Source organism: Pleurodeles waltl, chromosome 6 (assembly GCF_031143425.1).
Source record: "Pleurodeles waltl isolate 20211129_DDA chromosome 6, aPleWal1.hap1.20221129, whole genome shotgun sequence".
Lineage (NCBI taxonomy): Eukaryota > Metazoa > Chordata > Amphibia > Caudata > Salamandridae > Pleurodeles > Pleurodeles waltl.
In genome coordinates this window covers 86,505,423-87,658,855 of record NC_090445.1, presented here as the reverse complement: position 1 = coordinate 87,658,855, position 1,153,433 = coordinate 86,505,423, and the positions used below count along the sequence as shown (strand labels likewise).

General features: G+C 46.8%; 2 protein-coding genes, 1 long non-coding RNA gene and 1 other non-coding gene across 5 annotated transcripts; 1 reads left to right on the top strand and 3 right to left on the bottom strand.

The window, feature by feature from the left end:
- Positions 1 to 12,694: 12,694 nt before the first annotated feature.
- On the bottom strand, positions 12,695 to 31,021 carry RPS5 (ribosomal protein S5). The gene is made up of 6 exons (XM_069237405.1): positions 30,906 to 31,021; positions 29,223 to 29,328; positions 28,774 to 28,983; positions 27,248 to 27,376; positions 26,649 to 26,747; positions 12,695 to 12,813 (listed from the first exon to the last, which is right to left on the bottom strand). Exons 2-6 carry the CDS (start codon positions 29,325 to 29,327, stop codon positions 12,745 to 12,747), a joined length of 612 nt encoding a protein of 203 aa, XP_069093506.1. The 5' UTR covers position 29,328; positions 30,906 to 31,021; the 3' UTR covers positions 12,695 to 12,744.
- A 231,095-nt stretch (positions 31,022 to 262,116) lies between these two features.
- On the bottom strand, positions 262,117 to 873,838 carry GABBR1 (gamma-aminobutyric acid type B receptor subunit 1). Its single transcript, XM_069237404.1, has 23 exons — positions 871,521 to 873,838; positions 728,586 to 728,667; positions 679,248 to 679,451; positions 677,979 to 678,167; positions 602,380 to 602,400; positions 529,954 to 530,114; positions 389,736 to 389,870; positions 389,469 to 389,639; positions 386,473 to 386,574; positions 361,489 to 361,554; positions 359,183 to 359,374; positions 341,434 to 341,676; positions 335,465 to 335,528; positions 334,764 to 334,841; positions 313,531 to 313,681; positions 310,239 to 310,371; positions 308,285 to 308,401; positions 306,588 to 306,695; positions 304,578 to 304,671; positions 293,180 to 293,307; positions 290,206 to 290,334; positions 275,276 to 275,419; positions 262,117 to 264,084 (listed from the first exon to the last, which is right to left on the bottom strand). Exons 2-23 carry the CDS (start codon positions 728,665 to 728,667, stop codon positions 263,839 to 263,841), a joined length of 2,958 nt encoding a protein of 985 aa, XP_069093505.1. The 5' UTR covers positions 871,521 to 873,838; the 3' UTR covers positions 262,117 to 263,838.
- Positions 873,839 to 1,076,034: 202,196 nt separating this feature from the next.
- Positions 1,076,035 to 1,152,669, top strand: LOC138301863 (uncharacterized). 2 transcript variants are annotated; one of them, XR_011205128.1, is made up of 3 exons: positions 1,076,035 to 1,076,265; positions 1,142,673 to 1,142,937; positions 1,152,324 to 1,152,669. It is a non-coding gene; the product is annotated as an uncharacterized lncRNA (long non-coding RNA). The 2 variants fall into 2 exon arrangements; XR_011205127.1 differs by lacking the exon at positions 1,076,035 to 1,076,265 and adding an exon at positions 1,084,352 to 1,084,511.
- Positions 1,084,161 to 1,084,233, bottom strand: TRNAR-CCG (transfer RNA arginine (anticodon CCG)). The gene has a single exon. It is a non-coding gene; the product is annotated as a tRNA-Arg (tRNA).
- Positions 1,152,670 to 1,153,433: the final 764 nt, after the last annotated feature.

Here is a 1,153,433-nt window from a genome sequence, read left to right as displayed (position 1 = left end):
CGGGGCCTCCAAAAAGGAGGACTTTCAAGTGGCGCTGAGGGCCTGGGCCGAAGCCCATTTAGAAGAGGATGATGAGGCAGAGGAGCCAGAAAAATGCCCCTCAGAGGATTTGTTGCTATCTGTGGATGATGTTACCACTGCAATTGTGCCCCCTTCCAGACCAGGGAGCAGTGTCTCTGTGCAAAGCCTGACTGCCGAGGAAAGGAGAGAGGAAAGGGAGTTCCAATTGCAAATGGCAAAACTGAAAATTGAGGCTCAACAGGAGGAAAGAAGGGCAGAGAGAAGCCAAGCAAGCTGATGCTGAAAAAGCAGCCAAACAGATTGAAGCTGAAAGAGAAGCCAAACAAGCTGAAGCTGAAAGGGCAGCCAAACAAGCTGAGGCTGAAAGAGCAGCCAAACAAGCTGAAGCTGAAAGAGCTTTGGCTGAAAAGAAACTATTGTTGGCTCATGAACTGAGTCTCAAGGAGCTGGAGATCAAGGCGAGAGTCTGAATCCAGCAATAATGGTGGCAGCATACAGACAGGACCTGCTGGAGAAAAGAAGGTTCGTATACCCAAAAATGTGGTGCCCAGTTTTGTGGTGGGAGATGACATAGATAAATGGTTAGCTGCTTATGAAGTTGCACTAAGGGCTCATGAGGTTCCTGAAGGGCAATGGGGGGTAGCTATGTGGGGTTATGTGCCGCCATTGGGGAGGGAGACACTTCTCACATTGGATCAACCTGATCAAAACACATACCCACTTCAGAAAGCCACTTTACTTGCCAAGTTTGGGCTGACCCCCTGAGGGATACTGTCAGAGGTTCAGGGACAGCACCAAACAAACCACACAAACATGGGTAGATTTCTTTGACTTTTCCAGTAAGGCACTGAATGGATGGGTGCGGGGCAACAAAGTAGATAATTATAAAGGGCTATATGACTTGATTCTGACAGAGCATAAACTCAATGTTACCTATACAGAGTTGCGCCAGCACTTGGTAGATAGTAAGCTGACTGATCCCAGGAAGCTTGCTGAGGAGGCGGACCTCCGGGTTAGCATCAGAGTGTCCAAAACGGTACCCGGGGGGGGGGGGGACACCCACAAAGGTGATCAGGGTTCCTAACAGAAGAAAGAGGGGGGAGATAAACTTACAGATAAGGAACTCTCAAAAGGCCCCCAAAAGAATTCCCAGGGAGGGGTGGCAACCATTCCTTTTCCAGATTTGGGAAAAAGCCAGGGACATATGATAGGTCAGGGAAATCCAATCCCAAATGCATGGAGTGTTACCAGTATGGTCACTATAAAGGCGACCCCCAGTGCTCCAAGAGGGCACCGTCCACTACCGGACAGACCCCTAGGTTGACTAGCGTAACGCTTGGGGGGGGTGGGAGGGGGGGGTTTGAGAGAGATGGACCCAGAGAGCTTTGGGGAGCAGGTGGAGATTTCCCTAGTGTCCATGGGAGAAAGAGAAATGGTGCCCAAAGCCCACATGCCCGAAATACTTCCAAGTACAGGCAGTGTTTCACCATTAATGGGCAGAAGGTGGAGGTTCTGCGTGACACAGGAGCCAGTATGACTACTATCCAGAGTCAGCTGGTGTCAACAGAGGAGATAGTCCCTAATACGTTCCACCAGGTCATAGTCGCTGACAATCATGAGAGTCACCTACCGGTGGCTCTGGTTCCCTTTGAGTAGGGGGGGTCTCTGGTACTCTGAAAGTAGCTGTGAGTCCTGCCATGCCTGTAGATTGTCTGTTAGGCAATGATCTTGAGCATACTGCTTGGAAAGAAGTAGAGCTCAGATCTCACCTGGAGATGTTAGGGTTACCTGAGTGGGTCTGCATGACCACACGGTCCATGGCTGCCCGGGAAGGGAGTCAAGGGCGTCTGGAGCCTGGAAAGATGGCTAAGACAGCTGCCGAAAAGGAGGGCCAGGGGCACAGGAAACCCGCCTCCAATGTTCCCACAGTGGTAGACGAGGCCCCTGAGGAGGAGGAGGCGGCCCAGGAGCCAACCGGGGAGGACATAGCTGCCCTGGGTAACCTACCTGAACTTGCTGGCTGGCAAGTAGAAGGGGGGCCAACCAGGGAAGCATTCTGCAAGGGGCAGAAAGAATGCCCCACCCTTGAGGGTCTGAGGAAGCAGGCCACAGACCACGCAGCAGGTAACACCTCTGGTGCTCACCATATTTACTGGGAGAATGATCTCCTTTACAGTGAGTGTAGGATTCCAGGTACTGGGGCACACCGTGTGCTGGTGGTCCCCCAGTGTTACCGGAAATTCCTACTAGGCCTGGCTCACGACATTCCCCTGGCAGGACACCTGGGCCAAGACAAGACCTTTGACAGGCTTTACACCCACTTTCATTGGCCCAGAATGAGGAAAGCCTCAGATAACTTCTGCAGAGCTTGCCCCACCTGCCAGGCTAGTGGGAAGGCAGGGAAACGGCTTAAAGCTCCCCTGCTCCCACTCCCAGTCGTTGGCACCCCCTTTGAAAGGGTGGGCATCGACATTATTGGTCCCTTGGACCCTAAAACTCCCTTGGGCAACAGGTTTATTCTGGTTTTGGTGGACCATGCCACCCGCTATCCAGAGGCAATCCCTCTGAGAACAGTGACTGCACAGGTGGTGATCAGAGCCCTGTTGGGAATATTTACCCGTGTGGGATTCCCTAAGGAGGTCGTGTCTGACAGGGGCACAAACTTCATGTCTGCATACATGAAGACCCTGTGGGATGAGTGTGGGGTGACCTACCGGTTTACCACCCCTTATCCTCAAACCAATGGGCTTGTTGAGAGATTCAACCAGACCCTGAAAGGCATGATTGGTGGCCTGAGTGAGGCCATGAGGCGTAAGTGGGACGTTCTCTTACCCTGCCTGTTTGCTTATAGAGAGGTGCCCCAGAAAGGGGTGGGGTTCAGCCCCTATGAGCTTCTCTATGGCCACCCTGTCAGGGGACACCTAAGTATTGTTAAGGAGGGCTGGGAGAAAGCTTCCCAGGTCCCTCCCCAGGATGTGGTCAGCTACATGCTGGCCCTCCGCAAACAAACCCAACGCTTCTGGAAGCAGGCCCAGAGTAACCTCAAGGCCAGTCCAGAGGTGATGAAGGAGTGGTATGACCAGAAGGCCACTCTAGTTGAGTTCTCACCTGGAGACAAAGTTTGGGTGATGGAGCCAGTAGAGCCCAGGGCTCTCCAGGACCGCTGGACTGGCCCCTTTGAGATCAAGGAGCGTAAAGGGGAGGTCAAGGGTCAAGAACCCTAGGCACCCCCTAAGGGCCCTCCATCACAACCGGCTCAAACCTCACTTTGAGAGGTCTGAGGTCAGTATGCTCCTAGTCACAGATGAGGGCATGGAAGAGGAGAGTGAACCTCTCCCCGACCTCCTCGCTGTTAAAGAAGGGGATGGGTCAGTAGGGGGTGTCATTCTCTGACTCCCTGACTCCAACCCAGAGAGGGGACTGCTATGAGCGGTTAGAGTAGTTCTGCCCCCCTGTTCTCCCTTACTCCTGGACTAACCCACCTCTGTGTGCATGACATTGGCACAGGTGACAGTTCCCCCGTAAAGAACAACATTTACAGGTTGTCAGATAAGCTGAAGGCCAGCATCAAGGAGGAGGTCTCCAAGATGTTGACTTTGGGGGTTATTGAGAAATCCAGTAGTCCCTGGGCCAGCCCTGTGGTATTGGTTCCCAAGGCTACTGCCCCAGGTGCGAAGCCAGAACTCCGGTTCTGTGTGGACTACCGGGGTCTCAACTCAGTCACCCGGACTGATGCTCACCACATCCCCCGAGCTGATGAGCTCGTTGACAGGCTAGGCGCTGCCAAGTTCCTGAGTACGTTCGATTTTACTTCCGGGTACTGGCAGATTGGCCTGACTGAGGGGGCTAAAGAAAGCCCTGCTTTTTCCACCCCTGATGGCCATTACCAATTCCCCTGCTACCTTCCAACGGTTGGTTAACGGGGTCCTAGCTGGTAAAGATGCCTTTTGTGCAGCTTACCTGGACGACATAGCTGTCTACAGTTCCAGTTGGGAGGAACACCTGCTCCACCTCAAGGAGGTGCTTCAGGCTCTGCAGCAGGCAGGCCTGACTATCAAGGCTAGTAAGTGCCAGATTGGGCAGGGTTCCGTGGTGTACTTGGGACACCTAGTAGGTGGTGGCAGGGTGCAGCCACTCCAGGCCAAGATTGAAACTATCAAGTCCTGGCAACCACCTAGAACACAGACTGAGGTGAGAGCCTTTTTGGGCCTCACTGGATACTACCGCAGGTTCATCAAGGGCTATGGTACCATTGTGCCCCCCTTGACAGAACTCACTTCCAAGAAACAACCCAGGTTGGTGAATTGGACAGAGGCCTGTCAGAAAGCCTTCGATTCGCTGAAGGAAGCCATATGCACGGCCCCCGTGCTCAAGGCCCCTGACTACTCCCAGGAATTTATTGTGCAGACAGGCGCTTCAGAGCATGGCATAGGGGCTGTTCTAGCACAGCTGAATGAGGAGGGCGCAGACCAACCAGTAGTCTTTATTAGCAGGAGACTATTACCACGGGAACAAAGGTGGAGTGCTATTGAGAAAGAAGCATTTGCTGTGGTCTGGGCACTAAAGAAGCTAAAACCCTACCTGTTTGAGACTCACTTCCAGGTTCAGACAGACCACAGGCCCCTCAGATGGCTCATGCAGATGAGGGGTGAGAATCCAAAACTCTTGAGATGGTCCATTTCCCTACAGGGGATGGACTTTACGGTGGAGCATCGCCCAGGGGTTGACCACACCAATGCTGATGGTCTCTCCAGATACTTCCGCCTTAGCGATGAGAGCTCCCAGGAGGTCGGGTAGCTCTCCCCACTTTCAGCTGGGGGGGGACACATGTTAGACCTGACATGCCTTAGGGTTGTCACCCCTAACTTTTAGCCTGCCACCCTCCACTTTTTGAACCCTGTTTTGCTGGCTTTTTAGACTCTGCGCACTTTACCACTGCTAACCAGTGCTAAAGTGTATATGCTCTCTCCCTTTTCAAAATTGGTAACTTTGGATCATACCTGATTGGACTATTTAATTTACTTATAAGTCCCTAGTAATGTGCACTATATGTGCCTAGGGCCTGTAGATTAAATGCTACTAGTAGGCCTACAGCACTGGTTGTGCCATCCACTTAAGTAGCCCCCTTAACCTTGTCTCAGGCTTGCCATTGCAAGGCCTGTGTGTGCAGTTTCACTGCCACTTTGACTTGGCATTTAAAAATACTTGCCAAGCCTAGAACTCCCCTTTTTCGACATATAAGTCACCCCTAATGTGTGCCCTAGGTAACCCCTAGAGCAGGGTGCTGTGTGGGTAAAAGGCAGGACATGTACCTGTGTAGTTATATGTCCTGGTAGTGTAAAACTCCTAAATTCGTTTTTACACTACTGTGAGGCCTGCTCCCTTCATAGGCTAACATTGGGGCTGCCCTCATACATTGTTGAAATGGCAGCTGCTGATCTGAAAGGAGCAGGAAGGTCATATCTAGTATGGCCAGAATGGTAATACAAAATCCTGCTGACTGGTGAAGTCGGATTTAATATTACTATTCAAGAAATGCCACTTTTAGAAAGTAAGCATTTCTTTGCACTTAAATCTTTCTGTGCCTTACAATCCACGTCTGGCTGGGCTTGGTTGACAGCTCCTTGTGCATTCACTCAGACACACCCCAAACACAGGGTACTCAGCCTCACTTGCATACATCTGCATTTTGAATGGGTCTTCCTGGGCTGGGAGGGTGGAGGGCCTGCTCTCACACAAAGGACTGCCACACCCCCTACTGGGACCCTGGCAGACAGCATTGAACTGAAAGGGGACCTGGTGCACTTCTTAGCCTCTCTTTGAAGTCTCCCCCACTTCAAAGGCACATTTGGGTATAAAACAGGGCCTCTGCCCTACCTCAGACACTTGCTGGAGAAGAAACCTGAACCAGAAACTACATCCTGCCAAGAAGAACTGCCTGGCTGCTCAAAGGACTCACCTGTCTGCTTTCTACTAAGGACTGCTACCTTGCTGTTGGCCTGCTGCCTTGCTGAACTCTTGTATGGCTGTGAAAGTGCTCTCCAAGGGCTTGGATAGAGCTTGCCTCCTGCTCCCTGAAGTCTCAGGACCAAAAAGATTTCTCTTTTTCACTTGGACGCTCCGTGCGCCGAAATTCGACGCACAGCTTGTTCCGCGGCGAGAAAAATGCCGCACACCGACGCGACACCTTCGGGACGACCGGAACTTCGAGGCACGGCCTCGCAAGGACGCCACCCGACCTCCAGAGGAGAAATCGACGCGACGCATGCCGTGAGAGCGAAACTTCGACGCACAGCCCCGCAGAACGATGCGCAGCCGGAAAACAAGCAGGAGAATCCACGCACAGACCCGGGACATCTGGTAATCCCCGCGATCCACAGAAAGAGACTGTCCGTGCGCCGGAAAACGACGTGCAACTTCCCCGCGTGAAAAATAACGCAAGTCTGTGTGTGCTGGGGAGAAATCGACGGACACACCATTTTTCCACGTATCTCTTCTTCTGCGGCCCTTTGAGATTTTCCACTCCAAACCAGGTACTTTGTGCTTGAAAGAGACTGTTTGCTTTTTAAAGACTTAAGACACTTTATATCACTTTTCTGTGATATTCCTACAAATCCACATTGCAACTTTATTCGTTTTGACCTACAATTATCCTGATAAATATTATATATTTTTCTAAACACTGTGTGGTGTATTTTTGTGGTGCTATATGGTGGTATTGTATGACTTATTGCACAAATACTTTACACATTGCCTTCTAAGTTAAGCCTGACTGCTTGTGCCAAGCTACCGGAGGGTGGGCACAGGCTAATTTTGGATTGTGTGTGACTTACCCTGACTAGAGTGAGGGTTCTTGCTTGGACAGAGGGTAACCTGACTGCCAAACAAAAACCCCATTTCTAACAGGTTTGAACCAGTTTTAATGTTTTTGAGTTTGCAGAGAGCTTAACTCTGACATCCTAAGATGCAGGTAAGGGGTGAGGTTGAGTTCCATCACAATCTCTTCTGCATTAGACATTATGTTTCTAAAAGTTGAAATACTTTTTAAGATCTCTAGAACTTAATTCAAACGTTTACAAAACTTTTAAACTCTAAAAGAAATGCTAACAGAGACTAACACAAGGCCCTAGCTGGACTTTTAAAAATTTAGAAAAATAGCTCAAATTTCAAAAATCTGATTCTAATGACAATTTTTTGAATTTAGTCGTGTGATCAGGTATTGGCTGAGTAGTCCAGCAAATGCAAAGTCTTGTACCCCACCGCTGATCCACCAATGTAGGAAGTTGCCTCTGTATGTACTATTTCAAAGTAAGAAATAGCATGCACAGAGTCCAAGGGTTCCCCTTAGAGGTAAGATGGGGGCAAAAAGAGATAATAGGTTTTTGTATAGAAAAATATATTTTGTTTATTTTAAGAACCACAGGTTCAAGATTTACAAACAATACTTTAAATGAAAGGTATTTCACTTAGGAACTTTGAATTAGCAAAATAGCATATACAGTTATCACACAAATGGCAATAAGCTATTTTAAAACTAGACAGTGCAATTTTCAACAGTTCCTGGGGGAGGTAAGTGTTTGTTAGTTTTGCAGGTAAGTAAACCACCTACAGGTTTAGAGCAACCCCAAAGTTACCGCACAAGCAGCTCAGGGTCGGTCAGGTGCAGAGGTCAAAGTGGTGCCCAAAACGCATAGGCTTCAATGGAGAAGGGGGTGCCCCGGTTCCAGTCTGCCAGCAGGTAAGTACCCGCGTCTTCGGACAGCAGACCAGGGGGGTTTTGTAGGGCACCGGGGGGGGGACACAAGTCAGCACAAAAAGTACACCCTCAGCGCCACGGGGGCGGCCGGGTGCAGTGTGCAAACAGGCATCGGGTTTGCAATGTAGTTCAATGGGAGACCCAGGGGTCTCTTCAGCGATGCAGGCAGGCAAGGGGGGGCGGGGGCTCCTCAGGGCAGCCACCACCTGGGCAAGGGAGAGGGCCACCTGGGGGTCGCTCCTGCACTGGAGGTCGGATCCTTCAGGTCCTGGGGGCTGCGGGTGCAGTGTCCTTACCAGGCGTCGGGTTCTTAGAAGCAGGCAGTTGCGGTCAGGGGGAGCCTCTGGATTCCCTCTGCAGGCGTCGCTGTGGGGGCTCAGAGGGGTCAACTCTGGCTACTCACGGGCTCACCGTCGAGTCCTCCCTGTAGTGTTGGTTCTCCACAAGCCGAGCCAGGGGCGTCGGGTGCAAAGTCTCACGCTTCCGACGGGAAACGTGTGTTCTTTAATAGTTGCTTCTTTGTTGCAAAGATACTTCTTCCTTGGAGCAGAGCCGCTGTCCTCTGGAGTTCTTGGTCCTTTTAGATGCAGGGTAGTCCTCTGAGGCTTCAGAGGTCGCTGGACCCTGTGGAACACGTCGCTGGAGCAGTTCTTTTGAAGTGGGGAGACAGGCCGGTAGAGCTGGGGCCAAAGCAGTTGGTGTCTCCATCTTCTCTGCAGGTTTTTCAGCTCAGCAGTCTTTCTTTGTCTTAGGTTGCAGGAATCTAGTTTCCTAAGTTCTGAGGAGCCCCTAAATACTCGATTTAGGGGTGTGTTTAGGTCTGGGGGTTAGTAGCCAATGGCTACTAGCCCTGAGGGTGGCTACACCCTCTTTGTGCCTCCTCCCTGAGGGGAGGGGGGCACATCCCTAATCCTATTGGGAGAATCCTCCATCTGCAAGGTGGAGGATTTCTAAAAGTCAGAGTCACCTCAGGACACCTTAGGGGCTGTCCTGACTGGCCAATGATGACTCCTTGTTTTTCTCATCATCTCCTCCGGCCTTGCCGCCAAAAGTGGGGCCGTGGCCGGGCAACTCCACTAGCTGGAGTGCCCTGGGGTGCTGTAACAAAGGGGGTGAGCCTTTGAGGCTCACCGCCAGGTGTTACAGTTCCTGAAGGTGAGAAGCACCTCCACCCAGTACAGGCTTTGTTACTAGCCACAGAGTGACAAAGGCACTCTCCCCATGTGGCCAGCAACATGCCTGGTGTGTGGCAGGCTGCTAAAACTAGTCAGCCCACACTGGTAGTCGGGTATAGTTTCAGGGGGCATCTCTAAGATGCCCTCTGGGGTGTATTTTACAATACAATGTACACTGGCATCAGTGTGCATTTATTGTGCTGAGAAGTTTGATAGCAAACGTCCCAGTTTTCAGTGTAGCCATTATGGTGTTGTGGAGTTCATGCATGACAGACTCCCAGACCATATACTCTTATGGCTACCCTGCACTTACAATGTCTAAGGTTTGGTTTAGACACTGTAGGGCAGAGGTCTTCAAACTGGGGGGCGGGCCCCACTAGGGGGGCCTGAAGTGATCCCAGGGGGGGCCCCAGACTCTGGCCAAAATAAATATTATACAGATAACAGGCCTTTGTTTGAAGCAGAAGCATGTTATTGCAGTTTTAAAAAGGTAACAGTACTTAACTGCAATGTTTAAATAGGTTTAGACATATTTAAACATTGCCATGTTTATAAAATAATTGTGAACAATTCTGAGGGGGGCCCAATGATTTTTATTTTTCAACTGGGGGGGGGGGGGCACGGCATTAAAAAGTTTGGAGACCTCTGCTGTAGGGGCATAGTGCTCATGCACTTATGCCCTCACCTATGGTATAGTGCACCCTGCCTTAGGGCTGTAAGGCCTGCTAGAGGGGTGACTTATCTATGCCTATAGGCAGTGTGAGGTTGGCATGGCACCCTGAAGGGAGTGCCATGTCGACTTAGTAATTTTATCCCCACCAGCACACACAAGCTGGCAGTGTGTGTGCGCTGAGTGAGGGGTCTCCAGGGTGGCATAAGACATGCTGCAGCCATTAGAGACCTTCCCTGGCATCAGGGCCCTTGGTACCAGGGGTACCAGTTACAAGGGACTTACCTGGATGCCAGGGCGTGCCAATTGAGGAAACAAACGTACAGGTTAGGGAAAGAACACTGGTGCTGTGGCCTGGTTAGCAGGCCTCAGCACACTTTCAAATCAAAACTTGGCATCAGCAAAGGCAAAAAGTTAGGGGGTAACCATGCCAAGGAGTAATTTCCTTACAGTAAATACTTTACATTTGTCCTGCCTTGGGACAGTTTGGTTATCAGAGTGGACACTGACCCTGTTATTGAGATAATTGCACAAATGCCGATATACATCAGCATGGGCAAACGACTTTCTTTTTCAGTACTTCGTGGCTACCATGGCGCTCAGAGCACAAACTATATCTACATATTGTTTTTACATTATATGCACTCTGATCTGCTTAGTACACATTTTTCACAGCAGGCATATTAATCCTGTGCACTACCTTATGATGACTCCAAGCTTCCACTAGACAAAAGTACCTTCTTTACAGAAAGAACATTAACCCTCTGTGCAACCTTATAAAGAGTCCAAACTTCCACTAGATTAAAGTACATTCTCTCCACAAAAAGAACATCTACAGGTATTTTGACATTTTTACATTATATGCACTCTGATCTGCTTAGTACATGTTCTTTGCAGCACACCTTCACTCTGGGACTTCGTTTTATTTTTATAATGCGATACAGCTGGAAACCAGACCTTGGAGTAGTATTCGCAGAGTTGTCCAGCTCCTTAGCTCAATGCGTGATTTGATAATTTGGTTAGTTTCAGCTTTGCATTCTGGGACTTGTAGTTTTATTTTTATAATGTGATACACACTTCGGATACGAAGCAGAAACTTGAGTAGATTAACTACACGTTTGAGTCTGTGAAACTTGAGCTGTGTGCATGTATTTCTAAAACTAAACTCGAGGAGAGCTTAGTTTATTATGCTGTATAATTGTCAATATTTTATAACTAATATTTCAGTACAAGACTGAGGATCATTAATATATGGGGTGGCTCAAGCATGTGAAAAATCATGGGCTTTTTGGGTGACTCCCCAGACTGCAGTAAAGGGACAGTGATCCAATGGGCACGCATTCTTGGAGTGCACTGCAAATGCTTGTTGATGTAATGTAGTCCTGCATGCACGGCAATGCAAACATTCGGCACCCCACAGGAGGTAAGATGATAAAGCTAATAGCTAACTGTGACCATAAAATTCCACTGCTGGGCAGAGGAGTCCACCTTATGTGTATATTAAAGAACTGGCAACAAGAAGTCATGCTGATTGCTCTATTTTCAAAACGGATCTAAACGAGCATTGGCAAAGCCAATCTGTCTCTCCTTTGGGACCTATTGGGTTTGTCAATTGCTTTTGGCCAGACTGTACAGCTTCGGGACACACTGGGCAGCAGGAGAGTAGAAACAGGGACTGGAAGGAGGGTGGGAGGTGGAGAAGCAACAGGGACGAGAAGGGGAGAAGCAGCAAGGAGTGGGAGGGGGTGGAACAGGAGCACGGGTGGAAGAGAAATGCACATGGCATACCTAAAGGTACGCAGTGCTAGAATCATATGTATCACAGATACACATATGTATCACAGATATACACGTAGATGGACATGGATTTCTAGCATGTGGGAATGGGTTCGCAGCTGAAGGAGCATTTTAGCAGGTAACCGTATACCATTCAGAGTTAGACGTGCCATGTGCTGCTACATCTATACAGGATAAAAACACAATTAGGCAACTGCAGTAAAGAGTGCATTATTTTTCACTTTATGGGCAGTCCTTTTTTCAGTACATGGCTGCCAAAAACGTGGTTGTAAAATGAAAGTTTTGTTTACTCCAGTTAGCCCCAAGAGCCTTCTAAGCAGCTTAATTTGTTTGTATGTAAATTAAAACAAATAAATAAAAAAAAAAAAATTAAATGGCGTTTTATCACAGCTGTCATTTTGGTATGTTCAGCAAGGTCATATGCGGCAATGCTTGTTTTCGGATGTAGAGCATCAACTGTCAAAAAAAAAAAAAACAACTAACTTTGGTGTTGCTTCAGGTGCCAAACGCTAAGGCACTGGTGATGCGTGTGCCACCGTAAAATGTCTAAAAACACTTGGAAATGCCATAACTTGCTGGAAAAGGTCTTCAATATGCATGAATCTGCATATGGACGAAGTGACAGCACCCTCCATTGGTTGACACAGGCAGGAAGTATTTATAGGTAAAAGTAGCGTGGACTGATGTCAGACTGGGAGTTCACTGCTGCCTGCAGAGCCGGAAGCAAGAGGGAAAAAAAAAAAAGAGTGCGCTGAAACTAACAAATGTCCAAAAGTGAAAGCCTACAAGTAATAAGGGCCAGTTGTCACGGCCCTCGGCACCACACCAGAAAGAGAGACCAATTAAAAGCGGAGATATTTGAAGGGCACACAAATGAACACATGAGATGCGGTGGGCGTGCTGTAAGAACAGAGTAGAAACAGCATGGCTCGCCTACGCAGCACATAAGCTGCCTAGGCAAGGCCTAAAAGGGCCGTCCTGTTAAAGAACAAGTTACAATACGCGTGGACAGGTGGATGACCAATCAAAGGACCACCAGCATACTGGTAGCACGAAGTGAAAGCACTTAGGTTTGCATGTGTTATTTGGAAAACAAACCCAGCAATAAGGGATGCAAGAATCAGTCTTGACACAGCAAAAGCCATCACTGAAAGTGGATGGAAGACGAAGCCCACATTTGCTTGTGAAACTTGAGATAAGAAAATGTAAATGGCTATTTACAGTGCCTTGGCGTAAATTTCAACAAGTTAAATGTTTTCAAATACAGACCAAGAATTATAGTTTCACATTTATTTTATTATAATAACTTGAACATAACGAGCAGATTAACGGTTGGACTTGGCCACACGTTCCAGCTCGTCTTTCTTCTTAATGGCGTAGGAGTTGGAAGAACCCTGAAATGAAAAAGGTAATGTTACAAAATGGAGTCCACATTTTGATACACCATATAGGGGTTGGTTAATACAGATCAGATATATACCATAGTCAGAACTTGGTACCTACCTGCTCAGCGCCAGGACACGAATTATGCAGCAGGGCCGACTGAATTACGAGGCATGAAAAAGCAAATTGTGTTGTGCTGTGGCACATTCTGCAAGAGTTTTCATTTTTACACTTGTTAACACGGTCTGGGCACGGGTTACACCGTGGTCCAGTTCAACACCCAAACACAGTAGTAAGCACAGAAAGGCAACCAGTCAAACGTTGCAAGTGACCTGCTGCGCAGGAATGTGTTGCTGTGATTTTATCAACTTTTGAGCTACAAATTTGTTGAAATCTACAGATTATGCAGCAGATGACCGATTACGTGGCAAACGTGTCGTGTTCGTAATTATGCAAAAAAACAAAAAAAAGGCCACAACCACACAACAGCATAGTTCCAGTGGCCCTGGTTATAGTGTGCTTCACAAATACACAGCATACAGAGACCATGGGCAATGCAACTGTTTTGCAACAGATGACAGGAGTCAAAAATCAGCCATGGCAAGACTGGATCTGTGACCTTCGAGAAACAAAAATTATAACTAACTCAATAACCTAGCTTACTGCAAAGCAGGCTCATTCCCACTCCCTGGAAGGACTGGAAAAAAATACAAAATTAACTAACTTGAGCAAGAGAAAAATGGGGGTAGCAGTGAGACAGGTAATTACAGTAGACCAAAAGCTCCTTTATGATTGAAGGCTGCCACTAAGATGATCATGGTGAAGCAAGTTATTTGCATTCAACAATAGTCATTTGGTATGCATTATATAATTTATTACACACAGGTCCAAGCAGCTGTTCCTTTAAGCCAACCTTTCGTCACCCAAACAGATTATGCTATGCACCATGCATATCGTCACTACTTTAAAATAGGGAATCTTCCAGATGAATCTGTAAAACCTAGCAGATAACTTCCAGACTAAATGCAGCAAAAAAGTTTATTGTAAAGCTATACCTTTTATATAATTTATCTGTTGTGAACATGCATTATTGTAAAGGGCTCCGATACCCTCGGGTCTTGCCAGCGCAATATAAACCTCTAAAATAAATAAATAAAATAAGACTTGAAATAACCTCACCAATCAAACCCCGTCCACCCACAAAACACACCACACACGAAAATGGACTCTGCACTCAAAGCACTAAGAGTCCTCATGCAAACTAAGGCGTCCATGTAGAAGAACTGGAGGAAATTTGTCAAATTCGGAAATAAGTTGGAGAACTTTTTCCTTCTCTTCTTTATAATACATTGACCACTAACTTTCCGCAGGGAAAAATCAACCTCTAATCAAATACCAAAGATTTGCGGGGCCAGTTTACTTTTTTGTTTTACCGTACTCACTTGTCTTACTTGGATGAAATGTCCAGATATTTATTGTACCTACGTATCGAAACAGAACAAACTGTGTCAGGAGTAGTAAACATGGCAATGCGTGCCTTTCTTGTTAATGAGACCCAAAACTAGGTTCCTTGCAGTTTGATAAAGTGTCCCTACTCTTATATTTGCAGGTGTCGTCAGTTTACACATTTCATTGACCAAGGACAGATGATAGGTGTAAGGAAAATGCCTCCTTGGCATGGTTACCCTCTGACTTTTTGCCTTTTGTTGATGCCAGTTATGATTGAAAGTGTGCTGGGGCCCTGCTAACCAGGCCACCGGCACGTGTTCTTTCCCTAAACTGTACCTTTGTTCCCACAATTGGCACCCAGATAAATCCCTTGTAAATGGTACCCCTGGTACATAGGGCCCTGATGCCAAGGAAGGTCTTTAAGGGCTGTAGGATGTCTTATAACACCATGGAGACCCCTCACTCAGCACTTGCCCACTGCCTTACAGCTTGTGTGTACTGGTGGGGAGAAAATAACTAAGTCAACATGACACTCCCCTCAGAGTGCCATGACAACCTCACACTGCCTGTGGCATAGGTAAGTCACCCCTCTAGCAGGGGTTAGAGCCCTAAGACAAGGTGCACTATACCACAGGTGAGGGCATATGTGCATGAGCTCTATGCTCCTACAGTGTCTAAGCAAAACCTTAGACATTGTAAGTGCTGGGTAGCCATAAAGAGTATATGGTCTGGGAGTTTGTCAAAAACAAACTCCACAGTTCCATAATGGCTACACTGAAATATGGGAAGTTTGGTATAAAACTTCTCAGCACAATAAATGCACACTGATACCAGTGTGGGAATTATTGTACAATGCACCAATGGGGGCATCTTGGAGATGCCCCCTGAATACCAGTCTGACTCCTAGTGCTAGGCTGACTAGTTTCTGCCAGCCTGCCACAACCAGACGAGTTTCGAGCCACATGGATACAGTGCCTTTGTCACTCTGTGGCCAGGAACAAAGCCTGTACTGGGTGGAGGTGCTTCTCACTTCCCCCTGCAGGAACTGTAACACCGGACGGTGAGCCTCAAAGCCTTTTGTTACAGCACCCCAGGGCATCCCAGCTAGTGGAGATGCCCGCCCCTCCGGGAACTGCCCCCACTTTTGGCAGCAAGGCAGGAGAAGATAATGAGAAAAACAAGGAGGAGTCACCTACCAGTCAGGACAGCCCCTAAGGTGCCCTGAGGTGACTCCTGCCTTTAGAAAGCCTCCATCTTAAGTTTGGAGGATTCCCCCAATAGGATTAGGGATGTGCCCCTTCCCCTCGGAGGAGGCACAAAGAGGGTGTAGCCACCCTCCAGGACAGTAGCCATCGGCTACTGCCCCCCGCGCCCGAAACACACCCCTAAATTTAGTATTTAGGGGTGACCCTGAACCCAGGAAATCAGATTCCTGCAACCTACAACAAAAAGGACTGCTGACCTGAAAGCCCTGCAGAGAGACACCAACTGACTTGCCCCCAGCCCTACCGGCCTGTCTCCAGATTCAAAGAAGCTGCACAGCAACGCATCCGACAGGGACCAGTGACCTCTGAGGACTCAGGACTGCCCTGGACCCGAATGACCAAGAAAGGGTAGGAAAATGCATGAAAATAGGGTTTTATTTCAGAATTCAACATGAAAGTCACCTAGCATCAACTGCCCGGTGCAATTAGGCAGTTAAGATTATTCTGGAACTGGTGAGTGAAAGGAGGAAACCAAAGATATTGGAAATCCCATAGAGGAGATAGGAAGAGCTGAAGAAGTGAAGACACTGCCATATGAACATGTAGAGCTACACAAGAGTGGAGGGGTAGAACCTAGGCCTGGCCTGTGTGGGCACTAACCCGCCTGGGTTTCTTGGTGCTGGAAGAGCCAGAGATGAAATTAAAATCAGCTGAGGGCAGAGCCTGGGAGACAAAGATGTGTTTTGGCAGAGTAGTAATTAACCAACACTGAGACACAGCACATTGGAACAACAACCTAACTCCTTGTCTAAACCAGTGGTGGGGAATTCACAGCACCCTACAGCCAGGACAGTTTTAAAGCGGGGAGGGGGTTGTTGCTCTTATAGGGGGTGGCACGTGCTAGCAAGAGTAGACCCAATTACACATCTGGCATAAACATTCCAAAGAAATGAATCCACATGCACTGAGGGCTGAAACGCACTGCATGTACCAGTGTCCTTTATTGAACATCTTTCGAACTGAGTTCTGAGTGTACCTACCAGTAGGTAGTTATAGTTAGGACCAACTTTTTCCACAGACATAGCGGTTTTTGTTTTGCCAATAACTTTGGCAACGGTTAACCAATCTTCGTGAAGTTTTCAAAACTAATATGACCCTCATTTTAGATGGTGTCTTAAAAGTTTCAGGGTGATTCATCACGTGGGGGCCAAAAAAAAACGAGGGGGTTTCAAAACACCATTGTATGTCTATGTAATTTTTTGGAATTTTTGAACACTACTACAGCCTGAACCACTGAATGGATTTACACCAAATGTGGCAGGAAGCTAGATCTTGGTCCAGAAATGTTTTTTTACAGCAAGTCTAAGCAGCGCGCATGCGTTCCCTCGGCATGTTGTAATCTACTTTTGTGGGCTTTCACCAAGCCCATCACTTTCATTAGTTCCTTGTCTTGCCTTTCAAAATTCTCTTGATTTTGTAGGTAAATGCTTTATGTTTTTCCCAGGTTGAGGCTGCTTTGATACCGCCTTGGAGCCTGACCTGGTTACATGGACTAGTACATGCCTTTGTGTGTTGCATTACTTCTCTTTTGCCTCTCCGCTTCACGTTTCTTCCTTGTTTTGGGGCATGCTGCTGTTTCTTTCTGGTGTCTGTGCCCAAAGGCTGCATGTCACATAGCACAAACTTGATTTGGAGTGATTTACATGAGTACCATTTACGTACAACTTTAGTAGTTGAAAAATACACAAACTGCTGCATTATCAACAGGGAGAAATAAAAAATAATAAATCAATGCAGCTCTCCCAGCACGAGTTGATATTATTAATTTTCACTGCACTCTGGGAAACTTGACCCATAATGCTTTGCGGGCATTTCTTTTACATAATGTTTTGGCATATAACTCAGCCTGTGGTGGTACTACAACAATGGGACCACTACCAAACTGTTCAGCACGACACACTGTCTGTCATCTCTCGGTCCACACACTAGGGTGGGGAGGAGGGCTGAACAGTAACCTCTCCCACCATTCACTGTCTCTAAGCCTCAGCTGGAACTTTTGTTTTACAGCTGGGAGTAGTTTGTTTTTAGGGCCTTGTTTGGGATATTATTGCAGCAGGTTTTCTAAAGCTTAAAATGTATAAGGCACGTCCCCTCTGGGGGTTAAATATATGGTTACACTGCATTACTTACGTCACTCTCCATGTGGTTATGCCCACTAGGGGCTGACTATATGGTTACATGACCATGTTTCTTTGAAATGCTATTTTTATTGTGGTGCCCTTTAGGGGCTGTTCTGAGCATTAGTCAAGTTAGTACAATATTGGCTGCATTCGGTAACCCACCCCATAGTGCTTTGCGGCACATTCCTTTTACAAAACATTTTTGCCCGGAACTCAGTGTGGTGGTCCTAGCACAATGGGACCACTATCAAATCAGTCAGCAAGATGTGCTCTTTCTGACTAGGTCATCTCTGCACCCACCCCCATATTTTCTTTTTTGCTGCAGATAGAAGCTAAATAGAAGGACTTTAGTTATATGCAGGGCCACTGGAATTATGTGGCAGAGAGGGACAAATTATGTAGCAGGTTTGACCAATATATGAGGCAAGAAAAGTCCAGTTATGCATTTACGCCAGTAGCTCTAGCAAATAAGAGAACTATTGCATTGCAAACACCTGTAAATTTGGTGTAAATCCGCTCAATAGTTTGTGCTATTTAAGGCCAAAAAAAGCTATGCGGATTCTCTGGATCTACCTGAAGGGGATTTGCAGATCCAGGGGAAATGCAAGGCCCCGACTGCCTGGCCAAAACCTGAAGGAAATGTTTCAGCCGCCATTTTGTTTGTCGCATCCACTGGAGGGTGGGAAAAGTGCAAAAACACAAAGGGTCAGGGATACAGGTATTCTGACCCCACAGGACACAAAGGGGTCCCCCTTATGGACCTCTGATTGGCAACAGAATTGCCCTTTTCGGGCCAATCCACCAAGGGGCACAGTGCAGCCACCTGTGTAAATTCACAGTGGATCCAGAGGTAAAAAAAACAATACATCCAACCCCATGCTGTGCATGATCAAAGGACATGCGCAGCTTTGGTTTGGTGCATGCGGGAGGGTTGACCATGGGGTCTGGCCATATGCCGGGTCCTACGGCCAACCCCCATAGTGCACAGCCAAAGGCCATGCGCAAAGCTGGTTGAATTAACATGCTTGCTCACAAAAACAAAAAACAAAGGCACTGAAAAAATAAAACAAAGGTTACAGGGACGTTAGTTAGGTTCTGAATTTACTCGCACAAAACCATAGAAATTCAGCAGTTATAGTTAACTCAAGTAACTAACTTGCACCCTCGACAAGCACAGCTAATTATCCCACATACTACATCACTGATGACACTATGGCATCATATTAACACTGCAATATTTGCAATAAAATTATTGATGAGAAAAACTGCATGGCGAGGTGTAAAGAAATGGCTCCCTGTTGCAGTTACCCCCCACTTTTTGCCTGATACTGATGCTGACTTGACTGAGAAGTGTGCTGGGACCCTGCTAACCAGGCCCCAGCACCAGTGTTCCTTCATCTAAAATGTACCATTGTCTCCACAATTGGCACAATCCTGGCACCCAGATAAGTCCCTTGTAACTGGTACCCCTGGTACCAAGGGCCCTGATGCCAGGGAAGGTCTCTAAGGGCTGCAGCATATCTTATGCCACCCTGGGGACCCCTCACTCAGCACAGACACTGCTTGCCAGCTTGTGTGTGCTGATGAGAACAAAACGAATAAGTCGACATGGCATTCCCCTCAGGGTGCCATGCCAACCTCACACTGCCTATGCAGTATAGATAAGTCACCCCTCTAGTAGGCCTTACAGCCCTAAGGCAGGGTGCACTATACCATAGGTGAGGGCACCAGTGCATGAGCACTATGCCTCTACAGTGTCTAAGCAAAACCTTAGACATTGTAAGTGCAGGGTAGCCATAAGAGTATATGGTCTGTGAGTGTCAAAAACGAACTCCACAGCTCCATAATGACTACACTGAATACTGGGAAGTTTAGTATCAAACTTCTCAGAATAATAAACCCACACTGACGCCAGTGTTGGATTTATTAAAAAATGCACACAGAGCATCTTAGAGATGCCCCCTGTATTTTACCCAATTGTTCAGTGCAGGACTGACTGGTCTGTGCCAGCCTGCTGCTGAGAGACGAGTTTCTGACCTCATGCGGTGAGAGCCTTTGTGCTCTGAGGACAGAAACAAAGCCTGCTCTGGGTGGAGGTGCTTCACACCTCCCCCCTGCAGGAACTGTAACACCTAGCAGTGAGCTTCAAAGGCTCAAGCTTCGTGTTACAATGCCCCAGGGCACTCCAGCTAGTGGAGATGCCCGCCCCCTGGACACAGCCCCCACTTTTGGCGGCAAGTCCAGGAGAGATAATGAGAAAAACAAGGAGGAGTCACTGGCCAGTCAGGACAGCCCCTAAGGTGTCCTGAGCTGAGGTGACTGACTTTTAGAAATCCTCCATCTTGTAGAAGGAGGATTCCCCCAATAGGGATAGGAATGTGACCCCCTCCCCTTGGGAGGAGGCACAAAGAGGGTGTACCGGCCTGTCTCCTGCCTTCCAAAGAAACCTGCTCCAGCGACGCTTTCCAAAGGACCAGCAACCTCTGAATCCTCAGAGGACTGCCCTGCTTGAAGAAAGACAAGGAACTCCCGAGGACAGCGGCCCTGCTCCAAAAGACTGCAACTTTGTTTCAAAGGAGCAGATTTAAAGACCCCTGCAACTCCCCGCGAGAAGCGTGAGACTTGCAACACTGCACCCGGCGACCCCGACTCGACTGGTGGAGAACCAACACCTCAGGGAGGACCCTCCGGCGACTCCGAGACCGTGAGTAACCAAAGTTGTCCCCCCCTGAGCCCCCACAGCGACACCTGCAGAGTGAATCCCGAGGCTCCCCCTGACCGCGACTGCCTGAACCTAAAGTCCCGACGGCTGGAAAAGACCCTGCACCCGCAGCCCCCAGCACCTGAAGGAACGGAACTTCTGTGCAGGAGTGACCCCCAGGAGGCCCTCTCCCTTGCCCAGGTGGTGGCTACCCCGAGGAGCCCCCCCCCTTGCCTGTCTGCACCGCTGAAGAGACCCCTTAGTCTCCCATTGAAACCTACAGAGAACCTGACGCTTGTTTACACTGCACCCGGCCGCCCCCGCGCTGCTGAGGGTGTACTTTGTGCTGACTTGTGTCCCCCCCGGTGCCCTACAAAACCCCCCTGGTCTGCCCTCCGAAGACGCGGGTACTTACCTGCTGGCAGACTGGAACCGGGGCACCCCCTTCTCTCCATTGAAGCCTATGTGTTTTGGGCACCTCTTTGACCTCTGCACCTGACCGGCCCTGAGCTGCTGGTGTGGTAACTTTGGGGTTGCTCTGAACCCCCAACGGTGGGCTACCTTGGACCCAAACCGGAAACTTGTAAGTGATTTACTTACCTGAAAAAAACTAACAATAACTTACCTCCCCCAGGAACTGTGAAAATTGCACTGTGTCCACTTTTAAAACATCTATTTGTGTTTTATATGAAAAGTATATATGCTACTGTAATTATTCAAAGTTCCTAAAGTACTTACCTGCAATACCTTTCAAATGAGATATTACATGTAGAATTTGAACCTGTGGTTCTTAAAATAAACTAAGAAAAGATATTTTTCTATAACAAAACCTATTGGCTGGATTTGTCTGAGTGTGTGTTCCTCATTTATTGCCTGTGTGTATGTACAACAAATGCTTACCACTACTCCTTTGATAAGCCTACTGCTCGACCACACTACCACAAAATAGAGCATTAGTATTATCTCTTTTTGCCACTATCTTACCTCTAAGGGGAACCCTTGGACTCTGTGCATACTATTCCTTACTTTGAAATAGTGCATACAGAGCCAACTTCCTACACGAGGGCACAAGTAATAGCTATGTTATGATGATGCCTTATTGGAGTGAGTTAGTTACTTGAAAGAACTAACCATTACTGCGGAACTTTTATGGTTTTGTGCTAGTAAATTCAGAACTTAAATAAAAAGTCCCCATAACTTCAAGTGGTACAGAACGCAGCAGCATGAGCCTTGCTTAATCTACCTAAACATAACTGATTCTGCAGCACGGACCTCTTTACACTGGCTCTCTGGTAACAACAGGATTCAGTTCAAGGCCTTATGCATAGCTCATCGGGTCCTGAATAGAAGGGGCCATGACTATTACAACATCTGGTCCGCTCCTACTTGCCTAGGAGAACGATGTATTTTTCTGCTCTGTATCTCCTGACTATTTCAAAGGTCAGCAAATCAAGAAGTGGATTTTTTTCCGCCCACCTGGTTTCCAAATTATGGCATTCATTGCCTATTGAGCTACGAGAGACTAAAAGGGACTAAGATTTGGGGAGCAGCTGAAGGCTTTGCTGTTTATTTAACCCTTATATGGCACAGGTATAATTTGTTAGAGCTGGGAGTCCCTCTGGGCAGTCATGACTTTTAGATATCTATAAATATGAAAGCCCAGTCTTCATTTTGGCTCCTATAGACACACTGTGCCAAGCATAATACTGATTCCTCACCTCAAAAGCAAAAACAGCAACCCAACACTGGAACTCTGCATGGTGTTCAATACATAGAAGCAGGTGGTACAGAACAACAAGTGTGAAGTAAGAGCCCAAAAATATGTCTATATGAAGAGAACAGCCAAACGAATAGTACAGTTCTCACTAAACAAGTCCTCAAGAACTCCATAGTGCTTTACTACTACTGGGACATAGTATTCTGGCAAACTACAAATAATGATAAAATGGTTCTTTCAAAAGTCTTCTGTAAGAGCATGTTCATTAGGAGAAAACGAAGTGGGCAACAAACAGATTATCAGGGATGCACTTGCTATGTACAGTCCCCACGTCCTCGGGCGGCCTGCAACACCCCTGACCGTCTCTCCACAAGGCATGAACTCCTACTTCAACGATATCCCAGAGACTTACAATTTCTAAATGAAACGTTCTGAGCACTGGTGGGTAGAGTGAGGGTGAGAGGCGGGAAGTATTAACTGAATCATATCTTTAATGTACGGATGTATTTATGTAAATATAAATTATACAAAAAAAAGGAAGTTACTTAAAACCGTAGGGATTTACTTTAATAGCATGAAGCACTACTGAAAAACCATAAAATTAAAACTGCCTCTTGGTTGCTGTCCAGAACAGATATTTAGTCAATAAAACAAACTAGTAACTGCAGATGATTTAGTATACCTGAATTTACCGTTATTGCTAGTTGCCAGAGTCAGGAGATTTTCTCTAGGAGGAATGACTAGGAAGAACTCATGCGAGTCCCAAGTTCTGTAGAACTCCCAAAGTATGATTTATGTGAAAGGACTCCACAAAATGTTTCAATTGCATCTGTTGTGCCTATAATTCGGATAAAGACCATTCCTTTTAGGATGTACCAAGAACAAGATATTGAAATTGTGGTTTATATGAACTGCAACACTACCTACGGTATATAACTTATCACTTGTGCGGTCAAAAAAATCTATGTGGGCTCCACAAAAAAAGCAGAGATTAGGAGACAAATGCTCGAGATAATATGAAACTTTTTGTACCTACGTTTAAATTTGCAATCTACAGATTTAACACTGATTAAGAACGTCATACTTTTTTTTTTTAAATCACTGAATCCATTTTGTTTTGTGGACATTTTAGACTAGAAATCACCACCGTGTCTCATGCTTTAAATTAGCAGGAGTACTTTAAGTATTTAGTGTTATCAACTTTGTGAAAAGAATCATAAGAAACGTGATTAACACAATAGAAGGTTTTTTTTTTTTTTACAGAAGCAATTTACATAACGTATTTTCAAGTCTGTGATTCGGAGTAATAAATTCATATCATTAAGATTAGGGCTTGTAATACAAAAAAAATTACATAACTTGAACATTGGTGGTAAACACATCAATATATTATGCTTTATTATATCGTTTTTATCTTCAATACATTAGCAGACATCAAATGGTCTGATTCTCAGTCTAGCTATGTCTTACTAAAAAAAACAGTGGGCCCTGATAAAACAGTTGTGCTCGACTCCATTAGACCTTTTGTCCCCATCGCCTTAAAAAACATGGAATCATACTTCTTAAGTTCATCACTTAAGCTAGAACTTAAAAGTAACTGATTGATTATTTTTTCTGGGATCCTAATGCTCATACCCACCTCGATTCCTCATAGTACTTTGACATTTCATTAGCAAGTCTGCTGTTTATTATGGACAGTGACTGCTGTTCGAAGCGTATATACTGTATACAAATAGACTTCCACAAAGCTTGCATGTTTACACATGTTGCACTTATTGATCAAGATTTACTTCCTATCTGTAAGCACCTTGCAATCTACTTAAAACCAGCCTAAACTAGAACCCCCTTCTTCCCCCCCACCATTTTCATATTTGATTCTGTAGATAACACTTTAAATGGATGCACTGTTAAATGGCCTTCAACGCACCACAACTGATGCACTGTCCAGAAAAGCCTTGGTGTCACATTTACAGACATAACTGACAGGTACTGAATCAACCACAACTCCATAGTACTATATCAACTTTGCTTAGCTTCCATCTCATGCTAAAGTCATAGATTTACTTGCACCATTTGCCACCATATGAGCACTTTAGACATTTTGTCTGATGTCACTATTTTCTATTAATTGGACTACTGTAGCTGTGCTTTTTGCCCAGTTAATTCAGTCGCTAGTTCTTACCACCAAAAATCTTTTCACAAGCATCTAGGTGTGTTTCTTTCAACCTCAGCATTCAGTCAGTCAAGCTTTATTTGAATAATTAAAATCATAAAAGCATGTGAATAAAACACAAGTACAATAAAAATAGCATTAAAAAGGTAGATACACACCAAAACCAACAGTACATATATCATCTCAAACAGGAGCCTAGTAATCATGGACTACTATAGTACAAATTAGAGGCTCCGTCTTTCATTTTCAACCAACTAAAAAAATAGCAACAGAAAGACTCCCTAAAGCTTACCTGCTTCTGGAGATAAATCAGTGCCGGCCTAGCATGAACAAAACCCTTCCCCTTTAAAAGTGGCAAAATAAACCTCTGGTGTCATGCACAGAAGCTCACAGAAGAATGTAAAATAGGAAATATCCTGCGAGGAAAAAAGATTGCAAGTAGAGGGACCCAAATCCTCCACTTTGTTTCCCCAGTAGGACAGCTAACCACATATATAGAAGGTTCAACCTGAATCTGATCAGGCGAAATCTAGGATGAGGAATCGTGACTTCTAATAGATAGTGTTCAACCGAGGGACAGGTTTTTAGCACTATGCAGGACCTTACAGAGGGTTTAGTGAGTTCCCTTGGTTTCCGCTCAGCAGCCACTATTGACAAAAAGTGCTGCTTTACTATGAACAAAATCTTTTCTTGGAAGCCTGTGCAGTGTGTCAAACACATCAGGATGTCCTAGTTTCTGGGATAAGACAATGTGGTGAAACCAAGGGACGCTGGTCACTATCTAGAGCCAAGCAATCTAATAATTAACTGGTATAACTCCAGAGAGGGGTTAGTCCAGATCCTAATCCAGAGCAAGAGGGGAGATAAGACCACCTTATCCCGGATATACCCGCTTCCCACTTCTTCATGAACAATATATGAGGCTAAAGACTGAGGAACAAAAAGTAGACTTTGGAGAAATGTATTCACCACATGTAGGGCCCCAAAGTCCTTGTAACCCCATTTCTCACTGCTTTCACAGGCAATGTAAACATTTTGCTTTATACGCCTTCACTGGTTTAGACCGCAATCTCTTGCCAAATTCAAGGATTGCTCCGTAGCTCTTGACACTGCTTTTAACTTTCTGAAAGGACCCAAGACACCTTCTCGCCAACCAAAATTTCCAGATAAGAGAAACTAGAGACTCTACAGACCTCAATACCTCCCCCCATATTGCTTTTTCTGTGTTGTTTTGGGTCCATAGTGTGGGGCTTAGAATAACTGGTGCACAGGTCCAGCGAGTACGTGAACTCTATATAAGAGTTCACCAGACGTTGACGCCCAACAGCGGTCTTGACCAGCAGAACGGCGTCACTCCCTCTGTATTGTGAACGATGACAAAAGAAACCCTCTACGGTTATCTTACCATAGCTGATAGATCCAGATGGATATAGTGAAGAAAATTCTCTGCTTTCCCATACCTACTTTATTATAAATCTACATTCTACACACTATGCTTCTTACATTGATTGATACAATTCTTGGGTTGACTGTCCTCTGTCTCTATTCATCCTTTATTTTTTATTCAATTTTTATTTTTTCCGTTTACAGCACATCTGATTTCATTGTATTAGTTAAGAATAGTGTTTGTGGTAAATCGCCTAGCTGAATGTTGAAACTCACCCATATTATTTATCAAGGTCAATTTTGGATGTTACCGATTTAACTAAACTTGTATCGGTCCAATCAAATTAATTTCCATTTTCTCTATTTTTAATGCAACTTCATGTTATTATGGATATAATGAATGATTTGCAGCTTATACTCCTGAATTTTTACTCATAACTTATTTCTCTTCCTATCCAATCCCTTGTTAGCAATTGTGGGTCCACAAACCAACTTGTGATAGCTTTAAGTTTTTTGTGTTTAATAATGTATTCCCTTTATGAATTTATGAAACGTGTTGTATTGAGGTAACTTTGTAAACTGCAAAATTGATTACGGAAATAGCGGTACAAAAGTGGGGAATTGAGATAGCTGTTCCATTTTCAAGTTTCATGAAATTTAGAACAAACAGTAGTTGCCAAACAGCGAGCTTCGCTGAACAGAGATCTTGCTAGAACGCAGTACCCGACTAAGCAGTGCATGCATACAGAAGGATTTCTGGATGGTGCACGTTACTGCGGATTCTAATGTTATATGGGTACTACTGTTGGAAACGTGACCCTGGAGAAATAAGATGGCTAAAATGGTTTAATGTGCAAGAATCAGACTTTTACAAACGGAGGGAGTGCAGCACACTTGAGGCAGGCAATTGACAGATTTAATAATGTAACATTTTACAAACTTAGGCGTCACAGGATAAAGAGCAGTCTACACCCCCCCAAAAAAAAAAAAAAAACTTTGGAGTTGCAGACAATGGCCCACTACTAAATGACTCACCTTAGCAGCATTAATCAGCTCATCAGCCACACACTCCGCAATGGTTTTAATGTTTCGGAAAGCCGCTTCTCGGGCTCCTGTGCAAAGGAGCCAGATTGCCTGCAAAGAGAGATGTGGGAGTCTATCATCAGAACTCAGATCACACAGCATGAATGCTTCTGCATTATGTTTTGTAAACCATCCCAAAAAGTACTTCTCGGTGCACTGCTATAATCTGATGTACTACGGTGAAACGCTTCCGCATGTTCGTGAAATTCACTTTTTTGAGCTTTGAAGAGACGGTCATATTTTTATACATTTGTAGCAAGAGGTCTTAAAAACTGAACCTGTCCCTAATGTTAAGTGGAGCAGGATACCTTAATTACTTTTTTTTTTTTCCTTTCCTTTAGTTAGCGTGTAAATAAACGCTTATCTGTCACTGAACATCTTTCTGAATGTTGTTCATGTCTTAAGTAAAGACAAACCGAGTGCAGTCATTCAATCTGGGGGCTGCATATGTGGGCCAGGGAGGTCGCAAGCACCCCTGGGCCGTACTTTGAGTATCACTGTAATGGCGTACACACATGAAAATAGCAGAAACTGAGAAAAGCAGCACATACCTGATTGACACGACGTAGGGGCGACACATCCACAGCCTGCCTCCTCACTGTACCTGCACGGCCGATACGTGTGGAGTCTTCTCGGGGGCCACTGTTGATTATGGCATTCACCAGGACCTGGAGGGGGTTCTGCAGAACAGAGAAAAACGTGCGGTGAAATAAATATCAGCCTCAAACTACATGCAACAAAGTTGACATGGGGGGAGGGGGGAGGTTATGGCTCTGTAATTCCACAAAGCACACTAGTCAAATTATACTTTTGATTATAGGATGGACACAATTAAAAGTTGAGATGGCAACTATGGACAGGTCATGGTGGCTGGTAAGTACAATAACTAGAATTTCCCTTCCCTGCTCTATGACAAAACAAGCACTTTTACCAGATACTCCTCTTGCTCCTTAACTAAACTGAGGTGGAGGAGTTGTGGGGGGTGGGGTAGAGGGAAGGACTCAACTTCCAGCAACGGTATTACAGTTCTTACTTTTCAGTGTGAATAAGATACATTTATGTGCCAAGTTAACAGACATCCCTTGCAGGGTTTGCAGAGGTAAGTGGAGTAGATAAATCACGTTCTGGGTGAACTCGCAGCCAGAATACTCAACTGTCAGAAGCAATAGCATGCGCCACTGGAATTATGCAGCAGCATTAAGTAAATTATGCTGCAAGAAACAGGAAAATTAAGCTTGGTGAGTTTGTAATTTTGAGGGTCCAGTCTGCAAGTGCATATGCTAGCACACGCGTCTCGCTTGCGAGAGACTGGGCTTGGAGCCTGCCTGTCGCTCACCATTTGTTGGTTTGCGTGGTACTACTTTTAAGCCTTGTAACTCGTCAAGGAATGAATGGCATCACTTCCGTTTCTGTGTGAAGCAGGGATCAAGCACCAATTGGCCCAACTTAATCAGTGCTCCTCCGCTGTTCTTGACGTGACCGAAGTACTATTTGTTGTTTTAACTTCAAGTGCCCTGCAAACAGAAGGTTTATTACTTGCAAAAAAGTGCCTAGTAGGCACAAAATTGCAAAGGTTTATTTTTTAAAACAAACTATTTTGCCAAGTTGTCTATTCTCAATTTCTTCTACTTTCTTTTGTTTTTGCACTTAGGCACGGTTGTCAAAAGATGACAATTAACTTGCCCGAACTATGCGAGACCTATTGCATTGCAAATGCTTGTTATACTTGGTAACACTGCCTGGGCATAGGTTGCACCTCATTAGTACACAGTTTAATATAACAATAAGCAACAGAAAGGTGACCAATCAACCTTGCAAAGGGCAGGTTCTGCAACCTGTGCTTCAGCGGTTTTGGCAACTGTTGAACCACCTGAGCTAGAAACAATTTTTTAAAATAAAATCTGCAGATTAGGGATTATGTGGCAAATCTTAAATATGCAAAAAATGCTGCAGACCCATAATCACAATTCCAGTGGCCATGCTAATAGCATATAGGGAACAAGGGAAGTGGTCATGTCCAGTGACAAACACTGAACATGGAGATGGGCATGTGTCACTAGTACTCGTCCATTCTTACCTCACCGGTCAGGAGATGGATGATCTCGAAGGCATGCTTTACGATGCGCACCGTCATCAGTTTTTTGCCATTGTTGCGACCATGCATCATCATGGAGTCAGTGAGACGCTCCACGATGGGACACTGGGCCTTGCGGAAACGCTTGGCTGCATAGCGACCGGAGCTGTGGGGCAGGTACTTGGCATACTTCTCCTTGACAGCAATGTAATCCTAAAGAAAGAACGCAAATGAAATGTTCTCACAAGATTGACATGGGATTTGTTTTATAAATCACTGAACCGTTGAAACTCAAATCGTCCCCAAGTGTAAAGATAATCCCTTAAAAGACGTGCATGCAGAACCATGGCTACTAATGTAGTGAGCAGATCAGCCCAAGCATACGGTAAATTAGGCATAACGGTACAAAGGCGCTTTAAATCAAGAGGGATCCTACCTAACGAGCCTATTACCTGTAAGGAGATGTCATTGATCTGAACATCCTCTGTGCTCCATTTTCCAAAGAGCTTAATCTCGGGGGTCTCAGCACCAGCAGGTGCTGCCTCCCATTCGGTCATCCTGTGAAGTCAAATACACAAGTCACTTAAAGGGGCACTCAGCAAAACAGTGCAAGATAATGGAAATATTAAACCCATGAATCACTTGGATCAGTGGTCCCCAACCTTTTGACTTCTGTGGACCACCATTTTATCAATACTGGAGCCCGGGGACCCCCACTGAATCATTATTGGAATCCGGGGACCCTGACTGAGTCATTACCAGAATAGAAATTGTGGACCTGCCACACATGTAGAGCAGGATATGTCGGTCTGGAAAAAACGGCTGGTATAGCTAGCATAGGCTGGCCTTACAGACCCACTAGTGTCTCTTAACACCATGCAGTCAACACATCAGTATGACTTACTCAGGAGCCTCTTCCATAAATATGAAGATCCACAATGTCAGTGTATACGACTGGGAGTACTGACCAGGACTGAGATATAAACGCTATGAACCGTACAGTTCATCTCATACTGTCAACTAGACTTCGGAACCAAATAAACTGGTGGGGCTGACAGCTCTATATCACTAGGATAATAGGGCAAAGATTCAACCAGTCTAGCAGCCATATTCTTGGCACAACTGTAGCACCAGGGATGCATAAATTCGGGCTGCACAGTCTTCTTGAAACCATGTACTTTAATAGCCAATGCACTACCCACAACATGTACTGCATAATCTTTCAAACCAAAACTGTCTACCCTCCCAAATGCCACACGCACATTCTAGTACTTCACATCATGGCATCCCCCTTTGACACTGCATTCCACCCACAACATTCCAATCCTCCGGACACATGCTAGGAAGACTAGAGAGCATGTGATCCCCTCCAAACACAACTACTCTGTTCATTAGCAAGGTTAGGTTTGTATACATTTGCCTTTCAACCACATGGAGATTTCGGCTTCACAAATAAGCCAACAATTAATGAAGGGGGTTACTCAGGAGTGGGTGGTAACTTTTCATACAGCGGCCATTCCAACTCCTCCAAGAACACACGTAGGTTAAGGGAAAGACCAGAAATACAAGAAGAAACCGAATGAGCTAAGAACTTTGGCAGGGATGAGATGGCAGTTGGCAGACAGACCGCAATAGTATTCGTAGGGTTTGCATTTTCTAATCTATTGTGTACTTAAACATACTGGTGTTAGTAAGTCGCGGAGGGCTTGGGAGGAATCAATAGGATTTGGGTACAGATAGCTTAAAGGGGCCTGGCTGATGCCAATGGGACGTAATGACGAGGAAGAGCTGATCACAGAAATGCCACATGTTCATTAAAAAAACACTCTCGGCAGATTGAACATTTGATGCCAGAACTGAGGAGGGGCGCGGGGGTTACTAATAACATGAGATCAGAGGTCCGTTGATTCGGCGCGAGGATTTCTAAAAGGAGGATCCACGCTAGTCGCCCTGCGCCTCCACGGCGGTTGTGAAACACGCGCAAGCCTGAAAGCGTCGGCAGCCGGCCGTCCCACTTCTAGTTTATCTCGCGCCAGCTGACACTGTCAAAGGAAGTTCGGGCTTTCGTTACAAGCTCTGCTCCCTGTCACGCTAAGCTCAGGTTCTCGCGCGCGCCTCCTTTCGTTTGCACTCACGCGGCGGGCGGTACGGACTCCGTGATGGCGACGGTGTTAACGCTTCAGGGTGCTGGGAGGGAAAGAGGCCGCACGCGAGGTTTCCGGGGCTGATATCCAGGGGCGGGGCTTCCGGGTCACGCCTACCTACGCATGCGCTGTAAATATCACCCAGGCCGTCGCCATGTTGACTGTGGGTAGTGAGCATACGCAGTGGTGTGTTTGAAGTCTGAGCGGCTCCCCACACACCAGGCGCCTGCGTACAGCTCACAGGAACCGGAAAAGGAAAGCCTTCGCGATTTATGAGTGAGTCGTTGTATTGCTTTTGCGCAGAAGCACTGCTCCTGAGTCGGAGATAATCTTTACTTTGGGTAAACGGTATTCGGGATTTTTTCTTATTTATTCCGTCCCTTTCTTGTCGAGGTTGAAGACATTCTTCCAGAGCAAATAGGCACTCTCACCCCCTCTTTTAATACCCCTTCCATTGTATGGCGAATGGCCAGTCGGAAAATACACTTTATGATACATCACTGTGGAGATGCTCGGATTACCCCAGTTCACCCAGATATAGTTCAATGTTAATTTGCATGCTTTCACAACTGTCCCATTCCAAGATGGCTGCTGCCCTTAGTACACCATAGTGCCTGTGCAAACTCGTGTAATGAGAAATTTCCTAGCTATGGAGAAGGCAAGTTTCAATTCTATTAAGGACACGGAGGCGAGGATTATGCATAATCTTTCTTCACTTTTATTAACAGCAGGGTTCAAATTTCAGCATATAGAAAAAATGAACTACAACAGCCATGGGACAGCGTCTCCAGGGTAACCAATGTCCAATCACTCTTATCTCCGACGGTCTGTATATATATCCTGCCGTGCCGTCGTCCGTCCTCGACTTCACTGCGATAGGAAGTTAAGTTGTCGTTAGGTTGGTGCGGTTTCCGATCCTAGACAGCAATGTAATACAATGAGATTTAGACGTGTGTCCGTTAAGGACTAAACAGTTGAACTAGTTAAACAATTCAGAGATCCAACTCCCCTCATTATAAGCATCAATAAAGCAAGCAAAACTCCATTAACAGGCTTGAACAATTTCAACATTAAATGGCATCATTAATGAAATCAAAAAAGTGTGAATACCACCTCCAGAGTTGTAGAGTCAGCTCCCGGGTTGGCGACATGCCTGTAATGTCGGGCGGGATAATCCTCACCTCCATGTCCTTAATAGAATTGAAACGTTCCTTCTCGATAGCCAGGAAATTTCTCATTCTATGTCAGGACCGGAGGCGAGGATTATGCATGTTTAAAACGTACCTACCACCAATGAGGCTGCTTCGTGAATAGGTTTAAAATATAATTTTTTTAATGTAGATTCTGACGAACAATCGGCCGCGTTCATGATGTCCTCCAGCCTTCCACCTACCTGAACGACTTTGGAGGCCATAGCCCCCCAAGTGGAATTGCCCCAAAGACCTGTACATTGATGCCCGCTTCCATCAAAACCCATTGGACCCACCTAGCAATGGAGGGAGAGGAAACTGCCCTAAAGGGTTTCTTTATTGAAATCAACAATTGTCTTTCCCCCGGAGGCCGGAGTTCGGCTGTCACTTCCTCATATGTCTTCAGACACCTGACCACACACAGTTTGGGCGTGTGTTCAAAAGCTGGATAAGTTACCGACCTGGTATTACAGTTTGTACGTCTGGATATCCCGAAGGTCACTCCCTGTGGAGAGAAAACCCGAGCGGATATATCGAGAGCTCTCACGTCCGATACCCGCTTGAATGAGATGAGGCATAGCAAAATAGCTAGCTTTGCTGACAATTCCTTTCAGGAAAGATACTGGTTGTCTTGCCAAGAGGTCAAAAGACGCAGAACCTGGTTGACGTTCCACAGCGTAGAGTACCTGGGTTAAGGAGGTCTGGTCACCCTGATGCCTTTCAGCAGTTTGCACACCCATGGGTGCTCCCCCACGGGGCAGTTGTTAATAGGGGGGTGTCCCGCCGATATCGCAGACTGAACCGAATTAATCGAGCAGTAAGACTGACCGGTCTCCGCTAGATCAGCTAGGAAATTTATGACATCTGTAATCTGGGCCCCCATGGGATCAATGTGCCTTTCCACACACCAACGGGCCCAGCGGTTCCAGGCTGATCTGTATCTTTTACATGTGCTCGGGGCCCAGGCTTGTCTGAATTTTTCAGCCTCCTGTGAAAGTCTGTGGTCCGTCCAGCGAGACCGGAAATCTTCCAAGCCACCATAGAGAGGTGGCCTTGAAGGACCAGTGGGCGCTGATGTCCTTCTAGATTCAAGTGAATTGTCCGGAAAACCGTAAGCTGAATCGGAAAGTCGCAGGAGAGCTCCAGTAGGGATGGAAACCACACCTGCGACCTCCACAGAGGTGTTATCAGGACCGCTGTAGCTTCTTGGCGACACACTTGAGCTGTCACTCTCAGAATTAGGAGGAAAGGGGGGAACGCATAACTCTGATCTCGCCCCCAAATAGGAATGCGTCTACCGCCGTCGCACCGGGGTCTGGACGCCAGCTGAAGTAGCTTGGTAGATGGGCATTCCATCTGGACGCAAAGAGGTCCACTGAACAGGGACCTCAGCGTTCCATGAGCGCGAGGAATACAGTTCTGTCGAGTTGCCATTCGCTGGGATCCTCCAGATATCTGGAGTTCGAGTCTACGAGGGTGTTCTGGGAGCCCGGAAGGTACTCCGCCGTCACCGATATCTGCCGTTGGAGGCAGAAGTGCCAGAAATCCTTTGCCATCTCCGCTAGGGCTCTCGAGCGGGTGCCCCCCAATCGGTTTATGTACTGCATCGCAGATATGTTGTCCATTCTCAAGAGAATACAGCAGGAGACTTTGTCCCACCTCAGGGACCTGATCGCAAAGGATCCTGCCAGGAACTCTAGGCAATTGATGTGAAGGTTGAGTTCCCGTGGGGACCAGCGTCCCCCGAACGAGACATCTCCACATCGGGCTCCCCAGCCGTAATGGCTGGCGTCCGATTCTATCACGAGGTCCGACGAGGCTCCAAAGATCGCTCTGCCGTTTCACGCTTCCATGTGGTCCAACCACCACTGGAGTTCCGTCCGAGCCTCCTGGGGAAGAGTTATCAATTCGGAATATGTAAGTCCGCGCCGCAGGTGGTGAACCTTAAGGCGCTGAAGAGCCCTGTAGTGGAGCGGGCTCGTGAAAATGACCTGAATCGAGGATGAGAGAAGTCCCACCACTCTGGCCAATTGTCGGAGGGAAATCCTGTCACGTCTCAAGACCTTCGTCAGCTCCTTTTTGATTTTGGATATCTTCAAGCTCGGGAGACTGATGGTGGCTGCCTGGGAGTCGATGAGAAACCCCAGGAAGGTCACTGACTGCGAGGGGAGGAGGTCTGATTTCTGGAAGTTTATCACGAACCCCAAGTCCTGGAGGAGCTGAATAGTTGTGCTCGCATTGGATAGCAGATGCGTGCGGAATTGGTCCATCAGGAGGATGTTGTCGAGGTAAATGATCGAGCGGATCCCCCGAGACCATAGGTACTCCACCACTGGTTTGAGCAGTTTCGTGAAGCACCATGGTGCCGACGATAGGCCGAAGGGCAGGGACGCGAATTCGAACACCTGATCCCTCCAAAGGAATTGCAGGAATCGGCAATGAAGAGGAAAAATCGGGACCGTCAGGTAAGCATCCTTGAGGTCCAGCCGAATCAGCCAATCCCCGTGCAGAAGAAGGTCTCCGAACATGTGAATACCTTCCATTTTGAAGTGTCTGTACACAACCCACTCTTTGAAGGCTTTGAGGTTGATGACCGGCCGGAAGCCTTTGTCTATTTTCTCTACGAGAAAAAGATTGCTCACAAATCCCCTGGGGTGACGGACTGGAATACGAATGGCTTCCTTGCGCAGGAGAATCTGGACTTCCGAGTCTATCAGAGCGGCGTCCATTTACGTAAAGACTAAAGGTCGCTGCATTTCCTCGTGAACCAGAGTTCCCCAGAACTCTATGAGGAAACCCGTCACGGTCTGTAAAACCCAGGCATCCGATGTTATTTGTGCCCACTTGTGCGTGAAAAAACACAGCCTCCCTCTGAGAATTTGAGGGGAAAAAAGGGTAATATTTACTGTTGGTACCTCCGGGAGCGTTCGCTCCGCCACGGGCACCTCTTCTGTTCTTTCCTCTACCCTGATTGGGGAAGAAGGCGCCCTGTCGGCCGTCTCGCCATCCATTGTTTCTGGAGGGATAGGAGCTGGGGCCTTGTTGGTACATGAAGCCGGAGGAGCGACCCCTGCCTCTTCCTGCCCCCCCAAAAACCTTCCCCGGGAAGATCTTTTTTATGGAGGTTTGCGCTTTATCATGCGCCAAGAAGGTGGCCACAAACTTGTCCAGGTCCTTCACAAAAGGGTCACCAAATAAGTTCCCTTCGGCAATAGCCCCTGCCTCTGAGCTGGAGAGTTCTCCCAATTTGGGGTCGATCTTAATGAGTAAAGAACGTCGCCTCTCCGCGGAGAGAGCGCAATTAGCGTTGCCCAAGAGACATACTGCTGTCTGGGCCCATCCCGCCACGATGTCTGTAGGCAGGGGAGTATTAGTGTGCTTTGCGTGCTCAGCAAGCTGTATTATTTGTGTTAGAGGTCCCAGGACGTCGAACAATTTGTCCTGGCATCCTCCCCAGGATCGGTCTATGCCTTTTTTGGGGTCTTTGATGTATTTGGTAAAGAATGTGCACATCTTTGGGTCAATCTCTGGGGTTGCCACTACTTTGCCTGGCAGAGTAGGGCGAGCGCATTCGGACCTCAACCAGGCCCTAACCTCCTTATCCAGAGGTTGCCGAATTTTGCTGGCGATATAGTCCGCCACTCTCTTCTCCGGTCGCCATTCGGAGGATCTAGGGTGGTAAATGTCCTCCGGTTGGAACATTTCTGACTCTGAGTCCTCAGCCTCCTGCGGGTCTGATATGGCAGTGGTCGGACGCGCGGAGTCCTGCTCCTCCTCAGAGGAAGAATCCCTCTCTGTGTCCCCCTCGACCCGCTTGGGTGACCCTGCATCCGGGTCTAATATGTGGTGAACCTCTTCACCAGTCTCTCCAGGGTAAGATCCCTCCCAGAAGGGTAGTTGCTTAAGCGTGCGCGCACTCTTACGGAAGACCTCGTGAGGATATCGAAGCCTTCCAGGTGCCCCGTGTCATGCTTGCGAATTTTCTTGGGAGCCGCCGCAAACTTATGGTCAGCGCCCGTCCCCCAAACATGCCTGTCCCCTTAAAAACCTGATCGGATAGTTTAGCCATACTATCCTTCAGGGGAGCCAAAGTCCTGGTTATGGCTTGAGTAAGGAGGACATCCACCTTAGGGGGAAGCGTCCGCTGCAAGGTGCCCTCCCCTGGGGACAGGTTGGGGTATAGATCGTGGTCCTGAGTGGACTGCATGGAGGGACTGTAGGAAGTTGGCAAAGTAAGAAATAGTGTGCACAGAGCCCAAGGGTTCCCCTTAGAGGTAAGATAGTGGCAAAAAGAGATAATTCTAATGCTCTATTTTGTGGTAGTGTGGTCGAGCAGTAGGCTTATTAGAGGGTAGTCTTAAGCATTTGTTGTACACACACAGGCAATAAATGAGGAACACACACTCAAAGACTTACTCCAGGCCAATAGGTTTTTATATAGAAAAATATATTTTCTTAGTTTATTTTAAGAACCACAGGTTCAGGATTTACAAGTAATACTTCAAATGAAAGGTATCACTCAGGTATTCTAGGAACTTTAAATAATCACAATAGCATGTACAGTTTTGACAAAAATGGCAATAAGCTATTTTCAAAGTGGACACAGTGCAAAAATCAACAGTTCCTGGAGAGGTAAGTATATGTTAAGTTCACAGGTAAGTAAAACACTTACAGGGTTCAAAGTTGGATCCAAGGTAGCCAACCGTTGGGGGTTTAAGGTAACCCCAAAGTTACCACACCAGCAGCTCAGGGCCGGTCAGGTACAGAGGCCAAAGTGGTGCCCAAAACACATAGGCTTTAATGGAAACAGGGGTGCCCTGGTTCCAGTCTGCCAGCAGGTAAGTACCCACGTCTTCGGAGAGCAGACCAGGGGGGTTTTGTAGGGCACCGGGGGGACACAAGCACGCACAGAAAGTACACCCTCAGCGGCACAGGGGCGGACGGGTGCAGCGTGCAAACAGGCGTCTGGTTTCAGATAGGAATCACTGGGGTGACCCAGGAGTCTCTTCAACGATGCAGGCAGGCACAGGGAGGGCTCCTCGGACTCACCACCAGGTGTTACAGTTCCTGCAGGGGGAGGTGAGAAGCACATCCACCCAGTACAGGCTTTGTTCCTGGCCACAGAGTGACAAAGGCACTCTCCCCATGTGGCCAGCAACATGTCTGTTGTGTGGCAGGCTGGCAAAAACTAGTCAGCCCACACTGGAAGTCGGGTATGTTTTCGGGGGGCATCTCTAAGATGCCCTCTGGGTGTATTTTACAATAAAGTGCACACTGGCATCAGTGTGCATTTATTGTGCTGAGAAGTTTGATACCAAACTTCCCAGTTTTCAGTGTAGCCATTATGGAACTGTGGAGTTCATGTTTGACAAACTCCCAGACCATATACTCTTATGGCTACCCTGCACTTACAATGTCTAAGGTTTTGCTTAGACACTGTAGGGGCACAATGCTCATGCACATATGCCCTCACCTGTGGTATAGTGTTCCCTGTCGTAAGGCCTGCTAGAGGGGTGACTTACCTATGCCACAGGCAGTGTGAGGTTGGCATGGCACTCTGAGGGGAGTGCCATGTCGACTTAGTCATTTTCTCCCCACCAGCACACACAAGCTGTGAAGCAGTGTGCATGTGCTGAGTGAGGGGTCCCTAGGGTGGCATAAGACATGCTGCAGCCCTTAGAGACCTTCCCTGGCATCAAGGCCCTTGGTACCAGGGGGACCAGTTACAAGGGACTTACCTGACTGCCAGGGCTGTGCCAGTTGTGGAGACAAAGGTACAGTTTAGGGAAACATCACTGGTGCTGGGGCCTGGTTAGCATGCCAAGGAGGCATTTCCTTACACCTACTGCACGTATATGAAGCAATAAACAGTAAAACACAAACAATATGCCGGCACAAAGCGAAGCACAATCAATAGGCAAAAATATACACTCTTTCCTAATACCTCAGAGACAGTAAGGGCTATAGAGACTTAACTGACGAATGAGCAGTGAAGAAAGAGTACGGACGACGGCACCGCAGATATATATATACAGACCGTCGGAGATAACAGTGATTAGACATTGGTTACCATGGAGACGCTGTCTTATGGGTGAAGTAGTTCATTTTTTCTATATGCTGAACTTTGAACCCTGCTGTTAATAAAAGTGAAGAAAGATTATGCATAATCCTCGCCTCTGGTCCTGACATAGAATTCATAGCTGCCAAGGTTTCAGATTGCTATGTGTGACATTTTCATAACTTCAGTGTAATGTGAAATTTCCTAGCTATCGTGAAGGAAAGTTTCAATTCTATTAAGGACACGGAGGCAAGGATTATGCAATTCTTTCTCCACTCTTTATTAAATAGTAAGTTCAAAGTTCAGAACAAAAACACATAGCAACTACAAGTCCCATGAGTCTGCTTCCATAGCAACGACTGTCCAATGAAACTCCAATCTTGTCAAATGTATAAATGCCCTCAACCACGTCATTCTCCCTCGACTTCACTGCAAGAGGAAACATTGACCCCTCAAGTGGCCGCTGCCTCAGATCCTATGGAGAAACATGAAAGATTAATCAGGGCATAACCATGATCAGTGATTAAACAATACCTCAAGAACCTGTTAAAACCAGAAACATCTAGGCATCCTAGACCATATATTAGCAGGAAAACCGAAAAATGTGGAATATTCTAGATATGGTCGCTTAAAACAATAATCAGTCCTGAAAACATATGCATGTACATATAAATATAAATATATGAAAATACCACCTCAGTACATATAAAAATACCACCTCAGTACAAGCTCCAAAGGACCTCCGGGTGGGAAGAACATGTATCACGTGTAGGGTGGGATAATCTTCTCCTCCTTGTCCTTAATAGAATTGAAAACTTCCTTCACGATAGCTAGGAAATTTCGCTTTCTATATCAGGACCGGAGGCGAGGATTATGCAAGCTCAAAGCTTACTCACCACCAAAGAGGCTGCCTCGTGTATCGGTTTAAAATATAGGGGGTCATTACAACATTGGCGGTAAAAGCCGCTTACCGCCGTGCAGAAGACCGCCAACACACCGCCGCGGCAGCGGAATTCCGCCACAGCTATTATGACCCACATCCCGAAATCCGACAAAATTCAGACACCCACACAAGTCCGCCACACCAAAGGTCAGTGATAAAGGGGCGATGACAAAACCTCCACCGTCACGCCAACAGAAATACGCCCATGCTATCACGACCCACGAATCCACGCGGCAGTCTTTCAACCGCGGTATTCCATTGGTGCTGCACACCGCCGCGCTCAAAATACACACACATATAAAAAACACCACCACATTGGACAATTCGAAATACACACACCTGATACACATACACACACCACTCCCACACACTCAATACTATATAAAACACACACCCACATCACACACAAACCCCTATGACCAAAAAATCTGAAAGAAGGCCAGAGAGAGACACCACCATCCACAAACTAGCAGCCACAGGCACTCAACACCATCACCCACACTACTTCCATGCACAAAACACCACACACCACTACATATCACCACACTTATCACCACATACACCACCCCACACATCACCTACACCACCCCATGGCACGGCAAGGCGGAAGCTGAAACGTTGTAGTAGAAATATATTTTTGTTCTTTAATGAGATCATCTGTTTGAGTCACTTCTTTCTTGGATATTACATTTTCTTGTGGCTCTTTGTATCCTTTGGGATCCAGATTTTTGCCCTGGCTGGCTGTTGTTTTCTTGTGATCCTGCATCTTCCAGTATATATATGTATATATATATATATATATATATTTATTTGGTTACTGTATTTTGATATATTACAATGGTTCCACTCATTTCCTTTTGTCTTTGCATTCTTCTGGGGGGGTTGTTACTGTAATGTTTGGATATGCATTGGTATGTGTGTTGTAGTGGGTGAGGGTGGGGGTGTTGCGTGTGTGTGTCCCTGTAATTTGCCTCCCCCTCCCCTATGTCGTAGGTGCAGTACTCACCGCTGTCTTCGCCGCCTGCGTTGATGATCCTCGTATAGGAGCAGGAAGACTAGTGCAGGAAGAATATGGAGTTCCGGCTCCATGGTGTCGTCGTTCCTCGTGGAGTGTGTAGAGGTGAGCGTTTTCCCTTTGAAATGGCTGTTTCCGCTGTGTTTTTATCCCGGAAAAGGTGGCGAATTGGTAGGTTGTGATACTGTGGGCGGTACATTGTGTTCCGCCTGTCTGTTGGCGGTGACCGCCGCGCTGTTTGTCTGTACAGCCGTGGCGGTCGGAGTGTTAAAGTGGCTGTCTTTGTTGGCGGTTTCCGCCACTGTCATAATTCAAATTTTTTTACCGCCGGCCTGTTGGCGGTCTTACCGCCGCTTTAACACCGTCCGCCAGGGTTGTAATGACCACCATAATTTCTTAAAAGTAGACTCAGAGGACCAATCTTCCGCATTCATGATGTCCTCCAACCTACCGCCTACTTAGATGGCCTTGGAGGCCATGGCACCTCGATCAGAGTGTGCCCCGAACACCTGTATATTGATGCCGGCTTCTGCCAAGATCCATCTGATCCACCTGGCGATGGAAGGTGAAGAAACTGCCGTAAAAGGTTTCTTCAAGGAAATTAACAGCTGATGCTCCCCAGGAGGACGAAGTTCAGCTGTTACTTCCTCGTAAGTGTTTAAGCAACGCACTACGCAACGTTTAGGGGCAAGCGGAAATGCAGGGTACGATACTGACCTGGTATTGCATTTGGTTGAGAAACTGTGAAAGTTACTCCTTCCGGAGAGAACACTCTATCCGAAACATCTAAGGCTCTGACATCTGACACCCTTTTGCAGGAAATGAGGCACAATAACATAGCCAGCTTCGCTGACAATTCTTTCCTAGAAAGTATTGATTGTCCTGCCACGAGCATAACAGACGAAGAACTAGGTTGACATCCCATAACTCCGAGTACCTAGGCTCCGCAGGTCTGGAAAGTCTGATGCCCTTAAGAAGTTTACACACCCAAGGGTGTTCGGCCACTGGGTGGTTATCAAGATGGGGGTGACCCGCCAAAATGGCCGATCTAAAGAAATTCACCGTACAGTTAGACAAACCAGTTCCCGCTTGTTCCGCCAGAAAATTTAGGATATCCGTAATGTGATTCCCCATGGGATCGGTATGCCTGTCCACACACCAGCGAGCCCATCTAGTCCATGCGGACCTGTACCGTTTACCAGTCCCTGAAGCCCAGACCTGAGCAATGAAGTTTTTAGCTTCTTGCGAAAGTCAGCAATTCTGCCAGCGAGTCCTGAAATCTTCCAGGCCACCAACAATAGATGGCCCTGAAGGACCAGAGGATGGAAGTGTCCTGCCGGATCCCGAAGAATTGAGGGGAAAACGGGAAGACGGATTGGAAAGTCGCACAATAGCTCCAGAAGGGACGGAAACCACGCCTAAGATCTCCACTGAGGGGTTATTAAGACCACCGTCGCTTCCTGATGACGTACCTGGGCTGATATTCTCAGAATCAGAAGGAAGGGGGGAACGCATACCCCTGGTGTGGACCCCAGTTCTGCAGAAACGTATCCACTGCCACTGCCCCCAGATCCGGGCGCCAGCTGAAGTACAGAGGTAGATGGGTATTCCACCTGGACGCAAAGAGGTCTACTGAACAAGGACCCCACCGTTCCATGATCGCCCAAAAAATCGCCTGATCCAGTTGCCAATCGATGGAGTCTGACAGGAACCTGGAGTTCCAGTCCGCTAAAGTGTTCTGGGAACCCGGGAGATACTCCTCCGTGACATAGATCTTATGCTCGAGGCAATAATGCCCAAAATCTTTCGCCAGCTCCACCCAAGGCGGTTTATGTATTGCATGGCTGACACGTTGTCCATCCGAAGAAGAACCACACAGGAGATTCTGTCCCGAGTCAGAGATCAGATCGCAAATGAGCCCCCAAGGAGTTCCAGACAATTGATGTGCATGCTGAGCTCCTGATGGGTCCAACGTCCCCCGAACGAGATGACCCCGCATCGGGCTCCCCATCCGTGACGACTGGCATCCGACTCTATGACCAGGTCTGGAGAGGATCCCAAAATGGCCCTGCCATTCCATGCCTTCATGTGATCTAGCCACCACTGCAACTCCGTTCTTGCCTCCATGGTGAGAGAGACCAGTTCGGAATACGTCAGACCGTGGCGAATGTGATGGGCTTTGAGGCGCTGGAGTGCCCTGTAGTGAAGAGGGCCTGGAAAAATGGCCTGAATCGATGAGGAGAGCAGACCCACTGCTCTCACAAGCTTCCGTGGTGAGATCCTGTTGCTCCTCAATACATTCCTTAACTCCTTCTTGATCTTTGGAGTCGGAAGACTGAGAGAAGCTGATTGGGAATCTATGAGGAACCCCAGAAAAAATCATCTACTGCGAAGGTAGAAGCTCCGATTTCTGTTGATTGATCACAAACCCCAAGTCCTGAAGGAGAGCAATAGTCATGTTCGCATTGGATATAAGTTGTGACCTGGATTCGTCCATCAGAAGGAGATCGTCCAGGTAAATGATGAGGCGGATCCCCCGAGAACGGAGTAACTCCACCGCCGGCTTGAGAAGTTTGGTAAAGCACCAAGGAGCTGACGACAGTCTGAATGGGAGAGCGGTGAACTCGAACACCTGACCTTTCCACAGAAACTGTAGGAACCTGCGATGAGGAAGGAAAATTGGCATTGTGAGATACACATCCTTGAGGTCCAGGCGGACCATTCAGTCTACCTGCAAGAGGATATCCCGGAGCAGGTGTATACCCTCCATTTTGAAATGTCCGTAGATCACCCATTCGTTGAATAATCGAAGATTGATCACCGGTCAAAACCCCTTGTCCTTCTTTTCCACCAGGAAAAGATTGCTCACAAAACCTCTGGGGTGGAGAACCAAGTTGCATATGGCTCCTTTGCGAAGGAGCCCCTGAACCTCTGAATCTATTAGGGTGGAATCCGCTGTCAAAAAAACTAAAGGCGTGGGAAGTTTCTCCTGGATCGGAGTTCCCCAAAACTCGATGTGAAAGCCAGACACTGTCTGCAACACCCAAGCATCGGAGGTTATGAGCTCCCAATTGCGTCTAAAAAAACGTAACCTCCCTCCAAGTTTTTGAAGGGAAGAAGGGTGCTCCCCGGGCGTTCCTGTTCGCTCTGCCCTTCCCTTTGCCACTATTGGGGAAGAAGGTTCCTTGGCGACCGTCCCGTCATCCGTTGTTCCTGTAGGAACCGGGGCCTTGCTGATACTGGCGGGCGGATGAGCCACCCCTGCCTCGTCCGGCCCCCTCCAAAAACCTTGCCTGGGAAAATCTTCTTAATAGAAGACTGCGCCTTGCCAAGTGCTGAGAAGGTGGCAACAAACTTTCCCAACTCTTTAACAAAAGGGTCCCTGTAAGGAAATGGCTCCTTGTTGCAGTTACCCGCCACTTTTTGCCTGATACTGATGCTGACTTGACTGAGAAGTGTGCTGGGACCCTGCTAACCAGGCCCCAGCACCAGTGTTCTTTCACCTAAAATGTACCATTGTTTCCACAATTGGCACCCCCCTGGCACACAGATAAGTCCCTGGTAAAAGGTACCAGTGGTACCAAGGGCCCTGTGAGCAGGGAAGGTCCCTAAGGGCTGCAGCATATGTTGTGCCACCCTAAGGGACCCCTCACCTAACACATGCACACTGCCATTGCAGATTGTGTGTGTTGGTGGGAAGAAAAAGGCAAAGTCGACATGGCATCCCCCTCAGGATGCCATGCACACCAAATACTACCTGTGGCATAGGTAAGTGACCCCTCTAGCAGGCCTTACAGCCCTAAGGCAGGGTGCACTATACCACAGGTGAGGGCATAGCTGCATGAGCAATATGCCCCTACAATGTCTGTCTATTCTTAGACATTGTCAGTACAGTTGTGGCCATATTAAGTATATGGTCTGGGAGATTGTCAAAAACGAACTCCACAGCTCCATAATGGCTACACTGAATACTGGGAAGTTTGGTATCAAACTTCTCAGAATAATAAACCCACACTGATGCCAGTGTTGGAATTATTAAAAAATGCACACAGAGGGCATCTTAGAGATGCCCCCTGTATTTTACCAAATTGTTCAGTGCAGGACTGATTGGTCTGTGCCAGCCTGCTGCTGAGAGACGAGTTTCTGAGCCCATGTGGTGAGGGCCTTTGTGCTCTCTGAGGACAGAAACAAAAGCCTGCTCTGGGTGGAGGTGCTTCACACCTCCCCCCTGCAGGAACTGTAACACCTAGCAGTGAGCCTCAAAGGCTCAGGCTTCATGTTACAATGCCCTAGGGCACTCTAGCTAGTGGAGATGCACCCCCCCTGGACACAGCCCCCACTTTTGGCGGCAAGTCCAGAGGAGATAATGAGAAAAACAAGGAGGAGTCACCCACCAGTCAGGACAGCCCCTAAGATGTCCTGAGCTGAGGTGACCCCTGCCTTTAGAAATCCTCCATCTTGATTTTGGAGGATTCCCCCAATAGGAATAGGGATGTGCCCCCCTCCCCTCAGGGAGGAGGCACAAAGAGGGTGTAGCCACCCTCAATGACAGTAGCCATTGGCTACTGCCCTCCCAGACCTAAACACACCCCTAAATTCAGTATTTAGGGGCTCCCAGAACCGAGGAAGATGCAGAATCGTATAACCTCATGAAAGCTACCCTGATTGAGGGCTTTGGATTCTCCACTGAGGAGTACAGGATTAGGTTCAGGGGGGCTCAAAAATCCTCGAGCCAGACCTGGGTTGATTTTGTAGACTACTCAAAGAAAACACTGGATGGTTGGGTAACTGGAAATGAAGTGCATGACTATGTTGGGCTTTATAATTTGTTTATGAAAGAACACATTTTAAGTAACCGCTTCAATGAAAAGTTGCATCAGTATCTGGTAGACCTAGGTCCAATTTCTCCCCAAGAATTGGGAAAGAAGGCAGACCACTGGGTCAAGACTAGGGTAACCAAAACTTCCACTGGGGGTGACCAAAAGAAAGGGGTTACAAAGCCTCCCCAGGAGAAAGTGGGTGACACTAGAAATAAAGAAAAAGAGTCCTCTGTAGGCCCCCAAAAACCAGACCAGGTGGGTGGGCCCCAAGACACAACCCAAAACAAAGGTGGGTACCAGGGTAAGAACTGGGATGCCACTAAGGCATGGTACCAAAACTGTAGACAGACCGGGCACCACACCAAGGACACTTCTTGTCCCAAAAACAAACCCCCTAGCAAAATACCAGGGGTGACCAGTGTAGCCATTGGGGACGACTCCTCAGATGATGTCTTCATAGCCTTCAACTGGAAAAAGGGCCCAACAGGTGAGTTGGAGATTCCAGAGGGAAGTAGACACTTCCACTACCTACTGGTGAATGGAATCCCAGTCACTGCCCTGCCTGAGAGACACTTGTGCCAGTCACACTATTGTGCATGACAGGCTGGTGTTCTCAAACCAGTTCATCCCAGGTGAGATTGCCAGAGTAAGAGTTAGCCCAGACAGGGTCACTGATAGGCCTGTGGCTTTTGTGCCCATAGAAGTGGTGGGACTTTTAGCTGGAGAAGGGTGGTAGTCAGTACAGACCTCCCCCTTGATTGTCTCCTTGGAAATGACTACCCAGAGGTTAGTCAGAGCCCAAGAGAGGAACTGGTCCAGTGCCAGTCCTCTCCCAAGGATTCTGGAGGTGCTACCCCTGCAGTAACTACAAGTAGGCCCCAAAAGAAAAAGAAAGGAAAACAGAGTAGGAAAGGTGGACAACCTTTAGCCAAGGTTCCAGCAAGCCAAGGAGATTCTGCTCCAGTAGGGGAGAACTCCAAAAATGGCACTGGTAAAGTCCAACCTGACCCACAAGAAGTCCTGGCTAGTCAGGCAACTGTTAAACATGAGTGGGTCGCTCCTCAGTTAACAGAAGAAAGAGTGGAAGAAGGGTGTTTACTACAAGATGTAGTAACCCCCCACTCTAACACAGCAGACAGGCACCCTGAACCCAAAGAAGCCTGTAACGTAGCTCCTTCCCTTTCAGGTGAAGAGCTAAAGGTGTGGTTATGGGCACTGACAGCTGTCAGTGGCCTCTGCTGGGTGTTAGCCTTTATGGCTGCACTATCCTTGGCATGATGGTCTGACCCCATGCCAAATAGCAAGTTAGGCCCCCGGACCCTGTTGGTCATGGTGGGGTTACTCCAGCTCTGGGTAACCTCTTTGGGTAAGCTAGGGGTGACCCTGACTAAGATGAGATTAGCAGAGGTGGATACCTCTAACCCCAAAATAGAGAGAATGGGTGAAGACATTAAAAGCACAGACAATAGGCAATTCAGACTAGGTCCTATCACTGTGGAAGTGGGTCATTTCCCCAGAGGGAATGACCTGAACAGGAGGATGTAAGGCAGAGTAGGCCCTGCAACAAACCAGCCTATTTCCTCTGCTCTTCCTCGCCTGATAGACTAGGAAGACTCTCCCAGCTTTGGCTGAGTCTCCTGGCCTGTGGGCTGGGGAGGGGGGGGCTTGTGTAAGGAAATGGCTCCCTGTTGCAGTTACCCCCCACTTTATGCCTGATACTGATGCTGACTTGACTGAGAAGTGTGCTGGGACCCTGATAACCAGGCCCCAGCACCAATGTTCTTTCACCTAAAATGTACCATTGTTTCCACAATTGGCACCCCCCTGGCACACAAATAAGTCCCTGGTAAAAGGTACCAGTGGTACCAAGGGCCCTGTGACAAGGGAAGGTCCCTAAGGGCTGCAGCATATGTTGTGCCACCCTAAGGGACCCCTCACCTAACACATGCACACTGCCATTGCAGATTGTGTGTGTTGGTGGGGAGAAAAAGGCAAAGTCGACATGGCATCCCCCTCAGGATGCCATGCACACCAAATACTGCCTGTGGCATAGGTAAGTCACCCCTCTAGAAGGCCTTACAGCCCTAAGGCAGGGTGCACTATACCTCAGGCGAGGGCATAGCTGCATGATCAATATGCCCCTACAGTGTCTAAGTCTATTCTTAGACATTGTCAGTACAGTTGTGGCCATATTAAGTATATGGTCTGGGAGTTTGTCAAAAACGAACTCCACAGCTCCATAATGGCTACACTGAATACTGGGAAGTTTGGTATCAAACTTCTCAGAATAATAAACCCACACTGATGCCAGTGTTGGATTTATTAACAAATGCACACAGAGGGCATCTTAGAGATGCCCCCTGTATTTTACCCAATTGTTCAGTGCAGGACTGACTGGTCTGTGCCAGCCTGCTGCTGAGAGACAAGTTTCTGACCCCATGTGGTGAGGGCCTTTGTGCTCTCTGAGGACAGAAACAAAAGCCTGCTCTGGGTGGAGGTGCTTCACACCTCCCCCCTGCAGGAACTGTAACACCTAGCATTGAGCCTCAAAGGCTCAGGCTTCGTGTTACAATGCCCCAGGGCACTCCAGCTAGTGGAGATGCCCACCCCCTGGACACAGCCCCCACTTTTGGCGGCATGTCCAGAGGAGATAATGAGAAAAACAAGGAGGAGTCACCCACCAGTCAGGACAGCCCCTAAGGAGTCCTGAGCTGAAAAACCCCTGCCTTTAGAAATCCTCCATCTTGATTTTGGAGGATTCTCCCAATAGGAATAGGGATGTGCCCCCCTCCCCTCAGGGAGGAGGCACAAAGAGGGTGTAGCCACCCTCAAGGACAGTAGCCATTGGCTACTGCCCTCCCAGACCTAAACACACCCCTAAATTCAGTATTTAGGGGCTCCCAGAACCAAGGAAGATAGATTCCTGCAACCTGAAGATGAAGAAGGACTGCTGACCTGAAGCCCTGCAGAGAAGATGGAGACACCAACTGCTTTGGCCCCAGCCCTACCGGCCTGTCTCCCCCACTTCAAGAAAAACTGCAACAGCGACGTGTCTCCCAGGGTCCAGCGACCTCTGAAGCCTCAGAGGACTACCCTGCATCTAAAAGGACCAAGAACTCCAGAGGATAGCGGCCCTGTTCCACAAAGACTGCAACTTTGTAACAAAGAAGCTGCTTTTAAAGACCACACGTTTCCCGCCGGAAGCGTGAGACTTTCCACTCTGCACCCGATGCCCCCGGCTCAACCTGCGGAAAACCAAAACTACAGGGAGGACTCCCCAGCGACTGCGAGACCATGAGTAGCCAGAGTTGACCCCCCCCCGAGCACCCCCAGCGACGTCTGCAGAGGGAATCCAGAGGCTCCCCGTGACTGCCTGCTTCAAGGAACCCGACGCCTGGTAAAGACACTGCACCCGCAGCCCCCAGGACCTGAAGGATCCGACCTCCAGTGCAGGAGTGACCCCCAGGAGGCCCTCTCCCTAGCCCAGGTTGTGGCTACCCCGAGGACCCCCCCCTTGCCTGCCTGCATCGCTGAAGAGACCCCTGGGTCTCCCATTGAAACCTATTGCAAACCCGACGCCTGGGCAACCCCAAAGTTACCACACCAGCAGCTCAGGGCCAGTCAGGTGCAGAGGTCAAAGAGGTGCCCAAAACACATCGGCTCCTATGGAGAACAGGGGTGCTCCAGTTCCAGTCTGCCAGCAGGTAAGTACCTTCATCCTCTGGGGCAGACCAGGGGGGTTTTGTAGAGCACTGGGGGGGGAACACAAGTAGGCACAAAAAACACACCCTCAGCGGCACAGGGGCCACCGGGTGCAGTGTGCAAAGCAGGCGTCAGGTTTTGTATAGATTTCAATGGAGGGACCGGGGGGTCACTCTAGGGTGCAGGCAGGTACAGGAGGGGGCTTCTCGGGACAGCCACCACCTGGGCTAGGCAGAGGGTCGTCTGGGGGTCACTCCTGCACTGAGGTTCGGTTCCTTCAGGTTCTGGGGGCTGCGGGTGCAGTGCTGGTTCCAGGCGTCGGGTCCCTTGTTACAGGCAGTCGCGGTCAGGGGGAGCCTCTGGATTCTCTCTGCAGTCGTCGCTGTGGGGGCTTGTCTCTGGTTACTCACGGGCTCGCAGTCGCCGGGGAGTCATCCCTGAGGTGTTTATTCTCTGGATCTCGAGCCGGGGGCGTCGGGTGCAGAGTGTGAAGTCTCACGCATCCGGCGGGAAGCATGCAGTATTTGGGAGTTGCTTCTTTGTTGCAAAGAAGTAGCTGGTTTTGAGCAGGGCCGCTGCTCACGGGAGTTTCTTGGTCCTTTAGTCCAGGGCAGTCCTCTGAGGCTTCAGAGGTCGCTGGTCCCTGTCGGATGCGTCGCTGGTTGCAGGTTTTCGAAGTTGGAGACAGGCCAATAGGGCTGGGGCCAAAGCAGTTGTCATCTTCCTCCTTCGCTGCAGGCTTGTAGGTCAGAAGTCCTTCTTGTTTCTTCAGGTTGCAGGAATCTGATTTCCTGGGTTCAGGGTCGCCCCTAAATACTCAATTTAGGGGTGTTTAGGTCTGGGCGGCAGTAGCCAATGGCTACTATCCTTGAGGGTGGCTACACCCTCCTTGTGCCTCCTTTCTGAGGAGAGGGGACACATCCCTATTCCTATTGGGGGAATCATCCAAAATCAAGATGGAGGATTTCTAAAGGCAGGGGTCACCTCAGCTCAGGGCACCTTAGGGGCTGTCCTGACTGGTGGGTGACTCCTCCTTGTTTTTTTCATTATCTCCCCTGGACTTGCCGCCAAAAGTGGGGGCTGTGTCCAGGGGCGGCCATCTTCACTAGCTGGAGTGCCCTGGAGCATTGTAACACGAAGCCTGAGCCTTTGAGGCTCACTGCTAGGTGTAGCCATTATGGAACTGTGGAGTTAGTTTTTGACAAACTCCCAGACCATATACTTAATATGGCCACACTGTACTTACAATGTCTAAGAATAGACTTAAACACTGTAGGGGCATATTGCTCATGCAGCTATGCCCTCACCTGTGGTATAGTGCACCCTGCCTTAGGGCTGTAAGGCCTGCTAGAGGGGTGACTTACCTATGCCACAGGCAGTATTTTGGGTGCATGGCACCTTGAGGGGGATGCCATGTCGACTTTGCCCTTTTCTCCCCACCGACACACACAATCTGCAATGGCAGTGTGCATGTGTTAGGTGAGGGGTCCCTAAGGGTGGCACAACACATGCTTCAGCCCTTAGAGACCTTTCCTGGTGACACCAGCAGCTCAGGGCCGGTCAGGTGCAGAGGTCAAAGAGGTGCCCAAAACACATAAGTGCCTATGGAGAACAGGGGTGCTCCGGTTCCAGTCTGCCAGCAGATAAGTACCTGCGTTCTCGGGGGGCAGACTAGTGGGGTTTTGTAGAGCACTGGCGGGGGGACACAAGTAGGCACAAAAAACACACCCTCAGCGGCACAGGGGCGGCCGGGTGCAGTGTGCAAAGCAGGCGTCGGGTTTTATATAGATTTCAATGGAGGGACCCGGGGTTCACTCTAGCGGTGCAGGCATGCACAGGAGGGGGCTTCTCAGGACAGCTGTTGGAGTGCGACCTGTAAAATTAATATTAACATGAAAGGCTCGCAATATATTGTGTAATGAAGCTGCATAGAAAATCTGCTAACGCAGAAAATTAATGCACACGTCTGAAATGTGCCCACAGGGAGTGGTCACCAATGTATGCGGACACTAATGAATCTTATTAATGATGAATTAATAATGTACTAATGTATGAATTTGTATTAGCATATTATAATTAGAGTCATGTATTAGGGTTTGCTAAATTAAACACTGGGCCTTAGCTTAGCGATGGTCTGGGCCTAGCTGCCTGGTCTCATATTAACTGTGTTTTTCTAACCTGCAATGTGCTGCTTTTCCTGAAGGAGACGAAGCTGTACTTTTCCAGAAGCTAGAGATATGTGTGTGTGTAGCCGTAGTAAATTCTTTCTCTTGGGACCCGACTTGCTCAAGGAAACATTCTTACCGAATGCAACAGTGTAATTCGTAACAGGTACAAGGTTGTCTAGTCCAGGAGAAGACAATGGGACTACTGACTGCAGCGTAAAGTGTAACTTTTCTTACATGACATTCCACCCGATGAAGACGTCAATTACAGGAGCCAATCGACTGCATTAGAACTGTTTTGTGGAAAATTCTAGTAAGGTGTGTGGAGAGCTATTGGACAGAGATAAAGATGCACCAAAATTAATCCAATGGGAAGTTAAGGACTAGTGCGACTGTTTTAATAGAACTGCATGACCCAAGAAGAAACCAGCCATTATTTACCACTATTAGCCGTTATTGGAACGTTCCTCGCCATTCTTCACCATTCCTTGCCATTATACTTTGTTGTTCTAATACTTTAAACCATCCTCTATCTAAGACCTCACTGATATTTACTTCTCCTCTTTATGAGGGAAGAGTTGTATTCTAAGCTATGCCATACTGAAACTTGGCTCTGCCCTATCCTTGCTGATGGCGAATCGACTGATGTCCTGAGGACGAAGACTGACGCTGTTTGCTGATTCATTTGGATGGGTAACTATCTGATGAAATTGTAATTGTCTGTTTGCCTTTCTTTCTAGGTACCAACTGCTCTTTTGATAGAGGCCATAGTTTAGATGTTTTCTAACTTTGTGTTTGCTAAATTGTTTTGCATGAAGCCCAACATGCTGATGCTAATTCGAGGTTAGTGAAGGTTCACAAAAAGTCTGACGCAAATAGACAAATGACTTGTACTCTGAGACTTTGCTAAGCTGCTGATTATTAATGATGTGTTAATGCTCAATGAATATTCACTATGAATTGATTTATTGTGTTCAAACTATACATCTGAAGAGTTACCAATAAGATTGATCGCTAATGAGATTAACGGAAATGACTTTTAGATTTGTAACAAATAGGGAAATAAATATCCTAACACTTAACCAAATTGGTGTGGTTATTCATTGACCGAAAGGTCATGGTGAATTCGTTATTGATTCTTGTTAAATGTTATTGATTTTCTTGTTGATTAGTTACTAAGAGATTGATTGGGTTATTGATTTATTGATTAGTGATGCTAAAGGATATTTCGTTCAGGGAAGTCTCCGAACGTGGTCAAAAGGTTCATCGGCCTGGGCGTGTCTCCTTGTAAGTTTACTTATCAAGGTTCTGACGTGCTATCACAGCCACCACCTGGGCTAGGCAGAGGGTCGCCTAGGGGTCACTCCTGCACTGAGGTTCGGTTCCTTCAGGTCTGGGGGCTGAGGGTGCAGTGCTGGTTCCAGGCGTCGGGTCCCTTTTTTATAGGCAGTCGCGGTCAGGGGGAGCCTCTGGATTCTCTCTGCAGGCATCACTGTGGGGGCTCTGGGTGGTTGTCTCTGGTTACTCACGGGCTCGCAGTCGCCGGGTAGTCCTCCCTGAGGTGTTTGTTCTCTGGATCTTGAGCCAGGGGCGTCGGGTGCAGAGTGTGAAGTCTCACGCTTCCGGCGGGAAACATGCAGTCTTTGGGAGTTGCTTCTTTGTTGCAAAGAAGTAGCTGGTTTTGAGGAGGGCCGCTGCCCACGGGAATTTCTTGAACCTTTAGTCCAGGGCAGTCCTCTGAGGCTTCAGAGGTCGCTGGTCTCTGTCGGATGCATCGCTGCTTGCAGGTTTTGGAAGTTGGAGACAGGCCGGTAGGGCTAGGGCCAAAGCAGTTGTCGTCTTCCTCCTTCTCTGCAGGCTTGTAGGTCAGCAGTCCTTCTTTTTTCTTCAGGTTGCAGGAATCTGATTTTCTGGGTTCAGGGTTGCCCCTAAATACTCAATTTAGGGGAGTTTAGGTCTGGGGGTGCAGTAGCCCCCCCAGAGCAGGCTTTGTTTCTGGCCTCAGAGAGCACAAAGGCTCTCACCCCAGGGGGTCAGTAACTCATCTCTCAGCAGCAGGCTGGCACAGACCAGTCAGTCTTGCACTGAAGGATTGTGTAAAATACAGGGGGCATCTCTAAGATGCCCTCTGTGTGCATTTTTTAATAAATCCAACACTGGCATCAGTGTGGGTTTATTATTTTGAGAAGTTTGATACCAAACTTCCCAGTATTCCGTGTAGCCATTATGGAACTGTGGAGTTCGTTTTTGACAAACTCCCAGACCATATATTTAATATGGCCACACTGTACTTACAATGTCTAAGAATAGACTCAAACACTGTAGGGACATATTGCTCATGCAGCTAAGCACTCACCTGTGGTATAGTGCACCCTGCCTTAGGGCAATAAGGCCTGCTAGAGGGGTGACTTACCTATGCCACAGGCAGTATTTTGTGTGCATGGCACCCTGAGGGGGATGCCATGTCGACTTTGCCTTTTTCTCCCCACCAACAAACACAATCTGCAATGGCAGTGTGCATGTGTTAGGTGAGGGGTCCCTAAGGATGGCACAACACATGCTTCAGCCCTTAGAGACCTTCCCTGGTCACAGGGCCCTTGGTACCACTGGTAGCTTTTACAAGGGACTTATCTGTATGCCAATTGTGGAAACAATGGTACATTTTAAGTGAAAGAACAATGGTGCTGGGGCCTGGTTAGCAGGGCCCCAACACACTTCTCAATTAAGTCAGCATCAATATCAGGCAAAAGGTGGGGGGGGGTAACTGCAACAGGGAGCCATTTTCCTACACAGGGGGCAAGCGGACAGAAGACACACCCACAAGTATAAAGAGGGTAGCCCCCCCACCCTTCTGTAACTAAACATAGCCGAATGAAAGGCAAAGCCTGTAGAAAAAAAGACGCCCTCGCAAGAACGCGTCCAAATTTGGCCTCAGAGCGCTCTTTCCGCTTGGGGTTTTTCACTGTCCGCAAACGCGGTGTAAGTGGGGGGTTGGAGGGGTAAAAGAGCCTAGGCTCTTAAAGAAACCCTTAGCGTGCAGAAAAAAACAATCGCAAGCGCAAAGCGACTCGAGCGCTATGGAAAACACGTCATTTTACTGACGTGCGCCCGCTAGTGGGCCCAACGCGTCACTGCATGCCAAAAGTGCACTCGGGTTAAAGAGCCTACCGTGCTATGGCAACGCAACCCAGCAACACTAGTTGCTACAACAATCACCAAGAAAATAACAGCGAACATGCACAATCGTAAAAGCAAGCCAAAAAGTACAGTCACTGTAAAGGCAAAATGCTCAGAGGCAGTGAGGGCACTTATCTGTCACTGAAGCAGTGAAGAAAGAGGGAGAATGGCGTGGTCGAGGGCCTTTATACATTTGACAAGATCGGAGTCTCATTGGACAGTGGTTGCTATGGAAGCAGACTCACGGGACTTGTAGTTGCCACGTGTTTTTGTTTTGAACTTTGAACTTGCTATTTAATAAAGAGTGAAGAAAGAACTGCATAATCCTCGCCTCCGGTCCTGACATAAAATTATGAGTGACATTCAATGACTATGAGTGACACTTTCTAGCCAGCAAAATCAAGCAAAGAAGAAAACATAAACATCAGAAATTACACCCATTTGAACAACAATAAATTCTAAGAAGATCTTAAAACTGCTGCCGAGCACCAATATTTCAAAAAGACTTAGCTCAGTCACTATTTCGTGTAAATGATCATTAATAGCTGCATCGCTGCCAAGTCTTCAGGCAACTTATTAGTGAAATTTCAGTTGTTTAATTGGGGCTATGAGTGACATTCTATTACCAAATGTGTGACACTTCGAGTGACTGCTGTGGAGAAAACCAAGAAATTAAGTTTGTATAAGGAGACAAAAAAGAAGAAATTACCCCCTTGCATGCCTTGAGAAGCTCTAGGAGAGACACTGAAACAAATGCAAAAGCTCTGAAATGGATGAACCATACTTCCCCTTTTCTATTATGATAGCATAATATCCATGAAAGCGTCAGTGTTACCCATTTTTCATGGAGGCTGTTTATAGGCTACCCATTTTTAGCTTTAAAACAGTCGCTTTAAGTTGTCATGTGTGCACCTCATTTCTAGAACTGGCAGCACTGTCACCAGGCACTTGTCGTCCTCAGCCTGAGGATTCTGATGGGTAAACTCAGCTACCAGTCACCCACACTTTCCATCACTAAACTTTATAATAAATGAAAATGCTTTTGCTGGGCATGCCATCCTCAGGACTCTCATCACTTGCCATGAAGGGGAGGATGTTGGGGAGGGAGGGTTGGATGGCCCGAAAAATGATGAGCCAGCTAAAGGAAGGTTATAAATACGCTGCATATGGTATAGTGTCTGATGGTCGGTTTAACACAAACAAACTTATATGTGGCTCTCTCGTGGTAGCTGACACTGTTCCAGCAGTGCTTCATATCATGGATGTTAGCCAGTTGTGCTCATATTAAACCACTGGCTCGGGTACCAGCTCTACTGCCTGAATGGAGAGAGGTTGCGGTGGCTATCCTGTTGCCACTTTCATAGCGCCTTGGCTTTCCCAGGCCCCCCAAAATGGAAACATCCTCCACCCCACCTCTCTGAACCTGCTGCACTCTAGTAGCTCCTGTGAATGGAGCATGATGCCACCCTGCCTCCTAATTGGAACTGCTCCGGGGAATGAAAGAGGTCTGAAGGGTGATGCTCGAACGGTAGGCTAGGCCTGGAAAACAATGCATTTATTCTGTGTGGCGCAAGTCAGGGCTAGGCCAGGACATAGCTTGCTGGGCTCAGGACATCGATCACAACAGCAATTAAATTCCTTCTTACAGTCTTGAGCCCAAATCTGCAACCCTTTTGTCTGTCTTCAATATTAATTAAAGAAAAAAATGCCTTGGGGTTTCAGTGTAATTAAGTGGAAGGGTGGCTTATTACGGTTAATGCACTTGCTGCAGAGATGAGAACCGTGCACATGAGCGCAGAGAGAGAAAGTGTGTGCCTCACCTTACTGTAGTACCAGTCCAGATGTGCTTAGGGAGTCTTCCAAATTGTTTGGCTCTTCTGAAGATGTTCGGCCACCGTGCTGCTGCAGCTGCAGGCTTCTGCAGTTAACCAATGCTATGGCTGTTTTACACTGTGCATGGTCAAGTCTTTAGCTCAGCTGTGTTGGCTAGACTGTGGTGTTGTTTCTGCATAGCGCTGTGTAATATCTATCAATTTTTATTGACATAAGTTTTCCCTTGTTTAGATTTTCCAATTCCTTTCATCTCCTTGTGCCTTCTCTTCCACTCCTGTACACTTGGTAGTGCTTAGAATGTTGAGGGATTGATGTATGCAGGAAGTCGTTGCGACGGTTATAAAGGGGCGGACCTCTGTGTCAGAAGTATAAAGAATTTATCAGCGCCTCACTGCGTTGATGTGTTTTTGATTTTCCAACACACAGTTTGCTTGGCTCGCCCAGCGAGGAAAGTGAAACGCCTCTCCCCCTGTCCCAAATGGGCCCTAGAAACAATGTAGCATGGATGGTACAAGGCACTGTGGGAATCTTCCTATGCATTTGTTTAGGGCACATCGCTCAATGTGTATTCAACATATGGTGTTGCACCAAAGATAAGGACCTTTACTACAAGGCTAATTCTCTATTATACCGTTCTCTTTCCTGTCAGATCACAAGGAGTACTATTCAAACCTTTCACAGCAGCCCAGATCCTTGGCACACACTTGTTTCTTTTTTTGTTTTTAAAAAGGAGTGAATGCATTACAATAAGCCTTGCGGAGTAAAGCTAGAGTAAAGGCAATGTTTATCTTTTAGGTAATTACTAGCAACATTTGAAAATTTGTTCCTGCTTTCTGTTTGATTTTAAGGTTGCATTGGGACATTTCAGTTATGTATGTTTCGTTATAATATGCAAAGAAAACTGCTTCTTTTGACAAGATTATGACATGTCACATCAAGACATAACATACTACTATCACAAAAGTACTCACCAACTGGAAAACTATGCTGTCACAAAATGCCAGTGCAAAAAACCAATAAAGTGCTATGATGTAGCAGTGCTTTCTTGCTCCTACACAGGCATCTCAAAAGAAAGGGCTGCTACATTTTGAGCATTATTATGTTTGCTACAATGTAACTGTTTTTTGTTTGATGTTGCAGTTGCACGTAAATGTATTTTTAGAAGGAAGCGTTTGGCAATCTGAAAAGAAAGCTCTGTGGGGACAAAATAAGCAGACAGACACACACAAAGGTTGTCTATAAAAAATATATTTAAGCGGAACTGTGACATTAAATAAAAAAAAATCTTATAGTCTAGCAAAGGTAATAAAACGCAATAGTGTAGCAGCACTTTCTTTTGATGTTGCTTTGGAGCATGTACTTGTACATGTTTTGCACTCACGTTGCTTAATATAAACAGTTTTTTTCCAGGTGGTAGCACACGTATAAAGCACTGCATGTTACAATTGTGTATAAATGTATTTTAAAACACAACTTTTGTATGTTTATATGGTAACCAGAGCTGCGTGGTGGCAAAATAGGCAGATAAACACACAAAAGGTTGCTTTTAAAAATACATATTTGCGGAACGTGACATCAAACAAAATATAACGTTATGTTATAGCACCCATAATAAAGCGCTATGATGTAGCAGCGCTCTCTTTTATGATTGCCTTTTTACACACAAGAAAGGGCTGCTGTATTGTAGCGCTTTATGCTCTTTATCACTTTTGCTGCAGATAGAGGGAGAAGGTAATGGAAGTGCTTTAGTTATATGCAGGGCAACTGGAATTAGTGGTAGGAAAGGACCAAATTATGAGGCAGGGTTGACCAATTTATGTGAGAAGAAAAGTCTAATTAGGCATTTACAACGCCAGTAACTGTAACTCTCACAAATGCAAGACCTATTGCATTGCAAATGCTTGTTTTTGATAGTGATTGCTCCTATAGCTTCAGATTAAGACTCCATAATCACAGCTGACTCACCCTGTGTTAAAGACTTTGCCACCATCTGTTTACTTGACGCAATCAACCTCTCGGCACCCTTTGCAATATCAGTTACTTCAGTTAAAGTTCGGTACCTGCAGTTCAATAGCTTCTCTTGAAATTGTTTAGAAACACAACTGTACATAAATTGATCTCTTATGTAAGTATTCAGAGTCTCTTCAAAATTACTCAAAGAAGCTAGGAGTCTTAAAGCTGAAATGCACTCATCTGTAGATTCATCAAAACTTTGTTTACATCTAAAAAAATGAAAACATTCTAACGGGACACTTGGTTGTTCTGAAAACCTATTGGGAACCCTGGCAACAGCTTCCTAGTCTCATTCCTTGTGACAAAATGTCCTGGAGGCACATCAGTCTCAGGAAGATTATAAAAACTTTGTTGGCCTTCCCGACCTGAATGACCAAAGAGAAGCACCATTTTCCTTTTTGAATCAAACTGATTGGCACAGACACAATCATATAGTTCTCAAAAGTATGAAACTCCTGTTTCCAAGGCATTGGGGGTTTTCCAAGGTTTTGCAAAAAAGTGAAATTTGCACCAGTTGAGTCCTGGTGTTCATTGTTGATTTAACAAACGATCAAAAATACAAAATATATTCAAAATCTGAGTTTTGAGAGAGAAAAGTTGTCCCTTTTACCACACAGGTGTACTAAAGTAGTGAACAGGAAGAACTCTAGACAATACAGTTTTATAAATTGTGATGACTATTTAAATAAAATAAAAATTACACTGCCCCACAAATGTCAAAGAGTAAATAAATTATGCTTTGTGTAGAAAAAGTAACTTTTTTTCCTTTTGAATAAGAATTGTTTACACAGGGTGTGAAAAATGCAGGCGATGCAAAACCTTTTGAGGTGTGCCCATCACGATCGTGTGAGCAAAATCATAATAAATCATCAAAGCGCATTTTGTTGCCAAGCGCTAACCAAACTAAAATGGCTGTACTGGTGCTCCAGGGAGCACTGCCGGAAAAGATGGGAGGACCTGTGCCGCTGGACCAAGAAGACAGCGGAGGCCCAGCTGTGGATGGCCTCCCAACACGGAAGGGGTGCCCGTCGCACCATGACCCCACTGATGTACCGGATGTTGGCGGTGGCATATCTGGAGTTGGATGGGCACTTGAGGGCATCACAGCAGCCACAAGGGGGTGAGTACACTCTCATTCAGCTGGCTCTGCATGCTTGACGAGGTGTCTGGGTGGGGTAGGTGGGCTGTGGTTTCCCCTAGGTCAGGGCAGACGCGCAAAGGTAGATCCATTGATTTGCAGCCTCATTTCCAGTCCAACCCCAAAGGTGGTATTTGCCCTCTACACCTAGTCAGGCTCCTATGGCTTCCAGCTGTGCATAAAATGGTTCTCGACAGAGTCCCCTATGGGCATGTGCTTTTCCCCTGTCCTGTCAGTGCATGGCTTAGTGCTTAGGGCTGCTCCCTGTGTGTTGTGTCCGCCAACGGTAGTGGTGTTGTAGGCATTGACCATGTGTCTCTTCTGTCTTTCCCCCCCTTTTTGTTTTGTCACCCTGTCCTTGTGTGCATTAGCATCATCTGGTGGAGGAGCAGTGACACTGGAGCAGGAGGGAGCTGCATCCCACATGGCCCTCGAGGGTGAAGTAACGGAATCCGAAGGCACCAGTGGGACGGAGGGAGAGGGGAGCTCCACGACGGGGACAGGAGCAGACACCAGCGACTCCTCCTCTGATGGGAGTTCCATTGCGGTTCAGGCACCTCTGTGCCCACCACATCAACAGGTACAGCCGCCACCCCCCTACCAGCACCGCCCTCCCGTGCCCGCTCACCCAGGAGGGTAGGCATCTCCTTCGCCCCAGGCACCTCAGCCCCTGCCCCTGCCCCAGTCAGCCCTGCTGCCCTCAGTGACGAGGCTATTGACCTCCTGAGATCCCTCACTGTTGGGCAATCAACCATTTTGAATGCCATCCAGGGTGTTGAGAGGCATTTGCAGCAAACAAATGCATACCTGGAGGGCATTCATTCTGGTGTGGTGGCCCAACAGAGAGCATTTCAGGTTCTGGTCTCAGCATTGATGGCAGCCATTGTCCCTGTGTCCAGCCTGCCCCTCCAACTTCCTCCACCTCAGCCTATCCCAAGCACACCATCAGACCAGCATGCACACACATCAACACACAAGAGTGGACATGGCAAACATAAGCACCATACATCCCACTGGCACTCACACAAGCATCATACCCATGCAGACACACCAACATCCACTGCCTCCACTGTGTCCCCCTCCTCCACATCCTCCTCCTCCCTCCCTCTCTCGTCTCCACTCACACCTACATGCACTACATCTTCATCCACTACCTCCGTCACCAGCACGCCCATCACCACACACCGCTCACGTGCAATCACCACTCCCACTACCATTCACACATCCCCTGTGTCCTCTCCCAGTGTGTCTGTGAGCCCTCCTCCCAAACTACACAAACGCAGGCACACACCCACCCATCAGCCATCCACCTCACAACAGCCTCAGGCCCATGCACCTTCACCCAAATTCAGCAGATGTACACCTCCTACAACCACTACCTCTTCCTCCACTCCCAAACCCCCTCCATGTTCCCATCCTAGTGTGTCTAAGAAACTCTTCCTCGCAAACTTTAACCACTTCCCTACATCCTCCCCCCCCACCCCCATCCTTCCCCTAGGGCCAGGCTGTCCAGGTTCCAGCCCAGCCCCTCAGCCACCAAATCATCCAGCACAGTGGTCTCAGCAAGTCCGGTCACACCGCGGGCGGCACCAATCAGGGCTGCCAGCGTGCCACCTAGCGAGGCCAAGGAGCAGGCCATTCCGCCACCTGCCAAGGTGAAGAAGATGCCCACATGCCGGAGGGAGAAGCTGCACCTACCAGCAAGCAAGGGCTCCTCCAAGCCAAAAGGGGCAGTGGCAAGGCACCAGCAGCGAAAAGGTAGGGGAAGGGACACAAGCCGAAGAGCAGGTCAGGACAGGGCACAGAGGCTCCGGCTGAGGGACCAGAGTCACCCCTTCTGTCAACCAGAACATCAACCTGTACGGCGGTGAACACCGCCACCTGCATCGCCACCTGCACGTCTGCTGTCTCAGCAACAATCCCCAGAATTATCCCCAGTGGGCAGCTGTCCGAGGCTGCAGGAGACGTCCTGCTGTGTCCCTCAACAGGTGCAGACACATGCACCACCGCCAGCACTTCCGCCACAGACAGTGCCGCAAACACCGCCACCAGCCCGCGACGTGCTCAGACAGTGCCACCACAGCTGACATGCCAATCATCCCCAGTGGCCAGCCGTCCGAGGCTGCAGGAGACGTCCTAGACCCTGCCCAGCATACATGAGGCATGACTCCCAGCACTGTTTGTACCTGCAGGTGACAGGCGAAGTTGCAGCAGGATGGAGTGGGTCTCTGCCTCCATGGAGTATCATGCTACCTGTTTCCAGGCAATCTCGTGGCACACACACCCAGGTGAGGGAATGGGACCTGCCACACTGCATGTGAAGCACTCTGGGCACAAAGCCCCCTCCAGAACCAGTGGAGATTCACATCCACTACCTCTGTCCTTGGCATGATGAAGCACTCTGGGCACAAAGCCCCCTCCAGAACCAGTGGAGACTGTTATCCACTTGTGAGACTGTGGCTTTGCACTCTCCAGGATAAAGAAGTGGGCAACCCACCCACTGGAGAGACTTGAGAGACTGTGGCTTTGCACTCCCCAGGATAAAGCAGTGGGCAAACCACCCACTGGAGAGACTTGAGAGACTGTGGCTTTGCACTCCCTAGGATAAAGCAGTGGGCAACCCACCCACTGGAGAGACTTGAGAGACTGTGGTTTTGCACTCCCCAGGACCAATCAGTGGGCATGGAGCCCCCTCGTGGAGCAGTGGCGTCGCCCGTTCATCCGGCTGAGGTCCTCCCCCTCCTCCTGAGGTGCCTGTTTATTTTCCATCTGATGCCCCTGCAGTGTTCTCTCCATCTCGAGTCAGGTATCTTGCTCTCGGGCTCCATGGCGTCCTGGTTGTTCGTAAAGTGTCGAAAGGTGAGTGGTTTCCGTTCCAAGTACTGTTTCCGCCATGCTTTTGATGGCGTTGGTAACGCCCCGGAAAAGGTAGCGGATAGGCGTGTTGTAATACAGTGGGCAGAACCTTGTGTTCCGCCTGTCTGTTGGTGGTTACCGCTGCAGTGTTTGTTTCTACCGCCTTGGCGGTCAGAGTTTTAAAGTGTCTGTCTATGTTGGAGGTTTCCGCCATGGTCGGGATTCAATTTTTTTTTCTGCCAGCCTGTTGGCGGTATTACCGCTGCTTTAACACCGACCGCCAGGGTTGAAATGAGGGCCTATGTTTCTGTTTACAGATGAGAAGACTTCCTGAACGATTTCCAGGGAATGGACCTTGAAGTTTGGACGTTCCAGTTGTGTTGTTCCTTCAGTTTGAAGAAGATATGGTTGGAGTTATTTTTGTTGAAGTTACTCTCTAAATGAGCAAAGAAAGAGGACGGACTTTGGTGGAATATGATATACATATGGAGGGGTAGTCCCTGATTGGGGGTGATATTGAGGCTGTGGCCTCATGGGAAATGTAGTTTAGGTTTTTCATTTGCTGCTGTGTTTGACTGTAAAGAAAGAGATAGCATAATCCTCGCCTCCGCGTCCTTAATAGAATTGAAAATTCTTGTCGCTAGAACATTTTTCATTGTTCACTCAGCAACTAATGACATACATGTTGGCAGCACTTGTTCACTCAGCAACTAATAACATACATGTTGGCAGCAAATATGATTGCCACCAGGCCGGTTTTGTACCGGCACAACCTTATTTTAATGTCCCAGCAGGTACAAAAATAATCCAAATCACATAGAGCTGGTATTTTTAACACTTATATGTACATACTTCAAACAGAAAATACAAAAACATACAAATAACAATCACTTGTGAAGGCGTTCTACAGCTGTGTTAATACATTTGATCTTGTTTAAAGTCCTAAATTCCTTTGCAGACTCTTAAAACAAAAACAACAAATGCCTCGTACATTTCTCTTGGAAAGGTGGCAAACCTATTGGCAAATGGTACATATTTGGACAGCAATTTCCGGGAAGCTTGACAAGCACATTAATTCCACAGTAATACATTTGCCGGACTCCACTAAGCCCACTTTTGCCCCATTTTCCAGTAGAGTATGCTAATATTTTTTCACTATGAACCTTACTCCCTGTTTCAAGTAAGCACATCAGCTCTAGTGCTCCTTATGGTTTGTTTCTGGTAAAGACATTATCCGATGTCTAGTAGCATGTCATTCCATGTTTCCAGTAAGCATTTCAAGATATGTTTCCAGTAAGCACTTCAAAACCAGTTTTTAAATGGCACCAAGTAGCCTGTATGCAACAAGCCCCTCACCTCATTTCTCTTAAACACTTGCCTAATGTATTGTAAGCACCTCATCCCTATTCTAAAGTAAACTCATAAAGGAGTTTCTAGTAAACAGCTTCTTATCAGTTTGCAATAAGCACTTCCTCACCAGTTTCCCCTAAGCACATCATGCTGTTTGAAGTAAGCATTTCATCCAGTTTCATCCCCAGCATGCACCTCCTCCCGATCTGAGTGAATACCTTATTGCCCAAACGCCTGTGGCCATTATCTGGGCAGACAAGTGTTTACTTTGCCTCTGTGTGAGAATTAAATAAGGTATGCAACACTGTGAGGGACACATTCACTATTGGCTACATACTCTTAGACGGCCTGGGTTACACCACACAATTGCTTTCTAGCACAGTAATAAGTCTGCCTAGACTTATATATCTTCCTCCTATCAACTTGTTTTTGCTATGCCCCAGAGGACTACCAATCGTTGCAATGCAAACTTTTACATTGGGGTAGTTTACCTCTCAGTTTTTACAACGAAAGACGTTATCACTCAATGTAAAATATCTATTGAAAATACACTTACCACAAAATCATTAACAAGATGTTTATTACATTACATTTATTTTTTTTTATTGTAAGTCTAAAAAAAAAAAAAGAAACACAAATTAAATGTACTACAAATATAAGCATTTTTTTAAATGAAAAAATACATTTCCATCTCCAGCAAAGATGGCGTCTATTTAGTGACACAGAAGGAGTTGGAAACAGACATTTTAAAATATTTTAAACATTTTATATCTTTTAGCCACATATCGATTATCTCACAAAATACATTTTAAATTATATTCTTAAAACAAAAACACATATAAAGCCATCAGCGGCCATTTTGTTTTGCCACCACTCGTCAGGAGAACATCCTGTGGAAAGGATGTACCATTGCTGAGTTCATGCTGAGAAGACTGCCATCTCTATACAGTCTTCGGTAAGAATAAGTGCATTCCAATGAATTCACAAATATACAAAAAAAATAGTTATTAATAATGCTAATATTTCTACTGTTTCTACGAAATATGTAGACCAAATAACATCAGTTCTGACTTTGAATTGAATGCAGCCACAAGTTCAGAGAAAAAAGGTAAATAAAATACAGTTTCAAAAATACATAATTAAGGGACTATAAGGGACTACTGTTTGAAATAATAAACTTTTAAAAATCTTTCACCATTACAGCAAAGGACAAAAGGAAGTTAAAACATTGTATTAATATTTAAAAGTTGTCGAAAAAGAATTTATAAAAAATACAAATATATTTTCTTTTAAATTATTGAAAATAATCTGGAAGAATTTCTGAGTTTGTGAAGAAATAGAAAGAACACTACTACAACATTCTGACTGTTTTTTAAAAGATACAACTCTAAAAATGAAGTTATAACTAACCACTAACTCCTTACAAAATAACCTTCTTTCTTCAGACACATTACATTTCATTTTTTAGGTGCATTGTGCGAACAAACCCCTAAAAGTCACCCTTTTAAATGAATAAACTGTAAACTTTGCACTTGTATAGCGCACTACTCACCCGTTAGGGTCTCAAGGCGCTGTACTCATACCGCTATGGAACCCTTCCTGGCTTTTCCCTGTGAGGTGCCCACTCCTGGGCACCCCCAGGGTGAAGCCAGGCATCCAAGCGCTGTTGGGGCCCTTGTGGAGATTAAGCAAGCTATTGCCCAGAGTTGCAGAGTGGGACCCATTAGTTAGATTAGGCACTGAGGCAAGAATTATCTGGTCCAAGGGAATTGAGCCCAAGACCTGCCGAAGCGGGACTTGAACCCTGGTCTTGAGCCAGATCTCTGCTTCAGGGTCTGCCGCTCTAACCATTGTGCCACACTTCTCCACTCCAATGAATAAAGAGTCTCAATTTCACCTTTCCTTCAAAAGATTGCAAAAGAAAATATTTCCAACCGGTTGCTAAAACATGAATGGTATCTATATCATAAGGACAGGTATTGTAAGAAAATGGCTCCCTGTTGCAGTTACCCCCCACTTTCTGCCTGATACTGATGCTGACTTGACTGAGAAGTGTGCTGGGACCCTGCTAACCAGGCCCCAGCACCAGTGTTTTTCACCTAAAATGTACCATTGTTTCCACAATTGGCACACCCCTGGCACACAGATAAGTCCCTTGTAAAAGGTACCAGTGGTACCAAGGGCCTTGTGACCAGGGAAGGTCTCTAAGGGCTGCAGCATGTGTTGTGCCACCCTTAGGGACCCCTCACCTAACACATGCACACTGCTACTGCAGATTGTTTGTGTTGGTGGGGAGAAAAAGGCAAAGTCGACATGGCATCCCCCTCAGGATGCCATGCACACAAAAAACTGCCTGTGGCATAGGTAAGTCACCCCTCTAGCAAGCCTTACAGCCCTAAGGCAGGGTGCGCTATACCACAGATGAGGGCATAGCTGCATGAGCAATGTGCCCCTACTGTGTCTAAGTCTATTCTTAGACATTGTAAGTACAGTGTGGCCATATTAAGTATATGGTCTGGGAGTTTGTCAAAAACGAACTCCACAGCTCCATAATTGCTACACTGAATACTGGGAAGTTTGGTATCAAACTTCTCAGAATAATAAACCCACACTGATGCCAGTGTTAGATTTATTAAACAATGCACACAGAGGGCATCTTAGAGATGCCCCCTGTATTTTACCCAATCCTTCAGTGCAGGACTGACTGGTCTGTGCCGGCCTGCTGCTGAGAGACGAGTTTCTGACCCCCTTGGGCGAGGGCCTTTGTGCTGTCTGAGGCCAGAAACAAAGCCTGCATTGGGTGGAGATGCTTAACACCTCCCCCCTGCAGGAACTGTAACACCTAGTAGTGAGCCTCAAAGGCTCAGGCTTCATGTTACAATGCCCCAGGGCACTCCAGCTAGTGGAGATGCCCGCCCCCTGGACACAGCCCCCACTTTTGGCAGCAGGTCCAGGGGAGATAATGAGAAAAACAAGGAGGAGTCACTCACCAGTCAGGACAGCCCCTAAAATATCCTGAGCTGAGGTGACCCCTGCCTTTAGAAATCTTCCATCATGATTTTGGAGGATTCCCCCAATAGGAATAGGGAAGTGCCCCCCTCCCCTCAGGGAGGATGCACAAAGGGGGTGTAGCCACCCTCCAGGACAGTAGCCATTGGCTACCGCCCTCCCAGACCTAAACACACCCCTACATTCAGTATTTAGGGGCTCCCCAGAACCTAGGAAACTAGATTCCTGCAACCTGAAGAAAGAAGAAGGACTGCTGACCTACAAGCCTGCAGAGAAGGAGGAAGACGACAACTGATTTGGCCCCAGCCCTACCGGCCTGTCTCCAGCTTCGAAAACCTGCTCCAGGGACGCATCCGACAGGGACCAGTGACCTCTGAAGCCTCAGAGGACTGCCCTGGACTACAGGACCAAGAAACTCCCGTGAACAGCAGCCCTGTTCAAAACCAGCGACTTCTTTGCAACAAAGAAGCAACTTCCAAGGACTTCACGTTTCCTGCCGGAAGCGTGAGACTCTACACTCTGCACCCGACGCCCCCGGCTCGACCTGCAGAAAACCAACACCTCAGGGAGGACTCCCCGGCGACTGCGAGCCCGTGAGTAACCAGAGACGACCCCCCCACAGCAACGCCTGCAGAGAGAATCCAGAGGCTCCCCCTGACCGCGGCTGCCTGTAACAAGGGACCCGACGGCTGGAACCAACACTGCACCCGCAGCCCCCAGGACCTGAAGGAACCAAACTTTGATACAGGAGTGACCCCCAGGCGACCCTCTGCCTTGCCCAGGTGGTGGCTGTCCCGAGAAGCCCCCGTGCCTGCCTGCACCGCTAGAGTGACCCCCGGGTCCCTCCATTGAAACCTATACAAAACCCGACGCCTGCTTTGCACACTGCACCCAGCCGCCCCTGTGCCACTAAGGGTGTGTTTTGTGTGCCTACTTGTGTCCCCCCCGGTGCTCTACAAAACCCCCCTGGTCTGCTCCCCGGACTTACCTGCTGGCAGACTGGAACCGGAACACCCCTGTTCTCCATAGGCGCGGCACCTCTTTGACCTCTGCACCTACCGGGCCCTGAGCTGCTTGTGTGGTAACTTTGGGGTTGCCTTGAACCCCCAACAGTGGGCTGCTTATGCACCCGGACTGAGACTTGTAAGTGTTTTACTTACCTCCTAATCTAACCTTTACTTACCTCCCCCAGGAACTGTTGATCTTTGCACTGTTTCCACTTTGAAAATAGCTTATTGCCATTTTTACAAAGACTGTACATGATATTGTTTTCATTCAAAGTTCCTAAAGTATTTTAAGTGAAGTACCTTACATTTAAATTATTAACTGTAAATCTTGAACCTGTGGTTCTTAAAATAAACTAAGAAAATATATTTTTCACTATAAAAAACTATTGGCCTGGAGTAAGTCGTTGAGTGTGTGTTCCTCATTTATTGCCTGCGTGTGTACAACACATGCTTAACACTACCCTCTGATAAGCCTACTGCTCAACCACACTACCACAAAATAGAGCATTAGAATTATCTACTTTCTTACTTTGAAATAGTATATACAGAGCCAACTTCCTACAGGTATAATGAACTCAGGGCTCAATGAAGGTTTGTAAACTATTTTTACTTGTTGCATCTGCAACTGAAATAGGAATTAGAGAAGATTTACAACAACCAAAGTCACTAGCCACCAAACCCAGCAAGCCCTGTGGTGAGTACTAAGGGGGGATTTAAAAAAGCATCCCTAATTACATTGTCAGAGAAATACAAAACATACCACATTTAAAGAGAATAATAAGTGAAGAAAGAGAGGTAAGCAAAGTTCCATAGCCTACATTCTACACTACTGAAAATCAAACTAACATCAAATAAATAAAACAAATAATAATGTTAATTTCTTGTCTTGAGGTACATATAATTATACTTGAATAGAATAAAGAATTGTATACATTTCCTATGTGGTGGAGCCTTCTTTTGTAAGCCACAGGTATATTTTAGAATCGTACTACTATCACTTCATGGCAATCCAATATAAGCAAGCATCCATAGTACAATCTATAATGGTACCTACACAAAGGTTATTGTTAAGGACCGGCCGACCCACATAGGATAGCTTTATGTGGGTACCATTTTACCAATAAGAGGGTAACAGGGATTGGATACCTTTAAAATTCCAAACATTGGGGGTCATTCCGACCCTGGCGATCCAAGACCGCCAGGGCCGCGAATGACGGAAGCACCGCCAACAGGCTGGCGGTGCTTCCCTGCCCATTCTGACCGCGGTCAGAAAACCGGGTCCGGCGGTTTCCCGCCGGATTTACCCCGGCTGGGCGAATCCTCCATGGCGGCGACCCCCTTACCGCCAGCCTGTTTCTGGCAGTTATCACAGCCAGGAAGAGGCTGTCGGTAACGGGTGTCTAGGGGCCCCTGGGGGACCCTGCACTGCCCATGCCACTGGCCCCAGCCTGCTTTTCACTGTCTGCTTAGCAGACAGTGAAAAGCGCAACGGGTGCAACTGCACCCGTCGCACACCTGCAACACCTCCGGCTCCATTCGGAGCTGGCTTCAGTGTTGTAGGCCACCTTCCCGCTGGGCCGGCGGGCGCTAACATTGTTAGCGCCCGCTGGCCCAGCGGGAAGGTCGGAATGGCTGCAGCGGTCTTCTGACCGCGTAGCGGCCATTTGGCGGTTCCCGCCAGGCGGGCGGCTACTGCCGCCCGCCGCGGTCAGAATCACCGCCATTGTACAGATTAGGGCAATATTGGTCTTGACAAATTGACATTTGATCATTACTTACTTAATTAAGGCAAGAAACATGTTGACCTTGTTTTCCCATATATATAATTGATCATTGCATTGTTTGATAGCCACCACATTTTTAATCTGACAGGTAGACTCAGTTAATAAAATTCCATTTAGAGGACTACTTAGCCATTTTAGATACTCACTTAGCAGCACTTCATCACTATGCACACAAATACTTCATATACGGCTGTGGAATAAAGATCTCCACCCAAGAGCTCCCTCGTCGAGCATTGCAGTGCCAGCTCAACGAGAAGCGGGCCCTGTGATGAAGTATGATACCCATCTTGGTGTGTGAGGGATCTTTTTCCTAAAGGAACCGTTTTTCGTTCTGCCGTTGGGGTACTGGTCTGACCTCTTCCTCACTTTTTCTTCCTTTTCTTCTCCATTGCCTGATTCTGGCCTGGAAGGAACTGAAAACATTTTTTAATATATATTCAAGGATAGTGGCCAGTAATTCCAGGAAGGTCCCATAAGGTTCTTTGATCCAGAGGAGCAATTTGCTTGGGTCTAGTGTGGACGAGTACATCCCTCAAGCTAGTGTTTCTGTTAAGAGAAAAGGAAGGTTTTTGCATATGGGAGTTGGTTGCCAGTCAAGATTCACCAATGTTTTGTGATTATTGTTTGACTTCTGAGACATTGCTGTAGGTACTAACATAGATTAGTCATTTATTTTCTTCCCTTTCTCTGTCCTGTAACAAAACCTATCTATGGTTGTTTTTGGCTCTCTTACTAGCTTTGTCAATCAACCTTTTTGGATAGTGTCACTCAATGAGTTTGTTTGCTATTTCTTTTGCCTCTGTTTTATATTCTTGTAAATTGGAACAATTCCTTCTAATGCAAAGGGATTGGCTTACTGGGAAGTTTTCCCTTAAGGCACAGGGGGTGTGTGCTCTCAATGTATAAGAGGCTGTTTTTGTTGGTTTTGTATAGATCTTAGTTGTGAATTTACCCGCTTATGCCCGGATTGTAACATATAAAAATGAAGGGCCTGATTTAGATTTCGCCAGACGGGTTCCTCCATCACAACAGTGACAGATATCACGCCTGACAAAATCTAAATTAGACTCTAAATCTCCACATTGTTCATTGATTAGAGATGTTCAGCCAATTCACAAACAGTATGCTGCCATGCCAAATGAGATGTACATCATCAATATAGAGACGCAATAACCATACTTCTTGTTCGAAAGAGATGTTAGCTTATATGGGTTCCTATTCGAATTGATGTACATACAGGCAGGCTAGGCAGTAAGCAAAGGTCCTACCCATCAATTTAACTTGTTGTTGCAAGTAGATCAAATAATTTCCAGTTAGTGCAAGTCTGGCTAATTTCATTATCCAATGGATAGGTGCTTTAAAGGACTAATGTTCTTCCTGTAGGATTCTTTCAGTAACCTAGTGGCTCTCTTCTTGGGGGATACTTGTATAGAGACCATCTACATCTAAGCATAAGATCAGCTCTTCAGCATTTGTTTAGTGTCCTTAATGTAGGATCTCATTTTAGTGGCCAATGGTCACAGGAACCAATCAATAGATAAAAACAGTGGTTCTAACACTGACTCTATCCCTGAAGCTATGGGGCGTCCTGAAGGTGGGGTTTCTGAGTTTATAGGTCTTAGGTAATGTATAGAAATACTGAGTCTTGGTCTTTCAGTTACCAAAAACTCAGCTTCCTTTTTTGTGATACAATTTTCATTTCTTGCCTCCTCCACTAGAGTTTTTATTTCCATTTTTCAATTTGTATTTTCCTGGTGGAAGTTATGTATAGTTTCTGTCACCTCGAAAAAAGGCATACATGCTTTGTGATAATATTTTTTTAGATTACATCAACATTGTTCCACGTTTGTCTGTATGTGCAATTGCCAGGTGCGTCTTTCCTTGTGGTTCTTCCTTAGTTAAAAATTGAGGTATCCTATTTTCTTAGTGTCAATAAGTTGATTACCTTTTACCACTGCCTCCTCCACAGCTATTTTACTCAGGGGGCATTGTGGCGGAGGGTGAATTGAAGGAAGAGTTCTTCTTCAGTCCAGTATATATTGTATCTACTATTGAATCAGGGGATTGAGAGAAATAATGCTTTTACTATAAACTTCCAGAAGAACTTTGCTATTTCACACCAGCTGTATGTTCTTCATGTGGACGAGTACAAGGGGATTTTCTCACTTTTGTCCGAAACTGGGGCGTCGTTAAGGTTGAACCAATTGTATTTCCTCACACACGAATTTAACTGAATTGCACTTTTACTGGTTAATGCTTAACTGTGCTATTTTGTCACCCTGATGCATTAATCCCATTATCTCTAATAGAATGATAACTCAGTCAATCTAATTCATTCAAGTTTGCAAGTGCAGAAAATTGGTTTGAAACCGTCACCTGTACAAATTCAGAAAAGTCAGGCCTTGACACCATAAGAAGAGGTAAGCAATTCAAATTTGGGTCAGGTAAAAGATGTCTATAGAAGTAGCCAAGTGGTAGCAAGCTAATGTCGGTGCACGTATCTAGATTAGTTGGGTGGTTCAAGATTAACTGGTGGGCCAGGTGAGGATATTTGAATGTGATAACCACACAGTCACCCCTAAACTGCTTGGGGCTGGGCCCAATCCAGTCCACTCTTTCAGCAAAGAATTTGGGGCCAGATGTAGCAATTTCCGAATCGCAAATTTGGATGCAGAACGGTGTCTCAGACACCGTCTGCGAATCGCTATGGGGTCGCAAAGACCCACTTCATTAATATTAATGAGGTGGGTCGTATTTTGCGACCCCATAGCGATTCCCTGCACTCAGGGATGGTGGCCTGCTGGAGACAGCAGACCTCCATGTCTGTGACTGCTTTTTAAATAAAGCAGTTTTTTTTTTGTATTGCAGCCCGTTTTCCTTAAAGGAAAATGAGTTGCAATACAAAACAAATAACAAGACCATTTGGTTTCGTTTTTTCAGAGTAGGAAGTGGTCCATTGGACCACTGCCTGCTCTAAAAAAACATTTTTGGCAACATTCACAAAGGGTTTTTGTGAATGGGTTACCACCAGTGTGACACTGGTGGTAACTGAATTGCTTTGCGACCGTGTTCGCGGTCACAAAGCAATTTAGCATCGCGGTGGGAGTCGCTAATAGGAAGGGGACACCCCTTCCTATTTGCGAGTCGCATTCACATTTTGCGAGTCGGTACCGACTTGCAAAATGTGAATGAGCATCGCAATGCACATTTTGCATGGCGCAAACTGCGATTTTTGCAGTTTGCACCATGCAAAATGCTACCCACATCTGGCCCATAATTCTGTAGTTATTAGGAGAAACATTCTTGTTCTTGGATAACCAGTGGTGGACTTTAATTTTTCATTGAACAGTTGACTTCACCATAGTGTTCATCAAAGGGCGCACATTCAATAGAACAATCACATAGTGGCAACATCATAGGGGAAGATTAAATCCAATATGAGAGCTTAAATTCTGCTTCCCCCTCATGTCAGATCCGTTCTTATATTCATATGAATTACACCTTGATGATGAGGACTGAGCTCCCTTCGCCCCTTGTTGGCCTTGGGGGTTATAGTTGTATGCTAGACCCTGGGGTTGTGACATGTCCCACAGTTTGAAACTCTATAACCACATTTAAGCTTCCTATTGAAAAGCCCTGTGGACAAACGGAATCAGGCTGACCACAGCACAAACTTGATACTGTAGGTTTTTGTGGGAGATCCAGAGGGTAGTGCTTACATGTGATTTTCTTTATTGCTAAATCCAGTTTACAAACTTTCACCACCTTTGGGGTTAAACATGACTCCACAATTTACATATCATATACCAGGCGTAATTAAAATAATCACCTTCTGAACACTTGTCAAGATGTTATGCATGTTTTTCCCATTTGTCTCACTAGCGCTTGCGGAAGCACAATTAGGTAAACCAGCCTGATAGTTCATCCTCTTTTTCCTTTTGACTATTGGATCATATTCACTTAGTTTGTATTTATCAGGAGAACTGACTCCATTCTCTTGTCTGGCAGAGGTATGATTGGCCTATTCTGCTCTATGCCAGGGATACTAGCACCAGTAGTCAGATGATCACTGGACTCAAGCAATAGGCTCCTTTCTGCTAAGTCAGTTTCCTTCGCAATAACCCCTATGGCCCTGTGCAAGAAGGAATTTAGGGCCAGATGTACCAAAGGATTTTACCCATTCTGTGTCTATGGGAAAAAGCTTTCGTACATATGGTCCTTAGAGTAGTATTTCTGGGCTCGTTGGAGGTAATGGTACTTGGTAGCTTCCTCTTTCCCATATTGCCTAGGGAGGCAAAACAGTTTCCTTCCAGACATCAATAGGAAGGACAAAAGAAGGTAGTGCCCCCCACTAAAATACATCAATAATATCTACCAGCTGAATATTACCAGGCGTATGAATGGCACAGTCGAAGTCTGAGGCCAAGATGGGTGGCCCAGCCTGGCCTCCTCCAGGCGATGACAGGCCCGGCCTTCGCCTAGACACAGCCTGGACCCTCTCCCGCTGCGGGGAAGAAGGTCGTGCTATGTAGCGCTCGGGTCCTGCCCTCTAGATGCATCAAGGGAGTCTGGGCCTTGTAGTTATACTCCCAATGCTTGTGGCGTATTGCGCTGTGAGGAATAAAGCTGTGTTATGTAGCGTTCATGTTCTGCCTCCTGGCTGTCTCAAGGTAGTCTGGGCCTTGTAGTACTAGTGGCCCTACTCCAGATGAGCCTAGTGTCCCTAAAGCGTTAGCTCAGATAGCTGATGCTCATCATGGTGATACCACATGCTCGCAAGTTACAGTTGCTGGAACTGGGCCCTTTAGCAGCTCTCTGTAGTGCTCCTGGAGGCATCCAGAGGAGATGGAGTCACCAAAAGGTCTTAGCAGCTTTCAGTCACTGGCATCAAATTGTAGAAGCCCCTCGTATTGTTTGATCTGGAAAGATCATTTTGGCAGTCAGCAGTGGTTGGGATAGATTTGATGCAGACATATGGAACACACGCTCAACAAGCATTCCTGGGTCCTGTAGTTGCAACTGGGGTACAAGAAGAAGCCCAAGAGCAGTGGACTCGACACAGCAATCAAGTCAGACAATACTGGGCCATTAGGATGACTAGGGCCTGGTCAGTACTGATCTTCTTGACAACTTCTTGAGAACTCGGGCAGGATTGGTATTGGTGGAAAAGCATATATGAGTCCCAAGTTCCACTCAGGGCGGAACCTTCCTCCAAGGGAGAGACGCCTTGGAAACTCCAACATGGAGAAATGCTGACATTGAATGTTCTCGGCGGTGGTGAACAGATACAGCCAAGGGTCTCCCCGTTTGCAGGAGAAACCCTGTGCCGCCTCTGGATGTAACTGCCACTAGACACCAGAGGCTGAGCTTATGTGCCCTGGCATTCAATGATCCTACCAGGTGTTTCACCACAGAAAAACACCTTGGTTGTCCAGCCATTTTTAGAGGCACAAGATCTCCTGGCGCAGGGTCCATGACTCCCACCCTTCCATTTATTTCAGGAGCACAATGGGGTGGTGTTGTCCATGAATATCTGTACCTGTGTCCCCTTAATGGACGGAAGGAAGGATTTCAGTGCCAATCGGTTGACCCTCACCTCCAAAAGATTAATATGAAGCCAGGACTCCATCAGAGACCAAAAGCCTGTGATCTCCACCTCTTCCTGGTGGCCGCCCCAGCTCAGAAGGGAGAAGTGTCAGTTAGTCAAATATTCTTTATTTGGTTACTTAAAACCATAAAAGATGTAAATGATTCCAATTTGTACATAAATCCATAAAATATTACAAGCTACTTCAAAAGTCAGTAAAGATACACACATATAGATAAAGGGTTAGAAATAAAAAAAAGTTAAGAATCTGGTTCCAATTCCCTAATATAAGACCAAAAAAACATGGTATCATTATAACTCAAAGGTCGGAACGTGAGCAAGTTGTCTTGGCTTCTAACAGCCCCTTTTAAAAAGCTAGCTAAATTATAACATACTAGTGCATTCTGCAACATCTGTGAGTATGTTAGAGTAGGTCTTACTTGTGTAAAACATTTCCCTCTTAACAAAGGTAAAAGATATGGTTGTCTCCGCGAGTAATAGTGGTCACAAAACATTTCGAGATGCATGGCATCTTGGACAGGAAAACAGTCTCAACTACAGGGTCCCAAGGTTTACAACTTTGCTCCAACCCTGTGTTTGTTCCAGCAGCCAATGCAAACATTTTTACCTGAATCTTGTTAAAAGATAACAGTGATGAGAATTTGTGACCACTGTTAGATAAGGGATAACGGGCTAGACTTTAATGTAATGTGGGCTCTCACTGAGGGTTTGCAAAGCTCCCTGGCTTCTCTCTCTGTTTGAACTGCATAGCCAAAATATTTCTAGACCAAGCCCAGGTCCTCCTTTGTGATCCTTTCTGAAGACCAATAGAGATCGGGGCTTCAAAGTTCCCTACTGAGGATTTGATACAGCTGAGACACGGAATGCTGCTAGCCCTTTCTAGTGACAAGCAAGCAATCTTTTATAATTGTCTGATTTCATTCTAGGTCCCAGTTTATCCAAATCCTAATCCACCTTAGAATGGGGTGCAGAGCTGGAAGATCTGAGGTACACCCTGCTCCTAGCTCTTTGTGGATGATTAAAGAGGCTGTGGATTGTGGGACTGACAAAAGTCGTCTCATAAAATTGTTTTCCTCTGTTTGTCATTCATTGGCCTCCTTATAACCCCAGATATCACTACCATAACCTTCCAAAGAAATACATTTAGATTGGCAGACTTTAACCAGACCCTGCACGGGATGGGTGCCCAATCGACTGGAAAAGTAAAGAACAGATGCCATTGCTCTGGCAATTGCATTCCTTTTTGCCCTCCTTAGTGGGGCCCAAGTGCTCCTGTCATAAAATAGGATCACCAAATAGGAGAAGGCATTCACCCTGGTAATTTCTGTTCCCTTACAATGCATCTCCTTGGACCTTTATTTTTGGGACCCTTCACCGTTATATGGGATTCAGTATAATTCGTGCTCAAGTCCAGGGTGTTCATTAAACCTACAAATGAATTGAGAAGATGTTGAAGTCCCGCTGCTGTTCTTGCTAGCAACACAGACTTGTCAGCATATAAAAGAGCTGTGAGCCTGCACAGGGTATATCTTCACAAGGTGTACTTAAAGTTGAGCCGAAGTTATTTAAATATAAAGGAAACAAGAGTGGAGCTAAGATACAGCCCTGTCTAACCCCGCAATGTACTCTTATTGGTGAAGAAAGATTCCCAGACTGGTTGAATCTCACAACCGCAGACAAATCTAATTGTAACTCATGCAAAAAGGCCATTAACCAGAAAAATTCGAAATCACATTATTTTGATTCAGCCAAACGGTTAACCTGGAGAGAATGACCCTCCCCATTACCTTGACTACAGACTCTATGAGGGATATAGGTCTATAACATTAATTTCCTGCTCCTTTTTTGAAGTCCGCTGAAATTACAGTCCATTACCACTTCATAATTTTTGCAGTCTCCCTGAAATCTGAACATGATTGTAGGAGTCCCCTTGATGTTGGACCCACCGAGATTTCAGATCCCACTGCAGAGCCCGCATATGTCACCTGGCATGTTCATCCAGCACGATTCCGAAGGCCATCAGTCCCAGCAGTCTCACAGTTGACCTCACTGAAATCCAGAACAAATCTAAAAGATCGGGCTCATAGCCTGAATATCCTGGCTCTGTTTCCCAGAGAAAAGGCACAAACTGTTTCCAGAATGGCTCCAATGAAGGGGAGAGTCTGAGAACAGAAGGGACGAGTATGGTGTGACTTTGGCACATTAATACTGAACCCCAAATATGACTGGAGGTTTGCCATAATCTGGAGGTGGTTGATAACTGCCTGGGGTGAGCCCGCCTTCAACATCAAGTCGTAAAGGGAGAGGAAGACTGGAACCCCTCACTTTTGATGATGTGCTGCCATCACTTCCATGAACACTTGAGGAGAACTGTTGAGACCAAAGAGGAGCACTGCAAATTGAAAATGCTCCTGTCCCACGACAAGCTGCAGGAAACAATGGTGGGCCGGCAGGACAGGTACATGAAAATAAGTGTCCTGCAGGTACAACACTACCATCTGCTCTCCATGATCTAGGATAGGCAAGATCTGGACCAAGGTGAACATTTTAATTTTTTTTCCAGAGGAAGGTGTTGAGAGGGCTAGGTCTAAAAGAGGCCAGAAGCCTCCCTACAATTTGGGCACCAGAAAGTAGAGGGAGTAACAACCATATCCTACTTCTGCCGCAGACACCCTCTTAATAGCCCCTTTGCCCATGAGGGCTTGCACTTCCTGCTAAAAAAGCGGAAAGATGACCCTCTATCCTGAATGACTCGGGCAAATACACATTGGAGACCTTCGGAGGCACCTGAGAGGACTTTAGCCACAAAGGGGGTCATTACAACCCTGGCGGACGGTGTTACAGCTGCGGTAATACCGCAAACAGTCCGGCGTACAAAAAAAGGGAATTATGACCATGGCAGTAACCGCCAACATAGACAGCCACTTTAACACTCTGCCCGCCACGGCGGTACAGACAAGCAGCACGGCGGTCACCGCCAACAGACAGGCGGGAGACAATGTACCGCCCACAGTATCACAACCCGCCAATCCGCCACCTTTTCCGGGGCAGATTCACCATGGATAAAAACACGGCGGAAACAGATTTTGCAATGGGAAAACGCTCACCTTAATACACTCCACGAGGAAGGAGGCCACCATGGAGCCCAAACTACAAATACTCCCTGCGCTTGTCTTTCTGCTCCTCTACGATCACCAGCAACGTAGGCGCCGAAGACAACGTTGAGTACTGCACCTACGACATAGGGGAGGGGGGAGGCAAAAGTCAGGGGGACACACACGCAACACCCCCACCCCGACCCTCACCCACTACAACACACACCAATGCATTTCCAAACAGCACAGTAACAACCCACAACCCCCCCGGAAGAATGCAACGACAAAAGGAAAACAGTGCAACCATTGTAATGAATCAAGCCACAGTAACCAAATATATACAGATATATATACACATTCCAGAATTGATACATTATGATTAGTAGTGCAGGTATGCACATATCAATGTCCGTGCACCACTGGGCCCAAAATGCATGGGCGAGGCCCACACTAGATACCTGTCCACAAAAGGAGAGAACACTGCAGGGGCATCAGATAGAAATACAACAGGCACCTCAGGGGGAAGGGAAGGGGGGGTGCACCTCAGCCGGATTACAGCACCACGCCAGATCCACGACGGGGCTCCATGCCCATTGATGTATCCTGGGGAGTGCAAAGCCACAGTCTCACAAGTCTCTACAGTGGGTGGGTTGCCCACTGTTCCTTCCTGGGGAGTGCAAAGCCACAGTCTCTCAAGTCTCTACTGTGGGTGGTTTGCCCACTGTACCATCCTGGGGAGTGCAAAGCCACAGTCTCTCAAGTCCCTACAGTGGGTGGTTTGCCCACTGTACCATCCTGGGGAGTGCAAAGCCACAGTCTCTCAAGTGGATAACAGTCTCCACTGATTCTGGAGGGGGACTGGTGCCCAGAGTGCATCAGGCTCCCCGTGACGGTCCCTGTTCCGTCACTGTCCCAGCTGCACATGGGCTAACGATGCTTGATTTGGCGGTCTTTTCCCTGTTCAGCAGTCTTCACCATGGCGGTCTCTGCCCTGTTCAGCGGTGCTTTGCCATGGCGGTCTTTGGCCTGTTCAGCGGTGCTTTGCCCTGTTCAGTGGTTTTCACCATGGCGGTCTCTGCCCTGTTCAGCGGTGCTTTGCCATGCCGGTCTTTGCCCTGTTCAGCGGTGCTTTGCCCTGTTCAGCGGTCTTCACCATGGCGGTCTCTGACCTGTTCAGTGGTGCTTTGCCATGGCGGTCTTTGCCCTGTTCAGCAGTGCTTTGCCCTGTTCAACGGTCTTCACCACGGCGGTCTCTGCCCTGTTCAGCGGTGCTTTGCCATGGCAGTCTTTGGCCTGTTCAGCAGTCTTCACCATGGCGGTCTCTGCCCTGTTCAGCGGTGCTTTGCCATGGCGGTCTTTGGCCTGTTCAGCAGTGCTTGACTTTGCTGTCTGACCTGTGCATTGGTGTGTGGCATGACGGTCCCTCATTGCCCAGCGGGGCTGTGGCTGCCGGGGCCCTCCAGGGCACTGACTCTGGCGGTGGTCTCCGGACCACTGACGATACTGCTGCCCTCCAGGGCACTGACTCTGGGGGTGGTCTCCGGACCAGTGACGATACTGGCGCCCTCCAGGGCACTGACTCTGGCGGTGGTTTCCGGACCAGTGACGATACTGCTGCCCTCCAGGGCACTGACTCTGGCGGTGGTCTCCGGACCAGTGACGATACTGGTGCCCTCCAGGCCACTGACTCTGGCGGTGGTCTCCGGACCAGTGACGATACTGCTGCCCTCCAGGGCACTGACTCTGGCGGTGGTCTCCGGACCAGTGACGACAGTGCTGGCGGTGGCGTCCCGGCCGCCGGGGAGGATGACGCCCTTCTCCGCCGTGCTGCTCTTACCAGACTTTGGAGACTTCTTCTGGCCCTTCACCACCTTTGGAGGAGTCACAGCTGACTCGGCACTCCCCCCAGGACCCTTGTGAGCAGTTTTGCCACCAGGAGTCTTCACCCTGTCCCGTCGGCCACTTTCCAACTTAAGGTGCTTTACAGGGGGTGTACTGGCAGTGCTTTGGCTCCGTGTCTCACTGGCTGCCCTGGTGGCCGGTGCACTCCACACACCTTTAACACGCACCACTGGTTCTGGACTTTTTTTGGCTGAGGTGCTACTACGGGACCTATGAATTGGAGGGGTGGGGGTGGTGGCAAAGAGGTCAACGTTGGTGAGGAAGAGTTTCTGACGAAGACTGGGATGGGTAGCTGGAGGGGGTCTGGGAGGGGAGGAAGAGGAGGTGGTTGTAGGAGGTGTAACTTTAGGTGATTTGGGTGCAGGTGCAGGTACTGGAGGCTGTTGTAAGATGGATGGATGTTGGGTGTGTGGGTACCCGCGTTTGGGTACTTTGGGAGGGGGCGTCACAGACACACTGGGAGTGGACACGGGACGTGTAAATGGTAGTGGGGGTGGTGAGTGCAGGTGAGCGGGGTGTGGTGCTGGGTGTTCTGGTGCGAGTCCTAGTGCCTGTAGATGTAGTGCATGCAGGTGAGAGTGTAGACAACACTGGGAGGGAGGAGGGAGACGATGAGGAGGGGGACACAGTGGAGGCAGTGGATGTTGTTGTGTCTGTATGTGGGTGATGCTTCTTTGAGTGCCTGTGGGTTGTGTGGTGCTTATCTTTGCCTGAGCTACTTTTGTGTGTTGAGGTGTATGCATGCTTGTCTGATGGTGTGCTTGGGATAGGCTGGGGTACAGGGGACTGGGTCTGGGTGGAGGAAGTTGGAGGGGGGAGGCTAGACACAGGGACAATGGCTGCCATCAGTGCTGAGGCCAAAGATTGCAGGGTTCGATGAAGGGCAGCCTGACCAGAATGAATTCCCTCGAGGAATGCATTACTGTGTTGCAACTCCCTTTCTACACCCTGGATGGCATTCACAATGGTAGACTGCCCAACAGTGAGTGACCTGAGGAGGTCAATGGCCTCCTCACTGAGGGCAGCAGGGGTGACTGGGGCAGGGGCTGAGGTGCCTGGGGCGAAGGTGATGCCCACCCTCCTGGGTGAGCGGGCATGGGGCGAAGGCTGAGGGGCTGCTGGGAGGGCGGTGTTGGTAGGGGAGGTGGCGGCTGTACCTGTAGAAGTGGGGGGCACAGAAGGTACCACCACCACAAGGGAGCTCCCATCGGCGGACGAGTCCGTGTCGCTGTTTGGTGATCCGGTGACCGCCGTGAAGCTCCCCTCGCCCTCCGTCCCACTGGTGTATTCAGAGTCTGTGGTGTGGCCCTCCATGGCCATGTGGGATGCAGCTCCCTCGTGCTCCGGTGCCACTGTACCTCCGCCTGATGATGCTGATGCACACAAGAACAGGGAGAGCACAAAAAGGGGGGGGGACGACAGAAGAAAGACAGGTTGAGTGCATGGCTTACCGCTACCGTTGGCGGACAATACAGACACAGCAGCCCCCTGCACTACGCCGTGCTCTTGGCCTCTACAGATGCAATTTCTGGGATCTGGCCTACATGGCTATGGTGGTCATCTGCACACATAGATGACACAGGGGCATGTATACCTGTACTTGGCACTCAACAGAGGTGGGGTGGAGTGCCACATGGCCTGCATTCCGGAGGGGCCTAGCCTATGTAACTCGCCCTGGCCTAGGGAAACCCACATCCCTCCTCCCCCACCCAGACCCCTGCACTGCGCGCAAAGTCCCCAGAATGAGAGTGTACTCACCCCCTTGTGTCTGCTGTGATGCCCTCAAGCGCCCATCCAACTCAGGGTAGGCCACCGCCAGGATCCGGAACATCAGGGGTGCCATGGTTCGACGGGCACCCCTCCCACGTTGGGAGGCCATCCCCAGCTGAGCCTCCGCCGTCTTCTTGCTCCAGCGGCGAATGTCCTCCCATCTTTTCCGGCAGTGGGTGCCCCGTCTCTGGTGGACCCCCAGGGTCCGGACGTCCTTGGCGATGGCACGCCAAATGTCCTTCTTCTGGTGGGCACTGACCTACATGACATGTACAGGGGAAGAAGAGAAGTCATTAACAACAGCACCGTCTAAGTGAGTGGCCCCCATCCCTACCCTTGCCATGTGGCACATGCATTCACAGTCCTTCATGTTCCCTGAACTCTGCCCCCTTCCTACTGACATCCAGCCCTCTCCACCCAGCATAGCCCATACAACGTGCTCCCTGTGTACTTACCTGTTGGTCTGGAGGACCTTAGAGTAGCGTGTACTGGGGGAGGACCCCGTCGACTAGCTTCTCCAACTCCTGTGCAGTGAAGGCAGGGGCCCTTTCCCCAGACGCAGCAGCCATTGTCTCTTCCAGACCGAGGTCACAGCAGCACTTGCAGTGTAGGTCCTCCCCGTCTGTCGAAGATCAGGTATCAAGTGATTGAACAGATAGAAAATGGCGGTCACGTCCGCGGCGGTGCGTATCATCACCGCCTCCTGGGACCCATAGGGTCCAATGTTAATCAATGCAGCATTGCGCTGCGGTCTACGACCGCCTACCGCGACGGTGTACAACGCCAGCGCAGATACCTCACATCCCATTGTCCCAGTTTAGAGGTCAGGCAGCCGCCATTTCAGGGGCCCACATGGCTTCATTTACTACTGCGTCACACATACCTAGGCCTACACTCAACACACATACAGGAAGAGTTTTGTATTTGGTGTCGTGTTCTGTGTAGCTGTGGGTACATACCTGGGAATTTGTTGACTCTGTGGTCGCTGTTGTCCTTCTTAGGCACCGTCAGCTCGGACATTTGAGGAGATGGTGGAATCCTCTGGTGTACCGACCACTGGTGGACCCGTTAACAATGGAGGAGCGACATTTGATCATCACCTACAGGTTTGACTGTGCCACAATCCAGTAACTGTGTACCCAGTTGGAGCCAGACCTGATCTCACCAATCCACCATCCCACAGGAATTCCCCCTGAAGTGCAGGTGCTATTAGTGCTCCATTTCCTTGCAAGTGGATCCCTTCAAACAACTGTGGCCATGGCATCAGGGATGTCCCAGCCTATGTTTTCCAAAGTGTTGTCCAGAGTGTTGACTGCCCTGCTGAAACACGTAAGAAGCTACATCGTTTTCCCTCAGGTGGAGGATTTGGCTACAGTGAAAGGTGACTTCTATTCCCTTGGACATATCCCCAACATCATGGGTGCTATTGATGGGACCCATGTAGCTCTGGTCCCCCCCCCACAGGAGTGAACAGGTGTACAGGAACCGGAAGAGTTATCATTCCATGAATGTACAGATGGTATGTTTGGCAGACCAGTACATCTCCCAGGTAAATGCTATGTTCCCTGGCTCAGTGCATGACGCCTACATCCTGCGGAATAGCAGCATCACTTATATGATGGGTCAACTCCAGAGGCACCGGGTGTGGCTATTAGGGGACTCTGGTTACCCCAACCTGTCCTGGCTATTGACCCCAGTGAGGAATCCCAGGACCAGGGCAGAGGAACGCTACAATGAGGCCCATGGGCGGACTAGGAGGGTGATCGAATGCACCTTCGGCCTCCTGAAGGCCAGGTTCAGGTGCCTCCATATGACAGGTGGTTCACTATTCTACTCACCAAGGAGGTGTGCCAGATCATCATTGCTTGCTCGATGCTTCACAATCTTGCTTTGCGACGCCAGGTGCCTTTTCTGCAGGAGGATGGCCAGATGACGGTGTTGTGGCAGCTGTGGAGCCTGTGGAGCCTGTGGACAGTGATGAGGAGGAAGCTGAGGAAGAAGACATAGACAACAGGGAGTCAGTCATACAGCAATATCTCCAGTGACACACAGGTGAGAACAATTTATTTTACTATTACATTCACTTTCACACTTCTACCTCTATCCTGTCTGTCAATTAGTAGCAGTATTTGGTAACTGAGTTGTACCTTTCCATTACGGTTTCACAGGTGTGGTTACCAACGTGTGTCATCTGCTTGCATCCTTCATGGACTTGTGATGTGTGACATAGGTATGTTGGCATTACAATTGAAAACGCATTTTGACACTGTCATTGCTAATACAAATTTTCAAAATCACAGACTGACTCCAGATTGTTTTGTGGTTCAAGGGTGTTTATTGAAGTGCTAGTTATTGGAGGGGGTGGCAAAATGGTGATGGGTGATGGTGGAGGAATGTCCATGGCAGAGTCCAGTCTATTAGTCACACAGGTGCACTGCCCATATGGGCATAGGAAGTGGAGCTGGGGCAGTTCCAATCTGGACAGGGTAACAAAGTGGGACAGTGGGAGGACAATCAGGGTGGTCTCATTTCCTGGAGGGGGTCTTGCCATCTTGCTCTGTCCTGTTCCTGGATCTCAGGGACCGCTTGCGGGGTGGTTGTCCGTCTGCAGGGGGTGGGGTGCTGGTGTGGTGGTCCTGTGGCGGGGCGTCCTGTCCACTAGCGCCGGCGGAGGTGGTGGGAAGTTCATCGTCCATGCTAGTGTCAGGGGCCCCTTGGAGTGCCAAGGTGTCCCTCATGGTCTTTTGTATGTCCTTCAGTACCCCTACGATGGTGCCCAGGGCGGAGCTGATGGTTCTGAGCTCCTCCCTGAACCCCAAATACTGTTCCTCCTGCAGGCGCTGGGTCTCCTGAAACTTGGCCAGGACCGTCGCCATCGTGTCCTGGGAGTGGTGGTATGCTCCCATGACGGAGGAGAGGGCCTCGTGGAGGGTGGGTTCTCTTGGCCTGTCCGCCCCCTGTCGCACAGCAGCCCTCCCAGTTCCCCTGTGTTCCTGGGCCTCCGTCCCCTGGACCGTGTGCCCACTACCACTGCCCCCAGGTCCCTGTTGTTGTTGGGGTTAGCCTGGGTTCCCTGTAGTGGTGGACACACCGCTGATTGACGTGTCCTGGGGACGGAGGTATGGGCCCGCTGGGTGGGTGCTGTGCTGGTGTTACCAGAGGGTGGAAGGTCAGTGTTGGGCTGTGCCTGTGGGAGGGGAACCAACTGTCCCGAGGCCCACGATGGTCTGGGCTGGTCATCTGGATCCAGTTGGCCAGAGCTGCTGTCATCACTGTGGGCCTCTTCTGTGGGTGGAGTGGAGATGTCTGGACCCTCCTGTGTGGTGACGTTCCGTAGTGGTCCTGCAGGGGTATAAGAACATGATTATTGCGTGTGTGTGTGTCATGGTGTGCAATGGGTGGGTGTGCGTGTACCCCAGTGCAAGCATTCCTGTGTGGGGGTTTGTGTGATGATGGTTAGGGGGTTGTTATGGGTATGTGCAGTGAGCATGCTTTAGTGAGGGGTGACCATGCTTAGTTGTTGCATGAAGGGCTTTGTGTTGGGATGGGTGGTTTGTGTTATTAGTACATTAGTGAGGAGTTGGAGTGATAGGTGAGGGGGTGAGGGTGGGGGTGTGTGATAGCATGCAGGTAGGGTGGGGGAAATGATAGTTACGATTTGACTTACCAGTGTCCATTCCTCCACCGACTCCTCTGAGGCCCTCTGGATGCATGATGGTCAAGACTTGCTCCTCCCATGTTGTTAGTTGTGGGGTAGGAGGTGGGGGTCCGCTGCCAGTCCGCTGAATCGCAATGTTGTGCCTGGAGACCACAGAACGCACCTTCCCCCGTAGGTCGTTCCACCTCTTCCTGATGTCCTCCCGATTTCTTGGATGCTGTCCTACAGCGTTGACCCTGTCCACGATTCTGCGCCATAGCTCCATCTTTCTGGCTATGGAGGTGTGCTGCACCTGTGAGCCAAATAGCTGTGGCTCTACCTGTATGATTTCCTCCACCATAACCCTGAGCTCCTCCTCGGATATCCTGGGGTGTCTTTGGTGTGACATGGGGTGGTGTGGGTGATGTGTGGGGTGGTGTATGTGTTGATGAGTGTGGTGATGTGTAGTGGTGTGTGGTGTTTTGTGCGTGGAATGTTGTATGGGTGATGGTGTTGGTGTTGTGTGCCTCTGTGTGGTGGGGTTCTCAATTGCTGTGCTCTCTGTCTCTCGGCTTCCTCAAACTTTCTGGCCGTAGGGGTTTGTGGGTGGGTGTTTTATATAGTATTGATTGTGTGGGAGTGGTGTTTGTTTGTGTATCAGGTGTGTGTATTTCGAATTGTCCAATGCGGCGGTGTTTTGGAGATGTGTGTGTACTTTGAGCGCGGCGGTGTGTACCGCCAATGGAATACCGCAGTTGAAAGACCGCCGTGTGGATTCGTGTGTCGTGATAGCATGGGCGTGTTCCTGTTGGTGTGACGGTGGAGGATTTGTTTTCGCCAGTTTAACACTGACTTTTGGTGTGGCGGACTTGTGTGGGTGTCTGAATTTCGGCAGATTCCGAGATGTGTGTCATAATAGCTGTGGCGGAATTCCACGGCCGTGGCGGTGTATTGGCGGTCTTCTGCACGGCGGTAATCGGCTTTTACCGCCAATGTTGTAATGACCCCCAAAGACTCAAAGTGTGTAGCAGGCAGCTAACATTCACTGACCTGAGCACATTGATGGTAGATACCATTGGTACCATTTGCCACAGGTTTTGAAAAGTTTTGACTATGTTTTGGAGGAGCAGTTCGGTTTGTGTTGAGATTATTCTTATTTGAAGATGCCCACACCCCTAAACTTTCAGGGGAGGGGTACTGGGATAGAAAAGCAAGATTGTGGACCAGAGCAAAGTTTGGCATATACCCCTAATAAGATGTCTGGTAAGGCTTCTTTAAATGGTAGAAGGGGCTCAGAAGCTGTTTGCCTTGACTGGAGCACTTCTGCCAAGATGTTAGTCTTTACCTGCAAGGCGGATGGCTGGAGGTCAAGAACTTTGGCTGCCCTATGCATTACCAAGGGGTTGTAAGTGGACTTCTCTGTGGCTGCTCTGGGGTGCGAGAGAAGGCATGTTTCGGAGGTACCAAGACCAGTAGCCTCCTGCGTGTCCTCATACCAATTGTCAACTTGATAGGGATGAGTGAATTTATCACCTACATCATAATCATTCGCTGAGTTCTTGGCCAAAAGTGAATGTAGAGTGTGTTGTCTTCCCTATGGAGGTGGGAGAGCAAGCAAAGGAAGTGGCCTCTCAACTGCATTCAGGCACAGTGTGTGGTGAGGTCTGGCAGGCACCACCCCAGAATGGGACAGTAATATGGGAAGCTCCTGTCCAGCGTCAATGGTTTCAGTATCAGTGTCGAAGTCACACGGACCAGCATGGACTATGGAACCAGAGGTAGGGGTCAAATTCTGACCAAAGGCATCGGAAAGGACTCGGAGGCGTAAACTGGCGCTGAGGGCAAACCCATCGAGGGTACTGTAGATGGAGGACCCGACGGCTGCTTGGGGGTCTGAAAGCGCCCTAGCGGGAGTCGGCCATGAGCCAAAGAGCCAGATCATGACTGCTCGGAACTCTTCGATCTGTTGTAGGGTGGCTGTCAGCTCGTGAAACTCAGTTTGAGGTGGAGCCAGATGTCTGAATTCGAGGGCGAGATCTAGATCCATGGTAACACCCACTTTGAATTCTTATGTTTCTTCTTAGACTTACCTGACAGTTTGGATTGCAATGAAGACTGGCTTCATGAGCAGCTTTGGCGACTCTTGGAGTGGCACCGGGATCAAGCCATGGACTAGGACCATGACAAAGAACAGTCCAAAGGTGGTAGGAGTAATTTTTTCCAGTCTTAGCACAACTCTACTCTTATCGCTGAAGGTGATAGTTGAGCAGCTCAGCAAACACCTTTGATGGCTCATGGAGATGCTGATGCATTTTCTTGTAATGGAATTTTGGAGCATCAGTGCATTGTAAAGTGCAATAGACCAATCACTTTGGACAACACTGGCTAGCTTACTTCGGGGAGAGAGCAAGCTGCCCCAGGATAATTTCTATAAATAGTGAGAAATAGAGGAATCCAAATTACAAGGGGTTAGTGTCATTGGTTTGTACTGATTAGAATTAAATATCACTTTAAAAGAGAGGCTTCGGGGTCGCTGTGAGTATTTGGGTGTATGATTTTATTTTGCAGTACACTCGAAAATGCCATCTTGGGTACAGTCAAGGAAAATTTACTTCAACTCTGCTCAACCCTAGGTAGCTGTGGCAGCGAGCAGTAAGGGTTAGCAAAGGAACAGTGTGTAAAGCATTTAACAGCATCAAACAACGGAATAAGAGTCACAACACACAAAAGAAAGATGACACCAATTTATAAAAATAGATTACATTTTGTATGAGACCTTGATGAACAAAGAGTTGCGGAGATACAGATTTTTAGAAGCTATTATCATTTTTAAATGCAAACCCAAACAAACACTGGCCAACAAAAACTTTGTAAACTTTTGAAAAGTTTGAAACAGTTTGACAACTCCGGCCCAGGTTGGATGACCAATTCTAGAAGGACAGAGGTCTAGGGGGACAGAGTGGACACTTTGGACAATTACCTGGCCACCAGAGCATTTTTAAGGCAAGATCCAAACTTTGCAGAACAACTGCCATGGAAGTCTATGGAGTGGTCCTGATGCTGTGGGATGCAGACACAATGTGCTCGAAGGAGGCTCCAGTTGTAATGCAGTTGGCTGGGGCGTCTTTGTGGCGATTCCTCGGTCCATGGGTAAAGTGGGGTGAACTTAGCCACAGAGTTTGGGTTCCTTCGAAATCCTCTATGTTGCGGTAGCAGGCCAGCTGATGCGGGGCTACTGGTCAGCTTGCACCGCAGATGGAGCAGGATCCTTAGGTGGAGGCTAGTGCCCCTTGGGTGCGATGAATTCAGACATGCCCAGCACTTCCAGGTCAGACAAGCTTGGGTGCAGACTATTTTGGATTTGTCCTTTGCAGTGCCCAGTGACTGGTAGCGGCAAAAAGTCTGTGGTGGCCACCAACTTGTCTGTTTGGGCAACTTCCGCTCTTGTGTCCCTGGAGCTGTTTCCAGGAGATCATCCTACTGATCCTAGAGTCACTGTTGTAGGTTGGGGCTGGAAAAGCTTTTCCCTGAGCCAGGACACCCCCCAAATTTCGCTAGCCCAAAGTGCAGCAAGTGTAGTCCTTCTGACTGTGCATCCTCTCTTTATGCAGGTACAAGGGCAGCTGGGCAGTCTTTCTTAAGTCTACACTCCCATTCCAGCATGATCTGAGGGTCAGAGTGCCAAGGGTGCCATATTTAACCTTGGAAAGTGCCCTGAGGGGACCACGCGGTTACTAGCCAATGAGCCACTGTGTACCCTCCTCCCTAGTGACGAAGTTCCTGTAATGTGTGGCATCTGGCTATGCTAGAGTGCCACATTCGTGCCTCTTTCAAGATGGCACAACCCTTCCTTGGTCATCAGGAGCTTGATAGCTCAACTTAGGGGTGTTGCTACCAGAGGGCTATACGCCTACCGTAGGGCCAGCTTGGGGGCGGGTTTTCCCTCCATGACTCTGTCTCCACTTTGTCTGCAAGGACCAAAGGCATCCTGCTCAAGGGTGTTAGCGCTACTTCCCTCACAAAGGAGCTTCACCTTTGAAGCTCCCCTTTTGAGCTAACACCCTGAGTGACCATCCTGTGGGAGGGGGTGACACCTCTCTCTGTGGCAACTGCTTTTGTTCCTGGGCTGGGGAGTTGTTCACACATCTCACCAGGCAGGCAGAAATCTGTCTGTGTGCCAGGGCCATTGTGAGGCTGCTAGACTAGCTAGAGCTCAGAGAAGCAACTTTCTAAAAGTTACCTTTTTAATAGTGATATTAAATTTTACCTGGACATCAAGTCGGGTTAAGTGCCACGATTAATTTGATACCTTACATGACACAGTTAGGTAGTCCCATTCAGGAGTTAGCCGGGTTGGGATGCCAACCGGTAACCTTATACTAGCCATTGGAGCTACTAACTTTATCTACAGCAAAACAACAATTTGGAAGTGTTGCTGTAAAAACATATCAGAAATATATGTCATACTTAACAATATACAGCTCCCTGTTATAGGGCTCCGTAGGGGAGACATATGTATAAAGATAAGGGACAAGGTAGCTTTGCCATTGGTTTAAATGCCAAAGTCGTACTTGTAGAGACAACGCTATCCTTCCAGTCTGCAATTGCTGACTGGTTGCCATTTTATACCTTGTCACACAAAGTGTGACACAAACAGTGCTGCAGCCCTGAGTGGGCACTCTGTCTTATATGCTCTGGGTACCATACGTGGGTGGGTCCTTCGCAATGGCGAAGGAGCGTCGACCCTCCTGGTTGAGCCAGCAGCAGAAAAATAAAACAATAACTCATTATTGTTTTATTTTTCTGCTGCTGGCTCAGCCAGCATCATGTGAAGGGAGGGGCGGGCTGGGCCACAGGTGGTGGGCGGGGGAGGAGGAGAGAGTGCACCTAAGTGCCCATGTGTGTGTAGCCGGCCGTCTCAGGCGAGTCAAACACACATGTGCACTTAGATTTCTCCAGCCCGGTTTTTCCAGCCCGGCTGTGTTGGCTGGAGAAACTGCACAGGCTCCAGGGTTGTGTCTGAGTGGCAGTCCAAGCTGCTCAGACCAATCCTGACGCTGCTTTCAAGCTAGCAGTAGCATGAAAGCAGCGTCAGGATTTATTTGGAGCCTGTGCTGGAGTCCCAGTGAAAGCTGGGACACCACATCGAGGGAAGAGGAGCGCGAGGTAGCAGGAGACGCCGACGTTCTTTAAGGTAAGTTTATTTATTTTGTTTTTCATTTTATTTTCACCCCTCCTGTCTCTGCCCCTCCCCCGTGCACCTTGCCTTGAGATTTGCAGCAGCTGCGGCTGGTACTCTATAGTAGGTACTTATAAGTTAGTCAGGCCTTGTCAACTGGGTGTATCCAATTCAAAATAACTTTGGTATAAGTTAAAGCACAGGCACTGAGGTCTGGTTGGCAGGCCTCAGTGCATTCTCAGAGTCAAAAAACCAACAGTATCTTTAAAAAAATGTATGGGTGAACGTGCAAAAAGAGGCATTTCCTTACAATCTCCTTAAAACAATTCTGGAAATTGTGTGGCAAATAGAGCATCTTAAAAGCACATTGGGCCCATATCATTGGTTACATCTGATGTACCTGAAATACCACTTTATAGGTAGGATCTGAGGATCCTAATTATGTACTGTAAGTAGTGCAAAGGGTGAATTTGGAAAGTCCATTTGGGCTAGTATCATTGATTACGACTGATATGCCTTTAGGGTCTCTTTACGTGGGAGGGTTCTTTTGGCTTCCCCATGATCATTTTTGATATGTAGGAAATAGAACGATTTAAAGTTTGCTGAGGAAGTACTGTCATTCAGAACTGATATGTCTTAAATACTACTTTACAGGAGTTTTAAGGGGTCTTCCCCAGTAAATGTGTTACAGATATAGTGGGACATTGTGTCTTTTAAAGTACATTGGGCTGTACCATTGTTCAGAACCTGACAGCTTTACAGCCACTTTTAGAGATCCTTTTGCAGTTGCTTTAACAATAATTCTTCATTTTAAAACAGAGAGAAAGCATGTTATATACATATACATGATTTGTAATTGGCAATCCTGTACAAAACATTTGAAAAGTTACTCACTCCGAAGTTGGGTTGATAACTTGTTTGCACATAGGAAGAGGCTCTCTTTGGACACAGGCCTTTTGTGAAGTGGGTTAAAACGTTTGGGGGAGCAGACAGTGTCCTCGAGGACCACAGCCAACTCTTGCTGAAACTTTTAAAAAAAACTTTTTTTTTTTTCACAGGACCCTTGTCTCCTTTAAAGAAATCAAGCAGTTTCAAAACAAAAGTTTTCTTTATCACTTAGCTATCACAGGCATCTTGGTCTGCTGACCTTTGCAGGCTACAACCCTTTAATTGTGACCAATCGGACTACGTAACAATTTCCGACCTACCTAATGAATAACAAGTAGGCATGACTGCAACCTATTCCAGTTATAATATTTGGCATTTTATAGTGTGAATAGTGTCTTAAGCTAAATTTTCTGGAGCTTGCCGGGCCATAAACTTCCCAGCATAATTGCTATCTTTTGAATCTAAACGTTTTTACCCTCATATTCCTCTTATCATAGTAATAAGTGCTTAATGCATGTTTAGCATCTTCCTGTTCTCATCTGTGTAATACCGCAAGAGCGTATCCTATGCTTACCTCATATGTTTTTCAGGTTCCAATTTTTACTCCTTATCTTTCTTATTACCCAACACATGCTTAGATATCAATTGGTCCTGTAGATAAGTCTTCAATGTGACCCACACTACATTTAGGAGATATCCCTTGATTCCTAATCAGAAAGTCTTGGCACCTTTGATTCAGACTGGGGCATTCACCGACCACCAATAATACCTAACTCAAGAGCCAAATGGTCTGAAAATCCGTTATGGAGTATTTGCAAGAATTTAAAACCTAGGCTAGTAGAAACTAAAAAAAAAAATCATTTTGATTAACACTCTTAAATCTGGTTGAGAAACAAGTATACTCTTGCTTCTGTGGAAATGTTTCCTTCCACTGATCTATAAGAATTAGGGGCCTCATTATGACCCTGGCAGCCGGCAGTAAGCTGGCGGTAACACCGCCAACAGGATGGCGGTGTTCTGCCAGCTATTATGACTGTGGCGCAATAGTCATGGCCATAATGCCGGCTGCTCCACTATACCGCCAGGCTTTCGCCTGGCAGTCATAATCACCTTGGCAGCGGTGCAAGCACCGCTGCCCAGCCGATTATTAGTCTCCGACCGCCAACCTGGCCACGGCGGTAAACACCACCATGGAAAGGCTGATGGTAAGGGGGACTTGGGGTGCCCCTGGGGGCCCCTGCACTGCCCATGCACTTGGCATGGTCAGTGCAGGGGCCCCCAGGCATAACCCCGTCGCGCATTTTACTGCCCAAATGTTGGGCAGTGAAATGCGCGACAGGTGCTACTGCACCCGCTGCACATCAGCATTGCTGTCAGCTCTATTACGAGCCAGCAGCAATGTTGATGTGACTTTTCCACTGGGCCAGCGGACGGTAACCCAGCGGAAAAGTCATAATAGGGAGCCAGAAATACCACCAACACTGGCGGTATTCTGGCTCCTGCAGCCTCGGCGGTCTTTTCAAAAGACTGCCGAGGTTGTAATGAGGGCCTAGATCTCTTTGGTATACTTGTATGGTTTTAGATATCCTTGCCGTCGTCGGCTGTCTTTTAGTGCCTTAAGAGGAGTCCACCCATGGGTCATACAAAAAATTTTAATCACACCCATTGTAATTTCTCCCAGAATCCACACCAAGGAATGGAATAAATCGTCACAAGGTCTCGGAAAAACGTCTACTAGGGCAAAGTTGCTCACAAAATGGAACAATTGACCCAGCACTAGGGACCCCCTGTGTCACTTGACCTGTCATGAATATCCACATTAAATTGTTGACATAAACATAGGGATACCTCGATGCACCACCTGGGCCACTGAGAAACCATAGAAGCCTGCCTACTCTTCAAACAAAGTAAACGTAGCCAGCTGTAGTACCCTTCCATTACTCACTCCATCAACATTAGATGAAATAACCTTCAGTGTGCCCTGCGAACATACTCCTTGAGCCCCTAAATCACTGGTAATACTATTCATGTTCATACTTATTCTAAGTGGTGGCTAACAATATACCTGATCCTCCTATACCACTAATTTAAAGGAATGGGAGTCACAATCCCACCCTTTCTAACTTTGTGTTTACTTGCTAACCTCCATACAAAGTCTGCTTAGCATACCTTCACGTAAACATCGCAATTATCATCAAAACCCCAAACTATCCCAGCACAAAAAACCCTTCCTTTTAACGTGCCTACCATACACAAATATATATATATATATATATATATATATATATATATATATATATATGTCCAAATTTCCTCTTTACTACAAGGAAGGCCGGGACACCTCCAAGTTACTGTCAATATGGATCAAATTTATTACGGAGAAAAGACTCCACTCCAACGTGTTTCAGCTGTAGCCTTGGTCACGATGGAGTGAGTATACAACACAACTATAAATAGCACCAAACCTAGAAAACGGACATTCATTCACATCTCAATATTAACATTCTCACAATGGCGGCCATCTTGGAGTGGTGTGGTAATTCCTAATCATATAAATCTGTATTATCTTTCAATTATGAAACAGTACATCTTTTCTATATTTCCTTTTGTATTGATCTTATTTTTTATATATCCTTATTACACGTACCAGTTGAAATGCAAATATATATATATATATATATATATAAATATATATATATATATACATCGATGTAAAGATGGAGTCCATATATTTTAGTATAAGAGAAATGTATTAAGTATTAATTATAATAAGGCTTGCCGGGAATTCTGTGCTGCGTGTCTCCGTGTCTCTCCTCCGAGTCTCCTCTCCGATCTCAACCTCCAACTCCTGAATCTCCCACTCTAGAATCCGAACGGAGACACGCGACAGCCTCGCACAAATACATTTAAATAATAACATACATACGATTCATAACAAACACAACACATCTTCCCCCTTAAATAACAATACAAAAAAAATACATACATATTATGAATAAATCACACAATATAATCATCTAACCATTTGGGTTTACAAGAAATTCTTTTACCCATTAAACTTGTACCTTCTTTGTTATCACATCCTTTAGGAACACTATCAACATTTCCAAAGGCTAAATGCTTTTCCATAGACCTAACATTTTCCCCAATAACACTTCCTCCAACATCACTAGTAACACAAGCCGGAACCTCCTCATTTTCCAAATTTTCATCAATACACTCATTTTACAAATTTTCATCAATACACTCGGAATTCCTTTCAGACACAACGTCCTCAATCCTGTCACTCATGGAATTGTCACTCACCTTATTCTCTTCCATTCTAATATCATCTAAAAAATCATCTACATTCAGCTTATTAATAGGCTGTCCTTTAAATACCGCAATCCTTTTAAGGTTCCATACCTTTCCATCACTGAAAAGAACCGCATTGCGCAGAACTTTACTTACTTGAAAAGGTTCCGAAAATTGACTCTCACCCTTCTTTACTTTCCATGGTTTCTTCACCTTAACCCAACTACCTACACGAACTTCCACATCTTTTTTTGAACCCCTACTCCTGTCAAATGTTTGCTTATATTCCTTATGTTTTTTCACAATTTTATCCCTAACTTCTTCAAATGGCACTTTGCATTCAGAAGCCTCCAATAACCATTCCGGATTGCATTTTGTCCTTGGTACCCTACCCCTCATTAGCTCAAAAGGGGATAAACCAAGTGCTTCATGATAACAAGTTCTATAAGACTACAAAGTTTTATTAACTTGAACCATCCAATCACTCCCATTCTTACATGCAATCTGAATCTCACTCTTGATAACTCTATTAAATCTCTCAATCATACCATTCCCACTAGGATTATATAAAGATGTGGTTCTATGTTTAATACCCACTCTTTCAAAATACTTCTTCGTCAAAGCAGATGTAAACTGCACCCCATTATCACTAATGATTTCTACTGGTAAACCTTCCTCAACAAGAGTACTATCCCTAAATGTTACAAACCTCCCACGAATCCACTTTATCCACAACTTTCACCACTGGCCACCTGGAGAAAACATCAATCATGGCAATAATATATTTCCCAGGATTACCAATAGGACCCATGATGTCGATGGCAATAGTATGCCATGGCTTACTTGGAACAATTGGCTCACACATATTAGGTCTTAAAGTACTTAAAGTTTTATCTGAATTTGCACAAATAACACACTCCCTCACAACCCTTTCAGTCTGAATATCTATTCCTGGCCACCAATACCATCTCTTCACCCTCTCTTTAGTTTTAACTATTCCACAATGAGTTTCGTGACACAAATTCAAAATCCTGTTCCTTAGTGTCATTGGTGGAATAGCTCTATCGCCTCTAAAAATAGTTCCCTTAACAACTGAAAGTTCACTCCTCACTTCCCAAAACTGTTTAATTGTACTTTGCATTTTAGATTTGTTAGGCCAACCCTTCATCACACATTCCAACAAAGATTGTAAATCACAATCCTTGGAATATTCTTCCTTCCATACCTCTTCCTTTATACTCAAGGCTTCATCATCATGAATCAGAGCAATTTGTAACTCCTCCGCTACATCCGCATCCCATTCCAAAATCTCAGTGGGCATACGGGACAAATAATCTGCCAGTACATTATTTCTTCCAGGAACATATCCAATATTATATACAAAATCTTGCAAACGCATTGACATTCTCGCAATTCTTGCTGATGCCTTATACATTCCTTTGGTGTTCAGTAATTTCACTAACGGTTTGTGATCAGTGCGTAAAATACATTCCTTACCCCACACAAAAGATCTATAATGCTCCAGTGCCCAAATACATGCAAGTGTCTCCTTCTCTATTACCGAAAAATTATCTTCATTCGGTGATAATGCACGAGAAGCAAAAGCAATTATGACTTCTTTTCCTGAGGCATTAATTTGTGTCAGCACACCACCCAATCCTTTGTTGCTGGCATCCACGGTCACTACACTTGTACAATCAGGATCAAAACTACCCAAAATAGGAGCTTGTACAATTGCATTTTTAACATCTTCAAACTCCACTTCACACTCAACGTGACCAATTGAATTTAACGTGGTTTTTCAGCAACTGTCTGATATTGTACACCCTGCTAGAGAAACCTTTTACGAATTTCGCATAGAACTCTATCATTCCTAAAAATGACCTGACATCGTCTTTACACGTAGGATGTGTAGAATTCAAGATGGCATCTACTAATTTCGGTTTCATGGTCACGCCATTCCCACATAACACATGACCAAGATAGGTTACTGACTGTACCCCAAATTTACATTTCGAGTGTTCTACAGTAAAACCCTTCTCTTCAAGAATACTTAGCACATTCTCCAAGACTTTATCATGTTCCATTCTATCCTTACCAAACAATAGTATGTCATCTTGGAAACATCTTACATTGGTATGTTTCCCAAATAACTGATACATCAATCTCTGAAAGATGGCAGCTGCCGAAGCGAAACCAAATGGTAATCTTTTGTATTGAAAACATCCCACTGGAGTGATAAACGCTGTGTTCTTTTTACTTGCTTCACTTAATTTGATCTGGTGGTACGCTGCGGAAAAATCTATGGTAGAAAACCATTTAGCCCCCTTAATTAGTGTCAACATTTCTGAAATTCTCTGTAAAGGAAATTTGTCCACCACAATATTCTTATTCAGGTGGCGCAAATCTATACATAAACAAATCTTCCCATTCGCACGTTTCGCCACTACCACTGGAGAAATCCACTCGGAAGATTCAATATGTTCAATGATGTTCGCTTCCTTCAACTTATCCAATTCTTTCTCAACTTCACATCTGATTAGAATAGGAATGTTTCTTACCCTGTGAATTGTGGGACTGGCATTAGACTTGAGAACAATACTATGTTCAAAACCCTCTAAAACACCAATTTTCCCACTAAAAACTTTAGGAAACTTTTTTAACATTCCTTTTGCAATGTTTTCTCCCTCATCCACTACCATGACGGGTTCCAAACTATTCGGATCAAGTGTGATGTGCAAATCTCCCTGGTCCTTCCAACCTAGGACTGAAGGTCCCTTCCTTGCTATATATAACTTTCCAATAGACTTCCTGTTCTTAAAAGCAAAAGTAAGTTCCCTGAAACCTAACAAATCTATTTTTTCCCCAGAAAATCTTTCTGGACTAATATCAGGTTTCTGTAAACTATTTCCAAGTTTTCCAACAAATTTTGACCTCCATACTTCCTCATTAATGATAGTGTTTAACGTTCAAAATTATGTACAACAATCCATACGTCCTGAAATAGTCAATCCGTATAAAAGATGTCTAAAATAATCCACACAAATTCCTTTGTGTATCGTTTTCCTGCTTGGCTGCTCCTCGTCCGATGACACAACAAAATGTTCCAGCTTCCAGCTTAATACTAAGTTTCCTTGGTAACAGAAAGCGTTGCTAAGGTTTTTCCTTTAATAACGCGTAAGCGTAAGAACGCGTTCAACATAGTTTGATCAATGTCAGTAGGGCTCCAGTCCCAGAACGAAGAGCACAGTTCAGAAGACGCTTGAACCAACGGTAACACTTCAATTTGGAAGCTTTCTGAATCCACAGTAACACTTACTGTTTATTCCGTAGATCTGTAGATCCGTCAATAAAACACGGATGATAGTACCAATGAACGCACACAAATAATTCGAAGTTTTACCGGCAAGCCTTACTGTTGAAGCATATCTGCGCTACGTAGGTTCCTTAATTATGGATGAGTTCTGATTCCCTCGTCGCCAATTTTTAAAGATGGCGTCCATATATTTTAGTATAAAAGAAATGTATTAAGTATTAATTATAATAAGGCTTGCCGAGAATTCTGTGCTGCGTGTCTCCCTGTCTCTCCTCCGAGTCTCCTCTCCGATCTCAACCTCCAACTCCTGAATCTCCCACTCTAGAATCCGAACGGAGACATGCGACAGCCTCGCACAAATACATTTAAATAATAACATACATACGATTCATAACAAACACAACAATCGACCCTGTTAATCACTTTTTTATATATATAATACATTATAAATATATATTCGTAAGAAAGCCCATGTCATCACAGGATCACAAATTAGACACATAATTGTGTATTATGTCCAGGTTTGACCACTGCGGTGTATCCTAGTGTTTGGCTCATGAATTTCATCCAGGTCTCTATTCACAAGCCAAAAACTAGGACATGCCGATTTTGAGCCGGTCCAGGTCCTTTGGTAGTACTACCTCCATTTCCCCCAGATGTTGGAGTATTTGTTAGCACCGCCTCTGTTATTATAAACTGCTTTCTCTACTACCACACAATGAATCATTTCTCAAATCTATTGTGTTATAGGGGAGCCGCTACAGATCTCCAATGATGGACTGCATCTCGTTTGCCCACTAGGTGGCACAGGGCAATCAGCATCTTATCCCGTCTATTCTGCTTGCATACCCAAGAGAACACTCTTTGGTGTTCCTTCCACTGTAATACCCACTACCTCTCCAGCATTCAAATATCATATGTATAAATGACCTGGAGCTTGGTCACATCTTGTGCATTCAGGGAATTTGGATCTTCCCATGTGGTTTAGTCTAGTAGGATGATAAAACACCCTATGAAAGCATTTGAATTGTATGAGTCTCAGGCTGGCTAAAATTGCCAGATCCTGTGCAGCCATCTGCACATCTCACCAATCATCATCATCCAGTTCACCTGTATCAGTCATCTACTTGAGTTAGAGCTCTGTCAAAGGGTTTGGAGCAGTATCAACAAGTGCTCAGTATGCACTTGAAATGCTCTTGTTTTAGATCTTTGACATGGTCAGTCTGGCCTCAAACAGGTTGAAGTCCGAAAGGGGAGTCAGTCTATGCTTTTAGGTGTCTAATGTGTGCCGCAATTGCAAAAATCAGAAAAATTGAGATTTCTGTAGGTTGTATTCATTTGTTAAGTCTGCGTAAGATTTAATGCTTGTTGTGTCTCATACATCTCCTATTTCGATAGTCCAATTGTGTCCCATTGTTGAATGTCCTTCAGCCTGTTGACTTCATGGATCCAGGAGCCCACTCACGGGGGGGTGGGGTCCCTCTGGTCAGTTTTTGGTGCCACTTTGTCAACTGCAAGACCCTGTACCAGCTGGTTAAGGTAATTTTGGTAGGAAAGGGGAGTTAGCAGGACCCCTGCATATAAATGAGCCAGGACTCCCCAGCCTTCCGGTGCACTCAGCTCCAGATGAAATTTCAGGTTGTTTTGAACCCCAAATAGCCAGTTCTTGATTGAAAGTAGCTAGGCTGCCTAGTATTAAAATTGTATGTCCGGAATGCCCAGCCCAACTTCGTATCAAACCTGCCAACTCACACACGGTCACAGTGCCACCGTGTGACACATGATATCGGCTCCCATCACACGGTGGGGAACCAATATCAGAAGGTGACTGGGAAAATGAGCTGAAAACCACTGCAAACAGAGGTTTTCATAGACTTTCAACCTCTGACATTTTTCAGTGGGTGTACGAACACCCGAGGACATCGGCAAAAGCTTCAGCAAGTTTTTGTTTCTTTTTTAGAGGCGGGGTTTAGGGCCGGGTTTTGGGCAAAAGTGCCTCATAGGTGCTTCTCGGCACTAGGCCCGCCCCCTCATGGCTGAGCCCCCTTCCTCACACTGTGTGATTTGTGTTGAAGTTGACAGGTCTGTCATATGGTGTTCTCACACATTTATTGTAGGATACTTTAGAGGGGCTTATGTTCCACAAATAGGAAGTGAAAGTGGATTTAAAAGATGTAAAGAATCGAGGGGGTAGTGGGTATGGGTAGTGGTGCATTACCTGTAGTATTTGGGGAAGAGCGATCATCTTGTAAAGGGTGCTTCAATCACATGGTTTTACCTATTTGGCGATTGGGGTTAAGGGTAGGGAATGGCCTCTGTCATTGAGGGGAACGATTCTTAATTGGTCCCAATTTACCCCCAGTCCTGAGGCCGCTCTGTGGATATCGAGGATAAGCATTAATCCGGACTGTCACCTGGGCTTTGGAGTACAGAAGATGTAGATATGTCCTGAATTAGGTTCCAAAATTCATATGGGTCACTTGTAGGGGGAAAGGCCATGATACTGAGTCAAAGGCCTTCTCAAAATCCAATACAATCAGCGGCAATGGTTCTGTTAGTTTGGCAGTGTTAGCTAGGGCTACATTAAGTTTCCTAATGGAGTCTCTTGTCCCTTTGTGTGGGAGAAACTCATCCTGGTTCACGCCTGTCAGTGTACAGGCCACGCTGAATGTTCACAAGCATATACTTTTAAATAAAAATTGAATAGCCTGTAATCAATCTTCACTTGCTTATCCCCTCTGGACCTTTTATATAGCTGCTCCCCACATTTCCTCCTCCCCAACCATGCCTCCCTAAATGCTCTAGCAAGAGCTGTGCCCTTTCTCCTGTTCCTGATATGCCCCCCACTCCATGAAGACTTTGGCACTGTGACCAAGTGCCAGTATCTCCCACGTCTTCTTCCGGCCCCTGCCCTACATCAAAAATCAAGCCACCAAACTAACCTGTAGATTAAAAAAATATAGCAGCTTCTTTAACTGCACAAAAAATTGAAATGTGCTCTTAAACCATACTTTGAATATAGAAAATTTAGCAATTGATGTCTGAGAACAATCCACTTGAAATCTGAGAATCATGTTCTTAAACTCTTTTTGCCTTCAAGTCGTTTCTGCTATCATAGCTTAAAAAATATGAAACACAAATTAGTTCTGTGTTATAAATGACTACTCCCTAATGGCTCTTGCCAAAATCATCTCCTTCACTCTGTAGTCTGCAAAATCCTACATCATGGTCCTAGGATATTTAGCGTGACTGGATGCTTGAGTTGGAACTCTGTGCACACGCATAATTGGCCAATCCGAAGCAAAATTCAGAATCACATATAATTTAATTAATCAATCAATCATGGATTTGTAAAGCGTGGCAAATCACCCCTGAGGGTCACAAGATGCTTGAGTTGCTTTTTGCACTGTGGAGGTCTCTTCATTTGGACAGCCAGGTTTTGAGTCCTTTCTTGAAGATCTGGAGCATTGGGGTGGTGCAGGGGAAGGATGTTCCACACAGGTCTTTGTATGTGTGGGTCAACATCTTGAATTGGCACCTCTTCTGGATCAGGAGCCAGTGGTGCTTCTTGAGGTGGAAAGCAATGTGAGTTCGCCTGGGGAGGTCGAGGATGAGTCTGGCCGCTGTGTTTTGTATTGTCTTTAGTTTTTTCAAGAGGTGTGCGGTGATTCCTAAACAGAGAGCATTCCTGTAGTCCTTCCTGCTGGTGACAAGGGCCTGCTTGATGATCTTCCTGGTGCTGACTGGGAGCCATTTGAAGATCTTGCTGAGCATGCATAGGGTGTGAAAGCAGGCAGAAGAGACTGCTTTTAGCAGTTTCTTCATAGAAAGTTTGTTGTCCAAGATGATGCTAAGGTTGTGGGTGTGGTCTGTCGTGGACCGAGTTCAGCAGGCCACCAATGGTTGTAACATGGAGAGGTGTTGCCCCCCAAAGATGAGGACTTCCGTCTTATCCGTATTGTTCTTAGGACAGTTATCCTTCATCCAGTCTGTGAGGTTCATCATACATCTGTGGAAGTTGGCTCTGGTGGTGGAGGGGGTCTTATGACAGCTAGATGGTGAGCTGAGTGTCGTCGACATATGAGATGAAGTTGAGTCTGTGAGATCTGATGATGCTGGCCAGGGGGGTCATGTACGTGTTGAAGAGGGTGGGGATGAGGGTTGATCTTTGGGGGACTCCGCAGATGATCTACTTGGATTCCGATGTCAACAGTGAGAGACTGATTCTCTTGGTTCTTCCAGTGAGGTATGAGGTGATTCATTTTAGTGTGTCTCCCTGGGTCCTGATGTCATGGAGTCTGTTGATCAAGATGTGATGGGAGACAGTGTCAAAGGCTGCTGACAGATCCAGGAGAATGAGGGCTCCTTTTCACCGCAGTCCATGAAGGCCCCGATGTCATTGGTGGCTGCCATCAGGGCTGTCTCCATCCTGTAATTGGCTCGAGAATCCAGATTAAGAGTGATTCAGGAGGTTGTTGCACTCTATGTGTTTGGTGAGTTGTTGGTTGAAGATGAGATCCCATATTGTTGTGCCAGCTATCACACAGTCCATGGGTATACATACGTTGCCTGTTTCTCTTACTGACCAATATGCAGTTGCTCTAAGTTTAGCAGCCGTATAGCATAGATCTATCCTTATTGCCTTACCATATGCAGTTTAGTGTCGGTTTTTTGAGCTCTACAAATAACACTTTGGGCATAGTAATTGAGAGGTCCCAAAAAATGAACAGACCTCTTGTCAGGATGTTTATTTTCACTGTACTTATCCTGGCCAGCCATGACAAAAACACAGGTGATCATCTCCTATAGTCATGGCAGAGTGCTATGAGTTGCTGTGGATAATTTGCTGTATATGTGTCTGCCTAATCTGATGTTATTGGAACCTCAAACAACTTTGGAATTTGGATGCCCGTTTAAAGGAGGATTGAGCTGCAAATAATGCTATTTTGTGTTCATCCTGACCCAACTGAATGCCTTTCTTCATTTGGGCCCTCATTATGTTTATTGCTCAGTCAATCAATGAATTGGGATTTGTAGAGCACGGCTAATCACCCATGAGTGTATCCAGGGGGTGGGATCCTGCCACGATCAGTCAAAGAGCCAAGTCTTGAGTCGTTTTCTGAACTCCGTGAGAGAGGATGCTGTTCGGACATAGAGGGGAAGGTCATTCCAGGACTTGGCGAGGTAGGAGATGGAGCTTCCTCCACTGTGGCTTTGACGGATGCAGAGAGTGTGATCAAGGTTGAGGGAGGCAGAGCGTAGCTATCTGGAGGGTTGGTGGTAGTACAGGCAGTGGTTGATGCATGCTGGTTCTTGGTCGTGAAGGTACTTGCAAGCAAGTATCAGCATCTTGAATTCGCATCTTTTGTGAATGGGGAGCCACTGGAGATTCTTGTGGTGGGGAGTGATGTGGGTCCATTTGGGGAGGTTGAGGACGAGTCTGTCAGCTGAGTTCTGCATCATCTCGAGTCTCTTTCGCAGTCATGATTCCTGCGTTGTTGCAAGCCACTCACCTGAACTCCAGGTGGTTCCGATGGGGCAACGATAATCGCCAAATCCCAATGAGAACTGGCGGGGCAGCAACACTGGCGGGGAAGGATACACTGCAACCCTATTAGTTTCAAAGGGGAAGTGGGAGGGCCTGGGATGAGAGAGAAAGAGAGAAATACCAGGACTTCAGTGTATTCGTGTTTCTCTACTCCGGGCACTGCTAGGCTCAAGGATATCTGGGTTCTGATTGTGGATTCAGGATACTGGCAATCAGGACTATTCAGATACTAGGGTGAGTACTTGGATTTCCCTGTAATGAAGTCACACTTTAAAACAGTAAAAACTAAAAAGATCTTTGGCATCAACTAACATCAAATTAGCATACCAATAATTGAAGAATGTGAAAGAAGAAACAAAATATAGACTTATAGATTTGAACCATTATTAAAACATTATCAATAGATTCTCCATTTTGAATTATGCTTTTATAATACTTTTCAAAGACATGCTCACATTTCTGTGAAAATGGTGACTTAAGATAAGATGCGAAGCTTTAGACTTGCTGAATTAATTATAAAATGCAGGTGCAAGAGTGAAGGCACACAGGACTGTCTTATCTCAACTCTGTGTATGCTTTGTAACCCTGAACTCTGAGAAACCAGAGAAAATAATTGGCTAATTTGCAATGAACATCTTGCCAGAGCACTCACTTGTGAGAATAGTATTTTTTTAGTTAAGATAAAAGTGACGTGTTCCAAAATTATAGCTTTTTACACCATGTAACCGGAATGTGACCTTTAGGGAGGCTAGGTTGTTACATATGAAATGGAATTTTCCCCAAACAGGGGCCTTGGAATTGAGATAAGATGTCACTGTCCTAATTTACGCTACTGATAAGCTTGTTTTTCTTTAAAATGTAACTATTTGACTGTCAATTATAGGCCTTGCAGCTACTCGTAGGTGATGAAATAGGCACTCTTTATGACATTGGTGATAAATTCCGCTTACTGCCATGCGGACTGCCGCCAACATAATGCTGCCGCCGCGGATAACCGCCAAGCATATTATGACACACACATACCAATCCGTCACTATACAGCCACACACACAAGTCCACCAGCCCAAAGGTCAGTGATAAACTGGCGGTAGCAAAACCCACACCGTTACACCAACAGAACAATGCCCACAGCATTATGATCCACGAATCACCGCGGCTGACATTCAATGGGGGTAAACCATTGGCAGTACATACTGCTGTGCTCAAAACACACACACACTAACAAAACTACACCACACTGGACAATTCAAAATACACACACCTGACACACACCACACCCACAAACCCACACCACTATAAAACACACACCCACATTACCCACAACCCTTTACGACTACAGACCATTGGCACGAGACAGACACCACGACCACAGACAAGACCAGAGCCACATAACATCATCACCTATACACCACCCACGCACTTTACATCACACACCCCAACACATCAGCTCACACACCCTCACCCACACCACTCACACTACACCCATGGCACTACAACAACACCCCAGATTCTCTGAGGAGGAGCTGAGGGTCATGGTGGAGGAAATCATCCGGGTAGAGCCACAGCTATTTGGATCACAGGTGTAGCAGACATCCATTGCTAGGAAGATGGAGCTATGGCGGAGAATCGTGGACAGGATCAAGGCCCTGGGTCAGCACCCAAGAACAAGGGATGACATCAGGAAGAGGTGGAAGGACCTACGGGAGAAGGTGCATTCCACAGCAGCAAGACACCAATTAGCTGTACAGAGGACTGGTGGTGGACCCCCACCTCCTCCCCCACAATTAACAACATGGGAGGAGCAAGTCTTGGCAATTATGCATCCTGAGGGCCTGGTAGGAGTAGGAGGAGGACTGGACTCTGGTAAGTCAAATCTCTATTACTATCACCCCCCACACCTGCATGCCATCACAAACCCCCACCCCTACCCTCACTCCCATCACTTCACCACCTCCCACATACCCCACCATCACAACCCACTCATCCCAATACCAAGCCCTGCATGTAACACCAATGCATGGACACCACTCACAGACCTCCATGGACACCTATCACCACTGCATGCTTACTGGAGAGAATCACCTAGCCCAAGAAATAGCTACTCACTCAAAGACAAATCTGCCAGGGCAACAACAACCATAGAGGGCAAAACACCCATGCACAAGATGTCACACGCAGAAACAATAACACTGCATTTACATCCCCACAGGTCCCCCAGCTAGTGTCACCGGAGAAGAGGTGCCAGCAACATCCAGTTCTCCCCCCCCCCAAGAAGAGGCCCACAGTGATGACAGCAGCTCTGCTCGCCTGGATCTGGATGACCAACCTGGCCCATCAGGGATCACCGGACAGTCGGTTACCGAGGCACACTCTCACACCACCACAGAGCCGCCCCTCAGGAAACACCACCACAGCACCTATCCAGCGGGCCCATACCTCTGTCCCCAGGACACGTCAATCAGCAGTGTGTCCACCACTACAGGGACTCCAGGCCACCCCACAAACACAGGATGATTAGGGACCTGGGGTCAGTGGCGGTGGGCACACGGTTCAGAGGACAGAGGAACAGGACAACAGGGAAGCTCGGAGGACTGCTGTGCGACAGGTGGAGGACAGGCACAGTGAAACAACTTTCCAGGAGGCACTCACCGCGATCCTGGGAGCATACTACCATTCCCAGGAGACGATGGGCCAGATACTGGACAAGTTGCAGGAGAACATGCGGCTGCAGGAGGGACAGTACCTGGGGATCAGGGAGGACTTGAAGTCCATTAACACCACCCTTGTCTCCATTGCAGGGGTGCTGGCAGACATGGCCAACACTATGAGGGAGGCAACGGCACCCCACCAGGCCTCTGCCACTAGCCAAACCGTTGAACAGCCCTCCACCTCCGCTGCTGCTAGTGGACAGGAGGCCCGCCACAGGACCAACAGGCCACCAGCACCCCTCCCCCTGCAGAAGGAGAACCACCCTGCAAACGTTCACTGCTATTCAGGCAGAAGCCAGAGACTATTGCCAAGACCCCCGCCAGGAAATAAGACTCGCCTGATTGTCACCCTGTCCACCTTGAACTGCCATTGCTCCCCTTCCAATGCCCCCTTGGACAATGCACCTGTGATACAAATATACTGGACTCCCACCTGGACTGTCCTCCATCATCCCCACAGCCCATTGCACATCCTCTTCTACCTCTTAGCACTTAAATAAACACCCTTTGACAAAATACAAGTATGGTGTATGTCAAATGATTTAAGTATGTATTTGTTTAACAAGGTTTAAACATTGAAAATCAACTGTATAGAAATGTATATATAGGAATGACCTATAGTTGGCTGCAGTCAACACACTAGGAGCAATAGTGGGGTACAAATATCTGCAAATAGAGATGCCAAAGGGTACAGTGAGTGGCCATAGAACTGGGAAAATCAGCCTGCCAGTGACAATGTCAAACACAAAACTGTCAATTAAATGTGAAGTTACACTGTCTTACTTGTGTGTCACTGGAAGTATTGACGAATTATTGCACTTCTGTTGTCCTCATCCTCTGCCTCCTCATCTTCACTGTCCAAAGGGTCCACTGCTGCCACACTGCCATCTCCAGCCTCCTCCTCCTGCAGAAAACGCACCTGGCGAGGTATGGCAAGGTTGTGCAACATACAGCATGCCACGATGAGCTGGCAGACCTTCTTGGGTGAGTAGTACAGGGATCCACCTGTTAGGTGGAGGCAACGGAACCTGGCCTTCAGGAGGCCAAAGGTCCTCTCTATAATTCTTCTTGTTCGCCCATGTGCCTCATTGTAACGTTCCTCTGCCCTTCTCCTGGGATTCCCCACAGGGGTCAGCAGCCATGAGAAGTTGGGGTAAACAGGGTCACCTGCAAATATCGAGGGACAAATGTTAGCCACACACCAACCCTTAGGACCCACACCATACCCATACACCAACATCCACTGGGTGGGAGCCAGGGCTCACCTATTAGCCACACCCTGTGCTTCTGGAGTTGAGCCGTCACATATGGGATGCTGCTATTCCTCAGGATAAAGGCATCATGCACAGACCCAGGATATTTTGCATTGACGTGGGAGATGTACTGGTCCGCCAGGCACACCATCTGCACATTCATGGAGTGCGGGGGGGGACAAATGCAATATGTGTTCCATCAGTTGCCCCGATAATGTTAGGGATATGTCCCATTGGATAGAAATCAGCTTTCACTATGGCCAAATCCTCTACCTGGGGGAAAACGATGTAGCTGTGCATGTGTTTAATCAGGGCAGACGACATTCTGGTCAGCACTATTGAGAACATTGGCTGAGACATTCCTGCTGCCAAGCCCACTCTCACTTGGAAGGAGCCAGTTGCCAGGAAATGGAGCAATGACAAGAGGGGGGATCCCAGTGGGCTGATGGATAGCAGAGATTAAGTCAGGCTCCAATTGGGCACACAGCTCTGTGATTGTGGCCCTGTCCAGTCTATAGGTGAGGATAATGTGCCTGTCCTCCATTGTTGCAAAGTCCACCATGGGTCTGTACACAGGGATATCTCCATCTCCTATTCGTCCGCGGCGGTTGCAGTCTTGGGGGCAAAATGGTGAGCAGCTGGTCAGCATCTCTTATTTCCAAACAGTACACTTAAATGCATGTCGTGATTGCAACAGTATTGTTTTGGAGAGGTCCAAATGGTGCATATGTGTACTGTGATGCAGTTAGGAGCCATGGCCCGCCCCCCCCTGAAATGGCGTCCGCCTGTCCTGTTTGGAGGGACAGGTGGAAATGCGGTAATTCTGCTGACGTTGTGCGCCGTTGCGGGAGGTGGTCGAAAACCGCTGTGCAACTCCTCATTGGTTAACATTGGGCCCTATGGGGTACAGTGGCCAATGGTGATGTATGCTGGCGGTGACAGTATGCACCACCGCGGACGTCACCACCATTTTCTATATCTTCACTCACTTGCTACCTGACCTTCAACAGTACACGACCTACACAGCAAGTGGCTCGTGTCACTGGGGAAAAGGCCCCTGCCTTCACCTCGGCGGATTTGGAGCGACTGGTGGATGGGGTCCTACCCAAGTACAGCAGGCAGAGCACCCACTGTCACAAACGGTGGGAGGACCTGAGATGCTGGGCATGGAAGACGGCGGAGGCCCAGCTGGCGATGACCTCCCAACGAGGAAGGGGTGCCTGTCGGACCCTGACCCCCCGATGGCACGCATACTGGCGGTGGACCATCTGGAGCAGGATGAGCGCTTGGGGGCATCACAGCAGCCAAAAAGGGGTGAGTACAGTGCCCCAATATACAACTTGCGCATGGTGGGGTGGTATTCGGGTGGGGGATGTGCGCCTGTGCGTGCCCCTAGGCTAGGCCTGACATTGTAGAGCAGGTCCCATGTTGGGCAGGGTTCTGATGTAAATTACCTCCAACCAAGCTAGTAGGCATCCACTACTGGGCAGGGGTCCGCGAGTCTCAGGTGTGCTGCAAGTGGCGTTCCTATCCATGGGCTGGTGACTAGCATTTTGACTGGTAGCGCATTGTATAGTGCGTAGGGCTGTTCCGTGTGTGTGTGTGTGTGTGTGTTGTGTACGCCAACGGTGGTGTTGTTGCTGCCATTGACCAAGTGTATCCTTTGTTTTCCCCCTCCCTGCTTTTTGTTTTGTCACCCTGTCCTTATGTGCATTAGCATCATCTGGCGGAGGAGCTGCGGCACCGGCGACGGAGGGAGCTGCATCCCACAGGGCCCAGGAGACCGAATCCACCGACGGTGTGGGCACCAGTTGGATGGAGGGCGAGGGAAGCACCACGGCAGAGACAGGAGGGGACAGTTCGGACAGGGATACGTCCTCCGATGGAAGCTCCCTGGTGGTGGCGGACACCTCTGTGCCCACCCCAGCTACAGGTACAGCCACCATCCCCCGTACCAGCATCGCCCTCCGAGCATTCCCTCAGCGTGTTTCCTGTGCCCGCTCACCCAGGAGGGTGGGCATCTCCTTCGCCCCAGGCACCTCAGACCCTGCCCTAGTTAGCCCTGCAGCCCTGAGTCAGGAGGCTATTGACCTCCTGTGATCCATCTCTGTTGGGCAGTCATCCATTGTGAATGCCATCCAGGGGCTGGCAGCCCAAATGCAACAGACAAATGCATTCCTGGAAGGCATTCACACTGGCATGGTGGCCCAACATAGATCAATCCAGGCTCTGGCCTCCTCTCTGATAGCAGCCATTGTCCCTGTTTCTAGCCTCCCCCTCCAATCCCAACCTATCCCAAGCACACATTCAGACGAGCAGGCACCCAGGACAGCACACAAGAGTGGACATGGCAAACACAAGCACCACACTTCATCCCACAGGCACTCACACAACGCCATCCAGATGCAGGCATACCAACATCCTCTGCCTCCACTGTGGCCCCCTCTTCCTCGTCATCCACCTCCCTCCCAGTTGCATCTACACTCACACCTGCATGCACTACATCCTCATCCACTACCCCCATCACCAGCACACCTATCAGCACACGCCCCTCACTAGCAGTCACCACCCCCACTTCCATGCACACGTCCCCTGTGTCCTCTCCCACTGTGTCTGTGCCCCCTCCTCCCAAAGTACACAAACCCAAGCACTCAGACACCCATCAGCCATCCAGCTCACAACAGCATCCAGCCCATGCACCCGCACCCAAACACAGCAGACAGACACCTCCTACAACCACTCCCTCTACCTCCACTCCCAAACCATCTCCCTCTTCCCGCCCCAATGTCTCTAAGAAGCTTTTCCTCTCCACATCTGACCTCTTCCCTAGCCCTCCCTCCCCCGTCCCTCACGTCAGGCCAGAGTGGTCAGAACCCAGGCAAGCACCTCAGGCACCCAGTCCAGGGGCACAGTAGGGTCCACAGCTACACAAGGTGGGAGAGGATCCCGGGCACCAGGCAGCCACACTGATAGGGTGCCTGCACCAAGTGCTGCAAAGAAGGGCAAGGAGGCACCCCCAGCTGCTGCAAAGAAGGGCAAGGAAGCACCCCCAGCTGGTTAAAGGAAGGACAAGGAGGCGTCCCCAGCTGGTGCCACGAGGATCAAGGAGCCATCCCAAGCTGCTGGCAGGAAGGGCAAGGGGCCTGCACTAGTAGGCAAAAAGGACAAGAGGCCTGGTGCTGGGACTCAGTCGGAGCCCCCACCACCAACCATGGTGGTTCAGCCATCCGAGGCTGCTTGGGAAGGGCTGTAGCCTCCCCACACTACTGCCCGCACTGCCACCAGCCCCGTCACCAGCACCACTGCCAGCAGCAGCAGCCCGAGTGGGCAGCCGTCCGAGTCTGCAGGGGAAGGGCTGGAGCCTCCCCACACCACTGCCAGCACCACCACCAGCACCACTGCCAGAGGCAGCAGCCCGAGTGGGCAGCCGTCCGAGGCTGCAGGGGAAGGGCTGGAGCCTCCCCCCAATACTGTCAGCACTGCCACCACTGAAAGGCCATCACCGCCGGCGGACAGTGTGTAGTCCTGCTTCCATGAGCTATTGTGCGGCCCGGCCCCTGCAAATCCTGTGGGTCTGACACCCAGGTGAGAGACTGTGACCTTGCACTCCCCAAGAACTGCATCACAGGGCATGATGCCCCCTCCAGAACCAGTGGAAGAAGCCATCCACTCACCCCATCCTTCCCAGGATGAAGCTCACTGGGCACAATGGCCCCTCCAGAACCAGTGGAGAAGCCATCCACTGACCCCATCCTCCCCAGGATAAAGCACACTGGGCACAATGCCCCTTCCAGAACCAGTGGGGAAGCCATCCACTCACCCCATCCTCCCCAGGATGAAGCACACTGGGCACAATGCCCCCTCTAGAACCAGTGGGGAAGCCATCCACTCTCCCCATCCTTCCCAGGATAAAGCACACTGGGCATAATGCCCCCTCCAGAACCAGTGGAAGAAGCCATCCACTCACACCATCCTTCCCAGGATGAAGCACACTGGGCACAATGCCCCCTCCAGAACCAGTGGAGAAGCCATCCACTAGAGAGACTATGGCCTTGCACTCCCCAGGACAAGTCAGTGGGCAAGTCACCCACTTGAGAGACTGTGGCCTTGCACTCCCCAGGACCAAGCAGTGGGCAAGTCACCCACTTCAGAGACTGTGGCCTTGCAGTCCCCAGGACCAAGCACAGGGCATGTTGGCCCCTCCAGGACCAGTGGCGTTGTACCATCTTTCGGCTGAGGTGCCCCACCATTCCCCGTCCCCTTGAGGTGCCTGTCTATTTTCGACCTGATGCTCCTGCAATGTTCTCTCTGTGTTGTTGCAGGAGTGAGGTTGGGCCTTGGACTTTGTGATATGCCCCTGTGGCCCACAGACATTGAAGACTGGGCATTGTATATATGTATATACTTTTTGATTTGGATGCACAAATTTCACCTATATTTATCTTATTACAGCCTTTTTACACTATAGTAGTTGTCCTTGCATTATTCCTGAGGAGTACGAGGTGTATTTGTTATGTTAGTGCATCTGGTTGTGTGTGCGGTGTTGGGGGTGGGGGTGTTGCATGTGTGTGTCACTCTCTTTTTCCTCCCTCCCCTGTGTGCTAGGCGGCAGTACTCACCGTGGCTGTCTTCACCGGCGTTGGTGTTTGTAGTGGAGCAGAAGGTAGAAGAGCTTGACAAAGACATGCAACTCGGGCTCCATGGCGGCGTGGTTCTTCCTTGAGTGTCCAGAGGTGAGTCGTTTCCCTTCTGTGCAGTGTTTCCGCCAGGCTTTTGATGTTGTTGGTACTATCCCGGAAAAGGTGGCGGATAGGTGGGTCATATTACTGTGGGCGGTACATTGTCTCCCGCCTGGCTGTTGGGGGTTACCGCCGTGGTGCCTGTTGGTTTCACCCTGGCGGTCGGTGCGTTAAAGTGGCTGTCTGTCTGAGTGGTTTCTGCTGTGGTCATAATTTCATATTTATTACCACTGGCCTGTTGGCGGTATTACTGCCACTTTATCACCGACCGCCAGGGTTGTAATGAGGGCCATAGTGCTTGTAATGCAAACCAATGAGTGTTGAAACCTCCCAACTTGATAAGCTTGAAATACCCAACAGTGTGCCACTGTGTGCGTGTCTTCACCCTTGGGCTTAAGCAAATAAACTTTTGCTTTTCCTCATTACCATGACTGTGTATTAACTGTTATTTCTCTTCCAGACAAATTTTGCTTTGGCACTAGAAACACTCCCCAGTGTGATTCACGAATTATCCAGGAATTATCATGAACTGGAATTATCTTGTATAAGGATTTCACTGAGAGAAAGTTCTTCAGTAGTTCAAGAGTCTTAAGAGTTTAAGGTTCATGTTCAAATATGCAATTGCAATCAGATTATAGTTCTCAATTGTCCCAAAAGTTGTTAGAACACCAACATCAGATTCTGATCGAGAAAACACGGATTGAAAACCAACTATGAGCACAAGATCCAGGAAGGTGCAGCTATTACAAGAAATACAACTTTTCTCTAATGTCTTTTCAGTCATGAGAATGATCCGAATATTATTGCTGGCTTTAGATGAGTTTGATTAATCTGCGCTGATAATGATCCCAAATTAAACAGAAAAACTGTGTTACCTTATTTGAGATGACTTGTGTCTTTTTGCCAGCACAAAAAAAGTGCACTGTGAGAGATGAATTGCAAGCTGCCCACCTTTTACAGGTACTGTGGTAACTTCGGAGAAGCTTGGAAATACTAGGTTAGAACTTCAGGAAGTGCGTCACTGTAAGGCGAAGCCTGTTGCTGTGAAGGTATGGATGCCGCTGTGAAGAGAGGACTGCTGCTGCATAGGGAAGACTGGGCAGTGTTTCTGGCAGTGGAGACAGGTAAGCATCACTTTCAAACGGGGCTAAGCAGGGTTTAATCTGATATGCAAGTTTTTATAGCTGGCCCGAACCAGGTACAAGGAAACACATGGGGGAAACAGAGGAACTTGTTAGTCATTATTGTAATTGCACGTTTCCCAACTGTCTTTTTTCCATTAGGAGGATACATTTAAAAACTAGCAGATGTCGACAGTTGACCTGTGCTTCCTGGATTACCTGGGTGAGGCAAAGGTGTTCAGAAGTTATCATGACAACAAGCATTGGTCTAGATCTGCTTTAAACATTGTCATTATGTTAATAACTGAGTTGCCAAGTTACACAAGGTTTCAAAGGCATAACATCATTCAAACTGGTACTGTGTTTGAAAAGAAAATACCAACTACTCTGATATCACTCATAAGGGCAGAATAAGGCATGACTAAGTCATGACTAGCCCTGCTCACAGCTGGGACCATGACATGCATAGAGCATGTTGCTGTAGTCAAGTGGGCTGGTGACTAGGGCTTGGGTGACGGTTTTCCTGGTGTCGATGGGGAGCCATATTAAGACCTTTCAGAGCATGCGAATGGTGTGGAAGCAAGGGGAGGCGACTGTGCTAATTTGGTGTTTTATGCTGAGTTTGATGTCCCGGATGATGCCAAGGTTGTGTGTGTAGTGTGTCGTTGTGGGTGTGGTTCTGAGTTCGGAAGGGCCACCAGGTGTCGTTTTCCAAAGCACTTCAGTCTTGTCCGTGTTGAACTTCAGGCAGTTGGCCTTCATATATTCGCCAACGCTCATCATGCAGTTGTGGAAGTTAGTCCTGGTAGTGGAGGGATCTTCTGAGAGCGAGAGGATGAGCTGGGTTTCTTCTGGATAGGAAATTATGTGAGGCCATGGGTTCTGACGATGTTGACAAGGGATGTCATGTAGGTGTTGAACAGGGTGGGGCAAAAGGATGAACTCTGCGGATAATGCTGTTAGGTTCCAACATGAAGGGTGGTAGGTGGATTCTCTGGGTTCATTCTGTGCCTGAAGGATGCAATTCGTTTGCAGGTGTATCCCTGGATCTCGATGTGGCATAGTCTCTTGATAAGCGTGTGGTGGCATATGGTGTTGAACGCTGCTGAGAGGTCAAGGAGGATCAGGGCCACTGCGTCTCCTCGGTCGAGGAGGTTCTGATGTCATCGGTGGCAGCGATCAAGGTGGCCTCAGTGCTGTGGTTGGTGCGGAAGCTGGTCTGAAGGGTGTCCAGCAGGTTGTTGTTCTCCGGGTGTTCCATGAGTTGCTGGTTGATGGCCTTCTCAAGGACTTTGGTGGGGAAGGGGACCAAATAAACTGGGCAGTAGTTCTTGAGATCATTGGGGTTGGCAGAGGGTTTCCTGAGGAGGGGCCTGATCTCTGCATGTTTCCATTCATCAGGGAAGGTGGTCATGGTGATGGATGCATTGAGAATGGAGGTGAGTTTGCTGCTGATTTCCTTGCTCCTGAGGTTAAATAAGTGGTAGGGGAAGGGGTCCATGGATTCTCCAGAGTGGATGGAGTTCATGATAGCCACGATGCTCTGTGTGGTGGATATCTTGTTGTGAGTCGCCAGACTGCTGCAGAGATCTTGGAATAGGGAGATTGTGTTCACGGTGGCTGATGGGTAGGAGAACTGTCCGATGATGTTGAAGAGTTCCTTGATGTGGTTGGAGCTGGTTTTGATGAGGTCTGCCAGGGCACATTTTTTCTTGTCTCTTACGCGTTGATGATATTTGTTGAGGGTTGATTTGAAGGGGGCACATTCTGTGGGATTTTTTCTGGTGTGCCATCGTCTCTCTAGATATTTGCAGTTGTGTTTCATGTCCTGAGTTCTGATGTCTTCCAGCTGGCTTGTTTGGTGGATCTGCTGGTGTTGGAGGAAATGATAGGGTCAACTCTGTTGGTGCATTTGGTGATCCAGGCGGAGAGGTTCTCGACAGCCTGTTTAAGGTTTGTTGCGTGGTGAGGATGAGTGGTGTTGAGCGCGTCCGGCTGTTGGGTGTCTGTCCCTTTGTTCCAGCTGCGATGGGAGGTGCTTGGAGGTCTTGATGGTGTTGAATGGTGCTCCTGCAATAATGAAGTGGACGATGGCATTGTCCGTCCAGGTGAGGTCGGTGACTTGGCTGTACTTGACTCTGTAGCTGGTAGTGAGGATTGGGTCAAGCATGTGTCCTGCTCCGTGTGTGGGGTCGGTGACCAGTTGGGTGAGGCCAATATTGATCATGCTTTCCAGGAGGTGGGTGGTGTTAGTGTCTATCGGGTCGTTGAGGTGGAAGTTGAGGTCACCAATGAAGGTGTAGTGTTTGGAGGCGATGATGAGTGGAGATATGAATTTGGGACAGGCGGCGCAGAAGCTGGGATGTGGTCCTAGGGGTCTGCTGTCAGTTTGGAGTTGGAAGTTGAGGTGCTCCGTGATTGTTGTAGTGTTGTCTTTGGTGGTGGTGCAACAAATGGTTTATCTGTGGATAATGGAGATGCCGCCTCTGTGTTTGTTGGTGTGGTTCCTGGTGTATCATCTTGTATCCGTTGGGGGTTGTGGTGGCGATGTCAGGAGTGGCGGTGGGGTTGAGCCAGGTCTCAGTAATGAAGACAGATTTGGGGTGAAGGTGGTGATGGTGTCCTAGATTTCAGTGGCATGTTTGTAGAGTGAACGGGTGTTGAGCAGGAGGCAGTGGAGTGATTCGGCGGTGGTTGCGATTGTTTAGGTGGGTGCGGTGAAGGATTCCTTCAGGGCAGGAGGTGCTGGGCTGCAGGCAAAGAGGCAGTGGCAGTAGGTGAAAGGTCCTACAGTTGATCAAGGAGGTGTGAGGCTGCAGTTCTTGCAGTGTCTGGGTCGAGGGCTTGGAGTTCTGCGGAGGAGTATCTGTGGGTGGTTGGAGGGCCAGGGATCCTGGTGCTGGGCGTGGTCAGGAGCCGTGATGGTCGTGCTTTTGGCGTGTCGGTGCTGCGGCTTCCATTAAGTAGGTCCTAGGAGGGGGGCAGGAAGTGGGAGAGTGAGCAGGCAGGAAGGAGCATGCAGGAAAGGAGTGACTGGCTCCTAAACGGCGTGGAACAAACAGACAAAACAAAAATATCAGCAAAAGCAAATACCGGTGAATATCAGCAAAACCAAATATCAGCAAAAAACAAATCAACAAAAACAAAGACCGGCAAATAGCAGCAAAAACAAATGTCAGCAAATATTAGCAAAAACAACATTCAGAATGCAAAAACAGCAACAATTGATAAGGGTTCCAAATTTACTGCAAAGAGAAAGGGTCAGTGTATCTTCATTGAGAGTTATTCTGAATGAGGGAGTAAGGTAGCTTGAAGTCTATCCAAGGCCTGCTTCACAAGTGGTTATTCCATCCAGTTGAAAGCTTTTGTGGCGTCTAGGGATGCCAAGATTGTTGGGATCACTTTTTTCTTACATTTTCAACCACGTGGATTATTTTACATATGATTTCCTGGGTTTGTCTCCTTTTTATAAGGCCAGATTGTTTCAAATGTATAAGAAGACCTTGTAGTAAGTTATCTAGTCTATTGGCAAGTATTTCTTATAGTTTTACATTTAAATTGAGCAGGGCACTGAGGCGGTCATTCTGACCGCGGCGGGCGGCGGTTGCCGCCCGCCATGCGGTCACCGCCGAATGGCCGCTCCGCGGTCAGGAGACCGCGGATGCCATTCTGGCTTTCCCGCTGGGCCGGCGGGCGACCGCCAAAAGGCCGCCCGCCGGCCCAGCGGGAAAGCCCCTGCAACGAGGAAGCTGGCTCCGAATGGAGCCGGCGGAGTTGCAGGGGTGCGACGGGTGCAGTGGCACCCGTCACGATTTTCACTGTCTGCAAAGCAGACAGTGAAAATCTGTAATGGGCCCTGTTAGGGGGCCCCTGCACTGCCCTTGCCAGTGGCATGGGCAGTGCAGGGGCCCCCAGGGGCCCCACAACACCCGTTCCCGCCATCCTGGTTCTGGCGGTGAAAACCGCCAGAAACAGGCTGGGGAGAAGGGGGTCGGAATCCCCATCCCTGGGCCAGGGGAAAACCGGCGGGAAACCGCCGGTTCCCCTTTTCTGACCGCGGCGGTAGAATAGCCCTGGAAGCACCGCCAGCCTGTTGGCGGTGCTTCCGCTGCCCTCCGCCCTGGCGGTCAGAGACCGCCAGGGTTGGAATGAGGGCCTGAGTCTATTTGACTGACACATTGTGATGTAATTCCCTGGTTTGGGTATCAGTGTAATACCCATAGATGGTATGACTTTTGCATGAAGAGGAGAGTTAAGTGTGGTGCTAGCAGAGATGCAGATTCTATGTAAAATGTTATGGTGTAGTCATCTGGCCCTGTTGCATTACAGTATTTAAACTGTTTGATAGCCAAATGGTCTGCTTCCTTTGTTATGTTTGCTCCAAAACTTCCCTTTGCTATAGAGATAGTCTTGTAAGAGATGTCCTAGCTAGGTGGCCATTGGGATCTAGTATATTTTTTATGTAGTTATGCTCTGGTTTTTGTCTCAGTTGCTCAGCTAAAAGTGTGCTCATTTTACCTTGATTCTGTGTGTCTTTTCTTTGGCAATTGACGTGAGTTCAGTTATTGAATTGTGATTTTATTTATCTTGCCTTTGATTGTCACTATTTGTCTTTGTAAAGTTCTATTGGGGTTTTCTTTGTGTGCTGTGTCTGCTCTTTGTAGTTCCTGCTGTAAAATAACTAATTCCCTAAGCTCCATCCTTTTAAGGTTGGCCATCTGTTTTGTTTTACTGTAGACTAAGAAGAAATACACAAATACTGAAAGGAATTTCTGGTATGCAACCCTCTCAGTCCAAGAAACACTTTGCAATGATGTATCACACGAGTGCACATTTGAAGAAAATCACCGCAGTGAAATAAAAGTGTATTGCTTTACTTTAAACTGAGAGTAAACACGAATAAAAGGAATTCCACCAATGCAGATCTCTTAGTCTGAGTAATTAATTTATTAAAGCACTTTCAGGTTCAAATAGAGGAGACATGTAGGTCAAATGCAACAACACGAATATGCTTCCAAAAATAATCACAGGTGTAGAATAATAATGCACATAAAAACAAACAATGAAAATACACTACTTTAATCACGGATTATATATATGCATATACAGTGATTATATATTCATGCACAATGCAAAGCTAGAAATAATAATCAAAAAGAATATATCACCATGGGGCTTGTTTCCTTATCTCTTTGCCAGCAACAGGTCGTGAACCCAGTCAACCGGGGAGAAAGAGAGACATCTACCCTCAAGGAAGTGATGGCAGGCAGAGCGTCCTCTCCCACCCGAGTTCAGTCTTTTTTCCACAGCCCTCTAGTTTCCATCTCTCATATACCTTAAACAAGCCAAAGAGGAGAATTCTAGAAATCACCCTCCCATCTTGTGAGTTGTGCTTCAAACGCTGGCTACCTCAGGTCAGTTTCGAGAAAACACGTTGAGACTGGCCACATCCCAAGATGCATTCTCAAAACCAAGCTGTTCCTTGCTGTACCATAAACATTCTCCTGGTACATCCTTATTTTACTTTCTCTCCCTCGTATTATGTCTTAGCCCTTGATGAGAAGAGAACACAGAGTGAAAACATGAGCAAAAAAACACATAGCATAACTTGTGCGCGAAAAAAATACCTGCACCTTCTGCACCTCTAACGTGGCAGTGGCTAAAGCTAAGTTAAGCACAAAATGGAGACTGTAACCAGAATGGATCTGATGGCCACCAATGTGACGGTGTGTGAATCTAAGATAAGCACAAAATGGAGAAGATGGAGCAGTGGTTAAATACAGATATCATTACACCATCATACCCATTCACTTACCCCACACAATGTCTTTGAAGGCATCCCACATGCATGTCCTCTGGGGGTTGAACCAAAAGAATTTAGTGATATGCATTTTTAGGTCATATTTCAAAACTGGATCTCTATGCAGAATGGAAAAAAAACATCTGTACTGGGGAGTAACTTTAAGATCCCAGGCCAGTAAGAGCTCTATTGGCACATAGGCCCTCATTCTGACCTTGGCGGTCGGCGGAGAGGCGGCGGTCGGACCGCGAACAGACCGGCGGTATTAAAAATGGCATTCTGACCCTGGTGGGAACCGCCAACACAGGCCGCCAACTTAACACTCCGACCGCCACAGCGGTACAAACAAACAGCGCGGCGGTTCCCGCCAACAGCCCGGCGGCAGACAAAGTACCGCCCACCCTATTACGACCCACCAATCTGCCACCTTTTCCGGGGCGGGAGCACCGCCGATAAGAACACGGCGGAAACAGACTACGAACGGGAAAACGCTCACCTCTACGCACTCCACGCGAGATTCCGGCAGTATGGAGCCAGAGTTACAGGTCATCCCCGCACTCCTATTCCTCCTCATATACCAGGAGCACGCCCGGCGGCGCGGAAGACATCGGTGAGTACTGCACCTACGACACAGGGGAGGGAAAAGATTACCGGCACACACCCACCCACCCACACCCACTACAACACACACATCAATGCATTCCCACAGATCACTGTCACAACCCACAAACCACCCCCCTCCGAAATAATGCAAAGACCAAAAGAAGAGATCATAAACGGGCAGATATATTGAAATAAACTATGTACAAAATATATACAGCTACTAAATGTAGTCCAACCACTGTCCGTGGATCACAGGGGTCCTGTGCAAAGGGGCAAGGCCCAGTCCCACGCCAAGAACTCCACGGAGAGAACACTGCAGGGGCATCAGAAAGAAAATAGGACAGGCACCTCAGGGGGAAGGGAAGGGGGGGCACCTCAGCCACTTGAGTACACGACGCCAGATCCACGAGGGGACTCCATGACCACTGGCCCATCCTGGGGAGAGCAAAGCCACAGTCCATACAGTCCATACAGTGGGTGGCCTGCCCACTGGGCCATCCTGGGGAGAGCAAAGCCACAGTCCAAACAGTCCATACAGTGGGTGGCCTGCCCACTGGGCCATCCTGGGGAGAGCAAAGCCACAGTCCAAACAGTCCATACAGTGGGTGGCCTGCCCACTGGGCCATCCTGGGGAGAGCAAAGCCACAGTCCAAACAGTCCATACAGTGGGTGGCCTGCCCACTGGGCCATCCTGGGGAGAGCAAAGCCACAGTCCAAACAGTCCATACAGTGGGTGGCCTGCCCACTGGGCCATCCTGGGGAGAGCAAAGCCACAGTCCATACAGTCCATACAGTGGGTGGCCTGCCCACTGGGCCATCCTGGGGAGAGCAAAGCCACAGTCCAAACAGTCCATACAGTGGGTGGCCTGCCCACTGGGCCATCCTGGGGAGAGCAAAGCCACAGTCCAAACAGTCCATACAGTGGGTGGCCTGCCCACTGGGCCATCCTGGGGAGAGCAAAGCCACAGTCCAAACAGTCCATAACAGACCCCACTGCCACTGGAGGAGGCAAGTTGGCCAGAGGACATCCTGCAGCCCTGCCCGAGATAGATCCTGCCCTGCCACGTCTGCCAAAGGGCCAGTGGTTCTTGCCTTGAAGGGCCCAGTTCAGCGGTTCTTGCCTTGAAGGGCCCAGTTCAGCGGTTCTTGCCTTGAGGGGCCCAGTTCAGCGGTTCTTGAGACGGCGAGGCCCAGTTCAGCGGTTCTTGCCTTGAAGGGCCCAGTTCAGCGGTTCTTGCCTTGAAGGGCCCAGTTCAGCGGTTCTTGCCTTGAAGGGCCCAGTTCAGCGGTTCTTGAGACGGCGGGGCCCAGTTCAGCGGTTCTTGCCTTGAAGGGCCCAGTTCAGCGGTTCTTGCCTTGAAGGGCCCAGTTCAGCGGTTCTTGCCTTGAAGGGCCCAGTTCAGCGGTTCTTGCCTTGAAGGGCCCAGTTCAGCGGTTCTTGAGACGGCGGGGCCCAGTTCAGCGGTTCTTGAGACGGCGGGGCCCAGTTCAGCGGTTCTTGCCTTGAAGGGCCCAGTTCAGCGGTTCTTGCCTTGAGGGGCCCAGTTCAGCGGTTCTTGAGACGGCGGGGCCCAGTTCAGCGGTTCTTGCCTTGAAGGGCCCAGTTCAGCGGTTCTTGCCTTGAAGGGCCCAGTTCAGCGGTTCTTGAGACGGCGGACGGTCTATGGCCAACTGCTAAATGCCTGGTGGTGCCCTCCTGGGCAGCGGGGATGGTGCTCCTTCACTGCCCACCTGGGCTGTGGGTGGTGGGGCCCTCCTGGCCAGCTGGGCTGGGTCCTCCCTGGGCAGCAGCTATGGGGCTGGTGGGCTCTCCCGGGGCAGCTGTGCCGGTTCCTCCCGGGGCAGCGGCTATGGGGGTTGTGGGCTCCTCCTGGGCAGCAGGCCTGCTGCCTGACCTCTCCAACTTGCTGCCCTTGCCCTCCTTAGTCGTCGGCCTGTGGCCCTTTCCTCCCTTTGGAGCTGTGGCAGGTGACTGTCTCTGGGTGGTGTCCGGGGGGGATGTAGAAGGCGGGCTCCTGCGGCGCCCCTTCCGCCTTCTGCTCCTCTTCCCAGGGGGTGGGCTGGCTGTCCCCTTGCTGCTGGGCGAAGATCCAGACATGCGGGCTGGCGGGCTCCAATACCCCTGCACCCTTGTCAAGGGGGCTGCAGGGCTGGTGGTGGCTGAGGTGCTCTTCTTACCCCGACGAGAAGGAGGGGGGGGCTCAGGGTCAGGAAAGAAGTTAGTAGTGGCGAGGAAGAGCTTCTTGGGACAATGGAGAGTGGTAGGTACAGTGGGAATGGGAGTGGAGGGAGAGGATGTGGTTGTAGGTGAGTCACGTTTGCTGTCTTTGGGTGCAGGTGCAGGAGGGATAGGCTGTCGTGAGGTGGATGGCTGTTGGGTGGGTGGGTGGCTGCGTTTGTGTGGTGTGGAAGAGGGGGTGACAGACACAGTGGGAGAGGACACAGGGGACGTGTAAATGGCAGTGGGGGTGGTGACTGCACGTGTGCGGACTGGAGTGGAGGGTGTGCTGGTGATGGAAACACTGGCTGATGGTGAGGTGAATGGAGGTGTGAGTGTAGACGTCACAGGGAGGGAGGAGGGAGACGAGGAGGTGGGGGTCACAGAGGTGGTAGTGACTGTTGGCATGTCTGCATCGGAATGTTGCGTGTGTGAATGTCTGCGTGATCTGTGGTGCTTATGTTGGGAGGAGCTTCTCTTGGGTGTTGAGGTGTGTGCAGGCTGGTCTGATGGTGTGGGTGGGACAGGCAGAGGAACAGGAGACTGGGAGGAGGGAGTTAGTAGAGGCAGGCAGGAGACAGGGACAATGGCTGCCGTCAGTGCTGAGGCCAGAGCCTGGAACGATCGCTGATGGGCAGCCTGACCCGAATGAATGCCCTCCAGGTACGCATTGCTGCGATGAACCTCCCTCTCCACCCCCTGGATGGCATTCAAAAGGGTAGTCTGCCCAACAATGAGCGTTCGGAGGAGGTCAATGACCTCCTCACTGAGGGCAGCGGGGGTAACAGGGGCAGGGCCTGAGGTGCCTGGGGCGAAGGAGATGCCCGGCTTCCTGGCAGAGCGGGCACGGGGCGAACGCGGAGGGGCTGCTGGGAGGGCGGAGATGGTGCGCTGGGTGGCGGCTGTACCTGTAATGGCGGGGGGCACGGATGGTGCCACCCCCGCAAGGGAGCCCCCTTCCGAGGACGTGTCCGTGTCGCTGCAGGCTCCAGTCGTCCCCGTCGTGGAGCTCCCCTCGCCCTCCGTCTCACTGGTCCAGTCTGACTCTGTGGCATGGCCCTCCTGGGCCATGTGAGATGCAGCTCCCTCCTGCCCCGATGCCACTTCTCCTCCGCCTGATGATGCTGATGCACACAAGCACAGAAAGACAAACAAAAAGGGGGGGGGAGAGAGAAATAAAGGGATATTGAGTACATGGATCTCCGGTACAGTTAGCGGACATGACAGACACAGATGCCCCCTGCACTAAGTTGCGCACTTGGGGTCCGCTACGCATTCCGTGGAACATGCCCTACACGCCTAGAGTTGTCAACTGCACCCATGGATGACACGGCCCAGGGATGGCTGTACTGACACACTACTGAGGGTGGTGGCTGGGGACACAGGGGCTTACGGGGGTGCCCAGCCTACAGATATCGCCCTGGCCTAGGGGGACCCACAGCCCTCCTCCCCCACCCAGACACCTCCACTGCACGACAACAGAGTAGATGATGCTTGTTCTCACCCCCTTGTGTCTGCTGTGCTGCCCTCACGCGCCCATCCAAATCAGGGTAGGCCACCGCCAGGATCCGGAACATCAGGGGGCTCAGTTGACGGCAGGCACCCCGCCTACGTTGGGAGGCCATCCCCAGCAGAGACTCGGCGGTCTTCTTGGTCCCGCGGCGGATGTCCTCCCACCTCTTGCGGCAGTGGGTGCCCCGTCGATGGTGGACCCCCAGGGCCCGGACTTCCTTGGCGATGGCACGCCAAATCCCGATCTTCTCATGGGCGCGGACCTATGTGACACGTACAGGGAGGGAGAAATACCACGTTCAAGTTACTCAGCATTTTCCTTTCCAGTGGCCCAACGCCCCCCATCCCCGCCAGGCCCCCCGCCAGGCCCCCCGCCAGGCCCAACATGCCCCCCATCCCCGCCAGGCCCCCCGCCAGGCCCCCGCCATGCCCAACATGCCCCCCATCCCCGCCAGGCCCCCCCGCCAGGCCCCCCGCCATGCCCAACATGCCCCCCATCCCCGCCAGGCCCCCCGCCAGGCCCCCCGCCATGCCCAACATGCCCCCCATCCCCGCCAGGCCCCCCGCCAGGCCCCCCGCCAGGCCCAACATGCCCCCCATCCCCGCCAGGCCCCCCGCCAGGCCCAACATGCCCCCCATCCCCGCCAGGCCCCCCGCCAGGCCCCCCGCCATGCCCAACATGCCCCCCATCCCCGCCAGGCCCCCCGCCAGGCCCAACATGCCCCCCATCCCCGCCAGGCCCCCCGCCAGGCCCCCCGCCATGCCCAACATGCCCCCCATCCCCGCCAGGCCCCCCGCCAGGCCCCCCGCCATGCCCAACATGCCCCCCATCCCCGCCAGGCCCCCCGCCAGGCCCAACATGCCCCCCATCCCCGCCAGGCCCCCCGCCAGGCCCCCCGCCATGCCCAACATGCCCCCCATCCCCGCCAGGCCCCCCGCCAGGCCCCCCGCCATGCCCAACATGCCCCCCATCCCCGCCAGGCCCCCCGCCATGCCCAACATGCCCCCCATCCCCGCCAGGCCCCCAAGCCAGCCAGTGGCCCCAAATCCAGATAGAATTAAACTCACTTGTTGGTCTGGAGGACCGTAGAGTAGCGCATACTGGGGGAGGACCCCATCCACAAGTTTCTCCAACTCCTCTCCAGTGAAGGCAGGGGCCCTTTCCCCAGTCGCAGCAGCCATTGTCCCTTCCAGACCGAGGTCACAGCAACACTTGCAGTATAGGTCCTCTCCTGTGAAAGTTCAAGTCGCAAGTGGATAAGTAGATAGAAAATGGCGGTCACGTCCGCGGCGGTGCGTACCGCGGCGGTGCGTCCCGCCACCGCCGGCGCCCTTCGCCATTGGCTCCTGAAACCCATAGGCTTCAATGTTAACCAATGCGGCTTCGCGCCGCGGTCTTCGCCCGCCGCCCGCCGCGGTGTGCCACGCCAGCGCATTGACCTCACATCCCATTGTCACACTTCACAGGTCAGGCAGCCGCCATTTCCAGGGCCCACATGGCTCAATTTCAACTGCGTCACACAGGCCTAGGCCTTGCATAGCCACTCATACACGCCATTCACTGCATAGAGAATCGTATACTGTGCTAGCTGTGAGTACGTACCTGTGGGTTGCCTGACTGTGTGCTCCATGTTGTCCTTCCTAGGCACCGTCCGCTGGGTTGGGCGAGGAGACGGATGAATCCTCCCGTGTACCGACCGCTGGTGGACCTGTCGACAATGGAAGAACGCCACATTATCCTGACCTACCGTCTTAACCGTGCCACTATCCATGAACTGTGTGCCCGGCTGGAGCCCGACCTGATGTCCCCCATCCGCCAACCCACAGGGATTCCCCCTCTGGTGCAGGTCATGTCAGTACTCCATTTCTTGGCAAGTGGGTCATTTCAGACAACCGTGGGAATTGCTTCTGGGATGTCTCAGCCCATGTTTTCAAAGGTGTTATCCAGAGTGTTGTCTGCCCTGATGAAATCCGTGAGGAACATTTTCCCTGAGGTGGGCGAACTGGCTACAGTGAAGGGTGATTTCTACGCCCTTGGACATATTCCCAACGTAATTGGTGCCATTGATGGGACCCATGTGGCTTTGGTTCCCCCAAGAGACAGGGAGCAGGTGTACAGGAACAGAAAAAGTTACCATTCAATGAACATCCAGGTGGTGTGTTTGGCTGACCAGTACATCTCGCATGTAAATGCCAAATTCCCAGGGTCAGTGCATGACGCCTACATCATGCGGAATAGCAGCATCCCTTACGTGATGGAACAGCTACAGAGACACCGTGTATGGCTAGTGGGGGACTCTGGGTACCCCAACCTGTCGTGGCTACTGACCCCAGTAAGGAATCCCCGGACCAGGGCAGAGGAACGGTACAATGAGGCCCATGGGCGTACTAGGAGGGTGATCGAACGCACCTTTGGCCTCCTAAAGGCCAGGTTTCGCTGCCTGCATATGACCGGTGGATCCCTAATGTACTCACCTAAGAAGGTGTGTCACATCATCGTGGCCTGCTGCATGCTTCACAACCTGGCTTTGCGCCGCCAGGTGCCTTTCCTGCAGGAGGATGGTCGAGACGGTGGTGTTGTGGCAGCGGTGGAACCTGAGGAGAGTGACGAGGAGGAAGACGACGGGGCTGAAACAGACAACAGGGACAGAATCATTGAACAGTACTTCCAATAGGACACAGGTAACATTTCAAAGATAATTTAGTAAAAGTTAACTACTCTGCAGCATCTCTGCTGCCTGTCTATTTGCCCCAGTGTATGATGACTGAGTTTTGGCTTTTCCCTCCCTATTTCAGATCTGGGGTCCCCACTACGAGTCCTGTGCTTCGTTTCCCCATGGACTACAGCTTTGTGGCAGCTGTTTGTTGACTTCACCATGTACAAGGACATATTTGCACTGTCATGTCAATTACAATCTATTGAAATCACAGCCAGACTCCTGATATTTTGGTGCAAAATAGGTGTTTATTGAAGTGCTCAAAATGGGATGGGTGGTTTCAAGTGGGTGGGGGCTATGGTGAAGGAATGTCCATGGCAGAGTCCAGAGTAACAGTCACACAGGTGCATTGTCCAGAGGCCTGTGGAGAGATGGAGCATGGGCAGTTCGAGGATGGACAGGGTGACAATGTGGGACAGTGGGATGACATCAGGTGGTATCCATTGCTGGCGGGGGTCTTGACATCCTACTCTGTCTTGCGAGATCTCAGGGCCCTCTTGCGGGGTGGTTCTTCTCCTGCAGGAGGTGGGGGTCTGGTGGGCTGCTGCTGTGCGGGGGCCTCCTGTCCACTAGCGCCGGCGGAGGTGGATGGCTGTTCTTGGTCCCGGCTAGTGGCAGGGGCCCTTGGGTGTTGTTCAGTGTCCGCCCTGCTGTTTACGAGGTCCTGCAGCAGCCCTACCATGGTAACCAGGGTGGTGTTGATGGCTCGGATGTCCTCCCTGTACCCCCGATAGTGTTCCTCCTGCAGCACCTGGATCTCCTGGAACCGGGCCAGTACCGTCGCCATCGTCTCCTGGGAGCGGTTGTATGCTCCCATGATGGTGGTGAGGACCTCGTGGAGAGTGGGTTCCCTGGGCCTCTCCTCCCCCCCCTGTCGCACAGCTGCCCGCCGAGTTGCCCTGTTTCCCTGGGCCTCTGCCCCCTGGCCGGTGTGCCCACTACCACTGCCCCCAGGTCCCTGTTGTTGTTGGGGTGGTGGGTTATCCTGGGTGCCCTGTAGTGGTAGACACACCGCAGATTGACGCGCCCTGGAGACAGAGGCATGGGCCCGCTGGGTGGGAGCTGTGCTGGTGTTCCCAGAGGGGTTAGGGTCTATAGTGGCCTGTGCCTGTGTGAGGGGAACCGACTGTCCAGAGGTCCCCGATGGTCCGGGCTGGTCATCGGTGTCCAGATCGACAGAGCTGCTGTCATCGCTGACGGCCTCTTGGGTGGGGGGTGTGGATAATTCTGGCCCCTCCGCCGCGGTGTGTTGACGGTCGGGTCCTGCAGGGGTATAGAGGTATGGTTATAGTTTCAATGTGTGGCATATGGGTGTATCTGTGGGTTCCCGTGTCCCCAAGTGCTGGCATTCGTGTGTGGGGGCTTTGGTGAGGGTGGCTTGTGGGGGGGATGTGTATATGCATTGGGCATGCTTTGGTGATGGGTGTCCATGCTTAGTGGACGCATGCAGGCCTAGGTTTTGGGATGTGTGGGTTGTGATGGTGAGACATTGGCAGGGAATAGGTGTGCTGGGGGTGGGGGTGAGGATGGTGGTGGGGGTGAGGATGGTGGTGGGGGTGAGGGTGGGGGTGAGGATGGGGGTGGGGGTGAGGGTGGGGTTCGAGGATGGGGGTGAGGGTTGGGGTCTGATTTGGCATGCAGGTGGGGGGGAAGCAGTATTGAAGCTTCAACTTACCAGTATCCATTCCTCCGCCGACTCCTGCGAGGCCGTCAGGATGCAGGATGTTCAAGACTTCCTCCTCCCATGATGTGAATTGTGGGGGTTGAGGTGGGGGTCCTCCGCCAGTCTTCTGCACGGCGATGTTGTGCCTGGATACCATGGAACGCACCTTCCCCCGTAGGTCGTTCCATCGCTTCCTGATGTCTTCCCGATTTCTGGGGTGCTGTCCCACTGCGTTCACCCTGTCGACAATCCTCTGCCATAGCTCCGTCCTCCGGGCAATGCTGGTGTATTGGACCTGTGTGCCGAACAGCTGGGGCTCTACACGAACGATTTCCTCCACCATAACCCTGAGTTCTTCGTCTGTGAAGCGGGGTTGTCTTTGGGGTGCCATGGGGTGGTGTGTATGATGTGTGGGGTGGAGTATGTGTATTTAAGTGAGTTGAGTGTGGTGGTGTGTGTTGTTTTGTGTGTGAATAGTGTGTGGGTGATGGTGTTGAGTGGCTGTGGCTGTTAGTTTGTGGATGCTGGTGTCTCGCTCTGGCCTTCGTTCAGAATTTTTTAGCGTAGGGGTTTGTGGGTGATGTGGGTGTGTGTTTTATATTGTATTGTGTGTGTGGGAGTGGTGTGTGTATGTGTATCAGGTGTGTGGGATTCAAATCGTCCAATGTGGGTGAGTTTTGTTCGTTTGTGTGTATTCTGACCGCGCCGGTGTGTCCTGCCAATGGAATACCGCGTTTGAATGACCGCCGCGTGGATTCGTGGGTCGTAATGGGATGGGCGTATTTCTGTTGGCGTGGCGGTGGAGGTTTGGTCACCTCCACCTTTCCGCCGACCGCTGGTCTGGCGGTCTGTTGTGGTGGTCGGATTTTCGGAGGTTTGCCTTCTGCGGGTCAGAATGACCGTGGCGGGTTTCCGCGACCGCGGCGGGATTATGGAGGATTTCTGACCGGCGGTAGGCGCCTTTTACCGCCGAGGTCAGAATGACCACCATAGTCTGAGAAAACTTTTGAATGCATCTTGTATAGTTGTAGTATAAGGGAGTGGATTACTTAGGCATAACTTGTCTTGGAGTATGGTCAGTGAACATGTGAGAAGAAAGAGTATCTTTAAATCTTTACGCTGTTGCCTCAAGGGAAGTTTCAGGCCAATAGCCTTTAACATATTTTTCAGTGTTTTAAAAATAAACCCCGAATCTGGGGAGCTGGTTTTGACCTGTCTTTGCCTGGTTCTCTAACTAGATGCAAGTCTCTCATAAGGATAATATCCCCTGTTTCAAAATCTATTAAGGTGTTGAGAAATTAAATAGGCCTTCATTTGGTAGGCCACTGTAATGGAACTACTATGAATAAGACCTGAACCCATTTTGCACTTTCCTTGTTTATTGGATTTGTGGGCCTGGGGAATTAAACCTAATGATCTGTGGAAAACATGGCTGCCTCAATGTATGTAGTCCTTGCTGAGAAATAGAATACCAAGAAGATATAGTTTGTGCTTCATATGATGTTTCAGTAAGTGTGTTTTGTGGTTCTTGTAAAGCTGTCACATCAGAGCACCCTCCCTCATTTATTGCCAGACCTTTAGTCTCTTATCTGGGGAATTAAGGCCTTTAGTGTTTAATGAGATAAGTCTTATTTTAGTGCTGTAATGAGATAAGTCATATTTGTGACTATGACAATGCCTTGATTGATATTTAGCCCCTCAAACGCCCCCATTACGCCCCATAATAGTATAGAGGTTTTCAAACTTGTTTGTCTTCTCTTTCTCCCAGTGAAAAGGTTCACTAGATTCCCCATTTATTCCTCCCTAAAACTTAGCTTCGTGGCTATAATAAATGATGATATTTGAATTACTATATAGAAGGCTATTTAGCATTGCTGTAGTTCTGTTCTGGTTTTTTGTCCCTTTGCAGTTTTGCTCATTGTTCTCTTTCCTTTTTTAAATCTAGTTTTTGGCCAGGCATTCAGGAGGGTGTTTACTCCTGTAAAAATTACTTCAAATTACATCAAATTGGAAAGCCATAGCTCCCACCTTCCACTCCTGAGTCTGCACTACGTGTATCATCAAATTGTAATTTGTACCTTTGTTGGTGCATTTTAATGATTTGGGAATCAACTTTGTGTACAAATCTCTTGCAAGCTAACCAGGATAGATTCAACTTACTACCTCTCAGTCTGCCTTTCACACAGTGAAAAGAAGATACTTTAGTAATCAAATTAGGAGTGTTGTGATGCACCTAGTTTTTCTCAGAGCACCACTCTCAAGGAAACTTCTCCACCGCTGTCTGAGCACAGGCTTTAACAAGTGGGTTCATGCTCTCAACCAAAGCCACGCAGTAATGCTGAATGGCAAGGTCTTCCAAAAACTCTCTCATTTAAAGTGTTGCAAACTGTACCCCATTGTCAGTTATAATGGTCTTGGAAACCCCTTCATATGCACACATTTCACACAAAAGCTCAATTACGTGCTTAGTAATCACCGAGCTCACCCAACTATCAGTGACCCACTTCGAAGTATAGTCCACCAAGACCAAAACAAACCTCTTAGAGACAGGCAGCAATTCAAACGGACCAACAATATCCAACCCCAGTTTCTTTCAGGGTTCAGAACGTGGAGTAATACTCTACAAGACCCATGGACGACCTAACTGGGTCCTTATTGATAGCATGGGTGCTTCCAAATTTATTTGACTAACTCTAACTTGGAACTTATTTCACTTCCAGAATAATGTATGTCCAAAATAAGAGACTGAATCAACTGCAAATTTACATTTCTTTTTTTTAAGAGTGAGTCCACTTTCTTTGAGTCTCGCCAGCACCTGCCTCAGCATCTCATTGTGACCATGTGTGTCCTTCCCATACACCAAAATGTCATCCTGTAAGAACATCCCTGAGTAAACGCCCTTGAGTACTGCATTCATGAGACACTGAAAGCACGACACAGCTGAGACTAGTCCAAAAGGCATTTTTAAAAAATCTAAGGGCCTGTAATGGTGTTACAAAAGATGTTAACACTCTAGAATCTTCATGTAGCTGAACCTGATGGTAATCAGTAGACAAATCCCTCACACTGACCACACGTGCATTCTTTAGTAGAGTCAGTGCTTCAGCTGTGTTGTGCAGGGACTTAAGATCAACCCAACTGTTCTGATTAAGGTCCCTCAAGTCCACACACATTCTAATCATAGTCCCATTGTCATTGGGGGCAAAGACAATCAGAGCCAGCCACTTTGAAGATTAAGACCCTTATTACAACATTGGCGGTAAAAGCCGTTTACCGCCGTGCAGAAGACCGCCAACACACTGCCGCGGCCGCGGAAATCCGCCACAGCTATCATGATCCACAGCACGGAATCCGCCAAAATTCAGACACCCACACAAGTCCGCCACACCAAAGGTCAGTGATAAACTGGCGAAAACAAATCCTCTATCGTCACGCCAACAGAAATACGCCCACACTATCACAACACGAATCCACGCAGCGGTCTTTCAACCGCGGTTTTCCATTGGCGCTACACACCGCCGTGCTCAAAATACACACACTCTTACAAAACACTGGACAATTCGAAACACACACACCTGATACACATACACACACCACTCCCACACACCCAATACAATATAAAACACTCACCCACAAACCCCCACGACCAAAACTGAGAAAGAAGCACAGAGAGAGACACTACAACTACTACCAAGCATCCACAGGCACACAATACCATCACCCACATAACTTCCACGCACCTCACACAACACACCACTACACATCAGCACACTTATCACCACACACACCACCCCACACATCACACACACCACCCCATGGCACGGCAAAGACACCCCAGGTTCTCGGAGAAGGAGCTCAGGGTCCGGGTGGAGGAAATCGTCCGGGTAGAGCCACAGCTATTCGGATCACAGGTGCAGCACACTTCCATTGCTAGGAAGATGGAGCTATGGCGAAGAATAGTGGACAGGGTCAATGCAGTGGGTCAGCACCCAAGAAATCGGGATGACATCAGGAAGAGGTGGAACGACCTACGGGGGAAGGTGCGATTCAGCGGACTGGCGGCGGACCCCCACCTCCTCCCCCACAACTAACAACATGGGAGGAGCAGGTCGGGGGCGTGGCCTGAGGCCAATGGGGCTGCACACATAGTGCGACGCTCCTGGGCCACGAACCGGGCCCGACGCATGAATCCTGCCATAATTGCGACCGGAGGTCCTGGAAATTGAAGAGGGGTGGCCGGGGGCATCCGGCCCCGGTGGGGACCGCGGCGCCCCTCCTCTGAAGTGGGCTTTGCCCGAAAGCGCCCTGACTGCTCCACGGCTGCCACGACCCAAAATGGCAGCTGCGACTGAGCAGTGAACCCATCGCGGCTGTGGCCCTCGGCTGGGGGCGCGCGGCGGGCCCGCCGTGGTGAGGACCCCCACACCGCCTATCGAGGTGCCCCAGGGGTGCAGAGCCCTTTATCTTTGAAGGCGGGAGCGATGATATGACGTGAAGCACCGGCGGACCTTGAAGAACGCGACGAGGGGTGGATGAGGAGCGGAGCCCCTGGAACTTCGGGTGAGAAGGGGATGGCTACGACGGGTCCGATCTCCAGCTGCCCTGAGTCCGGTGAGACTGTGAAGGCCGCCTGCTGGGGCGAGAGCTAATACTGGCACATTGTGGGGAATCTGGGACCTCATTCTCGTACGCCCCGGGGATCCATGGTAACTGGAGACAACAGTCCCACACAACAGCTGCCCAGTTAGAGAGGGGAAGAGGGGCTACCGGAGCTGCACCCTCCCTTGTTTACAGGAACTTTATGCGGGTCTCGCTGACCGCTGCCCTACTTGAGATGAGATCTTAGCTCTGCTTTTCTGAATTCCCTGGTTGCCCTACCCGGTGACCATCCCCATACATACCTGCGGGGGTACACCCTCATGGACGGGCGACCCGAAAACAGAGGCTATCTCGCAGTGCTCCCCATGTGAGGGTGCTGGGACTGGGGAAAAGCGACACCCAGGTTGTAAGGTGATGGCGAACAGTGCCACCTTTTGCTAATTTGAATGACCATCGCCTACCTGAGGCGAGTTGCTCTCCTATAACAATGGTAAAACCCAAAAAACACGACAAGCCGTCGGCGGGGGATTCCTCACCCACCGGGAACCCACCTCCAACCTCCGTCAAGGGTTTACAAGCTGGTCATGAGCAGCAAGAAACAACTCTGGACACTGTGCTGATTGCCATTAAAGAATCCTGCAAAGCATTGGAACGCAAGATTGACAACCTTACCACAGACCTTTCCCTTTTACGAGATGACCACCGTAAACTAAAGGAGACAGTGGGTTCACATGAGAGTATGCTGATAGAGGTTTCAGCGGCGCAGAAAACCTCGTCCTCAGAAATTAAAGACCTGGCAACCCGGTTGAAAACACTGGAGGCGAGGGCAGAAGATGCCGAGAACCGAGCCCGACGGAATAACATCAGACTGGTGGGGGTTTCGGAGGGGGCGGAGACCATCACAGCTAATATGGAAACGTTCTTGGAGCAATGGTTCAGAGGGACAGTAGCCCCAGAGGGCTTCTCTGCATTTTTCGCAGTGGAACAAGCCCACAGAATCCCCGGCGGGCCTCCCCCCCACCGGGAGCCAGACCGTGGCCAGTAATCGCCAGATTGCTCCACCATAAAGATAGGGACTACATACTGTCACAATCTCGCCAGCAAGGGGAGATTCAGTTGGATGGTCAAAAAATCATGATATTCCCTGATTTTACAAAAGAGACGCAATCACAGAGGGCATCGTACATTGCAGTAAAGCGCACCATGCGTGAGCATGGTATAAAGTATGCCATGCTCTTTCCGGCTAAACTCCGAGTGGAATACGATAATAGGACCCATTTTTTCCTCACCCCTCAATTGGCAGTGGACTGGCTGGAATCACTGAACATCCCCTGCAGAACTGTCCATGACCGACCTTCTCGAACCCCCGGGGGGAAACGTAGTAGATCTCCGAGGAAGACCACAGAGGCGGCCCCATCGAAGCATCAATCACTTCAGGTGATGCGAGATGCGGTGGAAGCGTCAGCAGCGCTGAGTGGAGGAGACTTCCACACGTGTCGGACTCCGGATGCTGCATCGGATGTCGATTCAAGCTGCGAACACTCCTGAGTGTCCTCCCGAGACACTCTTATCAGCTTGCCGCCAATCACCACGAGGACGGCGGATGAGCTTATATGACCTCGCTGAAGTAGTAAGCAGTCAAGTGGGCTGGCATCTGAGGGTGGTCTTCCCTTTTCTCGGGGGCCTTGTGCGGTCCCACCTGCGACTAAATGGCGATTTGACTCTGGATGTTCCTGACCGGTACATTCCATGTGATTGGGCCCCGGGAATGGCCCGGGGCACTACCTCTTGGTCTCTGGCGCACCTCCTTCCAATATGTTGATAATTATGATTACAATGGTTGTAATGGTTTGGACGGGGAGAGTTGTAGGTACCGGTCCTGGGGAGAGGGAGTTGCAAAGGGGTTTTGTTCTTGTTGTTATAAGGGTATATCACGCACAACTACTTCACAGCCTAGACGGTTCACACCTCAGATTACTGTTCTCGAAATGTACATCCATTAGTTGCAATAGGGCGGCGTTTGCCGTTCACCTCCACGTGCTTCCTTAGACTATGGCCACAGAATACAAGATACTCACATGGAATGTTAGGGGCTTAAATAACATGTCCAAAAGATACAAGGTCCACAATTTTCTTAAACGATGGGGGGTGCACATAGCTATCTTAAAAGAAACCCATTTGTTAGAGCAGGAGGTTAAAGCCCTGAAGAAGCACTGGAGGGGACAAATCTTCGCCATGGCCTTCTCAGCGTTTGGAAGGGGAGTCTTGATATGGATCCGCCCGGGCGTCCCATTGCAGGCTCTCCATACCTTGATTGATACAGAAGGGAGATATGTAGTGATTTCTGGCAGATTGGACGGGAGGGAAGTAACCCTTGCGGGACTGTACGCCCCAAATCACGACCAGGGGAAATTTTTAGATCGATTATCGCTGGTCATGAGTACGCTCCTCACCAGCACCACACTACTAGGAGGGGACTTTAATTGTGTAATGGATGCTACAATGGATAGATCGCACCCACCATTGTTGCAATCCCCAATCCATAAAACTGCATTGTACTTTTTGCAGTGGCAGTGACACTGGCAACTAACGGATTGTTGGCGCAAACTTAACCCCCTCAGCAGAGAGTACTCTTTTTACTCAGCAGTCCACGATCTGCACGTACGACTGGACACCTTTTTGGCATCTCCTGATGTGCAGTCTGCGGTGATGAAGGCCGAGTATCTTGGCCGCACCATCTCTGATCATAACCCCTTACTAATTTCTTTGACCTGGTGCGGTGAGAGACCTTTGATTCCAACTTGGCGCCTGAGAGCCGAATCCCTTGAGGATGAAGCTTTTAGGGCTCTATTGTGTACGCATATCACTGATTATTTTAGGAACAATGCCGAGACTGCTTCGTCTAGATCCATCGAATGGGAATCCTTTAAAACAGTGATTAGGGGATATTGTATTGGCACGACTGTGGGAGTCCGTAAGGTTTTTGGAGACTGAACTAAACGGTCTCGAAGATTCCCTTCGAGATCTCGAATGCAAACACCCGGCACAGCCCGACCTTTCAGCACAACTGGAAGAGACAAGGGCTGGAATATCGGAAGCTAACTTTAGACTGTCTCGTTTTGATTATGAGCAATTTTTACATAGGCAGCACGCGGAGGGGGATAAGGCGGGTGCCCTCCTGGCCTGGTTAGTTAAACCAGCAACAAACCATAGTGGTAGAGCTAGAGGTCACCCCGGGTACCAAAGTGTATGGACAGAAGGAGATTAATGCTACCTTTCTTGAATATTACTCGAAGCTGTATGCCCCTCCCACCGCCTTAATGAGCGACGCTCAATTACAAGAACTGGGAAACCTCAACCTTCCTACATTGGGAGTTGAGGACAGAATGGCCCTAGCGACTCCCATATCACTTGCAGAAATCAAGACTGCAGTTCAGAGTATGGCCAAGGGTAAGGTCCCGGGGGCGGATGGTCTCCCCCTGGAGTTTTACCTTATGTTCCAGGATTTACTGGTTCCCCAACTCAGCATCTTATATGCGGAGGCATGGAATAATAATAGCTTGCCTCCTTCCACTACGGAAGCTATAATGATACCTCTTTTGAAACCCACCAAATCCCCAACGGATGTTCGATCATACCGCCCACTATCTATGTTGAACTTAGATTATAAAATACTCAGTAGGGTGCTAGCTAACAGACTTCTACCGCACATGTCCTCGTTGATCCATCAGGACCAATCGGGATTTATACCACAGCGTAGCACTGCCCAAAATATTCAACGACTGATTTCGCTACTCCATGCCCTGCCTTCTGACGTATCTAGGGCAGTGATCATCTTGATAGATGTTGAGAAGTCTTTTGATAGCCTGCGATGGGACTACATGGAGCGAGTCATGCTACAGCTGGGACTTCGTTAAATGGACGAGGCTTCTTTACACAAACCCCACGGCGCGAGTGCGCACAGGCCGCACAGTATCCCCTTCTTTTGCCATGGGTAGGGGCACTAGACAGGGCTGTCTGCTGTCACCTCTACTCTTTGCCTTGGCGGTTGAACCTCTCGCCCAATCAGCTAGATCCCAGAGGTTTTACGAAAGTATCACAATCAATGCCTGGACACATCATATTGCCCTATATGCGGATGACATGTTACTTTTTCTCCAGAACGTGGAAGCCGGCCTATCGGGAGCAATGACAATGTTAGACAACTTTGGTGCTGCGTCTGGGCTCCGGATTAATTGGGGGAAATCGTCCATTTTTCCTCCGGCTACCAGGGGCATCACAGAGCCAGCGGACAGTCGAGGCCTCCCGTGGTCCCCGTCCACATTCAAATACTTAGGGGTTAATATCAATCACTCCACTGAAGAACTACTAGAGGGGAATATACAGAGCACACTTAGGGGCAATCAAAAACAGCATGACATTCTGGCAGACACTTCTGCTGGCGGTCACTGGGAGGGTTGCGCTGATTAAGATGATAGTGCTGCCTAGAATGTTATACTACTTTTCAACCATTCTACTCATAATACCGAGGGCAGTATTTAAAGCAATCACGTCCTTGATTACAGGATTTATATGGGGACCCAGCAGACATAGAATTGCGTTGCGCACCCTCCAGAGGCCGACAGCGGAGGGTGGTATAGCCGTTCCTGATTTCAAATTTTATTACTGGGTGAGCCAACTCCAATGGCTGGCGCGATTTCTCAAAGCACCTCTGGTGGAGGAGACCTTGAGGGCCCCTCTCCACTGCTCCCGAGATAGAATTTTGGGCATGCTACTAAACCCCAAAAAACAGAATGGGCCGCTGCCGGTAGAGTGGGAGGCATCACGTTACTGCTGGGAACAATACCTAAAGAGAACGCACACCAGAGCTCCATACTCACCAGATGCCCCCCTGACCTGCTTGATGTCTATCGCAGGAAATCATACGATAGGGGGCATCGCCCGATTCATATCATTTCAGATTGACACCATAGGGGTCCTATATAACAATGGGAGACTATGTACCTATGTACCTATGCAGAACTATAAGAAACGTTCCAGCTCCCACCAGGGCTTTTCCTCGCCTATAACATGATTGTCAGAACTCTCCGTAAGCAATGGGGCACGGGGTTAGCGGAACCCCCCAGGCATCTCATTTGTGACTTTCTATGCACTATAGGAGACCAAAGGGGGATGATATCAGGGATATATACCTCTTTGATAACCAGCACATGTCTTCCCTTAAGTAAACTTAAAACCAAATGGCAAGGGGAGTTGGGCAATACAATAGATGATGCACAGTGGACTAAAATAACCTCTCATATGTACACAGTTTCCAGGAATGCCAGGTTTAAATTAATAAATGTATATGCCTTTCATAGGGCCTACTTAACCCCCTATATGATATCAAAGATTTATGGTGTGGAAAATGCCAGTTGCCCTCGCTGTGCAGAACTGGCAGCGGAACTGTTACACATGCTCTGGAGTTGCCCTCTAATTGGGGATTACTGGACGGAGATATTTGGAACACTTTCCTCCTGCACGGGCAGAACATTACCCCGATCTGCCATTGTAGTGGCCTTGGGAGATTTCCCACGCCCCAGCAAGCATAAAATTACAAACCGGTTCATAGACCTGGCCCTGATATTGGCAAGAAGAGAAATAACCTCGCACTGGAAAGATCTGAAGGGACCACAGATAAACCGATGGAGAAATGCGATGATTAAATGGGCGGAGGTTGAGGGGATGGTGCTATTGAGGGAGGCCCTCAGGGGCCTAAGAACTAGAGACAGTGTTCAGCAGTGGAATGCGATGCTGGACAGTCTAAGAGCACCTGACACTCCTACTTCTGATGTTGAAGCTACTCTCTCAGAGCCGGACCCTGCATAACTAACTAAGGGCCAGATGTATCATCCGATTTTGCACTCGCAAACAGCGAAATCGGCCTTTTGCGAGTGCAAAATCGTGGTCTGCAATGCATCAAATGCATTCGCAGACCAAATACCGAAAATCGCAAAAATTTTGATTTTCTGAGTTGCGACCTGGATTTTGCGAATCGCAATTTGCGATTCGCAAAATCCAGGTCGCAAAGCAATTCTGCAGAAAATCGAAATTTTTGCGATTTTTCGCAGAATGGTATTTTGCAAGTGCAAAATACCATGTCCAGCAACCAGGTGGTAACCTGGTGCAAAATTAAAAAATGCAGTAAAACTGCATTTTTAAATTTGGAATGTAAAGCACACATGCCCTTTTGGCATGTGTGTCCTTTACATGTCTAAAAAAAAAAAATGGGGTGCAGGAGAGGGGGCCTTAGGCCCCCAGCACCCTGGCCCTTTGCTTTTCTCAAATTGCGATTTCTGTTTCAGAAATCACAATTTGCGAAAAATGCAAAAAATTCGCAGCTATGGGCCAATAGGCCCATAGCTGCGAATGGGGCCTGTATCGCAATTTGCGATTCGGTAATTGCATTTGCGATTTTTGAGAAATCGCAATTACCAAATTGCAAATGTGATACATGGCCCTTTGCGATTCGGTAATTGCGATTTCTTAAAAATCGCAATTACTGAATCGCACTGGGCCAGATTCATACATCTGGCCCTAAGCTACTCATACAGGAGATTGTACAATGGGATAACTCTGTTGTTTATTTGTGAATTGGTCTAACACATTTATGCAACTGATAGAATGTGCGGTAGGGGGAAGGGAAGGGGAGGGGAGATCACAAGCTTGTGGAGTTGTTTCGTCATATATGTGTTGTCATACAGGTTTAAAGCAATAAAAAAGAGATTTAAAAAAAAACAAAATGGGAGGAGCAGGTCTAGGCGATTCTGCATCCTGATGGCCTAGCAGGAGTAGATGGCGGAATGGACTCTGGTAAGTCAAATCTTAACTATTACATCCCCCACCCTACCTGCATGCCATCACATACCCCCACCCTCACCCTCACCCTCACCCCCATCACTCCAACTCCTCACAAATGTCCCAACATCACAAATCACACATCCCAACACCAAGCCCTGTATGCAACACCAAAGCATGGACAACCATCACCAAAGCATGCCCACTGCACATACCCATACACCCCCTTAAACTATCATCACACAAGGTCCCACATAGGAATGCAAGCACTGGGGTACACGGTCACCCACCCATTACACACCATGGCACATACAGATGTAATAAACATCCTTTTATACCCCTGCAGGTCCCCTACCCAACGTCACCGCACAGGAGGGTCCACACTTGTCCACACCACCAACAGAAGAGGCCCACAGTGATGACAGCAGCTCTGTCCAACTGGATCTAGATGACCAGCCCGGCCCATCAGGGACCTCAGGACAGTCGGTTCCCATCACACAGTCACAGGCCACTACAGAGCTTCCCCCCTCTGGAAACACCAGCACAGCACCCACGCAGCGGGCCCATACCTCTGTCCCCAGGACACGTCAATCAGCAGCACACGGTCCAGGGGACGAAGGCCCAGGAACACAGGGGAACTGGGAGGGCTGCTGTGCGACAGGGGGAGGACAGGCCAAGGGAACCCACTCTCCACGAGGCCCTCTCCTCCATCATGGGAGCCTACCACTACTCCCAGGAGACAATGGCAACAGTACTGGCCAAGTTTCAGAAGACCCAGAGCCTGCAGGAGGAACAGTATTTGGGCTTCAGGGAGGAACTCAGAACCATCAATTCCACCCTGGGCACCATTGTAGGGGTGCTGAAGGAAGTACTCAACACCAGGAGGGACACTGTGGCACAACAAGGGGCCCCTGACACTAACATGGACGATGAACTGCCCACCACCTCCGTCGGCGCTAGTGGACAGGAGGCACCGCCACAGGACCACCACACCAGCACCCCACCCCCTGCAGAGAGAGAACCACCCCACAAACGGTCCCTGAGATCCAGGACAAAGACAGAGAACAATGCCAAGACCCCCGCCAAGAAATGAGAGTGCCCTGAATGCCATCCTTTTGTCCCACCTTGTCACCCTGTCCATCCTCAAACTGCCCCAGCTTCACTTCCTATGGCCATTTGGGTAATGCACCTGTGAGACTAATAGACTGGACTCTGCCATGGACATTTCTCCACCATCACCCCTCACCATTTTGCAACCCCCTCCAATATTGAGCACTTAAATAAACACCCTTGAAGCACAAAACAATCTGGAGTCAGTCTGTGATTTCAAAATTGTGTATTACCAATTACAGTGTCAAAATGCTCTTTCAATTGTAATGTCAACATACCTATGTCACACAGCTCTAGTCCATGAGGAAACAAAGCAGATGTCACACAGTGGGACCCACATCTGTGAAATCGTAAGGGAAAGTGACAACTCAGTGACCACACACTGGGTGAAAAGGACAGACAGTAGAGAGGTAGTAGTGTCAAAGTACATGTAGTAGGCAGGTCTGTACCCTTACCTGTGTCTCACTGGAAATATTGCAGGATCACTGAGTTCCTGTTGTCCATGTCCTCTTCTTCAGCTTCCTCGTCTTCACTGTCCACAGGCTCCACAGTTGCAACAACACCGCCATCTGGACCATCCTCCTGCAGAAAAGGCACCTGTCGTCGCAAAGCTAAGCTGTGAAGCATACAGCAGGCCACGATGATCTGGCACACCTTCTTTGGTGAGTAGAATAGGGATCCACCGGTCATATGGAGGCATCTGAACCTGGCCTTCAGGAGGCCGAAGGTCTGTTCGATAATCCACCGTATTTGCCCATGGGCCTCATTGTAGTGTTCCTCTGCCCTTGTCCTGGGATTCCTCACTTGGGTCAGTAGCCATGACAGGTTGGGGTAACCAGAATCACCTGCAAATGGCGAGGGACAACTGTTAGACACACACTAACCTGTAGGGATAACCCCAGATCCAGACAACCATTCCCACTGTCTTGCTTCCAGGTGCTCACCTAATAGCAACACACAGTGCCTCTGGAGTTGACCCATCACATAAGGGATGCTGCTATTCCGACGGATGTATGCGTCATGCACTAAGCCAGGGAACTTGGCATTCACATAGGAGATGTACTGGTCTGCCAAACACACCATCTGCACATTCATGGAATGATAACTCTTCCAATTTCTGTACACCTGTTCACTCATGCGGGGGGGACCAAAACCACATGGTTACCATCAATGGCACTGTGAAGATGGCTTGGTACTTTATGTACTGTAGGAGAGCCTGTACTGGAATGTGATGAGGTGTGATGAGGGAGATGGGTTCTGAAATGGAATGTGTGAGGGGTTGGAGAGAAGGGAAGGAAAAAGGAGACGGAAGGAGCTGTGCTGGAGATGCTGTATATTACTTATGAAATAAAGAAGTGAAATGAAACTAATTGAGAGATTCATCTTTACATTGGCGACGAGGTGCCGTGCAGGAGAGGGATTGAATTGAACATCTCCACTCTTGGAAGCAACTACAGCTCGAAAAATCATATATTCGACAGAGAGGAAAAGATACAAAAAGAGAAAAGAAAAAACTACAAAGTTCTTTTGGTGAGCACAATTATAATTATTGTCCAAGCTCTATCGCGTGTTAACATTCCTCAAGAAAACAACAATAATCTTTAGTTTATCTTGGCGCAAAACAGACTGCCTGTAGTAACGAACTGTGTTTAATTTTAAAAGAAAACGAGTAGACGCGCGAGGTGTATGCGCGTTATACTCTGCCCTTGGAAGAGACTCTGCCTCGAGCAGAACGCGCGAGGTGTATGCGCGTGATTTACTTAGTTCTTTGAACAGACGCTGCTGCGAGCTGAACGCGCGAGGTGTATGCGCGAGCAGAATCTATTTATAAACACTGCATTACGGCAGATCATGCCGTGGGGGGAACATAAACCAGCTTACTGCCGTTAGCTGGGAATTAACGCGGCATCTAAAATATAAATAATAATAATAAAAGGAAAACAAGAACCTGCATTGGCAATTCACGACGTACTCTGCTCCTGTCCAGCAAAAGCGAAGAAGGACTGGGTAAAGGTTAAGTAGTGAAAGGAAAGAAAGACTTTAAAAAGGAGCAGGAAAAAGCAATGTGAATGGAAAAAGAGTGAAGAAGTACAAGTATTAAAATACATACTATATAACACATTTTAAAGTGGAAAATTGAGGAGAAGGACACAGCTAAAAAAAAAAAAAAAAAAAAAAAAAAAAAAAAATTAAGCTATGGGTGATCAAAGTATGTCCTCGCCACCACCCTTTTTAGCAACTCCTGGGGAACCACCCATTCCGTGGAAACAGTGGAAAAAGATGTTCTCTACCTATTTACTGGCAATTGGAGGAGATCGCTACAGTCCTATCAGAAGACAGGCAATTCTTCTTCATCATTTGGGTATAGAAGGAAGAAGAATATATGAGGACCTACCTGAGGTTTCATTAGGTATGGGGGATGGACAACCCTCCAATCTATTTGAGATGTCTTTGCAAATGCTAGATTTACAATTTACACCTAAGACTAATTTGGTTCTAGAGCGTCACAAATTTTTCTCGAGGATACAGAATGCTGATGAAGATATAGCATCGTATGTAGCAACCTTACGTGGACTTGCCCTATCTTGCCGTTTCGAACAGTTATCGGATTCCCTAATAAGAGATCAGATAGTAAGGTGTGCTTATAATAAAAAAATAAGGGAGAAGTTATTAATGAAAGATCCGAATCTGGAGGAAGCGATTCAAGTTGCTAAAAGAATGGAGCACACAGCTGTATGGCTACTGGAAATGGATGATTCAAATAAGGAAGGAAAACAAAATGTTATCAGTGAGATAAAGAATAGGAGCAAATTCACAATTAGTGAAGAGAAGAAAAAATCAACAAGGAATTGGGAAGACCCAAGTCGGGGAAAGTTTGATTCAAGGGAAGTAAAATGCTATCGGTGCGGAGCGCCCGGACACATTGCATCGAGCAAAATGTGTGCTGCAAGAAATGCAATATGTCGCAATTGCGGGAAAAGAGGGCATTTTGCCAAAGTCTGTAAATTCAAAAACAATGAAGGTAGTGGTCACACGATTCAAGATGTTCAGGATGTGTGTGGAAACTTGGAAGAAATAATTCTAACTGTGGAAGGAAACCCCCTTGATCTAGCTTCTAATGAGGAAACCATGGGAGTAGAAGATTCAACACTCAGGATTAATCTTGAAAGTACAAGTGTCTTGAAGAAACCTCATGCTCAGGTGTTATTGAACAACCTGCCAGTTAATCTGTTGGTAGATTCTGGGAGTCTATTTACCCTTGTTTCAAAAAACACTTATGAGAAATTGTGTGTTAACACTGGAAATGAGAATTTGTTGGAACCGGATATAAAGGCTGTGGGATATGCAGGGAAGAGAATAGAAATGATAGGCATGATTTGGATGACAATTGTTTTCAAAGGGAGAGCAGTTAAAGGAAGGATATATATTACGGACTTTGGAACTAATTTATTGGGCTGGCGTCATCAGAAAGATTTGGGAATAATTCTGAACCCTAATGCTAAAGAACCTGTAATGATTTTGGAAAAAGAAAGAATTGGTGAAGTAAAAGACTCTCCTCATCCCTTGATCCAAAAGCATCCACAGGTCTTTTCTCCAAGATTAGGTATCTTGAAAGACTTTTCTCACAAGATTGTGCTAAAAAGAGATGCTAAACCTGTAGTCCACAAGGTTCGAGGGATACCTAATTTGATGAAGGAACCTTTGAGAAATGAGTTGGATAGGTTGTTGCAAGACGGTATCATTGAGCCAATAGAGTCTTCAGAATGGCTGGCTCCGATCGTTGTAGCGCCCAAGGAGGGAGGGAGGATTCGTCTATGCATCGATCTTAGAGATTTAAATAAGAGTATCTGGGTGGATAGGCAACCTTTGCCAAATATTTCACAGATGTTATCCATAAAAGGCAAGGGGTGTATTTTTAGTGTGTTGGATATGTCCTCAGCATATCATCAGATTAATCTACATGAAGAGTCTAGGCATTTGACGTCCTTTGTGACGCCTTTGGGGGCATTTCGCTACAAGAGGATGCCTTTTGGATTAGCTTCTGCCTCAGCTGTTTTTCAGAGGCTAATGGAAGTGATTTTTGGAGACATGAACAAAGTGTTATGCTTTCAAGATGACATTTTAATTGTAGGTGATAATGAAAGAGAGCATAACCTCTTATTTGAAGAAGTAATGTCCAGACTGGAGAAGAGAGGTCTGACCATTAAAGAGGAAAAATGTCAGATTGGAAAATCTGAAGTGACTTATTTGGGACATACTGTTGATAGGAATGGTATTAGGCCTAAGAAGAGCATAGTGACTGCAATCGAGAAAGCGCCTGAGCCAACTAACAAAGATGAATTAAGATCTTTCTTGGGTCTTGCGGAATACTGCGCCAAGTTCATAAGAAATTTTACAGAGATTGTAGAACCTTTAAGGGGATTGATGAAAAAGGGAGTAACATATGAGTGGAATGAGGATTGCAAATGTGCCTTTGAATATGTGAAGAGGAGTATATTGAGTGCTCCCACTTTAGGTGTTTTTGATATAACAGCAAAAACGTATGTAACTTCGGATGCGAGCAATGTGGGAGTGGGAGCAGTTTTAACTCAAGTAAAGGATGGTAATGAGTACGTTGTAGGTTTTGCTTCAAGACGATTGCAGGGTGCGGAATTATCATATTCAGTAATTGAAAGAGAGGCCTTAGCTTGTTGCTGGGGAATTAATCATTTTAGGTTTTACTTATGGGGAGTGCCTTTTAAACTAAAAACTGACCATAAGCCTTTGATCTATATTTTCAAGGGCGGGCGTGGTTTGGAAGGGAATGTAACACCTCGAATTTCGAGGTGGCTATTATCTGTGATGGAGTATAATTTTGAGGTGGAGTTTGTAAGAGGTGATAGGAATGTGGTGGCAGATTATTTGTCAAGAATGCCTGTGATTGTGGATGAAATTGTAGGAGAAGGAGTTGAGAATTTTGTGGGAACTATTTTAGGTGAACTGGCCTTAAGCGAGAGCGAGTGGGATGAGGCTAAAGTGAACGATTCTGTCATGTGTAAGGTGGAAAGTAAAATAATTAATGGATGGGCGCATGAGGACGAACGTGGTAGCGATGTGTCATGTTACTTTAGGATTAAGGATCAACTGAGTGTACTGGAGGGAAGGTTGTATAGGAAAAATCAAATTGTTCCCCCTGAGGGTGTAAGGAAGCACATTATTGATATAACTCACCAGGGCCATTTAGGACGAGGTGTAATGAAAAGGAAAATAAGACAATTGTTCTGGTGGCCTGGAGTAGATAAACAGGTGGAAGAGACAGTGAAGAATTGTGTGCCTTGTGGGAATAGTGATAAGACAAAAGTCCTAAGGCAAACTCCTTTAGCCCCTGTAAGATTTCCAGAAAGACCTTGGGAAAAGCTAGCTGTGGATTTCATTGGTCCTGTATCCAGGTTGGGTACTAGGAACAGGTTCATTATTGTGCTAGTAGACTACCACTCAAAATGGTTTGTGGTCAAAATTGTTGACCAAGTGAATACTGCTAGGGTCATAGAATTCTTTGAAGAAGTTTTCTTAGAGGAAGGGATACCAAAAACTATTGTATCTGACAATGGTGTACAATTGGTGTCACATGAAATGGTGGAATATTTGAAGAAGATGAGTATAAATCATGAAAGAGTTGCCCTCTTTCGACCACAGGCCAACGGCTTGGTTGAGAGGGTGAATCGCGTGATAATGGACAATATTCAGTTGTCTTTAGCCAATCATCTCTCTTGGAGAAAAGAATTATGTAAGATGATGTGGACGTATCGCACAACTCCACATTCAGTTACTGGGGTGGCACCATTTGTAGCTCTTAAGGGGAGAATGCCTGGAGTGAAAGAATGCCCAGTGTGGTTAAAGACTGAAAGGAATGTAAGAGTAGACAGGGAGGCAATGAAAGAAAGAGTAGAGGAGATGCAGAGGAAAAATACCCAACAGTACAACAAAAGAATGGGTGTGAAGTATTTTCACATAAATAAAGGGGATTGGGTAGTGAGAAGGAGAGGTGGAACAATTGTGAAGGGAGACAGCAAGTACTCTGCTCCTCAATTGGTGAGGGAAGTCAAAAGAAATGTAATAATTTTAGAGGATGGTTCATCCTGGAGTATGGGAAGTGTGTGCAAAATTCAGCGTTAAAATATTGAATTTATGAATTAATTTGTTGAACTCGTATGTGATCTAGGACTAATAGTTTTGTCTGATCTTTCATGTTTTATCGTACCTACTCTTGTTCTTTGTTTTGTTATTTTGTTATATAATATATAAGGGGGAGAAGTGTGAAGATGGCTTGGTACTTTATGTACTGTAGGAGAGCCTGTACTGGAATGTGATGAGGTGTGATGAGGGAGATGGGTTCTGAAATGGAATGTGTGAGGGGTTGGAGAGAAGGGAAGGAAAAAGGAGACGGAAGGAGCTGTGCTGGAGATGCTGTATATTACTTATGAAATAAAGAAGTGAAATGAAACTAATTGAGAGATTCATCTTCACAGGCACCTATGATGTTGGGGATATGTCCCAGGGCATAGAAATCACCTTTCACTGTAGGCAAATCCTCCACCTGAGGGAAAACGATGTAGCTCCGCATGTGTTTCAGCAGGGCAGACAACACTCTGGACAACACGTTGGAAAACATAGGCTGGGACATCTCTGATGCTATGGCCACTGTTGTTTGAAATGACCCACTTGCAAGGAAATGGAGCACTGACAGCACCTGCACTTGAGGGGGGATTCCTGTGGGATGGCGGATAACTGACATCAGGTCTGGCTCCAGCTGGGTACACAGTTCATGGATTGTGGCACGGTCAAGCCCGTATGTGATGATCACATGTCTTTCCTCCATTGTCGACAGGTACACCAGCGGTCTGTACACCGGAGGATGCCGCCATCTCCTCACATGTCCCAGCGGACGGTGCCTATGAAGGACAAAAGCGAGCACAGAGTCAACCAACTCAGAGGTACGTACCCACAGCTTACACAGAACACGAATCCTAATCCGAAAAGGGGCCTGTATGCGTGTTGAGTCTAGGCCTAGGTATGTGTGACACAGTTAAAAATTAAGCCATGTGGGCCCCTGAAATGGCGGCTGCCTGACCTCTAAAGTGGGACAATGGGATGTGAGGTAACTGCGCTGGCGTTGTACACCGTCGCGGTAGGCGGTCAAAGACCGCGGCGCAATGCTGCATTGATTAACATTGGGCCCTATGGGTCCCATGAGCCAATGACGATGTACGCCGGCGGTGACAGTACGCACCGCCGCAGACGTGACCGCCATTTTCTATCTGTTCAATCACTCGATACCTGATCTTCGACAGGAGAGGACCTACACTGCAAGTGCTGCTGTGACCTCGGTCTGGAAGAGACAATGGCTTGAGTGTCTGAGGAAAGGGCCCCTGCCTTCACATCGGAGGAGTTGGAGAAACTTGTGGACGGGGTCCTCCCCCAGCACACGCTACTCTACGGTCCTCCAGACAAACAGGTAAGTACACTGGGAGCATGCTGTATGAGCTATGCCTGTGTGGAGTGGGGTGGATGTAAGATGGGGGGGGAGATTGAGGCATGCATGAAACGACGGTGAGTGCATGTGCCACATGGCAAGGGTAGGGATGGGGGCCAATGACTGTGACGGTGCAGTTAGTAATAAGTTTCTCTTCCCCCTGTACAATTCATGTAGGTCAGCGCCCACCAGAAAAAAAGATATTTGGCGTGCCATCGCCAAGGACCTCTGGACCCTGGGGGTCTACCACAGACGGAGCACCCAGTGCCGGAAAAGATGGGAGGACATTCGCCGCTGGAGTAAGAAGACGGCGGAGGCTCAGCTGGGGATGACCTCCCAACGTGGGAGGGGTGCCCGTCGCACCATGTCCCCCCTGATGTTCAGGATCCTGGCGGTGGCGTACCCGGAGTTGGATGGGCGCTTGAGGGCATCACAGCAACCACAAGGGGGGGAGTACACTCTCATTCTGCTGATTTTGCGTGCAGTGGAGGTGTCTGGGTGGGGGAGGTGGGCTGTGGGTTTCCCTAGGCCAGGGCGAGTTTAGTAGGCAAGGTCCCTCCGTAAGGCAGGCCATGTGGCACCCCACCCCACCTCTATAGAGTGCAAAGTACACCTAGTCATGCCCCTGTGTCATCCATGTGTGCAGATGTCGTCCATAGGCTTGTAGGCCATTTCCCAGGGATTGAACAGTGGAGCCCAAGAGCGCGGCGTAGTGCAGGGGGCTTCTCTGTCTGTCGTGTCCGCCAACAGTAGCGGTAATGCATGCACTCAACATGTCTTTCTTCTGTCGTCCCCCCCCCCTTTTTGTGGTCTCCCAGTTCTTGTGTGCATTAGCATCATCAGGCGGAGGAGCAGTGGCACCGGAGCAGGGGGGAGCTGCATCCCACATGGCCCTGGAGGGCGAGACTACGGACTCGGAGTTCACCAGTGGGACGGAGGGGAGCTCCACGGCGGGGACAGGAGCTGACACCAGCGACATGGTCTCATCCTTTGAAGGGAGCTCCCTTGTGGTGGTGGCAACATCTGTGCCCCCCGCATCTACAGGTACAGCCGCCACCCCCCTATCAGCACCGCCCTCCCAGCAGCCCCTCAGCCTTTGCCCCGTGCCCGCTCACCCAGGAGGGTGGGCATCACCTTCGCCCCAGGCACCTCAGGCCCTGCCCCAGTCACCCCTGCTGCCCTCAGTGAGGAGGCCATTGACCTCCTCAGGTCCCTCACTGTTGGGCAGTCTACCATTTTGAATGCCATCCAGGGTGTAGAAAGGCAGTTGCAACAAACAAATGCATTCCTGGAGGGCATTCATTCTGGTCAGGCGGCCCTTCAGTGAGCATTTCAGACTCTGGCCTCAGCATTGATGGCAGCCATTGTCCCCGTCTCTAGCCACCCAGACCCAATCCCCTGTACCCCAGCCTATCCCAAGCACACCTTCAGACCAGCTTGCACACACGTCAACACACAAGGGAAGCTCAGGCAAACATAAGCACCACACATCCCACAGGCACTCACGCAAGCATCACACACATGCAGACACACCATCATCCATTACCTCCACTGTGTCCCCCTCATCCTCGTCTCCCTCCTCCCTCCCAGTCTCGTCTCCACTCACACCTGCATGCACTACATCTACAGCCAGTACTGCCATCACTAGCACACACACCACCACACCCTGCTCACGTGCAGTCACCACCCCCACTACCATTCACACGTCCCCTGTGTCCTCTCCCAGTGTGTCTGTGACACCACCTCCCAGGATACACAAACGCAGGCACACACCCACCCAACAGCCATCCACCTCACGACAGCCTCCAGCGCATGCACCTTCACCCAAAGTCACCAAACGAACACCTCCTACAACCACAACCTCTTCCTCCACTCACAAACCCCCTCCAGCTACCCGTCCCAGTGTCTCCCAAAAACTTTTCCTGTCCAACCTTGACCTTTTTCCCACACCTCCCCCACCCCGTCCGTCTCCTAGGGCCCGACTCTCCAGGTCCCAACCTAGCACCTCAGCCAAAAATTCCCCTGAACCAGTGGTGCCTGTAGTCACCAAAATCTGGAGTGCACCGGCCACCAGGGCAGCCAGTGTGGCACGGAGCCACAGCACGGACAGTCCCCCACCTGTCAAGCATCAAAAGTTGGCCAGTGCCCGGCGGGAGATGGGGAAGACTCCAGCCACCAAAGCCGCTCCCAGGGGTCCCGGTGGGAGTGTGGAATCAGCTGCGACACCTTCCAAGGTGGGGAAGGGCCACAAGAAACCCAGCAAGTCTGGGAAGAGCAGCACGGCGGAGGAGACCGCCATCATCCCCGCCTCCCAGGAGGCCACCGCCATCATCCCCGCCTCCCAGGAGGCCACCGCCATCATCCCCGCTGCCCAGGAGGCCACCGCCATCATCCCCGCTGCCCAGGAGGCCACCGCCAGCACCTGCCCTGCTGCCCAGGAGGCCACCGCCAGCACAAGCCCGGCTGGGCTAGAGAGGACTGCCAGCACAAGCCCCGCTGGGACAGAGAGGACCGCCAGCACAAGCCTGCCCTGGGACAGAGAGGACCGCCAGCAGCGGAGTCACTGCAAAGGAGCCCGCCGCCTCAAGCACCGCCGCATCAAGCACCGCTGAACAGGGCACCGCCACTACAAGCACCGCTGAACAGGGCACCGCCGCTACAAGCACCGCTGAACAGGGCACTGCCGCCTCAAGCACCGCTGAACAGGTCACCGCTGCCTCAAGCACCGCTGAACAGGGCACCGACACTTCAAGCACCGCTGAACAGGGCACCGCCGCCACAAGCACTGCTGAACAGGTCACTGCCGCCACAAGCACCGCTGGCCCATGAGGGCCAAGGGCACTGACGCTACTGAGTCCGTCACGAGAAGGATGAAGCACTCTGGGCACCATGCCCCCTCCAGAACCAGTGGAGACTGTCATCCACTACCTCTGTCGTTAGCAGGATGAAGCACTCCAGGCACCATGCCCCCTCCAGAACCAGTGGAGACTGTCATCCACTACCTCTGACCTTAGCAGGATGAAGCACTCTGGGCACCATGCCCCCTCCAGAACCAGTGGAGACTGTCATCCACTTGTGAGACTGTGGCCTTGCACTCCCCAGGATGGAACAGTGGGCAACCCACCCACTGTAGAGACTTGTGACACTGTGGGTTGGCACTCCCCAGGATTGAACAGTGGGCAACCCACCCACTGTAGAGACTTGTGAGACTGTGGCTTTGCACTCCCCAGGATGGAACAGTGGGCAATCCACCCACTGTAGATAGTTGAGAGACTGTGGCTTTGCACTCCCCAGGATGGAACAGTGGGCAATCCACCCACTGTAGAGACTTGTGAGACTGTGGCTTTGCACTCCCCAGGATTGAACAGTGGGCAACCCACTCACTGTAGATACTTGAGAGACTGTGGCTTTGCACTCCCCAGATGGGGACTTATAAGTCCTCAGTCTCGTATATATTGGGTCGACGTGTTTCGGCCTATCCAAAATTGGCCTCATCAGGACTCGAGGAAGGCAACACCGCCTCTCTAATTCTGATGGCAGATGGAATCTATACAAAGAGCCTCTTTTTTTACCTGCAGCACACTTTGTTCTCTTATGTTATCAGGGGAAAAGAAGAATCGTCTGCAATTGAAATCATTTGTTCTTAATGCCGTGATTTGGAGAAATATATTCTCTTGCTTGCATCACGGGGCAAAAAAACGCTCATATCGGGTCCCCGGCAATGAGCGTGAGACACATCTCATCGCGTGTGCTGCAACGTCGTAATATATACGAGACTGAGGACTTATAAGTCAATGTACTAAGAAAATGTGATATGCACCATATAATACAGTTTGTAATAAAGAGACAGGTATTTGACAGCTGGGCGCAGTTTAGGTCCTCAGCCATTGTGTCTCAGTGGATCACAACTTGACTCGCTTGATAGTGACCACAAGATAAAGAATGTACGAGGGGCACATACCCTTTTTTTTCCTTTGTGTGTATTTGTTATAACCCAATGAGGTGGTTTTCGTTAAAAACTATGGGGGTCATTCCGACCCTGGCGGTCAATGACCGCCATGGCGGAGGGCGGCCGAAGCACCGCCAACAGGCTGGCGGTGCTTCCTGGGCTATTCTGACCGCGGCGGTAAAGCCGCGGTCAGAAAAGGGGAACCAGCGGTTTGCCGCCGGTTTTCCCCTGGCCCAAGGAATCCGCCATGGCGGCGCTGCTTGCAGCACCGCCATGGGGATTCCGACCCCCTTCCCGCCAGCCTGTTTCTGGCGGTGTCCACCGCCAGAACCAGGATGGCGGGAACGGGTGCTGTGGGGCCCCTGGGGGCCCCTGCACTGCCCATGCCACTGGCATGGGCAGTGCAGGGGCCCCCTAACAGGGCCCCACAAAGATTTTCACTGTCTGCTTTGCAGACAGTGAAAATCGCAACGGGTGCCACTGCACCCGTCGCACCCCTGCAACTCCGCCGGCTCCATTCGGAGCCGGCTTCCTCGTTGCAGGGGCTTTCCCACTGGGCCGGCGGACGGCCTTTTGGCGGTCACCCGCCGGCCCAGCGGGAAAGTTGGAATGACCGCCGCGGTCTTTTGACCGCTTTGCGGTCATTCGGCGGTAACCGCATGGCGGGTGGCGACCGCCGCCCGCCGCGGTCTGAATGACCGCCTATGTCTGGAAAGTGAAAACATTTTGGGGGTCATTCTGACCTCGGCGGTAAAAGTCGCGTACCGCCAGCCAGAAGGCCGCCATAACACCGCCGCGGCCGCGGTAAACCGCCACGGTCATTCTGACCCGCAACTGGCAAACCGCCAAAAACCCGACATCCACAAAAGTCCGCCACACCAAAGGTCAGCGGGAAACTGGCGATGACCAAACCTCCACCGTCACGCCAACAGAAATACGCCCATGCCATTTCGACCCACAAATCCCCGCAGCGGTCTTTCAACCGCGGTATTCCATTGGCGGTACACACCGCCGCGCTCAAAATACACACACCTTTACAAAACACTACCACATTGGATAATTCAAAATACACACACCTGAGACACATACACACACCACTCCCACACACCCAATTAACTATAAAACACACACCCACATCACCCACAAACCCCTACGACCACAATTGCGAGTGAAGGACAGAGAGAGAGAGCACAGCATAGAGTACACCATCACACAGAGGCAAATCACATCACCCACACAATTTCCACGCACAAAACACCATACACCACCACACTCACCACACTCTACAACACATACACCACCCCTCACCTCATCCACACCACCCCATGGCACCCCAAAGACACCCCAGGTTCTCTGACGCAGAACTCAGGGTCATGGTGGAGGAAATAGTTTGTGTAGAGCCCCAGCTCTTCGGGGCACAGGTGCAGCACACCACCATTGCCAGGAAGATGGAGCTATGGAGCAGAATAGTGGACAGGGTCAACGCTGTGGGACAGCATCCACGCAATCGGGACGACATCAGGAAGCGGTGGAACGACCTACGGGGGAAGGTGCGTTCCATGGTATCAAGGCACAACATCGCGGTACAGCGGACTGGCGGCGGACCCCCACCTACTCCCCCAGAATTCACAGCATGGGAGGAGGAAGTCTTGCACATCCTGCATCCTGAGGGCCTCGCAGGAGTAGGCGGAGGAATGGACTCTGGTAAGTCAAATCTTCACTACTCCATTCCCCCCACCCCACCTGCATGCCAAATCATACCCCCACCCTCACCCCCACCCCCATCACACCAACTCCTTGCAAATGGCTCACCATCACATCCCACCCATCCCAAAACCTAGCCCTGCGTGCGTCCCCAAAGCATGGACACCCATCCCCAAAGCATGCCCACTGCACACACCCATCACCCCCACAAGCCACCATCACAAAAGCCCCCACAAGGGAATGCCAACACTGGGGGACACGGCCACCCACCCATTACACGAAATGCCACACACAGAAGCAATAACCATACTCTTATACCCCTGCAGGACCCGAACGCCACCACACCGCCACGGAGGGTCCAGAGATGTCCATCCCACCCCCAGAAGAGGCCCCCAGTGATGACAGCAGCTCTGTCTCCCTGGACCCTGATGACCAGCCCGGCCCATCGGGGACCTCGGGACAGTCGGTTCCCCACAGACAGCCACAGGCTACACCAGACCTAGCCCCCTCTGGGAACACCAGCACAGCTCCCACCCAGCGGGCCCATGCCTCTGTCTCCAGGACACGTCAATCAGCGGTGTGTCCACCACTACAGGGCACCCAGGTTGACCCACCAACCCAACAACAACCGGGACCTGGGGGCAGTGGTAGTGGGCACACCATCCAGGGGACAGAGGCCCAGGGAAACAGGGGAACTGGGAGGGCTGCTGTGCGACAGGGGGGGGACAGGCCCAGGGAACCAACTCTCCAAGAGGCCCTCTCCTCCATCATGGGAGCATACCACCACTCCCAGGAGACGATGGCTACGGTACTGGCCAGGTTCCAGGAGATCCAGGTCATGCAGGAGCAACAGTACATGGGGTTCAGAGAGGAACTGAGGAACATTAGTTCCGCAATGGGGACCATCGTCGTGGCCCTAACCCAGATAGTCACCACATTGCGGGACCATGTGGCACCACAAAGGGCCCCTGTCACTAGCCTGGACCAGGAACATCCTACCACCTCCGCCGGCGCTAGTGGACAGGAGGCCCCCACACAACGACAGGCCACCAGAACCCCACCTCCTGCAGAAGAAGAACCACCCTGCAAGCGGAACCTGAGATCTCACAAGAAGACAGAGTAGGATTGCAAGACCCCGCCAGCAAACGATACCCCCTGATGTCATCCCACTGTCCCACATTGTCACCCTGTCCAACCTTGAACTGCCCCTGCTCCATCCTTCCACAGGCATATGGACAATGCACCTGTGCGACTGAGAACTGGACTCTGCCATGGACATTACTCCACCATCACCCATCCCCGTTTTACAATCATGTTCCTTAAATTTAGCACTTGAATTAAATCACTTCTTGCACTAAAAAAATCTGGAGTCTGCTTGTATTTTGAACAAATGTATTAGACATAACGGTGCCAAAATGTTCAGTTACATTGTGATGACAACATACCACTGTCACATAGCTGTAGTCCATGGGCAAACAAAGCAGAGGTCACGCAGTGGGGCCCACAGCTCTGAAAACGGAAGGGAAAGTCACAACTCAGTTAACAGGAACTGGGGGGGAACTCAGACAGTAGAGAGGCAGGAGACTTTAAGTAAATGTAAAATGGCATGGTTGATTCGTACCTGTGTGCTACTGAAAATACTGTTGTATCACTGTGTCCCTGTTGTCTGTGTCGTCCCCGTCGTCCTCCTCCTCTTCACTCTCCACAGGCTTCACAGCTGCTACAACACCACCATCTGGACCATCCTCCTGCAGGAAGGCACCTGGCGTCGCAAAGCCAGGTTGTGAAGCATACAGCAGGCCACGATGATATGGCACACCTTCTTTGGTGAGTACATTAGGGATCCCCCTGTCATATGCAGGCACCTAAACCTGGCCTTCAGGAGGCCGAAGGTTCTTTCTATAATCCTCCTAGTTCGCCCATGGGCCTCATTGTAATGTTCCTCTGCCCTTGTCCTGGGATTCCTCACTGGGGTCAGTAGCCACAACAGGTTGGGGTAACCAGAGTCACCTATTAGCCACACACGGTGTCTCTGTAGCTGTTCCATCACATAAGGGATGCTGCTATTTCGCATGATGTACGCGTCATGCACTGACCCAGGGAACTTGGCATTTACACGGGAGATGTACTGGTCAGCCAAACAGACCATCTGAACATTCATAGAATGATAACTTTTTCTGTTCCTGTACACCTGCTCACTTCCACTGGGGGGAACCAAGGACACATGGGTCCCATCAATGGCACCAATGATGTTGGGGATATGTCCAAGGGCATAGAAATCACCCTTCACTGTAGGCAAATCTCCCACCTCAGGGAAAACAATGTAGCTCCGCATGTATTTCATCAGGGCAGACAACACGCTGGACAAAACCTTAGAAAACATAGGCTGAGACACCCCTGATGATATGGCCACTTTTGTTTGGAATGATCCACTTGCCAAAAAATGGAGTACTGACAGAACCTGCACCAGAGGGGGAATCCCTGTGGGTTGGCGAATGGGGGACATCAGGTCTGGCTCCAGCTGGGCACACAGTTCCTGTATAGTGGCTCGGTCAAGTCTGTATGTAAGTATGACATGTCTTTCTTCCATTTTCGACAGGTCCACCAGCGGTCTGTACACGGGAGGATTCCTCCATCTCCTCGCAAGTCCCAGGGGACGGTGCCTAGGAAGGACAACATGGAGCACAGAGTCAATCAACCCACAGGTACGTAACCACAGCTTGCACATCACACGATTCGCTATGCATTGAATGGCTTGTATGAGTGGCAATGCAAGGCCTAGGCCTGTGTGACGCCGTAGAAATTCAGCCATGTGGGCCCTTGAAATGGCGGCTGCCTGACCTGTGAAGTGTGACAATGGGATGTGAGGTCAATGCGCTGGCGTGGCACACCGTGGCGGTAGGCGGTCGAAGACCGCGGCGCAAAGCAGCATTGGTTAACATTGAACCCTATGGGTCTCAGGAGCCAATGACGATGTGCGCCGGCGGTCGCGGTACGCACAGCCGCGGTACGCACCGCCGCGGGCATGACCGCCATTTTCTGCTTGCTTAATCACTCGAGACCTGATCATCCACAGGAGAGGACCTATACTGCAAGTGCTGCTGTGAACTCGGTCTGGAAGAGACAATGGCTGCTGCGACTGGGGAAAGGGCCCCTGCCTTCACATCTGAGGAATTGGATAAACTTGTTGATGGGGTCCTCCCCCAGTATGCGCTACTCTACGGTCCTCCAGACCAACAGGTAAGTACACTGGGAGCACGTAGTATGGACTATGCCTGTGTTGAGTGGGGTGGATGTAAGATGGTGGGGAGGGGAGCGAATGAGGAGTGCAACGCACGACAGATGAGAGCATGTGCCACTTGGCAAGGTTGGGGAGGGGGGCCGCGCACATCGACCATGCAGAAAAGTGATGATATTTATTTTTCAACCTGTCCATGTCACATAGGTCAGCGCCCATCAGAAGATCGACATTTGGCGTGCCATCGCCAAGGACGTCCGGGCCCTGGGGGTCCACAACAGACGGGGCACCCACTGCCGCAAGAGGTGGGAGGACATCCGCCGCGGGAGCAGAAAGACCGCAGAGGCTCTGCTGGGGATGGCCTCCCAACGTAGGAGGGGTGCCAGTCGTCAATTGACCCCCCTGATGTCCCGGATCCTGGCGGTGGCCTACCCCGATTTGGATGGGCGCGTGAGGACATCACAGCAGACACAAGGGGGTGAGTATCAGCACATTCCGCTATATTAGCGCACAGTGGAGGCGTCTGGGTGGGGGAGGAGGGCTGTGGCTATCTCTAGGCCAGGGCGGTTTCTGTAGGCTAGGCCCCTCTGTTAGACATGGCCCTGTGCCCCCGCCCCCCACCTCTGTAGGGTGCTAAGTACAGCTATCCATGGCCCGGGCTCACCTATGTGTGCATTTGTCGTCCATAGACTTGTAGGCCAAGTCACTAGCATTGAGTAGTGTACCCCCATTGCGCGGCCTAGTTCAGGGGGCTTCTGTGTCTGTCCTCTCCGACAACGGTGTTGCCAATGCATGCACTCAACCTGTCTTCATTTCTCCCCCCCCCCCCCATTTTCTTTGTCTTCCTGTTCATGTGTGCATTAGCATCATCAGGCGGAGGAAAAGTGGCATCGGGGCACGAGGGAGCTGCATCTCACATGGCCCCGGAGGGCCCTGCAACCGACTCCGAGTTAACCAGTGAGACGGAGGGCGAGGGGGGCTCCACAACGGGGACCCGTGGAGACGTCAGCGACACCGACACGTCCTCGGAAGGGAGCTCCCTTGTGGTGGCGGCAACATCCGTGCCCACCGCAACAACAGGTACAGCCGCCACCCAGCGCACCAGCTCCGCCCTCCCAGCAGCCCCTCAGCTTTCGCCCAGTGCCCGCTCGGCCAGGAAGCCGGCCATCTCCTTCGCCCCTGGCACCTCAGGTCCTGCCCCAGTTACCCCTGCTGCCCTCAGTGCGGAGATCATTGACCTCCTCCAGACGCTCATTGTTGGGCAGTCTACCCTTTTGAATGCCATCCAGGGGGTAGAAAGGGAGGTGCATCGGAGCAATGCATACCTGGAGGGCATTCATTCGGGTCAGGCTGCCCATCAGCGATCGTTCAACGCTCTGGCCTCAGCACTGACGGCAGCAATTGTCCCTGTGTCTAGCCTCCCCCCTCCAACTTCCTCAACCCAGTCCCACTCCCCTGTTCCTCTGCCTATCCCAGACACACCTACAGACCAGCCTGCACACACATCAACACCCAAGGGCAGCTCATCCAGACATAAGCACCACAGATCACACAAACATTCACCCAAGCAACATCCACATGCAGACACAGCAACACCCACTGCCTCCACTGTGTCCCCCTCCTCCTCGTCTCCCTCCCTGTGACGTCTCCACTCACACCTGCATGCACACCACCATCAGCCAGTACGTCCATCACCACCACACCCACCAGAACAGTCCGCACACGTGCAGTCACCACCCCCACTACCATTTACACGTCCCCTGTGTCCTCTCCCAGTGTGTCTGTCACCCCCTCTTCCAAACCACACAAACGCAGGCAGCCACCCACCCAACAGCCATCCACCTCACGACAGCCTCCGTCACAAGCACCTGCACCCAATGACAGCACACTTGACTCTCCTACAACCACATCCTCTTCCTCCACTCCCATACCCACTACAACTACCCGTCCCTGTCTTTCTAAATTGATTTTCCTTTCCAACCTTGACCTCTTTCCAACAACTGACCCACCCCCTCCATCTCGTAAGACTCCAACCAGCACCTCAGCCACCACAAGCCGTGCACCTACTAGGACCATCGTTCAGGGCTATTAGAGTTCCCCAGCTCCTAGGGCAGGAACATCGGCCAGCAGCAAGGGGACAGCCAGCCCACCCCCTGGGAAAAGAAGCAAAAAAGGGAAGGGCCGACGCCACAGGCCTGAGACGGCTGCCCCCAAGGACACCAGCCTTGCACCGTCACCTGGCCCATCCACCAAGGGAGGCAAGGGCCCCAGAGATTCTTCCAAGGAGGGCAAGGGCCCCAGAGATTCTTCCAAGGGAGCCAAGGGCCCCAGAGATTCTTCCAAGGAGGGCAAGGGCCCCAGAGATTCTTCCAAGGGAGGCAAGGGCCCCAGAGATTCTTCCAAGGAGGGCAAGGGCAGCAAGGCGAAGAAGTCCGGCAGCAGGCGAGCTGCCCAGGAGGGCCCCACCAGCCCCATTTGGGGTGTGACGGAGGACACCCAGGGGCCCAGGAGTACAGCACAGGAGGGACCCGCAAGCGATAGGTCGGATGGCGACTGAGCGGGAATGATTGCCCAGATCTGGTTCCCTAGGAACACAAGAGAAGCACCGCTGAACAGGGCCCCGCCGTGAGAAGCACCGCTGAACAGGGCCCCGCCAAGAGAAGCACCGCTGAACAGGGCCCTGCCGTGAGAAGCACCGCTGAACAGGGCCCCGCCATGAGAAGCACCGCTGAACAGGGCCCCGCCAAGAGAGAGAAGCACCGCTGAACAGGGCCCCGCCGTGAGAAGCACCGCTGAACAGGGCCCCGCCGTGAGAAGCACCGCTGAACAGGGCCCCACCGTGAGAAGCACTGCTGAACAGGGCCCCGCCAAGAGAAGCACTGCTGAACAGGGCCCCGCCGTCTCTGCACCGCTCCGCTGGGCCCTTCCTGTCAAGCACCGCTCCGCTGGGCCCCGCCGTCTCTGCACCGCTCCGCTGGGCCCCTCCTGTCAGGCACCGCTCCGCTGGGCCCTTCCTGTCAAGCACCGCTCCGCTGGGCCCCGCCGTCTCTGCACCGCTCCGCTGGGCCCTTCCTGTCAAGCACCGCTCTGCTGGGCCTCGCCGCCTCTGCACCGCTCCGCTGGGTCCTTCCTGTCAAGCACCGCTCCGCTGGGCCCTTCCTGTCAAGCACCGTTCCGCTGGGCCCCGCCGTCTCTGCACCGCTCCGCTGGGCCCTTCCTGTCAGGCACCGCTCCGCTGGACCCTTCCTGTCAAGCACCGCTCCGCTGGGCCCCGCCGTCTCTGCACCGCTCCGCTGGGCCCTTCCTGTCAAGCACCGCTCCGCTGGGCCCTTCCTGTCAAGCACCGTTCGCTGGGCCCCGCCGTCTCTGCACCGCTCCGCTGGGCCCTTCCTGTCAGGCACCGCTCCGCTGGGCCCTTCCTGTCAAGCACCGCTCCGCTGGGCCCCGCCGTCTCTGCACCGCTCTGCTGGGCCCTTCCTGTCAAGCACCGCTCCGCTGGGCCCTTCCTGTCAAGCACCGCTCCGCTGGGCCCCGCCGTCTCTGCACCGCTCCGCTGGGCCCTTCCTGTCAAGCACCACTCCGCTGGGCCCTTCCTGTCAAGCACCGCTCCGCTGGGCCCCGCCGTCTCTGCACCGCTCCGCTGGGCCCTTCCTGTCAAGCACCGCTCCGCTGGGCCCTTCCTGTCAAGCACCGCTCCGCTGGGCCCTTCATCTCAAGCACCGCTGGCCCATTGGCAGGGCCGGATCTGTGTCGGGCAGGGCTTCACGAAGCACTCTGGGCACCATGCCTCCTCCATAACCAGTGGAGTCTGTAATCCACCAGATGGACTGTGGCTTTGCACTCCCCAGGATGGTACAGTGGGCAATCCACCCACTGTAGAGACTTGTGAGACTGTGGCTTTGCACTCCCCAGGATGGTACAGTGGGCAATCCACCCACTGAAAAGACTTGTGGGGCTGTGGCTTTGCACTCCCCAGGATGGTACAGTGGGCAATCCACCCACTGAAAAGACTTGTGGGACTGTGGCTTTGCACTCCCCAGGATGGTACTGTGGGCAATCCACCCACTGTAGAGACTTGAGAGACTGTGGCTTTGCACTCCCCAGGATGGTACAGTGGGCAATCCACCCACTGTAGAGACTTGAGAGACTGTGGCTTTGCACTCCCCAGGATGGTACAGTGGGCATGGAGGCCCCTCGTGGATCTGGCGTCGTGGACTCATATGGCTGAGGTGCCCCCCCTTCCCTTCCCCCTGAGGTGCCTGTGGTTTTATTATCTGATGCCCCAGCAGTGTTCTCTCCAATGGAATCGGGTCTCGTGTGTGGGCTTTGCCCATGTGTTTATGCACATTGGCCCACGAACAATGGCATGTAGCCAATATGTGCAGGGCTTTTGGACTATGTATACATTGTTCATGTTGTGATTTGTATGTTTTAAAAATCTCATATTTCACTTAAGTTCAAATATGCTTTAATATACTTCTATTTTAATGATCATTTTATTTTGTCTTTGAATTATTCCGGGGGGTTTGGGGGTGTAAATCTGACTTGTTGCTCTGCATTGGTGTGTGGGGATTTGGGGGGGAGGGGGGGGGGGGGTGTCGCGTATGTGTGTGCCTGTAATCTTTTCTCCTCCCCCCTCCCCTGTGTCGTAGGTGCAGTACTCACCGTTGTCTCCTGCGGCAGCGTTCGTGCTCCTGGTAGAGGAGCAGGTAGACAATCGCTGGTAGGATGTTTAATTCGGGTTCCATGCTGTCCAGATTCCTCGTGGAGTGTATAGAGGTGAGCGTTTTCCTGTTCGTGGTCTGTTTCCGCCGTGTTTTTATCGGCGGGGCTCCCGCCCTGGAAAAGGTGGCGGATTGGTGGGTCGTGATAGGGTGGCCGGTACATTGTCTGCCGCCTGTCTGTTGGCGGTGACAGCCGCGATGTTTGTTTGCCCCGCCGTGGCGGTCGGAGTGTTAAAGTGGCGGGCTGTGTTGGCGGTTCCCGCCAGGGTCAGAATTCCATTTTTTTTACCGCCTGCCTGTTGGCGGGTTGCCCGCCGCTTTAACACCGACCGCCAGGGTCGGAATGACCCCCTTTATGTCTTGGTTCATGTTTATATTTATTGTATGTTTATCGAATAACCATTGCTTACCTTTTCTTACAAAATGATTAAAAATAAATAAGGGAAAGAAATTGTCCCCAGATATCAGGATTTACCACTGATTTCTTTCAAATTATTAATTGTATTTATCCCTTCCTGCCATTTTTGTATGTTTATTTCAGGTACAGGATAAGCTGTGATGTTGGCAACATAGAAGTCTCTGCAAGCTCTTTGGGAAGACAAACGCCGCTGTAGTTCATGAACCACAGGGGATGCAATTATTATTCTTCTGGGGAAGAAATGTCCATTTAGTAGCAGTAGAAAAATGATCATCGTTGTTAGCTATAGGATAAAAATAAAATTTCCCAGGGTGATCCAGACATAGGACCAAGGGGCGACCAGGTAGCTGCCACAAAGTCAATGGTGAGCATGAAGCAGACTATGGCAGTGAGTTACTGTAGATTGACTTGTGAAATCCTCAGAGGCATATCCAGAATCATTCTCAAAGTCAGTGGGCTTTCAAGTTTTTTCAAATGGTACCATTTTAAGTGGATCTGCGTCAAGTGCAAGTTCATAGTAGACCATAGAGTTGTGTTGAATTTTAGCAACAGTGGTGATGGGCTCAACAATCCCCAACTGGGAATTCAAGCTAGTAGTACTGCTTTGTTCGAGGGTTGTTGTAGTCAAAGTAGGGAAAAGTTGTGGGGAGGTACTCTGACTTTTTCTTGGTGTCTGGGCTGATTGACTGTAAAGGACTGGCCACATAGTGCTTTTTCACATAGTCGATGGACACCTGCCTTTTTTTTCTTGAGCCCAAGAACGGTCACTTATGGTTTGCAGGATGGTTCAAAGGCTTGTTTGTCATGGTTTTCTCCCAGATTAGGTCCCTAGCTCTGGGAACCCACCATCAGCATCAGTGATAACCTTCTCTTCAAAGGTGGCTGTGTCAAAGTCATTCACGCTAGACAGCTAGTCTCTGTCTTCTTGGATATTCTGCAAAACATATAAACGTTTCTCCAAGTCAAATTTATCTTCATCTACCACCTTCCCAGAATTATCTAAGTCAGGAACATACATAGGAGCTCCAAAGAGAACATTATATGGAGTGTGTCCTCCCAGTAGTTATCAAGGCAAGTTATTCAATGCTGTCTGGACCCCATACAGGTTATGGAAACCAATTAAGACATGAACTTAGCACCCTAGCAGTCAAGGCTTGTTTAATCATGCCGCTGGCTCGTACAATAAAGATGTTAGACCTGGTTTTAAATGGATTGCTGAATTACGGACAAACTCCCAGCGCAGCTTTAGTAGCAAACACAGGACTGTTATTTGAATCAAATGAATGAACTGCCCCAATCACCACCAGATACTGCAAATATTTTACTACTGCTGAAATACATGCATTGCTTTGTGACCAGATCCACAAGAATCGAGAACATGAATCAATTGGAAGCAATATTTATCGATTTGAGATCACTGAATGGATTGGACAGATATGGTCCAAATCAATCACTCAAAAGATGGTCCAAATAAATCACTCAAAGAGAATGTTAGAAACCATAAGAGGGGCTAGTGAGGGTCGTTCGACAAGGGAAGGCTTAATCTGTTGTTGGCAAACGTCACATTACCTAACATAATTCCTAGTCTGTTTGTATAGATCAGGATACCAGTAGTGCTGCTGTGGCATTTCTACGGGTGTATTAAACCCTGCCTGAGCAGATGCGAGGCCCTCGTGGGCTTACCTCGTTAAATCTATGCGAGCTAAATTATTAGGTATTATCCTGCCTCCTACTATAGGAAGAGTAACTACAGGAACATTATCTGAACTAAGGATGTAGAAATATTTAGTGGAAAAGCCTGCAGGAGGCTTCCCACCCTGCTTGGTTATGGTTATTGCTGTTAAGATATCTGGGACTATCTTCATCTGAGATCTGGTTAAAACTGCTTATCGTACACTCTGAATTGCAGCCTTAGCAGCTAGGTCAGCTGCACAGTTCCCTTTGGCATGAACACCATCACACCGATAACCAAAGTACACCTCACATGGGCCAATGGCATCTTATCTTGTAACTACCTTTCCTAAAGGTGTTCATTCTTAATAGGGTTTCCCTTTGAATCCTTAAATCCATTAAAATGCCAATGTTGCAAGTCAACATTGTAACCTTGCACACAGAAGGATGAGTCGGACACTATTAGTGTGGGAATGGATGAGTCATTGGCATTTGAAGGGCATGAAGTTCTGCGTGTTGTGCAGTGCTGTCACCTAATGTTTTTGTGTGGGTGCGCCTGGGTGGAACTTGCCCTTTTTCACAACATCTTGCATTGCTGGGCTGGCTGCGCAGTACTTGCATCTCATTCCTACCAGAGGTTGAGCAGAGTCATCTTTGTAGAATACACTCTGGTAAGATTCAATGGGTAAACTAGAGTAGGAGTGACATTTTCATAGGAGAAAAGCTTGTGTATGAATTGCAGGATCATACTGAAACTTTAAATCCACACACTTAAGGAAGAGGCCCACTGTATCCACCGCAGATTTAGGATGTGAACATTGTGAAGGCTTGATATGCCGGCTGCCTCTATTGCTGATATGGGAGAAACAACAATTGCATTTTCCCTGCACCAAAGGACATTCCTTCAAGATAGCTGGATTCCTTCATAAGAAGCAAAGTATGCTTCTGCTAATGGATACAAGTGGGACTTGTATACCCTGGGATTCTGTCCTTCATTGTAGGTCACATAGGTATAACGATAGTGACTGGGTATGTTTCTGATAAGTAGGTTGGTATTATTATCCTTAGTTTGTAAATATTTAGGCCCAGATGTACGAAGCATTTTTCTAGTCGCAAAGGGGCCGATTCGCAGAATCAGCCCGTTTTCGACTAGAAAAATGCTTTTTGGGATGTACAAAGCCCAAACTGTGATTCGGTAACTTGTTACTGAATCGCAGTTTGGGTTTTGCGATTCGGTATTAGGAAGGGGCATGTCAAGGGCGTCCCTTCCTAATATCGAATCTAAATGGTATGTATGATTGTTTTGTGATCACAAATGCAGTCGCAAAACAATCGCAGTTAGCACCAATTTCAAATTGGTGCTAACCTATTCGCAAATGTGAATGCAAACCCATTGTGAATGCACGCAAAAACATTTTTTCAGAGCAGGCAGTGGGCCTACGACTACTGCCTGCTCTTAAAAAATTAAAAGTATACTTTTCATTTTTTTTCTTCGAAATGCATTCCGTTTTACTTTAAGGAAACGGGCTGCATTTCCCCCCAAAAAATACTGCTTTATTTAAAAGCACTCACAGACATGGTGGTCTGCTGACACCAGCAGGCCACCATCCCTGTGAGTGCTGCTATTGCCAATGGGGTCGCAAATTGCAACCTACCTCATGAATATTCATGAAGTAGGTCATTTGCAACCCCACTGGGAATCGCAGACAGTGTCGCAAAACCGGATCTTCGTACATGTGGCCCTTAGTCTTGAGCATGTCTGCTTGCTAAGCATGCAAGACAGCAATATGCACATTTGTCTATTGTTTTACTGAAAATGTGGGACAAATTAGGTCATACTGGTCTTCACTCACTCAGCATAATGAGGCAAGTAAGTACACCCAAAGTTGAGAAATCACAGCAGGGATTGCAATTTCTTCAGTCTACCAGGAGGTTGCAAGGTGGCACACTTCCGCAGAAAATCGGGAGCTAGATCTTTACCCTCATGCAATAATTCATATACTAGGAAGGTCAACCCTGTCCACGTTGGTCATGTGTAAGTTTAAATCATGGTCTGTGAGATAGATATCTTCAATATATGCTAATACATCGGGAACTGGATGTATGTTCTTATACCCTGTAGGCAAAAGTCAAAATGAAATTTGTCACCCCTTGAAACTAAAGGTGGTTATATATTTACTTTCAGACACTATGGGGGTCATTCTGACCTCGGCGGTAAAATGCCCTTACCGCCGGTCATAAGACCGCCATAACACCGCCGCGGCCGCGGTCAACCGCCACGGTCATTCTGACCCACAACGGCCAAACCTCCAAAAATCCGTCCTCCACTGCAGCCCGCCACATCGGCGGGCAGCGATAAACTGGAGATGACCAAACCTCCACCGTCACGCCAACAGAAATACGCCCATGCCATTACGACCCACGAATCCACACGGCGGTCATTCAAACGCGGTATTTCATTGGCGGTACACACCGCCGCGGTCAGAATACACACACATCACCAAAACACAGCCACATTGGACAATTTGAAATACACACACCTGATACACATACACACACCACTCCCACACAATCAACCAACTATAAAACACACACCCACATCACCCACAAACCCCTGCGACCCTAATTACTGAGAGAAGGAGAGAGAGACACAGCAGACAATCCATAGCAAGACACACTGAGGCACACTACACCATCACACACACCACATAGTAGCACAAAGCACCACTCACCAACACACTCCTCATCACATACACCACCCCACACCTCACCCACACCACCCCATGGCACCCCAAAGGCACCCACGCTTTTCGGACCAAGAACTCCGGGTCATGGTGGAGGAAATCCTAAGAGTGGAACCCCAGCTCTTCGGCTCGCAGGTGCAGCACACCAGTATAGCCAGGAAGGCGGAGCTATGGCAGCGGATCGTGGACAGGGTCAACGCGGTGGGACAGCATCCCAGGAATAGGGAGGACATCCGCAAAAGATGGAACGACCTACGGGGGAAGGTCCGATCGATGGTCTCCAGGCACAACATCGCGGTCCAGAAGACTGGCGGCGGACCCCCACCCACCCCTCCCGAATTTACATCGTGGGAGCAAGAGGTCTTGACCATCCTGCATCCTCAGGGCCTCGCAGGAGTAGCCGGAGGAATGGACTCTGGTAAGTCCAATCTCAACTACTATATCCCCCCCACCCCACCAGCATGCCAACCCACACCCCCACCCTCACCCCCAACCCCCCAGCACACATCCTCCCTGACAATGTCTCACCAGCACAACCCACCCATCCCAACTCCTGCATGCCAACACAAATCATGGGCACCCATCACCTAAGCATGACCACTGCACTAACCCCTCCCCCCCACTAAATACCCTCACAACACCTCCCTCCAGGGAATGCCTGCACTGGGGGACAAGGGCACCCACAACACGCATGCTATTGCACACACAGAAATAATAACCAAACTCTCTTACCCCATGCAGGACCCGAACGACAACACACCAGCCAGGAGGGTCCAGAAGTGTCCATCCCACCACCGGAACAGGCCCACACTGAGGATAGCAGCTCTGTCGACAGTGAACCTGATGACCAGCCCGGACCATCGGGGACCTCTGGGCAGTCGGTTCCCCTCAGGCAGCCACAGGCCACACCAGACCCGACCCCCTCTGCCGACACCAGCACAGCTCCCACCCAGCGGGCCCATGCCTCTGTCTCTAGGACAGCTCAATCAGCGGTGTATCTGCCACTACAGGGCACCCAGGCTAACCCAACACCCCAACAACAACAGGGACCTGGGGGCAGTGGTGGCGGGCACACCGTCCAGGGGACAGAGGCCGGGGGAAACCGGGCAGCTCGGAGGGCTGCTGTGCGACAGGGGGGGAGGAGAGGCCCAGGGAACCCACTCTCCAAGAGGCCCTCACCACCATCATGGGGGCATACCACCACTCCCAAGAAACGATGGCGACGGTACTGGCCAGGTTCACTGAGATCCAGGCACAGCAGGAGGAACGCTACATGGGTTTCAGGGAGGAACTGAGAATCATCGGGACCGCAATGGGGACCATCGTCCTGGCCCTCCACAGGATAGAGGACGCGTTGCGGGACCATGGTGCACCACACAGGGCCCCTGTCACTAGCCCGGACCAGGAACAGCCTACCACCTCCGCCGGCGCTAGTGGACAGGAGGTCCCAACACCTCGACAGCCCCCCAGAACCCCACCTCCTGCTGAAGAACAACCACCCCGTAAGAGGAGCCTGAGACCAAAGAAAAAGACAGAGTAGGATGTCAAGACCCCCGCCTGCAGGACATACCCCCTCAAGTCTTCCCACTGTCCCACATTGCCACCCTGTCCAACCATGAACTGCCTATGCTCCATCCTTCCACAGGCAAAAGGACAATGCACCTGTGAGACTGAGAACTGGACTCTGCCATGGATATTCCTCCACCCCCACCCATCACCCTAAGAATCACATGTACCGATATCTAGCACTGTAAATAAATCACATTTTGCACACAAATCTGTTTTGAGTCATGCTGTATTATTGACAAATGTATTACATATTACTGTTCGATTTCTGTTCTGTCAATTAGTCATGACAACATACCAATGTCAATACGCTGTATTTCATGGGCGAACCAAGCAGAAGTCAGGTACTGAGTCAGACAGCACTGAGAAGGGAAGGGAAAGGCAAAAATCAATGAAAAACATCTGTGGGGAACTACAGAAAGTACAGATGCAGGAGGCTATAAGCAATTGTGAAATGGCGTGGGTGATTCTTACCTGGGTGTTACTGGAAATACTGTTGTATCACTCTGTCCCTATTGTCTGTGTCGTCCTCTGAGTCTTCCTCCTCTTCACTCTCCACAGGCTCCACAGCTTCTACAACACCACCATCTGGACCATCCTCCTGCAGGAAAGGCACCTGGCGTCGCAAAGCCAGGTTGTGAAGCATACAGCACGCCACGATGATATGGCACACCTTCTTTGGTGAGTACATTAGGGATCCACCTGTCATATGCAGGCACCTAAACCTGGCCTTCAGGAGGCCAAAGGTTCGCTCAATCACCCTCCTAGTACGCCCATGGGCCTCATTGTAGCGTTCCTCTGCCCTTGTCCGGGGATTCCTTACTGGGGTCAGTAGCCACGGCAGATTGGGGTAACCAGAGTCACCTATTAGCCACACACGTTGTCTCTGTAGCTGCTCCATCACATAGGGGATGCTGCTATTTCGCATCACATACGCGTCATGCACTGACCTTGGGAACTTGGCATTTACATGGGAGATGTACTGGTCAGCCAAACAGACCACCTGGACATTCATCGAATGATAATTTTTTCTGTTTCGGTACACCTGCTCATCGTCTTTTGGGGGTACCAAAGCCACATGGGTCCCATCAATGCCACCAATGATGTTGGGGATATGTCCAAGGGCATAGAAATCACCCTTCACTGTAGGCAAGTCACCCTCCTCGGGGAAAATGATGTAGCTCCGCATGAGTTTCATCAGGGCAGACAACACTCTGCTCAAAATCTTAGAAAACATAGGCTGAGACATTCCAGATGACATGGCCACTGTGGTCTGGAATGACCCACTGGCCAAAAAATGGAGGACTGACAAAACCTGCACCAGAGGGGGAATCCCTGTGGGTTGGCGGATGGGGGACATCAGGGCTGGCTCCAGCTGGGCACACAGTTCATGGATAGTGGCACGGTCAAGTCTGTATCGAAGTATTATATGGCGTTCTTCCATTGTCGACAGGTCCACCAGCGGTCGGTACACGTGAGGATTCCTCCTTCTCATCGCAAGTCCCAGCGGACGGTGCCTAGGAAGGACAACATGGAGCACAGAGTCAGGCAAACCACAGGTACGTACAGACAGCTTGCACAGTTAAAGAATGGCAATGGGTTGAAAGGCGTGTATGTGTGGCAATGCAAGGCCTAGGCCTGTGTGTCGCAGTCAAAATTAAGCCATGTGGGCCCTTGAAATGGCGGCTGCCTGACCTGTGAAGTGGGACAATGGGATGTGAGGTCAATGCGCTGGCGGGGCACACCGTGGCGGTAGGCGGTCGAAGACCGCGGCGCAAAGCCGCATTGGTTAACATTGAAGCCTATGGGTTTCAGGAGCCAATGACGAAGTGCGCCGGCGGTCGCGGTACGCACCGCCGCGGTACGCACCGCCGCGGTCGTGACCGCCATTTTCTATCAGCTTAATCACTCGAGACCTGATCATCCACAGGAGAGGACCTATACTGCAAGTGCTGCTGTGACCTCGGTCTGGAAGATACAATGGCTGCTGCGACTGGGGAAAGGGCCCCTGCCTTCACGTCTGAAGAGTTGGAGAAGCTCGTGGATGGGGTCCTCCCCCAGTATGCGCTACTCTACGGTCCTCCAGACCAACAAGTGAGTACACCGGGTGCTAATGGAATGGGCTATGCCTGTGTGGATTGGGGTGGATGTAAGTTGGTGGGGTGGGTGGCGAATGAGGAGTGCAACGCCCGAGAGATGAGAGCATGTGCCATATGGCAAAGTGGGTGGGTGGAGGCCAATTACATCTAACATGCAGGTCATTGATGATTTCCTCCTTTCCACCCTGTACATGTCTAATAGGTCAGCGCCCATCAGAAGATCGAGATTTGGCGTGCCATCGCCAAGGAAGTCCGGACCTTGGGGGTCCACAACAGACGGGGCACCCACTGCCGCAAGAGGTGGGAGGACATCCGCCGCGGAACAAGGAAGACCGCAGAAACACTGCTGGGGATGGCCTCCCAACCTAGGAGGGGTGCCAGTCGCACCATGACCCCCCTGATGTCCCGGATCCTGGCGGTGGCCTACCCTGAATTGGATGGGCGCTTTAAGACATCACAGCAGACACAAGGGGGTGAGTATCAGCACATTCTCCTATCTTTCTGCGCAGTGGAGGCGTCTGGGTGGGGGAGGAGGGCTGTGGGTGACATTAGGCCAGGGCGCTTTCTGTAGTGTAGTCCTCTCCCTTAGGCATGGCCCTGTGCCCCCGGCCCCCACCTCTGTAGGGTGACAAGTACAGCCATTGAAGGTCCAGCATCTCCCATGTGCGCGTTTGACGTCTCTTGGCCTGTTGTCTTAGTCAGTAGTACTGAGTAGTGTACCCCGAATGCGCGGCTTAGTGCATTAGGCACCTGTGTCTGTCCTCTCCGCCAACGGTGTTGACATTGCATGCACTCAACCTGGTCTTTTTTCTCCCCCCACCCTTTCTCTTCATCTTCTTGTGCATGTGTGCATTAGCATCATCAGGCGGAGGAGATATGGCATCGGAGCACGAGGGAGCTGCAGGACACAAGGCCCCGGTGGGCCCAGGAACAGACACCGAGGGCACCAGTGATCCAGAGGGCGAGGGGAGCACCACGACGGGGACCGCTGGTGAGAGCAGCGAAAGCGACACGTCCTCGGATGGGAGCTCCCTAGGGGTGGCGGCAACATCCGTGCCCCCCGCCTCTACAGGTACAGCCGCCACCCAGCGCACCAGCCCCGCCCTCCCAGCAGCCCCTCAGTCTTCGCTCCGTGCCGGTTCGCCCAGGAAGGCGCGCATCTCCTTCGCCCCAGGCACCTCAGCCCCTGCCCCTGTTGCCCCTGCTGCCCTCAGTGCGGAGCTCATTGACCTGGTAAGGACGCTCATTGTTGGGCAGACGACCCTTTTGAATGCCATCCAGGGTGTGCAAAGAGAGGTGCAACAGAGCAATGCGTACCTGGAGAGCATTCATTCGGGTCAGGCTGCCCATCAACGAGCGTTCACTGCTCTGGCCTCAGCACTGACGGCAGCCATTGTCCCTGTTTCCAGCCTCCCTCTTCTGACTGCCTCCAGCCTGTCTCTGTCTCCTGTTCCTCAGCCTATCCCATCCACACCATCAGACCAGCCTGCACACACCTCAACACCCAAGAGCAGCTCATCCAAACACAAGCACCACAGATCCCGCAAACACTCACCCGAGCAACACCCAGATGCAGACATGCCAACAGCCACTGCCACCCCTGTGTCCCCCTCCTCCTCGTCTCCCTCCTCCCTCCCTGTGACGTCTACACTCACACCTGCATGCACCCCAACATCAGCCAGTGCTTCCATCACCACCTCACCCTCCAGTACAGTCCACACTCGTGCAGTCACCACCCCCACTGCCATGTACACATCCCCTGTGTCCTCTCCCACTGTGTCTGTCACCCCCTCTTCCAAGACACACAAACGCAGGCAGCCACCCACCCAACAGCCATCCACCTCACGACAGCCTACAGCACCAGCACCTTCACCCAATGACAGCACACCTGACTCTCCTACAACCACCTCCTCTACCTCCACTTCCATCTCCACTTCTCCTACCCTTTACCTTGGCCCTAAAAAACTTTTCCTGGCTAACCTTAACCTCTTTCCCCCCGATGACCTCCCCCATCCATCTTCAAGGAGTCCCAAGAGCACCGCAGCCACCACCAGCCCAGCTTCGGGTGTCACTGTTGTGCCTGGGTTCTGGAGCCCACCCTTTGCCAGCAGTGACACATCGATCAGCAGCAAGGACACGTCCAGCCCCCCCCCCCGGCAAGAGGACCCGCAAAAACAAGGACCGCCGTGCGAGGACCGACAGGGCTGCCCCCAAGGAGCAATGTGCGGCCACTTCACCACCCACACCATCTAGGGGAGGCAATGGCCCGAGAGCCCCATCAAAGGAGCGGAAGGGCAGCAGGAGCGCGGAGAAGGTGGACCCCACATGCCACATCCCAGCTGGGAAGGAGGACACTAAGGAGGCCAGGAGTCCGTCCCTGAAGGGTCCAGAAACGTCACGGTCCGAGGGCGACTGAGCAGGGAGTCGAGGCCAGGTCTGGCTCCCTTGACCTGCTGGATGAGCACCGCTGAACAGGGCCCGCGGTGCAGAAGAGCACCGCTGAACAGGGCCCCGCCGTGGAGATAGGTACCGCTGAACAGGGCCCGCGGTGCAGAAGAGCACCGCTGAACAGGGCCCGCGGTGCAGAAGAGCACCGCTGAACAGGGCCCCGCCGTGGAGATAGGCACCGCTGAACAGGGCCCGCGGTGCAGAAGAGCACCGCTGAACAGGGCCCCGCCGTGGAGAAGAGCACCGCTGAACAGGGCCTGTGGTGCAGAAGAGCACCGCTGAACAGGGCCCCGCCGTGGAGATAGGCACCGCTGAACAGGGCCCGCGGTGCAGAAGAGCACCGCTGAACAGGGCCCCGCCGTGGAGAAGAGCACCGCTGAACAGGGCCCGCGGTGCAGAAGAGCACCGCTGAACAGGGCCCCGCCGTGGAGAAGAGCACCACTGAACAGGGCCCGCGGTGCAGAAGAGCACCGCTGAACAGGGCCCGCGGTGCAGAAGAGCACCGCTGAACAGGGCCCCGCCGTGGAGAAGAGCACCGCTGAACAGGGCCCGCGGTGCAGAAGAGCACCGCTGAACAGGGCCCGCGGTGCAGAAGAGCACCGCTGAACAGGGCCCCGCCGTGGAGATAGGCACCGCTGAACAGGGCCCGCGGTACAGAAGAGCACCGCTGAACAGGGCCCGCGGTGCAGAAGAGCACCGCTGAACAGGGCCCCGCCGTGGAGAAGAGCACCGCTGAACAGGGCCTGCGGTGCAGAAGAGCACCGCTGAACAGGGCCCCGCCGTGGAGATAGGCACCGCTGAACAGGGCCCGCGGTGCAGAAGAGCACCGCTGAACAGGGCCCCGCCGTGGAGAAGAGCACCGCTGAACAGGGCCCGCGGTGCAGAAGAGCACCGCTGAACAGTGCCCCGCCGTGGAGAAGAGCACCACTGAACAGGGCCCGCGGTGCAGAAGAGCACCGCTGAACAGGGCCCGCGGTGCAGAAGAGCACCGCTGAACAGGGCCCCGCCGTGGAGAAGAGCACCGCTGAACAGGGCCCGCGGTGCAGAAGAGCACCGCTGAACAGGGCCCGCGGTGCAGAAGAGCACCGCTGAACAGGGCCCCGCCGTGGAGATAGGCACCGCTGAACAGGGCCCGCGGTGCAGAAGAGCACCGCTGAACAGGGCCCGCGGTGCAGAAGAGCACCGCTGAACAGGGCCCCGCCGTGGAGATAGGCACCGCTGAACAGGGCCCGCGGTGCAGAAGAGCACCGCTGAACAGGGCCCGCGGTGCAGAAGAGCACCGCTGAACAGGGCCCCGCCGTGGAGAAGAGCACCGCTGAACAGGGCCCGCGGTGCAGAAGAGCACCGCTGAACAGGGCCCGCGGTGCAGAAGAGCACCGCTGAACAGGGCCCGCGGTGCAGAAGAGCACCGCTGAACAGGGCCCCGCCGTGGAGATAGGCACCGCTGAACAGGGCCCGCGGTGCAGAAGAGCACCGCTGAACAGGGCCCCGCCGTGGAGAAGAGCACCGCTGAACAGGGCCCGCGGTGCAGAAGAGCACCGCTGAACAGGGCCCCGCCGTGGAGAAGAGCACCGCTGAACAGGGCCCGCGGTGCAGAAGAGCACCGCTGAACAGGGCCCGCGGTGCAGAAGAGCACCGCTGAACAGGGCCCCGCCGTGGAGATAGGCACCGCTGAACAGGGCCCGCGGTGCAGAAGAGCACCGCTGAACAGGGCCCGCGGTGCAGAAGAGCACCGCTGAACAGGGCCCCGCCGTGGAGATAGGCACCGCTGAACAGGGCCCGCGGTGCAGAAGAGCACCGCTGAACAGGGCCCGCGGTGCAGAAGAGCACCGCTGAACAGGGCCCCGCCGTGGAGAAGAGCACCGATGAACAGGGCCCGCGGTGCAGAAGAGCACCGCTGAACAGGGCCCGCGGTGCAGAAGAGCACCGCTGAACAGGGCCCGCGGTGCAGAAGAGCACCGCTGAACAGGGCCCCGCCGTGGAGATAGGCACCGCTGAACAGGGCCCGCGGTGCAGAAGAGCACCGCTGAACAGGGCCCCGCCGTGGAGAAGAGCACCGCTGAACAGGGCCCGCGGTGCAGAAGAGCACCGCTGAACAGGGCCCCGCCGTGGAGAAGAGCACCGCTGAACAGGGCCCGCGGTGCAGAAGAGCACCGCTGAACAGGGCCCGCGGTGCAGAAGAGCACCGCTGAACAGGGCCCCGCCGTGGAGATAGGCACCGCTGAACAGGGCCCGCGGTGCAGAAGAGCACCGCTGAACAGGGCCCGCGGTGCAGAAGAGCACCGCTGAACAGGGCCCCGCCGTGGAGATAGGCACCGCTGAACAGGGCCCGCGGTGCAGAAGAGCACCGCTGAACAGGGCCCCGCCGTGGAGATAGGCACCGCTGAACAGGGCCCGCCGTGGGGAAGAGCACCGCTGAACAGGGCCCCGCCGTCTCAAGCACCGCTCCGCTGGGCCCTTCCTCTGAGGCACCGCTCCGCTGGGCCCTTCCTCTCAAGCACCGCTCCGCTGGGCCCTTCCTCTCAAGCACCGCTCCGCTGGGCCCTTCCTCTCAAGCACCGCTCCGCTGGGCCCCGCCGTCTCAAGCACCGCTCCGCTGGGCCCTTCCTCTCAAGCACCGCTCCGCTGGGCCCTTCCTCTGAGGCACCGCTCCGCTGGGCCCTTCCTCTGAGGCACCGCTCCGCTGGGCCCTTCCTCTCAAGCACCGCTCCGGTGGGCCCTTCCTCTCAAGCACCGCTCCGCTGGGCCCTTCCTCTGAGGCACCGCTCCGCTGGGCCCTTCCTCTGAGGCACCGCTCCGCTGGGCCCTTCCTCTCAAGCACCGCTCCGCTGGGCCCCGCCGTCTCAAGCACCGCTCCGCTGGGCACCGCCGTCTCAAGCACCGTTTATGGTTCACTGTGCCCACCATGCCTCCTCCTTGACCAGTGGAGACTGTCATCCACCTGATGGACTGTGGCTTTGCACTCCCCAGGATGGTCCAGTGGGCAGCCCACCCACTGTAGAGACTTGAGAGACTGTGGCTTTGCACTCCCCAGGATGGTCCAGTGGGCAGCCCACCCACTGTAGAGACATTGAGAGACTGTGGCTTTGCACTCCCCAGGATGGTCCAGTGGGCAGCCCACCCACTGTAGAGACATTGAGAGACTGTGGCTTTGCACTCCCCAGGATGGTCCAGTGGGCAGCCCACCCACTGTAGAGACATTGAGAGACTGTGGCTTTGCACTCCCCAGGATGGTCCAGTGGGCAGCCCACCCACTGTAGAGACATTGAGAGACTGTGGCTTTGCAGTCCCCAGGATGGTCCAGTGGGCAGCCCACCCACTGTAGAGACATTGAGAGACTGTGGCTTTGCACTCCCCAGGATGGTCCAGTGGGCAGCCCACCCACTGTAGAGACATTGTGGGCATGGTGGCTCCTCGTGGATCTGGCGTCGTGGACTCATGTGGCTGTGGTGCCCCCCCCTTCCCTTCCCCCTGAGGTGCCTGTAGTTTTTACATCTGATGCCCCTGCAGTGTTCTCTCCAAAGGACTCAGGTCTCCTGTGTGGGCTTTGCCCTTGTTTCTCAAGACTTTGGCCCACGGACATGCTGAATTCGTAGGATGTGCAGGACTTGTTACTTCAGTTATACACTGATGTGTATGTCATTAGTTTTGTTGTGGATATCTTTCATGGTTGTACGCTAATTTTCTGGAGCTTTTTGGTACATAAATATTTATTCCAAATATGATTACGTCCTGGCATTTTTCAGGGGTGTTTGGGTGGTGTCACTGTGACTTGGTGCTCTGCATTGGTGAGTACATAGTTGGGGGGGGGTTGCATATGTGTGTGCCCGTGACCTTTCGTCCTCCCCCTCCCGTGTGTCGTAGGTGCAGTACTCACCGTTGTCGTCTGCGCCGGACTTCGTACTCGTGGTAGATGAGAAGGTAGACGAGAGCAGGTAGGATGTTTAATTCGGGTTCCATGCTGTCCTCCTTCCTCCTGGAGTGCGTAGTGGTGAGCGTTTTCCCGTCCGTAGTCTGTTTCCGCCGTGTTTTTATCGGCGGTGCTCCCGCCCCGGAAAAGGTGGCGTATTGGTGAGTTGGAATAGTGTGGGCGGTACATTGTCTCCCGCCTGTCTGTTGGCGGGGACCGCCGCGCTGTTTGTTTGTACCGCCGTGGCGGGCGGAGTGTTAAGGTGGCTGTCTGTGTTGGCGGTTCCCGCCAGGCTCAGAATCCCATTTTTTTTACCGCCAGCCTGTTGGCGGGTTGGCCGCCGCTTTAACACCGACCGCCAGGGTTAGAATCACCCCCTATATTTTGGCTAAAAAAACATTGGAAATATCTAAGGTTGTTTTATATTTTTTCCACACCATCTTGGTAATTGAAGGTTGGTAATTAAACCAGTGCTATGCACATTTTGCACCATATACGTTAGTGTATACAGATTCAAATACCTATAGTCTAAAACTATCCTAAAGGAGCCAAAAAAAATTGAGATGGGGAAAATGGGGCATGTTCAAAGTAGACAGGCAAGGTGTTATTATGCTTTGATAGTGTAATTGATTCATTATTGTTTAAATGCCACGCTTCGCTTCTGGCTTGAGCCTGCACTTGTGGCTCCCTGTGTAAACGAATAACAGGTGGCCATCCTGATAGGTTCCTGTATAAGGCAGAGGCCTGTTTTACAGTCCATTCACTGGTGTAAATCTCCCTATCTTCAGGTACTATGGGAGAGAAGGCTACCCTGCTGACTTCCTCCCCCCGGGGCACTTCCGTAACAAAGACCAGAGGCCAGCCTTCTTCAGGTAGTATGATATCATAGTCATCCAATAAATGTGACCAAAAGATTGCTTTAATAGGCATGGTATGTTTAAATCATAACCTGTATGTTTCAATCATAAACGCTATGAGAAGGATTTACATGTTTGTCTGGAGTTTCAACTCCGATATATTCATCATTTGGATGCGCATCTAGAAATTTCTGAAGTGTCTGATGCACTATCATGACTTCTGCTGCACTGTCTAGAAGAGCTCTTGCCCAAGTTCTGGTCTGCAGGAGGACTCGTAGCTGTATTGGCATGTTTTTTAGAAAGTCCTGCTACTTTATTTTTTTTTATTGCATTCCAGTCTTTTCTCCTCCCTCTTTCCGCTGACTTCAGAGTTGCGCCCAGCTTCACCTTTCCTGCTATACTTTTCCTTTCTTTGATACTTGGAATGGCTCCCTCAGGACACAGTTGTAGTCACCCACCCATATGCAAGGCACTGAGGCTTGCATCAACAAAGCCGGTCAGGAAGTAAGTATGATGGATATTGGGGGCGTACAACACAACAGTGGTTGGGGGTCTCCATATAATAATCTTTCTAAGACCACATATCCACTTTCCTGATGCACCCCTAGAGCGTGCATCAGGTAGGGCATCCCGGGGCAACACAAATCAATACCCTCCCCCCCAGTGAATATGCAAAATAGGTGTGCCATATATGATCCCTCCCCACTTTGTAGCTTCCTGAGGTCTCCTGCCACTAAATGGGTCTCCTGTAGATGTGCTACATGTATGCAGTGTAGTGTGATGTATGAGTGAACTGCTTGTGTCTTGCATGGTGTAGCCATGCCCCTAACATTCCAGGTCATGAAGCGATAGGTGGGTGCCGTTAATCTATTGCTGTCCCCATTTGGTTTGAGCTTGTGTGTCACTTCTGGTATCCTAAACTCCCCCAATTCAGCGACTCTCTAGATTCCTTCATTTTCTGTTTGCCATCTGGCAAAGTGTCTGATGACTGTACAAACCAAAGCATTGTAACATTCCCATTAAAACTACCTCCTCCCTCCTGCCAAAGCTGAACGCCTTTGGTGTGAACAATTCATAACATCTGAACAACAGTGTCCCAACAAATGTGTAACAATAGGTATTTGAAACATGTCCAAGTTGGAATGAAGCACTTCGCCATCATCAAAGAATTCATGAACCCAGGGACAGACACCTCATCCATCCCTCCCTCCCTAGGCCTCACCATGTTCTTCCACCAAAACATCCAGGACATTTATGAAGGCTTCAAAAACCAAAACCCTCCCACACCGCTCACAAATACCACCTCGGACCTAGCACCACACCAGATCCTGAGCCCCTGGACCCCCATCACCAAAGAGGACACCCAAAGACTCATAACTCAATCCACTCGGGAGCACCCTCAGATCTGTGCCCTCTTCACTTCTTCAACCTGGCCAGTGCCTCCATAGCATCTGAGCTCTGCCAAACCATCAACCGATCCTTCGAGACCATCACTTTCCCATCAGATTGGAAGCATGCTGAGATCAACCGGCTACTCAAGAAACCCACCGCCTACCCAAGAGAGCTAAAGGACTACAGACCCATCTCTCTGCTTCCTTTCCCAGCCAAAGTAATGGAAAAGGCCGTCAACCAGCAACTCAGCGAATTCCTCGAGACCCACTAAAACCTAGACCCTTCCCAATCCGGATTCAGGAGCAACCACAGCACCGAAACAGCACTGGTAGCAGCCACCCACGACATACACCCCATACTAGACCACAGAGGCACAGCCGCACTCATCCTCCTTGACCTCTCCACCTCACCCTCTGCACTCCACTCCACAACACCAGTATACGAGATAAAGCACTGAAATGGATCAGGTCCTTCCTCACAGGAAGAAGACAGAGTTGGTGATTATGATATTGGTGGTCGGCTGACCGCCGCGCCCGCAATGGCAGTAGGTTTGTCGCCAGGCAGGCGGTGAATACCACCAAATTATGACCATGGCGGTGATCCCTCCCATAGACAGCCAAAGTACCACCCGAACTGCTGTGTGGTCTGACCACGGCGGTTGCCATCTTCAGGCTGGCAGAGCACCACATCCCACCCACCATATTAAGACATAGCAGACGCCAGGATTTCGGGGGCCAGAAGCAAAGAAAGCCAGGACACATACCTTTGGTCCAACCACTGTAATTCGGTGGGAACAGCGCCCTCAATAAAATAAATGATAAATATATATACAGAAAGGGCCATTGGCCAGTCCAATGTCAGTGAAAAGCCACAGGACAACATCCAAGGTCCAACTTCACTCCTGACAGCCCAAGGCACTCCACTGGGCAGGGGCATCATGCTGATGGTAGGCAGGCACCTCAGGTGGCAGGGGTGGGTGTTTTTTTTTTCTTTCTTGGGAATGGGGTCCTTAGACTTGGGTTTAGGAGGGGGAAGGTCCTTGCTCCGTTGCTTAGGAGTCGGAGGTGTTGGTTTGGAGCTGGGGGCCGGGGTGCCACTCTTGTGCCCCTTAGTGGCAGTTGTAGCTGCAGGGGGAGGGACATGAGTGGAATGGGAGCTGGAGGTACTGGGGTAGAGGAAGCTTACTCTTAGGGGCAGGACGGGAGGGAGGAGGGTCAAGGCGGGAAGGGAAAAGCTTTTTAGGTCCAATGGGGTGGGTTGTGGGAGGAGGTTTGGGAGTGGAGGTAGAGGGAGTGGCTGTAGGAGGAGTAGATGTGCTGGACTGGGTTGCAGGTGCATGTACAGTGTGCATGTGTGGGGTGGATGGTTGTTGAGTGTCTGAGTGGGAGCGTTTATTTTTCTTTGGAGGGGGGCAGACAGAGTGGGAGAGGACAAACAGGACGTGTGTATGTATGTATGTTGTGGTGGTGTCTGCAAGAGAGGTGGGTGTGCTGCATGAGGTTGTGATTGTGGTGGTAACTGCGCATGTGGTGTATGGGGTGCTAGTCTGCGTGTCTGCTATTGTGGTGACTTTGGGCAAGGCTGTACAGGTGGCAAGGTCTGGGACTGAAGATGCAGTGCTTGCAGGTGTGAGTGTTGATGTGAGGGAGGAGGAGGGGGAGACAGTGGAGGCCGTGTCTGTTGTATGTGCTTCTGTGTGTTGGCTGTCTGTGTGCTTGTGGATTGAAGTGTGGTGCCTTTGCTTGTCTGTGCGAGTCCTATCTGTTGTCTTGGGTGAATGCTGGTCTGATTGTGTGCATGGGATGGGTGGTGGGAGAGGGCTTTGAGACTGGGAACAGGTAGTTGGAGGGGGGGCGGAAGAACCAGGGACACTGGCTGCCGTCAAAGAGGCGGCCAGAGCCTGAAACGATCTCCGTAGGGCAGCCAGGCCACCATGAATGCCCTCCAGGTAGGCATTGCATTGCTGCATCTGGGATGCCAGCCCATGGATGGCATTCACTATGGTTGACTGCTCTACAGGGATGGATCTCAGGAGGTCAATAGCATCCTCAGTGAGGGCAGCAGGGCTGACTGTGGCAGAGCCTGAGGTGCCTGGGGCGAAGGAGATGCCCACCCTCCTTGGTGAGCGGGCACGAACAACTGGGTGGGGTGCTACTGGGAGGGTGGTGCTGGTACAGGGGGTGGCGGAAGATATTGTAGCTGGGGTGGTCCGAGAGGGGTCTGCCACTACCAGGGAGCTTCCATCGGAGGAGGAATCTGAGTCAGATGTAGTAGCTCCTGTCTCCCGCGCAGTGCTCCCCTCGCCCTCCAACCCACTGGTCCCCTGGGCATCGGTGGACTCTGCCTCCTGTGTCCTGGGGGCTGCAGCTCCCCCACTTACCGGTGCCCCTGCTCCTTCGCCAGATGATGCTAATACACATAAGGACAGGATGAGAAAAGGAGAGAGGGTGGGTGAGCAAGAAAGGGAGCACAGGGTCAATTACAGCAACAACAGCACATATGGCATACACATCACTATCACTCACTGGGACTAACACTGTGCAGTATGAACCACAATGACAAACCATTACTTAGGAACAACAGCAGACATGAACCCAAACACTACCATCTGCACACCTACTGGGACTCACTAAGGCCCTCATTACAACCCTGGCGGTAGGTGATAAAGCGGCGGTAACAAAAACGGAATTACATTCATGGGGAAACCACCAACACAGACAGCCACTTTAACAGTCCGACCGCCACGGCGGTAGAAACAAACACCGTGGCGGTAACCGCCAACAGACAGGCAGAAGTCAATGTACCGCCCACACTATTACAAGGCACCAATCCGCCAGCTTTTCCGAGGCGGTACCAATGCCATCAAAAGCACGGCAGAAACAGTACACAGAAAGGAAACCATTCACCTCTCGACAGTCAACGAACAACCAGGACGCCATGGAGCCGAAGTTACTGGTCCTGCTGTTGCTGGTCTACCTCCTCATCTACCAGGAACATCAAAGACGGCGACGACGGTCAGTACTGCACCTAGCACACAGGGGAGGGGAGGAGGGAAAAGAGAGTGACACACGCACGCAACACCCGCACCCTACAAAAACAACAACACACACCCACACATATCCAATCACATCACAGATACACCCCATCACCCCCTGGAAGAATGCAAGGACCAAATGAAATGAGCTTAACAAGTGTAATATTCGAACAATCAGATAGCCCAATATAACTTGAAATCATCAGTATTTACAAATATTAACAGCAAGTACACAAGTCCGTACACTGTCCCATTAAATGTCCATGGACCATTGGTCCCACAAAGCATGGTCCCGGACTTGCAGGGACCACAGTGGACGACTATTTGGTGGCTGAGGTGCTGGTCAGGGCTCTAGGCAACCTGGCCCTAGGGGAAGGACGGGGGGGAAGGTGTAGGGAAGAGGTCAGTGGTAGCCAGGAAACGTTTTTTAGACAAACTGGGACGGGAAGATGGAGGGGGTTTGGGAGTGGAGGAAGAGGTAGTGGTTGTAGGAGATGTACGTCTGCTGAGTTTGAGTGAAGGTGCATGGGTTGAAGGCTGTTGTGAGGTGGATGGATGTTGAGTGGGTGAGTGCCAGCGTTTGTGTACTTTGGAAGGTGGGCTCACCGACACACTGGGAGAGGACACAGGGGACATGTGAATGGTAGTGGGGGTGGTGATTGAACGTGAGCGGTGTGTGGTGATAGGTGTGCTGGTGATGGAGGTAGTGGCTGAGGAGGTAGTGCATGCAGGTGTGAGTGGAGACGAGACTGCGAGGGAGGTGGAGGACGTGGAGGAGGGGGACACAGTGGAGGCAGTGGATGTTGGTGTGTCTGCATGGGTATGGTGCTTGTGTGAGTGCCTGTGAGATGTGTGGTGCTTATGTTTGCCTGAGCCACTTTTGTGTGTTTAATGTGTGTGCATGCTGGTCTGATGGAGTGCTTGGGATTGACTGAGGTAGAGGGCATTGGGTTTGGGTAGTGGAAGTTGGTGGGGGAGGCTGGACACAGGGACAATGGCTGCCATCAGTGCTGAGACCAGAGCCTGAAATGCTCTGAAATGGTGGCTGTAGCTGTTGTTGCGGTGGGCACAGAGGTGCCCGCCACCACAAGGGAGCTCCCATCAGAGGAGGAGTCGCTGTCGCTGGTGTCCCCTCCTGCCCCCGTCGTGGAGCTCCCCTCACCCTCCGTCCCACTGGTGCCTTCAGACTCTATACATTCATCCTCCTGGGCCATGTGGGTTGCAGCTCCTGCTCTGGTGCCACTGCTCCTCCGCCAGATGATGCTAATGCACACAAGGACAGGGTGACAAAACAAAAAGGGGGGGAAAGACAGAGGAGACACATGGTTAATGCCAGCAACACTACTACTGTTGGCGGACACAACACACTGGGAGCAGCCCTATGCACTAGGCCATGCACTAACAGTTCGTTGGAAAATCACCTGCCCATGGTGGACTATGCCTAACCCCATTTCCTGCACACCCGGAACCCACAGGAGCCTGACTGGTTGTAGATGGCCACTATCACTATTGGGGTTGGAGTGCCACAGAGCCTGCCTAACAAGGGACCTACCCTAGCAAGTTCGCCCTGGCCTAGGGTAACCCACAGCCCACATCCCCCACACAGACACCTCGTAAAGCGTGCAGAGTCAGCTGAATGAGACTGCACTCACCCCCTTGTGGCTGCTGTGATGCCCTCAAGCGCCCATCCAACTATGCCACCACCAGGATCCGGAACATCAGTGGGGTCATGGTGCGACGGGCACCTCTTCCACGTTGGGAGGCCATCCCCAGCTGGGCCTCTGCCGTCTTCTTGCGCCAGCGGCGCAGGTCCTCCCATCTCTTGCGGCAGTGGGTGCTCCGTCTATGATAGACCCCCAGGGTCCACACTTCCATGGCGATGGCACGCCAAATACCATTCTTCTGGTGGGCGCTGACCTAGAGGAAAGGTAAAGTATGAAAGGAACCCTGTCCGGTTCGTCATACTTTTTGGCCACCAGTTCCCACCCATGCCCTGACACACATACACTCACCATCCTCACATGCAGGCCTCAGCCCCCCCAACATGTATCTTCCATCCACACGACTCCATACATTCATGTCCCACGCATCATGCTCACAGTTTACTCACCTGTTTGTCTGGAGGACCGTAGAGTAGTGTGTACTGAGGGAGGACCCCATCCACTAGTCTCTCCAACTCCTCCACAGTGAAGGCAGGGGCCCTTTCCCCAGACACTCGAGCCATTGTCGCTTCCAGACTGAGGTCACAGCAGCACTTGCAGTGTAGCTCCTCTCCTGTTGAAGGTCAGGTATGAAGTGAGTGAACAGCTAGAAAATGGCGGTCACGTCCACGGCGGTGCGTACCTTCACCGCTGGCGTACATCCTCATTGGCTCCTGGAACCCATAGGGCCCAATGATAACCAATGCTGAATTGCGCGGCGGTCTTCGACCGCCTACCGCAACACTGCGCAACGCCAGCGCAGTTACCTCATTTCCCCTTGTCCCTCCTTACAGGGCAGACAGCCGCCATTTCAGGGTGGCACATGGCAGGGCACCTAACTGCGTCACAGCACATTTGGGCACAAATACGGACAGACAACGCCACACACCGATTTAATCACATTAGTGCAAAAACCCTTGTTCAACCTATGTGGTATATGACCCTCTACTCACCATTCTCCTCCATAGGGCACATCCGCTGGGGCAGGTGATGAAATGGCGTCATCCTCCGGTGTACAGACCCCTGGTAGACCTGTCGATAATGGAAGACAGACACATCATTATCACCTACAGACTTGATCATGCCACAATCTAAGAACTGTGTGCACAATTGGAGCCAGACCTGATGTCAGCTATCCGCCATGCCACAGGTATCCCCCCTCTAGTGCAGGTCCTGTCAGTTCTCCATTTCCTGGCGAGTGGTTCCTTTCAAACAACAGTGGCCATGGCATCAGGGATGTTTCAGCCAATGTTCTTGAACGTGTTGTCCAGAGTGTTATCTGCCCTGCTGAAACACATGTGCAGCTACATCGTTTTCCCCCAGGTGGAGGATTTGCCCACAGGGAAAGCTGACTTCCATGCCCTGGGACATATCCCCAACATCATTGGTGCCATTGATGGTACACATGTGGCATTTGTGCCCCCCCCGCAGGAATGAACAGGTGTACAGAAATCGTAAAAGCTACCATTCAATGAATGCGCAGATGGTGTGTTTGGCAGACCAGTACATCTCTCATGTGAATGCCAAGTATCCTGGCTCTGTGCATGATGCTTACATTTTAAGGAACAGCAGCATCCCTTATGTGATGGGCCAACTCCAGAGGCACCATGTGTGGCTAATAGATGAGCCCAAGGTCCCCACACAGTATGAGTAGGTGTCTGGGTATGGGGTAGTCCCTAAGGGTTGGTGTATGTCTAACAAATATCCCTCAACATTTGCAGGTGACTCTGGTTACCCCAACCTCTCATGGCTACTGACCCCGGTGAGGAATGCCAGGACAAGGGCAGAGGAACGCTACAATGAGGCACATGGGCGAACTATTATTGAGTGGACTTTCGGCCTCCTGAAGGACAGATTCCGGTGCCTCCATCTAACAGGTGGCTCCCTATACTACTCACTCAAGAATGTGTGCCAGATCATTGTGGCATGCTGTATGTTGCACAACCTGCCTTTGCGACGCCAGGTGCCTTTTCTGCAGGAGGATGGGCCTGATGTTGGTCTTGTGGGAGCTGTGGAGCCTGTGGACAGTGAGGAAGAGGAGGCAGAGGAAGACGATATTGACAACAGAAACAACATTATCATGCAGTACTTCCAGTGAGACACAGGTAAGAGACTGGCACTGCTCAAGTCATATCTGACTACTGTAGGACATTGTATACGTCAGCCTTTTTACCTATGTGTATGGACCCTCACAGTTCACTTTGGCTTTCCTTTTCACAGATCTGGGTATCACATACTGCCTTCTGCTCTGTTTCCTGCTGCCCAACAACTGTCATACTTTGGTATGTGCAAATGAACATTTACATTGATATTTGTCTAAGAGGTTGTAATAATACATTTGTGAAAGTACAGACTGACTCCAGATTGTTTTGTGATTCAAGGGTGTTTATTTAAGTGCTAATAAGTAGAGGGGGATGTGCAATGGGATGGGGTGATGGTGGAGGAATATCCATGGTAGAGTCCAGTCTCTTTGCATCACAGGTGCATTGTCCAATGGGGCATCGGAAGTGGAGCACTGTCAGTTCAAGGTGGTCAGGGTGACATAGTGGGACAGAAGGGTGACAATCAGGAGAGTCTTATTTCCTGGCTGGGGTCTTGGCAATGTTCTCTGTCTTGTGCCTGAATCGCAGGGACCATTTGCGGGGTGGTTCTCCTTCTGCAGGGGGTGGGGTGCTGGTGGCCTGTTGGTCCTGTGGCAGGACCTCCTGTCCACTAGCGCCGGCGGACGTGGAAGGCTGTTCATCGTTCGGGCTGGTGTCAGGGGCCCGGTGGTATATCACTGTCTCCCTCATGGTGTTGGCCATGTCTGCCAGCACCCCTGCAATGGTGACCAGGGTGGTGTTAATGGACTTCAAGTCCTCCCTGATCCCCAGGTACTGTTCCTCCTGCAGCCGCTGGGTCTCCTAAAACTTGGCCAGTACCGTGCCCCTGGTCTCCTGGGAATGATGGTACGCTCCCATGATGTTTGAGAGTGCCTCGTGGAGAGTGGGTTCCCTTGGCCTGTCCTCCCCCTGTCGCACAGCAATCCTCCCAGTTTCCCTGTTGTCCTGTGCCTCTGTCCCCTGAACCGTGTGCCCACTGACCCCAGGTCCCTGATCGTCCTGTGTTAGTGGGTTTGCCTGGGGCCCCTGTAGTGGTGGACACACTGCTGATTGACGTGTCCTGGGGACAGTGGCATGGGCCCGCTGGGTGGGTGCTGTGGTGGTGTTTCCTGAGGGGGGAGGTTCAGTGGTGGTTTGGGACTGTGACAGGGGAACCGACTGTCCAGAGGCCCCGGATGGGCCGGGCTGGTCATCTTGATCCATGGTGTGCAGAGCTGCTGTCGTCACTGTGGGCCTCTTCTGTGGGGGGACTGTATATGGCTGGCACCTCCTGTCCGGTGACGTAGTGTAGTGGTCCTGTTGGGGTGTAAATGCATAGTTATTGTATCTGTGTGTGCCATCTTGTGCAATGGGTGTGATTCCCTCTACTCCTGTGCTTGCATTATCGCCTTGGCCCTTGTGTGAGTGGTGATTGTGTGCCCTGGGTGAGCCTCTCCCTTGGACATGCTGTGGTGATGGGTGTCCATGCAGGTCTGTGATGGGTGTCCATGCATTGCTGTCACATGCAGGGCTTGGCATTGGGATGTGTGGGTTGTGATAGTGGGGTATCTGTGAGGTGTTGGGGCGATGGGTGTGAGGGTAGGGGTAGAAGTTTGTGATGGCATGCAGGTAGGGTGGGGGATATAGTAGTAAAGATATGACTTACCAGAGTCCAGTCCTCCTGCTACTCCTGCGAGACCCTCAGGATGCATGATCGCCAAGACTTGCTCCTCCCATGTTGTTAGTTGTGGGGGAGTAGGTGAGGGTCCACCGCCAGTCCTCTGTATGGCTACCTGGTGTCTGGATACCACGGAACGTACCTTCCCCCGTAGGTCGTTCCACCTCGTCCTGATGTCATCCTGTGTTCTTGGATGCTGTCCCACTGCGTTGACCCTGTTGACAATTCTCCGCCATAGCTCCATCTTCCTTGCAATGGACGTCTGCTGCACCTGTGATCTGAATAGCTGTGGCTCTACCCGGATGATTTCCTCCACCATGACCCTGAGCTCCTCCTCAGAAAACCTGGGGTGTCTTTGAGGTGCCATGATGTAGTGTGGGTGATGTGTGAGGTGATGGTTGATGTGATGTGTGAGGTGATGTGTTGGGGTGTGTTCTTTGAGGTGCGTGGATGGTGTATGAGTGATGGCGTTGTGTGCCTCTGGATGCTGGTGTTGTCGTAGCTTTTCTGTCTCTCTGCTTCTTCCAAAAATGTTGTTGTAAGGGGTTGTGGGTAATGTGGGTGTGTGTTTTATAGTGGTGTGAGTGTGTGGTGTGTGTATGTGTATCAGGTGTGTGTATTTTGAATTGTCCAGTGTGGTTGTGTTTTGTAAATGTGTGTGTATTTTCAGCGCAGCGATGTGTACCGCCAATGGATTACCGCGGTTGAATGACTGCCGCGTTGATTCGTGGCTCGTGATAGTGTGGGTGTATTCCTGTTGGCGTAACGGTGTGGGTTTTGGTACAGCCAGTTTATCACTGACCTTTGGTGGGGCGGACTTGTGTGGGTGTCTGTATTGTGGAGGATTTCTAAGTGTAGGTCATAATACCCGTAGCGGATATACATACCACCCTACATAGCTAAGCAGGACTCCACAAGATTAGCTAAACCCGCATATTGGGGCATCCACTGACTAACACCTTGCACCCAAACATCATGGCAGGTAACAGAAAAGAATACCATACCGTGTGTACTCACCCCCTTGTGGCTGCTGTGCTGCCCTTAAGCGCCCATCGTATGTGGGCCATTGGGGGGGTCAGGGTCCGATGGGCACCCTTCCCTCTTTGGGAGGCCTTCCCCAGCTGGGCCTCCGTGGTCTTCCGGCCCAGCGTCTCAGGTCCTCTCACTGTTTCCTGAGGTGGGTACTCTGCCGGCTATGGAACCCCCGGGTCCGCACATCTTTGGCGATGGCACGCCACAACCCTTTCTTCTGATGGGCGCTGACCTGCATAGGTAACAAAGACGAATGGACACTATGAACTCAACACCCCATTCTGTAACAGAAATGGCTTACATACTGCATAGATCCCACATCAAGCCCACACATGACCCATACCTCTGCATACACATTGCATGTAGCAAAAATACACGCCCCAAGTGACACACTGCCAGCACACACATACATCTTCATACAGCCATGTTGCAACCAGAGTACCATAAGATACTCACCTGTTGGTCTGGAGGCCCATACAACTGCCCATACAAGGGTAGGACCCCATCCACAAGCTTCTCCAACTCCTTCGATGTGAAGGCTAGGGCCCTTTCCCTTTTAGCATGGGCCATCACGGGTTCCAGACACAGGCCACAGCAACTCAAGCAGTGGGGGTGTTGATCTGTAGAGAATCAGGAATCAAGAGAAGTGGGACAGAGAAAATGGCAGTCACGTCCACGGCAGTGAACACCGTCACCGCTGGCATTGATCATCATTGGTTCCTGTGTTCCATAGACCTCTATGTTAACCAATGAGGAGTTGCACGACGGTGCAGACCACCTTTCGCCAAACGCTGGTGGAGTGAGGTCACTTCCACCTGTCCCGGCATACAGGACAGGCAGCTGTCAATATCTAATGATGGTACTCATGGCGGACAATTTAATGTGTGTCTTAGGTGCCGATAGTATACACCAAGACAATTCCAGTCTGTTACATACATACATTCTCTGTGTACTCTGATATTGTGTGTCCATACTTCCTATAGTCACACACATCTCATGTTTGGTTTACTTAGATACCTACCACTGTGGAGGAGGAGGCAAGCATCCGTGTACAACCCCTAGTGGACTTGGCTACACTGGAGGAATGCCACATCATAATGACCTATCGCCTGGACAGGGCCACAATTACTGAACTGTGTCAACAATTGGAGCCAGATCGTATTCCTGCTATCTGTAGCATTACAGCAATACCCCCTGCAGGACAGGTACTGTCAGTGCTCCACTTCCTGGCAAGTGGTTCCTTCCAGGTGACTGTGGGCTTGGCTGCAGGAATGTCACAGCCAATATTTTCGAATGTGCTTGGAAGAGTTTTGCCTGCCTTGCTAAAACACATGAGCAGCTACATCTCATTCCCCTAGAGTGAAGATTTGCCCACTGTGAAGGCTGGATTCTATGCCATGGGACACATACCATATGTGATTGGGGCCATTGACGAGACCCATATTGCCTTAGTCCCTCCCAGGACAAATGAGCAGGTCTACAGGAATAGAAAGAGTTACCACTTTATAAATGTCCAGATGGTGTGCCTTGCTGATCAATACATCTCCTGCTTCACTGCCAAGTTTCCTGGATCTGTGTATGATGCAAGCGTTCCACAGGTGATGGCACGACTACAGAGGGTGTGGCTTATAGGTGAGCTTGAGGCTTCACCCAATGTATGTCACTGTATGCCACCTGAAGTTGTACTCTGTGCCATTGTACATGAGTAATGTGTGTCCCTCACTACTTCCAGGTGACTCCGGCTACCCAAACCTGTCCTGGCTGTTGACACCAGTGAGGAATCTTAGGACAGGGCAGACATTCAGTACAATGAAGCACATGGCCCTACCCGGAGTGTTATTGAATGTACATTTGGGCTACTGAAAGCCAGGTTCTGGTGGCTCAATATGCTACTCCCCTGAAAGGTCTGCCAGATTATGGTGGTCTGCTGCATGCTGCACAATTTGGCACTGAGATGCCATGTGCCCTACCTGCAGAAGGAGGGTGAGGGGGTACAATGCACCTGTGGCAGCAGAGGACACTGAAGACAGTGATGAGGAGGAGGAGGATGTGGACAACAGGACACATATGATACAGCAGTACTTCCACTGACACTCAGATAAGACTGTACTTCTGTTCATACCTCATTACAGTTAAGTGCTGTGTGGCTGCTGTGTTGTGCCTAGCACTACCTTTAGTTCTCAACTGACTGTCACTTATGCTTTCCCTTTTTGCAGATCTTGGTGTGGTCACAACTGTGTACTGATGTGATTACTACAGACTGCTTACACACATTTGTTGGGCGGATTCACACATTACAGGACATTTGCACAGGATAATGCAGTTTAAGACATTGCTTATTGTTGTATGATAAAGCACAGAAACTTCAGTTGTGTTCAAGGGTATTTATTATTGTGATCAAAAGGATGGGATAGTGCAATAGAGTGGGGTGATGGTGGACGTAAACTTCAGTGTCGTAACCCAGTTGGTTTGTTGCACAGGTCCAGTATCCATGGGGCCATAGGAAAAGGAGCAATGGCAGTCCAAAGTGAACAAGGTGTCTCAGTGGCACACAAGGGAGACATTCAGGAGGGGCTCATTTCCTTGCAGTGGTATGGGTCTTGGCAACAGTCTCTGGTGTCTGTCTGGGTTGCAGGGAATGTTTGCGGCATGGTTCGCCTTCTGGAGGGGTAGGAGTGCTGGTGGCTTGTGAGTGATGTGGCAGGTCCTCCAGTCGACTAGCTGCAGCAGATGTTGTTGGATGGTGAGTAGACTGGGTAGCGGAAGGAGCCCGCTGGTGTTCTTTGTACTCATGCATCGTGTTAGCCATGTCACCCAGCACCCTTGCAATGGTGGCCATGTTGGCATTTAAGGCCTGCAACTACTGCATGACCTCCTGGTGGTGTTCCCCCTGCAGCCGTTGGTTCTTCTGCAAGATGGTAATCACCTGGCCCATCTTGTCCTGGGATTGTTCGTAGGCCCCCAGGACATATGTGAGTGCCTCCTGGCCAGTTGGTTCCCTGGGTTGGGCCTTGCCAAGGCGCACAGCTAACCTCCCACTGGGCATGGCCCCCTGTGCCTGTGTCCCCTGAACAGTGTGCCCACTCCCACTAACACTAGGGCCTTCATCGTCTCTCCTGTGTGGTGTCGACTCGGGTCCCTGTACAGGTGGGCACACAAGTGATCGAGGTGTCCTGGGGACAGAGGTTTTGGGACGTTGGGTGGCTGCTGTGGTGTTGGAGTGGGATGGCTCTGTGGTGGACTGGGTGTGGGATGTGGAAGCCGACTGACCAGTGGTGCCAGATTGGCTTGGGAGATCATCCAGATCGGGATACCCAGAGTTGATGCCATCACTGAGGGCATCTTCTGGTGGGGGACTGGGTTGCTGTGGCACATGCTCGTCGCTGACATTGGTTGGGGTATCTGTGGACATGTGAAAGATTCGTTACAGTCATTGTCTGTCACATATTCAGCATTTCTGGCTTTCACTATGGGTTGGGTGTTGTCCTCCCACCTTTGGTTATTGTATGCTGGTGGAGTGTGGGATTGGTAGTACTATATGCTCTCCATGCATTACTGTTGTGTGCATGCAGATCTGGAAGGGGTGTGCTTGCAGCGGGTAGGGCATGCAAGGGTACACAATTGAGGGTGGTTATGGGGGTGGTTCACTGTATGGGCTGGAGTGGGGTGAAGGGAGTCAGGGTGAGGGGGTGACATGCAGGTATCGGTGGTGGTAGAGTAGTAATGGTGACTTACCCATGACCAGCCCTCCAGTGACTACAGTGAGGCCCTCAGGACGCAGGATTGCCAAGACTTTCTCCTCCCATGCTGTCAACTGTGGAGGAGGAGGTGGGGGTCCATCGCCAGTCTTCATGATGGCAACTTGGGGCCTGGAGGCCACTGCACACCCCTTCCCCCATATGTCATTCCACCTCTTGCGAATGTCCTCTCTTGTGCGTGGATATGTTCCCACAGAGTTCACCCTGTCCACCATCCTTCAACATAGCTCCATCTTCCTGGCAATGGATACCTTCTAGACCTGTGCACAGGACAGCTGTGGCTCTACTCCACCATCGCCCACAACTCATCTGTGAAACGGGTATTCTTCTGTGGGGACATGCCTATTGTGTGGAGGATGTAGTGTGTGTGTTGTGCAGAGTGTGATAGGTGTTGGGGTATGGTGTGTGGTGTGTGATGCGTGAAAGGTGAATAGGTGGCTGTGGTTTGTGTGTGCAGTTCTTGTACTATCCTTTGCTGGCAAAGTGTAGTTAGTTTTTCATGTTTGCAAAGTATTGTGGGTTGTGTTTGGGTGTGTTTTATAGTGCTGTTGGTGTGTGTATGCGGTGTGTGTATATGTGTCAGGTGTGGCTTTTTCAGTCTGGCCAATGTTGGCTTCTGTTGGTGTTGGGTGCCTAATTCTACAGCAGAGGTGTGCACCACCAATGGCTGACCGCTGTTAAGTGTCTGCTGTGGTGATTCGTGATCCATAATTTGGAGGGCGGTGTATTGCTGGCGTAGCAGGGAGGGTGGTGGGTCAGACAGTTTTTCGCCTCCGTTGCGTCTGGCGGAATTGTTGTTGTGGCAGGTTTCTGTCGGTTTTGTGTTTGTGTGTCATAATTTGCCGGGTGGATTTCCGTCTCCATGGTAGTCTGTTGGTGACCGTCACCACGCCGGTCTTCAGAAAAGACTGCCGATGTCATATTGACCACCAGGGTGTCAGACTATCGCCGTTCACATCAGAACCCAAAGATACATGCTGCAGAGTACCCCAAGGATCATCACTCAGTCCGATGCTTTTTATTATCTACATGGCCCCGCTTGCAAAGATCACCAAACAACATGGGCTAAACATCGTCTCCTATGCCGACGATACCCAATAGATCCTCTCCCAGTCCGATGACCCTATGAAGGCCAAGAGAAGTTTCCACAATGGAATGAAAGCAGTCGCCCCTTGGATGGAAGCCGGCTGCCTCAAACTCAATTCGGACAAGATGGAGATCCTCATAATCTGCTTCACCCCTTCTGCCTGGAATGACCCCTGGTGGCCCAATGCACTGGGAAACGCCCTCACCCCCACGGACCACGCACGCAATCTAAGAATCATTCTGGACTCCTCACTATCCATGACCTGCCAAGTCAATGCCGTTTCTTCGTCATGCTCTGAATCCTTTGATAGATCTTCAAGTGGATCCCCTCTGACACAAGGAAGACAGTCACCCAGGCACTCATTAGCAAACTGAACTATGGCAACATACTCTATGCCAGCATCACCAAGAAACTGGAATCAAGACTACAAGGAATTCAGAATGCAGCAGTCTGACTCATCCTGGACATCCCCCCGACACAGCCACATGTCCTCCCACCTCAGACACCTACACTGGCTTCCAGTCAACAAGCACATCACATACAAACTCCTGATACACACCTACAAGAAACTATACAATATAGGACGGCATACCTCAACCAGCGCCTCGCCTTCTATGTACCCAACAGACAACTCCATTCATTCCAGCTCGCCCTTGCAGCCGTTGCCAAGATCCGGATAAGCACAGCAGGAGGAAGATCCTTCTACCTCGCAGCCCGGACATGGAACATGCTACCTCTCAACCTCAGACAGACAGCATCTCTCAAGCAGTTCAGGAAGGACCACAAGACCTGGCTTTTGGATTGAGCAGCACGCCCACAGACAGTGCCTTGAGACCCTGCGAGTGGTGAGCTGCGCTTTAGAAATGACTGATTGATTGATTGATTGATTGAAGTGGTAACTTTGCCTCTAGTGTGGGGTGGCTCATCCTGGTCTGCCCCATGGCATATAATTGGGTCCCCTGGGTTCCCCAGGACCCAGCCCCAACAGCGCAGTCACACACCCCTTCTGCGAGCGCTCAAGCGTTTAGGGGGCGCCAGCCTGGTGTGAGCAAAACAGATGTCAGCAACATCCCACACAAGTTCATAAATCACCCACCGTCCGTCATGCAATATTTATTGTCACTTAGAGGATGTCATCTGTGGATCAGGGAGTCAGAGACGCTCCTTGTGTATCATTCTCCGCCAGTGCTCCTTGGCCAGTTGAGCCGGAGTCAGCATCGGACTCCTGCTCCGACGTCAGTGCAGCATAGGAGTTATGACTATGCATCTTAGCATCTGCCATGACTCGCACCCCCTCAGACACCATCTGCTCTGTGGTGAGGGCTGTGTAGGCCTCGAAAAATCCACTCACTCACTCACTATGGCGACTCATATTTTCTGAGGTCGAGCTATTTGAAGGACCTACTCGCCCCTTCTGACAGGTTGACAAAGAACAGGTGTTATATTCAGTCAGAAAGTGAAGGAGCAATGAACACACCTTTAAGTCTTATTCTTGTCACATTTGCTTTGTGTTCAGAGACGGAGGTCAAAAGTCAGTTTGTTTTCCTACAATTATTTTTCCTTTTGACTGCAGAGTTCCAGGATGATTTTTCAAGGCCTGCTATGTCTGGGGTGCAAGTTACACTATTTCCGATGTCCCTGTTTCACCCAGTGTTCTACCTGGTGAGATCTTTCAGGTGGGTCTGGTCCCCCCTTGTCGAGTACCCATGCTCGTACCTTCTCAGGAGTTTGGAAAAAATGTGTGGCACAGGCGGAGGAGGTTGCTCCGGTACCCAGTGGGCTCATTTACCAGAGCCCACTGCCTGAGCCTCTCATGAGAGGTCAGGGAAGGCTGGCATTTGCACTGGTCTGGGAGATTGCCAGCAATGCCCGCTTCAAGGTCACATAATTTTCTGATTTGCACTACACCTACCAAACACTTCAACAATTGCATAGATTTAATGCAAAATGCTGTCCCGCCTGCCCTTAATGTGGGGTGGAGCCGGCAATGTTACGCCACATAACATGGAACTGTACCAAACTGCAGACTTACTGGGATGGGATAGTGCATGAACTGCGGGGGGGGGTCAAACAGGTCCTGATAGAGACCTTGGTCAGGCACTGCCTGCTGGGTGTGCTGCAGACCCTGAAAAGAGGTACACAGATGAAGCATAGGTTCTCCTTGTTGGGATTGGTGCTGGCTAAACAACGCATCACAGTTCACTGGATGCATCCCAGTTCCCCCACGCTGAACAGATGAAGGGCAGACTTGCTCGAGTGGGGTGTGGGAGAGGAGACGTTATGACTGGTCCACACCAATGAGAATGTGGAGAGGGACCTGGAGTTATGGGGCGAAATGTTGGAGGGTCTGAAGGTGGGAATCACAGCAAGTCACACCATCTGAGCACTCCCCGGTCGCAGACTTGGCTGTATCCCCGAAGATCACACAGATAGGATCCCCAGACACCTGAATGATATGTATGTCTGTCCATATGAGTGTGTGTGGCTTTGTGAGTGTGCCTGTGGACAGGCAGGTGAATGTGGGTGTGGTCCTTAAATACTAAATATTATCAGGGATGAAAATCCTTTGACATAATTACAGGAATCTGGTATATATATATTATAGACGCCAGGAAAAAGGTCCTACACATTTCTTTATGACCATGAGAGACGGGGGGAATTCAGCTTGGACTACACCTCTTTGAAGAGTTAGCCAGAGGGTTCCTAGATAGCCCTGACATATTGATAAGAGAAAACTTGCTCCAGACTGGGTGCCTCATCAGGTGTTATTTTAAGGTAATTATCAGAATAACTTGACATTCTCTCAGTTCTATGTGTGATAAGGACAGACAATTCATGTTATTATGGTATTATTGTTCATAATAGATAAGACAGTGAGTTGTCAAAATTGGGGAGGTGTTGTCCGAGATTGACTAGGGTGACTGGCCAGAATGAAGTCTGCCCTTATGGACTTTACGGCAAGACCACAAGGATAAGTCCAGCCATATTTTATATGTTTACTTTTCAGATTGTAAGTGGTGGAAAATTGCTGGTGTTGTAAGGGTAAGGTTATTAGAGTGATAGCTTGATAATGGGCACAATCAGATCTTTGAAAAGATTGTGGGCCTCATTATGAGTCTGGCAGTCCATTGACTGCCAGACTCACAGTGGCGGGCGTACCGCTGTGGTAGTGGCAGTCCCCCGCCATATTATACCTGTGGCGGAGATGCCACGGGGAAATGCCACCACCGGCAGCCTGGCGGTCTCGCCATTTCAAATCCGACAGGACAGACAGGACATGGCTGCAAGCAGTGCTGCCCTGCAGATTATGAGTCTCATTCCACCAACCTTTTCTGGGCAGTTTACATGGCAGCGCAGGGGCCCCCATGCACAGCCCCGTCATGCATTTCACTGCACCCATTAGGAGCCGGCATCAATGTAAGGGCTCTGTTTCCCCTTGGGCCGGCAGGCGAAAACACTGTTTTCACCCACAGGCCCAGCAGGAAAATCATAATAGGGCTGGCAGGGCTTCACTGCACTGGCGGTGAAGTGGCGACAATGAGCCCGCCTGCCGAACTCATAATGACCCCCTGTGTCTTTGTCCCTAGCCTCTTGCAGGATCTTTACCGTATTCCTGTAGCTATGAAGCGTGACTTGAGCACCTCTGGGCCTTTTAATTTCTATTACTTTTATTGGGCCTACTTGTGAGCTCATTTCAAATGTGTTGTCGTCAGTTCCCCACGACTGATGTATGCAGTTGCTGCATTAAAATTTCTAGGTTAGTGCCCTCTGTCAGGCCTCTTATGTGTCTGTTGTCACGTTTAGACCTGTTTTCAAGTTCTTCACATTTTAGCACCACACGTTGTGCCTGGAACCTTAGCACCACTAAGGCAGACCTTACGGATGTTTCAGAGTGTTCCAACTGTTGCAATGCCTGTCTATAGAGTGACGATTTGGGAGTAGATATCAGTCTACTGAAGTTAGTCACATTATATTCCTTTGATTGATTTACATTTTCGTAAAATGACTGAGCCTTTTAAAAGTGTCTTCTATACTGCCTGCGAACGTTAGATTTAAAATTACTTTGCCTTTAAATCATTTCATGATAACTTAGTTACCCTTAGGTATGTTTAAAGGTATTTCCCGAATGAACTATTGCCCTTTCCACACTTACACTGCCAGGTTACCGGAAATATTAACCATATATGAATGGTGCCATTAGTATGGCAATAGATTTTACCTTCATTAACCCCGTAAGGTTTGAGGCTTCGCTTGATAATTCCCCCTCCAGTGCTGAGGCCTTTTAAGATATTTGTATTATATTTGAGGCAGTTGGTGCATAAGCCTTCATAGCTTTTTTTCTACTAAATATATACTGGCCAAATTTGCATCCTATAGTTTTATATTTTGGGGGATTATAGAGGTATCCAGGGATTGTTGATTTTTCTGGGCGGGATGGAGTAAATAGCCAAAATATAACAAAAGGTTGTGAATTCCGAATTCCTGAAAATTTGACAATGTTGTGAATTCAGCAAGGGGCCACTTGGGTAAATCATTCAATGTTTTTCTAAAGGGCTAATCCTTGAAATTTAAAAATAATGAAAGTATGTAGGAAAAAGCAGGAAATAGGTGACAACGTTTTCATCTGTAATTGTTGTCTCTATAGCCAATCTAAAAAAGTAATACACTATGACTTCCATCAGAATCTCCCAGTCTAGGGGTATATGGTGTACGTTTGGTGTCCAAAATATGCGATTCCCAGAGCCATCAACCACGTTACAGCTGGGAATGTTTTTTAATGTGTACCAGCAATGCATTAATTCATAAGGTAAAATCTCATTCATGAAAAATAGATATGAAGGGAAGTTACGCTCTTTTGAAGTGTGCCTGATAATCTGAGTATAGGAATCGGGGTTATTTGTGCAACTTTCAATATGGGGTTACACATAGGAGTAGCTCGCAGGGACAAAGGGCTATATTGGAACTGAATTTGATAATAGGGCTGAGCGTCGCTCGATTGAAGGGTTTTCCCTTATATTTGGCCACGTGTTACGCTGCTCCTGCCCTTGTTTTCAACCCTGTCAGGTTGAATGGACTTGGTGCCTGCCCGCATCCCCTAGTGATCGGAGTGTCTCTGCTAGCACCCTGGTCCGTGGAGAGCACGTTTGGCACAAGTTAAAAGTTATTTACAGGTCTCCGTGAGAGACCCATCGAGCGCTGCCGAGAGGACTTGTCTTCTCTTTATTTCTGCTATTTTGGCTCGCGTATGCGCACAGGAGGATTCTTCCGATTCCTGGAATTGAAAATCGTTGTGTGACTTGCGCGAGTGAAATACGTGTGCTATGTGCCCCTAGAATGCTCGATGGGACGCAAAAACGAAAAAGGGCTTTGCCCCAGGAGGTTTGATGCAGGTGCTCCCTCCACTTTTATACTGGGCCTTGTGAGACTGTGTCTCAAGAAGAATCTAACAGGAGTTTTGTCCCTATTTCTGCCTGCTGAGGTTTCCTCCCCCCTTGATTTCCTTCTTTCCCTCTAATCATGGCATATTTTGCTGAAGAGGATGAATATTACCAGGAAGAGGCTGAGGGGCCCTTCCAACATCAGATGGAGGAAAGATTGGTACAGGCCTTAGGCTTTCATGTACAGGATTCGGTGAATCAAGTCCTAATTAAAGCCTTGAAACCTTCTACACTGCCTCTAGTTAGATTTGGGCAGAGAGAATTGATGGGACCCCCACCCTCTGGGTCACTGGCTAGAGAAAGTCAGTCCGATGAGAGGGGTTTGACCCCTAGAGCGCCTTTAGGATCATTATCCTCAGCAGAAATATTTTCGCAAATGGCAACAGCTGTTCTCAAAGATCACGAATATGGACCTGGGATAGGGCCAGATACTGAGGTTTTTCCACCTCTGCCACACCCCCGTACGGAACAGTCTCATTCATCTAATTCCCACTCTGATTCTGATCAAGAACTATCAGAACTCAAACAACCTGGAAAACGTAAGCGTAAATCTCATCACGTCGCAGAGGAGGTGGTGGCGCAGAGAAATTTACTGTTTGACCCTGAGAGCATTATTCACCCCAGGTTTATGGAATGGGTGCCATGTGTGGACGTGGCACACTATGTGCAAGTCAGATTGCACAAGAGTTTCAACAAAGATGTGCGCAGTACACTGCACTATAAATGTCCCCGCCCCTCGCTACTTGGAAGGGTGGCTGATACCCCAGAACTGGACCCTAGTGTGGCTAACTTCTTGAAGAAGTTTGCCAAAGACCCTAAGAAAGGACTGGATCATGCCTGGAAGGGTTGCCAGGATAAAATGCTTGATCTGTCAGGCCCTATTACCAAGATTCTGGAATTAGCAGTCCAAGCAAAAGAGACCAGTACGCCCTTGGATCCGGAGGCCATTTTGGAGTGGGCTCAAAGGGCCATTTGTCTGCTGGGAAACACTAACTGTGCTATGTCCACAGAGCGACGGAAGTCGTTCTTAATGTGCATCGATCCCAAACTAGCAGAACTCGCTCCCACAGAACCAGGATCTCTGGCTAATGGGCTCCTATTTGGAGACAGATTTGTTGAGGACCTGAGTAAATATGTCTCCACTTTCTCTGCTCTAGATAAAGCCCAAACATCAATGAAAATAATGGGAAAAAACGGCCACAGCACACAGAGAGTAATGTCCAACAATTAAACCAGCAAAGATATTGCTGGTGTGGTACTGTAGGTTCGGAGAGGAATTGTGTTGAAATGAGTCTCAAATCCGGTTTGTAGATGTTGTCTTTATTTGTAGATGCTTAGAAAGCATTAAATCATCGTGTAGAAACAGCCAACACGTGTTTCGTCACACAGGTGACTTTATCAAGGCTGTAATACAGTAATGACAACAAGTATTGGATACATATCTGTGTATTGTACTCCAGTGTAAAAACCAGAGAACGTAACTATTAGGTGCGAGTTTGTGTAGGTGAGCAATAGAAAAACACGGCTATAAAGGTGAGTAGTGCTCACCTTTATAGCCGTGTTTTTCTATTGCTCACCGGATTTGAGACTCATTTCAACACAATTCCTCTCCGAACCTACAGTACCACACCAGCAATATCTTTGCTGGTTTAATTGTTGGACATTACTCTCTGTGTGCTGTGGCCGTTTTTTCCCATTGTCGTTCTAGGGTACTCCTAGTACCCAATTGGTGCCTACCGGGCAGTAAGGCACCTGGCCGATTTGCACCAGACTTTACTCATATTCAATTTATCTAAACTATCTATTTACTGCCTGGAAGTGCGGCGCCTCTCACCCTTACTGCCCTTATTTCTTTTATCAATGAAAATAATGTTTAGTGTGGGCCTTTTTTCCAGGGCCGAACACTATCGGGGTCGGGCGTCAGGCTGAGGTTTTCAGCAAACCTCCCCCAATTACGTCCATAGAGGCCGAGGCTACTATCAATCTTCCTCAGGACTCTACCCATCCAGGTCCAGAAGAGGTCGAGGTCACGGTTATAGAGGAAGAGGTGCTGACCACAGCTCAGGCCGCTCTGGTTCAGGTGAGAATTATTCCCTTTGCAAAGGTGATCCTTGGGGGGAGGTTGGGGAGTCATGTTCAGGCTTGGGCACACATAACTCAAAACCCTTGGATTCTACAAACTGTTCAAGGTTACAGACTAGAATTTATTCCACTCCCTCCCAAAGTTGTCCTTCTCTCCTTTTTTCCCAAAAAGAGAGTACTTTTATAGATGCAGAGATCAAGGCTCTTCTGCGCAAGCAAGCAGTAGTCAGATCAGGGCCCCATCTGACGGGCTTTGTCAGCACTATATTTTTGGTTCAAAAGAAAGGAGGAGGTTTTCGTCTGGTGCTAAACTTAAAAGAATTCAATTCTTGGATAGTTTATTGTCATTTCAAAATGGAGGGTATCCATCTATTAAGAGATTAAGAGACCTCCTGCAAGAAGGAGACTGGTTAGTGCGCTTAGACCTCAAGGACGCATATCTAACGGTGCCGATTTTTTCTCCACACCAATGTTTTCTTCAGTTTGTCCGGAGGCACCAATGGTACGAATTCGAGGTACTCCCTTTTGGTCTGTCTTCGGCCCCTTGGTGCTTCACCAAACTGTCACGTCCTGTAGTGCAATTCCTTCGAGAATGAGGCGTTCACCTCATAATTTATCTCAATGATATTTTAATCATGGCCCAATCCAAGATTTAGCTTTGAGTCATCTGGCCTGGGTGATTCAGATCCTTCAAGAACTGAGTTTCTTGACCAACAGCGAAAAGTTGGTAATGTCTCCACGCAATGTATACAATTCTGAGGCTTTCAGGTGGATTAAGTGCTCTCTCAATCAAGAGAGAGTTACGGAGAGCCCTTGCCTCTCTGACTATATGATTACGGACTTTAGCCCGCCTTTTGTCTCCATCACCAGATTCATGTGATAGCGGAGAATATTATGGGTCGCTCCAATGTGGTAGCAGACTGGAACTCACGTTTCCTGAGGGACGGCAGCAACTGGAAACTACACCAATGAGTATTTCAGAACCTGATGGAAAGATGGGGTTCATGCTCAATAGATCTCTTTGCATCCCGACTCAACTCCTAACTTCCACCATTGTTCAGTTAGAGGCCAGACCCATTAGCGATGATCTTGGATGCTTTCCTTCAAGACTGGTTCAGGGTCTCCTTTATGCTTTCCCTCCATTCTCAATGATTCAAAGAGTCCTCACGCAGGTCAAGAGATAGTTGACAGAGATCTTTTTAGTGACACCTCTCTGGAAAGCTCAGACTTGGTTTCCAGTAGCGACGTCCCTATCATGTGCCCCTTCAGTTCTAATTCCATTATTCCATTTGTTACTCCTGGACCCGTTGGGGCATCCTCATCCTCTGATAGTGCAGGGTCAGTTAACCCTCATGGCATGGAGACTTTCAGGAGACGTTGGCAAGTGCCAGGCGTTTCAGGAGACGCTATATTTTTCCTTTCCCAGTCACGAGCTCCCTCCACCCATGAGCGTTATGAAGCTTCATAGAAAAGATGGGTGGGTTGGTGCAGTAAGCAGAGTATTGATCCCTTGGGGGCCCAAATTACCATGATTGCAAATTTTCTGTCGCAATTAGCGACTCAGGGTCTTGCCTATAGAACCATTACCAAGGCACCTCAACTCCGGTATTCTGTCTTATGGGATGTATATGTCGTCCGGCAATTTATCAGATCCTGGCCATGTATTGAGCATCTGTCTCACAACAATTTTCTGCTAAGCTAACGGTTCTCTTATGCCTTATTTCTTGTAGACGTGTGTCGGATGTAAGAGCGCAGGATTTGACAGGTAGAATATTTACTCCAATCAGAGTCTTATTCACTGTTTCTAGACATACAAAAACTGCATCTAGATGCATTTCTTACCCTGCTTTTCCCCACAATCAAAAGTTATGTATCATGCAATGTTTGAAAGCTTATGAAAGTTGTATGCGTGAGCTCCACAGAGATGCGGGAGGTCAGCTGCTAATTTCATTGCAAAATATGTTTAATCCAGTGTCATCAGCTACCTTAGCTAGATGGGTTAAATGGTTAATTGGGGAAGCGGGTATAGACACTACCATTTTTGGGGCTCACTCAGATCGAGGAGCCATGGCCTCTAAGTCTTTTGGGGCTGGTTCTCGACTTAAGTATAACATTTCACGGGCAGACTGGTCTTCAGATAATACATTTAAAGTGTTTTATCATAAGCCTATTGTTGATGTAGCATCAACAGTAGTGGATCGGCTTTGAACTAGCATAATCCGAAGCCTCTGGTCCCGACATAGAATAAAATTAATTCTAGCTACCGGGTCAAGAGTTTTCAATTCTATTAAGGACATGGAGGCGAGGATTATCCCACCTTTAGTCTTGATGCTGTATGATATATTATTGCATTTGATTAAATGTTTAATGATTATACATATTTATGATGGTTGCATAGTCATTTTAAAATAGTATTATTAGTGCATTTCTTTCATCCATAGGTTATGCTAATAAAGGCATTTGATAGACCATGGACAGGATGAAAATTAGATCATGCCGCTGTTTGGCAGTTGTTAACAGCTCAAGTTCCATTAGAAGTTACCAGATGCTGAGAAGAATATTTAAAGTTGGTGCAAAGAAAGAGGAAGGACTATGGTGATAGTGACACTTATAGAGGGGAGCAAGCCTGGGTTTGGTCAGGCTGGACTACAGGTGCTATTGGGAAAGGAAGTTTTTCTATTTACTTTAAGTTTATTGGCTGCTGTTAATTATTCAGTAAAGAAAGAGAAGCATAATCCTAGCCTCCGTGTCCTTAATAGAATTGACAATTCTTGACACAGTAGCTAGAATTTTTTTCAATTTTAAACCAACTCTGGAGTGCATATCATTAGGGAAGGGTACTTTTAAACTCCGGCACCTGGCGGTTGGTGGTGTTTTTGCTGAACTCGGCCCACAGAGTTTCAAAATTCTGCGAACTCTGCCGGCAGAGCAGAGTTTACCACACAGCCCTTCATAATACCATGTGAATCAGAGGGTTTTTGTAAAATGTTGTTCTTACACACTGACTTACATTTAGGAACCAATTATGGAGACAAATTCTACAGATAACAATTGTCTGATATTCTGTGTTGCTACACTCTCAATAGAAACAGGACGCCACTTTTGTGGGTGGGCCAGTGACCTGTCCCAAAAAGGCAGTGTGGAGACATTAAGATTTTTCCATCGAATTCCAATCATTCTGGTCATATGGAGCTCTGCTGAAATTGGGCCCATGATCAGTGGCATCCTAGGGAAACTTACCAACTCCAGAGGTTTCTGAAAATTTGACACATGGTACAGTCCAGGTGGTATGTCTTAGATTGATCTCACCACTTCTTCTTACGTAGGGTGTCTTGCAAACAGCGACCTAAAAAATTAAGTTTACATCATAATTTTGGGGAGGGAAACCATCACACCTGAAACCTTCTGGTATTGTGGGTAGCTGTGGAATGTGGGCCTGGAGTTGGCCAGCATGCAAGAAAACTTTCTAACCTCACACATTTCTGAAAATTAAACACCTCAGGAAGTCCAGAAGAATGAGGCTAATGTTGATCCCACCATTTTTCTTGCCCAGAATGACTGGCAAACTGCAGATGTTGACTGAAATAAGTTTTGCTCACATTTCTGAAAGGGAAGGTTCAGGAATCTGCAGGGTTTAACAAAGGTCCTGCCAGTATATCATGCGATCCCCTGGTATTCTGCTGGAATCTCGAAGTGTCAGAAACACTGATGGTTGGTAGAGATCCTGGGTTGCCGGCCAAACCCATGGACGAAATGCTTCATTCATACCCTTTGGAAACCAAAAGAAAGATGGGTGTTTTTTATGTTTGCAGGGCATTTTGGGTAGGAAACGTGTTGAGATCCATGCAAGCCCAAACTCCCCTTGATCACCCAGTGTTTCAGAAATGGTCAGGCTTTGTAGGATTCTCTGGATGCCGCCTGACACAGAGGCCAAAATACTTCAACCATTCCCTATGGTGAGAGTTGACTGGGATTATTTTAGGCCTAGTTTTGACACACAGGCTAAGAGAGAAGGGGTAAACCGACTACCCCCAGTCTGTCTCCTCTTGAGTCAGAAATACTGTCTGGTGCTTAGTGTGGGGCTAGATGCCAAAGCTGCCCAGCACCCGACAAATTCCTATTCTCACTTTATTCCATTGTAGTCTGGTGGGCGTTCAGCCCCTGTGGATGGACAGGACTCAAAACTGTGTTTACCCCATCCCAGGGATTTCAGAAAGCCAACTCCACCATCAGGGAAAAAGTAAGAAATGGAATACAGTGTTGTGCTTTTCCATCTTGGCACTGGACCGCAGCTACGACCCCCAGGCGCCTCACAGTGTCTGTCCCCTTAGCCAGAACAGTGGACGGTTAGCTCCAATCCTTATGTGGCAGGTGGTAGAAAGCACAATATACACCAGGGATTGGTGTCCAAAAAAAGAATGGTGTGGGCAGCCTTTATGTCTCCTGGGAGAGGCTGAATGTGGGGGGCGGAGGGGTACTCCCTCTCTGTAGACTATGGCCCATATTTATACTCTGCTTGCGCCGGATTTGTGTAATTTTTTCAATGCAAATTCAGTGCAAAACTAAAACCATATTTATATTTTGACGCTAGACCCCGCTAACGTCAAAATATCTCAGTGTGCGTCATTTTCTGGATGCGTGAAACTGCCTTGGGTTAATGACATGCAAGGTAGGCGTTCCTGTCCAAAAAATGACTTAAACACCTGTGCGCCATATTTATCCAACTGTGCAAAAATGCCGCACCGCTGGGAGGCGGAGGCAGAAAATTGCGCACATCCCGATTTGTGTAAAAAATTAACGCCTGGGTGAGGGCAGACACACCAGTACTTAAGGAAAACCCACAGAAGCAACATCAGAGCTCCAAAAGGAAGACATGGAGGTGCTATTTATCCATCATGCACGAAGGCGCAGAGCACAAGAGCAACAGCAGCAGCTTCCACCACATCAACAGGGACCCCAAAGGCAACGCCGACGGCAGGAGAGGATATTCTGGACCAGGACAACCCTTCAGGGCCTCAGGGGACATGACATCATCCAGAGGTAAAGACTAAACTGGCAAGCCATACAGCAGCTGCTGCACCACATTGAGCCACAGTTGGCACCCAGCTTGCAGACACCCCACATCATTCCACCAGAAACCAAGCTGCTAGCTGTCGTGCACATGTTGGCAAGTGGCTCTTTCCAAACCACTGGTGCCCTGGTTGCCGGAATCTCACAGTCCTCATTTTCTGCCTTCCTACCCAAGGTACTGGATGCCATCATCTCCCTCACACCCCGCCACATCAGCTTCCCCAACACACAGCAGAAGCAGCAGGAGACCAAACAGGGCTTCTATCAAATAAATGGCTTCCCACACGTGCTTGGTGCCATTGACTGCACACGTACGGATTGTGCCACCTGCTGTAACCGAGCATCTGTACCGCAACAGGAAGCACACACACTCCATCAATGTGCAGGCTATTGTGGATCACTGGGGATTGATCACCAACATCGTGGCAAAGTATCCTGGGAGTGTACATGATTCATTCATCTTCCGCCACAACACCATCAATCAACACTTCCAGGATGGACGATATGGCAATGGCCTACTTGTTGGTAAGTACAGAAACCTAGTTATATACACACAGCGCAGCAACCCTGTAGGACACACAACACATACCCCACTACATTGACACGTGGCCAGGAAGACAATGAGGTTGTGACACTGCTAGTCATGTTTGATATCCTGACCCAATGGGATACACACCTATGGACAAATGACAGATGCAAGTAACAACAGATGCAACTCTAGAACCACACAGGACCAATTTAAAACCACACAGTGACAATGACATGGCCTTAACTGGCAGTACAACTTGGAAGATGAATCTTTCAATATCACATCAATATCACTCAATCACACACACTTCCAAGCAATACATCCTGTGTAAGGGGTGTGAAATGTGTTTCGCTGCAGGTCAAACACCATGAGACACATAGCATGATGATGCTGACTCTAAAGAAGGTGACATGGAATCATTGAGGCTGTACCAACATCTCACATCACTCCTGGGGTGACATTGCCCACCACCAATAAGGAAGTGGACTGTGCTAGAAGCACATATTGATGTGACAATATTGCAAAGTGCACACTGCTACACATACAGTTTGAGACAATTACACATATACAAAACAGATGTACAAGCACATGGACCTTCTGACACTTAAACCTTCACCCCCACAACCAAGTTAGCCAGCTTACCTGGACCAGGTTCAGTAGTGTAGGTACATGTTTTCACATGAGCCAACTCGGTGAGGGCACAAAAATAGGTTTGCATAGAACTTGTCACACATGGGATATTTGTGCATTGTCAGTTGTGAACACTTCAGTGCTGCCAACTTATGGAGATGTGTTGTACAGTGTCACCTAGCCAAATCAAAGGGCCTCACTGTTGTTTTTCAAATGCTATTACATATGTTGAATTGGATGGGATGTGCAAGCCATATAATGCAACCGTGTTACCACCACAGTTGAAAGGCACATGGACACTTCTTTCACATGACATAATGCATGGGAGATACACAATGAGCTGCAAGTTTACAAATATACCGCTGATATCAGGTCAATCAGTCAAACACCAGTTTTCTTCTTCTTCAATACTTTATTCTGTACAAATAGACCATAAAAGACATTCAATAAATACAAACATACAAATTTCATGAGCATTAGATTAATAAAAACATTATTAATACATATTTTGAATTCCAAAAGCAGCATATATATAATTTAGCACGGCCTGTATTGTGTCTACATCTCCCAACTTATGTAAGTAAGAGTAGGCAAGCTGGCTAGTTCTAATACTTTTAGATAAACGAATGGGACATAAAAACCTTTTTCTAGGGGTGTCATAAAAAGTGCAAAAGAGTATAAAGTGCAAGGTGCTTTGAGGTGTTTTTCCATCACAGCAACACAGTGGAAGATTCGTAAACCAAGTTCCGCGGGTAGGAAATGCTACCAAGTAATGTAATATATTCCAGCGTAGCCTGGTAAGTAAGAACCTTTGTCGCTCAAGGCTGGTAGTAACCAAATATAACATTGGATATAGTTGCTGTGACTGGTTCCTCTCCTGGTTTCTAGCTATACCTAAGTTTAACTGTGAGTCATATATTTGCTGCCAATATATTTCCTTTACCCTTTTAATGTCCCGCTTTGTCATAAGGTCCGGCTTAAGAAAAAACTCCCCTATTCCAAGGGAGAGAAGAGAGGAGTGGACATGTCTGAGCCAAGGTATGTCCAATGATCGTGATAATGAGAGACAATCCTGTATCACCGTTCTACATAGATGAGCTTCTGGTTTTGACCAAATTTTTAGCCATAATAATACAAGCTGAAGCTTTATGTGGTCGGATATACCTCTCAAGCCCACTTCTTCATGACAAAACGTTACTGAGGTTGATTGCAGGACTGCTAATCACCTCCTTAGGAACATTCAGCATAACCCCAAACCCCTGCTCCAAATGTCGCAATAGAAAGACATTTACTAGAAAAAACAGTCATCATCTCTTTTACAGGTTTATGTCCCAACTTTTTTGAGAATCTAAAAACAGCATCTATGGCTCTTTGAAATTGTGTTAGATGTATATTTACTATACATTTTCAGTTACAATCTACATCAATGAGAACCCCCAAATACGTAAAATGTGGGACCTTAAGTATTTCTTCCCCTTCCAGAATACATGTTTTAGTTTTTGCTAGCTTTGGCCCACTCTTCATCACAAAGGACTTTGATCTATTAATTTTAAGACCAAGGTTTCCCATGAATATATTAAAAGCATTTAGTAAACTTTGGAGGCCATTTGCTGTCCTTGAGATAAGTACGGCATCATCCGCATACAGGAGTACTGGGATTGGGGAGTTATTAATAGTTGGCAAGTCCTTCCCCATTTCACAGAGAAATTTCTCTAATCCATTTATATAAAGAAGCAAAAGAAAGGGGGGCAGCACACAACCCTGCCTGACCCCCTTTAATGAGGAGAACGTCTCTGTTAAATCACCCTCCTGGGAGTATCGAACTCGTGCTGAGGTACAAGCATGGAGTCTACTAAGTAGAACAATTATGTCTTTATCCACCCCCATTTTTGACCTAACCATCTACAATTTATTTCGATTAACGGTATCAAAAGCACAGGACAAGTCCATAAATGCTAAATGTACACATCCCTTTTTTGGCTTTCGTATATTTCTGGACTATCAAAGTCAAGTTGAGTGTGTGTTCGACTGTACCCAGCCCTGGTCGAAACCCAAATTGCACTTCTGAGAGACAGTTAGTCTCCATTGCCCAGTTTTCCAGCTTATTTAGGATCACTCGACCTAGAATCTTAACAGAACTGTCCAAAAGGGAGATTGGTCTGTAGCATAAAGGATCTGCCCTGTCCCCCTTCTTAAAAATCGGGACAATAATCGTCTCTCTCCAGGTACCTACTAATGGGCCTGTCATGGCAGATCTCAAAACATTAGTAAGCAATGGTCCCCAAAAATCTGGAAGCGCTTTATATAGATCGGCTGGGATTCTTTCTGGGCCAGGAGCTTTCTCAGAAGGGCAGTCTTGAATAGCCTGTTTTACGTCAGCTACATTTATAGTGTTACTAAAAGCCGCACTAATCGAAGCATTTCTTATTGTCATAAAAAAAATTGTGTCATCTTGTGGAACATTATTCTCTATTGTAAAAGTTTTTGAAAAATAATCCACCCAGGTTTGTGCTGGAATAACAGTATCCATGGTCGTTTTAGCCTTAGCATTCAGTAGTGGAGAATTAACCACTCGCCAAAAGGCAGTTGTGTCTCTGCTTTTACTCGCTTCAGTCAGTTCCTCCCAGGCAGACTCTCTCAATTCAGTCTTTCTAGTAGCAAGTGCATCCTTATATCTATTTCTTGCAATTTTAATAGCAGGTCGATCTTGAGGGAAAAAATGTGTTATTTTCTTTAGAATTTTTAGGGAGGAGGTACATGCATGATTAAACCATCGAAGGCCTCTTTCTTTATTGATACTAGGGCACTGCAGTTTTTCAGCCATATACTTTGTCAAGGAAGAGAAGGCATAGACGATTTCGTGGGGGGGGGGTATCTTCGCCCAAAGCTATCATAACGTCTGTCCATTTATTGAACATTAGATCTTTAAAAAAACTGTTACTATCTATTTTTCCCCATTTAATGGTCAGGACTTTCCGGGCTGAAAACTTCATATCTGGGTGTCGTTTCTCTGCTCTTGAATCACTATTCAAACCCAGGCTTGTTTCTATAATTAAAGGATTGTGATCACTAATGCAGGTTAACGTCACCCTAAACTGCCCGACAAGAGGGGTGAGTTCTCTAGAGTAAATAATAAAATCAATTGTAGTATGAGCATCTCCTCTTATAAACGCCGGTACCCCCTCTGCTAGTGATATTAGGAAGAGCAAAGAATTGGCTACTATCACACGATTAAGGGTGTTCCCATAAGGAGAGTGTTTAAAATGTTGGATGGGACAATCATATTCATCGAAGAGCCCACAACAGTATAAAAACTCTGGTTCACACAGATGGGCATTAAAATCACCAACCCATATTATTCTTAAATCCTTCTTGCTTGTATTCATTGCCTTATGTATTATCGCCTCAAGGTTATCAACCTCACTAGTGTCCGAGTGGTCAAAGATGTTATTATAGTAATTAATCAGCAACACATCGAATGGCTCGGAAAGTTTCAAGATTAAAACCAAGAAAAAAGGGGATGTACCCAACAGGCTGGCGGTGCCTCCCGGCGTATTTGGACCGCGGCGGTAGCGCCGTGGTCGCACCGCCGGGGCCGGCGGTATACCGCCATTTCAGCCCCGGCGGTGATAATCCGCCAGGGCAGTGCTGCCCTGGGGATTATGACTCCCCTACCACCAGCCTGGTTTGCACCGCCAGGAAGACGCTGGCGGTAAGGGGACTCAGGGGGCCCCTGCACTGCCCATGCACTTGGCATGGGCAGTGCAGGGGTCCCCAGGCAGAGCCCCGTCGCGCATTTCACTGCCCGAATTTCGGGCAGTGAAATGCGCGACGGGTGCTACTGCACCCGCTGCACATCAGCATTGCCGCTGGCTCAATTACGAGCCGGCAGCAATGTTGATGTGACTTTTCCACTGGGCCAGTGGACAAGTCATAATAGGGAGCCAGCCATACCGCCAGCAATGGTGGTATTCTGGCTCCCGCAACCTCGGCGGTCTGTTATGCATACCGCTGAGGTTGTAATGACCCCCTATATGTGGTGTAACCATTAATGTGAGGAGGCTCTATAGCCAGGTCTCTTGGCAACAAATAAAAAGGTTTTCTGTCACTAATCCTAGCCAGTCAAGGTTTCCCATTTTTGATTTCAGTCCTGCCACATTCCAAGAGATAATCCCTGAGACTGTCATATCAGGTATATTAGAAGCTCCCTTGGATTGCAAATAGGACTGATGCAATATGCTTGTCTCTAGATTCTCCTCTAAGGAAGACCCAGTTGCTGATGGTCAGTCTAATTGCTCTATAGAGTCCAGGGTCTCAAACCTATTAGACAGCGTCAGGGCGGTATCATGCAGCTTAGGGACACCAAAATGGCTAGGATTATGTTTTCCAAAATGATTTGGGTCAGGTAAGTAGGGCTGAGATGAAGAAGAGATGAACTCAGTTAGACGTTGTCCTCTTGTGGATCCTGTGGATTGCATTGTAGTTGAAAAGTGATGGTACAAAGTATTAACTATCCAGGGGCTCCTAAAATTTATGATTATACAGCCCCCCTGTGAAGACTTGGCGATATACCGACCCAGGGGACCCTTCTCATGGATAGAATATCCTTAGAGAAATCTGCCCTCTGCCTCAAATACTTTCCAACCCAATGTGTAACTTTATTTAGCAGTGATGTATGAGATTCAGGATATGAATTTCCTAATGTGGGCACGTTTTCCAAAATTAAAATATATGGAGCACATGCCAGCGGGATCCTTGGATAAGGGGTTTGGGCTCTTGTAGGCGCAGATAATAAAGGCTGCGCCTGACCCTCACAGCCCTCACGCTTATCTGTTTCCCGCTGGAGTGGCATATTTGTAGAGTTTTCTATGGCCACAGGGTTCAGGGGCTTTAAAGCTAAATTCTTGGCAAGATTTAGCCTGCCTTTTTGGTTTGGCAAGATAACCGGGGTTGATGGACACACAGAATCAATATAATTGGACTGAGATTCCACCCTCGGTAGTGGTGGCTTCATAGAGTCAACCTTCTCCTCGAGAACAGCCACTTTCTCCAGAACCAGGGAACATAACTTTCTTATATCACTAAAATGGTTTTCAATCTGGCTAAGATAGTCATTGGAAAATTTCAAAATTTTAGTATTTCTTATCTGTTTCCCAGTAGTTCTCTTTAGTGGTTTTGGTTGTAGCTTCCTTTTTTTATTCTCTATTCCTACTAAGACCTTTCCAGGCACATTAGATTTTACAGGGGACAGAGCTGGATCTAAAAAGGAGTCTATAACATGGGGAGAGATCACTTGCCTGCTCTTTTTTGGAGGTGGACTCTCGGAGGTCATAGAAATAATTTGGTCAGCTCGGGGATCCATATCCGTTATAACACAGGGATTCCTTGTCCTAGTTAATGAGGATTTTACATGGGGAGTCTTTGCTTCCATCACACCTTTCCCATTAATGTGAGGAGGCTCTATAGCCAGGTCTCTTGGCAACAAATAAAAAGGTTTTCTGTCACTAATCCTAGCCAGTCAAGGTTTCCCATTTTTGATTTCAGTCCTGCCACATTCCAAGAGATAATCCCTGAGACTGTCATATCAGGTATATTAGAAGCTCCCTTGGATTGCAAATAGGACTGATGCAATATGCTTGTCTCTAGATTCTCCTCTAAGGAAGACCCAGTTGCTGATGGTCAGTCTAATTGCTCTATAGAGTCCAGGGTCTCAAACCTATTAGACAGCGTCAGGGCGGTATCATGCAGCTTAGGGACACCAAAATGGCTAGGATTATGTTTTCCAAAATGATTTGGGTCAGGTAAGTAGGGCTGAGATGAAGAAGAGATGAACTCAGTTAGACGTTGTCCTCTTGTGGATCCTGTGGATTGCATTGTAGTTGAAAAGTGATGGTACAAAGTATTAACTATCCAGGGGCTCCTAAAATTTATGATTATACAGCCCCCCTGTGAAGACTTGGCGATATACCGACCCAGGGGACCCTTCTCATGGATAGAATATCCTTAGAGAAATCTGCCCTCTGCCTCAAATACTTTCCAACCCAATGTGTAACTTTATTTAGCAGTGATGTATGAGATTCAGGATATGAATTTCCTAATGTGGGCACGTTTTCCAAAATTAAAATATATGGAGCACATGCCAGCGGGATCCTTGGATAAGGGGTTTGGGCTCTTGTAGGCGCAGATAATAAAGGCTGCGCCTGACCCTCACAGCCCTCACGCTTATCTGTTTCCCGCTGGAGTGGCATATTTGTAGAGTTTTCTATGGCCACAGGGTTCAGGGGCTTTAAAGCTAAATTCTTGGCAAGATTTAGCCTGCCTTTTTGGTTTGGCAAGATAACCGGGGTTGATGGACACACAGAATCAATATAATTGGACTGAGATTCCACCCTCGGTAGTGGTGGCTTCATAGAGTCAACCTTCTCCTCGAGAACAGCCACTTTCTCCAGAACCAGGGAACATAACTTTCTTATATCACTAAAATGGTTTTCAATCTGGCTAAGATAGTCATTGGAAAATTTCAAAATTTTAGTATTTCTTATCTGTTTCCCAGTAGTTCTCTTTAGTGGTTTTGGTTGTAGCTTCCTTTTTTTATTCTCTATTCCTACTAAGACCTTTCCAGGCACATTAGATTTTACAGGGGTCAGAGCTGGATCTAAAAAGGAGTCTATAACATGGGGAGAGATCACTTGCCTGCTCTTTTTTGGAGGTGGACTCTCGGAGGTCATAGAAATAATTTGGTCAGCTCGGGGATCCATATCCGTTATAACACAGGGATTCCTTGTCCTAGTTAATGAGGATTTTACATGGGGAGTCTTTGCTTCCATCACACCTTTCCCTGTTTTCTCAAGAGTTGATTCTAAGGTAGCTTCCACCTTCCCTATCTCCGACTCAATAACACCCATCACGGAAGTGAGATAACTAGATATCAGCTTGGGAGCGGTGGCCTCCTGATAAGAACCCCCCTTTCCAGGGTCTCCTTTACGAATCCCCATCCGGGCAGGCAATTTTTTAAAACTAGCACCCGAGGCTGACCTAGAACAAGTCTAGATTTGTGGGTCTCCTGGCGCAAAGAGAAACACTGGCCACAGCTTCCTGCTGCAAAGAATCCTGGAGGTTATAATCCTGCGCCCCCTCCAACTCCTGATGCGCGCGTAAATTACAGAAACACTGAAAATGTCTGAGGAAACACCTTAACTACCTAAGAAAGCTCCACCTTCTCCTTCAGACTACGCTGCTTCGTAGCTTTAGCCCGTTCGCCAGGGCCCCTAAGCATGGATTAAAGGGGGGGCCCAGCCTCTTCCGGTCGATGACGGGTGAAGGACGGGCCCGCCCTTGGCCCGGGTTTCGCCTGCGCACGTCCCACGAGGCGGGAGCGCAGACTGTGCTTTATGCACTCTCCAAAGGGCTTGGCTACGCCCCCAACCAAACATTGCTGGGGCTCACCCCGGTGCCGGCAACAAAAGTTCAGCGTGTCCCGCGAGGCAGGAGCACAGATGGTGCTTTATGCGCTCTCCAAAGGGCTTGGCTCCGCCCCCAACCAAACGTTGCTGGGGCTCACCCCCGGTGACGGCAGCAAAAGTTCAGCGTGTCCCGCGAGGAAGGAGCGCAGATGGCGCTTTATGCGCTCTCCAAAGGGCTTGGACACCAGTTTTGATAATTAAAAAACCCAATGCAGAAAGAACATCCTAGAAGCCTAGGATCCCACACAATAACACAAACACAGATGAGTCACAGACGACACAAGATAACAACTGCCATGCAAAGTGATAATCAAGGTGCAACCAACATCAAAATATTTACACTCATTTTCTCTTTCAGCTGATCAGGGTTATGGGATCCAGCCATGGATCATGACCCCATTTGCCACCTGAAGCACAGCATCAAAGCGTGCCTATAATGAGGCATATCGGAGGACACGCACCATAGTAGAGAGGACTTTTGGCATCCTGAAGTCCAGATTCCGGTGCCTCAACATCATCGAAGGCAGCCTTCTATATTCACCTGAATTGGTCTGCAAGATCATGACCTGTGCCATCCTGTACAATATTTGTGTAAGGAGGAACATTCCCCTCTATGAACCAGACCCACAAATGTCTGAAGAGGAGGAAGAGGAGGATGCTGTTCGTGAACATGAGGGGGACCATACAAACACTGCAGCAGGATTGCGTCGGAGACAACACATTGTACAAAACTTCTTCTAACTATAGTCACCATCACCACTTTATTATCGTGTGTAATTAAACACCTACCTTCATCACTCAATCATGCTCTGGGTAATTTTTATGCATCACATGATCCCTAGGAATCATAATCAGAGTTTAGCCTCATGGAGCATGGGAGAAATACAGATTAGGATACTGAAAAAGCCACATCACATTTGATGGGTATGAATGTACAGCCAACATCACACACAGTGTAAATGACATATGTCCTGTCTATTTCACATTTGAAGGGCAATATCACAGGAGCACAGCTATGACACACATCCATGTTGCCAACGTGGTTCATTGCAGCACATGACACACAACTAAGACACCATCAATCATAAGGTAAAAAAGTGTTTCATACATGAGGCAGTGGATGTGCTATTGCATTGGTAACAGGAATATATGACCAGACCCTTGACAGCAGTAAGTGTGACATCAGCTATCTTTGCAAGGAGCATGTGTGACAAGGAGTCCATCTAAGCAGAAAATGGATAGCACGAGTACCCCAGGTATGACAAGCATTGCTCACAAGACATGCCCTGCGCAGTCCATCCCAGGTAATAAGTCCTGCCACTGTCATGTTTTCAGTCTCTGCACACCCTTCTCTAGGGGGCCCTGTAAATGGACTATCTGTACCCTGATAACCTTCATCTACACACACCCAGACTCCCATTCTGACTCCTGTGTGCTTCCCTCTTCAGTATGGCATGCCCTAGTCATAGTTCATTAGTCTGCATGGACTTCAGGTCCGATAATGCACTGCCTGGTAGTTGGTAGGACCTGTAATCGGCTGTCCATTGCTTCCCATGGAAAGGTCCAGTTGGCCCTTTGAACTTGATTCTCAACTCCAGGACTTGTGAGAGACTGAAGCTGCACACACCTGTGAGCACTTCCATGCAGGCCAGCCATTTGAACCTGCCCTGCCATTGCTGCTGCCTGGAACTGCTTAGAAGCTGCCATTTTCTGAATCTTCTTGTTGTGCATCGGTGTACAAATCACTTGTGTAACAGAGCCCTTGGGGAATTGTGTAACGTTGCAGACCACAGCATAACTACAGTTTTTAGTTCCCACAGTGTTGTTCCAGCTTTTCCCAGTCAGAGTCTGCTCACTATGTATTTTCTTGTTCATGTTTGTTCCTGACAGAGCCTGCATCCAGTTAGCATGACTGGTTCCTGTCTTTGCGTTAACCATAGAGGTTCCCTGTGGCTACATTTGTCTCATGGTTGCTTTCCATGCCCTCTCTTTCCTCATGGGGTATTGTGTCTGGTAGGTCTACGATGAATCCTCAAATATATAGAATTGTTTAATCAGTTTCCTTATCGGATTCTGTTCTGGGACATGTATTCAAATAGCCTAATCCAGCCCCCATCCCTTGTCTGGCTTTGCATGTATTCATTAGTGCCAAACAGTGACAGTGTACTATGGCTGTATGCCTGGATTTGGTACGGTGCCTCTAGCACAACAAACAAGGGTTGCCACTGTGCATGTAAGGACAAAACATGTTTGTGCCCTGATGGTCCACACACAGACTCACTTCTGCCGCCACCTTTTGATGGGGCTTGCGTGCTGACTAGCTGTGACATTAATCAGCACAGAGGCACTGATGTTCCCTGTTGCAGTGGGAATTTTAGAGGCCACCCTGTGTACAATTGTTGTGATGAAACCTGCCTGTTTCCTATTACTGATCCAAACTTTTTTTTAAGCACACCAAGGTTGCCCTGTCATCTGCCTTATTAAAGTTCTGCAGTGCCATAGCTGGACTATCCCCATGTGTGTCGTTAGTTGTTCTTTGGCTTTAGGTCAAATCTGCTTTGAAGGATACTCTGTTAATTCAGGGAATGGCTCCACAGACTCATGACTAGACCTGCACGTAACTGTGACAAAATGGAGGCCAATACTGACACAGGGTACACATGGCCACACACTTGAACTGGACACCTTTGTGCACTGAACCACTGGAAATATGTGAACACATGCAGCATGGTCTGCTGGTTCTTCACAGCCACGGGAGAAACATAGGTCAATTACATGACTCAAACTGTGGTGTACCATAACTTTTTTGGATTGGAGTTGGGACTCTGTGTCACAAACACTGTACCTACCTAGCATGTTCAAATGCCTGAATCATGGGTAGTATACACACAAGTGACCATGAAGTGGTATCCAACATTCCATTACGTGTGATGGCTTACCTTTGTAACACTGCCATTATCAACCGTCCTCTATCTACCCTGTGTATAGTTTATCATGGGAGATGTTTTGTCCCCAAAGTCAGGGAAGTTCACACAGCATAAGATGCTACAGGTATGACAAACACATATCCTGACTGATGTACCTCAATGAATGGCATCTGATGGTTATCCACAATTACAACACATGCATACAAGCACATTATGCAAAACACGTCTTGTGACGTTCACACAGAGTCACAACAATAATTGTAATAGCCAATTCACAGACAAACACACAGGCCATGAGTGAATTTTTTAAAGTTGCGTAGCCTTGCTATCCTCTATTGACGCACCACCTGCTCAAACCAGGGAATACTAATTTTAATTCCAAATGTTTGGGTTGCCGTTAAGAGTGCTAATCCGGCACAACAACATGAGTATTATGGTCTGCAGTAGTGTGGTCTGCCACATGTGCCCAAACACTAGAAGACACACAGCAGGCCCTAACAGCCTATCTGTGTATAGTTATAGCTTTCATGTATGTTAAAAATTAGAAAAATGACACAAACACAGTTAAAGACAGATGTTTTGACATAAACAAGTCAAAAAGACACATAAGCGTCAAAATATGCTGCATATACGTTAAAAAATGACACTCACAGCCATTATACATCGATTGGACCCTAGCGTTAATTTCAACACTCCACCCCATGAAATTGTTTATCCATTAAAAATATATTGATCTTTGAATGTGGGGTCATTTTTAAGCATATGTGTAAAAAAATATTGACGCAAAGCCCGTAGGCGTCATAAAATTTCACATATCATAATAAAAACGCACCGCATTTGAGACAATAAGTGATGTAATAGGATATCCTGTTTACAGAAATGGTACAGTGGGTGTACTTTCACTTTCCAGTCTGTGATTCTTCCAGACTGTGTGGCTGTGTTGAGAGTTGTGTCTGTCCAAATTGTGCTTTTGTCTCCTGTGTGCCATTTCAATTGTCATCTGTTGTTTTTGTAATTGTCTCAGTAATTCAGTGTAAGTGTGTTTTTGTCATTTTTTGTCTCTAATTTTGTCTTTGTACTGTTGGGCTGTTTGTGGGTTATTTAAGTTTAATTTTCATACCTCCTTTCCCTGTATTTCCCTCTTTTCCCTTTCCTATCCCTGTTTTTTTTTGTGATGTTGGGCAGGCCACGTCTGGGGAGAATGGGTGAGGAGGAGCTGGGGGCTTTCATTTGGCTGGTGTGCGACTTCCTCCCCCTGATGTTAGAGGCTGGTGGCAGGGTGATACAGGGGTATCACATCGAGGCGAGGAGACTCAGGTGGTTGAAGGTGCTGTTCCACCTAAAGAGAGTGTTCAACAGCCAGGGCAATGACCACCAACTCAAACATCGCTGTGGACAGAGAGCAAGACCTGCTGGACCACCTGGGTGTAGTGATTGGTGGCCCTGTTGGTGAGTACAAATCAGACTAATGTGTACAGTAAAATGGTCTGTAGTGACTAGCAGATTTGGTGACATGCTGTATGCAATGTTTGTGGACATGTGGAATGCAAGTTGAACATACAGTGGCCCTGATATATACAATATTTGCTATGCATTACCGTCATTTGTTGACGCAAAAGCTGCACAAACTTACAAAACACAACTTGATCTTGTAAATTAGTGCTGCTTTGACGTCAATAGATGATGGTAATGCGGCACAAACAAATGTTTTACTCATGGCCTGTGAGTGTACAAGGAATGAGATGTATTTTACATGCTAATGCAAGGAATGACTGTAGTTCCCAATTATTTTGAATACATGTCTGAACTGTATTCGTGGCCATACGTACTAAGATCTTCCGAACCTCTGGTAATATCTTAGGCTGATATTTTGACTTGTTTTGTGCAGCTTTGAAATTAATTATGGATGCCAAAGTAATGCACACTTGATAATATCTAAATGTTTGGTGCTACTTTCCATAACTGTAGCATAAAAACATGAAGCAAATGCTACGCATAAAAAAAAAAAAATGATCTGGTCCTATGTTCATTGTTCCTGTGTGTTTTATTTTGCCTTGGGCACAATTGCTGGTACAGAGCTGATGCATTTGCCATCTGTGTCACTTTATAGCCAAGCAATTTTCCTAAGTTAATGGGTCATCATGGGACCCCTGAACTTTGTGAATGCATGGTCACAAATTATTTATTTGCATGATGTTGTGCAAGGGACCACTGACTGCTTCCATCATACATTTAAAGTGACAAAATAGTTTGCTAGTTTACGTTTGGTACACCCCTGCTGATCTAGTGCAGCATTTGTACAATTGTTAACTTCTCAGTATGAAGGCTATCACAGACATGGGTGAATGCTAAGATGAGCAGACCAGCATTTCTGTGACTGCTGCCATTCCCAAGGTGCATACAAATTGAGACATACATCACCAAGATTGCCACAGTAGGACATGTGCTAAACCATGTTTCAATTAGGGGACAGTGTCAGTTCGTTGTATAACCACTGATCACCCAACTTGGCAAATGTAAGATGATGAATGTGGCTAACTGTGATCTACAATACCTGATGTAGGTACACAGGGGCCTGAGTAACACATTTCAGGTGCAATGACTACACCTGTGCCCATGCATTCTGTCACGGATGATCAAATGCGGCTTTGCATGTCTCTCATAACAACAAATGAAGAAATGGAGTACCCTCTAGAAAGAATTCTGCAAAAAATTGAGTAATCATGTTTGGCACCCTTGATTGTTAGGGCCAGTGCATGTGTGCACATGTGTGTCTATCACTCACTGGAGTGACAGGGTCAATACATGTTTGCAGTAGTATGTCTGTTGGAGTATCTACATGCCTGGGGTGCTGCTCTATCATATAAAATGTCACACACAGTGATTTATTGTTCTAAGTTTTGTGCAGTGAGCAGACATTGAGCACATTTCACCTTTCATGTTTTACAGGTGGCCAGCCACCTACACAATTGGAGAAGTGGCTAGATTTGCAGACCCAGACATATCCAGTAAGTGTTGATAGTTCTGTGTTGTGTTTGCAGCTGTTGTGTGATTGACTCCTGTGTGTTGGACACATTGCAAGGTATGATGTGCTGGCACATGATCTGATATGCGACTTGCCTGGAGTTTGACATTTTGTTCCATGTTTGAGTTGGACAATCAGTGGCGGAGAGTCATATTTTGGGATTCTAGTGCTGCGTTATAGGCACGGGCAGGTGAACAGGGTGATATTTGTTGCTATATTTATGCCAATGATAAATTTGGAGGTGCCCATTTTCATGATTTAGTCAGCAAGTCATACCCTGATTCACACATACCAGTGATGGCAAAGTATCACCCACAGACTTGAGCCTCCCCGTTAACTAATGTACATGTAGGACTGTATGTTTGACTTCCTAGCAGCATCTAGCTCCACATGTCGTGCTACATTTATGTGGCACATGAGTAGAATGTCATAGGTGTGCATGCAGCTCAAGCGCAGATGGGTGCTTGCATCTATGTGCTTGTTTTTGGAAAGGTATTAGTGAGATCAAATTATGTTGACAATTTTCCACAATTAGGAACGTAAATGTGGATGTGGTTGTCCAATGTTTGAGTCAATCCTAGTTGGCAGCCCTCCTTACCTGTGGTGGACTGACTAAACACATGGACAACTGTCCAAAGCTTCCTGGCAGTCCTTGATGTTTGAAAGTATGTGTTGCATGTCCATCACCCCCTGAGGCACAGGGTTAGGGAATATGTGTACCTAGGTGTGAGGATCCCAGTGTGGAAGACAGACATGCAATTCCAACATTCATTTGTTCCAACCTAGGATACCCCCTCATGATTAGCAACTGCATACCGTCCAGGAAATTCCATTTACAAATCACAGATCCTGTGGGCCTTGATTGTCATCCAAAAGATAGTAATTAGTTGGCCTGTCACATGTGGAGTACTTGCAGCATTTGTTATGTGACTAATGGCAGTACAATGATGCATAGATCATTTAAGTTGGTACACACCTTTTTGAGCATTGCTGTGCTGTTAGATAGTAGATGTGTAGGCTGTGTTGGCCTGTCATTTCTCAGGGACATTCTATGATCTGTACTGTGATTTGGACTGTTTAAGCTAATTTTGAGGAAGTGTTAGAATATCATCTGTAGATGTATCACACAATAATGTCACTAATGTTTGGCTTGCTCTATTTTTACAGCTGCTAACATGAATGCCCATGAGAACAGGGAATTCCAGAGGCGGGCAATGCGTTACCGCCACATACTAGATGTGGAGTCTAGGTTCCGCAAAATGGCACAGCGTTATCGCCATGAGAGAGCCACAGGGGTCTGGAGCGCATTTGCCCAAGGGGGCCCATCCTTGCCCACAACAGCCACCACTAGCAGCACAACCGGTCAGACCACAGTCGCACAAAGGATGACAGCCACTGTTGTGGGTCCGTCTACCTCATCAGCTCCAGGCCCACAGACAGCAGCTCCTGCACCTCCCCCTCCAAGCACGGCACCGGCACCAGCAGTACCATCCACCAGTGGCACACAGATAACCCCAGCTGCAGTGATAGACAATGCCAAATTCCAAGCAATGAGACGTGACAGCAAATGGATGTTGCACATGATGGACAGGCTGCAGCAGGAGATGTCCCGCAATAGCAGGAGACTGCGGGGTATAAAGAAGATCCTGTGGAGGGCAAATTTGTGACTTTGGCACCCTCAGCCATGATTCCGTCCCCTCCCTCCTCTTTCCTGGTTCTTATATTTAGTGGGTTTAGGGGACTTAGGGGGTCATTCCAATATTGGCGGGCGGCGGGCGCCGCCCGCCAAGCGGAAACCGCCAATTGGCTGCTCTGCGGTCAAAAGACCGCGGAGGCCATTCTGGCTTTCCCGCTGGGCCGGCGGGCGCCCGCCAAGGGAGCGCCCGCCGGCCCAGCGGGAAAGGCCCTGCAACCCAGAAGCCGGCTCCAAATGGAGCCGGCGGTGTTGCAGGGGTGCGACGGGTGCAGTTGCACCCGTCGCGATTTTCACTGTCTGCTAAGCAGACAGTGAAAATCATGCTGGGGCCCTGTTAGGGGGCCCCTGCACTGCCCATGCCAGTGGCATGGGCAGTGCAGGGGCCCCCAGGGGCCCCACAACACCCGTTCCCGCCATCCTGTTCCTGGCGGAAAAAACCGCCAGAAACAGGGTGGCGGGAAGGGGGTCGGAATCTCCATGGCGGCGCTGCTTGCAGCGCCGCCATGGAGATTCAGCCCAGACAGGGGAAATCCGGTGGGAAACCGCCGGATCCCCTTTTCTGACCGCGGCTTTACCGCCGCGGTCAGAATGGGCAGGGAAGCACCGCCAGCCTGTTGGCGGTGCTTCCGTGTCGACCGCCAGGGTTGGAATGACCCCCTTAGTGTTAGGTTAGAGTAGGCTGTTGGTTTAGTTAGTATTCGTTGGTTGGGGTGGAGGGGGTTATATTATTACATGTGTTTTTTTGAGGATGGATGGGGGATGATGTTGGGGTTTATGTGTGTATAAAAAAAATGTATAAAAAAATAAATACCAAAAAAAATTATATTTGTTAGGTTAAGATAGTATGTGTTTAGGTTAGTATATGTTGTCCTACATGTGTCCCGTCATATAAGTGGGGCAGGGGGTTAATGTTTAGAGTGTTTAGTTAAATGTGATAAGTAAGTTTAGATTAGGGTATTTAGGGCCAGTTGTGGGTAATGTGTAGTTAGGATAGGTTAGGTTAGTTAAGGTGTTTCTCCTAGTTTTATTATCCTTTTTTAGTGTTAAATAAATATTTAGGTACTCCTTTACAGTATGTGTCATGTGCTTGGCGATCAGGGCCTTGGCATGGGTGAACAGTGTCAATTTAGTATTTGCATTTGTGTACCATCCTGCAACCGAATCCCATTATTGACATGGTTATTCACAATTCCTAATGTGCAGTCACATTGGCAGCTACATCAAAGCTACTTATCTATGCATCTGCCATCTATTGCACCCACCACTCAAGGTTACTATGGTTCCCAATGTGTTGTGAAGTTCGGATGTGTGTTTTAAATCCGTCATCGTTTGAGTCCTGATTTGGAATCTTGGGCACTGTGGTACGTCTGCCTGCAGCCTGATGTTCTTGTGAAAACTGAAAAGCTGAATGATGTTATAATCTTATGTAGAATTGTATACATAACTCACACCTATCATTTCTTACATTGTACTCCCAGGTTACAGATTTGTCCATACACTCGTACACATCCATTCCTGCTGTCTGGTGTGTGATGAAAGTTTATAGTCATATGTCTCATACCTAAAGATTGTCTTGAAGGGAATGGTGAACACATTGATTTTCAGCTTATACATACCTTGAAGCGGACGTTTTCAGTCCAACACAGCATTATACTGTTAGTTTTAAATTTACTTCAGAAATAAGGCTCAGGAAGCGGAGATGATGATACACTACAGACCCCAGTGCATACGTATCAGCACACAATCTTTCAACGCAGTTGTATTGACATTCTATGGCCATTGACATGTGACATACATCACAAATCCCCAACACAGTTGATGTGTCACATTACACAAAGACAAAGTGGTTGTGTAAGTGCTATTTATTTCAAAGTGCTGTAGTGCTATAATTACATAGTCCAGGATTGTGAGTCCATTAGTGTGACGCCTTCTATTGTGATGCTACACAAGTGCAATGGGACATGTCATTGGACATGCAGTGTCATACAGTGCAGAGGAACATGAATTGCCAATGAGGTAGTGAGAGACAATCACAGAGCATAGTGTCAAGGTAAACAGTGTGCTGGAGAACAGTGCATGTAAGCAGCTGTTGCAGGACTGGCATGTTAACAAGCACAGGACCTAGGATATCAGTGCCCATGTGGCATGGACTTGTGCTACCGGGTACTCCTACTTGTGAAGGTGATCTGTTCCACGTCTTCATCTTCTGATGTGTGTGTCGTCTCCTCTGCCCTTGGTGATGGTGGGTTTGAAGGGGCAACACACACTTCAGTGTTTGAAGACATGGAGTCAGAAATCCCGGTAGCTATTAAGGGCATTACTGCAGCAAGGAGGAGCTGCTGGTTCTTAAGTATAGCAGTTACATCACTGTGGTAGGCAGCCAGGTCGGCCCTGAGGGGGTCATGATTGCATTCGTGCACGCAGTGAAAGGTTTGGGGTGCCAGGTGTTGTGGTAACTCCCTTACTGCAGTGGTAAATTCCCTTACACTTTGTTGTAGCCCTTGCATTGATGGATGTGAGCACTTGCCCGGCTGCTGCCTGTTCTGCAGATGACATCATGCATGAACGCATCCCCTCAAGGCTGGCTGCCATATTTTGCATCCCCACCCGCACCTCCTTGGCCAGCTCCCGCTGTACTCCAACTACAGTCCTCTCAAAGGTGGTACCAGCGTCCTCAGAGTCCTTAGCTGGGTTGGAGCTGGCAGGTCGTACTATTGGAGTGATGGGTGGGTCCTCTGTGATGGCTGCTACTTCTGTGCTCCCTCTTGCGACTGAAGGTGGGGCCTGGAGGGTTCCAAGGAAATCTTGGAGGGTCTGCTGGCTAATGTTTGTCATTTCGTCATCCATGTCATCAGTGAAGTCCAGGACAGGCATATCCCAAGGAGAGCCTTCATCCTCTGCAATGAGACATTGTACAATTAGTGTGTCTGTGTTGTGGCATTTGCAATGTGATGTTCCTGACTTACTATTAGTTGCACATTGTGATCTTGGTTCCTGTCATTAATATTAGCATTCTTCCAGGCCTATGCCCCACCTGCATGTCACATTTAGTGTGGGCAGTTAGGGAAAATGTCTGCGTCACATCCCCTAGGTGTAGGTTCTGTCCAAAATGTATGTTGACACCTTATTGTACTACTCAAACCCTCCGTCTACTTCCATTATCATGGTGTGGCCTTGCACTGGCTGTGGGTGTTCTGATGGCACTTGCACCACATTTAACAATCTGGAACTGACCCAGTCTCTGATATTTCACATCCACCTATATGTTGCTGAGACCTTGTATATACTATGTATAGCACTGGCATGGCACCATACAGGTGTCAGCATTGGTAGTGTGTACTGCTGATGATGGGGAATGTGTGCTACATTGGATTGCACTGATGGGACTGGCAGTGCTCAATTTCCTCTTATGACTGTGCGGGTGTGTTTCACTAGCTAGACACATATGTCCTCCCCCTCAATGCTGTTGTCTTAGCACTATGACACTTGAGATGTTGCATGGTGGCTTTGCAGCTATTGTAACACAGGCACAGGGTAGACCCTGACATGTGCAGTATGGGTATGACATTACTGTTGTGTACCTCATAATGTTAATTACAATACCTGATGTTTAAAGCGCCTATAGACATGAGCATATGACAGGATTTGCACATTTTTATTAATTACAGGGGATTGATAACGTTTTCATCCTGAACCCTCTATTTTGGGTGTGTTTGATCCATGGGCACGTAACTGCCATTGGCTACTTGACCTGCACACACTGCAGAGGTGGTAGTGGCAACTGTTGTCAATGGTAAATACCACTTGCGGAATGGCCTGAGACTGGAAATTGAGCCCTAGTTCATGTAGCGACAATACCAGCTGTTGTGTGACAGCAGGCCAGTTTTATGTTGTACGCTACCCTCCTGGACTGGCTTTGCCTTTCCAACATCCTAGGCATGGCAGAGTACCCCCATGCAAAGGTTGTTGGTATAGTGTTGTGCTGTGCCCCTTCTTTCCCCTGCACAGCCCATGCACCCGTGCCGTGCCCCTTTGCCCTTTCCACTACCTGATTGTCATGGCTTACATGCATTGTGTAGTAGGTATGTCCCCCCCCGCTTGCAGTTAACAATTAGGCATTTATGTTCCCCATGCCACTTACCCTGCATCTGTGTTCTATCCTGGTAGTCAGCGCTGTCCTGTCCTTGAATCCCTGTGACAATCTCCTCAGGGATGATGGCTGCCACCATCTCCTCCATCTGCTCCAGGGCCTCCTGTGATGCTGGACTCCCACCTCGAGTCTGCAGTGCTGCCTTCCTGTTCCTGCCCATCTTTTCCTTGGTCCTGCGCTTGCAGTCATGCCAGCGTTTCTTGCACTCGGTGACTGTTCTCCGTACTTCTGCCACACTGTTGATCTTATCGACAATTTGTTGCCAAATTGCCTCTCTCCTCCCAACTGGCAATTTAGAGGTGACAAAAAGTTGATGCTGGTGTTCCGTCACCTCTTTCATCAGTATTTTTTATGCTCCTCTGCACTGAACCAGCACTTTCTTTTCTTCTTCTCCTTCTCCTGGGTCTTGTCTGGGTCCTCCTGGCTGGTTCCTGGTCAGTTGTAGTCTTCCTCGGGTCTCTCATGGCTTCTGGAATCGATTTTGGGGCTCCTTTGCACATTTTGCTGTGCTTGCGCTGCTTTTTGACGCTATTGCGGCAAAAAAAAGGCGCGTATCCGGTTTGCGACGTCGTAAACCGGATTAAAGTCATTTCCGCTGCATTAACATAGTTTTTCTTTATGATGTGGCGCATTGGTTTGAGTAAAAAAAAGTGACTAACCCGTGGTTTGCGCCGTGGAGGGTCAAAGTATAAATTTGACCCCCGGGTGGCAGTTTTGCTTCAAAAAGTATAAATTTGCCCCTATATATCCAAATTATATCCAAAGGAATCCAAATTTCCTTTCACTTGCTATAGGGATGGAAAGACCTAAACCTGGGTGGAGGGGGAGGAGATGTGGGGGGAATTGGTGATGCAGAAAAACTAGGCTTTAGAGGTGGGGATTTGTCCCAATTGCAGGAAGGAGTGACCTCCATTACATTCTATTTTTAAAAAGAAGAAAAATCCTCTGCTTGATTTATGCATTAGATGCAGTGTCCCAGCCTGTGCCTCAAGGTTTCTAAATTAGGTGCGCAAAGAACAGATCGGACCATGTGCCTGTGGGAGTTTTGAATGAAGATGCAAACTGCCACAGTTCGCCCATGCGCTGAAGAGAGAGCATTAGTGAAAACGCGGGTCTGTTTTTCACTTGAGGTATACTGGTTTGTCTTTGAAGAGGAGAATGCTTGATTGGTCCCTCTTGAGGGTGCACTAACTCTTCCCACCACTATGTGGTGCATAGTGTGCCTCCTTAGCCTTTTGCCTCTGCACCCATGTAGGTAATGGCGCAGGAACAAAGGTAAAGTGACCCCTCATTTGCATGGATCTCCGCCCCCATGCAAATGAGAGTGTGCTCCCTGTTCTCGCCAATGCAAGATGTGCACAGGCACGATCCATATTGTAGGAAGAGCCACGTGGCCCCCTTCTATTATACCAAAGTGCCCAGATGACTCAAGACGTGGGCACATACGCCTGTTGTGTCCCCGGGGCCCTTTTGGTAATACGACCCTTGGGCCCATATTTATACTTTTTTAGCGCTGCATTTGCGCCGCTTTTTAATGCAAAAGCGGCACAAACTTACAAAACACAATTGTATTTTCTAAGTTTGCGCCGCTTTTGTGTAAAAAAATGATGCAAATGCGGTGCTAAAATAGTATAAATATGGCCCTTGGTGTCTATTTCAGTCTCTGACCCTGGTGGGGAGGACAGATTGGAGGTATATCCCTCCCAATCTGCTCTTTGGGGCTGCAAGGCTGTGTGACCTTTAAGAGTGAGGGCAGGCTTAGGGCCAGGATGGGTCTGTCCCCACCCAATTCTTTTTTATTTTTGTAAGCTACCTATGCTGTCTCATGTGCTTTCTTCTCAAGTGAAGAGCACATAGAATACACCAGAGGGCAGGGGGGTGCAGACTCTGGTGTCCAGTCTGCTTTCTGCACCCCCAGGGGCATATTGCGCTAAATCTCCAAGTCTACCATGGGGTGGGGGTGGGATCGAAAGACAGTATGGGTGGTGGGATGGAGGTCTGTCTCTGTGCCACATTGGGTCAGTCCCTACCCCTTTCTATTTCTGTTTTAAGTCTGTCCCTAGTGATTAGTGTGCTTTCTGCCCTCACAATCCCCACCCCCAAGAAGTGCACCTTCGGGGTAAATGCCCAGTCTGCACCCACGGGGAGCAGAAAGACAATTGTCTTTTTGAGGAGGGTTATGTGCAGGCCAGCACGGACCCCATAAAAAAAAAATATGCCCATCCCTAGTGCTTAGCTGGCTTTCTGCCCTACTGGGGTGGGCAGAGTGGGGGTTAAGCCTCATAACCCCCCTCATCAGGGGGGCAGAAAGACAATTGTCTTTTTGAGGAGGGATGTGTGCAGGCCAGCACACACCCCATTAAAAAAATAATATGCCCATCCCTAGTGCTTAGCTGGCTTTCTGCCCTCCTGGGGTGGGCAGAGTGGGGGTTAAGCCTCATGACCCCCCTCATCAGGGGGGCAGAAAGACTGTAATGACCCTTAGCTTGGTGTCAACTAGCCATGTCAGGAGGGCCACTCCACCCTGTTGATGCCATCCTTGGTGGGTAGAAGCTGGATCCCGGCTCCTGCACCACCCTCTGGGATCCACTAAAGAGAAGTACCACTGGAAAGGGAAGAGTCTCCCTTTTCCAGCAGTATCTTTCCTCTTGTAGATCAGCCCCTCTGGGGTTAGTGTTCGGTTGGGGTCTAAGCTGTGCCCCAGGGCACTGATCAGACTGAAATGTTTGGCTACTTTAACTTTCAATTTCAGTGACGTCAGTCCACATGTTATACCCCACATCACTGAAAAATTGAAAATGATATATCTTGGGCTGGTCGTGTAGCCTGAGGCAGGTGCGTGGGAAGTGAATCCCTCCGACGCTTACCCTCGGTGCGAGGGCGTGATGTTCATGTTCTCCACATCACAGAATGTCACGTCACCCATATTTAAGAGATTATGCAGAAAGCTTTAATGCTTTGAATTTAGAAATAAGTTGAAAAACGGTCATTACCCTTTGTGTATCTGTGTATGGTTAACTGTCTTTCCAAATTTGCTTATAAAATACCAAGCGGAGTTGAAAGAGCAAAGAACGGATGGTAAACAAAGAGTGGTATAGGGTCTATGAAGGAATTAAACAAGGTAAGAAATATTCTTGGATTAGGAGGGGTTTGTAAACAAGTAATTGGGCTGATGTTCAAGAATTTGACTGAACACTAAGCACCAGCTGAGTAAAATGTATAATAAATTGCTCACTAGTCTTATTGGGCAAATACCTTCTCAAGAAGCTACAATGAGAAACAGCGCTAAAAAATCAGTTTGCCTTATTTTGAAAGAGAAGCCTTAATGGTTAGTTAAAGGTATCTAGAGCCAAGAGGAGGTGTTGGTTGAGCTGGGGTTCAGGTCTGGTTTAATTACAGCTTGAAGCACATTTATAACATCCAAGAAGCGTGAGGCTGCGCACAAAGCTTGGGGGAAGTTGTACATTTCAGCGAGGACTCATCATGACGGGGTATTCTGGTACTCTGGAAACTTGTAACTTCGATGATCTCGAAATTGTTGAAAGACTTTGGTACAACCGCAAGGGATATTCATTAGGCACCTTGTATCACTAAGTACAAGAAGCGGGACTAATAGTCCAGGGTAGGATCACTATTCTCTGGTTGGTATTTTTTAGTTGATGCCTCATTAAAAAAGATTATGGCATTAAACAAAATCTACAGTAATCATTCAGGGTGATATGTCAAATGCATTCGTATTTTCTAGAGTGTCCCCAGCAATTATTTCAAGTACAGTGATACCAGAATGGTGCAAAGGGACTTACCTGGTCTCAGTATACAACAAGCATTGTCAAAGCCAATAGATTTAAAAGGCAACTAGCGCCCTATTGGTTTTTACCAATGCTTGTTTGGATTTCCACTCCTACATAACTCCTGTGTCTCAAAGCATGCATACACATGTTCACAATGCATCTGTGTGCATTTGTGCACACATGGACATTTTAGAATAGTAAGCAGTCATGCATGTGTTTTGATGCCCCAGGAGCCATTTTGGTGTTTGCTTTTTATTTCAGTCTATATAATGTGCACTTTATCCAGAATTTTTGTTTGTAAAAATGACGCTTTACCAGAATTTCTTTCTGTAACTTTCTGGAATTATATTAGGTGATAGGATGTCACCCTAAATAGCACTCATCATGTTCGTTTCCCAGTTTAACCTATGATTTGGATAGGCCACTTGAAGTGCTGAATACTAATCCCCCAAATTTGTCAGGCATAACATTTCATATGTCTTCTTACAGCGATCATAAATAAATTGGACGTTGCCTTTAGTTCTTTGCATGCCTATTTTATAGTCCTTGCCCTCTGACATACATCCGTAAAAAAAAATGTCCCGAGATTTTCATTTTTGGTTTGTGTTTCAGGATCATTAGAGAAGTCATTTAGCTTGGGTAGACATTGCTGATCTGGGCCGAATTTTTCTGGATGACATTTTTAAACATGGCAGATGTGTTGCAGTAATGATCTAACATTGAGGAACCATGAGACCTATATACTTCATTTTGGTGTCAAAACAGATTTTGGGGGTCAAGTAGTCTTATAGGGACAGAAAATAACTCCTCAGAGCAACCCTTCTGCCATTTTTCCAAATGGCAGCTATAATAGAGGAAGAGACATATATAAAATAAACAAATAATAATGGTGTTTAATCCTTTTATGTATACACCAATGTAGGAAGCTGGCTCTGTATATACTATATCAAAATGAGATATAGTGTGCACAGAGTCCAGCGGTTCCCCAAGAGGCTTCACAGAGGCAATAATATATAATACTAATGCTCTATTTGTGGTAGTGTGGTCGAGCAGTTAGGCTTATCAGAGGGTAGTTTTAAGCATTTGTTGTACACACACAAGCAATAAAAGAAATACACACTCAATGACTTAACTCCAGACCAATAGGATTTTATAAAGAAAAATATATTTTTGTTACTTTATTACTAGAACCAGAAGACTCAGTTCAGAAGTAAATACTGTTGAAGGTAAGTACTTAGCATAGACATCAATGTAACTTTGTTTCAGTTTAGTCAAGTAAACAGTTTTTAAGAAAACAGAGAATATCTATTTTAAAAGTGGACACTGCATTTTCAGAACAGTTCCTGGGGGGAGAAAATAAAGTACAGTTTTAGAGGTAAGTACACAACTTATAGTTCCAGTCTCCGGGTTATAGGTAGTCCACCATTGGGGGTTCAAGTCAACCCCAAACACCCACCACCAGCAACACAGGGTTGGCCGGGTGCAGAGGTCAAAGTTGAGCAATTTTAACGTGGGCTCCTATAGAGACAGGGGGTACTCAGAATTCGGTCTGCCAGCAGGTAAGTACCCGCGGCTCAGAGGACAGCCCAAGGGAGATTAGAGGAGCACTGGAGGAGCCCCAAGTAAGCCCCAATCCCACACCCTCAGCGGCACTGGGGTGGCCGGGTGCAAACAGGGCGTCGGGTTTCCAATGAAACTTTAAGAGGGGACCCCGGGGTCACTCAGACGCTGCAGGCGAGGTCCAGGGGGGTGCCTCTGGCACACCACTGGTCGGACAGGGAAGAAGGCCGCCTGTTGATCATTGCTGCACCGAGTGTCGATTTTGCGAAGGCCTGGGGGGCTGCAGGTGCAGTGGGTTCTTTGACGTCGGTTATCTTGGTCCAGGTCGATCGCGGTCAGGGGGGTCCTCGGGATTCCCTCTGCAGGCGTCGTCGTGGAGGGGTGGAGAAGTCAACCGAGGGTGGGCACTTGGTCACCGTCGCCTGGAGGTCCTCTCTGGTCGGTTGGGCCACCTGGACTCAGACTGTAGGCGTCAGGTGCAGCGTGGTCAGGTCTAATGCTTCTGGAGTGAGGTGGAAGTCCTTCAGAAGAGGTTTCTCCTTCTGTTGTTCTTTGAACAGGACCACTGTTCACAGGAGTTCTTGATCCACTGTGATGCAGGAAGCCCTCTGGAGGTTTTTCAGAGGTCGCTGGACCTGCAGGACAGGTCGCTTTTCTTCTGCAGGTTCTTTTTAGCAGGAGACAGGCCAGTAGGGCTGGGGCCAAGTCAGTTGTTGTATCCTTTCCTTCTCTGCGGGGGTTTCTGCTAAGCTGTCCTTCTTCTTGTGAGGTTTTCAGGAATCTGACTCTCTGGGTTCAGGGAGCCCTTAAATACAAGATTTAGGGGCGTGTTTAGGGTTAGAGGGCAGTAGCCAATGGCTACTGTCTCTGAGGTTGGCTACACCCTCCTTGTGCTAACTCCCTTTAGGGAGGGGAGCACATTCCTATCCCTATTGGCCCTGATCCTCCAAACCAAGATGAACGATTCTGCAAGGATGGGGGTTCACTTCAGCGCTGGACACCTTAGGGGTGGTCCTGGCTGAGGTGGTGACTCCTCCTTGTTTTTCCTAACTATCCCTCTGGACTTGCCGCCAAAATTGGGGGCTTTGTACGGGGCTGGGCATTTCCACTAGCTGGAGTGCCCTAGGGCATTGCAATACGAAGCCTGAGCCTTTGAGGCTCACAGCTAGGTGTTACAGTTCCTGCAGGTGGGAGGTGTGAAGCACCTCCACCCAGTGCAGGCTTTGTTTCTGGCCCCAGAGAGCACAAAGGCTCTCACCCTGTGGGGTCAGAAACTCGTCTCTCAGTGGCAGGCTGGCACAGACCAGTCAGTCCTGCACTGCAGAATTGGGTAAAATACAGAGGGCATCTCTAAGATGCCCTCAGTGTGCATTTTTTAATAAATCCAACACTGGCATCGGTGTGGGTTTATTTTTCTGAGAAGTTTGATACCAAACTTCCCAGGATTCAGTGTAGCCATTATGGAACTATGGAGTTTGTTTTGTCAAACTCCCAGACCATATACTTAATATGGCCACAGTGTACTTACAATGTCTAAGAATGGACTTAGACATTGTAGGGGCATATTGCTCATGCAGCTATGCCCTCACCTGTGATATAGTGCACCCTGCCTTAGGGCTTTAAGGCCTGCTATAGGGGTGACTTACCCACAGGCAGTGTTTTGTGCGCATGGCACCCTGAGGGGGTGCCATGTCAACTTTGACTTTTTCTCCCCACCAACACACACAATCTGCAATGGCAGTGTGCATGTGTTAGGTGAGGAGTCCCTTAGGGTGGCACAACACATGCTGCAGCCCTTAGGGACCTTTCCTGGTCACAGGGCCCTTGGTACCACTGGTACCTTTTACCAGGGACTTATCTGTGTGCCAGGTGTGTGCCAATTGTGGAAACAATGGTACCTTTTATTGAAATAACCCTGGTGCTGGGGCCTTGTTAGCAGGGTCCCAGCACACTCTCAGTCTAGTCAGCATCAGTATCAGGCAAAAAGTGTGGGGGGGTGTAACTGCAACAAGGGCCATTTTCCTACAACCAAACAATGTTTATGATCTGAATATGAAAAAAATATATCACATTTTCATAGTTCACTTTATTCAGCAATCGCTCCTGGTACATTTGCAGAATGTTGAACATTTGAGAAGAGCATATTGACAGAGACATCAATTTGTAGCACAGATTTTGCAAGTACATGTACGTGTAAGTTCTGTGGGTAGAGGCTTCACAGTTTTACAAATTTCGTAGGTTTTAGCACCCCATCAATATCTCCCCAAACAAATTTACACAAATGTTTCTTTGCATATGCATGATCCAAAACATTTACAAATCTTCTTTTCATGTGGCCACACACAGAATCTGACGTCAGTGGCAGGTCACTTAGCGACACTGATTTCTTGAACTCACTATACCAAAGATTGTCAAATGTGTGACAGTCAGAACTCATGTTCACACACATACACAGAAGGTATTTTTCTGCATCTTTAAATTCACATTCTTCTTCTTTCTCAGCAAATCGTTTTAAAAACTTTACAGGTTCTGCAGTTAAAGCTCTAAGTTTTGTTCCAATTTTGCTCATAGTATCATCACCTGTAAGAATATTTGTCTTGATAAGAACACTGGCCATCTCTGGGTCAAGTTTCTTGTACAAAATATGAAGTGGGATTACGTGTCGTTTCTCGCCTGTTTCATAACTTATCCATAATATTAACAATTCTTGACATATGAACATTGCAACAAATCTAAGTAGCACAGTCATAACATCTGTGTCATTTGACAGTACAATGACTTGATTGGAACCATTTTGAACAGCCCACTCAACATGTGGCACAACACGGAGGTCAGCTTCCTCCAATTTGCTGTTAAGTTCTTGAACAATTTGGCCTGTACCTTTTGAATATCTCTCTGCAGGCATCAACCCCTCATTGGCAATCGTTCCACTTGCAATAATTGGAAATTCAGTGTTCACTAAAGCATCAGCAATGTTTTGGCGAGTTAACATCTCCAAGTTCATCTTGTTCGATGTTGATGACCAGAATTTATCAAGTTCGACAGGTATAGATGTTGACTTTTTGATGCAGGCAAGGTCAATTCCACTTGTAGACATTTGTCTGAGTCTCTCACATTCTTTCACAGATATTTCAAGATAACTGTCAAAGACAATGTGCAGTTCTTGTAAGGTGCACACTGACTTTGTTATCTGTAAAACACTCTGAACGACCTCTCCGAAGTTTACATGGATAAAATCTTGACTATTTGCAATTTGTGACATATAGTCCACAACAACAGCAGCAGTTTTCAGTGAGGACACCTTTTCGAATTGAAATTCTTCAGGAGAAAGTTTTTTGTCGAGCTCTTGTACAATTCTGTGCTTCACTAGTTTGGTTGCAGCATCTCCATCAAATAATGCGTTTATTGGAAGAAGATCATGCAAGAGAATGTCCTTGATAAATTCACCCCTTTCTTTTGCTACATCCATCTCTCTATGTGCTTGCGAAAGTTGTTTTTTTGTAACCTATTTTGTAGTGGCAGGTTAGACAAAACTCTATGGCAATTAAAGTGGGGAAGTTTAGCTTTAGTTATTATGTCAAATAGCTTTTTCTCTTTAAATACAAATCTCTCCTGCTCCAGTTCTGTGTATAGTTTCGATCCATGTTCCAGGACATCTAGTAGACATGTCTTAATATGTTATCCACATATTGCTTGGTCACGAAGTTGTGTAGTTGCATAGGCTCAGTCATTTCAAAGGGGTTTCCTTGCTACTGCATGGAATGGAGAAGGCTGTCAACATGTTTATTAAAATGTCCCCCTCTCTTTTCCACAAGTTTGTGGTGAGGAACAGTTTCACAATGGTCCATTAATTTTGAATTTGTCATCTCTCTGAAAACATTGCAAATGGAAAGGACTTCATGGTAAACTAGCTGCCATGTAGCAACATGTTCACTTTTAAGTGTCTGACCAACAATTCCCTTTGAGCTTTTTTGTGATCTCTGGATCGTCTGTTCCAGTTTCATATCTGGAGCCACAGCATTGAAACTTCCCTCTCTGTCTTTCACTACAAACTGTCTTTGGATTAATTTTCTGTAGAGGTGTGGTTTTCCACTTCTAGCTTCTTCACTCTTTCCAAATTTCAGGACCCATACCTCAGGGAGTTTAAGGGGTCAAAGTGGCAAAACAGAGTAATCAGTGACTCCACAGTCTTCACATGCATCTCCCAATCACCTTCCAGATCAGCATGTACCAAGTTTTTCATGAGAGCTATCATGTGTAAAACAGTTCCCAGTACTTGCATGGTTCTGGTGTTTCTATATATTCTTTGAGAAACTATACATACTTGGTTTTTAGGTTTTCTGATTTTAAAGTGAGTGTATTGAACATTGCCTGGGTTGCATTATGTCTTTTGAATGAAGTGCACCCTGTGCCTTGTTCACTTCTGAGATAAGATATGTAAAACCTAATCTGTCATTCTTGTTCCAGAAAGCATTCCAATTCTATAGCCTCAGATATAATAAGCATACCTTGTAACAAACAAACATAATGAATTCTGCTCAATACTGGTTGGACAGTTTTGCTTCAAAAAATGTCAGCCTCAGTAAGTGCATCAGCTATACCACATCCACTGAGATAACTTCCTTCACACTGCAGCAAAAAATTTGTTGTGTCGAGAATGCCCATCATTGGATAAAGATCATCAAATTCTACTGGATTGCTCATAAAAATGTTATTTACAATACGGAAAACACCATCATCGCAGAAAATTGTCAGTAGAGGCTGGTCTTCAAGCTGAGCATGCACATTTTGGAATTTTGTTTTAGAGCTGTGTATACTGTTGCGTAGTTTGTGACTGGAGTTGGTATTACTGGTAAAAACCCAACCTTTTTCAGTGGGACGGTATTCTGGGAGATCGGAGCATGAATTCCAGCCCACAGAGGAAGTGGCTTTTCCTCATCCTTTAGTCCGCACCAACTAAGCAATATGATAAATACAGTTAAATCAGCTTTGCAAACAGCAGCATCAGGTAGGAGATCCATGTCCTCAGCCACTTTCAAAATTTCTGGTAGACTGGGACGTGTTGATGACTTGTAGTGATTTCGTACACGTTGGCAAGGCAGTTGGGTTATAAGTTTGCAGCTTCGTTTGTTTATGCCTACAGCTGACAAAACTTGTTTTCCAGCAGCTACTTCATTGGTACAGCCTTGAAGATGCACCATCTCAGTATCATGTATGCTGGATGTTCCAGTCAAAGAGCTGTCTACAGAATCACATTTATCAAGAGCAGCAATTGTAAATCCTTTCCTGGTAAAGTGACTTGGAAGTGGTGTGCTGTTAGATTCACAAGATTTTACAGCATGAGCTCCGTACTATGTCATCATAACTTGCTGATACACCAGTCCTATTCATTGAAGTGATTAGCTCTTCACTTCATTTATACTTGTCATAGATTGCGTGCACTTGTCATAGATTGCGAGGGCAGTCATCATGTGTAGCAGAGTTTTCTTTTTGCTGTGATGTAATTCATAAAACATGATTTGGAAAATACAGTACATTTGCACAGCACAAGCCTGTCGGTTCATGGGATTGTCTTCCACTTCTTCACTTATATCTTCAAAGCCATCATCAATGATGTCGGCTTCTGTTCCAAATTCAAGAACTTTAGTTTGTAACAATTTTGCTTTGCTGATATTAAACAATGATGTAAAAAATGATAAGACCACATCAGGCTTTTTTGTGGACTCCCATGATTTGCGGAGCTTTGGGGCATCACAAAGTTTGTCATTAAGTCCAAAATCTAAATCTTTCAAGTAGTTTCTTAACCCTTTCCACGCCATGGACGTAATGGTTACATGCAGTGGTGCAGCACTGGGGTGCCACGGACGTAACATTATGCCCTGGGACCGGCCCTCGGGGAAGTGCTAGTGCTCCCCCTGAGGACCTCCTACCCACCCCACCCCGAGCAGGGATGGAAGGGGAATTGCTTCCCCTTCCACCGCCCCCCTCCCAGTGACGTCTGATGACGTCAGCCCGTGATTGTGCGCTGACCTCATCACAGGTCGCACCCATTGTGCTGGAAGCCCAGCTTCCAGGGCGATTGGAAGAGAAATGAAAGCATTTCTCTTCCGATCGGGGTGGGGGAGGTCGGAGGGACATGAAAGGAAAGGAAAGGCTTTGCCTTTCATGTCTCTCTGAGCATTCTGGCACCCCGATCGCATAGCGATCGGGCTGCAGGAATGCCACTAGACACCAGGGAGTTTGTTATTTTTAAATGTAAACAAATAAGGGGAGCGGCCCCTTGGGGGCAGATCGGCCTTTTTTAATTAGGCGGATCTGCCCCCGGGGGGACAGAAGCCACTAGGCACCAGGGATATATACATATATATACTTTTTTACAGGAGGTGAGCGACCCATTAGGCTAGGGTTGCTCCCGTGGGGGGCAGTTTTATTTTAGGCCATTTCTGCCCACCTTGGGGGCAGATCAGCCTATTTTTATTAGGCCAATATGCCCCCAAGGGGGGCAGAAACCACTAGACACTAGAGATTTGTTTTTGTGCCAGTTTCACGCAAGGGAAGCAACCCCTTAGGCAAGGGTCCCTCCCCGGAGGGGCAAATGTATTTTAGGCCATTTCTGCCCCCCCTTGGCGGCAGATAGGCCTATTTTAATTAGGCTGATCTTCCCCAAGGGGGGCAGAAACCACTAGGCACCAGGGATTTTTTATTTTTTTTAAGATGGGGAGCGACCCCTAAGGCAAGGGTCGCTCCCCTGGAGGGAAAGTTTATTTTAGGCCATTTCTATCCCCCTTGGGGGCAGATTGGCCTATTTCTATTAGGCCCATCTGCCCCCGAAGGGGGCAGAAACCACTTAGGCACCAGGGATTGGTGTGTGTGTGTGTTTTGTTTGGGGGGGGCAGCGCATTGGGGAAGGGTTGCTCCCCATGGGGGCACATTGCTGTTGGCCATTTCTGCCCCCCTCGGGGGCCGATCGGCCTATTTTTGTAAGGCCCATCTTCCCCAAAGGGGGGAAGAAAGCCCACCAGACACCAGGGAAGAATTGTTTTAATAAAAAGAGGGTGGGGGTATGGCCATACCCCCAGCCCAGATAAATGGGGACAAAGTTCTTCTGCCCACCGGTGGGCAGATGGGGGCAACTACCCCTGATACACTCCCCAGGGGTGAGGTGGGGGTCAGACAGCCTACTAGATGCCAGGGAATTAAAAAAAATAGTGGGGTGGCGGTACCAACCAGTATGGGCATGGTTATGCACCCACCCCAACTGAAGGCGGTAACAGTCTTTCATCTCCCCCCCCACACTAAAAGATCTTATCTCAACAGCAAGCAAGAGGACATTTGATTATTTTGGATTTTGGTTTTACATTTGGGCCATGAGAGCTTGGCTAACTCTTAAAATTGTCCCACTTGGAATGGTGAGGGCTGCACTTTTTGAACTTTCGGACGCTGCCATCTAGAAAAATCTACGAGACCTAGACACATCTGAAAATTAAACAGCTGGGTGAGTGCAGGGTGGTGTGCTTCACATGCACCTGCACCATTTTCTTACCCACAATGCCCTGCAAACCACCAACTTTGCTTGAAATCACAAATTTTCCCCTTATTTTTGTGATGGAACCTTCCGGAATCTGCAGGAATCCACAAAATTCCTACCACCCAGCATTGTTGCATCTATACAGATAAACATTCTGCCCCACTTGTCAGCCTAAAAACGTTATTTTTTTTCAAAATCCCTTTTGGGCCCGCTTTGGTTCCCCCTCAATTTCAACATGTTTTTGGCTCTTCCCTGTCACAGGCACTTGGCCCACCTACACAAGTGAGATATAATTTTTTTCAGGAGACAGAGGGGAACTTTGGGTGGTAGGAAATGTGTGCCGGTGCGGGGATCCCACACAGAAATTTGGGGAAAATGTGATTTTTTTACTAAATTTGAGGTTTGCTGGGGATTCTGTGTAAGAAAAAACTGGGGGATCCACGCAAGTTACATCTCCCTGGACTCCCTCGGGTGTCTAGTTTTCAGAAATGTCTGGGTTTTGTAGGTTTCCCTAGATGGCTGCTGAGCCCAGGACTAAAAACACAGGTCTCCCCCACCCCCCTGCAAAAACAGGTAGTTTTGTAATTGATAATTTTGATGTGTGTCCACGTTGTGTTTTGGGGCATTTCCTGTCACGGGACCTAGGCCTAACCACAAAAGTGAGGTACCATTTTCATTGGGAGACTTGAGGGAGAATACTGGCTGGAAGGACATTTGTGGCTCCTCTCAGATTCCAGAACTTTCTATCACAAATATGTGAGGAAAAAGTGTTTTTTTGCCAAATTTTGAGGTTTGCAAAGGATTCTGGGTAACAAAACCTGGTGAGAGCGCCACAAGTTACCCCATGCTGGGTTCCTCTAGGTGTCTAGTTTTCAGAAATGTCCAAGTTTGCTAGGTGTTCCTAGGTGTTGGATGAGCTAGAGCCCAAAATCCACAGCTAGACACTTTGCAAAAAAAAAAGGTCAGTTTGCATAAGAAAAAAATGATGTGTCCATGGTGTGTTTTGGGGTATTTCCTGTCGTAAGCAGTAGGCCCACCCACACAAGTGAGGTACCATTTTTATCAGGAGACTTGGGGGAATGCTGGGTGGAAGTAAGTTAGTGGCTCCTCTCAGATTCCAGAGTGTTGCAGCACTGAAATATGAGGGAAAAGTGTTTTATTTGTCAAATTTTGAGGTTTCCAAAGGATTCTGGGTAACAGAACCTGGTGACAGCCCCACAAGTCACACCATCCTGGATTCCCCTAGGTGTCTAGTTTCCAAAAATGCACAGGGTTTGGTAGGTTTCTCTATGTGCTGGCTGAGCTAGAGGCCAAAATCCACAGCTAGGCACTTTCCAAAAAGCACATCAGATTTCAATGTAAAAATGTGAAGTGTCCATGTTGCGTTTCCTGTCGCGGGCATTAGGCCTACCCACACAAGAGAGGTACCATTTTTATCTGGAGACTTGGGGAACACAGAATAGAAGAGCAAGTGTTATTGCCCCTTGTCTTTCTCTACATTTTTCCTTCCAATTATAAGACAGTGTGTAAAAAAACGTCTATTTGAGAAATGCCCTGTAATTCACATGCTAGTATGGGGACCTCGGAATTCAGAGATGTGCAATAAACCACTGCTTCTAAACACCTTATCTTGTGCCCATTTTGGAAATACAAAAGTTTTCTGATAGCTATATTTCACCAAATGAATTGCTGTATACCCGGTATACAATGAAAACCCATTGCAAGGGGCATCTTATTTATTGGCTCTGGGTACCTACGGCTCTTAATGAACCTACAAGTCCTATATATCCCTGCAACCAGCAGACGTAACGGTATATTGCTTTCAAAAATCTCCCATAGCTGGAAAAAGTTATACAAGAAAAGGTGGACAGAAATGGCTCTATTTTCACCTCAATTTCAATATTTTTTTATTTCAGCTGTTACTTTCTGTAGGAAAACCTTGAAGGATCTACACAAATGACCCCTTGCCGAATTCAGAATATTATCTACTTTTCAGAAATGTTTAGCTGTCTGGGATCCAGCATTGGTTTCACACCTATTTCTGTCACTAACTGGAAGGAGGCTGAAAGCACAAAATAGTAAAAAAAAAAAAGGGGTATGTCCCAGTATAATGCCAAAATTGTGTTGCAAAATGTGGTGTTCCTGAAAGGTGGGAAGATGGTGATTTTAGCACCACAAACCCTTTGTTGATGCCATTTTCAGGGAAAAACCACATGCTTTCTTCAGCAGCCCTTTCCCCCAATTTTTTAAAACAAAATTACATTTTTGCTGTATTTTGGCTATTTTTTTGGTTTCCTCCAGAGGAACCCACAAACTCTGGGTACCTCTAGAATCCCTAGGATGTTGGAAAAAAAGGACACAAATGTGGCCTGGGTAGCTTATGTGGACAAATAGTTATGAGGGCCTAAGCGCGAAGTACCCCAAATAGCCAAAAAAAGGCTTGGCACATGAGGGGGGGAAAAGGCCTGGCAGCGAAGGGGTTAAAATGGTTCCTGCTATCTTACTGCATCCAGTGATTTTATTTTGGCAGCAAGAACTTCAAAAGTCACATCAGCTGAGAACACCATATTTGACTCATTCTTTTTGTTAGACTGACAAAAAACAAAAAACAATTTCCGTCATTGTACATTCTCGCCAGAAAAATCTTAATTTCATTATTATGGATCAATACAGTTTTATCAATGTTGACCAGTATTTCTCTGATCTCGCAGAGTGTGACACGTAGACAGCACTCAAGAGTGGCTTTAAAACTTCATTTGCTTTTTCAAAGAATGCAAACTTAACTAAAGACTGGTAGTTACAATGCTGCTGGGAGCTCATTGTACATTCATATTTTCGAATGTATGCATGCATGCAGTTTGGGTGGGCATACAAATCCGGTGCAAATGCATACACCTCACTGTTTAAATGAGCTTCCCGGGTGAAAACATAATTTTGGAAGAAACTAGCTGCAGATAAAAACATGTTTGCCCTTTGAGACTCGCATACTCTGTACTTTCTTCTTTCGTCAGTCTCTTTGGCCCTTGTTCTGGCTAAACCACAGATAACACATTAAAGATCGTCTGCTTTCTGATCAGTTGTTGGAGGTGGAAGAGGGGTAGCCATCGATCTTCTGACTGGATGGGCATTGGGTTTGGTTGTTGTCACTTTCTCACAAAACTCGGATTCTTGTAGTGATTGGTTTCTGCTATTTTTTAAATATTTTTTTCCAGGCTTTTTTCCATTGTATATGACTTGTGGCACTTGTTACAATGGTAAAATATTTGATCCTCTACACCCATTGGTTTCAATCTTTTGTGAACTTGGTCTTGCTGTATTTCTGCAGCATCTTGAACTTTCTTCTGTCCAGCCACGGTTGATGTTAGCTTTTCTTTTGGATTAGTTTGGCATATGACACATTTTTCTTTGCTGAAGGAGTCCTCAGATTTTGTAGTTAGCAACACTCTGTCAGGAGGTAAAGATCCTTGGCTACCACCTACTTTGGTCATGTTGAAACAAAAACCTTCCCTTATATAGTTTATAAGTGCCCTGGGGCACATATATAGGTGTGTGTGTGTATATATATATATGTATATATGTATGTATGTATGTGTATGTGTATATGTGTATACATATATATATATATATATATATATACATATATATATATATATATATATATATTTATTTATATATATATATGGTGACCTTATAGGTACGTAAAAATTACAATTTAAACATAAACCTTTAAACTAAAAACATTGAAATTCACCAGTTATAGTTAACTGAAGTAACTATAACTCACAGCCCTGCCATGCACAATGTTATCATCAACGATGTCACGTCAAATGTCATCAATGATGTTATCAATGAAGTCACAGATCATCTCATGAGTGATGTAATATGTGTGGTCATAAGTAGTGCATGGCTTTGCAAGGTGGGGAACCAAGTCGAAGTTTCTCTCTTTCCCTCATGAATCCCACTCCCTTCTCTGCCCTCCCCAAAAAAGCTCAGTTTCACTACCCTCAACAGGAATGGCACTGGACCATATGGAGTAAGAAAAGTGGTGGAAAACAGAAGGAAAAGAGGATTATGTAATGAAGTGACGAGGGCAGCACTGTGCTGGCTCCCTTCCAGGAAAGAGTAACCATTACTCAGGGTAGAGTCCAAACCCCGAAGAAATCTGTGTGGCCCTGATTTTGACCTCATAAAAATTAGAATACCCAATGATCTGAGAGAACGAAACCCGTTGGTCTATTAGGAATGAGGAATGGTTTTGAATGGTCCCTATGGACAACAATCAAAGAAATTTGGCAGCGTTTTAAAGTATTATGGAACTGAAAAGGAGGGGATGATAAACAGGACATTTTGCCTTTCTCATGTAGTAAATGGCATTTGATGAACTCTTTGGAGCTATCGTACAAATTAATATTGGGGTAAGCTACTGTCTGTGATTAAATCAGGGAAAGGACTCTAAAGGAAGGTTGAATTGTAGATATCTCAATATACGGCAATGTGTACATGTATTTGTTATTTTTATGTGTTGTTACTGTTTTCAAGATGGGTACTGAGGTGATGGTGCAAAAATATAGTCTGAATTGATACAAGTAAAAAAAAGAAAAAAATATTAGTTTACAGACAGGATTGATGTACTGTTGTGTATTAAAGTGATTAATCTATAGCCAGTGGGGTTCGCTTGTTAGTTCTCAACAAGACCAAGTTTTAACCCCTAGGTGCCAAAACAGAATGAAGGGTTCCCCTCTAAGGGAGCTATCATTTCATCAGTGTCACACATCGTTGATAGGGTATTTCTGAGACAGAAAGCATTGACAGGTGGTCAGGTCTGAGCAGACCTATCATCTTTGACAGATGGCTGCTGTTAGACCTGACAGCCTTAGGGTGGTCATCCTCCAACTTTCTGCCTGCCTCCCTCCACTTTTCAGACACTGTTTTTGCTGGTTTTAGGACTCTGCTAACTTTACTACTGCTAACCAGTGCTAAAATGCATATGCTCGCTCCCTTAAAACATGGTAACATTGGTTCATTTCCAATTGGCATATTTGATTTACTTGTAAGTCCCTAGTGAAGACCACTACATGTACCCAGGGCCTGTAAACTGAATGCTAATAGTGGGCCTGTGGCACTGGTTGTACCACCCACATAAGTAGCCCCTTAACCATGTCTCAGGCCTGCCATTGCAAGGCCTGTGTGTGCAGTTTCACTGCCACTTCGACTTGGCATTTAAAAGTAGTTGCTGAGCCATAAACTCCCCTTTTTCTACATATAAGCCACCCCTAAGGTAGGCCCTAGGTAACCCATAGGGCAGGGTGCTATGTAGATAAAAGGCAGGATATGTACATGTGTGTTTTATATGTCCTGGTAGTGGAAAACTACTAAGTTAATTTTCCATTACTGTGAGACCTGCTCCTTTCATAGGATAGCATTAGGGCTACCCTCACATACTGTTTGAGTGGTAGATTCTGATCAGAAAGGAGTAACTGGGTCATATTTAGTATGACCAGAATGGTAATTGGAAATCCTGCTTATTGGCGAGGTTGGATTTTATATTACTATTTTAGAACTTCCACTTTTAGAAAGTGATAATTTCTCTGCATTTAAAATCCATCTGCGCCTTACAGCCTGTCTCCAATCAAAGCCTGGGCTAGGCTGGTTAACAGCTTCCTTGTGCATTTTACCCAGACAACCACAAATACAGGACACTCAGTCACACCTGCACTCATCTGCATACTGAATGGGTCTTCCTGGGCTGGAAGGCTGGAGGGCCTGACACTTACATTTCAAAGGCTAGTGGCCTCCCTTCACACAAAAGACTGCCGAAGCCCCTAATGGGACCCTGGCAGACAGACCTGTACTGAAAGGGGAACTTGTGCACTTCAAAGGCACCTTTTAAGTATATAAACTGGGTCCCTGACCCCACCAAATCAGACACTTCAAGACCTAAACCTGCAACCTGTCAAGAGGAACTGCCTGACTGCCCAAAAGACTCATCTGGACTACTTTGCTGAGAAGGACTGCTGCCATGCTGTTGCCCTGCTGCCTTCTGACTTTGCTGTGAAGGGCTCTCCAAGGGCTTGGACTGAGCTTGCCTCTTGTTTTCTGATATCTCAGGGCCAAAAAGGTAATCTCTTCAGGAAACTTCTTGTGCACCGAAAATTGACGCACAGCCTACCAGAAACGATGCACAGCCGTTTTGCGACCAAGAAATCGACCCACAGCTGAGCCGGAATGACGCAGCCCGACTTCCCAAGTGAAGAATAGATGCAGCGCCTGCCGTGCAACAGAAAATTTGATGCAGCGCCTACCGGATCGACGCAATGCCTGTGACTTTTTCACGCACGCCCAGGATTTCCCTGCATCGTCCCTGGGGGTCAAAAAGATCCCCGCATCGCAGTGAGGAACCAAGACTGCGCACCTGAAATCGATGCAAAACCCCTTGCAGCGTGGAAAGAAATAAAGCATTGCCTGTGCTGCGTCGGAAAATCTGAAGCACACCCTATTTTTCCACGCATCTCCTCCTTGTGGATTTACACAAGGTCCACCCAGATGAAAGAGGATGAAGAACTAACAATGTTCCTGGTAGATTTCATTGCTACGAAAACAGAACATAGGCAATCCATTGAAGTGGACATGGCATTTTCTCTTCTGCATCTCTATAGATATCTTAATACCCATTTTGGGGGGGGGGGTTAGAGGTATAAAAATAAACTGACACTATCCATTGAGATCACATCTTATTTGTGGATCCCACTCATGAGGAGGAAAACTTTCCTTACTGGCATAGTCACCACAAAAGCCAATGAGGTTAAGTGACTCATGTGACCTCCTCCATCAGTTCTAAGCCCACACACAAAGGCAAATACTGACAACATGCCAAACAAAAAGCAAAACAGTAATCCACTTGCAGGTCTTGGTCACTGTTCATTAACTCTTAGAGGAATGCACTAATTCAATGCCTGCTGTAGGCCACACTTCCACCTCGATTCTTAGTTATTGCAAGCTGTTTCCTAAAGGGTCCTCGGGCCAATCAGGAAATTGTCAAGACCCTTACAGTTCTGTCAGCACTGGGGAAACTACAAGGCCTGACCCTAAAACTCACACTGGAGTCAAGAAAAATGCCTACAATTCCTTCTTCCTGTTACCATTGTGCCCACATTTAAGTGATTCTCAGGGCAGCATGGACAAGCCACTTTCCCTCTCATTCCAGGGAGACACTGTGCTTTAAGGGCGCTACTTTTTCCCAGATGTGGGCCATGAACTTTTCTGCGTCTTCAGTGAAAAGACTGACTGCCCCTGTCAATGCACTCCCTGCAGTTAAACTCTAGGATGACCAACCCTGGCACATAGCAGTATAGCAGTCTAGTGCACCCCGAGCTAGCCAACCTGGGACTTTAAAACTCTCATTCGAGGGCTATTGATGCAAAATGAGGCAAGGTAGATGATGGAAGGTGACCTCAAACACATCCATTCTGCTGGACATGGTGTCTGTCTGTGGGGGTGCTCTTCACACCAGGTAATGAATGGGTCACAAACATGCACTGAATATACTAATGATGGCTGCAATGTGTTTATCGATTGCCTTGTTATTTTTTTTAGTTGGTGGATGTTCACATAACGTTTTACATTATACGTGTGGTTTATGTATGGTGCATATGATTTGCATAAACTGTAACAATACTTTTTAGAACTGAATATACTATTGTAGTAAGTATATAAAAGGGGTCTCTATGAGGGTCTTCACAAATTGTCATTATGGGTGATGGAACATGCTTACTGCTGGAGAGTAAAGAGGTCTCAACAAGCACTGGGTTTCCTTTTTAGGGTCGAGCCTGCGTCGCATGCGCTTCCGCATGTGTTTCTCTTGCGAGACGCTTTATGAGTTAGAAAAGGGCTCAGAGCCCCATCCACGTTACGTCAGTGTCTTTCATTGGTTCATGGGCTTGCCTGTTAAAATCTGCTTGCTTTCATTAGTGGAAGGCACACATACGTCATATCTTTTCCAGTGGTTAGCCCTCCTCGAGCGCAGCGACCAAGTACTGAAAACATGCGGGGCTCGCTGTTTTCCGTCTGATTTGTGGACTACTTTTTATTTTTGTTTGCAGCGTGATTTCGCTTGGCAGAAATCACGCGCTTTCCATGACATCGACCCTGTTACATAGTTAATTGTACTTTTGCTAGTTACGTAGATAATTGCACTTTTACCTATAGGTTTCGCTACGAGTGAACTGTAGCAGCGCGATCACGCTCCTTTTTTTCCATTTAATGTGGCAAGAAAAGTCCGGTTGTGCGTTTACAACTGCTAACAGCTTTAACTCGAGAAATGCGAGACCCGTTGCATGGCAAATGCTTGTTGTCTTCTGCTGTTTCCTCGTTGCTAGCAAACATTGATCTCAGCCACCTCATCCTATTGTTGCTCCATCTCTCTGTTACTGCCCCTCTTTGTTCTGTCACTGTCCAACTCGTTTTCCTATCACCAGAGCTGAATCTATTTCCAATCCCCGTACCACTCTCTCTCTACAGTTATGGCACTTCCCCTCTTTTTTGATTGCCATCTCTCCTATTGTTTCCTCTTCACATTTCCTTGTTTTTTAAATGTTGTGTTCTCTTAAAACTTTCCAAATTGAACCAAAGTTACCCGAATGAACGTCCTCTTGATTAAAAGGGTGGTACTTGGCGCACCTGCACACGAAAGGAGGCAGCACCCCCTCCCCTCATGCCCCCTCCGGTACCTGTTGCATATTTAATCATGCGCTTGGAGGCACAGTCACCGTCCGTCTTAATAAGAACTCACTATTCCATGTTGCAAAACCGCCATTCGCATTTGCCCTTGAGTCACAAGACATGCCGGCCACTTGTATTCAGCAGGACGGCCTGTACAGAAATGGAATCAAAAATATCTATTTTTATGGTACTTTTTTTTTTTATTGAAGAGTGTCTATTATATTTTTACGGATAAGGGATGAGCAGATGCAACAGTTTTGGTAGGCCCTGCCATTGACACAAGGGTAAAGGAAGAGAAGGTCTGAGATGCGTATTCTAGTTACTGTTTTCCTGAACATTAATCAGTTGACCCCCAAAAGAGGGAAAGCACGTGGGAGGCTTCGTAAATCAGTGCAATGGAAGAGGAGAGATGCTAACAGACACTACAGGTGAGAAACTAAGGCCAAAAAATAAATGCGGCATTGCGTGTTCTTTTGAGTGGATTGTAGAACTCATTAGCAACAGAAATGGGAACAAAAACAGACCATGAAGTAACAAAAGATCTAGGGTTGAAACAGATTTGCAGTAGTAATGAGGGGGGAAGACCAGAGCTGGAGACTAAGTTGATGGGCTGTTGTGTAAATCAGTGGTTCCCAACCTTTTGACTTCTGTGGACCCCCATTTTATCAATACTGGAGCCCGGGGACCCCCACTGAATCATTATTGGAGCCCGGGGACCCCCACTGAATCATTATTGGAACCCAGGGACCCCCACTGAGTCATTACTGATTGCTTAAAAAATGTAATATTATTAGGTCCCAGCTGTCGTGGACCCCCAGGGGTCTCCGGCCCACAGGTTGGGAACCACTGGTGTAAAAGGTAGGCATGGAGTAGAAGAGTGTTAATGAGCCCTGAAGCCCTTCTGTTTCCTAGCTTGTCACAGACTATACTGATAGGTTTGACAATGTGAAGGAAAATTCTCAAAAGAGCTAGAAACTTGGTAGCAGAAGAATTAGTAAAGTCTTTCATCTGTAGGTACACAGATTCAATCTTGACCACCGCCAGGGCGCTTATGCCATCTAAGGCTTGGAGTTACTAAGGGTTGCTCAGGCTCTGGCACAGTGAGGCCATGAGTCTTTTTAATAATAAGTAAATCAATACAATGCTTTGCGCCACACAGCTGCCAGGGTACAACACTAGCATAAATAACCCCCTACACATGTAAAATGAGTTCAGTAATGCACATTGACTGTTATGATCGTAGTTTGCTGCAGCACAAAAGAGCACATCAATGTTTGATTAACATGTCTGCTGAATACTAGAGCGAATGTAGTAGTTTCCTTTTCAGTTGTAAGCGAGTGCATTAATCCCTTCATCTTTGAAGTGAGGAAGTTAGGGCAAGAAGTGAGGTGTCACCTGGAAGTAACTTCAGGAAAGTTGAAAAACTGTCCATTGGGATGTGCTACATTTACTTTTATTTTAAGACCTTATTGGGGCTGCCGAATGTCAGGTTTTGCAAACATCAAGGCTATTTATTCTGGAAATCACTTCATGCTTCTTTTTTCCAACCACAATACACTTCAAGTCTCTTCATCATGATCGTGATGGTTCTTTTTCATCCCTGCTTTCTCCACTTCTCACGGTTTCCCTGCCTTACTCATCCTCCTTCTTTCTCTGCTTTCTGCCTTTCTCTCTGTTTCTGAATGGAACCTCAGTGGCGAAAAATAAGTTCCAGTCCCCAAAAATTAGTGCTGGACTCAAATTACACATTGACATAGGAAATAGCTCCAACACATCCCTATCTGTCTTCTCCCAAGAGATTGCAAAAAAAAGATAACCATTTATAGCAAAGAATTGGTCAGTCAGTAAAAAATAAAACAGACTGACATTGTCTGCGTTAAAAGGTCTCTTCAGGATTTTTTTCGAAAGACACTTTTGCTGTACAAGAAGGCCCTTCCATGAATGGTTGTACCATGCAAAGTTTTAAGTTGTCTGATACCTCCCACCTGGCAGAACATGTATCCATTTCACTTGTAGATTGAGCGCGCAAGCTCTCTGACATTTTGTAATCTTATCTGTGGGCTTTTAACCACGCACACCGCACATCCATCACTTTCACTCGTTCATGGACTTGCCTTTCAAAAATCCTTTGTTATCATTGATAAATGCTTTACGTTTGTCCCTCCTTCGGGCAATTTTGTTACTGTCTTGGCCATGAACACAGTTACAAGGATAATTGCATGTTTGCCAATAGGTTTGACTGTGAGCAAACTTCTTTTTCCTTTTGTGTCTCTCCTTTGCTCTAATGCTCATGCAGCCGTAGTGATTAAATTGGCTTGCTTATGTCAACTCTTTTACTTTTCATTTTCAATTTATGTGGCAAGAAAAGTCCAGCTAGGAATTTACAACGCTAACAGCTCTAACTTGAGCAAACGCGAGACCCATTGCATTGCAAATGCTTGTTCACACTGGGAAGTATCTGTGCCTCTAGTAAGATTGTGTAAGCTACATTCCTTAGTAACAGAATTTAAAACTGTTTCTTTCAACAGACTTAAATCCACAAATTGCATGCAAAAAATCCAACATACTATGTGGGTCATTATGACCCAGGCGGACGGCGTCAATATGGAGAAAAGTACGGCCAACAGGCTGGTGGTACTTTTCTCCATATTAAGCCAAACCGCCAGTGTACCACACTGACTGCCATGGCGGTAACGACCGCCGGGCTGGAGACTTCACTTTCCAGCCCGACGGCCGTCACTTGTCCGTCTGCGGGATTATGACCCCGCCTACCGCCATGGTTTTCGTGGCAACCTTACCGCCATGAAAACCATGGCAGTAGGCACTATCAGTCCACAGCTTCCCTGTCACTGATAGAGGTCTTCCACACCCACCCCCCTCCCCAAGTTTAACCCACCCCCCCCCTCCCCTCCAGGCCCCCCCACTACATACACGCACCTTCATTCAGACACGAACACACGCATACACACACTCATTCCCACATTCATCCATGCATGCATACATCCATTCACACACACATCCACACACACTGACATACATACACACATTCACACAACACAACATATATGCACTCACACATCCATACATGCACACACATACAACACACATCACAAACCCGCATACACGCACGTACAGACATACACCCCCCCACACACACACACAACACCCCCCAACCCCCTACTTGTTGTCAGGGGGTCGCCAGGCAGGAGATGCCAGGCCGTATCATGGGTCATGATACAGTCTGCGGCGGTCTACTGGCATGGCACTGTTGCTGGCAGCAGCGCCACCGTACCGCCATCTGCTGGCATGGTGAGCAAAATAATGGATGGATTAAACCCAGATCTGTGACTGGGGGTGAATGTTTGATTGGTTCCGCATTCCGTCCATCCAGTTACACTATCCCACAGCGTTTGTATTTTGCTTTGCTTTTGCCGCCCTAAGTGCGCCGGATATGCCCAGACGTGGGTCCCGGGCTCACTGTGCCACTGGATTCAAGCTAGCCTGGCTGAAGAGGGGTGAAACCCCGAAACCGGTCCCAGGATGCTTGTTTCCGGTCCAGGGAGAACCTGGCCTGGCAGTTCGGGCTGGACTGTTCCCCTGTGGAACAGGGTCAAGTCTGATTTGCATATGGCTGGGTTCAAACTGGGGTGGCATGGTGAGCAAAATAATGGATGGATTAAACCCAGATCTGTGACTGGGGGTGAATGTTTGATTGGTTCCGCATTCCGTCCATCCAGTTACGCTATCCCACAGCGTTTGTATTTTGCTTTGCTTTTGCCGCCCTAAGTGCGCCGGGTATGCCCAGACGTGGGTCCCGGGCTCACTGTGCCACTGGATTCAAGCTAGCCTGGCTGAAGAGGGGTGAAACCCCGAAACCGGTCCCAGGATGCTTGTTTCCGGTCCAGGGAGAACCTGGCCTGGCAGTTCGGGCTGGACTGTTCCCTTGTGGAACAGGGTCAAGACTGATTTGCATATGGCTGGGTTCAAACTGGGGTGGCATGGTGAGCAAAATAATGGATGGATTAAACCCAGATCTGTGACTGGGGGTGAATGTTTGATTGGTTCCGCATTCCGTCCATCCAGTTACACTATCCCACAGCGTTTGTATTTTGCTTTGCTTTTGCCGCCCTAAGTGCGCCGGATATGCCCAGACGTGGGTCCCGGGCTCACTGTGCCACTGGATTCAAGCTAGCCTGGCTGAAGAGGGGTGAAACCCCGAAACCGGTCCCAGGATGCTTGTTTCCGGTCCAGGGAGAACCTGGCCTGGCAGTTCGGGCTGGACTGTTCCCCTGTGGAACAGGGTCAAGACTGATTTGCATATGGCTGGGTTCAAACTGGGGTGGCATGGTGAGCAAAATAATGGATGGATTAAACCCAGATCTGTGACTGGGGTGAATGTTTGATTGGTTCCGCATTCCGTCCATCCAGTTACGCTATCCCACAGCGTTTGTATTTTGCTTTGCTTTTGCCGCCCTAAGTTCGCCGGGTATGCCCAGACGTGGGTCCCGGGCTCACTGTGCCACTGGATTCAAGCTAGCCTGGCTGAAGAGGGGTGAAACCCCGAAACCGGTCCCAGGATGCTTGTTTCCGGTCCAGGGAGAACCTGGCCTGGCAGTTCGGGCTGGACTGTTCCCTTGTGGAACAGGGTCAAGACTGATTTGCATATGGCTGGGTTCAAACTGGGGTGGCATGGTGAGTAAAATAATGGATGGATTAAACCCAGATCTGTGACTGGGGGTGAATGTTTGATTGGTTCCGCATTCCGTCCATCCAGTTACGCTATCCCACAGCGTTTGTATTTTGCTTTGCTTTTGCCGCCCTAAGTGCGCCGGGTATGCCCAGACGTGGGTCCCGGGCTCACTGTGCCACTGGATTCAAGCTAGCCTGGCTGAAGAGGGGTGAAACCCCAAAACCGGTCCCAGGATGCTTGTTTCCGGTCCAGGGAGAACCTGGCCTGGCAGTTCGGGCTGGACTGTTCCCTTGTGGAACAGGGTCAAGACTGATTTGCATATGGCTGGGTTCAAACTGGGGTGGCATGGTGAGCAAAATAATGGATGGATTAAACCCAGATCTGTGACTGGGGGTGAATGTTTGATTGGTTCCGCATTCCGTCCATCCAGTTACGCTATCCCACAGCGTTTGTATTTTGCTTTGCTTTTGCCGCCCTAAGTGCGCCGGGTATGCCCAAACGTGGGTCCCGGGCTCACTGTGCCATTGGATTCAAGCTAGCCTGGCTGAAGAGGGGTGAAACCCCGAAACCGGTCCCAGGATGCTTGTTTCCGGTCCAGGGAGAACCTGGCCTGGCAGTTCGGGCTGGACTGTTCCCTTGTGGAACAGGGTCAAGACTGATTTGCATATGGCTGGGTTCAAACTGGGGTGGCATGTGAGCAAAATAATGGATGGATTAAACCCAGATCTGTGACTGGGGGTGAATGTTTGATTGGTTCCGCATTCCATCCATCCAGTTACGCTATCCCACAGCGTTTGTATTTTGCTTTGCTTTTGCCGCCCTAAGTGCGCCGGGTATGCCCAGACGTGGGTCCCGGGCTCACTGTGCCACTGGATTCAAGCTAGCCTGGCTGAAGAGGGGTGAAACCCCGAAACCGGTCCCAGGATGCTTGTTTCCGGTCCAGGGAGAACCTGGCCTGGCAGTTCGGGCTGGACTGTTCCCTTGTGGAACAGGGTCAAGACTGATTTGCATATGGCTGGGTTCAAACTGGGGTGGCATGGTGAGCAAAATAATGGATGGATTAAACCCAGATCTGTGACTGGGGGTGAATGTTTGATTGGTTCCGCATTCCGTCCATCCAGTTACGCTATCCCACAGCGTTTGTATTTTGCTTTGCTTTTGCCGCCCTAAGTGCGCCGGGTATGCCCAGACGTGGGTCCCGGGCTCACTGTGCCACTGGATTCAAGCTAGCCTGGCTGAAGAGGGGTGAAACCCCGAAACCGGTCCCAGGATGCTTGTTTCCGGTCCAGGGAGAACCTTGCCTGGCAGTTCGGGCTGGACTGTTCCCTTGTGGAACAGGGTCAAGACTGATTTGCATATGGCTGGGTTCAAACTGGGGTGGCATGGTGAGCAAAATAATGGATGGATTAAACCCAGATCTGTGACTGGGGGTGAATGTTTGATTGGTTCCGCATTCCGTCCATCCAGTTACGCTATCCCACAGCGTTTGTATTTTGCTTTGCTTTTGCCGCCCTAAGTGCGCCGGGTATGCCCAGACGTGGGTCCCGGGCTCACTGTGCCACTGGATTCAAGCTAGCCTGGCTGAAGAGGGGTGAAACCCCGAAACCGGTCCCAGGATGCTTGTTTCCGGTCCAGGGAGAACCTGGCCTGGCAGTTCGGGCTGGACTGTTCCCCTGTGGAACAGGGTCAAGTCTGATTTGCATATGGCTGGGTTCAAACTGGGGTGGCATGGTGAGCAAAATAATGGATGGATTAAACCCAGATCTGTGACTGGGGGTGAATGTTTGATTGGTTCTGCATTCCGTCCATCCAGTTACGCTATCCCACAGCGTTTGTATTTTGCTTTGCTTTTGCCGCCCTAAGTGCGCCGGGTATGCCCAGACGTGGGTCCCGGGCTCACTGTGCCACTGGATTCAAGCTAGCCTGGCTGAAGAGGGGTGAAACCCCGAAACCGGTCCCAGGATGCTTGTTTCCGGTCCAGGGAGAACCTGGCCTGGCAGTTCGGGCTGGACTGTTCCCTTGTGGAACAGGGTCAAGACTGATTTGCATATGGCTGGGTTCAAACTGGGGTGGCATGGTGAGCAAAATAATGGATGGATTAAACCCAGATCTGTGACTGGGGGTGAATGTTTGATTGGTTCCGCATTCCGTCCATCCAGTTACGCTATCCCACAGCGTTTGTATTTTGCTTTGTTTTTGCCGCCCTAAGTGCGCCGGGTATGCCCAGACGTGGGTCCCGGGCTCACTGTGCCACTGGATTCAAGCTAGCCTGGCTGAAGAGGGGTGAAACCCCGAAACCGGTCCCAGGATGCTTGTTTCCGGTCCAGGGAGAACCTGGCCTGGCAGTTCGGCCTGGACTGTTCCCTTGTGGAACAGGGTCAAGACTGATTTGCATATGGCTGGGTTCAAACTGGGGTGGCATGGTGAGCAAAATAATGGATGGATTAAACCCAGATCTGTGACTGGGGGTGAATGTTTGATTGGTTCCGCATTCCGTCCATCCAGTTACGCTATCCCACAGCGTTTGTATTTTGCTTTGCTTTTGCTTCCCTAAGTGCGCCGGGTATGCCCAGACGTGGGACCCGGGCTCACTGTGCCACTGGATTCAAGCTAGCCTGGCTGAAGAGGGGTGAAACTGCTTGTTTCCGGTCCAGGGAGAACCTGGCCTGGCAGTTCGGGCTGGACTGTTCCCTTGTGGAACAGGGTCAAGACTGATTTGCATATGGCTGGGTTCAAACTGGGGTGGCATGGTGAGCAAAATAATGGATGGATTAAACCCAGATCTGTGACTGGGGGTGAATGTTTGATTGGTTCCGCATTCCGTCCATCCAGTTACGCTATCCCACAGCGTTTGTATTTTGCTTTGCTTTTGCCGCCCTAAGTGCGCCGGGTATGCCCAGACGTGGGTCCCGGGCTCACTGTGCCACTGGATTCAAGCTAGCCTGGCTGAAGAGGGGTGAAACCCCGAAACCGGTCCCAGGATGCTTGTTTCCGGTCCAGGGAGAACCTGGCCTGGCAGTTCGGGCTGGACTGTTCCCTGTGGAACAGGGTCAAGACTGATTTGCATATGGCTGGGTTCAAACTGGGGTGGCATGGTGAGCAAAATAATGGATGGATTAAACCCAGATCTGTGACTGGGGGTGAATGTTTGATTGGTTCCGCATTCCGTCCATCCAGTTACGCTATCCCACAGCGTTTGTATTTTGCTTTGCTTTTGCCGCCCTAAGTGCGCCGGGTATGCCCAGACGTGGGTCCCGGGCTCACTGTGCCACTGGATTCAAGCTAGCCTGGCTGAAGAGGGGTGAAACCCCGAAACCGGTCCCAGGATGCTTGTTTCCGGTCCAGGGAGAACCTGGCCTGGCAGTTCGGGCTGGACTGTTCCCTTGTGGAACAGGGTCAAGACTGATTTGCATATGGCTGGGTTCAAACTGGGGTGGCATGGTGAGCAAAATAATGGATGGATTAAACCCAGATCTGTGACTGGGGGTGAATATTTGATTGGTTCCGCATTCCGTCCATCCAGTTACGCTATCCCACAGCGTTTGTATTTTGCTTTGCTTTTGCCGCCCTAAGTGCGCCGGGTATGCCCAGACGTGGGTCCCGGGCTCACTGTGCCACTGGATTCAAGCTAGCCTGGCTGAAGAGGGGTGAAACCCCGAAACCGGTCCCAGGATGCTTGTTTCCGGTCCAGGGAGAACCTGGCCTGGCAGTTCGGGCTGGACTGTTCCCCTGTGGAACAGGGTCAAGACTGATTTGCATATGGCTGGGTTCAAACTGGGGTGGCATGGTGAGCAAAATAATGGATGGATTAAACCCAGATCTGTGACTGGGGGTGAATGTTTGATTGGTTCCGCATTCCGTCCATCCAGTTACGCTATCCCACAGCGTTTCTATTTTGCTTTGCCACAGCCGGATTTCAGCCATCCTTCTGGCAGAAATCCGGCTGTGGTCATAATCCGGTTGACGGCTGGTAGCCGCAGCGACGGTCTTTTGGCGGCCATTGCCGCCGCGGTAGGTGGTTTTTACCGCTGGGGTCAAAATGACCCCCTATATTCCTTAAAATCCTGCATGAAAAATTGACTGGCCTTCAATGAAACGTTTACTTCCCTACCTTATTTTTTAATGCATCTCTGCTTTCCTTCTGACTTCTGCCTCTTCTGTACATAAATCGCTCTAAATCTCATGCCTGTCCCTCTTCAGATCTTTTTTGGAAACCATAACTCTTTATTAATTCCAGCAAGCAATTGCTTCTCACATAGCTCCCACTGAGGATCACTTCTATGGCAATAATGCACCACAAAGAAACTGGAGTGAATGCGTGGAATAAGCATGCAAAACTTACCCCAATAACTAATAGATTGACCACATACCTTGGGCTCCCAGGTAGCGTGCTACTCACCGTTAAGCACTTCAACACGTCGTCAGGAGTAGTAAGCGCTATGTAAATGCAATTTAAATAATTTAGACTCTGATACCTTCTAATGTGGGAAAATCCAGAATTTACAATCTAAACCCTCAGTGGTAGGTCCTGTAAGGGCCTGCATCATTCAGGTCTCCTATTGCCTATCAGACAGCAAAGGCGGTACCTCTAGGTCAGAGGTGGCTTCTGTAGTATAGGTTGCAGGGTCCTCTCCATTGAGATTAGGTAACCCCTGGCATAATGGTCTTTCCACTGCCCCTTGTTCTCCTCTTGGGTTCCTGAATCATAAACGTAGGGTGGTACTCTCAAAGATGTTCTGTGACGCAATCTGAGTGCTCATACTCTCGTTTCTCTCTTGTAGGGTTAATTTGCTGCCTATAATGCAGTCTATAGGTTGGCTCTAACAGATGCCTTTCGCAGGGCACTCACCCTCCGCCATTCCGCGGTCACAGGGTACCTGGTGGACGTGAACCATCAAGTGATTATCTGGGGAAACCAACTTTCCACCACCAGGATCCAGCGGGCACGGGTATCACACTGTCCAGTCACTGAGGCCCCATCCACTGAAGTCTCCTCGAAGTACCTCTCAGCGTTGTCACGTACGACAACTTCACCCTTAGGGTCCACCTCCCATCTAAGGGACACCAGAGCACACTTTCCCATCCTTGTGTGTCAGCGTACAATGAAAACAAAGACCAAACACTGTTTAGAAATCATTTTTATTCTAATAGCAAATCATCATCAGTAACACATTGTGTTCCACAACATAAAAATATTAATAATTTATCCTGGAAAGGGTATGACCATCAGCCATGTCAAAATATCTACCCTGTCCAAGACACTGGCGTACCCCTCATCTGTGACAGAGCTCTCCATCTCTGTCAAAATGTTAAGCTCCGAGATGCACACGTATCTAGTCTGCTGTAATGGCACAAAAAAGCCCTCAGTAAGATACACGTTAACACACTGCTCAGCGGTTGCAGTTTATTCCTTGCTCACTCACTATCAAAACACACACACCTAGATACACGCCCACATTTACTCAAGCCCTGTGAGAAGAGACACCCTTTGGTGGATACACAATCATTATTACCACACGTGATGCGCAAGTCATCCACATGCAGCTAGACGCACACACATTTACACACACTCTTTGCACCATCAAAGTCTGGGGGGGATGCACGGTTCCTTATTTCCTGTGAAACACAGTGAATGGCGCCCTCTGAAGGACACTTTTACTCATACATATTGGAGGCCACATGAAAACTCATAACTCGCTAGCCATACTGTAATTCATACCAACATTAAAAAACGAACTGCACATGATCTTGGACCAAGCCATATCGCTGCACTTTCTCTCCTTGACCGCCCCGCAGCCTTCAACACCGTGGCCCAGATTCTCAAAGGTTTAGCATCGGTTTAGTGTTACTTTTTTAATGAAAAATCAACGCGAAACTTTTTTTGCCATTCATAAACCAACGCAAATAGGTATTTGCGCTGGTTTGTGAGGCAAAGTAATGCAAAGCGGCGTGAAACGCTCCTTTGAATTACTTTGCATCAAGGGGGCGTTGCACGGGTAGTACATGGGTATACCCTTGACACCATCCATGTTTTTGATGCTAAACCCTATTCTGAATCATCAGAAGAAAGGGTTTAGTTCCGAAAATGAACACCTTTTAAAAGCAGGCGCAAAATGGAGTAATGTTTTTATTTCTCCCTGCTTTCCGACTCTGCATGTGTGCTGCACTGTACAGCACACATACAAAGTGGGGAAAGTATTTGCACTTGCCTAGGCATAGTATTGAATAACCTTCCTGTACAAAACATATGCTAGACTCACCAACGCACCCTGGCACTATGGTGCAAAGGTGTGTGCGTGGCACATGACAGCTGAACACAGCGCCGGCACTAGGGAAAGGGGAAGAGAGTGCCGCAAAGGTGTGTGCGTGGCGCATGACAGCTGAACACAGCGCCGGCGCTAGGGAAAGGGGAAGAGAGTGCCGCAAAGGTGTGTGCGTGGCGCATGACAGCTGAACACAGCGCCGGCGCTAGGGAAAGGGGAAGAGAGTGCCGCAAAGGTGTGTGCGTGGTGCATGACAGCTGAACACAGCGCCGGCACTAGGGAAAGGGGAAGAGAGTGCCGCAAAGGTGTGTGCGTGGTGCATGACAGCTGAACACAGCGCCGGCGCTAGGGAAAGGGGAGGAGAGTGCCGCAAAGGTGTGTGCGTGGCGCATGACAGCTGAAAACAGCGCTGGCGCTAGGGAAAGGGGAGGAGAGTGCCATTTCTATCAGAATATGGCGTTCTGCTCCCTCCTTGTCACGCAGCGCAGCAACTCTGGGCGCTGCGCTGCCTTGCCCATCACCCACCAGAATCTGGGCCCTCCTGTCATACCATGTTGGCGTTGAGGCTGAATTTAGAACATATGTTTTCAGCTGTATCCATTGTCTACTTCGTGTTCCTCTTTCTCGCATGTGTTTCTCTCTTCTCTCTCCCTCCCTCAGTGGCAGTTCTCGCTCCCCCCGACCTTCCATTGCAGTTTTTGTTTCTCCACCCCCTAATCTGTTGTGTGCTCTCCCTCCTCACTACCATTGTCCGTTTGCCTCCACATTCCCCACCGCCCACACTCTGATATCAGTTTGCTTCCCCACAGTGCGTTATTTGTAGATAAAAAGGTGCCGGTGCTCAAAGCTCTCCTCTGAAACACGCGGGTGCTGCTATTAAATGTGCGAACACGGAATACTGAGGCAGAGTAACCATGAAGACATCTTGGGCCTCTTTCATCTATTTACTGACACATCCTGCCCCTCCAGCTCACTCCTGCAGCTTTCTGCTTTCTAACTTTGTGACTTGGTTTTCACTTTTCTCTTCCTCCGTCTTTACCATATGTGTCTTTTGCTACAAGAGCTCGCAGCGAATGCTTGAGGCAGAAGAATAAGCCCCGGCCCGCAAAAATGAGTGCCGGTGCTCAGCACCGGAAACAACAAGCACAAATTAAGCACTGCTTCCCCATCCCCGCCTGCCCTCAACTGTTCATTAGCGCTATAGTGGAAAAGCACATCGCACACATTTTTTATTCAATAACCCATCTCAGATTGGTAAATACATAGGGAAAAAACTACTCATTTTGTAGGCACACTCATCGCTGTTAGTGTGCGACATTTAAAAAAAACTTGACGGCTGCTTCTTTGTACTTTTTTCCCTACAATTTACAATATTTTCAGCCATGCTGCACAGCAGCGCGGCATGGCTAAAAATCATGGATAACAATCATTGCCAAAGCCAATAGGTCTCAAACGCGAGACCTATTGGCTTTGCCAATGCTTGTTGCTTAGAGCGCGTAAGATCAGGAAGTCTCGTCCGGGTGACAAAGCTTTCTCCTCGCAGACCGCAAAAGCGTGGAATTCTCTCGGTACTGAGACTGGATGCCGTTCTATCTACCTCGGCCTTTGGAGGAAACTGAAAACCTGCCTTTCGAAAGAATAATACTTGACTTGCAGTGTGTTTAGCTTCGCACCAGGACTCCCCGTGCAACAGCGAACTCCAGAAATATAAGATGATATGGGGGAGGGCACACAATATTCTCACCTTGTAATAATCAGTTACTGGCACGCACAACACACACAAATATAATTTCACAGGCGGTGGAGCACTGTTACTCAGTGCTGTATGCACTTATTCACGTGCGATACACTTGTTTACACACTGGAATATGGTCATTCATTTCCAGTGATCCATGCGATAATGACCGCACAATATGGGCCACATAGTAATTTACACTTTGTCTGCTAACGGCCACTCTCCCAACCACGTCACCGTCATGGCATCTGGTAGAACCAAGAAAGGACTGCACACCCTACTTGTGTGCATGTATGTGAAATCCAAACCCCATTCCATGCTCCGGTCCTGCTCTTTGGGTCACTCATCCATCCGCGTCAAACAGGCTCCTCTGTACCCCGCAGCAGGCCTGCAGATGCTGTGTTCTGTCTTTACTCTGGGTTTTCCTCACATTTACACGAACCAACTTTCTTGCTGTAACTAAAAGCAGTTGCTGCCTCTGCAGCTTTCAACTTTGTTCAATTAGTACGTCTTGTCTTTACATTTCACTTGTTTTTTTATAATTGATGGATCCACCTGGGTTTTCTTAAAAGCTGCCAGTCTTCCTTGGCACATCCTGTTTCTTGGTTTTCCCTTTGTTTCCTGAAGAAAGCTTGTAATCGCTGCCAGCCGTGTCACTCATTGTTCGAGCTTCCAAGCTTCATGCTAGCATCCCCTGCAGTCGGCCTGTGCTGTTATCCTGTTCTCAGTTCGTGCTGTTTCCCTGTCTCTGCTGCTTTTTCATGCGTCTTGCCTGTGCTTACTTCCTGTGCCTGACTCACGTCTCTCCCTGTGACTGCTTTGTAGCTGTCCTCGCGGTGTTCTGTTTATCTTCCGCCTGTGGGGTACCTTGTACTGCTGAGGACCAGTGCTTAATTTGTGCTTGTTGTTTCACTTATTTTTGAGGGCCGGCGCTTATTCTTCTGCCTCAAGCATTTACTACGAGCAAAATACACGTATGGGAAAGACGGAGGAAGAGAAAAACGAAAAAGCGTCACAATGGGAGAAAGCAGAAAGCTGCAGGAGTGAGCTGAAGGGGCAGGGAGGGGCTTTATGTGGATTGAAGAGGCTCGAGATGGCAGCGGGATTACACCGCCCCAGTATTCCGTGTTTGTACATTTAATTGCAGCAGCCACGTGTTTAAGAGGAGGGCTTTGGGCACCGGCACCTTTTTGTTTACAAATTAAGCACTGCTGAGGACATTCTGTCTCTATGAACTGTGCTAGTCACTTTTCCTTTCTCTATTTCAATGGAATGTCGCAGCCACGTTTCTCTCTCTCTCTCTCTCTCTCTCTCTCTCTCTCTCTCTCTCTCTCTCTCTCTCTCTCTCTCTCTCTCTCTCTCTCTCTCTCTCTATATATATATATATATATATATATATATATATATATATATATATATATATATATATATATATAACTTCGGTGGCCAATTTGTCTTTCTCTATTTCTATGGGCCATGGTGGGAAGTTTTCCTCTAGTTTCCGGTCTGAGCTCCGTTGACCAGGCTTTAGGCTCTGTTCTGTGAACTATAGTCAGGTCTCTGGCTTTTTCTTGAGTCCGGGTGGTTAAGTACAGCATTTTAGGTGTTAAGTCCAGTGTGGCCTATACTCATTAACCTTAGCGTGTTGTCAGTGCCACCCAGTTACATATCTGAGACTCGCAGCATTCACTTTAGTGAGTGACCTGCGTGAAGTGGCCCTGTCTACCGTATACAGCAAGCAGATTAACCCTGGCCAACAAGCTGATCCATTCCAGCTCAGTCAGAAGGTAGTAATGGTCTGTGCTATTTTTGGCTTGGCTCCTTGTTCTTCGTTTCACTAGCTAAACCTATATTACTGTTCTCAGCAGTCTCTTTCTCAGCCTGCATTCCAGTCCCAGCGCGGGTACCTTGATTCCACATTAAGTGGTATCCCTCCAAAATCACTTCTGTATGAGACACAGAGTAAATCATACAGAACAGTTATTCACAGCCTGTGGAACACATAGTTATTCACATGGGGTAGGATAGTTAGAACCCACGCAACTTTGTAGGGCCAGGAATGAAGACAGGTATTTACACTCCGGGCTAGTTCTCATCATGTGATGCACACAATTTGTCACACAATTTGGGACACACTCATTTATTGACACATTGTGGGCCTGTATGTAGTCACACGCCTTCTCACACATAATATACATATATTCTCACAATTTGAGGCTCACGAGTTATTCCACACTCTGATGCTCATAAAAAATACAGTCATTCACCTTCTATGGTACAAGGGCACACACCACTATTCACACCCTGCAATACCCACCATAGGGGAGATGGTCGTTCTAATTGTGATATAGACAGTTGTTCACATTGTGTTGGACTCAGTCATTCACACTTGGCTGCAATCAATTATCCACACCGTTCAGGGTTCACAGAAAAATTCACACCCTTTGATATACCCTGCAAATCACCCCAAATGAAAAACTGTTATTCACATTCTGTAGTAAACACACCTATTCACACCCTCCAGCACACACACATTTTTTTCATATCCTATGATCTCTACACGTGTGTCACACGCTCTGTAATGTATAGATATGACACGATATGCACATTTACAGATAATAACCAGTATAAGTAGCAAAAATGTAAAATTCTACAGATTAATATTCACATCACTGAAATCACCCAGACAAAGCCCGCACCCCATATTTTAACAGGTGACAAACAGGGTGTTATGGAAAGTCTGGCATGAGGCGTGGCTCACGGTGATAGACAGCTCTACTATAAAGTGCCAAGAAGCAAGAATACTTTTCACAAGTTTTAACTGATATCAAAAGAGTAAGAGTTAGTCTCGGCCAGTCTCAGCTTGGGTGGATGCATGGGACGGTGGTGTGTCTGAAAGGGAGGGGATACCAAATCGCATCATAAAGCGTAAATAGCACTACGCAGAAAACACGTAGAGCATTACGCGAAAGACAGATAGAGCATTACGCAAAAAAAAACACGTGGTGGGGCAGGGGGAGTAGAGGGGGGTAGAAAGCCATTTGGAATGAGCGATGTACAGGTGGTGGTGTGCATTTGGTGGTGTGTGTGTGTGCGCGTATAATTCACATGCAACGTGTTTAACACACACCACTAACTACCCCGCTGTACTGGCACAAAATGTTATGCGTGTGGGAGGAAATGACTCCCAGTTAGGGCAAGTGAGACACAAAGCCAGGATGAGACAGGCAGGCTGCAAACGGTTATCTACAGCGAGAGAGAAGGACCCCCATGCATGATCCACGCCAGACGGACCTGGGGTACCACTGCTGGCGGATACACTCTACCTGGAAGGAATACATTGCCACCAGAGCTCCTGTGTCTGGGGGGTGGCGATGAAGAATCTGCAAGTAGATCCGCCCTCAGCTCAGTGGTGGGTAGGGTGGCGAGCTGTGAATGGCTGGATCCACCTTAGTACTGGTACAGCAGAGAGAGGTTCACAGAAGCCACTCCCACCTTGCATGGTCCTCTACAGCATGTGAGGATTGACCGACCAGCTGAGCCCCCCTCTACTTGTGCAAGAGATGATCAGAGGTGGACACCACTGCAGGCTGTGCATGTTCTACTCGCACTGCAGGCAGGAGCGACGGTATCGGTTGTCTGTCGTGACCACCTCCTACTGGTACATTACAAGCCACTGCTAACAGTACACCATTCCTCTTCTTGTACAACCGGAGGACATGGACATCAGCACCTGCTGACAAAGCACCAGTCTTACTTGTACGGCAAGTGGGCGCAGGCAGGGACCCATCCCTTGCCTTGAAGACCAAGCAGAGGTGGACAAGGTCTGCTGCCTGCACGGCGCGCCTTCTATTTGTACAGCAGGTGGACGCGGCTTCCATCGCAGTGGTTGCGGCCTAGTTTCTCCCCCTGTTCTGATACCAAGCAGCGCACCAGGGGCAGGTTGTGCTGGTGCAGAGATGACGCTGCAGTCGCAGCGTTGTTGAAGTGGTTCTCGGCACAGTTATCCCGCGACGGGTTGGAGAGTCGGCGGCGAGAGCGCAGTTCACGGCGGTCAGACAGTTGCTGGCGGAGGTCGGAGACACGTTCTTCTTTCTAAAGAGAGAGGGGAAGAGAGAGAGGAGATAGTTCATGATAAGGGGAGAGGAGACATGACAAAGCTCCACACTTCTAAGATAACAGTTATTGAGCATTCTCCCTCTTTGATACAAGGTATTCTTTGTGGGTCTGGGTCACAAAACATTTTCCATAATTAGGTATGACTTAATCCTGACTTAATCCAGACTTTCCAGGAATAACCTACTTGTGGAAAGGTTTGTGAATGTGTGTGTGTGTGTGTCTGCTCTTGGACACTGAGCCACTGTCTGAAAAAAGTTACGTTTGTCTTCTCTATTGTGTTTTACTAGCAATGTAGCCTAAGATGTCATCCCGCGCCTTTTCCAAAACCACCGGCCATTGTAGTAGCAGTCACTCAACCATGGTGGACAGAGGAGGAAACGCTGGACTCAGACTGCACTAGAAGTCTCAGCAAGAGCTCGGATTGACAGGCACCACCCAACAAGAGAGATGTTCAAGCCGGGGGGATGAAACCATTCTCTAGAGTGGTGAAAACGTCAGCCGGAAGAGGCATTCCAGGAAGACCAGTGCTTTAAATGGGCCGGTACTGTCCAGTACTGAGTACCAGCACTTTTTTATTTTGAGAGGTAGAGTACCGGCATAGCTCAAGAAAAACGTAATACTTTTAATTGGAGAGTACCGGCACTTCTCGGAAACAAGCAGGTACTCTGGCACAGAGTACCTGCACTTTAATTTTTCCATTTCAAGCACTGAGGAAGACCCAGATCAATCAATCAATCAATCAGTATTTGTATAGCGTGGCTAATCACCCCGGGTGTTGGACCTGGCTTTTTGACAGGGACATCCCCAAACTTTTTGCCTCCTTCCTCCTATTTTTTCTGACCTGTTGTTGTTGGCTTTTGACCTCTGAGCACTTTACCCCTGCTAACCAGTGCTAAAGTGCATATGCTCTCTGTGTAAATTGTAATATTGATTGGTTTATCCATGATTGACTATTTAATTTACCTATAAGTCCCTAGTAGAGTGCACTACATGTGCCTAGGGCATGTAGATTAAATGCTACTAGTGGGCCTGCAGCACTGGTTGTGCCACCCACCTCAGTAGCCCCTTAACCTTGTCTCAGGCCTGCCATTGCAAGGCCTGTGTGTGCAGTTTCACTGCCACTTCGACTTGGCATTTAAAAGTACTTGCCAAGCCTAGAACTCCCCTTTTTCTACATATAAGTCATACCTAATGTGTGCCCTAGGTAACCCCTAGAGCAGGGTGCTGTGTAGGTAAAAGGCAGGACATGTACCTGTGTAGTTATATGTCCTGGTAGTGTAAAACCCCTAAATTCGTTTTTACACTACTGTGAGGCCTGCTCCCTTCATAGGCTAACATTGGGGCTGCCCTCATACACTGTTGAAGTGGCAGCTGCTGATCTGAAAGGAGCAGGAAGGTCATATTTAGTATGGCCAGAATGGTAATACAAAATCCTGCTGACTGGTGAAGTCGGATTTAATATTACTATTCTAGAAATGCCACTTTTAGAAAGTGAGCATTTCTTTGCACTAAAATCTTGTTGTGCCCTTCAATCCACGTCTGGCTAGGTTTAGTGGACAGCTCCTTGTGCATTCACTCAGACACACCCCAAACACAGGGTACTCAGCCTCACTTGCATACATCTGCATTTTGAATGGGTCTTCCTGGGCTGGGAGGGTGGAGGGCCTGCCCTCACACAAAGGACTGCCACACCCCCTACTGGGACTCTGGCAGACAGGATTGAGCTGAAAGGGAACTTGGTGCATTTCTTAGAGACTCTTTGAAGTCACCCCCACTTCAAAGGCACAACTTAGTATAAAACAGGGCCTCTGCCCTACCTCATCAGACACTTGCTGGAGAAGAAACCTGAACCAGAAACTACATCCTGCCAAGAAGAACTGCCTGGCTGCTCAAAGGACTCACCTGTCTGCTTTCTCCAAAGGACTGCTGTCTTGCTGTTGCCCTGCTGCCTTGCTGAACTCTTGTCTGGCTGTGAAAGTGCTCTCCAAGGGCTTGGATAGAGCTTGCCTCCTGTTCCTTGAAGTCTCAGGACCAAAAAGACTTCTTCCTTTCACGTGGACGCTCCGTGCGCCGAAAATTTCGACGCACAGCTTGTTTCGCGGCGAGAAAAACGCCGCACACCGACGCTGATCAACGCGACGCCCTCGGGACGATCGAGACTTCGACGCACAACCTCGCAAGGATAAAGCCGCCCGACTTCCAAGGAGAAATCGACGCGACGCCTACCGTGAGTGCGAAACTTTGACGCACGGCCTCGCAAGGACAACGCCGCCCGACTTCCAAGGAGAAATCGACGCGACGCCTGCCGTGAGACCAAAATTTCGACGCACGGCCTCGCAAGGACAACGCCGCCCGACTTCCAAGGAGAAATCGACGCGACGCCTACCGTGAGATCGAAACTTCGACGCGCAGCCCCGCAGAACGACGCGCAGCCGGAAAATAAGCAGGAGAATCCACGCACAGACCCGGGACATCTGGTAATCCTCGCGATCCACAAAAAGAGACTGTCTGCGCGCCGGAAAACGACGCCCGACTTCCCCGCGTGGAAAAGAACGACGCAAGTCTGTGTGTGCTGAGCGGAAAACGACGCACACACCCCTTTTTCCACGCATCTCTTCTCCTGTGGCCCTCTGAGGAGATTTCCCACCAGAAACCAGGTACTCTGTGCTTGAAAGACACTTTATTGCTTTTTAAAGACTTAAAGACTCTTAATATCACTTTTCAGTGATATCTTTACAAATTCGTATTGCAACTTTGATCGTTTTGACCTACAATTATCCAGATAAATATTCTATATTTTTCTAAACACTGTGTGGTGTATTTTTGTGGTGTTATACTATGGTGTTGTATGATTTATTGCACAATGCTTTACACATTGCCTTCTAAGTTAAGCCTGACTGCTCGTGCCAAGCTACCGGAGGGTGAGCACAGGCTGATTTTGGATTGTGTGTGACTTACCCTGACTAGAGTGAGGGTTCTTGCTTGGACAGAGGGCAACCTATCTGCCAACCAAAAACCCCATTTCTAACATTGGTGATCAGCGGTGAGGATAGGACTTGTGTTTGTGCAGTGACATACAGTAGCTAAGTATTTCACTACCTACCCACAGTTGAAGGTCAACTTGATTTTTCATCTCTTTTGACTTTTGGTCTCTGATGTCCCCCTGGATATACTATTGATATTTTGGACTTTGGATTTTGGTTTTTGCTGGTAAGATCCTATCAGAATGGGATCGCTTACCTACTTATTCTTTTTGCCTACTGACCACCTCACTAAGGCTGACCTAAGGAAGCTTTGCAGAGAATGTGGCCTTCCTGTAGCAAAGAGATCTACTAAAGCAGAGATGCTACATGCCTACATAGTCTGGGAGGAAGACAGATGGGCAGAGAGAGAGGCAGCAAGAAGCCAAATGACTAAGTACCCCTCAGAGGAGGAGGAGGACTACTCACATGAGGAGGAAGACGACTCAGATGAGGAAAGAGACCCAGTGAAAAAAGAATGGCTCATGGCTCAAGCACGGTGGATGGAAGAGCTAGATGAGTTTCTTGAAAAGGCTGAGGCAGCAAGTCTCTTAGCCCTGGAAGAAGAAAATATTGCAGCTCAAGAGCTGAGCTGTAAAGAGCTGAAACTGGAGGCCGGAAGGGCTGAGTCCAGTTCAGATGGTGGCAGCAAAAATCTTGCATCTAGTACTGCTGAAGAAGGGCACAAGCCCAGAGATGTGGTGCCCAACTTGAAGAAGGGAGTTGACACACCCCAGGCAGTTCAAGGGTATGAGGTAGTTCCCATTATGCACAGGGTCCCTGAGAAGGATTGGGGAACTGGCACAGGGAGTCATATTCCTACTGGGGGGAGGGACACTTTACTGACTCTAGCAGAGAGTGACAGAGAAAAGGGTTCCCCCCTGGTGGACGTCCTGGATATAGAGTGTAGAGACATCCCAGAAGAGTTTGGGTTGAGTGTCAGGGACAGACAGAAACTGTCTCACCAGTCTCAAGAGGGTGATGTAGAGTGCTTTTCCAAGGCTGAGTTACTAGGTGGTTGGGTGAAGGGTACTGTGGTTAATACATGTGAAGGGCAGAGTTATGTAATTGCTGGAGAGCATATGTCTGGTCCTTATTTTCCAGAGCTACGCCAACACCAGGTGGAGTGTGAGTTCTCTGACCCCAGGGAACTTACAGTGGAGGCAGACTTTTTGGTGAGTACCAGAGAGTCTGAAGAGGCATTTGGGGGTGCTCCTGAAGGGAGTGGTCTAGGTGGTTCCCGACCAAGTGAGGTGGGAGAGGATTGTAGTGTCCCAGGTAGGTCTCAGAGCCTAACCTGTACCGTAGGGCTACCTTTTGAGGGAAGCCCCGCAGTGTCAGAAGAACTTGGGGGGATGACTGTAGACAGCATCCCAACAGTTCTGGTGTCTGGCAGTACCACTCCTAGTGAGGGGGTGCAGAAGTCCAGACATAGGGTTGAGAGGGGGTGGCCGACCCCAGTGGAGGATCTTGAAAGTCAGGGGTCAGCTCTGAGAGCAGAGCCCCCCAGGAATGACCCAGGTGAAACCGTTTCTGGTTTGGGGGAAACCAAGACTCTGCCGGATGGGCAGAGGTCGGGAGACCTGCGCCAACCAGACTCTTGTGTGGCCCTTGGGGACGGCGTGTCCCTTGTGGGGGGTGAGAGTGCCCCCCAGGAAGTCCTGGCATGCCAGGCAAAGATTCAACCTCAGGGTGGTGACTCTGGGTTGGCTTACCAGGTGAAGAGGTCAAACTCTGACCGGGTGGGAGGTAGGTGTGCCTCCCAAGAAGTCCTGCTGTGCCAGGCAATTGTCCAACCTCAGGGTGTTGACTCTGGGTTGGATGGTCAGGTTCAGAGGTTAAACTCTGACCTGGTGGGGGGTAGGTGTGCCCCCCAGAAAGTCCTGGCGTGCCAGGCAGTTGTCCAACCTCAGGGTGTCGACTCTGGGTTGGATGGCCAGGTTCAGAGGTCAAACTCTGACCTGGTGGAGGGTCAGTGTGCCCTCCAGGAAGTCCTGGCGTGCCAGGCGATTGTTCAACTTCAGGGTGGTAACTCTGAGTTGAATGGCCCAGTTCAGAGGTTAAACTCTGACCTGGTGGAGGGTCAGTGTGCCCTCCAGAAAGTCCTGGCGTGCCAGGCAATTGTTCAACCTCAGAGTGCTGACTCTGGGTTGGATAACCAGGTTCAGAGGTTAAACTCTGACCTGGTGGGAGGTAGGTGTGCCTCCCAAGAAGCCCTGCTGTGCCAGGCAATTGTCCAACCTCAGGGTGTTGACTCTGGGTTGGATGACCAGGTTCAGAGGTTAAACTCTGACCTGGTGGGGGGTAGGTGTGCCCCCCAGAAAGTCCTGGCGTGCCAGGCAATTGCCCAACCTCAGGGTGGTGACCCTGGGTTGGGGAACCAGGCTCAGAGGTTAAACTCTGACCTGGTGGGAGGTAGGTGTGCCTCCCAGAAAGTCCTGGTGCGCCAGGCAATTGTTCAACTTCAGGGTGGTGACTCTGAGTTGAATGGTCAGGTGCAGAGGTTAAACTCTGACCTGGTGGAGGGTCAGTGTGCCCTCCAGGAAGTCCTGGCGTGCCAGGCAATTGTTCAACTTCAGGGTGGTGACTCTGAGTTGAATGGGCAGGTGCAGAGGTTAAACTCTGACCTGGTGGGGGGGTAGGTGTGCCTCCCAGGAAGTCCTGGTTTGCCAGGCGGTGATCCAGTCTGAGGGTACAGACCCTGGGCTGGAAGACCAGGTTCAGGGTGTCCCCCCGGACCTGGAGGGAGGGGCTACTGATAACAGTGCCCCTACCATGTTGTCTTCTGAGGAGGCCACTCCTAGTTGGAGGGTGCTGGACCCCAGAAGGGAGGGCAGGGGGAGGGAAGCCTCACCCCGGGCCCTAGTCCAACCTGAAGGTACAGGCCCCAGGTTGGAGGGCCAGTGGCAGGTTAACAGCCCTGCACTGGTGGAGGAATGGTACAGGGTGACTTCTGTAAGCACCCTGACCATGTTGGACTCTGGGGGTACCGCTCCAGGAGGGAGGGTACAAAGCCCCAGAGGGGAGGACCAGGTTCAGGCTGTCATCCCTGACCTGGTGGAAGGGAGAGTGGTTAAAGGGTGCCCAGCACCTGGGGCTACCGCCCCCCACTCTCCACAGCCACAGTGGTTGGAGAGCTTTGAGAGGCCTGGGGCCTGGCTCTCATCCCTGGCAGCTGTCAGTAATCACTGTGGCTTGCTGTCCGGGTGGACAGAGTTATCCCTGGGGAGGGGACAAGTGTCACACCCCAGGGGTAGAGTGGGCAACCCCACTATGTTGGTCATGGTGGTACTATCCTGCTCCTGGGATACATCTGTGAGCAAAGTAAGGTTAGGTGCTGCACAGATGGGATCCGCAGGAAAGGAGAAAGGTTCCCCATGGATGGGCTTAGTGGGCCCTGAGAGTATGGACAGAGGAATCCAATGGGAGTCAGGAAGGCAAAGAACTGGAGCATGCCCCTGCTGTTGTGGGCCTGGGTCCTTGTTCTGTCGCCTCAAACAGGGAAGTACATCAGGATAGTGATTGTTCTCCCCTGGCTTTAGGCTGGTGGGGGGTCATGTTGGACCTGGCTTTTTGACAGGGACATCCCCAAACTTTTTGCCTCCTTCCTCCTATTTTTTCTGACCTGTTGTTGTTGGCTTTTGACCTCTGAGCACTTTACCCCTGCTAACCAGTGCTAAAGTGCATATGCTCTCTGTGTAAATTGTAATATTGATTGGTTTATCCATGATTGACTATTTAATTTACCTATAAGTCCCTAGTAGAGTGCACTACATGTGCCTAGGGCATGTAGATTAAATGCTACTAGTGGGCCTGCAGCACTGGTTGTGCCACCCACCTCAGTAGCCCCTTAACCTTGTCTCAGGCCTGCCATTGCAAGGCCTGTGTGTGCAGTTTCACTGCCACTTCGACTTGGCATTTAAAAGTACTTGCCAAGCCTAGAACTCCCCTTTTTCTACATATAAGTCATCCCTAATGTGTGCCCTAGGTAACCCCTAGAGCAGGGTGCTGTGTAGGTAAAAGGCAGGACATGTACCTGTGTAGTTATATGTCCTGGTAGTGTAAAACTCCTAAATTCGTTTTTACACTACTGTGAGGCCTGCTCCCTTCATAGGCTAACATTGGGGCTGGCCTCATACACTGTTGAAGTGGCAGCTGCTGATCTGAAAGGAGCAGGAAGGTCATATTTAGTATGGCCAGAATGGTAATACAAAATCCTGCTGACTGGTGAAGTCGGATTTAATATTACTATTCTAGAAATGCCACTTTTAGAAAGTGAGCATTTCTTTGCACTAAAATCTTGTTGTGCCCTTCAATCCACGTCTGGCTAGGTTTAGTGGACAGCTCCTTGTGCATTCACTCAGACACACCCCAAACACAGGGTACTCAGCCTCACTTGCATACATCTGCATTTTGAATGGGTCTTCCTGGGCTGGGAGGGTGGAGGGCCTGCCCTCACACAAAGGACTGCCACACCCCCTACTGGGACTCTGGCAGACAGGATTGAGCTGAAAGGGAACTTGGTGCATTTCTTAGAGACTCTTTGAAGTCACCCCCACTTCAAAGGCACAACTTAGTATAAAACAGGGCCTCTGCCCTACCTCATCAGACACTTGCTGGAGAAGAAACCTGAACCAGAAACTACATCCTGCCAAGAAGAACTGCCTGGCTGCTCAAAGGACTCACCTGTCTGCTTTCTCCAAAGGACTGCTGTCTTGCTGTTGCCCTGCTGCCTTGCTGAACTCTTGTCTGGCTGTGAAAGTGCTCTCCAAGGGCTTGGATAGAGCTTGCCTCCTGTTCCTTGAAGTCTCAGGACCAAAAAGACTTCTTCCTTTCACGTGGACGCTCCGTGCGCCGAAAATTTCGACGCACAGCTTGTTTCGCGGCGAGAAAAACGCCGCACACCGACGCTGATCAACGCGACGCCCTCGGGACGATCGAGACTTCGACGCACAACCTCGCAAGGACAAAGCCGCCCGACTTCCAAGGAGAAATCGACGCGACGCCTACCGTGAGTGCGAAACTTTGACGCACGGCCTCGCAAGGACAACGCCGCCCGACTTCCAAGGAGAAATCGACGCGACGCCTGCCGTGAGACCAAAATTTAGACGCACGGCCTCGCAAGGACAACGCCGCCCGACTTCCAAGGAGAAATCGACGCGACGCCTACCGTGAGATCGAAACTTCGACGCGCAGCCCCGCAGAACGACGCGCAGCCGGAAAATAAGCAGGAGAATCCACGCACAGACCCGGGACATCTGGTAATCCTCGCGATCCACAAAAAGAGACTGTCTGCGCGCCGGAAAACGACGCCCGACTTCCCCGCGTGGAAAAGAACGACGCAAGTCTGTGTGTGCTGAGCGGAAAACGACGCACACACCCCTTTTTCCACGCATCTCTTCTCCTGTGGCCCTCTGAGGAGATTTCCCACCAGAAACCAGGTACTCTGTGCTTGAAAGACACTTTATTGCTTTTTAAAGACTTAAAGACTCTTAATATCACTTTTCAGTGATATCTTTACAAATTCGTATTGCAACTTTGATCGTTTTGACCTACAATTATCCAGATAAATATTCTATATTTTTCTAAACACTGTGTGGTGTATTTTTGTGGTGTTATACTATGGTGTTGTATGATTTATTGCACAAATGCTTTACACATTGCCTTCTAAGTTAAGCCTGACTGCTCGTGCCAAGCTACCGGAGGGTGAGCACAGGCTGATTTTGGATTGTGTGTGACTTACCCTGACTAGAGTGAGGGTTCTTGCTTGGACAGAGGGCAACCTATCTGCCAACCAAAAACCCCATTTCTAACACCGGGGTATCCAGGCGCTGGGCTGCAGGTATCATTTGAAGAGCGAGGTCTTGAGTCCCTTCCTGAAGTGGTTCAGTGGTAGAGGGGGATGGTGCTCTAGGCCTGTCCCTCAGAGTTCCACTGGCGAAAGCTCAAGCACAAGGAGTATGACCTTTCAAGCACAAGGAGTGTGACCTTTCAAGCACACGGAGTGTGACCTTTCAAGCACAAGGAGTGTGACCTTTCAAGCACACGGGGTGTGACCTTTCAAGCACAAGGAGTGTGACCTTTCAAGCACACGGAGTGTGACCTTTCAAGCACACGGAGTGTGACCTTTCAAGCACACGGAGTGTGACCTTTCAAGCACAAGGGGTGTGACCTTTCAAGCACAAGGGGTGTGACCTTTCAAGCACACGGAGTGTGACCTTTCAAGCACACGGGGTGTGACCTTTCAAGCACACGGGGTGTGACCTTTCAAGCACAAGGAGTGTGACCTTTCAAGCACAAGGAGTGTGACCTTTCAAGCACACGGGGTGTGACCTTTCAAGCACACGGAGTGTGACCTTTCAAGCACACGGGGTGTGACCTTTCAAGCACACGGGGTGTGACCTTTCAAGCACAAGGAGTATGACCTTTCAAGCACACGGAGTATGACCTTTCAAGCACAAGGAGTATGACCTTTCAAGCACAAGGGGCACAACAGTGTAAAATGCTACCATTTTTGGCAAAGACCAAGAACAAATCTGACTCTCAGGGATGGCACTTTTGGCGTCGATCCGACAAGCAGAAGGACATTGGAAAGATGTGTGTGGCTTCTGGAGGTAATAGAAAAACTTGAAAACTAACCAAATCCATGAATGCTTATGGGAAAAGGAATACAACTTGCTACTAAGCAGGTCTTACTATTTTCAAATATTTATTTTGCATGAATGTATACATTGTTTTTCAGGGTATTGTCTATGAGGGTGGAATCGGGACATTGACCACATTTTTCCAGATTTCCCATTCCCACTCTTCTCTATTTTCAGGTATCATTTACAGCTTCTGCAAAAGGGGTCTAGAGAACATTCTCACCACCACCCGTTCTGTATGGGACAATGGGGGTGCACTGGTAACATCGTTTCTTAAGGAACACCCTCATTTTGGGGGTTCGTCTCTGGAAGCTGTGGCAGGACTGCTCTGCCACAATGGTTTGGTGGTCATGCTGCCGCCACTGTTTTATCTCCTGAAGGGGCTCTCACCACAGATTCAGAGGAATAGTGTCTGCCAACTTCTGTCTGGCATCTTCAGATATTTTTGTCCTGACAAACTTTAAATGAGACCATGCGAGTTCGTACAAGAAGACTACGGAGCCAAATAATGCAACTTTATTACCCGCAGTTCTTTATTACGAATCGTGTTAACCTTTACGATTACTCTTACTGCCATTACTTAGAAAGTCAAATTGTGTTTAGACCTCAACTTTAAACATAACCACATGAATAGTGTAAACATTCATTTTCAAGGAAGGACCAAATGGTAAATAAATAAAACGTTCTCTTAAATGTAACATCCTAGCAAGTTATAATGTGACTGTTTCAATTGAAAAGGGACTCAGTGAGGCTCCACAGAGAGAAAAAAATACAATAACAACCACAACTATTTCGATATATAAGACATCCTAATAATTTTGAATATAAATGAAAGATAAAACTACATTTAATTAACAATCGTAAAGAAACAGATAAATTACATAAAAAATAATATAATAAAAAGCAAATTAACTACTTACAGTAAAAACATAATATTTACAAGAATTTAGGCTATGGGTTTTCTACCCCAGTCTTCATTTTATTTAACTTCATGTAAATCATGTAAACAAATGTAATTGTATGATAATTAATTTTGAAGGTAAGGGCAACCTGTAGTGTTAGTGACTGTGCTACGGTTAGGGTTAACCAAAGAAAAGTGTTTAGGGTGAAGTACAATGCAAGTTACATGTTTAGGGTAAAGGCTAAGGTAACTGACCCAGCCAACAACGTGGAACAGGTCACAGTAAAAGAGCAGAATTGAAGGTAAAATATATTGTAAAGTGTAAGGGACGAATAAAGAGTTTATATGTAAAGGTCAATACATTGTAAAGCATTAGGGGCATTGAAAAGATGGTAGGTATCTTTGTGCTACTTCCTTACATGCTTCCTTGGAGTTCTAGATGTGTTAGCTCTATGTTAAGCAAGAAGTCCCATGTGGTGATGGGTGGAAGGTCTTCACTCTCCACCATGCTGAGAAGTGCACTGATCTGGCTGAAATCTTTGTGTGGGATTAGGTAAGGGAGACTGGAAGCAGAATCTGTCGCACGTTAAACCCCTGCTCACCTCAGAGATAATCTTCTCCAGCTCCCGGTTTTCTTTCTCCAGAAGGCGGGACTTCTCCTCCTCATTGTTGTTGGTGGAGGAGCCCGTCTTCATCGTGTCCTGCTGCTCTGACTGCCACTCCCCACGGGTGATCAGACGGCGCATCTGAGAAGAAATTAAAAAACAAAATATGCGATTAGACAAGCTACATGTTTTGGTGCTCTCTCTAACCAATTGTTTCTTTCCAGAGAGGCTCCGCAAATAAACATAACATACTAGATGAGACCTCTGTAACTAGAAACATCACTTTAGATGATCCCTTTAGATAGAGCTCAAGACAATACTTCAGTTGTGGCTTACATTCCTCGGTGCAACAGTCAAGCTAAAGCCCCCAGAAAAGGGCACAGTGCTCCAGATGTAACTTCCGGGGAGGCCAGCATTCCAAGCGGGGTTCCAAATACAAAATATTGTGTTAAAAATTAATGGGCACATAAATATCATGTAAAAATTATCATTTGAATGAATACCTTCTTCCTATACTTGTAAAAGGAATGTCAAAAATATTGTGACAAAAACATAATGGGAAGGAAGTATCGTCCAAAACAAGGTAAGAATATCAATTTTGTTTAATAAATTTACTCAGTAAAGTAATATTTTTAAAAATATTATGATTAAATATTCCACAATGTAAACTTTATAGTTTTAATCAATTATTTGTACACATATACATTTATATATGTATTTATATACACACAGATATTTTACATATATATGTAAATAAAACAGCAAGACAGTTAATCAAATATATATTAAAATTAAAACAGTAAAAGTCATAAATATTTTTACAAGATGTATACACCCAATTAAATAACTACATTTTGGGGGCAAGGCTACGCTGGACAGCAAGATGGCTGCTCCATAGAGGGCTCTGCTGGCTGAACATACCATCCACCATTTATATGCGACAGAAAGAACGCTCTAAGCCTGTATGCTAGACATGCGGAGTCCCTGGTCTACTAGGATCTGTGCGGTGACCTCCTGGAGGCAACATATCAAGCCTGCTGTCTTGGGCGGAGGAAGCCTGTGATCGGCCAGATGGACGAGTGCGCTGCCTGAAGGGAGCGTGCACTAGAGGTGGGGGCTTCTCCACTGGACGGGCACGAGAGCCCTTGATCAAGCCTGTCGCCTGCCGCTTCACCTTGGATGCCACGGGCGTGGCCAGCGCTGCTGCCAGGCTAAGGCCTGGTGCTGTGGGAGCCCAGGGTCCCACGTGGATTGCGCCAGTGGTGCCCGCACTGCGGGGAGGCCTGGCCTACCTGATGCGAGGATGCAGTCCGCCATGCGCCAGTTCCCCAGTGTGACTATGGATGACGGAGAGGATCGGCGCTACCCATGACCTTGGTGAGTAAGGCTTGCTCATTGCGCTGTGTCCCTCCTGTGCCACTGCGTGGCCCTGCTGCTGCTGTTCTGGCTCTCCCGCCCAGCCGGCCCCAGGCCCCATTGACTAGACCAGGTGCAACCCTCAAACGACTCTGCCCTTGAAGGGAGGGACGCACACTATGGACTATCATGTGCGCCCTCCTCTCCCTGCTGCCTGCCACCACTTATGACATAAGATAGGATGACGGCGACGCCTGGGCCCACCATCGGATTCCAGGCCCCCCATCACACTTCCCCACTGGAGCACGCTGGGGGAATTCCAACACTTCACGAGTGCCCCATTGGGCTCTGGCGTGGAATGCATTGCTCCCATATATCACCATCCTGGTAATCCCACGGGACAGCCTGCTTCCACATAGGCTGAATAGTCGCAAACCCTCTTGAGGAATAAGAGGTCCCCAGTGTAACTGCACAACCATAGCCTTGGGTCTGGCCTGCTGGTTGCCAAATCTCCCATAGCCTGGCTGCTCTGCTGGGGTGTGGCGGTGCCCCACCAATCCTGGACCCTCCCTGCTCACTGACGACATGGCAGTGTACCAGATCTCGCTGTCCCCGCTGTGCAGTCTGTTTGCCTCTGGCGTGGGTGCGCTGCCCTTACTGCTCATGCCCATACCTCTACAGCGTCCGCACCATGTGGAAACGTGAGACTAAGCTGGCCAAACTGACCTCTGAGAAAAAAAAACACCTCAGTCAACAGGCAGAGCATTGGGGGGGTTCCAGGCTTGCAGCAGATGTGTCAGAGGACGATGAACCCCAAAAATCTGACCTGAAGGAGATCCTCCTGGACGTTGAAACAAGCCTGAAAAATATTGATGCCAAGTTGGACCTACTCACCAATCGTCCAGTTAAAGAACAGGGTGGACAAACATGACACAAGACTGAACCAATGGGAAACACGTGGCTCAGATGCTGATGAACTTCAATCCGATACTAAAGAACATTTGCACCGAATGTATAAAGTCCTCGAATTGATTCAACAAAAAAACAAAGACCTGGAAGCAAGATCTAGGCATAATAACCTTTGCATCACGGGAGTTCCAGAATCAACTGCTATCTCCAGGATGGAGGACTTAATTGAAACGTTATTGAAGGAGTTTTTCGGGGAGAGCTTATCACCAGTCCTCATTGTGGAGCTCGCTGATTGGGTCCCCGTCCTCCCCCTGGCTCGCCGCCCCCCCATAATTGCTAGACTACTGAACTTTCACGACCAAGACACAGTCTTGCGACTTGTGAGGGAGCGAGGAGCTCTGCAATACCAGGGCAGAAATATCTCCTTCTACCCCGATTTCACACTAGTAGTGCAGGCGGCGTGCCAGGAATTTTGTGCCTGTTAAAAAAATCCTTCAAACAGCAGGGACCTCCTATAGCCTTCTCTAACCGGCCAAACTCTGGATATCCCATGGGGGCAAAACTCACTTCTTCACAGATGTCGGTGCAGTCCTTAAATTCACCAGGAAGGTTGCAAAAGATTGCCGCTCCTCCCGGAGTTCACCAACTACCATGCTGGAGTCCCCACTAAGCGAGAACGATTGACATAAACTATAGCACCTTTCTCTTTTGTACAATCACACTTGCTTTGTCTGGTGGTCCTGGGGTGCTCACCCCTGACCTATCCGCCTTGGAGAGCACTGTCTCCCTGCTGGGGACACACAAACCTGTCCATATCCATTGCTCACTTACTACTGTTCAATCCAGGGGCTATTCTCTAGATTCTTCGTTCACCCATCCTGACCCTACAGGGCAGGATTGATTCTGTGAGTTTCCCCGCCCCCCAGGGGTGTGCCCTGCCTGTTTTCTATTGTGGGTTGTGGGGATTGTGGGGGAGGGGAGGTTATGCTTTACTCAACCTGATTGGGGGGGGGGGGGTTGGAGTGGGTGGGGAGGATATGGGATTTTGTTGTTGATGATATTTCAGTATTTGTAGGAAGTTGGCTCTGTATATACTATTTCAAAGTAAGAAATAGTGTGCACAGATCCAAGGGTTCCCCTTAGAGGTAAGATAGTGGCAAAAAGAGATAATTCTAATGCTCTATTTTGTGATAGTGTGGTCGAGCAGTAGGCTTATCAGAGGGTAGTGTTAAGTATTTGTTGTACACACACAGGCAATAAATGAGGAACACGCACTCAATAACAATTCCAGGCCATTTAGTTTTATATAGAAAAATATATTTTCTTAGTTTATTTTAAGAACCACAGGTTCAAGATTTACAAACAATACTTTAAATGAAAGGTATTTCACTCAGGTATCTTACGAACTTTGAATTATCACAATAGCAGGGGTGTGGAATTTATTAAAATATCTACTTGTCCAGGGGACAGGTTGCTTCTCAAATCTACTTGTCCTGTAAAATGATCTACTTGTCCCTTTGGTGCCATGTAGTGTGGCGCCAAATTATGGCAGCAATCTCATTATGTAAGAGCTCTGATAATAACCTCTCAGATTATGCCAGGGCTACTACCATAGTAGGGCTTGAATACTTGCAGTTTCAATCCCTACTGTAGCAATTTCCTTATTTTGCCACCTTTCTGCAGATCTGCATACTGGGGCTGGAGGAAGGAGTAAGCAATAGTTCCAGGGCTGGAATGCCTTTGAGTCTGCAAACCTACTAACCTGCATGTTTTAAAGATTTTCACCAGCTTCTCTCTAATATTTTCCCATAATAAGAAAGGTTGGACATTTACTCCTGACAATGGCAGAATTAGAACTTCTTCCAGGGTTGGGAAGAAAGTGGCTGGAGGGAAAATGAACTTGCAAATGCTCAATAGATTTTCACATGAGCAAATCTACACATGCGTATTTACCCATGCTAAAATATAGTTCACAATTATTTTATAGGGGTACGACATATACCATGGGAGCACTTTTGTGACTTTCTTTAAGAATCTGGGGCCACATGTAGGTAGGTTCTTATTTGCGACCCGCAAATTGCGAGTCAGAGCGAGTCGCAATTTGCGAGTCGCAAATCTGAATGTAGGATGGTGTCCCTGACACCATCTGGGATTCACAAGGGCTTCGCAACTGCCCACCTCATGAATAATCATGAGGTGGGTCGCAATTTGCGACCCCCTTGCGAATGGCGGCCCTCACAGGGATGGTGGCCTGCTGGAGACAGGTTAACAAATCGCAAAACTGGGTTTGTGCATCGCAATGTGCTTTTTGCACGTCGCACACAGCGAAAGTCGCTGTTTGCGACATGCAAAAAGCTACCTACATGTGGGTCTTGGTCCCTAATTAGGTCTGGTGTTAACAAAGACATTTTGTTTTTATTAAACTTCTATTTCTCTCTCTTTCGGCTGGCTTTACTATGAGTGATTGCATTCTGCTCTTCCACAAGGAGCATATTGGCACACAAAGTAGTTTTGTTCAGTGTCAGGAACTACAGTGGCAATCAGTGACGTAACGAAACTGGAGGGTGCCCCTTTGCAAAGAACATGGAGGAGCCCCCTATCCAGACTCACTCAGGGCAGGTGCTGTGCTGAAGGGGCCCCCCCGAGAGCGGCTGCGGGGCCTTCATTATGCCACTGGTGGCAACGTGTGCTTTTAGAGTTCAAAAACATTTTGGGGGGTTTTTGCCAGTGTTTGTTACAATGTTGAGGGCCTGGTAGCTCCCACAACAATAAAGTGTTACAAAAGCCATGTCAAAACAAGACACGCATTGATGAAACTAAAAGACTTATAAAAATATGTCAGATCAGTTGGCTTTGTCAGTGTTTGTTTATTTTCATGCTTCCCATAATCGTGTTGAAAATGGTTACACTGGTTTTCCATTAGAAATATTTTTGGGAAATACTAGCATGCATCAAAACATTTTACTAAATGACACTTCATTTGCATCTAATCAGAGAGCATTCTGGGAGCATTATACTTAGCCTCATAGCCTAAACTTTTCAAACATGTGTATACACGTTTTTTGTTTTTTTTGTACTGGAACCAACGTCAGTAGTGAAGTGTGACCTTAAAACATTTATTTACAGCACTCACCCTAAAAATGAAGGCTTTCAAATAATGAACCATAAATACAAGTTCGAACAGCATTATCTTTTGGAAACACATTACCTCAACTGCAGAGAGTTCCACTCTCTGTAAACAGGCAACCAAAGGGTTTGTGCTGCAGAGGGTTGGGCCTACTTGTCCCAAGGACAAAGTAAACATAAAAACTTGTTGCCCTTGACCCCAAACAAGATCTCCCGGGCGTCGGGCGATAGGAATTCCACATCCCTGCAATAGCATGTACAGTTTTGGCAAAAAAGGCAATAAGCTATTTTAAAAGTGGACAATGCAAAAATCAACAGTTCCTGGGGGAGGTAAGTAAATGTTAAGTTCACAGGTAAGTAAAACACTTACAGGGTTCAAAGTTGGGTCCAAGGTAGCCCACCGTTGGGAGTTCAAGGCAACCCCAAAGTTACCACACTAGCAGCCCAGGGCCGGTCAGGTGCAGAGGTCAAAGTGGTGCCCAAACCACATAGGCTTCAATGGAAATAGGGGTGCCCCGGTTCCAGTCTGCCAGCAGGTAAGTACCCACGACTTCGGTGGGCAGACCAGGGGTTTTTTGTAGGGCACCGGGGGGAGGTGAGGGAAACACAAGCAGGCACAGAAGGTACACCCTCAGCGGCACAGGGGCGGGCGGGTGCAGAGTGCAAACAGGCGTCGGGTTTTCAATAGGTTTCAATGGGGAGACCCGGGGGTCTCTTCAGCTATGCAGGCAGGCACAGGGGGGCTCCTCGGGGTAGCCACCACCTGGGCTAGGAAGAGGGCCGCCTGGGGGTCGCTGCTGCACTGGAGTCTGGTTCCTTCAGGTCCTGGGGGCTGCTGGTGCAGTGTGTTTTCCAGGCGTCGGGCTCCTTGAAGCAGGCAGTCGCGGTCAGGGGGAGCCTCTGGATTCCCTCTGCAGGTGTTGCTGTGGGGTCTCAGGGGGGTCAACTCTGGCTACTCACGGGCTCGCAGTCGCCAGGGAGTCCTCCCTGTGGTGTCAGTTTTCTGCAGGTTGAGCCAGGGGAGTCAGGTGCAGAGTGGAAAGTCTCACGCTTCCGGCAGGAAACGTGTGGTCTTTAAAAGTTGCTTCTTTGTTGCAAAGTTGCAGTTTTGTGGAACAGGGCCGCTGTCCTCTGGAGCTTCTTGGTCCTTTTAGATGCAGGGTAGTACTCTGAGGCTTCAGAGGTCGCTGGACCGTGGGGGATGCGCTGCTGTTGCAGTTTTTATTGAAGTGGGGAGACAGGCCGGTAGGGCTGGGTCAAAGCAGTTGGTGTCTCCGTCTTCTCTGCAGGGCTTTAGGTCAACAGTCCTTCTTCGTCTTCAGGTTGCAGGAATCTGTCTTCCTCGGTTCTGGGAGCCCCTAAATACTCAATTTAGGGGTGTGTTTAGGTCTGGGAGGATAGTAGCCAATGGCTACTAGCCCTTAGGGTGGCTACACCCTCTTTGTGCCTCCTCCCTGTGGGGAGGGGGGCACATCCCTAATCCTACTGGGGGAATCCTCCATCTGCAAGATGGAGGATTTCTAAAAGTCAGAGTCACCTCAGCTCAGGACACCTTAGGGGTTGTCCTGACTGGGGAGTGACTCCTCCTTGTTTTTCTCATTATCTCCTCCAGCCTTGCCGCCAAAAGTGGGGGCAGTGGCCGGAGGGGCGGGCATCTCCACTAGCTGGGATGCCCTGTGGCGCTGTAACAAAGGGGGTGAGCCTTTGAGGCTCACCGCCAGGTGTTACAGTTCCTGCAGGGGGAGGTGTGAGGCACCTCCACACAGTACAGGCTTTGTTACTGGCCACAGAGTGACAAAGGCACTCTCCCCATGTGGCCAGCAACATGTCTGGTGTGTGGCGGGCTGGCAAAACTAGTCAGCCCACACTGGAAGTCGGGTATGTTTTCAGGGGGCATATCTAAGATGCTCTCTGGGTGTATTTTTACAATAAAGTGCACACTGGCATCAGTGTGCATTTATTGTGCTGAGAAGTTTGATACCAAACTTCCCAGTTTTCAGTGTAGCCATTATGGTGCTGTGGAGTTCGTGTTTGACAGACTCCCAGACCATATACTCTTATGGCTACCCTGCACTTACAATATCTAAGGTTTTGCTTAGATACTGTAGGGGCATAGTGCTCATGCACCTATGCCTTTACCTGTGGTATAGTGCACCCTGCCTTAGGGCTGTAAGGCCTGCTAGAGGGGTGACTTACCTATGCCACAGGCAGTGTGAGGTTGGCATGGCACCCTGAGGGGAGTGCCATGTCGACTTAGTTATTTTCTCCCCACCAGCACACACAAGATGGCAAGCAGTGTGTCTGTGCTTGCGTGAGGGGTCCCTAGGGTGGCATAAGACATGCTGCAGCCCTTAGAGACCTTCCCTGGCATCAGGGCCCTTGGTACCATGGGTACAAGTTACAAGGGAATTACCTGGGTGCCAGGGTTGTGCCAATTGTGGAGACAAAGGTACAGTTTCGGGAAATAGCACTGGTGCTGGGGCCTGGTTAGCAGGTCTCAGCACACTTTCAAATCATAAGTTGGCATCAGCAAAGGCAAAAAGTCAGGGGGTAACCATGCCAAGGAGGCATTTCCTTACAGTATTGTTTCGATATTTTCTGGATTTACTCTAGCCACTGGACATGGCCCCTCTTACCTGCACCATTAAGTCATGAGCCGTGCAGCACTCACCCACCCACCCACCAATATGACAGCTCCTCACTTGTGAAATTGCCACCATAAAATGCCTAAACTTCAACATCCGTGGCCTAAACGACCACAAAAAAGCACATCTCCTACATTCCTACCAAACCAGGCATGGCGTGGAGATATGCTTCTTCAAGAAACCTACATAGAATGCCCACAGGCCCTTGGCCTGCGAGCCAAATGGTGCGGCAACACATACTCTTGCACCTACTGCAGCTATGCCTGGGGGTTCTAGATCCTGTTTCGCAGAGGGCTACTTGGGCAGCTCTCCCGAGCCCTCATCGACCCAGAGGGACACTATGTCATACTGGCCGGCACCCTCCACAGACACCCAGTAGCCCTGATAGCACTGTATAGCCGTAATACCGATGACTCAGCATTTTTTGCCACCTTGTGGTCAAAGATTGCCAGGCTAGGATCATGTGCCCTCCTCTGGGGTGGTGATTTCAATGCTGTGTTGAACGGTCAGGCGGATCGGTTTGGGTCCTCCAGAAACCTACACCCCCAATCCACGTCGACTCTTTATACCATCCTATGTGACAATTCCTTGCAAGACATTTGGGGACTCCTCCATCTTCACGCAAGAAGGCACCTGCCTCTCAATGGCTCACAAAGTGTGGTCCAGAATAGACTTCTGGTTAATTTCTAAAGAGATCCAAACCTGGAGCACGTGAGTGTTGCACTTGACACACACTCAATCAGATCATGCTGTGGTACTACTGAAAGTCCAACTGCCTCTAACGCTGCCTCGATCGTTCACTTGGCGACTGCTGCCATTCGCGCTGAGGGACGCTGTGTTTCGGGATGAAGTCCGAACTGAAATAACCACCTACTTTGCTCTCAATAAAGACTCCATAAAATCACCTTCCACACTCTGGGAAGCCTTTAAGGTGGTGATTCGGGGTGCTTGCATCGCCAAACAATCTGTTGTACTGAAAGCAATCTGAGAACCTCTTTCCAGAATGTAGCAGGAGATTCACAACCTCAAAATGATCCACTACCACTCTGGGAATGATGCTACTCTAGCTAGCATTTGTGGCAAATTATCTGAATTTCAAGAAGAAGCACTCCATGAAACTTGCTATCTCCATAGAGAGACACAGGCCAGATGATACAGAGAGGGGGATAGGCAGAGTAAAACACTGGTGGGGCTTCTCTGCTCTCCTCCAGCTATGTTACTCAACTTCAGGGCCCTAACTCGAGTCTTGTTACAACTCCCTCCAAAATATTAACTGGAATGACATCCTAGTATAGAAAACCGACAGGGTGTGTTGATAGAAATGGCGTTCACAATTCTTCCACCCCAATATCTTTAGATGTAAAAGTGTCTACACAGTGCTCCTGAAAGGAGGACCCACTCTTCTCCCCCACAAAATTCCAAAAGGAAAAAAACGTCAATAAACAGTCCTAGGCATTTGTGCTGAATGAATGAGACCGTAGTCTGTCAGTCGATCCACTTATTTTTATTGGATGTCTTCTTCAATTTCAATCAATCCAGTTCATCCAGCCAACACGTGTTTCGTAATGCAAACAATACTTGCTTTGACTTTTTCAAGGCTATTCAAGGGTTTTCAGGACCCATTATTGCCTTCATTTGCACCACCTCCTCATATATCTCCAATGTGAAGTGGTATCCTTATACACTGTAATTTTAAGCACTCCTCGCACGTATTTTGTTTCGTATCGTAATCAGTATCTCGTCATGGAGTCTGAAATCGGCAAGTGTTCCGAAAGGCGTGTCCGCGTATAGTCCAATTCAGACTCCATGACGAGATACTGATTCAAATGATCTGCAAAACCCACTTGTCCATAGCGATGGAATCCCAGTGGGGCAGGTGATGGCGAATCCTGCCACCAACTGGATGGAAGTGGGGGAACGGACTTGGAGGGTTTGGAGGCTGCAGCGGGGTCAGAGGTGGACTGGGCAGACCTCTGGTGCCCTGTCCCACGCCCACGTGGGAGTCCGCGTCCTCGGCCACACAGACGCTGGACAGCATGGGTGGCGCAGTGGCTGGGTGGAGGACGCGACGGGGAGCCCCTTCTGTGGCCACGAAAGGGGCGAAAAGCGGACTGGGAGGGCCGAGGGGCAGAGGAAAGACCAAGGGACCGAGCTGTAGCCCGGGAATCCTTGAATCTCTCCAAGGCCTAGTCCGCTTTGTCTCCAAAGAGACGGGAGCCATCCAAGGGCATGTCCATGAGTGACTGTTGGGCATCCCTAGAAAAACCAGCAGTACGCAACCAGGCGTGGCGTCTCAAGGCCACCGTCATAGCAACCAATCTGCCCAGAGAGTCGGTGGTGTCCAGCCCACAACAGATTGTGAACTTTGCTGCATCTCTCCCATCGTTCACAGCTTGGCAGACTATAGCACGGGCTCTTCCCGCTTCACGTCAGCTGAGTGACGGGGCGAAGTCGGAGAGCGATGGGACCTCTTCGATGACTTCTTTTTACCTGCATCCGAAGATTTAGAAGAAGACCAATGGTGATGGCTCTATGAACGGTCTCGAGACCTTCCTCTCAATCGAGATGGGGACTTACGCGGAGACGAGTTCCAGGCTGCTATGAGCTTTAGGGACCGCTCCTTCAAAGCCTTCGGGTGCATGGCCCGGCACTCAAGCACAACTTCGGGTCGTGGTCGCGCTCGAGACACCACAGACAAACCCGAAGCAGATCCGTCACCGACATCTTGAGGTGGCAGTCCTCGTACGGCTTGAAACTGGTCTTCGGGGACATCCTCGACGCAACAAAATTCTCACCAAAACTCGACAAAATGGTCAAAGTCGGTCAAAAAGAGACCAGGATAGTTCTTCTCCAGATCAGCGCGTGGCGTGGAAAGAAAATAACTGATGTCACTGCACGAAGGCTGTGTCTTTATACTACTCCCGATGTCATCACGGCGACAACGATGCCCGCGGATTCGACCTGGGCCACCTACCAACACGCAAGGGTATTGCTCAAAGAAAAATCTCTGGATCCAGTCTGACACCTGCCGGAAATTCTAAGGTAAGGAATCTGCAACTAGAAGTCTCTATCAGTTATATACATTACTAACAAAAAGCTAAATGTTTAATTATGCTATACAGTTAGAAAAATACATTAAGAGAATTACAAAATAAAATAATTTACATAATTAATCATTATCAAGTATTCATAAATTACTTGGCAATTAAAAATGAATTAGCATTAAAATAAAATTATTTGTACTTTATTTAACTTTCCACCCTAGTCATCTATGAACCCAATAACTCACTACTAAAATATAAGTTAGCAACAACAAAAATATTGAAATAAACTGCAAATTACAAACAAAACATTAAAGCAACACTTAAAAAACTAAAACAATTTAAATAACTAATATTTAATTACATAATTAACCAAAACAAAAAAGACTGCCTGCCTCAACCGCATCAAGGAAATGACCAACCGCCCAAAGGAACTCTTCAAGATTGTCAAAGAGTTCTCCTGCCCGATGGACACCGAAAACACCATCCAGCCATCTCAGACCCTCTGCGACTCTCTGGCCACATTCTTCCACAACAAGATCACAGATATATACAGTAATTTCTCCCACCAACCCATCAATGTCAAACACCTACTCACTTCAAAGGAAGGATCTCACGACCATCTGATCACAGACTGGACACCCCTATCCGCCCAAGAGACAGCAGACATCATGGGATCCACCCACTTCGGCTCACCCAACAACCCATGCCCCCACCACGTCATCAACCTGGGCCAGAAAGAAAAAAGCCATATCCTCACTCCCATCATCAACACCTCCATCAGAACAGCCACCATCCCCGAAACCATCCCCGGAACCTGGAAACAAGCAGACATCAAGCCTCTCCTCACAAAACACTGCTAACCCCGGCGAACTAAAAATCTACTGAACCATCTCATTGCTCGCATTCCCTGCAAAAATCCTGCAGAAAGGAATCAACAAACAATTCTCTGAACATCTGGACTCCTCACAATGCAGCTTCCACTCCAACTACAGCACTGAAACTGCCTTCATCATCGCAACAGACGGCATAAGGTCCATCCTCGACCGAAGAGAGAAGGCAGCTCTTCTACTATTCGATCTCTCTGCCACTTTTGACACCATCTGCTACTACACTCTCACCGCAAGACTACACCACATCGGGATCAGAAGCAGTGCCCTCAAATGGATCCATGCCTTCATCGCACCCATAGAATCCACCTCCCTCTGAACACCTCAGAGCCCAAGGACATCATCTGCGGAGTCCCGCAAGGATTCTCCCTCAGCCCAACCCTTTTCAACACCTATGTAATACCACTGGCGGAGATTGTGCGCTCATACGGACTTACCATCATCTCATACGCCAATGACACGCAGCTCGCCCTCTTCCCTCGCTGAAGGGCATGCCACTCCAGGAAACCACACCTATCTCAGAGAAAATTTCAGCAAAGCCATGTGCTGTGTAGCAGACTGGATGCAAGACCACTGCCTCAAGCTAACCAGAGAAAAAACTGTGGTGATCTTTTGGAATAACCCCACCCCCTGGGACGATTCATGGTGGCCCGCCACTCTTGGATGACCCCAGAACCTGTTGGAACACGCCCAAAACCTAGGATTCATCAAAGACAAGCTCACTTTCAGAAAACAAGTAAACACTGTCACATCATCCTGCTTCCACCAACTCCACATGGTCCGCAAGATTTTCAAATGGATCCCCGGCAAATCCAGAAAGGCAGTAACCCAGGCCACATTCACCAGCAGACTGGATTACGGCAACACCCTATACCTGGGACTCTCTGCTCAACTCCTCCGCAGATTCCAAACCATACAGAAGTCAGAAGCTAGACTCGTCCTAGACCTACCCAGAAGAACCCACATCACCCCCCACCTTAAGGAACTTCACTGGCTACCCGTACACAAGCGATGCAAGTTCAAGGCCCTCACCATGGCCCTCAAAGTCCTCCACAACATCGGACCCAACCTCATCAACCACAGACTCTCCTGGCACCAGCCCACCACAAAGCTTTGCTTAACCCACCTTGCCCTCGCCCTGAGAATCTGGTGTTCCGGAAGCAGAGGCCGTGCCTTCTCCTACATTGCAGCCATAAACTGGAACAAACTACCCGCCCTCCTACGAACCACACCTACCCTCCCTGAATTCAGGAAGAAGCTCAAGACATGGCTCCTTGAGAACTAACCAATCCAGCTCGCAGCCCCAACACCTAGCACAAGGATACCCCCCAGGGTGACAAGTTTCACACTTTATAAATCAATATGGATATGGATAATTAATGCACAAATTAAAATTAAATATTATTAATACAAAATTATTAGTAATTTAATAATCTTCCTACTCTATTACCGAACAAACCACTATCACAATAAGAAATAATGGAAATTAAAAAATGTAGGTATATATTAAAAATAACAAATTACACTTAAGTGCAAAAAAATACCAAATACAGAACTAAACAATTTAATTAATACCCAATTAAATAATCATTTTACAATACAAAATTATCAACAGTAAAGTAATTATAATTGGGGGCTTCCAGTTTTATGATATTTATTTTAAAACATTTACATCTGTATTTATCCAGATCTATTTTTTGCCCATATTATTGATATTTATCCATATTTATTTTGTTTTTTGAGAATAAATGGAGTTGTAAATTGGTATTTTCCACATTTAACTCTTAGACATGCACTCTTCTGTGAATGCGTGTTGTGTTTTAGGTAATTAAGCAGCCATATTTAACAAAACACTACACTCATGGGTATGTATTAGCGTTATACTACAAATATCAGTTGACATATGCCAACATTTAAGGAAATCTTACCCTGTTTTTTAACCCCCCATGCCGTCTATCTCCTCATCTTTTGCCTGAAGTTCATGAAAGACAGCATGGAGATTCTCTCACAAGGTCCACAATTTTCAGTATTTTTCTGCTTTTAAAAATAAATACAGACAGAAAACACTGGGGCATATTTACAAGCCTCTTGGGCTGCCCTAGAGTCATTTTTGTATGCTAAGGCGGTGTTAAGGAAGTCTTTCTTTCACAACATATTTACAAAGTGGTGCAATGCTAGCATTGTGCAACTTTGTAAACCCTTGTGCCACTTATGCCTGTGTCAGGTATAATGTATGCAAGGGAGGCGTTCTGATGCAGGGAGGCCCAAAAAATGACAGAGTGAAATTTACAACACTTCACAACGCCATTTTTTCCGTCATTTTTAATGCCTGCTCAGAGTAGGCCTTAAAATGATGCACCCATATTAACCTATGGGCCTCCCTGGGCTTTGCTGCACAAGCATCATTATAAATTACTAACATAATTAAAAAACAAAAGATTAACCATTTTAAATTCCAAATAATAACAATGCTAACACCTAAAATCAGTATTTTAATCCATATATAATAAATTAACGGAAAAAACTAAATCTTTACAACTATATTTAGGTAAATTATATTAAAAAAATATTATTTAAAACTATATTGTACACTATATTGAACAACAATATTTTGTGACACGATATTTCTGGACCAACTATATTTTTGACACAATACATATGTGTTACAGTATTACAAATTCAATATTTTACTCAAACATGGAGAACTCTAGAAATTGGCACAGTACTCCAGGCAAGGTTTTCAAAACTGGATGAACTAGGTCAAAGGTGAAGCCTTACCAGTGGGATGGAAACAACTCCTCTTTTTATTTTGCCTGTACCACTCCACTGCATGCCAACACTGCCCTTGCTCCCCTGATGACCCTTTTACACTGTTTGGCACTTAGATGTCATTAGATAGGGTACAAGGTTGATGTAATTTATCACATTTTGTCCCTGTTGAAGGACCACTAGTCACGCACCTTTGGAACAAAGAGCACCACCAGTGTGATGTAGGCAGAGAACACCACAGCCAGTGCAGCAAAGGCAAAGGCAGCATCCTGCTGGCTGTTCAGGATCATGGTGACTGGAGCAGTGATGAGACAGAGAACCTGTAGGAATGGGAAGAATATCAGAGTTTGTATTAGTCTGCAGAGAAGATCCATTAAGCCTTGACCCAGAGAGCACAGCAAAAAAACAAAAATGCAGTCGATCCCAGTATCACTCTTCCAAGTATTACTTGTCAAAATTCCCTATATCAGAATTACATTTCTCTGAGGTTCCCTGGGCAGTGCTCAATGCTGTCTTTAGTCACCCTAAAGTGTACTTCTAGGTCTTTCTTGATGGTCAAAGTTGGTGTTTTCATAAGGTTCACATGATGAGGATGGGAAAGGGTGAGACACTATGGCTTCAGGTGTAGAGGACGGAAGTGAGAGAATTACTCACAAACCTTCAGGTAATGGAGGCTAGGAAGATACTACAGTGTGAGAAGGGAGGAATACTACAGTTTCACATAATAAGGGTAGGGCGCGAACTTTACTTTAAAGTGATGTGAACTGGAAAGATACTAAGGTCGGAGAACAGAGGGTTCCTACAGGTTCAAATGATAAGGACGTGAAAGGGGTAAATATTCACTACAGCGAGCTAGAAGCGCAGAAGATGCTCCAGCTTGGGGTAATGAGGATGGTGGTAAATATTACGGTTTAATAAGAGGAGTATGTGGAAATGCTTATCTTCAGTAATAAACGTGGGAGAACTACTACTGCTTAATATGAAGGCAATGTATATACTAGTGATCCAAGCAAATGACAAAGGGTCTTATTACGAGTTTGGCGGTCCAAGGACTGCCGCACTCCTGGTGGCGGTCCAAGGACTGCCGCACTCCAGGTGGTACGACTGCCACATTATGACCCTGGTGGTCGGAAAGTCATCACCACCGGGAACATGGCACCTGACAGGCTGACAGCAGTCGGACTTGTGGTCAACCATGTGCTGATCACAACTCCTGTTTCCGCCAGCCTTTCCATGGCAGGGACCCCGCAATGGAAAGCCTGGTAGAAACGCAGTGCTGGGGGCCACAGGAGGACCTCTGCATTGCCCATGCCTTTTGCGCTGCCTGTGGTTTTGCGTTACCCATGGTTTTGTGCTATGGTATTGTCCTCGGTTCCCATAAAAGAGCCAAGACTAATATCGTAGCACTGTTCCCGCTGGGCTGACCAGCAGGATGTTCCCGCCGTTCGGCCCGATGGGAACATCATACTACGACTGGGGGTGAGGCAGCCAGGTTGACGGCAGCCTCATGCCCGCGAGTTTGGCAGTTGGCTCATCTGAGAGCCAAACCCGTAATGAGCCCATAAGGGCCTAATTACGACGTTGGTGGTCTGAGGACCGCCAATACTGCGATGGCGGTCAGACCGCCGCACTCCAGGCAGTCCGACTGCCACATTATGACCATGGTCAGCCACGGCGGCACTGGGTACAGCGCTGCTGTGCTGATCATGAGTCCAGTTTCCGTCAGACTTTTCATGGCGGGAATCCCGCCATCGAAAGTGTGACGGAAACCCAGTGTAACGGGGGGCCTCTGCACTCCCACGTCGTGGGCACTGCAGGGTCCTCCCTGCCCAACACACTCGCTACAGCAGACAGTGCGCATTCTGAGTGTACTTGGGCCGCGACCAATGCCGCCCCATGATTTCCATTGGGCTGACCGGTGGAAACCTCTGATTTCAGGGTGGGGGTGGGGGGAACCAGCCAGCTGCGCTGCAGTCTCCTCTCCACGGGGCTGGAGATCCGATAGTCGACCCGCCAGCCTTTTAATGAGGCCCTTAAATGTAAGAACAAAATTTAATGAGCCATCAACACTGTCCACCAAAGATATACCAGCACTAATATGACAGGAGTGGAGTTCATTTAGATATGCAGGTTAATGTGAGGTCAATAGAGGTGATGTAGATACTACAACCTTGTGTGATTGATGTGGGGTAGATACTGCAAGTGTGTATAATGGAAGTTGTGGAAATGATGTAGCTTAATGTACTTAATCTGGAGTAGATACTAAAGCTTCATGTGATAGTGATGGAGGTGATATCCATAACAAAGCTTACGACAATGGAAGTGGAGAAGATACAAAAGTTGATTGCAGGGGGGATATGCTACAACACCAGGTGATCACCATGGAAGTGGGAGAGATACAACAGCTTCAAGTAATGAAGGTGGGGGAAATAATACAGCTTCATGTCCTAATATAAAAGAGATAATGCAGCTTCTTGTGGCAGTGATGGAGGTGGTGCTCATAATGCAGCTTAATATGTTGAAGGTGGAGAAGATACCACAGGTCCATGGGGTGAGGATGGATGAGAGGGGGATATTATGGCATCAAGTAATCGGCATGAAGGTGGATAGATGAAACCACTTCAGGTTATGACAAGAGAGGTACTCAGACTTTAGATAGTGAGGCTGATCAGCAAGAGACACTCTAGCTTCAGGCGATGAGAATGGGGGGGGGGGGGGAGATATTCATGTAAATGTAATGTAAAGGGCTCTTTAAAACTTCTATTTATGGCCTGTGCAGCACTACTAGCGTATATGTCAAGAGAATGTGCTTGTTGGCCACTTCCTTAACACAGTAATCCTGGCCCAATTAAATATCTTCTTCCTCCCAACATAAGCAAAAACTTTTTCAGTGGGATTTAGAGTAAGGATACACGTGTGGCTACTTACATTTGCATCATGGAACTGAGGAAGATGCGTGACAAAAGCCAAGTAATGAGAAATCATGTGATATAATCAGGGTCAAAAGTTGCATCATACCACTTCCTATAAAACAATTTATGTTAACAGTCGAGGGCTATCACTTCCGGTGATGTCATGTGGGGCAGTCTAGAGGCATCTGAACAGTCTTCTACTGCACCATAAATTGTGTTGAGAAACCTCCACTCGCTGGGAGCTTATACTCACTGCCACATTGTAAATCGCCATCCCCACAGCACGATGATCATTGATTTTCTCAGTAGAAACACTTTTTGTTTCATAGGCAAGAAATATCCCCAGCAACAACAGAAGCCCCTTGAAGCCATAGAAGATACCTGACAAAAAAAGGGACAAGACAAAAATGAGAGGGTGCCTTTCCAGGGCACTGACTGTCAGCCTTGCTATTGATTTAATGCAGCAATCAGTGAAAGTTTAGAATTCACCTCCACTATTTGCAGTACGACCATAGCCTTGGAATCACAGTGATGGCGGTTGAAAATGGCACAATTAGTGGAAGAGAAGAAAACATCTGTGCACATGCAGAGATGCTCCTCTCCAAGCAGTGCCCAGTAGAGGTGAACATGTGTGGATAACGTTCAAATCTGAGGAGTAGGTTCACCAGTGCATAAACATGTATTTCTTAAATATGTACTTGCGAGAGAAAAGCTGGGACTTGGACACATCTCTACCCCATCACAGCTTGTTAGAGGTGTGCCCAAACTGAGCCTAGGGAATACAAACCAATGTGTATACATGTGAGTCTTGACACATACTTCCCACGAGAAGTGCTAAGGGATAAATGTCTTCACAGTACGAGTGGAGGATGGGTGTCAGTGCATGGAAAAACAGCTCATTAATGGGGTTTACCACATGGCAAGAAGTACAGGGGTTATTTAGTCTTACACAGAGATACATTTTAACAACCCTAAAGCCCAAGTGAGGAGTATAGAGGTACAAGGTGCTCCATTCGGGATGTGTTCAGCAGGAGAGGCTTCTTACAGCACCACCTGGTGTGAACCAGTAAGAATGCGAAGTCTCAAATCAACATCAATGTCAGCTACTGCACCCTATCTTCCGGTCACTCAATCCAGCAATTTGGCATTTGAGGTATTAGCAGCTCCCTTAGGAATAGAGATCAATTCTTAAGTTAGGAGGCCTGTTACCTGATCATATTATGCAGCTAAAAAAGAGGTTTGCCACTGTAACAGTTACTTCAAACAAAAGCAACTTGCAACGTCCATCTGCAACATTTAATGGCAGACGTTTGCAAAGCATGTCATCTACAGCAGAACATGCCACAGGCAGGCTTATATGAAATAGTGAAGAAAGGACCCCTGTAAGGAAATGTCTCCTTGGCCTGGTTACCCCCTAACGTTTTGCCTTTGCTGATGCTAAGTTATGATTTGAAAGTGTGCTCGGACCCTGCTAACCAGGCCCCAGCACCAGTTTTCTTTCCCTAAACTGTACTTTTGTCTCCACAATTGGCACAACCCTGGCACTCTGGTAAGTCCCTTGTAACTGGTACCCCTGGTGCCAAGGGCCCTGATGCCAGAGAAGGTCTCTAAGGGCTGCAGCATGTCCTATGCCACCCTCGGGACCCCTCACTCAGCACATGCACACTCACAGCTTGTGTGTGCTGGTGGGGAGAAAATGACTAAGTTGACATGGCACTCCCCTCAGAGTGCCATGCCAACCTCACACTGCCTGTGGCATAGGTAAGTCACTCCTCTAGCAGGCCTTACAGCCCTACGGCAGGGTGCACTATACCATAGGTGAGGGCATAAGTGCATGAGCACTATGCCCCCACAGTGTCTAAGCAAAACCTTAGACATTGTAAGTGCAGGGTAGCCATAAGAGTATATGGTCTGGGAGTTTGTCAAACACAAACTCCACAGTTCCATAATGGCTACACTGAAAACTGAGAAGTTTGGTATCAAACCTCTCAGCACAATAAATGCACACTGATGTCAGTGTGCAATTTATTGTAACATACACCCAGAGGGCATCTTAGAGATGCCCCTGAAAACATACCCGACTTCCAGTGTAGGCTGACCAGTTCCTCCCAGCCTGCCACACACCAGACATGTTGCTGGCCACATGGGGAGAGTGCCTTTGTCACTCTGTGGCCAGGAACAAACCCTGTACTGGGTGGAGGTGCTTCTCACCTCCCCCTGCAGGAACTGTAACACCTGGCAGTGAGCCTCAAAGGCTCACCCCTTTTGTTACAGCACCCCAGGGCATCCCAGCTAGTGGAGATGCCCGCCCCTCCGGCCACTGCCCCCACTTTTGGCGGCAAGGCTGGAGGAGATAATGAGAAAAACAAGGAGTCACCCACCATTCAGGACAGCCCCTAAGGTGTCCTGAGCTGAGGTGACCCCTGCCTTGAGAAATCCTCCATCTTGAGTGTGGAGGATTCCCCCAATAGGATTAGGGATGTGCCCCCCTCCCCACAGGGAGGAGGCACAAAGAGGGTGCAGCCACCCTCCAGGACAGTAGCCATTGGCTACTGCCCTCCCAGACCTAAACACACCCCTAAATTCAGTATTTAGGGGCTCCCCAGAACCCAGGAAATCAGATTCCTGCAACCTGAAGAAAGAAGAAGGACTGCTGACCTACAAGCCTGCAGAGAAGGAGGAAGACAACAACTGATTTGGCCCCAGCCATACCGGCCTGTCTCCAACTTCGAAAACCTGCTCCAGCGACGCATCCGACAGGGACCAGCGACCTCTGAAGTCTCAGAGGACTGCCCTGACCCCCAGGACCAAGAAACTCCTGTGAATAGCGGCCCTGTTAAAAAATCTGCAACTTCTTCGCAACAAAGAAGCAACTTTAAAGACTTCACGTTTCCCGCCGGAAGCGTGAGACTTTCCACTCTGTACCCGACACCCCCGGCCCGACCTGCAGAAAACAAACACCTCAGGGAGGACTCCCCAGCGACTGCGAGCCCGTGAGTAACCTGAGACGACCCCCCTGAGTCCCCACAGCAACGCCTGCAGAGAGAATCCATAGGCTCCCCCTGACCGCGACTGCCTTTAACAAGGGACCCGACGCCTGGAACCAACACTGCACCCGCAGCCCCCAGGACCTGAAGTAACCGAACTCCAGTGCAGGAGCGACCCCCAGGCGACCCTCTGCCTAGCCCAGGTGGTGGCTACCCCGAGGAGCCCCCCCTGTGTCTGCCTGCATCGTTGAAGTGAACCCCGGGTCCCTCCATTGGTTTCAATCTAAAACTCGACACCTGTTTGCACACTGCACCCGGCCGCCCCAGTGCTGCTGAAAGTGTACTTTCTGTGCCTTCTTGTGTCCCCAACAGTGCTCTACAAACCCCCCCCCCGGTCTGCCCCCCGAGGACGCAAGTACTTACCTGCTAGCAGACTGTAACCGGAGCACCCCTGTTCCCCATAGGCGCCTATGTGTTTTGGGCACCTCTATGACCTCTGCACCTGACCGGCCCTGAGCTGCTGGTGTGGTAACTTTGGGGTTTCCTTGAACCCCCAACGGTGGGCTGCCTATGCCCCAAACTTCAGACTTGTAAATGTTTTACTTACCTTCCAAACTAACCTTTACTTACCTCCCCAAGGAACTGTTGATTTTTGCACTGTCTACTTTGAAAATAGCTTATTGCCATTGTTACAAAGACTGTATGTGATATTGCTTTTATTCAAAGTTCCTAAAGTATCTAAGTGAAGTACCTTACATTTAAAGTATTACTTGTAAGTCTTGAACCTGTGGTTCTTAAAATGAACTAAGAAAATATATATTTCAATATAAAAACCTATTGGCCTGGAGTAAGTCTTTGAGTGTGTGTTCCTCATGTATTGCCTGTGTGTGTACAACAAATGCTTAACAATACCCTCTGATAAGCCTATTGCTCGACCACACTACCACAAAATAGAGCATTAGAATTATCTATTTTTGCCACTATCTTACCTCTAAGGGGCGCCCTTGGGCTCTGCGCACACTATTTCTTACTTTGAAATAGTATACACAGAGCCAAATTCCTACAACCCCCTTTTCCCCACCACCCAACCCCAGAATAGAGACAGGTTCTACCTGGGGCCTTAGTGTAGCCCTAACTATGTTAATGGTGACATCTTTTGAGCAGCACCACTCTTGGTTCCTCATATTCCTCCTCTAGAAAGTGGCCTTTCGTGTCGCTGTCCCTCCCCTACTGAGAATAAGCAAACTTCAACCTCTTTCAGTGGAAGAACCACTCATGCAAGTCCACAAATACAGAATTGTGCTCCACATTCATTCTGATTTATTGCTAAAGACTGTCCATCTCCATCTATCCATTGACTTGACATCCTTTTTTCCAAAGCCACAATCTCATATAGAAAAGACTCTGCATACTCTAGATGTGAGGGTGGCTGTTATGTACTACAGATCACAATGATGCCATCAGGGACGTTACACAATTGCTTGCTACATCTGCCCAACCACATATTAGGAATCCTGTTTCAAAGGCAAGCCTGGCTAGATGGTTCATTGGGTGCATTCAGTTATGTTATGCTAAAGCCAAACGCACAAAGCACACCACTTTTACAGCACATTTCACATGGAAGAAAGGAGCCATGGTGACCTTGTTATGCAACTTCCCATTAGCAACATTACAGGGAGTGCAGAATTATTAGGCAAATGAGTATTTTGACCACATCATCCTCTTTATGCATGTTGTCTTACTCCAAGCTGTATAGGCTCGAAAGCCTACTACCAATTAAGCATATTAGGTGATGTGCATCTCTGTAATGAGAAGGGGTGTGGTCTAATGACATCAACACCCTATATCAGGTGTGCATAATTATTAGGCAACTTCCTTTCCTTTGGCAAAATGGGTCAAAAGAAGGACTTGACAGGCTCAGAAAAGTCAAAAATAGTGAGATATCTTGCAGAGGGATGCAGCACTCTTAAAATTGCAAAGCTTCTGAAGCGTGATCATCGAACAATCAAGCGTTTCATTCAAAATAGTCAACAGGGTCGCAAGAAGCGTGTGGAAAAACCAAGGCGCAAAATAACTGCCCATGAACTGAGAAAAGTCAAGCGTGCAGCTGCCACGATGCCACTTGCCACCAGTTTGGCCATATTTCAGAGCTGCAACATCACTGGAGTGCCCAAAAGCACAAGGTGTGCAATACTCAGAGACATGGCCAAGGTAAGAAAGGCTGAAAGACGACCACCACTGAACAAGACACACAAGCTGAAACGTCAAGACTGGGCCAAGAAATATCTCAAGACTGATTTTTCTAAGGTTTTATGGACTGATGAAATGAGAGTGAGTCTTGATGGGCCAGATGGATGGGCCCGTGGCTGGATTGGTAAAGGGCAGAGAGCTCCAGTCCGACTCAGACGCCAGCAAGGTGGAGGTGGAGTACTGGTTTGGGCTGGTATCATCAAAGATGAGCTTGGGGGGCCTTTTCGGGTTGAGGATGGAGTCAAGCTCAACTCCCAGTCCTACTGCCAGTTCCTGGAAGACACCTTCTTCAAGCAGTGGTACAGGAAGAAGTCTGCATCCTTCAAGAAAAACATGATTTTCATGCAGGACAATGCTCCATCACACGCGTCCAAGTACTCCACAACGTGGCTGGCAAGAAAGGGTATAAAAGAAGGAAATCTAATGACATGGCCTCCTTGTTCACCTGATCTGAACCCCATTGAGAACCTGTGGTCCATCATCAAATGTGAGATTTACAAGGAGGGAAAACAGTACACCTCTCTGAACAGTGTCTGGGAGGCTGTGGTTGCTGCTGCACGCAATGTTGATGGTGAACAGATCAAAACACTGACAGAATCCATGGATGGCAGGCTTTTGAGTGTCCTTGCAAAGAAAGGTGGCTATATTGGTCACTGATTTGTTTTTGTTTTGTTTTTGAATGTCAGAAATGTATATTTGTGAATGTTGAGATGTTATATTGGTTTCACTGGTAATAATAAATAATTGAAATGGGTATATATTTTTTTTTGTTAAGTTGCCTAATAATTATGCACAGTAATAGTCACCTGCACACACAGATATCCCCCTAACATAGCTAAAACTAAAAACTACTTCCAAAAATATTCAGCTTTGATATTAATGAGTTTTTTGGGTTCATTGAGAACATGGTTGTTGTTCAATAATAAAATTAATCCTCAAAAATACAACTTGCCTAATAATTCTGCACTCCCTGTATATGTACAGCTACTATGTGGTATTTGATTCTCACATTGACCAACTATGTGGATATTTAGGCCAAACAACATAAGAATTTGTTCCTGACATTGTCCTCCTCTGCGCACAGGCCACCACTTTAGAAGTCTGGGTTCTCCTTCATATGCAGCACATCATCTACTGCTTCCCACGTTTAAAGTTGGAAACGTCATTTACCAGCAGCAATCGGTTTCCATCCTACAGTGCTGCAGAATTGTTTAATCCCAATAGTCCAGAGCATAATTTGCATGTGTCCTGATTAATAGGGCAGAGCACGGACACTGCTTCTAAAAAGGAATGTGGAATTAAGCCAAACCTTTCCATTTATCAGAGCTGTAGAGAAGCTGTTTGACTTGCAGCACATTAACAATGCTTTGTAAATGGCCGAGTAGGCACTACTTGAGTGGGATCGGCCTTTCACACTCTTGGCACTGCTAGCAACTGCTCTGAAGCAGCTGAGATCGGGGAAGGGGTTAAATTGTTAGACTTCAGCTTTGCACCTGGCAGTGATGATATCCCCATTCAAATGGGGGGGCTCAGATTTCGGGCGCATGTTGCACACTCACTGAGAACATTAAGTGGGTTGTTGTTCACCCTGTCCTGCTTGAACTCGCCAAGTCTCCTACAGCATGTATATATCCATATGGGAAACACACCCATCCCTGTCTCTAGTGACCTCTACCCATCTGAGATTAAGATTACAACTCTCTAAGGCATTGTTTCCTTTACACGTAAAGCGAGTCAGCCAAAGCAATTGTTCACTGATGTGTTTATTATACGCCTTTTGTCCTGAGGCAAATCAACAGTGTGCCACCCACCTAAAGTAAGATACAGACTCAAATCTCTGCCAGGGTGCCTCTCTCAAAGCAGAAAAGAAAACTGGGCCACAGAAGCAGTCTTGTCTGACCCCCAGTTTGATTTCAAAGTGCACCGTAGTGTGCTGCCTTATGTCAAAGGGAGAGAGAAAAAATGTGTGATATCTTATAAGATATGGTGCATTTTTTCACTCCAAGTGCACTGCGCACTTTTTGCAGCCATCCAACAACGCGAACACCCTTGTACCATAGTGCAAGGGTGTGTGCGTGCTCTGAAGCATTGGGTTTGCACTTTAGGGAGTCCCTTCCAGTACAAAAGCTATATTTTAAGGCTTTTCCCTCACAGGGGGATCCATTGGCTTTGCCAATGCTTGTTATAGATTATTGTTATTGTAAATCCTCTCTGGGAAGTGGGTACCCGTTTCCACATATTTCTGCCTTGGTAAGAGTTATCATTATGACCACTCTACGAAAGTAACAAAACAATTCAGACCCTTGACTATCAGCTTCCGCCGTTTCTCACGGTTTTCAAGAATTGAAACATTTTAGGTAGAATTCCAACTTTGGTGCACAATCTATTCTTGATTCATACTGTAGGTTGCGTCGCCCCAGCAAAGGATAAAAAAAAAAAACACATAAAAGTCAGTCATTCAAAGATGGGTTCTACTGCCATCTCACCATGGGCCTTACAGACACCTCCTCTCTTTACAATCCTCTGCTATCTGCCATTTAAGGGAGCCAGTAGGAGTAAGAACAAGTCATCCACTCTACCAATGGTGCCTTTAATTCAATAGTGGTCATTCTCTTGGACGTGACCCATTCAATTCTGCACAAAAGAAGGACTCATACACTTCAGCCAAAGGGAGAAAAACAGATACCGTAAATGAAATGGGTATGCACATCTAAAATGTTTCTGGCTGGCTACCCTGTGACTTTGTAGTTTCTAGCTGGTGTAATTTGTCTACACCTACATTAGGCATAAGACTGTTCTTGGGGAACTGGTTGATGTGCCACATGAAAAAATCTGTATGTTGTCGCCAAAATTCACACTATTAAAATACTTATCTGGAAATAACGATTCTGAAACCTGTTAATGGGTTGGATGGAAGACCTAGATAGGCAGAGTTAACATTGCCTAAATTTGAATGGACAAACATATTTGCCACTATTGTCTTGTCGGAGATTCAAGTCTAGGTCTAATATGACCCTCAAGTTGAAACTGGGTCCAGAGAGATCCCTACTCTAGGCCACGGTGTAGGCCACAGTGTGTTATCCCAGCTATTGATCTTGTTGGATATGGGCAAAATCTCTGATTTAGCTGGGTTTAACTTCAAGTAGGTGTGGATTATCCAGCCAGAGATTGCTGTCAGAATGATAGGTAAGCATATATTTGGATTAAATGCTTCACCAGTCAAGTTAATGATAATTTGAGTGTCAACGATGTATAAGGAAACAGTTACATTGACTTGACAGGTTTTTCGCAAGGGACTAGACATAAATATTAAATGACAACGGGGATAAGTAAAGTAAAGAAAAAGAAGTGACGTTTCTTTATAGAGCGTGTGAATGCCGAGGTGTCTTGGCACTTGGGTCCTAGAGCTGGGCTGACAAAAAATGAGACCAATTTAGTGCTGGAGACAAAAAGCTATGTCTTCAAAGATTTCCTAAAAAGGGATCTATTCATTTGAGATCTCAATGAGAGAGACATTGGGCCTCATTAGGAGTTTGTTGGACAGTTTGCACAGTACACTGAACTTCTGATGGGGAGGTTGCCGCCACACTGGCTACCTCCCCGCCGGACCCATTAACAGTTTCCTGCTGGGCCCGCCAGCCTAGCGGGAAACAGGCAGCAGCATTGCCCCTGGCTCGTGATCGAGCCGGCGACAATGCTGCCGCTGCAGGGTGCACAAGCACCTTTGCAATGTTCACTGTCTGCACAGCAGACAATGAACACTGCAATGGTGCTGGGCAGGGGGACCTCTGCACTGTCCATACCAAGTGCATGGGCAGTGCAGGGCCCTCCCTGTTGCCCCCTGTGCCTGATCTCCACCAGACGTTTCATGGCGGTAAAACCGGCATGAAAAGGCTGGGGGAGAACGAGGTAGTAATCAGCAGGATGGTGCTGCATGCAGCGCCACCCTGGCTGATTGCGATCTCTGCCACCACCAGGCCATCGGGATCATGGATTCCGGCGGTGCTGGCAGTACCATGGCGGTCTCACCGCCAGGGTCATAATGTGGAGGTCGTACCGGCACAACAGCAGCTGTCCTGACCGCCACTGTGAGGCTGGCAGTCATAAGAGCGCCAGCCTCATAATGAGGGTCATAGAGGCCTGGAGCTTGGAGGCTAAATGGGAGAAGCTTCTGCCACCCCACGTAGCCTCTGTTATTTTGGAAATGGTTACCAATTTAGCAGCAGATGATCTTAATACACACTGGGGGCCGTGCCATGAAAAGGTCTTCTGAAATAAGAGAGGGCCAATTCCATATAGTGCTTTGTATACTATACACAAGACCTTGAATTTTACCCATTCGCAAACAGCCAGCCAGTGAAGGTCTCGGATGCTTTTCGAAATGAAACTAAATTTGGGCATTGTTAAGAACAAGTGGGCTGCCGCATTCTGCAGGGATTGTAACTTTGATTCAAGACGATTGTGAATTCCCAAGTAGAGTGCATTACAATAATCTATCTTGCATTGAACCAAGGCAGCCACTACCATTTTTCGCATGTCAAAAGGAATAAATGGAAAAACCTTTTAAAGTATCTTTAGTAGATAGAAACATGAAGATGTAATATAATCAATGTGTTCAGAAAAACAGAGTTGACCATCAAACATGAAACCAAGATTTTTCACTTTCCAAACTGGAAATGGAAGTGGACCTAGATTAACAGGCCACCAAGAATCATTCCAAAAGGAGATGTCATTCCCAAAGAGTATCACCCCTGTTTTCTCAGTAATCAACTTAAGGCAGCTTTCCTGCATCCAAATTGCAATATTTGTCAGGCAATTGTTAAATTATTTGGCAACAACGTTGACATCAAAGGTAATTGATACGATGTAGGATATTGCAGAAAAACCATAAAATTGACTATGTTTTGCCAAGGGAGTGACATAGATGTTAAATAGCTTTGGGGATAGTGATGATCCCTGAGGCACCCCACAAGGGAGTGAGAAGAAAGTAGATGTACCCGCCGAATACCACGGTCTGTTCTCTGTTTGATAGGAAAGAGCTGAGGATGGTCAGAGCGGCACCTCTGATCCTCACCCACTCTAGCTGGTTGCTAAGTACTAGATGGTTCAACATACCAAACGCAGCTGATATAGAGAATCCCTTTTGGACACCTAAGAGTAGAGGAGTGGGAGGTGAGGACCAAGGCCGAAGACCAGGAGGATTACAACTCCTGATCGTCCTCATTCTGCCATCATTCTAAGATTGTTCATTACATAACTTATAACCGGTTCAGTAGCAGTGCCTGGGTGCAACCCTGCTTGGGTAGACTCAAGTAAATTATGTTGTCTGAGGTGTTCCTGAAGCTGTTTTAGAACTATGTTCTTGAGACGTTTTGCAGTATAAGGGAAATAGGTCTGTAGTTAGCTGGTGCGTATGGGCTCAGATTAGCTTTTTTCAAGATAGGTCTGACCACCACTTTTTCCACTTTTCACAGACCTACCTTCTGACAGGGTAGTGTCCATATTTTTATTGATCATAGGTGCAACCGAAGGAGCAAAGGATCTGAGGAGCAGGGCAGGTATCTAGAAGTGAGCCTGAGTTTGTTGATAATGATACGTTTAAGGCAATCCTCCTCTGAGCTAAGACAGACACTTGAGAAAGAGGTTTCCTCCATCAGAGGACTCCAGTTTTTCACTTTGTGAGTGTTGCATGAGAAAGGGACAGAGTTAAGTTCTTTACTGATTGTGCTAATTTTGTTATTGAAATAGGATGACAGCTGATTCACCAACTCTCAGATAGGAGTAGGTTTGGAGTTGCTTGCTGCAAGATTAGAGAGAGATTCAATGATTTTAAATAAATCATGGGAATTACTTTTGTTTTCGTATTTGTACTTATTTAGTATAATCTGGTAAATACAGCTTCAAGGAGTCCATCCTCCATTGGCTTTTGCTTGCGTTGTCTGCAAGACCTCCCACCCTACTTACACAATCCAGTAACCCTGTAGTGCTGTGTGTACAGAGACTATGGTATGTGTGTTGTCTACTAAAAGTCATATGTAGTTGTGCTGGTTCCTATAGTAAGGGATTTCTACACCAATGAGCTGCTCACAATGTCCAGCTACAGAATCAACTTCCATTAAAATACTGTTAAGAGTGTGACACCACACAAGTGCTGGGCACAGCTGACTGTCTGGATACAGTGAGGCTTGCAGACTATGGTGGGGATAGACGTTGTGACTGGTGTGTGGAACCATGGTAGCAGGGTGCAAGCTCCCTTCTACTATTGGTGTTGTTTAGTTTCTCCTCCTGGAGTTCTGAGGCAGCAGGCAGCTTAGATCATGCAGACAAAGACACAGGTGTCAAAGTTCACTGCAATGAAGAGTCCAAGGTGTTGTAATCTCACTCTTTATCATGATCACCCTGCCTCTCACTCACCCAGCCAGGTGTTCATCTTGTTGGAACTGCAGTGCTCCAGTTTGGGTTGGATCAGCACATCCAGATCTCCCTTGGGCTCCTCTTTGGTGAACTCCTGACATGAAAAGAAACACATTTAAGTAAGTTTGACCTGTGAATAAGTGGCATATTTTGTGGAAGACCACAAGTGAAATTGTTATGAGGTTCAAGCACCTCATCTATTTAGTCCTATTGCAGGAAGTGTAACTACATCCAACTTGGCTTTTCTTTCACTGTACCTGTGTTCTCCTTGCTGTGAGCTTTATTGCGTTAAGGTGTGCTATATAAATTGTATTCATTCATCTATTCTGTCATTGTTGGGACTCAAGGTCATAGGGATGGAATGGAAAGAAACTGTGAACTGTTCTTTACTAACAGGTAAGAACACGGAATTTGAGGAGATGATGCGGTTACCTCTGGCGCTGATCTCACTCGGCCCTTCCTGCTCCATCCCCTGGAAGCGTATCATGACACCTCAGGTTACAAGCGACAAACACTTCTCAGTAAAAGTACAAAACAGCCTATATGAGCCTATTATATAAAACAGCCTTTTGGTGCCTGCTGTGCTACGTTCTATCAAGTTTTCTTCTACAGTGTATTCTGCACATACATGTCAGCCTGTCCGTACATTGTACTTCATAGTTAAGATCCTTTTTTCCTCTTCTTTGTTCAGGAAGAGTCAGGAACAAATCTGTAGCTGAAGTACTGAGCCAGTCTCGTGTGATTTTCAATAACTGTGTGCTGTCAGAGTGCTTTATTCTGGGGCTTCCTTTATAAAATTCACCCCAGGACCTATGTAAATACATTTATTATTGATACCTTAGAAGGGTCTGCAGACTTATTTATTGCTAAACAGCATTTAACCCAGTAGATACTTATGATCTTTACAGCTGAAGCACTTAGTGTGTAATTGTGTAACAACACCAGACAACCTCTGCTTTGCCACTACCCAGAGTGGTAGCCAAACAATGGACTTTCACAGCCTGTGGACTACAGATGGTGGGGGTAAGTGTGTCCTTCTAAGAGTGACTCCACACTCCTACATCCCACACTTCTTTCCGTTGCTTATTATCATTAGAGCTTATTATTGCTAGTTGTTGATGTGCAAAAATAGCCGTATGGAGAGTCAGAGAGTGGTTGGAGCTAAACACAACTTCACTTCTTTCCCTGAGCTGAATAAAGTGAGACGCAGGAACTGGACAATTAAAATGCAAATTAACTAGCCAGTGCCTGCAGATTGGGAATTGCACTGATAGGTTCACCAGAAGAGCAGGCACGGTTTTCCTGGAACCTGTACCTAACTCTGCAGATTAAACAAAAGACACATTTTGAACAAAGTATAAAACTTCTGCTGGAAGCGATGCAGGACTGCCCAGGAACATTTCATGACCTCTGTGTGATTCAGTAATATTTTTATATCCAGACCCACCACTGACTTTCCTTCACTCACCCATTTAGAACTCCGCTCTGTAATGCTTCACTGTTAATGTTTCATCTCCTAGTTACTAACTTACTGGTTATTTTGTGTATTTAGTTAATAGTTTGACAGTGAATTACAATATTTTCCTATTTTGATATTCCCATGTTCACTAGTCTATTTAGTGCTACTGGATTTTCTACTTTATCCAGTACTCTGATGTAAAGAGTGCAAGGTCTTATGTTGTTGGGACCGTTTTTTGCCTTTCTCTGTAGGAAATGGACATCTACAGCGACCTGTATCTGTGGGGGTAAGCACGAGAGATCACGGGCTGTATCTGTAACACAAACACGTGTGATATGAGCATGAACTAGGGCACAATTATGAATACAAATGTAAAACTGGGACGCATGCAAATCTATATTTCACTATATCTTAAATCTTCTATGTATCTATATATTATAAATCCTCTTGGTGTAGCAGGATTCCTCAAGGGTGGACTTCCCACTGCAGTTCTAAGACACTGCAGCACAATACCAGCACTGACTGGTGTAAAGTTCCCTTGGGGGACTCACCTCAATTGTCCGCTGCAAGGGATCCACTATCTGCCAAATTGCCAATGTCAGGATGTCAAGGCCGAGGAGGAGTCCCACTGTGGTGTATAGTTTCCAAGGGTGCAGCGTCTGGGGCAAAACCGAAACACATTACCAGGAGGAAGACTTGACTCAGCATTTACACATATTCATTCCTTTTCTCCTCTCCTCGCTTTATCGAGTCTCCCTTTGTTTCCTTTGTCCTCCCTCCTTCCCTAGCTAGATGATGGTCTAGAGTATTCCTCCTCTGGATGACTGTTTTCACAGCTTTTAGTTTGTACAGTGGATTTGTTACTTAATTTGTAATGATGTAGATGATAAATGTTTGTCTTCATTGTATCTGCTGTCACAATTCCTTGTCTTTCTTCAGTGCTTCTACAAAGAGAATGGAAATCTAGTTGTGTTGCCCTTTCTGTTGACTGGGGATGGCTCAGCGATGCAGAAGTGCCCAGGACCATTTCATGACCTCCGTGTGTTTCGGTAATCCCTCTGGGTGGTGGCATTGCATCTTGTCACTAATGTGGCCAACAGAAATATTTTGTGCCTACTGTGGATGCTGGAAGTCTTTTTTCATTATTAGTGCCTAGACACATTTTCTGGGTAGCTGTTGCACTTCATAAATACACATTCATTCATTTACTATCCTTGCTGTGGGCAACAGGCACTTGTCTTCACTATCATCTCTGTATTCTGTGGACATCTGACAACACTGCCTATGCTGTGAATGTTAGACATCTGTCCTTAATGCTCTGTTGATAGTGAAAACCTATATACGCTGTAACTGAAACATAGAGATGTGTATTCTTGTCTCTCCAGTGAAGTCTGCCCTCACTGTCTATGTTGTGGAGGATGCAGCCTGTTCCTAATGCCCTTGCTGTGGAAGCCTGTCTATAACTCTGCCTGGGGTTGATGGTGGAAGCATAAATTTACGTGCCCCACTGCTAACAATTCCTTATCTGCTCACTGACTCTACTGCAAAAGTGAAAGTCTGTCTTCGGTGTCTATACGATGAAATTATTATGACACCTTTTCTGATGTTAATGGTGAAAGTCTGTTTTGTCTATTAAAGCAGACAATACTTGCTCCAGCATTCTATTACTAATTGGGAAACATGGTTAGAATATTTGTTTCCTGTTGTACCCAAACCCCTTCAGAAAGGAGGGACCGATGCTAGAGTTTAATGCAATCCAAAGGTGGTGATACAACCTCTGTAATGGGGATGGCCCAGCCCAGGAGTGGCAGGGGCTAGAGTGTTTAATCCTGATGGGCACTGAGCCTAGCTAGAGTAAATGTTGGAACTAGACACTACACTACAGTTTCCCAAAGTTGACGCAGCTAAGCATTCTGTTACCTGCTGTGGTCAAGAAAAAAGAGCTATCACCTTGTTTAGCTCAGCACCTTAAACTGCTCACAGAGATTACAATTGAGGGTCTGTTTAAAGATCTGAACTTGGTAGGTCTGTATACCACTTTGAAATCCTCAATAATTCATCTGAGTATTTCCTACAATGTCCAGCACATCCTGCAAGGAATCATCTGTGGACTTTATGCCTTACGACTAGCTGGCACAAAACGTAATCCCTAAAATGGTAATGTGTGCCACTGTCCTCCTGCTCTCATGCCTCACCACGGTATCTCCTACCCTGTTTCCACCCCCACCAATCATTTGCTCTACTTTACCTTCCGTTTCTCCTTTTTTTCTTCTTTCTTGGTGAACACTGTGTGCACCCACCAGATTTTAGTGAACATACTGCCATACGCCAGGCTGAACCCGAGGCCAAGGAACCAGAGACGCGCCTGCATGGGAATGAAAGGAACAGAGACATGAGGGTATTAGATGTAATGAAACAAGAGAGAGAGAAACAAATAAGCGTAATGACTGAACAGGATTGAGGAACCAGAGATGGGAACAAAGGAGAAAGAGATATGCCTCAAGGTGTCAAATGGTCGATAAACAGGTCTAGGAGGGCCAGAAGAACTACAAATAATTATTTATCATTCAAAAAATTGTCCTTCGGTGGAGAAACAGGCTAACATCATAGGGCTGCTTGGTACTGCATGGGATTGAATAAAAAGAACCGGAGATAGTCCAAAATTGGGCAAAGGGGCCACAAAGAGGCCTAAAGGGCAGTGGAGACAACATAACAGACATAGATCAGGTTGTGGGCCAGAGTGGAAAGAGGAGACTTTCTTGAAGAAGACCACAAAGTGGGGAGCTAAACATTAAAAGGGAGAGAGGAAATGGGGAGGTTTAGGTGGCATACCTAGGAGAAGGAGAGTAGAAGAAGAGAGAGCAGGGCCACAGATAAGCCTGCAAGAGACAGAGTATATTAGGTATGTCATCTTGAGTCAGCAGGTGGCGTTTCCAGTGTGCTGCTCACCATGCACAAGTCCCAAGTGTTTGAACAGACCTGGTTTAGCCAGAATATCAAAGGTACATCTTTGTCTGGTATCTCTCAGCGCGTGAGAAGATGAAGTTAAACAACTGTGATTGAGCAGACCTGGTTACGTATTTGTTACACCCTGAAATTGTGCTGCTATACTCACTACTTAAGTCCTGACCTAAGTACAGGTTGCATTGCAGCATGTTATCTTGACATTGGTCTCAGCTCTGCTGCTAGATAGAATTGCTTCCTTTTGAAGCCTGTAGCTTCCGACAGTTGAATGGTTTTCTACACAGAACTGTCAGTTGTCTTTCATGGCCATGCTGTCCACAAGGGCTGTTAATTTACTGCAATAACAGAACCCTGCCTGGTTTAGCCTGCATGTTTTTGCCACAGAGACACTGGCTTTTCTTGTGCCAGACGGCCACTAACATTTTCTTGAGCCAGCTAAGGGAGCGTTTGTTGTGCTACAATTCGTGCACTGCTATCCTGCAGGCAAACTTGGCAGTCCCTTAAAATGTATAGCAATTTACAGTGATTTGTCCTTGCTATGTGTGAACCCTGTTATGGTCAGCTTCTAGACCAGCCTTAATTAGTAAGCTCACTGACCAGGTGACAACAGTCCCTTTTTACCTGTACTTTGGTTAGCCATATCATCTCTGCTCCTTCTTTGTTGTACTGGATCAGCATGTAGGCTAGCCTTCTTCACAATGGTTTCTGCGCTGCTGATCTGGGTAACACGCCCATTCTATGCACATTCAATTACTTTGTAGCCCTGATTTGGGTTTCTTGTGTTTTCTTGAAGAGTATTCTATCCCAGAAAAGCTTAGTTAAGGCAGAGAAATCAGAGAAAGGCTTAGCGAGAACATAGGAAACAGAAGCAGGACATGCGAAGAGAGAGGCATAGAAGAAGCAGAGGAACAAAAGACTGACCAAGATGAGGCAGATTAATGCGCAACAGGGATGGACTGTACATACTGTAGAAGCCAGAGAGAGACTTAGAAAGGGGAAAAAGAGTGGCCACTCTAAGAAGGGCAACTAGTCAGAGACACTTGTAGAATAACCTTACAGAGACTGTCTTAAAAATGTGGCTCAGAACACTTGTCAGGTCCCTTGTCAGGTGTCCTGCTTTCACATATGTCGGCCTTCCAGGTTGCGAGCCAGAGTGCTGACCGCCTTTAGTGACACATCCCATGCAACAATATAACTAGATGCTTGCGAGGAAACATTATCTGTGCTCAACCACAAACCTGACACACAAATGGGAACTGCCAGATCTCAATGTGATGTCCGTCGAGTCCAAGTGGGAACACTGCAGCTAGCGCCAGGATACAGCCCACAGCTGTCATGTTGTTTAGATATGGCTGAGAATTCTGGATGTACCTGGGGTGAGAGAAGACAGAAACCATTTTCAGACACATGTAGACACAATGGCACCCTGCCGGAGGTCACCCAACCCTTTAGGGATGGATTCTGAAGGTGCCAAGGTTGAGATGGTACGTGAAAACAAAATCCTGTGTTTAGAGGTGTTAGTATTCTAGGGTATGTTGGTTTGTGCTGTTGTAGTTCTATGGTTGTGGCTCTTGGCCTATAATATCCCTAGGAGGTGTGAATTTGGGATTTGGGATGGTAGAATGAAGGGCACTTGATTAAGGGTGTAAATTAAGGAGTACTAACTTTCCTGTTACTGAGTCATACAAGTTAAGATACATCCACCAGTGAGACCCCTGCTGTGGAGTTTGCAGTTGCCTACGCAATATTCTTGAGAGAGATCAAATAGGTTTTTTGAGTCAGAATCACTGAACCATGGTGTAGGAAACTGCCCCTTTTGCACTTGATCAGCCCCATGGTTTGGCTCACAGGTACTGAGGTTTTCCAACTGAGGTGCACTGGGTGCCTGTTAAACTGGTCCCCAGTGCCAGTGCTCTTTCCCTAAAACAAGGTAAAATGTGTACAATTGGCACACACTCCTATACCTCTGTAAGTCTCTAGTAAATGGCAGCCCTGGTACCTAGGGCCCCTGCACTGTCCATGCACTTGGCATGGGCAGTGCAGGAGCACCCATGGACAGCGCCGCTGCGCTCTCAACTGCCCCAAATAAGGGCAGTGGAAAGCGCGAAGGGTGCTGCTGCACCCGCCGCACCGCCACATTGCTGCCGGATCAATTACTCGTATTAGGGCCGGCGTTTTTCTGGCTGTACTGGTGGTCAGGTGGCAGTACGAGTTTGGCAGGCGGCCTCTACCGCCCACCAAACTCATAATGAGGGCCTGCATGCCCTGGTGCACACCAGGTGAAAACAAGACACGGCACACCCATTGTGTGCCATGCCCTACTCATCATTACGAGTTCCCCAGCTGCATAGTGGCTTCACTGAAACATATGGTGTTTGGTATCAAACATGTCATCTTAATACGTCCAGGCTGATGCCAGCCTTGAATTGATTCTGATATGCAACCAGAGGGCACCTTAGAGGTGTTCCCTAAAACCTACTAGCCCCTTAGTGTGTTGGCTGGTACCCACCAGTCTGCCACCACAGACATGTTTCTTATCCCCCCCTCCCCTGCCCCGAGGTGAGAGCTTGCGCTGTCAGAGGCCAGAAAAAATATGTGTCCTGGAGAAAGGTGTTATCATCTATTCCAGCAAGACGGCTAGTGAATCTGCACATCAAGGCCAGGGACTTCAAAGACCATGCTGCCTTTGGTAGGCGACCCGGCTTCCCCAGACCTGGGAGTTGCCACGCCCTGCCCTGAGGCCCCCTTGGCACTAGGACAGGCGAGAAAACAAGTTATGCAGTAGGCGTGTTCCACTTCTGGGCTAGCCACACCCCTATGGTGGTCTACCCAAAATGGACACTAGAGGAAGTGTTCCACCATCTTGATTATGGTGGAACTAGGAATTCTGGGACATGGTTATGCCCACTTCCACAGGAAGTGGTTATTTAGGGGGTGTAGTCAATCAAAGGGTAAGTAGTCCAGTGGCTACTACTCTACACTCTAAACACCCCTAAATTGAGTATTTAGCTGCCCCCCTGACATTAGAAAAACAGATTTGTCTGACCTAAGAAGAAGAGGATAAAGAAGAGCAGAAGGAGCGAGAACTGTGGACGACTGGTGACTTTTAAGCTAGACTTTGCCTGCCTACCTGCTCCTGTCCCGACAATCACAACTTCCTGACTTGTCCTGCAGCTCTGGAGACCACCAAAAACCTTGGAGATTCTTCCGCACTTTACTAGCTCGTCAGCATCTTCCTCTGAATGGAGGAGGCACTGCCTTGCTTCCTGCAGGCACCAACCACAACGTCTGGCTCTCCGCCCTGCTGACTACCGTGTCCACCGATGCAGCAGCTGCCCAGCAGCAGGTCATCATGCTCCAAGAGGCCAGTCCCACCTCCACTCCAAGTGAGAAGACATCAGTATCAACCACAGTCGAGCTGCACCAATACCTAGGGTACTGGACCCTTTGCAACTACCAAGGCTTGTTGAAGTCCAACCTGGAGTCCAACATCACATCCAAAGACCAGCCGTTAAGGGACGTCATTAACGCAGAGGACATCTTCCATAGCTGTCCAGCTGCACTGCTTTTCTCCATTCTTGCAGGTACCCCAAACGAACAGTGGGCACTTGATGCAAAAGCACTGACAACAAAGGCACACTGCACCTGAGCTCCCAGGCATGGGTCCACAACATCCAAACATGTTCTCTTGCTATCAGGACCCCCACCGACCAAGCTCCCTGTTTGGGGCTCCCAGACTTGTCCCAAGTCCCCCTTACACTCCCTATGTGGCCCCCCCTCATCGCCAAGTGTGTGTTGTGCAAGACACCTGACTCTACTAGCGCCACTGCACCCAGACGCCCCAAGCAGGTAAAACTCTATCGCTGGTCTTGCTTGTGACCTTACATCCCTAGCACCTCACAGTCCTCAGGGGACCCCCGAGGAACTGTTCGCAAGAACCCCTCTGCAGTAAAAGTACTATGGAACCTTTACTGTGTACGAGCGCATTTAAGTAAAAGTGTTACTAACTTGCCAAAACAATACAAATTGCAACAGTATTTGTCTTTGTGAAGTATTCTGGTGAAAGTAACTATTTTTCTAAACATTGGACTTGTGTTCCTTTTTGCATGTGTGTCTCATTTACTGACTCTGGGTGTTCAACAAATGTTTACAACTACCCTCTTATAAGCCTAACTGCTTGCCCACAGTACCACAAAAAGAGAGCTTTGGGATTATTACTTTTACCCCCGTAAACCAATAAGGGTCATCTGTACTATCTGCTTAGTGTACCCCTACATTTGGTACACTGCCTACACATGGAAACCACCCAACACCAGAAAAAGTGGCAACAAATTAGAGGTCCAGATCTATTTCCTCAGGACATTCTGGAATCAACAACCTCGAGCTTTTTCTGCCTGTATATATCTGGAGGTGTTTTCTAGAAACATGCTTCTAGGTGCAGCATTTGATGGTGCAGTGCTTGCAAGTTGTATTCGGGAGCGCAGCTTTTTGTGAGTAACCTGGGAGGAATGGGGTTTTGGTATGACTTACCGAACGTGGCTGTTGTAGACATTGAATGACAGGCAGATAATTCCCAGCAATATCCCAAGCCCAGCCAGAACTGACACAGAGATGAAGAGCTTCTGGGACAGGTAGCGGAAGGTGATAATCACCTTTGTGTGGTCATTTGGGGGGGTGTCACCTGCAAAAGGAGATAAGAACAACACATGAGAGGGGAAAGCTCTTTTATGGAAGTAAACAACTCCTAGAGAGAGGGCAAGCAGCAGGAAAACAGCTCTCCATGATAGGCACATAACAGCCTTCTGAAGTACAGGCAGGGGTAGGAGACTTCCAATAAATGTGCAACCCCTAAGGAGCAAGCAGAAGGGAGATGTACACAACCGCTTGCCTTAGGAGCAGTTAGAGGAAGAAGTCTTCCATGAGATGTAAACACTAACTATAGCAAACATAGGGGGCATTGTCCACACCGGGCCGGCTTTAGGGCGGTGCGACCGGTGCAGTGTCACCAGGCGCTGACTTTGGTGTGGGGCTGTGGGGGAGGTGCTCTGTTTAAAAATAACTTTTCGTTTAAAAGCACGAGAACTTCCTTTTGCTTCCAGCAGTTATCAGGCATCAAGAAAAATGTCAAGATAACTCTGCTGATTAATGTTCCTACTGGAGAGAGACAAGGCCTTGGAAGTTTTAAGGCAGTGGGACTCACATGCTAGAACAAAACCAGGTCAAAAGTGTAGTTGTGAAGTGGGGAAGACCCGAGATTAGGGGTGCTACTCTTGATGGACATACTTCAGGAGGTATTGAATGTAACAAAACTGCCTTGTAGGTGTAAATTGAATGAGAAAATGAAGTGTGGCTTGTCTGAAACTGATTATGCATGGCCACTCTTGGGTGTCAACTATCTCTCTGGGGTGGCAACCTGGTACGTACACTGTGGGTTAGACGGATTTCAATAGCAGTATATTGATGCACTGACCTTACTCCTCAGAACTTGCAGATTGCATATTTCATCTCAGCACACATACAGTAGTAACCCACGGATGTATGCTACTAATGTTCTAACCTGCCACTATCATCCACAAAAGTTGAAAACAGGTTTTTCTGCTTTCCACTAATGGTTTTGTCAAATGTAGTTTAGATTAATAACCAATATAACTTTTTAAATTAAATATGTGATTGTATTTCAATTTAATTGAAAACATATTGTACCAAAGCTGTGAAAATCGATGCAGCCAATACAATATTAAATACACTTCATTTGAAAGGAACTTGCTATTCCGTCCTTCTTCCTCCCATAAATTACCATGCAGCAGTCTTCTGCCAGTATACCAGGGACCAGGCCTCCTCCTTATTGTCAAGTCCACTCCCCACTTAACTAAGCGCATGTTGCCGTCTGTGGGAGTCCTAGTAGGGAACCCATAGACTAACATCAGAAACAAGGCAAAAACCTGGAGCAACAGGCATGGAAGAGTGAAAAACGAAAAGCAAGTCGCTGGTAAAGGGCAGAAAGAGAGTGAGCAGCAGGATCAGGAATTAGGAATACCGTGCTGGACAGGCCCACGTTCTTGTAATGGTCACAGTACAATAGTGACCTACATTTTTCAGAGTTCTCCCCTACACCTTTCAGTTGGGGTTTGCGTCTTCGAGCATCTCACAAGCTGTAGCAAAATCCAGATCAACTGTGGGGTTATGCCGTGATGAGTCTAAAAGGCCCTGAGAGATTTTGTGCCGCAGAGAAAATATGTTTTCCTTCTGTTGGCATGCAGTGGTTTGCTGGGTGGTTTATTCTTGCCAGTGCCCCTTCAGTTCTGAACTCCAGTCAGAGGGACTTAAAGGTCGTTTTTGCCTCTTTGTGTATTGCGATGTATCTGGGAAAAAGTGGATAGGTTGCCATTTTTGATGCAGTTTATTATGGCAGCGTCCCCAATCCCGTTCTCTCGTTTGCTCGTTCTAGGTAGACAACATGATGAATGGCCCTTGACCGTTAGCTCAGTTAGGGGAGACAGAACTGTAGCACCTTATACCTAGTGTTCAGTCCTTCAGTGGAATCTCCAGTGACTCCGCCATCCAGACAAACTTGTGCTTGCCCAAATCTGCATCTTCATGGCCCACAGTGTTCTCCAGTGTTTCCAATCTGCAATCAATTACCTTTTCTCTCAAAGGGCTTGGATTTAATTCTCCGTGTATAACACCATATTGTCTAATGCAGATACTGCCCCTGCACAGCATCAAATTTAGGGGCAGATTTAAGAGCCCCCTGCGCCATCTAAGGACACATTAACGTCATTTTTTTATGCTAATGTGGCATTAAATGGCCAAAAACAACGTGCCAGATTTACAAAGTGGCGCAATGCATGCATTGCACCACTTAGTAACCCTTTGCGCTACATCATGCATGCACCATGCATAATGTATGAAAAGGAGGCGTTCCCCGTTTGGGGGGGGCAAGAAAATGGCATCATTTTTTACAGCACTTTTAACGCCTGCTCAGAGCACATACTAGATTCACATGCTAAAACAACACCAGGTCAAAAGTGTAGTTGTGAAGTGCATGCTACATCATGCATGCACCATGCATAATGTATGAAAAGGAGGCGTTCCCCCGTTGGGGGGGGGGGGTGCAAGAAAATGGTATCATTTTTTAATAGCACTTTTAACGCCTGCTCAGAGCAGGCGTTAAAAGGTGGCACACCATTTTACATAACTGGCCTCAATGGTCTTTGCAGGATTAGCGTCAACATTTTTTACGCTAATCTTGCAAAGCTCCAAACTAGCGTAAAAAATGTTGATGCTAGTTCCCTAACTACTGCCATGGTGCTGGCATTGGGGGGGGGGGGTGCTAAGGGGCGCAAAAAACGTGGCGCTGTACTGGGTGCAGCACTACTTTTCTTAAATCTGGCCCTTAGAATTTAGGGAGGATGTGGTCTTTTCTATTCTCTGAAGAATCTCAGGAAAGTCAGATCCATGGGGTTAGATAATTTATCAAACTGTCAAAGTCTAGTTGGTTTACAGAGGTTTTGCCTTTTCTGAATTTGCTAGAAGATCCCCTTGGGGTAAAGGAATATTACCGTTCTTTGTATGTGTGTTTTACAGAGGTCTGACGTCTCTACACATCTCCTGAATTGCAGTCTACTAAGTCCAAGGAGAGTGCTGGTTCCTTTACTCTTTTCCAATATGTTTATCAAGTTAACAGGTTTGCTCACAATATTATGTGGTTTCCATGCAACAGAGTATAATATGGCTCATCACTGAGTTTTGTAGTCTGAGCCCATTGGTGTGTGACATTCCTAGCACACTCCAGGAATGGCCACTATACACTGGTCTACCGTAGGCTGCTGTGTCGAGCTTCTTTCTCATAATTCTTTTTTCTTGTGTTTGTAAAGCTCGACGCATGCCCAAGGGCGTCGTGGTGCTGTCATCTGTACGAAGCTGTACTGCAGTGACAATAATAATGAGTACTTTAGAGAGAAAGAAAGAGCCAGGATTTCCTGCAAAAGCTCAAATTTCACTGACATCTAAGATGCCAGGGCAGCCGATTCCAAAGTTTGCAAATGGAGTGGACAAAGCTCCTACCCCAGGGAAACGTTGCTGGTTTTTACGGGCAGTCGGTTTTTTGGAAGCTGCAGAGCTCAGACATCTCCTTGGGGTTTACCTTAGGAATTTCTCCTTTAGATAATCCAGGTCTTTAGCATGGAGAGCTAATTGCACTATGCACAGTGCTTTGAAGGCCACTCTCTTTTTTTTACTGGGAGTCAGTGAAGCTCCCCTAGTGCATCAGAAGATGGTTTGAACTTCCGAATTTTCTTCAGGGGCAGTGCTGCTACATTTTACAGCCTCTGTAGTTTATTTAAGAGGCCGTGTTAGATGCCCAAGTGAAGAGCATTACAGCAATTTAGCAATGACAAAACCAGGGAGATGATGACTGTCTTCTATAGGTCAAACAGAATGAAAGGCAAGATTTTCTTCAGGCCTTTTAGTAGGAAGAAAGAGGATACGGTGAGTTCATTGATCTGATCAATAAATTAAAGTTTTGAAGGTTAGACCGAAATTCCCAACTTAGGGTACTGGTGTGGGAAGAAGGCCCAATGTCTGTGGCCACCAGGAATGCTTCTAAAACTAGCCTTAATAGAGACACCTAAAACAACTTTAGCTATCTTGCTAGCCTCAAGTAATTAAAAAAATCATAGTTACAAAATATATATTTTCTTAGAGGAGCTTTGGGTCAGCCATCTTCAACCATTGGTCTGCCCAAATCTCATTAACGTGTTGCTTCTGCCCAACGCAGCACATCTGCAACGGGCAATCTTACACTGAGAATGACAATATTTTGTCTTATCATTGGTGCACACCCGCGCAGGAAGAAGCACACTTCAGTGCCGGGGCTCATGGGCAAATTCTTTACTTTGCCACTGCATTTTTCTTTCCTTTTGTTATTAGTTTTATTACTCATCCTGTGTGCTTGAACTGTCCCTGCATGTTATAGTAATTCAGAGACATTAGTAACTTTGTTTACTCCAATCATATTTTCCTGTGATTCACATTAAGCCATACAAGGTTTCTATATTTGTTCCAAGCAAAACCAGCCTGCCAAAAACTAGCAGTACTGTTCTGTTAAAATTATATGCAATGGTTATTTTACCTTTACAATTTTATTGCAAACTTATGACCTTCATGTTCAAGCAGCATCATGTTTTCTTATTTCTTTTTTTTTAATGTTGTTGCATATTCTTCCAATTAAAAAATGACCGTTGCACCAGCTTACTAAATCCCATTCCTGGTTTTTGGGCTTAAGTGCATTTCTGACAATGCTGCGGCATTACCTGGCCCCAGCTCTCTCCGTCACGCCAGTAATTCTTTCAAGGTATGCACAATCACCAGTTACCAGCCCCATGTTTCCCTCTCATGGGTTTCCGTCCATGTGCAGTGAGCAGGGTTTACATGGAGCCTTTCACATGGAGAACAGAGGTGTACACTTTATGTCATGATTGCACAATGAAATCAGCCTGCCATGCCCCATGGATATTAGCTGTGGAAATCGGAGACCCTGATTAGTAGGTGGGGGTAAAGGATCAGGAATTTACAGAATCGAGTAAATACCACTATCCCGAGGGTAAGGGTTCTCTTGGTGCAGTTAATCCCTCCCATTCCAAAATTTTTCTCTTAGAAATGAGATATAACATGTGAACTCAGTATGGAACACACTTGATTCTACATGCTTTGCTTTTTTTTCTTAGATCTTACCCCACCTAAAAATGTCTGTAGGGTTAACCTACCGAAACCGGTAAGTGGAAAAAACTCTGGGGATGTGATAATTCAATCAATCAAACAGTATTTGTATAGCGCAACACTATTACCCCTGAGGGTATCTGGATGATGAGGTTGCCGGGTCTCTGTCGAAGAGTCAGGGCTTGAGCTTCCTGAATGCGGTCAGGGAGGGATAGGTGCAGGTCGTTCCAGATCTTGGGGGCGGTGTAGGAGAATGAGTGACCTCCACTGTGGATGCAACAGATGTGAGGGATGTGTGCTAGGGCCATCTGGAGGGTTTGTTGAAGTTCACGCAGTGGTTGATGTAGGTTGGTCCCTGTCCCTGTCTGTTAGAAATGGGGTTTTTGGTTGGCAGTCAGGTTACCCTCTGTCCAAGCAAAAGTCCTCACTCTAGTCAGGGTAAGTCACACACTATCCAAGATTATCCTGTGCCCACCCTCTGGTAGCTTGGCACGAGCAGTCAGGCTTAACTTAGAAGGCAATGTGTAAAGTATTTGTGCAATAAATCATACAATACCACCATATAGCACCACAAAAATACACCACACAGTGTTTAGAAAAATATATAATATTTATCAGGATAATTGTAGGTCAAAAAGAATAAAGTTGCAATGGAAAATTGTAGAAATATCACAGGGAAGTGATATAAAGTGTCTTAAGTCTTTAAAAAGCAATAAAGTGTCTTTCAAGCACAGAGTACCTGGTTTCTGGTGGGAAATCTCCTCAGAGGGCCACAGGAGAAGAGATGCGCGGAAAAAGGGGTGTGTGCGTCGATTTCTCCTCAGCACACACAGGCTTGCGTCGTTCTTTTCCACGCGGGGAAGTCGGGCGTCGTTTTCCGGCGCGCAGACAGTCTCTTTTTGTGGGTCGCGGGGATTACCAGATGTCCCGGGTCTGTGCGTGGATTCTCCTGCTTGTTTTCCGGCTGCGCGTCGTTCTGCGGGGCTGCGCGTCGAAGTTTCGATCTCACGGTAGGCGTCGCGTCGATTTCTCCTTGGAAGTCGGGCGGCGTTGTCCTTGCGAGGCCGTGCGTTGAAATTTTGGTCTCACGGCAGGCGTCGCGTCGATTTCTCCTTGGAAGTCGGGCGGCGTTGTCCTTGCGAGGCCGTGCGTCAAAGTTTCGCGCTCACGGTAGGCGTCGCGTCGATTTCTCCTGGAAAGTCGGGCGGCTTTGTCCTTGCGAGGTTGTGCGTCGAAGTCTCGATCGTCCCGAGGGCGTCGCGTCGATCAGCGTCGGTGTGCGGCGTTTTTCTCGCCGCGAAACAAGCTGTGCGTCGAAATTTTCGGCGCACGGAGCGTCCAAGTGAAAGGAGGAAGTCTTTTTGGTCCTGAGACTTCAAGGAACAGGAGGCAAGCTCTATCCAAGCCCTTGGAGAGCACTTTCACAGCCAGACAAGAGTTCAGCAAGACAGCAGGGCAACAGCAAGGCAGCAGTCCTTTGTAGAAAGCAGACAGGTGAGTCCTTTGAGCAGCCAGGCAGTTCTTCTTGGCAGGATGTAGTTTCTGGTTCTGGTTTCTTCTCCAGCAAGTGTCTAATGAGGTAGGGCAGAGGCCCTGTTTTATACCCAAATGTGCCTTTGAAGTGGGGGAGACTTCAAAGAGTGGCTAAGAAGTGCACCAGGTCCCCTTTCAGTTTACTCCTGTCTGCCAGGGTCCCAGTAGGGGGTGTGGCAGTCCTTTGTGTGAGAGCAGGCCCTCCACCCTCCCAGCCCAGGAAGACCCATTCAAAATGCAGATGTATGCAAGTGAGGCTGAGTACCCTGTGTTTGGGGTGTGTCTGAGTGAAGGCACAAGGAGCTGTCAACCAAGCCCAGCCAGACGTGGATTGTAAGGCACAGAAGGATTTAAGTGCAAAGAAATGCTCACTTTCTAAAAGTGGCATTTCTAGAATAGTAATATCAAATCCGACTTCACCAGTCAGTAGGACTTTGTATTACCATTCTGGCCATACTAAATATGACCTCCCTGCTCCTTTCAGATCAGCAGCTGCCACTTCAACAGTGTATGAGGGCAGCCCTAATGTTAGCCTATGAAGGGAGCAGGCCTCTCAGTAGTGTGAAAACGAATTTAGGAGTTTTACACTACCAGGACATAAAACTACACAGGTACATGTCCTGCCTTTTACCTACACAGCACCCTGCCCTAGGGGCTACCTAGGGCACACCTTAAGGGTGACTTATATGTAGAAAAAGGGGAGTTCTAGGCTTGGCAAGTACTTTTAAATGCCAAGTCGAGGTGGCAGTGAAACTGCACACACAGGCCTTGCAATGGCAGGCCTGAGACAAGGAAAACGGGGCTACTTAAGTGGGTGGCATAACCAGTGCTGCAGGCCCACTAGTAGCATTTAATTTACCAGCCCTATGCACATAAAGTGCACCTTACTAGGGACTTATAAGTAAATTAGTAGTCCAATCAGGTATGATTCCAGGTTACCAGGTTTTAAGGGAGAGAGCATATGCACTTTAGCACTGGTTAGCAGTGGTAAAGTGCGCAGAGTCTATAAACCAGCAAAAACAGGGTCCAAAAAATGGAGGGAGGCAGGCAAAAAGTTAGGGGTGACTACCCTAAGGCTGTCAGGTCTAACATGTGTCCCCCCCAGCTGAAAGTGGGGAGAGCTACCCGACCTCCTAGGAGCTCTCATCGCTAAGGCGGAAGTACCTGGAGAGACCATCAGCATTGGCGTGGTCAACCCCTGGGCGATGTTCCACCGTAAAGTCCATCCCCTGTATGGAAATGGACCACCTCAAGAGTTTTGGATTCTCACCCCTCATCTGCATGAGCCATCTGAGGGACCTGTGGTCTGTCTGAACCCGGAAGTGAGTCCCAAACAGGTAGGGTCTTAGCTTCTTCAGTGCCCAGACCACAGCAAAAGCTTCTCGTTCAATAGCACTCCACCTCTGTTCCCGTGGTAATAGCCTTCTGCTAATAAAGACTACCGGTTGATCTCTGCCCTCCTCATTCAGCTGTGCTAGGACTGCCCCTATGCCATGCTCTGAAGCGTCTGTCTGCACGATAAATTCCTGGGAGTAGTCAGGGGCCATGAGTACGGGGGCCGTGCACATGGCTTCCTTCAGGGCGTCAAAGGCTTTCTGACAAGCCTCTGTCCAATTCACCAACCTAGGTTGCTTCTTGGAAGTGAGTTCTGTCAAGGGTGTTACAATGGTACCATAGCCCTTGACAAATCGGCGGTAGTATCCTGTGAGGCCTAGAAAGGCTCTCACCTCCGTCTGTGTTCGGGGTGGTTGCCAGGCCTTGATAGTTTCAATATTGGCCTGGAGTGGCTGCACCTTGCCACCACCCACTAGGTGTCCTAAGTACACCACGGAACCCTGCCCAATCTGGCACTTACTGGCCTTGATGGTCAGGCCTGCCTGTTGCAGGGCCTGAAGCACCCCCTTGAGGTGAAGCAGGTGTTCCTCCCAGCTGGAACTGTAGACAGCTATGTCATCCAGGTAGGCTGCACAGAAGGCATCCTTGCCAGCTAGGACCCCGTTAACCAACCGTTGGAAGGTAGCGGGGGCATTTTTCAACCCAAACGGCATCACCCGGAACTGGTAATGGCCATCCGGGGTTGAAAATGCGGATCTTTCCTTGGCCCCCTCAGTTAGGCCGATCTGCCAGTACCCTGAAGTAAGATCAAACGTACTCAGGAACTTGGCAGCGCCTAGCCTGTCCACGAGCTCATCAGCTCGGGGGATGGGGTGAGCATCAGTCCGGGTGACTGAGTTGAGACCCCGGTAGTCCACACAGAACCGGAGTTCTGGCTTCGCACCTGGGGCAGTAGCCTTAGGGACCAATACCACTGGGCTGGCCCAGGGACTACTGGATTTCTCAATGACCCCTAGAGTCAACATCTTGGAGACCTCTTCCTTGATGCTGGCCTTCACCTTATCCGACAACCTGTAAATTTTGTTTTTCACAGGGAGACTGTCACCGGTGTCAATATCATGAACACAGAGGTGGGTCAGCCCAGGAGTAAGGGAGAACAGGGGGGAGAACTGCTCCAACAGCTCATAACAGTCTCCTTTCTGATTTAGAGTCAGGGAGTCAGACAGAATGACCCCGCTTACTGACCCATCACCTTCTTGGGCAGAGAGGAGGTCGGGGAGAGGTTCACTCTCCTCTTCCGTTCCTTCATCTGTGACCAGAAGCATGTTGATCTCCGACCTCTCGAAATGAGCTTTTAGTCGGTTCACATGGAGCACCCTTAGGGGATTCCTAGGGGTTTTGAGGTCCAGTAGGTAAGTGGCCTCCCCTTTCCGCTCCTTTATTTCAAATGGGCCAGACCAGCGGTCCTGGAGAGCTCTGGGCTCTACTGGCTCCATTACCCACACTTTGTCTCCAGGTTGAAACTCTACCAGGGTGGCCTTCTGGTCATACCATTGTTTCATCACCTCTTGACTGGCCTCAAGGTTATCTTGGGCTTCTTTCCAGAAGCGGGTCATCTGGTTGCGGAGGGCCAACATATAGCTGACCACATCCTGAGGGGGTGTCTTTGGAGCTTTCTCCAATCCCTCCTGGACAATGCTTAAGGGTCCCCTGACAGGGTACCCATAGAGAAGTTCAAAGGGACTGAACCCTACCCCTCTCTGGGGGACCTCTCTGTAAGCAAAGAGAAGGCATGGTAAGAGGACGTCCCACTTACGCCTCATGGCCTCAGGGAGGCCACCAATCATGCCTTTCAGGGTCTTGTTGAATCTCTCCACAAGACCATTCGACTGGGGGTGATAGGGTGTGGTGAACTTGTAAGTTACACCACACGCATCCCACAGAGACTTCATGTATGCAGACATGAAGTTAGTGCCTCTGTCAGACACTATTTCCTTGGGGAATCCCACACGGGTAAATATCCCCATCAGGGTTCTGGCCACCACCGGTGCAGTTACTGTCCTCAGAGGGATTGCCTCTGGGTAACGGGTGGCATGGTCCACCAAAACCAGGATGAACCTGTTGCCTAAGGCAGTTTTGGGGTCCAAGGGACCAACAATGTCGATGCCCACCCTTTCAAAGGGGGTGCCAACGACCGGAAGTGGAATCAGGGGGGTTTTAACCCTTTTTCCTGCTTTACCACTGGCCTGGCAGGTAGGACAGGATCTGCAGAACTTGTCTGAGTGTGTCCTCATTTTGGGCCAATAAAAGTGGGTGACAAGCCTGTTAAAGGTCTTGCCCTGCCCCAAATGTCCTGCCAGGGGAATGTCGTGAGCCAGACCCAGTAGGAAGGTTCGGTAACATTGGGGGACCACCAGCACACGTGCTGCCCCAAAGCCCGGAACCTTAGGCTCACTGTAGAGGAGATCATTCTCCCAATATAGGTGGTGATCGCCAGAGGCGTCGCCGGCTGCCTGGTTTGAGGCTTGTTTCCTCAAACCTTCTAGAGTGGGACATTCTTTCTGCACCTTGCAGAATTCCTCCCTGGTGGGCCCACCCTCAACTTGCCAGCCAGCAAGCTCAGGTAAGTCACCTAGGGCGGCAATGTCTTCCCCAGTTGGCTCGGAAGCCTCCTCCTCAGGAGCCCCGTCAGCCACTGTGGGAACAGCTGGGGCCGGTTTCCCGCACCCCTGGTCCCTCCTCCTGGCAGCTCTCTGGGCCATCGTTCCAGGCTCCAGATGCCCTTGACTTCCCTCTCGGTCAGCCATGGACCGTGTGGTCATGCAGACCCACTCAGGTAACCCTAACATCTCCAGGTGAGACCTGAGCTCCACTTCTTTCCAAGCAGTGTGCTCAAGGTCATTGCCTAACAGACAATCTACAGGCATGGCAGGACTCACAGCTACTTTCAGAGTACCAGAGACCCCCCCCCACTCAAAGGGAACCAGAGCCACCGGTAGGTGACTCTCGCGATTGTCAGCGACTCTGACCTGGTGGAATGTATTAGGTACTATCTGCTCTGCTGACACCAGCTGACTCTTGATAGTAGTCATACTGGCTCCTGTGTCACGCAGAGCCTCCACCCTCTGCCCATCAATGGTGACCCACTGCCGGTACTTGGAAGTATTTCTGGGCATGTGGGCCTTGGGCACCATTTCTCCTTCTCCCAGGGACACTAGGGAAATCTCTACCTGCTCCCCAAAGCTAGTTGGGTCCATCTCCCCCCCGAGTGCTACACTAGTCAACCCAGGTGCCTGTCCGGTAGTGGACGGTGCCCTCTTGGGGCACTGTGGATCGCCTTTGTAGTGACCATATTGGTAACACTCCATGCATTTGGGGCTAGATTTTCCTGACTTGTCAAATGTCCCTGGCTTTTTCCCAAATTTGGAAAAGGAAGGGTTGCCACCCCCTCCCTGGGAATTCTTTTGGGGGCCTTTAGAGAGTTGCTTATCTGTAAGTTTATCTCCCCCTCTTTCTTCTGTTGGGAACCCTGACCACCTTTGTGGGAGTCCCCCCCAGGTACCTTTTTGGACACTCTGGTGCTAACCCAGAGGTCCGCCTCCTCAGCAAGCTTCCTGGGATCAGTCAGCTTACTATCCACTAGGTGCTGGCGCAAATCTGTATAAGTAACATTAAGCATATGCTCTCTCAGGATCAAGTCATATAAACTTTTATAATCTGCTACTTTGTTGCCCCGCACCCATCCATTCAGTGCCTTACTAGAGAAATCAAAGAAATCTACCCATGTTTGTGTGGTTTGTTTGGTGCTGTCCCTGAACCTCTGACGGTATCCCTCAGGGGTCAGCCCAAACTTGGCAAGTAAAGTGGCTTTCTGGAGTGGGTATGTGTTTTGATCCGGTGGATCCAATGTGAGAAGTGTGTCCCTCCCCAATGGCGGCACATAACCCCACATAGCTACCCCCCATTGCCCTTCAGGAACCTCATGAGCCCTTAGTGCAACTTCATAAGCAGCTAACCATTTATCTATGTCATCTCCCACCACAAAACTGGGCACCACATTTTTGGGTATACGAACCTTCTTTTCTCCAGCAGGTCCTGTCTGTATGCTGCCACCATTATTGCTGGATTCAGACTGTCTTGCCTTGATCTCCAGCTCCTTGAGACTCAGTTCATGAGCCAACAATAGTTTCTTTTCAGCCAAAGCTCTTTCAGCTTCCACTTGTTTGGCTGCTCTTTCAGCTTTTGCTTGTTTGGCTGCCCTTTCAGCTTCTGCTTGAATCTGTTTGGCTGTCCTTTCAGCTTCAATCTGTTTGGCTGCTCTTTCAGCCTCAGCTTGTTTGGCTTCTCTTTCTGCCCTCCTCTCCTCCTGTTGCGCCTCAATTTTCAGTTTTGCCATTTGCAATTGGAACTCCCTTTCCTCTCTCCTTTCCTCTGCGGTTAGGCTTTGCATGGAGACACTGCTCCCTGGTCTGGAAGGGTGCACAATTGCAGTGGTAACACCATCCATAGATAGTGAAAATCCTTCTGAGGGGCCATTTTCTGGGTCCCCTTCCTCATCATCCTCTAAATGGGCTTCTGCCCAGGCCCTCAGCGCCACTTGAAAGTCCTCCTTTCTGGAGGCCCCTTGGGTGGGTACCCTTAATGCCCTGCAGAATCCTCTTAGTTGTTTGACCGTGTATGTATCCAACTGGACTAGGTCAAAGTCCCCTGTCTGAGACCCAGTCAGAGACATGTTGAGTGAGGATTTAGTTTTTGAAAATTGTCAGGAAAAAACGGATTTTCAAAAAAAGATAAAAACCAAGTTGACCTTCAACTGTGGGTAGGTAGTGAAATACTTAGCTACTGTATGTCACTGCACAAATACAAGTCCTATCCTCACCGCTGATCACCAATGTTAGAAATGGGGTTTTTGGTTGGCAGTCAGGTTACCCTCTGTCCAAGCAAAAGTCCTCACTCTAGTCAGGGTAAGTCACACACTATCCAAGATTATCCTGTGCCCACCCTCTAGTAGCTTGGCACGAGCAGTCAGGCTTAACTTAGAAGGCAATGTGTAAAGTATTTGTGCAATAAATCATACAATACCACCATATAGCACCACAAAAATACACCACACAGTGTTTAGAAAAATATACAATATTTATCAGGATAATTGTAGGTCAAAAAGAATAAAGTTGCAATGGAAAATTGTAGAAATATCACAGGGAAGTGATATAAAGTGTCTTAAGTCTTTAAAACGCAATAAAGTGTCTTTCAAGCACAGAGTACCTGGTTTCTGGTGGGAAATCTCCTCAGAGGGCCACAGGAGAAGAGATGCGCGGAAAAAGGGGTGTGTGCGTCGATTTCTCCTCAGCACACACAGGCTTGCGTCGTTCTTTTCCACGCGGGGAAGTCGGGCGTCGTTTTACGGCGCGCAGACAGTCTCTTTTTGTGGGTCGCGGGGATTACCAGATGTCCCGGGTCTGTGCGTGGATTCTCCTGCTTGTTTTCCGGCTGCGCGTCGTTCTGCGGGGCTGCGCGTCGAAGTTTCGATCTCACGGTAGGCGTCGCGTCGATTTCTCCTTGGAAGTCGGGCGGCGTTGTCCTTGCGAGGCCGTGCGTCGAAATTTTGGTCTCACGGCAGGCGTCGCGTCGATTTCTCCTTGGAAGTCGGGCGGCGTTGTCCTTGCGAGGCCGTGCGTCAAAGTTTCGCGCTCACGGTAGGCGTCGCGTCGATTTCTCCTGGAAAGTCGGGCGGCTTTGTCCTTGCGAGGTTGTGCGTCGAAGTCTCGATCGTCCCGAGGGCGTCGCGTCGATCAGCGTCGGTGTGCGGCGTTTTTCTCGCCGCGAAACAAGCTGTGCGTCGAAATTTTCGCCGCACGGAGCGTCCAAGTGAAAGGAGGAAGTCTTTTTGGTCCTGAGACTTCAAGGAACAGGAGGCAAGCTCTATCCAAGCCCTTGGAGAGCACTTTCACAGCCAGACAAGAGTTCAGCAAGACAGCAGGGCAACAGCAAGGCAGCAGTCCTTTGTAGAAAGCAGACAGGTGAGTCCTTTGAGCAGCCAGGCAGTTCTTCTTGGCAGGATGTAGTTTCTGGTTCAGGCTTCTTCTCCAGCAAGTGTCTAATGAGGTAGGGCAGAGGCCCTGTTTTATACCCAAATGTGCCTTTGAAGTGGGGGAGACTTCAAAGAGTGGCTAAGAAGTGCACCAGGTCCCCTTTCAGTTTACTCCTGTCTGCCAGGGTCCCAGTAGGGGGTGTGGCAGTCCTTTGTGTGAGAGCAGGCCCTCCACCCTCCCAGCCCAGGAAGACCCATTCAAAATGCAGATGTATGCAAGTGAGGCTGAGTACCCTGTGTTTGGGGTGTGTCTGAGTGAAGGCACAAGGAGCTGTCAACCAAGCCCAGCCAGACGTGGATTGTAAGGCACAGAAGGATTTAAGTGCAAAGAAATGCTCACTTTCTAAAAGTGGCATTTCTAGAATAGTAATATCAAATCCGACTTCACCAGTCAGTAGGACTTTGTATTACCATTCTGGCCATACTAAATATGACCTCCCTGCTCCTTTCAGATCAGCAGCTGCCACTTCAACAGTGTATGAGGGCAGCCCTAATGTTAGCCTATGAAGGGAGCAGGCCTCTCAGTAGTGTGAAAACGAATTTAGGAGTTTTACACTACCAGGACATATAACTACACAGGTACATGTCCTGCCTTTTACCTACACAGCACCCTGCCCTAGGCTACCTAGGGCACACCTTAACTTATATGCCAAGTCGAGGTGGCAGTGAAACTGCACACACAGGCCTTGCAATGGCAGGCCTGAGACAAGGAAAACGGGGCTACTTAAGTGGGTGGCATAACCAGTGCTGCAGGCCCACTAGTAGCATTTAATTTACCAGCCCTATGCACATAAAGTGCACCTTACTAGGGACTTATAAGTAAATTAGTAGTCCAATCAGGTATGATTTCAGGTTACCAGGTTTTAAGGGAGAGAGCATATGCACTTTAGCACTGGTTAGCAGTGGTAAAGTGCGCAGAGTCTATAAACCAGCAAAAACAGGGTCCAAAAAATGGAGGGAGGCAGGCAAAAAGTTAGGGGTGACTACCCTAAGGCTGTCAGGTCTAACACTGTCTCTATATGTGTGCGTGAGAATCTTGAACTGGCACCTTTTCTGGCTGGGGAGCCAGTGGAGGTTCCTGAGGTGGGGGATGATGTGGGCCCATTTGGGAAGGTCTAGGATGAGTCTGGTGGCTGAGTTCTGTATGGCCTGGAGTCTCTTGAGGAGTTGAGTGGAGATGCCACCATAGAGTGCATTGCTGTAGTAAAGTCGGCTTGTGATGAGGGCCTGGGGGACGGTCTTCCTGGCCTCAATAGGGATCCATCTGAAGATCTTGTGGAGCATGGGGACGGTGTGGAAGGAGGATAATTAGCAGTCAACTTGTAATTCTGATCCAATCATTCCTGTTTGCAAAGTCATCATAATTCACCCCAGTACATAATTTGAGCCATAGATTTACTTATGGAGCAGCCTTCAGGAGAAGAGCAACATATACGATTTGGAGAGACTATTTTTAGTACATGTTTGCAGCCTACTTCCTAAAAATGAGGAGATCTTGTGACTACAAATTACTAAAAACAATTTAATGAGAACATATCTTCCTAAAGCATTTCCTACATTGCCCCTTTCAGCATACTTGTACTATTTTTCAGTCTTTCTTTTCATACATACTATTCTTTAAAATTTGAATACATGAATGATTTGGAAAATGAAGAGTGGCATTATGAGTTATTCTGAATTTTCCATGACGTTCCCAAATCTCCCTGAAGTTACCGAAACTGAAGGCATCTCCAGAAGGGAGAAAATACTCCTTATTCTAGACTCGGCTACAAACCCCACCTTACTTACCAAGGACACACAGAATCGCAATGGCAACTCCCCACAAAGATAACATAAGAAATGTTGTGGTAAATATGGCTAGATAAGTCCAGTACGTAAATGCAAAAATGACTACCTCTACCACACCTTTCCGCTTCACTCCATCATTAGGTGCAGCTAAAAGTTAGCTTGAACTAGTCTGGAGCACACCTCTGGGGCTCACACAAGTCACCAAAATGCTTAAAAGTATCATACCACTAAGCACTCTACCAGCCATGCACAGCAAAATGTAGTCCTTGAGGGTTTTGTAAGGAGTAGTGTAGCCCTAAACAAATGCTATAAAACAATACAAAATCTGCACCCCAGATGGGATTGGTTTCATGAACCTTAAAACTGTTGCTGGAGAACACAAATATAAGGTCCTCACAGTCAATCATTGCAGTCTGCTAACAGTTTTTGAGCACAGCTGCCACTTAAATATGTATCTTCTGACTCTGTTTTTGGTAATCAAACACAAAGACAACAGAAGACACTTTCAAACATCAATGGACAGTTCCAGACAAGAGCCAAACGCTATCGGAGACCTACAGACACAATGGGACTCCTGACTCCAAAAACACTTGGCAGAGAACACCCAATAGTATACATTACCCAGGAACGAAAATACACTGCACAGAGATGATCAGATACCAATCACCCTTGAACACTTTGACAAAGCTTGAACAGGGAATACAGCTGAATACGTACAGTTTTAGAAAGACATGTTAGGGCCTGACAATTTGAGCATTATTTGTGCTAATTGAGCTCATTGAGAGGAAGGGCGATCGAGCGGAAAGTTGACAGACACCGAGCCACAGGTGCAGCTTTGAGAAGTTAGAAAAGACTGACAGCTTTTCTGGCACATGCAGGGAGCACTCAATGGGTGGGAACCACAGGAACCAGGGACAAAGTCTTCCCTGCGGAGCACTGACAGGCTGGCAGCTGTAGGAAAAGCTCTACCTCCCACCCCCATCCCCGGTCGTCAGAGGATGGAGGGAGAGAGGCTGCGGCGCACTGAAGGTCAGGGAGATGTCTGCATTCATAATGTGCTCCCTACAGAGCACCGGCATGGGGAGATGAGAAGAGAGGGGCTGAGCTCTGAAGGGCAGACAGCAGCAGGAACTGACCTGCTTATCCCAGACTGTACCAGTCTTCAGAGGATGAGAAGTGACGGGCTGAGCTCTGAAGGGCAGACAGAAGCAGGAAGGGACTTGCTTATCTCACACTGTACCAGCCATCAGAGGATGAGAAGTGAAGGGCTGACCTCAGGGCAGATAGCTACAGGGATCTATGGCTGCATCTATAAGTGCCCTCTTTCCTCCTGTTTCTAGTGCACTAGTACAGGGTATGATGCAAGAACACTCTTAGAAGGAGAGCTATCACCCTGCTGAGCTCTGAAAGGCAATGAGTTGCAGGGGACTTCTGCAGGTGTCCACTGAAACCCCCCTGGTGTTCCTTTTCCATCTGGAGCCCATATTGCATGTTTACCACTTACGCCCGCCACAATAGCCTCCTCGCTATTGTAGACGTGGATGTACCCGCACCTTGTATACGGATGTACCAGCCTGTGTTTATCCTTTTCTATTGACCTGTTGTGTAGTCTATCCCACACTGAGCTCAGTGATCTGCAGCTCCACTGACGGTGCTCTAAGCTTTCCTTAATGTTTCCCAGCAGAGACAAGGCTGCTAGCTATAGAGTGAACCCTGACAGAGTAGAGGTGGCTAGTACTGCCTCAAACCTGGCTGTGGGATGCAATTTAGGGCGGTTCATGAGCAGAAGCCCTTTTGCTTGTATCCCTGGTGGAGAGAAGGTCTAGCAACATCCTTCTCTGCATGTATGCAGAGGGCTGTGCGTCATGAAACATGCTTCAGTGCTTGTACTCCCTTGTGGCAGCCCACATGTGGTATGAATGGTGTCCTCTGAAAGTACATATTGCATGCAGCACAAAATGCGGATTCCCCTGCCTAGAGTAGGGCTTCTCCACTCTTGGAGCAGCTCCTGCTGCTATGCCTCAGAGACCCCATCGATTCTGGGTACAGTGCACCTTCAGCTCAGACAGCTATCAAAATCCAAAAGACTGATTGCTACTAAAAGCTTTGGGGGATGGTCTGCCTGCATATAAAAGGAGGCGTAGCTTCAGGGGGTGTTTGGGGTGTTACACCCCCCCCCCTAAAAAAATCTGTAGTAAATAGATAGGTGCAAGTGCTTTCAGCTGGGTATGATGAAGTGTCTGTCAGATTTCACCTGGGATTTTTCCATGCACATGGCCAAAAAACACACACACGCTCTCTCTCCATCACACACCTCTGTTTTGAAGGCCTGAAAAAAATGTTGATTAGTTTGAAAAATGTGCCTCTAACAATCCGCCTTCCTCTCTCTTTCCACTGCCTCTTATGTCCTGCTTCTCATATAATGAATTTACCAAGATATCCCTGTGTGACTGATGGGAAATCTGAAGCTCCCCCACACGCTCCCTTTCCCCTACATCCCCCCAATCTTAATGACCAAGCTACGCCCTGGATATAAAAAGCTACTGACTCAGTGTCTGTGGTCAGACAGGGTCTAATCCACACCCTGAGACCATGCATGATCTCGCCATTTGTGTTCTTGCAAGAACTCTTTAAAATCACGAGACACCATTCTGGTGTCAGCCCGGCCTCCAAAGAAATACACATTTTTTTACTACTATGGGCCCTCCATTCCCCTCGTCCACAAAGCATGTGAAGATGCTATCCATTTTGGTTGGCTGGATTAGGATGTGTTGTCAGATTTTTTAATCTGGCACCCAACTGATTCGTCATAGATTGTCACTGGGTTTAGATGATCCCTTGTCCCCATGAGCCATTGGACTCATCCTTCTAAATTTAACCTACGGTTAAAATATGCTATTTCCTGCAAATATCCTTTCAAAAAATGTTGTAATTTCTCAACGACTCTCATGAGAATATCCATAGACACTGTTCTGGCCTCTAACAGGTTGGACTATGGGAAAAAAAACTTTTATTCAGTCTCATACATATGTATTCAGATGTCTACATTAAAAACAGAGCACAACATTATGTTGGTTGACCTATAGAGAGAGGCAAAAAATACATCAATCACATTATCAATGTTTTGCACTGGCTGCCACTTTAACAATGGTACATAAAGTCATTCACTGTCATTCTTCACTGACAAATTTGTAGAATGTGATCCGCGGCGCCAGATGCGTTCATCTCTAGAAAAAGTCCTGGAGGGCCACAAATCTGATTGCGCATGAAAGTGCAGAAAGATCAGTTGGAGACGCCAGATGTGTTGCTCACTGTCTATGGTTGTTTTAGCCAGATTAGGGTGACAGTTTATTCCGCTTTTGCTGCGTGCCACAGTTCCGGTTAGCTCATATTACTCTCTAACATCGATCTTCTCTGCCCGCAGCTAGTGAGACATTAAAATATTTTTACCTGACTCTATGGTACTGTCAAGGGTGCCTTGCTTGGGCACAATTATTTTAGCTTAGGCCTCTACCCTTTTACCACACTACATGATTCATTTTAATTTATTCATTTTTAATTAATTTTAGCATGGCTTGCTTTTAGCGGGATGTTTTATTTTTCTAAACAGCTGCTATTCTACGAAAGTATGGTTATTACTTTCCTTGCACGACATTTCATCTTGTACCTCTGGCCAAGGCTGTACATGATAATCTATCTAGTACTGCTGCTACAAGAATTACCAGCCAACTTCAACAGTTAGGCCCATTACCACGTCAGACCTGTTCCTCAGAACACAACACGTTTTGTTAAAAAAAATCACACATGCCAAAGAAGGTTAGAGAGGTAATTTCGTCCAGAGGAGCCATCCTATGCTGTGTGCCACTTTGCTGACCTCAGTCCTGTCTCTACAGCTGACGGAGGAAATGGCAGCCAGAACCCTGCTTTCTATGTATGGGGGCGATTGTTTCTTCCATGGACTAGTTCAGGCAGAGAAGGTCTATCACCGCTATGCTCTCATGTAGATGCTAGAAGTAAAGGTAGGGATTAGTAAGTATTTGTTAATCCAAATATTCTGGGAATGTTTATGTGGTTCGCCCTTATCGTAACAATTCTAACTGTATTGTGTCTCATCTTTCTAATAATCGCAGCTCATATATTTTATCATAGATTGCTGTCTTTTCAATAAATGCATTGAAGACTTTCCATCTCTTTGTCTGCCCGTGCTTGTGTGAGGCTCGTATTAATGAGACAAAGGGCAGAGTCTGGCATCCACGACTTCCCTGAGGAGTCAGACTGTCATGCTTCTGGCTGCCACAAATCACCTTTACTTTCTAAGTTTGGGTGAGGTGATGCTAGCTAGCCGAAAGGGTTAGGCCGACAGCTACCCAACAGTGTGGGACTGACTTAGTCACCTACACACTGTGGTGCTGCCGCCCGAAACTAGCAGTCTTCCTTCCATGGTAAGAGTCCTACGACAGTACCACATTGTCCTTTCCAAGCAGACAATATCTCTTCATTTCATTCTCTTCAAGGGGCCAGGTAGCCAGGATTTCAGCCATAAAACTAAGGAAGCCAAATGGGGTATGACTTACCTCTGACCAGAAGGGTTAAGCCGATACTATTTAAAGAGAAAAACAGACCCCTTTACTTAGAACGTTCTTTTGAAAGTACACTTTGAAATACGGTACAATAGGCTGAGTCTAATGTACCATGCAGTGAGGGTCTTTTCATCCAAATAGTTCATCACATTTGGTGTAATATATAAGGATGCAGCATGTACAATACTAACTATATGACAGATATGTCAAATTCATTACAACGTGTCAAGGGCATGAAAGGAGCAAGATTTTCTTCAGTGCTAAGTAATAAAAAAACGAAAGTGCTTGTTGTACGAAGTAAAAGACACTAGTACATACGAATGTCTCTTTAAACTTGGTAATGGGAGAAATGCAGTATCCACGTAATCGAGGAATGTTCTGCGTTTTTAATGTGGTGCGGGGCTAGAGTGTCTCCCTGTGAAGAATCAGACCTGAGAAGATGTGAGTGCATTGCCATTGGAAAAGACCAATCAGAACAATTCAAAAGCTCAATTCCAGTAAAAGAGAGCTGAGTGCACAAGAGTATGTCAATGGAAGAGTTGTGCCTTCCTTCCCCCTTTATGCAAAGAGGAATTAGGAATTATGCAAAATAAAAGTGTCAGACAGAAAGAGAGCCAGAAGTGGGAGAGAGAAAGACATGAGGAAAAGAGGGAAAATGAAAGCGAAGGAGATTTTTGGCCCATTTCCACATAGCAAGGATGAGAGTCGTCACTTACCAATCCACTTGTCCGTGTTGTACCAGGAGAGGTTATCCTTGGTGCTGTCGTAGTAGCCAATCGTCTTGTAACTGCCTCCTACAAGGAGAAAAGGTAGCAGGTGAGCAGCAGAGACATGAGGGGCACGGGTTGAAACCAGAAGGGTGCAGTCCCAGCTACCGGTGGCCATTTTTGAACTACTGCTGGAGAAATGCCACCACTGAATAGATGAAAAGAACTCAGCCACACTCTGGTCCAGGTCAGAGAAACTAGCAACATCTTCAAGAAAAACAGAAGATTCCCAAATACTAGGGAATTTAGGAGCATGGCAATAATGTCCAACTGAATTGATGAACAAAGGACTCAAGCAAACTCTGATCAACAGGCAATGGGAACATCTCAAATACAAAGATATTTTACCCAATACATCTTTAAACCACGCCTGAATGACTGGAATAAGCAAACTAACAAATACAACAGAAGAAAACTTTGACGCTCCTCTTGTCTCTCGTTACATCGTAGTTAACATCGAACCTAGGTTTGTATTGAGTGCCGTTGGCTCTTTAATCATGGAGGAAGGCCTGAATATTACATCTTTCTGTTAATGTTAGAGATGCTATTTTAGTTTCAATTACAGCTGTTTTGCTACATGGTTGACAGAAAAAGCTGCAGAGTGTGAAGTAAGGCAAAGTGTCATCTGGGCCTGAAGTCTCAATACTTACCCTGCAGCTGCTCTATCAGCGTCCAGGCCATTCGGGAGCCACTAGCATCAAACACCACATGGCCCTGTGATGGCGGGAAAGAGGGGAAGGGCATAAAAAACGGAAGGACAATAAACACAAAAGAAGGACAATAAACACAAAGAAAGAATCAGGAGATGGGACAAAAGATACAAGATTGTACGAGAAGGAGAGAAAGAGAGATTGTGAGGAAAGGAGAGTAACAGAGAGCGCAAGATACGAAACGTAATAAAAAGAAACATGGAGAAACAAGAAAGAAGCAGAGAGGAAGAAGGAATGAGTGAAGGTGAAAAAGAAGAGAGGAAGAAAGAGGAAGGGGAACCAGAGAGATGCAGACAGGGAAAAAAGAGAGTAATTACAATAAGGCAAGGACAGAGAGACGGAGAAAACAGAAAGGAGAGCAAAGAAAATCAGAAGGTGAGGATGATCATAAAAGGAGAGAGTGAAGAAATAAAGAACAGTCGTTAAGCACAGAAAAGAGATAGCACAATCTCACCAAATGCAAAGGCTATAAGACTCAGAATGATCTAAGTGTAGGCAAGATATGGAATGCACTTTCTTGGTACGGGATAAAGAATGTCTGCTCTAACTTGGCAGGCCAGGGAACAGAATTCACAATTTTTTTCTGCATAGACAGTGAATGCATACTTTTGCTGTACAGAACATACTTTTCCAAAACCAGACAAGCAATGCCCACTTGCTGCGAAACAAGTAATCCATGCTTTCCCTGTGCAAAGCAGGAAATCAATTGTGCACTCTTGATGAATAGTACAGATCTACAGGACAAGGAATGCACTGATGCTGTCTATCACAACCAATGCACACGATCAAGCAGGCATGTAGTCACTGTACACAAGGCCTTTGCTAGAAATTAGGTATCTAGTTTGCGAGAGGTATGCACCCTGTCCAAGTAGGGACCACAATACCAGTCAGGGTAAATTACACTCCCTAAATTACCCTGTGCTAATCCTCTGGTAGCTTGGCGCAGAGCAGTTAAGCTTAAGAGGCAATGTGTAAAGTATTTGTTCACCACTTTCTTACAGTAGTACTTTTCAGTTTCAAAAGAGGACACAGTGCAATTTCTAATAGAAAGCAATGCAGTCCTAGGGGAGGAAAAGTAACAACACAAATCACAGGTAAGTACTTGACTTACAGTCCCAGTCTTCGGGAGTTAGGGTGTCCACAAGACAAAGTTTAGGGTGCACCACAAGCAACACGGGGCAGGCTGGTGCAAAGGTCAAAGTTGGTGTTGGGCGCCCATTGGAAACCTATGGAGACAGGGAGCGCTTAGAAAGAAACAGTTGGCAGGTAAGTACCTGCCACTTCAGGCATGGACTAGGGGGTTTAGATCATCACGGATGGTGGGCCACAGGTCAGCACCAAACATACTCCCTCAGCGGCACAGGGGCGGCCAGGTGCAGGGGCAGAGCCAGCAGGCCAACACAGCAGAGCAAGTTGCAAAGTGGCAGTCCTTCCTGGAAGCACAGCAATCTGCAGGCAGCAGGCCAGGACAGCAAAGCAAAATAGCAAAGTGGCAATCTCTCCAGGCAGCGGAGTTCCTCTTGGTTGCAGAGTCTCCTAAGGACCCCAAAGTGAACTAGTTTGGTGTGGTTTAGGGTCCAGTACTTGTACCCAAAAGGCCTTTGATGCAGGGAATACTTCAAAAAAGTTCTCTGAAAAGCACATGCATCCCTTTCATGTTAGCCCTGTCTGTCAGGCTATCTGTAAGGGGTAATCAGTCATTTGTGTTGAGACAGGACACCACCTATTGAAGTGTAAGTGTGAATCCCTGTCTTTCCCTCTCCCCAGGAACACCCATCAGTGGCAGATGAATGCAGATGCAGCTGAGTATTTTAAGGCGATCCCAATGTTAATCGATTAGAGAGATAGGCTTTGCAGCAGTGGAAAACAAATTTAAGATTTTTTCACTTAAAATACATGTCCAACTTTTTAAATACAACTTGCCCTTGGGGCTAGCCAGGGTCTACCTTGGGATGACTTGTATGTAATAAAAAGGAAGGTTTGGGTCTGGCAAGTGTGTACACTTGCCAGGTCGAAATGGGCAGTTACAAACTCCACCCACAGGCTCTGAAGTGGCAGGTCTGAGCCATGAAAGGCTACTGCAGTGGGGTGGCACAATCAGTGCTGCAGGCCCACTAGTAGCATTTTATTTACAGGTCTCGGGTGCATCAGTTCACTTTACTAGGAACTTACAATAAAATGAAATATGCCAATCGTTGATATGCCAATGTTATCATGTTTTAGAGTACAGAGCACCTGCACTTTAGCACTGGTCAGCAGAGGTAAAGTGGACAGAGTCCTAAAAGCTAATGGAAATCAGCCAGAAAAACAGGAGGCCAGAGGGAAAAAGTTAGGAGAAACCATGCCAAGGATGCCAGGTCTAACACCCATGCTCTGTTGGACGAGGACTATGTTTTCCAATGTGCTGGTATAAAGAGTCTTCAGAACAAGGAATGTGTCCATCAGTGTACAGGAGAAGGTATAAAGGCTTGTTGCTTGTGGAACAAGGAATATCCTGTGTCGCAGTACACAACAAGGAATGCATGTTCATGCTTTTTAGAGCAGGGATTGCAGTCTTCTTTCACTGTGCAAGGAATGCATGTGCATGTTCTACAGGACAGGCAATGCATCCTATGCCCACACAGAATAAGGAATTTAGTCTCTTGTTTTACAGGACATGCAACACACTCTTGTGTTGTACAGTGCAAGCAACGCACCCTATGGCCACAGGCTAATGAATGCATAAACTCACTTTACAGGAATGGGAAGGAATGTCCCTGTGGTTGGACAAGGAATGTATGTTCCCATTTTGCAGGATAGGGAGTGGAATGTCTGCTCTCACTGGAGAGGGGATAAATGCACACCTTTCTGTACAGTGCAAGCGACACACCCTATTGCCACAGGATAATGAATGCTTGAGCTCACTTTGCAAAAGAGGAATAGACGCTCTTGAGGTTGGACAAGAAATGCATACTCTCATTCTGCAGGATAGAGAATGGAATGTGCTCTCACTGGACAGGTGATGAATGCACACCCTCACTGTACAGTGCAAGCAACGCACCCTACTGCCACAGGATAATGAATGCTTGAGCTCACTTTGCAGGAACAGGAATGGACGCTCTTGAGGTTGGAGCAGGAATACATGCTCTTATTTTGCAGGATAGGGAATTGAATGTTCTCTCACTGGAAAGGGGATGAATGCACACCCTCACTGTACAGTGCAAGCAACGCACCCTACTGCCATGGGATAGTGAAAGCTTCAGCTCACTTTGCAGAAAGAGGAATGGACGCTCTTGAGGTTGGACAAGGAATGCGTGCTCTCATTTTGCAGGATAGAGAATGGAATGTTGTCTCACTGGACATGGGATGAATGCACACCCTCACTGTACAGTGCAAGCAACACACCCTATTGCTACAGGATAATGAATGCTTGAGCTCACTTTGCAGAAAGAGGAATGGACGCTCTTGAGGTTGGACAAGGAATGCGTGCTCTCATTTTGCAGGATAGGGAATGAAATGTGCTCTCACTGGACAGACGATGAATGCACACCCTCACTGTACAATGCAAGCAACACCCTCTACTGCCACAGGATAATGAATGCTTGAGCTCACTTTGCAGGAACAGGAATGGACACTCTCGAGGTTGGACAAGGAATGCATGCTCTTATTTGGCAGGATAGGGAATGGAATGTTCTCTCACTGGACAGGGGATGGGTGCACACCCTCACTGTACAGTGCAAGCAACACACTCTACTGCCACAGGATAATGAATGCTTGAGCTCACTTTGCAGGAACAGGAATGGACACTCTTGAGGTTGGCCAAGGAATGCATGCTCTTATTTTGCAGGATAGGGAATGGAATGTTCTCTCACTGGACAGGGGATGAATGCACACCCTCACTGTACAGTGCAAGCAACGCACCCTATTGCCACAAGACAATGAATGCTTGAGCTCCCTTTGCTGGAACAGGAATGGACGCTCTTGAGGTTGGACAAGGAATGCATGCTCTTATTTTGCAGGATAGGGAATGGAATGTTCTCTCACTGGACAGGGGATGAATGCACACCCTCACTGTACAGTGCAAACAACGCACCCTATTGCCACAAGACAATGAATGCTTGAGCTCCCTTTGCTGGAACAGGAATGGACGCTCTTGAGGTTGGACAAGGAATGCATGCTCTTATTTTGCAGGATAGGGAATGGAATGTTCTCTCACTGGACAGGGGATGAATGCACACCCTCATTGTTCAGAACAATCACTGCAAGCTCCTGATGTACACAACAAAGAACATACTGTCCCATACAAAACAAGCACCGGGCCCTCGCTGTAAAGAATAAGGAATGACGCTCGTGTTCTGCAGGACAAGGAGTATGTGTTTTAGAAGATGAGACATGCATATTCTTGCTCCACACGACGTGGGGAGCAGTTGTCTAAAGGCTCAGCTATGGACTTAAAATCTGGGAACATCAGGAAAACCTTGGTTCTAATCTTGGCTTTGGCGCCTGAGGTGTGTTATAAATATATGAAATGTAGTGTCATTCTGAAATGCAAATATATAAATCCTTATTAATGCACTAAGCTAAATTGCTTCCTTGCTAAGATTGAGTGTGAGAGTTGACATGCTGAACTCTACCTACAATAATATCTTGCCCACTACATCACCAAGGAAGGTATATAAAAGTATCCTTAACTCGACGTTCACTTACATAAACTTACTTTCTGATGAAATATTTAGGTGGATGTAGAAGATGAAGTGTTTTTGTCATGGGATGTAATGCGAATGTGGGTATACCAGGATAATGACTGCATGCTCAAGCGTAGCAGAACAAGCAGTGCATGTAGGTGCTTCCCATTACTGTACAGGGTGAGCAAGGCATGTAGGTGCTTCCCATTACTGTATAGAGTGAGCAATGCATGTAGGTGCTTTCCATTACTGTATAGGATGAGCAATGCGTGTAGGTGCTTCCCATTACTGTACAGGGAGAGCAAGGCATATAGGGGCTTCCCCTTACTGTATAGGGTGAGCAAGGCATGTAGATGCTTCCCATTACTGTGTAGAGTGAGCAATGCATGTAGGTGCTTCCACTTACCGTATAGGGTGAGCAATGCATGTAGGTGCTTCCCCTTACTGTATAGGGTGAGCAAGGCATGTAGGTGCTTCCCATTACTGTATAGGGTGAGCAGTGCATGTAGGTGCTTCCCATTACTGTATAGGATGAGGAAGGCGTGAATGTGCTTCCCATTACTGTATAAGATGAGCAATGCATGTGTGGTATACCAGGATGATGACTGCATGCTCAAGCGTAGCAGAACAAGCAGTGCATGTAGGTGCTTCCCCTTACTGTATAGGGTGAGCAAGGCATGTAGGTGCCTCCCCTTACCGTATAGGGTGAGCAAGGCATGTAGGTGCCTCCCCTTACCGTATAGGATGAGCAATGCATGTAGGTGCTTCCCCTTACTGTTTAGGGTGAGCAATGCATGCTCTTGCCATGGATTACCAAAAATGCATGCTGTCACTCAACAAAACAATGTTCTTTAAATCTAGAAATGCAGGCTGTGCTTGCACAGCACAATTAACCCCTGCTCTTGATGTACAAGTATTGAATGCTATTGTTGTGCAGCACAAGAAATGCTCGCTCGTGCTCTACAAGACAAGCACTACAGTTTCTCATTGCACAGCATGAGTAATTCCTGCTCGTGCTCTGTGGGGCAAGCAATGGGTGATGCTTCTGCTGCCCAGCAGCAGGACTGCCCTCCCTTGCTGTTGAGGGTGAGGAATGTATGCTTTGGGGCTACAAGGCACGGAGTGCACGGTCGCCCTGTGATCTTGTTTTACCAGCACAGGTTGCACTATATAGATGTATTAAAAACATATCCTGACAGTGCCAAGCCAGACTCCAGGCGGACAGTGAACGGAAGCAGCCCTCACCGACACGCCATCAAAGGATGAAGAGTTCATGGCGCGGTAGATCTCTTCGGTGATGTTGTTGTTGTTGTAGTTGAAATCCTCCAGCCGTAGACCCTTCTTAGACAGCTCAAACGCCGTCTTGTTGAGGGCCAGCGCAAGAGCCCAGATGGCATCGTAGGCCAGGGGCGCCTCCTGGAAGCCGCCTGTCTCTTCCGGGTTCTTGCCCAGGCGCTTCTGCAGCTTCTCGATGAACTCCTGTGATGTCTGCAATTAAACAGAGAGAGAGAGAGAGAGAGAGAGAGGGGGGAGTGTGAGACCCGGGCAGGAAGAAAACAGGCAAGGGTGTCCAGATAAGACTGTGGTAGATTACAGTAGAGGACAATGTGGGGAATCACCCGGTGAGAACATACAAGACACCGGCAAGGCAGGGAGAATGTGTGGGAACAGACAGAGAGGAGAGAAAGATACTATAATAGAGGATAAGGAGTAGGGAGAATGAGAATAGAGAAACTATGCCGACTGATTTATTACCAGGAAGGCCTTCATTGTGGAGATCTGACTCATGCAGAACTAATTGAGTCAAAGTTCTGATGGCCTCTGCCTGGCATCAAAAATGGCACCAGCTAAGACAGACCGTGGCAGCCTAAGAAGACAGCATGGGGTGGAGGCCATGCCTACCAAGATGACGAAAGGCAATTACTTCAGTCTATGAGCAGTCCTCATAGACTGATGGCACCCACCATGTTGGGTAAACGCCACCCTATCACAACCAAAGGGATACAATTACTGCTGGGTGAGCACACGCCATACACTGCTTAGTTTTTGAACTCCCTAGTTTCCCCCTTTTCTGTAATTCTTTTTTGAACAATAAAAAGGTCTCAGAGGCCCCATGCACATGCATGAAGTGAGTGTTTGCTTTTCTTAACGCTAGTGTCATGGCACAGTCTGAACACTGGATAGACAGATCCCAACCTCACTGAAGGAGACTGTCCTCGAACTGGGACATCACTCCAGGAGTTTCCTAAACACCCAAAATGAATAATTTCCAGGACCCTGGCACGCCATTGATGGTTTCGTCTTTACACGCTGTGCCATTATGCCATTCTTGTGATATAAATTAGTGACCATAATTTAACAAGCATGGTCCAATGGCGCCACTATGTGGTCCTGTGAGTGTATTACAGGCATATTTTCAGACTGCAAGCCAGGCGCGTTGCATTTGCTCGATAGATGAGTAATTCTACTGCTGTCCATGTTGCTGACAGCAGTAAAACACGAATTAGAATGTGTGCAAGTGCAACAGGAAGTGAAAAATCTGTGTTCGTAGTTTGTGCTTTAAGCCACAAAAAGACTGCAAATGCCTTCTGCAACGGACTGCCCTTAGTTCTGCAACATCATCTTTCATTGCTTGATATTCAGCCACCTTTTTTACCAAAACGGTGTTAATTCTCAAATGCCATTTTCTGGATTTGTGTCTACACATCAGGCCCTACATCTAATGCTTTTAACCACCCTGCTCCAGGGCACTGCTGCGTTGTCTCGATATACAAACCGGAAAACTGCAATGCCCCAGTCCCAGGGAAATCTCAGCATGGAATGAGTAACCTACTGCCAACATCGAGTAAAGATCTGGACTATCATGATCCTTAACACCAGATACCTGCTGCATGGGAGGAGGATTTGTGATAGGATGACGTCTTTAAAGCATCAGCTCAGCAAATCATTCTGCAAGACAATATGTAGACATTGGACGGACACACATACACACACACACACACACACATACATATACAAACACACACACACACACACACACCCATCGCTGGCGTAATGAAACTTGAGGGGGGGCTTGCAAAGTACATGGAGGGCCACCCTTCTGAACTCACCCTGGGGCTCTTAGGCCAGGGTACTGTGCTGAGGGGGCCCCTGGTGCTCGCCCCACCCTGAAACGCAGGGTCTGCGGGGGCCTTTGTTACGCCCCTGAGAGCAATATCACAAAGGGCTAACTCATGCGATGAGCAGCAATTCATGAAGCCTGTGGGGAGACTTGTGAAGGGTCCTACGTGCAGCCAGCTAACCTCATCATATCAGGCTAGTGGGGAGAATCCGTAGGAATGTTAGAGAAGTAGAGGTACAACAAATGAAACAACTTTGGTGTTTAAGGAATTTGGGGCCGGATGTCCGAAATATTTTTGAAGTCACAAACAGGATGATTTAAAGAATCGGGCGGTTTGCGACCACAAAATTGCATTTTCCCTATGTACAAACTGCAAATTGAGTTTTGGTAACAAGTTATCGAATTGCAATTTGGGATTGAGACCCAATAGCGATTCAGTATTTAGAGGGGGCGTATTGAGGTCGTCTCTTCCAAATACTGAATTGGATTGTTGTGTATTCATGTTTTGCGACTGAAGTGCAAGCCAAAACATGAATCCCATTTGCAAACGGGAATGGACCCCGAGGGACCTTCTTCCCCTTTGTGAATGTTGACAAAAACATTTTTAAGATTAGGGAGTGGTCCCATGGACGACTGCCCACTCTTAAAAATTGAAACGTACACTTTTTATTTTCTATTCCAATGCATCCATTGAGGAAAATGGATTGAATGTCATAAAAAATGTTTTATTTAAAAGAAGTCACAAACATAGGCCCTCATTATGACTTTGGCGGACGGAAAAGCCCATCCGCCAAAGTCGCGACGGGTACATTGCTACCAGTATGGCAGCCTCTCCGCCGGGGCCATTACGATTTTCCAGCCGCTGACCCAGCGGGAAATGGCCTACAGCATTGTCTCCGGCTCATAATAGAGCTGGCGGCAATGCTGTAGTGCGATAGTGCACCAGCACCCGTCATGGTGTTCACTGTCTGCAAGGCAGACAGTGAACATTGTTACGGGGCTGTCGAGGGGCCTCCCTGGGGTCCCCTGCATAACGCCTCCACCAGCCTTTTCATGGCGGTGCTACTGCCATGAAATCTCTGGCATAGAAGGGGGTCATAATCCCCAGGGCAGCACTGCTTGCACCGTTGCCCTGGCAGATTAGGACCGCCAGCACCGCCAGACAAAGGTGTAGTCCTAATCTGGTGATGCTGGCGGTCCTACTGCCGGGGTCGTAAAATGGCAACCAGACAGCCGCACTGGCGGCATTCCGACCGCCATCGCAACCCTGGCGTTCAGTTAGACCGCAATGGGTCATAATGTGGCCCCTAGTCTGATGGCCTCAACAGGCCACCATCTGTGTGTGTGGCAATTTGTGACCTACTTTACGCAATATTCATTAAGTAGGTCACATTGAGACCCACAAGGAATCAGCAATTTGCAAAGTGACCTATTAGTACATAGGTCTGTTCACAAACTACCACACTAGTTGTAGGAATACTAGTGGCAAATTTAAACCAGTATTTTGCAACTAGTTCTTAAAATAGCTGGCCCAAAGAATCAAAGGTTCAAATTAAGTTCTGAAATGTATCACCTACCAACAGCGGGAAGATTAAAGAGAAAATGAAACTGATGAAATGTACTATTCTAAGGATAATGATCACTTTGTAGACAAAACAAACAAGCATTGGTAAATCCAAGAGATCGCGCCTTTGAGACCTATTAGCTTTGGTAATGCTTTTTGGCGATGCTGAACAGCATTATGCATTGCATAGGAAAAACTGGGGCGCATTTACGAGCCATAACCAGACAACAAGCCACAGAATAACAATCTAAGACGGAGGCACCCCTCCGTCTCACTACAAAAAATGTATACAAAAGTTTTTTTATATGACAATTATTTCCTATGAAGAAGAGCTTTATTTTTATTGATGCTGTTTTGCATTGGTAAAAAGAAAAGAAAAAAATGCTTCAGATGTGGAAAAGCAAAAAAAGGTGGCACGCCGTTATGACCTATAAATGTGAACCCGGGACTACACATGTGCCTATATTAATACGCAGCAGCCATTTATTGTTTAACTTTTCCAAGATAGTATGCATCTCTCTTGGAGCACCAAATTAAAATAAAAAAATAAAAGAGCATTAAAAAAAAGGAGCGGCCCGGTAGCAGATGCAGCTGGGGACCAATGGTGTTTGAGGGGAGATAAAAATATTTTGGTCACACATTACCACCTCTACAATTTGCTAATCTGGTGGTAAAAGGTATCATTAAGGACAAAAAGTGTTATGTGATATGGCCTCCCTGTGCACCTCAATATTTCAGCAAGCCGAAATCATGTCTTATAGACAAGCTCTAACGTCAGCTCATGGATACCTGTGGTTTAATGCCACCATGAGCACACTTTAAACACCAAGAACCATCCAGCATGTAAAATACTTAAAAGAGGGGTCTTCAAGTGGAATTCTCCAAACAAGGCCTGGCTGAAATGTGCCTGTTCGTAATTTGTAACATCCGGGTTGGTGCTTTTCATAACTCTGGCAAACGTGCGTAAAAGATCGATACGTTTTATTGTAGATTACTCAAGCGCTGTGCCACAAAATTAAAATGGCACTGTACCTCGTGTGCCAACCAGCAGGTTAACAAAAGACACATGAACTTTGTTGTAAGCTGCAGCACTCACTACGATGCCTAGTTGCTTTAACCACTGGAATCAACCGTGCATAATGTTACCAGAGTCCATGGTTCCCATTTTATCAACATCTGAAAGGTTGTAGGCCAAGTCGACCCCATGAGATTTCGAGCTTAGGACGAACCAAAGGCTGTGTTTTAATTAGTGGCGTAACGAGGCTTGCGGGCCCCCTGCAAAGAACATAGAGGAGCCCCCCTTTTGACTTACTCAGGAGCTCTCAGGCCTAGGTACTCTGGATGGGCCCCCAGGAGCTCAGCCCCCCGCACCGCTGGGGCTGCGGGGTCCTTTGTTACACCACTGGTTTTAATGTACCAAATTATATTGTTGGAATTAAAAAACAAGGGTCAGGTATAGTGATTTATCTAGGTATTATACCGGGATTTGAGCACGTGACTAGCAGCTGCAGCTGGAGAACTGCAGTCTACTGAGCAAACTGGAGGTAGCTATTGGCCACCAGTAGGAAAACACTAGTTGGGAAGTCAACGTGGGAATCACATGAGGAAGTATGGTAAACGCCAGCCCTTGACTGTACATTGCAAGGTTTCAAGTTACTGTCCTCTGCTTCACATTTCTAAATTCAAAATGCCAGTCGCATCCAACTCCACTCCAACTTCACTTGTATAAAATGCAATATTCCAAAAAAGTACGCCGACTCCTTCATCACAGCTCGCTGCTACTTTTTACAAAATGTATTTTTCTTTCTGGGATACCATATATGTCCTTCATTTGTGTTTATTTCCATTTAAACACACTATATTTAAATCGCTAATCATAAACAGACAATGGTCTTAAGTCTGTACTCACACCCTCAGCACGTTCTCAACATTCGCCCGAGTGTGAAGCTTCCTGGAAGCTATTAGCGGTTGGTGACATTTGAAAGTGGTGGGGCATAAAAGTTCGGTATGATTTTATGTAGCGAGCCAAGCGAGCAAGCTTACTGGACAAACATGGAGTCTGGGGGTGGGGTCCCCCTACTGAGAAAAATATGACAAATGTTTGGCAAATGGTGGATTTTAAAGGGCATGAATTTAGTGAGCTAGAAAGCAAGTTTTAGAAAGTAGTGAGAACGTATGGTCTTGAAAAATCAAACACACAAAAAAATGCCCCTGCATTAATATGTTCAACAGTTACTGTAATGTGCAAATTGTACAGCACGGCAACTTCAGGCCCTTTAAAGTGTGTGCTCGCCCAGTGTCTTGCACTGCATGCGGCATCGACTTTGGAGGAAAATGCTCTGACCAGGCTTTCAGAAGCACCCAGAGCTATCGGCTGCAATCGGCCATACAGAAATATGTGCAGACAGGTCATTAAGTGGGATAAAAAAAAGGGGGCTCTCTAAAAGTGAACATATAAAATACACTTTTGTGATTCCAATGGTGTGCCACCCAACCAGTATTTTGGTTTCTCTCTGAGATATTACTGCATCCATATATATAACACAACAACTGACATACACCTAAAACCTGCCAGTACTATTGGATTGGTCAATGACTGTTAGCTGTTTACGATAAATACGTAACAAAAATGATTTGGTCTAAATAATTAACACTGGCCATGTTTCAATTCTGAAATTGTGAGACTGTAAATTAAATATTACTGAGGCCTGTGTAAGGAGTATTCGCCTTCAGTTGTGTGCGCTTTATGTTAGATATGTATACCCTTTTTCTCGGCCCATCTCCTCCATCTGCACACCTCCAACCTCATCTCTTTTCTATTCAGCATCCTCTTTTCACTCTCCCAAGAATGCACTTTGCCACTCCCAACCATACACTGAACTCACTCACATTTAAGCACTTTATTTTCTTTTACTTTTGCCTTGTAAATATTTTGACATCTGTGTCTCCTTTTGACACAGATTTACACAGAATTTCATTTGCAACTGGAATACATGACCATTGTTGTGTGTGCTCTGCAGAAAGGCTACCCACTGGCAGGCACTTTGCTTTGGCTTGAGCCTCTGTCTCAGAGCTCTAAATCAATGCCCTTCATTAACACCTAGCAGGGCTCCCATGGCTCAAAGTATGCACTGTCAAAGGTAATAAGGTGCACAGAAAACATACAAGAACACATGGTGAAATAGCAAACACCCATGGGGAATACAAGATTAAGTAAAACGTGAAATAAAAGAGGAACTAAATTGCTGCACTACCTTAACGTTTTTAACATTCAATGTTCATAAATCAATCAATGTTTTGGCATTAATGTTAAGGGAATGAAGATAGAACCAGGTTTAACGCCATACAGCTTGTAAATGTATTTTCTATAATCCATATTTCTTTCTCCCTTTGCGCTTGACTCAGATATTTGTATCAACTTTGCAAGGAAACAAAAACCCTGTTTGTCTTTTGGATCATTTTAGCAGGGAAACAAATACAGCAGATCCATTTCTAAAGGTGATAAGGACTAGCAGCCAGGACCGTCACAGTGGGGGCGGTTAGCGTGCCAGAGGTCTCGGCACAATATACATAACATAAGATTGGCATTGGCATCATTCCGTCCAGCCCCCTGCATAATAATTTGCCATCTGATGACATAAACACAAGCAACCTCATGTCCTTCTCTGAGATCACTAAAGAGGACCTAATGAATATACTGTTAAAAGTTGAAGTAGGGTCACCCAGTGATATCTGTTCCCAAATGTTTGAAAAAATGGTATTTACCCACTTCCCATATATGGCACTATCCTTCCTTAATCAGTCTCTTAATCAAGGCATAATCCCTACTTCCTTTAAAAAAGGCAATTGTAGTTCTGTTAAAAAAGAAAGCAAGCGAGAATTCCCTCAACCTGAAAAATTATCGGCCAATCGCCCGCCTTCCCTATTTGGCAAAACTACTTGAGGCGCATGTAGCGGGTCACCTCTGCTCATTTATAGAGGCTTCATACTTCATACTGATCACTGCCAAGCGGGCTTCGGGCTAGTGCACTCGACTGAAGCGTTGATCCTCTCTGTAGTTGATGACATGGGTGATAGAGGCAACACTCAAGCCCTAGTACTCCTCGATCTATCAGCAGTCTTTGACACACTGTCAACCACATTCTTTTGGCTGACCGTGTCAAGGCTACAGGTCTGCAGGATGCAGCTTTCAATTGGATTATCTCTTTTTTAAAGGCTATATCTCAATCAGTTAGACTCTGCCCCTTTAACTCCCCTGAAGTCCAATTGAATTGTGGGATGCCACAAGGCTCCTCTCTCTCCCCTCATCTCTTTAACCTCTATATTCGCCCTCTGGTTTACTGTCTTAAAAACATGAAAGTCAATATTTTTTATTATGCTGATGACATACAACTCCTTTTTTCGACTGATACCACTAATTCCAAGGTGCATTTTCAAGACACCATGCTGTTCATCCAGGACTGGATGAACAGCAACCATCTGAAACTAAACTCTGAAAAAACTGAGATACTAGTCACCAAAAATAGGTTTGACTATTGGAGCCCCTTTTTCTGGCCTAATGAGATGGGTCGCCCCATCTCCTAAGAAGATGGGTAAAAAGTCTTGGCTTTATTATTGATGAGGAACTATCTCTAAAACAGCAGATTGGTTCAGTGATATCTTCCTGCTTTTCTCCAACTTTGCGGAATTAAAAAGATAAAGAAATTTCTTACTACTGATGCCTTGGTGCAATTTTTAATTGCTTTAGTCATATTAAGAATCAACTATACCATCTTCCTCTATCTGAGTCTTCCTAAACATCTTACGCGCAGGCTCCAGCTTATTCAAAACCAGGCTGCTCGGCTCGTTTATCAACTCCCCAAACATTGTCATATCTCTCAAGTGACAAGAGAGCTTCACTGGTTTCCTGTTGCACAGAGATCCATGTAGAAAGCTTATTGCACTATTTTCAAGGCTCTGCATACTAACAGTCTAGCTTTTATCACATCTCAGATCCATAGATACTCCCCCACTAGGGATCTTAGATCCATTCATCTACATTTTTTGGTGGTTTCTCAACTTAAGAGGAATAAGACTGGGGAGTTTGGTTCTCAGCCACTGCTACCCATGTCTGGAACTTCCTGCCTCTGGAAATCAGGACCACCTTAAACTATGGAAAGTTCAAACAGATGTTGAAGACTTGGCTCTTTAAGCAAGCCTATTAATTAGTATTCAGGGTCATGCTGAGACAGTTACCTAGCATCAAGAGATCGTTTGGTGGATGTGCGCTTTATAAATCCTAGTAACATAACATTATAACATGTGCCATTACCGAGAACAAGGCTGCAAACCACACATACTTGCAATCCAGTCTTACTGTGTGATGAATGGGAAAGGGTGGGATATATGCCTGTGAATGACAGACTTCTGGCGCCATGCAGGGACGCCAACTCCGATGCCTAAAACCATGGCGTTGACAGTGTCACTGGCCTACAGTGCATACCACAATAGACTACAATGTCTATGAAGGGCTTTAGAAAGGTAAGCCCTGCATCATGCCTCTGATTTTACTGACTAGCTTCCATCTACTGGTTCAGAGCAAGATGGGGAAGACAGCCTGGGACAGTTAGCCCAGAGTTAAATACATGAATTTGTTTAGAGATAGAATTGTATCTCCAATTTTTTTTATCTATTTAATACTTTTGAGGTAAACATGTAGGAATTTCAGAGGGGCGCATCCCCGGGGCCCTCATGGAGAAACCACTCCTGCTCGAACATGTACTGGATAGAAGTGCTTGAGATAAACACTGGGTAACAAAACTATTTGTGCTTCTCTTCACTGCATGTTTCCCAAGCCAGTACCCAGATTCAGTAGTGCAGTGCCCTCCTGCACCTACAATGTTATTTTTACTTCCAGTGGTTTGTCATTTTAGTGTTCATTTTATGCGTTCATGAAAATGAACACTTCCAAAGTATTTTAATGGCTTGTTTGGTATGCTTGGCGAATCCTAAAAAGTATGCACAAACAATAATGCCTAAAGTCTCTTTAGAATAAAATCCACAATCCTTTTTCTAAGAACTTTTAAATGGAAGTATCAGCTCCATAAATAGTCTTATCTAAGCTGTCCACTTATGTATGTGGTGGACCTGGACACAAAAACAGGAGGACATGTCTGACAGCGCTTGCACCTTAGAAAGGGTTTTTCCAGATGGCAAAGCCAGGATTAGCACTGCCGTATGGAAGCCTGCAATCCAGAAACTATAAATGAGGTGGAGGAAGCACAAAGGAGTGGATCCAACCAATTTCTATCAGATGCTACATTACTGACCAACCCCAAATAGGCCCATTAGTACCAGAATACCACCACATAAACATCAACTTTGTTGGTTTCAAAGTAAATTATGTACACCTTGTATTATGTTCTAACAACAGTCTACTTCACTGTTGCTGGTTCTTTTAAGGCCTTCAGAATCTTCATTGTTGGATCCCACACAGAAGGCTCTGGCCAGTCAGATGGGACCAAGGCTCCTGCCAGGGAATACTATACGCCATAACTCCAAAACACCTATCTACGTTAACCTCTAGTCTACAGATGCTCTTTTAAACACCTTATCTTAGAATGATGAATGTTTAAATACTGAAGGTCCAAACTGACTCCACAGATCTGACGAAAGCCAAATCCATACTGTAACAACGATGATAAAACCAGACCCATCACAGAAATGCTATAACTACACAATCATAATGAAATATAATGCTGAAGTGTCCAAAAGACCAATTTTGCAGACTGCTGTCCTGAGGCAGAGGATTTGCTACGTGGAATACATGCCTGGCTCATCCTTTCATCCTTCTGAGATAATATAACAATAACTAAGTACAGAGTTGGGTAAAAATAAAAACACAATTGTGCTTTAAGGTGATTTCCTCACAGGCCAGTATTTCTCACTGTTCATTGGCCTTCCTCCCTCTCCTCGTGCATCATTGCCAGGTGCACCAAATGAACTTGTGCCCTGCTCACGCCATCCGGTTCTCATAAACTGTTTATACCTTAGATCAAGCTATATAATCTCAAATACCAGATAGTAAGTTCGCCATATGATGTGTCTCTATAAAAGTTTTATAAAAGTTTTATGCGCTACATAAAATCTGAAATAATCAGACATATGTATAAAAGTATAACATGTGTCTGCTCTCGACTGTCAAGGACAAAATATTGTTACTGTAATGAGCCACCCAGTGGGCGTAAGGGTAATGCTCTGATGTTGCACGTACCCCAATGCTGGGGGCATCGGAAGCAGTTGTGGCTCACTTTGCTCATAACGAACGGGGGCAGGTGCAGCGTGCGGGGAGGGGGTGGGGTGTTAGGGTGATCTAAAATATAATTACATTAAACTCTTACCTTTTCGACGCCGTCCCGCGCCGTGCTCCTCTTCCCTGCTGGCTGCATGCAGGCACTGGCTGCCAGCCTGCCCTGCAGCCAATCCTGACGCTGCTCAAAGCAGCATCAGGATTGGCTGGGAGCACCCAGCCAGGAAGATCCAAGGCAGACTTGGAGCCTGTGCAGGCTCTCTCCAGCCCGGCAACTGTGTTGCTGGGCTGGAGAGAACCTACAGCGCATGTGTGTTTGGCCGACCTAAAACGGCCGGCCAAACATACATGCGCAGTGAGTGGGGATTGCTGAGCACTCCCCACTCACTGCTCCTCATCCCAGATGCCCCGCCCCTTTCATAGTTTATTATTCCCTCGTTATGAAAGTTTTGCAGCTTCTGCTGCTGGCGGGGTGACCCTCCTCCGCCCTAAGGGAGGAGCCGCCCCTGGTCGGAGGGTATAAATATATAGGTGTCAGACCAGTGATGGTCTGCGCAGTATCTTTGATGTGTGTGCTCTCTATATACACAGTGACTGGGGCTCTCCAAGGCCTGACCTTGAGGCAATCTTACACTAAGACGAGGAGATTGAGTTTCTGTGTGTTCCAACACTACTCGGCTTCCTATTCCCACATGCTGCTTGATCAAACCCGTGAATGGAAACACTCCCTGCTCACCTGCTTAACTGTGGGTAGCGGGCCAAGCAGTTCTACCCACATTGACAATGGATCTTTACTGAAGCACGGGTCCTGCTCCTGCCCGCCGAGAGTGACTGAAACGCGTTCACTCTCCCATCCACAGCTCCGCTACGACAGACCACAAGAGAACAACATGCAGCTTCACGAATTGCTGTGAACAGGAGCCATCAACAGTGCCATCTAGCTGTCAGTGGCCACCACCGCAAGCCACTGCACAGTTCAGAAAAGGAGAACGCAATCAGCATACCTGAGGTGACAGGTGTGAAATCAGCCAGTGGTCTCTGACGTCCACGTGGATGGATCTATCATAAGCACAGTTCACCACAATTAAGTAAGGATGTAAACGGTGAGAGATGATCCAAGCGCAGAGATGGGGCGCATCGCAACCAGTGCCTAGCTGCAGACATAAGAGGCGCTGCTACTCAGTGAGTGCACAACCATTACACTATTGCCCCCACTGGGAGAACATATCTTTAAAAGACATTGTAGCAAGCAGCCATGGCAGACAAACAAAACTGCACCAATGTCCAGGCACAAGACCCTAACAGCTATACGGCAGATGGGACTGGCAGTACACTCCCTGACTGGAGCCCTGCCACCATTCAGCGAGTTAGCCACATCAGACTACAGTAGTGACCCACTGGAGAACTTGGCTTAGCAGGATGAACAACTACTTCTGTGCGACTCGAGAAAAAGATGCGCTGGTGTAGATGTTTCTGCTCCTAAACTTTGTAGAGGAAGAAGTGTTCACCCTCTTTGACAATCTCCCTAGAACAGGTGATGACGACGAATATGATACTGCCGTTGCAGCACTCAATGTGCACTTCAACACCCAGAATAATCTTGTCTGCAAACGTTCAAAGCTACGTCAAACTAATTAGTGAGATGGTGAAACTATTGATGGCTTCTACGTGAAGCTATGTGAGATGGCCAGAGCCTGAACCCAAGATGATCCTCAAAAGGAAGTCTAAAAGCAAGTCTGTGCACAAATAATTCTGGTATGCAAGTCAGCCATTCTTTTTCATCTTATTCTGTGATAGCCAGGCATGAAGCTAAAGAACATGCTGGTCCTCACCTGCTTTCATGAACTTTTCAATAGCCGGAGGTTGCCCTTGCAAAGATTGGTATCAAATAGAACAGGAAGTAGTAGACACCACCAACAAGGCGAAGTTACCACAACAAGAGGGAAGTTTCTGTTTCTACCAAAACTCTTGTACTGACTGAGGGGCAGACGCCACTCTCTGGCCCAGCGACCCGCTAAGGGCAAGACCTGCTCGAACTGCAGAAAACTCCGCCATTATGCATGTGTATGTTGAGGAGGACGCCAAGGCAGATGGCTCCCCAGATCAATGACTGCATCACTGCTAATACAAGCCATCAAAAGCAATGCCACACACCCTAGAGCTGCTTCCACATATGAGACACACAGAAAAAAAGAAGAAGTTATTCCTGATATAATATACAAACCCAGGTCACCCCAGCCCATTTGTGAAGTAGAAATTGCATGTCTGGCATTTTGGCATTGATCAATATAAGGGCATCTGTAAATTAGATGAACTATCAACAATATCAAGCTCTCTGAGCCTGCCCCAAGCTATGCCCCATGAGAAAAAGAATTATGCATACAGAGACGTCACACCATTGCTTCTACGTAAGTGGAACATGGAGGGAACAGTACAGCACTTGGCCAGGGGAAAGAAGAGCAAAATTCCTTGTCAGCACAAGCATGGGAGGTAGCCGGCTGAGCTGCTACACCCTTGAGGACCTAGAGCTAATTGTTTCTGCTCACCAAGTCCACAACTGCCAGAGGTGCTGCCTAGACACTTTTAGCACCTCTTCAATGGTTTAGGGTACCTCAAAAACTATCAAGTCAAGCTACATATTGATAAAACAAATAAACCCATGGTCCTGCGACACCGGCGAGTACATTCCCATCTGTGTCCCCAGGTGGAAAAGGAGCTGATACGGCTGCAAGAGCTCAATTTCAGAGGTGTACAAGCTGACCCTATTGGTGTCTTTATGATGATCATGCCCAAACCCAAGCAGCTGGACACAGTCCGCCTCTGTACTGACATGAGGCTCTCCAACCAGGCCACCAAGAGCAAATGACACATCACCCCAAAGATAGAGGATTTCACTACAGAGCTCATGGGAGTACAGTGGTTTTCCAAGGTTGACTTAGAGGCTGGTTACCACCAGTTACTCCTAAACCCCACCAGCTGGTGCATTACCACATTTTCTATTCATATGTAATTGGGGGTGTTATAAAAGACTCAACTTTAGGATCTCTTCTGCAGCAGAAGTGTTCCAGAATGCTGTACGAGAAACCCTGTCTGGTCAAGGCGGAGTCCTAAATATAAGTGAAGATACACCAATATTTTAGAATACTGCAGTGGAACACCATGAACACATAAAAGCCACCCAGCAGAAGCTCTCGTAGTATGGCCTAATGTTGGACTGGGATAAGCGCAAGCTCTTTGAGATCCAGGTATAGAGTTTTGGGTATATCCTCTCTAAGCAAGAATTCAAGTTGATCCCAAGAAGTTAGACAACATCAAAAAGATCACAAAGTCCACCTACATTACAGACGTTAGGAGCTTTTTAATGATCACCAACTAATGTGGCTGCTTCATCCCTACTACAGCAATATTGTCTGAACCGCTGAGCTGTCTCATAAAGGCCCAAACCAAGTAGGAGGTAGGTGAACCCCAAGATAGGGTGTTTAAAAGAGTCAAAACAACATTGCTCCACTCTACCACAATGAGTTATTCTGACCCTCTGCGGAACACAGAACTGACAGTGGATGCTTGTCCGGTGGGGTTAGGGGCAGCCCATGCAAGAAAAAAAATGAAAGCCAGTAGCATTTGTAAACTGAGCACTCACTATGAGACTTGCTATGCCCAGATCAAGAGAAAGGAACTGAAAATCAAATGGGGGTGCACCCACTTCTATTTATACGTCTATGGGGGTATTTTTAAGGTAGTCACCAATCACAAACCCCTTGTCAATCTGTTCCAAGGTACATCACAGCACCCATCTCCGAGGATCGAAAAATCAGTAGTGCTTGCAACAATATCAGCTCAAAGTCACCTACGAGCCAGGAGCTGACAACCCTACAAACTTTCTCTCAAGCCATCCCTAGAGCAGCACAAAAGCAGAAAAGACCAAGGAGTATGTGAGGCAGGTTACACAAGCCGCATGTCCGCAAACCTTGGAACTCTGTGACTTTGCTCTAGAAACTGAAAAGGATGGATATCTGCAGAAGGTGATAAAAGAACTCATACTGAACAAGTAGAAGACATTTCTGCACCAACTACAGAAATATGAGAAGTCCAGAGAAATCATGAAACAACTGTAGAAAGCTAGGTCGGACTTCAGTGCTACTGAAGAAGGGCTTGCCCTGACAACAATCCAGTCCAATCTGTCCTTAGGGGGTGATGGATTGTTGTCCCTGTGACAATGCAATAGTGTGTTGTTGCACTCTCCCAACAAGAGCACCAAGGTATTGCAAAAACATTGCGAAAAAAGTTGTGGTTCGCAGGGATGGGCCAGAAGGTGGAAGACCTAGTTGAAGGGTGTCACATGTGTCAACTAAACAGGGAAATGGAATGACCTGCTCTGTCATTTTGAAGCATCCAGCACATCACCCTAGGCCTACGTGAGTGCTGACTTTGGGAGCTTCCCTGATGGGAGACACATTAGTCATCTTTCTCAGACCAGCTTGCAGCACCTGAAGATCCATTATCTCTGAAACATTCCTTGATGGCCTTAGGCCAACAGAGACGTAGATCGGTTTATGTAAACTCAGACAAATCGGAATGGGCCAAGGGGAGGAAACTGAGTGGTTGTGCCACAGCTTCCTACAAGCCTACGGGAACATATCCCACTGTGTGACCTGCTGCATCCCTGCAATGTTGTTGTTTGGCACGGCTGTGAAGGATACAATCCCTGCAGCCATCCAGTGGCAGCACAATAGCCATGACGTAGGTGCCAGCCAGCACAGGAGGGAGAAGAACATTAATGCCTGAAGGTGCAGGAGGACGTCCCGTCCAATGCTAAGCAGAGGGGGCCCACTGATGCTCAAAGATCGATACTCAGGATGGAAATTCTGCACCCCTTATAAAAGAGGCACCTGGGTTGTGGTGTTCATGAAGGGGGCAATCATCACCGCCCCAAGAGGGCACAGAACTGATCACCCGTTACATCTCCTGGTTCAAAACAAATCCTTTTGACCCTGAAGCCTAAAGCAGGATAACGTTATGCTCAGCCCCAAGAAGTGGAGAGCCGGAGAGGAGTCCTCAATGCCTAGTCTGCCACATCCAGCAGTCAAAGTGCATTAGAAAAAGTATGGAAACTGTGATGCTGCATGCAGTGGGGACGGTGTCAAAGGTTTGGCTAAAAAAACAAAGATTCCGTAGATTTTTTGGGGTCTTTCACCGTCAGGTAGCTACATATAAAATAACGCACAGCTTAAATAAAAAGTAAGAAACAAAAGATGTTACTAAGTGGGAAATGCACCACAGTACATTATGGAACCTCTATTAGTTAATGCACTGCAGAGGTCTGTGTGTAACCAGAACGCCACAGAATTAAATCTTGGTTGGTGCAGGGGAGAACAGTGACTTGCGCATTTTTAGTGCTACAAGGCCACGGCCTGTGATAGAAAGCACTGTGAATATGTAAGTCATTATTTTAAACTTGCATTGCATTAAACTACTACAAAATGCACAAAAACATTTAAGATAAAATGGTGCTTCCAAAATGCAGAGTTTAGTAAAACCTTGTCTATCCCTTCAACAACTGATCAGGGGTAGTAAGTGTTAAATAAATACAATTACAATTAAAAACACACACTACACAGCTCAGTTGTAAACTCTTTGCACTACCACTTAAAAAGAATAAATCTTTGTTATCACAAAGCTTGGAGTGATTTGACCAATTAATGCCAGTACTGGCTTCCAAGCATCCTTTACATTTGCAGATTACCCTTTACTTTTGCAGATAAACTTGTTGCGCACGTCTGCATTTCTTTCAGGCTAGCAGGCAGGAAGGCTTGTTTAGCTGTCTGCCTGGCTTCAGTTTCAAAGTACAGGAGACTCACTGAATGACTCTTCAGCTGAAGCATTTAAGCTATCGGAATTAACAGTCCTGGGACGGTTGTCTTTTTACAAAAAGTAGGGGACGGTTTTTAATAAATCAAAAAAGTATAGTACGCCCACATTGAGCTTGGCCACACCAAGACCGGTGGCGACACCCCATTCTTAATGCCCCAGCAAACACACTCGCCAACTGTCAAAGGCAGAGAGCCCCACTGAGGACAAGGAGTCGACACGTCACAGTCAGCAGTACAACCTTCAGCCAAATCCCCCTCGGAGCCAAAGAGGGAGAGACTTTGGGCCTGATTTAGAGTTTGGCAGATGGGTTACTCTATCACAAACGTGGCAGATATCCCGTCCACCATATTGAGATTCCCATAGGCTATAATGGGATTGTATTACGGTGGATGGGATATCTGTCATGTTTGTGACGTAGTAACCCCCTATGCCAAACTCTAAATTGAGCCCTTTTTCTGCAAGGCCCGATTCCCTAAAGGCAATGGAAGAGCCTTGGAGAGATGGGAAGTGGAGCACCTGAAAAGACCGACCACAAGAAACCAAATTGGGGAGGGATTTAGCGAGTAAGGTTAAAGCTCTGATGGTGCATGCACCCCAATGCCGGGCACGGCGGACGTATGACCGCTAGTGGTCTGAGTCTGCGCAGTATGCATTGAGTATGTGCTCTCTATATATGCACAGTGATTGGGGTGCTCCAAATTCCTACCTAGAAGAAATCTTACATTTCCTAACAGGGGGTGATCTAAAAATGATAAATGACACTAACAAAACCATTATCGTAGAACTGAAACAAGCAGGATAGAGCAGAACCAGAAAGTCACTGTAAGAGTAGTTCTGGTACAAGATCACTGTCTGCTGGCAAAACATATCATTACTCCAGAAAGAAGTCTGCAGCAATGCTTTAGAACAGCTTGCTGGAATGCTGCCAGAAGTGTTTTATACCAAACCTAACTATTCCTGCTTTTCCATGCTGCAGGTCCACTCTTTCTATTTTGCGACTTATGTATCAGTCCTAACAAGGGCGGGTGAGAAAGGGTAAAAAGAGAGGAAAAAAGAAGGAATAAATAGATAGTTAAAAAGAAAGAGAAACAGGAGGGAAGCATTAGAGGTAACTGGGTATAGCAGCCAGCTTCTGCCCGATGTCTCTCACCATGTTGGAGATGCCCCTCGTGTTCTCAGGGTTCAGCATGACGATCTCTGTAGTCACGTGTCCTTCAACAGCCTCGGTCATCTCCTCCACAGTGCAGTTAATGGCTGGATCTTTCATCTTAAACCAGTTGTCTGCATACCATCCAATGAGGAACCAGACATACTTCTTCCCATACAGCTTCTCCTTGTACACCTGTCGGAGACACAAACACATCTTGAACTTGCTTCCCCCGAAGGCCCATCAACAGCAAGCAGGCCTTGTGAAGGCTACTTGCACACTAACTATGGCGAGTCCGTTTTTATCAGGTTGAGCTATTTTTAAGAAACGAATACAGGGGTCCCCCTAATATACTGATAATAGAGTGTGACAGGGAGACTAAGCAAAACATGGAAAAACAACCCACCCCCAACAATACGCTCTCTTGCTGGAGTTTTAAATTAACTATAACATTAAAATAACTTTATGCAATGCAATTTGTTTTTGTTTATTTAGAGCATGTATGCACATTTTACAAAATGATCGAAGCATTAATATGTACTAACAGCCTTATCCTCCCCCCAAACTAAGGAAAAAATAATTTTACACTTGCATACTACATACATACACTTATACCTAACATATCGTACTCAAAATCAAAAGCATTAAAACACACATTAAATCAGTCTTGTACCGCACCTTATTCACTTATATAAGCGCCTCCTCAAAATACTCAAATCAATGCAGTATCTTTATATAACCACAAATGAAGCATGAGGTATATAGGTAAGCCAAATAAATGAATGTACATCAATGGCAGGACAATTGTTCCGGTACATAATCAATTGATCTATATCTTATAAATCAATCATCAAAAAAGGAGAAAAAAACATATCTCATAGATAAAATGAAAATGCTTCTGGTGTCTGTACTACTATAGCGCAGTTGTGTAAAGAAACAACTGTCCTATCATTGATGTAAACTGATTTAACGAGAGACAACACAAGGACACTGTGAGCTAACCTTACCAAGTGACTATCAACACCAAAGATAATGCACACAACCCATGAGCTGACCTTACCTGAAGACTATCAATACTAAGAGATAGTGCAAATGTAGCACAATTCAATCTTAGCTGATGGCTATCAATGCCAAAAGAAAACACAAAGCTACAGTGAGCTTGCCTTACCCAATGACCATCAACAGCTAGAGATAACACATTGATAACACAAGCTGGCCTTCCCTGATGACAATCACCAACCAGAAGTAACAGAAAGTTATCATGAGCTAACTTCACTCAATAGGTACTATTAACACTAAGAGAAAATACTGTGAGCTAACCTTTCCCGATAATCATCAACACCAAATCTAGTACCAGGGAGTGTCCCCTCATAGCCCTGTTTTGAATAGCTACCAGGGATATAATCAACTAAGTTCAATCTATCAACACCAATCCTAACCATTCAATGAGAACCAGGTGGTGGCCCATCTTAGAACATCATTGTACACATACCGTAGAAATAAGACAATTATGCCATGGCCTACAATAATGCTCCTACCCCTAACATGCCTATTAGAACTAAACTTACAGCTGGCAAAGAGCTTCTCCTTCTTCATCTACCAAGATATCACAAGGGCACTATAACTTATGAGAGCACACACACACAAAAAAACCTTAACCAGCTAATAAAAATATAAAGTCCGTCTTAAAGCTTCTCAGGGTAAAGACACTATAAGCCGGGGTAACTCTTACCATTAATTCAACCCAGCCAGTAGAATACAAAGGAACATCCACTAAACAGATTCTCCTTATGCATCAACCAAGATAGCAGAGAGATACTAAAACCGGAATAGTGTACTGACACGAACATTATGAAGCCAATGAAAACTAGATGTACATCAAAAAGCTTTCCTTCTACATCTACCAGTGACAGTAGAGAGATCCATAACCTGAGATAGTTTTACTAATAATGAGATGCTAAATGGATACCACGAGCTGCATTAACCTTATGAAGAAAAACCCTAGCTAGGCACTGAAAACCCATGTAACCACTTCCTGAAAATATCTACTTGCAGCATAACACTTCGCTATCCACGCTAGCTCCACCGTGTCTTGCTGCAGCACTCTTGTGAGAGCTTGATATGCCCTGCTCTGTCAGTAATCACCCACACACCTCTCCCCTCGCTTGTATTGTAGACCCCTTCAGCATGCTTAGACTTTCAGATGGAATAAGCCACTAGGAGGAACCTGGGCTTCTGTGGTGTGCACACACAAGCATCTTCCTCTATACCTGGGATACAAGAGTCAGAAATGGTTAGTGGTCACGCACCTCACAGAAGACTTTCCTGGCTTCCGTTTCATAGAAGAGGCCAACGATGATTCGGGCATCCTGTCGCTGCAAATGAAGGCAAGCAAGAATTATAAGAGACTGATAAGAGGGAATGGCCTAGTAAAAGTAAAAAATGATCCAAAAGAGACAGAGAGCAGAAAATAATGGGAGTGTACAGCTGGATAAAAAAATATATGTTGAAAAAGGAAGTGATCGTCACACCACAGAGCTCTTAAGGTTCAAACTCAAACACCGAAATACGGCTGTACTGTGAGGGTTCTTTAGGAGAGAATGGTGTGGTAGATGAGCAAGTACCAGGGACATGATCAAGGGGTCCCTTCACATGGAGAGAGGGAAGAAGGCTAACCTTTAAGGCCATCCTTGTAAGTGCACTGATGACAGAATCGTGAATAAAAACATGATGATCTAGAAGGAGGGATCTGGTGTAGACAAATCTATATTTGTCCATAAAATGTATCAGATAGGCAGTGCGCAGAAGCCACAGCCTTCTCTTCTACGCTGAAGGTGATGGTGGCCTAAGGGAACGAGACCTGGAGAACAGCACGTTGTATGTGGGCTTCTCAACTAGGCTGCTAAGCTGGAAAAGCAACACCTTCCTATTAGCTCAGAACATAACAGAGGGAATGGCCTTCTCAGCCCCCAATCTGTCAATTTCCTACATAGACGTGCTGAACAGACAAGGCATCCTGCTCAGTTGCTGCTTTGTTTATGCTACTGTTTTGAGTTAAGAAACAAGAGTCTTCATAGACTGTGTGGTGTATTCATTTCACAGTCTCCTTGGTCCATCTCAGGCCTTTTTCAATCAAGGGCTCAAGACACTCCTTGTGAGACAAGCTCCTTGCAAGAATGCCATGAAGCTGGATTCATACACAAATGACAGCACGAGGATCACAAAAAGCTGTGCACAGTCCTGCCCCCAAACCATGTTGCTAGCTTACTTCTGCCATAGATGCAGGTTGTTCAGGATGGCGTCGTTAACACAGGTTTATCAAGGAAAAGGTTCCTTTTGGCCACACATCATATGTGACTTCTTAAGCCCCTCCCGGCTTCATAACTTATAGCACTTTGCATGGTGGAATTTGTTGACTATAAAGCTAGAACTTCATAAAAGTATCAGACATGACAGGTAGTAATTGATGTGAACAAAGGGCTTTGGTAGATCTTTCTAGAAAATCGACTGCTGAGGAGGCCATGCAGGAGGCAGAGCATTGCTGTTCCTACTGAAGGCCATGCACGGGGAGATCTAGCAGCCAGTGGTGGAGTTGGCTGCTCACACTGTGGCCGACTCCCCCACCCCAACAGTGCCCTGCCAAAAGCTGTGCGCAGCAGGGGTTGGCCGCAGTCTGAAGCCCATGTGTAAAAGAGTTTGGGTGTCCATGGGGACCGGGCGTGAAAGGAACTGCACAGATCTAGAAAAACAAAAATTCATTTAGAAAAACAAATGTTGAAGTGATGTTATAGTTAGGTGGTTAAATAAGAGAAAATCTAATATTTAAAAAACAAAATAATACTGACATTCACCAGTTTCGTGAGATACTATAACTTGTGCCCTGCCATGCACTGCTTATAATTTAACATATTACATCACTCATGGTAAGTTAAATGACATAACTGATGACATCTCAAATTACATAATTGATGACATCATATAACCACTGGGACACCATCACATAGAGTTTTGTGAAACTGAAGTAATTTAACATGCTACACCTTCGGACAATTTTCTATTCACCTCTTCAAATCAAGAGGTAGACCGGTATAGGTTTGCCACTAAAAAACACTTTCTGTCAGGTCATATGGACAGCCTCCATAGTTTAGTGAAATACTCTACACACCTCCAGGGGGAAGAGTACAATAGCATACAAGAAAAAGTTACTTACCTTCTGTAATGCATTATCTGGTAGAGACTCTAGCTTACCTTTGATTTTCCCAGGCGTCAGGCTGGATCCAGAAACTTTTGCTGAGCAATACTCCTTGCATGCGCCGTCGGGTGGCTCCATTCGGCTCCATGTGGCGTAGTTGGTGCCGGACATGACGTCGCAAACACCTATATAGGCACCACCCAAGTGTGCATGCGTCATTTACTTTTAGCATAACTTTCCACGCCATAAGCGCAGCACCATGACAAGAACTGTTGTGATCTGTGTCAAAACTAGGGCCCTGAAAAAGGGATCACCTTAACCCTAGTAACAAGTCCGCAGCGCGCGGAGGCACAGGTGGGTGTAAGGAATCTGCAGCTAGATAGAACCTCTACCAGACAGTGCTTCATTTGAGCCAGTGATTTCCAGTGGATTCCGGGGCGGGCCACCGCCACTTATTTTTGAGGGCTGCAACCTATTTTTCTGTCTCAAGCCTTTACTGTGAGCAAAATACACATATTGGAAAGACACATGAAGAGAAAAATGAAAAAGCATCACAAAGAGAGAAAGCAGAAAGCTGCAAGAGTGAGCTGAAGAGGCAGGGAGTAGTTGCAAATTAATTAAAGAGGCCCAAGATGGCTTTAGGATTACGCTGCCTCAGTATTCCGTGCTAGCACATTTAATTGCGTCAGCCACGTATTTCAGAGGAGAGCTTTGGGCACTGGCACTTTTTTATAAACAATTTATTAACTGCTACCAGATAATGCGTTACCGAAGATAAGTAACTTGTTCACCTGATAGAGACTTCTAGCTGCAGATTCCTTACCTTTGATTAGATACCCAAGCCATATCCTCCTTGCGGTGGGCTGCGGACAATGTTTCAGACTAAAAAGTCCTGTAGGACCGAACAGGTGAAATGCCCATCTCATCAGACCTGACTGTCCAGGCAGTAGTGTTTGGCAAACGTGTGCAGGGATGCCCACGTTGCTGCCTGGCAAATGTCCAGGACTGGGACTCCTCGTGCTAATGCCCTGGTCACAGCTTTTCTCCTGGTGGAATGGGCCCTTAAGCCCTCAAGATGCTGCTTCTTAGCCAGGACGAAGCAGATCTTAATACAGATATCGACCCAGTGCAAAATGGTCCATTTATGTACTGCCCACAAAGAGTTGGTCATCCACCCGGAACTCTTTTGTGCAGTCAAGGTAGAACAACAACACTCTTTTTTGGTCCAGACGATGGAGTCGCTCCTCTTCCTTAAAGGGATGTAGGGGAGCAAAAAAGGTGGGCAAGGTGACAGTTTGACCCAGATGGAATGGGGTCACCACCTTACGAAGGGAAGAGGCACAGATGCGCAACACTACCTTTTCTGGAAACACTGTGAGATATGGCAGCTTATATGATGGGGCCTGTATCTCGCTCACCCTCCGTGCAGATGTTATTGCCACTAAAAAGTCTGTCTTGATGGTGAGCAGCTGGAGGGGACGATTGTGCAATGGCTCAAAAGGAGAGCACATGAGGTATGTGCGAACTAGACTGAGATCCCACTGACGCAGGAAAAAGGCCTTGGGACAAACATATTTACAAGCCCTTTAAGAAGCATATTTACAATACGGGACTGGAAAAGAGAGGGTTGATCAGGTAGCCCCAGAAAGGCTGATAGAGCAGAGAGATAGCCTTACAGTGTCTCCCCAGAGAGGAACCCTGTTGGGCAAGAGAAAGAATGAAGAGAAGAATATCAAATAGAGAAGCAGAGAGAGGTTCTATAGACTTCTCTGTACAATATCTTACAATTCTTTGCCAATGGAAGGTGTATACTGTTTTTGTGGAGAAACGCCTGACTGGCAAGATAACATTACAGACTTCGGGAAGAAGGTCGTAGGCTGTTAACTGCCACCGATCAATCTCCAGGCATGAAGGTGCAGAGTTGAAAGGTTCGGGTGGAGGAACCTCCCCTGCTCCTGCAACAGAAGATCCTCCTGAAGGGACAGCCTGATCGAAGGATCGATGCTCATTTTCAGAAGCTTGGGATACTAGACTCTCCGTGCCCAGTCCAGAGCCATAAGGATTACTTGGGCCAAGTCATTCTTGATCTTCTTGAGAACTCTGGTGGTATGGGCGGAAAGGCGTACAGGAGACCTGAGCTTCATTCTCGACCAAAAGTGTCTCCGACCAAGTGCCGCTTAGAAAACTCCAACGCCCCTTTGGAGATGAATAGAGCTAACCAAGGCTCTCCCCACTGCTGAAAAAGACCTTGTACTACTTCCGAAAGGAGATGCCACTTGTGATCCGCTAGGCATCAATGGCGAGTTCATCCACCCTGGCGTTCAGAGAACCTGCCAGGTGTTGAACCAACAGGGTTATGCCCTGCTCTTCCAACCAAGTCCAGAGATGCTGGGCCTCTTGACAAAGGGTCCACGACCCCAACCCGCCATGCTTGTTGCAGTACCACACGGAGGTACTGTTGTCCGTGAACACATGAACTAATTTCCCCTTGACAAGAGGGAAGAAATGCCTTCAACGCTAGTTGTATAACCTTGACCTCTAATGTGGTGGAGTCTGGATTCTGCCGGAGACCAGAGTCCTCTGATCTTCACCCCTCCCAGGTGGCAGCCCCATTCCAGAAATGACACATTTGTCATTACTGTGAGGACTGGTTGGGAAAGGGAGAGGAGTCTGCCTTTGACCCAATCCTGCTTTGTTAACCACCACTGCAGGTTCTTCGAAGTTCTCTCTGAGATCTGAATAATGTCGAAGAGATTTCCCTGATGATACGCCCACTGAACTGCAGGTCCCACTGCAGAGCCCACATATGCCATCTGGCATGTTTTCCCAGCAGGATGCAGGAAGCCATGAAGCCCAGCAGCCTCCAAGTCATTCTGACCGAAACCCAGGACAGAGGCTGAAACATTGGTATCTTAGCCTGAATATCCTGGACTCACTGCTCGGAGGATAATCTTGAAACCGCACTGTGTCCAGAACAGTTCCTATGAAAGAAAGAGTATGAGAAGGAGTCAGTTGTGACTTTGGCACGTTTATAGTGAATCCCAGTGAATGTAGGAGGTTCACCATAGTCTGGAGGTGGGAGACGACAGCCTGGGGCGAACCCGCTTCAACAGCCAGTTGTCGAGATAGGTGAAGACTGAAACCCTTGACCTTCGTAGATCAGCTGCGACCACTGCCATCACCATGGTGAACACCCGAGGGGCGCTAGTAAGGCCAAATGGCATAAGTGAACTGAAAGTGTTCGTGGTCTACCTTGAACTGTAGGTAATGCCTGTGGGCCGGCAGCATAGGGATAAAAAAATAAACATCCTGCAAGTCCAGCGCTACCAACCAGTTTTCTAGGTCTAGGGCAAACAAGACCTGATCCAGTGTGAGCATCTTTAACTTCTCCTTCTTAAGGAAGAGATGTACGGTCCATAGGTCTAGAATAGGGTGAAAAACCTAGTTCTTTTTGGGTATCAGAAAGTAGCTGGAATAACAACCACTGCCTACTTCTGATATCGGGACCCATTCTATGGCCCTCTTGGCTATGAGAGCCATAACTTCCTCTTGAAGCAGTGACAAATGATCCTCCGCCAGCTGTTAGAATGCTGGTGGAATAGAGGAGGAAAGGATTGTAAAGGCAGAGCACAACCCTTACTGATGATCTGCAGTACCCATGCACTTGATGCTATAGACTTCCAGTGGAGGAGATGATGGAGTATTCTCCCTCCAAATGGGCAAGCATGGTCCTGCAGATCCAAACTAGGAGGGTTTTGAGGCTGCAGCTCCCAAGGGTTGTGTGACAGAGGACATCTGGGCTGCAGACCCTATAGGTCTGAAGGAAACATGCCCAAGTCCTCGTATATCGTGGGTCGTTGTGTAGGACGGTGGCTGCTATAGAGCTGGCGGGGTGCCATGCCCCTTCTATAGCCACGAAAGGAGCAAAAGTCCAATGGTGGACGAGGGTTTGCTGAGAGGCCCAATGACTCACCCATAGCCTGAGACTCCTTAAAGCACCCCAGAGCTGAGTCTGCCTTCTTACCTGTTGCAAAGCCAATCCAGCAATTTGACATTGGTGAATTTGTACAGAAAATAAGTTATAAGGCTTTTCTTTCTGTAAGCCAAAATCCAGCCTTCTGAAGGTCCCCTCTGATTGGTCGGTGCTAACAGGATTAGCAGATCTGCTTGATTAAGTGGTACGTGGCTGTCCAGGGGAGAGCCTATCTGGTGAAGAGCAGCTCTGGGGCTACACAGGAATGCCAGAGCAGGGGGAGAGGTAATAAAACATACAGCTACCAAGGGTTAAGCAAGGGGCTAATTTACTGAGGTCTTTACTGATCTTATATTTGGTTAGTGCCCTTATTGCCAGTGGTAGGTTCATACTTATCACTACCAATAACCCACTTTTCAACATTTTGGTGGCAGTGGTCGAATTTTTACCGGGTGTTGTGTCTCACTTACTTGTGTCTCACTTACTTACTGTATTGGTGTTTTTGAATGCTTTACACTCTTGTCTCCTAAGTTAGGCCTGCCTGCTCGGTTACATCTACCAAGGGTTGAGCAAGGGGCTAATTTACTGAGAACTTTACTGAACCTATATTTGGTTAGTGGCCTTATTGCCAGTGGTTGGTTCATACTTACCACTACCAATAACCCACTTTCCAACATTACCAAATAAGCAAGTGGCATTGTAGGGCATGTCCATCAGATTTGCTAGGACATTCCCCAAAAAGCCAGATGTCCTCAGCCAGGCATGGCACCTTAAGGCCACTGTCAACGCTACCACTCTGCTTAGCGAGTCAGTCGTATCTAAGCCACACCGGACAGTCAACTTAGCTGCGTCTCTCCCATCTTTCACTGCTTTGGAGAGTATGGCCCGGGCGTCCTCTGGGGCCTGAGGCAGCACTTGTGCAACCGTGTCCCAAATGGTATGGGAGAAACGGCCCAATAAGCACGAGTTGTTCACCGACCTCAGTGCCAGGCTGGTGGAAGAAAAACATTTTTCCCCAAAAAGTTCCAGCCTCTTGGATGACCGATCTGGGGGAGCAGAAGGGAATGCATTGTGGGATATGGAGCCTTGGACTACCAAGCTCTCAGGAGTGGTGTCCTGGCTGAGAAAGCTAGGGTGGCCCAGAGCAAGGTGATGGCGGCTGGCAATCATCGTATTTACAGGAGCTCCTGTGCTGAGCTTGCACCAAGTTCCCAGCAGGACATCTGTAAGTGCTTAGTTGAAGGGCAAAAGGGGTTCAGATGTAGAAGCTCCAGGACCTCAAGATGTTGACAGCCACTAAGGGCAGTTCGAGGTCGAGGTCGAGGAACCTCCACTGCCTTAGGCACCACTATTGCATAGGACGCTCCCTCTTCCCTAGCCACAGTGGTGGGAGAGAGCAAGCCAGTATCGAGAGAGGTGTCCAGACCACTGGGATCTTCTAGCTCCTCATACCAGTCCAACGTTTCTTTCCAACTGGTGTTTTAAAGGGTCCAGTGACTCCTCCTACTCTTCCCCCATGCCTGGCTGTGAGAAATAAGGCTCAGGCAATGATATGGCACCTGTGGGCACCATTGGTGCTGGAATCGGCATCAGGTGACGCCGTTCTGGCTCCGGATCATCAGGTATGAGAATGGGGCTGGCACCAGCGGCGCCAGGAACATCGGCTTCGTGACCAGCACCCGAGAAGGTTGCCTGGGTGCGACCGGCGCTGATCCAGATCCAGTCTTAGATTCATGAGACTCCGCCAGAGTCAAGGCCAAAGCCGCCTGAGTAGATCCGGTTGGAGTCTCATCCTACCCTGTAGGGCCCAAAGGTGCATCAGAGGGGTCAGCCTGCTTGAATAAGCAGCACATGGCCTCACAGAACTCCTTAATTTAAGATGGTGTCAGTCCAGCTCCCGGAAAAGGTGGAAGGCGTGGAGTCGAATTGGCTAATGGCTCTGCAGAACCGTGCCGGGAACACCAATGCTCCTTGCTCGTCTCGTCGGCCAATGGACGAGGTGAAGTGGAAGTCTTCTTGGACTTCTTCTTCTTATGCCTCTTTCCAGAGTGTCCCAAGGACCTCGAAAGGGAAGAAGAGGACTTGGGGCTCCGAGCTTGGTCCCGCGACTTCCTTCTTTGACTAGGACTTAGACCTTCTCGGAGACGCACATGACGGTGTTGCTGACTGCTGGGCCACAAGCAGCTTTAGGGACCGCTCCCTCAAAGCATTCGGCGCCATGGCTCTGCAGTCTAAACACGACTTGGAGTCATGGTCGCGCTCGAGGCACCAGAGACAAACCAGATAGGGGTCAGTGACCGACATGGCGCAGTGACAGGTGCCACATGGTTTGAACCCAGACTTCCTCGAAGATATCTTGACACACTCGAAGAAAAAAACTCGACAAAAAGTTGAAAAAAGGCCTGTCAAAAAGTGACAGAGGGGTAGATCTCTCCGGGTCTGCGCTAACTGTCATGGACAGAAAAGAATTGGTGTTCACGTGACTGGATGGTGCCTATATATGTGGCCGCAATGTCACTTCTGGCACCAACGACGCCACGAATGGAGCCACCTGACGGAGCACACAAGGGGTACTGTTCAGCAAACGTTTCCGGATCAGGACTGGGAAAATCAAAGGTAAGGAATCTGCAGCTAAAAGTCTCTATCAGATCCTTAGATCCATGCTTACAACACCAGTTTGAGATAAACCACCTCCAAGTGGGACACCACTACATTCAACATAATTCAACAATCTGCAATGACTAAAAATCTTCAGCAAAGGTCTGGAAATAAACATCCACATCTTATACATATCACCGCTACGTAGAGTTTCCCTATACCGCTGTATTACAACTATTTAACATGGGCATGTGCCCAGATATCCACTGGTTGATAATCACATGTCAACAGAAGCACTGGCCTTTCTCACAAATTTCTTGGAACAGGCTTTGGCTATAAGTCTGAAGCTACTTTCAAACATATCTCTGCAACCCACATGAGATGTGCTCAGCCTATACCCCGTTTAACATGGAGCAGTAGTTACACCCCAAATTCTAGTCATATGTAAATGACGCACCAAATAAGTTTCGACATGCACAATGATGCTTCACTTTAGGGCGAGCTATTTCCATGCTACGGTGTCACATGTATACACTCAGTAACTCTGTGCTGTATATAACTATGGTGCTATCAGTGATTTCATGAATGATATGAGGTCACAAGCAGTGCATGGCGCGGTGCAAATTATAGATAGCTCAATAAACTTTAAATGGTGAATTTCAGTGTTTTTTGTTTTCTTAGTGTTCATTTTTATCTTATGTCACCATCCACCTATAACGTCACTTTAACCTTTGTTTTTTATCTGTGACTACATAATTATATATAGATATACATTTTTAAGGTAGGTGAATGTGATAAATGGGTACTTATATATACTTACTTTCCAGATATTTTGATAGCTGATATTAAGATCATAATATTTTTACGCATCAATATTTTTGTGGTCAATATTCAGTCATACATCCCTTTCACATTCCGATGGCAAGTTACTTGACAAGTCATGCTGTGATCTGTTAAACACACCCTGATTCCGGTCCCTGTGCCCAACTCACTCCACTTCATCAGCTGTGCTGTTCTAATGGGATCAACGGAAACAACACTTGGAATGCATCACGTTGTCTGGTGAAAGATCAGGACTGGAACCACTGTTCATGATAACATGGAGTTATGTGGCCATCCTAATTCCGGTGTCCTAGATGCCTCCATCTGCCCAAAATCTCCCTGATTTCTAATGACAGGCTGACTGTCCCACCCTCTTGAATTCTCTGCTGACCTTTTAAAGTGCATGCCTTGAAGACTAGGCAAGTACAGCTATCTACAAACTGAGCAAAATACGTTTCAGAATCATCTGTTAATGAAGCATATGTCCATCAGTAGGATGCAGGTAGTACTATAGATGTGACTGAGGATTTGGCCACTGAACCTAGGCGGTTTTATGCAGCAATAGAAAGTGCCTCAATCATATGCCGCCTGGGCACTCGGTCCTGCCAATGGACCAGACGGGCAGGAGGCACTGGTGCTGAGAGCTACCGCATGACACAGCGCTGCTGGGTGCCAGAACAGTGTTGGTAATGGCAGCTAGCCAATGGGGAGTTGGCTGCCAGAACCAATCACAGGCCGGCATTACTCCTTTAAGGAAAAAAGACATGACAGAAGAGCGCGACTGGATCTCAGCCTGAGGGTGGGTGAAGAGGGCAATATTAGGAGGAGGTGGAAGAGACTGTAAGTGGGGAGGTGGTCGAGGTGACTGGCTCCTTCAAGGAGGAGGAGAAAATAGATCCGCTCTCTGCTCATGAGGGAAGTTATCGATATTCTACACAAGATTCCTAGAGCACGTAGGAGGGAAATCGATGGAGGATGGCAACGAGACAAGAGTAAATAGAACAAAGAGTGAAAAACAGACCAGGCATCTGCGTCAATCACTAGATGAGCTGGGGCACCAGCCTGTATTCTAAGGTTGCAGGGATAGTTAAATCAAAGGGGGCGAAGAATTATGGAAAAGGTGAAAAATGCAAGGCATTAAAAATGGAAAACATCAGGGATAAAAATAGTAAGCTATAGAAGTGATGAAGAGGCAAGTACCGGCTTCCTTATATATGATTCCTACAGGAAATGATGCCGGAAGAAATCAACTGGATCAATAAATTGAATTGGCAAGAATAGGTATGGTCTACATACAAATGGCAGTCATCTTGATTTTTGATAGATAAGGTTAGTCAAGCCCATCATTGAGCCAGAGGAACACAACATGAAGAATATCGGGTATGGTAAGCAAACTCCTCGTTCACATTTTAATTGCCCATCTCTGCTGTGGTCACCAAAAGGCTTCCTCCACCTCACACTACAACCCTTGCAGCATCAGATGCACTTGGGTAAAGCCTGTACACCACTGCATTCCCCAGCAAAGCCATGCAGGACCACTATAGGGTAACACACGCAACTTCTGCTTCCTCACACACAGAGCTGGTGAAGTTTTCTTGGCACACACGAAGTGTGAAATGCCTGCAGTGCAGTTGAGATGCCAAAGCATGAAAACCTGTGCTGTCCCGGGGCCAGATGTACAAAGCAATTCGCAGAATTGGACTGTTTGTGACTAGAAAAATGTTCTTCCCTAATGTACAAAGTGTGATTCGGCAAGTTGCTACCAAATCGCAATTTGCTTTTGCGATTCGGTACTTGGAAGAGGCAAGCTTGTGGAGGCTCTCTTCCAAATGCCTAATCAGTTTGGTATGTATTACTGTTATGAGACCAAATTCCTGTTGCAAAACAATAATATTTTATCACCATTTTAAAAGTGGTGGTAACCCCATCGTAAATGGGAACGGATCCCCTTGGGACCCCTTCCGCTTTGAGAATGTTGTAAAAAAAAATTTTAAGAACAGGCAGTAGTCCCAAGGACCACTGCCTACTCATAAAAAACAAAACTTAAAAGTTTAATTGTTTTCTTTTTAAATGCATGTTGTATTCCCTTAAGGGAAACAGGCTGCATTTAAAATAAAAGCTTGCTTTATTTAAAGGCAATCATAGACATGGTGGTCTGCAGACCTCAGCAGGCCACCATCCCTGTGATGGCTGCAATTCCTACTGGGTCACAAATTGCACCCTATCTTCTTAATATTCAGGTCTATTTATGACCTAAAAGGAATCGCTAATTAGAAGTTGTACGTTGCCTTACAATGGGATTGCAAGTAAGTAACAATCGCAATTTGGAAATCACAATTCCTACTTTTTGTACAACTGGCCCTGGTCACTGTTGACACCGGTCATAATAACTGAAAAGGATGGTGGTCTAGGGCTGCCTCCTCCTCCATTGGATAGTGTCCACTACTACCCTAGTCCTGATCCATGGAAATCAGACCACACCTGTCTGTAAGAGAGCGCACTAGATGACCTTTCGTTCTAGGAAACGGCTTGACTTCACACAGGGCCACACTGGGATACAAAATAAGCCCGGGCACTGAGATAAACGTGGCCCCCATTAGTAAATTAGAAAGGTAAAAAAGTGGCCCATGTTTGCAAACTGGTGCATTGTTATAACTTGCTGCATAAGACATGCTTGAAAAGTATGGAAGAGTGCATGGATGTGGGTTTGCTGAAGGCAATTGATTTTAATTTCGGGGAAATCAACATTAAAAACTAGCCCAGCAAACCATAAAACAGGGCCACATACAGCCAGGAAGCCGGCCCACATACTTGACCTGTCTGACCAGCCCACTGGACACTACCTTATTGCCCGATAGGGACAGTTCGATCCAGGCTTCATGGAGGAGCCAGGAGCTGCTAGAAAGGAAAGGGCAAAGGGGCTCAGTGGTGATGCTCAAATCTCCAGTGGATGATCCATGAAAGGAGGAGAAGATATATCAGAACCCTGCAGCAAGCTTTCCTTTTCCTCTCCTGCTGGTGCAACTACAGTGAAGACCAGAAGAGAACTGGTGATGTTGCATCTCAAAGACTGGCCAGGCCCAACAATTTGCAGTGGCTCACCTCACCTGGGAGTTTCCCAATTCCCACAACGTGTGTGCTGTCCACCGAAGATCAGTTTGCATCATCTAAGCAGAGACACCCTGCAAAAGAATGTTTGCCTTTCTTCTGTTAACAGAGATAGTTCACAGGGGATCCTACAACTTCCACCTGGGTATGGTTCCCAGAGATGTTTTGACTCTGCCTCAGACAATGCAACTTGTTTGCAAGTCTCTACAACTGTGCCTCCAGGGATCAACATTTCTGTTGCTAGTGTGACACAGTTCCAGCACATCCTTTGCTCTTTTACCCAGACTCTTTCCTCATTAATCTCAGACCCCAGCTTCAACCCTATACCCTGCCCCGCATCCTCCTCCTTGGGGCAGTTGGAGTGTGGCCGTCCCACTATAGAGCACAGAAAGTGGAGTATTCTGATGAACCACTTTGGGTATAACAACTCCTAGTCTTTGTAGGCAGTTGTAACTCATAGTCAGGATATGATACTTAGTTGCTGAAGCCACCAGTGGCGGCCGGTAATTTTAGGAGGGGGGGGGCGGGCGGGAAGCACACTCACACTCATTCATTCACACATGCACGCACATCCATTCACAACACTCATCAACATTCAAACATACATGCACACACCATTCATTTAAAAACACACACACACTTGCCTTCAGCTCAGAGGTCCCAGGAGGGTTGGGACTGCTGCCTTCCCTCACTGGCTGACCTAAAGGAAGCTCCCCACAGACAGAACCATAGCTGCTAGAGCTGCAGCTGTTCTGCCACAGAATCATGAAGATTATTCCGAGGTGCATATTTCACAAAACCCTTTCAGGTTGTTTCTGCTAATTTGCTCAGTTTAGAAAGCTTTGCACTAAGGGAAGAGCCCAGGGCAACGAGATGGAAACAGAAGGACAATGGTGTTGACGCAGGGATGCCATAGACCCTCATGCAAGCATGGGAAAGGGCCCTGCTACTCACTTCCCTGTGGCACTGGACCAAATGCCCTAATAGTAGCTACACCCACCTACGCTTTCTGCTCTTAGAAAAGCACAAGGTCTATTTTGAGAGAAAGAACAATTAAAATTATTCATGCAGAGACTGTAATCAGTGCATGTTTCACTTATATTCAGACTAAGTGTAGAACTGTTACTTCATTTTTTTTACCCCAAAGTCAGTTTTTACCAAACCTCAGATGCAGATCACGTGATCTCACATCAAGGCATATGCCTAGTGTGAGATTTTGTTAGATTTTATGAACTTTTCTAGATAATGTCATCTTTCATGATGCAGAGATAAAGCAACCATTTTCCAGATACCAACTTGTGTCCAACCCGTTCTATCTGCCTTTCAAAGCAGTGGTCTTGCCTGCTCGGGTTTAGTCTTGTAGCTCCACAGTTCCCAAAGAGTGCATAAAGAAGAGACACCACAGGCCACACAAAGTTTATCCAACAAAAGGAATTCCACGCTAAGGCCGGTCCAATACCTACATCACTCCCATCCTTGCTTTCATACTTAAATTATGCTTCTCGACTCTTGCTCGGAGTGCACAAGTCCCCATCAAACAGGAGAGAGCGCTGCACTATGCCAAAAGTGTAGGCCAGGAAGGCCTGCCCATACAGGCACTAGGAGTGCCCCCCTGACAGGGTTAGCAAGTTCCAGGAACTGAGGAGTTCTTTCAGCTTATTTACTAATATGGCACTAAGCACACAGGGGCTGACTTACAAAAGCATTAGGAGCCCAGGAAGTAGTACTACAGAAGTATTCTTTTACGTACTCTTAAAAACCTTTGTGAATAGCTCAAAAAGTCAACTCCCTATTAGCAAAAGTGCAAAAAGGACACAAGCCAGTTTATTTGTATTAATTGTTCACGAATATGACCCAATTATCCTTATTGCATTCTAATCACAAAGGCACATGAGGGTGTAAAAGAGTACTAAAGGAGTACGCTGACATGCCTTTGTGAGCCTGCCTGTTCCATATGCTTATAAGTAAAAAGAAGATAATAGGTATTTCTATTTGTACTAAATCTATAAGAATATTCCCTGAATATTCTCATTTTATTCCCAGTTTAGATGTTCTGGGGCAAAATAAGAAAGGCACATAGGAGTCAAAAGAGTACTAGAGGCGTACTATTTTACATATTGATGAAAGCGTTTGTGAATCAGACCTGATGTGTGTGTTAGATGCATAACCCATCTTTGGTTTTGGGTAATGTGAATGGGTATCCATTGTAGATATTCTCTTGTAGGTATATGTTTGCATTATTTGGTGTTACCCGTGTGTGCTTGTGTCATATCTTTCCCTTATCCTACCCAGCTGTGAGGCGATCCAGCTTGCCACCCAGCGTCAGGGGAATCTTGCAGAACAGATGAGTTAGACTTGCCCACACAGTTATAGCCTATGGTGAGGCCCTCATCACAAAACTCTGCAGGTACCAGTGCTTATTCACCTGCTAAAGCTCTAGACCTCTGGTGACCTAGCCAACCTCAGAAAGGCCAACGTATGAGGATTTGCTGGAACTGGAAACAAACTCTGGGCACAACAGCAGCAGGTCAGCAGAGCAGGCTCACTGTCATCGCACTGCGAGTCTGCATTCTGGTGACTGCTAGATTTCCTCGGGAAGTGATGGCTTTGTATTCTGAAACCTGAGCTTCATTACTACAGATTGGCTTTTTTTTAAATAATATATATTGTTTATGGTGCATATAATTTGCATAAACTAACAATACTTTATAGTGTAGAGTTAAATATGGTGAAGTGGGTATATGAAAAGCGGCTCTTTTTAGTCACACGGTTCTTCCTTTTTTTTACTGTGAGAAGTATCTTTGAATGAAAATGTTTCTTTCAACAAGTTAACATCCACAATTTGCATTCACAAATTCTTAACCTGTTGTAACCCCTAAAATCCTGCATGAAAAACTGACCTCCCATCACTTATGTTTTTTAATTGACCTCTGCTTCTTTCTATCTTCTGTCTTCCTTATCTGTGTGCAAGTTACTCTATCTCATGCCTATCTGCCTTAACGCGCTTTGTAAACCAGAACTATATTAATTCCAGCTAGTAATTGTGCCTCACTTGGCCCCCTCTAATAATCACATCAAACGACACAAGCCCCCACACAACAAGCAAAACTAACCCCAATAACCAATTGACTGACCACTAACTAGGATCTGAGTAGTGCTACTCACTGTAAAGCGCTTCGACGCTTCATCAGGGGTAGGAAGCGCTATACAAATTCAATTTATTATTATAAATAGTGGCAGACTGTGCGCTATACAAGTGCCAGTAAACAGTAACATAACACTCCTCAAAATTCCTGCACCAACAAATCACCCTACTTCTTACGCATGTTCTATTACCTTTAACATGTCTGCATCAGCAAAACACTCGTCTCCATGTGCATATAGCACTAAACCGTTGTAAACTGTTGAACCAGCAAATCACCCCACTCCATACGCATGCTCCACTACATTCAACATTCCTGAACCACCAAATCAGTGCATGTTCCACTACACTCAACATATCCCCACCAGGAAATCACTCGCCTCCTTGCACACATTAGATTAAGCTGCTCGACACTGCTTACTCAGCAAATCACACGCCTTCATGTGCATGCTCCGCTGCGTTTAATATTCCTGGGCCAGAATCACACGCCTTCATGTGCATGCTCCGCTGCCTTTAATATTCCTGGGCCAGAATCACACGCCCTCATGTGCATGCTCCGCTGCCTTTAATATTCCTGGGCCAGAATCACACGCCCTCATGTGCATGCTCCGCTGCACTTAATATTCCTGGGCCAGAATCACACGCCTTCATGTGCATGTTCCGCTGCACTTAATATTCCTGGGCCAGAATCACACGCCTTCATGTGCATGTTCCGCTGCACTTAATATTCCTGGGCCAGAATCACACGCCTTCATGTGCATGCTCCGCTGCCTTTAATATTCCTGGGCCAGAATCACACGCCCTCATGTGCATGTTCCGCTGCACTTAATATTCCCGGGTCAGAATCACACGCCCTCATGTGCATGTTCCGCTGCACTTAACATTCCTGGGCCAAAATCACACGCCTTCGTGTGCATGTTCCACAGCACTCAACACGCCCGCAAAGACAAATCACTTTATGAACTGACAGGTCCTGTGATACCGCACTAGTGGCAGACTGTGAGCTATACAAGAGCCAGTAAGCAAAAACAATACATCTCGCAATGTTCCTGCACCAGCCAAACACCCTCCTCCGTGCTCGTATCCAGTGAGGCAAACCCTCCTCCGTGCGCGCGTTTGACAACATTCAACATGCACTATTCGGTCCGCAGCAAATGACCTTCGTTCCTAGCCGTGTTTAACCTCACTCAACAGTGCGGAACCTGCAAATCACCCGAATGACCACCGAGCCACGCACCTGCCACGCAATACTATGACAATTCATTCATTCCGTAGCAAATGAATGACCTTCGTTCCTAGCCGTGTTTAACCTCACTCACCAGTGCGGAACCAGCAAACCACCCGAAGGACCACCGAGCCACGCACCTGCCACGCAATACTATGACAATTCGTCAATTCCGTAGCAAATGAATGACCTTCGTTCCTAGATGTGTTTAACCTCACTCACCAGTGCGGAACCAGCAAATCACCCTAAGGACCACCGAGCCACGCAATACTATGACAATTCATTCATTCCGCAGCAAATGACCTTCGTTCATAGCTGTGTTTAACCTCACTCACCAGTGCGGAACCAACAAATCACCCGAAGACCACCGAGCCACGCACCCTTCCACGCAATACTAGGACAATCCATGCATTCCGTAGCAAATGAATGACCTTCGTTCCTAGATGTGTTTAACCTCACTCACCAGTGCGGAGCCAACAAATCACCCGAAGGATCACCGAGCCACGCACCCTGCCACGCAATACTATGACAATCCATGCATTCCGTAGCAAATGAATGACCTTCGTTCATAGCCGTGTTTAACCTCACTCACCAGTGCGGAACCTGCAAATCACCCGAATGACCACCGAGCCACGCACCTGCCACGCAATACTATGACAATTCATTCATTCCGTAGCAAATGAATGACCTTCGTTCCTAGCCGTGTTTAACCTCACTCACCAGTGCGGAACCTGCAAATCACCCGAATGACCACCGAGCCACGCACCTGCCACGCAATACTATGACAATTCATCCATTCCGTAGCAAATGAATGACCTTCGTTCCTAGCCGTGTTTAACCTCACTCACCAGTGCGGAACCAGCAAACCACCCGAAGGACCACCGAGCCACGCACCTGCCACGCAATACTATGACAATTCATTCATTCCGTAGCAAATGAATGACCTTCGTTCATAGCTGTGTTTAACCTCACTCACCAGTGCGGAACCAGCAAATCACCCTAGGGACCACCGAGCCACGTACCCTGCCACGCAATACTATGACAATTCATTCATTCCGTAGCAAATGAATGACCTTCGTTCCTAGATGTGTTTAACCTCACTCACCAGTGCGGAACCAGCAAATCACCCTAAGGACCACCGAGCCACGCACCCTGCCACGCAATACTATGACAATCCACGCATTCCGTAGCAAATGAATGACCTTCGTTCATAGCTGTGTTTAACCTCATTCACCAGTGCGGAACCAGCAAATCACACGAAGGACCACCGAGCCACGCACCCTGCCACGCAAATACTATGACAATTCATTCATTCCGTAGCAAATGAATGACCTTCGTTCCTAGATGTGTTTAACCTCACTCACCAGTGCGGAACCAGAAAATCACCCTAAGAACCACCGAGCCACGCACCCTGCCACGCAATACTATGACAATCCATACATTCCGTAGCAAATGAATGACCTTCGTTCATAGCTGTGTTTAACCTCATTCACCAGTGCGGAACCAGCAAATCACCCTAGGGACCACCGAGCCACGCACCCTGCCACGCAATACTATGACAATTCATTCATTCCGTAGCAAATGAATGACCTTCGTTCCTAGCCGTGTTTAACCTCACTCACCAGTGCGGAACCAGCAAATCACCCTAGGGACCACCGAGCCACGCACCCTGCCACGCAATACTAACGACAGCGCATGCACCTTACAATGTCAGTTCATTCCGGTGTACCGGGCGTATGCCCTGGCCACGGCTCACCGCAGTGGTCTTGTGCTGGTGGTGCCAGCGTGGGACCTTGGTCTCGGGGGTGGGGGCATCCTCTGGGGGCGCCTGTCAGTCACCCACGGATAGAATAATCTATAACAGCAGTTAATCATACTCTGCCAGGGACGTGGGTGGCGACAGCCGCTCCCAGGGGGAGATGCATTGTAATGCAGAGATAACCGGAACCGCAGATAATTACCAGGACTGCTGGCTAATGAGGGAGCCTGGCCGGGGAAAGGCGGAGGGGAGGCAGGCATGCAATGCCGCGCTTACGACACAGCCTTCATCAAGAAATCAGACTAAGGACAGGTAAGAGCAGAGAAATGACCGGTGTGATGAAGGTGATCTTCTGCGTGGGGGTGGAGAGACTTTCATACTCTAAGCAAGCACTGGCAAAGCCAACAGGTCTAGCTTGTAACTGAAAAGGCCTCTTCGGTCACCCGTGAGCCTTAGGCACTCACATCACGAATGTACTCCTTTTAGGTAGAACATAGCAGCGGGCAAGCCCTGCTTTTCGGACGAGTTGGTATGTATCTGGGCTTTAAACCACGCCCACCGCACGCCCATCACTATCACTGGTTCACGGGCTTGCCCTTCAAAAATCCTTTATTTTCGTTGGTAACTACTTTATGTTTGTCCCTCCTTATGGCGGTTTTGTTACCGCCTTGGCCATCCACCCTGTTACATGGATAACCGGACTATTGCCAAAAACTTTGACTGCGAGTGAACTTCTTTTTTCGTTTTGCCTCTCTCATTCGCGCTCAAGGCGGCAGTTTGAATGGGCTCGCTTATGTCAATTGTTTTACTTTTTATTTTCAGTTTCTGTGGCAAGAAAGTTCCAGTTAGAAATTTACAACGCTAATAGCTCGAACTCGAGCAAACGTGAGACCTATTGCATTGCAAATGCTTGTTTGTATTGTAAATGCTTTTATATATAGCGCATACTACTTCTGACGAGACGATCAAGCACTGCCATTCATTCTTCCACTCATGCATGTATTCACATTCACAGACTCATTCTTGCATTCACCCACTTACCCACCCTTCCAAACACATGCACACACAAACTCAACAAGCATTTGTGATATGAATTAAAAGAATTAAAGTTACAATAAAAAGATGCAGTCACAGGCCTACCTTGCAATACAAAATAGAAATAAACATAGCTGTCTTGCAGTGGTATTGTACCAGGTGTGTCATTGTTTTTAAGGTCTAACAGGGCTGTCATGTTTAGAAGAAACCTGTTGGCCACCTTGGTTTGGAAAAACAATACAGAAAAACACCATTCCAAGATAGCCAGAGACTTTAGAAGTAGAGACTACGAGGTAAACAAAATAAACCAAACATTGGCAAAGCCAACATCTCTCACCTTCTTAATGTGAGTGCCAAGTTGTTGGCTTTGCCAATGTTTGTCTGTGAAATACAGTTCGAAAAAGTAGTAGAAAAAACAGATCGAAATACTGGAGGGAAAACAAACACATCGTATAGAAACTCAAAACTGTAAATTGAGTTCAATACTTTTAATTTTTTATGAAAAAAAATGCTTTATTTTTTTTAATAATTTTCACTCAGGAAACTCTGAACAGAATTTAAAAAGAATAGGGCAGCATTGGAATATAAGGATAATGATTGCCAAGGTCTAATTTACTTTAGAAGATTCAGTGATCTGGTCCTCTGCAGTAGCCCAAGGAGCAGATTTATTAGGCCTCCAGAAATAATGTCAAGCTATTTCTGCCTCAGAAGCCTGATGATGAGTGAGTGCGTCAGATGGCCCTTCCCCCATTGGCATAAAAGCCTTTGTGTGCCAAAGCTTGTGCTTTCATGCAATATGTGGAATGCAGGAGCCATGCCGTAGCAAAAATATCTCTGTTGCTGTGCTTTTATAGACAAACTGGAAGGGGTATGGAGCAGCACAGTGTGACCGGGGCTTCGGTAATTTCTGAGGGATGAAGATGCACATGCACTCTCAAAGAGTGCAGAATGAAAAAGATGCAACTAGTTCCCTAAATATGAGAAGTGGAAGGATTTTAAATAAGCTATGCTTAATGGGAGGGACAAACACAAAAAGAGAAAGCAAGCCATCAAATAAAAAGCAAGAATGTGTGCGACAGAGCTAACTAATTGTGAGCAATAGGTGGACTGGAAGCCCACTGTAATTTCCCAATAAGCCTTTCACACCTAGACAGCTTGAGTTGTCTGATACATGAGACCTAAAAAGGAGGAGAAACATGGAAGGGGATCATTAAAAGGGGAAAAATCAAAACAGTGGGACTGGCCCACTAGTCCTGGCACATAAGCACACTCGTTTTCAAGTATAAGGATGGAAGCAGAATGTGAATGATATTAAAATAGACCAGTGGCAGAAGAGGGCTTTTTAAAAAATCTGTTTGCTTACAAGAATGTGGCAAATATCTAAACCTGTAAGCCAGAGGAAAAGGAAATATGAACTAATTAGGGTCACCGGTGCGTTTTCACCGTTCACGCTTTGACCCTGGTTTAAGACTCCTGGTGCATTGCACACACTATTGTTCATGAACCGTCTCTCTGTGTTGCTCACGCATTTTTCACAGTTTTGCTCGCATTGTGTATTGAAGATCGTTTTCCCAGGATCCAAGTCCTGATGATGATCCTGTATTTACAATAGGATTGAAACATTGTAGACTTGCACACAGCCCCATTGTGACATATAATTTTAAGGCAGTGAAGCTCTTTGCTGCTTTGATACACATTTTGATAAACTTTATCACATGTGTGTATCACACTTCAAAGAGCACTGACCACATTTATCAACAGCACCCACTCTGTCGTTTACTACATTTTTGCATTTTTTTGCATCATATTTGTACATTAAGTTACCATTTGGCTGTGATTATAGTTTGCGGAATTACACCATTAGGGAACATTGTTAAGGCACCTACCTATCCTCAGATCCCTAGAGACTACAGGATTTCTCTTGAATGCTTCTGCTCATCTTGGAAACAGAAGTATTGTTAAGAAACTCTTATACTGCTAGACACCTGGTGGAGGCACTATTGTTGTTAAGTTTTATGGACACATCATCAAGGGAGGTCACTACATGGCAAATACCTACGTTTAGCTCTGGTAGCCTACTTTTGTTGCTGCATCACAGATTGTGTTATATCGTATTCATACAACCTGTGGTTGCAACCAGTGGGTCGGTCAAGGTGCTGACAGACAACTTAAAGGGAGTTGCTACAAAGAAGAGTGTGAATAAACTTTAAGGGTGACAAGGGAGGCTCTGCTCTCCATGAGAGGAGGTGTTGGAAATGGCCCCGTTGGAAAATGGCCCTCTCTGAAGGGTCACCCTAAACTTTTTGCCTTCCTCCTCCTCTTTTTCTGGCCTCAGTTTTGTTGGCTTTAGGACTCTGGACACTTTACTACTGCTTACCAGTGCTAAAGTGCATATGCTCTCTCCCTAAAAACATGGCATATTTTGTAATTTACTTGCAAGTCCCTAGTAAAGTGCACATCATGTGCCCAGGGCCTGTAAATTAAATGCTGCTAGTGGGCCTGCAGCACTGATTATGCCACTCACATAAGTAGCCCCTAAACCATGTCTCAGGCCTGCCTTTGCAAGGGAATGTGTGCAGTTTTACTGCCACTTCACCTTGGCATTTAAAACCACTTGCCAAGCCTTCAACTACCCTCTTTCTGCATATAAGTCGTCTCTAAGATAGACACTAGGTAACTAAGTAAAAAGCAGGACATTTACTTGTGTGTTTTACATGTCCTGGTAGTGAAAAACTCACAAATACATTTCCCACTACTGTGAGGCCGGCTCCTCTCATAGGCTAGCATTAGAACTGTCCTCATATACTTTTAAGTGGTAGATTCTGATCTGGAAGGAGTATCCCTGTCCTGTTTAGTATGGCCAGAATGGTAATAGAAAATCCTGCTTACTGGTGAAGTTGGATTTAATATGACTATTTTAGAAATGGCACTTTAAGAAAGTGGGCATTTCTCTGCACTGACTGCCATCTGTGCCTTACAGCCTGTCTCCAATCTACGCCTATCTGGACTGGGCTGAAAGGGGAACTTGTGCACTTCAAAACCAGTCTTTGAAGTTTCCCCCACTTCAAAGGCATTTTTGGGTATATAAACTGGATCTCTGACCCCACCAAATCAGACACGTTTGGAGCTACACCTGGACTCTGTTAGAGAGATTGCCTGGCTGCCCCTAGGATTCATCTGGACTGCTTTGCTGAAGGACTGCTTTCCTGCTTGTTGCCCGGCTGCCTGATGCTCCTGACTCTGCTGGAAGGACTCTGCTGCCTTCCTCCTAAATTGCTCTCCAAGGGCTTGGATTGAGCTTGCCTCCTGTTTCTGAAGTCTTAGGGCCAACAAAGACTTCACCTGTTTAGGAAATCCTCGTGCGGCAGAAAATCAACGCAACATCGGCTGAAATCGACACAGCACCTGCATGGCAGCTGGAAAATCACCGCACCGCTGACCGGAACTACGCAGCACTGGACTCGCAGTTGGAAATCTGACTCCGCGCCTGCCTCGTGACTGAAAAATCACTGCAGCGCCTACCGGATCGACACAGCACCTGCTCCTTTCTACCAGTGCATCTCTGGGCATCAAAATATCCCCGCATCGCAGTGAGGAACCAAGGCTGCGCTCCTGGAAATCAATGCATCACCTTGCAGCATGGAAAGAAACAACGCATCATCTGTGCTGTGCCAGAAAATCCGATGCAGCACCTTATTTTTCAACGCATCTCCTCGTCTGCACCCCCTATGCGTCGTTATTTTTGACGCATCCCAGGTACTGTGTTACAAAGATACAACAACTGATTCTTAAGGATTGATTTTGATTCTCTTTTAAACCTTTAAAAGTGATATCTCAACTTTTGCATATTGGAGTTTTGTTGTTTTGAGTTTATTTTATTCATATAAATATTATCTATTTTTCTAAATCTGTGTGGTGTATTTTTGTGGTGTTTTTACTCTGTTACTGTATGAGTTATTGCACAAATACTTTACACCTTGCCTTCTAAGCAAAGCCTGCCTACTCTGTGCCAAGCTATCAGAGGGTGCAAACAGGATATTTTGGACTGTGTTGTAACTTACCCTGAGTAGGATTGTGGTCCCTACTGGGACAAGGGTGTATACCTCTGCCAACTAGAGACCCAGTTTCTAACATTGGTGATCAGCGGTGAGGATAGGACTTGCTTTTGTGAAGTGCCATACAGTAGCTACGTGTACACTACCTACCCGCAGTTAACGGTCCTTACTATTTTTTTTCTTCTTCTGCAAGTTTTCCCTGCTTTACATTTTTAACCAATCCTACACATCATGTCTCTGGCTGGGTCTACAAGTGGAGCTGGGGAGTTTGACCTGGCTAAACTGGAAGATTACACAGTCCCCCAGCTACATGCCATCTGACTATAACACACCCTCTTCGGACAGTACTGCAGCCTTGCCCCATTAAACGTTTACTTTCTCAGACATTTTCGCTTCAACTTTTTTCTAAATATGAAGGTAAGCGCTTACCGAGACCGATGCACTTCTTATATCTATTGCGGTCAGCCTTAACATTTGACTTACCGAGACCAATGCACTTCTTATATCCATTGCGGTCAGCCTTAACATTTGACTTTGCCCTGGTCTAGCACGACCACATGTCCGCGGTTTGTGCTTTTATCTTTTAGGTGCTATTTTGAACCTCAAACTTAAAAAAATTCATAACTCTAGTTCTACTAACTGGATTTTTGTTGTTTTGGTGTCAAATAATGTATTAGAATGTACTCTATTTTTCTAATTTGGTTTGGGATTTAGTGTTGTGTTTTCACTTTATTACTGTTTGTGTGCTGCATAAATACTTTAAACATTGTCTATAAGTTAAGCCTGAAGCTAACCCAGGATTAAGCACATTATAATTTAGTGCTTATTTGTGGTTTGCCCTGCAAGGGACTGTGGCTGTTGCTTGACTGGGGCTCACACCCCAGTCTACCAACAACCCAATTTCTCACAGGAGGGGTGAAAGATTACAGGCAGAGCAGATGAAGTTGAAGAACAGGAGTGAATTCAAGAGGAAGGCGAGACTGAGTGGTTAGGCAGAATTAAGAAGAGGAGTCAGAATGAGTGAAACAGGAGAGAGGCGAAGAAGAAAGGCAAGAGAATAGGAGTAATGAGAATGAGGAGGGAAGTCAAAAGGAATAAGGGAGAAGAGGTGTTTTTAGTAGGAAGAGGTGGGGAGAATGTGAACAATGTGGAGATGAATGGTGGCACTGGGAGAGGAGAAGGTAGGAGGAGGGGGGGAGAGAAGGGAAGTCAGATGGAATGAAGGGAGAAAAGCTGTTGTTAGGACGAGTGAAAGTCAGAATTAATCAAGGAGGAGAGAAGGGGTGGAGGAATAGGGGAGGGTGCAGGGAATGAGAATTGAGGACTATGAAGGAAGAGGTGGTGTGATTTAGAGGAGCAGAGGTGAGTAGGAGGAAAAGTCTACCTTAAGATTCTTGACAGGCACCACTGGGTCAGAGAAGAAACTCTGGCGGAAAGTGATCTCCAGGCCTGCTTCTTTCACTCGCTCTTCCAAGTCATCCAAGGTCTGCAGTGTGGAAGAAGGCAATCAGTGGGTATAAAGGAGTGGGAAAAAGAACAAAACAATCAGGGCTTTATGGGGGATGGAGACAGTAAAGGGGTCAGGGGAATCGGATGATTGATGGATGAGTAGACTGCAAACAGATGTCAGATTGTAGATGGATGGTACCTGGTGGAAGAAAGTACATCGTGGATGGATGGTGCGTCATGGAAGGAATGTGTTCAGATGGTAGACTGTGGATGGATGGTACCTAGTGAAGAAAGCTATGCTGTGGATGGATGGTAGATTGTGAACAGATGTCAGATTGTGGTTGGATGATACCTGAGGAAGGTACACTGTGGATGGATGGTACCTTGTGGAAGGATTGTATATTGTGTACAGATGGTAGACTGTGGATGGATGGTACCTGGTTGAGGAAGGTACGCTGTGAAAGGATGCTAGACTGTGAACAGATAGTACACTGTGGATGGATGGTACTGGTGGAGAAAGGTCCAATGTGGATAGATGGTAGACTGCGAACACATGTCAGACTGTGGATGGATGGTACCTAGTGGAGGAAGGTACATTATGGATGGATGGTACTAAGTAAAAGGATGGTAGACTGTGAACAGATGGTAGACTGTAGCCTGGTGGAGGAAGGTTCACTGTGGATATATTTACTTTGTGGAAGGATGTCAGACTGTGAACAGATGGTAGACTGTGGGTAGATGGTACCCAGTGGAGGAAGGTACACTGTAAAAGCATGATAGACTGTAAACAGGCGGTAGATTATGGAAGCTAGGCTCCTGTGGATGGTACTTCGTGGAAGAATGGTAGATTGTGATCAGATGGAAGACTGCTGGATTGTATGTGGAGGAGGGGACTAAATGGATGATAAGACTAAGGATTCATGGTACCTAGAAGAAGTGTGGCATTTATCCATTTATAAAGTAGTTTTCTGACGTGCTATGTGTCACCTCTCAGTTCCTGCAGAAAACATGACAGTGGGGGCCTTTATCCAGTTGGAAATTCTTCATTTGCAACCACTGTTCTATGTTATGATGAGTTAAAGGCAAACCTTCGTAGTGTCTTTTCAAAACTTTTCTGAACTGCATGTAGATAGGTTGGATCGCAGATTCAGGTTGACAGCATTCCAGTATCTAGGACCACCAATGCCCAGTGATCTGTCTCATGAAGTAATCCCCTTAAACAACTGTTGGTTGACCTGATGCTCAGACACTGAGTAAAGGGATCCAACTGTGGCACGGTGAAGTGCCAGTTTCTGTAGGGATACATTTGCTCCCATATGTTTTATGGATAGGGCACAGGACCTTGAATTTTATCCTGGCATCCACAACGCACCAGTGGAGGACTCAGAGTGTGAAACTAATGTGATCTAGCTTTCAAAGGTTAGGCATGACTGCCTAGTTCGGAAGTCTTTGTAGTCTGCCAATGACCTTTTTTTTCCAGACTGGAATAGGCAATGTTGCAATAGTCGAGATATCCCAGCACGACTGCTCTTGTCAGCCGACTCTGGTTGGTGTGGAGCAGTGGCAGCATTTCCCAAAGCAGACAGTGCTGCATATTCACATCTTGAGCCTCCACAGTGAAATGATGGGTGAAAAAGGTTGAAATGGAAACAAATCCTGAGGTTCCTTACTTTTGACAAGGTACATGGTGGGTTCCAAGGCTTTACTAGTTGATCAGTCACTTTATTTACTATAATCTTGATAGTGGCACCAGTCATGCACAGACAGTTCTCCTTTCATTTAGTGGAACATGTGGTACATGCACAAAGCGACAGTGGTTGAGGTTTCTGGCCTGTTATCCAATCAAAAGGGTATTTGAGTGCTGCCAGCATATACTTGGAAGATCACCTAGTACTTCTCAAGGAACAGATCCAGGAGTTGTACATAAATGTTTAAGAGAAGCCACATGAGGCATGACTCTTGAGAAATGCCGAAAGACACAAGGTGTTTTGCAAGTTCAAATGATCTGACTCTATTTGGGTGTGAATGATGAGACATACTGGACCCACTGCATCATAGATCTACATATGCCTGAACATTAGCTTAACTTCTACAGCAAGATTGCTTAATGTACAGCGCTGTAGGCAGTGAAAAGGTCTAGAAGCATAAAAGCTTATTTTGTGTCATTTTCCAGGGAGAGTAGAAGTTCATCCCACATATTAGCTGAAGTGGGTTCAGTGCTGATTCAGGTACAGAATCTAGACCACTGGTTTTGGAGTAGGTCGTTCAATTCCACATAGCCTTGAAGCATGTGGACGTTAGACTGTGGGTGGATGGTAGACTCCTAGTGGGTCATAGACTCCGGGTGGATGGTAGGCTCCAGGTGGATGGTGAACTCTGGGTGGATGGTAGGTTGAGGGTGGATTGTAGTCTGCAGATGCATCATAGACTGTGGTTAGATGGTAGACTGTTGATGGATGGTAGACTGCAGACAAATAGTAGATAGCAGTTGAATAGTGGATGAACTATAGGCTCTGTATGGATGGGTGGCTGCAGATAGATGGTAGACTAGTAGATTGTATAGTGTGTCTGGACGGTAGACTGTAGAAACCATTCATCTGCGTTCTATCATACATCCACAGTGGCTGTCTGGTAGACAGTGGATGGTGTACTGTGGATGGTGGAATGTGGTAGGATGGCACATTGTGGGTGGATGGTAAACTGTGAAGGAAAGGCACACTGTGAACAGTTAGTAGATCATTGATGGATAGTGCACAGTGGGAAGATGATAGAGTTTGGATGCATTGTACCTAGTGGATTAATATAGACTGAGGATTATTTATGGTGGTTGGATGGCGATGTCTGCCACCTTCTGAATGGGTGGTATAGGGTGTATGGGCGTCAGAGAGAGGTTGCTTGGATACTGTCTGGAAGTAGGAAAACCAATCTTACCGAGGTGAAGACCTCTGTGGTCTGCTGAATAGTGGCTATCTTGGTCCACCCCCACTTCTTAAAGAGCTGCACCCTGGTCGGGTTGTGCAAGGTGGCTGAGGGATGTGTCCGGAAGAAGGTAGGGAAGCGCTGCCGATTAGAGAGGGCCGGAGAGCTAGACCCATATGAAAGCTGGAACAGACAAGGAAACCATAACATTATAAACACTGTTGGAGGAGACACAACAGACAACAGTGAAGAGCAGGGACAGAGGAGACAAATACTCACCACAATGAGGTGCCACATCCGAGCTGCCTCTGCCACCAGTGTGGACACACTGCTACACCCTGGCATCAGCATGATCTTGATGGGGTCGTTGTAGAGCAGCTCGTACAGGTACTTGGTGGCTTGTCCAGGGTCGCACTGTAGGAGAGAAAAACAAAGGACAAGAACATTAAAGGCTGAGTTGCCAAGATCCAGGCAAGCAGCTGTGAATGAGCAAGAAGATGAGGCCACCTGTCTACACCGGCATGTGAGATGGAGAATCCCAGATGAAGATGGTTAATTTATTAAGAAGTAGCTTTTAAATGATCTCCTTTTTCCAGTTCTTTTTACCTCCTTCCCATTTCTAAGGCGTCCCTGCAATTTGAGGTTGGTTCCTTAGAGATGTTGTGAAACTAAATGAGACAGGATCGAGAAGTGATGCCTAAAGCTTGCTCTAGGAGTGAGACAGACTCTTCCAGAAAAATGAGTGAGTGAATGTGTGTGCGTGTGATGTCTAGAGGTGTTGTGGAAATGGCAAAGATTGCCCAAGCTACATGTGGATGCATAATATTCTGTATCTAAATATATGAAGTCTGATCTCCAGGTGTTGGAGTGAGGATGAAACACCACCCATCATTATCTTTGTGTATGATGGTTGAACCTCGAGTTTTTGTCGGCTTGTGGCAGGTGTGTGTGTGTGTGACCAATATAAAAATCCATTTATCACAGCGAACAGTGAAATACGGAAAATGGTGGCCTGTGAAATGTGGATTTCATCATCATAATCACAGCCCCCCAAACCACTCTGCGAGCTTTAACACTGTTAGGCCTACTAGGATTTTGAGGCACGGAGGACCAAAGTATGCAACAAGATTATCTAAATTATGTGCAAAAAGCACAAAATAAGGTGCACATTCTCAGCCAGTATTATTTTCATCAATTTGAGTTAGTAACAACATTTTTGGAGAAATATGAAAAGTTTGCAAATATGGTGAATCCATAACTATGTGGTGAATGATGCTGCCACAGAATCGCTTAAAACCACTATCTCTTACAATTGTTCACTGTTTTATACAAATGTATTTAAAAAAGTAAACAAAACCAACATATTTTGACTCCAGTGATCGTTGTTGGCTGAACTTTGAAGAAAACAGTTTTTTCAAGCAAACTACCCCAATACAAACTTGTAGTATAAAAAATACATAACCGGTGCCCGTGGAATAGGCTCCAATATTGCCATCTCGGGGTTCTAATGACATTTACAAATAACTTGCCCTTCGAACTCATAATTTAAGATGGTACCAGAAATCCTCAATGGCAATAGTTTACCTTATACACATTTACCTATTATGTATCATCGATCTCTACTTATGTATATTTATAGAAATGTATTAGTGTGTGTGTGTGTGAGAGAGACAGAGAGAAAAAAGATAGGGAAAAAGAGAGAGGTGTCTGACCCCAAAGGGTGCTATGTCCAAGTAGGATATATGTGTGTGCGTCTTTTGTCTGAACCACTGTAGGCTTGTTGTGGAAGTAAAGCACGCTGTCACAGTAGAGAGAGAAAGAATATAACACTAATTAATACACAGCGGATGTGGTGGAAATGCCACCCACCACTTGCTGTGGCTATATTAATCCGTCTCCATGGATACTGAAGTCTAAACCTTCCTGCACCAATCCCAGCAGTCCATAACGAGCGTGATATGGTGGATGCAGAGATATTGGATGGAATTTTACTGAAATAACAAAGGGAAGTCATCAATGGGAGGATGATCCTCAGCCATCATCTTACTTTGCTCAGAAATGAGTCAAAGCTGCCTACAAATGGTATAAAAGATGTAGGAACCTGCAGCACCAAGATGTCTGCCAATCTGTCAGTCCACTAAATGTGTGGAACTTTGTTCCTTCAGACTTTTCCCGTATTGGTGAGGGTTAGAACTTGTGTAGACTATCCTGCACTTTTGTTTGTGATTGATGAAGCTCACTACAAATTATTTGTTACTCTGTCACAAACATGACGGATATCCCGTCCACCTTATGATTCCATTATATCCTATGGACATCGAAATACAGCAGACGGGATACCTGTAAATTTTGTGTCAGAGTATCCCATCTGCCGAACTCTAAACCAGGCCCTTCTTTGTGGATTCAACACCTCTTGCACTTGGTCTTTTTCTCTCCTATTCTTCTTGTAGTTTTAGGCCTGGCTTTTGACAGTGCAGCTGTGGGACATACCTACTGCTCACACTGAATGTGCTTTGGGCTTTCTTCAACCATCATCTGCCATACATTGGCTTGAGACTTCAATCATCTCCTGGCTCAGCTCAGTGGAGTATTCAACTCTCACCTAACGCTACTGACTATTTGGGTGTATCCTTCCACCTCCACTTAAGTGCTTGCGTTAAATTGAATGAGGGACTACATTACAATTATGGTCCTCTCTGTCCCCCCCTACTGGCTCCCTACCATGTGCCTCTCTCTAGTTTGCTAACTCGGCCTACGTTAACACATTAAACCCAAACCTATTGGCTTTACCAATGCTTGTGATGTCACGTATGCCTGCTACCCGTATGTCTCCTCATGTTTGTCTCTTTCTCTTAGACTGCTCTCTTCAACTCTTTATTGTTGCATGTCTGTCTCTTCCTCAAGCTCACCACCTTCATCGCCCAGTCTGTTTTTTCTAATACATGTGTCCTTGTCTCTGTTACTGTTTCTTTGTCTCTTTAGACTGTCTCCTCCTCTCTCTCTCTCTCTGCCTGTTTCTCATATGCATGTCAGCGTGTTTCTTGGGTTTAGCACATCTTTCACGCACACTCTGCACACAGCCTGTGAGGCCCGTTTACTTTGTTCGGCGGATGCCAAGAGTTACAGGGCAGTTTCAGTAGTTGTGATTGGCCACTGGTGCCGCAATGCCTCCGAAGCTATTGTCCTAAAACTGGGAAACTAAGTTTCGCGCTCTCCTCCCTTGACGCTCCAAGGCTTGTGAAGCTGAGCAGTCAAGACTGCTTGAGTAGGCGGTAGAGGATTACAAACTCTGACACAGCATGGCAAAAGTCCTATTACAGCTGGGGTTACTACTTATAAAAGAAATATGGCTTTAATTACAAGCCAGAAAAAGAGAGCAGTAAAATTAGGGATAGTCAAAAAACTGAAGATCCTACCACTGACCGGGGACAAATTACAACACCAAGCTATAGTATGTTTGTACTTGGTGGGACAAGAACAAATAACATGTAGCCCTATGAGGAGTGTTATTCGGTGGGTGAACGGCTGAGCTGGCTCTCCTGGTTGGAAGCCATGCTTCAAAGCTTCAAAGCTGTCTAGATGTGTTCTACAGTCTGCTTACAAGCTGCGTTCTATAGGGCAGAAGTGCCAGGCACATGGATATAATGTATTCACTTGGATATGATATGTATGCTTTCTTCCCTGGTTTCTCACAGCCCTGTATGTAAAAAGGAACAACTAAGTGGAATTGTGCACCGAAAACAAGAGTGGCCACCTTACTCCAGGTCATCACAGACACTGTCTCCAGTATTATACCTTTAATCTGCAAAACATAGCCATTCGCTGTGTAAATGCACCTAGGTAAATTGAAAGAATGCAACGCCCAGAATGCATTAGGTTGCCACTTAAAATCCTACGACTGGAAAGTGTCCGTGATGAGACGGAGTGAAGGGGGCCCCCTAACTAGTAACAAGTAGGAACAAAAGTCTCACCCAAATCCAAAAGGTTGCTTAGGGTGCCGAAGTGCTAGTTAGACACAGTGTTGGTCCAACAATCATGTTGATCAGGCTTTATAGGCTAGTCGGGGTGGAGGGGAAGACCTGTGGACTGGGCATAGTCACGGAGGAAGACCATGTGGAGGTCTAGGCATCCACTCAGTTACTTAAGGTGTTAGACAGAAAGAGGCCCCAACAATAATGTCCCCTTTCAGTACTAAACTACAGGTGCTGGATCTTTGAAGTGGCCAGTCATAGTTATTGGGCGTACCCACAGGAGCCGCAGGAAAAACTAGCTGAAACAGAAATATAAGCTGAGCAGTCAAATGTGTCCTTAGCCACAGAATAAACCACAACATATGGAGAAAAAAACAGAGAGCTTAGAAGATATCATATATCATCATCATCACCACAATGGGAAAACTGATCCAAGCACTACTTGCTAACACTGGAAATAAAGAAAAAATCCATAAGACTTGAAAGATCTAAATATTTAAAAAACACAGTAGTCGCAACAACATAGATAAAAAGCAGTACCTAAGACACAAGTAAAATTCTACAATAAGCATACAGATGATTGGCAGCCCCGTCTGATAAACTGGATTTGCCGCCCCTCCACTGACACCCATGGCGTTTATGTGATGAACGGTAAAAAGTAGCCTCCCCTGCATAGTTTAGTTATAGGTTTTACTTGTTTTTTATAAAATGTATAACTAAATGCATAAATGTAAGATGGGATTACATCACGCAATGATATGATCACTTGCATGTTCCCTATAGTGATAATAATAATCAAAATCAATATAGAATAAATACATGAAATGGATAGCATCAATGTGAGATGCTGAACAGCTAATAAAACGCATATTTGTAATACGTTGTTTCACAACAGTATGAATACAGCAATGTATTCTGTGTTATGTGGCAAACAATGCAATGTTATGCAAATTCCTCGTAAAACTGATAAAAATGAGTTTGAAAAACATGTCCACATGCCTCGTGTGGCTCACTTCCTCGAGAGATCATGTACTAGCATTCAGTCAACTTGGCCTGGCCCTGTCAGGGGTCAGCTCCCTTCAATTCTTCCACTCATCCTTTAGTTTATTTTTTCTGTATGCTTATGTCTCTGTTTTGTCACCTCTTTTACTCTACTTCTTTCAGTCTCACTCATCTCCTGCTCATGCTGGCATTAGGTTAATCAATGCGTCTTTACCTCCAAAGCCATCTTATCTGGTACTCTTTGAAAACACCATGTACCTTGTACATCAAACCAAGCTACCTATATGTTTGGGGTTGTAATGCCTGGATATCCCAAAAGTGTCCGAGGGCACTCAGTTCGCACAGCTGGATGAAATATAGGGTCTTGATCTTCTGTCTGTGTCCAACTATTCGGTGGACTAGGAGACTGTTCACTCCCTCTCTGGGCCTCTACTTTATAAATGTGACGGCTTTTAATGGTACAATTTTGGGGGATAGCCCGAGAACTGAAATGTGTAGAGGGGAACATTTGATGCACATTTGATTACATATTTGCAACTTGTGAGGGTTATCAATATAGTCTTGGGTTTTAAGGTTTTGTGAAGTCCTTAAAGCAACCATTGTCTCTTCTAGTTGATCTAGCAATGTGTAATCTCCCGCTGAACTATTCCACAGTCATGGGGTGCTATTTGTGGTTCAAGCACCACATAGTGAAACTGAACATCCATGATTCTCTGGGGCTCACTACTTGACTACTAGAGTCCGCTACCAACCTTCCAATGGAGAACAGGGATGATTGAAGGTAGCAACATCATTTGATAGACAATGATGTAGAACGGACATCCAGGCCTGCGGCCTCTACAGTCTACAAGGGTAGATATGAATGGTCCAATGCAACTTTCCCATGCCTGGGTCTCGAAACCAACAGAGGGCAGTGAAAAAGTAAAGTGACTTAGAGGTAGTGCATCATTGTGGACGCACCACCAAAGTTTTAAGGAACGGGAATATGAGGGGTGTTTGGATCAGTGTGGTTACGAGGACTACAAAGGACATTCCAAAAAGGTCCATTCCAGTAGGAGAAAACATAATGGCTTCCTGTTTTAATAAATTAATAATCAGCATGACGTTACACTGGATCCAATAAATAGCGAGATAGCTATTCAGGAGGGAGGCAAGGAGGAGTCTCCTATCTTCAGGGACGCGAAACAGTAACTAGCTTGTGCTGTCTTGCATGGGCCAAGATCATAACAACACTGTTCAATTTGTTTTCCTCCTTAACTCCCTGTATCCTCGTTGGTGAGATTTATACTCCCAGTTTACAAAAAAAGTTTCCAGGAGTGACCTAGAGGATTATCACTAATTCACTAGATTACGCTGAAAAGATTTTTTGCTGAAGTGCTATTGATGCACCTCCAAGACTGGGCCAATGAAGCAAACCTGACGCCAGGACATCAGTGTGTGTTTATACCTAGTGCAGTGGTTCTCAGCCTGTGGTCTGGGGACCCCCCGGGGTCCACGGAGCCTTCTCAGTGGGTCCACCACTGCTTAGAGAATTAAATAATATAAACAGATTAGGTCCCCAGCTTTCAGTGGGGGGTCCCCGGATTCCAATAATGATTCAGTGGGGGTCCCCGGGTTCCAGTATTGATAAAGTATGGGTCCACAGAAGTCAAAAGGTTGGGAACCACTGACCTAGTGAATCAACTATATATAAAATCCTGGTGGCAACATTTATTATTGTGATATAAGTGAACAAGAGAAATTAGTGTGTGTGCTGCTTATATTGACTACTTCAGCAATGCTGATTGTGTTAATCACCCTAAACTCTGGGCTAAATTAAAAGCAGAGGAATTTAATTTAATATGGCAAGACCACTAATACAGTAACATAGTAAGACCTGTTCCAGGTTTATGATAAAATCTTAAAATGAATATGCTACTAAAATACCTGTCCCTAGTGGGCTAAAGCATGTGTGCATAATAGCGTTTTTGCTTTATTCATTATATTTAAGAGATGTTTCTTACAATATGGCGAGGTTGTAGCTTACTCTGCCCTTTTACCTCGTGAGATACTTCTCTGTGCTCTTGCACGCTGATGATAAAGTTTAGCACGACCAGAGAAGAATATGGTGGCAAGGACTTGTCTACTGTGAATAAGTATTTTGAGGTAAATGGTGTTTCATTTTATGGAAAACAAATTTCATGATCTTTGATAAGTGAAAGCTTATGAAAAATCCAAGCTGGGTTTCGAACCACATAAATGAATACTCCTACTCGGGGATGTTGATATGTACAAAGTTGTTTTCGCGTTCTCGCACCTTGAGGCAGGTAGCCAAGACCACAGCTGTAGGTCTATAGGTCTAGGTGTTCTTCACTTACACAACTTCTTAGGGAAGCAAATCATAAAGACCTCTTGACTGTACATGCATCCAAGATCCCATCTATCTTTGTCCAAGGCTATGGAGGTCAAAGAAAACAGCCTCTGACATCCCTTGGAAGTGATGGGGGCAAAGTGCTTTTGCCTTTGAGAACTAGGCTTTCTACTGAGACCACTTAGCTGGAGATCGGTATTCTGGGGTTACATTAAGGAGGTCTGCTCAACTTTTCCCAACATGGTATGCCATTAAATATGCTCAATCGGGTTTTTCTTTAATTATACTGTAGTTGAATTACAGAAGTGTACTGCTGAATTTTATTTCTGCACTTTGTCAGAAATGGGCTGAAAGGAGCCTGATATGCTATTAAAGACCTGAAGGTACAGTTAAAAGGTTTAATGCGCCCTAGTGGTGCCTAATCCCGCCTTAACCACTGTGTGAAAGCATAAAGGCTGACACCAGTTTGCCATTCTGCTATATTGGGCAAAATACAGTTTTATATATGATATAATGCGGCGTCTGAACTTGGGCGTTTTTATTTACATTTTAAAACAGGTAGCATCTAGATTGGAGAGAAAGCCTCGAGTAGGTCTTCTTCTGTTATCCTAACGCAGGCAACGCAGTTGTAGCACAAAATATCATCTCCAAAATATAAATATCTTACTGCCAGAATATTGTGAGCAAAATATTAAGGATCAAGACAGCGAGAAGGCAAGTGTATATAGCTAATTGGAGCTTTGCTATTCTTGCATCCACATGTATGTGCCCTTGGAAAGAAAAAAGAACAATATATATATATATATATATATATATATATATATATATATATATATATATATATATATATATATATATATATATATATATATGAAAACAAATCCCTTTCAGGGTTAGAGTGACGCATAAATTATGCAAAAAAGAGAATAGAGAACTCTGGGTAGTTCCCAAGTTTAGGTGGAGAGCAGCTCTAGTAAGGAGCACCCTGCAACACCAGCGACACTCTAGATTTGCTCACCTCAAATGTCTGTTTATCTAGCAAAGTATTTAAGCATTGGATCAGCAAAGTGCTATCCACGCCGAGCTAGATAGTGACAAAGTCTTTTGCCATTTATACAGCAAAGTCTTTAAGCGTAGGTTTGACACAGTATCAACCTTGCCGAGCTGTAAAATGACAAAAGCCATTTACCACTCCAGGCACAGTATTACAGCTTTGGACTGATAAAATACCATCCAAGCCAACCTGAAATGAGTAAAAGCAACCCCTGACACGTGTTTCGCTCTCATTAGAGCTCATCAGAGAGGTTTAGCTTTGTCCAGACACAAGCTAAACCTCTCTGATGAGCTCTAATGAGAGCGAAACACGTGTCAGGGGTTGCTTTTACTCATTTCAGGTTGGCTTGGATGGTATTTTATCACTTTTTTCTCTCTGTTCCCACCTACTTTGATCTGCCAGTCTCTTGCATGTTCTCTGCCTTTCTCTTTCTCTGGCCTGGCACCCCTTTTGCCGTTTCTCTCCACTCAGGGCACCCTTTGGACCAACAGCGCCCTGGACAGAACTCAAATTAGCACCCCGTATGAATTCAAGCTTGCTCCTGACCAGCTCTTAGTTCCATGTACAAAACAGCAGAGTGCTGGCAAAGCACAGAAAAGGTGCAACATATGCAGTGTCTTCGGATTGTCAGCATTAGGAACCCACGGCCTGGGGCGGACTCAATGAAGGGATTACGCAATCATTCGGAGGGGTGTTAAGGTGTGGTCACTAATGGTTATGAGATAATGAGAGGTCAGTTGAACGTTGTACCCTGATGAATAAAGACGATAACTACAAGCAATGTGTGCTGCTGGGCTGGGGAGGACGCAACAACTGGCAATGAGTAAAGAATACGTGCCCCAAAGAAACAAGACTTCTCTCCCTGAGAGTTTGCAAGAAAATAGTGTTTATGAAGAACTCTGCCAGGAGTAAAGACTGCTGTGCTACAAGGAGTGCCACTCTGCTGTACTACTTTCCAAGAAGGACTGCTCTCTGCTTTGATGAGTTACTCTGCTGCCTGCTGATCTCTGCTCTGCTGAAGAAACAAATGTACACCTCTCATCTGAACCCAGTGACTCCAAGGGCTTGTTGTCTTGCCCCCTATTCTCCTGCAGCCTCAGGGACATCAAGGACTGCCTGCAACCTGCAAGCAACACCTGGACTATGCTGTGAGTCCTGCTCTGCCAAATGGTGCCAATCAAGTCCTGGGCCCTTGGAAGTGAGTATCTGTCCTGCAACCCAAGAAACTACATGCATAGACGATCTTGTGCTGATCGGAACCGGTGCATTGACTCTCGATACAGATGCATCGCCACCGCTGCCTGAACTGTGGACTCCGCATTGCCAAGCGAGAGAGACATCCTGGTGCACACATTATGGATATGATCATGCAGCTGAATGGAGCCAAAGTTGCCTCCCGTCTTGACCTGAACAAAGGATATCATCAATTCGAACTGGAAGAAAACTGCACTACCACTTTTTCGACTCACATTGGCTTATTCAGATACAAAAGATTGAGCTTTGGGGTGTCATCTGCTGCAGAAATATTCCAGGATGTTATAAGTAGAATTATTCAACCTGTAACACATGCCTTCAGAAACAGTGATGACATACTGGTGTTTGGAACAACACGGAAGGAACAAGATAAGGCTCTCAAACAGGTGTGCCAGTTACTTACAGATGCAGGTCTCACATTAAATTCAGAAAAGTGTGAATTTCACAAAACAAAACTTTGGGTACATATTTTCTGGTGGGGGGATGACTCCGGATCTTGATAAAGTCCGAGCACTCTCAGCCACCAATCACCCACAAGATATCACCATGGTCCCATCCTTCTTTAATCAAGGTACATTTGTGACTTTGCCATAGCCAGTGACCCATTGTGAGATATGACAAAATGAAATGTCCAGTTCCAATGGTCCTCTGAATAGGACTGCAGCTTCAAAAGAATACAGCTTCAAAATGCAATTGAAAATGGGACTGAGAGGGCTTGCTTTGATCTGAAACTGCACTCTGAGATCACTGTTGCTGACAGCCCATGGGGGCTGGGAGCAATCCTTGTTCAGCATAATTGACATTCAAATGCTCAGAAGCGGATTGCAGCGTACACCAGTCAAATCTTGCCTATTCCCAGCCGGAAAAAAAGAGATTCTAGCTATAGTATGGGCATGGGAGCATCTTCATGTGTTGCTGTATTGATAACCCAGCATCCACTAACCATGTCCGATCTTCCTACGCATGCGTGGGAAAGAGTAGACAGACTTCTTTGGGCCCCTATCAAATGGATACCATCTTTTGGAGATCACTGACATGCATTCTTGTTTTCCTCTGATGGAGGACATGTTATCAACAACTCACAACAAAGTCATGGAGCACCTGGACAACATATTTGCAATGTGGGGCATACCTAACACTCTCAAGTCTGACAGTGGACCGCCATTCAACAGCAAGGAGTTTCTGACTAAGCTCAATGTCAAGAATCTGAAAAATACCCCCTAGAGGCTTCAGGCCAACGATGTAGTGGAACGGTTCATGGGAACCCGAAACGAGTTATCCAAGGTGCATCGATGGAGGGAAATGAGCTGAGTCAGGCATTATGTCAAGCCCTCTGTGCCTATCGGTCGACCGCTCACTCTGCTACTGGTGAGAGTCCTGCCACCCTCATATTCCCGAGAGCTATAAGCATGGTCTCTGGAATTATGCAGCAGGAGAGGGCCAAATTATGTGGCAGGATTGAGAAAATTATGCAGCAAGAAAAGGGAAATTATTCAGCATAATGCAGCACATGTAATAGTTTTACTTCATTATTTCTGCATTTTTTAACTTGGTAACACTCTCTGGCATTGGTTACACCTCCTTAGTACCAGTTTAAAACCCAAATATAGCAAAAAAAGTCCAGAAAGGTGACTAATCCATCTTTGCAAGGGGCTTTCTACTACTCAGCAACATGTGTTGTTGCATTTTTATTAACTTTTGAACCGTTTGAGCTCAAAACAATGTTTTTGTTAAAATCTGCAGATGATAGATTATGTGGCAAATGCAGCATATCTGTATTTATGCAAAAATCACTTCAGCCACAAAATTGCATAATTCCAGTGTCCCTGGGTATAAGAACCAAATTACCGCAGTGGACCCCCTGACCGAACCCTGAATGATGACGAGGTTTGTGCTACTAATATTGCTCAGAAACAGCAGATGAAGACATATGTTGATCAACGTCGCCGAATTTAAGAGATTGTGTTTGACAAGGGCGACTGGGCTCTCGTCAAGAAAAAATGTAAACAAAAGACAGATCCTCCAATTGATGTTGAACCTTTAAAAGTTGTGAAGCACAAGGGACACGGCAAATCCATCACAAGGGACTAATCACATTTCAAACATCTGTCTAGCCGATGATCAGTCCCTGCAGCTCCCGAAGAACCTGTTCCACTTGAAAGCCCAGATCAAACTCTAGACCCTGTACCCTCGAGGTCCACCCCATGTACAGTTCAAGTACCTCATATCACATGGTGTGACTGTAGGAAAGAACCATCTTGCCTGGCATGTTTCCCCCATTTTCACTGTATGTATGCTTGTTTTTGCCCATGTGTCACTGGGATCCTGCTAGGCAGGACCCCGGTGCTCATAATGTATGCCCTGTATGTGTTCCCTGTGTGGTGCCTAACTGTATCACTGAGGCTCTGCTAACCAGAACCTCAGTGTTTATGCTCTCTCTGTTTTCTAAAATTGTCACTGCAGGCTAGTGACTAATTTTACCAATTCTCATTGGCACACTGGAACACCCATATAATTCCCTTGTATATGGTACCTAGGTACAGAGGGTATTGGGGTTCCAAGAGATCCCTATGGGCTGCAGCATTTCTTTTGCCACCCATAGGGAGCTCAGACAATTCTTACACAGGACTGCCACTGCAGCCTGAGTGAAATAACGTCCACGTTATTTCACAGCCATTTTTCACCGCACATAGGTAACTTATAAGTCACCTATATGTCTAATCCTCACTTGGTGAAGGTTAGGTGCCAAGTTACTTAGTGTGTGGGCACCCTGGCACTAGCCAAGGTGCTCCCACATTGTTCAGGGCAAATTCCCTGAAGTTTGTGAGTGCACGCGTGCACTACACATAGGTCACTACCTATGTGTAGCGTCACAATGGTAACTACGAACATGGTCATGTAACATGTCTAGGATCATGGAATTGTCAGCCCAATACCATTTTGGTATTGGGGGACAATTCCATGATCCCCCGGGTCTCTAGCACAGAACCCCGGTATTGCCAAACTGCCTTTCCGGGGTTTCCACTGCAGTTACTGCCAACCCCTCAGACAGGTTTCTGCCTCCCTGGGGTCTGGGAAGCCCAGTCCCAGGAAGGCAGAACAAAGGATTTCCTCTGAGAGAGGGTGTTACACCCTCTCCCTTTGGAAATAGGTGTGAAGGGCTGGGGAGGAGTAGCCTCCCCCAGCCTCTGGAAATGCTTTGATGGGCACAGATGGTGCCCATCTCTGCATAAGTCAGTCTACACTAGATCAGGGATCCCCCAGCCCTGCTCTGGCGTGAAACTGGACAAAGGAAAGGGGAGTGACCACTCCCCTGACCAGTACCTTCCAGGGGAGGTGCCCAGAGCTCCTCCAGTGTGTCCCAGACCTGTGCCATCTTGGATTCAGAAGTGTTGGGGCACAATGGACTGCTCTGAGTGGCCAGTGCCAGCAGGTGACGTCAGAGACCACCCCTGATAGGTGCTTACCTCTTTCAGTAGCCAAGCCTCCTTTCTTAGTAGCCAAACCTCCTTTTCTGGCTATTTAGGGTCTCTCCTCTGGGCTATTCCTCAGAGAACGAATGCAAGAGCTCACCAGAGTTCCTCTGCACTTCCCTCTTCGACTTCTGCCAAGGATCGACCGCTGACTGATCCAGGACGCCTGCAAAACCGCAACAAAGTAGCAAGACAACTACCAGCAACATTGTAGCGCCTCATCCTGCCGGCTTTCTCGACTATTTCCTGGTGGTGCATGCTCTGAGGGCTGTCTGCCTTCACCCTGCACTGAAAGCCAAGAAGAAATCTCTTGTGGGTCGACAGAATCTTCCCCTTGCCAACGCAGGCACCAAACTTCTGCATGACCCGTCCTCTGGGTCCCCTCTCATCCTGACAAGCGTGGTCCCTGGAACACAGGAGCTGGGTCCAAGTGTCTCCCACAGTCCAGTGGCCCTTCTGTCCAAATTTGGTGGAGGTAAGTCCTTGCCTCCCCACACCAGACAGCAAACCTGTGTACTGCGTGATTTGCAGCTGCTTCGGCTTCTGTGCACTTTTCCAGGACTTCCTTTGTGCACAGCCTAGCCTGGGTGCCCAGCACTCCGTCCTGCATTACCCAACTCGTTGAGTTGGACTCCAACGTCGTGGGACCCTCCTTTGTGACTCTGAGTCAACCGCTGTCCTCAGATCTTCTAAGTGACTGTTCCGGTACTTCTGCGGGTGCTGCCTACTTCTGTGGGGGCTCTCTGAGTTGCTGAGCGCCCCCTCTGTCTCCTTCTCCAAGGGGTGACATCCTGGTCCCCAGCAGCACCTAAAATCCTCAACCGCGACTCTTGCAGCTAGCAAGGCTTGTTTGCAGTATTTCTGCCTGGAAACACTTCTGCAACCTCCAGCACACCGTGGGACATCTTCCATCCAAAGGAGAAGCTCCTAGCCCTTTTCGTTGTTGCAGAATCTTCGGCTTCTTCCACCCGGAGGCAGCCCTTTTGCACCTTCATCCGGGGTTTAGTGGGCTCCTGCCCCCCCGGACACTTTCGTGACTCTTGGACTTGGTCCCCTTCCTTTATAGGTCCTCAGGTCGAAGAATCCGTCTTCAGTGTTTTGCCGGTGCTCGTGGTTCTTGCAGAATCCCCTATCACGACTATTGTGTCTTTCTGGGGTAGTAGGGTAACTTTACTCTTACTTTTCAGGGTCTTGGGGTGGGGTATCTTGGACATCCCTACTGTTTTCTCACAGTCCCAGCGACCCTCTACAACCTCCCATAGGCCTGGGGTCCATTTATGATTTGCATTCCACTTTTGGAGTATATGGTTTGTGTTGCCCCAGGCCTATGTCTACCTATTGCATCCTATTGTGATTCTACATTGTTTGCACTACTTTTCTTACTGTTACCTACCTGTTTTGGGTTTGTGTACATATAATTTGTGTATATTACTTACCTCCTAAGTGAGGGTACCCTCTGAGATACTTTTGGCATATTGTCACTAAAATAAAGTACCTTTATTTTTAGTAACTCGGAGTATTGTGTTTTCTTGTGATATAGTGCTATATGATATAAATGGTATAGCTTTGCATGTCTCCTAGTCCAGCCTAAGCTGCTTTGCCATAGCTACCTTCTATCAGCCTAAGCTGCTAGAAACACCTCTATTCTACAAAAAGGGATAACTGGACCTGGCACCGGGTGTAAGTACCACAAGGTACCCACTATAAGCCAGGCCAGCCTCCTATAGTGACCACCTAGGCGGCTGATGGAAGAAATGTAATGTTGCACGTTGATGAATAAAGACATTAAGTATACGCTCCGTGTGGGGCGTGTTCTTGTGCATACTCCCGGGCTGGGGCGGACGCAGCAGCAGAGACAGCCATGCAAGCTTTTCTCTCACACGTACCTGTGCGTGCTATGGGGGGCAGAAATACTTTATTCAGATATAGGCTGCAGATCCATGACAACGTGGTTCACCCTGCCCTGTTGATTTTATGTAGCACTTCGTGACTTAGATAAGCCCTTTCATGGCACAGCTGAGCTGTCAGAATGCACAGTCTCAGAGGTCAGCACACTGAATGCCACCAAACCAAGCAACAGTGCCCGCGCTGCTCACAAACCGCTATGAAGCGCTATGGAAAAATATAACTTTTCAGGAAATGGTTTAAAACTCTTCATTTCTCTGCCGCTTTGCAAGTATGTCCTTGCTCCACTGACAGCCTAGACAAGATAGCGGCAGGACACCCGACTCCCGAGTATCAGTGCGCTGTGGGAATGGTAAAATAGCGCACATCAATACTGATGTCTGCTTCTCTGGCTGAAAGCCTTGTTCGCCTCTGGTTCCTTTACCTCTTTCACCCCTTGCCCCTCCTCGGGCCCTTTGTTATTCCGCGGCTATGTTAATTACCGATGGGTGTCTCTCTTACTGTTACCCTTCTCTGTGTCTCTCACTTGTCACCACAGTCTCTCAGGCCTGTCTGTCCTCGTCTATCTACTGAATGCTGTTTTGACATCTATCGCTGTCTCTGTCTGATACTTCTCTCGACATTGCTCGCGCTCTTTTTTTGCCTACTCCTCGTTTTTTTTTCTCTAAGCATCACTCGCGGTCTCTATCAGCGCTCTCCTGCTACCCCTGTCTCTTTGCTCTGGCATCCTCTGTCAGTCTTTCATTCCCTAGCGCTGTCTCTTTTGGAATATCTATCTGCTTGTTTCTATCGCTCTTGCTTCTCTCTCGCGCTATCCTAACTTGCTGAGTGTGAGTCCTTGATTTCATCACTCTCTCGGCGGTCTCTTCATCTCTCTTCTTTTCTTCTTCAGCGGTTCCATCTTATCTGCGGGGAGCGGCGGTCTAGTGCCTAGAGCTGCCCGCCATGGAACATGCAACATCCTGGGATTTAGGGCAAAGCAAACAATCCTAATCTCCCTGTGCCTACAAAGGACACAAAGGGATATGTAGTCTGTTTCTGTTGGAGAGTGCTTTGATGCCCTCGGGCGAAGTTGGTGCTATGAATAAAATCTGCAAGAAAAATCCACATCGCCAAGTGTCTCTCTTCTGCTGTTTCTCTCCCTTTGTCGGAGCCAAGCTTCTGGTGTCATTTCATTTGGCTGTCATGTCGGATTTTGTTATGTTGGACTCTCTCTCCCTTCCTCTCCCTCTTCTCACTGTCCTACCCCCGTCTAGTATCCTCGGTGCCCCTGTCGTGCTCACCGGCTGTCTCCCACCTATTGATTTCTCCCGTCCCTGTCTTCTCTAGCTATCACGGCCTCTCTCGCACATTCTCACTCATCTCGCTCTCTTCCCCCCCTGGGGAGTCTCTGTTTGTCACTCTTCCCAGGTGTGTTTGTCCGATTCCTTGTGTGCGCTCATCTCTGTTTCTTACTCCAGTCCTTGTGTGTTGCTCTACGCTCGCCTCCCCGTGTGCGTCTCTCCTCCCGCCTCTTCCACCTCTCCTGCCCCAGGGTTTGCCTTTCTCTCTCCAGTCCCAGCCTCTCTATCTCTCTCCGCCTCTCTTACTGTCTCTCTCCTCGCCCTTTCTTCTCCCGCCTGGCTCGCCCCTTTTCTCTTTTTGTCTTTGCGCCTGTTCTCTCAATATCTGATTAATAATTCACCTGGCAGGGCTCCCACAGGGGGATCAGTAACCATGACGACCCTTCGCATCATCACTGCCTGCATACTGCATTCATGGGAGAGAGAGACTGGTGACGCCGACCCTGAGAGGGAGAGCCAGGTGAGGGGGGCTAGGGTGAGATGAAGAACAATCCTGAAAGTGAGAGGCAGTAACACCGACCCCGAGAGGGTGAGGAGGAAGAGGGGAGTCAGAGAGAGAGATCACGGGGGTGGGGGAAGATGGAACAACAATCCTGAAAGTAAGACTGAGTAACACTGACCCTGAGAGGGAGACCAGATGAGAGGGGGTGAGAGGGAAAGGGAGAGATGTAACAACGATCCTGAAAGTGAGAGTAACACCGACCCTGAGAGGGAATGCCAGGAGAGACAGAATGCGAGAGGAAGGTCAGGGCGGAGAGAGAGATGCACAGAATACTGACCCTGAGTGAGGTGTACACGGCCATGAGATGAAAAGCCAGGTAGCACCGGCCCTGAGAACGACACGCACGCAACACTGACGAAGAGTGGGAAGTGAAAGTGACACCGACACGTAGAGGACATATCAAGTTACACCCTGAGAGGAAGAGACACCTAACACCGACCCTGAGAGGAAGAGAGACCTAAAACCGACCCTGAGAGGAAGAGCCAGATAACACCTTGAGAGGAAGAGAGACCTAACACCGACCCTGAGAGGAAGAGAGACCTAACACCGACCCTGAGAGGAAGAGTCAGGTAACACCCTGAGAGGGAGAAAGAGGTAACACGGGCCCTAAAAGAGAGAGCCAAGTAACACCCTGAGAGGAAGAGGAGGGACAGAGGCAACACCAATCCTGAGAGAGTGAGTCAAGTAACACTTTGAGAGAAAGAGGGAGCCAGAGGTAACACTGTTCCTGAGAGGGAGAGCCGAGTAACACCCTGAAAGGAACAGGGAGAGATAGATGTATAAGCGACCCTGAGAGGGAGTGGAACAGAGCGGTAACACCGACACTTAGAAAGAGTGCCAGATAATACCCTGTGAGGAGGAGGGAGAAACAGGTCACACGTACCCTGAGAGGAAGAGAGTGTTAACACCAACCCTGAGAGGGAGAGCCGAGTAACATCCTGAGAGGAAGGAGACAGAGGTAACACCGACCCTGAGAGAGTGAGTGAGGTAACATCGTGAGAGAAAGAGGGCGTCAGAGGTAACACCGTCCCTGAGAGGGAGAACCAAGTAACACCCTGAGAGGAAGAGGAAGACAGAGATAACGTCGACTCCAAGAGAGAGAGGAGAAGAGAGGTAACACCGACCCTGAGAGGGAGATACAAGTAACACCCGGAGAGGAAGAGCAGAAGAGAGGTAACACCGACTCTAAAAGTGAGAGCTCAGTAACATCCTGAGGGTAGGAGGGGGAGAGAGGCGACCTTGAGAGGGAGAGCAAGTAACACCCAGGGAGAAAGAGGTAACAACCCCCACCCGCCCCCGAGAGGGAGAGTCAAGTAACATCCTGAGAGAGGTAACACCGACTCTGAGAGGGTGAGTCAAGTAACACCCTGAGAAGAAGAGGAAGAGAGAGGTAACCTCGACCCTAAGAGGGTGAGTACATTGCCACAATTAGAGGAAGAAGAGGGGTAACACCCTGAGAGGGAGAGAAGAGGGAGAGCGAGGTGACACCCTGAAAGGGAGGGAGGGAGAGAGAGAGACACACAGCCCCGACCCTGACAGAAGAGCGGAATAACATCCTGAGAGGAGGAGGGAGATAACACGGACCCTGAAAGGGAGAACCAAGTAATACCCTGAGACGAAGAGGGGGAGAAATAATACTGGCCGTGAAACGTAGAGCCAAGTAACACTGACCTGAGATGGAGAGAAAAGCAACATGGACATTAAGAGTGAAAGGGGGTAACACCGACTCTGAGAGGCAGCTCAAATAACACGTATCCCAAGAGAGAAATAGGAGTAAAGCCAAATAATATCACCTATAGGAGTGAGAAAGCGGCAACATCGAACCGGAGTATGAGGGGGTAACACTGACCCTGAGCGGGAGCAAAGTAACACCAACCCCGACAGAGGGGGTCAAGTCGTAACACTGACTCTGAGGAGGATAGGGGAGTAACACCGACCCTAAAAAAGAGAGAGGGGCAAGTAACACCAACATGAGAGAGTAAGGCGCAAGTAACACCGACCCTGAGAGAGCGAGGGACAAGTAACATCATCCCTGAGAGAGCAAGACACAAATATCATCGACCCTAAGAGAGAGAGAGAGACAAGCAGCACTGACCCTGAGAGAGCAAAGCATAAGTAACACAGAACCTGAGAGAGCGAGCGACAAGTAACGCCGACCCTGAGAGAGCGAGGGACAAGTAACACCGACCCTGAGAGGGCGAGGGACAAGTAACACCGACCCTGAGAAAGCGAGCGACAAGTAACGCCGACCCTGAGAAAGGGAGGGGCAAATAGCGCCAACCCTGAGAGAGGGAGGGACAAGTAACACCGACCCTGAGAGGGCGAGGGACAAGTAACGCCGACCCTGAGAGGGCGAGGGACAAGTAACGCCGACCCTGAGAGGGCGAGGGACAAGTAACGCCGACCCTGAGAGGGCGAGGGACAAGTAACGCCGACCCTGAGAGAGCGAGCAGCAAGTAACACCGACCCTGAGAGAGCGAGCGACAAGTAACGCCGACCCTGAGAGAGGGAGGGACAAATTGCGCCAACCCTGAGAGAGGGAGGGACAAGTAACATCATCCCTGAGAGAGCAAGACACAAATATCATCGACCCTAAGAGAGAGAGAGAGACAAGCAGCACTGACCCTGAGAGAGCAAAGCATAAGTAACACAGAACCTGAGAGAGCGAGCGACAAGTAACGCCGACCCTGAGAGAGCGAGGGACAAGTAACATCATCCCTGAGAGAGCAAGACACAAATATCATCGACCCTAAGAGAGAGAGAGAGACAAGCAGCACTGACCCTGAGAGAGCAAAGCATAAGTAACACAGAACCTGAGAGAGCGAGCGACAAGTAACACCGACCCTGAGAGAGCGAGGGACAAGTAACATCATCCCTGAGAGAGCAAGACACAAATATCATCGACCCTAAGAGAGAGAGAGAGACAAGCAGCACTGACCCTGAGAGAGCAAAGCATAAGTAACACAGAACCTGAGAGAGCGAGCGACAAGTAACGCCGACCCTGAGAGAGCGAGGGACAAGTAACACCGACCCTGAGAGGGCGAGGGACAAGTAACACCGACCCTGAGAAAGCGAGCGACAAGTAACGCCGACCCTGAGAAAGGGAGGGGCAAATAGCGCCAACCCTGAGAGAGGGAGGGACAAGTAACACCGACCCTGAGAGGGCGAGGGACAAGTAACGCCGACCCTGAGAGGGCGAGGGACAAGTAACGCCGACCCTGAGAGGGCGAGGGACAAGTAACGCCGACCCTGAGAGGGCGAGGGACAAGTAACGCCGACCCTGAGAGGGCGAGGGACAAGTAACGCCGACCCTGAGAGGGCGAGGGACAAGTAACGCCGACCCTGAGAGAGCGAGCAGCAAGTAACACCGACCCTGAGAGAGCGAGCGACAAGCAGCATTGACCCCAAGAGACGGACAAGTGACACCGAACTTGCCACAGAAAGGGAGCTAACACCTACAATGAGAGGACAAGTAACACCGCTCCTGAGGAGAAGAGGGGCAAGCAACTCCGACCCTGAGAGAGAGAAGGACCCTGATAAGAAGAGTAATTACCGACTCCGAGTTAGGTAACACCGACTCTGAGAAGGAGCTCGTGGTAACACCGACCGCGAGAGGGGGAATCACCTAATACCGACTTGGCAATACCCCTTCTCAGAGGGAAAGCAAAGTGACACTGTTCCTGAGAGGAATGGGCGGAGGGGGGAGGGGGTGAGTGGTTCGCAGATTCTGAAAGGACGAGACAGATAACACTGATTTTGAAAAGACGAATAACAGATCCTGAGTGTGAAGCCCAAGAACCACAGACCCTGGGGGAACGTGGGGGTAACACAAATCCTGAATGCGAGAGACAAGTAGCACCGAGACTGGGGGAGAGAGGAGTATCACGGATCCCGAGAGTACGAACCATATCTCAAGGAGGAAGAAGTGAAACACAGGAACTCTCAATGAAGATACAGCCTACGGCGGTGCGCCCAGGCCAGAGGAGAACCGTACTCATTACAGCATCGCAATAACCTGGGGAAGAGTGGCGTAACACAGACCCTGAGAGTCAGAACCAAGTACCCCCACCCCTGAGAAGAGCGGCGCTGTGCAACCGAGCCTGGGTGAGCGTGGGGGTAACACTAACCCTGGTAGTCAGAACCGAGTATAATCAAACCTGGGAGTAGCGGGTGCTAACAGACACTGAGAGCCAGAACCAACTAGCCTATATTTAAAGTATATCTGGTAAAACATACCCCTGAGAGTGAGAAGGAGGTGGCGCCGAGCATGGAGACGTGTGGGGGGTAACAATGACCATGAAAGTTAGAACCAAGTACTTGGGGAGAGTTTAAGGTAACGCAGACTCTACGAGTAAGGACCAAGAAGCACCCAGGCACCGAGAGTGAAAACAAAGTAGCCTGCCCAGAGAGGATAGGGAAAACACAGACCCTGCGAGCAGGGCTTTAAATGGGCCGGTATTGTCCGGTACGGAGTACCAGCACTTTTTTAATTTGAAAGGGAGAGTACCTGCTCTTCTCAAGATAAACGTAATACTTATAATTGGAGAGTACTGGCACTTCTCAGAAACAAGCACGTACTCTGTTACAGAGTGCCCGTACTTCTATTTTTCCATGTGAAGCACTGCCCCAGAGTGAGAAGCAAGCAGCACCGACCCTGGGACATGGAGAAGTTAAATCGACCCTCGGACAGGCTCCAACTAGCAGGATGTCTGGTAAGGAAGCTGACGTCAGGAGGACCGTGGCCCCGGGCCAATGGCGCTGGCTGATACTGCCCGCACTTTACGTCGATGACGTAGTGAACGTCCAATGATTATCATTCCCAGTTGCAGGTTCTGGCAGTGGTTACTAGTGAGTGCTAATTGACTGCCCTGTCTGCGACCATATCTTCCTGTTCAACTTTCCTGCTTTATATCGCCTCTAGTGGTTTGTTTTATAAAAGGTTTTCTTAACCCATTTCTTCCCAAACCATTTATTGTTCCTTTGTGCTATTTGTGTTGTGCTAACCTTCTTGATGGCATTCCTTTTCAAACCAGTTCACAATTGCAGTGTTTAGCATCCTACCTTGAAGACTGTTTTGTTGATGGCAATAACTTCAGCTCGCAGTCAAGAGAGTATTAGGCCCTGTCAGTTTCTCCACCTTTAACAGATTATCTACGTGAATAATTTAATCCTATGCTCCTGCTCAAACGTCTGCCCCAGATCATGTCTGTAGCTAATATTGTCAAGTTTATTGCTTTTCCTTCTTTCTACCAACACCCCCCCTTTCTCTATCCATCCATGGAGAGGGTAGCGTTTGCCCAGCCTGGACCCCAGATCTGAGCTTACACTGATTGCCTGCAACAAGGCAGTTAATGATCATCTCTTTAAACCTGTTTAACCAATGTATATTTACTCATGGTTTAAATATGTATATGTATGTACACATATGTGTGCATATATGTGTGTGTGTATATATATATATTTATATATATATATATATAAATATATATATACACAATTCTATGCTTAACATGTTCATAGGTCATTGCATAGCTCCTAAGTAAGTTATTATATTAGATACTTATGAATCCCTGCTCTAATTTTATATCACACTTTGTCTAACCATGACCATATGTCACGACTCTATCAATCTATCCTCCTTTCCCACTCTGACTCATCCCAAATCCATTCTACTACTTTCATCTCCCAAAAGGCACTGCCTAAGCTCTTCCCTCCTCTTCCACATCTAGCTCACCCAAACCTCACTTTAATACCATGATCTCCCAAACAACCCTATTAAATTCTCCCTCATTTATCTCATCCAAAACCCCTCCTGCTACTATGATCTCCCTAACCGTTTCCACAGACTCTTCCCTCCTCTATCCCCCCTTTACTCATCCCAAGCCTAAATCCTATTACCATAAACTCCCAATTAACACTTCTGGATTCTCCCCCCTCCCACCCCTCAATTATTCCAGTCAATCCAACTAACAAACTAACATATCTGCGGCTCAAATTAACTCATAATAATACTAAAACTGTACTCATATTTCCCTATACGAATCCACCACTAATTCCTTTTGGGTTCCGGAGTAGCATGCTACTTGCCTAAAAGCGCTTCAACGCCTCGTCAGGGATAGTAAGCGCTATATAAATACTATTACAATACAATACAATTTCGGCACCAGGATACCCTTCCCGGTGATGGGGCGATTTACAAATCAACATAACATCAGATGATAGTCAAGTCAGAGCTGAATACAACAAGAACGTGTCCTTGAGAAGCGCACCTGCCCTTGTTCCAAACTCACAGCCCCTCCTTCCCCATTTTTTAAAAATTAAATAGGTCATAAGTGTAATAGGAGGAATATTTTGAAATATACACAAACTATTCAGCAAGGAGAAAACCTGGGCAACACTACTAAAGCCAGGGCAGGTTTAGAACCACGAAGAATACAAAAAAACTACACTCTACTGATGAGCCCCAAATACAGCAAAACTGGTCAGGAGAGATACCATGATGGGCTTTTGTGGCTCAGCACAGAGCCAGGCACTTTTCTTTGAGTTAGTGCTTTATTTTCAGATAGTACTCCGACAAAACAGTGAGCAAGGTTGCCTCTTTCTGTTCCTGACCTGTGCTGTGTAAACGTAAAACAATAATTCAGAAAAATATTAGGTTAAATGAATTAATTTTACACCCTGCAAACACATAAAACAGGCCCTCAGCTCTGTGCTATGCCAGAATAGACTATCATGGTAGAGACCCCTGGGTTACATGTGGTCCTTATGGAGGGGGCCTTGCCTGGCAGCTCAGGACAGACTGCTCTAATAAGGAGTAGGGTCAGTACTGTTTTTTTGCATAAGATAGGCCTTTGTCTAGAGTGGCATCGCAGGTGAAAAATGATGGAGTAGAATGAGGCTTTGATCCCTACCAGCTGCGGTCAATTCAAGCATTCCATCCATCACCTTGTTTGTTGCAATTTGTGTCTAAAGCAGGATCCACTTCAGGTTTTCAGGGTGACCAATGCTAGTGTAAATGAGTTCAATTTAGATGAAATGTATGTAAATGTATCTTAAGTGTACAGCCCTCCTGGGCCTACAATGGACATCCAATCTAGAACATGCACAATGAGCATGACTCAAAAAATGACCCCCAGTACCAGCAGTATGTCCCTCTTCTCATGGATTATCACTGCCATGATTTTTTCGGATACTTCGATTTTGAAGTCTTCCGATGTTTTGTTAATGCAAGACACTTTGAATGACTAAAATAGCTGTCTTTAGGTTTGAGGTTTTGCCATCTACTGGCAGAGTCCACCTACTTGCAGAGTCCACTTATTGGCAGATTCCACCTACTAGCAGAGTCCACCAGAACAAGGCCAACGCATGGCTTTCAGTTACCTGCAGCAAACGACTTGAGATTACAATTGGTGCCTTTGAAGAAGACTTTAGTGATGATGGCAGGGAGAAAGGAATACACTTCCACATAGGTGTATTCACCACAACCAGAAATAACGCGATCCTCCCAGGCCAGCCACGGAGTAACTGTTGCAGGTAGAACCAAAGCTCTACAGGCAACAGTGGAACAAGAACAGCATTCCACATTCCACCCCTCAACCCGCTACATTACCAAACACACCCTCCCTTTCCACAGAACAGATAAAATAAAGGGAAAACAATATAAGAAAACAACAGAAAGATAGTGTAAGGAAATGCCTCCTTGGCATGGTTGCCCCCTGACTTTTTGCCTTTGCTGATGCTATGTTTACAATTGAAAGTGTGCTGAGGCCTGCTAACCAGGCCCCAGCACCAGTGTTCTTTCCCTAACCTGTACTTTTGTATCCACAATTGGCAGACCCTGGCATCCAGATAAGTCCCTTGTAACTGGTACTTCTAGTACCAAGGGCCCTGATGCCAAGGAAGGTCTCTAAGGGCTGCAGCATGTCTTATGCCACCCTGGAGACCTCTCACTCAGCACAGACACACTGCTTGCCAGCTTGTGTGTGCTAGTGAGGACAAAACGAGTAAGTCGACATGGCACTCCCCTCAGGGTGCCATGCCAGCCTCTCACTGCCTATGCCATATAGGTAAGACACCCCTCTAGCAGGCCTTACAGCCCTAAGGCAGGGTGCACTATACCATAGGTGAGGGTACCAGTGCATGAGCATGGTACCCCTACAGTGTCTAAACAAAACCTTAGACATTGTAAGTGCAGGGTAGCCATAAGAGTATATGGTCTGGGAGTTTGTCAAACACGAACTCCACAGCACCATAATGGCTACACTGAAAACTGGGAAGTTTGGTATCAAACTTCTCAGCACAATAAATGCACACTGATGCCAGTGTACATTTTATTGTAAAATACACCCCAGAGGGCACCTTAGAGGTGCCCCCTGAAACTTAACCGACTATCTGTGTAGGCTGACTAGTTTTAGCAGCCTGCCACAAACCGAGACATGTTGCTGGCCCCATGGGGAGAGTGCCTTTGTCACTCTGAGGCCAGTAACAAAGCCTGCACTGGGTGGAGATGCTAACACCTCCCCCAGGCAGGAATTGTCACACCTGGCGGTGAGCCTCAAAGGCTCACCTCCTTTGTGCCAACCCAGCAGGACACTCCAGCTAGTGGAGTTGCCCGCCCCCTCCGGCCAGGCCCCACTTTTGGCAGCAAGGCCGGAGAAAATAATGAGAAAAACAAGGAGGAGTCACTGACCAGTCAGGACAGCCCCTAAGGTGTCCTGAGCTGAGGTGACTCTAACTTTTAGAAATCCTCCATCTTGCAGATGGAGGATTCCCCCAATAGGATTAGGGATGTGACCCCCTCCCCTTGGGAGGAGGCACAAAGAGGGTGTACCCACCCTCAGGGCTAGTGGCCATTGGCTACTAACCCCCCAGACCTAAACACGCCCTTAAATTCAGTATTTAAGGGCTACCCTGAACCTAAGATTTTAGATTCCTGCAACTACAAGAAGAAGGACTGCCTAGCTGAAAACCCCTGCAGAGGAAGACCAGAAGACGACAACTGCCTTGGCTCCAGAAACTCACCGGCCTGTCTCCTGCCTTCCAAAGATCCTGCTCCAGCGACGCCTTCCAAAGGGACCAGCGACCTCGACATCCTCTGAGGACTGCCCCTGCTTCGAAAAGACAAGAAACTCCCGAGGACAGCGGACCTGCTCCAAGAAAGGCTGCAACTTTGTTTCCAGCAGCCTTGAAAGAACCCTGCAAGCTCCCCGCAAGAAGCGTGAGACTTGCAACACTGCACCCGGCGACCCCGACTCGGCTGGTGGAGATCCAACACCTCAGGAGGGACCCCAGGACTACTCTGATACTGTGAGTACCAAAACCTGTCCCCCCTGAGCCCCCACAGCGCCGCCTGCAGAGGGAATCCCGAGGCTTCCCCTGACCGCGACTCTTTGAATCCAAAGTCCCGACGCCTGGGAGAGACCCTACACCCGCAGCCCCCAGGACCTGAAGGACCGGACTTTCACTGGAGAAGTGACCCCCAGGAGTCCCTCTCCCTTGCCCAAGTGGAGGTTTCCCCGAGGAACCCCCCCCCTTGCCTGCCTGCAGCGCTGAAGAGATCCCGAGATCTCTCATAGACTAACATTGCGAACCCGACGCCTGTTTCTACACTGCACCCGGCCGCCCCCGCGCTGCTGAGGGTGAAATCTCTGTGTGGGCTTGTGTCCCCCCCGGTGCCCTACAAAACCCCCCTGGTCTGCCCTCCGAAGACGCGGGTACTTACCTGCAAGCAGACCGGAACCGGGGCACCCCCTTCTCTCCATTCTAGCCTATGTGTTTTGGGCACCACTTTGAACTCTGCACCTGACCGGCCCTGAGCTGCTGGTGTGGTGACTTTGGGGTTGCTCTGAACCCCCAACGGTGGGCTACCTTGGACCAAGAACTGAACCCTGTAAGTGTCCTACTTACCTGGTAAAACTAACAAAAACTTACCTCCCCCAGGAACTGTGAAAATTGCACTGTGTCCACTTTTAAAAACAGCTATTTGTCAATAACTTGAAAAGTATACATGCAATTTTTATGATTTGAAGTTCCTAAAGTACTTACCTGCAATACCTTTCGAATGAGATATTACATGTAGAATTTGAACCTGTGGTTCTTAAAATAAACTAAGAAAAGATATTTTTCTATACAAAAACCTATTGGCTGGATTTGTCTCTGAGTGTGTGTACCTCATTTATTGTCTATGTGTATGTACAACAAATGCTTAACACTACTCCTTGGATAAGCCTACTGCTCGACCACACTACCACAAAATAGAGCATTAGTATTATCTATTTTTACCACTATTTTACCTCTAAGGGGAACCCTTGGACTCTGTGCATGCTATTCCTTACTTTGAAATAGCACATACAGAGCCAACTTCCTACAGATAGTGAAAGAATTCAGTGCAAATGCACCAAACCAAATGGAAGAAAAATGCAATAAGTGAGAACATAATTAGATAAGTTGAGATGCAATTCATTAACACCCTGTACCTATGCAATAAGTGAGAACATAATAACATAAGAAGAGATGCAACCCATTAACACATAGTGATTCAAGTAAGCAGGAGGTCTACAGGAGCGCTGAGATCTTTGGAAATAAGTTGCCACTCTCCCCTCTTGGTGAAGACTCCTGCCCATCCCTCCAACACTCATGCCTTCACCTCTTCCCAAACACCCACTCGATCTTCCGGTCAAGTCACTGTCACTCATCAACATGAAACCATTTACTCCTTCATCACTGTACACTCCTTTGTCCTTTTCTTCACCACCTCCTTTATGAATTGGATAATGAGCCACCTGGAATGGACATCCATTATAACCAAAGCATTCCTGATATCACTGTGTACACCATGTATTTGTACAACAAAGTCCATGCAAACTGTGCTCCAGGGCTTACCTGGATCAACAGTTGCCCCGACAACGCTTGTGCACCTCTATTAAGCCCTTTTTTCACTTTCTCTGCACTGGGTGATCATCTCATCCATCCCTGGCCACCATAAATTCTCTTTGGTTCTTTTCTTTGTAGTAGTTTGGCCAAGATACCCCTCATGGGCCAGGTCAAAAATCCTTCTCCTCAAACCCTCAGGCAGCACAAATTTGTCATTCCTCATAAGCACCCCACCAGTACTCAAGGTCAATTCATCCAATATTTTCACAAATGGTCTCACGGAAGGTGAAACTGTACTTTCTCTTTGCCCTCTATCCACACTATCTGGCAACTTCAAAGACCAGATCTGACTCCATACAGTCACTCCACTCTTGGGCTGTGAATGCTCCCACTGCATATTCTTCTACATCTATTAACCATGCCACCACTCCCTCTTTCTCATTAGCCAAAACATTTTCTTTGCCCGCCTCCGACCACTCCAAGGATATTCATGACAGACAATCGGCTTGAGCGTTACACCATCTGGGAATTTGCTCGACATTGTACCTATATTCCTGCAACCTGGAAGACAATCTTGCAAACCTGGCTGATCCTTTATCTGCTCCTCCAGCTGACGAGATTTTGATAAAAAATTTGTGGTCGGTGCGGACATAAAACTCCAACCCCCACAAAAATGTCCGAAAGTACTTCATGCTGCTGCCAACGACTCACGTTCTATAACTGAGTAATTATGCTCACTCTCAGTCAAAGAGTGCAAAGCAGATGCCACTGCATGCTCAACCCCATCATGACATTGAGACAGAATGGCACCTACACCATAGGCACTGGCATCCATTGTCAATATAGCTTAAGGAGAGTGTCAAAAGGTTTTAAGATACCTTCCTCACATATCTCTTAATAAATCTTGTCAAAAGGCTCATGTTGTCGCTCTCTGCACACAAACAATTACCCTTTCCTTAAAAGATGTCACAACTTCTCACAAACATTGACCACGAACTTAGAATAGTACCCAATCAGTCTCATAAAAGAACATAGCTGATCTTTATCTCTAGGCATTGGAGCTGAACAAATAGCCTTAAGTTAGTCCTTCTTAGGCTTCACAACCTCACTCGAGATGGTATCCCACACCCGAGATCGTATGGCCCAGTTAATCAATCGTCTCCACCAGGAACTGGCACTTCTACCTCTTCAGGGTCAACTCTGCTCCCATCAACCTGCCCAATACCAGCATTAATAAATCATCTTGAAAATAAATGACATTCTTAATGCCCTTGAAACTTCTAACATGATGCAATGGAAGATACTTGCAGTCGAGGACAACCCAAAAGGCATCCTCGTGAACCTAAAAGTACCTTCCAAAGTAACACATGCAGTCAAATCCTTTGAGTTCTCATGCAAGCAAATCTGGTGGTAAGGATTCTGAAGGTCAAGTTTGGAAAATAACTTACCACCACTGAGTAGAATGAGAAGCTCGTTGATATCTGGCAAGTGGAATGTATCTGTCACAATCCTCTGGTTGAGACTTCTAAGGTCTACACAAAACATCAGTTTGACATCGCTCTTTTTAGTGATCACAACAGGCGAAGTCCAGCTGGTGGCTTCCACAGGCTTGATAATGCCTTCTTTAATCATCTCCTCAATCATACTTTTCAATCATGACCTGACTAGGTGCATGTGGGTCAATCCTTATGTGCAAGTCATACTGATGTACCCAACCTAAAATCGTGGGTCATCCTCCGCTACATACACCTTCCCGTCAATGTGTCTGCCCCTAAACTGGATCACAGCCTGAAACCACCCCAACGCATCAATGTCTTCCCCTTGGTATCCTCTAGGATTGATATATTTTAGTGAAAAAGATACAGGAGGCCACTCCCTTTCAAACATAGTCTTCGGAATAATGGTGAGCAGAGATCCTAAGTCAACCATCAGTTCAACCTTGCGGTCAGCAATCTCAAATGTAGCTTTAGGTCTGACATTCCTCCCTCCTCCTGATTCTTGAAGCACCACTAAAACCAGATCTTTTTGCCTCTCCTCCCAAGACTCTTCCTTGACGGCCACCCTTGACTTGTTAGCTGCCTTACAAACAAGGGCATAATATCTCTTGCGTCTGCACTTCCTACACTCCTTACTGACTGCAAAACGATTTTTGGAATCTCCTGTATGGAACATACTTCCACACCTGTTTTTCACTTTTGGTAACATTGTTAGAACCTTTCTGTTCTTTATGTATCCCTTTGCTACCATGACTAACAACCCCCATGCTGTACTTTCCTGTTTAACACAGCAACCTCCTCTCCAGTACTCGCCTAGTCTTTTTTCCATTCTCCCTCATACAAAGTTCAGAATCTTTCACAACCTTTGGTATGGCCATAGCACCTTTTAATGAAGGGGGCTTCAAAGCCCATAATTGTTCCTGCGTTTTCTTGCTCTTGCACTGGACATTAAACTGATCCCTAATTAGTTCATCAGTCATCTGTCCGAACGGACATTTGACTGTGAGTTCTCGAAGAGCAGAAACAAATTCATCCATGGTCTCTCTGGTTTTTGCAGTCTTGTGTGAAATTTATATCTGAACAACACAATGTTCTCCTTTGCAAATCTGCATTCCAGGCATAACTTTGCTTCTTTATACACATCTTCCACAATTTGACCTCGAACATCCAGAGCAGGTCGAAGAAATTTAAAGATATGATGCCCCTCTTTTCCCAAAGTACTTAATAATAAGGCTTTCTTCCTTTCTGGTTTAAGCCCTGGACCATCCACAGCTATCAAATAAGTCTCAAATAAGTCAATCCAGTCTTCCTATTGGACTGACAAGGTACCACTGTCTGGTAAAAATGCAGGGGGTATCACAATTGTAGAAGCAGCAGACATTGCTTGTTGAAAAATAATACCTCTGTATGGGGCTCGTGGGTGCTGGCTTGTATGGCGCTTTAAGCAGTGTGTGCACAAAGGGAAAGGTCTGAATTTGAGCTGGCAAGATTCATGTGTTGTGGTTTGAGGTGTGCGTATGCCCAAGCCTTTCCCATATCAGGTATCGCGTGCAGGCGAGACAGTTTCAATGTCTCCAAAAATGGCCCAAAATGTTTCTTTTTACAGTCTTTATCGTTGCCGCTACGTTCCCAGCACCTGTACTGACAGCCTGTTTAGCAGTGGCTATGATGTCCCCAGCACCTGTACTGACAGCCTGTTTAGCAGTGGCTGTGATGTCGTCCTTTCACTGGAAACCACACACAATGGGCTCTGGATCATATATCGTGCTGCAGTGTTGGCTAGCCAAAATGTTGCCAAAGAATGTAGTGAAGATAGTACGGAGACAGGAATACACTTCCATATAGGTTTATTTGCTGCAAACTGAAATAACATTATCCTCCCAAGTCAGCCATGAAGTCTCAAATAGATCCAACTCTCTCCAGGCAACAATGGAACAAGAACAACATTCCACATTCCACCCCTCAACCCACTGCATTACCACAAAGAACAAGGGTGACCCTCTGTTAACTGCAGTGAACCCCTTGAGGGTACAGCGGGCACCTTTGAATAAGGTTCATGAGAACAAAGGTGGTGGGCTCCCCTAAGCGGTAACACTCTCCTTGAAGGTACCACCGATGCCTTCAGAGTGAGATTCACGAGAACAAGTGTAGGGGTGGCCCTTTGTTAGCAGTACCATTCTCCTTGATGACAAAATTGGTACCTTCAGAGTGAGCTTCACAACAACAAGGCCGAAGGGTAGCCTTCTGCTGGCTGTAGTCAAGGTCACTGCAACTATGTGGTTTAGTGGTGTGGCATTTTCCGCACATTTATGGATTTGCCATACTTGCCACATAAACCATCAACGTCTGCATAATTTGAAGATTTTAACAAAAATTATTTTGTTTCTAGGTCAAACTGATCAAAAGTTACCAAAACAGTGTCACACGTGCATCCACAATATGGGAGTCCCTTTTCTGCGCAGGGGCAGGTCACGATTCAGTTGCTCAGTGCTGTATTTAATTGTGAAACTGATACTAATGGGGTCAAATCTTTCCACAGAAAGTGTCAACATGTGTAACAAGCTTTGGCAAAGCCAATAGGATCTTCTGCAATTAGCTGATACGCAGCCTGGAAATACTTCATCAAGAAATGGAATGATTTGTTTACATTTCACCTAGACGAGAGAAACCCAGGGAGGAGCTCAGGAGCATCACCTGCACGTGCCAATTAGAGGAGCATCATGAAACAATTTAGGGAGAATTAGAGATAGCCTCGAAGGCGGTCAGTTAATGAAAGGGACATCATACCCCAGGACCCAGGCATCATGACCCCAGGCAGAGGACATTAACCCACTGAGAAGGAATTTCAAATGGGTGGGAGCAAAAGAGGTTAACCAGAATAGGAAGCATCAGTCTTTGTTTGTGTTAGAAATGGGGTCTCTAGTTGGCAGAGGTATACACCCTTGACAAAGTAGGGACCACAATCCTAGTCAGGGTAAATCACAACACAATCCAAATTATCCTGTGCCCTCCTTGTCCAAGTAGGGACCATAATACTAGTCAGGGAAAATCTCAACACAATCCAAATTATACTGTGCCCACCCACTGGTGGCTTGGCACAGATCAGTCATGCTTAACTTAGGAGGCACTGTGTAAAGTATTTGTGCAATAAATCATACAGTAACACAGTGTAAACAGCACAAAAGTACACCACACAGGTTTAGAAAAACAGATAATATTTATCTGAATAAAACAAGGTAAAAACGACAAAGATCCAATAAGCACAAGTTGAAATGTCACTTTTAAAAGGTTTTAAAGAGTCTCAATCCTTAGAAATGAATAGTTGTTTCTTTGTAACACACAGTACCTGGGATGCATCAAAAATAGTGATGCACGGAGACTTCAGAGGAGGAGATGTGTGGAAAAATAAGATATTGTGTCGGATTTTCCAGCACGGCACAGACGATGCGTAATTCCTTCCACACTGTAAGGGTTTGCGTTGTTTTTCCGGTGCCCAGTCTTGGTTCCTCACTGCGATGCGGGGATATTTTGATGCCAAGGGATGATGCGTTACAAATACTTGGATTGCTGGTAGAAGGAGCAGGCGCTACGTCGATCTGGTAGGCGATGTGTCAAATATTCTGTTGTAAGGAAGGCGCTGTGCTGAAACTTCCATCGGGAAGTCAGTGCTGCATCGTTCCAGTCGGCGTTGCAGTGATTTTGCAGCCGCAATGCAGGCTGTGCGTTGATTTCTAAGGCGTTGCATAAATTTACGATGCACAAGGATTTTCTTGAAGAAGTGAAGTCTTTGTTGGCATTGAGACTTCAGAAACAGGAGGCAAGCTCAATCCAAGCACTTGGAGAGCACTTCATTGGAAGGCATAGTCCTTCCAGCAGAGTCAGAGGGCAGCAGGGCAACAAGCAGGGCAGTAGTCCTTTTCAGCAAAGCAGTCCAGATGAGTCTTTTGGGCAGCCAGGTAGTTCCTCTGACAGAGTGCAGGTGTGTGTCCAGAAGTATCTGATTTGGTGGGGTCAGAGAACCAGTTTATATACCCAAAAATGCATTGTAAGTGAGGGAAACTTCAAAGAGTGGTACTGAAGTGCACAAGTTCCCCTTTCAGTCGAGTCCTGTCTGCCAGAATCCCTGTGGGGAGTTATCAATTGTTTGTGTGAGGGCAGACCACTGACCTTTGAAATGTAAGTGAGCCCCTCCACCCTTCTTCCCAGGAAGACCCATTCAGTATCCAGATGAATGCAGATGTGACTGAGTGTCCTGTGTTTACGGTTGTCTGGGTGGAATGTACAAGGGGAGCTGTCAACCAGCACAGCCCAGATGTGGATTGGAGACAGGCTGTAAGGCACAGATGGCAGTAAGTGCAGAGAAATGCCCACTTTCTAAAGGTGGCATTTCTAAAATAGTAATATTAAATCCAACTTCACAAGTAAGCAGGATTTTCTATTTACCATTCTGGCAATACCAAACAAGAGTCCTAGATCAGAATCTACCACTTAAGAGTATATGAGGGTAGCTGTAATGCTAGTCTATGAAAGGAGCAGGCCTCACAGTAGTGGAAAACAAATGTATCAGTTTTTCACTACCAGGACATGTAAAACACATAAGTACATGATCTGCCTTTTACCTACATAGCACCCTGCCCCATGGATTACCTAGGGTCTACCTAAGGGGTGACTTGTATGTAGAAAAAGGGACGTGTAAGGCTTGGCAAGTAGTTTTAAATGCCAAGTCGAAGTGGCCATGAAACTGCACACACAGGCCTTGCAATGGCAGGTCTGAGACATGGTTAAGGGGCTAATTATGTTGGTGGCTCAATTAGTGCTGCAGGCCCACTAGTAGCATTTAATTTACAGGCCCGAGGCACATGTAAGTGACTTTACTAAGGACTTACAGGTAAATTAAATATGCCAATTGGGTTGGAACCAATGTTACCATGTTTAGGGGAGACAGCGTATACACTTTAGCACTGGACAGCAGTGGTAAAGTGAGCAGAGGTCTAAAACCAGCAAAAACAGGTTCAGAAAAATGGAGGGAGGCAGGCAAAAAGCTGGGGGATGACCTCCCTAAGGCTGTCAGGTCTAACACCTGGCCAGTGAAATGCTGCCTATTTTATGGGCTTTTTGCAGTTTTATGTAGAGAAAACTCGACCAGGGGCAGATCCTCCATATGGGTGGAGGAGCGCCACCCCCACCCCGCCAGCAGGAGAAGCAGCAAACCTTTCAGAAACTATGTTTTTTATCCTTTCGTTCTAAAAGGGGCGGGGCCACGGGGGTGACGTGCACTGAGGGAGAGTGCTCAGGGAGAGTGCTCAGCACTCTCCCTCACAGCGTATGTGTGTTTGGCCAGCTGTCCTGGGCTGGCCAAAGACACATGCGCAGTAGGCTGTCTCCAGTCCGGCTCCCAGTGTGCCTGGGAGCGCCCTGGATGGGTGCTCCCAGCTAATCCTGATGCTGCTTTGAGCAGCGTCTGGATTGGCGCAGGGCAGGCTGGGAGCCAGTGCCTGCACCTGCGACGGAGGAGCGTCGAGTTAAGGTAGGTGTTTATTTTTATTTTTTAAATAATTTGATGTATCTCCCCTCCCCCGTTCCCACCTCTCCCTGCCCCCTTCCTCTCCCCGTCACGCCGCACCTGCCCCTTTTAGGAGGTGTGAGCCACAACTGAACTCGGCTCCAAGGTATTGGAGCGCTTTACATGAGCACCAGTTACATTACACAAAGACACATTCATAGTTTTTGCAGGCATGGGGAGATTAAGTGCTTTGCCCAGAATCACAGGATGTTGAGCTGACGCTGAGATTCAAGCCTGGTTCCCCATCTCAAAGGTCGGCAGTTCTGGCTGTTACACTGCATCTTTATGTCCCGAGATAAGAATGCCTGCATGTATCAACCAGTGGGTAAGGTGGCCTCTGCCAGGGATGTGAGGGTACAGAGCCATGTTTTACTCTGTGCTAGGTGCAGAGTCTGAGGTTTCTCTCTGGCATGTGATGGCATGGGTGCCTTGCTGAAGTTGCTCATGGATGCAATCTTCTCATCTGTGAATGGCATGTGTTAGAAATGGGGTCTCTAGTTGGCAGTCGGTTTGCACCCTGTCCAAGTAGGAACCCTCATTCTAGTCAGGATAAGGGAGCTACCCAGCTCAGGTAACCCCTGCTCATCTCCTTGGTAGCTCGGCATGAGCAGTCAAGCTTATCTCAGAAGCAATGTGTAAAGCATTTGCAGATAACACACAGTAATACAATGAAAACACTACAAAAGGAAATCCCTGAGAATGCCAACAGGATGCAAGCTCTACTCCAAGCCCTTGGAAAAACTTCACAAGCAGGATTCCCAGCAAAGTCCAGTATTCTCCCTCTTTAAGGTAGAAGCAGCAACTGCAGGCCAGCCCAGCAAAGCAAACTCAGCAAAGGGGCAATACTCCTCCCCCAGCTCTTCAGCTTTCCTCCTTGGCAGGGTTTCCTCTTGTTCCAGAAGTGTTCTAAAACTCTAAGGTTTTTGGTCCACTACTTATACCCAGTTCTGCCTTTGAAGTAGGCAAACTTTAAAGGAAAGTCTCTGTTGTTGACAAGATCCTGCCTTGCCCAGGTCTGTCCCCAGAACCACACCAGAGGGTCAGAGACTGCATTGTGTGAGGGCAGGCACAGCCTTTTCAGTTGTAAGTGACCACTCCTCCCTCCACTCTAGCCCAGATGGCCCATCAGGATATGCTGGCTACATCCCAGCTCCCTTTGTGTCACTGTCTAGTGGAGATTCACAAACAGCCCAACTGTCAGTCTAACCCAGAAGTGGAATCCACGAGCAGACAGAGGCACAGAATGGCTAAGCAAGAAAATGCTCACTTTCTAAGAGTGGCATTTTCAAAGGCACAGAGTGGTTAAGCAAGAACATGCTCACTATCTAAAAGTTGCATTTTCAAACTGACAATCTACAAACCAACTTTACCAAAAAAAAAAAAAAAAAATTGGGAGTTCAGAGACCCCAAACTCTCAAAGGGAAACTGCACTTTACAGATATTTGAAAGCAGCCCCCATGTTAACCTATGAGAGAGATAGGCCTTGCAACAGTGAAAAACGAACTTGGCAGTATATCACTGATAGGACATGTAAAACACATCAGTACATGTCCCACCTTTAACATTCACTGCACCTTGTCCATGGGGCTATCTATGGCCTACGTTAGGGGTGCCTTACATGTACAAAAAGGAAAGGTTTGGGCCTGACAAGTGGGTACACATGCCAGATTGAATTGGCAGTTTAAAACTGCACCCACATACACTGCAGTGTCAGGTTTGAGACATGTTCACAGGGATACTCATGTGGGTGGCACAATCAGTGTTGCAGGCCCACTAGTAGTATTTGATTTACAGGCCCTGGGCACACAGCGCACTTTACTAGGGACTTACCAGTAAATCAAATATGCCAATCATGGATAAACCAATCACAAATACAATTTGCATAGGGAGCACTTGCACTTTAGCACTGATTCGCAGTGGTAAAGTGCACAGAAACAATAAACCAGCAAAAACAGATCAGAAAAAATAGGAGGAAGAAGGCAAAAAGTTTGAGGATAACCCTGCAAAAAGGGCCATTTCCAACAGCATGCCTGCTACTGTGCCCTGGACTGCCCAGGAAGAGGGGAATGCACAACCACAGACATCCCGCTGTGTATTATCTGTCTCCTCCCAGAGGTGGCAACAGCCTGCACAAAAGCAGCAGCAGTAGGCAGGTCATCTCACTTCTTAAAAAACACTCACTATTTTTTGGTGCACTCCACCATCAGCTCCTGGTAAGATACCATGAACTGGAACTTGGAGGAATGCTTGCCAACCCGCTGCGGCCGCTTCCAGGCAGAAGCCATGATACCAGTATTCAGGGTGGCAGCGGATAAGAGAAATGGTAAAGTTCTATCCACATGAGCAACAGCAAATCAGGGGTGCCGAAGCTTAAGCTCCGGTGGGATCGGGTACAGAAACTGCCTGGAGGAGGGGCAGCCCCCCGTCTGAGCTGCCTTGAGGTGCTCAAGTGCAGTAGGGCCTTGTTAGAAATGGGGTTCCTTGTTAGCTTGGGTAGGCACCTAAGCCAGACACGAAGCGCCACTGCAGTCAGGGCAAAGGAGTTACACTCCTAAGATAACCTCTGCTCACCCCCTTGGTAGCTTGGTATGAGCATTCAGGCTTATCCCAAAGTCAATGTGTAAAGCATTTGCACAACACACACAACCCAGAGACATAATAAATATGCCTCAAAGAAAACTCTACAACAACTTATATAAAAATATTCTGTACTGCATAAAACATCATTAGACCAAAACAACATAAGCCAGTAATACTCTCCTAAGTAAGCAGTTGTCAGATCATCCCATAAATCAGCAGCACCATGCTAAACAAGCAGCTGTCAGGTCTATCATAACTATGAATGCACATAGAGAGAAATATTCCCATATTGCATAAATCATAACACACTATCCTCCGTCTGCAGGTATCATCACATCAGGGCCCAATATGCAGTAGCTGGGTGCAGAATGCACAAGGGTTAGTAGAACACCATGAAAGGAGCACTACTGTGCATATCATCCCGCCACTGAGATCGTATTTGTTATCTTGGCCAACCTAAGGAATTAAAACAACATATATCAAAGCGTGATATGCAGCAGACAATAAATCAAGCACCTGATTCATGACTATTCTTTTCAATCCAAGCTGGATGGTTGGGGAAAGCACATCTCATACATCTTCAACATAGGGCACAGCGTCTCTGCATGCCTATTATCCATAATGTGGTAACTGGTGAATTCCCCGCCGAATATGATATCCCCCAACATATGGAGTGACACACATTCTCTCCTATCCCAGGGAATATCATAGTACTCCTTCAGCGGGGTCGGGCCTCCTTTAAGGTTCCGTCCCATCCCACTAGTGTCGGAAACAGTTGAGAATGCTCCCAGCACTGAAGAGGCATACACGTCTCTCTTCCCAGCTGGGGATTTTCCTGGACCCCCCCCCATAGAGCCCTGCACTGAGTGCAGCAGCGGGCAGCCGCCTGCGTCTGCGCAGGGGCTGTGGAATGCTGGTGACTTCCTTGCAAGCCGCATTCTCCTTAAGAGGACTTCCAGGGCAACCCCACCGTTCCCTTCCTCTCCACAAGGTGGCTCAGCCCGGGGGAGCATCCTGGCATCTACAGGGGCTGGCTGGCTCCTCTTCTTTGTGTGACCCTGATGTGGTGGTGACTGCCCCAACAGAATGCACGCTGTGTCCGCGCAGACAAGAGTGACCCCTACCACCAGTAACAAAAGAAAAAAGTTGTGATCCATGTCACGGAGTATCCTGGGGAGCGCCTCTCATGTCAGTTCCCCCTGATTGCTGCCCCTCCCCAGGATTACCACTTGTGAGGATTCCAAAGGACATTATAGCGTGCACCTCGCACTAACAAGTAAAACACAAGGGTAAGGGGGACAGACCACCCAGCCCCTGGAGATCACTGGAGGGACACAGAGCAGAGGGCAAGCACCAGGCCAGCCCACTAGGGTCCATGAAGTATAACGGCAGTTCCTTGCAGCATAGCAGTCCCCTCCCAGCAGCATCTGGTTCCTGGTCCAACAGTATGCCAGTGTCTCAACTCGGACTAAGTCAGGGAACAGGCTGGCAACAAGGAAACAAGCAGAAAAACAATCCAGATTAGTCTTTTGGGCCACCCAGTAGACACCAGGCAGCAGGGCAAGAAAAGAAGAGCAGTCCGGACGAGTTCTTTGTGCAGTCCATCAGGTCCTCTGGCAAAGGCTCAGACTTAGTTCTAAAAGTGCTTTAAAAATCAGGGCTAATGCCCCTGTACTTATACTAAAAAATGCCTTTGTTCGGGGGTAACTTCAAAAGAATCCTTTCAAGTGAAGCACAACACCCTTTCAACCCAGCCCTGTCTCCAGACATCAATAGGGAGTAATCAGCCCACTGTGTGAGGGCAGGTTACAACCTACTCATGTGTAAGGTGTGAATGACCCTCCCTCTCCACAGACCAGGAAGACTATGCAGATGTGCTCCTATTACACCTGCATCCTCCCTTGCTGTCTGGCAAGTATTCACAAAGCCCAGGAAGACTATGCAGATATACTCCTATTACACCTCCCCGTCAATGGCTGTCTGGAAAGTATGCTCAAAGCCCCGCTGTCACTCTACCCCAGACGAGGATTTGGAGTCAAGCTGCAAAGCACAAAAGTCATAAGCACAGGGAAATGTCCACTTTCTAAAAGTGTCATTTCTACAATGGTTATAGAAAATCCACCTAGACCTGTAAGCAACATTTTTCACTACCATTCCAACTATACCAAACATGCCCACACTACCCCTCATAGATCAGAAAACATAGCCACCACTTAGCCATATGAAAGGACATTTTCAAAGGAAGCCTATTAGAGAGGCAGCACTCACAACATCAAACATGCTGTTTGTCACTACTTGGACAGGTCACACAATAAGGTACATGTCCTACCTTTTAGCTACACAGCGCCTTGCCCACAGGGCTACCTAGGGCCTACCTTAGGGGTGGCCTACATGTAGTAAAAGGGGAGTTCCAGGCCTGGGAAGTAAATTTAGATGCCAAGCAGGCCCTGCAGTGTCAGGCCTGAGACAGACTAGAAAGGCTTCATCTGTGGGTGGTGCAAGTTGTACTGCAGGCCCACTAGTGTCATTTAATTTACAGGGCCTGGGTACAAGGGATACCACTGTACAAGGGACTTACAGGTAAATTAAATGTGGCAATCAGGTGTAAGCCAGTCATACCAAGTGTAAAGGGGAGAGCACATGCACTTTAGCACTGATCAGCAGTGATAAAGGGCCCAGAGTCCTAGAGTCAACAAAAGAGGTCAGAAAAATAAGAGGAGGAAGGCAGCAAAAATTGGGGATGACCCTGCAAAAAGGGCCAGGCCCAATAGGTCTTCATTACTTTTCCCTTCAGCCCCGCTAGAAGTCTCCACTAACGTTATTGTTTATAACGTCATCAAAGAAGGACTAAAATGGCAAATCCTCTGAAAGTGTCAAATCGTTGCACGTGACGCTGGTGCCCACTTTCTGATTAAAATTGAATTACAGAATCAAAGCCAACTTAATGGCTCTGGTTTACGACTTTGTAGAACTGAAGTTTTTCGTAGTTATAATGCCTGTACATAAAAAATATTGTTTATACAAATGCCACAAAATGTGTCATCTATATTATTCTGATATTATGTATTGCAGGTTTTACGTAATTTTTGTTTTAAAACTTGTTAAAGCATTAGCAAATGTACCTGATAATTTCCTCTACCTGGAACCTTTCAAATAGAAGCAAGTACATTTTAAGATGGCCACTGTCGCCCACAACTACTCCCTGGCAATTCTTAAAAGCCCATCAACATTTCTGGGTTGCAAAATAAAAAGGCAGCAGAAGTGATCCCACCATGTACTAATGCGTAAGGCTTCAACTGGAAAAAACAAGCATTTGTAATGCAATAGGTCTCGCATTTGCTCGATTTAGAGCTATTAGCGTTATACATTTCTAAGCAGACGTTTCTTCTCACATAAACTGTAAAATGAAAAGTAAAACAGTTTCACTTAAGCGAGCTGATGGCCACCATGAGCATGAAGGAGACACAAAAGGAAACAGAAGTTCGCTCACAGTCAACCGTATCGGCAAAAAAGCAATTATCCATATAACCTGCAAAAGTGCAATTATCCATGTAACAGGGTTGATGTCATGCAAAGCACCCAACTACTGCCCAGCAAGATCATGCTGCAGAGGAAATGCAAAGAAAAAGTAATCCAGAAACCATGCTGAAAACATGGAGGCTTGTATGTTTTAAGTAGTTTACCAGTGCTCTTGAGGAGGGCTAAACACTGGAAAAGGCATGACATATGCATGCCTTTCACTAATAAAATCAAGCGAATTTTAAAAGGCAAGCTCTGAACCAACTAAACTAATAGGTGTGGTTAAAAGCCCACACAGAGATTACAACAGGGGCCAGAGCGCTTGCATGTTCGACCCTAAAAAAGCGTTATGACACAGTCATTGCTGGCCGTGCCATAGTCATGCACTCAGAGTATATGGCGAAAAGTAAAAAAAAAAAAAAAAAGAGTGCATGCAGTGTAAGGGCACTAACCACCGGAAAAGGTAGTTGGTCCAGGATAGTAGGAAGACCTGAATCCCAGGAGAGAGGTGGTGGTGAGGAGGACATGCTGACCAATAGTAAGTCGGGAAACAAAAGTGACATAGGAGCCAAGTAAAAGGAAACAAGAGTGATGTGAGATCTACTGAGAGCCATCCAATGGTAAGTAATGGGTGGGCTCAAAGCCCCTTTTAAGATTTTCTTTTTAAGCACAAGACATTTCGCAAGCCCACTGCAAGCGCTGGGAAGGCGAAACTTAAAAATTACAAAATAGTGACATAATATAGCCAACAAATGTGTGGAATTATGCTGCACAATTAGCTTTTTTGCCCCATAATTCAGTCTGTATAATATGCCCCCTACTACATACTTCCAGTGGCCCTGGATGTAGTGAACTCCTCTGGGAAAGGATCAAAGACTGGCATTTTGTTACCTGTAGCGAACACCTCTGGACCTGAACACCTGCAATACTTCCTTGCCTCGGATCTTCAGACAAAGCCTATTTCAGTCACTCCTTGCAGTCTTCCGGTATCTCAGTCTCAGCCTCTGCTTTCCCCAGGGGATGAGACTGAGATCTGAGTACTGAAAAGCTGAGTGTGAGGTTGGCACCTCTTGATCAGTGCCACATTCTAAGGAAATCAATCAATCAGTACATTTGTAAGGCGCGCTACTTACCCGGGAGGGTCTCAAGGTGCTGAGGGGGTGGGCTGGGGTGGAGGGGAGAGCTGCTACTGCTCGAACAGCCAGGTCTTGAGGTGTCTCCTGAAGGTCAGCAGGTCCTTGGTCTGCCATAAGTGGATGGGAACGGTGTTCCAGGTCTTGGCAGCAAGGTAGGAGAATGATCTGCCGCCGGTTGTTGTCCTGTGGATGTGTGGAACGGTGACGAGGGCGAGGCTGGTGGAGCAGAGCTGGCAGTTCGGGGTGTGGAAGGTGAGTCGTTCATTGAAGTATGCTGGTCCGGCGTTGTGGAGTGCTTTGTGGGCATGGGTGAGGAGCTTGAAGGTGATCCTCTTGTTGACGGGGAGCCAGTGTAGGTCTCTCAGGTGGGCTGTGATGTGGCTACGGCAGGGGATGTCGAGGATGAGGCGTGCAGAGGCGTTCTGTATGCGTTGCAGTGTTTTCTGGAGACTGGCCGTGGTTCCCGCGTAGAGAGCGTTGCCGTAGTCCAGTCTGCTGCCGACGAGGGCCTGGGTGACCATCCTTCTGGTTTCGGTGGGGATCCACCTGTAGATCTTGCGGAGCATGCAGAGGGTGTTGAAGCAGGAGGATGAGACGGCGTTGACTTGCTGGGTCATGGAGAGCGATGAGTCCAGGATGAACCCTAGGTTACGTGCGTGGTTGGTGGGTGTCAATGCAGCTCCTAGTGTGGCTGGCCACCAAGAGTCGTCACTGGTAGAGGGGGTGGAGCCGAGGATGAGGACTTCCGTCTTGTCCGAGTTCAGTTTCAGGCGACTGTTCTCCATCCAGTTGGTGACGGCCTTCATTCCTTCGTGGAGGTTGGTTTTGGTGGTGGTGGGGTCCTTGGTGAGGGAGAGGATCAGCTGGGTGTCGTCGGTGTATGTGACGATGTTGAGGTTTTGAGATCGGACGATGTTGGCGAGCGGCGCCATGTAGACGTTGAAGAGGGTCGGGCTGGGGGAAGATCCTTGGGGTACGCCGCAGATGGTCTTGGTGGCTTCAGATCAGAGAGGAGGGAGGCAGACTCTCTGGGTCTGCTGATGAGGAAGGAGGTGATCCAGTCCAGGGCTTTGTCACGGATCCCTGCGTCATGGAGGCGTGTGTGTAGGGTGTGGTGGCAGACGGTGTCAAAGGCAGCTGAGAGGTCCAGGAGGATGAGGGCCGCGGTTTTGCCTTTGTCCAGCAGGGTCCTGATGTCATCGGTGGCAGTGATGAGGGCGGTCTCGGTGCTGTGGTTGCTGCGGAAACCGGATTGGGACGGGTCCAGAGTGTTGTTTCCCTCAAGGAAGTGAGTCAGTTGCATGTTGACGATCTTCTCGATGACCTTCGCCGGGAACGGGAGCAGGAAGATGGGCCGGTAGTTTTTGAGGTCCTTTGGGTCTGCCTTGGGTTTCTTGAGTAAGGCGTTGATCTCAGCGTGCTTCCAGCTTTCCGGGAAGGTGGCGGTCTCGAAGGAGCTGATGATGATCATCTGAAGTTGGGGGGCGATGATGGAGCTCGCTTTGTTGAAGATGTGGTGCAGGCAGGGGTCGGATGGTGAGCCGGAGTGAATGGTGTTCATGACTTTGGTGGCATCATCGTTGTTGACGTGGGTCCAGGGGAGCAGGAGGTTGGTGTGGCTGGGGGGCATTGAGTCTGAGGTGTTGGCGACTGCCGGTGGGGTCTTGGTGTTGAACCTGTCATGGATGTCTGTGATCTTGTGGTGAAAGAAGGTGGCTAGGGAGTCGTAGAGGTCTTGTGAAGGTGGGATGTCATTGGTGCTGGAGCTGGGGTTGGAGAGTTCCTTCATGATGTTGAAGAGCTCTTTGCTGTTGTGCGCGTTGTTGTTGAAGCGTTGGTTGAAGGAGGATCTCTTGGCGGTCGGGATGAGCTGGTGGTGCCTGTGGATGGCATTCTTGAGGGCCGTGTGGGTGACCGGTGTCTGTTTGTGGCGCCACTTCTTCTCGAGTTTTTGGCACGTCTGTTTGGAAGTCTGGAGGTTGGCTGTGAACCAGGTGGCCTATCTGATGGTGCGGTTGTTGGAGGGTTTCTTGTTCGGGCGAGAGCGTTGGCGCAGCAACCTCAGAATCACACAGTCGATGACAATAGACAACTTGAGGCCTGCATACAAAAAAAATCAAAGACAAGGAATCAATTGCCTTTTGGTGTTTCTCTTCGACTACAAGTTTCACTACTCTCTCGACTTTTTATTGGATATTTTATTTATCTTCTGTGCGTTTCTTTCTTCTCAGTTTGGGTTTTGCCAAATGTTCATAACACTATACTTGATTTAATAAAGAAGATTGTAATTTATTTTCATCGCAACAGCTCCCAGTGATGTACTGGTTTCATTTTATGTTATTAAAGCCTGCAATAAAACTGAGTAGTTTTGGAGAGTACTTTGGATGGAACGATAGGCTATTACTTGATTAAACGACAGATTGGGTAAAAAGTAATGATGTTAGCTTGAAAGGAAGTGCAATCCAAGACCATATTTTTGGCACTGCACTGCTGACAGCTCAAAATCGCGGTCCGACAGTCATTTGATTTTTTGCCGACATAACGTCTGTCGTTTTCTCCGAGTTTAATAGCTGACATTTCACACAGAGGAGTCACGCGCCACTTCGTTCCTTCATGTGGATGCACTGGCAAGAGAGTCGACAAGGGGGGGCTGCTGGCTGCCATGGCACGTCCGGCTCCGGGAGGGGGTCACGCTGTCTTTGTAGACAGATATCGTCTGATAAGATGGGCGAACACTCTGTACCTTGGGTTTGGAGTTTTCTAAACCAGATCTGCGTGTTCGTGCTTTCGTCACATGGGTCACAGCAGTCCCGAGGCCCATGTAATGTGTTTTTGAATACAGTGTGCCTGTGATCATGTAACCCGGCCTCAGAGGGCAGCTCCGGTCCAGGCTGCTCGAGTCTGGTGCTGGGGAGTATGTGAGGCCATTGAGAACACCCGCGTGGTGTTAGGCAGTAGTGTTTCCCCTCCAGAAGTGAGGTCCACTCTGGTTACTCTGGGGTCCCGGATCAGAAGAGGTCTCTACACCTTCAGGAAACCTGTGTGCTCCTGGAGGTACCGGGGACCAGCAATAACAGATAGAGGGACCCAACTCCACTGAACTGCCCTGTTTTGAGAGGTCTGATGACCAAGAATACACTCATGGTCTTTAAGTAGCTGAGGAACTCGGGGGGAATGGACCCACAACAGGGTCTGAGTACAGTGGTGCGTTTACCTCAAAGGGATAAGAAGATAGTGGAGAGGTCAAAGCCCACACTAGGGTTAAACAAGGTGATACTTCCAGGATGAGCACAAAGAAGGGTTTGCGATCAACATACTGTAGTTATCTGTGTCCCTAGTGCCAGTATGTCTGAAGTTGTGCCAGGAAGGCAGAGAGTGAATGATGTCATAGAATGTCAGAGTGCACAATGCTGAGTCAATTATGTCATAGCATGCCTGTGTGGAATGCTGGGAGTGAATGACGTCACAGAATGATGGTGTGTGGAATGCTGGAAGTGAATTATCTCACAGAATGTTGGTGTGTAGAATGCTGAGAGGTTAGAATGTAATAAAATGTTGGTGTGCGATCTATAGTAGAAGCCAAGAGACAGGGGCAGTTGGAGGAGGATGGAGCCCTGACAGCACTTATTTCCTGCTGCTGGAACCTATGGGCCTAACATAGAATAAAGAACTAACATCCTACCTGAGTGGCTCCAGACTCTTGTATGAAGTCCCCACCTACTCACTAACACCCACTTCATCACAAATGGCATGAAAACAAAGAACAGCTATGCAGTAGGCTCCCAAGTTGTTATTAAGGTCCACTGGAGCTGCAGACTAGAAACATTAAAGACCTTTGACAGCAGACCTGCTGTTAGTGGCCAAGACGAAGTGGTCATGGGAAATAAAGAAAGAAAAGTTACACCAGGAAGTGATCACTTCACACACTAAGCACTAAATGCACATTAAAATAACTGAACAGCTGTCTTGGGAATGCTAGGCAAAATGTTAGGATTATGTCCATGGTCGGCAAGGTACTGTTCGCATGTAAGTCAGAGAGACCTGTGGGCACCAAAGTAAATATGTTTGAAAACTCAAGTTTATTATATAGATAGAATAATGTATACCTAACCAGGTGTGAGGACATTATTCTGTTTCTGAACTGTGCTGATGTGACACAGACTATTCTCTAGGGTATATCGGAAACGACTTTCTCTGTTCCTTACTCAAAGTATGAGAGGGCAAAGTGGAAGCACTTTAAAATTAACTAACTTAAGGTACATGAGAACCTTGGTTACTAGGAGTGCCACAGACACTATAGGTGTGCCCTGAGGGTACAATGGTATTCAGCAACAATGACACTTGTAAGGATTCAGGTGGCTGACTCAGAGAGTCAGAACCCCGCACCGGCTTAATTTATACAGTGGCATAAGCTAGATGTGGTTATATCCTACTTCAAAATATTTTGTAACTTCCTACAACCAACCAGGAATATTTGTTATATTGAGTTAAATAAAACCTGAGAGAAAAATAAGACACTGAAAAATATACAAACACAAAATTGTAACACCTCTTTAAGAATAGCTGAAAAAAATACAAAAATGTTGGCAGAAATGAGGCTGAAACACTAATTTGACCCTAGCATAGCCATGTGTGAGGCCCTCCTCTTTTTGGTGCATCTTCTGAAATCACATCCCCATTGTCTGCCTGTGAAGCCTGAGTACACTAAAAAGGGCCGGTCGTAAGAAGTATTTCGAAAATATTGCCAGAAGACCCATGTTAAGGCCAGTGAGTGAGTGATGCTGAAGAGTATAAATGAGTGGTGATACATTCTGCAGGAGAATGCAAGTCCGTAAGTCTTTATTGAGGGAGATCCCTCGGCATCCAAGAAACCAAAACTCTGGAACAGCTTACACCTGTCCTTGACAACAAAACTCACCCTCTTTGGGTTCAAACTCCTGAAACCATTGATATCTAGACAAGCCTAATAGGGGTGACAACCTACGATCAGCTTGACCCAATGTACTGCTCATTGCTAAAGAGGACAAGTTGCAGAAGGAAACAATGGAAAGCATGTTAACTAACATCCCAAGACAGAGTCCACTCCGAAGACACTCACTATATGATTCCCACCGCAGAGACTGATGAAGGCTGACGCTAAACCCACATGATCACCAAACTGGATTCTATCTCGTCATCTCCAGAAATAGATCACCTCTGCACTTTCCTGCCCAATTTCTTCTCTATGGACCTCCTGCTCCCCTACTACAAAGGGGCTGTCCTCACCACTCCTTCCACAATATTGCTAAATGCTTAACACATATAGAAAAAAATCTCTGCATGGCAGAGTGCTTTGAAATAGCTGAATGACGACACGGTAGCACCCCATAAAACTCTGTAAATAAATACAATTAATTATACATGATCCTGGATCCCCTCTACTGAAGTCAAGCCAAGCTCTAATATCTGTGGGTAATGCCTGGGCTCACTGACGATTTCCCACTGCTCGGCTTCCTGCACTCAGCTAAAGTACTGATGCATTTGAGGGATTTTTGGCATGAAGATCTGTACCGTTCTGGGAATCAGCCTAAGAGTCGGCTGGGATCAGTTGAATCTGAGGATATCAGACAGGAATTAACAACACACCCCAGAACAGGTCGTTAGGAATGGCAACAGCTCCTGATTGCAGTGCAAGGGAGAATAACGATGGAGGTAATTGTATGCCAGCACGAATAATGCACCCACTGAAGTGTGCCAGAAGAATAATTGTGCATAATAATGTGAATGTAAGAATAGTACCGATTAGAGCTGGGAAGTAGGGGGATCACGCTGGATCCCAGCTCCAGCAGCTATTTCTGGCCGGATATGGGAGACATAGTGAATTTGTCCTGGTGACATTTTCTGACACCAGGACACCTTTCAGCAGCACCTGCACGTTGTCTGCATTCTGTTCGGAGCTGCAATGTGCAGGTGGGGAGGGGGCTTTCTTATTCACACTTCCAGCTGGGACCAAAACTTAAGGCCTGACCATCGGCCCTCTTTTGATTGAGCATAGTACTATCTGGAGTCTAACACCTAGACACCAAAGCAATGGAAGAAGATAAAGGCACACATAATGTTATCACTTCACAAGTATTTAAGATAAACTGTGATTTGGAGGTAGGTTTTAAACTTTGTTCAACTCTCCTATTTAAGAGATGTGCTTGCAATGTAAAAATGCAAGATTTGTCTGTATGAGTAATTAAACACATTTTGATGTAAATGGCACATATTCTTTTTAATTAACTATTTGTGTGGGTAATTACACAAATATTCATGTAAATGGCATCTACTGTTTGTTTTATTTGTTTTATAACTCTACTTATCCCATTGCAGGGTGTCAGAGCACTTTACATAACATACAGACACAATAAATCATACCCATGTGTAAATCAGTGAACAGAAAATGTTACATTATACAATGAGGGTTATACATTATAAGGTGTAGGAACCATATATCATCAATACTTGGAGACATTATGGGGGTCATTCTGACCCTGGCGGCCGGTGACCGCCAGGGTCACCGACCACGGGAGCACCGCCAACAGGCTGGCGGTGCTCCCAAAGGCATTCTGACCGCGGCGGTTCAGCCGCGGCCAGAAAGGGTAAACCGGCGGTCTCCCGCCGGTTTACCACTGCCCTACAGAATCCTCCATGGCGGCGGAGCGCGCTCCGCCGCCATGGGGATTCTGACACCCCCTACCGCCATCCTGTTCCTGGCGGGTCTCCCGCCAGGAACAGGATGGCGGTAGGGGGTGCCTCGGGGCCCCGTAAGAGGGCCCCACAAAGTATTTCAGTGTCTGCAATGCAGACACTGAAATACGCGACGGGTGCAAACTGCACCCGTCGCACATACCCACTCCGCCGGCTCCATTCGGAGCCGGCTTCCTCGTGGGGAGGGGTTTCCCGCTGGGCTGGCGGGCGGCCTCCTGGCGGTCGCCCGCCAGCCCAGCGGGAAAGCCTGAATGGCCTCCGCGGTCTTTCGACCGCGGAGCGGCCATATGGCGGTTCCCGCCAGGCGGGGGGCGACGGCCGCCCGCCGGCCTCGGAATCAGGCCCTATATGTTAAGAGTGCACAGTTGGGAGAAACATAAAGTCAGGATACATAACCTAACCCAAACATTGTGGTTGCCTGAACTACATACACTATTACTTCCCAAAGAAATACAGGTCCCACTGGCACACGCTGCTCCGACCCCCCAAAGCAGCACTACTCCTTCACAGAACTCCACACCCCACAACCCAGGCCAGCAACCCGCCTGCGCCTAGGCCAACCCCAAGCACACACATGGACCATTCACATGCCACTCATGTTATTTTTCCTGCATTCACACAAACACCAACACGCACCATAAGAACACCAACCCCCGCAGCCACCTTAACTGCATCCTCCTTAACTCCCGCTCCGTCCACAAGCACGCCATCGAGCTCTGGGACCTGATCAGAACATACTCCCCTGACATCGCCTTCCTCACAGAAACATGGATGAACCACTCATCAGAACCTGACATAGCCATAGCCATCCCAGAAGGCTACAAAATCACCCGTAGAGACCGCATAAACAAGCCAGGAGGAGGTATTGCCATCATACACAAAAACACCATCAAAATCTCCACCAACACCAACGATACCCTAGACAGCGCAGAACACCTACACTTTTAAATACACATCAACGCCAACCCCACCCTTAGAGAAACCCTCATTTACAGACCACCAAGACCCCCCCCCATTTTGCAACGCCATCGCAGATACTATCAGCTCCCACGCCCTCACCTCCACAGACTACATACTCCTTGGTGACCTCAACTTTCACCTGGAAAGCATCCATGACTGCAACTCCACAGCCCTGCTGGACAACCTCACGAACCTAGACCTCAAGCAACTGGTCACCTCACCCACTCACTCAGCAGGACACACGCTTGACGCAATTTTCATCTCCAGCAGCCACGTCACCTTTACTTACACCACCGAACTCCACGGGACTGACCACCATTGCGTCCATTTCTCCTTCATGAAACCCCCCACCCACCACCAACATACCGCACCCTACCGAAAGTGGAACAAGATCTCCAAAGAACACCTGATCGCCAACCTCACACAAGCTCCACCCCCCCTCACCAATGACCCCAACACTGCCGTCCACAACCTCACACAATGGTTAACAACTTGCGCAGACTCCCTTGCCCCATTGAAAAGAAACAACAACACCCACACCGTCAAGACCGCCCCCTGGTTCACCACAGAACTCCAAGCCTCCAAACGAGAATGTCGCAAAATTGAGAAAGCATGGCGCCAAGAACCCTCAATGAGCAATTTCTCCGCCCTCAAAACTGCCATGCGCAAACATCACCAACTCATCCGGACCACCAAACGGTCCTTCTACAAAGAACGCATAGGCAACAACACACACAAAAAATACACAACAGCTTCACAGCATCAGCACCTACCATCACCATCACCATCACTCACACGACCAACAACACAACGTCCTCCCACACCAACCAACTACACACCTGGACCCCCACCAAGGACGAAGAAACCGAAAAAAACATGAACTCCATCCACTCAGACTCCGCCACAGACCCCTGCCCCCACCACATTTTCAACAAGGCCAGCCAAATCATCGCTCTCCAGCTCTGCGCCGTAATCAAAAGCTCCCTCGACACCGCAACCTTCCCAGACGTCTGGGAGCATGCCGAAGTCAACGCTCTTCTCAAAAAACCCAAAGCAGACCCAGAAGACCTCACAAACTACCGACCCATCTCTCTTCTCCCCTTCCCCGCAATGGTCGCTGAGAAGAAAGTGAACACCCAACTGTCTCATTTCCTAGAAGAAAACAACACACTCAACGTCTGGATTCCGCAAGAACCACAGCACTGAGACCGCCCTCATAGCCTGCACAGACGACATCAGGACCAGAGTGGACAAGGGCGAGACTGTCACCCTCATCCTCCTAGACCTCTCCGCAGCCTTCAACAATGTATGCCACCAAACCCTCTGCACACGCCTTTTTGACGCAGGAATCCGACACAAGGCCCTAGACTGGCTCGCCTCCTTCCTCACCAAAAGAACCCAAAGAGTTTGCCTCCCCCCCTTCCAGTCTCCAGCCACCAAGATCATCTGCGGGGTTCCCCCAGGATCCTCTCTCAGCCCCACCCTCTTCAACATATACATGGCCCCCCTCGCCAACATCCTCCGCCCCCACGGAATCACCATCATCTCTTACACAGATGACACCCAGCTCATCATCTCCCTCACCAGGAACCCAGCCACCGCCAAGACAAACCTGCACGCCGGACTCCTCAACATCGCCAGATGGATGATAGCAAGCCACCTCAAACTTAACTCCAACAAAACAGAAATCATCATCTTCGGCCCCAACAAGACAGCATGGGACAACTCCTGGTGGCCCACCTCCCTCGGACCACCCCCCAACAACCACCACCCATGCACGCAACCTTGGCATCATCCTAGACTCATCTCTCTCCATGGCCCAGGAAATCTACAACATATCCTCCTCCTGCTTCAACACCCTTTGCATGCTACGCAAGACTTTCAAATGGATTCCTTTAGAAACAAGAAAAACGGTCACCCATGCCCTCATCAGCAGCAGACTGGATTATGGCAACACCCTCTACGCTGGGACCACAGCCAAGCTTCAGAAAAAACTCCAGCGAATCCAGAACGCAGCCATACGTCTAATTCTCAACCTCCCTTCAGATCCCTACAATGGCTGCCCATCAGCAAAAGGATCATCTTCAAAGTCCTCATCCATGCTCACAAATCCCTCCACGACACTGGACCAGCCTACCTCAGCGAATGAGTAAACTTCCACATACCAACTCGACAGCTCCACTCCCCTGACCTCGCCCTCGCCACAGTCCCCCGCATACAACGCACCACCTCCGGCGGCAGATCCTTCTCCCACCTCGCCACCAAGACCTGGAACTCCCTCCCCACCAACCTACGCAAGACCCAGGACCTCCTAACTGTCAGAAAGCACCTCAAGACATGGCTTTTTGAGTAGTAAACGGCAACTCCCCCACCCCCACTGCACCTTGAGACCCTAACGGTAGTAGTGCATGTAAGATTTTTTTTTTATTGATTGATTGAACAACACCTTAAGCAATAACAATCTAAACCCAGTTTGCACACAGATCCTTCAAGCCTTAAAATAGCTCACTGTGCTATAATTGAATACTTACAACTTATGAACTGGAAGTAACATATTGATCTTGGTGTCAAAAGCAGTAGCCCATTTACCTATCTAAATATAAAGCATATCTGTGATCTGCATGTTACTCAATGTGCTTTGCAGCTGGCACAATAAACCTCTATGCTACTTTGAGTCAAAACTGTAACTGGACAAGACACAAACACACAAAAAACTCCCGGAGTTGTGTTAACCACTAGAGATATGTGATCACTACTGTAATCCCTTAAAAATTGCTGAGCCCACAATGATCTCTGCAGCAGGTGTCTTAACCCTGTGATGTATTTTAAAATACAGCCACTTTGTTGCCAATTATGTAATCTAGAACAAATTTACTGTCACATATGTCCTTGTTGCCAATTCCTTTGAAGCAGATCTGTTTAAAATAAATGTTAACTGTGAAACTGTGGTTTTGAGGCTCTGCCCCAATGAATGCTCCCCCTTTCCTATGCCATACCTTGAATCCTAATATATGGGTTCTCAGAGTATTTATTTTCCAATTCAAGCACTGGTACTGATGCACACCGCTTCCACAAGGCACATAACCCACTGTAGAGAAGCACCCTCGGTTTTTCCAGTATTGGGTCTCATTCGCAGCTCTGTTAATGCACCTCAAACCTGGCATACACCCCCTCATCTCTCCCAGTACTGCACCTCTACACATAATTATGTCAATACCATTCTACAACAGACCTGTACATCCTCTGCTATTCCAATCCTGCGTCGCACCAAAATTCTCCCAATACACCTCAGTCCTGACTGGCAGCCCCTTCTCTTCTTTCAGTGGCAGGTCCCAAGCACAGCACTATCAATGCACCGCAACCCTAACCTGCACTGCCTTGTCTATTGCAATGTTTAATCCCACAGTTATAGGGAGAGCGAGGGTACACAATCCGGAAGAAGGACCTTATGCAACCACTGCTTTTCCTGAGCGAGCCTCTATGATAAGACTTTTCTCCATCCCAGGTCCTAACTCCCTGGGATGGGAAGGCAATGCACCTCTCATACAGGGAACAATAGTATGCACAGCCTCTTGGAAGTAACAGCCAAGTAAACTCCTCAGGCAGAGACCACAGGTGTACAAATAAAGCCTTGTGGACAGGCTGGGCCATGTAAAGCTTAGTGACCCCTACAGGCCTGTGCTGGAAGTACTTCTGAGATGACATACCCCCCCCCCCTTTGCTCCCTGATGAAGTAGGGCCTGCTGTTATAAGGACACGTTTGGCTGAGACTGGTAGTGGTGCTGAAGTAGCACTGCCCTGGAGACCTGGGGATTACGACCCCTCTTCTCTGCCGGCGGGGTAGGGTGCGGGGGCGCACTGCCCATGCACTTGACATGGGCAGTGCGGGGGCCCCCCTGGCCAGACCTGTCACGCAAATCACTGTCTGCCGATATGCGCGACGGGTGCTGGTGCACCCGATGCACAACAGCATTACCGCCGGTCATATTACGAGCCAGCATCAATGTTGTGCGTTTCCCGCTGGGCCAGTGGGCCAGTGGGTGGAAACTGTGTTTCTGCCCGCTGACCCAGCGGGAAACTCATAATAGAGCAGTGGGAAGGAGACCGCACTGTCAGTCTCCTGAACACGGGAGTTTGGTGGGCGGACTTTTCCGCCTGCCAAACTCACCCTAGGTACTGTTCTTACAGCGACTTCCAGTGGCCCATGCTTGGAGTGCTGCTAAGGTAAAACAGGCTCCAAGCATGGGATACTAAACATTGGCCTTACAATAGAAAATAAGAACTCCTTCAGTTCTGTAGCACACAGTCCACTTACCAGACCAGAATCATAAGTCATCTAAAGTCATGAATGGCTTCAAGGGAGACATTATTCTGGTCAAAGCAGACCCAGCTCTGTCAGTGAATAGACATTTTAATTGCCCATCACGTTTCCTTTTGCAGAGCAGCCATACTGGGTCTGCAGCAGAAATATTTACTTCCACTGATTAAATAAAGCCCACACAGTGATATTGTGCTACATTCAGAAGTGTGGATTATTGATATAGTGTCAGAATAAATAATAATTCCCCTCTGTAGTAATGAGCAAGCATAAACAGTACACAGCAACAATGCTGGGCCAGCACAAATAATTCTCATCACCAGTACTGTGACCGGAGGAATACCCCCTCACCAATATTATTCTGTCAGCACCTCTTATCAAAAACACAGAGCCAATAAAAATCATTGTCTTCAGTAGAACGGAGCTAGCATGGCCAAATATTATTTATAATTCTAAGCCTTTGGAAATATTTGTATCGTATTACTGTGCTAGCGTACACAATTTATCGTTATTACTGTGCTAGAGGAAATATCTACATCAGCATTACTGAAATAGCATAACCAATTCTCATTAATAATACTATACCGGGGTAATATCTGTATCAGCATTACTGTGTTAGCAACCACAATGCTAATTATTAATACAGTGCTTGGAAGAATATCTGTAACCATATTACTGTGCTAGCATAGCCAATTCTCATTAATAATACTGTTCCGGGGTAATATCCGTATCAGCATCACTGTGCTAGCAAACACAATTCTGATTATTTTTACAGTGCTTGGAAGAATATCTGTGACTATATTACCGTGCTAGCATAATCAATTCTCATTAACAATACTGTACCCGGGTAATATTTGTATCTGCATTACTGTGCTAGTAAACACAATTCTGATTACTAATATAGTGCTTGGAAAAATATCTGTAACTTTATTATTGTGTTAGCATAAACAATTCTCATCAATAATACTGTACAAAGGAAAACATTTGTGCCAGCATTACTATACTAGGGTAAATAATTCGCATGACTAATACTTACGCATGGGAAATATCAGTATCAGAAATACTGTGTTTGCTTACAGAAATCTCATTAATACTGTGATAAGGGAAATATTGTTATCAGTGTTACTGTGACAGTCTAAACAAATCTCATTAATAATACTGTATCAAGGGAAATATTTGTAAAGGCATTACTGTGGCAGCATATACAGTTATCATTACTAATATTGTGTTATGGGAAATACTTGTATCAGTTCATCTGTGATGGCATAAACCACTATAATACTAAATCATGAGAAATATAAGAATCAGTGTTACTGTACTAATAAACAATTGTCATTATTAATAATAATAATAAAGCAAGTGAAAAATCTGTATCAGTGTTATAGTGATAGCATAAAAAATTCTCATGATGAATATTGTGTTATGGGAAAATATTTGTAGCAGTAGTACTGCTCTCACATAAACAATTCTCATTATTAATGCCAGATCAAGTAAAATATGTCTATTAGAATCACTATTCCAGGATAATGCTGTGCCAGGGAAATATGTGTATAAGCATAACTGTGCTAGCCTACAGAAGTATTATTACTGATACTGTGCTATTGTAAATATTTATTTCATTTTTACTGAGGTAGAATAAACACTTCTCATTATTAATACTGTGCCAAAGCAAATATTTATATCAGTATTATTGTTCTAGCAAACACATTTTTCATGATTAACACTGTGCTAGCGGAAATATTTGTAATACTACTACTGTTGTCTCAACCCTTTCTCATTGATACTGTCATGCCACATGAATTATATGTATCGGTATTACTGTGCAAGTATAAACAAATCCCTTTAAAGATACTACAACAGGGGACATACATCTCGCTAATGTTTCTGCAATAGCATAAAGAATTCTCAATGATACTTTGGCAGCGTAAATATGTATCCCCAGAATTACGATGCAAGAAAAAAAGGGTGCCAGTGGAAATATTTCTCAACATTATTAATGTGATAGCATACACAATTCTCATTCATAATACTGTGTCAGAGTAACATATGTCTATCTAGTATTAACACAGCAATTTCTACAATTGTCATTAAACTGTGGCAGGGGAAATATTTCTTGTCGGTATTAGATTGCTAAGAAAAACAATTCTTGATAATCATACCGAGCAACAAGGAATAGATCTCCTATGGCATTACTCTGCTAGGAGAAGTAAAGACACGTATTGATCAGTGATACTTTACCAGGTCATTTAAAAAGTAATTACCATCAGTAGTACTGTGTCTGGACATATCATTTAATTGATAATATGTTATCAAAATAATGGATTGCAAGCAACACTGTGCACTGTGAACAGTGAATTCCCACCAGCAATAACGTACAAAAATGATGGCCTTCAATATCAACTGGTTGGGAAAAGCCTTCCAAGGACGCAGGGTATTAGAAATGAACATCTTAGGACAAATGTACCAGGGCAAATAGATACCCATTAGAAATATTGTGGCATTAGAAATAATGGCTTTTGGAAACTATGGGCCAGATGAACGAGTTACTTACCTTCGGTAATGACTTTTCTGGTGGATACATTAGCTACCTGTGGATTCCTCACCTAATGAATACTCCCATGGCGCCAGCATTCGACGGAAATCTTCTTACTAGTCTCTGCACGTCGACGAGGACGTCACTCTAGCCCACGCGACGCCGTCTGACGTCATACAGGCAATAAGAGGTCCTCGACAACGTGCCGACGTCAGTACCAATCATTTTTTACGTGCATGAGAACAACCAGGCAATGCAATGAAAGAGCAAGGCAACATCCCATTACATTGTAAAAATACACAACATTGCATGAATAACTGTAAATCTTTTATATATATATATAACTCTCTCTTTTTAAAATATATATACACATCAAGTATATACACAAAGATATATACATATATACATATATATAAATATAATATATACAACATCTATTGCACCCTCAAAGACCAAGAGGAGCGTACTCAAGGATTACTTGGTAAGACCAGAAAGGCAACGGGGAGGCGGGTGGGACCGTGAGGAATCCACAGGTAGCTAATGTATCCACCAGAAAAGTCGTTACCGAAGGTAAGTAACTCGTTCTTCTGATGGATACAACTACCTGTGGATTCCTCACCTAATGAATAGAGTCCCAAAGCAGTACCACGCCCGGCGGTGGGTGCCTAAATGGTCAAACCAAGAAATCCTGCAGCACTGACCGTGCAAAATGGCCGTCCCTTCTAACCTCAGAATCCAAACAGTAATGTTTTGCAAAAGTGTGAAGGGACGACCAAGTTGCGGCCTTGCAGATGTCGACCACAGGAACACCTCTGGCCAAGGCCGAAGTGGCCGACTTAGCTCTGGTGGAATGAGCTCTAATGCCCTCAGGAGGATCCTTCTTTGCCAAAGAGTAACAGATTTTAATGCAAAGAACAACCCACCTGGATAGTGTTCTCTTGTGGACTGCCTTTCCTCTCCTCTTGCCCACGTATCCAATAAACAGCTGATCCTCCAGCCTGAAGTCCTTTGTTCTATCAATAAAGAAGCTCAACGCCCTCTTTGGGTCCAGACGGTGCAGTCTTTCTTCCTCTTTGGAAGGATGAGGCGGAGGATAGAACGTGGACAAAGTAATTGCCTGAGCCAAATGGAAAGGTGAAACAACCTTCGGGAGGAAAGCAGCCTTGGTCCTCAACACCACCTTATCCCCATAAAAAGTTGTATAAGGGGGCTTTACTGATAAGGCCTGCAACTCACTCACTCTCCTTGCTGATGTTATAGCTATCAGGAAGACTGTTTTTAAAACCAAATACCTTAAGGGGCAAGAATGCATAGGTTCAAAAGGGGACCCCATAAGGAAAGTCAGGACCAAGGACAAATCCCATTGCGGCATAACGAATGGCTTTGGAGGATATTTATTTAGAAGACCTTTCAAGAATCTGATAACAATAGGGGATTTAAATAAAGATGGTTGGTCTGGAAGACATATGAAGGCTGACAAGGCCGATCAATAACCCTTAATGGTAGCCACTGCACAACCTTTCTGCGCTAGAGACAGAGCAAAAGACAAAATGTCCGATAGATGAGCATGCAAAGGATCAATCTGCCTCTCTCCACACCACGCAACAAATTTAGACCATCTATTAGCGTAGATAGATTTAGTGGAGTGTCGCCTGGCCGCTAATATAACATCCACTACCTCAGGCGGGAGAGAGAAGGAACTCAGGTTGCCCCGTTCAATCTCCAGGCATGTAGGTGCAGACTCTGGAGGTTGGGGTGTAGAACCTGCCCCTGCGACTGCGAGAGGAGGTCTGCCCTGAAAGGGAGACGGAGCGGAGGGCACATTGAGAGTTGGAGAAGGTCGGAGTACCATACCCTCCTTGGCCAATCCGGAGCTATTAGGATGACTAGAGCCCGGTCCTGGCGAATCTTCCTCAATACTCGAGGAATCAAGGGTATGGGAGGAAACGCGTAAAGCAACTGGCCGCACCAGGTTATTTGAAACGCGTCCCCCAACGCTCCCTGCATCGGATACTGGAGGCTGCAGAATAACGGACAATGCACGTTCTCCCGAGTGGCAAACAGATCTACCCGAGGAAACCCCCACCTCTGGAAGATTAAACGGACTTTATCTGGATGGAGACGCCACTCGTGGTCTGCCGAGAATTGGCGACTGAGACTGTCCGCACGCACGTTCAAGACTCCGGCCAGATGGTTTGCTATCAACCAAATCTGATGGTCCTTTGCCCAGGACCATAGTCGAAGAGCTTCTCTGCAGAGAAGGTACGACTCCACTCCTCCCTGCTTGTTTATGTACCACATCGTGGTAGTATTGTCCGTTAGGACCTGTACCGACTGACCACGAAGGGAAGGGAGGAAGGCCTTGAGAGCCAGACGTACAGCCCGTAACTCTAACAGATTGATGTGAAACATCTGTTCCTCTGGAGACCAAAGACCTTTGATCTCCAGATCCCCCAGATGAGCTCCCCACCCTAGAGTGGAAGCATCCGTTATGACTGTGGCCACTGGTGGCGACTGCTGGAACGGCTTTCCTTGTGAAAGATTGTTGCTTGCAATCCACCACTTCAAATCCACAGCAGCATCTCTGGAGATCTTGACAGTACTCTCTAGATCCCCTTTGTGTTGAGACCACTGCCTTCGGAGGCACCACTGAAGAGCCCTCATGTGCCAGCGAGCATGCGTGACCAACAGAATGCAGGAGGCAAACAGACCGAGCAGACGAAGGACCTTGAGGACTGGAACTACTGCTCCATTTCGAAACATTGGAACCAAATCCTGAATATCTTGAATCCGCTGAGGCGGAGGAAAGGCCCGACCCAATGTTGTATCCAGTACTGCCCCTATGAACAGGAGGCGCTGAGAGGGCTCTAGGTGAGATTTGGGCTCGTTCACCGAAAAACCCAGGTCGAACAACAACTGGGTTGTTGACTGCAGATGATGCGACACAAGCTCCGGGGACTTGGCTTTGATCAACCAGTCGTCCAAGTAAGGGAATACTGCTATCCCTTTCCTTCTGAGCTCTGCCGCAACCACCGACATCACCTTCGTGAAGACTCGAGGTGCTGAAGTAAGACCAAACGGAAGGACCGCAAACTGATAGTGCTGCGATCCCACCACAAACCGGAGATACTTCCTGTGTGACTTGAGTATCGGGATATGAAAGTAAGCATCCTGCAAGTCGACAGACACCATCCAGTCTTCCTTGTTCAACGCCAAAAGCACCTGTGCTAGGGTCAGCATCTTGAACTTTTCCTGCTTGAGGAACCAATTCAAGATCCTCAGGTCCAGGATTGGTCTCAAACGACCATCCTTCTTGGGAATCAGGAAATACCTTGAGTAACATCCTCGACCCCTTTCCTGCTCTGGGACCAACTCCACCGCGCCCTTTGAAAGGAGGGCTTGTACCTCCTGTTCTTGCAACAGGAGGTGTTCTTCTGAACAATAAGAAGGGCGGGGCGGGATGAGGGGCGGGAACTCCCGAAAGGGAAGGGTGTAGCCTTTTCCCACAATACTGAGAACCCAAGTGTCCGTTGTAACAGTCTTCCATTTGGTGAGAAAATGCTGTAATCTTCCCCCTACAGGAGAGGAGTGAGTGGGAAATGGTGGAAGCCTAAGGCTGCTTCCCCTGCTGCACCCCGCCAGAGGATGAGGAAGAGGCAGAGTGCTGCTGAGAGGCTCCTCTGGTGCGGACCCTACCTCTCCCTCTAAAAGATCTATAGGGATGGGAAGAGGCAGGTTGCTGATATCTTCCCCGAAAGGAAGAGGAGGAAGAGCCACGCCCAAATCCACGAAACCTCCTGAAAAATCTGGAAGAGGCCGTGGAAGAAGGAGCTTGGAGCCCTAACGACTTAGCCGTGGCCCTGCTCTCCTTAAAACGTTCCAAGGCCGAATCAGCCTTGGCTCCAAACAGTTTGTCCCCATCAAACGGGAGATCCAACAATGTGGACTGTACATCCGCAGAAAAGCCCGAGTTACGGAGCCAGGCCTGCCTCCTTGCCACCACAGTTGTGCCCATTGCTCTGGCTACCGAGTCGGTCGTATCCAGTCCCGTCTGGATAATCTGGGTCGCAGCAGCCTGGGCATTTGAAACAACATCCAAAAGACCCTGGGGAAGCTCTGTAAATGATGAGGAAATGTCATCCATCAGAGCATGAATATACCTCCCCAGGATACAGGTTGCGTTGGTGGCCTTCAACGCCAGACTGCAGGACGAAAAAATCTTGTTGGACTGCGCCTCTAGTTTCTTTGAATCTCTGTCCCCAGGCACCGTCGGGAAAGAACCAGGCGCTGACTTGGATGAACAGGAGGCCTGCACCACCAAGCTCTCCGGCGTAGGGTGCCTAGACAGAAAACCAGGGTCAGTCGGAGCCGCCCGATACCTCCTGGCCACGGCTCTGTGAACTGCTGGGGAAGATGCCGGCCTCTTCCACACCTCTAAAACCGGATCCAGCAGAGCGTCATTAAATGGCAAAAGAGGCTCCGCCGCAGCTGAGGCCGGATGTAGCACCTCTGTTAGAAGGTTTTGTTTAGCCTCCACCACCGGCAAAGGCAGGTCCAAAAAACTAGCTGCCTTCCGTACCACTGCGTGAAAGGAAGCAGCCTCCTCAGTATATTCTCCCGGGGACGAAAGATCCCACTCAGGGGAAGTGTCCAGCCCACTGGCCGACTCCAGACCACGCAGCCCATCACCCGAGTCCTCTAGCTCTCCTTCCTCCAGGGATCGTTGGTACTCCTGCTCCTCTAATACACGGAGAGCACGTCTCCTCGAATGAAGCCGTTGTTCAATACGCGGAGTCGACAATGCCTCCGCCGAAGTCGAAGATCGGCGCCGATCTTCAGAAGCCACCGACGCCGCGTCCGGCGCCACATGTAACTTCGGCGCCGACGAAAGAGCAGTCGAAGCAGATGGACCCACCGGAGTCACAGGCCGAAATCCCGACGACGACGGGATGGAAATCCCCGGGGCCAATCCCTCTGAAGCCACCGGAGCGGCCACCGGCGCCGACACTGGCGCCGAGCCCACGTTCCCAAAAGGGAGAAAGGGCATAAAGGGTGCCGGCCGAAGAGGCGCAGGATCACCCAATGAAAAGGCCAAAGGCCCAGCCGGAGCACCCCCTGGAGCCATCTGATAGAAGATGGCATACATCGCATTCAAGAATGCGGAACTATCGGCTCCAGGGGTGGGAAAAGCTGGATACTGGGGTGCCTGTCTCGGAGGCGACCCCGACGCCGGCCTCGACGTCTGCAACGCCGGAGAAAACACCTGAGGCTCCAATACCTCAATCACCGACGCCTGTCCAGGTGAAGTTGGAGACGCCGGAGAGGGCAACGGCGTCGAAGGATGCGGCGTAACCGTGGGACTGATCTCCCATGTCCTTCGGCGCCGATCCGAAGACCTGGAACGAGTCTCCTTTGAATGACGCCGAGATTCTCTACGGCGCCGGGAGTCTCGATGACGCCGATGTCTTGGTGAAGAAGACTTCTTGTGATGCTTCTCCTTCGATTTCGCCATAAACAGCTTCGCCTCACGTTCCTTGAGGGCCTTTGGATTCATGTGCTGGCATGAATCACAAGTCGAGACGTCGTGGTCGGAGCTCAAACACCAAAGGCAATCGGAATGAGGATCCGTCACTGACATCTTGCCTCCACACTCACGACAAGGCTTGAATCCAGACTTTCTCTGCGACATTATTACCACAGAGAAAGACTACGCAGCAAAAATACACTGTAACCACAAAAGTAACAGTTGCTCCCTCGAAGATAACCGTTTCGAATGCACGGAAAAAAGGGAACTGATGTCGGCACGTCGTCGAGGACCTCTTATTGCCTGTATGACGTCAGACGGCGTCGCGTGGGCTAGAGTGACGTCCTCGTCGACGTGCAGAGACTAGTAAGAAGATTTCCGTCGAATGCTGGCGCCATGGGAGTATTCATTAGGTGAGGAATCCACGGGTAGTTGTATCCATCAGAAGTAGCAAACGTTTGCGACTCGCAAACGGGCAGAATCGCAATTTGCGACAGTGCAAAATCGGAAATGGGATGCAAAAAGCCCATTTCCGACTCGCAAAAAGCGATGGGACCCGTTTGCGAGTCACATCTGTTGCGACCCCATTGTGCGACCCGCAAATTGCGAGTCGCAATTTGCGAGTCGCAACCCATATGCAATTGCAACTCGCAAATTGCGACTAGTCGCAAAAAGCCCAGTTTGCATGTCCCATTTACCACTAACTCCGAGCAGGTGGTAACCATTACCAAAGTATAAAAGGAGACCCAGAAGCCATCTGGGTTACTCAAGATGGCGGAAATATACCTGATAGCAGTGAGGAGGAGAGTCTACGCAGCCCAGCAGAGGAGGAGGAGGGGCCACAGACAGGAGAAGATATATAGAACAAGGCAGACCCTTTTCCAGCAAACTGAAGAGGAGATCTATGATAAATACCGCCTTAGCAGCGCAGCCATTCTAGAATTAATAGATTTACTAAAGCCACAGCTAGAACACAAGACCCTGCGTGGCTGCGCCATCCCTACGCATGTGCAAGTACTATGCGCACTGCACCTCTTGGCCTCAGGGAGCTATCAGGGGGTCATTGCCGTGGCAGGTGGGGTATCCCAAAGTGCAGTGTCAAGGTTCCTCAGGGCATTCCTAGATGCCTTAGTCACGCACAGGTCTCACTTCATATACTTACCAAGGAATGAGGCAGAAATTAACAGCACCAACCTGGACTTTTACCGCATTGCCCACTTTCCCCATGTCATTGGATGTGTAGATGGGACACACATTCAAATATGCCCCCCTGCTAATCTGGAACACATTTTCCGCAACAGAAAGTGTACCCACTCACTCAACATACAGGTTGTTTGTGATGCCCATTACGTCATCACGGACATCGTAGCTAAGTTTCCAGGCAGTACCCATGACTCATACATTTTTAGGCATAGTGGGATACATCAACGCCTGGAACGTGGGGAATTTGGAGACGGATACCTCCTAGGTAGAGCCACAGACACTTGCAGACATACACACAGGTCACTGTGCACGACTATCTGGACTTCCTAACAGTGTACTTTTGTGCCCAACAGGTGACAGTGCATATGCTCTAAGGCCATGGATCATGACTCCGTTTTTAACACCAAGAAATGAATCTGAGAGGCAATACAACAGTGCGCATAAGAGGACCAGGAACCTGATCGAGCGCACCTTCGGACTCCTGAAGGCAAGATTCAGATGCCTCCACCGCAGTGGAGGCGCCCTCCAATACACCCCCCTTACCGCATTCAAAATTGTGGTCGCATGCGCCATCCTCCACAACATAGCCACCCGACGTGGGCTACCTCTCACCCCTGCAGACCCAGATCCTGATGATGAAGAGCAAGAACAACCACATCGCCATCATGGGGATAGGAGTCTAGCTAATCAAGGCAGACTGAGACGGGACCACATTGCAACGCAATATTTTGGACGGTACGTGTAAACTCCCACCATACTCACCCATTAACCAAACACTCCTTTTGTTAAGGGGAAGTAAAATAACTGTTTTAATAATGTAATGAATTAACTATATACAAGATGAAATTGTCCATGGGCAGGGAAATGCCAACCAGTCATGTGGCACATTAACGGCATGTGGCACATTTATTTCTCCTGGCTGTTCTCTAAGATCTCCTGCCCCTCCTGCCAGCCTGGCTGGTCCCTGCTGCGTCCATGGTGCTCTGCCTACCACTCCTTAGCACCCTACTGTCAGTGGCAGATACACTGCTCACTGTGGAGCCCTCTTCACTGTCTTGGGGTGTTTCCCCGGTGGCCCTCGACATCTCCCGTGTCTCCATTAGTTCTATTATGTGTGTGAGACGTCCCAGGCCCCTGGCAACATCCCCAGCAAAATGGCCCATCTCTATTTGCAGGCCAACTGTCCTCCTCGACAGGCCTGTTGTGTTGATGGCTAGCCTGCCGATCGATGTGGCCATCCTGTCCAGTCTTAGCATTATCTGGCGATCTCTGCGCCGCCCAGCCTCTGCCTGGCCCAGCAGTCCGCCCGCCAGTTCCCTGATGGCAAAGGCAATGTCCCCAGTGTTCTGGCACATCAGGTCCATGCGTCTGTTGAGGTGCTGCATGCTTGCATGGTTGTGTCTTACAAAGCGGTGCAGCACCCCACTAATCCTGCCCAATATTCTGTTCTGCAGGCGCTGACCCCGCAGCAGATGTGCCTCACTGCTGGTTGGAGGAAGTATCCGGGATCCAGATGCTCTTGCCCTGCGACGCCTGCGCAGTGGTGGCTGCCCTGTGCTCCCACCTGTATCCTCCCTGGCTGTTGCTGGGGCAGCTCCTGGCGTTGTTGTTGCAGCAGGCGTTACCACTGCAGGAATGCTGCTGACTGTGCACATGGGGGTGCTGGAGGGTCCTGGGGTGTCCTCCTGGGCCTGGGTGCTTGGGGTGTTGGGGGTGTCTTGCTGGAGACCTGTGGGACATGGGGAACACACTGTCAGTGTCTAGTATCTATTGCACAATTCCTAATAAACATTTGCCTATGAACTGCCTATTTGACTACATTTCCCATAATGCATCATTCTGGCTTTTTCTACCCTGAAATGGAGCTAATTTGGTTGTGCATGCACCTGTGTACATGGTGGGTGGGGTATGACATTGATAGGGGTACAGGCTTATCACATGGTACTCACCGGTTGATGTGCTGGGCTCTGAGGTGTCCAGGTCCCCAAATCCACACACTGCCTCCGGCTCAAATGTTTCCTCAATCCTTTCTTCAAGGGGTGTGGGTGGTGGCACAGATGATGGTCCCCTTCCAGTGCCTCTCATCTCCCGGAGCCTTTCTGCCACCCTCTCCTTGGTCCGGGAGCGGAGGTCATACCACCTCTTCCTTATGTCCTCAATTGTCCTGTGGCTCACACCCAGGGAATTAATTTTTTCTTGCATTTCCTGCCAGATTTTCTTTTTGGTGGCCTCAGGAACAGTGAGGGCTGCTCTCCCAAAGAGCTCATCATGGTGCTGACAACATTCCTCGGTCAGCACCTCAAGCTCCCTCTCAGAAAATTTGATTTTCCTTTTTCGTGGGGTTCCCTCCATGGCTGCTGCTGCTTGTTCAGTGTGAAGACTGGCAGTTATAAAAGGGTGTGGTCCAGCCTCCTTCCAGGTGTATTAGTAAACTTCCTGGCTGTGATGTCATCATCATGTGCCAGGAAGTGTTTCCAGAGTGTTCTGGTGTGCTTTCTGGAGTGTTCTGCTGCACCTGCAAGCAATTTTGAAGGTACTCGCAATTTGCGACACCCACTCGCTAATTGCGAGTTCGTTTTTTGCACACTCGCAAACAGCGACCTCGCAATCTGCGGACTCGCACACAGCGTTGCGAGTCCGGCTGCGAGTCGCAAAATCGGACCGGTTTATTTCCTGGCATACCAAATTGCGACTCGCATTTTGCGAGTCGCATCGACTCGCAAAATGCGAGTCGCAATTTTTATTTTTGCTACATCTGGCCCTATGTGCTTAGAAAATGTGCATTAGAAATGAATACCATTCCAAATACCATTCTAAATAAACATGCATTCGCAACACTGCAGAGGAGTAATGCATTAACTTAATAAGCTATTTTGCTGAATGCAACATAGTCCTAAGCACCGCTTCAAATAACAAAATGAATTCCTATCAAGGACTGTGCCGGAAAAGAAATAAGAGCCAATTTCAACACTATTGAAGAAAAAATAAATGCTTAATTGCAACACTGTGGCAGAATAACCAAATGTCTCGTAGCAATACTGGACTACTCTCCCTAGTAATACTTTGCTTGAGTAAATACTGCCCCCAGGATTACTCTGCCAGAAGGAATGTTGGCCCAATATCTACTACGTGCCGAGATATAACCCATGGCAGAATATCAGCATTATGATTGCAGTATTTGTAACTAACAATTTTCAAAAGATGGCCTGGTGCTGGAAACCACCACTACAAGACCAACTGGGACTAACTGGTTGGCTAGTCATTGCTTAAAAGGCTTGTTGCTAAGTGATTTCTAAAGACTCAGTGGCCGATTAGGAGTTTGGTGGATGAGAACACCCGTCTGCCAAACTCCCGACAGGGTAGCTGCCACCAAACTGACAACCTCTCCGCCTTTGCAACTGGGCTGACATGCGGGAACCGTGCCCAGTGGGAAAGGTGCAGCAGCATTTCTGCTGGCTCGTAATAGAGCCGGCAGCGATGCTGACACACGCTGGGGGCACCAGCACCCTTGAAATGCGCACTGTATGCACAGCAGACACTGCACATTTCGAGGGTGCTGGGCAGGGGGACCCCTGCACTTGTCTACTGCCAGCCTTCTCATGGTGGTTGAACTGCCATGAAAAGGCTGGCGGAGAATAAGGTGTAATCAGCAGGGTGGCACTGAGTTCAGCGCCGCCCTGGCTGATTGCAACCTGCACCACCCTGAGCCCGTCGGGATTGAAGATCCTGGCGGGGACGGCGATAAATTGTGGTCCAAACTCCACCGCGTCATTGGCAGTCCTCCAACCGCCAATGCCGTAATCGGGACCAAGATCATTAGAGGCACCTCAATTCCAAGGGGAGGGCGTACCAGGCCGATGCCACCTAAAGGCGAAATTTCTGCCACCCTGACTTTAACATTGACACCCTTAGACGAAAATCTGAAGAGGACCAAGAACATTTACCATGGAGAGCGCTGATGCAAACGAAGGCGGAGCAAGACCCGCTGGAATCCTGACATTGTTAAGCGCCAAGGTATTTTAAGTGAAAGATAGGCTGCAACATTCTGCACCAACAGTAGATGATGTCTGGTATACACAGCCCATCCCAAGTACATTGCATCTGCATAACTAACTCATGAGCTTATCACAGTTTGAAGCATTGGTAAGTGTGATTTCTTCTGTAAAAGGTGAAGCACTTCCACAACATTTCTAACAGAGGAAACAGACTACTGTGGCAACGTGTGTTGTGGCAGAGATCATCATCAAGCATTACGCCAAGATTTTGCATTGTATTGAAAGGTAGTAGGCAATGACCAACCAGAAGACTTGTTCATAGGAGGGCCCCACAGCAGCATAACCTGTTTATCGAAGTTACATTTCAGGCAGTTTCTGCACATCCATTCAGCAACGGCTCTGAAGCCAGCTCGAAATGAAGGTGGTGCTCCTTTCTTGCTATTGCTATCCAGTCTGAGAATCAGCTGAAAATTATCAGAATATGGAGCAAGAAGCAATAATATCCCTCAGGATAATGTACAAGGAAAAATAACAACCCCGTGGTATAATGCCAGGAAGATTAATGATCAGAGTGTGCTAGCAAGATTAATGCCACCACTTTACTGTGCATGAGAAATGTGTGCATAATGCAGTGTATGCAAGAATAGTACTGAATACTAGTTCCCAGGGGAACAAGTCTTGAAAATCAGCAAACATGCAAAGCTCTGCCAGGACATCTCAATCCTGGCTTGCAGCAAACTCTGCTCTTTCATTGCTGGTTCTCAATGAAAGCTGCCAATGCACCTCCTTCCTGATGTGCAATGCCCTCTGATATTTGAAACTGTACCTACAGAAAACCTAATGGACTTCCATTCGGATCTGCAGCACACTCCACTCTTTCAATGCTGGGCCCCAATGACAGCTGTCAATGCACCAACGCATCCTAATGTGCAGTGACCTCTGACAATCTCACAATGTAGCCCATGCGCAGTCCTGCAGATTAACGTCAATCCTGACCTGCAGCATTCTGTGCTTTTTCAATACTGACAACACTCGATTTTATTCCAGTACTTGGCCCCACACATAACTCAATGCACCTCATTTCTGATCTACAGCATCATCAGCTTTTTCAGTGCTGGGTCGTCGGCTCTGCTACTGCATAGAAATATTGACTGGCAGCATTTTAGGTTATTCTCAAACTGGGTCTAATGCTGCTTGTCTGGCTGCATTTTAGGTTATCCCAGTACTGGGTTTAATGCGCAGCTCTCTTAATGCAGCTCACTTCCCACCCTCAGAGCCAAATTCGTAGGCAACACTATGCCCTACACGCAGCTCTGCACATGCACCTCTAACCTAGTATGTAGTGTGTAAAGCCTCTGCTTCTATGCTTTTCCAGTATTGGGTTCCAAGAACATCTCTACCAATGCCCCCGACCTTTAGCACTATCCACTGATTAAATCCTATGTCCTACACACAGACCTGACAATGAACCTCATGGCCGCAATACACTGCCACTACTGGCCCAAGACTGGCAACCAGGCACAGCGCTGCCAATATACCTCCATATTGTCTAAAGCACCCTCTGTGATTGCCATACTGGTGCCCACGCACATCTATGCCAATGCACCCCATTCATGTCTTGTATTATCTGCTGCTTCTGCCATCAAGGTGCCCACGTGCAGCTCTGCTTGGCCATCTAATCCTGTCCTGCAGCTCCAGTGCCAATACAATACTGGGACCAGTGCTTAATTTGTTAAAAGGTAAGTGCTACTGCATCTCTCACCACGCTGTGCCCCTGCCAGTGCTGCCAATGACAGTACCGCCACAACAAAAACGACTATTACAACCACCCAAAGGTTTAAGAATGGTGTCGGTGGCAGGTGATATTATTTTTCTAATTTGTATTGAAGGATTCAACAACTGTTGTTGTTCCCATCTCAAAATTAGACAACAGCACCACCATGAGGCAAACTGTCATCAGAAATTAAGTGCAGGTTCTGAGCACGAGAAACCACCGGCTCAAATGAAGTACCGACTGGAAACACAACTCACACTTGAAATGCATTTCAGTCAAGTCCTAAGGTACCTCATGGCCTCTCTACTCTGGCCCCCCCCATACATATCTCTGTCAATGCAGCTACAATTCTCAATTTGGCTCCTTTCTGGTCCACTACAGAAGACCATAGACAGCACTAGCAAATCATCTCAACCATGACTTACAGTGCCTCTACTTGTCAGGGACTCCATCCCATAAACACAATTCTACCATAGCATATCAGCCGTCTCTGGTTACCTAGCTGTCTCAGGGCTGACATCCTCACTCTTCTCTGCTGCGGCACCGCAACTCTCAGAAAGGCTGGGGATTAAACGTAGCCCTACGAGGGGTGGTTGCCAGTACAAACAATACTGTGCGAGTTGGTGTATGTCTCATCAGTGTTACTGTTCTAGGAGAAACAGAGGTGAGAATGATCAGCCATATTTTGCGGGCAAAATTAAAGATATAAATCTCTTCCTTAGTTTTGCTCCTGCTCACATAATTTACATTTCTAAAACTGTAGAAATAACTCACTGCAGCTAGCAAAACTGTGTGGAGAGAATTATGCACATCAAGAATACTGAGCCAATATCTTTTACACGGTGGTGTGAAAGGCTACCCCGGATACAGGACACATTAATGCCCATTTACAGCAATTAGCACGAAAAAGTAAAAGTCTTCCAAGAACTCTGAGCATTACAAATGAATACATTTCAACTCAAAAGTCCAAGGGAGTATGAACACCCATAATAAATACTGGGCTATATAAATAAATACCTTACAGAAGCACTGCTCATTGATAAACAAATACCTACCGAAAATAATATGGAATAGAAATGGATGCCTTTCGAAAAACCGTACAAGGAAACCTACGCAGATACTGGGAAATAAAAATGGATGCCTTACCGAAACACTGTGCAAGGGTAAACAGACACCCACCCAGAAGAATCCTGGGCATTACAAATGCATCCCTTACAGAAGCACTGCTCATGGCTAAACAAATACTACCCATAAAAATGAGGACTAGAAAAGGATGTCTTATGAAAACACTGTACAAGGACAAACAAATGCCTACCCAGATACTGCGAATAAAATTAATGCCTTACCAAAACACTGTGCTTGGGTGAACACCCACCCCAAATCGTGGGCATTACATATCAAACACTTACTGAAATATTGTGCATGGATAAACAAACACCCACTTAAAGTCCTGAGCAATAGTAATGAATGCCTTACAGGAACTCTGCACATGAAAAACAAACACCCACCAAAAACACTATGCATTAGAAATTATCCCTCACAAAAACACTGCGAATGGACAAACACCCACCCACCCTGAATCCTGGCTAACAGAAATGAATTCCTTACAGAAACACTGTGCAGGGACAAACACCAGCATAATACGCATTTGAAGTGAATGCTTTACAGCAGCATTGTGCAGGAATAAATTAACACCCGCCCAGATACTGTACGTTGGGTACGAATGCCTTAAAGAAACACTGAGCATGGACAAACATCCCGTCACAAAGAACACTAGATATTCGAAATTAACTCTTTGCAGAAAAAGTGTGAAGGATAAACAAACACCCATCAACAATACTGGGCAATAAGAATTAACGCCTTACTGAAACCCTGTCCATGGAAAACACCATTAGAAATTATGCCATTCAGAAACACTGTGCATGGACAAATATACAACCACACAGAATACTACTGTCATTAGAAAAGAATTGATTCCGTAACACTGGGGATAGGTAAACAAACACCAAGTCAGAGTACTGGGCAACAGAAATAAATACCTCACGTAAGCTCTGCATGAACAAACACCCACCGATAATCCTGGACACAATAAATATTTGTCTTACGGAAACACTGTGCATCAACAAATAAATGTCCCCTGAGAACACTCTGAATTGGAAATCAATACGATTAAAAAAAAACAGATACCAGCAGTGTTGCATTGGAGCAATACATTCATTTATTGACATTCTTTGCTAAATGATACATGTCGCCTAGCAACCACTTCACATCACGATAGAAATCCTTATCAAGTACCCTGTACCAAAAGATATGTAAGCCTCTTGTAACACTGTGGGGGGACAAATAAATGCTTCAGGGAGAATAGAAATCAAGGACCTGGGCAGAACCTAGATCAAGAACAATACACCCCAGAAAAGAGAGAGAAGAGTTACGCATACTGCACTACGAAGGCTCACAGGCACACAGGTCGTTTGGAAAGGCAGAAGATAATCTCTCCTGTACTACAACACGATAACCTTCCCTACACTACCATCGCTAAAATGGATTAATTGAAGGGCATAGGACCCGACCCCACTTCAGAACACCCTGCATGAATAACCCAAGACACAGTTCTCACTAACACAGGTTGGCGGGGGTTGCAAGAGCTTCCTTCTCCACGAAACACTCATTCCGGTCAGGGGAAAGCTGAAGCCACCCCTCTCCCCCAAAGAACATGCACAAATGCATAAATCAGTCAAAAGCGCCTAGAGGCCAAAGCAAATGTTGCATTAAACAAAATATTGAGCTTGAAAACATCAATTGACAATAATATTGCTTGCCCTACATCAACCTATCAAATATATATTTACTAATTTACTATTCATAACTCTAGCCATGCCTACCTTGTAACCCACTACCACAACAACACATACTATGAACCTGTAAGAAATTGGATTAATTGGAGTGAGAGACTACCCACCTCAAGGAATAATCAAAAACCTTGTCAGGGAAACCCTCAAAGTTACTGAATTAACGAGCTCACACCCCTGGTAGCTATTTCACAGAGCAGACAGGCTTAACTTAGGGCAATGTGTAAAGTATTTATGAAGTACCAAATCAGTAGTACACTCCTAAAAAAAAAACGTGAACTTCAGAGGGGGCACTTTGAGACTCACAGGATGTCAGACCGAGGCCAAACAGTACCGTCCAGTCCAGGTGTCAATGGTCATATGTAGTATATGGCCTTTTGTGGCCTGTTGGGGGTAAAGGTTCCAGGGGCCAACCATACCCACTTTGGGCAATTTCAAAATGGTGAAAATCTTCGGTAAATCTAACCGTAGGCTGTAAAGGCAGGGGGTTATGTAGGGAGGGTACTACGGTAATCCTAGCGTCCTCCCACAATTATCACTAAAATCCAGTCTGACGCAGTCACTCTTCCCCCAGAAACAACCCAGACACAGAAATCTAGTAGGACAAAACCAGGGGTTTCCAACAATAAGGCAATGGATACACAAGTACACCCTTAGTGTTGTATGGTAAACCAAGAAAATCTGTCAAGCAGGATTTGACATTCAAGTAGGATTTGACAGAGTAACATCAAAAAGGATGTTCACAGCCCCACCCTGCATATTCTGTCAGGTTCTGTGGAGTCATCTCCACCCATCCAGGTCAGTCTAATGTTTGCTCCTGGGAAGCACTTTGCACCTTTATCACACCGATTCAGATGTTACAGTAAAAAATCCAGAGTTACCACACAGAAATGGCTTATTTCCTACACAAGGTATCTGCTTTTACCTACCCTGCTGCTACACCTGGCCACTACCAATTGCTGAGAAACCAAAAGCTCTTCTGGCACCTCTCCTTTCAGGTACCTGTAATCTTGGTTCTCTGTAAGCCAGATGACTGCAGAAGACTCTTACTTGTTTGATTGACTCTTCCTTGGTCTTTTCCTTCAATCTTTCAAACCTTGCTTTCAACTTCACCAGCAATTTTCATTCTACCCTCTGTCTTCTTTGAGTATATCATTGGAAAAGAGTTTCCATTTACCTATCTGTGTGCGCTATGTATGGGGAGAAGTTTTTGATTGGAATAGATTTGTGCAGTGCAGACCCCGCCCTGACAATCACAGCCACTAGGAACCCATCAGGGTGGTATTCTAGCCCATCATTTTTTAGCTTGTCTGGTCAATACAGAGGGGGCCAATCGTATGCCAGTAAGTCGTGACTCAGCTGTACTGGAATCATCCAGATGATGCATCTCCTGACTCCTTGACTAAACGTCTAGTAATTTCAGATCCAGAAATCGTTAAGGCTTTCTGGGTTTGTTGGAGAGGTTCAGCTACAGTCACAAAAGTACAGCAAGCTCTAGGTCCATATCTAGGGATACCTCTCCCATGTAATAAGACTCAACCACAGCACTCTCAATACACCTTAACCATAACCTACTGATCCCCTGCGCAGTATGAGTCTTGTCAAGCCATCAGTGGTCTTTAGTGGTGAAGGAGAGGTTGGTGGGTCTGGTGTAGCCCCCACCTGAGCACTGCGGCTCCATGGTATGTGCACCTACTAATCACTCATAAGCAGAAAAGGACTCTCCCTGGCTAACCTATTGAGTTGTGTTTAAAGCCAGTTCCAAGCTCTCCAGGAGGGTAGTGCTATATGACTTACCAGTGCAATAGGGAATATATCCATAATGTCCACACAGATCACATGTTTAGCAAACTCTTTAAAAGCTTAGGAAAACATAATATGCTATAACATATACCATAATATGAAAAACAGCAAAGATAAGCATCTCTGTGATGTGTCCATATTTTATGTTAGAGTCAATGGGAGAACATGTGGGGCGTTGTATAAAAGGAAGACCAAGGCTATCTGGGATGTTGAAACAAAGGCCCAGATTTAATAACTTTTCAAGCAACACAGTGCAGCAATCAAATTTGCATGTCCAGTCATCCTTAAAGGCTGGCTTGTGTGATGCACGGCTTTCAAGAGGTGAGTCTCTCGTGTCTACCATATGAATTGTCCTGGAAGCAAACCTTTTAATATAAATTTGCCCACTGGTTGTATGCTGTGCACTTTAGCACATGTGCAATAAGTGGGTATTTTGACAAAATTATAACATTTCTTCTTGTTTACACTTGCTTCCAGTTATACTTGCTTCAGTTAGTTTCTGACCAAAAGCCTAGTCTAGACTGCTTAGCAGATTGGGTTTTGCATAAAAATGTTTGGATGTTTCCCCTGATCTTCCCGAATTACACCCCAGCAATGCACCCTTGACACTGAGAAAAGAGCGTCTTTCCAGCACACAATACTTTTTGCACTGGAAACCAATGACCCTTGCAAAACGTTATGCTCCCTGCTAGTAAAATTGGGCCAAAGTGTTTTGTAAGGTTCTTTCATGTTCTTAAGATTATGTACAGATGGAGATGATGACTTATAACAGAGTAAAATAGTTGCTATCTACAGCGAATCATGAGTTCCACGCAGAGATGCAGCACCGGGACATTAAGGCAGCTTTGTCAGCCGGGCCTCCGTTTTTGTCTACAACCAGGGCAGTTGGATTATGTTGTTCCTGAAGGGGCAGAACTTGCCATAAACGACCACAAACGGCAGGGTAGGTCCACTGAAAATCCCCTTTGTCAAAGGTTGACATCCATAACTGGAGGTAGTGCTCATAGACATGCCGTAGGAAGGATCCACAAGTAACCAGGCTGCTCCGCTGGGATCCCGTGGACAAAACCAAACAGGCAGGTACAATAGATTTTATAGGAAGACGGGAAGCATTATCCATAACTTTCTTTTATCCACTCTTGGCACCACTCTCAGCAGCCTGTTTCAACGTACATGTCAACATCAGAACACAAAGACAGAAAACATGGTACACAGAGCATGACACCTCTGCTGCCTTTCTATCTCTCCCTTTTGAATACTGTTTCTCAACAGATAAGTATTCATTTTTAACTCATTAAATTTCTCGTTTAGGGTTAAACGGTGAGTGTTTTAAATATCGAGTAATGAGAATGGAGTCGAGCACTGGTGTAAATAAGAGTTGTGTCAAACAGGCAGTTTGGCTCCTCTTTGTGAGTGCCATGTGAGCACAGTATCTTGTTTTGTAATGAACACAATTGTAATCACAAATTCTTTAGTGTGCGAGGCAATTTCAGTTTCTTTATATTTTTTGTCAAGCAAAATGGTATTTCATTTCGCCCGGATGAGCCTTGTGAAGAACCGCTTAGCGTGCGCCATTGCGTGAGGCGGACGTGACGGGCGAGGAAGGTTGTTGATCAAGCGTAAGACGAGGGCGCGAGGCAGCCTGGGGGCGCGCGCGCCCAGTCAGAGGTCGGAAAGGAAGGGTGTGGGGTTCACAAGCATCCGACGTCAAACGCAGTCTTGCGTCATCATGAACAGGCATTTCTAAAAAGATGAACGTAGACGTAATGAACAGCTGGGCACTCGAGAACAGCTGTCAGAGAATGGAAGCCGTTTCTTTTCATTGTCGAAGAAACTTGGGAAAGAACAGATATCGGATGTAATCACAAAGGCATTTATAGTCGAGGAAATAGTATTGCATGTTAGTCTTTTATGTCCTTTCACATGCTTTTGTTAATCGGCTCCAAAATATCCAACTCCCTATTAGCAAAAGTGCAAAGATAGCACAGTCCTTTCAATTTGTGCTAATAGTTTATAAATTGTTCTATGCTATATCCATTTTAGGTGTTTTGGGAAGATTCACAAAGGCCTGTAAGTACTCCTTTCAGTACGCATACAGGCCTTTGTGAATCGAACCCCAGAGTTTTTTTCCCCACTGGTGAGAGCAGTCTTTAAGAAAAGCAATGAAGCATGAGTGAGGGGAGAACATTAACGCAGTAGGTAGGAAGGCAGTGAAGGGTGAAATGTTAGGCATGTGTAAAATTTGCGTATTTCACTTTCATGTAATTACATGAAAGTTTGTGGAAATTACAGATAATTACACGACAAGCAGGTCCATCGTTTAGTGCTATATTTTACCACAAACTGCATCCTTGTATCAGTTTTTGATGCAACAACACATTTTGTGCTAGATAACAGCACGAAAACCACAACTGCAGTGATCAACAGCTGCTTGCGTACTGGATGTTTCCGCTGCTCCTGCACTTCCAGGCAATACATTTTCTACGAGAGGTGGTGTTCTTACACAATGTGGTGTGATGGTGTAATTTCAGGAATTTTGTGTAACACGTGTAACTCGAAAATCACTAAAATTACGCAAATTATGAAGTTTAATTTATATTTCGCTCCAGCCCAGATATGCAAAAATAAATAAAGTCCTTCATTAAAAAGACTATTAAGGCTTTCGGCAATTGGAGGAGTAATGAGGATATTTCAAATGAAGAGTTTTGGTATCTGGAAGAGGATGAAGAAATGTAGAAAGGAAAATAGGAAGGTGTAAATATATAAAGAAAACTAAATGGCTAAGGACTGATGGGAAAGCCTCTTCTGGAGGTATTTTAAGAATATGGGCGGTTTGGGGATTACCATGTAAAATGTGTTGACTGCAGCAGAAAGAGTTGGTGTCCTAAGAGGCAGAAATGAGACTCCTGTTAATCCTGATGACTTCGGAAATGCCTGAGAAACGATGAATATGACAAGTATGTATTGGACATGATGGAAACAAGTGACATCCATGATGATTACTGAGCAGAAGTAAAGAGTAAGAACATAAAAACAGAAAAGATGTACTAAAGGATCCTTTAGGTGAGGGTGTGTTTTGCTCTATGTCAATTCACCATCCAAGAATGCATATTGGTAGCTTTTTAGAATATGAAAGTAACAATATTGTGTTCATGCATATTAGCCATAACCTAGGCAACATGGGTATTTAAGAAACAGATATAGACCATCTTTGTTTTGAGGATGGTCAAATCATCAAGTATAGGAAAGAATGTGTCCGCATTCACAGCACTGGAAAAAGCACACATTCTATGTGAGAGTCTTTAGAGGAAACGTTTGTCAGGACGCGGAGAAGGGAACGTTTTCTCAGCTGAGGTTTTAGAAGGCCTCAGTTTTACTTGCAAGGAAGAGTTTAGTACCACATTTCCAGTCAGCAACCAATTTCTGCCATCAGAGGTGAGGAAGGAGCAGGGGAATAAGAGCAAGGTCATATGCACATGCTGGTTCAGGTGATCAAGGTGCACATAGAGATTTATGGTTGCTCTTCAGAAAGGAAGCTGGGAGGCAAGTTGAGGCTCTTTTTAGGACAAGTGAAATAAAATAACAAAATACCCATGGGTTTTACATGTGGATCATGAGTTTACATTAGTGTCCATGGAAGTTTCTGTTCAGGAGAGAGATCTGAAGGGATTTTTATTGAGAAGCAAAACAAGTTAGTGGAGCAAGCAGTGATATAAATGTTGGAGAAATGTGAAATAGTTCATGTAGAGGCAGTAAGGAAAACTTGTGAATACACTGTTCTGGTGGAAAAGAAGGACATCGGTTGGAGAATAATTTAAATGTGTTAAATGGGTGTTGGCTGCACGAGCGTTTCAAGATGAAAGGAAGTCATCTGTTTGTAGATATTTGGCGGAATAGGTAGATGAGATTAGATATAAAAAATACATTTCTCACTGTTGCAAGTGAAGAAGCAATTGAGTCCCACCTGCAAATGAGAAAAGCACGTAAGTCCTCATCATTTTTTTTAACCTTAACTTTGGATCAGCCCAATGGGGTTTCACTAAGGTGTGGCACATTTAAGGGAGAGAGCCAGTGCTTAATTTGAACCAATGGTCTCCGGTACTCAATACCGGCATTTCACTATCAACACTAGGACCACATGGCAAAGCTGTTAGCCTACTTTAGAGACAAGCACAACAGCTGTTTATTAGTTCAGTGCACATTAAAAATGACTAATACCTCGATCAAAGCCATTGTTATAGCTTTGGAGGCCAGGAACAGTGAGAATTGCAATACTTGTAGGAGAGTGATTTGCTAGCAGTTGTGTTACTACTGTAATTGGAAGCACTGACAAAGGCAATGGGTGGTGAAAGTGGCCTCCTGACAAGGGCTCCAGTACTTATGTGTTTTACAAACCGCATTGGAGAGAGGTGTGTGAATTCTAATTTAATTGGGCAGTGTTCTCATCATGTCTCAGAGTTGTGAGGATTTGGAGGAACAAGAGCTACTTGTAAAGGGTGTTTTGGAAGAGCTAGGTTTTATTGTCAATTTAGAGAAATGTATCATGACACCACATACGAGAATTGGGTTTTTAGGTTTCCAGTTAGACACACAAGATTCTCCTTTCAGGCTTCCATGTAAGAAAGTGTGATTGACAAAGACTTAGATACAACTTAGATAAGATGATTGGTATGATAGGAACTTATCAGTTTGAGAGCATCAGTTTCAATGTCAGACTCTATACAAGCAGAGTTTTTAGGACTTCTATATTATTGTGCTCTGAAAGTTTTGAAGGCAAAGTGCCTACACAGGGGTCTGTGGTGTGAAGGCAGGATATATTTGCCTGAACAGTCAAATGAGGAGTTGGTATGGAGGTTGGACACTTCAACACCTGGAATGGTGGCACAAGATTTAAAAGAAGACCAGAATTTATGTTAAAGTCAGAGATGTGGGCACTCTGGGATGGGCCAATAATAGACAGGTGGAAGTTGGAGTGGAAAGGAGAAAATCTGGCACATAAATTGTCTGGAAATGAAGGCAGGTTCATTTGCACTGAAACGTTTTTAGGATACATTGAGAAAAGGTCAGTGTTTTCTTTCATATGGACATGGTTTCAGCTGTTCAATACATAAATCGGTTAGGTGGTTGCAGGTCTTTTAAATGATATATATTGCTATTGTTTGGAGCAAAGACAGTCTTCTAAAAGCAAAGTGTCTTCGAGGTCTGGAAAACCATATGGCCAACTGGAACCTGAGATACCTAAGGGGTTAAAATTAATGCATGTTGAATCCAAACTATTTCTGGATAATATTATGGATATTAGATTTGTTGGTGTCGAGGGTGGCAGCTCAGGTGAAGAATTACTACATTTGACCTAAATCCAGGGGTGTTTGCAGCGGATGCATTTCAGCAAGTTTGGATAGAAAGGAAGAGTTATGCCTTCCGACCATTTCTGCTAACATAGAGGATTCTGTTCCCAGTGCGCAGGCAGAGATGTTGGGTGATCCTCACAATATCTTTTTGCTTATCGTAACCTTCATTTCCAAGTGTGTTGGAGTTGGCAATAGATAAGCCATGCATGATTCAGGCTTCCAAATGACGTTTAATAGCACAAGATGGAGCAGCCTGGCAGAGGCTGTACATTCCTGTTTCAAAGGCATCAGGGGAGCTACAGAATTCAAGGGACATCTGCAGAAAGATGAGTCTTGGCTCAATGATCATGGGCACCAGGAAGATATATAAAGGTGTTGAGAATGTATGGGCTAATTGGTGTGTGGATGCCTTGAACGATTCTGGAGGGGCAGTGGTGAGTTTCCAGTCAGGTTTGTATTCACAGTGTTTGTGTTATGAAATGATTAGCTGTTTAGGATCAGCAAAATGGGCATGGCGTTTTTACAGGATGGGAAATCAGTTGGAAAAGATGTTATGGTGTGTAGGATCATGAAAGGTGTTAGGATTCGTACAACAACCAAAAGCAAGATATAAGGGAAGTAGGAAAGTTATCTGGAAAGTTATCTGAGTTACTGAATCACTGGTCAAGTAATATGTTTTTGACTTTATGTCAATTAGCTGGAGAACCGGTAATGTTGTTGTGCTTGGTGCACAGTGGTGGCTCCTTGTCAGAGCACTTAGGGCGCAGCATCACTGCCTAGAGTGAAGCCCCATGTTTTGCACCTTGCCTCTGAGTCCCCACACTGCACATCATTTAACTAAGCAGTTTTTATATATACACAGCTTTCATCCAGTGTGCAGGTCAGACCCTCTCGGCGTCGTGCTCAGGCTCCTGATGATGGTAGTAGGATGAGGAGGAGGCTGAAAGGGCTGAGGTTTGATCCAGCTATAGAGTGCTGCTAATGCACAACACCCTGTAGGTAGATGTCTGGATTGCACATGTCAGAAGGGCGTAGTTCAACTGTAGTCCCCTCACACAGGCACAAACCTTTTTATTTAGCAGACATAAATTGCACATGCCTCAGGCAGCAAGGTATATCGACTAAAATGTGGCTGCCAGGGAGCATGTCAGTGTGTCCTCAAGGCCAATGAGAGGTCACACAGAGCAGCAGGGGTAGGATCCCCAGCATTATCCCAGCTTCTTATTGGGCTGTACTACCACCCCTATCAAGAAGCTGGGAGAGGGCTTTAAGTGAGTCTTTCTCTTTTCAAACCTGCCCTTGCTTCTCTGTCTGGCTCCTCACTGGGAATCATGGCTTGCTGATTCCAATGTCCAGCGCCCTATTCCTGCTGTGCTGTTGCCATGGAGATTTCGAGTTGCCAGTAAAGGAGGCAAGGTAATAAAAAAGTTGTTTCTCTGTTCATGTATGTATGCATTTGTGAGTGATTGAAAGTAAATAGGATTGCCGGAAACTGTGCATGTGAGTGTGTTTGTGAGTGTCAATGAGAGTGAACGTGAGTGAGAATCTGAGTTTCATTGTGCATGGATAAGTGAAAGTGAGTACTAGGGAGTGAGTGAAGGAGTGTGAGTGCATTACAAGTGAGTGACTGGAGATAGTGAAAGTGAGTTAGGTGTAGCCATCAATGGTGCAGCAGGTGCACCCGGGCCCAGGGTCAGTGAGTCTAAGTGTGTTTGTAAGTGAGAATGAGAACCTGAGAGTATGATTATGTTTGAATGTGAGTAACAGTGAGTATGAGTTAGAATGAGTAAGTTAGAGAATATGAGTTAGACTGAGTGATGGCAAAGAGAGTAAATGTGAGAGAGAGTGAGCATGAGTGAGGCTAAGTTTGAACAAAAAAATGGGGTGAACTCCAGGCACGTATTGTGCCCCATCACTTTCAAAGATCACCAGCTTCCACTGCTGGTGTCTTTCGAAGGAGTATCAGGAGTGAAGGTGATAGAGGTGACTTCTAGATGGTATACTCTGGATTGTTTTTAGGCAAAATATGAGGACAAAGGCTATGCCAAAAATGGTTTTCTATCCAGCTTCTGAAGGTCACTCAAATTTGTGTGCAGGAGATTGCATGCAAAAGTATGAGTGGACGATGATAGAGTATAGGTCGGAAGAAAAGAATCATTTGTTAATTTGTTATGTATAAATGTATAATAAAGTCTATTTTGTCACAAAATCAAGATAAGAGAATTATGGTAATGAGTGAATCAGAAGTGTTATGTCATGATACTGACTATATTCACTAGTGAACAGGGTTTTCATGAATGGTGAAAGACTGGAGAAGATTCTTAAAGCTGCCCACTGGTCAAATACTGAAGTGTTTGCGAAACTGTGTCAGAAACTAGTAGAAACGTGTTGCTCGTCTTGCCTTAAGAGACTTTGAACATGCATAGTGCAAGCCGATGGTGTTTTCTTAAAATGCATTAAAATGACAATTCTAAAATTTGCGAGCTTACTAAAGTACAATTATCTATTCTCTACTGATTCCAGAAATGGGAGAAGAGGGTTCATCTTCAAAACAATGTGGTTTGTGAATACAGAAAGTTGGAGAAAGTGTTATGTTCTATATACCAAGTGTCCAGATTCTAATTGCCAAAGTTGACATGCTCTTTGTAAGAGATGTTGAGAGCAGCAGTAAAAGTAGCATCAAAAAAGTTATGCATAGTGATAGCCTATGCTTCCTTAATTAAATCCAGGCTGTCCTAACACATACCTGGAGAATCGTTATTCTCTTCTACGAGGACAGGTCACGCAGGTGTGCAGGGTGGCTAATGGGAAGTCTGTTTCCTGGACTGGCTGTTTCTGCTGCTCTCTTCAGTGCACTGGCCTAGAGGGCCTCCAGCAGTGACATTCTTAAGGGGTCTCTGCTGAGTGCGCAGATCCTTGCACCTCCCCAGGTATGGATTCAAATAGTGGCTGTCAGCACAAGTTAGTGAAGTAAGAGGGCCTTGATGATGACCAATGCAGCTCGTACAAAATTGGTGAGATTTGTTGACATCACAGGGGTAGTTAACACATGGGCTGCAGCATTTAAGGTCACCTGGAGGCTTCTCAAAGGCTTATCAGCCATTCCCAGATAAGGATAGGTGACATACCTGTAATTCTAGTTCTCTTCCAGGGGAATCCTCATCAAAGTCATAAGCAATTAATTATTCCTGCCCGCGTGCGGGGACCCCGGAGCACATAACACACATACATGTCTAAATATATATATATATCCTCCAACACTCCCTTCAAATATCAGGAGAACCAGGACACCTCCAAAATGAAAAATATTTCTTGAATTAATTTATTCCAGCATAAACATCCAACGCGTTTCGGCAACCGCCTTACTCATGGATAGATTTCTGCTAAAGTGCTCACCTTAAAAAACCAAATTAATCACAAACATAAATGACAGACAATTCTTAAATACAACAACCATAAAACACATAGCGCGGCGGCCATCTTAGAGTGTCCAAAAGAGTAAATTCACACAGTAGTTTGTACCCCACTCATACATACGGTTAATCCAGTTTGTTCTAATATTAATTCACATTCTATCATACAATTCATCATGGTGTCATTACCCAACATATAAAATCTAATTGAAAGAGAAATACAATATTATAAAATTGGTTAATCCCAACATTGAGGTATACAAAATATAAATATTTTCAAATTTTTTAATTTTTGAATATTAATGAATACAATCTGAGATTTACTGAGCATCTGGACCCGAGGTGTATTGAATTCCTTGATGTAGTAATCACTGTGAGAGACAATAAACTGGTATCCAAATTGTATAGGAAAGCAACAGCTGGTAATAACCTACTATGTGCTCATAGTGCCCATCCGGGGACTCTGATACGCAGCATTCCGTTTGGGGAGTTACTGAGAGCTCGGAGAAATTGTAGTGAGGCAGTTGCTTTTCAACAGGAATGTGAAGTCATGTGTGAGAGGTTTAGGAATAGAGGATATGGGGCTAAGGTTATTGACCAAGCCAGACGGAAAGTTGAATCTTTGAATAGAGCTGATGTCCTGTATGGGGCTAAAAGGGGTAGTGGAAAGGAGAATGACTCCATCAGATTTATTACAACCTACAATAATCAGTCATACAAAATACGCACTATTTTAAGTAAGAGTTGGCATATTTTACAGACTGACCCCCTTCTGACAAATTGGATCGAAGATAATCCTCAAATAACTTTTAGGAGGAGTAGATCTCTCAAGGATAATTTATGCCGGAATGACGTGACATTGGGAGGTCGCCCACAGAACACCAAAGTGGATGGTTTTGTTTGCTGTATGAAATGCAAAGCTTGTAAGACTAGCAATAGCTGTAAGACATTGACTGTTCCAGGAAGATCAGACACTTTTGTAATTAGGGGAAGTTACAATTGTAATACGTCTTATTGTGTGTATTGTCTGATATGCCCGTGCAATAAGCTGTATGTGGGCAGTACAATTCACAATGCGAAAAAGAGAGTTCTGGAGCATAGACGAGCCATTAAAAACTATGATAAGAATTATCCAGTAGCTAGGCATTTCTATAACCAACACCTTGGCAATGAGAATCTGTTAAAGTTTGTAGTTATTGACCAAGTTAAGATCAGCAAAAGGGGTGGAGATAGAGAGAAGCTGCTGCACATTTTAGAGTCCAGATATATAATAGACTTTGAGACACTGGAACCTATCGGGCTGAATTCAAGTGAAGAGTTGAGTATCCATCTAGGGTAGATATTTTGTATATATTCTTTAACATGAGGTGAAGGGGCAAGGCGGACCTTTTTTTAGAATAGCACTTTGAGTGATGGTGACATGTATGAGAAAAAGATTTCTTTGTAAAATATTTTTTGTAAAATTGGTTTAAGTGACTATTTATTGTTTTTTTTATTAATTACCACAGTAGAAGAATGTGTACCTTTAATTATGTGGGTTGAAAAGGTCCAGTACATGAATTAGATCTGCTGTATAACATCTAGAACAGCAAGATATTTTCTAAGGAAATTCTTTTGGAAGTATATATGCCCATTTGGGTGGTATGAGTCTCAATGTTAATAATTTTATCATGGGTACAAATACATTCAATACATTCAAAATATTGAAGGTTTATAAGAAATACAGTGTTATCCTAATTTATGTATGCCCACTTGGGTGTTATAGGATTTAATTGGTAGCAATTCCAATTTTGGGTACTAATAGATAATATATTTATCATATTTGAGACTATTTAAGGTTTATAAGAAATATATGGAAATTTTAAAATTTGAAATTTAAAATTTTGAAAATATTTATATTTTGTATAACTCAATGTTGGGATTAACCAATTTTATAATATTGTATTTCTCTTTCAATTAGATTTTATATGTTGGGTAATGACACCATGATGAATTGTATGATAGAATGTGAATTAATATTAGAACAAACTGGATTAACCGTATGTATGAGTGGGGTACAAACTACTGTGTGAATTTACTCTTTTGGACACTCTAAGATGGCCGCCGCGCTATGTGTTTTATGGTTGTTGTATTTAAGAATTGTCTGTCATTTATGTTTGTGATTAATTTGGTTTTTTAAGGTGAGCACTTTAGCAGAAATCTATCCATGAGTAAGGCGGTTGCCGAAACGCGTTGGATGTTTATGCTGGAATAAATTAATTCAAGAAATATTTTTCATTTTGGAGGTGTCCTGGTTCTCCTGATATTTGAAGGGAGTTTTGGAGGATTTATTAGGGCCTCTCGGAGCCCATCCAGGACCGCTGTATGGAGCTCCTGTATTCCGGGACTTGTGTATGGATATATATATATATATATGTTTATATATATATACACACACACACACACACATATATATACATGGAGCCTATGTTAAAGAGGTAAAAACATGTCTAATTTTTGTTAAGTTTTCCTTCAATAAATATGAAACAGAACTCCAGAATTTCTGAAACTCAGAAAGAAAGGAGGCATAGATAACAGTACTATGTTTCATTGAAGAGAAAACTAAATGAAAAGCACAGACATGTTTTAGCCAATAGGCTGCATTCAGATTAACATTGTAAAGCAAATAAATGGCACGGTGCCTTTAAGGCCTCAGAGACCTCCAGTATATCACCATGCCTCAGAGGTCAGAGAGGTCAGAGAAAGATGACAGTTAGATGGCAGTTAAATCAGTTCTTTTTTAACGGTGAAGTAGAGAATGAGAAAACTCCACTAAAACATGAACTTCTGTATGCGAAGGTTCGTCCAGGGAGGTGGGAAGGTTGCTTATGACTTTGATGAAGATTCCCCTGGAAGAGAACTAGGATTACAGGTAAGTAACTTATCCTCCTCTTCCAGGAGATCCTCATCAATAGTCATAAGCACTGCATAGAGTAGCAAGCCCATCCCATAACCCTGCGGACGAAGCTGGATTAAGCTACAGCAGTTCATCAGTTCATTTAAAAAGGTTTCGTAACAAGGCCTGACCCACTTGGGTGTTTGCGCTAGTATCTGAATCGAGACAGTAATGTCTTGTGAAAGTATGTATTGATCTCCATGTCGCTGCTTTGCAGATTTCGGAGATGGGCATGTTTTTCAGAAGAACTACTGTTGCTACCTTGCCCCTGGTAGAATGGGCTTTGGGCCTGGAAGTCATTTGCTTATTGGCTAGCTGTTAGGGAAATACAATACAAGAAACTATCCATCTAGATATAGTTTGTTTGGAAGCAGCCATGCCTGTTCTCATTGGTCCATAGTTCCCAAATAAGTGATCAGATTGTCTAACATCGTTTGTTTTATCCAAATAGAATTTTAGAACACTCTTTAGGTCTAAAGAGTGTAGAGCTCTTTCTGCTGGTGTGGAAGGCTTCGGGAAAAATGTAGGGAGCGAAATAGTCTGGTTAAAATGGAAATCAGAAACCACCTTTGGCAGGAAACTAGGGTGGGTTCTCATAACTACCCTATTGTCGTGGAAGACTGTGTACGTTACGGCTCTTTTGCACAGAGCGCCTGAATTTCACTTACTCTGTGCGCTGAGGTAATAGCTACAAGAAACACTGTTTTCCATGTGATATGCTGTAGGGAAAACTTATGTATGGGATCAGAAGGTGGACCCATCAGTTTTGAAAGTACCACATTTAGCTCCCAGGGAGTAGAGGGTAAACAAACAGGGGGGAAAACCTTTCTTAAACCCTCGAAAAAATCTTCAACAGGCATTCGAAAAAAAGATGTCTGAGTAGGCAAATTTCTATAAGCAGTTATAGCTGCAAGATGTACCTTTATCAATGAAAACTGCAAACCTGATTTTGCCAGATGAAGGAGGTAAAGTAAAATGACATCCTCCTTCCCCAAAATCGGATGGAAATTATTCTGGATGCACCACATATAAAATCTTTTCCATTTAAACGCATATGTGAGTCTCGTGGATGGTCTTTTGGACTCTTTGAGAATGTCCATGCATTCCTGCAAAATACCTAAATGGCCATATAGGAGGAATTCAGGAGCCATGCTGTCAAGCTCAAGGAAGGAAGGTTGGGATGAAGTATTTTTCCCCGGAGTTTGTGAAGGAGATCCGGTCCGCACAGCAATCTTATGTGTGGTTACTCTGAGAGATGAAGTAGGTCCATGTACCACCAGAGGCGAGGCCACACAGGACATATTAGGATTATCCTGGTCCTGGCTCTGTAAAACTGTTGATGGCCTTCGGATTTAGAGGAATGGAAGGAAATGCATACAGAAAACGTTCTGACCGGGTGATCAAATGGGCATTGCCCTTGTCCCTGGATTGTAAAACCTGGATGCGAAGCTTGGGCATTTCTTGTTTGCTTTGTCTGCGAATAGGTTTATTTGTGGTTGCCCCCATTCCTGAAAAATAGTTTGAACGACGTCGTCGTTTAGAACCCAGTCGTGATCTTCTGCAAACGTGAGGCTCAGAAAATCTGCTTGGGTGTTCAAAGATCCTGGTAGGTGAACCACCGATATCGTCAAGTTTCTGGCAAGTAGCCACTTTCATATTGCTTGCGCTTTCAACGATAGGGTCAGTGAACGAGTCCCTCCTTGCTTGTTCAGATAATACATTGTTGTGGTGTTTTCCGTGTGAACAAGCAGAGTTTTCACCTGAATGGAAGGATAGAGGGATTTCAGTGCTAGATAAACTGCTCTGAGTTCCAAAATGTTGATATGATAAAGTTGTTCCTTGTTGGACCACAGGCCCTGAACTTGTAAGGGATCCATGTTAGCCCCCCAACCTTGAGAGGAAGCATTTGTGATCAAAGTTTGTGTCGGACGTTCTTGGTGAAAAGGAACTCCTATCAGTAAATGCTGCTTCTGCATCCACCATTGGAGGGATTGTTTGACTTCCCTTATGAGAAGTATCTTGCTGTCTCATTGGTTGAAATATTGAGTCCACTGATCCTAAAAAGGACTTGCTGTAGAGGTCTCATGTGCAGCCTGGAATTGGGCCAATGAAGATGCAGGAGGACATTGATCCCGGTAGCGATGCCACTTGTCTGGCTGATGAGCGAGGAGTGCAGAGGAGAATTCAACATTTCTTGTTGACTGAGTATAACCTTTCCTCTGGAGGATACACTCTTGCGTGGTTTGTATCCAGTGTCGCTCCTAGATAATGGATGCTTTGCGTTGGTATCTGTGTGAATTTTTTGATGTTGACCTTTAAGCCCAGGGTTTGCAGAGTTTGGAGGCAAACCTGATAATGCCGTTGTGCTAGTTCTGGAGAGGCACTTTTAATCAGCCAGTTGTCTAGGTATGGATGGATGAAAATTCACCTCCTTCTCAGATGTGCAGCAACTACTGCCATGCATTTCAAGAATGTTCGAGGGGCTGATTTTAGGCCGAAGGGTAAGACTTTGTACTGGTAGTGCTTGGATGCTACCCTGAAGCTCAGATACCTCTGATGTTTTCTTGCGATTGGAATATGGAAGTGGGCATCCTGAAGGTCTATGGAGAGCATCCAGTCTCCCTGATAGAGTTGGGGGTAAATCTGATGAAGAGCAAGCATCCTGCATTTTTCGTTTTGGATGAATTTGTTCAGGTGTCGTACTTCTAAGATCGGTCGGTATTCTTGAGATGGGCCTTTTTTCTGGACAAGGAAAAAATGTGAGTAGACTCCTGTGCCCTATTGCGAGAGTGGAACCTCCTCTATTGCTTCTTTTTGTAGTACCATGTCCCCTTCCTTTCTCAACAAACTGTGTTGATGGTGGAATGTTGCTTTTGGTGGTACTTCTGGTGGAGGGGATTTGAACTTGAGTGATTAGCCATTCTGAACAATGTTCAACCCATTTGTCGTTTGTTATTTCAAGCCACTCTTTTAAATGCTTGGTAATGCTTCCCCTACCGGAGTGAGAGACCGAGAAAAGGGAAGCTGGGACTCATTGTTTTGACTGTCCTCTGGAGGAGGAAGCAGAAGGACGGGGAGCATTTTTTCCTCTTCCTGGTCGTCGAGGATAGTGATGTAACTGATCATATTGTTGTGGCACCCAGTGAGGGGTTTGGACCCTCTGTTGCTCATGGCGTCAGTCATAGGGCCTGTATCTTCTTTTGAACTCCTTCCATTTTTCCAGGCCCACAGCCTTGAGAGTGTCTGCTTCAGTTTTTATTCTGGCCATTTCCTCATCAGTGTGTGTACCGAAAAGAGACGATACGTTGAAGGGAAGATTTGATATTCTCTGCTGAGCTTCACGTTTCATTCCTGTAAGTCTTAACCATGATAAACGTCTTGTAGTGATGCCATGAGAATAACCATGAGCGGAGATACCGGAGGCATCAGCCGCTTCGCTAACGATCTGGTTTGCCACTAGACTATCCTCTTCTAAGATTTCCTGAAAATCTTGTTTGTCTTCTTTAGGCAGTTTCTGTGAAAACCTAGAGAGGGAGTCCCAGAAAGACCTATCATACTTGCCAAGCAACACCATTGCACTGGATACCTTCATGTATGATGCTGAGGTATTACACATTTTCTTCCCCATCGAATCAAATTGTTTACTATCTTTATCCGGTGGTGCCGTTCAGGATGAAGCAGTGGCATGAGTCTTTTTTGCACCTGCCACAATCACCAAATCTGGGGGAGGATCTGATCGGAGGAACAAAGGGTCTTGATCAGGCCCCTCATATTTTTTCTGGAGTCCTGATGGTACAGCTCGAACGGACGCTGGAGTAAGAAAAGTCTGCATGGCAGGTTCAAGGAGGCCGGGTACTAAAGGCAGTAGGGGTCTTGAAGAAGACCAGTGATGAAGAGTTTCAAATATGATTGACGAAGTAGACACAGGTGTTGCAATGTCAATATTTAGCTTTGTCACCCCTCTGATGAGGACATCATTGAATGTTACCAGGTCGTCCACAAGGGAAACACTAGGTAGAGGGGAGTCCAACAGCAGTGATGAGAAGTCCCTTATGGAGGAACAAGAAGTCGAATACCAAGAGGGTGATCTATGTCTTCTTTGAGACCTGGTAGTGGTGATGTGACCTGGACCGAGACCTGGTATGTGTAGATTTAGACAGAGTTTTCCCTCTGAGTGGACTCCTAGGCCTGCGTATGTCCTTGATGGTGTATGCGCAGGTGTAGGCATTCTGGATGGGGAATAGGCTCTTGAATAATTTGAACCTGGAATCTGATGTCGTTGAGGGAGACGCAGAGATTTTAGAGGGGACTTATCTGCCCCTGTCACAGTCTCTTCATGAACAGAGCTGATATCTAAGGAAAGAGATCTGCTTCTCGACGTTGAGAATCTTGGTTGCGACGTCGACCTGGGCCTGTCTCTCGGCTGACTCTAAGTTGATGTCGACAGTACTTAACGTCGACCTTCTCCCAGTGTCGATTAACCTCAGCAGGTGGAGTTGACGTTGGTTGCCTTGTCGTCAAACCCTGTGCCGTCAACATATCTTGTGGTGTCGGATTAGTCGATGGTGAGCCTGCCACCGACGATGTAAGTTGTCTTGATGTCGAGTGACCATGCTTTGACGGAGACCTATGCAACGTCGGCTGTGTCGACTGGATTGGAACTCTTGACGTCGATCACCCATGCCTCGCTGGTGACTTCTCCAACGTCAGTCTTGTCGACGTCGATGGTTGTCGGACTGGCCCTCTTGACGTCGATCCCGACAGGTAACAGATAGGTACTTCTTTTCTCCTACCTGTTGATTGAGGTTTCTTTTAATGTTCCTTGATGTTCCATAGAGGAGGGCTCTGTAAAGGAGGTTTTTGACCCCCAAGCCCCAAAGCAACTTGAAGGTTTCACCTTTTGTCTCTCTTGAAGCGCATGAAGTCTGCTATTCTGTGTCCCAGAGAGTTCTTCTTGACAGGGTTTTACAATGATAACATGTCTCAGGATTATGAGGAGTTGGTAAACATGCAATGCAGACTGTCTGAGGGTCAGAGATTGCCCTCTTCCTCCCACAGGAAGGGCATTTGTTGAAGAGAGATGGCATTTTGAATGATGAAAACTTTAGCTTTCAGTCGGAAAAATGTTTAAAAGTACGACGTACTTACAAACGTCGAGTGGAGTCAAATTCTTTTGAATTTGTGTGAGAAAAATCACTTTTATTCATAAAAAAACTGAGGAGCAAGTGCTCAGGGATCCTTTCTGAAGGAGCCGGAAAAAAGAACTCATTTAACTGCCACCTGTCACTTTTTTCTGGCCTCTGAGGCATGATTTGATACTGGAGGTCTCTGAGGCCTTAAAGGCACAGTGCCATTTAATTGCTTTAATATGTTAAGCTGAATGCAGCCTATTAGCTAAAAATATCTGTGCTTTTCATTACAGTTTTCTCTTCAATAAAACATAGTACTGTTATCTATGCCTCCTTTCTTTGAGTTTCAGAAATTCTGGAGTTCTTTTTCATATTTATTAAAGTAAAACTTACCAAAAATTAGACATGTTTTTACCTCTTTAACATAGGCTGCATGTATATATGTATGTATATATATAGAGAGAGATATGTACAGGGAGTGCAGAATTATTAGGCAAATGAGTATTTTGACCACATCATCCTCTTTATGCATGTTGTCTTACTCCAAGCTGTATAGGCTCGAAAGCCTACTACCAATTAAGCATATTAGGTGATGTGCATCTCTGTAATGAGAAGGGGTGTGGTCTAATGACATCAACACCCTATATCAGGTGTGCATAATTGTTAGACTTTTCATCCTTGGCGTGGTCTCCCTTAACTTTTTGCCTCTGTTCCCCAGGTTGTTGATGTGTGCTGGACTCTGATTTTACTGTTTTTGTTACTCTGGGCACTTTACCACTGCTAACCAGTGCTAAAGTGCAAGTGCTCCTGTTTAAATTGTATGTAAGTGGTTTATCCATGATTGGCATATTTGAATTACTAGTAAGTCCCTAGTAAGGTGCACTAGAGGTGCCAGGGCCTGTAAATCAAATGCTACTAGTGGGCCTGCAGCACTGGTTGTGCCACCCACATAAGTAGCTCTGTAATCATGTCTCAGACCTGCCACTGCAGTGTCTGTATGTGTATTTTTTACACTGTAAATTCGACTTGGCAAGTGTACCCACTTGCCAGGCCTAAACCTTCCCTTTCCTTACATGTAAGGCACCCCTAAGGTAGGCCCTAGGTAGCCCCAAGGGCAGGGTGCAGTGTATGGATAAGGTAGGACATATAGTAATGTGGTTTATATGTCCTGACAGTGAAATACTGCCAATTTCGTTTTCACTGTTGCAAGGTCTGTCTCTCTCTCATAGGATAATATGGGGGCTACCTTTAAATATGATTAAAGTGTAGATTCCCCTAGAGAGTAGATGGACATGTGGAGTTTGGGATCCCTGAACTCACAATTTAAAAATACATCTTTTAGTAAAGTTGATTTTAAGATTGTGAGTTTGGAAATGCCACTTTTAGAAAGTGAGCATTTTCTTGCTTAAACCATTCTGTGACTCTGCCTTGTTTGTGGATTCCCTGTCTGGGTCAGTTTGACAGTTGGGTTGTTTTTCACCTCACACCAGACAGTGACATAAAGGGAGCTGGGGTGTGATCTGCATTTCCTGATTAGCCATCTCTGCTAGGAGGGAGGGGTGGAGTGGTCACTCTCATCTGAAAGGACTGTGCCTGCCTCTGACAATGCTGTCTCCAGCCCCCTGGTGTGTGTCTGAGGCCTTGCCTGGGCAAGGCAGGATTTCACAAGAAGGTGTGAGTCCCCTTTGAAGAAAGGTGACTTCAAAGACTAAAATGGGTATAAGAAGGGCACCCAAACTTACAAACTTTAGAAACACTTCTGGAATCAAGGGGAACCTCTGCCTGGAGAAGAGCTGATCGCTGAGGAACAAGTGCTGCCCTGCCTGTGACTGTGCTTTGTGGAGCTTTCCTGCAGTGCTGCTTCTGCCAGAGTAAGAGGGCAAAGACTGGACTTTGTGTGCCTTCCATCTTGAAGAAGAAATCTCCAAGGGCTTGATGTAGAGCTTGCCTCCTGTTATTGAAGTCTCAGGGATAGCAAAGACTTCTTCCTGCCAGCACCTGGAGTCTCTGGAGAGACCCCTACTCTGCTCTGTGGTGCCCTTCCAGTTCCTGGGACCCTGAAAGGAGAGGCTGGCAGCCTAAGGACAAAAATACACGCACCGAGCGCCGTGCGGAGAAAAGATCGACGCGAATCCGATCGCGGCTGAGAAAACGACGCGACGCCGGCTCCGCAGCTGAGAAACGACGCCGCAGGAAACGCGACCGGAGAATCGACGCCCGGAGCAGGAGAAACGACGCGCAGCATCGCTGACGAAGGCTGAGAGATCGCAACCAGCGCCGCGGGACTTTCGGACCGTCGCGTGGCTGGCTTTTTCGACGCGCCTCGCCGTGCCGAGCTGTTTTCGACGCATATACCCGTGCAGGGTTATTTTCGACGCACACCGCCCGTGCGGGGTTATTTTTGCCGCAAACCAGGTACATTTACACGCTAGCAGCGCTAGTGTGTTGTTACAACTACCTAAAGACTCTTTTTATTTTAAACCTTTAAAAAATCATAACTTGACTTGTGTATGTTGGATTTTTGTCGTTTTGGTCTTGTTTTGTCTAGATAAATATTTCCTATTTTTCTAAACTGGTGTTGTGTCATTTTGTAGTGTTTTCATTGAGTTACTGTGTGTGTTGGTACAAATACTTTACGCCCAGCACTCTGAGGTTAAGCCTACTGCTCTGCCAAGCTACCAAGGGGGTAAGCAGGGGTTAGCTGAGGGTGATTCTCTTTTATCCTAACTAGAGTGAGGGTCCTTGCTTGAACAGGGGGTAACCTGACTGTCAACCAAAGACCCCATTTCTAACATTGGTGACCAGCGGTCGGGATTTGGACTTGTATTTGTACTTGACATACAGTAATTAAGTGTACACTACTGTTTTGATCTCAGACCACTACGTGACCACATACTACTAGTCTTGTGATTTTTGTTTTTTTACTTGGACTGTTTTTCTCTGCATTCAGTTTCTTTTTTTTCGCTGATCCCGGGATTGACTTTGCTGAAACTTCATTTGAGAACTTGCTTTTCTGTTTTTGGAACTGTGCATATTTTTTTTAACCTCTCATCATGTCTCAGTCTGGAGATGCCCTAGCTGAAGCTGCTTTTGACTTGGAGAAATTGGAGAGCTACAAGGTGGCTCAGTTGAAGCAGTTTTGTAGTAATGTTGGCTGTCCCATAAAGAGCTCGTCCAAGAAGGATGAGCTGCAAAAGGCGCTGAGGGCCTGGGTGACAGCCAAAGCAGCTGAGGGGCACACAGATGAGGAGCCAGAGGGGGAAGAGGAGTTGCAAGTCACTCACACTGATGTAGTGGGTGGGCCTGCTATGTCTCAGGGGAGAATCTCTAGGGCAAGTAGCAGTGTATCCTCCAAGGGTCTGACACCTGAAGAGTTACAGGACAGACAGGCAGAAAGGGAGTACCAATTGGAGCAGAGAAGGCTAGCCCTTGAGGAGAAGAAGATAACAATGGCTCATGAGCTTAGCTTGAAAGAGATAGATCATAGAAACCAGTCCAGTAGGGATGGTGGCAGCAATTCTACAGTGCAGCCTGAGAGAAGGGTACACATCCCAAAAGACCTTGTGAGGGATTATAAGAGGGAGGATGATATCTACTTGTGGTTCAAGGGTTATGAGTCAGCTCTCCACATGAACCTGGTCCCTGAAGCTCATTGGGGGGCAGCCCTGTGGAAGCATTTTGAGGCAGAGGGGAGGGACACACTGACGGCCTTAGGGGATGCTCAGAGTCTCACCTACCCTGCCATGAAGGAGGCCTTACTTACCAGGTATGGTCTCACCCCTGAGCAGTACAAAGAGAAGTTTAGATCCTACAAGAGAAAGGAATCCCAAACATGGTTGGAATGTGTTGATTCTTGTTGCAGGTCACTGGATGGTTGGGTGAAGGGCAGTAAGGTAAACACGTATGAGGGGCTTTACAATTTAATTGCTTGGGAGCACTTGTACAGTTTATGTTTTCCAGAGCTGCGCCAGCACCTCATTGACAGCAAGCTGACTGACCCCAGGAAGCTTGCACAGGAAGCGGACCGCTGGGAGAGCACCAGGGTCCAAAAGAGGTATGGGGGAGACCACGCCAAGGGTGGGCAGGGTCCCTCTCAGAAGAAAGGGGGGGGGTAAGGGCAAACAGGATGAGTTCTCTAAAGGGCCCCAAACTGATTCCCAGGGTAAGGATTCCCAACCCCCCAGTGAAAAGAGGCCATGGTTCTCCAAAGGGAAGCCAATGGCAGGTGGTCCCCTACGTAAGTGCTATTCATGTGACCAGGTGGGTCATGTGAGGGGGGACCCCAAATGCCCCAAAAGTACACCGGCACCCACTGGTGCACCGTCCCAGGGTTTGGCCAGTGTAGCGCTTGGGGAGGAGTTGGTTTCAGGTGGGTGGGAACCAGCAGAAATGACCCTTGTCTCACTAGGGGACAGTGAGATGGTCCAGAGAAACCTAGTGCCTGATAACACTAAGAAGTACAGGCAATGGGTGACCATCAATGGACAGAGGGTGGAGGCTCTGAGAGACACAGGAGCCAGTGTGACTACAGTGAGGAGTCACCTGGTGTCTGAAGAGCAGATTGATCCCCGGGTACTTCACCAAGTAGTTGCAGTAGACAACTCTGAGCGCCTCTGCAGAGTGGCGCAGGTTGCCTTTGAATGGGGGGGGGTCTCAGGTTCCTGGAAAGTAGCTGTGAGTCCAACCATGCCTGTTGATTGTTTGCTAGGCAACGACCTGGAGGATTCCCCTTGGAAGGAGGTGGAACACAGGTCTCACTTGGAGATGTTGGGTCTGCCTGGGTGGGTATGCGTATCCACCCGGTCTATGGCAGCCAATCAGGGTAGTCAAGAGCCCCTGGAGCCTGAAACAGTGGCCCAGGGGACCGCCAAGAAGAGGAAAGGCAGGAGGCGCGGGAAACCCGCCCCAGAAGTTCCCACGGTCCGGGAGGAGGCAGAGCCTGAGGGTGATGCCCCGGAACCTACAGGGGAACAGGTGGCTGAACTGGGGGAGGTCCCTGAGCTGTCGCAGTGGCAGCAGGAAGGGGGACCCACCAGGGAAGTATTCTGCACAGCGCAGAAGGAATGCCCTACTCTTGAGGGACTGCGGCAGCAGGCTGCAGCCCAGGCGGCTGGCGGGGCGCCAGGTACTCACCTGATTTATTGGGAGGATGGCCTCCTGTATAGTGAGCCTAAGGTTCCTGAGCCGGGGTCAGCTCGTATGCTGGTGGTACCCCAGGGCTTCAGGACCTTCCTACTGGGTTTGGCTCATGATGTGCCTTTGGCAGGACATCTAGGGCAGGACAAGACCTATAAGAGGCTTGTCTCCCACTTTTACTGGCCCTTGATGAACAAGCAGTCAGCTGCTTATTGTAGATCTTGTCAGACTTGTCAGGCAAGTGGCAAGAGTGGGGGGAAATGCAAAGCTCCCCTCCAACCTTTACCGGTAGTCAGTACTCCCTTTGAAAGGGTAGGAATTGACATTGTGGGGCCTCTGGATCCCAAGACAGCCATGGGCAACAGGTTCATCCTGGTCTTGGTGGACCATGCCACACGGTACCCAGAAGCTATTCCTCTAAGGACGGTCACCGCCCCCGTGGTGGGACGTGCCTTGATGGGGGTTTTTACCCGCATGGGGTTCCCCAAGGAGGTAGTATCTGATAGGGGTACAAACTTCATATCCACTTATATGAAGTCTCTGTGGAAGGTGTGTGGGGTAACCTACAAGTTCACCACCCCTTACCACCCCCAAAGTAATGGTCTGGTTGAGAGATTCAACCGCACCTTGAAAGGCATGATTCAGGGCCTGTCAGAGCACTTGAGGCGTAAGTGGGACGTCCTCTTGCCATGCCTTCTGTTCGCTTACAGGGAGGTGCCTCAAAAGGGACTTGGCTTTAGCCCCTTTGAGCTCATCTATGGCCACCCTGTGAGGGGACCGCTCAGTCTGGTGAAGGAGGCTTTGGAGAAAGCTCCTAGTAAACCACCCCAGGATGTATTTAGCTACATGCTGGCACTAAGAAACCAGACTGCCCGCTTCAGGAGTCTCGCTCAGGAGAACCTGGAAGCAAGCCAGGAGGACATGAAACGGTGGTACGACCAGAATGCCACTCTGGTTGAGTTTCAGCCTGGACAAAAAGTGTGGGTCATGGCACCAGTGGAGCCTAGGGCTCTCCAAGATAAGTGGACTGGGCCTTTTGAGGTGGTGGAAAGAAAGAGCGAGGTCACCTATCTGGTAGACTTGCAATCCCCCAGGAACCCCTTGAGGGTCCTACATGTCAACCGCCTCAAACCACACTTTGAGCGAACTGAGCTATCCATGCTCCTAGCGACAGATGACGGGGTGGAGGAAGAGAGTGAGCCTCTTCCTGACCTCCTGTCTGCAGGAGAGAAAGATGGGTCTGTGGAGGGAGTGATCCTCTCCCCCTCCCTGACTGAGGAACAGCAGAGGGACTGTCGCCACGTGCTGGGACAGTTCGCCTCACTGTTTTCCCTGATCCCAGGAGTCACACACCTGTGCACACATGATGTGGACACTGGGGACAGTACACCTGTTAAACATAAGGTTTACAGGGTGACTGACAGGGTGAGGGCTTGCATTAAGGAGGAAGTCTCCAAAATGTTAACCCTAAGGGTTATTGAGCACTCCAGCAGTCCTTGGGCCAGCCCAGTGGTCTTGGTCCCAAAGGCTACTGCTCCTGGTGCCACTCCAGAACTTAGGTTCTGTGTGGACTACCGGGGTCTCAATGCGGTCAGCAAGACTGACGCACACCCCATCCCCCGAGCTGATGAGCTCATTGATCGGTTAGGAGCTGCCAAGTACCTCAGTACGTTTGATTTAACATCTGGGTACTGGCAGATTGCCTTAACTGAAGGGGCAAAGGAGAGGTCAGCATTCTCTACCCCCGATGGGCACTTCCACTTCAATGTGATGCCCTTTGGGATGAAGAATGCCCCTGCCACCTTTCAGAGGTTGGTCAACCAGGTGTTGGCAGGACTGGATGAGTTCAGTGCCGCCTACCTGGATGACATTGCTGTGTTTAGTTCCACATGGGAGGAACACCTGCAACACCTCTGGAGAGTGTTAGAGGCCCTGCAGAAGGCAGGCCTCACTATTAAGGCGAGCAAGTGCCAAATAGGGCAGGGTTCTGTTGTGTACTTAGGACACCAGGTGGGGAGTGGCCAGGTGGCACCCCTACAGCCTAAGATTGACACAATTCTGGCTTGGGAGCCTCCCAAGACCCAGACTGAAGTGAGAGCCTTTTTAGGTCTCACAGGATACTATCGGAGGTTCGTTAAGGGATATGGTACCATTGTTACCCCCTTAACTGAGTTGACTTCTAAGAAGCAACCCAAGAAAGTGATCTGGACAGAGGCTTGCCAGAACGCTTTTGATGCCCTGAAGGCGGCCATGTGCACAGCACCTGTGCTGAAGGCACCTGACTACTCCACGGAGTTTGTTGTACAGACAGACGCCTCAGAGCATGGTATTGGAGCAGTACTCTCACAGCTGAATGAAGAGGGCCTAGATCAACCCGTAGCCTTCATTAGCAGGAGGTTACTACCCAGGGAACGTAGGTGGAGTGCCATAGAACGTGAAGCGTTTGCTGTGGTCTGGGCACTGAAGAAGCTAAGACCCTACTTGTTTGGGACTCACTTCCGAGTTCAGACCGACCACAGACCCCTCAGATGGTTAATGCAGATGAGGGGTGAGAACCCAAAACTGTTGAGGTGGTCCATTTCCCTACAGGGGATGGACTTTACGGTGGAACATCGACCCGGTACAGAGCACGCCAATGCTGATGGTCTGTCCAGGTTCTTCCGCCTTAGTGATGAGAACTCCCATGAGGTTGGGTAGTTGCTCCCCACTTTTAGCTGGGGGGGACACGTGTTAGACTTTTCATCCTTGGCGTGGTCTCCCTTAACTTTTTGCCTCTGTTCCCCAGGTTGTTGATGTGTGCTGGACTCTGATTTTACTGTTTTTGTTACTCTGGGCACTTTACCACTGCTAACCAGTGCTAAAGTGCAAGTGCTCCTGTTTAAATTGTATGTAAGTGGTTTATCCATGATTGGCATATTTGAATTACTAGTAAGTCCCTAGTAAGGTGCACTAGAGGTGCCAGGGCCTGTAAATCAAATGCTACTAGTGGGCCTGCAGCACTGGTTGTGCCACCCACATAAGTAGCTCTGTAATCATGTCTCAGACCTGCCACTGCAGTGTCTGTATGTGTATTTTTTACACTGTAAATTCGACTTGGCAAGTGTACCCACTTGCCAGGCCTAAACCTTCCCTTTCCTTACATGTAAGGCACCCCTAAGGTAGGCCCTAGGTAGCCCCAAGGGCAGGGTGCAGTGTATGGATAAGGTAGGACATATAGTAATGTGGTTTATATGTCCTGACAGTGAAATACTGCCAATTTCGTTTTCACTGTTGCAAGGTCTGTCTCTCTCTCATAGGATAATATGGGGGCTACCTTTAAATATGATTAAAGTGTAGATTCCCCTAGAGAGTAGATGGACATGTGGAGTTTGGGATCCCTGAACTCACAATTTAAAAATACATCTTTTAGTAAAGTTGATTTTAAGATTGTGAGTTTGGAAATGCCACTTTTAGAAAGTGAGCATTTTCTTGCTTAAACCATTCTGTGACTCTGCCTTGTTTGTGGATTCCCTGTCTGGGTCAGTTTGACAGTTGGGTTGTTTTTCACCTCACACCAGACAGTGACACAAAGGGAGCTGGGGTGTGATCTGCATTTCCTGATTAGCCATCTCTGCTAGGAGGGAGGGGTGGAGTGGTCACTCTCATCTGAAAGGACTGTGCCTGCCTCTGACAATGCTGTCTCCAGCCCCCTGGTGTGTGTCTGAGGCCTTGCCTGGGCAAGGCAGGATTTCACAAGAAGGTGTGAGTCCCCTTTGAAGAAAGGTGACTTCAAAGACTAAAATGGGTATAAGAAGGGCACCCAAACTTACAAACTTTAGAAACACTTCTGGAATCAAGGGGAACCTCTGCCTGGAGAAGAGCTGATCGCTGAGGAACAAGTGCTGCCCTGCCTGTGACTGTGCTTTGTGGAGCTTTCCTGCAGTGCTGCTTCTGCCAGAGTAAGAGGGCAAAGACTGGACTTTGTGTGCCTTCCATCTTGAAGAAGAAATCTCCAAGGGCTTGATGTAGAGCTTGCCTCCTGTTATTGAAGTCTCAGGGATAGCAAAGACTTCTTCCTGCCAGCACCTGGAGTCTCTGGAGAGACCCCTACTCTGCTCTGTGGTGCCCTTCCAGTTCCTGGGACCCTGAAAGGAGAGGCTGGCAGCCTAAGGACAAAAATACACGCACCGAGCGCCGTGCGGAGAAAAGATCGACGCGAATCCGATCGCGGCTGAGAAAACGACGCGCCGCCGGCTCCGCAGCTGAGAAACGACGCCGCAGGAAACGCGACCGGAGAATCGACGCCCGGAGCAGGAGAAACGACGCGCAGCATCGCTGACGAAGGCTGAGAGATCGCAACCAGCGCCGCGGGACTTTCGGACCGTCGCGTGGCTGGCTTTTTCGACGCGCCTCGCCGTGCCGAGCTGTTTTCGACGCATATACCCGTGCAGGGTTATTTTCGACGCACACCGCCCGTGCGGGGTTATTTTTGCCGCAAACCAGGTACATTTACACGCTAGCAGCGCTAGTGTGTTGTTACAACTACCTAAAGACTCTTTTTATTTTAAACCTTTAAAAAATCATAACTTGACTTGTGTATGTTGGATTTTTGTCGTTTTGGTCTTGTTTTGTCTAGATAAATATTTCCTATTTTTCTAAACTGGTGTTGTGTCATTTTGTAGTGTTTTCATTGAGTTACTGTGTGTGTTGGTACAAATACTTTACGCCCAGCACTCTGAGGTTAAGCCTACTGCTCTGCCAAGCTACCAAGGGGGTAAGCAGGGGTTAGCTGAGGGTGATTCTCTTTTATCCTAACTAGAGTGAGGGTCCTTGCTTGAACAGGGGGTAACCTGACTGTCAACCAAAGACCCCATTTCTAACAATAATTATTAGGCAACTTCCTTTCCTTTGGCAAAATGGGTCAAAAGAAGGACTTGACAGGCTCAGAAAAGTCAAAAATAGTGAGATATCTTGCAGAGTGATGCAGCACTCTTAAAATTGCAAAGCTTCTGAAGCGTGATCATCGAACAATCAAGCGTTTCATTCAAAATAGTCAACAGGGTCGCAAGAAGCGTGTGGAAAAACCAAGGCGCAAAATAACTGCCCATGAACTGAGAAAAGTCAAGCGTGCAGCTGCCACGATGCCACTTGCCACCAGTTTGGCCATATTTCAGAGCTGCAACATCACTGGAGTGCTCAAAAGCACAAGGTGTGCAATACTCAGAGACATGGCCAAGGTAAGAAAGGCTGAAAGACGACCACCACTGAACAAGACACACAAGCTGAAACGTCAAGACTGGGCCAATAAATATCTCAAGACTGATTTTTCTAAGGTTTTATGGACTGATGAAATGAGAGTGAGTCTTGATGGGCCAGATGGATGGGCCCGTGGCTGGATTGGTAAAGGGCAGAGAGCTCCAGTCCGACTCAGACGCCAGCAAGGTGGAGGTGGAGTACTGGTTTGGGCTGGTATCATCAAAGATGAGCTTGTGGGGCCTTTTCGGGTTGAGGATGGAGTCAAGCTCAACTCCCAGTCCTACTGTCAGTTCCTGGAAGACACCTTCTTCAAGCAGTGGTACAGGAAGAAGTCTGCATCCTTCAAGAAAAACATGATTTTCATGCAGGACAATGCTCCATCACACGCGTCCAAGTACTCCACAGCGTGGCTGGCAAGAAAGGGTATAAAAGAAGGAAATCTAATGACATGGCCTCCTTGTTCACCTGATCTGAACCCCATTGAGAACCTGTGGTCCATCATCAAATGTGAGATTTACAAGGAGGGAAAACAGTACACCTCTCTGAACAGTGTGTGGGAGGCTGTGGTTGCTGCTGCACCCAATGTTGATGGTGAACAGATCAAAACACTGACAGAATCCATGGATGGCAGGCTTTTGAGTGTCCTTGCAAAGAAAGGTGGCTATATTGGTCACTGATTTGTTTTTGTTTTGTTTTTGAATGTCAGAAATGTATATTTGTGAATGTTGAGATGTTATATTGGTTTCACTGGTAATAATAAATAATTGAAATGGGTATATATATTTTTTTTGTTAAGTTGCCTAATAATTATGCACAGTAATAGTCACCTGCACACACAGATATCCCCCTAACATAGCTAAAACTAAAAACAAACTAAAAACTACTTCCAAAAATATTCAGCTTTGATATTAATGAGTTTTTTGGGTTCATTGAGAACATGGTTGTTGTTCAATAATAAAATTAATCCTCAAAAATACAACTTGCCTAATAATTCTGCACTCCCTGTATATGTGTTATGTGCTCCGGGGTCCCCCCACACAGGTGGGAATAATTCAGTGCTTATGACTATTGATAAGGATTCCCCTGGAAGAGAATAAGGATTCCCATAGTTAAGATGTGTTAGAACCATAGAACCAAAGCTTGGATTATCAGCAGGGATGGTCTATAAGGCAGAGAATCTGTATGACATCTTTTGATGCCAGAAACAGGTTTTAGCCGATTGAGCCAGAAAACCTGGAGTCTAAATATTGCTAGATTACATACATACTTGACGGGAAGAGGGCGTGCTCCAATGGTCCCTGGCCGAGAAATGTCCAGTTTTGCTGTGTTTTTTTTTTTAGTTACTAACAGTTAGATTTTTGCAGGGTTCAACTCACCTTAAATGTTTACCTCAAGTGTTAAATAGATCAACAGCATATTCTTATGGAATAACTAAGGTCGTGGAAAGGACTATTGGCAAGCAAAACTCTGGAAACATTCCACAAGAATTTGCATACATTTTGCTAAAATTATGCACAATGGACAAAATATGCTTGGTTAGTTATCTGCGTGAAAACAGTTTGCAAGGTACACCCTCAGGTACAAAAGTCAAACAAAAAAACGAGTCAGTGTTTCTAGACTCACTTAGTGACTGGTGATAGTGCTTCACATGTTATCATGGCTCACGTCCAATTTCTTAGTTCTGACAATAATGTTTTGGTGAAACCAGTCCTCTGAAAGTATTTTGTTTCGAAAATCAAACAGGAAACCCAATAATGTGGATTTACATAAAATTAGCTTGCATAAGAAAAATCAATCAGGCCTAGAAAGGACACAGGAGAGGTAGCCTGTGAACAATCAAATTCCCTTGATCTGCTCCATCTCATAAAAAGGCACAATTCACACTTCCTCAGACATCCCTCGTGCATCTTTCTGTTCACAGCTTCTGGAGAAGACAGAATTTGCTGCTAATTACTACATAATGTTAGATTTCAATTTAGAAGGAGCTGTAAAGAGGCAACACCAGATTTATAATACAGCAACATGTAACCCCCAGATGACATATATAGAGCCACCAGCAACCGAAGGTGCGCATAGCAATCTGAAGAGATGACTCTCCTGTGAGGTGAAGTTCAATTTACCTCTCCAGCTCGCGCGGTTTAAAGGGCTCTCGGAGGCTGCACATATGAACGTCATTAATAAAAGTGTCTGTTCTGTATGCAGGTGCTGCAGTTATTCAATATGAGGTCAACAAAATAAATAAACCGCATACATTTACAGGGAACTAGAGCACATTGGTGCTAGACGTTTCTGGGAGCTACTCAGTGCTCCGCGAAGGCTCCTAGTTTGTAGTAGACTTTGCTTGTGTTATTGCAGGACTGGGGCCCGACAGTCAATAGCGCGTCTCTTTCCTGATCCGAGACAACACCTGCTTATCTGCTAGACGCACACACACCGCTCAACCTGCTGTTAAAGTACCCAGGCCAGTGCTCAGCTCCACCGATGCACCCCTAGTCTGCCTCCGCACTCCTTCCTGCGCCAGCACTGAGCCCACCAGCACTCCACTCGATCTGGGGCTCTTTCCCATTCGTAGGTCCTCGGGTAACACTAAGGCGCAGTATCCTTCACCAGATCTGTTTTTCTGACCAGCTAAGTAACTAATACATTTGAATGTGTAAGTATGAGACAGTCTAGACATCCTGCTTGTAATGTATGCATGGCGAAGTCTACAGGTTTCCTTTTATTTCTTTTACGCTTGGGCAACATGACTGTGCACCAGATCCCTGTCAGAGGCGCTTCTCATGACCTGCGCCCTCAGGTCGGCTTTGTGACCAGACCAGGTATCCTTGTGAATGTTTTTAAATAAAAGGCTCCTTATAATTAATCTGCCCGACTTCTCAGTTGGAGATTGTGAAATATTTCCCAAACCCATTTCTATTATTTACAAAAGGTGACCTCGTTCCAAAGGTCCTTTTCCTAATGGGCTCGGAATGGCCCTCGCTGCAAACCACATACACTACTAATGGGAGGTGTTGTCTTGTCGTTCGAGTTGCTTGCGCACGTTTCTGAGGCGCACCTGCGTGTTGCAAAGATGACAATTGGATACTGGTGTCTGTGCCTTTTCTGAACCCACCCGACTGGCCCGGTTCCGCGCCTCCATGTCCTACCAGTCACCCGTGACGCCTGGCAGCACGGAGCAGGGGTTCACTACACGGAGTTTGCTTCAACAACAATAAAGGCACCGACATTATTATTTCAGTAGAATATACGCGTTTTGTATTGTAGGACCTCGTGAAGGTCCTTATCAGTTCTGAAGAGGAAACCACAGTGGCTCTGTCAGTTACACCGTGTAAAATGTAGCTCTGTGTATCACGTAGATGCCTAAATGTGAGTATAATGTTATTTGTCGAGCCACAACCATGTCTGTCTTGTATGCCTGGTTTACTTTTACACACTGTACTGATGCATCACCCCACTTTTCCGATCCCTGCTACTGAACGTGTTTATATTGGTCTGCATGCACTGCAAATAAATATCCTGGTTGTAAAACACCAGCAAAATGTGTTTACTTGTAGATAATAATACAATCTGCCTACATTATGTAAATATGTTTAATAAAGATGAATGATTCCCATTCCTTTAATTTGCATTATTTACCAAGATTCCCTGGGGGATACAGTGTAGAAAGTGAACAGAGTAGAGAAGCAAGAGAGAGTACAAACAGACGCACAGCTAGAAACCAAGCTGGCCACACACTGCCAGACTGCTACCAGCTACAACTGCTAACAATTAGCTGCTTAGCAAAGGGAATATTTATGGCACTAAACCCTCTTCCCAAGGTTTCAGTGAACGAGACATACCCTAAGAGTACTGCAGGATACCTGTGTAATAACGAAGAGATCCCAGAGTTACTGTAGTCCTGTTAGCATATATTGTGTCACACTACAAAGATATAATCCAAGTAAATGAAGTAAAAGTATCATTCTGTAAACACGGTGCAAGCCTCAGCTCTGCATCACTGACGCCAACATTTGGTGCTGTAACTGCGGCAGGGAGGCTGTAAAGATCTGTGGACCTATGGTGGCTGTGCTTTGTTGCCAGACCTTCAGATCATTTGTGAGACTCAACTGCAACACTATGAAGGACACAGACTGGACCTGGTCTCCTTTGAGAGCTTCTGCCTCTATTAACATAGATCCACAATGGTAGCCCTTACTGGTAAAGCAAAACAAAGGTCACACTTTGATTTACGTTTTTTGCCTTCAACTGTAGTTGGACCTTATTCAGCGTATTCATGTTTTAAATATACTGTGGCGTTTTGAAGACATTTCACTGATACAGATTACCGCAGGCTTGGATTTGGTATTTTCTTTTAGGAAGATTTTGTGGCTTTGCTATGACTTATCAACATTCTGGCAACCCCTTGAAGCCAATGAAGATACTCTCCATCAGACGTTACGTTTGTGCAAACTGTTTTATTTTTTTCACTGAAGGATGATACCTCTGATAATCTGGACTTTAACCACTGTGGGAAGAAGCACTCCCAACTACTGCACTAAGTCTAGTGGGAAGCTTCCATCCAGTCTGTTTGTCTTCCATTAACTTAAGCATTGCAAACTCTGACAGCTTCCTGGTAATCTCCCAGAATCCAAAATCTCTTTGACAGTTCCAAATTTCAAAATCATGGCTTGTTTTGTGTTTGTTTATATCTCTTCTTGTTTAATACATATATGATTTAATTCCATGGACCTATCTTAAAATGGGAAGCCAATTGCATAATGGATTTAAGCAAACCTGTCCAGAAAGTAGATTACACTAACACTAGCTGCGGGCCCCTCTTGAAATATATGATCTTTTATACCAAACGGGGGTCCTATTTGCCGACATAGGCTTTGCATGGCAAACTAACCAAACCATGAACAGGAAGACTTTGAAAGCATCCATAAACCCCAGATTTAAAACAAATCACTATTCTTGCAGCTACCTTCACCTAAGGGTTCTTTTCTCATAAACAAGTCTCCGTTTCTGAATTCCCACCAGGCGCATTCTGCACATAATGTCCAATTCTCAGCAGCCCTGATGCTCTTTTGCTTCTTTGTTAGTTGTCTAGTATGTCCTAATTCTAAAATGTTCTTATTTCCAACAATTACCAACAAATATGTAACCCACTGCAGATTCTTGTCTTCCGCTTGTCACTTATGCCCTTCTTCCTTGCTGAGCTCCTACCCTGTACTAGTTTTTCTATGGCTACATGGCCTGCAGTCTGTTTTTAAGTGACTCACTAACATTCCCCGTCCCGATCATAAGACTATACCATCCTGTCTTCAATCGGTGCTATGTAGGCAGCAAATTCTGCTTCCCTTAGAACCGGCTGAGATGCCCTGGTGCTTTATCATCATCTCCAGCACTGAGAATGAATTTTGTAAATTTTGATTGAAATTCTTCTAGTCCCTGCACTAAGGCCTGTGAATTTCTAAGTTGTGTTATTTCCTGCTTATTCTCTTCATCTGCTGCAGTCCTGGTTTCTTTCTGGTTCTAAATGACAGTCACACTACTGCCCACATGCCATGTTTTGAATTGCAGAGAGACCTCTATATTTTGGGTTGATTTTGATTGTACTTTTGAAATAGAATGGCCCGAGCACAGGGTGAATTGTGGTCTTTTATAAAATAGCTACACTGATGACCGGGTTTATGGACTTAACAAGAACCGGTTTGGCTCTGTTCAATCTCATGAGTAAACGTTTGGCTGCTCCAGGGAAACTCAATCTGAATCTAGTAACATTCTTTGTTTCCCTGTCGTTAGATACATCTCGTATGGTTTTGTTTTCAGTCCTGCTCCTGTCACATCCCTATCCAGCCTGGTGTGTTCTTTGTTATCACCTTTTCCAAGTACCATCTCATGGGTCACTCCTGTACATATCCCAGTGCTCTAGGAGGTAACTAACACCAGCAGGTGTTTTAGCTAGAACTGTAGATCTTTCTGCAAGCAGGTCCACACGCAGGGCTACAGATGGGACAGTTGTTAGTACAGATTGCTCCACAATATCCTCATACAGTGAAATACAACTAAGACCTCATTTATCAACAAAATTAGGGAATAACAAGACCAAGGAAGGTAACATACCAGATGACAACTACTTAAAAAAGAACACATGTAGAAGCCTACCACTGGTACAGCCAGGGCCAGTGATAAGATAACAACCAGCACCATGGCTTAAACCAAGATCTACAGAGAGGACCAATGTTATCTTCAGAACTAGGACAACATCTCTGACCACAACTAGCATCACTTGGACCACAACAAAGGTAACAGAGCAAATCAAGTTATAGCTGACCCTAGAACTAGATCCTCAGCTATGACCACAACTAGCATAACTAGGACCAGAGTAATTGTGGCATACTGGACCAAAGCTGGTTAAATACATAAAAATATTGTTCAGGTACCTTAAGGAGCTTGGGATTGATGGATCCATTTTGGCCTGATTCCGGTCTTTTTCTTTGGCAGAATGCAGATCATTATATTGCATACCATCAAGGCTGCACCGAAGGAGATGAGCTGCAGAATACCTCAGGCCTTTGTATTCTCTCCTATCTGATTTAACATCTACCCTCAGCCCCTTCTACCCGTGGCAATGTCTTTTGGTTGTTCTGTCATTTCGTAAGCTGATGGCACTCAGCTAATTTTTCAGTTACATCGATAACAAATGATGTCAGTGAGGCTTGATTGCTTGATGGTAGTGCAAAACTGGATGTCACATAATTAACTGCAACTAAATGCAAGCAAATTGGCGATTTTATTGGTGGGGCACAACGAGGGATGGCAGGAATTTTATTGGCTCATATCAGTGGGGAGTGCGCTAGTCCTCGTACTCATGATTAAATCACTGGTTACTTGTACAATTAATCATTTATCCTTGGAGTTTAACGTGAAAACAGTGGCTAATTCCTGTTTTTTTAAATTTAAAAATCTTGAGGAAGATAGTGCCCTTCGTGGTGACCCAATATCACTCTCAAGTGTATTCTATTGTTATTAGACCAGTGTTTCTCAAACTTTTTAGATCCATAAACATTTGTGACCCTCCTAGCTTTAATGTAAATAAGGCGGGAGATTTTGAATGTAAGTAAAGCACTGACTTGTAGCGCATTGTCATTTACAGACAGCACATTTTCCATTGAAATGGACACAAAATTTTCACAGACATACAGTTTTACTTATAAAATTATTTTACAGACAAATGATGCTATACGAAAATTGGGTTTCAGGGAGTTTTTTTTATTTGCACATCACCAACTAAAGTGCCTTGATATGTTCTGAACCATTTAGAAATCTTTGTTTCCATCACACTTCAAAATTACAAAAATAATTAACAGGTATTTACATTTTGTTGTGTTACAAATGACATCCTACAGCCTTTCCTTTAACACTCCCCGTTCCCCAGCAAGACTGTCACATAATTCACTTCGCTTTCCTATCTTACTGCAACGTGAGAGGAGTTCGTAAACACCAATCCCCATGTTAAACAAGTAAGCAGCATTTGCTGCAGACATAGCCTAGCATTTGTATTGTGTCTTTGAAACCTATCAATTGTGGCAAGCTAAATACAGAATTTAAAGGCATCTTTACTTATTGCTTGGACTTTCGTGATCCACCAAAAATAGCCTTGCAACTCCACTGTTTGAGAAACGCAGGGTTAGACTACTGCAACATTCTATACAAAAGTTTGCGGTTCGGATCATTTGTGGATTGAGGAAATATGATCATTTTTCATATGTCAGGAAGGAACTGTATTGACTCCTAGTTAAACAAAATGTGACCTTTAAAACCCTTTGTATTATTCGTAAAGTGTACTATGTTACTTAAAAATTTAATTTGGGTTTAAGTCTTACTCATAACAAATGGCTAAACTGCTTCATTCTAATACCATGCATCAATGTCAATAAAATATCCCTAAAGTCAAGAAATCTAGGTTCAGAATGGGAGGCAGGTCTCTTTTGTATCTTGGACCCTTGAATTCTGCTCCCATCGGGTTAAAATGCACCACTTGTCATACCTCAATCAGAGAAGCACTGAAGACCTAACTGTTTTGTTAATGAGATTACTAACCCCTTTGTCTTTGTTTTCTACAGTTTCTGTTATCAAAGTGTTTGGTCTTTTAGCTGCAAGATCCCATTGTATGATGAACATTTGACATCTATAAGTTCCAGATCAAATCAGATGCACATCTAGAAATCAAGCCACTGGCACTGCGAGGGCCTCTGAAAAGATTAATGCAACACCATGGTTTGAACCACAACTAAAGCCATAATACAGGACTGATGCTAACTCCAGCAAGAGTACCACAGCTATGACCACAAACTAGCATAACGAGGTCCACAGTCAAGATTACATAACAGTAGAAAGCTAACTCCTTAACTAGGATCGCAGCTATGACCACAACTAGGGCATTCTCAGGACCACAGCGAGGATGACATACCAAATCAAAATTAAAGCTAACTCTAGAACCTGGATATCAGCAGCGGCCGCAGCTAAAACATAATTAGGATCACAGTGAAGAGTGACACACTAGTACAAATCTTTTGCTAACTCCAGAACTAAGACCTCAGATATGACCACAACTAGGTCATAACTAGGAGTGAAGGTAACATACCAGATCAAAGATGGTTAAATAAAGAGGGTCACATGTAGAATAGAAGTCCAGCTACAGGAACATCTAGGGCAATTGTTGAGATTACAAGCAGAACCATGGTTTGAACTACAGCTAGACACGAAGAAAGGATTGATGCTATCCCAAGAACTTTTTATTTCTTCTTCCAATCTCTCCCTTACCTGGAAAGTAGACTTTGCTTGCTTGGAAGTGTGGATTCAGCTTGTCTGTATCCAAGGAGATTCTGAATAGAGCAGCAGCTGACTCCTCCCTTCCCCCAGAGGCTGGGCCTAACTGATTGGCTCTCTGAGTCCTTGGCGACCTGAGCCCTCCTCCAACACCTGCTATTGCCCCTTAAGTTTGTGGAGGGAAGCCCAAGACAGCCACCTCCATTTTGTGAGCCCAGCATTTTCCCTGTGCCCTAATACAGCCTAGTGATCAAGGATTCCTAAAAGACCTAGGTAAGGAGCCCCAGACTTTTCTAGGAAATTGTATTATTTGTTTAAAAGTGTTTTTTACTGCTACCCTTGCCTGTTTACTGTAGACTCTCTGTGTTTCCGGCAGCTTGACCTTTTAAAGTTGTGTTTTTTAGCCGTGACTGTGTGAAATTTCCCTTCTAGTTTGTGGCACAAGACTGCATAAAAGCCCCCACCTTTTCTAAATAAAAAGGCTACATAGATCTTGCAGAGTGTGTTTAGGAGACTGCTTAATCTGTTTCTGTGATTTAAATTGTGTTTAAAAACTGTCTGCATCCCCTGTTTTTTGCCTTAAAATAGGCACATTTCAGAGTGCGCGACAAGCAGTATTTCAGTGTTTTTTTTTTTTTTTTTTAAACAATCTCTCCCTTACCTGGAAAGTAGACTCTGCTAGCTTGGAAGTGTGGATTCAGCCTGTCTGTATCCAAGGATATTCTGAATAGAGCAGCAGCTGCCTCCTCCTTTCCCACAGGGACTGGGCTTCAGTTAACTTGCCCCTTATATAAGTTCCTATTGGTTGTTGCATATGGTTTTGTGATAGGCTGTTGGGGGCTGGTCTTTCTATTGGTTTAGGGATTGGAGTTGGGCTTGTGATTGGTGGTGGGGCTGAGATTCTGATTGGTTCCTGGTTCTAGGGCTGGGCTTGTGATTGGTAATAGGGCTGAGATTCTGATTGGTTCCTGGTTTTAGGGCTGGGCTTGTGATTGGTAGCAGGGCTGAGATTCTGATTGGTTCTTGGTTCTATGGCTGGGCTTGTGATTGGTAGTAGGGCTGAGATTCTGATTGGTTCCTGGTTTTTAGGGCTGGGCTTGTGGTTGGTAGTAGGGCTGAATTTCCGATTAGTTCCTGGTTTTAGGGCTGGGCTTGTGATTGGTAGTAGGGCTGAGATTCTGATTGGTTCCAGGTTTTTAGGGCTGGGCATGTGATTGGTAGTAGGGCTGAGAATCTGACTGGTTTCCTGGATCTAGGGTTGGGATTGTGATTGGTTTTCAGGATTAGGGGTATGACTGGTGATTAGGGCTGGGTCTCCCATTGGTTGTTTGAATTAGGGTTACAAATCTGATTGGTTAGGGTAAGGACTAGGTTTCTATTGGCCAGTAGGGCTGCTTAAGCCTAGGGCTCAGGGCGTCTCAGCCTGGGCGTCGAGGCTAAGGGCGGAGAGGACAAGGGCAGTTGCCTATTTGGGCCTGTTCAGGACTGGTAGGGCCTAGGGCCAGAATTGCTGCCCAATTCTCTATTGACCAGAAAGGACTTTATTCCCTACACATCCATCAACATGCAAACACATTATCTGCAAAGACATCCAACTCATGCATCACAAACTGATCGCAGACAGATTGCAATGTCCCATCATCCAACACCATACCCCTTATACAACACATATACATATATCCTCCACAACTACAACAGTCAAACCCCTGCATTCTCACAGCAAACACTACTCTGTCCACTCCCACTAACACAACCTGCCATCACCCACACAACACAAAACCACACTATACATTACCTTCAGCCTTTCAGATACACACTCCCTGTTCATACAAACCAACAACACTATCCTCTATTTGCTCCACAAAGACCACCTTACACAATAACAATGCCCAAACCCAGCACCATCTACAAACGCCCTTCCCCTCTCTTCACCAATTACACACAACCATACAATCCTCACACTCCACTCCACCACACATATTACCTCTTCCAGTCATCACAACTAACATAAACTCAATTGACACACATTCATCCCCTTACACACCTCATACATTCATCTCCAAAACACATCAACACCCCCTGTAAGACTCTAATACCACTCACCAGCACTAACTCCCATACAAATCCTTCACAGAGAACCACTACATCAATATTCCCTCTCACTATTCCAAAAAAACAATACAGACCACACACATCAAATCAACACAAACTTTCATTATACTTATTGTCACACCTTCATGACTACACAAAAAATACAAATCCCGTCCTATCTTTACCCCTACATTCTCACTCTTCAAACACCTACCACAAGCACCCCAACCCAGCAACTTTCATTCACTCGCATCTCCTCCATTGCACAATTTAGAGCCTTACATCATGATCCACATGCTCCTCCACCACCCCTAACCCATACTCCATCCACACTAAACAGACGCAAACAAAATAAACAACATGCCACTCTTAACGACTTCGCATCCCCTTGTCTATTACATAATAAGGCTACCCCACAAAAAACAGTACACTCCTCATGTCTCTCTCAGCCACCAAGTCCACCACCCACACACACAGACCCACAAAAATGCCTCCTAACCCTGCTGGAAGAGGAACACTATCTTGAAAAACAAGACTATTGTGACCCTCACACAGTTATCACAACTAACAACACACCTGCTACGAGCTCAAATTATACTGCTTATCCTTCTCTGAAGCAAAACAACACCGCCACTAACACACTTTTTCTAAACTGCAAGCTCATAAATGCTCGGTCACTCTAAAAAAACAAGCACCACATCTACGACCTGCTCACAGACACACAACCTGACTTAATTTTCATAACAGAATCATGGTTGGGAGATGACATGGCCCCAGTGTTGCTCGAAGCCCTTCCTCCGAACTATCAAACCATCACACAAAACCGTAAAGGCAAGAGAGGAGGTGGACTAGCTATTATATTCAAACAGGCAGTAAATCTCAGTAAAACAGACAACATTTCCATACAAGGTTGTGAAGCCCTTCTCACCAGATGCCACCCTACTCCAACTTCCTCCTGTAACTTTCTCCTCCTTTACAGACCTCCACCTAACAACTCAACATTCCCAGACGCTTTTCTAGATACAGTCTCAAACCTTATTACATTATACTCAAACCTATGCATTCTTGGGGACCCAAACATTTGTTTTGACAAACCCTATATGCCTCATCCAAAAACTATCACCACTGGCCTAGTCGCATTGAACCTACATCAGATAGTGCCCAATCCCACACACATCACTGGACACACCCTAGATGTCATTTTTGCTAAGCCTGAACTAGTTACCGTTGATAGCATCATGCCAATCGTGTGGTCAGACCACCATTTGATACATTTCCAACATAAAACTCCACAAATCAACACACCCCACATCTACTTACATACATGCACCTATCGACCATTGAGCAAACTCAATTTTGATGACTTAGAAACACAACTAACAGCAAACACAGATCTAGATACAATTAATTCTGTTCCAAAACTTTATGAGTGGCTACAGGAAGCTTTTGATATCCTAATACCACTCAGAAAAACTAAACACGACAAAAGAAAACCAACACCTTGGAGAAACACAAAACTCAAAAAGATAAAGCAACAAATCAGAAACTTGCAGCGGCCCTGGCTCAAAACAAACAATAGTCAAGACAAACTGCAGCTACACAAACTTAACAGAATAAACAAATCATCACTCAAAAAAGCTAAATAAAAAGGTACTACTCAGAAAGAATTCAAAATGCTAACTCTGCAACCAAAGATTTTTATAAAATTCTCAATCAATTTCGAAAACCTACATGCATGGAAGGAAGTCATCCCACTACTAAGGATTTCACAAACAAACTGGCAACTCATTACACAACCGAGGCAAACACATTGGACTCCTATTTAAAACAGAAGAAAACCATCAGCACCAGCACCTTTTCTAAAATACCCTCCGAGAATAAACCAACCCAGCCTCTACAGTCCTTCAAACAAATATCACAAGGTGAATTTATGGATTTGGTCAAAGCAAGGAGTCCTTCCAGTTGCCCTTCTGACCCTTGTCCACCACACGTCTTCAAGAACATTCTTTTATCTACTTCTGCTGCCACACCTGTAAGAAGAATCATCAACAACTCTTTAACTACAGGAACTTTTCATGTAGACCTGAAAAAGGCATACATACGACCGTTATTAAAGAAAACAAACCTAGACCCGCAAGACCCCAACAACTACAGACCAATCACAAATGCACCTTTCCTGGGCAAACTGATAGAAAGAGTAGCATTCGCCCAGATGTCACAATTCATTGAAGACAGTTTATACTTTCAGACTTCCAAACTGGATTCCGCCCAGGAAGAGGCACTGAATCGGCACTCATGGCAATCTGGGATGATATTAAAAACACAGTCGACCGCAATGGAGTTGCTGCACTAATTCTCTTGGACCTCTCGGCTGCCTTTGTTAAGGTTGACCATGACACCCTAATGCAAAGACTCCACGAAGCCGGCATAGAAGGGACTGCTCTCAACTGGATTACATCCTACCTTCAAAAAATAACTAATATCATCTATTCGCCCCCCTTCTCATCCAAACCCTACCTCACAAAAGCAGGGGTCTCCCAAGGATCAATCATCTCACCTTTGCTTTTCAACATCTACATGATATCATTACCAGAACTGATCAATGATTTTCATCTCACATGCTACAACTATGCAGATGACGCACAAATACTACTTAAATTAGAATGCCCCAAAAACATTGAAAACTCAGAACTCTTCAGTTGCCTCAGAGCCGTTGATCAGTGGATGACTTGGAGCCATCTCAAACTAAATGCCTCCAAAACAGAAATACTCATATGTGGTGACTGTAAAAATTATGACCCACTGTGCGCCTGGCCTGACGATCTCGGACCACCTCCTCAATTATCCAAGGAATTTAAAAACCTTGGAATCACTATGGACTCCAAGTTAACTATAAATGCCCAAGTGGACAAATTAGCACAAACAAGCTTCGTCACCTTGAAGACTCTACGACGCATCTTCCCCCACCTCGGATTTCCACACAAGGTGCAAGCTACTATCTCGCTTGTACTATCCAAACTGGATTATGCCAATGGCCTCTACCATGGATCATCTCTATCTATTATGAAAAAACTACAACATATTCAGAACTCTGCAGCCAGGCTACTATTACATGTAAAGCCACAAGCCCACATCTCCCCTGCCTTGAGAGCACTACACTGGTTACCCGTTGCCAGAAGATGCACCTTCAAGCTGCTTTGTATCACCCACAAAGCTATACATGGAACATGACCGCTTTTTATCAGAAATAAAATAACCAAATACATTCAACAAAGAAACCTCCGCTCATGATTGGCACTTCGCCTTAGAACACCACCATACAAGAAAAAGACTATAGGTGGTACATCCTTCTCCGTTCAAGCAGCCAAACTATGGAATTCATTAACCCCAAATATAAGAGCCACAGATAACTATCTTGTCTTCAGAAAACTACTCAAGAGTTGGCTCTTTCCTTCATAATAACCATATTCAAACAGCTATGGACTGCACATGCCTATGTTGATAAATATTTTTTATCTGATTATGTGTATATTCTAGTTATATATAGTTCTTTAGAAAATAGGTATCGATACTATGTCATAACAATAAACTACAAACATACTCTTTAAACCTGTTTAATGTATATTTAGTCATGGTTTAAATATGTATATGTATGTACATATATGTGTGCATATATGTGTGTCTTCATGTGTGTATGTGTGTTTGTATATGTATGTTATTCTATGCTTAACATGTTCATAGATCATTACATAACTTCTAGATAAGTTGTTATACTAGATACTTATGAATCCCTGCTCTCATTTTATATCACACTTTGTCTACCCATCATTATATGTCATGTCTCTATCAATCTATCCTCCATTCCCACTCTGACTCATCCCAAATCCACTCTACTACTTTCATCTCCTAAATAACCCCGCCTAAGCTCTTCCCTCCTCTTCCACATCTAACTCACCCAAAACTCACTTTACTACCATGATCTCCCAAACAACCCTTCTAAATTCTCCCTCATTTATCTCACCCTGCTACTATGAGCTCCCTAACCTTTTCCACAGACTCTTCCCTCCACCTTCCCTCCTCACTCACCTCAAGCCTAAATCCTATTACCATAAACTCCCAATTAACACTTCTGGATTCTTCCCTCCTCCACCCCTCCATTACTCCAGTCAATCCAACTAACAAACTCACATATCAGCACCTCAAATTAACTCATAATAATACTAAAACTGTACTCATATTTCCCTATACTAGTCCACCACTAATTCCTTTTGGGTTCCGCAGTAGCGTGCTACTCGCCGAAAAGCGATTCGACGCCTCGTCAGGGGTAGTACGCACTATATAAATACTATTACAATACAATTACAATACAATACAAAGAACTAGGACCACAGCGATTGTAACATACCATATTAAAGCTGGTTAAAGAGGGACACACCTGGAAGCCCAGCCACTGACACAGCTCGGGGGGCTACTATTAAGATTTCAAGCAGTGCCATAAATAGAACCACAAAAAAAAGAAAAACGCTTTGCCTATACCCAAGGCATAACTAGGACCACAGGCCTCACCCCAATTTAAAGCTGGTTAAATACAGAGGGTCATATCTAGTAGCCCAGTTACTGACACAGCAAGGACCACTGGAATGATTACAACGAATACCATGGCTAGGACTGCAGCAGGATCCAGAAAGAGGACTGGTGATAACACCAAAACTAGGACCACGGCTATGACCACAACTAGAGCATACCTAGGACCATAGTAAAGGTACCATACTATATCAAACCGATTGCTACCACCACAACTAGGACCTCAGCTAAAACAACAACTAGTACCATAGTGATCGTAATAAAATGGTTCAAAGCTGGCTAAATAAGAAGATTACATCTAGGAGCCCAGTTAATGGCACATCTTGGACCACTGTTGAGAGTAGAAACAGCACCATGGGTTGAACCACAGCTAGAACGGTAGAGAGGACTGAAGCTAACTCCAAAACTAGTACCTGAGCAAGGACCACAACCAGCACACCTTGGACCACAGTTACGGTACCATATTAGATCCAAGCTATTGCTAATGTGAAAACTACGACCTCAACTATGACCATAACTACAGCACAACTACGACCACAGTGAAGGTACCCTACCAGATTAAAGCTATTGCTAATGCCACAGCTAGGACCCCCAACAATGAACATCCATGAAACTCATCATTTCTGATCTTTCTTTGGGTATCCTCTGCAGGCCACCGTTAATTTATATGTTGCAATATGACCAACCTAATTCTTCATAGGGATTCATTTTTCTTGGCCCTGAATCCGATTTACATTGATAAATTTGGGGAGCAAGCTTCGAAAACAAATAAACAATTTGCAGTTCGATTCAGCTTGCATGCATGAAATATATATTCTTCCCAGCACATAAATAAAGAAAGCCTTTCACAGCCGTCTTAAACCTGGCCACAATTCTACAGTTATTGATAAGCAGTTGAAATAAACTCAGAAGATCGATCCAGCTTCAAATAATGGTGACTACGATCCAAGGAGAACCAGAGAAGGTTTTTTAATGCGTCTAATATCCGTCTGCCAGAGTTGCTGGGACAGATCGAGATCGTTTTTCAAAAAATATCTTTTTTTAATTTGATGAAAACACAGAAATCATAAAGACAAGAAAAAAACACCAATTCCAGTTCCGGTGCCGAACCATGAAGTTACTTACCACACATTAAATCCCTTTGCATCAGTTATTGCACAATGTATCAAGGTGGCAGGGAGGGGTGTAGAGAGAGCAGGGGGACAGGAGGGAGGACGGGGAAGGATCGGTGAAGGCAAGAGTAATGTGGAGGGGGCAGCAGGAGTACAGAGCAAGTGATTGGGCAGCTACTCCATTTGTTCTGGGTTATCATTGGGGCCACCAGCAATTTCTCAATCCTCTGAGTCAAAATTATAGTAACTCCTCTTTGGACCCCATACCTTGAAGAATTTCCAAGACAACCCCTACTTGCATATGTCACTTTTTCTGCTGCCGTATATCTGTTGATTCCATCCCTCCATTCTCGCATTGTGGGGATTTCAGATGCACTCCAGTATTTCGGCATATCACGTTTAGGCATCACCAATCCCAAGCCGCAGAACAGGAACTTTGCTTTGAGTAGGTCAATGTTAGGGGCATCCCTAACAGGATGTAACAAGGGTTTAGTGATATCTCCTTGCCTAGTATATGTCTCAATTCAACTAGGATCTCTACTCAGCCCCACAGTATGTCTGGAATTTATGGCAGCTCCAGATCGTGTGGTAAAAGTCTCTCCTGTGGTCTCTGCACCTCAGGCATTCTGCCGTTTCCACTCTCCTCATTCTGTGTAACCTGGCCCGGTCATAGTACACCAGATGGAGCACTTTGAATTGGATCAGGTGGAGCCTAGATCAAATCGCCACTTCCCTGGGGTGCATCAGGGCAGCCTCCCAGTCAGTATTCTCACCACACCACCTCCCCCTCAGTGTATGGAGATTGTCAGGAATGTTATTGGTAACAGTTTTGTAAGTGTATGACACCGCTTTGGTGAAGAGTTCCTTCATTAGCAGTCGTCAGTCTAACAGGCTCATTCCAGAATTTCTGCCTCGTGTAGTCCCTCCATCTGCCATGCGTGCCACAGTTGAGCGTAACTCAGGAATGGATTTTGTGAGAGGTCAAATTCTTTCTACATTTTCTCACATCAGGGTCCCCACTCTAATGTCACTGACTTTGGAAATACCTGTGGTACCCTATTGGTCAAAGCCACAGAGTTTCTTCAACATTCCTCCTACCCAGAGGGGCATCTCCTTAGTAACCCTGGAGTCCCATCCCGGTAATCTAGTCACTCTACACGTAACACGGCGCCATCTGAATTATTGACAAAAGCCCACTCCAACTCATACCCCCGTAAATGTAGTGTCTGGGTGGGTGTGTGCGAAAGCGCGCCCGTTCAAGCTGATATATTGGGTCATCTCGTGCTGTGTAGAGCCAATCGTTTATAGTTATCAAGTGGGCAGCTCAGTAGTAGGCTCGGACATCTTGCAAAGATACTACCCCATTGTAGGAGTTACACTGAAGTGTTCATAGTGCCATACTACTGTGGTCCCATCCCATAAAAGCTGTTGCATTTCTCTGTCTATTTTATTGCAGAACATCTCCGGAATCATGTGATATGTATTTTGCACAAAGTATAGCAATTTTGGTAGTGTGATCATCTTAAATAATGCTCCTCTACCCAAGATTGTTAGAGGAAGACAACGCCACTGAGTCATATCCTCTCGAAAAGCTTTCAAGACCCTTTCCAGGTTGGCAGTCAGGCAGAGGTCCCTGTCTGTTATGATATAGATTCCTAAATAGTTAAAGCTTGCTGATTCCACCCTTATGCAGCCTGGAAGGGAAGAGACACCGAGGGCCATATGTACGAACACATTTTCCCATTGACACAGAATGGGAAAAACCCTTTGCTACATCTGGCCCCTAGTCCTTTCTAAGGGTCATATAGCACCAACCCATTCCAGTTTGTTTTATATCCGGAGTATTTGCCGAAACTGTCTAAGGTCTCGAAGATCGGCAGAAGTGTAATACGCGGTTCTGTGAATGTCGTGGGCGTAAGAGATATCTTTTCCTCTTGAGGGTCTGACTCTGAGTTATGGAGGCCTTTAATGTCAGGTCAATTCCTAATCAAGCAAGAGAGAGGTTCCAGTGTTAATGCAAGGAGAAGGGGCAACAGGGGACATCCCTGACTGGTCCCTCTTGCGACTTGAAATGAATCAGAAAGGACCCCATTTACGTGTACTGTGGCCTGTGGGGTTTGGTTTAGTAATGCCACCCATTATCGAAACTTCTGACCAAATTCAAAGCTCGATACAGTGTGATGCAGGTATGGCCAATGGACTGTATCAAATGCTTTTTCAGCATTGAGGGAGAGAAAGAACCGCTGCTGCTGTCGGTCTCGATTCACAGCAAGCCAGTTATTTAGCCGTCAGAGGTTGAACCAGGTGGATCGACCTGGCATGAAGCTGGATTGATCTCCATGGATCAGAGTCATGATTACTTTAAAGATCCTGGTTGCGAGGATTGTGGCCAGTATTGTGGCTTCTATGTTAAGAAGTGAGATTGGGTGATATGACTTGCAGCGGGCCTTAGGTTCACCTCGCTTGTAGATCACTGTGATCCACACTGTAGGTCTGGTGGCAACTGCCCTTCATCCCTTGCCTCCCGGAACACTGACAGGAGATGTGGCACCAAGATTCCAGCGTAACACTTGAAGAATTCTGCCAGGAGAACATTAGTTCCCGGCACCGCTCCAGTTTTCAATCTGGAGATCGCTGCCTAACCTTTTCAAGCTCTATCTCTTTCTCGAGGTCTGAGCGATCTGTGCTTGTCAGTGTTTGGACCTCAGTGACTGCTAGGAAGTCTCTGATTTGTGAATCATCAGCCAGAGCACGTGAAGAGTAGAATTCCGTATAGTATCTGGCAAACGCTCTCTAGATTAGATTGTCATTCAAGCAGATTTCATCCGCCCCTGTTTCTATTGTGTCAATCCAACGGGCCTCCGTCTCTTACATAGTCATGCCGCTAGTTTCCCTGTATAATCTCAACATTGCTGTGTGCGTAGGCCTAGTGCCCGCGACAGGAAATGCCCCAAAACGCAACATGGAAACATAAAATTTTTACATTGACAACTGACGTGTTTTTTTTTAAAGTGCTTAGCTGTGGATTCTGGTTTCTAGCTCAGCCGGCAACTAGGAAAACCCACTTAACCTGTGCATTTTTGAAAACTAGATACCTAGAGGAACCCAGGAAGGGGTGACTTGTGGAGCTCTCACAACATGGACACATCACATTTTCCCCAAGAGAACAGACCTATCACATTTCCCGAAAGAAAACAGACCTGTTTTTTGGAAAGTGCCTAGCGGTGGATTTTGGCCTCTAGCTCAGCCGGCACCTAGGAAAACCTAGCAAACCTGGACATTTCTGAAAACTAGACACCTAGGGGAACCCAGGATGGCATGACTTGTGGTGCTCTCACTAGGTTCTGTGACCCAGAATCCTTTGCAAACCTCAAAACGTGGCAAAATAACATGTTTTCCTCACATTTCGGTGCTGCAAAGTTCTGGAATCTGAGAGGAGCCACAAATTTCCTTCCACCCAGTGTTCCCCGAAGTCTCCTGATAAAAATGGTACCTCACTTGTGTGGGTAGGCCTAGTGCCTGTGACAGAAAACGCCCCAAAACACAATGTGGACACATAAAAATAATCAAATACAAAACTACCTGCTTTTTGCAAGGGGGGCACCTGCGTTTTTGGTCCTGGGCTGAGCAGCCATCTAGGGAAAACTACCAAACCCAAACATTTCTGAAAACTAGACACCCGAAGGAGTCCTGGGAGGTGTGACTTGCATGGATCCTCCAGTGTTTTCTTACCCAGAATCCTTAGCAAGCCTCAAATTTAGCTAAACAAATCACATTATTCCCACATTTCTGTGTGAGATCACCTCATCTGCACCAATTTTCTACCACCCAATGTTTCCCTCCGCCTCCCCGTAAAAATGATACCTCACTTGTGTAGGTGGGTCAAGTGCCTGTGACAGGAAAGAGCCAAAAACATGTCGAAAATGAGGGGAAACCAAAGCGGGTCCAAAAGGGCAGCTTGAAAAAAAACGTGTCTAGGCTGACAAGTGGGGCAGAATTTTTATTGGTATAGAGGCGACAATGCTGGGTGGTAGGAATTTTGTGGCTTCCTGCAGATTCTGGAAGGTTCCATCACAAAAATGTGGGAGAGGTGCGATTTCAAGCAAAGTTGGAGGTTTGCAGGGCATTGTGGGTAAGAAAATGGTGTGGGGTGCATGTGAAGTACACCACCCTGGACTCACCCAGATGTTTAGTTTTCATATGTGTCTAGGTCTCATAGATTTTTCTACATGGCAGCGTCCCAAAGTCCAATCCTCACTATTCAAAGTGGGACGATCTTGAGAGTTAGACAGGCTTTCATGGCCCAAATATAAAACCAGAACTCAAAATAATCAAATGTCCTCTTGCTTGCCATGGGATAAGATGTTTTAGTGTGTGGGAGGACTGTTACCCCCCTTCAGTTGGGGTGGGGGCATAACCATGCCCATACTGGTTGGTAGCTACCACCTCACTATTTTTTTTTAATTCCCCGGCATCTAGTAGGCTTTCTGTCCCCCCCTCTCCCTGGGGAGTGAATCGGGGGTAATTTCCCCATCTGCCCACCAATGGGCAGAACAACTTTGTACCCATTTTTTGGGGGGTGAGGGTATAGCCATACCCCAACCTCTTCTTTAAAAAAAACAGAATCTTCTCTGGTCTCTGGTGGGCTTTCTGTTCCCCTTGGGGGCAGATGGGCCTTACAAAAATAGACCCCTTGCCTAAGGGGTCGCTCCCCATCCGTGAAAGTGACACAAAAAAAAATCCCTGATGTCTAGAGGTTTTTGCCCCTCCCCAGGGGGCAGATTGGCCTAAAAATTATTTGCACCCAGGGGAGTGACCCTTGCCTAAGGGGTCGCTCCCCACATATTAAAAAAAAAAGATCCCTGGTGTCTAGTGGGTTCTGCCCCCACGGGGCAGATTGACCTAATTAAAATAGGCCGATCTGCCCCCGGTGGGTGCAGAAAATGCCTAATAATTAATTGCTCCCCTGGGGAGCGGCCTTTGCCAAATGGGCCGCTCCCCTCATACATAATCTCAAAGAAACCACACAAAAAAAAATCCCTGGTGCCCAGTGGGCATTTCTGCAGCCCGATTGCTTCACGATCGGGCTGCAGAAATACTTACACAGACATGAAAGGAAAGGAAAGGCCTTTCCTTTCCTTTCATGCCTCTGCCTGCCCCCACCGCCCGGTGCTTTGCATTTCTCTTCCGGATCGCGCTGTAAGCTCAGCTTCCAGCATGATGGGAGGTGACCTCTGATGAGGTCAGCGTGCGATTTGCATGCTGACATCATCAGGCGTCACTTGTGGGGTGGGGGTTGGGGGTCCGGGTGGAAGGAGAAACGATTCCCCTTCCACCCCTCATCGGGGGTGGGAGGGCCACGGGGAGCGCTAGCGCTAACCTTGTGGGCCGGGTGCAGGACAAGCTTGTCTCGTCCTCGGCACACGGGAACCGTGGCCGAGGACGAAACTATCTCGTACTGGGCTAGTTGTTTGTATACATTACTGTGATTGTTCTTTAATGATTTTAATTTTTTCCTTGTGGCAGGGGTGGCTTTGCTAGTTTTATGGAGTGAGGTGTGAGTATGAATGGTATGGCTGCTGAGATGTGAGAAACATTTTTATATGGGTGTCAGGGATTGGGGTCTCTTTTTTCTATTATGTGGGTCATCTGGAATGATGGGTTTTTCCGTATGAGAATTGCTGCCCCTCTCAAACCTGATATAAAGCCTGCATGGGCCAGGGTAGTGTATGCTCCCCTACCCAAGAATGGACAGTAGGATCCCTTCAGGTGTGTTTCCTGTAATAGTACTACTTCTAGCGTAGTCTACGAATATATTGTGTAACCAGGTAATTTTACTGAGCAGCCCGCTGACATTCCAGGACATGACTGAAAGTGCACTTCCCCAGGTTTCTACCCCGGTTGTTTGCGTCCCTATGCCTGCTCCTCCTGTGTGCATGCCCATCAGAAGGTCCTCATTGTTGCTTCAATAAAACCAGAACGCAACTATTTTCCTGCACGAGGGGTCTGTCACCTGCCCCCACCTTCCCATCAACTTGTGTTAACTAAGTACCAAGTCTACAATTGAACCACACGCTTAACTCCAGTCTCCACACATGCATCCAAGGGGGAAGGGAGATGGGGGAGGAATGGGGAGGGAGTGGGAAACTCGCACCTCAGCCTCTTATCTTACATGTTGGGTCCATTGGAGAGCCCATTGGGCCCCTGGGAGTGGGGGGAGAGTGAATATCTCAATCCAGGTTAGCCAGTGTCAACGTGTTCCTCAGCCCCTTCATATAGGTGGTACGGGTCTAGGATAGTCTCTGTGACCTTGTCAAAGTCATTCTCTGTCTTACAATTCAGTAGGGGATAAGCATCCTCCATGCGAGGACTAGGGTTCTTGGCTTGGGAACTCCTCAGATTCTGCTGACCTTTCATCTATTGTTCTGCTGCCTGGTATGTTCCTGTAAGTTCGCCCTCTTCTCAACTTTGTTGTTTTCCTCCTCCGTTTAGTGGTTGAACTCCAGTTTTTGGGTCTCGTCCCTAGGTCTCTGCTTCCAGTGGCTTCACCTCGATGTTCTGTGGGGGGGCCGGGGCCGTTCCGCAATCCTGTGCCAGGCATCTTCAGACGTGTATAAAAAAATGTTTTGTTGTCTTGAAACAGTACCTTCAGCTTGGTGGGGAAAAGCAACATATACTGCAGTTTCATTGCCCACAATTTAACCTTAACTGCATAGAAAGCCCTTCTCTGCTTCTGGACTTCACAGGAGTAGTCAGGACAAAGCATGATGATGGAGTTGTTATATCTGACCTCTCCCTTATTACGCACCTCTCTGAGGATCACATCCCTGTCTTCATAGTTCAGAAATCAGGCTATTATTGGATGGGGAAGGGCACCTGGTGGCAGCCTGGGCGAGAGGGCCCTATGTGCTCTTTCATAACAAAGCAAGTGGAGAAGTTTTGCGCTGTAAAGGTATTGCAGAGCCAGTGACACAGGAAGTCAATCATGTTGGACACTTCTGCACCTTTCGGAAACCCTACTAAGCGCACATTGTTCCGTTTAGCCCAATCTTCTGCGTCTTCAGTCCTCCACATCAGATCACTAACGCTTTTTTTAAGCACCGTCACGTCTTACTTTTGGGTGCGAGTTGCATCTTCCAGTTCAGAAACTCTCTCTTCCACTGCCGCCACATGATCCACAACGTTTCGTAGGTCCTGTCTCAGGAGTGAGATCTCTGACCACACCTCCCCAATTATGTCCTCCAGTGAAGTCCTGGATATTTGAATTACCACTAGCAGAGGTGCATTGTCGGGCATCTAGGCATCATCCAGGGGGGTCCAGTGGAGAAGTCAATGACTTACTATATTGGTCGATTTTCTCTTGACAGAGCAGCTTGGCGTCCTTTTCTTTTGCCATCATGGGACAGCCGTCAGAGGCAGCACGGGTTTGCAATCAGGTATATCAGACCTGTCTGGAGCTTTCAGTTCACTCCCAACAAAGCGCGGGCAGCCATGGTTGGGAGGAAAGGAGAATGCAGCCTCAATGTGACTTTACTGTCTGGCCATAGGCAGTTTCTGCACTGCTGTGTTCAACTGTATTTCTCCTAAGATTGGTGATATGATGCCCATGCTCACACTGCTTCTCTGTCCTGCCGCCAGTCTCCCACTCCTGGTGGTGTGGCTACGTTCCAGGTGGAGGAGGTGGGGTGCCGCTACCCTACTAGGCCCTCCCGGCCACTGCATCTAGGCGAATTCCTATTCCCAGGCAACCTCCACTGGTGCAGCTCCCCAACGGCGTCTGGCTCCACCGCAGATCACCTGCCTGGCTTCAAGGTGTGATTCCCAAGCCCCAGTGCAGTTTGATTCTGACCCACCGGGCCATACAACTGATGCAGGTGAAGGAGGATCTCCCAGGTGGCACAGTGTCTGTTGTCCCCGGGAGGGGGGATCAGGAGTCAGATGAAGGGGCAGGAGGGAGATCGCTAGGCCACCTCACCCCCTCCAAAATTTCCGTCTGCATTGCCCAGTGCCTCTGGTCTTCAGGGGAGCCAGTCTGTGATTTTTGGCCCTGTGCCTTTCCCATTCTCTATTATTAGCTATCTTCATGGCCAGACCGCAGCCCTCCAATCACCAGAGTCATGTCAGGGAGGCTCCAGATAAATATTAAAAATAGTGGGACTAAGCACCAAGCAGTGCAGCACCACACACTCTAAAGATTTGGAGGAAGAAGTGAAGGGAGTGAGAAAAGAGAACACAAGCAAATATTTTGGGGGACTTGAACACATATACTTATGCCAAGGCAGCAACAATAAATGTGGTCCAATAACACTTTACTTAGAGCAACTGTACTAATAAATGCACATTCATATATTTGCCACTAGAGTGCAAGCGTCAATTTTGACTTTATTACCACAGTACAGCAGAACTGGCAATTGACAAACACTTTTCTGTGTCTCACATTTTGCATGTAATAATTAATTTACACTCTCCTAATAGGAGGTCTCCTCAATGCAATTTTACTGTGCTGCACAAATATACCTCCTTGCATCCTAGTTATGGTTAAATATATTTTTCTAAAGCTACTACACATGAAAAACATGACATAAACCAAATATACACATGTGTAGAGCAAAATATGCTATTATCATTGTTGCATAAGGGGAACAGCATCATGACTTGCTCAAGGTTTTGCCAAGGCTCCTCCCCACATGCAATAATGGTGATAAGTAGCATATTACACTCCGCAAGTCTGTAGATACCCCCCTCTTCTCTCTCTCTCCACATATACATTCACTGCTTTTATTTCATATTAAAGAGTAATTCCAACCATAAATTATGTTCCAAGGCACCCTGCACCTTCATGAAAATTACCTCATTACAGTGATTAATAAGGATTTTGTTAGGATTTCATTCAACAGGAGGACTTGTCTGAGTCTCTTTTGGCCACCAGCTAGTTAGTTTCCAATCATTACAAATCATATATAATTAAACCACCAAACCACTCTGTTAAGGGTCACCACAATATTTTGTTTAATCAGCAAGCCATTCATGAAGGGTCAAAAGAACCTGACTACTCTAACTTGAATCAGGGCCATTGTCAGGAGTGACTTGCAGTCTACAATTTTAAATACCTCTCCTTTCACAACAAACAAAAAATGTATTTAAAACGATGTTTTCTTACATAACACACCATTTAAAGACCATATTTAAACTTTTGCTTTTCTATTTAACACAGACAGATTAACAGTATTGTTGGACTTGTCAAACTGAGGGTGGTCTTCCCTCAAACATTTTGCCTTCTCCAGTTCTGTTTTTATGAATTTGTTTTTGTTGGACATAAGAATCTGGACACCTAACCACTCCTAACCAGTTCTTGTGTTCACTTCTTTAAACCTGGCAGAGTTGGTTTACACCCAATTGCCGCATTTAATTTATTTATAAGTCCCAGGTACAGTGGTACTATGTGTAACCAGGGCCTGTAAATTAAATGCTACTAGTGGGCCTGCAGCACTCATTGTTCCACCCATTTAAGAAGCCCCACAAAATATGTCTCTGTGTGCAGTTGTAAATTGACAATTTGGATTCGCAAATAACCCCTTTGCAGACCTACATCTACCTTTTTAATGCATATAAGTCACCCCTACAATAGGCATATTGTAGGGGTGGTCAATAATTAATTGTAATTTAAAATCCTCTTCAATGGTAAAGTTTAATTTTAAGTTGCAGATCTGAAAATGCCACTTTTAAAAACTCGGCATGTTTTTGTCCTAACCATTTGGTGTCTGCAGCCTGATGCCTGGGTCACATGAGTAGGTGTAGTCGGCATCTGACCTTTGTGTATTACTCCCAGACATGTCACAAAGGGGGACTGGGTGGTGGCAGGATGGGCATTCTGATAGGGTGGGTGGGGGTGGAGCTGTCACCTACCACACTTCAACAGGGGCTGCCTACTGCACTCACAAAGAATTCACACTAGTCTTTTGTCACCCCAGAGATCTTGGGACCTGGGCAGGAGAAGGAAATTCCAGAACCAGATTTGGGGGGAAATCTAGAAGTTTCTACTACTTCAAAGCTGGCACCAGGTATAAATAGTGGACCCTGAGACCCTCTCTTCAAAACACTCGTGGACATGCAGACTCTACAAGAAGAAGGACTGACCAACTGCCTAAGGACAGCCCTGCTGCCTGAGGACTGTCCAGGTATTTGAGGACTGTTTGCTGCCTGATGCCTGCCTTCCTGCTTGAACCCAGGACTACCAGTGTCTCCAAAGGTTAGTCAACTGGCCTCCTGTTCTGAGCTACAGGGACACAACAGGCTCCTGACCACCAGCTTCATCGCAACCTACACAATGAAACACATATCGACTCAAGTCCTTGCATCACCAGATCCAGAGTGGTGGCTTCATCCAAACTGACACAGCACTCTGCACCTCAATATCAGACTTTGCATCATAGTTCCAGATCAGCGGCTTCACCAGCACTGACCCAGTGTGAAGCATGTTGGCGCATGTGTCCGCAACACAACTCCGGACCACTTCCTTCATCGACCCAATGCAGCAACGCATCTCAACATCAGCATCACAGCTCCTGGCCTACAGCTTCGACAGCACCAACACAGTGTGATGCATCTTGACAAAGGCCCTTGCATCGCAACTCCTGCTCAATGGCTCCTCGACACAGCGTGGTGCAGGCCGAAGCAGACTTCTCATCTTGGTTCCAAGGACACAAGGTACTGTCTTAGTGGATGAAACTTGGTCCTGTGCCCGGCCAGCCCTCTGTTATGGTCGGCCTAAACTTGTGACTTTGTCCCAGTCTAGCGTAACGAGCTAACCGTATTTGGAGCTATTTGTTTCTTAACACTAATTTCCCTAAAATCTTGGGAACTGTATAACTCCATTTCTACTGACTGGATTTTTGACATTTGGTCTAAATTTATTTTGTAATGTTTACTTTTCTAGATTAGTGCAGCATTTTTCTTGTGCTGTGTTTTTACTTTATTATTGTTTGAGCACTACATAAATACATTACACAGTGCCTCTAAGTTAAGCCTGACAGCTTTGTGCCAAGCACAGGTTAATTTAGTGATTTTCTATACTATAAATCATGTCATAGATGATGTTAAAGTAAACATAGTCCTGTAGACCTTTTCTTATTCATATTGCTGAGGGAGGGGAGGAAATAAATAGTGTATCACACTCTGTGTATCTAGAAACAGAACTATATATATATATATTTACAGATACATATATATATATATATATACACACAAACAAACACACACAATAATTACCCCGCTGGCAGTTGTTACTGTGTAGTGGTAGCTTTGGCACCATTTGACGAATCTCCACAAAACTTTCCAAAAAAATTGTTCTTCCACCTCAGCTCCTTCATGAAAGGTTTAGGGGTGTGCTGTCAAGCGAGGGCCGAGAAAAAAGGTTGGTCCCAAAACACGTTGTCCCCTTTCATTTTTCAATAGGAACGATAGACACAGCTAAAGCCTAAACCTTTGAATGGATTTACACCAAATTTGGCAGAAAGCTAGACCTTGGTCCTGAAAGCATTTTTAGATTTTGTGAACATCCCTTCAGTAGTTTTTGAGCAATTAATGATCAAAAACATTGTATATGTCACGCCCAGGAGGCTCCATGGACCTGACAGACCTCAAGCTGAGATCTGATCGGCTGCCACCACATCAACAACGATGTGCCCTAGAGTAACTATGTCTTGTGCCCTAAAGTAGCTGTAACTTGTGTCATCCTCATCACTGCTAATTACTCCATATATTATATCACTCATTACATCATCAATTACATCATTCATATAATGAATGCAACATCAGAAATGATATAATTGATGACAAGGGCGCAAGTTATAGTTATTTTAGGACACAGGTTGTAGTTATTCGAGATAACTATAACTAGTGATATTCAGTGGTTTTTGCAATTTAAAACAGTATGTTTTAACTGACATTTTCACCTAACTATAGAGTTAATTTTACCTTCGATTTGTAAGTGAATTTCTAAGATTTTGAAATAAATGTAAAGTATTGTATAATCACAATTGCTAAATATAATGTCACTTTAACCTTTGTTTTTGTTTTTCAGAGAATATAAATTAATTACACAGCGGGAGTTCTCACTTATTGTTAGGATAGAGTTCCCATAGGAAGAATGTTTTTTGTTTTGTTAATTATTTTGCACCGTTTGACAAATCTGTATGAAATTGTCTAAAAAGAAATTTCAGTGAAGCAACATTTTTTGCTGAGCTGTCATGCAGAAGCCAAGAATAAGGAGATGGGGCCATATGTGTGATAGCTCTTAATAATTCCCATAAGAAACATTGTTCTACTACAAAGAAAAAATGTCTGAACGTAAAGACACCAAGTTTGGCAAAACATAAGAACTTTATTCAGAAAGCATTCTTTTTGTTATTTGTTGTAAATCTGTTCAGCCATTTTGAAAAATCATTGTTTAAGGATGGGCTCAGGATGGGCATGAAGGGGTAAAAAAAATACGTATATCTGTATATTTGGTGTCCAGCTATGTTCTGGTTGGCAAAATTAAAGGACCTAATCAATCCGGATTGACTGGCCACATCATGAAGAATATGATGTGGCAGCCATTACAGGACCCAGCGACACGGTCCTTTTGTCCTAAAAAATAAGAAAATATAAGAAGGCGTGGAGAGCCAACCCTGACCCTCAGGGGCATATAGGGGTGGGGTCCCAAGGGGCCCATTCCCCCTTGATTGGCTGGCACAACATGTCATGGCAGCTACTACAGGGCTCAGGGTCATGATCCCCACTGAAATGCTATATTGTGATGAAAACCTTTTTTTGAGGGGCACAAAAAAAGAAAACACATTTGAAGGGTGATAATGGATTTTAGTCACAGTATAAAACATTTGTTGGTGGTTTTATAGAAATTCTAGTGAGTTCCCAGATGGTTATAACCTGTGAAAACAACTGACCCCCTGCTAAGATCTGATGAACAATGACTGAGTAAAAAACTGCTTTTTCCAGTGGCATAACAAAACGTGCACCCCCCCCCCCTGCAATGTACATTGGGGACCCCCTCTCCAGCCCAGTCAGGGGCTCTCATGTCAGGGGCCCACCGCCTGTGCACAGTGTTGGCCAGTGTGCGGTACATGACTGCGTGCACAAGCGTACAACCACATATTAACTGGCCCCAGATCCAGTCTGTGTACTGTGCTGAGGGGGCCCCCTGCACTACGGGAGCTGCAGGTGCTAAGGTTATGCCACTGGTTTTCTCTCATGATTTTCTCAGATGTTATAAAAGGTACTCCTGAAGCTAAAATGAGAATATGTTTTCTATAAGGACACATCCTCATATATATGGGAATAAAGTTTCATATTCTGATTCAAACATGCACTGCCAACAGCAGCCTCTTAGTTGATTTCCCAGTGCTCTACTGCAGCTTCCCACAGTGTTCTAATAAAAAACTAGAACACTAACATTGTGTATTCATGACAAATGTGTGGCACATCTGAACAGCAACTTCATGGAATGAAAAGTGTAATCCTCCCTAGTGATCAACTGCAGCTTCGACACAGAGTTCTAATAAACCACTAGAGTGCTAACATTCTGTATTTATGACAAAAGTATAGCAAACCTGAGTGCAGCCTTGATGGAATCAATTTGGAAAACTTAAAGCATTTCCTGTAGAAATTAACAAAATGAGCTCTCAAATATCTTTCTCATCCATGTCAGTAAAACATTCTAACATGCAGACTGAAACATGTACTTTCAACACCAGCAGCAGTCTCTCATTTAGTTCCCCAGTAATCAACTGCAGCATCACTACAGAATACTAATGAAAAAGTAGAGTGCTGACATTTTGTATTGAAGACAAAAGGGAGGCAATCTTGAATGTGATTTTGCTGGAATAGGAGCTGTTACTTTTCCTAATGAACAAGCTGAAGTAAATGAGCACTGAGATGTTAATGCAGACATGAAACCAGTGAATTAAAAATGTGAAGGTAGGTATGGGTTTTTAGTAATTTGAGGCATTATTTATTTTTAAAGGGGCTAAAAATAGTTAAAGAGAGAGGCGGCTGCAAAAGTACATCATCTCCTTTCCACATGTTTACTCAGCCTTCCCATCTTGCCAGTTCCCATTTTAAAATAGTAATATTTTGATATTCATACATGACAGCTGTGTCATTAATTGTGTCATTTCAGATGTTGCAGTCAAGTTATCAATGATGTCACATATCACGTTGTGAGAGATGTACTATGTGGGGTAACTAGCAGTGTGTGAGAAATAGTTACCTTAGGACAGGAGTTATGGTTACTTTAGATAACTATAACTGGTGAATTTCAGTGGTTTTGTTAGTATGAAACGGTATGTTTTAACTGACATTTTCACCTAACTATAACATTCCATTAACCTTTGTTTTTTTCCTGTGAAGTTCTAAGGTTTTTTTAAGGAAAAGTAACACATTATCATACCTAACTATCAAATAACTTTAACCTTTGGTTTCTTTCAGTGAATTATTATTTTATTACCATACATAACACCAACCACGCATGGCCTTTGGCTGTGAGCGGTGTGGGATTTGACGAGGGGCCCGGTCTTTGGCAAGGCCCTGTGACAAACCCCTCGCGAGGAACCAGTTCCATGCCCCACACAAATTTTGACTGAGTGTGGCGCAGGATTGGCTGCAGGACCCTACGTCCAATGTCCGCAGGCAGCCAACTCCAAGCAGCACACGGCATGTGGCTGGCCATAGGCCAGGCCCTGTACCCATAACCCACTGGTGCCCAACCATGCCCAACATGCGTACAAGCCATGCTCAGCGGGGTTCGGTCGCAGGGCCTTGCACCCAAAATTCTGCAGTCGCACTTGACTGAATTTAGGGGTGTCATCTTAAGTAAGGCAGCACTATTGGCTTTGTCAAAGGGTCAGAACACGAAAATATAAAAAAGTGGGCCTATTGGCTTTATGAAGGGATCAGAATATCAACATATATAAGGCACATGTATTATCTTTGTCAGAAAATGACCAATAATTATAATTAAATGTATATTTCATTAATCCATACAGCTCAATGTTTAACAAAAGTGATGGTCATAAAATAACATTTAATAAAATGTTATTTTAAAATAAATCTACATGTTTATGAGTCTTTTAAAAAATGTTTTCAAGCTACAAACTGCAGCCATAGAACCGACCACAAGGGAGCTCTACACTCCAGCTGAAGAGCATACAGCTCCAGCAAGGAGTCCTTTTAAAAAAATATTGAAAGCTCTCCTGGGGGCATGGATTCAATGACCAAGGAGGCCTACTTTTTATTTCTTTTAAAAATATTGCTGTGGGCCTGCTGCATTCCCTGCAGCTCTCCAAATTATTAAAAAATGTTTGTCCTGCCTCTTCTAGGGGCACCATAAGCATGAAAATATATTATGCTAAAATGCCCTAAGGCATTACGGAGCACATATTGCAAGGAGCAGTGACTAATAAATTAGCAGCTCCTGCCACTCATTTAGTATTCTTTTTTATATTTATACTTTTGGTGTCCTGGTGTTCACCTGGGACACCCAGATGCTTTTTTTTTTGTTGGGTACTATGGGGGGGGAGGGTGGTCCAGGGTCCCCGTGGCCCTGCTAGCACCCATTGTGAGTGACATCTTTTATTTTCTTACTTTAATAATATTGGGGAGGGGTGTATGCTGTCCCACTCCCTGAGTCTTTACAAGCCTCAGAGACCCAATCACCCGGGACTGTATTCATTATTATGGGGAGGGGGCGCGCGGCCCCGGGGACCCCATCGCCTGGGGCCTAATGAGGGTGCCCCAGTGTCCACCTGGGGCACCCACAACAATATTAGGGGCTGCGGGAGGGAGAGCTTCAGGGCCCTTGTAGCCTCCAGCATGCACACATCTTGGGTGCAGGTGGAGTTGAAATTGCTCCCACCCGGCAGGAGCAAGTATTTTTCTGTGCTCTGGCTGGGCGGGAGCAATCTCTGTTACCCTGCTCGCAAGTGGGAGGACAGAGAAAAAATGTTTTCTCTCACTCGGCAAGGCAATTTTGCTGCTCTCGTCAGGTTGGAGTGCACATTTTTCCCCTGCCCAACCTGTGTGCTGGGAGTGGGCTCCACAGGACACAGCAATACAGGCGGTACCAGGGTTTGGGGCTCCCGGGTCCTTTACAGGCACGGGGAGGTGGATGCGTGCCCCCTCTCCCCTTGGAATAACATTGAAGGCCTGGGGGGAATGGAATCCCAAGGGCCAATATCAATCCCTTGCCCACCCTGGGGAACATTTTTATTTGAAAATCAGCAGTGCCTGTCATTTTTCTTTTAATGCGATCCCGCGGGAGCACCAAGGGACTGCTGCTGCAGCAAAAAAAAAATTTTTTAATTAATTTTGGTCTGGGGTGGGGGCAGGGTTTCCCTTCCCACCTCCCTTATATTGTTTTTTAAAACACTTTCAAGACCGATGACTAAGGGCCTGAACGGTGACGGATATCCCGTCCGCTGAAATATAACTCCTATTATTTCCTATGGAAATTACATTTTGGCAGATGGGATATCCGTCACCATTGTGAAAGAGTAACCCATCCGCCGAAATCTAAATCAGGCCTTAAGTACCCAGGCCCTTGTGTAATGACTGCTGCAACATTTGTTTTCATGTTGAAGCCATCCAGTCAGAGTGCCTGCTCACGCAAAACCCTCATTTCTGGGGGAGGGAGGTAGCCGAAGGAAAAAAAGCTCCATTGGCCAATCAGAACGACCTATTCATTTAAGTTGTGCTCCCGAGACACTTTTGAGTGTCCTGTAAACCCAACTGTCCAAGTATACAAATATTTTTTAACCTTAATTTCTCAAAAGCTACTGAAAAGATATACACCAAATCACAAAAAGCACACTTTCTGGGCCAAGATCTAGCTTCCTGCCAAATTTGGTGAGCTTCCGTTTAGCCGTTTTTGGCTGTGGTGCATTCTAAAAATCCCTATGAAAATTGCATGGTGATTTTATGTTTTGGAAAGCCCCCTTTTTCTCAGCCCACTTGACGGATCACCCCGAAACGTTCAAGGAAGGAGCTGAGCAAAAAAAAAGAAAAAGACCACTTTTTAAAAAAGTTTTGTGTAAATTTATTAAAGGGTGCCAAAGTTATTAGCAAACCAAAAAAGCCATTTCCCATGGGAACACCATCCTAACCATAACTACCCATTCATGACTGCTGAGTCTCTGCTCATGCACCTGACCCAAGGAATGTGCTGCGTGGGCTCCATCATTCCTACGGTACCATCCCACCAGTTGATTCGACCAGCTCCGAAACATATGGATGCACAGGGTGATGGGTAATGGTGAACCAAGCTGTGTATGGCTGAAATGCGTAGGTACTTGTTGTTCTTGCTTAATAAAATGCAGTGAATACCATAACATCACCCTGGTAAGACCATCCTTTTCTTTCGGAGGTAGAAGAATCATCTGGTGAAATAAATAACAAAAAAACAAAGGTTAAAAGTGGTAAGACCTTAACTTATGTTAAAAAACAGAACTTGACTGAAAAAAACAACGGCTAAAGTGATGTAGTTAGGCTATGGAATGAGACACAAACTATGTTAAAAACCCAAAAAACACTGAAAAAGGCCAATTAAAATTCAGTGAATTAACTATTAACTGTGCCCCCATCACGCACTGCTTAAGACTTGACATATAACATCTCTAATGACATGTTAGAATACATAATTGATAACGTCACTCATGGCATCTAGGTCATAGCTTCCAGCCAGACCCTGCATCCAATCGGCATCAGGACTTGGACTCAGTTCCTACGCTCCTGCAAGGCTCTGCAACCAACCATCTGCAAGCATCAGACCTCCACTGCAAACGATCTTCAGTCATACGCAGAACAAGTATGGCACATGGGTTTAACCTGTACCCAGGGTCTGCACCTGCCATTCCACAAGTGGCCAAACTCCACCATGTCCAGGCTTTGAACATACACAGTGGAGGTTGTCTGTAAGGTCTGGTGTCACCCCAAACCCTGCATCCAACATACAATAAGGGCTGGGTGGGGGGCTGGTTTTATGGCCAGACCTGGCGCCCAACCCTTCGCTTGCGGCCTACCACTGCTGTGCATGGTCATTAACTATGCAAAGCATGGGGTTAACTGTAGAACCTTGCCTGTGGCCCGGTCCTGTAGTCACCCCTCCCCATGACCACCTAACACCCACCTTACTCAGCCTTCAACCTTTCACAGCAAAGGGTCAGTTTTTCAATGATGTTCAGCGGCCCGCTCTCCACAAGCGACCTACCTCCACTACACCATCCTTTGAGTGAATACAAGTAAAAAGACAATGCCATCCATCAAAAGTGCTTCACTTCTGAAATAATCAATTTCTTTTGCGTTTTTCAGATGCTTAAGAGACAAGTTCATAAGTGTCCTGCCATTGATTTAGGTTGTTGTACTACTACTCGTTCACAAAGCCTATTGCACAAGGTCAGAATCATTGGTTGATCTCATTAGTAATTTCAACAATGTTGTTATTTAAATATAATGAGTTATAATGCTGTCATTTAACATGCTATGAGTGATGTAATATGTGACATCATAAGTGGTGCACAATTGGGTCACAAGTTATATTTAGTTCACTAAATTATTGTTTTTGCAGTAAATAAATATTTATACAGATAGATATGTGGTTATAGATTTACATATGGGAGTGTGGGCGGGAGTACCTGTTTATGACACAGATCAATGGATGTCTGATTCGAAAAGTATCCGGAGTGTACAGCATCTATGTTTACAAACCACTGCCTATATCCGCTGGTGTAGGGTTTCAGCATGTATGTGTCAGTGTCTTTACATCAGTCCCTCTACCAACTGGTATTTGGTTTCATCACGTATCTGCCAGTCTGCATATATCATGTCTTTATCCGCAGGTGTTTTCAGCATGAATATGTCAGTCTGCATATATCAGCGTCTCTCTCTGCGGATGTACACAATGTACACAGTCTCAGCTTGGCTGAACATGTCTGGTGCGTGGGAAGGCTCCCATCTCTCTATGTACCTAATGTGGCTTCCAATCCTCCGGCATACTCAAGCACCCCCCAGGTCCCTTTTGGTGTGGGGCAGCAAGCCCTAGGCACCCACTCTACGCTCATATCACCCAAGGTCCCACTCAGTGTCCCCTCAATTGGATGCCCCGGTAACCCCAGCCCCAGTACTTTCAGCGTACAACACCATCCAAAGGCCCTAAGGGGACAACCCTTGCAGTCCCATGGTTCCATACCCTTGCAGTTCCATGGTTCCATGAGCTTCACTGTGCCCAGGGAGCCCGGACCACTTGCTGTTGTAGATGGGGGAGCTTACCTTTGAGTATCTCTGAGAGATCATCCCCATGCTGTACTCAACACCTCCTAGAAGCACCCATCATTGTGTACAGACCTCCCACCGACTGTTGTTGCAGATGAGATTGGACTGGTACTCTGTGAGACCCCCTGCATTTTACAATGGACTTGAACACACTGTTCCACCACTAACCCACAGAACTCTCCCAGTAGATGCCTATAACCCCAAAGTACTTTTCTTGTACATCCTCAGAGCCATCCACTGATCCTAGTACTCTCCTGTGGCCATCCTGCTGGAGAGGCTAAACCTATACAATAAATCAATAGAGTACACTGTTCCACAGAAAAAGGAAGACAAGGGGTTACGGGCACAGGTCCTAAAGGCACTTCTGAAATCAGAAGCAAGAGCCCTCACATATCCACTGGATATCATGCTTCATCATGGAGCTAGCTCCTCGTCAGACTGGTGCTGCAATGTCTGACGGGCCTGGCTAGGGAGCTCTTTGCCGGAGATCTTAATATGAAGTGTGTGCCATAATTAAAAGTAGGGATAAATTTAAACCTACAGTCATGTTGCATTGTTTTCTCTCCACAGGTCCTCACCTAGTTAGGTCACGATTTGTGTAGTGCTCTATGTAAGTTACTTCTGCCCTTCATACTCCCAAAGTTAATTAGGGCTTGTAGTGTAGCTTAGGAGATGTTTTTGGTCCTGATGAAGCGCCACTTGATCCATAGGGACTCCTTAGGCGTGAAACATGTTGACCTCATATAACAGCTGAAGGGAAATTGTCCCTGTCGGCCTCCTTGTTTTGGTAGAGTGGTGGAACATTACTTCCATTCCACTCCCTTGTGTTTTTAATTTTGACCGAGCTCCTCTATGTTTAATAAAACACACTGGTTAGGGGCTCTCGAGACAATTTTAGTTTTTTCCCTTCTCCTGCTCTCTCCACTGTAGGTTTAAATTTATCCCTACTTCTAATTATGGCACACACTTCACATTAAGATCTCAGGCAAAGAGCCCCCTAGCGGGGCCCGTCAGACATTGCAGCGCCAGTCAGATGAGGAGCTAGTCCTATGATGAAGCATGACATCCAGTGGATGTGTGAGGGCTCTTGCTTCTAATTTCAGAAGTGCCTTTAGGACCTGTGCCCTTATCCCCTTTTCTTCCTTTTTATGTGGAACAGTGTACTCCATTGATTTATATTACGTTTAGGGAAGCTGTACACTGGACCTTTCAATCTCCATGTCCCTCTTATGTTTTGATAGGCTAAACCTGTACACCATTAGATTGCCATTACACCACCTTCGCCCCCATGGGGGAACGAGCATCAACCACTGGAATCCCAGTTACTCAAGAGCACCCATGAAACCAGTCTATCTCGCATCACCCTGTGTTGCTGTCATGATTGGAAACCCCCATTGACAAGCATACCTCTCATTGCTCCTATCATGCTGGGATGGCCACCACCATTAGAACCCAGCACATCGGCATTGCTTCTACCGTGCTGTGATGGCTGGCACCCTTAGCACCAACCATTCTTCTCTCTCTCTCTACCCTCAGAACTGCCCCCTTGCCAGTCACTCTAGCATCCAACTGGCATAGTAGGCATCTTTGTCACCTAGTGTGGTTGCTTTCATCCCTGCCTTAATGTAAGAGTGAATAAGGTTGAGTTTGTACTCCAGTAGGAAGGTTCCATCACCCTGAAATCCTACATAATCAAGCAACATACTTTCTATTGACACGGCACCCCCAGGTCTCAGCCTCTCGCTGCCAAACATGCTTCCCCTTGCCTTTCTTTTGTGGTGATTAAGTGAATAAGGTTGACTTTGTACCCTGGAAAGAAGTCCCTTCCCACGTGGATGAGATTTTGTAAAGACCATACACCAAGGAATCCACAACACCTCCAGTTACTTACATTGCCCTCTGCACTCACACCTTTTACCCTTAGCATGCGCCAGTGTCTCTTATTACCACTGCCACCTACCACTCACTAGTACTCACACGCATCACCTAATAACCCTTCAGTGCACCTTCCATCACCTTCAGCCTCCCAAACACAGCTCCTATCATCCCTCGTATGCACAAACAACATAGCTACCATCATCCCTAGCGTGGATATGGAGTCCTCCCATCATCCCCAGCACGCACAACCATACCTCCCATCATCTCTAGCATGCATAAGCATACATTCCATCATCTCTAGCATGCACAAGCATAGCTGTCATCATCCCTAGCACGCACGAGCATGGCTCTCATCATCCCCAGCCTGCACAAGCATAGCTCTCATCTTCCCTAGCACGCACAAGCATAGCTCTCATCATCCCTAGCACGCACAAGCATAGCTCTCATCTTCCCTAGCCTGCACAAGCATACCTCCCAACATCCCTAGCACGCACAAGCATAGCTCTCATCATCCCTAGCCTGCACAAGCATACCTCCCAACATCCCTAGCACGCACAAGCATAGCTCTCATCATCCCTAGCCTGCACAAGCATACCTCCCAACATCCCTAGCACGCACAAGCATAGCTCTCATCATCCCTAGCCTGCAAAAGCATACCTCCCAACATCCCTAGCACGCACAAGCATAGCTCTCATCATCCCTAGCCTGCACAAGCATACCTCCCAACATCCCTAGCACGCACAAGCATAGCTCTCATCATCCCTAGCCTGCACAAGCATACCTCCCAACATCCCTAGCACGCACAAGCATAGCTCTCATCATCCCTAGCCTGCACAAGCATACCTCCCAACATCCCTAGCCTGCACAAGCATAGCTCCCAACATCCCTAGCCTGCACATGCATACCTCCCAACATCCCTAGCACGCACAAGCATAGCTCCCGTCATCCCTAGCACGCACAAGCATACTCCCCAACATCGGCATAATGCACAAGCATAGCTATCATCCCTAGCAGGCACAAGCATACTCCCCAACATCAGCATCACACACAAGCATAGCTCCTATCATCCCTCGCACACACAAACATAGCTCCCATCATCCGAACTATACACAGTCATGGCTCCCATCACGACTAGCACCCCAAGCACACTTTAGATCACCGACAGCACCCCCCCCGCCTATAGTACCTGCCCTAATACTCCAGCCTTCACAAGAATATCCCAGCCACCCCCAGCAGCTCCCCTCACAGAATACACCAGCGGCCCTAAAGTACCCCAGTTGTCCTAGCACCTAACTGCGTGTCTCTTCATCCTTTTAACACCCCAGAATTTACCATGTTCCCCTATGATACCCTAGAGATGCCACTGGAACCCCCAGTTCGGCCACTCTGCCCCAAAGAGTACCCGTGTCTCCCAAATATCCACAGCACCGCCTCCAACCCCACAGCGTGCACCAGTTACCCTAGTGCTTCCTACCTGCCTCTCCCATGCCCCATCCTAGCAAGCCTCAGAGGACCACAAAGTCCCGGCACGTCCCCTCCCCACCCCAAAGGGCATCCCTCACTCTAGCACTTGCCAGCACCCCTAGAATATCTCATTCTCCCCTGGGAACCCAAGCAATGCACTTCCCGAGAGTACCACAGCCGCTCCTAGCACCCCCAGCAGCGTTCATACCACCCTCCCTCGTGTCTCCTGGCACCCCGGGGCACTCCTGTCACATCAGAACAGCCCCCACCCCCACAGCGTACACCCCCAGAATACCTCGGTCGTCCCTGGCACCACCGTACCTTGCTGTCGTGGTGGATGAGGTTGAGCTCGTACTCCGGCAGGATGTCCCGGCGGTTGTTGACGTCCTCCAGCGCCATCTCGACGGAGGGCTGGCAGGCCTGCCCCCCGGGCCAGCCCCCGCTCATGGGGAAGAGCGCCCCGATGTGCAAAGCCTTCTTCCCTAGGCCGGGAGAGACGAAGAAGAGTGTGAGAAGGACGAGTGTCCGGAGGAGAGGGGGAGCCCGGCTCAGGGCCGGGGCCAGCATCCCACCGCCGGGGAGGGAAGGCAGAGGGGTGGGACCGGGCAGTGGAGGCCTGACTGGGGAGGAGGGGGTCTGCACTTTATGTAGCTACATATTCATCCCGGGGAAGAAGCAAGGAACAGCCGGGCAGGGGCGCGTCTACATTCATCACCAGGCAATGTACCCAGACCTGGCCCCGGGGTCTTTGGCAGACTGGCACAGTGCACAGCCCTCAGGGAGGAGGGGTGCTCTGTCCCTGGTCCCCGAGATACTCAGTCCCAGACCGCCAGGTGTTGCTCGGGGCTCTCAGTGCTTGACCCTGCTCCCCAGGGGACTCACACCGGTGCCAGAGATCCCAAGGGTGTTCAGTCCCCAGTCCCAGGCCAAACAAGATGCCCAGTTCTCAGGCCCAGGCAGTTGGTGCCAAGCAAGAGGGGTGCTCAGTCCCATTCCCTTCCAGCGGTTCTTAGTCCGAGGCCCTGTGGATGCTCAATTGCAGGTGCCAAGGAGATGTTCACTGTTAGGTCACGAGGGGGGAGGCGCCTCCAGTCCTAGACTCCTGGGGTCCTCAGTCCCAAGTCCTCAAAGGGTGTTTAGTGCCAGTCCCCACAAGGTCCTCAGTCCTTACTTACAGCTCCGACTGGCACTCAATCCTCAATATCAGGCCTTGCAAAATGCAAAAATCAGGGGGCTGTACCCCCTTTCCGGGTTAGCTCAGCTCTGAGTGCCAGCCCCCAGGAGATGAGAACGGGCTCTGTTCCTTCCTAGCCGGAGGATGCTCCACGGTCAGTGCCAGGGCCCCATGGGTGCTGCCCTCAGCCCCGGGGATTCTTAGTGCCAGGCCTCAGGAGATAGCAGCGGGCTCCGCTCCTTCATCTCTGGGGCACCCTCAGATGTCACTGCCAGTCTCCGGCTCAAGTCCCTGGCAGGTGCCGCCCCCTCGCTCCGGTTCTCAGACTCGGGAAGGGATGGTCTAAGTCCCGGGGCGATCTTCTCCCAGTGACAGCCCCCAGGGGAAGCTGCCAGGACCCGGCAGGTGCCCCCTCCTCTAGCTGGTACCCAGACCCGGGGCGGGGGCGCTCTCAGTCCTGGGGATGCTCCACTCTCAGTGCCAGCCTCCGCCCCCAGGGACGCTCCCAGGCCCCAGGAATGTCCTGCTCTCAGGCCCCGGGCTCCGGCAGGTGCCTCCTCCTCTCCCTGGTACCCGGAGCTGGCAGCAGCCTCTCCATCTTTGCAGCTTTTCACTGCAGTGGAGGATGGGGATGGTGGGGGCCGTGGTGAGGGGGAGCGGAGGGGGCTGAATGAGAGGCGAAGAGGAGGGGGAGCTGATGTCACGGGAGCTGCTGAGATGAAGGGTTTGCAAAGAGAATCACAAATGAGTCTGGGGAAGGATGGGGGCGCAGGGGTGCACAGGCAAGGGCACCCCGAGACAGGAGTGCAAGGAAGGCGCGGGAGAGGTATAGACAGCTCCCCAGCCAGGCCTGCAGGAAGGGGTGATTGGGACGCAGGGGGTGCAGGATCAAGAGCACCCCGAGGCCATGGTACAAAGAGGGGGGCGCGGAGAGACAGAGTGCCCCCTTCCACAGTCAGGGTTGTAAAGGGGCGAGTGCAGAACTACCCCCCCCCCCACCACCCAGTCCCACATTGGGGATACATATGGAGAGAACAACCCCAGAAAGTGGTGGTCGGGGGGAGGCGTGGGGTGAGATAAACAGAGCAGGGCCCGCCCAGCCTGGGAAAAACGGGGGCTCGAGCGATAGGCAGACAGTGTACCCCTCTGCCATGCCTACAAGAGGAGGGAGCCTTGCGGGGTTGGGGGCGGGGGGGGAATACACGGGAAACAGACCGATAAAGGTTGTGAAGTGAGACTGAGAGACACCGGGGCTTCAAAGTGGAACAGGGTTCAGAGAAACAAAGCACCCCCAAGGACAACACAGGCACCACTGAAAGGTACAGGGAGGCCCCGAAAGATACAGAGTTATACAGGGCATGCGGAACGCAACAGTGAAATACAGGAAGACAGATAGTGATGCAGGGAAGCCAACAGGGGCCCAGAGATACACACAGGTAGACACGCAGGCAGACTCAGAAACACGGAGTAAAGAGAGATGCAGGGAACACAGAGAGGCACAGTCGATACAAGGCTGCAGTGGCCATACAGCTGCATACATCAGAGATACACGCAGGCACATAGAGGAGACACAGTGATACGGAGACGCGGGTGACATCTCTGCACGTGGAGCACAGCGAGGACACAGAGTGGAAGCAGGTGAAGGGAGGAATACAGGGAGTACAGAGGAAGAGAAGGTGAAGGAGCAGGCTGGGTGCAAACAAATGTGAAGGGGAGGTGGGGGGAGCTAGGAAAGAGGGAAGACTGAGAGGTACAGAGTGGTGCAGACGCACAGAGAGCAGATATATGCACGGGGGCAGAGAGAGATACAGGGAAGACTCGGAGATACAGAGTGGTGCAGACGCAGAGAGAGCAGAGATATGCACAGGGCAGAGAGAGATACAGGGAAGACTCGGAGATACAGAGTGGTGCAGACGCACAGAGAGCAGATATATGCACAGGGCAGAGAGAGATACAGGGAAGACTCGGAGATACAGAGTGGCACAGAGAGGCAGACATCACCGATGTGCACTGGGTAGAGAAAGATACTGGGAAGACTAAGAGGTGCAGAGGCACAGAGAGCAGAGATATGCACAGGGGCAGAGAGAGATACAGGGAAGACTCGGAGATACAGAGTGGTGCAGACGCACAGAGAGCACAGATATGCACAGGGGCAGAGAGATACAGGGAAGACTCGGAGATACAGAGTGTCAGAGAGAGGCAGACATCACCGATGTGCACTGGGTAGAGAAAGATACTGGGAAGACTAAGAGGTACAGAGTGCACAGAGAGCAGAGATATGCACGGGGCAGAGAGAGATACAGGGAAGACTCAGAGATACAGAGTGGCACAGAGAGACAGACAGCACAGATGCGGACGGGGTAGAGAGAGATACAGGGAAGACTGGAACATACAGAGAGGCAGACAGCACCGATGTGCACAAAGGTAGCGAGCGATACAGGGAAGACTAAGAGCTACAGAGTGCACAGAGAGGCAGACAGCACAGATATGCACAGGAGTGGAAAGAGAAATATAGAAAAGACTGTAAGGTACAGAATGGCACCAACAGACAGAAAGCACAGATATGCACACGGGTAGCGAGAGATACAGGGAAGACTGAAAGATAGAGTGGCATAGACAGGCAGAGAACACCGAAATGCATAGGAGTACAGAGAGAAACGGGGAAGACTGAGAGATACAGAGTTGCACAGAGAGCACAGAGCCAGCGAGAGATGCGGGGAAACCTGAGAGATACAGAGTGGCACCAGGCGGCAGCGAGCACAGATATGCGCAGGGCTAGATAGAGGTACAGGGGAGAATGGGAGATACAGTGCACAGAGAAGCAGAGAGCACTGGCTAGAGAGAGATATAGGGAAGAGTGAAGCATACAGAGTGGCACAGAGAGGCAGATAGCATAGATATGCATAGGAGTATAGAGAGATACAGGGAAGACTTAGAGATACAGAGTGGCACCAGGCGGCAGCGAGCACAGAGAGATAGAGGGAAGACTGAGAGATACAGAGTGGCACAGAAAGGCAGAGAGCACTGGTATGCACAGGGCTAGAGAGAGATACAAGGAAGACTGAGAGATACAGAGTGGCGCAGAGAGCACTGGTATACACGGGGCTAGAGAGAGATACATGGAAGACTAAGAGATTCAGAGTGGCACAGAGAGGCAGAGAGCACAGATATGAATAGGGATAGAAAGAGATGCAGGGAAGACTGAGAGATACAGAGTAGTACAGACTGGCAGAGAGCACGCACAGGAGTAGAGATTGATACAGGGAAGATGGAGAGATGCAGAGAAGTACAGAGAGGCAGACAGCACAGATATGCACAGGGCTAGAGAGAGATACAGAGTGGCACAGACAGGCAGAGAGCACAGATATGCACAGGAGTAGAGATTGATACAGGGAAGATTGAGAGATGCAGAGAGCACAGATGTGCATAGGGGTAAAGAGATACAGGGAAGACTTAGATACAGAGTGGCACAGAGAGGCAGAGAACAAAGATATGCATGGGATAGAGAGAGATACATGGAATACTGAAGAATACAGAGTAGCACAGAGAGACAAAGGGCACAAATAAGCATTGGTGAAGTAGAAGGTGCAGGGAAGACTGAGAGATATACAGGGAGTACAGAATTATTAGGCAAATGAGTATTTTGACCACATCATCCTCTTTATGCATGTTGTCTTACTCCAAGCTGTATAGGCTCGAAAGCCTACTACCAATTAAGCATATTAGGTGATGTGCATCTCTGTAATGAGAAGGGGTGTGGTCTAATGACATCAACACCCTATATCAGGTGTGCATAATTATTAGGCAACTTCCTTTCCTTTGGCAAAATGGGTCAAAAGAAGGACTTGACAGGCTCAGAAAAATAAAAAATAGTGAGATATCTTGCAGAGGGATGCAGCACTCTTAAAATTGCAAAGCTTCTGAAGCGTGATCATCAAACAATCAAGCGTTTCATTCAAAATAGTCAACAGGGTCGCAAGAAGCGTGTGGAAAAACCAAGGCGCAAAATAACTGCCCATGAACTGAGAAAAGTCAAGCGTGCAGCTGCCACGATGCCACTTGCCACCAGTTTGGCCATATTTCAGAGCTGCAACATCACTGGAGTGCCCAAAAGCACAAGGTGTGCAATACTCAGAGACATGGCCAAGGTAAGAAAGGCTGAAAGACGACCACCACTGAACAAGACACACAAGCTGAAACGTCAAGACTGGGCCAAGAAATATCTCAAGACTGATTTTTCTAAGGTTTTATGGACTGATGAAATGAGAGTGAGTCTTGATGGGCCAGATGGATGGGCCCGTGGCTGGATTGGTAAAGGGCAGAGAGCTCCAGTCCGACTCAGACGCCAGCAAGGTGGAGGTGGAGTACTGGTTTGGGCTGGTATCATCAAAGATGAGCTTGTGGGGCCTTTTCGGGTTGAGGATGGAGTCAAGCTCAACTCCCAGTCCTACTGCCAGTTCCTGGAAGACACCTTCTTCAAGCAGTGGTACAGGAAGAAGTCTGCATCCTTCAAGAAAAACATGATTATCATGCAGGACAATGCTCCATCACACGCGTCCAAGTACTCCACAGCGTGGCTGGCAAGAAAGGGTATAAAAGAAGGAAATCTAATGACATGGCCTCCTTGTTCACCTGATCTGAACCCCATTGAGAACCTGTGGTCCATCATCAAATGTGAGATTTACAAGGAGGGAAAACAGTACACCTCTCTGAACAGTGTCTGGGAGGCTGTGGTTGCTGCTGCACGCAATGTTGATGGTGAACAGATCAAAACACTGACAGAATCCATGGATGGCAGGCTTTTGAGTGTCCTTGCAAAGAAAGGTGGCTATATTGGTCACTGATTTGTTTTTGTTTTGTTTTTGAATGTCAGAAATGTATATTTGTGAATGTTGAGATGTTATATTGGTTTCACTGGTAATAATAAATAATTGAAATGGGTATATATTTGTTTTTTGTTAAGTTGCCTAATAATTATGCACAGTAATAGTCACCTGCACACACAGATATCCCCCTAACATAGCTAAAACTAAAAACAAACTAAAAACTACTTCCAAAAATATTCAGCTTTGATATTAATGAGTTTTTTGGGTTCATTGAGAACATGGTTGTTGTTCAATAATAAAATTAATCCTCACAAATACAACTTGCCTAATAATTCTGCACTCCCTGTAGATTGGCACCGGATGGCAGAGAGCGCAAACTTGCATAGAGGTAGAATAAGATACAGTGACATCTGAGAGATACAGAGTGGCACCGAGAGACAGAGAGCACAGATATACACAGGAGTAGAGAGATATAGGGAAGACTGAGACATACAGGATGGCACAGACAGGCAGACAGCATGGATATGCATAGGGGTAGAGAGAGAGCTACAGGGAAGACTGAGATATACAAATGGCACAGAGAGACACAGCACAGATATACATGGGGTAGAAGAGAGACACAGAGAAGACTGTGAGATACAGAGTGGCACCACGAGGCAGAATACCCAGATATGCAAAGGGATAGCAAGAGATACAGGGGAGACTAAAAGACACAGAGGCAGGAGAGTTGAGAGAGAAACAGGGAAGACTGGGAGATACAGAGTGGCACAGAGAGAGCAGAGATATGAACGGGGGCAGAGAGAGATACCGGGAAGACTGAGAGATACAGAATGGAACAGAGATGCAGATAGCATAGATATGCACAGGAGTACAGAGAGATACAGGGAAAACTGAGAGATACAGAGTGGCACAGATAGGTAGACAGCACGGATATGCATAGGGGTAGAAAGAGATTAGGCAGACAGCACATATATGCACATGAGTACAAAGAGATATAGGGAAGACTGAGACATACAGAGTGGTACTGAGAGACGAGGTACAAAGATACATAGGGGCAAAGAGTGATTCAGGGTATGTCTAGAAACACAGAGAGGCACAAATACAGAGGGTGTTACAGATAGGTACACAGGACACAAAAATAAATACAATGCAGAGAGATACAGGGGGCACGGGAAGCTACCGGAGATAAGAGCACTAGAAAACACCATTTAGAGGAACGGAGAGGTGGCAGGACAGTGTGTGCAGAGGTTTGAGTAGAGACTGACTGCGTAGACTTACATGTGGCGCAGGGAGGTGCATAGAAGCGCTGAGTTACAAGGGGCGCTCACTTACACATGAATATATGTGGTACACAGATATACAGGGAGCACAGATGTATACAGAAAACAGGTGGTAGGTACTGTGATTTACAGAGTGACGTGGAAGGCCAGAGAGGTCCAACAGCGAGCAGAATGACATAGATATGTGTAAGAGGTATGCAGGGAGGCGCAGACAGAAAGATACACAGCAAGCCACAGGACAATGCTTGGCAGAAACAGAGATACACTTTTAGATAGCTTACTTGCCTGTAACGCATGTTTACACCCTCCGATATCACTTTTAGCAGGCAGAGGAGCCCAAAAAAGTCATTTTAAAAGAAGGTGAGACTTTTTTGTTGTTGCAGTTTTTGATTCGCTGTTCAGACACATCGGCCACGTACCATTACATCTGGCTAACAGTAATAACTGCGTTTTTATACCGCTCAGAAACTGCAGAAATGCAATACGAAGTGCGATTTATTAGTTACTGTTAGAAGATGGGAATGCTGAGAGTTCCTCTGAAGACAATGACTTTGCTCGGGGCCAATAATGGCCGGTATAGGCCTTCTGCTCCAACATTCCGATGCTTAAGACCCTCACTAATTTAGACCATTCTACCCGCAGTGGGAGAAAAGTCTTAAAAGAATTATAACTCTTTTGCCTCAGGCCATGACAATTGTTAAACCTACTGTTCTGGTGTGTAACTCAAGTTCAGGTCTTTAACAACAGTTATAGCCTTTGGAGGTGCAGTATAATGCTATATTATGTTAATTCTCCTCGTAATTGTGCTGGTGACAATAATAATGTGAAGAGATTCGGGTACAGAATGAGCGCGGCGCACATCTCACAAGCCGGTACCCAACCGGCGTGTAACTCTATAAAATAATAAATCTATTGATAAAGGACCCCATGATAAGGGAATCAAATGTCATTCAGAATGCCAAGGGAAACCTTGAAGATGTGTGCACTGCATGGGTTCAAACACAATCATATTCTTGCTTGAGGTTGCTGAATTCTCTTGTGAGCGTTCGTTGATGATTGAAGGGTGCCACTGTTGGCACTCATTTGAATGACTCTCCTAACTGGGTTAGAATTATGATGGGGATCATTTGCTTAAGCATTTCATTTATATTTCAGTGACCCTGAAGAAGTGACTGTTTCGCCAAACACGTGTACGTCTTTCTAAATTCCACACTTGGATGCTGTGATTATATGTGTCCATAGAGACAGAAGGCTTTATCATTTACCTGGAAACTGGAACAAATCCCCTTGTGTGATCACCTATGGATCAACTGTGATGGACACTGAATTATTTCCCTTGATAAATATGTTTGTAACAGTAATGGGGATGATACTGCTACTCTTCCTAAATAATAATAGGGATGGAGAGCTAGATTATGACTCTTATTCTAATCGTGATTTCCATTCCTGGTATTATTAGTGGTGGTACGTCTTTGACAGGGCTTTCAAAGCACCAGGCACTCAACAACAAACATGCCACTAGGCTCCCACTCCCTTGAGCTCTTGAAGGTCAATGTCCAGCAGGTGCAGGAGAGATAGTCTGGAAGCCAAGAAAGAAAATGACAAGAGAATCGCCCGATCCATACGGAGGACTGAAATCTGCATCATTCTAAAGGAATACTGCAGGCAAGAAGCTATTTGCACATGTAAATCTGGCTTACAGAGGCACCTCACCTTGTTTACAAGGCGTGCCTGGTGCCCGAGAGATTGTCATCTTCTCGAGGCTTCAGCCTGTACAACTGAACTACCTTCACACCACGTACCTGTCCCCGCAGCATCTCTGGCGAGCGGGGCAGTTGCCCGACCTGCAATGTCCCAGTTGCCCCTGCCCTAATGATGGCGCTTATCATGCGGTCTGGCAATGCCCTCCAATTGCCACCTATAGGCGCCATATCATGCTTACCCCGACCCGAATTCTGGGGACTCCTATTAACCTCACACCGAAACAAACGTTACTGGGGGTTCTTGACGAGGTGGGAGATTGCCGTGGAGACCACTCACTGATTGGGATGGCAACGGTGGTTGCTAAACGAGCCATTGCCCAGAGATGGAGATTCAAGGTCTTACCAACACTCTCTGAGTGGCACTGGGCGTGGACTAGTGTACCAAACATGAAGAACCTATCTGTAAGGCGCGGGTTGTCCACGGAAACACAGGAACATTTCGGGCAAGTGGTTCAGCTACTATGGCTTGGGGCAGATCGATGTCCCGAATGGAAAGACCGAGTAACACTGTATAGATCCTTGTATATGTAATGGGTGATGCTTACCATTATGCGCTACGGTTTCCCTTGTTTACACATGCAAACATCCTAATAAAAACTGTTTATTAAAAATTACTTGTATATATGCTGATGCACAAATGAAATTTACGAAATTGTTCCAGTAGTATTCCTAAAAACCTGCAGGGAATCCTTTGGAAACACTCAATGGAATGTTGTACGCCTCCAGGTGTAGATTAAGAATTGTTTAAGAGTTGTTCCAAATGAACTGCCTGACCCTAAATCATCCTCAAAATTGAAGATGGTCAAATATTTGCGGTTGTGTGAGTGTTCCAAAAGGCTTTGATGGCAAATTCAGATCAATTAGCGGATCAAACCGCAAGCTGGACTCTTAATGATTGGTGCCCTGCAAAGTACCCACAAAGTTTAATATCTATGCACATCTTGTGCAGAAGCAAAGTCTTTCTGGGGCACGTGAACCCATTCCCTTATACCCAGCGCTCACCGAGAATTTGTGTAGGTAGAGTACCACGAGCACAAATGAAATGCAAGTCGACTACACATGGAAAGCCCGAGTGACAATGAATCAGATGTGGTTCAATACTAATAGTGTTATTCTTCTGCATCAACCTTGAGATTTAAAATCGATGTAATGCACGCATTGATTAGTGAGCTGCCATTATATCTGATTGATTAATGAGACTCTGCCATGTGCATGATTACGCTGTTTATTGTGATTGTCACATTTGAATCCTTCACAAGTCCACCCCTACGACAGATGACCAATCAATTCACTATTCTTAGTGCCAAAGTGCCATCATTAGCATCAGCACATGTAACTTGTGGTCGCTAGGGCCACACACGTCATTAGAATTATGTGGCACTGCAAACAGACGGACGCTTCCCATTCACTGTTATTGCGTACAATTATTGCCCTACTCTGCCTCTGCAGGATGGTAATTGTACGCCTGTCTGTGCTTGTGTGCAGATCACTGGAAAACCGATATTAACGAATGTTATGGTGGAATGCAGATAAAGCATAAAAGCCCCTGATGTTGGCCGGATATGGATAACCACATAACTTCCACTAGTGAACTCCATGTTGAAGCGTGTGTTATAGTTCCACTGATGCGGTTAATCCGAACCAGCCAATTGCAATGTTCTTCCTACCATATTTGAATTTAAACACAGCGTTGCAAGTTTTTTCAGTGATTTTTTTGAAGTGTTGTAATTTTAATATTTTTTCCCATTTTTTAGATCTGCGAAAACTTTGCAGAGCAATAGTCTTTACAAACATCCAGCGCGTGAACATGTATCACAAATGTCATGATGGATTTGCTGATTGGATTAATGGAGACAGCATAATGTCCATGGTTCCTGTGAGATGCTGATCGCCACAGCATGGATACTTGAGATCAACATATACAGAACAGAGATCTCTGGAGATCACAGACCCTTACAGGTTCATTTTTTTCTGATGAATACAGACATTTCTGCCAGTCTGAAGAGAGTCTTTATTCTCCACAGGGATTGTATGTATGTGAGGGATGGCTCCACAGGTCTCCAGGATGTTTTTTTTGCCAGCTTGGTTCTGCTGTTATCTCTGAGGACCAAGTACCCAACATGGCAGGAGGAGTGAATATTTTCAGTCTTTCAGCCAATCAGAATGAAATGGTTCCAGTGATATTTTTTATGTGCATTCACAAATATCAAATGATGGCAATCAGTAAGCATGACAGAACATTTTACAAAAACAAATCTGACCATGTGTTCACGGATTCTAATGGTACAAAAATAAAAGATGTGTACCTCTTTTACAATCCTATGGGTTGCCGTGTTTTAATCACAAAAATCTCGACCTACGAAATAGGTAAGTCAGGTAAATTCTTTGTCATATCAGATTTGCTGGTAACCTGTGCTGTTATTTGGGCTGCAGATGAGAGCTCATTTTGCATGTTTGCTTCATATGCATACCCCAGAAGTGTTTTGTTTTTTAATGCCTTGCCACTGATAAAGCATGTTATTCGGAACAAGTGCACAAAGGCATGTTTTTTCTCACCTTTATTACCATAGTGCAGATGTCAAATTCCAAGTTATTACAACAGTGCAGTATAACAAACTTCATAAATCACTACTTAATGCCTCCAAGGTTCATGTTGCAATCACTTTACAGTGGAAAACAACCCAACTTCGACTTACCAGGCCTATTTAATATGATTGCATCTCACTGCACAGATGTAACCCTTTGTGCTCTAGTTCTGCTAAATTTCCATTGTTTATAACTCCTACGCATGAACAATAGAAAGCATAAACATTGCACGCATATCCTCAGAGAATAATGTGCTAATGTGCTACGCTGATTGCAATCAGTGCCCCTTGTTAGGTGAAGAGTGAAGAGGCGGCTTCAAAACCCTCTAAGTTCTATAGAAAGAACACATATTATTGCTCAACAAAGCCACTTTAGGGGTCTGGTGATGTTTACAAACTACACGCCCTTCAGTCTTGCAGTTTATGACACTAGAATCCCTCTATAACATTATTGTCCATTACACAGTGGTCCATTATGCATCCATCCTTTATTTGTCTTTCACTTTCTCGCAACATCTCCCTCTATCTAAAACTAATTTTTATTTTCGTAATTAACTTAGTGTCCTTCGTATTATGTGCACACAACTTTCCCCCAAGAAATGCTAAACACTTCTATTTGATTTGATAGTTTTGTGCTGGTTTGTCAAGATCGTCAAAAATTAAAGCGGCATTTTAAGTCGGGTCTCCATTATTAGGAAGATCTTCATCACTGGGTTACTCCAAAGAGCAATTATGGATCCTACGGAACTGGGGGGAGCCTCTAACATGCCTATCATTTGGGTTTGAGGAACTTTACCAAAAGGAAAACTGTGCTTACTTTAGATGTGGTTTTAAGGTCATTTATCCTCCGTCCACTGCAACTATTCCTACAAACCCCTACAGCTCCCTAGCAGCAGGTCTGGTAAATCAGGGGGCTGCCCCGGGGAAAGAAAAATGTAAGAGATTATTGATCAATGCTAGGTCTCTGATCAAGAATAAAACGGAATTTGTCAAATTCACGTTAACTCATGACCCTCAGAGGGTCTTTATCACTGAGACATGGGCCAATGGTTCATCTGGTCCGGACCTGGTCCATCAGGATATACAGGGCCTGACTAGGAGTCTGGCAGTCACTAACTAGACTGCCAGACTCGTGGTGGCGGTCCAGACCACCATGGCTTTGACGGTCTGACCTCCAAATTAAGAGTTTGGTGGTTGGACCACCAAAAGGCAAGCCGTTACCGTGAGGGTCAGTGATCCCGACGGGATCACAGCAGTCGTGATTGTAATCAGCAGCGGCGGCGCTGACAGTTGTGGTTGTAATCAGCAGCCACGCTGAAGTCAGCATCACCATGCTGATTACAACACTGTTCTCCACCAACCTTTTCATGGAGGTCTGACCGCCATGAAAAGGCTGCCGGGGAACAAGTGCAGGGGGCCACAGGTGGGCCCCTGTGCCCAGCACTCTTGAAATGCACATTGTCTGCTATGCAGACAGTGTGCATTTCAAGGGTGCTAGTGCACCCTCGTGCAGCAGCTCTGCCGCATGCTCAATTATGAGCCGGGAACAATGCTGCCACTACTTTCTCACTGGGCTGACCAGCGGAAACCTTGGTTTCCGCCGGTCAGCTCAGTGGGAAAGTTGTAATGGGCCTTGTGGGGAGACCGCCAGCACCGTGGCGGTATCCTCGTTGGGTGTTTGGCAGACGGATGTTTCCGTCCGCCAAACTCCTAATGATCCCCATAGTCCTTTGACAAGACAGGGAAGGCAGACCAGGAGTTGGTCTTGCCGTCATTTACAACATATAATATCATTGTCACTTAGGGACCATTAAGTGTATAAGTCCTTGTGAGGCCTTACATTTTTGAATAAAAATACCTTCTGCTAATTCGAATTCTAGTACAGACCCAGGGGCAAAGATCTATGTTTTAGACGGAACTTGCAACTTGCTAATTACACTGAACCGTAGCCAGCAAATCTGACTCTTATGAATGACTTTAATTTCCATCTAGAAGATAACAGGAGCAGACACTCCAGAACACTAAATGATATTATGGCTTGTCTCGGCCTTGTGCAGATGGTTAAGGCCTCCAGCCATGCAGCAGGACATACACTAGATGGAATCTTTTCTAACGATTCCCAGCTGCCGCTGCAAGAGATGATACCATTAAATTGATTAAATTGGTCCAATCTTCAGGCAGTCGTTTTTTCACTCCTCCTGTCATGTCCTTAGAATAGAGATGTATTAAAAAATAATCTGCAACGTAAAAGGAACTAGAAGGGGGTTTCCTTTTTGAAGGCCCTTAAAGATACATTTTGCATAGATCATGAAGACGTGGACGGGACCACCATAAAGTACTCCGCTTGGCTCGGCCGTAGATGAGGTCACACCCAGCAAAGTTACAAAAAACCTTAGGAAGCTGCTTAGGGGCCCATGGTTTATGGAACGGCTAAGACTCCTGAGGCAGGCCTGTCGTCACCAGGAACTTTCTTGGCGGAAACACTATGAGGAGCAAGAAAAAATCCTATACAAGACGGCCATTAGAGAATACAAAATAGCTATCAGAGTGGAAAAATCATGTTATTGTTCTAATAACATTGAGTCTGCTAAATCTTCAAGAGAACTCTTTAAAGTTATCCACCTGCTCTCGGTTCCTCCTGCTTCCTCACAATCAGAGGGCTCACAAGAGTTCTGTAATAACTATGAAGAATTCTTTCAAACGAAAATTGTAAACATTTATAAAGAGTCTGAATCTTCAAACTCAGAAGCCCATACTTCAGCATGGGCAAGTACACAGGGGTGGTTGGGGCCCTCCAGACATTTCTGAGATGGAAGAGAAACACTTAGTGGTTTTCTCTTGGTTTCCTTACATCTCATTAGAACAAATGGAGTCATATCTTCTTAACATAACGTATGGATCGCTGGCTGAACCCTGCCCCTCAAAAATTCTCCAACTGTCAGTCAGCTAAATAGCTCAACCATTAACCAACTATCGTGTACATAAAGCAGTTAGCTCAGGTTGCTATCCATGTCTGTGCAAAGAGGCAGCTGTCAGTCCACTACTCAAAAAGCCCAATCTAGACCGCAATGATCTTAAGAACTATCACTCCATCTCCTTGTTTCCCAACGGCCAAGATCCTAGAGAAAAATCTAAACCAGCATCTTATGGCTTATGAGGAAGAACAAGGACTGTTGGATGTGCCTCAATTTGGTTTTAGGAGCCATGGAACAGACACATCTCTGGTGTCTGCAACGCATAACATCAGACGTTTAGTTGATGAAGGGCATGCGGTGATTTTGATCCTTTTGGATCTATCCACCACCTTCGACACCATCTCACCAACCCTGCTTAATGAGCGATTACAGGAATTAGGATCAGAGGATGCTGCACTCAATATGCTCACCTCTTTCCTCAAGGATAGATCCCAGATGGTGACTGTCAACCAATTTACATCTGATTCCTTCTCTCTACAGTGTGGAATTCCTGAGGACTCGTACCTGAGCCCTACAGTGTTTAATTTCCTGACTGGCTAAGCTGATATGCTCGTTTGGGTTACAGGCTCTGTCCTATGCTGACAACACACACATTTCTGTGGCTATCACAAACAAACACGGGCAGTGGCTAAGTGGATGGCCAGGAACTGTCTCAAGCTCAACGGTGATAAGACGGAGGTCTTGTTCTTTGGGTACCAACAAACTATATGGAATCAGAATTAGTGACTGCATATGTTGGGTATAGTACCTTCTCCCACGGAATCTGCAAAAAATCTATGAGTAATCCTGGACAGTGAGTTATCTATGAAGAAGCACATTATTTTTAAGGCTTTGTGCATTGTCTATAAAGCCCTGTATAAAGCTAGTCCTGGACGAATCAAAACCATGGTTCAATGGTATTCTCCTAGCAGAAATCTTCACTCTGCAGACCACAACCTGGATCTCCTCCCCAGATTTCAGAAAAAAGATGGGGGGGGGGGAGGGGCGGCACAGCTTTCTCTATGGCAGCAGCGTGGCTCTGGAACTTTCTTTCTCATCATCTTTCGTGCCCGAAGATGCATGTTTCCTTCAGAAAGGCCTTAAAAACTTGGTGGCTTTTCACCTTGCAATAAAACCAGCATTGGTTTGAGAGACAGATATGTGTCAAGAGTTGTGCCTCAGTACTAGCTATCAGCGCCTTAATGCTTTAGGGCACTCATATAAATCTCTATCATTCATTATTTCATTCTTTTATTCAGGGATGTATATGATATATTCAAGTTATTTTTTTAGGAAAGGCTAATGCAATAATACCTAATAGAATGGTACTTAATTTTGATATTGGAACATAGGCCACACTTTTCTATATGTGTCCCATATTCATTGAGGTAGTTTTGCTATATTTTTAGATATAAAAAAAATATATCCGGGCAGGACTGGCCGATATTCGTGGACTTCAACTGACGTGTAATCTGACTGGCTGATGATTCTCAGAAGTCTGTGACCTTCACTGATGAAAAAGTTTAGTGAAGTCATTGGGGTTGGGGAAAGGGGAAGAAGGTATAGGGAGCACTGGGACGTGGCCAGAGGGGTGGAAATACACCCCAACCCCATTAAAAATTGTTATTTAGGCAATGGATCTGCTGCAGACACAATTAAAATACTTATGTTTCCATGTCCCTTTTGCCTTTAACTCTGACTCTTTCTCTATCTCTAATCATGTATTGGTAATGGTATGTACTGATCAAGAGGTATGACGTAGAGGCATTCCTTATGCTCAGTACATGGTTTTGTATACTCTCCCTTGTGGGGGAACTGCATTTTATATATAAAACAGCAGTGGGATTTGCATATAACTATGTAATTACAGGGAACTGCAAATTCACACAAAACACTCCCGTTAAGCATTTATTTTTGGTTACAGCTAAGTATTAACGACGCCTGAAATAGGTCAGGTATGTTTATATCCACAGTCTTATATAGGAGCAACAGCTGCACATCAAATAGAATGAAAAAGCCAAAGCTAATTCCTTGTCATCAGTGATTCATTTTCTTTGAGATCAATGACTAATCACATCCAGTTTCGTCAATCAAACTCTGGACTTTTTCAAGGCTTAAGTCAATGGTTCAATCCAAAGAAGAGGCCGAGTAGGGTAGATATGCGTGTAGTAGCTAGGCGTTTATGGAGTGACCAAAAAACTCCGCTGCGCTACGTGGAGCTCTGGAAGCAGCGGAGTGCGTTAGGTCACAGCGTCTGTGCTACATTTTAGTGGCAGGTGTTTGTCCCACGCTTAAAAATCAGCACGAACGGCACCACGCACAGCGCAAGAGGGCACTGCTTCTTCTGCCACTCAAGTAGATTTTCTACTCGAGTTGCATCTTCCTCAACATGAAAGGAAATGTCTGAAAGCAGGCAGTAGGGACCATCCACGACTGCCTGCGTTGAGAAATCTCGCTGGGTGGTTGTGATTTTCCTGTTGGCGAGCGCGAGCGAGGAAAAAACTCCACTCCTCTGAGTTTTTCTGAACTCCATGCTCGAAGCGGAGCACAGAGTGGGAAAAATTCTGCAAACTCTGAGAGCAGAGCGCAGTTCACCACTCACCCCTAGTAGTAGCGCACATGGAATGATGAAGGTCCTCAATCTATTCTGGGACTGGGCATTTCGGAAACTAATGCAGAAGAAACAGTACTAGAAATTTACAACCATGTTTTTGGATTGTTACAAGCCCACCCACGTATGTACAAACTTATTTCTGTCGACTTGTGACATTTCCTGGGGTAATCATGAAAATCTGAGCACAGTTGTGTTGCTTTTTATGCTGCAAATAAACCGTTTTCTCGAGTAGCCCACGTAATACATTAAACGTCCACTCCCTTCACTAATATGGGAAGGCTTTTACCTCTGACTTATAGAGAAGTCGGTTTCATTGTTTTCTTGAGTGTGAAATACCTTCAACTATGTCAATAATTACATTTTTATGAGTTTTGGGGACAGATGTATCCATTTGGGGGCTATGGGAAATTATGTTATTACTTTGGGGCTTTGGAGTGTACACTGCATTTTGCATGCAATGTGAAGTTTCTTCCTTCCTGCCCCTACCATTAGTGATGAGGGCAATAGGCTGCTTTAGCAGGTTGTTTTTAGTACTAAGTACCATGTGCAAGTACAAATGCCTGCACATCCTGATTCTTCACTGAAGATCAAGGTGGCTTTCTGGCAAACTCAAGAATCACTGAAGTGCACAAAAAGTTTGTGACGAGAACTCCAATTTATAAAAATAAAAAGGGGGAAGGTGTTATTGGGGAAACACTGCAGAATGGATGGGAAATAATGGGTCTAAGGGTCAATAAGCAGCGTGGGGAAGCTTAAAAAGAAAAGAAAAGTAGAGGAAGAGTGGAGACCAGGTTCTGGATATTGGGCGTTTTTTTTTTTTTTTTTAGAGTTTAACAGATGGTGGATATCCACCTAAAAGCGGCAGATATCCCACCCACCTTATATAAGGCCCTATTCACTGCAAATAGGGAAGTCAAGAGATCAACCTTAGTCCACAAGCCTCCTCTGAGCATGGACAGTACCTCCAAGTGGACTATGGGCAACAACGAGCATGGACCAGGTGTTCATTGCAGCAGCAGAAGTGAGCCAGGAAGTCTGGTCTCCCTCCACTGCCTGGTGCACTGGAGTAGTGGCAGTGAGCTCTCTTATTCAGACAAGAAGGTGACTGTGATGGTGCAAAGGCACACAGTGCAGGTTATGAAAGTCCAGTGCGGCCCTGAAAGTCATGTGTGACCAAGAGTAGCTTGTCCTGATGAGTGTCATTTCCCATCCAACAACAGTGCGTGCCTCAGGAACACAAAACCACCCAGTTGACTTGCAGCGCTAATCTTTCTATCCATCCTTTTTGAAGCACCACATGGAGGCAAAAACATACATGAAACCTTCACCTCTTCCTCTATTCTGGGTGCCACCCTCAGACCCTTCAGGATCTACGTCTACTGTCCCACCACCCACAAGATGTGGCCACTCACTAGCCATACCCAACTCACAGATCAGACCCAGTCGTCTGCATTTATGCTCATCACCACCTTAGTAGTCTCTGGCGGCCAATCCTATCTCTAAAGGGGAGGGGTCTAGTGACTCACTCCAACAGGAGGGCCCCCTTAGCAGTGGAACTCCACCATAGAGACATGGTTACCCTTCTTCTATCTCTCAAACAGTTCCTGTGAACCACCAAAGGCAGATGGGGGATTCTTAAAGCACTCTAGCTCTGAGGATACATCTCCTCCTCAGTGGGAAGACCAATCAATGGGCACGTGTGCCTCTTCCTTCAACTCTCCATCTCAAGAGATCCTTTACTTGTTATCAGTCATTTACTTAAATGGTCATTTCCAATCAAACACTTCAAAATTACGAACATACAAACAGCAGATCTAGCAGGATATATAGACAGGATTAAAATAAAACACAATGCAAGGTCATAATATCACTAATGCAACAATGACCTAGAAATGGGGCAGCACTGGCTAATACCTAATTGCGATTAGCAATGGCTGACGTTTTTTTTCTAATTTCCGTTTTATCTCATAATACTTGGGATAAATCTACACAGCATGAGACATAATCTCAATTTTCATTAAATTTAATTTACTGATTTGTTCATATCATGGAAAACCCGTTCTCACCCTTGTATTTCTGCCATTGCGTTACTCCGAGGCAGATCTTAAATTACACTGCGTCTATCTTCCTTAAATTCCCATTTTAAGTAAGATTTCATCCTGTTAAAGCGATCTGGACTCTCACCTCTTTTATACACTGCAGGCTCCAGCAAGTGAGATAAATCACAGTGCCGTTAACAGGCAGTAATTAGGACTGCCACCTGTGGCTTCAATGAGCAGCTATAGTTTACACAGGAAACAGGGTGACTCTACTCCTTCAAGCACCATAGTAGGGGTTTTCCCAAAATTACAAGCTGTACAACTGGTAAAGTGCATTAGTCCCCTACTGGCCAGCCTGCCTGCCGTCCACCATCCATCCTTCCTGCAGAGCTACTGATAGCCCTTCCCAGCCCAGAGAAGGCATCTCAAATCCTTCAGTGTTCTGGACCTGCTAGGTGTCCTCCCTTCCATGCCTCCATTGCGAGAATTCCAGGGTCGTACTGGCCAATGGCATTGTGGCTTTGCCACAAGGACTGGTCGGACAGGTCTGTGAAATTGCCGTTTTTTTAATTTTTGAGGGAGTGTTTTGTGATCTGATAGCCCGGTTTCTACTGTTAATTTCCCTAATATAACTACAAACATTACCTGCAGCTTACACACATGCATGCAGCTTTCCATACTTTGCAAAACACCTACACGGCGTGTCTGTACAGGTTCAAAACTGCCCCGATGTATAAGTCACTTAATTTCGGCAACAATCTTTCTGGTGGTTACTTTATCTAACTGCATATTCCTCACCTTGTATGTAAATCCCAGGCATCAGACTCCATCCGGAAACTTTCACAGCAGTTAATTCTGTGCACTGCTTGATAGCGTTGTGCAGCTCTGTGCCAACTTCACTTCCGGAGCTGCTTTTAAGCGACACCCTGCGTGCTGATATCAGTTGCCTTCTAGGCTCTCCTCCCCCTCAGATTCTGAGCCGATTGGCAAATTGGTATGGCCTGTGTGCGTATCTCTAAACTGGAACTTTTTAAAATGGAAAACAGTCCAGTTCACAAAATGGGGAGGTGGGAAGGTTGTTGAGGAATCGGAGGTCAGAGTATCCATCACAAAGATCATTACCTAAAGGAATTAACTTGTTCTTCTGATGGATACTTCTAATCACAGATTCCTCACCTTGTGAACTAATCCCATAGCAATAATTCCCAAGGTGGTGCGTCTGTGAACTTGCTACTCTTGTCCAGGGTTGTCAGGTACACCGCTAGATACCCTGTGCTCACCCTTAGGTAGCTTGTCACAGAGCAGTCAGGTTTATCTCAGAGGCTATGTGTGAAGCAACAGCACAGCGCCTTCCCACAATCCTCAGGTTTAATGATCCCCAAAAGAGACTTCACTCAGGTTGTAAGTAAAGAAAAATTCAGCACACACACACACATGATCAACGCAGCTCAATTACAATATGATCTCCGTCTATAGCTCAATGAAACACTGCAAACATAGGCGTGAATCTCAATGAACAAAACGACACATGATAATAGGCCCTACAGCGTTAAACATCAATAACTATATAGATATGGAGAAAACACCTTTCCTTCCAGCACTCCCATAAGGTGCCAACCTGCTGTCAGCACTAGGCCCACCCTCACGTCCTCCACATTCAGTGTAACAGGGGTAATTCAGGATGTGCACCGGGGCTGGCAGTAGCAGCAGAAAATGTTTATTACAGAGCTCATAATCTCCCACACTCAGACCCGCGGCCTCAGCAGCACTAGTAAAGTGCTATGTCAATCCTAGCACCTCCCTGGCAGAACCAGAGTACCCAGCAACACTACGGTGCTGCTCCAGCACTCACTGGTTCTCACTCGGACTAACTCCCTCACATCCATCCGGCGCCTGGACACGCGGCCAGGGTATCAGTTGGCATAGATGCGCACACACACACACTCTCATACGCACTTGCTTCTGGCACCCTAATGCGGTGCCCTGATAACTAGCAAGTGGATGCCCTTCTGCTTTCAGACTCCCTGTGTCCCAATCCGCCCTCCACCTGCCACCCAGCACTCCAGGTGCCATAACCCTACCCCCCAAAGTATTGTACTTTTACCTGGGGCACCTAAACGCTCCACACCAGGTCACACTCCCCAGGTATCAGGGTTCAGGTGGGAGCCAAGAAAAACAAAGGCCGACAAACGAACAAGGCGGAGACGTTCAGGCTCCAAACAGGAGCTTCACCCAGAGGTCTGCAAAACACAGGGGGTCCACAGGTCGAACCAACAGATTTGGAGGAGCCCAAACCCCACCAGACGATCCAGTGTTGCAAAATACTAACCAAGTTCAGCATCTCAGGAATGGAGAGGAGCTGTTAGAGAGTGTTGTCTGGATCTCTCCCAAACAGTTCAGATTGTACACAAGTTACCAGGCCGTGCCTCTGGACTGGAGACACCCTGTCTGTTACCCAGGAACTCCCACTGGCCCCCCAAGACAGGTTCGATCCAATGTAGAAACTGCTGTGTCCCCACAGAACTGAGGACACTACTCAGGGATCTGATGACTTGAGGTTCCCTGAGGCCCAAGGTGGTTCTAACCAAGTCCTGGTTTCCCGTACCACTCTGGATCGAGGTACTACGACCAGTATGCTATGACCTTAGCCATACTGGATGCTCACTCCGACTAACACATTAGACGCAAGTTCCGTTGTGCTGTACTAGGCCACATGCAACACTCCTCGGGTTGTACCCACACCTCTAAGGGTCCCAACCTATGAATGGCCAAGCAGTCGAGCTTTCACCTGAAAGAAATGCTTCCCACTTGACCTCCGCGAAGCATCAGCAGGGTTCCACACTAGTGATCCGTTCACTTCACCCACCATCTCAGGGTGCAGTGGTTCTCACTTCTGAGGGCCACACACAAGTCATGTGTGTAGTACTTTGCTACTCCGCACCTGATGCACCCGGGATCCAGATTTCTTCCTTCTTGTCCCCTAAATTTCCTTCCTGTCTGCACTGGGGTCCTGGAATGCAGATCTCTACCCTTATGGGTGCCATGTTCTGGCTCCAGGAGGCCAAGTGCCACAACCTCTCCACCCATCTATCTGACCAGGTCCCAAATGGCAGAGATCTGTTGTTCTGGATTCCCGAGTTTTAAAGTGGTCATCTGGGGAATGCACAGAGGTGCTCTTCCCCCTGGACTGATGGAAGGAACCCAAACTTATGGGGCACCAAAACCAGTCCTGACCTAGAAATGCCCACTTCCCTGAAGTGGCACTTTTTGGACAGAGATGAGAAAACTACCACTATCAATGGCGCAGGTTGGTCATCCCGAGTTCAACAATACCAAACAGTATTAGGTTGCTCCCCTGCAGTCCAACAGTGCAACTGAACATAATAAGTCTTGGCTTCCCATATTAATATATGGGTAGAGCAACTCTCATGCGCAGTGCGAACATGCGTAAGGTTTGGCACTTCCTGGGCATGCATGCCCTGGTGCATGCACCCTCCTGCTAATGCAGGTGACACTTCGGCTACGGCTGTTTACAGGGTGCTTGCGTGCCTTGTTAGCCTGAGCCTACAGGCTCTGTTCTTATGAGGAAATACTCAGGCGTGTATGGGCATTCCGTGATCACATTGGCCATACGTGCCCTCCCATAGGAACTACTCCACCGGCCGTAACCCTGCATGCCGGGATCAGAAAGGCTAACACACATCCATACCTAGCTCCTTCCCGGGCACATTATCCTTGTGCCTTGTGCATCATGGCCAGTATCAATCCATATTGATGGTGTGTGCACTTTCTCTCTGCATGGCAATAGGGAAAGGCTCCAAGCCTTAGGCTCTTGGTGGGCGAGAAACGATGAAACCTACTGAAAAAAAATTAAAAATCCAGGGAAACCGCTGCCTATACACGTCAGGTTTAACAGGCACCACAAAGTGTTTTGGTGAAAACAAATGTTGCAGACCTTTCAAAAACCTCATCATCATGAGTGATTTAAATAACAAAGGCTGATCCAGCAACCACAAGAACACCAAGCTGATAAGTAAACCTTAACAGGGCATGAAGCAGGTACTTGCTGGGCTAGAGACAGAATAAACACTAAAAGCACAGATGACTTTGGGCCTGATTTAGAGTATGGCAGAGGGGGTTACTCATCACAAACGTGACGGATATCCCGCCTGCCATGTTACGATCTAATTATAGCCCGTGGAGATTATTATACAACAGACGAGATATCCAGCACATTTGTGGCTGAGTAGTCCCTCAGCCAAACTCTAAATCAGGCCCTTTGTCTGTAAAAGGTCAATTTGTCAGATTTGTCCCAAAGGTTGGCGTACACTGATTTGTGGAGGGATTCTTTGCTGCTAAAATGACATCAACGACCTCAGGATGCAGGTCAAATGAGGTCAACTTTTGCTGCTCACTCTCCATGCATGGAGTTGAAAGGTGTCTAGGCCCGGGTACAATACCCTGCTCTGCTGCTGCAACAGGTCACCCTGAAGCCGCAGCTTAATTGGAGAACAGATGTTCATGCCCAGGATCTTTGGTTCCCACTCTCTCATGGCTAAATCCAGTGCCACTAAGATGACTTGGGTCTGGTCAGTCCTGATCTTCTTCAGAACTTGAGGCACAATGGATGGAAGCCATATAGGAGCCCTATACTCCACTCCAGATGGAAGGAAACTCCGAGCAACAGCTGCTCTGGGAACTCCTGTGTACAGAAGTGCTAACATTGTGCGCTCTCAGCAGAGGTGAAAAGATCGAGCAAAGGCTCTCCATGTTGCTAGAAGACTGTCAATGGGACCTCCGGGTTTAACTGCCATTCGTAATCCGCTAGGTGCCTGTAGCTAAGTTTGTCCACCCTGGCAGTTAAAAATCCCACCAGGTGCTTCACTACCAGAGGAATTCCTTGGGGGTCCAGCCACTTTCCGAGATACAATGCCTTCTGACACAGGGCCCAATACCACACCCCACCCTGCTTGTTGTAGTACCTCATGGTAGGGATGTTGTCCATGAGCACCTTCACCAAACCCTCTTTGATGGTGGGCAAGAAGGCTTTAACCGGCAAGCAAATCGCACTGAACACCAACTTGATGTGGAGTTAAGTGTATACCGGAGATCAAAGGCCTCTAATCTCCACCTCTCCCAGATTGCCTCTCCTACCCAACAGTGATTCATCCGTGACCCCTGTCTGTTCTTGTGTGTGTGGTAAGGAAAGGGGATTGCCTCTGACCCAATCGTGGTCAAGTAGCCACCACTGCAGACCTTCTAAAGTCTCCTCAAAAATATACATACAATCTGACAAGTTACCCTGATGTGCCCACTGGGATTTTGGATCTCCCTGCACAGCCCACATGTGCCATCTGGAATGCATCACCAGCAGGATGTAGAAGGCATACAATCCCAGCAAACTCAGAGTCATCTGTACTGAGATCCATGACAGTGGCTGAAAGTCTGGCATCATAGCTCAAATGTCCTAGACTCTCCATCTGGGTGAAAGGCACAAAACCATACCATATCCAATATGCCTTTGATGAGAAGGAGCATCTACAAAGGAGTCAGGTGTGACTTTGGTTCATTGATAGTGAAAACCAAATGAGGTAAAGATAAGGTACAAGAATCATAGGGGTTGTCAAAAATGTTGTGCCGGAAGCAACTTTGGTCTAGATCATGGCAGATTCTATTTGGGGTTGGATACACTACAGGCTGTAAATAGACATCCAGCATTGGCACTGATGCTGATGCGAGTGGAACCAGTGCAGGAGATGGTGTCACAGCCACAACTGGAGTCTGTTCTGAACCTGATGTGGGTCCAAGCAGCACAGACGGCACCGAGGATGGACCACCGTAAGAAGTCTAAGTGGAGGTCCCTGCGGTTCCTTGAGACCTGAAGACACCAGAGGGAGTCAGTAAAGTGCTCAAGATCTGCAGCACAGCCTCTCTGAAGACTTCTACTTGCTACAAAATCACAGACAGTCCTGGGAACTCATGGTGATTCAGGACCACACACGGAATCAGTACTGATGGAGATCAGGAGTGAGACCAGGGGCACTTTGATGCCCTGGCACCACTTCTAGAGTGCAGGAGTAGCAGGAAGGGGCTGTTTTCTGTTTGGATTTCTTGTGTTTTTTCAACGACTTACCCAATGACTTCGACCGTGATGATGAGCTGCCATAGAAACAAATTCGGAAGCAGGTATAGGACTATTGTTTTGACTTTGAAAGGCCTCGGTGTGAAGCTTTGTAGTACTGGCGACTTAGAGTTTAGCTTCATATTCCCATATAGCCTTCAGGTTCCTCTGGCCGCAGTCTCCACAGGGCTTAGTGTTTTGGTCTGTCATTTCTTTGTAACAGTCCCTGCACGGCTTGGACCCATTGGTTGCACACTGGATACATTTTGATGAAAGCTCTAGTTAAAGACCAGGGAGAAGCCCTGGATCTGAAGGCGCAGAAAGAAAGGAACTGATGTTCGTTTGCACGGCTTGTGCTTATATGCGGTTCCGTGAGTCACTTCCAGAGTGGAATGGCTTCCGCATGGAACCCCAAAACATCTGCTAGCAGCGCTCGGATTAACTGCTGTGAACGTTTCTGGATCCAGTCTGATGCCTTCGGGTTATTCACAACATGAGGAATCTGCGATTGAAAGTATCCAGACCATTCCAGATCATGGGCCACCTTTTAGCTATCTGATTTGATAATGAGGGCCACCTCTATTTCGGTGCACAGGCCTATTTCCTCACGCAGACCATGAAAGATCCTTATTGCCTCCAGATGCCTCTAAGGCACAGCACCATGGAGATGGAAGGATACCACAGGCGGGCAAAACCCAGTCTGCCAGAGAAGGTTCTTACTTCAACTGTTATTTCTTGTCCATCCTCTCCAATCCAAACCATACCAAGGCTTGGTACTTTCCCAGGACAGCAGAGGACAGTCAGCATATCTGGAAGGAAGTCAGATGGAATCTTTTGCTGGATTGCACACTGCTGTATGCTCAGCACGGTCTGGAGGAACATAGGCCATGGAAAAATGGGAGTAAGGAAAGGGAAATATGCATGGGACTCTGCTCAGCTCTCGGGATCTCAGTGGATACAACTTCCTTCTGGCATCTTTGGAGATTTATGCCAGCTTTCATTCACCACCCAAAGAAACCCAGGTGCTAGGGTGTGGTGGTAATGGACACAGGAACAAGTCTGTTATGACGAGCTGAGTCTGGTCCTTAAAGGATTTCCATTACTCTACAGGAAAGGTTATTGACAAGTCCAATGTTGTACCAGGAATCCCGTCGAGGGTGACCCAGTATTGAGGAACCACAGTGCATCTCTCTAAATAAGGACTGCAAGTAAAAAGGCATGAAGCATCTGGGAACAAAGGAAGGTCAGTTTCAATAGGGCTGCAAAGGAAATGGGAACTGGGGGAAGGGAAAAAACAACAAAGCGTACATGATGGCGCGCGGTAAACAAAATACTAATCAAAAGAGTGTGCTACTTACAGTGCATTTTATTTTGATCCAGGTTTTGGCCTAAAATCAGGATAATCAAATAATGTAATTCTCTGATATTCAAATGATGACCAGAAGTTGTTAAATTTTTTCTCAGCCCTGAGTGGAAGGAGCATAACTGAGGCGAGAAAATGCCTATTGTATGTGTGTATAAATGTATTTATGTCTGTATAGATGTATGTGGTATTTGTACAGGGTGACCCTAACAGAAATGCAGCTGAGCGCTGTGACTGAAAGGAATAAAGGCATATACTCTATCTCAAAGGCTGCTGATAAAATACTCAATTTTCAAAAAGGCAGTGATTGCTTTGGGATCCAGGTACGAAGGACCCACTGGTGGACAGGAAAAGGTTTCTTCCACGGGGCATAATTATTAAAGCTCTAGAGCTGCTAAAAAAGTTGAAATGCCTCATCTTCGACCCAGTAAGTCAATTAATTCATTTTGTTACGAGGTAGCAGGCTCAGGTGTTAAAGGTTAGAAGTTTCAGGCAACGGCAATAACAAATGCCAATGTGAAAGCACACACAAGTAGGAATGTGTCACTTACCGGTAATCTTCATTACCCCGATTAAGGTCCTCCTCGTTCCCAGCCATTACATCAGTGAGGCGATCCTGCCTCCCAAAAGGCATCTAGAATGCTAGTCCTTTTTTTGTTACCATAATAAAAGCCCACCCTCCGCAATGCCTGTTAGTAACAAGACCAGACACAACAGCGGGAGGGAGGAAACATGACTGGGATGAAGAGGACCTTTGTTGGACCTGGCCCTTTTTGCGTGTTCATCCCCAGACTTTTTGCCTCCTTCCTCCTATTTTTTCTGACCTCTTGCTGTTGGCTCTAGGACTCTGAGCACTTTATCACTGCTGATCAGTGCTAAAGTGCAGGTGCTCTCCCTTCTAAAGTTGGTATGATTGGCTTATACCTAATTGGCACATTTAATTTACCTGTAAGTCCCTTGTACAGTGGTATCTCTATACCCAGGGCCTGTAAATTAAATGCTACTAGTAGGCCTGCAGCGCTGCTTGCGCCACCCACAGAAGTAGCCTTTCAAACCTTTTTCAGGTCTGTTAGCACAGGACCTGCATGCGCAATCTTCTGCCACGGGAACCTGGCATCTAAATTTATTTGTCAGACCCAGAACTCCCCTTTTACTACATGTAATCCACCCCTAAGGTAGTCCCTAGCAATCCCTATGTGCAGGGTGCTATGTATGTAGAAGGCAGGACATGTGTCCTGGTAGTGACAAACAGCCTATTTGGTTTCTCACTGCTGTGAGTGCTGCCTTCTCATAGGATTGTATTGGAAATGCCCTATCTTATGTCTAGGGGGTACTGTCTGATTTATGAGGGGTAGCGTAGGCATGTTTGATATGGTTGTAATGATAGTGAGAAATGCTGCTTACTGGTATAGGTGGAATGTTTGTTATCATTACAGAAATGCCACTTCTAGAAAGTGAACATTTCTCTGTGCTTATGACTCTGGTGTTTTGCAGCTTGACTCTAATCCACATCTGGGCAGAGTGACAGTGGAGCTTTGTGCATACTTTTAAGACAGCCTGTACACAGGGAGGGTGGAGTTGTCTCAGAGGTGCATCTGAATTTTGAATGGTCTCCCTGGGCTGAGAGAAGGGGAGGCGGGCACACTTGCATCTGTAAAGGGCTTGTTTACCCCCAACTGATGCTTGGAGCTTGTGCTGGAGTAGAGAGGGGGCACTCCCAGAACCAGTTGTAACTGGCTGGAACCTCCTCTCCCCCTTTTTGTTAAGCCTTTGCAAAACAAGTACAGGGGATTTTTCCCTACAATTGGTAGACACACTGCACAAGAAACATACTTGGAACCCTTTGTGCTGCCCTGTTGCTGGGCCCTTATGCCCTGTGCTTCCTTTTTGTGTCCCCCAGAGGCTGGGTGCACTTCATTTTTATTGCTAAAGAGCCTTGAAAGCGCCCCTCCGGTTGTCCCTAGGGAGCTGGGAGTGCCCTGTCTTCTTTTTAGAAACTTCGCGCTTTAGGAAGCGCGGTTTTTGGCATTACCGAGTGGAAGAAGTCAACAATGTGACCCGGGTATTTTTGGAAATCCCAGCGCGTCGAAAGCGCACTCCTTGAAGTGCCCCCAGGGCACCTTAAAATGAGGACTGGAGCAAGCGCGCTCCTAATGGTGCCCCCCCGGGCAAAGCAAGCTCCGAGGAGCGCCCCTGGGGCACCCACTGGACCCAACTCCAGCCGGATCACTGCTATGGCCCGGGAGGGTTTACAAAGGCTTGTGCACCACGTCAGGTGCAGGAGCCCTTGGAAGAGTGGGGTGGAGGCCTCATCGGAGGACCCCCCCCACTCCACGGGCCCCATTTTCTGTTGAGTGCGCTGCAAGCGGGGGGAAGCCTCATGGGGGCCCCCCGCACTGCAAGGCCCCTAGTCAGGGATTTTGCTTTGCGCCCTTCCCCCCCTCCCGGGAAGGCCAGTTGTCGCCCTGGGGGGCCACAGAGATTGCAGGCGCCCAGTTAGGGCGCGGGCCCCAGGAGAGGACCCGATATAAGAAGTGGAGGGGGTGCTTGCCCACCCTCCACCAAATCACCAAACAGTCCCCATGTCTTTCCTCATGGCACTGAGGTGCCTTTCATCATTCAAAACAGGTACTTTTGGTGACAGTTAAATGGGGATGTTTGCTGACCAGGCCATGTCTGTATTTTCCTGATGTTCCTTTTATGGGCAGTATGGGCGTACCCTGTTTCTGTTAAGTTGTGCCAATGTTCCTTTTATAGGTATTCTATGCTAATATATTTTCATGACTTGCCATATGTTCTAAAGTTCCTGGTATGGGCATTTATAATACTTTTATGACAAGTGCATTTCTATAGTAATGTTTTCCTGACTACTGCTTATGTTGCAAAATAATAAGTAACCTGTGTGTTATGTGTGACTACTGCTAATTTCTGCAGAGTAACAGTATTATGTAACGTTCTGACAACTGCTTGAGTAGCAGGGTATTACTGACATTTGTTTGGTCTAATTATGTTGTGTACAATACAGTTTATTTTTATATAACTTGGTGTTGTGTTTCCTTTGTGGTGGGAATAGTGCATCACGTGTTCTTCTGTGTGTTGTGCAAACGCTTTACACATTTCCTCTGGGATAGGCCTGACTGCTCGTGCCAAGCTACCAACGGGGTGAGCAGGGGTTATCTTGGGTGTGTAACTCCCTCACCCTGACTAGAGTGGCTGGGTTCTGCCTGGCTTAGGTGCAACCCCTAGCCAACCAGAAACCCCATTTCTAACAACCTTAATTGGGGTAATGAAGATTACTGGTAAATAACAACGCATTACCCCCTCTTAGGACCGCCTCATACCAGTCATTATATCAGTGACGATGACACAGGTCAAAACACAAGAAAAAAGCATGACACCAACGATTCATGCCCAACACAAAGTATAATCATAGTAAACTCAAAACAAAGCTGATTTCATAACACCAAAGGCAAAATTGTCCATGGAAGCATGCAACAAATCAAAATGATGCTTGATAAAAGTATGATGAGACTGCCATGTAGCAGCCCTACAAATCTCCACGATAGAGACGTCTGCCGCCTCTGCCCAGTAAGTGGACACAGATTGAGTGGAGCAACCCTGGACCTGAGTCAGAGGAGTCATTCCCAGAGTCTTCTATGACTGGCATACCTCTAACTGCACCCACCTACTGATTCTGGAAGTAAACACATTCTTCCCTTTAGCCACCACCCCACAAGATACAAAGAGAGCAAGGGAAAGACAAAAGAATTGGGTCCGTGGCAGATAAATCTGTAGAGCCTTCCGAACAGTCTCAACAGAAGGAACCTGTGTACCCTCCTCACCTAGGAAATCAGGAATAACAATCAATCAGTATTTATAAAGCAGAGCTAATCACCCAATAGGGTATCCAGGCGCCACCTCCTGCTGCAAATGAAATTTAGCAGAAACTTTAGGGAGAAAGGCCAGATCCAGCCACAGAACCACCCTGTCCGGCAGAAATTGCAAACAGGGAAAAGAGATGAGCAGAGCACCCAATTCACCAAACCTCCGAGCTGAGGTAATGGCCAACAGGAAGACCAGCTTGATGGACAACCACAATAAACTGGCTTCCAACAAGGGCTCAAAAGGGTACAGCTGAAGATCCTGAGGACAGTCTGCAAATCCCAGGGGGGAACAATCACCGGAGGCACTGGTCGACGAAGTCTAAAACTCAGCAACAACTGAACCACCAGAGGGGCAATACCAAGTAGGGAATCCCCAGAAATTCTATGGGCATGAATAGCAGCTGACTGAGCCGTCAGAGAAGACAGGGAAAGGTTCTTCTAAAAAAAAAAAAAAACTGAAACTCAAGACTTTTAAATGGTTCCCAGCAACAGTATCCACCCCTGGGAGGCACACCACTTGACAAGGAGCCCCAGTGATTATTACAGGATTTAAGAATGTAATCCCTGTGGGAATGTAATATCCTGTGTCACCAGGGAAGAACAACCTAAAGATTCCAAAGTCAAATGTTCAATAGCTAGACCATCAGTTTCAGTTGACGGAGACAGTGCAAGGACAGGGGCGGGAATTGAAGCGGGGATGGAATCACTGGTAGCCTGACAAGCCTGCCCCCTGAACAACCACAGCAATAGGGGAAACCAAAGGCGGTGAGGCCAAAATGGGGCAATCAGTAGAACAGACACCCACTCCAACCGAATCTTCTGCAGCACCTTTGGGAGGCAGGGAATCAGAGGGAAGGCATACAGACCTGAGGGCCAAAAGACCAAAAGGTCATACACCTCCCACGCCTGAGGACACACCACTTTGGAACACAACCGGGGAGGAAGGTCATTGTGGGGAGAGGCAAAGAGGTCTATCCAGGGCTCCCGGAACTGAAGGCAAATGTCCCTGAACAAGGGTACTGACAGATGGTACACAATAGAAGAACGCAGATTGTGACTAATGCTGTCCGCATGAAAATTCAGCTGACTCTGAATGTAGACAGCCCTCATGGCACTGAAGTGGGGCTCTGCCCAGGAATAAATCAGGGGAGCCAAATGATTCAGAGAGGCGCACTGCGTTCCCCCTTGGCGATTCAAGTAACAGCGAGCTACTTGGTTGTCAATGCGAACCAACAGGTTTGCCCCCTGTAGATGGAACTGAAAGAACTGCACTACCGGCCAAATAGCCGCCAACTCTCGCCAATTCGAGGGGCGAGCAGTGTCCTCCCGAAACCACTGATCCTTGGCCTCCAAGGACCCGAAAGTGGCTCCCCGACCACATTGACTGGCATCGGTTGTTAGCAACAGGGGAGGGGGAAGCTGAAAACTGATCCCTTTCTCCAGGTTGGGAGTGTGGAGCCACCAAACCGAGTCCCGGGTCACAACAGGAGTGAGAGGCACCAGAGAATCGTAATCTGCAAAAGAGGGATCCCAGTGGGACAATAGATCGTTCACCAGAGGTCTGAGATGCAAACGAACCCAGGGAGCCACTGCCTTAGTAGCAGCCATTAACCCATGGACTCTCAACGAAGTCCCAGCCGGGGCTGACTACTGAGACAAGAGAAGCAATAGAAATTGTTGTAATGTCTCTCGGCAAGCTGGAGGGGAAAAGACTACCCCCTGTCTGAGTATCACAGAGGCCTCTGATAAACTGCAACTACTGAACATGGACCAAGTGAGACTTTGCCAGATTCAGTTTGAAGCCCAAAAGCGGTAACATGTTCATAATTGTCTCCACTGGCTGCAGAGCCTTGGAAAGAGAGGAAGCAAATATAAAAAAATCAACACAGAGACCCCCTGAAGCTGTAAGACACCCACAGCCGGAGCCAAAACATTATTAATAGTCTGAGGAGCAGTAGAGAGTCCAAAGAGCAACACCTAAAACTGGTAATGAGCCCCGTTCACACCAAACCTCAGAAACCATTGGCTCTCTTGATGAACAGGCATGTGAAAATAGGTGTCTTCTGAAACTAGGGTAGCCAACAAATCACCTTGTTGGATGAGAGGAATGATGAAGTGCAAGGTGGTCATCTGGAAAGGCTCCAGTTTCACTGTGCTGTTCAGAGCCTTCAGATCTAGTACTGGATGGAAAGAACCATCAGGTTTTGAGACCAAGAAAAAGAGTGAATAGAAGCCCATACCACTCTCCATCTCTGGCACTTGGACGACGGCACCCTTTGCGAGCAACTTCTCCACCCCTGACAGCATGGCAGTACACAACAGAGTGTGTCTTGACAATGGGGTATCCTGAAAGTGACCCTGAGAAGGAGGGCCCAGGAAGGGGATTCGATAGCCCTGACCGATGACTAACAGAACCCAATGGCAGGAAATCAAACTGGACCACTGATTCAGGATCAGACGCAGCCAGGCCCCAACACAGGCATAGTCATTTCTGACCTGAACCCTACGACTACTAATTCTGGGGTCAGGATTTATTGGAGAACGTAGCCCCCTCACTCCCAGCCCATCCACGAAAGGGCTGAGAAGAGGACAGCATCCCTGAAACTTTTGTTTGTGGTAAAAATACTTATTTTGCACAAACTGGAAAGGTTGCAACATTTTTTTCTCCTCCGCAGAACAGTGCACCATAGCATTCAACTTGTACCCAAACAACTTGGGACCCTTAAAGGGCAGTCTATCAATCTAAGCCTTCTGTGCCACATCCAGGCATCATGGCTTAGTCCACAAAGATCTCCGACCAGCCACCCTTGCCTGCACCAGTGAAAGCCCACAAAGTGTTGAATGTGATGTGAGATAAAAACTGGACCAGCCCTTCCATCTGTGCCAAAATAGGCCTAGGATCCCTCTGACCATGAAGACAGTCAAACAATTTTCGAAATTCTTAATTAGAACCTGGGACACATAAGCATAATAAGTACTGGCCCTGATCCCAAAATTAGAAGAAGCCTATGCACGCTTAAAGGCAGGATCCAACAGGGAAGCCTCCTCAAAAGACAAAGATGAAGAAGTGGCCATAGAGGGTAAAACCGAATTAACCTTTTGGACCTGCGGCAACTGTTCATCAAATTGCAGAAGGTGATACCTCTTGCCCAAAAAGCGCGGAATTCCCTGTTTCTCTATATACTTCTACTCCTTCGCCAGGATATCTTTGATGATTTCATGCAAGGGCAAATCATCCACCACCGAGACACTGTACTGGGCAAGGAAGCCATGACCCACCAAAGACTTAGGCTCAAAACCAAGTATGTCCCAAAAATGGGCCAAAATGTCAGAAAAAACCTTGCCCGGGACATATTTGCATTTAGGGGAATTGTCCATCATCATCCCCTTTCTGTTTTTGTGTAGAAAGCTCAACCAACACAGCCTGCACCGCAGAATTACTCAAATCCAGCAAATCATCCCTGGAAATCTGTAAAAGATCATCCTCCTCCAGCTCCTGAACATGGAAACAGGCTTGCCAGACACAGGCACAGACTCCTCATCACCTAAATTTAACACAAGTCAAGCAGGAAGTGTACAACAGCTACTTTGTATTTATAATGCCCCCTAGCAACCAAGGGCCTAATTATGAGTTTGGCGGTTGGACTGCCCGAAATCCGATTACGGGTGTGGGGAGATGACCGTAAACTGTCAGCCTCACCACCGTCATATTACAATGTTTCCGCCAGGCTGAGCAGCAGAAACAGTGCAGCGCATTGGCCTTGGCTCCCTCAGGGAGCCGAGGCCAGTGCTGTTGCACAGGCGGTGCTCCCAGCACCCTCGGAATGCAAACTGTCTGCCATAGCAGACTGCGCATTCTGAGGGTGCTGTCAGGGGGGCTCAGGCACTGCCCCCAACATGGTCGTGGGGAGTGCAGGGCCCCCCGTGCCCCAACTCTGCCTTTCAACCAGCATTTTCATGGCAGGGACCCCACCATGGAAAGGCTGGAGGAAAGGAAAATAGTGATCAGCACGGCAGTGCCAAAATCTGCACCGCCAAGGCTAACCATGACTTTCAGCAGCGCCAGCCTGTCGGGATCCCTGATCCTGCCAGTGTTCTCCTGGTGGTCCAACTGGTTGTCCAACTGCCAGGATCATAATCTGGTGGTTGGACGACCAAGGATGAGACAGTTGGACCACCACAGTGGGTACAGCAGTCCAATGGACCAATGTATTTGTAATCAGGCCCCAAGTCTCACCCTCCACAAGACCCTGGAGGCATAAAGACAGCCTTGCCGCCTCCCCTGCAGCCACATATAGAGTAGAAACAGCCAAGTGCTGCTGGTATCACCCAGCACTAGAGCTGTCCTGCTCGCGACTGCACAGAATGCTCCCCGCTTCAGCCAAGCACATGCGCAGGGAGTTCAGAGCAAGAGGGGTAAGCAATGAGTACCCAATCTTCCACCCAACAGCACATGTGGAAAAGGTAGCATGAAGCAGCAAATGTCAATCTGTGACAAAATGTGAGTATAATGACAGAACCAGATTTTTAAGTCCTGAAAATTTCTAAGCATACAGTAAAAAAAGAAATAAAATGAAAACACTCACATGAATATACACGGAACCGACCAGTGCGTTCTCCTGCCTGTCAGGAGACAGTAAAACAACCAGGCGTGGCAGAGGGTGGGTGTGGCTTCTATTATGATAATAAAAAGGGACTAGTATTCTAAAAACCTGATGGGAGGCGGGATCGCCTCACTGATGTAATGACTGGGACGAGGAGGTCCAATGAGGAGGTAATGGACATAAATGAAAGACTGGGTGGTAGGTCACTGCCACATGGCACAGTTAGGGTTGGAAGGTAGACAAAGATCTCTTTCATCGGACACATCTGCCTTTGAGGGGGTGTCACCATTCCCTACACACCACTGGCTCTCAAGACACGTCCACACACCCAGCCCCTTTATCCAATGACTGCATTCTGTAGATTGGATTGGTAAACTGGCTCTAGAGGGAAGGATTCCAAACTGTGGGGTGCGAATCCCTCCCCTCCCGAGGTCTATGGCTGCATTGTCCGGGGGGTCCAAATGCCTCTGCAAATACTTGTGAATGAAGACGGCTTGGAAGCACAACCTTGTTTATTTGCCATGTTTTCAGGCTGTCTTTTTTTACTATGATCCTTTGTGCCCTTGGGGAAAGGTGAGTGAGTGTGGTGGCAGAGTCAAAGACATTCTGTAACAATTTTGTTGTTTTTTCACATTAAGATAAGTGCATATAAAATAATGCTTACACCTTAAATAAAAGCTAAAGGCAAGTAAAACTAATTAGAGGGAAATCTCAACTGGCTAATGTGATCACCACAGATGTCTGTGATTGACCAGAGAGTCACAAAATTGAATCATGGCTGGTGCAAGTACAGAATAGTGAATGTATATTTATAATGCCATTAATATATTTATATATATTTATAGTGCTACAAGATTCCAGCCTGTGAAAAAAAGTACTGTGAATATGTAACTCATTATTTTTAAATTGTATACGCTGCAGCAATGTTATTGCTTGAGACAAGTGCTTTTAAATGATATATTTTAGTAATACATAACAAGGTTGTACTTAGTGGCAAAATGTTCACTATTGTCTATTAAAAGAACGAACTGCACACCTCTACCGATAAGATGTTACGCTAAATCTCAAAAATCATACATCTTTGTCATCCATAAAGCTTATAGTGGCTGCCTCATTTAACGCATATAGGGGGTTATTCTAACTTTGGAGGAGGTGTTAATCCGTCCCAAAAGTGACGGATTTACCACCAGCCGTATTACGAGTCCATTATATCCTATGGAACTCGTAATACGGCTGGTGGTATATCCGTCACTTTACCGTCACTTTTGGGACGGATTAACACTCCTCCAAAGTTAGAATAACCCCCATACTGTCTCCTAAGCAGCCTTTATATTTGATGGATAGCCAATTGTACACATTTACATTTCTTTCAGGTAGCCGTCACTTTGGTTCGATGCCTGTTTCATCTTCAGCTTTCTGTCCCTCCCTTGGCTTCACTGCACCAGAGACTGATACAGCTCCATCCCCCAACCCCTCCCAACACCAGTCCATTCACTTTCAGTCAGAGATGCCTCAAGCTCTGCCTTTTGACAAAAAGTATGGAAAGTGTTTTGGTGAATTTAATATGCGTGGGCATGTCAGTCTCATAGATTCTGTCAAATTCGACTTAAGGTTACATTCAGATTTTCCTTGTTAGCATTAGGGCCCAGATCACCCATGTTGTACAGGGAACATGGCCCAAGCAAGAGGGGGGTTGGAGAGGGCGTATAAGGGGTATTTGTTTCTTTGTTTTTTTCTATTTTTACACAAAGGGTCGCATACCCCGATTCTGGCCTCAGGCCTAGGTATAATGTTCCAGTGGAGTGGGAAGAGGGGGAAGCTTGCTTTGAGCAGCTTCTTTTGCAGGGCTGTAGGTCTCATTGGTGCTGCAGGTGCAGTGGCACCAAGACCAACCAGTGTGAGGGCCCAACTAAACCCCAATTATTGCTATTTTGCCACCTTTCCTTGTTTGCATTAGGGCCCGTTCCACACTTGCACTGTCAGTGTCTCATTTGTCCTCAGAGCAATGGGCAAAGAGGGGGGGGGGGGTTGTAGAAGAGACACCTTTGTTTGGCTGCAGAGAAATGGCAGGGAGGGCAATGGGATGAGATGGGGTCCCATGTTTTAGCAGAGGGCATTGAAGTTAGCCTGCCTGCAAGGCAGTAGCTATCAGTGATAGTAGGGCCTGAAGTATTAGGGGTCCTCAGCATCACAATTATGCTTGTTCTATTTTACAAAAGGGGCATGGGGGCTCCTTTTACTTGTACGCGTTAGGGCTGAGGGCTCTCTTGCTGCAAAGAGCGGGACAATTTTGAATCTAATTTTTTTCTGAAAAGAATACAGAGTATTTTTCAAGACTGACATGAGGGCGTGGCCTGCTAGGGAGGGGGTGGATAAGGCAAAGGAGACAGCCTTTTTCTCATGGCCACAGCTATCTTTAATGCAGCAGGTGTATGGCACTGAGGCCCTGGACTGGGGATTGGCTCACAGCACCTCAATAAGGGGGAACAGTGTATTTTTTTGTAAATGTATGTTTTTGTTTGATGCATTAATACACCCCACATGTAGTGTGAAAGTGTGCATCATCAGCCACAAAAAAAGTATCCCTGAAATGATTTTATACGCCCAGCGCCCTCTACTGTGTCCTGCCTTGCCTCCTCCCCTAATCCTTAAGATTTGAAGAGTGCCAGAATTCAAAACATTTTGTTTAGGGGGGCTCAGAACAAAAATGTTTAAACGCCTCTGCTTTAGCTACTGCTCGCACGCAGGGGCGGGCAGGCCTTTTTATTCCAAAGGGTGTTTCCCTGGTGGGCTGGAAGCCCTGGAGGTCGATTCTGAAAGCCCACCTCCGCTTCAACTTCCCCAGGTTAACTGCAGCACCCACAGGGAGATCTTAAGAGACAGAAAATAAGGGGGCAGGAGAGAGAAGGCGAACAGAGGGAGAAGAGACAGAGGAGAGAAGTAAAGAGAGAAGGAATAATGGAAAGAGAGTGTGCGAGCAGATGAAGGAAGAGGTGCTGGTTCGAGGCTTTGCGCCAGGGCCGCTTCTGGTTCCCCAGTCCAGCTCTGGTCATAGGTCAACAACCGATCTCTGTGGCGGGAACAGGAATCAGCACGTCACCCGCAGTCTCGCGGGAATGAAGTCCAGCAAGGATGACGCAACAGAAGTTTATGTGAAAAGGATAAGGTTGAGACCCCTCAAATGAATGAGCATTTATGGTTGGAAGGCAGAGCAGGACATATATTTTAGCACGTCGTTAAGTCCAACAGCAACAGAGTTCACTCAGGGCTATTTAAAATGACATATCCCATTGGGTACAAATTTAATTGATGACTTCCCTCCCAACAGGAGCAGCTATCAACCTACCTTCCACCAGAGCCCTGGTTTTCTGCAGGGCAAGTGTGCCACCGCACACACAAAGAAAGCAAGAATCACAAACACACAAGGACATAAAAATACCCCACGTGTAAGTGCACAGAGACATACACACACAGTTACAGCAAACACAAAAAAAGCAAGCATTGGACACAGCACATTCACAGAAAGAAACAAAATAACATGTACCGCACAGACACATGCACACACACAAAGTAACAGAAAACACGCAAAAAAAGAAGAAATCAGACAACATACACATAGGAAAAACACAATGACACTCGCAGCACATGTGCCCTTCCAATCCCTCCTCCCCCTCCCACACACAGTGTACTGGGGCTATTATCTAAAATGCCAATGGGAGTCACTTCACGGTCACGCCCTTGTGGAGAAGCTGTCTGCAATTTTGTATACGCGACTGCCTGACAAAGGTTCCCTATTTGATGTTTGACTCTCCCTACCCACGTCCACCTACTGCGAACAAATATATATTTTTTTATTGTTATCTGTTTCCTCCCTCTATGAGTTTTTAAGAGTCATTTTGTTAATTTGTTTTAAAATGGTGAAGTAGGAAATACATTGTGCCTGGTATGTTGGGTTCAATTAAATTAAATTAATATAGTTGAAAGCACTTTCTTTAACCGTCCGAAAATATAGACACGGCAACAAGACACACACATACATAGCAAGAATATACACACGCACAGCAATACACAACTAGTATTAGATTATGCATTGTGACACGTGTACAAGTAAACAACGAGACACGCACGATACTGCACACCATAGCGAATGCAGAGAGTCACACAATAAGCAGGTATCTGAGTTCTCCTTGTCTCTCAGACCAAGGACAGGATTGGGGTCAGGACAGGATTGAACACTGCCAAATCTCTCCATTTTCAGATTGCTTGTGGGTGGAGGAGCCACACCGCAACTTCCTGCTCCCAGGGCACTGAACCTGATACCACCACCACCACCAGGAAGTGAACAAAAACTGAACCCCTGGACTAGCCTGCAGGATGCGCCCCAAACCTTCAAATGCCACCATTTTTTTTTGACGAAAAGTTGTTTTTTCGATATAATCAATTATCTCCCACACGCCCAGGTCCACCTGTATGGTAGCCTTAGAGTAAACAGTGAGGACGCCTGTCCCCAGGGAGTGAAGAAATGCCACGCGGCGCCCCCCGTACCGAGCGCTACCTGGGCACAAGTCCTAAGAAAAATAGAAAATAGTGTGTGAGTGGTGGTGGTGGTGGGAGGGGGGGGTAACATATGTAATTAAGGCTGACGTCACGGGAAGCGACTCGGAATATTAAGTGTTATACCTAAGTTGAAATGGAAGGTGTCCATTTCACATCAAGGTAACATAATCACGCAGTACGTTGTAAAGGACATTTTTCTGGCTTGTTTTTTACCCGATTTACGTTTTTTTTAAATAAATCACGTGTATATTTTTCACATAATAATGTGTAACTGAGCTCAGAAATAGCTGAAAGAGGCACTATTTTGAAACAGATGTGTGAAACTTTCTATTACATCTTTCAATTGCGTTCAAAGAGTAGCAGACATGTGCTGGGTGAATTTTGTGGGCACCCATCTTGCTACTGATGCATGTTTTATGTACACTGGTATTCTGTCTCCAGCTGCAAAGCACAACAGCACATCTGCAGTTCATCAGGCGATGGAAGAGGTAATGGTGTGCAGATTCACAAACACCCTCTGCTGGCCTCCCTCACAAACAGAGGTGCTGCTGCCAGAGGGGAAAGGGGCTTAAAAATACCCTGAGCAAGCACTTGCGACCCTCGGCTTTCTATATGAATCAGTGCCAGGAAGACAGGAGCCAACTCTCCTTATGGACGTTGTTTGGTTCTCCAGTCTGCTTTTTTCTGGCAATTTTTTAGTACGATTATATTATATTATATTATATTATATTATTCCCTAATAGTGTAATAAAGAATAGAGTACAAATAGTTGGAATATAACTCTCCCTGGCAGCGGAGGTAAATAAGAAGTGCTTTTGAATGTATGTTGCGTGCATTCTTGTGAGAGTGTGTGCATGTGTGTGTAGGTGTAAGCATGTGAAATATTGAAGTCAAGTGGCCTGTGATGGCATTTCCGCTACCCCTGGCATTTTGATGAACTGACGTTCATGACCCTGAGGCCGGGTTTCAAACAGTGTCTGCAAATACAAGCTGGGGCATAAGGCGATACCTCTTTGGCCCCCAGAGAAAGAAGTATCCTTTGGAAAAAAAAAAAAAAAATAGCGGGGAGACTTCGTCCACCCCGGGTTGTGCCCTGAGTGGTACCTTTTCTTTTTCACATTAACAGACCCTACAACCCAGCCTTCAGAACCCCTACAACCAGTACGGGACGCAATCTGAACAGGAGATAGCACATGAGTGTGACCCTCAAATAAATGTTTATTTCAAGGCTTGATGTTTAGAGTGCTCATGCCACTTATAATTGAACCTATTGGTTCCTATACATTTTAAGTTGCTTTGGGTCTTTAAGCCATCGGATTCTGTTGCGCTAGAAGCTTCATCCATTGGCTTGAGACACTGTCAATCATAACTGGATTCAGCCCATAGGACTATTTTACTCTCACTGTTATTCTATTGGCTGTTTGGGTGTCCGTCTGTCTTAGTCGGAATGCAGGAAGGACTATTTTACATCTGAAATCAATTGGTGAGCTGCTCAGTAGCACTACGGAGTGAATACTGACATAAGCATCTGCAAAATGGATGTCACAGATTATAATATATTTTTTGTGTAGCATCCACTTTTTCAGATGCTTTAGTGCCAGAAGTTTCATGTTTGTATAATAGACAAATATTTCTCATCCACAAATCATAGAAACAGCAAACATTTTGCCAATGTTTGTTTATTATTGTGCAAGACTAACTTTTCAGTCCTATACCATAAAACAGTAATTAAAAAAGAAAATCTGTCAGTCTTATAGTTACTGGTCAATTTTTACAAGGGTAAGCTTCCTTTCCACTATGTAAGTTACCAGCGTAATTCCCTGCAACGCACCAGTGGTATTAGTGGTGTAACTACACATAGTAGATCCCTCGCTACATTTCCCCCAGAAACTGGACGATTTTACATTATCACCCAACTCTAAAAGTCTTATTTGGATTTCGATGGTGGGACTGCTAATGTGACAGAGTAAGGATCTTCCTCATACGGGCAGAGGGAAATCTGCCACACTTTAAGTTTAGTGTCTTTTGTCCCAGTGTAAGATACTTCAAAGAAGAATTCAGTATAATAGCATGTATGCCACCTTTTGGTAAATTACAAGTACCAACATTAGAAATGTCTGTGGTGTGCCAGAAATCATATTTCAGGACACCAAGAACATTTTAAGGATGAAAGTTTTGAACAGATCCAAAGCCACCAAATGAGCTGCTGGTCTGACACCATTTGCAGCAACATCATGCCCACCGACTCGTCTTTCCCATTGCAGAGCTGGTAGCGGCTTCTCCATGATGGAATACCCCCGTTCCCAAGCTCACTGTTAGAAATGGGGTCTCTAGTTGGCAGTGGTTTGCACCATGTCCAAGTAAGGACACTTACTCTAGTCAGAGTAAGAGAGTCCCACTAAGATAACACCTGCTCACCCCCTTGGTAGTTTGGCACAAGCAGTCAGGCTTATCTCAGAGGCAATGTGTAAAGTATTTGCACACACACACACACACAGTGGAAACACCACAAAGTACTCTGCACTGGTTTAGAAACATAGCCAATATTTATCTAAGTTAAACAAGACCAAAACGACAACAATCCAACATACAAAAGCAAAGAATGACATTTTAAAAGATTAAATAACAGTAAAGCGCTCAGAAACACAGTGGCCCTCATTATGTCATTGGCGGTAAAAACAGTCTACCGCCGCGGCGACGGCCGTCAAAAGGCCGTCACCGCAGCTACCAGCTGTCCGCCATAATATGACCCCAGCCGGATTTCCTCCACAAGAAGGGTGGAAATCCGGCTGTGGTCATGCTGGAGGACGGTGTTAAGGTGGCGCTGCTACCACCAGCAGCGCCACACCAGTAGACTACCGCCAGCCATATTATGAGAAATGATACGGCCTGGCGGTGTTCTGCTGGCAGGCGCTGCTGGCAGTAGCAGCACCCCGTCCCCTGCCAGAAGACCCCCTGGATTCTGGCAAGTTGGGTTTCTGACAGGGGAGGGGGGTGTTGTGTGTGTGTGGGGTGTGTGGGTGCATGAGTGTGAGTGTGTGCGTGAATGAGAATGTATGTGTGTTGTTTGCTTGCGTGTATGGATGTGTGAGAATGAGTGTAAGTATGAATATGTGAATGCGTGTCAATGTGAATGTGGTGCGTATGTGTGCATGAATGAATGGATGCATGCGTGTATGAATGCGTGTATGCCTGTGTGAGTGGGTATGTGTATGCGTGGTGCGTATCTGCGTGTAGGGGCGCTGGGGGATTGGAAGGGGGGAGCGTGGATGGAGGGAGGGGGTGGAGGGCGCCTGGGGAGTTGTTGGGGGCCTCCTATCAGTGATAGGGAAGGAAATCCCTGTCACTGATAGTCCCTACCGCCATGGTTTTCGTGGCGTTATGAACGCCTCGAAAACCATGGCGGTAGACAGGGTTAAAATGCCTGAGGCGGTACAATAGCGGCTGCTGGGCTGGAGATTCTTATCTCCAGCCTGGCGGCTGCTACCACCATGGCGGTCAGAGTGATACACTGGCGGGTTAGCTTCAGCCAACCCGCCAATGTCATAATGTGGCGGTATGTACAGCCAGCCTGTTGGTGGTACTACCGCCACATTACCACAGACCACCGGGGTCATAATGACTCCCAGTAGCTCCAACTGGGCTATTACGACATATTGACGGAGTCATTCCCAACAGTTCAACACCACTCTCAAGGGAGTGCAAGCCGGTAACATAGTTACACGGACCACAGGTACAGGACCTTTGGAAAACGAGGAAACAAAGATGTTGCAAGGATTCAGGGAGTTGATGCGTCGCTGGAGCCGGTGTGACGTGTGTTCCTTACTGCTATTGGGGAGGTGAGGCATCATTTCCTTACTGCAAGAAAGGGAGGTGAGGCGTCGGTTCCCTATGGTTGCAAGGGAGGTGATGTGGTGTTGGTGGTGAGGCATTGGTTCCTTATGATACGGAGAGGATGATGAATCCAGCAGGTCAAGACGCAGGGCACTGACACTGCGGTGTCGTGATCACACCACGGAGCCAGAGGTGCTGCGGCGGAGTCGGGTGTCACGGATGTCGGTGACATGGCTCTCACGACTTATGCTGTAGCAGGACTTCAGAGGCAAGGTGGCAGCGTCGGGCCTTCGGCGGCAGTCGCGGTTGTTGCACTCAGCGGGGACCATGGCTCCGGTGCAGGCAGCAGCGTGGAGTCAGGCAGCAGCTCCGGTTCTGAAGTAGCTCTGGAGATGTCCTGGTGTCTTGTGGTTACAGCAGAACTCACTACTAAGTCCCAGGAACAGGATGTGGCACCACTTTGTGAGTCAGGACTCTCAGCAAGAGAGCCCAGGTGCTGTCAGATGAAGTTTTTGATGTCCCTGAGACTTCTAACAGGAGGAAAGCTCAGTCCAAGCCCTTGGACAACCATTGGAAGCAGGATGCAGAAAGCAAAGTCCAGTACTTTCACAGCCTGGACAAAAGCAGCAAGCAGCAGGCCAGCACAGCAAAGCAAAAGCCAGAGTGGCAGTCCTCCTACAGCATCTAGCCTTTCTTGCTGGCTGAATTTCCTCACACCAGAAGGATTTTAAAGTTGTGGTCTCAAAAGTCCAATTCTTATATTCATTTCTGCCTTTGAAGTAGGTAAATTTCAAAGGAAAGTCTTTGTAGTGCTCAAGACCCTGTCTTGTCTGCCCTGGCCCCAGACACCCTCCGGGGGCTGGAGACTGCTTTGTGTAAGGACAGGCACATCCCTGTTCAGGTGCAAGTGTCAGCTCCTCCCACCACTCTATCCCAGGAAGACCCATCATGATATGCAGGGCACACCTCAGCTCCCTTTGTGTGATTGTCTAGAGTGAATTCACAAACAGCCCAACTGTCATCCTGATCCAGATATATATTCAGCAGACAGGCAGAGGCACAGAATGGTTAAGTAAGAAAATGCTTACTTTCTAAAAGTGGCTTTTTGAAAATTACAATTAAAAAAAACAACTTTACCAAAAGATGCATTTTAAAATTGGGAGTTCAGAGAACACAAACTCTACATCTCTATCTGCCCCAATAGGAAATTACACTTAAAATATATTTCAAGGCAATCCCCATGTTACCCTATGGGGGAGTTCGGCCTTGTAGCAGTGAAAAACTAATTTAGCAGTATTTCACTATCAGGACATGTAAAACACACCAGTACATGTCCTACCTTTTAAATACACTGCACCCTGCCCACGAGGCTGCCTTGGGCCTTTATTAGGGGTGACTTACATGTAGCAAAAGGGAAGGTTTACAGATGGCAAGTGGGTGCATTTGCCAGGTCGGAATGGCAGTTTAAAACTGCACACACAGACACTGCAGTGGCAGGCCTGAGACATGTTTGCAGGGCAACTCATGTGTGGCACAATCAGGGCTTCAGGCCCACTAGTAGCATTTGATTTCCAGGCCGTGGGCACACACAGGGACTTACTAGTAAATCAAATATGCCAATCATGGATAAAACAATCTCCAGTATATTTTAGACAGAGAGCATATGCACTTTGGCACTGGTTAGCAGTGGTAAAGTGCCCAGGGTCATAAAGCCAACAAAAACAGATCAGAAAAATAGGACGAAGAAAGCAAATTGTTTGAGGATAACCCTGCTAAAAAGGGCCAGGTCCAACACTCAGTATAAGGTAGTGGATTGCAAACAGGGGTTTGCACCATATCACCTGTTTGTTTTGGCACATGTCATATTACCACCTTAAATTAGGGCCTTAGCCTGCCATTCCTTGTATATAGACTCAAGGGATGTTGGCACTGTGGGACAAAGTAACAAGAGCAATTTTGCACCAAGTGGTGACTGGGACACTGTTTGCATCAAGAGCTACATCCACACTGCTCCTTTACAATCTGGTCTGTGGCCCTCCCTTTGTGTCAGTCTGATTCCTCTCTGACCATAATGAAGTTGTTGATATAAAAGGGAAGAGAGCAGGGCTTGTGAACTAGCATGAAGCAATAGCTATACTTACTAGAATGTCCTGTTCACCTTCTTTTATATTGATGGCAAGAATATAAAGAATTGTTAAGGTAATAGGGGTGGCAACATTCATATTAACCCAGGAGCATATCCGTAAGTATTGTTAAGACTGGCTTCAAACCCGGCATTCGTCTTAGAACTTGGATCCACACATGATGATTGAAGAAAGTGTAGTATCCTAAATGGATGTCTGTCAGTTAACATCAAAGATAAAGTGGTGCTGGATAACTAATGTATTTTTACACATATACTTGTGACACAATTCTTTACCGCAATACAAGAGGCAACCCACAGCCAATGACCGTCTTAGTTGCCTGCTTGCAGTAGAAGTACAAATTACAATGAGTTTGTGTGTGGTTCTGGAGACATTTATGAAAAGAGTTGCGTCTCCAGACATCTTGAATGTGAGAGTCTATTTCTTCCAAAGAGTAATTCGGAAAATAGAGAAGAAAATGTACATATTATTGTGAAATTCTGATAACATATTTGGATCTTGTGTCTGTGATAAATATTATAAGCTTAACCAGAGGGAGCCACATTGAATGGTGAAGGGTTAGGGTAATGTTCCTTCTGATGAACCAGCTCTAGTCTGTCTAATTCTAGCTGTGTTTCATTTATCAGCAAAATGGATATGAGGAAGTAGATTAGGAGTGGAAGTGAGATTTGGAAACCCTTGTACTACCAGGGGGAGACCGGAAGGGCCTCTGGTGAGACCTATTCCCGCCAGAAGGCCAAGGAAGTATCTCTCAGCAGCAGCATGGCATGGTCTCTGACTGGATTGGGCTCTCTGGCTATAAAGTGTGAAGCCTTAAAACTGTGGCTACTTTACTTAGCTTATCTTCCTCCTTTTTAACTCCCAGAGACTAATTAGGTGTTTAGGGAGACCTGCTGGAGACAGAATAGACTATCACTGGCCCCGTCCTGTAGTAAATGAGAAAGTTGGCTTTTAAAAGGCTAGTAAGGGTAGTCCATGCAACTGTGAAGGAATTGGATGATTTGAAGGAGGTGAGCAATTTGAGATGGTGAAAGACCAACTAAACCTGTTTCAAGGAGAAGGGGGTGACTGAGTAAAGTCATAGTTGCCTTTTGTCTTCACATTTCTTCTAACTACAACTTCCAGGGAGGTTGTTTCATCATAGTGAGGTGTTTATCCCTCTGCTAAGGCCCCGACCAAGAAATGCAAAAAGCGTGATCTACAGGACAGCATCTTGAGGACGGCTTGTTGACCTTTCAAGTGCTTATGAAGAATCAGACAAGCACAAACAGGCTGCTAGCCCAGGGCCAGTTATCTAGAACCTAATTCACCAAGCCGCTGGACTCTGGTACAGGATTGGAAGTGATGAAGGCCACAGAAGTTGAAAGTTCAAAGACTCAGTTCTGAATCTTCCTCATGTGTTACCACCACGAACAGGGCCATGTGAGAAAAGAGGTGCCCATAAAACAACACACAAGCAGTACACAAGCAAGTGTTCAATGTGTCTCAGCTTCCCATCCAGAGAAAAGCATTATGGTTTTGTTCAGCCAGTGGGTGTGTCACTGCTGTGGAATCAGGCCTAGTACAGCTCACACATGTGCAGACAGTCTTGGTGGGGAAGTACTACTTGGGCTATCACATTTCTCACAGGAGATCTTGATTATTAAGGAAGACAAGTTAAATATCAAACCCTGCCTAACCTACCTAACCACGCTCACCAGCACAAGGTGGGCCTGCCTGAGACATCATGTGATCCAAGACTAAAGAATCTTCACTCATACCACGTGTTGGCATCATCCTAGGGTGGAGTAGTTCTGAGGATATGTAGTGGTGACCAGTTCTTAGTACATATTAGGGAAGGGTGTTTTGGGTTACTGGATATGAGGTGGTGATGCTCTCCAGGGCTTCTTTTGAGAAGTTGGACAAGGCAATATTTTCAGGGGTCTATTGGCCAAGGTTAGGATGGCAATTGTGTATGTATTTCTGATCACAGTTAAAAGGCCACCTGTTGTCCTCAAGGGGGCCTGTAAGTGGAATAGAGAGATTCAAATGCCTTCTTGAATAGTTATGTCTTCAGTACTCTCTTGAAGGTTGGAATTGCAGGTCGACCCTGAGAAAGCAGTTACAGTCATTCTTATGTGAGGGGGATGGGCACCAGATGACCCTGCATAGGAGTGCAGTGACAGCACTCTTTGATATTCTTCAACCCTGACTTGAACACAGAGATGGAAGCTTCCTTCTTGAGGGTTATAAGAGTTGGCTGATCATCTTACTCCAGGTTACTACAGACGCTGTCTCCAGTCCTGAACTTTTCACAAACACTGATGTCTAATGTGCTAGTCTAAGAAGTTAAAAGGAAGCAAAGCAAGACTGCAACAGCCAGCATTCATAAGGCTATTACACCACAGTCCAGGACTGCAAGCAGTCTTCATTAAGAGCTGGATGGAGGTGGTCACCCTCAATGTTTAAATTGTAAAAGGATGAGGGCCGGTCCCTGACGTTCATCTTAGAAGCCCATGGCCGGCACTACTACATAGTGCCAAATACCAAGACCGCGTAGTCTCGAATCCACGTCAGGCCTCTTCCAGCAAGTACCAGACATGACTTGCACCTTTATCCCGCCCTTGCAGGCTGCTGCTTTCTTTCCTGGTGACGGTTTTCTTTCAAACTCTTTATGCGTTGTTCCCTTTTCTTAGTTTTCCCCTCTCTTGCTCTCGGAAATGTCTGAAAAATATGTCAGTCCCCAAAAAAGAGTGCCAGTGGGTCACACCGGCAGCTATCAGCTCAAAGTAAGCACTAGTCACTTGAAAAAGGCAGAGACCTAAGTAGGTCAACAGGGCAGGAAGGAGGCACAAAGGCTTTAAGAAAACAGCCAAAAAAAACAAGGACCTGCGAATGTAGGCATGCAGAGAAAACAGAAAGATGGAAAATGAGAGACAAAGTGGCATGAAGCAAAAATATAAAGAGGTGAAAGCAGAAACATAAACTGGTAGTGAGATAAACAGTGGGAGAGAGGTGTGTTGATGAGAAACAGCAAGACTGTGTGCAGCTTCATCTACTTTGTTCTATCCAAGGATCATTTACATTCTCCTGTGCAAATCACCACTGGTGCGTTGTTGCTTCCAACAATCACTATTCTTTCTGATTTCTTGATTAAATGTTCACTGTCACATACCAAACTGCTGTGTGTGTTCTTTCGAAAAACAGACATTTTCTAAAAAAATATGGTAAATAGTTTGATCTTTTAATCAATCATAATCAATCCTTGCGCCTTATGACTCGTCCGAGAAGCGTTTTGCAGCTTCAGCCTTTGTTCAAGGTTTGTGAGATATTATGCGTTACAGATGCAGGCATTAACGATTGTAGCCGTCCTTGTATATACAACTATGAAAACACAAAAAAAAAATAATGTAGGTTTCACGAAAGTAAGACAGTATTTCAGTCTAAAGGATCTTTTTGCTATAGTAACGACTAAAATAATTATCACCTGCCGAATACGGCATAAACCTTGAAAACATCCCCAAAATAGGGAAACGTGAGTAATTATGTGAAGCAATTATTTATGAATGGAGAGTTTCTTGAAAGGATGGAGACTTTGTGGGCAAGTTTAAATTCCAAAATATCAGCAAGGCTCTGCGTGGGGGCTTACTTGATTGCTGATTGAACCAACTACATTTTGAAGCTATAAAACATTTAGGTTCAGAAAATCTTTCAGAAAACTTTGAGGTCAATCTCTTTCACTTGCGACATATGACTTGTGTTGTATATGTGGTGTGATCCCAAGAAGTTACCATGCCAATATTGTCCCGCTCCTTCAAAATTGGTCAACAACTGCTACAGTTGCAGGTCAGCCAAGAAAGTTCTTTAAAGAAAGAAAATTACCAAGAAAACTACTACTTTAAAAGTCTTTTATCAGGGTTACTGGAATTAAGTGATTCTGCACCTACAGTGTTTTCTGCATAGCTACGGATTTACCACATTTGCCAAACAATCCAATTAGGCTGCATGATTGGCAGACCTCAACAAAGAAAATGTGTTGCTTTTTTATGAAACAAAAAAAAAGTTACTAAAAAAGGTACTAAACTTGTTTAAAGGAGTGGCAGGTCCTTCGGCGGGTGTTCACTGGTCACCATTTACTTGCTGATGTCTGTATGTAATCTGGTGGTAAACTTGTAATTATAAGGTGAAACATTTGCACAGAAAGCACCAATGTGTGTTTAAGTAATCTGCCACGGAAGGTGCAGCATTGTGCCCCATAAGCTGCTCAGTCTTTAGAGTTATCCCAGGATAAGCGTCCATCCACAGGCCCCGCTGCTGTCTTCCTGCCAGTCCCTACCACGTTCCTGTTTTATCTTGCCCTGGCACTGCAGCTTCACTGTCAAACTGCAACACCTAATCAACCCGAATTGATCACTATTTCTGAACCAAAAGTCGATCAGAGCTTTATTCACATTGATTACCTCACAATTCCTGCTGAGGTAGTCATCTTCGCGATGCACTCATCTATGACCACAATTTGCAGGGGAAAGGCGGAATAGCAACTTTATGGGACACATATCTTATGAAATTATCCCTTAGATTGCATCCGCCCTCCTTAGATGGAGAGACATTGCCCCCTACTACCCTGATACAAGAAGCTCCAGACCATTCACCAAACAATGTATGATACCTGCACCAGGAACTGCCCGAAGACACTCTGACTAGCCTATAGTGTTCAATACACGCAGCCTTACCGAGTACCCCGCTGCGTTCTATCTTACTCCTTGACTGCTTCTGCCGTACCCTGACCCCCAAGCCAAATCACGGAAAGGATACATCACCGGCCCATCCTTCACTTACGAGGTTAAATCTGTTGTTACCAGCCAGAATTGTTTAAAGTTATCATAAAATATTGTTGATATACCAAAATACCTGAAGTATCCTTACTCAAACATAGCAGCAAATGATGTGCAGAATCGCTTAAAAATATTAACACCCTATGGCTTTCCACAGGCTTTTCAATTATTTCACAATTTTCCTTGTATTCGCTTTATGTACAATTGTTGGTTTTGAAATTCATGATGTAAACAAATGTCCTCGAATTACATTACTTATCAATTATACATTATATTAATGCTGTTTAATGTTACCTCTGCCTTAATTCTAAAAGCAAATAAAGATATCAATAAAAAAAAGGTAGTCATCTCCGAATCCCATTTTAGACACCACTAGCCTCCACTAGTGTTATGAATTCAATTTAAATAAACTTTGAGGTACTATACACATCATCTTGTTGAATATGAGACTCGCAAGACCTTTTAGGATCACGTGCAGAAAACTGTTAGCTAATTCTTCTCGCTGTTCCTCTATATCCTGGAACTAAACTCGGTATTCAAAGAAGCAAGGGTGGAGGCCACCATCACTTTGTTTGCAATCATTGACAAATAGGACTAATATATGCAACAACGATCAATGTTTTTCTCAGAAGCCCGTCGCCGGTGCTGTCAATGTCAGAGATGACACATCCCAAGGATGCCTAGTTTTAATGCAACCACATGCATCTTCCATCACTCTCTGCACTCTTTGCTCCTTCATCTCACTCTTACAGGTTTTCATCCCTTTTACCCTTGTTTACTAATTTCCTCTTTTTTCTCTTCATCCTTCATTCACTCTTTCCTACCTTTCTTTCTTTTGCTCTAGGTCAAAGTCTGAAAAAATGTCTTCCGGTCCCCAAAAATGAGTGCTAGTGGGCCCCACCTGCAACTATTGGCTCAAATTAGATGAAGTGCATCTGCTGCAGGTGATCGTAGCAGGTCTACAAAACCAAACCCTCCTAGAGGGCTGTAGAGTATTGCTTATTAAGTTGGAGGATTTACAAAAGAGAGGGCTGCTTCAGCAGACTACTGTAAGGAGCAATAATCTTTGCAGGACTGTCAAAGACAATTTTTGATGATGAATTGGAGGAATACAATGAATGAACATTATTGAAGACTAAATAACCAGTACAGGGGCTTCGTTGTTTGGATTATTTTATATTCAACAACATTATCTTTGTAGTTCCTATTTAAATGTACTTAACCACTATTTCAGAAGGTAACTGATGTTGGGATACTACATTTTCAGACACTTATTCCTGCATTCTCTATAATTAAATTCAGTGTCCTAACCTAGTGCACAAGTTCCCAGTATTGCACGTTTTGCAGAGTGAAAACTGGTCCTTAGCTGAATGTTTTGCACTTGTGCTGGATCCACAGAAGAACCTGGACCTACGGATCCTCAGGAGATGACTGGAAATGTCCCTTAGGCGACTCCTCCTAAACAACTTAAAATTCACACTGATGATCTGCATTCTGTGGGAGAGGTGAACCTTTTACCTCGTATTCAGAAGTTGAACACCGTTACAGTGAAAACTTTTGTCCTTTTCTGCCAGCTGCTTCAGAACTTCTTTGTGAAATGTGTTCCTTCTGGTCCTCCTGAACACTTAGGGCCAGATGTAGGAAGGCTTTTGCGCCTCGCAAATGGCGAAAAACGCCGTTTGCGAGGCGCAAAAGCCCTTACACGATGCAGAATCACATTTTGCGAGTCGATACCGACTCGCAAAATGTGATTCCGACTCGCAAATAGGAAGGGGTGTTCCCTTCCTATTTGCGACCGCGTCGCGATGTAGAGTTGATTTGTGACCACGAAAGCGGTCGCAAATCAACTCGCAGTTACCATCCACTTGAAGTGGATGGTAACTCAGTCGCAAACGGGAAGGGGTCCCCATGGGACCCCTTCCCCTTTGTGAATGAAAACAAAAAATGTTTTCAGAGCAGGCAGTGGTCCTATGGTTTCGGTATTTTTTCTGTTTGCAGCTCGTTTTCCTTTAAGGAAAACGGGCTGCAAAAAGAAGAAAAAAAAAACTGCTTTATTTAAAAGCAGTCACGGACATGGTGGTCTGCTGTCTCCAGCAGGCCACCATCCCCGTGAGTGCCTAGACTCGCTATGGGGTCGCAAACTGCGACCCACCTCATAAATATTCATGAGGTGGGTCTTTGCGACCCCATAGCGAGTCGCAGAAGGTGTCTGAGACACCTTTCTGCATTTCCTTTTGCGAGTTGCAAATTGCGAGTCGCTGGGACTCGCAATTTGCAACTCGCAAAGGGAAACCTACCTACATCTGGCCCCTACTGTGTACGAAGTCATCAATGTCTAAAACTTTGGAAGCAAAATAGAAGAGCCCAACCAAAGCTGCTGTAAATTTAGCCACAGGAAGCCACGACTTGTGTGTGCTAGTCAAAAGAAAGCATACGGTAAAGTCTTCACATGTTGGAAAGGTAGTCAGACCACTAACGTATGGTGCACCACTTGGAGGCAGAAAAGAGACTGCAGAAACTGTTGGACTCAATCGCCTGTCACTTTTAAAGCAAAAAGTACCGTGCTGCAGTCTTCTGCAATTCTCAATAAGGAGGCTGAAGCTCATCAAGACGAGGGCCAGGTAAAGTCCCAAAACGACTCACTGCCCCTCAGATAAGCTGTGCCTCTATCATGGCTTTAATGCTGTCTAAAACGGGGACAGTTTTGACTAGTTCATAAAATGTTTACCTCCTAGAATAGTCTTTTCTGGCTAATAAGATTTGATGCCTAACTTTAAATAATCTACAACATAAGGTTGTGCATGCCTTCCCTATTTAGAGAGTACACACACCATGACGAGACAATATCTTTGTGTGCACAGACATACTTGGGTCTGCATGGACATATGTTTGTATGTCTCTCTCATCTGTATATCATTACATTATTTCTCTCCACAAGCAAACAGGACAGACACCACGGCATGTGCGCTGAATGACTGCGTGTTTGTATGCACAGACATGTCAGGGTCTGCATTTTGTAAGTTATGTGTTTTGTGTCATTTGAGGAAAAGGTCTTTACCAAGAGCATCTCCTTTTGTTCAAAAGTTGAATTGGTAGCGACTAGCAGGTGTCTCAAACCAGTCCATTAGTAGCTCCCAGACCCCATCAGATTAGCTCACAGCCTGGAGTTCATTTTTAGGTCAAACATAGCAGCGCACAAGCTGTTGTATAGCCATTTTAATGCTGTCTTTGGGCACTTTATTTTAGCAACTAGACCAGCCGCTTGTAGCAGTTACATTTTATTCGGCTTCATTTTATTATTTCAGAATCAACTACCATTGTGGTGATGTTTTATTTTCTTTATCTAGCTGTTCTTTAGCCTATGAAAGCATTGCGTTTCTTAGTAAGACATTCTTTTCACTTTGTGCTTTCCTCAAGGCTGCAGAGAGATAGGGTTGCCGGCAAAGTGGTAAACTGCATCTCCGACATTCACAGAAACACACAGATCCTTATGTGGGGACATTTTCTCAGAACATCAGCTGTTTTATCATAAAAACACTTCTCTGTCCCATGCACGTTAGGGGGAGATTCTGGTCAGATGACCACAAACACATGCATATTGACTTTGGTACAGCTACTTGCTGAGACTACCAGTTCCATGGCCTATATGGGGATGGTGTCTCTATAGACAACAGGCTTCCTTGCTTAAGTATGGGGGATAATGTCTTCCCAGGGGGTCCTGAAGGGCGGATTAGGGCTTATCATGCTGTGCTCTAACATAGCTTAGGTACGAACCGCACATATTACACGCCTAGTGACAGTATGGTGGGACTTTTCCTGTGTTTAACTTGTCTTGTCACCATTTTGCTTTTAGCATGTTTCATCAGTGTAATTATTGCAATACATGCCATTTTATCTAAGAAGCAGCTGATTCAATAAATACTATTGAACCAATTTCTGCCTCTGTTTGTCTTTGCATGCATGAGACTAATGTCACTGAGAGAAAAGGATGAGATCTGATACACCATGATTTCCCTGAGAACTCATTACGTCATCAGAAATGAGGTGCTGCTAGTTAGCTGGAAACAGATTAGGCCGACAGTTGTAACATGGTGTGGGATTGGACTCAGTTCCCCACAATTCAGGAGATGCTGACACCCAAATCTAGCAGCCTTATTAGGATAACGAAAGCACACGGGACAATGCTGCTTTTAGACCTGTTGTAATCTGTTCTGTGGGCTTTAAACATGTCCATCTCTTTCATGCGTTCCTGGGCCTGCCTTTCAGAAATCCCTTGATGTCCTTGGTAAATGCTTTACGTTTGTCCGGCCTTGAGGCTGGTCTGTTACCACCTTAGAGACTGACCATGGTACACTATTTTTTCTTTTGCCTCGCCACTTTGCTCATGGCAGCATGTTATTTCTTCATCTTCCTTGGTTTCGGACATCTTGCTGTTTCTTTGCAATGTCAGCAGGGTCTTTTTTATATTTTTTTGTTTTGCAGTTTTATGTAGCGTGAACTCGACACAAAGATATTGGAGCGCTTTATTTATTTTTTTGCAGTTTTATATAGTGTGAACTCGATACAAAGGTATTACAGCGCTTTACATGAGCACTGGTAACATTACACAAGAACACATTCATTTTAGGTAGCAAGGGGAGATTAAGTGATTTGCCCAGAATCAAAGGCTGTTGAGCCAGCGCCGAGACTCAAACCGTGTTCCCTAGCTCCAAAGTCGGCAGCTTTGGCCCTTACGCCGCCACATCCTCTCTCCCCTAGGTTCTTTGTCTGGTGCATGTTGGGGCAGTCTGGGAATGAAGTGTTTTTTTTTATATAGCACTTGGTAATACAGGTTCTGCCGTTTCATAGTGCTGTATAACAGGTGCCATTCTTGACAAAATCACTATAATTAATTTGCAGTTAAGCTGCCTCTTCTGTTATTCTCTTTGTATACAGTCAATATTTTGAAAAGTTAAGCTGGTATTGTTCCTTTAAAAGTTTAACACAGAAACATATGGCTTCCCTCTTTGCTCCTAGATCTTTTGACCCCCACATTCTCTGGGTTAAATGCCACAAATGTGCCTTGTTGTGGCTTGTTTGGTGCTGTAAAAGTTTAGGTAAACACACTAGAAAGGGTTGCATCACTAGGGTATCACTGTCAGACTGTAAGAAGGAGGCATAAACACTCCCAAGATGGCGGCCTTGTTGTGTCATCTCTCCTGCAGCCTGGGAGTGTTGCTGTGGCACCTGGCATACATCCACTATACTCCAAACCAAAACACATAGGTAAAAGACATTTTCATTTACAACACCAATAGCTCTAGCTCTCACAAATGTGAGACCTATTGCATTGCAATAGCTAGTTAAATAAGCACAGGGGCACATTTTTAATTTTATAGTTAAAGGAAGGCTGTGTTTATTTTGCAGGCTGCAGATGCCAGGGCCAGGGGCAGTGCTGGAGTCAGATTTATGACCATGGGCACACAGGTGAAGAACATAAGCACTAAGATATTTAACTCTTAAATAAAAAAAAGTCCTTGTCAACTCAGTATTGGAGGTGAGAACAAAATGATGTTTCTCAGTGCTTTTAAATCGGATAAAATTAAAATGAAAAGTTACCTTACAATTAAGCTAACTTTTCATTTTAATGTTCTCATATTATTTCAAAGTTTTGCATTTACAAACAGCAGGCCTCTTGCCCTCAGTGGCCAGTAGATCACTGTGTCATATTTATAACTGAAAATATACAGTCATTTTTTTAAATGGGAGAAATTTAAAGTGCAGAAAAATGTTCCACATTCTGAAAAATGTTTCACTTTAAATTTGTCCCATATAAAAAAATGGTTGTATATTTGTGATATATACATGTAATGGTGCCAAATATGGTGAAAGGTATGTCCTGTGCCACAAGTACATACAACACAGGCTCTCAGTTACTCATACACATATGTCCCATTCATATGCACACATGTCCATACATCCCCAAAAAACACAGTCTCACTGATACAGATGGCAGCCCTGTCATAGTGCCCCTAGTCAAAGTATCTCGTTCAAACCATAGTATCTGGCTCCATGGACATTAGGCTTAAAGTCAAGGAAGCTGGGCGTGGGGATGCCTGGTAATAATGCGCAAGTTGTTTTGCCTTTGGTAGTTCAAAATGGTTGTCACTGGTCAGAAGTAGCTCTCGCTACAGAAAAGGTTGGAGATCCCTGGACTAGAGGAACTGAGTGGGCAGCAATACACAAGATTTGAGTATTCACCCTCAGGTAGGAAGAATAGTAACTTGACATTAAATAGCCAAAGTGCCATGCCTGTTCCTAAAGGGTGTCTGGGGATCCTGAAAATGCGCAGCTTATAACTGTCCAGACTTGAAGGCCAAAGGCACAAGCGGAAGACAGTACTCTATCATATGACATAAAGGAGGTAAGAAAGATCTTCAGAATGTAGGGGAGGACAAGAAACAGCCCACCATTGCAAGCATTAGAAGAACGAACCATCATAATTAAAAGAAGATAAGACATCACCCATGGATGAACTATGCATGGCACCATAAAAATAATAAGAATTCTGACCACGGTAAGCACTCGAAGCAAGAATGGAACACTCAGATCCGGTAGAAGGTAGGAGAGGTCTGCTTGTAGGACTCAGGTACACCGATCAAGATAACAAAGACCCTTAGCATGGATGTACTGAGTGGCATGCAGATTCAGCTAATTTCAGATCCAGTCACTGTCTGTGTGCCTGTCTGTCTCCCTGTGTAGGTAGCAGGTTATAACACATGACAGTGTGCAGGCTTCTGTGATCTAATAATGCTTTTCTGTGCTCAGAGACATTTCCTCACAGGTAGTCTGACTGAACACAAGCTCTCTGCCTATAAGATCTTTCATTCTCATGGTGGTCCCCAGGTCCCTTTTTGTTAACTCTCCATTTTGACATGAACTTGTCCGATTCTTAGACATCATTGATGTGTGGCTGCTCATCTTTATCCACATATAGCTTGTTTTCGCACACTTTTCTATCAAGATGTCCATCAGCCTATCTCCTTTCACCTCCATCCGATTCGCAGTTCAGTCACTCCTTGGAGTCCATTAACACACTGGAGTCACTGGTAATCTTTGCCCTCCTCCATTCTTCAATCCTTGCCCTTGGCAGCGGATGCTTTTTGCAAGCACATTATTAACATTTTTCAGTTGGAGAACAGTTCCTGCTTCTTGCAGGCTGGGGCATCTTCACATTGAAGAGAGCCTCCGTTGGACATTATTGATCTGGTATTGTCTGCACTATTTTTAACGTCACCCCTTCAGACACATTAATTTTCCAGCATGAGGTGCAGAATGTACTCTGATGGTCCTTCTGGACATTCTGTACATATCAACCGACAGCTGAGATGTCAGTGCCCTGATACGGCTAGCCCTGTCAGTGCAGTGGGTTTTCACACAGTCGTTCACTGGCTTCATTTCAGACACTTCTAACAACTGCTGTAAATCCCTGGTCTAGAAATGAAGCGAACATTCTCCTCTCTTCAGGAGGACCCTTTTCCTCCTCTTCTGATCCACTTTCCTGTTCGACATATCAGAATTGAATTAGGATCTTTCAGGACGACTTTTTATTTTTTACTTAACCTTTCACTTCACTTACACAGACTGCCTTTCATTCTTTATGTGCACAGACAAAATATTTTTTTTTTAGAAAAAATTAGTCTGGCAGGACGGTGCCACTGGATTCAAGCTAGCCTGGCTGATGAAGGGCGATACCCTGAAATCGTTCCCATGATGCTTGTTTCCGATCCAGGGAGGACATGGCCTAGCAGTTTGGGCTGGACTGTTCCCAGGGGAACAGGGTCAAGACTAATTTGCATATGGCTGGGTTCAAACTGGTGGGGCATGGTAAGCAAAAGAACAATGGATTAAACCCAGACCTGTGACTGGGGGTGAGTGTTTGAAAAGTTTCAACACTCCGGCCATCATCCTTTTGTGTTGCTAAAGTTGCCCTAAGTGGGAAGGGTATGCCCAAATGTGGGTCCCTTGCTTACTGTGCCACTGGATTCAAGCTAGCCTGGCTGATAAAGGGGGATATCCTGAAACTGGTCCCAGGATGCTTGTTTCTGGTCCAGGAAGGACCTGGCCTGGCAGTTTGGGCTGGACTGTTCCGAGGTGGAACAGGGTCAAGATTGATTTGCATATGGCTGGGTCCAAACTGCGTTGGCATGGTGAATAAAAGAACAATGGATTAAACCTAGATCTGTGACTGGGGGTAAGTGTTTAAAAAGTTTCAACACTCTGGCCATCATCCTTTTGTGTTGCTAAAGTTGCCCTAAGTGGAAAGGGTATGCCCGGATGCGGGTCCCTTGCTCACTGTGCCACTGTGTCAAGCTAACCTAGCTGATGAAGGGTGATACCCTGAAACCGGTCCCAGGATGCTTGTTTCCGGTCTAGGGAGGACCTGGCCTGGCAGTTTGGGCTGGACTGTTCCCAGGTGGAACAGGGTCAAGGCTGATTTGAATATGGCTGGGTCTAAACTGGGGTGACATGGTGAGCGAAAGAATGATGGATTAAACCCAGATCTGTGACTGGGGGTGAGTGTTTGAAAAGTTTCAACACTCCGGCCATCATCCTTTTCTGTTGCTAAAGTTGCCCTAAGTGGGAAGGGTATGCCCGGATGTGGGTCCCTTGCTCACTGTGCCAGTGGATTCAAGCTAGCCTGGCTGGTGAAGGGTGATACCCTGAAACCAGGCCCAGGATGCTTGTTTCCAGTCTAGGGAGGACTTGGCCTGGCAGTTTGCGCTGGACTGTTCCCAGGGGGAACAGGGTCAAGACTGATTTGCATATGGTTGGGTCCAAACTGGGTTGGCATGGTGAACAAATTAACTATTAAACCCAGATCTGTGACTGGGGTTGAGTGTTTGAAAACTTTCAACACTCCGGCCATCATCCTGTTGTGTTGCTAAAGGACAGAGATATAGGCACAACATGTTTGCCACCCTGTCTGTAAGACACCAATATCTCAGCAGTGTTTAACCTACTAAATGTCAATTCCACCTGCAATTACATGATTTTTACACAACAGGCATTGGACAATCAACATTTTGTGTGGCCCAATGGACTAATGATCTGTCTTATTTACAAACTTTAGAATCTGATTATTTGTAAAGCATCCCTTTGAACCTCAGGTCAGAGAGGTGATTAGTTGCTGCTTTTTTCACCTCTGTAATTTACTAAAGAATACTTCGTTTTTTGTCTTTTCACCATCCAATGGTGATAATCAATGCACTAATGCACTAAGGGGAATAGTTATACTCTGTCTGCGCCGAATTCGGAGCAAACCTAACACCATATTTATACTATGACGCCCGACCCCGCGAACGTCAACATTTCTCTGTGTGCATTTTCTGGATGCGGGAAACCGCCTTGCGTTAATGACATGCAAGGTAGGAGTTCCCGTCTAAAAAATTACTTTAAGGCCTGTGCGCCTTATTTATACACCTGCGTCATTTTGAAAAATGGCACACAGCCTGATGTGCGCTGTTTTTTAACGCCTGGGTAACGCTCACCCAGGCGTTAAGGGGCCTGTGGGCTCACTTCCATGGTCTCTGACAATGGAAGCAGTCTAGAGGTGCCCTTCCCTGCCCCCAGGGACACCCCTTACCACCCTCGCCCATCCCTGGTGGTCACCCATGGATGGGGGGACCCATCCCAGGTAAGTAGAGGTAAGTATAATTTTATATTTTTTTAAAGTGGCATAGGGGGGCCTAACTTGGCCCCCTCTACATGCCACTGTGCCCAATGGCCATGGCCAGGGGACAGAAGTCCCCTGGCCATGGCCATTGGGCAAGGGGGTATGACTCCTATCTTTGCTAAGACAGGAGTCATTTCAATGGGGGTTGTGTGTCAAAACATTGCGCAATTCTGGTTAGAGCCATGATTTTTTACTCTAACCTGACTTGCACCATTTTTTGACGCACAACCCCCATTTTTCCCTACGCCGGGGATGCCTGGTTAGTCTTTTTTTTTTTTTACTCTGACCAGTCCGCAGCGCCGGCTAACGTCAATCCATAAATAAGGCGCCCGCATGGCGCGTAGGAATGGCGTTAGCCGGCGGTAAAGTTTTTGACACAAACCAGCGCCAGCACTAGTTTGTGTCAAAAAGTATAAATATGGGCCTAAATGCACTAAAAGAATTGATTATGGAAAAAGGCATTTTACAGCACCCCAAAGCCAGCTTCGAAAACCCCAGATAATTCAAGGCTTTGCAGCCACCTTCTTATTAAATCGCTCACATCACTTCTCACTTATAAAGCCCTCATTGATTAGAAACCGAAATATTTTTTTATCATCAGTCAAGCCAGCAGTGGTACATGGCCTCAATGTTTGAGAACTAAACCCTAAAGGCACTCCATAGTTGTCATACTTTCGGAGAGTTATGGTACAAGGCAGGGCTTTCAATGGCTGTCTTTGCACATCGGAAATCCACTCCATCTTAATACCAGTGGGTTTGAAAGCCACAACAAACACAAGAATGCCTAAATGATTGGGTTTTTGTGCCGAATCTTATCAACAAAAACACTGTCCTATGAAAATATTCTATTCAGAATATCGACTACCACAATTAGGTCCGCGTGCCCGGAAACAATTCTTTGCTGCACTGGTTTCCCGCATCATCAGTTCATTCACCCACACACTTTTGCCATGCTTCTCCTGTTCTGTTCCCTCTAAATTTCCTTCCCTGTTTCCTTGTTTGTTTGACTCTGTCTTGCTTGTCTGAACTTGACCAGCAGCTACAAGATCTCCGAGATCATGACCTGTGGACAATGGAAAAAACATATGTCTACTGTCATAGTGCCCAAGAAACTTGATGCCCCTCCAAAAACATCAAGCAACGTAAGAAACATAGGGGTAATCATGGATTCAAACCTATCCTTAATACCACATGCCAACGAGGTTCCAAAGAGCACCTTCTACACAAATAAAAAACTCTGTTTCATCTTCCAATACACTGGATCCCAATAAAATAAAAAATCTATGCTCATACTTTAAATCTCGAATCTCATTAGGCCATCAGCCTATTCACCTAACACAACTAATCTATAACCACCCAGAAAATGCATTACACCTGTACTGCAAGCACTCCACTGGCTCCTGTAGCTAGACGAGCAATGTTTAAAGCAATTTGCTTTCTCCCTACAGCTCTCCAAGGAAAAGGAGCACAGTACCTACACATTAAAATCAAACAATATAAACATCAGGATATGGTCCAGGTTTGCACCACAGGTTGTCATACTACCTTACTATAAGAAATCCATAGGAGGCACCACTTTCTCAGTATAAGTCGCAAGTTCCGGAACTCAATACCAGCCAAGGAAGCACCCAGGATCATGTACAGATCAGAAGAGGGGCAAAATATGGATGTTTTAAGATAACTACACATCCTATCACCTCAAGGCAAAACCCAGAACAATATTTGCTCTTTCAAGTAGAGTATGTAGTCCACAGACATGTAACAGCCCAATCGGTACCTTCTCCTCATGTTCACAAACACTCAGCTTTCCATGAATGTTATGAAGGGCTGACATTTGCCTGGTATTATATGGTAATGTGTAAGTTCATATCTAACCCTCAGAGCCATCTCTAATAATATACCACTCAGCAGCCATGCTGCTGATTGATTTTCAACCAGGCTGCATTATTCCCTTACGGTACTTACACCTCTCACACTCACATAAAACAGAACTGTTACAGCTCAAGTCTATCACAGAGTACTGTACCAGTCCATAGCAACAAACCTCTCATTATCATGCGAACGAGCCTGGAATAACTGAAGGTTTCTGCAATTTACCGCTGGTCACCGGAGGACTCCAATTTAGTACAGCACTACAAATTCACAAATACATACTATGACTGCTTGGTGACATCTCACAATTACAGCAATTTAAGAGAGGATTGCAACAAAGTCCATCCTAGCAGATCTCAAAACGTACAAACCTGTGTGGTAAAAAAGTGGACTGTGATCATATGAAATAGCATAAAAGAAACTGCAGAACTTATCAAAGCTGCCAGCTTACCAAAACATAAACTGCATGCATTTCTCACACTTCATGACCAATCGCACTGCTAAGCACTGTGTCCCATAACATAACTGTATCTTGGTGGTCAGCAAACATGATAGGCAACATTTTTCACATAGGATCAAAACACAGACAACACCCTTCCAATCATATACCCTACAAAGAGTAGCGTGCTACCCATGAAAGCAAGTGCTTTAATGGTGGTAGTAAGCGCTATATAAATGTTACAATACAAGGAAGTTGAGTCTTTTCCTGTGACGTCAGTTCCTGACTGAATCATATATAAAAGGAGGCAATAAAGGGTGAAGGATGTGTCATAATAAATTTGTTCCCTTATTTTGCTACTGTTTACGCCCCTGATATTTGTTCCTTGCAGCCTGGCTTCATTTTGGAGCTTCTACTGGATGTTTTTGCTTGTCTCTATCCTTCTCCCTGATGTGAAGGATAGCATAATGCCTTGCTTTCTACTTCTGCACATTCTTCATCTTCAACCAAGAGCCGTATGATTGACCTTTGTGGCTTTTCCCTCCTGAGCAGGACCCACTTAATGAGACACTTGGCACTTTTCAAGTGTACTATTAAGTGCAGGGTGGGATCGTGGCTAGTTAGAGGAACCTCCCCGTGGCTCAGGCAATCAAGATGGAATCTTCACAGACTTTCATAGCATTCAGTCCTTCACATTGCATAGGAATCCATGTAAAGCCACAGGGCTTACGTTTTCTGGTTAGCAAAGACAGACTCTGGCCTTCATCATCAGAAGTAGGATGATAACCTACCCAACGAGGAGGGAGCTGGAGTGCAAATAGGAGCACAGTATATGCATCGGTCTATTGAGGAGTAAGAGGACAAATGTGATCAGTCATGAAAATTATAAGTAGCGCATAGTTAGAGTCCTCGGTGATTACCCTCTTGAATACTATACACAGCCCTTAGCCGAGGCCAAACATACATCCCTAAATGTCATCCTCGATTCAACGCTGACCATGACCAGACAGGTCAACTCTGTCGTCTCTACCTGCTTCCACATCCTCCTATAGAAGATCTTCAGATGGATAACTGCCAACTGCCGAAAAACCGTGACACATGCACTAATCACAAGTAGACTTGACTACGGCAACACCCTGTATGCCGGAACTGCCAAGAAGAACCTGAGCAAGCTGCAGCAAATTCAGAACGCCACCGGCAGACTCATCCTAAACATTCCTACATGCCTACAGAGCCCTCCACAACAGTGGACCCAGCTACCTCACCAACCACGTCATCTGTACCCCTTCTAGACCTCTCTGCTCATTCCAGCAATCACTCACCAACGTAGCCTGCATAAAGAAGTCCTCTACTGGAGGAAGATCTTTCACATACCTGGCAGCAAAAGTTTGGAACACCTAACCTCCTCATCTCAGACAGTCGCCATCGCTGCCTCAGTTCAGGAAGTACCTCAAGACCTGGCTCTTCAACTGATCTCTGAGGACACACCCCTCAGCGCCTTGAGACTCTATGGGTGAGTAGTGTGCTTTAAAGCACATGATTGATTGATCCCTCAGGCTTTCTAAAGGTAAGCATAACATACCATCTGAGGTTAACAATGCGAGCTACTGGTGCAAACACCAGGTGTGCAATTCTGGAGAAATCCCTGTCCCCTCATATACAGAGGTTTCCAGATTCTTTGCAAGAACTTATGTGACTGGGCACGGGCGCCCCTTAAAAATGGCGCAACCTACCTAAGGACTCAAGGCAAGTTTTTATTTTTGTGGATGGCAGTCCTTTCCCCCATTTAATCATATCTTTTCACCTTCTCAGGTATCCCCTTTATTCAGGCTGTGAATGTTTTTGACTTTTGTGATTACATGGTTCCTTAGCCCAGTACTGCTGGGACCCTGAAAAGCAGCAACCCCTAGTAGCCATTCAAGACTGATAGATTATAACATTTCCAGCTATCCATGAGTCTTCTGGCAAAGTGGTGATTTCCTCTTATTTATAAGGTGTGTCCTCTAAAAGCAGTGCACAGTGTGCTTCGGATTGTGTGTGGAACAGTCCTGCCACTGGAACAAGCATGAACATACTCTGTGGGAAATATTCTGTGCCTGCTCGCTTCTAGAGGCCAATGATTCCATCTTACTATCTCATTTCTCCTTTTGGAACCTACATATCCCTTTAATTGTAAAGGCTGAGTGATCACACACCAAATCATGTTAGTAGGAAATTGGGGTTCTGGTTGATGGGGGTGAAAACCTACAAGGAGAAAACACAATACTTGTCAAGTTGAAGTTACAAGCAATCCCTAAATAAAGCTGTGTTTAACCTTTGGGTAGCGTGGCACACAGCAGTCAGGCTTAACTCAGAGGTAATATGTGTTTGTGCAACACTTCAAGCAGTGCCAAAGTGAAACCACACCATAAAAAGCATCCCCCACAAAAAATCCAATCAGTAGAACCAGACATATGCACATCTCAAAGATTTAAGTGAAAGTAGCACCAAAAAGTACAAGTGGCACCTGTGGATATATGGTCGCACCGTACTGAGGCAAAGTCACAAGTTCAGAGCAATGGATCAGGGGCCAGCTAAAAGGACAAAGTTAGGTCCGAGGAACTAGAGTACCTTAAATCCTGGCTGGGGAGGGCTACGAGATCCCGTGTCGAGGATGAGTCGTGCAACTGAAGCGATGAAATATCTGGACCTAAGATATGTTCGCAGCATTGGTCCTGAGGAGCTGCAAGGTTGAGGTCCTGTGTCATTGTAGAGGAAATCATTGGCGAGATGACATGTGATGCGCAGTCATGTGTTGAAGATGAGCCGCGCACCGGCTGGTTCCGAAGATGCCTGTGATGCGGGGCTTGTGATGCAAATTCCTGCATCATCATCGAGAATTTCATAGACATAGGGCTTGCGATGTGAAGCCCGGGATCGAGGATGTGTTGCACAGAGTTGGTAATGCGTTGGTTCCAAGGAGCTGTGATGCAAAGTCCTGGAGCAAGGAAAGTCCTTGCAGCACAGGCGATGCATTGGCTCTGTTCAGGGTTTGCAGCGCAGCAGAAGATTTGTGTTGTTTCTACTGGATCCAGAGATGAGCAAGCAGAGCACCATCAGGCCCACTTTAAAAGATCCAGGACTGACGTGGCACCACTTTGCAGGACTCACAGTTGCAGAGCCCAGGTACTGATTACAAGAGACTATCCCTTGCAGTCACTCTAGTGGTCCTGGGTTGAGGTTACAGTTCCAGTGCTCCTCACCCTGGAAACAGTGTCTGGTCAGGAACCCTTTAGACAGTCAGGAGCTCTACCAAGTGATTTTCAAACTACAGCACCAGTAGAAGGATTGCTCCTGACTGGGCCATAAGTTCTGATTCCACCTCTGGGTATGTCTGGGTCTTGAATTTAGAGACCTGGGTCAGCGCCATTTTATGTCCTGAGCAAAGCCAGCTCTGGGGCATCCACCCTGCAGAGAGTGGGGCTCTTCTACCAGGTTCTATGCCTCAAGATGTAACTCTCTCTTTTTCCTACACTCTTGTATACTAATATGCTTTACGTTTACAAATCTGCTCTCTACATAATGGCTGCCTGATTTTCCCTTCCAGGTAAAGGACACACAAAGAGAAAATGAGAAATACAGCTGTATTTCCATTCAATAGCTCTTCAGTGCAGTTTTGTGTCTCTATGCTCTTCTTCCTGCATACACTTAATTTACGAATCTTGCTTTTAAACAGAAAAGAAAGACATACGTCCACAATTAGAAGGCAGGAAGTGAAAGGCTTGCATTGATTACAGTGTGCTTAAAATATAAATGTCAGCTGCAGAGCCTAAGCTGCACTCTTAAAGGGCCCAGATCACCAAGAGTAGGTTTTAAAGGTTAGAAGGCAAAGCCTATTTCTATAGGCTAAATTGGAGGGGTGTAAGGAGGGGTTTAGGAAGGGACATGCAAAACCAAAACACCCAACCACACAAGAGTAAGTAAGCTTATCAATATTCATACAAAGCATTTTTAAAGTCACAACAGCCAAAAAGGGCCCACAACAGGTATAAATGTACTCCAGCCGAGTCTTGTAGTAAGTCCAGCACCACGCATGTCCACTCACAAGTACAGCAACACACTCACACAGAAAATAACGGAGGCCGGCACTTTAAATTATTTTGACTTTTAAAATAAATATATATGTGCTGATATGTATATCATTAAGACAATACCCTTTCAGGGTTAGAGTGATGCATAAATTATGCAAAACAGAAAGGAGAACCCTGGGTAGTTCCTAAATTTAGGTGGAGAGCACCTCCAGTAAGGAGCACCCTGCAACACCAGCAACACTCTAAATTTTTCTCATCTCAAATGGAACCCCCACATTAATTATGAGATTGCTCTGGGGAGGTGGTGGTCCCCAGGAGCCCCCCAGCTTTTTTTTATTTTATTCAAAAAAAGCACCCAGGACTTGGCCCACCCAGGGCCATTCAACTAAGAAGTGCGGGAGGCCACACTTAATTTAAAGAAAACAAAAAAAAACATTACAAGCAGATTTGCACATCCACGTGTCTCCGCATGGAAAATAAAAAAAAATGATTTTTAGCCCTGGGGTGGCAGTGGGGGGGGGGGGGAGCTGGGGTCCCCTTTTCTCACCCTCATCTCATCCCCCCAGATGGATCACCCCGAAAATTTCCAGGCAGCAGCTGATGGAAATGGCAAATGTTTTGGGAATGTTTTATGAAGATTCGTCAACATATAGGCAAGTAAAAAACGCTCTTTATATGGAAAGTAGGTTGTAACCAAAACTACAAAGTGGCGACCGCCACTAGATAATAGTGATATCAAAAATGTAATATTAAATTTCTTTCATATTACAGTTATAATAAACTTTGAAACTTTTGTTAACTTGTTATATTTGAAAATAATTCTACACATAACTGTTAATAAATGTTTTTCCATATTAAATTCAAAAACAAATTTGATGTAGGTGAATTTTTTAAAAATACATTCTTAAGGGATACTATCTTTAAATTAAATATATTTTAAAAAAAACATTTTTTACACAGTTACATTGCTGCAACATTTTATTTTATTCATTCTAGATCTAAAAAAGAATATAAAATTATTTCTCATAAATATTTTAAAATAAAACATGTTTTAAGATCTAATTAACTTTAATGCATTCTCCTCCGCTTATACATAAAGATATCTCCGCATTGGTGGCTGAGACCCCTGCCTAGGTGAGAAATGTTACTAGTTGTAACTCTTCACTCATAAATTCTGTTCTAGGAGGCTCTACCAGAGGGCAGAGAGAAGCAAGACTACACCTAATAGTAACTTTACACCTGGAAATAGCAAAATATTGTATAAATATTTGTACTACTAGGTGCAAAGAGTAAATCTACACATGTCGATTTATCTTTGTGAACGGCACTTCATATTATTTGGCTTGTCAACGTTGGCACAGCCATCTGGGGCCTGAGGCCAGTTATTATGCCCGAAAATTGGTCTACTCATCTGATGACCTCAGAAATTTCTTTGCAGGTAGCTATCAACTTGAACCATCTATACTTTTCAACCACCAACGTTAGACTGGGTTAGTATCTGCACTGGTAACTGACTATGCGAAAATCCTTCTCCTTGGTGATTTTAATTACTGGGAGAATGAGGACATTGGTTGGCAATAGACCTGACTGAGTCACTAACTAATCTTAATTTTGACCAATGGGTATTTGAACCAACTCACATTGCAGGTCACACTTTAGATCCGGTTTGGTCCACTAGTCTAACTACAGTTAACCTTGTGTTTTTCCCTTGTATTTAGTTGGAACATTCTTTTATTACATTTATTTTGAAAGATTTATCTTTTTTAAAACCCTGTAAAAGCCCGAGTCCTCTTTCCAGGAATTGGAATGGTACAGATCTTAATTTGGCCTGCAATACACTGAATCATGCCTTGCTTAATCCCACTGAGAACCTGGGTGACTATGAGGAAGCAATTTCGGACTGACTAAGGGTATCCAGTGATACTCATGCTCCTCTCCGCAAACCTAAACGCACCCGCTGCCATGAAGCATCTAAGTGCTTTTCGGAGGAGTTGAAAACAGCAAAACTTAAACTCCGGAAGGCAGAACGGAAATGGTGAAATACCTACCTGCCTGAAAGTAGGAAAGTCTATCCCAATTACAAAAAATTTACAAAAATGTAATTCTACAGGCAAATCTACCTTCTTTTCAAATAAAATTTTTAATTCGGGAAATAAATCCAAGGCCATCTTCCAGACGGCAGAGAACATTCCAACTCAGATAGAATAACTTTACCTGCAGCTCCCACGCAAAATCTATGCAAAAACTTGTGTTAATTTTTCATTGAGAAAATAAAAGTAATAAAAGACTGTGGGGGTCATTCTGACCCTGGCGGTAAAATCCGCCAGGGCCAACGACCGCGGGAGCACCGCCAACAGGCTGGCGGTGCTCCCTTGGGCATTCTGACCGCGGCGGTACAGCCGTGGTCAGAAATGGAAAACCGGCGGTGTACCGCCGGTTTTCCGCTGCCCTGGGGAATCCTCCATGGCGGCGCAGCTTGCTGCGCCGCCATGGGGATTCCGACCCCCATACCGCCATCCTGTTCCTGGCGGTTTTGGCCACCAGGCACAGGATGGCGGTATGGGGTGTCGTGGGGCCCCTGGGGGCCCCTGCAGTGCCCATGCCAATGGCATGGGCACTGCAGGGGCCCCCGTAACAGGGCCCCACCAATATTTTCAGTGTCTGCCATGCAGACACTGAAAATCGTGACGGGTGCAACTGCACCCGTCGCACCCCTTCCACTCCGCCGGCTCCATTCGGTCTTTTGACCGCGCAGCGGTATTCTGGCGGTCCCAGCCAGGCCGGCGGATTCCGCCACCGGCCGGGGTCAGAATGACCCCCTGTATCCTACCTAGCTCACATACGTTTGTCACTTCTTCAGAAGATAGAAACCCATTGGCAATCCCTGCTTTTCCAGCTATTAGCAAAGAGCGTCTTAACGAGCTGATAGACATAGTTAAATCAGGCTCTCCGAATGATATCTGCCCCCCACAACCCCAAATTCTGAAGACATCCAGAGATAGACACTTCCTTTCTCAACCTATCCCTTAATCAGGGCAAGGTCCCTCAACATTGTAAGGAGGCTGTTGTGCTCCCTCTTTTGAAAAAGCCTGGGGAGGACCCGGCATACTGAAAAACTACAGACCAATCTCACTGCTTCCTCATCCTGCAAGACGTTTAAAGACCCATGTTTTTCAACATTTATGCTCCTTTTTGTAGGAACCTGGCCTTCTTGACACCTATCAGGCTGGCTTTTGCCCCGCCCATTCAACTGAAACAGTCATCCTCTCTGTAATGGATGATATGAGGAAAGACGCAGATAATGGCACCACGTAGGCACTGGAGCTTTTGGACCTCTCAGGAGCCATTGACATGGTCGACCATGTTCATTTGATGATTATCTCTTTTTCAAACATTTTAAATCATTTTTGTTAAATTATAATAAACTTTAATATTTTCCCTTTACTTTCCTGTGGGTAGACCTCTGCCACGGTGATGGAGACCTCCACCTACCTGTGAAAAATGTCTAGCAGTAACCTTACACTCGTAAATCCTTTTGTATGAGGCTCGACTAGGGGAGAGCCATGTATCTCTATGTCTAGCAGCAAATTTACATGCAGAAATGATAAATAGTAAAAATAAAAGTGTAGACTTACACTTAGGTGTACCATTAAATATACTATACTAGTAACTAACTCTAACACCCACAGATTAAATTGCGGAATAGGCCTGTGAATCTGCTTACACATGCTTTGAATAGAGAGAAACAAAATCATAACATGTATGGCAAAATATTTAAAATAGTCATCTCAACACCATATCCGTTTGGTTATGTGGCACTTATATTTTTGAAAGCACTACATTTTAAAAGTAAAAGTCTTCCCAGGACCATATGACAGGGACATAGCTATCAAAGGTGTAGCAGAGGTCAAGGGTTGAAAGAGGTCCACTGTACTCCAATCAGCGTTTTTTTTTTATGTCGAGTGTGCAAGCGCCCTGACGTGTTGTAATCTATCTGTGGGCTTTTTATCACGCCCACTGCACGCCCATCACTATCACTCGTTCATGGGGTTGCCTTTCAAAAATCCTTTGTTAACATTGGTAAATGCTTTACGTTTGTCCCTCCTTGGGGCAGTTTTGTTACCGTCTTGGTCATCAACCCTGTTACATAGATAATTGCACGTTTGCCAATATGTTTGACTGAGAGCGAACTTCTTTTTCCTTTTGTGTCTCTCCTTCGTGCTCACGCTCATGACGGCTGTGGCGCTTTGAACTGACTTACTTATGTCAACGGTTTTACTTTTCATTTTAAATTTCTGTGAAACAAAAAGTCCAGTTTGGAATTTACAACGGTAACAGCTCTAACTTGAGCACTGACGCAAGACCCATTGCATTGCAAATGCTTGTTTTACTATGAGGGGCAATTTTCTTGATTGAATTAGGTCTCTTGGCAACCTCACTATAAACCTGCCGGCTAACAACACCATGACACAGCAGGAGCTCTTCTGATGATCACATCATTACACATTTGTTTGCGCAATCTCCCTGTGAAAATAGGTACTTTCGCAAAGCACACTAAATTGCATCTGTTTATCAGAAGTGCAACATATTTAAGGAGTTTCCTTTCAGCGGTCAGAGTCTGTGACTCACACAACGAACAGAGTGAGGAAGACATTTTATAAGGTTTTTAGGGTCTACTTAATGTGTATAATCTCGGCTGGTGTTGATGAAAATGTAATTTTCATCTAATTTCTTTGAACTCTAGTGCCTTGATCACCGAGTTCCATGAGTCAAGACACAATAGAAATAACTATTGAAACTGAAAATGGCGCTCTTTAGGCATAGCTAAGATTGGGGTGGCCAGGGAGAGTAGCTACTACCTCGACTTGCCATATGGCACGTCTGGCAATGAAGAGTACCCCTTTCGACACCTGTCCCCTTAACGCACTACTTTACCTTCACATTTTTCTGTGCTTGACAAGTGATTGTGCTTCCAAAAGACCCTTAGATGTGACAAAGAGACAGTGTAGGAGCTAAGGGATCAACAATGTGGTGTAGCTGAGGTCAAAATGTACATGATGCCGCTTCCGCTATCCCTGGCATGTTGGTGAATCTATGTGTATCAGAGGCTCAGGGCCCAATTATGATGCCACTAATTTGGTCGAGGTTGCCACCTAGCTGGTGGCCTCTCAACCGAGGCATTATGATTTCTCCACCAGGCCAGACACTGCAGACAGTGTGGGGGCATTGACTTCAGCTCTCAGGGAGAGTCCAGGTCAATGCTGCCGCACTGTCTGCGCAGCTAGCACAGTCAGAATGTGCACAGGGGGGAGCCTGCACTGCCTACGACATGGGGAGTGCAGGGGCACCCCTGTTGCCCCATCTCTGCCTTTCCGCCAGCCTTTTCATGGCGGTGTCACCGGCGGAAAGGCAAGATGTGATCAGCATCACCATGTTTGACCATGTCTTTCCCCACTGACGGTAGCGCGTGATCTTTCATCCTGGTGGTGTCAGCAGTGCTGTGGCGGTCCAACTGCCAGCATCCTGTGCGGTGGTCAGATTGCCACCGTGGGTACAGCGGTCCATGGACTGCCGTACTCGTAATAAGGCCCTCAGTGTTACAGCGTAAAGCGTGCCTATTGCGTGCCTTGGACAATGCCTGCAGTCACTGATTTGACAACCATAACCTCTGTGTGAGACAGTTCATCACAAAAGCAGACATGCCACTGAGTCACCACAGACACCAAACAGAGACAAGCAAGGGCGAAGCAAAACGAGCGCCATAGCTGAGACTTAATCGAATATTGACAGTAAAGGGCAAAGAGACAGAAAGGTGGACAGAAGCAGAAACAAAAGAGACATCCAGTCAGAGGACCACACAGGACATCAGGGGAGAATATAAAAAGACCAACTGCCCAAGGAAGGAAGAGAGACACCAATTGACAGAGGGCGAGATGGGTTGCATGGACACAAAGAGACTAGTAAAGAGAGGTAGACAGAACCCTGCTGACAAAGGGGGGGGGGGAGACAGAGGGGAAGAGACAGCTGATGCAGTGATTACTGGACAGAAAGGGCAAAGCAAGACTCACATGCCAAAAAACTCAAATTATACTTACGTGTCGGGTCTGAGCGCCTCACTATGGGAGAAAAAGAGAGAGCGGAGCATCAAGCTATTGTTGATAACAACATGTTTTAAAAGAGAAAGAACAGGGGAAGTTAACTGTCAAAAGAAGAAAGGTAAGGGTAGAGAATAAAACTAGATCCATAGGGTCAGGAAGTTATAAAGGATAAAGTTGGCATAAAGAGCATAGGCTACGGATCTGCCTTGTACACTTTGCAGTGTAAACGCTCTATGTGCTAGAGGCTGGATAGACTCTGATGACACTTGTAGACGGACCAAAATAAAACAAGTGATTCTTAAAGGCTAAATTGTGACCTATATAATTGTTTTGCATCAGTGATCCTGTTTAATCCGAGGACCTCAGCTCATGCATAATGTGACTGAGGGTCAATGTTGCATCAATATCTGCCTCCTCCACTGTGGACCTCAGATAATATTGTGTTATGAAATGACTCTGAGGCCCTGATTAGAAGTCATCTGAAGTGAAATTACTACCTGATATTCTGCCTTGCCTGATCCTATGTGGGCCGGTGTTCCAGCACCTGGTTTTAATGGGTGTTGGAACAGCAGACCCGATTTTACCAGGCAGTAATTCCACCTCGAAATAAATGCATGAGGTAGCAGCCAAAACTAATTTCCCATTTTTGTTTGTTACTGGCAGGGGAAGCAATCAATGCTCCCCCCTGCCAGAATTTAGCTTCTCCTTCCCTCCCCTACTTCCCACACCCTAATGACAATTCCATGTGGTTTTATGACTGGTAAATTCAGTCCCACATGGTTATTCCTGATCCCATGGGGGGGCACTCATAATTGCATGAAAGTAGAGCGGTGTTACCGTATGGTAATGTTAATTGTGCATGCAGTGTTTGCACTACACTAGTAAAATGCAACTTGTAACCAGAGGATATTCAGCAGCGCATCCATCCACCACACATGATCACTGCGCAATTACGCATTTATATTTGACGTTATATTTACTGTGCGCCTTAATAATATTAACGTGTGTGAAACATTTAAACGCATTAATTAAATGTAACTATTGTAAAGACAAAAAAGACTTCTGCAAGCGTACACTAATGTTCATTTAAACTGCTTATGTGTATTAATTTTTCACGTTTTACACATAGACTTTAAGTTTATTTGCATAAGTAAATATGTATTGTTTTATTCACATTTGCATTTATTTTTTAAATTATATGTGTGCATGTATAATCATGCATTCGAAATGCACACTAAATGATTTGTTAAAGTTAGCCTGAATAAAGGCCTCATTTTGAAATGCATTTTGCTTGGTCAACATTTTCTTTCCTATGGAGGAGCCTTTTCATGATTTTCATTAGCTAGAGAAAGGAGTATTGTTGTATGTACTGGATTCTGATAGTGAGGCCTGAGAAGCAAAACTTGTTAAGGAGCATGGAGACCTAACGAGAAGATGAAGCCTGCTATTCATCGTGTACCAGGAACGAGAGATGCTCATGGTTGCAGTAACTGTCCAAGTTTCTGTGGGATGGGAAACTCAGGTGATGTTGCAAATGCACACCACAAGAAGTGCATTGATTGGTTCTTGGTGGGGTGGGAGGAGATATGAATGTTGATGAAGTTTCTCTTTTAACTTATGTTAACACCGATAGGACTTAGAGCAGATTCCCTTAGACTTTGAAGGGTAGAGACCTCTATTTTCCTCTGTTCCTGTAAATGTGAGGCTTTATACTAAACATTGTTTCCTTTTTCTGGAAGACTTCTACTGAAGTCTCCACTATGCTGACACCTTCTCCCATTTCCAAATTTCCTTGAGACCCCATTCTACAAACCATCCTTATTCCTAATTTAGACTTCTGATTCGATTACTTTAGAATGATTTCATGTTTAGGAGAGAGAACCAGAGTTTCTTTATAGAACACCTATTTCTACTTCTCATTTTTTGTATTGCAGTGGGTGTTACTGTTTTGTACCTAATTCTACTGAGACTGAATCTACTGTGATTTTTCAGCTTGCCAGCTGTACTGTTGTATCTTGTGAATATATTCCTGGCATGTCTATATACTGGACTTATTAATAATTTAAAATAAATCTTTAACTTCAGTCACTGATTCATGGTCCTTACTGTGGGGTCAAATGAGCTTCACAAGTTTTTTAATATATTATTGCTGTTAACTCTCTTTCACACTTCATGTCAACTTAAAAAGTTCTATCAGGCTGAGAGGTTGTGAATTACGCTTCTGCGTGCTCTCACCTAGGTGTCACTGCTGGACTGGTGCCCATTTGCTCCTCAGATGTTCTCCACCATGCCATACTGTGATTGCCCACTTGATCTCACTGTTACAGCACTGTTTCTAAAGGACTTCAGCTACTGACATTAAAGACTGCCACTGGATTTCCTACTCAGCCAGTGTATATGTGTCCTCCCTATGGCATCACATAGCCTATCACACAACCTAATGTCTGGGCGTCACTTCACTGATTTTAGTTTCCTTACCCAATATTGCTTCCTCCAGTGTGGTAACCAATGAAATAGACTGAGTGCCCACTGGATGTTGCTGCTCCTCTGTGTTTCACTTGTTCCTGCAGCACCTCTACCAACTATCTTGTCTCTGTTGACTCAGCTAATAAAGGTTTCTAACTACTAGCTATCCCTGTTTTACCATTATTTGTTCACTGCCTGAGTCTATGGCGCCAAGGTGGATGTAGCAGGGTCAGACCCAAATTTGCACACTGGGTATAAGGGGCAACTTTACACAATAAAACATTTAACCAATAAGGATACATTTTCCAAAGGTTCAGCTACAGAAAAACAATGTATAATTGTTTGTGGACAGCGAAAGGTCCAAAGCAAACAAAACAACCCTAAGCCTTTTCTCTATGTTCATGATTCCATTTCTTTTATGGATTCATGGTTTTGATACCATCATAGGGAAAGGTCTTCCCTAGATCTGGCCTCTGGAAGTCTTTATCATCAATAATCACTCCTCTTTGTTTATTGACTCTAGGTACAATCATTAAAATAGTTGAGAAATTACATGGAGAATTAGTAATCAGCTACAAAAGCTCCATTCAATGCAAACGTTTGTCAAAACAAGAATTTCCCAACGCCTCTAGGTTGAAATGAATACTGCTTGCTGGCCTCCATACATAATCCCACCTGATCTACAACCAGCTGGGAGACAACAAATGTGTCCTTTAACAGATTATTATAGAGAAACAAAATTCCTTTTCCAATTACATCTTCTCTGGGAATTTTCACTTAAACTGGGGAGCTCTTGTATCCTATAAGTGGCTGCATTCCATCTCAGCAAAGACCTTACTCACCCCTCAATCTTCCTATATATAGCTTAATGCAGGCTGCAGTGCGACCACGCAGCGGAAGCGTGAAGGGTGCGCCAAAGGCAAGCCCATCTGCCCCTGGACCAGGCCCAGCGCCACAAGCCCTGCCCCTACTTCCCCTCGAATATACACTATTACCGAGCTCTACACCCTATGCTCTGGAAGCCGCAACTGACACTGCCACCGCGCTGATCCACGCTCCATGTTAGGATCTATCACCTTCAGCCACTGCCACTTCACCTGCCACAGGCCAGCCCATCAACCAGCCCCACCCCGAATACACCAGACACCATCTGAACAAAAACACCAACTCACTATGCAAGCATTCCACCGAATTATGGGACCTCATCGCACCCTTTGCACCCGACATCGTTTCCTCACCTACACCTGGCTCAACTCCCCATCCACCCCAGACATTGCCACAGTGATCCCCGACAGTTATAGAATCATTCTCCAGGACTGCACCAACAAGCTGGGAGGAGGAACAGCCATTGTAAGGAAATGCCTCCTTGGCATGGTTACCCCCTGACTTTTTGCCTTTGCTGATGCTAAGTTATGATTTGAAAGTGTGCTGGGACCCTTATAACCAGGCCCCAGCACCAGTGTTCTTTCCCTAAACTGTACCTTTGTCTCCACAATTTGCACAACCCCGGCACCCAGGTAAGTCCCTTGTAACTGCTACCCCTGGTACCAAGGGCCCTGATGCCAGGGAAGGTCTCTAAGGGCTGCAGCATGTCTTATGCCACCCTATGGACCCCTCCCTCAGCACATACACACTGCTTGCCAGCTTGTGTGTGCTGGTGGGGAGAAAATTACTAAGTCGACATGACACTCCCCTCAGAGTGCTATGCCAACATCACACTGCCTGTGGCATAGGTAAGTCACCCCTCTAGCATGCCTTACATCCTAAGGCAGGGTGCACTATACCACAGGTGAGGGCATATGTGCATGAGCACTATGCCCCTACAGTGTCTAAGCAAAACCTTGGACATTGTAAGTGCAGGGTAGCCATAAGAGTATATGGTCTGGGAGTCTGTCAAACACGAACGCCACAGCACCATAATGGCTACACTGAAAACTGGGAAGTTTGGTATCAAACTTCTCAGCACAATAAATGCACACTGATGCCAGTGTGCACTTTATAGTAAAATACACCCTGAGGGCATCTTAGAGATGCCCCCTGAAAACATACCCGACTTCCAGTGTGGGCTGACTAGTTTTTGCCAGCCTGCCACACGCCAGACATGTTGCTGGCCACATGGGGAGAGTGCCTTTGTCACTCTGTGGCCAGGAACAAAGCCTGTACTGGGTGGAGGTGCTTCTCACCTCTCCCTGCAGGAACTGTAACACCTGCCGGTGAGCCTCAAAGGCTCACCCCCTTTGTTACAGCGCCACAGGGCATCCCAGCTAGTGGAGATGCCCGCCCCTCCGGCCACTGCCCCCACTTTTGGCAGCAAGGCTGGAGGAGATAATGAGTAAAACAAGGAGGAGTCACCTCCCAAGTCAGGACAGCCCCTAAGGTGTCCTGAGCTGAGGTGACTCTTACTTTTAAAAATCCTCTTGTAGAAGGAGGATTCCCCTAATAGGATTAGGGATGTGCCCCCCTCCCCCACAGGGAGGGGGCAAAAAGAGGGTGTAGCCACCCTCAAGGACAGTAGCCACTGGCTACTGCCCTCCCAGACCTAAACACACCCCTAAATTCAGTATTTAGGGGCTCCCAGAGCCCAGGAAGATAGATTCCTGCAACCTAAAGAAGAAGAAGGACTGCTGACCTGAAGCCCTGCAGTGAAGATGGAGACGACAACTGATTTGGCCCCAGTCCCACCGGCCTGTCTCCCTACTTCGAAGAAAACTGAAACAGTGACGCATCCAACAGGGTCCAGCGACCTCTGAAGCCTCAGAGGCCTACTCTGCATCTAAAGGACCAAGAAACTCCAGAGAACAGCGGCCCTGTTCAAGAAATTGCAACTCTTTGCAACAAAGAAGCAACTTTTAAAGACCACACGTTTCCAGCCGGAAGTGTGAGACTTTCCACTCTGCACCCTATGCCCCCGGCTCGACCTGCGGACAACTAACACTACAGGGAGGACTCCCCGGCGACTGCGAGCCCGTGAGTAGCCAGAGTTGACCCCCCTGAGCCCGAACAGCGACGCCGGCAGAGGAAATCCAGAGGCTCCCCTGAACGGGACTGCCTGCTTCAAGGAACCCAACGCCTGGAAACCACACTGCACCCGCAGCCCCCAGGACCTGAAGGAACCGAACTCCAGTGCAGGAGTGACCCCCAGGCGACCCTCTGCCTAGCCCAGGTGGTGGCTACCCCGAGGAGCCCACCCTGTGCCTGCTTGCATCGTTGAAGAGTCCCCCAGGTCTCCCCATTGATTCCTATTAGAAACACGACGCCTGTTTGCACTCTGCACCCGGCCGCCCCTGTGCCACTGAGGGTGTACTTTCTGTGCCTGCTTGTGTACCCCCTGGTGCCCTACAAAACCCCTCTGGTCTGCCCTCCGAAGACGCGGGTACTTACCTGCTGGCAGACTGGAACCGGGGCACCCCTATTTCCATTGAAGCCTATGTGTTTTGGGCACCACTTTGACCGCTGCACCAGACCGGCCCTGAGCTGCTGGTCTGGTAACTTTGGGGTTGCCTTGAAACCCAACTTTGAACCCTGTAAGTGTTTTACTTACCTGTGAACTTAACATTTACTTACCTCCCCCAGGAACTGTTGATTTTTGCAGTGTCCACTTTTAAAATAGCTTATTCACATTTTTGTCAAAACTGTACATGCTATTGTGATTATTCAAGGTTCCTAGAATACCTGAGTGAAATACCTTTCATTTGAAGTATTATTTGTAAATCTTGAAACTGTGGTTCTTATAATAAACTAAGAAAATATATTTTTCTATATAAAAACCTATTAGCCTGGAATTTGTCTTTGAGTGTGTGTTCCTCATTTATTGCCTGTATGTGTACAACAAATGCTTAACACTACCCTCTGATAAGCCTACTGCTCGACCACACTACCACAAAATAGAGCATTAGAATTATCTCTTTTTGCCACTATCTTACCTCTAAGGGGAACCTTTGGACTCTGTGCACGCTATTTCTTACTTTGAAATAGTACATACAGAGCCAACTTCCTACAATGGTGGATCAGTGGTGGGGTACAAGACTTTGCATTTGATGGACTACTCAGCCAATACCTGATCATACGACTAAAATTCCCAAAATTGTCATTAGAAACTGATTTTTGAAATTTGAGCTATTTGTCTAAATTTTTAAAAGTCCTGCTAGGGCCGTGTGTTAGTCCCTGTTAGCATTTCTTTTAGATTTTTAAAGTTTTGTAAACGTCTGGATTAAGTTCTAGAGATAGTTTTAGATTCTTAAAAAGTATCCCAACTTTTAGAGAAATAATGTCTACTGCAGAAGAGATAGTGATGGAACTCAACCTCACCCCTTACCTGCATCTTAGGATGCCAGAGCTAAGGACTCTCTGCAAAATCAAAATAGAGCATTAGAATTATCTCTTTTTGCCACTATCTTACCTCTAAGGGGAACCTTTGGACTCTGTGTACGCTATTTCTTACTTTGAAATAGTACATACAGAGCCAACTTCCTACAGCCATCATCCACAAAGAGACCATACAGTGCACCATCACCACCCACAACACCACCACCCTAATGGAACATCACCACACGGATGACAAAACAACCATGAGAGGCACCCTCGGATACAGACCCTGAGGACCGTGCTCCAGCTTCTGCAAGACCATCGCAAACTTCTTTCCGCCCTAGCCTTGAACTCCAAGGACTACGTCTTCCTCAGCGACCAAAATTTCCACATCGATGACCACAACAACACTGCACTGTACACCTCCTCAACAGTATGAGCAGCCTCTGACTGACCCAAATCGTCCACGACCCTACACACACAGCAAGACACAAGGTGGACCCATTTTCACCTCCAGCAATCGTGTCAAATACAGCCAAGTCACAAAACTCACATAGACCGATTGCTCCGTTGTCCACTTCAGCATCTCAAGGCAGCACACCTCTACCCCCAAGATGACCAGTGTCCCCCACCCGAGGTGAAACAAAAAAATCTCAGACACAAGCTGGGCAGACGCCCTCAACACCTACAGCCCCTTAACTGCCACCAACCTCGAACAGGGAGTTAAAACTTCAATGCCTGGATCACCAACTGCGCCAACAGCATCATCCCCATCAAGAGCAACATCCAGGGAAAATCCTCCAAAAAGGCCAGCTGGTACACCCAAGAACTCAGAACAGAGAAGCGGGGCAGCAAACAGCTGGAGAGAAGATGGCGTGCCAGAAAGGACACCTCTGGCAGAGCAGCCTTTAAGACCTCCCTCAACCTCTACCACCGCCTGCCGAGGGCAACAAAGAAGACAGCCTTTGCCACACGCATCGGAACCAGCGCCGGCAACACCAAGTAACTTTTCAACATTGTTAAGAAATTCTCCAACCTGGCTGCCAGCAAAAACAACATCACACTCTCATAGGAGTTGTGCAACAAACTTTCCCACTTTTTCCATGTCAAGATCACAACCATATTCAGAAACTTCGAACCTAAACACACACTCTTCTCGACAGATACGCCACCACCGTAATCAACACAAACCACACACTGACCACCGGGAACATCCTCTACACCCAGGACATCACCTCCACCATGAAATACATCCACTCAGGAGCTCCTGCAGACCCATGCCCGCACCACATCTTCAGCCTTGGAAACCAAGGGATCAGCCAGGAACTCAACACCATGCTCAACACGTCTATCACCACTGCAACATTTACAGATGCTGAAAACACGGCGAAATCAGACCACTACTCAAAAAACCCTCCGTTGACCCCAGCAAACCCAAAAACTACTGGCCAATCTCCCTGCTCCCATTCCCAGTGAAGATACTGGAAAGGATCATCAACAAGCAACTCATGACATACATGGAGCAGAACCTGCTACTCGAAGCCTCCCAATCTGGCTTCTGCAGCAATCACAGCACTGAAACTGCTCTGATCACAGCCATCAACAATATCCAAACTCTTCTTGACCAAGGAGAAACAGCTGCTCTGATCCTCCTTGACCTCTCGGCAGCCTTCGACACCTTATCCAACCACATGCTGATCAAAAGCCTCCACCACATCAGCATCCAAGGGGACTAGCTTAGATGGGTCACCTCTTTCCTCACCGGAAGAAACCAGAAGATCCACCTCCTAGCTTTTGTCTCTGAAACCAAAGAGATCACCTGTGGTGTCCCCAAGGGCTCATCTCTCATCCCCACGCTCTTCAACGCATATATAACCCCGCTGGCCCACATCATCAGATCCCACGGTCTCAACATAATTCCCTAGGGAGACAACACCCAAATCATCCTCTCACTCACCGACGACCCCCCTCACCCCCCACCACCACCAGAACCAACTTCCATAGATACATGACAAGCTTTGTTGACTGGTCGCCATCAGACCAAAGACCCATACACACTCCCTCCGACCACCCCCAGAAACCTCAGAATCATCATTGACAACAAGCTCACCAAAAAATCACAGATCAATGCTGTCTCGTCAATCTGCTTCCTCACTTTGCGCATACTATATTAGATCTTCAAGTGGCTAACCATACACATGAGATGCACTGTGACACAGGTCCTCATCACCAGCAGAATGGACTACTGCAACTCCCTCTACGTAGGAATCGCCACATACCTCCTACAGGCTTCAGACCATACATAACTCCGCAGCCAGACTCATCCTCTGCCTTCCCTGACAAACCCACATCACACTCTGCCTCAGGCAACTCCACTGACTCCCTATACAGAAGAGATGCCAATTCAAGTTCCTGACCCATGCACACAATGCTCGACACAACCAACGACCTGCGTACATTAACCACCACCTAAATGTCCACCAACCGTCGAGAAGACTACACACATCTACCAAAGCAGAAGTGGAGGATACTTCTTTTCTCACATCGCAGCAAAAATCTGTAACAGCCTCCCTACACACCTCCAGACCATCACCTCACTTCCGGAAATTCCGAATGATCCTCAAGACCTGGCTGTTTGAATAAGCCTCCGGGACTTGCAAGCGCCTGGTACCCTATTGGGTGATTAGCCGCACTTTATAAATCCTATTTGATTGATCCACAAATTGGGTGCAATTCTTGATGTCCGGGTTGCTACAAAAAACAGTCTGTTGAGGCCTATCATCTCATCCAGGTAGACTGTTCGGATCATTTCTTATTCTACCTCAACTTCTCTAAAATAATACCACAGGAGAGTGAAAGTATCCTCAAATGTGGATGAGAGACTACGAAAGATTCAATCTAGCTCTACTGGCTCTTTAAGGTATACCAACATCACAAGAAGGTATTGAATTGACCAGTCAACACTTCAATAGCATGACCACCAGTATTTAATTTGAGCCAGTGGTTTCTGGTGCTCGGCACCAGCACATAATTGTCAACACCAGCACTTATGACTGTCTGCCACATGGTGGGGCTGTCTGTTAAATTTAGAGATAAGCACAACAGTTGTTTATTCATTAAATATATATTAAAAATGACTAATATCTACTGCCCAAGCAATTCTTATAGCTTTGGAGCAAGGGATAGTCCTAATTGTCACACTTGTTGGAGTGTGATGGTCAGTAGTTGTGTTGCTTTGACATGGGCAGCGTTAGCAGGGGAAATGGGTGGTGCATGCTGCAGTGATCTCTTGATGAGAGCCTAGGCGCTCATTTTTTTTGTTCAAATTAAGCACTGGTGACCATGATTATGGATGAAGACACACCTGAAAAACTGAAACACCGGTGACTTAAATGATCCAAAAAAAGGTTCTGAAATCAACCCAACCAAGACAGAAAAAGACTTCAAGCTATTGAATGGATATGTCACTGTAACCTATTGGTTAAACAGCACAAAGAGAGAAAAGGTAAAAAAAGAATCGTATTTGGAACAAAAACACTTTTTTATTTGAATGGGGATACCTTGTCCAAAAATTGCCACAGAAACTTTTTGAGGTGGTAAAACAATCTACACATTCTCCTATAATTCCATGCCCAACAACAACCCAAAAGGTTACTAAGAAAACATTGTCCTCTTCTTTAAAGATAAAATAGGCAAACTACCTTAGATCCAGTCCAGAAATCTTCCACCTCCTGGCCTGAATTCAGAGAAATCTCTGAAACTATACTTTGGAAAACCACAGCAAAACTTAACCCTGCCTCTTACTTCTTGGACCCCATACCCTCCAGCATCATTAAGGGATCAGTACCATTATGATTCCTTTCTGGTCCAACCTAACCAACTCATCAAAATCTCAGGCCATCATCCCAGGTGGCACCCCCTGAAGAAAAAGCTGGGTGCTGATCCCAAACATCTAAATGATTGGCATCTAATCACAAACGTACCCTTCCTAGCTAAAGTACTTGAAAGCTGTGCCAACAAGTGATTAAGACATTTCACTGATTAAAACGTTTTTGGTGATTTACAATCAGGTTTCAGATCAGGATGTAGTGCTTAGACTGCAATACTTCAAACTGTCGATGATACACTCCTTCTACTGACAAAGGCGGATCCTGCCTTCCTACCCTTTTGGACTTACCCACAGCATTCAACATCGTAAAGCAGCCTACACCTACACTTTTAATGATCTTTGATGACAGAATGAGTTTCAATTGGGTTGTGCTTAAGTGGCCTTGAACTCATGAACTCCAAATTCAATGTCTCATCTCTACAACAAGATGTTACACATCCTATCGCCTACCGTCTCCAACCTCTGCATAGATCCTTTAGGTACCCAGCTAAAAAAACACCAACATCTCCTATCGCTTCCAGAAGATGATACAAAGATGATATGCAGCTATACCTGAAAGTATCCCCCCCAAAAGACATTACATTTCTAGCTCCAGTTGTTAGTGAAATCTAATCTTGTATGTCCAAAACATGAAACTGAGTTCAAGTTGATTTGTCCTCCCAGTTACTCAATGCTGGAACATTTTTCCTCTGAGTTGCTCACTGCTGGTACAAACTGGGCTAAATGGAATCTGAGTGTAAAGTTAATCAAACATATAGACTTACATGTCTCCACCTCCTGAAACAGGATAGAGCCAAATTATGAGAGTAAATTACTTCTGCCAGAATAAAATAGTAGTAAGTGCCTTACTACACATGGTCAAACCCTGATACTGCAACACTTTCCTATAGAAAATAGTGAAAACAGGGACATAAATGAAACCCCAGAAAAATAATGTTAGATTAAATTATTTAAAATAGTTAAAAACATAAATTAAATAAATACTTTTTTTTTTTTAATGGATGGATTGGAGTGGAGTGGGGTGGACTGGGATGGGGTGGGTTGGATTGGGTAGGGTTGGGTGGATTGGAGTGACACTGATTGGAGTGGCATGGGTTGGATTGAATTGGAGTGGGTTGATTGGAGTGGGGTAAAATGGATGGATTAGAGTGTGGTGGATTGAACTAGGGTGGGGTGGATTGGACTGGGGTGGAGTGTACTGAAATGGGGTGGAGTGGACTGGAGGGGGTGGACTGGAGTGGGGTGGGTTGGACTGGAGTGGGGTGGATTGCACTGAGGGGAGGTGTATTGGATTGGCGTGGGGTGAATTGGATTGGCGGGGTTAATTGGACTTGAGTGTTGTGGAACGGAGTGGGATGGATTGGATTGAGTGGAGAGGATTAGATTGAGTAGGGTGAATTGGGATGGGGTGGATTGGACTGATTGGGGTGGATTGCATTGGGGTGGACTGGAGTGGGGTGGTGTAGTGCAGTGGATTGGGGTGGACAGAAGTGGAGTGGGGTGGACTGGATTGGATTGATGTGGGGTAGATTAAGGTGGCTTGGAGAGAAATGGATTGGACTGGAGAAGGGTGGATTCATGTGAACAGGATTGGACTGGAGTGGGGTGGCTTAAAGTGGATTGTTTTGGAGTGGGATGGATTGGGGAGGTGTTGGTGGATTAGATTGGAGTGAGTTGGACTGGGTAGCAGTGGACATGACTGGAAGGGGTGGAGTGGGTTGGACTGGCCTGTGGTGGCAAGGTTGGATTGGAGTAGGATAGGGTGGGTTGGATTGGAGTAGGGTTGGAATGGAGTGAGGTGGACTAGAGTGGAGTGAGGTGAAATGGACTGGAGTGGATTGGGGTGGGTGGATTGGGGTGAGGTGTATTGGATTGGAGTGGGTTGATTCGACTAGGCTGAATTGGGTGCATTGGATTGGTGTAGGGTGGATTGGAATGGTGTGTGGTGGACTGGATTGCAGTGGGGTAGATTGGGGTGAATTGGAGTGGGGTGAATTGGGATGAAGTGCGGTGGATTGGATTGGGTGAGCTGAGGTGGACTGGATTGGAGTGTGGGAACTTTTAGTGGGGTGGTTTGTTTTGGACTGGAGAGGATTGTTTGGGACAGGGTAGAGGGGGGCAGGTTGAAGTGGGGCATCTTATTTTTCATTAAAGTAGGGCAGATTAGAGTGGGGCAGACTGAAATGGACTGGAGTTGGACAGATTGATTTGGATTGGAGTGGGGCTGATTGTTTTGGATTGGAATGGGGCAGACTGTATTGGGGTGGATTGGATTGGGGTAGACTGGATTGATGTGGGGTGGACTAGATTGGACAGGGGTAGATTGGATGGGAGTGGGGTGGATAGGATGAGAGTGGGTGGGTTGGATTGGAGTAGAGCGTATTGTTTTGGATTGGAGTGGGGCACATTGTTTTGGAATGGAGTGGGGATGACTACAGTGGGGCAGATTGTTTTGAACTGGACTGGGGCAGATTTGATTGTGGCAGACTTGAATGGGACAGACTGATTTGGAATGGAGTGGGATGGGTTCGAATGGGACGAATTGGAGTGCAGCTGAGATTGTTCTGGATTAAAGTGAGGCGGATTACATTGGGGCAGACTGTTTTGGGTTGGAGTGGGGCAGATTGTTTTGGAATGCAGTGGGGCAGATTTGAGTGAGACAGACTGTTTTGGATTGGAGTGCAGCAGATTGCAGTGGGACAAATTGTTTTGATGGGGGCACACTGGAGTGGAGCAGATTAATTTAAATTGGAGTGGAACAGATTGTTTTGGATCGCAGCAGATTGGAATGGGGTAGATGGGAGTGGGCCATATTGTTTTGGATGACAGTGGGGAACATTGTTTTGCATAGGACTGGGAAAAAATATTTTGGATTGGAGGGGGCAGATTGTTTTGGAGTGGTGCAGATTGTTTTGGATTGGAGAGGGGCGAACGTAGTGGGGCACATTAGGTTGGGTTGGGTGGACTGGAGTAGGGTGAGTGGTTTGGATTGGAGTGGATTGGTGTGGGGTGAGGTGGGGTGGATTAGATTAGACTCAAGTGGGGTGGATTGGAGAGGGGCAGACTGGAGTGGGTGAATTGTTTTGGATTAGAGTGGGGCAGATTTGAGTGGGACAGGTTGATTTGGAATGAAGTGGGACAGATTGGAGTGGGGTGGATTGGAGTGCATCTGATGGCTTTGGATTAAAGTGGGACAGATTAGAGTCAAGTGGATTGGAGTGGGGCAGATTGTTTTGGATTGGAGTGGGACAGATTGTTTTGGATTGGAGTGGGGCAGACTGGAGTGGGACAAATTGTTTTGGATTGGAGTGCAGTAGATTGCAGTGGGGCACATTGCTTTGGATTAGGACAGACTGGAGTGGGGCAGGTTGTTCTGGATTGGAGTGGGGCAGATTGTTTTGGAGTGGAGCAGACTGGAGTGAAGTAGATGAGAGTGGTGCATATTGTCTTGGATTAGAATGGGGCATATTTTTGGAACTGGAGTGGGGCATAGTGTTTTGGATTGGAGCAGGGGAACTGGAGTGGGGCAGATTAAACTGCGGTGGGTTGGGAGGATTGGAGTAGGGTGATTGGTTTGGTTTGGAGTGGAGTGCACTGGTGTGGGGCAGATATGTGTGGGTTGAGGTGGGGTGGATTGGGGTGTACTGCATGATTATGTATTACAGCACCATTTCCACATACTAAAGAAACAATATCGCTTTCAATAAGTAGACGAGATAATTGTCATCTTTTGAAAACAGTTCCCAGGAGAAAAAACAAAAGAAAACATGAATACAAAGTGATAAAAGACGACTTGGCAAAATAAAAGAAAGTTAGCTATAAAAAAATCAAACTTTGACATTTTGTTTTTCCTGCTGGCCACGTTTTTTTCTAGTCACAAGCCTTCTGTTTGCAGAGCACTAGAATTTTTTTTTTAAAACAGTACCTCAATCACGTCAGAAGCAACGGCGGGCACTGAGGAGGTTGAATCAATCAGTGCTTGGTCCTTGCTCCACACAGAGGAACAGAAATAAGGTGTGGCCTGAAGTGACAAATTACGAGGCTGTAAAGAAGAGTTACACGCAAGCCAATAAATGGTGAGACACAGGGGGGCTCCAAACCTTTTACTGTACACAACAGAGTTTCTTAAGGGAGATGCCCGCGCTAGCGCACGCACTCAATGGCTCCACCCTAAAAAGAAACCACAAGCCTCCGGAACGCAGTGGGAAACCCATTGTTATAATATTCACTGCTTCTTGGGCAGAACCACCCCATAATGCCCTGGAGGGGCATCTTTTTATATTTCTTCCTCCTTGTGGTGCCCTAATCAGGACACATTGAATGTACTGTGGAACTACTGTGAGGGACTGCAGAATGCAATTATAAAGAAAACTACACACAACTCTCCTTGGTACTGAAACCCATGACTGCAGTAGACTTTTGCATTCTTTTTAAAGCATTCAATAGCAGGAGCTTTTGTTCTACAGCTTTGAGTGCAGGGACCTCTAGTGGCTGGTTCTGTGTTTGCATGGTATGTGGCCTAAGGGTGTAAACAAACGTCTCCCCTGTTATGTGGAGTTTCAACGTTTTACTGAAAGTATGTTGCTGGCAGGGGTTAAAGGTTTAAAAACATCCCCCCTTTTTTTGCAGTCTCGTTTCCTTTACGGAAATGGTCTCCTTTAAAACAAAAGTATACTCAGTCCCAGACATGGCGGTCTGCTGAGCCTTGCAAGACATCATCCCTGTAATTTTGTCGAATCAGAGTAATTCACAATTTGTAACTAACCTAATTAATAATTAGTAGATCTGCCTGCAACCCAATCTGATTCCTTATTTTGAGAACTGACATATTAAAAAATAGGTCAGTTCACAAAATAAGATTCTGCCACAAAAAGACTGGTCACTACAGTGACCACTTTTTGTGGCTGTGAAAACAGTAGTATATCTTACCCTAAATGCCAGAAAATGAACATGTGGTAGCTAGGTGACATGGAAATTAACACCTGGCTACTTTTGCCTTGCCAACCAACAAGGATAACGACAAATATATTAATATTTACTTCTAAATTGCAAATAATGATCATAGTTGGAACCATTTTAAGCCATGACTCAAAGGAGGCACAAGAGATAATTTGGGAGACACAACAGTTGCATGTCATGCTTGCAAGATTTCACTTTTACCGGAGGTGTCTATGAATGTGAAACCGTGGGATAGGTAAAATATTAAACATAATTCAAGACAATGGCAATCCCTGGGCATCTATGTATGTTGGTTTAACTCTCACTGATCGTACAACTACAGTGCAGGACCTGTCTGAAAACAAATATTGAACCAAGAGTCTTTCCTAAGCAAGTGCCCACTGTGACAATACTGTTTAGAAATCCAAGCGGCTTACACCAAGAATGCCATGGACGAAGGTGGCAGCGCTGCCCACCTGTAGTGTAGGCCAAAGAAATACACTGCGTAGCAATGCAGGGCTGCTTCAACTGCTTTTATTTCCATAACACCTCGCCCACATGGACCACTCCATTTAAACCCTCCCCAATGTGGTATTCCCCTCGCCGGCGGCACAGGGAAATGTCGGGGGTGGGGGCGGGAATTGACCTTCCCCCCAGTGAATACACCTGGAAATGGTGCCGTCCCCTAATGACGACACTACACCACCAAACAAAATTCGGAACCTCCCGCCATGCCCCATGCCCTGCGCAGAAGACCTTCAGGGGTCAGGTAGGACCTTGATGAAACCCTGGCAGGGCAATGGCCATGATTTGCTCAAGCACTTTTTCTCCTATTGCCAGGCTCGGAATGGTACTGCAGTTTGCCAGATTTGACACGTCTAATCCTATTTTTAACAAGTGTTGTGTCACTAATCTTTGCGTAGGCCAAGAAGAACCAGTGCGCATGCACGCAATATACTTATCGGTAATTAAAAGACATGTATCTGACTCTTCAACAGGACCCACTCTGACACGTGATCTCTGAAATAGGTAACAGCCTCGCGCTGCTTGAAATGTAGTTAATAGTACCAAATGTATCTGATATTAGGATGAAATGTAGAGGGAAGGTTTCATAAAATGACAGCTCAACACTGGTCTACGAGTTCTGGATCCATGCAAGATTTTTTTGTTGTTGCGATTTTCATTTTTCATATGTTTTAAAGTGATACTCAATAAATAGAAATGAGATTCACTGACAGTATTGGTTACCCTGACAATCTTACACGGACTGGCACTTGTTTCGCAATGAATACTTTAAATCAGCTGCTGTGAAAGAAACTCCCTCCAATGTATATATGCAAACCAACAGCTTAGAAGAGGCAAGCTCTCTTCCCAAGAAGAATAGTTACTCCTACTACCAGGGGGAATAGGGTGTGTTTATTAACTGTCCTGCTCCCCTTTATTACCCCATGCCCATTGCTGCTATCCCCAACCCATTTCCAATACTTTGAAGACCATTCCTATGTCCCTTTTATTAGTATTTATTCTTTGTTGGCCCTACAAAGAGTCACATTAGGCATTGTGGACAACAGGTAGGAATCAGCAAGCCATCGTGATGTCCATGAGGGCACCTACAAGTAGTTCTTAATTTGTGCCGGTGGTTGCCAGTGCGGAGCGGAGCGCCGGCACTTATTTTTCTGAAACAGGCAATTAGTGCGAGCAAAAGACACACATGGGAAAGATGGAGGAAAGCACTAGAAGACCACCCCCAAGGAGAACGAGTGATCGCTTGGAAGCATTTGTGTGATTCTTTAATAAATACATTCTCCATCAAAAAACGTCTCCCAATTGCGGTCATAGAGTCAAAAAAACAAAGTCAAGAGTCGCAAAGAATAAAAGCCATGGTTCAACAGGACATTGCACAATTTGAAAAATCAAGTCTCTAGAGAATCAGAAAAAGTCCTGAAGGACGTACACTGGGGGAGGAAATCTGATGACACAAGGCTTTCTGAATTAAGAGCCAAATATAAGAAAAACTGCTGGATGGCAAAACAGAGTTATCACGAGGATCTGTGGACCAAGCTGCTCATGTCCAACAAACAGGAAAAATAACAAAAAGTTCTGGGAACTAATAAACGGACTAAGGGACAAAATCGACACAAGAATGCAGGTATCGATGCAGCCACATGAGAAGCCCATGTACAGACAATGTTCTCACTCCCAGAGCACCATGCGAAGGAGGAGGCCTCACAGATAGCCAATGACTCAAGTAAGATTAATTTTGGCTTCAGAGTGACAACGCAAACAGACTTAACTCTAAACGGAAACGAAGGAAAGCATGCACTAATGACCATTGACATAGAAATGCTGACAAGCCTTATTAAGAAACTAAAAATGGAAGGGGCAGCTGGTCAGAACGGCACTCCAAACACCTTGTTTAGAGGAGACCCTTCATTCTGGGCGTATTATTGGGCGCTGCTTTTTAACGAGCTCCAAGGCACTACGGGTCTCCCAGATGCATGGAAAGGCAGCATTATTCACACTACATACAAAGCAGGTAACCCCACAAATCCTTCAAACTACAGGCTAATAGCATTGATAGACGTGGAAGCAAAACTCTACGCATCCTGCCTACTGCAACAACTAGCAGAATGGATTCATGACAGACAGTTAATTCCACAATGCCAGACAGGTTTCAGAGCTGGCATGGGTGCTTCCACCAACCTGGCAACCCTGGCCCTGATGGGAAACAAAGCCAGGCTTAAGAAAAAAAGGCTACTAGTGTGCTTTATTGATCTAAAGGCAGCTTTTGATTGCGTACCAAGAACCCGCCTATGGGAGAAATTGAAAGTGTGGGGCTTACCATGCAGCCTCCTTGGCGCAATGATGGACTTGTACACAGGTAAATGGGCGCAAGTAAAAATTGGAGAGGGCAGCCACCTCACCAACAGAATATTAACAGCAAACAAGGTTGTGTATTGGCTCCCACGCTGTTTAACTTATATCTTGCAGACCTAGCCGAGGCTCCAGCTCCCGTAAATAGCCACCCGCCAGTATTGGCCAAGAAAGGAATTGCATGGCTACAGTACGCAGGCGACATAGTTCTACTCAGCCAAACACCAGTTGGGCTACAACATAGCATTGATGCATTTTACACATACATAACAATGCAAGGCCTAGAATTGAATTTGAGTAAAACTAAGGTTGTCCGCCTAGTTGACAGGAAGTTTAAATCTGCTTCATGGTTCATAAACGGGTCCCGGGTGGAGGTTGCACCCACATATAAGTACTTGGGATTCACTATGGACCGCCTCCTGACTTTCAAGCCGCAGCTTGCTGTCGCTCAAGCAAAAGCCCTCTCATTGACCTATGGTTTTAAAGTTCTAAAACAAAAACTGAGCTGCCCTTCATACTCCCACCTGCTTTCTGTCATGGCAGCGCGGCTAATGCCCACCATCACTTATGGCGCCGAAATTATGCAGGGGAAGGAGGCAGTTTTTTTCAATCGAGTCCAGACGAAGGCCTACAAAACAGTTTTTCGGATACCACGACCAGCATCTCCAGCTCAGGTTCGTTTAGAATTGGGTCTGAAAAACTATGAATTTCAGAGTAGATGTGCCTTCATTAAGCTATGCTGGAGGTTGTGTGCAGCTGAGACTGGTACTCTAAACAACCTATGTTGGATGGAAATTGAGGAGCAACAGCGACACAATGATAAAAGCACCTGGGGCCATCACTTAAATAACTGCATTAAAGCACTAGGTTTGCTAGAAGCCTGGGACCAGAACCCGGACAAAAAGGAGTTTTTTCAGAAGGCAAACGCTGTCACTAAGAAGAAATCTTTAAATTCTGATAAACAAAAACTGGCAAGCAGACAGCACGCCTGGACTATAATAACATCGTACAAAACTTTACAGGCACAGGAATACCTAGCAGCAACCTTCAACCAGTCTCTGAAACATCGGTTCATGCTTTTCCGCTTTGGGTTGATGGAAACAAAGGATATGGTCCCTTCATGGAGACAGCAGGATCTGACACATTCCTGTCGACTGTGTGGGTACAGACAAGAGTCACTAGAACACATTTTTGTTTGCGTGCCCGGCTTTGCTAGGCCTCAGGATATTATATCTAAAAAACACTTTTAAGACACTGAGCATACGCTCATGCAGACCGGCCATTATAAGCTGGCTCAGCGGACTTTCAATCCCGTTTTCCTGTCGAGGGACCAAATTCATGGTACAGGCTCAGAAAGAATTAGTGAATAAAGTTGAAGCCAAGTGTGCAAGGGCCATTATTTTATGATTAGTAAAGCTCTGAAAGTTTAATTCCAGCCAGGAAACAGTCTTAGGTACTACTTAGGATTCTCACTCAGCTTCACTCATTCACTATTATAGTGTTCGTAAGGGAGTAAGACAGTCCTAAAGTTAAGTTCTAGACCAAGGTTGGAATTAAGTGAAGAACATTTTAGCTATGCACAACTCTTTAACATGATATGTTTTAGTTTCAAATAAGCTTTTATGTTTTTATTATGGGTTTCTATTAACATAATGAGTAGGCAAAGTATCTTTATTATTATTATGCATTTTGGAATTGCGATGGTTTTAATTAACCAAGTCAATAAACTTAAACTTGAAAAAAACGGAGGAAAGCAAGACGGAAAACCGACACAGGAAGAAAGCTGCAAGAGTGAACTGAAGGGGCAGGGAGTGGCGGTAAAGGGATTAAAGAGGTCCGAGATGGCGTTAGGATTACGCTGCCTCAGTGTTTTGTACTCGTGCATTTAAATGCAGCAGCCGCGAGTTTCACAGGGAAGCTCTGAGCACCTGCACCTTTTTATTAACAAATTAAGCACTGACTACATGGCGGATTTCTCCAAGGCTGCGGCGCACCGGCCTTTGGTGGATGGGGGCCGTGAGAAACAAGCTAGCCGGTGTCAAGGGCCGGACTTTTGGGTCATAATAGGCTTTATTTTAACTTCAGGCCTTTGGAAGCTGCCTGGCAACTTTTGTATTGCACTGGTCCTCTGCTTGTCGCTAGCTAATTCACCGCTTCCCCTTCCCACCTTTGTCATTTTTCCCCTTTACGGCTCTTGGTGTTCTACCCTGTGTGCCTGGTAATTTGATCTTGGTATCTGGATTGTGTTTTGGCATATTGTTGTATTTTCCCCGTTACGGCTCCTAAGAACGCAGACCTCTTTTCCTGTTCTCTCTCTGTCCTGTTTTTGACTTTATAGTGTTGCTGTATTTTTCCCTTTGCTGCTCTGAAGAGCCCTGGTCGGTTTCTTGAGCTTTGGACTCACTGCCTTCCACCCCACTGTCTTAGGTTAATTGTGGCCCACCTTGAAGAAGTCACTGGATATACATGCTTAATATGTGTTTACTGTCAGTATTATGTGCTTTTCAGTAGTATGAAATCCGGCCTGCGCTTTCCCCGATTAGTAGGTCATTCTATTAAAGGAGACTCAGTGCTCACCGGTGCTGCAGCCAGAGGCACCACCTTAGGGAGAGCTGCGCTGCGCTGTATGTCTCTAACTCTCACTGACCAATTCCCTGTCCACTCTGGGGTCTGACTCTGTCTGATACTGGAGAGCTGAGCTGCGCTGCGCTGTTTGTCCCTCTCTCTCAGACCCATTCACTGTCCCCTGTGGGGTCTGACTCTGTCTGATACTGGAGAGCTGTGCTGTGATGTATGTCGCTCTCTCACTGACCCATTCCCTGTCCCCTCCGGGGTCTGACTCTGTCTGATACTGGAGAGCTGCGCTGTATGTCTCTCTCTTTCAGACTCATTCCCTATCCCCTCTGGGTCTGATTCTGTCTTATACTGGAGAGCTGCGCTGCGCTGTATGTCTCAGACCCATTCCTTGTCCCCTCCAGGGTCAGACTTTGTCTGATACCGGAGAGCTGTGCTGTATGTCTCTCTCTCTCGCTCACTCTGGCCCATTCATTCCCTGTCCCCTACGGGGTCTGGCTCTGTCTGGTACTGGAGAGCTGCGCTGTATACCTCTCGCTCTCTGACCCATTCTCTGGCCCCTCCGGCGTCTGACTCTGTATGATACTGGAGAGCTGCGCTGCGCTGTATGTCTCACTCTCTCTCAGACCCATTCCCTGTCCCCTCGGGTCTGACTCTTCTGACATGGAGAGCTGCGCTGCGCTGTATGTCTCTCTCTGACCCATTCCCTGTCCCATTCGGGGCTTTACTCTGTATGATACTGGAGAGCTGCGCTGCATGTCTCTCTCTCTCTCTCACACCCATTCCCTGTCCCCTCCGGGTGTGATTCTGTCTGATACTGGAGAGCTGCGCTGCATGTCTCTCCCCCCCTCTCTCTGACCCATTCCCTATCCCCTCTGCATCTGACTCTGTCTGATATTGGAGAGCAGCGCTGTATGTTTCTTTCCCTCTCTCTGACCCATTCACTGTCTCCTCCAGGGTCTGACTCTGTCTGATACTGGAGAGCTGCGATGCGCTGTATGTCTCTCTCTCTCTCTCTCTCTCTCTCTCTCTCTCTCTCTCTCTCTCTGACCCATTCCCTGTCCCCTCTGGGCTCTGACTCTGTCTGATATTGGAGAGCTGCGCTGTATGTCTCTCTCTCTCTCAGACCCATTCTCTGTCCCCTCTGGGCTCTGACTCTGTCTCGTACTGGAGAGCTGCGCTGCACTGTATGTCTCTCTCTCTCTCTCAGACCCATTCCCTGTACCCTCCGGGGTCTGACTCTGTCTGATACTGGAGAGCTGCGCTGCATTGTATGTGTCTCTCTCTCTCTCAGACCCATTCCCTGTCCCCTCCGGGGTCTGACTCTGTCTGATACTGAAGAGCTGCGCTCTATATCTCTCTCCCTCTCTCAGACCCATTGCCTATCCCCTCCAGGTCTGATTCTGTCTTGATACTGGAGAGCTGCCCTGTATGTCTCTCTCCCTCTCTCTGACCCATTCCCTGTCCCCTCCGGGGTCTGACTCTGTCTGATACTGGACAGCTGCGCTGTATGTTTCTCTCCCTCTCTCAAACCCATTCCCCATCCACTCTCTCAGACCCATTCCCTGTCCCCTCCGGGGGTCTGACTCTGTTTGATACTGGAGAGCTGCGCTGTATGTCTCTCTCCCTCTCTCTGACCCATTCCCTGTCCCCTTCGGGGTCTGACTCTGTCTGATACTGGAGAGCTGCGCTGCGCTGTATGTCCCTCTCTGTCAGACCCATTCCCCATCCACTCCAGAGTCTGATTCTTTCTGATACTGGAGAGCTGTGCTGCACTGTATGTCCCTCTCTCTCAGACCCAGTCCCTGTCTCTTCCAGGGTCTGACTCTGTCTGATACTGGAGAGCTGCGATGTGCTGTATGTCTCTCTCTCTCTCTGCCCCATTCCCTGTCCCCTCCGAGGTCTGACTCTGTCTGATACTGGAGAACTGCGCTGTGCTGTATGTCTCTTTATCTCTCAGACCCATTCCGTGTCCCCTCCAGGGTCTGATTCTGTCTGATATTGGAGAGCTGCGCTGCACTGTATGTCCCTCTCTCTCAGAAACATTCCCTGTCCCCTGCAGAGTCTGACTCAGTCTGACACTGAGGAGCTGCACTGTATGTCTCTCTCCCTTTCTCAGACCCATACCATGTCCCATCCAGGCTCTGACTCTGTCTGATACTGGAGAGCTGCACTGTACGTTTCTCTCTCTCTCTGACCCATTTCCTCTCCCTTCTGGGTCTGACGCTGTCTGATACGGGAGAGCTGCGCTGGGCTGTATGTCTCTCTCTCTCTCTCTCTCTCAGACCCATTCCCTGTCCACTCTGGGGTCTGACTCTGTCTGATACTGGAGAGCTGCGCTGTATGTCTCTCTCTCTGACCCATTGCCTGTCCCCTCCGATGTCTGACTCTGTCTGATAATGTAGAGCTGCGCTGCACTGTATTTCTCTCTCTCTTCTCTCTTAGACCTATTCCCTGTCCCCTCCGGGGTCTGACTCTGTCTGGTACTGGAGAGCTGCGCTGCGCTGTATGTCTCTCTCTCTCTGACCCATTCCCTGTCAAATCCGTGGTCTTACTCTGTCTGATACTGGAGAGCTGTGCTGCGCTGTATCTCTCTCTCTCTCTCAGACCCATTCCCTGTCTCCTGCGGGGTCTGACTCTGTCTGGTACTGGAGAGCTGCACTGCGCTGTATATCTCTCTCTCTCTGACCCAGTCCCGGTCCACTCCGGGGTCTGACTCTGTCTGATACTGGAGAGCTGCGCTGCACTGTATATCTCTCTCTCTCAGGCCCATTCCCGGTCCACTCCGGGGTCTGACTCTGTCTGGTACTGGAGAGCTGCGCTGCACTGTATATCTCTCTCTCCCTGACCCATTCTCTATCCCCTACGGGGTCTCACTCTGTCTGATACTGGACAGCTGCGCTGCACTGTATGTCTCTCTCTCTCTCTCTGACCCATTCCCCGTCCACTCTGGGGTCTTACTCTGTCTGGTACTGGAGAGCTGCGCTACACTGTATGTCTCCCTCTATGAGACCCATTCCCCGTCCACTCTGGGGTCTTACTCTGTCTGGTACTGGAGAGCTGCGCTACACTGTATGTCTCCCTCTATGAGACCCATTCCATGTTCCCTCAGGGGTCTGACTCTGTCTGATACTGGAGAGCTGCACTGCATGTCTCTCTCCCTCTCTCAGATCCATTCCCTGTCCCCTCCGGGTCTGATTGTGTCTGATACTGGAGAGCTGGAATGTGCTGTATGTCTCTCTCCCTCTCTCTGACATATTCTGTGTCCCCTCTGGGTCTGACTCTATCTGATACTGGAGAGCTGCGCTGTATGTCTCTTTCCTTCTCTCTGACCCATTCTCGGTCCCCTCCGGGGCCTGACTCTTTCTGGTAGTGGGGAGCTGCGCTGCAATGTATGTCTCTCTCTCTCAGACCCATTCCCTGTCCCCTCCGGGCTCTGACTCTGTATGATACTGGAGAGCTGCGCTGCACTGTATGTCACTCTCTCTCTCGGAACCATTCCCTGTCCCCTCCGGGTCTGATTCTGTCTGATACTGGAGAGCTGCGCTGTATGTCTCTCTCCCTCTCTCTGACCGATTCCCTGTCCCCTTCGGGGTCTGACTCTGTCTGATACTGGAGAGCTGTGCTGCGCTGTATGTCCCTCTCTCTCAGACCCATTCCTGTCCCCTGCGGGGTCTGACTCTGTGATACTGGAGAGCTCCACTTTATGTCTCTCTCCCTCTCTCAGATCCATTTATTTTGTCTGATACTTGAGAGCTGCGCTGCACTGCACTGTATGTCTCTCTCCCTCTCTCTGACCCATTCCCTGTCCCCTCTGGGGTCTGACTCTGTCTGATGCTGGAGAGCTGCGCTGCACTGTATGTCTCACTCTCTCTGAGACCCATACCCTGCCCCCGTAGAGAGCTGCGCTGCACTGTATGTCTCTCTCCCTCTGGCCCATTCTCTATCCCCTCCGGGGTCTGACTCTGTCTGATACTGGAGAGCTGCGCTGCACTGTATGTCTCTCTCTCTCTCAGACCCATTCCCTGTCCCCTCCGGGTCTGATTCTGTCTGATACTGGAGAGCTGCGCTGTATGTCTCTCTCCCTCTCTCTGACCCATTCCCTGTCCCCTTCGGGGTCTGACTCTGTCTGATACTGGAGAGCTGTGCTGCGCTGTATGTCCCTCTCTCTCAGACCCATTCCTGTCCCCTGCGGGGTCTGACTCTGTGATACTGGAGAGCTGCACTTTATGTCTCTCTCCCTCGCTCAGATCCATTTATTTTGTCTGATACTTGAGAGCTGCACTGCACTGTATGTCTCTCTCCCTCTCTCTGACCCATTCCCTGTCCCCTCTGGAGTCTGACTCTGTCTGATGCTGGAGAGCTGCGCTGCGCTGTATGTCTCACTCTCTCTGAGACCCATACCCTGCCCCCGTAGAGAGCTGCGCTGCACTGTATGTCTCTCTCCCTCTGACCCATTCCCCATCCACTCCAGGGTCTGAGTCTTTCTGATGCTGGAGAACTGCGCTGCACCGTATATCTCTCTCTCTCAGACCCATTCCCTGTCCCCTTCGGGGTCTGACTCTGTCTGCTACTGGACAGCTGTGCTGCGCTGTATGTCTCTCTCTCTCTCAGACCCATTCCCTGTCCCCTCCGGGTCTGATTCTGTCTGATACTGGAGAGCTGCGCTGTATGTCTCTCTCCCTCTCTCTGACCCATTCCCTGGCCCCTACGGGGTCTGACTCTGTCTGATACTGGAGAGCTGCGCTGCGCTGTATGTCCCTCTCTCTCAGACCCATTCCTGTCCCCTGCGGGGCCTGACTCTGTCTGATACTGGAGAGCTGCGCTGCGCCGTATGTCTCTCTCTCTCTCTCTCAGACCCATTTCCTGTCCCCTGCGGGATCTGACTCTGTCTGGTACTGGAGAGCTGCACTGCCCTGTCTGTCTCTCTCTCTCTCTCTGACGCATTCCCTCTCCCATCCGAGGTCTGACTCTGTCTGATACCGGAGAGCTGCGCTGTATGTCTCTCTCTCTCTCTCTGACCCATTCCCCATCCACTACGGGGACTTACTCTGTCTGGTACTGGAGAGCTGCGCTGCACTGTATGTCTCTCTCTCTCAGACCCATTCCCTGTCCCCTCCAGGGTCTGACTCTGTCTGATACTGGAGAGCTGCGCTGCACTGTATGTCTCTCTCTCTCTCAGACCCATTCCCTGTCTCCTCCGGGTCTGATTCTGTCTGATACTGGAGAGCTGCGCTGTATGTCTCTCTCCCTCTCTCTGACCCATTCCCTGTCCCCTTCGGGGTCTGACTCTGTCTGATACTGGAGAGCTGCGCTGCGCTGTATGTCCCTCTCTCTCAGACCCATTCCTGTCCCCTGCGGGGTCTGACTCTGTGATACTGGAGAGCTGCACTTTATGTCTCTCTCCCTCTCTCAGATCCATTTATTTTGTCTGATACTTGAGAGCTGCGCTGCACTGCATTGTATGTCTCTCTCCCTGACCCATTCCCTGTCCCCTCCGGGGTCTGACTCTGTCTGATACTGGAGAGCTGCTTGCACTGCATGTCTCTCTCTCTCTCAGACTCATTCTCTATCCCCTCCGGGGTCTGACTCTGTCTGATACTGGAGAGCTGCGCTGGGCTGTATGTCTCACTCTCTCTGAGACCCATACCCTGTCCCCTCGGGGACTGACTCTGTCCGATACTGGAGAGCTGCGCTGTATGTCTCTCTCTCTCTCTCAGACCCATTCCCTGTGCCCTGCGGAGTTTGACTCTGTCTGGTATTGGAGAGCTGCACTGCGCAGTATGTCTCTCTCTCTCTCTCTCAGACCCATTCCCTGTCCACTCTGGAGTCTGACTCTGTCTGATACTGGAGAGCTGCGCTGTATGTCTCTCTCTCTCTCTCTCTGGCCCATTCCCTGTCCCCTCCGTGGTCTTACTCTGTCTGATACTGGAGAGCTGTGCTGCACTGTATGTCTCTCTCTCTCTCTCTCAGACCCATTCCCTGTCCACTCTGGAGTCTGACTCTGTCTGATACTGGAGAGCTGCGCTGTATGTTTCTCTCCCTCAAACCCATTCCCCATCCACTCCAGGGTCTGATTCTTTCTGATACTGGAGAGCTACTCTGCACTGTATGACCTTGCTCTCAGACTCATTCCCTGTCTCCTCCGGCGTCTGACTCTGTATGATACTGGAGAGCTGCGCTGCCCTGTATGTCTCTCTCTCTGACTTATTCCCTCTCCCCTCCGAGGTCTGACTCTGTCTGATACCGGAGAGCTGTGCTGTATATCTCTCTCTCTCAGACCCATTCCCTGTCCCCTCTGGGGTCTGACTTGGTCTGGTACTGGAGAGCTGCACTGCACTGTATGTCTCTCTCTCTCAGACCCATTGCCTGTTCCCTTCGGAGTCTGACTCTGTATGATACTGGAGAGCTGCGCTGTATGTCTCTCTCCCTCTCTCTAACCCATTCAATGTCCCCTTCGGGGGTCTGACTCTGTCTGATACTGGGGAGCTGCGCTGAGCTTTATGTCTCTCTCTCTCTCTCTCTCTCTCTCTCAGACCCATTCCATGTCCACTCCGGAGCCTGACTCTTTCTGATACTGGAGAGCTGCACTGTATGTTTCTCCCCCTCTCTCAAACCCATTCCCCATCCACTCCAGGGTCTGACTCTGTCTGATACTGGAGAGCTGCGCTATATGTCTCTCTCTCTCTCAGACCCATTCTCTGTCCCCTCTGGGGTCTGACTCCGTCTCGTACTGCAGAGCTGCGCTGCACTGTATGTCTCTCTCTCTCTCTCAGACCCATTCCCTGTCCCCTCTGGGGTCTGACTCTGTCTGATACTGAAGAGCTGCGCTCTATATCTCGCTCCCACTCTCAGACCCATTGCCTGTCCCCTCCAGGTCTGATTCTGTCTGATACTAGAGAGCTGCGCTGTATGCCTCTCTCTCTCTCTCAGACCCATTCCCTGTCCCCTCTGGGGTCTGACTCTGTCTGATACTGAAGAGCTGCGCTCTATATCTCGCTCCCACTCTCAGACCCATTGCCTGTCCCCTCCAGGTCTGATTCTGTCTGATACTGGAGAGCTGCGCTGCATGTCTCTCTCCCTCTCTCAAACCCATTCCCCATCCACTCCAGAGTCTGATTCTTTCTGATACTGGAGAGCTACTCTGCACTGTATGTCCCTCTCTCTCAGACCCATCCCCTGTCTCCTCCAGGGTCTGACTCTCTATGATACTGGAGAGCTGCGATGCGCTGTATGTCTCTCTCTCTCTCTCTCTCTCTCTATCAGACCCATTCCCTGTCCCCTCCGGGCTCTGACTCTGTCTGGTATTGGAGAGCTGCACTGTATGTCTCTCTCTCTCTCTCAGACCCATTCCCGGTCCCCTGCGGGGTCTGACTCTGTCCTATACTGGAGAGCTGCGCTGCGCTGTATGCCTCTCTCCCTCTCTCAGACCCTTTTATTTTATCTGATACTGGAGAGCTGCGCTGCACTGTATGTCTCTCTCCCTCTCTCTGACCCATTCCCTGTCCCCTCTGGGGTCTGACTTTGTCTGATTCTGGAGAGCTGCGCTGCGCTGTATGTCTCTCCCTCTCAGACCCATTCCCTGTCCCCTCAGGGGTCTGACTCTGTCTGATACTGGAGATCTGCGCTGTGCTGTATGTCTCTCCCTCTCTCAGACCCATTTCTCGTCCACTACGGGGTCTGATTCTGTCTTGATACTGGAGAGCTGCGCTGCGCTGTATGTCTCTCTCTCTCTCAGACCCATTTCCTGTCCCATGCGGGGTCTGACTCTGTCTGGTACTGGAGAGCTGCGCTGTGCTGTATGTCTCTCTCTCCCTGACCCATTCTCTATCCCCTACGGGGTCCCACTCTGTCTGATACTGGAAAGCTGCGCTGCGCTGTATGTCTCTCTCTCTCTCAGACCCATTTCCTGTCCCCTGCGGGATCTGACTCTGTCTGGTACTGGAGAGCTGCGCTGCCCTGTATGTCTCTTTCTCTCTCTCTCAGACCCATTCCCTGTCCCCTCTGGGGTCTGACTGTCTGGTACTGGAGAGCTGAACTGCGCTGTATGTCTCACTCTCTCTGAGACCCATTCCCTGTCCCCTCCAGGGTCTGACTCTGTCTGATACTGGAGAGCTGCGCTGCACTGTATGTCTCTCTCTCTCTCAGACCCATTCCCTGTCCCCTGCAAGGTCTGACTCTGTCTGATACTGGAGAGCTGTGCTGCACTGTATGTCTCTTTCTCTCTCTCTCTCAAACCCATTCCCTGTCCCCTCTGGGGTCTGAGTGTCTGGTACTGGAGAGCTGCGCTGCGCTGTATGTCTCACGCTCTCTGAGACCCAATCCCTGTCCCCTCCAGGGTCTGACTCTGTCTGATACTGGAGGGCTGCTCTGCACTATATGTCTCTCTCTCTCTCTCAGACCCATTCCCTTTCCCCTAAGAGGTCTGACTCTGTCCGATACTGAAGAACTGCACTGTGCTGTATGTCTCTTTATCTCTCTGACCCATTCCCTGTCCCCAGCGGGGTCTGATTCTGTCTTGTACTGGAGAGCTGCGCTGTGCTGTATGTCTCTCTCTCCCTGACCCCTTCTCTATCCCCTACGGGGTCTCACTCTGTCTGATACTGGAGAGCTGCGCTGTATGTCGCTCTCTCTCTCAGACACATTCCCTGTCCCCTCTGGGGTCTGACTCTGTCTGGTACTGGAGAGCTGCACTGCGCTGTATGACTCTCTCACTCAGACCCATTCCCTGTCCCCTCTGGGGTCTGACTCTGTCTGATTCTGGAGAGCTGCTCTGCGCTGTATGTCTCTCCCTCTCAGACCCATTACCTGTCCCCTCCGGGATCTGACTCTGTCTGATACTGAAGAGCTGCGCTGTTGTGTCTCTCTCTCTCTGACCCATTCCCCGTCCACTCCGGGGTCTTACTCTTTCTGGTACTGGAGCGCTGCGCTGCGCTGCACTGTATGTCTCTCTCTCTCAGAGCCATTCTCTGTCCCCTTTGGGGTCTAACTCTGTCTGATACTGGAGAACTGTTCTGCGCTGTATGTCTCTCTCTCTCTCAGACCAATTCCCTGTCCACTCCAGGGTCTGACTCTGTCTGGTACTTGAGGTCTGCGCTGTATGTCTCTCTCTCTCTCAGACCCATTTCCTGTCCCCTCCGAGGTCTGACTCTGTCTGATACTGGAGAGCTGCACTGCGCTGTCTGTCTGTCTCTCTCTCTCTTTCTCTGAGACCCATTCCCTGTCCCCTCCGGGGTCTGACTCTGTCTGATACTGAAGAGCTGTGCTGCGCTGTATGTCTCTCTCTCTCTCTCTCTCTCAGACCCATTCCCTGTCTACTCCGGGGTCTGACACTTTCTGGTACTGGAGAGCTGTGCTGCACTGTATGTCTCTCTCTCTTTCTCAGACCCATTCCTTGTCCCCTCCGGGGTCTGACTCTGTCTGATACTGAAGAGCTGTGCTGCGCTGTATGTGTCTCTCTCTCTCTCTCTGACCCATTCCCCGTCCACTCCGGGGTCTTACTCTGTCTGGTACTGGAGCGCTGCGCTGCGCTGCACTGTATGTCTCTCTCTCTCAGAGCCATTCTCTGTCCCCTTTGGGGTCTGACTCTGTCTGATACTGGAGAACTGTTCTGCGCTGTATGTCTCTCTCTCTCTCAGACCAATTCCCTGTCCACTCCGGGGTCTGACTCTGTCTGGTACTTGAGAGCTGCGCTGTATGTCTCTCTCTCTCTCAGACACATTTCCTGTCCCCTCCGAGGTCTGACTCTGTCTGATACTGGAGAGCTGCACTGCGCTGTCTGTCTGTCTCTCTCTCTCTTTCTCTGAGACCCATTCCCTGTCCCCTCCGGGGTCTGACTCTGTCTGATACTGGAGAACTGTTCTGCGCTGTATGTCTCTCTCTCTCTCAGACCAATTCCCTGTCCACTCCGGGGTCTGACTCTGTCTGGTACTTGAGAGCTGCACTGTACGTTTCTCTCTCTCTCTGACCCATTTCCTCTCCCCTCCCGGTCTAACGCTGTCTGATACGGGAGAGCTGCACTGGGCTGTATGTCTCTCTCTCTCTCTCTCAGACCCATTCCCTGTCCACTCCGGGGTCTGACTCTGTCTGATATTGGAGAGCTGTGCTGAGCTGTATGTCTCTCTCCCTCAGACACCTTCCCTGTCCCCTCCGGGGTCTGACTGTCTGGTACTGGAGAGCTGCGCTGCACTGTATATCTCTCTCTCTCTCAGACCCATTCCCGGTCCACTCTGGGGTCTGACTCTGTCTGGTACTGGAGAGCTACGCTGCGCTGTATGTCTCTCTCTACCTGACCCATTCTCTATCCCCTACGGGGTCTCACTCTGTCTGATACTGGACAGCTGCGCTGCACTGTATGTCTCCCTCTCTGAGACCCATTCCGTCTTCCCTCAGGGGTCTGACTCTGTCTGATACTGAAGAGCTGCACTGCATGTCTCTCTCCCTCTCTCTGACACATTCCGTGTCCCCTCCGGGTCTAACTCTATCTGATACTGGAGAGCTGCGCTGTATGTCTCTCTCCTTCTCTCTGACCTATTCTCTGTCCCCTCTGGGGTCTGACTCTGTCTGATACTGGAGAGCTGCGCTGAATGTCTCTCCCTCTCAGACCCATTCACTGTCCCCTCCGGGGTCTGGCTCTGTCTGATACTAGAGAGCTGTGCTGCGCTGCGCTGTATGTCTCTCTCTCTCTCAGACCCATTCCCTGTATCCTCCGGGGTCTGACTCTGTCTGGTACTTGAGAGCTGCGCTGCGCTGTATGTCTCTCTCACTCAGACCCATTGCCTGTCCCCTGCGGGGTCTGACTCCGTATGGTACTGGAGAGCTGTGCTGCGCTCTATGGCCCTCTCTCTCAGACCCATTCCCTGTCCCTTGTGGGGTCTTACTCTGTCTGCTACTAGAGAGCTGTGCTGCTCTCTCTCTCTCTATCTCTCTCTATCTCTCTATCAGACCCATTCCCTGTCCCCTCCGGGGTCTAACTCTGTCTGACACTGGAGAGCTGCGCTGTATGTCTCTCTCTCTCTCTCAGACTCATTGCCTGTCCCCTCCGGGGTCTGACTCTGTCCGGTACTGGAGAGTTGCGCTGCACTGTATGTCTATCTCTCTCAGACTCATTCCCTGTCCTCCAGGGGTCTGACTCTGTCTGATACTGGAGGGCTGCGCTGCACTGTATGTCTCTCTTCCTCAGACCCATTCCCTGTCCACTCTGGGGTCTGACTCTTTCTGGTAGTGGAGAGCTGCGCTGCAATGTATGTCTCTCTTCCTCAGACCCATTCCCTGTCCCCTCCGGGCTCTGACTCTGTCTAATACTGGAGAGCTGCGCTGTATGTCTTTCTCTCTCTCTCTCTCAGACCCATTCCCTGTCCCTTGTGGGGTCTGACTCTGTCTGGTACTAGAGAGCTGCAATGCGCTCTCTCTCTCTCAGACCCATTCCCTGTCCCCTCCAGGGTCTGACTCTGTCTGGTACTGGAGAGCTGCGCTGCGCTGTATGTCTCTCTCACTCAGACCCATTCCCTGTCCCCTGCGGGGTCTGACTCTGTCTGATACTGGAGAGCTGCGCTGTATGTCTCTGTCTGTCTCTGACCCATTCCCTGTCCACTCCAGGATTTTACTCTGCCTCATACTGAAGAGCTGCGCTGCGCTGTATGTCTCTCTCTCTCAGACCCATTCCCTTTCCCCTCCGGGGTCTGACTCGGTCTGATACTGGAGAGCTGCGCTGTATGTCTCTCTCCTTCTCTCTGACCCATTCCCTGTCCCCTCTGGGGTCTGACTCTGTCTGATTCTGGAGAGCTGCGCTGCGCTCTATGCCCCTCTCTCTCAGACCCATTCCCTGTCCCTTGTGGGGTCTGACTGTCTGGTACTAGAGAGCTGTGCTGCGCTGTATGTCTCTCTCTCTCTCTCTCTCTCAGACCCATTCCCTGTCCCCTCCGGGTTTGATTCTGTCGGATACAGGAGAGCTGCGCTGTATGTCTCTCTCACTCAGACCCATTCCCTGTCCCCTGCGGGGTCTCACTCTGCCTGGTACTGGAGAGCTGCGCTGCGCTGTATGTCTCTCTCACTCAGACCCATTCCCTGTCCCCTGCGGGGTCTCACTCTGCCTGGTACTGGAGAGCTGCGCTGTATGTCTCTCCCTCTCTCAGACCCATTTCCCGTCCACTCCAGGGTCTGATTCTGTCTGATACTGGAGAGCTGTGCTGTATGTCTCTTTCTCTCTCTCTCTCTCTCTCTCAGACCCATTCCCTGTCCCCTCTGGGGTCTGACTCTGTCTGATACTGGAGAGCTGCGCTGCGCTGTATGTCTCACTCTCTCTGAGACCCATTCCCTGTCCCCTCTGGGTCTGACTCTGTCTGATACTGGAGAGCTGCGCTGCCGTGAAAGTCTCTCTCTCTCTCTCAGACCCATTCCCCATCCACTCCAGGGTCTGAGTCTTTCTGATACTGGAGAACTGCGCTGCACTGTATGACCTCGCGCTCAGACTCATTCCCTGTTCCCTTCGGGGTTTGACTCTGTCTGATACTGGACAGCTGTGCTGCGCTGTATGTCTCTCTCCCTCTCTCTGACCCATTCCCTGTCCCCTTCGGGGTCTGACTCTGTCTGATACTGGAGAGCTGCGCTGTATGTCCCTCTCTCTCAGACCCATTCCTGTCCCCTGCGGGGTCTGACTCTGTGATACTAGAGAGCTGCACTTTATGTCTCTCTCCCTCTCTCAGATCCATTTATTTTGTCTGTTGGACTTTTGCTTATGCAGGGTCATCCCCAGTCTTTTTCGCCTCCTGCCTCCTATGTTTTTCTGACATGTTGCTGTTGGCTTTTCAACTCTGAGCACTTTACCACTGCTAACCAGTGCTAAAGTGCATATGCTCTCCTGTTTAAATTGTATGTAAGTGGTTTATCCATGATTGGCATATTTGATTTACTAGTAAGTCCCTAGTAAGGTGCACTAGAGGTGCCAGGGCCTGTAAATCAAATGCTACTAGTGGGCCTGCAGCACTGGTTGTGCCACCCACATAAGTAGCTCTGTAATCATGTCTCAGACCTGCCACTGCAGTGTCTGCGTGTGTATTTTTACACTGTAAATTCGACTTGGCAAGTGTACCCACTTGCCAGGCCTAAACCTTCCCTTTTCTTACATGTAAGGCACCCCTAAGGTAGGCCCTAGGTAGCCCCAAGGGCAGGGTGCAGTGTATGGATAAGGTAGGACATATAGTAATGTGGTTTATATGTCCTGACAGTGAAATACTGCCAATTTCGTTTTCACTGTTGCAAGGTCTGTCTCTCTCTCATAGGATAATATGGGGGCTACCTTTAAATATGATTAAAGTGTAGATTCCCCTAGAGAGTAGATGGCCATGTGGAGTTTGGGATCCCTGAACTCACAATTTAAAAATACATCTTTTAGTAAAGTTGATTTTGAGATTGTGAGTTTGGAAATGCCACTTTTAGAAAGTGAGCATTTTTCTTGCTTAAACCATTCTGTGACTCTGCCTTGTTTGTGGATTCCCTGTCTGGGTCAGTTTGACAGTTGGGTTGTTTTTCACCTCACACCAGACAGTGACACAAAGGGAGCTGGGGTGTAATCTGCATTTCCTGATTAGCCATCTCTGCTAGGAGGGAGGGGTGGAGTGGTCACTCTCATCTGAAAGGACTGTGCCTGCCTCTGACAATGCTGTCTCCAGCCCCCTGGTGTGTGTCTGAGGCCTTGCCTGGGCAAGGCAGGATTTCACAAGAAGGTGTGAGTCCCCTTTGAAGAAAGGTGACTTCAAAGACTAAAATGGGTATAAGAAGGGCACCCAAACTTACAAACTTCAGAAACACTTCTGGAATCAAGAGGAACCTCTGCCTGGAGAAGAGCTGATCGCTGAGGAACAAGTGCTGCCCTGCCTGTGACTGTGCTTTGTGGAGCTTTCCTGCAGTGCTGCTTCTGCCAGAGTAAGAGGGCAAAGACTGGACTTTGTGTGCCTTCCATCTTGAAGAAGAAATCTCCAAGGGCTTGATGTAGAGCTTGCCTCCTGTTGTTGAAGTCTCAGGGATAACAAAGACTTCTTCCTGCCAGCACCTGGAGTCTCTGGAGAGACCCCTACTCTGCTCTGTGGTGCCCTTCCAGTTCCTGGGACCCTGAAAGGAGAGGCTGGCAGCCTAAGGACAAAAATACCCGCACCGAGTGCCGTGCGGAGAAAAGATCGACGCGAATCCGATCGCGGCTGAGAAAACGACGCGACGCCGGTTCCGCAGCTGAGAAACGACGCCGCAGGAAACGCGACCGGAGAATCGACGCCCGGAGCAGGAGAAACGACGCGCAGCATCGCTGACGAAGGCTGAGAGATCGCAACCAGCGCCGCGGGACTTTCGGACCGTCGCGTGGCTGGCTTTTTCGACGCGCCTCGCCGTGCCGAGCTGTTTTCGACGCATATAACCGTGCAGGGTTACTTTCGACGCACATCGCCCGTGCGGGGTTATTTTTGACGCAAACCAGGTACATTTTCACGCTAGCAGCGCTAGTGTGTTGTTACAACTACCTAAAGACTCTTTTTATTTTAAACCTTTAAAAAATCATAACTTGACTTGTGTATGTTGGATTTTTGTCGTTTTGGTCTTGTTTTGTCTAGATAAATATTTCCTATTTTTCTAAACTGGTGTTGTGTCATTTTGTAGTGTTTTCATTAAGTTACTGTGTGTGTTGGTACAAATACTTTACGCCCAGCACTCTGAGGTTAAGCCTACTGCTCTGCCAAGCTACCAAGGGGGTAAGCAGGGGTTAGCTGAGGGTGATTCTCTTTTATCCTAACTAGAGTGAGGGTCCTTGCTTGAACAGGGGGTAACCTGACTGTCAACCAGAGACCCCATTTCTAACATTGTCTGATACTTGAGAGCTGCGCTGCACTGCACTGTATGTCTCTCTCCCTCTCTCTGACCCATTCCCTGTCCCCTCTGGGGTCTGACTCTGTCTGATGCTGGAGAGCTGCGCTGCGCTGTAGGTCTCTCCCTCTCAGACCCATTCCCTGTCCCCTCAGGGGTCTGACTCTGTCTGATACTGGAGAGCTGCTTGCACTGCGCTGTATGTCTCACTCTCTCTGAGACCCATACCCTGTCCCCGGAGAGAGCTGTGCTGCACTGTATGTCTCTCTCCCTCTGACCCATTCTCTATCCCCTCCGGGGTCTGACTCTGTCTGATACTGGAGAGCTGCTTGCACTGCATGTCTCTCTCTCTCTCAGACCCATTCCCTGTCCCCTCTGAGGTCTGACTCTGATACTGGAGAGCTGCGCTGTATGTCTCTCTCTATCTCTCTCTCTCTCTCTCTCAGACCCATTCCCTGTCCCCTCCGGGCTCTGACTCTGTCTGATACTGGAGAGCTGCGCTGTATGTCTCTCTCTGACCCATTCCCCGTCCACTCCGAGGTTTTACTCTGTCTGGTACTGGAGAGCTGCGCTGCGCTGTATGTCTCTCTCACTCAGACCCATTCCCTGTCCCCTGTGGGGTCTGACTCTGTCTGGTACTAGAGAGCTGCGCTGCACTCTCTCTCTCTCTCTCTCAGACCCATTCCTTGTCCCCTCCGGGGTCTGACTCTGTCTGGTACTGGAGAGCTGCTCTGCTCTCTCTCTCTCTCTCTCAGACCCATTCCCTGTCCCCTCCGGGGTCTGACTCTGTCTGGTACTGGAGAGCTGCGCTGCGCTGTATATCCCTCTCTCTCAGACCCATTTCCTATCCCCTGCGGGTTCTGGACTTTGTCTGATACTGGAGAGCTGCGCTGTATGTCTTTCTCCCTCTCTCAGACCCATTCCCTGTCCCCTCCGGGTCTGATTCTGTCTGATACTGGAGAGCTGCGATCTATGTCTCTCTCCCTCTCTCTGACCCATTCTCTGTCCCCTCCGGGGTCTGACTCTGTCTGATAATCTGCAAAGGTAAATAGAGGATACTTGGATGGGGTGTAGGCGTTAAGTGATGGAGTGACGTGAAGATTTCTGATGACAAAGATATTTTCTTTTTGAGAGATATTGTAGGGGTGTTCCAAGTTGAGCTGTGGAGTGCATGCTTTTAATGGACATTCATACAAAATGTAGGCATTAGGTGCAGTCTGCGTACTACTGAAATCTATACTTTGGAAACACTTTTTTTCTATCTTTAACCTAAATGTATGTGCACATTTTGTGGCAGCCTACATTGCACAGTGTATAATGCAAGTTTAAAATAATGACTTACACATTCATAATGCTTTCTGTGACATGCAGGGACCTCCTAGCAATAAAAATACAGGTCACCTCTCCTGCTGCACCAAACAGGATGCAATTCTATGGGCCTCTAGTTGCAGACAGACTGTAGTGATCGCATTAATGAACACAGGTTTTGCAACATAAAACAGTGCATTTCAAACCGATTCGTTTAACTTTAATTTATTTTTCAATTAAGGTGTGCCTTATTTTAAATGTAGTTACCTGATCGCAAAATATCAACAAAATAGTTACTGAGTACTTGGTTCTTTTGAGCAATGCCTTTGGTTTAGCCTCCGAACTCACTGACCTGGTCCCTATTGCACTAGGCTCACAGTATCCATACTTTTTTAGTGCATTTCGACCACTGGCTGCATTGAATAGCTCTGTAAATTCTGAAAAAGCCAGTGACAGCCGGCACCCTGCAAGAAGGCTGTCTCTGGTTCAGCTCTCTGCCTCCCTCGGGCTCACAGCACAGGAGGCGCTTCCCCTTCCGCCGAGCCATCTCCTAAGTAACCTCTATCTTTTAGGTGAAACACTAACATTACGGAACAATAAAACATCAGTCAGTCGCTGACAAGGGACATAAAGGTAATTTATGAACAGTCCGTGGAAATTACAGACCGGTTTCCCCCACTCTTGATGCTGCTTTCTGCTAATGCAGTGTGCAATAATACCCTGCTTCTAAGTGCTAAAGTAAGTGTAGTCCAGTGAGACGGGGCATTTGATACAATCTAGTGGTAGGGCCGAGTAATCTGCCAGATTATAGCAGATGGCAGGTTTCCTTTTCATTACATGTCTATAAATAAACTTTGCTGAAGAAGAGTGGTGCCCTAGGAAGCGTGAGGGCCCTAAGGCATGCGTCCGTTTACCACCCTTCTGTCTTTCCGTTCCCATAACGTAACATAACACAGCACAACATAACATAACATAACAAACAGCACAATTTAACAGAGCACAACATAACGTAATACAACATAACATAAAACAGCACAACATAACAGAGCACAACATAACAACACAGCACAACATAACATAGAGTATAACATAACGTAACACAGCACAACATAACATAATACAGCACAAAATAACATAGCTGAGCACAACATAACAACACAGCACAACATCATAAGCATGTCTTCAAAGCTGTTCCGCTTGGCACAGTCTGGTATTTTGCTCTGTAAAAGTAGATAATTAACCTCTTCCAGACAGGATATGAGCGCGCTTACTGAAAGCCATAGCTAGAGCTGCAATCTCTTAAACAAAGGTTTCTGCATTCCCGAATGACCAGCAGGGTCTATTCAGTGCTGCAGTTCTTGTCGTAATATTGTCTGACATAAAAATTGTGGCCTAAATATCATTGATAAACATATAATCACACTGGAGTTAATACTAGAAAACCTACATCTAAAGGGATGATATTTGTGTGATCAGTGTTTAGGGCGGGGTATTTCTGCATACAATATTTTAATATACAAACCTCTTCTGCATCCGGACTTTCTGGTCCTCTACCCTTTCAGTGACCATGTGAGAAAACTGCAGCAATCCAGGTTAGGGTGATCTACCCTCCCATGAGGCAAAAATGAAATCCAACTCTGTGGCATCATAAGTGACGACAACCTGGATATGTCCAAAAGACACAAGTATAAGACCTGAAGCCACCAAGGCGGCACTATTACTATCACCAAAGTCTTTATTACCTTGCGAATTAGATGAACTGCAGGTAAAGCTTAAGGGAGCCACTCAGATGCCCTGTTCCACTCCAGACCAGGGAAGTGATGGCTTCCACATCTTGCTCGCTGGAGCTCTGAATGGGTCTGTTGGCCAGTAAGCCCCAAGCATAAAGTTCTTAGGACCAGTCTTAGCTTCTTTGAGGAACGATGTCTGTTGAAACAATTTGCCTAAATATCCATCGCCTGTGGTAAGAGGTATGGGCTAGACTTGATTGTGTGCGTGCTTGCTTTGAACTGTCCCTTTTTAAACCAACATTCTTCCTTTTGAGAAAGTTTGCCCTCATAGACGGTTGCATTGTGGTGTTTATGTACTACATGACTGCTGAGTTGTGCTTCATGTACCACACAGCTGATAAATTGCCCTAGTTAATGTAGTTCCTGGCTCCTTAATTGTGCTTGCTGTATTGTGCTTGATGAGGAAGTTGCCTCTCCATTGAGTTTGTTAGTGTAGTGCATGACTACCGTATTGTGCTCGTTAATGTGCCGCCTGACTGCTGTGTTGTGTTTGGTGATGTCATATATGACCACCTTGTTGTGTTTGGTGATTGGTGATGTAGTATTTGATTGCCATGTTGTGTTTGGTGATGTAGTATATGGCTGCCTTGTGTTTGGTGATGTCATTTATGACGGTCATATTTTGCTCTGTAGTAGTACATGGCTGCCACATTGTGTCCATGCATGCAATGTATGACTGCCTTGTTGTCTCCATCAATATTGCTTACCCGGAAGGGCGGATCTGACAGCGGAAAGCTCCAGGAGAGTGACACTCAGCTTCTCCAAAGGAGACCACATGGCACTGGCCAGCAGGTCCTACAGATATGCCCTAAAGAGTCCGGGAAATGGAAGTCTGGCCATCGGACAATGAGCCTGTGAAGTGGTGTCTCGATCTTCAGAGGGCCTCGTTTTAAAGTACCTCTGAGCAGAACACATGCAGAGGCTCGCATGAGGCAATCAGGACGATGCAAGGTGGCGTGAGGGCAGCAGATGGAGCAATGTTCGCTTGGACACAATGTCCTGCCTGGAAAGGTCTGCGGCCAGGGCGCTGACTGGCTCCCGCTCCTCTCTGAACGCTCTTTGCATGCTTGTTTCCGCGAGGGTCACTGTTTCTGTGCAGTGGCACCGTGCGGCCAGCAGGCAAGCACCTAGGGGCTCTATGAGTCTGTCGGGCTGGGCAGGGAGTACCAGAATGTCTGTCCATCTAAGATAGGCAGAGACCGCTGCAAGCTTGGAGCTCAAGGAGAAGAACCCTGGCTTAGTGAAAATGTGAATCAAGGGCTGGCGTTCTACCTACTTCCTCTCGGATAGGAAAAACTACAGGATGGCTGCCACTCTGAATTTACATTTTCAGGGATTTATTTCGGTTTCATAGCTCAATAATAGTGCATAGCTGGATCTGCCCTACGTGTCTTTTGACTGAGGCAATCATGGATAAGTAACAGGGATGAATATGAAAAAGAGGTTATGAGTCAAATATTCCAACAATTTCTTGCATTCTACTGCCACCATGTGGCTACTTAAGGAATATCTTACAAACGATACATATAAAATATACTGTGTGTATGGACATTTAAAGGTCAGAGGGAACGAGACCCGGTCTGGAGTCGCCGTACATCAGGAACAGCTGTTTCCCCACTGCTTTTTCTGCTGGATTCATGGAGCACGTGTCATGTGTATCTATGCAAGGGCCCAGACGGCTCGGCAAAGGCAGGTATTACAAGTAAGGCGCCAGAGACACTACCTAAGCTGTTGTGTGTGAATGGCGCCACCTGGTGCGCCTAAGCACTTTATCAAGAACTGGAATCCAGAGAATAATGCAATACAGCCTTTGAGCTGTCTACAAGCTTAATAAGCCCAGCTTTATTTAATAAGTACGTGATTGCGGTGCTCTTCTGAGTCAACTATGACGTTCCCTGGATACTGAGCTGAACAATTAAAGAAAGAATAGCATTTTTACTTTTAGCTCCAAATGAGTCTGATTTAATGCAGCAGTAAATCCTGTACTGTGACATCTACCTACTCCTTCTAGACTCTAAGGAAGTCCAGGCTGGTAGGCCATGGAATGGAGATCCTATGACCGAATAAATATGATTAAAATACCCGGGTTCCTTTCTGCACAAACTGTTATATCTCAGACTTGACTTGATAGTCTTCAATGATCCCTATATTCAAAGCCTCAAACACAGCCTACACCTCATCTAGATGTCTCGTACCTAACTTTTTTTTTTTAAACTGTTTTTATTGAGTTTTAGAAACTGTAAACAAACAGTACAGTGCAGGTCATGCAAGACAAAATATTCATACTGTATTACAATACCAAAAGTAGTATCGAGCATGTAACAACCAGGGGCCAATCGCATCCAATATATAATTGAGGCCCAACCACCCCCCCAAACCACAAAAATCCACATGAAACCAAACATGAAACCAAACAGGATATGTAATCTGTGAGAAATGGATAAATGGCAATGCCATAGTTAATTGTCACAGGCTCATTGTGTAATGTCCCCCCCATCCTCTGTATTATCTACGGACCTCACACCCTCCACACCTGAGAACCAGTCCAGTAATGTACCCCATGCCTCCAAGTCAGTGAGCGCTTTGTCATCCCTATTGTTCACCAGTCTGCAAGTCCAAGTCAGATGCAGGAAGGAAGCACCCTACATCTTGGACATCCTGCTCTGCGCCCCGGGTCATTCTTATTTAAACAACTGGGCGTGAGGTACGTCCTGTGTACAAAGTTAAAGTGCAGTAGCTTAAATCTGTTATTACATGGCACCTTACGAACCATGGACATTGCTAGATCCCAATCAGTATCCGACATGAGTGCCCCCAGGTCCCTCTCCCAAGCACTGCGACTCACTCCCATTACTGTCGACTGGTCCTCCCGGAGTGCTTTATAAAACCGGGTGATCAAGTGCAACCCCTCTCCTCAGTTAAGCAGGCCATGTAGTACCGATGAAGCCCCAGGGGCCACCGGGAAACCATTCCAGATCTCACGTGGCAGACTTTCAAGCTTAGCATATTGTACGAATTGACCAGGTCCCACACCGAACAAGTCCCTGGCCTCAGTGAAGAAAATTAACTCCCCATTAGGGTAAAGATCCCCAATTACTTTGCAACCGCCCAGTCTCCAGGCTTCCACAGACATTAACTGTTCCATTTCCCGAAAGGGCGCAAGATCCCTTATTCTCAGTTCCCCATCGAAAGGAGCTTGTCGAAGCACACGTTTAGCTGCCTGCTCCCAAATCCCTGCAGTGGACCTCACCAGATAGGGAACAACAGTGGTAGACCTAACCCCGCCATCAAAAGATACACCAGTGCCTGCCTATCCAATACTTCAATAAACAGTCTCTTCTCCCAATTATCGGTATCTGTCATCCATTTAACAGCGAATTGCAGGTGTGCTGCATAATAATAATGCCTGAGATTGGGAATCGCTAGTCCTCCTCCCTCAAGATCACCCTGCAGAACCGACAGAGCCACTCTACTACGTCGTCGTTCCGTACCTAACTTAATCTCAACCCTCTCAAATCAGAATTACTACTAATCGCCATGGACATCTCCTGCCTGTGCCTCATCCCTGTTGGTCCAGTGGTGAATCTCTCTCTGCTTTTCTGTACCTTCTCATCTCTGGTTCTGCTTCACTAGCACTTTTCATTTTCTATATTTCTTCTGTATTTCTCTTTTTCCCCTTATTTTGTGCCTCTTCCTTCCCGCCCTTGCTGCTGCTCGGTTCCCGTGGCTCCAACTCCTTCCATCTCAGCTTCCAGCCTCCCGCCTGACAAGTCCCTCCCTACCACTACTTAATGGCAGCCGTGCAGCAGGCACATGCAGGGGGCGCTCCACTGGCATGCGAAAGGCAAGCCCGTCTGTGCCTGTCCATGCTCGGACCGCGCCCAGCTCCCTCAGACCCTGGTCTCTGCGCCTCTCTCCACTACGATGCCAGCATCCTCCATTCCCTCAACACGGATGATCCACTGCCTTCCATCTTGCATCGCCGAATGACACCCAAGGCCTGTTCACCTGCTACAACTGCACCTTCTCCTGCCTCTGCACACCAGACACACCAACCGTATGGCCCCCAAGGACTGGACCCGACCACCTCAGCTGCATCCTACTCAACACACCCTCCCTCAACAAACACGCTGTGGAGATCTGGGAACTGCTCCACTCCATCTCCCCCGACGTTGCCTTCTTCATGGAGTCCTGGATGAATCACACCTCAGCCCTGTACATGGCCACTGCCATCCCTGACAGCTACAAAATCATCCACAATGACCGCACCAACGAACCGGGAGGAGGCATCGCATTCGTTCACAAAAACACCCTCCGCCTCACAACTAGTTCCGATGACCACTCACCCGACATGGAGCACCTCCACTTCCAGGTCCAGACCAACCCAAACGCCACCCTCCGGGGCACCTTGATCCACAGACCCCACAGATCCAGTCCCTCCTTCAGCGAATCCATAGCCGACTTCATCACACACCACGTTCTCACCTCAACAGACAGCATCCTCCTCAGCAATCTCAATTTCCACTTGGACAACCTCAACTAACAACACATTATCCCTACTGGATAATCTAACCACCATCGGACTCAAACAACTGGTCACCTCCCAAACCCACTCAGCAGGACGCACGCTCGACCTCATCTTCTCCGCTAGCAACATCTCCTTTACCCACACCTCCAAACTACATTGGACCGACCACTGCTGCATCCGCTTCTCCTTCATCAAAGCCCCCGAACACCATTGTGTCAACCGCTACCCACGCAGAAGCTGGAACAAGGCTTCTGAAGACAAACTTGCCACCGCCCTCCATAAAACACCACCACCAACCTCCACGGACACCAACACATCAGCACGCAACCTCCACCTATGGATCTCCAAGTGCGCCAACAGTGGCTCCCCTCAAGAAACCTTCCAGCAAACAGCCATCCGAGAAAGCCAGCTGGTTCTCTACCGCCCTCCAAGAGTCCATGCGCACATACAGATGGCTCAAGAGAAGATGAAGAAGCAGCAAGACCCCGGGCTGACCACGCAGCCTTCAAAACCAGTCACCACACACCACCACCTCGTCAGAGCCACAAAGAAAACTGCCATACAGGAAAGAACGCCAACGCACACAACAGCAAAGAACTCTTCACCATGATCAAAGAATTCAACAAACCCAGCACAGATTCCACAAACACCCTCCCCCCAAAGACCTCTGCAAAAGCCTTGCCACCTTCTTCTATTGTAACATCATAGACATCTACAACAGCTTTGCAACCCAGGATCCACCCACCCCACCCTCAACCACTGCACCCAAAAACTCCAGTTCTCAGCTGACCCTGCTCAACTGGACCACCCTCACCACTGACGACACCCTAAAGATCATAAAAACCATACACTCTGGAGCCCCCTCGAAGCCTGGCCAACACCACATCTTCAACCGAGCCAGCGCCACCATCGCCCCTGTACTCTGCTGCACCATCAACTGCTCCATCAAGTCCGCCACCTTCCCTCAAGACTAGAAACACGCAGAAATCAACCTCCTGCTGAAAAACCCTCTGCAGACCCAACGTACCTAAACAATTACAGACCCATCTCACTGCTCCCCTTCCTAGCCAAAGCCATTGAGAAGGCCATCAACAGGCAACTCACGGAATTCATCGTAACTAATAACACCCTGGACCCCTGCCAATCAGGCTTCAGAAGCAACCACAGCACCGAGACTGCACTCCTCTCCACAACAGACGACATCCGCACTTTTATCTACTGAGGCGAAACCACAGCGCCCGTCCTCCTGGACCTCTCTGCCGCCTTTTACACAATCTCCAACCACACCCTCTGCACAGGATTCCACGACTCTGGCATCCATGGCACAGCCTTAAAGTGGATTCTCTTCTTCCTCACCGTCCAAATCCAGAGAGCCAAGCTCCAATAGTTCTACTCAGAACCTATATAGATCGGTTCCTCAGGGCTCCTCTCTGAACTTCACCATCTTCAGCAGCTACATGGCCCCACTTGCAGACATCATCAGAAACCACAGACTCAACATTGTCTCCTACATGGCGACACCCCAGTTGATTCTCTCCCTCACTGACGAACCTACAGCCGCTAAGAGCAACTTTAACAATGTCATGAAGGCAGTCACTGCCTGGTTGAAGGACAGCTGCCTCAAACTCAACTCTGACAAAACTGAAGTCTTCATCCTGGCCACCATCCCCCTCTGCCTGGGATGACGCCTACAGTGCTCAGAACCCCCTCCCACACCCGCCAATCACACACTTAACTTCAGTGTCATCCTCAACTCCATGCTCTCAATGAACCACCAAGTCAACGCCATCTCATCCTCCTGCTTCCACACGCTCTGCTTGCTTCAGAAGATTTTCAAGTGGATCCCCACCGAGTCCAGAAAAACAGTCACCCAGGCGCTTGTCAGCAGCAAGCTCAACTACGGCAATGCACTCTATGCCGGCCCCACCCAAAATTTCCAAAATAAACTACAGAGGATCGAGAACGCCTCGGCTAGACGTATCCTGAACATCCCCCACCACAACCAAATCTCCAGTCACCTGAGAGACTGTCTCTGGCTCCCGATCAATAAAAGAATCATTCAACCTCCTCACGCATGCATTCAAGGCCCTCCACAACATCAGACCTGCATACCTCAACCACCGCCTCTTCTTCTACACAGGCCTTTTTTGAAAGTATAAAGGTGTGATCAGATGGAGGTTCAGAGGGAGGCACTTCCAGAAAAGGATTGGTTCATGTAATGTACTCAATTGAAGGTTTGTCTGTTGGGGGGAACAAGAATAAGGGACTGGGCATTTTGGGAGTTCCAGTTGGTTCCCAAAATTTTCAACTTCTCAGTTAGGTATGTGAATAAAGAGTTGTTCTTTATGAGTGCTGAAGGCACTCTAAACAAGGCTCTCACCTCTAAGTCTCTGAAAAGAATGCAGGAATGGGAAGGTGTGAACACATTTCTTGTGCCTTGTCACAAAGCATGCTGCAGCATGTAGGGCTGCTCTGGGCGATCATAGGTGTATTTTGGAAATGCATATGAGGAGTGTGATTCCATAGTCTGGAAAGAATAAGCGCCGGGGCGATTGATTTTAGATCCTGTTCTGGGATGAGTTTCCTAATTCCCATGGCAACTTTCAGTGGAACTGGGCACTCTTAGGTATGGATCTGCTATGACTCTGGAGGTTAAGATGTTTGTCGAGGGTAAGACCAAGTGATATGGCATGCTGAATGATGTTGGGACAGCCCAACAGATCAGGGAGGAGTTCCATCCAGACTTTTACAGGTGGCTTAGCTTTCTTTGGAGATATAAGAAGAAATTCTGTTTCTCACTGGGTTTAGTTTGAGGTGGTGATTTATCATCCATAACGGAATACTTGTCAGGGTGTTGGATAGGAGGTTGAAGTCATTCAGGAGTGAGACCTTCATTAAGATTTGGGTGTCTTCAGTGTACAGGTGGAAGAGGACTTCAGAGTTCTGAGGCTCCTACAGAGAGGTCCAGGATAGAGATTAAAAAGGGTTAGAAAAAGCATTGATTCTTGGAGGACCCCCTGAATCAGACTGACTTGCCTTGTGACCAGGTTCCTGATTTTTTATATTTGAGAACGGTTCTTTAGGTGAGAGGTGAACCAGTTTAGGCCTGAAATTTCAAATCCCGTTCACTGCTTCAAGGTGTCTGAGTCTGGTGGCTGATTGTGTCAAATGTAGCATAGAAGTTGAGGAGAACAAGAAGACAGGAATTTCAGGTGTATTTAGATTTACTTAATTTGACCTTGGGATCTGGGTTCTAATCTCGGTTTCAGCACATGCCCACAATCATGCAAATTTGGTCAAATTGCTGTGCAGATGGTCAGGTGCAGCTTATGTATTTAGACTGCTAGCAATAAGTGCTCTCTCTGAGCAGAGGTGTGCTTCCAGAATGCTTCACAGCTCTCTAACAGAGCCATAGTTACACAGTGTGACTATCAGCACAGAGCTAAATCATATTGTGAGTGTGATGTCAGGAGTGTCAAACTGCGTTGATTGTGACAGGGAGGTTGGAATGTGGTACCTAAGGAAAGAGCTGATGAAACTGGTGGAGGACCCATGCAGATGAACATCTGCCTGAACCTACGTAAAATGTTTAAATTTGGTTAGTGATACGTATGTGTGTACATGGATGTGCATCTCGTCTTGTATACCTTCAAGAATAGGTCAGTGGAGCACCAATGAATGGCTACAAATGAGAGAAGAGAGAAAGTGGCACTCAATGAGGAGGCAGGGTCAGAGACAGGAAAAGGAGTATGTGAGGAGTAGATAGGACGAAGGAGTAGAGAAACCCTGAGGAGTAACGGACGAAAAGGCCATGAAGGGAGGGCTACTGAAGCAGAAACCAAAAGGAAAAAACAAACAAATGTACAGAAAGAAACAACAGAGTTAGGCAGCAAAGAAAGTGATGAGAAACGAAAGACAAGTGAAAGACAAAAAGGAGAAAGAGTGCTGGAAAAATAGAGAAGTTGACGAGGGAGAAGCACAAGAGATAGAAGTCGAAGAGAGGGAGTTGAGGAAAGAAAGAGATGTGGAAGAGAGTAACTAGAGAGCAAAGTCGGAGAGTGTTATGGGGAGAGAAAGAGACAAGTCTGAGAGGAACAAGAGATGGCTATTCAACCCTCAAACATGTTAAAGAGGGCCTTCTGCTTGAACAAAACCTTATTACACGTTACGTCCATGTCTGTCTCCCTCATTCCAGTCCTTACTTGGTAAGATGACACAGAAATGGCTTTTCTATCTATAAATAAGGAAAAACACAAACATGGCTGACTTATTTTTCCTGTATGACTCATAGGTAAAAGAAGCGGTCATATATGCTTTTGGCACAATGGTTCCTGTCAAAGTGTAGGTAAGTCATTACTTTTCCATAAATCTCTCATAAATCATAAATCTGAAGTCTTACCCCCAATGAATTTTGTTGCCATAGAGTCAGCTGTGGTTGCAGGGGCAGGCATTCTATATGACCTGTTTTAGGGGTCAAGAGTACCTCAGAGTTTCAGACCCACCTTAACTGTCCATAATCTGAGGTGTGCGATCTTCTGACATTAGGAACCAAGTGCAGTGCATGTTATATGGGAACGCGTCCTTGTGAGAGTTTGCAGGTCTCCTTGATCTATTTCCCTGACAACACTCAAAGTGGGAAGTGGCCTACAACCAGATCTATTCAAACACTAGCAGAACTCTGAGAGCTTGTGCTTCCAATTATACCACTGCTTATAATAGAAAGCAAAGCTAAAGTAAAAAAAGGAGTATATGGATGCTAATGCCGATGAAGGAGAGGTAGAGGAAGATCCTGTTTCTGGGAGAAGAATTACCATGGAGTTGATACTGCAGATAATTCAGTCAGCTGTGGAAGTGGCTTTTGCAGCCAGTGAGCAGGCCCTTCGACAAAGAATCTCAGAGTTGTCATTCTTGCGGCAGACACTGTAGAAAAACGAAGAGGAGGAAGAGATCGAAGACTATTTTGTACAAGACCCAGAGTTTGTCAGAACATGAGATACAATTTGGGCATACTTTAGTCATCAGAACAGCCTGAAGAGGAGGACTTTCTCAGTCACTATCATGGTAAACAGTCTGACAGCCTTCCTCTCCTTTTATCTGTGATGAAAGACATGATGCATGGAAGCATTAATGTGGTAAAATAAACTTTCCTCAGATCTGTTGCAAATCATTACCCGTTGAGTAAGTTTGCAGATGAGTTTCCTCTGAAAGTTAAAGTGACATGCTGATGGTGGGACTGTCCTCCCAATGGATTATTTTTTCTGAAAAAGAAATTGAAAAGGTTCCATAGACACACTCTGTAATTTGGTGGCCCATTCCTTATCAACACAAATGCCAGAAAGACAATAACCCAGGTATTCAAACATTTCCCTCTCAAATTCTCATGTTTCCGGTTTACAGGTTAAGTTGTCTTGTCATAAGTGATGGAGAACAGATATAATATCCTTTGCATGATGAGCTAAGGTGGTAGAAAAAATAAAAATGTCTACATAGACTAACACATATGGGTTTAGGATATCAGAGAAGACACTGTTAATTAACCCTTGTTAAAAAACTGGAGTGTGGGACAGTTCAAAATGCATTACTTTGTATTCATAGTGTCAGAAAAGAGTGTGGAATGCTGACTTTCTCTTGTCCCTTTCTATTAGAAGCAGGTGGTGGTCTCCATGGAGATCTAGTTTGATGAATATTGTCACAACCAGAATTGACTCCAAAATATCTTTAGTGAGTGGCAGAAGAGAACATTGTTTTTCGGTGATGTTGTTTAACCTGTTATAATCTATGCAGGGTTTCTACTGCTTATATTTCTTAGGCACTGACAATAAAGATGCCCCTGCCCCCGTGTGAGAGGTGGATCGAGTTATTAACCTATTCTGAAGATTTTCCTCACAATACTGCCTCAGGACATTCTTTCCGACAAGGAATAAATCCACCCAAAGAGAATAATGACCCAAAGAATGTTTGGAATCAAGCAGAGAGAAAGCTGTAGGCTTTACAGAAACATCCAGAAATTCTTGGCACAATTTCAGGACAGATGCAGTTGTGGCAATAGCAGGAAAAGATTCACCAGTACGAATAAACAGAATAACAGCTATCTTTACAAAACTGAGAGGCTAGGACAGCAACTAAGTTTTCCAATTTATAAATGGATTATGTCAATCCAGCCAAGGAATTAAAAATATAATGGCATAGTTTGGAGAAGCTATCATGTCAAAGGCTACCCTCTACTTGTGATGTCCCAGAGAGACCTAACCCTGATTTTTCATTTAGTTAACAATTCCCAAAGACAAGGGGATCTATCAACTCTTTGAACCTGTTCAGAGTTTACCAACGTCCGAGTTTGAATCTGTAATTTGTTGGCGCATTCCTTATCAACACAAATGCCAGATGCTCAGGAAGTAAGAAGCACTGATCCTGTGACAAAGTCCTTGGCAGCCAGGTGGAGCTGAATCAGAAGAATGAACAAATAGGATCTGACTCCTTCTGAAAAACTGGAAAGACCTAAATTAGCGATATTGGCATTTCTCCACCTTCCCCACTAAAGGAAGGACTTGGCAATTCATGGGAGCTGGAAGTTTTAAATGACAACTTTTGTAATTGACAATCTTGAACCAGATGACACTGATCAGCACAATATAACAAACGTAAACAAGGGTCAGTCTTTGGTCTTTCTCGGATTCAAGTAAAGGAACCTTTGCTGTTCCTGTTTTCCCAGCTGCCCCTGAAGAGTAGAACAGAATCTGATGGGGACTCAACTCATCAGAATGTTCAAGACTGTGACTTGAACAAAACTGTTTTGGAGGTCACATTGCTCCATGTTCAATCAACAAGGCTTGATTAAGAAACACTGCAAAGGAAGACTGGCAAGTTTTCCGAGCAAACTCATCCTTGATCTCTTCCTTAAGATCTCTTCAAAACATGCTCAGGTGGGTATGCTCAATTCAAGTTGTCCGCAGCCACAATACAAAATCGTGTTATGGAGGTCAGACCGTCCATTTATCTTTGGGCAATTTCAGAGAGAGAAAATTTGCAATCAGGACATTCAAACATTCTTTGGATCTTCTCTAGGAATTTTGAGTAATAATTTAAACTGGGATCTTCAGTGGACACTAATGGAGTGTCCCAAGCAAGGACGGCTCTAGTTAGAGATCCAGTCAGGTAGTCAAAGTTTGCTCTATCGGAGGCAAACTGTCCTGAACAAAAGACAAGATAAACCGTAAGTCCAGGAATTCATGTAATTTAGATGGAACTCCCCAAAAAATTGGCATGGGAGACCCAGAGGCCCTCAGCTCATTCTGCAGGAGGGCCCCATTATTTTGCCTATACTCAGTTCTAGGACATCAGATACACCCACACTACACTGTGACAGTACTCTACACTTATCACATGATTGATAGAGATGGGGGTGCTCAGTACTGGAACAGCTTTCAAGCTCATTTGTTTGCTAGAAGCCTCTGGTGTTATTTTGCATGGATGTCCCTGTGTTTACTGTACAGTCATGCCGTCACTGCAAAGCATGAATGTATAGGGTGTACATTTAAGAACAGGACTGCAAACTGCTCAGCTCTAATGCATGGCTTTGTCTGTCATCCCATGTCAGAGGAGAAATATACAGGGAGGGATGAGAGAAAATCAGAGGAGGAAGCTAGAAGAGAACAGGGAGCTCGAGGGACAGAGGGAAATATAAAGATGGAGGGATGGCAGAAGGTGACAGAGGGTAGAGGTAAAAAAGGCTTGGAGAGTATTGAGTCAGAGGACAGGGATAGTGGAACTCAAGGAGGGTGAATGGAGAGAGAGGAAATATAGTGTGAGGAAGGGGATAGAAGTAAGGAGAGATATAGCCATAGAACAAAAGAAAATGAAGGTAAGTACAGAAGAGATAAGGAAGTAGAACATGAAAGGGAAGAGAATGAATGACTGGAGAGAGAGTCGAGAAGGAGCGGGGGGTTAAGAGGGATGGCGAGAGAAAGAAAGAAGTAATTGAGAGAGAAACTGCAACAGGGTTTCTTATGATGTAATCAGGGTCAAGAAATTATATCTTCTCCAGCTCCTGGCATAATGATGTCCACTCTATGGAAAAAGTAGGCCTTGGCATTTTTGTGGAATTCTTGGTATACTGAGTACAACCATGAAATGGTGGTGCCCACTCCTCCAATAATGCTAGCCCAGGCAGGACGATGATAATTCCTGGTCTCATTTGGGAATCCACTGCATTGGGATACCCACATTTGATATTCTGCTGGCACACGCATAATAGTGGTGATTCTTGGCATACATGGCACCTGTACACAAAGCAGTATTTATTTACCTGTGCCTTAGTACAGCTGAGCACTTAATAAAAATTATGCATTGATGCCTGACCATCAAACATGCATTTACTAAAAAAAGAAAAGGTAGTATTTCTGAACAAACAACATGTGTGTTTTCACTTAATTAAAGTTATAAACGTTTACCTATGGATTCACATTTCTTTTTCCAGAACGTAAAGCTTGTATTTGATAACAAAATGTCACTCTTTTCATCAAACGGCAAGCTAATGTCAAGGGACAGAATGACTGCATTTCTAAATTTACATTTAAAGCAACTATTTTAGTTACACTCTCTATTATGTTTTAATCCCTTCTCTATAAGATTAGTTTACATTTTTGCAGTCTGAGCCTGTAAAGTCTCTGTACCTTGGGTGACAGTGCATTGTGCCAAAACAATTAGAGCTTCAAAGACATATGAAATAACAAATACAATATAAAACAATCTACAATAAAACTCCAGATTCATAAGATGTATAAGAAATATAATCAGTTTACAAAATACCACAAATATTCTTTCAAGAGCCTGCTACCAGCAACACTTAGCAATTTGCAACAAAATTATGAGCACTTCCAACTTGGAGTAATCAATTTTGGATAAGTAGAGAAGCAGGGCTCCTATGTACAATTTTTAAATTTTAAACAAAGTTTAATATACCTTCAGCATATTCCTTGAACCACCAGCCAAATCAAGTCCAAAATTTTAAATTGGGCACAATCCATATCGTGCATATAAACTATGCTCCATTGCAGTCGGCCATAACTTTTCACTTTGTTCCAGTCTCACACAACTAGATGCCTGAGATTGGCGCTTTGATATTTAGGCATTCTAATTCACTAAAGATCTTAAAAATTCATAACTTCAGTTCTACTGGTTCATTGTGTTTTCGATCTTGTGTCAAATTATTAATGACAACTTTTTCTAATATTCTAAATTGGTGTAGGCTTTGTTTCGTGTTGTGTTGTCACTTTATCACTGTCTGCGTGCTGCTTAAATATTTTACACATTGCCTCGAAGTTAAGCCTGACTGCTTTTGTGGCAAACTACCACAGCACAGGTTAGTTAATGCAGTGACTTTTGTGGTCCATCCCTGTCAGGAATTCTGGTTGTTGCTTGAGAAGGGTTGACACCACCCTGAACCAAAAACTCAATTTCCTACACCACATATATGGAGGAATTTGAAATTTTGGGTCTGTGGCAACAGGGCTTGAATGGTATATGGTACTTAGGTACCCAGGGCATTGGGGTTCCAGGGGAACCCTATGGGTTGCAGCAGTTATTCTGCCACCCATAGGGAGCCCATGCAAAGGGTTTTGCAGGCCTGCCATTGCAGCCTGCGAGAACCGGGTGCACGCACCCAGTTTCACTACAGGTCACTGCACCAGGTCACTGTAAGTCACCCCTAGAGTAGGCCCTCTCAGCCCAGAGGGCAGGGTGCAGGTACCTGTATGTAAGGGGACCCCTGCACTAGCAGAGGTGCCCCCACGAACTCCAGCCCGATTGTACTGGACTTCGTGAGTGTGGGGACGCCATTTTATATATGTACTGGACATAGGTCATTACCTCTGTCCAGCTACATAATGGTAACTGTGAACCTGGGCATGTTTGGTATCAAACATTTTGGAATCATACCACAATACTGTTGCAAGTATTGGAAGAATGATTCCATGCACTCTAGCGGCTCCTTAGAGTACCAACAGCATCACTACCAGCAGTCTTACAGGGTTTTCTGGGCAGCCCAGCTGCTGTCACCCCTCAGACAGGCTTCTGCCCTCCTGCTGCTAAATCTGATCAAGCCCAGGAAGGCAGAACAAAGGATTTCCTTTGGGAGAGGGAGGTAACACCCTCTCCCTTTAGAAGTAGGTGTGACTGGCTTGGGAGGGGTAGCCTCCCCAAGCCACTGGTTTGCTTTGAAGGGCACATTTGGTGCCCTTCGTGCATAAACCAGTCCACACCGATTCAGGGACCCCCAGTCCCTGCTCTGATGCAAAACTGGATAATGGAAAGGGGAGTGACCACTCCCCTGTCCATCACCACCCCAGGGGTGGTGCCCAGAGCTCCTCCAGAGGGTCCCTGGGTACTGCCATCTTGATTCCAAGGTTGGCAGGGAACTCTGGGCGCATCTAGGTGGCCAGGCCAGGCAGGTGACGTCAGAGGCACCCTCTGATAGGTAGTTAACTGGTTAGGTGACCAAGCCCCCTCTTTGGGCTACATAGGGTCTTCCTTAGATTCGGCTTGCAAGACTCCAGCAGGACTCCTCTGTAATCTCTGCTTCGACTTCTGGCCTCAGGAACCACAACTGGACCCTCTAGGTACCTACAAGCTGCAGATCCATGAGGAAGACTCTTCTGCAACACTGTATCTGGAATTCCTGCCAGCTTTGCAACATTTCTCTGGCTGTGCATCCTAAGAAGACTGCAACTCTTCAGACTGCACAAGAAGAAGAAGGACTCTCCCCTGGGGTGAAGGCATCACTCCCCTGTAACTACAGGTTCCTGGCTTCAACGACGACCAGCTGTATGGATCTCCCCTCATCCTGAGTGGCGTGGGACCAGTATCATGGGTGGTGGTCCAGAGAGACGCCCTTGGTCCTCTCTACCAACTGTCGCACTTTGGTGGTGGTAAGCCCTTTCCACTCCACGCAAACAGTACCCCCCTGCACCACATCCTTTGCAGCTGCCAAGGCTTGTTTCCTTCACCTCCAAGGGGGACTTCAAGCGACGTGTAGCTCCAGCTCCCAGCACTCCTTCCTGCAACTCCTGGGCCTCTGCGTGGTCCTCTGGCAACGGGGGAGCAACTTCTGTGGTGCCACGTGGGCTACTTCTGCGACTTCTGTGTCCCTGTACTGTGGGACACCTGTGGGTGCTTGCCTCTGCTCCTGTGGGCCTTCTGCGACACAGAGGGTCCCCTGTGACTCCCCCTCCTGGGTAGAGTCCTCCTGGACCCTGCTGGTCCCCGGCAGTACCCCTTTTCCTCCAACGGCGGGTTTGTCTTTGCCAAGGCTTGTTGGTGGAAATCCTTTGCCGACACCTATCTGCAATCTAGCTTCGAGCGTGAGACACCTTTTGCATGCATCAGGAACTCTTCTCCAGCTTTTGTGCTGCAGTGCTGACCTGTCTTCCTTCTTCGTCGACCAACTCCAAAAGGTACCTCAGGGTGGGTAGTATCTCTACTCCCCCTGGACTTCACAGATACATTTGAACTTGATCCCCTCTTTCCACAGGTCTCCATCTTCGGTATTCCACTGCTGGATTCCTTATAGGCTATTCTAGGTGTCTTCTGTTTCTTCTTTTCATCCTTTGGGGTTGTTTTGGGAAAATCCAGTGTTTTACTCCTGCATTCTTGGTCGCTGGGGGTTACTCTATTAGTTACCTGTGTGGTTTCCTAACACTCCCAGGTCCCCTCTTTATGATTTACTTAACTAGGTGGGGCCCTCTGTTCGCATTCCACTTTCTCAGTATATGGTTTGGGCTCCCCCTAGGGCTACTATTGCATATTGCTATTTTACACTGTTTTCTAACCTTTTTTATGCCTCTTACTGTTTATTAGTGTGTATATATATATATATATGTAGTATATTTACTTACCTCCTACTGGAAGGATGCCTCTCTAGTATTTTCTGAAATTGTGTTCCAAAATTAAAGAACCTTTATTTTTGTACAACCAAGTGTTTTCTTTCTTCTGTGTAAGTACTGTGTGACTGTAGTGGTATTTAATGAGCTTTACATGTCTCCTATATAAACCTTGGCTGCTCATACACAGCTGCCTCTAGAGAGCCTGACTTGTAGACACTGCCTACACTTCACTGAGAGGGGATACCAGGACCTTTTATAAGGTGTATCACAGGTACCCACCACACACCAGGCCAGCTTCCTACAAGGGAGATGTAGCAGGAGTTACAATCTATATTTCTCTTTTGTCACCACAAACCACAATATCCTACACAAAGTCTGAAGGAAGCTGCTCTGAATGACATCATCCTCCAGTGGTTCCTGTCAGTTCTAGAGGGCTGGTCTCACTTTATCAAGAAAGCACCTTGTACATTTTAAGGCACACTGACTTCATTAGAGATGTCTGGGCCCCTCCCACTGTAAACGACAAGTTACTTACCTTTGGTAAAGCCTTATCTGGTAGAGACAATATCTAGTTGCAGATTCCTTATCTTAGAATTTCCCCAGCAGTCAGTCGGGATCCGGAGATTTTTCTCAAGAAGTACCTCTGAGCACCATTAGGTAGCATTGATTGGTTCCACGTCCGTCGTTGGCATCATCTGCGCCGGGTATGAGGTTGCAAGTCCTATATAGGCACCACCTCGGTGCCCTGAAGTCAGTTTCTTTTCATCACTTTTCACACCAGAAGCGCAGAGCCATGAAGAACACTAGTCAATAGTGCATCAAAACTAGAGCTCTACAAGAAAGTCCCCGTCCCTAGAAATGAGTTCGCAGAGGGACGAGGCTGGGTGGACCAGTAAGGAACTGCAACTAGATATTGTCTCTGCCAGATAAGGTGTTACAGAAGGTGAGTAGCTTGCCCATATGATACCGACATGTAGTTGCAGGTCCTTACCTTAGAATAGATACCCCAGCTATACCATCCCTGGAGGTGGGTCTCTAAACTAGGATCACACTAGAAATTCCTGCAGGACTAAATGGGCAAAGTGCCAGCCCCTACTGACCTGACTTCAAACGCAGTAGTGTTTGGTATGTGCGTGCAAAGGCACCCATGTTGCTGTCTCACAGACGTCAAGGACTGGAACTTCGCATGCTAACACAGTGGGCACAGCTTTAGCTCTGTTACAACGAGCATGAAAACCCTCAGGGGTTTGCCTGTCAGCTAGTACGTATCACATTTTAATGCAGAGAACGACCCATCTGGAGATGGTTCTCTTCTGCACTGCTCGACCTTTCTTGGCACCCACATAACCAACAAAGAGTTGCTCATCGTATGATGGTACCAAGAAATGAAATTACTACGACTGCCTTTACAACGTGGTAATTACAAGGCATCTGTCATTACAATGAATGGACTTACAACAAAGGGTTTTTACCACAAAAATGGCTGTACCATGCATGCCTTTACCATGAATATTTTGTGGTAAAGGCATGGTTGGTAAAGACATACACATGGTAGAAAATCAAACAGTAATTATATATATATATATATATATATATATGCATATATATATGCTTGAAACAAAATCCGAGAGCCTGTAACGCAGCGGTCCCAAACAGGCTCCCGAACTCCCAAACATACAACAGTTATTCCTCTAAATTAAAGGAAAGCCGGGACACCTCCAAGCTGCTGGCAATAAATCCCTTCCTTTATTTAGTCATTTTTCTAAATAAAGGCTTCTATTTATTGCCAGCAGCGTGGAGGTGTCCCAGCTTTCCTTTAATTTAGAGGAATAACTGGTGTGTGTGTGTGTGTGTCGAAAAGACTTCTTTGAAGAAAAACAACTTGTAACACTCCGAGCCCAACACTAGATGGCAGGAACAGTGCACAGCATGTGTATCTGCAGCTACACATGCCATCAGACATATATATATAATATATATATATTTTATATTATGTATATATGTGATGTATGTATTTGTGGATATATTTAACCATGTTTGTGTGTGTGTGTATACAACAGTGGGCGCCATCTTGGAGTGTATTCGGGGGCTACTATTACATACAATGTAATATACAATTTATTATCCTACAGAAATCCTAGAGGTCATAACATTAACTATTATCTTTGATTGTTATTTATATGAATATGTCCCTATATATTAGTGACAACTGTTTACATATTTTTAGATTCCGTAGAATTCTTCGTACTGATCACATGTATGTCGCAGAACTAGAGATACCCCCATCTTTGATGGTGCAACCATTCTATTTGAAAATCAGGACCACTAAAATTGTCGAATAGCCAAATAATCTACAGAACGTCTTTCCTCTGTGTGGCTCTTGTCAACAAATCATATTTCTTGTTTCATCCTTTCATTTTATCAATCAAAAAAGCACCCACGTAGGTGTTAACCATAAATTAATTGCAGTAATCTGTAGTGCACTTTAATATACTTTCGATATATATTTAAGATGGCTCCCATTGTGGCATGTTACATATTAGCCTCTTATTGATTTCACTAAAGGAGGTTTTGGTAAGCAATAAGTAAAAAAAGCGTGTAGATACAAGGAACTAATAACCATGATTAAACATTATACCACAGTCTGCAATACATTTACATATTCTGTCAAAACATTTCTTTTTGGATTATTGGTTGGTAAATTTGAAGTGGTTTCTATATGATCATGCAAATAGCTGTAAATATTGCCAAAATTAATTACCCACCCTAAATGCTAATAATTCCACTCACCACCCTAAATCCCATACCCACCTTAAAAACTACAAAGTGTCCTTTCCAACCCAAAACCCATAAAACCTAAAAATGTCCTTACCACCCCAAAACCTGTACCCAACCTAAAATGGCCTCACCAACTCAAACCTCACACAAAAACTAAACCCTAAAAATACCCTTTCCACCCTAAATCCTATACCCACCCTAAAACCTAAAAAAATGCCCTTACCACCCCAAAACCCATACCCATCCCAAAACCTAAAAATGCTCCACCCCAAAACCCATACCCACCCTAAAACCTATAAATGTTGTTACCACCACAAAACACGTACCCACCCCAAATCCTAAAAAGACCCTTGCCACCACAAAACCCATAGCCACCCTAAAATAAAAATGCCCTTTCCACACCAAAACCTATACCCACCCTAAAACCTAAAAATGCTCTTACCACCCCAAAACTTACATCCAACCTAAAACCTAAAAATGCCCTTACCACCACAAAACCCATACGCATCTGTAGGAAGTTGGCTCTGTATGCACTATTTCAAAGTAAGGAATAGTATGCACAGAGTCCAAGGGTTCCCCTTAGAGGTAAGATAGTGGCAAAAAGAGATAATACTAATGCTCTATTTTGTGGTAGTGTGGTCGAGCAGTAGGCTTATCCAAGGAGTAGTGTTAAGCATTTGTTGTACATACACATAGACAATAAATGAGGTACACACACTCAGAGACAAATCCAGCCAATAGGTTTTTATATAGAAAAATATCTTTTCTTAGTTTATTTTAAGAACCACAGGTTCAAATTCTACATGTAATATCTCATTCGAAAGGTATTGCAGGTAAGTACTTTAGGAACTTCAAATCATCAAAATTGCATGTATACTTTTCAAGTTATTCACAAATAGCTGTTTTAAAAGTGGACACTTAGTGCAATTTTCACAGTTCCTAGGGGAGGTAAGTATTTGTTAGGTTAACCAGGTAAGTAAGACACTTACAGGGCTTAGTTCTTGGCCCAAGGTAGCCCACCGTTGGGGGTTCAGAGCAACCCCAAAGTCACCACACCAGCAGCTCAGGGCCGGTCAGGTGCAGAGTTCAAAGTGGTGCCCAAAACACATAGGCTAGAATGGAGAGAAGGGGGTGCCCCGGTTCCGGTCTGCTTGCAGGTAAGTACCCGCGTCTTCGGAGGGCAGACCAGGGGGGTTTTGTAGGGCACCGGGGGGGACACAAGTCCACACAGAAATTTCACCCTCAGCAGCGCGGGGGCGGCCGGGTGCAGTGTAGGAACAGGCGTCGGGCTCGCAATGTTAGTCTATGAGAGATCTCGGGATCTCTTCAGCGCTGCAGGCAGGCAAGGGGGGGATTCCTCGGGGAAACCTCCACTTGGGCAAGGGAGAGGGACTCCTGGGGGTCACTTCTCCAGTGAAAGTTCGGTCCTTCAGGTCCTGGGGGCTGCGGGTGCAGGGTCTCTCCCAGGCGTCGGGACTTAGGATTCAAAGAGTCGCGGTCAGGGGAAGCCTCGGGATTCCCTCTGCAGGTGGCGCTGTGGGGGCTCAGGGGGGACAGGTTTTGGTACTCACAGTATCAGAGTAGTCCTGGGGTCCCTCCTGAGGTGTTGGATCGCCACCAGCCGAGTCGGGGTCGCCGGGTGCAGTGTTGCAAGTCTCACGCCTTTTGCGGGGAGCTTGCAGGGTTCTTTAAAGCTGCTGGAAACAAAGTTGCAGCTTTTCTTGGAGCAGGTCCGCTGTCCTCGGGAGTTTCTTGTCTTTTCGAAGCAGGGGCAGTCCTCAGAGGATGTCGAGGTCGCTGGTCCCTTTGGAAGGCGTCGCTGGAGCAGGATCTTTGGAAGGCAGGAGACAGGCCGGTGAGTTTCTGGAGCCAAGGCAGTTGTCGTCTTCTGGTCTTCCTCTGCAGGGGTTTTCAGCTAGGCAGTCCTTCTTCTTGTAGTTGCAGGAATCTAATTTTCTAGGGTTCAGGGTAGCCCTTAAATACTAAATTTAAGGGCGTGTTTAGGTCTGGGGGGTTAGTAGCCAATGGCTACTAGCCCTGAGGGTGGGTACACCCTCTTTGTGCCTCCTCCCAAGGGGAGGGGGTCACAATCCTAACCCTATTGGGGGAATCCTCCATCTGCAAGATGGAGGATTTCTAAAAGTCAGAGTCACCTCAGCTCAGGACACCTTAGGGGCTGTCCTGACTGGTCAGTGACTCCTCCTTGTTGCTTTCTTTGTTCCCTCCAGCCTTGCCGCCAAAAGTGGGGGCCGTGGCCGGAGGGGGCGGGCAACTCCACTAAGCTGGAGTGCCCTGCTGGGCTGTGACAAAGGGGTGAGCCTTTGAGGCTCACCGCCAGGTGTTACAGCTCCTGCCTGGGGGAGGTGTTAGCATCTCCACCCAGTGCAGGCTTTGTTACTGGCCTCAGAGTGACAAAGGCACTCTCCCCATGGGGCCAGCAACATGTCTCTGGTGTGGCAGGCTGCTGGAACTAGTCAGCCTACACAGACAGTCGGTTAAGTTTCAGGGGGCACCTCTAAGGTGCCCTCTGTGGTGTATTTTACAATAAAATGTACACTGGCATCAGTGTGCATTTATTGTGCTGAGAAGTTTGATACCAAACTTCCCAGTTTTCAGTGTAGCCATTATGGTGCTGTGGAGTTCGTGTTTGACAGACTCCCAGACCATATACTCTTATGGCTACCCTGCACTTACAATGTCTAAGGTTTTGTTTAGACACTGTAGGGGTACCATGCTCATGCACTGGTACCCTCACCTATGGTATAGTGCACCCTGCCTTAGGGCTGTAAGGCCTGCTAGAGGGGTGTCTTACCTATACTGCATAGGCAGTGAGAGGCTGGCATGGCACCCTGAGGGGAGTGCCATGTCGACTTACTCGTTTTGTCCTCACTAGCACACACAAGCTGGCAAGCAGTGTGTCTGTGCTGAGTGAGAGGTCTCCAGGGTGGCATAAGACATGCTGCAGCCCTTAGAGACCTTCCTTGGCATCAGGGCCCTTGGTACTAGAAGTACCAGTTACAAGGGACTTATCTGGATGCCAGGGTCTGCCAATTGTGGATACAAAAGTACAGGTTAGGGAAAGAACACTGGTGCTGGGGCCTGGTTAGCAGGCCTCAGCACACTTTCAATTGTAAACATAGCATCAGCAAAGGCAAAAAGTCAGGGGGCAACCATGCCAAGGAGGCATTTCCTTACACAACCCCCCCCCCAAACGAAAGAGGATGAGACTAACCTTTCCCAAGAGAGTCTTCATTTTCTAAGTGGAAGAACCTGGAAAGGCCATCTGCATTGGCATGGGCAGTCCCAGGTCTGTGTTCCACTATAAAGTCCATTCCCTGTAGGGAGATGGACCACCTCAACAGTTTAGGATTTTCACCTTTCATTTGCATCAGCCATTTGAGAGGTCTGTGGTCAGTTTGAACTAGGAAGTGAGTCCCAAAGAGGTATGGTCTCAGCTTCTTCAGGGACCAAACCACAGCAAAGGCCTCCCTCTCAATGGCACTCCAACGCTGCTCCCTGGGGAGTAACCTCCTGCTAATGAAAGCAACAGGCTGGTCAAGGCCATCATCATTTGTTTGGGACAAAACTGCCCCTATCCCATGTTCAGAGGCATCAGTCTGCACAATGAACTGCTTAGAATAATCTGGAGCTTTTAGAACTGGTGCTGAGCACATTGCCTGTTTCAGGGTGTCAAAGGCCTGTTGGCATTCCACAGTCCAGTTCACTTTCTTGGGCATTTTCTTGGAGGTGAGTTCAGTGAGGGCTGTCACAATGGATCCATATCCCTTCACAAACCTCCTGTAATACCCAGTCAAGCCAAGGAATGCCCTGACTTGAGTCTGGGTTTTTGGAGCTACCCAGTCCAGAATAGTCTGGATCTTGGGTTTGAGTGGCTGAACTTGGCCTCCACCTACAAGGTGTCCCAAGTAAACCACAGTTCCCTGCCCTATCTGGCATTTGGATGCCTTGATAGAGAGGCCTGCAGATTGCAGAGCCTTCAAAACCTTCTTCAGGTGGACCAGGTGATCCTGCCAGGTGGAGCTAAAGACAGCAATATCATCAAGATAAGCTGTGCTAAAGGACTCCAAGCCAGCAAGGACTTGATTCACCAACCTTTGGAAGGTGGCAGGGGCATTCTTTAAACCAAAGGGCATAACAGTAAACTGATAATGCCCATCAGGTGTGGAGAATGCTGTCTTTTCTTTTGCTCCAGGTGCCATTTTTATTTGCCAGTACCCTGCTGTCAAGTCAAAGGTACTTAGGAATTTGGCAGCACCTAATTTATCAATGAGCTCATCAGCTCTTGGAATTGGATGGGCATCTGTCTTGGTGACAGAGTTGAGCCCTCTGTAGTCCACACAAAACCTCATTTCTTTCTTCCCATCTTTGGTGTGAGGTTTGGGGACTAAGACCACTGGGCTAGCCCAGGGGATGTCAGAGCGCTCAATCACTCCCAATTCCAGCATCTTGTGGACTTCCACCTTGATGCTTTCCTTAACATGGTCAGATTGTCTAAAGATTTTGTTTTTGACAGGCATGCTGTCTCCTGTGTCCACATCATGGGTACACAGGTGTGTCTGACCAGGGGTTAAGGAGAAGAGTTCAGGAAACTGTTGTAGGACTCTCCTACAATCAGCTTGCTGTTGGCCAGAGAGGGTGTCTGAGTAGATCACTCCATCTACTGTGCCATCTTTTGGGTCTGAGGACAGAAGATCAGGGAGAGGTTCACTCTCTGCCTCCTGATCCTCATCTGTTACCATTAACAGATTCACATCAGCCCTGTCATGGAAGAGCTTAAGGCGGTTCACATGGATCACCCTCTTGGGGCTCCTGCTTGTGCCCAGGTCCACCAGGTAGGTGACCTGACTCTTCCTCTCTAGCACTGGGTAAGGGCCACTCCATTTGTCCTGGAGTGCCCTGGGAGCCACAGGCTCCAGAACCCAGACTTTCTGCCCTGGTTGGAACTCAACCAGTGCAGCCTTTTGGTCATACCAAAACTTCTGGAGTTGTTGGCTGGCCTCAAGGTTTTTGGTTGCCTTTTCCATGTACTCTGCCATTCTAGAGCGAAGGCCAAGTACATAGTCCACTATGTCCTGTTTAGGCTCATGGAGAGGTCTCTCCCAGCCTTCTTTAACAAGAGCAAGTGGTCCCCTTACAGGATGACCAAACAGAAGTTCAAAGGGTGAGAATCCTACTCCCTTCTGTGGCACCTCTCTGTAAGCGAAAAGCAGACATGGCAAGAGGACATCCCATCTCCTTTTGAGTTTTTCTGGGAGCCCCATGATCATGCCTTTTAATGTCTTGTTGAATCTCTCAACTAAGCCATTAGTTTGTGGATGGTAGGGTGTAGTGAATTTATAAGTCACTCCACACTCATTCCACATGTGCTTTAGGTATGCTGACATGAAGTTGGTACCTCTGTCAGACACCACCTCCTTAGGGAAACCCACTCTGGTAAAAATACCAATGAGGGCCTTGGCTACTGCAGGGGCAGTAGTCGACCTAAGGGGAATAGCTTCAGGATACCTGGTAGCATGATCCACTACTACCAGGATATACAGATTTCCTGAGGCTGTGGGAGGTTCTAGTGGACCAACTATGTCCACACCCACTCTTTCAAAGGGAACCCCCACCACTGGAAGTGGAATGAGGGGGGCCTTTGGATGCCCACCTGTCTTACCACTGGCTTGACAGGTGGGGCAGGAGAGGCAAAACTCCTTAACCATGTTGGACATATTGGGCCAGTAGAAGTGGTTGACTAACCTCTCCCACGTCTTGGTTTGTCCCAAATGTCCAGCAAGGGGAATGTCATGGGCCAATGTTAGGATGAACTTCCTGAACAGCTGAGGCACTACCACTCTCCTAGTGGCACCAGGTTTGGGGTCTCTGGCCTCAGTGTACAGGAGTCCATCTTCCCAATAGACCCTATGCGTTCCATTTTTCTTGCCTTTGGACTCTTCAGCAGCTTGCTGCCTAAGGCCTTCAAGAGAGGGACAGGTTTCTTGTCCCTTACACAGCTCCTCCCTTGAGGGTCCCCCTGGGCCTAAGAGCTCAACCTAATAAGGTTCAAGCTCCAAAGGCTCAGTTCCCTCAGAGGGCAGGACTTCTTCCTGAGAAGAGAGGTTCCCTTTCTTTTGCTGTGTTGCAGTTGGTTTCCCAACTGACTTTCCTTTCCTCTTGGTAGGCTGGGCCATTCTTCCAGACTCCAGCTCTACTTGTTCACCCTGTGCCTTGCATTGTGCTCTTGTTTTCACACACACCAGTTCAGGGATACCCAGCATTGCTGCATGGGTTTTTAGTTCTACCCCAGCCCATGCTGAGGACTCCAGGTCATTTCCAAGCAGACAGTCCACTGGGATATTTGAGGAGACCACCACCTGTTTCAGGCCTTTGACCCCTCCCCATTCTAAAGTAACCATTGCCATGGGATGTACTTTTCTCTGATTGTCAGCGTTGGTGACTGTGTAAGTTTTTCCAGTCAGGTATTGGCCAGGGGAAACCAGTTTCTCTGTCACCATGGTGACACTGGCACCTGTATCCCTCAGGCCCTCTATTCTAGTCCCATTAATTAAGAGTTGCTGTCTGTATTTTTGCATGTTAGGCGGCCAGACAGCTAGTGTGGCTAAATCCACCCCACCCTCAGAAACTAGAGTAGCTTCAGTGTGGACCCTGATTTGCTCTGGGCACACTGTTGATCCCACTTGGAGACTAGCCATACCAGTGTTACCTGGATGGGAGTTTGGAGTGGAACCTTTCTTGGGACAGGCCTTGTCTCCAGTTTGGTGTCCATGCTGTTTACAGCTATGACACCAGGCCTTTTTGGGATCAAAGTTTTTACCCTTGTACCCATTGTTTTGTGAAGAGGCTCTGGGCCCACCCTCCTGTGCAGGTTTTTGGGGGCCTGTAGAAGACTCTTTACTATTTTTAGTTTTGGTTGTCTCATCACCCTTCCCCTGGGGAGTCTTTGTGACCCCTTTCTTTTGGTCACCCCCTGTTGAAGTCTTGGACACCCTTGTCTTGACCCAATGGTCCGCCTTCTTTCCCAATTCTTGGGGAGAAATTGGTCCTAGGTCTACCAGATGCTGATGCAGTTTATCATTGAAACAATTACTTAACAGGTGTTCTTTCACAAATAAATTGTACAGCCCATCATAATTACTTACACCACTGCCTTGAATCCAACCATCTAGTGTTTTCACTGAGTAGTCAACAAAGTCAACCCAGGACTGGCTCGAGGATTTTTGAGCCCCCCTGAACCTAATCCTGTACTCCTCAGTGGAGAATCCAAAGCCCTCAATCAGGGTACCCTTCATGAGGTCATAAGATTCTGCATCTTTTCCAGAGAGTGTGAGGAGTCTATCCCTACACTTTCCAGTGAACATTTCCCAAAGGAGAGCACCCCAGTGAGATCTGTTCACTTTTCTGGTTACACAAGCCCTCTCAAAAGCTGTGAACCATTTGGTGATGTCATCACCATCTTCATATTTTGTCACAATCCCTTTGGGGATTTTTAACATGTCAGGAGAATCTCTGACCCTATTTATATTGCTGCCACCATTGATGGGTCCTAGGCCCATCTCTTGTCTTTCCCTTTCTATGGCTAGGAGCTGTCTCTCTAAAGCCAATCTTTTGGCCATCCTGGCTAACAGGAGGTCATCTTCACTGAGAGCATCCTCAGTGATTTCAGAAATGTGGGACCCTCCTGTGAGGGACTCACTATTTCTGACTAACACAGTTGGAGACAGGACTTGAGGGGTCCTGTTCTCCCTATTTAGGACTGGAGGAGGGACATTGGCCTCCAAGTCACTAATTTCTTCCTCTGTGATGTCATCATCAGAGGGGTTGGCTTTTTCAAACTCTGCCAACAGCTCCTGGAGCTGAATTTTGGTAGGTCTGGAGCCAATGGTTATTTTTTTGATATTACAGAGAGACCTTAGCTCCCTCATCTTAAGATGGAGGTAAGGTGTGGTGTCGAGTTCCACCACATTCATCTCTGTATCAGACATTATTCTGCTAAAAGTTGGAAGACTTTTTAAAGAATGTAAAACTGTTTCTAGAATCTAATTTCAAACTTTTAACACACTTTTAAACTCTAAAAGGCAATGCTAAACAGGGACTTAACACACAAGGCCCTAGCAGGACTTTTAAGAATTTAGAAAACTTTTCAAATTGCAAAAATGAATTTCTAATGACAATTTTGGAATTTGTCGTGTGATCAGGTATTGGCTGAGTAGTCCAGCAAATGCAAAGTCTTGTACCCCACCGCTGATCCACCAATGTAGGAAGTTGGCTCTGTATGCACTATTTCAAAGTAAGGAATAGTATGCACAGAGTCCAAGGGTTCCCCTTAGAGGTAAGATAGTGGCAAAAAGAGATAATACTAATGCTCTATTTTGTGGTAGTGTGGTCGAGCAGTAGGCTTATCCAAGGAGTAGTGTTAAGCATTTGTTGTACATACACATAGACAATAAATGAGGTACACACACTCAGAGACAAATCCAGCCAATAGGTTTTTATATAGAAAAATATCTTTTCTTAGTTTATTTTAAGAACCACAGGTTCAAATTCTACATGTAATATCTCATTCGAAAGGTATTGCAGGTAAGTACTTTAGGAACTTCAAATCATCAAAATTGCATGTATACTTTTCAAGTTATTCACAAATAGCTGTTTTAAAAGTGGACACAGTGCAATTTTCACAGTTCCTAGGGGAGGTAAGTATTTGTTAGGTTAACCAGGTAAGTAAGACACTTACAGGGCTTAGTTCTTGGCCCAAGGTAGCCCACCGTTGGGGGTTCAGAGCAACCCCAAAGTCACCACACCAGCAGCTCAGGGCCGGTCAGGTGCAGAGTTCAAAGTGGTGCCCAAAACACATAGGCTAGAATGGAGAGAAGGGGGTGCCCCGGTTCCGGTCTGCTTGCAGGTAAGTACCCGCGTCTTCGGAGGGCAGACCAGGGGGGTTTTGTAGGGCACCGGGGGGGACACAAGTCCACACAGAAATTTCACCCTCAGCAGCGCGGGGGCGGCCGGGTGCAGTGTAGGAACAGGCGTCGGGTTCGCAATGTTAGTCTATGAGAGATCTCGGGATCTCTTCAGCGCTGCAGGCAGGCAAGGGGGGGATTCCTCGGGGAAACCTCCACTTGGGCAAGGGAGAGGGACTCCTGGGGGTCACTTCTCCAGTGAAAGTTCGGTCCTTCAGGTCCTGGGGGCTGCGGGTGCAGGGTCTCTCCCAGGCGTCGGGACTTAGGATTCAAAGAGTCGCGGTCAGGGGAAGCCTCGGGATTCCCTCTGCAGGTGGCGCTGTGGGGGTTCAGGGGGGACAGGTTTTGGTACTCACAGTATCAGAGTAGTCCTGGGGTCCCTCCTGAGGTGTTGGATCGCCACCAGCCGAGTCGGGGTCGCCGGGTGCAGTGTTGCAAGTCTCACGCCTTTTGCGGGGAGCTTGCAGGGTTCTTTAAAGCTGCTGGAAACAAAGTTGCAGCTTTTCTTGGAGCAGGTCCGCTGTCCTCGGGAGTTTCTTGTCTTTTCGAAGCAGGGGCAGTCCTCAGAGGATGTCGAGGTCGCTGGTCCCTTTGGAAGGCGTCGCTGGAGCAGGATCTTTGGAAGGCAGGAGACAGGCCGGTGAGTTTCTGGAGCCAAGGCAGTTGTCGTCTTCTGGTCTTCCTCTGCAGGGGTTTTCAGCTAGGCAGTCCTTCTTCTTGTAGTTGCAGGAATCTAATTTTCTAGGGTTCAGGGTAGCCCTTAAATACTAAATTTAAGGGCGTGTTTAGGTCTGGGGGGTTAGTAGCCAATGGCTACTAGCCCTGAGGGTGGGTACACCCTCTTTGTGCCTCCTCCCAAGGGGAGGGGGTCACAATCCTAACCCTATTGGGGGAATCCTCCATCTGCAAGATGGAGGATTTCTAAAAGTCAGAGTCACCTCAGCTCAGGACACCTTAGGGGCTGTCCTGACTGGTCAGTGACTCCTCCTTGTTGCTTTCTTTGTTCCCTCCAGCCTTGCCGCCAAAAGTGGGGGCCGTGGCCGGAGGGGGCGGGCAACTCCACTAAGCTGGAGTGCCCTGCTGGGCTGTGACAAAGGGGTGAGCCTTTGAGGCTCACCGCCAGGTGTTACAGCTCCTGCCTGGGGGAGGTGTTAGCATCTCCACCCAGTGCAGGCTTTGTTACTGGCCTCAGAGTGACAAAGGCACTCTCCCCATGGGGCCAGCAACATGTCTCTGGTGTGGCAGGCTGCTGGAACTAGTCAGCCTACACAGACAGTCGGTTAAGTTTCAGGGGGCACCTCTAAGGTGCCCTCTGTGGTGTATTTTACAATAAAATGTACACTGGCATCAGTGTGCATTTATTGTGCTGAGAAGTTTGATACCAAACTTCCCAGTTTTCAGTGTAGCCATTATGGTGCTGTGGAGTTCGTGTTTGACAGACTCCCAGACCATATACTCTTATGGCTACCCTGCACTTACAATGTCTAAGGTTTTGTTTAGACACTGTAGGGGTACCATGCTCATGCACTGGTACCCTCACCTATGGTATAGTGCACCCTGCCTTAGGGCTGTAAGGCCTGCTAGAGGGGTGTCTTACCTATACTGCATAGGCAGTGAGAGGCTGGCATGGCACCCTGAGGGGAGTGCCATGTCGACTTACTCGTTTTGTCCTCACTAGCACACACAAGCTGGCAAGCAGTGTGTCTGTGCTGAGTGAGAGGTCTCCAGGGTGGCATAAGACATGCTGCAGCCCTTAGAGACCTTCCTTGGCATCAGGGCCCTTGGTACTAGAAGTACCAGTTACAAGGGACTTATCTGGATGCCAGGGTCTGCCAATTGTGGATACAAAAGTACAGGTTAGGGAAAGAACACTGGTGCTGGGGCCTGGTTAGCAGGCCTCAGCACACTTTCAATTGTAAACATAGCATCAGCAAAGGCAAAAAGTCAGGGGGCAACCATGCCAAGGAGGCATTTCCTTACACATCTTAAAACCAACAAATGCCCTTACTACCCCAAAACCCATACCCAACCTAAACCCTAAAAATACCCTTACCACTCTAAAACCTAAACATGCCCTTGCCACCCCAAAACCCATACCCACCCTAAAAACTAAAAATACCCGTGCTGATATCTGATTTGCTGGCAACATTTCAGCAACGAAGTGTAGGCAGACATCTTGGGACTCTGCTAATGCTGAGTCCCAGAAAAAAAGAACAAAAAATAATAATTCACAGCAAACACCCTGCTGTTTGACAGCGGGACCTTTAAAGCAGGTCCTACTGTCATATATTTTTTGAAAAAGTAAATAAATATTTAAGGAGGAAACGCAGGGGAGCCCTTAGGTGCTCCATCGCAGTCCCAGATAGCCCGTAAAGGGCATTTTATTTAAAAAAATAAATAAATAGGGACCGTGGGGGGACACTCTAGCTCTCTCCCTCACTTTCTTGCTCTCTTTCTGTCTCTCTTTCAGTCAATTTCTCCTACTCACACACCTGCTCAGACACTCCTGCACCCACTCACAGACTCACTCAGACACTCACGCAGCCACTCATGGATCCACTCAGACCCTCATGCATTCACTCAAAGCCCCAGTCAGACCCTCACGCACCCACTCACAGACACACTGTTACGCACCCACTCACACACCCACTCAGGCTGTCACACACCTACTCACAGACCCACTGACACCCTTATGCACCCACTCACTGACCCACGCACAAACTGATGCACCCACTAAAATACTGATGTGCGCACTCTCACACCCAGACAATCTGACAGCCACTCTCACCCCCAGATACGCCCTCTCACACCTATTCTTACACCCAGCGAGGCTGCGGACAACACCCACCAGGCATGGCCAAAGGGCAATGCACAGCATGGGGTTGGATGGTTAGGGAGGTTGGCCGCAGGGTCTAGCTGCAGGCCAGGTCTTGCGGGCAACCTCCTCTGCACATGGGTGAAGGGCGTGCATGATGTCAGGTTAAGTGGTTATTGGGGGTTGGCCACAGGACCTGGAACCGCGACCGCGCACGGCCTTGGCTGTTGCTGGACTAACGTATAGTAATAAAAATTACTATCCGTTAAAAAAAACATAGAAATTCACTGAAATAAATAAAGGTTACAGGCATGTTATAGTTAGGAAATAGAACTTTAAAAAAACATAGACATTCACTGACAAAACTAAAGCTTACAGGGCCGTTCTAGTTAGGCTCACATTTTAAATGGGCAAAACCTTAGAAATTCGCCAGTTATCTCAAATAAATATAACTCATGCCCTAAGGTAACTTTAACTCGCACCGTCGCCATGCACTGGTAATTACCCTCAAATTATGTCACCTATAACATCTTTGATGAAATCATTGATAATATCAATGTAATATTTTCAGTAACATTTATGATGAAAAAACTGTGCATGGCAGGGGCATGAGTTATAGTTACCTTAGGGCACGAGTTATAGTTAGTTGAGATAACTATAACTATAACTGGCGAATTTTTAAGGTTTTGTACGAAAATATCTTCATATCTGGGAGGGGAAGGGATAGGGATCCTCCTCTGACCCAACTGCGGTTCATTAGCCACCACTACAGATCTTGCGCATTTCCCTCTGAGATCTGGACCATGCCCGGTGATATTCTACTGATGCTGAGCCCACTGGAACTTCAGGTCCCACTGCAGGGCCCGTATATGCTATCTGGCCTATGTCACTAGCACGATGCAGGAGGCCTTAAGATCCAGCAGTCCAGGATAGAGGCTGAAGCATTGGTATCATAGTCTGAATATCCTGGACTGACCGCTCTGGAGGATAAGCACGAAACTGCACTGTGTCCAGAACAGCTCAGATGAAAAGGAGCATCGACAGGGAGTCAGATGTGACTTCGGCACGATTACAGTAAACCAGAGCGAATGCAGAAGTTCCGCTGTAGTCTGGAGGTGCGAGAGAGAACAGTCTGGGCAAAACCACCTTCAACAGCTAGTCGTCGAGGTAGGGGAGACTGAAACCCCTGACCTGCGCAGATGAGCTGCAACCAGTGCCATCACCTTGGTGAATACCCGAGGGGTGCTGGTAAGGCCAAAGGACAGCACAGTGAACGGAAAGTGCTTGTGGCCTACAGTGAACCACAAGTAATGTCTGTGGGCAGGCAGGGCGGGAATATAAAAATAAGAGTCCTGCATGTCCAATGCTACCATCCAGTCTCCTGGGTCCAGGGCAGAAATAACCTGAGCCAGAGTGAGACTTTTGAACTTCTCTTTCCTGAGAAAGAAATTCAGGGACCGAAGGCCTAGGATAGGGTATGGGCCTTTGCCACTTTGGGGTACCAGAAAGCAGTGGGAACAGCAACCTTCTGGTACAAGATCCTTCTCTATAGCTCCCTGGGCCAAGAGTCATAACTTCCTTTCGGAGAAGTGCAAAGTGATCCTCTGTCATCTGACTGTAGGATGGTGGCATGAATGGAGGGGCAGTGTCGAAGGGGAGGGAGTAGCCCCTTGCATCATCTGCAAAACCCACTTGTCTGACGTGATGGATCTCCAGCAGAGCAGGTGATGGCGGATCCTGCCTCTGAATGGTCCCTTGTGGGGAAGAGTCAGACTAGGAAGTTTGGAGGCAGCTGCAGAGGGGGGGGTGGGAGGTAGATTGGCCAGACTGTTGGCTCCCTGATCCACAAGGGTGGTGGATCCCATGTCCCTGGCCATGCAGATGCTGGGCAGCATGCGCAGCACAGTGGCTGGATTGTAACGGACGTGGCTGGGTGCCCCTTCTGAAAGGGGCAAAAAGCAGACTGAGGGGGACGATGAGCAACCGTAAGGCCCAAGGACCTGGCCGTAGCATGAGAATGAATGAAGCGCTCGGGCACCGACTCTACTTTTTAACCCGAAAACATGGGTGCCATCAAAGGGCATGTCCATAAAGTGTGTTTGGACACCCCCTGAAAAGCCAGATATCCTCAACCAGGTTTGGCGCCTCAGGACCCCTGTCGATGCAACCACTCTGCCCACTGAATCAGTCATGTCCAGTCCAGATCGGATTGTGAATTTTGCAGTGTCTCTCCCATCAGCAACTGCTTGGGAAAGTACAGCCTGGGGTTCCTCCAGGACCTGTGGCAGCACTTGCGCAACCGTATCTCACAGAGTATGGGAATAACGTCTCAAAAAGCATGCAATGTTCATGGACCGCAATGAAGGATGGTGGAAGAAGACATCTTCTTCCTACGTGTGTCAAGCCTCTTAGACTCCCTATCCAGGGGTCCAGAAGGCAATGCGTCATGTGAGGGAAAGCTTGGATGACCAAGCTCTCAGGGGTCGGGTATTGTGTAATGAAACTTGGAGCACCAGGGGCATGGTGATGGTGGTGGGCATTGTCCTGTTCACAGGAATACGCTGTGCTCGGTTTGGACCAGGTACCCAGTAGGACTTCCGTAAGGGCTTTATTTTAGGGTGGCACAGGTTTAGAGGATGAAGATCCAGGTTGAAGCACCTCTATCAGGAGGTTAGTCCTGATTGCCACCGAAGGCAACTCAAGGTCCAGGACCTCAGCCACCATAGGGTATGACGCTTCCTCCTCCATAGCCCCGGTAGGAGGAGAAAGCATGCCAGTATCTGGGGAGGTATCCAGACCACTGGCTTCACCCAAATCCGTCGCCAGTGCACAGATTCTTGGAGCTGGTATTCCAAAGGGTTCAGCAACCCCTCCCATTCCTCGCCCTAACCTAGCCTGTAGGAAGAAATAAGGCTTAGGGTCCGACATAGGGGGCCACAACCCTGTCGGCGTCACATGACGCCCATCCATCTCCATGTCAGAGTCGGCAATGAGGATGGGGACGGTGCCACTCAGGGGCATGGGCAGTGCTGGGAGCATAAGCATCAGTACCAGCGTCAGGGAAGGTTTAGGTGGTAAGATCGATACCGTTCAGCAAGCATAGATCCCTGAGTGCCCCTCAGAACCCAGGCCGAAGCTGCCAGCAAGGCATCCAAAGGGACCCCTTCCAACTTCACGGGGCCCAAAGGGGTGCCAATGGTGTTGGACTGCCCAAAAAATGAGCCGCATGTCCTCATAGAATTCTTTAAGTAGGGCAGGGTTCGCTCAGCTTCCAGAAACTCAGGGAGGTGCGGAGTCGGCCCAGACGCAGGCTCTGCAGATGAAGGCCTAGTCACGATGATGATCCTGCTCCCTCGTCTCGTCGGCTGACGAGGTGAAGTCGAAGAACGTTTTGTATTCTTCTACTTCTTCTTATGCCCCGACTGACTGACCTGATCATCTCGGGGACTTGGAGTGGGACAACAACGATAGAGGCCTCCGTGATCTCTCCCGGGACCTTCCTCTCGACTGGGACCGTATCAAGATCCCACAATGAATTTCTGGAAAAAAAGCAGCATGCAGCACTAGTTTCTTTGCTCTGAATCTCTTCAGAAAGGCACTCTCCTTTCTTCCAAAATAAGTCTATGCCCTGTGTGTTCTGTCAAAGATGGATTATTGAAATAGTCTTTCTTTTGATTTTCAGGCCATGTCTTCAGTAAGATAAGAATGATCAGAATGCAGAAGTAGAAGAAATCTAGCTGATGAAGCTGTCTGGTCACGTCACTCAGGCACAAAAAGACTGTCACTGGCTATGTACTGACAGAGAGTCCAATTCATACACTATTACTTGAAGCATAAAGCATTCCCCCAACCAGTCCAATTAAGTTTGTCATTTTGGTTTTGCCCTTATCTCCTTAGGAGGCCTCATCACTCAGAAAGCTTTTTTTTTTTTACATACCTGACCAATCGTATTTGTCATTTCGGTTTTGCCACTGTTTCTCTAGGAGGTATCTTCGCTTAAAAGGCCCTGGATACTTCAGCTCCTTAAGGTGAAATGCACATGTATGGGATGGTGCTCCCTGAAAATATTGGCCTCTACTTTGTGGAACAACCTAACTCCCCATTAAAGACAGACTGGCTCTGGCCTCCTATTCAGGAACTCATTGAAGACATACTTATTCTGTTAGGTCTTTTGTTGTGTCCTTTATTTCCAATATTCATTTTGTTCTTACCCTCAAGAATGCGGCTCAGTTTAAAATGTGATGTAAAGTATTAAATTCATATCAAATTGAAATCACTTTGATTAGGGAAATACCAAAAAAACAGAAAGGAACTTGAAAGTGAAAACAATCCCTTACTTCTGCAAAACAGGCAAACGGTGCAGAGGAAGAATATGAAAGAAAAATAACACAGAATGCTAACATCCAATGCATTAGGGCTAAAGAAGATGCTTTCGTGGGGAGGCTCCTTAATGTGGAGGATAGCCCTCACCAAAGGAAAAATGGCATCCAATAAAAAAAAAAGCAAAGTTGAAGATGAAAACCATCAAAGCCTAAACATCTAAAATATTACAAAGTTTTGTTATTGATGCTATTTTGTTTATAAATCAATGAATTGCTGTAGGAAAAATGCTACATTATCATAGAACTGCTATACGCCAGTGCAAAGATGAAATAGTAAACTGCCTCCCACTGATCAAAAAGTAAAAGGATACAGGGATTCACTTTGACTGATTCAATGGCAAAATGCCAGTGAAAATCAATAAAAAAACTAAAAAGAGAAATAGGGCAGAGGGTGGTGGCTGTACATGGTATTGCCCCATCACAAAGAATAAGAGGTGCGGAAATTTTTGCATCAATGTTTGTTTTTCCTGGTAACATGTCTACACCAGCCATACTAGGAGTGTACAGGGGCAACAGAAGAAGCAGCAACCTTTCCAGTTGCAAACTTGAGGAAACACTCCAATCTGATGGCACTGAGGTGATCAGGACACAAGATAACTTTTTTGGTAAACACAAACAATCCAGCTATTTGACTTTTAGCACCCCCAGTTGATGAGAGTGAATTTCCAAGTGCGATTCTGTGGATGAACTGAAAAAAACAGAGATGGCAGCAGTTTCTGTTAGCCACATGGTATTCATTTTAAAACAGATGATTTAATTCAATCAGCTGGTTAGTACCTCCTTGTCAATCAACTCCATCTCAGTGTACCAGCAGGAGCCATCTATCAACTTCTTTTCTCACTCCAGTCCCCAAAATGCTTTAGCAATGGATGTCAATTATGAGTAGGCAGGGATAGCCGCTGCTGCACTGTACTACCCTTCGCTAACCCTAACACTGCTTTTTGCTACACCCTATCACAGGAACCATTAAGTGTGTGGCAGGAACAAAAGTTACTAAACCTTGCCATTTCCTGAGCTCCTCAGAAGCACAAAAGGAAGCAGATGAAGGGCTATGATGGGACAATGGGTCAGTCCTTTGGTGTTAGACTGAAAGGTTGTCTGGAGTCACTTTCACCATGTCTAGCATCTGGGTGAATCGAAATTCTTTGATATGCTATATTTAAAAGAGAAAGTAGCACAATGAGCCCTGGCGGATACTTTGCAATCCACTACAGTGAGCTGGGCAGACAAAATTCCTACCTTCACATGTTGGCTTTGGGAAATCCCACTTTCCGACTTTGGTGCAGAAGCTGCGGCTGTTGCCCACCAATCGAAAGCCAGGATCACAGCGGAAATCTATCCAGGTCCCCTCGACTGGCACTCGAACCATGTCCCGGGGTTCTGCATGGCCGTTCTCCAGTTTCAGGTGCATTCGTGGGCATGTGCGCACTGTAGGCGAGGAAGTACAAATTTATTGTGTGGAGCACAAGAGTGCTAATGCAGCTGTACAGCGCAAAGAGTAAAGATCAAAGGACATAGTCCTCCAGAAGCTTAAGACTAAAAGGGCCCTCACCACCTCTCCACAGCAGCCTGTTGTTGGTTTCCCCAGAAAAGACTGTTCACATCAGTCTAGAAGGACAACTAGCAGAACTCACCACCTCTGCCTGGTATATGCTTTGCTCCCTAGAAACTCCCAATAGTTGATGAGTTCCTTTGATCATCCTCCAAGGCTGCAGCCCCAACCTAAAGCACCTGCTGCAGTTATAAGGCAATTTGTATTTAGGACATGGAAACACAGAGCCATCATGAAGGCACCGCTAATACCCAACCTACATCAAAAAAATAAACTGAACACAGGTTTAGGAAAGAGTATGAGCTTTGATCACCCATCCTTTCAGCTCACTGGCTGGGGAGCCAGTCACACCAACATATGTAAATATGGGCAGGTTTAAGTTCAGTACAACTTTTTGAAGGTGCAAGAGTAATGGCTGTGTCCTAAACGTGTAAGGGCACTCACTTTTGGCAAATCTTTGATGTCCTGAAAGGGTGAAGGGATGTTCTGAAAGGGTAAAGGGAAAGAGTGGCTGGAATGTTCTGGGCCCCTTCAGTTGTAGTAGTGCATGCTGTGGATAAGTTTCTCATGAATATGCTGGAAGGAACACACTGATTGCCTGAAGGCGAGACACAGGCTGTAGAAGTCTCTGAAATCCTGATGGTGAAAGAGCACTGGTTGAGGAAACACTAACATCTCCTCAGGGTGTAAACTGCTGAAAGGAGCACCCACCATAACCAATGTCCTGTCCGGGAGGATGTAAAATGTGAGGATGGGGGAAGCCTAACCCCTTCACCTGATAGAAGAGTTCAATCTCAGATCAATGTTCATTTAGCCTTTCATCCTTTGATCAAAGCTATTAGCACAAATTGTGCTACACAAGGTGGTTAAACACCTGCAGTAACATATGAAGTGCTGCATAAATAAAAGGCAACAAAGAAAGAACCTCCATGTGCTTTCCTCTAAGCCATACTCACAGCAGCGGCTGGGGTGCTGCATGTCGGTCCAGGTACCATTGGGGAGACATTTCCGCACCTTGGGGCCCACAATCTCCCGGTCCCCTCGACAGACATATTCAATCTCATAATCGAAGGGAAGAGACTCCACTGTCCGTATCTGCTCGGGTGTGAGACCACGATACCGGATGCCACCCTCTCGGGGAGGGTGAATCGTCTTACATCCTGTGAAGAGAAAAATAAGATTTTAGAAAAACATGTGAACTATGATGGTTAAGAGAGGCACAGAGCAGAGTTAGACCAGGAAGAGAATAAGAAAGAGATGTGAGGGATGAAATAGACAGCAAGCAAAGGTAGTTGGAAAGAAGGGGTACAGCAAGAAGATAAGTAAGGTAAAAAATATATGCAGGGCTCAAAGGTATTTCTTAGGATACTGTCACCAGCTTTTTCACATGCTAGGTTTTTAAATGTGAATGCTGTCTAGTCTTGATTCCAGGTCATTCTTCTTTCTTCCACTACCCTGCACTCCCTGTCTCTTCATCTCATTCTTGCAATTTTCTGCCTTCCCTGATGTCCTCCTTTGTCACGGTTTCCTTATCTTTCTCTGCCTCCTTCTTTTTTCTATGTTCCGCCTTTCTCTTTCTTTCTCTGTATCAAAGTCTGATGATGAAAATGATGTGCCACTTATCAAAACTTTGACCCAGGCCTATATATTACATATATATATATAACGTCCACAATCCTCCTAGTTCACCAATGTCATTTAAAAGTTGGATACCTGCAATTCTTGCAACAGAAGAACCACTATTGGCTCCACTTTTGGAAACATCCATCTACTGTGGGAAGCGAATTCCAGCTCAATCAGGTGCTTTTCCCAAAAATACCCCCTTATTTTTGTTATTTGTCTTTGGGAAATGTAAAAAAATTGGAGCTGTCACTTTTCCCAGTTACTTGTGTGAATAGCTCATCCAAGTCAAGGAAGTTCTTTAAAATTAGTGTCTTATAGTTCTGGTTTTATAATGGATTTAAATAGGTCTAGAAATCCCAGCATGCAACGAAAAATCCTGGACTAGATGAGTTACTCACCTATGGAAATAGCTAATTCGAATGTTAGCTAGCCTACCATGCCACCATTGCGTGCTCCAAGCCCCCACTTAGGAAGCCCTAAGTTGCATTCCTAAGTCCTTGACCAAGGAAGGGGATGCTCAATATTATACTCAAGAAGCTGTTGTGCAACCAAGCTGGTGTCTGCCCGACTGCCAGCCTCCCAGAGGTGAGGGCACACCTGAAGTATTCATTTTCTGGTGGAGGAGCACAGGATCTGCATGAAGTGCATGGAAGCCTGTCTGTCTCCAGAGAGACGAGAGGCAGATGGGTTGTGTCTGCAGACGGAGACACTTTGTAGAAGTAGAAGTTCAACTTGTTCCCAGCATGGGGAACACCCAAAGAAAGCTCAATTGTGCACAAAGCAGAAGTGACATGTACCATCAAGGGTCATCCTGGATTCTCTACACAGTTTTTATGTAAGCTACAAAGAAGACCACACTAGAACGTTTAGTCGCCTGGCTGTTCAGTGTGCGCTGACATTCTGGTTCTGTTGCCAGTGCGGCAGGAGAGGACCACCAGACTGCTGCTGAAGCACAAAGCCCAGACTGATCGGGAGGCTACAACTGTCAGAAGGTACCACAGTGAGCAAGTCGGTCTGGATGCTGCACCTGCCACACTAGGACTCGTCTATGGCCAGAAGGCTGATGAGAATGGATATTGTGCAAAAGCCTGCCTCACTGATTGACCCCTCAGACATCATCTCAAGCAATGCTTTTGGCATTGACCACAAAAGAAAAGGGCAAATGCCATGACAGCAGGAGCAGATCTGCTTCCACCACACAATCCTAAACTGCTACAATAGGCAGTAGATGAAACACAGAGTTTACTCTGTGCTGGAAACTAGGAGCGAAGTATTCTGTTCACTTTAAGGCTTCTATTTGCTGAAAGGGGTAAAAGATACATTGAACTGAAGTTGTGAAATTTACCTGTAAGAGTAACTCATCCATCTGTATCTGTGCCTAACTCTTGCCTAAGCCTGCAGAGTGTTTGAGGACTGCAGATACAGGATCTAGACAATGGTGGAAGGAAGGTGGATACCGCAAGGATACTGGGAAGAATGCAACAATTGAAGGCACTTTGCTTACAACACTGTATGCACACAGCTGGACATTCTACCTCCCCCTGAGAATCCTGTGACTTCTCATCCTTCCCTGTGGCAAACGGCTCCAACCACCAGAGCTGGCGTCCAGTAGCCCATGTCTGCCCTGTAAACCCCACCACTCCAGTTTTTTGTTCATTGGCAAATCTTGCTGATCAGTGGTTCATATTCGGACAACTACAGATGACCTTGCCGTTAATCGCTCATTTGACTACGGGCTCTCCTGGAAGGAGAGGTATGACTGTGCATAACATCCACATGCAACGCCCATTGGGCCAAAAGGACTCCCCTCCCCCAACACTTCGCCATATCCTGTCATCTTCACAGCCCAGGTTGCTTTAGCATGGAATGACACAGAAGTCTCCTGCTGCCATGGCCTGCTCTGGGCTGGGGCTGCCACACCTCAAGGTCAGCATCATCCAAAGTGTTTTGCCGGCCTTTCCAAAGCCATTTACTGTCATATGAGGCTTTGTTTTTTTTTTTCGTTTATTGACCCGGTCCCCTGGAGTCCCCACTGTCCCAGCCTGTTCAGATCCCTTGTAAGGTTCAAGGTTACTTAAAGAGTCTGGGGAAAGCAGGGGTCATAGCCCCTGGTAGCACTTCCCACCTCATCTACACACACATAAGGGGTTATTCTAACTTTGGAGGAGGTGTTAATCCGTCCCAAAAGTGACGGAAAAGTGACGGATTTACCACCAGCCGTATTACGAGTCCATTATATCCTATGGAACTCGTAATACGGCTGGTGGTATATCCGTCACTTTACCGTCACTTTTGGGACGGATTAACACTCCTCCAAAGTTAGAATAACCCCCATAGTATGGGCCCCCTGCCAAAGTAAAAAAATATGATTATAAAATTGGAACCTAAATGTTAATATTAGTTTTACTATTAGAGCTTTGAAGCCATTCACAATATGAGGCACTATTTAAACAGAAAATAAAAGTGAGAAAAGTTGTTTTCTTACACTAGAAGCTAGACTCATCAACACTTTGGCCCTGATTCTGACCTTGGCGGACGGCGGAGGCCGTCCGCCAAGGTACCGCCGACAAATGACCGCACCGCGGTCAAAAGACCGCGGCGGCCATTCTTACATTTCCGCTGGGCCGGCGGGCGCTCTCCAAAAGAGCGCCCGCCGGCCCAGCGGAAATGCCCCTGCAACGAGGACGCCGGCTCAGAATTGAGCCGGCGTAGTTGCAGGGGTGCGACGGGTGCAGTTGCACCCGTCGCGTATTTCAGTGTCTACAAAGCAGACACTGAAATACTTTGTGCGGCCCTCTTACGGGGGCCCCTGCAGTGCCCATGCCATTGGCATGGGCACTGCAGGGGCCCCCAGGGGCCCCGCGGCACCCCCTACCGCCATCCTGTTCATGGCGGGTTTCCCGCCATGAACAGGATGGCGGTAGGGGGTGTCTGAATCAATGGATTCAGGATTCAATGGGGCAGCGGTAAACCGGCGGGAGACCGCCGGTTTACCCTTTCTGACCGCGGCTGAACCGCCGCGGTCAGAATGCCCTTGGGAGCACCGCCAGCCTGTTGGCGGTGCTCCCGTGGTCAGTGACCCTGGCGGTCACCGGCCGCCAGGGTCAGAATGACCCCCTTTGTGCCATGCAAAGTTGCAAAAATTATGCTAAGTGTTGATAAACTATATACTTTCAAACACAAAACTTTGTTTGCGCTGAAAAGCAATTTAAGAAGTAATGCAAGTAGAGCCGTGCACTAATTTGTGTCATGGGGACAGCCTATCTGTGGTACATGGGCATTCCTAGCTATCACTAGTGGTATTTACACAAAACTCTATGCCGTAGGAAGCTCGGACACATGCCAGCACTTTGGAAGAGAACAGCATGGCCCTATCTTAATTTGATTGCTGTGCTGTTCTGCATAAAATATTGGTGAATGGACACATTACTTTTCAGTGCACAATTTGTTTTCACTGGAAAGATCCCTAAAAGTAACACAAAGTAGCGCTTTGTGCTCCTTTGCTTTAGTTTGAGTGAAAAGCTCGTTCCACATTGGCATTCCCACTCTAACTCTAATTTTTTTTAGACCCAAAGCCCTCTCTACTACCAACGGTTAATAGGTCTGTGTGCCAAAAAAAAATTACACCTCTTCAAGGAAAGCACAAAGTAGGAGAAATGTTTTTATTTCTCCAAACTTTTAGAACTTTTACTGGTGCCACACATTCAAAGCAGTAGAAGTTCAAAAGTTAGTCTAAACTTAGGCCCAGATTTACTAACAATTTGCAGCGGGAGTACCATTTGTTTTTTTTGGTCCAAAGCCCACATTGTTTGGCTTTATAAGGAAAAAAGGTAATTCGAGGCAGTGCATATACTTTGCATGAGGGAGGCCTTACATGGGTGGAAGCATGGATGTTCCTGTCCATCCACCCATGTATTTTGACACAAACCCAGATTTACTGAAGTTATCTCTCTTTGCAAAAAAATGGTGCTCTTATCTTAGGCAGTCATAACAGGGAGAAATATCTTTATTTCTCCTTGTTAGTTGTTCTTTGCATGTTTACTGCATTCTGAGCACATCTACAAAGAGAAACAGATCTCTAAGAGTAGATTTTGAGCAGGAAGGCATCTTTTCCTGCACATAAAACCATTCTGACCAAAACACAGACACCCTTGTGTCATGGTTTAAGTGTGCCTACATTGGCGCACCAGCACAAGGTGCACCATATGTTACTAAAGATGGTGAATTCTGCTTTCTCCCTTTCAGAAAGCACAGAATGTTCCCTTGCTGCATTGCGTGAACGTTAAGTAAATCTGGGGGCATATCGTTTTGCACCGGAAGGGTATCCTATGAGTACAAAACCTATGTCAGAATTACACATACACCTTTGCACTATGGTGCACTTAGTGCAAATGTGTGTGTCTGCGTGGCACTAGGCAGCCTGACTGTGCACCAGTGCTTGGAAAGATAGCACCAGTGTCATATTTGTAGCTATTGCGCTGTCCTGCTCGCTCCCTTTCACGCAATGCAGCGTAGAAACTGATCGCTGCACCTCGTGAAACAGTAAATTTGCCCCTAGGTTCCACTGATTATTCTTATAAATGCTGCTTTCTTCTCCACCTGAATACTACCTTCATCCTAGGTAATTGCTGGCTTAAGAAATGTGCATTTTGGCTGCAGTTGTTCCTGTTGCACAATGTCATATATACGTTTTTTCACTTTTACAGAACCTGTTTTGGGGTGATTGGGTGAACTCTGGCCTAGAAGCTGCCTGCATTGCTAGGTTTTAATTGATTCTACCTCCCCACCTTTTCTCTACCTCATCCTCTGTTCCTCTTATGTGCCATCTTGAGCCTCACAAGGGGATGTAGTGTGTTACATGTACTGTCCGTGCACCCCCAGCCTGTCTTCTCTACTTAACCCCAGTGAATAGGCTGCCCATGTAATTGTGGGCACAAGCAATATGTATTATGGGTGCTGTAGACCTGTGTACAGCGCATAGGCTTTCCGCACACTACGCCTCCCTTGAATTTCAGCGCCCTGGCCCTTCTTAACTCGTGCTCTCACCAATAAATTAACTGATGAACAGCAAAGGGGGGTTTTAGTGGGCATAGCTGGATAGATGTAATTCAGGGGCATCAAACAGAGGTCAGCAGAAGAGAACCAGGGTTGAAGTTCCTCCAACCCTGTATTCAAAAACCTATACAATGTTGCAGTCAGCAATTCACAAACAACTATGTACATGCACATCAGATTTCGAAAGCACTATGAGACCATACAAATGGTGCAACTATACTACACAACTGTTGGTGACATTCATAATATCTCGCAGTTAAAGGTGTCACACTTTTATTCTGGCAGTTCCAGCTGTGTTTCCACAGCTGGCACAGGATGCTAGTGTGCAGTGTGTTCTACTGTCACACTGTCGGGCTGCAGCTAATTTGTTTCTGAGAAGAAGTTGCCTCCCATTAGGCTGTGGCAGCTAAATAATTACGCATGTCTTTGGCTACGGCGCAATTTAGCATTAATCAGGAATAAGAAAACCACAATGTGACAACCTGCTTAACATTGCAAATAAATTTTCCAGAACTGTAGCAGAAACAGTAAATCTGACCAGTCTAAGCGACACAGGTTCTCATTGGGCTTGTGGCCTAAATGGGAATGATTTAACATTTGCTCATATCAGTATATTATAGCAGAATCACTAATGTCCTGATTACTCGCTAGTAGTCAATTACTGCTAATTTTACAGGTCCTCGTCAAAGTCACCAATTGTGAGATATGCCTATCTTCAGAGAAGGAGAACTTAGGAGCAAGCTGAAACGACAGGCCACACCCATTCTTCTGGGTGCTATAAAGGGTATGGCTTCCCATTATACACCCTGACTTACCATAGCCAATTCGAGAAATGAATTCAAGGCATTGTGGTCTTTTTGTAATGTCTGTGATGTGGATGATTAGGATTAGTATTAGGAGTAATGTAGAGTACTGGCAAGTAATTAAAACATTCCCTTTTCATCCCTCAGCCAAAAACCAGCCTTTAATCTACAACATAAGAAAATGTGCACACAATGTGTCACTTACTAATGCAGCACCCAGTGAATAATTTATTCGTGACATACAACATTTAAGCCAGGACAGAACTAAGCATGCCCAGTCCAAAAGAGCAACCCTCTGCCAATAGATTTTGTAGGCTGTACTGTTGTACAAAGGTGTGTGAAGAGACAAAGGTTGCTGCTCTTCAAATTGCCAATGAAGGAAACCCATGCAATTCCACCGAGGAGGTAGCCACATGCTTTATGTATCGATCCCAGAGACACTCAGGTAAAGGGAGTACAAGCAAAGAAGAAGGCTAAAGCAACTGTGGAGCAAGTTCAACAACTAATGGCTAATGAAGAATCCTTTCACCCTTTCCAGCTCTGATAAAAGTTACAAAACGATGATCAGTCAAACAAATTCTTTTAGAACATTCCACATAAATCAAAATTGCTTTCTTTACATTCATTGAACAAAAGGCTTCCCATTCCAGAGAGGATGGGGAAGGGAAAAAGACAGACAAAACAATCTTCTTATCCAGATGAGCTAATGTTGCTACCTTGCGGAGAACATCAAGATCTCGACAAAATACAATACCATCCTTAAGGATTGTCAGGAAGGGAGGTCTGCACAATAGAAAAAACGCAGCTCACCGATCAGACAAGCTGAAGAGATTGAAGTCCAGAAAAACAAACTTCATTGTCAGAAATCAAAGCTCAACAGAAGATAAAGGTTCAAAAGGTGGGAGCCAAAGTCATTCTAAGACCAGAGGCAAGACTAAAGGAGAAGATGAAAGTCTTGATATAGAACAGGACAAGAAATAAAAAATCTAAGACATAGAAATCTAGAACCTCCTCTACACCCAAACTGACCCAAGCACTTTTAGGCCAAAGTTAAGAAGATTCTCCTAAAACCCCTCCAAGCAAAACAGTAATATAGAAAGATGTTTACAGTGAGTAGAGGAGATAGATTGAGTAGTGCACCAATGTTGGAAAGTTTTAAAAGTGCCTGCACAAAAAAGAGGAAACGGGACCTTGCAAGCCAGAATGGAATTAGTAGAAACAATCTGCCGCTTTGTCTTGATTACAAAGAAGAATCCGAGGGAGCAGCAGTAAAGGAGGAAATGCATACATTAGATGACGAAGCTATGGGAAGGCTAGAAGCATCCACATTCCAAGCCATTGGGGTAGCATAGTGCAAGCAGAACCTGTGTAGATGGAAGCAAACAGGTCTACAAAAGGTCTCCTGAACCTTTGGCATAATCTCCTGAAGGTGGATGGGCATATGGATGGGTCTTGGGAGAACAGAAATCTCCTGCTTAATCTGTCCAATGTGAGAAGCCCTTTAGTAGAGAAGATGTGATTCTGCCCATGCCCCTAACTGTGGTGCTACTAGACAGAGAAAACTTGATGGAGGTCCACCTTATCAGTTCACATGAGCACAGTCAATGAATTGTCCGTTTATACTACAACATGTTGTCCCTTCATTTAATGCTGGAAGTGGTAGAGATTGATATACTGTAGACAGATCCCTTCATTTTGAGGAGTGCTTGCAGCTTGTCACTGACCAGCATCCTTGAGCAGACAGTGCCTTCAAGGCACACCGTCCAAAGCAGCTGACTTCCTTTGTTAGCACCATTGGGAAAACGGCACTAACTGCAAAACCTTGCATTGAGGACTTTGAGATCAACCACCAGTGAACTTGAGGATGTACAGAACTTGACACAGGAACCAACATGTCGTATTTCTGAGGATCCAGATTCCAATTATGTGGAATGTGAAGTAGAAGTGAGTGGAGAAACATGTCCTTTAACTTTCAAGAACAGTCTGCCTGGAGCCTGACCTAGAGACAACATAGAAAATTACAGATGGGTAACAGTGAATTACGAGGATGTTTTTCATAGAGGAGTTCTGAGTGACATCAAATAGACAAGCAGAGTGAAGCTAGAAGTTGTGTCCCACCCACATGCTTAAAGTGTTAGACCCCACCCGACATTTATGTCTAGCTGAGCCCCTGTCCACATGTGTAGCTCAAACCTCCTCATGTCAAACTTAGGTATTTTATCTTAATGTATCACACCTACAACAAGAATTATGACTACCTTTGGTATGCTCAGGCACAAGGCAGCCTTTGTGAACTGGGACCATAGTATAAAATCTGCTTAACAATGACGGTGGCTGCTTTAGAAGGTACAATTCTTGGCCCAACTTAAAAAGTAAGAAGGAACGTGACATCAAGAGTTTTTCTGACTAAACATGAATTTCTAATTTTATTGGAATAAAAATATTTTTATTTAGAAATATTTTTATTTTCCATGGAATAAACCATGCATGATAAGTGAACAAAGAGAATGAATAGTCTGCGCTATGCTACAGATGCATGCAAAAAAATATAAAAGAGGGAGCATGTCATGTATTTATTTTGATGAAAAGGTAAAAGATTAGGAGAAGTAATCGAAAATTCATGGACATCAACTGCTGTCAGATTAATCTCCATTCTCATGTTCCTCAATCATCCCTGTAATGCACCGCTAGAGATGCGGCTGTGACTGATGCAGACACGTGGTATATGAGTGATGACTCCAGATTTATCAAGGGAAGCTCAACAGTGGACCACAGTATGAAAATGATAGTTCTAATTCATCAGGCTGTGGCAGGGCGGATCCCATGGCGGCCTTCTCCATCGATGTGGAGTAGGCGTTTTTTACAATCTAGGACAGCAGTGCCTAATCTAAACCCTCTAAAGATATAGAGGCTGCATAGGAATATTGATATGATAGGTGGGATTCAGAAAGAAACGAAAAAGCCTTATGGAAAATCCAAAGCCCACGCTTATAAACCACTGGAACTATTACTCTGTGCTTTCAACAAACAATCCATCATTAATAGCCTGTGCCATTACAGAGGGTCGGGGTGAACATATGTAAAATATTCCAAGCCGACTTCAAGAGGAGCTGGCAGGAAAAAGGTGGTGTATGGGATGATAATCACAAGCATAATGTTCCGCCCCTATGAGCTATGTCATGGAAATGTTACATGAGCAAGGAGTCCAGAGTTTCACTTACCCCATCCTTCTCCGAGAGAACAACGTAACATTACTGAAATATGAATGAGAAGGGACAAGCCGTCCATTCTCCAAGATGGCCGCACTTCTGGAGCTACACAAAGGGCTCAAACACTGAAGTGGGTGAGCTGAAGCAGGTCACAGACACAAGAGGAAGAGGAGGATGAATCACTGGACCATCAAATGTGAAGATGAAGGAAAGAAGAGAATGATGCGATGGTACGAGGAACACCTGAAATGAGCAGTCCTCTTCACATCACTATTTGACACCAAGCACTGCTTAGTAGAGTGTGAAGGAGGAGCAGGGCTCAGGTGAGAGCCCTGGTGTGAGGAGAACGTCATGTGAACTAGGAAGGCCCACCAGCAGAGAATGCTGCGAGAGTGAGGGTGATGGGTGGCATATAGATAACACTGCAAGCAAATGGGCACGCGATGGTGCAATGCAACCCACCAGGAAGCTATAAAACTGTGGTCTGGGTGCCTTACCGGGGGGGGGGGCTCTTGAACAAAACCGAGAGAGAGGCTGTTATAGGAATCTGGCTCTTTATATATAAAAATGAGATATATAGTGCAAAGAGTCCAGGGGTTCCCTTACTGGTGGACAGGGGCTTACTCTAGTAATCTCAAGGAGCTCTTTTAGGGGGTAGTGTGGTCGAGTAGCCTTTGGCTTATCAGAGAGTGAGACATCTGCAAATAAACACACAGTCAATAAATGAGACATACTACTCAAGGAGATCCACACCAATTTATAAAAAAAATAACGAGTATCTTTATATATATTTCAGCACCGGAATCAATTGGTTCAGGTAAGTACGATTTGCAAGAAACATCTTTACAGTTTTGAACAGTCGACTCTTGGAAGCTGCAATGTCATCCTAGAGAGGAAAAACAAGGATGGCAAAACAGGTACAGTACAGTGACCTATGAGACCAATCTCCTGGACTTGGGGTGAGTACTGGGTAAAGGTCAGGACCACACCAACAGGTCACACCGGTCAGCATTGGGGCAGCAGGGTGTAACGGTGTAGTATGGCATTGAGTGCCCTATGTTACTTGATGGGGATCGGTCTGGTCAAAAGGATGCTGCAGGTGAGAACTCGGGATCTGGTCGGGGGGAACCAACACATGGGTTCCAGTGTTCGGATGTCCGGGGACACCTCGGGTCCTCTTCTCCTCGGGCCAGGGGTGATGGGTGCAGACGTGCTTTGAGGTGTTGGGTTTTCTCCACTAGAGCATTCATGTTTGATGAGGCCTGCATGCAGAGGCTGCAGGCGCCGTCAGTGAGTCCACAGTGGGCAGGTCCAAGGTGGGCTTTCTCTCTGGAGGGCTAGGGAACCACACTGGCACCGTTGGCCGACTTCAACTCGGGCTGTACGGCATGGGTGCAGTGGGGCTTCCCGGTGTCAAGTTTTTATTTTGGTGGTCCAGAGTCCACACAGTTTGTCTTGGGGTGCCTGCAGGATGCAGGGAAGTAGCTCTGCTGCTCCACTGGAGCTCCTGGGTCTTTGTTGAAGACAGGCAGGCCTCCCAGGCTTTTGGAGGCACTGAGGCTAGGAGAAGGTCACCTTTGGCGCAAATCGGTGGGAGCAGTAGACAGGTTGGCAGGGCTGGGGCCACGTCAGGTGCCTCTTCCTCAGTCTTTGATTTTGCAGCTCTTGGTCACCATTCTTCTTTGTAGGTCAGCAGGAATATGATTTCCTGGTGCCATGGGCTCCCCTAAATTCTGTATTTGGGGGCATTTCGGGGAGTCTAGAGTGGTAGCCAATGGGCCACTTACCCCTGGGGTTAGTACACCCCCTTTATGACCACTTCCTGTGGAGTGGGCATAACCCTGTCCCAGAGTTCCTAAATCTGCTAACACCACGATGGAGGATTTCTAAGGGTCGTGTCCACATGAGGCAGTTCACCTTAGGGGTGGGACAGTAGCAGACAGTGAAAAGCGCGACGGGTGCAACTGAACCCGTCGCACACCTGCAACACCGCCGGCTCCATTCGGAGCCGGCTTCAATGTTGCAGGCCCCCTTCCCGCTGGGCCGGCGGGCGCTAACATTGTTAGCGCCCGCTGGCCCAGCGGGAAGGTCGGAATGCCGCCAGCGGTCTTTTGACCACAGAGCGGTCAAATGGCGGTTCCCGCCAGGCGGGCGGCGCCCGCCGGGGTCAGAATGACCCCCTATGTGTACTACTCAGTCTTACTGACTTGCATGTGTCACAGGACCTGTGACACAAGCAAGCCAGTAAGACAGAGTAGTTCTGACTTTCACCCTGGCTCTTAATTTTGCTCTTTTTGTTGTTTATAGAGTGATCTATGGTTTGAGCCATTTTTGAGAGGTAGGAATATGGAGTGGTTGTGACTGAGTCTTTAGGAAAGATAGGACGTACCTGTGACCCTCTTTGCAACATCCTTCCTTATACTCCCTACATTTCCTTCCTCCTCCAAACTGTTTCCCTGTATAGCCTCTTTTCTAATGGGGACTACATTTTTTTTATTTATTTTTTTCCTCTAGTATTTGAGTTGTGGTATTGAATTTTAAATATGTTTAGGGCTTTTTGAGGTAGGGAGAAAAAGTTCCTGTTTGAAATGTTAAAAGGTAAAATCTAGATAAAAAAGTATTACCATGCTTTAACTTTTTTGGTTTATTGAAAACCTTTAAAAAAAGACAGAACTGTCACCCAAACTTACTGTGCTCCTCTTACAGATATACAAAAGTGAGGGCCAGGAAGTGCAAGGCACACTATCTAAAGTCAAGCCAATGTCATTGCTGGCCAGACCGAAACAAACATTTACAGTAGGCTGAGTGGATGGAGCAGGTGAGCCTGCTACAGGTCATATCCCAAACAGGAATGTGGCGATGGACCTTCTGGGAAGCAGCTACGCAGGGAGAGACAGGCCTCAATAGGCGAGGTTCAGTGGCAGAGTAATGTCTACATAAAGATCGAGTTACATAAACATAGAGGGTCATTCTGACCCTGGCGGCCGGTGGCCGCCAGGGCCACCGACCACGGGAGCACCGCCGACAGGCTGGCGGTGCTCCAATGAGCATTCTGACCGCGGCGGTTCAGCCGCGGTCAGAAGCGGAAAGTCAGCGGTCTCCCGCTGACTTTCCGCTGCTCATTGGAATCCTCCATGGCTGCGGAGCGCGCTCCGCAGCCATGAGGATTCTGACCCCCCCTACCGCCATCCAGTTCATGGCGGGAAAGCCGCCATGAACAGGATGGCGGTAGGGGGGGTCGCGGGGCCCCTGGGGGCCCCTGCCGTGCCCATGCCAATGGCATGGGCACGGCAGGGGCCCCCGTAAGAGGGCCCCAAAATGTATTTCACTGTCTGCCTTGACATGCCTTGGCCTTGGCATTTACAGTGAAATACGCGACGGGTGCAGTAGCACCCGTCGCACCTTCCCACTCCGCCGGCTCGATTACGAGCCGGCATCCTCGTGGGAAGGTCGTTTTCCCCTGGGCTGGCGGGCGGTTTAACTGGAACCGCCCGCCAGCCCAGGGGAAAACTCGTAATACCCGCCGCGGTCTTTTGACCGCGGCGCGGTAATTTGGAGGGCGGGATCCTGGCGGGCGGCCTCCGCCGCCCGCCAGGGTCATAATGAGGCCCATAGTGTCATAAATATCATTTTTTCTTTCAGTTTGGACTGTTCCTTTGAGGAGCAGTGTCATTACTGATTTGAATAAAGTGGGTTTTTTTCTACAGTGGTTGAAAAACGATGGGTGGTTAAAAGACTCACAAGCATTCCTGTCATCTCCTTCTTTGTGACTGAAATGCATACTATGAACCTTGTTTCTGCATTATTTAGAAAACACGGTTCGTTCACCAACGTGGATGTCCTCTCACAGATGTACAGAACAGATTGACAGTTCTGAACAGCTCCAACAACAAAAGTGGGATACTGGCAAACAGTTGGAAAAACAAGATGAATTGAGTGGTCAAAGACATGTGATTCCTTAGTCATGAATAGTGCCCTTAGGCATGTGAATTGCTGGTTATCAAGGTGCCAGCTTGAATAGACAAATAATCCATTCCTTAGTTGAAAAGTATAGTTTTATTGGTAAAAAGCACTATATAATAGAGAATTCTAACCGCAAATTCCTTATCCCTGTGCACCGGTAGGTGGCATCTCTAGCTCCACGAGCGCTGACTGCACCATAAATAACATACTTTGCACCTGTATAGGCACCACCTTGGTGCGCTGACGTCAGTTCTGTCTTTTCTGTGCCTGAAAGTAGTAATCTGGTCTGAGCTACCCTTCGGTCACTTTTTGACTAGCGTTTTGTAACTTTTTGTGGACCCATTTTTGGACCTGGTGAGTAGGTGTGTCACCTAAGAAACCAGCTGGTTTTAAACCACATGGGGCCTGTCACAGGCAGATGTTGGTGACAGACCCCCACTTGGTGTGTTTGTGGTGCCTGGAGCAGGAACACGACTCCACGGCCTGCAAGGACTGCCACACCATGCACCCTAAGGTGCTGAGGGAGCATCTCTCAAGCTTCTCTCTACTCCACATTAGTCAACCCTGCTATGCTCAAGGTCTCGTTGGCTTGGAAGGTCCTAGGACCATTCACGTAGCCGGTCCCAACGCTCATCATCGCACTCAAAATCGACGGGAAAGTTGAGTAAGTCGCAAAAACTTAAGAAGGACAATAATTTGAAGAGATCTTCAATGTCACAGCGTCCGTTGAAGTCTTCTGACAAGATGAAGGATTATCGGCAATCCAGGCCCAGTGAGTCCGCGGAACCTGAATCCAGGTCCTTTCCGTGTTTACTCCCTTTTCCCTGAGCGACCCCTGCCGAGCTAAAAAAGTTTTATGAAGCCATGTATCTCATATCTAGGTACTCCAGCATCTCTGAAGTGCCTTCAGGCCCTATGGGTCAGGAGGGCCCCACTCTGGAACTATGCTGGCGGGTTCGCCCTTGGAGGTAGTTGGGCCCAAGGAATCCCTTGCTGGATCCAGAGAGGAGTTGTTGGGGAGATGGAGACCTTCCTTGACCCACGCTTTAGTGCCAATGCTCCCAGCAGCGCCGATGCTCCTAGGCGGCGCCACCCCCATTGTTATTACTGACCCAGAACAAATGCCTTATTTACTTGATAGGCCTGGAGATGGAAACAAATGAACACTTATGGTTACCAGTCCCCTTAAGAAGAGCAGGAACAGGACAACTGGTACGAGGAACGGGTGGAGACCAGTAGGTCAGACACCTCATCTGACACTCGCCTGGTCTCTGCTCCTACCGTGGCTGCAGAGGAGGGAGGCTCTTTTGTGATGGTGGTGCGAACAGCAGCTATGGTTTTGGACCTACAGTGGCCCACAGTGGCAGTCAAGACGAACGTCTTGACAGAGGTGCTTCTAGGGGCATAGCTTGATCAGTAACATTGGTGGAGTGTGAGCTTCAGATTCCCCAACAATCACGCTGGTCAAAATATATTATACGAGAAGCTGGGCAGGAAGGACCCTTAAGGAGCAGTAAGAAGCAAGTGGAGTACCGATTGTGAGGGGTATGTATAACTTAATATTTTGTAAAAAAAAAAAAAAAAATTTTTTTTTTTAAAGATCTTTAAAACATTGGCAAAGAGAGAGAGAGAGTGTGTGTGTGTGTGTGTGTGTGTGTGTTTATCTGCACGTGCATGTACAAATCCCAAGTGAAATCCGACAAACACCTCATCATACCTGACTGAAAGCACCTGTATGCAACTATTTACTACAGAATACATTTATTAGGGGGGTGTAACACCCCAAACACCCCCACGGAAGCTCCGCCCCTGGATACTTAAGCTGGGAGTCTCCCTCTGAGCCCATTCTCCCGTTCAATGAAGTCTTTACGGATATCCTATTTAGGACCTGGTCCAAGCCCTACACAGAGCATCTGTGCATAAGATGATTGCCCACCACCCACGCCCCGCTCCTGGGGATCCCAGTTTCTTCACCCAGCACCCCACCCCAGATACCTTGGCGGTCCAAGCTTCCACGTCCAGGATTAACCCTGGCACGTTTCCTACCACTCCATCAGGCAGGGAATCCAGAAGGCTGGCCACTTCTCGCAAGAGAATGTTCTCTGCCGTCAGCTTAGAACTGCGGTTGGTGAACACCGCGTGCCTTTTGGGTTGGTATTTCCCTATGATATGGGACTCGTTTGCATAAATGCTGCCTATGGTCTTGAAGGAGGCCCAAGAATACTCACCCAGTCTATTGCTGAAAGGCGAGATAGAGTAATGTTCAACATAAGGTGTGGGCTCAATATGACTCACTCACAGGGCAGAGTTATTTCCCCGTCAGTGGCCTTTCAGCGCCACTCCTGGCTGAGAACAACTGTTTTTTCAGGGGATTTCCAGTCTTCCCTCATGGACATGCCCTTTGACGGTTCTCACTTCTTGGGCAAGAAGGTGGATTCAGCGCTGGAGTGCTTCAAGGACAGTGTAGAGAAACAGGCTTTTTGCAGATTCATCCCAACTTTTTGCCCTTATTTTTACTGCTAGGTACTGATGTAATGGCTCTGAAATGCTCTGAGCCCTGCTAACCCAGAGTCAGTGCATGTGTTCTGACCCGTAAAATGGTGCATGTTTAATTGGCTTGAGCCCAACTGGCATAGCCTAACTACTTGTAAATCCCTATTATATGGTACCAGGGGCACCCGGGGTCTGTAAGTAAGAGCGCCCCCATGGACCCACTCTGAGTGGGATAAGGTTACACATGGCTCCCAGCCTCGCACTGCAGACTGGAAACGATGTTTTAAACTGATAACTAGAGTTTGCTATTTAGGGTTATGGCAAAGCCCAAATCTCCCTTTTTAACATGTGTAAGTCACCGCTATGGCAGGCGTAACAAGCCCTAAGGCAGGTGCTGTACATTAAAAAGTCAAAAATTTACTTTTACATGCTTCAGCAGTAAAAACCGTAAATTGTTGCTTTAACTGTGGAAAGGTTAATAGCCCCATTGGCATTGTGGTAGGCTACTGGTGGTACAGAGGACTCTGAGACGGAGATAAGGTAAGTGTTGTTTATTTATATGAGTTCGGGTGCAGGTCTAATGATGGGAAAGGGAAGGGAACTGACTCCGGTAACTGTAGATCTCTTTGAGTCTTCTTTTGTCCGATATTAAGCGTCTCTTCTTCTCTGTTCTTTTAGGTTGGATGGATGTCAGCTCGTCTTGTCTCCCGAGGGTACCGGAAAGGAAAAGATATGGTAGGACAAAAAGGTGAGTCGGATGTGGGGTTTCTTAAAGAGGTCTACTGTTAGTGGCATGCAAGGAAGGGAAAGGGTACTCTGGGTTGGGGAAAAAAGGTGGAAGGGAAGTGTCCAGTTGTGGAGGGGGGGGTTGTGTCACACGTGCTCTTGGCAGGTATTGTCACTCTCTTTTCTCTGACGTGACCAACCGTGCTCTTGGTGCAAACCCCGTGCCCTTTTCCCTGTTCCCACCCCCAGCCCTCCCTTCGTGCCCAGTTTCCTTTCCTTGTTTCCCTTTATACAGGTAAGGGTTATGGAGTCCTATAAAGGACCGTACCTTGCTGAGCCACGACCCTCCAGGGTCGTGGCTGGGCTCGCTGGCGTTGATTCCTGGGTTCTTTGGGAACTTCTCTTCGCGTTTCACGGATCTTCCGTCCTGCGGGGGATCCTTGGTTCCAGTGTTCGGTGCTCCTCCTGGACCCAGCGTCTTCCACTCCGTGTTCTGGGTCTTCTCCTCCGTTCGCTCTTCCTCCGACTCCTGGCACTCCTCCCCTTTTTGGGAGTCCGTTGTCTCTTTGCCGAACCCGGAAGTCCAGGTCCGACGCGTCTAATAGCGTTCTCATGTCGTCATGGGAACGCGGCCGTCGTACTGAGGGAATGTGTGGTTGGCGCCAGCTTCGGGAGCTAGTAGACGCGGTCAAGGAGACCCGTCTACACTCCCCATCCCATGATCGGGACTGGTAGATGACCGAAGATGTGGGAAAGCGGGACAGATAATCTGCGGGGCCCTGCTGCGATCCCGGGACGTGGCGGACCTGAAACGTAAAAGGTTGGAGCTCAAGAAACCAGCGAAGGATTCTAGAATTAGTATCTTTGTGAGAGGCGAGCCAAGTGAGGGGGGCGTGGTCGGTGTAAAGAACGAAGGGTCTGCCCAAGAGGTAATACTGTAAGTTCTCCACAGCCCACTTAATGGCGAGACACTCCTTTTCAATAGCGGGGTAATGACACTCTCTAGGGAGGAGTTTCCTGCTGATGAAGACAACGGGGTAATCATGACCCTCCCTATCAGGTTGTGTGAGGACCGCACCTAGACCGACGTTAGAGGCGTCAGTATATAGATGGAAAGGGGCGGAAAAATCCGGACACCTAAGGACTGGCTCGGTAGTAAGGGATCGTTTTAAGAATTCAAAACTGGTCAGCTGAGAGTCAGACAACGGGGCTAATGTAGAGGGGTGTTGTTTTTGTAGGAGGTCGGTGAGGGGGGCAGCAATTGTGGAGTATTGTGGTATAAACCTGCGGTAATACCCTACTAAGCCCAAAAAGGATCGTAGGTCTCTCTTGGTCTTTGGCATTGGTACTTGTGAAATGGCCTCAATTTTATTTTTCTGGGGTTTTAGAGTTCCGTTTCCAATCAAATAACCGAGGTATGATATTTGGGTGTTCCCTATGGTGCATTTTTTTGGATTAGCCGTGAGACCTGCTTGAGCCAAGGCACTGAATACCTTGTCGAGATGGTGTATATGATCCGACCAAGTATCACTATAGATCACAATGTCATCCAGGTAAGCAGCCGCAAAGTCATGGAACGGTTTCAACAACCGGTCCATGAGTCGCTGGAAAGTAGCTGGGGCCCCGTGGAGACCAAAGGGCAGGACAGTAAAGTGATATAGTCCTGATTGAGTCACAAAAGCTGTCTTCTCTTTGTCTTCTGGTGTGAGGGGAATTTGCCAGTACCCCTTCGTGAGGTCGAGGGTGGACAGATATTTAGCTCTTCCTAGCTTCTCTAATACATCATCTACCCGAGGGATTGGATAGGTATCAAAAAGTGATATGTCATTTAATTTGCGGAAGTCGATACAAAATCGAACAGACCCATCGGGTTTCGGAACGAGAACCACTGGGGAGCACCATGGGCTCACCGAGGGTTCGATTACCTTCAGGGCCAGCATTTTTTTTATTTCCTCCTCTATAATGTGTTTCCGGGCTTCTGGAATTCGATAAGGACAGAGACATACGATCTGCCCCTCTGGGGTTTTTATGTGGTGGTGGATTAATGTAGTCCTACCTGGGTCTCAGAAAAGAAAGGCGAATGATTCTGTAAGAGGGTGGACAGCTGTGATTTTTCACTGTCTGTAAGTGATTTATTTATGTCTGGAAATACTCCCCCTTCTTTACTCATAGTGGGATATAGTTCTAATCCTAGTGTCGTGGATGGTGTAATAAGGAACCCGTTGGCGGAGGTGCTACTGTTATCTTCCGGCTGCTCCCATTTTTTTAGCAGATTGACATGGTATATTTGAGTTTTCCTTGGGTGGAGATTTAATTCAATGAGATAGGTGACGGGGGAAACGGCTTTTATTACTTTATAGGGACCCTGCCGCCATTTGGCTAATAGTTTATTTTCAGAGGTTGGCCGCATTATAAGTACCTGGTCATCGGGGTGGAAGGATCGTAATTTGGTACCTTGATCATAATACGTTTTTTGGTTGGACTGTGCTTTCTCTAGATTTATTTGTACGTCTTCCCATATGGATTGCAACTGCGATTTCAATTTGTGGACGTATTCCAGTAGGGGTTTCCCTTCCTCCGCTTCCTCTTCCCATGTTTCTGCAGCCATATCCAGGAGACTGCGTGGTTGTCTCCCAAATACCAATTCGAAAGGACTGTGTCCCGTGGAGGATTGTTCGTGAGTCCGGATAGCATAAAGGACCAGAGGTAGTTTCTGGTCCCAATCTCTTCCGGAATCATCCACTACTTTTCGCAACAGGGTTTTGATGTTACGGTTATAACGTTCCACCAAACCGTCTGTTTGGGGGTGATATACAGAAGTTTTTATTTGCGTGATCCCGTATAGTTTACAGATCTGTTTCATAAGACCAGACATGAAAGGGGTGCCTTGATCGGTGAGAATTTCTTGAGGAAAACCCGTTCTGGAAAAGACAGTTATCATGGCCTGAGCCACTATTTTTGTAGTCATGCTAGATAAAGGGATAGCTTCTGGATACCTTGTGGCGTAATCGACGAGTACTAGAATAGAGGTGTGACCTCGGGAAGAGGGTATGAGGGGACCGACTAGATCCATACCCACACAGTTGAATGGAACATCTATAATGGGTAGGGGTAGTAACGGGGCTTTCCTAGGGACTCCTGGTTCCGTTAGTTGACATCTAGGGCACTGCAAACAATAACGCCTCAGATGTGCATAGACCCCTGGCTAATAGAACCTTCGTAATAGGTATTCTTCCGTCTTTTCCCGACCGTAATGACCACCCCCTGGCTGGTTATGAGCTAAGAACAGGACCTGATTTCGATAGGATTCTGGTACCACCAATTGTCTTTTCTCTCCAGTTGTGGATTTGGTGACTCTATACAGAAGGTTTTTCTGTATCAGGAAGTAGGGACCCACCTTGGTTGTGGATTCTGTTTTGGCTATCTCTGAAGGAAATAGTTGAGTCCCCAATCTCTGCTACCAATTTGCTAGAGTCTGGTTCAGACTTCAACTCTTGATACTTTAATTTTTCTTGTCTTTTTTCCCTTCGCGTTAGTTTTCTGCGAACGGGAGGGCTCTCAATAATACTATTGGAGAAAGGTGCTTCTGTCCACCAGTCTGGGGATTGTCGGGGTACTTTTGTCTTATCTAACAACTGAGAGAACCGGATATAGTCCGTTCCGATGATGCAGTCTTCTATCAGCCTGTCCATAATCACTGCGGGGAGGAAATCGTGATGTTCATCCCATTCTATCCTAACTAACCCTAGTGGATATTGCCCCTTGTCCCCATGAATACAACAAATAGTGACCCACTGGTTCGGTGCTTGGTCTATTGGTTTTAGTAGGTCTTTCCGTATCACTGACTGACTACAGCCTGAGTCTACTAAGGCTTCGGTGGGTTGTCCGTTTATTTTTATGACCTGTCTGAACTTATAATTTCCCCCACCTGTACATAACACTCTACGCCGGGTAACCCCGATTTCCATGGGTTTAACCCCGTCATGTTTCCTGGGACATGTTCTCGCGATATGGCCCCATTCCCCACAGCTAAAACATTGTGGTTGTTGCATGTGACTACCTTCTCCCTGCTTATGCGACCCTGCTTCTTCCAGGGTATGCCGGGGCGTATATTTAAGTGGGGTCATAGGTGGTCTCACAGTGGGTCTAGGGGTTATCGGTTTAACATCAGCAGATCGGTGATAGGCACAAGCCAAGTCTATGGCCATTTCTGTGTCGACCTTGTGATGTTGCCTTATCCAATTCCGGGTGCTGTTTGGGAGAGAGTCTAGGTATTGTTCTAAAATAATCGTTTTGATTACGTCTTCTCTATTTGTTCCCAGAGGTCCCAGCCATTTTAGTCCCAAATCTTTTACCCTGAAGTAGAAAGTACGGGGATCTTCACTCTGTCCCCATTTCACTTTTCTGAACTTCATTCTGTAGTATTCTGCGTCGTGACCGACCCTTTCTAGGATACTACGCTTGATATCCTTATATGGTGTGATGCCTCCTAGATTAGCGGCCTGGTAGGCGGTCTGTAGGATTCCCGTTAGAAGTGGCGCAATATATTGTCCCCACCGCTCCTCAGGCCACTGTGCTGACGAGGCTACCCGCTCGAAGTTTGTAAAGAAGGAGTCGGGGTCTTCTCCTTCCTAAAATTTTTGTAAAACCGAGCTCGGGACATTGGGATGGACTTTGCTGGCTGCTATGGTGTCTGTTAGTTTTTGCAGAGCAGTCTCATGTACCAGCTGGTTGTTCGCCATGATTGTGGCTTGGCTTTTTAAAGCCGTTTGAAGGGCCTCTCTATCTTTTTTCGCCTCTCTTTGCTGTGCCTCCCAGACTAATTGGAGGTGTTGTTGGCCCTCCGCCAGCTGTTTAATCATGTCCTCTATCGTCGGTTTCTCCCCCATTTTGTGTACCTCTCAGTAGCCTTGTAGGTCAGAAAATCCCACTTCTGACACCACTGTGGTAGGCTACTGGTGGTACAGAGGACTCGGAGACGGAGATAAGGTAAGTGTTGTTTATTTATATGAGTTCGGGTGCAGGTCTAATGATGGGAAAGGGAAGGGAACTGACTCCGGTAACTGTAGATCTCTTTGAGTCTTCTTTTGTCCGATATTAACCGTCTCTTCTTCTCTGTTCTTTTAGGTTGGATGGATGTCAGCTCGTCTTGTCTCCCGAGGGTACCGGAAAGGAAAAGATATGGTAGGACAAAAAGGTGAGTCGGATGTGGGGTTTCTTAAAGAGGTCTACTGTTAGTGGCATGCAAGGAAGGGAAAGGGTACTCTGGGTTGGGGAAAAAAGGTGGAAGGGAAGTGTCCAGTTGTGGAGGGGGGGGTGTGTCACACGTGCTCTTGGCAGGTATTGTCACTCTCTTTTCTCTGACGTGACCAACCGTGCTCTTGGTGCAAACCCCGTGCCCTATTCCCTGTTCCCACCCCCAGCCCTCCCTTCGTGCCCAGTTTCCTTTCCTTGGTTTCCTTTATACAGGTAAGGGTTATGGAGTCCTATAAAGGACCGTACCTTGCTGAGCCACGACCCTCCAGGGTCGTGGCTGGGCTCGCTGGCATTGATTCCTGGTTTCTTTGGGAACTTCTCTTCGCGTTTCTCGGATCTTCCGTCCTTCGGGGGATCCTTGGTTCCGGCGTTCGGTGCTCCTCCTGGACCCAGCATCTTCCACTCCGTGTTCGGCGTCTTCTCCTCCGTTCGCTCTTCCTCCGACTCCTGGCACTCCTCCCCTTTTTGGGAGTCCGTCGTCTCTTTTCTCTGCCGAACCCGGAAGTCCGGGTCCGACGCGTCTAATAGCGTTCTCATGTCGTCATGGGAATGCGGCCGTCGTACTGAGGGAATGTGTGGTTGGCGCCAGCTTCGGGAGCTAGTAGACGCGGTCGAGGAGACCCGTCTACAGGCATGTACAGAGTTACAGGCTGGCACCCCAGCCCTCCTAACTTCTGAATGGGACTACTAAGGTTGGTACTGTTGGTATCAGAAGAATCAGAGCATTAAATCCAATTTAATGGTTAAATCGAATTTAATGTCACTGGTGGGCAAAGTGCAACTTTAGAAGTGGCCTCTTTAGTTGCCGAAAGGTTCCATTGCCCGTTTACTGATGAACATGCAGCTTGTCCTGCAGTTAGCTTTCTGCCCTCCTGTGGAGGTGTGCTAACAGCTCCCAGTAAAGGACGCAATAGGGGCCTGAATGGAAGTGAGAGGTGTTGCCTCCGTCCTGCAGGAAGCCACACTGGTGTTAGTCCAAAATGCAAGCTTCAAGGGAGAAACCACCTTTGAAGAGCAAATGGATAACACTTAGGGGAGGGGCACTTTATTGTTTAGATAGACAGGCTGGCACTGGGGACAGGAGAGGAGAAGCCAGTTCTCAAACAGTTTTTTTCCAGGGACATGTAGCCCCTTGGTAGCATCACCTCTGGGGTTGGGCTAAGGAGCTATGACTATCGAGGGAGGGGTCTGGCTATGTTGGGATGGGGCAGACTAGTGCATCCTGGGATAGCCAGCTGCCACACTTCCCAGGAAATGGTCATCAGGAGGGAGGGAACCTGATAGCCCTTTGGCTACCAAGCTCATCCTACCCTGAGGGCATTTTCTGAAGGCAAATAGGGCACCCCTGGTTCTCAGAACTCAGATATTAACTGACTTGGAACAAAGACCAGGCGAAGACTGCCCTGCCACACCGAGGGACCAGCAAATAGAGACTACACCTTTGAAGACTGCACATGCTGCTCCTGGTGGCTAGCGAAGAAAGGGACTGTGCTTGCCAAATCCTGCTCAAAGAGGAGTTGTCTCCAGAGCCCAAGCAAACCAAGAGACTCCAAGGGCCACCTGACTTGCCTCCTGTTCGCAGCACAGTGGCAGAATATCTGAAAAAGCCTGCTGGGGCAAGTTGGTAACCCAAAGTCTTCAAGCTGCTACCACCGCTGTTTTGCAGCACCAAGAACCAAGACCCAAACCACTGAGTTGCATCCGAGTTGGCTGAACCCCGTAGTGCTGTCAAAGAGTTGCTGGGATTCTCAGAAGGCGAGTCACCAAATCAGAAAGGATTGGCCTATGATTGCGACAATAGGCAGCTGGTAGTCCAGTGGACTGGACTTTGGCAAACAGAGAGGACTTTGTGGGACATCAGCTAACTGGACCTCTTCTCCATCTTTGTGTCCGAGGGCATCCCTGCAGGAAGACCCTTGTTGACTGTGTTGCATCTGTAGCATCTTTAGAGCATCTTCAGCATCCTTCATCCCTTGCATCAGGACCACTCCATAGGAAGCCATTGCAACATGTGTAAAGTGCCTGGAACAGCTGGAGGACTGCTTCTTCTGTAGAAGTAACTGTTCCTGAGGGTCCTGCTGGTCCTCCTGACTGCTGGAGTTGGTCACCCCAAGTACTTCTAACCAACCGCATGGACACTCACCTACGTTTTCTTTGAAAACGTTTTTAAGTGTCCAATTTGTTGACTTTGCCAAGGCTTTTTCACAGAGGAAAGTGCTATGATTTATTATTGCTTCTAAAATATATATATCTGGAATCCTTCATTGGATCTTTTCAGTTCTAGTGTCTAAATTCTTATAAAAATGCAGTCTTTTTTTAGAAAATGGTTTTGAATTTCTTGAGTGTTGTGTCAATTTCTTCTTCAATTGTTTTGGTGCTGTTTAAATGCTTTACACTAGATCCTTGCTACGTAAGCATTGCTGTTCAGTGCCACAGCTACCAGAGTTAAGCTGAGGGTTTGACAGACAAAACCTAAGGATCCTAATGGAGTTGGTAAGTGTATTACATGGTGAGGTTACACTACCATGCAATATATTACACTCCATTTCCTCGCAGACAGAAGAGCTACAGCCAGGTTCATGGACTTGTCTGTGGCCCCTCCCCAACCCCAATCCACCTTTTGTCCCGTTTGTGGCCGCAGAAGATATCTCCAACTGCACCCTTACCTATCCTACCACCACGGTCAACAGGCTTGCCAGCCTTTTTGTGGTTGAGGGAGAGGGTCCCATAGGCAGAGTATGACAGATGGCCAGCAGTAAAGTCTGTCCACCACTCCTTTTGCAGCAGCTGCCTCCAAGCCACTTCAGTTTGCCCTCTGACCATCATGGGCACCCAGTGAAAGGCAGGATACACTATCATAAGCCCCACTGGCGGTCTGTGACATCAACCACTGGGTTCTCCACATCATCCAAAGGGGCTACTCCTTTACATATGTGACTACCCACCACCCTTGCCATCCACATATGATCGGCTGACAGACGACCATCTCTCCTTGCTCCATTAAGAAGTGTAGGCTCTCTTGGTGAAGGGAGCCCTAGAGCATTTGCCTTCATCAGAGGTAGGTTGTGGTTGTTATTCCAGCTACTTTCTGGTGCGAAAAAAAAGGATGGAGGACTTCCTCCTATCCTAGAGATGTGCCTTCTCAACCCCTTCTTAAGGAAACAGAAATTCAAAATGCTGAAGCTCACCCAAGTTCTATCTGCTCTCGACCTTAGAGTGGATGGTAGCATTGGACTTGCAGTACACATATTTCCAAATCCCCATCCTGCCTGCCCACAAACACTACTTGTGGCTAAGAGCACCTTCACTTTGATGTGCTCCCCTTCGGCCTTACCAGCACACCTCAGGCATTCACGGAAGTGATGGCGGTGGTTGCATGTCATCTGGCTTTCTTACACACAAGAGGGAAAAAACGTTGAGGCTGAACAGCGTGCCACCAGGTTGGTTGTTCCTGGAGGTGGGGCAGTAATTTACAGGACCCTCTCCTATACGAAAGTGTGACAATCGGAACAGACCATGAGGGGAATAGGCCAGAAAACTTGGGGTACTCGGCCTTAAAGTAACAGAAAATATAAGGGAGGTTCACATCTTATATTCAATTCACCTTCCTGAAATATTTTTTTAGGTTTAGGTTTTTGAGTGAAGCCCTGAGGAAAGCCTGAGACATTGTTAGGCTAAAGAACATATGGGCAGAAACATGTCGGCAGGGGTGCAAAAATGGGCATAATACCCATCAGAACCCCTTGGTTAACTCCTTGATGGATTTATTTTATTCATAGCAATGATACCACCTTAATAAAAAAAGGACACTTTTTGTGGTTTATCCTTAGATATTTTTACATTGTTATCTGGACCTGAGTCCCTTGTCCAGTTAGATAATATCTAAGAACTCTCATAAGAAACCCCCACTTGAAGTTGCATCTGCCCTGGTAGTATCACCTTACCAGGATGGGACTAGGTGGCCAATGATGAAGCATGTCACATTACGTGAGTGAGCCCAATTTGTCCAAATATTTGGGATTTCTGGGAATTCCAGAGTAGGAAGGGTCACAACAATAAAGACTTTATGAAAAAGAGTTCTAGACTAAGTATAAAGGAGTTCCACACACTATGTACATCTCATCTGTGCCAGGCAGTCAACTCCCGCCTTCAGACTACAGCAAACCTCCTACATTCGCTGGAGTTCACTATCAACATGCTGAAATCACACCTGACTCCCTCTCAGACACTCCTTTTTATTGGAGTTGTTCTGGACACAGTGCAGGTTCGGGCCTATCCCCCTAAGCAGTGAGTCCAGGATATTCAGGCTATGATTCTGATGTTTCAGCTTCTATCCAGGATTTCTGTGAGACTGACTTTGAGGCTGTTGGGCCTCATGATCTCCTGCATCCTGCTTGTTACTCATGCCCAATGGCATATGCGAGCTCTGAAGTGGGACCTGAAGTCCCAGTGGGCACAGCATCAGGGGAATCTCACCAACATAGTTCAGATCTCAGAGGGAACTGCAGAGGATCTGCAGTGGTGGCTAACAAACCGTGACTGGGTCAATGGCAAACCCCTCTCCTTTCCCGAATGGAGCTGACTGTTGTAACAGATGCATCACTCCTGGGCCGTGGCCTTTAGTCTCTGACTGAGTTCCAGCTCTATATCAACCTGTTGGAGCTCCAGGTGTTTCACTTGACACTGAAAGTCTTTCTTTCTTAGATCAAAGGAAGACTGGTGCAGGTGTTCACAGACAACACCACCACCATGTGGTATTGCAACAAACAAGGTGGGGTTGTGCACCCTTTATCAAGAGGCCCTGCATCTCTGTACATGGCTGGTACATCAGAGCATTTTCCTGGTGGTTCCACACCAGACGGGCTCTCTAAATGTCAGCATGGACAAACTCGGTTTCAGATGCCAAGTGGACCACAAAAAGCACCTTCACCAGAGGTTGGTGCTAGGCCAATTTAAGCAGTGGGGAGAGCCTTGATTAGGTATGTTCACCTGTGCACCACTCCCTATCTGCAGTTTTGCACATTAGAGTTTCCAAGATGCCTCTTGCTCAGAGACGTTTTTGTCTCAAGTAGCACTCAAGCCCTCTGTACGACCTTCTGCCAATACTACTCCTGCCCAGAGTTCTCAACAAGATCAGGAATGACCGGACCAAAATCATCCTTGTGGCTCCTGGTTGGGCACTGCGATTCTGGTATTCAGAGCTGTTGAGCATGACCATCGGTCCTCCAGTCAGGCTACCTCTTCAGGAGGATCTCCTATCACAGCAACAGGGAATGATTTTCCATCCGAACCTGCACACTTTCCATGTTCATATGTGGAGATTGAGTGCCAGCAGTTGACAGCTTTTGAACTTCCTCCTGAAGACTGTAATGTTATCCTGGCAGCCAGGTGTTTCTTCACCAAGTTGCTATACACCTGCCATTGGGACAAGCGTGTGCCATGGTGTGCCTCCCACAACATTGACACCCCCCCTTTCTGCACCCCTATCTCAAGTTATTATTTTTACATCATCTTCGGCCCAGCAGGGTTCTGCTCTAGGCACAGTTAAGGGTTACCTTTATGACATGCTGGACCAACCTCCTCTCTTTAAGTCACCCATAGTTGTTAGGTTCCTTAAAGGCATGCAACATTTGTTTCACCTATGTCCTTCATAATGCCTCAGTGAGACCTCAATTTGGTTGTCACTTTTCTCCATGCGGAGGTCTCCACAGCTGCCCCCTTAGGCTCTTGACTTTAAAAACGGCCTTCTTAGTGGCCATAACAATGGCCAGGAGAGTCCGTGAATTACAGGTGCTCTCACCGCAGCCTCCTCATATTTCTTTCTATTCCAACAAGCTGGTCCAGTGGACCTGTGCCTCATTCCTTTCAAAGATTGTGACTCTATTACATGTAGACAATACACAATGAGGGTCCCCTCTTGTAAAATTATGCAAATTCATTAAAGAAACAAATCACATAGAACGAAATTTTGTAATGTAGTCCATGTTACACCAAACAAGTTCTAAAGTCCACAGATGAATCCAAAGTTTTATTGAGAATATTCAAAACGTCCACAGAAGATTGTATTTCCAGCCAACACGTGTTTCGTCTTGGGAAATATTTATATCCCTATACGACTTCTTCAGGGCTAGAAATCATAAACATAATACACGAGTTAAGATCAAAATGCTCAACCACCAAATTCACCTCAAATGTGTACATGAGCCAAAGGGAGGAATGAATCCACCATTCTACCACCTAACATAAGTGATAGGAAAGTAAGTTGAAAAAAGTAAGTTGAAAAACATCTACTGAAGGACACCTAATATAACCACTCTGTACAATAAGAAAACATAAGTACAACACCTGCTCCAACTAAAGTGACAGACCAAAGTCAATGAACACCAAAACACAACCACATGCAACCCATAGTGTGTAAAGGTATCCATAATAAGTCTAATTATGTCAAAATACCTTATAAGTCCACAGCACAAGTGGTCCTAAAAGGTCCGAACGTTAGTATCATCCAATTGATAATTCCGATCTAATGTTAAAGAAAAAAGAGAGGGGGAGAATACATACATCTCCAAGATCTAATCATTTGCAATATCTAAATAGCATAATTGATCAACACAAGCCCTGACACCCATGGAAATCTACCAAAACTAGAGTGTTCATTTGATTACCATGATGCGTCTAGGTCAGTGGTACTGAACAACAAGGACACACGCTGCACTGTCTGGCTACATACGAAGGTAGAAACCAAGGTGGGATGAGCGAGTTAATTGCTATTGGAAAGGAGTGAATGTTTCCAAATGACATTTTTAGGTCTCTATACCCTGATACTTTCACAAGGAATATTCGTATTACACACAGTAAGTAATACTAATACAGCTTTTTAAAAAACTAAATACAATGAATGGGAAAACCTCCCAGGAGTTCCTACTGCTTCACTGTCAGGTTGGGCCTGATTTAGTTTCTCACATTAACACCTTCGCTGCTAGGCCTTTTCCCTCTCCTGTGACAACACTTTTTTTGGCTATTTGTGGCAGTTCGCTCTTAGGCCCTCATAACTTTTTGTCCACATAAGCTACCCACACCAAATGTGCGTCCTTTTTTTCCAACATCCTAAGATACACACAGTTTGTGAGTTCCCCTGGAGGACACCAAGAAATTAGCCAAAATTCAGCGAAAATTTCGTGTTTTTTTTTTTAAATAAATGGAGAAAAAAGGGCTACAGAAGAAGGCTTGTGGTTTTTTCCCCTGAAAATGACATCAACAAATGGTTTGCGATGCTAAAATCACCACCTTCCCAGCTTTCAGGAACAAGCAGAGTTGAATCAGAAAAACACATTTTTCAACACAATTTTGGCATTTTACTGGGACATACCTCATTTTTACTACTTTTTGTGCTTTTCGCCTCCTTCCAGTTAGTGACAGAAATGGGTGTGAAATCAGTGCTGGATCCTGGACAGCTAAACATTTCTAAAAAGTAGACGAAGTTCTGAATTCAGCAAGGGGTCATTTGTGTAGATCCTACAAGGTTTTCCTACAGAAAATGACAGCTGAAATAAAAAAGTATTGAAATTGATGTAAAAAAAAAACCCCAGCCATTTTTCTCCACTTTATACTCTGTAACTTTTTCCTGCGATGTCAGATTTTTGAAAGCAATATACCATTACGTCTGCTGGACACTTCTGGCTGCGGGACATATAGGGCTTGTAGGTTCCTAGGTACCGAGAGCCAATAAAGGAGCTACACCTTTCAATGGGTTTTCATTGTATACCGTGTATACAGCAATTCAGTTGGTGAAATATAAAGAGTGTGAAATATAAAGAGTGTAAAATAGGTGTTAAGGAAACCTTTATATTTCCAAAATGGGCACAAGATAAGGTGTTGAGAAGTAGTGATTATTTGCACATCTCTGAATTCTGGAGTCCCCATACTAGCATGTGAATTACAGAGCATTTCTCAAATAGATGTCTTTTTTTACACACAGTCTTACATTTGGAAGGTAAAATGTAGAGAAAGACAAGGGGCAATAACACTTGTTCCGCTATTCTGTGTTCCCCTAAGGGTCCCAATAAAAATGGTACCTTGTGTGGGAAGCCTAATGCCCGCGACAGGAAACGCAACATGGACACATCACATTTTTACATTGAAATCTGATGTGTTTTTTGGAAAGTGCCAAGCTGTGGATTTTGGCCTTTAGCCTAGCCTCCACCTAGGGAAACCAAGCAAACCTACACATTTTTTAAAACTAGACACCTAGGAGAATTCAGAATGGGGTGACTTGTGGGGCTCTCACCAGGTTCTGTGACCCAGAACCCTTTGCAAACCTTAAAATTTGGCAAAAAAACACTTTTTCCTCACATCTCGGTAACAGAAAGTTCTGGAATCTGAGAGGAACCACAAATGTCCTTCCACCCAGCATTCCCCCATGTCTCCCGATAAAAATGGTACCTCACTTGTGTTGGGTAGACCTAGTGCCTGCGACAGGAAATGCCCCAAAACACAAAATGGACACATCACATTATTCCAAAGAAAACAGGCCTGTATTTTGCAAAGTGCCTAGCTGTGGATTTTGGCCTCTAGCTCAGCCGGCACCTACGGAAACCTACTAAAGCTGTGCATTTTTGAAAATGAGACACCTAGGGGAATCCAATATGGGGTAACTTGTGGGGCTCTCACAAGGTTTTGTTACCCAGAATCCTTTGCCAACCTCAAAATGTGGCAAAAAAACACTTTTTCCTCACATTTCGGTGATGGAAGGTTCTGGAATCTGAGAGAAGCCACACATTTACTTCCACCCAACATTCCCCTAAGTCTCCCGATAAAAATGGTACCCCATTTGTGTGGGTAGGCCTAGTGCCCGCGACAGGAAATACCCCAAAACACAATATGGACACATCACATTTTCCCAAATAAAACTGATCTGTGTTTTGCAAAGTGCCTAGCTGTGGATTTTGGCCTCTAGCTCATCTGGCACCTAGGAAAACCTAGCAAACCTGGACATTTCTGAAAACTAGACACCTACGGGAACCCAGGATGGGGTAACGTGCAGCGCTCCCACCAGGTTCTGTTACCCAGAATCCTACGCAAACCACACAATTTGGCACCTGCGTTTTTGGTCCTGCGCTCAGCAGCCATATAGGGAAACCTACGAAACCCAGACATTTCTGAAAACTAGAGACCCGAGGGAGTCCAGTGAGGTGTGACTTGCGTGGAGCCCCCAGTGTTTTCTTACCCAGAATCCTCAGCAAACCTCAAATGTAGCTAAAAAATCTAATTTTCCCACATTTCTGTGTGGGATCACCGCACTGGCTCAACTTTCCTACCACCCAACATTCCCCTCAGTCTCCCGATAAAAATGATACCTCACTTGTGTAGGTGGGCCAAGTGTCTGTGACAGGGAAGACCCAAAAACAGGTAAAAAATGAGGGGGAACCACAGCGGGTCCAAAAGGGCAGTTTGGAAAAAACGTTTTTAGGCTGTCAAGTGGGACAGAATTTTTATTGGTATGGATGCGACAATGCTGGGTGGTAGACATTTTGTGGATTCCTGCAGATTCCAGAAGGTTCCACCACAAAAATGTGGGGGAAATGTGTGATTTCAAGCAAAGTTGGAGGTTTGCAGGGCATTGTGGGTAAGAAAATGGTGCGGGTGCATGTGAATCACACCACTCTGGACTCACCCAGATGTTTCGTTTTCAGATGTGTCTAGATCTCATAAATTTTTCTAGATGGCAGGGTCCCAAGGTCCATAAAGTGCAGCCTTCACCTTTACGAGTGGGACAATTTTGAAAGTTAGACAAGCTCTCATGTCCCAAATGTAAAACCAAAACCCAAAATAATCAAATGTCCTCTTGCTTGCAGTGGGATAAGATGTTTTAATGTGCAGGGGTAGGGCTGAAAGACTGTTACCCCCCTTCTGGTGGGGCGGGGGCATAACCATGCCCATACTGGTTGGTAGCCACCACCCCACTATTTTTTTTGTTTTTAATTCCCCGGCATCTAGTAGGCTTTCTGCCCCCCTGCCCCGGGGAATGAAAGAGGGAGTAATTTCCCCATCTACCCACTAGGGGGCAGAACAACTTTGTCCCCATTTATTTGGGGTGGGGGTATGGTCATACTCCCACCCTCTTTTTTGAAAAAAAAAATCTTCCCTGGTCTCTGGTGGACTTTCTGCCCCCCTTGGATAAGGGGTCGCTCCCCTTGCATGAAATTGGCGCAAATAAATCCCTGGTTGTCTAGTGATTTCTGCCCCCCTTGCGGCAGATTGGCCTAAGAAAAATAGGCCGATCTGCCCCCAAGGGGAGCAGAAATGGGCTAAAATAAATCCCACCCTCCACAGGGGAGCGGCCCTTGCCCCTAAGGGGTCGCTCCCCATCTGAAAAATATATAAAATAAAATAAATCCCTGGTGCCTAGTAGTTTCTGCCCCCATCAGCCTAATTAAAATAGGCCGATCTGCCCCCAAAGGGGGGCAGAAATGGCCTAAAAAGAATACCCTCCCTCCCAGGGGAGCGACCCTTGCTCAAGAGGTCGTTCCCCTTCATTGATTACGTACAAAAACAAAAATTATCCCTGGTGCCTAGTGGCTTTTGCCCCCCCTTGGGGGTAGATCGGCCTAATTAAAATAGGCCAAACTGCCCCCAGTGGGGGCAGAAATGGCCTAATAAAAAATTGCCCCCCAGAGGAGCAACCCTTGCTCAAAGGGTCGCTCCCCTTCATTGTTTACACTTTAAAAAAAAAAACTCCCTGGCGTCCAGTGGCTTCATTAAAATAGGCCGATCTGCCCCCCAGGGGGGGGGGGGGACAGAAATGGCCTAATAAATAATTGCCCCCCAGGGGAGCAACCCTTGCTCAACGGGTCACTCCCCTTCTTAATTTTTGTAAAAATAAAAAAACTCCCTGGTTTCTAGTGGGTTCTGTACTCCCTGGGGGCAGATCGGCCTAATTAAAATTGGGCCGATCTGGGGAGCGAGCGGCCCTTGCCTAAGGGGCCGCTACCCTTATAAGTAAATACACCAAAACAAAACAAAGACTAACATCCCTGGTGTGCAGTGGGCATTTCTGCCGCCTGATCACTTCACGGTCAGGCAGCAGAAATGCTCAGAGAGACATCAAAGCCCATGATCGGAAGAGAAATGCTTTTGGAAGCTGAGCTTTCATCGCGGTGGGGGTGGTGTCTGATAAGGTCCACGTGCAATTGTGCGCTGACGTCACTGGAGGGTCAGGGGGCGGGGGTTGTAGGGGAAGCGATTCCCCTTCCATCCCTGCCCATAGGAGTGGGGTGTGAGGCCACTGGGGGGAGCGCTAGCGCTTCCCCCGAGGGCCCATACCAGGACGTAATGGTTACGTCCTCGGCACACAAGCTGTGCAAATGAGGACGTAACCGTTACATCCTGGGCACCCCAGGGGTTAATACACAGTGATGGCCTTGTTTTTGTTATGTGGCTCCTACTTTGGTAATACTGCATGCTTAGGACAGCAACACCACTGAGTATGGGAGACTGACCGCAACTCCCGCCGCTTAGTAGCTATCAGCGTAACTCCTGGATAGCTCACAGTGCCTCATACAAACCTCTAAACCTATTCTGGGGTGAAAGGTGATCATGGCAACCTAAACATAACACTCTGACTCCTCAGGGAAGCTATGGAAACAGATTATACCTCTTTCACTGAATTACTCAGACATGCTAAGTTAACACAAAAAATGCAAACTGGATTTCAATGAGTTTATTGAAGCAATCGCATTCTGGTATAAAAAGCATGTACTGCGATAATTAGGCAGATGAAACAAAGCAAGGTGAACAACTGTTGGACATGGCCCTTTTTGCAAGGTTATCTCCAAACTTTTTGCCTTCTTCCTCCTATTTTCTGTGACTTGTTTTTGTTGGCTTAAGGGCTCTGGGCACTTCACCAGTGCTAACCAGTGCCAAAGTGCATATTCTCTCTGTCTAAAATGTATTTATGATTGGTTTCTCCATGATTGGCATATCTGGTTTACTAGTAAGTCCCTAGTATAGTGCACCAGGTATGCACAGGGCCTGTAAATCAAATGCTACTAATGGGCCTGCAGCACTGATTGTGCCACCCACATGAGTAGCCCTATTGCAGTGTCTGTGTGTGCAATTTTAAATTGCCATTTCGACCTGCCTAGTGCACCCACTTCTCAGGCCCAAACCTTCCCTTTTGTCACCTGTAAGTTACCCCTAAGGCAGGCCCACTATAGTTCCATGGGAAGGGTACAGGGTATTTAAAGGGTAGGGCACGTACTGGTGTGTTTTACATGTCCTGAAAGTGAAATAAAATTAATTTTGTTTTTCACTATTGCAGAGCCTATCTCTCCCATAGGGTAACTTGGGTATTGCCTTGAAATATCTTTTAAGTGTAATTTTCCACTGGGAGCAGAAAGAGATATAGAGTTTGGGGTCTCTGAACTCACAATTTAAAAATACATCTTTTGGTGAGGTTGTTTTTTGACCTGTGAGTCTGAAAATGCCACTTTTAGAAAGTGTGCATTTTCTTGCTTATCCATTCTTAGCCTTTGCCTGTCTGCTGAATACACGTCTGGGTCAGGATGATAGTTGGGTTGTTTGTGTATTCACTCTAGACAGTTGTTAGACCTGTCAGCTCTTGGTGTAGTTTACCCTGTAATTTTGGCATCTGACCTCCTGTTTTGATCCTGTGCTGAATTTCATTTTTGCTGGCTTTAGTACTCTGGGCACTTTACCACTGCTGACCACTGCAAGTGCCCTCTGTCTGAAATGATAAAGGTAATAGGTTTCACCATGATTAGCATATTTGACTTAACAGTAAGTCCCTAGTATAGTGCACTGGGTGTGCCTGTAAAGCAAATGCTACTAGTGGACCTGAAACACTGATTGTGCCACCCACATGAGCAGCCCTGTAAACATGTCTCAGACCTACCACTGCAGTGTCTGTGTGTGCAGTTTTGAACTGCCAGTTCGAACTGGCAAGTGCACCCAATTGCTAGGCCCAAACCTTCCTTTTACTACATGTAAGTCACCCCTAGGGTTGGTCCAAGGCAGCCCCATGGGCAGGGTGCAGTGTATTCAAAAGGTGGGATGTGTACTTCTGTGTTTTACATGTCCTGATAGTGAAATACTGCTAAACTCGTTTTTCACTCTTGCAAGGCCTATGTGTCCCATAGATCAACGTGGGGATTGGCTTGAAATATCTTTTAAGTATAATTTCCCATTGGGAGCAGACAAGGATATGGAGTTTGGGGGCTTTGAACTCACAATTTAGTAATACATATTTTGGTGAAGTTAGTTTTTAGATTATAAGTTTGAAAATGCCACTTTTAGAAAGTAGGGATTTTCTCACTTAACCATTCTGTGCCTCTGCCTGGCTGCTGAATCCACATCTGGGTCAGAGTGACAGTTGGGCTGTTTGTGAATTCACTCTAGGCAGTCACAGAAAGGGAGCTGAGGTGTGTTCTACATATCCTGATAGGTCTTCCTGGGCTAGAGTGGTGGGAGAAGCTGACACCTGCACCTGAATAGGGTTGTCCCAGTCCTCACACAAAGCAGTCTCCAATCTCTTAGAGTGTGTTTGGGATCAGAACAGGGAGAGGCAGGGTCTTGTGCACTACAAAGACTTTCCTTTGAAGTTTGCCTATTTCAAAGGCAGAAATGAGTATAGGTATTGGACTGATGACCCTACAACTTCAGAACACTTCGGGACTGAGGACATTCTGCCAGGGAGAAGAGCTGGATGTTGTAGGAGGAACTGCCACTCTGCCTGTTGCTTTTCTGTGCTGCTCTCAACATAAAAGGACTGGACTCTGCTTTCTACATCCTTCTTTCCAAGGTTCCCCACTGGCTTGAACTGAGCTTGCCTCCTGTTACGAAGTCTCAGGGACATCAAAGACTTCATCTGCCAGTTCCTTGGCTCTTCTGCTGAGAGTCCTGACTTGCCAAGTGGTGCCAAGTGTGCCCTTGGAAAAAAGAAATTGGTGACCTGAAGGGAAAATCAAAGAACAGCCCCATTTTAGGAGAAAAACTGACACAGCGCCTGTACCGTGGCTGAGAAAATGATGCCGGGCCTGTTTCACGGCTGTGAAATTCGAAGCATCCGTTTGCTCAGCACGGATTCATCTTTGCTGTGCGTCTGAATTTTACACACACCATCTCCAAGCGTAATTTCTCTCCAGTGACGCTGCATCACAAGAAGGATTCGACGCATCACTAGTCCGGCAGGAAAAGGATCAGCGCATCGCCGTCTGGCAGGAACAGATTCGACTCATCACTGACCCAGCGAGAAAAGAATCGACTCATAGCCCATATGAATGGGTGGATCGCTGGCTTTTCTGATGCATCACCTCCTCTGCGGCCCACATTGTCTTTATTTCTTGACGCATCCAAGGTACTTTGTGTTATAATGATACAACATTTACATCTTCAGGATTAAGACTCCTTTAACCTTAAAAAAGTGATATCTCTACTTGTGTATGTTGGATTTTTGTTGTTTTGGTCTTGATTCAGCTAAATATTGGCTATTTTTCTAAACTGGTGTTGAGTACTTTTGTGGTGTTTTCACTGTGTTACTATGCGTATGTGTGTGTGTGTGTGTGTGTGTGTGTGCGTACAAATACTTTACACATTGCCTCTGAGATAAGTCTGACTGCTCGTGCCAAGCTATCAAGGGGATGAGGAGGGGTTACCTGAGCTGTGTAAATCCCTTACCCTGACTAGAGTGAGGGTCCCTACCTGGACAGGGTATAAACTGCCTGCCAACTACAAACACCAATATAAACAACAATCACACAAAGGGAGCTGATTTGTGCCCTGCATTTCCTGATGGCCCATCACCAGGCTGATGGGTCTTCTTGAGCTAGAGTGGTGGGAGAAGCTGACAATTGCACCTGAATAGGGCTGTGCCTATCCTTACACAAAGCAGCCTCCAACCCCCTGGAGTGTGCCTGCAGGAAAGACAGGGCTATGTGTACTATAAAGACTTCTCTTTGAAGTCTGCCTACTTCAAAGTCAGAAATGGGTATAAGTACTGGACCTCTGACCCCACATAGTTAGAATCCTTCTTGACGGAGGACATTCTGTTAGGAAGAAGAGCTGGAAGCTGTAGGAGGGACCGCCACTCTGCCTGTTGCTTAGCTGTACTGGCCCGCTGCTTTCTGCTTCTGTGCTGGGAGTGAAAGGACTGGACTTTGCTTACTACATCCTGCTTCCAGAGGTTCTCCAAGGACTTGGATTGAGCTTGCCTCCTGTTGAGAAGTCTAAGGGACATCAAAGACTTAATCTGCCAGCACCTAGGCTCTCTTGCTGAGAGTCCTGACTTGCCAAGTGGTGCCAAATCCAGTCCCTGAGACCTCGGGAGTAAGTTCTGGTGCAAACAAGAAGAAACCAACTATATCAACTCCAGAGCAACTTCAGAACCGGTGCCGCTGCTGGACTCCACACCGGCTGCCTGCACCAGAGCTGTGGTCCCCGCTGAGTGCAATGACTGCAACTGACACCACAGACCCGACACTGCCACAGTGCTCTGGAGTCCTGCCACAGCATGAGTCTAGACAGCCATGTAACAGACGTCCGTGACACCCGACTCCGCCGCAGCTCCTGTGACCCGGTGGTGTGATCGCGGCACAGTGAAGTCGACACCTCACATCTTGACCTGCTGGACTCATCAACCTTGCCGGATTGTAAGGAACCAACACCTCGCCATTGACGCTGTATGATCTCTCCTGCAACCGCAAGGAATCGACACCCAACCTCCCCTGCCTAGCACTAAGGAACCAATGCCTCCCCTACCCAATAGCAGTAAGGAACTGATGGCACACTTGCTCTAGCGATGCCTCACCTACCTGACTCCATGCAATCTTTGTTTTCCTCCTTTTCCAAAGGTACTGTACTTAGGGTATGTGCAACTCTGTGACGGGCCCACACTCCCTCGATAGTGGTATCAGACTGTTGGGAACGACTCCGTCAAGACGCCGTGATAGCCCTAGTAGGAGCTATTTTGTTTCTAAGCGCTTTACTGAGATTTAAACTTTGAAAATTCTTTTGTTGCTTGTGTATGTCAGATTTTTGTCGTTTTGGTCTTGTTTTACTCAGATAGATATTGGCTATTTTTATAAACTGGTGTGGAGTCCATGTGTAGTGTTTTCACTGTGTTACAGTGTGTGTATGTACAAGTATTTTACACATTGCCTCTGAGACAAGCCAGACTACTCATGCCAAGCTATTAAGAGGGTGAGCAGGGATTATTTTAGCTGTGTGACTCCCTTACCCTGACTAGAGCGAGCGTCCCTACAAGGACAGGGTGCAAACCACTGCCAACTAGATGCCCCATTTCTAATACCAACATTACAGTCAAAGTAAAGAGGATGAACAACCCCACCATGTTATGTGTTTCTAGATATTATAGAGGTTCCTATCAAAACCCTATGTCTAGATCTGACAGCATAGTGGTTGTAAATCTCTGCCTGGCCTGACCTAAGGGATTAGCCCTGGCCACATACCTGAATTGAACAGCAGGTGTCTATCTGTTGTATGGATGGCAATCATCTCGGAAAGCTGAGAAGTCAACGCCAGTAAAGCTGTCTGTCATATAGTACGCATTCTAGGATTATCATGACCGGCATGCCCTTTACCCTCCTTGGGCCTATGTGTAGTTCATATAATTGCCATACACCATTTGGACAACAGTTCTGATGTAATGCTGTGGATCGGAGATATAAGCTGGGTCTGGGGCTAGCAACACAAGTTAGCATATCATGAACTGCATGTAACAGCATTAGACAAGAGGTACAGATCATACGTGGTACAAAGGCTGCCCAAATGTGTAGCGAGCATCTTGCCTTCCTAGAATGAAGCTACTGATAAAATATGTAAAAGCAATTACTAAAAAGCAGGTTGACTAAAACATAAATAAAAATGTGTATGAATGTAACAAGCGCACAAAACAGACAGAGGTGCCCAACCCGAGTACTAAAAGTGTCCTCACAAATATATTTACTTATGAAAATCTTTAAATTGCCATTAATTAATTGCTATTCTCGACTCTGCTCAGCATTGTTAATTCAAAAATACATTTGTTTTCTTTTCTCTACACCTTTGTTTGAAAACATTTACAGTATGTGTGCATGCTGCTGTCTGAACATACCACCTTTTACGTTTTGTTGTATTTAAATTTGATTATCTTTATCACTCAGCCTCCACCCTTCTATAAACAGGAATTACATTCAGCAAAGCACTATCATGAAAGGTGAGTTCTGGTGTGAATAATAAGTCGTAGTGAACAGTTAAACTAAATTAAAACTTTTTATTGAGCAGTGTGTTTGGTGTACTGGACTGTTATGCGCCCTCATGTAAAGACTGGAAAGCCTTGCAACAAGACTTTGCGCACATGGCAAAGTAGCATTTGTTCAGGACCCAAGGACACTGGAATGCCAAGTTGCACTAAGTGGCCAGCAGAGAAAATCAATAAACAAAGAAAAATTAGTGCATAAAGTGGGGCTTGGGAAATGAGAAAGAAGAGCATACAATTACAAAGGTACAGATCTGTTACCTTCATAAACCTTAAAAATAGCAACTTAAAGCTACCCTGATAAAAGCCTCCATTACCGACCCACTGCTAATTACTATTAAAAGACGGTTTTCTTACACTCATTTATACTATGAGATGCAAACCTAAAGAATAGGCCTTGGTAGCAGTAAGACTTCAAGCATTAGGGGCTTTGCTAGTTGAAATAGTGATTGCAATCAAAGCTTGCCTTTATGCAATTTGAATGTCTGCACCAAGTGTACGCGAGAAAAATTCTGGCGCATTCACCACGACTCGTCACCTTTATGCCTTATGTGCATACTGAGGTAGGCAATTGATCACACACAGTTTGGCACTGTGGCACTGCGAGGCTTCTGAGGAAGGGTGGAAACGACCTACAACCAAGTATTGGGTTCATGAATCTCGCATGACCCACGCATTGTATTTCTAAATATTGTAGATGACCTCGGCTTGTCAAGTTATCAGTAATCAGTACCATGGGATTGCAGATTGACTGTTGTAGTTCACAGCTGAAAATCAAAGTTATGAGGCCGGTATATTAATCGTACTGTCGACTACTTTGGGAAAACTATTTATGATGTATCCCATGGACAAGAGAGACCTTTCTTTCTTGACTTTTGTACACTTAACACTGTTAATACAACTCGTTTTCCTCTTCCTGTTGCTGAACATTATAATACCAACTCCATTTTTCATATTATATTTTTATGCTTCTTTATGTTGTAAATAAAAGATAAATTCATAAAAAATGCCAGAGGAAAATGATTGAGGAATTCACAGTACAAGTGCTTATGTATCCTGTTCCTGTATTATTTTCCCAAAGTATCACTTACTTAAGAATCCATAAATCTGCTCTGTAGGAACTATACTCTCTCTTCTATACTAGGGGTGTGTGGGGAGCTCCGCTCCGCTCTGCTGGTGGACCTAACAGAGTTTTTGGAACTCCGAGGTCTGCTTGGAGCGCAGAGTAGTCCAAAAAACTGTTAGCCCCGCTAGCGGAGCGGAGCTCACCCGGTGTACGCTGCAACCCAGTTATGGGCTGCACAGCGTAAGCACAGACAGTCTACACTTGCTCTGTGAAGCCCACAACTGGGCTCCAGCGCGCACCGGAGCAGAGGCCAGAGGGAGGCAGCAGACTCATAGCCATCAGAAAATGAGGAGAGGAGGACCCCCTGGAAGACACAGGTAAGTCCTCGTCTCTTTTATCGTTGCTTGTGCACACTGGTGCACAAACAAAAGACTGAAACGGCCCTGGCCTGAATTCAGGCCAGGGCCGTAGGCAGTGAAAGCTGCTATTTCAGGCCTCTTGTGCACTGGCCAGCCAGTGCACAACAGACCTGGCAGGCCAGGGCCAGAGGCAGCAAAAGAAAGCTGCCGTTTAAGGCCTTTTGTGCACTGACCTGCCCCGTGTGCACTGCTCACAGGACAGACCGGTGAAAAAGAGGCCTGATACGGCAGCTTTCACTGCATATAGCCCTCTCCTGAATGCCCCCGATATCAGAAGCGCTAAGCAGGATCGGGCCTGGTCTGCTTAGCGCTTCCGAGATTGGGCACATTCAGGACTCCGCGGTTCATGGAACTCTGCCTCCGCAGAATTCCACAGAGGTTTTTTTCAACTCAGCGGAATTCCACTGATTCGGACTCATTGAACTCTGCCCAGGCCTGTTCTATACTGGATCCAATGTCCTCGGCTGACAAGGATAGATGTACCTTCGTGCCCTATTTGATGTTTTTCTGGCCTGTCCATTGATTTTCCATATGTGTGCTCAACAATCTTCAAGTCCAATGACTGTCTTCCATTTTTAGGTCTGGGATTGCACAACACAGTTGTCAAACACACCTGCTGCTTACAATATAAACAGAATGGGCATTGGCTTTCTTTTACAAGCCTCTGTCAGCCATTGCTTGAGACTCATCTTCGCTCAGCTCAGTGGAGTAGCCATCTTTCACCTAATTCTGTTGGCTGTTTGGGTATGACCTGCTGTCTCCACTTGAGTGATTGCTCTGAACAGCACGAGAATCTACTTTACAACCATAGCTCTCTTTGTGGGCTGCTGCTGGTTCTCTCACCTCTGTCTCACTCTCATAAACCGAAAGTTTAACCCCACCCATAGCGAAGGATGGCTGCCGCCCCCTTAAACCAGGCTATGAAGAGATGAACGGCTGGTGTTGGCTGATATTCTAATGATGGAGCAGAGGACCCTTTTTACCTATCACCCTCGGTAACGGTGACACTGACCCTGTCCAAGTGAAATCTGTTCATTGCCCAGTAACCTTTCCTGTGTGAGTGGAATGTGTTGTGCGTTTGAGTTTATGTGTGTTGTCCACAGAGACTGTGTGCAGTATGAATAGTGCCATGTGCGATCACCATGTTAGCGGTTCCGTGGACAAAGTAAAGCTAATCTGGTGTTCCTATCCTTCAGTCAGTCCCTGGGGTAGAGCCTCCGAGTTCCACCCTTGTCAGGTTTCAGACTGCAATAATATGTTCGGCAAAGTGCCATACCTCAAAATAAAACATTGGCCTAAACCGGTTTATCTCCCTGTGCATAAGTGCCTACAGGCATGCCTGGAGCTAGGTTACCTCTTCCAGGAAGTGTGGCCATGAGATCCAGTCCACTTCCTGTGCACCTCATTTCTGTTCTGATAAGAGATTGATAATCACAAAGGCGCCTCTTTAGGAAGATGCCACTGCTGCCCCCTTCACCCACTGAAATCTACAATTCTTTAACAAGTTGGTGCCTACACTTCCACTCCTTTTGAAAGCCAGGAAAGGAAGCCATGTTTTGCACTTGTTGACTTGGATTTTTTTTTTTTTAACCTGTTCTCCCTATCTTCTTTGTCTTTGCTACATTGATCTCAGTTTCAGATAAATACGGTCTCCTTCAACCAGTAGGTTATATTTGTAAGGATTTCCAGAGACACTCACCTGCATCAGGTAAGAGGTAGGGCTGACAAGAACTTTTTAAGTTGCTTGTTCCCCGCAGAGCTGCGCACAAGCTTATGACGCTGGAAAAAGCCCCTCTGCTGCAATGTGCCGTGGAAGATGCACACAAAGCCCCAGGTCTAGTGGGTTCTCCTCCAATAAGAGAATTTGGACCATGATCACCATATCTGAACCTCTAATGTTTGGTACACCTTCAAGACCTAAGCCCATTCCAGGCACCAGTACCTCTTCTGCTTCCTCACAGACTTTGGATCTCAGTTGAAGGTGTAACTGGTCTACCCCTGAACCAAGTCAATTTCCCTTTTGCAGGGCTACCAAACCATCCCAATATCAGTGTTTGAGGCAGATTGTTCTGCAACTTTGCTTCATCTCACACCAGAACCATTTTCATTTGAGTCCTGTTTTCCATTTAGTCTTTTCTGCATTCCTTTTTATTTTTTAATCATCTAGTCCAGATATTTTAGTTTCAGAGTGATTTTGTTTTGCAAACTACATCTTGTGAATAATTCAAGGATTATAACTCTGCCACTGCCATAGTGTGTCAACTGGTGGTCTAGCTATTGAGTCCTCTCTCAGTGTGCTGGCAAGCCTGCTATTAAAGCTGTTACAGGAAATGTAGAATGTGTATGCGAAAATATAGCACAACAACAGACATTGGTACAAAGCGCTATAATATAAGAAATAACAGAACACTGCAGGCCTAAATCTAATGCTGACCAAAATAAGGTGAAGAGTTTATTCAACATTACAGTTAAAAGCTAACTCATGTTTAACAAACATGTAGCAATTTACGGTCCAAAAGTACATAGATTCACTGGCATGTATTTTATGTTTCCAAACAGATTGTAAACCTGATTATACAGTGAGTGCAGGTAATCTAATCAGCGCAGCGCATCTTAGGGTTACAATGATAAAGCACACATGGTATTAAAATTGTATTTGCTGTAGAAACATATGCATTCTAGAATAAAGAATGAGTTATGTGTCTAACATTGTCAAAGCCACAAGTAAAGAATGTGTAGAAGATTAGTTTAGAGTTAAGGGAGTAGGGGGTCACAGGTGTCCAAATGTTTTTCTATTTCAACCTACGAATAGCCAGTCAATGATTATTAACTATTTTGTATTAAAATATTATGTGATATTGTATATAAGAGGCTGTCTGTGCTACAGCAATTTGAGACCAGCTGCCTGCCTGTTTGAGGAAGGTCACTCCCCTGGTGCGACAGTAAAAAAGCTGCCTTTTCATTGTCAAAGGAGTGTGTTTTTTCCCAGTGTTTAAGTTTTTATGTACCCTGTAACAATGCACACATGTACAGTGTGTGTACAGGTGTGCTGCCAGTATGTGGATGACATGAGAAATGCAAGCTAGTCAGTGCTCATCTGAGCCTGGTGGCTACTGTCCATTATGCCAGTGACACATCTCTTTTGTTGTCTGATGGGCAAGTTAAAGCTGCAAATGTTTATTCTACCAAACCACTGCTCTCTTTGTTTTCTACCGACTACTTACTCACGAATAATGTAATCAATGCCCTCTTTAAAGCAAACCTATGCCATTCAGTTCCATTACAGGAACTATCCTTATATAAATGGGGATAAAAACAGAGAAGCTTTTTTTTTAACAGGATGTGATACAATTCTACATTCTCTCCTTTTAAACATGGGAATCTAGACTTTTATGATTTAGATCTCCACAGTCTGACTGAAGACTATGCCTCCATTTTAGAGAACTGATGCCTATACACCATCTTTTGCACTAAACAAGAAGTCAAAAGTGAGAGTAGAATTTATTTTATGATCCAGAAGTACATCCCCATGACTGTCATCAATGGAAACTGAGATTGTGACACTACGCTACTAGCTAACTGTAAATTATTAACTATAAATTTAGCAAATTAACTCTCAATTTCTTTCTGCCACACTGTGCCCCACATTCACTCTCTACATTAGCCAAGAAGAGCAGTTACTTAGCATTGGGAATGGAACATTGGTCCTTTTTGGGATATAAACCTCTGACTAGAACCAGTGGTTCCCAACCTGTGGTCCGGAGACCTCTGTGGGTCCGCAAAGCCTCCTCAGGGAGTCTGCAACTGCTCAGAAAATTAAATAATATTAACAGAATAGGTCCCCAGCTTTCAGTAATGACTCAGTGGGGGGCGGAGATTGCTATATTGATTCAATGAGGGTCCCTAGGTTCCAGTAGTGATAAAGTGGGGGTCCACGGAAGTCAAAAGGTTGGGAATCACTAGGCTAGACGATCCCAAAGATTTTGTGTTACAGTTTCTAAAATACTTGGCAGACTTTAATTTCACAATTTTGAGTCTCTCACACAACCCCACACACACACAACCCCCTTTGCCCCCCAATGCAGGACACCTGCTGGACCCAATCTTTACCACCTTGAAGGTGTTATACACTAAAGATCCCATACCATTCATCCAGACAGACCACTTTGAGATGCCTTTCCAAATCTTCACCCCAATACAGGTAAGATTTTAAACAAGCAAAGTGGCACACAGGTAAGGGGACTAGGGAAATGTCAGTCAGAATACATCCAACCCTAAACTTCCTCACGTGTTACCTGAATTTTCAGCCAATCAATTCAATAATGAGCCTGACACCCTCCTCAATACTTTCAACAACAAAAAGTTGGCAAAGCATTTAACTTTTACATACCCTTCTAAAGAGATGTGCATGATAATCATAAGCGTATACTTATTGATTAATTCCTGCACTTTGTTCAAAAGTTCTTTGAGTATGGGATTGGTCCCTACCCCCTGGATAACAGCAAGTATTCAAACTTTGCTAAGACAATATATTTGTCCTCAGCTAATCAAAATAATGTTCATCCCATTTCCTTACTTCTATACCTGGAACAACTCCTGGAGAAAATGCTCTTTAGCCAAGTATAGGAGCATGTGGAAGGACAAGCATACTGAATGCGTTGAAGAAAAGATTTAAGCCTGGTTAAAGCACAGAGCTGGTCGTTATCTATGTTCTAGACGATCTACGGAAATACATAACAGAAACACTGCGGTCCTGTTAGAACTCTATGTGGGTTTGACACCATCAGACACTCTATTCTTCTATCAAGGGCTGAGGGGGTGGGTGTCTCAGGCACTGTCTTGAAATGAGAGATTTCAGGACCAGACTGGAAAATAAAATGTGCTCTGGGTAAAGGGTTTCAAAAAGGCTTTACAGTAGGAGGTTGTGACAAGAATGTGGCCATGAGGCAAAGTAAGGTCAAGGCAGTGCCTCTTTCATTGAAAGCATTAACCGTAACCTACTGCATCCTGGGAGTGCCACAATGGTCAGCCTGGCCTGGGTGAAATCCTTTATAACTGACAAGAGTTCAAACACTCTTGTTACCTCCCTATAGCTCAAAGCCTGGGAAGATATACTATGTTGATCCCAAAAACTTTAGACTGTCACCTCTTCTACTTTACATCTTTCTGTGGCCTCTCATGAAAATACTTCACCAAACCGGACTGTTCTTTATGTAGGCTGTTGACACCCGGCCGGTGTTGATGCTGGCCCATACCACCAGCCTTCATAAAACACTGCAGGCCTATCTACCATTAATGGCTTTTTGACAGTGGTCCACTAGTGGATGTCATCTAACTTCTTTAAACTTAAATCCCTCTAAGAGTGAGCTTCTGATTATGAAAGAGACCATCTCCAGCTAAGACCTAGTCATTGCCCACCATGATAGGCCCTTGTCAGCAACCTTTCTATTCAGTCCTTAACCTTGACATCTACATTGATGCCAATTTGTCCATCGAAACCCAACATACCCGAGTCACCAGAAGCTGTTTTCTGCAAATAATATCCTAAGAATAATGCTACTGTTTATTTAGTCCAACTTTCATATAATCCGGTAGTCAGTACAATGGTATATTGTGCACTGGACTGTTGTAATTCCATTTACTAGGGGTCTCCGGCGAAACATCTTAATCATTAGCAGCCAGTTCAAAATTCAGTGTAATATGATTAAGAGACCATGTCAGCCCTATTCTTCCATCTGGCTGCCTGTGTGCAACAGGTTAACCTTCATATTCATGGTCATAATACACATGGCAGTTCATTAGTCCACCATGGACTTTATGACTAGGAAATTCAATTGGGACAATTGAATATGCTCTATGCTACAGAAATCCAACCTTCCTGGATGTCAACTTTTCAAGATAGGGCTTTCCCTGTAGTGGGTGACAAGACTTGGGATTCACTACTTTACCACCTTGCATGGAATCCTCATCTAATAAAAATCCATAAACATCTGATAACCTGGCTCTGTGACCTTTCAGCCTCCACTGGCCCATGATTTCTCTTTTACTATCCCTTTTTCTTCTGTTCTTTCTCCTTTCTTCATGCTATGAAATTTTATCATGTTGTAGCACCAAGAAGCGGATGGCTGCAAGATATTTAACATAACATAACATAACAAAAAAACTGGCATTTGTGAGGTTTTAAGGCAGTTGTCCAATCAGTGCACAAAGCGCTTTTTGTAGTTGAGTGTGAAAAGCAGTTCACTTTTGGGTGGGGGAATTTTGGAACTGTGAGTTTGGGTTTTGGACTTTTGCATACCTGCCTCCATACTCTCAGAAACCGCTCCCTTGCTCCCAAGGCCACAAAGAAACTAAGATAAAGGCCTGACATATCATAGCAAACAAGAAACTTTGTAGCAGTCCCTCTGGCACCTTTAATTTCATTAAACAGGGACTGTACATGAGGTCCATAGTAAACATTAAAGACCAGGGTAGTTTCATAGATCTCTGAGGACTGACGATTGTCGTTCTGTGAAATAATATCTTACACTGTAATTTACAGTATAGCACCTTATAAGTCTGCTCAAGTCTTATATACTGTATAACTGTTACAAAACTGGTGTTCTTCCCCAACCCCAAAAATAGATGGATTGCCTGTTTTGTGTTCAGTAATTTAAATCCTTTCTTTACCTACCTGCAATAAAGATTAAGACCCCATCTGTCTGAAAAAATGTATCCCTAAGTGGACATTGGGTTTGATGTCTCATGCTGGGTTTTAGTTCTACTACCACCTCCTGGAAGAAGCCTTCACTGCTTGACCTTGCAATTGTAGGAAAGTCGAATGTACAGAAGGAGGAACTTAGTTATCCCATTTTGGTCCATTTCACTTACAAGTCATCTGAAAAAGGAATCCAGATTAAGGTGTTGATAGCAACAACCTACAGGAGAACCAAGAGTGGAAATCACATGAGTACATGCTAGTGGTTTCTCCCACCAGCCATAGACTCACCCATCTATTGTGGAAAGTGGGTAGGTTTATGTCTGCCTTCAAAATAGAAACTGCCTATGACTATAGAAGATGAGAGCTGCAAAATACAAATCTGCCAGTGTGCAACAAAACTGAATTCAAACGTACTCTTTATACTTGTTAGGTGTCACACCAACCTATACCAACTAATAGGGGTTGGCACAAAGGAACATAACTCTGAAATTAGTAAGATTAGTATTTTTCTGATCTCCTAACTGCAGCCATGTTATGAGCTCCCTGAACAAGCTCAATGCTGGTCATTGATACCTCATACACAGGGTGTCCTGAACTGTCTTTGAATAAATATGGGGAATGTGACCTTGCAGAAAACTCTGCATCAGCTCAAAAGGTTCTAGACTAGGTGGAGACTGGGTGTCTTATGTTGTGACCAGCCAGGAAAAAAGTGGCATCAGCGGTGGGGCATGTTACATAACACTATCAAACTAAAACTACGAAGGAAACCTTAAACTGTTGCAGGACAAAGATAAATTGGATGAGAAAAGTTTGGAGGGAAGAAGTAGGAAAGAGTGAAGGGGCACAGAAGTAGAGGAGAGCCGGGACGTTTCTATAAAAATAAGCAAAAGGTGCTATAAGGCAGATATGATAATGCACCTCTCAAGGCCTGGGATGGGAAGCCAGTCACATGGGATGGGAAATGAGGAAATCTCAAGACAGAAATACAGAGGTTAGATGGGGAGATGTGAGGACAGAACAAATAGAAGAGATGTAAGAAAAGGTAATGGGGAGATGTTTTAGTTGGTGGTCCAAACCTAGAGGGTTCCTGTGGTCAAGAAAGGGGGGCACAGAAAAACCTTGAGAAAGAGGAGATAGTGATATCTAAGTCCAGTAGCAAAACTTGGAAAAGAGCACTGGGTTACAGCTAGATATGGGGCAATGGAATCTAAGAAACATGGAATGGTTATAGGAGAGGGGTAGATGGGATAGGGCTGTAGGTTGGACTGAGAAAGCTCGACAAAAACAGCACATAACAATGGGTAAAATGGAAGAGGAGGACAAATGGGGGTGCATGGAGATCTGACAATAGGATTGTGGAGTGAAGGTAGGGTAGCTATTACTAGGTGGGTGTTTAAGTCAAGGTGGGGTTCAAGACCAGAAAGTATAACTGGAGGATAGAACCGTTTTAGTAAATGTTTTTTATAGAGGTCACAGGGTATAAAGTAAAAGAGAAGTAGGACATGGGTGGTGGTAGGAGATGAAGAAAGAACCAAGAGTTGGGGATAGAGGGAAAAGAGGAAAGATGCAATGAAAGAGGGAAGGTGTTCAGGTATGTAGTTGGTTCAGAGCTCATACCAGTGAACACAAGGTGGAGATAGAGAGCTAGGAAAACAAACTCACTGAAAGAAGGAAGACATCCAGGTATGCAGTTGTCTCAGAGCTCATACCTGTGGTGCTGTTTATGATGGTGCCTCGGGAAGCTTGAGTAACCAGGAGAAGAGGCAGGAGCTTCAACAATAGACGCAGCATCTGAGGAAAAAGACAAGAGAAAATAAGTGAAACTCCAATAGCACCAACACAATAAACCACCAGACAGTGCTATCAGCTTTTTCTTATCCGGTGCTGTGGTTTATTACACAGAACACCAAGAGACCCTTCTGCGGCTGCATTAAACCGTAGAGTTGAGGGCATAGGGGTTGGACTGCCAGGACCACCTCTTTTTCATACAAATTGACATAGGTCACTACAAAATTCAACAAAGTCAAAGGACAACACAAGAACAACAGTGCTCAGATGAATTAACAAAGTAAAGAAAGAAGGCAGATTGAGAGAGGGTGAGGAATGCCATCAAGAGGGAGATTGCTTAGAATCCTACCAGATTTTATTCCTGCAATGAAGGCTATTTTCAATCACTGAATCAGTTGATTATTTTCTCTACACAGTGAATTCGAGGCCACTCTGCAGGCAAAAGCACCACACGGCTGGTGCCTTGGCATATATAGAGCTAAGGGGCCTTTGTGAACTTGCTTTTTTGTGTGTTTTTTTATTTTATACAATGCCCCGCAGTGGTAGATGTATGTCCCGAGTTGATTATTGTGTTCCTGGAATGTAGCAGGAGAACTTTGAGGCCCAATTGCAGTTTAATACGACTGTTCACCGATGAGGAAAGGCCCAGCGACTATGCACTCATCAAAAAATGTTGTATCAATGGACGCGCGGCCAATCCTATTGCTTGTGATGAGGCTGATGGGTGGTTTCATAATTACATTTTTAACTTTGTTTTTAATTGTTATTGTTTAAAATAACTATAAATCAATAAACATGTATCTGTCTGTTTTCTTAGGTAAAATGAAGGATCAGAAAGCTTTAGGGTAAAAAATAAATGCCACATATTTGGTAAGCTATAAAGACATGCAAGGCTTTGCAGCATCCTACAATAGATAAAATAAAGTCAGCAATGAAGGAAATCCCTTCAAATGTCCTTTTTCTGTTCTGGAAGTAAGTAAAATTGTGATAATTTAATCAACTCAACCAACATTTGTCTCCAGGAAGTTACTGAATATGAATTTCTTCAATTTATAAAGAGCATTGATACACTACTTCTTTGCAGACCTCATACTAAGTCTGTTTGTGTTTTATAGATTTGTGAGTGCTAAGTGGATGGCACCAGATAGCTTTGGAGTCTGATATGTCTGATTATTGGAGTTTTCCCCTTCCTTTGCTTGTACTAAAGACTTGACCATTCCAAGCCAGCATTTCTCAGGATGGACACAGAATGGCTTGTCCCTAACACGAATAATGCATAACTAATGATAATGGGAGTGAAAAATAACCTCATATTGCTAAACCCAAAATACAATCAAAACAGAACAGACCACAGCTAGATATATACATGTGCCCACAGCTAAATCATTGGAAATTAATTAAAATACATACATAGAATAAAGGGCTCTAATTGTTACAGTGTCTCCTTGGCAGGCTGCATCCATGTCTTGATGAAGGGAACTGATCCATAGTTTTAGTAAGGATTATTTTTATCTCATACTTCGGATACATAAAAAAATGTTAACAGGTTGCAAAGTGTCCCGAATGACACATCTAGAATGTTTAACGTCTTTAATGCCTTTCAAGGTCATAGGACAACGGAAATTTGCAGACATCACACAATAAACAATAGGGTGTCCATCTTTAGCAAAACCTATATGGCAGTCACTTTAAACAAGTTCCTGCAGGTTGGCCAACTTGAATAAACTGCACCACATTTTTATTTGTAAAGAACCCCCACAAGTTTTCCCCAATGAATAAAACACTATAATTCTATGCCGTAATGAAACTTTGTATACAGTCCATCTTGAATAGAACCCCATAAGCTTGCCATCTAGTATGAAATCCGAAATGGCAGACATCTTGAATAGCACCTATCAGCTTGCCATCTTGAATGGAATGGGTGAGGGTAGGGTATGCATGTGCTGATTACTTTTTATATTGCACCAGTCCTAGGAAACATCATCAAAAGGAGGACAAAGGGCAAAGGCCAGACCTTTGAAGTCAATAACAGGAGGGACTCCCCTCTGAAAGTTTGGAGGAAAGGGACCAGGTAGCTGTGGCAGTTAGAGGCAAGGCTTTGGCTCTCAGAGGAAGTCTTTCAACAGACCACTTCAAGTCGCCATTTTGTAATGTCCCAAAATGCTATGCAGTGGGTTGGAACAGGAGGAGAATGATGAAGTGTCACCCCGCGATTGGAGAGAGGTACCTACCTTCTAGAACTTTCAACCACCACTTAAAAACCCCTGCACAAGAGAGAGACGTTTGGCAACAGTCTGGACTTGGAGAAGCGTTGCTGGATATGTGCGCAGCTGGATCAAAGAAGACACCTGGTTCCTATTATAAGAATTTATTCAAGGACGTCTGACTTCAGTTGGCACCTAGGGACTAGAATTTGTTTCTCCATGGCCAGTGGAGCTCCCCCCCCCCCCCCAACCACACACACGTGTTTTGGGGGACAGTAGAAGGATAGCAATAATTAGTACTATATGATAAGATGTTGTTTTGTTTTTTTGTTATAAAGCCTTGAAAAAGCTACAAATGTCACAAAATGTGTTTGCCGTTCTGCCATTTGATGTATCAGTAGTGAGCAAAGTAATATGTCTTAAGGAATGGTTTCAATCTTTGTTTTTTTTTTAAATTACAATAATTATCATAAATCATATGGTTTAATACCAGTTGATTATGAAATGATCAATTAATGGTTTGGTTTAATATTGTATAAGTCTAATTGTCTAAATGAATAATATACATATTGTCATGATATATTATGAAAAATAACGTAATCAGAAAATATAAAACTGCATTTTAGACTCTTAGGTTTGAGTGCCTTTTAGATTTATTTTCAGTATTTTATGAACTTTCATGATAACCTTCTTTCCAACTTTGCCACAACAAACGATGAGCATAAAAGTCGACACAACTGAAGCATGCACACACTTGCTCACCTATCAAACCCGTGCAGAGGAAAAACGGTATCCCTCAACATGATTGTGTAATTACCAAATGCACGTTCAGCAGCATGATCTAAGATAAAAATGACATTCGCATTCAAGTCAATAGATAGAGAGGAATGCCACCTTCTCCCACGGTATGGGTGCTTTCCTTTGGGTTGCTCTAAACTTACAATGACACTTCAACAAACCAATAGCTAAAGACAGCTGCCCTAAAGCCCTTTTCAGTGTGTACTATTACTAATAATATGATGTATTCTTGCACTTGTCATTAGTCTAGCAAGGGAGCTAATGCTGGCTATAGGCAGGCCTAAAGAAAACTTAAACACTGCCCTCTGTGGCACAAAGGTATACATAGGGAACATGGGCTTGGGCAGTAGGGGATTAGTAGGGTGCATAAGAAAATGTTGGTTATTTGGAAATGCTCAGTTATAATTCAGACAAATCACCAAGCACACTATGCCCTCGTCAGTCCATCACTGCCTGTTATCTTACGATGCACAATGCACAGCCTCAAATCAAGTGCCAGCTGACTGCCCTTCCCACATATATTGCAGAGGTTTGACCACTTGTCCATCTCACATACAGCGCAGATGCTTTGCCATATGTCCCTCCCCTTCCAGATATCTAACAAGCTGCTATTCACATATATAATGCAGAGGACTGAATGCCTATCCATCTCTCTTATACAGTGCAGATATATGCCAACCTGTCCTTTTCAAATACTCAATGGTAACTATCCGTCTCACATACACAGGCAGAGCACTGTCTGCTTGCCTTTACATACAGTACAGTGCAATGGCTGTCTGTCCTTGTCACACACAGTGAAGAGGTCTGGGTGTCCTTGTCGCATGCAGTCCGGAAGCATGGCTGTCTTTCCTTCTCACATGCACATGGCAGAGGCCTGGCTGCCTGTCTTCACATACAATGCAGAGGCCTGGCCTTCTCGCATACAGTGCAGCACACTGACTGCCTGTCCTCACATACAGTGCGGAGGCCTGGCTCTCTGTCCTTTTCATATACAATGTAGAGAGCTGGGTGTCTGTCCTTCTCACACACTGCAGAGGGTTGCCTGAAATTCTCACATACAATGCAGAGGGCTGTCTTTCCTTCTCACGTACAGAGCAGAAGCCTGGCTGTCTCTCCCTATCGCATATAGGGGGTGATTCTCACGCTGGCGGGCGGCGGAGGCCGCCCGCCAGAGTTCCCCCCTCCAAAATACCGCTCCGCGGTCGAAAGACCGCTGAGGGTATTTTGGCTTTTGCACTGGGCTGGCGGGCCGCCCGCCAGCCCAGTGCAAAAGACCCTTCCCACGAGGACGCCGGCTCAGAATTGAGTGGGAAGGTGGGAAGGTGCGATGGGTGCAGTGGCACCCGTCGCGTATTTCAGTGTCTGCAAAGCAGACACTGAAATACAAAGTGGGGCCCTCTTACGGGGGCCCCACGACAACCCATACCGCCATCCTGTTCCTGGCGGGAGAACCGCCAGGAACAGGATGGCGGTATGGGCTGTCAGAATCCCCATGGCGGCGCAGCGAGCTGCGCCGCCATGGAGGATTCTAATGGGCAGCGGAAAACCGGCGGGAGACCGCCGGTTTTCCGCATCTGACCGCGGCCAAACCGCCGCGGTCAGAATGCCCTGCGGGGCACCGCCAGCCTGTTGGTGGTGCTCCCGCCAACCCTGGCGGGGGTCAGAATGACCCCCATAGTACTGACGGCTGTCTGTCTGTCCTCGCATAAAATGAAGAGGCCTGGCTGTCTGTCCTTTCACATACACTGCAGAGGCCTGGCTGTCCTCTTCCCATTCAGTGAGAGGCCTGGCTGTCCTCCTCAAATACAGTGCAGAAACCTGCCTGCCTATTCGCCTCGCATACAGGATAGAGGCCTGTCTGTCGGTCTGTCCTTCTTTCACACAGGGTACAGACCTGGCTTACGGTCTTCACATACAGGGCAGAGGACTCACTGTCTGTCTCCACATACTGTGCAGGTCCGCCTGTCTGTCTTTCTCGCTTATGGTGCAGAAAGCGGTCTGCCTTTCTAACAAACAGTCCATTCTGGCTTGGCTGCCTGTCTTTCTCGCATTCAGTGCAGAAGCCTGGCTGCCCTCCTCACATACCGTGCAGCGACCGGGCTGTATAGAGACCCGCCTCCGCCTGGCAGCATACAGTGCAGCGCCCTGGCTGTATAGAGACCCGCCTCCGCCTGGCTGCATACAGTGCAGCGCCCTGGCTGTATAGAGACCCGCCTCCGCCTGGCTGCATACAGTGCAGCGCCCTGGCTGTATAGAGACCCGCCTCCGCCTGGCTGCATACAGTGCAGCGACCTGGCTGTATAGAGACCCGCCTCCGCCTGGCTGCATACAGTGCAGCGACCTGGCTGTATAGAGGCCCGCCTCCACCTGGCTAAATACCGTGCAGCGACCTGGCTGTATAGAGACCCGCCTCCACCTGGCTAAATACCGTGCAGCGACCTGGCTGTATAGAGAACTGCCTCCACCTGGCTACATACAGTGCAGCGACCTGACTGTATAGAGACCTGCCTCCACCTGGCTGCATACAGTGCAGCGACCTGGCTGTATAGAGACCCGCCTCCGTCTGGCTAAATACAGTGCAGCGACCTGGCTGTATAGAGAACTGCCTCCACCTGGCTACATACAGTGCAGCGACCGGGCTGTATAGAGACCCGCCTCCACCTGGCTAAATACAGTGCAGCGACCGGGCTGTATAGAGACCTGCCTCCGCCTGGCAGCATACAGTGCAGCGACCTGGCTGTATAGAGACCCGCCTCCGCCTGGCAGCATACAGTGCATCGACCTGGCTGTATAGAGACCTGCCTCCGCCTGGCAGCATACAGTGCAGCGACCTGGCTGTATAGAGACCTGCCTCCGCCTGGCTGCATACAGTGCAGCGACCTGGCTGTATAGAGACCCGCCTCCGCCTGGCTGCATACAGTGCAGCGACCTGGCTGTATAGAGACCCGCCTCCGCCTGGCTGCATACAGTGCAGCGACCTAGCTGTATAGAGACCCGCCTCCACCTGGCTAAATACAGTGCAGCGACCTGGCTGTATAGAGAACTGCCTCCACCTGGCTACATACAGTGCAGCGACCTGGCTGTATAGAGACCTGCCTCCGCCTGGCTACATACAGTGCACCGATCTGGCTGTATAGAGACCTGCCTCCACCTGGCTAAATACAGTGCAGCGACCTGGCTATATAGAGACCTGCCTCCGCATACCATACCGGCCTGGCTCCCTTTTCTTGCATACAGTGCAGACGCCTGGCTATCTGTTCTTCTCGCATACAGGGCAGAGGCGTTGTTGCGTTTCTCAAATACAGTGGCTTCCTCTCCTTCTCACATACAGTGCAGAGGCCACATTGCCTGTCCTCTTTCCATACAGTGCACATGCCTGTCTGCCTTTCTCAAATGTAGTGCAGAGGTCTGTCCACTTGTCTTCACATACAGTGCAGAGGCATGGCTGCCTGTCCTTCTCGCATACAGTGCAGAATTATGTCTGCTTGTCCTCAAACTTACAGTGCAGACCCTGGCTGTCTGTTCTGCTCACTGAGTGCCAAGGCCTGGGTGCCTGTCTTCACATACAGTTCACAGGCCTGCCTGTCTGTCTTATGCACTGCAGAGGCATTGCTCCCTTTCTTCACATACAGTGCAGAGGGCTGGCTGTCTGTCCTTTTCACATACAGTGTGGAGTGCTGGGTGCTTGTCCTCACATTCAGTGCAGAGGGCTGGATGTCCTGTTCTTCTCACGTATAGTGCAGTCTGTCCCTCTCATGTCTAACGCCGAGGCCTGGCTGTTTGTCCTCACTTACAATGGAGGGGCGTGGCTGTCCGTCCTTTCACATACACTGCAGAGCCCGGCTGCCTGTGTCCACATACAGTGCAGAAGCCTGGCAGTCTGATCTTCGTGCATAGAATACAGAGGCCTGGCTGCCTATGTTCACATACAGTGCGTGCATGGGCCTGGCTGTCGGTCCTCGCATACAGTGCTGGGGCCTGGCTGTCGGTCCTCGCATACAGTGCTGAGGCCCGGCTGCCTGTGTCCACATACCGTGTAGAGACCGGGCTTCCTGTTCTTCTCGCATAAAATGGAGAGACCGGGTAGCATGTCTTCATATACAGGGGCCTTGCCTGGTTGCGTGTCCTTCTCACATCCAGTGCAGAGGCCTGGCCATCTGTTCTTCTTGCATGCAGTGCAGAGGCACTGCTTCCCGTGCTCACACAGTGCATAGTCTGGCTACCTGTCCTTGCATACAGTGCAGAGGCACTGCTTCCCGTGCTCACACAGTGCATAGTCTGGCTACCTGTCCTTGCTCCCCGTGTTCACACAGTGCATAGTCTGGCTACCTGTCCTTGCTCCCCGTGTTCACACAGTGCATAGTCTGGCTACCTGTCCTTGCTCCCCGTGTTCACACAGTGCATAGTCTGACTACCTGTCCTTGCATACAGTGCAGAGGCACTGCTTCCCGTGTTCACACAGTGCAGAGGTCTGGCTGCTTGTCCTTCTCACATACAGTGCGGAGGCACTGCTCCCCGTGTTCACACAGTGCATAGTCCGGCTACCTGTCCTTGCATGCAGTGCGGAGGCACTGCTCCCCATGTTCACACAGTACAGAGGTCTGGCTACCTGTCCTTGCATGCAGTGCGGAGGCACTGCTCCCCGTGTTCACACAGTGCATAGTCCGGCTACCTGTCCTTGCATGCAGTGCGGAGGCACTGCTCCCCGTGTTCACACAGTGCAGAGGTCTGGCTACCTGTCCTTGCATGCAGTGCGGAGGCACTGCTCCCCGTGTTCACACAGTGCAGAGGTCTGGCTACCTGTCCTTGCATGCAGTGCGGAGGCACTGCTCCCCGTGTTCACGCAGTGCATAGTCCGGCTACCTGTCCTTGCATGCAGTGCGGAGGCACTGCTCCCCGTGTTCACGCAGTGCATAGTCCGGCTACCTGTCCTTGCATGCAGTGCGGAGGCGCTGCTCCCCGTGTTCACGCAGTGCATAGTCCGGCTACCTGTCCTTGCATACAGTGCGGAGGCGCTGCTCCCCGTGTTCACACAGTGCATAGTCCGGCTACCTGTCCTTGCATACAGTGCGGAGGCGCTGCTCCCCGTGTTCACACAGTGTATAGTCCGGCTACCTGTCCTTGCATACAGTGCGGAGGCACTGCTCCCCGTGTTCACACAGTGCATAGTCCGGCTACCTGTCCTTGCATACAGTGCGGAGGCACTGCTCCCCGTGTTCACACAGTACAGAGGTCTGGCTACCTGTCCTTGCATACAGTGCGGAGGCACTGCTCCCCGTGCTCACACAGTGCAGAGGTCTGGCTACCTGTCCTTGCATACAGTGCGGAGGCACTGCTCCCCGTGTTCACACAGTGCATAGTCTGGCTACCTGTCCTTGCATACAGTGCGGAGGCACTGCTCCCCGTGTTCACACAGTGCATAGTCTGGCTACCTGTCCTTGCATACAGTGCGGAGGCACTGCTCCCCGTGTTCACACAGTGCATAGTCTGGCTACCTGTCCTTGCTTCCCGTGTTCAAACAGTGCAGAGGTCTGGCTGCTTGTCCTTCTCACATACTGTGCAGATGCCTGCCTGCCTGCCTATACATAAAGTGCAGAGCCCTGGCTGTCTGTCTTCCTCCAATTCTGTGCAGAGGGGCCTGGTTGTGTGTTCTCGCACAGAGTGCAAAGGCTTGACTGCCTGTCTTCACAACCAGTGCAAAAGCTTGACTGCTTCTCTTCACATACAGTGCAGAGGCCTTGCTGTGTGTCTGAACAGAGTGCAGAGTCCTGTCCTTCTCGCATACAGTGCAGAGCCTGACTGCCTGTCCTACTCGTATAAAATACAGAGGCCTGGCTGTATTGCCCTTCTCACATACAGTGCAGAGGCACTGTTGCGTCCTTCACATTCAGTCGGAAGGTCTGGATGCCTGTTCTCACTTTCTATACAGAGGCCTGGCTGCCTGGCTTCACGTCAGAGCACAGAGGCCTGTCTGCTTGCCTTCACATACAGAACAGGGGACTGGGTGTCTGTTTTTACACAAAGTGCAGAGCCCTGGCTGCCTGCCCTTCTTGCAGACAGTGCAAAGACCTGGCTGCCTGTCTCCACATACACAGTGCAGAGGCATGGCTGCCTGCCTAGACATAGAGTGCAGAGGCCTGACTGCCTATCTTCACATGCAGTGCAGAACCCTGGCTGGCTGGCTGTCTTCCTCGCATACACTGCAGAGGGCCGGCTGTCTGCTCTCCCAAATAGTGCAAATGCCTGACTGTCTATCGTTACATGCAGTGTCGCCTGCCCTTCTTGCGTACAGTGAAGAGGCTGTCTGTCCTTGTATACAGTGAGGAGGCCTGGCTGCCTGTCCTCACACTGTGCAGAGGGCTGGTTGTCTGTCTTCACATACAGTGCAGGTACCTGCCTGTTTGCCTTTTATGCATAAAGTGCAAATGTCTGGCTGCCTGTCTTCAGATACATTGGAGATGCCTGGATGTCTGTTATTCCCGCACAGAGTAGATGCCTGGCTGCCTGTCCTCACATGCAGTGCAGAACCCTGGCTGGCTGTCTTCCTCGCATACACTGCAGAGGGCCGGCTGTCTGCTCTCCCAAATAGTGCAAATGCCTGACTGTCTATCGTTACATGCAGTGCAGAGGTCTGGCTGTCTCCTCACACACAGTGCAGAGGCTTGGATGCTATCGCTACCTTCACAATGCAGAGGCCCAGCTGCCTGCCTTGACATACAGTGCAGAGGCCTGCTTTTGCTGCCTGTCCGCATATACAGTGCAGAGAGAGGCCTGGCTGTATGTTCTCCGTAGAGCCCTGCCTTTCTGTCTTCAATACAGTGCAGAGGTGTGTCTGCGTGTCTTATACAGTGCAGAGACCTTGCTGCCTTTCCTTCTCACTTACAGTGCAGAGGCTTACAGCCTGTCCTTCTTGTATACAGTGCGGAGGCCTGGCTGCCTGTCCTCACACTGTGCAGAGGGCTGGTTGTCTGTCTTCACATACAGTGCAGGTACCCGCCTGCTTGCCTTTTATGCATACAGTGCAAATGTCTGGCTGCCTGTCTTCAGATACATTGGAGATGCCTGGATGTCTGTCATTCTCGCACAGAGTAGATGCCTGGCTGCCTGTCTTCATATGCAGAGCAGAGGCCTGGCTGTTTATTTCTTGCGCACAGTGCAGAGGCATACATGCTTGTCTTCACTTACATTGCAGAGGCCTGGCTGCCTGACCTCACATACAGTGCGAAGGCCTGGTTGCCTTTCTTCACATGCAGTGCATATGCCTGGCTGCCTGTCCTTCTATACAGCGCAGAGGCCAGGCTACCTGATTTTCTCATACACAGTGCAAAGGCACTGTTACCTTTCTTCACATACAGTCCAGCGGCCTGGTTGCCTGCCCTTCTCAAATACAGTGCAGTGTCTTCACAAACAGTGCAGGGGCCTGGCTACTTGTCTTTCTCACATACAGTACAGACGTCTGGCTGCCAGTCTTCACATACATTGCAGAGGCTTGCCTGCCTGGCCTCACAAACATTGCAGAAGTCTGGCTGCGTGTCACATAGATACTAAAGAGGCCTGGCTTCTGTCTCCACATACAGCACAGAGGCCTGGCTCTCGGTCCTCACATACATAGTGCAGAGGGCTGGCTGCCTTTCTTCACATACAGTGCAGAGGGCTGGCTGTCTGTCTCCAAATGCCTGTCTCCACATATAGTGCAGAGGCCGCTCTGCCTGTCTCCAGATAGACAGTGAAGAGGTCTGCTACATTTCTCCACATACACACTGCAGAGGTCTGGCTGGCTGCCTTCACATACACAGTACAAAGGCCTGGCTGCCGGTCTCCACATTTCACCTTTCAGGCCAGCTAACAGAAATGACATACATTTCCCTTCCATGACGTTTCATCTCCTCTCCTCTCTTCTTGATTTCATTCCCTCTGTCCTTTCTCTCCCATCTGTCCCCTGCTGTTCACTTCTTCAAACTCCTAAAGAAAACTGAAGAACTGTGCATCATTATCATAGGAGTTCAGTAAGTAACAGCTAAGGCAAAACCAAACATACTTTTGGCGGTCACTAACAGAGACACTGTACAACATGCAACTAATAAACCATGGGAGCCTAGAGCCGTTAAATAACTACCAGTCAACAGGCTGCAAAATGCTGCATATCTTGAGTGTCTGCCTTGGCAGTCCTTGTTCGGCTTCATGTCAATAAAGTACCTTGAACTGTATGATACCGTTTTGTATCGTTTAGCGTTTTTTACCACCCTCCTAACGTCTTCTTAGTCCCGTCTCTTAATGTCCTCTCCTGGACTAGCCGCTCCCTCCACTCCCTTTCTCTTTCTGAAGAGGCTATTAGTGCAGCAGGTGCAGTGACGCCGTGGCTTTCTTTTAGTACCCAACTGTGCTTGCATGCGTGCCCATTCCCTCTGGCTGCACCACTGCCCTTCTCATCGCATTCCAACACTCCCTGTGCCCCACTCTCTACTTCCCTTCCCCCCCTCTGTTCTCGCCTCTCTCCGCTCTGTCCCTCCCCTCTGTGCCCCCACTTCCCATGCCAGGAATGTCCTTCTCTCAGGAGCAGATAAAACTTGACTCCTCTATAAATACATCTCTGCCATGAATTATTTACAGGCTAAAAACTTTCACGGTCAGAAAAATCAACTTCCGCATCAAGAGGTCCCCTCCCCCACCCTTGAGCAGCGCGGCTAGGAGCTCCCTCGCTCTGTGCCTGCTCAGCTCCCTCCCATCACCCACCGCTTCCATCATTCTCTCACCTACTTCAGTCCTACTGCCACTTACTCTTCTCAGTTCCCCCCTTTCACCTAATCACCTATCTCCATTCATCCACTGCCGCACCTTCGACTCCTCATCCCTCTCGGGTCATGTCCTTACCTACCTACACCTCCTCTCGGCTGCTTCCCTTCATCTAACCACCTACCTCCAATTATCCACTTCATCCATTGCGTGCGACTCACCTTCGCCCTGCCACCTACCACCTTTCGCTTTTAAGCTCTACTCACCTTCTCTTTTTAATTCCCTGTCTCCATCTACACTCGCCTGGTCCTGTTTTCACCCACCCCCTCACTCTCTGCTCTAATGTAGCGCTGCTACTAACATTTGCCTTCCTCCACCTCCATCCTCTCGCTACCATGAACATATCTACCACCCCTCTCCTACTCCACCTACCTGTCTTCTCTCACCTATAACTATCTCCTACCACTCGCCAGCCATCTTCCTTCTACCTCAATTTACCTACGTCCCCTCTCACTTACTTCTACCGGTTCCTTTCACCCACATCTCTCTGAACACATTCCGCCACCAAAACTTCACTCCCAGTTTACCGTACTTATCCCGCATTGATTCTCTAACATCTCCTCATATTTTATAATTATAAAAACATGTTTAAGAAAATGGCAGTAGCAGAAGTCTAAACTTAGAAAGGAAGGCGTTGACAACTTCCCTCAAAAAGAGGAACAGGAGGAAAAGAAACAAGATGGTTTTGACAACCTAGAAAATAGCATTCAAGGTGAAAAGTCTGATGAAAGAGGTTCGATGATAACAGAATTTATCAGGTTGGCTTTTCAACAAATAAACATACAACCTTGGCGAACCATTTAGTGGAGCCAGATGAGTTTCCTTAGATGGTTGCCTGCCCTGCGGCAACTCAAAATACAGAGATTTTACCATTGGGTGTGTTGCTGGTGAATCTGCATATTTTGGCTTATTGTCTACTACCACTTTCTCTTAAATCTAGTTGTTCATCCTTTCCTTTGCACTCCTTCTAGCCTTCCCCACACTGTTGTAAACATGTATACAAGCCCATACCTGTAAGGTATTGTAATGTCAATGCATTTTCACTGACCAATCGCCGTCGGAAGTTCAGCGGACGGCAAAAATTGTCAGCCAAACTCATAATGACCCCCTATGTCTCCTATTCTGTTTCATGTCTATCTGCAGACTCAGGGCCAGCTGCCCAGATCACTCAGTTTTCGATCTTTGCTCTATGTACCAAATACATCTCAAAACCCCAGCTGATATCAATAAACAAAGCAACATTTTGAATGTCAATTGTTAGTGAATTTTGATTATAGAAGACTAGGTAATGAAAACTCATTTATCTACTCTGGATAGGCCCTTTAAAGTTAACTGCTGCCAAGACCAAGGTCCTGATTATCAGGAGAGATCTCCTCTCTTTTCTTCTGTTCCCTGGCCAGTTTCACTGTTAAAGTGGCCTTGTCCTCTGCAAAAGGTGAAAAACCTCAGGTTCATGCTCGATAGGGACCTCTCCTTGGATGATCAATAAAAACACAGCTTCCATTTCTTGTTTACTCTAGGTCATTTGTCTGCATAAAATATTGCTTTACTAGATCTCTGCATACAACATGTGACTCAGAGTTCATGTACTGTCTCGCCTTGAATAAGGGGATTCCATTTCTTTCAATGCATATTGAATTTTACCATCCTTTTGCTGAAGAGGATGACAGCCTTTGACCACATCTGAGGATTAATTCCGGTGCTGCATTCGCTTCCTACTCAACAATATATGTCTTTTCAAGTGCAATGTATAAAGTGTGAGTCTTTTACAGCATTGGAACGTCCTTCTAACAGAAGATCTTCATTGGTTATCTTACCATAGCTTCCACTAGGGCTTGCAAGTGAATGTTTTTCTGCATTAACTTAAAAAACTCGATTGGGCAGAGTGGCACTCAGGGTTATGGGTCTAAAGTTCTTGTAGAAATGCTTATATTACTTATTACATGCAAGTGATAAGTGCAAATACGTCTCCCTGTACCACCTTCCTCCCTCTTTAGCCTCTCTTCTTTATATTTCTCGTTATTTTTTTGTTACTATTTTTCCATTGTCTACATTCTCACACTATTAGGATTTCCAATTTTATTGAGTTTGAAACTGAATATGCGAAAAATGTATGTATTTAGTGGCTGAAAAGCACATTTTCAGGGCTTTACGGAACTGAAGACGATCAAGTGCCAACTGGAGACCAGTGGTAGTGTGTTGCCTAAGAGGTATGCCTGTAGTCCAAAGACCCAGCAGTCACCTCAAGGCTGGCAATAGGATGGAATTGTCAAGTGAAGCAAAACCATAGCCTACAAACGTGAATTTATTTGTAAAACAGCCCATAAAACTTAAACACAGAGTCAAAGTATGTAAAGAGACTTGAGCCTAATGCACCAACAGCAGGCACAGCAACCTCAGTTACTGCAAATATGGTTGACTTTTAGTAAGATTTCGGTAGCACTATTATGAACGACCTAGTGCAGAAACTAAGACCCATATGTATTGCATTCCCATAATCACCTGTAAACTTGTGTGCTTATAATCTCCAACATATTGACAGCCTTTCAACCTAGAAGGTCTTTTATCCCACTGAGCTCAACAGAATCCCCACCTCCACCTTGGAAAGACTGCTGTATGGTTTTATGTCTTCAGACTTCTTCAGCACCCTGCTGCCCTTAGCTAGGTACAGTCTATATAAATACCACAGAGAAACACACATACTTTCAATAACAAAAGATGGGGACTTGGACGTGGTGCAGTTGGGGGGTGGATGATGTCCCTCGTCCTTTCTTTAACCAATGGATAGCTAGATCCTTCCACTATTCTGCTCCTGAACCATTCTTTTTGCTGCCATGCACTCTTTGTATACTGAGTCTCAGTCTGCACAACCTCCAACTCTTTTATATCTCTCAACGTAATTATTGTTTCTATCACTGCACAGACCCTCGTAGGGTTAAAAGAGGCTTCAGCCACACTCTCCCTAATCTACTTACGAGAAGGCAGAAAAGAAAAAGGGGTATCACTGCTTCCACCACAGAGACTATTCTCTTTGCTTGCTCGTCCACCTCCCCGTTACAGCAGCTAATAGAAGCCGGACACCTTAAATTCTGGGCCCAATCTTTTTGAAGTAGAAAAAAGATCCCAGCCAAGGTGCCCTTGAAATTTAGCACTGAATTGACTTTGAAAAACACCAGTGCAACCCGACTAATTTCCACCTCATTATGGGTGATTTCAATAATTGTCTCCCTTAATCAATAAACTGCTTTCTTTATCCAGAAGGAATTCCTCTTATTGAGCCCTCCAGGAGGTTCCTAAGAGTGGAAAGATCCAACTATGTAAACCAAGTCCAATAAGTGCCACAAAAACAACAGACCAAATCTCAGTTTGATACTGGTGCAAGATTAATTTCGTAGTTTCCCCCTCTAGCCAATATGTTTTTCATCTAACCACAGATTTCATAAAAGTTAGAAATCATACAATACATATAGTAAATCACAAACAACGAATAGTGTATATACATGTACATTAAAACAAATATTCATACATAACAGACCACAGCGGTCAGAGACTGAAAAGGTTTTGTAGAATAAAAAATCATATCCTCCAACCACAGCTGATAAAGGTCCAAAAGCAACCCATAGTTGAAACCTGTGCATAGAAAATATTAATTGCTGTTTACATGACAACTGCCCAGAAAGATAAACGTGACACTCCCATTAGCAAATATTATAATTTAAGTCACAATTAACTTATTAAAATATGCACTTGGAAGGTTGGAAGTCCCTTCAATAACACTGTCTGGAGAAGCTTCATCAGACCGAAAAAAAAAGTAACATGTCCATGCAGGTAATATAGGGTATCATAAAAGATTGGTACAAACGCTCACCTGATAAATATATTCACTCCTTACTATACGCATCATGCAACAGAAAGCAAAAAGTGTCTGAAATAGAAATACAAGAAACCGGAGGCCTTTCATAGAGAGTCATAGAGAGTTTTATGGCCTCCCTATCCCTATGGGAGCATCTTTCTATACATCTTCAAGTGGTTATCTTAAGCCATTTAAGTTTAATAAAGATCCACCTCTTGCAGGTTACCCCTTATTTGGCAAAGTCAGTGGTATGGTACCAGAATACTGTAACCGAAATATTGTCTGCCAGAAATATCATGCCCTAAATATTGTTTACAACAATATTGCCTCATTGGACATATGGTAGAATTTTGCCCACAATAGGATAATATTTTGTTAAAAATACTTAGGGCATAATGTTGCTGTCGGACAGTATTTCTTCTAGGGGCATTTTTACATATGAGGAGTTGCTTTTGCCTTGTCCGACGTCATCACAACGGAGACCGCTTCCCAGTAGAAAACCCCTAATGAAACCACACTGTGACCACGGAAATCCATCTCTGATAAACTATTCCTCCAAGTCAGTACATCAGTGTTCCACATCATATATTGCCACAAACGTAGCCATGTCCTGATACAAATGTTATGACATCTTGGTCTATGGACCCCGAAAACTTGGCACTGAACCATAGAAATCCCTCTGCTGACTGCACCCACCAGCACCTGTTTGCTGCAGATCTTACTCCCAAATAATCACATAATTCGACAGCCTCTGGTCGTTAGCCTGCTGTATACTTCAAAGGAGCCTTTCTGCCCACCACAATGTATTTTGACTTCTAAGTATTAATAACTATGTGACTGGCTTTAGATAGTACTTCCACACCTCCCACCTCTTACCCCAAATAAAATAATCATACCGGAAATCCTTTATGCCAAGGGTGCCGTCACACCACCAATGTAGGCCACCAGCGCTCACACTCATCAGATCCCTTTTGTTGAAATACATATCGCTTTTCGAACATATGGTACCCATGACGGCAGCTACGGATTTAGTAGGAGCACTGGAGTATTTTCATACAAACTCTTCCTTGTGTAATCTGTCACACGTGACAGAACGTTCCACACTATTAATACACTAGACATCAACATTCACCCATCCTTATTCAGGAGGTCAGGCTTTGTCCTAAATACCACAGAAAACAACACAGTACATTTTCTATCATAGATTATATTACCCCACAAAAAGTCACAAAAATGAAGGAGGAAATCACCATATCTTTGTTTTCAATAACCCAGTCCCCAGAAAATCACTCCAATTATTGAAAGTGTTGTTTAGCACAAACCAGCCCGCAAAGAGTGTCAGATTAAAGCACAGTGGCAAAACAACACAATCAATTTCTATCAAACAAATGTGCAAGACACAGGAAGTACAGATTTAACGCTATCTGAGAGGAAGCAATCCATAAAAGGGTGCAAGACAGTCTACAATAGGGCTTACATTTAGCAGAGGCCGGCATACAAGTAAGAACACTCAACACTCATAGAATCTACAAGAAATGTCCTGGGTAGGTCACACAGGGAAATGAGTGGGTATGCGTAGAGTCAAGAAAGAGGCTCCAGGTCTATGATAACATACTCTGCCCAGAGATGTAGTATTTGGGGAGAGGTTACTAGCCAGATGAGCCTATATGGACGCATTGCAGATTGCCGCAGTCATGATGTTGGTTTTGAAATGAACTGTACTGGCCCATGTGACCCTTTCATCTTTTCTGGAACTTCTAAACTGTTATTCGAAGTTGTTCAGCAAGTTGGCATTACCTTCATCACTCTCCATTAAAGAGTAGTGGGAAATGTTAGTATATTGCTTGCATCTCTACTGAATAATCACTTAAAACTATGAGAGAAAGGTACAGGATTATCAACAGAAATTTGTGGTACTCTTCGAAGGATTATGGAGACAGGAGTTGACTTTAGGAAATACAAATGTCTTGTTTGGGTATATTTCTCTATTTCATTTGTATGTGTTTTACCCTGCTTTCTAGCAGATACATTTAACATAAAATAATTTAGAAAATGTGTGCAATGTAAATGCCAGGGAAAGTATGAAAATATAACTGGTTTGTTGGGTTTCGGAAGGTGTGAGGAGATTATACAAAAATACTCCACTGTACCAGACTACAACTATATAATAAACCTAACACGATTTAGTAAACAAAACACTAAATATGTTTTGATTAGTCTTGTCGTGGACAAATCTCTGTAACATAGTCTGTCTTGTTGCTTTACACTGGGTGTTTATATTAGTCTACATTTTTGGCCCTTGTTTGCATCCTCTGCCCTTTGCAATGCTACGTTTAAACACAAGTGATGATTTACAAAATCAATTATGAGTATGGGAAGAAGTACTACAGGAGAACTCCTTCATGTACTCACATGTGCCTTTGTGAATCTTCCTGAAATGTCATATTCTTATTGGGAAAAGTGTAAAGATGGCACTGTCCTTTATGTTTATACTAATTATATATGAATATTCTGATTTATTCCCCTTTTAGATGTTTGGATGCAAATTCACAAAGGCATGTAAGTGTACGTAAACATTCACTACTGGAGTTATCTCCAGTGGTGAGGGCGGCATTTTACAGTTTCACAGCCACTTGCCGCCATGTATGTCCGCCCATCTAAATCAAGTGGGTGGACATACAGATCAACATCTGAAGGCCCTTTCTCTTTTAGGCCGTCGGAGGGGAGTAGTCTCCGCCATTGTTACACCAAAGGTCCACCCTCATTTAAATCGGGAGGGTGAACCATTAGGTTGGTTGAAAGGGTACTCCATCACAACATACATATTTGGCCCATAGTTTCGCTTGCAGAGTCAGGTAAGTATACTTATACCAACATATAAATAGGGCTCCTGGTTTTGTGGTATTCATTTTTGTTGATTTCTGTCTGCGTTTTCCTATATTTTGTTTTTTGTCAATTTTATCTGTGATTATCAATTTTTATTTTGGGGTCTGTGAAAAAAAATTACGCTGAAACTTATATATTTCTACTTTTATTTAACCGGTAAATATACCCTCATTCTTGACTGTCTGACACGTTTCAATGATATTAATACCAGGGTAGCTAATAAATTATATGAAAACATGCACATTTTAGTATTAATACTGTGCATATCTAAAGATGTTTAAGCTTTCTGTTTTTTTTAAAATCTCGTATCTTTTAATCTCCACAGCTATTGACTGGGCAGCATTTACAATCTCTAATCTTCATTTTTATCCATATTCAAAAGAAAGGCAGACAGAATGGATGCTTTTCTGTCTGCAAAAAGGAAAAGATGACGACTCTACATATAAATAGAGTCCTGAGACTTACTCTTAACTGTGCTATGGAAAACAACGCATAAGCATTTTTAATCTGTACCAATTGCTGGCATGCATTATATTCTCTTCTCCACTCTTGTCTCCCCCCCTCTTTGAGAATGAATCATCTGTATCAGTCGGTTTCCCCGAAAGATTTCTTACAGTCTCAGACTGATTGACTTAGAATTTGATGCGTGTATTTTCCTTGCCGCTTCACTGAACAGTGTATACTCATTTTACTGTTTCAAGAGAACTAAGCACAAAGTGCTGCTCTTTTCGCTGAAACTGGATAGAAAAGGGAATACTGTGCAGTGGTTAAATTGCTGAGTAATCCACAAACCTGGTCTCGTGTGCCCACATGACCAAAAGGTGTGATCCTAAGCAAATAACTTTGCTACACTGTGCCAGCACCTAGCACTGATTAAAAGTGTTAACGATACAAAAGAACTAAGCCCTCACTGATACATTGTTTGAATGGCCATAGATGTGTTACACCTAAAGTAATAGCATTTGCTATTTATGCAGTACACGTCATACACTTAGTTAATATCTTGGCTCACTCATGGCAGCGTGCAACATCATCAAACATTCTTTGTAGGAGGGAGAATTATATCTGGAATCTTTGCAAGTTATATTTAAATAAGTTTTCATAAAGGTTGTTTATGGCAGTTATATAATCTCATGTGCTAAAGGAAAACACTTGTGCAGGTTTCAAAGAACGACGGTTAGGTGTTTACATGACAAATATTTGAAGGGTTTGGCTTGTATTGTGGCTTTTAGGGCTTAATCAAAACCCAAGCCTGACTCTGGTTTAGCTCAGGCTCGGCTTCCGCTATGAATCTGTTGGCTTGCCCATTTGTGGGCTGAGAGAACAGTAGGAATAAGAAGTACTTGGGTTAATGAGAGATAAAAGATGGAGAATGAGGCTGCAGGCTTCAGGAGTCTCTCCTCCATGTAGATCAGCAACTCAAAGATGAGAACAAAGGTGGTCTCCTTGAGTATAAAAAAAAGAGTGGAAATACATGGAGGATGACCTAAGCCAAATCAGACTATAGTAACTTCAGACATCGGCACCACCACAGCTATAGCTATAACATTTGAGCCCTCCAAATCAACTGCTTTAAAACTACAATCCATCCCCCACCACCACAAAAGCCCATCTGAAGCAAGGCTTCTCCAGTTCGACACATATTATCATGCAGCTCCAATTTGGACTGGAACTTCCAAGGAAGCTGTATGCCAAATCAAACAAAAAGCTGTTGTGGTCCATTTCAGAAAGGCTCTTCTTATCCTGGGAAACTGCCAAGTAGTTGTTAGTCCCTGATCTTCTTGAAGAAGCGATACTCACAGAAGGATTGTGGTACAGCTTTGTAGACACCACACAGATGCATACCATGTTATAGACCACCACCAAGTTTGAAAAGTTTCAAAACTTTTATTAAACACTTTTGAACAGCTGGCCTTTTCCTGCACACTAGCCATTCTAACCAATTTGGACCCACAACCAACCATCCCATCAATGTTATGTGGTACGATTTCCTAGAGTTGAAAGACCTGGTAACTCGGCCATTCATATACTGTTAGATCTCAGTGCGGTCTTCACATAGATTCACCAACCAGATTGACTAAGTACTTCTACTATATTCTAAAGTGCTTCAAGTCTTTTCTTGAGAAAAGGAAATAAAATATACAAATAAATCTTCTCCATTCCCACCATTCATCTCTCCTTGGGAATAACAAAGTGTTCATGACTGTCTTGGGCAATATTTAATATTTCTATCAGAACCTCTCTCAGTTATTCCAGAGTGTTGGTTGTCACTGAATCTTTACGTTCTCGTGCAAGGGGTCTGAACAAGGCAACTGGTTTAAGGATGGTTCTGAGATGGCTTCCAAATAATAGTCAAACTCTTACCTACTATCAAGCTGATTGTTTCAGGACATGTTAATGCAAGATTATTTCCCTGTCCTAAGGACCTGCGATAATTGCAGATATAGGAAATATCAGGGAGTGTCCAGAAGTATATTCAAACCAGTAATGAATCTCAGAGGAGAATGTACATCTCCTTTTCGAACTAGTTATTCAAGTGAAATGTCTATTTCTTAGGAATCATACTCAACAGAAGGGTTCTATATATTAGTGATCTCCTCCCCAAAGCAGCAAGATATTTCCTGCTGGTGCTTCATCTGATCAATAAATATATACAAAATTAAGAATCAAGGTGCCTAATTGATGGTTTTAACATGAAATACCCCAATTTAAGGAGATGAGAGAACTGCCCGCGAATCCTCCAGATAGCAAATCCTTGCTTGACATTTTCCCAAATAAGAATGGTTAACCTCACCCACTTTCAGTGCCATGCTTCATCACTGAGTACCACCTTGACACCACCACTTATTTAGGTGTGTGTGGGTTTCCATTGGGAGTTTCTATCAGGGTAGAGTATTCTGGGGAGAATGTGCGTAGTACAAACGTGCAGAGTGCATCCATTCATTCAATGATATGAAACAAGGAAAAAACATGATTTGTAAGGACCTCCTCTAAGGGGAGCTTAGATAGTACAACTACATACAGTGCGGTCTCCAAACTGATTCCTTACTGTAGGACCCTACTCTGCACAAGTAAAAGCAAATGTCCTAAAATGTGAGTGTAAAACAAGCCTTTATTGCAGTCAACATGTTTTGGCCCTTGTTTAAGTCACAACATGATAAGGGGCATTGTCAGGAACTGCTCCTTGTCCCTCTTTTTGTCTGTGTCATTCCTACCCAAAGTAGTCATGAGATGTGAACAACTAAGGGGTGAAGGGGGGAAAGAGGGAGGGGCTAAAAAATAAAGAAGCAGCAACGCAACAGCACCTGGAATTACCAGTGTGAGAGCCAGTCTCTTGACCAGACATTAAGTGACAGTTTGTCATCGAATAGGGCGGTAAATCTTGCTCCATGTCTCGTCAAGCACAGCTAATTTTCCTGCCTGAGTTAGTCTCTTGAAGGAGAATGTATCAACTATTTTTGATTTTTTGGGATGGATTATGACTAATTTTGGATGACTTTGTTGCTCCAGATGCTTTGGCTTTCACTGCTAAGCAGCCAGGGATATCTTGGTTTGCAGCGTTTTACGGAAGGGCAGCTACCTTAAAAAGGAGCCGTGGAATCAGAGGAGGGAATAGATCTCTCTTGGGATTTCTGTAACATGGATGAAGCTCCTCGACCCAGTTGTCAACTAGACTGCAGAATTTGATACAGACTTCAAGGTCATTTCCCATACCCACCTTGCACAAAGCCAAGACCTGAACATTATACTCATTTCGACCCAGGGGAAAAACAAAGGAATGGAGCTGCTAATTGACAGACATTGCAATGACCTTCGGATATTTTGACAGGTCAGACTAGAGTAATGGATGCCTTTCTCCAGTACTAGGCTGGTAGCCAAAATTACATTGCAATTTAGGACTTGTAGTTTCACTTTCCCATTACAAGTATAGGCACTAAAGCCTCAACAGCAAAAGATGGAGACCCAGATAATCAGTTGCTACTAACAAATCTGCACTGTTTACCAAGAGTGTCTCCCGGCCTGGATATTATTGCACTGGTCGTTAGTTGCAAAATAATCCTATCTCGGTCGTGACTGTTCAAGAGGTGTAGCTGAGTAGTCATTTCAGATAAAGAATGTCATAAAGTGATTATGTCAATAAATTTCGCTGTCCATAACAGATATACCTTTGACAACTGCACAATAAAATGTAGAATACGGAAAATAAAAGCTAAGGCCAAACTTAACATAACATGAACAATTGTAGGACATATCCTATGTGCAATGGATTCTCAGATCTTGGAAACATTTTGGCCTCAATCTTGTTACGAAAGGCTTGGGTCCAAGCCCCAGGAAGAATTCTATTATGCTATATCAAAGATGCTCTGAACTCTGTGATGCTTGTCCTAGTTTCTCAAGGGTCCTGGCTGCATGGGTAAGGCACGTGGAGGATCGGGGTTGGAGGAGGGAGGGTTACAGAGCTAATTAAGTTTGAACAAAGCTGTGAATCTGCCAAAATGTCATCAAGTGCAAGTATGTTTTAAAAACCTAAAATCGAAAAGCAAACTGGAATTCCCTACCACAAAAGTGCTTGAATGACTCATACACTTAACTGTCTGAATGTTCAGAAGCCTTTACGTTCAGTCACAGCTTGATGGGGCAGGTGTTGAGTATCTGGGCCTCTCTGTCTGTCATCCTCGCTAGGGTTGCTCATCACCCTGCTAGGTAGCCCAGCTGCTCATCTTCCAGGGCACAGAACACCAGTAAGGGGCATGGTTCTACCCGTGGTCCAGCCTTTTCTGCCACGCAGCTCAAGGAACACTAAAATTAGTGCAGATCATGTGAATTCTTTTTCCTGCTCTGATGATCTGCAGATGTGGTTTGTGACACACAACAACTGTAAAGAAAAGCAAGATGTGCACAGGCGAGACCATAAATCAGAATCTCATAGCAAATGCAGTTAGAAGTCAAGGTTATGGATGACAGGACTACTACTCTTCTATAAATCCATTCCACTCCCTGGCCTGACAAGCGAGGACACCAGCAGGAAGCACAGGAGGCAGAAAGTTGAGAGAAGAGGATCAGAAAATTGCTAAAGCTTACCATGTCAAGCAGCAAGAATATAACCCTACCTAAGGCAACATCCATGGATCGATGGATAACTTGAGTTTGAGGAGTGGGCAAGAATGTCCACATGCCTGAACTCAGTAAATGAGATGTCTCTGTCCATGGGGGGTGTGGCTAGCAGGGCCAAGATGGCAGACACACTCTGAAGAGGCTCCACACAACAACCCCATTATCCGTCATTAATCCTGCCTACATTGAGCATCGGGCACCTTGTCTCCCGCATCATACTCCCCTGACATTCCTGCCACCATGGACGCCTCTACTGAGCCATTACCTGCACTGAGGCGGTAGCTGTGTCACGGACCTAGTTGTGGCCCACACCTGCATGGAGAAGGTGGGTGGTGACTGCTGACACGAGAAGGGAGCCAGCCCAAGACTGCCCGAAGCTTCCTGTCTGGCCCAGGGGGGTCTGCACTGGCCCCCGCGACCCTGCAACTTGCAGCTTTACACTAATGCAGCAGAGCTGCTGAGGCAAGTTGCGCGGCACTGCTGGAGCACTAGGGCCTCTACTGGTTCTGCCTGTGAAACCACTGCTGCAAATAAACCAAGGGCACTTTGTACTGTCACCTGACTCCACAGCCTGTCACAGGGGAGCTGGGGGGACTAGAAGGTGGTAACGGCAGTGGCACCCTGCTGATACATGGCGACTGGTGAACGGCCGGGGGTCGTGTCAGGCCTAGGCCTGGGCCACTGTAAAGCCAGCGCTGCCGACTGTGTAGAGTGATTTTGGCCCTGATATTTGCCTCCCTCCTAACGTTTCACACATTAACGCTGCCGAAATACCTCAACATTGACCAATGTGGGAACCAGTGAGGCAGGGGGGCCAAATACATCCTAAGCCTTGCTACTTGCACAAGTTCATCACGCATGGGGTGTGATCGCCTGCTCAGGCCTATACGCAACCTGCTTGTCTTTCGTCCTTCCACTTCAGCCCCTAATTTATACAATGCTGAGCAGCCACAAGGGTATAGTGGAGACTCAGTGGTCAAATTGTGCCGGGTTTTGACCACAGGAGATGACACAAAACTACAAAGGCAGAACACACATGAGATTGTGTGTGCAGCACCCCTCCAGTCTTGCTAACTTCTACTTACCTATGTATTGCACCATCACAATTGGATGGTGACTCTGGGGATTGAACTGGGCATTGCGCCTGTTGTCAATCACCTCTTCCACGTGGACTCAGGCAATCCCTCTCAAAACTAGCTCATGGCCCCCCACCCCCATCTGCTAATCTACTTGCCTTGGTTTAGACCCTTAACATGCGCTACCGTGGTCTATCCTGTACATCTACTAAATCTCACCAAGTTATACCTGCCAAGACAAGCTGATTCACACAGACCCTAGGGCACCACTTAAATGTGGAAGCCCTGATTCCACATTGAGTGATTCATATAGCTTCATATAGCTCTGCTGCTGATAGGAGATAAACACTGACATTGGTGTCAATTACTTTGCTATCCCTGCACCAACCTAAGGCCATATTGTGGGTGCCGGTCACTTTGAGCGATCACACTCACCAACACTGGGCCAGCCACGAAATAATACTTAGGGCACACTAGTGCACCCTCCGTCAGCCTCTACCACATCCACCACAGGTGCCTCACTAAGGGAGCCTCCATCCAGCGTCCACAGCCGACACTGCTATTGAGAGCTCCCGAACATCCTTGGAAGCCAAGATCAACAGAATGGCCAAAGATCTTACACTATACACATGGATCACAGCAAGCTCGTTGACAGAGTTGCACTGACAGAACAGACTTACAGCCAGAATCCAGAGACATGGCCTCCTCCCTGCAGACACTGCAAGAGCATGTCAGAGTACTGCAGACAGAGAGCTAAAGAAGCAAAGGGGGGTCCAGGAGGGATAACATCTGCATTGTGGGTCTCCTGGACGATATGAAGGGTCGCAACGCAGTGCAATACATGGAATAGTGGCTGCGAGAGCCGATTCCTCCACATGTGCTATCACAATACTTTTCTATTGAGCAGGTACACCGTGTTCCAGCCTGGAGGCCCCCCACCTGGATACAACCCTCGCACAATGGTGCTCAGACTACTGCATTTTTAAGAGAGAGACTCGATCCTGTAAGAACCAGGAATTTTTCGGAGATCAAGGTGGATAATGCACACATCATGTTCTTTTCTGATTATACAATTACGGTCCAGAAGCAACATAGCTCAATCATGGCAGTAAAAGGGTACCTCCGTGAGTTAGACTTGAAATATTCACTTCTCTTTTTGGCATGCCTCAGTGTGGTCACTGGTGGTACCACAAATTTCTTAGACTGTGCAGACAACACCTGGCGCTGGCTAGAAACGTACAGCCCACATGCCACCAGACTCTCGCAGTCTGACACTTCAATGACTCTGGAAAGAGCCAGTGTTCACTTTGTAACAGATTGACCCTCTGCTCCAAAGACCATTCCAGACGTGAGACAGATCATCACGGAGAACCACATGCTTCCATACTCACAACAGATGGAACACAACAGTCAAGTTGTGAAGATGATCTGCTCCGTTCTTCTAATGATTAAAGTTCTGCTGTAATCTGTCCCTCCTGCGTGGAATGGGGGCCTCCCCAGAGGTGATCCCACAAACTGCTGAAGATATTATATAACTCATCATTCACCACGTTATAGTATCTGTTTTTTCACACAGTGTAATGTAAAGCTACTACAGACCCTAAGCTTGTTCCTTCAACCCACGGGTGTTTATTGGACTTGTACTATGCAAATTCTCCTGGCATTAGGCCTAATCATACTTGATCTATATATATGGAATCGGATCTGTTGTTTCTCATTGATCTTAACTATTCAGCTATCCTAATGCCGTTTATTGTCTGTAACCTGGGGTTTGTTTGCCACTTGTGTTGCTGTTCCCCCCTTATATAGGAATTTCATAGATCTTCTAAATCAGTTACTAATCAGTTTGGGTGAGCACTCAGTTGGTGCACTGCTTACAATGCATTCATTGCTTCTATTTTTACTGTTATGTTACATTATTTGATGTAACATATTCGCTCCCACCCTCAACACCGCGGCGACTGCATCCTCGTGTTCGAGTGTAGGGTCGCTCCTACCACTTGTGGGTTACTACTGGTCCACCCTTTATCCTCAATGTGATGTCTATTAACATACTAACATAGAATGCCCACGGTAACCATACCTCCTGGCGTAGATATGCTACATATTCCTACCTTCCTGCAGGAATCTCATCTAACACATCAGGAAGTTGTTAAATTACAGAGACTCTGGCACAGCCACATTTTTGCCACTGATTTCTTCTCATATGACCCGGGGCGCTCCTCTGGGTTAAGCCAGGTACACCATTCACAACAGACAAGGTGGTCATGGATCGGGAGGGTAGATATGCTCTGGTAAAGGGCAGGCTTGATGACAGCCATATGCTACTAGGTAGCATATACACCCCAATGCGTAACAAGAAGTATTTTTGCATTCACTTTCTAAGGTCCTCTCAAGCTGGAGCGGAATCCCATGGCTGCTGGAAGGGTGACTTCAACAGTGTGCTTGATACGGTACTAGATCAGTCATTCCGTCCACTGCTTCGCACTGCTGCCACCTCCAATGCTCAGGCACTTACCCACTGGCTTCATAATTGGGGCCCAATTGACACTTGGGACAACCCCAACGAGACTGGCAAAGTAGACTCCTTCTACTTAACGCCCCACTCCCAACATGTGAGAATTGATAGATTGGTGGGTACCTGCATCACACATATTGATTACCTGGGCTGCATCTATTCTGATCACAATCCTCAGTGCCTGAAATTTGCCTGGGAAGCTAGTACCCCTCCAGTCCCAACATGGAATCTGCAACCGGCAGTGCAAGAGGACCCACCCTTTGTGAGTCTGTTGCTAGAGCTATCACAGGGTTTTTTGATCTCAATGCCGATACCACCACTGCAAGGTCTACAGAATGGGACGCGTTCAAGGTGACACTGCAGGGACATTGTATGGGGGTTCATTGGAACATACACTGGCAGTTAGGAACTGACATATTATGTACTGAGCAACGGTTGTTGCATTTGGAGAGCAGGGCAATAGCTGATCCATCTGGCAGTCGAAAATTGGCAGAGGCACAGGGCCAGCAAGTAACCCTACTAGAGCGCTTTCAGTGCCATAATTATGCCTCCCCAGTCAGCCAAAATGCATGACACAGTGGATAGAGCTGGCTCACTCCTGGTGTGGCTGATACAACAGGACCGACCAAGCAGTCCCATCGTGGCTTTGCGCTCTGACGCGAGACTCACACACAATGAAATCTACAGAGAACTGAAGTCATTACACCTATATTGATCGGTCACCAGGGCCACTTCAGAGGACATTGATTCCTTTCTGACTGCCACGCCCCTTCCTTGCATTACCCATAACCAGAAGGCAAAACTGGATGGCCCCATCACGCCCCTCGAAATGCACGAGGCAATTTGGGCATTGGCGACTACCAAGACCGCAGGTCCTGATGGTATGCTTGCAGAATTTGATAAGGCTTACACAACACTGATGATTCCTCAATTACAGTCACTTTATGCCGAAGCATTAAAAATGTCCTACTCACTCTCCATGAGGCGCTCATCATCTCCTTGCCGAAACCAAGTAGAGACCCTACAGTCCTCAGTTCATACTGCCCATTTAGCATTACTGAACAGACGACTACAAAATGTGGCAAAAATACTGGTGGACCATCTGTCATTCCTAGTTCCGAAATTAATACATGTGGACCAAAATGGGTCTCTACCACCTTGAAAAACCTCACTCGACCTGAGGTGCTTTTTCCGCAGGCTGGAATGAGCCTCATCTACATGGCCTAATGTTGGTCCTTGATTTAGAAAGTGCATTTGACTCCCTGGAGTGGTCATACTTGTTTGCAGTGTTGCCTCATTATGGCTTCTCTGACAGATTCTTGAAACTCATTCGCTTATTATACACACTCCCATCAACTAAAGTGAAGACAGGCTCCTTATGTCCAATCAGAGATGCCCATTGTCTCCACAACTGTTCTCACTGGTGGTGGAGCCTCTAGCAGCGCACCGCTTCAAACTGGGTCACAACTGGGGTATGCCCCTTGGAGACGTTCTTGGAGACAGTCTCCACTCAGTGTCTCTCTATGCTGATGATCTTCTCATCTTTCTTTCTGAGAAATATATTGTCTATTCCTGAGTCGATCACTCGCACCCTTCACCAGTTCGCATCCCTCTCAGGCCTCAGGGTTAACTGGGCAAGATCCTGCCTCTTCCCGTTCTCCACGCACACTGCGGATCCAGATATAGACTCATCTTCTTCCCTCCTAACATGCCAGCCTAACACGTTCAGACATCTGGGACTGCAAATCTATTATTCACCCACAGATCTACTAGATGGTAACTTGATGAGTGCTGTCATCTCACAGCATGCCCAGATGTCCATCTGGAAGACCTTACCTCTATCTGTGGCGGGCAGGGTGGCTTGCTTAAGATGGTGGCTCTCCCCTGGCTACTGTACTATTTTGTTAATATGCCCCTCTATATTCGTGCCTCATTCTTCCCCTACTTTGAAGGAATAATTAGGAACTTTATATGGAGCCCCTCCAGATGTCAGGTGGCACTCCGCAAGCTATACCAGCCCATGGGTAAGGGAGGGCTGGCGATTCCCAACTTATAATGAACATTATTATTTAGCATCCCACCCTTAGTGGGTTGCAAGATGGTTTGCCACACTGCAGCTCACTGACACTGCTTCATTGCTACCGACCTGGAAGCAGGACAGTATCTTCCAGCTGTTGCACCCCTGTGCCCCACCTCCACAGCCCCAACCAGCCCTGCTACTGGTAGTGCATCGATGCTTTAGACGTAGCCTTTTACTCTAAAAATTGACCATATCTTACGCACAAGCTCTAGTACTCCTGGGCACACTGTGTGGGCGAAGTTTTACCACTGAGACAGAACTAGGTGCATGGGTCACAGCAGGAATCCAATCAGTGGGCGATCTCTATAGTAATGCAATACTGGTAGAGGAAGTCGGCCTACCCGCCAGGAAATTTCTTTTTCACTCATCCCTAATAGGAGCACTGAAAGAAAGATTGTGCGCTATGTTTGGCTATGCATCTAACTATACAATACCACCACATCTTAGGCCCGCAAAGACACTTGGTGCACTGGCTGGCTGGCTATCTGTGCTCACATGCAGCACCAACACTCACATCTCTTTACCTGAGCAATGGGAGGCAAACCTAAATCGTCCCTTCTCTCACTAAGAGTGGTCTCCTCTATTGGAGGGTCCTGGTCACATACCACAACGCTTGGTTTTGATTGATCCAGTTATACACTGTACACAGGGCCTACCTTACCCCTGCTAACATAAGCAGATTCTTTCACTGCACAAATGCTGCTTGCCCCCACTGTGAGCATTGTGAAGGCAGATATCATACATATGATTTGGGCCTGCCCCGTCTACAAAGCTACTGGAATGGGGTAACACGTCACCTACTACATTGCACTGATAGAGCAATTTCCAAAACCTGGGAAGTATTTATACTAGGTCTATACTGTAGAAGCAAGAAATATAGGCGGTCATTCTGACCGCGGCGGTCGGCGGTCGCCGCCCGCCAAGCGGTTCCCGCCGAAAGACCGCGGCGGCCATTCCGGCTTTCCCGCTGGGCCGGCGGGCGAACGCCAGAAGACCGCCGGCCGGCCCAACGGGACAGCCCCTTCAACAATGAAGCCGGCTCGGAATGGAGCCGGCGGAGTTGAAGGGGTGCGACGGGTGCAGTGGCACCCGTCGCGATTTTCACAAAATCTTTGTGGGGCCCTGTTAGGGGGCCCCTGCACTGCCCATGCCAGTGGCATGGGCAGTGCAGGGGCCCCCAGGGGCCCCACGGCAGCCGTTCCCGCCATCCTGGTTCCGGCGGTGGACACCGCCAGAAACTGGCTGGCGGGAAGGCGCTCGGAATCCCCATGGCGGTGCTGCAAGCAGCGCCACCATGGCGGATTCCCTGGGCCAGCGGGAAACCGGCGGGAAACCGCCAGCTCCCCTTTTCTGACCGCGGCTTTACCGCGGCGGTCAGAATCGCCCAGGAAGCACCGCCAGCCTGTTGGGGGTGCTTCCGCCGCCCTCCGCCATGGCGGTCATGGACCGCCAAGGTCAGAATGACCCCCATAGTCACATCCTGTTTTATTGACTTGGGATTATTATTGGCTAAATGTTTAATCACCCGCAGGTGGAAGTCAACCGACCGTCCTCATCTTACAACCTGGTTACAGTCAATTACAAATTAGGCACTAGCTGAGTGTTATCTTATGCAGGGAAGACGCCCTAGAACTATGCAGACACCCAATAGCCAGTAGCTGGGACGCTATGATGGCAGACGTTCACACAGACATACCTGATGCTTCCCTGCTGCGAGACCCCAAGCCTCTCTGCGTTGATGTGGCAAATGGGAAGACTTAAACTCTATGGTTGTCTGCCTTGACTTGCCATGCCAAGCCCACAGCAGAGGCTGCACGCTTGAACCCAATCTGGTTTCTGCTATGGGGGATATGTTAACACGAACGGATCATTACTGTGATGACCACGAGTAATAGATAGCGTAGTTGGGGTTAGCAGGACAGTTAATATTGTTATTATTTCCCTTTACAGATTCTAGTTGTACCATAGGGAGCCTCCTCAGTTATGTACAATGAATATTGCACAATGCTGACATGCATCTACTATATATGCTTTCCTTTGCTGAGCTTTATAATAGGTGTTGTTGTACCCCTGTTTAAGGAGCACAAGTGTGTTTTCTTACTGCCTGTTGCTCGTACGCTGATCACATAAGTATCATGGGAGACATCTCATGTCTTTGTACAAAGACAAGGATAACACAGCCTGTCCAGATGTTCATACTCTCATTAACGTACAGAACGCCTCTGGTAAGTCGTACTGTTATTATGCATTGTGTCCTCGACATGGCCGTGTTTGTAAAAAATATTTTAAAAAGCAATAAACATATTAAAAAACAAAAATTAGAAGTCTCTGTCTGTGGCAGGGGCTGAGAAAGGCTTGAAGAGAGTAGTTATGGCAGTCAAACCCCACTCAGCTTTGCACGACAGGGAAGATTGCTCCCAGAAGCACCAGCAGTGAAGCAGAGAGCCCATAAGTTAGCAGGAACAAACCAATCAGTGTCCAAGGTAAAAAAAAAATATTTTTTAGTGACAACAAAAACTTTGGGCTCCACAGGGATGCTGAGCGAGCCATTGAGAAGGTAAGGTTTGCACATTCTCCCACTGACACCAAGACCCCTACTGGACTGGCAGAGATCCTTCAGAATTTGAAACCATCCCCAATCAGTCTGCAGCAAGGCTGTTCTATTAGGAACTATAACAGACAAGGGAAAAGGCATGTGTATGGGGAGATCAGTCTTTGTGAACACCTGGGGGAGGAACAGTGAAGGAAACAGCAACACAAGTCATAGACAACAACAGTGTGTGAATATGCACAAACTACAGCAGAATCACAAAACTGTTCTGGATTGCAGAAGCAGAGATCGATTGGGTTTTGCAGAAAGAGTCATCATGGATGAGGGATAACATATCTCACCAAAATAACCTGCTAAGTTTCGTTGTGAACCAAAACTGGAGAAGGAGGCACTAAGGTAGGGATCACAATATATGCTTACATTTTTTAAAGGCATTTGATGCAGTGTCACATAAAAGAAAACTTCAAATTACACTTGTAGATATTGGTAATCATCTAGCAAAACTGTGAATGGCTCAAAGGCAGTTTCACAATGCATCTTCTTTTAGAGCTATCATGCTCGTTTTGAAGGTTACTGCTGTATGTGCTTTATTTTTCACAATGGAAATGCAGGCCTGTAAGTTAGAATTTAAGTGGTTTAACATATGTTTTGCATGACTACATCCGGTAGAAATATAACAATAGTAAAAAAAAAAAAAAATAATCAGTTGCATTTTCCTTCTCTCTTCCACTTTAGGGAAGACAACAAGCCCTCCCCTTCAAGCAACATGATATGTCATATCTATATAACTACTAGATTGCAAGACGCTTTGAAACAATACCACCCCCCAAACCCAAAGCCTCAGTTCTCACTCATCACCACACTAAAACAGTTGCAACTCTCTAATTTCATATGTGTGTATAACTATTAAAAATTATATCTGGCTTAAGTAGAGCTGTTTTGAGGTATTTTGCAGAAAGGCCTATGGGTCACCAGTTCACCCAGGAGCTTAGGATGAAAGGAGAAATGATACGCTTTCAGGAACAGACACTTGGCCTCTAAGTCATGCTGCTCATAGTGTACTATACAGACTGTACAATATGCATATCTTCAAATGTGGAGATACAGATGATCACTAGTATTGATTTTTTTCCCTGGTTTGGTCATATACCTTCGTAAGAACTCAAGTAGCCGAATCCTCACTTCAGTGTGAGACGTATACCTGCCCTACTGTTTACCCCAAAGCACCATATACATCTGTTGTTATGCTTATTGATTAACAGGCACATAGCTCTTACAGGCATGCACCAAGTTTGAAATAATAGAGGTGGTTAGAGAAACAAAATCTATTGTTGGGAAAGAATCCTATTTTGGAACAGCCAGAAACTTTGCGCAGCTTTACCTCAACTCAAAGTTACATTAATAAAATTACCCCAGGCTACTAATCAGATAAAACTGGAACTCCCAAAACTGAGCCCCTACCATAAGACATCCATGTCACCCTCATAGTTCTGTCACTGCTCCTCCAGACTGAGAAGAGCATGATTGAAACATTAATCTGTACTGTTTGGAATTAGACTTCAGAGACCTGCTCTGCAGTTCTTTAACTCAGCGCACCCTTTGTTCAAATAGATGCATCAAAATAGATCTTTCATGCATGGAGGTGGTGACGAGCAAGTTACTTCCCTTCGGTAACGTGTTATTTGGTAGAGACTCTGTCTAGCGGCAGATTTCTTACCTTTGAATTCCCTGGCGTTAGCTTCGAATTGGGAATCTTTTTGCTGAGCAATACCCTGTGAGCGCTGTTGGGTGGCATCGTTCGGATACGCGTGCGTCGTCCGGCTCCGTGTGGCTTCGTCGTTGCAGCCATCCGTGATGTCACCTATAAAGGCGCCACACCGGCGCACGTATGCCAGTTCTTTTACCACAACACTTCCACACCAGAAGCGCAGAGTCCTGGATAGAACCAACATTTTATCTGTGCAAAACTAGGGCCCTGAAAGGGATAAACCCTAACCCTACTAGACATATCCGCAGTGCAGGGAGGCTTGGGTGGGTGTAAGGAATCTGCAGCTAGATAGATTCTACCAGATAATGCGTTACCGAAGGTAAGTAACTTGTTCATCTGATAGAGACTTCTAGCTGCAGATTCCTTACCTTAGAATAGATACCCAAGCCATAACTTCCTGGCGGTGGGCTGCGGAAATTTCTACTTACACTATGAAGTCCTGTAGGACTGAATGGGCAAAGTGCCCGTCTCTTCGTACCTGACTCTCCAGGCAGTAATGCTTTGCAAACGTGTACAAAGATGCCCACGTTGCCGCCTGACAAATCTCCAGGACTGGAACGCCCCGAGCTAACGCAGTGGTAGCAGCTTTGCCCATGGCACAGTGAGCCCTCAAGCCTTCAGGAGGCTGCTTCCTGGCCAATGCATAGCAGATCTTGATGCAGAGAATGACTCAGCGAGAAATGGTTCTCTTCTGCATTGCCCGACCCTTCTTTGCTCCAACGTACCCCACAAAGAGTTGGTCATCCACCCGAACTTTTTTGTGCGATCAAGGTAGAACAACAACGCTCTTTTTGGGTCCAGGCGGTGGAGTCACTCCTCTTCCTTAGAGGGATGCGGTGGAGCAAAGAAGTTGGGCAGGGTGATGTTCTTACCTAGATGAAATGGGTTCACCACCTTGGGGAGAAAAGGGGCACAAGTTCTGAGTACCACCATGTCTTAATAGATAGTGAGGTACAGTGGCTTTGATGACAGAGCTTGCATCTCACTCACCCTCCTGGCAGATGTTATCGTCACTAAGAAGGCTGTCTTGATGGTGAGCAGCCGGACGAGACAGTTGTGCAAAGGCTCGAATGGAGCGCACATTAGAAATGTGAGGACTAGATTTAAGTCCCACTGGGGCATAACAAAGGGCGTAGGGCAAAACATATGTACAAGCCCTTTGAGGAATCTATGTACAGTGGGGGATTTAAACAGTGAAGGCTGATTAGGTAGCCAAAGAAAAGCTGATAAGGTAGAAAGATAGCCCTTGAGAGTCCCCAAGGCAGAACCCTGCTGGGCAAAGGAAAGTATAAAGAGAAGGATATCGGAAAGAGAAGCAGAAAAAGGGTCAATAGACCTTTCTGTACAATAATATACAAAGCGTTTCCAATGGCAGGTGTATACCGTTTTAGTGGAGGGACGCCTGGCTGCCAAAATAACTTTACAGACTTCAGGAGGAAGGTCAAAAGCCATCAACTGCCGCCACTCAATCTCTACGCATGAAGGCGCAGAGTTGACAGGTTCAGGTGGAGAACCCTCCCCTGCTGCTGTGACAGGATATCTTCTCGAAGGGGGAGCCTGATCGGAGGATTGATGCTCATTTTGAGAGGCTCGGGATTCCAGAGTCTTCATGCCCAATCCAGAACCACTAAGATGACTTTGGCCCAGTCGTTCTTGATCTCCGTGGGAATTCTGGGAAGAAGTGGTATGGGCGGAAAAGTGTACAGGAAGCCTGAATTCCACATGTGATGGAAAAGCGCTGCCAAAAAATTGCCGCCTTGGAAATTCCTACGTGCAATACTGCTGACATTGCGCATTTTCTGCGGAAGCAAACAGATCTAACCCAGGCTCCCCCCACTGCTGAATGAGTCCTTGCGTCACCTCCCAGTGGAGATACTATTTGTGATCTGCTAGGCATCGATGGCTGAGTTTGTCCGCCCAGGCGTTCAGAGAACCTGCCAGGTGTTGAACCACCAAGGTTATGCCCTGCTGTTCCAGCCATGTCCAGAACCGCAGAGCCTCTTGACAAAGGGTCCACGACCCCACACCACCCTGCTCGTTGCAGTACTACATTGCAGTGGTGTTGTCTGTGAACACCTGCACTACCTTCCCTTTCACAACGTGAAGAAATGCTTTCAATGCAAGTCGGATCGTCCAGAGCTCCAGCAAGTTGATATGGAGTCCAGATTCCACCCGAGACCAGAGGCCTCTGCTCTCCAACTCTCCCTGATGGCCGCCCCATCCCAGAAGTGATGCATCTGTGACTACTGCAAGATCTGGCTGGGAAAGGGAGAGGAGTTTGCCTCTGACCCAATCGCAGTTCAGCAACCACCACTGCAGGTCTTTTGCAGTTCCCTCCGAGGTCTGAACCATGTCAGCAAGATTTCCCTGATGATGTGCCCACTGGAACTTCAGGTCCCATTGCGAGCCCTCATATACCATCTGGCATGTTTGACTAACAGGATAAAGGAAGCCATGAGTCCCACCAGTCTCAGAGTCTGTCTCACCGAAATCCAAGACAGAGGCCGAAACATAAGTGTCATAACCTGAATATCCTGGACTCGCTGCTCGGGAGGATCAACCCAAAACTGCACTGTGTCCAGAACAGCCCCAATGAAAGGGAGCTTCTGAGATGGAGTCAGGTGCGACTTCGGCATGCTTATAGTGAACCCCAGCGAATGCAGGAGGTCTGCCGTTGTCTGAAGGTGGGTGACGAGAGCCTGGGGCCTAGGAGCCTTCAACAGCCAGTCGTCGAGGTAGGGGAAGACTGAAATCCCCAACCTGTGCAGATGAGCTGCCATCACTGCCATCACCTTGGTGAACACCGAGGGGCACTGGTAAGACCGAAGGGGAGCACGGTAAACTGAAATTGCTCGTGGCCCACCTTGAACCGCAATTAGCGCCTGTGGGCGGGCAGGATGGAGACGTGAAAATACACATCCTGCAAGTCCAACACTACCACCCAGTCTCCTTGGTCTAGAGCAGACAAGACCTGAGCAAGAGTGAGCATCTTGAATTTCTCCTTTTTGAGGAAGAGATTGACATCCCTTAAATCCAAGATAGGGCGAAGACCCTTGTTCTTTTATTGAATCAGAAAGTAGCGGGAATAACAACTACTGCCTACTTTTGACATTTTCTATGACTCCCTTGGCCAAGAGAGCTGTAACTTTCTCACGGAGCAAGATTAAATGATCCTCCATCAGCCATTCTTTTATTGGACGGATAGAGGGAGGGAAAGACTGGAAGGGGAGGGAATAGCTGTTCTGTATGATCTGCAAGACCCATTTGTCCGATGTTATGGACTGCCAGTGAGAGAGATGAAATCGAATCCTACCTCCAACTGGATGAGCATGGTCTTGCAGAACCATACTAGGAGGGCTTGGGCGTGGTCGAATAGGGGGGCTGGGTGGTGGCCGACCTCTGGCTAGACCTGTGGGCCTGAAGGTACCATGACCTCATCCTCGCACTGGATGCTGTGAAGCTGGAGGACGGTGGCTGACCTGTGGGTGGCCTGGTACCCCGCCCCTTCTGAAGCCTCTAAAGGGGCCAAAGGCAGACTGCTGGCGACCAGGCGCCGAGAGGCCAAAGGATACAGCTTTAGCTCGAGAGTCCTTGAACCGCTCAAGCGCCGAGTCTGCCTTTTCTCAAAAAAGGTGTGAGTCATCGAAGGGCATGTCCATCAGATTTGCCTGGACATCCACTGAAAAGCCAGTGGTACAAAGCCAGGCGTGGCGACGAAGGTCCACTGTTGAGGAAATCGCCCTGCCCAGCGAGTCGGTAGAGTCCAAAATACACTGAATTGTAAACTTGGCTGCATCTCTCCCATTCGTGACCTGGGGCAGCACCTGTGCCACCGTATCCCATAAAGTATGGGAAAAATGGCCAAATGGGCATGAGGTGTTTACGGACCTCAATGGCAGGCTGGAAGAAGAAAACATCTTCTTCCTAAGCTGGTCCAGCCTCTTGGATTCCCTATACAGGGGAGCGGAAGAAACAGCACCATGGGATGTGGAGGCTTGGACCACCAAGCTCTCCAGGGTGGGGTGCTGGATGAGGAAACTAGGGTCGGTAGGAGCTGGTTGATGGCGGCGGCCAATCGTCCTATTTACAGGAGCCCCTGTACTGGGTTTCGACCACGTCCCAGCAGGACATCAGTAGGGGCCTCATTAAAGGGTAACATCCGCTCCGATTTAGCAACCCCCAGCTGAAGCACCTCTGTCATGATGTTAGTCCTGACCGGCACCGTAGGCAAGTGAAGGTCCAAGACCTTAGCTGCCCTACGTACCACCATGGCGTAATATGCTCCCTCCTCTGGGAGTCGCTCTGGCTCCCTGACAAGGGGGGAGACGCGAAGTCGACCCTGGTATCAGCTCTGCAGAACATGCTTGGAATGTCATCGTTCCCGTGATGCGTGTCAGCTGATGGGCCTGGGGAAGTCGAAGACTTCTTCTTCTTGTGCCTCTTCTCCGAGTGCCCCGAGGACCTCGAGTGCGAAGAAGAGGACTTGGGGCTCCTGATGTGGTCTCGCAACCTCCTCCTTGAGTGGGGTTGTGACCTCCTAGGAGTTGTGCCGAGCGAAGTCGACTGCCGGGCCGCCATGAGCTTAAGAGACCGCTCTCTCAAAGCCTTTGGGGCCATGGCCCGGCAGTTGGAGCACGACTTCGAGCTGTGGTCTCTGTCGAGGCACTAGAGACATACCTGGTGGGGGTCCATCACTGACATGGCGCGATGGCTGGCACCACATGGCTTAAGCCCCGTCTACCTAGATGACATTCCTCGCACAGGTGCAAAAAATCTTCGACATAACGGTCGAAAAAGGCTTACCAAAAAAGCAAAGGGTAGCTCGATCCCTGACCTGCACTTAACCGGCGCGGAAGGAAAATAACTGACGTACGCACGCTGGGGTGGTGCCTTTATAGGCGACCGTGACCTCACAGGCGGCTCCAACAACGCTGACGAAGCCACGCGGAGCCGGACAACGCATGCGGATCCAAACAACGCCACCCGATGGCACGCGCAGGGTATTACTCTGCAAAAAGATTCCGGATTTGAAGCTGATGCTAGGGAATTCAAAGGTAAGGAATCAGGACCTGGAAGTCTCTATAAGATATGTATTATAAAGCTGCACAATCTCACAAATCTTGACGATGAGTAAGCATTGACGGCGAGGTACTGGCAGTGTGGTTTGGAGCTCCCTTCATAACAATCATCTGGAGTCAAAATGCACAGCTTCCTTCAGGAACCTAAGATATGTAGCATTATAGAAGGGTAACTGTGAATAATGTGAGTGTTATTTACTGAGGGTTCTGAGCGACATTTCATAAGACAATGAGAGCATTATTCACTGCTACCCCATCACTAATTTTATCTTGTTATATGGCCCCCAAATAATCTGTCACTGCTTATAATATTTAAGCAGGGGCCCAGGAGTACTAGGGTAGCCATAAAGAGCACGGATGAAAAGAAAGGGTATATACAGAAACATGGCCACCTACTAAACAACGCCCTACTACTCTCTGTATAATCCCTCTAACTCCTCCCTCCTCCGCATAAACTGAATTAAATACCTGGCCTCCTGCTATCAGCATAAGTCTACCCAATTCACCCCTTTGCTCTTTATGAAAATTGACCAAAAAATATCTAGTTTACTGCCACCAATCTTTACCACCCTCTGCGCTGTTCGACCCCTTTCAATCCTGCTGACAGTAGCTCTCCTCAGTGCACGTATCTGCAGACTTGCACTGGCAGTGGAGAAGGCAGGCAGTGTCGGAATAGTGCCATCTGTGTTCTCCCGCATCCCTTCATCCACAGAAACTCTGATAGAGGCAGAAGAATAAGGGTGAGACCTCTTTCCACCATTGCACTGCTGCATTTGGGTCTTTGGAGTCCTGGGTGATAAAACGAAGGGAAGGGATTGCTTCCCCTCTGTGATGTCCTAACAATGGTTAACGACTCTTGTGCCACCACAGTAGTGAATTACTAGATTTTGATCCAGTTATTCACACTAACGGGGTCTAATGGAATGAAAAAAATGTCTAGGCGACATTTTTAAAAATGGTGAATGGGTTGGAGAGATGATGTAACATTTTAGTAACCATAAGACCTATATACTTCATTTTGGTGTCAAAACATAGGTTTTGGGGGTCAAGCAGTCGAATAAAGACAGAAAATAACTCCTCAGAGCAAACCTTCTGCCATTTTCCAAAATGTTGGCTCTATTATGATGTGTTTTAGCCATCATATTGGTAATTCTTTTAATATTGCTTTTGTTTTAGGTTTTCGGTTGGTTCAGATTCATAAACATGAGCAAAGCAGGTGGCAGCAGAGGATCTTTAACTTCTGACAGAGTGTTGCTAACTACGAAATCTGAGGACTCCTTCAACAAAGAAAAATGTGTCATATGTCAAACTTATCCGAAAGAAAAGCTAACATCAACTGCAGCTGGACAGAACACAACTCGAGATGCTGTAGAAACATGGCATGAGGGAGTTGACGAAAGATCTAAACTGATATGGCGAAGAGGATCAAATATTTTATCATCGTAACAACAAGCACTACAAGTCATATACAGTGAAAAAAGCCTGGAAAAATGTGACAAAAAGTAGCAGAAACCAGTGAATCACAACAAGAATCTGAGTCTTCTCAGAAAGCAACGACAACCAAACCAAATGCCCATCCACTTAGAAGATCGATGGCTGCCCCTTGTCCACCTCCAACAACTGATCAGAAAGCAGAAGATCTGCAATGTGTTATCTATAGTTTAGCCAGATCAAGGTCCAAAGAGATTTAGGAAAGAACAAATTACACAGTATGTGAGTCTCAAAGGGCAAAGATGTTTTTAGCTGCAGCTAGTTTCTTCCAAGATTACGTTTTCAGCCGAGTAGCTGATCTAAATAGTGAGGTGAATGTATTTGCAGCGGATTTGTATGCCACCCAACTGCATGCGTGCATACAATAAGCTCCCATCAGCAACGTAACCACCAACTTTCAGTTAAGTTTGCACTCTTTGAAAAGCAAATGAAGTTCTAAAGCCATTCTTGGGTGCTGGATACGAGTTCACACTCAGTGAGATCAGAGAAATAATGGTCAACATTGATGAAACTGTATTGATACATAATAATTAAATAATGATTTTTCTGGTGCGACTGTACAATGACAGAATTCATTTTTGTCAGTCTAACAAAAATAATCAGCCACTTATGGTGTTCTCAGCTGATTTGACTCTTGAAGTTCTTGCTGCCAAAATAAGATCACAGAATGCAGTAAAACCAGCAGGAACCATTTTAAGAAACGTCCTGAAAGATTTAGATTTTGGACTTAATGACAAATTTTGTGATGCCCCAGAGCTCCGCAAATCATGGAAGCCAACAAGAATGGCTGATGTTGCCTTTACATTTTTTTTATCATTGTTTAATATCAGCAAAGCAAAACTGTTACACACTAAAGTTCTTGAGTTCGGAACAGAAGCTGACTACACTGATGATGGCTTTGAAGATATAAGCTTCTGAATCAGACAGCACGCCACTTTGAAGTCACTCTACCAGGAAAGGGTTTACAATTGCAGCTCTTGATAATTTTGATTTTGAAGACAGCTCTTCTTTGTCTGGAACATCCAGCACACATGAAACTGCCATGTTGCTTTTTCAACATTATACCATTGAGGTGGCTAATGGAAAAGAATCTGTGTCAGCTGTAGGCATAAACAAACAAAGCTGCAAACTTATAACCCAACTGCCTTGCCAACGTTTGCAAATGCACTACAAGCCATCAACACCTATCAGTCTATCAGAAAGTTTCAAAGTGGCTGAGGACATGGACCTTCTTCTACCTGATACTGTGGTCCGCAAATCTGATTTAAATGAATTTACCATATCGCTTATTCGGTGGGGACTAAAGGATGAAGAAAAGGCAGTTCATCCGTGGGCTGGAATTCATGGCTCTGATCTCCCAGATTACCATCCCACCGAAGAAGGTTGGGTTTTTACAAGTAATACCATCTCCAGTCACAAACTACGCAACAGTCATACAAAGCTCTAAATAAATGTCCATAAAGTGCATGCTCAGCTTGAAGACCAGCCTATCCTGCCAATTTTTTGCAATGAAGATGTTTTCCGTATTGAAGCTAACATTTTTATGAGCAATCCAGTAGAATTTGATGATCTTTACTGAATGAAAGGTGTTTTCAACATGACAACATCATGTTGCAGTGTGCAGGAAGTTATCTCAGTGGATGTGGCATAGACAATGCACTTATTGAGGATGAAATATTTGGAAGCAAAACTGGTCAGTTAGTATTGAGCAGAATTCATTGTTTGTTTTTTACAAGGTATGCTCATCATATCTTAGACTACAGAAACATTGCGTTGGAATGCATTCTGGAACAAGAATGACAAATTAGGTTTTGCATATCTTATCTCAGAAGTGACCAAGATACAGAATGCACTTCATTCAAAAGACATAATGTAAAGCCAAAACGCTCAGTTCCAAAGCATAAAACCAAGTTCGTACAGTTTGTCAAAGAATGTGAAGAAAATTCAAAACTTTGCAAGTAATTGGGAACTGTTTTACACATAATAGCTCTAATGAAAAACTTGGTACATGCTGATCGGTAAGGTGATTGGGAGCTGCACATGAAGACGGTGGAGTCACTGATTACTGTGTTTCGCAAATTTGATTGCATAAGCTACCTGTGATATGGCTCCTGGTAACAGTGAAGTAGCTAGAGGTGAAAAAAAACATAACTCTACAAAACATTCATCCAGAGACATTTTGTGGTGAAAGACAGAGAGGGAAGGTTCAATGCTGTGGCTTCAGATATGAAACTAGAACAGACGATCCAGAGATCACAGAAAAGCTCCAAGGGAATTGTTGGTCAGACTTGTAAAAGTAAATATATTGCACAATGGCAACTAGTTTACCATGAAGTCCTTTCTATTTGCAATGTTTTCAAAGAGATGACAAATTCAAAATTAATGGACCATCATGAAATTGCTCCTCACCACAAACTTGTGGGAAAGAGGGGGAAATGTTTTAATAAACATGTTGATAGTCTTCTTCATTTCATGCAGCAGCAAGGAAACCCATTTGATATGATTGAGCCTGTGCGATTACAAAACTTTGTGACCAAACAATATGTCGATAAAGATATAAAGAACCGTCTACTAGATGTCCTGGAACAAACTTCAGACGGGGAGGTTGCAGCCATACTGGCTACCTCCACGCCGGACCCATTTAGAGTTTCCCGCTAGGCTGGAGGACAGGAACCTCGGTTTCTGCCTGCCAGCATAGCGGGAAACAGGCTACAGCTTGTCTCCAGCTCGTAATCGAGCTGGCGGCAATGCTGTAGCCAGCAGGGTGCACCAGCACCCTCGCCATGTTCACTGTCTGAAAAGACAGTAAACAGCACGACAGGGATGGCCATGGGGGCCCCTGCGCTCCCCTTACCTCCATGCAAAAGCTGTGGTGGTCAGACCGCCACCTCAGACTGCCAGGTTGTAATGACCCCCTATGTGTCTTTCCTTCTGTCCCCTATAGAATATGTGCAGTATGCTTTCCAAAGTTTCTTTGATAGGCTATGAAAGAGGCCAGCCTGAAATTTCTTTATGATGTAGCAACAGTGGGTAACAAATTGTGTTACCAACTGTTGCCACAAGCAGTAAATTACGGAATTCAGAATCTGGTTATTTATATTGTACTTACGAATTACAAGTGATGGAAAGCCAGAACGCTATACAGGGAGTGCAGAATTATTAGGCAAGTTGTATTTTTGAGGATTAATTTTATTATTGAACAACAACCATGTTCTCAATGAACCCAAAAAACTCATTAATATCAAAGCTGAATATTTTTGGAAGTAGTTTTTAGTTTGTTTTTAGTTTTAGCTATGTTAGGGGGATATCTGTGTGTGCAGGTGACTATTACTGTGCATAATTATTAGGCAACTTAACAAAAAAAAATATATACCCATTTCAATTATTTATTATTACCAGTGAAACCAATATAACATCTCAACATTCACAAATATACATTTCTGACATTCAAAAACAAAACAAAAACAAATCAGTGACCAATATAGCCACCTTTCTTTGCAAGGACACTCAAAAGCCTGCCATCCATGGATTCTGTCAGTGTTTTGATCTGTTCACCATCAACATTGCGTGCAGCAGCAACCACAGCCTCCCAGACACTGTTCAGAGAGGTGTACTGTTTTCCCTCCTTGTAAATCTCACATTTGATGATGGACCACAGGTTCTCAATGGGGTTCAGATCAGGTGAACAAGGAGGCCATGTCATTAGATTTCCTTCTTTTATACCCTTTCTTGCCAGCCACGCTGTGGAGTACTTGGACGCGTGTGATGGAGCATTGTCCTGCATGAAAATCATGTTTTTCTTGAAGGATGCACACTTCTTCCTGTACCACTGCTTGAAGAAGGTGTCTTCCAGGAACTGGCAGTAGGACTGGGAGTTGAGCTTGACTCCATCCTCAACCCGAAAAGGCCCCACAAGCTCATCTTTGATGATACCAGCCCAAACCAGTACTCCACCTCCACCTTGCTGGCGTCTGAGTCGGACTGGAGCTCTCTACCCTTTACCAATCCAGCCATGGGCCCATCCATCTGGCCCATCAAGACTCACTCTCATTTCATCAGTCCATAAAACCTTAGAAAAATCACTCTTGAGATATTTATTGGCCCAGTCTTGACGTTTCAGCTTGTGTGTCTTGTTCAGTGGTGGTCATCTTTCAGCCTTTCTTACCTTGGCCATGTCTCTGAGTATTGCACACCTTGTGCTTTTGGGCACTCCAGTGATGTTGCAGCTCTGAAATACGGCCAAACTGGTGGCAAGTGGCATCGTGGCAGCTGCACGCTTGACTTTTCTCAGTTCATGGGCAGTTATTTTGCGCCTTGGTTTTTCCACACGCTTCTTGCAACCCTGTTGACTATTTTGAATGAAACACTTGATTGTTCGATGATCACGCTTCAGAAGCTTTGCAATTTTAAGAGTGCTGCATCCCTCTGCAAGATATCTCACTATTTTTGACTTTTCGGAGCCTGTCAAGTCCTTCTTTTGACCCATTTTGCCAAAGGAAAGGAAGTTGCCTAATAATTATGCACACCTGATATAGGGTGTTGATGTCATTAGACCACACCCCTTCTCATTACAGAGATGCACATCACCTAATATGCTTAATTGGTAGTAGGCTTTTGAGCCTATACAGCTTGGAGTAAGACAACATGCATAAAGAGGATGATGTGGTCAAAATACTCATTTGCCTAATAATTCTGCACTCCCTGTACATGTTTGGAAACATTTTAGGTGCAGTATAGAGAGAGCTCTAGCTGTTTTCCCAGCCTCACATAATCAATAAGGGGCCAGATGTAGCAAAGGTTTGCGACTCGCAAACGGGCAGAATCGCAATTTGCGACAGTGCGAAATCGGAAATGGGATGCAAAAAGCCCATTTCCGACTCGCAAAAAGCGATGGGACCCGTTTGCGAGTCGCATCCGTTGCGACCCCATTTTGCGACCCGCAAATACCAAGTCGCAATTTGCGAGTCGCAAACCTTATGCAATTGCAGCTCGCAAATTGCGACTAGTCGCAAAAAGGCCATTTTGCATGTCCCATTTACCACTAACTCAGAGCAGGTGGTAACCATTACCAAAGTATAAAAGGAGACCCAGAAGGCATCTGGGTTACGCAAGATGGCGGAGATATACCTGATAGCAGTGAGAAGGAGAGTCCACGCAGCCCAGCAGAGGAGGAGGAGGGGCCACAGACAGGAGAAGATATATAGAACAAGGCAGACTCTTTTTCAGCAAACTGAGGATGAGATCTATGACAAATACCGCCTTAGCAGCGCAGCCATCCTAGAATTAATAGATTTACTCAAACCACAGCTAGAGCACCAAACTCTGCGTGGCTGCGCCATCCCTACGCATGTGCAAGTGCTATGCTCACTGCACCTCTTGGCCTCAGGGAGCTATCAGGGGGTCATTGCTGTGGCAGGTGGGGTATCCCAAAGTGCAGTGTCAAGGTTCCTCAGGGCCTTCCTAGATGCCTTAGTCACGCACATGTCCCACTTCATATACTTACCAAGGAATGAGGCAGAAATGAACAGCACCAAGCTGGACTTTTACCGCATTGCCCACTTTCCCCATGTCATAGGGTGTGTAGATGGGACACACATTCAAATATGCCCCCCTGCTAATCTAGAACACATTTTCCGCAACAGAAAGTGTACCCACTCACTCAATATTCAGGTTGTTTGTGACGCCCATTATGTCATCACTGACATTGTAGCTAAGTTTCCAGGCAGTACCCATGACTCATACATTTTTAGGCATAGTGGGATACATCAACGCCTGGAACGTGGGGAATTCGGAGACGGTTACCTCCTAGGTAGAGCCACAGACACTTGCAGACATACACACAGGTCACTGGCACGACAATCTGGACTTCCTAACAGTGTACTTTTGTGCCCAACAGGTGACAGTGCATATGCTCTCAGGCCTTGGATCATGACTCCATTTTTAACACCCAGCAATGATTCAGAGAGGCAATACAACAGTGCACATAAGAGGACCAGGAACCTCATTGAGCGCACCTTCGGACTCCTGAAGGCAAGATTCAGATGCCTCCACCGCAGTGGAGGTGCCCTCCAATACACCCCCATTACCGCATTTAAAATTGTGGTCGCATGCGCCATCCTCCACAACATAGCCACCCGACGTGGGCTACCTCTCACCCCTGCAGACCCAGATCCTGATGATGAAGAGCAAGAACAACCACATCGCCATCATGGGGATAGGAGTTTGGCAAATCAAGGCAGACTGAGACGGGAACACATTGCAACATAATATTTTGGACGGTACGTGTCAACTCCAACCATACTCACCTATTAACCAAAAACTCCATTTGTTAAATGGCAAAAAAATAACTGTTTTATTAGTGTATTAAATAAACTATTCACAAGTGAAGATTGTCCATGGGCAGTAAAATGCCAACCAGGCATGTGGCACATTAACGTCATGTGCCACATTTAATGGTCCAGGGTGATCTCTAAGACCTTCTGCCCCTCCTGCCAGCCTGGCTGGTCCCTGCTGCTTCCGTGGTGCTCTGCCTGCCACTCCTGAGCACCCTGCTGTCAGTGACAGAGACACTGCTCACTGTTGAGCCCTCCTCACTGTCCTGGGGTGTTTCCCCTGTGGCCCTCGACATTTCCCGTGTCTCCATCAGTTCGATAATGTGGGTGAGACGTCCCAGGCCCCTTGCCACATCCCTAGCGAAATGGCCCATCTCCACTTGCAGCCCAACTGTCCTCCTCGACAGGCCTGTGGTATTCATGGCGAGCCTGCCGATGGATGTGGCCATCCTGTCCAGTCTGTGCATGATCTGCCGATCCCTGCGCCGCCCACCCTCTGCCTGGGCCAGTAGTCCTCCCGCCAGTTCCCTCATGGCAAGGGCAAGGTCCCCAGTGTTACTGCAGATCATGTCCATCCGTGTGTTGAGGTGCTGCAGGCTGGCATGGTTGTTGCGCACAAAGCGGTGCAGCACACCACTAATTCTGCCCAAAATTCTGTTCTGCAGGCGCTGACCACGCAGCAGATGTGCCTCACTGGTGGTTGGAGGAAGTAGCCCGGATGCAGACTGCAGCCCAGATGGTATTGACCTGCGACGCCTGCGCAGCGGTGGCTGCCCTGTGCTTCCACCTGTCTCCTCCCTGCCTGTTGCTGGGGCAGCCTCTTGCGGAATTGTTGCAACAGGTGTGGCTACTGCAGGGATGCTGCTGACCGTGCAGGTGGGGGTGCTGGGGGGTCCTGGGGTGTCCTCATGGGCCTGGGTGCTTGGAGTGTTGGTGGTGTCTTGCTGGAGACCTGTGGGACATGGGGAACAGACTGTCAGTGTCTACTATCTATTGCACACTTCCTAATAAACATTTGCCTATGAACTACCTACTTGACTACATTTCCCATAATGCATCATTCTGGCATTTGCTACCCTGAAATGGAGCTATTTTGGTTGTGCATGCCCCTGAGTACATGGTGGGTGGGGGTATGGCATTGATAGGGGTACAGGCATATCACATGGTACTCACCGGTTGATGTGCTGGGCTCTGAGGTGTCCAGGTCCCCAAATCCAGACACTGCCTCCTGCTCCAAGGTTTCTTCCACCCTTTCTTCCAGGGGTGTGGGTGGTGGCACAGACGATGGTCCCCCTCCTGTGCCTCTCATCTCCCGGAGCCTTTCAGCCACCCTCTCCTTGGTCCGGGAGCGGAGGTCATACCACCTCTTCTTGATGTCGTCGATGGTCCTATGGCTCACCCCCAGGGAATTGATCTTGTCCTGGGTGTCCTGCCACAGTTGTTTTTTTGTGGCCTCAGGAACATTGTGGGCTGCTCTCCCAAACAAGTCATCATAGTGCTGACAGCATTCCTCTGTCAGCACCTCCAGCTCCCTCTCAGAAAATTTGAGCTTCCTCTTTCTTGGGGTTCCCTCCATGGCAGCTGCTGTTTGTCCTGTGTGAAATTCAGCAGTTATAAAAGGGTGTGGTCCTCCCTCCTCCCAGGTGTATTTGTAAACTTCCTGGCTGTGATGTCATCATCATGTGCCAGGAAGTGTTTCCAGAGTGTTCTGGTGTGGTTTCTGGAGTGTTCTGCTGCACCTGTAAGCAATTTTCAAGGTAATCGCAATTTGCGACACCTACTCGCTAATTGTGAGTTCGTTTTTTGCACACTCGCAAAAAGCGACCTCGCAATCTGCGGACTCGCACACTGCGTTGCGAGTCCGGGTGCGAGTCGCTATTTCAAAACGTTTTTTTCCTTGCATTACAAATTGCGACTCGCATTTTGCGAGTCGCATAAACTCGCAAAATGCGAGTCGCAATTTTTTGTTTTGCTACATCTGGCCCAAGATTCCTAAGTAAGATATACATACAAATACATATACACATACACGGAGAAGCTGTAGGTCAGCTCTCTTCATCCACTGAGCTATTCTGCTGACATTTTGTTTCTGCCCCACAGCATACAGCATGGGCTACTGGGACAGCCCACTTCAGCCACTGGCTCTCTTGCACTGTTAGCGATGATGGCATTTTACCTGATCATTTGTGCACATCAACAACATAAATTACTTTACTAATAGTTTTTTTGTTCCATTTTTTATCCTTTTAATATTTTGTCATTCTTTTGTGTTTAAACTACCTCTTCATGTACACTAATTCTAATCAAACAGTACCTTTTCTTTGCAACTAAAAGAATCATATTTTCCTGCTATGTGTACTAAAACTAAAAAGGATTTGTAACCCTGTTCTAATAATACGTACCTGCTGGGGAGCACTGATTTATCCAAAGTATAGGCCATGGTTATTTTTTTTTTTTTTATTAACATTTTAATGTACGCATATGACTGTCTCACCTTTAGGCATCAGCATATTTTTATTTCAGTGGCATAAGGTTGAAATAAAAAATAAATAGCCAAGGCACAAGTTTGCAGAGGCAAGACGTTGGCTTTGCTATTGCTTGTTTTTAAATAGTTTAGCTGTTTTAAATATGATGTATTCTGATAATATTTAGCCCACTCAGAATAAATGAGGTGGTTTCATAGTGCTATTATTGTACAGAGAAGATTGCTGCAAGCGGTCGATAAGACAATATGCTACCTGGTACCCGAAGGTACAATGTTGCAATCCTGCAGTGGATTTATAGGTTGGCAGCAGAACAAACATGAAAGACTAATGCCAGAAATGCTAGTGTTTCAAATATCAAACTGGCTAGGAAAGAAGAACTACACACACATTGGGGGTCATTGTGAATCTGGTGGATGAAAAAGGCCGTCCGACAAACTCCTGCGGTAAGGTTGCCGCCAGTACAGCTGCCTTCCCGCGGGCCCCATTAGGAGTTTCCCACTGGGTCAGCGGTTTTCGCCCGCTGGCCCAGCAGGATACAGGCTACAACATTGACGTGGGCTCATAATTGAGCTGGTGGCAATGCTGCAGTGCGTAAGGTGCACCAGACAGTGAACAGCGTGACGGGGGTGGCCATGGGGGCCCCGCACTGCCCATGCCTAGTGCTACTGCCATCTACAAGCTGCCGAAGAGGGGAGGTCGTAATCAGCTTGCAGCGCTACCCATGCGGATTAGGACTGCCAGCACTGCTGGTCCCTCCTGTGGAGGAAAACTGGCAGTGCTGGCGGTCTGACCGTGGTCAGAACACTGCCAAAGTGGTCAGACCACCGCTTTGACGACAGTCAGACCGCCACCGTGGCCCTGGTGGTCTAAAGACCGCCAGTGTCGTAATGACCCCCATGGTTTCTCCTCAGGGTGCCCATGATATGGACATGTGGGTCAGCATCGTAGTGCAAGGGCCAAGCACAGGCCTTCATGGGTTATTCTAGCAGGTACAAGAGGCAGTTTTCAGTCACAGAAAAGCCAAGCGGATACTTTCGAGACAACTCTTTCTATAGCCATATAAAGAGACAAAGGGGGTCATTCCAACCCTGGCGGTCATCGACCCCCAGGGTGGATGACCACGGAAGCACCGCCAACAGGCTGGCGGTGCTTCCCTTCCCATTCTGACCGCGGCGGTAAAGCCGCGGTCAGAAAAGGGGATCTGGCGGTTTCCCGACGGATTTCCCCTGTCTGGGCTGAATCTCCATGGCGGCGCTGCAAGCAGCGCCGCCATGGAGATTCCGACCCCCTTCCCGCCACCCTGTTTCTGGCGGTTTTTACCGCCAGGAACAGGATGGCGGGAACGGGTGTCGTGGGGCCCCGGGGGGCCCCTGCACTGCCCATGCCACTGGCATGGGCAGTGCAGGGGCCCCCTAACAGGGCCCCAGCATGATTTTCACTGTCTGCTTAGCAGACAGTGAAAATCGCGACGGGTGCAACTGCACCCGTCGCACCCCTGCAACACCGCCGGCTCCATTCGGAGCTGGCTTCTGGGTTGCAGGGCCTTTCCCGCTGGGCCGGCGGGCACTCCCTTGGCGGGCGCCCGCCGGCCCAGCGGGAAAGCCAGAATGGCCTCCGCGGTCTTTTGACCGCGGAGCGGCCAATTGGCGGTTTCCGCTTGGCGGGCGGCGCCCGCCGCCCGCCAATATTGGAATGACCCCCAAAATGTCAACCTGACATGCTAACTCTTCTTACATCAAACATCAATTTACCAAACTAACAATGGGGCCTCAAACTAGAGTTCACAGAAGTCTGAGATCTTCTGCTTTTTTCACTATAACATCTAATGCCCCAGGAGGGGTAGTAGGCATAAGTAAGTAACATCTAAGACATGCTCGTTCTGGAGCGTAAGACTTTTCTTACCTTACTGCTCAGTCGTGGAACACTCGTCCTCTCTACTAATATTTTATGGCAACTCACCTACCTGTTGAAAGCCTTCAAGACTTGGCTCCTCTCTGCACTAGGGTTGCTCTAGCCCTTGTCTGCTGATTTTTTTTTTTATTACCAGAATTCCTTACAAGGTCAGTACACACTTTATAAATTTGGTGCAATTTTATGGATAAAAATGGCAAACATAAAAAACACAAATGGAACTATTTTTATGACATATTAATGGCTTTGTTCACAAAAAGACACAGGATATATATGCCATTGGAAAAAGCTATTGAATTAAAATAAAATCTACACAGGGACAGAATCAATCTTTTCGTGTCACTCTTCCATGAAGGTGGATGTAAAACTGCAGGTCTAGGATAGATAGGAAGGTGTCCCATCTTCTAGACAGAAACCATTCCACCTCATTTATCTATGTTGCATCCCCTGATAGACGGTGCACCTGAAAGTCTCATCTATTTCATCCCACACGTTTCAATCTGTACTTGTCATCACTGCTCCACCTGTTTTGCTTCAATAGATTTTCTCTTGTCACCTACGCAAATGATGCACATTGCGTTATTGTAAGAAATGGGTCGTTGGTTGACTGGGGCGTGAGCCATGCTGAGTAATCAAAATCCCTGTCAGGGTGAGGCACAAGCCAACCTTAATTAACCTATGCTCATTCCTTTGGTATTTTGTCACAAAGCAGTCAGGCTTAACTTAGAGGCAATGTGTAAAGTATTTGTGCAACAGAATAAACAGTAATAAAGTGAAAACATCACATAGAAAAGATCCCACGCAAAGTTAGAAAAATAGTGTCATTTTTAGTCATCATGTCAAGTCAAACATACCTATATAGCGCGGCTAATCACCCCGAGGGGAATCCAGGTGCTGTGCTGCAGGATTCAGTCAAGAGCCAGGTCGAGTCTCTTACTGAGTTGGTTCCCCGAGGGTGCAGTGGGGAGGTGGGGGAGCAGGCTGTTCCAGGCTTTGTCTGCAAGGAAGGCATAGGAGCATCCTCCAAAGCAGCTGCTGCTAATGCAATGTATCTGGGCAAGGGCGGTTTCTTGAGGAGGGGTCTCACCTCTGCATGTTTCCATGTGTTGGGAAAGGTGGCTGTAGTTATGGAATCGTTGAGGATGGTGATGTGCTTAGTTGTTCCCATGCGGTGAGTGGGTGTTCAGTGGTAGCCGTTAATGGGTTGCTGAGGAGGTCGGAGGGTTGTGGATCTAGTTTTCTGTAGATGGTTTTTATTTTGTCGTGGAAGTGGTTGGTGAGGGGGTCGCAGAGTTCTTGTGAAGGTGGGATCAGGTTCTGTGTGGCTGACAGGCAGGTGAATTCTCTGACTATGGTGAAGAGTTCTTTGGCTTGGTTGGATCTGTTCTCGATCCGAAGTGTCAGGACTTCCTTTTTTGCAGCTTTGAGCCGGCAGTGATAGTCTCTGAGAGTTGCCTTGTAGATGGCACAGACAGCATCATTTCTGCTGGTTCACCAGCTTCTTTGCAGCTTTTTGCATTTGCGTTTTGCTGCCCAGAGTTCAGGTGTATACCAGCTGGAAAGTCTGGTGGATCTGTGTGTCTTGGGTGGCTTGGTGGGGGCAACTTGAAACAAGACCAAAATGACAAAAATTCAGTCCGTTTTAAAGTTTTTAGTAAGAGTAGTGCCAAAAAGCACAGAGCACCAAAGGTTGATATCTAGCTGAGCCAGAGTGAGACAAAGTCACAAGTTCAGGCTGACAGCAATGGAGCACAGGTTGTCTGCAGAGACTTAATTAGGCTCTCTGAACAAAGTACCTTAAAGTACCTTAAATCCTGCTTTGCAGAGCAGTGCAAGGATCCGTGATAAAGATGCGTTGCGCAGCTGAAGCAATGTGTCAGTTCTGAGATGCAGGGAGGCTGCAATGCAAAGGCCTGAGTCATTGTGGAGGAGCCATCGACAGGGCTTGTGATCCAAAATCCAGTGCTAACGAAGCAGTATGCAGTCAGAGCAATGCGTCAGTTCTGGGAGCTTTAAGGCTGCGTTGAGGAGTCCATTGTCGCGGCTGCCATCGATCAGGGAGGCGACAGCCTGTTCCAATGGGGCTGCGAAAGCGATGCACGTCTTTGCAACAGGTCAAATTCACGCAGCAGTGGAGATGCTTCAGTTCTGGCTGGGTTTGCGCCGTGTAGCAGAGGAAATGCGCTGGTTCCACTGGATCCACAGAGGCCTGCAAAGCAGCTTAAGCCCACCTCCAAGGTCTAGGACTTGGGTGGCACCATGTGGCAGAGTAGACTCACAGATGTTAGAGGGCAGGTTTAGGTGCAAGGGTGTTGGACGCCTGTTGTGCCCCTGAGGCTTCAGATCAGGTGCCCAGCCAACTAGCCCTTGGAGTCACTCTGGGGTCTGAAAACCAAAAGATGCAGGTCCAGTCCTTCTCACCCAGGCAAGAGGGTAGCAGATCAGCAAGGCAGGGCAGCAATCCTTCAAATCAACAGTCCAGCAGAGTGGCAGTCCATTAAGTAGCACAGTAGTCTTTCTTTCTTCCTGGTAGAGTATACACAGGGCCAGAAGTGTACTGAAGAGATTGGTGCCCGAGGTCCAGTATTTATACACAGTTGTGCCTTTAAAGTGGGGAGAAGATTCTAAAGGCATGTCTTTGAAGTGCATAGATACCCTGCATTCCTGGACCTAGCTCCTGACTAGCTACAGGGAGTATGCAGCTCTTTGTATGGAGGCAAGACACAGCCTATTCAAGCATAAGTAGAGCTGGGCCCAGCTCCTCCCTCTCATCCTTCCAATGATGGCCCATCCAGACAGACCTAAGCTCCCCATTGTGTGCGGTTGTTTAGGAGGAAAACACAAATCCCAAGTGTCAATTACACCCAGTCATGTGACCCAGAGACAGGATGAAGGCACCAAATGGCTAAGGCAGAAAAATGCCAACTTTCAATAAGTGCCATTTTCAAGTTAGTCATTTAAAAACCCACTTCACCTTAAGTTAGAATTTTAATTTACTAGTTAGGTTGTCTGTTCCCTTTACGAAATTACACTTATAAAATGTAATAAGGTAACTGCAATGTTATCCTATGGGAGAGGTAGGCCTTGTAGTAGTGAAAAACAAATGTAAATATTTTACTACCAGGACATGTATCCCTCAAAGATACATGTCTAACTTTTTAAATACACTGCACGCTCCCTCTTGGCTGTCTAGGGCCAACCGTAGGGGCGACGCATATGTATTAAAAAGGAAGGTTTGGACCTGGCCAAAGGTTTATTTTGCCAGGTGGAAATGCCAGATTTAACTACACACACAGGTTGCATTGTAGGCCTGAGACATGCTGCGGGCGAAGTGGTTGCACTTAATTCATAGGCCCATGAGCACAGGTAGGGCAATTTGAGTAGTGTGTTACAAGTAAGTTTAGTTTGCCAATCTAACATGTTTCAGAGCACAAGCACTTCATCACTGGTTAGCAGTGCTAAATTGTGCAGAGTCCTAAGGCCAGCAAAAACAAGGTCAGCAAAAACAGGAAGTCTGAAGTCAAAAAGTTAGGGGGAAAACCACGCAAAGGATGCTAGGTTTAACAGTTCTGATAACAAACATCCAGCCGATTAAACTGTAGGAATGTCTCTCTGCAATACAGTGCAGAAATGTATTATTTAACATACATCTGAGAAAAAATAATGTTTATTTAATTAAATCTATTTAAATTAAAAATTTAACTCAAAGTTACATTAATAATGCTGAGGTATCATATTACCTAGTTCTACATTTAAATTAAATATGTAATAACATTTACATTAATATTTCACATAAAAACATTTTTACAAAGTTAAATAAACTTCTTCCTATAATATACCATAGGGAGACTCTGCAGTCGGGTGGAGATCTCCTTATGGTAAAGTATAGGGAAAATGTATTAAACTTATGTAATAAATTAGTACAAATATTTTTAAGTTAAATAATACTTTAGATTAAATGTACATACTTATTTTAAATGTAGAACACGATGAAAACATGATACAGCACAATTCTCTTAATTTTGAATTACATTTTTAAATAATTTAAATATATAAAAATAAAAATTTTCTAAAAAATATTATGCATTAATAAATATTAAAATTGTTGTGTAGAATTAAAAGTGATGTAATTTTATTTTCATAAATATTAATCCTAAATTAACTTATACAGTCAAAAAAGTTTGATTAAAAAATGTAATAATTACAAAACAACTATGTCTTGTTTTTAGACTTGTATTAACAGTAAATTACATTTCATTTTTTAACTATTTTAACGTATTGAATTTAATTTAACATTATTTCTTTTGGGGTGTTAAGTCCTTACTTCCATTATTTTCTATAGGAGAGTGTCGCAGCAACAGTGGTTGGCCATCGGTGGTGCTAGACTTACTATTGTTTCTGTTTTTTTGGCAGTAGTATTTTATACTCATAAATTGTGCTCCACTCCATTTTGCATGGAATGGAGACATCTAAGACTAAACATTTGAGTAACTTTACACTCAGATTTTGTGAATAGCCACAATTAGTAAAATTACTCAAAATTGAAAGTGAAAATTGTATGAAGAAATTACAAAAAATTGTAAATTACCTTTGTGAGTAGCCTCAATATGGAAAAATGCAGACTCTCATATTACTCATCAAATATAAACATCGCCCACTAAAATTTCAACCAGTCTGAAATAGCTTCCCACACATTTTAATTGAAGTTGTTTCAAACATATTGTAAAGATGAATCTTCAACAAAGTTTAGTTCCACCTTTCTTTTATTTCATATCCAATGTACAGCATCTCCAGCACAGCCATGAGCAGCATCCCTGGCACAGCTCCCAGCTTCCTCTCTCCCATTCTAGAATCTCTCTTCTCCTATAGTTCTAGATTACCTACTACATCATCTCTACACTTCCCCCCCCTTATATAATATACCACACCTAACAAATAAAGAAAAGCATAAATAAGATTATATACATAGAAATAAGACAATAACATTGACACAAGCTACAATATAAGTTCTATAAATAACTAAGAACTTTGCATTTTAACAACTTAATGATGAACTTTACACACACTTCCCATACTCCAGGAAGAGCCATCTTCTAAAACTACTACATTTCTTTTGACCTCCTTCACACGTTGAGGGGTGGAGTATTTGCTGTCCCCCTTCACAACTATTCCACTTCTCCTTGTCACTACCCAATCTCCTTTATTTATGTGGCCATATTTTACACACATTCTTTTGTTATATTGTTGGATACTTTTCCTTTGCATCTCCTCTACTCTCTTTACCATTGCTTCCCTGGACACTCTTACATTCCTTTTAATCTTTAACCACACCGGGCATTCTTTCACACCAGGCATTCTCCCTTTCAGAGACACAAACGGTGCCACCCCAGTGACTGAATGTGGAGTTGTGCGATATGTCCACATCATCTTACATAATTCACTTCTCCAAGAGAGATGATTAGCCAAGGATAATTGAATACTATCCATTATCAGTCTGTTAACCCTTTCAACCAAACCATTGGCCTGTGGCCGAAATAGAGCAACTCTTTCATGATTAATACTCATTTTCCGTAAATATTCCACCATTCTACGTGACACAAACTGTACCCCATTGTCGGATACAATAGTTTTTGGAATTCCTTCTTCTAAAAAAAACTTCTTCAAAGAATTCTATGACTCTTGTAGTATCCACCTGGTCAACAATTTTGATTACAAACCACTTTGAATGGTAGTCAACAAGTACAATAATGAACTTACTCCTAGCACCCAACTTAAAAACAGGACCAATGAAATCAACAGCTAGTTTTTCCCAAGGTCTTTTTGGAAAAGTCATGGGAGCTAGAGGTGCTTGCCTTAAAATCTTAGTTTTGTCACTATTACCACAAGGCACACAATGTTTCACTGTCTCTTCCACTTGTTTATCCATCCCTGGCCACCAGAACAATTGTCTTATTTTCCTTTTCATCACACCTCGTCCTAAATGTCCCTGGTGTGTTATGTCAATAATGTGCTTTCTTACCCCCTCTGGTGGTACCATTTGACTCTTCCTATACAACCTACCCTCCAATATACTCAGTTGATCCTTGATCCTAAAGTAAGAAGACACATCACCATCATGTTCATCCTCATATGTCCACCCATTAATTATTTTACTTTCCACTTTATTCATAACCAAATCGCTCGCCTTAGCATTGGCCCATTCACTTTCACCCAAGGCCAGTTCACCCAAGATAGTTCCCACAAAATTCTCCACTACCTCACTTCCGATTTCATCCACTTCCACAGGCATTCTTGATAAGCAATCCGCCACCACATTCCTCTTACCTTTTACAAACTCCACTTCAAAATTATATTCCATTATAGATAATAACCATCTTGAAATTCGCGGTGTTACATTCCCCTCTAAACCTCGCCCCCCTTTAAAAATATAAATCAAGGGCTTATGGTCCGTCTTTAATTTAAAAGGTACTCCCCACAAGTAAAACTTGAAATGATTAATTCCCCAGCAACAAGCCAGGGCCTCCCTCTCTATTACAGAATACGATAATTCTGCACCCTGCAAACGTCTGGAAGCAAAACCTACAACATACTCATCACCATCCTTTACCTGCGTTAAGACCGCTCCCACTCCTACATTGCTCGCATCCGAGGTTACATACGTCTTTGCTGTTACATCAAAGACGCCTAGAGTAGGAGCACTCAAAATATATTTTTTCACATCCTGAAACGCACATCTACAGTCCTCACACCACTCATATGTTACTCCTTTCTTCATCAATCTCCTTAAAGGTTCTACTATCTCCGTGAAGTTCCTTATAAATTTGGCACAATACTCTGCAAGACCCAAAAAAGATCTCAATTCATCCTTATTAGTTGGCTCAGGTGCTTTCTCAATTGCAGCCACAATACTTTTCTTAGGTCTAATACCATTTCCACTAATAGAGTGTCCCAGATAAGTTACTTAAGATTTCCCAATTTGGCACTTCTCTTCCTTAATGGTTAAGCCTCTCTTCTCCAATCTGGACATCACTTCCTCAAATAAGTGGTTATGCTCTCTTTCATCATTACCCACAATTAAAATGTCATCCTGAAAGCATAACACTTTTTCCAAATCCCCAAAAATCTCCTCCATCAGTCTTTGGAAAACAGCTGAGGCAGAGGCTAATCCAAAAGGCATCCTCTTATAACGAAATGCCCCCAGAGGCGTGATAAAGGAAGTCAAGTGCCTAGAGTCTTCATGTAAGTTTATCTGATGATATGCTGAAGACATATCCAACACACTAAAAATGCACCCTTTACCTTTTACAGACAACATCTGAGAAATATTTGGCAACGGTTGTCTGTCCACCCAAATATTTTTGTTCAAATCTCTAAGGTCGATGCACAGACGAATCCTCCCCCCTTCCTTGGGTGCCACTACAATTGGAGCAAGCCATTCTGAAGACTCAATAGGTTCAATGATGCCATCCTGCAACAATCTATCCAATTCACTTTTTAAAGGGTCTTTCATTAAGTTAGGTATGCCACGTACTTTATGAACAACCGGTTTTGCACCTTTCTTTAATACAATTCTATGAGAAAATCCTCTCAAGACTCCCAATCTCAGAGAAAAAACTTGTGGATGCTTTTGAATCAAAGGATGACGAGAATTTTCATTAACTTCACAAATTTTCCCTTTTTCCATTAACATCACAGGCTCTTTGGCATTGGGATTCAGGACTATCCCCAAATCTTTCTGGTGACGCCAACCCAATAGATTGGTACCAAAGTCCGTGATATATATTCTTCCTTTCACTGCTCTTCCTTTGAAAACGATCGTCATCCAAATCATACCTATCATCACTATTCTTTTCCCTGCATATCCCATAGCTTTTATATCGGGTTCCAGCATTTCCTCCTCACCCTCATTATTCCACAATTCCTCATAAGTTTTTCTCGCAATGAGGGTAAACAGACTCCCAGAATCTACCAACAATTTAACTGGTATGTCATTCAATAACACTTGAGCATGAGGTTTCTCCAAAATACTTGTACTTTCCAGATCAACATTGTGTATAAAATGTTTTCCACTAGCAGTTATAACCATAGACGCTGCATCAATGAAATTCCCTTCCACTGTTAATATTATTTCTTCCAAATTTCCACATACGTCCTGTATTTCCTGAATTGCACGTCCGCCACCTTCGTTGTTTTTGAATTTACAGACTTTGGCAAAATGCCCTCTTTTCCCACAATTGCGACATATAGCGGTTTTTGCAGCACACATCTTGCTTGATGCAATGTGCCCAGGTGCTCCACATCTATAACATTTCACTTCCCTTGCAGCAAATCTTCCACGATTCAGGTCCTCCCAATTTTTTGTCACTTTTTTCTTCACTTCCTCAACTGGGAATTTGTTCTTATCTCTTACTTCATTAACAATATTCTGCTTCCCATCTTTATTTGAACCATCCATTTCCAGTAGCCACACAGCCGTGTGCTCCATAGTCTTAGCAATTTGTATTGCCTCATCCAAATTAGAATCTTTCATTAGTAATTTCTCCCTTATCTTTTTGTTATAGGCACACCTTACAATCTGGTCTCTTATCAAAGAATCAGATAACTGTTCGAAGCGGCAAGACAATGCAAGACCACGTAAGGTTGCAACATATGATGCTACATCTTCATCAGCATTCTGCATCCTTGAAAAGAATTTATAACGTTCCAAGACTAAGTTAGTTTTAGGTGTAAACTGCAAATCTAGCATTTGTAAGGACATTTCAAATAGATTGGAAGGCTGACCATCGCCCATACCTAAGGAAACCTCAGGTAGATCCTCATAGATCCTTCTTCCCTCTATGCCTAAATGATGAAGAAGAATTGCTTGTCTTCGGATTGGACTGTAACGATCACCTCCAATTGCTAGCAGGTAGGTAGAAAACATCTTTTTCCACTGTTTCCATGGAATGGATGGCTCTCCAGGGGTTGGCAAAAAGGGTGGTGGAGAAGACATATTTTGATCACCCATAATTTGTTTAGATCGATAAATATTGTAAATATTAGTCAATTATACTAATAATTTCAATCTATACACTTTTTTTTTAGTCTTTTCTTAAAGCAATATAGAACCTATGTAAAGTCTTTCTTCAATTTCTTTTAGTAAGTCCCTTTTTAATTTCAATTTTTCCAGATGAAGGTTAAGTGAAAGATAGAGACATTAGGTGTGCACGTGAGTTCTTTTCTTTTATCTGTTTAATTATCCGTATTTTATTTGTGCAGGTTTTCCACTCGCATTAATTGCGCTCGTAGTATGCTTGTATTCAAAAGCTGTGTGCGCCCGTTGCTAAGGAAACGCCGACAGCAACACGTGCAGTGCTCGCGGTGTGTTTGTTTATGAAAATGCCGACCGCGAGTACTGCCGCGAGCGCCATACCGACTGCTGTGTGCATACGCTGGCAGAGACGCGCTGGCAGGAGCACGCGCTTGCTTCGGTTGAATATTTAAATATATATACACAACCTTATACAGGCGCGCGGGCCGCCCGGTTTAAAAGATTTGTTAATTACCCTTATAGAGCCGCTCAGCCTCCGCTTCAATTTTCTCACGAGGTCCTTTAAATATTTTCCTCCTATAAAACCATTTGGTTTTCAGGGATAAACCGTCAGGTTTTAAATAATGATTTTTTCTTGCTCATCAGTTCACCAGTTCAAAAAATGAATGTTTGAAGTTTCCATCAGTAGTTTCTTTTTCCTTCCTTCTTGTTCCGTATCTTTCTTTTTGAATTCATAGGTTAAGACTCTGAATTTGTTTCCAGGAGTGGAGATGCTCTATTTAATTACAATCCGTCTCCTGCACGGCGTGATCCTCGTCGCCAATGTAAAGATGAATCTTCAACAAAGTTTAGTTCCACCTTTCTTTTATTTCATATCCAATGTACAGCATCTCCAGCACAGCCATGAGCAGCATCCCTGGCACAGCTCCCAGCTTCCTCTCTCCCATTCTAGAATCTCTCTTCTCCTATAGTTCTAGATTACCTACTACATCATCTCTACACTTATATATATATATATATATATATATATATATATATATTTGTAGGTTCACTCATTCAATCAAACGAGAGATCAAGACACCAAACGAATAGTTCCAAAATATATTGCAAAAAAGAAAGAAATGGTGTTCTTCCCAACGCGTTTCAGCCGTAGCCTTATTCACGGGTGTATATATATATGTGTGTGTGTGCATACCTATACATACATATGATAAATATATTTTATGAAATTATATTAATAAACTTTTAAATCTAACAATAAATGCATCTTTAATTATTTTAAACAATTAATTTCAATTAAATTATTTTATACCTACCTATTGTAACTACAGTCCTAGCATAATTCAGGGTAAATCCTTTACAAAGGGATTGGCTGAAGGATGAGATATCTAATGCGTTTATATTGTCTAAAATATGTATATATATATATATATATTTATATATTTATATATACACAGATTGATATATGTATGTAATTTAATGTGTATACATAAAATATATACATATGATAAATATATTTTATGACAAATATTTTAATAAACGTTTTAATTTAAAAATAAATGCATCTTAACTGATTAAAAAACAATTAATTTCAATTGCATGATTTTATACCTACCTATTGTAATTTTTAGTATACAGTAAGTAAACACAAACATTTTACTTTAGGTTGTTTTTTAAATACATCTTTACAAATAATTATAATGTGATTTAATGTATTTAAATCCATTAAGTATTTAATTCAAAATTATGTACATAGTGCTACAGTACACTACAGTATATCAGCATAAAGGCATTTTTTGTTCAGCTATAACTTTAGTCCCAATAGATGAACCTGCTCAATATTTGGCATGCGCTGAGCAAAAGGTCCTAAATGGCAATTGTTTTGCACTTTCATTCATGGGAAAATATTAAAAGCAGAGTCAAATAAATGTATTTTCCAATTTTAGCTGCCATAGGAAGGTTTGTTCAATGTTATAGATGAAACTGCCGAACTGATTCACACAATATATGTTATGAAAACACAACTTTACTCAGAACATGAGCATTTTGTTGCTTTGGGTAAATACTGTATCTAACTTTGCACCTGCATGGCTATGTCCAGCGTGCTAAGGGCACCCAAAGGCTGCATGCATTATCCATAAAAGCTAGTGTTGGACGCAGGCCTTCACTCTGAGAGTATTAATATTTTAGCTCACCCAAAAGGTGCAAACTCACAGAGACTTTCGAACTTAGGAAAAATTGTACCCTTTTCTAAATGCAAAAAATTGGCTACTTGCAAGTGCATGTTTACTAATTTGTGAGTTTACTGGCCACATATTGTATTCTTCTAATCTTTTTTTTTTCATTTTATCCATACTTCTGGGTATCTACCTGCTCCCCTTTTTAGCCTAGAAACTGTAAATAGGTCTCTCTTTTCCTCTGTGATTTTTTTTCAACATTGCAAACTTGTAACTTTTTGAGAATTTGTCAGTTTGAGGATGGCCTAGAAAAAAACACTGAAGCCATTAATCAGCCAATCATATTCGTGAAAAATTCAAATGTGAATGACCGAACATGCACCTTTCTAACTTACAAATAAGCAGACAAGAAACCTCCGAATTTTAAATCTTTGATGCCCGTCAGATGCATTTTTTTTTAAAACTGCTGAATGGATTTACAACAAATCCTAAAAAGAATTTTTCTTCAAATTAAGTTTTATTTTCGTAACAAGTGTGGTGTAAAACCATTCAGTGATTTGTGCTGTAGACAAGAGCAGAATTTCCATTAGGAGCTTGATTGGGAAATGCAACTTTTATTTTTAATTGCCTCATCCCTTTTTGCCCTCTGAATGAAACTTGCTATTTTCCATAAAGGCATGCAAAATTTCATGTAGGTTCATCAAATGCATTTTCAATAGAAAGTGAGACTGTACCATAACTACACAATGACTGTTACAGAATCTGTAGTACAGATGCAACATGTGAATTCCTGTTTACCATCATTGCTGAGTGTCACAACCCACTCCAGGCTTCACCTCTTGTGATTTGTGGTCCCTCCTCATATTTAACTGTGGTAAAATTAGCACCTGTATACATGTTAAAATAACATATTGCTTCTGCATATGTACTATTTAGATAGACAGATAACCACATAGATATCATGTGAGGTATTTCATAAGTATGAACTGGAAGTCAGTTCGTATAAATGGGTGGATTGTTTGTTGTTTGCTGGGGCCAGAACTATATAGCCCACATCTTGCTGCCCTGAAGAAGAAGCATAGCGTTACATAGCGCAACTGCATTTCACTGGGTACAGGACTGTGTGTTGTTTGTTGGAGTTTGCTGAAGACAGGACTACAGTGCCCAAACAACAGCTTGCTGTCCTGGAGGAGGGATGACCGAGTCTCCCACTGCGCAGGGTGTGCCTAGGCAACCCCTCTAACTCAATATCCGTTGTGGCAAAAGTATATTCATCCATGTCAAGGATCCTTCTGACATTGTTACCACAGAATAAAGAAAAATGGTTCTTCCAGAAAGAGCACGCTGTCTGGGTCTTTTCACTGCCCTAAAGTTTTGCCTAATGCGTCTTTGTCTGACTCAGTATAGCACACTTGAAACTCTTGTTTTTAGCCCCTTGGAGGCTTTGAACAAAACATTATCAGCAACTGAATACAGAATTACTGCATTATCTAATGTAACTGATGCAAAGGTTGTACCACCTGCCGCGGCCCTCATCACTCAGGCAGATCTTATTCCTTACACTGATTCTAGGTCTTTATCTGAACCTTTCCCTATGGCGACCACAATGGCAGCTCCTGCTTTGTTTCCCCTAACTAATCTGGAGAGGGTGGAATGGGTTTATGGTCATTTATGTAAGAACCTTTGTAAACAGGTAGTAATTTACTTGCACCGGCTCCTTCTTGTGGCCATGTACTACTAAAACGTGCTGCAAATTGTTTTGGTGGCAAGCAACATCATACTGCTCCTACTGCTCATAGCCTTCATCCAACTTTAAGTCTGCCATGAAAGGCAGCACAGTTTGTTGTAACTTTGACATATGTCCCATCTCTTAAACAAGGTATTTTTAAACAAAATTCTCAGCTCAAAATTAATTTGGGTTTTATTTTGAGTTTGGCAGTTGGACGAGCTGACACCCAAACGCGCAGGAAGGAAGCCACTGTCCTACTGGTGGCATCCCTCCAAGTGTATTACAATGTTGCCGCCAGGCTGACCGGCGGGAACATTGTATTATGCATTTTCACAGGGCTGACTGATGGAAACAGTGCTGTGATATTGGTCCCGGCTCTTTTAAGGGAGTCATAGCACACCAGCACCTATGATCACCTGTGTGCAGCACTGCCCTCGCCCACTACAATCTGCACCTGTGGTCAGCCTGTTGGGATCACCGATCCCGGTGGAGACTGCAGTCCCATGGCGTTTGGGCCACTAGGGTTGTAATGTGGCGGTCCAACCACCACCGCGGGTCTGGCAGTCCTAGGACTACCAGACTCGTAATTAGGACCATAGTCTTTAGGTCTGAATCACAATTGTTAAAACTGGAGTTACAAAAATTGACTGTCAACAAACTATAACTTGGCAAAAACTAAAATAAAACAGCATACAAATTTGAGGAACTCTATAATTATCTGTGACTGTACAGTTTAGAGACACGGCCAATAAAATAAGTAATCCCCCGTTTGACCTGCCCAAGGCTGCAGGAAGGGCAGGGTTAAAGATGGAATTAAAGCCATCAAAAAATAAATTGCATTCCAACCAATATTCTTGTAGGCAAGTAATGCCATTTTAATGAAAAAAATTAAGCCAATCAGCATTATCTTTTTGGATGACAGACCTGCTATGTTCCCACTAAAATTAATTAAAGTGTCAGAAATAGAATGATCAATGACATTAGAGTTGACACTGTGAATAACTCCGTAGTCAATCAGTGTTCTCCAGTGTAGTTAAGGCGACAAAGATGTAGGTATAATTATTTGGACGTAGAGAGTCCAGGATAGGAGAATCCTGAATCAGGGAGGGTAGACCACCCCTTTAACGGTTGTGGCTTATAAAAATAGACTAAAACCAACATCTGAATCATTGTAGAGGGGAAATGGGTAAGAGTAGAAGGAGATGGGTATGGGGAACATAAAATAGGGCCGGCTAAAATTGGCTGATCAAAATTTACCACTCTAAAGTCTCCTCCAAGAAATTCAGGTGATCCTTACGAGTTTGGCAGTCAGAAACATGGAACTGCAAAACTCTTGACGAGGAGACCGCTACGGTGGGTGGGCTCCCCACCACCCCCATTACAACTTTCCCACTGGGCTGACGGGTGGGAACAAGGTTCCCGCCCGTCAGTCCAGTTGGAAAAGTGCGGCAGCATTGTTTCCTGCTCATAATTGAGCCGGGAGCAATGCTGCCGCATGCAGGGTGCCCCAGCACCCTTGAAATGCGCACTGTCTGAACAGCAGACAGTGTGCATTTCAAGAGTGCTGGGCAGAGGGACCCCTTCACTGCCCATGCCGTGGGCATGGACAGTGCAGGGGCCACCCTGTGGCCCCATGCACTTGTTCTCCGCCAGCCTTTTCATGGTGGTTAGACCGCCATGAAAAGGGTTGCAGAGAAGGGTGACACTGACTTCCGTGCAGCCCTGGCTGATCACAATCAAGACCGCCATCGTCCTGTCAGGATCAGAGATCCTGCTGGAGACGGCAGTCCCCTGGCGGTCGAACCGCCAGGGTCATAATGTGGCAGTCGGACCACAACAGCTGCAGCAGTCCGACTACCACTGTGAATCTTGCGGTCTTGGGACCGCCAGACTCGTACTCAGGCCGTCAGACTCCAATCCACAAGTATGCCTTACCATGTTTATATGTTGAAAAAAGACGTACCTCTCCAAACAAACTGATCAAGCCAATACATTACTTTGGGCCTCATTAGGAGTATGGCAGTCTGAGGCGGTCTCCTCCAGGTCATGGTTCCCGAGGCTGACTTATACTCTGCCACAGTGACGCGATGTAGGAGGCTGGACTGGCTTGTAGTGAGTACCTAGGGGTACTTGCACCTTGCACCCGGCCCAGTTATCCCTTATTAGTGTATAGGGTGTCTAGCAGCATAGGCTGATAGATAATGGTAGCTTACCAGAGCAGTTTAGGCTGAACTAGGAGACGAGTGAAGCTCCTACAGTACCACTAGTGTCATATGCACAATATCATAAGAAAACACAATACACAGATATACTAAAAATAAAGGTACTTTATTTTTATGACAATATGCCAAAGTATCTCAGAGTGTACCCTCAGTATGAGGATAGCAAATATACACAAGATATATGTACACAATACCAAAATATGCAGTAATAGTATTAGAAAACAGTGCAAACAATGTATAGTTACAATAGGATGCAATGGGGACACATAGGGATAGGGGCAACACAAACCATATACTCCAAAAGTGGAATGCGAACCACGAATGGACCCCAAACCTATGTGACCTTGTAGAGGGTCGCTGGGACTATTAGAAAATAGTAAGGGTTAGAAAAATAGCCCACCCCAAGACTCTGAAAAGTGAGTGCAAAGTGCACTAAAGTTCCCCAAAGGACATAGAAGTCGTGATAGGGGAATTCTGCAGGAAAGACACAAACCAGCAATGCAACAACAATGGATTTCCAGTCGAGGGTACCTGTGGAACAAGGGGACCAAGTCCAAAAGTCACAAGCAAGTCGGAGATGGGCAGATGCCCAGGAAATGCCAGCTGTGGGTGCAAAGAAGGTGCTACTGGACAGTAGAAGCTGAAGGTTCTGCAGGAACGACAAGGGCTAGAGACTTCCCCTTTGGAGGATGGATCCCCCACGCCGTGGAGAGTCGTGCAGAAGTGTTTTCCTGAAGAAAGACCGCCAACAAGCCTTGCTAGCTGCAAATCGTGCGGTTAGGGTTTTTGGGTGCTGCTGTGGCCCAGGAGGGACCAGGATGTCGCCAATTGCGTCTGGGGACAGAGGGGGCGTCGAGCAAGACAAGGAGCCCTTTCAGCAGCAGGCAGCACCCGCAGAAGTGCCAGAAATAGGCACTACGAGGATGCGTGAAACGGTGCTCACCCGAAGTCGCACAAAGGAGTCCCACGTCGCCGGAGGACAACTTAGGAAGTCGTGCAATGCAGGTTAGAGTGCCGTGGACCCAGGCTGGACTGTGCACAAAAGATTTCCGCCGGAAGTGCACGGAGGCCGGAGTAGCTGCAAAAGTCGCGGTTCCCAGCAATGCAGTCTGGCGTGGGGAGGCAAGGACTTACCTCCACCAAACTTGGACTGAAGAGTCACTGGACTGTGGGAGTCACTTGGACAGAGTTGCTGGATTCAAGGGACCTCGCTCGTCGTGCTGAGAGGAGACCCAGGGTACCGGTGATGCAGTTCTTTGGTGCCTGCGGTTGCAGGGGGACGATTCCGTCGACCCACGGGAGATTTCTTCGGAGCTTCTAGTGCAGAGAGGAGGCAGACTACCCCCACAGCATGCACCACCAGGAAAGCAGTCGAGAAGGCGGCAGGATCAGTGTTACAGAGTTGCAGTAGTCGTCTTCGCTACTTTGTTGCAGTTTTGCAGGCTTCCAGCGCGGTCAGCAGTCGATTCCTTGGCAGAAGGTGAAGAGAGAGATGCAGAGGAACTCGGATGAGCTCTTGCATTCGTTATCTAAGGAATCCCAAGAGACAGAGACCCTAAATAGCCAGAAAAGAGGGTTTGGCTACCTAGGAGAGAGGATAGGCTAGCAACACCTGAAGGAGCCTATCAGAAGGAGTCTCTGACGTCACCTGATGGCACTGGCCACTCAGAGCAGTCCAGTGTGCCAGCAGCACCTCTGTTTCCAAGATGGCAGAGGTCTGGAGCACACTGGAGGAGCTCTGGGCACCGCCCAGGGGAGGTACAGGTCAGGGGAGTGGTCACTCCCCTTTCCTTTGTCCAGTTTCGCGCCAGAGCAGGGCTAAGGGGTCCCTGAACCGGTGTAGACTGGCTTATGCAGAAATGGGCACCATGTGTGCCCATGAAAGCATTTCCAGAGGCTGGGGGAGGCTACTCCTCCCCTGCCTTCACACCATTTTCCAAAGGGAGAGGGTGTAACACCCTCTCTCAGAGGAAGTCCTTTGTTCTGCCATCCTGGGCCAGGCCTGGCTGGACCCCAGGAGGGCAGAAGCCTGTCTGAGGGGCTGGCAGCAGCTTCAGTGAAACCCCGGGAAAGGCAGTTTGGCAGTACCAGGGTCTGTGCTACAGACCACTGGGATCATGGGATTGTGCCAACTATGCCAGGATGGCATAGAGGGGGCAATTCCATGATCATAGACATGTTACATGGCCATATTCGGAGTTACCATTGTGAAGCTACATATAGGTAGTGACCTATATGTAGTGCACGCGTGTAATGGTGTCCCCGCACTCACAAAGTCCGGGGAATTGGCCCTGAACAATGTGGGGGCACCTTGGCTAGTGCCAGGGTGCCCTCACACTAAGTAACTTTGCACCTAACTTTTACCAGGTAAAGGTTAGACATATAGGTGACTTATAAGTTACTTAAGTGCAGTGTAAAATGGCTGTGAAATAACGTGGACGTTATTTCACTCAGGCTGCAGTGGCAGGCCTGTGTAAGAATTGTCAGAGCTCCCTATGGGTGGCAAAAGAAATGCTGCAGCCCATAGGGATCTCCTGGAACCCCAATACCCTGGGTACCTCAGTACCATATACTAGGGAATTATAAGGGTGTTCCAGTAAGCCAATGTGAATTGGTAAAATTGGTCACTAGCCTGTTAGTGACAATTTGAAAGAAATGAGAAAGCATAACCACTGAGGTTCTGGTTAGCAGAGCCTCAGTGAGACAGTTAGGCATCACACAGGGAACACATACCTATAGGTCACAACCTTATGAGCACTGGGGTCCTGACTAGCAGGGTCCCAGTGACACATAACAAACATACTGAAAACATAGGGTTTTCACTATGAGCACTGGGCCCTGGCTAGCAGGATATCAGTGAGACAGTGAAAACACCCTGACATACACTCACAAACAGGCCCAAAGTGGGGGTAACAAGGCTAGAAAGAGGCTACTTTCTCACACAACCCCCCCCCCCCCCCCCCAAACGAAGGACAATAAGGCTAACCTTGGCCAGTTGAGATTTTATTGTCTAAGTGGTGATAAGTAGAGAGTAGCTCTGCAATAGACTGGTTACTCCCTTTATCATCCACTATATGGTTACTTCCCTGTGGGGATGTAAACCACCCTGTTTGAAGTTTTTTAGCTAAGCAACAATGTGAAGATGTATTTTCAGAGTTTCTATCAGTAAGTTTTAGTTTAGAGCAGTGGGAATTGTCCATTGAACCTATTTGTAGTGATGGAAATGCCAGACAGGGATGCTGTCTCAGAAAAGCCATAGCTGGGCAAAAACGTTGTCCATATGGCTGGAAGAGAGAACAGGGATGCTGTTTCTCTTGGGTTGGAGCAGGGCAGGGATGCTGTCCTATCAGCTCCACACTAGGGCAGGGATGCTGTCCTAAGTGTTGTGAGGCAGTGCAGAGTTTCTGCACTAAAGTTTCTCTGGGAGGGTTGGAGGGATGCTCCATGTTAACTAAAATGGTGCTCTTTTTCTCATTAATGTTAGTTATCCCACAGAGAGGTACTTCTACCTCAGGGAGTACAGCTTTGCCAGCTGATGCTTCCCTTGGAACAGGTGCCACCCCAGGAGAGGTTTCTCCCACCACAGGAATGGTATCCTGAATGGCAGGGTGGTTAGGGGATCCTGTGATACCCTTTTTACCTGTTGATGGAGAGGGATCCTGAGTTTTCAGGCCTTCTCTCCTTTGCTTTTTCATTTCAGTAGAAATGAGAGGGAACAATTCCTCTGGGATGCCCAGCATGGCTGCATGGGCATAAAACTCTACATCAGCCCAACCTGAGGCCTCTAGGTCATTACCTAAGAGACAGTCTACAGGTAAGCTAGGTGATACCACCACCTGCTTAGGGCCAGTAACTCCACCCCAACTAAACTGAATTATAGCTAAGGGAAGGAACTTAGTGGAGTTATGGACATCAATAATTTTATACTGTTGTCCAATGATGTGTTGTTCAGGAGCCACTAGGTTTTCAGTCACCAAAGTGATACTGGCACCTGTGTCCCTGTAGGCCAAGGCCTCAACACCATTTATTGAAACTGTCTGCCTGTACTTATCCATTGTAAGGGGACAAGCAGCCAGTGTGGCAAGGTCAATGCCACTAGGTGTGACAGAAACTGTCTTGGGACTGACTACCCCAGTTTCTATTATGGACCCATAAGTGAACCCAACTACACCCTTAACTTGACTGTTGCCAGCAGTCCCACCACTAGTACCACTACTGCTAGGGGCACTAGAGCTTGATGTATTAGTGGTGGTAGGCTCAGGGGGTTTACCTGGACAGGACTTATCCCCTGGCCTATGGCCTCTGTTTTTACACACAAAGCACCAAGGCTTTTTAATGTGGGCAGGTTGAGAAGAAGAGGAAGAATTAGTTTTATCCCCACCCTCTGAAGAGTGTTTAAGATTTGAAGTGGGATCTTTGGTTTTACCCTTATCCCCATGCTTATCTTGAGATTTTTCACCATCTTTCTTCTTATTGCCATCTTTGTCACCCCCTGTATGAACTTTTCTGTTCACCCTTGTTCTGACCCATTTGTCTGCCTTCTTTCCCAATTCTTGGGGAGAGGTCAGATCAGAGTCTACCAGGTACTGGTGCAACAAATCAGACACACAATTATTAAGTATATGCTCTCCCAGGATTGTGTTATACAGGCTTTCATAATCAGTAACTTTACTGCCATGTAACCACCCCTCCAAGGCCTTCACTGAATGGTCAACAAAATCAACCCAGTCTTGTGAAGACTCCTTTTTGGTCTCTCTGAACTTTATCCTGTACTGTTCAGTGGTTAAGCCATAACCATCCAGGAGTGCATTCTTAAGAATTTTGAAATCATTGGCTTTACTTTCTTTCACAGTAAGGAGCCTATCCCTACCTTTTCCACTAAATGATAGCCATAGGATAGCAGCCCACTGCCTTTGAGGGACATCCTGTACAACACAGGCCCTCTCAAGTGCAGCAAACCACTTGTTAATGTCATCCCCCTCCTTGTAAGGGTGAACTATCTTGTGCAGATTCCTAGAATCATGCTCTTTTGCAGGATGACTATTGGGAATACTGCTGCTGCCACCATGGGTTTCTAAACCCAATTTCTGTCTCTCCTTCTCTACTTCTAAGGACTGTCTATCCAAATCCAGCTGTTGCTTCTTGAGCTTCAGTCTGGTTTGTTCCACTCTCAATCTATTGAGCTCCCTTTCTAACAATCTGTCATCAGGGTGGGTGGGAGGGACATGCCTTGAAACAGAAGTATGGTGAGAATGGACATAATGAGACCTATCCCTTACAGAAGGCACCCTAACAGCTTGGTTAATAGAAACACCACTTCTACTGTGGTGAGAAGGAATACTCTTGTTATGATGTGAGACAACACTATCTGTATGGTGTGACTCTACATCAGTACCAACTATGCTAGACTGTCTAGTAATGGGCAGGCTCTGAAGTTTCTTTCCTGAATCTTTTCCTAGGGGAGTCCCTGGATCAGATTGGGAACCATTAGCTACTTTTTCAACAGATGGGGCCCTTTTGGCCTTATCTTGTTCTCTAAGCATGTTAAGTAATAATTCCAAGGAAGGATTCTTCCCTACACTCAAACCTCTTTCTACACAGAGACTCCTTGCTCCTTTCCAGCTAAGGTGATCATATGCAAGTTTGGACAGATCAACATTTTGGCCTGTGCCAGACATTTTTAGAAAGAGTTAAAGTGATAGAAAAAGGACAAAAAGTTTGTCAGAGCTTTTAGAAAGACAGAAAAAAAACTTTTTAAACTTTTAAGAACTCTTTAGAAAGTTTAGAGGTACTTTTCAGCACTTTAGAAAGGAGGTGAGAAAAGAAATGCAAAACTTTTTGGTTAGGTGTACATACACTGAACTTGTTTTGTATATTTTTCTCTTATGAAAAGTACAATGACAAGAGTGGTAAGTAGTCTCAAAGCACTTATCCCACCGCTGCACAACCAATGTAGGAGGCTGGACTGGCTTGTAGTGAGTACCTAGGGGTACTTGCACCTTGCACCAGGCCCAGTTATCCCTTATTAGTGTATATGGTGTCTAGCAGCATAGGCTGATAGATGATGGTAGCTTAGCAGAGCAGCTTAGGCTGAACTAGGAGACGAGTGAAGCTCCTACAGTACCACTAGTGTCATATGCACAATATCATAAGAAAACACAATACACAGATATACTAAAAATAAAGGTACTTTATTTTTATGACAATATGCCAAAGTATCTCAGAGTGTACCCTCAGTATGAGGATAGCAAATATACACAAGATATATGTACACAATACCAAAATATGCAGTAATAGTATTAGAAAACAGTGCAAACAATGTATAGTTACAATAGGATGGAATGGGGACACATAGGGATAGGGGCAACACAAACCATATACTCCAAAAGTGGAATGCGAACCACGAATGGACCCCAAACCTATGTGACCTTGTAGAGGGTCGCTGGGACTATTAGAAAATAGTAAGGGTTAGAAAAATAGCCCACCCCAAGACCCTGAAAAGTGAGTGCAAAGTGCACTAAAGTTCCCCAAAGGACATAGAAGTCGTGATAGGGGAATTCTGCAGGAAAGACACAAACCAGCAATGCAACAACAATGGATTTCCAGTCGAGGGTACCTGTGGAACAAGGGGACCAAGTCCAAAAGTCACAAGCAAGTCGGAGAGGGGCAGATGCCCAGGAAATGCCAGCTGTGGGTGCAAAGAAGCTGCTACTGGACAGTAGAAGCTGAAGGTTCTGCAGGAACGACAAGGGCTAGAGACTTCCCCTTTGGAGGATGGATCCCCCACGCCGTGGAGAGTCGTGCAGAAGTGTTTTCCTGAAGAAAGACCGCCAACAAGCCTTGCTAGCTGCAAATCGTGCGGTTAGGGTTTTTGGGTGCTGCTGTGGCCCTGGAGGGACCAGGATGTCGCCAATTGCGTCTGGGGACAGAGGGGGCATCGAGCAAGACAAGGAGCCCTCTCAGCAGCAGGCAGCACCCGCAGAAGTGCCAGAAACAGGCACTACGAGGATGCGTGAAACGGTGCTCACCCGAAGTCGCACAAAGGAGTCCCACGTCGCCGGAGGACAACTTAGGAAGTCGTGCAATGCAGGTTAGAGTGCTGTGGACCCAGGCTGGACTGTGCACAAAGGATTTCCGCCGGAAGTGCACGGAGGCCGGAGTAGCTGCAAAAGTCGCGGTTCCCAGCAATGCAGTCTGGCGTGGGGAGGCAAGGACTTACCTCCACCAAACTTGGACTGAAGAGTCACTGGACTGTGGGAGTCACTTGGACAGAGTTGCTGGATTCAAGGGACCTCGCTCGTCGTGCTGAGAGGAGACCCAGGGTACCGGTGATGCAGTTCTTTGGTGCCTGCGGTTGCAGGGGGACGATTCCGTCGACCCACAGGAAATTTCTTCGGAGCTTCTAGTGCAGAGAGGAGGCAGACTACCCCCACAGCATGCACCACCAGGAAAGCAGTCGAGAAGGCGGCAGGATCAGCGTTACAGAGTTGCAGTAGTCGTCTTCGCTACTTTGTTGCAGTTTTGCAGGCTTCCAGCGCGGTCAGCAGTCGATTCCTTGGCAGAAGGTGAAGAGAGAGATGCAGAGGAACTCGGATGAGCTCTTGCATTCGTTATCTAAGGAATCCCAAGAGACAGAGACCCTAAATAGCCAGAAAAGAGGGTTTGGCTACCTAGGAGAGAGGATAGGCTAGCAACACCTGAAGGAGCCTATCAGAAGGAGTCTCTGACGTCACCTGATGGCACTGGCCACTCAGAGCAGTCCAGTGTGCCAGCAGCACCTCTGTTTCCAAGATGGCAGAGGTCTGGAGCACACTGGAGGAGCTCTGGGCACCTCCCAGGGGAGGTACAGGTCAGGGGAGTGGTCACTCCCCTTTCCTTTGCCTAGTTTCGCGCCAGAGCAGGGCTAAGGGGTCCCTGAACCGGTGTAGACTGGCTTATGCAGAAATGGGCACCATGTGTGCCCATGAAAGCATTTCCAGAGGCTGGGGGAGGCTACTCCTCCCCTGCCTTCACACCATTTTCCAAAGGGAGAGGGTGTAACACCCTCTCTCAGAGGAAGTCCTTTGTTCTGCCATCCTGGGCCAGGCCTGGCTGGACCCTAGGAGGGCAGAAGCCTGTCTGAGGGGCTGGCAGCAGCTGCAGTGAAACCCCGGGAAAGGCAGTTTGGCAGTACCAGAGTCTGTGCTACAGACCACTGGGATCATGGGATTGTGCCAACTATGCCAGGATGGCATAGAGGGGGCAATTCCATGATCATAGGCATGTTACATGGCCATATTCGGAGTTACCATTGTGAAGCTACATATAGGTAGTGACCTATATGTAGTGCACGCGTGTAATGGTGTCCCCGCACTCACAAAGTCTGGGGAATTGGCCCTGAACAATGTGGGGGCACCTTGGCTAGTGCCAGGGTGCCCTCACACTAAGTAACTTTGCACCTAACCTTTATCAGGTAAAGGTTAGACATATAGGTGACTTATAAGTTACTTAAGTGCAGTGTAAAATGGCTGTGAAATAACGTGGACGTTATTTCACTCAGGCTGCAGTGGCAGGCCTGTGTAAGAATTGTCAGAGCTCCCTATGGGTGGCAAAAGAAATGCTGCAGCCCATAGGGATCTCCTGGAACCCCAATACCCTGGGTACCTCAGTACCATATACTAGGGAATTATAAGCGTGTTCCAGTAAGCCAATGTGAATTGGTAAAATTGGTCACTAGCCTGTTAGTGACAATTTGAAAGAAATGAGAGAGCATAACCACTGAGGTTCTGGTTAGCAGAGCCTCAGTGAGACAGTTAGGCATCACACAGGGAACACATACCTATAGGTCACAACCTTATGAGCACTGGGGTCATGACTAGCAGGGTCCCAGTGACACATAACAAACATACTGAAAACATAGAGTTTTCACTATGAGCACTGGGCCCTGGCTAGCAGGATATCAGTGAGACAGTGAAAACACCCTGACATACACTCACAAACAGGCCCTAAGTGGGGGTAACAAGGCTAGAAAGAGGCTACTTTCTCACACGCGAAACTTAGCACCACCGTGCTAATTACAACTCAGCCTTCTGCCAGCCTTTCCATGGCATGGGCAGTGCAGGGCCCCCCCTGCCCAGCACCCTCAGAATGCGCACTGTCTACTTTGCAGATGCTTTGCATCCGCCCTGATGATTACAACCTGGTTCTCAATCGGCCTTTTCAAGGCAGTTTCACTCCCATAAAAAGGCTGGCAGAGAACAGGTGCAGGAGGCCATAAGGGGGCCCCTGCACTGCTCATGCCCATGGCATAGGCAGTGCAGGGGTCCCCCTGCCCAGCACCCTCATAATGCACATTGGCTGTGCCCCCTGCGGGTGACAGCACTGCTGTCGGCTCGATTACGAGCCAGCAACAATGCTGCCACCACTTTCCCGCTGGGCTGCCCAGCAAAAACCTTGGTTTCTGCCTGTCAGCCCAGTGGGAAAGTCATAATGGGGCCAGCAGGAAGGTCACCACTACAGTGGCGGCCACCCTCTCTGGAGTTTGGAGGATGGGTGTTCCCATTTGTTTCTTTCATAAACAACTGAGGGCCTCATTACGAGTCTGACTTGTGATGGAGGTTGGACTGCCTCACTCCAGGCGGTCCGACCGCCACATTACAACCCTGGAGGACAGACCACCAGGGGACTCCCGTCCCTGCCAGAAACATGGTTCCCGACACACTGACGGTGGTCTGACTCGTCGTAAGCCACGGTGCTGAGTACGAGTCCTCTTTTCGTCAGCCTTTCCATGGCAGTCCAACCATCATGGAAAGGCTGTACAGGGGGTCTCCTGCCCAGCGTCCTCGGAATGCGCATTCCAAAGGTACTGGTGTGCTACGGTATTGGCCGGAGCCAAGACAAATACCGTAGCACTGTTCCCACCGGGCTGACCAGTGGGATTGTCATAATACGATGTTTCATTTGGTCATCCCGGTGGGAACATCATAATACGGCAAGGGTGAGGGAGCCGGGTTGACAGCCGCCTACCGCCAACCTTGTAACGAGCCCCTTAGATCTTATATGTGGCCAGTCACACATGATGATTGTGGGCCCTAGACTGACTAAATCACACATACATCATTTCAAGGACTGCACTATTTAGTACGGTTCATTCCTTTTCCTATCTTGGCATGATGACTCATTCTGCCAATAATGGGTCTGCACTTTTTTCATGCAAAGCAATCTCACCTATTTGGCATCTACATTTCGAAAGAAGTCAATTGACGCAATCCTTCAAATTTCTCAAGCAATGTGTGTTGCCAAAGCCACACATGGTTGTGACGTGAGCAATCCTTCTCTAAAACTCAAAGAAAATCGGTTTTAGACACATTTTATTCTTACAACAGAGTTCTGTTTCTTTTACTGTCTATGAAGAATTAGGTCAGGGCTATATCTCAGATATCATTTGGCTTTCCATTTGACTTAGGCCTGAGAACTGATTAAACAAAACCAAAATTAAGGCTTGTTTAAGCCTGGAGTTGGTTTCTAAGATTTCTTGGCTTAGTAAATTAAGCCTTTTAAGAACTTTGGGCATCCTGAGTTGTCTGATACGCCACAGTTGATTGTTGAATCTGATTTGGCCTGGACCAAGCAAGCCATTTTATTGCATAGTTGTGCTCTTATAGACTCACTAAAATTAAACAAGCCAACAGTAAGAAAACCGTCCCTTCTATTGAACCATATTTATTTTTTTAACTAGATACAATGCTTTTCTGTTACCCAGTTTAGACTGAATCTGATTCTTTGTTTTCTTGCAGTTCCTAAAGGTTGGTACGTGTTTCCACCATGGCTCTTTGTGGCTCCATCATGGTTTTTCTGCAAGATATGCACATTATAATGTTTTGCACTTTTCATAAACATCTGTACAGGTAATGTCCTATTCCTTTGCATAAAATGTTGAGTTTCACTCAGGTTAGATTGCTTTATTGTATTTGCAATTGTTACCGGATCACCATACCTGATCTCTATTGCAAGTTTTTTAGCAGCAGCTGTCAAACTGAGATTATAGCTTCATTATTAATAGTTTTTACTGTTATTTTTGCTGTTGCTGGATATTATGATACATTATTGTCTTTCTCTTTGTATGTTTTTTGTGACAAAACTAAATAATGATTTAAGCCTGAAGTCATGAGTGCTGGAGGTTCTATATGAAATATTACTTAGGGCCTAGTAAGGATTGAGGGTGAGGCTGCGGTCAAGGCGGCAGCCTCACTCCCATCATATTACAGTGTCTCAACCGTGGGTGACCGATGCAACCAATGTATTACAACATTTCCGCAGTCAGCCCCTGGAAACAGTGCAGCAGCATTGGCGTTAGCTCCCTTAAGGGAGCTGAGGCCAATGCCATCGCACACCAGCACCCTGAGAATGCGCACTGTCTGCATAGTGCTGGCAGGGGAACCCCTGCACTGCCCACGACATGGTCGTAGGCAGTGCAGCAACCCACCTGTGGTCCCCATCACTGGCTTTCTGCCAGCCTTTTCATGGCGGGACCCCGCCATGTAAAGGCTGGTGGAAAGTGAAGTTGTGATCAGCACGGCGGTGCCACCATGGGCACCGCCGTGGCTGACCATGACTTCGACTGCCATCAATCTGTTGGGATCCGTGATCCCAGAGGAGGCGGCTGTAGGAAGCTGGCTTTGTATATACTATATCAAAATGAGATATAGGGGGTCATCACGACCCCAGCGTTTGGCGATAATGCGGCGGTAAGTACCGCCAACAGGCTGGCGGTACTTACCGCCAAATTATTATATTGGCGGGTTGACTGAAGCCAACCCGCCAATGTACCACTCAGACCGCCACGGCATCGGATATCCATCTCCAGCCCAGCAGCCGCCATTGTGCCGCCTGCGGGAATATAACCCCCCCTTCCGCCATGGTTTTTGTGTCGTTCATAACGCCACGAAAACCATGGCGGTAGGCCATATCATTGACTGGGAATTCCTTTGCTGTCACTGATAGGGGTCTCCCCCCCTTCCTCTCCAATTAGCTCCCCCCATCCCCCACATACACGCATACACACACCCATTCCCACATACTTACATGCATGCATACATCCAATCACACACACATCCACACACACTTCCAAACATACATGCAGACATGCATTCACATTTCACAACATGCACGCACTCACACGTCCGTACATGCACACACGCATTCAACACTCAACACACACACAACACCCCCACCCACATCCCCTGTCGGAGACCCAACTTACGTAGATCCAGGGGGTCCTCTGGCAGGAGATGGGACGGGCGCTGCTACCGCCAGAAGCGCCCGCCAGCAGAACACCGCCAGGCCATATTATTGGTTTTTATATAGCAAAAATATATTTGTCTTAATTTATTTCTAGAACCACAAGATTTAAGTTGCAGGAAAGTACTTCAATAGATTTGTATTGCACTCATGTATCAACAGTACTTTGTTTAAAATCGATAAGTTATACAGTTTTTGAAATATTGGCAATCATCTGTTTAAAACTTGACAGTGCAATTTTCAGAAACAGTGTCTGGGGGAAAAAGTTAGATCGTTTTACAGGTAAGTACAACACTTACAGTTCCAGTCTCCGGGAGTTAGGAAATCCACAGGTTGGAGTTCAAGTTAGCCCCAAACACCCACCACCAGCAACACGGGGCCGGCCGGGTGCAGAGGTCAAAGTGTAAGCAAAATTAACGAGGGCGCCTATGGAGACTGGGGGCACTCGGTTCCAGATCTGCAGGCAGGTAAGTACCCGCTACTTCGGAGGGCAGACCTGGGGGGTTTATTGGAGCACTGGTGGGGGCCCAAGTAGGTACCAGACTTACACCCTCAGCTGCACTGGGGTGTAGGGTGCAAACAAGATGTCGGGTCTCCAAAGATTCTCTATGAGGGGACCCCAGGGGTCACTTAGATGCTGCAGGCGAAGTCCAGGAGGTCGTCTCGGGCAAACCACAGGCTGGACAGGGAGGAGGGCCGCCTGCTGAATGTTGTTGCACCGGAGGTCGGGTTCTCCAAGGTCTGAGGGTGCAGTGTGTCTTTAGTCATTGGATATCTTCGTCCGGAGCTTTCACATTCAGCGGGGTCCTCGGGATTCCCTCTGCAGGTGTTGTCGCGGAGGGTCGCAAGGTCAAACCAAGGGGGGCACTTGCTCGGAATCGTCTGGGGATCCTCTATAGCTGGTTGAGCCACCTGTACACGGGTCGTGAGCAATGGGTGCAGAGGTGTTAGGACTTGCGCATTCGGAGTGAGGTTGGAGTCCTTAGTTGTTGGTTTCTTCTTGGACAGAGCCGCTGTCCACCGGAGTTCTTGGTCCTTTTGGGTGCAGGGCAGTCCTCTGGAGCTTGGCCGAGGACACTGGTCCCGCTGGATGCGTCGATGTTCTTTTGCAGGTTCTCTGAAGCAGGAGACAGGCCAATAGGGCCAGGGCCAAAGCAGTTGTCTTCCTTCTTCTCTGCTGGGGGTTTCAGGTAAGCAGTCCTTCTTCTTTTTGTCGTGTCACCAGGAATCTGGTGAGCTGGGTTCAGTGAGGCCCTTAAACCCTAGATTTAGGGGAGGGTGGCTACCCCCTCCTTGTGCCCACTCCCTTTTGGGAGGGGGGCACAAACCTAATCCTATTGGTCCCTGTCCTCCAAACCAAGATAGAGGATTCTGCAGGGAGGGGGTCACCGCAGCTCTGGACACCTTAGGGGTGGTCCTGGCTGGGGTGGTCACTCCTCCCTGTTTTCCCTAATTTTCCAGCCGGACTTGCCGCCAAAATTGGGGTTTTGTTCGGGGGCGGGTAACTGTACTAGATGGAGTGCCCTGGGGCACTGTAACCCTAAGCTTGAGCCTTTGCTGCTCACTGCCAGGTGTTACAGTTCTTGCAGGGGGAGGTGTGAAGCACCTTCACCCCGGACAGGCTTTGTTTCTGACCACAGAGTGCACAAAGGCTCTCACCCCATGTGGTCAGAAGCTTGTCTGAAAGTGGCAGGCTGGCACAGACCGGTCAGTCCTGCACTAGCAGTTTGGCTAACACACGGGGGCATCTCTCAGATGCCCTCTGGGTGCATTTTTCAATAAATCCCACACTGTGGGTTTATTGTGCTGAGAAGTTTGATACCAAACTTCCCAGTATTCAGTGAAGCCATTATGGAGCTGTGGAATTCGTAATGACAAACTCCCAGACCATATGCTCAATATGGCTACACTGCATTTACAATGTCTAAGAATGGACTTAGACACTGTAGGGGCATATTGCTCATGCAGCTATGCCCTCACTGTGGTATAATGCACAGCCTTAGGGCTGTAAGGCCTGCTAGAGGGGTGACTTGCCTATGCCACAGGCGGTAGTTTATGGGCATGGCACCCTGAGAGGGGTGCCATGTTGACTTTGTCTTTTTCTCCCCACCAGCACACACAAGCTGCACAGGCAGTGTGAATGTGCTTGATGAGGGGTCCCCCAGGGTGGCATAATACATGCTGCAGCCCTTGGGGACCTTCCCTGGTTACAGGGCCCTTGGTACCATGGGTACCTTTTCAAGGGACTGAACTGTGTGCCATGGGTGTGTCAATTGTAGAAACAAAGGTACAGATTTTGGGAAAGAACACTGGTGCTGGGACCTGGTTAGCAGGATCCCAGCACACTTTTAATCAAAGTTGGCATCAACATTAGGCAAACGGGGGGGGGGTAACCATGACAACAGTAGAACTTTCCTACACTGCTGCCAACTCTCTCTCTGTGCTCAGGCTTGAATAGATGTGAAATGCCTCCCAGAAGCAAACCTTACCTGACGTAAATGGGTAAAGATGACTACTCTGAAATCCACAGAATATTCAGTATGGGGGCAGTGGGCATTGAGTGATATCACACTGTAAATCCTGCTGTGCAGGTCTGTTAAGCCATATGTTAACACTTGGGGCACACTTGAAAGGGAGATACCAAGAGATGCCAAGACAATTCTTTTTTATCCCCTGTCTGGTTGCCAAAGGGCTCTGCATTTGTTCTTTCTGTCTCTGGGTTTGGTGTGAGTAGAGTGCCTGCTTCAAACATGATTTAGTGTTAGATGTGTGAGTACACTAGGATTGCTATAGTACACTCCCCAAACACATCCCAGCCCTCAGAGCTCAAGCTTAGTAGTGTGGCTGAAGACTTTCATCATCTTGAAAATGCCCTGATACATGGCATTTTGGCCCCGTTTGCAGTAGTGCAATATAAAATATCAAATGCTTAGTTAATGCGACAGAAAATAGTTTATCTAATGTTTTAAGAACTCCTGGTTCAAATGGGAATGCAGGGGATTCTAAATTTCACGCCCCACGGAGGCAATAGTATAGAAAATTGTTGAAAGGAGTGTAGGTCAGTACACTCACAACATCAGTAAGTGCAATCAATTTGCCATTTACAAATAGATCTCCCCACTGCAGGAGGCTGAGGGAGTGCTGGTGGGCAACAGTTTTTTTTCTTTTGTGTCAATAGAAACCTTGGGTAAAAAGTAAAAAGGGAGCAGCAGCGAGTATATGATATCCTGACCGGCTCTCTTGTCCCAGGTGCAGGCAGTGCAGTCAATGGTGTCTATGAAAGGCAGAAGCTGGTAAAGCTGCTTTTCCACCAGTGAGTGAAAGGGCAGAGGAGCTGCATCATCAAATTCTACCACATGTGTGAAAGGTAGGGCGATGGATTAAACAAAGAGTAGCTCTAGGTCCAGTGCCTCAAACCCACTTCACTCAAATGGCAGCAACATTACTTTCTATTTGACCCTTGGCTGCTTTCCAGTCCAAACTAACCTGATCATTTGGGATCTAAGTGCCTTAAAGAAAGATTTAGGCCTTGAATACAAGGCTGGCAGTCTTGGGACCACCAGCCTCACGATGGCGGTCAGCACCACCGCTGCTGTGACGGTCCGACTGCCACATTACGGTTCTGGTGGTCAGACCACCAGGGTACTGCCGTATCCGCCAGGATCAGTGATCCCGACGGGCTGACTGTGGCGGAGGTCGAAATCACCCAGGGTTGTGCTGCATGCAGAGCCGTTCTGCTGATTAAGACCTGGTTCTCCACCAGCCTTTTAATGGTGGTATCAGCACCATGAAAAGGCTGGCAGAGAACAGGTGCAGGAGGCCACGGGGGGCCCTGCACTTCCCATGCACTTGGCCTGGGTAGTGCAGGGGCCCCCCTGACCAGCACCCTTGGAATGCTCACAGTCTGCTGCAGGGACAGTGAGCACTGCGAGGGTGCTGGTGCCCCCTGCGGTGGCAACATTGCCTCCGGCTCGGTTACGAGCAAGCAACAATGCTTTTACCACTTTCCTGCAGGGTGGACAGCCCAACGGGAAAGTCGGAATGGGCCTGGAGGGATGTAGCCAGCACTGCGGAAGTTTGGCGGACAGGTTATCCCATCCGACAAACTCGTAATGAGGCCCTTATTGTGGTGGGTAGGAATGTTCACAATGGAAGAGAGCAGTCTGGGAAGAAGTGTCATTTTCATTAGTGCTATTTGCCCACTCAGTGATAGAAAAGAAAACCAGTGACAGATCCAATCCACCGTTTTATCAAAGTGACGCCCTCGTTTTCACTAATGTTGAGGCTAATGTCACGGTTAACCTAAATATTTAATTAACCCCTCACACAGTTCCAAGGAAAAGTCCGCTATGAAGATATTAGCGTTATGGATGAAGGTAAAAATCTGGATTCGTTCCAGTTTATGGAGACTACTGAAAGGTTGTCAAATAGTATGAATTCCTGCATTATCAGGTTGTGTCACATCCTCAGCTCGCTCACATATGAGGTCACGTGACCTGCACAATGGGGGATCAAGAGATGGCGGCTAGTGTACCTGAGTCACAGCTTGAGTAATGCTGCCTACGCTTTGTAGCAAGTGGCTCTGGAGGTATCACTAATAGAATGGGGGACAGAGGTCAGCTCAGCTGAATGCCACAAGAGATAACAATAGTAGGTTAAATTTCATTGTTAATCCAAACTCAAGCTACTGGGAAGGAGTATAACAATCTGATCCATTTTATAAAACCTCTAGGCTTACATATCCAAGATAGCAAATAGCTACCCCCATATTAAGGAGTTGAATGCCCTGACAGAGGTATTCACCTCACCCCCCACCCCAGCATGCAGGCAACACCAGGTATCCGATTCCTATACTGGATTCATGCACATGCTTTCCTAAAATCACCAGCTGTGCCAAGTGCTTCACCTGAACCTTAATTGAGACCTCAGCACCTGTGTTGGTCAAGCATCCTATACCTTTAATGCCACTCACCATGATATGCTTTGTTTATTAGGACCTGAGAAAAAACAAAGAAATGTATCCATGTATCAGTCTGTGCATAAAGATACCTGAATTGTTTGCATGTCTACATCATGTATCATCTTGTGTATTTCATGTATCCCTTATTTATTTTGGTAAGTATTTTCATGCCCTGAAGTATCTGTATTGCCGCGGCTGTGGCAGTCCAACTGCCACATTACAAGGTTGGCGGGCAGACCTGCCAACCTACTGCAATCCCAACTAGGATCCGTGATCTGGACGGGCTGACAGCGGTCCTGGTTGTAATCAGCCGCAGCAGCGTTGAAGTCCACGCAACCCTGCTGATTACAATCTTGTTTTCTGCCAGCCTTTTCATGGCAGTCTGACCGCCATTAAAAGACTAACAAAGAACAAGTGCGGTGGGTAACAGGGGGCCCCTGCACTGCTCATGTCTGTGGAATCAGAAGTGCAGGGCCCCCCTACCCAGCACCCTTAAAATGTGCACTGTCTGCTGCGCATTTCGAGGGAGCTGGTGCCCCCTGCGTGCAGCAGAATTGCTGCCTGCTCTATTATGTGCAACAATGCTGAAGCACCTTTCCCATTGGGCTGACCAGTGGAAAACTTGGTTTCTGCCGGTCAGCCCAGTTGGAAAGTCGTAATGGGGCAGGCAGGGAGGTCACCCCGGGTCACTGTCGGGAGTTTGGCAGACGGATGTTTCTGTCAGCCAAACTCATAATCAGCCCCTTGGTGTTTGTTGAATACAAAGGAGCAAGCACCAAGGTTATCGCTCGTTGAGTGGAAGCCAGGAGTGACATAATCACTCAAACAGTGGGATATTTACTAGATTCGTATAAATTAAGTGCAGTTTTGAGACTGGAGGGAACTGAGTTTGGTGGTCAGTTTCAGGAGATGTCCATTTGAAGGAGGTGAGCTTCTACAGCAGCACACCGATATATGGGTGAAGTAAGTAGATTTTATAGGTAGATCTACAGTTCCTCAAGGAATTCAACAAGAGATGACCACAAAGGAGTATGAGGAGAAAGACCCAAAGATGGTTTCCAATATAATGGTGAGAAGTTTTAAGTACGCTTCGTATTTTGAGAGCAGACAGCTGACTTGTTCCCCTTACTGTCAAGTGGGTGTCTGTCTGGGAAAACTAAAAGGAGTACGATTAGCAAAACTGATTACCTTGTCAAGGGAGAACGTGTAGTGAGGTAAACTAATCAGGAGCTTATTGGAGTAGCTCATTTTACTAATGACTAATGTGTTCATTAAGGCTTTGAACATTATGAAAGGGAGGAGCTGAAATGTTTTGCAGATGTTCGTTTATTAGAATCTTGCAGGCAATGGATGAAATTAGTTTTTGAAGACTTAGGTCACCCCAAGGGTGATGTTAGAATGGAAGGTGAGAGGTGAAAACAGAATCGAGGGGGCGGAGGGATTTTTGTGCTGTTGAGGCTTTACAAAGTTAGGTATGTTAGAAAGTCCCTCTTTCTGGCATGGTTACCTCCACTTTTTGCCAGTTGTCAGTGTGCTTAGACTGTTTACACTGGGATCCTGCTAACCAGTACCCCAGTGATTGTGCTCTCTCCTCTAAAGTTGGTTGTCTTGGTACTCTTTACACCCCACAATTAGCATATTGGTGTACCCTTTTAAGTCCCCAGTATATGGTACTTAGGAACCCAGGACATTGGTACACCAGGGGTCCCCCATGTGCTGCAGCATGTAGTATGCCACCCATGGGAGCCCATGCAAACTGTGTCTGCAGGTCTGCCATTTGCAGCCTGTGTGAAAAGGTGCATGAACTCGTTCACTGCTGGTCACTACACCAGGTCACTGTAAGTCACCCCTATGGTAGGCCCTTCCAGCCCTAAGTGAAGGTTGCAGGTCCCTCTGTATGTGGGCACCCCTGCAGGAGCAGAGGTGCCCCTACGAACTCCAATCCCAATTCCTTGTGCTTCATAAGTGCAGGGAAGCCATTTTAGCAATGTACTGGCCATAGATCACTACCCATGGTCCAGCTACATAATGGTAACTCCAAACCTAGGCATGTTTGGTATCAAACATTTCAGAATCATACCCCAATACTGATGCCTGTATTGGTGGCATGATCCAATGCACTCTGGGGGCTCCTTAGAGGATCTCCCAGTATTGATCCTACAAGTCTTTCAGGGTCTGCAAGCAGCCAACGATGCTGCAGCGCCTCAGACCGGATTCTGCCACCCTGCTGCTTGACCAGCTCGAGCAGGGGAAGGCAGAACAAAGAATTTCCTGTGGGAGAGGAGTACAACCTCCACTCCTTTAGAACTAGGTGTTGGGAGGGGTAGCCTCCCCACACCACCACTTTGCTTTGAAGTGCACTTTTGGTGTCCTCCTTGCATAATCTGGTTTGCACTAGTCTGGTGTAAAACTGCACAAAGGAAAGGGAAGTGACCACTCTCCTGTTCTTCATCACCCCAGGGGTGGTGCCCAGAGCTCTTCCAGATGGCCACTTGATTCTGCCATCTTAAAAACAAGAAGAGCAGAGGCCCCTGGAAGCATCTGACTCATTAGGTTAGGCAGATGATGTCAGCGATCCCCTCTAATAGGTGGTCACCTTGCAAAATGACCAGGTCTCTTTTTGGGCTATTTAGAGACTCCCTTGTGGATATGTCCCCAGATCTGGCATGCAAGACTCCACCAGGGCTCCTCTGCAATGACCTCTTCTGCTCCTGGCCACCGGAACTGCTGCTGGACTTCACAGGAACCGAACAAGACACCAACACTGAGACAACCTCTCCTTGCAACATTGTTTCTGCGGCTATTGTCAGCACTTGTAAAATTTCCACAGCTGTGCATCCTCTGGGGTTGGCAAGATTTCAGCTGCACTAAAGTAGCCAGAAGGAATCTCCTTTGGAGTGAAGGAGTCACTCTCCTGCTTCTGAAGGCACCTAAGGCAATGACATCTGGCCGCTGGAATCTGTTGTCCTCTGGACCTGCAAAGATTCCCAGACACAGGAAGTGGTTCTGGGGGGTCCTCTGGGTCCTATCTGCCTTCTGTCCAACTTCGAAGATGGTGAGTGCTTGCCTCTTACTCCAAGACAGATCCCTGTGCACCACAACTGTTGCAGCAACCAAGGCTTGTTAACTCCTGCTCTCAGGGATCTTCAGGCTCCAAGTAGCCCCGCCCCCCAGCACTCTACATCGGCAAGCACAGTCTCCTCCCTGTTGTTCCAGAGACGTGGGAATCCTCTTCAGGTGTGCTGCTTGGACCTGCTGCCAGTGGATTGCTTGTGGGGGCTCTGACTGCTTCTGCTGGCTCTCCTGTCTTCTGAGGATCAGCCTGGACTCTCCTCCAAGTGTTAAGTCCCCAGGCCCTTGCTGGTCCTCTTCAGCTCTGGAAATCTCCAACAGCTCCAGTTGCATTTGCTTGTGCTTGTTGATGGTCCTCCTGAACACAGACTCATCTGTAATCCGGCGACTGTCGAGGGACAGCTCTTAAGTGTCTTCAGGGACTCCTCTGCAGTTCCTGGGCTCCGCAGCTGGACTTCATCCACTGCCGTAGACCCGGATCTTCACCATGTTGGGCATTACTTCCTGACCCACCTGGACACTCCTGCGTGGAGTGGACTCTCTCCCCTTCTTTTGCAAGTCCTCCTCACCCAGAATCCACTGTTGGGTTCTACCGGCCTGGTCCTGAACTTGCAATATTCCATTTACGAGTCCCCATGTTAGCTTAAGGGACGACCAGGTAACTTACCTCTGCTCTTCTGGTCATTGGAGGTCTTCTAGATACCTCCTGGTGTTCCACTCTCTCCCAGCCCTTGGCTAACTACTCCATATCCTCTGGGAGGACTTATTCTCACATTCCAGTTTTTTAGTATATGGTTTGGCCTCCCTATAGGGCCCTTGCTATTTTATGCTGTTTCCTAATACTTACCTGTGTATATTTTGTGTTTACTTACCTCCAGAAGTGGGTCTGCCAAAAGTAATCTAGTTTGGTGGTCCTGTAATAAAGTACCTTTATTTCTGCAACACTGTGTGGTTCCTTTCATGTGTGATAAGTTACTGTGTGACTACTGTGGTATTGCAAGTGCTTCACACTCCTCCGAGATAAGTCTTGGCTGCTCACCACAGTACCACTAGAGAGCCCTGGCTACCTAGACACTGTAACACTATCTAATAAAGGTTACCTGGACCCAGTATAAGTTGTAACACCATAGGTGTCCACCACACACTGGGCCTCCTACCGTATGCTAGTTTTCACAAATGGGATCGAGAAACCATCTAGAAACCATCTAGAAACGGTTTAGTGTTGGGTCACGCACTGTTAATCAAAGATCCAGGCCAAAGATAGGACATTATGGTTGGAACCAAGAAAAACCACAAAGGGTAGAAATATATATTGAAGAAAGGGGGCATAAGACTGAATTCTGGATATTCTGACGGGTGGAGGGGCTGGTGAGAACTGTGTAAGAATCAGGAGAGTGATTGTGATTGGTCAGAAAGATAGGAGATACAGTTGGGTGCAGTGCTTTAAACACCTATTGACTGGGAAAGCCAATGGTGTTAAAAGCAGCAGAGGTCAAGTAGAACAGGATTGCAGAATAGACAGGAGTGAAAGCTTGTGGTGTGAGGTTGACCACGAGTCTGGTCTTTTTCTGTTGAGTGAAACAACCAGAAGCCAGATTCGAAAGGCTTTAGTAGATTGTGGTCAGTGATTTGTGAGCCTGTTGAATAGGAACTTTTCCTATACTTTCAGAAAAAAAGCTAGTTCAGTAGAGTAGTGGTAAGGTTTAAGTAAAGTCAGCACAGCAGAAACTTTGAAGCAGTGAGAGTAGGTGCTGGAGAATTTTGAATGGATCAGGAATGGATAGAGTGGTCAAGCAGGAGTGTCTTATACCAGAAGGTGAGGTGTTCTGTAGTTTGGGAGCTAAGAGGGAACCACAGCAGAACCCAGGGTTTAGGAATAACCACTGAGTAGGTCATTGGTGTCAATGATGTGAATTGAGGGGGAATGGAAGAGGTGTGTATGCTGTGGGAGAGGGCAATCAGTAACAGAGGCGGCCACTTTCTACTTAGCCTTTAGGCCCTATTCTACAGGGAAAGTAACTGTAAAGAGCCTTGGAGTCAAATATAACACAAAACTCACAACAGATGTTCAAATCTCAGCTGTGATGTCACACTGACTTTTGTAAGAAGCCTAGAGTTAATTCACAGAATCGTGTCAGCAGGTCAATTTCTACATAACTGAGAAAACTGTGTGCACCTGGTACTAACCTATATACATGTGCTTGTTTTGCTTGAGAAGATGGGCTATCTGTAAGGTTTTCACGGTAGTATAAATGGTGCAGGTAGTACGATATTTAACACATTCAGATCTTAGTTATTTTTAGCAAATAGTGTCCTTTTTTGACAACTGTTGCATGGAGTGCACACTGTTCTTAGTAAATTCTTTTTACTCTATGGTGTGTTTCTTATGAAAGTTTCACTGTTTGCAAATAGTTTATCCACAGTGTAAGCATGCATGCAAGGGAGAGCGATGAAAGCTCTGCTGTCTGACAGAGGGACCTGCTTTTAAGGTCCCACTGTCAAACAGCAGAGTGTTTGCTGAGGCTTGGCTGCAACCAAGCCACAGCAAACAGCAATGTCACGGGTTTGGCACCCCGGGACATAGCAGGAGCCAACCCTGGAGGGTGGTGGTCCCCAGGGACATCTGTGGCTCCATGAGGAGGGCCGCGCGGCCCCCCTCCAACGAGAATAGCCCCAGGGGGTGGTGGTTACCAGGCCTCTTGGGTCACAAAGGGAACCCCGTCCTGTTTTCTTACACTTTGCCCCAGGGGGTGGTGGTCCCGGGGCACGTGAGGCTACGGGTCCCCCCACATGTATTTAATAAGAAGCCCTGGAGAGGTGGCAGTCCCCAGGGCAGCAGGGAGTTGCAGACCCCCGCATATTTTAAAAGACATTCCTGGGGTGGTGGCGGTCCCAGCGCAGCAGGGGACTACGCCCTCCCCCCACGTAAATAAAAATGGAAGCCCTGGGGGGTGGCGGTCCTCAGGGCAGCGGGGGGCAGGCCCCCACATATAAAAAAAATAAAAGCTCAGGGAGGTAGTGGTCCCTGGAGCTGTGGGGGAGGGCCGGAAGGACCCCCACACACATTTTTTTATCCCCTTGGGACCTGGCCCACCTAGGGCCTATACAAAAACAAGCGCGGAAGTCACACATTTTTTTTTTTTGCTGCAAATTTGCAAATATCGCAAACTTGCAGCAAAAAACTAATTTAAAAAAATGTTTTTTTGATTTAGTGGTGTCCCTTTGGGATCCCCCCAGCAGTGCTAAGGGGTCAGGGTGTATCTATCCTTTCCCCTTTTATTTTATTTTTACTGGGACTCGGCTCAAGCCAAGTCCCAAGATGGCTGCGAACACTTCCTGGTTTAAAGTGTTGCCAGCCAATCAGAGATGTTTATTTCCCTGCACCAGTTTGTCTTTGTTCGCAAATACTTCACAGCCAGAGATATACAAATATGAATTACCCTACATTTCTTTAAAACTACTGAACGGATTTACATCAAATAAGCAAAACTGTAATCTGCGTACTGACAGCTTGCTTTCTGCCAAATTTGGTGTAATTCCGTCCAGTGGTTCGGCCTGTAGTTGTGTCTAGAGAATCCTATGGAAATTAACATGAGAAACACAACGTTTTTTAGCCCCCTTTTTCTTAGCCCCAACTTTCTATGTGCAACAAAAATCACAACATGTTTTTTTGAAAATTTCGTGAAGAGCTATCGAACGGTGCCAAACATATAGGCAAGTCAAGAAACATTCTTTCTACGGAAACATGGTCTACCTATAACTACCTACTGTGGACTGCCAGTAGGTAATACACACACACACACATACAGAGTGCTGTACGGTGACTGGAGAGATACCTGCTTTTACTGAGCATAACTGTACTTTTACTGCATCGTGATGAAGTTAAAAGTGGTGTGTCCTCAACTCTTTCCTACACTAGAGCAGGGTGGGTTTCCTACACTAGAGCAGGGTGGGTTGTCCTGAAGCATACAGTAATGCCATTACAGATACTTGATGGATAGACTGAAAAGGCCTGTAGCTTTATTTTTCTTTGTTAAACTTTTTTGTTTCCATTCGTACTGTGTCCTGGACACAGGTATGCATAAACCTAAAGAAGATGGTGAGTAAGTCAGGCAGAGAGGAAGGAATGCTGGTCGAGACGGCTTTGCTTTCTAATTAATGCAGATGGTTTTGAGGATGTGGCCAATTTTCTACTCGAGATGCAGCCTTCTGACCACAAACGGTCCCAACTGCCCAAATTGGAAAAATCTTGACAGATGTCCTTCTAGCGACCAAACATCTCACTAGCGGACGCCAAATCTAGCTCGCTCTCACCTTACCGTTTTGGATTTGCATGCGAGAACAAAATCCACCACACGGAGATTTGCAGAATTTTGCCAGACCTCTAAGTTACAGGCCTAATACGAAGTTGGCAAAAATTCCACCAATTGTTCTGGCGGAAACTAATATTTCATCCACCCGTACCCTTCACCACAAAATGTGTGATTTCCTACAGCGGAACATCAGATTCTTTGGATATTGATCCCCCGGAAGAGAGTCAATACTTACCCAACCATATCAAGTCCGCTCTTTCATCCACATCAACAGCCGAAGTGAGTGAGGAGTTTCCTCAGAATGGTTATATTCTGCTGAACTTGACTTCTTTGACAGGATCCAGAAGAGAACACACTGTCTACTGAGACAACCCTGCCACATTTCAACCCATCTAAGGAATCCAAATTTACAGTTGATGCAGCCCTACTGGATTCGGTGATGTCCTGTTCTAAAGACAATCATGTGGGGAGTGGGCTCCTGTTGCCCGCACCAGTCGGGCCTTGACCCTGCTGGAACAATATTCCCAGATACAGCGGGAGGCAACTATGGTCCACTTTCAAAAACCTCCCCAAAGGATCAATGTGTGTATACTTCAATTATCAGAGTATGCTTTCTGAACGGCACACTGACCAGGCTTTCAAAAACCCAGCTGACTATCTCTCATGACAGCCGCAGATGGCTTCGACAGAAGAGAAAGCAAGGGCCCAAGACACTGAAGAGTTTGCCAGGATAGTTACGGAATGGTCTTGTCTGCATCTGATGTCACTGGATGAAATCAGAAAAGTCACGGACACTTGTGACTGTTTGCAACTTGCCCTTTACTTGCCAAGGTGACTGATGACTGCTAACAACTAACATCACCGCTCGAACGCCAAAGGTGTGCCACATCTTAACATCCTTACATCTGGCATAAGTGGTATCATCCTCCAAGAGTTTTTTTTCTCAGGAGCAACTGGCTGATGATTCTTCAGAGCTTAGTTCTACAGGCTGTACATGTCACTCATGTAGAGCATGAAAGAATGGCCAAGACAAAGAACAGACTTTGAAACAAAGTAGGGGTCATGCAACTGGATGACCTGGTTGAAAATGTATGTTTGCTCTGTTAAGCATCTAGTGCCCTGACCCTACATAATTATGGAGGGCATCTCAGGATTACCATAGGTCCAGGCCACTGCTTATTTTGGAAGCCTATCACTTGACTGGCATGATTTAGTGGTCAACAATGACTTCTCTAAGAAAACTGAAGTTGAAATTGTGAACACTAAGGGGGTCATTATGAACCCCAGCGGTTCAGACCATCATGCCGGCGGCGGGTGCAAAGACCACCCCCGGCATGGCGGTCTGAACCACCATATTATGAACACCTGCCGCCGACAGGCAACCTGACGGTGGATGGAATAATTTTCCGACAGGGCAGCGCTGCACGCAGCGCTGCCCCTCAGATAATGACCCCTTCTGCCACCAGCCTTTCCCTGCCAAGTTCCCCCACCAGGGAAAGGCTGGCAGAAGGGGTTCTCCGGGGCCCCAGTCGCGCAGGGCATCTGCGTGACGGGTGCAACTGCACCTGCTGCACACCAACATTGGTGGAGCCGCTGTCAATGTTACGGCCCTTTTCCCTGCAGGGCCGGCGGGCGGAAACACTGTCCCCAGCGGGGAAAACATGAAACGGCCGGCGGGGGGTAGCCGCGCTGGCGGTCATCTATTGACCACCAGCGCGGATCCCGGCGGTTAAAACCGCTGATATCATAATGAGGGCCTAAGTCAGTGAAACAATTGATCCTGTAGCTTAAAAAAGATATTGGACACTCATGGCATCATCCAGGAGCTCCAGACTGATAATTAACCCTGGTTTCACAGGCAGGAAGTCACAGATCACCTAAACTTTTTCCAACATCAATCTTTGGAGGTTCTCCCCTCTGGCCATTAGACAATGGGGAAACAGAATGCTATGACCATGCATATGTTGTGGAAGGTGCCTGTAGTGATTTACAAGTTATTACTGGCTCAAAGTCATCAGTGAAAAGGGGAAGCAGCTATAGTCTCTGTCCTCTGTGCAAAGTTAGCGCCGGACACTTTCTTCCCATTCCCAAAGGAAGGCTTTTGACTTATTGAGGAGCATATGCAGTAGATGAAAAGGGACGACATTTACATTGTTTAACACCCCAATTGGCAGATGCTGCCAGTTGGGGTGTTAGTGCAGTATCTATAATTTTGAGACATCTGTCGAAGTGCTAATTAATTGAGATGTTAATTCAAATTAACATCCAGAACACAGATGTAGGTCCCACTGCATAGCTCTGCAATCCACATTCATCAATTATAAATCCCCAGATGAATATTATAAAGTATTCTAAAATAGCGTCCTCTAGGATTAAAGCATCTTATTTACTGAAATGCAACACCGTATGAATGCAGAAAATCCAAAACACAAAAACATTAAGGCAAGATATATGGTGGTAGAACTATGGGCCAGATGTAGCAATTTCCGAATTTGCGATTCGGATGCAGAACGGTGACTTAGACACCGTCTGCGAATCGCAATGGGGTCGCAAAGACCCACCTCATTAATATTAATGAGGTGGGTCACATTTTGCGACCCCATTGCGATTCCCTGCACTCACAGGGATGGTGGCCTGCTGGATACAGCAGACCTCCATGTCTGTGACTGTTTTTTAAATAAAGCAGGTTTTTTTTTTGTATTGCAGCCCGTTTTCCTTAAAGGAAAACAAGTTGCAATACAAAAAAATAACGAAACCATTTTGTTTCGTTTTTTCAGAGTAGGCAGTGGTCCATTGGACCACTGCCTGCTCTGAAAAAACATTTTTGGCAACATTCACAAAGGGGAAGGGGTCCCATGGGGACCCCTTCCCTTTTGCGAATGGGTTAAGGTAGTAACTGCGAATTGCTTTGCGACCGCGCTCGCGGTCACAAAGCAATTTAGCATCGCGGTGCGAGTCGCAAATAGGAAGGGGACACCCCTTCACATTTGCGAGTCGCATTCACATTTTGCGAGTCGGTACCGACTTGCAAAATGTGAATGAGAATCGCAATGCGCGTTTTGCATGCCGCAAAATGCGATTTTCGCAGTTTGCGCCATGCAAAATGGTACCTACATCTGGCCCCTATATGGGATTAAAAGACTCCATAATTTCACATATCCACTGCACCCTCCTAATGGACAACACTGAAGTGTTTAAGAGCCGAATTCATAGTCACCAAGTGCAATGTGAACAACATCTACTGACTGTGCATGCCCATGGACTTGTAGTGTGGTTAGTTTTACGTATTCATTGCGCTTTAGCTTCAGGCTTTAGGCCTTTGTGCACTTTGCCCTGAATATATTTTATTCATTTGCTGACAGCTTAGAGCCTCTGTGCACTTTGCTCTACATGCTTTTTATTAGGCTTCGTACTGTTATTTTTCAAATAGCCAGTTCTACAGTGTTGTTTTTTATTCATATCACACTGTTTTGCCTACTTTAGCACTGGAGTTCTCCATAACATATTTACTCTGTGCTTCAGTCAAGGATACAGTCTGGTACATTGCTGATAGACGTGGTAGGAGTTTAGACTTGGCATTCCTGCGGAGGGACATTTTGTGATCACGATGACATGTTAGTTATAAAATCACTTCCTTGTCCCAATACACGCAAGAGGGAGATTCCGACCAGGGAACCACAACTAGACGCTGACTGCCTCGTTGCAGATGCTGAACCAAGATCACAGGTCTTTGCTCAGGTATGAGGGCTGATGTCTCCACAGTGATTCTAATAGGCAAGCTAGAAGCTTAACATGCTGTGTTCTAAATAGAACAAGCAGAGGGAGAGTAGAAACTGTTAGACAATATGATAGATTTGTTCTTATGTTTTACTTTCCTGGTGACTATTTCAATCCTACTGTGTTGTATCGTTCTGGTTATTGCGGCTCACGCCTTAATATCTAAAATACAGTCGTTTTATTAAAAACATTATATAAAACTTATACTGTCTTTGTCATTTGTATATGAGATCATATTGGAAATAAGAGAGTTGGTTTGGATCTGAGTAACCACGACTTCCCTGAGAAGTTCCAAAGATGTAATGCGCTCGGCTGCCAAATCATTCCTTCCACATGGGAGAAATGAGGCACTGCTAGTTAGCCGGAGCAAAAACTGGATTTAGGGTGACAGAGTTCTTTACACGTGGGTCAGACTCAGTCCCCCACACTGTTATAGATCCTGCTACCTAGAAATCCAGTAGTCTCATTTAGAATAATGAGAGCCCACGCGACATGGCGCCCAACGTTTGGTCTGGCTCTAATGATTAGGTCCGACTGACTCTCTTGGTCTCATATATATTTTGACTCCTCGGTTCCGTATACGGAGACGTCCGTGAGGCTGAGGGTTTCCGCCGCCACGGCATAGGTGCTTCATATTGTTTAGTGGTTGGTTGTTCAAGCTTGAACTTTGAAAGGAAAACCCCGATATTGGTGTGCCTTCTCTGACCTGGAGCTATTTTTTATAAAAATGGCGAATCCTAATGTAGTGAATATAGCAATTAATATGCGTCACCCACTCACGGGACATCTGTTGACACATGGACTGACAGTCCAGGGGGGTCCAGTCACTTTTGTGGTGGACGCCCATGCAGCCTATAGAACGGAACTTTTTTATTCTTGGGTCGGATTTCCAGCAGTGGATGGGGGAACAAATACTTTTCACAAATACACTGTTGCGAATGTCCCTGGACAATACAGGGCTTCGCTTATTTAGAAATACCTCTATCTTATCAAGAACACCATAATTGGCTTGATGGCGCCCTCCCACACTCAGTAGCACAAGTTAGGTTAGGTCCACTAAGTAATGATGGTCCTACCTGGCCTTTATTGGCTACATATACACCTCATCCTGCGGTTGCTCAATTGGCAGTGGTTGAAGTTCGTCGTTTATATACAGAATTAACGGCTACATATAGACGATTAGTTCAGTTTGTCATGCAGACACTAAATACGAATGCAGCGCGTGCTGCTCCAGCGCACCCACAGGCTGTGGTTCCGGGTATTAATCCGGCCACTGTGCACTCAGTTATGGGTAAAGTACCGGCTAAACGAGAGGAGACTCCATTTTGGCTGGCGCAAACAATTAATACGCTGGAAGCAGTATTTCCCCATACGGGACCTCAGGATAAACATAGAATTTTGACGATGTGTTTGCCGTACGGGATGGTTCCTCCGGTGGACCTTTGTAATACCTGGGGCACGGTGTTTGCCGCGCTCTACACTACGGCACACGGTACACCGACATTAGCTAATTTACCGGACGTGCTTAAACAGATTCAGGATGAATATGGGGCTGCCCCTGCCTTAGACTTGGGCATGCAGTTGCTGGGCAATTTTGCCACAGTTTCTTCTATTATTTTGAGTAATCTCAAAGGAGAGGCAGTAGCACTAGCAGTGCGAATGCGTCTTCGGGATGTTCCGCTGCTTAATCAGGAGCGGGAGCTTCCGAGAATAATAGCGGAAACATATTCTAGTATTGGTCGTGATAGCCTAGGGGCTAGACCACAAAAACCCCAGTTACAGGGTAAAAATAATAAAGATAATGCTAAACAGCAACAACCTGAGGGTTCAAAAAAACGTTATTTAGAGCATGTATTATCCCTGTGCAGATGATTTTCCTCAATGACACAGTACAACAGACTAGCTGTTTGGGCTTAGCGACAATTCGGGAGTTGACTTTGCCTAGTATACCTGTCCCTTCTAAATTAACAAATTGGCAGCACTATCTGAATGCTACTTTTAGTGACTTTACACATTGGGTCCAGAATGGTACGCTTAACACTTCATCGTTACATCCAGGAGGGTGGTTATTATGGCCTGTAGACACTAATGTGTGTCATCAACGTTTTGTCACCTCTTCAGGGGGGTTCAGGACTAGTAGGGCAGACCCTCGTTACGTATCACCAGAACATGCTGATATTATAACTACATAAAGTGTGGGAAGCTTTGTCAGCAATGGTTGAAGTCATCCACGCTGGATGCAGTTAAGTCACATCTCATGTTACTGTCTAATGATACTGATTTACAAGATTTTTTGTCAGGTCCCAAAGTACCACGGAAGAAAAGGTTCTTATACGAGGTTTATAATGAGATTTGAAAACTTTCACAACAAGAGGCTGCAGCCCGGTTGAGGCAGATTGATCAGGAAAATCTGATGCAGACTTTGTCTGTTGTTGATAATGGCATGCATACCCTTTCTGACCGTGTTTACACGATTGACAGCATTGTTTCCTCTGCCATTGACATTATTAAATCGGACATGTCTTCTTTATATCATGGGCAGAGTCAGACGCGGTCCATCATGCAGCTGGGTTGGACTCTTCAGACCTTGAAGGCCGGTCGCGTTCCATGGCAGCACGTTCGTGCCAGAGAGATCTTTATCTCTTTTAATTTGACTCGTCAACAACAACTGATGGCTAAAAAGGAAGCGACATATGTTATGTTAAATATTGAGAAGTTAGAGAAACTGCCTTTCATGGTAGCTGAGATTCCGTCAGATGAATGGTTGATTCGTGGGGTTATTAATTTGCCTATCTCTACTTTGCAATTTACTTCGTGTTTGAAGCACATTCCGGTGGGTAGATATGAACTATTGGGAGACAGTTACATACACGAGGTGTGGGACCTTCCCTTTCAGTACAGATGTGTTAATGGTTTGAAGGAGGTTTTTCTTAGCGGCAGCGAATGCGAAGCTTCTGTCAGCCATTCAATGGTTTGTAAACAGCTGTCCTTGCACGGGGCGTGTAACGCTTCGATTGCTAACTTAGCTTGTTATCTGAAGGGAGTTCCAGTCCCGGTTATTAAAAACACTTTCCAGGTGCTTTCTAACGGCAGTTACATTGTTCTTAACAGCAAACGCTGCTGTGGCATGCGTGCCGGAATAGTTTACATCGTCGTTGTCAACAAGGCCGTTACGTGCTGCGGGAATGTGTTGTTTCCCCCCACTCAATTTAGGGAGGTAGCGGACATCTGGCCTCATATTGCTACTTCCAAGGTTGATTTCGACAAGTTGAGTCGGCTAAAAGCTTTATTGTTTCAAAAACATGTGGCCCTTACATTAATGCATCCAGCACTGCTGGTATTGTACATTTTTTCAAAGTCGTTGGTGTTGGTTTTGCTCATACCTTCTCTTCCATATTCGGTTTGATACCTTCGGCTATACATTCTATTTTCTGAAGCATTTTTGGGGGTTTCCTGATTACTTTGACTTTATTGGCTGGAGTCTTGCTGTTGTTGCTATTTTTTCGCAATGGCTGTCCCGTCACGACGAGATCCTGTATTGCTGCTCCCGTCAGCGCAGCTGTGTCGTGAACGCATGATGCCGCATTTTGGAGCGACACTCCTGGGACATTTGGAGTGTGACTGGTCTCTGTCATTCAGACCGGTTTTGGATTGTGTGCAACCCGTGTTTCGATGCCTTTGGTGCTCGTTTGAACATGCACTGGCTCTCTGTCTCTCATTGCAGCGCCCTCCAATGGTCGATACTGATCTGTTGATGTTCCCGATTAGGGCTCATTCCCAGACTTGTGCACTACGGATGCGCTTGCTTCGTGAGGCAGTTTATGAGATTCCCTTCCTGGAGGAAGATGGTATTGATAGGCCCTGCACGGGGTGCCGCCCTGAATGGTTTTGGGGCTTTGGATCACACCTGCTCCATGGTACTTTGTGGCGTGGATCTTCCGATATTGACATATATCGAAGTGGAGGAACTCCTGCGTTCTATTGCTTCTATCTGACGATTGGATTTTTACGAAATTGACACTATATTGAATTTGGCTTTATGATCACATGTTACCTAAATTTATGACTTTGTTGTCTTCTCACCTTGTCGAAATAATTGTTTTAGGTATTGTTTATATTTAGGGCATCCTTTTATATTATTGGAACCACTTGCTACCGACAAGGGGAGGGTGTAGTGTGGTTAGTTTTACCTATTCATTGCGCTTTAGCTTCAGGCTTTAGGCCTTTGTGCACTTTGCCCTGAATATATTTTATTCATTTGCTGACAGCTTAGAGCCTCTGTGCACTTTGCTCTACATGCTTTTTATTAGGCTTCGTACTGTTATTTTTCAAATAGCCAGTTCTACGGTGTTGTTTTTTATTCATATCACACTGTTTTGCCTACTTCAGCACTGGAGTTCTCCATAACATATTTACTCTGTGCTTCAGTCAAGGATACAGTCTGGTACATTGCCGATAGACGTGGTAGGAGTTTAGACTTGGCATTCCTGCGTAGGGACATTTTGTGATCTCGATGACATGTTAGTTATAAAATCACTTCCTTGTCCCAATACACGCAAGAGGGAGATTCCGACCAGGGAACCACAACTAGACGCTGACTGCCTCGTTGCAGATGCTGAACCAAGATCACAGGTCTTTGCTCAGGTATGAGGGCTGATGTCTCCACAGTGATTCTAATAGGCAAGCTAGAAGCTTAACATGCTGTGCTCTAAATAGAACAAGCAGAGGGAGAGTAGAAACTGTTAGACAATATGATAGCTTTGTTCTTATGTTTTACTCTCCTGGTGACTATTTCAATCCTACTGTGTTGTATCGTTCTGGTTATTGCGGCTCACACCTTAATATCTAAAATACAGTAGTTTTATTAAAAACATTATATAAAACTTATACTGTCTTTGTCATTTGTATATGAGATCATATTAGAAATAAGAGAGTTGGTTTGGATCTGAGTAACCACGACTTCCCTGAGAAGTTCCAAAGATGTCATGCGCTCGGCTGCCAAATCATTCCTTCCACATGGGAGAAATGAGGCACTGCTAGTTAGCCGGAGCAAAAACCAGATTTAGGGTGACAGAGTTCTTTACACGTGGGTCAGACTCAGTCCCCCACACGGTTATAGATCCTGCTACCTAGAAATCCAGTAGTCTCATTTAGAATAATGAGAGCCCACGCGACAGACTTACACACCAATAGAAAACCCTGTCATAAAGAGTAAATCTCATGAGAATGCATGTTAAGCCAACTTTGAGCGAAATAACGAAATTAGTAATAACGCTGCCAAAACATGATGCTATACCAGGTGAGATCCCAGCCTGTGATGGATGCACAAGCAATTCAAACATGTTAGGTACTTAGTGAGAGCCATGTTTATTTCTAATCAATTGCTGAATTAAAACCTAATAGCTTGTGAATTTCTGGCAACACCAGACAGGGAGTATCTGCCATAACTCTACAGTGTCACTAATTAAGTGACTTGTTAACATAAAGCTAGTCAAAACTCAAAGATGCAATGTATAGGGAGTACAACAGCAGGGTCTCATTGCTAGCATGGGGAAAGAAGTGAAGAAGCAAGAGCTCAGAACAAAAAGCTTTGGAAAAAAACAAAAGGTCTTGCCTTGGCGAGCAGGTGAGATGGTTCATTTTTTTAAATGTCTTAAAAAATGAACCATTGTATGTCTTATGAAAACAAGGGCAACCCTTACTCCTATTGGAATATTTACAAAGAAAAGTGGTTCTCCATTGCCCGTTCTCTTTGTCCCTTTAGAATGCATGCGTTCCAACCCTTGTTCTGATTTAGGTCAGTGTTGTGAGGACACTGACAGAAGCTTCAAAATGGATGCTGATGCACGTGGTTCCCAGGAGTTGAAGCCGTAGCGGAGCATCCATTGCGATTCCCGCCTTTATGGAACAAATGGTAAGTTCCTAGTACACGGACTAGGACCAGCCCTTGGGCCTTCGCACCAACTCTACCTATTGGAAGTCTCCGCCCTTGATATACACTCAGGGGCGAGTACTGTAACCAAAGAGTTAGACCCAACATACTTTATTGTTGGCCTAGAGATTTAACCTGTTGTGTTTTGATTTAATTTCAAGATATCTGAACTGGGTCCTTGAGTATTTTTACCCTTTCATCACACCAATTGGTCTCTTGCACGGGCGTGTATGTTGTTTTGTAATCCTAGCGAAGGCTACAAAATTAGGTATGGTACCATCATAATTATTTTATGATACATACTTGCCATCCTAAATATTTTAAATTAACAATCCACTCACCTTTCAGGATGTCTTTTTTTCATTTGGTCCTGATTAAATCCTACTTTCATAACATGGTTGAAACGTCGACATAAAAGATGCAATCCTACAAGAGCCTAACTTAGGAACAGGCTTGGGTTTACCTAAATCCTTAGACTCAATTATTGATTATGGTTGTTTGTTGACAATGGAACCCACTTTCTTTCTTTCTTCTCAGGCATTGTGGATATTGTTACTACTTCTTTTGGATGTTTTTTCTTTCACATGGGAAGCACTGTTCTTATTCTTTCATTTAACTAGGTATATTGCAGTGGCATGCTATAAAGCATCACTAAATTGGTGATTTCGAGTGATGGCTGTATTATTGTTTGTAAACACATTCGTTGTTTACAGCTATTATCACTGTTTAAATTAAAGGGATCTTGAAATACAATGATGCGAACCACTGTTCTTTGAAATTATTACAAGCATGTTTCACATAAACAAAAGACAAAAAGGGAACATATGACATTGCCTAAGCAAGGCAGCCATAAGCCTTAAATAAGAATGTTAAATTACAAAAAAAGTAATCATTGCATATACTTTTTATAGATCAATACTAGTGCTTTCTAGCAGGTATGGGTAGTTAGAACTGGTGTAGAAACACTTGTTAGTTTTACAGTGCATCACTGGAAATGATTATTCTTATTGCTGCCCAGAAAATATATTATTTGCTTTGAATTACTGGAACCTGGAGACACAGGGCCTGATTTAGGGTTTGGCGGACCAAGTAAAGGCAGACATGGTGGTGGAGCACTTTCCATCTGCCACCCTGCCTTTACTTTGCCTGCCAAACTTAGAGATGTCTAGCAGCCCAGTGGGCATCTCTATACATTGACATGAACACCCATCATGGTGGTTCCGGACAATGTAGGAAAAGTGTGACGGATGGCTCTGTTCAAAGAGAAGGCAGGCTGTCAGACGTTTTCAAGGTTGTTCATTTTTCAAATTTTCAAAAATATACTCCCAATAATAGGGCTGGCCGTCAAACTGCTTACCACCAATTTCTCCTACTACCTAGGGTCATCAGAGGAAGGTTTGGCTGATGAATTAAATTTTACTCTGTCAGCATAAACTTGGTGTTCTGCCCACCTCTAACAGGGGTGGGTAAACCGAGAGTTTGGCACAGAGGGCACTTTGTTGACGTTACCACAAATTACTCTCTCCGCCAAACTCTAAATCAGCCTTAAAGTTTAAACGCACAAGACTGAAAAAAAAATAATGGAAAGCAGAAAGCATTAGCACATTATAGTGTTGGCCCACTTATTTTTAGGCAGATGTGCATGTGATCAGCAAAAGCATTCACTCACAGTACAAGAGAGATAATGGCCGAAGTGGGCTGACCCATTGACCCATGCTGTATGCTACTGTGGGGGAAGCAAACAGTGAATGACAGTTATAGAGATCAATGGTGTAGAAAGCTGACCCACAACTCTTCTATGTAGAATAGATGGATAGGATAGATAATTAGATAGATAGATAGATAGATAGATAGATAGATAGATAGATAGATAGATAGATGGATAGATGGATAGATGGATAGATGGATAGATGGATAGATGGATAGATGGATAGATGGATAGATGGATAGATGGATAGATAGATAGATAGATAGATAGATAGATAGATAGATAGATAGATAGATAGATAAGATAGATTTTATTTTTCAAATTGCATGAGGATGTCGAGGCAGCAAAATCTATCTCTAGGAAATATATAATATGTTCACTGACACACACTAACTGTATGAAAAACTGATTTTTCGTGTTACTGCTTTCACTTTGGTATAGGGCACCTTGCATGACACAAGTACCCTCACAACATCAATTTTTGCAGCCAAATTGGCACCTCACATTATCTATTTAAGGTGCTTTTTTCGCAACAATAAAGCTGGATTTATTCAGCTTGTCTTGACAAGTACTTTACCTTTCAATGAGTGTGTCAATTGACACCACATTCTCCATTATGCTTGATTAGCTATTTTCATCCCCTCCCTTCACATTTTCAATAGTTAAATACCAACTTCTATCTCCACTGAGTGCCACACTTCAGGCTAGTCAGTCAATAACTATAAACTGCTGCATAGCTATCGAGCACAAAGAGATCACTCATGTCAGCCGTGCATCTAAGATGTATGATTGACAGGACAATATAGCATAACATAAATCAGTGTACAGGTAAGTGTGCCACCTCAGTAGGAGTCACTAGCATTTGTAGGCCAGGTTTTGTAGCCCCAGGTTTGTGACTAGGAGCTTTCATAGAACACTAAGCCAGGACAGCTTGCCTCTAAATTCCAAATATTTACAGTCTGGATTGAATCACTCTGGGTTCTATAGACCTGCTAGTGAGAGGGCTGCTCAACTAATCTAAGCTTTTACTCCCTTCATTATTATTCTTCCTATCATTGTTTTTATAAAACATGGGAGCCTGAAACCCCTGTTTTTAATTAAAGTCAAGCAGTGACATAATATGACAATTATGTAGCTGCTCAATTGTGGCGTCACACTCCTACTACCAGAGCCATAGACATGCCTCGGAACATAATTACAGCTGCTAGACAGTAAAAATTAACTTTTCTTCTCTTGTGAACTGTACTCCTGAAATGAAGTCATTGATTGACAGAACAATTTCATGGTAGCATTATTTTTTTGCCCATTTACAGTTCATTATGTGAAAGCGCGACTCTCTCTCCCTGCTTTCGTTCATAGAACCAGGACTAAAGCTGTTTTTAAAGTAACTTACACTTAACTGCATACAATATATTTTTACAGCGTGTTAGCTGTAAATAGGCTTGTTTAATGCCTCACTACAGTTATTCTTTATAATTGTAACTATACATATTTATGTGAAGGGGTCAAGGTTCTACAGATTTTGAGAGTAAGGCAGTGATGTGATAATGTATTATAAGGAATAAAATACCCTCTGTCACACTTTAAAAGGATTCAGCAAGTCACATAGAAGGTCTATGACTTTATAAAGGGAACTCCTCAGTGATGATTTATTGTGATAGTAATGTGAATTATAGTGAGGATTATTTAACCTGTATATAATTATTACTAATTAACACAATAGAAATAATAAGAACAATAGCAGCTATATTAATAAAAAATGATGATCATACTAATAAAAATGACGATGACCATAATCATAATAAACATTACTACCTCTCATAATGTAATTCACGGTAGAGGGAGCTGAGCAGACTCTGTCTGTGTTGGCATGGGTAAATGAATGCCCCCCTCCGAATGAACAGCACAGGTTATTGTCTTAGTCGATAGAGTTTATAATTCTAGGCAGTCTCATCCAAGCTAACTCCTGGCAGAGAAAGTTAATTAGATTTCTTCTCACCTCCTTAATGACAAAATGCCTTTGAATGGATTCAGGAGCTAGGATTTTTGCTGAGAAATAAAATTGCTGCTCCAAGAAAACGGCTGTCTATCTCCCCTCTGAGTTTTACTTAGAATTTTTCATAACATGAATAAGATCCAGGAGGACGTAGAGCACTTTCCATAATGTACAAGTTATGTTATACATACAGCTTAATATTTAGAGTGGTCTTACCAAGTAAAGGTATATACTCAGGTTATTCATATAAGTAGACAGGGATGAGGGGTAGCCTGTGCAACTTGCTAACTTGTATTACACCCTAAAGGGTGTAAGACAAGTATGGTTGCAGCACACATAGTAATGAATTACAGAGGTCCTGTTTAGCAGCCATTTCAAAGGTTGGAGTTGCAACCAAACCTGCAAACATTCAGCAACTCCTTCTGCCAGGACTAAACACGAACACGGCTGATTTTAAGTGAATGGCACATGTCTTGTAACATTTACCCTGCCCCCACGCTGACTGCCCCTGTATCTTTCCTTTTTTTAGAAAAATGGAGAGCTGTATAAAAATACAAACCTAACAGACGGTACCTGTTCTCTGTTAACATATGCAATTTATTATGCCAAGGCTATACTCCGTAAAACATGTTACAATGCTGCTCATTTACATATATCATGATGTAGATGTTCAAAGGCAACTCTTGGTATTTATGTTTTATCCAAGTGGGTGGGGGCTATGTGACAAGGATTTATTTCTTAATAAATGTTCATGCTTATGTATCAAACTACATTCTTCATGCCGTCACCATCAATACCATACTCACCGAAAACCACGCTCTTTGGTAGCACTGATGAAGGGTGATACTCTAGTCTTTCTAATTGACATAGTCATGCCATTCTGAGGCTGGAAGCAGGCACTATTAACATGGACGCAGTGACCCATGAATTTCCAGAATCCCATTTCTTGACCCCTCCTCTGAGGGCCGACTCTACTTGGCACTATGGTCACTGTTCTCTTTAAGGTTTTAAGTACTTTTGAATAAGGATTATCTTTTTAACCACTCAACAGGGGCAACCTTGCTCTTCAGCAGCCTCCCTGTATCCAGAAACACTGCACTACTTATACAAAATACCAACTTGTTTTGAAAATGACTCCATACGCAAAGTTATGAGGCAGTACACCACCAAACTGATCAAACAACCGATGTCGTATCGGAATACCGTTGACAGAATTTTGTCCAACATAAATATTTTGCCCTAAATACCACCAACAAATTATCTATCTATAGGAGTTAGTAATAATCAATCAATTATTTGTAGAGTGTGCTACTCACCCGCTAGGGTCTCAAGGCGCTGATAATAGAACATGTACACCCCTAATTGATCAATATTTTAGAACATGCACATCCCTAATTGATCAATATTTTGTAAATTATATCCAAGACATGATATTTCTGTGCACTATACTCTTTCATGCAACCCCCAACAACCTTGCATCATGTATAGGATGCTGGCCCCAGTGTGCTACATCCAGTGCACTCTAAAGGAACTGTCCCTCCCTGAGATAACTCATCATCTGCTGAATGCAAAAGACACTTTACAGATGCAAATACCAACACTTGCTGCAGTGAATTGTATTTGAATTCCAAAAAGGGTACCCTGAAACCTTAGAGAATATTTTTACAAGAGCATCCATTCATTAACATCTATATTTTTGTAATTGCCTCATTTTAGATTCTAATTGGCTTGTGGATATTAAGGCTGCCTGTTTTAATAACTCTATACACTTTTGTGTTAGATATTTAATACATCTTATATTTTAGTTGCTTGCACATTCAAATTTTATTCACAAGGCTTGTTTTTTTATCTGTGATTAGCTCTATTTCAATCCAAAATTAAGCATGGTGGGCCCTTGAATTTCAAGCAATGGGACGCAATTTCCCACTTAAAGAAGCTTTGTGATTCACAATATATATTCTGTATCTCAACTCTTGATGAAACGTTTTTAGGTGACTCTCCTACCCCATCATAAATCTACGCCTCCACTCTATCACCCTCAAACTGAAGTGTCCACCTTTCTCTAGCCACCCACAAAAGAATTATTCTGTACAAAGTACAACATTTGTCAACATTTAGGAGAGGACACCATTGAAAGTTTTAAAAATGTATCCACTTTTTTGTTGAGTTTAACTATTTCGGAAGTTGTAGGGGTTTCCTCAAATTACAGGGAGAACCTCAATGGTAAAACATGACATCTCAAACTCCAAGATCACATTTATGCTAACTATTTTCCGCATGACTACCAATCTAGCTTCTGATTATGCAGTAGCACAGACACCGCAACCTTACATATCATAGACAATATCCTTCTGACTACAGGTGAAGGTAACCCCAACCTCCTGATATTGCTAGACCTCTCAGCAGCCGTCGACCTAGCCATTCATTCCACCCTCATCCACATGTTGGAGTATGAAATAAAATTCACTGTCAATGTCCTTCACTGGTTCTCCTCCATTTCCAAACAACACTAGTTTGTTCACATGGGCACCTCCAGATCCCAAAAGATCCCTATCATCTGCAGAGCCCTCCAGAGTTCCATCTTGGTCCCTGTCATCTTTAATCTCTTCATGGAGCCTCTACTCAACAAACAGTATTGACATCCACTAACACACAGACAATACAATACAAAACCCTATTTGAAAGTCTCCTCCATGCTAGACATCCAATACCTTAAACACTGCATGCACCTCATCCAGACCTGGATGTCGAGCACCTACCTAACGCTCAACTCCACTAAGACAAAATTATTATCAGAAGCATTCTTTACATAGCCGTCAAAACCAGTAAACACCCCCCCCCCTCCACACACACACACACACACACACACACACACACACACACCACCCTTTATCTTGCGGATAGTCTCACCTTCTCTGATGGCTCTCAGCACTCCTGCAGCCATGACACCATAAGACTGGAGACTACGAATTGTAAAAAGAAAAAAGATAGCAGGTCTTTTCAACTATGCACCCAGGATCTTATTAACATTTATGTATCCATTAGGACTGCCCCATCACTGCTTAAATTTAGGAAAACGTTGAAGATGCACCTCTTTAAAGAACATTAGATCACCATACAGTCAGTTGCAGCTAGCTTTGCTAATAAAGAGGGGGGCAGGAGTGGCGTGGGGGCGAGCGGGGGAGCGGGGTCAGGAGCGGGTCTAAAAATTAATTTAAAAAAAATAAAAAAAAATAAATTACCTTGCTGCGCCGCTCCTGTCCTCCGTCTCGCTGTAGACAGGCACAGGCTACCAGCCAGCCATGCGGCCAATCCTGACGCTCTCAGAGCAGCATCAGGATTGGCTGGGAGTGCCCAGGCTCTCTCCAGCCTGGCAACACAGTGCAGGGCTGGAGAGAGCCTACTGCACGTGTGTTTGGCCGGCCCAAGACGGCCGGCCAAACACACATGCGCTCTGAGGGGAGTGCACAGTGCATTCCCCCCACTGCCCGTCACCTCCATGGCCCCGCCCCTTTCACCATAATAGTGTTTATTATCCCTTCGTGGTGAAAGGTTTGCAGCTTCTGCTGCTGGCTGGGGGGTGAGGGGGTGCCGCACCTCCGCCCTAAAGGAGTAGCCTCCCCTGAATACATTAACAGGCCACTTCTGCTCTCAGAATCCAGCTACCCATTTTGTACCGCAGTAACTGTATGCTTCTCTTTAACCCTGTAGAGTGCTCCACTGCCTTTTCACTAGATTTGCACAAACAAATACCACATATATACAAATATGCAATCATACATCTGCCATTCACAATATGCTCCAGAGGAACTCCTAACGAAGAATCTACTAGTTTGGTGGTTTCTGTTGCCATTTTTCTAGACTTAAAGTAATTTAAGCATAGGTTAATATTTCCTATATCGTGTTTGAATTGGTAAATAAATATTATTTTTCTTAACGATTATAGTGGCTGCATTTATTCCTTGAACTCCGTGTAATTCTTATCCCAGAAGAGACCTCGTATGTACACTTAATTGGAAGCAACAAATGGAATTTGGGTTGGACTTTCTAAGTCCTGTGCCTGGTTTTACGCACCTCACCGCCAAGATGTGGATGTTTTTTGCACCTCGCCGCCAAGATGTGGAACACTCTTCCCACCCACCTGCGCCAGACCAAGGACCTCCTTACCTTCAGGAGACTTCTCAAGACCTGCTGTTCGAGGAGCAGCAGCACCCCAGTGCCCCCCACTTCCCACCCCTCACTGCCTCAGCACCTTGAGACCCTCACAGGTGAGTAGTGCGCTTTACAAATTCCCTGATTGATTGATTAGTGCTCTGGAACAGACTACTAGAGTTTAAAAGGAGTATATATTTTGCATAGACACAGTAACATCATAGCAGACCTCATCAGTACTGGCCCTCACAATCTGACAAACACAATAACTCTTCTGTTGGCTTATAAAGTGCACAGGTACTGTACAACATACAGGGCATGCAGTAATTTAGTTTTAATCAACTCTGTCAAACTGAAAACAACACAAGCCTAGCAATGAAACAATAGTCAAAGCAGACCCACTTACACAGTCCACCCGGGGTAGATTGTGAGGTCTGTCCATGCTACTCTCATTTTATGTCTGTATAAAGGTGTAAGTGGATCTTTAAATGGCTACACAGCCTTTACACAGCTACTGTGGGTGGAGATGTAGTCTACTGGCTTGATGATGACTTTGAAACAGGGGCTCTAATCCCAGCTCCTATACTTGACTGTAAATCATATAATGTTAAGCACTTTACTTAGGGTCTTTTAACAAGATAGCCCTTAATTCCAATAGAAACTAAAAGATCCAAGGACCTAGGGGGTGATTCTGATTCTGGCGGGCGGCGGAGGCCGCCCGCCAGAATTCCGCCCCCAAAATACCGCGCCGCGGTCAAAAGACCGCGGCGGGTATTTCAAGTTTTCCCCTGGGCTGGCGGGCGGCCGCCAAAAGGCCGCCCGCCAGCCCAGGGGAAAACGACCTTCCCACGAGGATGCCGGCTCGTAATCGAGCCGGCGGAGTGGGAAGGTGCGACGGGTGCATTTGCACCGGTCGCGTATTTCACTGTCTGCCAAGCAGACAGTGAAATACTTGTAGGGGCCCTCTTACGGGGGCCCCTGCAGTGCCCATGCCAGTGGCATGGGCACTGCAGGGGCCCCCAGGGGCCCCGCGACCCCCCCTACCGCCATCCGGTTCCCGGCGGGCGGACCGCCGGGAACTGGATGGCGGTAGGGGGGGTCGGAATCCCCTCGGCGGCGCAGCTAGCTGCGCCGCCTTGGAGGATTCAACAGGGCAGCGGTACACTGGCGGGAGACCGCCAGTGTTGCCGGTCTGACCGCGGCTTTACCGCCGCGGTCAGAATGCCCTGCGGGGCACCGCCGGCCTGTCGGCGGTGCTCCCGCCGACCCTGGCCCCGGCGGTCTAAGACCGCCGGGTTCAGAATCACCCCCCTAGTGTCTTTCTACTCTAATCATGCAAAATCTATAGGAGAGAAAGGGAGGGAAAATTACAAATACCAGTGGAATCAGACCACGGTATAGCTGATAGATATAGACAATGCTACAGGCAACTTTAGACAATGCTACTGGCAAAATAGCTTGACGGAATTAACCCATATTTGGCAGAAAGCTAGATCTTGATGAAGAAAGTGTCTCTGTTGTAATTTGGTGTAAATCCACCCAGTATTTTTGAGAAATAAAAGTTCACAATTTATGTATATTTCACACAGGTAAGGGTCAGCAGATCTGCCAGCTCATGCATGCACTATGGCTGGCCCCAACCTGAAAGAAGAGTTGTGTCTGTTATCTTAGGACTTGAGGACTTTGGGCCAGATGTAGCAACTGACGAATTTGCGAGTTGCAAAGTGCGAGTCCATGCGACTCGCAATTTGCAACTCGCAAATTCGTATGCAGTACGGTGTCTCAGACACCGACTGCAACTCGCTATGGGGTCGCAATGACCCACCTCATGAATATTCATGAGGTGGGTCGCAAATTGCGGCCCCATAGCGAGTATAGGCACTCGCTAACATGGAGGCCTGCTGACGTCAACAGACCTCCATGTTCGTGACCTGCTTTTAAATAAAGCAGTTTTTTTTTTTTAAAGTGTAGCCCGTTTTCCTTACAGGAAAACGAGCTGCACTTAAAAAAAAACGAAACCTTTAGTTTCGGTATTTTTTCAGGGCAGGGAGTGGTCCCTTGGACCACTCCCTGCCCTGAAAAAATATTTTTGGGTCCAGTCACAAACTGGAAGGGGTCCCATGGGCACCCCTTCCAATTTGCGAGAGGGTTACCATCCACTTGAAGTGGATGGTAACTGCGATGCCATTTGCGACCGCGTACGCGGTCGCAAATGGTATTGCATCCCACTGCGACTCGCAAATAGGAAGGGAACACCCCTTCCTATTTGCGAGTCAGAAATGCATATTGCGAGTCGGTAACGACTCGCAATATGCATTTCTGCATAGCAAAGAGGCTTTTGCGCCTCGCAAACGGCGATTTTCGCTGTTTGCGAGGCGCAAACCCTTTGCTACATCTGGCCCTTTGTCCCTCAGTCCTACAAAATAAAATGAGATATAGGGGTTGCCTGACCCTCGGGGCTATGTTGGGGAGGGGGGCAGAGCAACAACCCTGAAGACACATTTTTTAAAACAAAATTGGGGAGGGGGAGGAATTCATTGGATGCGCATATCGACTGCGATCCTCAGTGTGCCCCAGGAGAATCACGGCAGATCTGCAGGGGTTGGCGGTCCTCAGGCTAATTGGATTCAAATCCACTGAAATTCACCAGTTATAGTAATCTCAAGTAAAGATGTATCTATTCACTAAGAAAAAACAAGGGTTCAAATGAAGTTATGCATAACTTTGATTATAAGACATTTAGGCCCTCATTATGACATTGGCTGAAAATCCTGCTTATTGCCGCGGTGACGGCCGGCAACATACTGCCACAGTGGCGAATATCCGTTCTTCATATTATGACACATACACACCAATCCGACAGAATACAGCCACATACACAAATCCGGCACCCCAAAGGTCAGTGATAAAGTGGCGTTCTCAACACCCATACCATTTCGCCAACAAAACAACACCCATCACATTATGACCCACGAATCACCACAGCGGACATTCAACGGCGGTAAACCATTGGCGGTACATACCGCAGCGCTCAGCATAGACACCCACATACAAAACAACACCACATTGGCCAATACTAAAGACACACACTTGACACTCATACACACACCACACCCACACCACTATAAAACACACACACACATTACCCACAACCCTTTACGAATACAAATCATTGCCACGAGACTGACACCAAGACCACTGTGACAACTCAACACACACCACTTACACCCATACAACCCTCACGCACCGCACATCACACACCCCACCATATTACTCAACACACTCTCACCAACACACACCACACAAGACCCATGTCCCCACAAAGACACCCCGTTTCACTGATGAGGAGTTAAGGGTCATGGTGGAGGAAATTGTTAGGGTAGAGCCACAGCTGTTTGGATCACAGGTACAGCAGATATCCATTGCAAGGAAGATGGAGCTATGGTGGAGAATCATGGACAGGCTGAACACCGTAGGAGAGCATCCAAGAACAAGGGATGACATCAGGAAGAGGTGGAACAACCTACGGGAAGGTACGTTCCATAACAGCAAGGCACCAGCTCGCCATACAGAGGACTGGCGGTGGAACCCCACCTCCTCCCCCACAGCTCACAGCATGGGAGGAGCAAGTCTTGGCAATACTGTATCCTGAGCAGTGCTTAATTTGTAAATAAAAACGTGCCGGTGCCCAAAGCCCTCCTCTAAAAGACGCGGCTGCTGCATTTAAATGTGCGAGCACAGAATACTGAGGCAGCAAAACCCTAAAGTCATCTTGGGACTCTTCAGTCCATTTAAAGCCACTCCCTGCTCCTTAAGCGCACTCTTGCAGCTTTCTGCTTTCTCCCATTGTGACGCTTTTTCTTTTTTGTCTTCCTTCGTCTTTCCCATTTGTGTCTTTTGCTCGCAGCAAATGCTTGAAGCAGAAGACTAAGCGCCGGCCCTCAAAAATAAGTGCCAGTGCTCTGCACCCGAAACAACAAGCACAAATTAAGCACTGATCCTGAGGGACTCACTGCAGTAGCCGCAGGACTGGACACTGGAAAGTCAACAATTACCACTTATCACCTCCCATACCTGCATGCCATCTCACACTCTCACCCTCACCCTCATCACTCCACTCCATCCCACATACTGCACTTACACATATGACTAACCACAATGCCAAAACCTGCGTGCTATACCAATGGATGGACAGCCCTCCCAGCCCTGCATGGACACCCATCACCAAAGCATGCACAGAACAGGGAAACTAACAATCACATAATACATCACCATACACAAGCAAAAGGTGGCAGGGCAACATCAACGATAGAGGGGAAGCCAGGGATATACAATATGTCACACACATGAAGCATAAAACATCACTTACGTCCCCACAGGTACCCCAGCGAATGTCAGTGGAGAGAAGGTGCCACGACTATCCAGTCCCCCAACAGAAGATGCCCCCAGTGATGACAGTAACTCTGGACTTTTGGATGTCAATGACCTACCTAGCCCATCAGGGACCACTGGACAGCCGGTCACCCAAGCCCACTCACAGTCCACCACAGAGCCTCCCCCTTCAGTATCCAACACGAAGAACCCACCCAGCGTACCCACACCTCTGTCCCCAGGACATGTCAATCAGCAGTGTGCCCACCTGTAAAGGGACCCCAGGCCACACTTCTTACCCAAGACAATCAGGGCCCTGGGGTCAGTGGCAGTGGGAACATTATTCAGGGGTCAGGGGCACAGGCCAACAGGGGCACTGGGAGGCCTACTGTGTGCCAGGGGAGGACAGGACCAGGGTGTCACAGTCTACCCTTCGCTTACGGCCTTTGTCAGCTGGAACAGATTCCTGCAGGTCCTGCTCTGGCCAAGGTAAGGGCGGCCCTTTCCGGTAGCCACGGTGCTGCTGAAAATGGTACGTCAATGGCAGTCTGTGCCTTTCAGACGGAGTCCCAGAGGAAAAACCCCAAAGGGAAAAAACCTCTAAAACAGGAACTCCCTGGAACAAAAGAAAAGGCACGTACAAAAAATATCAGACTTCCAAGTCAAGCAAACATAACTGGATGAAAGCTGGAACAAACAGGAATAAAGGCTGGAATCTGAAGAAAATAACCGGAGCGTGATCACCACTAAAGGAAGTAATGTAGCCCATGGAGAACACAAATCCAACTCCTTAAATACCCCTGAACAAGAAGTGACATGCAGGAAAAAGGAACAACGCCATGTTGGATTGGGAAAAGACTATAGAATGAGATAGAGAGGTACGCCATATTTGAAAGGAAACCAGATGCATGCAGGGAAGAAGACATGAAGAAAGGCATGCTGGTAGAACGAGAATATGGCCCCTACTTAGAGAAAAGGAAAAGAAGAAAAAAGAAGAAAGAAGCCCAAAAGAAAGGCAAGACACCAGGTAAGTGAGGGGTGGGGGGGTACATACTACTAACGTCGGGGCCGCGCCATGCCCCGAACATGGCGAGGCCCAATGCCCAATTCTGGGTCTCGGATGATATGCAGCCTGAAAAAAGGGCTGCTGCAAGCCAAACGGATGGAAAAACAGACCGCGGCTCCAACCGCGGGCCAAACCGTTTCCTCTGCTCGGGCCGCGGGGGCCCGCGGCACAACACAGTGAACCAACTCTCCGGGAGGCACTCTCCGAGATCCTGGGAGCCTACCAACATTCCCAGGACACGATGGGCCAAATCCTTGACACCATGCAGGAGAACAGGTGGCTGCAGGAGGGACTGTATCAGGGGGCCAGGGGGGACTTGCAGGCCTTTAACACCACCCTGTTCTCCATAGCAGGGGTGCTGGCAGACATGGCCAACATCATGAGGGAGGCAAAAGCCCACCAGCGGGCCCCAACCACTAGCTAATCCATTGACCAGCCCTCCACTTCCGCTGCAGCTAGTGGTCAGGAGGCCCCACCACAGGACCCACAGGCCACCAGCACCTCTCCCCCTGTAGAAGGTGAACCACCCCGCAAACGTTCCCTGCAACCCAGAGAGAAGCCAGAGACACTTGCCAAGACCACCGCCAGGAAATGAGACTCTCCTGATTGTCCCCCTTGTGTCCCAGTCACCTTGTCCACTTTGAACTGCTGTTGCTCCCCCTTCCTATGGTCCCTTGGACACTGCACCTCTGCTACAAACAGACTAGAACAATACCCTGGACTTTCCTCCATCATCACCCCATTCCACGTTTTCCTCAATTTCTTAGCACTACAATAAACACCCTTGAACACAACTTGACTACTAGTATTTTATGTATTGAAAATGTGTATTTATGGAAACAGTCAGTAGGCTGTCACAATTGGAATAATGGAACCACAACTTCAGTCTACTTGGTGCACTTATGTAATGGGACAGTGTTAATGGCGGGGTATGTTCCAATCTAATCTGTGACGCAGTTAATGTCGATATGACTGTTTACACCCCTCCTCCAAAATGGCGATTGCCTGACCTGTATGTAGCGACAAGTGGAAGTGAGGTAATTCCGCCGACGTTGGGCGTTGTGGCGGAAGGCAGTCTTGCATCTCTGTGCAATTCCTCATTGGATAATATGGGGCTCTATGGAGTACAGTGGCCAATGGGGATCTGCGCCGGTGGTGACGGTGTACACCGCCGCTGACGTGACCGCCATTTTATATCTGATTCCTCACTTGTTTCCTGACCTTCAACAGGAGAACACCTACACTGCGTGTGCTACTGTGACCTGTGTCTGGAACCTACCATGGCCCGTATGACCAGGGGAAAGGGTTCCTGCCTTCACTTCGGAGGAGTTGGAGCAACTGGTGGATGGGGTCCTACCCCAGTACAGACTGCTGTATGGGCCTCCAGACCAACAGGTGAGTACACATTGTGCATGACCCATATGGGAAGGATGCATGGGGATGTGTGTGCAAGCATCGTGTCATCAGGGGGGTGTGGGAAATGTCTTGTGATGGTGTACATGGTGTGCGCCGGGCAATGTGTGTGTCAATGGTGATGGAAACGGGTATGGTGGGCCATTTGTGTGACAGGCTGGATTGTTTGTTTAATGGTGTTCTCCTGTCTGTATTGCCTCTGCAGGTCAACGCCCATCAAAAGAAGTGATTATGGCGTGCCATCGCCAAGGACGTGAGGACCCTGGGGGTCTATGGCAGACAGAGCACCCACTGTCAGAAAAGGTGGGAGGATCTGAGACGCTGGGCATAGAAGACTGCGGTGGCCCAGCTGGGGAAGGCCTCCCAACGAGGAAGGGGTGCCCACGGAACCTGACCCCCCTGACTGCCCACATACCGGTGGTGGCCTACCCTGAGCTGGATGGCGCTTGAGGGAATCACAGCAGCCACAAGAGGGTGAGTACAGTGGGTATCATTACAAATTTTGGTAGGTGGGATGGGATCCGGGTGGTGGGTGTGAGTTAGTGGGTGCCCCTAAGGCCAGGCCAGACATTGCAGCGTGGGTCATCTCTAGGGTAATGGGTGTATATCAAATACAGGTAACCTAGCATGTTAGCAGTCCATTTCAGGCAGGGCATTGTGGGTCCCAGGGGGGGTGCAGATGGCAGAGTGTGGCCCTCATCTTGCCTTAGCATCTAGCCATATCACTGGCAGTGCAATGCATAGTGCTTAAGCCTGTTCCCTGTGTGCAATGGTGCTGTGTATGCCAACTGTGGTGTTGGTGCAGTCATTGACCCAGTGTTTCCTTTGTATCTCTCCCCCCCTTTTTTGTTCTGTCATCCTGTCCTTGTGTGCATTAGCATCATCTGGCGGAGGAGCAGGGACACCGGCGACAGAGGGAGCTGCATCCCACAGGACACAGGAGGCAGAGTCCACCGACGCCGAGGGAACCATTGCGATGGAGCACCATGGCAGAGACAGGAGGTGACAACGCAGACTCAGATACCGCCTCCGATAGAAGCTCCCTGGTGGTGGCGGACACTTCTGTGACCACCCCAGCTGCAGGTACAGCCACCATGCCCCATACCAGCACCGCCCTCCCAGTAGCCCCTCAACGAGTTGCCCGTGCCCACTCACCCAGGAGGGTGGGCATCTCCTTCGCCCCAGGCACCTCAGGCCCTGCCCCAGTCAGCCCTGCTGCCCTGAGTGAGGAGGCTATTGACCTCCTGAGATCCATCTCTGTAGGGCAATCAACCATTGTGAATGCCATCCAGGGGCTGGCATCCCAGATGCAACAATCTAATGCATTCCTGGAGGGCATTCACACTGGATTGGCGGCACAACAGAGATCGATCCAGGCTCTGGCCTCCACTCTGATGGCAGCCAATATCCATGTTTCTACCGTCCCCCCTCCAACTACCACTTCCTAGTCCCATTCCCCTCAACCCCAACCCATCCCAAGCACACAGCCAGACGAGCATGCACACAGGACAACACCCAAGAGTGTCACAGGAAACAAAAGCACCACACTTCATCCCACAGGCACTCACACAAACACAATCCAGTTGCACACACAACAACATCCACTATTTCCACTGTCTCCCCCTCTTCCTCCTCCTCCACCTCCCACCCAGTTACGTCCACATTCACACCTGTATGCACTACATCATGAAGCCCCCTCCAGAACCAGTGGGAAAGTTACCCACCTGAGAGACTGTGGCCTTGCACTCCCCAGGACAGAGTAATGGGCATGGACTACATCATCATCCACTACCTGCATCATCACAACACCAAGCAGAACACATACCTCACTGGCAGACACCTCCACAACAGCCATGCACACATCCCCTGTGCCCTCACCCACCCTGTCCACCCCCCCCAAAGGACACAAACGCAAGCACTCACACACCCAACAGTCATCCACCTCACATCAGCATACAGCCCATGCACCTGCACGCAAATCCAGCAGACATACACCTCTTACAACCACTCCCTCAACCTCCACTCCCATCACTCCTCCCTCATCCCGCCCCACCGTCCCTAAGAAGCTTTTCCTTGCCCATCTTGACCTCTTCCCTCACCCTCACCCCCGTCCTGCCCGACAACCCAGCCCAGCACCTCAGCCAAACAGTCCACGAGGACAGTGGTGGCACCACTTAGTCATGGTGGGAAGGATACCACACCTCCAGCCTAGAAAGGGAAGGAGCATGCACCTCCAGGCAAGAAGGGGAAGGAGCCTGCACCTCCAGGAAAGAAGGGGGAAGGAGCCTGCACCTACTGCTTTGAAGGGGAAGAAGCCCTCAACTCCTGCCCGGAAGGCTAAGGACCACGTACAACCTGCCATGAAGGGGAAGAAGCCATCAACCCCTGCCAGGAAGGGTAAGGAATCCACGACCCATGTCATCGAGAGGACGACGCCCTCTACTCGAGCGGATGCTGTCAGGGTGACACCTCCACCACCACCAGCGGTCACGGGGTCCCCACCGCCAACTGAGGAAGTGCAGCCATCACCAACTGCAGAGGCTGCCCAGGAGGCACCTCAATCAGCCACCACACTGCAGCCATCACCACCTGCAGAGGCTGCCCAGGAGGCACCTCCATCTGCCACCACACTGCCAACATCACCACCAGCGGAAGCGATGTAGGCCACCCTCCAGGGACTACTGTACGAAAGGGCCTCCTCCAGAACCAGTGGGAAAGTCACCCACCTGAGAGACTGTGGCCTTTCACTCCCCAGGACAGAGTAATGGGCATGGAACCTCCTCCAGAACCAGTGGGAAAGCCACCCACTCCAGAGACTGTAGCCTTGCACTCCCCAGGACAGAGTAATGGGCATGGCACCTCCTCCAGAACCAGTGGGAAAGCCACCCACTCCAGAGACTGTGGCCTTGCACTCCCCAGAACAGAGAGACTGTGGCCTTGCACTCCCCAGGACAGAGTAATGGGCATGGACTACATCATCATCCACTACCTGCATCATCACAACACCAAGCTGAACACACACCTCACTGGCAGACACCTCCACAACAGCCATGCACACATCCCCTGTGCCCTCTCCCACCCTGTCCGACCCCCCCCTCCTAAAGGACACAAACGCAAGCACTCACACACCCAACAGTCATCCACCTCACATCAGCATACAGCCCATGCACCTGCACGCAAATCCAGCAGACATACACCTCTTTCAACCACTCCCTCAACCTCCACTCCCATCACTCCTCCCTCATCCCGCCCCACCGTCCCTAAGAAGCTTTTCCTTGCCCATCTTGACCTCTTCCCTCACCCTCACCCCCGTCCTGCCCGACAACCCAGCCCAGCACCTCAGCCAAACAGTCCACGAGGACAGTGGTGGCACCTTCCAGGGGCTGCTGTACGAAAGGGCCCCCTCCAGAACCAGTGGGAAAGTCACCCACCTGAGAGACTGTGGCCTTGCACTCCCCAGGACAGAGAAATGGGCATGGAGCCTCCTCCAGAACCAGTGGGAAAGTCACCCAATTCAGAGACTGTGGCCTTTCATTCCCCAAGACAGAGTAATGGGCATGAAGCCCCCTCCAGAACCAGTAGACAAGTCACCCACTCCAGAGACTGTGGCCTTGCACTCCCCAGGACAGAGTAATAGGCATGGAACCTCCTCCAGAAGCAGTGGGAAAGCCACCCACTCCAGAGACTGTGGCCTTGCACTCCCCAGAACAGAGTAGAGGGCATGGAGCCCCCTCCAGAACCAGTGGGAAAGTTACCCACCTGAGAGACTGTGGCCTTGCACTCCCCAGGACAGAGTAATGGGAATGGAGCCCCCTCCAGAACCAGTGGGATTGTTCCCAACTCCGGCTGAGGTGCCCCACCATTCCCCTGAGGTGCCTGCCCACTTGCAAACTGATGCCCCTGCAGTGTTCTATCTAGATGAAGTCAGGATTCGAGTTGGGCCTTGGACTGTGTCCTGTGGCCATGTGGGGCCTTTGAACATTGGACTGGGCAATGTCCTTTTGTGTACATGTGTACATATCTGTTTCAATGACAATTTGATTATTTATTAGCTGTTGATATTAATACATTCATCTTTGTGCATTCCTGTTGTCCATGCATTATTCTGCCGTGTAGCGGGTGCAAATTGTTTTTCGTGTGCAGCTGGACGTGTGTATGGGGTGTGTGTGAATAGTGTGTGTTGTGCGTGTGCGTGTCACTCTTGTTTTCCTCCCTCCCTCCCGTGTGTGCTAGGTGGCTGTACTCACTGTCGTCGTCTTCGTCGGCGCTGGTGTTCCAGGTAGAGCATAACATAGAAGATCATCGGGAAAACTTGCAGTTCGGGTTCCATGGCAGCGTTGTTCTTCCCTGTGTCTTCGATGGTGAGTCTTTTCTCTTCAGTGATGTGTTTCCGCCAGGCTTTTGATGGTGTTGGTACCGCCCCAGAAAACGTTGTGGTTTCCTGTGTCATAATATGGTGGGCAGTTCTTTGTCTCCCGCCTGGCTGTTGACGGCTACTGCCGTGGTGAGTGTTGCTTCAGCCTTGGCGGTTGGTGTGGTACATTGGCTGCCTATAGGAATTATCACCGCCATGGTCATAATTTGGCAGTAATTACTGCCAGCCTGTTGGCGGTATTACCGCCACTTTATCACTCACCGTCAGGGTCATAATGAGGGCCTTAGTGTACTTTAAAAAATGGAAATTCACACTAAAGCTAAAGTGAAATTATGGTTACAAACAAAAATGACAAACCATTTAAATTTGTCAGTTATTTTAGGTAAACTAACCATAATTTGAGTCCACATTGTCCACAGCTTATGATCTCTCACATTTGACATCAGTCTTGACATGTTAACTGACATCATTAATGGGATCTCAAATTTCATGACTGATGACATAACTGATAACATGACCCTGATTCTGGATGTAAACATTTGTATTGCACAAAGGCATTTCACCTAACATATATACATTGTAATTACGTTTCATTTATATTCAACACCGCTGAATATACCCTTCCATTGAGTGCAATTGGTTCTGGCTGTAGGGCCCCCAAGGTACAGCTTCTGATCTTACACCTCCACAGTAGACCAACCTCTACTGCTGACAGCATGTATCCAAGTGCAGCAAGGGTTGGCAGCAGGGCCTGGCTTGCACCTAAGTCTCTACAGGTAACCAGCACCCACTGTGCATGGCCAGAGCAGTTGGCTACAGAGTGTGACCTATCGCCAGGAAATGCACCCAACCCCCAATATATGGCCAATCCCTGCAGCATGCAACCTTCAACTGTATGTAGCATTGATTGGTCGCACGGTCTGGTCTTTAGTCAGGGCCTGCATCTGATGATTGTGAAGTGACCAACCCCTGCTGCTGCACATGGCCTTCAGCACTGCACAACAGTGCATAAATGCAGGGCCTAACATATGGTCAAGGAGTTGTGCTCAAACCACAGAGCACAGCCATACACGATGAGGAAGGCCAACTGCCACTGTGCATGGGCCTTGGCCATGTGCAGCAGGGATGACCAAGCACAGCACAAAATATTTTTTTTTAAAACATTTTCAGGATATGGGGACCCTATGTTGGATTTGCAAATCCTAACACTCCAAGGAGAGTCTAATATTTGTAAATATACTATATGATTTGTGAATCCAGTCATAAAAAGATATTTTTTAATTTATTTAAACCTTGTGGAGGTAACTCTGAGCTCACCAACATAGGCCCCGGGATCAGGTTAGACTCTGTAGTTTTAGAACAATTAGTGTTTAAAAAGTGTTCTGGTCTAAGGAACGAAGGAATAACATTTTAGAGAAATCTGGACTCTCATTCCAAAAATCCATGTAGGATTCACAAATCCAACTGAAAAAGTATTAAAAAAACACTGAACTAGGAAGCTTATTCGCCCGTCCTCCATTGTGGATTCACAAATCCAGCTGCAGAACAGTGAACCCGCCATTATCTGATTTGGCTTGCCCATACAAAAATTATAAACAAAAATTTTGAACAAAAAAGCATAAGGAGCAGGGTGAGCCTAGCCTGACTAGTGGTCCATGATCCTGTGCCCCCCTTGCCTTGTGCCCCATATGAGCAGGATATGTGCCTGATGTTACAAAAATCTGAATTGCAAGCACTTCATTTGCTTAAACTGCATGCTAGGTGGCTCATTTTCATATGAATTGTTCAGAAGAAAAATACATTACAATTCATGTTTTCTAATTTGACTGGAGGGCCAAGAAGGGGCATAACACAAGAGGACCGATTTATTCAAATGTAGTGCAACGCAGTACAGCAACCAAAGGTCTTTAAGGGAGCCTAGTGCCACGTACACAACTTAGCACCATAGTCAAAAGTTGTGTATGTGATGTCTAGAGATGATTTTGTACTGGAGGGGTAATCTGGTACAAAATACAAATACTTTTCTATTATTGTATCCATGCTGTATAGGGCAGCATACATGCAAAGTCTGAATAGTATGGAGAAATTAAAAGATTGCTCCAAATTAATGCCTATATCAAGGAGTTATTATATGTTGGTACTAAACCCTGTCTAAAATGTTAGTAGATAGGGCTTTGCATCCAAAAACATGAGTGGTGGCCTGGGAACGCCCATATACCACCCCTGGGACACCCCTTTGATGAAAAGTTGCCTTCTTTTGTGCTGGAAAGTAAATACCAAATCAACAATTTGCACTGGTTGGCATCATAGGTGCAAACTGCAGATAAATCCACCCCAAGGTGTTGTTACCTAACACAGAAAGCAGACCGTAAGGACGCCCACAGCTGAGACAGAAACAAGGTGCCTAACATGTCTGCAGCACAACCCACTAAATGAAATGTTGCAGTTTGCTGCCCTACCTTCAACCATATTCTTCGACAGATCCCCCGCTTTTCAGGATCAGGTATGAAAAACTTCTTGATGTAGAACTTTAGGGGCTATCTGCACAATGTATGTTGTCTTATCAGGTGGGGTGGCTCTGTGTGCCATCTTTTTCAAATATTGACAGTTTTGACTCAGGTTAGTCAGTGCTTACAGTGTTAGCTTGAGTGCATTACATCCTGCTGCTCTGGCCTCTGTGGTCCTTGGCAAATCATTTCACTTACACTTGTCTCAATTTTGTAATTTGACAAAAGTTGAGGGATTGACACACTGGCGAAAAGTAAATATAAAAAGTTGCAATTAATATACTTATAGGCAAACAATTACACTGGTTATGCGCAGCACTAAAATATAACTATGTTCTTATTTATATCGTATGTGCCTTTTACCCATCAGCAAGAGGTCGTAGCACTATATGAACAACTGTCATACTCTCCATAATAAGGAGCGAAGCTGGCAAATTTTTTAACAAACTTTGATATTTCTCTACTTTAATTTTTACTATTTTTTACTCACACCAGATTTGCAACTCTTGATAATCTGTATGCCACTTCCTTTTGCAACCTTTTTTAATCAGAGGTTTCTCTAAAGAATAGAGCACAGACAGAAAATGAGAATAAGAAAATGGTCAGGACCAAACAGTACTTTTAGCTGTTAACTACCTTGATAGATTAGCTGTCTCTAGTTACACTGCGATATCTGTCTCCAGACAATTGCATTTGAAATGTTGGGTCTGAGTTACTATGCTTCAGTTCCTCCTTTTCACAAGCAGCTGTCCTGCTGCGTAGTCTCCATAACTCACCAGAAGTGCCTGCTCTACATAGCAAACGAACCATGTGACCCACTTTCTGGAAAAGCGGCTCGTTAGGCTTGAGAGGACTAAGTACAAGATAGCAAATAGAGTGGAAACACAAGGAGTTGGGAAGGAAGTGGTGTCTGTGAGAACCTCACATGCCTCACCCAACTCCTGCATGAGACCAACCCTCAATCCCAACCAACAATGTTTTCTGAAAGGGCGCCAAGAACATGAAGTGAATGGGAGCATTTTGCGGCCTCATTCGGGCATTAATGGTGTATACGTTTTACACAGGGTCATACACAAACATTTTGCCTTCATTCTCCTATTTTTCTGACTTCTTTTTGTTGGCTCTAGGACTCTGGGCACTTTATCACTGCTGATCAGTGCTAAAGTGCATGTGCTTTCCCATCTAAATTTGATATGATTGGATTACTCCTGATTTGCCTATTTAATTTACCTGTAAGGCCCTTGTACAGTGGTATCTCTTATAACCTGAGCCTGTAAATTAAATGCTACTAGTGGACCTGCAGCACAACTTGTGCCACCCACAGAAGTAGCCTTGCAAACCTGTCTCAGGCCTGTGCCACTGCAGGGCCTGCACGCGCAGGTTACTGCTACAAGGACCTGGCATCTAAATTCACTTGCCAGGCCTGGAACTCCCCTTTTACTACACATACGTTACCCCTAAGGTAGGTGCTATCTAGCCCTATGGGCAGGGTGCTGTGTAGGTAAGAGGCAGCACATGTGTCTTGTTGTGCGGCCTGTCCCAGTAGTGGCAAACAGACTATTTGGTTTCTCACTGCTGTGAGTGCTGCCTGTCTCATGGGAGTGCATTAGAAATGCCTTTTAATATGGCTCAGTGGTATTTTCTGATCTAGGAGGGGTGGCGCAGGCATGTTTGGTATGGTTTGGAATGGTAATGAAAAATACTACTTACTGGTGTGGGTAGATTTTTCATTACCATTGTAGAAATTCCACTTCTAGAAAGTTGGCATTTCTCTGTGCTTATGACTCTGGTGCTTTTGCAGCTTGACTCCAATCCGCGTTTGGGGGTGGGAGAGTAACAGCTGGGCTTTGTGCATACATTCCAGACAGCCAGTACACAGGGAGGGTGGAGGTGTGACAGGATTGCATCTGCATACTGAGTGGTTTCTCTGGGATGGAAGAGGTAGAGGCACAAGCAGGTACCTGCTTTGGTGCTCTCACCATAGCGGCCCAGGAGATTGCACTGCATGCCCAGGGTGGAGTGCGATGAGTGATGTGTCTTCATCTCTTCCCCACCCAAACCCCTCAGGCTGTGGGGACCTGCAGATGGCCACAGTCACCACCTTCTGCCAGGGAGTCTCTCCACAGCAAGGCAGAAGGAGACCGCTCCCCAGCATGGCACAGCAAAGTCCTGTGACAGAGGCAACTGCACCACGCACTTGCGGGCAGCAGTCGTGGGAGCGTTTTGTTCTGTTATTCCCCTGAAGAGGGGCCTGGCGTGGTTCACGATGGGGCCCCGAAGCCAGTAGGGCTCAGAATGCGGCCCAGTGGACAACGGTCTGCTGAGAGGTCACAAGAGTCAGCAGCAGTGCCCTTGAGGACGTGGGCAGCTACTAGACAAATTGTACTCTGTGGGGGAAACCCAGAGAGGTCGCCCCGCGGTACTGCAACCACATGCGCGCCCCCACACAGAAGGGACATCTCTTTGGGACCAATCCCGATATGGCTTGGAGGAAAACCTCCAAGGAGGTCCCGTGCCTGCCAAGACCCTTATGTCCAATTCACCACCCTGATAATAAACAGAGAAAGGAGGGTCTGTAACGTTAGGAGGTGAATTCTCCAGTAGGAAGCGCGGATGCACTTTGATCCTTGTGAGTAAAGTGATATGGGCGATCCGGTCAAGGCATGTATTTCGCTCCATGATTTCGCCCTCACTGTTCCTACATTGTTTTGATGACCTAATTCATACCATAGGTTGTGCTTGCCATGTTGGGGTGACGTTCATATTTGCAGGATCAGTCTGTGAGAGAGTGGGAGGGTGTGTCTAGGATTTATGCCCTATGGAAATGTTTTCATGATATGTGCTTTTATTTTGCTGATAATAATGATATGCCATTTGGGAATGTTTCACTCTGGGGGCAATTACTTTGGTGATAATGATGACCTGACTACTGCTTGTTTTGCAGAATACTAGTAACTTATGTGTTTACCTGACTACTGCTTGATTTTGCAGAGTACTCGTAACCTGTGTGATGTCCTGAAAACTGCTTGTGTAGCAGGGTATTACTGATGCATGTCAATTTTGGTCTAATGATGTTATATGAAATACAGTATATTTTTATATAACTGGTTGTGGAGTCTTCTTTTATTTGTGGTGTATTTATTGTGTCACTAGTGTTGTATGTGTTGTGCAAATGCTTTACACATTGTCTCTGCTCGTGCCAACCTGCCAAGAGGGTGTGCAGGTATGTAATTCCTGTAATTCCCTTATCCTGACTAGAGTGTTGGTCCCTGCCTGGCTGAGGTGCCTACCCTAGCCAATCAGAAACCCCAGTTCTAACAAACTAGAAGATGTATGTATTTCCTGAGAGCCTTTTACGGTAGCGAGTAATGCGCAGTCAATGAGGACATTTATATTCTTGTCAAGCAGGACTTCTTCAGACAATTCTGGTTTGTACAACACTACTTTGCATTCTGGGACTTCTAGTCCATTTCCCTAATATAAGAATCCCAAAATGCAAAGCGCTGCTAACTATAAAGACAGATATGTTCACAAATGGTACGTGGCCACTTTATAGCTTTGCATTTACAGCCAGCATGTGACAGACAAGGTGTAGGGGTAGTTGGCAAATTGGAGGATCCTGAGAAGGCAGGATATAAAAGACATGCAGCTGATTGGAGAGTGCTTGCTAGGGCTGTATAGCATAGCCATCTCACACTCCATGTTATGACAAACACCTCTTTGAATCCTGGTTATTAATCTACAAATAAATGCTATCAGGCGTTACAGTTAAATTAATTCACTAAAAGAGCTATAAAGCTATGAATGTAGCTCGAAGTGAGAGAAGGGGTAGATGCTATCATGGCAGGTGTGTTTTATGCTTTGGGCATGCATGTGCTATGTTAGGAATAGGATTACTGGCCAGGTGTAAGGATATGTGGACACCTGCTTAGTGACTAACGCCCTCATTTCAACCTCAGTGGTCTTTTTCCAAGAACGCCGAGGTACTGCTGTGCTGAAGACCGCCAGTGGAGGGGGTTTTCCGCACAGCAAATCATGCTAGCAGCCCTCCGTCCTTTTTCGGATGGAGAGCCGCCAGCAGCCATACTGGTGGTCGGCAGGGAAGTGGAGGCTGCTCCACCTCCACCGCCCCGTCATCAGAACACCGCTCACCGAATCCCAACCCAGGATTCGGTGTGGCGGTGTTCTGGTGACGGGGAGCTGGCGGCGAAGCAGCCCCCATGGATCCCGTCCCCTCCTGGAGGATCACCGGACAAGGTAAGGTCATCGTCCGTTAGGTGAGGGTGTGTTGTGTGCGTGCATGGGGGTGTGAGTATGTAGAGGGGGTGTGTGAGTGCGTGTATGCATGCGGGGGGTGTGGTGTGTGTCTGGAAAATGTGTGCAGGTCGGTCTGTTTGCATTTATATTTGTATGTGTGCGGGTATGTGTTGTTGTAGTGTATGTGTGCATGTAGGGGGGTGTGTATGTTGATGTTGGGAGTGGGGTTGGGGGGTGTATGTTGATGTTGGGGGTGGGGAGGGGGGTCCTGCCACCTTTGGGGGGCAATAGGGGGGTCAGGGGTGTGGGGGAAGGGAGGTGGGAGAGGCCCCTATCAGTGCCAGGGAAACCACCCAAAATCCATGGCGGTATGCAGGGTCCTGATACCGCCGGCGGGCTGGTGATGGCGGACGGGCTGGAGACCGAAGTCTCCAGCCCAGCGGTTGTCACCGCCCTGGCGGTCGGAGTGGAGAAGTGGCGGATGACCATGGCGGTAACCGCCATGGTCATAATTCCATTTTTTTTTCGCCGGCCTGTTGGTGGTATTATCGCCACTTTTCCCCCGCCCGCCAGGGTCGTTATGAGGGCCTAAGTCTGCAAGATATTGGTGCAGAAAATACGTGTTGTAACCCCAACTACTCACTTTACCCAACTGTGTGATCTAATGCAACGCACTCTCTTTCACTAGATCTTAGCTTAGATACAGGAAATTAGCTATGTTTAACTGGTGTATGAAGATGGATGAAGAAAGGATGGCTCCAGCCAAATGTCTGTTTTTGGTTAAGAAGATGCAGAGCAAGCCAAGCTTTTTTCTATGCGAATTGTCACAAAATGCAAACAGAAAGATAGATTAATTGAGAAAAGGATTTTCTTTGTGGATAAATACATTACATTTGTACTATCCTTTATTTACTATTGAGCTTTTGTATACTTGCCATTTTTAAAATGCAGCTGATACATGTGTAAACTGTGCAGTAGTCTCACACTGGGCACAATACTCTGGCTCTTAAAGCCAAAAAAACTATTGGCTCAGGCTCATCTCTGGTTCAGCTCTGGACCTGCCCACTGCTTGTGCAATATAATGTAAATGGTCAGGAACCTAAAAGGGTTGGAAGAAAGATGGCAGTAAGTAACACTGGTATAAATAAGAGGAGTTTGAAGCAGTGTCATTGTAAGGATTTGTGGAGTCCCAGGCAAGACAAATTTTGGGGTCTCTTGTACGGAACAACTATGAATTTGTTACTGATTTTCAGTTGATTCAACCCCATCTAGATGCCACACAGGATTTAATTATACATCAAACTTTTAGAAATGGGGAAACGCAAAATCATCTAAAAGCAAAAAGAGTGAAAGTAAAGAGATAAGTGAGGGACGGAGAAACAAGATAAGGAGGAAAAGGTGGGGTAGCTAGAAAGAAAGGTATAGAGGAAGGGAGCGAAGAGGAAGTAGAGATATAGGTAAGGTTATACAATGTGAGAGCTAGATATAAGGTGGAAAAAATAAGAGAAAGGTATGAGATATATGGGGGTGGGGCATTAAGGCATGAGGTAGTGAGAGAAATATAGCGATACAAAGTAGATAGTGATGATGCAGAGAGAATTAGCAAAGAAATATAAGGCAAATAGCAACGTACAGAGGGTGGTGAAAGGTACAAAGAAGTATGGGAGTTAGAAAGAGGCAAAGAAGAGAGAGTTGAGCTAGAGATGTGGTAGATATACTGAGATGTAGAGAGAGCTGAGGTAGAAAGAGTAAGATGAAGAATGGAAAATAAGAGAGAGAGAGAGAGAAAGAGCACGAGAGAAAGAGAGAAAGAAAGGTGAAAAAGAGAAAGATAGGCAGTACAGAGATTTGACACAGATAGTCAGAGGTAGGAGTAGGTAAAGAAACAGTGTAGGGAGACAGCCAGGGATTTGGTAAAAGGTGAGGCACAGAGTAGATACAACAAGACAATGAGGAAAGAGAGAGACGTGAAGTAGGGAAAGGTGAAACAGAGGGGAGAAATTGAGAGGCGATGGAGCAATGTTGATAAAGGTGATGTTACAGGGATTTACCTACTTAAGGATTGTGAGAACTGGCATGTTATGGTGCTGTACACACCAATGCACTGAACATTAGAATGGGATGATGAGCATAGATATTTATGGCTCCACACTGACTGCAGGTGGATAATTTTACAGACAAGTAATCTGAGGGTATTAAAAACCTAAACCAATGTAACAACCCTTACATCCTAAACAGATGTTTGATGCATGGAGCGCCCCAAGCACAATGAACTGCATTGGCCTATTTGGGCATCAGATATTGTTCCTGATTACCTTGCATATGTTTATTTAATTACCCTCTGATATAATGTTAACAGCCTGTAGCATAATTGTAATGATATTTTATTTTCTGACATGGCAACAAACTCTACCTCAAACTTATCTGAACCAACAACATAAAGAGATTTTAAGCCTGCCTCAAAGCATCCAACCCTGGTTATCAGCAAACTACCTGATGGTGAAACCCATGAAGACCTATATTCTCCTCTTTGCCAAAAATTATTTGATTCAGTCATGGCTTTCTGAGTTCATCCTAATGGGTTTTACATCCAACTGACAGAAAAGGACTCAAACCACTCAAACAAGTATATCGCCAAAACATCCTGGTTCTAACTGGCTCTCTTGAAACATTGTGAAATCTTTTCTCCCAGGAGAATACTTTAGAACGACAATTCAAGACCTAGGTGGTCATTACGACCTCGGCGGTCTTTTCGCAAGACCGCTGAGTTACCGCAATGCTGAAGACCGCCAGTGGTGGCGGTCTTCCGCGCCGCATATTATGACCACTGGCAGCCCACCGTCCTTTTTCGTACGGAAAGCCGCCAGCAGCCATACTGGCGGATGGCGGGAAAGTGGAGGTTGCTCAACAATACAGACACCCACACAAGTCCGCCTCACCTAAGATCAGTGATAAACTGGCGATAGCAAAACCCACACCGTCACGCCAACAAAAATACGCCCACACTATCACGACCCATGAATCAACGCGGCGGTCATTCAAACGCGGTAAACCATTGGCGGTACACACCGCTGCGCTCAAAATACACAAACACATACACATACAAAACACAACCACATTGGACAATTCAAAATAACCACACCTGATACACATACACAAGCCACACCCATACACTCACACCACTATAAAACACACACCCACATTACCCACAACCCCTTACAACGACGTTTCTGGAAGAAGCACAGAGAGAGAGAGAATAGCAAACACAACACCAGCATCCACAGGCACACAACACCATCACTCATACAACATCTACGCACCTCAAAGAACACACACCAACACAACACATCACACGGCACAACAAACATCACCTCACACATCACCCACACCACATTATGGCACCTCAAAGACACCCCAGGTTTTCTGAAGAGGAGCTCAGGGTCATGGTGGAGAAATTCATCCGGGTAGAGCCACAGCTATTCGGATCACAGGTGCAGCAGACCTCCAGTGCAAGGAAGATGGAGCTATGGCGGAGAATTGTCGACAGGGTCAACGCAGTGGGACAGCATCCAAGAACACGGGATGACATCAGGAAGAGGTGGAACGACCTACGGGGAAAGGTGTGTTCCGTGGTATCCAGACACCAGGTAGCTGTACAGGGCACTGGGGTGGACCCCCACCTCCTCCCCCACAACTAACAACATAGGAAGAGCAAGTCTTGGCAATCATGCATCCTGAGGGCCTCGCAGGAGTAGCAGGAGGACTGGACTCTGGTAAGTCATATCTTTACTACTTTATCCCCCACACCCTGCCTGCATGCCATCACAAACTCCTACCCCTACCCTCACACCCATCACCCCAACACCCCACAGATACCTAACTATCACACCCCACACATCCTAATACCAAGCCCTGCATGTAACACCAATGCATGGACACCCATCACCAAAGCATGTCCAGTCGAGAGACTCACCCAGGCCACAAAATCACCAAATACACACGGGCCAAGCCAATAATGCAAGCACAAGAGTAGAGGGTAACTTACCCATTGCACAAGATGGCACACACAGATACAATAACTATGCATTTACACCCCAACAGGACCCCTACCCAACGTCACCGGACAGGAGGTGGCAGCCACATCCAGTCCCCCCACAGAAGAGGCCCACAGTGACGACAGCAGCTCTGCACGCCTGGATCAAGATGACTAGCCCGGCCCATCAGGGACCTCGGGACAGTTGGTTCCCCTGCCACAGTCACAAACCACCACTGAACATCCCCCCTCAGGAAACACCGCCACAGCACCCACCCAGCGGGCCCATCCCTCTGTCCCCAGGACACGTCAATCAGCAGTGTGTCGACCACTACAGGGACCCCAGGCAACCCCACTAAACCAAGACAATCAGGCACCTGGGGTCAGTGGCAGTGGGCACACGGTTCAGGGGACAGAGGCACAGGATAACAGGGAAGCTGGGAGGACTGGTGTGCGACAGGGGGAGGACAGGCCCAGGGAACCTACTCTCCACGAGGCACTCTCCAACATCATGGGAGCATACCATCATTCCCAGGCGACCATGGGCACAGTACTGGCCAAGTTGCAGGAGACCCAGCGACTGCAGGGGGGACAGTACCTGGGGATCAGGGAGGACTTGAAGTCCATTAACATCACCCTGGTCACCATTGCAGGGGTGCTGGCAGATATGGCCGACACCATGAGGGAGACAGTGGCACACCAACGGGCCCCTGACACTAGCCTGAACGATGAACAGCCCTCCACGTCCGCCGGTGCTAGTGGACAGGAGGTCCTGCCACAGGACCAACAGGCCACCAGCACCCCACCCCCTGCAGAAGGAGAACCACCCCGCAAACAGTCCCTGAGATCCAGGCACAAGACAGAGAACATTGCCAAGACCCCCGCCAGGAAATAAGACGCTCCTGATTGTCACCCTTGTGTCCCACTATGTCACCCTGACAACCTTGAACTGCCACTACTCCACCTCCTATGTCCCCTTGGACTATGCACCTGTGAGACCAATAGACTGGACTCCACCATGGACATTCCTCCACCATCACCCCAGCCCATTGCACATACCCCTCCACTAAATAGCACTTAAAAAAACACCCTTTAATCACAAAACGATCTGGAGTCAGTACTTTCACAAGTGTGTTATTAAAACCTCTCTGACAAATAGCAATGTCAATGTTCATTTTCACATACCAATGTTCTACAGATGTTGGGCAGCAATAAACATAGCAGAAGGCAGAACTGTCAGGGTCCATACACAGAGGTAAAAAAAAGGCAGAATCATGCAATGTCCTACAGTAGTATGATATGAAAAGGATCAGTGCCAGTCTCTTACCTGTGTTTCACTGGAAGTATTGCATGATGATGTTGTTTCGGTTGTCTATATCTTCTTCTTCTGCCTCTTCTTCCTCACTGTCCACAGGCTCCACAGCTGCCACAAGACCAACAAGACCAACATCAGGCACATCCTGCAGAAAAGGCACCTGGCGTCGCAAAGCCAGGTTGTGCAACATACAGCATGCCACGATTATCTGGCACACCTTCTTCGGTGAGTAGTATAGGGAGCCATCTGTCAGATGGAGGCACTGGAACCTGGCCTTTCAGGAGGCCGAAAGTCTGCTCTATTATCCTCCTAGTTCACCCATGTGCCTCATTGTAGCGTTCCTCTGCCCTTGTCCTGGGATTCCTCACTGGGGTCAGTAGCCATGACAGGTTGGGGTAACCAGAGTCACCTGCAAATATCGAGGGACAACTGTTAGACACACACCAACCCTTAAGGACTCTCCGATACCCAGACACCTATTCAAACTGTGTTGGGACTTTGGGCTCACCTATAAGCCACACACAGTGCCTCTGGAGTTGCCCCATCACATAAGGGATGCTGCTATTCCTCAAAATGTAAGCGTCATGCACTGAGCCAGGATACTTGTCATTCACATGGGAGATGTACTAGTCTGCTAAACACACAATCTGAACATTCATGGAATAGTAGCTTTTGCGGTTTCTGTACACCTGTTCATTCCTGTGGGGTGGGACAAATGCCACATGTGTACCATCAATGGCACCAATGATGTTGGGGATATGTCCCAGGGCATAGAAGTCACCTTTCACTGTGGGCAAAACCTCCACCTGAGGGAAAACGATGTAGCTGCGCATGTGTTTCAGCAGAGCAGTCAACATTCTGGACAACACGTTAGAGAACATTGGCTGTGACATACCTGATGCCATGGCCACTGTTGTTTGAAAGGACCCACTGGCCAGGAAATGGAGTACTGACAGGACCTGCACTAGAGGGGGGAATTCCTGTGGGATGGCGGATAGCTGACATCAGGTCTGGCTCCAACTGGACACATAGGGCCTGATTCTAACTTTGGAGGACAGTGTTAAACCGTCCCAAAAGTGGAGGATATACCACCTACCGTATTACGAGTCCATTATATCCTATGGAACTCGTAATACGGTAGGTGGTATATCCGCCACTTTTGGGACGGTTTAACACCGTCCTCCAAAGTTAGAATCAGGCCCATAGTTCCTGGATTGTGGAACGATCAAGTCTGTAGGTGATAATGATGTGTCTGTCTTCCATAGTCGACAGGTCCACCAGGGGTCTGTATACCGGAGGATGATGCCATCTCATCATCTGCCCCAGCGGATGTGCCCTATGGAGGAGAAGGGTGAGCAGAGGGTCAGACAGCACATAGCTTGCACAAGGGTGTTTTGAACAATTGTGATGTAATCGGTGTGTGGCACTGTCTGTCCGTATTCCTGCCCAAAAGTGCTGTGACGCAGTTAGCTGCCCTGCCATGTGGCCCCCTGAAATGGCGGCTGCCTGACCTGTAAGGAGGGACAAGGGGAAATGAGGTAACTGCGCTGGCGTTGTGCAGCGTCCCGGTAGGCGGACGAAGACCGCAGCGCAATTCAGCATTGGTTATCATTGGGCCCTATGGGTTCCAGCAGCCAATGACGATGTACGCCGGCGTTGACGGTACGCACCACCGCGGACATAACCGCCATTTTCTATCTCTTCACTCACTTGATACCTGACCTTCAACAGGAGAGGACCTACACTGCAAGTGCTGCTGTGATCGGAGTCTGGAGGCGACAATGGCTACAGTGTCTGGAGAAAGGGCCCCTGCCTTCATCGCGGAGGAGTTGGACAACCTGGTGGCTGGGGTCCTCCCCCAGTACACACTACTCTACGGTCCTCCAGACAAACAGGTGAGTATACTGTGAGCATGATGGATGGGACATGAATGTATGGAGTGGGGTGGATGGAAGATACGGGGGTGTGCTGAGGCCAGGATGGTCAGTGTATGTTTTTCTGGGCCAGGGTGCGAAGTTGTGGCCAATGAGTAAGAAGAACCGGACGGGGAGTAAAATCCATTCTTACTTCACTTTTCCTGTAGGTCAGCGCCCACCAGAAGAAGGGTATTTGGCGTGCCATTGCCAAGGAAGTGTAGACCCTGGGGGTCTACCATAGAGGGAGCACCCACTGCTGCAAAAGATGGGAGGACCTGTGCCGCTGCACCAAGAAGACGGCAGAGGCCCAGCTGGGGATGGCCTCCCAATGTGGAAGGGGTGCCCGTGGCACCATGACCCCCCTGATGTACCGGATCCTGGCGGTGGCATATCCTGAGTTGGATGGGCGCTTGAGGGCATCAAAGCAGCCACAAGGGGGTGAGTACAGTCACATTCAGCTGACTCTGCGCACTGTATGAGGTGTCTGGGTGGGGGAGGTGGGCTGTGGGCTCCCCTAGGCCAGGACAAACTTGCTAGGGTAGGTCCATTGTTAGGCAGGCTCTGTGGCACACCAACCCAGAAAGTGGTAGTGGCCATCTACACCTAGTCAGGCTCCTCTGGGTTCCAGGTGTGCATCAAATGGGCTTAGGCACAGTCCCCCATGGGCAGGTGGTTTTCCCAAGTACAGTTAGTGCATGGCCTAGTGCATAGGGCTGCTCCCTGTGTGTTGTGTCCGCCAACGGTGGTGTTGTTGCTGGCATTGACCATGTGTCTCCCCTGTCTTTCCCCCCTTTTTGTTTTGTCACCCTGTCCATTTGTGCATTAGCATCATCTGGGGGAGGAGCATTGGCACCGGAGCAGGAGGAAGCTGCAACCCACATGGCTCAGGAGGGTGAATGTACGGAGTCTGAAGGCACCAGTGGGATGGAGGGCGAGGGGAGCTCCACAATGGAGACAGGAGGAGACACCAGCGACAGCGACTTCTCCTCTGATGGGAGCTCCCTTGCGGTGGCGGGCACCTCTGTGCCCACAGCAACAACAGGTACAGCCGCCACCCACCCACCAGCACCGCCCTCCCAGCAGCCCCTCAGCGTGTTTCCCGTGCCCGCTCACCCAGGAGGGTGGGCATCTCCTTCGCCAAGGCACCTCAGGCCCTGCCCCAGTCAGCCCTACTGCCCTCAGTGAGGAAGCTATTGACCTCCTGGGATCCCTCACTGTTGGGCAGCCAACCATTTTGAATGCCGTCCATGGTGTCGAGAGGCATTTGCAGCAAACAAATGCATACCTGGAGGGCATCCATTCTGGTTTGGCAGCCCAACAGAGAGCATTTCAGGCTCTGGCCTCTGCACTGATGACAGCCATTGTCACTGTGTCCAGCCTCCCTCCTCCAACTTCCAGTACCCAGACCCAATCCCCTCTACCTCAGCCTATCCCAAGCACACCATCAGACCAGCATGCACATTCATCAACACACAAAAGTGGCTCAGGCAAAAATAAGCACCACACATCCCACAGGCACTCACACAAGCATCATACCCATGCAGACACACCAACATCCACTGCCTCCACTGTGTCCCCCTCCTCCACATCATCCACCTCCCTCCCAGTCTCGTCTCCACACACATTTGCAAGCACTACATCATCAGCCACTACCTCCATCACCAGCACGCCCATCACCACACACCGCTCACGTACAATCACCACTACCATGCACACGTCCTGTGTCCTCTCCCAGTGTGTCGGTGAGCCCTCCTCCCAAAGTACACAAACGCAGGCACACACCCACTCAACAGCCATCCACCGCACAACAGCCTCCAGCCCATGCACCCTCACCCAAACTCAGCAGACGTACACCTCCTACAACCACCTCTTCCTCCACTCCCAAACCCCCTCCATCTTCCCGTCCCAGTGTGTCAAAGAAACTTTTCCTGGCTAACATTGACCTCTTCCCTACACCTCCCCCCTGTCCTTCCCCTAGGGCCAGAATGAACAGATCCCATCCAGCACCTCAGCCACAAAATCCTCGAGCACTGCGGTCCCTGCAAGTCCAGCAACATCGCGGGCTGCACCCATCAGGGCTGCCAGTGTGCCACCTAGTGAGGCCAAGGATCACCCCATTCCACCACCTGCCAACGTGAAGAAGGAGCCCACATGCCGTAGGGAAAAGCCGCACCAACCACCCAGCAAGGCCTCCTCCAAGACAAAAGAGGATAGTGCCAAGGTCCCAGCAACGACTTCCAAGGTGGGGAAGGGACACAAGGCCAAAGGGAAGTCAGCTCAGGGCACGGAGACTCCGGGTGAGGGACTGGTGTCACCCGTTCTGCAAGAGATAACAGCAACCTGTACGGCGGTGGCCACCGCCACCTGCACCGCCACCTGCACCTCCACCTTCACGTCTGCTGCCTCTGGTACAGTCCCCAGCATCATCCCCAGAGAGCAGCCGTCCAATGCTGCAGGAGTCGTCCTGCTGTCTCCCTCCACAGGTGCTGACACCAGCACCACCAGCAGCATCTCCGACACAGCCACTGCCGCAGCCACCGCCACCTGCCTCGCGATGTGCCCAGCCAGTCCCACCACAGCCGAAATCAGCATCATCCCCAGTGGGCAGTCGTCCCAAGCTGCAGGAGACGCCCTGGACCCTGCACACACTACATGAGGCACCACAACCAGCACTGGCAGTACCAGCAGTTGGCAGGCTAAGTCGCCACAGGGAGGAGTGTGTCTCTGCCACCATAGAGTATCATGCTACCTGTTCCCAGAAAATCTCGTGGCTCACACACTCAGGTGAGGGAATGGGAACTGCCACACCCCAGGTGCAGCACTCTGGGCACCAGCCCCCCTTCAGAACCAGTGGAGAACAGCATCCACTCACCCAGTCCTTGGCAGTTTGAAGCACTCTGGGCACCAGGCCCCCTCCAGAACTAGTGGAAAACATCATCCACTCACCCAGTCCTTGGCAGGATGAAGCACTCTGGGCACCAGGCCCCCTCCAGAACCAGTGGAGAACAGCATCCACTTGAGAAACTGTGGCCTTGCACTCCCCAGGACCAATGCGTGGGCAAACCACCCACTTGAGACACTGTGGCCTTGCACTCCCCAGGACCAATGCATGGGCAAACCACCCATTTGAGAGACTTGAGAGACTGTGGCTTTGCACTCCCCAGGATAAAGCAGAGGGCAAACCACCCACTTGAGAGACTGTGGCTTTGAACTCCCCAGGATAAAGCAGTGGGCAAACCACCCACTTGAGAGACTTTGGCTTTGCACTCCCCAGGATAAAACAGTGGGAAAACCACCCACTTGAGAGACCGTGGCTTTGCACTCACCAGGACCAAGCAGTGGGCATGGAGCCCCCTCGTGGAGCAGTGGCGTCGTCCCATCATCCGGCTGAGGTGCCCCCCCTTCCCCCTGAGGTGCCTGTTTTTTTCGACCTGATGCCTCAGCAGTGTTCTCTCCGTTTTGAGGCAGGTGTCATGTGTGGGCTTCGCCCATGCTTTTTGGGACCACTGGTCCACGGACATGTAATGGAACAATATTCGGACTTGTGAACTTACTGTAAATATTTGTATATACTGATCTATTAAATTTATGTTGGCGTATCTGGATTTTCGATTATTACACTTGTTACAATAATTTCATTTGGTCCTTGCGTTCTTTCAGGGGGTTACGGGGTGTAAATGTAATGTTGCTGCATGTGTTTATGTGTGTGTTGGCGGGGGTGGGGGTGTTGCGTGTTGCGTGTGTGTGTCACTCTCTTTTTCCTCCCCCCACCCCTGTGTGCTAGGTGCTGTACTCACCGTGGTCGTTGCCGCCGTCTTTGATGTTCCTGGTAAAAGAGGAGGTAAACCAACTTTGGTAACACCTGTAACTCGGGCTCCATGGCGTCCAGGTTCCTCATTGGGTGTCGAGAGGTGAGTGGTTTCCATTTCAAGTACTGTTTCCGCCGTGCTTTTGATGGCGTTGGTACCGCCCCGGAAAAGCTGGCGGATTGTTGTGTCATAATACAGTGGGCGGTACACTGTCTTCCGCCTGTCTGTTGGCGGTTACCGCCGCGGTGTTTGTTGCTACCGCCGTGGCGGTTGGAATGTTAATGTGGCTCTCTGTGTTGGCGGTTTCCGCCATGGTCGTGATTCCATTTTTTTTAACGCCGGCCAGTTGGCGGTATTACCGCCGCTTTATCACCGACCGCCAGGATTGTAATGAGGGCCTTAGTGTCATATGCAGATGACACTCATATTATCATGGCTCTCACTCCAGAGAACGGATGTGTTTCCTCACAGCTTAATTCAATTCACCTCAATGAAGGCATGAATTGGATATCAAGGAGCTGTCTTAAACATAATAGTAATAAAACAGAGGTCATGGTGTTTAGAAATGACAAATTAAGTGGATGGCAACTAAGATGGCCCGAACAATTGGGAGATCCCCCACCAACCCTGCACCAGTGATCACGAGCCTAGGGTTCTGGATAGATGAAAAATGTACTTTGGAAATGTAAGCCAATAAGCTTACTGGTACTTGCTTTGGGATCTTCAGATCCCTTAGAATTTTTTTTTTTACATATGCTACCTCCTCCAACAAGGAGAATTGTGGTGCAGAGTTTGGTCAATTTGTGTCCACACTACGGGAATTCCCTATATTTGAGGATAAATCGTCTCAAAGTAATCCAGAATGCAGCAGCAAGAATTTTGTACAAGATCCCAAAGCACCAATCCATTCGACAAGCTCTAAAAACACTCCATTGGCTACCAGTGGAAAAAAAGGACATGGCTCAAGGTCATGTGTATTGCTCACCGAGCCACTCAAGGGAGAGGTCCAGTCATTATCCTGAACCTACAGTCTGCCTATGTGCCAGGAAGATCCCTTTGATCAAGTTCCCAAAGTTTTCTGTTGATACATAAGGTCAAAAGAGCGAGATGTGGGGGCCAGCCCGTTGTATTTTTGGCTCCCAGGATATGGAACAACCTTCCTAAATAAAACAAGCATTTGCAATGCAACGGGTCTCGCGTTCGCTCATGTTAGAGCTGACAGAGTTGTAAACTCATAACCCGACTTTTCACCTATCGGCAAAAGTGCATTTATGCACTTAACCCGAAAAAGTGCAATTAACTATGTAAAGCGCTCGACTTCTGCCAAGCAAAATCGCGCTAGTAAATTAGAAAAAAAGTAGTCCACGAGCCGGACAGATAACAGCAAGCCTCGCATGTTTTCTGTACTTGGTCGATGCGCTCAAGGAGGTCTAGCCACCGGAAAAGGCATGACGTATGCATGCCTTAGACTAATGAAAGCAAGCAGATTTTAATAGGAAAGCCCACGAACCAATGAAAAACACAGACGTGACGTCGACAGGGCTCCGAGCCCTTTTCTAAACACTAAAGCGTCTTGCTGCGATACGCATGCGCAAGAGCATGCAACGCAGGCTCGACCCTAAAAAATAATAATACTTTTTTTTTTTACAAAAATTACCTTTCTGACGCCGGCTACCTCACTCCTGTTCCCTCTTGATGGTGTTGGTGTCCTAGCAGTTCCTGGGACATCAGCACACGCTCCCCATGCAATCCTGGTGCTGCTCTCATGATAAACCTAGCTTGACAGCAGCGCCAGAATTGGTCTGAGTGGCTTGTTCTGCCGCTCAGACACTGCATGGGAGTCTGTGTGGTTTCTCCAACCTGGCTGTGAAACACAGCCAGATTGAAGAAACCTTAGTGTGCATGTGTGTTTTGCCACCCTAAAACTGCTGGCCAAACACACATGTGCACTTACGTGCACCTCACTCCCCGTCCCCTCTACCATGGCCCAGCCCGCCCCTCCCTGCACATGCTGCTGGCTTAGACAGGGGGCGGTGCTCCTTATCTACTGCGAAGGAGCCACCCCTGCAGTTCAGCTCACTGTTTAGAAACACCAAAACATACAGATATACATACAAAAGCTGCTAACCGATACAGAAACGGTGGGGGCATTATTTCTAGGTACAAGTGGTATTTCTCCAGATATAAGGGTTTCTTCAGAGTTTAGCTGATAACGAAATTAACTAACTGAAAGTAGAATCTTATAGGTTTTGTTTACCTTTCATTAATATATTGTTGATAAAACAGCAGAGGGTGGTAAGGGCCAATGAATGTATGTGATTCTGTGTGGGAAGTCTTAACAAAATAATTATAGATTTATAGTATTTTCGACATAACGTTCCATATCATTTTCAGATTTCACAAAAGAACGTTTAGGGCTTAAATGGGTCACAATAATATTGACAGAGAATGTGCTACATAATTTGTGTTTTTGCGCATAATTTACATAACCTTGCAGCATAATTTGGCCCTCCATGCTGCATAATTGCAGTAGCCCTGACAATGCTGAAATTCTGCAGATTGGTTTGGGCATTGTCGTTCAATAGGATAAGGACAACCATAATTGACAGGGAACCATAAAATATTTTCCATATTTTATGGAGGACCATGGGAGGTGTGTGTCAAAATATATTCCCAAAGTTAAGAGTGTCTAGGCTGGTGTCCAAAGAGGAAAGTGTAACGCCCTCTGGCACTAAAACCTGCTTTTGACACTGGAACCTTTTAGCATTTTACAGGGCAAGTACTCTTCTGATATGAACATTGTATTGTTCACTGTAGGGCAGGTGCACTTCTTACCTGAACACTGAATCAATGTTTAAGGGGGCAGAATGGTAGTTACAATATCTCTTTATCAATTTCTACAGTGCAGACATCCTTCTTACCAGAATGACCTCTTGAATCCTACAGGTCACATACACTTCTATGATAGCAATGTATCAGTCTCTAAGCACCTGTACAATTCTTACCAAACAATGCGTTGGAACCTGCAGGGTTGTGTCCTCATGCCCTGAACTACAGATTGTCCCTGTGGAGCAGATATACGTACTACCTAAAGATGGCATTGGTCTCTACCAAGCAGGTTCCCTTCTTTCCTAAACACTATATTGGCTACTATAGCACAGGTATGCTTGGTATCTTATCAGTCTATCAGCCATACGGAACAGGTACACTTCTTATCAAAGAATGCATTGATCTTTAAAGTATATGTGCCTTTCTTACCTGCACATTGTGTTCTGGGTAGATAGGCTTGCTACCTGTACACTATATCGGTCCCTGTAGGAGAGGTATGCTTGTTACCTGAAAAATGTATCTCACCATTAGGGGCAAGCACTTATTGCCTGAAGTCTGTATCAGTCCCTGTGGAGCAGATACATTACCTACCTTAACATCTATTGATTTCTAGGTGGCAAGTATGCATGTTACCATACCAATGTATCAATTCTAATGACCCGAAGTCTGTTCAGTAGCTGTGGAGCATATCTATTTCTTACCTTAACACTGTATTGATTTCTATGAAGCAGGTATGCTTGTCACCTTAACGATGTACAAAACCCATATATATCAATAGTTTGTGACCCGAATGTTCAGCTGTTACTAAGAGGATACACTTGTTATCTTAACATATTGTTCCCCATGGGGCAGGTACTCTTGTACCTGAACACTGTATAGGTCCCTGCATGCTGCATGACTAGTACCCCCCTGACCTGAACATGTATTATTCAATTTAGGGCAGATATGGTGCTACCTGTACACTATATTGATCGCTGTAGGGCAGGTAAACATGTAATTTGAACACTTTCTCTCATTTTGGCAAAATCATTTAACCTGAAAGCTGTATCAGTGCCCTATGGAGCAGGTAGACTGGTTACATCCATAGCACTGTAGCCATCTCTACGAGGCAGATACTCTTGTTACCGGAACAATGTATCAATCTCTTGTGTATTCATCCCTTGTGACCTCAAGACTGCTGGGTTTCTACGGATCAGTTACGCTTGTTACCTTAGCAACGCATTGTTCCCTATGCGGAAGGTATGCTTGTACCTTAACAGTATATTGGGCATTGTAGAGCTAATATTCCTGTGCCCGGAGGTCTATTTCTGTCCCTGCCGGGTAGCTGCCCCCATGAGTGGTTCATCTGTTACTTTATTGAGGCCTGTATGGAGAGTGAAGCTAACCACAGGATAGTAGAAAGCTTTTTGTAGAATAATTGTGAACTACATACATATCATGCGGCTATGACTGCAGAATGCTCGTTATTAGAAGGAAACAGTATTGATTCCGATGGGCCAATTAAGTAACTATGTCAAATAAAAACAACAGCCACATTTCCAAAATGAAGACATTCCACATTAAAGAAAACTTACAGTAAAGCAACTAAGACCTTAAGACACTGTACATTTCCAATTCAAAAAGTAATGTAACATCAACTAAAACGTGTGTGGGATAATAAAATTAGAGATGAGGTAGGGATTAGAGTTAGGGTTATGATTAGGGTCCAAGGTTGTGTTACAGAAAGAGTAATGGTTATGGATATTAATGGGGACAACGGCTAGGGGACAGAACTGGATTTAGGGTTAGGTAGGTCATAAGGGTAAAGGTTGGGGTACGGGTAAATGTTAAGGTAATGATTGGGTAATGGCCGGGGGACAGAACTATGGTTAGGAATAGGTACATCTTTGGGTGAACTGTCAAAATAGGGTTAAAGGTTAAGGTAAGGATTAGACACAGGCTAGGCAATGGCATGGGTTAGAGAGCAAATTAGACTTAGTCATAGGTGGATTTTAAGGGTAAAGGCTAAGGTGAGGATTATGCATGGGTTACGAGATAAAAATTAGAGTTAGGAATAGGTAGAGTGTAAAGGTAAAGGTCAGGGTAGTGACTAGCTATTGGGTAGGGCTAGGGCACAGAATTGACGTTAGGAGTAGGCAGAGGTTACCGGTTAATGTAAGGATTGTGTTTAGGCAAGGGCCATGGGATAGAAATGGAGTTAGAAAGAGGGTAAATAGATGGTAAGGGTGATGGTCAGGGTTCATGTTGGTTTTAGTGATGGAACAAGGGTTAGGACACCGGTTTAGAAGGGGGGGGAGAGATTAAGGGGAGGAGTCACAAAGGGCCAGTGTGTGGGTTAGTGGTAGGCCACAGTTGTTCAAGGCTGCCACGGTTAGCATAAAAAAGTACAATCAGAGGTGGGTTAACCTTAAAGGGTAGGGTCATGGTAACAGTCAGGCCTGATACCATAGTTTAGACATTATTATTATGACAGATAGTTAACCTAATGAAAACATGTGCAATCGAGGTGACTTAACTGCGGCGTACTTGTGGTGTTTTTATTTTATTATGGGGTTCATTTTCACATCTGGATAGAGCATCGCTTGCCATGGACCACGAGTGCTCCCCGCCTGAACGCAGCAGTGGGCTCAGGACACAACAGGCCTCCCCCTGGTCGCAGCATCAACGGCCCCCTTACCTTTAGAGCAGCCCCCGGTCCCTGACCGAGGCAGACATGGATGATGGGGATTTCCGACGGACGGCGTTCGTCGGCCCACCGTGCTCTCGGCGGCTTCCGTCGCGCTCCAGCCGGGCTCGCGCTGGGGCTCCTCGCTGCTTCCGCCGCGCTCGCGCCGCGTTCCTCACTGCTTCCGCCGCGCTCGCGCCGGGGGCCCCCGCCGTGCGTCTTGCCGCACTCGCTGCCGCAGACGTCCTCTACTAGAGCGGGATGCCGGGAAGCTCAGATCCAGCTCCCCGGGGGGCTTCAGTGGATGCAGCCCCAGCACAGCCTGGGCCCGGCGCGGCTCCCAGCTGGTGGCTTTTTTCTGCTGCTGGGCCTGATTAGACCCTTGCCGGTCCCAGGCCGGGCCCCGTCCGCCAAGGCCGCAACCTCCTCGGCTTTCAAGCTCGTTAAAGGCTTTAAGAAGCCAGACAGCTTCCCTTCCAGCTCTGGCTTTGCTTACTTGGGAGCAGCTAGTGATAAGCCAGCTGCCTGCCCTTCTAAAATTGTCACCAGTTTCGCCTTCGCTGGCCACCGTCCTTCACTTCTTATGCACCCAGCGCTTCTGCTTCCCTGTACAGCTTTCTTTTTCTTCTCAGGCACACGTATTTTGGTTCCTAAACACTTGCCGTTCCTGCTACCCTGTGCACTGTCATTCACTTCTTCGGCAGTCACGGTTTCCCCTTCCCTGGCCTTGTCCTTCAAGTGTTCAGCACCTGGCGCTCCTCTTTCCTCACAAGAATGGAGTCTGATTCTTCTCTCGACAATCGGTCCGTGATCCTGGGCAGCGTGGGATGATGACTCTTTTTCTGCCCAGTGCCCAAGGACAAGGCTCAGCGACCTGTGGTTTTACAAATAGATGCGTTTTGTTATTTCCAGGCACTGTTTTTTTCCCAGAGTGTGTACGGGGTGACCCTGGTCTCCACTTCTCCTGGGAAACAACTATTGAGTGTTTCCTTCTCCTTGGGAGTCAGTTTGGGGTGACCCTGATGTATTATTTTACCTGAAAGAGATGGTGTGGAGCCAATTGCAACCTCTCTCCCCAGGGTATGGTGATCTCTTATCTATGAACCGGCTCTGTGGGGTTCCAGGTCTCCGCTTGTACCAGGAACTGGAGCTGGTCTTACCTTCTCCAGGCAGAGGTAGTGTGACGCCCTAGGCCCTCCCTTATTCCCGGAGCTGTGTGGTGTCTCTGGTCAGCCTGTTTTCGGAGTCCTCAACTCTAAAGATTGGTCGTGTCTTGTCTTTAGAATAGAATTGTATCAGGAAACTGATGTGTGGAGTCGATCCCTCATTTCAAGGAAAGGTAGTGTGGTATCCTTGGCTTCTCCGCTCCTGGTCGACAGCCACTCCTTATATCAATACTGTGGTGTGCTCGGCCATCCCTCTCTCAGGGAATTGTGCTGTTGTGTCCAGGGGGCAGTGGTGTCCACGGTGTCTCCTCCTCTCAGGGAGAAGTGATTTGTGTGCTCCAGCCTCCTCTTTTCAAATGTAGCGGTGTTTAGGACAGGTAATGTAGTGCTCATGGAGCAGTCGTGCCGTATTCCGACCTCCCCTCCTCCTCATGGAGGACTTGTGCTGTGGTACCCTCGTGTGTTGCTGTGGCCTGGTCTCTCCTACTCTCAGGGAGTGGTGCTGTGGTACCCCTGTGTCCTCCCAGAGAGAGGTGGTGGTGTGGCACTTACTCTGTTCCTCTCGGGGAGCGATGATGTTATACACTCAGCCTGCCTCCTCCCAAGGAGCACTGGTGTGGTGTCCACGGAGCGATCTTGTGGAGCACCGGGTCTCCCCTCCTCCCGTTAGAGGGGTTATGGTCCCCCGGTCTCTCTCGCCTCCTCCCCAGGAACGATGGTGCGGTGCCTCTGGCCTTCCCTCCTCTCAGGCAGCGGCAGGTGTATTCCCTCTCTCGGATGAGCGGCAGGTGCACAAGAGAAGCACAGGGGAAGCGAGGCTGCCTGATGTCCTCCCCTTCCCCCGCCTCTCCCTACTCTCCCGCCGCTCCCCCACCCTCCTGTCCCCACTATCCACCAAGGCCCTGATGGGAAGGGCGGCCTGAGACGGATGGATGGAGAGGAAGATGATGCAGGGAGGAGAGGGTGCCTGTTTCCTGCCAGGCCCCTCCCTTCCCTCTCCAGCCTCCTGTCAGCCCCGATCCCTCCTCCTCTCGCTCTCCCTGGTCCTGAAATCTGCAGCCCTCTGTTTCCTCTCACAGAGGTCCAGAACTACCACCCCTCGCCTTCGCCATATAATAAGAGCTGGGAGAAAACGTTTGGGCGGAAGCGGCTAGAAGCCCCGACTCAGGGGTGGGGGGAGCTATACTGCTCCCTTAGAGATGGGGTAGGACTTCCGGTCTGTATTTGCATCTAGTAGTCGGTGCAAGGGAGTGCACCATGAGAGTCGGGCACACAGTGTTGCATGAAGATGCACTCTAAGAAGACGCTCTGTACTGCATACGGGTACACCTTAAGATAAGCGACAGGGCTTCCGCCCTGTATGTGCACCTTGTCCCTAGTGCACAGGAGCGTGTACCTGAGAGTCGGGCACGATGTTTTTGTACGAGGATGCGTACAAGCACACCGTTGAAGGTAGAGCAGCACTCTACGGCGTGTGTGTGTACCTTGTTCCTGCCGCTAGAGAGTGGAAGTGAGACATAGGAGCAGATTTCTACTCCAAGGCAATGTACTCTGAGAGGCGGAGCACAGTCCATGTCAGAAGAGTGTACCCTGGCGGATATTATTGCGTGGTGATGCACCCTGAGGCTTGGGACGTAGATGGGGCATAGGGGAGTATGGACCTTGAAGACGCACCCCGATCTGCGTGACGGGGCGACACTCTACTGCGTGGAGGGTGCTTCCTGAGAGAAGGGATCATAACGCAACTTCAAACGAACGCAGCTTGAGAAATGGAGACAGCTCTTGCGGCATGGGAGTGTACCCTAAGACTTGAGGTGTACTCTGAGAGCTGGGAGAGCGCTCTGTATCCCGTGGATGTTCTCTAAGGCAGTGGTTCCCAACCGTTTGACTTCTGTGGACCCCCATTTTATCATTAATGGAACCCAGGGACCCCCATTGAATCATCATTGGAATCCGGAGACCCCACTGAGTCATTACTGGAAGTATGGGACCTAATTTGTCAATATTTGTAAATATCTTTTAATTTTCTAAGCAGTCGCGGACCCCCAGGGGTCCCCAGACTACAAGTTGGGAACCACTGACCTAAGCGATGGGACAGCACTCTGTGGCATGAAATGTATGTGAGAGCTGGGTACAGCGCTCATCTCTGTGGCCAGGGCCGGCTTTAGCGCTGGTGGCGCCCTGTGCTATAGTCTTTTTTGGTGCCCCCCCCTCACCCCATGACCATCTCCTCGGATTCTCTCACTACCACCCGGCAAATCTGCCCTTCATCTCTCCATAGCCTTCTTTCACATACATTCATTTGTTTTAAAGCGCTGGTAAAGGCTGGCTTTACTAATCCACTCAGCTATCCACATAAAATATCGTTCTGTTCTTTGCAGCAGGTATATTAACATTTTGTGCTACTTTATGGCGAGTCAAAGCTGCCCCTAGACAAAAGTCCCACCTCTCTCTCCATAGCAGGAACATTAATCACAAAAGGTATCTTGATATTTTAATTGTTTCCTGAAGGCCGGACACTCAAGGAACTTTTCAGCAGGTGCCTTTAAAGCGCAAGTTTCTAAGTTATTGCTAAACACAGCGCCCCACTGAGGTCAGCGCCCCTGCCCCCCCAATCAGGTCAGCACCCGGTGCGGCTGCATCGCTGGCATCGCCCTAAAGCCGGCTGCGTCTGGGGCACAATGTGTACCCTAAGAAATGTCAACAACACTCCAAAAGATATGCGCTGTTGGATGGGGTCTATCCTGTGGTACTGGGTGGAACCAAAACATTTGGAACAAAATAGCATTATTGTATTTTAATTGAATTTATATTGTGCTTGCTGCCCCTGATAAGACGTTGAAGCGTTTTATGCAGAATGGGGTGTACCCCGAAGAATCAGTACTGCAATGGAGTGTACCATGAAGAACGAGGTAGCGCTGTACTGCGTGGTGTGCACCATGAGGAACGTGAGAGTGCTCTACTGCATGGGGTTGTGCTTAGGGAATGAGGCAGCGCTCTGCTGCATGGGAGTGTGCCATTAAGAAAAATCAAGAGCTTTACCTCATAGGGCATGGGCATTCGCTAACATTTTTCCAAGGGCCCAAAAGGTTGGTCTGTGATGTGACTGAGAGCCGCATTGATGCCAGCAGGGTGGCGGTCAGGAGTAGGGGAGTTCTGGGGTGGTGAGGGGTGGATTCACAATAAGGTAGGGAAGGGGAAACAAAGTATATACATCTAGTGGCCAAACTGTGCAATGTGAAAACAGAGAGCCCAGGATTAATTCCGGCTTCCCCACTCTACCAAATTGTGTTTTCCTAGGCAATTGTTTGATTTCACGTGCTTGCCTTTTTTTCAGTATCACATATAAGAGGACCTTGACACCTTGTAATACATGACTTCAAGATGTGTGTGGTATAAAACTGTATTTGATTTCATAACCTATGCTGTTGTTCATGTATAATAGGACCACAGGTCACCCAAAGAGTGGCCATAAGAACTGACTTGCCTCTTAGTTCATTGTTGGCATTGGTGACAGGATGGGTAGAAGGGGATGGAGAAGAGAAATGTTTTTAAATTCATGTTTGAAAACTATCACTTTAAAAAAAAAACCTTTACAATGCACTGATACAATTTGATGCACTAAGGTGAAACGGTTCTGCATGTTAATGAAATAAACTTTTTGAATTTTGCAGTCTGTATCGTATTTATACACTTTTGCTGCAAGATGTATATATAAAAATGAAGGTGTTCCAAAAGTTAAGGTTGAAGGACAACCTATAGTCTTCCTTTCTTTAACTTCAAGTGACATTTAAATAAAGGCATGGCTGTTTATTTAACATTGTTATAATGTTTGTGCTGAGTTGAGTAAAGAGCAGTCCTGGGGGGCGAATGCAAAGGTCAGAAGGGCCTTAGACTGTACTTTGAGGATCACTGGCATAGGGTGTACCCTCAGGAATGATGTAGCACTTTAATGCATGTGAAGTACTCTGAGGATTGAGGCAGCGCTCTATTGCATGGGAGTGTGCCCTGAGGAAAAAGCAAGGGCATTACTGCATAGGGTGTAAGTACTCAGAGGATTGAGACAGCGCTGGACTACATGGTAGTGTACCCAGAGGAAGGAGGCTGCACTGTACTGCACTGCATGGGGGTGTAGCCTAAGTAATGAGGTAATAGTGAAATGAATGAGGCAGCACTCTACTGCACAAGCTTCTACTTGTGTTCCCGTTCAGATAAGGCCCAGCTTGGTTTTGAGCTGGACTGTTCCTACTGGAGCATGACTAGGCTGATTTTCATATGACTGGGTCTAATCTATGGTGGCGTAGTGGATACAAAAAAACAATGGGTTTGAATGGTTCCCTGAATCGATTCCAAGTGGTTAGACTATTTGCAAGCCTTTTCCCATCATCTGTTTGATATGTTTCTATGATCCCTCAACACTTGCCGTGAGGCTTGACATACAGATATCATGTTGGATTCCTCAAAACTTGACATGAGACTTGATGAATGGTTATTCACATGACCAAAGAAAAGGTATAGTACCACTGGAGACAACACTGGAGGAAACAATGGATCGCAGTCAATGAACACAAGGTAACAGAAGGGACCAAGGGAACTAAATAGGAAAAACAACAAATATATGGCAATGTAGTTGAGGGAAAACTGATTTGAAAGTGAGAGCCGCAACATCTGATGCTGCCAGACACCTGCCCTTAGTTCAAAAAAGCTTAAGAAGGGCTTTCCCTAGTCTGCCTGGAAGTGCCTCTGATCTTTACTGGCCCTGAGGCACATGATACAGAGTACATTTAACAATGACATGAAGTGCTTTTCCTGCATAACTACAATTTTCATTGCCCAGTCCTCTAACTCCTCCATGTTTTAACTTACTTGAGACTTTTCTGCAGTGTTTTTCTCTGAGATCCGACTTGGCTCTATGTACAGATATCTCACTACATACACTTGATGCATGTCTTGACATATAGATATCTCACTGGATCACTCAACACTTGACAGACGTTTTTATGTAACACTATCTCACTGGATCTCTTAACACTTGGCATGAGTTTTGATGAATGGCTATCTCACTGGGTCACTTAGTATTTGACTTCTGGGTGGTTCTATGGCTATTGTGCTGGATTCCTCAGCACCAGAAACAAAGCTTGACATATGGATATCTTGCTGGATTAATCAACACTTGACTTGAATCTTGACACATAAAGAACAAGTTACTTACCTTCAGTAACGCTTTTTCTGGTGGATACAATAGCTACCTGTGGATTCCCCACCTTATGAATTCACCCTTGCGCCAGCATCCTACGGAAAATCTTCTTCCCAGCTCTCCACGTCGACGAGGATGTCACAATTGCACGGCTCCATGTGACTCTGTCTGATGTCACTGTGCCAATAAAAGGTCCTCGCCGGCGTGCTGACGTCAGTTTCACCCATTTTTTAAGTGCCTTTGAGGCGAACAGGTGAGAACCAACTCCACAACAACTCCAATAAATACATATATACACAAAACCTTCATGATGCAACATAATCAAAACCATCATTTATATATACAGGAAAAATATCAATATATACATACATCTATACAACCACATATCCTAGTGCAATCAGACAGGCAACTGGGAGGCAGGTGGGACTGTGAGGAATCTACAGGTAGGTATTGTATCCACCAGAAAAAGCATTACCAAAGGTAGGTAACTTGTTCTTCTGATGGATACAACTACCTGTGGATTCCTCACCTTATGAATAGAGTCCCAAAGCAGTACCGCACTCGGAGGTGGGTGCCTGCCTGATTACACCAAGAAATCCTGCAACACAGATCGTGCAAAATGGCCATCCCTCCGAACCTCAGAGTCCAAGCAATAATGCTTTGCGAAGGTATGGAGGGACGCCCAAGTTGCTGCCTTGCAAATATCCACCACCGGAACCCCTCTTGCCAGGGCTGAAGTAGCAGACTTAGCCCTGGTGGAGTGGGCTCTGATACCCTCAGGGGGAACTTCTTTCACCAACAAGTAGCAGAACTTAATACAAAGGATAACCCACCTGGAGATTGTTCTTTTATGGACTGCTCTGCCCTTCCTCTGTCCAATATACCCCACAAACAGCTGATCTTCCAGGCGAAAGTCCTTCGTCCTTTCAATGTAAAAACTAAGCGCCTTTTTAAGGTCCAAGCGGTGAAGCCTTTCTTCCTCCTTCGAGGGGTGAGGAGGAGGGTAGAAAGATAGAAGGGTAATAGTTTTCCCTATATAAAAAGGAGTGACAACTTTTGGCAGGAAAGCCGCCCTGGTTTTCAACACCACTTTATCTGGGAAAAACAAAGTAAAGGGGCGTTTAACAGAAAGAGCTTGAAGCTCACTAACCCACCTAGCCGAGGTTATGGCAACGAGAAAAACAGTTTTAAGCACTAAAAACCTTAACGGGCAAGAGTGCATGGGCTCAAAAGGTGACCCCATTAAAAAGGTTAAATACAGATTTAGGTCCCACTGAGGCACATGAAAAGGAGTGGGAGGAAACCTATTAAGTAAACCCTTAAGAAACCTAACCACAATAGGTGATGTAAACAATGAGGGCTGATCCAGGAGGCAAAGAAAGGCTGACAGAGCAACTAAATAACCCTTAACTGTAGCCACTGCACAACCCTTCTTTGCCAAGTCCAAAGCAAATAAGAAAATATCAGAAAGGTAGGCCTTCAAAGGATCAATTTGCTTTTCTCCATACCAAGCCACGAATTTTGCCTACCTGCCGGCATAAACTGTGTTAGTGGAGTGTTGCCTGGCCGATAAAATAACATCCACTACATCTGGTGGGAGAGAAAAGGAACTCAGGTTGTCCCGTTCAATCTCCAGGCATGAAGGTGCAGGCTCTGGAGGTGGGGGTGAAGAACCTGCCCCTGCGACTGCGAGAGGAGGTCTTCCCTGAGAGGGAGACGGAGCGGAGGGCACAGCGAGAGTTGGAGAAGGTCCGTGTACCACACCCTTCTTGGCCAATCCGGGGCTATTAAAATAACTTGAGCCCGATCTTGGCAAATCTTCCTCAGAACCTGAGGAATCAACGGTATGGGGGGGGGAACTCGTAAAGCAACTGGTTGCACCGAGAGATCTGAAACGCATCCCCCAAAGCTCCTTGCACCAGATACTGGAGGCTGCAGAATGACAGGCAGTGCGTGTTCTCCCGAGTGGCAAACAGATCTATCACTGGAGAACCCCACATCTGAAAGATGTGTTGAACCAGATCCGGATGGAGACGTCACTCGTGATCGGCCGACAAATGCCGACTGAGAGTGTCCGCACGTACTTTGAGCACTCCGGCCAGATGATTCGCTATCAAGCAAATCCGATGGTCCCAAAGCCAGGACCAGAGACGCAGAGCTTCTCTGCAGAGAAGATACAACCCTACTCCTCCCTGCTTGTTTATATACCACATCGCAGTAGTGTTGTCCGTCAGGACCTGAACTTACTGACCGTGGAGGGACGGGAGGAAGGCCTTGAGAGCCAAACGTATCACCCGCAATTCTAACAGATTTATATGAAAAGTCTGTTCCACTGGAGACCAACGACCATTGATCTTCAGGTCCCCCAGATGAGCTCCCCACCCAAGAGTGGAAGAATCCGTCATGACCGTGGCCACCGGAGGTGGCAGTGAAAACTGCCTTCCTTGAGAAAGGTTGCCGTCCACAGCCCACCATCGTAACTCCGCTGCAGCGTCTCTGGAGATCGTTATCGACTCCTCGAGATCCCCTTTGTGTTGAAACCACTGCCTGCGGAGACACCATTGGAGAGCCCTCATATGCCAACGTGCATGAGTGACCAACAGAATAAAAAAAACGAACAGACCGAGCAGGCGTAAGACCTTGAGGACTGGAACAACCGCTCCATTTTGAAACATTGGAATCAACGCCTGAATATCCTGGATCCGCTGAGGCGGAGGATAGTCCCGATTCAATGTTGTTTCCAGTACTGCCCCTATGAACAGGAGGCGTTGGGCGGGCTCCAGGTGAGATTTGGGTACATTTATTGAAAAACCCAGCCTGAACAACAACTGAGTTGTCATCTGCAAGTGATGCAACACAAGCTCTTGGCTTTGATCAACCAATCGTCCATGTAAGGGAATACCGATATCCCCTTCCTTCTGAGACTTGCTGCTACCACTGGCATCACCTTTGTGAAGACTCGAGGTGCTAAAGTAAGACCAAACGGAAGGACCGCAAACTGGTAGTGTTGCGACCCCACCACAAACCGGAGATACTTCCTGTGCAACTTGAGTATAGGGATATGAAAGTACGCATCATGCAAGTCGACAGACACCATCCAATCCTCATTGTTCAACGCCAGAAGTACCTGTGCCAGAGTCAGCATCTTGAATTTATCCTGTTTGAGGAACCAATTCAAAATCCTCAGGTCTAGGATTGGTCTCAACCAACCGTCCTTCTTGGGGATCAGAAAGTATCTTGAATAACAACCCTGACCCCTTTCCTGCTCTGGAACCAACTTCACTGCATCTTTTGACAATCGAGTCTGAACCTCCTTCTGTAACAACAGGAGATGGTCTTCTTAAAACGAGAGACGTGGAGGGATGGGAGGAGGAAACTCCTGAAAAGGGAGAGCATATCCTTTTCTCACAATGTTTAGAACCCATGAGTCTGATGTAACTAACTCCCACTCGTGGAGAAAAAGACGTAATCTTCCCCTACAGGAGAAGTATGGTCGATAAAGGGGAGAAAACTAGGGCTCCTTCCCTTGCTGTTGTCCTCCAGAGGAAGAGTATGATGCAGGGTGCTGCTGGGTGGCCCCTCTTGTCCTAACCCTCCCCCGCCCTCTAAAGGATTGATATGGGAGGCTGGTAGGCTGATGGACTGAGGACTAGGTTCTCCCTCGATAAACGGCTCCACGCCCAAACCCCCTGAACCTCCGAAAGGACCTAAAAGGGGTAGCAGAGGAGGCTTGCAATCCCAAGGACTTTGCCGTGGCCCGGTTATCTTTAGAGCGCTCTAGGGCAGAGTCCACTTTATCTCCAAACAGCTTTTCCCCATCAAAGGGCAAATCCAACAAAGTGGTCTGTACATCTGAAGAAAACTCAGAGGACCTCAACCAAGCGTGCCTCCTGGTAGCAACAGATGTACCTATTGCCCTGGCCACCGAGTCCGTAGAGTCCAGGTCAGACTGGATTATTTGTTTTGCCGCAGCCTGCGCATCAGATAGGAGTTCCCCAAATGGTCTCTGTACATCCTGCGGCAGATCAGGAACCATGGCCTTCGCGGAGTCCATGAGGGCATGGATATATCTACCCAGCACACAGGTAGCGTTTGCAGCTTTGAGAGCCATGCTGCAAGACGAGAAAGTCTTCTTTGCGGATTGTTCCATCCACTTAGATTCCCTGTCTGATGGAAGCAGGGGAGCCCAACGAAAATGCCAATGGACCAGCAGGGGCCATTGCATTGAACATAGAGAACATGGCATTTAAAAATGCCGCCGGATACGCTCCAGGAGCCGAGAAGGCAGGATACTGCTGGTCTCCCTGTTGCACCTGTGCTTGCTGAACATCGGACTCCTGAACAGCAGGTGAAAATCGAGGACTGTCCGGAGGTGCCACAACCTCAAAGACAGACGGCGCCGGAGAAACCTCAGGGCTCTGGGGTTGAGGAGTCACCGTTGGACTCACCTCCCATGTCGCACGGCGCCGACGAGATGGAGATCTCGATCTTGATCGGCTCCGAGCCGAACGACGCCGGGAGTCATGACAATGCCTTTTCTTTTGCTTCTTCGAAGAAGTATGGGAAGAGGATCTATGATGGCTCCTATGACCCTTCTTCGCCTTGGCCAAAAAGAGTTTGGCCTCCCTTTCCTTTAACGCCTTTGGATTCATGCTCTGGCAAGACACACACTCCTCGACGTCATGCTCAGAGCTAAGGCACCAAAGACAATTGTTATGAGGGTCAGTGACCGACATGCCACCCCGCACTCTCTGTACGGCTTGAAACCCGACTTCCTAGGGGGAGACATTGTAACTAAAAAGTCAGATAGCAACAAGGTGAAACCTCCAACAGAAGCGAGAGCTAGAAGAAAACCGTTAGCTTCGAAGGCATGGAAAAAAGAGAACTGTCGTCAGCACGCCGGCGAGGACCTCTTTTAGGCACAGTGATGTCAGACAGAGTCGCGTGGAGCCATGCAATTGTGACGTCCTCGTCGACGTGGAGATCTGGGAAGAAAATTTTCCGTCTGATGCTGGCGCAAGGGTGAATTCATAAGGTGAGGAATCCACAGGTAGTTGTATCCATCAGAACATCTTGATCATTACTCTTGCACTTGATGTGTGGCTTGGCATGTGGCTAACCTGCTGGGTCCCTAAACACTCAACATGAAGTTTGCTGCATAAATATCTCGCTAGCTCCATCAACACTTGACACAAAGCTTGACACATGGATATTGCAGCTCTCAACACTGTGATTAATTAAGAGAATCAATGCACTAGATAAGACTGTCTGAGTCTTCATCAGACCTGAGTCTTTATAAGACCTTGTGAGTCTTCATAAGACGTAGTCCAAAACTAATGAATAAACCTCTACTAGGCAAGGATTCCAGATTATAACTTCATGAATGTATTCAAATATATAATCATTACAGAAAACAAAAAGTAATTAGTGAGTAAATTAGTAACCAGCCCATCAAAATTTGCCTAATTAAAAAAAAGGTAAACTTCTGAACGAAATGCAAGGAAAAAACTAAATATACGGTATGTAAACAGAATGACATAGTCTGCTTCTTAGGAAGTAAGCAAAAAAACTGCTAACTATTGATCAATAAACTGGTTCTTCTCCAAACTAAAGCAGTTTTTATGATGTTTCTGGTATGACATGACCATGTTGAACTAGCAATGTTGCAAAAACATAAACCAATCAATATGTTGGTAAACAAAATATTTCTACAGATACCTACTTCCTAAAATATCTCATTGGTTAAACTATGCGTAACGAATTAAGAAAACAAATTGACCTTTTATGTAATAGCAATGTAATGGTTTGTTCTTGGTATGTCATTCACTAGCTGAATATTGATAGGAAACCTTGAAAATTACAGAATAGATGAAAATTCTGCACCTTTCTTCCTCAAGTGAATACAAATATTACAATTCTGTTGGTAGGAACACCACAGTTTAGGCTTCTTTTTCAATGATGTGCCTGAATGGAAGAACATACAAGTATATACGAAGTAAGAGAGACCTGCTCACATAAAGTAAACATGCACTGTTATTCAGCAAATTTGAATAGCTGTCAGTTCAAGCATTCAATGAACTGACTAGCTTAGAGTCTGCCTTCTAAAAAACACCGAAAGAACTGGTTCTTCTCCAAAATAAAGCAGTTTTAAAAATGTTTCTGGCATGACATGACTGTGTTGAACTAGCAATGTTGCAAAAACATAAACCATTCGATATTTTGGTAAACAAAATATTTCTACAGATACCTGCTTCTCATTGGTTAGGCTATGCATAACGAATTGAGAAAATAAAGTGGCCTTTTATGTAACAAAGCAATTAACCCCTCTGCTGCCAGGCCTTCTCCCCCTCAGGTGCCATGCCTTTTTCTGGCTGTTTGGGGCAGTTCGCGCTTAGGCCCTCATAACGTTTTGTCCACATAAGCTACCCAGGCCAAATTTGCATCCTTTTTTTCCAACATCCTAGGGATTCTAGAGGTACCCAGACTGTGTGGGTTCCCCTGAAGGAGACCAAGAAATTAGCCAAAATACAGCGAAAATTTCGTTTTTTTCAAAAAATGGGAAAAAAGGTCTGCAGAAGAAGGCTTGTGGTATTTTCCCTGAAAATGGAATCAACAAAGGGTTTGTGGTGCTAAAATCAACATCTTCCCAGCTTTGAGGAAAAGGCAGACTTGAATCAGAAAACCCCATTTGTCAACACAAATTTGGCATTTTACAGGGACATACCCCATTTTTGCTATTTTTTGTGCTTTCAGCCTCCTTCCAGTTAGTGACAGAAATGGGTGTGAAACCAATGCTGGATCCCAGAAAGCTAAACATTTCTAAAAAGTAGACAAAATTATGAATTCAGCAAGGGGTAATTTGTGTACATCCTACAAGGGTTTCCTACAGAAAATAACAGCAGACATTAAAAAAATATTGAAATTGAGGTGGAAAAAAACAGCCATTTTCTCCACGTTTTACTCTGTAACTTTTTCCTGCAATGTCAGCTTTTTAAAGCAATATACCGTTACGTCTGCTGGACACTTCTGGTTGCGGGGATATATAGGGCTAGTAGGTTCATCAAGAACCCTAGCTACCCAGAGCCAATAAATGAACTGCACCTTGCAATGGGTTTTCATTCTAAACCGGTAATACAGCAATTCATTTGCTGAAATATAAGGAGTGAAAAATAGGTACCAAGAAAAACTTTGAATTTCTAAAATGTGCACAAGAGAAGGTGTTGAGTAGCAGAGGTTATTTGCACATCTCTGAATTCCGGGGTGCCCATACATACTTTACAGGGCATTTCTCAAATAGACGTCTTTTTTACACACTGTCTTACATTTGGAAGGAAAAAATGTAGATAAAGACAAGGGGCAATAACACTTGTTTTGCTATTCTGTGTTCCCCCAAGTCTCCTGATAAAAATAGTTCCTCACTTGTGTGGGTAGGTCTAATGCTCACGACAGGAAACGCAACATGGACACATCACATTTTTACATTGAAATCTGACATGTTTTTTGCAAAGTGCCTAGCTGTAGATTTTGGCCTCTAGCTCAGCCAGCACCTAGGGAAACCTACCAAAACTGTGCATTTTTGAAAACTAGACACCTAGGGGAATCCAAAATGGGGTGACTTGTGGGGCTCTCCAGGTTCTGTTTCCCAGAATCCTTTGCAAACCTCAAAATTTGGCAAAAAAAAACACTTTTTCCTCACATTTTGGTGACAGAAAGTTCTGGAATCTGAGAGGAGCCACAAATTTCCTTCCACTCAGCCTTCTCCCAAGTCTCCTGATAAAAATGGTACCTCACTTGTGTGGGTATGCCTAGCGCCCGTGACAGGATATGCCCCAAAACACAATGTGGGCACATCACATTTTCCCAAAGACAACAGCGCAGTTTTTTGCAAAGTGCCTAGCTGTGGGTTTTGGCATCTAGCTCAGCCGGCACCTAGGGAAACCTACCAAACCTACGCATTTTTTAAAACTAGACACCTAGGGGAATCCAATATGGGGTGACTTGTGGGGCTCTCATCAGGTTCTGTTACCTAGAATCCTTTGCAAACCTTAAAATTAGGCCAAATAAACACTTTTTCCTCACATTTCGGTGACAGAAAGTTCTGAAATCTGAGAGGAGCCACAAATGTCCTTCCACCCAGCACTTCCCCAAGTCTCCCGATAAAAATGGTACCTCACTTGTGTGGGTAGGCCTAGCACCCGCGACAGGAAATGCCACAAAACACAATGTGGACACATCACATTTTCCGAAGGAAACAGCTGTTTTTTGCAAAGTGCCTAGCTGTGGATTTTAGCATCTAGCTCAGCCGGCACCTAGGGAAACCTACCAAATCTGTGCATTTTTGAAAACTACACACCGAGGGGAATCCAGGATGGGGTCACTTGTGGGGCTCTCAGCAGGTTCTGTTACCCAGAATCCTTTGCAAATCTCATAATTTGGCCAAAAAAACACCTTTTCCTCACATTTAAATGACAGAAAGTTCTGGAATCTGAGAGGAGCCACAAATTTCCTTTCACCCAGTGTTTCCCAAAGTCTCCCGATAAAAATGGTACCTCATTTGTGTGGGTAGGCCTAGTGCTCGCAACAGGAAATGCCCCAAAACACTATCTGGGCACATCAAAATTATCAAAAACAAAACTTCCTGTTTTTGCAGGGGGTGCACCTGCATTTTTGGTCCTGGGCTCAGCAGCCATCTAGGGAAACCTACCAATTCCAGACATTTCTGAAAACTAGACCCCTGAGGGAGTCCAGGGAGGTGTGACTTGCGTGGATCTCCCAATGTTTTCTTACCCAGAATCCTCAGCAAACCTTAAATTTAGCTAAAACATCAAATTTTTCCCACATTTCTGTGTGGGATCACCGCACCGGGACAAATTTCCTACCACCCAACGTTCCCCCCAGCCTTCCGGTAAAAATGATACCTCACTTGTGTAGGTGGGCCAAGGGCCTGTGACAGGGAAGAGACAAAAACATGTCAAAATTGAGGGGGAACCAAAGCGGGTCCAAAAGAGCAGTGTCGTGGGTGTACGCTTGGGTTTTCGTTTGTCACAGTTTTTGGGATGAAAACAGAGATCAAGCGATTCTTTACTGAATATTTCCCTTTTTATTGGCATAGATTATTTGATTATTTCGATATTCTTGTTGTTCTTTCTTCCTTATAGTCTCTCTCTTTTTTCTCTCTTTATTTCATTCTGTTTGTTCTTCTTTTCCTGTTAGTCTCTCTGTCTCTCTGATTATCTTCCTATGTTGTTTATGGCTCTCTTGTTTCTTCTTTTCCTGTAGGTATCTCCTGTTCATGTATATTACTCCCAGAGGTATGGAAAAAGAAGGAAAATAGTGAGTAGGTAAGTGTAATATCTCTTGTGAGATTCTTTAATTATACCTGAGGGGAGGGAGTGTGAGGTTTTGTGCCTAAAAAAAGTGTAGGTAGAATTTTGTTTCCACGTGCTCAAGTGTTTATGGTGTATAGAAAATAAAACACTTTATTGGATACTTTCCCAGTTCTTCTTCCCCGTTTTCATTTCTTTCTATTAGGCTTCTTCCCCCTCCCCCTCCTTCATACCCGTTAAATAAGTGTACAGGTTTAGCAAATATGCCCGTACCTGTAATAGCCACGTCCCTCCTGGGACATGGCTGGTGGTGTTGGCGTCCACCTGTGTCGAGTCGGCTTCGGCGGGGAACTTTGGTTGCCGAGTCCTTTCCGTCACTGCTGACTCTGCACTATTCTCCTCTGTTCTCCGGTAGTCCGCTGTTTTGGTCTCTTGTCCGGCGTCTTCCTCATCCCCTGATGCCGCGCGCTCTTCCTTCGTTCCTCCTCCGTCTTTTTCTCTTCCCCTCGGCGTCCCTGCACAACCCTCGTCTTCCGGGTTTGCGCATTCCAGGAGAGGCAGGCAGTTTTCCAAAGTGCCCCAGGGGCACTTGTTTATCAGCCCCACTTGAATACTGGGGCGGCTGTAAGAGCCAGCCTGTTACATATGCTTCACCTGGAAGAGGGCTGATCGAGTCCTGAGTCCAAGGGATTTCTGGACAAATAATCCGCAGTGACCAAATCCTTTCCTGAGCAATGTTGTACCTGAAACATAAAGGTTGCAGTTCCATAAAGCATAGTAGAATTCTCGAGTTTGTATCGTTATTCTTGGCCAGCCAGGTAAGAGGAGCATGATCGGTAATTAAGACAAATGGATGTCCAAGCAAATAATATTGCAGGGATTCAATGGCCCATTTGATAGCTAAACATTCCTTTTCAATTACAGGATAATGTGTTTCTCGAGGTGACAGTTTTCTGCTAATATAGACAATAGGGTGATTTATCCCGTTGTCATTCTTTTGGGATAAGACAGCCCCAATACCTACATCCAAAGCATCCGTTTTTAAATTGAAAAGTTTCGCAAAATCAGGGCAGCGCAATGCTGGTTTGGATGTTATGCTCCGTTTCAAGAACTCATAACTTTTCAACTGGGTGGTCATAAGCTCTTTAAGCTTAGTGGGTTGATCCTTTTTTAGGAGGTTAGTCAAAGGGGTTGCCATGGTGGAATAGTTAGGAACAAATCTACGACAGTACTCGACCAATCCTAAAAATGAGCGTATTTCTTTTTTTGTTTGTGGGGATGGCACTTTAAGGATAGCCTCTACTTTGTCGAGTTGTGGTTGTATACGTCCCTTTTCAAAGATATACCCAAGATATGAGATGGGTTCTTTGGCAAGACTACACTTTTCTGGATTCGCTGTTAACCCTGCTTCTATCAAGATATGAAAAACCCTCGATAAATGATGTAGGTGTTCTTCCCAGGTCTTGCTATATATGACAATGTCATCTAAATAGGCGGACGTAATAATTTGTCAATTAGGGGTTGAAACGTAGCTCCATGTAAACCGAATGGGAGAACTGTGAAGTGGTACAACCCTGATGCTGTAGAAAAAGCAGTCTTTTCCTTATCTGTGGGGTTTAAGGGTATTTGCCAGTTTCCTTTTGTAAAGTCTAAAGTGGACATGTACTGTGCTTTCCTTAAACGTTCAATTAACTTGTCCACTCTCAGTACAGGATATGTATCAAAGTCTGTATGTTATTCAATTGTCTAAAATCAATGCAAAAACGAACGGTCCCGTTAGGTTTGGGAACTAGTACCACCGGTGAACACCAGGGTGTAGTGGATGGTTCAATGATACTCATTTGTAACATGGATTGTACCTCTTGTTCTACCAATCTTCCACGAGCTTCGGGAATACTCTATGGCCTAAGACACACCAGTTTCCCCTCTTTTGTTTTGATTTTGTGATATATCTAAGAGGTCTTATGAGGTTTTAAGGAAAATAGCCCTTTATTCTGCTCAAGGACCTTTAATTGTTCTTGTTGTTCAGAGGATATATGAGGATTTATATGAGGAAGCCAGTGTTCCGAATTATCCGGTTGGGGACATAGGGGGTCATTCTGACCCTGGCGGTAAAAACCGCCAGGGCCAACGACCGTGGGAGCACCGCCAACAGGCTGGCGGTGCTCCCTTGGGCATTCTGACCGTGGCGGTACAGCCGCGGTCAGAAACGGAAAACCGGCGGTGTACCGCCGGTTCTCCGCTGCGCCGCCATGGGGATTCCGAGCCCCATACCGCCATCCTGTTCCTGGTGGTTTTGGCCGCCAGGAAGAGGATGGCGGTATGGGGTGTCGTGGGGCCCCTGGGGGCCCCTGCAGTGCCCATGCCAATGGCATGGGCACTGCAGGGGCCCCCGTAACAGGGCCCCACAAAGATTTTCAGTGTCTTCCATGCAGACACTGAAAATCGCGACGGGTGCAACTGCACCCGTCGCACCCCTTCCACTCCGTCGGCTCCATTCGGAGCCGGCATCCTCATGGAAGGGTGTTTCCCGCTGGGCTGGCGGGCGGCCTTCTGGCGGTCGCCCGCCAGCCCAGCAGGAAACTCAGAATAACCGCGGCAGTCTTTTGACCGCGCAGGGGTATTCTGCCGGCGGGGCTTTGGCGGGCGGCCTCCGCCGCCCGCCAAGGTCAGAATGAGGGCCATAATGTTTTGTCTAGGGGTTTTACTTTATTTATGAAATACCCAGTGTCTATAGGTGGGAAGGAGATATCAGGTTCTTCCCATTTTTTTAATAAGTTGATGTGATAAATCTGTGTTTTTCTTGGTGATCCGAAAGTTTAAGGCGATATGTAACAGGATTTATCTGTTCTACTATTTCATACGGAACTTGCCATTTTGCCAATAGCTTATTCTCTGAACTAAGCAAAAGTACAAGTACTTTCTTCCCCACTTTTATCTTTCTTAATGATGTACCTCAGTTATAATACTTCTTTTGTCTATCTTGGGCTTCCGCCAGATGTATTCTAACATCCTCCCATACTGATTGTAATTGATCTTGTAACTGTTTGAATACTCCAGTATCTCTTTATCTTCTGTTTCTTTCTCCTCCCAACTCTCAGCGGCCATATCTAATAAGGTTCGGGGTTGTCGACTAAAAACAAGTTGAAATGGACTATGTCCAGTTGAGGCCTGTACATGTGTTCTTATGGCGTATAACACTAATGGTAGTTTTTTTATCCCAGTCATGTCCAGAGTCGGTTATGGATTGTTTTAAGATTGTTTTGATGGTTCGTTGTATCTCTCTACTAAACCATCCATTTGTGGGTGATAGACAGATGTGCGAAGATGTTTCACACCCAATAGTTGACATATTTGGTTCATTAACCTAGACATAAATGGGGTACCCTGATCTGTTAATAATTCTCGGGGAAACCCAACTCCGGAGAAAAACCCGATCATGGCATGTGCCACTTTCTTCGTTGTTATGCTGGAAAGAGGGATCGCCTCAGGGTACCTAGTTGCATAATCAACTAGCACAAGAATGTACATATTTCCTTTGGATGATGGTGTTAGGGAGGCCTACAAGGTCCATACCTACTCGAGAAAAAGGGATATCAATAATTGGCAATGGGTATAAGGGAGCTTTCTTGACTGTTCCAGGATTAACTAGTTGACATTTTAGACAGTGAGCACAACATTTTCAAATATCTGAAAAAACTCCAGGCCAATAAAATCGTCTGCGAAGATATTCTTCTGTTTTTTCTCTCCCATAATGCCCACCCTCTACTTGACTATGGGCTAAATGTAATACCTGATTACGATACTGATTGGGTACCACTAATTGTTTCTTCTCCAGATCATTATGTGGTGTCACCCTGTAAAATAACCCATTTTGAGTGATAAAATGTGGACCTTCCTGTTTGGTTTTCTCTGTAAGTGCCAAGGCCCAAGCATGTTGTAAAGTGGGATCATCCCTTTGAGTAGCCCGGACTGTTGGTAACGTAGCCAGGACAGGTTTCTCTGTCAGGGGTGAAGGTACAGATGTAGAGATAGTGGTTTAATGGTGTATTCTTTTTTGTTCCCTCTTTTCAGATCTGGTTAATTTCACCTTTTCCTTGCCTATTTTAAGGAGTGTCTGGCTGAAGGGGGCTTCTGATAGCCATGAATCCAACATCTCTTTTTGTGTTATGTTATTTAACAAATCAGGAAAAGCACTGTAGTCTGTTCCTATTATCACCTCTTCTACGAGGTGTGGTATTACGCCTACTACGAGAGATTCTTCTTTTCCTCTCCATTCTACTTGAATTTCAGCTAAGGGGTATTGTCTCCTATCTCCATAAATACAGCAGATTGAAACAAATGTATCAGCTTTTATTTGTTCCGGGTTTACTAAATACGCCTTAATTACCGATTGACTGCAACCAGAGTCAACTAGAACTTTAGTGTTTTTCTGATTTACTAACATTTCTTTCATTTTTTGGGTAGTTCCTCGGGCTGTGCATAGTACCCTTCCTCGAGTAACACCTACTTCCATTGGTTCGGGCTTGGACATTTTATGGGGACAATTACGAGCGATATGGCCCCACTCTGTACAGGTATAACATTGAGGTGCCTGGTTGAGTTCTCTATCTGGAATATGTGTTCTGGTGCCTTCTTCAGTCTCTCTCAGTACCCGTGGTTTGGAAGAAGTTTTCCCTCCAAGAGATGGTTCCTTTTGATGACTGCCCTAAATTCTGGGGCTCTATAAAATGCGCAGGCTAGGTCGTTGGCTGTGGTGGTATTGACGTTAGGAAGTTGTTTTAGCCAATTACGAGTTTGTAAAGGAAGGGCCTCTAGGTATTGTTCTAATAACACAACTTGTATAACTTCTTCCCTGTTTGTTCCAATTGGCCCTAACCATTTTAATCCTAAATCCTGTACTTGATAATAAAGAGCTCTAGGGTTTTCCATGGGTATCCACTTTGTTTTGCAGAACTTTATTCTATAATATTCTGTATCATAACCCACTCGCTCTAAAATTGCCTTCTTCATCTCAACATAGGGAGTTGTACCTCCAGGAATTTATAGCCTGATAGGCGGACTGTAAAGTCCCTGTCAAAAAGGGGGCTTTGTATTGACCCCACCGCTCGTGGGGCCAATTTGCAGAAGACGCAACTCTTTCAAAATCAGTGAAAAATGCATCGGGGTCTTACCCTTCTTGAAACATTTGTAGCACTGAACTAGGTACATTAAGGTGTACTCTAGTGGTGGCAATGGTATCTGTTGAGTTCTGTAGAACGGTTTCATGTACCAATTGATTGTTAGCCATTATGGTTGCTTAGCTCTTTAATGCATTTTGCAGGGTTTCCCTATCACTCTGAGCTTCCTGTGCTTGTCCCTCCCATACCATCTGAAGGTGTCTCTGTCCTTCTGCAAGTTGTTGTATCATATCTTCCAGGGTAGGTTTTGTTTCCATTTTTGCGCTTCAAAATCCCACTTCTGACACCAATATGTCATGGGTGTACGTTTGGGTTTTTGTTTGTCACAGTTTTTGGGATGAAAACAGAGATCAGGCGATTGTTTACTGAATATTTTCCTTTTTATTGGCTTTAGATTATTTAATTATTTCGATATTCTTGTTGTTCTTTCTTCCTTATAATATCTCTCTTTTCTCTCTCTTTATTTCATTCTGTTTGTTCTTCTTTTCATGTTAGTCTCTCTCTCTCTCTGATTATCTTCTTATGTTGTTTATGGCTTTCTTGTTTCTTCTTTTCCTGTAGGTATCTCCTGTTCAGGTATATTACTCCCAGAGGTATGGAAAAAGAAGGAAAATAGGGAGTAGGTAAGTATAATATTTCTTGTGAGATTCTTTCATTATACCTGAGGGGAGGGGGTGTGAGGTTTTGTGCCTAAAAAAAGTGTAGGTAGTATTTTGTTTCTACGTGCTCAGGTGCTTGTGGTGTATAGAAAATAAAACACTTTATTGGATACTTTCCCACTCCTTCTTCCCCATTTTCCTTTCTTTCTATTAGGCTTCTTCCCCCTCCCCCTTCTTCATACCCATTAAATAAGTGTACAGGTTTGGCAAATATGCCCATACCTGTAATAGCCACGTCCCTCCTGAGACGTGGCAGGTGGTGTTGGCGTCCTCTTGTGTTGAGTCGGCTTCGGTGGGGAATTCTGATTCCCAAGTCCTCTCCGTCACTGCTGACTCCGCGCTATTCTCCTCTGTCCTCCGGTAGTCCGCTGTTTTGATCTCTTGTCCGGCTTCCTCCTTGTCCCCGGGTGCCGCGAGCTCCTCCTTTGTTCCTCCTCTGTCTTTTTTCCTTCCCTTCGGTGTCCCTGCGCAACCCTCATCTTCCGGGTTTGCGCATTCCAGGAGACGCAGGCAGTTTTCCAAAGTGCCCCCGGGGCACTTGCTTATCAGCCTCACTTGAATACTGGGGCCGGCTGTAACGCCAGCCTGTTACAGGCAGTTTGAAAAAAAACATTTTTAGGCAGACAAGTGCAGCAGAATTTTTATCAGTATAGATGAGACAATGTTGGGTGGTAGGAATTTTGTGGATTCCTGCAGATCACAGAAGGTTCCATCAAAACAATGTGGGAAAAATGTGTGATTTCCAGCAAAGTTGGAGGTTTGCAGGGCATTGTGGGTAAGAAAATGGTGCAGGGTGCATGTGAAGCACACCACCCTGGAATCAACCAGATGTTTAGTTTTCAGATGTGTCTAGGTCTTGTGGATATTTCTGCATGCAGTGTCCCAAAGTCAAAAAAGTGCAGCCCCCACCATTCCAAGTAGGACGATTTTGAGAGTTACCAAGCTCTCATGTCCCAAATGTAAAACCAAAACCCAAATTAATCAAATGACCTCCTGCTTGCCGTGGGATAAGATGTTTTAGTGTGCAGGGGAGAGCTGAACGACTGTTACCCCTTTCAGTTGAAGTGGGGGCATAACCAGGCCCATACTGGTTGGTAGCCACCACCCCAATATATATATATATTTTTAATTCCCTGGCGTCTAGTAGACTTTCAGCCCCCCACCCCCCAGGGGTGTGGATCGGTGGTAATTGCCCAATCTGCCCACTGGCGGTCAGAACAACTTTGGCCCCATTTATTTGGGGTGGGGGTATGGCCATACCCCCACCCTCTTATTTTGAAAAACAAATCTTCTCTTGTGGGCTTTCTTTCCCTTGGGGGCAGATGGGCCTTCCAAAAATAGGACGATCTGGCCCCAAGTGGGGCAGATATGGCCAACAGTAATGTGCCCCCATGGGGAGCGACCCTTGCCCAAGGGGCTGCCCCCCCAAACAAAACACACATATACACACACACCAATCCCTGGTGTCTAGTGGGCAGATTGGCCTAACAAGAATAGGCCGAAATACAATTCGCCCCCCAGGAGAGCGACCCTTGCCTAAGGGGTCGCTCCCCACACATAAAAACATAAAGTAAATAAAATATATATACATCCCTGGTGTCTAGAGGTTTCTGCCCCCCCTGGGGGCAGAAGATGCCTAAAAATATTTTGCCCCCTCTGGGGAGAGGCCCTTGCCCAAGGGGCTGCGCCCCTTATGCATAAGTATATAAAAAAATCCCTGGTGTCCAGTGATTTCTGCCCCCCCATCCCCCATGGGGCCGAAATGGCCTAAAAATAATTTGGCCCCCCGGGGTGTGACCCTTGCCTAAGGGGTCACTCCCCACAGAAATGGCCTAAATATATTTTGCCCCCACCAGTGAGCGGCCATTGCCCAAGGGGCCGCTCCCCTTATGCATAAGTATAAAAAAAAAAATCCCCTGGTGTCTACTGGTTTCTGCCCCCTTGGGGGCAGATCGGCCTAATTATATTATGCCGATTTGCTGCCGGGGGCAGAAATAGCCTAAAAATAATTAGGCCCCCGGGGAGCGACCTTTGCGTAAGGGGTCGCTCCCAACACATAAAATAAAAAAATAAAAATGTATCCCTGGTGTCTAGGGGTTTTCCGCCCCCCCCCCTCCCCGGGGGGCAGATCGGCCTGCTGGCCTAAAAATTATTTGGCCCCCCACACATAAAAGAAAGAAATTTTTTTTATCCCTGGTGTAGGGGACAGAAATGGTCTAAAACTGATTTGGCCCCCTGGGGAGTGGCCCTTGCCCAAGGGGCCGCTCCCCTCATGACAATTACAACAAAAAAAAAGAAAAAATCCCTGGTGTCTAGTGGGCATTTCTGCTGCCCGATCACATCGCGATCGGGCAGCAGAAATGCTTGCAGTGACATGAAAGGAAAGGCCTTGCCATTCCTTTCATTTCTCTGCCAGCCCCCTCCTCCCGAGCGGAAGAGAAATGCTAAGCATTTCTCTTCCACATCGTGCTGGAAGCATGCTTCCAGAGTGATAGGAGGTGACCTCTAATGAGGTCAGCACGCGATCGCGTGCTTATGTCATCAGATGTCACTGGGGGGGTCAGGGTGGAAGAGGTAGCTATTCCCCTTCCAGCCCTGCCTGGGGGGCTAGGGGGTGGCCCTCGGGGGAGCGCTAGTTCTTCCCCCGAGGGCCGGTACCTGGACGTAATGGTTACGTCCGTGGCGCCTGAGCAGCGCAGCCACGGACGTAACTATTACGTCTATGACGGGCAAGGGTTTAAATGATTTATTCTTGGTATGTCATTCATTAGCTGAATATTGACAGGAAACCTTGAAAGTTACAGGATAGAGGAAAATTCTGTACCTTCATTCCTCGAGTGAATACAAATATTAAAATTCTGTTTGTATGAACACCACAGTTTAGGCTTCTTTTTCAATTACTTGCCTGAAATGGAAGAACATATAGGCATATCCGTAGAAAGAGAGGCCTGCTCACATAAAGTAAACGTGCACTGTTATTCAGCAAATTTGAATAGTTGTCAATTCAAGCTAACTAGGTCTTGTAATGCTAACCGGACCACATTTAAATTAGGCATCATTTTCTACAACTCCCCCACAACTCACCTACAACTACCTCTACATATATCGAGACAGTTATCACTCTACACTACTATAACATTTTCTCCATCATTCTTGATTATTCCTAGTTCTACTGTAACCACAGGCTCTTGCTTTCATCTCTAGTACAGTTTCCTCCTTTGTACTGATGACTTTAGGAGTCATTTTGACCCTGGAGGTCTTTTGACCGCCAGGGTAAATGTGGCAGTCCCACCACCAACAGGCTGGTGGTGCAGACCGCCACATTATGAGTGATGCGGGTTGGCATCTGCAACATCTCACTCATACCGCCATGGCGGTCGGAACTGCTGGGCCGGAGATGATCATTTCCGACCAGTCGGTCCACTGAAGACCGCCGGCGATATTAGGAGCCAGCCTTCCGACATGGTTTCCGCGGCTCTAGCACCGCCATGAAAACCACGGTGGAAAGGCTATATCGGTGGCAGGGAATTTCTTCCCAGTCACTGGTAGGCAGCTCCCCCACCCCCCCAGCAAGCACTAGACCCTCCCACCCCCACTTCATCCACAGCACCCCTCCCCACCCCTCCTTCAGCCACACCGCCCCCCACCCCTTCAGCCACAGCACCCCATCCCCCTCCACACATACATGCATAGACACCCATGCACCACGCATACACCCATTCACCTACACTTACAGCCACTCATCCACTCACATGCATCCATACACACATTCACAAGATTCATACATGCATTCAAGCACGCATACTCACACCCATCCAAACACGCATACTCACACGCATACACACTTACATGCAGACACACACTCACTTCAACATTCAGACAAGCATACAACCACGCATTCACCCATTAATGCACACACACAGACACCACACACTCATACATGCACACACAATACCGCACACCCTTCCACCCCCCTCCCTTGTCGGAGATCACCTTACCTGTTCCGGAGAGAAGGCAGTCCGGCAGGTAAGAGGAAGGGGCCCTTCCACTGCCAACAGCACACCACCAGTAGGACACCGCCCGCCATGGCCCATAATATGGCGGGCGGTGTCCTACTAGCGGGGCCAGTGGTGGAACCGTAAGAGCGCCTCCACCCACCAGCACGACTGCTGCTGGATTTCCACCCAAAGTGTGGCGGAAATCCGGCAGAACCCATGATATGGTGGCTGGCACCCGCGGCTTTGGCGATCTTCATGGAAGACCGCCAAAGTCGTAATGAGGGCCTTAGTCTTCTTTCTACAATTACCACTCAGCCAATTGTAGAAAGTCTGCCTTTCCTGCATGGTCACCCTGTATTTTTCGCCTTTCACTGGATCCTATATTTTTGCTGGCTTTAGACCTCTGTGCACTTCAACCCTGCCACCCAGTGCACCCCCTTTAAACATGGTTGAATTGGCATATTCTTAATTGGCATATTTAACTTACCCGTAATTCCCCAGTATATGGTACAAGATGTAGCCAGGTCCTTAAAGTTAAATGTCACTAGTGGACTGCAGCACCTATTGTGCTATCCACTACAGTTACAGCGGAAACATGGCTTCTGGCCTACAGTTGTATCCTGACTGTGGCAGTTTAAACACTGCAATTCAACCTGTAAAAATAAACCCCTTTGACAGGTCAAAATGTCCCTTATAAATATTAAGTCACCCTTATGTAGGCCTTGTAGTCCACAAGGTAGAGGGCATGGAACACCCCAAAACTATTTTTCACTTTGCCTAATCATCCAATGTAGAAAGCCAGAGTACAGATTAAAATCATAATACTATACCTCGGGATGGGACTAGCTACAAAAATATTTAAACACTTTTTTAAAGTTATTAAAACCATATTTATTGTGAAGTCATAATTTTCCTGAAGTTCTTGGAAGCTAAATTTGCTTTTCCTCTCTCACTTCTGCCAGCCAGTAATTTGCATTTGAACAGGTGTGCAGTGCATCCCAGAATTAAACAGGCTGATCTGACTGGGTAGAGATGATCTCTCTGTACCTCCCAGTCTATGCAGGGTGGAAGCATTCTTTTTGCTATAAGGTGTCAAATCCTGCTTGAGTGTCAAAACCTGCTTGATATGTCTTCTGGGTTTACATATTACAACTTGGGGTGCACTTGAAAGGCACAGAACAGGATGGCAAAATAATTCTTGTGTCTGGTTGCTGAAGGACCTGCTTTGTTCCACTAGACTTCTGTCTGTCAGTTTTACATATTACATTGGGGGTGATAGGGAAACAGGATGCCAAAACAATTCTTGTCTATTGTCTGCCTGCTGGCTGGAAAACTCAACTTTTGTTCTACCAGACTTCTGTCTCTGGGTTTATTGTAGGTGCAGTGGGTGCTCCCAAACTGTATTTTAAAGTTAGACGTGGGAAGGACACTAGGATTACCATAGTCACTTACCACACACACCCTCAGCCCTCAGAGGTAAAGTTTAGTATGGCCGAAGACTTTTGCCATCTTGAAAATGGCCAAAGTAGGTAAAGTTGGTTCTAAAAACTTTTACCGCATTGGTTAGGGCGTGCACAGGAGTCAGTGCCACCCACTACCTTTTGCTAGGCATAAATGTGGCACCTTCAGGCACCCACTTCAGAACACACCTGAACCCGAGAGGAAACAGAAGGTTACTGGACCTCCTGTCTGACCTGAGAGGAGCCTTGAAGGACTAGACCTGCTTTCCCTTTTGTACCCGGGACAAGGACGTGGACTCCAAGAGTTACAAGGCCAATCTTCTATTAAGGCTAGATGGACACAAAAAGCTACAACAGGCCTTTTCCTGCAACTCCCCAACTTACCACTGTTAATTGGACCTGGATTGGACCATGCTGTAGGCCTCTGCTTGACACCATGTACCGCTCTAAGTACCTCTCCTGGGGTCTGAAGGGATTTAGAAGTGTACTACTGTGGTAGATTGGGACTTAAAGGACTAAGAGAGAAAACTAAGTCGTTGACCAGGATAAAACTGATTGGTGTACTTGACCCGCACTTCATCATGGCCAACCTCAAAGTGCGCCTAGGTCCCTGTCTACTGCCTCCATTGACCGTCATGGCGCTTTGTGCTTTTTAACGGTCTTTCTACTTTTTTACAAAAGTATATTTTCTGTTCCCCCTCTTGGATTTTTGTCATTTTGGTGTTATTATATTTATTAAATTTGACTCTCTGTTTGCAATTTGTTTTGCAATTTTTATTGTTTTTCATTTTGAATTTATTACTGTTTTGGTACTTCATAAATATACATTGCCCTAAGTTACGCCTGTCTGCTCTGTGCCGTTACTACCAGGGGTTAAATTTAGGTTAATTTAGTGACTTTGAATGTTTACCCTGACAAGGGATGTGATTGTTCCTTTAGGTGGGTGGTCACCCATCCCAAACAATAATCACATTTCATATATTGGTGCTCAGCATTTGGACCGAGGATTTGGGTTTTGAAGTAGCATTGCCCCACTTTGCACCACGAGCCTGGTCCCACCGATGCCGTCATCAGACAACTTCACCGAGCTGCTGCTCGCACCGCGACCTGTGGGCCCTGCACTCCGGCATCGCCTGCTCACATCGCAGCCTGGGCCTCCCCGACGATGACGCTCCTGCTGACACCGGCGCCGCTGCCTGCACCGTGGCCTGTGGACACCACTCGTCAGGAGCACAAAGCACCGTCCCGTCCAGCACCGCAGCCCCGGTCCACCGACGCCAGCTCCATTGACTCCAGTGTCGTCATCAGGCATCCCTGTCTGCACCATAGCCTGTGGACACCGCTCATGAGGGTCACAAACCACCGTCCCGTCCTGCACCGCTGGCTTGGGCCTGCTGATGACAGCGTTTCCGCAACAACGACGCCGCTGCCTGCCCCGTGACCTGTGGACACTGCACCTTGCACCGCCCCACTTCACACTGCAGCCCTGGTCTCACCGACACCGCTGGATGCCGTCACCGGCTGCACGTCGCATAGTCCCACTTCGTACCGCAGCCCCAATGCCATCCACACCAGCGCTCCTGACTTCATCAGCCCGGAGTTCGATCTGCAACACGTGTGACTTCAAGGGCTCGAGGACTCCTGCACCGACTCTGGAACCGACACCGCGACGTCAGTGACGCAGCTCTCCGGAGCTCACCGCAAGGATCACGACGCCCTACAAATCCAAGGTACTGTCTGCAGGTCTTCCCGACACCATAGCTGGCGTGCGATGCCACGGCCGGCCTGAACTGTTGGTTTTGTTGATCACAATGCCGTAATAGTCCCAGGTGGAGCTATTGACTTCAAGGAACTGTATTTTTGAGTAAATCTTGCAGAATTCATATTTTTATTACTGTATGTTGGATTTTTATTGTATTTGGTCTTGTTTTAAATAGATAAATATTGGCTATTTTTCTAAAACTGGTGTGGTGTCCTTTGTAGTGTTTTCACTGTGTTACTGTGTGTTATGTGCATATGCTTTACACATTGCATCTGAGATAAGCCTGACTGCTTGTGCCAAGCTACCAAGGGGGTGTGCAGGGGTTATCTGAGCGGGTATCTCCCTTACCATGACTAGAGTGAGGGTCTCTATTTGGACACAGTGCAAACCGACTGCCAACTAGAAACCCCATTTCTAACAAATGGCATAAGTGGTTTGCAGCATATAAGGGGGCTCTACAAATGTACAGACTCCCACAGTGGGATTGGGGAGTCAGTCTGTGGAAGCACATGCCCATTGTGGAAAGAGATACCTTATTGACTCTTGAAATTGCTGATCAGATGAAGTGTGCCCCCATGAAGGAACCTCCATCACAAGGTTTGGTCTCCCACTCTAGATGTATGCCCTGAGGTTCAATGGTGGCCAGAAGAAGTCACACCAGTCATAGATGGATTTTGTGGATTCTCCAAGTAAAGCATTGCATGGTTGGGTAAGGGTCAGAAAAGAAAATTATTATGATAAGCTGTACAATTTGATGATGAAAGAGTACATTTTAAGTAACGGTTTTACAGAGTTATGTCAGCATCTGTTAGGCACCAATCTTACCGAGCCCAGAGAGCTTTTGAATGTATCTGACCTCTGGATTAGCACCAAAGTGTTAAAGAATACTTGGTAGTGACCACAGGAAGGGTGTTTCAGGTTCTCATTCACAGAGAGAGGTGGACGGTCAGGACAATATAGAGCATTTCTCCACAGCCCCCCAAATAGTTTGAAGACAAGGGATTCCCACCCCCCTTAAGAGCAGAGGAGGGGTGGTTTTGATGGGCGAAAGCCATGGGCGTACTTTCACTCACTCAGGTGTTATAACTTTCTCCAGCCAAGACAAAAGGTAGGGGACTCTATCTCTCCCAGGAAACCAAACTCCAGGTGGGCATTCCACCTGGGTGGCTAGTGGAGCCCTACAGGGAGGTTATGCCCAGAAAGGATATGGTATAACATGCCCCGGTATCCCTTATTTGGGAGCGGACCCAGAATGTAAGCTGGTGATCCTGAAGGATTGTAGCCGTCACTGCCAGAAGGTCAGAGTGAATTGGATCCATGTCATTGCTCTGAGGACTACTTGTGCCAGCCAGGCCATGGTGGTAGCAAGGCAGGTTACCCCAGAGCAGTGTCTGACAGGACAGGTGTGTGTGGTACTCCTACCCATTGGCAGGACGTTTTCTGCCCTATGTCCATGGTCTCCTCAGACAGCCAAGGTGAATGATGGAGAGTCATGGTGTACCCACAAGACACTTTCCTTCTGCTGATCGTAGAGTTTGGTCTGTGGGGCCCAGTGCTTTTCATGGTGTGGGCCAGGGGGCAGCATTTCCCCACGTCCTTCTGAACCAAGTAATGAATGGGTCATAAATAAACAATGCACTGAATTTATGAATAATGATTGCTGCAACATGCTTATCAACTGCTTTTTTTAATATAATAAGTTGACAAGTGTTTACATCACATGTTTCTAAGTGTAGTATGTATGGTGTACAAATATGTGCATGCATTAACAGTAACAATATTTCATGCTAATTAATGTATTGCTGTAGAAGGTACACATGTGTCCTTTCTGGGTTTGCGAGTATTTATAAAGCACCGACAGTGGGATGAAGTGCACAAGAGCTTTATAAATGGTGTTGGTAAAGTCAAATGTAATTACAGGTACTGGGATGTTCATAAATGTCAGTGCTTGACAGTCACTGGTAAAATGGGTCTCAACAAGCAATGAGGTTGTTTTCGTGTCAAAGAAAGTATCTGCCACCTCTGGAAAGTTACAGTGTCTCTGAAAAAAAGTCTGTTAACAACCACATTCCTTTCTACAGGTGTAAGTCCACAGATTGCATGCTATTGCAAAACAACTCCCTGCAATATTCCTAAAACCCTGTGTGAAGAATTGATCTGAATTTAACTTTCAGTTTTTCCCTTCCACATTTATTTTGAATGCCCCTCTTCTTCCCGTCTACCTTCGCATTCATCTTGTATGTGTACACTACTCTGAATCGCATATCTTTGTTAATCTCTCTTTCTTTGAAACTGTAGTCCTGCAACCTAACAATATTGACTAATTGCATCAACCAATTGCTTCTCACATAACCACCTGTAATGATAACATTAAAGTCATTATTGTTTTACAAAAAAAATGGAGTAAATGCATGGAATGGTTTGAGAACACAACTAATCCCAATAATCAACAGACTGACCGCTGAGTTTGGGCTGCTGGGTAGCGTGCTACTTACTGAAAAGTGAGTTAATGCTTCACCAGGGATAGTAAAAACCATATAACTGCAACTTCAGTACAGAATGGGAGAGGGCACTTGCACAGATGAGGGTCCTTGTCAGCCCATAGATGCCCATTGACTGCATCTTTAGGAATGAGTTTCCACTGGTGAGGAAAAAAGCTGGGCAGGGCATTTGTCCAGGGCTTGGCAAAAACACAGACTTCCAGGCGTACTGTCCCTAAACAAAGGCCATGGTGGCCTAAAGGAAGTGTAAGGGGGTAGGAGATGGATGACATCAGCAGTGGGTATTGGTGAGGGGTTACCTGCTCTGTGAGGAAAGCACCTCAAGACTAACTTTGGTGAGGCCACTTCTGACCTAGAGGTGCTGCCTGTGCTGTTACAGAGACAGTGGATAGGAGACTTGCAGACCCATACATGACACAGAGTATGTTACCCTTGAGAGGGTTCTGACCCTGAACTGGAAGGCCATCTACTAGGTGCCACCCCTAAGATTGCGTAAGAAAGAGTGGAAGCTAGGTGCCTAGAGTGCAGCCCCCACCGTGAGAAGCTAGGTGGCCAGAGAGCCCTCAGGGGTGGGTGAGGGATTCCTTGCCAGCCCCATGGCTGGAGGTGAGGCCTACCCAAGGTCCCAGATTGGAACCTCCACCTAGCATTTGATGGCCAGTGGTCTGGTTCTTGACACTGACAGCTGTTGGTGGCCTCTGTTAGTTGTTAGCCTTTTGGGCAGAATTTGCCCTGGGTTGGAGCAGAAGTTTGACTCAGGGCGCAGAATGGGCCACATAACATTTTTGGCCATAGTGGTACTGTGGTATTGTGATTTGCACTATAGTATCATTATATCCATTTATGTTGGTATGTACCTATTTCCCCCTCTTTTCCTAAGGAGATGTATTGTTCCAATAAGTGGATTCTGTTATGGAATGGTGGGATTGAGAGAAAGGAGGTATGAAGGTTGGCGGCAGTTGTGTTTCTGTGGCTGGAGTTTCTTTTACTTGAATGATCTGAATAAATCTTTAAAGATCATATCTACTTCATTGGTTCCTGTCATCTCTTCTGGCATTCCATTCTACAGGTACTGTCTGCCTACTAGGATGCAGCTGTGAGGAAGCAAAGTTTAGTTGCCTCCCAGGCGGGGTCTGCATGTGAGGAGGATTTCCCATGGACAAGTTTAGTTCCTGAAGCGGGTTAACAGAGGTGTATGGCTAGGTTCAGAGGGGTGTAGAACAAACATGGGTCACGGCAGAGGTGGCAAATTGTCCACATTCTATCACATGAGGAGGGAAGCCCATCAAGGGATTGATTGGTCTACCCTAGTTCTGCTCTGGGGTGGGCAGTGTAGGAAATCTGCTTTTTCTGTATTGTCACCTTATAATTTTCACCTTTAGACATCTATGCACTTTAATCCTGCTAACTAGTCATAACGTACTGTGCTTCACCTTTGAACATGTTGGATTGGATTATTACTACTTGGTATATTAAGCTTACATTAACTCCCTACTACATGATACATGATGTACCCAGGGGCTGGAAGTTAAATGTCACAAGTGGGCTGCAGCACTTTTTGTGACATCCACTACAGCGACAGTACATGCTTCTGGACTACCATTGTAACCTCAATGTGGCTGTTAAAAACTACAATTAGACTTCTCAAAATAAACACTTATGACAAGTCAACCCCACCCCCTTTAAATATTAACAGGTAACCCTATGTAGGCCTTCTAGTTTACAGAGAAGAATGCATGGCATTTCAAAGTAGAGTATGTGGAAAATTAATATTATATGCCTTTTGGAACTGGCCCTTCTTCCTGGGTCATCCCCAAATGTTTTGTCTTCCTCCTCCTGTTTTTCTGACCTATTTTTGTTGGCTCTAGGACTCTGGGCACTTTATCACTGTTGATCAGTGCTAAAGTACATGTGCACTTCCTTCTAAACATATTATGATTGGCTTACAACTGTTTGGCAAATTTAATTAACCTGTAAGTCCCGTGTATAGTGGTATCCTTTGTACCCAGGGCCTGTAAATTAAATGCTACTAGTGGGCCTGCAGCACCGCTTGATCCACCCACAGAAGTAGCCTTTCAAACCTGTCTCAGGCCTGCCACTGCAGGACCTGCATGCACAGTTTACTGCCACATTGACTTGGCATCTAAATTTACATTTCACTGTGCCATTTTTTCAGTCATTTTTAATGCCTTCTCAGAGCAGAAAATGATGCACCCCTTTTATTCAATGAGCCTCTCTGTGCTTTGCTGCACTAGAGTCAAAAAAATATTTGCTGCTAGTGTAGCAAAGCGCCACAATAGCGTCAAACAATGTGGCGTTATTGTGCTAACAACCGCCATGGTGCGCTTTATTGTAAATACGGTGCAACCATGGTGGCGTTTGTAGGAGGCTGGACTGGCTTGTAGTGAGTACCAAGGGGTACTTGCACCTTGCACCAGGCCCAGTTATCCCTTATTAGTGTATAGGGTGTCTAGCAGCTTAGGCTGATAGATAATGGTAGCTTAGCAGAGCAGCTTAGGCTGAACTAGGAGACGTGTGAAGCTACTACAGTACCACAAGTGTCACTTGCACAATATCATAAGAAAACACAATACACAGTTATACTAAAAATAAAGGTACTTTATTTTTATGACAATATGCCAAAGTATCTTAGAGTGTACCCTCAGTGAGAGGATAGGAAATATACACAAGATATATATACACAATAGCAAAAATATGCAGTATAGGCTTAGAAAACAGTGCAAACAATGTATAGTTACAATAGGATGCAATGGGGAAACATAGGGATAGGGGCAACACAAACCATATACTCCAAAAGTGGAATGCGAACCACGAATGGACCCCAAACCTATGTGACCTTGTAGAGGGTCGCTGGGACTATTAGAAAATAGTGCGAGTTAGAAAAATAACCCTCCCCAAGACACTGAAAAGTGAGTGCAAAGTGCACTAAAGTTCCCCTAAGGACAAAGAAGTCGTGTTAGAGGAATAATGCAGGAAAGACACAAACCAACAATGCAACAACTGTGGATTTCCAATCTAGGGTACCTGTGGAACAAGGGGACCAAGTCCAAAAGTCACAAGCAAGTCGGAGATGGGCAGATGCCCAGGAAATGCCAGCTGCGGGTGCAAAGAAGCTTCTACTGGACAGAAGAAGCTGCGGTTTCTGCAGGAACGAAAAGGGCTAGAGACTTCCCCTTTGGTGGACGGATCCCTCTCGCCGTGGAGAGTCGTGCAGAAGTGTTTTCCCGCCGAAAGAACGCCAACAAGCCTTGCTAGCTGCAAATCGTGCGGTTAGCATTTTTGGACGCTGCTGTGGCCCTGGAGGGACCAGGAGGTCGCAAATTGGACCAGGAGGGAGAGGGGACGTCGAGCAAGACAAAGAGCCCTCTCAGCAGCAGGTAGCACCCGGAGAAGTGCCAGAAACAGGCACTACGAGGATGCGTGAAACAGTGCTCACCCGAAGTTACACAAAGGAGTCCCACGTCGCCGGAGACCTACTTAGAAAGTCGTGCAATGCAGGTTAGAGTGCCGTGGACCCAGGCTTGGCTGTGCACGAAGGATTTCCGCCGGAAGTGCACAGGGGCCGGAGTAGCTGCAAAAGTCGCGGTTCCCAGCAATGCAGCCCAGCAAGGTGAGGCAAGGACTTACCTCTACCAAACTTGGACTGAAGAGTCACTGGACTGTGGGGGCCACTTGGACAGAGTTGCTGGATTCGAGGGACCTCGCTCGTCGTGCTGAGAGGAGACCCAAGGGACCGGTAATGCAGCTTTTTGGTGCCTGCGGTTGCAGGGGGAAGATTCCGTCGACCCACGGGAGATTTCTTCAGAGCTTCTGGTGCAGAGAGGAGGCAGACTACCCCCACAGCATGCACAAACAGGAAAACAGTCGAGAAGGCGGCAGGATCAGCGTTACAGAGTTGCAGTAGTCGTCTTAGCTACTTTGTTGCAGGTTTGAAGGCTTCCAGCGCGGTCAGCAGTCGATTCCTTATCAGAAGGTGAAGAGAGAGATGCAGAGGAACTCGGCTGAGCTCTTGCATTTGTTATCTAAAGTTTCCCCAGAGACAGAGACCCTAAATAGCCAGAAAAGAGGGTTTGGCTACTTAGGAGAGAGGATAGGCTACTAACACCTGAAGGAGCCTATCAAAAGAAGTCTCTGACGTCACCTGGTGGCACTGGCCACTCAGAGCAGTCCAGTGTGCCAGCAGCACCTCTGTTTCCAAGATGGCAGAGGTCTGGAGCACACTGGAGGAGCTCTGGACACCTCCCAGGGGAGGTGCAGGTCAGGGGAGTGGTCACTCCCCTTTCCTTTGTCCAGTTTCGCGCCAGAGCAGGGGCTAAGGGGTCCCTGAACCGGTGTAGACTGGCTTATGCAGAATTGGGCACATCTGTGCCCAAGAAAGCATTTCCAGAGGCTGGGGGAGGCTACTCCTCCCCTGCCTTCACACCATTTTCCAAAGGGAGAGGGTGTAACACCCTCTCTCAGTGGAAGTCCTTTGTTCTGCCATCCTGGGACAAGCCTGGCTTGACCCCAGGAGGGCAGAAACCTGTCTGAGGGGTTGGCAGCAGCAGCAGCTGCAGTGAAACCCCAGGAAAGGCAGTTTGGCAGTACCAGGGTCTGTGCTACAGACCACTGGGATCATCGAATTGTGCCAACAATGCCAGGATGGCATAGAGGGGGCAATTCCATGATCTTAGACATGTTACATGGCCATATTCGGAGTTACCATTGTGAAGCTACATATAGGTATTGACCTATATGTAGTGCACGCGTGTAATGGTGTCCCCGCACTCACAAAGTTCAGGGAATTGGCTCTGAACAATGTGGGGGCACCTTGGCTAGTGCCAGGGTGCCCTCACACTAAGTAACTTTGCACCTAACCTTTACCAGGTAAAGGTTAGACATATAGGTGACTTATAAGTTACTTAAGTGCAGTGTAAAATGGCTGTGAAATAACGTGGACGTTATTTCACTCAGGCTGCAGTGGCAGGCCTGTGTAAGAATTGTCAGAGCTCCCTATGGGTGGCAAAAGAAATGCTGCAGCCCATAGGGATCTCCTGGAACCCCAATACCCTGGGTACCTCACTACCATATACTAGGGAATTATAAGGGTGTTCCAGTAAGCCAATGTAAATTGGTAAAAATGGTCACTAGCCTGTTAGTGACAATTTGGAAAGAAATGAGAGAGCATAACCACTGAGGTTCTGATTAGCAGAGCCTCAGTGAGACAGTTAGTCACTACACAGGTAACACATTCAGGCACACTTATGAGCACTGGGGCCCTGGTGAACAGGGTCCCAGTGACACATAGAACTAAAACAACATATATACAGTGAAAAATGGGGGTAACATGCCAGGCAAGATGGTACTTTCCTACACAACCCCCCCCCAAACGAAGGACAATAAGACTAGCCATGACCTGATGAGTCTTCATTGTCTAAGTGGAAATATCTGGAGAGTCCATCTGCATTGGAGTGGCTACTCCCAGGTCTATGTTCCACTGTATAGTCCATTCCCTGTAGGGATATGGACCACCTCAACAATTTAGGATTTTCACCTTTCATTTGTTTTAGGCAAAGTAGAGGTTTGTGGTCTGTCTGAACAATGAAGTGAGTGCCAAACAAGTATGGCCTCAACTTCTTCAGAGCCCAGACCACAGCAAAGGCCTCCCTCTCTATGGCAGACCAACGTTTTTCTCTAGGGGTCAACCTCCTACTAATAAAAGCAACAGGTTGATCCTGGCCCTCAGAATTAAGTTGTGATAGGACTGCCCCTACTCTTAATTCAGATGCATCAGTTTGGACATAGATTTTTTAGAGTAACAAGGGCTTTTCAGGACAGGTGCAGAGCACATGGCCTGCTTCAGCTCCTCAAAAGCTTTCTGACAGTTTGCTGTCCATAATACCTTTTTAGGCATTTTCTTGGATGTGAGGTCATTAAGAGGGGCTGCAATGGAGCCATAGTTCTTAATGAACCTCCTGTAATACCCAGTGAGGCCTAGGAAGGCTCTCATCTGAGTCTGAGTGGTAGGGGGAATCCAATCAATAATTGTTTGGATTTTCCCCTGTAGTGGTGCAATCTGTTCCCCACCAACAAGGTGTCCCAGATAAACCACCTTACCCTGCCCTATCTGGCACTTTGAAGCCTTGATAGTGAGGCCTGCCTTTTGCAGGGCCTCCAAAACTTTCCATAGGTGGACCAGGTGATCATCCCAGCTGGCGCTAAAGACAGCTATATCGTCCAAATATGCTGCACTGAAAGCTTCCAGCCCTTGCAGGACTGTGTTCACCAACCTCTGAAAAGTGGCAGGTGCATTTTTCAAACCAAAAGGCATTACAGTAAACTGGTAATGTCCTCCGATGGTTGAAAATGCAGTCTTAGGTTTAGCATCTTCTGACAATTTGATCTGCCAATACCCTGCAGTCAAATCAAAAGTGCTTAGATACTTGGCAGATGCCAGTGTATCTATGAGCTCATCTGCCCTGGGTATAGGGTGAGCATCAGTTTTGGTTACCAAGTTGAGACCTCTATAGTCTACACAAAACCGCATTTCCTTCTTTCCATCTTTGGAATGGGGTTTTGGTACCAGTACCACAGGAGAAGCCCATGGACTGTCAGAGTGCTCAACCACTCCTAGTTCTAACATTTTCTGGACCTCTTGCTTTATGCAGTCCCTGACATGGTCAGGCTGCCTATAGATCTTACTTTTGACAGGTAAACTGTCTCCAGTATCTATAGTGTGCTCACACCAAGAAGTGGTACCTGGCACAGTAGAGAAGAGTTCAGAGAATTGATCTAGGAGGTTTATGCAATTGTCTTTCTGCTCAGCAGTAAGACAATCAGCCAAAACTACACCTTCCACCAGAGCATCTTGTTCTGTGGAAGAGAAGAGATCAGGTAGAGGATCACTGTCTTCTTCCTGTCCCTCATCTGTTGCCATGAGCAGGGTGAGATCAGCCCTGTCATAGTAGGGTTTCAGGCGGTTTACATGGAGTACCCTAAGGGGACTCCTTGCAGTGCCTAAGTCAACTAAATAGGTGACTTCACCCTTTTTCTCAACAATTGTGTGTGGACCACTCCATTTATCTTGGAGTGCTCTTGGGGCCACAGGCTCCAAGACCCACACTTTCTGCCCTGGTTGGTACTGAACCAAAACAGCCTTCTGATCATGCCATTGCTTCTGGAGCTCTTGGCTGGCCTGAAGGTTTTTACTGGCCTTTTTCATGTACTCAGCCATTCTTGATCTGAGGCCAAGTACATAATCCACAATATCCTGCTTAGGAGCTTTTAAAGGTTGTTCCCAACCCTCCTTTACAAGTGTGAGTGGACCCCTAACAGGGTGTCCAAAAAGAAGTTCAAAGGGGCTGAAGCCCACTCCTTTCTGGGGTACCTCCCTGTAGGCAAAAAGGAGGCATGGTAGAAGGATATCCCATCTCCTGCGGAGTTTTTCAGGGAGACCCATAATCATGCCTTTGAGAGTTTTATTAAATCTCTCCACCAGTCCATTTGTTTGTGGATGATAGGGTGTTGTGAACTTATAAGTTACACCACACTCCTTCCACATGGCCTTTAAGTATGCAGACATGAAATTGCTTCCCCTGTCTGATACTACTTCCTTTGGGAAGCCCACCCTAGAAAATATTCCCAGGAGGGCCTTTGCCACTGCAGGTGCTGTAGTGGTCCTTAAAGGAATTGCTTCAGGGTATCTTGTGGCATGGTCCACTACCACCAAGATAAACCTATTGCCTGAGGCAGTAGGAGGGTCAAGGGGGCCAACTATGTCAACCCCTACCCTTTCAAAGGGATCCCCAACCACAGGCAGTGGGATAAGGGGTACCTTTGGGGTGCCACCTGTCTTGCCACTGGCTTGACAGGTTTCACAGGACTTACAAAATTCCTTTGTGTCCTCAGACATCCTAGGCCAATGAAACAGGGGAATAAGCCTGTCCCAAGTTTTCATTTGTCCTAGATGCCCAGCTAGGGGAATGTCATGTGCCAGGGTTAGGAGGAACTTTCTGTACTCCTGAGGAATCACTAATCTCCTGGCAGCTCCAGGTTTAGGATCCCTATGCTCAGTGTACAAGAGGTTGTCCTCCCAGTAAACTCTGTGAGAGTCACTGACATCCCCATTAGCCTATTTGACAGCTTGCTGTCTGAGACCCTCTAATGTGGGACAGGTTTGCTGTGCCACACTCAGCTCCTCCCTGGCAGGCCCCCCTTCACCCAAAAGCTCAGCAGTGTCTGCTTGAAGCTCCTCTGGTGTAGGTTCTGCACAGGGAGGGAATTCTTCTTCCTCAGAAGTAGAATCCACTGTAGAGGGAGGGATAGTAGGAAGTGGTTTGCTTCTACTAGCCCTAGCTTTAGGGAGCACTTGGTCCATTGTTCCAGGATCCAAGCTTCCCTGTCCTTTTTGCTTTTTGGCCTGAGCCCTTGTCAAAGCAAAAATATGCCCTGGGATGCCCAGCATTGCTGCATGGGCCTCCAACTCCACATCTGACCAAGCTGATGTCTCCAAATCATTCCCTAATAGACAGTCTACAGGTAAATCTGAAGCTACCACAACTTTCTTTGGACCAGTAACCCCCCCCCCAGTTGAGATTAACAACAGCCATGGGGTGGCTAAGTGTGTTGTTGTGAGCATCGGTTACTTGGTACTGGTGACCAAGTAGGTGTTGTTCAGGGTGGACCAGTTTCTCTATGACCATAGTCACACTGGCACCAGTGTCCCTGCAGGCCTGAACCTCAACACCATTTATTAGGGGTAGCTGCTTGTACTTATCCATATTAAGGGGACAAGCAACTAAGGTGGCTAAATCAATAGCCCCCTCAGAGACTAACACAGCCTCTGTGGCCTCCCTAACAAGGCCAACCCCAACTAAGTTACCAATAGTGAGCCCTGCTACTCCCTTGGATTGGCTATTAGTAGGTTTGCTCCCACCACCACTGCTATTAGTAGGGACACTAGGGGTAGCAGTAGGGGTTGTAGTGGTAGGAGCATTGGTGCCTTTCTTTGGACAACTGGGATCTGTTGTCCAATGGCCTTTTATTTTACATAAATAGCACCATGGTTTCTTTTCCTTGTTCTGATTAAAAGAGGATTTGGGCCCACCACCCCCACCAGAGTGTTTGTGTGGGCCTGATGAAGACTCATTTTTAGATTTGTCCCCACCCTTGTCAGAAGACTTACCATCCTTCTTTTTGTTGCCATCTTTGTCACCCCCTGTATGAACTTTTCTGTTCACCCTTGTTCTGACCCATTTGTCTGCCTTCTTTCCCAATTCTTGGGGAGAGGTCAGATCAGAGTCCACCAAGTACTGGTGCAACAAATCAGACACACAATTATTAAGAATATGCTCTCTCAGGATCAAGTTATACCGGCTGTCATAATCAGTAACTTTACTGCCATGTAACCACCCCTCCAAGGCCTTCACTGAATGGTCAATGAAATCAACCCAGTCTTGTGAAGACTCCTTTTTGGTCTCTCTGAACTTTATCCTGTATTGTTCAGTGGTTAAGCCATAACCATCCAGGAGTGCATTCTTAAGAACTTGGAAATTATTAGCATCATTTTCTTTCACAGTAAGGAGCCTATCCCTACCTTTTCCACTAAATGATAGCCATAGGATAGCAGCCCACTGCCTTTGAGGGACATCCTGTACAACACAGGCCCTCTCAAGTGCAGCAAACCACTTGTTAATGTCATCCCCCTCCTTATAAGGGGGAACTATCTTGTGCAGATTCCTGGAATCATGCTCTTTTGCAGGATGACTATGGGGAATACTGCTGCTGCCACCATGGGTTTCTAAACCCAACTTCTGTCTTTCCTTCTCTAGTTGAAAAGACTGTCTATCCAAATCCAGCTGTTGCTTTTTAAGCTTCAGTCTGGTTTGTTCCACCCTCAACTTATTGAGTTCACTCTCTAACATTCTGTCATCAGGGTTGGTGGGAGGGACATTCCTAGATACAGAGGTATGATGGGAATGAACAGAAGGAGACCTGTCCCTTACAGAAGCCACCCTAACAGCTTGGCTAACAGAAACATTACTACCAGTATGGTGAGAATAAATGCTTTTGCTATGATGTGAGACAACACTATTTGTATGGTGTGGCTCATCATCATTACCAACTATGCTAGACTGTCTAGTAATGGGCAGGCTAGGAAGTTTCTTTCCTGAATCTTTTCCTGGGGGAGTCCCTGAATCAGATTGGGAACTATTAGGTACTTTTTCAACAGATGGGGCACCTATAGCCTTATCTTGTTCTCTAAGCATGTTAACTAACAGTTCCAAGGAAGGATTCTTCCCTACACTCAAACCTCTCTCTATGCAGAGACTCCTTGCTCCTTTCCAGCTAAGGTGATCATATGCAAGTTTGGACAGATCAACATTTTGGCCTGTGCCAGACATTTTTAGAGAGAGTTAAAGTGATAGAAAAAGAGAAAAAAGTTTTCAGAACTTTTTAGAAAGACAGAAAAAAACCTTTTTAAACTTTTTAGAAAGTTAGAAGTACTTTTCAGCACTTAGAAAAGAGTGAAAAGAGGAAATGCAAAACTTTTTGGCTATGTGTATATACACTGACCTTGTTTTGTATATTTTTCTCTTATGAAAAGTACAATGACAAGAGTGGTAAGTAGTCTCAAAGCACTTATCCCACCACTGCACAACCAATGTAGGAGGCTGGACTGGCTTGTAGTGAGTACCAAGGGGTACTTGCACCTTGCACCAGGCCCAGTTATCCCTTATTAGTGTATAGGGTGTCTAGCAGCTTAGGCTGATAGATAATGGTAGCTTAGCAGAGCAGCTTAGGCTGAACTAGGAGACGTGTGAAGCTACTACAGTACCACAAGTGTCACTTGCACAATATCATAAGAAAACACAATACACAGTTATACTAAAAATAAAGGTACTTTATTTTTATGACAATATGCCAAAGTATCTTAGAGTGTACCCTCAGTGAGAGGATAGGAAATATACACAAGATATATATACGCAATAGCAAAAATATGCAGTATAGGCTTAGAAAACAGTGCAAACAATGTATAGTTACAATAGGATGCAATGGGGAAACATAGGGATAGGGGCAACACAAACCATATACTCCAAAAGTGGAATGCGAACCACGAATGGACCCCAAACCTATGTGACCTTGTAGAGGGTCGCTGGAACTATTAGAAAATAGTGAGAGTTAGAAAAATAACCCTCCCCAAGACCCTGAAAAGTGAGTGCAAAGTGCACTAAAGTTCCCCTAAGGACAAAGAAGTCGTGTTAGAGGAATAATGCAGGAAAGACACAAACCAACAATGCAACAACTGTGGATTTCCAATCTAGGGTACCTGTGGAACAAGGGGACCAAGTCCAAAAGTCACAAGCAAGTCGGAGATGGGCAGATGCCCAGGAAATGCCAGCTGCGGGTGCAAAGAAGCTTCTACTGGACAGAAGAAGCTGCGGTTTCTGCAGGAACGAAAAGGGCTAGAGACTTCCCCTTTGGTGGACGGATCCCTCTCGCCGTGGAGAGTCGTGCAGAAGTGTTTTCCCGCCGAAAGAACGCCAACAAGCCTTGCTAGCTGCAAATTGTGCGGTTAGCGTTTTTGGACGCTGCTGTGGCCCTGGAGGGACCAGGAGGTCGCAAATTGGACCAGGAGGGAGAGGGGACGTCGAGCAAGACAAAGAGCCCTCTCAGCAGCAGGTAGCACCCGGAGAAGTGCCAGAAACAGGCACTACGAGGATGCGTGAAACAGTGCTCACCCGAAGTTACACAAAGGAGTCCCACGTCGCCGGAGACCTACTTAGAAAGTCGTGCAATGCAGGTTAGAGTGCCGTGGACCCAGGCTTGGCTGTGCACGAAGGATTTCCGCCGGAAGTGCACAGGGGCCGGAGTAGCTGCAAAAGTCGCGGTTCCCAGCAATGCAGCCCAGCGAGGTGAGGCAAGGACTTACCTCCACCAAACTTGGACTGAAGAGTCACTGGACTGTGGGGGCCACTTGGACAGAGTTGCTGGATTCGAGGGATCTCGCTCGTCGTGCTGAGAGGAGACCCAAGGGACCGGTAATGCAGCTTTTTGGTGCCTGCGGTTGCAGGGGGAAGATTCCGTCGACCCACGGGAGATTTCTTCAGAGCTTCTGGTGCAGAGAGGAGGCAGACTACCCCCACAGCATGCACAAACAGGAAAACAGTCGAGAAGGCGGCAGGATCAGCGTTACAGAGTTGCAGTAGTCGTCTTAGCTACTTTGTTGCAAGTTTGCAGGCTTCCAGCGCGGTCAGCAGTCGATTCCTTATCAGAAGGTGAAGAGAGAGATGCAGAGGAACTCGGCTGAGCTCTTGCATTCGTTATCTAAAGTTTCCCCAGAGACAGAGACCCTAAATAGCCAGAAAAGAGGGTTTGGCTACTTAGGAGAGAGGATAGGCTACTAACACCTGAAGGAGCCTATCAGAAGGAGTCTCTGATGTCACCTGGTGGCACTGGCCACTCAGAGCAGTCCAGTGTGCCAGCAGCACCTCTGTTTCCAAGATGGCAGAGGTCTGGAGCACACTGGAGGAGCTCTGGACACCTCCCAGGGGAGGTGCAGGTCAGGGGAGTGGTCACTCCCCTTTCCTTTGTCCAGTTTCGCGCCAGAGCAGGGGCTAAGGGGTCCCTGAACCGGTGTAGACTGGCTTATGCAGAATTGGGCACATCTGTGCCCAAGAAAGCATTTCCAGAGGCTGGGGGAAGCTACTCCTCCCCTGCCTTCACACCATTTTCCAAAGGGAGAGGGTGTAACACCCTCTCTCAGTGGAAGTCCTTTGTTCTGCCATCCTGGGACAAGCCTGGCTTGACCCCAGGAGGGCAGAAACCTGTCTGAGGGGTTGGCAGCAGCAGCAGCTGCAGTGAAACCCCAGGAAAGGCAGTTTGGCAGTACCAGGGTCTGTGCTACAGACCACTGGGATCATCGAATTGTGCCAACAATGCCAGGATGGCATAGAGGGGGCAATTCCATGATCTTAGACATGTTACATGGCCATATTCGGAGTTACCATTGTGAAGCTACATATAGGTATTGACCTATATGTAGTGCACGCGTGTAATGGTGTCCCCGCACTCACAAAGTTCAGGGAATTGGCTCTGAACAATGTGGGGGCACCTTGGCTAGTGCCAGGGTGCCCTCACACTAAGTAACTTTGCACCTAACCTTTACCAGGTAAAGGTTAGACATATAGGTGACTTATAAGTTACTTAAGTGCAGTGTAAAATGGCTGTGAAATAACGTGGACGTTATTTCACTCAGGCTGCAGTGGCAGGCCTGTGTAAGAATTGTCAGAGCTCCCTATGGGTGGCAAAAGAAATGCTGCAGCCCATAGGGATCTCCTGGAACCCCAATACCCTGGGTACCTCAGTACCATATACTAGGGAATTATAAGGGTGTTCCAGTAAGCCAATGTAAATTGGTAAAAATGGTCACTAGCCTGTTAGTGACAATTTGGAAAGAAATGAGAGAGCATAACCACTGAGGTTCTGATTAGCAGAGCCTCAGTGAGACAGTTAGTCACTACACAGGTAACACATTCAGGCACACTTATGAGCACTGGGGCCCTGGTGAACAGGGTCCAGTGACACATACAACTAAAACAACATATATACAGTGAAAAATGGGGGTAACATGCCAGGCAAGATGGTACTTTCCTACAGCGTTAGGTGCCAGTAGGGGGGAGCAAGATTCTTGTAGATATTCTCCTTAGTTTCTCACTACTATGAGTGCTGCTCCTCTCATAGGATCGTATTGGGAATGCTCTGATATATGTCTATGTGGTATCTTCTGATCTATGAGGAATAGTGTGGGCATGTTTAGTATGTTTGGAATGGTAGTGAGAATTCCTGCTTATTCGTATAGGTTGGCTTTTTTATTACCATTGTAGAAATGCCAATTTTAGAAATTGGTAAATTCTCTGTGCTTATATCTCTAGTGTTTTTCAACCTGACTCCAATCCACGTCTGGGGCAGAGTGACAGATCCACGTGGTGTATACATTCCAGACAGCCATCACACAGGAGGGACTGGGTGTGACAGAAGAGGCATCTGCATCGATAGTCTTCCTGGGCTGGGGAGATTGAGGATTGTTCACACCTTACGTGAGCATAGGCTGTGTCCTGCCTTCACACAAAGGACTGACTACCCCTACTGAAGTCTGGAGACAGGGCTGGGTTGAAAGGGTTTTGTGCTTTACTTGAAAGGGCTCTTTTGAAGTTACCCCCTGAACAAAGGCATTTTTGAGTATAGGTAGAGGAGCTCTGCCCCCTGATTGGGGGGAGCACTTTTGGAACTGGGACTGAACCTCTGCCAGGGGGACTGCTGGACTGCACAAATGACTTATCTGGACTGCTCTTATTTTGTTGCTCTGTTGCCTGGTGTCTACTTGGTGGCCCAAAAGGACTCATCTGGATTCCTTTTCTGCTTGTTGCCCTGCTGCCAGCATGTTCCCTGACTTTATCCAAGTTGAAAGAGACACTGTGTGAACTGGGACTGATATGCTGCAAGGAACCGCAAGGCCCCTGGTGAGCTGGCCTGTTGCTTGCCCTCTGCCCTGTGTTCCCCCAGTGTTCCCCAGGGGCTGGATGGTGTACCTCCTTTCCCCCTGCCTTGGTAGTGGTAGTTCAAGGTGTGCACTCTATACCCTTGCTGCAGCAAGTGAGGAGCACTGTTTCTGCACATTTATACCAACATGAGGGGAGTCCCTATTTCCTTCATTGGGTTGTGGCCGCAGCGCGAGAAGAGTGCGCCCAACCCTCATTGTACTGATACACCACCGGCACAGGAGAAGAGGAGAGGAGCCCGCCAGCAGCCTCTTAATAAGCGCAGACAAGGTGTGCGCTGTTTGGTGCCCCTGGGGCACAAGCAGGCATCCACTTTGAAGCCAGTTCACCGCTGGGCCCGGAAGCGCCTGTTGTGGAGACTGGCCGCCACAAAGGAGATGAGGGCGAGTGTGGCCACAGTGGAGGGCCAGGCTCGTGGATTGGAGCCGCTGTGCTGCTGGCCTGAAGGCAGTGACCCTGTGGAACTGAGCACAGCATTCTGGGAGGCCTGGATGTAAAGCATCTGAGAGGTAAAAATCTGCGCTGACCCTGGCAGTCACTCCACCAACACCAGAGCCAGGAGGCTCCTGCAGACACCGCAATTCCCCTAATTGGAGAGCCTATTGTTCCCTATGCGGGTAGTTTAGGAGAGGTCTCTCCGCCCTTATAGAAGGTGTGTGGCTTTACCTCTGCTTGCGTCTACCTGTACTGGGGCATTGCTAACACGGCTCAAAGGGAGAGAGGGAAACCCTCAATGGCGGCCCCATCCCTGTTGAGCCTCTTTAGTTGTCGCAGGCCTATTAAAATAGTAGGAGCGAAGGAGCACCTGACATAGCGGGGTGGACTTTTGCCTCATATATTCCCTAAAAGGCAGTGTGGTGATTATCATGTAGAATAGGACATTGGAAATCCCTGCAGACAGGGCCTTTCACTGTAGCATTTGTACCATCTTTGGTTCTGCAAGTGGGTTAATGACCTGACTTATGTAATATATCGTACTTGCCATGTTGGGAGTACATCAGGGGCAGCCTGGTATGCAGTGGGAGGGTGTGTTTATAATGTATGCAATATGGAAATGTTTCTCCTGATTTTGCATTCATGATGATGATGATGATGGTCTGACAAGTGCCTGTGTGGTACAGTATTACTGATTCATGTAATTTGGTCTATATTTTTATGTATTTATGTAATACAGTTTATTTTGATATAACTTGCAATAGAGTCTCTTTTGTAGTGTATTTATTATGTTGCTAGTTCGAGAGTGTTGCACAAACGCTTTACACATTGCCTCTGGGATAAGCCTGACTGCTCGTGCCAAGCTACCAAGGGGGTGATTAGGGGATATCCTAGGTGTGTAGCTCCCTTGCCCTGACTAGAGTGGCAGTTCCTGCCTGGCTTAGGTGCCTACACTAGCCAACCAGGAACCCCATTACTAACAATGCCCTTACATTGTCTGGAACCCAAAAGCTATTTTTCACTGTGGCAGGCTTAGCTGACCTATGAGGGAAGCCAGAGTACAGATTAAAACCCAAATACTATATCTCAGGAATGGGACTATCTTGAAAACTAATGAAACAGCTATTTTTAATAGCCATTAAAAGTGAAATTCAAGTGTGAATTCAGAACTTTAATAAATATTAGGGAAAACTAATTTTAGAAAGTTGCCTTCTTCCTGCCTTAAGTTCCGGTAGGCTAAATTTGCATTTGCTCTCCCCCGTCTGCCAGCCAGTAATTAGCATTTGAATAGGTTTATAAAGGTGTGAAATGCTTCCTTAAATTGGACTTTAGTGTTAGATATGGGAAGAAACTAGGATTACCATAGAATACTTCCACACACACAAAAAGCCAAACACTAGCTTCTTGACACCACACTGTAGCACGAAAACTGCCCTTATAACTGCAACAAATGACATCCAAATGATCTTCAAGAGAGGAGAAAGTGCAGCCCACATCCTTCCAGACCCATCAGAAGCCTTCGTCACCATCTCCCACCCCATCCTAATCCAGGTACTCCACGAAGCAAGCATCCAGGGACTCGCCCTCAACTGGATTTGCTCCTTCCTCACCTAAAGAACCCAAACTGTCAACATGCTCCCACACCTCTGAAGCACAAGATCTTTTTTGTGGAGTCCCACAGGGCTCCTCGCTCAGCCTAATGTTCTTCAACATCTACATGACCCTGCTGGCAACATCATAATAGCTCACAACGATTACCATAATATACTCCCACACATACACTAAATGCCAAGCACCAGCTTCTCAACACCACCCGATCAGGATTCAGGCCCAACCACAACTCAAAAATGTCCCTTAAGACAATGGATGACATCCGAGTGATCCTCAAAAGGGGAGAAACAGTGGCCCTAATACTTCCAGACCTATCAGAAGCCTTAAACACTGTCTCCCAACCCATCCTAATCCAGCGACTCCACAAAGCAGGCATCCGCCAACATACCCTACAGCTCTGAAGCACAAGATCTTATTTGTGGGGTCCAACAGGGCTCCTCACTCAGCCCAACACTCTTCAACATCTACATGGCCCTGTTGGCAACATCATACGAGCTCACAACATAAACATCCTCTCTTATGCAGATGAAATTGTCTCTCTCATACAAAACACCCTACACAAGGAACACGTTCACCACATGCATGACAGAAGTGACCAACTTAATGAAATCCAGGTGCTGCAAACTGAACTCTCATAAGACTGAGGTGGTAGTCTGAGACAGAATCCCTCACCATGGGGCTGCACCTGGTGGCCCACAGTCCTCGGGCCCCGGAGGGGCTTAAGAAGTGTACTCCCGTGGTGGATTGGGACTTAAACGACTAAGGGTCACGTGTATTTATTAGCGGTTGGCCGTTTGCTCCACCAAAGCGATGAAGTAAATTCCTCTGTCAGCCTAGTGGAGTTCCCAACTGCCAGATTTATAAATGACTGCCGAGCTGTTAGTTATTTATAAAGGATTGGCAGGAACCATCGTCAAAGGTTCTTGTCAATGCATTTCGCTGTTTGGTGCAGGGCTCTGTTAACATGACAGGATACTAGCACCAAAGGTTTCTTTATTTTCATGAAGAAAATCCTAAAACTGAATTTTTGCCCCCCATGGCATGAGAGTCATCTTTGGTCAGAGTGAACATGGTTAGTGCATCTGACTCCTCTCCATCACGGACAGTTGCAAATGTGCGCCTCGGTCCCTTCTACTGTGACCTTTGATAATCATTGGCACTTTGTGCTTCTTGGCGCTATTTGTACTAAACACCTTAAAAAATAATATCTCAGGTTCCCCTTATTTGAATTTTGTCATTTTGGTGTCATTTTGTTTATTAAATTGTATTTTTCTTATTCAAATGTGGATTTTTGATATTTTGCATTTTTACTTCATTGTTGTATTGCTACTGCAGAAATACTTTGCACATTGACCAAAGTTAAGCCTTTCTGCCCTATGCCGTAGCTACTGGAGAGTAAAGTATTTATGCAGCACCAAAACAGTTTTAAAGTCAAAACACCTAACAATAAAAATCTAAAAACAGATTAGAAAAATAGAATAAAATGTAATAAACAAAATGACACCTAACAACAAAAATCCAGTGAGGGGAACCATAGAAACACATTTTAGAAATTTTAAGTAAAAATAGCGCCAAAAAGAACTAAGTGCCAATGATAGTCAACAGAAGCAGGAGACTGGGACCTACGTGCAATCTGAGGCCAATTGCAATGATTCAGGCCAATCTTTGACCAGGATGAACCCGGTCAAAGATTTTACCATTTGACTTAGGGCCTGATTTATTGGTCCCACTGTCAAGTTTTCGACTGAAAACCCATCCGCTGCCATAACAGTCCGTCCGCCGGATTTAGATGTTGGTGGTCCCATGGGCAAGTGCCTGCATTCGTCCTGTCGTCTCCACCAAGAAACACCACACACGTCGACTGCGCCAGAGGGAAAAGTGGCTGCCGGTGGGAGTTCAGTCACCTTTCCCGCCATGCAGAATTAGATGTGCCTTACTGCAAAGCAAAAAGTGGCAGTCCGACCTTCATACTTGAGTTGGCAGATTGGGGGGAAATGAGGTAAAAAGTAACCTTTTCCCCTGAATCCACTTCCATTTTTGACTAGATATGACTGGACAAGACCTCCCATCGCTGCTGACACTGACCCACAGAGAAAACACAACCCCTGCGTCGAAGGGCTCAAACATAGGGACGCCGCATTGCCAGGGTACATTGGGTGGGCACTGCACATGAGGTGGGGACCACTGGAGGCATATACATGTCACAGTAATTTTTTTAAATCACATAACATGTATACACGATTGGGTCAGATATGGAAGGGGACACACTGGCATAACATGCATTTTGCACACATACACAACTGTCATTGTGGTGTCGTCATTCATTGCCAAATGAATGGTGGCACCACAATGACAGTACAATCCCACTTTTCAACTGTGTCCATGTGTGCACATTGCAAAGGGACCTGTACTGGTGAGGTTGTGCTAAATGTTGTGTATCTGAGTCAGTTAGTGTATGCATGTGTGTGATTGGATTGGCTGGTTGAGGTGGAGGGAGCTGGAGTGCGTGATGTGGTTGTGTCTATATGTTTGTGACTTGCATGTGGGATCGATGTTGTTGTGTATGTTGTGTTGGTGTGTGCAAGACTCAGGTGAGCATTGTGTGCTGAACGTTGTTGTGATATGTGTGAGTGTGCAAAGTGTGTTTGTGTAACTGAGTGTGTAGTTGTGTTGGTTGTGGTTGTGTTGTATGTGGGTACAATGTCTATAGTGTGTGTGTGTTGTGTCATGGATGTGTAACAATGGGTGTATTTGGTATGTACAGGTTGTGTGGTGTTGGAATGACAATGGATGATGGTGTTGTAAATGGTGTGTTAAGTTGAGTGTTGCGCAAGGAGGACACATATTGCTGAGGTAGGAAACTATTTTTTTGTGCGCACAGCACAAATGATCAATAATTAGATTATTACATATGGAGCAACATTACAATATATTAAACAATAAACACATGCTTTTTTGTACAGTGCTTGTTAAGAGGCAAATCGTTCCTAGGTGCTCACAGATTTTGCAGAATGGAGCATAGTGGGTAGCATGCATTTGAGCTTAGATTTCTTGATCATAGAATATGTAATTGAGCCACAGGAACTATCCCTAGATCTAGTGCATAACGGTCTTTAAGAAGCTAAATTGGTTTATAGTGTTCCATAAAAATGCCTTGCACGGTCAGGTTTTGCACAATATCAGTTTGCATAAATGAGCTTCATCACTAAGAACATTTATTTTCGCGAGAGCGGATGTGAAGAAATTGTGCACATGAAGCATTAACGTGTAGATTATATTTTATCATTTTATGTTTTTGTTTTTACAGACATATACTTCTGAGGAAAGATTTATAACCGAAATGCAACAGATTCTTCCATGTGATGTAGACTTTAGTGTCAGAGATTTCATTGCCATTTACATTTTTTGGGAAGAATCGGTTAAGTGTTACCCCACATTGTAGTCAATTCCTATTCTCAAGATTATATTAAGTAAAGGCGGGAAAAGGTAGGAGGAGTCCCTCTACGTGCAGCACCAAATAATGTTGATAAAAGAATGAATGAAAACGTTACTAGTTTGGGGGTGCACGAATAATGTATTTTTCCTCTATCTCTGGCAGCCTCTCCATGGCTTTTCAATGCCTTTCTAATTCAAAGAACATTTCACCAGTTCTCTATGAATGTTTCTGCCTCTATGACTCTCTTGTTGGCTCTCTTTGCATCTCTCACTGTCTCTATGAATTTATCACTGTCTATCTCTCTCTCTCTCCTTCACTGCCTTAGTGTGTGATTCTCTCACTGCCTCTATATGATCTCTGGTTGACACTCATGAATATTTCGCTGCCTCGCCATGTAAATCTGTCACTGGTTCAATGACTCCCTCCAGCATTATTTAATATCTTTTTATGCATCCTGCCCTGCTTCATAACTCTCTCTAAAGATTCGAAGAACATTTTAGAAAGGCTGGTAGATATTTACAGAAAAGCAGTGCGAGATTTAAAATTAGAGAGGCACTGTACGATTCAAAGAGAGTGCAAACATTACAGTGAGGCAAGGCAGTGACAGATTGTTATAAAGAGGTAGGCAATGGAAGGTTTACAGTGAGGAAATTAGAGGCTCTTACAGCTAGAATGGGAATAGGAGATTTGCGGAGGGAGAGCTAGTCATAGAGAGGCAGTGAGAGATTTGGTGCTGTAGGAGACTGATGGAGGGGCAGTCGGATAGACTCACAAAGAGACACTGGCAGATTCACAGAGAGACATTGAGAGATTCATTTCGACACAACGAATTTCACAGAGATCCAGCAATGTTCGTAGAAGGACACTGAGAGATTCTAGGTACTAAAAGATTTATAGAAAGTAAAAAAGATTCACAGAGAGTCGGTGAGCGATTCAAGGAGAGGCAGTTAGTGATTCCTAGGGTTAAAGAGGTAGTGAAGATTCACAAAGGCAGTGGGATTCTTAGATTTAGCGAGGCAGTGAGAGATTCCCAGAAAGGTAGTGAAAGGGAATCAGATTATTAATCATGCTATGAGCAATACATTGAGAGAGAGAGAGAGAAACATTGAAGATTCTTAGAGAAGCCCTGAGAGAGTCATAGATATTCAGTGAGAAATTATGTTAAAGTGAGGGAGATTCTTAGGCCCAAAATGAGAAATTAATAAAGAGTGAAACAGCGAGGAGATGGGGCTCACACTTAGAGAGGAAGTGGGAAATTCTTAAAAAGCTAGTGAGACTTCTAAAAGAGGCAATGAGAGATTCTTGGATAAAGAGCAAGTTCTCACTTGGACCTGAACTTTAGCGATACGGACCAAACGCAGGGAAAAAGAGGTTTAAGAGCTAGATAGATTGACCAAACAGCTATTGGACTGTAAGCTCAATCCAATGGGACCTAGCCCCACAATGTGGTGGGGGCGTTTCACAATCTCAAGGATCCTCTAGGGCGGGCACTGTAAAGGCATGGGCTTGAAAGGAACAATCTCAGAATGCTTCTGTAGCGCCACAGCTCTGGTGGGTCTTGCCTATGCTCTTGCTTCTTCCTGGCTAGCTGGGGTGTGGTAATCTCTGATTGCTGGTTGGTCTTGGTACCTCAAGTTGCCCCACAAAGCATTCTACCAGCTGGGCCTTGTGCAGATCTTCTGGTGGCCTGGGACAGCTTCTCTCCTCGCAGGCACTACATGTCCTCTTCTCCTACAGATCACACCAGCAGGGTCCTTATACCAATCTCTCATTGGCTTCCTAGTGGATCTCTCAGCCCAGTTCTATGACTCTCCCCTTTGCCTCTCTAAGAATCCTGCACCGCCTCTCTATCTCTAAAAAAAAATCACTGTTTAGAAGTGTCTCACTGTTGGTGAATCTCTAACTTCTCTATGAATCTTCCAGTCTCTCTTTGACAGTCTCTTGCTGCCTGTGAATGTCACTCTCTCCCTACGAATCTCATTGAAACTCTAAAAATCTCACTGCCTAAAGACCTACTTCCGCCTCCATGAATCTCCCTTGCCACTTAGCAAACCTCACAGCGCCTCTCTGTAAAGTCCCCCTGCAGTCTGTTAGAGTCACTCAGCCCCTCTAATCTCTACCAGTTTCTCACCGCTTAACTCTAAGAATCTCTCGTTGCCCCGTTAATTAATATCAGTTCTCTAAATTTCTCTCACGGCCTCACTAACTCTAAGTATCCCTCACTGGTTATACGTCTCCCCATATCTCTAAGAGTCTAACAGCGCCTTAATTTGACTCTGGCCGCCTGTGTGACTATGTAAATACCTATCTATGAATCTCTCCCTGCCTAAAAACCTCTGAGTGACTTTCGAAGAATCTGTAACTGTAGTTCTAAGAATCTCTCATCGCCTCTATTAATCTATCCGTGCAGCTTTCGTTGCCTCTCGACAGGTCGCTAGCTCTTCCTCGCGCGTTTGTCTTGTTGGAGTCGTTTTGTCCCTCTCCCTGTTCACGCGATGAGCATCTTTCTGGCAGCCTCTTTCCCTGTGCAAGTGTTGTATTGTGGCAGTTTATTTTCCCATGCATGTATCTCATTCTAGCAGATTCTTTCTCTGTGGATGTGTATCATCCTAGAAGCAGTGCTTAATTAGTAAATAAAAAGGTGCCGGTTCCCAAAGCCCTCCTTTTAAACACAATGCTGCTGCAATTAAATGTGCGAGCATGGAACACTGAGGCAGCGTAATCCTGAAGCCATCTCGGACCTCTGTAATCCATTTACAGCGGCTCCCTACCCCTTCTGCTCACTCTTGCAGCTTTCTGATTTCTCTCATTGACGCTTCTTTGTTTTTCTCTTCCTCCGTCTTTCCCATATGTGTCTTTTCCTCGCAGTAAATGTTTGAGGCAGAAAAATAAGTGCCGGTACCCCGTATCGGAAACCACAAGCACAAATTAAGCACTGCCTAGCACTCTCTTTTACTAGGCATTTGTCTGATTCTGGCAAAATCTTCCTTGTTTGGGTGTCTCGTCCTTACAGTTTCTTTTTCTGTGTCTGTGTCTCCTCTGACAGCCCTTCCCGTGTGCATGTCTCAAACTGGCACTTTATTTTCCAGTGCACGTGTCTCATCCTGTCAGCCTCTTTCATCGAAAATGCATCTCATCCAGGTAACCTCAGCCCTTCAGTGGAAAAAATGATGGAGCCCCTCCAACGGAGCCCCCCCCCAACTCCAGCAGAAAGGGATGAGGGGGGGCTAGTTCTCCTCTTTCTTACAGATATTCATTGGCTTACAGCTGAATACCACACCACCCCCTTTGAAGGTTTGACCCTCCCCCCCCCCCAACTCCCTGAGAATGTGCCCCATCCGGGCAGTCTCCTTCTCTCTGCATGTCTCCTCCAGGTTCCGGGAAGTCTCTGTCTCAGTCCTGCCAGGATCGTGGAGGGAAATTCTTAGAGACAAATCCCCTCGGGGATGCAGATTAGGAGGCGGGCTGGAAGGGGGTGGGTGAGATGATGAGCGTCTGCTCCTTCCCTTCCCTGTGGGTCAAGGGGCGGGTTAAGGGCTGAGAACTGACCCCTATATAATCTCCGGTTCAGGCGGAAGCGATTCTTCCTCCTGCAGCTCATCAAACGCAGTCCCTGAGATTGAAAGAGCAATGGAGAGACCAACTAGGCGAGAAAGGTTCACGTGAGATTTAAGCAGTGCTTTAAATGGGCCGGTGCTGTCTGGTACTGAGTACCAGCACTTTTTTACTTTGAGAGGGATGGTACCTGCTGTAGGAGGCTGGACTGGCTTGTAGTGAGTACCAAGGGGTACTTGCACCTTGCACCAGGCCCAGTTATCCCTTATTAGTGTATAGGGTGTCTAGCAGCTTAGGCTGATAGATAATGGTAGCTTAGCAGAGCAGCTTAGGCTGAACTAGGAGACGTGTGAAGCTACTACAGTACCACTTAGTGTCATATGCACAATATCATAAGAAAACACAATACACAGTTATACTAAAAATAAAGGTACTTTATTTTTATGACAATATGCCAAAGTATCTTAGAGTGTACCCTCAGTGAGAGGATAGGAAATATACACAAGAGATATATACACAATAGCAAAAATATTCAGTATAGTCTTAGAAAACAGTGCAAACAATGTATAGTTACAATAGGATGCAATGGGGAAACATAGGGATAGGGGCAACACAAACCATATACTCCAAAAGTGGAATGCGAACCACGAATGGACCCCAAACCTATGTGACCTGGTAGAGGGTCGCTGGGACTATTAGAAAATAGTGAGAGTTAGAAAAATAACCCTCCCCAAGACCCTGAAAAGTGAGTGCAAAGTGCACTAAAGTTCCCCTAAGGACAAAGAAGTCGTGTTAGAGGAATAATGCAGGAAAGACACAAACCAGCAATGCAACAACTGTGGATTTCCAATCTAGGGTACCTGTGGAACAAGGGGACCAAGTCCAAAAGTCACAAGCAAGTCGGAGATGGGCAGATGCCCAGGAAATGCCAGCTGCGGGTGCAAAGAAGCTTCTGCTGGACAGAAGAAGCTGAGGTTTCTGCAGGAACGAAAAGGGCTAGAGACTTCCCCTTTGGTGGACGGATCCCCCTCGCCGTGGAGAGTCGTGCAGAAGTGTTTTCCCGCCGAAAGAACGCCAACAAGCCTTGCTAGCTGCAAATCGTGCGGTTAGCGTTTTTGGACGCTGCTGTGGCCCTGGAGGGACCAGGAGGTCGCAAATTGGACCAGGAGAGAGAGGGGACGTCGAGCAAGACAAGGAGCCCTCTCTGAAGCAGGTAGCACCCAGAGAAGTGCCAGAAACAGGCACTACGAGGATGCGTGAAACGGTGCTCGCCGAAGTTGCACAAAGGAGTCCCACGTCGCCGGAGACCAACTTAGAAAGTCGTGCAATGCAGGTTAGAGTGCCGTGGACCCAGGCTTGGCTGTGCACAAAGGATTTCCGCCGGAAGTGCACATGGGCCGGAGTAGCTGCAAAAGTCGCGGTTCCCAGCAATGCAGCCCAGCGAGGTGAGGCAAGGACTTACCTCCACCAAACTTGGACTGAAGAGTCACTGGACTGTGGGGGTCACTTGGACAGAGCCGCTGGATTCGAGGGACCTCGCTCGTCGTGCTGAGAGGAGACCCAAGGGACCGGTAATGCAGCTTTTTGGTGCCTGCGGTTGCAGGGGGAAGATTCCGTCGACCCACGGGAGATTTCTTCGGAGCTTCTGGTGCAGAGAGGAGGCAGACTACCCCCACAGCATGCACAAGCAGGAAAACAGTCGAGAAGGCGGCAGGATCAGCGTTACAGAGTTGCAGTAGTCGTCTTTGCTACTATGTTGCAGGTTTGCAGGCTTCCAGCGCGGTCAGCAGTCGATTCCTTGGCAGAAGGTGAAGAGAGAGATGCAGAGGAACTTGGATGAGCTCTTGCATTCGTTATCTAAAGTTTCCCCAGAGACAGAGACCCTAAATAGCCAGAAAAGAGGGTTTGGCTACTTAGGAGAGAGGATAGGCTACTAACACCTGAAGGAGCCTATCAGAAGGAGTCTCTGACGTCACCTGGTGGCACTGGCCACTCAGAGCAGTCCAGTGTGCCAGCAGCACCTCTGTTTCCAAGATGGCAGAGGTCTGGAGCACACTGGAGGAGCTCTGGACACCTCCCAGGGGAGGTGCAGGTCAGGGGAGTGGTCACTCCCCTTTCCTTTGTCCAGTTTCGCGCCAGAGCAGGGCTAAATGGTCCCCTGAACCGGTGTAGACTGGCTTATGCAGAATTGGGCACCTCTGTGCCCAACAAAGCATTTCCAGAGGCTGGGGGAGGCTACTCCTCCCCTGCCTTCACACCATTTTCCAAAGGGAGAGGGTGTCACACCCTCTCTCAGAGGAAGTTCTTTGTTCTGCCATCCTGGGCCAGGCCTGGCTGGACCCCAGGAGGGCAGATGCCTGTCTGAGGGGTTGGCAGCAGCAGCAGCTGCAGTGAAACCCCAGGAAGGGCAGTTTGGCAGTACCAGGGTCTGTGCTACAGACCACTGGGATCATGGGATTGTGCCAACTATGCCAGGATGGCATAGAGGGGGCAATTCCATGATCATAGACATGTTACATGGCCATATTCGGAGTTACCATTGTGAAGCTACATATAGGTAGTGACCTATATGTAGTGCACGCGTGTAATGGTGTCCCCGCACTCACAAAGTTCAGGGAATTGGCTCTGAACAATGTGGGGGCACCTTGGCTAGTGCCAGGGTGCCCTCACACTAAGTAACTTTGCACCTAACCTTTACCAGGTAAAGGTTAGACATATAGGTGACTTATAAGTTACTTAAGTGCAGTGTAAAATGGCTGTGAAATAACGTGGACGTTATTTCACTCAGGCTGCAGTGGCAGGCCTGTGTAAGAATTGTCAGAGCTCCCTATGGGTGGCAAAAGAAATGCTGCAGCCCATAGGGATCTCCTGGAACCCCAATACCCTGGGTACCTCAGTACCATATACTAGGGAATTATAAGGGCGTTCCAGTAAGCCAATGTAAATTGGTAAAAATGGTCACTAGCCTGTTAGTGACAATTTGGAAAGAAATGAGAGAGCATAACCACTGAGGTTCTGATTAGCAGAGCCTCAGTGAGACAGTTAGTCACTACACAGGTAACACATTCAGGCACACTTATGAGCACTGGGGCCCTGGTGAACAGGGTCCCAGTGACACATACAACTAAAACAACATATATACAGTGAAAAATGGGGGTAACATGCCAGGCAAGATGGTACTTTCCTACAGCGTTAGGTGCCAGTAGGGGGGAGCAAGATTCTTGTAGATATTCTCCTTAGTTTCTCACTACTATGAGTGCTGCTCCTCTCATAGGATCGTATTGGGAATGCTCTGATATATGTCTATGTGGTATCTTCTGATCTATGAGGAATAGTGTGGGCATGTTTAGTATGTTTGGAATGGTAGTGAGAATTCCTGCTTATTCGTATAGGTTGGCTTTTTTATTACCATTGTAGAAATGCCAATTTTAGAAATTGGTAAATTCTCTGTGCTTATATCTCTAGTGTTTTTCAACCTGACTCCAATCCACGTCTGGGGCAGAGTGACAGATCCACGTGGTGTATACATTCCAGACAGCCATCACACAGGAGGGGCTGGGTGTGACAGAAGAGGCATCTGCATCGATAGTCTTCCTGGGCTGGGGAGATTGAGGATTGTTCACACCTTACGTGAGCATAGGCTGTGTCCTGCCTTCACACAAAGGACTGACTACCCCTACTGAAGTCTGGAGACAGGGCTGGGTTGAAAGGGTTTTGTGCTTTACTTGAAAGGGCTCTTTTGAAGTTACCCCCTGAACAAAGGCATTTTTGAGTATAGGTAGAGGAGCTCTGCCCCCTGATTGGGGGGAGCACTTTTGGAACTGGGACTGAACCTCTGCCAGGGGGACTGCTGGACTGCACAAATGACTTATCTGGACTGCTCTTATTTTGTTGCTCTGTTGCCTGGTGTCTACTTGGTGGCCCAAAAGGACTCATCTGGATTCCTTTTCTGCTTGTTGCCCTGCTGCCAGCATGTTCCCTGACTTTATCCAAGTTGAAAGAGACACTGTGTGAACTGGGACTGATATGCTGCAAGGAACCGCAAGGCCCCTGGTGAGCTGGCCTGTTGCTTGCCCTCTGCCGTGTGTTCCCCCAGTGTTCCCCAGGGGCTGGATGGTGTACCTCCTTTCCCCCTGCCTTGGTAGTGGTAGTTCAAGGTGTGCACTCTATACCCTTGCTGCAGCAAGTGAGGAGCACTGTTTCTGCACATTTATACCAACATGAGGGGAGTCCCTATTTCCTTCATTGGGTTGTGGCCGCAGCGCGAGAAGAGTGCACCCAACCCTCATTGTACTGATACACCACCGGCACAGGAGAAGAGGAGAGGAGCCCGCCAGCAGCCTCTTAATAAGCGCAGACAAGGTGTGCGCTGTTTGGTGCCCCTGGGGCACAAGCAGGCATCCACTTTGAAGCCAGTTCACCGCTGGGCCCGGAAGCGCCTGTTGTGGAGACTGGCCGCCACAAAGGAGATGAGGGCGAGTGTGGCCACAGTGGAGGGCCAGGCTCGTGGATTGGAGCCGCTGTGCTGCTGGCCTGAAGGCAGTGACCCTGTGGAACTGAGCATAGCATTCTGGGAGGCCTGGATGTAAAGCATCTGAGAGGTAAAAATCTGCGCTGACCCTGGCAGTCACTCCACCAACACCAGAGCCAGGAGGCTCCTGCAGACACCGCAATTCCCCTAATTGGAGAGCCTATTGTTCCCTATGCGGGTAGTTTAGGAGAGGTCTCTCCGCCCTTATAGAAGGTGTGTGGCTTTACCTCTGCTTGCGTCTACCTGTACTGGGGCATTGCTAACACGGCTCGAAGGGAGAGAGGGAAACCCTCAATGGCGGCCCCATCCCTGTTGAGCCTCTTTAGTTGTCGCAGGCCTATTAAAATAGTAGGAGCGAAGGAGCACCTGACATAGCGGGGTGGACTTTTGCCTCATATATTCCCTAAAAGGCAGTGTGGTGATTATCATGTAGAATAGGACATTGGAAATCCCTGCAGACAGGGCCTTTCACTGTAGCATTTGTACCATCTTTGGTTCTGCAAGTGGGTTAATGACCTGACTTATGTAATATATCGTACTTGCCATGTTGGGAGTACATCAGGGGCAGCCTGGTATGCAGTGGGAGGGTGTGTTTATAATGTATGCAATATGGAAATGTTTCTCCTGATTTTGCATTCATGATGATGATGATGATGGTCTGACAAGTGCCTGTGTGGTACAGTATTACTGATTCATGTAATTTGGTCTATATTTTTATGTATTTATGTAATACAGTTTATTTTGATATAACTTGCAATAGAGTCTCTTTTGTAGTGTATTTATTATGTTGCTAGTTCGAGAGTGTTGCACAAACGCTTTACACATTGCCTCTGGGATAAGCCTGACTGCTCGTGCCAAGCTACCAAGGGGGTGATTAGGGGATATCCTAGGTGTGTAGCTCCCTTGCCCTGACTAGAGTGGCAGTTCCTGCCTGGCTTAGGTGCCTACACTAGCCAACCAGGAACCCCATTACTAACAATGCCCTTACATTGTCTGGAACCCAAAAGCTATTTTTCACTGTGGCAGGCTTAGCTGACCTATGAGGGAAGCCAGAGTACAGATTAAAACCCAAATACTATATCTCAGGAATGGGACTATCTTGAAAACTAATGAAACAGCTATTTTTAATAGCCATTAAAAGTGAAATTCAAGTGTGAATTCAGAACTTTAATAAATATTAGGGAAAACTAATTTTAGAAAGTTGCCTTCTTCCTGCCTTAAGTTCCGGTAGGCTAAATTTGCATTTGCTCTCCCCCTTCTGCCAGCCAGTAATTAGCATTTGAATAGGTTTATAAAGGTGTGAAATGCTTCCTTAAATTGGACTTTAGTGTTAGATATGGGAAGAAACTAGGATTACCATAGAATACTTCCACACACACCAAAAGCCAAACACTAGCTTCTTGACACCACACTGTAGCACGAAAACTGCCCTTATAACTGCAACAAATGACATCCAAATGATCTTCAAGAGAGGAGAAAGTGCAGCCCACATCCTTCCAGACCCATCAGAAGCCTTCGTCACCATCTCCCACCCCATCCTAATCCAGGTACTCCACGAAGCAAGCATCCAGGGACTCGCCCTCAACTGGATTTGCTCCTTCCTCACCTAAAGAACCCAAACTGTCAACATGCTCCCACACCTCTGAAGCACAAGATCTTTTTTGTGGAGTCCCACAGGGCTCCTCGCTCAGCCTAATGTTCTTCAACATCTACATGACCCTGCTGGCAACATCATAATAGCTCACAACGATTACCATAATATACTCCCACACATACACTAAATGCCAAGCACCAGCTTCTCAACACCACCCGATCAGGATTCAGGCCCAACCACAACTCAAAAATGTCCCTTAAGACAATGGATGACATCCAAGTGATCCTCAAAAGGGGAGAAACAGTGGCCCTAATACTTCCAGACCTATCAGAAGCCTTAAACACTGTCTCCCAACCCATCCTAATCCAGCGACTCCACAAAGCAGGCATCCGCCAACATACCCTACAGCTCTGAAGCACAAGATCTTATTTGTGGGGTCCAACAGGGCTCCTCACTCAGCCCAACACTCTTCAACATTTACATGGCCCTGTTGGCAACATCATACGAGCTCACAACATAAACATCCTCTCTTATGCAGATGAAATTGTCTCTCTCATACAAAACACCCTACACAAGGAACACGTTCACCACATGCATGACAGAAGTGACCAACTTAATGAAATCCAGGTGCCGCAAACTGAACTCTCATAAGACTGAGGTGGTAGTCTGAGACAGAATCCCTCACCATGGGGCTGCACCTGGTGGCCCACAGTCCTCGGGCCCCGGAGGGGCTTAAGAAGTGTACTCCCGTGGTGGATTGGGACTTAAACGACTAAGGGTCACGTGTATTTATTAGCGGTTGGCCGTTTGCTCCACCAAAGCGATGAAGTAAATTCCTCTGTCAGCCTAGTGGAGTTCCCAACTGCCAGATTTATAAATGACTGCCGAGCTGTTAGTTATTTATAAAGGATTGGCAGGAACCATCGTCAAAGGTTCTTGTCAATGCATTTCGCTGTTTGGTGCAGGGCTCTGTTAACATGACAGGATACTAGCACCAAAGGTTTCTTTATTTTCATGAAGAAAATCCTAAAACTGAATTTTTGCCCCCCATGGCATGAGAGTCATCTTTGGTCAGAGTGAACATGGTTAGTGCATCTGACTCCTCTCCATCACGGACAGTTGCAAATGTGCGCCTCGGTCCCTTCTACTGTGACCTTTGATAATCATTGGCACTTTGTGCTTCTTGGCGCTATTTGTACTAAACACCTTAAAAAATAATATCTCAGGTTCCCCTTATTTGAATTTTGTCATTTTGGTGTCATTTTGTTTATTAAATTGTATTTTTCTTATTCAAATGTGGATTTTTGATATTTTGCATTTTTACTTCATTGTTGTATTGCTACTGCAGAAATACTTTGCACATTGACCAAAGTTAAGCCTTTCTGCCCTATGCCGTAGCTACTGGAGAGTAAAGTATTTATGCAGCACCAAAACAGTTTTAAAGTCAAAACACCTAACAATAAAAATCTAAAAACAGATTAGAAAAATAGAATAAAATGTAATAAACAAAATGACACCTAACAACAAAAATCCAGTGAGGGGAACCATAGAAACACATTTTAGAAATTTTAAGTAAAAATAGCGCCAAAAAGAACTAAGTGCCAATGATAGTCAACAGAAGCAGGAGACTGGGACCTACGTGCAATCTGAGGCCAATTGCAATGATTCAGGCCAATCTTTGACCAGGATGAACCCGGTCAAAGATTTTACCATTTGACTTAGGGCCTGATTTATTGGTCCCACTGTCAAGTTTTCGACTGAAAACCCATCCGCTGCCATAACAGTCCGTCCGCCGGATTTAGATGTTGGTGGTCCCATGGGCAAGTGCCTGCATTCGTCCTGTCGTCTCCACCAAGAAACACCACACACGTCGACTGCGCCAGAGGGAAAAGTGGCTGCCGGTGGGAGTTCAGTCACCTTTCCCGCCATGCAGAATTAGATGTGCCTTACTGCAAAGCAAAAAGTGGCAGTCCGACCTTCATACTTGAGTTGGCAGATTGGGGGGAAATGAGGTAAAAAGTAACCTTTTCCCCTGAATCCACTTCCATTTTTTACTAGATATGACTGGACAAGACCTCCCATCGCTGCTGACACTGACCCACAGAGAAAACACAACCCCTGCGTCGAAGGGCTCAAACATAGGGACGCCGCATTGCCAGGGTACATTGGGTGGGCACTGCACATGAGGTGGGGACCACTGGAGGCATATACATGTCACAGTAATTTTTTTAAATCACATAACATGTATACACGATTGGGTCAGATATGGAAGGGGACACACTGGCATAACATGCATTTTGCACACATACACAACTGTCATTGTGGTGTCGTCATTCATTGCCAAATGAATGGTGGCACCACAATGACAGTACAATCCCACTTTTCAACTGTGTCCATGTGTGAACATTGCAAAGGGACCTGTACTGGTGAGGTTGTGCTAAATGTTGTGTATCTGAGTCAGTTAGTGTATGCATGTGTGTGATTGGATTGGCTGGTTGAGGTGGAGGGAGCTGGAGTGCGTGATGTGGTTGTGTCTATATGTTTGTGACTTGCATGTGGGATCGATGTTGTTGTGTATGTTGTGTTGGTGTGTGCAAGACTCAGGTGAGCATTGTGTGCTGAACGTTGTTGTGATATGTGTGAGTGTGCAAAGTGTGTTTGTGTAACTGAGTGTGTAGTTGTGTTGGTTGTGGTTGTGTTGTATGTGGGTACAATGTATATAGTGTGTGTGTGTTGTGTCATGGATGTGTAACAATGGGTGTATTTGGTATGTACAGGTTGTGTGGTGTTGGAATGACAATGGATGATGGTGTTGTAAATGGTGTGTTAAGTTGAGTGTTGCGCAAGGAGGACACATATTGCTGAGGTAGGAAACTATTTTTTTGTGCGCACAGCACAAATGATCAATAATTAGATTATTACATATGGAGCAACATTACAATATATTAAACAATAAACACATGCTTTTTTGTACAGTGCTTGTTAAGAGGCAAATCATTCCTAGGTGCTCACAGATTTTGCAGAATGGAGCATAGTGGGTAGCATGCATTTGAGCTTAGATTTCTTGATCATAGAATATGTAATTGAGCCACAGGAACTATCCCTAGATCTAGTGCATAACGGTCTTTAAGAAGCTAAATTGGTTTATAGTGTTCCATAAAAATGCCTTGCACGGTCAGGTTTTGCACAATATCAGTTTGCATAAATGAGCTTCATCACTAAGAACATTTATTTTCGCGAGAGCGGATGTGAAGAAATTGTGCACATGAAGCATTAACGTGTAGATTATATTTTATCATTTTATGTTTTTGTTTTTACAGACATATACTTCTGAGGAAAGATTTATAACCGAAATGCAGCAGATTCTTACATGTGATGTAGACTTTAGTGTCAAAGAGATTTCATTGCCATTTACATTTTTTGGGAAGAATCGGTTAAGTGTTACCCCACATTGTAGTCAATTCCTATTCTCAAGATTATATTAAGTAAAGGCGGGAAAAGGTAGGAGGAGTCCCTCTACGTGCAGCACCAAATAATGTTGATAAAAGAATGAATGAAAACGTTACTAGTTTGGGGGTGCACGAATAATGTATTTTTCCTCTATCTCTGGCAGCCTCTCCATGGCTTTTCAATGCCTTTCTAATTCAAAGAACATTTCACCAGTTCTCTATGAATGTTTCTGCCTCTATGACTCTCTTGTTGGCTCTCTTTGTATCTCTCACTGTCTCTATGAATTTATCACTGTCTATCTCTCTCTCTCTCCTTCACTGCCTTAGTGTGTGATTCTCTCACTGCCTCTATATGATCTCTGGTTGACACTCATGAATATTTCGCTGCCTCGCCATGTAAATCTGTCACTGGTTCAATGACTCCCTCCAGCATTATTTAATATCTTTTTATGCATCCTGCCCTGCTTCATAACTCTCTCTAAAGATTCGAAGAACATTTTAGAAAGGCTGGTAGATATTTACAAAAAAGCAGTGCGAGATTTAAAATTAGAGAGGCACTGTACGATTCAAAGAGAGTGCAAACATTACAGTGAGGCAAGGCAGTGACAGATTGTTATAAAGAGGTAGGCAATGGAAGGTTTACAGTGAGGAAATTAGAGGCTCTTACAGCTAGAATGGGAATAGGAGATTTGCGGAGGGAGAGCTAGTCATAGAGAGGCAGTGAGAGATTTGGTGCTGTAGGAGACTGATGGAGGGGCAGTCGGATAGACTCACAAAGAGACACTGGCAGATTCACAGAGAGACATTGAGAGATTCATTTCGACACAACGAATTTCACAGAGATCCAGCAATGTTCGTAGAAGGACACTGAGAGATTCTAGGTACTAAAAGATTTATAGAAAGTAAAAAAGATTCACAGAGAGTCGGTGAGCGATTCAAGGAGAGGCAGTCAGTGATTCCTAGGGTTAAAGAGGTAGTGAAGATTCACAAAGGCAGTGGGATTCTTAGATTTAGCGAGGCAGTGAGAGATTCCCAGAAAGGTAGTGAAAGGGAATCAGATTATTAATCATGCTATGAGCAATACATTGAGAGAGAGAGAGAGAAACATTGCAGATTCTTAGAGAAGCCCTGAGAGAGTCATAGATATTCAGTGAGAAATTATGTTAAAGTGAGGGAGATTCTTAGGCCCAAAATGAGAAATTAATAAAGAGTGAAACAGCGAGGAGATGGGGCTCACACTTAGAGAGGAAGTGGGAAATTCTTAAAAAGCTAGTGAGACTTCTAAAAGAGGCAATGAGAGATTCTTGGATAAAGAGCAAGTTCTCACTTGGACCTGAACTTTAGCGATAGGGACCAAACGCAGGGAAAAAGATGTTTAAGAGCTAGATAGATTGACCAAACAGCTATTGGACTGTAAACTCAATCCAATGGGACCTAGCCCCACAATGTGGTGGGGGCGTTTCACAATCTCAAGGATCCTCTAGGACGGGCACTGTAAGGGCATGGGCTTGAAAGGAACAATCTCAGAATGCTTCTGTAGCGCCACAGCTCTGGTGGGTCTTGCCTATGCTCTTGCTTCTTCCTGGCTAGCTGGGGTGTGGTAATCTCTGATTGCTGGTTGGTCTTGGTACCTCAAGTTGCCCCACAAAGCATTCTACCAGCTGGGCCTTGTGCAGATCTTCTGGTGGCCTGGGACAGCTTCTCTCCTCGCAGGCACTACATGTCCTCTTCTCCTACAGATCACACCAGCAGGGTCCTTATACCAATCTCTCATTGGCTTCCTAGTGGATCTCTCAGCCCAGTTCTATGACTCTCCCCTTTGCCTCTCTAAGAATCCTGCACCGCCTCTCTATCTCTAAAAAAAATCACTGTTTAGAAGTGTCTCACTGTTGGTGAATCTCTAACTTCTCTATGAATCTTCCAGTCTCTCTTTGACAGTCTCTTGCTGCCTGTGAATGTCACTCTCTCCCTACGAATCTCATTGAAACTCTAAAAATCTCACTGCCTAAAGACCTACTTCCGCCTCCATGAATCTCCCTTGCCACTTAGCAAACCTCACAGCGCCTCTCTGTAAAGTCCCCCTGCAATCTGTTAGAGTCACTCAGCCCCTCTAATCTCTACCAGTTTCTCACCGCTTAACTCTAAGAATCTCTCGTTGCCCCGTTAATTAATATCAGTTCTCTAAATTTCTCTCACGGTCTCACTAACTCTAAGTATCCCTCACTGGTTACACGTCTCCCCATATCTCTAAGAGTCTAACAGCGCCTTAATTTGACTCTGGCCGCCTGTGTGACTATGTAAATACCTATCTATGAATCTCTCCCTGCCTAAAAACCTCTGAGTGACTTTCGAAGAATCTGTAACTGTAGTTCTAAGAATCTCTCATCGCCTCTATTAATCTATCCGTGCAGCTTTCGTTGCCTCTCGACAGGTCGCTAGCTCTTCCTCGCGCGTTTGTCTTCGTTGGAGTCGTTTTGTCCCTCTCCCTGTTCACGCGATGAGCATCTTTCTGGCAGCCTCTTTCCCTGTGCAAGTGTTGTATTGTGGCAGTTTATTTTCCCATGCATGTATCTCATTCTAGCAGATTCTTTCTCTGTGGATGTGTATCATCCTAGAAGCAGTGCTTAATTAGTAAATAAAAAGGTGCCGGTTCCCAAAGCCCTCCTTTTAAACACAATGCTGCTGCAATTAAATGTGCGAGCATGGAACACTGAGGCAGCGTAATCCTGAAGCCATCTCGGACCTCTGTAATCCATTTACAGCGGCTCCCTACCCCTTCTGCTCACTCTTGCAGCTTTCTGATTTCTCTCATTGACGCTTCTTTGTTTTTCTCTTCCTCCGTCTTTCCCATATGTGTCTTTTCCTCGCAGTAAATGTTTGAGGCAGAAAAATAAGTGCCGGTACCCCGTATCGGAAACCACAAGCACAAATTAAGCACTGCCTAGCACTCTCTTTTACTAGGCATTTGTCTGATTCTGGCAAAATCTTCCTTGTTTGGGTGTCTCGTCCTTACAGTTTCTTTTTCTGTGTCTGTGTCTCCTCTGACAGCCCTTCCCGTGTGCATGTCTCAAACTGGCACTTTATTTTCCAGTGCACGTGTCTCATCCTGTCAGCCTCTTTCATCGAAAATGCATCTCATCCAGGTAACCTCAGCCCTTCAGTGGAAAAAATGATGGAGCCCCTCCAACGGAGCCCCCCCCCCAACTCCAGCAGAAAGGGATGAGGGGGGGCTAGTTCTCCTCTTTCTTACAGATATTCATTGGCTTACAGCTGAATACCACACCACCCCCTTTGAAGGTTTGACCCCCCCCCCCCAACTCCCTGAGAATGTGCCCCATCCGGGCAGTCTCCTTCTCTCTGCATGTCTCCTCCAGGTTCCGGGAAGTCTCTGTCTCAGTCCTGCCAGGATCGTGGAGGGAAATTCTTAGAGACAAATCCCCTCGGGGATGCAGATTAGGAGGCGGGCTGGAAGGGGGTGGGTGAGATGATGAGCGTCTGCTCCTTCCCTTCCCTGTGGGTCAAGGGGCGGGTTAAGGGCTGAGAACTGACCCCTATATAATCTCCGGTTCAGGCGGAAGCGATTCTTCCTCCTGCAGCTCATCAAACGCAGTCCCTGAGATTGAAAGAGCAATGGAGAGACCAACTAGGCGAGAAAGGTTCACGTGAGATTTAAGCAGTGCTTTAAATGGGCCGGTGCTGTCTGGTACTGAGTACCGGCACTTTTTTACTTTGAGAGGGATAGTACCTGCTGTAGGAGGCAGGACTGGCTTGTAGTGAGTACCAAGGGGTACTTGCACCTTGCACCAGGCCCAGTTATCCCTTATTAGTGTATAGGGTGTCTAGCAGCTTAGGCTGATAGATAATGGTAGCTTAGCAGAGCAGTTTAGGCTGAACTAGGAGACGTGTGAAGCTACTACAGTACCACTTAGTGTCATATGCACAATATCATAAGAAAACACAATACACAGTTATACTAAAAATAAAGGTACTTTATTTTTATGACAATATGCCAAAATATCTTAGAGTGTACCCTCAGTGAGAGGATAGGAAATATACACAAGATATATATACACAATAGCAAAAATATGCAGTATAGTCTTAGAAAACAGTGCAAACAATGTATAGTTACAATAGGATGCAATGGGGAAACATAGGGATAGGGGCAACACAAACCATATACTCCAAAAGTGGAATGCGAACCACGAATGGACCCCAAACCTATGTGACCTGGTAGAGGGTCGCTGGGACTATTAGAAAATAGTGAGAGTTAGAAAAATAACCCTCCCCAAGACCCTGAAAAGTGAGTGCAAAGTGCACTAAAGTTCCCCTAAGGACAAAGAAGTCGTGTTAGAGGAATAATGCAGGAAAGACACAAACCAGCAATGCAACAACTGTGGATTTCCAATCTAGGGTACCTGTGGAACAAGGGGACCAAGTCCAAAAGTCACAAGCAAGTCGGAGATGGGCAGATGCCCAGGAAATGCCAGCTGCGGGTGCAAAGAAGCTTCTACTGGACAGAAGAAGCTGAGGTTTCTGCAGGAACGAAAAGGGCTAGAGACTTCCCCTTTGGTGGACGGATCCCTCTCGCCGTGGAGAGTCGTGCAGAAGTGTTTTCCCGCCGAAAGAACGCCAACAAGCCTTGCTAGCTGCAAATCGTGCGGTTAGCGTTTTTGGACGCTGCTGTGGCCCTGGAGGGACCAGGAGGTCGCAAATTGGACCAGGAGAGAGAGGGGACGTCGAGCAAGACAAGGAGCCCTCTCTGAAGCAGGTAGCACACGGAGAAGTGCCAGAAACAGGCACTACGAGGATGCGTGAAACGGTGCTCGCCGAAGTTGCACAAAGGAGTCCCACGTCGCCGGAGACCAACTTAGAAAGTCGTGCAATGCAGGTTAGAGTGCCATGGACCCAGGCTTGGCTGTGCACAAAGGATTTCCGCCGGAAGTGCACAGGGGCCGGAGTAGCTGCAAAAGTCGCGGTTCCCAGCAATGCAGCCCAGCGAGGTGAGGCAAGGACTTACCTCCACCAAACTTGGACTGAAGAGTCACTGGACTGTGGGGGTCACTTGGACAGAGTCGCTGGATTCGAGGGACCTCGCTCGTCGTGCTGAGAGGAGACCCAAGGGACCGGTAATGCAGCTTTTTGGTGCCTGCGGTTGCAGGGGGAAGATTCCGTCGACCCACGGGAGATTTCTTCGGAGCTTCTGGTGCAGAGAGGAGGCAGACTACCCCCACAGCATGCACAAGCAGGAAAACAGTCGAGAAGGCGGCAGGATCAGCGTTACAGAGTTCCAGTAGTCGTCTTTGCTACTATGTTGCAGGTTTGCAGGCTTCCAGCGCGGTCAGCAGTCGATTCCTTGGCAGAAGGTGAAGAGAGAGATGCAGAGGAACTCGGATGAGCTCTTGCATTCGTTATCTAAAGTTTCCCCAGAGACAGAGACCCTAAATAGCCAGAAAAGAGGGTTTGGCTACTTAGGAGAGAGGATAGGCTACTAACACCTGAAGGAGCCTATCAGAAGGAGTCTCTGACGTCACCTGGTGGCACTGGCCACTCAGAGCAGTCCAGTGTGCCAGCAGCACCTCTGTTTCCAAGATGGCAAAGGTCTGGAGCACACTGGAGGAGCTCTGGACACCTCCCAGGGGAGGTGCAGGTCAGGGGAGTGGTCACTCCCCTTTCCTTTGTCCAGTTTCGCGCCAGAGCAGGGCTAAGGGGTCCCCTGAACCGGTGTAGACTGGCTTATGCAGAATTGGGCACCTCTGTGCCCAACAAAGCATTTCCAGAGGCTGGGGGAGGCTACTCCTCCCCTGCCTTCACACCATTTTCCAAAGGGAGAGGGTGTCACACCCTCTCTCAGAGGAAGTTCTTTGTTCTGCCATCCTGGGCCAGGCCTGGCTGGACCCCAGGAGGGCAGATGCCTGTCTGAGGGGTTGGCAGCAGCAGCAGCTGCAGTGAAACCCCAGGAAGGGCAGTTTGGCAGTACCAGGGTCTGTGCTACAGACCACTGGGATCATGGGATTGTGCCAACTATGCCAGGATGGCATAGAGGGGGCAATTCCATGATCATAGACATGTTACATGGCCATATTCGGAGTTACCATTGTGAAGCTACATATAGGTAGTGACCTATATGTAGTGCACGCGTGTAATGGTGTCCCCGCACTCACAAAGTTCAGGGAATTGGCTCTGAACAATGTGGGGGCACCTTGGCTAGTGCCAGGGTGCCCTCACACTAAGTAACTTTGCACCTAACCTTTACCAGGTAAAGGTTAGACATATAGGTGACTTATAAGTCACTTAAGTGCAGTGTAAAATGGCTGTGAAATAACGTGGACGTTATTTCACTCAGGCTGCAGTGGCAGGCCTGTGTAAGAATTGTCAGAGCTCCCTATGGGTGGCAAAAGAAATGCTGCTGCCCATAGGGATCTCCTGGAACCCCAATACTCTGGGTACCTCAGTACCATATACTAGGGAATTATAAGGGTGTTCCAGTAAGCCAATGTAAATTGGTAAAATTGGTCACTAGCCTGTTAGTGACAATTTGAAATAAATGAGAGAGCATAACCACTGAGGTTCTGGTTAGCAGAGCCTCAGTGAGACAGTTAGGCACTACACAGGGAACACACACATATAGGCCACAAACTTATGAGCACTGGGGTCCTGACTAGCAGGGTCCCAGTGACACATAACAAACATACTGAAAACATAGGGTTTTCACTATGAGCACTGGGCCCTGGCTGGCAGGATCCCAGTGAGACAGTGAAAACACCCTGACATACACTCACAAACAGGCCAAAAGTGGGGGTAACAAGGCTAGAAAGAGGCTACTTTCTCACACAACCCCCCCCCCAAACGAAGGAAAATAAGGCTAACCTTGGCCAGTTGAGACTTTATTGTCTAAGTGGTGATAAGTAGAGAGTAGCTCTGCAATAGACTGGTTACTCCCTTTATCATCCACTATATGGCTACTTCCCTGTGGGGATGTAAACCACCCTGTTTGAAGTTTTTTAGCTAAGAAACAATGTGAAGATGTATTTTCAGAGTTTCTATCAGTAAGTTTTAGTTTAGAGCAGTGGGAATTGTCCACTGAACCTATTTGTAATGATGGAAATGCCAGACAGGGATGCTGTCTCAGTAAAGCCATAGCTGGGCAAAAACTTTGTCCATATGGCTGGAAGAGAGAACAGGTATGCTGTTTCTCTTGAGTTGGAGCAGGGCAGGGATGCTGTCCTATCAGCTCCACACTAGGGCAGGGATGCTGTCCTAAGTGTTGTGAGGCAGTGCAGAGTTTCTGCACTAAAGTTTCTCTGGGAGGGTTGGAGGGATGCTCCATGTTAACTAAAATGGTGCTCTTTTTCTCACCAATGTTAGTTATCCCACAGAGAGGTACTTCTACCTCAGGGAGTCCAGCTTTGCCAGCTGATGACTCCCTTGGAACAGGTGCCACCCCAGGAGAGGTTTCTCCCACCACAGGAATGGTATCCTGAATGGTAGGGTGGTTAGGGGATACTGTGATACCCTTTTTACCTGTTGATGGAGAGGGATCCTGAGTTTTCAGGCCTTCTCTCCTTTGCTTTTTCATTTCAGTAGAAATGAGAGGGAACAATTCCTCAGGGATGCCCAGCATGGCTGCATGGGCATAAAACTCTACATCAGCCCAACCTGAGGCCTCTAGGTCATTACCTAAGAGACAATCTACAGGTAAGCTAGGTGATACCACCACCTGCTTAGGGCCAGTAACTCCACCCCAACTAAACTGAATTATAGCTAAGGGAAGAAACTTAGTGGAGTTATGGACATCAATAATCTTATACTGTTGTCCAATGATGTGTTGATCAGGATGCACTAGGTTTTCAGTCACCAAAGTGATACTGGCACCTGTGTCCCTGTAGGCCAAGGCCTCAACACCATTTATTGAAACTGTCTGCCTGTACTTATCCATTGTAAGGGGACAAGCAGCCAGTGTGGCAAGGCCAATGCCACTAGGTGGGACAGAAACTGTCTTGGGACTGACTACCCCAGTTTCTATGATGGACCCATAAGTGAACCCAACTACACCCTTTGCTTGACTGTTGCCAGCAGTCCCACCACTAGTACCACTACTGCTAGGGGCACTAGAGCTTGATGTATTAGTGGTGGTAGGCTCAGGGGGTTTACCTGGACAGGACTTATCCCCTGGCCTATGGCCTCTGTTTTTACACACAAAGCACCAAGGCTTTTTAATGTGTGCAGGTTGGGAAGAAGAGGAAGAATTTGTTTTATCCCCACCCTCTGAAGAGTGTTTAAGATTTGAAGTGGGATCTTTGGTTTTACCCTTATCCCCATGCTTATCTTGAGATTTTTCACCATCTTTCTTCTTATTGCCATCTTTGTTACCCCCTGTATGAACTTTTCTGTTCACCCTTGTTCTGACCCATTTGTCTGCCTTCTTTCCCAATTCTTGGGGAGAGGTCAGATCAGAGTCTACCAGGTACTGGTGCAACAAATCAGACACACAATTATTAAGTATATGCTCTCTCAGGATTGTGTTATACAGGCTTTCATAATCAGTAACTTTACTGCCATGTAACCACCCCTCCAAGGCCTTCACTGAATGGTCAATGAAATCAACCCAGTCTTGTGAAGACTCCTTTTTGGTCTCTCTGAACTTTATCCTGTCCTGTTCAGTGGTTAAGCCATAACCATCCAGGAGTGCATTTTTAAGAACTTGGAAATTATTAGCATCATTTTCTTTCACAGTAAGGAGTCTATCCCTACCTTTTCCACTAAATGATAGCCATAGGATAGCAGCCCACTGCCTTTGAGGGACATCCTGTACAACACAGGCCCTCTCAAGTGCAGCAAACCACTTGTTAATGTCATCCCCCTCCTTATAAGGGGGAACTATCTTGTGCAGATTCCTGGAATCATGCTCTTTTGCAGGATGACTATGGGGAATACTGCTGCTGCCACCATGGGTTTCTAAACCCACCTTCTGTCTTTCCTTCTCTAATTCTAAAGACTGTCTATCCAAATCCAGCTGTTGCTTTTTAAGCTTCAGTCTGGTTTGTTCCACTCTCAATCTAATGAGCTCCCTTTCTAACAATCTGTCATCAGGGTGGGTGGGAGGGACATGCCTTGAAACAGAAGTATGGTGAGAATGGACAGAAGGAGACCTGTCCCTTACAGAGGACACCCTAACAGCTTGGCTAACAGAAACATCAGTACCACTGTGGTGTGAGTAAATGCTTTTGCTATGATGTGAGACAACACTATTTGTATGGTGTGACCCATCATCATTACCAACTATGCTAGACTGTCTAGTAATGGGCAGGCTAGGAAGTTTCTTTCCTGAATCTTTTCCTGGGGGAGTCCCTGGATCAGATTGAGAACCATTAGCTACTTTTTCTACAGATTGGGCACTTGTGGCCTTATCCTGTACTCTAAGCATGTTAATTAACAGTTCTAAGGAAGGATTCTTCCCTACACTCAAACCTCTCTCTATGCAGAGATTCCTTGCTCCTTTCCAGCTAAGGTGATCATATGCAAGTTTGGACAGATCAACATTTTGGCCTGTGCCAGACATTTTTAGAGAGAGTTAAAGTGATAGTAAAAGATAAAAAGTTTGTCAGAGCTTTTAGAAAGACAGAGAAAAAAAACTTTTTAAACTTCTTAGAACTTTTTAGAAAGTTAGAAGTACTTTTCAGCACTTAGAAAAGAGTGAAAAGAGGAAATGCAAAACTTTTTGGCTATGTGTATATACACTGACCTTGTTTTGTATATTTTTCTCTTATGAAAAGTACAATGACAAGAGTGGTAAGTAGTCTCAAAGCACTTATCCCACCGCTGCACAACCAATGTAGGAGGCTGGACTGGCTTGTAGTGAGTACCAAGGGGTACTTGCACCTTGCACCAGGCCCAGTTATCCCTTATTAGTGTATAGGGTGTCTAGCAGCTTAGGCTGATAGATAATGGTAGCTTAGCAGAGCAGCTTAGGCTGAACTAGGAGACGTGTGAAGCTACTACAGTACCACTTAGTGTCATATGCACAATATCATAAGAAAACACAATACACAGTTATATTAAAAATAAAGGTACTTTATTTTTATGACAATATGCCAAAGTATCTTAGAGTGTACCCTCAGTGAGAGGATAGGAAATATACACAAGATATATATACACAATAGCAAAAATATGCAGTATAGTCTTAGAAAACAGTGCAAACAATGTATAGTTACAATAGGATGCAATGGGGAAACATAGGGATAGGGGCAACACAAACCATATACTCCAAAAGTGGAATGCGAACCACGAATGGACCCCAAACCTATGTGACCTGGTAGAGGGTCGCTGGAACTATTAGAAAATAGTGATAGTTAGAAAAATAACCCTCCCCAAGACCCTGAAAAGTGAGTGCAAAGTGCACTAAAGTTCACCTAAGGACAAAGAAGTCGTGTTAGAGGAATAATGCAGGAAAGACACAAACCAGCAATGCAACAACTGTGGATTTCCAATCTAGGGTACCTGTGGAACAAGGGGACCAAGTCCAAAAGTCACAAGCAAGTCGGAGATGGGCAGATGCCCAGGAAATGCCAGCTGCGGGTGCAAAGAAGCTTCTACTGGACAGAAGAAGCTGAGGTTTCTGCAGGAACGAAAAGGGCTAGAGACTTCCCCTTTGGTGGACGGATCCCTCTCGCCGTGGAGAGTCGTGCAGAAGTGTATTCCCGCCGAAAGAACGCCAACAAGCCTTGCTAGCTGCAAATCGTGCGGTTAGCGTTTTTGGACGCTGCTGTGGCCCTGGAGGGACCAGGAGGTCGCAAATTGGACCAGGAGAGAGAGGGGACGTCGAGCAAGACAAGGAGCCCTCTCTGAAGCAGGTAGCACCCGGAGAAGTGCCAGAAACAGGCACTACGAGGATGCGTGAAACGGTGCTCGCCGAAGTTGCACAAAGGAGTCCCACGTCGCCGGAGACCAACTTAGAAAGTCGTGCAATGCAGGTTAGAGTGCCGTGGACCCAGGCTTGGCTGTGCACAAAGGATTTCCGCCGGAAGTGCACAGGGGCCGGAGTAGCTGCAAAAGTCGCGGTTCCCAGCAATGCAGCCCAGCGAGGTGAGGCAAGGACTTACCTCCACCAAACTTGGACTGAAGAGTCACTGGACTGTGGGGGTCACTTGGACAGAGTCGCTGGATTCGAGGGACCTCGCTCGTCGTGCTGAGAGGAGACCCAAGGGACCGGTAATGCAGCTTTTTGGTGCCTGCGGTTGCAGGGGGAAGATTCCGTCGACCCACGGGAGATTTCTTCGGAGCTTCTGGTGCAGAGAGGAGGCAGACTACCCCCACAGCATGCACAAGCAGGAAAACAGTCGAGAAGGCGGCAGGATCAGCGTTACAGAGTTCCAGTAGTCGTCTTTGCTACTATGTTGCAGGTTTGCAGGCTTCCAGCGCGGTCAGCAGTCGATTCCTTGGCAGAAGGTGAAGAGAGAGATGCAGAGGAACTCGGATGAGCTCTTGCATTCGTTATCTAAAGTTTCCCCAGAGACAGAGACCCTAAATAGCCAGAAAAGAGGGTTTGGCTACTTAGGAGAGAGGATAGGCTACTAACACCTGAAGGAGCCTATCAGAAGGAGTCTCTGACGTCACCTGGTGGCACTGGCCACTCAGAGCAGTCCAGTGTGCCAGCAGCACCTCTGTTTCCAAGATGGCAGAGGTCTGGAGCACACTGGAGGAGCTCTGGACACCTCCCAGGGGAGGTGCAGGTCAGGGGAGTGGTCACTCCCCTTTCCTTTGTCCAGTTTCGTGCCAGAGCAGGGCTAAGGGGTCCCCTGAACCGGTGTAGACTGGCTTATGCAGAATTGGGCACCTCTGTGCCCAACAAAGCATTTCCAGAGGCTGGGGGAGGCTACTCCTCCCCTGCCTTCACACCATTTTCCAAAGGGAGAGGGTGTCACACCCTCTCTCAGAGGAAGTTCTTTGTTCTGCCATCCTGGGCCAGGCCTGGCTGGACCCCAGGAGGGCAGATGCCTGTCTGAGGGGTTGGCAGCAGCAGCAGCTGCAGTGAAACCCCAGGAAGGGCAGTTTGGCAGTACCAGGGTCTGTGCTACAGACCACTGGGATCATGGGATTGTGCCAACTATGCCAGGATGGCATAGAGGGGGCAATTCCATGATCATAGACATGTTACATGGCCATATTCGGAGTTACCATTGTGAAGCTACATATAGGTAGTGACCTATATGTAGTGCACGCGTGTAATGGTGTCCCCGCACTCACAAAGTTCAGGGAATTGGCTCTGAACAATGTGGGGGCACCTTGGCTAGTGCCAGGGTGCCCTCACACTAAGTAACTTTACACCTAACCTTTACCAGGTAAAGGTTAGACATATAGGTGACTTATAAGTCACTTAAGTGCAGTGTAAAATGGCTGTGAAATAACGTGGACGTTATTTCACTCAGGCTGCAGTGGCAGGCCTGTGTAAGAATTGTCAGAGCTCCCTATGGGTGGCAAAAGAAATGCTGCTGCCCATAGGGATCTCCTGGAACCCCAATACCCTGGGTACCTCAGTACCATATACTAGGGAATTATAAGGGTGTTCCAGTAAGCCAATGTAAATTGGTAAAATTGGTCACTAGCCTGTTAGTGACAATTTGAAATAAATGAGAGAGCATAACCACTGAGGTTCTGGTTAGCAGAGCCTCAGTGAGACAGTTAGGCACTACACAGGGAACACACACATATAGGCCACAAACTTATGAGCACTGGGGTCCTGACTAGCAGGGTCCCAGTGACACATAACAAACATACTGAAAACATAGGGTTTTCACTATGAGCACTGGGCCCTGGCTGGCAGGATCCCAGTGAGACAGTGAAAACACCCTGACATACACTCACAAACAGGCCAAAAGTGGGGGTAACAAGGCTAGAAAGAGGCTACTTTCTCACACAACCCCCCCCCCAAACGAAGGACAATAAGGCTAACCTTGGCCAGTTGAGACTTTATTGTCTAAGTGGTGATAAGTAGAGAGTAGCTCTGCAATAGACTGGTTACTCCCTTTATCATCCACTATATGGCTACTTCCCTGTGGGGATGTAAACCACCCTGTTTGAAGTTTTTTAGCTAAGCAACAATGTGAAGATGTATTTTCAGAGTTTCTATCAGTAAGTTTTAGTTTAGAGCAGTGGGAATTGTCCACTGAACCTATTTGTAATGATGGAAATGCCAGACAGGGATGCTGTCTCAGTAAAGCCATAGCTGGGCAAAAACGTTGTCCATATGGCTGGAAGAGAGAACAGGTATGCTGTTTCTCTTGAGTTGGAGCAGGGCAGGGATGCTGTCCTATCAGCTCCACACTAGGGCAGGGATGCTGTCCTAAGTGTTGTGAGGCAGTGCAGAGTTTCTTCACTAAAGTTTCTCTGGGAGGGTTGGAGGGATGCTCCATGTTAACTAAAATGGTGCTCTTTTTCTCACCAATGTTAGTTATCCCACAGAGAGGTACTTCTACCTCAGGGAGTCCAGCTTTGCCAGCTGATGATTCCCTTGGAACAGGTGCCACCCCAGGAGAGGTTTCTCCCACCACAGGAATGGTATCCTGAATGGTAGGGTGGTTAGGGGATACTGTGATACCCTTTTTACCTGTTGATGGAGAGGGATCCTGAGTTTTCAGGCCTTCTCTCCTTTGCTTTTTCATTTCAGTAGAAATGAGAGGGAACAATTCCTCAGGGATGCCCAGCATGGCTGCATGGGCATAAAACTCTACATCAGCCCAACCTGAGGCCTCTAGGTCATTACCTAAGAGACAATCTACAGGTAAGCTAGGTGATACCACCACCTGCTTAGGGCCAGTAACTCCACCCCAACTAAACTGAATTATAGCTAAGGGAAGAAACTTAGTGGAGTTATGGACATCAATAATCTTATACTGTTGTCCAATGATGTGTTGATCAGGATGCACTAGGTTTTCAGTCACCAAAGTGATACTGGCACCTGTGTCCCTGTAGGCCAAGGCCTCAACACCATTTATTGAAACTGTCTGCCTGTACTTATCCATTGTAAGGGGACAAGCAGCCAGTGTGGCAAGGCCAATGCCACTAGGTGTGACAGAAACTGTCTTGGGACTGACTACCCCAGTTTCTATGATGGACCCATAAGTGAACCCAACTACACCCTTTGCTTGACTGTTGCCAGCAGTCCCACCACTAGTACCACTACTGCTAGGGGCACTAGAGCTTGATGTATTAGTGGTGGTAGGCTCAGGGGGTTTACCTGGACAGGACTTATCCCCTGGCCTATGGCCTCTGTTTTTACACACAAAGCACCAAGGCTTTTTAATGTGTGCAGGTTGGGAAGAAGAGGAAGAATTTGTTTTATCCCCACCCTCTGAAGAGTGTTTAAGATTTGAAGTGGGATCTTTGGTTTTACCCTTATCCCCATGCTTATCTTGAGATTTTTCACCATCTTTCTTCTTATTGCCATCTTTGTTACCCCCTGTATGAACTTTTCTGTTCACCCTTGTTCTGACCCATTTGTCTGCCTTCTTTCCCAATTCTTGGGGAGAGGTCAGATCAGAGTCTACCAGGTACTGGTGCAACAAATCAGACACACAATTATTAAGTATGTGCTCTCTCAGGATTGTGTTATACAGGCTTTCATAATCAGTAACTTTACTGCCATGTAACCACCCCTCCAAGGCCTTCACTGAATGGTCAATGAAATCAACCCAGTCTTGTGAAGACTCCTTTTTGGTCTCTCTGAACTTTATCCTGTCCTGTTCAGTGGTTAAGCCATAACCATCCAGGAGTGCATTTTTAAGAACTTGGAAATTATTAGCATCATTTTCTTTCACAGTAAGGAGTCTATCCCTACCTTTTCCACTAAATGATAGCCATAGGATAGCAGCCCACTGCCTTTGAGGGACATCCTGTACAACACAGGCCCTCTCAAGTGCAGCAAACCACTTGTTAATGTCATCCCCCTCCTTATAAGGGGGAACTATCTTGTGCAGATTCCTGGAATCATGCTCTTTTGCAGGATGACTATGGGGAATACTGCTGCTGCCACCATGGGTTTCTAAACCCAACTTCTGTCTTTCCTTCTCTAATTCTAAAGACTGTCTATCCAAATCCAGCTGTTGCTTTTTAAGCTTCAGTCTGGTTTGTTCCACTCTCAATCTATTGAGCTCCCTTTCTAACAATCTGTCATCAGGGTGGGTGGGAGGGACATGCCTTGAAACAGAAGTATGGTGAGAATGGACAGAAGGAGACCTGTCCCTTACCGAGGACACCCTAACAGCTTGGCTAACAGAAACATCAGTACCACTGTGGTGTGAGTAAATGCTTTTGCTATGATGTGAGACAACACTATTTGTATGGTGTGACCCATCATCATTACCAACTATGCTAGACTGTCTAGTAATGGGCAGGCTAGGAAGTTTCTTTCCTGAATCTTTTCCTGGGGGAGTCCCTGGATCAGATTGAGAACCATTAGCTACTTTTTCTACAGATTGGGCACTTATGGCCTTATCCTGTACTCTAAGCATGTTAATTAACAGTTCTAAGGAAGGATTCTTCCCTACACTCAAACCTCTCTCTATGCAGAGATTCCTTGCTCCTTTCCAGCTAAGGTGATCATATGCAAGTTTGGACAGATCAACATTTTGGCCTGTGCCAGACATTTTTAGAGAGAGTTAAAGTGATAGTAAAAGATAAAAAGTTTGTCAGAGCTTTTAGAAAGACAGAGAAAAAAAACCTTTTAAACTTCTTAGAACTTTTTAGAAAGTTAGAAGTACTTTTCAGCACTTAGAAAAGAGTGAAAAGAGGAAATGCAAAACTTTTTGGCTATGTGTATATACACTGACCTTGTTTTGTATATTTTTCTCTTATGAAAAGTACAATGACAAGAGTGGTAAGTAGTCTCAAAGCACTTATCCCACCGCTGCACAACCAATGTAGGAGGCTGGACTGGCTTGTAGTGAGTACCAAGGGGTACTTGCACCTTGCACCAGGCCCAGTTATCCCTTATTAGTGTATAGGGTGTCTAGCAGCTTAGGCTGATAGATAATGGTAGCTTAGCAGAGCAGCTTAGGCTGAACTAGGAGACGTGTGAAGCTACTACAGTACCACTTAGTGTCATATGCACAATATCATAAGAAAACACAATACACAGTTATATTAAAAATAAAGGTACTTTATTTTTATGACAATATGCCAAAGTATCTTAGAGTGTACCCTCAGTGAGAGGATAGGAAATATACACAAGATATATATACACAATAGCAAAAATATGCAGTATAGTCTTAGAAAACAGTGCAAACAATGTATAGTTACAATAGGATGCAATGGGGAAACATAGGGATAGGGGCAACACAAACCATATACTCCAAAAGTGGAATGCGAACCACGAATGGACCCCAAACCTATGTGACCTGGTAGAGGGTCGCTGGGACTATTAGAAAATAGTGAGAGTTAGAAAAATAACCCTCCCCAAGACCCTGAAAAGTGAGTGCAAAGTGCACTAAAGTTCCCCTAAGGACAAAGAAGTCGTGTTAGAGGAATAATGCAGGAAAGACACAAACCAGCAATGCAACAACTGTGGATTTCCAATCTAGGGTACCTGTGGAACAAGGGGACCAAGTCCAAAAGTCACAAGCAAGTCGGAGATGGGCAGATGCCCAGGAAATGCCAGCTGCGGGTGCAAAGAAGCTTCTACTGGACAGAAGAAGCTGAGGTTTCTGCAGGAACGAAAAGGGCTAGAGACTTCCCCTTTGGTGGACGGATCCCTCTCGCCGTGGAGAGTCGTGCAGAAGTGTTTTCCCGCCGAAAGAACGCCAACAAGCCTTGCTAGCTGCAAATCGTGCAGTTAGCGTTTTTGGACGCTGCTGTGGCCCTGGAGGGACCAGGAGGTCGCAAATTGGACCAGGAGAGAGAGGGGACGTCGAGCAAGACAAGGAGCCCTCTCTGAAGCAGGTAGCACCCGGAGAAGTGCCAGAAACAGGCACTACGAGGATGCGTGAAACGGTGCTCGCCGAAGTTGCACAAAGGAGTCCCACGTCGCCGGAGACCAACTTAGAAAGTCGTGCAATGCAGGTTAGAGTGCCGTGGACCCAGGCTTGGCTGTGCACAAAGGATTTCCGCCGGAAGTGCACAGGGGCCGGAGTAGCTGCAAAAGTCGCGCTTCCCAGCAATGCAGCCCAGCGAGGTGAGGCAAGGACTTACCTCCACCAAACTTGGACTGAAGAGTCACTGGACTGTGGGGGTCACTTGGACAGAGTCGCTGGATTCGAGGGACCTCGCTCGTCGTGCTGAGAGGAGACCCAAGGGACCGGTAATGCAGCTTTTTGGTGCCTGCGGTTGCAGGGGGAAGATTCCGTCGACCCACGGGAGATTTCTTCGGAGCTTCTGGTGCAGAGAGGAGGCAGACTACCCCCACAGCATGCACAAGCAGGAAAACAGTCGAGAAGGCGGCAGGATCAGCGTTACAGAGTTGCAGTAGTCGTCTTTGCTACTATGTTGCAGGTTTGCAGGCTTCCAGCGCGGTCAGCAGTCGATTCCTTGGCAGAAGGTGAAGAGAGAGATGCAGAGGAACTCGGATGAGCTCTTGCATTCGTTATCTAAAGTTTCCCCAGAGACAGAGACCCTAAATAGCCAGAAAAGAGGGTTTGGCTACTTAGGAGAGAGGATAGGCTACTAACACCTGAAGGAGCCTATCAGAAGGAGTCTCTGACGTCACCTGGTGGCACTGGCCACTCAGAGCAGTCCAGTGTGCCAGCAGCACCTCTGTTTCCAAGATGGCAGAGGTCTGGAGCACACTGGAGGAGCTCTGGACACCTCCCAGGGGAGGTGCAGGTCAGGGGAGTGGTCACTCCCCTTTCCTTTGTCCAGTTTCGCGCCAGAGCAGGGCTAAGGGGTCCCCTGAACCGGTGTAGACTGGCTTATGCAGAATTGGGCACCTCTGTGCCCAACAAAGCATTTCCAGAGGCTGGGGGAGGCTACTCCTCCCCTGCCTTCACACCATTTTCCAAAGGGAGAGGGTGTCACACCCTCTCTCAGAGGAAGTTCTTTGTTCTGCCATCCTGGGCCAGGCCTGGCTGGACCCCAGGAGGGCAGATGCCTGTCTGAGGGGTTGGCAGCAGCAGCAGCTGCAGTGAAACCCCAGGAAGGGCAGTTTGGCAGTACCAGGGTCTGTGCTACAGACCACTGGGATCATGGGATTGTGCCAACTATGCCAGGATGGCATAGAGGGGGCAATTCCATGATCATAGACATGTTACATGGCCATATTCGGAGTTACCATTGTGAAGCTACATATAGGTAGTGACCTATATGTAGTGCACGCGTGTAATGGTGTCCCCGCACTCACAAAGTTCAGGGAATTGGCTCTGAACAATGTGGGGGCACCTTGGCTAGTGCCAGGGTGCCCTCACACTAAGTAACTTTGCACCTAACCTTTACCAGGTAAAGGTTAGACATATAGGTGACTTATAAGTCACTTAAGTGCAGTGTAAAATGGCTGTGAAATAACGTGGACGTTATTTCACTCAGGCTGCAGTGGCAGGCCTGTGTAAGAATTGTCAGAGCTCCCTATGGGTGGCAAAAGAAATGCTGCTGCCCATAGGGATCTCCTGGAACCCCAATACCCTGGGTACCTCAGTACCATATACTAGGGAATTATAAGGGTGTTCCAGTAAGCCAATGTAAATTGGTAAAATTGGTCACTAGCCTGTTAGTGACAATTTGAAATAAATGAGAGAGCATAACCACTGAGGTTCTGGTTAGCAGAGCCTCAGTGAGACAGTTAGGCACTACACAGGGAACACACACATATAGGCCACAAACTTATGAGCACTGGGGTCCTGACTAGCAGGGTCCCAGTGACACATAACAAACATACTGAAAACATAGGGTTTTCACTATGAGCACTGGGCCCTGGCTGGCAGGATCCCAGTGAGACAGTGAAAACACCCTGACATACACTCACAAACAGGCCAAAAGTGGGGGTAACAAGGCTAGAAAGAGGCTACTTTCTCACACCTGCACTTCTCAAGAAAAACGTAATACTTTTCATTGGACAGCACCGGCACATCTCAGAATCAAGCAGGTACTGTGAGTACCTGCACTTCTATTTTTCCATTCCAAGCACTGGATATAAGTGAAAGGTGGTGACAGGGAACGCAGCAAACCTTGCCACGTGACCCACACCCAGCTCTCCCCCACCATACTGTACCTCACCGTCAGTACCTTCCAGCAGCAAGAGCACGAAAAGATTCCCTCAGCCCCTCATGCAACGAGCCCCTTGTATAGGGTAGTAAAAGATGAGGCATTACTGATTTAAAAGTGGTTTTACATACACTGGAATATAAAGTGGCTCAGCTAAGCCAGCATGTGCAAGGAGTGGCGGGGCTGGTCCATGGGAGGGAGGAGGAGTGGAGTCAGTGCACTAAGTGCGCATGTCATTTTGGCCGTCCGTCTTAGACCGGCCAAACTGACAAGCGCACTTGGGGCCAGATGTAGGTAGCGTTTTGCATGGCGCAAACTGAGAAAATCGCAGTTTGCGCCATGCAAAACGCGCATCATGATGCACATTCCCATTTTGCGAGTTCGCACTGCGATGCAGAATTGCTTTGTGACTGCGAACGCGGTCGCCAAGCAAGTCGCAGTTACCACCAGTGTCACACTGGTGGTAACCCATTCGCAAAAGGGAAGGGGTCCCCAGGGGACCCCTTCCCCTTTGTGAATGTCGCCAGTAATGTTTTTTCAGAGCAGGCAGTGGTCCAATGGACCACTGGCTACTTTGAATAACCGAAACCAAATGGTTTCGTTATTTTTTTGTATTGCAACTCGTTTTCCTTTAAGGAAAACGGGCTGCAATAAAAAAATAAAAAAACTGCTTTATTTAAAAAGCAGTCACAGACATGGAGGTCTGCTGTCTCCAGCAGGCCACCATCCCTGTGAGTGCAGGGAATCTCAATGGGGTCGCAAAATGCGACCCACCTCATTAATATTAATGAGGTGGGTCTTTGCGACCCCATTAAGTTTCGCAGACGGTGTCTGAGACACCGTTCTGCATCCAATTTTGCGAATCAGAAATTGCGAGTCGCACCGACTCGCAATTTCCGATTTGCAAAATCGGAATTTGCTACATCTGGCCCTTGGGTTCTCCAACCTGGCTGTGCAACACATCATTCACCTTCAGCATTCTAGACACCACAGGATGGGAACACCCACGGTACTACAGCAAGATCTATTGGATTTGAATGCCTGTTTTGTTTTTCTCACCCTAATACAGAGTTACTGCGCTTGCTATTTATTGTCTAGGTGTGTCGGCATGGGTTTTGGAGAGTTTAACAGGTTGCTATTCTATTAATGTGTAACCTATACGTTATAGAATGAGTGATTATGAATGATTGCTAATGTACTGTTTGTGCAAGGGAATACTTATCTTTGCTTTGATGTTTGTAAGACAGGGAGATGTGTAGCATCCTGTGTGCTCCCTCCCTGTATTTCTGAGCTGGTATCTGGAACGCTGAGAGTGAAACATGTAGGAGAGAAATTGCTACCTAATCAAGGGGGTGTGGTTTTTTGTTTGACCACAATAATCATTACTAATTTGATCAATGTTGTTCTTTTAATATAATGAGTGATGCCATCTATGAGGTCACTTAACTTGTCACGAGTGATGTAATATGTGACGTCATATGCAGTGTAAGGGGGGTGCTAGTTATAGCTGCTTAACTATACTATAACTAAAGTATTATAGTGGTTTTTTTTTTAACGTTAGCTCTTGTCTCATTTCAACACCTAACTATAGCATCACTTTAACATTTATTTTTTCAATACATTTTTAGGGCTTTCTTTTACGTTGGAACTTACCTGACTACAACATCACTTAAACATTTGTTTTTTTCATTGAATTTCTGGAGTTTGTTGTTCAGATTCTAAATTGGCCCAGCGCCCAAAACTGTGCAGACAACCAACCTCTGCTGCGCACAACGTTTGTGAACTAAAATGTTACTATTTAAAATTAGGGAGTTCTTAAGCAACTGGGAAGATGGGCATGGCAAATAAACAGATGTGAAAAGGATGTTCTGTACTCATGCAGATATCTCTCTCTTACACTATTTTTTGCCCATTTAAAAACTGCATTATGTCTCAAATTATTAAAAACCAATTCCTCTGCCTCGTTTTTACCCATTGGCTTCATACCTGCATTAACATCACAACGTTATTTTACTGAACCCTCCTCCTCGGGAAAGGCTTTAAATTCAACAGCTCCTACTCTGTCAAAATGGAATTCAGAAGTTCAGTCTTTAATTTATAATTCTGGTTCTCTAGTTGTTGATCAGAAATCTGTATTAAAGCTGCTGCTGATCCCTGGGGAATCAACTGACAGGCTGCTGCTGGGTTTGAAAGTGCATGTTTCACCTAGCATACTAGATGTTTTTCTGATATTGATGAGGAATATATTTGAGAATTTTTAGAAAGTGTGTCCTGATTTTAGCTTTTAAGAGCACTAACCATAATTCTGATGATAAAATGAAAATGAACCCCTTCATGTCATTCTTTGGAAAGGAAATGCTTTCAGTTTTACAGCTTTGATTCCATGTCGTGAGTACAGAATTGTATTGCTCTAGCTGTTCAGTTGGACACTGTGGTGAAGCTGCAGTAGACCACTGGGCAATACACTCGCATGCTGCTGCTGCTGTTGGAAGTATGTTCCACTCAGAATATCACACTTTTTTCTCACATAGCTGAGCGCTCTCATTTCAGCTTCTGTAGCACCTCCCATAATCTCAAAGAGAAGATCATGAGAGAAAAAAACATTTCTCTCAGACATGGTTAATCAAATCCTAGCAAATAACCAGCATTTTTCACACAATAAGATCATTTTAGAACAGACCGCAATTCTGAAAATGAGTATGGTACCGCCAACAGATGATTACATTGTGACTAATATCTGTTATCACCCTTCATCTGTGTTCCTTGTTGTGACACTCAAAAACAGACTTCCACTACAATGCATTTCAATGGAACCATGTCCCTGATTCCTGTAATGACTGACACAACGTGTAATCCATGTTGTTGCTACCTAATCAAGGGGGAGGTTCTTTAAGAGCCCCCATGCCAGGGGCTGCTCATTACTGTGTACATCGGGGCTCTGTGCAGCACCCATTTTCTGCCTCCTGTTACCACAAAGTCTAGACATGTTAAAAATAAGGCAGATAGTTCAGAAGCCTGGCGGTTATTCTCTGACTCCCACTTTGGGCCAGGACCAGGCAGTCACCTACATTTCAGAGGGACATACACATATACTGGTCTGCAGGTTTTTTCAGACTTACTTCCTTCTAGCCCAGATCTCTGCAGCATGAGTGGTTTTGGGACAGGCCTCCTGTGACACAGTGTAGTGTCTCTGTACAGGGCAGCCTTGGGTGCTTGAAGCATAAGCCCCGTGCTACCCTAGGTTGCAAATCAATCAGCAATGACGTGACAAACCCTTTCCTAGTTCACCACCGGGTGTGATGTAGTCAGCACAGCCTGAATGACCACACCCCCATGTGGGAGCTGGGAAAGAGTGCTACTGGCAGGTGCATAGACTACCTCGAGAACGAGAGAAAGATGACCCAGTAGGCAAAACTGTTGTAAAGAAAGTGTGCACTGAAAAAATAAAATTAATTTCTTGTATTCATTAATCTTACTGTTAGTTAAAAAATGTTTTAATTTGGCTCAAGTTTCTGCGTTTAGAATTTTGTTGTTCCTCTTATATCAATAAATCGCCATTGAAAGGAACCAAAGACGAGACCACGTCAATAAGGCTGTCTGCTTAGGAGCGCCGTTTAAATAGAAGGACATTACTGCCAGTGCTCTGCGAGCAGCCGCATCAGCCTTTATAGATGGGAGAGGCTTGTATTTAGAGCAGCAAGAGGGATTAATTTCAGCCTGGTATGGAGCCATAGGTGAAGCCGCATACATAAAATGGAGCTATGATTCACCAGTAACGAACAATGAATTCAAGTGTGTTATGTTATCAGGGTAGTGGAATGTGGGGATTTGATGTGACATATGGTTACTATATGTATAATTGTATATTTGTGTTCCTTGACGATATTCCAGAGAAGACAGTTGTCACTTTATTCTCTTGTAAGTGGTCGCTGGCTTTATCTTTGATACTATTAAACCTACAAGAAACTACTTCATCCTTAAATCATTCTACAGAAATGGCAGGTTTTTCTTCAATAGAGGCCTTATGAAAGAAGGGTTTATATTTTATATCGAAAACAGGATCTTAAAAGATAACAACTTGATTTTACACAGTACTTAATTTGTAAATAGAAACGTGCCGGTGGCCAAAGCCCTCCTCTTGAACACGTGGCTGCTGCTTTTAAATATGCAGCACGGAATACTGAGAGAGCTTAATCCTGAAGCCATCTCGGGCCTCTTCAATCCATTTACAGCCACTCCCTGCTTCTTCAGCTGACTCTGGCAGCTTTTTGCTTTCTTCCTTAGTGACGCTTTTTCCTTTTTCTCTTCTTCCATCTTTCCAAAATGTGTCTTTTGCTCTCAGCAAATGCTTGAGGGAGAAGAATAAGCCCCGCCCTCAAAAATAAGTGCCGGTGCTCAGCACCGGAAACAACAAGCACAAATTGAGCACTGATCTTACACAGTGTTAACCTAAAATCCATAGACAACATCTGACAGAGACTAGCCTCAAAGCGCCCACAAATAGGTACAAGCCCCATCTTCGAGCTGTGTTGATACTTCCAGACCTGTGTGTCACTTAATACCCTGCGCCGGCTTCATCAATGAAAGATCACAATTTCAGCTACGATTCCTAGTCGATAAAGCACTTCATAGAAAGACAGAAAATCGCCTCCCACGGGTCCTTCACTCCTTCAAACTGTCTTGACTGCAAAGGCCAGCCTTTTTGCACTAACTAGCAAAGGGCTCAATAAATGCGGTTGTTAAAAAGAACCTGACACGGATCCAGAAGAAGCAGCTTTATTCGTAATTCTATGTCAGGACCGGAGGCTCTGATTATGCTTCTCTTTCCTTGCTTTAATATTCAGCAGCCAATAGGAAAAGTTATACAACAAAAACTACAAATCCCATGAACCCAAGGGATACAACTACAATCATAGAGACGAACCCTATAAAACCCTCATGACTCAGTCTCTTCCTCTTTCTTTGCTGCTGCACACCCAGTTAAGTCGTTTTTGCCATTACGCGGCCAATTCTCAAGTTTTTACATGCTTATTTAATGTTTATTACTGTAGCTACAATGCTTACTTAGTGTTTTAATACTGACTCTCCAACGCGCGACGTACTACCGAAGGGCGGCTTGCCGCCCGTAGTACCCTGTGGAGTGGGAGCTTCACCTTGGGGAGCGGGACTGCGCGACCTCGTCGCGCAGTCCCATTTCTATTTCTGGCCTCGCGGAAGGCGCGCAAGCCGACCGGCGTTTTCCCCTCATTGCAGGGAATTGGCCGATCGACTCGCATGCGTTCCGGTCGGCCAGAGAGTACCGGAATTCTCCCTCGGGGCTCATAAATCTTCGCCCCTCACACAGATAAGGCATTTCTTGCCATAACCCGGTGCTCCCCCTGAACGCCCTGTCAAGACTGATCTACAGGGTTGTAAAATTTATAAATTCAGGTGGTTTTCCACCTAGAGCTTGAAGCAGGTGCTCCCTCCACATTTAAACTTTTAAAACTTTAAGCATCACCTGCATTCGGGTCAGATTAGTATATATATATATATCCTGACATTTATTTATATATATATATATATATATACAGTATTTAAGCTCCCCCTATACTCCAGTACTTAGTGAGTTTTTCACTATAATCTACCATGTACGAAGAGGAAATTGAGGGTGATGATACCTACTTTTATGAGGACCCCCACCCAGGTTCCTTCGAACAAGACCTGGCCCAAGCTCTGGACGCAGGCGTGCGCCAGACTGTGAATGATGCCCTGGCCAAGGCAATCACCCCTCTAAAACACCACCTGTTAGGGTTTGCACAACAGCAGGGCTGGCTTCCCCCAAAGGAAACATGTTAGAGGGACAGGCCACCCCTCCCACCAAATCCATTCATGCCGAGGCATTTGAGAAACTAACATCATCATTAATGTCTGAGCACCCGTATAGCAGGTCAACTGACCCTCCCTCAGACCCTTCGGAGGACTCGGAGGGTAGCTCATCCCACAGCCCACCGACAGAGGATTCACAACCTTGTAAACGCAAGGCTAAATCTCACCACACTTCCGTGGCTAAACAACCCAAACTATTAACTTTCGAACCGGGGGAAATCATTCACCCCAGATCTTCTGCTTGGATTCCTCCCCCAGAGGTCTCCGATTACGTAAAAAACCATCTGCGCCAAGAATTTGATAAAGAAGTAAGAGCTCGCCTTCGTTCTGAATGTCCTAGACCGGACCTCCCAGACAAAATATCAGAAACTCCAGAGATAGACCCATCCATGATTACTTACCTCAAGAGGTATACAAAAGACCCTAAAAAAGGAATTGACAGGGCCTGGAAATCCTGCCAAGATAAGCTTCTGGATTTATCAGGCCCTTTGACCAAAATCCTGGAACTCGCTTACCAAGCAAAGGAATCCAATGTACCGATAGATTCGGATACTCTCATTGGTTGGTCTCAAAGAGCAATCTGCATGCTAGGCAATACCAACTGCGCCATTTCCAATGAGCGCCGTAGATCCATCCTGATGAAAATGGACCCCAAATTAGCCGATCTGGCATCTTCAGAAGCAGGCCCAGCGGCCCAGGGTCTATTATTTGGAGCCCCCTTCTTAAAAGAGCTCTCCAAATTCGTTGCCACCTTTTCCAGTCTAGATAAAGCTCAGGGCTCTATTAAGAAAGCGCTTCGTCCTCTTTTCTCCCGGGCCGGACGCTTCAGAGGGCGATCGTTCGGCCGGAGACTTCACAACCCCTCTGGGGATGGCTTCCAGGGCTATCAAGGCAGAGGTGGTTACCAAGACCAGCCCTCCACCTTCTGCCCCTCAAGAAGGTCCTTCCGCGGCCGCTTCGCAGAGGAAGATTCAGAGGGGCAGCTGCCGCCATTCAAGACTCCTCCTCTACAGGTGAGAATCATTCCTTGGGAGGAAGTTCCTTTGGGGGGGCGCACTCGCATTTTTTATCACAATTGGCTAAAGATATCAAACGATCCTTGGATACTCGAGACCATTCTAGGTTTCAAGATAGAATTTTTTCAATCCCCTATTCAGGTTTCGTAAGTCCCATCTTCTTGGTAGACAAAAAGGGAGGCGGATCAAGATTGGTCCTCAATCTGAAGGAATTCAACCAATGGATCCTCTACCGACATTTCAAAATGGAGGGGATCCATTTACTCCGAGACATTCTTCGTACAGGAGATTGGATGGTCCGTTTGGACCTCAAAGATGCTTATTTGTCCGTCCCCATTTTTCCCCCTCACAGACGTTTTCTACAATTCCGCTGGGAGGGGAGGATATTCAAATTCAAAGTCCTTCCCTTCGGCCTCTCGTCGGCTCCGTGGTGTTTCACGAAGTTGATGAGACCGGTGGTGGAATATCTGAGAGCCAGGGGTGTTCGTCTGATCATCTACCTGGACGACATTATAATCATGTCCCAATGTCCCCAGACGCTCATGCTTCATCTGGAATGGGCGATTTCTCTCCTTCAGGATCTGGGTTTTGTGATCAATGTCCAGAAATCCATCCTGTCTCCATCCCAATCGATAGAATTCCTAGGGTTCCTAGTGGATTCCCCCTCTGCTCAACATATTCTCCCACAAGTGAAAGTAAAGAGGATCAAGAAAGAATTGAGACTTGCATTGTCCAAGACGACTGTGTCATTGAGATTCCTAGCCCATATAGTGGGTCTGCTAGCGTCTTCTATCCAAGCGATTTTCCCCGGTCCTCTGCATTACAGAGCCCTCCAACGCTTAAAGAGCCTTCACTTGAACAAAGGTCTATCCTACTCCCAATTAGTTCCTCTTTCAGAGGAAGCGAGACTCGAAATCTCTTGGTGGTTAAACCACATGGAGGCATGGAACGACAGGGCCATTTTTCCTTGCTCTCCAGATCTGACCATAGAAGCGGATGCCAGCCGATGGGGTTGGGGTGCTCGCTGCGGTCCCCTCTCCACCGGGGGTCGTTGGTCCCAGGAAGAGCTTTCAATGCATATCAACTGTCTGGAACTCTTAGCGGGTTCTTTTGCCATCCGCAGTTTTTATGCGGGCAGAGCGAAATGTTGCATCCTCCTTCGGATGGACAACGTTTCGGCAGTGCGATATGTGAACAAATTGGGGGGAACCCGATCCCAGATCCTCACGGAGATAGCGAAAGATTTTTGGCACTTCTGTCTCCAGAACCAGATCTCGGTAACAGCAGAGTACCTTCCGGGTCAACGGAATGTCAGAGCGGATTGGCACTCCCGCCATTTGAGGGATGCCAGCGATTGGAGATTACATCCTCAAGTCTTCAAGACGATTATGCGGATGTGGGGTCCTTGTTCAATAGACCTTTTTGCCTCCCGACTGAACACCCAACTCCCGTCTTATTTCAGTTGGCGCCCAGACCCGGGAGCAAGAGCGTTAGACGCATTTCTCCAGGATTGGTCCCCCTCCCTAAATTATGCCTTTCCCCCCTTTGTGATGATTCCCAGGGTCTTGGCACAGCTTCAGAGACAAGAGGCGGAAATAGTGTTAATTGCTCCTTTTTGGAGAGCTCAACCTTGGTTCCCCATCATCATGGAGCTGACTTGTGCTCCCCCCCTCCTCTTACCGTGGTCTTGGGACCTCCTTCTAGACCCAGGGAGATCGCCCCATCCCTTGATCTTATCGGGTCATCTGTCTCTCCTGGCCTGGCGTCTTTCAGGCAAAATTGGAATCTCCCAGGCCTTTCAAGAGAAGCTCAGGAATTCATCAACCAGGCCTGGGCCCCCAACACTCACAAACGCTATACCTCAGCCTGGCGGCGTTGGTGTAGTTGGTGTACTTCACGGGGTGCAGATCCCCTTAATGCCGATTGCACTATGATCTTAAATTTTTTGGCGTCTTTAGCTGCCTCGGGTATGGCATATAACTCGATCAACAACTTTCGTTCAGCCATTTCAGCTGGACATGTGTTTGTCGAAGGTAGACCTATTGGTCAGTTGCCTATGGTTTGTAAATTGATTCGAGGCATCAGGATGTTAAATCCTCCTCGCCCCAAATACTCCCATCTTTGGGATGTTAACGTTGTTCTACAGTTTTTAGATTCCTGGCCCTCCAACAAGTATCTTTCCAGAAAACAGCTGTCTGCAAAACTTACCATTTTACTCTGTCTGGTATCATGTAAACGAGTGTCTGATGTTAAAGCCTTAGAGTTGGCAGGGAGAAGTTTTTCTCCGGAAGGTGTTTCTTTTATAATTTCCAGAAGAACAAAATGTAATACAAGAGTAATATCTTATCCAGCCTTTCCGGAAAACCAGAAACTCTGCGTTGTACAATGTCTGAAGGATTACGAGGTGAGTACGGCAGAATTTCGTACTGACATGGCAGGTCAGTTGCTTATTTCCCTTCAAAAACCTTTTCGTCCAGTTGCGTCTGCTACCTTGGCTCGATGGGTAAAATGGATTTAGCAGAAGTAGGTATTGATGTTTCCAAATTTGGTGCTCACTCTGTGAGAGGTGCTATGGCATCAAAATCTTTCTTTTTAGGTTCTCGTCTTGAGGACATTTTAAATGCGGCAGACTGGTCATCGGAATCCACGTTTAAGAGGTTTTATTACAAACCCATTTTGGATGTAGCTTCTGTGGTAATGACTAAACTTTAAACTAGCATAATCAGAGCCTCCGGTCCTGACATAGAATATAAAATTTTCTAGCTTTCGCGTCTAGAATTTTCAATTCTATTAAGGACACGGAGGCGAGGATTATCCCTCCCTGGCAGAAAGATGAATAATACATAGTGTATTGTGCAATGTACTGTTTATATTGACTATTTGTTTCTGCCCTCCCTGAATTTCATTTAAAAAAAATTAAAAAAAAATTGTAATATTTATAGCAGATGATAATGTTGTACTGATTTGACATTCGAGACAGTTTTTATGGCTATGTGTTCTGTTCTTGTCTTAGGTCAAGAAGAAAAATGATATGACGATTTTCGTCGGGAGTTTCTCCTTGAAAACCGCTCCTGCTCCTTGCTCTGTGACCTTCTGCTTCGACCTGGTTGGATGTTTGTTCTTGATTAAGACTTGAGCTTCATTTATATGACTTTGAGCATCAGTGACGTAACTGTTCTATTCGCAAAGAAAGAGGAAGAGACTCTGAGTCATGAGGGTTTTATAGGGTTCGTCTCTATGATTGTAGTTGTATCCCTTGGGTTCATGGGATTTGTAGTTTTTGTTGTATAACTTTTCCTATTGGCTGCTGAATATTAAAGCAAGGAAAGAGAAGCATAATCCTCGCCTCCGTGTCCTTAATAGAATTGAAAATTCTAGACGCGAAAGCTAGAAAATTTTATAGTTTCAGCACACCGAGTCACTCCACCAACTGCCAGGCCCGTCACCAACGTTCTAATTTAGATGCCGGGACATTCCAGAATGGAACAATCAAGGGGGTGTGTGGGGGGGGGGTGGAACGTACCATGTTTAATAAACTGTAGAATGGATTACACAATAACCAAAGTAATGCTTGTTGTTACAGTATAAGGGATTTTTTTTGGCAATTTACAACTGCTGTATGAGGAGATAATTAGTGATCGTCACAGACTTTGCAGATTCAGATACCGGGGAAGTGAGGGCAATCCTGCTTTCCCCTGGTTACGTCAATCCACCTTCTGTATGGAAGCTGCATGACAGTGAAATGAAGCTGGGGCCAAGGGGAACGCAGGTGGGATAAAAGGAAGAGAGAGAACACCCTCGTCAGCAGGTTGGATGGTAGAAGACCTGCACTGGCCTCTCAGGTGACACACATACAAACCCCAATTCAGTGCTTAATTTGTGCTTGTTGTTTCCGGTGCTGAGCACCGGCACTTATTATTGAGGGCCGGTGCTTATTCTTCTGCCTCAAGCATTTTCTGCGAGCAAAAGACACATATGGGGAAGACGGAGGACGGAAAAAAGAAAAAGCGTCTCAAAGGAAGAAAGTAGAAAGCTGCAAGAGTGAGCTGAAGGGGCAAGGACTGGCTTTATGTGAGCCCGAGATGGCTTCAGGATTACGGCGCCTCAGTACTCCGTGTTCACACATTTAATTGCAGCAGCCGCGTGTTTAAGAGGAGGGCTTTGGGCACCGGCACCTATATATTTACAAATTAAGCACTGCCCCAATTACCTGTGAAAACACAGAGTGAAAGGCTAAGTATTTATTTAATCAACACTGGGGATAACAGGGAAAGAAACACCAGAGCAAAATCAATGGCAAGGTAACAGGAAGGGACTGAGGAGGGAAAAACAACAAATGCGTGGGGACAAAAATGGGTGCCAATTTATGAGTCACAAAAGACCGGTGTTGCCAGACACCCACTCTCAGCCTAAAGCAGTGGTCTCCAAACTTTTTAATGCTGCCCCCCCCTAAGTTGGAAAATAAAAATCATTGGGCCCCCCCTCAGAATTTTTCACAATTATATTATAAAGATGGCAATGTTTGAATATGTCTAGGCCTATTTAAACATTACAGTTAAGTACTGTTACCTTTTTTTAAAAATGCAATAACATGCTCCTGCTTAAAACAAAGGCCTGCTGCTCCTTTTGGCCACAGTCTGGCGCACCCCCAGGATCACATAGGGCCCCTCTAGGGGGGCCTGCCCCTCAGTTTGAAGACCTCTGGCCTAAAGAGAGTCTTTACAGGGCTCTACCAATTCTGCCCTGGAAGTGCCCCTGATTTCTACCGGCCCTAGAGTGGCTGGGGCAGCAACATTTTATAATGTTCTGAAAGTCTCTGTCCTGCATGCCTGTGGTTTCCATTGCCCTGTCCTCGATCTTCTCCACATGTGAAGCTTCCTGGGCATTATTGCGGTGTTTTTCTTGGACAGCTAACAGTGATTCTGAGAACTAAAGAAACAAATATTGCTATTGCTAATATAGTGATAAAGACTGAATAACATAGTATTGATTTGTAATACAGTTCTAAGTGTTCGTCAGAGAAGCATCTTCTCATTCATGAAACTGTATACACAAAGTCTTTAAAAGTTGAATTAAAGTTGCCCAATTTAGGTCAAATCCTCTTTGTTCATCCCATTAAATAGCCCTAAGCTCAATGTTAAGGTCATTCTCTTTCTTTTCTCTACATTTTACGTCCAGAATGTTCTTTTGCCCTTTCAGATGGATGTGTATAAAACATGTTATGAAAGCCATAAGAAAGACCCACCAAAATCAAAACGTTCCCAGCAGGTCATAAATTCACGGAATTCAATACTGGGAGGAACTGAATCTAAAATCACAGAACCTCCGTGTAGAGAATACTCTTTGAGGAAAATCCAAAAAAATGCCAAGCATGATCACTCATTATGTAATCCATTAAACTTCCTGAACTGAAGACGGCTTCAAGTCTTGCAAGAGTAGATCCCCTGCTATCTCCAATACGAAATCCTGCTTCATGAGGTTAGCGTTATAGCTGCTCTGAACCACTTCCGGAAATCACCTCCCTTCCTCACGATCACAGCCATCCTTTCTGTCTACCAGCTGTACTGGAGAGTTTACAGTCTACACCCTAAACAATTTAGTTATGGTGGATTAATCTTCTAGAAATTCATTCTTCAATAAAGCATATAAAGTTTACTAAACGAAAATAAACTCAGTCGCTGGCAAGAAATCATGCATCCTCTGAGTAGAAGGATACCCTCATTTAACTATATTTGAACTCAACACATTACTGATAGATTCTGTTTTCATAGAATTTTGAGTAATACCATTTGTGTGTCAAGTGCTTTACGCAACACGATACTGTTACTCCGTAAAATGTCTTATGTAATACGCTTGCATGCAGTACGTAAATGTTCTTATGCAGCACACACCGAAAACATCAGGTATTGTTCACGCTATGCAAAATTGCTAAAATAAATAGAATAAATAATACATCTTCTAGAGTCGGAAAAGAACCTTAAGAAAAAAATATTAATCTTCTGTCTGGTATAACAAGTCAAGTAAATAATGTCTCCTCTTCTTTAGATAGATCCTACATTCCTGGAAACTTTGTAGAGCACAATCTCCGAAAACATAGAATTAACTAACTTTCTTTGGGATAAGCAATGTCTCCAGCGTAAACGAGGTCTCCGTGAGTAGTTCTGATTGGTAGCTGTGTGTGCACAACCTCCAGGTCAGAGAGGTGAATATTGATGGGGTAAGAAGATTAATCCACCATAACTAAATTGTTTAGGGTGTAGACTGTAAACTCTCCAGTACAGCTGGTAGACAGAAAGGATGGCTGTGATCGTGAGGAAGGGAGGTGATTTCCGGAAGTGGTTCAGAGCAGCTATAACGCTAACCTCATGAAGCAGGATTTCGTATTGGAGATAGCAGGAGATCTACTCTTGCAAGACTTGAAGCCGTCTTCAGTTCAGGAAGTTTAATGGATTACATAATGAGTGATCATGCTTGGCATTTTCTTGGATTTTCCTCAAAGAGTATTCTCTACACGGAGGTTCTGAGATTTTAGATTCAGTTCCTCCCAATATTGAATTCCGTGAATTTATGACCTGCTGGGAACGTTTTGATTTTGGTGGGTCTTTCTTATGGCTTTCATAACATGTTTTGTACACATCCTTCTGAAAGGGCAAAACAACCACCAGTCCTGAAATGATAGGCCATTGTCTTTCTAATCCACATGTATTAGACCACAAACTCAGTTAGACAGGCCAAGCCTCTCATAAGGAGTTCTTAGTTGGGCTTCTGAGGCCGAGCCTTCTAAAAAGCCCCCAACCTTTTTTCTTCTCACTTGAAATAGGGCTTGTAAGTGTCCCAGATTCTGGCAGCCCCCACATGAAAAGGCAGACAGGGAACAATGAGAGGCTGTTCACACATATTATTATTGCTGGTAGGATGCACACAGACAATTCTGCTTGCACCACTCAGTTAAATCCAGACTAACAGCTGCAGGAGAAGAAGGGGCGCGAGACCATGCAGGAGGAAACGTTAGTGCACATGGGAGGAAAAACACTGTTAATATCGAGCAGTGAACGGAAGATTGAGGAGAGGGGCAGAGACAGTGGCAAGTCGTGGGGGCACAGAGATGGATGAAAGGGAGAACTTGCTAGAAATAAGTGAAACAAGATAGGACAGTGAGAAAGGAGCAGGGACAAGCGGGCCCAGGAGGACACAGAGAGCAACTGAGAGATGAGAAAGGTGGGGCAGGAAGAGTAGGAGACAGAGTGAAAAACAGTGCGAAAGAAAAACAGACACTACAACAGAGGTCTTGACACTGCGGGGTGTGCCTCCCACTCCCTTCAGGGGGTTCAGCCAATAAGTCAGAGGAGCCACTACAGAAAACCAATGATGTCTGTGCTGCTGTTCCTGGTGGGGCATTAAAAGTTCTGCTTCGTGCTATGAACTATAGCCCCCTTCAGGAAAAAAACAGAGGGGGCAAGAGAGCGCACCCTTCCCTGCCGCCCCGAGTCCCCTATTTAATTGCATTCTATGAGCATGATTTGTCAGAGGGTTTCTGATGGACAGTTAGTTCCTGGAGGCTGGCAGAGGGGCGGCTTGAGTACCACGGTACGAGCACAGGGATGAAGACTAGCATTTAGTTATCGAGATATAGAATGGGCTTTTATAGTCGGCTGCAGTGCTTAACTTGTGCTTGTGGTTTCCGGTACGGAGCACCGGCACTTATTTTTGAGGGCCGGCACTTATTTTTCTGCCTCAAGCATTTACTGAAAGCAAAGGACATATGGGAAAGACGGAGGAAGAGAAAAACAAAAAAGCGTTACAATGGGAGAAAGCAGAAAGATGCAAGAGTGAGCTGAAGGGGCAGGGAGTGGCTGTAAATTGATTAAAGAAGCCCGAGATGGCTTCAGGATTACTCTGCTCAGTAGTCCATGCTTGCACATTTAATTGCAGCAGCGGTGTGTTTAAGAGGGAGGGCGTTGGGCACGGTACCTTTTTATATACAAATTAAGCACTCGTCGGCTGAGGGTCTCTGGAGGTATCTACGCTCACATAATGGTTCCTTTGGCCTCATAAATCCCAAAACTTCTCAGACCCACTGTACAAAAAATAATAAAGGGCCACCTGTATTCCTCGGAACCTTGGTAACACGGTAGAGCTATACACACCGAGTGCTTCAATCGGATGCATTCATTAAATTATGGGGTAGTTTTCTTAGCATAAACATCAATTAATCTCTAAGGGCCTGATTAAGATAAAGTTTGTGCTCTCTGTTTTCATTGGATAAAAATATATCCTGAAACATTTGTAACGAAGGGAGGGGTTATCGGCTGCACTAAACTCTCAGAGAAAGCCACAGGCTTGTGATTAACAGACTGGGCGTGCTTTACACGACTTAACAGATACAAATACGGTAGCCTTGAGCCCGTAGTGCACAGGTTTGGTTGCCCCTAAGACAGACCTGTGGGTGAAAGTAAATGATTAAGGCATTTGTGTACATCCCGTCCGGGAAGCATCCATTAGCTGCAGGAATTACCGAGCTCAAAGTGCAGATCAATAGAAGCAGGCGGGGAGGACACTGTGTCCACGGGATCCCTATGGTTGCTAGGAGGCGCCGCCTCGCGCCAGCGCGCCCTGTAACTCCCTCCTGGCTCGTGATTGGCCCAGGCCGATGAGTGAAAGAGCAATCCATTAACAAGAGCTTCTGAGTGACTGGACATGGTGGGGTTAACTGGAAATAGGTGTGAAGGAGGGGTAAGGAATGAAAATTATATATCTCGTTCTCTTTCTCTCTCTCCAAACAATACAATAAACAAGCATGGGCACAGCCAATAGGTCCCGTCTATACAAGAGCTAGTGGCTTTGGCTAGAGTGTGTAGAGGGGAGTAGAGTTCAGGGGTTCAGTGGCAGAAAGGGCCATGGAGTGGAGTGGGGTGGATTAGGGTTGGAATGGATTGAGGTAGTGGGGTGGATTAGACTGGGATAGAGTGGGGTGGACTGAGTGGAGTGGATTGGAGTGAGGCGAATTAGATTAGATTGGAGTGGGGTGGATGGGAATTTGGTAAAGTGGATTGGATTGGGGGTGGGTGGGAGTGGGATGTATTAGATTGGATTGAGGTGGATGGATTGGAGTGATAGGATTTGGGGTGGAGTGGAGTGTAGGGTGGAGTAGAATGGGGTGGATTGGAGTGGGGTGGGGTGGGGTGGATTGAAAAGGGGTGGGGTGGATTGGATTGGGGTGTGGTGGGCTGGAGTGGGACGGATTGGACTGGGGTGGATACGTTTGGGGGGTTGGATTGAGGTGAATTTGGTTGGGGTAGGGTGGATTGGAATGCAGTGAATTGCCTTGAGGTGGGTGGGTTGAATGGCATAGGTGATTTGGATTGCGTGGGATGGATTGGAGTGGGGTGGGCTAGATGGAGTGGTTTGGAATGGGGTGGACTGAGCTGCGATGGGGTGTGGTGGTCTGTCTTGGGTCGGTGGATTGGAGTAGGGTGGATCGGATTGGGGTGGGGTTACTTGGAATGATTGGAGTGGGGTAGATTGGTTTAAGTGGGGTAAATTGAATTGAGTGGGGTGGATTGGATTGGTGTGGGGTGGGTTGGTTGGAGTGAGGTGGATTGGATTGGAAAGGGGTGGATTAAGGTGGTTTACAGTGGGGTGAACTGGATTGGTGTAGTGTGGATTAAGGTGGACTGGACTGGTTGGAGTGGAGTGGATTAAAGCAGATTGTATTGGAGTGGGGTGGTGTGGATGGGTTGGATTGGAGTGAGGTGGATTGAGGTGTGGTGGACGTGGTTGGAATGGGGTGTAATTGATTTGAGTGGGTGGATTGGGTTGGGTTGGATTGGACTGGAGTGGGGTGGGTTGGACTGAAGTGGGGTGGAGTGGACTGAAGTGGGGTGGATGGAGTGGGGTGGATTGGAGTGCAGTGGGGTGGATTGGATTGGAGTGGGATGAATTGGATTGGTGTTGGGTGGGTTGATTGGAGTTGGGTGGATTGGATTGGAATGGGGTGGATTAAGGTGGTTTACATTGGGGTGGACTGGATTGCTGTAGTGTGGATTAAGGTGGACTGGACTGGCTGGAGTGGGATGGATTAAGGCAGACTGTATTGGAGTGGGGTGGATTGCGGTGGTGGACTTGATTGGAATGGGATGGAATTGATTTAAGTGGGTGGATTGGACTGGAGTGGACTGGAGTGGAGTGGGGTAGTTTGGAGTAGGGTGGGGTGGATTGGAGTGGGATGGGGTGGATTGGATTGGGGTGAGATGTATTGGACTGGAGTGGGATATATTGGACTGGGCTGGATTGGGGGTGAGTTGTATTGGATTGGAGTGGGATAGATTTAACTGGGATGGATTGGATTGGTTTGGGGTGGATTGGATTGGAGTGGGGTGGACTGCAGTGGATTGGAGTGGTGTGAATTGGGATGGAGTGGGCTGGAATGGATTGGAGTGAGGTGGACTGGACTGAAGTGGGGTGATTTGGAGTAGGGCAGATTTTTTTGGATTGGAGTGGAGCAGATTAGAGTGGAGCAGATTGGTATGGATTGGAGCGGGGTAGATTGTTTTGGAATGAAGTGGGGCAGATTGCTGTTGAATGAAATGGGGCAGATTGGAGCGGGGCAGATTGCTGTTGAATGAAATGGGGCAGATTTGAGTGGGGCAAACTGGAGTGGGGAGGATTATTTTGGATTGGGGTGAATTAGGGTGGATTGGTTTGGAGTGGGGTTGATCTGACTGAGAAACTTGGTGTAGGGTGGACTAGGGTGGATTGGATTAGTGTGGGGTGGATTGGAGTGGGGTGAATTGGGTTGGTGTATGGTGGATTGGAGTGGGATGGATTGGATTGGTATGGGCTGGATTGGAGTGGGGTGAATTGGAATGGAGAGAGGTTGATTGGATTGGAATGAAGTGAATTAGATTGGAGTGGAGCATATTGAATTGGGGAACACTGTTTTGGATTGGAGTGGGGCAGATTGGAGTGAGGCAGGTTGCAGTGGGGAGGATTGCTTTGGATTGGAGTAGGGTAGATTGGAGTGGGGCAGATTGTTTTGAATTGGAATGGGTCGGATTGGAGTTGGCGGATTTGAGTGGTGCAGATTGTTTTGGATTGGAGTAGGGTGTAGATTGGAGTGGGGAAGACTGTTTTGGATTGGAGTGGGGCAGAGTGGAGGGAGACATATTGGAGTGGCCAGATTGTTTCAAATGAAATGGAGCAGATTGGAATGGGGCAGAAGGTTTTGGATTGGATTGGAGTGGGGCAGATTGGAGTGGGACAGATTGTTTTCAATTGGAGTGGGGCAGATTGTTTTGGAGTGGTGCTGATTGTTTTGGATTAGAGTGGGGCAGATTGTTTTGGGTTGGAGTCAGGACCAAACTGGGAACCCAAAGCAGCCCTCGCAAATTTTGTCAGACCAGCCCCCATAGGGTGCATAGTTAGTGAGTTTGACCACTACAACGGGGCTTGTGAGGGGGAGGAGTTTTCACTCCCAAGAAAATTTGGGAAAACATGGCAAAAATGGTGCATTCAACAACACATTTTTCTTATATATTCAATTGTATTCGTTTTTAAAGCATAGTAAATGATGAAATTACAGTGCACCAGGATTGAGCAACCTCTATTGGGGGTATTCAATGATTCCCTTTCCATCACCCTCTAATAGTGGGTCTCACGTGTATTTCATTTGTTTTAAAGCATCTCTTACCAGTGTAGGGTGTTGGAGCACTTTACATCTCACACACAATGATGCATACATGTTTAAATCATTATATAAAGAATGTTATATAAGACAAAGGGGGCAACAAGGTTGTAGAAAAGTAGTATACCACTGAACTATGCAAATAAAATACTTTTATGTGATCTGCATAGTACACGTTCATTGCAGCAGGCATATTAACCCTCTGTGATGAGTCAAAATTGCCACTAAACAAAATCTTAATCTCCATAGCAAGTGCATTAATCACCAAAGTTAGCTTGGCACTTTTATTGTTGCTTGGAAACTGTTGGCTATACAAGGAACTCTGCAGTGCTTTTAAAACTGCTGCACTGCTACAAAACCGGCCACCAGTGATAACAGCACCCCACCCCACCCCAACCTCCTGGCAAAGTGCCCGGAGCCCGGAACGGCAAGTCCGGCCTTGATTGGAGTGGGGCGAATTGGAGTGGGGCAGATTGGAGTGGGCAGAATTGCAGAATTAACTGGGATGGGTTGGGAGGATTGGATTGGAGTGGGATGGGTTGGAGTGGATTGGAGTAAGTGGTTTGTATTGGAGTGGGGTGGGTTGGATTGAGTGGAGTGGATTGAGGTGTACTGTACAATTATGTGTTAAAGCATTGTTTCAGAAATTACACATAAGAAAGAAACAATGTTGTTTTGCAATATGTATAACAAGATAATCGTCATCTTTTGAGAAAAACGCCCACAAGCAAAACAAAAGAAAACATGAGTACAAAGTGAGAAAAGACAACTTGGCAAAGGAAAAGAAAATTAGCTATAGAAAATAAAACTTTGCACTTTTGTGTGTCCTTCTAGGCACGTTCTTGCCAGCCACACGCCTTGTGTTTCGCAGGGCACTAGAAGTTATAAAGAGCAAAATAATACCTCAATCACGATCAGAAGTGGACGGGCAGTGATTAAGTTGAATCAATCAGTGCTTGGTCTCTGCTCCACAACAAGGAACGTTAATGATGCTACGCCTGCAGTGATGAATTCTGAGACTGTAAGGAAGAGTGCCACGGAAGCCAACAAATGGTAAGCAGCTGGCGGGCTCCAAGCCCTTCACTATAAACAGCAGAGTTTCGCAAGCGAGACGCATGCAGCAGCTAGTGCATGCTCTTGCAGGCTTGTCCCTAAAAATATTATGAGGGATTATCACATAACAAATATTAGCAAAGGCATAAAAGTAGTACAGAAGCTAACACATCAGCAAAAATGTCGAACACTGCCCTTTGATACTTTTCAGAAAGGCAGTGCTGCATTACTGAAAGTGCCTGGTGCTCTTTTCTCTGCTAATGTCATGAAGACACTCGTTCAAATCAGGATCTATAGTAGAATCTACTCCAGGCAGCCTGGTAGTTCCATTGGGAATTTTCCCTGGGCTAGCTAGAGCCATTAGGGGCTGGTTTTTTAAGACAGAGGGTGCTTCTGGGGAGAGATGAGAGACATGGGAGCAGGTCCAGTTTGAAAACGTTTGCTAGGGCTGCTTTTGGTCCCCAGTCCATCCTTGAAAGATATGACATTGTAGCCCCAAAAGCACTCAAACTAATCATCCACTTTTTCGAAAAAGAACATTTCCCCACAGTAGTAAAGGGAATGGAAGTGCTCCCTTTATTGAAGAAGGTAAGTTTGCATCCTATTGTTATGACATGTTATGGCTAGGATGACCACTTCTCTCCAGTTAATACTGATGTTTTTGCTATAATTGGAAACCAATGTTTACAAGTGAGTGAAAGCAAAACAAGACTACAACACCCACAGTGCATTAAGCTATCACACAAAAGTCTAGGACTAGAAACACAGTTCTTATTGGCCTGGAGAGAAGGGTCCAGCCTAGTTTTTAACCAAGTTCTATCCTTCTAGCAATAGCCAGACTTTTGGAAAATCATGTGACCAATCAACATTTACCCTTTCGGGAAGATAACATCATAATGGTGATTCTCAATCAGGCTTTGGTCTAGCTCGCTGCACCAAAAGAGGTCTACTTGCAGTCCTGGATGATCTATGCCCAGAGTCAATGAGAATAGTGTGAATTCATTGATTGTTATAGATCTGTCAGCATTATTCAACAATGTTGGCCATGGAGTGCTGTTCAATAGACTGCAATAGATTTCACTATGGGTCCAGCACTCACTTGTTTTAATCCTTTTCTGTCTGCTTGGTCTTATGGACCCTCTATGTCTGGCTATCTTCTAGGACTTTAGCTAATGGCTGTGGTGACCTCAGGTTCCTGCTCTACTGCCATACCTTTTTAACAGGTATGTTGCTCCATTAGCAATCGTTATACATGCTAAGCCTCAGTAGCTTATTAAGGATGCCTCAGACCCTAATGCAGGCAAGACAACTCTCCCCTCTACTCTCCTGTTGAGTACCAGAAGATAAGCATAAGTGGTGTGCAGCGGTCCCACACTGCTTTTATGATAACTATACCCTTAAAGTGTTTAGTTTCCTATCTAGGTTGATGACACACAACTCGTCTTCAAATTAGATAGTGATGTAACATCACTAACGAATTTTCTGAACAGTTTGCTGGAGATCACAGACTGGAGAAATTTCGGTCCAGGTTAAACTCTGTAAAAAAGAGACTAGTGGAAGGCAGAAATATGGAGCTTGAGACTGGCCATCTGGATGGGTGCCTACCCTGAACTAGTATTAGCTGCTAAAACCTTTGAGTGAAAATTGATGCTGTCCTTGTAATGGAGGATATCCTGTAAAGCTCCATTCTACCTCTAAAAACATCATACGCTGTACATTCGTAGAAGAACTAGCTCCTCTCATTTAACGGTGGACTGTGTCGGGCAAGCTAGACTTACTGGTAAAGCTCTTTTTACTGCACCACCTACTCCCTAGAAATACATTTCTTTCCATTTAAGAAAGAATAGCAATCTACCCTTATCCATAAACAGTCTCATAACCCATCTATTTGGTTACTTTTAGAAACGGGGTTTTTGGTTGGCTAGAATTTGCACCCCAGCCAGGCATTAACAACCACTCTAGTCAAGGCAAAGGGGCTACACACCCAAGATAATCCCTGCTCACCCCCTTGGTAGCTTGGCACGACCAGTTAGGCTTATCCCAGAGGTCATGTGTAAAGTGGTTGCACAACACATACAACATGTGACACAATAAATGCACCACAAAGGAAACACTTTAACAAATTATATAAAAATATACTGTTTGCATAAAACATCATTAGGCCAAACACAACATGTCTTAGTAATACCCTGCTACACATGCAGTTGTCAGAACAAGACACAGGTTACTAGTACTCTGTGAAAGCAGGCAGTCGTCGGGCTGTCATTACCACCAAAAAGGCACATGTCAGAATAAACATATTATCAGAAATGCCAAGACATCATCATGAATGCACATAAAATGAAACATTCCTACCTGGCACATATCAGACACCCAAAATGCACATGTCAGCATGAACATATTATCAGAGAGGCCAAGACATCATCATGAATGCCCATACAAAGGAACATCTCCATCTGGCCCAAAAAACACTCTTGGAGGAAACATTATTGTGCATATTGCAGTGACCCCTGTCTGCAGAAAGTAAGACATATATCAGCATTGGGATATAGACATGCGGCAAGTCATAAAAGAGTGGCCGGGAAATCACCCTAGGCCACCTGCACCGGGCTTCCCCACACCAATCCTGCAAACCTGCGCTTATTTTATACGATATGCAGCAGGTGGACGTTTTGCCCAGTTCTAACAATGTTTGCAGCCTAGAGTGGGGGAGTGGTAGAGTGAGCTTAGCAGGCACGGGGCCTTCCTGCAAGCCTCTGGTGAATGCTTTGGGGAAAATAGGAAAGAAGTGGGGCCAACGCACCTACTATGTCGGCGGGGAGACCTCTCCTGATCTCCCTGCGTGCAGGCGAAGACAGGGTGGCTGCCCGCAAGCATACAGTGAAGCTACTAGGGATCTGTGTTCCTGCTGTGTGGTAGGGACAAAGGGGAAAGTGCCCCATAACTCCCTCATCGGCAGGGAGACATTGCATGATCCCCGCTATGCGGAGGAATTACCTGCAATGGCCCAGAATGCCAGCACAGGCTGGGGGTGTTGAGGAGTGCCCCAAGTAACACCATGCCCCGGTGTGGGGTCGGGTGTGGTATTAGCTTCTCACCAGGAGGGAGCAGGACTCTGCGTGTCCCTAGACAACCTCAAACTTCGCCCAGTGCTTCTTCTCGAGCCGTCTGCACTTCTGTTGGGGAACGGGCTTTCCCTGCAAGCACCGGTGGGATTAGAGCATCCCTGGGGACCTGCTCGCTCTCTCGGGCCATGGTGGCCTCACTGGAGAAGTTTTCTTCCAGTGAGGTGACTTCCTCACCCATGGGGTCCCCCTGGGGAACTTCCAACAGCCCCTGGCTGCTGCTCCTTCGGAGGGGAGCCGAAGCCCTGGAGAAATGCTCTCTCCAACATTGCACATCGCGTCCCTCTTCCTAGGGAACTGTACAGTAGAAACATGTGCTCTTCAGAGTCCAGTCCAGCCCCCACTATGTGCTGGCATCAGGTATAAACACAAAAGTAGAGCGCTCCCAAGGCGCCATATATATTTTTGCAGAACCAGGGGCAGAAAAAAAAGGCCCACCAGCAGCCTCATGTTGGCCCTTGGGAGAACACCTGGGGGAGGGGGCACACTGAGCCGGGCAGGCCAGCACACCAGGGCAAGCAGTGGCGGTTCCTCCTCGCAGTCCAGCTGTGCCAGGGAAGTCCAAGACACAGAGTACTGGCAGCAGGGCAGCAACTAGAAAAGCAATTCTGATGAGTCCTTTGTGCCACCCAGCAGACACCAGGCAGTAGGGCAACAAACAGAAGAGCAGTCCAGGTGAGTCCTTTGTACATTCCAGTAGTCCTTTTGACAGAGTTTCCTTCTCAGTTCCCAAAAGTCCTCTAAGAATCAGGGGGAAAGCCCTTTGCACTTATACTCATTTTGCACAGCTTCCACAAAAGGGGTGGAACCAGTTCTGGGAATGTCCCATTTCTCCCCTGCACTGGCGCCAGACACCACTAGGGGGTAGTGTGAGGCCAGGGCACAGCCTTTACAGATGCAGGTTTTCCTCCACTCTACCTCTCCCAGCCCAGGAAGACCATTCAGTATGCAGATGCACTCTTGTGAGACCCCCACCCTCCCTGTGTCCAGGCTGTCTGAGAAGTATGCACAAAGCCCAGCTGTCACTCTGCCCCAGATGTGAATTAGAGTTAAGCAGCAAAACACCGGAGTCATAAGCACAGAAAAATGCTCACTTTCTAAAAGTGGCATTTCTATAATGGTAATAAAAATTCCTCCTTCACCAGTAAGTAGCATTTTTCACTACCATTCCAACCATACCAAACATGCCTATGCCACCCTTCGTAGATCAGACAATAGCACTTAGACATATGTTAGAGCATTTCCAATGCAATCCTATGAGAGAAGCAGCGCTCACAGTAGTGAGAAAGTAAATAGGCAGTTTGTCACTACTAGGACATGTAGTACATAAAGACATATGTCCTGCCTTTTACATACACAGCACCCTGCCCCTAGGGCTATCTAGGGCCTACCTCAGGGGTGACTTATATGTAGTATAAGGGAAGTTCCAGGCCAAGTAAGTACATTTAGCTTCCAGGTCCCTGTGGCAGTAGACTGTGCATGCAGGCCCTGCGGTGGCAGGCCTGAGACAGGTTTGAAAAGCTACTTCTGTGAGTGGCGCAAGCTGCGCTGCAGGCCCACTAGTAGCATTTAATTTACAGGCCCTGGGTATAAGGGAAATCACTATACAAGGGACTTACAGGTAAATTAAATATGCCAATCAGGTGTAAGCCAATCATACCAAGTTTAGAAGGGAGAGAACATGCACTTTAGCACTGATTAGTAGAAATAAAGTGGTCAGAGTCCTAAAGCCAACAAAAAGAGGTAAAAAAAATAGGAGGAGGAAGGCAAAAAGTTTTGGGATGACCGTATCAATAGGGCCAGGTCCTACACTTCCCCAGAGGCAAACTCTGTTATGTTTGAATAGCAAGTATTCGTCCATTTTCTTTCTACTGAAGAGAAAACCCTGTCAGTAATGTTGTGCACTTTAAAAATTGAATATAACATAACTTATCTCACTGCCCTGCACATTGTTTCCCATATTACTCCAAGGTTGACATCCTATTGCATTCAGAGTTTTTCCGAACAAGTCTTTCATTTACTTTAGCATATGATGGGTTTGTAAGTTGGACAGTGTAGGAGAAAGTGTTTATTAGTCTCAATATAGATCTGGTTTCCATGTGCAACACCCACCTGTTAGTAGGTAGTAACTGGAATTCAAATATTGTGACTATATTCAGATTTTTTGCCTCCACTTGGTTTTTGTAGGTCAATAAACAAGTTGCAGACTGTCCTTAAGTATTCCTGCAGTTTAGGTCTGTGACTGACACCTGAGCGTTCTGTTGTTTGTGAATTCTACAGCCATAGTCTCTCTGATGTGTTAACAGGAAGGCAGGAGGAGCTACTACAAATAAGAGCACAAAGGCAAAGGGGGCTGTCCCACTTACATACCCTCTATTCGGTAGGAACAATGGGTGAGAAGGGGCAGGAGAAAAGGCCTTCCTTCAACAGGACCCTCTATTTCCTTTCTTATTTTCATTAACACTCCTCTATCTGACCCACTGAAAGACATCCTTGGAATGTTCTAGGAGAGCCTTGATATCGGGGCCACCCCCAAGCCTCCATCTTAGGTACTATCAGTATGAGCTTGATACAAAATGGAATCTATGGTGGTTGTAGCCATTTTCTCTTCCTCGCCCTTCCCATGCATTCTGTTGTGCCACTCCTGCAGTCGCTGTCCCGCCCGCCTTTTTCTCTGAACCAGGCCTCTGGCAGGTGGGACATGCTCCTCCTTCTGCACATTCCATGTAGAGAGGCGGACCGCTGCTTTCTCTGCCTTCACTCACCTTTTGGCGACTGGCCTGCCGATGCACTACCTTTCCACAGTATTCCTCTCCTTGGGGGAGCCTGCGCCACCCATCTAACCTCCTTGGTTTTTCTTCCAAGAATTCCTCTTTAAAGGAGATAACCTTATCAGTCTAAGTTGGTCGCCATCATTTATTCCCATAAGATTTCCCAAGCCTGTATGGAATTCCTCCCATGACATTCCATCACTTATTATCTTTAGCTCTATAAGGGGAAGAAATTGATTGCTCCTTGTGTTGCAACACTTCAAATAGCGATTATAGTATTTCCTCACTCCTGGCATTTCCTTAGTGTTTTCCCAGTGTTGCCAGTTCTCTATCCTCTTCGGCTTAGTCCTGTTATTAGAGTTATCCCTACCTCTTCCTTTCCAGTCTGCTGACTCCATTCAGAATCTATGTTTCTTGGCTAGTTCCTAATCCAGCCCCATCTGGATTCTTCAGGTTGGGATAGCCATTCCGAAGCCCACACTAAAAGTCTTTAGGACTTTTTTTGCTGTGCTGGGCTTTTCCTCTGTGAGACTCCTTCCCGAAGGCACCTACTGTTAGGCACTTTCCTGTGTCTGCAGAAACGTGGATACTGAAAGTGGTTGCCTTTAGCTCTGACTGAGAAAATCCATGAAGACTTAACCATTCACAGTCAGGAGTAAAATCTGAGGACGAGCCAAACGTCAACCGAGTGATACCTTCCTCATCATATGCAAACCATGCACATGCAACATCTACATATCCATAGTACGCAGACATACAAAATCCATTCCTCATATGGACTGCCAAAGAATCTGGTTAAAGGGGCCTGGCAGAACAATTTCAAATGCCGGGGTGGGGTGGGGGTGATAGGCTTCTCTCCCAAAGACTGCAAGGTCTTCCCTGCACTTTAATAATTTTGCTGCTACCACTGTTAGTCCTTGACAGCTGAAGATATGTCAGTTATCATACCCCCAAAAATGGGGGAACGCTCTTGGTGCACCCTCCCAACCACAGAGCCCTGGTTTAAGCCTCATTTTACATCACCGAAAGGCTTCAACACACATGCATGATCATTGTGTGCGCTGAGGTTGGGTCAAAAATCCTACAACTTGCTTTTGGAGACTTCGAGGCAGGAGCATACCCTCTCCAGAGACATTCAATGAATCTTTCCCCATCCCAACAATGTTTTATAACTGAACACCTTTATGGCCCAGTGACAGGCACTGTAAGAAACTCACAGTACCTTCAGTCTCGGCTCCAGAGCTCTGTCATGTCCCATCAGGAACAATCAGCCACATCCTGAACTCATCCAGGCACCTAGAGGTGACTCAGTACACCCTATATAATACTTACATGCTGCATGTAAAAAACTATTGAAAAACTGTATCTGGGAAATATTTAATATTCGTATTTAACAGGGACACGTATACCATGCAACATAACAAATCTGACACATTGTCGAGAAAGAGGTCAGTGGTTTGCCAGAAAATAGGGCGCAGCAGTGGCTTGTTTTAAAGTCCGATTTTTATTGCTTCTGGTACTGAGCTCTGGCAGGATCTGCCCATTCAAAGTCTTCTCCCCATACTTTTCATCTCGATCATCCACCTCTCCCAATTTTCCCAAGCATATCCTACCTCTCTTTTGCTCCCCTTATCGTCTAATGCAGGTCCCTTCACCATCACTTCTTCCATTTCCTTAGCTCTCAGGGTGCCCTTTGTCACGAATGACACTTTTAGTCAGGCCCTGCATTTTAGCCAACACATCCCGGCCAAGTACCACTCATCTGGGGTTAGACTGACGCATTTTTGTGCTGGTGTCTGCATCACTGCACTCAAATGCTTTAGTCACGCATTATTAAGTTCAGTGTTGGAAGCATGGTCAGCCGGTACCTGGTTGTCAACTCTCTATTAGAAGCCGCATGACATGGCGGGCCAGGGAATTAATTATCAACAGGCGGTTCGGAGTGATTGGACCACGTGGTCACTTTCTCTCAGGGCAACAGCATTTTGAATGCTGGTACATTGAGCTCATTCCCACAATGTAAGAAGGCGAAACTAAAAGTCCCAGAATGCAGTGTGATCCGAGCTAAAGCTGAGAACAGTGTCACACTCAGCATGTTCCCACTTAGCAGCTGTGCGTTTCCTATGGCGTGTCTTCTCTCTTGTTTTAATGAGTCAACGTGCTTTTGGTTGCCTGGCGCTTTATTTACAATGTGCACTAGTTGTGCGTGCTAGTGTTTATCTTTTGTTTGCAGCATGGCTGTGATTGGCTGCAGGGTAATGGTTCCTCCCATACCGGAAGTGTATTCCTGGCATGCTCTGTGAGTGCGATTTTTGCCCACAGACGCCGGGTTCTCATGCTGTTTTCTCCGTGCAGCCCTCCCTGCGCCCCGGGCACCCCTGCAGCGTGAGTATGCGACTGCCAGGATCCCAAGGGAGGGGCAGGGGAGGTGTTTATGAGCAAAATGGGAGGAGTGAGAGCAGGACAATCTCACTAAAGTAAAAAAAAGTTAGGGGGCATATGCAAAAAATGCAGTTGGGTAGATACCCTGCGACCCCACCCTTCCTGTTTTTACAAGAGCTCGCAAACGACTCCTTAATACTTGGTAAAGAGGAGGGGGGTGGGGGCTGCAGGCCGCTACCAGATGTAGAGAGCCATCCGGCCTCTCCTATAATTTGTATCATGTTCCGTGCGTCCGCGAGGAGCGCGGAACCGAGCCTATAAATAAAGAGGGGGCTGCACTGACGCAGTTCTTCCCTAGTAGCACACTAAAGTGTATGCGTGTTCTTTTAAGCCCAGCGAACAGGCCCCACGTCTACACTGGCGACGAGTAGGCCCATGAACCCTGCGGCGTGCAGGAGCAAAAAGAAGACGAGTTCGGAGCCTACCCGAACGTGCCTGTGACAACCGGCGACCCCGCTCCCCCGACCCAGACGGAGGAAAAGAAACGTGCTTGAGACCTACCAGAGCGGGTCCGCCGCACCACTGGTGGAGGCCGCTGTGCGCCCGCTGGGTCACAGCCCATCTGCACCCGGCGTGCGCTAATCGGCACTGCGGGGGTCGCTGACACGGACCCAGGAACAACGAGGCGGCCCGACCTCGGTCGGTGAGTCAGCTCCAGCGCTCCCGTCCGAGGCCTGCGTACACCACGTGGGAGGCAGGATCCACGTGTGCTCTCGGTTGCCGGGAAACGGCAACGAGAACACAAGGCCGCGCTCCCCGAGCGAGGGACGCGCTGATTTGAGCAGAGCGCCTGAATTTAAGAGCGGAAGAGCTCCGCAGAAAAAAATAATAATAAATAAAGGCAAAATTAACAATAGAGACACGGCAAAGAGCACAATAGATAGAAACGGAGGAAAAAGAGAAGCCCCAAACAAAAAAATAATAATAATAATAATAATAATAATAAATAAATAAGAAGCAGTGAAAAGGGGCATTACAGTACAGTGGGGAAAAAAAAAAAAAAAAAGATAAATGAAAGGAACTCAAGAGACATAACCACACTAAAGGCACTAGAAGAAGAAAAAATAAATCACCCAAAGATATAGTCAGAAAGGAAGATGAGTGCACCACAGCAAGACAATCCTCAGCCGCCTGCGCAAGTAAACACCAGGGCTCATTCCTCAGTCACTGCGCTGCCTCCATTCAGCCAACTAATTGATCCGGCCACTGCAGCACCAAGATGGCGCCTGTGACTCAATCGACTGGAAAACTACTTCTGCGCTACTAGAGAAACAGACGGAGCAGTACGCAGATCCCTCATGCTGCTAATGGGGGGAGATGAAGTGCAAGAGTTATTTGATGCACTCCTAGGCACAGTGGATAAGTCAGATTTTGACGCCGCAGTCCTAGCATTAAACAGACATTTTGACCCACAAATAAACTCAGACTATGAACGCTTCAAGCTTCGCCAAGCTCAACAAACTGATGTCGAGTCAATGGACATGTTTTACGCGCGGCTGAGGAAACTAGCAAGTTCATGCGTAGGGCTTAATCAGCAAGAAGAGATCAGAGCCCAGATCATCCAAGGGTGCCGATCCAACGCCCTGAGAAAACTCATCCTACGCCAGCAAGGCATCTCTCTTGATGACATACTGGTCCTGGCACGATCACACGAACTGTCGGCAGTGCGGGCGGATGCCATGGCAGTGGTGAGGGGTCAATCGATGGCAGCTTCGTCCAACACACGCCCACTTCAAGTAAAGGAAGAGCAGATAGAGGCCATTCACGCTCGCCCACCATCAGGACGCAGGCCGAACTTTTTCAGGTCCAGTGAACGCACCTGCGGCAGCTGCGGGTATGAACACAGGACAACGTCAGGATGCCCGGCAAAAGGGAAAACGTGTAACCAGTGCAGCAAGAACAACCATTTTGCCAAAGTATGCAGGTCAGGACGAAACAAGCCAGTAGACCAGACGGGAAAAGACGCCAAAGTCAGGAGCGTGAGTAAAGGCAAGGATGACTCTGAGGAAAGCACAACTCAAGGGATGCCCGTCTTTGAAGAAGATGAAGACAAAGACATCTTTGTAATCTCGTTCACCGGTGCGAGACAACAAAAGAAGCGACCGCCACCAATGAGCAACATACAAGTCAATGGCATGTCAGCAACAGTACTCATCGATACGGGGGCATCTGTTAACGTAATGGATGACACCCTGTTCCGACAGCTGGTCCCGACACCATCTCTTACCCCAACTACCACCAAAATATACAACTACGGAGGTCGAGAGCCGCTGCAAGGCACGATAGAAGTGTCTGTGGCCAGTGGAAGTGTTTCAACACAAGCAAAGTTTTATGTGGTAACAGAAGACCGAGGTACACTGTTGGGGTGTCACACTGCGGGGGAGCTGGAACTGGTGTTCTTTGCACGACAAATATACGAATCACATGTCGAACAGCTGGTTGGGGAGTTTCCGCAGTTATTTGAAGGGCTGGGACGGTTAAAAGGCAAACAAGTCAAACTTCACATAGACCCAAGCGTCCCGCCAGTTGCTTTGAGACATCGGCGTGTGCCATTCCATTTGCGACCGGCAGTGGAAAAGGAGTTGCAGTTACTTGAAAGTCAAGGAGTAATCGAAAAGGTAGAAGGGGCAACACCATGGGTTTCACCTCTGGTAATAGCGCCGAAACCTAAGCAACCTGGTGCCATTCGTCTGTGTGTCGACATGCGCATACCCAACAAAGGCATAAAGAGGGAGAGGCACATAACACCTACCATGGACGATATTATAGCCTATCTGAATGGAGCACAGTGGTTTTCAAAATTGGACCTGAATGCTGGGTATAATCAGCAGAATTGGATCCAGAGAGTAGGAACATCACCACATTCTCAACGCATGTGGGGCTCCGGCGGTACAAGCGGTTGAGCTTTGGGGTGTCCTCGGCTGCCGAGGTTTTCCCGAATGCTATTCGAGAGACTTTGTCTGGACTACCGGGGGTAATAAATCTAAGTGATGACATCCTCATACACTCTAAGACAAGAGACGAACACCATCACCACTTGAGAGCTACGTTGCAGAGGCTAGCAGAGGCAGGGCTGACGCTCCACAGAAAAAAATGTGCGTTTTATCAAACATCAGTGGAGTTTTTTGGTTATGTGTTCTCTAAAGAAGGTTTGCAAGTAGACCCATGGAAAGCTGACGCCATTCGGCAAGCCATGATTCCGAAGAATCCCACGGAAGTGAGAAGTTAGTTTCCTAGGCATGGCCACTTATTGCGGAAGGTTCATTCCACAGCTCGCTACTATGGCAGAACCACTCCGACAACTCACGAAGGGAGTACAGAGGTGGGAATGGAGCCCGGCTGCAGAAAAAGCGTTCACAGACATCAAAGCAGCGCTATTAGATAAAGCCACCATGGCGTACTTCAATCCTCATCGACGGACGGAGGTCGTGGTTGATGCCAGTCCCGTAGGACTCGGTGCCGTTCTTCTCCAAGAACAGAATCACCAGGAGTGGGTTCCGGTTGCATATGCCAGCAGGGCGTTGTCTGCAGTTGAGACCAGATATGCACAGATTGAGCGAGAAGCGTTAGCTATTCGATGGGCGTGCAGACATTTTCATCTGTACTTATATGGACAAGAATTTCAAGTGGTAACTGACCACAAGCCTTTAGTGTCTCTGTTTGCTGGAGGTATGCGTCTGGCGCCTCCACGAATAGAGCGGTGGGCCGTTCTGCTTCAGTCCTATCGATTCACTGTGGTCTATCGACCAGGGGTAAACAACCCAGCTGATTACTTGTCTCGCCACCCGTCTCCGATAATGTCCGATGAATACCAGGAACAGGATGAGGAGAGCACGGAAGTGTTTGTAAATATGGTTGTGCAGTCGGCATGTCCTAATGCCCTTGGGATAGTCGACATTATGGAGGCCACCAAAGCAGATGTGGTGTTGAATCAAGTCAAGGAAGCCCTAGAGCACAGACAATGGAAACACTTCCTGGAAAAGACGAAAGTATCCACTCTGGAACATAAGGAGATGATGCAGGGGATGTGGAGAGTGCGAGACGAGCTCTTTGCAGATGGTCAAGGGCTAATTCTGAGGGGAAGGAGAATTGTGCTGCCTCGGAGTCTGTGGGCCCAAGTGGTGGAGTTGGCCCATCAGGGTCATCAGGGTGCTGCCAAGACCAAAGCCAGGTTGCGTGCGAAAGTGTGGTTCCCTGGCATGGACGGTCAGCTGGATGAGCTGGTGGGAAAGTGTCATTCATGCATTATCACATCTGGAGAGCCACCTAGCTGCCCAATCATCATGGAACCAGCTAGTCAGAAGCCGTGGACGAAAGTGAGCATGGACTTCGGCAGTTTTCCAGACGGAAGGTTGACAGTCCTCCTTATGGACTCGTATACTAAGTTTCCAGTTGTTGAAGTCGTGTCCTCGACCTCGTTTGAGAATGTACGGCCCATACTTCAAAAGACATTCGCCATGTTTGGACTCCCGGATGAGGTCAGGACTGACAATGGGCCTCCGTTCCATGGGCAAGAGTTTAGGTCTTATCTGGATGGTCTGGCCATACATCATCGTAAGGTCATGCCTTATTGGCCTCAGGCCAATGGTGATGTCGAAAGGTTCATGCGCACTCTAAACCGAGCGTTACGGATAGGCGTGGAACACCGAGAAGATGGAGAAACATGTTTGCAGCAGTTCCTCAGTGCTTATCGCCAGACCCCACACAGCACCACAGGGGGCGCCCCGGCTGCGTTGATGTTTAGAGCTCCACCAAGAGATTGTATCCCGGCTGGTCCTCACTGGGTGGCCCCAGAATTAGATATCCAAGCTACCCAGCGCCGTCGAGAACTTACTAACCAAAAGGCTACGGAGAAACCGCGAAGTAGGTTTAGAGACTTTCAAGAAGGTGATCTGGTGGTAGTCAAAAGTCGCCGGCCAGGAGGAAAGTTTCAAACAACTTTTGAACCTGAACCGTGGCAGATCATCGGTGTAAAAGGCGCCATGGTGACAGCAGCTCGGGAAGGCAGAGAGTCACCAGGAACGTGTCACATTTCAGGAGAGCAGGAGTCTCAGCCCAGTCGAGGGATAATGGAGAGATCGATGAAGAGTCTGGTGTCCTTCCGAATGATATTGGAAGGGCTGAAGGTGGCACAGCATCTGTCCCAGAAGTGCAAAGATCATCAGCAAAGGAGGGTGAGCCTGAAGGGGCGCCTCACAGAGGTGGAAGGTATCATCTGCGGCCCAATCCCATGCCGAACAGTCAACTTAAAGACTTTGTTTGTCCTCTATGCTAGTCACCGGTTAAATCCTGGTGTGGTCGTCCAGTGACGGCACCCCGCAGGGGTTTTGCAAAATAAGAACATGAAAAAGTTGTTTCCAGAATTTGGAGTGAACCACTACCCTATATCTACGTTATTATTTCTTTTATTTTGTTTGAGTCGCAGGCTCTCCATTGTGGAATTTTTGTTTGGGTCGGGTTAAATGTGTGCATTTGTTCTACTGGCCCGTGTGAATTAAAACATGGGAGGGATGTAGAGAGCCAACCGGCCTCTCCTATAATTTGTATCATGTTCCGTGCGTCCGCGAGGAGCGCAGAACCGAGCCTATAAATAAAGAGGGGGCTGCACTGACGCAGTTCTTCCCTAGTAGCACACTAAAGTGTATGCATGTTCTTTTAAGCGCAGCGATCAGGCCCCACGTCTACACCAGACACCACCCTCCATCCTTCCTCCAGCAGCATCACTTTCTCCAGGCTTTCGGTTCCCGTAGGCAGTAGTGTCGAGGACTCCCACCTTCGGCCTTGCAGCTCAATCAGTCCATTCAGGAGTCACGAGGGACCCCGGACCAGGCCAGTGTTATGAAGTCTTCGACCTAGGCTGGTACACTATGTGCATTGTTTCTACAAGCTTTGCCCCCAAACATCAGGAAAAGGAGAAATGGGATAGTCAATCTGTTCTGACTCGATTTGTTGTCTACAACAACGTTTACAATAGTTGAGGGTGTTCAGCGGCTTGAGACCGTATGTGTGATTAGCCGCGCTTTACAAATCCGTGATTCATTGACTCAGCAAGTCTCCGGGTTTAGTACATGAAAGATAGCTTGTGCAGTCCGCCGTCTACCAGAATTGCACTGGATCTTGTAAATTACAGAATACACAAGCATCTCTCCAACAAAGGCTCCAATCAGCACAGCTTCCTTTCTAGCATATGAATCCGTAACCTCAGGTTACACTCGGTGCTCTGCAGCAAGCACACTGATCCTCTGAGCTCCGATGTTGCAAATCTGTGGCCATTAGATTACAAATGGGCAGCTGCTGCAAGTGGATTAGCCACACAATCTATTGTGTACTAAACCCTGAATCCCTAGACTTGCTGAACAGACAGAACGCTGTAGGCGGTGCTCTAACACAACGGTAAGAAGATAAGGCTACGACCATTGACCAGCATGAAGTGTGAGAGCCCCACAATGTGGAGGTTATACACTGCCACTTCCTATACATTGATCCAGACTCTAAACCAGGGAGTTGTAGGCCCAAACCCGGTGACCTATCCTGTGCCAATAACTCATGGCCTCGCTGCAAGACTCGATCTAGGTTCTGGTTGGTTCCTCTTCACTTGCAGACCAGGACAACTCTAACTAGATGGACCATGGACAGGATTGCCCTTGATCATGTGTCTGGCAGTGGTTTGAGACTAGGATAGTACCAAGTCTCTGATGGTTCTATCATTCATCCAGTTCATACAAACCATGTACGTTCTATACAAGCAGGACCTCTGTCGCTCCCTGTGAGCACGTTTCTTGGGGTTCTGGAGACGCACAAGATTACCAGGCAGTGTGCTGTGTGAGTGTTGTTATTTAGCATTGGGGTCCATGGGCCGCAATACTGGTGCCCTCACCCTAGGCCACAATACTGGTGCATATAGCTGGATCACAAGGCTTCTCCTTTTGTGTACTTGACTCTGTCTAGGTAGCAAGGATGAGTAGTTAAGCCTGTGGGGTGTCTTAGGAGGTAAAACACAGATACAGTACAAAGAGCTAAATAACAATAGCTTCAATGTTGTGTCAGTATTGTTAATTCAAATAAGAAATTGAATTGTATTAAATGGCAGGCGACTAGAACTTGTGTATTAAGATACACAAGAAGCAGAGATGTGATTCTCAACATTGACATAGCTCCTATGGGTGAGGCCCAACATCTTCCATACCATTGACTTTTTGGGCAATGTTATATGGGGCTGTATTCTGGCAGCTTGGAGATCTTTCTTTCTTTGGATGTCTTATTAATTATTATTATTTTTTTTTCCACAAATGATGCACACTGGCCCTTGCCCGACTGCGTGTCCTTCTGTCAGGTGGATCATTGGTACTCCCACGCTCCTGTCTCGGTCCTCTGACTGTAACTCGTGGGCTCCTGTGGACCTGCAATGTTTTCTGCTCTCCCCCGCTGTCTTTTTTGTCTTCTGTCCCCTTTCCGTACTACTTTTTGCTGCTTTGCTCTCTCTTCGTGTGTCTTCCCCCTTCATTCTCTGATGCATTTGTGCCTCTTTTTGTCCCTCTCTCTGCTGGTTTTGCCTTTTACTGCACCCCTTTTCCCTTCTTTTTCACTTTTCTTTTTTTTTTTTCTCTTTTGCACTCCTCTTCCCTGCTTTCCTGCCCTTTCCACCTCTGCCACGCTCCTTATTCCTCATGAATGCTAGCCCTGCACGACCACACCCAGTGCCAGGACCCCATGTCAGCTGACCAGCCACCGCAGCTTGAGCCGCTACCCGTCTGGAATCTTCTGTGATCTCAACCCCAATCACCCATTCCGGCACTGCGCACAAGCCTGCCCTCCATGGGCAGAAGTGGCATTCTCCTGTTCATCTTCTGCCCCACTTCTACCCCCACCTCAACAAACCGCTTACCCAACCGCACCAGACCTTCCACCACCTTGCAGAACACACACCCACCCTCATGGGCCTACACTTTAACACCCTCTCACTTTCCAAGTACGCCATAAAGGTCTGGGAATTCCTGCACAACCTCACCCCAGACCTACTATTTTCCATTGAAGCCTGCCTTAACACAGTATCTCCTCCGGACACATCATCAATTCCCAATACCCCTTCCCTCCCCCACACGCCACCCACGATCACAACCTTGCATGATCAATTGTGTGCTTCAATTCGTGGATCGTACTTTCTCCACTGAGAACCACTCCTTCACCCGAGCCAAGCTGGGAGCAAGCTGGTACACTGCGGACCTCTGGATCACAGAGTGTTGGTGCAGGCAGCATGCCAACTGGACCTCTCTGCCCTCAAAGTGTTTCACTGCGATGACAGAAACTCCAAGGAAACCACTCTGACACAGTCAGCACAGTGGAAGCCACCAATACCATGCACACCACCCACTCAAGCACCATCTGATCTTTGTCCACATTATATCTTCTCCATAGCCATCACTCCCACCTGCTCAGCCCTTACACCCATCTCAACTCTTCAATCTCCACAGCTACCCTTCCAGACTCCTGGAAACATGCCACCATTCTGCCACTCCACATGAAGCAGAGCACCCTCCCTGACCTTAGCCAACCACTGGCTCATTTCCCTCTCCCCAGATCTGGCCAAAGTCGTGGAGAAACTAATCAATGCCCAACAGGCTGAGTATCTCACCACAAACTGCCTCCTTCACCTCTCCCGCAAATTTGGATTCAGACCCAGCCACAGCATAGAGAACCTTCATCGCTGCCGCCAATGACATCTGCCTCATCATGGACAAAGGGAATGCAGCAGCTCTCCTCCTTCTATCCCTCTTTACAGCTGTCAACACCATCCTCACCCAATGGCTCCACAGGGCCAGAATTCAAGGCCAAGCACTACAATGGATCAGCTCCTTTCTCTTAGGGCATACCCAAAAGGCCAGCCTGGCTCCCTACTCGTCTGATGCTTCCAAACTGATCTGTGGTGTTATGTAAAGCTTCTCCATGAGCCCACACTCATTATCATCTACATGTCCCCCTTGCCGGCATCATCTGCTCCCACTTATTAAGTATCATTTGCTATGCGAGCGAGAATTTGCTCATCCTCATTCTTCCAGAAGACATTTCCACCACCCAAGCCAACTTTCTCAGATGGCTGTCCTCAGTAGCAGACTGGAGAAAAAGGAACTGCCTCAAACTCGACAGCGACAAAACAGAGGTGGTCCTCTTCTGCAAAGGCACCTTTCTCTGGTCTCTTGGTTGGTGGCCCACTGAGCTTGGTCTGCCTCCTCACCAACCTAATGTAGCCAGGGACCTGGGCATTGTGATCAACAGAAGTGTCATCATGGCAAATAAAGTCAACATGGTTACTTGCTTCCACACACTCAAACTTCTCAGAAAAAACTTCAGATGGCTCCCTATGGACGACCGCAGAACCATCATGTAAGCCCTCGTGGCCACCAGTTTCAACTATGGAAACGCCCTCTACATCGGCATCACTACCCAAAATGCTCCAAGATGTACAGAACACAGACACAAAACTTGCACTGAAACTTCCAATCTGCATTCACATTCCCAAACACCTCAAAGATCTCCTCCCACTCTTAATCCACACATGCACCCTTTTTAAACTCCTCACACACACCTGCAAAGCATTATGCAACCAAGGCCAAGCATACCTCAGCAACCACATCCCCTTTCTCACCCTAGCAGGACACCTCCGTTTGGCCACTCTGCTCCTCTCACATGTACCTGCTTGGTCAGTGCCGGAGATTGAGTGTTCTCCTAAATCTTTCCCAAAGCCTGGAATGAACTCCCCTATTACGTCAGAGCTAACAGCTCTAGTCTAGAATTCTGGAATGAACTAAAAGCTTGGTTCTTCTGATAGGCCCGTGCCCTTGTCTTCAGACAGGCCACTTGGCCTCCTTCACAGGCACCAGAATACCCTCGCTGCTGACATAAGCAGCCTACAAATAGAAATAACATAACATGTGAAGGCTCTGGGAATCATCTACATATCCAACTGGTTCCTCTCTTTTCAGTGAGCCGATATAATAGTGGGCCAGCACCACTATGAAGTTCACAAATGTGTAAGGCGAAAGCTATACCAAATGTTTGTGTGGTTCTCTGGGTTAGCAAAGGCCCTGAGTGCAAACATAATATTAATTTGGCCATATTTGCACTCCTTCCCATACTTTGGGTTTTGGTCCTATTCCAGAGAGCGACATTAATTATGTTCAGGTCTTCAACTACGAAGCCAGGTTAATTACCCCTCTGGTCAGCATGTAGATCAAATCCTCCCCTACTGAGTAGGCCCATTTGGGGATTATTACACATTTTACTGGGAGAGGAAGAGAGTGGGAGCAGGGTCTGCATAGGTTAATGCACATTTGCTGGCAAGTTCGGGCAGGCTCATCCTCAAAGAAACATTGGGAGACCTGGCACCATGCACAAGGGAGCTCTCCTTTGACAGCTTGTTTGGAAGAGGCCAGGGTGTTGTAAGTGAGGGGTGGAGCTTAAAGCTTGAAGAGTTGTCATTTTTGACCACTTGGAGTTGCCATTTTGAAAAGGCCCAAAATGGTGTGCATGAAGCACGGGATAGAGGTTGGATCTTTTGTCATCTTTGGATTGGTCAGGGGTGTTCACTTTCTGGATCTTTCCGCCCCCACTTAAAAACTCCTGCACACGGGAAGAAATTTGTCAGAAGCAATGCTTCTGCTCCAGCGTGTGGTACTCCATTTCAGCTTTGTGCCCCACACTGCGAACAGCACCACCACGTTCTAACCATCAGGCTGCTCATGAGAGCCAGAACACTGCGATGTGCCTCCCCCACTGCTCCTGTCTGGTGGAGAGGCAAGCACACCGCGCTGTTGTTGTCTTTCCCGGCGGAAGAGCATTGGCAGCTGGCTATTGCACCAGCAGTCTTACTTGTGTATGTCTGCTGGGGATCCAGCTTGTGGCTCCCCCCACAGCCCTCATCCAAAAGACAACAGGTTCCCTACTCTAAGTACAAAATAAGAGTGCGCTGGTGGGTGCTATACTTAAGAAAGTAACTTCAAAGAAAACACAAGCAGTTGTGGCGACAAGGGCGCGTCACGCCTGGCTCAGCCGAGAACAATCACCCCTTAAGTCGTAGAGTCAAGCACATAAATTTGTTATCTTGGTTGGTGGTGCCCGAAATAAGCAAGACCACCATTAGAACAAGCATTTGCAATGCAATGGGTCTCGCGTTTGCTTGATCTAGAGCAATTAGCATTGTAAACTCCTAACCGGACATTTCTTGCCACATAAATTGAAAATGAAAATAAAACAGTTTCACATAACTAACTGGACTTTTCTTGCCATATAAACTGAAAAGTAAAAGTTTCACATATGCGAGCTGACGGCCACCATCAGTGCAAAGCGGACACCCAAAGGGAAATAAAAGTTCACTTGTAGTGAAACCTATTGGCAAAAGTGCAATTATGCATGTAACCGGCAAAAGTGCAGTTATCTACGTAACCGGCAAAAGTGCAACTAAATGTGTAACAGGGTCGATGTCATGCAAAGCACTCGACTTCTGCCCAGCGAGATTGCGCTGCGAAAAAAGAGAAAAAGTAGCCCAGAAAGCGGACGGAATACGTGGAGCCTCGTATGTTTTTAGTAGTTTACCAGTGGTGTAGGTGGGCTAAACACCAGAAAAGGCATGACTTATGCATGCCTTTCACTAACGAAAGCAAGCAGATTTTAAAAGGCAAGCCTATGAACCAATGAAAGAGACTGACGTGACGTGGGCGTGGTTTGAAGCCCAAAGGGAGATTACAACACGGGACGGAGCGCTTTGCGCTCGCCCCTAAAAATGGTGGTGGTTGTCCCTGTGGGACTGTCAGGAGTGCAGCATCCTGCGAAAAGTACTTAAAATGTCACTCTAAGTATCTGAGATGTACTAAGCAGTGACCTGGATAAACTCCCTTCCCCGAGCTAGTGTCGCAGTCTGATGGCACTGGGGCGCAGGGGCGTTTGGGACCTCTGGCTGCTGCAGGAAAACGTCGAGCTAGAAGAAGACTTGTACACGGCACAGGATTGAACATCGAAATCTTCATTAACAGCGGTAGCGCTAAAGCGAATCATTGCACATAATATTGGGTGTTATTTAAAGGTGGCACCACCCTGAACTGTTTTAATCATTGTACTGTGTATTGACCTTACAAACCTGCCTGGTGACACTGACATTTATTGACTGCACCTTCTATGCTATGTTAGGCACCTGCTGATTTGGGGGGGGGGTTAAGATTCAGAGTGTGCAGATGCACAGACTAAACAGAGTTGCTGGCAGGGGATCCAGGGTACATTTAGGGGGGTACCTTATTTGTGGGACCTGTCATTTTTGTGCACCGTATCGGTTGTGGGGACCTTTGCAAGGTGTCGCCACAGGCTTCCCACCTGCCAATTCTGTATCTGTTTATACAGTAAATGTGTGCATAGTATACAGTAGCAAGTGTAATAAAGTACTTGTTTAGAAGTAAAAACACTGACTAGGCAATGATGAACAAAATATTTGTTGCTAAGTCTCTAAAAAGCACCTTCCCTCCATCAGCCTTGGACTGACAGCTCTGCCTCCGTACCCTGAATGTAAAGTGCAAAGGAGGGCTTGGTTCCCAGTTAAGAGCTTTGCCATACGCGGACCCAAGGACGCCCGTGGCAAACACTCCAGTTGTTACTAGTACTTCCTGTGTGCCCCGGGGCCTTTTTGACCCTGATTCCTGACATTTGCTGACAGTTTCTTCTTGCACTAGTCTCCTGCTAATCTTCCCTGAGAGTTTATGTAAAGCCTCCATGGACTGATCGAGAGACGCTTGCGGGGAAGCGGTCTCTCCTCGCCACAAGAACCGCTATTGGTCAGATACTTTAAAGGCTGCTAGTGTGCAACACCTGCTTATGGTAAGGCGGTGCTAGGATGATCTGCAGCCAGGTGGAGGCTGCTTCGGCCTCCCTTACGGCTCTGAAGATGATGCTGCTGCCCTCTCTCACTGTACTAGGTGCATGAGGCTTTCCTTGACATGTGTTGTGTGCGTGACACCCTCTGTTATTTGTTTGCTGTCCTCTGATGTAGATGCCCGAGGCATGCTGTGGCCATGTCCTGTGTATTTTATGCGTGCTGCTCTCCTTATAAGGTGTTTTACATTCTGCCATCGGTGGCACGCTTAATGTATGTCAGATATATGCTGGTCCCTGTGTATTTGACACATGCTGCTTGTGATGTACCATGAATATAGAATGAGTCACGCTTTTGGAAATCTGAACTTTCTGGATCTCTCTGGCAAGGTTGGATCCAATGCAGTCCTTGTGTTGAACATCTGGCATATGCTTTGTTTCATTGGATTAGGAGCCTACATCATCATCGTCTTACTTTTCTATACATTCTAGGCACAGAAAAGCAAGTCAGCCTGGCCGGGTCACTCATACATCACAGTGGCAACCCCTGAGCGCGAACCGTGACAGCCATCCAGTCCTCGCCCCAGTCTGATGCAAAACCAGCCACGAGGTGAAATAAAACAGAGGACGAATTCAGGGGTACCTGGGCATGTCGGGGAACACAGCAGGGCACAGAATGTGCATGCTTGTGTGACATCTCACACCCCTCTTATCCCAGTGTTGTCTTGTGATTCTGTCTAGAAACAGCGTAAAGCCGCGCCGTACCCAGATGCTGAAGGTACCCTGTTTCTTTCACCGAGTTGATGCATGGGTGAAATCCAACGAATTGGAATGCATGTCTGACTAAGTATTTTTTACCCATGATTCTAATTATGTATTGTATGTGCATATGTGTGTGTATTCATGTGTGTGTGTGTGTATATGTATATATATATAAATGTGTATGTATATGTATATGTTGTTTCTGTGCTAGGCATGTTCGTGGATCATTGCATGGCTCCTGGTTTTTGGGTTGTTATACTAGATATCTATGAATTCCTGCTCTCATCTTATCACACTTATCTACTCATCACTCTTATATCATGTTTCTATCAAACTATCCTCCATTCTCACTCTGACTCATCCCTTCTACCACTTTCATCTCCCAAATATCTCTGCCTAAGCTCTTCCCTCCACCTCCACATCTAACTCACCAAACCTCACTCTACCTCTGTGACCTCCCACACAACCCTACTAAATTCTCCTGCATTCATCTCACCCTGCTACTATGCTCTCCCTAACCCTTCCACATACTCTTCCCCCTCCACCCCCCTTTATTCATCCCAAGCCTTTGGGTTGAGTAAATGAAGGATATACTCCCAATTAACACTTCTGGATTTCTTTCCTCCTCCACCCCTCCATTACTCTAGTCAATCTAACTAACAAACTCTCATATCCGCGGCTCAAATTAACTCATAGTAATACTAAAACTGTACTCATTATTAAACTATACTAATCCATCACTAATTCTTGTTGGGTTCCAGAGTAGCGTGCTACTCATCGAAAAGCGCTTCGACGCCTCGTCAGGGGTAGTAAGCGCTATATAAATACGATTACAATACAATACAATACAATACAATACAATGTTAATGCTTATTTCAGGGCCAACCGTGTCATGTACTTAGTTTAAACATAAGCCATCCCCGCAGTCATCTGCGCATGCGGTTTAAATCATTCGTAAATCACACTGAAAGGTATTTTTAGAGTATGTGGTACTTGTGTGTAAAGTTTCACACAGCTTCTGGACACTTGAGCGTGTGTACTGGCACAATACTGGCAACACTAAGCCTAGGGAATAAATGGACTCGTGTGGGGCTGCACGGGGGCAGCACCATATTTGAGGTGAGCAGCAGGGTTTTAGAACTGCAGGGTTCCATCCCTCGTGTGATTGAAGTGTGCTGTGTGAGGGTGTGTTTGTGTACCTGTGTCCCTTCCACACCTTTCCCCTCCCCAGTGTCATATTGTGTGTATGAATATATTTCTTTTAACTCAGTTCTTGCATTTCTGGCAATGACCATTCTTCTGGATAACATTCCATTCCATTGTTCTTGGCTCATTTGTACCATTCAGAAGGGGGCTGAGGCAACTGATTGCAAGTAAGCACAGACTCTACCCAAAAATGGAATCCGGCCTAATTAACGCCTTTGAATAGAACAATCTCTTGAGGCGTTCCTGGGGACTCAGGAATGTAAGGGGACTGGGACATAGGAAGACCAGGTGATTCTATAGGAACTCATAATTTTTAGGGAGTGACAAAAATAGAATTATGAGCGATAGAGAGGGCTGTGCTGTGACACGGAAGGCGGAAACATCCACAACCATGCAATTTCACTGCAGCCATTTTGGCTCAACATGTTTGGAAGCTGCTTTTTCTGTGTCACATGATGGAGTGGCGATGAGGAAAAAATAAATTGACAGTGCACACGTTTTCTGGCTACAGCAGAAAGAGCTCCAACTTCCCCACCACAACCAGGGCAAAGACGGTGATACACTGCCCGTAGCTAACGGCGTGGGCCTGCATTTATAAAACAGTCGAGGTAGACCTAGTCAGACAGAGTAGGCCCATTTGGCACTTTCTCAAAGGAGCAGCTCCTGATACAAGTGCGCTGAATGAGGAGACGGGTGGCACCCGTGGAGAGCCCATGCACTTACAGTAGGTAGTTTTGCACTGCATCTAGGTTTAAAGTACCACTGTTTTCATGCCAAACTATGTGGATGGTGATGTTCAGCGGTACAAGACTTCCTCTTACGTAAACACTTGGCTAAACACAAACCCCCTTTGTGCGTGGAAGTGTGATGCATTCCGTGATCAACAAGCAACATTTCAAAGTCCCACTTACTCAGATAGGGTTGCACTGGGCAGTTGCGCTAAAAAAAATTAGTGCAAGAACCTCCATCAGAACTGGGTCACCAATCGCCTAACTCCTAAGTGGAAATATTTACCACCAGGTTAGATCTCATCTCTCTAAGACTGTATCATTGTGCATTAGGCAGTGGTTTATTACTAAACCTATTTCTTGTAAGAGTGAGGGCTTTATGGAGGAAAAATGGAACGAGAGAACTCTTTATATCCAATCTGACATTAATAACATTATTTTTTGTAGGATGCTGCAGGGGCAACAGAAGATAAAATTCATGGGCCTACACATAGGAGCCACAGGGGAGCTTTCTAAACCCCAAACCACAAGTGAAGATTCAAGTGCTTCTGAAAAGAAAATTAAAGTGGATTGTGATGAGCACGAGATCATAGTGTTGCCGGACGCCTACAGTAGCCCGACCCACTTTCTGAAAATGAGACTTGCAGTGATGGGGTTGGTGGCATCAATCACCCACAGGGCTGGTCCCTGGAGCAGAACCTTAACAAGTGCAAGGAATATACGTGGCTCACTGCTTCGAATGGAAGACTTGGGTGGAAAGTGTGCCGCGATGTAAAAAATATTGAGAAAGAAAGCGAACGCATGCATCCGTCTGAGGAATGTGCCAGCTGCGTGGTCAGTGCGTTTGGAGATACAAGAGGAAAGCAGCAAGTTGCCCTGCGGAAAAAAGTATTTCATCACAAGAACAGCAATTAAAATGCAAGTGAGTGAGGTGTTCCAAACAGCATATAACATCGCCAAGCAGGGGCGCCCATTCACCGACCTCCCACTCGACATCGATCTCCAGACCTTCAATGGTCCAGATCTGGGTAGTTTGCTCCATTCTGACCACAGCTGTGCCGACATCATCGACCATATTGCTGCACAGATGAGGCTGCGGTTAGTTCAGCAGATCCTCCTCAACCAGTCCAAGATATGCGTGCTCCTGGATGAGTGTTGCACCTACAGCAGCATGACCATACTGATTGTTTGTATTCGCGCCTCCTTCGGAGACCATGAAGATCCTTTGACAATTTTCCTGGATCTTGTTGAGCTTCCTGGGAAGACGGCAGAAGTAGTCTTGGACAAGTTGTCCTCATGCTTGGAGAAGTATGGCTTTACCGACAAGTACTTGAAGGCATATTTGATTCTGCTGGTAATTGACGGTGCTTCCCATCTGGTGGGGACAACATCTGGTGTAGGGACACTGATGAAGGAGTAGTATCCACAGTTGGTTGTGTGGAGATGTGCAAGCCACAGGCTGGAGCTTTTAGCCAGGGACGTTTCGAAAGAGGTGACTGGCATCAACCAATTGACCATCTTTTTTGACAAGTTCTTCGCGGCGTATCACGCCTCGCCCACAAACCGCCGTGAACTGGGGGAATGTTCTCCGGAGCTCGAGGGGAGGCTACTCCAGGTGGGAAAGATTCTAGAAGTTGATTGGGTGGCCTCCAGCGTAAAGTCTGTGCATGCTCTGTGGAATTGTTACACAGTGATGAGTAAGCATTTTTGCAACTCCTCTCTGGATAGTATAAGAAGTGACACTGAGAGGAAGAAATACGCCAGCTTACACCGGATCCTCACTTCAGCAACATTTGTTGAAAACCTGGGACTGCTATATGATGCACTCACTGAACAGGAGGATCTCTCCCAACAGCTGCTGCGCCCAGACATGACCATCTACGAAGCTGACCGTCTACTTCACCGGCAAAGCTGTGTCTTTGCATCAATGACCACTTCACCAGGACTCTTTTCGAGAGCAGCAGCAACTGCCATCGATGACTTGGAATTTCAGGGTGTCAAGTTAGAACAAGTTAGCCCTAAAGGCTGCATTAGCATAGACAGGGTCCAGTTCTTTTCCGAGTTGGCCAACAAAGTCCAGCAAAGAATGACCATTTCCTCGCATGATTCCCATAAAACAATAACAAGCTCTGCTGAAATGGGAGTATAAATTGCTGGTGCAGACTATGAAACTGATGGACCCAGATACCTGGCCAGAGCCGGTGGACATCTTGCACGGTGACGTAGAGTTGCAGTTGTTTTGTAGCAGGTTCCACATAGATGATGCAGGAGAATATATCAATGCTTTCAGGGACTACAGGGAACATAAAGACTGAGTTTCCAGAAAAGATCAGACCACTGAAGTGCATTGTAAAAACCTTCACCACGTCCATGTCCGAATGTGACTGTGTGGGCAGCACGATGAACGATGTCTTGACCTACCTGCGCAGTAGGATGGCCGTCAACCGGCTGTCCTCTGTGCTGTTCATCAAAATCGGAGGCCCGCCTCTGGCCGAGTTTAGGCAGGCCCGTTACGTCCAGAAATGGTTTGAAAAGGGCTGAAGAAGCGCAGATGCTACAAAGGCCATGGGCCGGAGGCCGCCCCCCACTCACACCTCCACCTTCCAAGCAATCTGGGACGTTCTGTGAGTGGGGTTTTCAACTAGGTGGACCTCCGTCCTGTCTAGCTTTGACTCTAAACCATCCTTTTCACCCCGGAAGTCTTCTAAATGACTTATTTTCAATTTTAACCCATAACTGACCAACAAGTGTTACTCTTTTCTATGGTTCCTTTTTTTTATTATATATATTTTTTTTTATAGCTAATTCATTTATCTGGTATTAAGTGACATGAGACTGACTGTAATGCTTTGTCTCAGGCTTGGCCCTAACCTAAAAACAAAGAAGAAGACCGTTGAGATTGCACAATTATGATTTCACAAGGTTCCTTTAATCTGTTTGACCAGCAGTGACCAACAAAAGTAAAAATCTTATCACGGGTCTGGCTTTGCTTCTTTTTCCTCCTCTCCTGAAACTTTTCTCCCCGGGTCCCATCTCATGACAACTCTGAGCCTTCCTGCCCTGATTTGTGCCTGCCTTCAGCCCCCCCCGCCCTTTTACCCCCCCTTTATCCCCATTCCACGAGTCATACAAGCCAACATTTTAGAAGAGGAAAGTGAGAGATTTTTATTAACTTTTTTAATCGGGAGAACATGTTTCTCCCATTGGCTTTTGTTAAAGCAGAGGCCATTTCAGGCGGGAGAGAGCCAAAATAAAGCAATTGTCAGATTCAAAAATCGTGAGTCTCCCTTCTGAATCGGATCTATTGGCCTGTATGATGATTCCCCAGTAAAGAGTAACTTAGTCCTTCTTTGTTTCAGTCACCTGCAGCACTTGATAAATGCCATACCTCTCTATGCTTCTTACCAAAATCAGCCACCTTGAAGTATGCACCCCTCCCCCTGCCCCCTGATGCCCTTCTTTTGACCATCCTGTGTCTGTGTCCCTTGTAAGATGGCTGCCTTTCATATTGCATCCCGTGAAGCCTGTCTCCCCGATTCCCTCCAGTATAATGCCCGCTCCACCCTTTCCCGAGTCACCATCCACTCATACCTCAAAGAGCTGGAACAACCTACCCCTGCACCTCGGACAAAGCCCATTGCTCACCATCTTCAGAAAGAACCTCAAGACGTGGCTCTTCAGAGGAGGCTCCGTCTGCTCCCTCTGTGCCCCCCACCTAGTGCCATGAGACCCTCACAGTGAGTAGTTGAGCTCTACAAAAACTGATTGATTGATTGATACTTTCTTCCTTCCCCGGTACCCACCATGAAACGTGCTTTTCTCGTCTCAAGCCCGATGCCCTGCAATATCCCAGAGCCTGCGCCCACCCTGTGACACTTGCATCTTCAGTCTCCCCTTTCTCCATTCTTTGCTAGGCCTTTATTTCCTAGTACCTGCCGCCTCTCCCTGCCCTCCTCCCTCCCATGGTGCCTGATGCCTGTCACCATCTATCAGTCTTGTTGCTTTATGTCCTGGATTCATTTCTTGTCGCTTGAAGATTGATGAGCCACCCAAATATTTCTTTGCCTGCCTCATTTCCATACAGAGGAGAAACAAAGTGAAGGGATGAGAAATGGTGTGTCTGTACGAGCGTGGAGCTGGGACTGGGAGGGAGGGGAGGGTGGCAGGCTGAGTCGAGAAGCGCCAACCCAGGCCAGCTGACTTCTGCTCTCAAGATTGACACACACTGTTGCATCAATTGACCACAACCTCTGTGATGAGGCTCCTGAGTATTAAATTATCTATTTATTTAGAAGTATTGCATAGCGCTGCTTGGTCAGAGCGCTCAGCAGTTCTAAACACATGCCCACAGATTTTGGCATGGTAGGACCCCACCTAGATGTGACAGGTGGCTTCTGTCAGACACTCCTGACGCGTCAGGATTCACACACACTGGGGGTGGAGGGGGCATGATACAGAAGGCTGTGGACAAGACGTTCACCACACATGGCACGTTCACATCTAACTGCTTATTACAGGACAATAACCCCGAAGAGGCACTCGGTCTTCTATCACTAGGTGCATGCTGAACAAGTACCATACCTGCATCCGTGCAGAAGCAGAAGCCAAAGGTGCACAGAGTTGCAATTTACAGCAAGAACCAGTCCCCATGCACTGATGTGCTACAGTCTCCTATGTCCAGCAACCACCCTGGTCTTCTATCTTCGTGTTCTCCATTGTGTCCCCAGCCTCCATGCTCCCCCCTCTCTACTGAGATCCTAAGTGCTCCTGTGTCCGTGCATTGGCCTTTTAGGGGTTATATGTAACCGGAAAACCAAACAAAAGGAAAGAAGTGTCAAAACCACGAGGTTTAAAAAAAAAAAAGTCTGTCTTTACTAAACAAGAAACTTTAACATGGGGTAGCATCAAGGCAGCACAAGACTAATTCACTTTTTTTTTTAAGGGCACGGAAGGCAATCAGATAATAATGTAAACAATAAAGTACGTGGTAGTAATTCCTGTATCTAACACATCCACCACGGAGCAACAGTGGATTGCAGAAGTTCACTTGGGAGGAGGCAGCCCGCCCAGTAATGCTTCAAAGAAGGTGATCAGACCTGGGCAGCAGCCGCTCACCTCGCTGTGGTGCTCACCCATCCTCCTCTCGCCTGGTGGGCATCCCACACGGTGCAAGAACTGCTGGTGCAGAAAATATTCCTGCCGCCCACTTCCACCCCAGGTACTGCCCGAATCTATCACCGTCACTACCTCTTTCACTAGAGGTGCCTTCAACTACTGGAACTGCAGCGACCAAACTCCCCAGAGTTCAGGGGAACAACAAATGGTGTAAAATAGTGCATTTTCCTGCATCGTTTTTGCTTAAATTGGCTAAAAAGCCATTGGCTCTGAAAAGACACTAAAAGTAATTCAGAAAATCCAGTTTCACACGAGCTGTCAGTTACCGTAACAATTATCTGCCTGTCTACACCTATTTTTCTTTCCTTGTTCCACCCTGTCTATTCTGGGTAGATTCTAATTCGTAATTTAGAACTGAGAATCTTCTTGGAATCTGCCAGATGGAAAACAAAATGTACAAATCTCTTAATCTCGGGCCATTCAGTACAGCTAAACAAGTTTTATATGATAAAGCAGCGATGTTTTTGGGTTGTGGGAATATGACCAGGGTACCTGGGGTTATGCAGGCTTTGGGAGTACCGTGGCATTGTGAGCTGTGGCTCCTCGGGCAGTGATGAGGAAAAAAAAAACTGCTTCCCTAGCACCAAAAAGCTGTGCCCACCGAGTGTGTCATGGTGTGGATGGGATCAAATATTCCTGGCTGGTATTTTTTTTTCTTTTCTTCAACCAGGCATATGTTTTTGTGTGAGTGTTGCTTCAAACCAGTCTTTTCTTGTACTTGGTAGCACTCCAACATCAAAATGCAATTTTGCCCGGAATGCAAAAATTCTTGCACTAGTCCTGTAGATCAGTATACATCTTAGCGTTCCTCTTAATGAAGACTTGTGTTTAGAATACAGTTTTGCATAATAAAAAGTGGCTCCTCCCGCCCACTTTAAGAAGTAAGTATAACACAGAGATTTGTTAATGAAATCCCTAGTGATTCCTCCTGTTTGGCGCACCAATCCATTGCTACTCTCAGGTTGCCCGGGGAGGGGGTGTGGAGTTGTGGGGTCTAGAGCTCCAGAACTTAGCAATGTCCCCTTTGGCGAGCGGGGTATCAATCCCGGGGTAACTTGATGTTAAGCCCTGCCCTTATCGGAAGCCATTGACACAATGGTTAGCAACAGTGCCTTTTCATGTGTACAGGGAAAGGAGAACATAGGAAATCCTGGCCTGTTTACTTTTGAAAAGAAGTTATATAATTTTAGGGAGTCTCTGGAAAAAATGGAGGCTGAGAAAGTATTTCTTCCATACTTGCTTTTGAGACAGCCGTCAAAGTGGGGGGAGGCTTTTATGGCAGAAGTAGGGTACATGCCAGATTGTATCATTTGGTTACATTCTTGACTCCAGTTCTGGATCTACAAACTAAACACAGAATCTAACTAAGGTGCTCCTCAGTTTAGCAGACAGGCTGGAAAGACGGCGAGAGCCCTGGCAGTGCCAGGACATTCACATCCAGTGAGAGCCCTGGCAGTGCCAGGACATTCACGTCCAGTGAGAGCCCTGGCAGTGCCAGGACATTCACGTCCATTTTATCCTACGTGCTTCATCCTTAGACCATGGTCTCCTGGTCGCTTATGGTCTCGCTCGTGGTGGCTCCTGTGCTATTGACTGTGGTGTTTTGCGGGGGAGGGTGGATGGGACATGGTGTGCGATCTAAACTAGGCGGGACACTGGGGCGGCCACAGCAGCTGGCCCCAGAGAGGTGTGGATAGCTTAGGATCATGGCATCACTTCTTGTCACCTCGTTCACTACCACCTTCAAAATAGCCATTTCCAGAAGACTGGGCTGCCTCTAATTCCCTCCTCATGGTTTCCAAAGTCCTGTGTATCCCAGCTTGGCTGAGCCTGCATTGTGCACTGCACCATAGTGGTATGCAGAGTTGGAAGTGTGCTGTATTTATAAAAGACCCCATCAAAATAATGATTAGGGATAAGGATGATAATGGACAAAACTAGATCACAGTAAGTGCCAAGAACAGAATTGCCCAGAAACCAGCACAAAAGCAACAACACAGTAGCAGGGAGCATCCAATTTAATGAATACCTACTGTCGACCACAGATGCACCCCCTCTAGCATCCTAACACAATGCCATTAGCGAATCAAGAGAAAAGACACGTATCCTCTGCACCTTAAATGTGGCCTACCTATAGATGGAGCAAGCTATAGTGAAGGTAGGTTTTTCTGCAGCGCACATCCTTTATCCATATGATGCCACTCACTCCTGCTGCAACATCTTCTATTTCTGCTCTCACACATGGCCTGCTACCCAGGTGGTTAGAAAGGACTGCTACTACACAAAAACAGCAGATTAGTTAAGATTCTCTGATCTGTAGATCACTGGTTCCCAGCCTGTGGTCCGGCGACCCCTGGAGGTTCGCTACAGCTTAGAAATGTAAATAATATTAACAGATTAGGTCCCCAGCATTCAGTAATGACTCAGCGGGGGGTCCCCAGATTCCAGTAATGATTCAGTAGGGGTTCTCGAGTTCCAATAATAATGTGGGGGTCCACAGAAGTCAAAAGGTTGGGAACCACTGATTTAGATGGCTGCCTAACAAATGACATATTCACACCTATCCAGCACCATGACACTCCAAATAACCAACTTTCTGCTACTGGTCACGCTGTCAACAGTAAACAAAAACAAATGTTTATCTCACTGATTTAATCTCTGCTTATTTTTTAGATCGTACCCACGAGATCGCTATGTTGTCTGTTTCGACACAGAATGTTATCTTACAGTAGGCTTAGAGCCCGCCCATTGCTTATTATTGGTTTCCTTCATTGTCACTCATTCGTTTGCTTCTTATTTGTTAGCTAAGTGGGCTTGACTTCCTTTTCTTGAGTTCTCTGTGCCACTGGAGCATGGATGCATTACTGTGCCCTAACACTGCTTGCTTCTTGGCAGACCTGTTGACTTTGCCAATGCTTGTTATTCTATGTCGCCGTCACCAGGAGAAGGAAAGTTTCACATTTTCTTCAGTTACGCATCTGCTAATTGCACAGGAGAGGCATATGATTATGCTGAACCTTGCTCTGTAGACGGTGCCTTTGTGTTTTCTTGTGTGGTTTTTACTTAAAATAATGCTAACACTCTGCAGGTAACGCAGACACCAAGATAGTAATGTGCAACTTTGGAAAAAGTGCTTTAGGGAGACCATTCTCATATGGTCTATTATCAAATGCACCTGTTTTGTCAATATTAGTCAAAAGCTTTTGATATCTGTATTTTCTAAACAGTCTCAAGGAATTTTTTGCTATCACAGACTCATTTTATAAATATTAGTGAATATTGTATAGTCATATATAGATGACTGGGACCAGGCAAATGGCTTTTTATCCTAGTCTTCCAAACCAAATAAAGGTATTGTAGGAATGAAAAAGAAATGCTATTCTTTCAAGGAGAGCCATGTTAAAGTATGAGAAAATGCAGGCAGATTAGTGCCCGAGGCAACCTATAGTGCTTCTAAACACGCAACTGCACTCTGAACTAGGGAAGTGGAGGGTGCAGGGACTGGACACCGGAAATGTATTGCTCATGAAAGCCCTCCTAACTGTGCTGATGCCACAGAGAAGGATGCAAATTATCTAAACCAGTGGTTCCCAACCTTTTGACTTCTGTGGACCCCCACTTTATCATGACTGGAAAGTACCCTCCATGGAATACTGGCCTGTACACTTGCCTTGAGTGCCGGGATACACCTGTAGCTGGTAGAATGCCTTTTTTTAAATAATAGCCCTGCCATTAGACTAGTCTACCCTGTGTGCAGAAACCTAGACCTGTTCCCGACAACACAAAGGCCAAAATCTGTCCTTAGAGCTGGTGAGAACACAGAAGGGTCACTTGGAGTGGACAGAGCACTGCTGTCCTTGTCTTGGCAGTGGTGTCAGCATTTCATGTTTTGTGATCTTCAGTAGCCCACCAGTTCCTGTTACGTTGACATTGCAGGCTTGAGGTTCTGACTCCTCTCATGTAAGGTATGTGAAATCTCAACAGCTTGTGCGGACATCCTGTGTGCGCATGTAGCATGCATGTATGTGAGTCTGAGTACCAAAACCAGTGGGATCCATTTGCACGCTCCTGGATTAGCAAGGCATGAGATGGATTTCCCTACCAGTGGAAGTATTGCCTGCATTCTTGCTGGTCGAGGGCGAAGATCCCAACACTGAAGTGATCCCCAAGGGGACAAGGTTACCTTTAACAATGTAATGAATAGTTTAGCACTGGGTTGCCGATTAGTTCTTCCTGAACACTGACATTTGGTAGGTGTAAAGGACTGGGGCTGCAAGGTAAGGTCGTTTCCTGGTCATGCATTCCCCTTGCCTGTCCCTGATTACTGCTTCAGAGAGGAGAGATTGATGACAACCAGATGCAAAATGTCACACTTCGTTGTGCCCCTGCTGTGAGAAGGCTTTACATAAAGCTGCCTTAATGGCATCCTGAGAAGGACACTTGAAAGAGAATACCTCAAAATAAATAATGGAAATATTTTTGGCAGTGTGTGCACAAAAGACTGCAGGATTGGATGAGTAGGGAAAGAACACACAGCAGATTGCAAACCTGTAACCCTCATTCCTCTTACTGACAGTACTCACTCTCTGACTGATAGTAAAACCAGTGACCGGCAGATGTGTCAGTGCTATCAAAGGCTGAGGTGCGAACATCAAGGCTGCATAGTCTAGATTTCATCCCACAGCTCTTTAATCCATCACCATGCAAAATCACTAGCAGTTTTTTTCCAATTATATTTTTTCAATAGAAAAATCACAAATCCTATCAAACCATTCAATGCAATTTCCTTGTAGAGTCACATATACATTTGTTGCACGACAAGGTCGTAAGGCATTTCCATGACTGTTTCTGAGAATCGACCTTGCATTATTGAGAACAACCATTCTGCCAAATTACAAAAGACCATCCAGGGAGTACACATGATATGTTTATCTAAATTGTAAAGGTTAACGTGGGGAAAAGGTTGACATTCAGTCTCCTGGATTTATATATGTTATTGGCTTTCATAGATTATAAACTTAAATTTACATTTATATATATATTGTATATTTATTATTATTAGAATCCAAGCATTGAGTATGCTTCCTATTAGTTACTATGTTTTTGTTTGTTTATTATATTGATTGATTTCCTTGATTGGATCTTTTTGACCAATAATCTAATGCATGTTTGAAAGGTTTTCTAAAACAGTTCCTTCAGGAGTTTTTGTGGTGTTCGCATTACGTACCCATCTCCTGAGGGAAGACTGGGTTTGCCCTATTATGCGTTACTGTGTTTAATCAACCGCTAGGCACTCACTCTTTATTTCAGTCTTTCGGTTTCTTTAACCCCTTCGCTGCCAGGCCTTTTCCCCCTCAGGTGGCAGGCGTTTTTTTGGCTATTTGGGGCAGGGCACGCTTAGGCCCTCGTAATTTTTTGTCCACATAAGCTACCCACGCCAAATTTGGGTCCTTTTTTTCCAACATCCTAGGGATTCTAGAGGTACCCAGACTTCGTGGGTTCCCCTGAAGGAGGCCAAGAAATTATCCAAAATACAGTGAAAAATTCGTTTTTATTTTTTTTTAAAATGGGAAAAAAGGGCTGCAGAAGAAGGATTGTGTTTTTTCCCCTGAAAATGGCAGCAAGAAAGGGTTTGCGGTGCTAAAATCACCAGCTTTCAGGAACAGGCAGACTGGAATCAGAAAACCAAATTTTTCAACACAATTTTGGCATTTTACTGGGACATACCCCATTTTTACGATTTTTTTGTGCTTTCAGTCTCCTTCCAGTCAGTGACAGAAATGGGTGTGAAACCAATGCTGGATACCAGAAACCTAAACATTTCTGCAAAGTTGCCAAATTTCTGAATTCAGCAATGGGTAATTTGTGTAGATCCTACATGGGTTTCCTACAGAAAATAACAACTGAAATAAAAAAAAAATGAAATTGAGGTGAAAAAAACAGCAATTTTTCTCTACATTTTACTCTGTAACTTTTTCCTGAGATGTCAGATTTTTTAAAGCAATATACCGTTACGTCTGCTGGACTCTTCTGGTTGCGGGGATATGTAGGCCTTGTAGGTTCATCAAGAACCCTAGGGACCCAGAGCCAATAAATGAGCTGCACCTTGCAGTCGGTTTTCATTCTATAGCGGTATACAGCAATTCATTTGCTGAAATATAAAGAATGAAAAATAGGTATCAATAAAACCTTTGTATTTCCAAAATGGGCACAAGATAAGTTGTTGAGGAGCAGTGGTTATTTGCACATCTCTGAATTCCGGGGTGCCCATACTAGCATGTGAATTACAGGGCATTTCTCAAATAGACATCTTTTTTACACACTCTCTTATTTGTGGAAGGAAACAATGTAGAGAAAGACAAGGGGCAATAACACTTGTTTTGCTATTATATGTTCCCCCAAGTCTCCCAATAACAATGGTATCTCACTTGTGTGGGTAGGCCTAGCGCCTGCAATAGGAAATGCCCCAAAACACAATGTGAACACATCACATTTTCCCAAAGAAAACAGAGGTGTTTTTTTGCAAAGTGCCTACTTGTGGATTTTGGCCTCTAGCTCAGCCGGCACCTAGGGAAACCTACCAAACCTGTGAATTTTTGAAAACTAGAGAACTAGGGGAATCAAAGATGGGGTGACTTGGGGAGCTCTCACTAGGTTCTGTTACCCAGAATCCTTTGCAAACCCCAAAATTTGGCTAAAAAAACACTTTTTCCTCACATTTCGGTGACAGAAAGTTCTGGAATCTGAGAGGAGCCACAAATTTCCACCCAGCGTTCCCCCAAGTCTCCCAATAAAAATGACACCTCACTTGTGTGGGTAGGCCTCGTGCTTGCAACAGAAAAAGGACAAAGGGGGTTATTCCAACTTTGGAGGAAGTGGTAATCCGTCCCAAAAGTGACGGTAAAGTGACGGATATACCACCAGCCGTATTACGAGTCCATTATATCCTATGGAACTCGTAATACGGCTGGTGGTAAATCCGTCACATTTGGGACGGATTACCACCTCCTCCAAAGTTGGAATAACCCCCAAAGACTTGTAGAGATTGAGGGGATAGCAAGGCGAGTTGATAAGCACATATTCTTCTTTTATACATCCTTAGGCTGACTCTGCTTTGGGGACCCACCGAAGTGAGATGTCATTTTACTTGGGAGACTGAGAGGAACGCTGGGGAGTAGGAATTTTGTGCTGGAGTGGTGACCCTACAAACAGAAGTCAGGAAAATATGATTTTATTTAAGCAAATTTTGAGGTTTGCAGAGGAGTCTGGGTAAGAAAATGTTAGGGGATCCACGCAAGCCACACCTTCGTGGACTCCTTGGGATGTCTAGTTTTAAAAAATGTCTGGGTTTGGTAGGTTTCCCTAGATAAAGGCCGCACCCAGGACCAAAAACATAGGTGCCCCCTACCCCCCAAACACAGGTAGTTTTGTAATATATCATTTTGATGTGTCCACGTACGTCTGTGATGTGCCAAATACTAAAATTGTGAAAAGAAACGCACTTTGGTTATGTGAAAAAGACCCCTCACCCACCAATCAAGTTAGTGGCATGCTTCATCATCGGGGTCCCACCTGAGACACCTAGCGTGTCACAAGTGTGCTGCATTGCCTGATAACAGCGGGGCAGGTTTTGTCATTTTTACCACACATACTGGTTGGATTTGGCACGAGGGTGAGTGATGGTTCAGTAGATCAAATTGTATAAACAAGAGATTTCACAAAAGTGAAATGTACTGTTAATAACTGAAAGGCCAAAAAACTGAACCAATGACTCACAGCTCGTGAGCTGTAAAGCCACGTCAAGGCACCAACCGTTTTACAGTCCATTCACACACCTTTCATACATGACATGCACAAGACCATTCATGCCGCCTGCCACGGGCCCAGCACATTACAACACTCACATCGACAGACAGCGCCACTCAAGGGCACATCACTTACACACGGCCACATGCCTGATACAGCAGTCACACTAGCTGATGGGAGTGTGTGGACTGACGTTTGGCTGGCACTGCCAGCCAAGCGCCACCCCACGCACACCTCCAGCCAAGCGCCACCCCACACACACCGTCAGCCAGGCACCACCCCAAGCACACCGCCATCACTTTTGTTTGTTTGTTTATAAACAACAAAGAAACCACTAATTATAAAATAAGTACAAAACTACAAACACAAAAGCTCTAACTAAATACATGACAGTAATGCCAAACGTGAAACTGAACATATGAAAATATAAAATAGGCAGTTTACGCTCACGGTGTTTCCCAAAAACGTTTCTTCGTGTGGTAACTTCTGAAACAGCTGGCCACACACAGCCCAGCCTTTGAAGGGCAATCGGGGCAGTAAATCCGGCTTTCCCTACGGATACCTCTTCGGGCACATACTCTACATTTCTTAGTGGGCAAGTCTTTTTTGGGAGTGGGAGGAATGTGATCTGGAAAGTGGCGATCTTTCAATCTAGCCATACCTCCACCACTGCTACTCCAGGAACTCTTGCCTGTTTCACCACAATAAGGCTCTCTATCACTGACTCCTGAAATGTAAAAATTTTCATCCTTGACTCAGGTAAACAATCCATGAACACAATAAAAGCATTAAAAGTTGCCAAATTAAATAAATGTAGGGCCACCTTTTTATACCACACATAAGACTTACGAAGAGCAGTGTAAGGTTCCAACCTCTGATCTACTCTATCAACACCACCCATGTGCCTATTGTAGTCCAAAATGCACACAGGTTTGCGCACTTCGGCAATCTGACCCCAAACAGTCACAGGGTAAGTACTCTCATTATGGATGGTAGATGGCATGTACACATCCCTCCTGTCTAAATATTTGAGCTAGCAGCTCATTATTCCGCAAGGCATTGCACTGTCTCCTCTCAAGTTTTTTTACAGACAAGCTCCCTTGGATAGCCTTTCCAGTTAGAACGGATTGTGCCACAAGCGACAGTGTCCACTCTAAACAACTCCTTGAACAACTGCACGCCAGTGTAGAAATTATCTACGTACAAATGGTGACCTTTGTTAAAGAGTCGTCTACCAAGTTCCCACACAATTTTCTCGCTAACTCCAAAAGTGGGCGGACAACCAGGAGGGCCAATACTGGAATCCCTACCAGTGCAGACCCGGAAATTATACATGTATCCTGTACTACTTTCTGACAGCATATACAATTTAATTCCATACCGTGCCTTCTTACTAAGAATGTACTGCTTAAAAACTAAACGCCCCTTGAAAAGGACCAAAGACTCGTCCACACTTATCTCGTTGCCTGGAACATAGACCTCTGAAAACCGATCTACAAAATGATCAGGACAGGCCTAATCTTAAAAAGACGGTCACACTCAGGGTGATCTTGTGACAAGGCTAAAGCGTTGTCTACAGAATGCAGCATACGAAGAAGAAGCAAATAGCGATTACGTGTCATAGTTGCAGGAAATATAGCCGTTGCCATCAAGGGACTAGTAGACCAATAAGAAGCCAGTGACAGCTTCCTAATCAACCCCATCAAAAAAGTCAAACCTTTAAACCTTTTCATCTCGTCAAGATATGTGGGAACCCACTGAGTAGCTCTAGACTGAGGCTTAAGTCTGCCAGCGTTGTCCCACAAATATTGCTCCGCATACAAATTAGTCTGCTCCACAATCTCTTCCAAAAATACATCGTCCATAAACAATACACCCTGGGAGACCAGTAAATGCAGGCAACTGTGGCTGCTCCATGTTTGGGGCAATCGTGTCAGGTCTTCTAATGTGAAACCCTTCAGCCCCAGGCTGCTGCACTCTTGGCACATCAATGTCCTCCTCTAAAACAGGCCCTTCATCTGCACTGAGAGTGGCTTCCTCATCAGAAGAATCCTCTCGGACAGAAAACTCACTGCCAGAATCTCTCACTTCCTCCTCTGCCTCAGATGCAGAGTCAGCCTCATAATCATGGTCTGAAGACGATTCAAAAAGCATACCAACCACCTGCTGAGCGGTCACTCTGTGGCTAGCCATGATCTTTTCTAACAAAAAATGGATTGCCAACAACAGCCAGCACTAAAATAAGTAATAAACAAAGTGTAGCTTTATCACAAAGAGTTACGTACTAAAAAAACTATACCACTCACTTGCCTGAGAAAGCTACTCACCAGCAACTACTCTGCATAGACACAGCAATCACCAATGATATCCCAGGAATAAAGGAAAAAGCAAATTAGACATATGACAACTCAAATATCATTGAGCTCAAATCTAAGGACAATTTCACACACAATCCTGCATTTAGTACACCACCTACAAACATGTCATTCATGCATGTCAACAATACTCCTTTGGAGTAAATTGCTTTTACTTACCTAAAACATGCAACTATGCAAACCGCAGGACTACTACTGCCAAAACTGCACGGATCCACAGCAAAGGAAGCATAAACTTTGAACAAGAACAAAAAGAAGAAATAAACGGTTATAATCACAAATACAAATAAGTCGCCAGTTGACAAACACCCCGCCACCAAGAACTTAGAAAAAGCCTAAGTGGCTTCTGCCACCCCTTGGGGGCACATGGGCCTAAAAAAAAAATAGGCCGATCTGGCCCCAAGGGGGGCAGAAATAGCCAACAGCTCTGTAACCTGTTTGGGGGGGCGACCCTTTCCAAAGGGGGCGAAAGGGGGTGCCCCAGCACAAAAAAACTAAGGGGAACAAAAAAAAAATCCCTCATGTCTTGATGGCTTCTGCACCCTTGGGGGCAGATAGGCCTAAAAAAAAATAGCCCGATCTTCTGCCAGGGGGAGCAGAAATGGCCATCAGTAATGTGCCCCCCTTTGGGGAGCGATGCTTGCCAAAGAGGCCGTCCCCCCACACAAAACATACACACACACACACACACACAAGATCCCTGGTGCCTAAGTGGATTCTGCCCCCCTTGGGGGCAGATGGGCCTAAAAAAAAATAGACCGATCTGCCTCCAAGGTGGGCAGAAATGGCCATCCGTAACATGTTCCCTTTGGGGGGCGACCCTTGCAAAGGTGCCGCCCCCACCACACAAAACACACACACAGGATCCCTGGTGCCTAAGTGGATTCTGCCCTCCTTGGGGACAGATGGGCGTAAAAAAATTAGGCAATCTGCCCCCAAGGGGGGCAGAAATGGCCAATACTACTTTTCCCCCCTTTGGGGGGCTGACCCTTGCCCAAGGGGTGCCCCCAAACACACAAAACACACACCACACAATCCCTGGGGCCTAGTGGGTTTCGACCCCCAGGGGGCGAGATCGGCCAAAACATGGCCGATCTAGCCCCGTGGGGACGAACCATATAAAAAATTATTGCCCACGGGGCAGTGACCCTTGCCTAAGGGGTCGCTGCCCAAAAATGTAAGGAAAATGCAATCCCTGGTGGTCTAGTGGGTTTTCCCCCCCGGGGGCAGAGCAAATCAGGATTTAAAATTGCCCTCCAGGGGAGCGACCCTTGCCCAAGGGGTCGCTCCCCTAAATAAAACCTAAAAGGGAATCCCTGATGCCTAGTCGGGATTCCTGCTCCACGATCGCGGGCCCCACCCGCGATCGTGGAGTAGGAATCCACTGAAAACAGGCACGGGTAAGGTAAAACTCTTTCTTTTCCCTCTGTGTCTGTTTTCCCCCCCAAAACTCCCAAAAAGAGAAGGACTCACCTGAAAGGCGTCCTCTCTCTAGACACGCTGGAAGCAAATGGCTTTCAGCACGTCCTCTGCAGCTTCTGATGACATCACGACATCATCAGATTGCTGGGGGGGGAGTCGGGGTGGAAGGGGAAGCGATGCCCCTTCCATCCTCGATTGGGGGTTGTGGATGGGAGGCCAGGTGCAGGACGACCTGGTCTCGTCCAGGGCACACGGCAACCGTGTGCCTGGACGAGACCAGCTCGTCCCCGGCATGGGAGGGGTTAAAATCCCTGCTGTCTCCCTTTATGACTGTTTTTCTGCCTTTTTCCTCCACCTTCCTTCCCCCCTTGTGTGTTTTTAGGGTCAAACCTCGGATACCATAGTGCACGTGTATCGCTTGTGAAACACGGTTAGAAAAAAGCTTGAAGCCCTCCTGTTGCTTATCATTAGTTGGATTGCGTGGCACTCTTCTTTACAGCCTCGTAATTGATCATGACTGGCATATCATCATTTCCATTCCTGTTTGTGGGCCAGCACTTAAGTACTGATTAATGCAACTTAACCAGTGCCCGTCCGCTGCTCCCCACATGATTGAGGTACTATTTTGTTCTTTTTAACTTCTCATCCCCCTCAATCAGAAGGCACGTGACTGGCAAAAATGTGCTCAGCAGAACCAACAAACTTGCAAAGTTTTATTTTCTACAGATACATTTTTGTGGTTTTTTTTTGCCAAGTCTTCTTTTCTCACTTTGCATTTATGTTTTGTTTTGTTTTTGCTCATGCTCGTGAGCGCTGTTCTCAAAAGATTATTATCTTGTTCCAAATATTGTAAAGCAATATTATTTGTTTAGGTGTAATTTTCGAAATGATGCTTTAACACATAATGGTGCAGTACACCCCAGTCCAATCTGCCCAGGCCAATCCAGAACACTCATCCCAGTCCACTCCAATTCACCACACTCCAATCCTTCCAGCCCACTCCACTCCAGTTGAACAATCAACCCAAAATTGTGTCCCACTCCAATTCAAAATAATCTGCCCCACTCCAATCCAAAACAATATGCCCCACCCCAGTCAGCCCCACTCCAGTCCAATCTGCCACACTCCACTCCATCCCTACCCACCATACTCCAATCCTCCCAATCTGCCTCACTCCAATACAGCAATCCAGAACAATCTGCCACACTCCAATCTATCCCACCCCAATCCAAAACCATCTTCTCCACTCAAATCCAAAACAATCTGCACCTGTCCAACCTGCACCAATCCAATCCAACCCACTACAATCCAGTCCACCTCACCCAATCCACTCCGATCTGCCCCACTCAAATCCAAAACAATCTTCCCCCCTACAATCCAAAGCAATCTTCCCCCCTACAATCCAAAACAATCTGCCCCACTCAGATCCAAAACCATCTACCCCACTCCGATCCAAAACCATCTGCCTCACTCCAACCCATGATAATCTACCCCACTCCAATCTGTCCCAGTACAACCCAAAACAATCTACCCCACTCTAATATGCCCCAGTCCAAAACAGTCTGCCCCACTCCAATCCAGACCAATCCAATCTGCCCCACTCCAACGCACTCCTGTCCAACCGACCCCACTACAGTCCAACTCACAACACACAGTACACCACATTCCAATACAACCCACTCCAATCCTCCCCACACCAATCCAGATCAATCCAATCTGCCCCACTCCAACGCACTCCTGTCCAACCGACCCCACTACTGTCCAACTCATGACACTCAGTACACCACATTTCAATACAACCCACTCCAATACACCACACCCCCATCCAATCTAACCCAATCCACCCACTCACTCCGGTCCATTCCAGTCCAATTAACCTTAATCCTCCCCAGTCCAATACAGTACACCTTAATCGAACCCAATTCAAACCAGTACACCCCACACCACCTTAATCCACCCCACTCTAATCCAGTCCACCCTACTTCACTCCAATCCCCCACCCCAAATCCAGTCCACACCACTCTTTACAATCCAGTTTACTCCATTCCTGTCCACCCCACTCTAATCCACCCACCTCAATGGATTCCACCCCAGTCCAATCAACCCTACCACACACCAATACAATCCAACAACCCCAATCCAACAAACTCCACTCAATCCACCCCACTCCAATCCACCTCACCCTTCTCTAATCCATCCCACTCTAATCTAATCCACCCCAATCCACACCATCACGGTTCACTCCACCCCACTCCAATCCAATCCATCCCACTCCAATTCACTTCACCTTAACCCACCCCACCCCAGTTTATTAGAGCTCACCTTAAGCCACCCCACTCCTGTCCAATCCACCCTACTCCAAACCACCCTAATCCAATCGAACCCACCGCACTCAATTCCAGTCGACCGCACTCAATTCCAGTCCACCGCACTCAATTCCAATACTCTCCACTCCAATTCAATCCACTCCAGTCCAACCCACCCTACTCACTTCCAGTCGACTCAATTCATCCCACTTCAAAAACCCATTCCACTCAATTTGGCTCCACTCCAACACATCCAAATCTATTTCACCCCACTCAATCCAATCCACCCCACTCCATTCGCCTTACTCCAGTCCAATTTACTCCACTCCAGTCCACCCCCCTACAATGCAGTCCACCTCAACACAATCCACCCCACTCATCCCACTCCAATTCAATCCAGTAAACCCCACTCCAATCCACACACTTGACTCTAGTCCAATCCACTCCAGTTCACTCCACTCGACCCCAGTCCAGTCCAGTCCATCCCACTCAATTCACCTCACTCCTGTCCAATGTACCCCACTCCAGTTCACCCCACTACAATGTAGTCCACCCCACCTACGAAGGGGTGTGGACTTTAATAAAATATCTACTAGTCCATGTGAAAAGGTGCTTCATAAATCTACTTGCTTTGTTAAAAAAAAAAACATTACTAGTCCCTTTGGTATCATGTAGTGCAGCGACAAATTATGGCAGCCATCTCATTATATGTGAGCTGTAATAATAGCCTCTGTGAATATGCAAGGGGTAATACTGTAGTAGGACTTGAATATTAGCAATTTACCTATTTTGCCACCTTTCTGCAGATCTACATACTGGGGCTGGGGGTAGCTGTAAGCAATAGATCCAAAGTTGGAATACCCTTTTGAATCTGTGTGAACCTACTAACTTGCATGTTTTAAGGGCTTTCACCAGCTCTTTGCTATTCTTTTCTCATAGTGAGAAAGGTTGGAAATTTACTCCTGTCCAGGACAGAAGTAAAACTTCTTCCAGGGTTGGATAAAAAAGTGATTGGAGGGAAAGTGAACTTGTAAACGCTCAACAGACTTTCGCATGAGCAAATGTACACATGCATATTTGCTCATGCTAACATACAATTCACAAAGATTTTCTACAACTACAATTTCCTAGTCTACTTGTGTAAGTATGTGTGAATTCATGAAATATATAAATCTGCACTAATGGAAAGACACCTACTCTGGGTACACTTTTGTGACTTTCTTTAAGACTTGGGCCCCTATTTAGGTCTGTCGTTAACCAATGCTTTTTTGTTTTTGGTAAAGTTCTTTCTCTCTCTCTTTCCATCTGTTGGCTGCCTTCACTGTGAGTGATAGCAATCTGCTCTTTCACAAGAAGAATATCTGCACTCAAAGTAGTTTTGTTCAGTGCCAGGAACTACTGTGACAATGTGTGGTTTTTCTGACCAAAAAATAATTTTGTTTTTCCCTGTGTTTTTGTTTTCAATGAACAGGGAGCAGCAGCTCCCACAACAATAAAGGTTTGTAAAAGCGATGTCAAAATATGATATGTATTAACAAAACCAAAAGTCTGACCACCACTGTCAGACCTGTTGCTTTTGTCAATGCTTGTTTTTTTTTTATATATTTCCTATAATCTTCTTGAAACTGCTTACACTGGTTTTCCACTATGAACATACTTTGGAAATACCAACATATTTTACTAAAGGATGCTCCAAAGAAATGGCACTTAAAATGTAACAGTAATTTAGCAAAACTTTTCTCCTAGTTGCATTTTTTTTTCGTGAACATTTCATTTTGAAAGCAATCTTGCTTTCAAGCTTCTGCAGGTATTTGCATCTAATAAGAGAGTGTTCTGGGAGCATTTTATGTGGTCTCATAATGTTAAACTTTGCAAACATGTATACCCTTTTTTTTTTTTACTGGAACTACTCTCAGTAGTGCAGTCTAAGCATACAACATTTTTGTAGACCACTCACCCTAATACTAAATGCTTTGCATTAATGAACCATAAATACAAGTTTGAACATCTTTAACGTATGGATACAAATATAACATCAGCTGCAGGCAATTCCCTTCCCTGCTCCATAATGTGGTCATGTAAACTGGCAACCAATGGTTAGTGTTGCAGGTGTGGACAAAATAGAAATGAAAACTTGATGTCCTTGACTCCAAACAATATGTCCTGGGTGTTGGGCTATATGAATTTCACAACCCTGCCCACTGGACTCCAATCCACCCCTATTCAATCCACACACTCCACTTTAGTCCAATCAACCCAATCCACCCCACTCCAGTTCAATCCACCCCACTCCAGTTCAATCCACAACACTCCTGTACAATACACCCTGCTTCAAACCACCTTAATCCAATCCACACCAGTCCACGCCTCACCAATTCAGTCCTCTCCAGTTCAACCCACTTCAGTCCAGTCCAATCCACCACAGTCCACCCTACTCACTTCCAGTCCACCCCAATCACATCTACCCACTATAAAGCTGATTCCACTCCAACCCACCCCAATCCAGTCCACCCAACTCAATCCAATCCACCCTTCTCAGTTCGCCTCACTCCAGTCCAATTTACCCCAATCTGTGCAATCCACCCCACTCCAGTGCAATTCACCCCAATCGAATCCATCTCACTCCTGTTCAGTCCAGTAAACCTCCCTCCATTCCACCCCACTCATGTCCAATCCACCTTACTATTGTCCAATCCACCCCACTCAAGTAGCCTCACTCCAGTCCACCCCCATTCAATCCAGTAAACCTCACTCCAGTACACACTCCACTTAAATCCAATCCACTCTAATCCACCCAACCCCGGTTCATTCCAACCAAGTCCAGTTCATTCCACCCCACCCTGGTCCAGTCTAATCAAATCTATCCCACCATACTCCTATCAATTCAATACACCCACCACAATCCAGTTTAACCACACCCTCCAATCCACCCCACCCTTCTCCAATCCACCCCAATCCAGTTTGCCCCACTCCAATCCACCCAATTACCTCAATCCACTCCAACCCAACCCACTCCACCCTATTCCACCCCACGATTCTCTCTGCAATTGAACTGTACTTTCCTGAACTCTGTGGCACTCTGCCCTTCTCCCTCCCACACTCTACAACACTTCACTTCCCTCTATGACACTCCACACCCCTAACATTTAACCACGCTGAACAGCAGCCATACTGATGGACAAAATGGCAAAAACACATTGCCAATGCCAATATCTCATATATGGACGAGACCTATTGGCTTTGACAACGCTTGTTCTCTCTTGCTCTGAGTGAAAGTTTGATGAGATTAAATAAATGCTGGTTCCTCAAAAATAAGTGCAAATGAGGCCCTCCTACAACCACCAGCTCAAATTAAGCCCTGATGCTGTATGAAATGTTAAAAAATAATGAGATTTTTCTAAAGTCAGTGAGTCTGTGTTAATTTTCCCAAAGAGATGGGATCTTCCCACAGGATTAGGGGTGATGGTGTTGATTTCCAATAATAAACAACCACGTACAGTTTGCCCGATGTCATTGCACTATTTTCTATAGAGTGGAGTTCTACAAACTGCAAATAAACCAGAGCGAGAGTATCACGAAGTACACGTTAAAGAACTTCCTTTAGTTTGGTGTCATTAATTGAGAACTGACCCAAATCTCCAGAAAATTGACTTAATACTACAGATGTGAAACACATTATCTACTTTACTCCAGCTGTGGCTTGCAGAACTCCATGCGAGGCCGCTAGAACTACATATGACATGTAAGTAAAAGGACTCCAGACCTGGACACAGTGCCTCGGATGTGCAACTTCAGAACTAGCCACAAAGGAATCTGGATCCACTACTCCAGGTACTCATCTAGAGATTGCTCCGGCCTCCAGAATTAGGCATGATGCTCTAGATGAGACCTGCACATGGAGTCACGTTGGTTTTCTTATACTATGCTCAATATTGCATATAAGGTCTTCCGATAGTGACGCTGCTACAGGTGTAAGGTTAGACAGCTAAAGACATTACTCCAGCATAGGATTCAAAAATGACTTAGAACTGAGAACCCCAAGTTGCAATTAATGTTTCCCTGAAGATTGATGACAGATGCAACACCCCATAAAAACTCCTTCTGTATTCACCCAAGGCACAATTGTTGACGTTTTTACCAGTGGGATGCCGAAGAACCACTTATTATATTCAGGCTCAAGCTGTGCTGGGTGCCCCAGGATTCAATAAAATCTTTATTCGGTTGATAACATGGAAGCTATCCAACAAGTGATACAAAGAATTTGTAAGTATGAAATGCGATACAGATCAAAATTAAAAATACATATTATTATAAAGCGGCTGAAACAGAGACCAAATTGAGTAAGGCAGTGTTTTTTAACCTGTGGCCTGAGAGCCCCTGGGACATCCGTGCACTGCTTAATTTGTGCTTGTGGTTTCCAGTGCTGAGCACAGGCACTTATTTTTCTGCCTCAAGCATTTACTGCGAGCAAAAGACACATAAAGATGGAGGAATAGAAAAACGAAAAAGCGTCACAAAGGTAGAAAGCAGAAAGCTGCAAGAGTGAGCTGAAGGGGCAGTGAGTGGCTGTAAATGGATTAAAGAGGTCCGAGATGGCTTCAGGATTACGCTGCCTCAGTATTCCGTGCTCGCACATTTAAATGCAGCAGCCTCTTGTTTCGGAGCAGAGCTCTGGGCACCGGCATTTTTTTTTAACTTTACTACAAATTAAGCACTGCATCCCTGAAGCCTTCTTAGGGGGTCAACAACTGTTTTAATATTAAAATGAATAAATGAACGGTAGTAAAGTATAAACAACTAAAGAAGCAATGTTGAAAATGTGAAAAAACATTTTCTATTTAGAAGTGTGAATTAAACGAAATATTTCACTATTTGTTGGGTGTATACTGTTTGAATTTTCGTGTACTATTTCGAGGTCCAAATCATAGAAATTTCTTAGGCCGAGGGTTCCCAGTTTCCAGCAATGATTCAGTGTGGGGAGGGCGGGGAGGGTAGGGAGGCTTGAGGTTTTAAATCAAAGGAATTTCTGAGGCCGGGGTTTCCCAGCTTTCAGTAATGATTCTGTGTGTTTGGGGGGGGGGGATGCCCCCGCCCCCGATTCCAGTTTATAATTCACTAGGGGGTCCACAGCAGTCAAGTAGCTCTGCACTAAGGAATTAACCTTTTCCTCATTTCAAGAGGTTGCTTTAAATGGAACAACTGCACAACAGACGGCAATCGTTTTCAGTTTTTGTGAATACGGTCAGGGTTACTCGGATTATGCGATTCTGCGGCGACAACTTCTGCATAATTATGAATTTGCAGCAGTTGCCACTTAATCCATCCTCTGCTGCATAATCTACAGATTTTAGCAAAAAAAAATGTTTGTAGCTCAAACGGATCACAAAAACGCCACATATGCATTCGCAGTGGAAGGTACCTGTAAAGAATATCTTTTTTATCATTTAGTTGGTTGCTAAACTGATACTAATGAGGTGAAGGCCTTTCCCAGACAGTGTTACAATATGTGAAGAAGAAAAAACACCAAAAAGGACAAAATAATGAATCAGTCTTCTAAAAAAAATGCGGCGCATCATGCGGCATAATTTGCCTTTTCTTGCCGCATAATTTGGTGCTCCCCGCAGCACAGTTCCCGTGGCACTGAATAGAGTGAAACGATAACATGACTCAACTCGTTAAAGGTCCCAGATGTGGCCACTCTGTTTATGATCACACCTTGCCATTCAAACCCCTGCAACCAGACAACGTGCATCTACGCGTAATTGTTTTGCTTTGGTTCAAGGATTTTATATATCACTCAATCCCTGGGCTGTCCAAGAGCTGACACATGGCAGTGTGACGAGGGCCAGAAGCAAGACAAAATGGCTGCGGAACGAGGGCGATTAGAGGGGCGCCTGTGGCGGATAAACAAGGCCGTTAAATGGTGCTTGAAACCGGCTGATGCATGCTCGAAAGAAGTTACAGCGCTGCTGTTTCAGCTCTTGGCCTCACCCGCATCGTCTGACGAGTTGCCAGTTTTGTGTCAAGTTCAGTGTTTTTTTCTGTAAAGCAGCCACTTGTCCGCTGGGGCCTGACATGAGGGCGCGATCTATCTCGCATTTATCACACCTCGGCCACTGAGCACGTCGCCCGACGCTGATGGATTTGTGTCCACTGGGGCAGTCAGCAGCGGGCCCATCTGATGTCCTCCCACCACCCCCAGAGCAGTGACGCAGCCAGTAATCGGGCTTCAGCGCCCCCGGTGCCACTGCACCTGCCGCACCACTGGAAACCACGCCCCTGTCCCTGAGAGATCAGTAGTGGCGCAATTATCCACTTACCTCCAAGACTGTGGCCAGAGGCCTTGCCTGCTCTTAAGGTTTCGCCACCCCGTGCCTTCTTCAGCCATGAGGGTCCAGCCCTGCGCGCCTGCTCTCCTGCTCTAGCCCGACACCTCCCAGCGTTAATACCCTTCTTTAGATTTGTGCCATTTAAGGACCTTAGGGCCATATGTACAAACACATTTTCCCATTGACACAGAATGGGAAAAACCCTTTGCTACATCTGGCCCTTAGTGACCATATCTTGAGGAGCAAAAGCCGGGACAGGTCAGACATAAAAGAAGGACTTTACTCTCACTTTTATATCTGGCCTGTCCCGTTTTTTTGCGTAACTTTGTGAATGTGTGCAAACACATGTCCGTATATATATATATATATATATATATATATATATATATATAGACATACACATATATATATATATATATATACACACACACACACTCACATGTAAAAGACTTCATTTATAAAATTAGCTATGGCTTAACCCAAAACCCACCCCCACCCTCCTATTTCTGCTCCCCACTCATCTCTCTGCTGGGAGCAGGCAGGGGACTGTGTTGCCTGACAGTAACAGATAAATTACTTTAATTATTTCATACTTTGTAGGCGTTTATAACTTATGCTTCCCTAGGTGATCTGACCTTTATCCCAAAAACCGGGACATTTATTTAAAATTAAGAGAAGCATCGGGACACCGGGACAGTTCTCTAAAAACCGGGACTGTCCGGGGAAATCCGGACAGTCCCCTACCTTAGTGTCACAGGCCTGGAGCCCCTTCCAGGATCCTTTGCCCTCCAGCCGCAGTGCAAGAATGTCTCCTTAGAACCAGAATGGGGAGCTCGAGGGTCTTAAGACATGGGGGAGGGATCTTCTGGGTGGGGTTCTCTAATTAACCTGTGAAATGTTGTTTTTCATTCTGGTTTTGTCCCTTTACAATTACTGTAAAAACATAAATCTGATTGTTTACTTAATGTAGACATGTTGTACTCTGTATTGTGGGTAAGTACGTGTGACTGATGTTTTTGTTGGACTCCCTGGTTACTGGCTTGCCTGACTGTTCTGATTTTTCAGAAGTTATATGAGATAGATTTTGTAAATCTCTATATTTTATTATAACTTCTTGCCAGCCAAAAGCTTTTGTGCTGCTTGCAATCTCTGTTATCCTGTAGTGGATCCTATTTAGTTTTAATGGGATTCAGGAGTTCTGGCTTGCAGGCCTGTGCCCCCGTCACCTAGTGATGTTTAACCTACTTAGCCTGCCCTGTCTTAGCCTATTTATTTTATTATTTCTTGTAAGATGGTTGCCTTTGTTTAAAGTTAGAGTAATGTTTTGATTTGCACTTTATCGGTGCCACTCTGGGAAGGCGTCGCTATCAGCGTCATTATCAAGTGATGTGCGTAGATATTCACATCGTGTCCCCTTCTCCCTTATAGGTGACAGGAACATAATGTACACATGTCAGGATTGTTTACATAATTGCTGCCACAAGTATGCCTTCTTATCTATTGTTTTGTACTGCATCAGGGGTCCTACATGGTCTGTATAAGTACACCTCACACAGACAGGGTTATCGGAGGGATTCCTATCAGATGACATCAACGCCATCTATGCTGCACGTTGCTTTGATGAAGACGTAGTCTGATCCAGAGACCTCATTCCAAGGTAACGAGGTTTGGGGGCGCTTCTCATGGACACAGTACTGACAGATTAGGTTTATCACACCTAGCTCTTGTTAGGTTAGAGATCAGGTTCTCCATGCTAGGGTTTTTACATCTCATGTTTATTGGAAGATGGTGGAGTCTTTGTATTCACAACTCTCATCTTCACAATTCTGCTTCTTTTAATATTCGTTATCCTAATCATTGTAGCTCATACATTTTACTGTAGATTGCAGTCATTTCAATAAACATTGAAAACTTTCCTGCATCTTGTTCTTTGCCTGTGTATGACTGAGACTTATTGCTAAGGTGAGAAAAGGGTAATATCCGTTCCACCAAGACTCCCATGAGATGTCGCATTCTAGAGTGCATGCATAAAGGCTGCCAGAAATCACCATTTACTATTTGGGTTTTTGGTGAGGTACTGCTTGTGAGCCGGGAAGGTTGGGCCGACAGTTGCGACTTGTTGTAGGATAGGCCTGGTCACCTACAAACAAAAGTGTTGTCATCCCTAAACCAGCAATCCCGCCTAGGAGCGAGAGTCCAACTACGACAATCCGTTGACCCATAAACAGTCTGAGTTCTTGCTCCGAGAGCTTGGGAAGACATCTTTGCTAAGGCAGTTTGTAAAATCAGATGCAAGTAGTCGACAGATGAATCCGCCACCCCGTTGAAGAAGGCCACTGAATGAAGGCACAGTGCTGATCACAGTACTCCAGGTGTGATTGAAAAATGGGACAGTACTCCATATGATGCTTCCAGAACTGGACACAATAGCCCAGAAATTACTAGGAGAACTAGGCATAGTTCCCCACTTATGAACCTCGAAACTGGGCATAGTAGTGCAGATGGGACCTCCAGAAATGGTCACAGTACTCTAAAGGAGACCATCAGGACTGGACACGGGACTCCAGATGAGTCCTTCAGTACTGTATGCAGTGCTGTGGATATGACCTTGAGAACTCGTCACAGTACCTCTTATGGGATGTCCAGAACTGGTAACAGTATCCCTTGCGTATCCTGAGAACCAGGTGCAGTATTCCCAATGAGTCCTAGTGAACTGTTCGTAGTACCCCAGTTGATACCTCCAAAACACACACAGTATCCCAAATTAGCCAATGCAAGATTGGGCAGCTTCAGCGGCCCATATGCTGGGACTTTTTTTTTTTCCTGTGGGTTGGCACAGGACCGAAAAAAAACGACCCGCATAATTTTCCCTTTAAAGCTAGCCTGTCTGGAAGTGACAGATTGCCTGAAATTCCAGGCCAACACTAAGAGTAGCCCTCCAAAACTGTTTGCCATATCCAGATTAGGTATCCAGAACTGATCAAAATAGCCCTTGAGTGATCTGTAGAATATGTGGACATTCCATTGCAGGGCTTGCACTGATGCACTCTGGGCGCCGGTGTTTGTCTAGTATGAATGAGTGTCTCTTTCCCCATACTGTTTCTCTCCCAGTATACGTTTACTCCTTGATGTTTTTGCTCTTCTATATCACCCCTGGATGAGCAGCTCCTTTTCTTTTTTCTTCTGTTTGCGGACCACCAACCAGATATGGTTACAGGCTTCCACGGTCTGCCATCCCATACCCCCGTTTCTTATGGGAAGTGCCTGCCTGTACCCCTGCTTTCGCACAGCTGCTTCTAACTTTCTGCCGCCTGCTGTGGTAAACTTGTTGTCTGTGCAGTGTAGACTGCAGAATACTGCCACTGGGGCTGATGCAGCAAGGCTGCATACCCTCCAGAACTGGGCCATGCCAACATTTTAGAGAAGGCAAGTTGGAGATTTAAAAAAAAAAATAGGCGCGAGAATGTATTTTCCCCATCGACTTAGACTGAAGCAGAGGCAATCTGTCTGAATTGGTCCATTGGAATCTAGAATCTATGGTGACAAACAACCAGTATATCATTTTTGGCAGTCTAATAACATAGTGCAAACAGAAACAGAGTTCTAAACTTGTTTTGTGTGTGTGCTATGTAACACTACCAAAAATGAAATGTCAATCAATCAATCAATCAATCAATCACATTTATAAAGCGCGCTACTCACCCATAAGGGTCTCAAGGCGCTGGGGGGGAGGGGGTCAGTGCTCGAAGAGCCAGGTCTTGAGCTGCCTTCTGAAGGGGAGGTGTTCGGGTATGGCGCGAAGGTGACTGGGCAGGGAGTTCCAGGTCTTCGCTGCCAGAAAAGAGAAGGATTTTCCTCCGGCGGTGGTTTTGCGGATGCGGGGAACGGCTGCCAAGGCCTGACCGGTGGAGCGCAGAGTGCGCGGAGGAGTGTAGAAGGAGACGCGGGAGTTGATGAGTTTGGGTCCGAGGTTGTAGAGGGCTTTGTGTGCGTGGGTGAGGAGTCTGAAGGTGATCCTCTTGTTGACCGGGAGCCAATGGAGTTTTCTCAGGTGTCCGGAGATGTGGTGGTGGCGAGGTATGTCCAGGATGAGTCGTGCTGCGGCGTTCTGGATCCGTTGAAGTTTCCTCTGCAGCTTGGTGGTGATGCCGGCGTACAGAGTGTTCCCGTAGTCCAGGCGGCTGGTGACGAGGGCGTGGGTGACGGTCTTCCTGGTGTCGATGGGGATCCAGCGGAAGATCTTGCGGAGCATGCAGAGGGTGTTGAAGCACGCTGAGGTCACCGAGTTGACCTGTCTGGTCATCGAGAGGGAGGAGTCCAGGATGAAGCCGAGGTTGCGTGCGTGGTTGGTCGGTTGGGGAGTGCTGCCTAGGGCGGGGGGCCACCAGGAGTCGTCCCATGCGGAGGGGGTAGGGCCGAGGATGAGGACCTCCGTTTTATCTGTGTTCAGTTTCAGTCGGCTGTCTGTCATCCAGGTCGCTACTTCCTTCATGGCGTTGTGCAGTCTGGTCCTTGCTGATGTGGGGTTGTTGGTGAGGGATAAGATGAGCTGGGTGTCGTCGGCGTAGGATATGATGTCGAGTCCGTGTTTGCGTGCGATGTTTGCCAGGGGGGTCATGTAGACGTTGAATAGGGTGGGGCTGAGGGAGGATCCTTGGGGTACGCCGCAGATGATCTCCGTGGCTGCGGATCTGAAGGGGGGGAGGCGGACTCTCTGGGTCCTTCCGGAGAGGAAGGAGATGACCCATTCCAGGGCCTTGCCTCTGATGCCGGCGCTGCAGAGGCGGTCTATCAGGGTGCAGTGGCAGACCGTGTTGAAGGCTGCAGAGAGATCCAGGAGAATGAGGGCCACGGTTTCACCCTTGTCGGTCAGGGCTCGGATGTCGTCCGTGGCTGCGATGAGGGCGGTTTCGGTGCTGTGGTTGGCCCTGAATCCGAACTGAGTGGAGTCGAGGGAGTCGGAGGTTTCCAGGGCGGCGGTGAGTTGAGCGTTGACGATTTTCTCAATCACTTTGGCGGGGAACGGTAGGAGGGAGATAGGCCGGAAGTTTTTGAGTTCGGTGGGGTCTGCTGTAGGTTTCTTTAAGAGGGCGTTGAGTTCTGCGTGTTTCCAGCTTTCAGGGAAGGTAGCGGTGGTGAGGGAGGCGTTGATGACGTCTCGGAGGTGGGGTGCGATGATGTTGTCGGCCTTGTTGTAAATGTGGTGAGGACAGGGGTCGGAGGGTGATCCCGAGTGGATCGAGTTCATGACGCGGGTGGTTTCCTTGGTGGTGGTAGGGTTCCAGGCGAGGATGGTGGAGATGTCGGCGATCTTACGGTGGACGAAGGTCGCGAGGGAGTCGCAGAGGTCCTGTGAGGGAGGGATGGGGTTGGTTTCTGCGTCCGGGTTGGAGAGCTCTTTGACAATGCCAAATAGTTCCTTGCTGTTGTGGGCGTTGTTGTCAAGTCTGTTCTGGTAGGCTGTTTTTCGTGCGGTGCGGAGGCGTTGGTGGTGTTGGCGGGTGGTGTCCTTGAGAGCTGTTAGGTTTTCCTCTGTCGGGTTGAGGCGCCATGTCTTCTCGCGGAGGCGGCATTCTTTCTTGGAGTTTTTGAGTTCGGTGGTGAACCAGGAGTTTTTCTTGTGGTTGTTGGTGTTGGTTTGGGTCTTCAGAGGGGCCAGGAGGTTGGCGCAGTCGGAGATCCAGTTGGTGAGGTTGTTGGCGGCCTCGTTGGGGTTGCTGGTGCTGGTGGGTTGGTTCAGGGAGAGCGTTGCTGCGAGTTGTTCTGTGGTGATTCGGTTCCAGTGTCTTTTTGGTGGTTGCCGGGTGTGGTGATGCACGGTGGTTTTCTTGAAGCTGAAGTGGACGCAGCTGTGGTCCGACCATGTGAGTTCGGTGGTGTGGCTGAAGGTGATGTGTTTGCTTGAGGAGAAGATGGGGTCGAGCGTGTGTCCGGCGTAGTGGGTGGGGGTGTTGACCAGTTGTTTCAGTCCCAGGTTGGCGAGGTTGTCTAGAACGGCGGTGGTGTTGTTGTCGGTGTGGTTCTCCAGGTGAAAGTTGAGGTCTCCTAGGAGGATGTAGTCGGTGGATGAGAGTGCGTGGGGGTTGACGAAGTCTGCGATGTCTTCGCTGAACTTGGTGCGGGGTCCTGGTGGTCTGTACATGAGGGTGCCTTTTAGGGTTGTCTTGGGGTCGATGTGGATCGCGAAGTGGAGGTGTTCGGTGTCGGGAAGTGAGTTGTCGGTGTGGGTCGAGATGCTGATGGAGCTTTTGTGTGCGATGGCGATGCCTCCTCCGGTGCGGTTGAAGCGGTCTCTCCGGATGATTTTGTAGCCGTCGGGGATGGCTATGGCGATGTCGGGTGCCGAGGAGGGCTTCATCCAGGTCTCGGTGAGGAAGGCGATGTCTGGGTTCATTGAGTTGATGAGGTTCCGCAGTTCGATGGCGTGCCTGTGGACGGAGCGGGTGTTGACCAGGATGCATTCGAGGTTGCTTCCGGGGGCGTCGTTCTTGGTGGTGGCGGTGTGGGTCCGTAGGCAGGTGAAGCGGCAGTTGCTGCAGGTGAAGGGTCCGTGGGTTCGTTTCGGGGTGGCGCGGTAGCAGCCCGGCGCGCGGCCGGGGTTGAGGTTGGCGAGGGTGGCGGAGTCATAGGTCAAGCGGGGGGCGCGGGGGCCAGGGGTTCGGGCGCTGGGCGCGGTCCAGGCGCGGACGGGCGCAGACGGGCTTGCCTTAGGCGCGCCTTCGGCGCGCCAGCGGCGCGCCCGCTGCGCACATCCGCTGCGCGGCCTCGCAGCGGCCGCCATTTAAGGGGTAGGTGGGGAGGCGGGGTCAGCTGGGAGGCGGGAGGTGGGCGGGCAGGAGATCTGGAAGCGGGAAAAAAGAGCGGCAAAAAAGAGCGGCAAAAAACGGCGGGAAAAGCGCGGTAAGAGCGGCGGGAAAAAGCGGCAAGACGGCGAAAAGGGAACAAGAGCCTACTAAAAACTACTAAAAAGGAGGGGCTGAGAGGGGAGGACGGCACACGGCACTCGGGGGCACACGCACGGGATACAAGGAGAGAAAGGGAATTTCAGTCACTCGGGGGCACACGCACGGGATACAAGGAGAGAAAAGGGATTTTTAGTCAGCACCAGCACAAGCACAAGCACTCGGGGTACACGGGCAAGAAGGGGGGAGCACACTCACAGGAGAGGAAGGCAGTCAGGGACTGGAGGCGCTGCGTGAGCAGGGGAGCGACCTACCCGAGGGTCAGTGGTCGCTACCTCTGCCTCGCAGCGGCCGCCATTTATGGGGTAGGTGGGGAGGCGGGGTCAGCTGGGAGGCGGGAGGTGGGCAGGCAGGGGATCTGGAAGCGGGAAAAAAGAGCGGCAAAAAAGAGCGGCAAAAAACGTCGGGAAAAGCGCGGTAGGAGCGGCGGGAAAAAGCGGCAAGACGGCAAAAAAAGGGAACAAGAGCCTACTAAAAACTACTAAAAAGGAGGGGCTGAGAGGGGAGGACGGCGCACGGCACTCGGGGGCACACGCACGGGATACAAGGAGAGAAAGGGAATTTCAGTCACTCGGGGGCACACGCACGGGATACAAGGAGAGAAAAGGGATTTTTAGTCAGCACCAGCACAAGCACAAGCACTCGGGGTACACGGGCAAGAAGGGGGGAGCACACTCACAGGAGAGGAAGGCAGTCAGGGACTGGAGGCGCTGCGTGAGCAGGGGAGCGACCTACCCGAGGGTCAGTGGTCACTACCTCTGCCTCGCAGCGGCCGCCATTTAAGGGGTAGGTGGGGAGGCGGGGTCAGCTGGGAGGCGGGAGGTGGGCGGGCAGGGGAGCTGGAAGCGGGGAAAAAGAGCGGCAAAAAAGAGCGGCAAAAAACGGCGGGAAAAGCGCGGTAGGAGCAGCGGGAAAAAGCGGCAAGACGGCGAAAAGGGAACAAGAGCCTACTAAAAACTACTAAAAAGGAGGGGCTGAGAGGGGAGGACGGCGCACGGCACTCGGGGGCACACGCACGGGATACAAGGAGAGAAAGGGAATTTCAGTCACTCGGGGGCACACGCACGGGATACAAGGAGAGAAAAGGGATTTTTAGTCAGCACCAGCACAAGCACTCGGGGTACACGGGCAAGAAGGGGGGAGCACACTCACAGGAGAGGAAGGCAGTCAGGGACTGGAGGCGCTGCGTGAGCAGGGGAGCGACCTACCCGAGGGTCAGTGGTCGCTCCTCCTGAATCAAGCAAATGTAGCCCAATACAGACTCAACAACCGACTAACCAGTTGTATCAGAGAAGCTCATGGCAGCCAAGTGTGAAAGGCTGTGGGCTGTAAATGGAGAGGTGTGTCAATCAGGAACAAGAAGACCGGTCTGGAGTATCCTGAGCCAGGATCCTTTGCCTTTAATTCTTGGAGGGAGGATTAGAGGGAGTGTTCCCCTAGGTTTTAGTTAATTTCATAGTTGGAGTCATAAACTGGTCTTGGTCCATGATGCAGCCCTGCTGGGCCTCTGCCCTGCTAAGCCTGGTATACGTGGTGGGGGCCTGACGTTATTCCTGAAAGGATGCACCCTGCTTGTCCAGGGACCTGTGCCTGACAGGAGAGGCCAAGTCCCAGGCCTTATTGAGCAAAAAAGCGGGCATCTTTTGACTGTACAACATCTATGAGATCGCTGTGTAGTCTATGGTTATTCTAAGTAGAACAACTATTAGATTGTTTGATAGTTGATGGTATGCCCAAGTAGAACTTCTATGAGATTGCTGTGAAATCTATCCTTATCCAAAGTAGAATGTCTATGGGATCACTGTGTAGTCCATGGTTATCACAGCTGGAAAGTTTAAGAGATCCTTTTGTAGTCCTCCACGTAGAACTCCTATGAGATCACTGTGCAGTCTACAGTTATCTTAGCTAGAACATCTGTGACATCACTGTATAGTGTATTGTTATCCCAGGAGAACATCTACGAGATTGCTGTGTAGTCTGTAGTTATCCTAGGTGGAACATCTATGAGATCACTTTGTAGTCTATGGTTATTCCAGGTATCCCAGTTAGAATGTCTGTGAGATAGCTGTGTTGTCTATAGTTTTCCCAAGTAGAACGTCTGTGAGATTGTTGTAGAGTCTATGGTTTTCCCAGGTTTAACATCTATGAGATTGCTGTGAAGTATATGGTTATTCTGGGGGGAATGTCTGTGAAATTGCTTTCTAGTCTATGGTTCTCCAATGTAGAATGTCTGAGATTGCTGTGTAGTCTATGGTTATCACAGGTGGAATGTCTATGAGATTGCTTTGTAGTCTATGTTTCCCCTATGTAGGATGCCTTAAATCACTGTATAGTCTATGGTTATTCCAGGTGGACCGTCTTTGTGATCACTGTGTAGTTTTTGGTTATCCCAGGTAGTAAAGAAACTGTAAACACACCTGTCCCCCGCCTCTAAAGTTGAAGGAAAGTGTAGACCTTCTGTAACATTACTGAGGACAATCATGAATGTGACCCAGTACAGTGAGGTGTGGATTAAAATTTCTCAAGCTGATGCAACAAGAATTTTCAATTCTCTTAAGGACACAAAGGTGAGGATTATGCTTCTCTATGTCTACTGCATTTTTTATCTACAACCAATAACAATCAAGAACATTAAAGAACTACGTTTCCCATGAACACCATAACATATCAACAGTCACATGCTTCAATAAACCCAGCCCTATAATAGCTGTCACCACCGTTTTAGGTCCTGTTTCTTTGCCAATGCAATGAAAAAATCCAACATCAGAAACTCAAACTTTGAGCCGGATTTAGATTTCAATGGTGACGTATAGCCCGTCTGCCAAAATATAAATCCCATAGAATACAATGGGATTTATGTTTTGGCGGATGGGCTGTCCGTCACCGCTGTGTTGGAGTAATCTGTCCTTGGGTGTGGAATTTAATAAAATATCTACTTGTACATGGGAGAGGCTGCTTCTTAATTTGACTTGTCTTGTAAATAAAATCTACTTGTCCCTTAGGTGGCATGTAATGCGGCGACAAATTTATGGCAGCAATATCATTATTTAAGAGCTCTGATAATAGTCTCCCTGATTATGCCAGGGCTACTACTATAGTAGGGCTTGAATATTTGCAGCTTCAATCCCTACTATAGCAATTTCCTTATTTTGCCACCTTTCTGCAGATCTGCATACTGGGGCTGGAAGAAGCAGTAAGCAATAGTTCCAGGGCTGGAATGGCTTTGAGTTTGCAGACCTACTAACTTGCATGTTTTAAGGATTTTCACCAGCTCTTCTCTAATCTGTTCCTAGAATGAGATAGGTTGGAAATTTACTCCTGACGATGGCAGAAGTGGAAATACTTCAAGTGTTGGGAAAAAAATTAGTTGGAGGGAACGTGAACTTGTACACGCTCAATAGATTTTCACATGAGCAAATCTACACATGCATATTTGCTCGTGCTAAAATACAGTTCACAAATCTTTTCTTGGAGTATGATTCCCTGGTCGACTTCTGTAAGCTCTTGTGAATTCGTGAAAGCCACTAATTCAAAGACAGATACCAATGATGCACTTTTGTGACTTTCTTCAAGAATTGGGTCCCTAATTAGGTTTGGCGTTAACAAAGAAATTTTGTTTTTATTAAACGTCTGTTTCCCTCTCTATCTATTGACGGACTTTACCCTGAGTGATCTCATTCCCTTTCCACAAGGGGCATATTGGCACACAAAGTAGTTTTGTTCAGTGCCAGGAAATACTGTGGCAATCAGTGGCGTAACAAAACTGGAGGTGCTCTCCCTGCAAACAACATGGAAGCACCCCACCCGACTTACTCAGAACAGGCGCTGTGCTGAAGGGGCCCCCTGGAGGGGGGCTGCGGAGCCTTTGTTACACTACTGGTAGCAATGTGTGCTTTTTTAGACCAAAAACATATTTTTGACAGTGTTTGTTACAATGGTGAGGGCCTGGCAGCTCCCACAACAATAAAATATTACAAATGCCATGTCAAAACAAGACACGCATTCACGAAACCAAAAGACTCACAAAAAATGTCGGATCGGTTGGCTTTGCCAGTGCTTGTTTATTTTCATGCTTCCCATAATCTTGTTGAAAATGGTTACATTGATTTTCCATTAGAAATATTTTTTGGAAATACTAGCATGTATCAACACATTTTACTAAATGAAACTTTGAAGAAATAGCACCTTAAATTTCATAGTAGCCAAACATTTTTTTCCTAATTGCATTTTTTTCTGAACATTTTATTTTATTTTGAAAGGAAAGAATCATCACTCTTGCTTAAAAGGTTCTGCAAACATTTGTATTTAATCAGAGAGCATTCTGGGAGCATTATACTTGGCTTCATATTGTTAAACTTTCAAACGTGTGTATACTTTTTTTTTTTTTTAACTGGGGCCACTGTCAGTAGTGCAGTGTGACCTTAAAACATTTCTTTACAGCACTCACCCTAATAATGACAGCTTTTCATTAACAAATCATAAATACAGGTTGAAACAGCATTAACACTTGGACACACATATTACCTCAACTGAAACAGTTCCTTTCTCTGTAAACTGGCAGCTAAAGGGTTTGTGCTGCAGGGGGTGGGCCTACTTGTCCCAGGACAAAATAAACAGGAAAACGTGTTGCCCTTGACCCCGCACAATATGTCCTGGGCGTCAGATGATAGGACTGCAGCCTGTCCGCCGAAATCTAAATCAGGCCCTTTGTAAATGTCCAAGTCCAACAAAGGCTCAGACTCCAAAACATCCACAGGATTTGTCTGCAGAAGAACATCACTGCACGAAGAGCGAACTGCACCATACTGGAAGGGCAGACCATCTATCCTTGTAAAATGATATAAAAAAGCAAACAGTTGCCATCTATCCTGTTCAGTAGTGTTTCGGATCATTACCTGCAGGAAAACGAACATCAAGCAATAATTTCCATCCCACTAGTGACAATACTCCAACAAATCCCTAAAGCAAACAGGGGGGAGAGGGAGAACACATAACAATGCAACTATTCTTACATATACATATAAACATAAGCAATCAATGATGCATAAGTAAACAACAAAAATAACAAGCCACAGTGGGATAATCATTGCCTCTGTGTACTTAATAGATTTGAACATTTTTATTGTGTCAGATAGACATTTTTTTATTCAATGTCAGGACTGGAGGGTCCCATTATGCTTGTTGAAAGCTGTGCTACCACCACTCAAGCAACATCAACAATAAGCTTGTAATAAAAAGTCTTGCAAGTTGACTTTGAGGACCAATCATCTGCCTCAAGGATATCATCCAAACAGGAACCCACGGCAAACAATTTAGATGCATCACAACTCTTGCTGAGTGAGCACCAAAAGCAGAACTATCAGTACCTGCTTCCACTAAGAGCCGATGCATCCATCTAGCTAACGTTGCACCCGCCACCGGTTTATAAGGTTTCTGTAAGGCAATAAGGAGTTGACCCTCCTCCCCCCAGGTCAAATCTAAATTCTCTAGTACTTGCTTCATATGCTTTCAGACACTGAACCTCAAATAATTATGTGTTATCTAGGAACACTGGGTAAGAAACTGACCTGGAGTTCAATTTAGTTTGTCTGGAAATGGATAAACAGACACCCTCTGGAGAAAAAACTCTACCAGAAAGGTCAAGGGCACGCACATCCAATACCCTTTTACAAGAAATCAAACAGAGTAACTGTGACGGGGAGCTGTCCGAGGAAAGCGATGGCATTCCTCCTTACCCACTCCCAGGGCTGCTACAAGAGTACCCCGGGGGCACTCAGGAGAGTAGTAGCTCACCCGAAAGTTCCTCTCGGGTGCAGATGGCCGGAGAGAAAAGAGCCGGAGAGCGACGCAGGAGAGGGAGACGCAACGAAAGAAGCCAAGCAGAGGGACACTGCAAGAACCAGAAAACCAAACCGAAGGTCCACGACGGTGACAGGAGGAAATGTGACTATGGAGCGGGAAAAGCCCACGAGAAGGAAACTACGGCGGACCCACTGAAGACTATAAAAAACCCTGGGCCTGCAGCGAAACCACAGACTACAATGAACCCTCCTGCCACATCCCCGGAGGGAGGTGGCTTTCTCAGGTACGGGCCCGGGGCTGGAAGTGGCTCCAAGGGGACCAGGGAAGGGGGAACACCTGGGAAGGTGAGTGAAGGGAAAACAAGCACCAGGGGATATTTTATTATCTAGAGGGGTGTTTCAGATCTCCTTGTCCCTCACTACCCCCTGCCCTCACATGCATGGACCCCTCCTTCTTTTCCCCACCCCTTTCCTCAAGGATTCAAAGAAAGTTTCACTTATCTGACCCTGAGTCCTTTTGTTCTGTCTGAGGGAGACGCTGTCTAAACCCGAGCTTCTGAGACCCTAAGAGAGACAGAGACGAGAAGAACTGGGAGAGGTCATCGAATCCGAGTTCTACAAACAACCCATTGTACCGTCTTTAACTCTACCTTAAAAAAATAAAGCACAGTTGAAAAACACTATAACGGCATCCGTAATTCATATCGTCTTCATCTGATGGAAACCCATTCACCTTACCCCACAACAGTAACAGTGTGAGTTTAGCCAAGAGTTGTTTGTGGGAAAGATATTTGTTATAAGGCCAGTGGTCCAGGAAATTGAGGACAATATTCACATCCCATAACACAGAATACCTAGGTTGAGGGAGATCGGACATCCTAATACCCTGCATGAGTTTGAACACTACTGGATGTTCGCCGAGTGGCATACCTTTAACTGGGAGCTGACCAGCCAGCATTGCCAACCTGAAGTTATTTACCGATCTGTAGGCCAAACCAGAGGACGCAAAAGAAGTTGCTCAATGGGATCAGCACCCTGCACCAACCACACCATTGTCTCCATGCTGAAGCATAAAGTTTGTGGGTGCTAGCAGACCGGGTGTGTCTGATATAGGAAGCAGTGTTTATGGAAATGGAAATACTTGGCAAGTTCCATGCCACTATTGAGAGGTGCCCCAAGGGGATCAAAGGATGAGGGCGGTTTACCGGATCCAGCAACAGGTTCTGATGGAAAGGCAGTAGCATTGGGAGGGTGCAAGAGAACTCTGAAATAGCCAGAAACCAAGGGTGATCCTTCCAAAGTGGAGTCACAAGAACCACCTCTGCTTTCTGATGTTGCACTTGAGAAAGAATCCTGGGCTTCATTACCAATGGAGAGAATGCATAGCTCAAGAAGGGAGACCAATCCTGGAGAAACGCATCTGTTGCTTGTGCCTCTGGATCTGCGGAGAGCTGTAAAAGATAGGGATCTGGCAATTGAGAGGAGAGGCAAATAGGTCCACACTGCATGGACCCCAAAGGCGATTGATAGCGAAGAAGATATTCGGATGAAGTCTTCAATATCTGAAATCCCTGAGATGTTGAGAGTGCTAATCCGTTATTGTGTTCTGTTGTCCCAGGAGACATTCAGCCATAACCAAAATCACATGGCTGAGGCACAGATGTCAAATGTCATTGGCAATCTCCGCTAGGAGATGAGATTTTATCCCGCCTTGCTTGGTGACATACCGCGCTGCTGAGTTGTTGTCCAACTTTAGCAGGATGCAGTAATCCGTCTTCGAGGGAGAAAGACTCTTGATCGCAAAGGAACCCACTAGAAATTCAGACAATTCATATGGAGACTCAACTCCAGTTCTGACCACCGGCCTCCTGTGGAAATCGGACCACATCTCGCTCCCCAACCACAGTGGCTGGCATTGGATTCTATCACTATCTCCAGGGAATTACCAATGATCGCTTTGCCATTCCAGGAATCCATATGATCGAGCTACCACCCCATCTCTTTCTTGGCTTCCTCTGACAAATTGACTTGGTCCGAGTGTTTGAGACCCTTACGGAAGTGTTGAATCTTGACTCTTTGGAAAGCTCTGTAGTGAAGGAGGTCAGGAAAGATTGCTTGAATTGAGGAGGCCAGAATGCCCACTATCTGGGCCACAGACTCCGATAATATTGTCAGGCTGCACATATTAGACCTTTACTCCCTCTTGATCGTCCGAATCGTATGAGGGGGGAAGAATAAGTTGGCATAGGACAGAGTCTATCTGGAAACCTAGGAATTCCATGTCCTGAGGTGGGGCCAGGATATACTTCTGATCATTTATTATGAAGCCTAGGTCTTGTAAGAGCTGAATGGTCCCAGTAAGGTGACAATGCACTGTCTGACAATCTTGCACTAAGAGAATGAGATTGCCAAGATAAATGATCAAGTGCACTCCCTCCACTTCCAGAGATTTTACTACTGGCCTCATGATGTTGGTGAAACACTTAAGGAGCTAAGGACACACCAAAGGGTAAAACTTTGGATTAAAAGCAAAGGCCTTGCCGCATGAATTGCAGGAAGCGCTGATGCGGAGGAAAACTGGGAAGTGTGAAGTAAGGGTCTTTCAGATCTGGCCGTACCATCCATTCGCCATGCTGAAGGATATCCCAAAGAAGATGGATTCCCACCATCTTGAAATGTCTGTCAATGTTCCAAGCATTAAAATCCTTTAAATTCAGAACCAGACGAGAACCACCTCCTTATTTTCTACCAAAAAGATGGTACTGAAAAACCCACTAGGGTGAAGGACGGATGTGCAAATTGCATCTTTCTGTAACAGAGTCTGAATTTCTGGGGAGATGAAAATCTGCTGGCTTTGGGAAAAACACATTTCTTGGGGTTGGAGGGGAAGTGTCTGTTGAGGGGGTTGTAGAATTGTAGTTTGTATCCCTGAACCAACTCAAGGACCCATAGGTCCTGTGTTAAAATCTTCCAGTTGTGTAAAAAGAGATGAGTCCTGCCGTCAAAATCATTTAAAAAATCAGAATAACTATCATCTGTAAGTCCAGAGACCTGGTCAAATCCTTTGTCATGAGGACCTTTTGGACCCGAGTTGGTTTCCTCTGTATTTAGCTTAGTTTTATATTTCTTATTTTATATGTTTTAGCTGTACTGCTTTTAGCAATGACATTTTACACACATTTCTTGCGTGATATTCTTGTAGGAATATATTGTACGAGTTGCTTGTTTAGTTAGCCTTTGTACGACATGTAATCAGTACTTTTTGTTCAAGGCTAGGGACAGTATTCACAATATCCTAGTTCTTGTGTTGCCCATTCAGCAGACAGCTTCTAATATCTAGACACATATCTAGCATTGCATAAAAACTGTGGCTTTATTATAAAAACAGTGCACTGACCCAGAAGGGAGAGAGGGCACTCCAGCTACACCCGTCCTGGGATGAATGCTCTGTTCGACATCAAGCTCTGTTGGCTCTACTCTACCAGCTCCCGAGAGGATTGCCATCTACACCACAGGCCAACTCCTGACTGTTAGGAAACTATTTTTCAACCCTCCCCAGAGTGGTGCAAAGAAAACACAAACACCAGGCAAGGCTCCGGAGCAGATGAAATGTGTCTTGAGGTATCAAGGTTTATTGGCATGCCAAGGCAGAAGGCAGACGCACATCCCAGTGTTACGTCTTACAAGCTAGCATCTTCTGCCCTGAAGCATATAAGTCAGGCACTTATATATGTTAATAAGTGCTGTCACAGCACAACCCCAAAAGGGGACACAGTCCAAACATGGGCACGCACATACAAAAGAAATGCTGCATACACAAAACTTAAAGTCCATAGTGTAAAAATATACATAATGCAGTGTGAGCATGAACACGTGAACAGACAACAGGTGGTCCCTAAAGGAAAGGGGGCTGGGTTGCTGACTGGCTGAACTAAAAGTGTGAGACCGAGCTAAACTTAACAACGTGGCTTGGAGAGGTTTGTTTGTACAACTGGCATAGGTGTCAGAGAGGTCAGTAGGGAGGTCTTACTGGGATTCAGCTAATGGAGGAGAGAATTTGAACTAAAGTATCATATCTATAGGTACCTACATGTGAATATATATTTTTCCAGACAATCTCTCCTTTTTGATAGTAATATCATACTTGATTGCAAAAATATATATATACATTGCAGAAGCATAGTAATAACGCATCAATAAAATACATATCTTCGGATGGCATTACACATTTTGTTTAGATGAAACACATATATTGTCATCTAGGTATACACCTATGAGGTATTCATTATTTAAACATAGACAAAATGATATGCTATTATCCAATGCATTCATGTGTTATGGGTCTATAGCCATTAAATCAAACATTTCTTTATGTGCTTCCTCTACATCTTGTTGTATTCTAAGATATCTGTGGGCTAGCTCCTGCTCTGTAGGAGGGAGAACTTTAACTGCAGAAATCGAATAGCTGCTTTCACTACAGAATTGCTGGAGCACGGCAAAAGTTATAGATATAGATATGAAGTCTTTCTGTTACTCAGTTCTAAGCTACTTTCTCTAATTGTCAGTGAAGCAATGGCACGCAGTGTGCTGTCCTCTGCTTCTCCTACTGGTCTGCAGTCGTTTTGTTCAGGGGCCGCTTCATGGACCTGCCCTGCGGTGTCCTCTTCAGTCTATTTTTCTGCAAGTGTGACTATCACCTTTCTTCGAGACTACGTTGTGTGCTTCCCTCAACTGCATCAGTTGGTGTCACCTGACACTTGATGAGGAGCTCTCAGTGTGATTCTTAGGAATGGTTTGGTCTGTCTCCCCCTTTCCTGGTATGTTGCACTGCTGCACAGGTTGCAGGTGCTCATCTGTTGCAGGCACATCGGTCTTGGTTGTTGTTGGTGCGGATCAGCACCTAGTGCCGTGAACCCACTCAGGACGTCCCGGTACCTTCACTGCCATCCGCGTCACCAGGAGTACGAGGTGTGGTCCAGTCCACCTAGAACTAAGAGAAACATCTTTTATTTTTCTCACCATGACTATGGGGGTCATTCTGACCCTGGCGGCCGCCACCGACCACGGGAGCACCGCCAACAGCCTGGCGGTGCCCCTTAGGGCATTCTGACCGCGGGGCTTTGGCCGCGGTCAGTGCAGGAAAACCGGCGGTCTCCCGCCGGTTTTCCGCTGCCCGTCAGAATCCTCCAAGGCGGCGCAGCTTGCTGCGCCGCCTTGGAGATTCTGACACCCCCTACCGCCATCTTGTTCCTGGCGGTTCGCCCGCCAGGAACAGGATGGCGGTAGGGGGTGTCGCGGGGCCCCCGGTGGGCCCCTGCAGTGCCCATGCCAATGGCATGGGCACTGCAGGGGCCCCCGTAAGAGGGCCCTGCATGTATTTCACTGTCTGCATAGCAGACAGTGAAATACGCGACGGGTGCAGTAGCACCCGTCGCACCTTCCCACTCCGCCGGCTCGATTACGAGCCGGCTTCATGGTGGGAAGTTCGTTTTCCCCTGGGCTGGCGGGCGGCCTTTTGAAGGCCGCCCGCCAGCCCAGGGGAAAACTCAAAATACCCGCCGCGGTCTTCCGACCGCGGTACGGTATTTTGGCGGCTCCCGCCGGGCGCGCGGTGAGCGCGCCCGGCGGGAGTCAGAATGACCCCCAATGTCTCCAGCTTTAAAAGGATGTGTAGGCTCTGAGGACGGATGGGGCAAAGCTTCCTTCACCTGGAGATGGTGATGCCTCAAGACTGATGACAATTTTATAGCATAGTCAGAAATGTTTTCATCTGCCCACAGCAGTGCTGCTTGAGATGCTGGGAGAGGCAACCTCAACCCCACAGACATAGGCCGTCCCATCAGTACCTCATGGGGGGACAAAAGGGTTGTCCTAGATGGAGTTGCCCTTATGGCATGCAGCACTAAAGGCAGCGCATCAGGCCGTTTCAGGCCTGTTGCATCAGGTGTTTTTGCTAATCTATTTTTTATAGTGGAGTTCATCCTCTCCACCTGTCCTGAACTTTGGGGGTGGTAAGGGGCATGCAGTTTCCACTCTATTCCCAAACATTCACACATCTTTTGCACCGCTGCAGCCAGAAATTCACCCCCTCTGTCGCTATTAATGCCCTGGGGGTCCCCAAATCGGGGTATGATATCTTTCATCAAGCATTGCACCACAGTTGCCGCATCATTCTTCCTTGTGGGAAACGCCTCCACCCATTTTGAAAATTGATCCACACACACCAGCAAATATTTGAATCCATTCACTGGGGGCATATAGGCAAAGTCTATTTGGACATTGGTAAATGGCCCCTGTGGTACTGGTAAGTGATCATGTGTAGCAGGGGACCGGCCTTTAGTATGTTGGGCACAGACAAGACATTGGGAGCAGAATTGTGCAGTGAAGGCTGTTATCCCTGGTGCAAACCATACCAGTCTAATTAGCTCATTCATCCCCCCTTGTGCCATGTGAGTGGGTCCATGAGCAAGCCTTGTAAGGGGAAGGAACATACTACGTGGAGTCACAGGTCTCCCATCCTGGTGGACCCATAATCCATCATCATTTTGCAAACACCCAGCATCAATCCACACTCTTTCCTCAGCTAGTGTTGCAGACCATTGTGCTTCCTTTGCATCAGCTAGCAACAATTGTCTCTGAATAAGCTGAATTTTTGGAATGCTTTTTGCCATTAGGGGCACCATTTGTACTGGCTGTAACATGCTTTCTCTTGCTGCTGTGTCAGCCATGGTGTTTCCTCTGGCTATCTTGGTGTTAGCCCCTGTATGTGCCTCACATTTTATGACTGCTATGCTGTTGGGTAGTAGTATTGCTTTTAACAAGTTCTTTACTAAAAGGCCATTTTGGATGGGGTGCCCTGCTGCTGTTATGAAACCACAATACTGCCACAGCTGGCCAAAATCGTGGACAACTCCAAAGGCATAATGTGAGTCAGTATAAATGTTAACAGTTTTCCCCTCGGCTAGGATGCATGCTCTTGTTATAGCATACAGCTCAGCTTGCTGGGCAGATGTGTCAGGGGGCAGAGCTGCACTTTCAATTATGATGTCTACTGTTGTTATCGCATACCCTGCTCTGTAATCGGTGTCTGTTAGTCTGCTGGAGGAACCAGCAGTGTACCACTCATAGTCTGCCTTTTCTAAAGGTGTCTGTTGTAAATCTGGTCTGGGGGTGGTGCATGTTTCTACAACCTCAACACCATCATGGTCAGGGGTCTCATCAGAATCACCTATGGCAGGTAATAATGTTGCCAAATTAACAGGGGGCATTTTTTAATGGTATTATTAGTGTTAGACAACACCTTGTCACCAGGCAGGTCGCTCCCCTCATCTGCCACGCAGCCCCCTGTCGGTTGAACCTCCGTTGCAGCTTTTGCCGCCTGACTACTCGCTCCCTTTTTTCTGTACCCCTGCGCTTGGCTTCTGTGCCACTTCGTTTTTTCATTCTGTGCCCCTGTGTTTTGCTTTCTGTACCCCGGTGCTCTGTTGTCCCTCTCCCGCCGTCTTTTACCGCCGTTTTTTCCCCAGGGTTTTTCCCTTGCTGCTGAGCCCCTGCTGCCCTGCCCCCTTCACTCCCATTGGCCGCCCCGCTCCCACCTCCCAGCTGCTCCTCCCTCCCTCTGCCCTCATATGGAGGCCACGAAGCGGGCGCGCCGCTGGCACGCCGAAGGCGCGCCTAAGGCTAGCCCGTCTGCGCCCGTCCGCGCCTGGACCGCACCCAGCACCAAAACCCCTGGAACCCGCACCCCCGCAACGCCAGACTACACTACGACACAAGCACCCTCCACGCACTCAACACCAGATGAGACCACCCCTGCTACCGGGCCACCCCGAAACGCACCCAGGGGCCTTTCACCTGCCGGAACTGCAGATTCACCAGCATCCAACCCTCCACACCACCAGCCAGAGAACCCAACCACCTCCGCTGCATCCTCCTCAACACCCGCTCCGGTCGCAAGCACGCCATCGAAATTTGGGACCTCCTAGACTCCACCGCCCCCGACGTCGCCTTCTTGATGGAGACCTGGCTGAACACCACCTCAACACCAGACATCGCCATAGCCATCCCACAGGGCTACAAGATCTCCAGCAGAGACCGCACCAACAGAGTGGGAGGAGGAATCGCCATCAAAATCTCAACGAACACTGATGACACCCTCACCACCTTCGAGCACATGCACTTCCAGATCCACACCGACCCCAACACCACCCTCAGAGGAACTCTCATCTACAGACCTCCCGGACCCCGCCCACAGTTCAGTGACACCATCGCCGACCTCATCAGCACCCACGCCCTCGCTTCCACGGACTACATCCTCCTCGGGGACCTCAACTTCCACCTCGAGAACAACAACGACGCGAACCCCACCGCCCTGATCGCCAACCTTGCCAACCTCGGACTCAAACAGCTCGTAACGACACCCACTCACGCCGCTGGACACACGCTCGACCCCATCTTCTCTGCAAGCCCCCACGTCTCCTTCAACCACACCACCGAACCACACTGGACCGACCACAGATGCGTCCACTTCACCTTCAGAAAACCCACCACACACCACCGCACCCAACAGCTACCACGCCGCTGCTGGGGCAAGGTCACTGAGGACCAACTGACTACCGCCCTCGCCCTGAGACCACCCACAGACCCCACCGACCCAGACACCGCCGTGACCAACCTCACACAGTGGATCAACGACCGCGCCAACACCCTCGCCCCTCTCAAGACCTTTACAACCAACCACACCAACAAGAAAGCCGCCTGGTTCACCGAGGACCTCCGGATCTCCAAGCACACCTGTCGGAAGCTGGAGAAGAAATGGCTCCAAAACCGAACACCAGACAACCACACAGCCCTCAAGAGCACCATCCGCAGACATCACCAACTCATCAGGACCGCCAAGAAGACCGCCTTCAAGGACCGCCCAGACAACAACTCACACAACACCAAAGAGCTCTTCAGCATCGTGAAAGAACTCTCCAACCCCAGCTCCATCACCAAAGACATCCCGCCATCTCAAGACCTGTGCGACTCCCTGACCACCTTCTTCCACCGCAAGATCACCGACATCCATGACAGCTTCAACCCCGACCCCCCCGCACCCACCACCGAGTCCACCACCCCTGCGACTACCACTCGCACCAGTCGCCTGACCGTCTGGTCCAGCGTCAGCGACGAAGACACCATCAAAACCATGAACTCCATCCACTCCGGATCCCCATCGGACCCCTGCCCTCACCACGTCTTCAACAAAGCCAACGCAGCCATCGCGCCCCACCTCCAGAAAACAATCAACTGTTCCTTTGAGACAGCAACCTTCCCAGAAAGCTAGAAGCACGCCGAGATCAATGCCCTTCTGAAGAAGCCTAAGGCGGACCCCAATGACCTCAAGAACTTCCGGCCCATCTCCCTACTCCCTTTCACGGCAAAAGTGACAGAGAAGATTGTCAACAAACAGCTGACCCGCTACCTCGAAGTCAACAACATCCTGGACCCTTCCCAATCCGGTTTTCGCAGTAACCACAGCACCGAGACCGCCCTCATCGCCGCCACTGACGACATCCAGACCCTGATGGACAAAGGAGAAACAGCCGCCCTCATCCTCCTGGACCTATCAGCAGCCTTTGACACGGTCTGCCACCGCACCCTATCAGCACGCCTCCATGACGCCGGTATCCAAGAGAAGGCCCTGGCCTGGACCACATCCTTCCTCTCCGGCAGAACCCAGAGCGTCCGCCTCCCACCCTTCCCCTGTAAAACCACCGAGATCATCTGCGGCGTCCCACAGGGATCCTCCCTCAGCCCGACACTGTTCAATATCTACATGGCCCCCCTCGCCCACGTCGCACGACAACACAACCTCAACATCATCTCCTACGCCGACGACACCCAGCTGATCATATCCCTCACCGAAGATCCCCACACCGCCAAAGCTAACCTCCACCGAGGAATGAAGGCCGTAGCGGACTGGATGAAGGACAGCAGACTGAAGCTGAACTCAGACAAGACGGAGGTCCTCATTCTCGGACCCACCCCATCAGCCTGGGACGACTCTTGGTGGCCCACGTCACTAGGCACAGCCCCGGAACCCACAGACCACGCACGCAACCTGGGGGTCATCCTCGACTCCACTCTCTCCATGACCAGGCAAGTCAACGCCGTCTCCGCGTCCTGCTTCAACACCCTCCGTATGCTCCGTAGGATCTTCAAATGGATCCCCCTCGACACGAGAAAAACTGTTACCCAGGCCCTCATCACCAACAGACTCGACTACGGGAACGCCCTCTACTCAGGAATTACAAACAAGCTCCTGATACGACTCCAACGCATCCAGAATGCCTCAGCCCGACTCATCCTCGATGTCCACCGCCGCAGCCACATCACACTCCACCTGAGAGGCCTGCACTGGCTCCCCGTCAACAAAAGGACCACCTTCAAGCTCCTGATCCACGCACACAAAGCACTGCACAACACCGGACCCACCTACCTCAACAACCGACTCAGCTTCCTCACCCCCACCCGAAGCCAACGCTCAGCCAACCTCGCCCTCGCCACAGTCCCCCGCATCCGAAAAACCACCGCCGGCGGCAGATCCTTCTCCTACCTCGCCGCCAAGACCTGGAACACTCTCCCCACCATCCTACGACAGACCCAGGACCTGCTGACCTTCAGAAGACTCCTCAAGACCTGGCTCTTCGACCAGTAGCACCCCCCCTCCCCAGCGCCTTGAGACCCTCGCGGGTATGTAGCGCGCTTTACAAATGCAGTGATTGATTGATTGATTGATTGATTGAGACAACAACGTGACCTCATAACCTGTGTGCCTGGCTGCCGAAAAATGCTGTGTTGCTGCTGATGACAAAAACAACTGTATCGAATGTGGCACATAAACAAAACAAGGGTAGTCCATCACAATGGGACCCGCCCTCCTTACCATCACAGCGGCTGCCGCCACTGCTCTCAAACAGGCTGGATGCTCAGTCACTGCCGAAGGCAAAGTCACAGAGTAATACACCACAGGTCTTTTTCCAGAGCCATGCTGCTGTGTCAGTACACCATGCCATGCAATGCCATTTTGCTCTGACACATAGCGATGGAAGGGCAGCTGGTAATCAGGCAGCCCCAATGCTGGCGCAGTACACAATGTCCCTTTCAGTCTCTTGAAACATTCTGCAAGTTTATTAGTCCATACAATGTTGTTGGGTGCATCTTGTAGCGTGCATTTCCTCAAGAATGCATCATAGGATCTGTACTCAGGGATCCACTGGCGCAGTCGTTCATCATCCCCAGAAAGGACATCATTCTGCCATTCATGCTTTGAATCATTTTTATCCTGTCAGGTGATATGCAGCGTGTACCTTTGGATACCACATAACCAAGGTAAGTCACTTATTATTGGCAGCACTGAAATTTTGAAAATGAGGCTTTGTGTCCTCTCTTCTGGAGCTGGTTCAGCAGAGCTACAGTGTCTGTTTCACAAGCCTCAAGTGATGGAGATGCTACAAGGAGATCACCAGGGTACTGCAGGATTACACTGCTGCCTTCTGGGTGTAGGCTGTCCAGGTCTCTCCTTACTGCCTGTGCACAGACTCTCTGTGAAGCCTTGGGCCAGTCTTGTAAAAGTGCACTGGGCATCATTTACTGTGAAGGCAAAGAGGTACTCACTCTCTGGATGGACCGTAATACTGAAAAACACACTTGCAAGACTTAACTGAAACGTACTCTGCTTCTGCATGTATAGAAGATAATATAGTATTGGTGTCACGCACAACAGGTGCTAAGGGAACCACGATGTAGTTTATCTGGCGTAAATCCTGCATGAATCTTTATTGCCCAGTGTTGCCCTTGGGCAATGGAATTATTGGACTATTACAGGGGCTATTGGTCTTTTTAATGATACCCTCTTGTAAGATAGACTCAATCACAGGTTTTATTCCCTCCTCTGCCTGAGGTGACAGTCTATACTGACGCACATAAGGTAGTTCTGCATTTTCCTTAAGCGTTACTTTATGGGGAGGGTGTGTTTTTAATTATCCTGCCTCATTTTTGTGTTTGCCCAAACCTCTGAGTTCAATTGTTCTAGGACCTTGTTTTCAGTCAGTTGTAAAGTCATATTCCCTTCAAGCTTGTCAAAAACTACAGCCATGTCGTTTCTGAGCATACACAACATTCAACACCATCCTTCTCCATATCACAACACAGTCACAACTCCCAAAGGAAATGTAAAATTCTTAGTTACAATGGGGCCCAAATTTGTAGGGTAGAATCATGGTGCTACAGATATAGACGTGTTGTTCTGAAGCTGACCCTATAAGAATTTATCTTCCTGTGGTCCTAGGTCAATGCTCACTGCTGCAGTTTGCGCTGTGTTAATCAATTCTAACCTGCGCTCAGGTGTTTGTAAGTAAATCCCATCTTTTGAAAGCATATACTGTTGCAGAAATTGTGGCAGATGAGGTATACCCCCAGCTAATTGGTGGGGCACATCCATATTGAAAATAAGAAATCAACCATTTTATCTCCTACCTTAGTTGGAAACATTGTATTCTCTTCAGATGTGTCAGATACCTCCATCATAAAGCACCGGGTTCATCGGTTTTCCACTGCATGGGTCATGTCTCTCTCTGCGTCATCCTATGTTCCTACTTGTTTTCTCTGGAAAGCGTTCCCCACGTAGTGCTTTTTCTTCTGTAAGCCTCTTGGCATGGGCAAGAATAACACTGATCCCTACTCTTGTCTCCTTGCTGGTATCCTTGCCCTCCATCTTATCTATACTGTGCCCCTTGATAATGTTATTCAATAATTTAAGTCCTACCTTGCATATCTCCTACAAAGGTACTCTTCCTCAAGAAAACAGCAAAAACTCTGCCCTGTCCTTAATAGAATCTGCAATTCTTCCTTTATCCAGTCTTGTTAGTTGCATAGTGACGGTCCCTCAAGGAAGTTACAATCCAGTGAGACACCAGCTCCTTCTTTTAGTTACGTTTTATTGACACTGAAAAATGCATCATAAGGGGGTCAATCAGTTTCATTCTTGGACCTAGAATGGACCTATGGTGTTCAATTTAGTTTCAAGAGGGCTGAATCAAAGCCAGAAATGTATTGCTACCACTCTGCAAATTCTTCCATTTATTAAATGTATTTAAATTACTAATGATGATATTCTAAAACAGTTTACATGTATTCAGCATCAATTTGACCCTCTTTTTACTAAGCAGAAGGGCTTTCTTTCATATATTAGCTCTTTTTACCTAGTATGTTCTGGTTTGTATATTACTCGAAGTGGGTTCTCCTACCATGGAATAGTTAGAAAATGTAGGAAATTAGGTTATTCTTAACCTACTCTTCAAAATTACAAGCATACATTATATATTTTTTCTTTGGTCTGTAATACCTATTTAGAACAATTTGCACTCCAGTGTGCTTTTTTTTTTTAACTTTTAGGAAATTGTGCTCATTCAGTGTGGTGAGGGCTAACATGACACTGCACTGTTTGCACGTGTGTGGAAGAGAGCCGTCTCAAATGAGGACAAAGCTGCAAGCTTCCCTACACAAAGCATCTGTTGCAAACCATAAGAAATAGAAGCAAAACTGCTGAAAAGAAGTAGCCAGTCCTCCAAACTAGCTCACCCTTTTCATTTTCTTTAATATTATTACAAGTGGTATATACTAAATGTACAAATTGCATTAGTACAATTAAAAATGTACATGTATATATACATATGTATCTCATATTTAAAATACGGTGATGACCTGCAGTCATGCTTTCACAGTCTAATGTAGACCCTTCAGCAGTTTGCCAAGTTACGCGTGTGCATGTGTCCCTTTCAAATCATTTAGAAAAAAAACAGTTTAATCAGTGTACTGCTAAATATCTGGTGTAAAATAGGACTGCCACAGTTGTCATTACTTATTTGCATAACTTTGAGGAAATAATCAAAGCTACCCTTGAGAATTCTTTTTTTTTTGGTAACAACAGTGCAAGTCAGGGCTAATTACAGAAGCTTAGCATCTGACACTTAAACCTGCTGTCGTAAATTCACATCCCCTGTACCAGCACAGTTAGCAAATGCTGTTTAGTGTTTTAGTGTTTGTCCTCTGTGAGAGTCCCATCAGAGCTCTGTAGGGCCAGAAGCATGACTGCCTTACATCCACATTTTCACTCTTTGGAAAGGTAGGATTTAAACTATGCTGTTTTAGTATTTCTGTGCCATGCACTCTCTACCACCAATTAACATCAGTAGGGAACAGTAACCTTCCAAAGAACTGGCTCAAGAAAATTTAGAATGCCAGTATGCGCACAGAAATCCTGTGCAAAAAGCAGGCCAGGAGCTGTGGTACTTGAGAAACAGTGCAGCCATGAGGCCACATTGAAACTAAAGCTCACATTTTAATTTTGTCTCTAAGATACAGAAATATTGTCATTGTTAGAGCTCACAATTATCCTATTTTGTACTCAAGATATTTACCTATTTAGACCCAGAAATCCTAGTGTATAATGTGAGAAAAATGACACAGAAAAGTAGCAGCGCCTTAAAAGTGTGCTTGAAGCCGTAGAAATGCAAAACATTAACTACTTCTTAATAAGATGTTATAACAGAATACTTAAGAAAAAGACCATTTAAAATCATGTGAACAGAATAATGCAATTCTAATGATGTGCCTTAGCCTTTCTGTTGCCTTACATTGTAGTACACCATGAGAAGAAAGGGGTGCAAAAATGTATGGGAATTAGTTACATAGCTCATATTTACAGTAGTGATATTAGACATAATAAACATCATGAAAATGCAAAAACGATTTTAGTAAAATTAATTTTAAGAATAATTTACATGTGTGTATGTTGAGCAAACATTGTGGTAGTTGGCCATATTCAGTGTTGGTCATTACTGAATAATGTTTTAAGGTCTTCAAGCTGTAGCTTCACACTGTAATAAGTGTTTATTCAGAATTTACATTTTAGGTTGATCTCTTTATTGCTGCAAACATGATCCCTTACTGAATCCTAGAAATTTTTATTTTATCCTTTAGAAATAAGTAATTATTTCCCATCCAACCACAAATATATTTTTTTTAAAGTAGTTTACCAAGTGCTCAGGGCCAGTAAATTAAATGCTACTAGTGGGCGGTAGTACTGGTTGTGCCACCCACAGATGTAGCCTTTCAAAACCTGTCTCAGGCCTGCCACCGCAGCCTGTGGGCGCAGTTTACTGCTACTTTGACCTAGCATTTAAAACTGTTTGCCAATCCGTAAAAATCCCTTTTTGCTACATATAAGTCTCCCCTAAGGTAGGCGCTAGGTAGGTGGGGCATGTACTTTTAAGTTTACATGTCCTGGTGGTGTCACACACAAATTCGTTTTTTTGTTGTTGTTTTTTTTTTCTTTCTTTCACTACTGTGAGGTTTACTCCTCATAAATTGAGTGCGCTTTTACCATAAAAGTTAGTTTTATCATCACTATGTTATAAATGTCACTCCTAAAATGTAGATATTTGTCTGCAGTTACAGTTTTGTGTGCATTCAGCCTGTCTTTAATACCCAGGCTTTGTTACAGCTGCACTCTGCTTTCCCTCTCTCTGTCCACATTAGCACGCAAACTAGTTTACATTTTTTACACAGTCTGTGTCCTTCTTTCCTTGCTCTATGGGGCTATCTGGTCAAAACATTTCTCTCCTGTCATCTGTTTAAACAACTTTTTAGTCTTTTTCAGCATTCTAGGGCTTACCACCATTACGTTTCCTTTAGACTTGCCGCTACCCATTGTGCCCTTCCCTCTCAATTTTACAATCTGGAAAAAATAAACACAATGGTTGTATCCTGCAAAAAAATTGTTCAACTGGGAAAAAAAATTTATGCAGTGGTGGATAGACAGAGAGATAGAGAAAACAGGAGCTATTGACAATTTAGAGGCACAACATAAAACGTTTTTCTTGCCTAATGCAGTGCTGCACTACTTTACAAATAATTCAAAAACATTGCAATGAAACATAGTGACACATTTACACTTAATCAACACATAATTCAAATACAGCCATTGATAAATGACAGACTGTTTGTGCACATTTCAAAATCATTTCCTGTGTTCCGGTGCAAGCTGATCAAATGCTTCCCAAGCTACACTCTAGGAGGGTTTTAATTAATTAATTAATGTATTTATTTTCTCTCTGGGATTCCCGTAAAACAAAAACAAAATTCTCTTCTTTCTGTTCAGGATCTCCTGCGTGGAATTGCAATTCACCGTACAAATTTGCCACTATCATTTAACGCAATGATAGGGATAACTTTGTTACTCCTCAGTCACCTATTTAAGAAAAAAAATATCTTCCCTCTGGCCAGGTTCTCCTGCGTGGAATTACAATTCGCCATACAAATGTGCCACTATCATTTAACGTAATGATACGGGTAACTTAGTTACTCCTCAGTCACCTTTTAAATAGCCAGCTATATTTTTATTTACATCAATCCCCAGTTTAACTCTTAGCTAAGCGTAGAAAGGCCACAACAACAGGCATTTAATTAACTTACCAATGGTGGCATTTCACGCATCCCACTTCTGACGCCATTTGTTAGGAAACTATTTTCAACCCTCCCCAGAGTGGCGCAAAGAAAACACAAACACCAGGCAAGGCTCCGGAACAGATGAAATGTGTCTTGAGGTACCAAGGTTTATTGGCATGCCAAGGCAGAAGGCAGACGCACATCCCAGTGTTACGTCTTACAAGCTAGCATCTTCTGCCCTGAAGCATATAAGTCAGGCACTTATATATGTTAATAAGTGCTGTCACAGCACAACCCCAAAAGGGGACACAGTCCAAACATGGGCATGCACATACAAAAGAAATGCTGCATACACAAAACTTAAAGTCCATAGTGTAAAAATATACATAATGCAGTGTGAGCATGAACACATGAACAGAAACAGGTGGTCCCTAAAGGAAAGGGGGCTGGGTTGCTGACTGGCTGAACTAAAAGTGCTAGACCGAGCTAAACTTAACAACGTGGCTTGGAGAGGTTTGTTTGTACAACTGGTATAGGTGTCAAAGAGGGCCGTAGGGAAGTCTTACTGGGATTCAGATAATGGAGGAGAGAATTGGAACTAAAGTATCATATATATAGGTACATACATGTGAATATATATTTTTCCCTACACTGACACTGTCTTCAGGTATGGGGATGGGGCTAATCCCTTAGATCGGGCCAGGCAGAAGGGTACACCTGCTCTGCTCTCCGCATAGTCTTAAGGTTAGGTAGGAACCACTAGAACTTCTAGAATACACTTACTATGGTTGAATTATTTTCTTGATTTTTATTTGATTTTTGATTAATATAGTGTTTGAATACCCAAAGGCGTCTTACTGCTGCAGCTGTCATAGGTGTGAATTAAAATGGATGTGACTCTACTAATTAAAAAGCCAAGTCTTGATAGCTTTCCTAACAGCAGTAGCTCTGAGCAGTTCTTTAACTTCAAGGGGAGAGTGTTGGATAGCTTTTTCGTCCTCAGCAGAAAACCTCTGCCCCTCAACGATACTCGTTTGCTCTTTGGGATCACTAAGCACTTTGTATCCAAATATCTAAGATTGCTAGATGGAATATACCAGATACATCTGTCCTTGAGATAATCCGGAACAATGTTGCACAGTGCCTCTCCACTGGAAGCCAGTGAAACTTAGTCAGGCCATGCGACACGGATTGATATTTTGAAATTCCCAACAAAAGTTGGGCCGATGCATTTGGAGTTTGTGAAGGAATTTTCTCCAAGTGCCCATAAATAGGACATTCCCATAGTCCAGTTTGGACAGGACCAGGGTAGTGACCACTGTTTTCTGAAGGTCAGAGGGTATGAAAGGGAAAATCTTTCTAATTATTCTTAAAGTGAAGAATACTGATGACACAAGAGCATTAACCTGATTTTCATAGTTACTTTGATTGTCAAAAGACAATTACTAAATTCTTCACGTTCCAGGCTGGTGGGGGAAAATTCCCTATTTCCTGGGGCCACCAATTTGGTGACCAAAATGAAATGTCTGCCCAGGAGAAGGACTTCCGATTTTCCGGCATTAAGTTATAGACAATTTACCTTCATCCAATTGCCAATTTGAGTCATACAAGAGCTGAATCTTGAGGCTGTCTCAACTGGGTTATTGGATATCAATACCACTATTTGGGTGTTGTCAGCATATCATATGACACCACTGAAAACCCAAATGATTTAATTAGCCTGGCCAGTGGGGTGACATAAAAAGTAACAAGCATTTGCAACACAATGGGACTCGCATTTGCTTGAGTTAGAGCTATTGGCATTGTAAATTCATAACTGGATGGCCAACCCTGCCACATAATTTGGTCTTTTCCTGCCACATAATTCCATTGGCCCTGCATATAACTAAAGCACTTCCATTTACCTTCTTCCTCTATCTGAAGCCAAAAATGAAAATGTTGCCATTTAACATCCTAATTTAAATCTGCCATGCTAATTCCTAAAGAATACCACTTTCACCACCCCACCATCAGAGCTGCTGGCTAGCTAATATAATCCCCAAAACAAGACAGCCATGGAGGAGAAACAAGAGAAATAAACTAGAAGGGTCACCCAAACATATCAAGAGTGTTCAAATAGGCATAGTATAATAAGTATGCTAAGCTGGCCTGAATCATGGTCAGAATTGCAATAAGGAGAGATTATTAAAACATATACAATTATTATAGAAACCCAATAAAAACATTTATCAGAAATAAACATTTGGCATTAGACTGTAATGTTCAGAACAGCCCCTAGAAGACAAAACAGTTAAAATAGCATTTGTAAGAAACATGGTCATACCCTAGAGGGCATAACCACATGAAAAGAAAATGACAAAGTATTGCAGTAGATTTAGGCCCTAGAGGGTGTAGTGCATTACATATTTTCAGAACTAACAGCCCTACTGCGATGATATTACAAACAAGACCCGTAAAACAAAAACTACTCTCAGCTATAAAACAAAAGTTCCAGCTATGAGAGAGGTTGAAAAGAAACTGAATGGAGGGAGGGGATATTATTTCTGGGTCCCCACTAACCTAGTGTGGGGATTTAGACAGCAGGTTGTGGTGAAGGTTTTGAAGGTGGCCCCATTGTCCTAGGAGTTAGGAGCAAAAATGTTTTGTAAAAGAATGCCTTGCAAAGCCTTATGGGATCACACAGTGCAGCAAATATTGTAGTATGTTGACTGTAATGCTCAGGACAGCCCCCAGAGGACACCACAATAAAATATCATTTGTAAGAAACACGGTCATGTAACAATAGAACAGACCCTAGAGGGCGCCACAATAAAAATATAATTTGTAAGAAACACAGTCATGTTACCATATAATTAGCCCCTAGAGAGCATAACCACATAAAAATCAAATGACACACAATAATGTAGTGCATATATATTTAGCCCCTGGAGGGTATAGTGCCGTACACATTTTCAGGGCTAGCAGGCCTACTGCAATACTAAGGCCCTTAGAATACTAACTACTCCAAGCTGTAAAACAAAAGTTGCAACCATAAGAGAGCTTAAAAAGGGACTGAATGGTGGGAGAGGTTATTATTGTGGGGTCCCTACTAAGCTAGCGTGGGGACACATAGATGACCTAAACAGAAAGGGTGTGTCATGCTGAATGTTTTGGTGATGGACCCATTGTCCTAGGACCACCACAGGCTGAGTTATGGTGGAAAATGTTTGAAAATGAATGCTTGCAAAGCATTATGGGGTGACTTTTCCTGAGTGCAGTGAATATTGTAGTATCAACTGTGCTGAGACGTCCGTGTTGTGGATTTCTGTGTTTTTTTAGTATTTTTAAAGCATTTATCAATTCTAAGTGTTTTGGGGAAAGCTATGTAGCGTGAAAGGGAGAGCCAAAAGAAATGACTGATTAGGTAACAGTGTGAATAATGTGACCAGCTCTCCAATACCACTGATTGAGTTTGCACTGTTGGTGCTGTGAGGGCCATGGCTGCCATGGAGCACGAAGGGGAGAGATAAAAGAAAAAAATCAATCACCCACTCTGAAGTATAAGTCGGCAATCGTGCAATTATCCATGTACCGGGGTCATTCTGCAAGGCGGTAACAAAACCGCCCCAAGTCAGGACAAACGTAAAGCAATTACCAATTACATCAAGGGATTTTTGAAAGGCAAGCCCACGAACGGGTGAAAGTGATGGACGCGATGGGCCATGGTTAGAAGCCCACAATACTTACAACTGGTCATAGTGCTCGACCTAAGAAGACGAGCCCCAAATCACTCCACATGGCAAGCAGAACTGATCTGAAATGAAGCCCCCTAATTCCAAAAATTGCACTCTGTCTGCCAGAAAAGATTTTTGCCTGATTCATAGCAGAGCCACTTATTCCAAGCTCTGCAAGGTGGTCAATCAGAATGCTGATTGACCGTATCAAGGGCTGCAGAAAGATCTCACAAAATCAGTGCAGGCTTGCCTCCACCATGTAGAATAGACCTCAGCTCCTCTGAGGATGCTATCAAAGCTGTATCGGTAATATGGGCATTCCTAAACCCATATTGGGTGGGGTCCAACAAACCATGAGTATTAATAAATGGCATATTCCCTTGTAGTTTGGCTGACAAAGGTAGCCTAGAAATGGACCTACAGCTACTGGGCTCTTTTGGATCAAGACTGTTCTTTTTAATTAGAGGTCAAATGGAGGCCTTCTTCCAATCAAGAGGGAATCATCCCGTACTGATTATTTCATTAAAAATCTTTGTCAGTTGAGAACTTAGCAGAAAGCAATTCTTGGAGGACACAGATCTATATGGGAACCCGATTTAGTTACTTTGATTAGGTTGAAGAACTGCTCAGTATCAAGGGGGGAATTTGTCAGAAGCAGGGCTTGTCAAATACCCTCCCTTAACAGGCATAGCAATAGCAGGAGTTTGAGTAGTAGTTATATAATATTCATAAACTTCTTTTACTTTTGCCTGAAAAAAATAGCTAGTATGTCACAAAACTCTTGACTGCAGTTGCTACTTTTAGGTAAAGGCAATTGTGCTAAGCCTTTCACCGTATGAAAAAGCACTTTTGCAGAGTTATTAGACAGTAGTATCTTAGTGGAGAAGTATTTCGTTTTTTCCTCTAGGATCATCTTTTTATATTCTATGATCGATTGACTATAGAGCTCTCTTTGAAGAGGATCATAATTAGATCTCCATATTCGCTCCTTCTTTCTGCAAAGTTCTTTCTGAGCCCTCAAGCTTTTGGAGAACCAAGGTTCTGAGGGAGTTTTCCTATGGTTTGAGAGGACTTTTCATGGTGTGAGAGTGTCAATTGCCTTTCTTAACCAAGCCGAATAATTTTTCGGACTTGGGTCGAGATCAGACCTAAAACTGAGCTCAAATTCAGATATAGGGCCTGATTCTGACCCTGGCGGCCGGTGACCGCCAGGGTCACCGGCCACGGGAGCACCGCCGACAGGCTGGTGGTGCTCCGAAGGGCATTCTGACCGCGGCGGTTCAGCCGCGGTCAGAAAGGGTAAACCGGCGGTCACCCGCCGGTTTACCGCTGCCCTTCTGAATCCTCCATGGCGGCAGAGCGCGCTCCGCCGCCATGGGGATTCAGACACCCCCTACCGCCATCCTGTTCATGGCGGGAAACCCGCCATGAACAGGATGGCGGTAGGGGGTGCCGCGGGGCCCCCGTAAGAGGGCCCCGCAAAGTATTTCAGTGTCTGCTATGCAGACACTGAAATACGCGATGGGTGCCACTGCACCCGTCGCACCTTCCCACTACGCCGGCTCAATTCTGAGCCGGCGTCCTCGTGGGAAGGTTGATTTGCCCTGGGCTGGCGGGCGGCCTTTTGGCGGCCGCCCGCCAGCCCAGGGCAAATCTCAGAATCACCGCAGCGGTCTTTCGACCGCGGTGCGGTGTTCTGATGGGGTTACTTTGGCGGGCGGCCTCCGCCGCCCGCCAAAGTAAGAATGACCCCCATAGTATCTGATAGATGAGAATGAGGGGCAGATGGACTGACTTTCTGCCAGGCCCTGCCCTTGGTACCTTGGGGATTTGTACTGCACCTGCGAAAAGTATGAGGTAAACTAATCAAGAACATTACAGCTTGAAGATCCGACCACAACAATTTTAAAGCGTCCAGTACCTGAAGATAAGTGTTGCTGGAGAAAATACCATCCAATGTTTGTCCTGCCCAATGGGTGGGAGATTTGACCAGCTGATGCAGTCCTATGCTAGCCATTGTATCAATCAAGAAGGCCATGTCCTTATTATCAGTTTTCTTGACATGGAAATTAAAGTCCCCCAGCACTGACAAATCATAAGATTTAATGCTGGATTCTAACAGAGGCCTAATACTTGCTACAAAGGATGCACTGGGACCGGGTGGACGATAGATCAGTGAGCCTTTAAAAGTGTAATGTTTTGTAATTTCTGTTTGGAAGGAGAGGATCTCACAGGTCGAACAACTTAGGTCCGAAGAATAGCGTATACAAAGATAGTCACATGCCACAATAGCCAGACCATCACATTCATAATCATGTAGCCAGCTGGGACTGACTGAGCCTATTCGGGATTAGATGTATTATCTGCCTATGTTTCAGTAACAAATATGAAACCTAATTTGTGTGTTATCAGGAACTCTGAGAATTTTGAGTTTATGTCTAATAAGGGACCTAGCATTAATCAAGGCACAATTAAATACTACAGGTAATGAACCGCAATGAGCTAACTCCGGTCTTGGATTATTCTGGTCTTGAACTTCGAAATTAGTAAGAGTCAAATTGCAGTTTAGACACTGCACCAAATCCGGTCCACGATGTGGTTGAAGAACATTACAGTGCAAGTTCATACCTCCAGAATTAACAGCCAGACGTTCATCCCTTGAGTACTGTAAGGCGGGTGTCTTTCCTGGTGCCACCGGTCCAGGCATCCTGGCCATCAGCATGATCCGGGCGTGGACAGGCGCAGACGGGATTGCCTTAGGTGCACCATCGGCGTGTCTGCTGCATGGTCACAATAGCCCAGCCATTTATGCTTCCTCCCAGCCCAAACAACTAGTGCGGCAGTCCACAAAATGGCAAACCTTTTCTGATACACGGGTACCAGCCAAGAAACAAATGTGCAAAAGCAGATGTAGTGAGGACAAAGTTTTCTAAAAATAATTAAAATAACGGTTATTAAAAATGAGAACATCCAATTCCCACCTCATGCGACGGTGAATCGCAGTCGCGACGCCAGGCCACTTATACTTCCTCCCAGCTCAAACAACTAGTGCGGCAACTCACAAAATGGTGGACCTGTTCATACAGGCGGGTACCGGCAAAGAAACAAATGTGCAAAGGCAGATGAAGTGTGGACAAAGTTTTCTAAAAACATTTAAAATAAGATTAATAAAAATGAGAACATTCAATTCCCACATCATGCGATGCTGCTAAGCGGTCGTGACAGCCTGGCCATTTATGCTTCCTCACAGCCCATAAAACGAGTGCGGCAACCCACAAAATGGCGGACCAGTTCTGACAGACGGGTATTGGCAAGAAACAAATGTGCAAAAGCAGATGTAGTGTGGACAAAGTTTTCTAAAAACAGATAAAATGATGATTAATGAAAATGAGAACATCAAATTCCCACCTCATGCAATGACGTCTTCAACATGTTCGTCATGCTGGTTACTTTGCTTTGTTTCATTTGCCTAATTATCGCAGCTCAATTGCTTTATGCAAGATTACGCTTATTTCAATAAATATATTGAAAACTCTTTTCCTATATCTTTTGTGTCTTTGCCTGGGAATTGGTGAGTAATACAATGAAAGGGTGATATCTCTTTCCACGACTTCCCTGGGGAGTCAGAGTGTCATGTTTAGGTTGCCATAATCACCTTCCACCCCGGCAGGCTTAGGGGTTCAAGTGAGGTACTGTGAGTTAGCTAGGAATTGGGCCAACAGTTTCTGATCGTGTGGACAGACTTAGTCTCCCACATTCTGAAGTTCTGCCATCCTGAATATGCAGTCCTATTACCTTAGTAGGAACTGTATAACACCCTGTGACCCTCTGTGTTGTCCTCTGTAGAAGCAGTTCCTGCCACCGCAGGCTCGTGATGGGTAGAGAGTGGTGCAGGAGGAGGAGTCCTGCTATACTCCATGACCACAGTGAGAATAGTCTTGTTGGGAGCTGTGGTAAAATCCACAGCCTGACAAGCACCCCGTGAATCATCTGCCCTGCCAAAAAGTGTTTGCCGAAATGCTTTCTTGAGAGAGAGTTGGGCCTTATCCAAAGTACTATAGATGGATACGAACTTGGCCAAGCCCTTCAAGAAAAGTCCCCCAAAAAGGAGATCCAGGGCCACAGTGCTGGCCTCTGCTGTGCCTAATTTGTTTCACTTTGGTTTGATCCACATCAAAGTAGAACAGCTGCTTTCCATCAATATCGCACAATTAGCATTCCCTAATTGGCCTACTGCCTGCTGGGTCCAGCCAATAAGAACATCAGGATATATGGGGTTAGATGATACTTTTCTCTGAAAGGCCAGCTTGAGAATTTTTAATACGGGCCTTAAATATTGAGTAATTTGTCTTGACCGTTACACGAAACCCTATCCAGACCTTTTTTGGGATCGTTTGAATATTTTTTCATGAAAGTGACCATCTTACGGTCTTACAGTCCACTTATGGGGTCTCAGTTACTTTACCATTGAGGTCCTCCTTCTTGAAGCCCTGTCTGATATGGGCTTGTACGTGATCTGCCACCTCCTGAGGTGGAACCCAACTATATGATCGGGTTGCACAATGTCACTGGGTCTGAAGTCTAGAACCTTTAAGGATTTAGAGAGTAAGGAGAAATCACACAGATGCCCAGATCACTTTTTTTAACTTGGTCCCAGCTCATCTTCATGAGCGCTACCACTGGAATGGGGGAAGATCTGAATCCCCAAAGGAATCCATCTTGAGGGGGGTGTAGAAGTGGGAGAAAATGCCCAAAGGAAGGGCACTGTAACCAAACGTTCCTTTTTGGGCTGAGAGTAAGCATGTTCTGTTTGAGATTAACTTCATCTAGCATAGGCCACAATATGTCTTGAATTTGGGCGTCCACTATGCTGTGCAAGTATAGTACCTAACCCGACAGGGCTTGTGTCAACCACAATCTCAGTATGGAACTTTGGATTGATGTATGCCATTTCTGTAGCATTTTCTATTGCATATTTGATTTTATTGAAACTCTTTTCATGTTCTCTTGACCATTTAAGCAAAACATTTTTCTTGGTTAATTCTCATACTAGAGCCCTGACAGTGGCAAAGTCCGTTAGGTATTGTGAACAGTAGCTGGCCATTCCCAGAAACAAACGTACCATTGGAGGATCCTGTGGGTGCTCAGCATTTGTGAAAGCTTGTACTTTTGCAGAATCAGATGTCATTCCTCCATCAGAAAATATATGGCCAAAGAATTTCAATTTGTTTTATAGAACTCACACTGTCAGCATTTAAAGTCAATTCTGCATCACTGAGTAAATGACATAATTGTGTGAGGGCTCCAAAAATTAATGTGTCACCGCTATGGTTAAATGCATTCAAAACAGGTTTTTACGTGTTGTATAAAGTTCTGCTGCTGATGACACACCAAAACTGAGGGGCATATTTACAAGAAAGTGGCACATCATAAATGATACACCACTTTTCTTCTGCCCTTCTCCCCTCCCCCACTGGCACCTAACGACACCATGGTTGTGCCGTATTTACAATACGGTGCACCATGGCAGTCGTTAGCACAATAGCGCCAACATTTTTGATGCTATTGTGGCACTTTGTTAAACTAGCGTAAAAAATGTTGATGCTAGTACAGCAAAGCACAGGGAGGCCCATTGAATTTAATGGGTGCGTCATTTTAATGCCTGCTCTGAGCAGACATTAAAAATTATGCAAAAAATGGTGCAGTGAAATCTTGCAGATTTCACTCCCCATTTCTTAGGGCCTCCCAGTGCCGGAACGCCCCCCTTGCTTACATTATGCCACAGGCATAATGTGGCTCAAGGGGTAACAAAGCAGTGCAATGCAAGCATTGTGCCACTTTGTAAATATGGCATGTTGGAAATGCCAACCTAACGCCACATTAGTGTAAAAGAAATTACACTAATGTGGCGCAAGGAGGCGCAAGGAGCTTGTAAATATTCACCTGAGTCTTTTGAATCTAAACAAACCAACATGTTTCGCAAAAGTTGTAATATATCAGCAGTTTTCTTCTAGTTCTATCTGATGATAACCTTTATTTAAATCAAGCCAAGAAAAGATCTTAAAACAATTTAATCGCATAATCATATCTGCAATGTGCGACCCTGGGTGTTGCTCTTGTCCAATTGCTTTGTTTGCTTAGAGCATGTCAACTCATATGCTCACAGCTCCTTCATAGCCCTTTTTAGGCACTACAATTATAGGAGAAAACCACTGCAGTGGACCAGTGGAATGTTCAATAATGTCATGCTTTAAAAATGTTTAAAGTTCTTTTTCAGTAGCTTCTTGTAAATGAAAAATAACTTGTCTATGGTGGTCATTACAACCCTGGCGGATGTTGTTAAAGCTGCGGAAATACCGCAAACAGGCCGGCGGACAAAAAAAGGGAATTATGACCCTGGTGGAAACCGCCAACTAAGACAGCCACTTTAACAGCCACGGCGGTACAGACAAGCAGCGCGGCGGTTACCGCCAACAGACAGGCGGGATACAATGTACCTCCCACAGTATCACAATCCGCCACCTTTTCCGGGGCGGATTCACCGTGGATAAAAACACGGCGGAAACAGCTTTTTCTATTGGAAAACGCTCACCTCAACACATCCCACGAGGAAGGAGGCCACCATGGAGCCGGAATTACAAATACTCCCTGCCCTTGTCTTTCTGCTCCTCTACGACCAACAGCTACGTAGATGCCTAAGACACCGGTGAGTACTGCACCTACGACACGGGGGAGGGGGGAGGCAAAAGTTAGGGGGACACCCACCAAACACCCCCACCCCGACCCTCCCATATTACAACATACACACCAATGCATTCACAAAAATCACAATAACAAGCAACAATCCCCCCGGAAGAATGCAAAGACAATGCGAAATTCGGTCAAACATTATAATGTGCCAATATACATGTCATACAAAAATATACTGATATATATATTTGAAAATCCGTCATAATTATATATACAATACGAGAAGTAGTGCAGATATGTACACAACAATGTCCGTGAACCAACAGTCCAAAAATGCATGGGCGAGGCCCACAAACGATACCTGACCACAATCGGAGAGAACACTGCCGGGGCATCAGATCGAAATACTACAGGCACCTCAGGGGGAAGGGAAGGGCGGGCACCTCAGCCAGATGAATGGAAAGCCAGATCCACGACGTGGCTCCATGCCCATTGATGTATCCTGGGAAGTGCAAAGCCACAGTCTCTCAAGTCTCTACAGTGGGGGGGTTGCCCACTGTGCCATCCTGGGAAGTGCAAAGCCACAGTCTCTCAAGTCTCACAAGTGGGTGGGTTGCCCACTGTGCCATCCTGGGGAGTGCAAAGCCACAGTCTCACAAGTCTCACAAGTGGGTGGGTTGCCCACTGTGCCATCCTGGGGAATACAAAGCCACAGTCTCTCAAGTCTCACAAGTGGGTGGCTTCCCCACTGTAACATCCTGGGGAGTGCAAAGCCACAGTCTCACAAGTAGATGCAGCTCTCTACTGGTACTGGGTGGGACAGGTGCCCAGACTGGATGAGTCTCCCCGTGAAAGTTCATTTCCTGTCACAGTCCCAGCTGCACATGGGATAAGGATGCCTGATGTGGCGGCCTTTTCATTCCTACCCGGTGCTTGCCCTGTTCAGCGGTGCTTTGCCATTGTGGTTCTGGACTGTTCAGCGGTGCTTTGACATGGCGGTTCTGGACTGTTCAGCGGTGCTTTGCCATGGCGGTTCTGGACTGTTCAGCAGTGCTTTGACATGGCGGTTCTGGACTGTTCAGCGGTGCTTTGCCATGGCGGTTCTGGACTGTTCAGCGGTGCTTTGACATGGCGGTCTTTGCCCTGTTCAGCGGTGCTTTGACATGGCGGTCTTTGCCCTGTTCAGCAGTGCTTTGCCATGGCGGTTCTGGACTGTTCAGCGGTACTTTGACATGGCGGTCTTTGCCCTGTTCAGCGGTGCTTTGCCATGGCGGTTCTGGACTGATCAGCGGTGCTTTGACATGGCGGTTCTGGACTGTTCAGCGGTGCTTTGACATGGCGGTCTTTGCCCTGTTCAGCGGTGCTTTGACATGGCAGTTCTGATACAGACATGTGTGTGTGGCATGACGATCTCTACACTGGGCATTGGTGTGTGGCATGACGGTCTCTACACTTGGCATTGGTGTGTGGCATGACGTTCTCTACACTGGGCATTGGTGTGTGGCATGACGTTCCATCATTGCCCAGTGGGGCTGTGGCAGCCGGGGCCCTCCTGGGCTGTGACTCCGGCAGTGGTCTCCTGACCAGTGACGATACTTGGGCCCTCCTGGGCAATGACTCTGGTGGTGGTCTCTGGACCAGTGACGATACTTGGGCCCTCCTGGGCACTGACTCCGGCGGTGGTCTCCTGACCAGTGACGATACTTGGGCCCTCCTGGGCAAATACTCTGGCGGTGGTCTCTGGACCAGTGACGATACTTGGGCCCTCCTGGGCACTGACTCCGGCGGTGGTCTCCTGACCAGTGACGATACTTGGGCCCTCCTGGGCACTGACTCCGGCGGTGTCGGTGGTCTCTGGACCAGTGACGATACTTAGGCCCTCCTGGGCTGTGACTCTGGCGGTGGTATCCTGACCAGTGACGATACTTGGGCCCTCCTGGGCTGTGACTCCGGCGGTGGTCTCCGGACCAGTGACGACGGTGCTGGCGGTTGTGTCTGGAACGCCGGAAATGATGGCGCACTTCTCCGCCGTGACACTCACAACAGGCTGGGCAGACTTCCTCTGGACCTTCCCCACCTTTGGTGGAGTCACAGCTGGCTCACCAATCCCCTTCGAACCCATGTCAGTTGTTGTCCCACCAGGAGTCTTAACACGGTCCCGTTGTCCACTCTCCACTTTTAGAGCCTTTACAGGGGGTGGGCTGCCACTGCCTTGGCTCCGGGTCCTACTGCCTGCCCTAGTGGCCGGTGCACTCCACAAGCCTTGAACACGCACCACTGGTATTGGAGGCTTTTTGGCTGAGGCGCTACGACGGGACTGATGAATTGGAAGGGGGGTGGGGGCAAAAAGGTCAATTTTACAGAGGGACAGTTTCTGACAAACACTGGGATTGGTAGCTGGAGGGGGTCTGGGAGTGGAGGAAGAGGAGGTGGTTGTCGGAGGTTTCACTTTAGCTGCTTTGGGTGCAGGTACTGGAGGCTGTCGTGAGGTGGATGGATGTTGGGTGAGTGATTGCCGGCGTTTGTGTACTTTGGGAGGGGGCGTCACAGACACACTGGGAGAGGACACAGGGGACATGTAAATGGCAGTGGAGGTGGTGAGTGCAGGTGAGCGGCTTGGGGTGCTGGGTGTCCTGGTGCGATTCCTGGTGCCTGTAGATGTGGTGCATGCAGGTGTGTGTGTAGACGAGACAGGGAGGGAGGAGGGAGAAGAGAAGGAGGGGGACACAGTGGAGACAGTGGATGTTGCTGTCTCTGTATGGGTGTGATGCTTGTGTGAGTGCCTGTGGGATGTGTGGTGCCTATGTTAGCTTGAGCTACTTTTGGGTGTTGACTTGTGTGCAGGCTGGTCTGTAGGTGTGCTTGGGATGGGCTGGGGTACAGGGGATTGGGTCTGGGTGGAGGAAGTTGGAGGGGGAAGGCTAGACACAGGGACAATGGCTGCCATCAGTGCTGAGGCCAGAGATTGCAGGGTTCACTGAAGGACAGCCTGACCAGAATGAATGCCCTCCAGGAATGCATTACCATGTTGCAACTCTCGTTCTACACCCTGGATGGCATTCACAATGGTAGACTGCCCAACAGTGAGTGACCTGAGGAGGTCAATGGCCTCCTCACTGAGGGCAGCAGGGGTGACTGGGGCGAAGGTGATGCCCACCCTCCTGGGTGAGCGGGCACGGGGCGAACGCTGAGGGGCTGCTGGGATGGCGGTGCTGGTAGGGGAGGTGGCGGCTGTACCTGTAGAAGTGGGGTGCACAGATGGTGCCGCCACCACAGGGGAGCTCCCATCGGCAGACGAGTCCGTGTTGCTGGTTGGTGATCCGGTGGCCGACGTGAAGCTCCCCTCGCCCTCTGTCCCACTGGTGCATTCAGAGTCTGTGGTGTGGCCCTCCATGGCCATGTGGGATGCAGCTCCCTCGTGCTCCGGTGCCACTGTACCTCCGCCTGTTGATGCTGATGTACAAAAGGACAGGGAGAGCAGGAAAAGGGGGGGAGACAGAAGAAAGAGAGTTTTAGTGCATGGCACCGTTGGCGGACAAGACAGACGCAGCAGCCCCCTGCATTACGCCGTGTTCCTGCACTCTGCACACGCAATTTCTGGGATATGGCCTACATGGCAATGGTGGACATCTGCGCACATGGATGCCACAGGGGCAACTATACCTCGACTTGGCACTCTGCTGAGGGGGGGTTGAGTGCCACATGGCCTACATTACGGAGGGGCCTTGCCTACCTAACTCGCCCTGGCCTTTGGGACACCCACAGCCCACCTCCCCCACCCAGACCCCTCCACTGCAAGCAAAGTCCGCAGAATGAGGTAGTACTCACCCCCTTGTGTCTGCTGTGATGCCCTCAAGCGCCCATCCAACTCCGGGTAGGCCACCACCAGGATCCGGAACATCAGGGGGGTCATGGTGCGACGGGCACCCCTCCCACGTTGGGAGGCCATCCCCAACTGAGCCTCCGCCGTCTTCTTGCTGCAGCGGCGAATGTCCTCCCATCTCTTACGGCAGTGGGTTCCCCGTCTCTGGTGGGCCCCCAGGGTCCGGACCTCTTTGGCGATGGCACGCCAGATGTCCCTCTTCTGGTGGGCGCTGACCTACATGACATGCACAAGGAAAGAGGAACAGTCATTACCAACTGCACCGTCAATGTGAGTACCCCCCTCCCTACTCTGGCCATGTGGCCCATTCATTCCCATGCATTAATGTTCTATGAACTCTGCCCCCTTCCCTCTTCCAACCAGCCCTCTCCACCCAGGCCTAGCCCATACAACGTGCTCCCGGTGTACTAACCTGTTGGTCTGGAGGACCGTAGAGTAGCGTGTACTGGGGGAGGACCCCATCCACAAGTTTCTCCAACTCCTGTGCAGTGAAGGCAGGGGCCCTTTCCCCAGACGCAGCAGCCATCGTCGCTTCCAGACCGAGGTCACAGCAGCACTTGCAGTGTAGGTCCTCTCCTGTCGAAGGTCAGGTATCTAGTGATTGAACAGATAGAAAATGGCAGTGACATCCGCGGCGGTGACGTCCGCGGTGGTGCGCATCATCACCGCCGGCACACCTGTTCATTGGCTCCTGAGATCCATAGGGTCCAATGTTAACCAATGCAGCATTGCGCCGCGGTCTACGACCGCCTACCGTGACGGTGTGCAAAGCCAGCGCAGTTGCCCCACAATCCCATTGTCCCAGTTTAGAGGTCAGGCAGCCACCATTTCAGGGGCCCACATGGCTTCATTTACTACTGCGTCACACATAGCTAGGCCTACACTCAACACACATACAGGAAGGGTTTTGTGTCTGGTGTAGTCTTGTGTGTCACTGTGGGTACATACCTGGAGGAATAATGACTGGTTCTTCGCTGTTGTCCTTCGTAGGCACCGTCAGCTGGGACATATGAGAAGATGGCGGAATCCTCCGGTGTACCGACCGCTGGTGGACCTGTTTACAATGGAAGAAAGACATGTCATCGTCACCTACCGGTTTGACCGTGCCACTATCCAGGAACTATGTACCCAGTTGGAGCCAGACCTGATGTCACCAATCCGCCATCCGACTGGAATCCCCCCTGACGTGCAGGTGCTGTCAGTGCTCCATTTCCTTGCAAGTGGGTCATTTCAGACTACTGTGGCCATGGCATCAGGGATGTCCCAGCATATGTTTTCCAACGTGTTGTCCAGAGTGTTGTCTGCCCTGCTGAACCACGTAAGGAGATACATAATTTTCCCTCAGATGGAGGATTTGGCTACAGTGAAAGGTAACTTCTATGCTCTTGGACATATCCCCAACGTCATAGGTGCCATTGATGGGACCCATGTAGCTCTGGTCCCCCCCCACAGGAGTTAACAGGTGTACAGGAACAGGAAGAGTTATCATTCCATAAATGTCCAGATGGTCTGTTTGGCAGACCAGTACATCTCCCAGGTAAATGCTATGTTCCCTGGCTCTGTGCATGACGCCTACATCCTGATATGATGGCTCAACTCCAGAGGCACCGTGTATGGCTATTGGGGGACTCTGGTTACCCCAACCTGTCCTGGCTATTGACCCCAGTGAGGAATCCCAGGACCAGGGCAGAGGAACGGTACAATGATGCCCATGGGCGGACTAGGAGGGTGATCGAACGCACCTTCGGCCTCCTGAAGGCCAGGTTCAGGTGCCTCCATATGACAGGTGGATCCCTATTATACTCACCGAAGAAGGTGTGCAACATCATCATCGCCTGCTCCATGCTCCATAATTTGGCTTTGAGACGCCAGGTGCCTTTTCTGCAGGAGGATGATCCAGATGACGGTGTTGTAACAGCTGTGGAGCCTGTGGAGCCTGTGGACAGTGATGAGGATGAAGCTGAGGAAGAAGAAAACGACAACAGGGAGTCAGTCATACAGCAATATTTCCAGTGACACACAGGTGAGAACATTTTCTGGTTTAACATTACATTAACTTTCACACGTCTACCTCTATCCTGTTCCTCGATTTCAATCACTATTTGTTAACTGAGTTGTACCCTTCCATTACGGTTTCACAGGTGTGGTAACCTACGTGTCAACTGCTTGCATCCTTCATGGGCTTGTGATGTGTGACATAGGAATGTTAGCCTTACAATGGTACAGCCATTATGACACTGTCATTGATAATACAGATTACCAAATCATAGACTGACTCCAGATTGTTTTGTGTTTCAAGGGTGTTTATTTAAGTGCTCAGAAAATGAAGGGGGGTTGTAAGATGGTGATGGGGGATGGTGGAGGAATGTCCATGGCAGAGTCCAGTCTATTAGTCTCACAGGTGCACTGCCCATCTGGCCATAGGAAGTGGATCTGGAGCAGTTCGAATATGGACAGGGTAACAAAGTGGGACAGTGGGAGGACAATCAGGGTGGTCTCATTTCCTGGCGGGGGTCTTGCCATCTTGCTCTGTCCTGTTCCTGGATCTCAGGGACCGCTTGCGTGGTGGTTGTCTGTCTGCAGGGGGTGGAGTGCTGGTGTGGTGGTCCTGTGGCGGGGCGTCCTGTCCACTAGTGCCGGCGGAGGTGGTGGGCAGTTTATTGTCGTGGCTAGTGTCAGGGGCCCCTTGGAGTGCCACAGTGTCCCTCAAGGTCTGCTGTATGTCCTTCAGCACCCCTACGATGGTGCCCAGGGCAGAGCCGATGGTCCTGAGCTCCTCCCTGAACCCCACATACTGCTCCTCCTGCAGGCGCAGGGTCTCCTGCAACTTGTCCAGGACCGTCGCCATCGTCTCCTGGGAGTGGTGGTATGCTCCCATGATGGAGGAGAGGGCCTCGTGGAGAGTTGGTTCCCTTGGCCTGTCATCCCTCTGTCGCACAGCAGCCCTTCCAGTTCCCCTGTGTTCCTGTGCCTCCGTCCCCTGGACCGTGTGCCCACTACCACTGCCCCCAGGTCCCTGTTGTTGGGGTGGTGGGTTAGCCTGGGTGCCCTGTAGTGGTGGACACACCGCTGATTGACCTGTCCTGGGTAGGGAGGTTTGGGCCCGCTGGGTGGGTGCTGTGCTGGTGTTACCAGAGGGTGGAAGGTCGGTGTTGGGCTGGGCCTGTGCAAGGGGAACCGACTGTCCTGAGGCCCATGATGGTCCGGGCTGGTCATCAAGATCCAGTAGGGCAGAGCTGCTCTCGTCACTGTGGGCCTCTTCTGGGGGTGGAGTGGTGTTGTCTGGATCCTCTGGTGTGGTGAGGGTCCTTCGGGTTCCTGCAGGGGCATAAGAGCATGATTATTGCATGTGTGTGTGTGATGGTGTGCAATGGGTGGGTGTTTGTGTACCCTAGTGCAAGCATTCCTGTGTGTGGGTTTGTGTGATGATGGTTGGGGGGGGGGGGGTTCTGGGTATATGCAGTGGGCATGCTTTAGTGAGGGGTGTCCATGTTTAGTTGTGTCATGCAGGGCTTGGTGTTGGGATGGGTGGTTGGTGTCATGGGTACATTAGTGAGGGTTGTAGTGATAGAGGAGGGGGTGAGGGAGGGGGTGTGTGTGACAGCATGCAGGTAGGGTGGGGGATATGATAGTTAAGATTTGACTTACCAGTGTCCCATCCTCCACCGACTCCTCCGAGGCCCTCAGGATGCAAGATGGTCAAGACTTGCTCCTCCCATGTTGTTAGTTGTGGGGGAGGAGGTGGGGGTCCGCCGCCAGTCCGCTGCACCACGATGTTGTGCCTGGAGACCGTGGAACGCACCTTCCCCCGTAGGTCGTTCCACCTCTTCCTTATGTCCTCCCTATTTCTTGGGTGCTGTCCCACGGCGTTCACCCTGTCCACTATTCTGCGCCATAACTCCATCTTCCTGGCTATTGATGTGTGCTGTACCTGTGAGCCAAATAGCTGTGGCTCTACCCGGACGATTTCCTCCACCATGACCCGGAGCTCCTCCTCGGAGAAGCGGGGGTGTCTTTGGCGTGCCATGGGGTGGTGTGGATGAGGTGTGGGGTGGTGTATGTGTTGATGAGTGTGGTGAGTGTAGTGGTGTGTGGTGTTTTGTGCGTGGATGTTGTGTGGGTGATGGTGTTGTGTACCTCTGTGTGATGGGGTTGTCAATTGCTGTGCTCTCTCTCTGGCCTTCTGTCGCAATTGTGGTCGTAGGGGTTTGTGGGTGATGTGGGTGTGTGTTTTATATTGTATTGGGTGTGTGGGAGTGTTGTTTGTATGTGTATCAGGTGTGTGTATTTGGAATTGTCCAATGTGGCGATGTTTTGGAGATGTGTGTGTATTTTAAGCACGGCGGTGTGTACTGCCAATGGAATACCGCGGTTGAATGACCGCCGCGTGGATTCGTGGGTCGTAATAGCATGGGCGTGTTTCTGTTGGCGTGGAGGTGGAGGATTTGTTTCTGCATGTTTATCACTGACCTTTGGTGTGGCGGTGTTGTGTGGGTGTCTGAATTTCGGCGGATTCCGAGATGTGGGTCATAATAGCTGTGGTGGTATACCGCGGCAGCGGCGGTGTATTGGCGGTCTTCTGCACGGCGGTAAGCGCCTTTTACCACCAATGTTGTAATGACCCCCTATGTCTCTGAGAAACAGGACGGACATCCTTATTAATATGCAGTTTTTCTTTTATAGTCTAATTTTCCAAAACCAGGAAACAATGAAAGGAATTGACCTACTATCTCGTGTTGAGCATTCATGTTGTAATTCACGGAAATCAATTCCATGTCAGCAGCTGTATTGAAACTGAGCAGACACTTGCTGATGTACCTTCAAGTACATGGATCGGTGGTTGGACTTTTGTTTTCTTATGTTTCACTGTTGCCATAAACAAACCTTTACTCTTCATGGGTATTGATGCAGCCTAAGTATATACTTTGATCTTTGACGGCATGAGCCGTGGTAACGGAGACAGTTCATTGTATTTTTCTCCAGGCATTATACCACTATCGATGAAAAAAGGTATTGGACATCCATTTATTTTCAGTTTAATCTTTGGTCAGTGTTTGTATTATTTTGTTATTTTGACATGTCGACTTTTCCCCTCAAAGGCAAGCAGTCTTAGAAGTGCATGTTTCACTTAGGTAAGCATTGACATAGCACAATCACTTTCTTGACTTTCACTTATTATCAAAGCTGAAGAACTGTTTAATGATGATTGAGATAACAATCAACTTCATTCAGTATCTATTTGACTCAACTGATGTCACTGCTTGGCCTTGTGGGCGCGCGTCAAACGTTGTTTCTGGAACGTTCTTGTGGCCATTTTGTCTTTGCATTGTCATGCACTTCCTTTTCCTTTGCTCTGCACATCATCACAAAATGGTTCTCTTTATCACAGCCTTTGCTTATTTGACCAGTGGCTGGACACTTCCTTTCGTTCCTTTGTGTGGAAATGCAAATCCTCATCTGAAACACAACTTCATTTTGCGTGTGGACATCACTTTGTGTCCTTCAGTCTTTTATTTTGAATTACTTTTCACACTCATGGCATCCTAGGCACCACCAGCCTCCATGTCAGCAGCTTGTCTCCCATCACATTCCTCAGCTCTGGCAGCCATCAACACTCGCTTCAGACTTAGAGTTTCTCTCAGCATTCGTCATCTGAATGAATCGAACAAGCATGTCCATTTATTACCCTAAGCCTCATGGCTTCTTAAACATTAAATTCATTGATATTACAAGGTTTGATGAGTGTGTTGAGCCTTTCCACAAATTCATCAATCGTTTTGCCAGCTCTTTGATGTTCTTGACTGAAAACATATTGTTCATAATGAATGTTTGGTACTGGATTGAATTTGAGTTTAAACGCATTCTTAATTTTAAAGTATGTGATTTCACCGTCAGGTCTCTTCATTTTCCTTATGACTTCTTGCACACCATCACCTGCAAGAATTTTTAGATATTCCTAATCATTCTTTTATCGGTCTCTTCAATTGGATCAATGAAATCTTCAAGTGTCTCTATCCATGCACTCTACCTATTGCCAATATTTTGCTTTCTGGCAGTGTCGAATGGCGGTGGTGGTTTAACGAAGGCGGCAGCATTGTAAGCCAGTGTGGAACTCACTGACGTTGAGAGGAGTGTTTTCCCTGGCCTCTCTAACTGGAAATCAGACTCCATTCCATTCATGCCCCAGTCCTGGCCCGACGATGGGCCAGCCTTGAGTCGTCCTTGACGGGCTTCATTGACAGAGCAGCCTTCTGCCGAGTTCCTGGCCCCTGGAAATTCAGACTGCTCCTTTAGTACAACCCCTATGCTTCTTTATGGGGCCTGCGTCAGCCATGACGCAGCCACTCTTTTTAGCGGGCTTAGTAAGTCCTTTACTTTATACTTTGTATACTTCAGTTTGTATTGTTTTACACCAGGTTGATCCACCTTTAGCACCCTTAGATATTTGAGAACTGTCTTTAACTGCGCTTTGTAAACCTGGTTGAATCCACCGTTAGCATTACCCCTCCATATTTTGTGAGGCAGTGCGGTACCTTTTAGTATGATCTTGGTCGTAGCTTCCTGACCAAAGATGCGTAGACTTTTCCTTGAAGCTCTCTCTTCATTCACATCGACAGGAGTTGTGTTTTGACTCTATATACGCCAACCGTCGAAGCAGCACTTTGACGAAGGCACAAGTGGCATGCACGAGCAGTTTGCTTGGACCACGGCAAACTCTCCAGAAGAGCACTTTTGTTTTCGGGTTACTTATCCCCTATCACCCCAATTGCAGTGTCCTCCCAGCATGGTACCCACTAAATGATTAGGGCACGTACGGCGCTGTAAATCATACATCTTTATTCCTCTGCGTTAATCTGTGAAGCCAACATTCTAAAGCAAACTCTTATACATTCTATTCTAGCGATGACATCACACACTGATACGGAGTCCTTGGGAAGCCATAAAGGTTTTTGTTCAAATCATGCAAGACACTACACCGGCTAACAATACTAAGACCCTGTTAACACCACATGGTGGGTTGCCTGAAGTAAAAGGTGAATCAGAGCAGAGATAGCTCCATATTGATGCCTTTCACCAAGACATTAATTTTAGGTGAGTATGTCATGTTGATGTTGAATACACCTCCCAGGTCTCTTGCACGCATGGTAGTAATTGTTTGCCTTCCCAGACTTTGAAGTCATTCAGAAAGGAGTCACTCCTCGGACCATACTACAAGGTGGGCTTATTGACCCTGTTTGTAATGCATGCCTTTAACTGGGTGCACCTGATGCAGATCAGTGCATTGCATATATTTTTTTACAGTAAATGCGCTGTACCTAGTGCAGGCGCAACCATCACTGGCAAGAGGGTATTAGTAAAAGAGGAAACGGCTGTTTGAAGCCACTGATCCGCCTTTCACTGCAGGCAGGTACTCAGGCTCACTGGGAAGACACAGCTAGGATTGCTGCTGCTACACCCACCCGCAGGGTGATGCCTGGGATCACCACGGTTCCCTTCTAAGTGGCACCCTCGGGTGGGGGGGGGAGCTAAGCAAGCATCACCTCTACGGGGTACACAATCAATGCACCTCATGACAGCTTCGTTGCCCCTGTGCCCACGTCTATAATAAGGAGCGTGTGCAAATGCAGCGGGTTCACTAATTTGTATGTGGGACACAGCCCCATGCAAATTAGGTAATGCCCCTTTCTGATCACATCGGTGCACATTTGTGTTGGCTTGATCCATATTACAGAAAAGGCTACACAAGCGTCTGTGGGTTCTGCTGTGTCCCGAGGGCGCAAAGAACTAGGGCACAGATGCCTGCAGTACTGTCTATAGATATGCGCCCAGGTGAAGGTCACCTAACACCAGGGTCTCAGTCTCATATCCACCCAAAGGTCGCGTTCTCACATCTGCATGGGTCACAGATGCATGTGATGGTGTAACGTGCTTCAAGGCCCAGAGCTATCAGAGGGGACCTTCAACAGATCATCCATCGGGTACCAGCTCAGTGCAATGGTGAGAGGCGCTACCTTTCGAGAAAGGCGCTTGCATGAGTACACCAAGAAAGCATCACCTGCAGCGCTCTGTCCTTCAGGCGCTGTAATACGTCATGTTCTGCATCTCCTCCTCCCTCCATGTCCTCTCTTCCTCTTCGTGCTCTGTCCCTCTCTCTGCTCTCTCCTCCTCCGGTCTCTTCTATCTGCCTCCTGTCCTTTTCACGGCCTCCCCTCCCTTCCACTGGTTCCCTTTTTTCTTCTCTGCCCTCCACCCTCTCTCTGTAAGTGGTTTAGTTTTTTTTCCCCTACTTCTTTCCACATTTCCACCCCATTCTTTTGACTCTCCTCCTCACTCGTTCCTCTGTCGTGCCACGTCTCGGTTTCCCTCTCCGGGGGGCCTCGCTGCCAGCACCGGGGTCACATTGGACGGGGTTTACTCTGCAGGATTGCAGGGGAGAGCTCGGCTCGGATTCCGCCCCTGCGGCATATTTCCGGGCCCCGCAGATGTGCTGAGTGCGTGCGGCACCCGTCCTTGCACAGGAGAGGGCTCCTCAAGGTGAACTCTCCTCCGAGGGGGGCTCTTTAGCGCTACCTTCAAGAGCCCCTCCCGCCCCATCTGCTACATCAGCTGGCCGGGCCCACTGTCGAGAGGGTTAACTCCAGCACTCGGGATGTTCGCCAGCAGCACCGAGCAAGCTGGGACTTATCAAAGGGTGAGATCTATAAATACCTTCCATGGACTGAACCCGAATCCTTACGCACAGCATAGATATCAGTCGTTTCATATCCACCCCCACGGAACAGCAGCCCGCACAGCCAGGCAGCAGTGGCACAGGCAGGGCCTAGACTTGTGCACGGAAGGAAATGGGCCCTCTGGCTATAACCGGGGTTCAGTGGGCCCGCAGTCCTCTGGGACCCGGTGCCACTGCACCTGCTGCACCAATGGAAGCTACGCTCTCTCGCAGACGCGTTGCACGGGTGCCAGGGGTCCTTCTGCATGCCCAGAAAATGGGCCCTCATTCCCGTGCTGAGTAGTAAGAAAAAACCACAGAAACACATTCGTGGTTTGGGGGGTAGAGGGATCCCTTATGGCCCCGTTACCTCTGCGCCTGCTTCAGCTCACCATTGATGGATACGACGCTGTTCCCTGACGGAACAAACACAACATGGGAAGTACAAACAGCCCTCACATGCAGGCGAGAGGGGTGGTAAGCAGGGGCGTAGCTTCGGGGGGTGGGGAGTGTTTGTGGTGTTACACCCCCCTAATAAATGAATTTTATTATAAATAGTTGGGTACGGGTGCTTTCAGTCGGGTATGCGTCTGTCTGATTTCAACAGGAAATTTTACACACACAGACAGAAACGCACACTCTCTCCCTCTCTGTTTTGAGAGTCCGACAAATGTTGGTTCTTTTACAAAATGTGTTCATTTCTCTCACACAGTACTCATATCAGTCGGCATTACACCGGCTCACATTACATAACAGTAGATGGCCTCGATTACTTTTCAAGTATTACTTTAGAAAAAGATTACATGGACCTTCGTGCCCTGCATCAAATAACAGAAATACCTCAGGCGGGTTTCTTTATCCTGTACAAGATTACAGAATCAGTTTAAATTAATTGGTTTAACCTGCCGTTTGCAGAAGCCGAATAAAATCATTACTCCCCCTTCCCTGCATAACAAATGATTGCTCTGATCTCTTTATCATATATTAAATTACAGTACAATTCTTCACCCTGCGTCGTGATTACAGAGGCTTATTACATTGGTTGTTTTGTCCTGTATGAGGTTACACAAATTTAATCCTATTAGTTTATCCTGCAGGAAATAACAAAAGGTGTTATCCTGCATCAGATTGCAGAAAGAAACTACATACGTTACCTATATATGCATCACTTTACAGATTACTTCCCCTGTTTCAAATTACAGAAGGCGTTAGTTTACCCTGCATCACATTACTGAATCAGAATATTTCACTTTATCCTATATATGATCACATTAATCATTACTTTAGTGTATTTTGTGGTACAGAAGGGCATTACAAGGATTATTTTATAGAGCATCACATCACATAAGATAACTCCGTTTATAGCACCTTCCTTGTATAACAGAGGAATATATGAATTAATTTACAATGCATAAAATAACAGACTACATTGATTATTTTCCAATGGTTCAGATTACAGACGCTGACTACTGTCAATACTGACTCTGTAATAGGTAACAAAGGATTACTCTACTTGTGTTGGTATGTATTAAATTACAAGAAGTGATTTCATGGGTTACTTTACCCTGTATCAAATTACAGAAAGCGATTACATGGGTTAGGTTAGCCTTCATTACATTACTAAATTACACAAAAAATTAATGGATGGAATGCTTGAATACATTTCAGACACTGCTAATCACTCTGGCCGCATCCCAGTCCATAGTTATTTTGCGCACCATGCCTCCTCAGTTTTGACCCACCTACCCATATGCCAACCAGTCATTACCCTGCTCCAGTCTAATCTGCGGTGGCATGGTGTGTTGGGATGCTACCCTGAGTGATTGCCAGAGTTTAGAATTATTGCAAGCATTCTCCGATCATCTGTTGAGTGTTTGATTCATCAGATTATTGCAGGCGTGTAGCTTTTTTTTTTACGCATCAGTGGCACAGGCTGCAGGCCCATTTCTACAAGGGCATGCAAAGCAAATTTGTGTGTCTTTTTATGGCCTTGTTGATATGGAGTAAGACAATGCAGCGCCTTACTGTGCGTCAGAGAGGCATTCCATGGGTGCTGCAGTGGGTTTTCCCACACCAACAGCCATGGATTTTGACACATTCTCAGATTTACAAGGATTTATAACTCTCGGAATGCGTCAAAAGGCTATGCCTCCCTACGGGAGGCTTAACAATGAGAAATAACTTTATTTTGCCTCGTTTTTAGGGTTGAGCCTGCGAGTGCATGCGCTAGCGCATGCATCTCGCTTGTGAGACTGTTGTGTACAGTAGGGCTTGGAGCCCTCCCGTTGCTTAGCATTCAAAGGCTTCATGCTTACGCTCCTTTATTGCCTCCTCATTGGCCAGAGCAGATGAAACGTCAGTTCCGTCCCTTGTCGTGGAGCACCGGCCAAGCACAAATAGATTCGAGTTAATTAGTGCCTAACCTCTGCCTCAACGTAATTAAGGTACTATTGCCCCCCCCCCTCACTGCCCACTCTGGTGATTCCTCTCTTGAAGATTCCCACTGTAGCCTCCTCAGTTCAAGCACACACAGTTCTTTCATTGCCTTTCATTGCCTTTATGAGTTTATGTTAATGACAATGGGGTTTATTTTTATTTTAAATTGTATAATGGCTACACTTTACTTGTGAACAAGGTGTTACGTTACATGCCGGAACGCGTTGGGATGTCTTTTGCCATACAGCATAGCACTTGTTTAGCTTCCCCCCCATACAGTCTGTGGATAAAAACTTTTTTATGTTCTTTTCCTTATTGAAAATTGAGTGCATTTCCTTTGCTATACAAGCACAACTCAAATTAAGGTGGGCTGGCCTTTGGGCAACTCATGGGGTGGACGGCCACCCCTGAATCCTACATAGGAAGGAGGCAGCAAAGCTAACAGCTGATTTACTCTGCCCCAGTCCGACAGGCACCTCACAGGCACTGCTCAAGACATCCCTCGTTTTAATATGGGCTGCTCTACTGAACTCAGATTCACAACCCTTTAAAGCAGCAGCTTGCAAGGACATGCTCCCTACGCAGTCTACGCCACACCTGCCACTTATCTCTGTTGGATCCTCAGTCGAAGTCATGGATTTGGAAATACCAGCTGCTGCCTGACCTTTAGGGCAGAGGGACCACGCCCCCCACCTTTTGCCCCTCATGAAGAGTGCCTCTCAGGCTGAGCAAAGGTCAGCCTGACAGACACTCAACATGTTCAGCTCAGGCAGCCAGGAGCGAGACATGCGTGATTCGCGCACACTCCTGGCTGTCTGAGCTGAATTGTGCTGGGCTGAAGAGGTCATAGCTCCTATGGGTGTGACCTCCTCAGCTCAGCAACGGTGACTCAAGGCCCCCCTCGGTGGTGAGGGGAAGTGTCACTCATTGACTTCGACCTGGGCGCTTCATGTTTAAGCCCCGAAGTGTCCAGGGCTAGTATCAATCAGTTTCACCTCGTCACAGATGGTATTAGCATGTCAGACCTTAATAAGTAATCTTACAATGGGATGCGAATAGGTCGATGAACTTTTGACTCGCAATTTAAGAAGTCCTTACCACAGCTCCAGTACATAAACCAATAATGGATGCACAATAATCAACAATCATTAGTAATCAATAAAATCAAGAATCAATGGAGTCAGTATTTGTCACTGACCATGACCCTTCAGTCATGAATAACCACACCTTTAGTAAAAGTTTAGAACGTTTATTTCCCTATATTAACAATGCTAAGGTCATGTAGATTAATCTCAAAATCAAATGTAACACATATAGAAACATCACTGGTTATCCAAAGTGGCGGAAGAAACGCAATCTAATCAAAGCTTGGACTACAACAAATTCTAAAGTTACGGTGCAGATCAATAGCAAAGTCAATTGCGACAGGTTATAATATACGTGGAATTCAGCAGAGAAATTAGTCAACCATTAGTCCCTGTTATCGTCAGTCATTTGTGAGGATCCTTAACTAGCATCAGATTAGCATCAGATGTTGGGCTTCATGTAAAACAATTTAGTAACACAAATTTGGAAAACATCTAACTATGGCTATATCAAAACAGCGCAGTTGGTACCTAGAAAGGAAAAGCGAATATGCATAATAATCACATTTCAATGTATACCTATCCTCGGTATGGGTCAGCAAAGCAGAATCAGTCTTCGCCCTCAGGACATCAGTTGGTCAGCAAGGCATCAGGTTCTCAGTCAGGAAAATATGGGCAAAGTCATTTAGCATTAAAGATGAGCTTGTCTCTAGTAAAGACACACAAGAAAGTAATAACCTTTCGGCCAGGAAATGTTGGTAGAATGACTGCATGAAGGCAAGGGCAGAATGATCCGTCTTTTCTCTGCAGCGTTGTTAAGTCTAAGTCACCTAAACTATCCCCTAATTCCCTATTGGTCAGTTATTCGTATGTTCACACTCTGGCCAACAAAACTACTATCCCAAATCTATGAATTCTAATATTTCTCTGTTCTCATGTTGTTGATTGGTTCGTATTATGATGTCCTCATCATCCGGCTTGTCAAACAACAATATTGTTGCAGCTTCTACTCTAGTCAGTATCTTCATTGTTCCTGTCCTGGGAAAGTCAGTCTCACACACATTACACAAGAAATGTTGCAATAGCAAGAACATCATCTCCTAGCAGTCGGTTCACACGAAAAGCTTCTGTTTATGAGCACATTTAAACAATACAATAGACATTTCACAGTTTAATTCACTTGGTCAGCATTTTTATTAAACGCTATGAAATACAGCTTCTACGTGAGGCCTGGCAAATAGGCCAAGAGAGTCGCTAAGTTAAGGCCTACAATTAATAAAGCTAAAGCTAAATTCATAACCCTTAATATGACATATTACTGCAATAGTCTAACATATATTCCATATTTCATAAGTATTAATCATTGTTTAGTACATTTCTTTAACCTTGATGGCCATTCTTTGTGATCACATTTTCAAATGTGTGCATTATTTTCTACGTTATTTCATTTTCTACATAACTTATTATTCAAGATACATACAAATTAATAAATAATTGTAATTAATAATTTTTATGAAAGCACCTTCGCTAGCAATGGGGAGGGGTCAGCAGTCTCACTGACCCCATCCCACTCTGTGACAAAGTTGGGACTGCTGCCTTCCCTCATTGGCTGACCTAAGGTCAGCCAGAGAGGAAAGGTAGCACTCCGAACCCTCCTGGGACCTCCGAGCTGAAGGTAAGTAAGTGTGTGTGTTTTTAAATGAATGTTTGGTGCCTACGTGTATGTTTGAATGTTGATGAGTATTGTGAATGTGGGGGGGTGGGGTGTGTGTGTGGGTGTGTGTGTGTGTGTGTGTGTGTGTGTGTGTGTGTGTGTGTAAGGGTGAGTGTGCTGCCCGCCCCCTCCCTCCTAAAATTACCGGCCGCCACTGGGAAATACATGTTAGAATGTAATGGAAATTACAAACCATGGAATGTTCCGTCATCTGGGTACATGCAGGTCTCGGGTGCAGTGGCGTAGCGTGGGTTGTCAGCACCCGGGGCAAGGCAAGTAATTTGCGCCCCCTAACCCGTGGATTTTAGCAAGTGCGAGCGCGCCCCCCCCACAGATGGTGCGGCCGGCCCCCCCTGCACTCCCCACGCTACGCCACTGCTCGGGTGCACGTACATTATTCAAACGAGCTGTGCCCATCAATACTCTTGTGTTCTGTGAGACAACAGAGTCAGAGCAGGGACTCAGTTTGGACTCACACAGGTGACGTTTCCCGGCGAGAGGAGTGTTTTCTGAAGCAGCGAGAGGTGAGAAGTACAGATTAAGTGCAGAAATTACTGAAGTAAAAGCTAGTCCCTGAGCAGTGCGCTTGAGAAAGGCTGGACAAGTCGCTTCTCAGTTCCACCAAATTAAATTAAAGTAACTGTTAGCTGGACTCACTGCACAACTGACATTCGCCAAAAATGAATGAAATGTATATTCTCTTGAATGTTTGGGAACAGGTGTTAACTGGCATGCCTAATGTTAAAAATAACTCCTGTCATACTGGGCTAAACCTATATCCAGACACTTAAAATAATGCTAGATAAGAGAATTGTGGGGCAGGAAGAACGCCTTTTTTTGCTCAGAATCACAGATATAAGTCTAATGCACAAATGGTGGTTAGAACATTGATATAATGGCGCTGAACCCAACTACCTAACCACTACTGGGTTGTGCGCCTTCACATTGGGAAGAATTTTAGACTGGAAAATGTGGAGACCATACTTCTGGGAATAAAATCCAACATATCTTAATGAATGTGACCAGTTTTGGTGCAGAGGAAGGCATGGGGAACCTGCTCTGACCATATTCAGGGCCAGGAGCTGGTGGAGAGGCATTAATCCTTGTCAAATACCTAGGCCCTTCCTTTGTTATTTATTTATGCTGATTTCAATAGTGTGAACGTGGCCAAGGGCATTAGAGCAGTTTACAAAGGAAAGAAATTTACACATGATGATAAACAAAATCAATGTCTACTAAAGGGTAAAATGTAACCAAAATAAGTGAACAGAAGCAAAACTCTTTAACACAAGAAAGAGACAACTGTATAGGAAATGCCAAATGTGACAGAAAACCGAGAACAAGTATTGGCAAAGCCAAACTCGCGCTTATGCGAGAATTATTGGCTTTGTCAATTACTTTTCAGCCATGTTTTTGTACAGCAGGTGGCTGCTATGCAACATGGTTGAAAGTAAATTAAAAATGAAAAAAGCGCCACGACACTGTCAATGCTGGCTGCATCTTTTTGCTTTCAACCATGCTGCATTGCTGTACAATATGGCTGAAAAACACAGTCAATAGATTTTGTGTAGGCGAGACCTATTGGCTTTGTCAATGCTTGTTTCCTCTTTCTCTGTGTGCCGCAGACACGTAGAAGGAGGAAAGTTGCTCCATTTATTGTTTTTGTGCGGGAAGGTGCCCCTTCCTGCACAAAAACAAACATTCCTACAACTCAGACACCCTTGCACTATGGTGCAAAGGTGCTGGTGTATGGCAGCCAATTGTGCGCCAGCACAGTGGAAGAGGACAGGAATTAAAGATACGGCGCATTACTGCCCTTTCCTTTTGACACAGGGCAGCGCAGCAAGAAACATTGCAGTGCTGCCCAGCGTAAATATGCCCCTAGGCCTCAAAGGTATTGCTTTGTCCTTCATCATATTGCAGACAGAGTACTGGGATTACTGATCCGTTTATCAGAGTACTGACGAGTCCTACTTCTTCTAGGCTGGTTTTGTGAATAGGAATGTTCGACCAGTCAAGGCTCCTGGGGCTGCCCTTGCCTGCCAGCAGCAGGGTCCTAATCTTTCTATCTGCATGATAGGGCATTTTATGGCACCCGTGAACAGGGGAGAAGCGGCTAGCCAGTGTGCCAAGAGCCCTTGTGCACGGAAGGAAATGGGCCTCCTGGCTGCAGTACTCGCGGTTTACTCTGCCCCTCAGGCCTACGATCCCCGGTGCCACTGCGCCTGCCGAACCTATGGAAGCTACGCCCCAGCAATAGAAGAACATTAAACTCAAGGCACGTCTTCCTGTATACAAACCGAAGGAAAGTAAGCACGAAGGCGATAAACACGGACAAGGGTGCAAAAGTCGTGTTATCAGGCCTAACAAGGAAGTCGGGGTTTGATCGCAATCCACATGGGAATGGAGTAATGCTCCCATGTAGACAACCGGGCTGTGCGGTGCCCGAGAGCCGAGAGTAGCATCCTTGCGGGGCTGGCTCTGCCTTTTATATTTCCGAAGCACAAAGGAAGCGAGCTCGTGATCTTTATAAAAATTACGTTCATCAAATTCTGTGAAGTTAATTTGATGAACGTGATTTTTATAAAGACCACGAGCTCGCTTCCTTTTCTATTTTCCAGGGGTACAAAAATCACCTCTTACGACCCAGGTGGGACTTGAACCCACAATCCCCAGCTCCGGAGGCTGATGCCTTATCCATTAGGCCACTGGGCCAGTTGCGAAAATAGAGCGGTGCGGGAAATCTCGAGGCTGCTAAAACGCGCGCTCGCGCTGAACAGGAAGCTGGGGAGGATCGGACTGAGACGAGGGCTCTGCGCGCGTGACCACAGCCACGTGAGAGGAAGCAGCCGGTGCACCTAACCCCAGGCAGGGCAGGGCGACCGGAATTTTAAATTAAAACACCGGGACAATTCGCAAAAAAAAGACTACAATTTTACTTCACCTGAGCGCACAGAAGGACAACGCTCGTCAGCGTAGATTTACAAAAAAAGGTACTAAGAACATAAATGCAATGCCATTTTTAAAGCCAGTATTAACGCTTGTTAATTAATTTGCTTTCCCATAACAGCTGCTAGCTATCTCTGCTTTGGAAAACATAAAAACCCTTTCGAAAACCAGGGACATTTGCTAAATTTCCCCAAATCTTTCAGGACAGTTGGTGAAAAAACGGGACTGGCCCGGCAAATCCGGGACGCCAGGTCACCCTAACGCAGGGGCTTCGGATTCTGAGGGGGCAGGACCCTTCAGCAAACAGCAATAGACGCTACAGAACATTACAACCGTTCGCCTCCTCTATTTAAAGTCTAGATAAAGACTAGTGAACATGGTGCCTCCCCATGTACGAGTCCCCGGGTACCCTTCTATCCCAAGCACACTCCAGGGGACATTAATTAAAGTTACTCTGATCCACCGTCCACTTCTGCCATTTTCACTTTCTAATTCACTGCTCTGAAGGCCACGAGGAACTTCAGATCCCAGAGTGCACTTCGGCAAGTACTAGCAATGCCTGGAGCGAATCTGCACAGGTCACCCCCTACGAAGACAAAAGCCACTCTTCACGAATGGATGACGAAGTGACGCGCACGGTCACCTTGTGTCGCGTGTTTTCAGTAAGCATAACACTGCATTCTGGCAGTTGTAGTCTTGTTTCTGCTCAATTGCACTAATTTGTGAAAAACACGTAAAATACTAATGAGCAAAAATAAAATACAGAACTGAAAAACTTGTGTTGTACTAAAATGGGGTCGTCTGGCCACTTTGGGCAAATAATCTCTCTGTATTTGGAGAGAGGGGCGAGGGTCTGGTGAGTGAGAGGGGCAAATTAGGATGCATATTTTGGAAACGTAGCGAGGGTGGTAGGAAGGCTTAAGTCCTGGGCATATTAGATCGCATGGAGAGATTTGGGACCATATTTATACTTTTTGACGCACAACTGCGCCAACGCAGTTGTGCGTCAAAAAATCTAACGCCATTCTGAAGCGCCATGCGGGCGCCGTATTTATTCAATGACGTTAGCCGGCGGAGCTGCCTGGTGTGCGTCAAAAAAAATGACGTACACCAGGCAGCGCCGGCGTAGGGGAATATGGAGCTTGGGCGCCAAAAAATGGGGCAAGTCAGGCTGAGGCGAAATTTTCACCTCAACCCGATTTGCGCTTTTTTTTTTGGCTCCCAACCCCCATTCAAATGACTCCTGTCTTAGCAAAGACAGGAGTCATGCCCCCTTGCCCAATGGCCATGCCCAGGGGACTTCTGTCCCTTGGGCATGGTCATTGGGCATAGTGGCATGTAGGGGGGCACAAATCAGGCCCCCCTATGCCACCCAAAAAAAAAAAAAAAAAATTACTTACCTGAACTTACCTTATGTTCCCTGGGATGGGTCCCTCCATCCTTAGGCGTCCTCCTGGGGTGGGCAAGGGTGACAGGGGGTGTCCCTGGGGGCATGGGAGGGCACCTCGGGGCTCCTTCCGAGCCCACAGGTCCCTTAACGCCTGCCCTGACCAGGCGCTAAAAAACGTCGCAAAAGCGGCTGGACGTCATTTTTTTTGACCCGCCCACTCCCGGGCGTCAGTTTTGCCCGGGAGTGTAAATACGGCACACATGCCTCGGAGTCAATTTTTTAGACGGGAACGCCTACCTTGCATATCATTAACGCAAAGTAGGTGTCCACGCTAAAAAATGACGCAAACTCCATGGACTTTGGCGCTAGACGCGTCTAACGCCAGAGTATAAATATGGAGTTTGTTTTGCGTCGAATTTGCGTAAAAAAAACGACGCAAATCCGGTGCAAACGGAGTATAAATATGGCCCTCGAAGTTTCCCAGGTCTATCTACCAGATGCTCTTTAATTCCAAGTTTTTATTTGCAGTGTTTACAAATGGAATGCAAATGCTTGGAAATCCCAGAATGCCACCTAAAAGAGCTGGATTGGGCGCTCCTCACACATGGATCTGGGAAATTCCAGATCTCTAGGCATAAGCGTCTCGGCATAACAGAAGCTGCTTGTGTGATCAGACTCACAGAGGGAGCAAGGTTGGAAAAGTGGGGAGAGGAGTTTCCGGGGTCGTCAGAGGTAGAATGACCAGTCTCGGAGGCACCCCTTCTGGACGTTGCGTATCCATACCATAGTTATCAGGTATGTTGGTTTAATTTGTCTAACCATGAACCAAGACTACAACTCCCAGAATGCACCACGTTAAATCAAAACCATGAACTGGAAAAGCTTTGTCTCTGTGACATGGGGCATCTGGTCATCCCAAGCAGAGGGTTTTGAACGTGGCAGTGAGGTCGAAAGCGCTGATGCCAGCAGAGGGTGAGTTCTATTGAAACCTGAAGTAGGTAGGTGTGTGCACGGATGTCGTATTGCACAAGCCCTGGCACCTCATTTTAGACGGATGTGATCATGAAAATGCCCCCAGTAATAGCGAAAGAGGGCCAATGCCTGAAGAGGCTGACCTATTGGGCCGTGCTGTTATGTGGTGGGAGAAAGAAAAACGTGAAAGACAGCTGAACATACCAATGGATAGGATGGCTGACACAAAGCATGTATTTATGCATTAAAAATCTGGCCCACTGGCAGCTTTAGCTGTATCGTAAGCCGAATGCAATAAAAAAATTCTCCATTAAAAGTACTCAGGTTTATGCCATGCGTGATACCTCCAACTTGTTCTGGCGCCTATTCCAGCAGCACTTTGTACGGGTTCAACCTTAAAGGTGAAACTGCAGCTCCCAGAACACCGTTTGCTACGGGCTAACAAGGCAGGGCTGGCTGAAGATCCCATACATGACATGGGTTCTACTGGCAGATATGAAAAAAAGATGCCAGGTGATAAACGGACCCCTGGGTGATGTCATATCAGGGATACGTAATGCAAGTTTATAATAAGATGAACAGAGCCACGGTAACCAGAATGAAAACAAACAAAAAAAACAATCCAAAAAGCAGGACTAGATGTGCTCTTGCGAATACAGGACTCTTGCACGCCCTGTTGTAAACATCCAGCGGATAATTAACAAGTGCTTTTGTGCACATAACCCCGAGCTCTCAAGTTTCATGCATCCATGTGTGAGACGGTCATCTACAAAATATTTCTTCTGTGCATTATAGGACTTGTAGTTCTGATTTTATAATGGGATGCACGGGACTACTAATCCCAGAATGCAAAGTAAGAACCTGGGCTGGATGAGGTACTCGGGTAAGGACCTGGGAAAACTACAGGTCTGCAAAATCAACAGTGAAGGGTGTAATTCTGTATTGCCTGCCTGCATTAAGGGTCACAGTCTTAGGCCTTAACTAGATAACTTTAGTTAGATCAGTTCTGATTTATTTGGTCAATTAAGAACTAAAATGATCTAAGTATGTAACAGTGGCACACGTTCTGTGCTTTCTCCGAATTAAAAAACGTTAATAACAGTGAATGTGTCAAACCCTGAGTAACATCTAAGCACAATATGGGATAAAGGCCCCCCTGCCATACATTATAAGGATATTGCAAGTGACAGAGGTGTCCTCGGACCATATAGAAGAACAAAGCCAAAGGTGGAGTTCATTTAGAAGGTCATGGAATTCCAAAGTATCCTCATAATGTATGGGCGGAGGTACTTTATTCCTTATCATTGATGGCCATATCATCAACATTTCCACACACCGCATAAATCCTTGGCATGGTGGCGAATCATCTAAAAGAGATTGCATGTCTGCCAACATTTAAAAATTCAGGTAAAATATCTTGTGCAAGATGGTACTTACCAGAAAGCATTTAGATATATGTTGCAAGAAGATATTAGTCATTTTAATAGAAGTAGGTTTTAAAGAATGCTGTACTTTAGAATGTGTAGAAACATGCATATGGATTCTATCTTTCCTATAATTTCTTAAAACGTGAAAAAAATATGTTAGCATAAATATTTCCTTTCTGTTTACCACTGATCATTGAGAAAAACACAGCAGAAGAAGGGAAAAGCAACATTTCCTTTTTGCAACTGCATCTTGAATTATGTTCTGTGACTTGCCTTTTCCCTCTGCCGCTGGCTCTGGCAGTAGGCATTGTGATGCCAGAAGTCAATTGAGCTGTAATAAGTTACAACAGTTCAGCAGCTATCATTTTGTAATCACAGGCGACTAGGTGTGGCACACGTCTCTCTTAATAAGCAAATTAGTGAAATAATATCATACAGAGATTACAGAACCCCATGTATTATATATTATGGAATAAAGTGTCCCCAACATATATTTAAGAATATTGCAAGTCACAGAGGAGTTCCATGACCATATAGAGGAATGAGGCCGAAAACAGAGATCCTTTATTAGGTTATGGAACTCTGAGGTGGCACGCAATATCCTTATCATGTATAGCAGGGAGTACTTTATTCCTTATAATACATGTTTACAACATCATGTTTCTCACAAACCATTTAAATCATTGATGCTTTGTGGTTTCATAAAAAAGAGAGATCATGTTTGCAAATATCAAGAATTTCCAAGGGGATTATATAGTAGTCAATTTTCGTCATCCGAGGAAGAAATTATGGCCCAGGCCAAAGCAGGCATTGTGCGGTCAGGATCTGTAAGGATTTTACCCATGGGATATCTTTACAGGTATCTGGACCCAGCTAACCCTGGTCTTGTTGCAAGAAATACCCCAATCCACCCTTTATAGTATGCAAATCAATTTTAATAAAGAAACACATTTATGGTCCTGTTCAGCCTAGAGGATAATGACTAAAAGAATTGTGGGAGGTGAGAGTTGACACTTGTGATCAGATCTCAACTCGTGCCTCCCCAGTTTGAGCATTGCTCCCACGATCTCCTCTGACAGTTAGGAGTTGGTGAGTGGCAAGTGCATGGGGGAGACGGGCTCCTACTTATCAGATCATGTCTTCTGTGGACAGACTCACCATCATGCAGCTAAATCTGTTGCCTTAGCGGTAGACAGCTTGTACAGAGGTGCCAAGCCCCCCAACAACCTAAACCAAATTTAAAACTGTTTTGCTGGAACATAGCAGGTCTAGCATCAAAATTATCAATTGAAGATTGGAGCGCAGTCATTAACAAACATATCATATTATTGCAGGAGAATTGGGCAACAGATGTTTGTTTCGATGGGTACATATGTTACAGCTTCCATACCTCTGCATCGCCCCCTGGCCGGGCTAACAGGGCACTGGTCACTTGGTTCAAGGTCACTAATGGTTGCAGTATTGAGATGTTGATCTTAGGAAGGGGAGAATATTCAGGCATTTGATCTGAGATGGGGTTTGAATTTTAGTTTGGTTTTGGTAAATTTCCATAGCAATGCTTTTTCAGGTAGGATTAATCAAAATGTTGCCAAATCTTTGAACTTGTGGATAAAATTGAAAAAAGGGACATGTGCGTGAACATATCATTTAACCTCATGCTGGCTGGTGACCTAAATGAAATGCTGGTCGCTGCTCCCTTATCGTCACCTTCAACCTTCTCACCCTATATCCTTGATTGTAGGGCAAAGGCCCACACAGACCCCAGGGGGGTGCAGCTGCTTGCTTCTCCAGTGGCCTATGACTTAGAGAGTGCCGGCATCAAACTACATCATCTCCAGCTCCAACCTATATGGGTAGAGGGTCTGATTCTATAATCAATTACATGTTCATTACTAGGAGTTTGCAATCCCTTATCTCAAATAGGGACGTCCTGCCCACCATATACAGTAATCACAATCCCATAACACTGTCCATAGCTATCCCTGTGAAAGGGTTGAAGGAAACACCTCGCCGTAATCAGCCTATCTCCACAAAAGATGGGGGGGCACAGATTAGTTTGGCCCTCCCATCAACACAATAGTCATGTGCAAAACTGTTGATAGGTATATAGATTTGATTAGTCGTTGCCCCGCAAAGGAGGTTGACCCTATTTTTAGGCTGAATAGGTTTGTAGAATTAAACTCCCATATTAGGGTTTTGCTTACAAGGCCTATTGTCAACAGGGCTTGTCACAATAAATCATGGTTTGATAAGGCATGTAGGGAAGCTAACATTAAACTGAGAGCGGAACTAAAGCCACCAGGAAGCAATAATTGCCTGCAGAGAGGGTTACATGCAGGAGCTAAATAGGAGAAGGGCTGAACTGAAGATGGAGGAATAGGAGACCTCGGTGAACGCCTGCCAAGCTAAGGATTCACAGGCCTTCTGGAAGTCAGTACTTGCTAGCCTTTCATCAGGTTTTTCCTCCTGCAAAGTTAGCACCCATGTAGGTACAGAGGACTGTATAGATGATTGTGGTAGAATCTACTGTTCAAAGGTTTCCACTCAGGGGAATGGCCCTAACCACTTTGTGCTTCCCCTAAATATTCAATTTTACCTCGAGGGGGGCTTGACACCATTATTAGTAGTCCCTCTATTAAAGCACATGGCCACCGTGGGATTCCAATGGCTTTACATAAGGCCAACCAAGGTTTTTGGGCTCCCTTATTTACCAGTGTCATCAACTCCATTGGTAAGGCATCTGCCTGGCGCTCCTCCACTATTGTGCTTGTTTTTAAAAGGGGCATTGTGCAAGATCCAATGTGTTACCGCCGCATTTCTCTTTTAGATTCCACTGTTAAGATTGTCAGTAGGATAATACTGGATCAGCTGCTCTCCTGGTCTGCGGAAAATAATATTCTTTCCCAGATTCAATATGGATTTAGAATAGGGCTTGGAACTGTAGAACAATGTCTAAATCTACATCTCATTGTATCGAAGTATAAGTTTGCTGTGTCCCATCCCCTCCACCTAGAATTTATGGAACTATCAAGTGCTTTTGATTGTGTTATTATATCCAAGCTGTGGGATATCTGAAGCTTTCTGGGATTTGACGAGGACCTGGAAACCTCTTTGCGATTTCTGCACCAGGACACCGTGGCTTTTCTGTGAGGGATGCTCTGCTGCTTTCCTGTTTAAACACAGTGTCTGCTAAGGCTGTGTCCTGGCACCTATTCTGTTTCTAATATACATATATGCTTTGGAAACTGCTTTAGTGAATTCAGGGGCAGATGTTCTGTTGGTTGATAACAAATCTGTCCAGCACTGTTATATGCAGATGATGCTGTGCTGCGTGTAGGATGGCCAACGGCTTGAAGACATTGATTTTTATGTTTGTCCTGCTCATAAAACAGCTAGATCTGGAAACTAATTTGACAAAAAGTTTTATTATGGTCTGTGGCCCCAAAAATGTAAAAACTCGATGCATCAGTTTAGGAGGAAGGGCCATTGAGAGAGTGACAAAGGGCCTGATATAGATATTGGCGATTGGGCTACTCCGTCACAAGGATGACGGATATCCCGTCCGCTGAAATCAAAAATCCCATTATGTCCTATGGGATTTAGATTTCGGCAGACTGGATATCTGTCACCGTTGTGACGGAGTATCCCATCCTCCACAATCTAAATTAGGCCCCAAGTTTCCATATCTTGGTATTATGTGTAATACTGGGTGTAATTGGGGCCCATGCACTGGTGACAGGAAAAAGCATTTTTGGCATGCAGTCGGCTCAATTTCTTTCTCTTGCCTCCAGCATAGGAAATAAACCTATACACCCCCTACTTGAAAGTTATAAGAGAAAGTGTTTGCCCGTATTTACCTATGGGGTTGGCGTTTTGGGCTTCATGGTAGTGGGTTGCATCCAAATTGAGGAACACAGAGTTTGCCGTCATTTGCTGGGCGTCCCCTTAGCAACTTTCCACTTTGCCACCCACCAAGAATTTTGGTGTGGAGTATACTGAGGACCAGGTCAATCTTACTCCTCTGGTGTTGTGGTGTACAATCTGGTACACCAAGGAAGCTAGCTGGAATAGGGAAATTGTTCTGGTTTGTCTCTCCTGTTGTTATGGGAATAAGATACACCGATTAAATAGATCAGGGCGACAACTGTTGCCTTAGATTGCCCCTCAATTTATTAGAAGTCCACCAATCTATGCAAACAAGATCGAGAGTGGATTAGGGAATGCTTTCTGTCTCAGAGACGGGCCCAGAGAGAGGGTAGAGAATTGTTGAAGGCATCAGTCAGGGACTATTGTCTTGTACAAACCACAGTGGAGGTGGCACCGTATTGGAGTATTGTCCTGAATACTTGGGAACGCATGTTGCTATCGCAATTTAGGTTAGGATCCATCAGGTGGCTTCTTTATTTCCCGCAAGGTCGATTCTCTGTTTCTGACACATGCATATGCCCATGTGGTGAGATGTCTCTTTAGACCTTGCTTCATCTTGTTTTTTTCTGTAAATTCTATATTTCCCTCACCAAACATGTTTGTTGCCTGTGATATGCTAATCCAAACTGAGAAAAGGCACAGTAGCACTGGTATACTTACAGCAGTTAGGATGCCCTGAAGAATGCATAGCAGTAGACTCCTTTCTGAAAAATGCAACCCAGCTGTGCAATATACTGGTGTTTTAACATGTGGGTTTTTAGCATTTTAAACAACCTTTTTATTTTTTACTTGATGTTTTTAATCATTGATCTGGCATGGTAAGTCATTTTTATCTGTATGCTTTTTATCTATTTATGAATTGGTGTGTTTCATCTGTGTCTTTTATGATCTGCTTTTGAAGTCATTGAACAAAGAGAATTTGAATTTGAAACACATCAAAAATATGTTAGATATTTGTCGCAAAAAGATATTAGAATTGGTTTAATACAAGTAATTTTTGAAGCAAATGACGTTGTTGCATAGAATGTGTAGAAACGTGTAAAGATTCTAACTTTTCTATACCTACCGCAGGTGTGGAAAAAATAAACATGTTGCCATACATTTCCCCTTCCTGCTTGTCATTGTACAGCAAAAAACACAGCGTTAGAAAGGAAGGCAAGGTTTTGTTTCTTCTCCAAACAGCTGCTTTAGTTATGCTCTGTCACCTGACCTGCTTTTCCTCTCTACTGCTGGCTCTGGCAGCAGACACTTTGAGGTCAGAACTCAACTGTAATAGGTTATTACGGTTAGTTTCTGACGTAATTTATAATCGTTGACTGGGTGCATCACAAGTCGCCGATAATAAAGAAATTAGAGACAAGCTTTTAATACAGAGAGCGCAGAATCGCATGTATTATAACATTAAAAATAATGATGCATTAACAAGTCCAAGTATGTAACATTTCTACTAGACAACTGTGGTATCCCCGTTGAAATACTTGAAATGGTAGTTTCAGAAGGGGAAAAACAGAGCTTTAAGCATGGTGTTCCATTTAGCCATCACAGTAAGGTAGCAACAAACAATATGCACGAACAACCTGCTTTTAATCCGAGAAAAGCCACAAAATGTATTCAGTACCCTGTAGTCCATTTAGCTTTATATTCTCTGATTAGAACAAGACAGAACTGCAACTGAATCAGCCTGATCTTCTTTCTATCAAACAAAAAAAGAATCAACTACAAACCAAGCATTGTGTTTTTTTTTTTTTTTTTTTTTTAGAGAAAAGGTCATGCTCTTTTTCAAAGGAGAACGCAGAATACCAAGTACAACTGGCTTAGTCATCCTGAGGGCAGTAACTGAACACAGTTTTAGACCTAACATCGGCAAGGCCAACAGGTCTGGCTTGCATTTTGTATCCAAACTAAAATATTTATGTAACAAGCATTTGCAATGCAATAGGTCTCACATTTGCTTGAGTTAGAGCTATTGGTGTTGTAAATGCATAACTGGACATTTCTAGCCACCTAAATTGGTCAGCCCTGCCGCATAATTCAGTCCTCTCTGCCACATAATTCCAGTGGCCCTGCATATAAATAAAGCACTTCAGTTTACTACAGAGAGGCTTACCCAGAGGACTTTGAATATTTCTTAGATTGTTCTTGTAATTTATTTTTAATGTGGGCGATGTGTGAGGGATTGTTACTGACGTTTTCAGAGAAATGTTGTGTTTGTTTCATGCAACATCCATAAAAAAGGTTCTTTAAGACCAAAACAGGACCTCCCATATGAGAAATGGGAGGGTGTCACGGAGTTTATTTGCAGTAATTATAGTGAGCTGCTGCTGTGTTATAAGTATTGCAAACACACATCACTATCCCTGAATATTAAATGTAAACATTAAGAATTTGGACAGGTGTGCCTGTCCATTGTCATTGACCCGGCAAAAGAGGGCGAGAAAGAGCTGGAACTGGATCATAAATTCAAATCTGTTACGAACAGGGCCCTCCAAAGTACGTTTGGCCCAGGGCCTCCAAAATCCTTAAGATGCCCCAGGGGAGAACTAGGGCAAACGTATGATAAATGTGGCTGTACAAGTAGGGAAGTGGATTAGGCTGCAATGTCTTATGAGGAACTTGAGGAGCGGCTTTTAATCAACATGACAAGCGCTAATCTGTGTAAACACACTTTTTCATCCCACGCTTTCAGTGGCTGAAACATACTATTATATGGTAAGCAGGGTGCAGCGGAAAGAGAGAGGAATGCAGATTTGTAGGTGTAGTAAGTGGGATAAAGCATATTACTTTGTGAAATGATCAACATTTTTTAAGTCTTTCCAAACGGAGAGAGGGAGACAGTGTGGATGCGTATTTTGCCTGTGTGTAAAAATTCTTTGTGAAATCCAACAGACACTGCACCATACCCGATTGAAAGCACCTTTCCATGCCACAAAGGATGACAGGATATACATTTTAAAGCGATTTAAAGCTCAGCATCTATGTGAATTCTTGGCGTTGGATGAATTATGGCTTAATATTTTCTTCAAAAATCACCGCAGTTATTTTGCAGTTTTATACAGTGCAAACTTGACCTGCAGGCATCAATGCACTTTACATGAGCACCAATTATATTACACAAGTGCAGATTAATTTTATAAGGGACATTGGGAGATTAAGTGAATTGCCCAGAATCACGGGATGGTGAACCGACACTGATACTTGAACCTTGTTACCCAGTTAGAAAGGGAGCCGCTTTGGCGCTATGCATTATTTGAGACATCTGTTGACCGGCAGCATAAATTACAGTGGGAACGCTTTGGATAGCATGGACCAAAAAAACACAAGTCTAAGTAAAGCATGTGAAATGTAATCAGGAAGGACATGGTTACGTTAACCCTTTTACACTTATAATATGCTGGCTGGAAAAAACCTGCAACATTTACTGTTCTAATGTGCATGAAGCAGGGAAAGGGTGCAGTACCACAGGCTGTCCCTAGGAGTCCCTTGGGACCTCCTTTGGCCACATAAGGTACTGTGCCCTGCAATCTTGAATTCAGCACATCCCCAATGGCTTTCGGGCGCCGTGCTGAAAAATGAAGCACAGCACCCATTTTGTGAAAAGTTTTACGCTGTGCATTCAGGTTATGGGGAGGTGAGACAACAGTATTATGCTGGCTGAAAAAAAATAGGTATCAACATCCTGGAAAAAGCAAACACTCATAGAGGATGCTAGATTAAGTAAAGCATGTGAAATGTACGCAGGAATAACATGGTTACGTTAGCCTAGAACAAGAATGCTCTGCAAATGAAAAGAGAAGCTTTGCCGAACACGAGAAGGAAACCAAGAAAAAAAAAAGTCCCCCAAAGAAGAGATAAACAGGACAAACTGTAATTATACAATAGTTAGTCCCTGCTCCCAAAGAGAAAAAGGAGGAACAAAGAGGCATGACTGACCACTAGCAAGCAAGGATATTTAAATGACACTGAAACAAACAAATGAAATGGCTTTAAGCCCACAGAAGTATACTAGAAGTATAAAAGAGACCGTCCTCTTACACGCAACCTAAAAAAGTATACAAGAGGCTGTACGCTTACGCTCGACCTAAAAAATACCTTATACAGTGAAAAAAACAAAGCAATGATTTCTTGCTGTAGCCTTCAAAGACAACAAATATGAGGTAAAAAAATTAATATGTCATGATTCAGTACTTTTGAAATGTAAAATAGTTCCTCTAACAATTCATGCACTTTGTGGGAGGTGCAATAATACACTCTACAGCCAATAGCATGAGGTGGGAGAGAATTATTTCTCTGGGCAAAGCCAAAGCCCAATCTATGTATACTTTAAAGAATTGGTAGCAAAAGGCATATTAGACAGAAGAACTCTCAAGCTAGACCTAAAAAGTAGACCAAGGGGAGTTTATCTTGTTCTGCTTTAACTGATTTCTTCCAAATTAAGGTCTTTAAGGTATGATGGCTGCAGAAATGTGGAACAATGTTTTAAAAAATGCAGCCTTCATTGCATTGTATCATCGCAGTGTTTACCTAAATAACTCAAATTATTTTGAGCCCTGCTTCTATTTAGGTAAACTGAGCATGTGTGACCCAGGGCAATTTCCAGTCACCCCAACAAACTACATAAGGTAGGAATGAATTTTGCTCTAACAATTTTCATAATAGGCATCAACCAGGGCACTGTACAATCCTTACACATAGAGAGGAAAGCAAAGTTTAAGGGGGATGTTGCAGTTTCACTAAACTCAAAAGATGCTGACTGCCACCTTTTCTTCTAATTATAGCCCTACACATTTGTAATGGGCAACCCTTTCCAGGTATTGTCGGTCCTAAGACCAATTACGCTTTGTTTTGCAAATTGTGGCCAAAGATGACGTTTTTTTGGCCTTGCCGGCATTAGCTAAAAGCTGGTTAGCAATACATTATTTATTTAAATAATCCAGAACTTTCTGCAGCCTGATCACTATCCTTTTAATAGGACAGTGGTGTCTGTATATTGCAGTAGTGCTACATGGCAGCCAACTAAATTGGGGAAAAGATGTTAGCACTGAGTAGAACCTGCCCCAAACCTGTGACATAAAGATAAAAATGAAGAGGTTTCAATACGCACCCTTGCTTAAGGCCATGGTTAGTTAGTATCCTTTTTGACAGAGACATATTATAGTCCATCTTAATCTGCCGCGAGGTGCCCATTTACAGGACTGAATAGCTCTAAGTAAAGCGTGTGATGTGTCCCAAGACGAAAGCTTTTGCCATTAGAACTCCAGGGCAACCTCATCAAAAGCTGCTTGAAAATGAACAAAACAAGTTTAAGCAGCTTTTTTGAGATGAGGATGGAATTATGAATTAGCACTGCAAAGGCAAGGCAACTGTCACTGGTTCCACAATGAGTCTCAAAGTGAGTTTGACTCCAGAATGAAAGCTCCTTCGGGTGGGCCTTTTACCATAAGGTCCTCTAGCAAGATACTGGACCTGGCCTCGACAACAATCAAGCTATTAGCCTGAAGCTAGAGATATCAGAGGTGACTATTTCTTCATTAGAGGATTTAAAATGGAGCCCTGCCAAGTATCTGGGACAGCAGAATTAGAGACACAGTACAGATGAAGCAGGCACGTGGGATCTTGGGGGGACACTGCTGCCAGAGTTCCAGTCCGGCCGGACGCGCCATGTGCCCTAAGAAGCAACTAGGCATCAGCTGAACTACTGAGAGCACAGTGCAATTTGATGACATACAATTGAACGAGTGCGTGTTGTCGCACACAATTGTTTAATGTCTAAACGACATGTCTTCAAGTGTCCCCACACTTGACTTGTCTCCCTGTTCCCTTCTGCTTCCTAGGTGGGCAATATAATTTCTTAATATAGTCAGGGTTGCTTACTGTGGTGTTCCCACATTTTAGGTATGACACCCTTGCATGATACCCTAACTTACTGTTTTACCCCCAAAACCTGTAGGGATCACTTAAAGAACACCTTTATAAACTTTTATGCATTGGTAGTTAATATACTCCCATTTTTCCCTCGAAAGTGCAGATTTATATTACTTCCTACCCTTCCTGATATTTTCTTACAAGAGTTTATTGCTAGAATTTATACTCATGTACTTTACAAATCAGTTTAACAATCTCTTCTCAATTCTTAAAGATGGAAAATGCCAGGGGACTTCTGCTCATTGTTACAAAAGAGGACAGAGGGTTTTAAAAACACAGGATTAGAGTATATTCATTGTATCTGTTACCAGATAATTCCAGAGTTGTGCTGTCCAAAGATCCAGAGGAATCATTTGACTTAACTTTTTTCCCCAAAACAACTCCTTCCTATTCTCTACAGGCTGAAAAAATTCCATTCTACTCGCTTGGACTATGGCAGTCCTGATCTTACTCCGACTCATGTCAGCGAAGCACTGTTATAAACACTGCAGGACAAATGACAATTTTACTCAGTTTTATTTATTAAATTAGTTTTCGAAAGCGCTAGCTTCTGCCAAGAACCATTTCATAGCATTGATGGTGAGTACTCAAATTGATGAGGCCTTTCTAAACACCGTAAACTTGTGTCTGTTAGTGAAAGAATATTATGTGGCAAACCAGATTAAGGATCTGGTGGGTTCGAGTTGTCCCACTGAGTTTTGTGTTGCAACTATTCTTTGTGCTGCTTCCAAGATCCTTTGTGATTCTCCCCCCCCCACCCAAAAAAAAATGAATTCATCTCCATGTGAATCAGGCACCATATATTTCATACAGGCCCCTCTACCCCCAAATCAGTTAGGAAAACTGCGCATGGAACTAAAAGGAGAGCACATTGATGGTGAGTGTAATAAAAATATGCTCCAATTTTAGCTCATGCTTGTTATCCTTGGAAAATGGCTATTGCCATGCATTTCTACATTGCTCTGAGGTGTCATCAACGATTTTTTGAATCAGCTTTTATAACAAAGGATATGCAAGTTAGTACTGTTTCAAAACACAAACAGCCAATGGAGAGTGGGTGAGCAAAGGGAGGGAAAAGAGATAAAGGTTTATGTAGTTGGGCCTACAGAAAAAAGTTATGCTGTATTTATTGGTTACCTTGTAGGGCGCTACCTCACAATTACTTTATAGCGCTGGATCTTTATTTGAGGTCTCTTTAAGAACAGAAGCAACTTTGCCTCGACTCCTGGTGGACACCACCAGCAATACAGGATAAGTGGTTACACAACAAAGCTCTATCTGCCTATTTATTGCTTCTGAAATTTAGCAAACATCTACATCTTGGTATTGGACGATCTAAGTTGTCTAGTTGTAGAACACTTGGGAATCCTGTTCTTTACGTAGAATGGGCCTCAGTTGGGGAGAGACCTGTGGGTCATTTAGAGTGTTTTGAGTTTGATGGCTGCACCTAATGAGAGCCAATGGAGATTTTGTAAGTATGGTTTGGAGTTCTCCAGAGGATGGAGGTTGTACACAAGTCATGCTGCTTTGTTTAGGGTAGTTGTCAACTGTATGACCCTAAGGGTGAGGAATCCAATGTAAGAGGCATGGATGCAATCAAATCTTGATTGAATTATAGCTCAAATGCGTGTTGCCCTGAGGGTGGTTGGCTGCAGGAACAGATGCTTCTGGCTACACTCGGGTGGTAGCTGCAGTTGACTGCCAGATGGCTTTATTTGCTTGGCGGTACTAGCCTTGGAGTTGACTAAGACCCCCATATTGCCCTTGTAGAAAGGTTGCCTAATTTCGAAGAACCAGGTTTGGATGGTTCTGATCCTTCTAACCAAGTACCAGTTTGAGGCAAGAGAAGACTGACACATAAGAGGAGGTTTAACTGCTGGGCTCGGATGGTACTGCGGTCTGGACTGTGCACAAGCGGGATATCATACACATACCATTGTTAATTGATTTAGATCTCTTGATTTTTATAGTTTTCAAATGCCCTGTTTATGAATTTTGTTTAAGGAGCTCTCACTCTAATAGCTCTTCTACTAAGTGCAAAGTGGACTACATTGTCACATTTACGAATCCCATGGTGCCCACATAGGGTCTGAGCCAATACCTCCTCTCATGTAGCAACCCCTCACACGTGCCACACTATAGTCTATGGGCCTGATGTAATATTAGAGAGGCCGAAAATAGTGAGTGCAAACTGTGGATCGACTATTTGTAACCTCTGTAATTTTGTGATGCAACCTATGTCCTATCAGGTCGCTCTGCAAAATCTCAGTTTTTGGAACCACCTGCCTATTAAATGTTAACAAGGCAATGGTGTTGGATTACAGACACATGGATGGGCCCTGAAAGGAACAGCAGACCACCATCCCAGTGTTTGCATTCTATAACAGGAAACCTTTTCTTTAAAAAAAAAAACCTTTAGGAACCAGTGCTGCATAAGAAAAAAAGTTTTCCATTTGGAAAGACATCAGGGGAGGAGATTGTAGACCCAGGGAACCACCCCTTGCACCCGGTCTGAGGTGCTCGGCATGATTCCCCAAGAGAACCTTACCCAGTGGGATCAGCCCCCCAGCCCCCCCTATGTGAATCGGCTGCCACCCCTGTCAAGGAACTGGTAACATCTGGATGTTTTTGAGACTGCAATTGCGCTTCGCAGTTATGAGGCAAACGGTGCTTAATTTGTAAATTAAAAAGGTGCCGGTGCCCAAAGCCCGCCTCAAACACGGGGTTGCTGCAATTCAATGTGGGAAAACGGAATACTGAGGCAGCGTAATCCTGAAGCCATCTCGGGCCTCTTCAAGCCATTTACAGCCACTCCCTACTCCTTCAGCTCACTCTTGCAGCTTTCTGCTTTCTCCCCTTGTGACGCTTTTTCGTTTTTCTCCTCCTCCATCTTTCCCATATGTGTCTTTTGTTCGCAGCAAAAGCTTGAGGCAGAAGAATAAGCACCGGCCCTCACAAATAAGTGCCGGTGCTGAGCACCGGAAACAACAAGCACAAATTGCTTAATTTGTGCTTGGCAAACCCCTTTCACACCGTCATCTAATTGTAATTCGTAATGAGTTGCAAAACCCATTTGCGAGTCATTTGCAGTGGCAAACCTTTTGATACGGGGCACAGTCCAGTTTGTCATGACAAAAAAGACTTTAGAACAACAGGTTCTATAGGCTTGAAGGAATTCTTTCCCATTTCTGTATATCCTGCATTTTTTATCTTTCAGGCTTTGCTTTGCTCAAAAGGCTTGAAATTCCTTTATCACAAACAGCAAGGATGTTAGGTTCAAACATACTTACGGCGACATTTCAGATCCATTGCCTGCAGAATATTAAAGCAATATTATCCAAGTAGCGGGGTACTCTCAAGCAAGACGTTTATGTCTGCACGAATTTTTTGCTGCCTTCAAAATATTTTTACTGTGAGTTAAATACAAGGCAAAGATAAAACACATTTAAGAGAGAATGATGAGACAAGTATGTGAAAACAGTGGAAAAAGGCCCGCACTACATGATTTTCACACACTGGGAACACTTTAGATATATCATACAGACAGATGGAAAGTCATGTTTTTGGGGGCTCATTTATTTCAGGAAAGTGCAGCAGGCGAGATAAGAACCATTATTCTGTACTTATTCAGCCTTCTCCACAGAAAGTGAGTGATTCTAAAGCTGCCTTCTCCAGCAGTGTGTGTTCTTGTATATGTGAATTGTGTGAGGCGGGTGAACACTTCATTTCTTTGTCAGAATTCTGTGCTCTTCACAGGCAGCTGTCAGAGAAGAAAGGATAGTGATATGTGGGTTGCTTTTGTAATGAGGCTTGTACCAGCGACTTCCTCTGAATCTCTTGGGTAGGTATCTAAAGCTAGAAGCCATTAAAATGCAGGCTTGGGCAGTGTGCAAGCTGTCTAATTTCCAAATGTATTTAGGTTTCCTTAACCAGAACTGAATAATACAATTTTGTGGTTTTCTTAGTGCCCAAGTTGTGTGAATCTAAAAACGGAGATAATAAACACAGGGATTAAACTGTACATTAAATACCATTCATGGGCTTACCATTCGCGAGCATGACAGTTCCCACTGAGACATGAACTTTAGCTTTTTCACTGTCTGATGACAAAAAATATATGAAACACAAAATGGGATGGTAGGAATGCTTACAATAAGTCTAACTAACTACTGGCAATCGCTCGGGGTTGCATTCAAACCCATTGTTCTTTTGCTCACAATGCCATCTCAGTTTGGACCCAGCCACATGCACATCAGTCTTGACCCTGCTTCCACAGGAACAGTCCAGCCTGAACTGCCAGGCCAGGCTGGGTCTAAACTGATGTGGCATAGTGAGCAAAATATTGATGGGTTGGGATGCTTCCCCGAGCAACGGCAAGTGGCTAGACAAATTGCAAGCATTGCTCTCATCACACTTAGAGTATATAAGGAAAAAATATGAACCACAGTTTCTCATTTTGTTCATCCACCGCTCAATGGTGGGCCAACGCAATTCTTTAATCGTTTCCGGTGAGAGCAAATGTTATCTGTTGCAAAACAGGAGAAACTGTCTAATGGCTAATTTTGAAGATTAACTTCCTAGTGTATCTGTGCCTAGGATATTAATTTTGGCAGATGAACATAGTGACAGGGCATTCCATTTTGACAGTTTCTCATACAAATGTTTGACCATAAAAAGAGAACGTATTGGTTTTGCTCTTATAGCTGGGATACAAAGGCCCTCATTACGAGACCGCCACACTCTCAATGGCGTTCGGACCACGGCAGACAGGGCGGTCCAACCGCCCTATTAGGATCGTGGCGGAGATGCCACGGTCAAACCGCCAACACCGCCAGGCTGCAGCCAGCCTGCAGCCTGGCAGTCCCAGCAGTTGCAAGCAGCGCTGCCCTGCGGATTACAAGTCCCTATCCGCCAGCCATTCAATGGCGGTAAACACCACCATGGGAAGGCTGGCGTAATGGGTGTGCCGGGGGGCCCCCGGGGTCCCCTGCACTGCCCATGCACTTGGCATGGGCTGTGCAGGGGCTCCCATACACAGCCCCATCGAGCAGTTCACTGTCCGCATTACGGGCAGTGAAATGCGCAATGGGTGTGGCAGCCAATGCACCACAACATTGCCGCCAGCTCAATTATTAGCTTGCGTCAATGTTGTGGTGAGTGTCCCGCTGAGCCAGATGGCGAAAACGCTGTTTTTGCCCGCTGGCCCAGCGGAACAATCCTAATATGGGGGGCAAAAGATCTCCAGGACTGGTAGTCTTTTGTCTGCAGTGGCTTCTGCGGTCCTAGAAAGGGACCGCAGTAGTCTTAATGAGGCCCAAAGTAAGGATGTCAAGCATTTGCGCATAAGCACCATGTGTTATAACACAGTTTGCTCCTTTTTGTTATGAAATGGTTTATATGATATTTAATCCATGTCCTTCTTCCATTCATGTGCCCAAGTAGTTGTCATCAATAAACCATTTATGGTAACTAATCTTTTTAGGGGGAGTTTTATTCAATTAATCACTAGACAATTAGGCCCTCATTACGAGTTTGGCGGAAACCGGACTACCACGCCAGCGGTAGCAATAAGACCGCTGCCAGGCTGGCGGTGCAGACCGCCATATTACGACTACGGCAGTGAACCTAACGCAACACAGCCAGCTTACCGGCAGTACCGCCTCTGCAGTCGGACTACCGGTGGCGCCATCTTCAAGCTGGCGGGAACCAACTTACCTCCCACCATATTACGACTCACCAGACGGCCAGGATTTCTGGGGCAGTCAGACCACCACGAAAAGCCTGGTGGAAACAGTAAGTATAAAAGGAGACACTCCCCTCCAGGTACACAGATGCGTCTGCGGCCGCCATGGCAAATGAACTGCAAGTCTTCCCTGCATTGTATCTATCTCGCCATACACCTTCATGACCAGAGACGATGACGAAGATGACAACCGTAAGTACCGTCGCCTAGCACACACTGGAGGGAATGGCAATTATACACACCCACACACAACACACACACCTGGCACAGACAGCAAAGGCCACACACATGCAAACAAACGTACTGTACCAGCCCACACATCTACACGCACGCACAAAATACAAAAAAGCCAAGTACCTAATACACATACAATGCCAAACAGACATGTGCCAAACACACAGCACAACACACACAAACACCACCAACACAGTCACACACATCCATACTCAACACCCCATAATTGCACAACAACTACACCACAAACATTTAAACACAGTCATAGACAGGCACGTAGAGAAATACCACACAACCACACAAACAAAAAGCTATATGTAGCAACAACACACACTCAATCACCGAACAGACATCCAAACAATGACACAGGTGAGACTCCACGTACAACCAACATACAAAGGAATCCACAGATGCAGCACCATACACACAGACGCACACACCACCACATACCATCCCACAAGCCAGCATTCAGACACATCACAACATGCACATGTCAAAAGTAATCTACCCAGCGTATGCAGCAACACAGACACAACCCATACACAAACATCTCACACCGTTGATGTCACATTACAATGTAGAAGGAAACCAGGACAAGTATCTCATCTTGCCAACCACAGCAATGTGGGCAGATGTATTCTTAAACATTAGTTAAAAAAATGAACTATATACAAAAAGTGCTAAATGGGAAGTCCAACGTGCAGAAGTGCACAAAGCACATAGTCCACATGCTACAGCCCCAACTTGACTCCTGACAGCAAATAGGCCTCCATGTCATACGGGCATCAATGGGGCAGGCAGGCACCTCAGGGGTGTGTGGTGGGAGCGGTGAGGGGGCTTGGGATTAGAAGGGGGTGTTTCTGTTTGGGCTTGGGAGGGGCGACTTTGGGTCTGGGAGGGGTGGACTTCTTATTGGGTGGAGGAGGAGGGACAACACCAGGGGGGCAGTGGAGGAATGGGCAGTGGAAGGCCATGTAAGGGCAGGGGGACATGATGTTTAGGGGCAACATGGGGTGGGACAGGAGTAGGGAACAGGACAGAGGAGGCAAGGAAGACTTTTTTAGGTACACAGGGCGGTCACATGAAAAAGGGATGGGAGTGGAGGTAGAGGGAGTGCTCCGTTGACGTGTTGGTGTGCTGTAAGTGGATGCTGGTGTGTGCATATGTGTGGGGGCCTATGTTGGGTGGGTGAGTGGGTGCGTTTGTGTCTCTTAGGTGGGGGAGAAGTGATGCAGGCAAAGGGAATGGAAGATGTGTGAGTGAATTTTGGGGTGGTGTGTGCAAGTGAGGTGGATGTGCTGCAGGTGGTAGTGAAGGTGGTCATGGTGAGTGCGGATGTGGTGTGTGGTTTGGGTGTCTGGGAGTCTGTTGTTGTGATGACTGAGGGTATGACAGGAATAGTGGCAGGATCAGGGTCTGATGATGCAGTGACAGCAGGTGTGAGTGGTGATGCGACTTTAAGGAAGGAAGTGGTGGGGAAGCAGTGTGGGAAGTGTCTATTGTCTATGCAGATGTGTGTTGTGTCTGTGCATGCTTGTGGGTTCGTTTGTGGTGCTTGTGTTTGTCTTTGTGCACCATGTCTTTGTAGTGGGTGTATGCTGGTCAGTAGTTGTGCTCTGGATAGGTGGAGGGAGAAGGGTTGTGGATGGGGGCAGGTAGCTGGAGGGGGGACGGAAGATGAAGGGACTCTGGCTGCTGTCAACGTGGAGGCCAGAGTCTGAAACGATCTCTTTAAGCCAGCCAAGGGACCGTGAATACCTTCCAGGTAGGCATTTGACTGCTGCATCTGGGATGCCAGCCCCTGGATGGCATTCATGATGGTTGACTGCCCCACAGAGATATACTTCAGTAGGTCAATAGCCTCCTCACTGAGGGCAGCAGGGCTGACTGGGGCAGGGGCAGAGGTGCCTGCGGCGAAGAAGACACCCACCCTCCTGGGTGAGTGGGCATGGGAAACCGGGTGGTGAGCTACAGGGAGGGTGGTGCGTGTAAGGGGGGTGGCAGACAAGGATGTTGCTGGGGTGGTCCCAGATGGGTCCACCACCGCCAGGGAACCGCCATCGAAGGAGGACTCTGGAGAAGATGTCTTAGTAGCTCCAGTCTCGCCTGTGGTGCTTCCCTTGCCCTCTGTCCCACTGTTCCCCTCGGCTCTGCTGGTGCCAGCTTCCTGGGTCCCTTGGGCTGCAGCTTCCCTCCTCGCAGGTGCCCTTCCTCCTTCGCCAAATAATGCTAATGCAAACATAGACAGAGGTGGAGAGAGAAGGAGGGTGGGAGAGAAAGAAAGGGAGAAAAGGGTACATACTTACCCATCTAGTACACATACTAACAAGAAACCTAATTGCCCCTGTCATGACAGGAGCCCATAATACACTTATGAACAATATAGTCCTGGAAGCCAAAACCAAACTTATCACCTATTACCTCACCTCCTAAGCCTAGACACATGATTGAACAGCCTACATGCCTGTCAACTGTCTAACTCACTTATCTATCGATTTAATCCATGAACATACTCACCTTAATGTCAATCATGACAGGATGAAACAGATTTGACGACAGCGGTACTGTGTACACAAACGATATGACAGATATGTGTGGAAAACCTTCTGTACAGATGTCCAGTCATATTGCAATGATACCACTTTCAATGTACACTACACATACATGTCTTTACCCAAATACAGTGCCAACAAGATCACTTTGGGCCAGTACAGTAGACGCAGGGACAGAGTATGAAGGCAGTAGAATGCCTCAACATTGGAGTAACTCACATTTAGAGTAGAAAATGTGGTACAGTACCACCACATAATTTCCTGCATGGTTTTACATAGCCAATGTACTACAGTGCAACATAATTGGAGTGACAACCAGGACTCTATATTCACCAAATTCCATCAGACCTCGTCAATAGCTAAGTAGGGGACACAGTAGACAACCATACAGAAGTCACCTAACACCTTGGTCACCTTGTGGCTGCTGTGCTGTCCTCAAGCGCTCATCCAACTCTGGGTAGGCCACTGCCAGTATGCGGGCCATTAGGGGGGGTCAGGGTCCGACGGGCATCCCTTCCACGTGGGGAGGCTGTCTCCAGCTGGGCCTCTGCGGTCTTCAGTGCCCAGCGTCTCAGTTCCTCCCACCGCTCCCTGCAGTGGGTGCTCCGCTGGCTATGGACCTCCAGGGTCCGCACTTGTTTGGCGATGGCTCTCCATAATCCTTTCATTTGGTGAGCACTGGCCTGCATGGGAAACATTTAGTAAATGGAGAACATAATGTAGATCATACCTATACAGCTGCAACATTTGGCAACAAACAACATACATGGCCCATGCACATAGCCAATACTTCAAGCACCACATACAATATGTGCATGCAATTTCCCAATTCAGACATCACTTGTTAATGTGCACACACTTTTGCCATCAAACACCACCTGAAATGCACGTTAACGAACGTTGTACTGACCTGTTGCTCTGCAGCCCCATACAACCGCCCACACAGGGATAGGACCCCTTCCACCAGTTTATCCAGCTCCTCAGCAATAAACGGCTGGGGCACTATTCCCTGCAATATGTGCCATTGTGGCTCCAAGATACAGGACGCAGCAGCACACGAAGTGGAGGTCCTTCTTGCCAGAGTGCAAGGAGTCAAGTCAGCTGGGCTAAACAAAGTGGCGGTCACGACTGCCGCAGTCATGACCGTCACCGCCAGTGGTGATTGTCATTGGCCCCAGTTTCCCATAGACGTCAATGTTAACCAATGAGGAGTTGCACAGCGGTTCCGACCGCCTTCCGCCATGACGACTTCCATCGGCGGAATGAGGTCACTTCCGTCTGTCCTGTGCATGCAGGACATGCGGCTGCCATTTTACATTTTCATTTTTTTCCTTTGCTCCCACTGTGTCATTACCTGCATCACGATATGCTTAATTGTAGGTTACAATATGTCAACACTCACATATGAAGTGGGTGTCAGCGGACATTACTACAGTTGTTTGTACATATGTCTGTATTGACATTTCGTATAGTGAAACATATGGAAAGTCTTTGTTTGTACATCACTTGTCCTGTACACGTTCCTTGTCAGAAGTATGGCAATATGGGGTATTGCCATAATGTCTGGGTACGAATGGTGTGTGGAGAAACATGTCTTTCTACAACATGACAGATAACTTATACAACCAATAATTCCTGATTGTCATGAGATATGTCCAGATTGTTGTTTATCTCCCTGCCTAGATACCACCAAATTGGAGTGATGAGGAATGCCCCAGTTTACTGGCCCTTAGTAGACCTTGAAACCATGGAAGAGAGGCAAATCATGATGACCTATCGACTGAACCGTCTGACCATCAGGAAACTGGTTGCCCATTTGGAGCCAGACCGCCTGCTTTAAGAAATCCCCATGCCATCCCTCCAACAGCCAGGGTGTTCTCTGTCCTGCATTATTTGGCCAGTGGCTCGTTTCAGGTGACCCTAGGACTGGCTGTGCTGGATGCCCCACTAAAGCATATGAACAGGTACCTAAGGTTCCTACAACGTCCAGAATTGAACACTGTTAAGACTGCCTTTTACAACATTTCAAATGTCCCACATGTAATAGGGACCACTGATGGGACTAACCTCGCCTTGGTACCTCCGAGAGCTAAAGAACAGGTGTACAGAAACTGGAAGAGTACATATTCGAATAATGTACAAATGGTGTGTCTTGCAGACCGTACATATCACATGTGACAGCGAAATTCCCTGGCAAGGTACATGATTCCTACGTCCTGAGGAACAGCAGTGTCCCTGCATTGATGTTACAGCTACAGAGAGAAAGAGCCTGACTCATAGGTATGTGTTCTGCTGTCCATGTCAGAATATACCTCCCCACACAGTCTGCACTATGTCTATCACTGTTTCCTATTGTAATGTTCTGATTTCTACACAGGTGATCCGGATACCCCAACATGCCCTGGCTCCTGACACCTGTCCGATATCCAACTACAGATGGGGAGGACAGGTACAATGAGGCACACGACCAAACGAGGTGGGTGATAGAGAGAACTTTCAGCCTCTTGAAAGCTAGATTTCGTTGCCTCCATTTGTCCGGTGGTGCCCCACAGTACCGACCAGGGAAAGTCTGCAAGATCGCAAGATCATTGTTGCATGCTGCATGCTACATAATCAGCCCCTCAGATGACACATCCCACTGTTGGAGGAGGGGGACATAGCCACAAGAGCTGTGGCTGAGGCTGGTGACCCTGATACTGAAGAGGAGGCAGATGACGAGGAGGCAGATGACAACAGAACTGACCTGATTCACCAATACTTTCAATGATTCTCAGGTATGTGTGATTTAAATGTAATGTGCACTTGGATCATGTATTGGAGATGCAAGTTTGTTCTTAAATGTTGCATGCATCAAGGTGTGTGTGGGGACTACTTCCTTCCATCTTGGTTTCCAAACCTGGAAGGTTGCTGACTTAACATAAGGAGAAGTGGAATGCATTGCTGCCAATTATATGTGATTAATGCTGGTGCCATCACAATTCATCCCTATAGATGTACCCAACTTTAATGGTCCTAAGTCTGAATAGCTGGGTAAAGGTACACTTATTGTACTTGTCCTGTTCTGTAGGCCTATCATGTTGTATTGTGAGCTGCTGTCTGGCATCTACCTGTTTCTGACTACACAAGGTGATGTTCTGTAGAGGATGTCACCTATAAGGAATTATACCATTACTACACATGTGTGACTGAAAATCCTGGCCTATACTTATGTGGTATCATAACCGCTGCAGCAATTATCCTGTGTATGTGAAATACTGTTGTTGATGTATAGTAATGGCCTACATGGCTTAATACATTGAGCCTTATCACATGTTTATTTCCTCTTCAGGTCACATATCTGTTGGCACTCTTGCCATTGGATGTTACTACCAAATGGATGTACTGCAACATCTGTCACTCTAACATTCTTGTTGTCCAGATATGTATATTTGATTGTTGCTTGTTAACAGAGATGCCACTTTAAACTAAAAGACACAACACATACACCATTACTTCTGCTCATTGGTGTTTATTGAGTGTTTCACATTACAGTTCTGAGTAGTGGGGACATGGTTTCTGTGATCATCAGAGTGGGTGGTCCAGCTGTGTGTTTCACAGGTCCTGCAGCCATTAGCCTTGGGATGATGGGAATTTGGCATTGGACAGTCAACAGGGTGTATCAGTGAAACACAAGGGTGACAGTTCAGGAGAGGGTTCACTTCCTGGCGGTGAGTGGGGTCTTGGCCTCATGTCCTGCAGGATGTCTGGATGGACGACCTCTTTTACGGGGGTTCCTCAGCTGCAGGGGCAGAGTTGCTGGTGGCCCGTGGGTCCTCTTGCTGAGCCTCTCATTCCAGTAGCAGGTGCAGATGTAGAGGCCACAGGTGTTGTGTGACTATTGGATGGGGCCTGCTGTTTGGTGGAGGATGGTGGTGAGTTATTTGAGCAACCCTAACATGGAGACCATGGTGGCATTGTTTGCCTGCCACTGCTGCATTGCTTCCTGGTGGCATTCTCTCTGCAGCCTTTGGTTCTCCTGCAAGGTGGTGAGTATCAGGCCCATCGTGTCCTGGGATTGCTGGTAGGCTCCCAGGACTCAGGACTCTGGAGATGGTCTCCTGGCCAGTTCTGTCCTGTTGCTGCATCATCCCTTGGCCCACGATTGCCCTCCCACTGTCCCCTGGCGCAGTGTGCCCCCTCCCACTGACACCAGGACCTTCATTGTCTTGGGCTTGGAATGTTGACTTATGGCCCTGTACTGTGGTGCACACTGATGTTTGATCTGTCCTTGGGACACAGGTTTGGTAAGATGGGCTCTGCTGTGCAATTGATGCCACAGGGGAGGGGGATTCAGTTGTGGGCAGGGTGAGGCTGGTGGTGGTGGACTGACCAGTCATGTCTGATGGGCCGGGTAAGTCATCCCTATCCAGACATCCAGGGTATTCCTCCTCTATTGGACCTACTTCCAGGGCTGGGCTTTCTGTCTCTGGCATCCTCTGCTGTGTGGCAGTACTTGGGATACCTGTGTAATAAGAGGTATTGTGTTAAATGATGGTATTGTACTAGTGGTACACATGGTTGTTTGCCATCATTGTCTTGAATTGCTGAGCACTAATGGCATCAACAGTTTCTTGACCTACTGCTTGTTTTTGCATCAGTTGAAAGTTGCTATGGCACAGTTTGGCTCTATAGTTGGCATTGGTGACAGGGTGGTTGGGGGTACATGCTGTACAGGGGTATGTGGTGGCCAGGGAGTGTTGTTGACTTACCAGAGTCCAATCCTCCTGATATTCCCGTCAGCCCCTCTGGCTGTAGGATGGCCAAGACCACCTCCTCCCATGATGAGGACTCTGGGGGAGGTGGTGGGGGCCCATCGCCAGTCTTCATGATGGTGATTTGGTGTTGTGATGCCATGGCCCGTACCTTCCCCGTAGGTCGTTCCACCTCTTCCTGATGTTGTCCCTTGTGCGTGGTTGGTTTCCCCCTGCATTCACCCTGATGACGATCCTGTGACATAATTTCGTTTTCCGGGCTATGGATGTCTGTTGGACCTGTGCTCCAAACAGTTGTGGCTCCACTTTTGATGATTTTGTCGACCATGACCCTCAACTCCTCGTCTGTGAATCGCTGGGTGGTGGGGCATGTGATGTGCTTGGGTGCTGGGTGTGCTATTTGTTGGTGTGAGGTTAAGTGCTAGGGTCTGCGTGTGGTTTGTGGTGTTTGTGTGCTCTTGAGGTTGTGTGATGCGTGTCCAGTGTGATGGTGCCTGTGATATCTAGGTGCAGTGCCTTCTGTCAGTGTGGTCTTGCCTCGCTATGTCAGACTTTCTGGGTGCAAAGGATTATGGATATGTGTGGGGATGTGTTATATAGTGCTGTGATCAGGTGTGTGTGGTGTGTGTGTATATGTATCAAGTGTGGGGTATTGGTATTGACCAATGTGGTGCAGTGTTCTAGGGGAGGTGTGTTTTGTCCGCAGTGGTTCGGACCGCCAATGGATTACCACTGTGCAAAGAACACGGTGCTGATTTGTGAGTTGTAATTTGGAGGGCGGGATGTTTTTGGCGTGGAATGGCTAATGCTGTTACTGACTCTCTCCCGCTGTCGATCAGACCGACGGTGTCTGATTTTTGTCTGTTTTTGTTGGTTTTGTGTTGGTGACTCATAATACGGCGGTCTTCAGACCGCCATAACTGGTGGTCTTTTGGCGCCCTCTTACAAGGCATTTTTTGGAAAAGACCGCCAACTTGTAATGAGCACCTCAATGATTATATTTAGTCAAAGGCGTCAGCATTCTTTGTAGTCCCATTGGGATGTTGTCTAAGAAAATTAAACCATCTGTGTAATGTTTAAAGATGGAACTCTTCCTCTTTCAGTGTAAAATTCCCACCTGTCCAGTCGCTGAGCACATGTCAGCAATGTGTGGGTTATAAAGTAGGGATGCCATTGCACACCCCTACTTTCGACCTTACTTAGTATGAACCTTCTGCAAGATAGACTGATTTTTGACCAAGTTTTATATTCACCCAAGTGTGAGAGTACACGTTTTCATTAACTTTTAACAACTCACCTTCATTAGCCCAATTTACCAGCATTGCCCAAAGCAGTCTTCAGTCCACCCATGTCGAAAGCATTTCGCTAACCAAAAAGCAAACATAAAGTTGTCCTTTCTCCAGAGAGAATTTGGCGAACAAGGAGTGATAAGGCCAATACTTTATCCATTGCATCACATTTCAACCTTAAATCTACTTGCTTCCTTGGTATAAGGGAATTTTCATCAACCCATTGTGCTATAGGGGCCAGCAGAGAGGGGACCCTTACGAGGGTAGGACACATGAGGATCCTGCAAACAGAAAGAAAGAAACTCTGAGACCATGGAAATTGTCAGCAGAGCCAGGCATCAGTCCTGAACATGGTGGTTACCTGTTGGAAGTGAAAAGGACGCCACGGGAGGCTGACTCAGAAAAGGCGCAGAGTGAGCGGCTGGTCTGCCGTGACTTTGATTGATAGTTGACAGTGAAGATACCATAACGACAGAGAGCAGTGATGTACTCTCTGGTTACAGTGAGTGGTCTGAATCAAACAGGGAGGTAGACTGCTCCTTCCTCACCACATAAACTACTATTTCTTTCACCTTCCAGAAATCAGACAGAAAGGGGGCAGTGCCTAAAAAGACATTCTTCACCCTTCCCTCTATAAAGCTCAGTGTACTAAGGGAAGGGATATAAAGCAGTCAATAGATGAGAAACGCAGAGCAGGAACATAGAGGCATAAGTATTGCACACCAGACCTTCTCCTCACAAAGTTGTTGGAACAAGCAAATGAGACAGCATAGAGGTGAAACATGGGAAACTGCCACATCTAACCTGAATTACTCAGACAACTCTCTAGGGAATGACTTGTCATTTGAATGGAAAAAGGAGCCAAAAGAAGGCAATGCTTAATTAGCAAGTAGCAACAGAAACCAGGCAGAGGTCCTTGCTGATACATTAGAGGCATTCTTCCAGTCTAACCAAGCCAGCAAACTGACAGCAGAAGTAAGATGAGGAGTTGCAAACACTTCTTGAAATGCCCACCTGAAACAGAAACTGCAAACACTGAGGAATGTTCAGGGGGTGAAGTGTTTAGTTTGATAAACTGAAAAACAACAAAGAATGAAGAAGAGATTAAATAACTAACATGGCCATCAGGATGCTCCCAAATGCAGTGATGAACTGTCCTGCTGTGATCTACAGTGCATGCAAGTGGTACCAGTACTTCCCCCAATGCCTGCAAAAAAAGCAAGAGTATTCATATTTCCTAACCTCCGGAAATAACTGAGAGATCCTGCACACTATGGTGCTAAATGTCTTCTAGCTAATAAAGCTCTTTGAAAAGGTTAATCTTGTTTGCCTGAGTGACTTTGTAGCTAGTGATAGCTGCTCTTAAAAGTACAGCTTTGGTTCTGGAAAGCACATTTAACAAATGATCAGCTACTCAGAGTAGTGGACATTATAAGCCATGAGTGTAATATTACCGAATCAACTATCAGTGTCTGATTGTAATCAAAGCCTTTGACATAAGATGGCAGACAGAACTAATCTACAGACTCATTGAATTCAAGTTTTCAAATCATGTGATGAACCTGCTGTCTAGCTACTTGGACAAATGCACCTTTCATGTAACCATTTGATAGGAATGTTGAACTGTCCTTCCGTGGGTGCCTTAGAGATCAATTCTTGGACCATTTTTCTTCAGTCTTTTTACAAATGATATTCCCACAGTCTAAGACAGACCTCACACTTTATGCCGATAATGTTGCTGTCATCTCACAGTTTTTAAGAGAAAAGGAAGCAGCTAAGAAACTTGAGCCAGATGTATGAAGGTTTTATTTCAGTAGCAAAGGGTCTGATTTACAGAATCAGGCTGTCAGCCACTGCAAAAAGTCCTTTTGATATGTAAGAAACCCAAACTGCGATTCAGTAATAGGTTACTAAATCGCAATTTGGGTGTGCAGGTCTCCAAAAATTATACAAACATTACTAGACCTGCAGGTCGAGTAACTTAAATAATGTACGCGACCTAACTGTAATGTACTTGACCCATAAACAAGTCTCAAATTGTGTGATCCCAGGCAAATATTTTAGTTTACAGTCACCTTTTTCTTCATTCTTGCATATGAGTGCACCTTCAAATATGTAAGCTCAGCATTTATGCTGTACAAAAAACCTAATTGTTTGATTAAATAGACTAAGGCGGTCATTCTGACCGCGGCGGGCGGCAGTAGCCGCCCGCCATGCGGTCACTGCCATTTGGCCACTCCGCGGTCAAAAGACCGCGGAGGCCATTCTGGCTTTCCCGCTGGGCCGGCGGGCGCCCGCCAAAGGAGCGCCCGCCGGCCCAGCAGGAAAGGCCCTGCAACACAGAGGCCGGCTCCGAATGGAGCCGGCGGTGTTGCAGGGGTGCGACGGGTGCAGTTGCACCCGTCGCGATTTTCACTGTCTGCTATGCAGACAGTGAAAATCATGCTGGGGCCCTGTTAGGGGGCCCCACGACACCCGTTCCCGCCATCCTGTTCCTGGCGGTCAAAACCGCCAGAAACAGGATGGCGGGAAGGGGGTCGGAATCCCCCCATGCAGCGCCTCCATGGAAGTTCAGCCCTGCCAGGGGTATTCCGGCGGGAAACCGCCGGATCCCCTTTTCTGACCGCGGCTTTACCGCCGCGGTCAGAATGGGCAATGAAGCACCGCCAGCCTGTTGGCGGTGCTTCCGTTGCCCGCGGCCCTGGCGGTTTAGGACCGCCAGGGTCAGAATGAGGGCCTAAATGTTGTCTCCATGTATAATAGGAATCTACCCCACATATAGGGGACAGATGATCCATGACTTGCCTCTTAGTTTGCTAATATCATTGCCATCATGGCAGGAGTGTTTCTCAGTTTATGTTTAAACACTCACGTTTTATATTATTAAAGCATGATATGGTAGCACACTGTCATTTACAGCCTGTAAATTCCGAAGCAATGTCCAAAAACATCCCTTTAACATGCAGTTTTACCGATAAATCTATATCATGGATTAACAATGATCTGTGAATATGTGGTTTCAGAAAACATATCTATCCTTTGCATATCACCAAGTAAAGTGTTCTGATTAGTTTTCATCCTATTAAATTAAATTTTTCATCACAGAGAAGTACAAAAATGGGTTTTCACAACTACTGAAATATATTTTGAGATGTTTGTACAGCTGAGTTAATTATTTACTTGTTGTGTGCTAGGAAAAACCTGACACTCTACAGTATCTCTTTGTACAGTAGATCGGACAGTTCAACCTACAAAAACCTGGAACTCTGCAGTCAGAAGGAAAATTAATTGTAAGAAGACAAACTGATTTTTGACCTCTGTCTCTGAACACAGAGCAAATGTGACAAGATAAGAACAAGTCTTAAAGGTGTCGTTATTGCTCCTTCCCTTTCTGACTGAACAGAACACCTGTTGTTTGTCAACTCGATAAAATATGACTCTCCATAGCCAGTGGGCGAGTAGATTTTTCGAGGACTGTTGTGAGAATGCATATCGAGTCAGTATTTTGAAGTGGTATATTTAGGGCGTTCCTTCCAACCACTTAATCAAAATGGTAATCACTAATGTTTTGCAATGAAACTCTGGTTGCAAAACATTAATAGTTTACCAATTACAAACATGTAGTGGTAACCCATTTGCAAATGGGAAGGTGTCCAAAGGGACCCTTTCTCCTTTGTTTACATTGACAAAAACATTTTAAGAGTAGGGAGTGGTTCCCATTCTTTTTTTTAATACATCCTGTTTTCCTTTAAGCAAAATGGGTTGCATCTTAAAAAATGGCTTTATTTAAAAGCAGTCGCAGACATGATGGTCTGTTGATCCCAGCAGGCCATTATCCGTGTGATGGTTGTGATTCATAGTGGGTCGCAGTTTGAGAGTAACCTCATTAATATTCATGAGGTAGGTCAAATTGCGACCAACTTCAAATCATTTTTTTATGAACTGACCCATTAGGATATAAGTTGGTTTGCAAAAACAGAATGGATTTGGTAAAAGTTGATGCACAGTTTCATCTCCAACCAATTCTATTATTAGTACATCTGGCTCCATGAAACACCATGGTACAGTGAATGAGAGATAAACCTGAAAACAAGCGAGACCACTGTAACAATATTCACTAGAAATAAAATTAAAAAGCATCCCGTGATCAGCCTCCGTTATCAATGGGAAAAGAGCAGCTCCTACCTAAGCGTGATACTTAACTATAACACTAAGTTGAAGAAACCACACTGAGAAAATGTACCAGAAGGTATAAACCAAAGTAGCAACCTGTATGTGCTTTAGAAGAGTAAGTTAATGCCTAGGTGGAACAATGTGCGTGCAATCAATGCAATTATCTGACCCATAATGTCATAGGTTGGCAGAAGTTATATCAGAGATGTTTGCAAAAACTCCAAAACAAGGTCCTGTGGATAGCCACAGACCTTTGCAAAGACCTAGATACTGAGATATTGAATAACCTCCTCCGTGAACACAATGAGAAATTCTATAAAGGCCTCAAGGTAGATGAAAAATCCACTGAGCAAGAAACTTGCTAACATTTCTGCAAACCTTTTTGACTGCTACCAGCGACCTATCACAGCAAGGAGTCTATGAGCCAAGTCACCTGTGACAGTATGTCATAGATCAACAAGAAAACAAAAATGTTACTAAATAATTCAAAGAGAATATGGAGTGATGAGGCTCAATTCTCAGTATCCAAAATCACCATTGTCAGATCGAATCAGACAGCCAGAAAACAGCAGAGCAGTGGGAATCCACATGCTATCTTTCAGTGCAGCTGATTCTCACCTCCTCTTTCATTCAGGCAAGTTGAAGAGAGCAGGGAGTCATAACCAATAAATTAAGGGGGGAGGGATGCATTTACTAGAAACACAAGGACAATGCACTCTTCTTGTGCATCTAATTCTTATCTCCTTCTTTCAGGAACCAGTAGAGGTAGACCTTTAGTATAAACCTCCTTTTTCTACTTTCTACTCCTGAATTAAAAGATAGGACAGAGAAAAAGAAAAAAATCATATTAAGATAACTTCTTTTGAGGAAAACCAGATGTTCTGGGAAACAACTGTGCATATGAAGAGCCCATAAGTAAGGGGAGATTAAGAACGGATATAAGAGACTTTAATAAAGGAAGCCCTAAACTAAGGTTAAACTTTGATTAACTGAATATCGCTGAAACTACTGGGAGGACTACAAGACATTCTACAGCTTTTTAGTCCATCTTCCGGTATTGCTAATATCATGGGTATGCCACATAATCCTTTACCCTTTTTTAGTTATTCTGTTCAATTATGATTGTTCTTCATGGTAGAGGGGAGAATACATTCCCCACAGATTCCATTAATTTGGTTAAAAATGACTGCTCTTTCTGAGTGCCTTGTTATTATTTAATAAGCTACTGTTAGGATGGACTTTTGTCTTCAGGAAATATATACTCACTAATATTTGGCACGGTGGGGGCTATAGCTACAAGATCTTATTTTGATTGTGTTCCTCTCATTTTTCAAAACATGTATGTGCTAAGTCTATATTTTAGCTTTCGGAGCTGGTCCTGCAATGAAATATGTCACTGGTACGAAAAGTTCTTTCACCTTATATGGACTATGCAAGAGTGTTAACCATTTGTAGTCAGTTGTGGGTAAAAACACAAAGGGCCTTATTTAGAGGTTTGCAGATAGGATACTCTGTCATAAGGTGACAGATGTTCTGTCTACGGTATTACAAGTACCATGGGCTATAATGCACTTGCTATGTAGCTGCTGGGACATCCCCAATGTTTGTGAGGGAGTATCCTGTATGACAAACTCTAAATAGGGCCCAAACACTTTATCATTAGATTGAAAGGTATACAAACATGCTACGTAGTTATATCTGTTGCCCATTTTCTGATTTTGCAGTGCCAGTACATAATCCACTATTGACATAGTGTTCTCCTCATCTCTTTCCAAATATTCTTAAGCTGTATCCAACAGATTGCGAGGCTGTTGGACAAATGATAGCTGAAAAGGACCAAATCCAGATGAGGGTGGGGAATTCACCAAAAAACAAGTAGGACTAGGGGTAAGGCCCTGTCTCCTCCCATCCACACTAATGTTTTTTTTCAATATTTGTTACATGGTGTGATCGTAACATTCAACAAAGCCCTTTGTTTCCAACTCACATACAGATATATTTGCATGTTTGATCCGTAGTACTTGACAGACCTGTTTTTATTAACCTGGATGTAAAAAATTTACCAAGATTTGTCGCGATCTCAGATGGAAGACTCGCTTGAGCATACATGTAGTTTGATGATCACATGAGTAGACAGTCATTGATCCCTGGAGAGGACAGGGTTCCTAATAACGTTGCATAAATAACAATAACCAGTATGAAACGATAGCCTCGTCCTGAAGTTTCCAATAGTCGAACCAAATCCATTTTAATTCCCTGAAAAGGGACTTTAAGTAATGAATGGATGAAATGCTAATTCTGAAGCACAAACAGCTGCTTCCACAAAGCATCCCACTGCTAGTCAGTAGGAATCATCTAACCTTCAATGAGTCCTGCCTAAAGAGGAATGTCTTGAGATCTTTTTTTAAGCCAAAGTTGAGAATTTGACTTCCGGAGTATTAGGGGTAAACTGTGTGAAAGATGGGAAAAAGACCACCCCGCTTTCCTACCCAGTTTTATTCTTTGGCTGACAAGAAGATTCTCATTGAGGGTGCGCAGATTTCTCTTCGGAATGTACTCGCTGAATCTCTGTTGAAGAAAACAAGGTCCCTTTTTTATGTACAGCTCTGAAAGTGATCAAAAGAGATTTAAAGATGGCCCTCTTGTTCACAGACAAAAGCTGTTTAAGGCCAGATCTAATACAACTTATCTTTTGAGTTTTCAAAATGATCCGAGCTGCAGCATTCTGCACTATCTGAAGTCTGTTTAGTAGGTTTACAGACAATTCCAAAAAGGGCATTAGAGTAGTCAAGTCAGGAGCTCACCAAAGCCTGCACAATCAAATTCTAGTGTGCACAGATAACATTTTTGAAGTCTTTTGCAATGACTTGCATAGACCAAAGCATAATTCAGTTAAATCCCATGAGTGGGATTTAAAAGAGGTCAGTATCAAATTTTACTCCAAGATTTCTGGCTGTTAAAGCCGACAATGGGAGTGTTCCGAGAATTTGCGTGCAGCCACACCTGAGATCAAATGGGGAGGGATTATCAAAGACCAATACTTCTGATTTATGGTAATAGTGTTTAAGAAGTTGATACCCATCCACATTGCTATAGTGTTAAAACATCCCTGAAAGCGTTCGTCCAGGATGGCATCAGCATACTGGGAAGATAGTACCATCTGGGTGTCATCGGCATAAGATATTATATTAAAGCCCCAAGGTTCAACCACCTCGGCCAGCAGAGCCATGTAAATATTAAATACTGTGGGACTTAGCGCCAAGCCCTGTGGAAGCCCATGTCCTGAATCTTCTATCCTGAAGGTAAACGGGGAGAGGTGAACAGCTGGTTCTGTATCAGAGAGAAAATATTTTATTGATAAATTAGCCCTATCACTTACCCTGAGAGCCTCAAGACGTTCTAATACAATGCTACTGGATATGGTGAAATTTGTCACTGACAAGTCTAAAAGGATAACAATAGCTTTGATACCTTCAACCAGACTGTGCTTAACAAAATCAGATACCTCAAAAGTGCAACCTCAGTGCTATGCCCAGGGCGCAAATCCGCCTGTGCAGCATAAAGAGTGTTTTAAGCTTCTGTGAATTGCATCAGCTGCTTGTTTATATATTTTTTAATGGCGTTGCCCAGCAAAGGAAGCAGGGAAATAGGTCTATAAATACTGAGATTAGAAGTATCAGCATTTGATTTTTCAGCAATGGAAGCTCTAATGTTTTTCTTCCAGCAGTGTGGGACCAAAGCTAATTGTAATGATTGATTAAACAACTGGTTAATGTATTTCTTTATATGTGGTGCAGCCTTTTTAGGTTGAGCATAGCAGCGCGCAAGCGCTGATTTTCCGACGTGTTGTTATCTATTTGGGTTTTTAACCATGCCCACCTCACGCCCATTATTATCGCTTGTTCATGGGCTTGCCCTTCAAACATCCTTTGTTATCATTGGTAAATGCTTTCTGTTTGTACCTCCTTGGGGTGGTTTGATTACCGCCTGGGCTATCGTCCATTTTACACGACTAATTGCACTTTTGCCGATGAGTTTGACTGCGTGCGAACTTCTTTTTCCTTTTGTGTGTCTCCTTCACGCTCACGCTCATGGTGTGGCGCTTTGAATCGGCTCGCTTATTGAAACTGTTTTACTTTTCAATTTCAATTTATGTGGCAAGAAAAGTCCCGTTTGGAGTTTACAACGCTAATAGCTCTAACTCGAGCAAGTGCGAGACCGATTGCATTGCAAATGCTTGTTTAGTATGCTTGGAGGCAGAGCTAAAGGAGACCCGGAGCGGGCAGTCAAATTGCCGACCCATTTAGCACTTCTCCCTTCCGAGTGGCATGGATATTTTCAACCTTCTTATGAAAATGCTTTACACAGGTGTCCAGTAAGGCTTGCGAAGAGGGGAATTTCTGCTCACAAGCATCCATGGACAAAGAAAGACTTAACAATCTTGAAAGTTTCCCTGGACGAGTTACCTGATTACACTATTGGACAAGAAAAGGTTCAGCTTCCCTAAAATCTTTCCGTGCGGCTTTATATATCAGGTTTACTTCAAGGAGAGGGGTGAACCAGGCAGCTGAGGATTGATGCCTCCTCGCCACCCTACTAGCATAGTAGAAGTTACTGATGTAGTATTTTTCATTTCACATACCAGGCTAGTCTTACAATACATGCCTGTTTCATAGTATGCTCCTGGCCAGTAAACCCTCTGGATATTATGTTTGTGTTTTGCCTGCACCCTGATGTCCACCTGGGTTGTGGCTGTGCTCTAAGTAGTCTTGTAGGACTGCTTGCATACAGGATTGGGCCCAAAAGTTGCTTTTCCAGGGTCCCACTTATCTGCATATCATTCGGTATATTGGTCCCTTCTGGTTTTGTAAAGTAAGCCCCCAGGGCAGAGGAGCACTGTCTCCCTCTTCTCAAGCTTGCACAATTGCACACTTCAGAGTATCATCCTCACTCTGCTTATTTTTAAGTGATCCCTGTTTCCCTCCTCTCCAGTGTATATTCTTCTTAAGAGCTCATAAGGCTAATAGATGCTGGGCCTTTTCTTTCCGAACTTGTTTTTTTTTTTTTTTTTTCTCTCGAGTGGCAGTGTTCAATATTCCTTCATTGGTAAAAGGGGTCACCTTTAACCATTTTTCCTTACTTGGTGTAAGGAAATGCCTCCTTGGCATGGTTGCCCCCTGACTTTTTGCCTTTGCTGATGCTATGTTTACAATTGAAAGTGTGCTGAGGCCTGCTAACCAGGCCCCAGCACCAGTGTTCTTTCCCTAACCTGTACTTTTGTATACACAATTGGCAGACCCTGGCATCCAGATAAGTCCCTTGTAACTGGTACTCCTAGTACCAAGGGCCCTGATGCCAAGGAAGGTCTCTAAGGGCTGCAGCATGTCTTATGCCACCCTGGAGACCTCTCACTCAGCACAGACACACTGCTTGCCAGCTTGTGTGTGCTAGTGAGGACAAAACGAGTAAGTCGACATGGCACTCCCCTCAGGGTGCCATGCCAGCCTCTCACTGCCTATGCAGTATAGGTAAGACACCCCTCTAGCAGGCCTTACAGCCCTAAGGCAGGGTGCACTATACCATAGGTGAGGGTACCAGTGCATGAGCATGGTACCCCTACAGTGTCTAAACAAAACCTTAGACATTTGAAGTGCAGGGTAGCCATAAGAGTATATGGTCTGGGAGTCTGTCAAACACGAACTCCACAGCACCATAATGGCTACACTGAAAACTGGGAAGTTTGATATCAAACTTCTCAGCACCATAAATGCACACTGATGCCAGTGTACATTTTATTGCAAAATACACCCCAGAGGGCACCTTAGAGGTGCCCCCTGAAACTTAACCGACTATCTGTGTAGGCTGACTAGTTCCAGCAGCCTGCCACACTAGAGACATGTTGCTGGCCCCATGGGGAGAGTGCCTTCGAAAAAGACAAGAAACTCCCGAGGACAGCGGACCTGCTCCAAAAAGACTGCAACTTTGTTTCAAGAAGCAGCTTTAAAGAACCCTGCAACTCCCCGCAAGAAGCGTGAGACTTGCAACACTGCACCCGGCGACCCCGACTCGGCTGGTGGAGAACCAACACCTCAGGGAGGACCCCCGGACTACTCTACGACTGTGAGTACCAAAACCTGTCCCCCCTGAGCCCCCACAGCGCCGCCTGCAGAGGGAATCCCGAGGCTTCCCCTGACCGCGACTCTCTGAAACCTAAGTCCCGACGCCTGGAAAAGACCCTGCACCCGCAGCCCCCAGGACCTGAAGGACCGGACTTTCACTGTAGGAGTGACCCCCAGGAGTCCCTCTCCCTTGCCCAAGTGGAGGTTTCCCCGAGGAACCCCCCCCTTGCCTGCCTGCAGCGCTGAAGAGATCCCTTGATCTCTCATAGACTAACATTGCAAACCCGACGCTTGTTTCTACACTGCACCCGGCCGCCCCCGCGCTGCTGAGGGTGAAATTTCTGTGTGGGCTTGTGTCCCCCCCCGGTGCCCTACAAAACCCCCCTGGTCTGCCCTCCGAAGACGTGGGTACTTACCTGCAAGCAGACCGGAACCGGGGCACCCCCTTCTCTCCATTCTAGCCTATGCGTTTTGGGCACCACTTTGAACTCTGCACCTGACCGGCCCTGAACTGCTGGTGTGGTGACTTTGGGGTTGCTCTGAACCCCCAACGGTGGGCTACCTTGGACCAAGAACTGAACCCTGTAAGTGTCTTACTTACCTGGTAAAACTAACAAAAACTTACCTCCCCCAGGAACTGTGAAAATTGCACTAAGTGTCCACTTTTAAAGTAGCTATTTGTCAATAACTTGAAAAGTATACATGCAATTGAAATGATTCAAAGTTCCTAATGTACTTACCTGCAATACCTTTCAAACAAGATATTACATGTTAAATTTGAACCTGTGGTTCTTAAAATAAACTAAGAAAAGATATTTTTCTATAACAAAACCTATTGGCTGGATTTGTCTCTGAGTGTGTGTACCTCATTTATTGTCTATGTGTATGTACAACAAATGCTTAACACTACTCCTTGGATAAGCCTACTGCTCGACCACACTACCACAAAATAGAGCATTAGTATTATCTATTTTTACCACTATTTTACCTCTAAGGGGAACCCTTGGACTCTGTGCATGCTATTCCTTACTTTGAAATAGCACATACAGAGCCAACTTCCTACACTTGGTATCTCAAGGAATAAAATGAGGGAATTAGGAATATTGGTTCCTACTACTACCTCCTCAGGAAAACTGAGGAGTGTCCCTAACCTTACAGAATACATATGTTCTTCCACGTACTACCTTGTGGGGGTTTCGGGTCCTCATGCCTGCATGTTATGGGTACTCAGCGGTATTTTATTGGTATAGGACACAAAGACGAAGAAATGACAATCTGGAGGGGACCTCTGTCTGATCAGCCTTTAACCAAGCTTCTATTTATGGATACTTCTGTGACGTACGGATGTTTGATCTCTTTTGCTAGATTCCAAACTTTTCAGTCATGCCGTGCCTCCCTGCGTGGTTGGCTCTTCCAGGGGCACTGTAGAGGGATATAGCCCCATCCCCCGCATTCATAACGCTGCAATGCGATTTCTACTTTTTCCAGGTGATTCCTCTGGTAGCACATCAGTAAATCGTCCTCTTCCCACTCAAGTCCTTGCTTTAGGATAGGGTGAAGGGCCTGAACCCTGCCTGGACTCTGGCAGTACCTCTGTGTGCAAAGTGCTAAGGAAACATGGCTAACTAACCCAGTACCCAGGACCAGTTGAGAGAGAGCGACTGAAATGTCATGACAGCCAGTGCTTCTAAGGCCTGAGATTTCCAAATTCAGTGGCTTAACAAAGCCAACCCCCCCCCAGCCCCTGCGGGTGGAGGGGGGGTGAGCCCCAGGTGGCCCCCTCAGCGCAGCACCTGGCCTGAGTGAGTCCGGAGGGGGCCCCCTCCAGTTTCGTTACACCACTGCCCCCAAATGATTGTGCAATCAACTTTTCATCCGGCCTAATTTTACTATTCGGCAGTTCACTCTGCTGCATCCCGTAGTCAACCTCGTGACATAACCTGGTCCTTCCGTGGTAGATCCTTTACAGCCCTGGCCACGGTTCAGATGCAGCTCTTAATGCAAAGCCTCTAAGCACATCTTGGGTGTATCTAGGCCCTAGGAGGTGTTGCATCTTGTGTTTACCTGTGGACTTATTTTCACTGTTTAACTCTTGCTGAAAATAGAAGCCCAACATTATTTTAATGCTATAGCACTGACTAGACGAGAATGTTTTTTACTTTTCCATAAAGTATCTGAGTTTGTAAACCACACCATCTCCTGGAAGCCTGGGCTAACTGTTGCCAAAGAGAGCCACGTACCTAAAAGGAGTCTCTTGGTTATCCAATGACAGTGCAATACGTTTGGGAGCCCTGCTCGTGCCATGCGTGATCAATGATGCTTACAAAGCCTTGTAACCTCTGACTATCCCAGGAGTGCAAGAAAAGGCCTTAGATCATCAAACTCACTTCCACAACCCTGAACTGCCCTCTTTACTAGACCCTTAGGAAACATTCAAAATGATCAGGACCGCAGTCCCTCCACGAGGCGCCTTTGTTGGCAAGAGGACAAACAGCTGCCTGGCAGGACTGACATGGATGGTGTGAGGCGAGGTACCAGATTGTAGACCCTTGGTGGTGGCAATGCATTGGCTGTTTTGAAAGCGCACACTGAACTGCAGGAGCACGAGCCCTCCCAGGATGTAGCAAAATATGGACCTTCGCACAGGGCCTCAGCTAGTGGAGTGGGGATATGAGGACAAGCTAGCCAATGCTGATGCTTTGCTCCCACTTGTTCTCATTGATGATAAGAAAATTGAGGAGTTTGGTATCCAGATAGAGTAACGAGGCTGAAGACCAAGTTCCTTAATACAGTCATGGAACTCCTTGTTCAATTGCATTATCATTTTAACATATGGCAGAGGGTATATAATCCTTATAACACAAGTTCACATCAAATCCTTGGTGTCTTGCTGTTTTATGTGAAAGAGATAGTAGAGCTTCAGGCATGAAGAACAAAAGCAGAATCTGTAGTGCAAAATTATACACACCAAAAAGCATTGAATAATTTGTTGTAGAAAAGCTAATAGAATCAATTTAATGTATGTCAGATTAAAAAAATGCTGGAGCTCTGAATGTGTGAAAACATACGAAGAGATCATCAGATGTATCAAACATTTTTGCGATCGCAACCGGCCCAAGGGCCGTTTGCGATCCAAAAAATGCATTTTGGTATGTATCAAGTCCAATTTGCGAGTCAGTAACTTGTTACCGAATCGCAAATTGGATTTGCGACTACATACCAATTCGGTATTAAGAAGGGGCGTGTCAAGAGCGTCCCTTCCTAATACCGAATTGCAGAGGTATGTATGATTGTTTTGTGACTGCGGTTGCAAAACAATCGCAGTTACCACCAATTTCAAATTGGTGGTAACCCATTCGCAAAGGGGAAGGAGTCCCCACGGCACCCCTTCCACTTCCCCTTTGTGAATGCATGTGAAAAAATTTTTTAAGAACAGGCAGAGGTCCCGCGGACCGCTGCCTACTCTAAAAAACATGAAAAGAAAACATTTCATTTTTCTTTTTTAAACGCATCCCGTTCTCCTTTAAGGAAAATGGGCTGCATTTTAAAAAAAATAAAAAAAAGTTGCTTTATTAAAAAGCAGTCACAGACATGGTGGTATGCTGAGCCCAGCAGGCCACCATCCCTGTGATTGTAGCCATTCACAATGGGTCGCAAATTGCAACCTACCTCATGAATATTAATGAGGTAGGTCCATTTGCGAGCCCTTGCGAATCGATATATGAAACTCCTGGAGTTGCATACATTCCAATAGCAATTACTTAATTGTGATTCGCCAAAAAATAGCAATTTGTTAATCACTATCAAACGCTAATGATACATCTGGCCCTAAGTCTTTATTGTTAAGACCTATATCATGCAAAAATAAACATGTAGCCATAAAGATCTCCTTTCTGTGGATCAGTTTTCATTTTAGAAAATTAGATCAGAAGCCTAAAAAGCCAGTTCCCATTTTTACTGTTTGAGCTGCAGCTGTATTTATACTTTGGAACCCACCTTTCACCTGAATGCTGGCTCTAGCAGCAGGCATTATGACATCAAACTCAATTATCACAGTCGAGCAGCTGTGTCATTTCTTTATTACAGGTCACTACAGATGTCATAACTTGGCTGTAATATGGAAATGTTAGAGACAGGCTTTTATATAGGGATATGGGCTTCCATCTATTCTACTTCTAGTCTCGCTTAAAGAGACCAAGGATTGCATGGTTAATGTACATAAACTCCCTTAGTTTCCAGTATGCAGCTAAAGCAAACTGAGAGGCAATCGGAGAACATTGAAAGCACTTCTCAGCAAGGGTGTGGTGTTATGTTATGTCATGTGTATTTGTATACTACACAACTCCCCCGGCAGGGTATACTGGTGCTGGAGCAGGAGCAGGAGCTGTGTGGGCCAAGCCAGGCTCGGGGCTCGTTGAAGACTCAGGTCTTCAGTTTCATGTGAAATTCAAGAACCAAGGAAGAGGCTCTAATGTGCGGGGTATGTCATTCCAGATTTTAGGAGCGAGGTATGCGAGCACACGACTGCCATATATGGTTCTGAGTATGCTGGGGTGTGTGTGAGTAGGAGCCCGGCTGAGCAGAAGTCTCTGATAGGTTTGTGTTTGTTGAGGTACATGGGGCCAATGTTGTGTAACGCATTGTGTGTGTGCATGAAGAGCTTGAAGAGTACTTGTTTGTGGATGAGGAGCCAGTGGAGCTGTTTGAGGTGTGAAGTGATGCGAGTGTGGGGTGGGAGGTTGAGGGTGAGCCTGGCTGCTGAGTTTTTATATGGTCCGGAGTCTTCTGCTAAGTTGAGCGTTGGTTCCAGCATGGCGTACATTGCAGTAGTCCAGCTTGCTGTTGATGAGGGCTTGGGTGACGGTATCAGTGGGGAGCCATTTAAGGGCATTGAGCATCTTGAGTGTGTGGAAGCAGGAGATGGAGACAGCGCTCACTTGGCCGGTCATGGGGAGTTGGTTGTTTAATACTATTCCAAGGTTCATTGCGTGGGATGCCGGGTGGTGTGGGTCCCAGGTGGAATCCCAGATTGAGGTGTCTTTGCCGAAGATTATAAAGGTTTAAAGGGATATTACCAGTACTGGCAGTTGATTGTCATCAATTTAATGGGACAGTGCCAGACATCTCAGCAGAACTGCTAGGTTTTTAATATATGGCACTGCTAGCTCTCACGAGGGATACAAACATTGTTTCTTATAATGTTAAAATCCCACTATCAACACTTCTAGATTGTCTCTTCCACTTTTAAAGACTGCATGAGGTGAGAACAAGGAATACATGGGCATAGTCTAAGTTGACCTCTCACTCCTTATATTGGGTATTATAAAAACTAGCCTGTAGTGTTAAAGTACTCACGTGTGGGTGTATTGTACTGGGAGAAAACTAGGCGCTCTGGGTAGCGAGGTGAATATCAACGAAGAATGGCGAATCTCGAAATGGTGCACTCTTGAAAGACCACACCCAAAAGGTCTTGATAGATGCTAAAAGCACTATTGCAAATATAAAGTACAAGAGGCACTCATTATAACATGAAAAATAATAGTACTCATAAGTCAGTATACATAGGTAATGTTTTGTCATATATTTCTGAAAGTTAATAGGATTATTTCCAACATAATCCCCAATTACAGTATCACTGTCCAAATCCAAATAGTAGAAATAATTGATCTGTTGTTCCAAGATTGCTATGATCCAAAGTCCAAGTCCAGATTTCTCTAATCAAAGTTCAATCATATTCTTCAAAAGATGATATAGCCTATTATTTAAACTTTAGCAGCCGCATCCAAATTGATAGCCAGTCCAGATTTTCTCAAATCAAGGTTCAATCATATTCTTCAAAGGATGATATAGCTTATAAAAAGTTTTAGCAGCCGCTTCCAAATTGATAGCCAACACGTGTTTCGTCTGGGAGTTTCCCAATGACTTCATCAGGGCTGTAAATTATATAGGTACCTATTATTATATGTGTATCCATATTTCCTAATTAAAAAGGAGAGACCTCCACCAGTGTATGGACATGAAAAAATATATGAGAAAATGTATGAAAGAAATATAAAAATTAATGGAAAAGTTGTGGAATAAAATGTGAACACAATGGTGGGATGCAGACATATGTTAGTTCTCAGTGCACCTTAATTCCCAAAATGTGAGAATATCATACCCTTAGGTATCAAACATCATATATTATTATTAGATACTATGTCACCCATTCTTGAGTGAAAGGTGAACATGGTGTTAGGATATAAAAATTAGTGAATAAGTATCAAAAAAATGAAACTTACTTAAATTGCTCTTATTTACTGAATATGAGCTGACCCCGTACCCTAGTGATGTCCCTTGCTACTGAAAAACACGTGCAAATGAGCCATGCTCTTACCTAAACATATATGTAGATGCGTCCTATATCATAAGTATTCCTTACAAGCGAATCCCAGAATAATTCCGTTAAGCAACTTATCTGCTATGTAAAAAAAAATGTAAATATAACTATCAAACACATCCAACCAAACCAATATCAAGAAACAAATCAGAACGCATTAAGTTGCTTAACGGAATTATTCTGGGATTTGCTTGTAAGGAATACTTATAATATAGGACGCATCTACATATATGTTTAGGTAAGAGCATGGCTCATTTGCACGTGTTTTTCAGTAGCAAGGGACATCACTAGGGTACGGGGTCAGCTCATATTCAGTAAATAAGAGCAATTTAAGTAAGTTTCATTTTTTTGATACTTATTCACTAATTTTTATATCCTAACACCATGTTCACCTTTCACTCAAGAATGGGTGACATAGTATCTAATAATAATATATGATGTTTGATACCTAAGGGTATGATATTCTCACATTTTGGGAATTAAGGTGCACTGAGAACTAACATATGTCTGCATCCCACCATTGTGTTCACATTTTATTCCACAACTTTTCCATTAATTTTTATATTTCTTTCATACATTTTCTCATATATTTGTTCATGTCCATACACTGGTGGAGGTCTCTCCTTTTTAATTAGGAAATATAGATACACATATAATAATAGGTACCTATATAATTTACAGCCCTGATGAAGTCATTGGGAAACTCCCGGACGAAACACGTGTTGGCTATCAATTTGGATGCGGCTGCTAAAATTTAAATAATAAGCTATATCATCCTTTGAAGAATATGATTGAACTTTGATTAGAGAAATCTGGACTTGGACTTTGGATCATAGCAATCTTGGAACAACAGATCAATTAATTCTACTATTTGGATTTGGACAGTGATACTGTAATTGGGGATTATGTTGGAAATAATCCTATTAGTTTTCAGAAATATATGACAAAACATTACCTATGTATACTGACTTAGGAGTACTATTATTTTTCATGTTATAATGAGTGCCTCTTGTACTTTATATCTGTAGTGTTAAAGGTCCGCACTGCTGTGTGGGACATCCGGCCGTGGTCATTTCCTGACTTCTCTATACAGTGCCTGGTAAGTCAGCGGCTGACACTGTCCAAATCTGTTCTCCTTCAAGGGGCCAGGCACAATGAAAATATGTTTCTTTATACCAGTAGTTCCCAACCTTTTGTCTTCTGTGGACCCCCACTTTTTTATTACTGGAACCCGGGGACCCCCACTAAATCATTATTGGAATCTGAGGAACCCATACTGAGCCATTACTGAAAGCTGGGGACCATATATGCTAATATATTTTTAATTTTCTAAGCAGTCATAGACCCCGGGAGGAGGCTTTGCGGACCACCAGGGGTCCCCGGACCACAGGTTGGGAACCACTGCTTTATACTACAACCATTTCATTATCCGGCAGAGCTGACAGAATCAGCCAGAGGGAAGGTACAACTTACATTTGATACAGCTGCATCCATGGAGACATTTTTGTAGAGACATTGCTATTGGCATGTTATTGTGCCAACTGAATAAAGAGTTTAGTTTGAAGATCTCAGTTTCTATAGTTCAATAGGTAAATAAAAGATCTGAATATATCCTCGACTTTACTACTATAGACAACTTTCAGCTGACACGATCTTGCCTCATATTTTTCAGAACGGCTGAAAACTTTAATTGGGGTAATACAAACTTCTTCATAGGGGCAGGTGAAATTCAGATTTTTTTGTCCCAATGACAGTTACAAGTATAATGCGATTTTTTTTTCCCCCTCTTATGGCCTGTCGAGGAAACTATACACGAGGTTTTAAAGCTAGGGGTGAAGTTTCGGGGGCTGGGGGAGGTTGTATGGGCTGTTATACCCCCCGATAAATGTATTTTCAGGAAAATTATTGGGTACAGGTGCTTTCAGTAGGGCATGGTGAGGTGTCTGTCAGATTTCACAAGGAATGTTTACATACACACAGACTAAAACACACACACACTCTCTCCCTCTCTGCCTTGAAAGTTTTAAAAAATGTTGGTTATTTTACATAATATTATGTTTTCTCTCACTTAGTACCCCTACCAATCTGATTCGTCCCCTTTCCACTGCTCCTTAGGCCCCTGTCATGTGTCCTGCTTGTCATATAATGTATTGTAACATTATATGCCAGTGTGATTGTTGGAAAATCCGAAGCTCACACCTCCCTAATCTTACTGACCAACCTATGCCCCTGAATAAAGCGCTCATGAGCTATGACTTCCTGACGTTTCTAAATTCACGTCACGAACGCTGAATAGCGCAGTGCATGTGGAGCAGCACACATTCACTTTTACAATCAGCTCTGCCAAGTACCATGCATCAAGCGTTAGACCAACGCATTTTAGTGTGGTGGTCTGCATCACCGCACTAAAATACATTATTCACGCATTTTTAGAGCCTTGAGTTTAGCTGTGAGTGACCATGACTGTCAGAACTGAATTGATAGCAGCGTTGTGAGTGCTGTGCAGACAGTGCTGTAGGCGGGTCGCTTGGGGATCGAAGGAGGGACTCTTCGCTTGCGTCATGGCTTCAATGTAAGCATTACATGCTATCCGTTTATGCATTCCTGATGGTGTGCATGTTTGAGTGTGGGGAAGCTCTGTACTGCATGTCTGCCATTAAGAACTGAAGGACTGTGCATGCATGACTTGTTTGTTGCTACGTGTATCTTGTTTCAGCTGAAAGCATCAGCGAAAGCTGTCGGGTAACGCAGTGACTCCTCGCATGGCCAAATCCGCTAGCAGTACCACATCCTCCAGCACCGTCACTGAGACCACCTGTGGCATCAGCGAACCGGTAGTATACTGCAGCTCAGGGGTCGAAGCACATTTAAAAAGTATGGGAACTGTGATGCTGCATGTAATGGGTGTGGGGTCAATGATTGTGGGGGCGGGGTCAAAGGTGTGGCTGAAAAAATAAAACATTCTCCTTCAGGTGGGGACATATATAATAATTAAATAAAAAAAATTAAAAAGTTAAGTTAATCAGCGGTATGTACACTATTGTGTATTATGAAACCTCTATTAGTTAATGCACTGAGAGGTATGTGTGTATCTAGAAAGTCAAAGAATGAAATCTTGGTTGATGCAATGGAGAATTGTGGCTTGTGTGTTGTTAGTGCTACGAGGACCCAGCCTGTTACACAAAGCACTGAGAAAACGTAAGTCATCATATTAAACTTACATTGCACGCAGTATAAGACAGACTCCTACCAAATGTGCAAAAAGCTTTCAGATAAAATGGTGCTTCCAAAATATAGGTTTTAGTAATACCCAGACTGCAGGTAATGATTTATTTTTATGTAACTGCCCTGAAAAACACACGCTGCACAGCTCAGCTGGTAACTGCCTTGCACTACCAGTCGAAAAGAATGTGATTCGAGAGTTAAACCAGTACCTGCTCCCAAGCACCCTTTACATTTGCAGATTAACCAGTTGTGCATATTTGCATTTCTTTAGGCGAGAAGGCACCCTGGCAAGAAGTCCTGTTTATTGTTAAGCTGCCTGCCTCTCTCTCAGTTTCACAGCATAGGAGACTCCCCTGAATAAAACGTAAGCTGAAGCGTTTGCATGATCGGTGTTTACGTTACCAGAACGGTTGTCTTTTAATAAGCAGTAGGGGAAAGATTTTTCATAAATTAAAAAAGTAGGGGCATGTTGTGCACCTCCAATCCTGCCCACTTCGACCACTGCTTTAGTTTCTACATTTTCTTCCATTGAGTTTCTGTATTATTAACTAATCACATTTTTTAACAATCAGCCACCAGCCCATACATTTTCTTTAGCTTGATGGGTCACGTTTAACGATTTGCTCATACAAGAACCTTCTTTCATTTTGCGTGTTCTCTGCATACGATTCTTGGAGAATGAGACACAACCTGCAATATTTAAAAGTAAAAGAGAAATACCTTTATTTAATTCTTGCCATACATGGAGTTGTGTAAGAGTATCAAGGTGTTTTAGTGGAGTAATAAAGCAGCTAATAAATACCATTAACCAGCGCTTAATTTGTGAAAAAGGTAAGTGCAGGACCCAAAGTTTTTCTTAGAAGCGTAGCTGTCTAGTCTTGATTCCCCTGCGTACTCTTTCTTTGACCACTCTGCTCTTTCTGGCTCTCTATCTCAGTAATGCAGGTCATTTTTGATCAGATTTTTCTCCCATTCTCACTGTTTTCCTAGCTTTCACTTCCTCCATTCTCTCTTTTTGAATTATGTATGTCACTTTCATCCAGTCCTGAATTTGTAGCCAGTTGCATATGCTTGCTGAGGCCTGAAATGCTATACTTATTGTAGGAAGTTGGCTCTGTGTGCACTATTTCAAAGTAAGGAATAGTATGCACAGAGTCCAAGGGTTCCCCTTAGAGGTAAGATAGTGGCAAAAAGAGATAATTCTAATGCTCTATTTTGTGGTAGTGTGGTCGAGCAGTAGGCTTATCAAAGGAGTAGTGTTAAGCATTTGTTGTACACACACAGGCAATAAATGAGGAACACACACTCAAAGAGAATTTCGGGCCAATATGTTTTTGTATAGAAAAATATATTTTCTTCGTTTATTTTAAGAAACACAGGTTCAAGATTTACATGTAATACTTCAAATGAAAGGTATTGCAGGTAGGTACTTTAGGAACTTTGAATTAGCAAAATAGCATATACAGTTATCACATAAATCACATATAGCTATTTTAAAACTAGACACTGCAATTTTCAACAGTTCCTGGGGGGGTAAGAGTTTGTTAGTTTTTGCAGGTAAGTAAACCACCTACGGGGTTCAAGTTTGGGTCCAAGGTAGCCCACCGTCGGGGGTTCAGAGCAACCCCAAAGTTACCACACCAGCAGCTCAGGGCCGGTCAGGTGCAGAGGTCAAAGTGGTGCATAAAACGCATAGGCTTCAATGGAGAAGGGGGTGCCCCGGTTCCAGTCTGCCAGCAGGTAAGTACCCGCGTCTTCGGAGGGCAGACCAGGGGGGTTTTGTAGGGCACCGGGGGGGGACACAAGTCCACACAGAAAGTACACCCTCAGCGGCACGGGGCGGCCGGGTGCAGTGTGCAAACAAGCGTCGGGTTTTCAATAGGTTTCAATGGGAGACCAAGGGGTCTCTTCAGCGATGCAGGCAAGGGGGGGGGGGCTCCTCGGGGTAGCCACCACCTGGGCAAGGGAGAAGGCCTCCTGGGGGTCACTCCTGCACTGGAGTTCGGATCCTTCAGGTCCTGGGGGCTGCGGGTGCAGAGTCTTTACCAGGCGTCAGATCTTAGAAGCAGGCAGTCGCGGTCAGGGGGAGCCTCGGGATTCCCTCTGCAGGCGTCGCTGTGTGGGCTCAGGGGGGGCAACTCTGGCTACTCACGGTCTCGCAGTCGCCGGGGAGTCCTCCCTGAAGTGATTGTTCTCCACAAGTCGAGCCGGGGGCGTTGGGTGCAGAGTGTCAAGTCTCACGCTTCCGGCGGGAAACGCAAGTTGTTTCAAAGTTGCTTCTTTGTTTCAAAGTTGCAGTCTTTGGTGAACAGGGCCGCTGTCCTCGGGAGTTCTTGGTCCTTCTAGAGGCAGGGCAGTCCTCTGGGGATTCAGAGGTCGCTGGTCCCTGGGGAGAGCGTCGCTGCAGCAGTGTCTTTAGAAGGGGGAGAGACAGGCCGGTAGAGCTGGGGCCAAAGCAGTTGGTGTCTCCGTCTTCTCTGCAGGGTTTTTCAGCTTAGCAGTCTTCTTCTTCTTAGGTTGCAGGAATCTATCTTCCTCGGTTCTGGAAGCCCCTAAATACTCAATTTAGGGGTGTGTTTAGGTCTGGGAGGGCAGTAGCCAATGGCTACTGTCCTTGAGGGTGGCTACACCCTCTTTGTGCCTCCTCCCTAAGGGGAGGGGGGTACATCCCTAATCCTATTGGGGGAATCCTCCGTCTGCAAGATGGAGGATTTCTAAAAGTCAGTCACCTCAGCTCAGGACACCTTAGGGGCTGTCCTGACTGGCCAGTGACTCCTCCTTGTTTTTCTCATTATCTCTCATGGACTTGCCGCCAAAAGTGGGGGCTATGTCCAGGGGGCGGGCATCTCCACTAGCTGGAGTGCCCTGGGGCATTGTAACACGAAGCCTGAGCCTTTGAGGATCACTGTTAGGTGTTACAGTTCCTGCAGGGGGGAGGTGTGAAGCACCTCCACCCAGAGCAGGCTTTGTTTCTGTCCTCAGAGAGCACAAAGGCTCTCACCACATGGGGTCAGTAACTCGTCTCTCAGCAGCAGGCTGGCACAGACCAGTCAGTCCTGCACTGAACAATTGGGTAAAATACAGGGGGCATCTCTAAGATGCCCTCTGTGTGCATTCTTTTAATAAATCCAACACTGGCATTAGTGTGGGCTTATTATTCTGAGAAGTTTGATACCAAACTTCCCAGTATTCAGTGTAGCCATTATGGAGCTGTGGAGTTCGTTTTTGACAGACTCCCAGACCATATACTCTTATGGCTACCCTGCACTTACTATGTCTAAGGTTTTGCTTAGACACTGTAGGGGCATAATGCTCATGCACCTATGCCCTCACCTGTGGTATAGTGCACCCTGCCTTAGGGCTGTAAGGCCTGCTAGAGGGGTGACTTACCTATGCCACAGGCAGTGTGAGGTTGGCATGGCACCCTGAGGGGAGTGCCATGTCGACTTAGTCATTTTCTCCCAACCAGCACACACAAGCTGGCAAGCAGTGTGTCTGTGCTGAGTGAGGGGTCCCTAGGGTGGCATAAGACATGCTGCAGCCCTTAGAGACCTTCCCTGGCATCAGGGCCCTTGGTACCAGGGGTACCAGTTAAAAGGGACTTACCTGGGTGCCAGGGTTGTGCCAATTGTGGAGACAATGGTACATTTTAGGTGAAAGAACACTGGTGCTGGGGCCTGGTTAGCAGGGTCCCAGCACACTTCTCAGTCAAGTCAGCATCAGTATCAGGCAAAAAGTGGGGGGTAGTTGCAACAGGGAGCCATTTCCTTACACTTATAATATAGAATTTAAAAAATACAGATAAGTCTCAAAATACATAGTGATATTTGTAAAATAAAAAGACCTGGACTGGCCAATAATGTCAATTATGACATATGGAAACTTGGCAGATATTTTTACCTTTAGCAGCTTAGAGTGAGTGAGTGTGTGTGATGATTTGTATTTTCTGTTTGGGAACTGTCGGACAAACTTTCCCATAGCAGGTTTAATTGGATGGAATCTGACATATCATGCAAAATAGGTGTACAGCATATGGGGACACAGTGGCAGATTTCTTTTTCCTTACCCTGCCCCCTGCCAGGACAGTCCCCTGCTAGCCCCTCCCAAAGGGTAGATTTGATCAAGTCAGGTCCCTGAAAGGTAAGTATGACAGGTAATTGTGTGGGATGATCTGTTTTTGGCTGTCAGTGGGCCTCTTCATCCTGAATGCATTCTCAGGCATGATACAGTGCCCTGGCATTTTTTATACCTTACTTTGGAACCTTCAGCTCTGTCCAGGTGATGCCCTTCTTCAGCCCTGGGTCTCACAGCAAGTCTGTACTGGCTGAAGTAGCAGGGTTACTGAACAGCTGCTGGTGACTTGCCCCCTGAGAACTTTCTCAAGCTGTGTCTTAATCGTGATGAACGATGGTGTCGCAATTGTTTTATAGAATGGTCACCTTAGAAAGAGGTGTTAGGGTAGTGACTTCAGGAGTTTTGCCTTAGTTTCAAGTTATTTGTAGAACTTTTAACTGCTCCAGGAGTGTGGAACTCCTATAGCCCTACGCCCAGGACATATTGTTTGGGGTCAAGGATGACAAGTTTTCATGTTTAGTTCGTCCTTGGGACAAGTAAGCCCAACCCCCTGCAGCACAACCCCTTTAGCTGCCAGTTTGTAGGGAAGGAACTGTCTGCAGTTGAGGTAATATTTGTGTCCATAAGTTAAGGCTCTTTGAACTTGTATTTATGGTTCATTAATGCAAAGTCTTTATAATTAAGGTCAGCGCTCTGAATAAATATTGTAAGCTCGTACTGCGACAGTGGTTCCAGCAAAAAAAATGTGCAGACATGTTTCTAAAGTTTAACAACATGAGTCTCCGTATATTGCTCCCAGAATGCTCTCTGATAAGATGCAAATATTTGCAGAAGTTTGAAAGCAAGATTTGTTATTCTTTGCTTTCAAAATAAAATGTTCACAAAAATATTCAACTAGGAAAAGATGTTTTGGTAAATTACTGTGAAATGTTAGGTACCATTCTTTTGAAGCATTATTTACTAAAATGTATTGATGCATGCTAATATTTCCAAAAAAATATTCATAATGGAACATCAGTGTAACCAGTTCAACAATATTATGGGAAACGTGAAAATAAACAAGCATTGTCAAAGCTGATAGGTCCAACATTGGCGGACAGTCTTTTGGGTTTATCAATGTGTCTTGTTTTGACTTAGCTTTTGTAAACCCTTATTGTTGTGGGAGCTGCCATGCCGTCACCATTCTAACAAACATTGGCAAAAAGCAAACATATTTTTGGTCTCAAAAAATATACATTGCCACTGTACTTCCTGTCAATGAACAAAACTACATTGTGTGCGGATATGCTGCTTGTGGAAGAGCAGACTGCTCTCACCCACAGTGAAGCCAGCCAACAAGGCTTGAGAGAGAGAGAAAAAGAAAGAAAGATAGAATTTTAATAAAAACAAAAGAGACTGGTTAACGCCAGACTTAATTAGTGGCATCATTCTTAAAGAAAGTCACAGAAGTGTACCCTGGTAGATGTCTTTGCATTAGTGCAGATTTACGTATTTCATGAATTCATAAGAATTTACACAAGTAGACCAGGAAATTGTACTCCTGCAAAATATTTGTAAACTGTATTTTAGCACGAGCAAATATACATGTGCAGATTTGCTTATGCGAAAATCTATTTAACGTTTACAAATTCCCTTTCCCTCTAGCCACTTTTTTCCCAAACCTGGGAGAAGTTTTACTTCTGCTCTTGACAGGATTCAATTTCCAACTTTTCCCAGTATGGGAAAAGATTAGAGACAAGCTGGTGAAAACCCTTAAAACATGAAAGTTAGTGGGTTTGCACAGACTCAAAAAGGCATCCAGACCCTGTAACTATTGCTTACTGCTACCTCCAGCCCCCATTTGTAGATCTGTGGAAAGGTGACAAAATCAGGAAATTGCTAGTATTCAAGTCCTGCTATAGTATTAGTCCTGACATAATCAGAGAGACTATTATCAGAGCTCCTATAAAATTAGATTGCTGCCATAATTTGTCGCAGCTCTACAGGGCACCAAGGGGACCGGTAGATTTATGAAGCAACTTGTTACATGGACAAGTAGATATTTTAATAAATTCCACATCCCTGCTGCTTAAAAGTTTGACGTTTCTTATATTTTAGCTCTTTCAATGCACTTGATTCCTTGCTTTTACTGGTGCAAAAGTGTCACTCTAAATGTCACTCATTTGCAGATGAATGTCACTCATAAGTGCATTGAAACCAGGAAATGTCACACATAAACCAATCTAAAAACTTGCCAGCTATGTAAGGAGTGGGGCCAAACGGCCCCTAGACAGCCTTGTGTGCTGCATGTCCTGTGGTGTTAAGAGGCCCTGAAACCAGAGCAGATCAGGCCAACATTGATACAAGGGTGTTAGCGCTGTTTTTAACCTCCAGTTATGGGTGCAGGTGAGGCTGCGCACCGCTACTTCCGTCAGGCATGACTAGCAGAACGAATGCACTGTAAAGCGCAGTGCTGCTGGTGAAGACCCTCAAGACCTAGGACCTGATTACGAACTTGGCGGATGGGATACTCCATCACAAACATGACGGATATCCTGCCCGCCGTATTACAAGTTCCACTATATCCTATAGAACTTGTAATACCATCACGGTTGTGACGGACTATCACATCCACCAAGGTCGTAATCAGGCCCGTAGTCTATGTAGGCTGAAAGATGCTGGGACGAGCAGGGATCACACACAACAGTGTACCTGGTGGAGGTAGGGTTACCACCTTTTCCAAAAGAAAAATACTGGCCATTAGTGCTGGTTTGGAAAGCGCAGGGGAGATGACGGGAGAGTGCTCTCTTTAGAACAATCTGTGGCAACATCCACGACTGAGAAGACAACTTTAAGACACCCATACTTACACAGGAAGCAGAGATAAAAACATTGGAGGAACAAAGACGAGGTGCCCCGTAAGTGTTTAAGGGATCCCACTTCACCCGAGCCCCTGCTAGACAGGATCATGCACTCATGGATCTGCTACAGATGACAATGTCCCGGTGAGTCAGACAAATGACAGGCTTCCTTCAAAAGTCCAATTCGGGGCATGGTGTTGGCAGTGGTGCAATCACAGGACCACAGGGATCACATCTTGAGAGCACCAATACAGCAAAACAGAGTACGCGGGCGACAACACGCTATTGCTACATCCTGACCTGCGTGCAGATAGCTGATAGACATCAAGGAGGCAATGGTGGCAAAGGGACTTTCCACATCAGTGGGTTTTCCAATTAAAGTAAGGGAGGAGCAGGTCAGGAAGATACCATTTTGCTGAAGTGACGCCAGCGAGTGCATCCTTGGAGGAATTGCAGATGGACGTAGGATGAGACTGGAATGGGATTAAATACACTGAATGCAGGCGGGGATCTGGAGTCCTTATTAGATCGGAGGATGGTGCTAGAAGGTCCCCCAGAAGAGAGGGGAAGAAAAGGTGATGGCTGGTGCTGAATGGATGGAGCTACCTTTTGTGTATATTTGGTCTCTTTGGACTTCTTGCACTCCTACATAAGGTCCTGAGGAAGCAGATGCATTTTTCATCACTATGGGTTATTCTGAAGATCGTTAATACGGTTTAATATAATTGAGAGTTGCGCCAGTTTCTGTAATATACTAAAGGGCTTTTGAATGTATACTTATTGTTCTTTGAACAAATATCTTGAATAAAAAGATTTAAACTAGAAATATGAGAAAGCAAACTGAGTATATATAATTTTGATACCATAACTATTTATGGACCCACTAAGACTGTGATAGTCCAGGCTCATGAGCAGACTTCAGGGCATTTGAAGATAGAGCTGAAACAATAAAAGCAAATGCAGCAGTTAGCAGATTCCTAGGCACTGACACAATGTACCAGAATGCTTTGGGACATGTGGCTGACATCAAGCAAAGTTCTTTAAAAGCACCTATTTAACCATAAAGAAAACAGTACGGACTCACATACAGGTACTCATCCATGGCAATCATAATTGAGGGTAAAGACTTACAGCTCAGTTAATTAACAAAAACCCATGAAAATGTGGCTGCAATGATAGAGTGAGAGACACACTGCTGGATTAAGACCAGTTTCAAACCAGCAGAACAAAGCCTAACATGTAATAAAGGACCTGTTGAACCTAGGCATGCGCCTGGAAGAATGAAGATGTATTAAGACAATAGACAAAATAAAAATAAAAACTAACAAACAGCGGCCGCCCTCCTGGGTCTTGAAGCTCATTGAGGAAAAAGCTGAAGCACTAAATCAGCTAACTGCACACAAAGCTGAAAAGAAGATTAATGTACAAAATAACAATACCAAAATCTATTACTTTACCAAGAGGGAGATTTATAAATGGAAATAAAGAGTGACAGCAGAATAAAAACAAACATTTTAAAAGACACACTAGTGAGGAGTAAAGAAAAGACTGACAGGATGAAACAATGTGTGAAAAGTCAAACTTTGTTAAATGTCACATGCACAAACCCAAGTGAAGATGTGCATATATTGGAACTACTAGCTAGCAGGATGGAAAGCCTACATGTGATAAAGATCTACCAGAACGTACAAGGCAAGGCCTCCCGCACAAATACCAGAAAAGGCCAACCCTGCCTACTGACACAGTGCGAACACTGTCATCATCCAGTAGAGATACCACCTGACCTTACAGCAATAAATGCAAGGCAGCTCTAGATCTAAGAGTGAAAAGTGTGGGTTTCCTCATATACTCAACTGGCAAATACCTTGTCAAGCACCACCCATATCTGATGCAAAAGGCTATTAAAACTGGGAGCATCAGGATTAAATCTCAATGCAACCAGGCCTTTTTTAGCAGTTCCATTCAAACAAGGAATGCTGACTTGCAGCAAACCACAGCAGATTCTGGAAATTAAGATATACTTATTATAACAGACTACCAATGGGTTTCCATCAACTAAGAACATCCTCTTTGTCCTGTTACTGAGGTGGAACTATGAGCTACCAACCATAAGAAACATGAACCAGAAGACTGCAAAGTGTGACTGGGGTGGCTTGTAGGAAAGTACCCTCTTTTTGGCATGTTACCCCCAATTTCTGCTTGATGTCAGCGTGTTTTTGACTGTGTCACTGGGATCCTGCTAGTCAGGACCCCAGTGCTTATGGTTTATGGTCTGCTTGTCAGCGTGTTTCACTATTTTCTACATTGTCACGTGAGTCCTGCTAATCAGAACTCCAGTGCTAATGCTCTCTGTGTTTATAAATTTGTCACTACATACTAGTGACTCAGTATTTCACTCCAAATTGGCACACTGGACCCCCCTTATAAGTCCCTAGAATATGGTACCTAGGTACCCAGGGCATTGTGGTTCCAGGGACTCCTTATGGGCGGCACCATTTCTTTTGCCACCCATAAGAAGACCACACAAAGGCTTCTACAGGACTGCCATTGCAGCCTGTGAGAAATAGTGCATGCACTATTTCACAGCCATTTTCACTGCAGCAGGTCACTTATAAGTCGCCTATACATCAGATCTTCCAACCCTGAAGGACTTAGACACTGTAGGGGCATATTCCTCATGCAGCTATGCCCTCGCCTGTGGTATAGTGCACCCTGCCTCAGGGCTGTAAGGCCTGCTAGTGGGGTGGCTTACCTATGCCACTTGCAGTGGTTTGTGGGCATGGCACCGTGAGAGGGGTGCCATGTCGACTTTGTTTTTTTCTCCTCACCAGCACACACAAGCTGCAAGGCAGTGTGCATGTGCTGAGTGAGGGGGTCCCCAGGGTGGCATAATACATGCTGTAGCCCTTAGAGACCTTCCCTGGCCACAGGGCCTTTTACAAGGGACTTAAGTGTGTTCCAGGGCTGTGCCAATTGTGGGAACAAAGGTACAGTTTTTATGGGAAGAACAGTGGTGCTGGGACCTGGTTAGCAGGGTCCCAGCACACGTTCAATCAAAGTTGGCATCAACACTAGGCAAAAAGTGGGGGTAACCATGCCAACAGTGACACTTTCCTACAGTGGGCCATATGTGTGACAGGTTGGATTGTCAGGTTCATGGTGTACCGCCTTCTGTGTTTCCTCTGCAGGTCAGTGCCCATCAGACGAATGGATTGTGGCGTGCCATCGCCAAGGATGCACAGACCCTGGGAGTCTATAGCAGGCGGAGCACCCACTGCAGGAAACGGTGGGAAGACCTGAGACGCTGGGCCCGGAAGACCGCGGAGGCCCATCTGGGGATAGCCTTCCAATGAGGGAGGGGTGCCTGTCGGAACCTGACCCCCCTGGTGGCCCGCATACTGGCCTACCCAGAGCTTGATGGGAGCTTGAGGGCATCACAGCAGCCACAAGGGGGTGAGTACAGTGTGTATGTCAACAATCTCTGTTGCTTAGCATGGGATTTGGGTGCAGGGTATTAGTCAGTGGATGCCCCAATATGCCAGTTCAGATATTGCTGCGTGGTCCAGCTCAGGATAACCGGGTGTAAAGCATGTATTATATAGCTAGGTAGGAGGCTTCCCATGTCAGACCGGGCTTAGCTGATCCCAGTTGGTGTGTCACTGGCAGTGTTTGGCTCCTGCCTGCTGTGGCAGTTAGCCAATGGTATGGCAGTGTGGTCCATACTGCCCATTCTCAGTGTCAGTGTGTGACAGTGATGTGTCTGTCATCTGTGCTGTTGGTGCTGAGATTGACCCTGTGCTCCCTTTCTCTCTCCCCCCCCTCATTTTGTCATCCTTTCCATGTGTGTATTAGCATTGTTAGAAATTGGGTTTTTGGTTGGCAGTCAGGTTACCCTCTGTCCAAGCAAGAACCCTCACTCTAGTCATGGTAAGTCACACACAATCCAAATTATTCTGTGCCCACCCTCTGGTAGCTTGGCACTGAGCAGTCAGGCTTAACTTAGAAAGCAATGTGTAAAGTATTTGTGCAATAAGTCATACAATAACACAATATAGCACCACAAAAATACACCACACAGTGTTTAGAAAAATATATAATATTTATCTGGATATTTGCAGGTCAAAACGATAAATGATGCAATATGAAATTATAGAGATATCACTGAAAAGTGATATAAAGTGTCTTAAGTCTTTAAAAAGCAAACAAAGTCTCTTTCAAGCACAAAGTACCTGGTTTAAAGTGGAAAATCTCTGCAAAGGGTCGCAGAGGAGGAGATATGTGGAAAAATGGTGTGTGCATCGGTTTAGCCGCTTCACACACGGACTTGCGTCGTTATTTTTCATGCGGGGAAGTCGTGCCTTGTTTTCCGGCGCGCGGACAGTCTCCTTCTGTGGTTCGCAGGATTACCAGATGTCCCGGGGTCTGTGCGTGGAATCCTAGGCTTGTTATCCAGCTGCGCGTCGTTCCGGTGGGCTGTGCGTGGAATCTTCTCCCTCACGGCAGGCGTCGCGTCGATTTCCTCTCTGGAAGTCGGGCGGCATTGTCCAGGCGAGGCCGTGCATCGAAGTTCCGGTCGCACCGCAGCCGTCGCGTCGAGCGGCGTCTTTCCGGATCGGCGTGCGGTGAATTTTTCACCGCCGAGCAAGCTGTGCATCAAATTTTTCGGCGCACAAGGCGTCCAGTTGAAAAAGAGAAGTCTTTTTGGTCCTGAGACTTCATGGAACAGGAGGCAAGCTAAGAAAGGTATAGGCATAGCCCTTCGTGCTTGTCAGGACAAACTGCTGGACGTTTCTGGCCCTTTGGCAAAAATACTGGAATTGGCCCTGCAGGCGCAGAAATCTAGGAGTGCCATCTATCCGGAAGTGTTAGCTGGTTGGACCCAGCGTTCTGTTTGTTTTCTTGGCAATGCTAATTGTGCACTCGCTTCCGAACACCGTAAGTCAGTCCTTCTATGAATTGATCCTCAACTGGTGGATCTGGCTTTGGCTGAGGTGGGTCCCCTAGTCGAGGGTCAATTATTCGGGGACTGCTTCGTGAAGGACATCGCAAAGTATGTAAATACCTTCCCATCTTTGGACAAATCGCAAACTTCCTTGAAGCGCATGTTTAACCCCCTTTTTGGGAGTGCCGGTCGTTTTAGAGGACGGTCAACAGGCTGGGGTTTCCAACAAAGTCCTGCGAGAGGGACCTACTTGAGAAGCAGAGAATACACCCATGACCCTTCCCAAGCGGGTTTCTACCCAAAAATTCCCAGGGTCGCAACTTCTGTGGTCTCTCCAGAGGTTACAAAGCCATCAACAACAACCCCGCAGGTAACAAATCTCGCTGTTCCCCTTCTTTCTCTGGGGGACAGGTTAAAGCATTTTGTCCACAATTGGGAAAGCATTTCCTCAGCATTTCCTAAGTACTGTTCAAGGTTACTGTAGGAGGCTGGCCTGGCTTATAGTGGGTACCAGATGATACTTACACCTTGTGCCAGGTCCAGTTATCCCTTATTAGTAGATTAGTAGTGTTCTAGCAGCTTAGGCTGATAGAGGTAGCTATAGCAGAGCAGCTTAGGCTGAACTAGGAGACATGCAAAGCTCCTACTATACCACTTATATGATATAGCAATATATCATAAGAATCACAATACTCAAAGTTACTAAAAATAAAGGTACTTTATTTTAGTGACAATGTGCCAAAAATATCTCAGAGGATATACTCCCTTAGGAGGTAAGTAAAATACACAAAATATACACACAAACCAAAATCAGGTAAGTAAACAGTTAGAAAAGTAGTGCAAACACTGTAGAATACAATAGATTGCAATAGGCCTAGGAGCAACACAAACCATATACTAAGAAAGTGGGATGCGAACCACTTAGGGACCCCAGGCCTAGTGTAGTGTGTCGCTGGGAGTGTAAGAAAACACTAAGGATGTCGAAGATACCCCACCCCAAGACCCCGAAAAGTAGAAGTAAAGTTACCCTACTTCCCCAGAAACACACTAAAGTCGTGATAGGAGATTCTGCAAAGACAACAACTGACTGCAAAGCACTGAAGATGGAGTCCTCGACCTGAGGACCTGTAAAGGAAGGGGACCAAGTCCAAGAGTCACGAAAGTGTCCAGGGGAGCAGGAGCCCACTAATCCCCGGATGAAGGTGCAAAATGGCTGCCTCCGGGTGGAAGAAGCTGAAGATTCTGCAACAACAGAAGATGCCAGGAACTTTTCCTTTGCACAGAAGATGTCCCAAGGCGTGCTGGAGGATGCAGAGTTGTTCCCATGCAGAAAGACTGCAAACAAGCCTTGCTAGCTGTAAAGGTCACGGTTGAAGAAAAAGGGTGCTGCCTGGGCCCAGGAAGGACCAGGAGGTTGCCACTTGGACGAGGAGACAGAGGGGGCGCTCAGCAACACAGAGAGCCCATGCAGAAGCAGGCAGCACCCACAGAAGTACTTGAACACGGGTTCAAGAAAACTGAGCACGGCTGTCGTCTCAACACTACAAAGGAGGGTCCCACGAAGCCGGTGGTCAACTCAGCGAGTTGAGCAATGCAGGACGGAGTGCTGGGGACCTGGGCTGTGTTGCGAAGGATTCCTTGCAAAAGTGCACAGAAGCCCTAGCAGCTGCAGTTCACGCAGTACACAGGATTACTGTCCGGCGTGGGGAGGCAAGGACTTACCTCCACCAAATTTGGACAGATGGACCACTGGACTGTCGGGGTCACTTGGATCCATCTCCTGTGTTCCTGGGACCACGCTCATCACGATGAGAGGGGACCCTGAGGACCGGTGAAGCAGAAGTTTGGTGCCTGTGGTAACAGGGGGAAGATTCCGCCAACCCACAGGAGATTTCTTCTTGGCTTCCACTGCAAGGTGAAGGCAGACAGCCCCAAGAGCATGCACCACCAGGAAACAGTCGAGAAAGCTGGCAGGAATAGGCGTTACAATGCCGCTGGTAGTCTTCTTGCTACTTTGTTGCAGTTTTGCAGGCATCCTGGAGCAGTCAGCGGTCGATCCTTGGCAGAAGTCAAAGAGGGAGATGCAGAGGAACTCTGGTGAGCTCTTGCATTCGTTATCAGAAGAGAAACCCACAGGAGAGACCCTAAATAGCCCTCAGAGGAGGATTGGCCACCTAACCAGGTAAGCACCTATCAGGAGGGGTCTCTGACGTCACCTGCTGGCACTGGCCACTCAGAGGCCTCCATTGTGCCCTCAAACCTCTGCATTCAAGATGGCAGAGGTCTGGGACACACTGGAGGAGCTCTGGGCACCACCCCTGAGGTGGTGATGGACAGGGGAGTGGTCACTCCCCTTTCCTTTGTCCAGTTTTGCGCCAGAGCAGGGGCTGGGGGATCCCTGAACCGGTGTAGACTGGATTATGCAAGGAGGGCACCATCTCTGCCCTTCAAAGCATTTTCAGAGGCTGCGGGAGGCTACTCCTCCCTAGCCCTTAACACCTATTTCCAAAGGGAGAGGGTGTAACACCCTCTCTCGGAGAGAATTCTTTGTTCTGCCTTTCTGGGACTGGGCTGCCCAGACCCCAGGAGGGCAGAAACCTGTCTGAGGGTTGAGAGCAGCAGTAGCTGCAGTGAGAACCCCAGAGAGCTAGTTTGGCCGTACCCGGGGTCCATGCTGGAGCCCCGGGGATGCATGGGATTGGCACCCCAATACCAGATTTGGCATGATCTTAGACATGTTACATGGCCATATTCAGAGTTACCATTGTGAAGCTACATATAGGTATTAACCTATATGTAGTGCACGCGTGTAATGGTGTTGCACTCACAAAGTCTGGGGAAATTTCCCTGAACAATGTGGGGGCACCTTGGCTAGTGCCAGGGTGCCCTCACACGTAGTAACTTTGCACCTAACCTTCACTAGGTGAGGGTTAGACATATAGGTGACTTATAAGTTACTTAAGTGCAGTGTAAAATGGCTGTGAAATAACGTGGACGTTATTTCACTCAGGCTGCAGTGGCAGTCCTGTGTAAGAATTGTCTGAGCTCCCTATGGGTGGCAAAAGAAATGATGCAGATAGGGATCTCCTGGAACCCCAATACGCTGGGTACCTAGGTATCCGATACTAGGGAATTATAAGGGTGTTCCAGTGTGCCAATCAGAATTGGTGAAAATGGTCACTAGCCTGCAGTGACAATTTTAAAAGCAGAGTGAGCATAAGCACTGAGGTTCTGGTTAGCAGAGCCTCAGTGACACAGTTAGGCACCACACAGGGAACACATTTAGGCCACAAACTATGAGCACTGGGGTCCTGGCTAGCAGGATCCCAGTGAGACAGGCAAAAACAAACTGACACACAAGTAAAAATGGGGGTAACATGCCAGGCAAGATGGTACTTTCCTACAGTTACGCCATAGAGTTAGTTGCTCCCCCACCCCCCGTCCAGCAAGTGCCCCCTCCTCTCCGTTTTTCCCTCCAAGACAAAGCTTTTATAGATTGCGAAATTCAAGAATTACTCACAAAAGAAGCCATTGCATTGTCTGCCCGTCACCCAACGGGTTTCTGCAGCAATGTTTTTCTAGTTCAGAAGAAGGTGGTGGGCAGAGATTGGTTCTCAATCTCAGACACTTCAATCCTTTCGTAGTATATCGACACTTCAAGATGGAAGGTATTCATCTTTTCTGAGATCTTCTCCAGGAGAGGGACTGGATGGCTTGTCTCGATTTAAAGGATGCTTATTTGACAGTTCCCATTTCTCCTTTCCATAGCAAGTATTTCCAATTCCGTTGGAAAGACAAATGGTTCGAATACCTGACTCTCCCGTTCGGCCTCTCATCAACCCCATGGGTTTTCACCAAACTTCTGAAGCTGGTAGCAGAGACCCTTCGGAGGAGGGGTATTCGGTTGGTCATTTATCTCAACGACATGCTCATTCTGGCTCAGGATCAATCTATCCTTATTAACCATTTATCATTGTCAGTCTCCCTTTTACAAAGTCTGGGTATTGTGATCTACCTCAAGAAATCCTCTATGATTCCGTCTCAGCAGGTGGAGTTTCTGTGATTTCAAATAGATTCGGTCAAAGCTCTTCTGCTTCTTCCCTCGCAGAAAATTAAGTCGATCAAATGGGAACTGAAGACGACTGTCGAGACAAATGGTATCTTTGAGATCCCTGGCACGGATTATGTGATTACTTGCTTCTTCGATTCAGGTGATCTTCCCAGGTCCATTGCACTACAGGGCCCTGCAAAGGCTAAAGAGTTGTTATTTCCAACAAGGGCTCTCTTACGATCAACTCATTCCCCTCTCAAGCGAGGCTCAGAAGGAAATCCATTGGTGGCTGTCTCACATGGAAGCCTGAAATGGCAAAGCCATTTTCTGGACCTCTTCGGATGTAGTGATAGAATTAGATGACAGCCGTTGGGGCTGGGGAGCGAGATATAGACAGTTTTCAACAGGGGGGCGGTGGTTTTCGGAGGAACTTCACCTCCACATCAGGGGGGTGATGTTGTGAGATGCTGCCGGAAACATCGCAGCGGTAATGCAAGATCCGCGAGCCACTGGAGACCTGCTGGAGACCCGCCGGAGACCCGCTGGAGACCCGCTGGAGACCTGCCGAAGACCTGTAGTTGTTTTGGCTGAGCGTCGGACTTTGCGCGCAGAGTGGGAGCGGGAGCAGCTGAAAGATCGAGGTGAAGAAGGCGTGAAGGCAGGGGGCCCCTCGACCCATCAGGTGAACTCGGCCGGAGAACCCACCCTTGGCCCCCGGATCAGCAGAAGTATCTGTTCACGCAGACTCCACAGAGCGTTGCTCCCCCCAGCTGATCAGGAGGGGGAGTCAGGTGAGCTGGGTGTGCCGGATATGCTGGGCTCTGGGTGCTCCGGGGCGTGTTGGATTGAGTTGTCGCCTGCCATAGCTACTACCACCACTACGTCACTATTGCCTCAAACATAACCTGTATGACGTGCCATGCCCCCTACCCCCTCAGTCATCTGGCCCAGCGCACCATGGACAAAACTGCGAGCTCTGTGAACTTTCATGCACTTGCGTACTGGTGCAGAGAGGTTCCCACAATAAAGCTGGTGTATGATCTGTGAAAGTGGTGCACAAAAGGAAAAAAAAGGGAAAAACTAAATTAAATCACCCCCGGACTCCCAGAAGTAGCCCAAAGTTGCTATAAGGTCAGGTAAAGTAAGGAAGGATCCTGCTGCAGCCCGGAGGTGCAAGAACAGCAGCAGAAGAGGCCAGGGGTGGCTCAGCACTTAGTGCTACAACATCCATGGGGGGGGGGCTACACATCCACCACCCCACAGCAGCGCCCCCTCAGTTTGTTCAGTATCTGGAGGCCCCTGCATCGCTCCACCGGGATACTACTGCCACATTGCCACAACCTAGTACATGGAAACAACAAAAGTCCTCTTTGCTGGACTGTTTTAAAAAGAAACCCCCCGTTGTGGCAACGGAGGGGTGCCTGACGGACTGTCACTCCCATCTGACCTTGGACAAAGGGGAGAATTCAGAAGAGAAGGCATCATCGGTCCTCTGTCCGCTGTAAACATGTGCTATAGTCTACTGCTCCAGGTGGCCAGTCACCACTGAGGGCTTTGTAAGTTCGGTAAGCCCCAATGAGGCGGGGTCAGGGGAAGGTGCAGCCCTGTGTAAACTGTCAACTGCCCAGGGGGGGTCGGGTGACTGATCAACAGAATTGCGAATTACTACTGGCTGCAATCCCCTGTCACCACCTTTCAGATGCCATGGACTGAGTTGTCCTGCCAGTTGCTTCCCCTGAATTATCGGGGCAGGGCTTACCCAGTCCTGTTTATTTATGGGATCAATGTGTGGCCCTGTTGACCAGCCCTCCGGCCGCTTAATGGACCTGAAGTCCAACTGGCAACATTCTTCCAATGCTTCCTTCGAATCCCCTGAGTGGGGTTTGTAGTGACAGTCCTGTTTCGGACCATAAAAGACTAGAGCTCAACGATCAATCACTCTTGGACTTATCCTGTCTTCATTCAGAAATTCTGGAAGATGTGGAAATCCAACTTAATCCGGCACCCCATTCACACCTGCACATCAATTGTCTGGAATTATTAGCGGGCTCCTTTGCCATCAGATCCCTCTCTCCCATCAAGAGCAATTGTTGCATACTTCTCAGGATGGACAATAATGTTTCCGCAAGTCATTACATCAACCACTTGGGTGGAACCAAATCTTGCCTTCTGGCACTCTTTGCCAAGGATTTCTGGCACTTTTGCCTTTCACAGAAGATCATGGTAATGGTGGAGTTTCTACCAGGGAAACTCAATCTTTTGGCGGACTGTAATTCTCGTTTCCTGAGGGATTCCAGCAACTGGAAACTTCTTCCTTCATTTTTTTAGTGAATCAGCTCAATTCTAGGCCATTGTCAGTTAGACCTTTTTGCATCTCGTCTCAATTACCAGCTCCCAAGGTTCTTCAGTTGGAGACTGAATCTTCTGGCTCTGGCAACAGATGCCTTCCTACAGGATTGGTCAGGTCAGATGAATTACGTGTTTCCTCCCTTCACAATGATCCAGAGAGTGGCGTCTCATGTCAGACACCAGAGAGCATGCATCTCTTATTCTGATCACACCAGTGTGGAGTCAGTCTTGGTTCCCCTCCCTGCTGGAGTTATCTGCTGTTCTTCCTCTTCTCCTCCTGTTTTTTTCGCATCTTCTCCTTGACGCAGTTGGGGTTCCCCACCTTCTTCTTCTTTCAGGCCAACTAACCCTCATGGCTTGGAAGATTTCAGGAGACAAAGCCAAGTGCAGGGCATTTCAGCTTCAGCTGCCCAATTTATCCCACAAGCTTGGGTACCATCCATCCGCAAATGGTATTCTTTGGAATGGAACAAATGGGTGGGTTGGTGCCTTCAGAGGGAGGTGGATCCCGTGGGATCCGAACTGAAGGATGTATTGAATTTTATGTATGAATGCGCTGAATCCGGTTTAAGATACAGAGCAGTAAACAATTTTAGATTGGCTATTTCTGCTGGACATGAATGAATAGATGGTAAGCCAGTGGGTCAACATATGTAAGTTTGTAAGTTGCTTAAAGGTATCAGGGTGGCTGTTCCACCCAAACCACGCTATTCACAACTGTGGGATGTGAATGTGGTTTTGACTAATTCCTGGCCGGACAACTATTTATTATCTATTAAACAATTATCTGCGAAATTGACCATATTATTATGTTTGATTTCATGTTGCAGAGTTTCAGATGTGAAAGCCCTATACTTAGCAGGTAGCTTGTTTTCTCCTAATTAAGTTTCTTTTGTCATTTCTAGAAGGACTAAACGCATGTCTAGATCAATAGATTATCCGGCTTTTCCCCATAATTATAAATTGTGTTTACTCAAGTGTCTGAAGGTGTATGAAAAACTTACTGCTATTCATAGGAATGATCTGCTGGGTCCTCTGTTGATTGCAACTCAGAAACCTTTTCACCCAGTGTCCGCTGTGACTTTCTCCCAATGGGTTTGCTGGGTCATGTCAGAAGCAAGCATTGATATTTCTGTTTATGGAGCACATTCCGACAGATGTGCCATGGCTTCTAAAGCTTTACTTTGGGTTCTAGGTTGGAAGATATTCTAACTGCAGAGGATTGGTCTAGTGATTCTATGTTTAAAACGTTTTATTCTAACCTATTGTGCATGTTTCCTCTTTGGTGGTTGAACAGCTTTGAACCAGCATAATCGGAGCCTCCAGTTCTGACATAGAATACAAAATGTTCAAGCTTTGCGTCAAGAATTTTAGATTCTATTATGGACATGGAGGCGAGGATTATCCCACCCATGGGGACAATTTTGTTTGATTATACTATTTATCAAATTGTTCTTTATTGTCATTTAAAGATTACCCTCCCTTATTTTGTTGCAGATGGTGAGCTGAGATGCATATATTTTTGTTCCTCTCCAGGATCGGATACTAAGGTCTCATAATTCTTCAAGAAGTTCTTGGTTGTCTACAGGATCAGCGTTCGTCCAACTGGATTGACCTATGCAGTTGAAGTTCATTTGGAGTTCTTATCCATGAGTTGCGTGTCTTCGGGGCAAAGAAAGAGGAAGTCAAGATGGTGCCTCTCTATTTTGTATACTGTTATGGACTGCTATGGGTGGCTCATAGAGAGGCGTGGTTCAAAGCCTCAGTGTTATAGTGTGTTTTCTGTTTTTATTGTTTTACTATTGGCTGCTGTTTTTTGAGTAGTAAAGACTGAGAAGCATAATCCTCGTCTCCGTGTCCTTAATAGAATCTAACATTCTTGATGCAAAGCTAGAAAATATTGTATTCCTGGGCAATTCACCCATAATGGCTCCTCAGGAAATATAGACTGCTAGCTTTCTGTTATCGTTTCAGGGTTTTTTCATGACAGAGTCTCCTGGGATATGTTTCCATGTCGGATGAGGTCACGTGAGTGTTCCCTTCACATGAGGTTATGCTGCCTCCTCGCTGCAGCATTGGAATACGACAATATTAGTTATGCGCTCCAATGCCACCTGCAGGGAAACACTTGTCATTACTTCATCACAGCCTCCCGCACACAGCCACGTGCACATCCTCTGTCTCCGGAATAACACTAAGGGTAGGCTCTGTATACAATCCCATGCGCACTCTGCATGGACTTCGAAGAGCTCCTCCATGGCAGCCAGCTGCTCCACGCACTGAGGGTCATGTAGATAATGGCAAAATAATTAGGTTTTAAAAATAATGGCAACATTTATGGAAAAGTCGCTCTCTACAGTACCTGATGAGTATAACCACCACATGCTGGTCTCAATCTACGTATTTGTTTTTAATAACCCTTCAGCATTCATTGTAACAAGCTCGATTCCCCATAACATCCAAACTGCACACTGGGTTCTTGAAAAATGGAAGTGGATGCGGCTCCTCGTCGCCACTTGTTAAGAAATACTTTAAGGGCCATATGTACGAACACTTTTTCCCATAGACACAGAATGGGTAAAAACCTTTGCTACATCTGGCCCTTAG

Bases quoted from the DNA above. Each gene is read 5' to 3' on its own strand.
- GABBR1 (XM_069237404.1), bottom strand. From the start codon at position 728,667: ATGCTGCGTCTATTGTTGAAGCTCCTGCCTCTTCTCCTGGTTACTCAA. The intron at 679,452-728,585 runs GTATGAGCTCTG...TTCTCTTCACAG, and splicing joins CATCATAAACAGCACCACAG to GATGTAAGACGATTCACCCT. The intron at 290,335-293,179 runs GTGAGTATAAGC...CCATTCCTACAG, and splicing joins TGGCGATTTACAATGTGGCA to GTTCTCTGTCTCATCACTGC.
- RPS5 (XM_069237405.1), bottom strand. From the start codon at position 29,327: ATGACCGAATGGGAGGCAGCACCTGCTGGTGCTGAGACCCCCGAGATT. The intron at 28,984-29,222 runs GTAATAGGCTCG...TTCTTTCTTTAG, and splicing joins TCAATGACATCTCCTTACAG to GATTACATTGCTGTCAAGGA. The intron at 26,748-27,247 runs GTATGTGCTGCT...CTCTCTTTGCAG, and splicing joins CCCTACGTCGTGTCAATCAG to GCAATCTGGCTCCTTTGCAC.